Source organism: Phyllostomus discolor, chromosome 3 (genome assembly GCF_004126475.2).
Source record: "Phyllostomus discolor isolate MPI-MPIP mPhyDis1 chromosome 3, mPhyDis1.pri.v3, whole genome shotgun sequence".
Lineage (NCBI taxonomy): Eukaryota > Metazoa > Chordata > Mammalia > Chiroptera > Phyllostomidae > Phyllostomus > Phyllostomus discolor.
The window spans coordinates 103861299-105014731 of record NC_040905.2 but is presented as its reverse complement, the minus strand read 5'-3'; the positions used below and the strand labels follow the sequence as shown (position 1 = coordinate 105014731).

General features: G+C 43.0%; 9 protein-coding genes, 6 long non-coding RNA genes and 4 pseudogenes across 20 annotated transcripts; 9 read left to right on the top strand and 10 right to left on the bottom strand.

The window, feature by feature from the left end:
* The first annotated feature begins 15338 nt into the window (after positions 1-15338).
* On the top strand, positions 15339-25808 carry SNN (stannin). The gene is made up of 2 exons (XM_028519687.2): positions 15339-15480; positions 22675-25808. The coding sequence occupies exon 2, from the start codon at positions 22763-22765 to the stop codon at positions 23024-23026; it is 264 nt and encodes an 87-aa protein (XP_028375488.1). The 5' UTR covers positions 15339-15480; positions 22675-22762; the 3' UTR covers positions 23027-25808.
* Positions 25742-87829, bottom strand: TXNDC11 (thioredoxin domain containing 11). The gene is made up of 12 exons (XM_028519674.2): positions 87444-87829; positions 83039-83255; positions 79746-79843; positions 75848-75977; positions 65501-65594; positions 48302-48414; positions 45959-46159; positions 38856-39642; positions 36450-36592; positions 35926-36035; positions 32356-32436; positions 25742-26497 (listed from the first exon to the last, which is right to left on the bottom strand). The coding sequence occupies exons 1-12, from the start codon at positions 87695-87697 to the stop codon at positions 25855-25857; spliced, it is 2871 nt and encodes a 956-aa protein (XP_028375475.1). The 5' UTR covers positions 87698-87829; the 3' UTR covers positions 25742-25854.
* On the top strand, positions 70370-86329 carry LOC118499572. The gene is made up of 3 exons (XR_004902067.1): positions 70370-70381; positions 80015-80018; positions 86139-86329. It is a non-coding gene; the product is annotated as an uncharacterized LOC118499572 (long non-coding RNA).
* Positions 87830-92564: 4735 nt separating the features above from the next.
* ZC3H7A (zinc finger CCCH-type containing 7A) lies at positions 92565-125726 on the bottom strand. 2 transcript variants are annotated; one of them, XM_028531712.2, is made up of 23 exons: positions 125584-125726; positions 114623-114724; positions 113533-113572; positions 111693-111890; positions 110335-110493; positions 109989-110069; positions 109857-109895; positions 109168-109201; positions 108390-108673; positions 107675-107882; positions 106552-106616; positions 105559-105745; positions 104405-104566; positions 103556-103752; positions 103178-103278; positions 102585-102766; positions 101875-101951; positions 100995-101131; positions 100479-100584; positions 97814-97922; positions 96154-96287; positions 94397-94560; positions 92565-93479 (listed from the first exon to the last, which is right to left on the bottom strand). In XM_028531712.2, exons 2-23 carry the CDS (start codon positions 114688-114690, stop codon positions 93290-93292), a joined length of 2922 nt encoding a protein of 973 aa, XP_028387513.1. In that variant the 5' UTR covers positions 114691-114724; positions 125584-125726; the 3' UTR covers positions 92565-93289. The 2 variants fall into 2 exon arrangements, with proteins under 2 accessions (XP_028387513.1, XP_035876816.1); XM_036020923.1 differs by lacking the exon at positions 111693-111890.
* Positions 125727-141708: 15982 nt separating this feature from the next.
* On the bottom strand, positions 141709-142162 carry LOC114506254 (annotated as a pseudogene).
* Positions 142163-152487: 10325 nt separating this feature from the next.
* On the bottom strand, positions 152488-152978 carry LOC118499332. Its single transcript, XR_004901850.1, has 2 exons — positions 152850-152978; positions 152488-152760 (listed from the first exon to the last, which is right to left on the bottom strand). It is a non-coding gene; the product is annotated as an uncharacterized LOC118499332 (long non-coding RNA).
* Positions 152979-169964: 16986 nt separating this feature from the next.
* RSL1D1 (ribosomal L1 domain containing 1) lies at positions 169965-181595 on the bottom strand. Its single transcript, XM_028523202.2, has 9 exons — positions 180988-181595; positions 180122-180261; positions 177838-177976; positions 177144-177292; positions 176953-177054; positions 174868-174961; positions 174649-174774; positions 172533-172832; positions 169965-170559 (listed from the first exon to the last, which is right to left on the bottom strand). The coding sequence occupies exons 1-9, from the start codon at positions 181084-181086 to the stop codon at positions 170233-170235; spliced, it is 1476 nt and encodes a 491-aa protein (XP_028379003.1). The 5' UTR covers positions 181087-181595; the 3' UTR covers positions 169965-170232.
* Positions 181499-184903, top strand: LOC118499571. The gene is made up of 2 exons (XR_004902066.1): positions 181499-181689; positions 183810-184903. It is a non-coding gene; the product is annotated as an uncharacterized LOC118499571 (long non-coding RNA).
* A 1331-nt stretch (positions 184904-186234) lies between these two features.
* GSPT1 (G1 to S phase transition 1) lies at positions 186235-220147 on the bottom strand. 2 transcript variants are annotated; one of them, XM_028523278.2, is made up of 15 exons: positions 219539-220147; positions 207285-207326; positions 207123-207164; positions 206146-206373; positions 204944-204977; positions 200962-201039; positions 199710-199890; positions 198447-198601; positions 198209-198349; positions 195093-195186; positions 194329-194409; positions 193559-193732; positions 192610-192699; positions 192280-192448; positions 186235-190693 (listed from the first exon to the last, which is right to left on the bottom strand). In XM_028523278.2, exons 1-15 carry the CDS (start codon positions 219900-219902, stop codon positions 190641-190643), a joined length of 1926 nt encoding a protein of 641 aa, XP_028379079.1. In that variant the 5' UTR covers positions 219903-220147; the 3' UTR covers positions 186235-190640. The 2 variants fall into 2 exon arrangements, with proteins under 2 accessions (XP_028379079.1, XP_028379085.1); XM_028523284.2 differs by having other exon boundaries at positions 186765-190693; positions 206146-206370; positions 219539-219902.
* A 68906-nt stretch (positions 220148-289053) lies between these two features.
* TNFRSF17 (TNF receptor superfamily member 17) lies at positions 289054-323714 on the top strand. Its single transcript, XM_028524810.2, has 4 exons — positions 289054-289177; positions 318872-319259; positions 319609-319740; positions 321410-323714. Exons 2-4 carry the CDS (start codon positions 319142-319144, stop codon positions 321691-321693), a joined length of 534 nt encoding a protein of 177 aa, XP_028380611.1. The 5' UTR covers positions 289054-289177; positions 318872-319141; the 3' UTR covers positions 321694-323714.
* Positions 323715-325330: 1616 nt separating this feature from the next.
* Positions 325331-899886, top strand: SNX29 (sorting nexin 29). Of its 4 annotated transcripts, XR_004902062.1 has the most exons (22): positions 325352-325480; positions 345758-345822; positions 347921-347973; positions 374032-374156; positions 396227-396407; positions 399859-399929; positions 401296-401544; positions 404701-405070; positions 411642-411760; positions 418917-418992; positions 420671-420753; positions 484891-484954; positions 487430-487558; positions 560104-560186; positions 626704-626810; positions 692574-692690; positions 721083-721138; positions 725189-725270; positions 792450-792590; positions 833269-833408; positions 894001-894399; positions 894450-897130. XR_004902062.1 is itself a non-coding variant. In XM_028512599.2 (21 exons), the coding sequence occupies exons 1-21, from the start codon at positions 325474-325476 to the stop codon at positions 894125-894127; spliced, it is 2445 nt and encodes an 814-aa protein (XP_028368400.1). In that variant the 5' UTR covers positions 325331-325473; the 3' UTR covers positions 894128-899886. The 4 variants fall into 4 exon arrangements, 3 of the variants coding, with proteins under 3 accessions (XP_028368400.1, XP_035876813.1, XP_035876814.1); XM_028512599.2 differs by having other exon boundaries at positions 325331-325480; positions 894001-899886; XM_036020920.1 differs by lacking the exons at positions 325352-325480; positions 345758-345822; positions 347921-347973; positions 374032-374156 and adding an exon at positions 389136-390922 and having other exon boundaries at positions 894001-897130.
* LOC114502728 lies at positions 438034-438910 on the bottom strand (annotated as a pseudogene).
* On the bottom strand, positions 534680-536221 carry LOC114496876 (protein limb expression 1 homolog). The gene has a single exon (XM_036020922.1). It carries the CDS (start codon positions 536219-536221, stop codon positions 535394-535396), a length of 828 nt encoding a protein of 275 aa, XP_035876815.1. The 3' UTR covers positions 534680-535393.
* Positions 692700-710714, top strand: LOC118499570. Its single transcript, XR_004902065.1, has 3 exons — positions 692700-694412; positions 703548-703551; positions 710704-710714. It is a non-coding gene; the product is annotated as an uncharacterized LOC118499570 (long non-coding RNA).
* Positions 747426-748200, bottom strand: LOC118499568. Its single transcript, XR_004902063.1, has 2 exons — positions 747706-748200; positions 747426-747458 (listed from the first exon to the last, which is right to left on the bottom strand). It is a non-coding gene; the product is annotated as an uncharacterized LOC118499568 (long non-coding RNA).
* LOC118499569 lies at positions 857671-859908 on the top strand. Its single transcript, XR_004902064.1, has 2 exons — positions 857671-858250; positions 858520-859908. It is a non-coding gene; the product is annotated as an uncharacterized LOC118499569 (long non-coding RNA).
* A 23516-nt stretch (positions 899887-923402) lies between the features above and the next one.
* On the top strand, positions 923403-924190 carry LOC114502058 (annotated as a pseudogene).
* Positions 924191-952973: 28783 nt separating this feature from the next.
* On the bottom strand, positions 952974-1076494 carry CPPED1 (calcineurin like phosphoesterase domain containing 1). Its single transcript, XM_028526443.2, has 4 exons — positions 1076304-1076494; positions 1052776-1052994; positions 992698-993120; positions 952974-954511 (listed from the first exon to the last, which is right to left on the bottom strand). The coding sequence occupies exons 1-4, from the start codon at positions 1076371-1076373 to the stop codon at positions 954282-954284; spliced, it is 942 nt and encodes a 313-aa protein (XP_028382244.1). The 5' UTR covers positions 1076374-1076494; the 3' UTR covers positions 952974-954281.
* On the top strand, positions 1022898-1024728 carry LOC118499567 (annotated as a pseudogene).
* Positions 1076495-1153433: the final 76939 nt, after the last annotated feature.

The window sequence follows — 1153433 nt, the reverse complement described above, 5'->3', positions numbered from 1 at the left end:
ACTGTAACTACCAGCAGGTGCAGTAACCAACACTTGAAATGGGGCTGGTTGGAACGGACATGTAGCGTGAATCAAACACACACTGGGTTTTGAAGACTTAATGTGGCTACAGACTGAATTATGTTCCTCTCAACATTCATGTGATAAAGCTCTGACCCCTAGTTACTCAGAATATGACCATACGGTATTTGGAGACAAGGCCTTTAAAGGTGTGATTCAGGTAAAATGAGGCCATTAGCATGAGCCCTAATCCAATGTGACTAGTGTCTTTATAAGAAAAGGTTAGGACACAAGGAAAGAAACCAGAGGCATACACACTGAAGAAAGACCATGTGAGGACAGCCCAAGAAGGCAGCCATCTGTAAGGCAAGAAGACAGACCTCAGAAGAAACCAACCCTGCCGGCACCTTGATCTTGGACTTGAGGCCTCCAGAACTGTGAGAAAATTAATTTATGTTGTTTAAGTTACCCAAGCTATGGTATTTTGTTATGGCAGCCCTAGCAAACTAATACACTACAAAAAATCATTAGTAGCTCAGTAATTTTTATATTGATTCCATATACTGGGTTTGGATATACTAGGTTAAAGAAATATCTTATTAAAGTTAATTTCATCTGTGTCTCTGTACTTTTTAATGTGGCTCCTGGAAAATTTAAAATTTCATGCATGGCTCTCACTTGTGGCTTGTGTCATATTTCTATTGGACATCATGGCCTAGCATGGTGCCTGGAACATAATAGGTGCTCAACAAATATTTGCTGAATAAATAAATTAAATAGTTGTTTTTGGGAAGTGACAGGAGAACAGGAGGGAGGGAAACTGGCCTTTCACTGTATTCCCATTGATTTACCATGAATATGTTCTTTAAGAAAAAAAGAGGTCTCAAATGAAATATAATAAAACACACTCCATTGTGGTAATGATTTAGAGAAGAGGATTATTTGTCTTCAGTCTCAGCTGTGGATAAAAGCCCCAGAGAGCTGGACCTAGGGAATAATTCCTGTCTGACCCCAAAGTAGCCTCATGCCCAGGATGGCAGCTGTAAATAATGGATAACACCAGGGGACTGGGGGAGGGAATCCCTGTGGCCCGTGATTCATCTCCACAGTGCCTGACCAGCTGCCAGATGGACTTAGCCACCAGGAGATCTAACCTCTTCCTTCCCTCCCGAGCCTCACCCCAGCCCCAGAGTCAAAGGCAGGGGCCACAAGGGAATTAAGGGTCAACAGTACTGCCTACCACTCCCCAATTTCAACCTCTGGACCCTTCCCTCTGCATAGGCAGCCATTTCTCTCCCCAACCCTGGGACTAGATTCTGGAGGATAGAGAATAGAAAGGGAGATGGCTTTGATGTGTGGTAGTGATGGATGAGGGCTCTGCAGCCAGACTGCCAGGGTTCCAGTCCTCTGACATATGCTAACTGTGTGCCCTTGGAGGACTTATTTGTCCTATCTGAGATGCATCTGTAAAGTGTGGAAAATACCATCTACTTCACCCAGTTGTTAGGGGTTAAGTTAATAACACATATAGAATGCTTAGCATGTCAGATGGCACATAGTAAGTGCTCAATAAATGCTAGTAAGTGTTCTTATGCTGTGTACCTGGTGATGCAGGAAGCATTCTGCATAAGTTAACTCATGTATCCTCCTGGCAACTCAGGGCAGTATCTAGTATAATTCTCATTTTACAGATGAGACAACTGAGGCTCTCAGAGATGAAGTAAAAGATCTCAGACAGTCCATTGAGAATTTGAACTCAAATCCAGTAAGCAATGTCCAGTATACTTGAGAGTCCTGGTCAAATATCCTGTCCCACCATCCCCAAAATATACTTGTCACCCTACAAAAGCTCCTAAGACTATACAACCAATCCTTCCTTGTGCAAAAATCAAGTCTAGATTAAAGGCTTAACTGACAACATAAATAAATCAAAGAAATACTTTAAAATCTTAAGTAGAAATTATAGGTAATTTTCTTTTATTTTTTAATTATTTTTAAGGAAAACTTTTTTAATTCTATTTTTCCCCATTACCATTTTTCCCTTTATACTCCCCTCCCCCTGATAAATATCTTTTAGACCTTAATGTTGGGAAAGATGATAGATTATGAACTTCAATGTCAAAATAAAAGCTTCAGCCGGGCTGAGAACCAAAGTGTCGCAGGTTCAATTCCCAGTCAGAGTACATGCCTGGGTTGCAGGCTATAACCCCCAGCAACCGCACATTGATGTCTCTCTCTCTCTCTCTCTCTCTCTCTCTCTATCTATCTCCCTCCCTTCCCTCTCTAAAAATAAAATAAATAAAATCTTTTTTAAAAAGCTTCAGAAAATATAGGTGAGTACATTTTATTTATTTTTATAGTGCTACTTATTATTTATTTACTTATTTTTATCCTCACCTGAGGATATGCTTATTGATTTTAGAGAAAACGGAAGGGAAGGAGAGAGAGGGAGAGAAACATTGATGTGAGAGAGAAACATCAGTCAGTTGCCTCTCGCATGTACCCTGACTGGGAACTGAACCCATAACCTGTGCCCTGACCAGGAATTGAACCTGTGACCTTTCAGTTTATGAGATGACACTCCAACCAAAGGAGCCACCCAACCAGGGCTAGGTGAGTATATTTTAGACATTTGGATTGAGAAAGCTGTTCAACACCTTCATTGATCAAGGCAACATAAATTAAGATCTCTATTGGCAACAATTTTACACTCAACTGGCAAACATTTTAAAATCTAATAATAACAAGGGAAGGAGAAAACATGGATCATACAGGTTGCTGGTGGGAGTGTATTTAATACAACCACTTTGGAAAGCAACTTGCTATTGACTCCTAAAGGTGAACATTTACATATTCTGATTCCCAGTGATTCCATACCTGGGTAAACACTCTAGAGAAACTCTTGCACACATGCAGCAAGAGCCACTTACCAGAATGTTCAAATTAGCAGACACCTGAAAACCACCCAAAAGGCCATCTGTAGAAGAGCAGATGGATCAGCTGTGGTACACTGACCTGGTGGAATGTGACACAACAGTTAAAACAGGTGAAGTACAATATGGGTCAATCTTAGCTATATAATATTATAGGGAAAAAAAAGCCCCAGAAGATTCATATAGCTCATACTTGTTTTTGGTGGTCTAGATTCCCTTTGTTGTGGATTGAATTGTGTCCCCAAAGAAATGTATTGAAGCCCTAATCCCCAGTCACTGTAAATGTGATCTTATTTGGAAAGAGGTGTCTGCAGCTATGACAAGTTTAGATGAGGTCATACTAGCTTAGGGTGGGCCCTAAATCCATAAGAAGTGGAGGAAGTCCTAGCCATAGCAATTAGATAAGAAAAAAGAAATAAAAGGCATCCAAATTAAAAAAGAAGTAAAATTATCTCTGCAGATGACATAATCTTACATATAGAAAACCCAACTCTACCCAAAAGCTATTAGAACTAATAAATTAATTCAGCCCTGGCTGGAGTAGCTCAGTGGATTGAGCTCGGGCTGCGAACCAAAGTGTCGCAGGTTCGATTCCCAGTCAGGGTACATGCCGGGGTTGCAGGCCATAACCCGCAGCAACTGCACATTGATGTTTCTCTCTCTCTCTCTCTCTATCTCCCTCCCTTCCCTCTCTAAAAAGTAAATAAATAAAATCTTTTAAAAAATTAATTCAGTAAAATTGCTGGATACAAAAATCATTTGTGTTTCTATGCACTAACAACAATCTATATGAAAGAGAAATTAATAAAACAATCCCATTTGTAATAGTATCAAAAACAATAAAATAGTTAAGAATAAATTTAACAAAGGAAGTGAAAATCCTATCACTGAGAACGATAATATATTGATGAAACAAATTGAAGATGACACAAATAAATGGAAAGGTAAACTATGTTCTTGAATTGGAAGAATTAATGTTGTAAAAATGTCTATACTACCCAAAGTGGTCTACAGATTCATTGCAATTCCTATCAAAATTCCAATGGCATTTTCCACAGAAATAGGGGGGAAAAACATGTTAAAATATGTATGGAACCACAGAAGACTCCAAAGAGCCAAGGCAATCTTGAGAAAGAAGTACAAAGCTAGAGGCATCACACTTTCTGATTTCAAGCTCCTGGTACATTACAAAACTAAAGTAATCAAAAACAGTTTGGTACTGGCATAAAAACAGACACATAGACCAACAGAACAGAATAAAGAGCCCAGACATAAAGCCACACATATATATCCAACTTATGTTTGGCAGGGTGACAAGGACAGTCAATGGAGAAAGAACTGTCTCTTTAATAAATGGTGCTGGGAAAACTGGATATCCACATGCCAAAAAGCGAAACGTAACTTAGGCCATTCACAAAGTCTAGCTCAAAATGGATTACGCTGGCTAGAATGGCTCAGTTGGTTGGCATCACCCCACAAACAAAAAGGTCTCCAGTTCGATGGCACATGCCTGGGTTGCGGGCTCTGTCCCAGTCAGGACGCTTGCAGAAGGAAACCAGTCAATGCTTCTCTCCCACAATGATGCTACTCTTCTTCTCTTTCTCCCTCCCGTCCCCTCTCACTAAAATAAAATAAAATCACTTTTTAAAAAGCCCAAAATGGATCAAAGGCTTATATGTAACACCTGAAACCACAAAACTACTAGAAGAAAACATATGGAAAAAGACCCTTGGTGTTGGTTTTGACAATAATTTATTGGATAAAATACCAAAAACTTGGGCAACAAAAGCTAAAATAAACAAGTGGGACTACGCTAAACTAAAGAGCTTCTTCATAGCAAAGGAAATGATAAACTGGCAAGGCAACCTACAGACTGTGAGAAATATTTGCAAACCATAAATCTGATAAAGGATTATCCATCCAAAATATATAAAGAATTCACAGAACTCAATAGCAGTAAAAGGAAATAATTCAGTTTTAAAAATGGGCAAAGGACCCTCATAGACATTTTCCCAAAGAACACATTTGAATAGCCAATAGGCACATGAAAAAGTGTTCTACATCACTCTGGGAAATCATCAGGGAAATGCAAAACAAAACCCCAGTGAGATAGCACCTCACGTGATACAGGGTGCAGCCAAGAGGGGGTCCCAAAAAGGGATTTGGAATAGGGTCCAGAACTCAAGATGTCCAAGAAATATTAGAAAGACATATAATATGTCCTCACCTTTTCCCCCTCAGGTGTGTGTTGGGGGAAGGGACACATGGAACAGGAACATGCAGGGCTGTTTTGTACAGCAACAGCTTTGCAGCTAATCCATGGCATGGTCATTTAACATATCTATAACCTTTAACTGGTTGCATAGATATGTTAAATAGCTGTGGCCATGCTCTGAGCCAGGGGGATGGAAGGAACTCCCCCCCAAGATGTAACTGGGGAGCAGGTCCCCAGAGTTACAGTGCCTGTGTGAGAGCTTGGAGAAGACTGGCTCCATGACATGGGGCCACCCCTGCCCAGACTCACGATGGCAGCCCAGTAAACTTGGAATAATACAGGAATGCTGGCAGGTGTAACTGATTGTAGGGGGAGTCAAAAATGGGGGTACAGAGGAAGATTGGCATGGGGATTTAAACCCAGACTCAGCAGCCATTAGAGGACAACACCACATGGCTGTGGCAATAGAAGGGAGAGCCATGAGGTTTTGCCAGAGTGGGGACCCCCTCCCTGCAGCTTGGGTAGAGAGAGGACCACGTGGCTGTGGCAATAGGAGAGAGAGCCACTCACTTCTGGCAGAGTGGGGGGCCCTGCAGCTTTAGTAGGGGGAACCATCATGCAGCTTTAGCAGAGAATCGCCAATCAGCTTTGGCAGAATGGCGATCCCCCCTCCCCTGCAACTTTATGGAGGGATCCACTTGGTTTTGCTAGAGTGCAGACCCCTGCAGCTTTGGTAGAAGAAGACCACTCAGCTTTGGGGTGCTCCCTTTGGCCATGTGGCCTGGGAAGCAGGAGAGACTTTGCCTGGAAGAAGGGTGAAAGAACTCTTGCCAGTAGGCCATGAGAAGGTGCTGCATGGCTTTGGATTAATTGGACATCCTGCCTGGATGGTGACACAGCTGACAGTCTCAGGAACCTGAAACATGAACGTTTGCTTCTTTTCTGGAGATATAGTACCCTGAATTAGGGCAGGGGGAGAAGGAAGCACTGTGTGTGTGTCTGTGGGTGTCCTAAAGGACTTTGATATTTTAATGAAGACATCAGGTCACTACTTTAAGTTTGTATAGCATTAAATAAACATTTCCTTTCCTTTTCACAAATCTCTGGCATTGAGAGACATCTTTCCTAAGGCGGCGGACATAACAAACCTGGGGGGGTTCCTTTCGGTAATAGTATATCGGTGTGCCCCCCCCTTGGCCCTTTGTTCTGTAACACACATTTGTTAGAATAGCTATTATACAAAAGACAGGATAGCAAATGTTGGTGAGGTTGTGAAGAAAAGGAAACCCCTGTGCACTGTTGGTGGGAATGTAAATTGGCACAGACATTATGGAAAAGAGTATGGCTGTTCCTCAAAGAATCAAAAACCTATCTAAGAATTACAGAACTATCTGATCCAGCAATCTCAGTCCTGGATATACAGGGTCTGGCAGAAGTAATGCCTGCTTGAGTGTGGCGTTAAAATTTGTAGTTTTAATTTCACCTAAAATGTTATATGGTGTGTTTGAGTGTTATTGTTATGTATATTGTATATTGTTATGTTACAGAATTACATGCTTATGATTTTGTAATAAAAGGGGGTGTTATTTGTGCCAGACTCTGTGTATGTAAAGGAAATTAAATCACTCTCTTGAAGAGATATCTACTCTATCATATCCATTGCAGCATTATTCACAGTAGCCAAGACATGGAAACAGCCTAAATATTTTTCAACAGATAAATGGAGAAAGATATATATATGTGTGTATGTATAAATAAATATATGTATTTATTATATATAATAAAATATTATTCAGCCATAAAAAAGAAAATCCTGCCACTTGCAACAACATGGATAAACATGTAGGGCATTACATCAAGGAAAATAATGCCAGACAGGGAAATAGTGTGTGGTTATCACTTGTATGTGGAATAAGAAAGATACAGATCAGGTACCATAAAAATGTACACTTGAAACCTATGTAACCTTTTTTATTTTTTTTTAATTTTAAAGAGATTTTATTTATTTGTTTTTAGACAGAGGGGAAGGGAGGGAGAAAGAGAGGGAGAGAAACATCAGCATGTGGTTGCCTCTCACATGCCCCTCACTGGCAACCTGGCACCAAACCCAGGCATGTGGCCGGACTGGCAATCGAATGTGCAGCCCTTTGGTTTGCAGGTCAGCACTCAGTCCACTAGCCAGGGCTGAAACTTATGTATTCTTATTAACCAATGTCATCCCAATAAGTTAAATAAAATAAAGTAAGAAAGAAAAGACAAGAAAGCCGATTTTTCAGAAATAGAAAACAGAATGGTGGTTGCCAGGGGCTGTATGGAGGGGAAATGAGGATGTGGGTCAAAAAATGCAAACTTTCGGTTATAAGAAGAATAAGTTCTGAGGAGCTAATGTACAGCATGCTGACTATAAAAGAGGGCACCCAAACAACCAGAATTTATTAAAAAAATTGTGTATTTATTTTTACATGTTTAAACTTCAGCCACTTTGCAGTGCATCTATCAAGAAATGTTTTCCACTGCTCAGAACAGCTTTTGAACTTGTCAATTTTGATGCCTTTTAGTGCTTCTGCCATTTTTTTTTTTCACCTCTTCCAAATCAGCAAGCATTTCCTTTTAAGGACATTTTTCATCAAGGGGCAAGTCAGGGTTGGAGTGGGGGAATCATTGCTTGGGGCAAGATTGGGTGAATAGGGAGGGTGGGGCATGTGCATCATACCATTTTAAGCCAAAACTGCTAAACACTCAGTGTGGTGCGGGCAGCCACACTTGTAAATCACCCATCATAAAGTGGGCAAACACAGTGAAAGAATCTTCAGAAAAATTCACTGAAGCCAAATGCAGCCTCTCACTACAAGGCCAGCTGGGGCACAGATACAGACAGGTTCCTAGAACACTCACCTACCAGGGAAGCCTGTGCTACAAGGGGCCCGCCCTCCAGAAGATAATTCTGTTTTTTAGGGAGGGTAAACCTTCATAGTTAATTATTTGGCATTGTGTACTTGAAAGTTGCTGAGCACAGATCTTAAGCTTTTTCACTACAAAGTAGATCTCAAGCATTTACACACAAAAAAGGTAACTAGGTGAGGTGAGAGTTGTGTTAATTATCTTGATCTGGATAATCATCCCATAATGTGTCTGTATATCAAAGCATCACATTGTACACTCTAAATATATACAACTACTTACGTCAATTATTTCTCAATCACATTGGGAGGGAAAAAAAAAGAACAGGCAATGATACATAGAGGAGAATGCACGTGAAGACAGAGACAGAGACTGGAGTGATGTATCTATAAGCCAAGGATTGTCAAAAATTGCTGGCAACCACCAGAAACCAGGAGAGAGGCAGGGAACAGATCTTTCTCTAGAGCCTTAAGAGGGAGTGTGATCCTGCTGATTTTGGACTTATGGCCTCCAGAACTGTGAGAGAATAAATTTCTCTCTTTTTAAAATATATTTTATTGATTATGCTATTATAGTTGTCCCATTACCCCCCTTCATTCCCCTCCACCCTGCATACCCCCTCCCACTCACATTCCCCCCCTCTAGTTCATGTCCATGTGTCATAAGTTCTTTAGCTTCTACCTACCATCTATGCTACTTATTCTCTGTACCTTTTCCCCCTCTCCTCCTCCCACTCCCCTGTTGCTAACCTTCCATGTGATATCCATTTCTGTGGTTCTGTTTCTGTTCTAGTTGTTTGCTTAGTTTGTTTTTGTTTTTGTTTGAGGTGTGGTTGTTCATAATTGTGAGTTTGCTGTCATTTTACCACACATATTTTTTATCTTCTTTTTCTTAGATAAGTCCCTTTAACATTTCATAAAATAAGGTCTTGGTGATGATGAACTCCTTTAATTTGACCTTATCTGAGAAGCACTTTATCTGCCCTTCCATTCTAAATGAAAACTTTGCTGGATAGAGCAATCTTGGATGTAGGTCCTTGCCTTCCATGACTTGGAATACTGCTTTCCAGCCCCTTCTTGCCTGCAAGATCTCTTTTGAGAAATCACCTGACAGTCTCCTGGGAACTCCATTGTAGATTACTGTCTCCTTATCTCTTGCTGCTTCTAGGATTCCCTCCTTCATTTTTTACCTTGGCTAATGTAATTATGATGTGCCTTGGTGTGTGCTTCCTTGGGTCCAACTTCTTTGGGACTCTCTGAGCTTCCTGGACTTCCTGGAAGTCTATTTCCTTTGCCAGATTGGGAAGTTCTCCTTCATTATTTGTTCAAATAACTTTTCCACTTGTTGCTCTTCCTCCTCCCCTTCTGTTACCCCTATAATTCGGATGTTGGAACATTTAAAGATGTCCTGGAGGTTGCTAAGTCTATCCTCATTTTTTTGAATTTTTATTTCTTCATTCTTTTCTGTTTGGTTGTTTCTTCCTTCTGGTCCACTCCATTGATTTGAGTCCCAGTTTTCTTCCCATCACTATTGGTTCCCTGGGCATTTTCCTTCATTTCACTTAGCATAGCCATCATTTTTTCATCTAATTTGTGACCAAATTCAACCAATTCTGTGAGCATCCTGATCACCAGTGCTTTGAACTGTGTGCATCTAATAGATTGGCTATCTCTTGGTTGCTTAGTTGTATTTGTTCTGGAGCTTTGATCTGTTCTTCTGTTTGGGCCATTTTTTTTTTTTGTCTTATTGCGCCTGTTACATATGAGGGGCAGAGCCTTAGGTGTTCACCAGGGTGGGGCAATACAGCATTGTGATGCTGTATGTGGGGTGGGGTCCAAGAGGAAACAATGGCACTTGCTCCGCTATCTGTTGGACTTCGCTGCATCCCCCAAGCAAACTGGGCCTTTCTGGTGCCGATTCCCATTTGTGTGGGCTTGTGCACGTTCTAGGACCCTGGGGGTCTCTGCAACGACCTCTCCTGTGAGGCTGAGAGTCTCCCCCTGCACCTCAACTCCCACAGGTGTTTTCAATCAGTGCCCCGAGGCTCTATTTCCCGACACTGGGACCCTGGGTTGCGCACAATTCCTTGCTTCACAATTGCAGCCTTGCTGGGTCTGCCAGTTGCCACCCCGCACCCAGGGTCCACCCGCTGCGGTCTTGCACACCTGGTCCCAACGCTCTTTGTGCCACTAAACACCTCTCCGCCCAGCTGCCTGACTCCACCCCTCCTACCAGTCTGGATGAATGTGTCTGTTTTAACTCCTGGGTTGTCCGGCTCCCATACAGTTCAATTTTCTGTCAGTTCTGGTTGTTATTCTGTTCCTAAATTGTTGTTGTCCCTATCTTGGTTGTGTGAGGAGGCACAGTGTGTCTATCTAGGCCTCCATCTTGGCCGGAAGTCCAAAATTTCTCTTATTTTAAGCCACCCACTTTATAGTAATCTGTCCCAGCAGCCTTATGAAACTAATATACCCTTTTAATAAGTTAGTAAGAAGAAACTAAAATTTAAAACTATGCTTTTAGGATATAGGTATAATAAAATGTACAAAGGGGACCCCAGGCAGGGGATGGGATCGGGGGGGGATCTCAAAATTGAATGTTGGCCATTGTTAGGACACTAGCTTTTGTTTTGATTGATGAGCTACCTGGTATGCATTACATGATTAAAATAACTATGAAATTTTAAGTAAAAGCAGGTCATATAAGGGCCAAAAAAGAGAATACACCGCGATCTGGATTGTAATCTGTCTATCATTTTGTGTACCTGAAATTCACTATAAAATCACTTAAAAATAAAAATAAGAGAGACCCCTGCCCAGTGCTCATTCATTGTCTGCCTGCTTCCACATCTGTGAGTTTCCTGGTGCTGGGACAAGGCTGCATCTGTCACAATGCCAAGCACACCTTCTCAGAGAGGCCATCCACACCTGGACCTCTTCATGCTCTCACACCTCTTAGTTGATTCTTTTTTCATGGCACATACACTATCCAACATGCCATATACTGTACTGATTTCTGTGTTTATCATCTGTCTTCTCCCAGGAGAATATAAACATCATGAGGACTAAGATTTGCCTGATTGGCTCACGGCTGTCTCCCCAGCACCTAGCACAGTGTTTGGCACATAGTAGGTGCTTAATAATGATTGCTTGAATCAATGAATAACTGAATGAATGGGTGGATGATTAACAAGCTCCAATGCTCAGGGGTGTGTGTGTGTGTGCGCACACTCACATGTGTATGTGTGTTTGGGGGCGTCAATGCTACAAGATGGAAAAGCAGGGAAGGCTGGGGGTGGGGAGCACCTCAGGCTGGACAGCCAACTCCCCTCCCTTAGTCTGTTCCTCATCACACTGATACCATGGACCCCAGGCATAAGGACCAAAGTCAAACCAGGCTCCATTCAACCCAGGACAACCAAGATGGACTTTTCTGACAGATGTGGAGCCTGTGGGATGTTTTTCATCTCCAGGCTGAGTAGTCTGATGGGCCCTGCAGTAAGAAGACTGTGGGGTGCCAGGGCTGTGAGCAGCCCTTTGTTTCATCTCCAGCAGGTCTCCCGCTTCAGCCATGTTTGCCACTGTCCCCACTGTTTTCATCTCCCCATACCACTGCTAGCTACTTCCATTAATACTTTAAGTTAATTCACCATTTCCCCCCAAATGGATGGATTTAAAAAGGAATAGACATGTCACTATCACAAATGGAAAAGCAATAATTGTGCCCAAAACAGAAGGTAACTGTGAACATAAATACCCCCAAAATGACACATTGTTAAACTCTAGCTTAAGAGTGTGGATTGCCAAAACTCTAAGTCTGAGGTCTGCAACCTCCTGGTTATAAGGGAAGCTGGTGTGGAGAGATGTTAAAACCACAGAAGAGCAAGCGAGGCTTTCTCCCTTTGAATGAGAATTGTTGTATGATTCATTGCTAGGTGATGCGCTCTCTGTGTCCCACCTAACCTAACCCTGCAGAACTCACCACGGGTCACCTCTCGCTCTTTGAGGAGTTCCCCACTAACCAAGCAGTTTTCGTATCATTTTTAGGCCTGGAACACTTATGGGGATGCCAGTGGAGTAGAAGTCTGCTCAGCCTGTTGGCTGTGGGCTAGGCAGGGAGGCCCAGCTGGAGGGAGTCTTCCATGAGGCTGGCTGAGGCCTAGCAAGTCCCTTCTTTGTCCCAGCTTCTCAGGCAAAGGGAAGCAGGCGCAGGGCCAGGCTGGCATAGGGCAGGCTCAACTGGGCCACAGCAAGCCCCTAGAGAGCCAGGGTGAGCTCATCCCCTGCCCTTATTTATCTTCCTGGCTAATGAGCATCTGAGAACCTCCCTGCAATTAACAGGCAGGACCCCTCAGACACTGGAAGCAGGGAGGTTCTACAGGCCAAATGTCACCATGGAGGGAAATGGTAGAGGCCCCAGCAGAGGAAATGAGCTTGGGGAGGGGAGCTCTACTTCCTGCCTCTTCTTTGTAGGGGAGAAACCTGGGGTTGGGACTGGCAGTTAGGCTGGCTGTTAGGTACAAGACTCTGAGACCTACTGTGTGAGCTTGAGTCCAGGTTCCCTGCTCACCACCTATATAGTCTTAACCAAGGGCTTTAGCCTCTCACTGCTCGGAGTGTGGTCCCCAACTATCAGCTTGTGACAAATGGAGACTCTCATGCCTAGACCTACTGAGTCAGCAACTGCATTTTAACAAAGATCCCCAGGGGACTTCTGTGCACATGTGCCACTCTGTGCCTCCATTTCCCCATCTGTAAAATGGGGATTAAAATGAGTTCATGCATATGTAGTGCTTCAAACAGTGTTTGCTGCTATTTTTATTATTTATTGTTATTGTTACAATTGAAGCAACTCAGTCTGGGACCCCGTGAGATACTCCTAGGCCCCTGCTTCTTAGCACCCCAGAGGTATGTTACATGAGACCCACATGAAGATGGGGAGCCTGAGACTCAGAGAGGTGTAGTAACTTGCCCAAGTTCCAAATGGGGAAGCCCAAGGTCACCCCACACCTGTCTGACCCTGTTACTAATGTTACCAGTGAACAGGTGGGATTGCTGCCTATGTACCAAGCACCTGAGGTGCTCACAACAGCAAGTGAGGGGCTCCTCGAGGGCTGCGAGAACCTGTGAAGTCAACTTTAGTCTGAACCCCATTTTTCAGAGGAGGAAATTGAGGAACAGAGCGGACAGGCTGCTTTTCCAAAGCTACCCAGCAGGAAAGGCTGGATTTGGATCCAGGAAGTCTGACTCTCAACTTCTCTGCCATGTTACACTCCACCTCACCATTTTTTTTTCTACTAGAACCTTGTCTCCAAAAGTGTCCCCGCCTCCTCTGTCATCACTTTGCCAGCCCTGGCTCTGAATTTCTGAGCCTGCCCCTCCCACATCTTCACCACTAATGAGGTCTTTGACAACTTCAGGCTGGGACCGCAGAGGCCACTGGAACTGGGTCTGTGGGAAGAACCTGTTTCCTTCTGCTCTAGGATTCCAGGTGTGGCTGATGGAGCATGAGCCTTTGAGGACAACGGTGGACATACTGGTGAGCAGAAGCTGTTTGAGACACTTGGCTCTGGCCTCTGGGGCAGCTGGCCTGGAGCTGGGCATCCCTCTGTCTCTCTTTCCCCCATTCCTGCTCAACTACCATTTCACTATCTGGGGCTGCCCTCTTGGCATAGATGCAGCTGGGCCAGGCCTGGAGCTTTGCAGCCTAATCATTCATTCATTCATTTATTCAGCACACATGCATTCAGCACATACTGTGTGCCAGGTACTATCCTGCAGACATGGTATTGAATGAAACTGACCTACTCCTGGGGAACAGACCAAAAGTTAATCATGCACACTGAAAAATGTACAATTTCACAATGCAGAGGAGACAATATACAATTTCAATGGAAACCATACCTGGGTAGAAATCAGAGAGGGCCTTCCTGAGGAAGGCCATTTAGGTGGAGATTTGAAAAATGAAGTGGAAGAATGTTTCAGCTGGAGGACATAGCAAAGGCCTAGAGATGGGAAACAACTTGGTATATCTGAAGCAGGAAAGAGAACTGGTCCAGGCTGCAGTGAAGAGAGTAAGGAGAGCCTGGCCACCATGGCCTTGTGAGTTGGGTCCCCATCTTCTCCCAAAGGATCCACTAAAAGGCTGGAGGAAACCTTTCCAGCCAAGAATCCCCCCAGCTCCCAAACTGAGTGCTTCACCTGCCCCTTCCTGCTTTCCAAGCCAGAGGCAGTGGCCCAGGGAACTTGGGCCACAGAGGTCTTGCAGGACCCACCCTCACCCTCTTGGGGGTCCCAGCTGGCTACAAGGCAGGGTGTCCTCTCACTGAACTCCCTTGTTGGGTAGGCAAGTGGAAATCACTGCACTAACTGGCTTTTCAGTGTTCCCAGGCCAGGCCTCAAATCCTGCCTCCATCACAAGCTAGCTGTGGTACTTCTGCCTTGCAGAGGCTCGGGTTCCTCATCTGTAAAACGAGATAGTTCTTCCTTTCCGAGCTCTCTTGATAAAATGTGTTGAGTGGTTAGTACAGGGCATGGCTGTTGGTAGGGGCCTAATTGGGGTTATTATGTTAAATAATCATGATTATAAACAGCCAAGGGGCTGCAAATTCCCGGCAGCGTCAGCCCTCATCAGAATGAGAGCTCCCTGAGGGCTGCGAGAACCTTGTCTTCTTGCTAGTGGATCTTGAAGCTACTGGCCTAACAGGCACATGATCGGTGTTCCAAAAATACTGAATGAAGAAAACAAGGGAAGAAGGGAAGAAGGGAAGAAGGGAAGAAGGGGAAGGGAAGGGAAAGGGAAAGGTAAGGGAAAGGGAAAGGGAAGGGAAAGGAAAGGGAAGGGAAGGGAAAGGAAAGGGAAAGGGAAGGGAAAGGAGAGAGACAAGACAAGACACGAACTAACAAGTTAATGACCAGCTCCCGTCCTAAGCAAGAACATTCAACTCAGGGGTCCTAATCTCCTGCCCTGCTCGGCATTCCGCCGGTCCCCCTTCGCGGCAACATTCTTGTCTGCTGTGCGCCTCACCTTCCCCTCTGTAAACCAGAGTTGATTAAGGGTAGCCTCCGGAGGTTGGAGAGAGGTTTCCCGGGGCCAGGAGTCCCGGGGTCCCAAGCCCCCTAGGCCGGGCACTAATTCACCCACCGCCCCCTTTCGGCCGACTGCGTGCTGCCCCCGCCCAGCCTTAAGGGCCCGGGCCCCGAGAGCACGTGACTCCACCCCGCCCCGCCGTCCCAGCGCGGGCTCCCATTGGCTGCACCAGGAGGGTCCCGCCCCCGACCGGGGTGGTAGCCTAAGCTGCCCCGCCCGCCGCAGAGCTTAGGCTCCTGCGTCCGGACTGTGCGCCGCGGTCGGACAGGGCTGGCTGGCGGGCGGAGCCGGGCCCGCAGGGTTGCTGCGGGGCGATCTAGCGGGGCTGCAGGCGGCGCCATGGTGAGTGAGGCTGAATGAGCTGGGTGATCGGGTCGGGCGGGGTCTCGCAGGAGGAGAAGGGGCAACCTGGAATGGGGTGGGGGCGAGCGCTCGGCAGCTTAGCCGCGGGACTGGGGTGGGGGGGCGTCCCTGCGGCGGGGGAGGGGCAGTTCTGCGGGGACGCGTCTCCAGGAGGAGGGTCTGTTCCAGGGGGCCGCGCCCGCGGGCGGGGGTTCTTTGTCCGTTGCGCTGCAGCGAGATCGGGACAAAGGAGGCGGCGGGGGGCGGCGGCAGCTTTGAGAGGAGCTTGTGTCCCCCCCTTTCCCCCTACCCGGTGCATGTCCCCTACCACGGCCCACAGTTTTGTGCCCCCGGTCGGCCTCCTGTTTTCTCCCGACACTTCGCAGTTTTTTTTAAAATAATGGACGAAGCGGGGGTCCTGGCAGCCCCCAAGGTGGTTAAGAGGGCTCCTGGGGGTAGGGGTGGGGTACTAGTGAGGTTTGGCGCCCATTTGGCAGGTGGAGAAACTGAGGACAGCCGCAGCATTTGGTGCCAGGTTCCGTCGGCGGTGGCTGCGCGGCGTGGGCATGACTGGGTCTCGTGGTCCCCGGTCCCCCCGCCCTGTCAGGAGGACTGGAGTTGTCTCTCCAGCTCTCCTACCCCCTCCAGCTGTCGCCCTCTGGGCCAAGCCCCTTTTTCAGCCTCGCACAGCTCCTTGGTAGAATGAGGGAGACGAAGGAGTCGGCTCAGCGGATTAAATGAGAGGATGCGTGGAGCGCGCCTGGCACCGCGCCTGCACGTCGTCCGCACTCAGCACCCGCGAGCTGCTGGGGTGCTTGTCATCCCTGTGTACCCCGCATAGAGCCCTCTGCCCAGGTCGTCCAGCTGCCCCTGCTGGGTGGTGGTGGGGGGGTCTCACTGGAGGTCACCTGTCTCCTGGCCTGTCTAGCATGGGAGTGGGGAAGTGTGTGCCAAGAATATCACACTTTAAGAGTTAAGGTGGAAATCAAGGATTCTGGATTCAGGCTTGCTGGATTTGAATCCCTGCGCAGCTAATTTTGAGCTGTGTGACCTTGGGCAATTGATTTAACTTCTCTGAGCCACAGATTCTTTATCTGCAAAGTGGGCATAGTAATAACTCAAATCAATTGTTTTTGAGGCTGAAAGGAAATGATCGTGTGAAGTGTTACCTCAGTGCCTGGCACATAGTAATCATCTCCAACTTTTGTCAGGCATCTGTTATTACTAAACTTGTTCAACCAAGTGGGCTGACCCTGGGGCAGCCACTGAGAATGGCCAGTGGCTGATTCACAGGGTGGGGGCATGAGTCTCAAGCTTTGGGCTGTAGGAGACGCAGTCTGACCTTGGGGCAGTCCCTAGGCTCTGCCCCAGCTAGCTTCCTCTTCTGCAGATGGGAACCTGCGGGGTTCTGGTGCGAGTTTCCTCTTCAGGAGTGTGGGGGTGGGAGGATGAGATGACACTGGCTGCAGGGCCGGGCCCAGCGCTGTAATTGTTACTCTCCCATGAGCATCCTCACTTCTCTTGGTCCTGGCCAGCTGGGGCCTAAAACAGAGCAAATGTTCCACTTGCACCTTGACTGTGCCCAGCAGTGCCCCATCCTCTCTACCATTCTATGTTCCTAATCAGAAACCTGGCAGGAGATGTTTCTGATTTGTGAACTGGAGTCTGATGAAGATAGTTGGCACACTTAGCAGATGGCTTTGTTGGGGGTGAGGGCCGTGCTGGAATCCCCTGGGGTGGGGGATGGTTGGCCCCCTCTAAACAGGGCAGCCAGAGAAGGCGGGAGTGGCCAGCTAGTATCCAGCTGGACTGGGTGAAACTCATGATATGCCCAGTTAAGTGAGAAGGCTGTGGCGAAGTGTCCCTGAGGAAGGGACTATTTGTGGCATTGGGTCTGGACCAGGCTCTGTACCCTGCTGCAAGGCAAGACCTGAGGGAATAGGGATCCTAAGGGCTCACTGTCTTCTCTGTGGCACCCAGGAAGGCGTGGTACCTGGTGACATGCAAACCTGGTAGCCCCGTGGCCCTTTGTTTTCACATTTCTTACCACTTCTCATGCCCCACCCCCCACCCCCAATTTGATGGGTGAGGTCAGGGCCTCATCCCTGTTTTGCACACTGAGAAACAGGCCAGTGAAACTTGCTTGGCTGGGTCAAAACAGTTCACAATAACAGGTGAAGAAACGGGGTGGGGTGAAGAAGGGGTATCAAATCTGCTTTTTGCTGGCTGTGGTCCCACTGGGCCTTGAGTGTGTGCAGTGACCTGTTGAGTGGGGTTATGGCTTAAGTTTGGGGGCCTCGTGAAAAGGCAGGGACAACTGGAACCTCACCTTATATTGAGGAAGATGTAAGCTGGGGGCCTCTTAGGGACAGCAGGACAGTGGGAGGTGTTGGCTGAGGACTGTCCTTTTGAAGCCATTGGTGGACAGAGGGGCCAAGGGGCAGGGAGCTCAGAGGAGTGGCCTCTGCAGACTGGAGAGGCTGGGCATTAGGGCTTATTTTACTGGGAGTAGTGGGTGAGATCCAAGGTGAGGTTCAGACCACCCTTGGCTGAAGGAGACAGGGAGGGTAGAGATTGGCCCTGTATGTTTGAGGTGGGGGGGATCCAAATGGCCTTGGATTTTCAGTGCCAACTTTTGTCCTGAGGGAGCTGGCATGGAGATGCTGCATAAGCAGGGGTGTCCAGTCTTTGGGTGTCTCTGGGCTACACTGGAAGAATTGTCTTGGGCCACACATTAAATACACAAACACTTAACAAAAACTGATGAGCAAAAAAAGGTTTTAAGTAAATGTACAACTTTGTGTTGGGCCACATTCCTAGCCATCCTGGGCCACATGTGGCCCGTGGGCCCATGGGTCGGACACCCCTGCTACATAGGTGGGGGGTAGCGTGGGGAAATCTAGTCCATTACCTATCCCCAGTGCCCAGAGACCACAGGCCCCTAGCTATGCTGTGGTCCCCAAGCTGGCCTGGCTCTCTGCACTGGGAGACCTTACCCTTTGCTCTGCTGGACTCCTTTTCTGAGGTCACATCCTGCTTTCTAGCTTTCTACTCTTGGTCAGTATACTCAAATGCTCTGTGCCTCAGTTTCTTCATCTATAAAATGGGGATGATAACGGCAAGCAGTGTTAGCTGCTGGGGATTTGGGAAAATTAAATGACTGTATGAAACAAATGTTAACTACTCTGATGATCGTCCTGAGGGAGTCAGGTTTCTCAGATGCCATCTTACTTGTCTGCCTTGCCCAAGCAGTGGCCCTCCATATCCCACCTGGGGCTTTCCTGGATTAGGATGAGGGGCAGCTGACTTGCAGAAGACACCTTAGCTCAGAGGGGCATGGGGGTTGAAGATAGGGGAAGCCCCAGGAGAGGCAAAGCAGATAGGGTGGGGTCCAGCACAGGCCGGCCAGCCAGCCTCCCTCCCTCAAGCTTCAGGTTTCCTCTGGGCTCTACTTTTTGGAGGCCTCCTCCTCTCCCCACCACTCAGCACTCACAGTAACAGCTGTCCTGCCATGGGCTCAGGCCTGCCCAGGCTCCACCTGCATGTTTTGCTCCTACCGCTGCACTCAGGCTGCAGCCTGCCCTTCCCTGAAGGCTGCTGGCTTCCTTGAGTCTGTTGGGACAGGCATGGGGACCCATGCCCAGGGTCGTGGGAGTGGCTTTGGAGGGAGGGAGCTGACTCAGGGATGGATACTGCCAACCATGATCCCTAAGAGAACACGGTCTTCTCTGACTCATCACTGTATCCCTGGGCTTGGAGCACTCAGCAGACATTATTGAGCACCTGTTGTGTGCTGATAATGGGGCTGGGAATCCCACAGTGGGCAAGATGGTCAGTGCCCTCTTCTTTCTGTCTGAGAGTCCTCTGCAGGAAGGAGACAGAAGCCAGGAAACATGTTTCCTGACCCAAGAGGATTTCAGGTAGCAGAGAGAGCTTGGAAATAAAATGAAATAGTGCAAGGTGATGGCACGTATGGGGTAGAGGGGCATCTGGAGCCGGGGTGGTCTAGAAAGGCATCCCCCAAGATATACCTTCTAAGAAAGTCCCTAAAAGTAGGAGGGAGCCAGAACTGGGACAGTCAGGGAAGAACATTCCAGGCACAAGGAACAGAAAGGGCAGAGGCTTTGAGGTGGGAGGGTGGAGGGTGTGCTGTAGCTCAAGGAGGCAAGGAGTTTAGATTCTCTGCTGGTATCGGGGAGGGTTCTGAGCAGGGGGTGATATGATCAGATTTTTTAAAAGATGAATTCTCAGGAAATACTTGCTGAGTGAATGAAGGAACAAACAAACACTTGGAGAGAGGACAGGCATGACTGTGGCCTGGTCACCTGTCTCTGTGCTCTCGGGGGTAAGGGGCCTAGACCTGGCTGTGCCTACTCCTGGCCTGGTCAGGGGCAGCTAGTGTCTTTTGAGGTTACCACACCTCTCAGAGAGTCCCTTTGAGCTGGGGGTTGGAGGGGTGCTGCCTCTGCCTCAGCCTCAGTTTCCTCATTAGTTCAGGACCACTGGCTTCAGCAGGTTTGGCCCCTGGGGTCCCCCCTCCCCAGATCTTGCTGCCATTATTTGATTTCCCACTTCCTGCCCCTAAACCCCTCCCACTCCTCAAACACACACTTCCCCTTCTGAATTGATACTGACTTCCTTTCCTGTCTGTGAGCACGATGGGAGGGCAGGTATCCCAGCAAGTGCTGGAAACAAGAGGTCCAGTGGAGAGTGGGAAGTGGAGCGGGACAAGGCAGGTACGTAGTGTCCCAAGCAGGAAGAGAAAATGGAGGTTGGGACAGGTTCACCTAGCCAAAGCTGGTAGGCTCTGAGGTGGGGGGCTGGGAGGAGAGTCACCTATTCCATCTGGAGGGCTGAGAAGACAGGCTGAGCGGGGTTGTGGGAGACTACAACAGCCCTAACAGTGGCAGCGGAGCGGCAAGGATGACCTGTACGCCTGGGGCACAGAGGGGTGCAGAGCTACTCATGGAGCATACAGTCTGATGGGGGAGGTGGGTGCTAACCAGATGGCTGTGCTACAAAAGCAGGGTTGCAAACTGAGTCTAATGCCCTGGAGGGAGGAATCAAGTGTACTCACAGTACCAAGATACCCTCCTGGCCTGTGGGATCAGGAGACTTCCCTGCCCGAGCTGGAGTTAACAAGGGCAGAGTTCTTGACCTCCACACTTTTGATCTTTGTTGGGGTGGGAGGGGGCTGTCCCATGCTTTGTGGGATCTTGAGCAGCATCCCTGCTCTCTATCCACTTGGTAGCACTCCGTACACACCAGTCATGTCCATCAAAAATGTCTCCAGATGTTGCCAGATGTTCCCTGGCGGGCATAGTTGCCCTATTGAGAACCATTGAACAAGGGTAAGGGGAGCTGAACATTTGGGCAGAGGGACTGGCCTGGGCGTGCAGCATACCAGGTTCTGTAGGTCACTATAAAGACTTGGGGGCTCTTCCTCTGGAAGACAAGGGCACTAGCTGCAATGGGCCTGCATGGTGGACCAGGGAGCCCACTGAGAGTGATCGCAGTGTTATTAACCCTGGAGGTGGTAAGAAGAAAGCAGACTCCAGGGCTATCACCCCTCTCCTGCCCAGGACCCTTCTGCAAATGTGGGCATGGTGGCAAGTGGAAATCAGGGGTCTACAGGGTTTTTCCAGGGCCTGGTCCCCAGACAGACTCCAGGGTGTTGACCTTCAGGCAGACCTGGCCTTGGGAGAGGAAAGACTTCCTAGTGTGCAAAAAATCATTTTTATTTTTACTTAAAGCTGTTATTGCTCAAGGACAGCAGATCCCATCCTCTTGAGAGGGAAAACCTTCCTCTTCCAACCTGTCTACCTGCATTGATATCAGTCTTCTCAAAACAAAAACGAATTCAAACAGTCGCTCTTGGTGAGTGCTGACTTGGTGCTTTCCTGCATTCTCACAGCCACCTGGGTGTTAGTTACTGCTATTTGCTCTGCTTATGGTGAGACATGAAAAATAAAGTGCAGGGTCTTGGGACCCAGGGGAGCCTGCTAGCTTCAGCACTTCTAATCTCAGTAGGCTGTTGCTAGCTAGCCTCACCTACAGTGAGTCTGGGTTTTTTTTGTAGCTTCTACACTTCCTGCAGCTGCACTTTCCTTTGCTTCTCACCAGCCCCCATTAGCAGGGGCTCAAGTGAGGTGCAGGGAGTTGTCTGAGGTTAGGAGGCCAGAAGTTGGTGGTCCAGCATATACACCCCCTCCTGCCTTCACCCAAACCAGTTGATGCTCCAGCTTCAGCCACTAGCACCCTCAGCTCCTTGCACTTGCCTATAGGCCCTCTCTGGCCTTCAGAGCCTTGGTAGACGCTGTTCCCCAGAAATGCTGTTCCCCAAGAGTTGCTTTTCTTGGACATCTTAGCATCAGCATTGCCTCCCTAAGTATCTCCTGCCCTACCCAGTTTAGCATCGTGGGACCTAGTCCCCTATTGTCTTGGTATGGCATTTCTGCATCTGTAGTTCAGGTGTTTGGTATATTGACCCATTTGCACTCTGGCGCCTGTGCCAGATGCTGAGCTTGGGGAGGGGCAAGTAGTCTCTCTCAAGTGCCTCCATCTTCTAGGACTCTGCTGCCTTGCTGCCCTTCAGATGGTGAGGTGGACCAGGGCTCTTCCCAGGAGGCTGCAGTATTCCTGTGGGCAAAGGCTGTCATCGCCTGTACCCTCTGGCAGGTGTTCCTGAAGACTTGATTGAGCTACATGTCACCTGTTCATGGGAGAGGCTGATGTCACTTCCCTGCTGTCGAATCCTTCATCTCTGGCCATCATGAAGCACTGGCTTTCAGTCCCTGAACTCCTGTGAACACCTAGAGGGGCTGGGCTTCCAGAGCATTTACCTTAATGAAGCCCTTTTTCAAGCTCATGCTGCAGTGTGGTCACAGGTTGTGGACGCCCCTTTCGCCCGCATCTCAGGCTCTGTGGCTGGGCCAGGGTGGCTGCCTGTCGGGTGGCAGAAGCACCAAAGGTAGTGAATGGAGGTGGGCCAGAGTGAGTGAGGAAAAGGCTGGTAACACCACAAGCAAAGGAACAGCAAACGACAATCAGTGTGTTTTTCACTAGGATGAGGGCGGGATGGTCGGGCTTCAGAACTGATTAAAAATAGACCCTATGGAAGAGTCGATGTGAGCTCATGGGCTGTCAGTGCCTTGCAGAGTCCCTGATGTAACTTCATGTCGCTTTGTCTTTCAGGCCTCTCGTGTCCATCCTGAGTTCCAGCCTCACTGAGCCGATCACCCCCAAGAGCTTCCTGCTGAGGAAGCCTCCCACAGCATCAACCATGTCTATTATGGACCACAGCCCCACCACAGGCGTGGTCACAGTCATTGTCATCCTCATTGCCATCGCTGCCCTGGGGGCCTTGATCCTGGGCTGCTGGTGCTACCTGCGGCTGCAGCGCATCAGCCAGTCAGAGGATGAGGAGAGCATCGTGGGGGATGGCGAGACCAAGGAGCCCTTCCTGCTGGTGCAGTACTCAGCCAAGGGACCGTGTGTGGAGAGGAAGGCCAAGCTGACCCCCAACGGCCCAGAAGTGCACAGCTGAGCTGGGATATGGAGGCTCCTGGGCCTGTTTGCAGCCAACTGAGAAGCGTGGGAGGGGGAAACCACAGACAAGCTGCCACTGAGAGGAGGGGTTGACACTCCCTGGCATGGCCTCGCTGGGCTTCATCACCACATGCACTGAGTCCTAGGGTCCCAGCTGTCCTAAGCCAGGAGTCAGTGGCCCTGGGCATCCCCTCCGCCTCCTGGTGGGGCTGCCCATTGCTGGCAGTGGGTAGACCTCACCTTGCTGGGGTTCAAGGCCCCATAGCGCTTTTGTTACTTGAATGTTTAGCTGAGCCTGTTCTTGATGGAGCTACTACTACTGTAACGCGTGAACTCACAAACCTGTGAACTGTAAATAGGCCCCAGAAGCACGTGCTTAAACCCTTTGCTGATTTTTAAAAAATACCAGATAATGTACATGGGACTGACCGTACTAATAAGCTGAGTCAAGGCTGTGGGTGAGGGTGTTAGACATGTGAGGCCCAAGTTGCACTTGGTAGGAGCCTCTAATATGTGTGTGTGTGTACATAGAGGATATGACATGTCAGTTTTAAGTTTTGGAGCTGACCGGTTGGGGTGTTGTGATTTCTGTTTGGTTAGCAGTGGATGGATCACACCACCGTCTCTTTCTCTAGATGGGTTCGGTCGTTAAATACCAGTTCCTGTTGATAGTGGAATTATTGCAAGGAAGCTACTGCAGCTGCTTGGGAGCCAGTGAAGGACGGGTCAGGGCACACGTCCTGAGGGCTGCCAGGCATCCTAGTAGCAGAGCAGTTTCTTGCCCCTTTGGTCTTGAGCATGCTGAGCACTCCCTGTCCCTGTCCCCACCGGGCATTACTCAGTGCAGGCTTCTCAGAGCAGGCAGTGGCTACTTTTATCTGAAGCCCAATTGGCCCAGGAGAGAAAACTGTGGTTTTGTTGTTGTATTTAAAATATTTTCTGCACTGGAGGGGGGAGGGGAAGGGGACTTTGAGGTTTCCTCCATTCCTTCCCTTTTCACAAATTGCTTCCTTTCTTAAATTACTACCCACCCACTGGGTACTGGATTTTCTTTTCCTCAGCAGGTCACCTAGGAGAGTCACCTGACCCCCCTAGGAGAGTACCAACTGCAGTGGACAGGCATTTCTTATGTGCATGTGTACACAGGAACCCCTAGACACACCCTAACTGCCCAAGCTTAGTAGGCACCTGGGGGACCTGGCGGGCAGGAGAGTGAGTTTCAGGTTGAGTACTTAGTTTTCAAAAAGATGAAGAGTCAGTGGCTCTTGGATCGGGCCAGCGCCTCCACAGCCTGCATCTCCAAGATGTCACTTGTGTACACTTCAGTGAACTTGCTTAGGTTTTTAATCCCACCACTGTTAAGCACATTCTGACTATCACAATTATAAACTATGGCTTGTATCAGCATCCTTAGTAATAAATTGGAGGCCAGCCCTGGCTTAAACTGGGTGCACTGGCCCTGAGTGGCCTGTCAGCAGCAAGGGCAGGTTGCTCCCAAGGGGGCCTCGGCCTCACCTGCTAGCCCTACCACCATCAGAGCCCTGACCTCTTGGTCAGGCTGAAGGTGGCTTACCTATGGCCTGCCTCACTCAAGTCACCTCTAAAAAGCATGTTGAACTACATCTACTTTCTAGAACCCCAAGGAGGGAGCTTAGGGAACATTTATTTTAGTAGTGTATGCCTAAATTGGGGGGTCAAACATTAAGTAATAGCTTAGGGGGAGGGAGAAGGGTAGCTAGTTAGGCAATATGAGCTGAAAGCAAGAAGAAATGTCTTTGGCCCCTAACTGGGGATGGCCAAGCATGAGAGTTAGGCTGGAAACCAGCCGAGGCCCTGTAGGCTGGCAGTGGGGACAAGTTCCAAAGGTGCCAACTTAAAAATCAGGGAGAAGGTTTGCTTTCTAATGAAGGATACTCAAGAAAAATTGGAAGGTGGAGGGACATTTGATCCATTCCCCTCGCATTCCAGAACTTCCAAGCTTTCTACCTCTACTGTCTGCAGCCAGCAGTAAACACCTAGGCTGACATTCACCTTAGAAACCCAGGAGCACCTGGGACTTGCATTTTTAGTCTCTGAGCCTGACCCTGAAAATGACCATCACTTATCTGTCAGGCTTGCCCTGAGGTTGCTACTGTGCCAGTGAAGTTTGGGTTTTGAAATGCTGAAATGTCGCTTTCTCCTTAGTTTCACTTCTGGAAGTTCTTTATCCCACTCCCCAGTTGCCAGAGATGACATCTTCGCAGCCTGAATCAAGCCCATGAGCATGGTGGCTGTGTTGGGTGGGCGTCACAGGCACAGTGAGGCACTCATAGGGGTCTCTGGGAAGAGAGTGAAAGTGCCTGTAGAACTGGAGAATAACCATGTAATAGCTCTCACTGTTATTTATCATAATAGCTACTTTTTTTTAGCGTAGACACCCAAGCCCCACACTCAACTGGCTTAGTAAGTTATGACCTCTCACTGAATTCCTTCTGAATAGCCCATGTTGCGTTCAAGTTTTCAGTCAAATTAACCTTTCATCCTATATGTCATCACAATAGCAACAGTACGGGAATGGGGAGGGAACTCTGACACTGAGCCACTAAAGTATGGACTTATTTTTCAGACATCTTCAAGTGGACTGTGCTACTGTTTTTGTCTCAAAGTTACCAAGTTTGTGCAATAAGTGCAAGGGATGTCATCCCTGTTCAATAAAAGCTGAATGACATTCACGTTGATTTTCTAGACCACTGAGAAAATCTTTATTTACAATAAATTTCAATAAAATTTGCATAAATATATTCCCAATGTACAGTATTCATCTCTGATTTCATGTCATTTAAAAGGTTAGTCTGTCCTATTCTCATTGCTCCTTTCAGCCGCCAGCGGGGAGCTGATATTGGCAGGTGGAGGGGTGCTGCCAAGTAACCAGGGGGCCCCTGAGGGCTCAGGGTAGTCAGAGTGCACCTCCTCCGGGGGAGTGAGATTTTCACCTCCGTCCTTGCCCTCCAGTTTCTGCTCCATGGTTGCCACCAGGATCTTGAGCCATGTGTTCTCAGTGAGCAGGTTTTCTGAGGCATCAGCTAGCTCCTGGAGCTTCTGGGCCACCTCCTCAAGTTCCCGGGTCTTCTGCTCATACAGGGCCTGCAGCTGCTCACTGTGCAGCTGGAGCAGGCTGTGCTGCTTCTCCAGGGTCTGCTGGCGCCGCAGCAGCCGGTGCTCATCCCTGCGAGCACTCGAAAGCTGGGCCTCCACTTGCATTTGTGCTCGCTGAAGGGTGCTGATTTCAGCCCTCAGCTTCCAGATCTCCCTCTCCAAATGGGAGATGTGTCCCTGCTGTAAGACTGTCTCGCTCTGAAGACACTCTTTGGTAGAAGGGTTAGCCAAGTTCTGGGGGACAGAAGCAGGGTCTGAGTGATGCAAAATGAACCTCAGCAGATTTGGAAGGGTGATGGGAAGGTCTTCAGGGTATTTCACACTTAGGTCCTTTCTGAAGAGAAAGGGAAAGGAGTCAAAGATGAGAGTCATGCCAACATGTTTAGTGAAAAACAAGACTGCTACTAAAAGGCTGTTTAAATCCTACAAAAGATGTTCTGAAAACTGGACTTACAAAGCTGAGGATGTGCCTGCCACATGCTCATTCTATAATTAAGGTGGCTTATCTTAAACATGTGTCTGTTCCTGAGGACAAAGAGCAGGGTTTCTATTCACAGCCTCCAACAAGGATAAGGGCTGTCAGGCCTAAGCCAAAAGCCAGTGATGCAGGGCATGGGGAACACATGGGTGGAATGATCTATGTATGCTCTCAGAGGTCCAGGGGCATATCAGGAAGGGTGTCCTGGGGCAGGGCTGTCACCCATGTCACTCTTGTGGCCATCAACATGCTTGGTACAATAAAATATGAAAAACCTGAAATAGCCAAGTTTCTTCAGCAAGCATTTATTCTATATTACCCAAGGCAAGAGTTCTTAACTAGGGGTTACTGTACCCCTCAAAGCACATTTGGCAACATCTGGAGACATTTTGATGGCCATGATGGGGGAGGTGTTACTGGAGCCCTGACCCTTGACAAACAGACCACCCCAGGGACTCTGAGGAATTAAAGCTACCTGGCCCTAAGAGCACAGGAAAAGGAGGGAGGATGACATATTAAGGGGGTTTACCCCAGAGTTTCACTGCACGTTTGTTTTGCAAAAAGTTCCTTTTAGAACTTGTCATTTGACTTCCGGCAAGATGGAGGCATAGGTGGACGCACCATACCTCCACACACAACCAAGATTAGAACAACAACAATTTAGCAGCAGAATAACACCCAGAACCGACAGAGAATTTATCTGAATGGAAGTCGGACAGCCAAGCCAAGAAGTTAAAGTAGACCCGTTCATCCAGACCGGTAGGAGGGGCGGAGACGAGCAGCAGCCGGGTGCGGGGTCGCAGCGCGGAGAACAGGGAGAACTGGGCACATAAGGCAACTGGGAGTGCGTAAGCCATCCGGGGCGCGCAAGATCGCAGTGGGTGGACCCTGAGTACGCAAGTAGCAACTGGCAGACCCAGGGAGGCTGCGACTGCAAACCAGGGCAGAGCGCACAGCGCAGGATCCCAGGTAAGGGACTGAGATCCCAAGAGAATGGAGCTACCGCCATTGTTCCCTCCCGCCCCCGCCCCCGCATACAACATCACAATCTAGCGACTGGGGTGCCCAGCCCCGGTGAACACCTAAGGGTGTACACCTAAAGATTGCCCCTCACCATAACAGGAGCAACCTGTCTCAAACAGAAAAACAGATCAATGCCCCAGGGCTCATCCTTTTGAGCGACCAAGAGATTGCCAATCTATCAGATGCAGTTCAAAACACTGGTGATCAGGAAGCTCACAGAATTGGTTGATTTTGGGCACAAATTACATGAAAAAAAAATGCAGGTTACCATAAAAGAGATGAAGGAAGATGCACAGAGAACCAATAGTGATGGGAAGGAAACTGGGACTCAAAAGAGTAGAGTGGACCAGAAGGAAGAAAAAAACAACCAAACAGGAAAGAATGGAGAAATAAGAATTCAAAAAAACAAGGAGAAGCTTAGGAACCTGCAGGACATCTTTAAACATTCCAACATCCGAATTATAAGGGTACCAGAAGGGGAAGAGGAAAAGCAACAGATTGAGCACATATTTGAACAAATAATAAAGGAGAACTTCCCCATTCTGGCAAAGGAAATAGACTTCCAGGAAATCCAGGAAGCTCAGAGAGCCCCAAAGAAGTCGGACCCAAGAAGAAACACACCAAGGCACATCATAATTACATTAGCCAAGGTAAAAATGAAGGAGAGAATCCTAGAAGCAGCAAGAGATAAGGGGACAGTAACCTACAAAGAAGTTCCCATCAGACTGTCAGCTGATTTCTCAAAAGAGACCTTACAGGCAAGAAGGGGCTGGAAAGAAGTGTTCCAAGTCATGAAAGACAAGGACCTATATCCCAGATTACTCTATCCAGCAAAGCTTTCATTTAGAATGGAAGGGCAGATAAAGTGCTTCTCAGATAAGGTCAAGTTAAAGGAGTTCATCATCACCAAGCCCTTATTTTATGAAATGTTAAAGGGACTTATCTAAGAAAAGAAGATAAAGAAAAAACATGTATAGTAAAAGGATAGCAAACTCACAATTATTAACAACCACACCTAAAGCAAAACCAAAAGAAACTAAGCAAACAACTAGAACAGGGACAGAACCACAGAAATGGAGATCACATGGAGGGTTAGCAACAGGGGAGTGGGAGGAGGAGAGAGGGGGGAAAAGGTACAGAGAATAAGTAGCATAGATTGTAGGTTGAAAATAGAAAGGGGGAGGGTAAGAATAGTATGAGAAATCTAGAAGCTAAAGAACTTATAAGTATGACACATGGACATGCCTAAAGGGGGGGATATGGGTGGGAGAGGGTGTACAGGGTGGAGGGGAGTAAAGGGGGAAAAATAGGACAACTGTAATAGCATAATCAATAAAATATATTTTTAAAAAAAGAACTTGTCATTTAATTGTCTGATGAGCAAAATTTCTACCACGGATATATTTCCCTGTGTATACACAACCTGGCTCAATACATCAAAACCACCCACTTGACACATGAGGTGGACAAAGGTTATTGTTGCCTTCTGAGGGAATGTAGGTTAAGAACAGGGGCTGAGGCACCTGCCCAGGACCAACTTGCAGCAGGGGTACTGCTCACTGCCAGGAGCTCCCAGACAAGTGGTTTCTCTGTGCCTCTGCACTGCCCCATCTGTAAATGGGTAACAAGGTACCATCTCCCTCACAGGACTGCTATAAGGATTACATGAGTTACCCAAATGCTCAGTGAATGCTAGCTTAAAAAAAAAATCACATTGTTCCTTAAAAAAAAAATAAATAACCCAGAAACCATTCATTAAAAGCTTGTACACTCTCTCTACACAAAAGGCCAGTGGTGAGATACCTAAGAAAAGACAAATGGTGTTCTATTAATGGGTAGTCCTTTCCCTAGGAAATAAAAATCACAGGGAAATTAAAACCAGATATACCCCATTATATACAATAGTTATGGAAACTTTCAGGTAAATGGAATAATTTCAAACATTTTGAGGGTAAAGTATATAACCACACCTGCCTTTAAAGCAGTTTCCTTAACATGTAAGCTTTCTTCAAGTGGGGCCACCCAGCCATTAGATCAACAACTAAAACCATCCTGGCCTTTGCAAAATGCGCAAGGAACAACAAGCAAAAGCTGATCTGCTGCTAAGTCTGCAGCACAAATCTGGGATAGGGCAGACAGTAAATGTGAATTACCCCCCCCCCCCACCAGGAAAGAGGTGCTGAGACACCTGTGTATCTGGAGACAGTTATAGGACCAAAAATGGCATTTCTAAGCATGCCATTTTAGAGTTCCTGGAGCAATCACCATGAATCTACCTATGGGTGTGCTAAAATGCTTCCAAACTTTTTAGAAGTAGCAAGGACACAAAGTGTTAATAAACTGTTCCCAAGAAAGTAATCACTTTGAAAGTGTGGAGGCAAAGGTCCCAGTGTTTGTCTGACCCTCCTCCAGATTCAGTAGTAACATGTTCATGCACCTCTGGCATGGAAAAGGCCAAATATAAAAATGACAGATGAGGTGTATGGTATCTACTCTAAAGAAGACACTATCATACTGAGGGAGGGTGGGCTGCTCCTGTGAAGAAGTGAGGTCCTTCCCCAGGGGACCCATTAGAGTGAACTACCCCCTTCTCATCCAGCACCTGTTTTGAAATGTCACGGAGTGGTGGAAGGAAAAGTGGCTCTATGATGCCCCTGAAGAGGAAGGCTGGCCTGGCCAGGAGCAGGAGGCAGCCCAGGTTGCACACTGTGGCAGAGGACAAGCTCTTTCATGTGGTTTTCTTTCATTATTATAAAATAAGATGTGCTCACTATAGACAATTTGCAAAAAATCTAAAAACCATCTAAGAGGCACCCCTGGATCACTTGTAATCCTCACTCCTCCAAAATAATCATTGATAACATTTGACCTCTTTTCTTCCCTTATGTACACCTTTTAACCAGTTCAAATTTATATTTTATCAAAACACATATTTTTATATTCTTTTCACCAAAAATAACATAAGCATGTATATGTGAAAAAGTCTCATTTACATCTTATCAGTCTTTTTCATCTTCTCTTTTGCAAGATCTGTCAGCTCATATACTTTGCCCATTTACCTTCTGAGTAAACTGAACACTCTCTTTGAACCAGCTTATAAGGAGCTTACTTCACACCTATCATTTATTTTGAGAAAATAAGAAAAATTCCACTCCAAAGCAGTAATACTTTTCATTAAAATAGAACTGGACAGTCTTTTCATTTTTAGTATTTACCTTCTTGATTTTTCAATTCAAGGAAAATAGTAAAGGGAATCAGTGAGCCCAATGTGGGTCTGCTGAACAATGTCACCTCCATGCTGACTATATCAGACAACATTAGAATAAAAGGCACTCAAGCCAGACTTAGACCCCCAAACACACAACCCTAAGTCTCTATGTCTTCCCCTGTCTATCTCAATACATATTCATGGATTCTAGGTGCTGATAACTTCTTTATGCAAAGGCCAGTGCTGGACCTTATGACTTTAATACTCTTCTAAGCTGTGTTTGGATTCCAAAATTATGCCCCATTAAACTTCATGCCCAACTTGTGCCCCACATAGATGAAACTGCTAGTGTTATTGTCCACAATTCCATGACTGTGTGGCTCTTTAAAGCTTCTTAGAAAGAAAAAGGCTCATCATGACAAATCAGCAATAGAACAGGGTGAGTCACACTCTGTTTTTAGTGTGTGATTTGACAAGACCCTGCTACCACAGGAAGTATTCCAGAAAAAATTCTTTGTAATAAAGAGGAAAAAACAAGGAAATGATTCAATATATATGAAGGAAGCACTCTCCTGGTGAAACACGAAAACACGGCAGTGGCTGCAATAAATGGTAAAAGTGAGTTTGGGAAATAAAAGCAGTAAATGTCACATGTGAGTTAGGAACCTCAGCAAGTGTTTTTCTCCAGTAAAGGTATTGTCAAAGATATGTAACTGGGTCTCCAAGGACCCACCCTTTTAAAAACAAAATGGAATCTGTAAAAAGGGAGAGAACATCTGGTTTATTGGCTTTGAAAGGCCAAGAGTTAGTTTCCCTTTGTACCAAAACATCCGCATCCACATTCGCTAATTGCCAAGTCTCGTCTCCTTGGCTAGTGTCCTGCCCCTTCTTGCTGGGCTTTCAGGGTAGTTGGAATAATCACAAAACTTGCTGGAGTACCACTCAGACAAATGTGAGGAGATCCAGGTGACAACCGTGTGGTGGACATTCACAGAAGTCTGCACACCTGGGAAGAAGGCTCCTTGACCCCTATTTCTTCCTTGCACAAGAGGAACAAGGTAGTCATGGGCAGGGCTCAATGAGAAATGACACATGAGAAAGCTTGTGCAGGTAGGACCAAGACCCCCTGTAAGGCTCATCAGATGCTTGTTGTTTCGCCCCACAGAAATGTGGTACTCTCTGTTGTCAATCCTGGCATCTACTGTATGCTCATTAAGGCCAAGAAAGCTAATGAGTTCTAATGGTGACACCTATTCTCGTGTAAAACACACTCTGGGCAGACTTCTTTCAAAACGACACCACAGCTGTACTGTGACACTTTGGCCTTTCATCCCTAATGGCACATTTTTTGAATGATACATCTTATTCAAAATAGTTTAGTAATAACTAATGATTTACATTTCACTTCTATGAGTATCTTAAATGCATTTCATTTTCAGCAAAAGAATGCCACCTGCCTAAGTATGAAAAAAATCTGCATTACCTGTTACAGGGAAAAAATAAAACAGTAGGAAGACGGTCAACCATAAATTCCCAAGGAAGATCATTCTGAGATACATCAATCCTAGAAAATGGAAAGAACAGAAAAAGTAAAAGACTTGCCAAGAAACTACAATCTGAAAGAACCTTCTCAAATAACTGAAGAACCTAGACCATTTTTAACTGAAGAATCTACAGCATTTTCTGCAACCAGCCTTCTCAGTAAGTGCACCATCAGGTTTAAGTTGGGCACAGCTCATGCAGGAAGCACTGATACTTCCTGACATGAATCTTCCCACTTCACTTACTGAGTGGATATGTAATGTCCTGAAAGTAAAAATGAACTTCCCAAAAAACGCCTCACTAACACCTCAGGAGTAGCACACCTACTTGATGAGATCTGAGTAAGTACTTTAATCCCTGAATTAGCTCTGGAAAAACAAGGGAAATGACTGTACAAAATATATCAAGCCTATCTGAAGATTGAAGAAAACTGGAAAAGAAATACTATACTCTATTTAATATTTTGTAAATCTGGATGCAGGCCCCAAAAGGTGTATTTTATCTTAGCAGATTTAAAATTAATTTTGTAAAAACAGAAAATGACATCTGTGCTAAATTACCCAACCTACCTGTGTTTACTTACTACTGAACTAGGTGGTAGCTCCTCTTGCAGCTGGCTATGAGCAGGACATGCATGCAACAGGGCCCCCACCCCCCAGGGGCTGCTCAGATGGAGCAGAAAGAACATCCTAGAAGGAGGGAACCAGTAGAGGGCTGCTCAGCCCTACTTTCACAAATACTGCATACAAAACATGGAAATGTTCTGACTCATTAACTTGACAGAAGTTTTCAGAAAGTATTGGGGAAGGCAGGATGAGTGCCATGCATTTGTCCAAAAGGATGAAATTCATTTAAAAAAATGACATAACCAAATTATAATAATTTTAAACAGTTTTACTAATAAAACAACACTCCTGCCTACCTAAAACATTAGAGTTCCATTTTTTAAACAAGTGGTATCAAACACTTTATTCTATAATCAAATATGTTTTTCCTCCTGATTTTTACTTCAAAGAAAGACCAAACTTTAAAATTAACCATATATTTCATCCACTACCTCCCTTCAATTACTTGTATGCAAAGCACTGTTCTAGTGAGTGGGTAAAAATCCAAGCACCTGCTCAAACATAATTTACTTAACATTCTTCTACTGCTGGATGTAAATAATGTTGCCATGCTTCTATGGAAGTCCTATTTCCTTAGTTCCCCAAAGTGAAATTAACTGGGTCAAAAATGTATAACCATTTTTGTGATTTCTTACAATGTTGCTAAAATGGTTTCCAAAAAGGTTATGCCAATTATTAGCTACATCTGACTGTGCTAATTTCACTTTGTTTTATCAAAGATTCTGTCACTTCAAAGCATTTGTTAATTTAGTAGGTATAATGGTACATTGTTATTCTTTCAATTTACATTTATTAGATTACAATTTCCCCAGTTTGTTTATTCTCCTCTTACATGAAAAACCTACTCATGTCATTTCTTCACAGTGGAATCCCTCTTAGCTGTTTCTCCACCTTGTCCCCAATTTTTTTTTATTGTGGTAAAATGTATGTAACATAAAACTTACAATCTTAACCATTTCTAAGTACACATACAGTTCAGTGGTATTAAGTACATTCATATTGCTGTGCAACCATCATCTTGCAAAACAAAACTCTGTTACCCATTAGCTCCCGTTCCTCCCATCCCTGCAACTCCTGACAACCAACATTCTGCTTTGTCTCTATGAGTGAGACTACTCTAGGTGCCTCAAAGACCACACAGTATATGTCCTTTTGTGTCTTATTTCACCTAGCATTAATGTATTCAAGGTTCACTCATGTTGTAGCATGTGTCAGAATTCCCTTCTTTTTAAAGCTGACCAGTTTCCTTTCAACAGTTTCTTAAACCATTTTAGTTTTTCAGGGTCTGGAGTATGGACACCTGATTCTGAATTCCAGTCCCTCATTTACATGCTGTGTAACTCTGAGCAAGTTACCTAATCTTTCTGCACCCCAATTTCCTCCTCAGTAAAAAGAGAATGATACTCATATCTGTTTCACTGTATGTTCTGTGGATTAAGTCATAATATGTACATATAAAAATTTCTCAGCACTGTAACTCCTCAAATTTGGTTCTAATCAGCATTTATAACATATAAGAAGTGAAATATACAAAGTCTGCCCCCCCAAAATCCAGCCATTGTTAATATGATGAGAACGGTTTGCACCACACTGATATACCCTGGCAGTGAAGAAGAGTAGATGGAATGCACATGCATGAACAATGACAACTTCCCTGTTCTAGTCAGTGGGGGCAGTAGACACCACTGAGTGAGCATGTGTACTGTGTGGCTGTCACATTCAAAATGACAGCGAGTACAGCAATGAATCTACGTCAAATTTTGTGTTAAGCTGGAATATTCCGCCATGGAAACTATTCAGATGATTCAGAAGTCTACAGCTATGGGCATTTAGTGACTGGCAGCTTCATCATAACAATATGCCTGCTCACACATCATGTCTAGTGCAGAATTTTTTGCATAATATCAAATCACCCAGGTGACTTAACCTCACTGCAGCCCCGATTTGGCACTCTGAGACTTCTCGCTTTTCACAAAACTAAAATCACCTTGGAAAGGGAAGAGATTTCAGACTGTCAATTAGATTCAGGAAAATACGACAGGGCAGCTGATAGCAATTGGGAGAACTGTGAGAGGTCCCAAGATTCCCACTTTGAAGAGGACTAAGGCATCATTGTTCTATGTACAATGTTTCTTATATCTTCTTCAATAAATGTCTCTATTTTTCATATTACATGGCTGAATACCTTCTGCACAGACCTTGTATATGCCATAAAATACAACTCTTGTCCTTTTTTAGTCTGTTTTCCTATTTATTTATATCTAAAAATTTCCCCCAAACTGCTTACTACCTTAACAAAAACTCTTTGTCTTGTTCTTACAGAACAATAATTTAATTTTTTTGTTTACTAAAGAGCCCACAAACAGTATCTACAGAATCACAAAAATAGCACACGTGGATACCAACCAATCTTTCCTTTTCATTTATGAATGAGGAAAAAAACAAGGTCTGGTGGAAAGATTTACTCCAGGTCCCAGGGCTGGCTGGCAGCACATCAGGGACTGGCCCCCTTTAACTGAGCCAAGGCCCCAGTGCTATGCAACTCCTGGGCACTCTTCCCGTGGTATTATAGGAAGCTGGCCACTCCAGAGGGCTGTTCTAGCTCCCAGGTCAGCACTGCTCCCACATAACTGCACTCACACTCCTATGAATTAAATCAGGGGTATACACACTCAACATCATGGAAAAAACACTCAGAATCCGTCTGGAAATCTTTGGTTTCAATGAGGTTTTGCTCATGACTTTAAGCTGACAATTAAATTCAACCAAATCTTTCCCAAGGTTAATGAAAAAATGGGCAGACCCTTGAAAACCATATGGCTAAGATGTAAGAAAGAGTGAAGTCAAGAACACAGCTCAAGGCACTGTAGAACAGGCTTCCTTACCTTGCCACAGTGATTGTATCTGCTGGCAGGAGGCGAGCTAGCTGGATGAAGACGTGATTGAGGGATGGACAGAAGCCACACCACTGTGCATAATAAAGCAGCAAAACATCCTGTGGGAAGGGGGAAATTGGCTGTGACTGGTGCCTGGGAAATAGCTTCTTGGGCCCTCAGTCTGCTTAGAACCCAGTAGGCATTCAATAAATGCTGCATTATATATATATCTATCATATATATATATATAATTTATATATTATATATATATAAATTTTATATATATATAAAATTTATATATAAATTATAGTGAAAAAATTGATTGTCAGATTTTTCCAGTTATGAGCTTTGCCTTCTTAAGGTCATTTTGCAATTAGAAAAGCCCATGTAATTCACACATGTTCTGTAATAAGACTGTCACATGGTTAATCTTCTATATATCAAAACCAACTGCTCACCCCAAGAATTACAGCTTTAGAAATAATTTAACAGGGATAAATGGCTTGATTTTTGCCTCTCTCATGATTCCGTACCTGCTTTTGAAGGACTACTTCCCAAAAGGTATCAGTTGTCACTTCAGTGATTAAATGCTGAGAAGGGAACTGGGCAGAGTCACTTCCAATAAGATGCCTTTTCAAGGGACTGTAGAGAATGCTGAAGTTTTGAATAAAAGACTCTAAAAATAAAGAGAAAATGAGATCAACTCTTCTCTAAGTACAAGGAGAGTGACCTACTTTAAACTCTACCTTTTAAAAATTAGGATGGCTTGACAGGTTCACATTTTTAGCAGTTCACCTGCATGCAAAACACTGAGCCAAGATGCCCAGGGTAGCACCACGTTTTAGCCTTGGTGTTGTGAATTCAGCAGACAGTAATTTAGATAACAAGACACCATACATTGTTAGATGCTCTCATATTCAGACTAGGAATGCTATCCTGTTTTATCTTAACAAGACTGGTCCACAAATAGACACCAGAGATTGTTTAAATTATCAATATGCCACAATCTTTTAAGAGATTTCAACCTACAATACTAAGACCTTTAAGTATAACTACAAATGTAATAATTGCACCATTCTACTATAATGTATTAGGTATTTAATACTAGTTAATTTGAGGACAAGGAGCTATGATTTTTGTTTCCTTTATTGAAAGTCTTCAGGTTTCTTAAAATGTTAGAAAAATAAACTCAATTATATTTAGCAGAAAAGCACATTAAAAAACCCATAAATAATCCAAAAACCTAACTTGAACCAACAGTATTACCCTCCCCACAAATGCCACTGTATTATCTGAACTAACAATAATCTGAGTTCCACTTCTTTTTCTTTCATCTAACTCTCTCCATTTGGAGGTCCAAATTAACAATACAATGTTCTGCAGAGGGAGAGGAAGTAAAGAATGTCATATGAATACTAAAGAGAATTCATTACTAGCACTGAATAACACTTTGCTGGCTATGTTTTTGAAACATAAGACAAAGAATTATTTGCTAATCTGCATGAGGCTTAAAGTCTGAGACTTCCCCAGAGACAGGTGATTTAAGAGTCAACACTCAAAACCAACAATGATACCTAGTAGACTTTTTTAAACAAGGACCCCTACACATTTTGTCACCAACTACAGGACAAAGAATTAAGCTCAATGTTTCAGAATAAATAGAGAAAATGAAAAGAAACCTTAAGAAGGCTTCTTTCAGATTATGCTTAAATTCAAAATGAACACATTATGAACTCACTGAATGCTTGAGTATAACTGAACAAAATTCAGGAAAATCCAATAAACACTTACTTAAAAAATAAAGGCCTGTTTCATTTTAAGAAAACTCAGTACACCAAAATCTAACTTGAGAAAACATGAACTAGAAACAATTTGTAAAATTAATAGAGTATGCACTTCATAGAGTAACTGGTCACAGGGTCCTTTAAATACTCAGAAGACTTTGTGTTTATAATATATAATTTGATTTAGAACAAAATGAGTATTTACATAAACCTTTTCAAATGTGTCTAATGTGAGAAAGAAGCTTCACCTAGACTTTTAAAAAGACAGCTGAAATGACTGTTATTTAGGGGCTCTGAGTTTACTGTTATTGCCATACTTTCTAAAACTTGAAAACAAAAAGGTTTCCTTCCCTACCAAATTCCTCTTGTCTCCCTCCATTTGGCAAACACCAACTTTCCCCATGTTTCCAATGAGGCTGAACTAACATGGCTTTTGAATTCTCACTTCCTGATGTGTACATCAAGGATGTCAGCACAGTCCTGGGAATAGGGCAGTGTGGGTTAGATACTGCAGCAGACAACCCCCAAGCAGCCCCAAGGGCAATCTCTTCTATACTCGGATCTTACCTCCCAAAAAAGTGTTTCTTGCTGGTTTGCAAACTGACACTTGGTTGTTACAATCTAGGTATCCAAGCTCATAGCAGCATTTCCCAACCCTTATAAAATAGCAACACAACAAATTAGGCCTTGACACATACATTTAGATCTCTGACACAAAAAAGGAATACCGGCAGTTCGATTGTTTCACTGCTTTCTGTTTAAGTTTCTTGAGAAAAAAGCTGCTGTTAGGACTCACATTCATCAGCCCCTTGGGACATTCACACTAGAACTGTCACAGTGGCCAGGCTCCCGACTGCAGCTCTCCCAACCTTAGAAACATGATAGATGCTGCCAATCTAGCACGTAGGACTCTTATCCTCCAAGGGCTAAATTACCAACTTACCCAAAATTTGGAGCTAGAAAATCTCTATTTCATTTAATAGACAAAATTAGCTTCTTGTAAATTATGACCAATTGTAGCCTAAATATTTCAAGTGACGCCCATGACCAAATGTAATGAGATTCCCTAGGTAAAAGTTACCTATGAAATTATGCAAACTTATTTTGAAATTATGCAAACTTATTTTGCCTGGGGAAGTAAAGTGTCTACAGTACCTAGGGTGAACTTCATAAGAGCTTGATTTGGATCCAAGATATAGTGAGACTCTTCTTTTACATCAACAATTGCAGCAAATTCTTTCACCCGAGTGGTGCTAGGAGCACCCAGTCTTTCTGCATATAACCAAAACAAATTTGAATCCAACAGGTAGAGGTTCAGGGTCTTGTTGGTTCTGCAGCTCAGGCCTGTGAAGTTTGTGCTGTTCATGTCCACTTCAGGAAAGACATGCCTGTTCTCCTCAATGTGAGGAATGGAGCCTGGGGTATCAACCTCACATTCCTTCTCAAGGGAAGAAAATGCAATGTTTGGGAATTTGAAGCCATCTGGTTCAGAATCAATTAAGCCTGTCATACCCCTGTTTATGGTCTTACAACATGCAGTGTAGTAGCTGAAAGGGCTGTAGGAACTCAGAAAATTGCTACACTCCATGCTATCTGATATCACATGATAAAAGGCCTGCTCCTTGAGGTAGAAAGAATCCAGAGCTGCTGCCATCTCAAGGAAGCTGCACTGTGGCACGCTGACTGAGCTAATGCCCACGGCTGTCTGGTTGACACACAGTTCACAGACATTGTGGGTCCTAGAGATGGAGTGCCACTGGGGCAGCACCACAGTATTACAGCAGGGGGATACTGTTATCAGTGGTGGGTCCAGAAGCTGGGCTGGGGGCTCAGGTGCCAAAGACTTGAACACTGGGGCATCCACTCGCTGCAGGTGCTGAAGGAGTCGCTCCACCACCTGGTCCCCGTGACAGTTGTTGTACTCCAAGGCCACTTCGGTGATCTGAAACATAGGGTGGAGTGCATGAGAGGTATGGGGATGACCAAGGGAGAGATTCTGTAGCTGTTAGCCTGGAAATCATTCTAATCTGATTCATAAGTAGGAATCCTGGCCAGAAGCATTGTGCCAAATAGGAAGCTGTCACACCAAAATCTATGAATAAAGAGACTTGGATTATTTTTCAGAACATATCATTCTGTTAACAAGTAGTGAATCAACTGCTTAGACACAAAAGGGGTCTTTAGGTAGATGTCTTAGCCTACCATATGACAAGAATGAAGCCTGGAAGGGTGAAGTGGCTCACCCCTATAATATACATCCAAGTTGCCAAAAAAATAGGAATGGAATTTAAATCTCAACTCCCAGCTGAGTGCATTTTCCATCTTTAAAACTCACCTACACGATTATCTTTCTTCATCTAACCCAACAGTCTAAAAACTTCCCAAGTATTTAATGAGTAGATCAAGTTATTTCATGCCATATATTTTTTCAAATAAATTCATGCCTCACAGGCTGTGAATTCATTCTGTTCCAACCCATAGTCATCCCTCTTGCCTTCCCCCATAACCTCTTCCTTCTCCTGTATGGATACATGGGCCTGTGTATCCTCTTCACCATCTTCAGGAAAAAGGCCATCATCAAACTGGAAAATCAGCTGATTCTCAATTTCTCTTCTGCATCACTGCAGGCCTCAAATCCAACCAGCATTGACTTCAGTTTCACAAAGCAGGCCCCTTGTCTGCATCCCCACGGCCACTGCCTCAATTCAGGCCCTTGAGTGTCACAGACCACCCTTTTCTTGCCTCTGTCTTAACTGAGCCTCCATACTGTAACCACTTATTTTTAAAAGTACAACCCTAAGCAAGAGACTCCTCTGACAAATGACATTCGATGGCTCCCTATTACCTGTAGCAGAAAATCTAAAAACAATTGGCCTATGTGTGCCTTTCCATTGCCATCTTACCCTCTTTAAACCAATCAAGGCCTTCTCACAATGCCATGCCTTTGGAGGCTTAGTCAGGACCTCCTCCATCTGACAAACCTCATTACCATCCTCAAGACCCAACACCAGGGTGGCTACTTCAGTAAAGCTATCCCTACCCACACCGAAAGAGTTGGGCTCTGCATCTTTAGGGTCCAGAAGCCCTTCCCAGAGATTCTCGTAAGTGTCTGCTGAGACACCCCTCTTCCCCACAAACTATGGATCTTCACGGGCAGGGATCACATTTGATTTATTCTGTTATCTGCAGATTCTAGTAGAGGGCCAGGCACAAAACAAATGCTCAGTAAACAAACACCTGGTAAACAAGTGGCACCTCAGGGTAAAGTACATGTTCCCATTTCCTGGTGAAATTAACCGCTTACCCTGAGATCAATATTAGCCATTTAAATTTACATTTCATTCCAAAACTCTTCCATTTCCAAACTGAGTATCTTTCACCACCCACTACTCACCCCAGTTTCATGAGAAAGACGAGTGAGTAAGTCATTATAATTCAAAATGTATTTACTCTATAAAATAGAATATGCTAACTTGGATCAAATCTTGCCAGTGAGTTAAAAGGTTAAGTCACTCAGGCTCTTGTTTCATTAAATATGTGTCTGTGTGTAAAATCCATTTAATGAGTGCTTTTCCAATTTCAAAAAAAAAAACCCCAAATTTTCTAACATATGATATTTGTATAGAGAGAGTTAATTCAAGACATATGCATTTGTACAGAAAAATGAATAATTTGAATAGTTCTTGGGCATAAAAATGGTCACTTTAGATGACAAACCGGTGTTTTGTTTCTTCCCCACACATAAACTTCTCAGCCCTTTTGGATAAGGCTCTGATGGCACACTACACTAACAAGGTCAGGCCTCCGCAATCCACAAAGAGCCCACCTGCCCTCTGGCCCCATCTGGTACTGCTTTATGTTCAAAGACACAACAGTACACTACCACTTCTACCCATGTCCCCCCAAAATCCCCAAATTCAAGTATTTACTGTAGTTTTTTTTTACAGAAAGTCTGAGTATATTAAGGACACCAAAATTCCTTTAAAAAATCATATTTCCTTATCTTTTTAATTCTTATCTCTCACAAAGAAGCATGTTAAGGATATTTTTAATTGAAGACAATACTTTTAATTGAAGACAGTATTTTGACTTCTGGTCAAGACGGAGGCATAGGTGAACACAGCTCGTCTCCTTGCACAACTACAACAAATGTTACAACTAAACTACAAAGCACCCATTACCCAGACTCATCAAAAAATTGAGCTGTATAGAAGTCCAACAACTAAGGAATTAAAGAAGTCACATTCATCCAGATGGCTATGAAGGCTGCAGGCACAGAAATGCAGAGAAACAGAGATACAGAATGCGTGGTCCCACATCCATGTGTGGAGGATAAAAATCAGGAGGGATACCTCAGGTGCGAGAGATCTCAGCCCCACACAAGACCACCCAGCCCAGGGTTCTAGTGCCAGGAAGATAAGTCCCCATAACTTCTGGATGCGAAAACCAGTGGGGTTTGGGGAGGAGGGAAGAAACTGCTGGAAGAAAAGGAAGATCAAGATATGAACACTAAAATGGCAATAAATTAATAACTAACAACAACTGAATCTAAAAAATAAACTAAGCAAACAAGCAGAACAGACACAGAATCATAGACATGGAGATCATTTGCAGGGTTATCAGTTGGAAGGAGAAGAATGGGGGAAAAGGTGCAGGAATTAAGAAGTACAAACTGGTAGGTACAGAATAAGACAGGGGGATGTTAAGAACAGTATAGGAAATGGAGAAGCCGAAGAGCTTATATTCATGACCCATGGACATAAACTAAGGGAGGAGGACTGCCAGAGAGAATGAAGGGGTACTGAGTGGAGGGGGCAACAGGGTAAAAACTGGGACAACTGTAATAGCATAATCAATAAAATATACTAAAAAAACTAAAATATTTTGCATAGAGTAATTCTCTTGAAGGATGAAGAATTCTTATTTTTTTCCTATAAAGTGAACCAGTTTTTACTTTCATATTCCTTTTACATAACAGGCAGTTTTGAAAATGCAGCTCAAGTTCCATCCCATACATAAATCACTTGATGTCATATTTAATTTCATGTGAATATTTGGCAAAAAACTTTAAATGTTTGTACTCAACTGCTTTATTCCATTTCTTTTTCTTTTTTAAAGGTTTATTTATTTACTTTTAGAGAGAGGGGAAGGGGAAGGAGAAAGAGAGGGAGGGAAACATCAATGTGCAAGAAATACATCGATCAGTTGCCTTTTGCATGCCCTGAACTGGGCACCTAGCCTGCAACCCAGGCATGTGCCCTGACTGGGTCTCGAACCAGCATCCTTTCAGTTCACAGGCCGGCGCTCAATCCACTGAGCCACACCAGCCAGGGCTTCATTCCATTTCTTTAATCAGAGAAATTTGTAAGTCTGAACAAGATAACCATACCTTTGCTTATAAGACTCACTGACTGTGAATGCCTCAAAGCAGAACTGTCAAAGCTGAGAACAAGTCACACAGACTGCTGGCTGTGGGAAGCATCTCTTTTGATAAGCACACTGAGATGTCTTATGACTTCTCTAGAACTCTAGGGGCCATGGCCTGATGCCGCATGCAGTGCAAACTGTGCGTTCCTAGTGGGGACTGGGCACATGTGTACATGCATCTGCCTGGTCTTAGACTGGGCCTCACAGTGTAGCCAACCACATCGCTGTCTCCTACTAACCCCCATTAAATTCCCCTCTACAGCTGCTCCAAACTTCCTTGCTTGGCAAGCCCCCAACTCTACTATCCTCACTCTGCAATGACCTCATTCTTTTCACAATGTAAGCTTCCTCGACTGTCTGCAGAAAGTTAGGCCTAAAGGCAGTAACAAAAAAAGAAGGATTTAAGGCTTGAACTATTTTGTGCTCACGGAGCTGATGTGTCTAAAAACAATGACTTCCAGTCAGTGTGTCACTGTTTCCCTGGTCACACTCCTCTCTTCCCACCCCCACCACCATCCAAGTTCAGAATCTTACTACTTCTTACTTTTTGGAACACTGCTATCAGGGAAACTTTAATAATAGTAAAACACATCTCTGCTGACGTGTCAGTGAGACTTTGGTAGTAGCTACAGTGAATGCTAAAGTCCTCCAAGAAGCACCCAAGGGCCTCTCTTCCAAAGTTTTTTTCCTGGGTCTTCTCCAACAGGCCATTTACAGAGGCCATACAACTTGTACTATTTCCTAAAACCTAAACCTGCTACAACTTCCCCACCCCTGTGCCTTTGCTCAAGCTGTTCTTTCTCATAAGTTTCTTTCTCTCTTTCTTCTTTCAGATTTTATTTACTTATTTTTAGAGAGAAGGGAGGGGAGGGAGAAAGAGAGGGAGAGAAACATCAGTGTGTGGTTGCCTCTCACGTGTCCCCCACTGGGGACCTGGCCTGCAACCCAGGCATATGCCCTGACTGGGAATCAAACCAGTGACCCTTGCTTCACAGGCCCGTGCTCAATCCACTGAGCTACACCAGTCAGGGCTCTCATAAGTTTCTTTAAACCCATCAAGACCCTGGCCACCACTGAAGGTCTATCTCAAATACTTGTCCCTCCCACAGCCGCTCCCAACCTCTCCCCTACCTAGTCTCCATTTTCCTGGGACATAAACCTTTCTTTCAATTCCTCCTGACCCAGGCCCAGGCCTCTGCCTTGATTTATAAGCAGGCTCTTGGTCCCCTATTGGACAAGCCTCTGAGACCATGATACCAGGGCTGTGTCTTCTCCACCTTTCTCCTCTGTGGCTCCCTGACATGGTGCTCAGTAAACACGTGCTAAACTGATCTGAAAGAGGCAACCATACTGCACAGAAAACTATACTTGCCAGGTAATCTCTAATACTGCTAAGATGTTACCTGGTTTTCAGCAACTTCAACCACACACAGGTTAAAGGAATCATTCACCTTACAGGAACACCATGAGCCCTGAGGAAAGGAGCCATTGGCAAAACTGTAATAAACAGAAGGTCTGGCCATGGAAAGAAGAGTCCAAGGGGAGATGAGGAAAAACATGCAGCTAGCAACAAAGGGCTAGAAAGCAAGTGCACTTTGCCAAGTGCCTCAACCCAACCACAACCGCCTGAACAGAGAAACTGGGCTCTGGTCACAAAATAGCACCCCACCCAGGACCCTGACATGCCCAAACCAGACAGGATAAAATTCTCCAGAAGGAAACTTTAAAACTTAAAGCAATAACCTATGCCTTGCTTGAAAACCCCACCTTTCCTACAACGAGCTTTAAAGTTCTTAATATTAGATGCAGTAAAGGCCTAGTAATTTGGAAGAGTGCTTTAGTTCATAAAATGTGTAGTGAAGATTTTCTAAAGAAATTAAGTCTTATTACTTCAAATCCTCCCTAGTCAAATCTACTTCATTTCTCTCTTCTTTCTTCCCCTAGGATAACAGCAAACATTCAGAATGCCCGCCAGCAGGGACAATAACTTTAACAAAGTGAAGGGTCTGACTAGACAAGAACCCTGCCTCCTCATTCCCTCTAGGCAGACCATTAGGCTCACATGGAGAGGCAGGGAGAGGCAGTGTCTGGTTAAGCTGGCTGGTGGTACACTGGCTGCCTGAAATTGGTTTTGGCCAAATTAAAGGAACCTTGAGGGAAGGAAAAAAAGAAAAACCCCAGTAAATCCAATTTAGCAATCCCAGGAGCTCTTTACTGATTGTTACTGCTTTCTCTAAGTGGCTTCAAATGTTCTGTGTATAAAATAAACTCACATACAGATAGAGTGCATATACCAAACAAGGCAGAAAAGGCAGGAGGGAGAGACAGACTCTAGCTATCTGCATGATAGGAAAGGTTTAAAAAATAAGGGATCCTAATGTCAGCACTGGTGCTCCTGGCTGTTGGATTGAGGAGGGCCAGAGCCAGCAGTCTGGCCAAACCCTCATAACAATAATGTCTCCTAGGCCACACTAAAGCCTGCCTGTGTTGCTGTTCATTCCCTCTGTCCTATTCCCTGACGTTAGTCATTAAAGGAAGAGGTACATGTGGTCCTTCTCTAAAAAGGCATAGTTTGGCTTCACTGTCCCCTCCAACTCACCGAGACCTGAGCAGCTGGCAGTAAATGTGGCCGGAGAAGCTTTGGTGGATCCTATCCTAGGCATGGGCTCTCCAGTTCCTTTATAGGAGAAAGGAATAATGCCATAGGAACACAGCTGCCACTCCTAGCAACCACTCAGCTACCAGTGGGAATTATTCTGAATATGGAATGAGCAAAGTCCAAGTAAACGAGATTTTCCTACTCCTATGAGTCTTACCATTAGGACTCTTACCTCATCTATTAAAGGATGACTTTCAGCTAAGGGATTAAAAGGTATAAATAAAAAAAGGGCTGGTCCTTTCTTCAGTTCATTATTCAGCAGGAGACTCTTTCCGCCATGCGGCCAGAGCCATCGAAGGAGCGTCTCTCGGTTTTCTAAGGCCCACTTATAGATATTCTCAGCTGTGTAGTTGATGACCTCCCTGGGAAAGACCTGTGAATGACAAACACACAGAGGATAAAAGGCAGGGCAGGATCAAAACACAATAGCACTGTCTTCAAGAGGCACAATGAACCCCACCACTTCACAGGTGAGGAAAATGAGGCTTAAGAGCAGTGACATGACCTGCCCCTACTTGTGCAGCTAACACCTAGCTCAACTTCTCCAGACAGAGCATTTCTGCACAAGTGGCTAGAAAAAGCAAAAGCAGTTGCAAGAGGTGACTTTCATATCATGTGATTTATCTTTTTCCCTTCAGACAGATAACTGATCAACAAGTAATTCTCCTTGCCTACTGCTGGCAGCATGGACCTCTACTACCCTTTCCAAGGGGAGCTATTGAATTACTTTATAAAATGAACAATGGATATCTAAGGAAAAATTATGGAGTCAAGGATCGCTCAGATTTTTAACTTGGTCCCTCCCAAAAGTTGGTTTTTAGGGGTGGGAATGGACCTTCCATTAGGGCAAAATTGTATCTGTTTTGCTCACCACATGACTAGAATAATGCCTGACACAGAGCTGAAACTCCATATTTGAATGAATCTATAAATGACCTAGAACTTGTACAAGGTCAAAATCACATATTATAGGTATAGAATGAAAAAAAGAGACACTTGAATTTTTTGCTTTTTCTATAACAACCAAAGTGTATCAACATAAAATCATCTTTGAAATTTCAATGATATAAATCACTAGGTTTGAAACAAAACTCCAACAAAAGTGCTTTGGAGGGTTCCACAAAGTGAGATGTTTCATGCCCTGCCCCCCCCAACACAGAGATTTAAATGGCCTCATAACAAAGATGTCCATTGCTTTTATTTTTTTTAATTACTAGTATCCCAATAATATTTCATTTGACAAAAGGAATTCTGCTGCTACATCAACCAACCAACCTTAAAAATTATGGAATTCATGCAGTAAACCCACCATATTTTTCAGTATCATTCCCACAGTCCTATCTTTTTCCCATTTATTTTAATTTCTTCCTTAGTGCTCTTTACTACAAATATTACATGTATTGGTTATATAGTATGTTATGAAAGAAGGATGAAAGGAAACGACAGATAGCAAAAGCAGATGAAGTTAGAAGCAGCTTAGGGGCACAAGGAGAGTGGGTGGGTGGCGGAGAGACAATCACATCAGTGATTCTCAAAGTGAGATGATGGGAGTTTGAAATAACGCACTCAAACATTATAATAAACTTTTTTTCGGAAAACACAAACATACATTTGATTTTTGGAATATAAACTATAAGAAGTAAAGCACAACATCTAGCCTACCAGAAATACTCAGAAGCCAGGGTGACTGGCAACCAAGGTGGTATCCCTGGAGAGCACCTAACCGTACCTACAAGGCACAAGACTTGTATGCTGAGCCAAGGGGAGCACAGATTTAAAGGGTTGGAGTCCCTGGGTATGGGGATACTGGTTTTCACTCGACCTTTAAGTAACTGACACTGTCAGTGAAGTTAGAGATAAAAAATACTTCAGAGAAATAAACTCTCAATGATGGGACTGAGGAAGTAACAATAAATAGAGTGGAAGCACATGACTAGCAGGATATGGGTCAAAAGCTCAGAAATAGCAAAGCTGAGGTTGGTCCACCAAAAGCAAATGAAATCAAGGAACAAAGACTACAATGGAAAACCAAGTCTCTCTGGGATGAGAAGCCATCAACTTCTCACTGTGACTTGACAAGAACTTCAAAATCCATGATATCAGCTGAGGAGAAAAGCATGTCATGTGACTACTCTTGATAAATGGAACCAAGGAACAAAGGACATTGCCCACTGGCAGCTTAAATTCTGAGACCATGAGCCCAGAGTAACAATTCTCCAACAGAGTAATTCTTCAATTTCATCCAAGAAGGAAAACTAACAAGGCTATCCCCAAACCTAAGAATATAAACAAAGAATTTCTAGATGTTAAATTCAAGATCCCTCTAATGCATGGTTCTTAACCAGGGGCATGGGCTCTGGAGTGGGATTGTAAAAACTCTCAGTTTGCATATAAAATCATGTGCACTTTCCCAGGGAGAGTGTCCATAGATTTTATCTAATTCTCAAAGAAGTCTATGACCTAAACAAGGTTAAGAACCACTGCACTAATATAAACGTGATTTCAAAATACTTACAAGTGATGTGTTGAAATGTCTATGTAAATACACACTTCCAGAGTGTACTAAGGATACCAGTTTCGCAAGATGTTTATTTGTGATAACCCCAAATCGTATTGTTCCTAGGTAATCTGAAACAGAAAATTTTCCTTTATTAAAGAAAAGGCCTATGCCTTAAAACAACCACAAAACCCAATGATCAAGTCTTGATGCACAAATTCCCCAGAGCAAAGCTCTTTTAGGTCACCTAGCCTAGACAGGGAAGGAAGAGGAGCTGAAGAAACCTCTTTGTGATACAGACCTCAAGCCTACTCCTAAGTAACATCTCTGACAATCAATCACCTGCACTGTTTCTGTCCATCTGTGCTGATCCGATCTCATTCCCCACCCTGACACCCAGGCATATGCTGTTTTCTCTCTGTCTGGAACTTCCATGGCTAGTTCCTTCTTATCATTCAGATTTCAGTTCTGACCCTACCTTCTTTGACACACCTTCCCTGACGACCCCATCTCAGGGCAAATACTCAGAGCGTAAGGTCTGTAAGGAAAAACTGGGGCTACTACCCCACTCAGGTACTCTCTCTACCATTACCCTATTTTTCAATAGCACTTACTAACATCTACATAATTTCTTGACTTATTTAGATTTTCTTTGGTCCAACTTCCTCTTAAGTTCTGTGGAATGAGAAACCTGGTTTATTGCTATTACCTCAACATCTACAGCAGTGCTTGAGTATATGATAAGAGATCAATAAATGAATGAATCTAGTATATACAAATAACTCATACAAATTAGTAAGAAAAAGAAAAAGCAGTTAAAAATGGACAAGTCACAGAAAATGTTAATAGCTAATAAATACATAAAAATATATTCAACCTCACTATTTCAAAGGAAAGCAAATTAAAATACCACTTTTACCCTCTGACTGCCCAAAATTTGAGACAGGAAGTATCAAGTGTTGATGATCAAGAGAGAAATGAGTACTCTGATAGAATGCAGGTGGAAAAGGTAAAATGGCAGCCACTAGGAAAAGCAATGACACACGCTGTACTGATCACAATGACACAAGGACAGAGACTATAGCCCCACAATTCCACTTCTTAGCATCCACATGTGCACTAAGAGCCACAGGTGAGGAGAGTCACCAAGAAATACTCTGCAGATGTTAAAAACAATGGGACAGGGCTATTAATAAAACATGAATAGATTTTAAAGACATATGTGAGTAAAAAAAGCAAGCTAAGGAAAGAAAAAGTACACCTTTTATTTTAAAAAGAAATAAAAAAACTCACACTTACAAAACAACATTTTTTTTCCTTCAGGCACATACATTTAGAAATGTATAAAATATCTCAAAGGATAATAAAAGTAGTTTTGTGTAGGGGAATGGAAATCACAATGGATTTTATCCTTATGTGTTAAGCTTTCTCACCCCAAGGAGTACATGTAATCTGATAGCTGTGTGATTAGAAATGGACTTAAATCTTTAATGCTAAAGGACGGTGGATAGGATGGTATAGGAAAAGTTACATTCTTTTCCTATCCATTTTCTGCTTTATTAGCAGACATGAAATAAAATATCAGTTAAACTTTAAATGATACCAAGTAATACCCAAGTAGCTACAATATAATATTAAGGTACTAAGTACATGAAGTTTGTAGCTTAACCACATGAGCCTCAATTTCCAGCAGAGGCATTCTCTTTCTCTCAGAGGGGTGGTTGTCGAGGATAAAGGACAAGTGACTGTGTCCCTAATGCCATGCTCTACAATTTTTAATACAAACCTGGTGAGTTTAAAATGGCACAAACCCAAAGAAACACAGGAAGAATAAACCAGAAACTACAGAGATTGGTTGCTTACAGGATGGGTGGCAAAGGAGGGCAAAGATGGAAGAATGGAAACTAGGGATCATGGATGAGGTGGCCTGAGCCTCCTCCAAGTAGACTTTTTTGTATCAGACTTTTGTTTCACACCCTTTACATGCTCAAAAACTAAATAAATCATTATACCAGCCCAGATGTGGGGGTCCTAATGTGGAATACAAACACTAGAAATTACACCTAACTGTATCACAAACATACCACAACACAATGAAGAAGGAAAGGCTTAGTGATAAAACAACTGAGTAACTGGGACTTCCAGCCAAGATGGAAGCATAAGTAGACACGCTGTGCTTCCTTGCACAACCAAAAGAAGGACAACAACAATTTAAAAACAAAAAACAACCAGAACTGACAGAAAATAGAACTATATGGAAGTCCGACCATGAGGGAATTAAAGACACATTCATCCAGACCACTAGGAGGGGCAAAACAGGTGCACGGAGAGGAGGAGGACCCAGTGAGGCAGTGGATTGTGGAGCGGGATGGGCAAGGCTGCAGCTGGCCAGCAAGGCAGCAGCGGGCAGACTGGTAAGGTGGCAGACTGCAGACTGGGCAGCCCCACATTCGTGCACAGACCAATCAGGAGAAACAACTGGGGAGCGGGATGGACTGCACAACCCAGGGCCCCAGCATGGGGAAATAAAGCCTCAAACTACTGGTTGAAAACACTGGTGGGGGTTGCAGTGGTGGGAGAAACTCCCAGCCTCACAGGAGAATTCATTGGACAGACCCACAGGGTCCTAGAACATACACAAGCCCACCCACCTGGGAATCAGCACCAGAATGGCCCAATTTGTGGGAAGCAGGGGAAGTGACTGAAATCTGGCAGAGAGCGGAGCAAGCACCATTGTTCCCTCTCGGACCCCTTCACCACATACAGCGTCACAACACAGGAATGTGGGTTACCCCCATCCAGGTAAACACCTAAGGCTCCACCCCTCACTACATAACATGTGGTCAAGGCAGAAAAAAAAAATGGCCCAAACAAAAGAACAGATCAACATTCCAGAAAAAATACAACTAAGTGATGAAGAAAGAGCCAACCTATCAGATGCACAGCTCAAAACACGGGTAATCAGGATGCTCACAGAATTCATTGAATTTGGTCGCAAATTAGATAAAAAATGAAGGCTACACTAAGTGAAATAAAGGAAAATGTACAGGGAACCAATAGTTCCTGTACAATGGGAAGGAAACTGGGACTCAAATCAACGGTGTGGACCAGAAGGAAGAAAGAAACATCCAACCAGAAAAGAATGAAGAAACAAGAATTCAAAAAAAATGAGGAAAGGTTTAAGAACCTCCAGGACATCTTTAAACATTCCAATATCCGAATCATAGGGGTGCCAGAAGGAGAAGAAGAAGAGCAACAAGTGGAAAAGTTATTTGAACAAATAATAAAGGAGAACTTCCCCAATCTGGCAAAGGAAATAGACTTCCAAGAAGTCCAGGAAGCTCAGAGAGTCCCAAAGAAGTTGGACCCAAGGAAGCACACACCAAGGCACATCATAATTACACTACCCAAGATTAAAGATAAGGAGAGAATCTTAAAAGCAGCAAGAGAAAAGGAGAGAGTTACCTACAAAAGAGTTCCCATCAGACTATCAGCTGATTTCTCCAAAGAGACCTTACAGCCAAGAAGGGGCTGGAAAGAAGTATTCCAAGTCATGAAAAGCAAGGACCTACATCCAAGATTGCTCTATCCAGCAAAGCTTTCATTTAGAATGGAAGGGCAGATAAAATGCTTCTCAGATAAGGTCAAGTTAAAGGAGTTCGTCATCACCAAGCCCTTATTTTATGAAATGTTAAAGGGACTTATCTATGAAAAAGAAGATAAAAAAACATGTATGGTAAAATGACAGCAAACTCACAATTATTAATAACCACACCTAAAACAAAAACAAAAACAAACTAAGCAAACAACTGGAACAGGAACAGAACCACAGAAATGAAGATCACATGGAGGGTTAGCAACAGGGAAGTGGGAGGAGGAGAGAGGGGGAAAAGGTACAGAGAATAAGTAGCATAGATGGTAGGTAGAAAATAGAAAGGGGGAGGGTAAGAATAGTATGAGAAATGTAGAAGCCAAAGAATTCATATGTATGACCCATGGACATGAACTAACGTGGGTGGGATAGGGTATGCAGGGTGGAGGGGAATGAAGGAGGGAAAATGGGACAACTGTAATAGCATAATCAATAAAATATATTTTTAAAAAAGGAAAAAACTGAGTAACTGGAAACAGTATCTTAACTAGATACTATAAAACTAAAGACAATGAGAGCCAGGATTTTCAGGTTGAAGAGAAAGATGTTATATATTAAGGGGAGACCCCATAAATGAACCCTGTGGTGTTGGATTGGAACCAAAGGGAATCAGTATAAACTTATGGCTTTTAACACACACACAATAGAACCATAGATATATGCATATGCATAATTACAAATCTGAGGTCTGTCCAGAAAAATCCAGCCATTGTTAATATAACAAGAATAGTTTGCATCACATTGATGTAACCTGGCAGCCAAGGAGAGTGGACTGGAATGGGTAATATGCATGAACAATGACAATTTCACTGTACTAGTCAGTAGGGGCAGTAGACACCATTGAGTGAGCATGGATACTGTGTGGCCATCACTTCAAAATGACTGAGCAAGTACAGCAACGAATCTGCATCAAATTTTCCATTAAACTTGAATATTCCTCCATGGAAACTATTCCAATGATTCAGAAGGCTGCAGCTGTGGGCAACTGGTGACTGGCAGCTTTATCATATCAATGTGCCTGCTCATGCATCGCATCTTGTGCAGTTTTTTAGTGAAACATCAAATCACCAAGGTGACTCAGACCCCTACAGTCCAGATTTGGTGTGCTATGACTTCTGGCTTTTCCCAAAACTAAAATCACCTTGGAAAGGAAAGAAATTTCAGACTGTCAATTAGATTCAGGAAAATATGACAGGACAGCCAATGGCGATTGGGAGAACTGTGTGAGGTCCCAAGATGCTACTGTGAAGGGGACTGAGGCATCACTGTCCTATGTACAATGTTTCTTATATCTTTTTCAATAAACGTCTCTATTTTTCATATTACATGGCTGGATGCCTTCTGGACAGACCTTCACAATGTGTATCCTAGCTCAATCTGCTGAGAGAGCCTAGAAATAAAGACACCTGATACCAACTAGCACACCTAGCACCCAGATCTTCTTGGTTTCTAAATACCATTCTTCAATACAAGAAACCAGGGCACCTTGAAAAAGAGGCTGATTGCAGAGCTGGGGCAAGGAAAGTATAAGGTGAGCCTAAAGCATCTTGTGGTGTCAGAAGTAAAGTGCTCATAAGAGGACTTGTTCAAAGAACAATGGGAACCATCTCAAGATACTCCTAAAGGCAAAAGATGAAACAATTTTAACAATAAATTAAGCAATGATCACTATTCTTCAAAAGTATCAAGGTCATAAAAGACAAGGAACGATTGCAGAATTGTCATGGGTTAGAGGAGAGTAGGGAAAAAAAATAATTAAATGGGAGGCGGGATCCCAGACTGGATCCGGGCACACACACAAAAAAAGACATTAGTGAAAACACCAGCAAAATTCAAATAAAGTCTGCAGTTTAGTTAATAATACTGTACCAATGTTAATTTCTTGGTTTTGACAAATGGTTATATAACAGTTCACACTGGGGGAAGTTAGGTGAAGGTAGGGAATTAGGGAAAACTCTGTTTTATTTAGACAACTTTTCTGCCAGTATGAAATTAGTTCAAAATTTAAATGTTTAAAAATGGCCTAACATAAAAGTTCAGATCCCAAAGCTATCAGAAGAAAAAGCAGGACTTGAGAGTATATTGGTAGAACCAATAGACAACACTATCTAGGAGGGGAATGAATCTTGGTGGACAGCCATAGCCAAAAAGAGAAGAAAAGGAAGAGCAGCCAGGAAGAAAATTCACTTGATAGTCTGCCAAAGTCACCAACATGATTTATTGGATCAGAGGAATTAGAAGTGACAGCTTGACCCAAAAGTTGAAAGGGGCCATTCAGAAGCCTGTTTAATTAATAAGAATGGAGAGCCTGCCTGAACAGAACAGATTCTATCATGCCCAAACATACTAGAATTTCAAACTTTTATTTTTCACACATAAAGAAATTTATAAAAATTACACATCTATTTAAGCCCCTGCATAGATTTCCTCCATAGAGGAAATCTTGCTGGAAAAGCAGCTTAAATTTGCCATTCATGTGTACAAGGAGGAACTAAATTAGCAGAGGAAGTTTACAGTGTAAGAATGACACAAGAAAATAACACTTCTCATTTCCAGAACATTCTCCCTTAAGCCAGGCTCCATGGCTTTTTACAATAGGGGTCTTTGTCATTTATAAAATTGAATAACTTTGTCATTTATAAAATTGAATAATTTTGTCCTAAAAGTAATGAAGCTTCAATATTTTAATTAAAGACTCTGAATCTGTTGATTAAAAATAAATTCAGAATAATGCTTTTCCCTACCCCACAAAAATGGTCCAGCAATGGCATAACCCTATTCAAGTAATCAAAAATTATAAAACAAAAATCTCAATAAAGTCAGCCAAGTAGCTGGCCGATTTAGCCTCTACTAAACATTCAGTGAAAGGTATCAGAAAGACCACTGCAAGTGTAACAAGATCTTGAAAGAACATCTGGGTAAAAGTAGTAGTTACTGAGCAGTATCTGCAGCTGGTCATACAAGCAACTAAGTAGGTCAAGGTGACCATGGCATGAAGACTGGCTTGCCTGCCACTTGCCACTGGCCCCATGTCCCTGAACTACAAGGCAACCCACTTCCCACACAGCCACCATGTAGGTCTACTGCATCACATCCTGGGGATATGGGGTGAGGGGAACCAACACTGCCCATGCCATTTCATTGTTTGTGTGCTTTGAGTAACAAATGGCCTTGTTTTGAGGCATTAAATCATTTTTACTTTGGTACTTACGCAACTTTACTCCTTGCTATCTTTTATGAGGTTGGGGTTCTTTTCTGCCACTAACAGAATGTTCCATCTCTCTTCCCATATTCCCCTAGGTAGAGCTTCCATTGACCTTCTTGCACCTTCCATATTCCACTGTCACCATTTACCTTGAGCTGAAATTCCATCTGGTTTTCACACAGATTCACCTAGCTCACTTGTGATCTCTCTGGTTTGCATCAAGGATTTCTGTTTTTGGCCTTTCGTATAACATGTTAATATCAGACTACTTTATTTTACTTAAAACTATCTGCCTTAAATTCAATTTTTAATATTAAAACTTCAGCCCTAGCTGGCGTAGCTCAGTGGATTGAGTGAGGGCTGCGAACCAAAGCATTGCAGGTTCGATTCCCAGTCAGGGCATATGCCTGGGTTGCAGGCCACAGCCCCCCAACAACTGCACATTGATGTTTCTCTCTCTCTCTCTCTCTCTCTCTCTCTCTCTCTCTTCCTCCCTCCCTTCCCTCTCTAAAAATAAATAAATAAAATCTTTTAAAAAATATTTAAACTTAAGTTTAGTATTTGGGTAAAGCACACACATTCTGAGGCAAGAACTACCTATGGTGAGGTAAGATATTGAAATTCCCAAATAGTCCAGAAATAGGAAAAAGAGTTTCTTCTGTTAGAGAATAAATTTTTAATTGTGCTTTTAAAATTAACAATACTGCTCTGGCTAGTGTGCCTCAGTGGATTGAGTGCTGGCCTGCAAACCAGAGTTGCCAGTTCGATTCCCAGTCAGGGCAGATGCCTGAGTTGTGGGCAGATCTCCAGTAGGGGTTGCACAGGAGACAACCACACATTGATGTTTCTCTCCTTCTCTTTCTTCCCCCCTTCCTCTTTCTCTAAATTTAAATAAATAAAACCTTTTAAAAAATTAAATTAAATTAACAATAAAGGGTCCCACCAGAAGCAAAGCTATACAACTCACAATCACCAAGTTACAGACTGCCAGGAGCACACTCTGATATGCTAACAAAAAAATGCACCTGCAGGAGACTGCAGCATCTTATGAAATAATCGCTTTTCCCTAGACACTGCGATAATGATGCCTCTGTCCACAGCTAAATGTGGCTTGTGAGTACTTGAAATATGAGCAAGTACTGGGGGAATAAATTTTTAGCTTTATTTGATTTTAATTAATTACACTTTTAAAGATTTTATTTATTTATTTTTAGAGAGGGAAGGGAGGGAGAAAGAGAGAGAGAAACATCAGTGTGTGGTTGTTGGGGGCTGTGGCCTGCAACCCAGGCATGTGCCCTGACTGGGAATCGAACCTGCGATGCTTTGGTTTGCAGCCAGAGCTCAATCCACTGAGCTACGCCAGCCAGGGCTAATTAATTACATTTTAAAGTGATGTTTGGTACAGTCATTGGAAATTTTTAAGTATGTTTAAAACAACTTGGTTATGTAAATCACTTTCTCAACTGTAAATGTTATCAAATCTAAATACAGATAAAGTATTTCCAATGAAAATTTAGCAGTTGAATTGAGGTGTGTTGTTAAATATGAAAGTATAAAAGACTTGGTTCAAAAAAAAGAATATAAAATAACTCAATAGTTTTCATACTAATACATGTTGAAATGATAATAATTTGGATACATGGGTTAAGTAAAATATATTATTAAATTAGTTTTGCCTATTTCTTCTTAAATTTTAATGCAGCCACCAGAAAAATTTTTAATACCTCCATGGTTCATACTATATTTATTATATTTCTATTGGACTGTGCCAGGGTGGCAACGATGAGAAGGCATTCATTTAATTCAGGAAGAAAGTTAGGCTAAGATAATAAAGCCAGTAAGCCTGAATAATGGGCAATTATCTCAGAATACATAGGACAATATTTCTTGAATTTGGGGTGAGAAAACCCCTCCAACAGTAGAGAATGATTAATTTTTAAGAACATGTCCCTCTCTCCTTCAGAAAGAAAAAGGTGGGGCTATAGACCTGGTGACTCTAGATATAAAATGCTAAGCTTTTGAAATATTCTCTCTCAGAGGCCTGGAGTAAGCTGCATTTGATACACAACAAAGTAAGGTACCTGAGGACATAATGAAAAAAGGAAGAAAATGCCCAAGTGAACGACATGGAAATTTTTACTCAGGATTGCCCTATCTGCTCTCCAGAAGACTTCTGTGTGAGGAAATCTCTCTGGGATCACTGGAACAAAATGGAATATCAAGTCAAGAAAAATCCTCATAAATATAATTGCTAACAAATAAATCATGATATACTTCAAAGCTAAATACCACTGGATTACATCACATGGCTTTTAATCAGCGTAGCTAGGAAGTCATATACTCCCTGGGAGAATTCTCTCACTTCTTTACTCTGGTAAGTAGTGACATTCCAAAAGGCAAACCTGTAATGTACCTTCCATCCTGGAAAGAGTCCTCATTTTACTCTATACTCTGCCATTTTATTAACTTCTGCTTTTTCACTCTTCTTTCCAAGGTTTTGGACAAGAAAAAAATGATAGGATTATATAAAACATGTACCAACAACCTCTCTAATGTTACTTAGCACTTACATAGTGACTCATTCACTGGATAAGGACTCACACAATTCCAATGCTAAAGACATTCACCAAAATAAAACGCCTTGAAAGAAATGTAACAGATTATCGAAATGTTTGTTTTTAATGTATGAACTATAGTTATTACTTACATTTTCCCCTAGAAATGTAACTCTGAGATGTGTATATTTTCAAAATTCTTAACATAAAGCACAAAGCAATTATCTAGAAAAAAAATCTGGCATTTGGTCACCCTAGATACAATATGCACTTTCTGGTGCTTGCCAAGGGACTGCTAAACCCTAAGTAAACACATAACTCCTTAGCTATGATTTCTTTTTTTCTTGTAAGTTAGGGTAGAGGGAAAGAGAAATCCAGTTCCAAATACATTATCTTAGGAAAATATACACTATGGAACTAAAAATACACTGGCACATATACTAACATGATAGTCAACTAAACACCCTCACATCAGCCACTCCCATTTTAACCAAAGCACAATATTAAAAGGATCAATTCAAATACTTCCCTTGTATGTATTTCAATTAATTCCTTTATTTAACACCCTGGGGGAATGAAGGACTTCATAAAAGAAACATATCTGCTCAGAAAAATCCCTCCTATACCTCATTTTAGGCTGTTCTTCAGCATCCAGCACGGGGCCACATGTTCTTTCTTGACCCCTCCCCTCAACAACCCTTTACAAATATAAAAACTATTCTTAGCTCCCAGGCCTATAAAAACAAGCCAAGAGCCAATGCATTTTTCTAGCTGAAGTGTCCTTTAGAGGCAACTAGGACAAGGCTCCCTTAACTTAACAGATGGAAACCTGAAACCAGTGAGAAAGGGTAACTGAGTGAGCCCTGGTCACACAGGACACCTGCCAATAAAATGACTTGTCAAAAGAGTCAGTTCCTGCCCATGGGAACTTCTTAGGAAGAAGAGACCACTGAAGTCCCAGGGAAAATTAGAAAACAGTGCTAATTGCTAAGTGGGATACGTAGCCAGCTAGTGCCATAGAAGTTCCAAGAAGGGGACCAGTGGTATGGAAATCTCCATTTGATGTCCACAATGTGTCAGACACCATCCTAACTAGGCAATATTTATCAATCCCACAAGACTCCAGGTAGGCCATGAGATTTAGAAAGGCAGATATTAGAGAAAGGTACTATATTTAAGCAGTATCATAGGCAAAGGCCAAGAGGTAGAAATCAGCATATTGTGCCACCTGCCTCATCCCAGGAGAGTACAGTAGTAAATGGAGTAACTTGATCCTGGGCTCCTGTCTCAGTTCCTCATTTATGGTATCTGACTACTTTAGTTTGTTATTTCTACTCTTAGCAAATTACCACAAACTTAGTAGTTTAGAACAACATAAATTTTTTTAATCCTCACTCAAGGATGTATTTATTGATTCTAGAGAGAGGAAGAGGGGGAGAGAGAAACATCAGTTGGATGCCTCCTACATGCACCCTGACCAGGGACTGAACCCCCAAAACTTTTGGTGTATGGGACGCTTCAATCTACCAAACCACCAAACCAGGGAAGAATAACATAAACTTACCTTACAATTCTGAAGGTCAAAAGCCCACAATGGGCCTCACTGAAATAAAACCAAGGTGTCAGCTGGGCATAGTCCTCAAGGGGACTCCAAGGAAGAATCCATCTCCTTGCCTTTTCTAGCTTCTAGAGTCTACCTGCATTTCTCGGCTGGAGGCTCCCATCTATCTTTAAAGCCAGTAATGGCCACACAAATCCTTCTCACATTGCATCACTTTGAAATTATGCTTTGCTTCTTGATTCCACTTTTAAGCATCCTTCTGATTACACTAAGCCCACTCAGACAATCCAGGATAAATTCCTTCCTCAAGATCAGCGGACTAGCAACCCAATTCCATTTGCAACCTCAATTCCTCCTTGCCATGTAACATAACATATTCACAGGTTCTGATGATTAGAATGTAGACATCTTTTTATGTGAATGTAGTCACCTACAGGGTAAGAAAATCCTACCCTTCAGACCTCTTGATGTTGTATAAAATTTCATAACCTTACAGAAAAGCGCTCCAATAAAGCTTTACTTTTGAATAAGGATATGGAGGAGGGTGCTTTTTATATACACTAAATTTCACCAGTGAAACAAGCACCATCAGATGCTACCAGGTGGAGTACAGGGACCCTACATGGGGCTTATATTTTTCCCTCTAATAAATTCCTCTTTAAACATTTCATTACAACAGTAGTTTGAAAAGAGTATTTCTTAGAAAATTGATGCCACAGGCCCACCTGGCAACTAAGCTTAGGAATTCCTAAAGATGGTAGAAGGGAGTGAAAATGATATATTTAGTTAATAAGTTTAGTATATTTTCAAGGTGACACTTAGGTACCATGTGAATTTCAATTTACTTCATTAGAATTTTAGTGTCAGGAGACATTGAGAAGCCAGGGGAAAGAAAGAGTAAGAAGAATGGACCAAGCAGGGGCTTCGCCCAGTCCTGCTGTGATACCTACACACTGGTTTATAGAACCCAAAAGGGCCAGGCATGAAGAGAGTGGTGGGGTGGGAGGGGACCCAAAATGACTTAACATCCCACTGCTATAATCATTCTCATTTAAGCAATTGCAAGGCAAAGTGCCCTTTATTAGGCATTCATTCACCCTTTTAGCTACAACATTGATCAAGCAGAGTGTTATAGCTATAGGAATAAGAAAGCAAAACCTTGGCCTCAAGGCACTCAATAAATATTATTTGGAAAAAAAAACATCTATTCTGATAAGTGACAGATGTAGTCAGTTGTACAGTGAGGACACCATGAAGTACAAAAAAGCAGACAGATATACAGTGCTACAGGAAAAGGGAAGGTGAACACCTGTGTCCACTGGTTGGTCAAGTTATATAATATCTGATGTAGATGTGTTTTTTAAAAAATCCTCACCCAAGGGTATTTTGTTAAAAGATTTTAATTTATTTTTAGCTGGGAATCAAAGTGTCCCAGGTTCGATTCCCAGCCAGGGTACATGCCTGGGTTGCAGGCCATAACCCCCAGCAACCGCACACTGACGTTTCTCTTTCTCTCTCTCTCTCTCTCTCTCTCTCTCTCTCTCTCTCCCTCCCTTCCCTCTCTAAAAATAAATAAAATCTTCAAAAAAAAATTAAAAAAAAAAGATTTTAATTTATTTTTAGAGAAAGGGGAAGGGAAGGAAAAAGAGAGGGACAGAGACATTGATGTGTGAGAGAAACAGCAACTGGTCACTTCTCACACACCCCCAACTGGGGGCTTAGCCCACAACCCATGCATGTGCCCCACTGGGAACTGGCGACCTTCTGCTCTGTGGGATAACACCCATCCCACTGAGCCACACAATACTTATATTGTGCGGGGCCAGTGTAGATGCTTTTAAGAATATAGACACAATACTTATTTTAAGTGCTTTAAGACTTTAAGACGATAGACTTTAAGACTATTATTTTATTCATACCCAATGTAATTCACATAGGATGTGGCCTGGTAAAAGCTAGCATTTACCATATCTCCACCTTCTCTAATTTTACAGATAGACAATGTCAAACACAGAAGTCAAATATTTTGTTCAAGTTTACAGATCTCTTCAAGGGCAGACAAAGGGTAAGGATGAATCACTGCCAGCTCCCAAGTCACTGCTTTTCCCCTAAACAGCACTGTATCTCTTTTGTAGGTCGAATGAAAAAAGAGTGCCAAAGTTTACTGCAAGTTTTCTTTTTTAAAAAGTCACTAAAATACAGCAGAATATAACAACATTTATCAGAACACATTTTTACAGCAAATAATGAAGATAAAAATTTCAAGTAAGCAACATAAAAATATTGCCCCCTCTACCAATTTTCCTGAGGTAGAAAGACAGAAGGGAGAGAGGGAAGGAAGAAGAGAGGGAGGGAGGGAAGAAGGGAAGGAGGAAAGGAGGAAAGGAGGAAAAAGGAAGGAAGAAAGGAAGGGAGGGAGGGAGGGAGTGGCCTGTCTGCCAAGATAAAATGTGAAAAAAGTTAAAGGAGGAATAGGCCTTACAGTCTGGCAAGAGTGAAGTCTGAGAGTCTGCTTTTACTCAGGATCTTGAAACAAACACAGACTGTTGGCTCACAATTAATCATTCAACACTTTGAAATGCTTAAAGATTAATGAGGGATGTGTAAAACCTATTATAAAAAATTAAGAGAAAGGCTGAATAAATTAATAATCATGCTGTGATCCTAGAAAAGAAAGCTGAATGTCATGAACACATCAGTTACTTCTAAGTCAGTTTATGTATTAAATACAATTCCAAATAAAATCCAAACAAGTGCATGGACAATGGACAGATATAAAGAATATTCCACAAAACACAAGAACTAGAGGAAGAAGAGTTCAGACTTTGCTTAAAATAAAAAAATGATATTGTATTTACTCATACAAAAAGCGGTATCTAGACCAAGAGAAAACAAAGAAATACACCCAATTACATTAAGAAAATATTTTATAATAAAGCTGGCATCATTAAATGAAAGGAAGAGAAAGCATTATTCTGTAAACGGTGCTGATTAGTCAATAACAAGGGGGGAAAAATCAACTGTGCTCTACATTTTAAGCCAAAGTAAATGCAAGTAGCATAAAATGCTAATGATTTTTAAATTTTAAAAGAAAGCTAACCAATTCATGATCAGATTTTTAGAAAAAAAAATGTTTGATCAAGAAAAAGAACCACAGATTTAACTACCTGAAAATACAGAACTGCTATATAACAAAATAATCACAAAAGTAAACTAGCTTGGAAAATAATAAACAGAAATATAACAAACGGTTACTGCCCATACCACCTAAAAGGCAGGCCTATATACTGACAAATCAACACCAAGACTGAGATCAACAGGTAAAGAACATGGGTAACTGAGATAAAAAAAAAATAGTTAAAACAACAGAAAGAGAAAGCAGTTAATGTTAAGTGCTGAGATATTTAAAATTTTCCTAATTTCCTTTATTATAATGTGCAAACATATCAAACATTAGATAAATTGTTTTAAAAGAATGACAATGGCAAAATACCATGGAACCAGATCTTACCACTAAACTCCTAGCATTCTTCAAGGCAGGAGTGCACTCCCTTCTTAGCACACCCCTGGCACCTATGCATAATGTTTCATATGCATAGCTGCCTAAAATATTCATAAACTGATGGCTATGTACCTGCTCAAAAGATTAATAAACTGATGGATAGCTAGCTTCAAGAAACAAATGTCACAGAGTGTCCTGGCTATTTCTAAAACAATTCAAAAATATAATGGAGGCAATGGAAAGATGTGCATTTTGTAAATGCTTGCGGCTTGCTGAACCAGAACATCTGCTTTCTACCACAACAGTCTTAATACTTCTTCAGTTAAGCTCTCTATAACCAAATGTTAAGCATGTCAAATGTTTCTCAGGCCTTAATTTGTGTACAAAATCTAAACACAACACTGACCCAGAATTTACACTTCAAATTGTGCCATTAAACAAGAAGTGGGCATATGTTTCTCTTACTGAACATCTGCTATTAATAAGTAAAATACCATTTGACTTCAGGGTAGGCAAAAGGAGGGGAAAAAAGCCCAGATGCCCAAGGCATGACTTATTTTAGATAGTCCTTCACAGTGCACATATTATGAAAAATCATTCCATATTTGTCTTTTACTTCTAAAAAATGGTTCATTAAGCTTAAATGGGCACTTATCCACAAAAATGAGGTGAAAAATGGTTAATTAGAATGAATCTCAGTTCTTGCCAAATTCATATGCAACAGGATTTTACAAGACCCAACTAGAATCACAAGATAGGGAAAAAACATAGTAAAGTTTTAAACCAGACTAGATTTATTACAAGAAAAGATTTCCTATAATAATTTGTCAAAATTAGTGATTTGACCAAAGAGGTTCGTTTTGTACCTTCAAGTAGTGTTTACCCATTTACCACCCTTTGATTAAAAACAGAAAAGAAAAGCCCTGGCTGGGTAGCTCAGTTGGTCAGAGCATTGTCCCCACACACCGAGGTTGCAGGTTCAGTCCCTGGGCAGGGCACATACAGGAAGCAACCAATGAATGCATAAATAGGTGGAATGACAAATCAAATGTTTCTCTTTCTCTCTTAAAAAAAAAAAGAAAAGAAAAAGGGTAGGGGGAAGGCTACTATCTTGTACTTGAAAACATTAAAAAAAAAAAGCAGTATTTTGGAAACCTCTGAATGAAAAAATAATTTAAGGTATCATTAGCATATAACATAAACTAACCAGGTAACAAAACATGATACTGAAATATCCTTTTCAACTAAGAACTTTAATGGTACCATCATTTTAGTGAATGTCTCTAGGTGTCTCTTCAGTTGAGATCTTCAAAGGGCTTTAGTTTCTAAGATTTTTAATATCTGCTTCTTAAGCTTATTTAAGTTGGTAGCATTTTGTTTTCAAAATTCAAATTAAGTCTTCTTAGTCATCTGAAGCTGTATAGCTTGAAGTCTTTCAAGTGAACAGAAGACATACTATGTGACAGTTTGATTTCCTCTCCCAATGTCCCCTGATCAAAAAACATACAGCAGATTCTCTATGCGTTAAACCTTAAGACCATTTATGTTAAAATGGCCAGTCATATAACTGTCTGATGTATTGACAGTATAATATTCTAACACCAAATAATAATAATAATAACAATAAAACAATCCAATACCCAGCAATAAAAGGACGGTTACATATTTGTGATTAATCTAGTGGGGGAAAGATGATATGGCCATCAATCCGATTACTCACTTGGCAGATAGTGACTGAGCCCCTGCTTATGTACCAAACACTGGAGAAAGAATGCTAAACTGAAGACACACGGTCCTTCCTACCTTCAAAATCTCACAGACTGGGGAATAAGACAGACATTAAGCAAATCATCTCATAACTACATAAATAAATACAAACTATGTTAAATGCTATGAAAGGGTACCAAATTGAGATTGGAGATTGCAGAAGTGATATTTGAGGGGATCCTGGGGGATGAATAAGGGTTTGAAAGGTGGGAAGCTGGGGATAGGGAGGCAGAAGGCACATTACAGGCAGAAGGACTAGCACATGCAAAGGCCCAAGTGTAAGGAAAAAACGGCTACAGTGAGTACCAGTTAAGTGTCCATGGGTCTAGTCCAGGGAAGGGAAGGGGGCTTGGAATAAAGGGGATGACAAGAGAGCAGATGAAATGTATCCCACAGAGAATGGACAGGATGTTACAACTGATATAAAGAACATGGAACAACATGAAAAAATGGGCAGGACACAATGTTTAATTTAAAAAGTAGGACCTCAAATAATATACAATTTAGCTAAAGTTAAAAAAAATACAGATCTAAGAACAGTGAAACTGACAGTAGGCTTACAGTGTAATGTAACGTGATGTCTATACTTATAAAAATACTTAAGAAAATGTATTCCTAAACTATAGTACATCCAAATGGACAATATAACCATTAAAAACTTGGACCAAATCTTATAACTATGAATACAAAAAAGAGATTATGATATAATAAAACTTAAAGTGCAAAATACATAACTGCAGAATATATGATCAATCTCTGTTTTAAAAAGCTAAACATTTAAGAGACTAAATATGAAAGGGCATGGTGTTTTCTGTTTGCCAACAGAACATAAAACAATATAATTATTTAATACAAATACAGAGAAAAAGAATCAAGAAAATGAAAATAATCATAAAGATAACATATGCAAAAGAAGATATCAATATACATACATTTTTGTTAAAATTCTAATGTCTTAATATGAACGATTTTTACCTTTCTTTAATGAGTGTAATGCTGAGGTGAAAAAGGTCAAATAACCAGGAGGCTGGGGTGAGCCACTGAACTCAAAGTACCCAAGTACTCCAGGCTGCAGGAACAAGAGCAGAATTAGGTGACTGAGGTATCACTCATGAATCACTGTGTGAATGGGGGATATTTTAAAACAAGAATGACATGCCATTATAATCTGACAACTACAATTTTGCTTCATTTCATGTTTTTAAAAAGCCTAGACACACACAAAAAAATGGGGTTTAGGGTGGACCTTTCCTCCATTTAGACAACAGGGCTAAGGGATACAATTGCAGCATCTTTTACAGGGGGTATTAATTCAGAGCTGAAACTTCCTCCCCTCTTCTTAAGTAGGTCTTTCCACTCCCTGTTGACAGTTCTCCTAAGTCTCTGGTTCAAAACCTCACCATCAAGTCAGTTGCTTCTATTTAGCAATTCCAGGCAAGCTGTCAATTTCCTTGAAATCTTTCTTAGATCTCTCCCTCTATTGCTTCCTCTCACTCTAAACACATCTTCACACTTACTGGAAATCATGTTAAATCTGATTGGTTTCACTTGTGTTCCAAGATCTTTCCAGGGGCTCTTTCCTCCCCCAACACCCAGAACCTAGCACTCTACAACGGCAACCCTCCTCTCTTGTGAGGTCTGTCTGCAAAGGGTTCATCTCTTACCCTCTTGCTCCTCTACTCCCACAAACATATTTCCACCTGTTCATTCCATTTCTCTAAGCTTAGGACAAAATGCCCCTCCATTCTGCCAAACAAATAAATTACCCCCTTCCAGATACATTCTGCCTTCCCATTCAAAATAATTTCTTCCATCTCTGAAGGCCCTGTGGTAGTCACTCACTCCGGTTTTGTTCTGTAACATTTGTATCTGTTTTAAAAGCCAAAGTACAATCCCTAAGGAAAGAATTTTAGGCTTGAAGTCAGAAGACTTAAGCTCAAATCCAATAGCCAAATGATCTTAGGTGAACATTTTAAAGAGAAGCCTCAGTTTTCTTATCTGGCAAATGGGACAATTCATCATGGGGGTTATTGAGAAGAAAGAGCTTAATGAACTATAAAGCACTAGGCAAATATAAAGAATCCTCTCTAGCACTAAAACATGTCTAGCACTAAATCCTAATGTCATGCTCTTAATAAATAAATACCAGTAGTTGTGGAGCCGATTTGAACATGGGGCAAAATCAGACCCAAAAGGTAAGATAGATATTTAATCTGCTGGTAAAGTTTAAAATCAGCAAGTTGTAAGCCCTGGCTGGCATAGCTCAGTGGATTGAGCTCGGGCTGCAAACCAAAGTATCACAGGTTCGATTCCCAGTCAGGGCACATACCTGGGTTGCAGGGCACAGCCCCCAGCAACCGCACATTGGTGTTTCTCTTTCTCGCTCTCTCTCTCCCCGCCCCTTTCCCTCTCTAAAAATAAATAAATAAAATCTTTTTTTAAGAAAAAATATATTTAAAAAAATAAAATAAAATCAGTAAGTTGTATTTTTTAAAAAAAAAGGAAATTTCTGATCTGTAGTGGAACATACTACCTTTCAAATCCGGATCACTTGCTTATTCTCATAAGATTCCATTTTAAATAGATGACTTGGTTTTTATTCTGGTAAAAAACTGAGATGTTCAGAATGTTGAATCCTAATATATAAAAAATTCCAGCAAACTAATTTCTCAAACAACTGAGAACACTGGAAAGGAAACTATTGAAAACAGGATTTCCTTTCACTAAATGCCTTCAAAATCTTTTTAACCTGCCAATCCACAATTGGCTTAATTGCATAGTTTGGGGGTTCTTACAGTTTCAAACCAGGTCACGATAGTTTAATAAGCCTTACTACCAAAAACAATGGAAGACAAAGTCTTCAGACAGTCTAGTCACTTAGTAAATGATGAATGCAAGATTATAAAAATGGAAACTACTGGAAAGAAAACTGACTCATTTAAGTTTTTTTTTAATATTTGGTTTATTTATTTTTTAAAAGATTTTGTTTATTTATTTTTAGAGAGGGGAAGGGAGGGAGAAAGAGAGAGAGAGAAACATTAATGTGTGATTGCCTCTCATGCACCCCCAAATGGGGACCTGTCCTGCAACTCAGGCATGTGCCCTGAATGGGAATTGAATAGGCATCCCTTTGATTCACAGGCTGGCACTCAATACACTGAGCCATAAGAGCCAGGGCTCATTGAAGTTTCTTTTTTTTTTTAAGATTTTATTTCATTTTTAGAGCGAGGTGAAGGAAGGGAGGGAGGGAGAAAGGAAGAGAAACATCAAATGGTTGCCTCTCACACACCCCCAACTGGGGACCTAGCCCACAACCCAGGCACGTGACCTGACTGGGAATGGAACTAGCGACCTTTTGGTTTGCAATCTGACGCTCAATCCACTGAGCTACACCAGCCAGGGCTCATTTAAATTTCTTTATAGTCTGACTAATCTCTCAAGCCAAAACCAAATGGAATATATTAATCTAAATATTAACAAATGTTTCATTGCTAAAAATTAAATTAGATGAATTTCAGCTCTCTTCTCACATGTTATCTCTGGTGGCTTCACAGAAGTAAACATATGGCCTGTAAACACAGTTGTATCTACATGCATGTATGCAAGTACATATGTTTATGTATACATATATGTACACATGTACAGACATTAATAGAAGCTTAAAAAGTTTGAATCCTGAGTCTTCAAGGGAAACCCCAGTTAAACCTTTAAAAATGAACAAAGGTTGGACTATTGGCAGGGGGCTTTTGCGGACATTTCTACAGTGTAAGGGTTTATTCTTGTCAATGGCATCACTGCTCCAATTTTTCAACAAGGGATTACATACATAGCTTGGACAAAGGAGCCTCTAGCTTCAGAAGAACCGGTATTGAACTTTTCAAGTAGTCTGACCAAAGAAATTCCATAAGCAATACAAAGCAAATAATCTCATAAGCAAAATTATTTTCACTTTTCATTGCCAAAGAGAGACCATAAGATTCAACAAGGATATGAGATGATTTAAAGCTGTATACCAACTATTTCAACACACACACACACACACACACAAAGGCAAAATATATTCTGTGTTATCTTTCAAATATTCACAATAAATTTGAAAATTGGCCTGTTTGAATATGTAACTTAAAATTAATATTTCAAAATAATAAAAAGAGGAAACAAAGTACAGTGACAGTTACCTGTTTATTTCTACTACAAATTATCATTTAAAAGTTACTAAACTGGCTCTGGTTATGCTTTAGGTAAAAGAAATTTTGCAACTATTTCCCCAAAGTTTAACTGTCTCCCCAACAGAAGTTGTATTTGAGAAGTGATTATATATTTCAGAGTTCCCTCCACAGCTCTTTCTTAAATCTGGAAAAAGGGAAATTTGGGGAATAAAACATGCATATTCACATATGCAGACCTCTCTAAGTCTAAGCCCCTTGTTTGCTCAGCTGCAAATAAGCCAGTGGCTGGTTCAAAGGACAACTCTAACTCTGCTTAATATACTTTTGAGGCTCTCTTTTAGATGAACAGGCAGAGCACATAAGCCAGCTTGATACTGGGTTATAGCCGGGGTGCAAGCCCTGCTGGCACATAAATTGTCCTTCCTCACTCTGTCGCTCACCATGTATAAAGATCACCTGAGTCCAGGTTCCAACTGCACTGTTTCTATTAGTCCACTCCCAGATGCTTAAATAGCTACCAGGTGAACAGTCATGGGAACTCAACTGTACACATGAATTTTGAGAGGACACTACCCAAACCCTTGTTTATCTGTTTTGCTTTGTTAGCTATCTCCACATTAGAACTCCATGAAACAGAGGCTTTCTCATTCAGCATCACATTTCCAGCATTGAACAGGCACAAAATAAACATTAGTTAGTGAATGAATGGGGATAAAAAAGATAAATAAGACAATACTCCTTTATCAAGTTTATAATTTAGCAAAGAACACAAGACAATGAATACCAGATTATAATTTTACCCAATTTGTGTTTTCAATTCCATTCCACAATGTACCATATATTCCATGCCTGCTATAATGAGGAGGTTAAAAATAGGCTATTTATAGGAGGCCAGCAAATCCTCATCAGCATTAAACACTTGTTTTTTAAGTGAATACTATTTGCAATGTGGCATAAATTTCAGCAGATGACGTACACACCCTCTAGTGGTCATGAGAACAGTTACCTCAGTGTGTTTTTACTCAATAGCAGTTGAAGTATCTTGGCACTAATGTTAACTCATACCTAGCGAACTTAAAACTAGTTCACAATGCTATAAAACCATAAATTTACAGAAACAGTATCTACTTGCTCAGCATTCAGAGTAGTCTCTTATTAACAAACAACAGCAGGTACCAGACATTCTACTAGGTTTTTCTCCAAAATGCTCAGGCTTTCTGTCACCTGGCAATTTACCCATCACCATGATTCCTGCTCCAAAAGATTCCCAAGCCTTTTCCCACCCCACTTAAATGTAAAATAATTTGGTTTACCATAACTGATAAGAATGAATGAGTAGATGTACACTAAATCACTACTCTTAAATGAATAAATTACAGAACTTCATGAAAAGATTTAGAAACATTTTGGTTGCATATGTAGGATAAAAGTCCTAAATAATACTATTGGCATTCAGTGGGTAAATTATAAGGTACAAATCAGATGATTCTGATAAAAAAAAAAAGGCAGAAAGAAAACATTAGTAATGAAGAAACTACTGATACCTCAACCAAAAGATGCCTTAAAAAATACCAAAATCACAAGAGCCATAAAACTAGTGTCTTTGAAAGTGACATTACCATTACTCAATCCTATCTCCTTTCCAATCAACTTAATGTCCACCAAAATAAAAATGACACTCAGATATGTTTGCCTATGTTGTCCACAAGTAATAAAGGACATTTTCCTGTCTGTATCTTAAACAGGCAAGAACCACAAGGAACACTAATTCCACAACTGGAGTCAATGAAGAAAGTAAAAGTTCTTAACATGGTTTATAATGAGATGACTTAAAGCTCTTGATCTCCCCCTCTGTAGTATGCCCTGGCAAGTTCACTTCAGTTTTTAGCTATATTCCTTATGTATAAGGTAGCTATGACTTTAGTGCATATCTGGGAAGAAAATTCTAGGCCCTACCTACCCTACCTCCATATTGTGATTATCACACATGGAATACTCCCAGTTCTGCAGAATAAATGCTAATTACCCAATTAATAATAGCAAATGGTAAAAATTCTCTTCCTTTAACAGTAAGTCAACAGCCATAGCCCTATCCTTTATCACTATTTATTATTAGAACCATTGCTAAAAATGAAGGAAAAATGAGTCAAATTAACAAGCCAACACCTTCAAAAATTTTCTATCATGAAAGAGAAGGGTTCAAAAATGACATAAAATAGTTAAATATTCAATGTTTTAACCTCTAGCTACCTACTAAAGTTTCACTCAGAAAGCCTACTTAAACATTTCTTTGTGTACCAGGAAGAATTTGGGGAGCCAGACCTGGGCTACAGTCCAGTCTCCACTTAGGGTAAGACATCTCCACTCTCTGTACCTTATCTTCTTAACCTGTTCAAAGGGTCTACAATTTCCATCTATCTCATATGGCTTTTGGGAAGATGAGAAGCAAAAGCACTGAAAAAAGGAAGGCACTTAGCGAAGCACAGTTTATTCATTATCGGTTTGCTTGTAATGACTAAAGTACTTTGAATTTAGAGAGTCAGGTATTTATTTATACTATTCACCGTTTAATGTCTTTTCACAGTGTTCAATAAATTAAAAAAAAATTATTTTTCTTAAAATTGCATCTGAGTTCAGAGTCATATTTTGTAAACATAAAACGATGGTATATGATGAACAATCTGATTTCGGCAGGTCTGAAATATCTAAGTCAAAATATTTTCCATTGGTTACAAACTTCTACTCTTCTAATTCATTATCAAATAACATAAAAAGACTGTTGAAAGGATTCATTTGTAGGACTTACCCAAATTCAAACCAAGATACAATTAGAGGACTCCTCTCCATAATAGCAATATAAGCACATATAAGTAGAGTTCAGTATACATTTATTATTATAAAGCTTATGTCAATATAGAAAGTTGTTAATTTCAGATCAACACTTCCCAAATAATACAAACTGTATAATTTTATGATGTTCACGAATATATGGATTAGAGACAAATCAACTTAGAATTAATCAATTTTTTAAGATGTTATTTATTTATTTTTAGACAGAAGGGAAGGGAGAAAGAAAGAGAGGAAGAAAAATATCACTGTGTGGTTGCCTCTCATGCACCCCGCACTGGGGACCTGGCCAGCAAACCAGGTTTGTGCCCTGACTGGGAATCTAACCGGTGACCCTTTGGTTCACAGGCTGGCACTCAATCCACTGAGCCACACCAGCCAGGGCTCAATATATTTTTTAAATGAGGGGGAAATTATCAAATGCACTACTACGAGACATGACAAACACACATCTAGAGACATAAGCAAAAAAAAACAATGCTATTCTAACAAACCTCAGAAGTGCCACAAAAATATTAAATAATTATTTCAGCCTAATCCTGATATACCTAAATTTAACATATTTGATAATGAAATCCATATTTATAAAAAATGTAAATTAGGAGATAAGACTCTTGGTCAATACAAGAATCTTTCTCAGAAAGATTTCTTTAAATCAGCAAGGTCTTTAACATACCTAGGATGCATGCTTTTCTGGACGCGGGGGTGGTAGTTACGGATGAATGATTTAAAAGGTTGAATATCAGGGACAGCTCTATTGATGACAATATAACTCACTCATCTCCCACAAATAACACTCCAGAATTCTCTAGTCAAGGCACTCCTTAATTTTCTCTTCTCTCTGTCACTCTTACAAGCAGATAAAGCTGCAACAATTAGACTGTGGCATTGTGTGCTACATGAAAAGAAGATGTGCATGTATTAACAACTAAGAGGTATCATCTTAAGGCCTTATTTGGTGAAACAATAATTTAGAACAGCGGTTCTCAAATGGGGCTATTTTGCACCCCTTCCCCCAAGGGACATTTGATAATGCCAGGATATTTTTGGTTGTCAAAACTAAGAGTGGGGGGGGGGGGCGGGTATTGCTAATAGCAGGTAAAGGCCAAGGATGCTGCTAAACATCTTGCAAAGCACGGGACAGCCTCCCACCACACACACACACACACACACACACATTATCTGACTCCAAATGTTAATAATGCTGAGATTGAGAAATCTTAATTCAGAAGAATGTCCAAAAGCATATAGTGCTCTAGAATGGGACCTCCTTTAACTTTCCTATTTATTGAACTGTCAAATTATGACAGTGTTTCATTTTTGACCTGGAATATTATCCTTATATTCTCTTACACAGTGTGTGTAATACAACGGATATCACTTCTTTCTAGGCCATATTTGGTATGTTCCATGAGATACATGGTCACAAGTGTCATCGTGGGCTTGACTATCGAGTTCTGTCACAATTAATCAATATTGTCTCTTGTCAACCAGATGATTTCATCTAAGTGAGAAGCAGCCCAGCGAAAGAGAAAACTCATGACAAAAGCCATGTACAGTTTAGGAGAGGAAGTTCCTTTAAAGGCCAACAGAAGCTGTACAGGAGTCCCATCTTAGTAGCACTCTCTTGGTTCTATTTAAAGGCATTCTAAATCGCTGCTGTACTTCATTCTAATTAAGCGAGCTGGGCTGCCAAAAAAACCTGGAGTAACGTCTCTAGCACATCAGTGAGTCTGATGTGAACTCATTGTTAAACTAGGAACATAATCTCTAAAAGCACTGCTGAAAAGCAGGTTAAAAGAATGGAGAATGGAGACACTAAATAAAGGTTAAGAACTCATCCTTGCTGCCCAGTTATAAACATGCATCTGTCCCTCCTGCACATACAACTAGAGAGAACACTTTGAACATCTTAGAGGCAAGAAATTAAAAAAATTAGAAAAATCTATAATACAGATGTTCAAAGGCACTGTCACAAAAATACTTTTGAACCGAAAACTGATGAACCTTCTATCTCTTTTCAACCTCTTCAAACTTCACCAAGGGCAAAATAGTCAGGAGGGATTATCTGAGCCAACTCCCTTATTTTAGAGTAGGAAAATCTGTGTAAAACTCAGAAATCAGAAACTTGCTAAATCTTAGGCCTCTAGAATCCTAGCTGAGCCCTCCTTATCACATGACCTCTGCTAAGAACTGGCTCAGATCTCTCTGGATATAAATTTCTGACAGAGCTGGAAATAATCATAAAGCTGCCCTCAGTGCTCTTACTAAGGTCAATGATCTCAATTTCTTTCTTAATTTTTTTTATCATACTCACCAGAGAACAATTTTTCATTGCTTTTAGAGAGAGGGGGAGGGAGAGAAATACCATACACATGTGGATAGAGGATCAAACCCACAACTTAGGTATGTGCCCTGACTGGGAATCAAACCCACAACCTTTCAGTTATGGGACAACACTCCAACCAACTGAGCCACACCATCCAAGGCAATGATCTCAATTTCTTCTACATTTTTTTTTTGGAAAGGTAAACACATGTTGTATTATATCTGTTGATGTACCACAGCTACTCTCCCAATATTCTCTTTACTTTTCTGAAGAGATTTAAAACTTAAAGAAAAAACAAAGGATAACAATCAAAACTGGGCACAGTATTTTACAAAACTCTCAACAGCGCACAACTGAAGAAAGACTACTTAGCCCTTACAGGTCGTATTTACCCTCCTAATTATAAAACAAAGAAAGGGCTTTTTTTTTAAATATAAGTAGGGAATACTGTCAGGTATTATGCACATTTTAAGTTCTCTCAATAGAGATAAATATACAAGATTTTTTTTCATTTATTGGAACTTCATCCTAGGCATTTTCATCCTTTCTCGTTTAGTGTGTGTTACAGATAAGGAAATGGAGGCTTAAGGGGGATAAGTAACTAGTCTCAGGACACACAGCTAATAAGTGATAAGAGTTCAGGTCTATTCTGAATCCTGATTCTCCACCATTTTGCTATACTACTTCTAGTGACTCTGCCTGCCATCTACTGCAAATCTCCGTGAAAACCCACTTATCAGACAATTACTGCATCTAAGAGTTAAAAGAAGTCTCAAGAACACCCTGTTTCAGGCCCCTGATGCCTGGCAGGTGAGTAACCTATCCCAAGTCACAGACCTAGAGACTAGGTACAGGTGCCCCGCCTCCCAGTATAGCTTCTGCCCACCAGCCTAACAAGGCAAACCAGGAGACAAGCATGTGAGGGGAACAGAAATCCATCCTTTATCCACGTTAAGAATAAAGAAGCATTTACTGTAATACACACATCTGAGAACTACAAGCAGAAGAAAAAGGTATCAATACTGCTACTTGGGAAATATGCCGATAGTTAATAAATAGTATTTCTAACATGAATGGAAAAGCTGTACATGATATTCTAGTGAAAAAATCCAAATCCAATCTACATAAAATCTACATAGCTCAAAAATTCAACCCATCACTATTACTAAATTCTAAATTAGTGAGGTTTGGATTCATATGGTTTTTATCTCTATCAGATAGTTATGGTCTTGATTTTGTTGTATCTAAGTATCATTTTTACTTGCTGCTAGTTACCTGGTAGTGTGGTAGATTCAGCACTTCCACTTGTTGTACCCAAGTATATGATTTTATACTTGGTCCAATAAAGTTCTTGTGAAACTCTTTTTTATATTTTATTGAGATTATTTTAAGCTTTATACTGGCCTGTCAATAATAAGCTGTTCTGCATACACACTGAACTTCCTATAAAAATAATTTACCAGGGGTTGAAGCTGTCAATGGGAAAGCAGTAGAGAAGTCATGTTAGGAAACTTACTGATAAGACCTTAAAATAGTTAGGCACTTTAAATATAAAAGAATGTATTTCCGGTTGTGTTTTGTTTTTAAAGGCTAACCTGAAAAAGTAGGTATCTCATCAGTCAGATGAGATACATGGGTTAAGTAAAGCATCAAATAAAATTTTTAGAAATTTGCAGCTGAATATAATTGTAAGTTAATTGTTACATACTCTAAGTTAATTGTGAGACAAATTATAAATTGTTGAAAACTTCCAGATAAAAAATAAACAAGGTTTTACAAGCATTCTATTTTCTCCAAACCCACTTGACCAAACCATCCCTATAATGAAGTATCTCAAAAAGCATTTAATTGGGCTTATCTATAATGCAATCTTTTACCTGCTGCAAATCAGGAGGTATAAACAACTTTTCTAATACAAATAACCCAATAAAATCCAGTGAAGCCTTCGGAATGGGAGGAGATATGAAAGACAGGTACCTCGTAGTTTGAGAGAAAATCTAGTAATTCTGATTGAGATGGGATGTACAGAAGTGGTTTCATCACCCGGCGGACAAACTTCTCAATGTAAACAGCACTCATGGGGCCTTTGTATTCGATTGGTCCAAAACTAGTACCAAAAAAATAAAAATTAAAATAATACACCATGCATTAAACCTGTAATGTACAACTGAAATCACCAACAACACAAAATGAAAATGTCCTGCTTTAGATCCTGACTGGTTCCTAGGTTAAGTGGCATTCTTTGTCTCAGGAGGTGACTGAAGGGCCAATTAAGAAGCATTTATATGAAGAAAGGCACAAGCAGCCATTACAAACAATCTCTAAAAAATGAATTAATTCCCATGTTTCCTTAAAAAACAAAATAGAAAGGCAACCTTGGAAACTGACTGAGTGGTAAAGGACTCCAGAATCTGAACTACACAACTCAAAGTAGAGGGGCAGACTTTCCTTTGAGTAGTTGGCCCTTGGCCTACTGAAAAGTAGATATTAAACTTTCCTATAGGCATTTACACAAAGGATCACTAAATGAACTTTAAAGCTTTATTGCAACAACAAAAAATTATGTGAAGATACAAGTCAGGGACTTGTATAAATGATTTTCCTTATTTTTCATTCCAATTGTGCTGGGGGATACACAGGAATTTAATTTAGTATTGCTAACCAATACCAGTAACATTCAGTTATCCTCCTAATAAGCTAATCAGAATCCTCACATGGCTTTCTTCAATTTTGTACAATACCAACAGACACTGCTCAAGTATAATTGAATGGTATATATGTGAAAGGGGTAGGGAATATGGTGAAATTCAGCAACTCCATAACCATTCTTCTCTCTAAACAGAAACTGACATTAAACTTACTGTTAATAGCAAGAACAGACAGAGCACAGTAAAGAATTATATAAATGCTATGATCATAATACTATGATACATGGTTACAGAAATTAACACATATACAATATGATAACAATTCTTCAGTGTGCAATGCAGAATATGATGGAAAGAAATACTAGCATGAAAAAAATAAAAATAGCATTCCACATACATAACTGGAAGACAGAATTAACAATTCTATAATTCAAGACTTACTACAACAAATTTGTTAACTAATTTTAACAACTAGTTTAAAAATCACCTCCCTCAACCACCAACAATTTTTAAAGGAAGAAATAAAAAAAATCATCTGGTAACTTCTTTTATTCAGCAAAGGGAGCCAACAAATCTGGAGATCTCATCTACTCAAGCGAAGAGGCTCTGCTGAGTTTTCCTGGCATGATGTTACAAGGGTCGCCGTGACTTGTAATGAGAAGAACCCAGAGTGCAGGATGGGGAGCATGTTTTAGCAACACACTATAGCCATCACCATAGGACAAACTGACCTAGGGCTGCTGAGGTCCTAGGTCACTTTATACAGAGTGTTTTGAGAAACTACTCTCTGCTTCAGAACCTTTTATAAATTATCTTTGTAACTGGTATTAGTACAAGACAAAAAAGTGAAACCTGCTTTCACAAAACAGAAAAGCCTATTAATCTCTTTAAGCAGCTACAACTAGGTAAGTCATTATACACACAACAGAAACAACACACAAAACAGCTACAGTCTGCCCAGTGATGAGACTCAAGGATCACATTTGTAAACACACTGACCAAAAGGATCTCAAGACAACCAAATACAAGAGTTTAGTTGAAGGGATACAGTCATTCATATGTGGTATACGTAAAATAGAAGGTTTGAAGAGTCTTTTTTTTCTAACTTTTAAATCCTCACCGGAGGATATGTTTATTGATTTTAAAGAGGAAGGGAGAGAGAAAGAAAGGGGAGAGACAGCAAAACATCGATGTGGGAGAGAATCATCAATGAGTTCCCTCCCATAGATGCCCCAACTAGGGATCGAACATGCAACCTACTTATGTGCCCTGAATGGGAATCAAATCCTCAACCTTCTGATGTGCAAAGGGACAACTCTCTAACCCAGCCACCCAGGCAGGATGAATATTCTTAAACAGATTATGAAAAGGTAAAAGGCCACCTTTTGAGTATTTCTGTACCTTGGCACTTTCTTCTGTTTTTGACACACTGGGAATGGCGTATGTTGAAATGAGTATTAATAGGCCTGGACTGACTTAAACAGGTAAAATTTTAACAGGTAAGGATGAGGGGCAAGCACTTGAAGGTGAGTACCAAACTCAAATTCCTGATCTATAAAGTGAGATCTTTAGATCTTTCTAAAGTCTCTTTCATGTCTTTTTTTAAGACTTTATTTATTCGTTTTTAGAGAGGGAAGAGAGAGAGAAAGAGAGAGAGAAACATCAATGTGTGGTTGCTGGGGGCTATGGCCTGCAACCCAGGCATGTACCCTGACTGGGAATCGAACCTGCGACACTTTGGTTCGCAGCCCGAGCTCAATCCACTGAGCTATGCCAGCCAGGGCTTTCATGTCCTTTCAATATTTCTATAAATCTAAGAAAACAAACAGTGTAAGAAAATACTGCAAATCACATACCCCAAAATAACATTTTGTACTTGATTCAAGGAAATCCTACTGATTTTAATGTCACATCAGGTTAAGTCTACTTCTGGCAGCTGTCTCGGACATACAGTTGCAAGTCCTATACTCCTCACTAGGCATGTGTGTCCAATTTCCTATTACCAAATATTTTCTATTTCCAAGAAAAGAAATGCAAGATCATCACCCCATTAACAAGAGTACAGACTTTTAGAACCTTCAAGCATAGCACTTTATACTTACCTTAGGAAAAAAAAGTAATCATGAGAAAGTTACTCTGAGAAAGTATTCATGTATCTAGAAATCTTGAGGGTGGAGATGGGGTAGGGAAGGATGTTTTGCCCAAATACTATTTAATAGCTCCTGAGAAGCAACACTGTATGTCACACAACATTTGTATGTTAGAGACATGGAAGTGGGATGGAATGTGACAGGTAATCCACAAATGATAATTTGTTGATGTTTGTTATAAATCCCCATTGATTAGGCCCAAGAAATTTAGAGGGAGAGAAAAAAATAAAATCTAAAAAGTAAAACTCTTACTAATCACATCTTCTTGACCCATTTTACTTTCATGAACAGACTTCAGGCCAACTACACTGAACAAAGTCCAGAATCCCATCTCATGTCTCCAAAATCCTTCAAGTCAAATTTTAAACAGTACTTAACACCTATAACAAGGTCTGGGAAGTACTCCAAAATCAAACACCAATGTTTCTGCAGCAAAATGAATAAACTGACACCTTAAATGGGATGAAGACTATAGGCAGCCTCTTGTTACTTCAGACCAGATGAATGTATTTGGGGACAAAATTTATGAAGTCTTTCAGGTTTTCAGAGCTTTTTGGATTTTAGAATTATCAGTACAGGATTGTGGATTTGTGGTAATATTCTTCCCAATTGAAAAGACGGGATAATACCCTCTTGATTATGCTCTCCCATGCTATCTTGCCAGACAAAGGATAAGGCCTTTTGTGTATTTTTATACCATAAAATACTTTTAGAATATCTGAAATGTACAGCCACACAATGGAGTAACTGGTACTATTAAAAGCAATGCTGTAGAATATATAATAACATGAAAAAATATTCACAAAAATCAGAAAAAACAGTTTAGGAAAGAGTATTACTACATACCATGTTTTTATTTTTTTTTTAAAGGGAGATGGGGTGGATATACATTGACAAGAGAATACAAATCAAAACACAGTGGTAATGTACAGCTGATAAAATTATCCAGATCCTTTTTTTATTTTTACTTATATGTATTTTATCAATCTATCTAAAGTTTTTAAATAGGAAAAAACAAAATCACTTCAAAATTGAAAAACTTAGTTGGAATTAGAAACACTACTTAAAATTTCTTACCTCCGATGATACAGATATATTACAGGAAAATAAAAGAAATGCTTCTGTTTTCTACATTTTCCCTGGTTCCACCAACAGTTAATTGCCACAAACAACACCTGCAGAGTCAAAAAAGGTTTCAAATGACTATGAATAACAACTGAAAAACAACAAAGACTTAAAAGATAAAATTGTAGATATGGAACTACTCCTCTCTGAAACAGAAAGTATAAAAAAATTGTTTCAAGAGTTCAAAAAAGGCCATCATTGACTGTTATGATAAAAAAAAGAAAGGTTCTTATTTGTAGTGTCAAGCTAGGACTGAGTATTTCGGAGTCTGGCCCAAGAGGAAAATGATTTCCTATGAAGTCTAAAGGGAACAAGCACCAAAGAACTTTTTGTAAACATGATTAACCTAAAACTTAGTATAAGGATATGTATTTGATAGTTATACCGAGCATCTGAGAATGAAAACATGCTACCTACCAATAAAACATCACAAATTTTGAAGGACCATTTTTAATGGCTACATTAAAAACTAATAATAATAATAGATGATTAAAGCTATCTTCTAAAACAATATTAAAGAGCAAAAAATATATATTAAGTACCTATTTTTAGGTGGATACTGAAGTATTTAAGAAGTGTCCCTATGCCTGCAACTTACTTTGAAATGTACCACAAATTAGATGAATTAATAGTTAGAATTAATAGTTAATTAGATGAATTAATAGTTTGGCAGTATTGAAATTTTGGGCTTGAACTGTCGTGAGGGTTTTTTCATTGTTGTTATGCTTGCTTTTGTTGTGGGGGGCTCTCCTATGCTCTGGATGTAGGATGACATATAGTGTTTAGCAGTATTCCTGGTCTTTACCACCCACTAGATGCCACTAACTTTCCCCTCTCAAGTACCAAAAACATACCTCTGGACATTGCCAAAGGTTCCCTGAGGGGTAAAACTGCACTGGCTGAAAACCACTGATTAGAGGGATAATTAAGATGACTAAATATATAATAAAACGTTAACAGTAGAATTTAAGTGGCAAGAATATGGAAAATTCCTTCACCTCTGCTATATGTTTTAAATTTTTTATAATTAATATTGAAAAAATATGAAGACTACAAAAAGGCACTCTTAGATTCCTTATCCTTGCTAGATGGCAATATTGCTCAAACTTAGCGGAAACTCTTTACAGCTCCTTTTAGAATCTATTTATGAGAAAGAAAAGCAAATGCAACTTTACATAAGGTTGATACCTCATTTTTACTCAGAAACAGGGCACAATCTACCATGGTAACTCATTTTACTAAGCAATGTGGCTCAAAAGATCTTTGCCTGTTTCTAAAAATAAACCTGCTCCTTTACCCTACTGAGAACACAAAACAATAAGCTCCCAATTTAGGAGCTGGGAAACTTTTTGGAAAAAAAAAAAAAGGCAGTCCCATTCAGTTGTTTATGGCACTCTGACGTCAACCACTTGCGTGATCTTTAACAGACTGTTATGCCCTCTAAGCCTCAGGTCCCGCCTCAGAAGAACAGGGACACCAACATCAGCCTACAGAGCTGTTGTGCAGAACAGCACGGGACCAGGCACTCCCAAATACTATTCCTGTGTAATCACTCTGAAGGGCACACTGCTTAAGCTGGCAGTAAGATAAGATAGTAAGTGACTGACACCCTAATATATAATATTCTCCACTTGTTCTCTACATTCAGAAAACTTGGGGAATGACTGGTAAAGTGGTGATTTCCTTTATGGAACATGCTGCTTGCCTCCCATTGCTCCATTAGAGTTCCCATTTCTTCCCTGGAAGTATCTGCCAGCTTAATTACTATTTGCCATTTAAATTTCAGGCTGGAGGACAGTAAAGGAAAGACGGGAATAGATCAAATCCATGGGCCCATAGCTGGAACACAAAATTACCTGTCCCCCCCCACCCCCCACAGCAAGAATCAGTGTTATAGGGAATGAAGAGTTATATTTAAGTAGTACTTGGTACCACATTCAGGGATATGTAATGGTTAAGTTTTACTGGGCTGAGCAGGAAGTCTAGTCACCATTTATAACATTCTTTCTAAGAAAAACCAACTGAGAGTTCCAAATGAACTTCAGGAACTCAGCTGTCTGCTTAAGTAACCTCCGATCAGCGGGTCCCAGCAGCAGCCGCTAAGAAGTCTGTACATGCTTTATTGCTTCTTGCAATGACTGAGGAAGATGGGGGACTACAGGGCTTGTGGTGGGTAGTGGGCAGGGGCTATGGTAGATACTCTGCAATGCTCAAAACTGCTGTACACAGGGAAGAGTCATCCCACAGTAGTTGGGGAAAACCTGTTTGTTGGAGCCCAGAACCTAACTCTGTTTTATATGTGAACCCAAAATATGGTTTTGGTGTTCACTGAATTTCTCAGGAAGGCAACTTCTGTGTCAACTGAGGGAAGAAAGTACTTTGTTTGGTTCAGACCTTTACCAAGAGCTGTTTATTCTTTAGAAAAATCAAATCACCAAGAGCAATGCCCCCATGGTATCTGAGTCCAATGCGTTACACCTGTATCAATCTCTATTTATAACCACCCCATCCATGGTAGCTCTACATAAAGGTGCAAGGACTTATTTTACCGAAGCATTTACAAACTCAAACATATGATTTGATTATACATTACTTTGCTCCCCCCACCACCTTTAAGTTATAATTAGTGCATTAGATTAACTACTTTGAAATTTTATGTGTAGGAAGGTTTTCTTATCTATGAATTCCTTTTCAGGGCATAAAAAGGAATAAAGATAAAAGACATGTTTTATAAGAACAATTGGATCCACTGGGTTGAAAACCACTGCAATACAGATGACTCATTTGCCTATACAGCCCTCTTACCTAGCACTTAGGATGCACTCGTTCATTATTTGTTAAATATAGTTCTGATCCAAATACGGGAATTAAAAGGTCAGCAAGCTACACTGTAGTCATGATGCATAAACTTCTCCTAAATAAAATACCTAACTAGCAAATATCAAATAGATATTCAACTAAGATTTTCAGTCCCCCACCTACTTCAGCATAAAAACCAAAGAGCGTGGCACTCTGGAATGAGCACTGGCCTATATCATGAGATGCAGAATCTGCTCCTGCTGCTAACCGGAATCATCACAGTCAGAAATCTTTTGCTCCTTTATAGAAGGCTTTAGAATTTACAAAGTGCTCGAGGCCTTCAACTTGGCAAAATCAGCCAGCTGGGTAAGATGTCTCTATGTGGACAACCTGCTCTACAACAGGACTGACAGTCATTTGATTCTTAGGCCAAATGTCAGCATTACCTGGTCTGAAAGCTGACTCGCTGCTTGCTCAATTTCTGCCCTGGCAGCGATGGACTGTCCACACCATGGGGCATAGAAGAACAGCAGCACCACCTCCGAATCCCGACGAACATGTTCTGCGTAGTCCAGCTGACCCTGGAAGAGGTCAAGAACCGGAGACCTCGAGGAGAAAAAGCTGACAGGTGGCTTTGCTGGTATTATCACATCTTTTGCTCGACTAAAAAAAGAGCAAACACAAACAAGATCACTGAGTTTATTTTCTTCCAACAACAGCTTCATGGGGAAGAATGAAGCTTGGGTCTTCTTTTAAAATAAGAAAATGGAGTCCCTAAAACACTGTCCTGGAGTAAAAAAGTCATATTCTGTATTAAGGCAATATGTAGCTTAGAGAATGAAAGACATAAAAAATATGCTAGAAATTATTCTATAATACTGTGTCCCCAGGTGTAGAATGGGACAGCAAGGGAGAACAGAGGAGAAGAATGTCTCTGAATAATCCATATTCTTGCCTCCACACCCAACATTCACCTTGATCTCTCCGCAGTCTTGTTCTCCACAGGAGCCACTGATTTCCAGGGCTTCAGAGCCACCAGTAAGCTTGCTCAGAATTAAGGGGAGGGAGCACATGTGGCTTCTGCTAAGATTTCTATAGGAAATGCTTACATCTCAACTCAACCTTAAGAAAACATAAAGCATATTAGCTGGAGTTGGCCTGTACTTATCCAGGGCATTCAGGCAAAAGTAATAATTAAATAATAATACAGATTTTTCCAGATACGTATCATAATTCGAAGTTTAATACAGAATAACAAAACAACAGACCATTTAACTAGAACACAAGTACTCTTCTTGAGTACTTGAGAAGACAAAGTTCAGAAGGAAAAAAAAAGAAGAATGAACAAGTGGTCAGAAGTCACAGAACTGCGACAACTTTCCCATTAAGACAAAAAAGGTCTCCCTGGCTAAGTAGCTAAGTTGGTTAGAGCATCGTCTGGATATGCCAAGGTTGCAAGTTAGATACCTGGTCAGGGCACATATAAGAATCAACCAATGAATGTATAAATAAGAGGAACAAATCAATATTTCTCTCTCTCTCCACCCCTTCCTCTCTCACTAAAAACAGTAAAAAAAAAAAAAAAAAAAAAGACAAAAAGATCTTTTCTGAGGTTGCTTCCCAGCAAGTTAAAGGGGCCTAAAACCCCTTGAGTTATCCACATAACTCCACTAAAAAGGCATAAAATCATTATAGCAGTTTAGCTAAGAAACTAGTAAAATAAAAATGAAACCCTAAAAACTGAAGGTACAAATGAAAAACAAATAACCAGGAGTAAGACTTAAACCCAACCATATCAACAATTACATAAATATAAAAACACAGTACCATCCAATTATGAGAAAAATATTGCCACATCGGATAATGACGCAAGACCCAATCATATGCTATAAAAGAGACACATTTTAAACATAAAGAGATAGAATGAAAGCATTAAGGATAGGAAAAGACAAACCATCTAAATAATAAGCATAAGAAGCTGGAGTAACTCATTAAGTGAAAGGATAAATAAATTGGGGTATACTCTTACAATTAAATGTTACTTGGCAATAAAAAAAAAGAACTGATACATACTATAACTGGATGAGACAAGTCCTATTCCAATTGCATGTTAAGTGTTAATAACACAATTTGAGAAAAAAAATGTGACAGCCAAACAAATGGTAATTATCAACTTAGTATCACTGTTTTACATGTTCACAGCAGTCCCTAAAGTCAACACACCAGATAAAATATGTGGCCCATCAAAAACCAATTATTATCAGGGAAGAGAGACATATGCCTCTGCTCCATCAGAAACATTCACAAGTTTCCATTTAACTCTGAAATTTGCTAAACATTTTTGAGAATCTATACCTAGATCAAAGATTTCCTGCAGCTTTTTTTTCTTTTGAGAGAGAGAAAGAAGCATCGATTTGTTGTTCCGCTTATTTGCATTCATTGGTTGATTTCTTGTTATGTGCCCTTACCAGGGATTGAAACCACAACCTTAACATATCCGGATGACACTCTAATTAACTGATTACCCGGCCAAGGCCTCCTGCAGCTTTCAAGTCTAAGTCTCAGGTACAAAAAATTCAACAGTTGTTTGCATATATTCATATAAATAGATACACACACACATTTTTTTTCCTCCAAATCAGGGTAAAAGGAAAGGATGAAGTCAGGGTAACAGAGAAGGATGAAGTCATGGAGATTCAACGCATAGAAAGGCAAGCAGGATAGGGATTAAATGTCCAGAAATGTGTAATTATTAGTTGTTTCAACCTAAAATCAACCTTTCTCACGCTGTCTGGTTTGAATTCAGCTAAACAACAGACCCTCAAGAGGGTTCTCCATAATTTCAGGACTGGAGCTATTAAAAATTAAATTTTTTAAAAAAACCTACTCTTCATTAAGTCTCTGTCCTCATTAAGGCAAAGATCTTAAAAGTAAAATAGGAAAAGGGGGCCAGAAATGTTTGAGTCTGTTGTACAGCAAGAAAATAGTATCATGACACCATTCAATCAAATAGGATTAAAAAAAATAAGTCTCAGTCTATCAGAAAACTCAAATTTGCCAGTGGCACAAAAAGGAGCTGGACAGGCAAGCTGTGGTTCTCCCTCCTAGCTGAAGCAGACAGGGATCTTATTCTGCATGCTCTAGTAACTGGATTTACATACACTCTTCCTTCTTCCTGAACTTTGAAAGGACTTTCATGTCTAATAGGTCATTATTTTTATACACAGACAAGCTAATGTCAGTAAGCTCCCGCAATCCTTATAGGGTAAACACCTCTTCTGTTAATTTGGACCCAGATGCCACCTTGCAATTATTCTATCTTGCAAAATATTTTGTACTTTTTCCTTGATGAAGGAACATGATAAAAAGAGCAAGGTTAAGAGCCTAGTACCTGACAATAAAAGATTCAAATTCACTTAAAGGTGGGTGTGATTTGGGTCAAGTTTTGTAACATGACCAAAGCTCAAGTCCTTTATCTGTAAATTGGAAGGATAAGAGTAATCCAGACTTTATTGGGAATTGAAATTTAAATGATCCACACACTAGGCTCTCAGATTCTGCATCAAATGAATAAATTCACTCTTGTAAGCTGTAGTTGGCAAACTGGCAATTTTGTTCCCCAGGGGACATCTGGCTATGTCTGGAGACATTTTAGGTTGTCACATCTGTACAAGCCAGGGATAATAAACATCCTACGATGAACAGGACAGTGCCCCACAACAAAGAATTATCTGGCCTAGAATATCAGCTATGCCAAGGCTGAAAAACAATGCTGGTAGTATAGCTAATGGCACATGGCAAATGCTCAATGACAGTTATTATAATTTGTCTTCTTTTCACTAAAATCCCCAATCCTTTCACACCTGTTTGACAATAAGGGCCACATATTCCACTTAACATGTTCAGTAACAATGTTGCAATTGAAATCTTCCTCTTGGTCAGTGGCAACACAGACATAAACTGGAGTACCAGGAGATACACTGTGGATTTGGTGAGCCAAAAATACTCCTGAAGTTTAAAGCAAATTTTCTGTCTGTGTACTTTCTCAAAGAGACCCTTTAACTTTCATTTTCCCTGCTCATTATGCATCAGTCTACTCGGGCCTTTCCTAGTTCCAGGAAAGCACCATTCTTGTCCAGCCTCAGAACCTTTGCACTTCTTGTTCCCTCTGCCTTGGACACTCTTCCCCCATATCTTCCCAATGCTAGCCCCTCCTCCTTCTCGTGTAAACTTCCTGTGTGGCTTACTTAGGAAAGCCTTCCTGCCCCACCCTCACTTCTTCATTCCCAGTACAGCACTTACAGAAGCCTTTTAAAATTAAGTTTATTTGTTTACTGCCTGTCCCCTGAAGTGGAGAGTAGAAATTTTTATCTTTATCGCTCACCTAGACGAGTGCTCCCCATAGCGGGTGAGGCTAAATAATCGTTAGATCAATGACTGCATGAATTCTCCGTGGGGTCTGGGACTCGAATGGTTGCTATTACTACATTCGAACCATAAGGGAAGCAAAATGGGTGGTGAGGGTCCTATGGCTTGGGCAGAAGTGACAGGTGCACACCCAAGAAACCTCAACTGAGCAGCTCTGGATGTGGCCCACCGTCGGCACTCAACAGGTTGAAGGGGCGCCGAGCAGTATCTGAACACCTCGCCACCTGGATAACTAGCCGGCCAGGGAGAGGGGAAAGTGGCCGGCAAAGCCCTAGCCTTGAAGAGAGTCCAGTCCCTCGTTCCCAGCAAAGCAAGGTCCGACTTCACCCCGCGGAGACCGCTACAACTCCCGACCTAGTCACCCGCCGCCGGCTGGGCCGAGGGGGTGCCGGGTCAGTGATTCGGTGGTGAGGGCCGCCTCACCTGCAGGTAAACTTCAGAGCTAGGAGCAGCGCGCAGCCCAGCGCCACGGCCCCACAGAGCAGCTCGGGTCTCCGGCGCGCCATGAGGGAGGCGCCGCGCAGTCCACGACGGAGCCGGTCGACCGAGGACGCTCCAGCCGGGGCCGCGCTGAGGGAGCCCAGACCCGCGGGGACGCCGCCACCTCCACGCTCCTCCTCGGCGTCGTCGCTGCTGCCGCTGCTGCCGCCGCCGGCGCGGCCTCCGCATTCCGACATTACATGCTCCCCGTCGCCAGCTTTATACCGCCGCCGCCGAGGGCCCGAGGGCCCGGCCCGGCCCGGCCCGTCGCTCCCCAATCCTGCAACTCGTAGCGCCCGCTAACCGTGAACCTCCACGTCAGCCCAGCCGCCACCGCGGCTCCCGCCCCCGCCCAGGCGGTTCCGCCCTGCGGCCACGGAGTCTGCGCAGACGCTGGCACAGCGCAGAAGCCCCGCCCCCTGGGGCCACGCCCTCTCGTCCTTGGAGTCCACGCGGATTCTTCCCCCTCCGAGTCCTAGGCTTCTGGATCCCTGTCTTTAGCCCACGGGCCTCGCCGACACCAGCCCCTATGCAGCACCGAGGGTCTGGCCACGCCTACTTTGAGATCCGACCAGCCCCCGCTGAATTTTAAGAGCTGTGGTGATGACAGAACACGTGCTCACTAGTCCCACTACAGCCCCTGGTGGGCGCGTGTTTATGATTCCCACTGAATGGTAGAAAACACGTACAGAGGCGAGAACTGTCCAAGACCCCAGAAGTGCGGCGGGAACGACCATTTGCCCTAAAATGGGGTAATAGTAACTCTCTCGCAGAGTTGTTTTGAGAATTAAATGAGGTATTTTATGGAAAGTGCCTGTCAATCTACCCCTGTATTTGGCTGTTTATTTTCTATATCTGATCTCTTTTTGTTCCTTCTTTTTTTTTTTTGTAGTAAATGGGCAGAGGTTTCTGTAAGGATTACAATATATATAATACAATTTAATTAAGAGTTATACCAAACTCCATTAAGATATAGAAACTGCTCCAATATAGCTCTGTTCCCCCCTGCCTTTTTCTGTGCTACTCTTATTTTTTAAATCTGTATATTACAAACCTAATAATACAGTGATATGTTGTTTTATGTAATCTTGTTTAAAGCTAAGAAAATATATATTTGTAGTTTTTAATTTATATTAATCTTATTTACCATTTTTTAGTTCTTTTGATTATGTAGATTTGAGTTACATGGTATATTACTAATGAAAACAAATACAGTCAAAAGTCAGTAGTTCCTGTCCACAGTATGTTGCTGTTATAATCCACACTACACTTCTATAAAACACCTGTTCTTTGCACAGGCCTTGATAAGGTTCAAAGTACTTTTGCTGCCTGTGGGTTATCTCATAAGACCCACAGTACCTTGTAGCAATATAGGGTGGCATTTTGTAGGCCAGGAAACCACCCTGGTTTAACAAAAGTATGGTTCCTTTCCTCTTCTAGACATCTGGCTGCTGCTCTGGCAGCAGAATGTTCTGAAACAATGATAAATTCATTTCAGGATATAGCAGGCTGTTAGGGTCAGGTTATACTGCTCTTCAAGGCTAGATCAATCCTAACTTGCCCACATCAACCAAAATATGAGCTATTGTGGCCACTTTTTATACCCTGAACAAGTTGGTGGTGTTAGAGTAGGGAACAAGGAGATTATATATATATATATATATATATATATATATATATATATACACACATATTTAAAAACTTTTGATGACTGTTTGCATGAAGTCCTCGACATTTATTTCCACTTAGTCCTAGAGTTCCCGGGACCTACATCAATTGGGAAACTGAAGAACACATTCCCCTGGCAGTTAGTACCGGTTTCAAACACTATTTGTACATATAACCCATATATTAATCCTTTCTTAGAACCAGAGGGAAATAAAATTTTAAAAAAATATTTATTTTTAGACACAGGAGAAGGAAAGGAGAAACAGAGGGAGAGACAGGCTTGTGCCCTGACTGGGAATCGAACCAGTGATCTTTTGGTTGCCAGGCCCGTGCTTAATCCACTGAGCTACAACAGCCAGGGCCAGAATATTTTTTTATGCTTCTAATCATTTACTTAACAAATGTAATGAATCTAACAAAGTACAGGTTGGCAGATAATGCAGAGGGAAGCCCACTCCCTAAGCCTGGGTATTCTGGACAATGGTATTCACCAATGTCTTTTGGAGACTTTGTATCAAGACCCCAGAATCAGCTTTCCAGAAATTGGCATTTACCGCTTGCAACAAATACAAGCAGCCAACTAGAGTGTTTGAAACCTGCGCTGCCAGGGGAGTGAATTCTTCAGTTTCCCAACTGATGCAGGTCACTGGAACTAAGTGGAAACAAATATCAAGGACTCTATGCAAACACTTGTCAAAGTAGAGCACCTAGGGAAGGTTGAGGGTGATGGAGAAAGGTAAGCTCCTCCGGCACCAGCCTGCTTGGGAGGACTGAGCAGAGGAAGGAGTCCCTGAGAACAAGGACCCACCTGCAACCTCTCTCATGTGTCTCTCTGGGGTGGCTTATTGCAGCCAACAAAATTTGCACAAATACTTATATTCACAAGAGTCAAAAACAGGGAAACAACACAAATATCTATCAACAGAGGAATGGACAAACAAAATGTGGTATATCAGTAAAATGAAGTATTATTCGGCAATTAAGAGGAATGAAGTACTCGTACGTGCTACAATGTGGATAAACCTTGAAAATATTATGCTCAGTGAAAGCTAGTCACAAAAGGCCACTTAGTGTATGGTTTCATTTATATGAAATGTCAAGAACAGACAGATCTATAGAGACAGAAAGCAGATCAGTGATGGCCTATGGTTTGAAAAGCCGGGCAAATGGGTAGATTGGTGTGTGTGTGTGTGTGTGTGTGTGTGTGTGTAAGGAATGAAAATGTTCTAAAACTCATTGTGGTAATTGTAGCACAACATTTGGAATATACTAAAAACCACTGGATTGTACTTCAAAATGATAAAGTTTTTGTTATGTGAACTGTATCTCAATTACCACAGGTTGAAAAAAATTCATCCTGTGGAAATAAACATGTCCAAGTAGACATGCCAATGATTACTGTTTCCCCTGCTATTACTATTAGGTTTTATAGTAATACTATAGGCTCTGTCATACTTCCCCCTCTACCCCCTATCACATCACTATCTCCTCCTCCAAAGTTACCCATTCAGTTCTAGGGGGGCTGTGACGTCACCTGGAATTATTAACATTTTCTAATGCTGAGACCAAGGCAGTGGTGGCAGGGGTGGTTCTTAGCTGCAAACCAGAACAAGACACTTGTTCATTTAGGTGGAATGGAATTTACTGAAAGGATGGTTGAGAGCACAGAGAATTAGTTGCAGGAAGGTTGGAAACCAAGGTACAGAAAATGCAGGGGAGTGTGAAAAATACAAATTCTCATACCATCCACTCACAGGGTCTCCAACTACGTTTCAAGCCTAGATTCCCAGGGTTAAGACAACCAACTTTTAAACTGTAAACTTAAACAGCACCAGGGACAACTTTTTAACATTTACTAGTCTCCCTGGAAAAAGAGTACAAAAGTAGTCTAGGAGAAAATACAGAGAAGAAAAAAACGTAATGAAGACCATCAGACTAGGAAGACCTGTAGAATAGGTTAACATTGCTAACCTATTCTACAGAAAATGTCACTCTTAACAGATTTGGCAAATAAGATGCATTCCCAATGAACCTGCCAAATACAGCTTGTCCCCCTGCCTTCCCACCTGAGGAGAAACCAGTCTTTCCTACAGTCTTCAAGGAGTCACGGGGACTTACTTGCTTATCACTCTGCAGCTCCTGGTTCTAAATGTTCTACTTCTCTACCTCACTACTTGCAGCTGTGCCCTGCTCTCTGCCCTGGCTGGACTTAAAGCAGAACCAAGACCCTTTTCTGTTTCCCCCAAACCCTAAATCATTCAACGTCATCATGAAAAAGTGACTTTGCCTGAGGGTTTGGAGGGTTGATACATCACTGCCTGGCAGATCACTGTCTTCAAAGTCTGTCAGCCATTCATTCTCCCTAAACTGTGCTGCCAACAACACTCTGAAGTGCCAAAGTCCTCGAGGAGCTGCTCCCCAAACCCTGACAAGGACTCTTCTCCCTAGCTCGCTGGGTTCCAGCCTCTGAAGCTGGTCAGTCTGAGAGAGGACAGCATACCCTTTCTTTGTCTCTGTCAGCCCATGCCTCCTTCAGTGGTCTTTCAACAGAAACTGCATCTACTGAAGGTAGTGTGCTACAGACACTTGTCTCTGAGGGATCCTATGGCCCACATCTTAGCTGACCATGTCTCCTTGCTAATCATTCATCTGAACAAAACACACAATATCACCTAGAAGAGTTGTTGTCAGTTAACCTAAGTCTCTTGCCCAGGCGGTGTCGTTGCGCACTCCAAAAGTTCACAGGTTTGATACCTGTCAGGGCACATACCTAGGTGGCCCGTTTGGTTCCCAGTCGGGGTGTGTATGGAAGGCACACATCGATCATTCTAATGCTCCATTCCTTTATTTTTATTGTTCCATTAGTTGTCCCAATTTTCCTGTTGCGCTTCCCTGCCCTGCTCCCAATCAATCCCCTCCCTATTGTCCATGTCCATGGGTCATTTATAATTGTTCTTTAACTAGGTCCTTCCTCTTCTTTCCTCCTTTATCTCCCTACCCCTCCTTTCTGGTCCCTGTCAGTCTGTTCCTTATTTCCATGCCTCTGATTCTATATTGCTTATTTGTCTGTTTTGTTCATTAGGTTCCACTTACAGGTGAGATCATATGGTATTTGTCTTTTGGCACCTTTCTAATATCAAAGTATATATATACCCTCAAGTGAGGGGGGAAAAAAGACTTAGCAACTAAAATCTAGGGAGTGGGACAGAAGTGAAAATTGCTTCCTTGTCCCTTAATTTTGCATTCTGTTACTAATTGCTTATGTAAAGTGTTATTTAAAAAGTCAAACCTTCCTAAAAAAAACAAAAAAAAACCAAAAAACAGTCAAACCTTGTGACTTTAGTACCCAGTTTCAACAACTCATATGGGGAAGGATGGCACCAGAAAGTGAAAGACATCTACATATAAAATCTTTATTACAGGCAATATTGGTCCATACACTACACAATACCAACAATACAAGTTTACTCTTTCAAAATCATCATTAAAACAGCAAAAGACCAAGAAATAAAATTTGAGTCAACTGATTATTTTTCAAAATATTCTTAATGCACATTATCCTCAGTTCCCTTATTATAGTGAAACATTCAAATACAAAAAAATACCCCATTTAACGTATACTAGTGTTAAATGGTTATTTGGCTTAAAATCTGAGTTAAGAAAATCCTTTTTAGCAACCTACATACAGATAAGTAGCAAACTTTATTATATTAAACAAATTCATTCTGCTTAAAATGTGAAAAGAATTTCATTCATCATGTATTCTGATCCTAGTACAAGTGTTTTATCTCTCACCATCATGGTTTTATCTGAAGGACCATCTCGACGAGTTGTCCTAGACATAAACTTATCCTCTTCCCCAACACACTTCATCCCAAAGTCTGTTCAACAGATGGCAACCGGACAGCAGTCACTTTGCCATTTGATGCCAATGGAGCCGTGAGAGCATGGCCAGATCTGTTAAACAGCCATTTTCCTACCTACTGTGGGTTGCTGCTCAGGAGGGAGGATAGACGCCAATACAAGCAGAAAATCTGCAGCTCTTCTGCTACGTTCCTTAGAACACTTTCAATTTTTCTGGTCAATGCTCTGATTAGGTAACATACATAAAAGCCAGCATATTAGTTTAAATCTTTAAACAAAAAACTATATTTTCCAAAGTCATTATCATTGGGGGCAATTAAGTGATCTTTTCTTGCTTTGTTGAGCTTCATCTTTAGGGCATCTCTTCTTTCTTCCCATTCACGAAGTTCAGCATTTCCATGTGCAAATTTACAGTTGCTTCCTTCTGTGCAGGTACCATTCATATACCTGTTGGGATAAGTCAGCTTTATAAGCATCCACAAGTTGTTTATGAAAATCTTAAAATGTATACTTCACTAGCTTTATGATTTGCATAAAGCTGGGTACTTTACAGCCTTGACATGCACAATGGAGAAATTAGTACTTGAGGCCATTTAAATGTATTTAGTGAAACATACTGTTTTATTGCTACAATTCAAACATTTTCTTAAGACAAATGTCTTTAGATAAATTGATTAAAATTATCTTTTCCTGATTTTGTCATCTGGTAAAAAAAAATGAACTTCTCATTAAAAAAAATGAAAATACTGTTTAATGGGGGGGGGGCCGATGGTGGCATGACTATAACCCCTCCTTACATAGTGTTGAGAAATCAGAAATCAGACATTAAGTAAAAGCTGCCTTCGACAGTTTTAAGAATCACATGGATCTAAATTTGGAAATTAAACACCAACAGCATTTTAACAAAATAAGGAGCAACTCAAAATTATCTCATTTGCTACTGAACAATTTTCTAAGTAAACACAGCAGTGATACATTCTCCTTTGGCCTGAGTAAGTTTTAGATTTACACTTGAAATATTCAAAGGCAGTTTCAAAACTGATGAACATTTACAAGAAAGGTTGTGGTGAAGGTTAGAAAATCATGGCTGGGAACTTTAAAACTGTCTGGACAAACTCAAATAAACATACTTCTCCATTCGGTTATCTTAAGACATTCAAACTGGTATCAGCAGACTAGTATATGTTTTCATGTCACCACAGAACAGTGAGGAAATTCTCAAAGAGCAACTAGAGCTCAAATCTAAGCCTCCAATATTGGAAGACTTATCACCCAGATAAGTCAAATGTGAGCATCACATGACCATCAAAGTCATGTGAGACCAGCAGCAGTTTTCCTGTGGGAAATTTAAGAAACCTACGTACCTATCGCAAATACTAAAATATCCTGTTGGAAAGCGGTGCTGCCAGCAGTACTGGTCATCTTCAGTGTGGAAAACCTTCTCTTTGTGCTTCTCTGAGGAGATGTGGTCTTGCCACTGCTTCTCACTGTTACAGTTCTTCCCACACATCCAGCAGTGAAAGTCCACCTAAAAAGCACAAGACATGCGTCCCATTAGCAGGTGTCATCTGTGTGTCCCTCAAACAGGGCACCAGGAAGACTAGAAACCACCCAACATAAGACCCAGACTCTCTATTCTTGAGAGGAACATAAAACTCAAAATAAGAAACAGGACCAGGGAAAGGATGCTAAAACTGGGAATCATGCCACTGCAAAGGAAGCAGAGCGCAGGGGCAATGGATCCAGCCAGGTATCTGGGAAGCCTCCAGCGTGAAGGCAATAGGAGCTGGTGTACAAACAAGGATGTCTGTCAGGAGGACAAGGGCCAGGTTCAAACAAGGATTCCAAGAAGGAGTAAAACCTCCCATTCAGTGCACATGAATGGAAGCCCTACTAGGGGCCAGGATTTGTGCCATGTGGGGAAGATGCTGCCCCTGCGACACAGACCTACAGAGAAGTCTCTCTGCTATGATGGGAGGTAAGGGCTACCAAAGGTGCAAGCTTTAAGTGGCTGAGTATTTCCCAAATGCACTGTGTAAGGATCACGGCAACACTAGGTAAGAACAGGCTCTGGAGACTTCCCATGAGATTCTGATTCAACACGTCTGGAATACAGATAAGAATCTGTCTTTCTAAACACCCCAGGTAGATCTCATGACCCAACAAGTGCGAATGGCCCTGCTCTGGAAAGCCAAGGAGGACTTAAGAAAAAGTGGCACAGGAATCAGAGCTGAGCCTTGGCAGAGAGGGCAGATTCACAGGGTGCAACACAAGTAGAGGCACGGGGCAAAGCCAGGCCATAGTCATGGCCTAGATCTCACTGAATCAATATGGAGAAGGGCCAAAAATGAAAACAAAACAAGTAGCAAAATAACACGCACATCTATGTCAACTTAAAAAACATGCCAGGCAGAACTACAGGTTAGGAATAACTAAGGTAAAGATATGTACACATGACCTGGAAAAATACACACCTAATCTGGGTCCTCTGGGAAGGGGGACAAATGGGGTTCCAACTTTATCTGTAACATTTATTTACTTTACAGAAGCAAATACAAGAAACTGTTAACATCACTTCACTTGGGATCATGGGCTCAAAATATTCATTATATTATCCACCTTAGTTTTCTGAAAATTTTAAAAAGCCACAGCAATAAAAGACCACAGGTGACTTAACGTCTCTACAGAACCCTGGTGGTGGAGACCAGACTGCAGGCGGGAAGGAGGGAATGAGAGGCTCGGAGGGAAAGGGGCTACACTGCTGGAGCACCTTTTGTGGCTTAGCACTGGGGTGAGTATACAGACTCACACTTCGTTTCTCCATCACAACCGCCCCACTAGTGGGTGGGCAATCTGCCCAGATTAGTAAGGAAGGAACCAGGACTTAAGACCTGAAATCCTCTGGCTCCATGGTCAGAAAAAGGATCAAGAAAAGGATTCTAGAACGAAGAGACTTAAGCTAAGACAGCAGCAAGGCCACTGGAGAGAAAAGATGAAGATACTGGAAAAGGACAGGGAATATGTGACAGAGCCAGGTTTTGGAGAAAGTGGAGGGAAAAAAAGAAAGGTTCCTTCTACAGCTCAGAAGCAAAGGAGAGGGGAGACAACCAACGGTACTTACAGTAACTTCAGCGTAATCTGTCGGCATATGAATTTGTTTTCCATTGTCCTTGTTGGACTGACTGGCTACATCATCACTTTTTTCATTTTTTTGACTCTTTAGCCAGAGTTCATAAAACTGCTCCATATCTTGTACTAAAGCAAAATTAATCACTTTCAGTAGTCAAGATTTAAATACACCATTTAAATAAACACAAGATCATGCATACTTTTTGTATCAGTCAGTATACATTTTCAAAGGAAAAGCAAGAGGCTGAATGAAGACTGATTATATTAGACAGGGAGAGACAGTCCATGTACAAGCAGTAGGTGAACTATCCTAGGCAAGAATCAAATTCAGGACTGTTAGACTACAAACATTAGTTTTCCAGATTAATGAACTCCTCCCTGCATGTACAAGACACTTTGGGGTGGGGAGGTAAAATGAAGAAACCGTTCTAAGGCTACGGGTAAAAATAAGGAAAGGCTTTGCACAGCTTTACAGGGCCCACATTCAACACTTGTCATCACCGCCATGACCACACACGCTACTTACACAGCTTGGGGGAGCCTGGAGCTGACATGCTCCTCACTGCTTACTGAGAAAGAGAACATACTACTGTTGGGACCAAGATTCTGACCCTAATGTGAATCCATCAGTCAAGCCACAGTCTGAAAGCACTGACATGCTAGGGTGCAGTTCACAGTAGTACAACCATGAGCAGGTCCTGGGCAGTGGCTGCAAGCTGCTTCCTATGTCAGAGCAGGTGTACTCCGCATGACCAGGTGTCTCTCACCCTGAGCACTGTTGGCACTCTGGGTGGGTAATTCTTTGCTGTTGGGGGCTTTCCTGCGTGCACTGTAGGATGTTTAACAATATCCCTGGACACCACTCACTAGATGCCAGTAGCTTATTCCCAAAAGTCATGACAATAAAAATGTCTCCATGATGTCAATGTCCCCAGAGGAGAGGGGTGTGTGTGGCCAAATTTATCCCCAGTGGCTGTTATGTCCCTACTTCAAGCAAGACAGTGAGGAGGAGTCCCATCTACATAAGTCACTGAATTCTGACATGGTTGAAACAAAGCAGATGACATGCTTAAATCTGATTGGTTCCTGTAATCAGAGACTACAGATCTTAAGCTGTTCATGACTTTCCTTCAGTTAAGATTAAAGAACAATGATCCTTGTAATAAAAAATTTTCTGGTCAAGTGAAAAGCTATCTGAGGCGCCGCCTTTCAAAGACTCCCAAAACAAACTAACTAGAAGTTTGACCAACATAAACTTTCTCTCTTTGGGCCTTTGTATCTAGGCCTGTTCTAACAGTAAGGCCTCCTTGAAGAAACCTTCATTTCTAATCTGATTAATTCAGGGGGTGACTATTCAAACAGGAGCAGATGATCTGATCTAAGTAGTCACAGAAGGACTCAACTTCCCCAGACAATTCTTTACTCAGGAACACACCTGCAACAGCAAAGGATGCAAACCTAGATATCTGTGTCCAATGTGACATAGACACAGACCAGACATCAGATTCTGCTCCACTGATAACAGGACAACTGCTTCAGATGCAAACTGCTTTTTGTGTTCACAGCAAATTGGCATTTTTTCAGAGAGGAAGAAACTTTCAAGCAAGCTAAATTTCATGGGTGTCAAGGCCACAGTTAAAATATCAACTTACTCCCGTTCTCCTTCATGTATGTCCATACTTCTCGTTCCTCAGGACTATGAGCAAAAGAGCAGTTTCCAACATACTGACATTTTTTCCCAGAAGCAATATGATTGCATAGCTGTATAAAAAAAATACGAATATAGGGCAGAGCACACTTAGTAAAACTGCCTAATTTTTACATTTAAGCAAAATAAGCATTATTATCCATGCTAATGCTGAGTAATATAATCTTAAAATAAGATTGACTTGATTCTATTCAAACTGTAAGCCCAAAATACATGAGATGATATTAATATTTAGCTTTCTATATTGAAAATTTTCAAGAGAAAGAATGCAACTAGAATATGAATGTCTACATACTCACTTATTCACACTATCTGCTTTTAACACAGCAGACTATTTTTATTCCCAAATGAAGATCTCTGGCCTCTCAGTCTGACAGCTACGACTCTCCCCTACTCTCCACCCAGGATGCCTCCTTTTCAGCACTTGGGAAGCAGTCAAAACTGCAGACTACTCCAAAGGTACTAAACAATGTCAAAAAAAATCCTTGGCCATCATTCACTAGATATGCATTTTTCTGAAGATAATTATTATGCTAATCAGGCCATCCAGTTGTACACAGCATTCAAATACTTGTTATTTACATTTTTATTTTACAAAGTAAATACAATGATACTGGTAGGAAAATAAAGTGATAGCAATCAGCAAAATGCAGACTTCCCTAGTAACCTTGCAGACTATCAAGTACTAAGAAAATCTCCATCACCAAGAGCTCATTCTTAAGTATCATGAATACACTTGTTTTATATTTGTATTAGATTTTATACTCCTATAAAAACTAGGAGTATAAAACTTAGTAAGACTGTTAGGTTATCTCAGTTTATTTGTATTTCAACAGGAGCTGGCCTTATATATCAGCTTACATAATATTAGATGCTTAGCATTGGTTTTTGCTAAAAATCTAAAGTAGTGCCCTAAACGCTGTACATTTTCTTTCTTGGACTAAGGTGAGTAAGCCTGCCCCTTAGAATCTTCTGTATTAAATCAGTAGTCAAAACATCATTCTGTGACTGAGTTTATTATTTTCTTTTCCCAATCAAACTCCACTAAGTACTTAGCAACTACTAGGGAAACATTTATCATAGTCTTTAAAGATCAATGATAAGGAGCAGAGCGAAGAGAAGACAAAGGAGAAAGCCAGCCACTGTGCTGGGCTTTTTACATAACACCATCTTGTGTACTCTTCCCTACAATGTAATTATTCCCGTTTACAGGTGAGCAAACTGCGGCTGAGTAACTTGACCACGACCCTGCTGGCACACTCTGAAGCCCATTCTCTTTCCACTTTACCACACTGTCTGCACACACACACACAAAGAGTGTTATTTCTTCTTTTACAAAAAGGATCCCTGAGCAATCCCTAGTATGGCAGAAAAAGAAGAAATAAGCTACTACATTATACAGCAGTACACCATGTCTGAGATTTCAGAATAACTAGCAGTGCTAGGAAGCTACCACATGAACTAGAATTGGTCTCAGTCGTGTTTAACAAAATATTAAGGAATACACCCATAACCTCCACCATCTTTTAAAGCCCAAGATATCAACGGTTCCAATCCTTCTTCTTCCCCCCCTACATACCCCACGGATGAAGTCACCCAAGTCTAGGGGTCCAAAACCACTGTGGGTAAAGCACAAACACACCACCTCCTTCTAAGACTGACCTCGTAACCTGCGTAAGTTTTACAAAGTGCAAAGTACTCTGGGTGATGAGAAATTAAGCTGTCTCTTCCTCAACTCTCTCTGACAAGTCAAAGAGGGAGGCTTCTTTTACCTAGGGTACTCTGCAATCCCTCTGACCTGCTTCTCTGGGCAGAAGGTTCTCTCCACATCTCCCCCATCAGGACAGAAAGTTCACAACCTGTCAATAGTCCAGTGTCCCTGTTCACTAACTCACGCAGTGAAAGCCCTCCGGGCTCTCTCCAGACCCACTCCCTGGTGAAGAGGACAGTCCAGAGCCAGCTCACAGGGTTTGCTTGGACAATCATCTTCAAGACCATGGACGGCACCAGAGGGTATTGAGGTAAAACATGCCACCTCGTGACTGAAGCATTATCCTAACTTTAAGTTGGTCTGGCATTTTCATTCTAACAGTTTCTGAAGCACATCTTCCTTTAACGTTGAATACTTTTCCTTTGGGTTATTTTTAGAAGGTCCTATCAGGTAGGGTATCTTTTAGTACCCATTGCTTCAGTAAAAGAAACAGGCATGATAAAAAACAACTCATCCACAGCATTCATAATACAGAAGGCCTTGGGTTTGATGGCAAAGCTGAGGAATCAAATTTAAATGAAATTCTCTTCCATTCCCTCCCAAAAGTAATTCATCTGAAAAATACGGTCAATCATGCCCATAAGTGTTTCTCAAGCCTCTCTTTCTTGATTCTCTATTTACTTTTTCCAAATAACTCCTAAAATTCCAATAAGTATGAAAACTATCCCAGAATCACACAAATACTAAAGGGAAGGAAAAAAGAGAGGCCCATTTAAATTTCACTATTACGATGAATGAGCATTATTTAAAGGGTGCCAGTTTCCATCTGAATTACTACTACTTTCTAATAATTTGAAATGCCTAATAAAAAAAAGTGGCTTAAAAATTACGTATGTACATCAAACTGTAAAGGCATTTGTTTCTTTGTGGGGAGAGGACGGATGTTCATCCACTTCTTACGTTCAACAGACATCACTCTCATCGCACGACGGTCTTTGATCCACCTAAGAAAAATGGAGTTCAGAAAAAACAAAGACACACTGGCAAAAGGCATAATATAAAGGGACAGGTACGAAGTTTGTACCTAAAGGACCAGAGATTTTTTTCCTCAACCCTTCTAAAAGAAATGCCTTATGATGCTGTCATTTCATTTCCTGTTGATACTCGTAAACAAACATTCTCTACCAATCCTAAACAAAGAAATGATAAAATACAAGAAAAACACTTGAATTTTGTTGAATTCTTAGCTACTAAAGCCTAAAAATCTCTTCCCTTGTGCTTTGTAATTACTCCTAAATTACCTACTTTTCCCCTCCTTTCTTCAAAGTCTTAATCTTTTCTTACATATATGATTTTAAACCTATAAAACAGATCATTATGAAATAGGTATTGTTTCCACACACATGCTACTTACGAATGCCTTGCTTTTGCACTACAGTATTTTCTATTTTTGTCTGGTTCAGTGACTTGACCATTTCTCAGACACTGAGAACACACGAATTTTATCTTCATATTAAGAGATCCAGGCATCGTTATTTGACTGCCAGGTACCTAAACAATTAAAAGATCAGTTTTAATTTCAACAGAAAACCAGTTTTCTAAGAACAAAACACTGACTCACCATGCATTTATTTTTCATAATAACATATAATTTCTTTTTGTCTGGTTTGATGATTTGACCATTAATATATACAATCTGATAACTAAATCTCCTATTCTCCACCCAAATGTAAGAGGATATGATTAAAAAGCAGATTAGAAACACTAAACCTCAATTTATGAAAGTCAGCTCTGGAACTGATGACTGAAGTTTTTTGGGTAGCAGGGGAGACAGTAGATAAAGTAGTTTTGCCAGATGGGAAGCAAAATGACAAACACGATCTACCTCCCTTACATAATACAGAATACAACTTTTGGACCTCTAAAATTTCTTACTTTCAGTATGATTACACCCTTAAACATTATATACTTATACCAGTTAATATTATTATGAAGACTTAAAATTATTCTTTTGCATAATAGTAAGAATCCCCAAAGCCCAAGATCCCAGTTGTTCTATCAATTAGGCTAAGTAAGAAAATTGTGTCCTATATTCTTGACAAGTATTATGGGATGCCTAGTTTTTATGATGACCAACTAAAATTCAGAATTTTTTTTCACATTAAGAATTCATCAACTCAGCAGATAATAAGAAAGTAGTGGACTGCAAATATGAACAGCCTCTGCCAACAACTAACATCCATTAGGCCATTCCAGAAAGATCCCAAATGAGAAAAGTACACAAGAGAAAATACCTGAGCTCCAGGTACATTTGCTTCCAAATTTTGCCAATATTGTTTAGATTCTTGAGCAATAGCATCATGTGAGATACCTAGGAAATGTACAAGCCTTCTGTTAGGTCCTCTATGTAATAACAGTCCACTGGTCAGGTCACAGGCAGACTCAATTCCCTAATTATTCCCATACAGTGTAATCTACTATCAACGAGGAATGAACATCATGTGACTCTTCTCCAAAACAAAATATTTAGCCCTGGCTAGTGTGGCTCAGTGGATTGAGTGCTGGCCTGTGAACCAAAGTGCCACTGGTTCAATTTCCAGTCAGGGCACATGCCTGGGTTACAGGCCAGGTCTCCAGTGGGGGTGCTCAAGAGGCAACCACACATTGATGCTTCTCTCCCTCTCTTCCTCCCTCCCTTCCCCTCTCTCTAAAAGTAAATAAAATCTTTTTTTTAATGGAATATTTACAAATAGAGCTCTTGGTGCTTTCTGAGAAATCTTCCTCACAAAACCATATTACATGCATCAACTTGTAGCAGCAAATAATTAGATAGGACCATACTAAAAACAAGCCACTCTAAAAATGAAAAGTGACTGCACAGTTTAAAGCTCAGGGCAAAATCAACAGAGTTGCCACATCAAGGTGATGAAGAAGGGGCTCAGAGACTATTTCATCAAACCCTGACTGCCCTTGAGATATGTCTCAGTCACACACACACATCTACCTGTTTCATTTTGCAATATCCAGACTTTCAATTCTACAAGACTGTGAGCATAAAAACACTCATCTTCCCTTAAACAGCCATATCGAACCTCATGTCGACATAAATCAAGGTGACACTGATCATTAAAAGGACGTATTTTGGAGTATTTTACTGTTGTTTCTCGCAAAATGTGGACAAGGCACCTAAAATGAAGATGGAGTAACATTTTAATATTGGTGTGCCATAAATTTTAGAAAATACATGTATGTCAAGTTTAGACTAAAAATACACTTCAAATCTTTATCAGAAAAAATAAACCACTATATGCAATTACTGGATTAATTGGGGGGAGGGTAATTATACATTAAATCATAAAACTCCTAAATCCATGTCATGAGCAGCTAAAACTCAATAATGCTTTTTCATATTAAATAATTAATTTAATAATTCACTAAAAAACTCCCAGCAAAATCTACTAACAGACATTTTTAAATAGTAATTGTCTTTCAACAAAAGGAAAGTAGGGAATGCCTGGGCAGATAACAGTGTGGTTTTATTTGGAGCTAAGAAAATAATCTGTTTTGTCACATAAAAATTAGAAACTACCAACATACTTATTGTCTTGAAATTCATGCTTTGTAACCGGGTGAGAACAAGAAGTAGAGTTATCTTTATTTCTTTTACTGATCATTCTAGGCTTATGATCAAAACATTTCTGGAACAGACAGAGAAGAAAAATTATCACAAAAATATAATATAAAATATAACTTGTGTACCCTGAATATTTCTTCAATATTATTACATACGTATACATTATATGCTTATACCAACTAATATTCATTATTATCTCTTGGATAACTGTTGGAGCTACCATTGCCAAGTGAGTACTTTATCATATAGTAGGACCTGTACTAAGTACTTCATACTTCTGGGCTTGCCAATCAGAAACTATCACCAATACTGTAGCAGAAAATAAGGTGTGGAGACAGCACCTCACAAAGGAATATAAATTCTCCAAGATGCTCTTGCAGAAGTTTGAATACAGTAAGGTCAATCTTTCCACTGCCACCAAAGAAAGCCTCTCTACTGAACGCCCCTTTCCGTTCCAGTGTCCAGACATCTATCTCTTCTTGGCAATAAGCAAACGTGCAGTGGCCTGAATATCTACATTCCTCTTCAGCAGCTACATCTATAAAGATAGAGAATTAAAAGTCATTTACAATGTGGCACATTGGTTTTTCAAAGCCAATGAATATTAAACATGTTTAGGGCATCATCTGAATTTTTATAACAATACATGAAGAGCTTGAAACAGTGATACCTATGTTAGTAGCCAGAGATGGTATTAACTTGTAAAAAAAAAAAAACAAAAAAACAATAAGCACGAGTATAAAATTTTTTTTCCAGACAGGAAAAAAATCCCTTGATCTATGTTTTAAAAATCATTAAAAAACATTCAAGTTTGTTCAGATAAAGTGGCTTGACAAAATAAAAATACTAAGTTCTTAACAAAGCAGCTTAAAGAACAATATTTTCAAAGCTTTAGTTCAATGTTCTGATTCGGTATAGACGTAGTCACAGCACTTAACAGGTTTGAGACAGTCTCTGTTTAAAGCCTAGTCAAAGTTCTGTTTCCATAAACAGCTACAAAGTATACACCACATCAGAAGTTTAAAAGCAAGATAAAAATAATATAAAAAATACTAATTTTTCAACTCAAAGAACTTACCATTAACTCTATCTATACATTTTTATTAATGGTAATCCTAGAATCATTAAATTAAAGGCAGCACATCATTTATCACATTTGTAACATATACTGACATAATTATAGTACATACCTTTACATATATAATAAGGTCCTTCATAATTTGTTTTTGTTGGTCTTGGGCGTATTTTTTTCCATGATTTATCTTCAACATTCTTTATCCTACCAATTAAAATATCTTTCTTACATTTATGATCTGTATTAGCAACATAAGTGAAATCCATTAACTTAGGGCCTGAAAAAGATGTAAAAAGGATTGCTCATATGCACAAAAGTATCATTTCACTTTATAGGCACACTTACAGGCAGATGTGAGCAGACTCAATGATTACTAAACTCCTACAAAAATCTCATTTTCATAACCCCAAAATGTAAACAAGCTACTAATTTTGCGTTTTATGGTTTTTGTTAGACAACACAAAATTCTAGTCAACACCAGTTCTTCCCAAATATACCCTTAATTTAACTTTTAGGAGAGGAATTCTAATGGCTCGTAAAGAACACTATTAAATATACAACTAAGAAGAAAATGAATTGAGGAATAAATTATACTTCAGCTGAGAATAAATTCAAAATAAATCACTTAATTTAGGAGTAAAGATAAGAAACAAACCAACAGAAAGTACTTTAATTTTCATAAACACTATATCATATACTAGTCTTATATTTTTGTCTAGTTTTTGCTCTATTTGAAAATAACTGCCCCGGCTGGCGTAGCTCAGTGGATTGAGCGCGGGCTGGGAACCAAAGTGTCCCAGGTTCAATTCCCAGCCAGGGTACATTCCTGGGTTGCAGGCCATAGCCCCCAGCAACCGCACATTGATGTTTCTCTCTCTCTCTATCTCCCTCCCTTCCCTCCCTAAAAATAAATAAATAAAATCTTAAAAAAAAAAAAAGTTGGGAGGGTTATTAAAAAAAAAAAAAAGAAAATAACCAAGTTCTTTAACATATATTTAGAACATAAACAATTTCATAAATATCTCAATAAGCTTTCAAAATCAGGTATTTTACTCCATTTGATTCTTTAAATAAAATCATATCAAATAAGAGAAGAGACTTAATTAGATTCCAAAGGCCCCAAATCAATAACTGTGGCTTGTTTAGAAAGAATTCAAACAGGGATTGAAAAAGTCACACTAGCTGGTGTTTGCCACATATATTTGCAAATTTCTAAGAACTTTCAGGTTACTAGTTCAGTACTGTCCGCTGCTTTGTATTGGTCCTGACCTGATCTTACAAAACAGATTTGGCAAGCTTGTCGCAATTCATGGGTTCCTTCAAGGGGATGTCTTGGGGTCACTGATGAAGGTGGTTTTGTAGCTGCACTTCCAAAAAAGTTTCCAAAGTCATTCCTAGGGTGACTTGAAATTCCCAAGAAACTCTCTGAAGCAAACAAACTTCCTGGTCCATTCATCTGCAAGGAGAATAAAAAAAAACAAAAAACAGCCAACAAATACTGATTGCACTATAACTAAAGCAGAAAATACATTCTTCTGAAAAATAAGACATCCTTCACAGACTGAAATTTCCCTGTCTTTGGGTCTCTACACCCCTCCCCCACTTTTCTGATCCTCCATGAGTTCTTAAATGTAATAGGTAATTGTTGTTTCCTAGCTAACACATTTTACATTCCCTGATCTTATACAGTTGACCCTTGAACAACATGGGAATTAGAGCACTGATGCCCATGCAGTCAAAAATTTGCATGTAACTTTTGACTCCCTAAAGATTCAAATGTCCAGCGGTATCCTCAGGGGACTGGTTCCAGGACCCCTGTGAATGCCAAAATCTGAGAATGTTCAAGTCACCATCTAAAACAGCACAGGTGCATGCAATCAGCCCTCCACATCTGCAGGCTCCCAACCTCAGTTCAGAAACAGTACAGGCATTTACTGAAAAAAATACGCATATAATTGGACCCTCACAGTTTAAACCCATGTGGTTCAAGGGTCAGCTGTATTTCCTGGTGTTGTTTACTCTGTGCTAACGCCTCTTAAACACTGTCTGCAATCGTGATTAATCTGCTGTGACAGATCCAGTCTTAAACACAGAGCGTTTATTGCTGGATGTTCCAGAAGAGTCTTATTCTAACACTATTCCCCACGGCACACACAAAATTTCAGGGAGGCTATCATAGTCACTCAAATAACTCAGTTACTTAAGTAAAAGACCTATTTTCAAATTAACTGATGTATTTACAAAAGAGGAAGTGGCACTTACAAGTAAAAGGGAAGAATTACTGTTGTTAAGCGATGTTCCCTCTCTAGAAGTGGAGGTGGACAGATCTAAAATAATAAAAAAACTTCAACAGACCTTTTCATTCTAATCACGTAATAAAAACATCAGGGCAGTAGCTGACTATGGCTCCCCACGCTACTTTCCATCCCAAGTCCTAGGAGCTTTCTTGCTCACGACTGACACTCAAAGAGGGCTCTGGAGGTTTTCCTTTCCTCTAGAAACCAAGGACATCAAAAAACCCTTAGACAGAAAAAATTTAAATAAAAGTCTATTTGCAGAGCTAGAAGCTAAGGCAGGGCCTACCAAGGGAGACTATTTAAAAAAGAAAGACTAAGAAAATAATAAACATTCAATGGGAAAAGAGCCTCTCCTTTTGAAAATATGAAGCAAGAACTCACTCACCATAACATTAAGAAAATTAATAAGGTTCAATTACTTTCTTTTTCTTATTCTATCACTCAATTATTTTCTCCTTTCCATTCTGTCTCCCACAAAGTTTAGTTTCTTCTGTTGTCAATGTTTAAATCAATTATTTTGATTTTTGTCCCTTGACCATGCAAAAATGCTTAAGACTCATGTTGGCTACAGAAACAGGAGTCCTTACCAAATAAAACTCGTCAATCCCTGTAAAACTAAGGCATAGCTTCCTGAGTGGAATGGGTGCAGCCTAAAGTAGATCTAATGATTACCATCCTGAACATTGATCTTAAATTAGCTTTAAATAAGTTATTTGCTCATTTCAGAATTTAAAAGGATAATCTGTCTTTAAGACCATTTAAGGTGGGGTACACCTTTCTTGGAGAAAATGTTGAAAGTCAGTTCACCCCCTGAAAGAACAAACACCACAGCTTAACAAACCATCCTATTTAAAACAACAACAGCAACAACAGTGCCATGTATATTCCTATTCTCCTTTGCTTCTTGTTCTCCAGAATGGCACATTTAAGTCAAGGTATATTTAAAATTAAAGGTTGTGTTTTTATATTTTCATCTACAATGAAAATTATTCAAGTACTAACTCTCTAGGGTTAAATAATTGCCAACCATAAATTGTTATTTTTAGAAAATGAACTGCAACTGTTTACACAAATGGCTCAATTCTTACCTCGTTTGGATTCACTCATTGAAAATGAATTTAAAGAAGAACAGAAATCCTCTTCTAAGGATGAGGTCAAAGGTGGATACAACTCTGAGAAGGAGGTTGGAGAAGCATACCTCGCACCAATGGGCAAGGTGCCCAACAGAGATGCCGAAAAGGGTATGGCAGGGGTGACACTGAGTGTCGAAAGGGGTCCTCTGACTAAACCTGATGGCTAGAAAAAAAATAAAAGATTTGATGACAATCCATGAAATTCAGGTCCAAGTTGGCTGAGCTGCTTTTAACATTAACATATAAAAACAAATCATTACACTAGGTAAATATGTTACATAACAAAGTTGAAGTCAAAACCAAGACTTAGTAGAGGAGCCTAAGCTATAGAGTTTATTTCTTTTCAAGCCTACATTTTAAAAACAACTGAGTGAGAAGTCCTTTATCTATTAAACTTATTTTTTCTTACATATCAAATGCCTCTTTGCCCTTTCTATATGTGTGATTCCAAAAGGCACTGAAGAAACATTGGCTAATTACTGGATAGTATGTTTCTTTTTTATTTCAAAAATGACCAAATTAGCCAGTTACTGCCAAAGAAAGACAAAACTAATTTTCAACATAAGAAACCCAAAGTTCAGCCTATAAGCAACACTGAAAATATCTAACAGGCTATATTGCTATTGTTTTTATGAAGCTTGCCTTCAGAAAAAGTAATGCTAAACTTTACCATAACAGTTTCATTAGTTTCAGGTGCAGAATCAAGGAGGTCGTCTATTTCATCTCCAAGGACCATATCTCCATCATCTAAAAAAGCTTCCGGCATGGAGAAGGGCATCTTTCCTCCATTTGCCAACACTGTGGATGGCAGAGGGCTCTCTTCCACTTGCAGTGGCAAAACAGAAGGTAAGGGCATAACTGGAACTGAGGCCAGCTCACTTCCAACTTGGTGAGAAAAACTGGATGCAGGTACAGAAACACCAGGAACTGCTTCTTGCCTTGGAGTTAATAAATCTGTAATGTGGATAGAATTGTACTCCTTTTCAGTGTACGTACATAATACTACTGTTAATAAACAAAAATAGTGAAAATAAAGAGCTAAGTGAGGATATGAAAGTGATTATAAAAACAAGAAAATACAACAAAAACAATTTAAATAAAAGTAATTCTAAAAATAATTTGTTTTACCCAGGAATAGATATATTCATTTCAGAAAACATTTTCTTCTTTCTTGAAATGCATGGGCCCCTTTTGGACAGAACTACCAATGGTGGTGAGGTCACAGCGGGCATTCAGTGACGGCTTACTGATATCAGCATTCTCAGTCACATGCAAGCACATCCATAAGTACTAAGGTGGTTTGCAAAATTATTCTTGCTTTCATACTAATAACCACACAGTAATTACCTTACTGTCAAAGGTGTCAATATTACCTTATTTGACAATGGTAATACATATAATGTCTAGAACTGGTACTTTTCAGATTAAGATGACATGGAAAAACATACCTGGCTCAATATCTTCCACAGAACAGTTCAAAGCCTAGAAATTAAACCAAATAATGAATCATAATATTTTCAGGATTCTAAACTATAAAACAATCTGTGAAACTCACTGTAAGAAACCAATGCAGATTTTCACAGAACTGTTGACTCCCTTCCAATTGAGATCCATGAAGTAAATGGAATATGTAAATGTTTCTAATGTGGTGTTAAACAGTGCTAGTCTGTCAGCACCACCACTTGTTTCTCATGGACCAGGAATTCTCTAAGAATCAGGGGCATGCCAGTGCCAGAGGTACTCGTCTGTCCCCCACCCCAGCAACTCACAGTGGCCATTAGCACCCTACCAGCTCCAAGATGACTTACTTTTGAAAAAAACAACTTAATTGTGTTTATCCCAGTGACTCCCAAAATCAGTATATGGCCTTAAACCACTTATTCTAACAAAACCTAACATCTCTGAAAACCCTGTAAAATGCTCCATCAGACTTCAGGAAATGCTGGTTAAGAATAAAGATATATTCAAGTTGTCAGTTCTCTTTTTACAGAACAGGAAGCTCTGGTCAATTATGTGTTTGAGAAATAAAAAAATCTCAAAAATAGACACAAACTATAAATATTAAAAGCAAAACTGCTAACACATCTATCTTTTCTTCTTTTTTAAGTTATGATTCTTACAGAAGTAATAACTTTACCTTGGTAGCCCCATCCACAGGAACTGATTTTAATGACAGCTGAAAGAAAACAAAGATGCAAACTAAAAAACAGAACTGCCTACAAATTACAAAATAAATTGGGAACACCTGATGGAGAGAATGCCAGCTTACCTCGGCTCTAACATATGCTTTTCTTATTTTAAATCCCAATTTCTGAGCTAGTTCTTGAGTTAGTTTTATTACATGTTCATCCTGAAACAAGTGACAATATACAGTAATGGAGAGTTATATTTACTAACTGTGAATAGGCAAAACTTTTGCCTATATAACTTACATAAGTTATATAACTCTAAGTTATAACTTATATTCTGTCAAGACATTTGCTTCATGAGCAGTCAGTCCCAAGTGAAGCAAGTTGGTGGTTTGTAAAACGTAATTCTTTAAATGCCATATATCCACAAGGAAGTAATAAAATGGCCATGATGTAAACAAATGAACAAAAATACAAATCCCATACCTGAGGCACTGCTAAGGAGCATTTTGCTACGGCATCATAAGCCTCTTTGTATCTTCTCAAATCGCTTAGAGCCTTAGATTTCCGATACAGAGCTTTGCAGTTACTGGCATTTAAACTGAGGACTTTATCACAGTCTTCTACAATTTTTTCAAGGAAACCCTAGTGTGTAAGACCAAATAAAGTTAGCAATCAAACAATTCATTTCTTGCACTGATGTCTTCCTGTAAATGCAAACACACAAGACCTCAGGCTATTACCCTCTTAAACGCAAGGTTAGCAGTATTATTTTTGTTAAAATTACTTGCATTATGAAATTTCAAATACACAGAAGGAGAAAGAATATCATAAATACCCATGTACCCACCACCCAGATACGACAAATGTTAACATCTGGCCACGAAGGCCTCAGATCTTCAAGAAATAAAACTTTCCAGACATCATGGATGCCTGCAGGTATCGCCCGCCTGTTCTGTTCTCCTCCCATCTGCAGTTACCCCTTGGTGGGTCTCATTAAAATCCCAAATGGAAATATAACTTCCAAACAGCCACAAGATGAGAAAGGAACACATTTTGTAAAAAACAAAATAAATTATCAGTGAATGTTCACTAACAAAAAACTAGGTAACAACATGGGTACCTTTCTTATTTTCATGGCTGTTTACTGGATGTCCATAGTGAAAATTATAGGCACATCAAAATATTAATTTTTAAGTGTAGATGTGTGAAAACTTGTGTTAATTCTTTTGAAGACTAACTACTTTTTGTGCTTAAAAAAAGCTCCTGAGAGGACTGAATCTTGACTAAGAAGTGAATTATCAACACAAATATCTGACAGACAAGCTCATCTCTGAACATTTGTATTTTGTCTCCCAAGGCTGTTTTGTCTGTTGTTTTTTTAATAAACACCATCCCACCCAAAGCCATGCTCAAGTGGAAATCTCTAAGGATCATTAACTAAGAAACAAATTACTTTTAAAAATCCCTAAACATTTGTCCAAAGCTGATTTTTTTAATGTTTCAAGGCACTCTAAAAGGAATTCATATCTGTATTTAAAACTGAAAGTAGCCCTGGCTGCTGTGGCTGTGGATTGAATGCCAGCCTGAGAACCAAAGAGTCACCAGTTGGATTCCCACTCAGGGCACATGCCTGTGTTGCAAGCCAAGTATCCAGTAGGGGGTGTGTGACAGGCAACTACACACTGACATTTCTCTCCCTCTCTTTCTCTCTCCCTTCCCCTCTCTCTAAAAATAAAATAAATAAAATCTTCAAAAAAGCCCTGTCATAAAAAAACCTGAAATTAGAAAAGTGACTTATTAATGTACTATGTTGAAACACTGCTTCAAAAGGCACAACTCACCATATTAGAATAGCAAGCAATACGATTTATATATAATTTTTCAATGATTTCTTTAGGGATTAAAATGTCTTCAGACTTTGCATAATCAGCTATATTCAAAGCTTCCGTGTACTGGCTTATCGAGCTGTTCCAATCACGTTCTCGATAAACATCATTTCCTTCATTAAAAAGATTTCTCACAAGAGCATGTAAATATACCTAAAAAAAGAAAGTTACCACCTGAAACCATTTAAGGAATAAGTTGGGGTACAGGTAAATCTTAATTTTTGTACCTAAAATTCCAGAGGAAATAATTTGAGAGTCACGAGCACTGTTGTTAAGAAATTGTGAAACTGGGTCCCAGTCACTGCAGTCTCAGTGCAGGTTTCATCCTGCTTGCTTTTTCAGGAGACATTTTTAATATTAAGAAAAATGCAGCAAAAGCACCCTGTAAGTGATTGTCCACATCTCCAACTCTGTGCTTGGGACGAACTCCTGTAAGTGGAAATTCTAGTTCAAACAGAATGAGAATTTTAAGGCTCCTGACTAATATTTCTAAACTGCCTTCCAAAAGGGCAATAACAAGGAACACTTCTGGTGGTTCCCTTCAGGGCACCCCACCAACGTTGGGCAGCGCGTGTGCCCGTGTGCATGTCTGCACCTAAAATCTCTACCAATTTCTAGATGAAAAATGGCTCCCTTTCTTACTTTGTGTCTTTGGTTACCAGCGATGCTGAACTTGCTCACCTTTTTATGGACCATTTGTATTCTTTTATAATCTGTTTATTCAGGTCACTTACTGCTTTAGAGGGAGAGGGATGTGAACCCTTTTTTTTTATTAAGTATGCATAATATGTAGGTATGTAGAAAATTTTTTAAGATTCCTTTGTCATTTCTCTCACTGCTTTAGTATTTGAGAAGTCCTTTGTTACCACAAGATCAAATAAATATTCAAGTCTTCTGCATCCTTTCATGAATTCAGGTCAAAGCTAAAAAAAATAGTGAAGTAAACTGGACAAATCAATCTTTAACAACTGAGGTGACTTTCGACATGCTATTTAACCTCTTTGGACCCCAGTTCCAATTTAAATGTAAGGATTATAAAATCAATTATCAAATGAATGGATTATTCCAGGTGACTTATAGTCATACTTTATGATTCTACATCTGTTTGGAGAGAGGGAGGAAAGAGGGAAGGAGAGAGAGACTGAAATAAGGGAGAGGAAGGGAGAGACAGAGACAAAGAAGTAACACTTAGAAGCATCAAAACCCTCAGAGACACAAAAATCACAGGTGAACTAATTGCAGAGACAAGGACCTGTATTCCAAGACCCAGTACTCAGCTCTCCCTATAACCAGCCGATTCATCATTGGCTCTTACTACTCAGTCACCCTTTAGTATTGTTAGAACCTCTCCTAAATAAAAGCAGAAAAGTCTCTGCATTCTTCTTCTCAACATATTCTGTCCCACTTATTTTTGATGAAATGAGAGGTAGGCTAAAACTAATTTTCAAGGGGCTCAAAAGATACATTAATTCAAAGCAATACTAACAGAGGAAAGAAAATATGGGACAACTGTCCAAGTATGTCAAAAAAGCCAATGTTATCCTATGTATGAGGGTCAACCTACTTTCTCTATAAATGCTCACACACTAAAGATTTTAGGTTTTGTGGGCCATATGGCCTCTTGTCCCAGCTACCACATCTTGTGAAAGCAGTCATTGATTATACATGAACAAATGTGTGTGGCTGTGTTCCAAAAACAGACAGTGGGCTAGATTTGGGCAACAAGGCCACAGTTTGCCAACTCTTGCTTTACATTTAGTTCAAAAGCTACTGAAGAGCTTTCAAGAGTCATTACCGCATATTGTTCCTGTGTTCCTGGATATGACAGCGGTGACCTAAGAAGAAACAAATTAATTTTAATTATCAGGCTCTTATCAGAATTTATTCATCCAGAAGGCATTTTAAGCATCAGGGTCTATTAGCTTACCGCTGGTTTAAGCACATTTTAAAGACCTACTTCTCCTCTACTACCATTATTCACATGTAACTGCAGTCATGATAAAAACCCTGAAATTATTCCTTTGTCTTTTCTTGACTATGTACATTTTCTTCTCAAATGTACGGCTATTAAAAGGTCTAATTCTTCACATGCCAAAAATGTTTTAAAATAGTACAGAACCACTAATCCTATTTGATCCAATATCTATAGTATAAGGAGTAGACTGTCTCCTTCCCGGGAAGAACAGTGAGGACTTCTTCAAGGATACATCCACCAAAGCCACAACTGTCTGGTCACTGACATGCCTTACAAAGGTCAGTTAGAGACTGAGATTCTCAACAGAAACGTCTGATCACAAAAGCCTTATGTGTTGACAGATGTTCATTTTCATTCATCAGAATTGTTCTCACAATATTAGGTTCAAATTCTTCGGTCTAACATTCTCAGGGATCCTAAAAGATCTTGGCCCAGAAATCACTAACAGTATGATCCACGTTGGAACACAAAGAAATCAAATGTACAAAAGCAAAAATTATTGCTGTAACAAAATAACAATTTCTAACCCAAATTAGTGGGACTTATGATATATGACTAAAAATTTCTTAATCTCTGCAAAATGTATAGCCATATAAAAAAGTTAGGCCCTGACTGTGTAACTCAGTTGGTTGGAGCATCGTCCCATGCACCAAAAAGGCTGTGGGTTCGGTTTCCAGTCAGGGTGCATGCCTGGGTTGCTAGTTAGATCCCTGTCAGGGTGCATGCAGGGAGTGGAGAGGGGAGCAGCCAATCCAAGTTTCTCTCTCTCTCTCTCTCTCTCCCCCCTCCGCCCACCGCTCTCCCTCCCTAAGGTCAGTGAACAGATCCTTGGGTGAAATTTTTAAAAAAAAAGAAAGAAAATTTTAAAAGTTAGTAGGGGATGAAAACACAGGTATTAATAAGCTCTTACTGTATAAACTGTAGCCCTTCCTTAATGTTCTGCTGCCTTTTTCTTCTCTCCTCGGACACACTGGACATGTTATCCCACACATTCACTTTCTAAGTGAGCAATCTGAAAAGAAAGAATACACAAAATTACATCAGGCAGCCTGGCTCCAGGACCCCAGTTGAAACATCTATCATGTGAGGTCTTGCCACACAATTTGTTGTGGACACCTCTATCTATGCTGACTTGACTCTTGGGTCCCCAAATCCAAGAACCATCTCTGAGTTATCAGTGTGGACCCCATTGTCCAGCTCACACAGCATAACATTTTCACATTCCTTTAGGTTAAACAGCCATGCAGATTTTGAAGGCTTCTCCAACATAATCTGCATGGAAAAGTCATTTCTCTCCTCCCAGCTTTTCTCCTCTCCTCCAACCAGAGGTTTTGTTGCTTCCCTTCCCATTCATACACGTAGGCTGCCACTAGAACAGTCTGGTCTTGTTTTGCTTCTGGACACTCTCCAGAAGTGAAAGGTTTCACATCCGCTTGCCTCCGAGGGAGGGTGACTTCCTTGTGAGCACACTCTCAACCTTTACACTTATTTTGTTACAAAAACTTCTGAAATAATCCTTGTTGACACAACTGATAAAATAAATGATCTAAATAAATTTATTTTAATTGGAATTTCTTGGAAGGTTAAAAGTTTGCCTTCCATGTAACATTGGCAAATGTCAACGTGTGTCATTGTGGTTAGTATCTAACCCCACTAATAGTAGGCAGTTCCCAGCAAGTTAAAGGAGGACCACAGGGATTAGATCTGTGATAAAAGAGCATCTCCCAATGTCCTAAACTAGGGTTTCTCAAGCTCAGCAGCTGGGAGAGATACCGGCCATTTGTGCACTGCAGGATGTTAGCAGCATCCCTGGTCTCCAACCACGAGATGCCAATAGCACTCCTTCCCCCACCCTTTTTGATAACCAAAAATATCTCCAGATATTGTTTACGGTCGCCAGAAGGGGCGGGGAGGGAGGGAGAGGGTGAGGCCCATCACCCTGCGATGAGAACCACTGAGATCTAAGCCTAAGAACACATCCTACCACATAAACCATGTATTTGGACCCACGTGACAGAGAAACTGCACCCATGTTTCAAATACATAGCTGAACTTTTTAGTTTCATTATTACTTACCACTTTAGTTTTATCTTTAAGTCTACTTTTTCAAAGTGTAGAAGCGAGGATGAAAGTTGGAATGCCCCAAAGGCTGACAATTGGTACAATTTTTTTTTGTCTTTAAAAAACTGTCAGTTCTAAATATTTCAATCTCATACTTAAAAGTTAGTACTTAACTGAAGTGTTCACATGTGAAAGGATATCATATCTGGAATTTGCTTTAAAATGCTCCAGCAAATAAAAAGGGGGGTTGGTGTGGTGATGAAACAGCAGAACACTGATAACCAGGGAGCGTACAAAGCTTTTTTCTCTCTAGTTCATAAGTTTGAACTTTTCCAAAATGAAAAGTTTAAAAAGCCTGTTACACTGAAGTAAAATGGAGTTATTTCTGGAATTTGTGTCTAAGATAGGCCAGCCTAAAAAGGATGAATGGGTGTAAATGAAACAAGGGGGCCAAAAACACGGGTAACTGTCCCTGCTGGACAACGGGCAGGAATGTGGGCGTTAAGTTCTGCCCTCCTACTGGTACAAGTCTGACCACTTCCATGATAAAAAAAAAGAGTAATTCATACTTGTATGTGCAAAGTTATTTAAGGAGGCACTATTTGTAAGAGAATAAGTCTGCAACTTAACTCAATATCTAGCAAAAAGGAAACAGGGAATAGATGGTGCTGGGGGATAAAAACAGGCAAGGAGCAACTCCCTCAATATGACTCAGTTTTCTGTTTGTTTCTTTGTTTAAAAAACAAAGAAACAAAGAAAGAAACAAACAAACAAACTCCAGATGGAATCACAGAAAACTATAGCAGCACAGGAATAGGTGGGATACTGTCTTTTCACTGAATTCCATTAAAACATTTTTTTGAATTACCTCTGGAAAAAAATAAAGTATTAAAAAAAAAGCCTATGTAGCCTCTGAATCCTTCCTTGGAAAGATGACTTTAGGGACAACCAAGGTTTTTTCCTTCCTATTTTATTTAAAGCAGGGCCAACGCAGAGTCAAAACAAGAGAGCTCAAAGGCACCCAGACAGAGCAGCACTTGGGGTTCATGGCAGTCAAGCCCTAAGGACTGGGACAAAAACAGAGATGCCAAATATAAGAACTGCTGCTCCTGCTCTTCAGTGAAGAGCATACCTTTCTCCCCACCTCTGTCCAGCCCAGGTGGTTCACTCAAAAAGTAAATCTGTTGGCTAACAAGTGACTCTTGGGTAATTCCCAGAAAGTGCAGGAAAACCTTGAACCTGGACCTCTTAGGGACAAAGGGTAGCTGACAAAGAGCTGACAACTCAAATAAATGAGTTAAGAGGAAATCAGATGCAGACTCTTAATAACATGAAATATATGCCTCCTTTAATGTTAAAGGTTTGGGAACATAATATTAGGTGATATTTAAACATATGATGGAACATTATGTGTTCTGTAATTTTTCCCCAAAATTTTATTATGAAAAATTTTACACTCACAGTAAAGTTAAAAAACTTTTCACAATGTATACAATAAACCTACAAGGTACCTACATTCCACAATTAATATTTTTAAAAGATTTTACTTATTTTTAGAGGGAGGAAGGTAGGGGAGAGACTCATCAGTGTGAGAGAGACATCGATCAATTGTGTTTTGCATGCACCCCAGCCAGGGACCAAACCCACAACCCAGGCATGTGTCCTGACCAGGAATGAAACCACTGACCCTTCACTTGTAGAACAACCCCCAACCAACTGAGCCATGCTGGCCAGGGCTACAATTAATATTTTTGCTATATTGATCACATCTGCTGTCTTTATCCATCTGCCCATCCTTCTGTCCTTCCATCAACCCACATTATTTTGGTAAATTGCAAAATGAGATATTTAATTCATCAATTATAATTCACCATGAAAGCATACATATCATAACCCAGAGTTCAACATTTGTTTCGGTTTCTTAGTGTAAAATGCACCAATTTTAAGGAAAGTTTTGACACTCATGTAGCCAGACCCAATCACAATACAGACCATTATTTCACACTCACTTTTCTTGCCCCTTCCCCAGCCCATCCCTGTCCCACCCTTGGCCCCAGGCAACCAATGGTCTGATTTTTTTCAACATATACTAGTTTTACCTGTGAAATAAGCCTCCCCCACCTCCCATTTTGGAAGAAAGAAAAAGATCTATGCTTTACACACCATTTTGTTTTTTGGGTAAATTAAAATCTGGCCTCAATTTTACAGTAAGAAAGAATCTGATAAAGTTAATCCACAGCTGCTTTTCTTTTTCAAACTCAGCAGCACATGACAGGTGTCCACTTGCTTCCTGAAACTGGGAATCCACCTCCCGCTGACCTCTAAATGTGAGAGCCCTGGGGCTTCATCACACCTGCTTCTCTCCCCCAGCCACACTCTCCCCTCAGGGACCGCCCACACTGCCCAGGAGTTAACGGATCCTCATCTAGGGCCCAGGATACTCCGTGGTCCATCCCCAGGCAGAGCTGGATACCCTCTACTGATGTGACAGTCACATTTGGATGTCTCATAGACATTGGAACCTGTTTTAAAAGTAGTATTTTAGCCCTGGCTGGCGTAGCTCAGTGGATTGAGTGCGGGCTGTGAACTCAAGTGTCTCAGGTTCGATTCCCAGTCAGGGTACATGCCTGGGATGCAGGCCATGACTCCCAGCAACTGCACATTGATGTTTCTCTCTCTCTTTCTCCCTCCCTTCCCTCTCTAAAAAACAAATAAATAAATAAAAATAAAATCTTAAAAAAATATATCTCTAAAAAAAGTAGTATTTTAATATTATGACAATGAAATGTCTCCTCCCGGCCCTGTCACTTAACCACCCTTTTGCCCTTCCTGAGGGCAATCGACCGCTGTCACCAAGTCTCTTCTGTGACCTGACAAAGACAGTCTGTGGAGCAGTACTGAATCTTGATTGTGGTGGCGGTTACAAGACTCTATCTGTGCACGGGACAGTCTGCACAGACACAGACCACACACACGAGTACGTGTCGTAACTGGTGAGGACCGAGTGAGGCCTGTGTTGGCTAACAGTACTATACCAATGTCGACTCCTCAGCTTTCATATCACACTTGTTATATAAGATGGCACCACTGAAGGAGGCAGACGAAGGGCTCATGGACCACTATACACTTTTGCAATTTCCTGGAAGTCTATAATTATTTCAAAACAAAAGTTAAAAATAGCCCATGCATTATGTTATTTTTCTTATACCTGCTAGGGCTCCCAACATGTTCTGCACCTTGCTTTTTTCATGGAGTACTTAACCTAGAAGGTAATTTCATATCGGTACCTACAAAGCTGCTTTATCTGTAACAGCAGTGTAGCCTGCTCCAGGAAATGGTTGGAACATAACTTCACCAAGTCCCTAGTGATAGACATTTTGGTTGTTTCCAATCTTGAACATTCACTAGACACACAGGACATTTCATATATGTGTATCCTTAATTTTTTTCTCTAAAGTAAAGGGTATACATATATCTTTATTTGGCAGCTATTGCCAAGTTATACCAAATGACCCTACCTAGAAACAGTGCTTGAGGGTGGCTACTTCACAGCTGCATCAGAAATTATCAAATGTTTTCGCATTTGTCAACCAGGAGGTGAGAAATAGTGGGATGGTATGGTGGGTTTTGTTTTTGTCTTTTCATCATCAGTAAGGCTGAACATCTTTCCATATTTAAGAGCCATCTGCACTTCCTCTTCTGTGAATTTTGTTTGCTCAAATCCTTTGCCATCCTTCTTCCAGGTTGAGCTTTTCTTATTTATGGAAGCTCTGTATATGTTGAGGCAAGTAGTATTTTATGATATTACTATTATTTTCCCCAAGTTGATACCAATCTTTTGACTTTGATTATCATACTTTTTGAAGTTGTATTTTTAAGTAGCTGAATTTATCATTATTTTCTTTTATGGCTTCTGGATTTTTACATACGCAGAAGCACCTTCACCACTCTGGGATCATAAAATAATTATCCATGTTTTCTTCTAGTACTTGTATTCTTTCATTAAACCTACTTTTTTTTTTAAGATTTTATTTATTTATGTTTAGAGAGGGAAGGGAGGGAGAAAGAGAGAGAGAAACATCAATGTGTGGTTGCTGGGGGCAGTGGCCTGCAACCCAGGCATGTGCCCTAACTGGGAATCGAACTGGCGACCTTTTGGTTTGAAGGCTGGTACTCAATCCACTGAGCTACACCACTCAGGGCAAACCTACATTTTTTAAAAAAATCAATCTACCAGTTTATGTAAGAAGTGATGTAGAGCCCTGGCTGGTGTGGCTCAGTGGATTGAGTACCGGCCTGCGAACCAAAGGGTCGCCAGTTCGATTCCCAGTCACGGCACATGCCTGGGTTGTGGGCCAGGTCCCCAGTAGGGGGTGAGTGAGAGGCAACCACACATTGGTGTCTCTCTAAAAACATAAATAAATAAATAAATAAAATCTTAAAAAAAAAGAAGTGATGTAAAGATACAGATAGTCTGCCCCCCACAAATAGCTACCCAGTTGCCCAAACTTCATTTACAAAAAGATCCTCTATTCTACAATGATATGTTCAAGGCCACCTTTATCATATAGGAAATTCTGGGCCTGTTTGTGGCTTTTATTCAGCATGTCTACTTGAATGGCTCTAATCCTCTACCCTCCTCCCAATCCTAACCCCTTTGCCCAATCTTAACCTTGTCAGTAATGAAACCACCTTCTGGCCAGCACAACCAGAAACCTGGCATTACACTCTTCTCTCTCTCACATTCCACAACCAAAAAATCCACCCCACTGACAAAGCCCGTCAGAGACACCATCAAAATAAGTGCAGGGCACCCCAAATCTGGCCACTCACAACCTCCTTGCCTGAGTCACACCACCTCATCTCTTCTGAATGTCCTGAATGTCGCAACATCCTCCTTTCTCAGCCTCTGTTGTCAGCTCCAGGCCTCTCCACTGCCCCTCCCCCATTCGTTTCCTATACTAAACTAAAAGGAATGCTCTTTTAAAAACAGAAATTGGTTATTACAGCCATGCCTAAAATCCTGCAATGGCTTGCCGAAGCACTTAGAAGAAAACCAAGATTCCTGACCTTGACCTACCAGATCTGGGAGGGACTAACCTCCCAACACTCTCTTCACGCCACCCATACCCAGACTGACTTACTCGGCTCCTATCAGACTGGCCTTCAGTGTGTTCCTAAAATGAGGACTCTGTGCTTCTGGGTCTTTGAGCTTGCTGTTCCCTCTGTCCATAACACACTTTCCAGGTATGGAGAGCTGGCTCCTATTCATCCTGGAGTCTTGGCTTAAATGTCACCTTTAGAGGCCTTCCCTTACTACCCTAAACTGTCACCACATTCCACTCTGGCTCCATCATTGACTTCAAGAGGTACTTTGCCTTTCTTAGTCCTGATTGTATCACAATAGCGGGGACCAGGTCAATGAATACTTGAATGGAAAAATAAATGCAAAGTTGAGAGGCCCCAGAGTTAAAACCTGGTAAAAACTGTTCACAAAAAGGCAAGCTCTGGAAAGGGGCGGGTGCCTGGGAGGAAATGACTGGACAGAAGCAGAGCTTGCTATTGGGGATTCCACCCCCAACCTTGTAGAGAAACAAGTTGGGGAGTAAATCAACCAGAGGCAGAGACAGAGAGGAAAACCTGAAACCATGAGACTCCTGAAGCAGTGCAGTGGTGACAGGGGAAAAGCAAGTCAGACCCACTTGCTTCTCTTTAAATGAAAAGGAAATGGTGTGTGAGGGGGGGAGACCTGGGAAAGCTTTCAACAGTACATTTTAAAACAAGAAATTCAATTATATATGAATTTCATTAAATTAACTAAACTCCTGCAAGCTGGAACACCATCTTTCTGGAACCAGCTGATTTTAAAATTGTTATTCATTCTAAAGTTTTATGTAAAAACAAAAAGTACCCTGGATCTTCATTATTTCTTTAAGCATTTACTCAGGCCTGGTAGGTAAAGCTCATTAGACTAAAGTCTAGTACAATGTACAGAGCTGGTAACTAGACAATGTATCCATTCCCACGAAATCTTGGCCTTCCATGACAACTTTAGAAAGTACCTCACATTAACAGAAGACACCAAGGTAAGTGAAATACGACTGCAGCAAATGGCACAGATAGAAATCATAGCTAACCCTTGGTGCACTTACTGCATGCCAAGCACTCTTCTAAGTGCTTTATATGTATTAGGTCATTTAATCCTCATAATAACCTTAAAACATAGATCCTATGAGGAAACTGAAGTGACACAAGCAGTCCAGGATAACACAACTACCAAGTGACAGAGCCAGATTTCAAAGCCAGTCCAAGCCTAGATACATCCACCACACTCTTGCAGCGTTAAGAGCTGATGCCTCCTGGAGGAGGAAGAGCATGTCTGAGTTGGCACTGGGCTGGGCTCTCAAAGACTGTACAGCTCTGACAGACAGGTGGGTACTTGAAACCCACTGAAGAGGAACAAAATAAATATATGCCTGCACACAGTGTCGTACATGTTCAAGGGACATAATTTAAAGCAATTTAGACAAAGCAGAGGGTTTGCACCGGAATGCAACGGACACAGTGAGTCAGGATACCACTCCAGGGAAAATCTTTACATGGAAATCGGCTCAGCCCTTATCATAATGTATTCCGATACAAGGAAGATTATTGGGCCTTATTTACAAGATGTTCTAACACAGGACCAGAGAAAGTGCCCCAGGAAACATGGAACTGTGCTTGAATTTTTGCCTTAAAAGGTATTCCCAAGTTTCAAGTGAAAATTGTAGTTACCAGCCTGCATCAGACCCAAGTCCCTGTGTAATGGCATAATCAAGCAGGCAAACAAATAAAAAGTAGTCATTAGCTCACTCTGGTAACACTTACAAAAAAGCATATGGATACAAAGAAGCCCTCCTGACTACAAACCCAGGCAATGAAACATCATCACAGATGGTCTGCCACTTTCTTGAAACTCTGTCTCTCCTACTGGATACTTTATGAGGCAGTTTTTCCCTTTCACCGAAAAGGTGGTGATAGAAGCTATGCTAAACAACATCAGAAAAGTAATTTCATGTTTGCACCCTCCCCAGACTTTCATTTTGAAATTGCTGTCAGATACATGTGACAACGGTCTCCTACCAGTACCCAGGCCTGCTAAGGCACAGGGCACATCTCACCCCACACACCAACTCTGTATGGGAGGAATCAACAAAAAAAGTGAAGTCTTTAAGACAGTTTATCGCGAGTTGTGCATACTGTCAGTGACATGCCCAGGGACTGCATATGAAGTCTTCCCAAAGGCCAACTAATATCTTGTTCCAAATTCAGGAGGCTCTAAAATACAAAGGCTCTATTTTTACTACTATTATTATTATTATTATTGAAATATAAAAAGTGCTGCCTCTCTTGTACTTGTTCCAGTACATGGTTGCTGGGGCTAAACAAGATATGTGAAATTAATGAATATTAATTAACTAAACAACATGTTGCTAAACTCACAACAAAATATAAAAAGCAAATTTCTTGTTGGGACAAAACCTGGTAAGGGTAAATAAGGTTGTTTCTTTATAGCAAAGAATATCACCTCACTTAGTAAGTCAGTTTTTGTGTGTGTCTTTCTCTGCCTCTCTGAATTAAAACATGTATTACCAAAAGCATCAATTTTTAAACTTCTGGATTAATATTTTAATATTTTTCTCCTCTAAAAATATTACCCAAAGGTTTTTTTTCTTAATTTAGAAACATCTCATACTTCAGAGAAAAAAAATTTACTTCCAATCCTAAAATTCTGGAGAAGTATTTTCATTAAAATAAAACATTTCAAGATATAAACTAGAAAAGAAGTTTCCACACATCACACTTATTCTGGAAAGCCGATTCTAGAGTGAGGCAATAAGATACAGACATCTTTTGTTTCTACCTAGTCCTTTACTGGAAAGCGCAAAACTTTCCAGCAGTCACTGTCACCATCCTAGAGCTGAGAGTCTATCCTCATTCTCTCCCACGTACAGCATCGATTTAGCTCACCCTAATTGGCAGGTTTTAAAATCAATAAAAAATGTACAATTGTGGTATGATACAGTTGACAGCCACCATTTTTATGGGCACAAGTGGACTCTATCTGTGGAATAGGAAGGTCAGAGCAGGGTAAACCAGCCCCGAAGCAAAAGTCACAGTGACTTGGAGGAAGGCATGAGCTCTCCAGTTTATTTAGGTGGCAGAGGCCCTGAAGATTAACATGCTCTCTCAGCAAAACACATGAAAATACTGAAGATATTCAGCCTCAGTAACTCATGATTTGGTTCTGAGTTGAACCTTTTATGACCATTTTCAGACTCCAGTACACAGCAGACACAGCAAGAAAAATCTTCAAGAAAATTCTGTCCATTAACTTGAATTGTTCTGCATATTAGGACAAGAGCTCATTATGCAGTCAGCACAACAGTTCGATTCTGCTGAGGGAGAGAAGAAAAAGGCAGGGGGTTCCTGGAGCACCTATAGAACAGGAGTCCGCCTGCCATCAGAGCAGCGGGACAGGATAAGCAAATGGCACAGGCTCCCAGCCACTCCTGGCCCTATTCACTGGCTCTGTCCGACAGAAATACAATGTAAGCCTCATATCTAATTTTAAATTTTCAAGTAGCCACATTAACAAAAGTAAAAGGAAGCTGGTGACACTTTTAATACACTTTAGCTAACCCAACATATTCAAAATATTATCAACATGTATTATTTAAGCATGAAAATATTATAAATGAGATATTTTACTTTTTTTCCCCCATAGTTAAGTGTTTTGTCTCAGGTGTGTTGTCTTTTTCACCAGAATTTGGTCCAGCCACATTGCAAGTGGCCACATTCCAGTGGCCACCTTCCTGGGCAGCGAAGGTCCAGTTCAAGCAGTTCATTGCTCTTAAAATACCTAAGGCGGGTACCTTCTTTCACTCCTAATCAAGAGAGAACAGAAAAAAACCCCAACGACTGATAAAGTCACCCAATCAGGGCGCAGGCGCAACTCTCTCGGGCCCAGCCAGCGCTTTTCAGCTTGACCACACCCCTGCAAGGACCATCCCCGACTGGAAATTCACGTTAATGGCAACTGACAGGTCCTCGTTCTTTAAGAGTGGATTAAAGACACCTAAAACGGGGCAGTTTCCGCATCCACAATAAAGACAAGAAACCAGTAGTCGCGCCTCCTCGATGTGTGTCCCGCGCAAAAAAAAAAAAAAAAAAAGGTATTAACCCGAAATAAATAAACGTATGCGGCGTGCATTCTTCCCGCCCCTAAATCCAAGCTACTGAACCAGGGGAACCGCGACCGCGGAACCAGACACAAACAATGAAAAAAAATTTTTTTTGGTTAAATAACCAGAGAGGAGGTACCTGGCGAACGGAAATGCGTGCAGGCATGGGATGGAAGGGAGAAACAGCCCTTTTCGCCCAGTCCCCGAGGCCGCGCCCCAGGCTGAGCCGCCCCCCCCCCCCCCGCCCCCAACGCCCCGAAAGAGAAGGGAAGGGGAGGGAACCCCAAGGACCCCGCGCGCGCGCTCATATCCGCCCAACAATCCGTAGCCCGTGCGGGAGCGCGCACCCGGACCTTCCCCACCCCCGTAGGCCCTTTGTGGCGGAGCGCCCGCCGCCTCCGGCCCACTCCGTGCTGCCTAAGGGGACCATACGTGCCACCCCTCCCCCGCCCGGGGTCCGTTACCGGCCGAGCGCGAGCAGAAGGCGGCAGCGGGCGCGCGCCAGGCGGGGGTGTCGCGTGGGGGAGGGGCGGCGCTCGGGCTAAGCAGATGATGGGGGTGCGGCGCCCCGGCGGTACCCACTTACCTGTGGAGATGGGCGCGCCGGCCAGCGGGCGGGTAAGGCGGCGGCAGCACACAGAGGAACGGGCGACAGAAATGGTGGTGGCGTTGGCTGCCCCGGCGCTTGCTCGCAGCTTCCCTCCGCGATCCGTGGCGGCGACTGTTCCCCTGCACTCTCGCAGCGCCCTCTGGCGGCGGGAGGCCGCGCGCGCCGACCGGGAGACGCCGCCATTGGCTGCGCCGGCGAGCGTAGGTGCCTGGGTTGTCCGCGGCGCCACGTCGGGCGGGGAGGGGACGGGGAACCCGGGACTGGCACAGGTGGTACCGACCCTCGGCTCAGCCGATCCCGGGCCGGTCCCGGAATCGAGCCTGCGGTCAGCCTCGGCCTGGGCCGCCAGACTGAGCCGATAAAGGGATCAGGTCGTGCCCGGGACACCCTAATACTGCTAACTCCTGGGGAATGGATGCATCATTCAAATTCATATGCGACTTGTGCATTTTTTTCCCTAGTCAGCGGCTCCGGGGTTAGAACTACGTCTAGCGGGGAACTAATCCCAGTTTCGGGTATCAGGGAGTCTTCCCAAAGAGACTTTTAGAAAGTACTATTTAGTGCTTCCTACTCGATTAGTAACTGTGGAACCTCAAAACAACCATTATTGTCGCCCTCCCTACAGATGAGAGGGAGCATGGAGTTCAGTGGCAGTTCTGGGATGGAGAGACAGCCTCCGACCCTAGGAAGGCCTGGCTCTCTGCCCTCCAAGTCCCAGCCCAAAAGCCACGTCTTCCACCTATATTTTCGACAGTCAGGTGCCCCCGGGGACAAGACCCTCAATGTGCTCTGGGACTCAGCAGTGGGTAAGGCAGAGTCCCTGCCCCAAGAATGGATGTGGAAATGGGGGTGTGGACCAAAAGGACACAAAGAAGACCATTTGGGACAGTGAAAACCAAAGCAACTAAAGTAGGGTGATGTGACAGTGATCAAAGGGCTGAAGGAGGAGGAGGAGGGGCTGCAGGGAAGGCCTCTAAGAATAACAGCACAGCTGAGATGGGAAATGTACACTAGCAGAAGGAAAGAGCACATGCAAAGGCCCTGAGGCTGGAGTTCACTGGGAACAGGACAGGCCTATGGCTGGTGCGTGCAAAGGAAGAAAGGTCTGAAAGGTAGAGAGAGGCATGATTTGGAATTTGTAGTTTGTTCTGTGTGACATAGAAGTTACTCACTGACCAGTCTGAACTGGAAATGCCTTGATCTGGTTTACATTCTAGAAAGTTCTCTTGGGCTGGCTACTGTGTAGAGACTGAGCTGTGGGAAGCACAAGAGGAGGAGCAGGGAGACTAAGCTAGGTGGCTCTTATAGTAGTCCAGGTGATGTAGATTTACAAACCACGTGCATCATTCTGCATGGGCTGTCATGACAATACCAAAGACCTGTCGGCTTAAGTAAGAATTTATTTCCTCACAGTTCTGGAGGTTGGAAGTCCAAAATCAAGGTGTAAGCAGGGTTGGCTCTTGGTGACATCTCTCTCCTTGGCTTAGAGATGGCCACCTTCTTAATGTGTCCTCACACTGTCTTTCTCTGAAGGCAGCCATCCCTGGTGTCTCTCTTCTTATAAGAAAAACCATTATAATGGTTTAGGACCCCCACCCTTATGACCTCATTTAACCTTAATGACTTCTATAAAGACCCCATTTGCAGACACAATCATATCAGAGGTTAGGGCTTCAACATAAGAGTTCAAAGGAGACACAATTCAGTCCACTAACAATAGAGAAGTGCTATGGCAAACATTCTTGGAGAGCTGATAGGGCTGTGGCCTTAGGGAAGACCCCTCTAGGGAGAGATTCTTCTCCTGACTAGAGGTTGCTCATCACTCAAGTCTCAGCTCAAATGCCTTCTCTTGGAAAGGCCTTCTTTGACAGCCCATCTAAAATTGTTTGTTAACATAGTACCCAACTTGGTCTTCTTTTAATCAGTCATTGCTATCTGGAATGACTACATTTTATCATTTGGGTACTTTTTAAAAAGATGTTATTTATTTTTAGAGAGAGGGGAAGGGAGGGTGAAAGAGAGGGAGAGAAACATCAATGTGCAAGAGAAACATTTGTTGGTTGCCTCTTGCACTACCTGGCCTGCAACCCAGGCATGTACCCTGACAGGGGATCAAACCAGTAAACTTCTGGTTCACAGGCCAGCGCTCAGTCCACTGAGCCACACCAGCCAGGGTTCATTTGGGTACTTATGGATGGTCTGCCTCCACCCCCATTAGAGAGCAAACACCCTTCTTGTTTTTGTCTGTGTCCCTACCCCTAGAATACTGCCCAGCATTCCATAACCACTTCTTGAATGGATATACAAAGGAACCTTGGAGCTAAGATCAGCAGGATGAACAAGAGGTAACTAGCTCCATGAGTATATGAAGAGAGTAGAAAAAATTTAAGTCAGAACGTTCTGAAAGGCTGGGATGGCTGGACCACAGAGAGCAGGGTAGGGTGTCAGGGAAATGAGACCAGATGAGTGAGGCCCAGGCCCTAAAGAACATAAAAAGCCACATGAAGTTGGACATTTCTTCTGCTGGTACAAGAGAAAGCTCAATGAGTTTGTATTAGTTTCCTATTCCTGCTATAACAAATCACCACAAACATAGTGGCTTAAAACAACACATGCTTGTCTCAAAGTTCTATAGGTCTGTCAGAAATGGGTTTCACTGGGCTAAAGTCAACATGTTGGCAAGGCTGATTCCTTCTAGAGGCTCTAGAAGAGAATCTGTTCTCTTGTGTTTTCCGGATTCTAGAGGCCTCCGGCGTTCATTGGCTCATGGTCCCTCACTCTACTTTCAAAGCCAGCAGTGGTCAGTCAAGACTTTCTCACAATTCATCACTCTGACTCTGCTTCTGTTGTCACATCTTCTCTGATTCACCTGCTTTCTCCTTTCCCTTATAAGTACCCTTGGGATTACACCAATCCCATCCAGACTGAATCATCCATATGTAAGTATTTATTTCTAAAGTTTGTATGACGAGAACATTTGTATTCTAAAGAGGCAAAATTAAGACTGTTCTTTTTTATATAGATTTTGTTTTTGCTAAGGCATGTTATATTATAGTTTGTGATTTTAGTCTTCTAAGTATTTTTTTAAATTTTATTTATTTATTTTTAGAGAGGGGGGTAGGGAGGGAGAAAGAGGGAGAGAAAACATCAATGTTTGGTTGCCTCTTGGGTGTCCCTTACTGGGGACCTGGCCCACAAACCTGGGCATGTGCCTCAACTGGGAATTGAACCAGTGACCCTTTGGTTCACAGGTGGGCACCCAATCTACTGAGCACACCAGCTGGGCTGAATCAGTATTTAAAATGACTTCTGGTTGCCCTGGTTTTCCTTTTAGCTGGGCACCAAATTAGGCATCTTAGTGAAAAGAACCCCCTCTCCTAGCGCTCATCTGGAACTTTGGGGGTGGTTTCTCCTTGGACCATGGGGTCTTCGGCCAACAGCTCCTACACCTAGGCAGTAATAGTAGTGGTGGTTTGGTTTTATGTATAAAGTTCTCCATGATTCTCCGTTGAAACTGGCCTGTGAATATGACAAAAGTGTATTTTTTAATATGTGTTCACATCACAAGTTCCCTTCAAAGAAAAAAGATGTTCTTTATTGTTATAAATACCACTGTCTCTCAAACTCCTCCAAATAAATACAATATAAATGTTATGGACTGAACGTTTGTGTTTCCCCACCCCAAATTTATGTGTTGAAATCCTATCCACTAATGCGATAATACAATATTAAGAGGTGGGCCTTTGGGAGGTGGTTAGGCGATGGAGGTAGAACCCTACTGAATGGGATTAGTGCCCTTGTAATAGGGACATGAGAGAGATGATTTCTCATTTGAGAACACAGCAAGAAGATGGTCATCTGCAAGGCAAGAGGAAGGTCACCCCAGACACCAGATCTTGATCTTGAACTTCCCTTCCTCTAAAACTGAGAAAAATAAACATTTGTTGTTTAAGCCATCCACTCTGTGGTATTCTGTTAGAGAAGCTCAAATAGACTAAGGCAGTGAACATCTAAGATATAAATAGTTGGTAGAAGAGGCAGCACAATGGTCGAAGGGGAGGGATTTTGGAGTCTGGGGAACACAGGTTAAGTCCCAACTCCTATTCTGATGGTCTGGGCCAATTTCTTATATCTCAGGGTCTTGAGTTCGTCACCTCTAAATGTGACTAATGATTCCTCTGGCGTGGTAAGGAGAGAATAACGTGTATGTAAAGGCACCTGGCAGAGGGCGTTCAATAGCCATTACCTTTCCCAAGAGGTTTTGACTAATGAATGGATTAAGCTTTCCAGAATAATATTTGGAGTGAGGAGGAATACCTGCACCCCCTGAGGTTGTGAGGCATACTCCCCAGTTTCTCAGGGAATTACTGCCTTCAGAGAAACTGAAGAACAGAGAAACTGTCCTTGAGGGGCATGATGAAAGGATAGCAGGTCTCTTAGGTGCACTAATGTGGAAAAAAAATGCTTGAGAGTCACTAGCTTAAAAATGGAGCCTAGGAAAGACACCCTCAATCTTGGGGCCATGATCACAGTATTACCTACAAAACTGGATTGACCACAGGGACAGCCTCAAATAAGAAAGAATAACAAAAATTATCTGTTTGACAATATGACATACTTGTGCAAAAAAGCGAAAACCTTTAATGTTATAGCACTCAGAACATAAAGGATAAAACCTATCTGTTTGCCAAATGACTGCATGACACTTGGACAAGCCACACACATGGAATTTTGTCAGTACTCACACAGGAATCTGTGCTAGAACTTGAGTGTGCATCATTAAAAAGGTGTAATATTAATACATTCCTTCTTAAATAATCAAGTGAGTTGAACAATCACTATGAGTCACCTGGACTATACTTCTTCAAAATTATGCTTTGACGAAATGCCGAAGTGTAAGACAGCCACAAAATATTGACTGGATTCCCTTATTTGGCCTTGCAGGTTCCCCTCCACCACTTTCTCTTGGTATTTATCATATCCTCTTTAGCCTTGAAAAATGGCTTCTAAAAACTTGGCCTATGGGCGGCTTGCCCGGATATCAATTTAAATGTGTGGCTATGTGCAGGCTAGCGTCTAAACATTGTATAAAGCAAGAGAACTCTAATCATCCAAAAAAAAAAAAAAAGAGCAGATATGTAAATAATTTGGGAGATTATAAAATGGAGTTTGTATTATATTTGTCTGCATTTTTTCCTAGTAATTCTTAGGAACTCTCCTGAGGGATACTATGTACACTGGCAGGAAAGCATATCTTCTGAAGTGAGTTCCTTTGGTTCTTAGCTTGAATTTCGTACGAAGTTTAATGACACAATGTGTCCCATAGTTCCCTACTTGTTATTTTGGGAGATAATTTAAATATTCAGTAAAAAGGGGGATAAAGGGTGGAGAGATAAAGGAAAAAGGACTCGTGGACATGGACCACAGTGTGGTGACTGTGGGGAGGGGGGAGATATAAGGGGAATAAATGGTAATGGAAAAAATATAATAAAGAACAAATTAATATAAAATATTCAGAAAAAGAATTAGTCCAAGACCCATTAGCTTCTGGAAATGAAGGAGCATAAGAAATCAGGAGTGCTTTTGTCCCACACCCAGGTCCAATCTTTTCACCTACTTCTTTCTGCCCTGAGTTGGGAATGTGTTCTGCCTTCTTCCACTCCATACCTATTCCAGTTGATTCTTCCTTCCCCTACTCTCCGGTTATGGAGTTAATCCTGAACATAATTCTTACTGCCTCCAGCCTGTGGAAGTTAGGCCACATGGAATTAATCTTTCTGGAATCATGGATGGAAGTCAGGGAGTTCCATTCATCTGTTCAACAGATATAAGCAGCAACTATATTCAGGGCAGTTTTCTGGATCCACAAAGTCATGCATGGTTTCTACACTCAAGATGCTTAAAATTAAACATGCTGTTTCAAGATCCCCTAAGATGGCAGTTTGGGAAATGTGCTACAGAACAGCAAGGAGCAAAAACACAGATTAAGGGAGTTTGGTCTGTTGGGATTTTAGGTCCAAGATCTTTCTCTTTTAACATGCAAAGTTGTTGGGGCATGTGTACATGAGAATTAACATGAAACCAGAATTGAACTCATCTCTGACACTGTAGTTTAAAAGATGCTTATTGCCTCAAAGAAAACTGCTGTGAGGCTTCCTCCCCTCCCCTCTGGGACATGTTTATTGATGAGAGATAGGTAGATAGAGAGACATCGGTTGTCCCCCACATGCACCCTGATCGGGGAGCGAACCCACAACCTAGGTATGTGCCCTGACAGGATTGAACCTGGAGCATTTTGGTGCATGGGACAACACTTCAACCTAGTGGGCCACCCAGCCAGGGCCAGGCTTCCTTTGATTCAATGAATCAATGGAAGTATTTTTGCTAACTTAAAAAAACAAAATATGATCAAGAGTCATAAATTTTACAGTCTTATGTCCTTTGGCAGGGTGCCTAGGCTTATTAGGAAATTTGCTGAAACCATAAATACAAAAAATGCACATGTCCTCCTTTGAGTAACCACATGAATGTTTCCAAAAATATATCCAAGGCTATATCCCCTTCTGTGAACTTGATATAAAATGTACTTAGCAAGAATCTACATCTGTTGCTCTAGAATTATTTATAGCAAAATTTTAGTTTTACTTTTTAAAAAAATTTAAGTATATTTTATTGATTATGATATTAAAGTTGTCCCATTTTTTTCTCCCCTTTATCCCCCTCCACCCAGAAACCCCTCCCTCCAGCATTCCCTCCCTTGGTTCATGCATCATACATATAAGTTCTTTGGCTTCTCCATTTCCTATATTATTCTTAACCTCCCCTTGTCTATTTTGTACCTACCATTTATGCTTCTTATTCCCTGTACCTTCACCCCCATTCTCCCCCCACCCCCTTCCTGCTGATAACCCTCCATGTGGTCTCCATTTCTGTGAATCTGTTCCTATCCTAGCTGTTTGCTTAGTTTGTTTTTGTTTTTTTTTTTTTTTAGGTTCCATTGTTGATAGTTGTAAGTTTGTTGTCTTTTTACTGTTCATAGTTTTGATCTTATTTTTCTTAGATAAGTCCCATTAACATTTCATATAATAAGGGCTTGGTGATGATGAACTCCTTTAACTTGGCCTTATCCGAAAAGCATTTTCTCTGCCCTTCCATTCTAAATGAAAGCTTTGCTGGATAGAGTAATCTTGGATGTAAGTCCTTGCCTTTCATGTCTTGGAATACTTCTTTCCAGCCCCTTCTTGCCTGCAAGGTTTATTTTGAGAAATCAGCTGATAGCCTTATGGGAACTCCTTTGTAGGTAACTCCTTTCCTCTTGCTGCTTTTAAGATTCTCTCCTTATCTTTAATCTTGGGTAATTTAATTATGAAGTGTCTTGATGTGTTTTTCCTTAGAGCCAACTTCTTTGGGACTCTCTGAACTTCTTGGACTTGCATGTCTAGTTCCTTCACCAGACTGGGAAAGTTTTCCTTCATTACTTTTTCAAAGAAATTTTCAATGTCTTGCTCTTCTTCTCTCCTTCTGGCACCCTTATGATTTGGATATTGGAATGTTTAAATTTTTCCTCGAGTTTCTTAAGGAGACCCTCATTTTCCTGAATTCTGTTTTCTTCATTCTGTTCTCATTGAATGTTTATTTCTTCCTTCCATTCCAAATCTTTGATTTGAGTCCCAGTGTCCTTCCCTTCACTGTTGGTTCCCTGTATATTTTTCTTTGTTTCACTTTGCCTAGGCTTTACTTCTTCCTCTATTTTGCAACCATACTCAATCATTTCTGTGAGCATCCTGATTACCAGTGTTTTGAACTGTGCATTTGATATGTTGGCTATCTCCTCATCACTTAGGTCTTTTTCTGTAGTTTTGATTTCTTCTTTCATTTGGGCCATATTTCTTTGTCTCAATGTACCTGTTATGTTGTAAGGGGTGGGGCCTTAGGTATTTGCTAGGGTGGGGCATCCCACTTCTCTGCCTTCTGGTGATGTATATTGGGGAGGGTTCAGAGAGGGAACATGCCACTTGCTTGGCTCTTGCCCTGCTTTCAGTCACTTTCCTCTCTTCCCACAAGCAGATCGCACCCTTTCTGATGCTGCCCTGGTGCTGATTCCCAGGTGGGCGGGCTTGTGTACATTCTAGGATCCTGTGAGCCCCTGCAACGGATTCTCCTGTGAGGCTGGGAGTGTCTCTCGTTGCCACAACCCTCACAGATTTTTACGGCCAGAGGTTTTGAGACTTTAGTTTCCTGGGCTGAATCCCTGGGTTGTGCTGTCTGTCTCACTCCCCAGCTGTTCCTCCCAGCTTACCTGCATGTGAATGTGGGACTGTCTGGTCCCTTGCCCACCCTGGTCTACCAGCTGCTGCCTTGTCGCTCATTCTCGCCACCCCGGCTTCCCATCTCTGCCCCTCCTGCCAGTCTAGATGAATGTTTCAACTCCTTGGTTGTTGGACTTCCATACAGTTTGATTTTCTGGCATTTTGGTTGTTCTTTGTTTTTAATTGGTTGTTATCCTTCTTTTGGTTGTGCGAGGAAGCAAAGTGTATCTACCTACACCTCCATCTTGGCTGGAAGTATATAGTGAAACTTTAAGTCAACATATTTTAAAAACATTTGCAAAAAGAAATAAATGTGAATACATTCTAAATATAAATCATGGTAATGTTCTTGTACTATACATTTTAAATATTAATGTAAAAAATTTGAAAACCTAGGCCACCTCTGCTTCCTAACTCTTAGAATTCAATCCTTCAAGCATACTATTTAAGACATGTGTGTTCATTAGAAGAGATGTTTCTGGAAGCATGCCTGGCTGCAGGTGCTTATGTGCAGAGAACCAAATATCAGTGTGTGTGTGTGTGTGTGTGTGTGTGTGTTGTCTTTTGGAGGGAAAAAATTCAACCAAAATTTTCATATAAGTGTATTTCACACAAGTTTATTACAGGATAGATATAAATATCCTATTTCTTTTCCAGAATAAACACACATGATTAGATTTTAGAAATTCTGGCTTTGTAAGAGTTTTCCATGCTTCTCAGCTTAACTGTTAATTTTCTCCATCTCATCTATACTATCAGTGGAGTCTACATTACTTTTCTCTGCTTCGATCAGGGAATTTTATCCACAGTACACATTACAGTGGCTTAGCATTTTTTTAAATAGGTAGACATCAAAATCTAGCAATGAAGTCCATCCAACCAGGTTATCTATAACTTAGTGATTCAGATACCCTTTAGGAAGCTGTTCCTTCTCAAGCATGTTACTAGTATTTTTTTAAAGGAGTTCATAGCCCTGGCTGGTGTGGCTCAGTGGATTGAGCACTGGCCTGTGAACCAAAGGGTCTTTGGTTCACTTCTCAGTCAGGGCACATGCCTGGGTTGCAGGCCAGGTCCCCAGTAGGGGGCGTGCGAGAGGCAAACCACACGTTGATGTTTCCCTCCCTCTCTTTCTCCCTCCTTTCCCCTCATGTTAAAAATACATAAATAAAATATTTAAAAATAAATAAATAAATAAATAAAGGAGTTCATACATAGGGATGTTGGGAATTTTTTAGTTGCAAGTGATCCTTAAGTAGTGAACCCTTCTTAAAGTAGGGTAATGCAGAAAACAAATTTGTGAGCTCATGTAACTTAATCAGGCAGGAAGAGTTGGCCTTGGTGTCACCACAGTCCATTGTTCTCCATCTGCCCACCCTGCTTTCCATTCCCAGGCAGGCCCTCACTTTGTGGGGCCAAGACAGCTGTCAGCAGGTCTCACGTGAGATCTCAGCAACCCCTACAAAGATCTGTGTTCAGAAAAATTCCCACGCACAAAAAATTCCCACAATGACTTTCATTGGGTCATATGACCACCCTGAATCAATCACTGAGGCCAGGGGAATTGTACAATTGTGCAATTTTACAATAATGTTGTACACAGTCATGTCAGGCAGTGATGACTTGGGCTTAAATTATATTCTCACCTTGGGATCTGAGAATACTGTCAACCCCACCAAGAAACAGGGAAGGGTGTTTCTTCCAAGAAAAAGTGTGGGTACCTGAAGAGAGTTTTAAGTGAACTGCACATATGTTCAACATGTTGACGCTATTTCTTGTAAAAGAAAATAAACATCTCCATCTTCTCCTGTTCAATCTCCTTGACATTTCTGTGACGCAGACACTGGCCCACAGGTGTTTTCAATCAGTATCCCAAGGCCTTATTTCCCTGCACTGGGACCCTGGGCTGCTCAGTCTGTCTCACTCCCCAGTTTTGCCTGGTTTATCTGCGCATGAATGTGGGGCCGCCTGGTCAGCCAGCTGCCTTGTGCACTGTGCCCTACTTCACAATCACCGCCTTTCTGGGTCTGCCTGCTGTCACCCCGCGCCCAGGGTCTGCCAGCCGCCACCTGTGTGCCTGTGGTTCGTCAGCTGCTGTCTTGCGTACCCGGGGTCCACCAGCCACTGCTTTTTTTTTTTTTTTTTTTTTTTGCCTTGACCCCTTTCCACCTGACCACCTGACTCTGCCCTTCCTACTGGTCTGGATGAAGTGTTTATTTTAACTCTTTGGTTGTCGGACTTCCATACAGTTCAATTTTCTGTCAGTCCTGGTTGTTATTTTGTTTCTAAATTGTTGTCCTTCTTTTGGCTGTGCAAGGAGGCATAGTGTGTCTACCTATGCCTCCATCTTGGTTGGAAGAGGGCCCTTATTATTTAAATTGAGGGTATTAGCAAAGTAGATTTCATAGGATTTTACATATTCTTTCTTAGGTCTGATAGCCATAGGGAACCCGCCCTTTCTAGCACAGGGCGACACCCACCACCAGCATTGTTTTAGGCTTAAGTGATTGTTTCAGGCTTAAGCCAGGCAGGGGAAGTAAGGCAGCCAAGAGATTAGGAGACTTCAGACTGAATGAGGACTCAGGCTATGTCAAAGCTGAGGAGTGAGGGTCCATCACCCCCTTTTTCTGTAGCCCCCAAGTCCTTCCCTGGGGGCCTCCATAATCATGCCTGTCTTAGGTTGTCTCTCCCTTGAGGAATCTTACTCGTCACTGGCTAACCAATCAAGCATTGGGGGCCAGGCTGGGTGAAGTAAAAGTAGCAGAGGCAGCGCCCCTGCCAGGATGATAAGCTTTGTCTCCTTAGTGGCTTATGGTCCCAAAGTCACTCACTCAGCCTTAGCCATGGGGAGATTACAGCTCCTGAAACCAGGCAGGGCAGTTTTCAACATTTCTGGCTTCCACTGTCATTTATCCACTGATGGTTCTTGTATATATATCTCTAACCCAGATCAGTCCTCTGAGCCTCAACCCTATGTGATTAACTGCCTGCTTAGCATCTCTTTTTGGATATCTCAGAAGCGTTTCCATTATAACATGTGAAAAACTGAACTTAAGGTTTCCCCCCTCCCCCAAGTCATACTTTCTTAGGTAAACCTTCTTTAATTTTCTAGAGTAGGTGAAATCTGCCCAGTAGAGACATTCAGCAACTGGCGTACCTCCCTCTAAGAACTGTACATAAGTGCAAGGTTTCATTTGTTTGCATATTATTTAATTCATGTTTGTCTCTATCACTAGACTGTAAGGTCCAATGAAGACTGAGGCTATTTCTCTTTCTCAACGTTGTATTCTGCAGTGACTAAAATACAGTTAGTCAATAAATATTTTGACTACATTAGTATTTACTGATGGATAGCTATTTACTAAGAAAAGTTTTCCACTACTGTAAATACTGTCTAAAAAAGAGAGTTTACTAGTAAGAAGTTAATCCAAAGTCTAGCAGACCAGAAGGTTAATGGTAGGTGGAAAGAAGTTGTTTAGGAATGTGTATGTGCTCCTTCATGAACACTGGTCTGCAACACAGAAATTCTAAAGGGAATGTCAAGCAAGACTTCTATGTAGCCTGCAGTCTCTTGGAAGATATCCAAGTCGAAAAGAATGCATATAACCTTTTATGTTTAGTTATGAAAAGCAAGCACTTATTTAGTATCAGTCCATCTGTGGTGATTGAGATGTTGGTGGGAAGAAGTGATCAGCCCAAGAGGAAACAAAACAGAGACTGATAAGATCAGAGAAAAGGCCCTGGAGCAAAACAGAGAAACAAGGAAGGAAGAGTAAACAATAAGATGTTAGTGTCCAGGGAGTAAACTGTCCTTTACGGAAGTGAAAGCTAAATCAAGTTCAACATGTTTACAAACAAAAGTAGCACTTCTGGTGGTAAAAATTTTTTTATGTGCTTTCTTCCCCCCACAATTAAAAAATAAAGTAGCAGCTCTGAGGCAATTAAGTAAGTTCTTTAAATGTTATGAAGTAAAATAGCTAAAATAGCAAGGAACCGTTATTTTATAAACAAAACCCATTCATACTAAGAATCTATTTTGGAAAACAAAAGACCCCAGAAAAATATTATAGATCAAAAACAAAAGAGGAAGGATATGGAAATGTGAAGTGCAAGAAAAAAAATGAAGTGGCTCCAAACAATCTCAATATGAAAAGATTAGAAAGTAAAAATGCTAGGGTAAAAAAACGTAAAATGTTTTCCCATTAGACTCTGAAAACTTTACTTCAGAATATTCTGAGAGTGTCCTGGTAACACTTGAAACTTACCTGCTTTTACTCATTTTAACAACCCCAGTCTGAGGAAAGGAGGTAACATCTGACATACTCTTGGAATTCAGTAATTATTAAATAATAATAACATATTACTTTATTAAAAAATCAATAGGTCAGTATAAATCATTACTAATGTTTTGGCCTAAATTTCTATAATGAGTTATCACCAATCTCTTTTTGTAAGACTGGAGGCAAAGTATGATATATAATAATAATAAACATTTAACCCTATTTATATTTTTATGTGTGTACACATACACTATAATGCAAACACTATTTTGTGGATGTAATTATGCACATTATAATTAACCAGGTTAAAATTAAAATTCTGATTTAGTGAACTTCAAATTAGGAAGGTTGTACTATATCAGCAGCAGCTGCTATTTTCTAGGCCTCCACCCTGGGTGTCTTCTAGATTACTGTTCAAAGTGCTGTCCTTGGGCCAGCAGCACTGGCACTTTGAACTTGGTACAAACCTAATTCAGGTCTGGGTTGGGGCCTGGATTTCGCACTTCTTGTAAATTCTCAGGCCATACCAATACTATTGGTCCATGGACCACATTTTGAGAAGCAAGTTTCCTCTGTGGAATATCCCATTTGCTTTCCTTAAACTCTATTCATTTTCTTAAGGTTTTTCTGTGTCTTCACCTAAAAAAGAGTGGAATAACAGAATTTCAAAATACTCCCATTCAGAAAAAAGAAAACTATGCTTGAATGTGGCAATTTAAAAATTATTTATTTTTTTAGAAAAGAAATACATTTCTTAATGAATGACAAGTCTTGTTCAAGAAAAAAATTAAGAGGGCTATGGCAGGTCACTGGTGACACCGTGTGGCCAGATCTTACAATTCCAATAGTATTTTGGGGTCCCTTTCAAAATGCAAAATTATAAAAATTGACATTGGCTTTTTAAAAATTTCAATAGTCTGATTAAATATTGTTTAAAATTTTTAAACTTTTTATTTTGAAATAATTATAGATTCATAGGAGGTTGCTCAGAAACTTACAGAAAACTCCCCTGTGCCCTTCCCTCAGCTTCTCCCAATGTTAACATATTACACTGGGTTGGCAAAAAGTTCATTTAGTTTTTTTCCATATGATGACCCTAGTAGTGTGTAGTTGTCCATAACTTCATTCGAAACAATTTTGTTAGGTTTTATTGTGACAGCTGTCATATCAGTATGCACTAAAAGAAATTATCAAAATAGGTGACTTTTTGTGCAACCATTTTAATATTGAAAATGGAAGAAATTATGCAACTTTTCAAGCATATTATGCTTTAGTATTTCAAGAAAGATAAAAACACAACTGAAATGCGAAAAAAGAGATTTGTGCAGTATATGGAGAATGTACTATGACTAATCAGGTGTGTCAAAAGTGGTTTGAAAAGTTTATTGATACTATTGACATTTTTGCCAAATAATTCTTTGCTGTGGGGCTATCTTATGCATTGGAAGATGTTTAGCAGCTCCCCTGGCCTCTACCCAGTAGAAGCCAATAGTGGGAGATAGCCAACATACTCACAATATCCAAATCAATAAAGTTATTGGGAAAAAATGAAAAATGTCTTGTATTTTACAGAAAAATGTGAACAGATTTGGCCAACCCAACACTATTGAAACTAAGACATATTATTCAGACTTTATGAGTTATGTAAAGATTCATTTGTGATGACAGTATTTTTAATTTTATTTTAATTATTTTATACTTTAATTAGTATTGACATACAATATTATATTAATTTTAGGTGTACAATATAGTGATTAGATATTTATACAAATTATGTGTGGTCACCTCAGTAAGTCTAACACCCATCTGACAGCATACATACTTATGACAATATTACTGACTCTGTTCCCTGTACTGTATTTTACATCCCCATAACTATTTTTCTTTACCTTTTCCACCCACCCCCTAAATCTCCCCACCTCAAGCAACCATAAATTTGTTCTCTGTATCTATGAGTTTGTTTTTGTTTTGCTGGTTTATTTATTTTGTTTCTAAGATTCCACGTATAAGTGAAATCGTAAGGTATTTGTCTTTCTGTCTGACTTATTTCACTTAGCCTAATACTCTCTAGGTTCATCCATGTTGTTGCAAATAACAAGATTTTGTTGTTGTTGTTTTTTAAAGATTTTACTTATTTTTAGAGAGAGGGGAAGAGAAGGAGAAAGGAGGGAGAGAAACAATAATGCGTGGTTGCCTCTCACATGCCCCCTACTGGGGACCTGACCCACAACCCAGGCATATGCCCTGACTGGGAATCAAACCAGGGACCATTTGGTTTGCAGGCCAGCACTCAATCTACTGAGCCATACCAGGCAGGGCCAGCTAGATTTTGCTATTTTTTGTGGCCTAGTTATATTTCATTGTATATTTGTACCACCTCTTCCTTATCTATTTGTCTATCGATGGACACTTAGGTTGTTTCCATATCTCTGTTATTGTAAATAGTGCTGCAGTGGTCAGAGGGGTACATACGTCTTTCCAAATTAGTGTTTTGGATTTCTCAGGATAAATTCCCAGAAATGAAATTGCCAAGTAATGTGGTTTTTGAGGAACCTCTGTAATGTTTTGCATGACTCCAGCACAAGGTTCTGTTTTAATAACTACATTCTTATCTGAAAAACAGAGTTTCCCCCTTTCCCCTCTTTTGAAAATCATCTGGCATATAATCCATTGCTGGACACAATTTGTTATACCTAAGAAACATGTAAGAGGCAATGCCCTACCACAAGGTCATGAAGTCCTATGTTTTGATCTCATCTTCATTCATTTTAATCCACTGAGATTTTTTGTAGACTGCAGGAAACAGTACCATATTTTTTCTCAAATGAATAGCCAATGATTCTTCAACCATCCTTCCCCATTAACTTGAAATGCCAACTTTACCATATTAAACAGTCCTATTCCCTTGGCTATGTTTTGACACACTACTTTCCATCTATCAATTCTTTGCCAACTCCCAATCATACAAATTTAGAACCTCTTTTATTATTTGGTGGCAGGTGTTCTCCTTCCACTTGTCTTTCAGGTTTTTCCTGGCTTTACCCTGAACACACGGGTGTGTTGGGGTTTGTTTTTGTTTTTGTTTTTTGAAATGTGGGAAAATAATTCCTTTGGAAGACATTATATTTTCATAATGCTAAATCTTCCTTTTCAGGAAATGTTCTCTACTAATTAGTTTATTTTTATATTCTTCATTACAGTTTTATGCTTATTTTCCATTTGCTTTTTACAATTCTGTTCCAAGATCTCATGTATAATAAATACATTTATAAAATTATAATTATATCACGTAATTTATATAATTAACATTACATATAATTATTGGGAATTTTATCAGCTCTATTTCTAACTGGTAATTATGCCCACAGAGGAAAACTACTGAATTTGTATACCAATACTTGCAGCTAGTCATTTTAACTTATCACTGCAATTCTAAAACTCTTTAGTTAAATCCTAGATTTTCAAGCTGTACAGTCATTTTTACACCCAAAAGAAATCATTTTTCAATAGCCATACTATTTCTCAATCATTTCTTCCTTGTTTGCCCTTTTCCTTTTCTACTTGGCGAGATTTGGCTTTATGTTCAAGAAGGATCTTTTTGCGTCTTTGTCCAGTTTTAGTCTGGTGATGACCACCTTGCTGGGGTGAGTGCCCACATGAATGGTTGCACCATTAGCTTTCTCCCGCTGCACTCATTTGATGTAGGTGATGTACTTCTTCCTGTAAACCTGGACCACTTTGCCAATTTGCTGCCCTTTGTAATGTCCTCGCACAACCTGAACTTCATCACCCTTTTGGATGGGCACGGATCGAACTTCCTACTTCTGCCTCAGCTCTTTGGAAAGCAGAGAAGACATAATCTTCCCGCGAATGTGGGAAGGTGCGTTGAAATGCCTTTTACGGTTCTTGCTCCAGTCAGATGTCACACAGGGATTGAACTTCATTTTGACCGCTGGCGCCTCAGCGATGGCTGCCTAGATTAACTTTTTAATAATCTTTTTTTATCTATCTATATTTCTTGTTTCATTCAGGAAATGCTAATATTTCTTATGGAAATGCCAGAGATTTATCTGCTAGTCACTTTTTCCAAGAAGTAGTTTTTCATTTACTCAAGCAAGAGTGTATTTGTTATTTTAGGTTTTTCTTATTAAAGTCCTCCTTCTATTTCTGTGATTTTTTCTAAGTCCTCAGATTAAATGATGTTTTATTTATTTTCAGTCTTCCCAAAGAATGTAAAATCAATCATATTTCACTTGGAAAAATAAAACAGAGACATCATAAAGGAGAAATATCACTTGAATGATGTAAGAAAACACAAAGTTTCGGTAGATGTCAGTCTGGAATTATATATTTTATACATATATAAGACAAAAAGTTAAGATACCTTTATAGAAAAAAACATTTGCAAATAAGGAAATAAAACCAATAGAATTCCCAGTCAGGGTACATGCCTGGGTTGCAGGCCATGACCCCCAGCAACCGCACATTGATGTTTCTCTCCCTCTCTCTTTCTCCCTCCCTTCCCTCTCTAAAAATAAATAAATAAATAAAAATCTTTTAAAAAATGAGAAAAACAGAGGGTACAAGAAATCCAGTTCCAATGAATTACAATGCTCAGTGAAGCTAAAAATACATCCCTGACCTCACCTAGTAATAAGAAAAAGAGCATCTTTAATGACTTCCAAACACACCACTACTTTTGCACATATTTAAAAATTGAAGCATAGATATGTAAATGAGGCACTAAACTGCACATACTCAAATGGTACAGTTCAGTGAGTTTTGGCAGGTGTGTGTATCTGTGAAAGCAGCAGTACAATCAAGATCATGAACATATCACTCCAAAAAGTTCCCTTTGTTCATTCATGCCTTCTTCCCTGCAATCCACAGGCAACCACTGATCTGCTTTCTCTCCATTACTTCACATTTTATATAAAAAGTATGATTCCATATAGACTCTTCTGTGTCTGGCTCCTTTCACTCAGCATGAATATTATGAGGTTCATCCCTGTTGTTTTGTGCATCAATAATTTGTCCCCTCCCCCAGTTTTTACTGCAGTACAATTGACAAATACAAATTGTATGTATTTAAGGTATACAGCTTGAAGATGTGAGGTGTTGTTAGGGACAGAAACAGGTAGGAGAAAACTGGTTCCTTTATCTGTCATATATTGGAGAGAAGGACTTCCCCTTGAAGAGATTTTACAGAAGCAATGGAGAAGGAGAACATCCCCAAATCAGGTAAACTTTTAAAAATCAGCATTTATTTTAAAAAGAAAAAGCTCAAGAGACTTAAAAGGCCCAAAGGCCTAGAGATTATCCAGGTTTCAGATGAGACTATAGGTAGGTGATGACTATTGGTTTTTCTGTTGCTAAAGCCTAAATTTCAGTGTGCTCGATTCCATATCTCCATGATTCCTGTAGCCGGGGAGCAGTGAATTCCTCTGACTCCTGGCATATACCAATGGTTACCACACTAATAATGATAAGAAAAGCAGTGGCAGTAGCAGTCAATGTCATTGCAAGGGGGAACGTTTTATGATCCAGGGGGAAACCTGCCACAGCAATTCCAGAAATCAAAATTGTTAATCCAGGAAAGAAGAAAAAGAATTGTTTGCGGAACCTATATGAACACTTCTCTTGGATTATTCTCTGCACCCAGACCCGCTGACTACAAACTTGAGGTGCCGAGATCCTGATGAGTCTTATCTACAAGTATTAGAGGAGAAAAAGGTTAAGGTAAGATGAATCACAAGGTTGAACTCATTCTACCTCTTGATGTGGCATTGCTTTCAAATGAAGTTTCAGATTCTATTGGCTCTAAGTTACCAAGTGTCCTAATAGGCTAGTGGTTAAGACAATCTGGGAATTGACCTCCAGGGAAAGGTTGCTGGAAAAAAATCAAGGATGATTAGCATAGATTTTTTATTTACTTTAAAAGTTTCTTTCAATAACTTCTTGAAGCTGTCACAAAATTCTGGATCATTTCCAGTGATGCCACCACTGAATTGGATATATCATGTAGTCCTGAGGTTTGCTAGAGGGCACATAAAAACTCAGAACACACGTTGAATTTTATGGGAATATCACCATTTCTTGGTGGTATACTTAGGAGGTTGTTGTACTAATTCAGATACAAATAAGATGGGACAGAAGTAAGAGCTCTGTTAGTTGAGACACAGACACAATGGAACACACACTAACAGCAACATGCACTCCAGACAAAGCACTGCAAGGGAACTGTGAGCTCCAGCCCAGGGTCCTCTTTCCCCTCCTCTGCCAACGGGAGACCCTGGGTGCGGTATGACATTAAGAGGGAAGAAAGTGCCCTAGCCAGTGTGGTTCAGTTGGTTGGAGTGTTGTCCCCCAACAGAAAGGTTGCAGGATCCATTCCCAGTCAGGCCACTTACCTAGGTTATGGGTTTGAGCCCCCAGTCCAGGCACAGGTGCATGTGACGGGAGCTTATGATCACCGGTCAGGGCACCAATTCCCAGTCAGGGTGCAGTGTGTACAGGAGGCAAACAATCAGTATTTCTCTCTCTCTAAAAGCAGTGAAAAAAAAAATATCCTTGGGTGAGGATTAAAAAAATAGAGAAGAAAACTTCTGTGTTTCCCTTAACAACAATGGAAAAAAATATCCTTGGCTGAGGATTAAAAAAACAGAGGAGAAAGCTACTGTTTCCCACTGATGCCCTTGCCTTGCCTGAGTGAACTTCAGGGGGATTCTTGAGTTCACCCACCTTCGCAAGGGCCACTTGTGAGGGGCAGAGACAAGCAACAGGTAACTTGTCTTGGTTGGTATTTAAATAGACAGACTGTCCACCTGCCGCCTCAGGACCAAGCAGAACCCATCTGCAGATGGCCCTGGTTTCTAATTAACGTGGTTAAGAGACACAAGCTCAGCTGAGTCAAGGAAGTCACCCCTCCCCTTTACTATTATCTTATTTTTCAGGTGTGTAACCCACTGGCCAGCAAATCCTGGTGCTGGGCATGTTTTGTTACATTCTAAGAAAATTTAAGAGTCAATGTCCTACCTCAGAGTACAAAGTCTTATGATTTGCTACCTACCTTACTCATTTTAATTTGTTGAGAATATGTGTATATTATATGAATGTGACTCTATGTAATCCCAAATGGAATAGCCAAATTTTTCTATTTCCTTGTGGAATTACTCATCCTTTCCCCATGACTTTGAATGTCACGTTTATCATATTAAATAATGACACATCTTGGGAACGTCCTGAAGTGTCCCTTCTGATTTATCTACCCTCTCACCATTTCCAGATTGTACTGAGTCAGATCTTGTTCTGCAGCCTAGTTGGAGTGTGTTCCCCAACAACTTGTCCCGCAGACTTCTCTCAGCATGGCCCTCAACAAACACAGGCGAGTCAGGTTTTTACGGAAATTGCAGCACAGTCATTTATTAAAAGAACACTATATGTGGGGGGGGGGGAGCAGTGTATAAGGGTAATGATTAGTAATGGAAAAAGTGCAATAAAGATAATTTTAAAAATTCTTTAAAAAATAACATCTATTACACTAAGTCTTCCTCTTTAGGAAGGGTTCTCCATTCATTAAACTCATCTTCACATTCTTTGTGATAGTTTTGGTTTTTTCTCATTTAATACTTGTATTTCTGTCCAACTTATTTTTACATATAATGTATATTCACACCTGTATATATGCACATTATCAGTTTCTAATGAAGTTTGTTTCTGGTTATTATTAATTCTATTTGTTACTGATTTCTCATTAAGAAAGGTACTGCTTTTGTGTGCCATTACTTGTAGTTAGCAATTTTAATTTGTAGCAGTAATTTAAAAATTCTTCACTTACATCCTGGAATCACTTACATCCAGCTATATGGTCATATCTGCAAATAGTCACTTTTCCAGTAATTATACTATTTCGTTTTCCTATTTGATGATTGTCTAGAACAGTGGTCTTCAAATGGATTGACAGCTACACTAGAGGGACATACACGGTTCAGGTGGTTCACGGTTGGGCACCCCATCAGGCACCACACCCTCAGCTTCCTGTGCACCTTCCTATAGCTGCTCTGCCTGTGGTCAGGTCAGCCCTCTGTCAGGTGCTTTCCTTTCACAGAGGACAAGCATCTCTCTCGTTCTTATTTATCTTGCTATGATGCACTGCACCAGGGTATTAAAAAATACCTGGGGTGTGAAATGTAGGAACAATTCAAAATATAGGTGTCTGTCTTGAGAAAGCGAATGACTAACAACTGAGTTACCAATAGTTTTCCAAGTAAAAGTCTTTTACTCTTTGTTGTTAGCAAATCAAAAACAAAACTAGAGGAATTAATGCAGTTGTCATCTCAGGAAAGTAACTCATAAAAGATCATTTTGTGACTTTTTTTGCATGTAATTAAAGAATGCCAAAGATCAGTGACACTAAAAAAAAAGACTCCTTCCCTGCTTTTTTATGTATGTGAACATGATTTCTTTTGCTTTTGCCTGTGAAATCAGAGGGAATTGATGTTGAACCTCTTCTCACTACAGCAGTGATAGTTCTCCTTGCACATTAAAAAAAGAAAACATATATATTCTATGAGAAATGTCACTTTTTGATTCAATTTTGGTAACTTTTCAAGAAAATGATCCCTTTAACCTAAATTATCAAATATTTTGATATAAAGCATATATTACCTTTTAAATAATTCTTCATGCCTGACTATATTTCTTATATTGTTCATAAATACTCATTTTAAATTATTTTGACAGATTGACCTATTCATCACTATTTTCAAGAGTGAGCTTTTAGTTTTACTCATCAGGCATAGCACTTTTTGATTTCCAAGTTACTTTAGGCTTTTCTTATTAAATTTTCCTCTATTCACATTGATTTTTGTATATTTATAGCCCCTTAGATTGAATGTATATTGTGAGTCTTGCTAATATAGAAAGAATTTACATTTTACTTTGAAGACTGAAATAGAGATGTCTTAAAGAAAAATATTTCACGAATGGTATCATAGACAAAGTTATGATAAGCGATGAATTAGAAGAATGTATTTTACACAGAAAGAAGATAAAGATTAACACCCCTGATAAACAAAGACCATAGACAAATTAAGGAGGAAAAAAAGGAAAAACAGAGAAAGGGCATAATAGGAAATGCACATGAGAGGAATTGCAATGGTCAGTGAATCTAAAAAGACATCCTTGGTCTCACTTAGGAATAAGAAAGGGTATCAATCATAACTTCCAAGCACATAGAATCGCTACAGTTATACATGAAAAAAAATGTAGATTCATTTACCTGGTGTTAAATGCTGCTCTTGAATAATCAGAAAAGTCAAACTCCATTCAAAATTCGATGCCAAATGCAGCTCTTTGTGTTTCTTATATAGGAGATAGGATGTTGTTTGGAAAATTGCAATAACGTGGGCTCTCATGGAAGGCCATTTCCACCCAATGAATTTTCTCTCAAGTAACCCAATGATATAAGATGCTGAGGGGCTGAGAAAACTCCTTAAACAAGAGACTAGTGACAACACTTGATGTATAATAGTTAATGATCATGTGACCATGTAAAAAAAATTAGGAAATCATCATTTGTTTTCTCCTGTCGGTGGTGGTGATTTCATCTGGCTTCACCTGATGAGGATCTGGTCAAGGTGAGGGAAGCCTCCTTCTCAGCTTGCACCCACCTTACCCCAGAATTTCCCAGCTTCTCTAAGCATGAGATTTCCCTGGATCTTCGTCAAAAGCACAATTCACCTGGTGCTTTATGGAGGATTCAGCAGCGGAAGGAGGAGTATGTGTTTTTCACAGCACCCAGGAACTTCTTAATGTCAGCAAAGACTGGGGAAACACTGCTTAAACTCTCTTTGTGCTTGTTTATTCACAACTTTGTGGAGTTATAAATGTGGTACAAAAACTGCACATATATGAAGTGTACATTTTGATGAATTTAATATTGTATATACCCATGAAAACATCAACCTAATTAAAATAAAAAACACATCTATCACCCCAAAAGGTTCCTGTGCCCCCTCCTTCTACCCTCAGGTGACCAATAATCTGTTTCCTTTCACTATAAATAATATTGCATTCTATATAAGTAACATCATTCTTTTAGTACTTCTCTGTATGCTTTCATTCAGCATATTTTTAAAGTTATCTATGTGGTTTTGAGTATTAATAGTTTGTTCATTTTCATGTTGCATGGTATTCCATGTTATGAGTATGTCAGTTTGTTTATGCATTCTTCTTTTGATAGATATTTAGGCTGTTTCCAGTTGGGGCCATTACAAGTAATTTCAGATAATCAAAGAGGTACAATGAGAGAGCAATTACTTTTTATTTAAAACAATTTTATTAAGAAAAACTTGAAACTATATGTGGTAGAAAAGAATGGGAAGGGCAAATTCCTATACATAAGGTAGAAGATGGTCAGAAAATCCAGCATCTTTATGTCAAGAGCAGGGCTCTGAGCCATGTTTTCTTCTAGATTTTGAGTTTCCGAAGTGCAAGACATTTCAAAATCATCTAAGGGATGTATCCACATTTCAATCATGAAAATGCTAAGGTAAAAAAGTTTATAGTTGTTTAAAAAATAATGCCAGGAAGTTGTCCATATGAAAGATTGGCAGAGGAGTTGGATCCCAAAGTCAGCTGCTGGGCAAAGCCTGCCTTTCTTTAATATAATTTCACTTCCTGTAATACATAGTTAGTATTCACATATATAATACTGCAGCAATTTTATTTTTTAACAGTTTGGTTATGGGTTTACAAAGTCTTGGGGAAACTTTGGAAAATACAGAAACTATCCAAGTGTGAATGAAGGCCATTAATTATTTTACCTTCCAGAAACAATCATCATTAATAATGATCTCCTATTGTGTTTATATTGTTTCCTCTTTTTTGTTGTTCTTTAATTTTTTAAATGCTCTTCTTTTTTCTTTTCTTTGTTTTTTTTCTCTTCTCCCCTTTATTCACCTCTGCCCTGCACTGACCCCCCACTAGCATTCCTCCACCTTAGTTCATGTCTACGGGTCATACATATAGGTTCTTTGGCTTCTCCATCTCCTATACTATTCTTAACCTCCCCCTGTCTATTTTGTACCTGTCATTTAGGCTTCTTGTTTCCTGTACCTTTTTCCCATTCTTCCCCCTCCCCCTCCACACTGATAACTCTCCATGTGATCTCTATTTCTGTGACTCTGTTTCTATTCTAGTTGTTTGCTTAGTTTGTTTTTGTTTTTTAGGTTCAGTTGTTAATAGTTGTGAGTTTGTTCTTGTTTAACTTTTAATATTTTTGATCTTCTTATTTTTCTTAGATAAGTACCTTTAACATTTCATATAATAAGGGTTTGCTGATGATGAACTCCTTTAACCTGATCTTATCTGGAAAGCATTTTATCTGCCCTTCCATTCTAAATGATAGCTTTGCTGGATAGAGCAATCTTGGATGTAGGTCCTTGCCTTTCATGACTTGGAATAATTTTTTCCAGACTTTTCTTGCCTGGAAGATTTCTTTTGGGAAGTCACTGATAGTGTTATGGGAACTCCTTTGCACAGAACTGTCTCCTTTTCTCTTGCTGCTTTTTAAGATTCTCTTCTTATCTTTAATCTTGGTTAATGTAATTATGATGTGCCTTGGTGTGTGCTTTCTTGGGTCCAACTTCTTTGGCACTCTTTGAGCTTCCTGGACTTCTTGGAAGTCTATTTCCTTTGTCATGTTAGGGATGTTCTCCTTCATTATTTTTTTTTAAATAAATTTTCAATGTCTTGCTCTTCCTCTTCTCCTTCTGGCACCCCTATGATTCGGATATTGGAATGTTTAAAGTTGTCCAAGGACGTTCCTAAGCCTCTCCTCATTTTCTTTTTTTTTTTGAATTTTTGTTTCTTCATTCTGTTCTGGTTGAATGTTTATTTCTTCCTTCTGTTTTAAATCATTGATTTGAGTCCCAGTTTCCTTCCCTTCACTATTGGTTCCCTGTATATTTTACTTTATTTCACTTTACATAGCCTTCATTCTTTCCTCTATTTTGCAACCATACTCAACCATTTCTGTGAGCATCTTGATTGCCAGTGTTTTGAACTGTGCATGTGATAGGTTGGCTGTCTCTTCATCACTTAGTTCTATTTTTGGAGCTTTGATCTGTTCTTTTATTTGGACCATATATTTTTTTCTTTTTTGCCTTGGTGCACCTGTTACATAGCAAGGGATAGAGCCTTAGGTATTCACCAGAGCAAGCAACTCACATTGCTGTGATGTGTCACTGTGGAGGAAGGGTCCAAGAGGGAACAGTGTTGCTTGCTCAGCTCTCAGCTGGCTTTCAGTCACTTCCCCCACTACCCACAAGCAAATTGGGCCCTTCTGGTGCTGATTCCTGGGTGGGTGGGTTTGTGTACATTCTAGGACCCTGAGGGTCTTTCCAATGAACTCCTCTATGGGGTTGGGAATTTCTCCCACTACCACAACCCCCACAGATTTTTACATCAGAGGTCTTGAGGCTTTATTTTCCCACACTAGAACCCTGGGTTGCATGGTCTGTCTCACTACCCAGTTGTCCCTCCCTGTTTATTGACATGCAAACATGGGACCTCCCAGTCCTCCAGCTGCCACCTTACCATTCATCTTCTCCACCCCGGCTGCCTATCTCTGCCCCTTCTACCAGTCTGAATGAGTATTTTCTCTTTAACTCATTGGTTGTTGGACTTCCATACAGTTTGATTTTCTGGCAGGCTTTCTGGGTGATTTTCTGGGTGGTTTTTAAATTTATTGTTGTCCTTCTTTTGGTTGTGCAAAAAGGCAAAGTGTAGCTACCTATGCCTCCATCTTGGCTAGAAGTCCTTATTTTTTTATTTTTTAGAGAGATGGGAAGGGAGGGAGAGAAACATCATTGTGAGAGAAAAGCATCAATCAGTTGCCACTTGCTTGTACCCTGACTGGAGATCCAACCAGCAACCTAGGCATGTGCCCTGACTGGGAATCAAACCTATGACCTTTTACTTTGTGGGGTGATGCCCAACCAAGTGAGCCACACCAGTCAGGACTCTCATTAATTTTTATGGTAGTAAATGTTTCATCTTGTATTGCATCATGATTTTTTGAAATCCCCTATTATCAAACATGGTTTTCCTTGATATATCTCCTCACATTTATCATACAATTTCTTCCTGCCCTCATTATTCACAAGTGCTTTTTTTCTTACTCCTCATTTATAACACCCTATTCTTATTTTCTTTCCATAATACATTCTCCTAATTACCTGAAAATGTCAAGTACAAGTTGAAAGATTTTTTCTGTTTATTGCTCCCTGCACTGTCTCCGTCCTGCAGAGTCCTTTGAGTTTGCAGATCACAGCAGAGGCAAATGTGCTAGTTTGAGCTTTCCCTTTGTTTCTTGAGTGAGGCACTTGGGAGCTGTTGAGTAGGGATTATTTACAGGTGGAATATCTAGGAGGAGTAGGAAGCATTGAGTCATCTTTCATTGTGGAGTCCTCAATGTCAGTCAAGGGAGAAGGAAGGACTTTAGTGAGGTATCTCAGGAAAGAATCTGGCAATTGTCTGCCTGAGCCAAAAGAGTGAGAGAATCAGGAAAAAGGAAGTGCAATCATGTGAGGTATTCATATTAATGACTGTGATTTTATAGAAATCTTGCCAACCTTATGAGATTTGTTCCAACATATTTACCTCCATGGATTCATGTACATGACAGATAGTTTGGTAAAATCAGGTTCATATGTGACCACACAGGTAGAATATTAAGGGGGTAAAAGGTGAGAAGTATTTCTAAGAGAGAATCCAAAAGGATCAAGAAGCAAGTCAAAGGGCTGTGGGATAATGAGGAGACCTGGGCATGAAAGCATCAGACAAACCCATTATATTGGAGAATTTTCTGGTGAGGGATAGAAGAATAAGTGATGAATAATAACTGGAGTGTGGTGTGAGAATGGGGTTCCAGAGTGATGCTTTGGGGTCTCAAAGATAGCACTGGTGACATTGTACAGGACACAACCATGGAAGTAGGTAACTGACAGGGAAGAGAACAGGATACTGCAGGGGAGGAGGGCTGTGAGCTGGGTACCTGTGGTCTTGGATGGGTCACCTCCATGCACATAAAAATCTGCAGGAATTGACGTAAAGAGCCAGAATAAGACACAGCAGCTGGATCTTCAATGGTGGTAGAAAGACAGAAAGAAGGGCAGCAGGTGCAACAACCAGGGGAAAACTGCTGAGCCAGGTGACAAACTCTGCTGAGTTTGAAAGCAGAAAGAATTTTCACAGAGGCAGTAGGGAACAAAAAAGAATACCCAAAAGCAAAGTTTTAAAAGCCAGAATTTATTTCTACTTAAAAGTGCTCAAGAGACTTTAAAAAGGCCCAAAGGCACAAAGATGTCCAAGTTTAATATAAGATCATGCTGAGGTGGTGTCTTTTGGTTTCTCCATCACTAAGGTATTAATTTCGTCCCTGTTAGTGAAACACCTTGATAATTCTTCAAGTTGGGTCTCAGTGATTTCCTCTGACTCTCGGTATCTTTCATAAATGGCCATCAGCGTATGAACGATGAAAAATGTAATACCAGAAATAATCACTGTCATTGAAAGAGAGAAAGTTGTATGACTCAAATGGAAATCCATCAAGCAATTCCAAAAATCAAAATTATTAATTCAATAAACAAACCGAAACGTCTGCAGATTCTAATTGAATATCCTTTCTGCATTATTCTTTGAAACCAGGCCCAGTGACTACCAATTTGAGTGGTGGAGATCATGATGCATGTCATCTGCAAAAACTAAGGCACACAAAAAAATTAAGGTCAGTAATTCGGAAGGTTGACGAGGGATCTCTCTCCTCATCTGGCAGCACAGTGCTTCTACACGAAGTTTTTAATCCCATGCATTATGAGTTATCAAGTGTCCTGATGGTGCAGCGCAATGGGCTAATGGCTTGGATAACCTGGAAGTTGACTTCCAAGAAAGGTTGCTAGAAAATCAGGGATAATCAGGATATACACACACACACACACACACACACATATATATACATATATATATATATATATATATATATATATATATATTCTCATCTGAGGACAGTTTTTTATTGCTTTTACAGAGATAGAAACATCAATGCCAGAAACAATTATGTATCAGTTGCCTCCCATATAGACCCTGATTGGGAATTGAACCTGGAACCCCTTGGTTATGGGACTATGCTCCAACCAACTGAGCCATAAAGACCAGGGCTTAATTTACTCTAAATACTTCTTCCAATAACCTTTATAATTCTGCCTATTACAAGCACCTGGGTCATTTCCAGAATGACCACCTCTGAATTGGGACATAACCCATAGACCTGAGGTTTGCTGGGAGGCATGTAAACTCAGGAAAACATTGCATTTAATCGGAATCTCAATACTATTTGTGGTATTTTAAAGACTATTATACCAATTCATTTATACCTGGAATGAAACACAAAACAAGAGCTCTGTTAATTTAGACACAGACATTATGGCCACATGCTAAAGGTAACATGCACTTCAGAAAAAGCATAACAAGGTAACTGTGAGCTCCTCCAGCACAGGGTCCTGTTTTTTCTCCCCAGTCAGTGGGAGAATGTAGGTGCAGTTTGACCTTAAAGGGGAAGAAAGCTGCTAGGTGTTTCCCACTGAAGCCCTTGTCCTTGCTTAAGTGAACTGAAGGGGAATTTTTAAGTTCACCAGACTTCAATAGGAACACCTCTGAGGGGCAAAGACAAGCAACAGGTAGCTCTCGTCTTGGTTGACATCTTTCAGACAGAGCAGCTGTCTGCTGTCTCAGGATCATGCAGGACCCATCTGCAGACGGTTGTGATGTTTAATCAATGTGGTTAAGAGCCACAACCTCGGCTGAATCAAGGGAGTCACTCCTCCCCTTTATTATCATCATCTTTTATTTTTCAGGCATATAACACATTGGACCATGAATCCTGGTTCTGTGTAAGATTTGTTTAAAGAAACAAACATTCCAAGAACATGAGCATATTTCAACAAATATTTAAGTAGTGATGCTTTGCCTCAAGATTATAAAGTGCTGTGTGCCCGGTATCTATCTACCTGTGTTCATGTTAATGTGTTGATACCTACAAAACAAAGTGTTTCTACACCATTTATGGAATATTTTGTTTTTCTCAGTATTTTGAAATCTCACCTTTATCATATGAAAAAACTAACCCTTGTATACTTTATGAAATATTCTCTTATTTACCTAATCCTTTGCTAAATCCAAACTTCGCTGATTTAGGCCCATTTTGAGATCTCATTGGAAGTTCCCCATCGACTTGTCTTTCAGATTTCACCTGTGGCTCTCAAAGTTTTCCTTTCATGTTTAAGAACAAAATTTGTTATATAGTGTTTGGATCACATGCATACTAACTGTAATTGTGACTGAGCTGAGAAGAAATTCAACACAGAGCATTATGTTCAGAAGAAATTTTGAAGTGAAAGTGTCACTTATGCTTTTGTTGCAGAAGACATGGTATGATGATCAGCAGAAGATTTAAAGCATGTATTATTAGGATGCATTCTGGGGACAGTGAATAGGATGCATTCAGTAAAAGCAGAAAAAGAAATGGAGCAAAGTTTCAGACTATGAAAGAAGAGCTTATGCATGGTGTTGAAGAGTCAAATTGAATGCATACCTTTAAAAGTGGTGGGGCAGTAATCTGTCAGTTTGTTTGTTTATTGTTTTTAGATTCCACATAGAAGTGAAATCATATGGTATTTGTCTTTCTCTGACTTATTTCACACTTAACATAACACCCTCTAGGCCCATCCATGCTGTCACAAAGAGCGAGTTTTCATTCTTTTTTATGGCTGAGTAATATTACACACATACACATCTATCTCACATCTTTATCCATTCATTTGTTGGACACATTTTGATGGTTACCATGTGAGAGGAGGTTGGGGAATGGATGAAAATGGAAAGGGATTAAAATGCACTAATTGCCAGTTATAAAAACAGTCACAGGGATATTAAGTTCAGCATAGAAAATATGGTCAATAATATTGTAATATGTATATGGTGTCAGATGTGTTGTAGACTTATCTGGGTGATATAACTTTGTAAGTTATATAAATGTCTAATCACTGTGTTGTACACCTGAAACTAGTATACTGTTGAATGTCAAATGTAATTGACATAATTTAAAAATAAAGAAAAAGTGGAGAAGCAGTTACTTTGAAGTGCTAGTATTTACAATATGCCAATATTCTACTTATTAATTCTAGACAGAGGGAAAGGGAGGGAGAAAGAGGAGAGAAACATCAATGTGTGGTTGCCTCTCCCACACCCCCTACTGGGGACCTGGCCTGCAACCCAGGCATGTGCCCTGACTGGGAATCAAACCAGTGACCCTTTGGTTCTCAGGCTGGCACTCAATCCACTGAGCCACACAAGCCAGGGCCATCCTTTATGACTGTTTTAATTTACCATAAAAACCTTTAGAAGTCAACATAGTATATATGTAGTACAGAGAAATATTGTGGTCCCTTGAAGATTTCAAACAGAATGAGAACACTAAAAACCACAGAGTTTTGCATATTGCTTTTATGGAAATGCTGTGATTATTTCACCAATTGTATGCTCTTTGCTATTTAGAAATAATTTTCAATTATATTTGAGAAATTTTAATTAAAATGGTTAGGGAATATTGTCAAATGCATTTTCAGCATTTATTCTAAATGTGACTTTCTTCTTTCTTTATTAACATGAAGTTCATTGGTTTTCCTAATATGGAACCATCCTTGTGTTCCTGAAATACAGCCTTCTAGGTATCTCCTATATTAACCTGCACTGGTAATTTTCTTGCACAAAGCCGGTATTGAATTTCTGTAGGAGAATTAACTGTGGCAGATGCATATTCAGAAACATCAGTCTGTAACTTACTCTCCAATGATTCAGCAAATCACAGTGATAATAAATTACACACACATGTGCCACCATCACAACAAATGTTAATTTATTGCATCGAAATGGAGAATAGGTAGGTGTAGTGTGTTTTTAAAAACTTGTATGCATAATTAAAATTGTGATTAAAGGCTTGAAAAAATACAGGATTTTATCTGCTCATGTCTTAAGAATATTACAGGCATATATTTAATTTAGAAAAGGCTCCAGTTTTATCATGGGGATTTTTATGGGCACTGGAGCTAGGTAGCTACCTTTGTAAAATAATTGAGAAGCTTCCAGAGTTTAAAGTGATTGGCTGCTAAGACCATGATTAGGTTGATCTGTGGACGTTTTTCGTCTTGTTTTCTAGAAAAATTGATCTGATTGAAATTTCTGTCTCTTGAGGTGATTTTGGTAACTTTTACTTTCAAGAAAATTACCTATTTTGTGTAAAATGTCAAGGGTATCTCACTTTATTTCTAGTCTCATATAGGATATGCTAATTTTTATTGGGCTGTCAGAGATTTAGGGGCCTGTTACCTTTTTCAAAGACAAGCTTTTAGTTTTACCCACCAGTGGAGTATTTACTTACCAGTTTGTTGTTTTTATATTTCCTTATTATATTCCTTCTCTGCTTCTGTTGGTTTTATTTTTTTCTAGTTCCTTAGATTGAATGCAACCTTTTGTGTATTTTCAGGCTTGCTAAATAGGAAAGAATGTTGATTTTTATTCCCCTAAAGATACTTTAAAGAATATTTTTATCCCTTGAATGCCCCCAATACATCACAAAGTCATAAGTTTGTCAGTGACAGAATGTATTTTATATACATAAAAGACAAAGAATTGAGATCACAGACAATACTGTAAAACAAAGAAAGCTAACAAAGGGTATAAGAAACTTCTGAGAAAATGTAATGCTCAGTGAAATGTGGAAAGACAAAAAGAGCACCTTTAATGACATTAAAGCACATCATTCACTATTATATTTCTTTTAAAAAATTATAGCATGATTTACCTGGTATTAAATATAGCTCTTTCAGAACAGCAACCAGCAAACACCCTTCAAGATGAAACGCCAAGTCCAGCTACCTCTTCATGTTGCTCTTATAGGCAATAGGCTCTTGATTGGATAATTGCAATAACATGGATGGTTATGGAAGACCATTTTTACCCATCAGCTTAACTTTCTTCCAATTAACCCGATGATATAAGATCCTTAGGGTCTGAGAAAACTAATTAAAAGAGAGAAGAATGGTGGGACACTTGTTATATAGTATTAATGACCACGTGTCTGTGTGAAACACTAGGAAATCACAGATTTGTTTTCCCCTCATGCTGGTGGTGGTGGTTTCATCTGGCCTCACCTGATGGTGGCCTGGTCAAGATGAGGGAAGCCTCCTTTTCAGCTTCCATCCACTTTATCCCAGAGTTTTCCAACTTCCCTGACCATGAGAATCCCAGGGCTCTTGCTAAAAGTACAAGTCACTTGGTGCTTCAGGAAGGATCTGGCGGTAGGACCACTTATACAGACTTTCACAATACCCAGGGCCTTCTTAGTCCCCGCAGAGATTGCGGAAACATGCTTAAACTCATCCACTCTACCTTCCTTCACAAATTCATAGAGGCAATAGTAGGCACAAAAGTAGCACCCATTTAAAGTCTACAATGAAAGCATCAGCACAAAGAAGATAAAAAACACATCTATTGCCCCCCAAAGTTTCCTTGTGCCCCTTTATAAGCAATGCCTTCCTTCCTTCTATACCCAAGCAGCCACTGATCCACTTCCTGTTACTATAAATTACTTTGCCTTTTATATAAATAGTGTTGAGGAAGTAATCTTTTTGATCTTGCTTCTTTTCACTTAGGGTAATTGTTTAGAAATTCACCTAGGTTGTTTTGAGTGTTATAGATTGTTTCTTTTTATCCTGAGTAGTACTACACGACTTGGATATATCACTGTTTGTTTAGCTTATAATTTATAATTATTTTATAATCATTAAATAATTATATAATTTTATAATTATAATAATTTTAATTATTTAGGTTATTTCTAGTCTGGGAACATTACAAATAATTTAGGTAATTAGAGAGATTGAATAAATGATAGTTTAGTCTTTTTTCATTGAAAAATAAATTTTATTTACTAAAACTTGAAAAATATAAACTGGGAATATAGTTATAAATTGAAAAGCCCCATTTATTTGGTAGAAAAAAAAAGACTATCAGAAAACCAATCATTCCTATGTTGGGGAGTTGGTGGGCTTGGGATATTATTTTCTTACAGATATTTCATCACAGAAATTTCAAAAATATCATGAGAATGTATCCTATTTCAATGATGGAAAAACCAAGACAAAAAGTTTACAGTTGTTTTTACACCAATACCAAGGAATGGCCTGTATGAGATAGAAAGGTGGAATACCATCTTCTGCCTTTTACTGCTTTTTGGAGGGATTTATCTTCTCCTTTTGGGACTGTATGTTTACTTCTATAACCTTTCATTGAGTTCCTGGGATACTGATATATCTATATGTAAAGACAATTTTACTTTTTAATCATTTAATTTTTTATTACACTGCAATACATACACCTTGGTGAAATTTTAAAAAATACAGAAAGATACAATGAGAAACAAAGGTCATTGTTACTTCACCACTGAGAAACAATCATTGTTAAAAGCGATTTTCTTTTACGTTGGCTTCTTTTTGACAACAGTTTTAGGGACAGTAATATGTTTCATTGTCTTATTGTATTGTATTGTATGTTTAAAAACAATCTCTATATCTCTATTGTTAGACACTGTTTTTAGTTTTTTCCTCATTGTAAATGGTTCTTCTTGAATATAGCTGCATATAAAATTTTTTATTTTTTATTTCTGCTATCATTAATTTCTAAGAGCTCTTGCTTTTCTTACTGATTCTTTCTAACATCCTATATTTATTCCATTTATGCAACATGTCTCCTACATGTCTTAAAATGTTAAATGCAAGTTGAAAATATTTTTTTCTACTTCTGCTCTCTGCACTGTCTGTGTGTCCTTCCAAGTCTTTTGAGTCTGCAGATCACAGAAAAGACGTTCCTAAAGATTCTTAGTTTCTGAGCTCTCCCTTCATATTTCAGAGTGAGGCGCTCACAAGCTATTGTGTAGAACTTGTTGACTGGTGGGATTTATAGGGTGAAATAAGTGAATAGGTGTCATCCTTTCTACGGTGGGGTCCCCACATGTCAGTCAAGGGAGAAGGGAGGACCTTTTTTTGACCAGTTATATTAGTAAACAGTCTCCTAATCTTCATTAGAGCTGAAGGAATGGGGATACATCCAAGTGGCAGGAGAGAAGTAGGGGATATGATTTGAGGCAGTGGTCATGATTTCAGAAGTCAGTCAACATTTTTGCATGAATTGCTCCAAGATGTTTGAGTCTTGAGGTCCATATAGTTTGATTAAGTCACATTCCTATATCCCCAGATACAGAAATTTAGAGGGGGCAAAAAGTTGGGGGTATTTCCAATGACAAAGACTCTCTCTTTGACCAAACTTTAGTCAGGGTGTCCTGAATTCTCTTCCCAACTAGGACTCAACATTTGCATCTCTATGTCTGTCTTTGTATTGCTTAACTTATAAGTTGCTGCAGTGAGAAATGCCTACCCTCAATATCAGATCAAATTCCTTATTCCAAGCCCTGGCTGGTGTAGCTCAGTGGATTGAGCGCAGGCTGCGAATCAAAGTGTCACAGGTTCGATTCCCAGCCAGCGTACATGCCTGGGTTGCAGGCCATAACCCCCAGCAACCGCACACTTATGTTTCTCCCTCCCTCTCCCTCTCTCTCTCCCCCTCCCTCCCTCCTTCCCTCTCTGAAAATAAATGAATAAAATCTTTAAAAAAAACAATTAAAAAATTCCTCATTCCCCACCATCCTCTGGGTGATGTCTGATCCCCCTTTAGCTCTGATGTTTCCTCTCAGTAATTTTCCTGACCCCCAACCCTGCTCCTTGGCTATATAAATCCCCACTTTTCCTTGTTGTGTTCAGAATTCAGCCAGTTCTACACTGAGGTCTCTTTTCCCCTATTACAATAATAGTTCCTTAGTAAAATCTGTTTTTACCTCTTTACTGTGTGGCTCTGGTTTTCTCTGACAGTAAGGAAGAGCCCAATCCAACAAGAAGAAAGCGAAAGCTCTCTCATGTGGGAGAGTGAGGAGACCATGGCATCAAAGGATTTGGTAACTCCATCGTATTTGAGAATTGTCAAACAGGGGAATGAGGGAAAGTGATTGAGAGTGATTGGTGAGGCCTGTGTGATAAGGAAGGATGTGAGGGGAGGATAGGGAGGGAATGAGGTGCCTGAAATGAGGTCTGGGGGTCTTACAGGTAGCAGCTATGACAAGATACAAAACATGACCACAGAGGTGGGTATCTGACAGGAGAAAAGAACAGGACACTGCAGGTGAGGAAAATGTGAGCTGGGCACCCATGTTCTTGGATGGGTCACTTATGTGCACATTACAATCTGTAGGAGTTGATGTGAAGGATCAGAGTGAGAGAGCAGCTGGATCTTCAGTGATGGTAGGAAGAGAGCTGAAGAAACAGGCATAAGAAGGAAACCACAGCTGACCCTTGTACAACACAGGGGTCAAGGGATCTGATCCCCCCATGCAGTCAAAAATCCTCATAAAAAACTTTTGAGTCCCCCAACATTTACCTACTGTTGACCAGAAGGATTACTGAAGATATAAACAGTCGATTAACACATCTGCTATGTTCTATGTATTGCAGACTATTCTTATAATAGAGTAAGCTAGAGAAAAGAAAACGTTATTAAGAAAGTCATAAGGAAAATACATGTAGGGTACTGTACTACTTACTAAAAAAATGCACATATAAGTGGCCCATGCAGTTCAAACCCATGCTGTTCATGGATCAGCTGTATTTCGATATGAATTTGAGAGAGAGGATTTCTGCTGGAAGAAAGATTTCATACAGGCAGCAGGAAACAAGAGCATCCCAATTCAGATAACAGCTTTTCAGAAATGAGAGCTTATTTCTATTTGAATACTACTCAAGAAACTTTCAGAAGGATAAAAGGCCCAAAGATATCTGGGCTTAATATAATATTATAGCCAGGTTCTGGCTATCGCTGCCTCTGTTTTGAAATCCACAGGACGACCCTGGGCAGTTGGCCATCTCACTAATTCTCCTAGCCCAAGACAGCCAGGTTTCCCTGCATTTTGGTGTAATTCATACAAGGCTATGTCTCCAGTCATAACTACAAAAATAATACCAGAGGCAATCAGATGACTTCTGGCAAGACGGAGGAATAGGTGGACGCACCGTACCTCCTCACACAACCAAGATTAGAACAACAATTTACAGCTAGAATAACACTCAGAACAGACAGAGGATTTATCTGAATGGAAGTCAGACAGCCAAGTTGAAGTAGACCCATTCATCCAGATTGGTAGGAGAGGACGAGCCGGGCGGGCGCGGGTCAGCGGTGCGCGGAGGTTGGGGAAAACTTGGTGAGAAATTGGTGCGACAGCCATCCGGCAAGCAAGAACGCAGCGGTGGTCCCTGGGTACGCAAGCTGAGGCTGGCGGACCCAGTGAGGTGGCGATCATGGACCAGGGCAGAGCTCGCATCCCAGGATCCCAGAGAAGGGACTGAGATCCCAGGAGAACGGAAACGTTGCCATTCTTTCCTTCCGTCCCCACTCCCGCCCCCACCCCCACATATAACGTCACAATCTAGTGACTGGGGTGCCCAGCCCCGGTGAACACCTAAGGCTCCGCCCCTCACCATAACAAGAGCGACCAGACCAAAAAATAAAAAAAGAGTGATGGCTCAAATAGAAGAACAAATCAGTGCCCCAGAACTCATCCTTTTGAGCGACCAAGAAATAGCTAACCTATCAGATGCACAGTTCAAAACACTGGTTATCAGAAAGCTCACGGAATTGGTTGATTTTAGGCGCAAATTAGATGAACAAATGCAGGTTACCATAAAAGAGATGCAGGAAGATACACGGAGGAGAGCCAATAGTGAAGGGAAGGGAACTGGGTCTCAAAACAATACAGTGGACCAGAAGGAAGATAGAATTAACCAAGCAGGAAAGCATGATAAAATAAGAATTCAAAAAATCGAAGAAAAGGTTAAGAGCATACAGGACACCTTTAAACGTTCCAACATCCGAATTATAGGGGTACCAGAAGGGGAAGGGGGAAAGCAACAAATTGAGCACGTATTTGAATAATAAAGGAGAACTTCCCCAATATGGCAAAAGAAAAAGAAATCCAGGAAGCTCAGAGAGCCCCAAAGAAGTTGGACCCAAGAAGAAACACACCAAGGCACATCATAATTACATTAGCCAAGGTAAAAACGAAGGAGAGAATCCTAGAAGCAGCAAGAGATAAGGGGACAGTAACCTACAAAGGAGTTCCTATCAGACTGTCAGCTGATTTCTCAAAAGAGACCTTACAGCCAAGAAGGGGCTGGACAGAAATATTCCAAGTCATGAAAGACAAGGACCTACATCCCAGATTGCTCTATCCAGCAAGGCTATCATTTAGAATGAAAGGGCAGATAAAGTGCTTCTCAGATAAGGTCAAATTAAAGGAGTTCATCATCACCAAGCCCTTATTTTATGAAATGTTAAAGGGACTTATCTAAGAAAAGAAGATACAGAAAAGACATGTATAGTAAAAGGACAGCAAACTCACAATTATGAACAACCACACCTAAAGCAAAACCAAAAGAAACTAAACAAACAACTAGAACAGGAACAGAACCACAGAAATGGAGGTCACATGGAGGGTTAGCAGCAGGGGGGTGGGAGGAGGAGAGAGGGGGGAAATGTATAGAGAATAAGTAGCATAGAATGTAGGTTGAAAATAGATAGGGGGAGGGCAAGAATAGTACAGGAAATGTAGAAGCTAAAGAACTCATACGTATGACACATGGACATGAACTAAAGGCGGGGAATGTGGGTGGGAGAGGGAGTACAGGGTGGAGGGGAGAGAAGGGGGGAAATGAGACAACTGTAATAGCATAATCAATAAAATATATTAAAAAAGAGATTAAAGCTACTTTTGCACCATCCTAAAAAAAAAATACCAGAGGCAATCACTGTCCTTGAGAGGAACAAAGGTATGTGTAAGTAGAGAAGAAAGTGACCACAGTAATCTCAAGAAATAATATTAATCCAGTACAGAACAAATGGAAACATTTGTGGAATTTACAGGAAAAACACTTCTTGTGTTGTTCTTTGAAACCAGGTCCTCTGACCATGAGCTTGTGTTGCAGAATCATACCAGGTCTTACCTGTAGGCCACAGGTGGCAAACACAAGGCCTGCTGGCCGAATCTGGCCCTTTACCTTGTTTTATCCGGCCTGGCACCTTGTTTCTACCTAGGGGGAGCACCAAGCTCTTGATTAACTGTTAAGGAGTAGTTACATTTATACAGTCCTAAAATTACATTCGGCCCTTTGAAGGCAACCAACCGCAAGGCTGATGTGGCTCCCAGTGAAAATGAGTTTGACACCCCTGCCAGTAGGATGAGGAACAGGAAAGAGTTATCATCAGGTAAGACAAAAGTTGACCAGGAATCTGTCTCTCCATTTGGCATGACAGTGCTGTTAGATCAAGTTTTATATTTTATACACTATGAGTTATCAAGTATCCTGATGGTGTGATACAGAGGGCTACTTTCTGGACAACCTGAGAGTTGACATCTAAAAATGGCCAGAAAATCCAGAATGATGAGTATATATTCTTTATTTCCTCTATTTCTTCTTGAAGCCATCTATCACAAACTTCTGGATCATTTTCCAGAGAGACCAATACTGAATTGGTATATCCTGTGGACTTGAGGTTTGCTAGGGGACATGTAATGACTCAGGATTATATGCTGCATTTTATTGAACTATGAGACTACTATACTAACCCTGGCTGTTGTGGCTCAGTTGGTTGGAATGTCACATCATAAAAGAAAGGTATCGGATTCAATTCCTGGTCAGGGCACATGCCTAGGTTGTGGGTTCGGTCCCTAGTTGGGGTGTGTACAAGAGGCAACCCGTCGATGTTTCTCTCACATCGATGTTTCTCTCCCTTACTTCCCCTCTCTCTAAAATCAATAAGGGTGTCCTCAGGTGAGGATAAAAAACAATTTTAAAAAATTAAAGAAAAGATTATTATACTAATTCTGATTAGATGAAATGGAACACAAAACAAAAGCTAAATTGATTTAGACACAGACACCCTGGAACACACGCTAACAGCAGCATACACTCCAGGCAAAGCACAGCAAGCCAACTGTGCACAGGGTCTTGTTCCCCCTCCTCTGCCAGTGAGAAGACCTGGGTGCAAAGTTTGCCATGAAAGAGGGAAGAAAGCTCCCAGGTATTTCCCACTGATGCCTTGCCCTTGCCTGAGACTTCCAAGTGGTCTCTGGTGAGAGGCAGGGCTGAGACAGCCAGCAACTTGTTTTGGTTGGCCTTGGTTGGCTTGCAGACAGATGGGCTGCCTGCTGTCTCGGGACCATGCAGGACTCGTCTATAGATAGACTTGGCTTCTAATTAATGTGGTTAAGAGCCATAACCTCAACTAGCTCAAGGGAGTCACCCCTGACATGTATTATTATTTATCTCTTGTTTCTCAGGCATATAACCTGTTACCAGCAAATCCTGGTGCTAGAAATGTTTTGTTACATTTCAAGAAATGTTCAAGAGGCACTGCCCTACCTCAAGATTATGAAGTCTTATGTTGTGATACCTACCCTATTCATTTTAGTCCATTGGGAAGTTTTGTGCGTTGCTCAAATGGGAATCCACATTGACCCTCAAATGAACAGGTGTTTATATCATGAAAGTGAATGACTAATGACTGGGTAACAAATGCTTTTACAAATAGATGTCTCTTATTCTTCACTATTAACAAAAAAATGGAGAAACAAATCGAGTTGCCAGCTCAGTAAAAATAACTCAGTAAAAGATCATTATGTAACTTTTGCATGTAACCTTGAAATTCAAAGAACTCAGTGACACAGCTCCAGTCAGACCCTTCTTAGTCCTATATTTTTATGTGTGTGAACAAGATTGCTTTTTCTTCTAGGAAAAATAAAAGCAATGGCCAGGGAATCTTTTTAAATATGTTTGACTTCATTAGTAAAAAGAAAACTTGAACAACTTCCAATCATACCAGAACTTATATTTATAAAAAATTTAGCTTTCTTAAACCAATTAAGTGAATCTACTTAAAAACAGCCAAATATCCTTCAAGATGAACTGTCAAACACAGTTACCTCTTTGTGTTTCTAGGAAAAAGGATCTTGACTGAATGATTGAAATAACATGAATTCTCATTGGCAGAAGTTTTCATCCATCACATTAGGGTTTTTTTTTTTTTTTTAAAAAAGAGTTAATCCAATAATGTAAATGTCTTGCTTCTACAGATTTGGAAGGAACTCTTAATGTGGAGAGACTGGGGCCAAAAGCATGTCACTCACTTGGATGTCCTATTAAACAATGAACAATAAAAAGAGGAAATAAAAGATCTGGTTTACTCTGCTTGTCTTCTAGTTGGCTGTTCCACTTGGTTTCACCTGTGGATGATTTGGGGAAGATGTTACCAAGTGGAGGCAACTTTGCACTACCACACACCTTACACCAGTGTTTCCCAACCCTCCCTTAGCACAGCAATCACTGGCTTCTTATTAAGAACATATTCCTAGGTCCCACCAAGTAAGCAGGTCTGCAGCGGGACCAGGAGTATGCATTTTTCAAAAGGGCCATCCTCCTACCCCCAAGGACTTCTTAACATTTTCTGTGTTTTTAACGATAGACATTTAAAGGAGTAAAGTGAAGAAGGGCTGGCATTTGTCCATCACAACATAATTTCATCAAAGAAAACTAGGAAGACATACAATAGACTAGAAGAAGAAAGAAAAACGTATGCCTAGAAGACATCAGATGGCAAATAAGCATGTCCACACCAGTACCATCAGGGAAATGGAAGCTAAAGCAAGATGCCACTGCATACCTGTTAGAGTGGTCAGCACCAAGTCCTCGTGAGGATGCGGAGCAACAGTAACTCTCACCCATTGCTGGTGGCAATGAAAAATGGAAGGCCACTTTGGAAGACAATTTGGCAGTTTCTTATAGAACGAAACGTACTCTTTTATGATCTAGCAATCCCACTTCTTGGTGTTCATCCAAAGCAATTGAAAACTTATGCTCACACTTAAACTTGTAGAGATGTTTACAGCAGCTTTATTAATAAATGCCAAAAACAGCAGACAATACTATGCCAGACAATAAAATACTTTTCAGCACAAAAAAAGAAATGTGCTATCAAGCCATGAAAAGTCATTAAGGAATACTGAATGCATATGACTAAGTGGGAGAAAAAAACAGTCTGAAGAGGCTGCATACTCTGATTCCAACTACATGACATTCTGAAAGGCAAAACTATTGAGATGATGAAAAGATCAGTGGTTACCATGGGCTCTGGGGAGAGGGGGAGGAGTGAATGGGTGCAGCACAGGTGACTTTTAGGGCAGTGAAAATACTCAGTATACTACCATTATGGATATGTTACTATACATTTGTCCACGTCCATAGATTGTGTAACACTAAGCATGAGCCCTAATGTCAACTATGAACTTGGGTAACAGTGATGTCAAGGTAGGCTCATCAGTTGTAGGAAATGTACCACTCTTGCCCTGACTGGTGTAGCTCAGTGGGTTGGGTATCATCCTGCAAAGTGAAAGGTCATCAGTTCAATTCCTGGTCAAGGCACATGCCTGAGTAGTGGGCCAGGTCCCTGGTTGGGGGCAACTGATTATTTCTCTCCCTCTCTTCCTCCCTTCCCCCCTCTCTAAATAAAACCAATATTTAAAAAACTGTACCACTCTGGGGGGAGATGTTGATATGGGGGCAGCTGGGCAATGTGTGGGGATAGAGAGAGATGGGAAATCTCTGTACCTTAATTTTGCTATGAACCTAAAACTGCTCTAAAAAGTTTGTTTTAAACACACACACACAATACCTCCCTACATTTAGGGATTGTCTCTATTTAAGATTAGTGAAAATGACTGAGTGGTACTATGAGATGCAGAAACCAGAGGCTGAGAATGCCACTTGAAGTAGACTAGGGCTCTTCAAGGTCAAAGCTGTTTTATGTACGTTTCCCAAGTCTAGTACTGTGGGAACTTAGTAGTTAAAGGACATGTGGACAGTTGAATGAATAAAATGAAAACCGGTGTTAACTTTGTAGCTCAGTGGCTGAGATCAAAGAAGTTTCTCGATGGTGTCATTAGTTTGAGTACGCTGGAATAGACTTTGAGGGAAATCTATAAAGAAAAGTTGAGTCTCTTGTCCTTGCCAGATGGCTCAGTTGGTTGGAGCATCATCCCACACACCAAAAGGATGCCAGTTTGATCCCCAGTCAGGGCGCATACAGAGGTTTAAGGTTCAATCCCAGGTCGGGATGCATATGGGAGGCAATTCGGTGTCTTGTATCGACGTTTTCTCTCCCTTCCTCTCTAAAATCAATATATATGCCCTTGGGTGAGAGTTAAACAGTTGTGTCTAATTCATATTATCAGTTAATGTCTTTTGGAAAGCTGAGACATTTTAGGTGAGTTAAAATTATACCTATGCCCTGATAACTTCCTGCAACTTCAGGTATAGTAAATGAGTTATACAAATGGGTATTAATCCTTTTTAAACAATGTGGACTAAGACATAGAATCTGGGGTTAAATATAAACACCTAAATAATTTGTCCTTTTCTCTCTTGGATCATTGTACTGAAATAATAAAAAACAAAATTTTAATTTCTTTAATGCATTAATCCTGCTATGACCCAAGGATGAATGAGAACTTATGGCTCATGAAGTCCTAATTGGGAATCTTGGTGGTGTGAAACTAATTATACGCAGGGAAAATAGTACCACTTAAAGGGAAAAAAATGTAAGTAATTCAGAATCTTCAATATTTAACTAAATGACAAAAAATGTCTTTGATATTTTAAACCCTTAAACACACCCATGACTGAAAAATAGATAAAGGATTTTTGGTTTGGCAATCAGATACTGTGACTTAGCAATTTGAGACTTCCATATGTCTCAAGGAGACTATCAAATACAATGTGACCTTTATTAAATGTTGGGTTGTCCAAAAAGTCCATCTATTTTTTTCTGTAAAATAAAGGACACATTTTTCATTTTCACCAATAACTTTCTTGGTTTGGATACTTTGAGCATGTCGGTTGTCTTCCGCTATTAGCTTCTAGTGGGTAGAGGCCAGGGGTGCTGCTAAACATCTTCCAATGCATCAGACAGCCTCACAGCAAAGAATTATTTGACCAAAATGTTGAGAGTACCAAGAAGCTTCACAAACCACATTCAATCAGTCACAGCACCTTCTCTATACACTGCACAAATCTTTTTTTGCTTTTCAGTTGTTCTTACCTTTCTTGAAATAATAAAGCACAATACACTGAACATGTTGCATATTCTCTTCCATCTTCAGTATTAAAATGGTTGCAGAAAAATTCAATGTTGGTGTTTTTTTCTTTTTAAATGTATGCTGATATGACAGCTGTCACAATTCAATTTAACAAAATTGTTTGAAAGACAACTAAGCACTACTAGACCCATAGTACAGAAAAAAACATAATGGACACTCTGGACAACCCAGTACTCAGCCTGTCTTAAATACATTCAAGGCATTTAAAGATACTAAAATTCTGATGCTCATTAGTTCCCCCAAAACAAACTAACTAAATTTCAAATATTTTCTTCAAAACAAGAATGTGGCAAATGTCTTCCACCAGCTCTGGGCTTGCCCATTAAATCTCAATAGTATGGAGGATGGATCCAGAAACCAGCGCTGACTTGGCAATCATACATTGGCCACATACCCAACCTCTTCCCTTAACCACAAAATTAATATACTGCACAGATTTCCAGTACCCCTCTTGGCTGCTGCTGGGTAAGGTGTCCCCAAAACTTCTTAAGCTTGGGAAATTGAGCACCACGATTTGAACTTTTTCATTTGCAATCTTTCCCATAGAACCTAGTTTCCATGGGAAATGTTGAAGAATTAAATCAAACCCCTACAACACATTATATATTCATTTTTAAAAGCCCGTAAAAACAGAGGAATTACAAATTATTTTGTATATTATAGGTTTTCACAACTTAAAGTTAACATTAGTTTTATTTGTGCTGCTAAAAAGCAACAAGTCTCTCAACTTGAACTGCCCACAACCATAAAGCTTTATTCCTTGTCAGTTTCTAAACCATGTGATCTTTGGAAGCATATCTCACACTGGCCTTCCTGTACTCGTGAGCCCATTACTTCCCACTAGAGATGTGCACTCCAACTCAAACTGCTGAAAGGCTGCGTACCTGAGAAATCATTTACTGCCTCAGTACATATTCAACAACCACCCAAGTGTAACAAGTCTACACTTCCATGTTTCCTATCATAGAGGTGCCAAATCTAAGTAAATCTATACAGGGCGAGGAGTAATCTGGAGGAAGAGTGGAAGGCTTAAGGAAATTTTTTCTTGCTTCTAGCAGGCAGGATTCAATTTGGTGTCTCTGCAAATGACACCATGTTGATTTTCCTTACCAAATGTACACTCAGTGGTTCATAACCTTGGCCAACCACCACCTTTCTAAGACCCACCAGGATAAAGCAGCTCAACATGATGGGCCACAGAACTACAGTTTTCTGTAAATTCCACAATTGATTTGTGTGCAGTAAGCCCATCACTGGCTTGAGGACCAGCTGTGGAAATGTTTGCACAAACTGCTGCTGCTCTGCAGCCAGGTAAGGACAAAGGTCACATCAGAGGCACTCAAGTAAAACAAACAAGATATGGAATAGTTTACTCAGAAGCAAATGTTACACTTTAATAAAAACACTGTATTGCTACTATATTGGCAAATACACAGAAGAGCAATTTAAAACATGGATTCAAACTACTGTTCTTACACCCACAAACATACATCAGAATCACTTGTGGGGGTTTTAAATATTTGAGTTGAGGCCTCTCTCTCAGAGAAAGTTGTGACAGGACCAGGTATTTTCCAAAAGCTTTCCAGGTTTCCTCCTGGTTCAGTCACTGACTTTAGATTGAGGGGAGCACTTTGGGTTTTTTGGGCCATTGTTTGGGAGTGTGGGGAGCTTTCCTTGCCGATTTATTAGCTGTAGTGAAGAACTTGGCCTCTGGTTTTTTGGGTGTCTGTCTTGGGTCTTTTTTCCCCAACTGAGAGTTTCTCTCTTTCTCCACCTCTTCTTTGATTCTTGGCTTCTTCCCTGGGCTTTTACCTGGACTCTTGAGCTCTGCTGTTTTCGGGGTCTCCAAAACTGGAATGGACTTTCTCTTCTTTCCACGAGGTGTGTTGGGACCAGAACCCTTTTTTGGAGACTTCTTTCCTGTGGCATGTTTTTGTATCTAAGTAAAAGAATAAAGTTAGGTCAGGGGGAAAGGAAACCAATGGACAACGTAACTCCAAGAATTACTGTTTGACTATTTAGCTAACCCCCCAAAGGTACATCTTGGCACGATGAAATGAGCAACAGCTTTTCTTTCTGTTGTGCAGACATTTTGAAAGGCAGCTGTATTACATTATTCATGATTACAACGAGAGCCCTGGTGGTCCTCCTGGTCTAATCAAAGGCAAACCATCTTCCCAAATGGCTGAGTGTAGGGCATCCTGGAAGCAGCCACTGGGAGCACAGTAGGAAGACCTGTGAGCTAATCCTGACTCTTACCTTCAGCTGTAAACTCCTTGCAGGTGGGTTAAGGCGTGGGGTTCCCAAACTGTGTGTAAAAACCAACTGAGCAGCCTGTTATAAAAACCCACTTCCTAAGGTTTTATTTGAAGTTCTCTGATGAGTGTGTTACACACCAGGAATCCCGAATTTTTCAAGCACCCCAGATGACTAGTACTGGTGATTTAAGGACAATATTCTAGCAATGGACTATGTCCAACAGGTTATGCAGACCAAAAAAACCTAACCACCAACCAAACAAAACTTTGTTTCCAATAAATTACGGAGAATGTGAAAAACATAAAGAATACTAAAAACAAAACCTGCTAATAACTTTACCACACAATATTAACAACTCTCTGAACAATGATTAAAATTAAAAGAACAAACAATTCTCACACTCTTCCCCCATTAGTATGTATTTAAAAGCAAAACATTATGCCTGCCCTTTCTCCAACTATTTCATTAGTATTTCCTAGCACTATAAACTCTTACTAAACATTATTTCTAGTAACTTTACAGAAACTACTGCAAGGTGCATTAATACTGTTTTCATTTTTTGGCTTTACAGTGAACAATGATGAAACTTCCATATATTATTACCTAGATGGATTCAAAGGGCACAAGCACTTTACAGCTCTTGACAGACAAGACCGTTAGCTATGCTTTGCACTCTTTCATTTCCAACATATCACCTGCCAGCCCCATTATAAGCAAACAGCTTTTTCTAAAACAATTATACTGTGAAGTTCGTATCATAATCATTTATGTTAGCTTCAAGGACACTAAAAAAATTCAGTAGTGCTTTGAGGGCATTTTGAAAGGAATGTTTTCACTAAGAGATATAAATAAATTATAGTACCACTGAAGAGTTTAAGGATCCCTGTTAGGAGGAAATGCCCAACAGGTCAGGTGCTGCAATGGGCCCAGGATGCCCCAGTGCAGGCTATGCCCAGAGGGGCCACAAGTCCTCTGCACACATGGCGGGTAGGAGAGCCTTCTAGACTCTTAGGGACCTATTTCCCTTGTTTTCAAGATTTCCTCCTAATAGTTGCAAGGATACTATATGAATAAAAGCATTATCAAAGGGCCAACATTTAAAAAACTAAGTTCCTTTAAATGACCCTTCTCAGTAAACCTATAAAGTCAGATTTCTGTTAAGATCCACTGGGGGATGAGGTGCTTGAAAGATTTCAGAGGCAGGACCCAGGACCCATGTTTTCCTGGTAGGTTTCCTAAGACTAAATAGGTGGTGATCCAGGACTCACCTTCAGAAACTGAACCACTGCCCCAGCACCCACCCTGGCCTGCTTTTTAAAACCACACGTTAAGTTTCTCAGAATTATTAATATGGTTAAGTCCCCCTTGATTCCAAGGTACACAAAGGCTGTGTTTACTATACGTGGCTCCAATATTTAAACAAAAGGTCAAGTAACTAATGGTGACTATCTTCTGGGTTCTTAGGGTTTGCCCTGGTATTTTTCTCTTTTACTTCAAAATCTTTGATGGAACAGGTTTCCCTTCAAATAGAATTCCACAAACAGTGCCTCCCACCTGTGTTGCACTTCTTCCACCAACACTCAGCAGTGACTGTCTGACACACAGGGGTCACTGAATCAATTTACTGGGAATATTAAATATCAGTAAACATACTTCCATGTTTTCTTTGGTGGGAGTTTCTCCTATTGGAACCAGTAATGGAATTTCTTCTTCAGATTCGTCTTGCACTTTTTGGGGGGCTTTTACTCTGCAGGGCTCTTTCTTCTCAGGCTTGGGGGTCTTTTTCTTCTGGGGTCCAGGGTCCTTTACTGGACCACTGCTAGTTTTAGCGGCCGCCTCCTCTGTGGTTGGGGCTGATGTAGCCTTGCTAGTCTGTTTCATTAGCTTTCTGTTTCTTTTCTTCCCCTTTCGTTTTTCATTATATTCTTTTCGCTTTTGTATTTTCTTTTCTTCCTACCGAAAAACCAAATGTAATTTTAGGAGATGCTTTATTTGGAAAATAAATAACAGAGATTTAGCACCTATAGTTCTGATTACTTGTAAGCTCCCTGAAAGGGCTCTGACCCGTACATACAAGCTCTGATAAAGCAAACCCCATCATCAGCACTTGCACCTCATCTCCACTTTGTTTTTGAGTCATGGCCACCTATACATTTCATGTGGGCAATTACATGTCAGTACTCAAAATCTGGGTATCTGAAGTACAGAGTTGCAGGTTTTGTGAAAGTCAACTTCATTATAGGTGAGTTAAGAATTATCTTAGACTGCATAGTATGTGACATGATTATATCTCAATCTGTTACAAAAATAAACAAACAAAAACAAAACAAACAAAAATGCCAACAAAAACAAAAAACCCTCACCATTCTTTTCCTACTTTAAGTTGTGGTTGCAAGTTAAAACAGTAAAAAATTCCAGAGGTCCATAATCCTTACCACAGAGTACTGTTAAATAACATCTATTGTATCGTCCAAATTCCACTTTAACCAGCAAATTCCTACATCTTTGCAAAACCCTCAACTGAACCTGCTGAGAGATGGCAAAAAATCCCGACTTCCTGCTTTCTATAATAGCAGTCTATATTATTTCTGATCATACTCCAAATAAAAACAAGTAAAAGGGCAAGGTAAAAATATTTAAAATTGTTTTCCTTTTTTTTTGTAAAAGCACCAATAAGCTAATTATACTGTAAGAAATTAAAAATTCGGATCCCATGGAGTGAGCCCAAATCCATTTTTGCCCATTAAAGTATCTCCTGATTACTAACTTTTGTTTTAACAGCCATGTGAGACTCGGGGTTGGGGGTAAGTATGCAAAGGGAAACCAAATCCTAGCACCCACACTGAACAGGGAGTCTAAGAGGAAACCCCCCTCACAGTAAGCTGGGGCCGGTGAGTTCTACCTTTAGGACAAAGACAGACAGAAAGTTCTGCAGGTTTAGCACCACACTTTGTTTTGTCCCTCAGGGATCCTCAAGCTTTGGATGTGCTTTCAGGTGGTCCAAACTGAGAGTGGTGCCCCCAGGTACCCAGCAGACATAAATGTCTGCCCCAGAGAAAGGATCTTCACCCTACACCTCAAATTATTTCTACAAATAATTTTCCAAGTGGCACAACCACTAGGCAATCAGAGAACCAAATAAATAAGGAACCAGCCTTCTACTGGAATTAGCAGATGACTATCAGTAATTATGCTTAATATTTTAAGAATCAAGACTACTTACATATAACAGGAAACCAAAAGAAGCCAAGCCAATTTGAAAAAGAACAAAACATGTAACTTCTTGAAGTAAAAAAAGAAAAAGACCCGTTAAAAACTCATCGGACACAATTAACATGGATGAAGAAAGAATAAACAAACTAGGAGGTTGGTCTAACAAAGAGCAAAAATTCTTTTATCTCATTCTGACTTTCCCAATAGCACCTGTTAGCACTGAAAACATACAAATCAAAAACAATAGGTACCTGTTAGCCTAATAGAATCTTAAATTTGTCCATAAATAACAAAGGACTTCTTTCTAAGCCTAATTAGACCTTTAAAGAGAAATTAAAACACCTAACTTATCATAAACATCAGATATTTACATCCTATCGTACTTTATTCGCATCAATATTAACTAACTTCATATATAAAGAGGGAACAACAAACACAAATGCACAACCACTGGAAGTGACTGAAAGACAAGTCATGCAGGAATGGTAACCTCACTCTCTCTGGGCAGCATTTACATCTGTGGTTACATCTATCCAGTATTTAAAATACTACTCACTTTTTTCTTCTGACCAGGAGTGCACACTCCTTTGGCTTCATCCCGACTGCTGACAAATGAAGAAAAGACAGGCAGGGCAACAGATCTCTCAGTTTTCACATACAAGAGTTTCACACTTTCCCACTTCTGAAACAAACAAAAAGAAGAGTAATATAACCTATGCATGCTTTGTTTCTTTTCATGAACAATCAATCAGTTGATGCATCTGCAAGACCATACCTCTGGCAATTTCTGTGAAAGCATTTTCGTCACAGCAACAACGTTTTCGGTGATGTGCTGAGCCTGCATTCCAGTATGACCGATGCGTATAGTGCTGAAATTTAATAAAGTTTCAGACAAACAAGATTTTAAAAAATAATTCTTCAAAATAAGGCACAGGCAGGTATGTGAGAAAATATATACAACCCTAAAAAAAAACAACACAGTCCACTGAATCAGCCCACAGCTTTTCTGAGGACAACTACCTCTGGCAGCAACCGCTCTCAAAAGGAAAGGCTCCCAGGAGGGCTGCTTGCTTTGTCTTCAGAGTCCCACTGCCCTGACCCAGCTGTCACCTCTAAAACAAGTAGTTCTTCTCCCTCTTAAGAATCGGTCTTCATGCCAAGAGCATGACCATCCCTTCAGTTGAAGCAGAGTGCAGACATAAGCCAACTGGGAAGCAGAAGTACCCAACTGCTTAGCCACTGGGTCCACCTTTCGCTGCCAGTCCCTATCTTCCCCACCATGGGAGCCAAAAGGCAGGTGTCTCAGAAGCATGGTGAGACATGGGCTGGTGCTCCCACCTCCTTCCAAGCAAAGGGGCTGTGACCATCCTCTGTGCCCACTGACACTTACATGAAAGCATACCTTTGCTTTGCAGATGGAAAAATAGCAAGAAGGGAGGGAGGAAGGAGGAGAGAATGAGGGAAAGAGGAAGGGAGGTAGACATCAGGAAGGGGAAGTTAAAGAAGGAGAGAGTGGGAAGGGGAGAAGGAAGATAGAAAACTACTATGTTAGGAAAAGGTAGGGACGGAGATAAAAGAATGCTTTAGGCTTTTGTATTGTTTTTATTAGTTGTCCATAATGTTTCTTAATCTGTAAATATGGCTTGGAAAAACCTTAGGGGCAGAAAACTGCTACTCCTTTATCTGGCTACATGGTGCTGTCCCCTTCTCCCAGCTACTCACTGATCCCATGAACCAGGCCTCTGACCTTCTGGCTAACTGCTTCCCACGAGCCATTACTTTGATGTCAGCCTCTAACCAAAGAGTAGGGGTCCAGGCCTGATGAACAACTCTTCTCAGCTACCTAATGACACCCAATTAAGGGACTTCACATCTGAAGGCAGAAGGCTACACCAGAGCCCGCCTGTTTTACCCAAATTCCATTCAGCCCTACTTAGAAACACTCTGCCAAGGGCTGGCCTCTCTGGTGCATAGAGTCAAGAAACCCTGGTGATCCTATTTTATGGTATGTGTGAACCTGGGTACACATGGACTCCTGGGTATCTTTGGGAGGAAGGATCATACTCTACAGCTCTGCCCTACTGGCAGCTGCCCAATTCCACACCAAGGTGCCCAAATCAGCAATCTAAATATTTTACAAAATGATTTTGAATATGTTTAAAGTGAGACTGAAGTAGACCTTCATATTAAAGAATATGATGCTGGTAACATGAAAGCCCAGAGCCACTGACAGTCTCAAAGCACTGATCTTATTCTCTTTGCTATCCTTAATCTAGAGGTACCCTATCCAGTAATGTTAAGTATTAGCCACTAGGCATATGTGCCTGTTCTAATTTAAATTAATTAAAATCCAGTAAAATAAGAAATCTGGTTCCTCAGCTGCAGCAGCCACATTTCAAGTACTCACCAACCATACATGGCCAATGACTCCTGCAGGAGACAGCAGGGATACAAACCATTTCCATCTCTGTAGAAAGTTCTATGGGACAGCACTGTTCTAGAGAATTTAATACCTCTAAGGCAGGAGTATCAAATTCACTTTCACCGGGGGCCATATCAGCCTCACAGTTGCCTTCAAAGGGCTGAATGTAATTTTAGGACTATATAACTGTAACTACTCCTTAACAGTTAGGTGAGAGCTCGGTGCTGCCACCAGGTAGAAACAAGGTGCTGGGCTGGATAAGACAAGGTGGAGGGTTGGATTCGGCCTGCAGACCTTGTGTTTGCCATCTGTGGTCTAAGGAATGAACTTTAGTTTTGACAGAAGGACCTGGTTTTATGAGCACTATCTTATAAAAATGTTTATAAAATCATTATTAAATAGACTAAACACAGGTACACATTGACCCCTTTTACCAACCTGCAAGAACCACTTTTAGAGATGTTTAAGACAGTTCCACCTATCGATGCGTTGATCTCTTTGGAAAGATTTTTGGCTTTAAGGTTTACAGGTACTGGAACTCTGTAACAAGACAGAGGCATTTAGAGCACAATGTATATACACCTATAAATTTTGTGCTGCTCAAGTCCAGGCACTGCTCAGAAGCTTACTTCTTTCTCTTATAAAAATGTCTCCCGAGGTGTGAGGGTAAGAGCCGCCTGATTCTTGCATCAGTAAGGAAGAGGTCGAAACTACCCAGGAGGCGGAGTTTGGCCTCATAGGCTTTATACTCCTTTTTTAAAGTTCGGAAGGGGATAACCTAGAAAACATTGTACACAAAAAGTTAAGCAAATGAACAACAGCAAAAATAAATATTTGGGCAACAATTTGTATTCCGATTTTAAAATGTCCTGGAGCCACTCCTTAGTGAACATGTGAGAGCCTAAAATGTGCCCGGCACTATGCTAAATGCGGAGAACATGGAGACAAATGACATGGGACTTCAGCTAAAGAATCAGTAACAACTACAAAACAGGGTGAGAAGTGCCAAGTCAGAAGCAAACACAGGATGCTCTGGAAGTACAGAGGAAATGACATAATGGAGCAACTATGTCAGATCTTCAAGAACGTTACTGATGTTCACAGTGAACTTTGGGTCAACAAACCTAGACACCTCAGCCATTATAGGAAAGATGGAATATGCCCTACCTAAAGTCAAGGAGAAAGAAATTAAAAATTAAAAAAATTAAAATTAATCATTAAATTCCTAGGAGAGATATATTAGGTAATGTAGCAATGTATTACTTATCACTCCAACTGAATCAAATCTTTTAATTGTCTTGAAAATATTAACCTGTTCCCTACCTGAGAAATGGTTTTCACTCCATGGTTGTTTAAAAGCTTCTTATAAAAACATTCTGTCTTTTCAGGTGTTACATTGGGTTCGTCCTTAGTGAATAAACAGATATCTGCTAAATCTGATCGAATACCATGAGGCAAGGACCTGCAAAATACATGAGAAGGAACCAAGCAGTAAAGCATTATTATACACAGAATGTCTGTTTATACTCCACAGAGTACACAAGAAATTTATTGTCATTTCAATAAACTTCATTCACATTAATTAATACTACAGCAAATACTATACTGAGAACATTTAAAAATATATTTGGTTTTCAATGGTACAGAAGAGAGATTTAAGGTCAAGTAAGTCACCAAATACCCATATGGCAAAATATCAATTAATATTTGAAATATAGTAAGAGTCCAAATACAAAGACACCCAAAATAGCTCATATGTAAAACTATTATTTTATGTGTTACTATATATATACATGTCCTATAACGTGCTAGAATTGATTTTCATACAGACAATTCTGGTTCAGAACTTCACAAAACTCTAAGCTTGCTCCATAAACAACACAGCTCTTAAGAGGTGAAACAGAATACATGCCACAAACCAAGAGGGACCAGCAAGTGTTCTGTTATTATTGTGTTAAGATTTTTAAAATTTTCCAATTAAAAACATTTTTATTGATTGATTTTCATAAAGAGAAACACTGATTTGTTGTTCCACTTATTTATGCATTCACTGGTTGACACTTGTATGTGCCCAGACCCAGGATCAAACCCACAACCTTGGGTATCAGGACGATGCTCAAACCAACAGTTACCCGGCTAAGGTATCTGCTGAGTCTTAAAAAGATAAGTTTTGATGAACTTACTAGGCCTACATGTTCTGAGGAAACAGTTTTTTAGTTTAAGAAGAGACAGCAATACACAGTAGCACGACTTGCCAAACCAGATGGGAAGTGCTGTGAAGCTGGTACGTGGCAGAAATCACTAAGAGGAAAGCAGTTGGGAAAATATTCTATAGACAATAAGAGGGCTTTCCGAAGGAAAAAGAGTAAAGGTGTGAAATAAAGAATGCAGGAAGGACACATAAAACAGTAACTAAGGCAATTTGGCTGAGGCAGGTTTGTGAACATTAGTTAACAGAGATTCTGAGGATCAACAGGATCTTTCCAATTTGTAATAATTCCTACCACCTTTACTGCTTTCTTTAGCAGAGCTGGCTTTCTGATACTTAGGAAATGAGTCTCTGCAGAGAGGCAGTGTTATTAAATAGAATACAGGACACCCAGTTAAATTTTAATTATTTTTAAAGTAAAAGTAGGTCCCAAATATTACATGGGACCTATTTATACTAAAAAACTACTAGTGTTTTTATTTAAGTCTGGTCATTGCAGAGTGGGCATCTCTGACCTAACAGCTCTGCAATAAAGAATGTGTAATTATTGCCCTGGCCGGTATGGCTCCATTGGTTGTTGTGGTGTCCCATAGCCAAAAAGTTGTGGATTTGATTCCTGGTCCCAGTCAGGGCACTTGCCTAGGCTGTCCCTTCAATCCTCAGTCTGGGTGCATACAGAAGCAGCCAGTTGGTGTTTCTCTCTCACTCTAATGTTTCTCTCTCTCTCCCTCTTTCTCTAAAAGCAATGAAATAATGTCCTCAGGTGAGGATTAAAAAAATGTGTTAATTCTATTGGCTTCTTTTCTATAAGGAGTCTGCTGCTAAGTTTTTAACAGTATAGAAAAGCAAGTCCAGGATATCAGAGTTTAAACTTGGAACTACCTTGACATGGAAAGGTAAACCGATTCTATGAAAGCACAAAAGCTGTCTAACCTATTCTAATCTTTATTCTCTCAAAAACTGGGTTTCAAATTCAATAGAACTGCTTAAAATTGTCCACCAAGCCCTCAGAAAACTGGTGAAATATCTAGAAAATTTAAGCCCATTTTTAAAGAGAGAGTAAGAGAGGGAAAAAGGGAGAGAAACGTCAATGTGTGGTTGCCTCTCCCTGCCGCCCCCACCCTGCCCCCACTGGGGACCCAGCCTGCATGCAGGCATGAGCCTCTACTGGGAATCCAACCGGAGACCCCCTGGTTGGCAGGCCAGCGCTCAATCCACTGAGCCACACCAGCCAGGGGTGAATTCCTATTTTTTTTTTTTAGGCACAACTATTTATATCAACTTGGATTTTTATTTTGAGTTTGCAAAGTTTCCATTAGAAACTAAGTTGCAGTTAAAGCTATACAGAATTGACAAAACAGATAAAAAAAACAGCAAAGGCAGAAAACCAGAACTTACAATCTGACCCTTAGCTCTTTACTTGGAATTTTCCATAATACCACCATTAAAAAGAAATTTTCTTTCTCGTTCAAAAGCAATCCATTCGCGTTTTTCCTGGACCTGGAATGTGCCAACAGAGCTTCCACTGCCTTTCTGATCTGCAAAGTGGAAATACACAAATAAACTAAATCTCTATCTAATTTAGCATTTGCCCTCTTCTCACACCCTTTCCCTTTTTTTTTTTCTGCTCCAGTTCCATTTTAATAGGCAACCTCCACAACAATAGTTATTAGGAACCTGAAATTTGTAATCGCAGGAATGTAAAAATCCATCAGAAACCACCTAAGATCCCATTCTAACACTCATTTGAGAAAAAGTGCCAGATGGAACATGCTTCTGTTCGTGACGAAGGCAGTAAACAGGAGAGATTGGGTAGTAAACGCGCGACACTCTGCAACTAGCATTAACTGAGCGCTTACTATGTGCCAGGCCTTTGGCTACAACCCTTTACGTGCATTACCTCCTCTGATACTGGAAAGCGGAAGGTAAGAGAGCCCATTTTATATACTAGATAACCGAGGCTTGCAAAATTAAGCGCCTTAGTCGTAGTCAAACGGTAGGGAAGGAGAGCCTGGTCTATTTCACCCCCGAGAGTCCTACACTATACCTGCAATACAACTCAAAAGAGCCAGGCCGCAGGGCTAGGATAAGCGGGCACCTACCCGCGTGTCTAAAAGAGTGGGCAGGCTGACAGCACTGCGAACTAGTGACCCTTTCAAAGCTCCGGGGGCATCCAAGGAGGCTCGGAGTCCGCCTGGGGCACCACGCGCATCGCAAGGCCGCGGCCACCTCGGTTCCGTAACCCCTCCCCAAGGGACTCTCACCTGCCCTTTATCCAGCTGTTCCAGTGAGGCTGGGGTCGCTGAAGTCAAGGCTGAAGTTGCGGTTGAGGTTGCGACGGGAGTTGAAGCCGAGTCTTCCATCTCTCCGCGTCTCACCTCGTGCAGACTCGCGTGCAGGATCCCACAGCTAATTCTTCGTGCGCACGCGCGAGTCCAGGCCTATAGCCGGAAGTTAGGGAGTAGGGTGCGGAATCCTTGCGTCACTTCCGGGCGTCGCGCCACGGAGGTTTGGCGGGCCGGAGCAAACGGAGTGTTGTTCAGTGTACAGCCGGGGTGTCTTCTCTGAGCTAATACGTCTGCTTCCCTTTTGCTCTGTGTTTCCTTGAGTGTTGGGGAGCAGCCTGGCGATTTTGGTTTCTCTTTCACAAATTACATCCGGCAAGCGCCTGGAGGCGGTAGAGGAGGCCTGTCCACTCCCCCAGTGAGGGTCTCTGGCTCTCCGTGGACCCCGCCTTCGGGCAGGCCGCGAGGGGCGTCGGGAGAGCGGGGAGTTCTGGCCCTATCATGCAGCTGCCGTGTGACTGGCCGAACCTCTTACGTTGCCCAGGCAGTTTCCTTGTACGCGGAGGTGGCAAGAACCTCCCCACCGCTGGTGGGAATTCTGTGGAATCGTCGTTAAGAGGTATGGGGCCCTGGACGAGGAGCCAGAGCCAATGAGAGCTTCGGGTGTCACAGTGGTGGGAGGTAAGAGAATATAAACATAATCGTGCAGGCAGGAATACGGTGGAAAGTCTGTCTCCTGTCCCACATCCCCAGAAGTGACCACTGTTAACTGTTTCTAACTGTTTCTCCTGGAATTTTCCAGAGGTATTCTAGGCATGTTTAGTAAATAGTTATAATTCTTTCTCTCTGTGTATGGATGGATTTAAATTTAATCTCTTTTCCTTTAAACATACGTGGTAGCTTAGTATACTCATTGTTCTATACACTGACTTCCTCATAATATATTTTGGAGGTTGGCTAAGTTAGTACATAATGGTCTGCCTCATCTTTTTAACTCCGAATGACCTTCCTGCATGTAGATAAGCAATAGTTTATTTAGCGTTTTTGATGGAAATTTAGGATGGTTCTAGTTTTGGAACTAGCTGTGGAAATTTTTGAGTGATAAAGAATGAGAACAGGCTTTTCATGTCAGTGTTCCAAAAAAAACAACAAAAAACAAAACCCTTCCTCCATATTGCCAAAGCTGGAGGAATGGGTGTCCAGCTGCTGATCTCTCATAATCACTTTATCTTTGATCAACTTATAGAAGAAAAATTTAAAAGATTTTGTTTACTTATTTTTAGATGGAGTGGAAGGGAGGGGGAAGGAGAGGGAGAGAAACGTTGATGCAGGAGAGATACATCGATGGGTTGCCTCTCTGTGCCCTCATGTGGGTACCTGGTGGGTAATCCAGGCATGTGCCCTGACTGGGAGTAGAACTGGTGACCTTTCAGTCAGTCCCCAGGCCAACATTCAATCCACTGAGCCACACTAGCCAGGGCAGAAGAAATTTTCTTAACTCTTTGGTACCTACTCTCACTTGTCTATTCTAGAATCTAGTATAAGATGGAATTAGTTTTTGCACAAGATTATGAATTGTTATATTAAACTTCACTTACCAATGCTTTCTAGTATGTGAAAAGACCATTAGGGTTGTTAGATGTTTGTCACCTGCATTCAAGATTGAAAATGAGACTTCTAGGCCAAGGGAATGATATGAATTCAGGTGCAAGAGCACACTGGTGTTTGGAAGTAGTAAGTGGCTGGATCAGGAATTTGCAGAGGGAGGAATGGGAAATGAAGGTAAAACGAATTAAGGAATTAATTCATTATCAAGCTGAGGCTTTATACTTTTGAGAAATCATAGATAGAAGGTTTTGAACCAGTGCTAGGGAAGAGGAGGTAGTGATGAATTATAACTTGAGGAAAGTTAATATGGGTGTGGTATTATGGTGGTTTAAAAAATGTCACATACCCACAAATTCTTAGATATTGTAGTAATGGACCTTCATTCTCCTCCACCTGTGTGTGGGCTGGACTCAATGACTTGGTTCTATCAAACAGCATATATACCAGACGTTATAAGACATCACTTCTGAGGTTAGGTTATAAAAAGACTGTAGTTTCTATCCTGAGTATACCTTTCCCTTCCACCCCTCTTTCCTTGTCTTTCCTATTTCACAGTACTTGCTCTCAGTGAAGGCAGCTGCCATGTCTTGAAACTGCTCAGGCAGCCTGCTGGCAACCACTTGAGTGAGCCTGGACATGGATCCTCCCCCAGTCAAACCTTGAGATGACCGCAAACTTGCTCTTTATGCTCTTTTCACATACTAGAAAGCATTGGTAAGTGAAGTTTAATGTAACAATTCATAATCTTGTGCAAAAACTAATTCCATCTTATGTTAGATTCTAGAATAGACAAGTGAGAGTAGGTACCAAAGAGTTATGATGTAGAAATTGAGATTTTATTTATTTTTAGGGAGAGCGGGAGGGAGGGAGGAAGAGAGGGAAAGAAACAGCCAATATGAGAAATATCGATTGCTTGCATCTTGCACGCATCCTGACCAGAGACCAAACCTGGAACCCAGGCACCGGTCTGACTGGGAATGGAACCAGCAACCTTTCACTATGTTGGATGATGCTCAACCAACTGAGCCACATCAGTCAGGGCAGGATGACCACAAACTCTTGAAACACACTGAGCTAGACCCACCTAGCTATGCTGCTTCGATTCCTGATCTGTAAAAATAGTGATTATAACTGCAGAATCCACGCAAATTGGCTCTATCCTATTTCTAACAAGATACTGAGTTGCTTTTCAGAGACAGCAAACCAAAACCACAAGTCATGCATGCAGCAGAAGCATGTTCAGAGGAGACAATTTGACCTCCAGATGTACCCAGAACCAAAAGACTGGGACATGAATGGAACTTGAACACTGGAACCCTTTTAGAAGCAAAGGGTTAGTTGGTTGTCCTAGGATTTGGTGATGAAGCCCCTTATCATATCTTACCATAAATGGCCAAGGTCCAAAGCTCTTCAATCAAAACCTGCCCCACAGCACTTCTGTATACCTGCCTGTTCCCTGTTCCTCCAACCTCTTAAAACTTGCCCTGGACCAGAAGACAGATTTGAGCCTTGTTTCCTGTCTAACCTTGCTGGTTGACTTTGCAATAAAACAAACCTTGTATTTTCTTAAAAGCAAACGTTGTAGTATCGGCTTTTATGTGCATTGGGCAGTGAGTCCTTGCTTGGTGATTGGGAGTAATTTGTTATCCATGAACAGATAATAGAAATTTGTAGACCTCCCATCTTCAAACCCATCAACTGTGTTGATGTAGAAATTGGGGCCTCCCAACCAACACGTCCCACCATAAACTCATTCTCTTTCCCTCAAACCTGCTTCTGTTTTGTCTCAATCATTGGCACCACCAACTGCATGCGTAGTTGCCCAGAATATGGGAGTCATCTTTTCTTCTCATCCCCCCAATATAGTCTTTTTATTCCTTTTAAATATCTCTTGAATTTATCTGATTCTTTTTATCCCTTCTACCTTGTAGTGCAGACCATCACTTTTTCCCCTAATAGTCTCCTGGGTTGTCTTCCTACCTCCAGTTTTGCATCTTGTCCATTCTCTGCCCTTCAGTTGGAATGATCTTTGTAAAGCTGATTATATCAAACCTGATCATGCTTACAGTAATTGCCAGTCAAAATAGACAGTTCTTGTAAAGGAATACTACAGGTAGTTACAATAGAACTGAATATTAAAGGAAAGTAATTATCTTGAGCCAAATATGTAAATTAGGTTTTAAGAATTAATATGTACTGTGACATCTGAGGAACAAATCAAAGTAATTAGAGTGTATACTCCTAATGGCCATCATTTATTTTAGATTGGGAAGTATATAGTTCATTACAAGGCTACAGCATACAAGGTATTGATGCTAGTTTTCAGAGAACTTGTCTCTGAAACTGGTTCCATGGGCCAAAAAGTGTAAAATTCTCTAGTCAGTGCCTATGTATAGTTTGATGCCCAACCACAACATTTAAGAAAGTTGTTCTTTCAACAACACATGTTGGATGGACAGGGTTGGAGACCTGGTCATTTAATAGAAAAGTGTGGGAAATGTAATGCTATTTAGAACTTTCATGTGAACTGCTTTGATAGCAAGCTTGCTCGTAAGTTTTAAGCTTAGATTTATTTAATGCTGAATAGAGACTAACATAATAGACACTAACAAAACCTTGAAGTGTTTCCTTTCCCTTGAAGTTAAACAAGAACTCACCCCAACTCCGTAATAAAAGATGATTATATACAGCACTGGCTGGGGTGGCTTAGTGGACTGAGCGCTGGCCTGTAAACCAAAAGGTTGCTGGTTTGATTCCCAGTCAGGGTACATGCCTGGGTTGCAGGTCAGGTCCCTGGTTGGGGGTAAGGGAGAGGCAACCGATTGAGGTATCTCTCGCCCATTGATGTTTCTCTCCCTCCCCCTCTCTCTCTAAAAAAAAAATCTTTAAAAGATTATATACAGAAATATATTCCTGCCAATCCATTAACCACTGTGTATAATGCCTGATTATCATTTAATTTTTTACCCTTGTATAGTAAAGGAGGACAAGTACTATTTTTGTTCTCTTAATCATTTAAAATTCTTGAACAGTGGAAGCTTGTAGTATGGCAGAATCACCGATGTTTCCTCAACTCTGTTCACATAAAACTACATACTGTGATGTAGTTATTTTGTTGTTAAGCATCTCTTTGTATTGAGTTGCTCTTTTATGATTCAGTCATATGCACTGTACAGAGGTCTTGCACACCATATGCAAGCAGACCATGTTCATAAATTCCTTATGTGACAGGGCTTATTAGATCCATCCAACAAGTCTGCTGATAGGTGGTTCCAATTCTTGATAGAAAAATAAAGGATTGTACAGAAAACGGACAGGTACATTCATAGTGTGATACAATACAGGTAATTATAAACAGACAAATCCTTCAAAAGGGTAGATGACGATTTTTATTATTACAAAAGCAAGTAGTTTTAAACTTGTTACTTGAGTAACTGCAAGAACAGACTAAGGGCTTAATCCTCACACAGGCACCAAGTCAGGCACAGTAGGTAGCTACAAATCATAAGAAAAAAGTTTCTACTTCGGAGTCCCATAATTCCTACATAGAATATTCTGCCATGTTTTGGAATTAGGCCAAAAAAAAAAAAAAAGCAAACCTAATCAGTTCCCTTTAAAAAAAAAATAAATGAGAGCTAGGTATTAATCTGCTGTCTAGTGAAAACTAGTCACTAAATCCTGGCCTGAGAGATCCACATTTCCTTTAGAACAAATAGAAGGAACTAGCTAAGGTGTATCAATTTCTGTGAGCCCAACATGAATCCTTAAAGTGCAGACCTTCCAAGCTCAGGCCTGTTTCAACCAATTCGTGTGGATGATAGCCTGAGGAATGCAGGAGCTCCAGCTCTAGCACACTCTTCCTGGGCAGCAGGAAAGGAGGTAGCAGGGACTTGGGCTGACATCTGAAGCACTAATCAATGTGCCTAGCAGAGGGGAGCCTCAGGAAGCACAAAATGTCATTTCACCTTTGCTGCCCACAAACCTGAGGTTTCCACATTAAATTTTAAATGGCACAGGGGCATGTGTGACAAGGCAGAAGAGACAATTGCCATTCCAAGAGTTGCTTAAGAAATCCTGTATAGTTTTCTGCCTAATCAGACATGGTGCCTATCTGTTCTTCCCTTTTATTGGAGAATATAAAGATTTTAATTGGAGAATATAAAGATTTTAATCTCCATCCCCACACCTCCAGGGCCCTTATTACATTCCATAGTAAACAACTTGGCTAGCATAGTACTGTTTCAAGGAAGCATAGGATTAGAGGTATGTGAAAGTGTATTTATTGAAGGAAGACTTATGTTCTAGGATATTGGAAATAAACAATATCCTAGAGCCAAAACCATTACAAGTTGAACCAAATATACCCTGTCTGAATTCTGGCAGTAAATTGGTTCAAATGGGATACACTGAACTGTTACATGAAAGTAGAAACACTTCCTATTCCATTTACTACGAAATCTAGTATAACCAACTGACTGCTAAATTTAAATCTAGTCTTTTGAGTTGTGCTATGTAATTACATTTATTTAACAAGTTGCTGCCATGGCTAGATCTCTACAGAAAGAAACAAGATCATAAATGTATTAGATGGCATCAGCTAAAATCACTGAGAAATTTGCTGGAGGAAATAAAAGCTGTATTATTTGGAGACAGAAAATTGTCTCCTACATCCTATTGATTGCTATCTACCCTACATATGTCTGTGAGAGGATTAATGGCACAGTTTATTCTGATAAAGTAGGTCAACACTGAATATAACAATCAACCTACAATCAGAGCTATAGTGCTGGAACCAGAATTTTCACAAAGGGTTTAAAGGTTGAAAGTTGCCTGATTTTAAAAGCTGTAATAGAACCTATTTGTCCCTTGACTACCTTAAATCCCTACCCAAAGCAATGATGCTATCATCCGTGAAGCAGCAGTCCATGAGGAAGTCCATGCCAATGAGGAAAGGTGCTAGAGTGCTGTCATGTGGAACAGTCATCAAAAAAGGTCACATCACGGAGTAATTAGTATAACTATAGTGTTCTTAAAGATTGCCAGGGACTTTAGCTGATTTTTTTCAAAAGTTCATCATGGAAGCAGTTTTTGACCATAGGTTCATCTTTTTCTTGGGCTGCAAAACTGCATCTGGTTGAAAATATCACCCAAAATATCTGCAGCACTTCAGCTGAGAGGATGCTGGTAACTGTTCAAGGGCATCACAGTCAAAGTCCATCCCATATTGTGAAAGCAGTTTTTGTAGTTTACGTAACTAACAGACAAGTATGAATTACCTCGTTACAGTGAACAGCCTGTACTCTTACAATTTTACAGAGTTTTTACATTTAGTTATCACATATTTCAAGACTTTCAATTAAAACAGAAATATACATGGGCTTAATTATTCAAGAACTTTACTATTTTGTTACCTAAGTTCATGGCAGCACATACTCAGTTTAGCTCTTTTGATTTTACACAGATTTTCACTAGGTAAGTCCTTTTTGCAAATAAAAACCATGAAATATATACCCCCCACAGTAAGAAATAAGGGTTTAGAATGGTAGTTATTTATTTTAATATCTTTCTGCTATTAAATTCAGTTAATTAAAAAACTATAATTAAATAACCTAGCATGAAAATTATATAATAAACATCATTAATGTAAAAAGATGCAAGGAAACTGTTATCCTAACATATCTATGCTAAAGATAAAGAAATGTTTAGGTCTGTAATATCCTATATCTGCCACCAATACCCTATTTTTGCATTAAACACACCTGCACTTGCAAAAGACAGAATGACAGCATAGGAATCTATTGCTTTTTAAAGGTCCAACATCTCCACACACTGCCAGTTCACTTCAGACATTTCCTCGTCCAAATAACTATCCATTGTAATTAGGAGTTTAAAATTCAGCAACTGTAAGTGAGAATACTTTTCCATAAACATCAAAGCCCATAAAGTATATGGTATTGGTTAATTTAACAATTAGGTTTCTTTCAAATAATTATTTGCACAAATGTGCAAGAATCCATAATTTTTTCATAATTACATTTATATTTGTCATTTTTTAGAGGTAGGCCCTTCACAGTTGATATTCATGTTTTACTTAAGAGTGTTGGCAACATGCACATAATATTCTAAAAGTGTAAATGTTTTTATTTTTAGTGTGAATGTTTTAATAGCAAGCATAACTGGTTTTTAAAATGTGTTCAACTAAAAAATGGAAATCTTTGGAATTTCAACAACTCTTGAGCTTTTAAATATTCATTAAAATCAAAGCAATTGCTAGTATCTTGTTATTAACTTGGAAGTACAAAGTTATTGTGTATTGATTAAAACTCCTGTATTTACCAGAAAAATAAAAGCCCAGACATTTGCAGACATAATAAAATTAAAATTCATGCAATTTAATAGCCACGAGTATGGTTATAGGAAGCTGCAGGGCTGAGGACAATAACTTTGCTCTAAGATACAGCCCAGTCATGAAATAAATGAGATTTCTATAGTTAAGAAAACAGAGTTAAATTAAATTTCAGGTTTTGTGACTGGAAATATAGCTTGACTTAAGTTTTTCTGAGGAAGATTACAGGGTAGAAAAATGTCATTAAATAAATAGTTACAAACTTATCTTATTTAGGGATAAATCACAATGTAAAAGACACTAAGTCTTCAACAAATGGCAACACTCAAAATTGGGTGGGTGGAAGAGCTTCTGATAAACTGAGAAATAAATTCTCTCTTCCATTTCCCATTTATTCTCATTAAAAATTTCAAAGTCATAACAGTTACTGCAGAAAGTCATCCTTCAATCTAAAAACCAGCACAGTGCTGCACTGTGGTTCATCCAAAGCATAGTTTAACAAATTTCTGTTTTATATTTAAGAAAACAATCGATTTCAAATAGTTGAGAAAAACTTATATTGTGCTTGATTCTACTTATCACTGTTAACTTTAATCTGTTCAGATTTAGAAGGTTCCTAAGTATGTGTTCATGTAGTTGCTAGATGAGATTTAGCTTTAACCAGCAAGGAGCACTCAACCTTTAAAAATCAGTGATATAAATAATAAACTGAGTAATTTGCAGAACTGGCACTTGCAATTAATAGTTTTCATACTAGATGCATGCAACTCTTATAAATTCTAAAAGAGGCATTTTTGCCAGGTCTCAACATGCTTTCTTTATTGTAAATTCCACTAATTGAACATGTTAATGGAATTTTCTGGAGGGGTACAATTATGCTTTACTTATAAAAACTACAGTATGCTTTTCTTTTAAAACTTACTGTTTAAGAAATGTTAAAATATAAATTGGCAGAAAATAACTGATAGACCTAATAAAGCAGTGTCACAGTTGCATAAAGACATTTAATATTGTATGTATGCATTACCACCAAAAAGAAAGGGTCAAACTAATTCTTTCCTTTAATACAAACTTGAATATTGTTTGTAAATGCCTCATTTAAAGTAGTGGATAGGGAAAGAGTTTAGAAAAGTCCAAGTAATAAAATGTACTCAATTACTTGGTAAAGTTAAAAAGCTAATGCAACAGTGTTATATCTAGATAAAAAACATTATTTAAAAGCAATTCAAATACCGAAAAGGGTTTCAAATTGAATATTTTATTAACATGGTAGTTGTCTTTGTAACATGTGCACACACACTCGCACACTCAGAATGATCTGCCTTGGGGAAAAAAAGACTATATATGCCTAAGGGGAAAATGAAAAATTAAAAAATTTCTGTAGGTTTTCATTATTGTAGGCAATTATGTCCACATCACTTACAAAGCTATTGCCAAACCTGTCCAAGGAAGCAGTTTGAGAGGGGAAGAAAAAAAATCTTGGGAAAAATTCAACAGTGGCATAGCAGAGCTCTCAATATGAGAAAGCTGACATAATGTGGACTTTTGCTTTGAATTTTGTCTTTGCAAAATATGGGGAGAGGTTTGTCAATGGGCAGAAAATAAGAGAAGGCGGTGTGAAGTAGGCTTTTGCAGTCAATTTTCCTCACAGTATTGTGCAGGGTCATCAAGAAAATGCTTAGTCTTTCTCTGGAACCAGTTTCAGAACTTTTCCAATTGCAATGGTCTTACCTAAAAAATGAAATAAAAGAACAAGAACAAAAACAAAAAACCTTCAGTAGTTAGTAGCAAAGCCATCTAAGGCATTAAAACTTACTATTTTAAATTATAAAAATAATTTTTACAATGTAAATTACTAATTAACTGGCTTTACCAAAGGCATGATTTCTGATTAGGAAGTCTTAAGAATTGGGTCTTTTTAGGGGGAACTGAAAAGACTTGACTTTCTATATCAAAAACCTTTCTTTGGATAAGTAAAATGTGGAATATCAGTACAATGGGATACTATTTTGCAACAAAAAGGAAGGCATTATATGTATAGCTAAATGTCAGAAATATACGGAGTGGAATAAATTACAAACCACAAATTTTATGATTCTATTTATATGGCTTATCCAAAAAGCAAATAAAAAAAAATGAGGTGATTGCCTAGGTCAGGGCATAGGAGAGTAGGAAGTGACTGTAAATAGGTATAAGAGCTTTTTTAAAAGATACTCTAAACGTTCTAAAATTCGAATGTGATGACTATCCAACTCTGTAAACATACTAAAGTTCATTGAATTTTACACTTAAAAAAGGCCCATTTTATACTATGTAAATTATCTCAATAAAGCTATTAAAAAGGGCTATCCATCTTGTGAAGAAAACATAAAAACCAAGTTACCTTTTAGAAAAAAATTCCTGGGGTTAAAAATTCATGCTACATTAATTTCCTCTGTCTGATTTTATCTATTTACTCACTATCACCAAGCAGATTTTTTAAATAAAAAAAAAAATTAAGGACTTTAAAATAAAACAAATACTGTCTTTATTTCTCTGAACTAAGGCGCAGGGACCACATTCATCATTATGTACCCAGTGTTCAGCACAGTTCTTGACATGCAGTCTTGACAGCCAATTTTTTGCTGAATGGAATTAGAACTAACATGTGAATTGACTTTTGTATATTTCAACTGAACCAAAGTTTTATGTACATTTCCCAACCTTAAAATAGTTATCTTAGTTAACAATCCATGGAGAAATGTTTAATGAAATCATTTTGTTTTCATGATACCAAGGAATGGATGTAAGACAGGAAAGTTACAGCTGTTCAGATTCACTCAGAGGTAGGCAGAAATGGACACATGCACAAAAGAACATTAATATTAGACTGTCAATTTTGTATCCCTTTTATTCCCACCCCCATACCAGTGTAGTGAATTTACCATATCGGGCTTTAAAATTATTTCAGACCTCAAAAATGACAGATGTGTACCTCATGTTCACCTGGCAAAATCTTGAAAGGGCAAGATGGGCTTTAATCACATATATTATAAAGGATTTCATCACATAAAAGTCGTTCAGCACGTAAATGATTCTGAAAACCCAATTCTTGCAAAATATTAAAATGCTTCCTCTAGAGCATTACTGCCAAAATGCATGGTTAATTTTACCTGCTGTTGAATTAATTTACCTCATAAAACATTTATTATGAATATATATTACAGACGATACATCCAGGTTCTCTCTGAACTAGTTGTAATGTGCACTGTATTCCATGAAGACTACCAAAGCTAAACATACTAGACATACCACTGGCCATCAATTTAAAGGCTTACCCTCATCTCTCAAGGTAAAGCGGCCCATCTGAGGGAAGTCTTTAAAGGTCTCAAGGCAGATGGTTCCTGCTGTCCTTAGACGAGCAATGCACACTTGATCTTGTTTCACAAAACGGGGTCGAGTCTTACTTTTTTCTCCTGATTTTTTGTCTACCAAGCAAATTAAGGCCTATCCAAGAAAAAAGGATGAGAAGACATCAGAATAATACCAAATAAAAGAATCTTTAACAGTAGTAGTACAAATAAGAGTACATCACTATTGTTGGTCAGAAATTATCAAGATGAAATTATTTTAAAACACACAAAAACACCAATTATCTTAAAACTCACTGTTATTTCAACTTCCTCAATACAGGTATGAATATGCAGCACCGCATTATAACCTGGGCAGATGATGGATTTGTGCTCTATAATCACTATCTGTCAAACAAAAAGAAAATTCACATCTTTATCTCCAGGGCAAAAAGGAATTGAATGTGCTAAAGTGCTACACAGTATCACAAGAATGTGTAACTCAACGTCTTAAGTTTATTTTTGTGTTAGAGGCAGTAGGTCAGGTCACTTGACCTCGAAGAATGAACTCTGATATCCTTACCCTACTGATCTTCTTGGCAACTGCCCCAACTTTAAAAACAGCAGCCAGACTCTTTCCCCTCTGGGAAGCCTTTCCTTTCCACTTCCCCCCAAAAGTCATTACTGCTCACATGCTACTGCTACTGGTTTCCGCCACCCCAGATGTGAACTTATCATAGTTTTATCCATTTCTCAATACCTAAGATCTACTAAAAGTAAACAACCGTGTAGCTGGCATCAAAATTTAATTTGATTAGTTGTCATACATTGTAACAGAACTGAAAAGTTCTGTGGGATACACCAATCATTTACTGTCACTTTCCTGGTGAGGTCATGTTGCTAATAAGATCAAGAAATTGTGCATATTTTCCTGTCTGGAAAGTTATTTGTCCTGAAGAAGACAAATACTGACTTCCAAGGCAACTTGCTCTACTTAAGTGAAAGACACTAAGTAATGACATATATAAACAGAAGATTAAAAAAACAAAAAGGAATTTACAAATACTACCAACCCAGTAAGAACATGTACCATCTCGAAGACCTTATATTGTGAGATACCTTATGGCTGTTGTGATACACGATTTATTCTATTCAATTCCCCTTCTATACACAATGATATGTCATCAATAACCAGAACAAAGGACACTTAAACTCTAATTTCAACTAACAGTAAAAATCACTAAGACAACTATAATAGCTGGTTTACCTGGGCATCAAATGTGCGTCCAGAATGACAAAGATTATTAGGATCACAAAGTATAAATCCTGGAAGAATCTCTTCTTCTTCAATTCCTTTCAGTCTGATTTTGAGGTTTTCACCTGGGGCTACAGAATCAGTTTCTACATCATCAGAAAGGATTCCAAGAACTTCCACGTTGTGCTTAAAAAGAAACCAAAATCGGAGGTTTTCTGAAGCACTGACTCACTGCATTACAGATCATAAAATAACCTGTTTGCTGAGTGATTGCAACTCACATTTTTCTGTTCTTGTTGATTAGCCAAAATATTTACTGCATTTTGTATGGCATGACCTTAATGAAAATCATATCCTGAAGTAGAGCTGCCAATCAAGATGCTGTCCTTTTAATAGCACATCCTAGTAATTTCCAGAAAGAATACAGTATAACGTGGCATTTGGCTTTTTAACCTTTTCACAATTAAATGTTAAATTTAGCATGGATTTTAATTTATGAATATAATTTTTATTGTGGAATTCCAGGATTTAGTAGACATAGCTTCCATTATCTTTGACTCCCCAAATACCTGAAGAGTTGACTTCTTAAAAGTTTTTTGAACAATTAAGCTTAAAATACATTACTGACTATTTAAAGAACATTCTGATGGCTGACAGATGGAAGGGGGATTTAAAAAATTAAGTTTCTTTTCATGGAAATCCCTGAGCTTTTGAAAAGTTCTGGCTCCTTTCTAATATTTTCAACAGGAGAGCTAAATGGAAAGAGCATTACTAATTCTTACCTTGTTTGGCATCATCACAAGCTGCTGGCCTTTACAAATAGATCCTGATTCTAGCTTCCCTAGAACCACAGTGCCCATATCCTGTTGAAATTTAAAATAAAAAATTAAGTTTTGGATTTTTATTACCATTCTATAATAGTTCAGCAACCCAAAGCGAATTCTTTCAGGGCTTACTCAAAAAAAAAAAAAAAAAAAAAAAAAAAAAGATCAAGTGGTAGAATGTTACTTATTCAAGGTCTCACAATCTCTGAGCCTGTTTCCTCATTTATAAAATTGAAAAAACAATATGTGTTCAAGAAATTTAGCATGGAGCTATTTAAGAATAAAGTATTTGGCAGGAAGGGCAAACTATTACATTGATATTGCAGTCAAAAATAATGATTCTTAAAAAAAAAAAAGGACTAATATCCAGTGGTGAGGCTGTCGTAAAACTACCTCTGATATACTGTTGGTGGCAAAATAAATTGGCACCGTATTTTTGGAAGGCTATTTGTCGATATACATAAACTTTAATGTGTAAATCCTTTGAAATAACAGTTTCACTTGTATGACTTTCTCTCTAAAAAATTATCATTAACTCAATGGGAAACAGTTGAAATAATTTAAGGTGGTTGAACAACTTATTGTCTATAATAAGAAATAATATGCAGTCAATAAAAAAGACATCTATGTTATACTATTAAAATTGTTTTATAATTTAAAACAAAACACAAAACAATTGTTTCACTCCCTGTAAAACACAATTTCTTGAACATTTTGGATACCTTGTATTTATCCACAATTGGCAGCCTGATTGGTCCATCAACTGATCTATTGAAGTTTGGCAAATTATCCAGATATGGAATAAATGGCAATCCACTGAGAACATAAAAATATCCATGAAAGAGGGTCAACATAAATATCAAAACTTTAGGCAGTTACATGACTGTAACTTTTATACAAAGAACGTGATCATAACAATGTTTTCATGTAATCCATGTACTCGTCTCATTCAGCCATTTATTATCCAGTTCATCTCATTTATTTCTCAGAAAGCTAAATAAATAACAAAACAGTTCAGTCTAATATGAAAAACCTTTCCCATTAACACTTAAGATTTAGAAAAATATTTTATAGCAAATAGCCCACATATTGTAATAAAATGACTCCACTTTCACTTAATTTGTATGGATTTTTCCAGCTCTGCAATTGGAATTCCATAAAATAATTTTCCCTTTCAAACCATAGTTTATAAGAGTAGTAAAATACTGTCAAGATGGCAATGCTCCCCAAACTGATCTACAGATTTAATGCAATTCCTACTGAAATCCCGGCTGCCCTTTTCTTTTTTTCTTTCTTTCTTTCTTTTTTTTTTTTGCAGAAATTGCCAAGCTAAAATGTTCATATGGAAATTCAATGAACCCAGAATAACCAAGCAATCTTGGGGAAAAAATAAAACTAAAAAATTCAAAGACTCACTCAACCCAATTTGAAAACTTAACAAAGCCTGGCATCATCACAAGAATTCACCTTACAAAAAAAAGTAATCTAGAATAAAATGCAGGGACTTCTAGCCAAGATGGAGGCATGGGTAGTTGCACTGTGCCTCCTCGAGCAACCAAAACTAAGGACAACAAGAATTTAGAAACAAAAAACCAATCAGAACTGAGAGAAATGAACCGAACGGAAGTTTACCATTCATCCAGACTGGTAAGGAGGGGCAGAGTCAGAGGCCTATGGACAGGGGTCGAGGGGTCCCGGGAGGAAAAAGCGGGTGGCTGGCAGACGCAGGTGCGCAGGGCGCAGATGGCAATTATCAGACCCCAGAAGCTTGGGGGCAGCTGACAGACCGGTGGCAGACCCTGGGCGTGGGAAGCAATGAGCAGACCCAGTGAGGTGTGCAAGGCAGCTGGCTGTCGGCAGCCACACATTCGAGTGCAGACAAACTAAGCAAAAATGGGCAGCAACCAAGCAACCCAGGGAGCCAGCGCCGGGAAACAAAGCCTGAAGACACCGACTGAAAACACCTGTGGGAGTTGAGGCCAGGAGATTCTCTCAGGTTCATAAGAGGCTCCTTGGGGAAACCCACAGAGTCCGAGAAAGTACACAAACCCACCCGCCTGGGAGCCAGCACCAGAAGGGCCCAATTTGCTTGTGGGAAGCAGCAAAGGGGACTAAAGTCCTAGAGAGAGCAGAGCAGGCACCACTGTTCCCTCTCAGACCCCGCCCCTACATACAACATTACAACCCAGTGACTGAGGTGCCCCGCACTGGTGAACACCTAAGGCTCTGCCCCTCATATATAAAAGGCTCAACCAGACCAAAGGAAAAAAATAAAAATTGAATTAAAAAGATGGCTCAAACAGAATTCAAAGCCCCAGAGCCAGTTTCTTTAAGCAACCGAGAGATAGCCAACCTATCAGATGCACTGGTGATCAGGATGCTCACAGAATTGGTTGACTTTGGTCATAAATTAGATGAACAAATGCAGGCTACCATAAGAGAAATGAAGGAAAATGCACAGGGAACCAATAGTGATGGAAAGAAAACGGGGTTTCAAATCAATGGAAGGGCCCAGAAGGAAGAAAGGAACAACCAAACAGAAAAGAATGAAGAAACAAGAATTCAAAAAAATGAGGAGAGGCTTAGGAACCTCCAGGACTTCTTTAAATGTACAAGAAGAAGAGGAAAAGCAACAAGTGGAAAAGTTATTGGAACAAATAATAAAGGAGAACTTCCCCAACCTGGCAAAGGAAATAGACTTCCAGGAAGTCCAGAGAGTCCCAAAGAGGTTGGACCCAAGGAGGAACACGCCAAGGCACATCCAAATTACATTACCCAAGGTAAAAATGACAGAATTCTAGAGGCAGCAAGAGATAAGGGGACAGTTACCTACAAAGGAGTTCCCATCAGAATGTCAGCTGATTTCTCAAAAGATACCTTGTAGGCAAGAAGGGGCTGGAAAGAAGTATTCCAAGTCATGAAAGGCAAGGACCTATATCCCAGATTGCTCTATCCAGCAAAGCTTTCATTTGGAATGGAAGGGGAGATAAAGTGCTTCTAAGATAAGGCCAAGTTAAAGGAGTTCATCATCACCAAGCCCTTATTATATGAAATGTTAAAGGGATTTATCTAAGAAAAAGAAGATGAAAAACATGTCCAGTAAAAGGACAGCAAACTCACAATTATTAACAACCACACCTAAAACAAAACCAAAAGAAACTAAGCAAGCAACTAGAACAGGAACAGAACCACAGAAATGGAGATCACATGGAGGGTTAGTAACAGGGGAGTGGGAGGAAGAGAGAGGGGGAAAAGATATAGAGAATAAGTAGCATAGACAATAGGTAGAAAATAGACAGGGGGAGGGCAAGAATAGTATGGGAAATGTAGAAGCTAAAGAACTTAGGACACATGGACATGAATTAAAAGGGGGGAATGTGGGTGGGAGGGGGGAATGGGACAACTGTAATAGCATAATCAATAAAATATATTAAAAAAATACAAAAAAAATGAAATGCACACCTATATGTAATAGGCTTAGAAGAAATAATAGGGCTAATTCTTCCTGACTAAATAAGGCAGTTTTTCTACGTATGACACCAAACGCACAATCAATAAAAGAAAAAATAAAACTAGATTTCATGAAAAGTAAAACCTTTTACACTTCAAAGGACATCATCAACAAAGTGAAAAGACACAGATGGGAGAAAATATACATCACGTGTTTAACAAGGGACTTGTATCCAGTGCACAAAGAACTCTTACAACTCAATAACAAAAAGACAATCCAGTTAAAAATGGGCAGAAGTCCTGCTATTTTTAAAGCCAAACTTACAGTCAACATTTTCTTAAATTACTTTTTAAGACAAAGTTTTTTAAAGGAAAAAAGATTACTTACATGTACCAAGGACAGAAATCTGACTGCTCTTTAAGATTTGCTCCAGTCAGTCCTGAGCAGGGCATGAAGTGAATGTCCTTTTTGGGATTGAAGCCAACTTTTTTCAAAAATGGCACTAGTTTCTCTTTACATTCTTCATATCTATAATATTTATAAATAACTCAATTATAATATAACAAAACTATCCTTTATTTCACTAACATGTGTATTAAAAAACCAGCAAGATATCTAGGCTTACCTTTCATTGCTCCAGTTCACTGTCGGATCATCCATCTTATTAATAAGCACAATTAAGTGTTTTACACCTGCTGTCTTTGCCAACATTGCATGTTCTCTTGTCTGTCCTCCTTTTTCAAATCCAGTTTCAAACTCTCCTTTTCTGGCAGAGATTACCTATTTCAAGAAATCAATAGTTTATTCCTATACAGTCATGTTTACCCTTCTAGCAGCAAACTATTTTTCCTTTTGGTTTTATCAGATTTCTGCAAGACTACAGAAGAAAATGAGTCATAATTACATGTTTTTTAATATCACAATGTCTAAGTGGTTTAAGATGTAAGTATTGAATAAACGTTTTTTCCAATCACCTCATTTTCCAAATCTAGTATGCCTACATGTTTTACAATTCAAACATGTATGTAATTTTCCCTGGCCACTGTGGCTCACCTGGTTGGAGCATCGTCCCATAGAAAGGTCACAGCTTTGATTCCTAGTCAGGGCACACACCCAAGCTGTCAGTTCAATCTGTCTAGCTGCACCCACAAAAGAAACCAATGTTTTGCCCTTGCCCTCCTTGACTCCTCCCTCTTTCTCTCCCTCCCACACACATATACTCCCCTAAAAAGCAATGAAAAAATGTCTCAGGTGAGGATTAAAAAAAAGTATGTGAATTAGTTAGTTCATTGACCAAAATAATTTGAAAAATGACAGAAGACCTTTATAAAACAGATCATTTTTTGTAAAGACTTATATTTTAGAGAGAGGGGAAGGGAGGGAGAAATAGGGAGAGAAACATCAATGTGTGGGAGAAACATCCATCGGCTGTCTCTTGCACTTGCCCAACTGGGGGGACTGGGCCTGCAACCCAGGCATGTGCCGAGACTGGGAATCAAACAGATGACATTTTGCTTTGCAGGATAACACCTGACCAACTGAGCCACACAGGTCAGGGCCAGATCATTTCTTACTCATTTTGATACCCAGTACATAATGGTGGGCTTGGCATTTAGTGGACACTAAGTTCTGACACAGTAATAGATAATAGCAATGGCAGAGGAAAGCTGAAATATATTTTCATAAGTAAGCCAAACTGATTGCTTTCTTGAGCAATCAATTTGATTTCTTGAGCAGATCAATGAAACAAAAGTGAAAATTGTGACCATGTATATTATAGTTCACTGCAACCCAAATTCTGGCTTTTAGAAAATAAATTCAAATACTTAAAAATTTAAGTGGGGCTGCTAACAAATACAAAGAGGTGACTTGGAAATGTCTTTCTTACCAGTACAGCCAAATCAGCTTGAGAAGCACCACCAATCATATTAGGAACAAAACTCTTGTGGCCAGGAGCATCAAGAATTGTGAAATGCTTCTTTTCTGTTTCAAAATAGGCACGACCCACTTCTACTGTTTTACCTTTGTCTCGTTCTTCCTGATTCGTGTCTAAGGCCCAAGACAAGTACCTGAAATGATAAAGAATACTGGTAAGAACATAAGAATTTAAAAGATATTCTTCTTCATTAAACATGTAATTAATCATATCTAGCTTTATGTCCATCATACAACATTTAAGCCAGGAACAGGCATAAATGAAAATTGAGAGGATAAAACATTATTTGAATCAAACACCTAGAACTTTTCCATATATCCACTGTCAACTATATATTCTAGAAGTAAACATGATTTATGAAAATAGCTGACAACATACAAAGACAGACTACTTTAAGTACCAATGCCAATATCACCACGATTTAAGTATTAAGTTTCTCTATATTTCATTTTTATAATCATCTGTCACAAAATATAATACAAATAATGGCTCTCTACAGATATTTTAAAAAAAGGGAAGGTCACTATAACCTGCCACTTGAGAATAGTTACTTACTAAAAAGTATTTCAATATTACTTTTCCAGGTAAAAACTATTTAAGTTCAAATCATCCATAATAGTAGGCATTAGTTTAGATTATCTTATCATCTGTATTTCATAGTATGTACTCATTATTACAATTTTCCCCTTACAGAACAATATAACAATAAAAAACCAATGTCCCATTCAGATAAAGCTTATTAACTTTTTAGAAATAAAATAGATGAGGTTAGAAAAAAGAAAAAAGTTAACCTTTTCTCTCACCACTCAAGGAAACCACTGTCAATAATTCCTTCCATTCTGTTTCTATACAGTTGATGATCATATTCTAAGTACTATTATGTTTTCTGCTTTCTCCCCAAATTCCACTCTAATATAAGTTCTGTTCCTGATTTAATATAAATTATTTAAATGTAATTTTTAGTGGTTAGATAATGGCCCAATTAAATGGATGTTTTATAATTTTTTCAGCAAGTCTCTTATTACTGGATGTTTGGTTGTTTCCAAATTTTCTCTTAAGTTTTGAAGTCATCAGGAAATAATCTGCATAATCTGAGGGGAAAGGAACTTCCTTTGTTATGACACCATTTCAGTAGACTACAAGAACAGTAAGTGGGCAGCAGTTCCTTAAAAGTAATTTATAATGTCATAAAAATTTAGCATACCAAGTTTCTCTGTTTTTTTCTTTAGCTTCTCTTTCATATTTCTCAAGTGTCCTTTTGTCAACCATTCCAGTCAAATACCTGAAAACGTTTAAAGAGAAAAGTAAACACAAATTACTCAGCAAAATTAGGAAAACTTTAAAGTACTTAAAAAGCTATTTCAACTCTAGAAGTATAGCTATTTTAAAGTAAAGGTACCTCTGGTGGATGATTAAATCAGGAAAGTTTCAGTAGAAAAGATATTTGTATAGTCTCAAGTGATCTCCCACAAAATAAAGGGGAAAAATAACTTCACAGTGGAGAATCCTGGTTGATAGCACCTTAACTAAGTAATTTTGGCTGATATTACCAGTAGTAAATAAAACATACTGAATATTGACATTTTTTACCCCAACTGGATGCCCTGAGAAGAGTGCAACATATCTTTTGTGATATACTTGCCCAAAATACCTAACTTCAGTCTGATCGTAAAAAGCACTAGTCAGCCCAAATTGAAGAATTTCCTATAAAATAAGTAAATAACACTCTTCAAATTATGAAGGTTGTGAAAGACATGACTGAAGAAATGTTGCATGTTGAAAAAGACTAAGGAGACGAAACAACTAAATGCAATATTGAATTCTACAACAGAAAAACCTTAGTACAAAAAGTAGTGAAATTCAAACAGATTTGTTATTTAGTTAATAGTATTATAGCAATGTTAAGTTTAAGTTGTGATGGCTGTACTATAGTTATGTAAGATGTTAACATTAGGGTAGGTTAAATGAAAGGTATATGAAAACTCTGTACTGTTTTTTGTAACCTTTCTGTAAGTCTAAAACTAATTCAGAATAAAAGTTTTTTTAAAAAAGCAAATGTAAATAGTGTATTAAAAAGAAGATTCCAAAAGTGTTGGCTAGGCAATTAAGTCTTCCTAATACATTTAAATATTTAATATTTTAAAACTATTTCCCAAAGTGGGATTATTTTTTCCATTTAATTTTTAAGTGTATTTTATTGATTATGCTATTACAGTTGTCACATTTTTCTCCCTTTTGCCCCCACTCCACCCAGAACCCCCATTCTCTCCAGTATTTCTGTGCTAGTCCATGTCCATGGGTTATGCATGTAAGTTCTTTGGTTTCTCCATTTCTTATACTATTCTTAACTAGCTATTTTATTTTGTACCTACCATTGTGCTTCTCATTCCCTGTAACTTTTCTCCCATTCTCCCCTTTTCCCCAACCTGCTGATAACTGTCCATGTGATCTCCTTTTCTGTGATTCTGTTCCTGTTCTAGTTATTTCCTTAGTTTTATTTTTTTTAGGCGCAGTTGTTGATAGTTGTGTTTGTTGTCATTTTGCTGTTTATAGTTTTGATCTTCTTTGTCTTAGGTGAATGCCTTTAACATTTCATATAATAAGGGCTTGCTGATGATTAATTCCTTTAGCTTTACCTTGTCTGGGAAGCACTTTATCTGCCCTTCCATTTCAAATAGCAGCCTTGCTGGATAGAGCAATATTGGATATAGGTCCTTGCTTTTCATGGCTGAATACTTGCCAGTCACTTCTTGCCTGCAGGTTTCTTTTGAGAAATCAGCCTTATGGGAACTCCTTTGTAGGTAACTGTCTCCTTTTCTCTTTCTGCTTTTAAGATTACCTCTTTATCTTTAAACTTAGGCATTTTAATTATGATGTGCCTTGGTGTGGGCCTCTTTGGATCCAACTTGCTTGGGACTTTCTGAGCTTCCTAGACTTGTATGTCTATTTCTGTCACCAAAATAAGGAAGTTTTCTTTCATTATTTTTTCAAGTAAGTTTTCAGTTTCTTGCTGTTACTCTTCTCTTTCTGGCACCCCTATGATTTGCACGTTGGGACGTTTATAAAGTTGTCCCAGAGGTTCCTAAGCCTCTCTTCATTTTTTTGAATTCTTATTTCTTCTTTCTGTTCCAGTTGAATGTTTATTTGTTCCTCTTGTTCCACATTGTTTATTTGAATGCTGGTTTCCTTCCCTTCACTGTTGGTTCCCTGTATATTTTTCTTTACTTCACTTTGTATAGCCTTCACTTCTTCCTTTACTTTGTCGCCATACTCAATCATTTCTCTGAGCACATTGATAGCCAGTGTTTAGAACTCTTCATCTAATATGCTGGCTATCTCCTAGTCATTTTGATCTGTTCTTTCATTTGGGCAATATTTCTCTGTCTCCTAACTTGTCAGTGCACCTGTTACATTGTAAAGGGCAGAGCTGTAGGTATTTGCCAGGGCACAGCAACCTGCTTTGCTGTGTTGTGGTGCTGTATGTAGGGGAGGGGTCAGAGAAGGAACAATACTGCTTGCTCATCTCTCCCCCCACTTTCAGTCACTTCTCCCTCTTCCTGCAAGCAAATGGCACTGTTCCAGGTGTTGGCCTGGTGCTGATTCCTGGGTGGGTGAGCTTGTGTACATTCTAGGATTCTGTGGGCCCCTCAAATAGACTCTCCTGAGACTGGCAGTTTCTTCTGCCACCCCAACCCCCACTAGTTTTTACAGTTTGAGGTTATGAGGCTTTATTTTCCCCACACTGGAACCCTGAGTTGTGTGGCCTGTCCAGGGCTGGGATAGCTCCCCAGTTGTTCTTTCTGGTTTTTATCTATATACGAATGTGGGACCACCCAGTCTGCCAGCTGCCGCCCTATACTTGTCCTCTCTTCCCCAGCTGCCCACCTCTGCCCCTCCTACCCATATGGATGAATGTTTTTCTTAAACATCTTTGTTGTCAGACTTCCATACAGTTCAATTTTCTGGTAGTTCTTGGTGGTTTTGTTTTTATATTGGTTGTTATCCTTCTTTTGGTTGTGCAAAGAGGTGAAGTGTATCTACCTATACCTCCATCCTGGCCGGAAGTCTCCAAAGTAAGATTACTTTAAATATTCCTTAAGTAATTCCAGTTCTAGCTTTCATCTCTCTGGCTTCTCTGTGCAGTCTTCTATAGTGCATGTTTCTAACCATTTGGGTGTAGAATCCCAGTGAAATAGCAAGGAAAATTATTGCCAATAAGCAAAAAGTATGCATTCTAAAACACAATAGCAAATGGACCCAATACTTTTAAGTGAGAACTGGCAAGATTACCAATTAAGATTACTTAACAAGGCAAGACAATGATGACATACCCTCTCTATCAGGGGTGTCCAACCTTTTGGCATTTCTGGGCCACATTGGAAGAGGAAGAGTTGTCTTGGGCCACACATTAAATGCACAAACACCAACAAAAACTGATGAGCAAAAAATAGGTTTTAAGTAAATTTACAATTTTGTGTTGGGCTGGATTCCTAGCCATCCTGTGCCGCATGTGGCCAACAGACTGCAGGTTGGATACCCCTGCGTGCCCTGATGACAGTTTAAAGAAATGGGTCTAATCTAAAAGGGATGAAATATTTAGAACCTTTTAACTTAAAGATTTTTCAATACTAGGATACATTACTGACAGCCACTCATGGTGTCTTCATACCTTGATAACTTCTATAATGTGATAAAAAAATTATCTTATCATGTTAGCCAGACTATCTATCTCTGATTAAACCCACATAAATTTAAGGAATGATAAGGAAAAACCAGTTTCCTCCATGCATCAAATTCAAGAGCTGGTTTTCATTATTCCAAGAAAATTATATTCAAAGACTAAGGTTTCTTATAAGCTAGGGTTGGTTCTATATTAGTTTTTATTTAAAAAATGTAAAAGACAGCTTTCAGAAATATATTTTATTTAATATATTTATGTTACATGAGAGTCTGACAGTAATAACAAAAGAATTTTAGTGACTGCCTACACTCCATCGAAAAATACTATGATCACATTGCAAAAATTACTTCTTAATATCAGCCTTCCCTATGGGTAATGTTATTTTATTATTAATTTTTCTTAGCTTGGGGTGACCTGTTTTATATCCTTTGTATGATTTTATGAACATCTACAATTCCCAAAATTCATTCACTTAACTCTATTATTTAAGAAAAAATATACTTACATTATTTGCCCTCCAATGGTCGACTTGCCAGCATCTAAAAGCAATAACATCATCAACAATATGCAAAGCACAGGTGTAAAAAAATATTTTAAAAAGCCAACCAGTATATACACTTAATAGAACTAAAGATATGGTTTGGTATATACAGGGTGAGGTAAAAGTAGGTTTACAACTGTGAGTATATGAGTTTATTCTTATTATTTATTATTATATTATCTTACACGTGCACAACTGTACACCTACTCTTCTCTCACCCTGTTTAATTAAATCTTGCAAAAGCAACAGAAACTGTAGGAATCTAGGGCATAAGCCCTGGTTAAGTCCTCCCTTAGAAAATGAAGCTACTAAGTCCCCCTACAGCTCCAATAACGTAGAACTACTTTATTGGTAAAGAACAAAAGAAAGAATTTTTTAACAGATTTGCTCCCTGAACTTCAGCTAAGAGTCTAGCAGAAGAAGAATAAAAATTACCCAAGGGGGGCCTCAGAGGACAGCAGAAATAGCCAAGAGTTGTGACTACATTTAGGTAGTCTGCCTTTCACCTTTAGCAAAGAGACAAGTGTTCCTATACAAATTTCAAAGGAGTTCTTGCTACCAAAAAAGTAGAATGGTGTATCATCATATTTAAGGGAAGGCAGTGATAAAGGGAAGAAAAAAAGGGTACATAGTTCTATTATTTTCTTCTCACAATTTTGGGGATAGGTCAGATGATTAAATATCTAAGTAAATCAAATGAGTGAGGAAAGGTTTTTTTTGTTTGTTTGTTTGTTTGTTTGTTGGTGCTAAATCAGCAAACTAATTCCAAATTACTAATTCTCCTGTCCCACAAAATCAAACTACCTAATAAGGTTAAACCACAAAATTAATAGGTTAAGTTCACACACTAAAAAACGCACATTCCCTAGGATATTAACAGATGTCATAATAAGCTCACCCATCATCAGTGGACTAGAGACTAATTATACATTACACACAAATATACTGAAGCTTATTTTCTTCCAGTTTCTATGCCATTAAAAAATTGTTCATCTGCCTGACCTCTGAGAACAAAGTGTTGTTTCTAGATTATTCTGCTGGCTAAATAATCTAGAAAGTTACAGTTCAGTTTCACTAAACATCTCTAAGTCACTACATAAGATGTTCTGTTTTATGTGCCCAAATAACTTTGGTCATTTCTTATCACAGCTATGAATGTAACTTACCTACATGCCCAATGAATACTACATTCACATGTTCTTTTTTAGGAGCACCTGGTGGTGCAACCACAGACTTAGGTTTTGGTATTTCCTCTTCCTCCTCCATCATTTCTTGGGCATTTTCTTCTGGGGGCCTTCCATCTCCCAAGGAACCACCCCCAGGCTCAGCTTCACTTATTTCTTCTTTGTGTTCCCATGATTCTTCTGGGGACATTTCTGTCTCTCCATTTTCTACTGAAATAAGGGATTTTAACTTAGTATTCTAAAAAAGATTTATAATATATTTTAAAACAGATACTTTCAAACAAAAATTGGAACTTTGCACATTTAGTTCCATTTCCTACTGTCTAGTGATACATAAGCAAGAAAATCTCTTTCACAACAGAAATGGATAATAGCTTTCAAGTTGGCCTCATTGCTGACATCAGAGCTGACTCAGAGATTATGAGAGATTGCCATGTTAACAAAGCTTCATTTTTCATAAGAACAAACATGTAAGCAGGAGGTTGAACATTCCTAACAGCCCTGTTATTCCAGTGTCAAGATGCCTTAACAGTGGAAAAAGGAGGAAATTTTAAATCATAACACAGGAAAAGTATGAAAGAATTTAGATTTTTTTCCTCTGCAAGTAATAACTTTAGCATCAACTTTATTATTAACTGGGGGAATATGCAACCCTTAAGAGTAATCAACTTACAAAAGAGAAGAAAATTTTCACAAAATACAGTAAATAGAACAGATACAACTATTTAAACTGACTTTAACATTCCTCCACTCAAATCTTTTAATGTTTGCTATCACTAAATTTATCACAGCAGTGTTAATGCCCAATTAGTTCTGCTTTCTAAATCTTCATAGCAAAGACTCAATGTCAGTTTTAAATGTAGGCATTACAATAATCATAACACTTACATTTGCCCCTTAAATCTTGAGAGTGAAAGAGTTTCTTATTACTGTACTAATATGGTCAGAAATTTTCTTACCAACAGGTTCTGAAAGTTCCATGCTAACAGCTGAATTTGAACCTAGACAAGAAATTGAGATATAATATATATTTACAAAACAATACCTAGCTTTATACACCATTACACAATTTAATGTTTTCTCAAATTAAATAGTAAAAGAGTCATATCATAGAAAGTTACCTTCACACAATGACTGTTCCTCTTGAGAAGGTTCCACGGGTGCTGTTTAATAGAAATAAATTCTATTAAAAATTAATAAGACATATATCCATTTTACTTACATTTTTAAAAACGGAAGTTCAAAACATAACAAAAACCTCAATAATTCAGACCAATGACAACTCAGGTTTTGAAATCAGAAGTCTCTGTTTAACCTACTGAAAAAAAAACTGAAAGGTGTTCATAAAAGCATGTTTATTCTCTTAATTTACTTCATGAACTTTTCCTTCACAGATACTATAAAAGTACTGTGTTGCCCAGCACACATCAAATTAGTAAGGTTTTGCTAAACAAATACACACTACTTTCCTAAATTTCCTCTTGGTAGCTCTAGTCCAAGAAGGCTATGCTTAGCCCTTTTAAAATCCTATAATCAGATGTTATCATCATGATGCTTGAACAAATTACATTTGATACCCAAGAAAATAAAGGAACTCATATAAAATCCCCCAAAATATATATAAGGCCCTTACAACACCTTAGAAAGGTGATTATAATGATGCCAGTTTTGTCCTATGTTAGAATTCTAAAATCAAACAACAATCCAGTTTCCACACTGCAAATCTACTTATAATATCACTAGAAAAGAGGTATACTGATACCAAACTATGTTTAATTTTTTGTATCTGATAAACCTAAATGATACTCCAATATGAAAGTGTCCTTGCTTTAAAGAATCTGCAAAATATTACACAAAGACATCAAAGAATTTGAAGTCACACGAATCCTCCAAGTAATGATGAAGAAAGCAATTTCCTGTCCCTGAAAGGTACAGAGTAATCAAGGTTTTTTGATTCAAGTGACATGTCAAGTATCACTTAGGAAGATTATTCTCTGGTAGAATATAGACGGAACTAGACAGGGAAAAACACTACAGGTGGAAAGACCAACATCACTACTACAAGAAAGCATGCCACTATGATAACTGAGCAGTAAAACCAGAGATGGGGTTAAGTGCAATGGTAATAGACACAACATGTGACAGGAGTAGGAAGAAAGAGTGAAAAGTTTAAGATGACCCCAGCCTATGTGACTGATTAGCAGGATATCAATAGAAACTGGGGTGAGGGGGTATCATTTGAACTAGGTTTAGAGGGGAACAGGAATTGTACTTCAGACATAATATAGATTAACCTTTCTTTGTTTTCCCATCTCAAAGCAAAATTTATGGGTAAGGTAAGGAAAAAATTTCAATTTTGAGAGTAAGCCAGGCAGTGCTAAGTGAGTAAGGTTCATATGCTGCCCTAGAGATGGAGGAGGCAGCATGAAGTAGTGCTAAGAGGCTAGAACTGAGATGACTCCTGACTTTAAATCATGGCTTGTCACTAACAAGTTGTGAGGTGTAATTATTTCATTGGAATTATGGAAAATCAGCCACTAACCTGACAGGATTGTTGAAAGGATTAAATGAAAAAAAAAATACATTAACAAATGCATTTTTAATTGACAAGTGTAGTGTCAATTAAGTGGCAACTCCTGGCACCTAGCACACAAGGAACAAATGACAGTCTTCACCCCTTAACATGTATTGAGTATCAACTCGATTTTATCAACTAACATGAGGTCTGTACAAAAAAAGTCCAGTCATTGTCACTATAATGAGAAAGGTCTGTGTGACGTTAATGGGACAAGGCAGCCAAGGAGAGTGAACTGGAATGAGCATGTGTAAACAATAACAACTTCCCTGTACTAGTCAGTGGGGGCAGTAGATACCATCAGGTGAACACGTGTACTGTGTGGCCATCAATTTCAGAATGACTGAGCAAGTACAGCAACAAATCTGCATCACATTTTGTGCTATGCTGGAACATTCCTCCACAGAAACTATTCAGCTGATTCAGAAGGCCACAGCTATGGGCAACTGGTGATTGGCAGCTGCATTACGACAACACTCCTGCTCATGTCTCATGCAGGGTTTTTTTGGGCAAAACAACAAATCCCCTAGGTGATTCAGCCCCCTATTGCCCAGATTGGGCACCCTGCAACTTCTGGCTTTTCCCCAAACTAAAATCACCTTTGAAAGAGAAGAGATTTCAGACTGTCAATGAGATTCAGGAAAATATGATGGGGCAGCTGATGGCAATTGGGAGAACTATGTGAGGTCCCAAGGTGCCTATTTTGAAGAGGGCTGAGGCATAACTGTCCTATGTACAATGTTTCTTGTATCTTCTTCAATAAATGTCTATTTTTCATAGTACATGGCTAGATACTTTCTAGACAGACCTTGTCATATACTGAGTGTCTATTATGGGCCAGACAGAGATACCAAGCAATCACAAGTTGATGGGCGGAGGTGGTGGCAAATTATCCTAACTCCAACTAATTTTTATTGAGCTTTTATGTGCTGATTGCCACCTTACTTAAATCCCATCAAAACCTATGAAATACTACAATGACTACTCGTCTACCATACAGGCATATCAGATTCAACTGGGCTTTTCCAAGTTACTCAAGTGCTACCTTGCATTTTCTCAAATAGCCTCTGTTGCGAATCAGTTGGTAAAAGTAAACTAAGTTATGATGTACAAATATTTTAAAGCAGGAAAAAGGGATGACTGGTAATGGCAGGTTCCTCTTCCATCGCCTAATAAGATAGCTACCAAACTATAACTGAGCTTTTCAAAACCAAATAGTAGATACAACTGACCACCTACTTCTAGAACCAGCTCTTAGATTTACAAATACACAATACTGCATATGCATAAGGCTGTAAAGTACTTCTTCAGACAGTGACATCAGTCATGAGACCACTTCCACATGGCTGCATAATGCAGCATAATGAAAAATCCTCTTCAGTTTTATTTTCCAAAACATCCTACATTTATATGTTTATCTTAAGTTTGTAAAGCTCAGAGAGGCAGAGGTAGAGTCAAGTACCATAAACAACTAAATGTTAATATACTGAAACTAATATGAAATAATATTGAATGTAAAGTGTAATGGAAAAATTAAAAAATAAGAGAAATGCTTAATATACAGGGTCATGATGATATTAAAAGGCTCAAAAATAAGAAGTTGACCAGTTTTGTTATGCTGTAAAAAAAGCTTTCTATGTATTCAGATGATGGATCACATTATAAACCCAATGGTAATGCTAGCAATGTTTGCCAACTGACATTTTGGAATGATGAGCCAGAAAACTCACAGACACAGCAAAATGTTCTTTAAATTTAAACTTCTCAGTATAATTTTACCCAGCCTTCACACAAGTACAAGCAACCTTCTCTTGTTGCTTCCACTCTGGTCTTATTCATACTGCATATCACATCCAGATTTTACTGACTACTAATGAGTCTTTTGTTCATGGTTAGCAAACAGATAACCATTATTAGACCTTGACTTCTCAGATCCTGCATGGTTCATATCTGCTAGTGAAAGAGAAGTTAGTAAACCTCCCGAGGAATGAAATTAGGGTTTCATATTTTCCAGTGGTATTTCCATGTTCAGAAACACCCTTGTCAAGTATTGAAAAAAGGAACAATTCTAATTAAGTGGAAAAGTTATCTGAGTGTACCAATTTTGAATAAAACGGTCACACCCCAAATTAAAAAGAGAAACTAACACTATCGTTTGTGATAAAGGAAGACTAATGAACTGGTTGGTTGTGATCTAGGAAAATTACCACAAATTTTAAAACAAGAAGTGAAAAGATTTTTTTTAATCCTCATCCAAGGATATATTTACTGATTTATTATTTTTTTAAGAGAAAGGAAGGAGGAAAGAGAAAAAAAATTGACGCGAGAGAGAAACATCCATCAGCTGCCTCCCGTACCGGCCCCAACTGGGGTCCAATCTGAAACCTTTTGGTGCATGGGACGATGCTCCAACCAACTGTGCCACCTGACCAGGGAAAGAAGGGAAAAGATTTTAACAGAAGACAGTAATTTGACATAGATGATACCGTGGATTTCTAAATTGTTAAAATTTGACCTTAGTGAAATAAGCCGGCTAGACACAAAAGGTCACATATGTTGCATGATTCCATTTATATGAAATATTCAGAATAGGTAAATTCATAGAGACAGAAAGCAGACTGATGGTTGCCAGGAGCTGGGAGGAAAAGGAAATGGGGAGTAACTGCTTAATGGGTAGGGGTTCCCTTTTGGGGTGACAAAAATATTTTGGAGCCAAATAGAGGTGGTAATTGTGCAACACTAATGTACTCAATACAGCTGAATTGTTCACTCTAAAATGGTTAATATTGTCATGTGGATTTCACCTCAATTGTTGAAAAGAATATAGATTTTTTAAAAAAGATTGATCATAGATCAAAGGGACTCCACATACATGGGATAGAGAATGAAAATTATGATTTGATTCAAGGTGTTTTAAACACAAATGTTTGGCCAATCCTTGAAGTGCTTAATCCATATTTCATAAATCAGCAATTTAAATTTGTACTGCTTTAGATATAAAAACTAATCTTTAATCTTCTTTACACACTAATCAGTGATATTTAAAATGGTTACCTTAACTAAAATTTCAGTCCCGTTAGCTAAATGCTGTGTTCATTAAAGAAAAAAAAAAAAAAAAAGCAATTGCAGTGCTGTCACAGAAGTCACAAAAGTCTTACACTAAACTGAGAAACTGTGCCAATTCTGTTCAATATAAGTTTCTTCAATGATGGAAATGTTCTATATCTGTGCTGTAACATGTCCGTCACTAGCCACATGTGGCTATTAAGCACTTGAAAGATGGCTACTGTGGAGGAACTAAATTTTAAATTTAATTTTAATTTACTTAAATAGCCACGTGGTTCTCAATTATCATACAAACTTATCTTACCTGATTTTCCCCTTCTATCCCACTGCCCAATCACCACCCTGAAGGACTAATGATTTCTCTTCTGAACTCCTCTAAGATATGACCCTTCTTTCAATTATAGGTACCCATATATTGTATATTATCTTAGTTCTTGATCCCTAGGACATAGACTTCCAGAATGACTGTGGTTTTCTGAAATATAGAAACTTTTCTGTCTATTCTTGTAGTCTCCACAGGCTCACACAGTGCATTATATAGAATATACAACCAATTTTTACTGAATTAACTTCAGCAGTTTTCTGTTCATTTTCATGGCTCACTAGTTCCCTGTAGTCTTACCACTTCACTTTTCTTACCATCCCTTAGTGTCTATCTATGTTTGCCACATTTCCATTAGGATTAAATACAATAAAAAAATTTTATATGTGCCAGTTTTCTAAGAAGGGTAAAGAAACTATGTTCAAGAAATATTAAAGTATAGCTTGAGTAAAAATTCTCTAGCACTTAGGTAACCATACAGTCTTACCAGAATTGCACACTGAGGTATTTTTCTCCCACAGACAATACTGGAAAATAGTAAAAGCACATTATCAGAAAGAAAAGACCACAATGCATAAAATTACTGTGGTGCTGATTTAATTATCTAACCCTCCCAAAGTAAAAAGGCACAATGCTACAGACAGTGAACAGAGCTGTTGAAAGGATTTTCCATCATCATTTCCTAAAATGCAGGAAGAAGCAATGTCAAAATATGACTTTAAATTGTAACACTGCCTACTTACGACAATGTCACTCTGTTACTACTGAGACAGATATGGAGACTGTGCCATAGTCCACCAACTCATGGGCAGTTTCTGAAAAAGTGTCTCAGCCAAAAAGATACCTTAATATCGAGTCACAAGAAAAGGACAAGCAGACTCACTGTTACTAGAATAAGCTTTGAAATCAGACCTACATTCTAATCCTAGCCCCTCCATATTTTCCTGGATGTCACCTCAATAGTTTACTTAGCTTCTCTGAGCTTTAACTTTCTTATCTGTAAATGGGTCAAGAGTCCCTATACCTCAAAAGATTGTTGTAAAAATAAGGGTGTATTAAGCATGTGGTAACTGCTCAATAAATTTATCACAACAAGCATTTCAAAACCCCATTATAATTACAAAAACTTTTAAGAATGAAATATAAGACTTGGGGTGGTGAACACACAATACAATATGCAGCTGATGTATTATAGAATTATATATCTGAAAACTATATAATTTTATTAATCAATGTCACCCCAATAAATCCAATAAGTTAAAAAAAATACATCAGAAAATGGGAGAAAGAAATGAAATATAAGACAGGCAAACTCTAAGGCCACTCAGAAAATCCATACTGGTTGTAGTAATTAGCTTTTGGCATACCCTATTTTCCATTATTAAACAGCATGGTGTGGTGGAGACTGCACCAAACTAATAGTTGGCAAATTTGGATTGTAGATTCAACTGTCATTAACTCTTCTGAATGACCTTAGGCATTCACTTAGCATTTCCAGGCTACAGTTTCTTTATCCAAAAATGATGAGGTTGTCTTACTGTTAGGGTCACTTCTATTCCTAACATTCTAAGAACCTATTTATTTATTCAGTCACGAATGCAATGCCACATATCAACCTGATCAGACTTTCTGTAGATAACTATAATTCCACTGTATTTTCCAAACAAACCAAGCAGTCTTATTTATGATTTTATACTCTATATACAGTTATACCTCAGTACTCATTGGCTTCAGAACTTGTCAAACCCTGTACTTGTAGTATTTTGACAAGAAAAAAATGTTTCAGCACTCGGTGCTTGCTGGGGACTCATCACACTTGCCAGAACTTGTATGAGTCACAAGGCCACTCCCCAAGAGAAAAAAAAAATGTTTCATTATTCAGTATTTGTTGGTTTCGGTACTCGTCAGGAGTTCCAGAACGAATCAACAACAAGTACCGAGGTACCACTATACTTGAAAAACAATTTGAGGCATATTTAAAGTACACAAACCAAAACTATTTCAGTCAGCCACAATAAGGTACAAAGGTAACAGAAAAACACCCACCTGCAACCAAAATCAACCACCCAAAGGAGATAAACAAAGACTGCTTAGTAGTAGGGTAACCTACTGGAGGAGTTCTACAGAAATAGTCAACCAGGAAATTGCCCCAGTGACATTCTAAGGTGCATGTTTTGTTTGTTCCTAGTAAAGTGACATGCAACAATAACCGGGTTTGGAATTTGGTGTCACCACTCTCAGGCTACTGAAAGATGCTAAAAAAAATCCTTACTGTTTCTCTCACCTGGAAAGTAGAATTATAATGGGGACCTGGTTCAATTTGAAGTACTATAACAACTAAATTTCCTTATAGCAAAGCCATTTATGAAAAACAAAAACACAAAACAAAAACAAACAAACAAATACATCTGTAGCCCAGTAATGCTTTGTTAAAATCTACTGGAAACAAAGGCAAAACTCTTAAGAAACTTTGGTATGAAAGCTAAATGACAGCTAAAAAAAGGAATCTGAGGCTCTCAGAACAATCAACAATAGTCAACTAGTAAACAAAATCTTGCTCCCCAAAGATTGCCAAGAACTATGAGCAGAATGATGACATTCTAAATTAACATGCTCCACAGAAACACCAGTGAGAATCACAATAACTAAACTCACTGCTGTTTAATATGAAAGAGACAGGTAGTGTAAAAAGATACCCGAAACTCAACTCTAGCAAATTCCTAGCAAACTTAAAAACTTAAGGTATTCACAACACTTATAATAGATAGATCTTTCCTTTCATGATTAGGGTGATAAGATTGAAATTATTTACATAAGGGAACCTGTGAACAATTACTCTTCTTAGCTTTGAAAGCCCTCTACACCCTCTGTATAAGCCTGTTACTATGTTGTGTCTTCCATTAAGATAAATCCTTTCTAGACTCATCTTGGTGGTGTCATTACAAGTGCCTAAAACAGCATCTTGCATTCTGTAGGCAGTTCATTAACTGCTACACATATATCTGAGTAAAACCAGAGATTCACATCTCAAAAATTTCCCTTCTAATATTGCTCACTCACCCCAAAAGGTTATCAAATCTTTTTTTCCTTTCTCTTCAACCTTTCTCTTAATAGTATTAAAAAGATAATACTATTTCAACACTGACACTTCCTCCCCTCTAAACTAAAACAAGTAAAACAAGGCTTAAAATCTGTCCTCTACATTGTCCTCTACAATATTTCCCTACCTTGCTCTGATAAATTTTAATTGCTGCCTTTTCATGCAGTATGGTTGCAGAAAAAGTGAAAAAAAAAAAAAAGGACAGAGAACATAAAAAGCCACATACTCACTGCGCTAAATAAAACCTGATCCAAGGCAGTTTCTTCCCAGTCAAAATTTCCAACAGGTTAAACAACTGTTCAACATGGCATAGCACTAGTTCCCTAAATCCTCCCACTCAAATCATTCAAGCATATAAAATCATGAAACAAGAGCCTGGATCCAATAAACTAATAATCAGTAAACCAAGGTAGGGGGAAAAACCACTCCAGGTGCAATACTTTTCCCTGACCTCTGCATACTTTACTCCATTCACTGTTGCACAAAAGCCTGAAAAATCCTTTATACCAGAATTGTTATTGCAGGCATTTCAGTCTTAGAAGAAAAGGGAAACAAATCTAAAGCCAAGAACCTTATCAATCTAAAATTATCTATCAGCCAACAGGTAATGGTTAATAATAAATAATAAAGTGTAAGAGTCTTCTGGAGGAAACAGTCATTACCACCTTGATTCTGTATCTTCTCTATTCTGGAGATGTCACCTTGGAGACTATTCTGTGATTAACAAGCATCTACCAAGTAATGATTGCTGCATAACTTTGTGGATATGCTAAAAACCACTGAAAAGTACATTTTAAAAAGGCTACATGAATACCTCAATCATTAAAAAAAAAAGGAAAAGAAAATCCGTCCCCCGCAAAAAAGGCAGTCAGTAGAAACCAAACATTACAAAACAAACATTTCTCTTTAAAATTCAAGTTCCACAATACAATGTGCTACACTCTGGAGATAAATCCTCCTCCTCTAGGGATCTATACTGAGGACTGCTGGTTTTATCCGATACTTATTTTCTAATGGAAGAGTTTTGAGAGGTGCTGAGGGTGAAACAGCAGAAAGAACACTACACCATTACTTTGAAGCTCAAGCTGCTCTAAAATCCAAGTAGTCTGAATATTTGTGTCCCAACCCACAAATCCTTAGGTTGAAAACTCTAATACCTGAAGTGATGGTATTAGGTGAGGCCTGTGGAGGGCTCTAAAGAGCGGAGCCTTCAAGAATCGGATTACTGTCTTTACAAAAGGGGCGGCAGAGAGCTCCCTTGCCCCTTCTGCCTTATGAGGACGAAAGAAGTCAACAGTCTAATTATTTAGAAGAGGGCCCTTGTCCAACCAGGCTGGCACCCTGATCTTGGACTTCTAGCTTCCAGAATTGTGAGCAATAAATTTCTGTTGTTTATCAGCTGTAATATTTTGTAATTTGCAGACCAAAGGAGCTAAGACACCAAGTAACCCTGATTAACGCTGCTAAACCTTTTCCTCATTTACTTAAAAAAAAAAAAAAAAAAAAAAAGCAATGAACGAGGTGCAAACTGGAAATTAAAATAAATACATTTTATCATAGAAAACGTTTGTTCTAGTACACATAACCCTTGTCTTCTATATTTTTATTCATTTTAGGATCTCTACGTTAAAGAACATTACCTAGCCAATTTACTTGGATCTGCAGAGAATTGAACTAAAATGAATTATACCTGAATGGGTTATACTTAATCCTGTCTTTGGAACCCTATATTAAATTTTCAAAGAGATTCTAGGTCAACACTGAATCCCAAGCTGGGATGCCTGGAAAAAGGCATAACCAGCAGCCAGCCTTCCAGTGAAGGTGAATGACACTTTGTACAAAAGCATGTTACTACTCTTAAAAAAAAAAAATCAATTAAAAGCATCTTCCTCTACTGATTGCCTGCAACACCCCTATAGATTTTCAAAAACAGCAAAGAAACTAGCCTATTTTCAAAAGAAATGACATACTCATCCTAGTCAGAGATATTTTAAAAAGTTTTTCATTCTCGTGCTCTACCTCTACATTACTTCAAGAGCCCTTCTGGTATCCAGTCTAAAAACACACCTACCACAAATTTCAGCTATGGCTTAACAACAAAAAGGAACAAGTTAGCCCTACTGTTTAATTCCTCACTATAAAAAAATTGCTAACATTATGGTTCGTCCTTTGTAAATTTCAATCTAAATTCTATTTCCATTCTCCGCCCCCCCCCCACACCCCCCAGCTTCTCTAAGCATAATTTTCTGCTCTGATGGTATTTTATGGACTTGAATGGGCTGGTACAGCAATCCAAAAGTCCCACAAAACTCAGGACCTCAATTTAAAAATCCACTCTTTTTCATATAGATATCCAACATTAACTGACATTTTGTAGAAGCAGCTGGTAAAGTCTGTAATACTAAAATAGGTCTCTGATAAAAAAGAAAAAGTTGACCATAATGTATGAGCTTTTCTTATAAACACTTTCCTACAAATTTTTACATCTCTAACTTTCAGTAGGTCACAGAAAAGCTGATTAAGAGTAAAATTGCAAATTAGCAAATATCAGGAAGAGGAAACATTCTCCTGGGCAAGAGGTAATGCCTAGTCACTCAATAACGACCACCATTCCAGACCACTGCTCTAAGGATAGCTATCCCCTGATGGCTGATGGAAGATAGACTTGCAAATAGGTCTAACCAGAGTGGTGCTGGTGGCTCCAGAGTGAGGAGGGAGGGCCAAAGAAGATAAATGTCTGGATAAAAGGGATCTGGCAATGATAAGGCACTGAGAACAGGCACTTTTAGGGAACTGGTAAGAGGACTAGTTTAAGTAGCCAAAGAGGCCTGATCTAAGCAAAGAAATAAAAACTAAACTTCCTTGCTCAAAGGGAAAACATCAATCACTCACACAAGTAAAAGAAATACCAGTCAATAAACAACCAAATCCAAACTATGTACTCACATATGTACATACTTGCAAAAGTGTTTCTCCAAAGTCTCTTTTTGCCTCTAGAGAGAAAACTGTAGCAAAAGTTTCTGAAGAAGCTAAAGTAGAGCACTTTTATGGTGTCCACTTATCTGAGAAATACTACAGTATAAAACTTAAAAGAGAAATCAACAATCTGCTCTCTCAAATTGCTGGGAACAGCTATGATCCAGTTCCATAACCTGGCTAAAATGCAAGGACAATCAGCCCTCTCCTTTTTCTCTTTACACCACTACTGACAGCCCCCAAAATAAGCACCTTTTATATAGGGAGAATACTTATGTTCTCTCAATTGATATTCCTCCAAAATCAATACCTGAAAGCATACCCTGAAGCATTCCCTAAATACAGGAAGATTTTTAAAGACCGAACTTGAAATCACTGAAAGTTTGTCTACCTACCTATGGTCAGAACAGCACGTGACTATTAAGTTATAACAAATGCTCAAGTGTCTGAATAGACGAACTACTGACGCATGAACATAGAGAAAAGTGAATTCGTTATACCAAGCAACCTGAATAACAAAAACGATTTTGACACACTGAAAATTCTAAACCTGTCACCGACGGACTAAAGTACAAGTTCCACTTAACACGAATTAATGTAGCTCCCTACCCACATTAAGTCAAGTATTCTAACTTTGTGTTATTTTGTGAACTTTACAAGCTTACAAAATGCTAAGGGTGAAAAAGATCTTTGTATTGACAGCCAACAGTTTCGGCCGGATCACAAGACTGCAATGCATCTTGGGATTCCTTCAGGCCAGTTCGGTGCCCATAGATATTTAACACGTAATTAGTTTCAATAATGGAAATTGCAGGAAGAGACGCTCTCTGTCCTAGGCCAAAGGTGAAGGGAAACTTCAGCATTCGTTCTCCCCAGCTCCTCGTACTTCTCAATGCCCACTCAACGGACTTCTGACTTCATCTGTCCTCACTCCTAGGCCTGCTGTTACAGACCCCGCTGCCGCCCCCTCTTCGATTCCCTACAGTTTCCACCTCCAGTGGGTGACTGTGATCCTAGGGAAGGGGAGGGCCATTGGCCCCGCAAGCGTCCCCAGCGCGCCTCTCCCGCCCCGCCCGGCCTTCCGCCACGGCCACCGCACGCAGGCCGACTCGCCGGCCTCGGGCCGCCCCACCCAAGACTGCCGGCGCCGGACGCCGCTGTCAGCGCCCCACGTGCCGCCGGGTCCCAGATCCCCTGGCACTGCGAGGCGCGCCGCCAGACCATAACGCATCACCATCCCACCCTAGATGGGCCCAGGTCCCCGGGCCGCAGCTCCCGCCCTCGCAGCCTGGCCTCCCCCCATGTCTTAGGGCTGCTCCAAGTCCCAACCCTTTACCCGAAGAGCCTCCCGCGCCGCTGTCGGCTCCGTGGTGGTTGGCGGAGGCGCCAGCCTGGAGTGGCGGCGGCTGAGCCGGGCCCCGCAGGAAGGAGGGCACGAACTCGGCGGCGTGGACGTTGGGCACGAAGGGTTTGGCGTTGACGTTGAGTTGCCGGCTGAAGGCCGCACTGAGGTGTTCACGCTGGGCCTCTGCCACGGCAGCCGCTGCGGCCAAGGGACCACCGGGGCCGCCGCATGGGCCTGGCCCGGGAGCTTCCATGTCCGCTTGGTCCCAGCAGTCGGGTGCCGAGTCGCTGCTACTGCTGCCGCTGCTGCTCCCGCCGCCGCCGCCACCGCCACCACCACCACTGCCCGGATCCATGATCGGGGGGGCCGTGTGTGTGATGGAGAGAGGGCGGGAAATGGAGGCGGGGGCGACCGGCCGAGAAGGAGCAGGCCGCGCTGACCTCTGGAAGCGGCGAGGAAGAAGAGCTGTGGGCTAGCGACAAAATCCCTGGCGTGGTCGCGGCGGCAGCTCCAGTCCCGACTCCGCACTCCAGCGGCGGCTCAACCTTCCTCGTGTGTGCGAGCAAATCTCCTCCCACCCAACCCCAATCACCTCCGACCGCCTCAGCGCCAACCCCACGCCTGCGGCGGGCCGACCTCTTGCTGCCACCCGTACGTTCACCGTGGTAGTTCTCGGCCTTGTGCGTTCCCGTTGCTGGCTAGGTAGCGCGGCAGAAGACGGAACTACGAGTTCCGGCAGTGTCCGCGCGGCTCCGCTGCGGTTTCGCCGGGGCCGACGGGAGTTGAAGTTTCGGGGTCCGGAGCAAACGGAAGCCGCTAGGGCTCCCGGCAGGCACCGCGAGGAGGCGGGGATGTGGTGGCCGCAACCCCACCTGTCACGGAGCGGGGGCAGGAAGGCAGAGAAGCAAGCCCTGACACGACTCGCTGCCCGGTCGCGGACTGCGAGCCTCTTGGCCCGCAAGGGTGGTGCGTTCCGCCCAGGATGCGGGAAAATGGACAGCATTTCTAACGTGGAAAAAAAAAGCTCTCAGCATCTAAAAATTCTTCCTTCTCTTTGCAGCAGCTTTCTCGGCCTCACTGTTTCCATACCTTTTCTCTTTTCCACCTTCCTTGTCTCCTCCCCCAGCCAGTTTTTGCCCTACTTTTCAAAGCCGACGCAGAGCGTCTTTCATTTTATGTCTCGTTTGGTGAAAGAGGCAGTAAAACTGTGAGACATTACAGCTTAAATTGCGATGTGGCTCGTGAAGCGCTCGGGCCGAGGCTCTTCCCCTGTGGAAGGTATTATTAACTGGAAACTTCAAATGACTCACTGTTTGACTAGTCATTTAAATACTTCATCCAAACTTTTCCATCCCCTCCTCCTTCCGGCCAAGGGCTTTGCAAATTAAACAGAGGATTGCCATATTCTTGATGTATCCAACCATACCCAACTAATAAGAGTTATTTTGATGCGTCCAGCTAGCTTCTTAATACACTAGTAGTTGAAAGTGGTCCATTCTTTTGAATGGTCGGACTCGCTCAAGTTTATTCCTGTAGTAGTTTATTGACTGCATCTCACGCTGAAAGGTTGCGTTTAGGTAAACGTGAAAAGGAAAAAAAAATAGAAATACTTCGATCCAACTGTATGAAGTAGGAAAATAACGTGGCTCTGAGGGTCCGTGAAGTGTTCCTGTAGTTCACTCACATGGAATGCAGCAAAAAACACTGTTATTTTTCTGCAAGGAGCTAGAAAAAAGTGCACCTAACCAGCAGGTGGCATGGACACCAGAGACTAGGTATTTTTAACAACCTTATGCTAAGGACGAAAGTCTAGATCTTGATATAAGTTTTTTAAAAAGATTTTTTGTATTTATTTCTAGAGAGAAGGGAAGGGAGGGAGAAAGAGAGGGAGAGAACATCAATGTGTGGTTGCCTTCTCGTGTGTCCCCCAATGGGGACCTGGGCCACAACCCAGGAATGTGCCCTGACTGGGAACAAACCGGGCACCCCCTGCTTCACAGGCTTGTGCTCAGTCCACTGAGCCACATCAGCCAGTACTTGTATACATTTTAAGTTTAAACACATGTAGTTTAAAGATAAAAGAGAACTCAGCCTGGTGAGACAGGTCAAAAAAAGAAGCTGTCACCTTTTAAAGTAAGTCCTACAAGAAAGTGGCTTGAAATTGTGTTTAATATTAAAGTAGCAAATTTTGTGTATACCTTTTTCTTTAACCCATAACACTTGAAAAATTAAGTACTACAAAATAAAAAGAAACCCCCTGCTTGGTAGCTCTCAGTTGGTTAGAGCATCATCCCCAACCCCCCAGGTTGCTGGTTTGATCCCAGGTCAGGGTACATAAAATAATAAACCAGTGAACGCATAAATAGGTGGAACAACAAATCAATGTCTTTCTCCCTTTCTCTCTCTGTAAAGTCAAAATTTTAAAAAATGTTTTTAAATGTGAAGAAACCAGAGACCTCTGTTATATTTAACAAGACTGGGTTTAAGTTTCTTATCAGGTCTGTGGCCCATGCTCCCTGAAATCTTTTGGACATTCCTCCCACCCCCCACAGCAATGTATTCCTCTGATTAATACAAAGTTCTGGGTACAGCCTATTACAGTTTTCTGAACACCCAATTGACCTTTTCTTAAAAGTGTTCCACTTTAAAGTTGGTATTAAGTGATTGCCCTCAGATTTACAGAGAACTTACATAGGAGACCTGCATTGCTATTGAATGAGATAGATGTTTTCATCCTATATTCACAGGAAGAAAATACAATGTGTGTGGAATAAAGTGCCTCATCACTCAAGGTTTGCATTCCCTACCTATTCCAAAGGAATTGTCAACACAAGCAGCTAACTCAAACCGTGAACTACACTGTTCTCCCATCACTTTGTCACTGGATACCATCCTTCAAAATGTGTCACCCATAGCACCTTGGATGATTGCTCTGATGGCTCAATTCTTCACATCTAATTAAATCACATTAGAGTTTCTTTATGCCTGGTACTTTTCCTAGGGACAAAGATGGAAACTGCTAAGAGTGCAGCTTAGAAAAGCAGTGGATGTCATTAACTTCCATATCCCTGGCTGGGATAATTATGGATATTCAGGAAAGAATCCAGTCCATTGGTTTGCAAAAGCCTGACCAGCTAGGGTTAAGGCACCTCTCTAGCCAGAGAATGAGAAGTGCTTCTTTTTTCTTTCTTTCTTTTTTTAAAAATATGTATTTATTTTTTTTAGAGAGAGAGAGGGGAAGAGAGAGAGAGAGATGTATGGGAGATAAATCAATCGGTTGCCTCTCACACACCCCTACCTGGGGACCTGATCGGCAATCCAGGTCTGGGAATTGAATCGGTGTCTTTTCAGTTTGCAGGCCAGCTCTCCATCCACTGAGCTGCACCAACAAGGGCAGAAGTGCTTCTTGATAGTAACCATTAAGCTAAGACTGAGGAGCTTGAAGTCAGGGTCTTTTCTTCATCTTTTTAATATTCCCAAATGCCAGTAGAATGTCTGGCATTGAAAGCAACCTTAATAAATGTTGAATGAAAGAATGGGTGAATTAATAGGGAGTTTGGGATTATACTGCCTTTTTTCACCTCATTTAGGGCTGTTGAGACACAGGACTATCAACTCTGAGTTTTTCCAAGGACATTATGCTGTTTTGTGATGCACACACAGGGTGAACTTAAACAACAGTTGTGCTTCACAAAGCTATGCTCAGTTCAAGGTCTGAGTCATTTCACAACAGATAATGCCCAACTTCCATTGCAAATTCTACCAGCTGACATTCCTAGTAGTCTCTGGCTTTTGTTCTCTGCTGTGTTCATATCTTCCCATAATTATTCTGCTTTCAAACTGAATCAGGGCCTCAGTATTTGTCCCTTTTTAGTCAATTACACAGTATTCTGTTTTGTTTTTTCAATGTAAGAGTTTACCTTTTTGGCCATAAGACTGATAGGAAAGTTCACAGTCTCAAGGTTTTAGTGGGTAATAATGCAAATGGACACTAATGTAGCTGTCCTGTTCCTGAAAATATTTTCTACAGAAATATGAGCACAAGTGTGAAAAGCTGTTCTTTCCAGCATTTTTGCAATAACTCCAACCTGGAAACAACCTAAATGTTCATCAAAATGGAAATGGTTAAACAAGTGATATTATATCGATTTTATGGAATAATGTGCAGTTATCAAAAAGTAAAACAGATTAGGTACCAACATGGGAATCCACTTTTAATATATGGAAATAAGGAAGATATCTAGTATGTGTAGACTATATAGTAAATCAGTGTATCTAGCACAATCTTATTTCTTAAAAAATATCTATCTTTTTGCTGTCCCTGGCATGTTCTAGCTCCTTGTTCTCATTCAACTAGATGTTGCGACCTCTCTCAGAGGCCTCTCCTAGTCACCCTGGCCCTCCCCCAACCCACATCACTCTCTGCCCTTTTACCCAGTTTTATTTTTTCACAGCACTTGTCATGATCTGAAGTTCTTAGTCATTCCTACGTTTACTACCAATCTCCTCCTACTAGAACATTAATTCCATTAGTCTGTCTTATTCGCTACTGTGTTCCCATAGGCCACAACATTGCCTGGGTGGATAAAGTGTTCAGTAAACATTTGGGAGAGAAAGAAACATATGTATCTCTTTGTATGTTCTAAAACTTTAAAAAGTGCAAACAGTTACATATTAAACAGTTAATGGAAGCTATACATGTGGGGTAGGGTTGGATGTGGAGGAGAGCAGCTGGGAGAAGAAATTACAATTTTTTACTTACAATTTTATGGTTAGATGTTCCTACAACAAGCAAATTACTTAATTTTTATGTGAAATTCACATAACATAAAACTAACCATTTTAAAGTGAATAATTCAGTGGGATTTAGTGCAGTCATAATATTGGCTACAACCGCTTATGTCTAAATCCAAGACGTTTTCATCAAACCTTATGGGTATGGTTCCCATTAACTTGGGAACATGCTCTCCATTCTCCTCTCCTCCCTGCTTCTGGTAACCACTCTTCCATCTCTAGGATTTACCAGTTCTAGTTATTTCATGTAAACGGAGTTTTATAATATATAACCTTTTTGTGCCTGGCTTTTTTCACTCAGCATAACATTTTTAAGCTTCCTACATGTTGTAGCAGGTATATCAGTACTTCATTCCTTTTTATGGCCAAATAACATTCCACTGTCTGGATGTACCAATTCTTGTTTGTTCATCCATAGATGAACAAATTGGTTTTGTAACTTAAAGACATTAAAGATAAAAGAAAAGGTAAACAGATGAAATTCCAGTTAAGTTTAGAGTCAACTTAACTGTATTGTAGCAATGTTAATGTCCTGGCTTTTTAGTGTTACTGTAGGTATGTAAGATGTTACCATTGGGAGAAGCTGGGTAACACATACATGGGACCTCTTGTAATATTTTTGCAACTTCATGTGTTTACAATTATTTTAAAATAAAAGTTAAAAGGATAAAAATTCTCATACTAACAAAAAAGCCATGTTTTCTGAACTCTTATAGCCCACTTATAATTACACAGACTTTAGCCTCAGTTCCCAAGTCTTTACCAAAGGCTTTTACTGTCTTCCTTAAATAAATTTGTTTGGGCCAGGGGTAGCACTGAGAAAGAGGAATTTTTTTTTTTAAGATTTTATTTATTTATTTTTAGGGAGGGAGGGGAGGAGGGACAGAGAGAGAGAGAGGGAGAGAGAGAGAGAAACATCAATGTGCGGTTGCTGGGGGTTATGGCCTGCAACCCAGGTATGTACCCTGGCTGGGAATCGAACCTGGGACACTTTGGTTCCCAGCCCGTGCTCAATCCACTGAGCTACGCCAGCCAGGGCTAGGAATTTTAATTCACCTTTGAAATTTTTATAAGTATAGAATAGTACAAAGAATCACAAACACTCACATACCTACATGGAACCTAAGATTGTAAGTCATTAACATCACATCACCTTGTTTCATGTTTTAAGAACAGAAATAAAAAAACAATTCCAATATGCGTTGCTTCTTTTGCTCCCACGCCACTCTCATGCTACTACCTCAAAAATGACAAGCCCATCACATATTTAAGATGATTCATCTAATCTATTAAAAAACATATTTACATATATAACATACACATCAATGAACGATCACTATATTGTTTTAAAGTTTACATATAACATATAAAACCTACCTTTCACTTCGTGTGTTTATCTTTTAACCTCTATAGAGTAATTCCATCTGTGTTTGTGCCTCTTTTTATTTACTCATTTCCCTACTGAGAGGCTTTTAGGTTATTTCTTTTTTTTTAAATTTTACTTATTTATTTTTTGAGAGAGGGAAGGGAGGGAGAGAGAGAGAGAGAGAGAGAGAAACATCAATGTGCAGTTGCTGGGGGTCATGGCCTGCAACCCAGGTATGTGCCCTGACTGGGAATCGAACCTGTGACACTTTGGTTCGCAGCCCGCGCTCAATCCACTGAGCTACGCCAGCCAGGGCTAGCTTTTAGGTTATTTCAAAATTTTGTTCTACCAACAGTATTTGTACAAGTGTCAGGATCCTTTCAGAATAAGTTACAAAAATTTCACTTCCAACTAGATGTAACCATAAGAAATGCTTTATCTTATAGAACTATAAATCATGTGGTAGGACTGACTTCTGAGACCTTTGGCTCAGTAGCTTCATGATATCACCAAGGACCCACATTCTTCTATCTCTCTGCTGCCGTGGGTGTTGGCTTCATCCGCAGTGGGTCCTCAGATGGCTGCGGAGTTCCAGATAAAAGAAAACATTCCAGTGCCAGGTCCACAGAACCAAGAGAGAGCATCTCAGCTTGCAGCTCTCTTCTGGGAAGGAGGAGATTTTCTCAGAAGCCCTTCAGGCGGTATCTTCTCCCATGTCATTGGCCTGAGTTCGGTCACATACCCATTCTTGGAAAAGCGATATCTTTCTTTTTATTGTGGTAAAATATACCACATTGGGAATTAAATGACCCAAAAGCCAACATCAAGACTTGTCATAAGACTTGCCATAAGATTTGCCATTTTAATCATTTTTTAGGTGTGCAGTTCAATGGTATTAAGTACATTCACATTATTGTGCAAACATCACCACCATCCATCTCCAGAACTTTTTCATCTCTCCAACCTGAAACTCTGTCCTCATTAAACAATAACTCCCCATTCCCTCTCCCCCAGCCCTGGGAAACCACCATTTACTTTCTGTTCTATGATTTTAACTACCATTCTAGGTGCTTCATATACGTGTAATCCCACAGTGACAAATACTGTATTTCACTTAGCACGGTGTTCTCAATTCCATCCATGTTGTAGCATTTATCAGAATTTCCTTCTTTTTAAGGTTGAATAATAGCACATTGTCTATATATACTACATTTTGTTTAACCATTCATCTGTCATCGGACACATGGGTTGCTTCTACCTTGTGGGTATTATGAATAATACTGTTATGAAAATGAGTATACAAATATCTGCTCAAGTCCCTGATTTAAAATCTTTTAGACGTACACCCAGTGGTAAAATTGTTGAATCATATAGTAATCCTACATTTAATTTTTTGAGGCATAGTCATACTATTTCACGTTACATTCCCGCCAGCAATGCACAGGGGTCCAATTTCTCCACAACCTCACCAGCAGTTGTTATTTTCTGTTTCTTTTCTTTTGTTTTTTTTTTTTACTAAGAGCCATCCTCATGGGCTTGAAATGGTATCTCATCATGGAAAGGGATCTCTTTAACTAGTGGTTTGCACTGTGGGTTTCACATTAAAATCACCTGGGGAAACTTTTGACCTACCCATCTCTAGATTCTGATTTAATTGGTCTTGGGCAGGACCTGGCATTGATGCACTTTAAATATGTCCCATGTGAGGGCTCTCGGTGACGCTGAGTTTGAGAACCACTGGCCTAGAGACAGACCATCTACCCAAAGCAAACGCTGGAAGTTGGAGAACCAATGACAGAGTTCAGTGCTACTCCGAAGTGAGACTCCTGAGCCCTCAGTAGAGTTTCTGTGCTTACTAAGTACAACCAACTCTGAATTATTCATAGAAATTTAGAGCCAGAGTAGCATTTTAGCTCAAATAACTATAATGGACAGAAAATATGCTGTTTGCTGCTTGATTTTCTCACCCAGCAAAGATTTTGTCAGCACGGGCAACCAACACTGTGGAAAATTCACTGGTTCTGCACTTTGGCTAGACTTCCTTCTTTCATATGATTTCTTTATTTTTAACAGCTTATTGAGATTTATTCACATGCCATATAATACGCCCATTTACAGTGTACTGTTTAAAAGTTTTTATTATATTCACTGTTGTGAAATCATTACCAAATTTCATGGCATTTTTTTTAAAAGATGGATTAATGGAAATGCAGTTTGGAATTAAATGACCCAAAAGCCAACATTAAGTGTTAATGAAAAGAAGCAGGAAAAGGGGGTCTCCACGAGTCACAAAATGCATAAAAAATTCTTTACAAATTTGACTGCACTGGGTAAGATAAAAATGGTAATGAAAGACTGAATTGCTAGCCAAAGATGGTGCTCATATTGTTAAAAGCTGGAGATGCTTAACATGAGCACAGATGCTGAGCCTGAGAGCTCTGTCTTAAGGGCTCAATGGACCTGTTCGTGGACCAGAATTGGCTTCCTCACCAGGTCCTGAGGGTTAACCACCTTTTCACCGAACTGCTACTAAAAGCAGCTGCTCTTCCCCAGGAATTCCAGTTTCCCCAGGAATTGGAGATGTTTCTGTGAGTATATCTTCTTTGTTACTCTGCAGTCCTCATTTTCCAAGACCACCCATCAGGAGGAAATGCTCAGCCAGTGCAATCCTGGGTGCCCTCTGTGACTAAAATCCATGAGTTTCCTGATTGCTGACTCTGCTGGGTTTCCCTGTAAGTGGGTCTGTCCCCCTGAAGCAGAAAGAAACTACTGGGACCACCCAATAAGAGCTGCCTCTCTCCTCAGACCTCTCTCTGTTAGCACAGCCTGGCCATTAAAAGTTGTCTAAACAGCAGCAGTTCCCAGGTTCCATTTGGCTTATTGATTTACATCTGAATAAGCTGCCTCATTGTAATGATTATCTCATTACATCCCTTTGTGACTGTAAAAGACTCATAATAGAGAGCACAGAGAAAGTCTGATAATAATCAGTTGACTCAGATGAAAAGTTGATTTATTCTGCAGAAATCAGGGCTCATTATTCCTGAGGTATTAACATACTGCTTGTTATGCTTTACACCCAAGAACCTTGCACCTTTCCCTCCAGCGGCCGGTCCGGCACGCTTGCATGACCCACTTGCATGGCCCACCCGCTGGCTGGGGAAGGAGGGAGGAAGAAAACCTCCACTCCATTCAGTAGTGTTTGGTTGCACACCTAGCCTATTAAGTAATGTATATACTACACACCTCTGTAATAATAACAATGATAATTTACCTATAACTACTATCTTATTATCTTTACTGTTTTTTACTTTAAAAGTTATGATAAGATATACCTAACAAAGTTTACTATTCTAACCATTTTTAACTGTACAATTCAGTGGTGTTAAGTTCATCCACATTGTTCTGCAACCATAGCCGCCATCTTCTCATACTGAAACTTTATAAACAATAATTTTCCATTATCCCTTCTCCAGGCCCCTGGTAACTTCTATTTTATTTTCTGTCTCTATTAATTTGCTTACTCTAGGTACCTCATATTGGTAAATCATATAGTATGTGTTCTTTTGTGTCTGGCTAGTTTCACTTAGTGTGTTTTCAAGGTTCGCTCAACTTCATTCCTTTTTATGGCTGAATAATGTTTCATTGTAAGTGGATACCTCATTTTACACCCACTAGGAGACACTTGGTAGTTTCCACCTTTTGGCTACTGTGAATAATGCTGCTGTAACCACTGGAGTACAGATACCTTGAGTCTTTGCTTTCAATTCTTTTGGAATTGCTGGATTATTTAGTTATTTTCTTAAACGTAACTTCAAAGTTTATGTCTTTAATGTCACAACAGCCTTGGAGATCTGTGTGCATTAGCTCCATTTTCAAGGGGAGAAATTGGAAGTTCAGAGAGAATGAACAGCTTGAAGCAAGGGCTGTCAGACTACAAAGCTGGCGTTCATTCTCCACATACTCGCACACAGAACATTGACGTCACTGGGGTCTTGCGTAGGGACACAGAAACCGCACAAGCCAGCACCTGTGAAGAATGTCTTCTAAAGCTTTGATGTAACAAATGAGCTGCTTTCTGATCAGTTGGATTAAAAACACATTTCTGGTTTAAAAATATCATCAATTCCATCAGAGTGGTTGAGTGTTCTATAAATGTCACTGATTTAAATTCTTACCAACTTCCAAAGAGGATTGGAAGCATTTTATAGTAGAACTGTAGAGTTTTATGCCAAAAAGCATAAAACAAAAAAAAAGTTAGAAATCAAGGTATCGAAAGAGGAGAGAAGCAGGGAAAGGATATAAGGTTTGTTGGCTGAAGAAAGCTACATGGACCGATCACAATGTACAGCTTTGAACAGGGGAAAGAGAGGTCCTGCACCCTTCTTTGGTACTAGACTGGCACACCAATTTGTTCATTCATTCACCAGTTTAATCCTTTCAGATGTACGATCCCTCACTCCTGGAACAGGCTTCCCTTTTTTGTTCTCAAGGACTCTGATCTCATCATGCTTCAGGGCAGTGGTTCTCAGATTTTTTTTTTTAAATCCTCACTGAGGATATGTTTATTGAATTTGAGAGAGAGAAAGAGAGAGAGAGAGAGAGAGAGAGAGAGAGAGAGAGAGAGAGAGAGAAACGTAGATATGAGAGAGAAACATCAATCTGTTGCCTCCCATATGTGCCCTAGCCAGGGATTGAACCCTCAGTCTTTTGGTGTATAGGACAATGCTCCAACCAACTGAGCCACTACAGCAGGGCTGGTTCTCAGATTTTAATGCTATCAGATTTGCCCCCAAAGACACTGGTGTAAGGTAACTCATTCTAGGAACAGAAAGAACGTCAGGAAGGGAATGGGGCAAAAGAAAGGTGTGGGATGGAATAAAAGGAGAGACAAAGGCAAAGCCCAATCCTGCAGAGCCTTCATGGTGGCAGCGACAGTCTAGCAGAGCTACCACTTTCTGCCTCGGTCCCCACCATCCGCTCTCTGCACCAGAGCAGTTGACATCCTCAGCGATGCTTCTGCTCAAAATGCTACGTGAGTTGATTTCTCATCTCCTAAAGATGAAAGTCAATGTCTTCATCACGTTCTTTAAGGCTGTGCCTCACCTGGCTTCCTGCCAGCACTCTGATCCCTCTGCTCAGCCACACTGACCTTGCTTGTCCTTAGACATGCCCAAACTATACCCACCTCAGGGCTTTTGCTCTTACTCTTTCCTCTGTTCAGAAATACAGAGCTCAGCCTTAATGGTGACTTCACAAGAAGGCCTTCACTGCATTTATTGCTGCCCAACATACTGAAGCATGGAAGTTAGAACAGAGAACAAAGGCCTCAAGCTCTACCCCTCCCCTTTTCTATCTTGGCTAGAATATCCCAGACATGACCCTCATTGGCCACCTGTTCCCCCACTGCCCCCTCCCCAATTTCCTGTAGTTGAGACAAACAAAACTGTTTGCAACCAGATTTGACAGCCATCCTGACCTTAAATTGACCAACAGGGCCATTAGAATATATTTATAAATTTGCATTACAGTTTGGGACAGTGCAAATTCCCTTCCCCCACCTGAATCACCTGGACAGTGCTGGAGGACCAAAAAAGAAATCACTATCTGGAGAGGAGGGATAAGGATAAGCCTTATTGGTGGTCAGCCCACCAGTGTCAGAAGCTGAGGACCACCCTACTCCCTGCCCCTCAGCTACATTTAAAAAAAATCCTTCCACCCAGACCCCATCCAGGCATCTCATGCCCCAAGGTCACCTGCTCTCACTTCTCAAGTGCATATTACTGCTTTAATAAACTTACTGTGCTTAGCTAAATCTTTCTGTTATGTTCTTGAATTCTTTCTTGTTCCTGGACAAGATCTACCCTGGTATCTGGCTGAGGCTTCCTTTCCCCTCCTTTGGGGCCACCGGTGTCAGTAGGACTTGGTGTGCAGGCTTATCCATTCCTTATCTAATCTGTGAAGGCAGGGACTTTGCATTGTGTCACAGTTGCATGGTATAATACAGCACTTCCTTGAAAGAGCAGGTTAAAATGGGAATTGTTTAGTTTTTTATAACACCTACATACTTAAAATCTATAATCGTGCACACATTTGCCAATATCTAGAGGTAGGACCACATCCTTTCTGAAAGAACAGGCCCAGTGGGTGGGGCCCTCGATCTAGTCCGAGAGCTGCAGTCACGGCCTCTGCCTGACGTTTGTGCAAGGACCTTTGTGGAAGACTCTGTGGTGGTCATGGAGTTGAGTCCAATTTTTTTTTAGTTGATTTAATCTTTATTGTATTTTTTTCCATTACTGTTTAGTCCCCTTATACTCCCCTCCCCCAGCAATCACCACACTGTTGTCCATGGCCATGGGCCTTTTTTCCTTTTATCTCAAGCCCCTCACTTCCCCACCCCACCACTAGCTCTCATGCACTCCATCTATGAGTCCTATTCCTGGTTAGTTCAGTTTGTTCATTAGATTCCACATATGAGTGAAATCATAAGGTAGTTTTCTTTTTCTGGTCGGCATATTTCACTCAGCATACTGTTCTCTGGGTCCATCCATGGGTAAGATTTTCTTTTTTATGGCTGAGTAGTATTCCATTGTGTAAATGTCCCATAGCTGTTTTATCCACTCATCTACTGGTGGATACTTGGGCTGCTCCCATTTCTTGGCGATTGTGAATAACACCAATCACCAATTTGTTCTTTCAAATTAGTGTTTTGGATTCAGATATATTCTCAGAAGTGGGATAGCTGGATTGAAAGGCGGATCCATTTTTATTTTTTTCAGGTAACTTCACAATGCTTTCCACAGTGGTTGCACTAATCTGCATTCCCACCAACACGCAAAAGCGTTCCCTTTTCTCCTCATTCTCACAAGTACCTGTTGTTTGCTGATTTATTGATGATAGCTATTCTGACTGGTGTGGGATAATATCTCATTGTGGTTTGAATTTGCATTTCTTTGATAATTAGTGATGTTGAGCATCTTTTCATATGTCTATTGGCCATATGTATGTCCTCTTTGGGGAAGTGTCTATTCAGGTCCTTTGCCCATTTTTTATTTGTTTGTTTTTTTGGTGTTGAGTTTTGTATGTTCTTTATAAATTTTGGATATTAACCCCTTACCAGATGAATATGTTCTCCTATTCTGTGGGTTGTCTTTTTATTTTATTGATGTTTTCATCTGCTGTGCAAAAAGTTTGTAGTTTGATATAGTACCATTCATTTAGTTTTTCACTTGTTTTCTTTGCCTGGGGAGATATATTCAATACAATATTGTGATGGGCAATGTCCAAGATTTTTCTGCCTGTGTTTTCTTCTAAGATTTTTGTGGTTTCAGGTCTAACATTTAAGTCTTTAATCCATTTTGAATTTATTCTTGTGTAGGATGTAGGAAGGTGGTCTTGTTATAGAACTAGCCAATGATGTTCTGGAACAGCTGTGGGGTTCAGTTGCCTGCCACCAAGAAGCATGATTCCCAATGCAAGAGTTCAGTCAAAAAGGAAAGGGGTTGTTTGTTTAAAGGTTATACAGATTTAGAGTAATGGCAGATTTCTCCTGTTAAGTCCTGCTCCCTGTAAAAACACTGCAAACCCCATAGTCTTGCCTTCCTCTGCCAAACCAGGCCAGTTTCAGAATACACCACTTAGAGGTACTATCTTTCAGAAAAGCAGAAGTGTTCTTCCTCTCAGCATTCCCAGTCACAGTTCGGCTCCAAGCATCTCTCACAAACCTGGGTGGCTAGGCAGGTCCCCAGCAGCACTGCCAGCTCTGCTGCTGTCCTCTCAAGGCAGATATCCAGGAAGGTCTCCTGGCCTCATAGTAGGCTTATTCAGAGGCAAACCCACCGACAGACCTATAAGCAGACCTTCTCTGACCTTGTGGGTCTCTCTCCTGACTTTCAGACCTCCTGGCAGACCTCCTCTCTAACTGCAGACTTCGTGGCTCTCCCCTCCTTACCTTCAGCCTGCCTTGATTTAAATGCTTGGCTTGGAACTTCCTATGTGACCTCATATATGGTTCTTTCTATGGTGCGTTAGTGTCTGCCATTTGTGTCAGATCCCCAGTATCTTTGACCCTGTTTCGGCTGCCATCTTTAGTCAGGGCAAGAGTTCCCAGTGACACAGGGGCATCTGCCCCCTGCCTCTCTTGCAGGCACTGTATGAGCTTCCCCTCTGGCTCTGTCACAAGTCAATGCACATTCTTAGAGTTATGCACACAATTCCCCTGGGCAGCAGCCCTTTAGGAAGTCACAGCTATTACCTTGCCTATGTGCCTGCCTATAGGCAGGATTGTGGGGGTTGTTTCCCTACTTTCAGGGGGCCCATGCTCTGTACCCCATTACAGACCAGTATCATTTTTCTGAACATATGTGTCTGATTTTCCCAACACCATTTATTGAATAAACCATCTTTAGCCCATTGTATGTGCTTGCTTCCTCTGTTGATATTAATTGACTATAAAGGTGTGGGTTTAATTCTGGGCTCTTTATTCTGTTCCATTAATCTAAGACTCTGTTTTTATGCCAGTATCATGCTGTTTTGATTACTATGGCTTTATCATATAGTTTGATGTTAGGTAGTATGATGTCTCCAACTTTGTTCTTTTTTTCTCAGGATTGCTGTTTCTATGTGGGGCCTTTTGTGGTTCCATATAGTTTTTAAAAATATTTGTTCCTGACTTCTGGCAAAAATGGAGGCATAGGTAGATATACTGTGCCTCCTCCTACAACCAAAAGAAGGACAACAACAACTTAAAAACAAAAAACAGCCAATAATGATGGAAAATTGAACTGTATGGAAGTCTGACAACTAAGGAGTTAAAGAAGATATATTCATCCAGACCGGAAAGAGGGGCAGAGTCAGGCAACCAGAGCAGAGAGGACTCCAGGCAGGGTGGCAGCTGGCGGACCCAGTGAGGCAGCGGATTGTGAAGGGCCACATGCAAGGTGGTGGGCAGTCCCTCATTCGATCATGGATAGAACAGGTGAAACTGGGGAGTGAGACACGCCGCGCAACCCAGGGTCCCAGCGAGGGGAAATAAAGCCTCAAAACACCTATTGAAGACACATGTGGGGGTTGAAGCTGCAGTGGGAGGATCTCTCAGGCTCACAGGAAAGTTTGTTGGAGAGACCCACTGGATCCTAGAGCATACACAAACCCATCCACCCGGGAATCAGCACCAGAAGGGCCCAATTTGCTTGTGAGAAGTGGGGGAAATGACTGAAATCTGGCCGAGAGCAGAGCAAGTGTCATTGCTCCCTCTCTGACTCCTGTCCCATACATAGCATCATAATGCAGTGAAGTGGGTTGCCCTGCCCTGGTGAAAACCTAAGGCTCCGCCCCTCACTACATAAAAGGCACATCAAGACAAAAAAAAAAATAGCCCAAATGAAAGAACAGATCAAAGCTCCACAGCAAATATAACTAAGTGACAAAGAGATAGACAACCTATCACATGCATAGTTCAAAAACACTGGTAATCAGGATGCTCACAGAATTGGTTAAATTTGGTCATAAATTAGATGAAAAAATGAAGGCCATACTAAGTGAAATAAAGGAAAATGTACAGGGAACCAATAGTGATGGGAAGGAAACTGGGACTCAAATCAACATTGTGGACCAGAAGGAAGAAAGAAACATCCAACCAGAAAAGAATGAAGAAACAAGAATTCAAAAAAATGGGGAGAGCCTCGGGAACTTCCAAGACATCTTAAAGGTTCCAACATCTGAATTATAGGGGTACCAGAAGAAGAAGAGGAAGAGCAACAAGTGGAAAAGTTATTTGAACAAATAATAAAGGATGGTACCCCAATCTGGTAAAGGAAATAGATTTCCAGGAAGTCCAGGAAGCTCAGAGAGTCCCAAAGAAGTTGGACCCAAAGAGGAGCACACCAAGGCACATGATAATTATATTACCCAAGATTAAAAATAAGGAGAGAATCCTAGAAGCAGCAAGAGAAAAGGAAACAGTTACCTACAAAGGAATTCCCATCAGACTGTCAGCTGATTTTTTTATAAGATTTTATTTATTTATTTTTAGAGAGGGAAGGGAGGGAGAAAGAGAGAGAGAGAGAAACATCAATGTGCAGTTGCTGGGGGCCATGGCCTGCAACCCAGGCACGTGCCCTGGCTGGGAATCGAACCTGCAACACTTTGGTTTGAAGCCTGCGCTCAATCCACTGAGTTACGCCAGCCAGGGCAGCTGATTTCTTAAAAGAGACCTTGCAGGCAAGAAGGGGCTGGAAAGAAGTATTCGAAGTCATGAAAGGCAAGGACCTACATCCAAGATTGCTCTATCCAGCAAAGCTTTCATTTAGAATGGAAGGGCAGATAAAGTGCTTCTAAGATAAGGTCAAGTTAAAGGAGTTCATCATCACCAAGCTCTTATTACATGAAATGTTAAAGGGATTTATCTAAGAAAAAGAAGATTAAAAACATGTACAGTAAAATGACAGCAAACTCACAATTATTAACAACCACACCTAAAACAAAAAGAAACCAAGCAAACAACTGGAACAGAGCCAGAACCACAGAAATGGAGATCACATGGAGGGTTATCAACAGGGGAATGGGAAGGGGAGAGGAGGAAAAGGTATAGAGAATAAGTAGCATAGATGGTAGGTACAAAATAGACAGGGGGAGGGTAAGAATAGTATAGGAAATGTAGAAGCTAAAGAACTTATGACACATGGACATGAACTGAAGGGGGGAAATGTGGATGGGAGGGTGTATGCAGGGTGGAGGGGAGTGAAGGGGGAAAATGGGACAACTGTAATAGCATAATCAATACAATATATTTAAAAATATTTTTTCTGGTTCTGTGAAATATGTCATTGGAATCTTGATAGGAATTGAATTGAATCTATAGATTGCTTTGGGTGGTATGGAGATTTTAATGATGTAATTTTTTCCATCCATGAACATAGTATGTGATTCCACTTATTTGTGTCTTGTATTTCTTCAGTGTCTTATAATTTTCTGAGTACAGGTCTTTTATATCCTTGGTTAGGTTTATTCCTAGGTACTCTATTCTTTCTGAGAATAAAGAAAATTTCACAGTGTCGCAGGTTCGATTCCCAGTCAGAGTACATGCCTGGGTTGCGGGCCACAGCCCCCAGCAACTGCACATTGATGTTTCTCTCTATCTCTCTTTCTCCCTCCCTTCCCTCTCTAAAAATAAATAAACAAAATCTTAAAAAAAAGAAAATTTCACTTTCTGTTAGTTTGTTATTGGCATATATAATGCAACTTACTTCTGGATATTAATTTTGGATCCTTCTACTTTGCTGAATTCATTTATCAGTTCTAGTAGTTTCTTGGTGGAATCTTTGGGGTTTTCTATCTATAGTATCATGTCATCTGCAAATAATGACAATTTTACTTCTTCCTTTCCAATGTAGATGCCTTTTATTTCTGCTTCTTATCAGATTGCTGTGGAAAGGACTGCTGGTTCTATATTGAATAAGAGAGGTGAAAGCAGATATCCTGGTCTTGTTCCTGTTCTTAAGGGGAACACTTGTCACTTTGAGTATGATGCTGGCAGTGGTTTTGTCATATATGTCCTTTATTATGTTTAGATAAGTTCCCTCTAATCCCAGTTTGCTGAGAGTTTTTAACCATAAATGGGTGCTGGAGTTTATCAAATGCTTTTTCTGCATCTATTGATATGACCATGTGGTTTTAATCTTTCATTTTGTTTATGTGGTGAATCACATTTATTGATTTTTGAATGTTGTACCAACCTTGCATTCCTAGAATAAGTCCCACTTGATCATGGTGTATGATTTTTTTGATGCATTGCTGTGTTCAGTTTGCCAATATTTTTTTGAGGATTTTAGCATCTATGTTCATCAGGGAAACTGGCCTATAAATTTCTTTCTTTGTAGTGTCTTAATCTAGTTTTGGAATTAGGATAATGCTGGCCTCATTAAATGAGTTTAGGAGCCTTTCCTCCTCTTAAATTTTGTGAAGTAATTTGAGAAGGAGAGGTGTTAGTTCTTCTCAGAATGTTTGGAAAAATACATGTGTGAAGATATCTGGTCCAGGGCTTGAGAGGAATTTACATTGTGCTGCTTTGGGGTGCAATGCTCTGAAAATATCAATTAAATCCATTTGATCTAGTGTGTCAAGGCTGCTGATCTAGTGTGTTAAAGCTGCTATCTCCTTGTGGTTTTCTGTCTGGAACCTCTATCCATTGAAATCAATGGGGTGTTAAAATCCCTGACTATGTCTGTATTTCTGTCAATCTCTCCATGTCCATCAAGATTTGCTTTACATATTTAGGTGCTCTTATGTGGGGTGAGTAAATGTTTACTAGAGTTATATCCTCTTGTTAGATTATTTCCTTTATCATTATGTAGTGTTTCTTTTTGTCTCTTACTATAGAGTTGGTTTCACAGTCTATTTTGTCAGATATAAATGCTGCTACCTCATCTTTTTTCCCCTTTCTATTTGCATGAAATATCTTTTTTTCATTTTTTTACTTTTAGTCTGTGTGTGCCTTTTGATCTGAGATGGGTCTCTTGTAGGCAGCGTATATATGGACCTTGCTTTCTCATCCATTCAGCTATTCTATGTCTGTTGGTTGGAGCATTTAAGCCATTTACATTTAAGGTAATTATTGATAGATATCTATTTAGTGCAATTTCATTGTTAAAGCATTTTACTCTGTTTTTTTTTCTTTTTTCTTTTACTTTATCTTCTTCTTAAAGCAAACCCTTTAACATTTGTTGTAGTACTGGTCTGGTGTTAACAAATTCCTTTAACTTTTTCTTGTCTGGAAAGCTCCTTATTTTCCTTTAATTTTAAATGATAGCCATGCTGGATAAAGTAGCCTTGGTTGTATGTCCTTGCTTTTTATCACCTTGACCATTTTACACTGCTCCTTTCTGGCCTGAAATGTTTCTGTTGAGAAATCAGATGACAGTCTAATTGGTGCTCCCTTGTACGTAACTATCTGCTTTTCTCTTGCAGCTTTTAGGATTCTCCTCTTGTCTTTAAGCCTTGTTGTTTTAACTGTCCTGGTGTAGTACTCTTTGGATCCAACTTGTTTAGGACTCTCTGAACTTTCTGGAATTTTATGTCTTTTTCTTTTACCAGTTTAAGGAAGTTTTCAGCCATTATTTCTCCAAGTAGGTTCTCGATCCCTTGATCTCTCTCCTCTCTTTCTGGTATTCCCATGATGTGGATGTTGTTACACTTCATGTTGTCCCAAGGGTCCTTAAGCTCTCCTCACTTTTTAAAATTCTTTCTCTTTGCCACTCTGCCTGGGTGTTTTTTCCTACCTTGTCACCCAAATCACTGATTTGATCCTCTGCTTCATCTAACCTACTGTTTATTCCTTCCATTGTATTATTTATTTCAGATATTGCATTTTTATTTCTGACTGGTCTTTTTAAAAATAGATTCTATATCTTTTTTCATGCTTTTGAGTATGTGTGTAATCATTACTCTAAACTCTATCTGATAGATTTCTCGCCTCCATTTCACATAGTTCTTCTGGAGAATTCTCTTGTTATTTCATTTGGCTTCTGTTCTTCATCTTCCCATTTTGGCTGCTTCCTTGTATTTTCTGCCTTAGTTGTTAAGCTATTAAAAGATGTAGCCTCAGGCTTAAGTTCCACAGGAAGAAGTACAGTAACCCCCCTGTGGGACTGGTGCCTCCCCTCAGGCTGATGCCATTCAGAGAACCATACTCTGCCTGAAAAAGATGGCTCTTGCAGTTTGGGGAATGACTCAGCACAGGGATCTTGGCAGCTGTTCCTTCGGTTGTCTCCCCAGAGCCACCAACCCCAGGCTCTCCTCAAGTATCTCTTGTCCACTCTGCTCTCCCTCTGCCAGAGCCCAGGGGAACTGGCTGCAAATGAAATTTTGTGCATTGACCTTTTAAGAGGCTCTCTGAGTCTCCAACCATCTCTCCCTGGAAGACAAAAACCCAGCTTGTTTTCACAGATGGATGTTATCTGGGTTCTTTTCTAGCTCTGGTGCTCAACTTGGGGTTTAGACTCCATACTTCTTAAGGGAAACCCCCTGGCTCCTGAAAAATCCCTCCAGAACTACAGCTACCACCTGTGGGAGCCCAGCAAGCCCTCTTGCACCTCCTCCCCATCCCTACCAGTCTCATTGTGGCAAAGTGGTTTCTTCTGTCTGTCCTTGGTTATAAGGCTTCTCTCCAGCTAGTGTTCCGTTGGTTATTCAGGATGCTTTCGCTACAATTTAGTTGTTATTCCAGATTGGTCCTGGGTGGAGGTTCGTGTGGCTTCCACTTAATCCTCTGTCATCTTGGATCTCCAAGTCCCAGTTTTGGAATGGGAATGCCAGAGGGCCAAGACCTGGGAAATGCCAAGTAAAGCCACTAGTCTCTGGCACAGTAAATTAGGTTCTTGGATCCAATTCCACCATTGGGTCTAGAGAATCCACACCAATAGACTCAATTGTGACACTATCTACCTGCAAATAACATCAGATTCCACACATTAGGAGTTCAGTCCTACAAGACTACCTCTGCCCCCAACACATACACATACTCACATACTTCAGACATCAGACACAAGCCTAGGTTCCTTGTGTTTCTGATCAATTGGCCACACATTGGAGGTCCCAACGACCTCCTCCAACTCAGAATGCCAATCAAAAGTGTAGGTTGTCGTCTGTACTTCTGCCCAACTGGCTACAAATCAGAGGTTCCTGCAATCTCCTCCTTGGGTTTGATTTGCTAGAACAGCTCATAGACCTCAAAGAAACATTTTGCTTATTAGCTTATTGGTTTGTTACAAAGGGTATAACTTAGAATGTTGCTGGTGGAAATGGGGCTCTTCCATGGAGTCATGAGAAAAGCATTTTGATGACCCATGCATGGGAGAATGAGGTATAGTGGTAAAATTTATTGGGGTAGAAATTAAAGACTGCCCTAAGAATCCTGGTATCTTATCTCTGTCTGTCCTGCTGTGGAATAAGTCCAGCCTTGTCTTTGTCAAACCCAGAAGGGCCAGGATCCAGAAATTCTGTGCTATTGGTTCAGTCCATGACAAAGCTTAGTCCAGTTCAGTCTCTTTTCCATTCAGCTAGCTTAGTCTCTGTTCCTGGTTGCACCCCAGCCAGCGCTGTGTTGCCATAAACAGGTCTTTGCTTGGAGATGTGCTTGGGACTGTGTGGCTGCCAGGCCCATGTGGCTGCTATGGAGAGACAATGTATGCATGCACAAGAATGAACAGGGCAAGCGTGTGCTACTGAGAGAGGCCTTTGTTAAGTTTTGATTACATTACCTTGAGCTTGGGAAAGAACCAGCTGGCTTTCAAACTAACCAATCTCTTTCCTAACCCTTCACAGGCTTGTGCTGGGCCCCACAATGAACCAATATGATCTTTTTCCCAGGCTAGATTCCTGGGAAATTATAGTCCAATACTGGCTCTTACTGCATGTGTGCCCTGTAGAGGAATTCCCTCCCTTTTCCTCCCCATAATCCTAGTACTGGGCTGGCTATTCCCTAGAGATTTTTCCTGTTAGCTTCAAGGATTAAATCCCAAGGGCAGAGGATGAAATAGTCCCCTGGGGAGCCTATGAATGCTGGGTCTTCATAGTAAATGAGGTTTAATGCCTGATTTTAATATCTAATTCAGCTCCTTAGTTTATTAGGCTTAATGTCTTATTTCATTTACTCCTTTCCTTTATTAATACTAACTAGCAACCTACACTAACAAGAACAGCCAGATGGGAGAGGTGGATAGACCAAAACATGTGGTAAGGGGTAGAGCTTCTGTGCCTTCTCCAGGTGCTCCATTCTCCCTGAATCTCTACATGTTCAACAACCTGGAAGTTCTCTGAACCCAATCCTGTTGGGTTTTTGTGGAGGCTTCATTACATAATCACAACTGATTAAACCACTGGCCATTGGCTATGGATTCAGTCTCCAGACTCTCTCTTCTCCCTGGAGGTTGGGGGATGGGAGTGAAAGTTCCTACCTCCTATACAAAGTTGGTTCTCCGGGCAATGAGCCCCATCTGTAGGGCTTCCAAAAGTCATCTCATCTGTGTAACAAAAGACATCATTATCACTCACAATACTTTGGAAATCCCAAGGTTTTCTTTTTAAAAAATATATTTTATTGATTATGCTATTACAGTTGTCCCATTTTTTTTCTCCTCTTTATTCCCCTCAGTCTTGAACTACCCTCCTACCAGCATTCGCTGCAACAGCTTATGTCCATGGGTCATATACATAAGTTCTTTGGCTTCTCCATCTCCTACACTATTCTTAACCTCCCCCTGTCTTTTTGTACCTACCAATTGTGCTTCTTACCCCCTGTACGTTTTTCCCCATCCTCCTCCTTCCCCTCCCCACTGATAGCCCTCCATGGTATCTCTATTTCTGTGTTTCTGTTCCTGTTCTAGTTATTTGCTTAGTTTGTTTTGTTTTTGTTTTTTAGCTGCAGTTATTGATAGTTGTAAGTTTGTTGTCCTTTTACTGTTCATATTTTTGATCATCTTTTTTCTTAGATAAGTAAGTCCCTTTAACATTTCATAATAAGGGCTTGGTGTTGATGAATTCCTTTAACTTGACCTTATCTGGGAAGCTCTGTATCTGCCCTCCCATTCTAAATGAAAGCTTTGCTGGATAGAGTAATCTTGGATGTAAGTCCTGGCCTTTCATGGCTTTGAATACTTCTTTCCAGCTCCTTCTTGCCTGTAAGGTTTCTTTTGAGAAATCAGCTGATAGTCTTATGAGAACTCCTTGGCAGGTAACTGTCTCCTTTTCCTGTGATGCTTTTAAGATTCTCTCCTTATCTTTAATCTTGGGTAATGTAATTATGATGTGCCTTGGTGTGTGCTTCCTTGGGTCCAACTTCTTTGGGACTCTCTGAGCTTCCTGGACTTCCTGGAAGTCTATTTCTTTTTCCATGTTAGGGAAGTTCTCCTTCACTATTTTTTCAAATAAGTTTTCAATGTCTTGCTCTTCCTATTCTCCTTCTGGCACCCCTAAGATTCAGATAGTAGAATGTTTAAAGTTGTCCAGGAGGTTCCCAAGCCACTCCTCATTTTTTTTAATTCTTGTTTCTTCATTCTGTTTTGCTTGAATGTTTATTTCTTTCTTCTGCTCCAAATCATTGGTTTGAGTCCCATTGTCCTTCCCTTCAATGTTGGTTCCCTGCACACTTTTCTTTATTTCACTTTGCATAGCCTTCACGTCTTCCTCTATTTTACAACCATACTCAACCATTTCTGTGAGCATCTTGATTACCAGTGTTTTGAACTGTGTATGTGGTAGGTTAGCTAATTTCTTCATGGCTTAGTTCTATTTTTAGAGTTTTGGTTTATTCTTTCATTTGGGCCATTTTTTTTTTGTCTCCGACTACCTGTTACACAGTAAGGGGAGGAGCTTTAGGTATTCACCGGGGGGGGGACAACCCACATCCCTACGTCATAGCACCCAAGCTGGTGCTATATGTGGGGAAGGCGTCCAAGAGGGAACAATGCTGCTTGCTCAGTTCTCAGCTGTCTTTCAGTCATTTCCCCTGCTACCCACAAGTAAACTGGTCCCTTCTGTTGCTGATTCCCAGGTGGGTGGTTTTGTGTACACTCTAGTACCCTGTGGATCTCTCCAATGAACTCTTCTGTGAGGCTGGGAATTTATTCCACCACTTCAACCTCCACAGATTTTTACAGTCAGAGGTTTTGAGGCTTTATTTCCCTGCACTGGAGCCCTGGGTTGTGTGGTCTGTCTCACTCCCCAGTTGTTCCTCCTGGTTTATCTGCACACATATGTGGGACCACCCAGTCCACCAGCTGCTGCCATCCCATGAGTCCTTTCCACCCTGGCTGCTCATCTCTGCCCCTCCTACCAGTCTAGATGAATGTTTCTTCTTTAACTCCTTAGTTGTCAGACTTCCATACAGTTCAATTTTCTGGTAGTTCTGGTTATTTTCTTGGTTTTAAATTTGTTTTTCTTTTGGTTGTCCTGACTTTTGGAAGCCCTACAGATGGGGCTCATTGCCCGGAGAACCAACTTTGTATAGGAGGTAGGAACTTTCACTCCCATCCCCCAACCTCCAGGGAGAAGAGAGAGTCTGGAGACTGTGTGTGGAGGCAAACTGTATCTACCTTCACCTCCATCTCATCCAGAAGTCTGGTTTACTGAGCTGTGTTAGGTCAGAGTCACTCAAGAAACCAGATGGATGCAGTGAGCTAAGGAGAGCAGGGTTTATTAGCAGGGAATAAGAGGGAAAGTGGAGCCAACCAAGGGAGGTTAGGACTCACTCAGTGTTTTTAAATGCAAAAACCTGCAGTTGGGGTGTCAGAGTCTAATTGGCTACAGCTGGTTGCTGGGTAAAAGCTGCATCCTGTTATGCCAGATAGGCCGACCCCAGATTCTAATCTTCCTGGGTAGGGTCTGCAAGAAGATTTTCTCATTTGGTGATTTTCATTTATGCCTAGATCTAACAAGCTGTAAGCCAGAAATTATTGATCAAGATCAGAGAAATATATGTGAGAAATATATTTGGTCATCTGGATGATTATATTTCTTTTAAAAAATTTTTTACAAGATTTTATTTATTTATTTTTAGAGATGGGAAAAAGGAGAGAAAGAGAGAGAGACAGAGAGAGAGACAGAGGGAAACATCCATGTGTGAGAGAAACACTGATTGATCACCTCTTGCACATGCCGCACCCATGGACTGGGTCCACAATGCAGGCACATGCTCTGACTGGGAAGCACCAGGGAACTTTTGCTTTGCAGGATGACTCCCAACCAATTTTAGCATCTCTGGTCAGGGCTTGTCACATTGTTCTTTTCAGCTGAAGTGGACTGTGAAAGGCACTCCTGTGGGGCTGCTTCCCAGAAAGAGAAAAGTTACCTAAAAAGGTATTTGCCCAATTTAAAAAAACCCATATGTTATTAGAAAGAGGGAATGGATATGGGATAGCCCAAAATAAGTAATGCCAGGATATGGATTCTTTACGATGGACAGTCATGACAAGGACACAGCATGACAAACACCAGGCATGGGTATCACATGGCAAATGCTAGGACCTTTGCCCACTCAGTCAAACTACCAGAATGTCATCTTTCATGCTTAGTCATTCATTTCACAAGTGTTGTTTCATATGTATCATTTTCACAATTTAAACAGTATTAATGTGCCTTTGGTTGTACAATGAATCCACTCTTGCTGATTACAAATGTCACAAATAATAATAAGCCACAGTAACTGACGATTCACCCTGTACAGCGCAAAGGTGTGGGGAACTTACCTAGATAAATTACCCAGTTGTTTTTTTTTAATATAGGTGAATCATGTTACTGTGACCACTCACAAAGAAAACTGTTGAAAGTCTATCCGTTTGTTCAGTTAAGGAAGGTAGAATACAATAGAAAGAGTCCAGCTTGGCTTAGACCCTTGTCTGAATCCTCCTGTAGTATCTAGCTGTGTGCCTTTTAACAAGTTTCTTAACCTCTGAGCCTTTTCCCTTAAAGCTCTTAGTGTATTGCTTGTGCTCAGATAATGTGTCAAAGGACGTAATTGTGATGGTAACTTCCTTACATTATTATTTAATAACATGGATTTGAATTGCTGCAAGACTGATTTACATTACGCATCAGAAAGAACTTCTACTTGTTAGCCTGCCCAAATTAGAGAGAGCACAGGGCCTGGGCTGCTAGGGGCACACAGCCTGGGTACCTGGGAGGGTCCATCAAAGGTACAAGCTGAGGGTATGATCACAGGGGTGGCTTGAAGGAAACCCCTTTCCTAGAGGAAGATCTGAGTTTTATACAGGTGATGGGCCAGGATCTGTGTGGGCCTTCAGGATCAGCCCACCTCCAGTTACCCTTCCCAACTTCACCCTCGGCCTTTCTCCCCCCACTGGCTACTCTGTGCACTGCAGCTGCACGGACCTCTTTGCTGCTGCCCCAACTCGTCAAGCTTATTTCCTCCTGAGGTTCTGGACTCTTGTTGCTTTTCCTCCCTGGCATGCTATGCTCCCTGAATTTCACATGGTTGGCTAGTTCTCATCATTGAAGTCCCAGCTGAGGTGTTACTTCCTCCTCTGAGAAATTCCCAGTTGAAATTTGATCCCTTTCCTCCTCACTCTCCATCACATCACACTGATTTATAATGGATTCTCATTATTTGAAGATTCTATATTTGCGAATTCACCTACTGGCTTGAATTTATTTGAAATCCCCAAATTCAGTACTTGCAGTGCTCTCATGGTCATTCCCAGATATGCAGAGAGTTTCAGTTGCCTGAGGTGCCTGTTCCCAGCTGTGGTGGTGCAAGGCCATGGCCTGCCTTCTTGCTTTTGCTTCCGTATTGTAAGGTAGTGTCCTTTGGGGGAAGAGATCAACCACAGACTATTTCAAATAGTCCCACGTTTGTGTGTCTTTTTTAAAAAAGATTTTATTTATTTACTTTTAGAGAGGGGAAGGGAGAGAGGAAGAGAGGAAGAGAGGGAGAGAAACATCAATGTGTGGTTGCCTCTTACATGCCCTCCCCAAACCACCAGGGACCTGGCCCACAACCCAGGCATGTGCCCTAACTGGGAATCCAACCAGTGACCCTTTGGTTCACAGGCCAGCACTCAATCCACTGAGCCACACCAGCCAAGGCCCATGTCTATGTGTCTTGTTTATTATCTCTTATTTCTGTGCTTTGGAAGTGCAAATGCTCTGAGAGAGGAAGCCTTGCTTCCACTTTCAGTGCTATCTCCCCATCTTCCCCATGTCTAGCAGGCATTTCGTAAGTATTTGCCACAACAATGAATGCAGTGAATGAAAAGATGGATTATCAGCACTTTGGAACGAAGGGTCAAGAACTGGGAGAGGCCAATCTAAATAAACAAAATGAAGAAACAAAACAGAAACAGACTCATAGATGCAGAGAACAAGCTGATGGTTGCCAGGGGGAAGTGAGATGGGGGGTGGGTGAAAAACATAAAGGGGAATAAGAGATACAAACTCCCAGTTATAAAATAAGTCATGATAATGTACACACAGGGCATACAGTCAATAATGTCATAATAACTTTGTACTGTGACAGGTGGGTACTAGAATTATAGTGGCGATCATATTGTAAGGTATATAAATGTACAATCACTATGCTGTACACCTGAAACTAATATAATATCATATGTCAGATAGACTTTAAAAAAAGAGAGAGAAGGAAAGGAAAGGTGGGAGAGTCTACTGATTGGGTAACCACACTGAGGGTTTGAGGAGATGGGGATGGAAGAGGTGGAGTGAGGGTGGGCCGGTGCGGCACCCAGAATCAGGCCCGCACACGGTGGGACCAGTCTGGAAGTACCCTTGTCCGTGTTGCTGACAGGCCTGTGATGGCGCCTTATATGGGTGGACCTCTGAGTGTTCACCAAGATTCTGAGAATGCAGCCTGGGAGGCAGGCTGGGCAGCATCAACATCGATAGTGCCCATTGACTGGGCTGCTTTTCCAAATCAGATGCTGGGCTTGGTGTTTCGCCGGCATATTTCTCTTAATGCACAAACTGCTCTGTGGCATGGAATCAGCCCCTCAGCAAGTGAAATAACTGGATCATAGAGCTACCAAGTGCAGAGCCAAAATTCAAACCCAAGCCAGTCTGATCCCAAACCAGGACTCCCTAACTACCACAGCTGTGGGTCTCAAGCTTCAGGCTTCACGTTTTTGTCATATGAACTTATCATCTGTACTATTATTTACTCGACATTTTAAATTTAAACTGACATTCTTTTTCACCAAATTTGTGTTCTTTTTTTTTTTCTGGTTGCTTGTCATTTATTTTCTACTTGGTGTAAGGTGCATGGTTATGGGGTGCCAGAAAGGCTTGCGTGTGGCTTGGGTAATAAAGAGTGGAGCTCTCTCCACTTCCTTTTTGGTGTTTTGATGTTTTGCTATAAAAAACCCCAGCTGCTTCTGCTTGTTGCAGCCTGCCTAGTCTGCAGGGTGGGGTGAGGAGGACAAGGAGGTACAGAAGGAGGGATGGGGGAGGGGCTCAAAAAAGCCTAACTTCTGGAAGTCTGGTGGTTAGTGGCAGCCACTTAGGATGAAGGCCTGATGTTGACTTTGCTGGGCTGGCTGCCACGTGTCTTCCCTGTGGCTTCCAGAGCCAGGTCACAGGTGATCATGCTGCTGGAGGTCTGGGGAGATTTTGAGAGGTCTGGGAATTCCAGCACTGTGGCCATGACCTGGAGAGTGGACTTCCTGAAAAAGAAGCTTGCCCACCAGTGACCCTGGTCAGCCTTGGGGAGACCAGGGTGGTGGGAGATGGCTTCCCTGGGGCACTCTGCACTTCCTCAGGAGCTGTTACTGGAAGTGGAGCCCAGGCAGCGCTGGCCGTAGTTGTGGGTAGCCACCAGTGTGTCGCCGGAGGGGATGGCTGCTGTGCTCTTGCTTGTGGTCTGTGGAAACCTTGGTGGTGACCAGCCATGGACCTCCATGCATGATGACAGGTCACGGGAAGGAGGGTGCTAGGCTACCGAGCTCATTTGTAGAGGAGACTGCAGCAGGCTGATCGATCTACAACAGAGACAGGAGGGGGTCTCACCAAATTTGTTTTCAAATGAAACTTTATTACTATAGTCAGTGTAAAACAAGTATCCTTTACTATGAAAAGAAAGTACTTTAGAAAATGTTCGATATATACAAAGGAAACAGTCTTACATTTTGGCCATATCCTGTGGTCTGCTGGGGGCCCACTCTGTTCACAATGGAGGTCAGCAAGCATTGGAGATTTGTTAAAGACAGAGTAGAATTTATCTGAGACCTTCTTCTGGAACGATTAAGAGGGTGTTTGAACAGAGGATAATTGTCTCTCTAAGTGACTCAGTGTTATTTAGCACCACATTTCTTCACCATGCACAATCTTCTCATATTCCTCCTATAACCAATTCACGTACCACACCCTAGGCTTTGGGAAACAGCGGCAGACTTGTGTGGCTTTGGGCCTTGATGAGCTTCCCTTCTGAGCAGCACAAGGATGCAAAGCTTATGTCATAGAAAGTTGTAGAGGGAATTTGAGGAGCTAGAAACGCAACTCCTTCAGCTGACATTTGATCCAGTTCTAGAGAACAGGCAGAGGGTGCAGCCCCTGATGATGAGAGCTCTGCTGTGTTTGCTTTCCAGGGATGCCTCATGGTCAGGCTTGGCTTTGAGAATGGTAATAAAGGCCAAGGGAGAAAATCAAAATTCATACTAAGGACACAGTAGGGACACTAGTAATTGTGGAGGGGCACATAGCCCATAATAGGTGGAAATCCAGGTTGGAAGATAGACATAGTATCTCTGTCTCCAACTCTGAGTTTTCCTCTGCAGGCCTTCTGGAAAACAAGTCATTTATTTGATGTGCAAAGAAGAAATGAAGACATACCCAGAGAGGAGAGGATGTCAGGCTGGAAAAATTGTAAGACTCCTCTCAGAGCCTTAAGTTACACAGCCTGATCGCAAGAAGTGATATTGCAGGATAAGATGCACTTGTTGTAATATACATGAGACAGCTTAGGGCTTAAATCAGAGGGGATCTTATGGCATCTCAGACGGGGCAGGTAGTGTGGGTAATTGAGGGCAGAGGTTGCTAGTGCAGCTTTGGGGAGGGAAGATGCGTGGTGAGTTGTGAAGGAATACATATTGTCTATCTTTTTACTTCTTCCTCTCTTTCCTGTGCTCTTCACCTGTAGTCATGGAATGGGTATATCTTTATTTAAAAGGTGGGATAAGGAGATAAAGTGGTCTCTATCTTTGTTCCATTAAAATTCAGTTGCTCAGCAAACAATACTGGTCATCTACTATATGCCAGTCACAGTGCCAGGTACTGGGCAGCCAGAGATGAATGAGACAGTCAATTCTCTCAAGAGCTTCATGCAATATTTAAGACCAATGTGCTTTGGATTAAACAGACCTGTTTGAGTTTGGTTCCTGCTCTTGTTCTCCTAGTTGTACGGGTGACTTCTGTGTCTCAGTTTCCCCATCTGTAAAATGGGGAAATCAATAGTATCTGTTTCATAGCATTATTTCCAAGGGTTAAATGCATTAATCTAGGTAGAGCACTTGGCACAAAGCCTGGAATACCATAAGAAGAGCTCTACAACTAATTATTATTAATTATACCTTTCTATATTTTCATAATTATTATTATTAATATTTTAATCAACAAAGTAGAAGGTGAAGTAGCATAGAGGAGGGAATGACTCTATGACCAGCTGGGGAGGCTTCCTGGAAGGGGTGATAGTTTCTAGTTTGAGCTTTTAAAGAATGACTAGAAATACTGTAGGACATATGAGGAGTGCAGGGAATTCTGGGGGGATGGTGCAGCGTACGTGTAGATGCACACTCTCTTATTAGAAGCCAGGAAGAGTTCAAAAACTGGTGAGTGAGGAAATGAAAAGTGTTGTCTAGATTGGCTCATATAAGCTGCTGTTTGTCATAATTACAGCATATAATTTCTTCAACTTCCTTGTTCCCTATTTCTTAACAGTGCTCTCCAACATCAGTCAACAAGAGAATCCCTCGAGGAATTAATGAATAATGGAGATGCTGGGCACCCATCCCAGAGGCCCTGGTTCCACAGACCTGGTGTGAGGCCCAGGATTCTGCTTTCCAGATAAGCATCCTGAGTCGTTTGGTTGCTGAAGGTCCAATTGTCACACTTGGAAAACCTCGTGTTCCAACTTTCCATTTGAAAACCATTCATCTAGTTCTTTAATGTAGATTACAGCCAAGGCCATGAGTGAGTATAATCCAAATTGGCTTTGACTATCTATTGAGAACCATCCCTTTGAGGATCCACATACAAGGTCTGACTCTTAGCCCATTTTTCCTTCAGCATTTGAAGTGCTCATTATTTTTACTTCTGTACTTGGCTTATATTAGGGGTTCATGAGGTACCCTCCAAAAGGCATATTTTAAAACCAGCACTGTTCACTAGAACTTTCTGTGATGATAGAAATGTTCTTTATCTATAATGAGTGCTTAAAATGTGCCTATGGAGACTGGCATACTGATAATTTTATTTAAATTAATTTAAACAGCCACGTGTGGCTTATCACATAGGAGAGCTGGGTCCTACACACTGGAATCAAGCTAAGCACAGAGAGTACTTACACTTTGAAAGGCCCAGGGACTGAGACAGCTTGAAGGACCAGCAGGTGCGCCTGCTCCTGGGCTCACTCTCTGAGACCTGTGCCTTTTGAAAAGAATGGAGGGTAGAAACTCCTCCATCGTTTAAATGGTGGATCTCTCTCACACACATGCATGTATAATTTAGTTTAATAAACTACAAACGTGTATAATATGGCTCCATTTTATAGGTTTTTAGAGTATCCCCTCATAATCTGTTTGTTTCTGTGACTTATACAAAATTAAAATCCCCACAGAATGGGGGAAACATTAGAAAAACATGTATATGATAAGGGATTATATCAAGGATATGTAAAGAATTTCCATAAGTCAACAACAACAAAAACAATCCAATACATTTATTTTTTTAATTTGTATTTGTTGATTTTAGAGAGGGGAAAGGAAAGAGGGAGAGACATTGACTTGTTGTTCTACCTATTTATGAATTCATTGTTTTTCTTGTAAGTGCTCTGACAGGGGATTGAACCTGCAACCTCAGCATATTGGGACAATGCTCTAACCAACTGAGCTAACTGGTCAGGGCAAAACAATGCAGTTTAAAAATGGGCAAAAGTCTTGAATAAACCTGAAAAAGGTGTTCAATATCACTAGTCATTTGGGAAGTGAAAATCAAAACTACAATAAGAAATGACCTCATACTCATGGTTACTATCAAATAGGAAAAAAAAAAAACAACACAGCACACAGCAAATAATGTGTGGCAAGCATGTGGAGAAATTGAAACCCTTGTGCATTGCTGGTTGGAATGTAAAATGGTGTAGTTGCTGTGGGAAATGTTATGATGATTCTTCAAAAATTAAACTGAATCTATGTGATTCAGCAATTCAACTTTCAGGTTTATGCAAAAATGAAAAGCAGGGACTCAAACAGATGTTTACACACTCATGTTCATGGCAGCATTATTCACAGTAGTCAAATGGTAGAAACAACCCAAATGTCTACTGATGGATACAAAATGTGGAATATTATTCAGCCTTAGAAATGGAGTTTCTGACACATACTACAGCATGGATGAACCTCAAAGACATTATGCTCAAGGAAATACACCAGTGACAAAAGGACAAATGCTATATGATATCACTTCTAGTAGATACCTTGAATTCCATAGGGACAAATGTAGATTGGTGATTGCCAGGAGCTCAGGGGAGGAAGGGATGGGGAGCTATTGTTTACAGAACAGTACAGAATTGCAGTTTGAGATGATGGATGGTGGTGACGATTGCAGAACTATATGAATGAACTTAATGCCACTGAACTGCATACTTAAAAGGGACAAATTTTGATTATGTATATTTTACCACAATAAGAACTATAGAAGAAAAAGCAAGACAGTAAGATCTTAATGTTGCCTCCCTAACTTTTTAAATCGCTATTCCAAAAGGAAAAGTCCTGGGAGTGAATCCTAGTGGAAAATATGTCTGGACACAGATTCCCTGAGGTGGGGAAGAGAGACCGATAGGAATGGTGGGGGAATCCTAGTCGAAAAATTCCCCAACTCAATGTCTGCCCACTTACCTTTCCTGGTCTCTGTCCATGGTGGATATTGTTGATTTACTTCTCTGGCAGACAGAGTGTATTACTGAAGGTGAAAACCCTTGGAAATAGCATTGCTTAGAGTGATTATTCTTTTTAAATACATTTTATTGATTATGTTATTACAGTTGTCTCAATGTTTTCCCCTTTGCCCCACTCCATAAGGTAACCCCATTCCCTCCAGCAATCTCCTCTATCAGTCAAACATATAAGTTCTTTGGCTTCTCTATTTCCTAAACTGTTCTTATCATCCTCCTGTCTATTCTGTACCTACCAGTTTGTACTTCTTAATACCTGCACCTCTTCTTCCGTTCTTACCCTTCCTCTTCCCAGCCGATAATCTTCCAAATGATCTATGCACACATGATTCTATTCCTGTTCTACTTGTTTGCTTAGTTTGTTTTTTTTTTAGATTCAATTGTTGATAGTTGTGTATTTGTTGACATTTTAATATTCATAATTTTGATTTTCCTTTTCTTATACAGTTCCCTTTAACATTTCTTTTTTTAAAATCATTGTTCAAATACAGTTTTCTCCTTTTTATTCCCAATCCAGTCCCCCTCCCACCCCTCCCCACTTCCCTCCCATTACCACCCTCCCCTTAGTTTATGACCATGTGTCCTTTAAGTTTGTTCCTGTGAACCCTTCTCACTGTCCCCTTAAATTCCCTCTACTCTCCCCTGTGGTCACTGTCAGCCTGTCCTCTATTTCAGTGTCTTTGGTTACATTTTGTTTGTTTCTTTGTTTTGTTATTTAGGTTCCTGTTAAAGGTGAGATCATATGGTATTTGTCTTTCACTGCCTGGCTTGTTTCACTTAGCATAATGTTTTCCAGCTCCATCCATGCTGTTGCATAGGGTAGGAGCTCCTTCTTTCTTTCTGCTGCATAGAATTCCATTGTGTAAATGTACCATAGTTTTTCGATCCATTCATTTACTGATGGGCATCCTGGTTGCTTCCAGCATCCAGCTATTGTAAATTTTTTTTTTTTTTTTTTATTTCAATCATTGTTCAAGTACAGTTTTCTGCCCCCTACTCCCGTCTCAGCCCCTCCACCCAACCCTCCCCCCCTCCCCCCATTACCCCCCACCCTTAGTTTTTGTCCATGTGTCCTCCAAATTTGTTCCTGTAATCCCTACCCATTCCCCCCTGAAATTCCCTCTTCTCTCCCCTCTGGCCACTGTCAGACTATCCCCTATTTCAGTGTCTTTGGTTATATTTTGCTAGTTTTTTGTTTTGTTTTGTTTTGTTGTTTAGATTCCTGTTAAAGGTGATATCATGTGGTATTTGTCTTTCACTGCCTGGCTTGTTTCACTTAGCATAATGCTTTCCAGCTCCATCCATGCTGTTGCAAAGGGTATGAGCTCCTTCTTTCTTTCTGCTGTATAGAATTCCATTGTGTAAATGTACCATAGTTTTTTGATCCATTCATTTACTGATGGGCATCTAGGTTGCTTCCAGCACCTAGCTATTGTAAATTGTGCTGCTATGAACATTGGGATGCATAGGTTCTTTTGAATTGGTGTTTTAGTATTCTTAGGATAGAGTCCCAGCAGTGGAATTGCCGGGTCAAAAGGCAGATCCATTTTTAGTTTTCTGAGGAAGTTCCAAACTGCTTTCCATAGTGGTTGTACCAGTCTGCAGTCCCACCAACAGTGCACTAGGGACCCCCTTTCTCCACAGCCTCTCCAACACTTGTCGTTTGTTGCTTTGTTTATGATGGCCATTCTGACTGGTGTGAAGTGGTATCTCATTGTGGTTTTAATCTGCATCTCTCTGATGGCTAGCGATATTGAGTATCGTTTCATGTGTCTTTGGATTTTCTGTATGTCCTCCTTGGAGAAGTGTCTGTTCAAGTCCTTTGCCCACTTTTTAATTGGATTCCTTGTCTTCTTAGAGTACAGTCTTGTAAGTTCTTCATATATTTTGGAGATTATACACTTGTCTGAGGTATCACTGGCAAATATGTTTTCCCATACAGTTGGTTCTCTTTTAATTTTGATACTGTTTTCTTTAGCTGTGCAGAAGCTTTTAATTTTGATGAGGTCCCATTTGTTTATTCTTTCCTTTATGTCCCTTGCTCTAGGGGACAAGTCAGTAAAAAATTTTCTTCGTGAAATATCTGAGATTTTCCTACCTACGTTCTCCTCTAGGACTTTAATGGTGTCACGTTTTATATTTAAGTCTTTTATCCACCTTGAATTTATTTTTGTATATGGTGTAAGTTGGTGCTCAAGTTTCATTTTTTTGCACATGGCTGTCCAGTTCTCCCAACACCATTTGTTGAAGAGGCTATTTTTACTCCATTTTATGTTGCTGTCTCCTTTGTCAAATATTAATTGACCATAGAGACTCGGGCTTATTTCTGGGCTCTCTGTTCTGTTCCATTGGTCTATGTGCTCCCTTTAACATTTCATACAATAGTGACTTGGTGATGATGAACTCCTTTAGCTTTACCTTGTCTGGGAAGCACTTTATCTGCCCTTTCATTCTAAATAAAAGCTTTGCTGGAGAGAGTAATCTAGGTTGTAAGTCCTTGCTTTTCATAATTTTGAACACTTCTTGCCAGTCCCTTCCAGCCTGCAAAGTTTCTTTTGAGAAATCAGCTGACAGCCTCATGGGAACTCCTTTGTAGGTAACTGTTTCCTTTTCTCTTGCTGCTTTTAAGATTCTCTCTTTATTTCTAACCTTTGACATTTTAATTATGGTGTGTCTTAGTGTGGTCCTCTTTGGGTCCAACTTGTTCAGGATTCTCTATGCTTCCTGGACGTGTATGTCTTTTTCCTTCACCAAATTAGGGAAGTTTTCTTTCATTATTTTTTCAAATAAATTTTCAATTCCTTGCTGTTACTCTTCTCCTTCTGGCACCCCTATGATTTGGACATTGGTATGTTTAAAGATGTCCCAGAAGTCTCTAAGCCTCTCCTTATTTTTTTGAATTCTTTTTCCTTCTGTATGTTCCAAGTCGTTGATTTGATTCTCAGCTTCATCCCTTCCACTGTTGGTTCCTTGTGGATTTTTTTTTTTATTTCATTTAATGCAGCCTTCATTTCTGCCTGGGTCTTTTTTATGTTGTTATAGTACCCAATGGTTTCTTTGAACATTTTCATCATCAGTGTTTTGAATTCTGCATCTGAAAGGTTGCTTATCTCCATTCCATTTAGCTCTTTTTCTGGGATTTTGTTCTGCTCTTTCATTGGGCTGTATTTCTTTGTCTTCTCAATTTGGCAGCCTCTCTGTGTTTGTGGGTTTTTTTCTATGTATTAGGCAGAAATACTTTGACCCTCTGTTTTAGTAGCATAGCTGTTGTAGAAAAGGTACCTGTAAAACTCATTTCACCACTTCAAGGCTTGGAAAAGGGACAATGCCACTGCCTGGCCTCTGAAGATTGCCCCGGAAGAAGCTGCCCCCTTGGCACTTGCCCCCTTGCCAGCCACTTCACTTTTTCCCCTTTTCCCCATAGGCTACTTGTGCCCTTCTGGCTGTTGCCCTGGTGCTGAATCCCAGAGCAGGGTGGGTCTGCTTGAGTCCTAAGTCCATTGTGGGCCCTTTGAGAGAAGTTTCTTGAGAATCCCACAGTTTCTTCCACCACCTCAATCCTACCAAGTTTTGCAGCCAAAAGTTATGGGAACTTATCTTCTTGGTGCTGGAATCCTGGGCTGGGTGGTCTGGCCTGGGGCTGGGATTCCTTGCTCCCAAGGTATCCTTCCCAATTTTTTTCTACCACATATGAATGTGGGACCACCCATTCTGCTGCCTCTCTGCAACTTTATATCTCCACCCCTCCTACCCGTCTGGATGAATGTGGCTTCTTTAAATCTTTGGTTGTCGGACTTCCATACAGCTCAATTTTCTGATGAATCTGGGTGAAATTTGTTTTGTAGCTTAGTTGTAATTTTTGTTGTAGTTGTGTGCAGAGGAGAAGCATGTTTACCTACACCTCCATCTTGGCCAGAAGTTCTGGAGTGATTATTGTTGACGCTGTTGATAAACTGTTCCTTACATAAATAATATATATGAATATTGGAGTGTAGCTCACACTTAGAGTATAATTGTCTCTTAAACACTTTGATGCATCAAATCATTCTTGCAACAAGAACCTCAGTTGACAGTATTATTATTCAGCTCTACAGTTAGACTGAAAAATTGATCTAGTTGCAGATTACAACCACCTTCATTTGGTCTTATGCTAACTCTGGTTTTGTTGGATTTTTTTTCTAAGCCTGCTAGTTTCATAGTGCTTGTAGTAACAGTAAGGAGTATAATGAAATTACTTACTTTTTGCAAAAAATATATTGACATACAGTGAGAAAGAAAAAAATTAGCATGGACTGAGGAATCAGTTGTGCACTCTTCATCAGACCAGGCTATCAGAGGTAGATAAAACCATTGTGAAGTGTTATGACAAAACCCTCTTGAATAAGTACTGCCTTTTTACTCATTGAGAAAATTTGTTCTATGAAATCATTGATAACCAGAAACTTTACCATTTGAAACTATACCAGTAAGAACATCCCACTCTCATTGGGGGATCTAAGTCACTTTGACACTGAGAAGTTGCCTCAAATTCCAACCCAGGGCAAAGTATCAGATAAAAGGTTTCTAAACAGACAGCCCATATCAATCAAAACTGTAGTTTCTAAGGCAACAGGGCCCTGGGTATATTTTGCAGTCCAGACCCAATCTTGACCCCTTTACTCACAGCCCTGCTTTGCTCTGAACCTATCAAAACCCGGCTTCATTTTATTTCATCTAAACTCTAGTCTTTTAATCAATTCTATGAGAATGCTAATTTCCATTTGTTTGGTGACCCACCCCATGGGTCCTTTGGTGTGTGGCCTCCCTTATTGCAACAAGTCAAAAAACCTGACTTTGTGGTCTATACATTTGTCCTTTGTGACCCTGAGCTGACTAGGCTAAGATAACAGAAAACTCAGTTGAAAAAAAATTAGCTAGGGTTTAATTTGTGTGTGTGACCACAGGAAAAGTAGTCACTGCAGGATCTCTTTAAATTGTGGAATTCTCTTTACTGTCTATACATTTAAAATTACTAATTTAGATTTACTTGCTACATTTCATTTTGACATTGTTTGTAGATAAACAAGTTGCAGTGGCACTAGTGCTGCAGAACCTGTTGCCTTTTTCATAACACACCTTGTGTTACCCCCACTGAATTCCAGGGGGCTACCAACAGGGACTGAGCCTTGAAGGGTACCTATGCTTTCATATGGTCCTAGTGTTCAGGGTCTGGTGAGTTGGCTTTGTGTATTTTTGTTAAATCTTTCAGAGGTTATCAGATTCAAGGGCTGATTCATAATTATGAAAATTAAGACTATGATATAGAAAGAAAAATGTCAGTTTACTCATGCACCCAGAGAATTGTCATGGCTGAGTAGGGTGGAATCCTATGTTGGCTTGATCAACTATTTTCTGCTATAGATGAAAGTCTACAAGGGGGTCACATTACTCCAAAAGAGTTATTTGGTGAGAATCTTCAAACTGTGATTATTTGATTTTATGCATGTGTCCATCCATCCATGCATTCATGCATCCATCCATCTATGCATCCATCTATTCATTCATGCATGTGGAATAGACCAAGATAATATTGGCTAACATATATTCATTATATGTAATTCTAATCATTTTACAATGTTCTACTCACTTAGGGTTTATTAGAAGCCTATGAGATAAGTCCTATTATTCATTTCATAGATGAGGAAACTGGGCACAGAAATAGTAAACAACTTTACAAGGTCACAACTGTGAAGTGGCAGAGGCAAGATTCAGCACTGACCCCAGACCCATGTTCTTTTTTCTTTTTTACCTTTTAGATTTATAAGACAGTTGTAAGAGTATTACAAGAAATTCCTTCACCTAGATTTTTAAAATGTTAATATTTTACTACATTTGCTTTATTATTCACTATCTTTGCTATTTGATTATTTTCTGACTTAATTTAGAGTATGCTTTACCGGTAAATACTTCAACATATATGTATCATTTTTTCATTTTTGTTTTCAAAGATTTTATTATTCATTCATTCATTCTAGAGGAAGGGGAAGGAAGGCAGAAAGAGGAGAGAAACATCAATGTGTGAGAGAAACATCGAGTTGTTGCCTCTAACACACACCCCAACTGCGGACCAGGCCTGAAACCCAGAGCTATGCCTTGACTGGGAATTGAACCAGTGACCTTTGGCTTCACTGGATAACAGTCAACCAATTGAGACACACTGGCCAGGGCAACATGTGTGTATCTTAAGGGCAACAACACATCAAGATCAAGAAATTAATATTGATAAAATATTATCTAATATACAATTTCTTTCAATTTCACTAGTTGTCCCATAATGTCCTTTATATCAAAGAAAATTCTGGATCATGTTGCATTTGGTTGTCATGTCTCTTTAATCTCTTTTAATGTAGAACAGTTCTATAGCCTCTCTATGTCTTCAATGTCATTGACATTTTTAAAGAATACAGGCAAAACTACCACACAATTTCACAGTAAGGATATACTGACATTATACAGTTAAGATAGTTCCATCATCACAAGAATTTCTCATGTTAGCTTTTAAATTCAAATTCTTTTTGTTCTTGTCGTCTCTGTGTATCCAATTGCTCTAGCACCAATGTTTCCTCGATTAAATTGCTTTTACAGCTTTATCAAAAATCAGTTGGTCTGTTTGTGTGGGTCTCTTTCTGGGTTCTCTATTCTGTTCCATTGATCTATGTTTCTATCCCTTCACCAATACCACACAGTCTTGATTACTGTAGCTATATAATAAGTCTTGGCATTGGGTAGACCAATTCCTCCCTCTTTATTCCTTCTTTTAAAAATCATTTTAGCTATTTTTGTTTCATGTAGAGTTTAGAATAACTTTACTTATCCTATAAAAAATCTTACTTGGATTTTGATAGGAATTGCTTTTGTTTATTTATCAGTTTGGGAGAATTGACAGAGATACTATGTTGAGGCTTCCAACCCATGAACGTGGTATGTCTCACTATTCATTTAGATTTTGTTTGATTTCTCTTATTGGTGCATTTTAGTTTTTAAAATAGGAGTTTTGTACACATCTTGTTATGTTTGCACCTATTTCATTTTTTTAGCTATTGAAAATGGTATTGTATTTTTTCCAAATACAAGCAAAAGTTTATTTAGAAGTCACAGAGGTAGAAAAAGTGAATCATCTGGGCTGTGTGAGCTCAGGAAACAAGTCACAGAGGCAAAAGTAGGGTCCTTGGAGCTTAAGAGAGAGAGAGAGAGGAAAGAAGAGGGGGAAGGTATGGGCATGCTCCAGAGAGAGAGAGACAGACAGACAGATAGATAGACAGAGACAGAGACAGAGATAGAGTGCCTGGTATTGTATTTTTAATTTTGGTGTCTACAAGTTCATTGCTAGTATATTAGAAAAGGCCTTTCACAAAAATGCAAATGTCTTAATGTCTAGGTCCACCCCCCAGAGATTCTGGTTCTTTCATTTTAGGGGGATATGGTGTTGATAAAATTTTAAAGCAGGCGATTCTGAAGTAAAGCCACAATTGAGAACCATTGTTTGAACGAACCTTGTTTCACACTTCTCAATGCCCAGAAATCTTCTTGCTTTGGCTGTGTTGGCTTCTTATTATTTGAGCAGAGGCTCAAATATCACCTCCTCAGAGAGGCCTTCCCTGAACACACTAACTAAAGAGGCCTTGTCTCTCCCCTATGATACCATCTACATAATTACTCTCTTTTATTTTTCTTTATTTTTTAAAGATTTTATTTATTTATTTACTTACTTACTTATTTATTTTTAGAGAGCAGGGAAGGAAGGGAAGAAGAGAGGGAGAGAATGTGTGGTTGCCTTTTGCATGCCCCCCACTGGGGGCCTGGCCCTCAACCCAGGCATGTGCCCTGACTGGGAGTTGAACCATCAGCCTTTTGGTTTGCAGGCCAGCTCTCAGTCCACTGAGCCATACCATCCAGGGCTCTCTTTTATTTTTTATAGCATTTTCTCATCTAAATTTATCACTGCTTTATTTCCTGGGATAGCTCTCTCCACTAAACCCCAAGCGCAGGCACTATTTCTATCATTTTCATGCTGTATCCTCAGGGCTTGAATTGTGCATAGTACACAGTGGACACTCACAAATATCTTTTAAAGATTTATTTATTTTTAGAGACAGAGGAAGGGAGGGAGAAAGAGAGGAAGAGAAACATCGATATGTGAGAGAAACTTCAATAAGTTGCCTTTTGCATGCCCCCAGCAACCCAGGCATGTGCTCTGATGGGAACTGAACTGGCAACCTTTTGGTTCACAGGCCTGCACTTAATCCACTAAGCCATACCAGGGCTCTTAAATATTTTTTAAAAGATTTTATTTATGTATTTTTAGAGAGAGGGGAAAGGAGGGAGAAAGAAAGGGACAGAAATGTGATGTGTGAGAGAAACAGTGGTTGGTTGATTGCCTCTCTCACAACCCAAACTGAGGATCTGGCCCACAACCCAGGCATGTGCACTGACTGAGAATTGAAGCAGCAACCTTTTAGTCTGCATGTTGGCACGCAATTCATTGAGCCACACCAGCCCGGGCATAAATATTTTAAAATTATATTTAATTGTTTATGCTACTACAGTTGTCCCAATTTTCCCCCTTTGTCCCCTTCCAGCCCAACTCTCCCATTCCTTCAGCAGCCCTACACCATTTGTCATGGGTCCTGCATATATACTCTTTGACTACGCAGTTCCTATGCTGTACTTTATATCCCTGTAACTATTCTGTAACTACCAAATTGTACTTCATAATCCCTTCACCTTTTGTGCCCACCCCCTGACACCCCTAACATCTGACAACCATCAAAATGTTCTCTCTATGATCCTGTTTCTGCTCTGATTGTCTATTTATATATTATTTTACATTCAATGGTTGAAAGATATGTATTTATTACCATTTTGTTGTTCATATTGTGATATTCTTCTTCTTAAAGAACACTGCTTAACTTTTCATATAATACTGGTTTGGTGGTGATGAACTGTGGTTCTGTTCCTGTTCTAGTTCTTTGCCTAGTTTGTTTTTGTTTTTGTTTTTGTTTTAGGTGTGGTTGTTAATGACTGTGAGCTGGCTATTATTTTACTATTCATATTTTTATCATCTTTTTCTTAGATAAGTTCCTTTAATATTTCATATAATAGGGGCTTGGTGACAGTGAACTCCTTTAACTTGACCTTACCCGAGAAGCGCTTTATCTGCCCTTCCATTCTAAATGAAAGCTTTGCTGGATAGAGCAATCTTGGATGTAGGTCTTTGCCTTTCATGACTTGGAATACTTCTTCCCAGCCCCTTCTTGCCTGCAAGGTTTCTTTTGAGAAATCAGCTGACAGTCTGATGGGAACTCCTTTGTAGGTAACTATATCCTTTACTCTTGCTGCCTCTAGAATTCTCTCCTTCATTTTTACCTTGGGTAATGTAATTAGGATGTGCCTTGGTGTGTTCCTCCTTGGGTCCAACTTCTTTGGGACTCTGAGCTTCCTAGACTTTCTGGAAGTCTATTTCCTTTGCCAGGTTGGGGAAGTTCTCCTTTATTATTTGTTGAAATAACTTTTCCACTTGTTGCTCTTCCTCTTCCCCTTCCAGTACCCCTATAATTCAGATGTTGGAGGAGGCCTAAGCCTCTCCCCATTTTTTTGAATTCTTGTTTCTTCATTCTTTTCTGTTTGGTTGTTTCTTTCTTCCTTCTGGTCCACTCCATTGATTTGAGTCCCAGTTTTCTTCCCATCACTATTGGTTCCCTGTGCGTTTTCCTTCATTTCACTTAGTGTAGCTTTCATTTTTTCACCTAATTTGTGACCAAATTCAACCAATTCTGTAAGCATCCTGATCACCAGTGCTTTGAACTGTGGATCTCATAGGTTGTCTATGTCTTTGTCACTTAGTTGTATTTGCTGTGGAGCTTTGATCTGTTCTTCTGTTTGGGCCTTTGTGTGTGTGTGTGTGTGTGTGTGTGTTGTAGCACCTGTCACATATGAGGGGCGGAGTCTTAGGAGTTCACCAGGGCAGGGCAACCCAGTTGCTGGGTTGTGATGCTGTATATGGGGTCGGGGTCTGAGAGGGAACAATGGGGCTCACTCTGCTCTCTGTCGGACTCCAGCCCCCTCCGCTGCTTCCCCCAAGCAAACTGGGCCTTTCTGGTGCTGATTCCTGTGTGGGTGGGCTTGTGCATGTTCTAGGACCCTGTGGGTCTCTCCAACAAATTCTCCTATGAGGCTGGAAGTCTCTCCCTGTGCCTCAACCCCCACAGGTGTTTTTAATCGGTGCCGTGAGGCTTATTTTCCAGCACTGGGACCCTGGGTTGTGCAGTCTGTCTCGCTCCCCAGTTTTGCCTGGTTTATCTGCGTGTTAATGTGGGACTGCCTGGTCAGCCAGCCACCTTGCATGCAGTTCCTCACTTCACAATTGCTGCCTCTCTGGGTCTGCCGATTGCCACCCCACACCCACCTAGGGTCTGCCAGCCACCGCCTGCGTGCCCAGGGTCGGCCCGCTGTGGTCTTGTGCGTCTGGGGTGCCTTGCATACCCGGGCCACTGCTTTTCGTGCTGCAACCCCTCTCCACCTGGCTGTCCGATTCCACCACGCCTATCGGTTTGGATGAATGTGTTTATTTTAATTCCTTGGTTGTCGGACTTCCATACAGTTCAATTTTCTGGCAGTTCTGGTTGTTATTTTGTTTCTAAATTGTTGTTGACCTTATTTTGGTTGTTCGAGGAGGCACAGTGTGTCCACCTACACTTCCATCTTGGCCAGAAGTGCATTTTGAATATTTCTTGTCAATCCCTTCTAGCCTGCAAAGTTTCTTTGAGAAGTCAGTTGACAATCTTATGGAGGCTCCCTTATATGTAACTCTCTGCTTTTCTCTTGCTGCTTTTAAGATTCTCTCTTTGTCTTTAACTTTGGGCATTCTAATTATGATGTGTCTTGGAGTGGGCCTCTTTGCATCTATCTTGTTTGGGACTCTCTGTGCTTCATGGACTTGTAGTTTTCTTCACCAAATTAGGGAAATTTTCATTCATTATTTTTTCAGATTGGTTTCCTATTTCTTGCTCCCTATCCTCTCTTTTTGGCACCCCCATGATGCAAATGTAGGACCTCTTGAAGTTGTCTCAGAGGCTCCTTACACTATTTGCATTGTTTTTGGATTCTTTGTTATTCTCGTGGTTCCGATTGGGTGTTTTTTGCCTTGTTATATTCCAAATTGCAGATATGATTCTTGGCTTCCTCCATTTACTGTTGATTCCTGTAAATTGTTCTTTATTTCAATTAGTGTATCCTTTGTTTCTGACTGGCTCTTTTGTATGTTGCTGAGGTTTTCACTATAGTCATTGAGCATCCTTATCACCAGTGTTTTGAACTCTGCATCTGATAGACTGCTTTTCTCCGTTTTGTTTATTTTTTTTTCTGGACCTGCTTCTTTGTCTCCTAATTTTGGCAGCCTCCCTGTGTTTGTTTCTATGTATCAGTTAGAGTTGCTATGACTCCCTGTCTTGGTAGCATGGCCTATTGTAGTAGGTGTCCTGTAGGGTCCAGTGGCACAGTCTCTCCTATTACTCAAGCTGGATACTCAAGGTATACCCACCATGTGGGCTGTGTACACCCTCCTGTTGTAGTTGAGCCTTGATTGCTGTTGCAGTGTCCAAGGTCAGCCACTGCTTGTGTTGTGCCTATGGTCACACAGCATAAGCTAAAGTAATCTGAAGGTGTTTGTTACTTGTGCTGGGCTTAAAGGTACCCAGGGGATGCCAAGCTATGGACCAAGGCCAGCTGCTTTTAGTGCTGGGCCTGGGACAACTTAGCAGAGGTACAAAGCTTGCTGAAGCATGATGCTGCTTGTTTGAAAGAATTTAGGAAAATATGAAGCATGGGCTAAGACAAACCATTTGTATGGAAATCCCACTGGAAACAGCTTGAAGGGGCCTGAAAGTTGGGTGGGGCAGGTCCTCAGGGAATTACCAGGGTGGGGCAAACAGTGTGAGCCACATTGATGGAGTCTCAGATATGGTGCCCACTTGAAGGCTCTGTTGCTCTTTGCTGAGAGGGCTCAGAAAATGGACAATGACCTTAGCCAGCACGTCTGTCTGGGAGGAAGCTGCTCTCCCACCTCTCACTCTAATGCTAGATAATTCTTTTCTTCCCTGTATGTCTCTGATGCTTTTTGGTCTGCTACCCCTGTGCTGGAGCTCAGAGGGAGTTAGCCTGAGTAAGTCTGTGCACAGGTTCTTTAAGAGGAACTGCCTGGAGCTCCAGGAGATTTTGCCTTCCACAGTTTCAATATCTGCTGGCTTTAATAGCCAGGAGTTATAGAGACTTATCTTTCTGGCACTGGAACTCTGGGCTGGGGGCCTGGTGGGGGACTGGAACCCCTTGCTCCTGAGGTATCCCTCCTGATTTTTATCCACCACATGTGGTTGCGGGAACAGCCCTTTCTGTGTCTCCATCCTTCCTACCAGTCTCAGTGAGGTTTCTTCTTTAGTTGAAGGACTTCCATTCCATAGTTGTAGGACTTCCATTCAGCTGGATTTCTGGTTCTGAATAATGGTTGTTCTAAAGTTTAGTTGTAATTTTGATATGGTTGTGCAAGGAGGCAAGCCATGTTTACCTACCCTGTCTTTTTGACTGGAAGTCACTCATAAATACTGGGTGAATAAATAATTAGGTTTCTTAATTCTCAGGTGGATGGTATTCCCTCATCACTTTATTTAACTTGGTATTCCTCAAGTCTTTATTTAGTAACACACTTACAAACTGTCTTTTGAGATTTTTTAATCTGGTTACTTTTATGTGCTATGTCTATATTACTTTAAATGTTAGAAGTTTTAAAATAGATATTTATTATAGAAAAACTAGAAAGCAAAAGTTGCACAGTTTAAAAATTGTGGTGAAATATACATAACATAAAATTTACCATCTTGAACATTTAGGAAAGTGCACAGTTCAATTCTGCTAAGTACATTTACATTGTTGTGCAAGCAGTCTCTAGAATTCTTTTCATCTTGCAAAACTAAAGCTTTTTACTCATTAAACAATAACTCCCTATCGAAATCACCATTCTATTTTCTGTCTCTATGTATTAGACTAGTCTAGATAGCTTGTCCAAGTGGAATACAGCATTTGTCTTTTTTGTCTGACTTATTTCACTAAGCATAATGTTCTCAAGGTTCATCCATGTTGTAGCGGGTGTCAGAATGTCCTATATTCTTCAGGATAAATAATATTCCATTGTATGGCTTTACCACATTTGGTTGTCTATTTATCCATCAGTGGACATTTGGGTTGTTTTTACCTTTTGGCTATTGTGAATGAACATTGGCTATTCCTATGAACATGGTTGTACAAACATATGTTTGAGTCCCTGCTTCCAATTCTTTTGTGTATATACCCAGAAGTGGAATTGCTGAATCATATAGTAATTCACATGGTTTAATTTTTTGAGGAGTCGTGAAGATGATACCGGCCAGCAGTATCCATCTCGGCTGCGGATGTTTGTCAACACGTGAGAAGAACATACACAGAGACAACCAGGTCCTGTGGGGGAATAGGAACAGCAGGGCCACTACTCATGTGGGGAGTGCGCCACTTGGCCACCCTCCCTGGTGGGGAGAGCACCCGTTCCCCGTCCAGAGAGGCTTTTTATTGTTTTTATTTGAATAAGAATTCAGGTAAAAGCTCCTTACTCACTGCTAGGAAGTAAGTATCAAACAATAGATAACAAGGAAGTCTGAGGGCCTATTTTGAGTCAGGGTCAAACAGCTGTAAAACTTTAAGGAACAAACTAACTTCCTCCTTGGACCCTTCTCATTCAACTGAGAGCATTCTAAACAAAGCACATTTCACAGGATTTTACATATTCTTTCTTAGGCCTGATCACCCGGGGAACCCGCCCTTTTCAGCACAGAGCTGCACCACCCTGTCATTGTTTCAGGCTTAGGTGGAGCAAGGGAAGTAAGGCAGCCAAGGGATAAGGAGATTTTCTCCCAGACGATGAGGACTCAGGCTATACCACAGCCGAGGAGCAAGGGTCCATCACTCCCTTTTGCTGTAGCCCCCAAAGTCCTTTCTTGGGGGCCTCCAACATGATCGTGCCTGTCTTAGGTCGTTCTCCTCTTGGGGAGTCTTACCCATCATTGGCTAACTGACCAAGCTTGGGGGTTCAGTTATGAATGAAGCAGCAGAAGCAGCGTTCCTGCCAGGGAGATAAGCTTTTGTCTCCTTGCTGGCTTATGGTCCAAGGGCGTTCCCTTAGCCTTAGCCTAGGCGGGGGTTTCAGCTTCTGATACCAGGCAGGGTGGTTCCCAACAGAGTCGCTATACTGTTTCACAGTGACTGCACCATTTTACATTCCCACCAATAGTGCACAAGAGTTCCAATTTCAAATTCTCATCAACACTTTTCAAAGACATAATAGCCACTCTAATGACTATAAAGTAGTATCTCTTTGCCGTTTTGATGTGCATTTTTAAAAAGATTTTATTTATTTTCAGAGAGAGGAGAAGGGAGGGAGAAAGAGAGGGAGAGAAACATCAATGTGCGAGAGAAACATCCATTGGTTGCCTCTTGTTCGCCCCCAACTGGGGACCTGGCCCATAACCCAGGCATGTGCCCTGACAGAGAATCGAACCAGTGACCCTTCAGTTCACAGGTCAGTGCTCAATCTGCTGAGCCACACCAGCCAGGGTTTGATGTGCATTTCTAATGATTAGTGACATTAAACATTTTTTCAAGTGCTTGTTGGCCATTTGCATATCTTCTTTGGAAAAATATCTCTTCGAGTCACATAGCTTCTTTATGTATCAGGCTATCTGGTTCTGTTGCATCTTTTGTCATAGCTATGTATTTCTCTATTGTACAGATGCTCTACATTTGGTGAAACCAATTCCTCATGGTAGGGTGTTTTTCACTATTTCAAACAATGTAATGATGAACATTCTTATAGCCAACTCTTTGAAGGCTTCTTCAGTCCTGTAAAATAACTTCCTGGCTGTGAACTTTTGGATCAAAGAATATGTATTCTTCAGAGCCTTCCAATTCACATTGCCTAAGGAGCAGTAGTACTGCCTAGACTGTTGCCGCCACTGTGACAGAGAGCCTTATTGCACTAGTTTAGTGTTCAGAAACACATTTAAGTATTTACCCCTTATATATTATAATTATGTCCTATTTCTTTGGGGTTTAAATTGCTTTTGCCAGATAACTCTACTGGTGGATGCTAATCCTTGTGAGTGTCACTAAATGTTCCTAATGCTGTTACAGGGTGCAGCCAAGAGGGGGGGACCCCAAATAGGCATTTGAAATGGGGTCCAGAACTCAAGGTATTTAGGAGATTTTAGGATGTCTTCACCACACCCCCCCCCCAACCAGGGTGTGGGTTGGGGGAAGGGACAAATGGAGCAGGGCCATTGAGAGCTGTTTTGCATAACAACAGCCTTGCAGCTAACCTCTGGTGTGGTCATTTAACATATCTATAGCCTTTGGCTGGTCACTTAGATATGTTAAATAGCTGTGGCCATGCTCAGAGCCAAGGGAATGAAAGTAACTTCCCCACCAAGATGTAACTGGGGGGCAGGTCCCCTGAGTTACAGCACCTGCATGGGAGCTTGGAGAAGATTGGCTCCAGGACATGGGGCCACACCTGCCCAGACTCATGATGGCAGTCCAGTAAAGCTGGAAAGGTATGAGTTCTGGCATGTGAAGCTGAATGTGGGAGGAGTTGGAAATGGGGCTGCAGAGGAAGATTGGCGCGGGGATTTAAACCAAGATGTGGCAGCCATTGGAGAGAGAACCACACAGCTTTAGCAGAGTGAAGACTCCTGTGCCCTGAGAGGGAGAACCACGTGGCCTTGACAGAGTGGAGACTCCCGTGGCCCGGGGAGAGAGGACCACGTGCCTTTGCCAGAGTGGGGACCCCCGCAGCTTTAGAAGGGGGAACCACCGCCTGGTTTTAGCAGAGATCCTGGCAACTCAGCTGAGGGTGCCGGGAACCCAGGGAGGTCTCCCAGTCGAGATGGAGTACTAACTGGGAATAACCAGAGGACTGCCTGAGCCATGGACTTCTATTTCCTTTCCTGAGATACAGCACTCTGGATTGGGCAAACAGGGAAGCAAGGAAGGACTGTGTCTGTTTGTGGGTGTTTTAAGGGACTTTGGGATTTTGGTAAAGACATTAGGTCACTACTTTAAGTTTGTATAGCATTAAATAAACATTTCCTTTCCTTTTCACAAATCTCTGGCATTGAGAGATGTCTTTCCTCTGGTGGCGGAATAACGGACCTGGGGGCTCCTTTCAGTAATAGTATATGGTCCCAGGCACCCCCGCCCCCCGTTTGTTCTGTAACAATGCCACTAAACTAATACCACCGGCAGTGTTAGATGCAGAACAGTTCTGCCTTTCATTTCCAGCCAGGCCTTTAGAGTCTGTTTATAGTTGCTTGGTAAAAAGAGTGGCCGATTTCCAATTAGCAAATAAAACTCATAGCATTCCTTTGAAATTTTTGTTTATGTACAATAGACTTGGTGCTTCCATAATTCAATTTCTAATTAAATATAAATCAGAGAATGATAGTTTGCCTGACTGTTTCTAAGATGCACTTGGTTTCTGTCTCCACTTGCCCACAGCCTTTCTTTCCGCAGTGAAGTGTTAGAGTAGTGACACAAAATACTTGGATAGATCTGGGCAAGGATATTCAAATGACAATGGCTTTGTCACAGTGCACCAGCTCTCAGTTTTCTTATGTCTACATGATATTTGTTATTCCATTGCATCATCTGTCGTGAATGCAGGGTTCAGTTCCTGTGTCTTGGACAAGTAATTGAATCTTGAATCTCTCTGCATCAGGCTCATATATAAAGAGGCATCATTATCATCATCATCGTCATCAACAACATCATCATTATAGCTTCCCTTTAAATAAGAAAATGAGCCCTGGCTGGCGTAGCTCAGTTGATTGAGCGTGGGCTGGGAACCTAAGTGTCCCAGGTTCGATTTCCAGCCAGGGTACATTCCTGGGTTGCAGGCCAGAACCTCCAGCAACCGCACATTGATGTTTCTCTCTCTCTCTATCTCCCTCCCTTCCCTCCCTAAAAAAATAAATAAATAAAATCTTAAAAAAAAATAAAATGAATGTAAAAATGGATAGCATGCATCAGGACTACGATCAGTCCCTCAGTAAATATTAGCAATTATTATTGTTGCCATTGCCTTAGGAATTTTCCTGTAGAAATTTGCAGTAGAACATTTGAGAACAAAGCTATTGAAAAAGGACAGTATTCGTGGTGATAAAATTTGTTTTAGATCTGTTAATGCTGTTTTGGGTCCTAGGGTTTCTAGGTTAGGGGCAATTGAGTTTGTTTTGAAACTAATCAGGGCTCTCAATATCTGTAAGAGACATACTTTGTCAACTCAGTCTTTATGTGGGTTAAGGAGAAGAATAGCTTAGCAGTGGGCACTGGGTCTATACTCTGCTGTGTTCCTAGAGTAGATGCTCAATAAATAACTGTTACATATTGTCCAGGGATTTAGCCATTGGTGGTTTGGGGGTCACCACTGCATGGATTCCTTTTTCTTCCTCTCTGTTCTTTGGATGTTTGCCCCACTATGCTTTCTGGAGTGGTGACTCTAGGTGGTCATGTTTTTACTAGTTTACTCCACACACTTGCTAGGGATGATTGGACTAAGTTGGGCACCTGGCTCAGTAACTGCCATTCTTTGATGGAAGAACCCTTCCTTGCTGTAGCTAACTTCTGGTTATAGCCAGCAATCTTGGCATTCCTTGGCTTGTAGAAGCATCACTGCATTCACATGTCCAAATTTCTGTCTTTTTATCAGGACACCAGTATTGGATTACAGCCCATCCTATGACTTCATCTTAACTCATTTACATCTGCAAAGACCTTATTTCCAAATAAGGCCACATTACTGGTACTGGGGGTTAGGGCTTCAACATATCTCATTCTAGGGAGACATAATGCAACCCATTATGAGGGGACACACTGCTATTTTGGGTCAGGTGTTCTGTGGGGGACAAGTGAGAAAGACTAGGGATAGAGGGCTCTGGTCCTGAGCTGATCCTGTGGAAGAACATTCTGAGTACAGGACAGGGCTGACATCCTTAGGTGGAGGGATCTGGGTGTATCTGAGGAATAGCCAATAGGACAGTGTGGCTGGAGCAGAGTTTGAGAAGCAGCTGAGTTTAAAGAAGTCATGGGATGCGGGATCCAGACAGTGGGGCTCAGGCCTCCTCTACTGGGGCAGACCCTTCCCCTTGTACCCCATTTTTGCCTCTGGGCAGTGCTTGCCTAGGACTACCAGAACACCCAATTTTTTACAAGAGGTTAGAAATTCAGATTCTAAAAATGTGCAATCTCCCAACTTTTAAGTTAATAATAAATTCACATGAAAACAAAATTTATTTGAAGCTGTCAGTTTGCAGATGAAGTTGGAGAGGGAGAGGGAGTCAGGGAAAGTAGTCTCAGAGGTTTCAGATGATGAATAAAAATAAAAACTAAGGTCAAATCAAAATGTGGAATGAGGTGGCTGTCCTCCTCTATCCTTTTTCCACCAATGGTCTTTTCTGTTTTCCTTTCTCTTTTGGAAACCTGACATCATCTTTTCAAGTATCCCCACTCACCAGCTCTGTGATCATGGTTAAGTCACCCAGCTTCTCTGTACCCCAGTTACCTTATCTGTGAAATGGCTCAAGTCTCTTAACTTCTCTGGGCCCCAGTTTCTGCTGTGAAAAAGGAACTACCAGGGGGATGGGGTGGGGGCGGCAGTGGTGAGGACTGAGGAATATTCAGGTGTCTGATTCATAGCAGGCGGTTAATAAAAGCCAGTGCTTAAAATCCTCCTCCTCTTCACACCCCCACCCCCCACCCCCATCCCACCTGTGGAGGATTCATCAGCATCCCTGAATCAACCCCTGAATGGAGAGCAGCTGTCTCCCACCTCTGCCTCCCTGGGAAGCATTTAGGCACAACCTTGGGGACCTGGCATCCTTGGGCAAAAACTGGTGGAAGAATTTCTTAGCAGTTCCAAGCTACTTGCCTTGTTTTTCCAGAGAATTGTTAGCGGTCCCAGCAGCTCTGATTAGTGGGCTGAAGAATAACTGACAGTTCCTGGGAGGGGGGAAGAAGGTGAGGTTGAAAAATGGATGCTCAGTTACTCCTGTTGTTCTGCTCAGATGACTCCTGAGCTGTGTGTGTGTTCGTGTGCATGTTCTGTCACTAAGTGGGGCTCCCAGGCTGGGCCTCTGTGTTCCTACAGAAAAGGAGAGGAAGCCTGGCTAAGTGATTTTTGATCACCAGGTACCCTTGGCTCCGATGTCTTTGAAAGCTTTATCACTGCGAAGGTTAATTTTTTGTGTTCAACTGAGAGGATCAGATATTTGGTTAAACCTTATTCTGAGTATCTGTGAGAGTGCTACTGGATGAGAACATTTGAATGGATAGACTAAGCAAATTGGATTGCCCTCCCCAAAGTGGGGGGACTGGGAATATTAATACACCAGCCTCTTTCCTCCTGAGCACTACTCCCCTGCCAGTGTCTCTCATTGGCAGAACCCAACTATAAGAAAGAGGGCAAGGATCAACTACTGTTGGTGTAGTTCATACTTATCAGCCTCCTGGAGCAGAAAGCAGGGTGGAAGGGGTAGAAGGTAGATATGGATGAGAAAATGGAAAACATTCAGCACAGGAAAGAACTCTAAATGTCCTTGGCAACAATGGGTAGAACTTTGCAGCAGTCCAAAAGGTGGAACATTCCACCGTTCTGATGGAAGAGAATGGTAGTTATAGATAACCTGGTGGGACCAGACATCGGCTGGGAGAATGGACTACATGACCATTAAAGTTCTTATTAAGGACTTTAAGACACTAAATGATTCTGTGAAAGCCATTGCCAATAGGTGCCATTCCTCTTTATTTTTAGATGGGACAACAGTAATAGTAGTAATAATAATAACCACCACCATAATTACTAATGTGTAGCTAACATGTAACAGGTGCATGGTACACGAGGCACTGTGCTACGCCCTTTGAAAGTATCACCTTATTTATTTCTCATAACAAAGCTATGAAATAGGTTTTACTGATTCTACTTTTAATAATTTTTATTTTTCAATTACAGTTGACATACAATAGTATATTAGTTTCAGGTATACAACCCAGTGATCAAAATTTAGAGAACTTATGAAGTGAACAACACCATAAATCTAGTACCCATCTGACATTATACATAGTTATTAGACTATTATTGATCATATTCCCTATGCTGTACTTGACATCCCCTTGACTATTCCGTAAATGACCAATTTGAACTTCTTAATTCCTTAACTTTTTTCACCCATTCCCCATATACCCACCTACCTCCCTCCCATCTGGCAACTATCAAAATATTCTCTGTATCTATGAGTCTGTTTCTGGGCTGCTTGTTCCTTATTTTGCTTTTTTATTTAATTTTTTAATTTATTTTAAAGATTTTATTAATTCACTTTTAGAGAGAGGGGACGGGAGGGAGAAAGAGAGAGAGAAACATCAATGCATGAGCGATACATCAATTGGTTGCTCTGCCCCAGCCAGGGACCTGGCCCACAACCTAGGCATGGGTCCTGACTGGGAATCAAACTGGTGACCCTTTGGTTTGCAGGCCAGCACTAAACCCACCGAGCCACACCACCCAGGGCTGTTTTTTAGATGACACATGTAAGTGAAATCATATGGTGTTTGTCTTTCTCTCTCTGACTTGTTTTGTTCAGCACAATACCCTCTAGGTCTATCCATTGTCGTTGCAGATGACAAGGTTTCATTCATTTTATGGCTGAGTCATATTTCATTGTGCATATGCACCACTTCTTTATCACTTAACTTGGTGATAAGGTAAGTGATGGACATTTAGGTTATTTCCATATCTTGGCTATTATAAATAATGGCCAATGAATATATGGATGCATATGTCATTTCAATTTAGTGTTTTGCGTTTGTGGATATATACCCAGAAGTGGAATTGCTAGGTCTTTCGTTGTCTCTTATTATAGCCTTTGTTTTAAACTCTACTTTGTCTGGTGTAAGTATGCTACCCCACCCTTTTTTTGTTTTCATTTTCATGAAATATCTTTTCCCATCCCTTTACTTTCAATATGTTTGTGTCAGGTTTGGAGGTGTCCAGAAGAGGCCAGAATGCAAACCAAGGCTGGCTGCTGCTAGTGCTGGGCCTGGGGCCACTTAGCCAGAGGTATAGGGCATACTGAGGCCGGATGCTGCTTGTTTGGGGTCTGTGAATGTTTGAGAGATTTTAGGAGAATTTGCAGCATGAGCTAAGACAGGTTGTTTGCATGGAAATGTCACTGGAAACAGCTTGGGTGGGCTCCCAGGTTATGTAGGGCAGGGTATCAGGAAATCAATGAGGCTGGGCAAACTGCTGATGCAGACTCAGATGAGGCAGTCAGCTGCCAGCTCTGTGAGGGGAGGGCTCAGCAAAGTAACAATGGCCTCTGCCAGTACTTCTGTCTGGGAGAAAGTTGCCCCTTCAACTCTTGCACCAAAGCTAGATGATTCAGCTCCTTCCCATGTCCCTGGTACCTTTCAAGCTGTTGCCCCAGCACTGGAGCTGAGTGAGTAAGTCCAAGTAAGTCCATGTGCAGGCTCAATAAGAGGAGTGCCTGGGATTCTAGAAGCCCTTCATTTCATTCAGCCACCATCTTCCTGGTTTTCGCAGCCAGAAGTTTTAAGGACTTGTCTTCCTGGCAGTGGAACCCTGGACTAGGGAGCTTGGTGAGGGGTTGGGACTCTGCTCCTCGGGGGGCCCTCCACAGAGAAGATATCCCTCCCAATTTTTAACCACCACACATGGATGTTGGACCAGCCTGTCCTGAGCCTTGGCCCCTCCTACCAGCCTCGATGTATCTTTTAATTTATGTCTTTAGTGATAGGACTTTTCAGCTAGATTTCAGGCAGTTCTGCTTGATGGTTGTTCTGTAGTTGTAATTTTGATGTGGTTGTGGGAAGATGTGAGTACCACATTTACTTATGAACATATGGATGTGGTCACCATTTTGAGTGGAAGCATTCTGATTCTATTTTATTGGTTAATAAATTGAAATTTGGAAAAGGTTCAGTAAATTGCTGGAGGTCACTAAACTAGTAACTGTCAGAGCTGGGATTTGAACACAGGTCTCTGCAATGAATAGGTATAGCCTGAAAGCCAGGAAACAGTAGTGATCTTGTAGTGAGAGGGAGGAAAATGTACAGAGTTCCTCTGAAAATAATGGAACCCCTAGGAATAGGCAACTCCAAGAGCGGGACTCAGAATTTACTGGGATCTCCCTTCATTGTCTGCATGCATGTGCTTCTCTGACTTCTACAGCAGGTGAGGTCATCAGTTTCAGTTCTTCCTGCCAGTTCACGAGGGCTCAGTCTGTTTTTCAGTCTCTGGCTGAGTCATCTGTCAGCTAAGTACACAGACATAGCTCCCCCTCCAGCTGGGGAAAGGAGAGCTATAAATAATAAAGTTGGGGTTCCGCCTGGAACCAGAGTCTTATGAGAGAGAGGACATTGGTGACAGCCAAGATCTGTCAATCTTCTTCTTTGTTGACTTCCAGGCCCGGTTTCTGCTGACCCATGCATGTTGGCACACCAAATGCATGTGATGCCTGCCAGGGGCCTACAACATGGATCAGGAAACTCATTGTGCCTGTGGCCCGTGGCAGAGCTGGGGATCTTGTTTTTCAGAGAACTGTCTTCAGAGTCACATGGCTCACAGCAGGGAAGCACACTGAAAAGTATGCATCTGTAAAGTGGGGATCATGATAGAACCTACTGCATAAGGCTGTAATGACAGGTAAAAGGTACCATGTAAGAAGCATGTCCCTGGCTGGCATAGCTCAGTGGATTGAGCGCGGGCTGGGAACCAAAGTGTCCCAGGTTCGATTCCCAGCCAGGGTACATTCCTGGGTTGCAGGCCATAACCCCCAGCAACCGCACATTGATGTTTCTCTCTCTCTCTCTCTATCTCCCTCCCTTCCCTCTCTAAAAAAAAAATAAATAAATAAAATATTAAAAAAAAAAAAAGAAGCATGTGTAGCACAGTGCTTGGTACATAGTAGTCATTCAGTACTTTCTTGTGAATGAAAATGCCTCATGCTATAATTCTGGGAGCACCACTACTTTATTATTTTGCCCACTCTGTATAACATTCTTTTTTAAAGATTTTATTTATTTATTTATTTTTAGAGAGTCAGGAAGGGGGGGAGAATGAGAGGGAGAGAAACATCAATGCGTGGTTGCCTCTCGCTTGTCCCTCTACTGGGGACTTGGCTTGCAACCCAGGTATGTGCCCTGACTGGGAATCGAACCGGCCACTCCTTGGTTCACAGACCCACACTCAGTCCACTGAGCTACACCAGCCAAGCCTGTATAATGTTCTTGATTGGTGAGATCAAATGCTTTCTCTACATAAACTGAGATAATCATGGGATTTATTCCCTTTACCCTACCAATGTGATATATTACAATGATAGATTTTCTTATGTTGGGCCATCCTTACATTCTTGAGAGAAACCCTGCTTGATTGTGGTATAGTATTTTATTTTTTTTCTTCTTTTTAAAAATATATACATATATTTAGATGTATTTACTTTTAGAGAGAAAGGGAGGGAGAAAGAGAAGGAGAGAAACATCAATGTGTGGTTGCCTCTTGCGTATCCCCAAATGGAGACCTGGCCCACAACCCAGGCATGCGCCCTGACTGAGAGTCAAATAGGTGACCCTTTGGTTTGCAGGCCTGCACTCAATCCACTGAGTGACACCAGCTAGGGCTGATTGTGGTATATTATTTTCTTAATATACTGTTGGATTTGGTTGGCTAATTTTCTACATAAAATTTTCCCCATCTTTATTGAGCTATAATTGACAATTAGAAATTGTGTACACTTAAGGTCTACAACTTGATGATTTGATATACTTATACATTATGAAATAATCACCACAAGCAAGCTAATTACACATCCTCCACCCCACATATTTACCACCTCCTCCCCCTCCTCCACCTTCCTCTTTTTATTTATTTTTATTTTTTGTGGTGAAGACACTTAAGATGTACGCTTTTTGTACATGAGATCTCCAGAACTTACTTGCCTTGCATAACTGAAGCTTGCTGGCCTTGACCAACATCTCCCTATTCTCCCCCGACCCCAGCCCTTGCCATCCACCATGCTGTTCTCTTTTATGCGTTTGACTGTTTTAGATTTCCCATGTGAGTGAGATCATGCAGTATTTGTTTTTCTGCACTTTAGCATAATGTCCTCCACTTTTACTCATATTGTTGCTAATGGCAGGATTTCCTCTTTTCTAAGCCTGGGTAATATTTCATTGTGTAGCTATAGATCATATTTTCTGAATCAAGAAGAAATAGCCTAAGCAGATCAATAACAAATAGAGAGATTGAATCAGTAATCAAAAACCTCTCAACAAAGAAAAGCCCAGAATCAGGTGGCTCTAAAGGTACCTTCTAGCAAAGGTGAATTCTACCAAAAATTCAAGAACTAATATCAACCCTTCTTAAATTCTTCCAAAGTAATAGAAGAGAGAATACCTCCAAACTCCTTTATGAGGTCAGCATCACCCTGATACCTAAACTAAAGAAATTACTAAAAAAGATAACTACAGACCAATATGTCTGATGAACCTAGGTGCAAAAATCATCAATAAAATACTAGCAAACTGAATTCAACAGCACATTAAAAGGATTATGCACCATGGCTGAGTGAGATTTGTCTCTGGGACACAAGGATGGTTCAACACTATATAGAATTTTGACATCTAAATTCATAAGTGAAGTGGGTTTATACTTTTTTGGTATTGATTTTCTCTGGTTTGGGAATCAAGGGTATACCAGTCTCATGTTATCTGGGCAGTCAGTATTCTCTCTCCTGTTTCAATTGTTTCTTTGTTAGAATCCACTTATGAAACCATCTCAACATGGAATTTGAAATTTGGGGTGGGGTGGAGTTCTTGGTGACTCTTCAGTTTCTTTAATACTCATCAGTGAATGTTAGCACTCTCGTTAGGCACATTAAAAATGCCTATTCCTAGGAATTCATCTACTTCTCAAGTCATTGGTTGTAATGACTGAGTAAGAGTTCATCTAATCCAGATATGTGTGTATAACTCAGATGCCACAATTGATCTAAGTGAAATCTGAAACTAAAAAACACCTCCCATCTTATCCCGGAAGGCCTGTGGGAATCCACAGTCCTCCACTTTTTTTCTGCTTCCTTCCAGGAGGCTTACATGTTCCGGACCTCTCATGCCTTTGGTTTCTGGTTTGTTTATGTGCTGCCTATTCCCTGCCATATCAAACCCAATGTGAGTTCAACTTCTTCATTGTCCACAACAGCCAGTCAAGTGGAGATCTTAGGGAAATTGTAGAGGGTGGTCACACCATACTGTGCATTGCTTTCTACCATTTTCCTGGCTTCTCCTCTCCTCTCCTCCACCTATCTCTGCCCCTCATCCTCTCCCTCTAGGACTCCCCTGGAAACTCAGCTTCTTCTCTTTCTCTTTTTCTGGGTAGCTTCCTTCCCTGTGAAGCCTCGATGCCATATGACTCTAAGGCCTGAGAAAAAAAAGGAGCTGCGCTGTCTAACCAAGCACATATCTGGTTGCCTTTCTTGACAAAGACAGTTCTCTCCCTCAAAGGACTTCTTATTTGGCTGTTGAAATCATGCAATTTTCTCCATCTTATGTTTGTCCAACTATTGGGTATTGTTTATCCTATCTGGGCTATTGTGACTATATCTAGATAAGAAAAGGGTAAGTGGAGAATGGCCGAATCCATATTCTGGAATGAAAATGCTATAACTTCAATAAACAGAAAGGTGCACAATGGATTTTGTATTGTCTACACTGGGATTTATTATGATATTAATTCTTATTGTTTCTCACAAAGGAACTATTATAAATTTCTTAGTTTGGGCTAAAATAATATTCTGTGGTTCAGGTTAGTGTCCTCTTCTTGAATTTCCCATTTTTAGCTCCTTCTCTTCTCTATACCACTTGGCTTCAAAATTGTCAACCAAAGCTCCAGCTTGTTTGATCTTTGCCCCACTTTCTTCACTAGGATTATTTTAAAGCAAAACATAGACATCATATCATTTTGACTATAAATATTTCAGTATGTATCTCTAAAAGGTAAGAACTTCCTGAGAGAATATAACCACAGTATGATACCATACCAATAATTTCTCAGTGCATAGTAATTCCTACTTGGCCCAGTTGCAACATGTCATCTTTCAGAGTGAATATCTGATTAATATGTTGTCTCACTTGGCTGTATGCATCATGACATCATATGAGCAGGAATCCTGGCTGGTTTTGGTTCAGCCTACTGCTTATAGCCTACTGCATACCTTGGCTTTATGGTATAGCCTATTGCTCCTAGGCTACAAACCTGTACAGCCTGTTACTGAACTAAATAGTATAGCAATTATAACACAATGCTAAGTATTTGTGTATCTAAACATATAAATATAGAGAAGATACAGTAACAGTATGGTATAAATGGCTAAAAAATGGCGCACCTGCACAGGGCACTTACCACACGTGGAATGGCAGGACTGGAAGTCGGAGAGTGGTGGCAAGTGAATGTGAAGGTCTGGGACGTGACTGTGAACTTCTGTAAACTTTGTAAATCCTGTGCACTTAGGGTACACTAAATTCATAAAAAAGTGTTTTGCTTCTACAATAATAAGTTAACATTAGCTGACCAGTGTGTCTTAGTTGGTTGAGTGTCATCCTGCAGAGCAAAAGGTCTCCGGTTTGATTCTCAATCAGGGCACGTGCCTGGATTGCAGCCTGGGCCCCTGTCGGGACACGTGTGAGAGGCAACTGATTGATGTGCTTCTCACACGTTGATGTTTCTCACTCTCTCTTTCTACCTTCCTTCCCTCTCACTAAAAGTAAATAAATAAAGTCTTTAAGTTAATCTTAGCTTATTGTAACCATTTTATGTTATAAATTAAAAATTTTTTAAAAACCTTTTTGACTCTTCTATAGTAATACTTAGCTTAAAGCACAAACATATCATATAGCTGCACAAAATATTTTCTTTCTTTATGGCCTTATCTATTACAATTTTTAAGCTGGTTTAGTTTTTAAACATTTTTGTTGAAAACTAAATCACAAACATACACATTAGCCCAGGCTTCCACAGGGTCAGGTCCGTCAACATCACTGTCTCCCGCCTCCACATCGTGTCCCACTGGAAGGTCCTCAGGGGCAGTAACGTGCATGGAGCTGTCAGCTCCTGTGATGGCAAGCCTTCTTCTGGAACACCTCCTGAAGGACCTGTGTGAGGCTCTTCCTGAGGAGGTGTCACCCTGCAGAAATATGTCCATGGCGGTTTGCTTGGTTTGTTTCTTTATTCGTGAATGTTTCTTTCTGTTAATGAAAACCTTTCAGTGTTGGGGTCCATGTTTTCAAACTTTTTAAGGAGCTGGTTGCAAAAGCTTCTGTTGACCCCTTTTCAGGGGGTTCTATTTTTTTTCCTGCTGCAGTTTCCTTTTCTCTTCTTCAGAGGTGTGTTCTTGCTTCAGTTCCAAGAACGACTCAGTCAGTTCTTCAGGAACCCCCTCTGGGAGCTCCTCAATGTCATCCTCAACCCCAGCCAGGTTGGGGTTGTTTGCCATCTCAGCCACAGTGTGCTGATTTCGCAACCTTCGCATGAGGTCCTTAAGACGACTACAATGTTACAATGGCTATGATATCTCTAGGTGATAGGACATTTTCAGCTTCATTATAACCTTACAAGACCAGTGTCACATGTGGTCTGTCTGAAATGTCACTTTGGGGCCAATGGCTCTATTGAGAAGATGTAGATAAATGCAGAAATTCTTTTCTTCCCCCCGGGGGTCTTCTCTCCTCCAGCTTACAGCCTTGTAGGTTCTGCCTGCCCAAGTCTGCGGATGCCCCTCCCCAGGAACTATGATGTGAATGTTGCCCCTTGGAGGTGTCTGACCCGCATTCTGACTTCTCCTCCTAGGGTGGGAGAGGCTTTGGGAAAGGCAGGGCAGAATCTCTTCACTAGATCAGCAGAGGCCTTTGCTTTCTACTTTTATTGCTTGCTAGGGTCAAATGCTTGTGTCCCTCCCCACCCCCAAAGCATATGTTAAAATCCTAACCACCAAAGGTGATCTTTAGGAGGTGGGACATGTGGAAGGACCTTAAATCATGAGGTTGAAACTCCTGGGAGTGGGACTAGTGCCTTATGAAAGAGAGATCTCCTTCTACAGAGATCCCTTCTGTGGAGAAGGAGCTGAGGATCTGAGAGGTCTATGACCCAGAATAAGGTCCTCACCTGGCCATGCTGGCACCCTTATCTTGGACTTCCAGCCTCAAGAACTGTGAGCAGTAAATTTCTATTGTTTCTAAGCCACCCAGTCTGATATTTTATGATAGTAGCACAAATGTACTGGGACACTGATGCTTTGGTAGTATTTATTTGGACTCTGGGGAGAAGGTTCTCAGAGTTAAGCTTGGCTTAGGGTCTGGCAGGTAAATTGATGATGAAGAGAGGTGAGGGATGAGGGTGGTAGGTGTGGTCCCCTCCTCTACCTTCCCAGAGCCCTGGAGAAATTGCATCAATTAGAAACAGGATGGGATGGTTTAAAGAACAAGAAATCAGCTACTACATCACACACTGTGTGAGTTCTTCCACATAAGCATGAAACTCACAGATCTCTCATCAAGATGGTAAAATACCACTGCCAGCAGCAGTAAATGCAGGCTGGGAGCAATTTAACTGAAGTGTCTAATAAGGAGAGCTACCACTATCTGTCCAAATAGGCTTTGCCCAACCCCCCAGCCTTTAGGTAACTGACTCAGGCTGGCACGTGGCTGGAATGCATTGGGTCATTCATTGGCATGTCCTTAGCCCTTCAACTGATATCTGTCATGGGACCTGGGCCATGCAGCTCCATTTTCCCAGACTGAAAACTGTGATGTGTGTCTCAGTAAGGATGACCTGAAGTGCATGAGTTATGTGGCAAAGATGGTGGTCTTAAAATTTACTTATACTCGTGCATTGAACATTTTCTTTAAAAACAGCTATATTGAGATATAGTTGATGCACCATACAATTTGCCCACTTAAAATAAGAAATTAAATTTTGGGGTGGGGTATTTTCAGAGTTAGGCAACTATCATTGCATTCAATTTTAGAACATTTTGTCATCTCCATCACTCCCCATCTCCTCCCAGCACCTGCGCCTCAGTCCCTAGCAACCATACTCCACTTAACTATCTTTATGGATTTGCCAGTTCTGAACATTTCTTGTAAGTGTAATCATAAATTAGGTGGTTCTCTCCCCTGGCTTCTTCTACTGAGCGTGATGTTCATGGCTCATCTGTGTTGTGGCATGTATTACCACTTCATTCCTTTTTACAGCTGATAATGTTTCATTGTATGGATGTGCCACATTTTATTTACCCATTTATTCATTGATGGATATTGGGGTTATTTCCACATTTTTGTTATCAGAAGAGAGTAATGTGAGTATAGAAAGTGATACTACTATGAAAGTTCTGTGCACATTTTTTATGTGGACTCATGTTTTTATTCTCTTCGTTATACACCCAGGAGTGGAATTGCTGGGTCACACAGTGACTCTGTTTACCCTTTTGAGGAACTGCCAATTTGTCTTCCAAAGCAGCTGTACCATTTACCATTCCCACCAACAACAAGCTTCTGCTGTTTAAATGCAACTGTAATTAAGCAAAAGCTATCAGAAAGGAATCAGATAAGAACCTAGTAATGAAATCGTCAACAGCATATTCAGGTAGAGAAAAGATAGCATCCCCAAGAAGAATGCTCTCATCTTGCTTTGGGCCTGCTTTTGAGTCAGAGGACCTTTTCACAAAGTCCTGGCATGCGCTCCCTCTTTAGCGCGGCCTTTCTGAGAACTTCAGCAGTTAAATGGAAAACTGAAAGAGCAAAGGTCTCCAATAGTTCTCTTCCAGAACCACTGTTTGGGATTTCTGTGTAGTTCCCCATAGCGACATTGGGTGTCACCTCTGAGTTGTCTGAAGACAGTCTCCCCTAAGTACTGACTACATGCATTGTTTTCCAAGAGCTTCTGGCTCTCTGAGATCCCGTTTGGAGGTATTTATTACCAGCTCCTCTGCCCCCAACTCAGTCTGGATAATCTGGTTCTCCTTTACAGAGCCAAGCATTGTCCCGAAAGAAGAGGGCTTCTTGTAGCCAGATAAGCTGTGGGTTTGGGAGAAAATGGGCTCCATGGCTATGACTTTGCCATGGACCTTGTTGAAAGGTGAATGATACCATAGGATGAGAGACAGTTTATGCAAAACCCCTACCAACTAGGAGCCCTCTTCTCCCAGAGTTCTTCACAATGTCCTTTCTCAGAAAAGTCATCTTCTCACACATCTGTGTCCACACTAGGCTGTGAGAAGTTGTGAGCAACTTGGGAACAGGGACTCTCTCCCTCCCTCCCTTCCTTTCCATGTAGATGTATTGAGTACATATTATGTGCAGACACTCAGTCAATAACAGAGAACAAGAGAGCAAAGTTTTCTTCTTTCATGGAATTGACATTCTAATTTCTTATTTATCTGTATGTTCTCAGTACCTAGTACATGGTAAACATTTAATAACTGCTTTAATGGCTTGGTCTATTCTCTGCTCCCCCAATTTCTTTCCTATGTGTATATTAACATACATCTATATGATAATTAAATTTTAGATGGAACTAAAATTGCCCTTTAATACTATTCTGTGACACCCCCCCGCCCCAACACACACACTTAATAGCGTATTATGGCCATTTTCCATATTAGAACATATGCTGTCTTTACATGTACCCAAATGCTGTTTGGGGGGTCTCTCTGTCCCTTAGAATATAGAGAAGCCTGGCTTGAACTCAAAGTTCATTCCCTGTGGATTCTCAGGGTCCAGTTAGGAGAAGTGAACCCAGAGGGCAACCAAGTCCAGGACTTGTGCTGCCTGTCACCACTCAGCCAAAAAGCAGAGACAAGGACTGGATTATAATTGTGCTTTTATTAATATCAGAGGCCAGCAATCTGAAAAGGTAGTGGGTAAAAACCCTAACATCCACGTTCCCTTAAGCTTTCATGAAACAAGTTTATATAAAGGAAATGTGGGAATTGGGAGGGGGAATTTCTGAGGGGAGTGCAGACATGCTGTTTCCCTGGGGAGTAAGGAGGGGAGGAGCTGAAAGGCGAGTCTCACTCACAGCTTCTTCCCAGGCTGCTCCCTTTGCTCCAGTGTTTGCTCTCCATTTGCATCAGCATTCCTCTCTTCCTGACACCTGTGGTTTATGGCCAGAGAAGCAAAGTATTCTCTGGTTAGGGAGGAGAGGCATAAACCATTTGTTCTCCAGTGTCCTTGGCTAGGGGAGGTAAGGTCTTGCTATTCACCAGCGGGCTGTAAGTTGCTCAAACTCTTTGGCCTTGTTTGATTTCCTTGTCTTGGTTTCCCCTTTCCATTTGCCCAGGAATATTCCTAGCTTTGTATTATCCTGTCTCATCAGGAGTGGGATGCTCATGTTTTCACGGTCACTCTGGTCCCTCTTCATGCCTCTGCTGCATTCATCCCATCCTTATGTATTTAACCAGTCTCCAACTGATGGATATTTATGTTGTTTCCAGGCTTTTGCTATCACAAATAATGCTTCAGGAAATAATCTTATTCATCCTTTGTATTATGCATATTGAATAACTCACTAGAGGTGGCATTCCTGGGTCAATTTAGCAATAGATACTCATATAAAAGGGGGGACCCCAAAAACCCAGAATTTATTTATAAAAAATTGCGTACTCATTCTAACATGTTTAAACTTCAGTCAGTTTCAAAGTGCCTCCATTTGATGCAATACACTTATTGAGACTTTTTCCCACTGCTCAAAACAATTTTTGAACTCATTGATGTTGATGTCTTTTAGTGCTTCTGCTGTTTTTTGTTTCACTTCTACCACATTGGCAAAGTCTTTTCTTTTGAGGACTTTTTTCCTCTAGGAGAACAAAATAAAGTCACTCAGGATGAGATCAGGTGAATAAGGAGGTTAGGACACAGGGGTCATGCTATTGTTTGGTCAATACTGCTGGACATTCAGCACAGTGTGGGCAGGTGTGCTCATAAATCACCCATTATGAGATGGGCAAAAGCATTGAGTGTTCAAAAAAAAATTCACTGAAGCTGAATGCAGTCTCTCACAACAACGTTAGCTGGTACACTGATACAGATGGATTCCTAGAACATGCACTTGGCAGGGGAAGCCTGTACTACAAGGGGCCTGCCCTCCAGAAGATAATTCCAGGGGTTTTTTGGTCTCCCCTTGTAGATACAGCTATAGCAATATTTATTAATTCTTCAAAATTATTCTCACAGAGCTTCTGGAGAAGATGGAGGTGTAGGTAGACACACTGCGCCTCCTTGTACAACCAAAAGAAGGACAATAATTTAAAAACAAAAAACAACCAGAACTGACAAAATTGAAGTGTATGGAAGTCTGACAATCAAGGAGTTATAGAAGACACAATCATCTGGACCAGTAGAAAGGGTGGAGATAGGCAGCTGGGGTGGAGAGGACTTGTCGCAAGGCAGTGGCTGAAGGACCAGGGAGGACAAGGCAGCAGCTGGTGGACCAAGGGAGGCAGCGGATTGTGGAGTGGGGTGGGCAAGGCTGCAGCTGACCAGCAAGGCAGCAGTGGGTGGACTGGCAAGGTGGTGGATTGCAGACTGGGCAGTCCCACATCATGTACAGACAAACTGGGAGAAACAACCAGGGAGCAGGATGGGCTGTACAACCCAGGGCCCCAGCATGGGGAAATAAAGCCTCAAAGCCTCTGACTGAAAACACCTGTGGGGGTTGAAGCTGCATTGGGAGAAACTCCCAGCCTCACAGGAGAGTTTGTTGGAGAGACCCATGGGGTCCTAGAATGTACACAAACCCGCCCACACAGGAATCAGCACCAGAAGGTGCTGTGCTTTGTGGGAAGCGGGGGAAGTGACTGAAATCCGGCAGAGAGCAGAGCAAGTGCCATTGTTCCCTCTTGGACCCCTGCCCCACATACAGTGTCACAATACGTGGGTTACCCCGTCCTGGTGAATACTTAAGGCTCCACCCCTTACTACATAACAGGTGTGCCAAGGCAAAAAAAAAAAAAAAAAAAAAGGCCCAAATGAAAGAACAGATCAAAGCTCCAGAAAAAATACAACTAAGTGACCAAGAGATAGCCAACCGGTCAGATGCACAGTTCAAAAACACTGGTTATCAGGATGCTCACAGAATTGGTTGAATTTGGTCACAAATTGGATGAAAAAATGAAGGCTACACTAAGTGAAATAAAGGAAAATGTACAGGGAACCAATAGATATGGGAAGGAAACTGTGACTCAAATCAATGCTGTGGACCGGAAGAAAGAAAGAAACATCCAACCAGAAAAGAATGAAGAAATAAGAATTCACAAAAATGGGGAGAGGCTTAGGAACCTCCAGGACATCTTTAAATGTTCCAACATCTGAATTATAGGGGTACCAGAGGAAGAAGAGGAAGAGCAACAAGTGGAAAAGTTATTGGAACAAATAATAAAGGAGAACTTCCCCAATCTGGCAAAGGAAATAGACTTCCAGGAAGTCTAGGAAGCTCAGAGAGTCCCAAAGAAGTTGGACCCAGGGAAGAACACACCAAGGCACATCATAATTACATTAGCCAAGATTAAAGATAAGGAGAGAATCCTAGAAGCAGCAAGAGAAAAGGAAACAGTTATATAAAACAGTTATATACAAAGGAGTTCCCTTCAGACTGTCAGCTGATTTCTCAAAAGAGACCTTTCAGGCAAAAAGGGGCTGGAAAGAAGTATTCCAAGTCATGAAAGGCAAAGACCTACATCCAAGATTTCTCTATCCAGCAAAGCTTTCATTTAGAATGGAAGGGCAGATAAAGTACTTCTCAGATAAGGTCAAGTTAAAGGAGTTCATCATCACCAAGCCCCTATTATATGAAATGTTAAAGGGACTAATCTAAGAAAAAGAAGCCAAAACCATGAACAGTAAAATCACAGCAAACTCACAGTTCTTAACAACTGAACCTAAAGCAAAAACAATAAAAAACTAAGCAAAGAACTAGAGCAGGAACAGAAGCTCAGAAATAGAGATCACATGGAGGGTTAGCAATAGGGGAGTTGGAGTGGGAGAGAGGGGGAAATGGTACAGAGAGTAAGTAGCATAAATGTTGGTATAAAATAGACAGGGGAAGGGTAAGAATAGTATAGGAAATGTAGAAGCCAAAGAACTAATATGTACAAACTGTGGACATGAACTAAATGGGGCGAATGTGAGTGGGGGGAGGTGCAGGGTGGAGGGGAGTGAAGGGGGGGGAATGGGACAACTGTAATAGTATAATCAATAAAATGCATTAAAAATTCTTTTCCAAAGGTTGTACTAATTTTAATTCTTGATAGGATGTGTTATCAAATTGTCTTTGCTTATCAGTGCAAATACATACCCACCAACACATATTACTTTTCTTTGTCCTTTATTGGTGAGTTACCTGAAGGCTTTTTTTAAAGATTTTATTTATTTTTGCCCTGGCTGGCGTAGCTCAGTGGATTGAGCGCGGGCTGCGAACCAGTGTCGCAGGTTCGATTCCCAGTCAGGGCATATGCCTGGGTTGCAGGCCATGACCCCCAGCAACCACACATTGATCTCTCTCTCTCTCTCTCTCTCTCTCCCCCTTCCCTCTCTAAAAAAAATAATAATAATAATAATAAAGATTTTATTTATTTTTAGAGAGAGAGGAAGAGAAGGAGAAAGAGAAGGAAACATCAGTGTGTGATTGTCTCTCACATCCCCCCTCCTGGGAACCTGCCCACAACCCAGGCATGTGCCCTGACTGGGAATCAAATCCGTGACCCTTTGGTTCACAGGCCTGTGCTCAATCCACTGAGCTACACCAGCCAGGGCTGAAGGAGCTTTGCATATATTAGGGAAACTATCCTTTTGTTATCTGAAATGCAAATATTTTTTCTTAGTTTATTACTAGCTTATCACATGACCCTTTTTAAAAACATCTACCTAGTATTCTATTCAGTGTGTCTACCATAATTTTTAAGTACTTTCTTATTGCTAGATATTTTAGTTTCCATTTTTTTTTTTGCTATTGTAAATCACACAGCTCTTCCCACTAATTTGCATTGAATCTCTTTATGCTAAATTTCTAAAAGTGGAATTGCCTGGTTAAAGAATATTAACTTTAAAAAGCCTTTTGACACATATTGGGTATTAAATATTGTAGTTTAAATTTTTTAAAAATTTTCAAACAACAAACATTTGTTGGTTTAAAAAAGATCCCCCACAAAGCAATCACTCACCCATCCACTAAGACCATCTATCTAGTCTAATCCACTCACTTTCACCTCTTCCCTATTATTTTGAAGCAAATCATTTCAGCTCTAAAGATTAAGGTTTTAGAGAGATGCTATGTTTGGAGAAGAAATTCACCGTTTTGCTTCCCAGCTCTCCCGGATAGTGGCAAATTACCCAAGGAGCTGACGGGTGGGGGCAAACGTTAAGTACACTCTTTGTGTCCCTTCGCTGGAGCCCTAACTTTGTTTTGCAGACAGGAAAAAAATGGTAACCCACATGGATGACTCAGCCAGCCCCAGGCATTTTTGGTATACTGCAGAATCCCTGCAGATCCAAGAGCTTTGCTTCAACCATCAGTTTTCACTTATTTTTTATTCATCCCAAAGACCGGCAGGAAATTGCCATCAGTCATGAATCATGTAGGAATCTCTCCTCTGCCCTTCGCATTTGGATGTTGCCTCTTTGAGCAACATCCATGTTGATGGGCACGTCTTCTTTGTGGTCTTATTTTGGTGGACACCACCATCCGGCTGGTGGGGCGCTGTGTGTATTTTACTGCTGTATCATTGAGAACCAGGGCTGAGCCGGGCTTCGTGGGCTCTCTCCATTAACCCGCGCTGCATCTCAGGAATGGCTGCTTGCTGGGGAGCTGCTCTCAGTAGCCACCTCAGGGGAAAATGGCCTCAAGCGTGGTCCCCCCTCATACTGGTGTTGCTAAGGGCCTGCCCAGGAAGGGCTCCTCCTCCTCCCAGGGCTCTCCAGGCCAATTTCTGAAAATTCCTCTTGCTCCTGACAGGCTCCATCCTTACTTGGCTTCACCCTATGGTACTGGGCACTGAGGAGGTCCCCTAGGACGGCCTCACAGGCAGCACTGCCTTCTCATTTACAGAGCATCAGTTATTGCCTACATGGGTGTTAGTCCTCAGAATCTGGGAAGCAGAGAACCCACAAGGTGAAGCACTGTACAGGGCAGCTGATCCCCAGTGCAGAGATTGCTGCGGCTGTCTGCCTGGAAGACTGAGCCGGCAGCCTGGCTCTCTGTGTGCAAATGATGGGAGCCTGAGCCCAGAACGCTGACCCTGAGCCAGCTGCCATGGCACCTTCCCCATGCCAGCTACAGATGGACATTTCATCATTCTTATTTTATCCAAGAGGAATAGAAGGCTTTCAGGGAGATTAAGGGAGTCACTGAAAGTTATATAATGAGCAAGCCATGAAACCAGGCTTTTGAATCCAGATCTTCAACCTGGAACTTTTACCCCAAGGCCCTTGTTCTGATGTTTTGATGTATTTTTTTTAAGGTCCAGTAAATCAGACAGAGGTCATAGCAGAGAGGCCACCCAATAAAACCCACCTCTAAGGCACAACCTGGGGAATCCAAGAGAAGTAAGATCAGGTAAGAGTAGAGTGAATATTGGGCAATGACACTTTTCCAGGTATATGTCCAGGTGATGGAGCCTTGTTGTGGGAAAGTCTGTGAGCAATGATGAGGAGACTTTCTAGCTTAGTGATGGGCAGCATTAGGGCCTTTGGGATGATGTTCTCACATCATAGCCTGTGCATTAATGGAAAGTCAAGTACTTTGCCCAGTCAGGGATGCCAGGGCTGGGCTGTACTCTGCCTGCATCATCAGGGCTCAGCCACCAGGGAGCTCCAGAATGCCATTGTGGTAGAAAAGAATTTGCCCTTCCAAGTGTTATTTGATAACAACCAGAGACAGGATTGCATTGTTCTGACTGCTGGGGTTCAGAATATGTCACCCCCACATACGCCATTTTGGAATATTGATAATTTTGAATCAAACATATTTGAGAAACAGCCGGTGCAAGAAAAATACTTTGACTCTCCTTTGCCCCCAAAAGTAGGAGATACATCACCCAGGTGAAAGGTGCCTGCTGCAGGGGAGGGTAGAAGGCATCCTTACCACCAGAGACAGAGAATTTAGGGCCCATGAGGCTGTATGAACAAACCCTGTTAATTTTTCACTGTTTAATACCCCTAGTTGAAATCTCCCTGCCTTGTCAATTATTCACAAATGTATTGTTTCTTTGTCTAAGAGGTATAAAAGCTTCCAGCTCTGGTCACATCTAGAGTCACATGTCTTTGTGGGCTCCCATACATACATACATAATTCATTTGTTTTCTCTTGCTAACTGTATTCTATTACAGGGATATTTCAGCCAAGAACCTAGAAAATGATTTTTCCTCTCCTACAGCACTTAGTCCCATTAAATAAAGGTGCGTGATGGGGAGGTTCCTGAATGCAGGTTTGGGCTTGTGCCCATGCTCTGTCACCATTTTGCACCTGGCGCTCCTCCCCCACCAACCCCAGTTCCTTTAGCGAGTTCATGACATCACCCTTCATCTGGTGCTCTTCGATAAACAACTCAGCCTCATCTTCACTCTCTCACACTCCCTGTAGCCAAGCACTCGTCATTGACCTCTCTAATTTGTTCTCTCTCTACATCATTTCAAACTTTCAGAAAATCCTTCAAACACATCTTACATTTGTTGATTCTCCTGCATGTTTATTTTATATCACTCTGGTTTCTCTTACCTGGGGTGATGGGTCAGCAGTCACCCCTTAACTGTAGCCTCCTGCGGTATTCTAGTCTCACAGCACAGGCAGAGTGAGCTTTTATACACACAGATCATATCTTGCCACTATTGTGCTTAAAATCCTTCAGTGACTGTCTTCCCATTGCATGTAGGAAAAATCCAAATTCCTTCCTTTGGCCTCCAAGATGGCCACAACCTGGTCTCTGCCTGTCTACCTCTCTTTGCTGGCCTTTGTTGCAGGCACACTGGCTTTCTTTCATTGCTGTCTGTTGACAAGCTTCACATGGCCCCAGGGCATTTACACCCACAGCTTTCTTTGCTGGACTACCAGGGGAGCCTGGTCCTTCTCTCTCGGGACTCTGCTGTTAGTCCCTCACAGATTATCTCAGCTGGTCTCCCCTCCTTTTAAGTGACAGCATTTCTTTATTTTCTTTTAAATTATTTATTACTAGGTTAAATAATGTTCTCTAAATAGATATGGCCAAATCACGACCACTGGTACCTGTGAATGCAGCTTTATTTGAAATTAGGTCTTTATAGATATAATCAAGTTAAAATAAAGTCATTCATATTGCTGAGGGGAAGAAAGTTTCCTCTACCCTGAAGGCTCTTTAAGCTGGTCCAGTAATTAAATCTACCTGGTAGAGATTAACAAGAGAACATAATCAAATTTATCACAGACATACACATGGGAACCTCACATACATGAGACAATCAGAGACGCCCCCACACATGAGAGGTTCAGGAACAGAGAGTTAAAATGAGGCATACATGGCACTTTGAGCTAAAGATGAGGTAAGATGCCTTGGGGCTTCAGAGGGGAGGAAGGTCACTGCAGGATGATGAGCAGATGTTCAACAATTAGTATTTTGCCCTGCCATACAGATAGGTCTGTCAAAAAAGTTATCTCTGATCATCTCTTATCTACGAGCAAAGCCCTTGATTCAATTTCTTCTAGGTAGTTAAAGGAGGCAGGGCAAAAGTTTCTTTTGAGCCCTTACGGTTGTGGTTGTCCTTAGCTCAAAATAATCTGCATCCTACAAGGGCACATCCTGGGATGACTCGGTCCAAACCCTGACTGTATTAGAGTGGGCACTAATCCATTGGCTTGTGTCCTTATGTGAAGAGGAAAACTTGCACAGACGCAGACACGAGGGAGAACTGTGGAGGATACCGGCCAGCAGTATCCATCCCCGCTGCGGATGCTTGTCAAAAACACGAGAAAAACATACACAGAGACAACCAGGTCTTGTGGGGAAATAGGGACAGAACGGCCACTCTCTCTAGTGGAGAGCGCTCTAAGCCCCCATCTCAGTAAGTTTTTATTAAGAAAACAGACATAATTTGTGGATTCACAGTCTGGCAGGAAAGATCAAAAGGAATAGGTAACTTTCAAAGGTGCTGACAGAACTCCTGCTGGGATTCTGAGCAAAGTTTGGAGTTTTATCATTTGAAAGGACTACAGGGCTCAAAGGGCTAGTTTTGGTTTCCTGTCTGTGCCTTCAAATTCTAAATTAATAACATCCTCCAGCAAACAGATCTCACAGGATCTTGCATATTCTATGTCCCAGGACTTATTACCCCAGGGGACTACCATCTCTGGTTTGGACTACACCACCCCTGCTATTTCTGCAGGCCTGAGTCAACAGAGGAAACAAAGGCAGCCAGGAGACTTGGATTTCTCACATCTAAGAACAAGGACTCAGGCTTTGACAAAGCCATGGGGGTAGGGGTTGATGTCCATCACCCCTTCATTTCCACAACCCCGAGTCTCTTCCCTGAGGCCCTCTCGTGATCATGCCTGTCTTAGGCGATTCCTTCCATGGGAAATCTTACCTGTCATTGGCTAACTGATCAAGCCTAGGAGGCCAGGCACAGAACAGGCAGTGTTCATGCCAGGAAAATAAGTTTTGTCTCCTTAGTGGCTCCTGGTCTGGAAGTCTCTCACTCAGCCTAAGTCGGGGGAGGGGGGGTTACAGCTTCCTGAGACCAGGCAGGGCGGTCCCCAACAGAGAACACCATATGCAGTGGGAGGCAGGATGTGTGCGACATAGGCCAAGGACTGTTGAGGCTTGCCGGCAGCCTCCGGAAGCTGGGAGACACAAGGAAGGATTCTCCCTTTGAGCCTCCAGATGGAATCAATCCTGCCAACACTTGGATTTCAGATGTCTGGCCTCCAGAACTATGAGAAAATAAATTTCTGTTGGTTTAAAGCACCAGGTTGTGGAAATTTGTTGCCTAGGAAACTAATACATTTGGCAATTATTTTGTTTGCTTATGCTTTTTCTTCCACTTGAACAGGCTTTTATTTCTTCATTCTCTCTCCTTTATTTTAAACCCTCACTCGAGGATGTGTTCATTGATTTTAGAAAGAGAGGAAAAGAGAGAGAAAGGGAGAGAGAAACGTCGGTGTGACAGAGAAACATCGATTGGTTGCCTCTCATACGTGCCCCAACTGGAGACTGAACTGACAACCTTTAGGTGTTAGGGGTGCTGCTCCACCCAGCTGAGTCACCCTGCTAGGGCTCTTTATTCTGTTTTGTTTCTCTAGTGCCCAACTGTATGTCTAACACATAGTAGGTACTCACCAAATATTTTTGGATGCATCAATTCCCCCACATGATCAGCCATAACATCTTACCAACTTTAGCTCTTCTTGTATTCATCACTCTATATCCTTCCATTGCTCCTGCTTTTGTTCATCATCTTCCTATGAATTATTATTATTATTTTTAAAATTTTATTTATTGAGTTTTAGAGAGAGAGAGAGAGAAACTGATTCATTGTTCCACTTATTTATGCATTCATTGGTTGATTGTATGTGCCCTGACCGAGGATTGGACCTGCAACCTTGGAATTTCTGGGTGACGCTCCAGCCAACTGAGCTACCCGGCTAGGGTTCCTTTGAATTATTGTGAGAGCCTTCCATCTGGTCTCCTTGATGTTTACTTTTTTCTCCTCTTTTTAACATAAATCTGATCTTTTAACTTTTCTATTTTAAAAACTTTATTATTTTCCATTGCCCTTTACTAGTTGTTGGACCTTGAGCATATTCCAAAAATTCTCAGCCTCAGTCTCATTATCTGTGGAATAACAGTAATAATTGCACATACCTTAACAGGCTGATGTGGAGATTAGTAAGAATCAATGCAAAGCACATTGTACAGCACATCACAAGAACCATAAGAACGCTAGCTGTCAGTATTAAAGTCAGATTTGTTTTTTTAAGTTTATTCCTCTTTTTTTCTTAATGTATATTTTTAAAATTGTTGTTCAAGCACAATTGTCTCCATTTTCACCCCACCATACCCCCCTGTACCACTCATGCTTGCCTCCTACCCTTGAACCTACCCCCTTTGGCTTTGTCCATGTGTCCTTTATATATGTTCCTCAATGCCCTCCCCCCCTTTTTCCCCCTATTATCCCTCTTCCTTCTCCTCTCTTGTTACTGTCAGTTTATTCTTTATGTCAGTGTCTCTGGTTGTATTTTGCTTGCTTGTTTGTTTTGTTGATTAGGTTCCACTTGGTGAGCATTTGTTTTGGATTGAGGCTACAGACCCGAGACTATATAACAGGAGTCCTTGGTTAAGATGGGGCAAAGTGTTTGAAAAATGATATGTTCAAAGCTGGCTTGCCCAACAACTGTTAAAATGATGAAAAAGCAGAATTGACTTAGCATTTTGGTCTGTCGAAGTTGAACAAGTTTGGCTTATTGAAAAGACAGTTATTTTGAAAGGATGAGTTTTGCATATCATTATGCACACAATGAAAATACATTAAGTGAAAACCTAGTGTAGGCTCACATTTATCAGTATATTAAGATCATATCATTTGTACCTTAGACATAATCTTAAATATAGAAATAAAGGAAATCACTTTAATCATGACTCAGAAATAATGCTCTCTTTTTCTGAAAACCTCTTAATCAGGAAATTTTTAAAAATGGTTAAAATGCATGGTAACATATTTCAGAGCAATTGCAAAATTTAATGTGTGCAAATTATTCATATATTCATAATTTTATTATAGCACATGAGATTTAAGGAATCAAGAGCAGGATGAAGGAACTATCCACTACTAGCTGCTTTAAAAAGCCCACAACTAAAATAAATTTAAATATGGTAACTACCTTCCTATTGACTTATAATTATTTAATAAGGTTGGAAGTTCTCATTGATTTGAAAGGCATAATTGGTGAGAACTTTTATAAAATGCTTTCTTTCAAGAAGTCAGGCTTTCTGTAGAGTTGAACATAACTGTGATGTGGTCAGCTGCTCTTTGGAACCTGCTTTCATTTGATTTGGAAAATTTCAAAAATAGTACCAGCACTATTTCAATCATTTACTCTTCAAGGGAAGACATGATTAGAAGTGGAAACATGAACATGCCCTGGTAGTACAGCTAGCCCCAGGGAGTGCCCAGCAACATGAGTGTACTGTTACTTATTACTTATTAAAATGAGAAGTTCTCCTAAAAGTTAGTGGGAGAAACACCGAGGCTTTTGGTCAAAGGGATATAGCCTGGAGGGTAAAACTGATGATTCAGCAGCCACCTCCCCAAGCAGCACACTCTGCCAGTGATGTATCTATTTCTGGACCAAACCAGCAGCAGTTATGGGTCTTTGGTTCTTAGACTCACTCAGAGGAGGTGGAGAGTGTTTGACAGGAAGACTCTGGGGAGATTTTACTGACTCTGGGGAACGTTCCAAGCTGTGAAAATCAAATAATGACCTGGCCATGCCTAGTAGGAGAACGGAACTCTGTTTTATTTTATGACAAAGAAAAATCTTCCAAAGTGTTCTTTACACAACTATAACTTCACATTGTATACAATTAAAATGATACAAATGAATTGTTAACATTCCTTGACTCTTTACTCACATCTACCCGGGACCCTCGTTCCTCTCATCCCAAAGTCAACAGGCACTGGTACTATTCTTTCCATGCCTTCTTCCAGATATCATCTATTCTTTTTTAAAATACTATTTGTCTTTGAATTACATGTGATGTACAATATTATATTAGTTTCAGGGTTAGTAATTACTAACCCAGTGATTAGACTTTTATATAACTTACAAAGTGGTCATCTCAGTAAACCTAGTACCCATCAGACACTATGCAGTTATAACAATATTATTGACTATATGTCCTGTGGTGTACTTTACATCCCCATGACTAAGCTGTAAGTACGAATTTGTACTTGTTAATCCCCTCACCTTTTTCACTCATCTCCCCAAACCCCCTCCCATCTCACAACCATCTATGAGTTCATTTCTCTTCAGTCTGTTCATTTATTCTGTTCTTTAGATTCCACATACAAGTGAAATCATATGACATTGTCTTTTTCTGACACTTCATAATACCATCTGGGTTTATCCTTGTTGTAGTTGTCAAGATTGCATTGTTTTTTATGGCAGAGTCATAGTCCATTGTGTATGTGCACCACTTCTTCTTTATCCACTTGTCCATTGATGGGCACTTAGGTAGCTTCAGTATCTTAGCTATTATAAATGATGTTGCAATGAACAACCCAGGGTTCCAGTACCAGGGAGAGAAGTCCCTATAACTTCTGGTTGTAAAAACCAATGGGGATTGTAGCTGAATGAGACAGAGGGCTCCTGGAGTTCCAGTCATCCCTTCTTGAGGGCCTGCACACTGAATTACTTGGACTTGCTGGCTCTGGGGCAGCAGCTTGAAAGGCACCAGGCACATACAGGGAGGAAATGAAGTATCTGGCACCAGGGTGAGAGCTGAGGGCAAGGGGCAGCTTTCTTCCAGACAGAAGTACTGGCAGAGGTCATTGTTCCTTTTCTGATCCTTCCCCCCACAGATCTGAGGAGTGGGGCATATCTGAGTTTCATCATCCTGGTTGTCACTTTTCACTCTTCCCTCCCTAGTGAATCTCTGAGACCCCTCCCCACCCAAATTGCAGGCCCACTAAAGCTGCTTCCAGTGGCTTTTCCACACAAATGGCCTGTTTTGGCTCATGCTCCAGACTTTCCTAAAATCTCTCAAATATTCACAAACCCCAAACAAGCAGCATCTGTCCTCAGCATGACTCATACCTTTGGCTAGGCAGCCCCAGGCCTGGTCCTAGCAGCAGCCAGCCTTGGCTTGTAGCTTGGCCTCTCCTGGGCACCTCCAAGCCCAGCACAAGTAACAGCCATCTGCAGATGGATTTGTAGCTCATGCCAGGCAGAACACAGGAAATGACTGACCTTGGTCTGCACCTCTGGGGATGCCCCAGAGCCATTGCTGGGTGGACAGCTTCAGACAACACTGAAGCATCAACCAATCACCTTCATAAATGATACACTCAAAGGGAAGATTCACTGGGCACCAGAGATATACTGAAGTAAATCCTGCTCCATGGGGTCAGCCCTTGCACAGCTGATCATCCACAGTGGTTGCAGCAAGTCCTTGTAGAAGATTAGCTGGGATTAAATCCTTCCCATTGGCATGACAACAGCAATTAAGGCTCATCCACAACAGGAAGATATACGCAGCCCAGATAGGGGCACACCTGGAGTGTCCAGCTTGGGTGACAGAGAAGCTGCACCACTGGGACCTATAGGACACATAATACATAGAAACAAATACAGGAAAGCTGCCAAAGTGAAGAGGCAAATAAACCAGTTCAAAATGAAAGAACAGAAAAAAACTCCAGAAAAAGAACTAAACAAAATAGAGACAAATAATACTAGATGCAGAGTTTAAACACTGGTTATAAGGATGTTCAATAAACTTAGATAAGAGTGATGAACTTATTGAGAACTTCAGTGAAGAGATAGGAAACATTAAAATGAACATAGAGCCTTGATTGATGTGGCTCAGTGGATTGAGTGACAGCCTGCGAACTGAAAGGTCACTGGTTCAATTCCAAGTCAGGGCACATGCCTGGGTTGTGAGCCAGGTCATCAGCTGGGGGGTGTGAGAGGCAACTGATTGATGTGCTACTTCTCTCCCTTTCCCTCTCTCTAAAAATAAAAAATATATATATTAAAAAAATAGACATAGAAAACATAAAAAATAACCAGTCATAAATAAAGAATAATTTAACTAAAATAAAAATATATTATAGGATATCAACAGAGGTGTAGATAAAGCAGAGGATCAAATCACAGATCTAGGAGATAAGAAAGCAGAGAACACTCAATCAGAACAGCAAAAAATAAAAAAATTCCCCCCACATGAGGGTAGTGTAAGAAGCCTCTTGGACAATTTCAAGTGTACCAACATTCACATCATGGGGGTGCCAAAAAGAGAAGACAGAGAGCGAGAAATAGGAAACCAATTTGAAAAAATAATGACAAAAAACTTCCCTAACTTGATGAAGGAAATAGATGTACAAGTTTAGGAAGCACATAGAGTCTCAAACAAGATGAACCCAAAGAGGCCCACTCCAAGACACATACTAATTAAAATCTCAAAAGTTAAGGGCAAAGAGAGAATCTTAAAAGCAGCAAAACAACAGCAACAACAACTAGCAGTTATTACCTACAAGGGAAATCCCATAATACTGTCAGCTGATTTCTTGACAGAGACTTGGTAGGCCAGAAGGGACTGACATGAAATATTCAAAGTGATGAAAAGGAAGGACCTACAACCAAGATTACTCTACCCAGCAAAGTTATCATTTAGAGTTGAAGGAGAGATAAAGAGCTTCCCAGACAAGAAAAGCTAAAGAAGTTTATCACCACAAAACCAGTATTGCATGAAATGTTAAAGGGTCTTCTTGGAAGAGGAGAGGAAGGAGGGGAGGGAGAGGAGGAGGAGGAGAAAAGATGAAAAATATGAACAACAAAATGACAACAAATACATATCCATCAACAACTGAATCTAAAAAACAAAGTAAATGAACAAGCAGAACAGAAACACACTCATAGATACAGAGAACAATTTTGATGATTGCCAGATGGGAGGGTGGTTGGGAGGATAGGTGAAAAAGGTGAAGGGATTTAGAATTACAAATTGGTAGTTACAGAATAGTTACAAGATATAAAGTACAGCAAGGGAATACAGCCAATGGTGTTGTAATAACTATACATGGTGTCAGATGGGTATAAGACACATTGGGATGATCATTTAGTAAGTTATATAATTTCTAATCACTAGGTTGTATACTTGAAACTAATATAACATTGTATGTGACCTATAATTGGAAAGTACAGAATAAATTAAGCAAAAAAAAAAAAATAAAGGAAGTGCCACTTTTATCTATGCCATCATCTTGACCAGAAGTCCTATGCATTTTCCAACAGCTTGTACTTATAGAAATGTACAAGGTTTGTACATGACTTTGACCTACATCTTTGAAAATTTTAAGTTATACATGCTTTTAGTTTAAGAATCAAATTGTTTTTTTAATCATATTTTTTGATTATGCTATAACAATTGTCCCAAATTGCCTCCCTCACCAAGCACTCCTGACTTCCTCAGGCAATCCCCCCATCATTGTTCATGTCCATGGTCATGTGTATAAGTTCTTTGGCTACTCCATTTCCTATACTGTACTTTACATCCCCATGGCTACTCTGTACGTACCAATTTGTACTTCTTAACCCTCTCACCTCTGCAGCCATTCCCCACACAATACCCACCCATCTGGCAACGGTCAAAATACTCTCTGTATCCATTACTCTGTCTCTGTTCTTCTTGTTTGCTTAGCTTGCTTTTTGAATTCAATTGTTAATAGATATGTATTTACTTCCACTTTATGTTCATAGTTTTGATCTTCTTTTTCTTAAATAAGTCCCTTTAACTTTCATATAATAATGGTTTGGTGATAATGAACTCTTAGTTTTTAATTATTTTTCTGGGAAGCTCTTTATCTGTCCTTTGAATGATAGCTTTCCTGGGTAGAGCAATCTTGGCTGTAGGTCCCTGCTTTTCATGACTTTGAATATTTCTTGCTTATCCCTTCAAGCCTTAAAAGCTTTTTTGAGAAATCGCCTGACAGTCTTATGGGAACTCCCCTGTAAGTAACTAACTGCTTTTCTCTTGCTGCTTTTAAGAGTCTCTCTTATCTTTAACCTTTGGTATTTTAATTATGATGTGTCCTGGAGTGGGTCTCCTTGCATCCATCTTGTTTGGGACTCTCTGTGCTTCCTGGACTTGCTGTCTATTAGGGACCAAATTAGGGAAGTTTTCTTTCATTATTTTTTCAAACAGATTTCCAGTTTCTTGCTCTTTCTTTTCTCCTTCTGGCACCCCGAATGTCCCAGAGGCTGCTTGCACTATCCTCATTTTTTAATTTTTTTCTTTTTTTTCTGACTGGTTGTTTTTGCTACCTTATGTTCCATGCCATTGATTTGAATCTTGGCTTCATCCACTCTATTGTTGTTTCCTTGTAAATTGTTCTTTATTTCAATTAGTATATCCTTCATTTCTGACTGGATCTTTTTTACGCTCTTGAGGTCCTTACTAAGTTCCTTGAGCATCCTTATGACCAGTGTTTTGAACTCTACATCTGATAAATTGCTTATCTCCATTTTGTTTAAATCTTTTTCAGGAGTTATGATTTGTTCTTTCATTTGGGCCGTGTTTCTTTGTCTCCTCATTTTGGCTGCCTCCCTGTGTTTGTTTCTATGTATTAGGTAGAGCTGCCGTGACTCCCTGTCTTGATAATGTGGCCTAATGTAGTAGATGTCCTGTAGGGTCCAGTGGCATAGCCTCCCTTATAACCCAACTGGGTACTTGAGGTGGATCCTTCATGTGGTCTTAGCACACCCTCCTCTTGTAGTTGAGCCTTGGTTTCTGTTGGCAGATCAATGGGAGGGATTTACCCAGGCCAGTCAATTGCAAGGATCAGCTCTGACCAGTTACCACCAACCTCTGCCCCCTGTGGAGGATCAGCTGTGCAAGGGAAGGGTGGTGGTGCTTCAGCCTGGTTGTAGCTGTTCACTGGGTGTTCTGGCTCTGTGGCTTCCTGGGTGGTGCTGGACAAGGTCAACTCCCACCTGTGTTTTGCCCAGGGTCACCCTGCTTGAGCTATAAAACAATCTGAGATGGCTGCTACTTGTGCTGGGCTTGGAGATTCTCAGGCAAAGCCAAGCTGTAAATCTAGGCTGGGTGCTGCTAGTGCCAGACCTGGAGCTCACTGAGGCCAGCTATTGCCTGTTTAAGAGGATTTAGGAAGTTGTGTAGCATAAGCCAAGGCCAGCCATTTATGTGGAAAAGTCACTGGGGTGGGCCAGTAAATTGAGTGGGGCAGAGTCTCTGGGAATCTCCAAGGTCTGTCAAACAGTGTTAGCCAGATTGATGGAGTCTCAGATATGGCACCAGCTTGCTGGCTCTGTAGGGGGAGGGTTTAGAAAAGGGACAATAGCCTCTGCTTCCCTCGATGCCACACACTTGTTTCTTCCTATATGTCACTGGCACCTTTCAAGCTGTTACCCAGGTGCTGGAACTCGAAGGGAGTGAGTCTGAGTAAGTCCATGTGTGGGCTCCTTGAGAGGAATTGCTTGAGACTCCTGAAGTTTCTTCCATGGACTCAATCCCCACTGGCTTTTGTAACCAGAAGTTTTGGGGACTTATCTTCCTGGCACTGGAACCATTGTTCATGGACTTGGTGTGAGTCTGGGAATTCTCACTCCTGAGATATCCTTCCAAAATTTTTATTTACCACACGTGGGTGAACAACCATCCCATTCCATGTCTGCACCTCTCCTACCATCCTGGATGGATGTGGTCTCTTTAATTCTATAGTTGTCAGACTTCCATTTAACTCAATTTATGATGGTTCTGAGTGGTGGTTGTTCTATATTTTAATTGTAATTTTGATGTGGTTGTGGGAAGAGGTGAGTTATATCTGTCTGCACCACCACCTTGACCGGAAGTCCTAGGATCAAATTGTTATGTAAGACTTTTGTGAAGAACTCCATCTATTGAATCCTAGTGGAGTGCTAGGAGCTACAACGATGTCCAAAGCAATTCTCAACAATATAACTGATTGAATAGTCTTCCTCTGAGTGGATGACTCCCACCTCACAGCCCCCATTGCTGGTATCCTAAGTATTATCTCATTTACTCTCACTACAAGTCATGTGGCAGGTGATATTATTATCATTTCTCTTTTACAGAGAAAGTAGCCTAAGCTCCAACAAGTTAAAGAAGTTTGACGGGCCACAAGACTAGCATCAGGTGCTTTGCCTGGATTCCAAATCAGTCAGTCAGCCTGATGTGGCGACTCCATTTGGGAACATTCCCTTTGGTTTGAAGCTGCTCTTACATTGAAATGAGAACAAAGATTAGGAAAAGAAGTACTATAGTAGAAGGCAAAACAACTTTGCCTTCTATGTCCCGGGGAGAAGAACCATCACCTTAAGTTAGGGCAGGAATTCATGCTTCACATTTAGCTAGAGGCATCAGTTCTGGGCGTTAGGTGACCCAGAGGGAAACTATGGGAGATGACGATGATAAAATCACAGTGCCCGTCTCATATCAAAGACACAGCCACAGACTAAGGAAGGCTTCAGATTCCTTTAAAGGTCAATTTCTTCATTGTTTTGTACTTAAATCTCAATCATGAAGAATGCAAAATGAAGCAATTGTGGAAAATACTCTTGCTTTCAGATGTTTGAATGATTTCATAAGACATTGAGTCTGCTTAGGGCTGCTATAATATGTAAAATAATATAGATTGGGCCCCTAAACAACAGAAATTTATCTTCCACAGTCCTGGAGGCTGGAAGCCCAAGACCAAGGCATCGCAGGTTTGGCTTCTCCTGAGCTGTCCTTGGCTTGCAGGTGTCCTTGTTCTCACTGTTCCTCCTCGCAGGGCCTTACCTTTGTGTGTGTGAATCCCTGGGGTCTCTTTTACCTACATAGCACCATTCAAGCTGGATTAGGGTCCCCCCACCCTAATAACCTCATTTTACCTTAATCACTCCTTTAAAGTCCTATCTACAGATACAGTCACATTCTGAGGTACTGGAGCAGAGGTGTGTTACAGCTTGAACGTATGAATTTGGGGGACCAATTCAGACCCTAATACTCATTATTTACATTATTTCACATGCTCTTTTGCTTCACTCCCCTCTTTTCTCACCCTTGCTGCCCTGATTGCATGTTCCACATGAAGCATTAATACAGTCATCCTTGCCTCAGGTTCTGTTTTCCAGGGAATTTAGGCTAATGCAGTATAAGGAAGAAGACCCCAAATCCCATAGTTTAGGCCCAAATCTATGTTCCATGTTACAATGGAGTTAAGTGAAATAGTTTCTATCCTGAAGTGGGTCATAACACTTTTTTTAATTTAAAATGCACTGATGGCTTCCAAGAGTACTTGATCTAAAACTTCCCTCCTAATCCTACAGAGCCCTACCTGAGCTGTGCACTGGTCACCTATCCAGTCTCAGCTCCAGTGCTCTCCAGCACACAGGTCCTCTTTCAGGTCCTCCAGCCTGCTTGCTCCCTTCCTGGCTTCAGGGGTATTAAGCCTGGCTCTGCCCTTTTCCAGGTGGCTTACACAGCTGCTTTCTATGGATCAAGTGGATCTCAGACCAAATATCACCTTTTGTATTCATTTCCTACAGCTGCCATAACAAAGTACCACTAACTTGGTGGCTTAAAACAAGAGAAATTAATTCTCACATAGTTCTGGAGGCCAGAAGTCTGAAACCAGGGTGTTGGCAGGGTCTGCTCCTTCTGAAGGCTCTAGGGGTGGATCATTCCTCCTTCTTCTAGCTTATGGTGGCTGCCAGCAGCCCTTGCCCCTCTTTGGCTTATAGACTCATCACTCCAATTTTTGCCTTTGTCTTTGATAGGGGACTCAAGAGGTGGAAAATTTTAGTTTAAGGTAAATAGTTAATAAGCCTAGTAAGTAATGCATATGTTAAAGCTATTGTTTCAGGAATTGCAGGTACAGCCCACCACTCCTGGGAGAGACAGCTGACCTCCTGGGACACATCTAAAGACCGCCACCTGGGGCACAGCTGGAGATAGCTGAGCCACCATGTTCCAAGGAGGGACAGACCACTGCCTGCCTGGGGGACGCTAACTACCCAAGGTGAGAATGCTGCAGGTTTTTAAAATCTAATTTTCTCTGAATTTCAAAACCCTGCACTGCACTTTGTTCTCTGTTATGAAAAGGCTGGCTTTAAAGGAAATGTGGGATGGTCCATTTGGGTACAAACCCGCTGTCTTCTCAGATCACTGGCCATCTGAATAAGGCTCCCATAAAGATTCAATCCCTCTCTCTGCTTATTGAATCTGGTAGATGACAAGCAACACGAACACTGGCTTTTCTGGTTTCATCTTCACATGGCATTCTCCCTTGTGTTTGTGTATGTACAAATTTCCCTCTCCTTATAAGGACACCAGTCAATTGATAGTGTCTACCCTAATGTAGTATGATGTCATCTTAACTTCATTACATCTGCAAATACCCTATTTCCTAATAGGCTGAATTCACAGGTACCAGAGGATAGAACTTCCACACATCTTTTTTGGGGACACAGTTTAACCCACAATACTGTAAAGGGGTCCAGAACTTGGGATGTTCCAGAATATAGGATAATAAGCCTGGCTGGGGGAAGGGACACAGGCAGCAGGGCCATTGAGTTATTTTGCATATCAGTAACAGCAGGATAGCTTTATACCTGATATGCAAAAACATTTATTTTACATATCAACAAGTCTAGCTAGGGAGATGGGAGTGACTGAGCTGGGATGTAACTGGGAGGCAGTTCCCCTGGTTACAGTGCCCGAGTGAGAGCTTGGAGATAGTTTGCTTCATGCCATGGGGCCACGCCTGCCTGAATTTACGATGGCAGCCCAGAAAGGCTGAAAATACAGAGTGCTAGCTGGTGTAGCCAACTGTGAGAGGAGTCAGAAATGGGGTTACAGAGGAAGATTCATGTTGGGATTTAAACCCAGGTGTGGCAGCCATGCTGAAGTGGGACTGAAATGGGAAAAGACACCAGCATTTGAGCTGCCTGTCGCTACCAAACCCCATAAGCAGAGACAGGGATTGAATCTTTATGGGTGCTTTATTCAGATGGCTGGCGATCTGAGAAGACGGTAGGTTCATACCCAAAAGAACCATCTTCCCCTTTCTTTCCAGGCCAGACTTTTTATAACAAGGAATAAACAAGATGTGGTGAGGGGTTTTGAAATTCAGGGACAATTAGGGGAAAGAGACTGCAGCATTCTGGTCCTGGGCAGTTAGCTGTTCCCAGGGATGGGTGGCCATCTGTCTCTCCCTGGAACACAATGGCTTGGATGCCTCCACTTGTCCCCAGGTGGCGGTCTTTAGCAGTGCCTGAGGAGGTCAGCTGTTTTCCCAGGAGCCAGGATGGGTCTTATCTATCTGTAGTCTCTGAAACAAAAACTTTAACATATACATTACTTACTAGGCTTATAACTATTTACCTTACACTAGAATTTTCCAACTATTAAATCCCTTATCAAAACTGTGCAGTTTTTGGAGCAGAGAGGGGGCTCCCTTGACCATGTGGCTTAGGAAGCAGGAAAGCAAGATGTAGCAGTCATATAGAGCTCTATCTTAGCAGTCTGAAAGAATGCAGGACAATGCAGGATTATGTGGGAGGAGAATGTGAGACCATGCAGGAAGAAAAGGGGTGAAAGGGCTCTTGCTAGTGGGTCATGGGGAGGTGCCACATGGTTTTGTATTAAGAAGTGCAGATCTCAGCAGTACAGCTGATGGTGCTGAGGATGGCAGTGTTGAGGACAACTCTACCTGGTCTCAGGAAGCTGTAACCCCCCCTGACTTAGGCTGAGTGAGAGACTTCCAGACCAGGAGCCACTAAGGAGACAAAACTTATTTTCCTGGCATGAACACTGCCTGTTCTGTGCCTGGCCTCCTAGGCTTGATCAGTTAGCCAATGACAGGTAAGATTTCCCATGGAAGGAATCGCCTAAGACAGGCATGATCACGAGAGGGCCTCAGGGAAGAGACTCGGGGTTGTGGAAATGAAGGGGTGATGGACATCAACCCCTACCCCCATGGCTTTGTCAAAGCCTGAGTCCTTGTTCTTAGATGTGAGAAATCCAAGTCTCCTGGCTGCCTTTGTTTCCTCTGTTGACTCAGGCCTGCAGAAATAGCAGGGGTGGTGTAGTCCAAACCAGAGATGGTAGTCCCCTGGGGTAATAAGTCCTGGGACATAGAATATGCAAGATCCTGTGAGATCTGTTTGCTGGAGGATGTTATTAATTTAGAATTTGAAGGCACAGACAGGAAACCAAAACTAGCCCTTTGAGCCCTGTAGTCCTTTCAAATGATAAAACTCCAAACTTTGCTCAGAATCCCAGCAGGAGTTCTGTCAGCACCTTTGAAAGTTACCTATTCCTTTTGATCTTTCCTGCCAGACTGTGAATCCACAAACTAAGTCTGTATGCTTAATAAAAATCTGCTTGGGAATGGAAATGGGAAGCTCTCTACTAGAGAGAGTGGCCGTTCTGTCCCTATTTCCCCACAAGACCTGGTTGTCTCTGTGCATGCTTTTCTTGTGTTTTGACGAGCCACCCTCAGTGTTCCGCAATCACTGCAGGCTGGTGAGCACGTGTCATGGCAGGGGACCTGCAGCCGAGCACGGATGACTGGGCTGAACCAGGAGTCTAGCAGAGCTATGGACTTCCGGTACCCCTGACTGGCCTGGTTGGGCAAAGTGGGGAAGGAGGGACTGTGTGTTTGTAGGTGTTTTAGGGACTTTGGGATTTTGATGGTGACATTCTGCCATTACTCTAAACCTGTATAAATTATGAATAAATACTTCCTTTCTGTTTTACCAAACTCTGGCATTGAGAGCCACAGTTCCTAAGGGTGGTGGGCAAAGAACCACAGTACAGAAAAATCCTGGGGGAGGGGAAGTTCAGTAGCAGTATTCTGGCCCCCCCCCCCGCAAGTCTATTCTGTAACAATACCTTCTTAACACAATTCCTCTGAACAGAAGTCCTGAAGAACTTTTTTTCCTTCAGCCTTATTTAAAGGTGTTGCTGTCATGAAAAATGTGCTTCTTAGATCTCCCATGGTGGCAAATGGGATTGAAGGGCCCCAGCTGCTGCCAATAGGTCCTCACAGGGCTCCATGTCTATCCTGAGTTACCCTGGATATGGCATGGCCTTCTCTACTGGCAGATTCTCAGTCAGCACCACTATCGCCAGCTTATGGAATGCCCAGTCTGTGGACATGGAATCCCACATGATATAGCATTTGACCAGGGGAACTGCTTTGCAGTGAGAGACACAGGTGTGGGCCCAGGGCCACTGGTCATGTTATAGTCTGTGCCATCCAGAATTAACTGGTCACGTAGAATATCACATTCTTGAAATCTCAGCTTACATGCTACAGTCTGAAATATGGGCTATCATCCAGGATGCAGCACATGCACTGAATCAGAGACCAGTCTGTGAAGCCGTGTCCCCAATAGGAGGAACACAGGTCTGGGAGCTGAGGGAAAGAAGCAGGAGTGCACCCTCTTAGCATCACTTGCAATGATCCACTGGGGGACACAACAAGGGTTCTACTGAAGTATACAAGCTGTACCAGGACACTTGGGACACCCGTGTCCAGACTAGCAGGAGAAAAGGGACATCACCATACTGGTAGGGGTAATTGATGTTGATCAGCAGGAAGAGGTAGGGCTGCTTTTACACAGTGGGGGAAGGGAGCAATATGTGTGAAGCCCAGGTAATCTACCTGGGGCCCCCCGGCACTCCGTTGCCCCATTGAAACTGTGAACGACTGGTACAGTAACCCTGGCTTGAAAGTGGTATGATTTGGCAAGAGTTGAGGCCTCTCAGGAATGAAGGTTTGGGCCACAACTTGAAACAGACCATCAAGACCAGCTAGGGTGACAGCTGAAGGCAAGGAGCTTTAGAATGAGTAGTGGAGGAGGAAAGGATGAGTACCAGTTGCAACCTCGAGAGCAGCTGCAGTGACAAAGGCCTTAGTGTGAATAACTCACCTTCCTTTTTAAAGTTCCTCCCCCTCAGAAAGGCCTATGGAAATCATGGAGGGTTGCTCCCCAGACATTCATGGAGACTGTGGTGGCCATGACAGTGACCTCTGAAACATGCAGGAAGTGAACTTGACTGACCACCTAGCTGCTGCCACTCACCACTGTTCTCACACTGAGACTAAGCTCTCAGCCAGACCTGAGCATGAAAAAAGTGTTACTGCATTGGTCCCATTGATGGGGGACTCAAGAGTTGGAAAGTTTTAGTTTAATGTAATAGTTAATAGGCCCATTGGCTAACGCATGTAAAAAATTATTGTTTCAGGAACTGCAGGTATGGCCCAACCCTGACTTCAGAAGACCACAAGTGATTGACCTTTGTGCTCCAGAAGAGCCATAAGCAATCAGGGTGGCATCTGAGGGAGAGACAGTTGCTGCCCAGGATACAGACAAAGAAAATGACCAGTTAGTGGATGAAAGGATGTTAGGGAAATTGCTGGATTGCAGCTTTTATCTGATGAACCTCTTTCCTGAATTCCAAACTCCCTACCTATACTTTTGCCCCCCTAAGAAAAAAAGGCTAGCTTGAAAGGAAATGTAAGACGGTCTATTAGGGTACAAACCCGCCATCTTCTCAGATCACCAGCCATCTGAATAAAGTGCCCATAAGATTCACTCCCTGTCTCTGCTTATTGGCTCTGGTGGTGACAGGCAGCCTGAATGCCAGCTTTTCTGGTTTCACCATTGCTGTGAGATACAGGGCTGCTCTGAAGGGCAGCTTTGACTCACAAACTCCCCACCAGGCTACCCAAACCTTTCTTGGACTTGCACTACAGCCTGAGACCCTTGCTACCCAATTTCCCTTCCTTCCCCCTCTCCTTCAGTGGTGTTGGACCTCTGTTATGGTCTGAAGTTTCTTCTCCTTCTTGGACTTCCTCCCTTCATTCTTCACAAGTGTTTCACCACCTCCCCCACCCCCAAGCTGCTGCAGTCTAATTCCATCTCCGTGACTGTTTCTTGGAGGACCTTCAACTAACAGTGGATTTCTGTCTTCTCTCCCCTCCCCACTCACTCACCTTTTTTTTGGTCTGTACTTTATTTCCATGTTTTTTCTGTAATAGCACTTTCACAATCATCTGCACCTTATTTATTACTTTATTTTTTTCTGTTTCTGCCACTAGAATGTAAATTCCATTAGAGCAGGAACCACATCTGAAGTAAATTCACTGTTGTGCCTTGGTGCCTGGCATGGTGCCTAGTGTGTAGTGAGCACTTGATCAACACTTAAGAAATGGGAGTATTGATCAGCTAATGCTGCAGACATGACTGTCAGCATGCTCTCTGTCTTGTGGCTGTTGGTGTGGAGACACAGTGGCACAGGGAGAAGTCAGTGAATTGAAAAACAAGATGGACAACTTCCCTGACACAGTGATGGAGCACCCTGACAATCAGAATGAAGCCACTTAGCAAATGTCTAAAGAGCTGATGGAATGTGGCACTTCTCACGGTGCTGAGAGGAAGCAGGAGTTCAGAGGAACTGCTGTTCAAAGGCAATCTTCATGGGAAAGAGCAGAGGACCTTGGGACTTGGTCCCAAATCAAATTAGCCTTTTTCATGTCCACAAGCAATCAAAGCTTCTGAGGGGTGCAGAGATCTGAGTAAGAGGGCGAAGGGAGGGCTGACCATCTCTGCACTGGGATCTGCCCTGCAGAACTCGCTCAGTGGGGTGCCTGAGCTCTGTGCTTCATTAGATCCTGGCTCTGAGTTGTTTCATCTCCTCCAACTCCCCTCAGCTCGAGGTCAACTCCCCACCCCACTGTGTTTCAAGTTGAAGAAGAAACTAAACTGTCTGCAGTTTATGGGTACACTGGAGGGCCAATGTTTCTGGCTTAGTGTTTACTGTTCCTTTGTGCTCTTAGTTTTGTGTTCTTTTGAGGTTTCTTTCATTGCGGACTGCAGTGTATTAGGAAGGACTTGTTTGGTGATATTAAGTTCTCACAGAGAAGTGTTTGGTGGCAATGAAGTGTCAGTATTGCTCAGTGGTTAATACCATGGCCTTGGACTAATATCAGTCAGGATAGACCAGTAATAAACAACATGTCTATTTTAACTCAGGCTGCTATAACAAACTACCACAGGCTTGGTGGCTTAAACAACAGAAATTTATTTCTCACAGGAGGCTAGGAAGTCTGAGATCATGGTGCCAGCAGATTTGGTATCTGGAGAAGGCATCGTTCCCAGCTGGCCTTTTCACTGTGTCCGCCCAAGCTCTCTGATGTCTCTTTTTATAATGGGCACTAATTCCATCATGGGGCCCTCACCATCCCGACCTCCTCTAACCCTAATCACCTCCCAAAGTCTCCATCTCCAACTACCATCACATGGGGCTAGGGGCTTCAACATGTAAATTTTGCAGAAGACAAATGTTAAACCCATACAGTATCCCTCCTGGGTCAGCCAGCCCCATGCCTTGTCATCCTTCCTTTGAAACTCAGGCCCACAGAGCAGTTGCCATCTGGGGCATTGCCATTCACCACGGCAGAAAGAAGGAGAACGTGATGAATTAAGTATTGGTTCTGAAAGCTTCTGCCTTCAAGTGAGACCTGTCCCTTTTTCTCACATTTCCTTGATCAAAAGCAAGTTACACATTCACATGAAACTTCAAAGGGAAGCATGGGGAGTGTGATCCTGCCTTGAGCTCAGGATAGAACTGTATTATGGGAAATAGCGCCTATGATCACCAGAGTCACCCAGTCTAGATGTTGCTGTGAAGGTATTTTCTAGATGTGACTAATGTTTAAATCAGCAGACTCTGAATAAAGTGGATTACCCTCCATAATATGGATGGGCCTCATCCAATCAGTTGAAGGCTTTAGGAGCAAAAACTGAAGCTTTCCAAAGAAGAAGAAATTTGGCCTCAAGTCTGTAACATAGAAACCCTACTTGAGTTTCCAGACTGCCTGGCTTGCCCTGTGGATTTTGGACTCAAGACTGTAAAATCAACTTTTTCCTGAATTTTCATTTTCCTGGTTTGCCTTTTGATTTCAGACTTGCCAGCCTCCAGAACTCCTTGAGCCAGTTCCTTAAAACTATATGTACTATATATCTGATCTTCTATTAGCTCAGCTTCTCTGAAGAATCTGACTAATACATAAGACCCCAATAATAGAATTACCCCCGCACCATGCAAACACCCAGTCCAGAGCTAAGCCTTGTTTCCTTGAACCTTCTCCCAAATCACCTAACACAAGTCTAAATCCTATAAGAAGTTTCTAACCGTCCTCAATGAGTCACCTTGGACTGGCTACATCACTTGCGGGGCCCAAGGCAAAGTGAAAATGCAGGTCCTTTGTTTAAAAATTGCTAAAAGTTTTAAGATGGCAACAGCAGAGACTCAGCCAAGCATAAGACATGCGACCTGTGAAGTTGAACATGGGCCTGTGCTTACAGGTCATATGCCAATCTAGTCAGCCCTGGAGCACTTCACATTCCCATGTTTGTATATCAGGTTGGTGTTTAACTGCAGGTGTGTTCCTGGTGGTCTTTGGCTGGAGGGTATTCATGAAAATTTCCTTCCAATCTTTATATATACATATCTTTTACTTATGGAAGGGTAGAGATAGAGAATGAGAGAGAGAAGGTGTTCTATCTTTACGTATAAATAAATATATATCTATATACATTTTCCTATTCTGTGCTTGTCTCATAACATTCAAAAATTTCAAAAACATTGATTAGCTTTATAATATTCAATATTATATGGATCTTTGTCCATATATGAATAGACCATGTTCCTTGTTAAAATTTGCTACATACCTGATTGTTTTTAACCACCTGAAGTAGTTAAAAAGAAATTACCCCAAAATATGTGCGAAATGAGCTTTTATGTAATATATGTGAAAGCATATATAGAGAAAAACATACTTAAGATATTTAAAAAAATATATTGGTGTATTAACAAAAATACTAAATAATAATTACCAAAAATAATGTGTCATAATAAATACCATCTATAATCACCAAAATAAATGATGTTGAAAGCTTCTAGCTATAGATATAGTATATTGCAATGATATTTGAATTTATGGATGGTATTTCTTGAGTTTGAGAAAAGGTGAAGAGTTGTGGTCTGAACTTGTAGTTTTTCTATAGGTTGCTGTGCCTGCTCTGGGCTACACATCAGTCATCCTATAAAATGGGAATTCTGGCCGTGGCTGGCATAGCTCAGTGGATTGAGCACAGGCTGCAAACCAAAGGGCTGCTGGTTTGATTCCCAGTCAGGGCACATGCCTGGGTTGGGGGCCAGGTCCCCAGTGGGGGCCACGTGAGAGGCAAACACACATTAATATTTCTCTCTCTCTCTTTCTCTCTCCCTTCCCTTCTCTAAAAATAAATAAATAAAATATTTATTCTTTAAAAAGGGAATTCTGGCATTTTTCTGCTACTCATTACCTTAGTTCTAAACCCTTGCCTTAATTCATTTCTCAAGATCAAATGCATCCTGCCCTCCAGCCTTGCATTGAGTCCTGTTCTCATCTTCCCTTGCAATTCTAACATGTAATGCATAGTGCTGTTTTCCTGGCTTTGGTCTGAGATGACCCTATTTACATGGGGCCTTCCTCTAATTATACTGCCTTAGCCAGCCATGGATAAAAACCTTCCCAGAAATTGACTGGCTTTGAGCATCTTGGTTTTTGTTTTTGAGATTTTATTTATTTATTTTCAGAGAGAGAGGGAGGGTGGAAGAAGGAGAGGGAGAGAAACATTGATATGTGAGAGAAACATCAGTTGGTTGCCTCTCTGACACCCCCAACCAGGGATCTGGCCTGCAAACCAGGCATGTGCCCTGACTGGGAATCGAACTGGTGACTTTTGGGTTCATGGGCTGGTGCTCAATCCACTGTGCCACACCAGCCAGGGCTGAGTGTCTTATTAATAATAAGAAAATCACTAAAGTTTGCTGAATTCTTGCTCTGTGCCAGAAACTGTGCTCACAAATTATTTGTACACAAATTTATGTGCTCTATAAATTGATCTTTGCAACAATCTCAAGAAGTTGGTACTATTATCAAGGACATTGTTACAGATGAGGAAACTAAGGTTCAGGAAGGTTAAACCAGGTGCCCAAGATCTGACTTCTCTCAGATCTTGGGCACCTGGGCTCAAGATCCATTGTGGTGAAACTGGGCTTCCGATTTTTCTGGATCTAAAACTTTTGTCTTAATTGTAATACCGTGTCACTCTGTGGGCAGGATCTGGATGGTTCTGTGTGAATATTTAAACTGTAAGTTCAAAACAACAGCATTAAAGCTATGCACTGGTCAGGGCTGGTCAGGGGAGCTGAGTCACCATGAGTGTTCAGCTTAAGGGACACACTAGTGGAATCAGACCTTCTATAATTGAGGGAAAAGCCGGGGAGGTAAGAACCAGAGAAGTCTCCTGTCAGTTGATCTCTGAGGTCAGGAACATCCAGTTGCTAACATGGGCTTGTGAAGGAACTTACAGAATGGTCCAAGTTTCTTCTGTCTAGCCCCTACCTCTGTCAATCCAAAGTCAAGCATTTGGTGGTGGGGCTGGGGTTACTGTTGGTCAGCAGGGCCAGCAGCTGGGAAGAAAAGCTGGAAGTGGAGTAAAGGGGGTTGAGGGTATACTTGAACCTATTAGACATCTCTGTGACCATCCATTGCTGCATGCAAGATGATGTCCTGATGTCCTTCAGAGAACAGTGGCTGCTGCTTCCCACCTGTTTTCCAAGTCTCATGCATGCTTCTCTGTTGACCAACTCTTTCCTGGAATGATACAGGGATAGAGATTCTGGCAGACACAGTTCCCAGAGGAGCCAGGTGGACATAATACAATAGAATACAGAAGTTATTCCAGAAAATTGAGAGAAGGCAAGGCTGAGATGTATAGTTATGGGCCTTGTGATGGTTAATTTTATTTGCCAACATGGCTGGGCCACGGATTGTCAGATATTTGGCCAAACATTATTCTAGGTGTGTCTGTGAAGGTGTTTTTTGGATGAGATTAACATTTAAATGGCTAGACTAAATAATGTAGAAGGCCCAACTAGAATAAAAAGGCTGGCCCTCCCTCTAGTAAGGAACTCCTCTTGCCTGACTGTTGAGTTGGGACATTAGTCTTTTCCAGCCTTTGGACTGAAACTGAAACACTGGCTCTTCTTGGGCCTCAAGCTTGCTGGCTCTTAGACTGAAACTTACACCATTGGCTACCCTGGCTCTCAGGCCTTCAGACCCAGACTGAAACTACCCCATATCCATACCCAGGCCCATCTCCTGGGTCTCCAGCTCTCCAGCTTTAGACCTTAGGACTTCTCAGCCTCCATAGTTGTATGAAACAATTTCTGATAATAAATCTTGTTCTGTCTACATATTACATACATCCTGTTGGTTCTGTTTCTCTGGAGAGCCCCAATATAGGCCTAGTTTTCCCTTTCAGATTAACAAAATCTACTTGGATGTTCTTGGAAGACATTGCATACTTTTGGCTTGGATTTAATTGCTACAGGTCAAAGTGTTCTGCTGTGAAAATTTGCTTGTAGTTTAGTAATTTTAGAAAACAATCTTTTAGTTGGATGGAATTTTCCTTGCAGAACACGTTAATGGCTTTGGACATTTGAGGCAGCATCTCTTTGCTTCTTTGGAGCTGTGAGTGAGGGCTGAAGCTTGAGGATGACTTGGGGACAGCTGTCCTCTTTGTGCTGTGTAGAGCGAGGTCAGGCTCAGCATGCTTTTGGTGATGTTACTACATCAACAAACTCTTTCATGAACCATTTAAATATCATTATTTTAAAACCATGCTACCTCTGTTTTACTGTGGTTCTGTGAAGTCACAAAATTAGAGTCTTTGAGTCTGGAGGGGATCATGGAAATGATCTAGCTGAAATTTTTCCAAATTGTATTCCATAATATATACATGAGGTCTGTCTAGAAGGTATCCAGCCATGTAATGTGAAAAACAGAGACAGTTATTGAAGAAGATACAAGATACAAGAAACACTGTACATAGGACAATGACACCCCAGTCCCCTTCAAAGTAGGCACCTTGGGACCTCACACAGTTCTCCCAACTGCCATCAGCTGCCTAGTTGTATTTTCCTGAATCACACTGATGGTCTGAAATCTCTTCCCTTTCCAAGGTGATTTTAGTTTTTGGAAAAGTCAGAAGTCAGAGGGCAACAAATCTGGGTTGTAGGGGGGCTGGGTCACCTGGGTGATTTGATGTTTTGCCAAAAAACTCTGCATGATACATGATGCATGAGTGGGCACATTATCATGATGAAGCTGCCAATCACCAGTTGCCCACAGCTACGGCCTTCTGAATTATCTGAATAATTTTCATGGAAGAATGTCAAGCTTAACACAAAATTTGATGAAGATTCATTACTCTATTAGCTCAGTTCTTTTGAATGTGGCAGCCACATAGTATACAACCTCAATCAATGGCGTCTACCGCTCCCACTGACTAGTACAGTGAAGTCGTCATGTTCACATGTGCATTCCAGTTCACTCTCCTTGGCTGCCAGGTTACACTGATGTTGTGCAAACTGTTCTCATTAACAATGGCTGTACTTTTCCCATATAGGCCTTGTATTCCTAAGTGTTCATAGGTGGCCCATGAACAAAAAAGGATTCTATGACCAAGTGGGTTTGAGAAGGGAAGTACACTTTCTCCCTTTGGAGAATGTAAATGTACTTTAATGAAGTTTGAGACACCACTTAGATTTTGAAGTGAAGATATCAAGTAGGCAGTTGATAGATGGGTCTGGATTTCAACAGCAAGGATGGAGTTGGATATGTAGGTTTAGAAGTTAACATGTTTAAAACCATGAGAGCAGATGAGATTTCTCAGGAGAGAGTTTAGAAGAAATAGGAGTATGTGTGGTCTGGAGGTGCTCTCTTATGACTATGAGGGGAAGACCTGAGAATGGAGCCCAGACCCAGAAGATGGCATTGTTGAGCCAGATGACAGAGAGAAACCAGGATATTTTTGGCCATAATGCAAACCACTAAAGCTGATTCTACCATTCTACTTTTCAGCTAGAAAGCCAGTAAATTCTTTTTTAATTTAAGTTTTTATGTCATTTCTTAAAGAAAGAGTTCTGACTACTATGACATCTCCCAACCTCTTCTGCACATTTATCTCTGTCTCCTAGTTTCTGTTTCCCCATCAGCTCACCTATCATGGAGGAGACTCTGCTGATTCTGTGATGTCAGAATCAACCCGTCACCCCCATCTTGAGGAGCAAAGGGGAAAGCATGACTTACCCAAGCAGTAGGTTGTTGACATCTCAGGCATGAGTGGAGGAATCAGTTAAGAATTGGTTGACATGGTTAAGGATTTTTGAAAAAATGTTTATCGACTTTAGAAAAAGAGAGAAACGTCAGTTGCCTCCTATGTGTCCTGACTGGGGATCAAACCCGCAACATTTTGGTGTTAGGGATGATGTTCCAACCAGCTGAGCCACACCAGCCACGGCTGGTTTAAGGATTTCAGTTTTATTTTTGAATTGCTAGCAATCAGCCAAAACTGACTCTAGTGAATTTAAGCCAAAATGAGACTTTACTGGAAGCCTCACAGGGTTGTCCCCAGAATCAAAGACTGAGCTGAACAAGCTGAACTATAAGCCTGGGGAAGGGGAGGAACCAGAGTCACCCTGGGGAGCCTCAGCAGGCTTTCATCAAAACCCTCTTGGGGCCAATTTCTGACATCACTGTGTGTGCTCAAGCTTGAAATGACCAGGACAATGAGTGCACTTGGGGGAGGACAAGGTAATTCAAGGAGGGAGAGAAGGCAAGCCCTTTGGCCTTGGTCCCTCAGAGCCCACCCTGCATGTTTGAGAGGCTTGGTGACAGGCCAAAAATGCCTGCTATAACCTCTGAGGATAAAGCCACCCCTGGGCTCCCTACAGGTGCTGAAGACTAAGCTCTGATGATTACAGGTGCTGAAGGTTTCAGTGCTCTTGAGGCCCTGTGAGTGGCCTCAAGGAAAGGCTTCCTTTGATGCTTTTGCTTATGAGACCTCACACTGTCCCAGGTTCTGCCCAAGGGTGGTGTCTCTGACCAAAGATCTTTTTAAAAAGGATCTTTAATCTTTTTAAAAAATATATTTTATTGATTATGCTATTCCAGTTGTCCCATTTCCCCTCGCTTTATCCCCCTCCTCCCAGCACCCCTATTCCCTCCAGCAATCCCTCATCCCCTTAGTTCATGTCCATGGATCGTACATATAAGTTCTTTGACATCTTTAATCTTTATTCCTTTTTCCTTAGTCTGTGCTCTTGATCTTTAGGAAACTTTCCTTTCACTCTGCTTTCTTTTCTCTTTGAAGTTCTCACCTGCAGTAGACTGAGTGGTTGTTCCTGCCCCCAATTCACATGTTGAAATCTAATCCCCAATGTTATGGTAACAGGAGATAGGGGCCTTGGGAGGTGTTTAGGTTTCAAGGATGGAGCCCTTATGAATGGGATTAATGCCCTTGTAAAAAAGACTCCGGAGAGATCTCTTGCCCCTTCTGTCATGTGAGGTTATAGTGGAAAGTTGGCTGTTTATGAACAAGGAAGTGGGCTCTCACCAGCCACCTAATCTGCTGGTACCTTAATCTTGGACTTCCAGCCTCCAGACCTGTGAGAAATGAACTTCTGTTGTGTATAACCCACCCAGTCTGTGGTAATTTGTTACAGCAGTAAGACAGACTAAGACATCACCCTTTAAGAAATAATTATTTAAAAAGTGATCCTTATTATTAAAAAATAATTATTCAAACAGTACCAAAGATTTTCAATGAAAAATATATCTTTTCTCTACATTACATTTCCCATCTCTTGTCAGAGGCAATAATCAGTATCAGTTTCCTATGTATCTTTCCAGATACAACCTATGTTTATGTCTCTATATACAAACCCTGGCTATTTTATTTGTAAACACAGCAGAGCAGATTATATACACTGTTCCGTACCTTTTAGTTTCTGCTCAGCAATGTTTCTCACTCATATCAAAACACATCTGTCTCATTCTTTTTGATGGCTATATAATATTTGACTCTGAGCTCCCTCCATCCCCCATTGATGGACAGCCTTTTGCAAATACATATGGTGCTGTTCCTTGTTCATGGGACAGATGTCAGGCACCTAAGGAAGCACGTCTGTCAGAAACAACAGTGCTTTCTTTCCCAAGAGTTATCAAAGCTTTGTTCTTCCAGTTGCCATCACACTTCCCAGGCATGGGCTGCTTTGGCTGCCTCCTCTCTCTCTCCATTCCTTAAACACCTGCAGTATGGCTTTTACCCACGGACACAGTCAAAGACTACCAGGGCCCTTAGTGTATCTATCACCTTTGACTTTTCTTTGGAATTTGATGTCACTGCTCATCTTGTCTGAAACTTTCTTGTTGTGTGGCTGTTATGAGGAGATAATCTTTGTCTTCCTCTTTCTCTAACCATGCTTTTCCTGTGTCCTTTGCCTGTCTTCCACAGTCACCATTTGGCAGCAGCTGGAGAGAACAGAATCCGCTGGGCCAGCCTGTTGGGCTCCTGGCTATCGCCCACTGGCAGTCATGCCAGCTGCTCGCTGCCTGGGCCCCAGAGGGGTGCTAGGTGACCACTATCCAAGCCTGAAGTGTCTTCTGAGCTCAAGTTCTTCATTTAAAAAATTGTGGTTTTAATTCTTGCATTTTATTTTATTATCACTATGTTAATAGTTATTATGTACTATTTAAAAAAATATGGAAAGTTGCAAAGAATAACCAAAAAATACAACAAATGACAGTAAATACCAGTGTATCTACCATTCAGCTTAATAAAATGTGACCAATATGGGTGCAGCCTCTTTCGTACCCTTCCTGCCATGATAATCACTCTGCTGAATCTGGAGTCTGTCATTTCCTTTCTTTTTAACTGAATCCTGCATTTCTGACTGACCTCTTTGCTTATTTCTATACGGGTATCTCAGTATAGTTAAAACAAACACAAATGACTCCATTTATGTGAGAATACATTATGTGAATCTCTCTATCCACATCCATCCACAGAACTCCTTCCAGAAAGATCTATTTCAGGGGTGGGCCAAACAGAACACAACAGGAGGCCTCTTTGTCACCTCTGAGATACACCAAAATGACCAGTGATTATTTCTCAATGCTAGGACTATGGATAGTGTGTATTTTCTAAACTTTTAACAATGAGACATGGATGACTTTAATAATAATAATAATTTAATAATACCCCAAGTTAATCATGCCAGTTTAGCTTTTACCCCAGACTTCCCTATTTCTGTCAGAATTCTAGAATTCTTCCTAGGTTCAAAACCTGGTAGGTGTGTTTGATATCCGTTTCCTCTTTCACATTCGGTCAGTTTCAACTATACTTTGGGGTTACTTGAGTGAATTTCTCTCTCTTCTGTTAGATTGTAAGGTTTCAAGGGGTCCAGATCTTGTCTAATCTAAGTCCCTGGAGCCTATCTTACAGCACAGCTTGTAAACATATGCTCCAAACATGGTTATTGAAAGTTCTGTTTGGTGCCTCAGGCTTGTCTACACCTTGTGACTGTCACCTGGCTAAGAAATTGGCACTATAAATAAGCAGTTTCTGTTTCAGGTATGGTTGGTCCCTGCAATCCTCACTCCGTCCTTACCCAACCCAAGTCTCAAACTACGAACCAGTAATTAGAGTTGGTATTCAAATCCTTAGCCACAGTTCGAGGACGCACCCCATAAGAACCAAGTCATCCAAGCGAGCTTCTTTTTTACCCTTGGCATTGTAGCTGCTTGTCACTCCACTTGCTGGGGAATTCTTGACGAGATTTTACTTGTCTTTCATGCTGTTCTTTCTGTGGTTTCCTCGTTTCTTTTTGTGATCGAGTTCCAGATGGCTCATCAATGCCTCAAAAATGAATATTTTGACAGTTTGCTGAATGCTTGCATATCGTGTTACCTTCGATGTTTTTCTATTATTCCTGCAATATGTGAGAATTATTGTAATTCAGGTAAGTACCACTGCTTGAACAATTATTCGTTGATGTGAAGTATTCTCTCTATACTGACTATTCAAAGAATAAACATTACAGGGAAGATGGTGAGCTTTTCTGAATCAAAAAAGAGAAAGGGAACAAAGGAATTATTTAAATGCCAACAGGAATAAAGTAATTATTCAGAGTTGAACTCAATTTTATTCAGCACTGTCAGCAACCCAGTATTTTACCAACTCCTCTAATTAAGTGTTATTTAGAATTTGAAAGTCAATGATGATGAATTAGGGGAATTGGTTAGCAAATAATCTTTACTTGATGTAGATGTTATCAGTTCATTATCTCTCTGACATTTCTTTTAATTCAGTGAAAGGATCAAGTACCATTCTTTGGACCTGTTTCGGCCTGAGCGTGCTACTGTCTTTGGCAGTTTTTGTGCTGGTGTTCTTGCTAAGGAAGAGGCGCTCTCCACCATTAAAGGATGAATTTAAAAGCACAGGTTGGTTTGATGGTCAATCTTTGATGTCAGCCTTCTCCCACATTTTTCCCTTGATATAAAAAACTCTTTTGAATTACTGAGGCTTCCTTGGGAAGCATCTGTCTCTCTCCCTTTTTTTTTTTTGAGAATAGCGGGGAGGGAAGGGAGCAAAGGGGAGCGGGGGGGGGGGGGGGGGGTGGGGGGGGGTGGGGGGAGGGGGAGAGCACAAGCACATTGATTTGTTGTTCCACTCATGGACCCATTCATCGGTTGACTCTTGTGTGCACCCTGACTGGGGATTGAACAAGCAACCCTGGTGTAACAGGATGACACTCTTAACAACTGAGCTACCTGGCCAGGGCAAAACATCCATCTCTCTGACCAAGGCTTTTTTTTTTTTTTTTAAATAGACCAATGCTCTGTTTCTCAACTTCTTCTTCTTCTTTTTTAAAAATATTTTATTTATTTATTTTTAAAGAGGAAAGAGAGGGAGGAGAAGAGAGAGAGAGAGAAACATCAATGTGGGGTTCCTGGGGGGTTGTGGCCTGCAACCCAGGCATGTGCCCTGACTGGGAATCGAACCTGCAATGTTTTGGTTCGCAGCCCATGCTCAATCCACTGAACTACCCCAGCCAGGGCTCTGACCAAGGTTTGCACATTAATTAAATGTCATGTTATCAGAAACTGCTAGCCAGATCTGCTACTATCAGGAAAAGTATATTTGACAAGATCCATGGCCATATTTTTAATACAAACATGTATTATTTGCTTGGGTGAACATTTTACTGTCAGAAAATGTTAGAAATGAATAACCAGTTGCTCCTGGATTATTGGAGCAATCATCTCAAAGATTATTATCTTTATAAGGAGTAGAGAACCAGTCCCAGAGGACTGAATTTTCCTAGAGGAGTGATTGTTCCTCAAAGCCCTCAAGGTCTGAAGGGCTTCTTAAGATACAAGTATTTCTGCAGCACCTTTGCCCATGATCTGATTCCCAAGCTTCTGCAGCCACTGCCCTATTTTTTGTGCACTTTTTTTTGTGCACAATCTGTAAAGAACCCACCTTATTTGCTTCCTTGTACAGTAAGGAAAGGTAAATGGTGGCTCTTCATAATTCCTTCCTTTTTATTTTTGTTTTGCCTGGGCTCTGAGAAACAGGTGGGGAATGACTTTGAGTGTGGTGCATTGGAAGATGCAGTTGTGCTGTGGAAGGTTGAAGTAGTAAGACTTGTCTTCACAGGGCATAATGGAGACTCCTTCCTTATGTGATCACAGGGATTCATTACAAAAATTTTAATCTGACATGCAACCTGAAAAGAGAAGCCTCTTTACTTTTAATTTTGAAGTATCACCTATAGGCTAATCTTGGTGTGCTATAACAGGATAGTGGCAATTTGTCATCTTGTAAAATAAGGCCGAGGCCAGTTGTCTAGATTTCTGTGTAAAATCACTCAACTTTAAAATGTGGGCCAGCATAAGTAAACAGTAGAAACACTCTATGCCGTAAGGTATGTCTCTGAGCCTATTGTGTCCTGTGGGTTGTTCATAACCTCTAGTGTAGGACCACACTAATTTGTTTTTATGAAAAGATCTGTCTCATACTGCTTTGAGCCTGAGGTGTACTGCTGAGACTGTCATCACTGTACCCCCAGGGAAGTTTAGGGTAACTTTTCTGTTTCTGCATAATTAGGATCTGCTCTGCAGAAGGAGGCTAATGCTGACATGGATGGTAGAAAAGACAGCAGGACTGGTGAGGAGATTCTTCCCAGAAGCCTGGAGTACACAGTAGAAGAATGTACCTGTGAAGACTGTGCCAAGAGCCAACCAAACACAGATTCCGACCACTTCTTTCCACTCCCAGCTATGGAGGAAGGCGCAACTGTCCTTGTCACCACAAAAACAAATGACTATTGCAATGGCCTGCAAGCTGCTGGGTGTATCACAAGGATGGAGAAATCGATTTCTACTAGATAATTAACCATCCTGAGTGGTGCAGTGCTACTTTCAAAATCTTTTGTCAGAAGGAAAGGATGATTGTTATCAGTTACTGATACAGCTTTTTGCCCTCTAATCCCAGCAAATCTTTATGTTAGATATATTTCTCTATCTTACTGTTGGGAGCTTAACTGTAGACACTTCATTGGTTTCAATGATTAAATTCTTGACTCACTGAAGAAAAATACTGTGATGCGTAGGTCCCAGAGTCATGCACTTCTATGGCTGGACCACTTTCCTCCTATACATGCACATATGCACTTCAGAACAACTGAATTTTTCTCTTTATTGTTAAAGGCAAGCAAGGTTATTCTATGCACTTCTGTAGATAGGAGAACCCCAGAGTCAGCCATGCTAATTCAGTGTGCAATGCATGGGTAGTTCCTGACCTTGTGAGTTTCCAGCTTAATGGAGGCCTCAGGCATTATTGTAATATAGATATATGTAGAATTACAAACTGTGATAAAAAATTACTTGGTATCATTTTCAGGCCCAAATACAGGTGATAATGATAGTTATCACTTACATAGTTACTAATGTGCAGGGATTGCTCTAAGTGCTTTACCTATACTAACTTGTTTAATGCACAAAACAAATTACAAGGTAGGTGGACCATTGCCATCTCCATTTTATAGATTATGACAGGAACTAAGTCAGAGCAAGGTAACAGAGCCAGTGAATGGCAAAGCCATGATTTAAACCAGACATCTTGATCTATTTCTTTTTTCTCTTCACGTCAACTTAGTTCCATTTCTGAGTTCTCCATCTCTTTGGGCTACTATCTTAGTCACTGTAGGGGGAAGGCTCCTTTCCTGGGGTTAGACAAAGCTCCTTATGAAAAGGCTGTGCAACAGGGGGTACCCTGTGGTAACCCGTTGATTTTTTTGATCATTGTTAAGGGGCCCACTGGCACCACAGCATAGATCCTCAAGGTCTGGGGGCTTTGTGGCTTTTGTGTCAGGTTTGGAATATGTGGAAACGTGGTGGGATTTTTTTTTAACCATTTGGGGCCCATCATGGTTCCATTCGAGGCCCTTGGGGTTCAGAGGAGAACAAACAATATCATGGTTAAAGCATTGGCTCTGGAGCCCAGACTGCCTGGGGTTCAATCCTGGCTGTTACTAGCAAGTTATAGAACTTTGGTGACTATAAAAAAGGTACTTAACCATTTTATGTTACTCATGCACATGTATATTTTTTTTTCCATAAAACTGTCTGGTTCATAATAAGTAATTTGGTTAGTTACTTTGCTATGATGGTTTTTATTAGTCCCTTTGAGGTCAGGACTCCCTAAAGGCAGGCACACACATTACTTTTCTGTTATATTGTTCCTAGCTGCTCCTTGTCCCCACATGCCCAGTACAACCTCTCCCATAAATTTGGATGTTTCCAAAGTTTACATTAGGCTTTTGATTCTTGACTTCCATGACCAGGCTAACATCTCGGAGAGAAGTAATTACAACACCTGAAGGGGATGGTTGGTGGTAGAAACCAAAAAACACAAACTATAATTTCAATAATTTGTCCTGCGTCAAGCGAAATGAAGAAAAGGTGCAGGGTGCTATGGGACAGTATAGCACAGTCATCCTCCAGACAGCTCCATGAAGCACGTATGTGATGTCTTACCAAAGCTTACAGAGGCAGGCTGACCTACATTGGGCTTTCTAGGGGTGGATTCAGGCACACCCACTCTTGAACTAGAATAACAAATTAACAATTGTCAAGTATAATTTTGAAAATGGGAAAAACAACCCTATTAACCAAACACACAAGTATTTTCATTAAAAATGGGAAAAAGTAAAAAATGTCTACAGTTGACACATCCTATTAGTTGTAGGTATACAATGTGGTGATTAGACATTCAGATAACTGACAAAGTGATTACCCTGAGAAGTCTAGCACCCATCTGACAAATATTTTCATTTTTACATTCCCTTACACATGGCTGTATTTTGACACCATTGTACTCATGGTTTACAGACTTTTTTGCACGGGGCTTTGTGTGAAATATTTATTTATTTACTTTTTAGAGAGATGGGGAGGGAGGAAGAGAGGGAAATATCAATAGGTTGCCTGTCATATGTACCCTGATGGGGGACTGAACCTGCAACCTAGGCATGTGCCCTGACTGGGAAATGAACCAGTGATGTTTCACTTTGCAGACAATATCCAACTAAGTGAGCCATGCTGGCTAGGGCTACATGGGGCTTTTTAAACTTAATGTTTTATCAGTGGCCTTTTCCACTCTCCCATAATCTTTATAATTAGCATTCTCAGCTACTGCAGACATTCCTTGTGAGGACGGCCACTATTTGTTTAGCTGTTCTACTGTAGTTGGGCTTCGATGCTTTCCAATTTTTCACTTTTATAAACAATGCTGCAGAGCATGTTCTCCAAAGAGCTCTTGACTTCTGCTGAGTCCAAAAGATAAATTCCCAGGAGCCAGCGATTACGTGTTGAGACGCAATGTAGTAGAAAGACCATGGGACTGTGGGTCACAACAGAACTGGGCTGGAATTCTGGCTCTTTCCTCAGTGGGGCTTGGTCCAGAGTTCAGTGTTTTCAACTGCTTATCAAGGCACATTTGTGGATCAATCATCTCAGTCAGCGTTTTTTAAAAAGTAAAGTGGAAGAGAATGCATTACCTACAGAGCTGTTGTGTTAAACAATTATTACTACTTAAATATAAACATGGGTTTTGATGATAAAATGTACTTTTCTACTCTGTGTTGCTGGCAAATACTCTGAGCAAATGCTCCTTTAATTCTTCTGGGTCCCCTAACCCCCAACTCTAAAATAAGGAAGGAAACTGGATTAATACGATTGTTGTCAAAATCAGTTCATAGTGGATCCACCCACCTTCACCACCACTGCCACCACCCTAGCCCCAGGCACTTTCTCTGGCTAGACAATACCAACGGCCCCTGACCAACTGCCCCTTCTCCACCTTGTCCCGCTACAATTCACTGTCAACCAACTGCCAAGAGTAATCGTTTAAAAACCTAATTCGGACCCTATCACTCCCCTGCTTAAATTCTTGCAGTGGCTCCCATTCCCTTACCTACTTAAGAGTTAGGCGGAGAAGTACACACCCTTTACCACGGCTTAGGCCTTCCACCCACCTCGTCAGTCTGCCCTCTCTACTACTGTCCTTTTCTCACTCACCCTCTTGCTCCAGTCAACCCCTCCAGGCAGGGCCTTTACACTTGCGGCTTTTGTAACACCTTTTCTGAGGATCTTCCCGGGTTGTCTCCTTATCATCCAGGTCTCAGCTCTAAAGTCGTCTCTTTAAAGAGGCCCTTTAGGACTGTCCATCTCTCCCGTCCCCATGCTTTGGCCCGTTACTCTTAAAATTTCCTTTCTCAGCTCCTAGCGTTGCCTGGGACCTCTCATCTGGGAGCCTTCCTTGTTCCCTATCTGGCTTTCCGGCAGAGGTGTAAGCCCAGGAGGACAAGGAGGCGTCCCCATACCAAACCCCAGTACTCGCTGACCACCGAGGGCACGCAGTTTGCCCCAAGGCACCAGTCGCCAACGCCCAGCGCTGAGTGTAAGCTCCCGCGCCCCGGGTGGCCCTCGAGTTTACGTTCCGGGTCGGAAGGCGGTGCCGTAGCGGTGCCGCTCCGCTTCCGGGGCGGGGCGGACGGCCGGGCGGGGCGGGGCGCGCTGTCGCCCGGCCTGTCTAGAGCCCAGCGGCGTCAGTGGCGGCAGTGGAGGTAGTGGCGGCGGTACGGCGCAGGGATCTGCCTGGGGAGCGGCACCATGAGCGGTGAGTGGCGGCCTCGCCGCTGTCACCCGTCCCGGCCGCCCCGGCTCCTGCCGTTTCATCTGCACACTCCGGCCCGAGCCCCCGCGTCCCGTGCCCAGACCACCGTCCCTTTGCTCCCAGTTTCCTGACCCCAGTTCCTGGCTTCTGGTCACCTGCAGTTCCCTGGAGTCCCAAGTCCCTCCTAGTCCGCTGACTCCTGCCCATCACTTAAAACCAGCTCTTCGACACCTGTACCCCAATCCTCCAGTCCCTCCCAGTCCTCCGACCCCCCTTGCCCATTGACCAGACCCCCGTGCTCAGACCTCGCATGTCTCGGTTCCAGCTAACTCTTAGACTCCTTGAGTCCCACTTCCAATTAAGAGTCCCCCTGCTCCCCAGTCATCCCCACCACCCAGGCCCCTTGTCTCCAGTCACTTCAGCCTCCACACAGTGTCTTCTCCGGACACGCCTAGTTTGCTGACCTGAACCTTGTGTCCCTTAGTTCATGGTCCCCAGAGGACTATGAATTCTTCAACCTCTTTGTTTTTCCTGTCCCTCCAGTCTCCTGTCCCTAGTGCTTTGCTGTTCCAGTCACCAGTTGTTTCCAGTTACTTTGTTCCTCACTTTGGTCCTTAGTTCTTACATTTTGGTTTTCCCTCATACTCCAGCCCCTTCATTTTCTTTTCTTTGATCATTTGAGATCTCCCTTGTGGGGTCCTGTGTGGCTTCCCTTGTGCAATGTTTAGCCCATCTGGGGACCATCACTTTGTCCTGCCCAGTCCACCCCAATCCCTCCCAGAAAGGGAGGGGACTGGTTTTGGTGGGGAGCTCTGAGGGGGAGGAAGGTAGGTGTGGACAGCCGACCTCAGTGTTTCTGCAGTTTAGCTCCTAGACTTGGATGGGAATTCTCAGTCTTTTCCTCTGTTGTTTTGGTGCTAAGTCATTCCTGGGTGTTGCATGTGGAGATGGGAGTGACTCAGGGAAGCCTCTCCCCTCATCCTGACTGGGATCTGCATTGATTTAGGAGGAACTGCTTACCCTCATACTGGTCACCTGCGGTGTTTTCTCTTCACTGAAAACTCAGGGAGACCCTTTTACCCAGGCATTTCTGGAGGTCCGAAGGGGGCAAGATGAAGGCAATACATCTCTTCATTTTGTAACTTGTAAATGATCTGTGTGGATTTTTTTTTTTCAAATTCTGTGCTTTTGTTTTTGCTCTTTAAGAGCAAGATTTGTGAAATTGATGGTTCTAATGAGGGAGCTGGGGATGGAGGGGCAGGTTTCCTGGGAGATAGTCCATCTTCTGTGTCCAGAGCGAATGATTTTTGGACCAATTAAAGTTTCTGGTCCTTGACCATTAGTGATACTACAACAAAGATGTGATGAGCTGGTTTCTACCTAGGAGGTACTATAGTAATATAAGGTATAAATGCAGGTCTTGGAGTTAGACAGCCTGGGTTCAAATCCTGGCCCTGCTGCATAAAGCTGTATGACTGGGAAGCTGTAGGGTTGAGAGCAAGTTACTTTTTCATTCTGGAAGTCCTAGCTAAATGGGGATAAATAATAGTACCTTTCTCCTAGGCTTGTTGCAATGACCAAATAACATTTCTTAGGTGAAGTGATTAGTATTGTGCCTCTCACATGGTATGTAGTCAGGAACTTAGAGCTGTTATTGTTGTTTTCACAAAGATATGGGGTTCAGGTGGGGTTGTTTTGTGGCCCAGCTCTGGGACAAGGACTGGGGCTAAGTACTCCCTGAAAGTCTCTTCCTTGTAATGTGACCAAGGAGGCTCTGCTTCAGGCTTACAGTTCTGTCCTCATAGGAATAAGTGAAATTGACACGCTGGGGGAAATCATCAATGTATCTTTCAAGGAGCAACTTAATATCAAAGATAATAGTTTTAAAATTTATTTAAAAATAATTTGATCTAAAGTCAAACAAATTACAAAAGGAAACCAACAAATGGTTTTTGTAAAGGGAAAAAACACTAAGAATAAGAACCGTTTTTTGGAAAGATTGTAATTGAGACAGAAAAAGTGTTTGCTGAGGGTGGAAGGGGAAGTCCAGGTTATTTTCAGTCATTTCATTTTTTAAAAAGTAAAACTCTTCATTTCCTCAAATTGTAAATAGTACACATACAGGTGTCCATCAATGATTTATGGAGAATACAATTGAAATGGGGGTTTCCCACCTGTGGGATTGATAATTGGCACACAATAAAATAATATGGCATGAAAATATTTTTTTGTCCTTTTTATTAATAGAAATTTTCAAACATCAGGGAAGTGGAGAGAATAGTCTAATGAACAATTGTTAACTTATGACGACTTCACCTATAAACCTGTTTACTTTCTCTTTCTCTTCCCAGTTTATTTTGAAGGAAATCTAAGACATTGTATCATTTCATCAGTAAATATTTTCATATGTATCTCTAAAATACAGGTACTCCGTTTTAAAAACACAATTCCATTTCTATATCTAAAAAATTAGCAATAATTCATCAATACCATCAGATATTAATCAATGTTCAAATTTCCATGATTGCTTTATAGTCTTATTATATAATTTTTAAAAACTCAGGATGTAAAGGTTTAAATAATGTAAATTGGTTTCTTTTAAGTCTGTTAAGTCTCTCTAATTTTTAAGTTTAATTGTAATTATTTATTGTTTAATATATTCACAGAGTTCTGTGAATATCATTGTAATGAATTTTAGAACATTTTCATTACCCCAAAAGATGCCCTGTACCCATTAGTAGCCATTCTCCATTCTCCTCCCTTCAGCCTCAGGCAATCACTAACCTGGTTTTCTCTTTCTGGATTTCCTATTCTGAAGATTTCATATAAATTAATCATACAACATATGGCCTTTTGTGTCTAACTGTTTTCACTAAGAATGTTTGCAAGGCTCATGTTATAACATGTATCTGTACTTCATTTCTTTTTGTGGCTGAATAATATTCCATTTTATGGATATGCCACATTTTTTTTGTTGTTTTTCAAAAAAAGAGACTTTATTCAGGTGAACAGTTTGTAAACCAGAGAAACTGAAAGAGAAACTGTCTCCACTGAGATAAAGAGGAGGCCTGCTTATTATTTATTTTTTATTATTTATCATTTATTACTTATTATTTTTATTATTTATTATTTATATTACTTATTATTTATTATTATTTATTTATTTATTTATTTTTATTTTTTAAAGATTTTGTTTATTTATTTTTAGAGAGAAGGGAAGGGAGGGAGAGAAACATCAATGTGTGAGAGAGAAACAATTGGTTGCCTCTTTGTACATGCCCTGTCTGCCCAACCAACAAAGTCACACTGGTCAGGGCAGGGAGGCCCACTTACATAAAGTACCCATGCTGGTCACTGATTGGTCCATTTTTATGCAAATGAGAAGTCAAAATTTGCAATTTAATTGGTCCAAATAGCACTGTCCTGATAGGTTGGTTGTTATGGAACCAGTGATTGGTCAATAAAGATGCAAATAGGGGATATAGCTGTGCAGCTGTGATTGGATGGGGCAGGTCTCAGCCCATTTATTCAAATACTCTTCCAGGGATTCCTTTAAAAGGTTCAGCTCAGTTGGTAGGAACCCAGTGCAGGAGGCTGGCAACTTAGTCTGTGGCTTTTCCCTGAAATGTAGTGTATACACAAGGCCTCTATCAGCAATGGCTGCTAGACTGATTATGAATTTGGGCCCAGTTAACTGCTAGGAGTCCTTCTTGGCAGGTATATTCCTTCTCAAGGTCAACAGTTTTAATACAAATAATGAATATTTACTGAGTGCCTAGTCTGTCAGGTACCAAACTTTATCTGGATTACATTTTTTAAAGATTTTATGTATTTATTTTTAGAGAGAGGGGAAGGGAGGGAGAAAGGGAGAGAAACATCAGTGTGTGGTTGTCTCTCACAGGCCCCCCACTGGGGACCTGGCCTGCAACCCAGGTATGTGCCCTGACTGGGAATCGAATCGGTGACCTGGTTTGCAGGCTGGCACTCAGTCCACCACCCAGGGCTGGATTAAAGTTTTAATTATATATAACTACCTCAAAAACCTTATGAGGTAGTTATATTATAATCCATCCTTTAAAATGATAAAAACTGGAGCATACAAAAGTGAACAACTTGACAAAATTTACGCATCTAGCATTCAAACGCAGCATCCCAGAAGGAGTGTCATGTAGGTGTCAGAGGGAAGCAGTAAAGTGGAAAAGGTGTGCCAGTGCGGCTCACAGGGAACACCAAAGACCCACTGATTGTAAAACATCTGCAGAGCTCTTTAGGATCTTTAGGAATTTATCACAGATCCAGAGTGTTAGTCTTGTTGGCTATAGAGGCATGATTGATTACATTGTTGGGAAGGTTTAGAGCCATCTCTGAGAGAAGAAATAAGAGGGATGGGCTAGTAATCAGGAAGGGGTAAAGAAACCAAAGGGAAAGCAGCAGCTTCAAAAACCTCTTAGGAAGTGCTTACACCACAGGTCAGTCTTTGTTTCAAAACACATGTAGTTGAAGAAAAACGTTTCCTGGTCTTCACCTGCTTCACGGGAGTTGGCCAGTGATCCGGAAAACTTGCACACAGCAAGGATTAGACAAACTCAGACACGCTGTGATTCTTCTGATGGAGGATGAGTTTACAGTGTTGAAAGCTCCCCTGCCCTTCCTTCACTGCACTGGTGAGGCTGCTCCCTGTGTGGCTTCTCCGGTGCTCTATGCGAGAGGAGTTCTGACTGTAGCTCTTCCAGCACTGTCTGGGCTTACGGGGCTTCTCTCCTCTGTGGATTCTTTGGTGCTGGATGAGACCTGCACTCTGACTGAAGGCCTTCCCACACTCCTCACAGTGGTACTGCCTCTGTATGTTGTGGACTCCTCAGTGATTAAAAGGACCAGAACTCCAACGGAAGGTTTCCCCACACTCATTACATTCATAGGGTCTTTCTCCAGTGTGAAATCTTTGACATTGAATGAGACCTGAGCTCTGAAAAAGCTCTTCCCACATTCATTACATTTGTGTTATCCTTCTCCTAAGCGGTTTTACCAGTGCCCTTCTGTCTAACCCTTATGTTCACTAGCTTCTCCAAGTTGGGGATCCTTGTGTGACACCTCTCAAGTCTCCATTAAATAGTCTCCCACATGGCTCCACTATCTCAGGACAGTTTTTCCTTCACAGCAACTCTCCACCCTCTGTCATGGTCATTCTGTCTCTCCAACAGGGTGGGACTCCTGAGCAAGGTCCCATGTGAGCTGGGACTCTTCAGACTGGGCCCGAAGGCTCAGTGATGTCTGCTGCCCTGGAGCCACTGTCTCTTTAGAGGGGCCTTGTCTGTGTCTGCAGGCTGCCATCTCCTTTTGTGGTTCATTGAACTCTCTCTCCAGATACTCCAGCAAAATTGCCGCCTCCTCCCTACTCTGCAGGTGCTGCTCCTGCACTCAGGCCGTGGCTATGCTGCATTTTGTTTATCTCTCCTCAGCTGATGGACATTTGACTTGTTTCCACTTTTTGGCTATTGTGAATAATGCTGTGTGAACATTCGCATATAAGTTTTTGTGTGGGCTTGTGTTTTCATTTCTCTTGGGTATACTTTTAAGAGTAGAACTACTGGGTCCATTTGAGGAACTGTCAGACTGTTTTTTAATGTGGCTGGACCATTTTCCTTTCCCACCAACACTGCATGAAGGCTCTGGTTTCTTCACAGTCTTTTTTGATAGTAGCCATTCTAGTGACTGAAGTGCTGTCTCTTTGTGGTTTTGATTTGCATTTCCCTAGTGACTAATGATATTGAGCATCTTTTTGTGTGCTTATTTGCCACTTGTATATCTTCTTTGGAGAAATGTCTGTTCATTTTTTAATAGGTTGTTTTTCTTTCTGTTGAGCTATAAGAATTCTATATAACCTGGATATAAGTCCCTAATCAGATATGTTATTTATAAACACTTTCTCTCCTATTGTGGGTTGTTTTTCCCTTATCTGACAGTATTCTTTGAAGCACAAAGTCTTTTTTTTTTTTTAAATTAGGTTCCCCTTTAATCTCTTCCTTTTATTTCCCCTTGCAATTTTTGTTGAAGGAATCATTTTATTCTGTAAGGCTTCTTTGCAGGATTTTGCTGATTGCATCTTTTTGGTCTAGTTTGATGTTTCTCGGTCTCTTGTATATCCTATAAATTGGTAATTAGCATATGCTGTATTTTGAGTTGAAAATGTTTGAGTGGAGTCAGAGGTCAGATGGGTTCAAGGCCAGATACATTAAGAACAAATAACCAGGAAGTGGAATGACTCTGAGAAATACATACACATGATAAATGGTATTGTGCGAGAAACAAATAAGATGACCATTGGTAGAGGAGTGGATAAATATATGTGGTATGGTCACATGACGGAACACCTCAAAGACAAAAAATGTAGTAAAGAATTACAGATCAGCGAGTCTTGTTAGTGGGCAAGCAGGGTACATTGCTGATCCTCCATTCTCATGGAAGAGAATGGGCCTAGTTAAAGTGGGGGTGGGGGTGAAAGTCATAGGTTCAGGACAAAGCAGGGTAAAGGTGGTGAAAGTAAGGGTGGCCAAAGGCTGGGGTGGCAAGTACATGCCCAGTCCTTTGTTCTGAGGACTTATATAGTTGGTGGGATGGCGGTTAAGAAGTTACATATTGATTGACAGGTAAAGGTGGTGCCAGCTTTGGGAGGAGGGAGTGAATACCCAAAGGTGTTAATGGGCTTCTTCCTTTGGGCACTGTGGGCCCTTTCCATCCTGGCCTTGAAGGCCTTGGGGTGAAAGCACAGTTTCAAAGGCTTTCTTTCCCAGATAGTGGAGGTGATGCATAGAATTTCAAGGACTGCCCTCCTCCCGTGCTATCATGGTTTCCTGTGCTGTTGGAACACCTGGCAAGATTACTGTACCAGGCTCAGGACTGCTGTTAGTGAGTGAGACATGCCTCCTTCCTCCTCCCTGCCTTGGTTTGCTATCTTTTCTATGTAACATGACTATGAATTATACCTAAAATATATACCTTGGTGCACATTAATACATGTGCATAGAACTGTGTTTTTGGATTCATATGTATACACAGAAGTAAGCAAATTGTCAGTGTGATAGTGGTCATTATTTGTTTGTTTTTCTCTAAAGAATATTAGGTGGAACTACTTGATTACCAGCCTCTACTAACTAAGGAAGTCTGATTTTCAGATAATACTTTTGCTGTCATTGGGACAGAAAACTTGTAAGTCCAGAAAGTCATGATCCTCAAGCATTGTCTTTTGTAAGACTTTATCTGTGAAACCCTTGATACTATTTTCAATCAATAATTATTCTGTAAAGAATTCTTATGTTGGAAAGACACCAAAACTCCCATTTCAAGTGTGGGGAACGCCAGACACACAGAAGTCATAATTTGTGGAACAAATCAGCTCTAGGGCCTGATACAGCAGAGTTTGGGCTTAGTGGTAGTTTACTGCCGATTTTGCTTCGTGTTTATGTACATTTTGGCAGCTTCTTATTTTCTGGAATTTTGAAGGTCATGATTTTCTCTTTGGCATTGACTGGGCCATCTCCAGAAATGGCTTGTGTTTGGAATAAAGAATAAGCTGAAATGAGTGAATGGAACTAGGAGTATTTGTGGTTTTCTTTCAAAGCAGAAAGAGTGATGATATCAACCTTTTCTTTTTTGTCCCTAATGAAGGCACTGGGTTGATCTATTACTGTACATTGTGAGAAGTAAGTGTTTTGTTATCAGCAAATATTTGACCATCTCCTATGTGAGTAAGTAGCAACAGACTCAATCCCTTTGACATTGACTCCACTGCTTCTTGATGCCTGACTGTGCCTGGGTAAGTCATAGGAAGTCAAGTTCTTAGGGCTCTTAAAATATAGAAATAGCCCTGGCTGGTGTGGCTCAGTAGATTGAGTGCCGGCCTTCAAACCAAAGGGTCACTGGTTTGATTCGCAGTCAGGGCACACGCCTGGGTTGTGGGCCAGGTCCCCAGTTGGGGGTGTGTGAGAGGGAACCACACATTGATGTTTCTCTTCCTTTCTTTCACTCTCCCTTTCTCTAAAACAAACAAACAAACAAGTAAATAAATAAATGGAAGTAAAAATTCTGGCAATGTGAACATAATTCCAGATAAAAACACCTTCTATTCTGCTTGTACCATCTTGTCTACATGGATACATTCTCCCTGGGGTGATATCAACCCTGGGGGGGGCATGAAACTTTTACTGTTGTATGTAAGTCACAGATATGCAAGCAGTACATAAACAGATGTAAAATATATCTGTGGTATTAAAATTTCACGGAGGTGGTTATTAAGAAAAAGAAAGGTCTAGTAAGGGGGAAAGTAATAAAAAAAAGGTTTCAAAACACCTATGTGTTGAAGTAATTTTATCATTATCATATACATTTGTATTTTGCTTTTATTAACATTTCTGGCTACTCTTTCAACACACTGCCAAATGGTCTTCATATTGCCTACTTCTGTGACTTCATAATCCATCATTAACCCATCATCTTGCATGTAGCGTAATTTTTAAACTATTGACTCTACTTGTGGAAATTTAGCTAATTCCCCTCATTCTTTTTTGTTTCTTTGATAAATAATAATGTGATGAGCATTTTTTGTTTAAGGTAGAGTTTTCCTTCCTTTAGATTTTGTCTTTGGGATGATGTTCCTAAAACAGCATTAACACAGAGGTGTTGATCATTCTTAATTGCTCTTTTTTCCCAAAGTGGTGGTAGTAGTTTAAAGTGCTGTCCATAAGAGTGAGGGCTCTAGTGGCAGCAGAGCCAGGCCAGAAATCCAGAAATTCAGGGTTTAACACGCAGCAGACATTTATTAGATGACAGTTTAGATGTCACTTAGCAAAGGGCTATATTGTTGGTGTCTGAAGTGAATTGAATAAACTACCAAGAAATGTTTTGTCAGAGTCTTGGGTGCACAGCCAGGACTCTCCAGTTGCATGTGGCAGAAGCTTATTTCAGCACAATGGGAATTTAAAGTGTTTTGTAATGGAAAAGTCTAGGGACAGGCTGGCCTCAGACTCAGCTGGATTCAGGTGCTTAGAGAATCATCAGGACAACCCTTCTGTCCAGCTCACAACTCTACTTTCTTCTCCATTGGCTTCATCTGCAGGCAGCCTCTTCGCCATGGAGGCGAGATGGCTACCGGCAGCTCTTGGGTCACATCCTATGATATAGCAAAGCCCAAGCAAGGAGTGGACGTCTTTCCTAACTGCTCCAGCAGAAGTCCTGGGGCTGAATCACAGCAGTCTGCCTACCCATGTGGTCATCCTGGAACCTATCGCTGTGGTTCTGGTTGGCTAGGTCTGAATCTTATGCTCAGTCCAGGGCCCAATGGTGGCATGTGACTTACTTGTCTGGATAGAGGATGAGTTGAAGGAGGAGGGCTGTAGTAGTTTTGAATGGGGTGATCAGGATAGGTACCCTTACATGGAAGGTGATACCTGGGTAGACCTGAGAGAGGGGAGAGTGATTCCTGTTTTTTTTTTTTTGCTCCTGAGCAGCTAGAAGGGGTAAAAACTGCTTTTTACTGAGGTAGGAAAGGTTGTGAGAGGAGCAGGTTTGGGTGTGGGGTGTGGCAGCTTGAAGGCTCCAGGTGGAGTGAGGACCCATCTGCTGGCCCCGCTTTTTGCTTGCCCATCCAGGAGCCCTCAGCAGCATGGCAGAGCACCCCCTCGTCCACTCAGCAACACCCTGCTGGGCCTGTGCTCCCCAGCTCCCTACAGGAACTATGCCCACTCCCACCTCATTTTTCCTTGCCTGCATCTGCATTATGGACTCTGTTCTTTCCTCCCTGATCTTAAAAGAAAAAAAAGCAAAAGGCCCAAATGACATTAAAGAGTATTGTGGAACATAGAATACACATATAAGTAGACCTCCCTTGCACATTAAATATTTAGAGTTTTAGGCATTCCACTTCTGTCTTTGTTTAAAGCATATGCATTTTATAAAAGTACATTGAGCCTACATTTGAATTAGGGTTTCCACTTTTACAGGAGTGGGCAAAGTAGGTTTACAGTTGTTCATATGGAAAAATATACAAGAATAAATAATAATACAAGAATAAACTCTGTGTTTGGCATAGTCACAACTGTAAACTGACTTTTGTCAGCTCCCATATTTTAGTATTTATCCATGTTCTTTCTGTTCACAATGATTAGAAATGGCTGCATAACATTCCATAAAATATGTACCTCAGTTATTTAACCTGTTTCCTATTGTAGGAAAAGAAAGTAAATTCCATTTATGATATGCTAAGATGGAATCGGCAAGCATTTTCTGCAAAGGGCCAGATAGTAAATATTTCCTGCTGTGCAGGCCACCTGGTCTGTGTCCTTCTGCTCATCCCTGTTGTTGTAGGGTAAAATAGCACAGGCGGTGAGTGAATGAAAGGACATGGCTGTGTTCCAATAAAACTTTATTTAGAACAACAGGCAGCAGCTGGATTTGGTTGGGAGCTGTAGCTTGCTGACCCCTGTTCTAGAACACTGCAGGGGAAAAAAATCTGTGTACCCATGATGCTATGTTTAGGCTGCCATTGTGTTGTAGTGGATTCTGCCTGGACTCCAGCAACCCTGGGTTTAACTCCCTAGGGTAGAATGTGGGGACTTCTCTGACTCTTAATTTCCTGGTCAGAAAATGTAAATGGAAGTGAGTGATGAATAAAGAGTGTCTTACTCAGTACCTAGAAGATAGAGGGACTTGTGAAAGTTACTTGTTCCTTTTCTCATTTCACCCATTCCTCCTCCTTAGCTCAGTTTGCAGTGCATCAAAAGTTTTTTGTAGCTTTTGGTATGCACTGCCGCACTGTTTTTCAAGAACCTACTGTACCAGTACATTGTTACTGGTGGTGTGTACCTTTATCCCCATAGGTTTACCAGCACTGGGAAATTGTGTTTTAAGTGTTTCTTGGTCAAGTTAGGAGTTATATAATGGCAACGTGTGGTGGTTAGTTTAGTAAGAATTTGTATTTCTGCAGCCATGGGTGATGATACACATTCTCTTCCAAGCGTTTGCTCACTGCCATTTTATGTTTTTTTTTCCCCCCCATTGAGGGTACAACAAAGATTGTTAAACTAGGCCAGCCACCTATTTTGTAAATAAAGCTTTGTTGAAACACAGCCACACCCATTCATTTGCTATTGTCTATGGCTGCTTTCATGCTATGATGGCACAGTTGACCATTATGGTGTAGGAAGCCTAAAATATTTACTCTCTGCTCTTTACAGAAAATGTTTGTTGATTCCTACTCTCGAGTAAATGCTTTGCCCATTTATAAATTTGCTGTTGACTCAGTCTTATACATCACATGCCCACTTAGATGGCCTGAGCCCATCTGTCTCCAGCAGGGCCTTTCTCCCATTGTATGGTGGCAGACTATCTGTCCTTACTCCCTGGTCCAGCTGAGACACTTTACTCCACAGTACTGGCAGCCACAGCCTGACTTTGCTCATTTTATCTGTTCACATGCTAGTGCTTGAGCAGACAGAACTACTGCTTCACTCTGTGCGTGACACGTGCAAGGCCGCTGCTGTGGCCTGGCTCACTCTGGTCCTCTCTGTTTAAAGCAGCTACTTGGGGAACCATGGAACTCCACTTGGGGTCTTGATTCAACAATTGTTGATTTCTTTCTGTGAGCAGGGATGCATTAAGGCTTATTTCCCTCCCTGAAAAGACTTACCACCCAGGACTGGCACAAGGAGCAGGTTTAGTAGTCTCCATAATCCTTTCTGCTTTAGGGATTAGACCGGGGGTGTGGTGTGGCTGGAGGGCTGTAGAAGCACAGTTCAGAGAACAGTTTATTGTGCCCATAGAGGTTTCTAAGAGAAGGCAACATTTGAGCCAGCCATTGGGAGGTTGGTTTGTTTTTTGGTGGCTTTTTGCAGAAGGAGACTGTTTTCTGTCTGAATTTGAGTTGCCCAAGAAGATATTTGGTCTTGTCAAGGTTGGAAGGCATGGGTTTTGGGGTAAGTGTTGGGTTTGTCATCTCTGAGTGGTTCCTTGGGTAAGTGATCAATGTTTCAAGCCTCAGTTCCTTTATCTGTTATGATGGGGCTGCCAGCACCCAGATTACAGGTGGATGTAAGGATTTAATGTACATCTCAGAATGGAAAATTGGCAGCAGATCCGGCCTCTAGGTTTATTGTGTTTGGTTTGTGCAGAGTTGGCTGAAACACTTATCTAAAAAGAGTATAACTAGGTGCCAACTAATTGACATGAAAATCTGAGTTTCTGGATTTTTAAAAAGAAATGGGAAATGGAACAATGCTGTACTGATGTTGCTGTGAGGTGCTGTTAGCTAGAGCTGAGTAGCAGCTGCCATCTCAAGGGGCATATGCCTTGGTCCCTGCAATGTCCACCTCACCCTCTTCATTGCCTTCCCTGCCACATCACTCATTCGCATTCTCCACTTGACCCTGTAGGATTGGAGGGGTTTGATCTTGGTCTAGTACATGCATCCCTCTGGCCTACATCGTGCAGCCCTTTCTGCTCCCCTCCTCCTTCACTTCTGCTTTCTTTCTATCTCTTTATTTGAAAGAGTAGTGGAAATTAACAACAAAAACAGCAGCACCAAACTCTCCATTGGGTTGAGAGTGTCAGTCATCCTAGATGGCTGCAAATGTGACTGAGTATAAATTCTACCAGTGTCAGAAGGTGATGATATACCCGTCCCCTGCAAAGCTCTGATGTTGGGTGTTGGTTATAGGGTGAGGGGAGATGGGAATATGACTAAGATATGGCCTGGTCTACAGCCTGCTGGGGACACCTAATATGTAACTGTCTTACTGCAGGGAGGCTGTTAAGTCTGGAAAGATAACACTATTGTTTTAATTTTTACCCTCCCCACCCCGCCCCCAGACACACACATTAGTTCTGCTAGGGCAGTGTCTGCAAGCTTGCCTGGGGGGTAAATCCAGCCCAAGGCCTGTTTTTGTAAACAGCCATACAGATTCATCACTGTTCTGTTTGTGGCTGCTTTTGAGATACAAGAGCACAGCTGAGTAGTTGTGACAGTGACTGTATGAACTGCAAAGCCTAAAAATATTCATTACCTGGCACTTTACAGGAGAAGTTTGCTGACCACAGTTCTGTAGTACATTAAAGGTGCAGGTTTACTCCATAAAACCCAGAGACAATCATCAGAGATGGTGCACAAGCTTATGTAGGGCTTGATAGAAGTGCCTGGTTAATTGCAACTTTGCAGGGTGCATTGAAAAAAATCATTACAATATCAGTGAGTGTATCATCAGTTTGTTCTGTAGTATTAGTGAGTCTCTACTGAGTATTCAAGATCTTATGGCCACTGTGTAGTTATTTCAGTGCAGGATGAAGGAGATGGGAGCGCAAGGGCATGGGGCCAGATCTTGGAACATTAATGGTGGCAGGGATGGATGACTCTAGAGGGAAGAGCTGTGCTGGACAGGGCAGCAGGGAAATGGGGTTGCAGCTGGAAGGACATATGGGAACGAGGCATGGCTAATATTAAATTTGGGGGAGATATTACAATAACCTTGTATGCTGTAGGAATTTCGTAGATGAGCAAAAAAAAAAAGTTGACAGCATGGGAAAAAGGGACAGTTGCTGTAGTATGTTCTTGAGCAGGTGCGAGGACTGGAGTTAGGGCACAGTGGAGGTTTGTTATTTAGTCTCTTGGAGCCTGTCTCATTGTCTGTGAAATGGGATAATCAAACCTACTTTAGTACAGAGTTTCCTAGTTGTGGCACTCTTGACATTTTAGGCTAGATCATTCTCTGTTGTTGGGGCTGTCCTGTGCATTGTAGGATGTTTAGCAGCATCCCGCACCTCTACCCACCAGATGCCAACAACATCCTCCAGATGTGCCAAAAATGTCTCCAGATCTTGCTGACTGTCCTTCAGGGCTGGGGGTGAAGTCACCTGAATTGAAAATTGCTTATCTATATCCATTCTTCAGTAGAGCTCCGTATAAGTGAACCTCCCTGAACTATCCTTACTTGAGTGTGCCTGTTGTTTCCTGTTAGGAGCCTGACAAGGGCCTCCTCCTAGTGTCAGGCAGACTGTCCCCTCAGTGGAGTCAGAAATATGAAAGAGTAGTGAGCATGGGGGAGCTCTTCTATGCTGTTGTTCAGTGTGGGGGCTGCATGCCTCACCTGCCCTTTGGAGAATCCTAGTGCAGCTGTTCCTTTGGCTTGGGAGGTGCTCTGGGCCAGTATCTACCTGTTGCAGCCCTTCCCATAAAAATCATTTTGTATTGAGGTGAAATTTGTATAGCATAAAACTATTTATGGTTTTAATACAATTAACAATGAACAATTATTGTTATAAATTTAACAATTACAAAAATAATTAATCATTTAAAAGTGAACAATTCAGTATATTCACAATGTCATACAACCACAACCTCTGTCTAGTGCAAAGCACTGTCACCACCCTGAAGGAAACCCTCTACCCATTAAGCAGTTGTGTCCTTTCTGTATGGATTTACTTATTCTGGTCCTTCCCAGTTTTTAAAGCACAGCTCAAGTTCCCTCCTTTTCAGTAAGCTTCCCCTGGCCCCACAACAGAATAGCAGTGTGGCATGTGGAAGGAGCACTGGCCTAAGAGTCAGGCGGATGAGGGTCTCAGCCTTCGAAGTAGCACTTGCTTTGTTGTGTGACCTTGTGCAGAATTCCTGGCATGCAGTTGGCACCTAAAGAATGTTGCTTTCTTTTACTTTTCTCCCTTACACCCGCTTAGTGCATTGCAAGGATTAGCCTTAGACCACAGAAATGTCTGGCCTGACTTTACCTCTGCCATTCCATGGAGAGGCAGGGAAATCCCACTATTGAAGTGTGTGTGTGGTCTTGATCAAGTGACCTAACTCCTCTGTGGGTGGGAACCATGCTTACCTTGACCTTCAGGGTTGTTGCAAGGATTAGAGAAGGACTTTACATAGAGTGCCTGGTGCATCTTGCTCGTTTTCCCCTCCCCAGATTTCATGGACCCTTTTTACCTTTTCATCCCCCAGGTCAGCGAACATAGAGGCCTAGATTAAATTGCTTTGCCTGTGCTGTGAAGGGAAGGTAATCAGTTGAGAATAACTGTTACCCTTGCTGGTATGACTCGGTTGGTTGGAGCATCATCTTGTACACCAAAATATTGGGGGTTTGATTCCCAGTCAGGTCACATACCTACGTTGCAGATTCAGTCCCTAGTTGGGGTGCATATGGAAGGCAACTGATCAGTGTTTCTCTCTCTCTCCCTCCCTCTCAAATCAGTAAACATATTAAAAAAAAAGAAAATAATTGTTAGAGCCAGAAGTCTTATGCTGACTATAACAATAATAATCATAGCGCATGTATAAAGTGCTTGGTATGTACTTGGCACTGTTGGAGGTGCACAGTAAGCATTCACTCATTTAACAGACTTGGGAAATGCAGGGAGTTTAAGTAACTAACTAGCCCATGGTCACATAGCTGGTGGTGTGGGATTTGAACCTGGGCTATCCCATTCTTAATCCTTGGAGTTTTACAGTAAAAATTAATGTAGAGTCCTAAAGATTCTAAACATTCAAGACAATAGGGATGCACTTGAACCAGGTGAGTGATTTTCACATGCACATGTGATTTCTGACTTAGAGCCCTAGGGTATCACTGCATTTCTCTGACAAGTTTGTGGACACCTGGCAGTATTTCCTGGGGTGGCTTTACGTATTTTATTTTCATATTTATGGTGATCTCACAAGAAATTAAAAAGAAGTTTGTTCTGGCTTCTTTGGTTGATATTGTTGACTGAAGGCTGCTTTTGGAGAAGGAAGGAAGTAGGCAGGCTGGGGTTCCACAGAGGAATCATTCCTGAACCAGCAGTGGGGCTGTAACTGCAGGCTTGTTTCAGGGTTGAGAGTGAACAGGATTTAGAGATGGTTGTGCCAGGACCAGAGGACTTGAAATTGAATCCATCCTTGAACACTTCCTGTGGGACCGGCCTTGGGTGAAGATCTTGACCTTTCTGAGCCTCAGTGCGCTGGTGAATGGAGCCACTTTTCCTTCTTTGTCAAGGAAGAAAGGATGAAATGTCATCCTTCATGGCTTAGCCCATGCCTGAAGTTCAGCAGGTGGCCATCAGTTTGGATTCTTCTTGGCCCTGGCAGGGGTGCTATGTTCTCCTCTTTGTCATTGAGAGAAGATAAGAAAGATCAGTGGCATTGATTGCTCTGCCTACCTGGCTCCACAGAGGCCACACATTGGCAGACTGAAGAGTTAGGACGGCATGAGCTCCTGCAGAAACCAGTGCCCGGGGAAGGGAAGTAACTGTCCCTGTCACATGGCCAGCCAGCAGCCTAGCCAGGATGAAGACTCATGATGCCTTGTGACTTCCCACTAGTGCTCCTTCAACTACTCACAGTCATAGGTCTCTTGGGCATTCCCTGTAGTCAATGAGTGTTTCCAAGGCTGCCTGTGCTCCCTCCACCCTATGAGACCCTTTCTCTTAACTCTCATTCAGGGCTAGGATGGCCCTAGGTACCCCTTCTGAGGTCAGAGTTATCTCACTCAAGTGCACTTTTCTCCTGTAGAGAGATGGCAGCCAGGGAGCGGGAGTGGTGGGCTGAGACCTTCACAACCTCAGGTTGTTTCTTAATAGAGGACATGCTTTTCTTCCTACCACAAGAGAGCCATGGTGAGGTAAGGCAGAGGAGGAGACTGTTTACATCTCATTTAGAAAAAGCATTGGTGGCAAGATACTGTAGAAAAGCTCTAGGATAATTGTGCATGCCATTAGAGGCAGGTGCTAAATTCTTGTTCTTCAGATGCCAGTCAGAAGCATCAACATCAGCATCACCGTGGAGTTTGTGAGAAATGCAGAACCCTGGACCCCACCCTAGACTTGCTGAATCAGAATGTGCCTTTTAACAACATTTCAGGGAATTGGTGTGCACAAGAAAGCTTGAGAATTACTGCACTAAAAATTATCAGTAGTAAGGTGATGGAGATTTTTTCTTTGTACATTTTTTCCTGATTTGTAATTATTGTATATTATTTTGCATGAATTCACGAATTGCTTTTTTTGTGATAAATAACATAAGATTTATCATCTTAATCATTTTTAAAAATTTTCACCCAGGAACATGCTTACTGATTTTAGAGAGAGGGGAAGGGAGGGAGAGAGAGGGAGAAAACACTGATGTGAGAGAGAAACATTGATTGGTTGCCTCTCGTATGCCCTCCAACTGGGGACTGAACCTGCAGTCTAGGAATGTACCCTGACCAGGAATCAAACCCTTGACCTTTTGGTTTACAGGATGATGCTCTTAACCAACTGAGCCACACCAGCCAGGGCCACCTTAACCATTTTTAAGTGTATAGTTCAGTGGTATTAAATACATTCACATTGTTGTGCAACCATCACCACCATCCATCCCCATGACTCTGTTGCAAAAACTGAAACTCGATACCTATTAAAAACAATTCCCTATTCCTTCTTCTCCCTAGCCGTTGGCAACAGCTACTGTATTTTTCTCTATGCATTTATTCTAAGTATTTCAAAGAAATGAAATTATACAGTATTTCTCTTTTGGTGTCTGGCTTATTTCACTCATAATGTGCTCAGGGTTCATCCATGTTGTAGCATGTTGCAGTTTCCTTCCTTTTTAAGGCTGAATAATATTCCATTGTTCGATATACCATATTTTGCTTGTTTGTTCACCCATTGGTGGACATTTGCATTGTTTTCATGTTTTAGCTACCACGGACAATACAGCAGTGAACATGGGCATAAAATTTCTTTTTGAGACCCTACTTTCAGTTCTTTTGGGTATATGCCCAGAAGTAGAATTGCTGGGTCATATGGTAGTTCTATTACATAAGTTACATTTCTGATCAGAAAGAACAGCAACGGCATTGCAGGGTGCAAAACCTTGTCAGGTTTCCAGCTGGCATTGCCCAAGGGTGAGCGGAGTTGTTGGGTGCAATACTTGGGAAAAGGAAGAAAGCAAGCCTGACTTCTCTATTCTGGTATTAGAGAAGAACAGAAACTAAACCTTCTGCTAAATAAAGAGCAGGATTTATTGATAGACACAGGTGTCAAGAGAGATGTTTGAGAGCCCTGGGGTCTCCATCATAAGTGAGGCTATAAGATGGCTTCTTGTCTGGTGGGAATGATATGTAGGCTGTCCTTTCTCAAAACCTCTCCAGTAAAATAACAATGACAACATTTGGGAAGTCAGACGTATTACTGTGTGTCTATGGAGCATCTACCAACTGGTTTTATCTCCAGCCTGGAGTAAGGAAGGAGCCTTGTGTGGTGGTAGTTCTAGCACAGTCAATTGAAGGGCATGGTCTTGAGTCAAGGTCACAGTAACACCAGTTAGTATTCAAATCAGAACAAAAACTAAACCTGTTATCATGGTCCATAAGACCCTTTGTGACTGGCCCCTGCCCACCTCTCTAATCTTTACTTCCCCTTTTTGCTTTTTGCTGAAGTTACAGCAGACTTCCTTCTGGACCTGGAAGACCAGAGGCCAACTCTGTTCCTGTCTGCTGGGCTCTACCCTGGCTCTTTGCTCTGCCTGGAACCCTGGTCTGCATATCTTTTCATGACTGCTCTTTCTTTTTGTAAAGGGCTCAGCCCACTGTCACACATGCAGAAAGGCCTTCCAGGACTGCCCTGGCTAACATGGCTCTCTTGCTTCCTCCCTGTCTCAGCAGCCCATTTGTTTTTTCTTCATGGTATGACTCTCAAGCATCATCTCATTTAGTTGTTTACTTAGGTTCTATTTGTTTCTTCCTAATAGAATTTCACTCTGTGAGAAGATGGCTCTTTTATACCATTTAACTCCTGGGTCCCCAGCCCTTAGAACATTGCCTGGCACATAATTGAAATTAAATAAATACTAAATGAGTCAATGCACACAGTTGTTGGTCCTCTGTGAACTCCAATTTCCCCATCTGTGGTATGAGGTTTTTTATACGACATAATGCATGTAGAGTACTCAGTTGAGTGTCTGGCATGCAGGAAGTGCTCAACACAAGGCTGCAGTTGGTATTAACTGGGCAGCCCTGGCATGACTCAGCTTAATCACTGACCATCTCTGAGGTGATACTCTGCTGGTACTCCCTGGAGAAGCCCATGTTGAGTTGGCCAGGGAAGAGGCAGCCTGGTGACAGTTCAGGGCTCATGGTATGGAACATCTGTTCTGTAACTCTGAATCTGAGTCTCCTTTGAAACAGTTGTATTCTGTGTGTGGTGTATCATAACACGTAGCCATGCCTCTTTTGGTTGGAGTCACTGGGCATCTTGTGGAGCATCAGATGTAGCTCAGACAATGTTCTGCCAGTATTTTGAAGTGTCCTTGCCCCAGACCCTCTTTAAGTAGTTCAGTGTATGCCACATGTACCAGTTGGGAAAGCTTTTGGCTGTAAGTAATGGCCTAATGTACAGTGTTTTGAACAAATGGAGTTATTTGCTCTGTTAGAGGTAGTAGATTTCCAGTATCGGTTCAGCAGCAAAATGATATAAGGGCTGACATCTTTGTGATTCCCTTGGCTTTCCCTTCAGGCCTGTTGCTTCATGGTAGCAAGATGCTACTTGGCTCCACTCAATGTGTTTATGATTAAGAGATAAGAGTGGAAGGGGGAATGAAGCCATTAACATCTGTTCTTTTATTAGGATGACATAATTTTCCCAGGACCCTCCCAGTACACTTCTGCTTACATCTTGTTAGCTAGAACTTCTTATGGTCAGCCTTGTAAGAGAAGCTTAGAAAGGAGGAATCAGGTTTTCAGCTTATATTGCAGTGGCATGGAGAAGGGATGTGGGAGGTGATGGTGAGGTGAGCCAACAAGCCTATGTACTAGGAAACTTACTCTCATAAGTTAGAATTTTAAGTTAGAATATTGGTTCTCAACTGGGGGCAATTTTGTTCCCCAGAGGACATCTAGAGACATATTCGTTGTTATAACTAGTGTATGTGTGTGTGCATGCATGTGTGCTAATGGTATTTAGTGGGTAGAGGCCTGGGGTGCTGCTAGATATCCTCTAATTCATAGGGTAGCCCCCACCATCTGGTGGTCCAGATGTTAGTGGTGTCAAGGTTAAAAAACCCTGGATTTGATTATTCCACATTGCAATAACAGGGAAATGGTCAAACTTCACCTGTATGATATAAATTATTGGTGCCCGGTTTTGCTATGGGTTTTATTGAAGAGTAGGCTGGTATTAGTTGGGGACAGTCATACACTATATATCTGACATACACTATATGTCAGAAAGTCTTAATAGAAGGCTAATGTCAAACAGAACTAATTAAGCCTTGTTGCATTTTAGGATCACAGAACAATGACATTAAAAGACAATTTCTGCTGGAGCGACTGCTGGATGCAGTGAAACAGGTAAGAGGAATGCTCATGTTTCACCTTGAGACCAAGTAATAATGTCAGATAAGTAATGTAGAAGTAATTTCTGTCTATCTAGACAGACTTACCTCCACTTTGTATCTTGGAACAGTGAGGCCAATAGTTTCCCCCAGAAAATGATAGAGCAGGGAAGGCTATCAGAGGTAGGGACAGAAGCATTCTTGTGTCCTGACTTTCTACAGCCCTCTGGAGGACTGCATCCTTAAGGATGTCCCTTTGAGAAGGGCACTGATGTGGGTTTCAAAGTCTTATTCCCAAGCAGTTGTGTTTTAGGGCAACTCTTTTGGGTACTAAGGTGGTGGTTGGGGTCTCTGTGAGGATAAGAACAGAGATAGGAAGGAATGAACCATGCTCAGGATTGATGGTATGGATCCTCCAGGTGGGCTGTGATCTGACTGGTTGATGCTATTCTGATGCCTGGCTTTTGACTGGGTGGGAGGTGAGCTTTGACATGAGCTGGCATGTTTTCTTGCCTACATATACCAGGCATGCATCATTTATTGTACATTCATCATGTGCTGGGCTGTCTGCTTTACATCCATATTCTTTACATTTAATCCTTTCAACCACCCTGTGAGATAGTTCCTACAATTATTTCCATTTTACTGCTAAAGAAACGGAAACTCAGAAATGTCCAAAAACTTTCTTCAGGTGTTATAGTTAATAAGTAGCAGAGCTAGGATCCAGCCCTGGGAATTCAAGGTAGCTCACCTTTTGGAAGGGATGACTGACAATTTTGTGCATGTATAGAGGGAGATAGGAGATAAATACTTTAATAAAGGTGTGTGTTAGGTGTTGACTGTAGTAGGTGTTAGGTGAGCTCAGAGACCTTATCATCTTCCCAAGCCTCAAGGTGTCCTGATAGGGTGAGACAACACAAGCTCAGGTGTAGCTGGGGTCAAAGGCCAGTTTCATCTCTTCCCAGCTGTGTGTGCTTGGACAGCTCGTCTAGCCTTTCTGGGCATTCTCCTTCTCTGTAATCTGGTCATTGATCTTCACACTGATGTTGAGAGAACTGCATTTGTTAAAGTAGGTAAAGGCCCAGCCACACACAGCCCCTGGACCAGCCCCTGGTCCACTGTAAATTAGGAGCCCACATTATTCATTTCTTCTTTCTTTGCTCCAGAGATGGAAACAATGGCAAGAAGATTAGGAGACAAGTGGAACTACTTTAGGAGTAGCAGTTAAACAGAAATACATTAGAGTTTATGCCCAGATCTGCCATTATTGTTATTATTATTATTTTGGGCAACAAAAGTGTTGTGTATATATGCCTTTTAAAAATCAACATTTTTGAGATATAGTTTGCGTACAATAAAATTCACTAATTTTGAATGTGCAGTTCTATACGTTTTGACAAATGTATCATTTAAATTTTACATATGGTCTTTTAGTTAGGAAGTTCAGAAATCTTGTAAGCCTGCTACCCACATTGGAGATTCCACATCTTTAAAAGAGAATAGTGGATAGTGGTGATAGTTGCACAATATTGTGAATTGAATTGTATAACTAGAAATGATTAAACTGTTAATTTTATGTTTTCTATATTTACAACTTTAAAAAAAGGAAAATAGTTTGCTTTTGTTTGTACCTGCCCTGGGTAAATTGTCACTCTGAACAACCAGATGACTTGTTTGAAGTATGATTTATCCTGTCATAATTTTCTAGCCAGTCATAACAACTTTGGGCCCTGTCAAAAGGGATTCATCATTGCAGATTTATTGAAATTTTCGTTATTGCCTATTAAGAGCCCTGTGTTATATACATTGCCAGCTGCTGACACGTAGAAGTTTCTTAGGTAATGTGCAGAAGCTATGTGCTTCTGTTTTCCTCTTAACATTGTTATCCCACATGGCACACTTCTGTACAAGTGGGACATAAGGACTTCCTTTAACTGGCAGCTGGAAGGCTGGGATGTCTACCATCTTATGTCTTGGGCTGACACTCAGGGCAGGGGACACCCTGACTCACCCTGACTGTGTCCCTGGTGACCCTGAGGTCTGTGTGGGCTGTTTGGTGACATTTGAGTGTCCCATCCCAACAGCTGATCTCAGTGGCTTCTTTTTCCATGCAGTGCCAGATCCGCTTTGGAGGGAGAAAGGAAATCGCCTCGGATTCTGACAGCAGGTAAATATGTCGCCCCTAAAACCATTTACTGTCAAGAGCAAAAAGGTGGCTAGAGATGACCAGCTTCTATATTCTGCCTCTGCAGCTGAGTGGTGCAGTGATTAAATTTGGGTGCTCTGTAGACTGTCTATGCAGTGACTACTCTGAAGTATTTTCAGCTTCCCGTAATTCTCATTGGAATTTTTTATAAGGGAACTGCTTGAAATACCTTCTGAAGGCCCTGGCTGGGTAGCTTAGTTGGTAGGAGCATTATCTCAATATGCCAAGGTTGCAGGTTCGATCCTTAGGGCATATATAAGAATCAATCAACAAGTACATAAATAAGTGGAACAACAAAATCAATGTTACTCTCTCTTTCTCTCTCTCTAAAAATGAATAAAAAAAGAAATACCTTCTGCATAAAGTTATTTTCAGGGAAAATTTATAGTGGCGAAAACTTAGAAATCTAAATGTGTGACAACTGGGAAATGATTAATAAAGTATAGTGCATCAGTAGAGTGGAATGTTATATAGCCATTAAATTGATGTCTGTCTAATTTTTTACACAGAAAATAGATATGTAGAATTAAGAAATTATATATTTAGTAAAAATAACAAGAGCAGATTATGAAATTATATGGATGTAGACTGATTCTAGCTCTGTTAATCCTGAGGAGGTTGTAGCAGATCTGAGAGATGCAAACTCTTGTAAATATTGTTACATACATCAGGTGCACAGGTCCAAGGCCATGACTAGCTACATGTTTGTATGTGACTAATGTTAAGACATGATGTTTAAGCAGTTTGGTTATAACATGTGTTTTGTAAGGGTGTGTGATGCATAGGACCTACGCTATAATTTTTTTGACCGTGACCTCTGCAGGGTTAAACAACTCTGGCAAAAAATGTACCAAAGTATGAACACAGGTAATGTTGGAATTAAGAATATTGAAAATCTTTGTATTTCCTGATATTTTTCATATTTTGTACTGTTGTTAGAAGGCTAAATGGTATTTGGCTGCCTGCTGCCATACACAACCATAAAACAGAGGTTGGTGGGGAAGGAGAAGGCTTTTATTAACATGGTGTCCAACTTGGGGGAGTTGGAAGCTCCCCTGCTCCAGGCCTTTCTCTTGTGTAAAACACAGAAATTCCTGTGTTCCCCAAAAGACTGAAGTCCAAATTGATGCTCAGAGATCCCCTCCATTCTTATCTGCCCTTGTGGAGTCCAAGGCTGCTACACGGATTGATCTTCATCTCTTCAGCTCCAGGCTCTCTCTCTGGAGCACACACTTGTGTGGCCTGTGTCTCCCTTGCCTCACTGCAGCTTCCTCCCTCTCCCGAGTCCAGGTTGTACTGTCAAACCACTGCAGCCGGTCATGCGAGGGGCTCAGTCCCCTGGGCCCCAAGTGTCCGGGGTTGCTTGTGTCCTTGGGGCTGGCAAACTTGCCCAGCCCGAGTGTCTGTGTGATGTTCTCAGTGCAAGAGAGTGGGAGCAGTCCAGGACCTGTGCCGAGTGGCATGGGGCCGCAGTGTCCTGTCTGAGTCTGCTGCTGGCAAGGTGTGTATTTGTACAGGCCTGTTCCAGACTGTGAGAGCAGGGCAAGGCAAGAACCACTAGTGGGGCCTGGTGTCCTGCGGGCCCATTGCTGGTGGGGCACCCGTCTTGTGCATGGGACTCAGCCTTCGTGGGCTGGTTCCCGACTGGGTAAGCGAGGGGAATGCCAAAAGGGTGCCCGAGCAGGGCCTGGCATCCACCAGATCTCGAGAACACTCTGTGCTCCACCCCACTTGGGGGCGAAGGGCGAAGAAGAATGAGGGAGCTTCTGCATACCCACCTTTTAAAATCTTCCCCCCAAATCTGACATGCTGTGTGAGTGTCCCACTTTCTAGCCAATTTGGGTCAACGTTCACCACGTGTGTCGGCTTGCAGTGCCCCAGCCTCTCCTCTGTCTGCCATGATCCAGAATGAGGCAGAAGGGTTTTACATGTGCATTGTGACCTTTCTGCCCCCAAAGCCCATGCAGGCTCTGGGTAAGAGGTGTCAGGAGTGGTAGTTGTTTACCGTTGCCTTGGGGGTATGGGATCATGCTCCAGCTCCAGGGCTGCCTTTGGCCCTTCTCAGCCCCTCTCAGGGGTCCCTCCCTTTTTCGGAGCAGGGCAGGCTATTTCTTCAATTCTCTGTCTTGGGGTTTCCTCTGGCCCCTCCCTTCTCCAGGGGGGTGCAACCTCTCACTCTGGGGTTTCTCTCCACCTCCCAGCAATCTGGCTAGACCCCCCCTGTTACACTGTGATTATGTGTTTCTTTTATAATTTAAAAAAGTCCTAAAAATTGCCATTTGCCTTCATGACCCACAAAAGGCTGACATTATTGCATAAGCTTATAACATTGATCAGGGGGTGACACAAAGATTTTGGCGAAGATGACAGACCCACAGGCATTTGTTGGAAATGCTTTGTGAAGTCATTCAGAGCTGATTCATGCCCTGTGGTGGTGAGGCCAGGAGACATCTTCCTGCAGAGGAAGGGAAGGGAAGGAAACTCACTTGCTCAGACCTCATCTCATTCTGGAGACTTTCCACAGCCCACACCCTCTCACCATTACCCACCTAGCAGAGCCAGTTCCCTTCTCTGTCCTTTCACACCCTCTTTCTTTTGTGACACTTTGCCGGCCATGAGCACAGGGTGTAGTGCTCCTTTCTAATGGAGCTGCGGGGACTCTGAAATCGGGACAGATTTAAAATGGTACCAACTCCCTTACACTTCTATTCCTCTTTGTTTTTCTCCATCACACTTACCACCAACTAACACTCTGTACATTATGCTTTCCTATTTCGTTTATTTCTGCCTCCTATGCCATAATGTCAGCTCTATGTGGGTAGTAATATTATGCTGTCTTGTTCACTGATGTATACCCAGCCTCTAGAAGCATCTAGAAGATGCTCAGTAAAGATTCATGGTCTGGTTGAGTGTATACATTGCATTGTACTATAGTGAAGTGTATAAATAGCCATGCTACTATGAGGCTTGTAGGCTTTGCAGACAGGGCAGCTTCTTCATTTTTTTACTTCTCAGTGTTTTGCACAAACATTTTGGGCCTGCCACACATTAGGTTCTCAGTATATGTTTGTGGCATTGATCATTAGCTGGATTTATTGCTTTAGTTCTTTTGGGGGGCTGTTGATCTGCCCTCGGCAGGCTGGTGTGAGAGTGCATGGGCTCTCAAGGCCTGGCTTTGAACCCTGGTTCTTCCTTTTTTTCAGCTGTGTCATTTGCCTTACCTCTCTGAGCCCAAGAATTAGGCCTATTGTGGTACTGTGATTTATAAGAAAGACATACTGTATTTTTCAGACTATAAGATGCACCCCCAAATTTGGGAGGAAAGGAGGGTGCATCTTATAGTTCGAATGTAGCTTACCTGGCTTGCTGTGGGGGGGTGGCGGTGGAGTGGGGTCACGGGTTATTAAATATTTTACCACATTTTTTGCTTCAAAAATTTTTTTCCTATTTTCTTTTTTTAATATATTTTATTGATTATGCTATTACAGTTGTCCCATTTCCCCCTTCATTCCCCTCCACCCTGTACCCCCTCTCCCACCCACGTTCCCCCCCTTTAGTTCATGTCCATGTGTCATACTTATGAGTTCTTTAGCTTCTACATTTCCCATTCTATTCTTGCCCTCCCCCTGTCTATTTTCAACCTACATTCTATGCTACTTATTCTCTATACCTTTTCCCCCTCTCTCCCCCCCCCCCCCCCCCCCACTGCTAGCCCTCCATGTGCCCTCCATTTCTGTGGTTCTGTTCCTGTTCTAGTTGTTTACTTAGTTTCTTTTGGTTTTGCTTTAGGTGTGGTTGTTCATAATTGTGAGTTTGCTGTCCTTTTACTATACATGTCTTTTCTTTATCTTCTTTTCTTAGATAAGCCCCTTTAGCATTTCATAAAGTAAGGGCTTGGTGATGATGAACTCCTTTAATTTGACCTTATCTGAAAAGCACTTTATCTTCTCTTCCATTCTAAATGAGAGCTTTGCTGGATAGAGCAATCTGGGATGTAGGTCCTTGTCTTTCATGACTTGGAATATTTCTTTCCAGCCCCTTCTTGCCTGTAAGGTCTCTTTTGAGAAATCAGCTGACAGTCTGATGGGAACTCCTTTGTAGGTTACTGTCCTTATCTCTTGCTGCTTCTAGGATTCTCTCCTTCGTTTTTACCTTGGCTAATGTAATTATGATGTGCCTTGGTGTGTTTCTTCTTGGGTCCAACTTCTTTGGGGCTCTCTGAGCTTCTTGGATTTCTTGGAAGACTGTTCCCTTTGCCAGTTTGGGGAAGTTCTCCTTTATTATTTGTTCAAATAACTTTTCCACTTGTTGCTCCTCCCCTTCTGGTACCCCTATAATTCGGATGTTGGAACGTTTAAAGGTGTCCTGTATGCTCTTAACCTTTTCTTTGATTTTTTGAATTCTTATTTTGTCATGCTTTCCTGCTTGGTTGATTCTATCTTCCTTCTGGTCCACTGTATTGTTTTGAGACTCAGATTCCTTCCTTTCACTATTGGCTCTCCTCCATATATCTTCCTGCATCTCTTTTATGGTAACCTGCATCCTTTCATCTAAATTTCGCCCAAAGTCCACCAATTCCGTGAGCTTTCTGATCACCAGTGTTTTGAACTGTGCATCTGATAGATTGGCTATTTCTTGGTCACTCAAAAGGATGAGTCCTGGGGGACTGATCTGTTCTGCTGGAAACATGTCTTATGTCTTTCCCTGTCTCTCCTATTATTTTATTTATTTATTTATTTTCTCCAGTCTGGTCGCTCTTGTTACGGTGGGGGGCGGAGCCTTAGGTGTTCACCGGGGCTAGGCGCCCCAGTCGCTAGATTGTGATGTTATATGTGGGGGCAGGGACGGGAGCGGGGACAGGAGGGATCAATGGCGACAGTTCCGTTCTCCTGGGCTCAGACACTTCCCTGGGCTTCTGGGCTGTGAGCTCTGCCCTGGTCCACAATTGCTGCCCCACTGATTCCCCCAATCGCTGCTTGCAAACTCAGGGATCACCGCTGCGTTCTTGCGCCCCAGATGGCTGTCGCGCCGATTTTGTGCCAAATTTCCCCCGACCTCCGCGCGCTGCCGACCCGCGCCAGCCCCACGCCTGCTCGGTTCGTCATCCCCTACCAGTCTGGATGTACGGGTCTACTTCAACTTCTTGGCTGTCCGACTTCCATTTAGATAAATCCTCTGACAGTTCTGATATGTCTGTAAATTATTGTTGTAAATTATTGTTGTTCTATTCTTGGTTGTGCGAGGAGGTACGGTGCGTCCACCTATTCCTCCATCTTGCCGAAAGTCCTCCCTATTCTCTGCCTCTAAAACCTAGGTGCATCTTATAGTCCTAAAAATACAGTGCATTTGTTCTTTGTTCCCATTTCTGGCACTGAGCTCCTAAAGCTCCTGGTATTTTCAAGGTGATGATATCCATAAGAGTGTCTTTTGTTATGTCAAGTGAATCTTGGAAAGCACCAAAGGTTAGGAGCTGGTTGCCAGAAGAAACCCCCACCTCCGGGGAGGGGAGAGGGACTGGAGATTGAGTTCATTGGCCGCTGGCCAGTGGTTCAGTCAGTTAAGCCTGTGTAATGAAGCCTCCACAAAGCCTCGGCAGGACCGGGTTTGTAGAGCTTCTGGGTTGGTGAACTCTTGGAGGTGCAGGGAGAGCGGCCCTCTCTGAGAGAGCAGGATAGCTCCACGCCCTTTCCCACATATGTCCTCATCTGTTTTTCTTCCACCTGGCTGTTCCTGAGTTATATCCTTCAAACATTAAAAATTTTTTTTAATTTTATCCTCACCTGAGGACATTTTTTTTTTCATTGCTTTTTAGAGAGAGGAAGTAGGGGGGAGAGAGAGAAACATTGATGTGAGAAAAAAACATCAATCGGTTGTCTCTTGTATGCACCCCAACTGGGAGATTGAACTCACAGCCTAGGTATGTGCCCTGATTGGGGATTGAATTCACAGCCTTTCGGTCCATGGGGTGATGCTCCAACCAGCTGAGTCACACTGGTCAGGGCCTGAGTTATATCCTTTTTAGGTAAACTGGTAATCTAGTAAGTAAAATGTTTTTCTGAGTTCTTTGAGCCACTCTACCAAATTAATGGAAACCGAACAAGAGCTCATGGAACATCAGATATATAGCTGGTTAGTCAGGAGCACAGGTGACAACCTGGAATTGCAACTGTCACCTGAAGTCATGGGCTGGTGCCTTAACCTGTGGGATCTGATGCTGTCTCCAGGTAGATAGTATCAGAATTGAGTTGAATTGTAGGACACCCAGCTTGCGTTGGAGAATTGCTTGGTGATACGGGGGAAACCCACACATTCATATCTACCTAGCTAGTTGTGAATATTAAGTCACATACTGTATGTAAAAGTGGCAGACATGTAGAAATGTTAATTTCTTTCTATATAAAGAGGTCCTTGCTCCTCAGGGAGGAAGTCTGACTGGGACACTTGTTACTCAGCCCATGACACCTACCCATGCAGGTAATTGACTGCAATAGAATGGAAGGGCACAAGTGAGTAACTTAGTGAGCCTTGTTACTGTTCTTTTTCTGCTCCCAAAGGGACAACTGGATAAGGAGGATTTCTTTCCATATAACTCTGGGCATAGTTCTCAGTCCCATTTGGAAAATGGAACTTCTTGTATGTGTCTCTTCCGACATCATTCTCCTCCTGTAATCAAAGCCCTATGTTCACTAAGAAGTAATGGATAATTGGAAGAGATTTTTCTTAAAAGGCCAGGTGTTATCTTTGAATACATTTCACATTTATTTACTGACTTAGGAAAAGTTTTAGGCAAGAATGTGAGGTGTTGATTGGTGATTGCAGCTAGAGAGTTCAGCTGGTCGGATGAATATTAGTGGGAACCTTTGAAAGGATGGTACACTGGTGTATCTGCCAGGGCTCTTTGGTAAAAAGCAATAGAAATCTGTTCCAATTGAGAATAATGTGATCTTATGGAATTGATGGCAGGCTAGATTTTGGAAACAGGAAGAAGTCAAGGCAACTTTGGAAGATTCATAAGCTGGAATTAAGAGCCCAGAAAGGCCTCCTAGCAGGAATAGTGATACAATTAAAGCCCCACTGCTGGAGTGAACACTAGTTGTTTCCTGATTGTCTCTCGTTCTGCTCCAGATCGACATTCCAGGGAGGGAGCACCTGATTGTTCAGTCTCAGGTCACTTGGCTACCTCCTGGCCACCAGCAGAAGGATTTGGCTGAAGGAGTTTCCTGGGACCCCAATGGCTTGTGTAGTGCAAAGTGTCTATTTGGGTTCACCATCCCATCAAGATAGTATCCAGGGAATGAGAAACAAACCTTCAAAATGACAGCTGGGTGCTGTTATGAAGGTGGAATAAATATAGGGTGGCCAAAATTCCCAGTAATTGTCCCCTGTCATTGCTGTATGGTAATGATGTTCTTTCTTGTGACAGCATTGTCTGGTTTGAAAATGCTGACACCTGTGTCATCCATCTCATTTGATCCTCAAAAGGACCCCAGGAGAACAAGAGGGGGATAATTTTTGTACTTTCACAGGCATGGAAGCTTGGGGACTGGTCATTTGTGCAGCATGTATTTACCATCTCTTAAGTGCCAGTGCTGGGGGCACAGGCGGGTGGGTTGCATGGCTGTTAGGCAGTTGATTGGTACTGGAGCATGGACTTCATATTTCCAGTGTGGTCTTCACTTGCTGACACTACATCCCCTTGTTTTTCTAGCAGTTTCACAAATTGAGAGATTCGTATCACTGCAGGTACTAAACGTTATTTTAAGTGTTAGAAGTCGTGGCATTAAATTCCTTTCAATTTCCTAGTAGCTTAGTTATTTTCCTTTAAATTGTTTTTATGTCTTATTTGGGGGAAAGACTTGGTTTGGTGTTAATAATATTAAGTTGAATTAAATGAAATTGCCAGTATTTGATTGTTTTTGACCTATAAAAATTACAGTATCATACAGTTCAAAATGATACTCTCTAGTATCCCTCTTCTCCCCTTTAGACAGAGTGCAGGTTTCAGGCTTGGTCTTCTTTTCAGCACTACTCTGCTTAGAGCCCATCATGCTGGCTTTCCATTGGCAACAGTGATAGAGTTTTTCCTTTTAAAACAGCCTAAGAGAAAAGGGTGAGTCAAATTCAAGACAAGTAAACTAAGAGAACATATCCTCAGATGTGACAAAAGTGGCTGAGGTGTTTGTGACTGAAGTTTGGGAGAGTGCTGGCTGGACTGAAGCTGTTGTTTGGTTTTGGGGCCTGCTTAATGCACAGTGTTTTTCTGTGCAAAACCAAAATGCAAAGTGTGAGTGAGTGTAAGTGCACACACGCACATGGGAGAAAGCATTGTTTGATTTTGTGAGATTACAGGGTAAGAGGCAACAGCCCTGACATGAAGTATAAAACAACATTTGCAAGAAGTGACATGACAGGCAGGGCATGTTTTTTCCTGTCAGATGTTATCCTTAGAAACCATATCAGAAGGAAGTGATGGCAGTCAGTGGGCTGCTTCATGGATGTTTCTCCTCATCCTTCTCTGTTGGTGTTGTTTCCTGCACTATTTTCCCCAAGAACAAAGGCCCATTCTTGCGCTTCATTAAAATTAATTCCACATTCTGTCAGTCAGACTTGGCTTGTGGAGAGGCTGTGACATATTTTTTGATATAATGGCCCAGGAACTGAGCAGGCTCTGGCAGTGACCTCAAAGACTAGATACATTACTGTTCCACAGAAGCACCTTCTTCCCATGTGGAATTACAAAACATAACCTGGAAGTTTTTCTTTGGAATTATGAGTAGCGACCCAAATCACAGGGTAGCAGAATGACTGTGGAATTTGGAATTCAGACTTTGAATCCTGGTGTTGCCACTTCTGGGTTGTGTTGAACTGTGGACAAGTTTCTGACCTTGTGCCTCAGGGTCCTCATCTGTCCACAGGGATAGTAGAACTAACATTCACTTCTTAGAGTTGTTGTGACTTCATGGGCAGCTCTTAGAACAGTGCCTCGCAGCTAGTATGTTTCCAGATATTGTTAGTTGCGGTTATTGTCATTATAATTTTATGTCCAGGGTCTTGACACTTGGCGAGTATTCTCTGCACACTGGATTTCTTTGCCATTATGGGTGGCAATGAGTTGGCTTTGTGTATTCCTCTCAGAACAGTTAGAAATTATAAATTTTTGTGATCTTTTCATTTGACTATGAAGAAATCAGAGAGAGCATTTTTCTCTTTTACAAGGCTTCCAAGGAAGAGTGGGAGGGAGTGATTTGTTTTGGTTATTTTTCTGTACCTGTTGAGGAATTAGAAATATTTTTGAGGTTTTTAGGAGGATGAAAAAAACAAAATCAGCTGCCCTTTCCTATTCCCTAGTGTTATTTTTAGTGTAGTGAAAGACTGCCATCACATGTATTCCTCTGGACTCTTATGAAACCAAATGGCTTTTTCAGGCATTCCTTTTCCTCTTTTGAATGCCTCTGGATCTTCATCATGTGATTTTTATCTTCAGTTTGTCACGAGTTCCTTACCAGCCTCTTATTAGTTTGAGGCATTGACTAGATATCTTAATTTTTCAAGCCTGGCAAAAAATTCTGAATTTCATTAATAAGCTTCTTTATTCCAGCACCTTGAGTACTTTATCTCTACTTTGAGGTTCTATAGTAGATAATTCCACATTGCATCTTCTTTTATTTTACTTTATTCATCAAATGAATTGATTTTTTGGGAAAAAGAGTATTTTTAGCAATTAGAAAGCTCTAGGGCATTTAGCAAGTCTGAACACATTTCCATGTCTGAATTTTAATACATATATACGTGTATTGTTGATATTGATAGTTGCTGAGAGCAGTGCTTGGCCCAATGGAAATGATACGTCAGCAGTGCCATCATCACCATCCTCATAGTGGAGAAAGGCTGTGAACATGAAGTATGAGCTTTGGTATCAGACATTCTTATCTGTATCCCATGTGACCACAAGTCACCAATTGCGAGCTGTGTAATTTTGGACTCAGCTTATCTAGATCTCTATTACACCATCTGGAAAATCAGATGATGATCATGTTGCCCATTTCCTACTGAGGATTAGATGTAATAATGTTTGCTTGGCATACCCAGTAAGAACTTAATAAACTCAATTTGTTTCTTTTCTGTGTATAGATATACCAGTGTTTGGATAATTTGGAAAGTAAAGGCTAGAATGATTGCTCATTAATTCCTCCATTCAACAGATATTTATTTATAGATCACTGTGTTGGCATTGGGATGCAGACTGGTTGAGATGGTTGCTGTCTTCAAGAAACTAAAAAATTGAATCAGGGAGATAGTCGTATAAATTGTAGCCAGTCAAGGTGGCCTGTAGTAATAATTACAGAGTCCAGATGTGAGAGGTGTGTACCAGATCTTTAGTGATCAAATGGGTAGGACGGGAATTCCAAGAGGTGGGAACAGCAAATGTGAAGGTGCAGGGATACACAAGTAAGTGGTGGGATCACAGATGATGTGCCATGCGTGTTGAGGGCTGGGATGGAAAGTCAAGAATTTTGATGTGGTTGTGTGAGGAGGCAAGCCGTGTTTACTTATGCCTCCATTGTGACTGGAAGTCTGGTGTTTGTTTCTGAAACTATGGCTGTTTGTATGCCATTTTCACAATTTTTGCTATTTCTGTATACAATCTGAGTCAGAGATTGGCTTGAGGTAGGATTTCTAGGCCCTGTCCATTCTGGTCTTGTCATAGTTAATACCATCAGTGAAATCAAAGACTGATGGCTGATTACATTATTTTCTTTACACATTGAAATGATTAACATAAAAGTTGTTCAGCTCTGTTCCCCCTAAAATTGTGTCATGTACTATATACACATAACAAAGTGTGGTATGGGTAAGTAAGAAACAAAGATAAATAATGACATAACTTTACATTTCAGGAGGCTGGCTTCTGTTCAGGGCCCTTGGGGGTTGAGTGGGTAGGAGCTGGAGTCTGGGAGGACAGTGAGAGGTGGCTCTGTGCAGTGGACAGCTGAGTCCGAGTGGTTGTGTTGGGGGAAGAGACAGATGGATTGAGAAGCCTTAGGACTGAGCCTTGGTAAGACTGAGTGACTGATCGACATGGGGGATGGAACATAAATACTCTGACTCTACGTGTGACCTGAAGTCAGAACAAATGTGTGTTGTTTTCTTTTTCTTTTTTTTTTTTTTTAAAGCAAGCTTTGGTGTGGTTTCTTTCTCTTAGTCTATGGGCTCTGGTCAAACTTGGAGATTCTGTTGGCCATCGACTTAATGTCATTTTTATGTGTCCTCATTTCCCATTTATTCGCTCTTACATCTAGGGGCTCTTGTGTTTCTCTGTTCTTTTTTCCCTCTTTTGATTTACCAGCTTCTTCAGCAGATTTCTTCTCAGCTGCCATCTTTTGCTCCTGATTGAAGCTTCTCATCTGACAAGACAGTTCCAAGCAGCGTTTGCATCCAGACCAAGAGTTGGAGGTCTGTCTACCCCAGAGAATGCAGTTATTGTGTTTCTATTAATAACTTTTGAAAATGGCCAGATATTGTGATTTAACCCATTTAAAAATGGCTATTTTTCCAGTTTCTGGTTCTTCTGGTAAAAACATTCATTTGATTTCTTTTTACATGCCTGTAGGTCATCCTTGACCTTCATGCTCACAGTATCTTGAAAATTACTGCCTTGTGAGTTTTCAAAGTTACCAAGTTTGCATTTCTTTGTCTAATTTTTTTCTTGGCCTTTTTATTCTCTATCATATGTTCTTCTTCCTCTCTTTGGGTAACTTCAGTTAATGATGAAAAATTATTTGTTTTATGTTTTTTCTTCCATATTCATATAATCTTTCATACATAAAATATACATATGTATATACACATAGGTTTTATTGCCATTGTTTTATAAAAATTAAATTACATATATATATATGTTCTGCATCTGTATTATCTCTCTTAGCATTACTGTCAAAATCTTTCCAAGTAATAGTTCTTTTTTAAAAGGCTACATTATATTGCTTGCATGATACAGATGTACAATTGCCTATGAAGTTATACTGCCTTTGCGTCCAATTTTTATTACTATGGACAATGAACCAATAGACATCTTTGAGCATCTTATTTTTTCTTTTCTTTGTTTTAAAGAGAGAGGGAGGGAGGGAGAAAGAAAAAGAGAGAAACATTGATGTGAGAGGAGGGAGAAACATTTATATGAGAGGAGGGAGAAAGAAAGGGAGAGAAACATTGATGGTATACCTTCCATATGTGCCCTGACTGGGTCCAAAACCAATAGCTCAGGCATGTGCTGTAACTGGGAATGGAACCGGCAACCTTTTGGTTGGCAGGACAATACCCAACCAAGTGAGCCACACCAGCTAGGGCATGTCTTTTCTTGTATACTGAAGATTTTATTTCTTTAGCTTAGATTTATAGTAAGTTGGGTTGCTTTGTCAAAGAAATATGTGTTTATTTTTAGTTGTGATTAGGTGTTTTTCTAAAAATTTCTAGCAGCAGTGCAGGAAACAACCCCTTTCTTTCTTGCTTAAAAGTTTTGAGTATTGTTTTGAAGTTTTGTTAGTCTGATGGGTGAAAAGTGGTGGCTCACTGTCACTTTAGTTTGCATTTCCTTGATTGCTAATGAATTTCAGTTCTCTTTTTAAAAAACGTTTGTTGATTATTAGGCTTTACTCTTTTGTGCACAGCCTTTTCATATTACTTGCCCAATTGTTATTGGATTATTTGTCCCCTTGTCAATTTGTGAGAGCTCTTTGTATATTATAGTAATTGATTAACCTTTTGTCTGCTTTTTGCATTGTAAATTTTTTTCAATTTGTTTAGTCCATTCATTACCTTTGTAAGCACAGATAATATTACCTATTATAATACCAGATTTAAAAATTTTACATGGAGGAACAGGGACTTCCCGTCAAGCTGGCGGTGTAGGCAGACATAGCTCACCTCCTTGCACAACCACATCAAATTACAACTAAACTATAGAACAGCCATCATTCAGGAAAGTCAGAAATCAAGTTGAATGGAAGTCTGACAACTATGGAATTAAAGAAACCATATCCATCCTGGTAGGAGGACGGGAGATGTGGAACAGGATGCACTAAAGGAGCACATCCTCTTCAAACCATTATTATGTAAAATGTTAAAGAGACTTACTTGGGAAAAGGAAGATCAAAACTACGAACAATAAAATGGCAATAAATACATGTCTATCAACAATTGAATCCCAAAAGCAAACTAAGCAAACAAGAAGAACAGAGACAGGGTCATGGATACAGAAAGCATTTTGATGGTTGCCAGACTGGGAGGTGGAGGAGAATGGATGAAGAGATGAGGGGATTAGGAAGTACAAATAGGTGGTTACAGAATAGCCCTGTGGATGTAAGGTACAGTACAGGAAATGGAGTTGCTGAAGAACTTATATTCATGACCCATGCATGACATGAACAGTGGTATGGGGATTGCCTGAGGGAGTGTGGTGGGGGAAGCTGGGTGTTGGGGTCAAAGGGAGAAAAATTGGGACAATTGTAACAGCGTAATCAGTAAAATATAATTTAAAAAATTGGAAAAATTTTTTTACGTGCTTAAGTGTTTTTTAACTGATGGTACCTATTTACCAGTTTCTGAGTTTTCATTATTTTAAGATCTTCTCTAACATGAGAGTGTGCATATGGTCTTTTTAATTTTCGTGTAAATTTTGATTGTTTACAGATAATCTTTTAATCCAGCTAGAATTTATTTTTTCTCTGGTCTGTGGCAGCGGTCCCCTGTATTTTTGGCACCAGGGACTGGTTTCATGGAAGAGAGTGTTTCTGTGGTCCAGGGGGGTACTGGATGGCTTTATAGCCTGCCACCAGATGCAGCTTAATTGTCACTTAACATTCATTGATAGGGTTTTGATATGAGTCTGCAAGCAGTTGATTTATTATGGTCGCTGTGCAGCCAAACCTTTCTGCTAACAATAATCTGTATTTGCAGTCACTCCCCAGCAGTAGCTTCACGGCCTCAGCTCCACCTCAGATCATCAGGCAGTAGATTCTCATAAGGAGCATGCAACCTAAATCCCTCATATGCACAGTTCACAGTAGGGTTCGTGCTCCTATGAGAATCTAATGCTGCCCCTGATCTGCAGGAAGTGTAACTCAGGTGATAATGGGAGCGATGGGGAATAGCTGTACATACAGATGAGGCTTTGCTCACTCACCCACTGCTCACCTCCTACTGGGCGGCCCAGTTTCTAACAGGCCAACAACTGGTATCAGTCCATGGCCCAGGAGTTGGGGACCCCTGGTGTATGTGATAAGTCTAGGATTCAGTTTTAGTTTCTTTTAGATGGTTGTCATCTTTCTCATATACCTTTTTGGCCTTTTATCTCTGGGATACAATTTACTTTCATTCCCCTTACTAGCAGAGAGAGAGATGATGCTTAGGGCCAATGCACGTAGGACTAATTGGGAGCACTGTGTTGATTTGATTCTCTGGTCCTAGGGACTCTGGTATAGCAAGGAGTGAGAGGCCCTGCAGGCTGGTGCTATCATACTGAGGATGAGGTGCACAGCCTCATCTGTCATCACCCTTGTTCTGAAACAGTTTGCCTGAATTTTCAAGGGTATTTAAGTCCACCCACATGATAACAGATGTGCAAATAATTGAGAGGACATACCATTTATATTTTAACTTGCTTAAAAAATCTGGCCATCTATGGCATCTTTATGTATAATTAAGAAAGAAAAACCAATGTAAGGTTTAATTGTGTAATTTCCTTAATTATGAGGCAAATCTGAATTTCAGAGATGTAAAATGTGGGGGAAAAGGTACTTCTTAGGGTTAATTAAGTATGGAATCTTATTCTTTTACAATTTCCATATAATATTTTGTAGTGTGGGGGTGCTGTAACTTACTGCCCTCCTGGTAATGAATGCTCTGGTTGTTTCCAGTTTTGTTTTTGCTTTTGCTGTTGTAAACAATGTTGCAGTAAAAGTATTTGTGTATGCATATATCCTTGCCTACTAGTGCTTTTATGTTTAATTGTTTATTTGAATTTTTAATTTTGAGGTTATTGTAGATTCACATGCAGTTATAAGAAATAATATAGAAAGATTCCATTTACTCTGTACCTAGTTCCCCACAATGTAACATCTTCTAAAACTCTAGCCCAGTATTTAAATTTTCCCTAGTTTTACTTATACTTATTTGTGTATGTGTATTTAATTCTGTGCAGTTTTATCACTGTGTAGGTTCACCGTCTACCAGCACAGTCAAGACACAGCATAGTTTCATCCCCACAGCAGTGTCTTATTGTGCTTTTGTAACCATGCCTGCCACACTGCTGTTCCCTCCCTCCTCATCCCTGACTCCTGGCAGTCACCGGTCTGTTCTTCATTTCTGTAATTCTGTCACTTCAAGAATGTTATGTAAATGGAACCATACAGTGTGTAGACCTTTTGGAACTGGCTTTCCTCCTACTCAGCATGATTCCTGTGAGATCCATCCTGGCTGTTGCATGTGTCAATAGTGTGCTCCTTTTCACTGCTGAGTAGCATTTTGTGGTGCGGATACATTGTCATCTGTTCATTAAGTCGCTGAAGGACATCTGGCTTGTTTTCAGTTTGTGGTTATTGTAAATAATGCTGTTGTAAACATTCATATACAAGTTTTTTTTAAAAATGTGAACTTAAGTTTTCATTTTTCTGAGATAAGTACTGAAGAGTGCAATTGCTGGGTTGTATGATATTTGAATATTTAGTTTTATAAGAAACTGATCAACTGTTTTCTAGACTGGCTCTACCATTTACATACCCATCAGAATGTGAGGGACCCAGTTTCTCTGCACTCTTGACAACATTTCATATTGTCATAATTTTCTATTTTAGCCATTTTTATAGGAATGTAGTTGTATCTCATTGTAGTTTTAATTTGTGTTTCCCTGATGGATAATGATGATATTGAACATACTTCATGTGCTAGTTTGTGCATCCTCTTTGGTGAAATATCTCGTTTTTGCTCATTTTCTAATTAGCAGTGCTTTTATTTTTATAGGATAAATTCCTAGAAGTAGGAATGCTTGCTTGGCCAAAGAGTTTATTTAAAAAATTGTATTTCCTGATCTCTTTGCAGAAAGATATGGCAATTCATACTTGTGTTCCTATCAACAGTATTTAAACATAGTCTTGCTAGATCTGTGGTTTTAAAAATGATTGCTCTAAATTGGTATCTTAGTATTGTGACAATTTTCTTGGGCGTTGGTGAGATTGAATATCTTTTCATATGTTTATTGGCCAACTACATTTCCTTCTTGTGTGCTTTGCTTGTTCATCTTCTTTAATTTTTAAAAAAAAATTTTTTGAGTTTCTTGTTTTTTGTTTGTGTTTTAAAAATATTTATTTATTTTTAGAGAGAGGAAGGGAAGAAGAAAGAGGTAGGGAAACATCCACATGTGAGAGATACATCGATAGGTTGCCCCTCACACATCCCCAACTGGGGCTGGGGACCTGGCCACAACCCAAGCATGTGCCCTCCCTGGGAATTGAACTGGCAACCTCTTAGTTAGCAGGCTGGCGCTCAATCCACTGAGCCACACCATCTAGGGCTAATTTCTTGTTGTTTTTTTTTCTTACTCATTTGTAGAAAGCCCTTCATGTACTATAGCTATTAATCCTTTTTCAGTTATACGTACTGTAAACATGTTCTCCAGTCCTCATTGATTGTTTTACTATATTTATGGTATCTTTTGCTGTGTAGAAATGTAAAAACTTTATGCAGTTAATTCTGTGAATCTTTAAAATTTTCATTGTAGAGTATCCTGTCCTGAGATTCTTTTGTATTTTTCTCAATTATTTTTACAGCTTATTGTTTAATATTTCTATTTTTCTTTGATGCAGACCTGCCTGCAATTTAGTTCTGTCTGTACTTTAAGTTAGAAATTTACTCTTATTTTCTTTCAGTAAGACAGCTACTAGTGTTAGTGCTACTGGTTAAATAGCTTACTCTTGCCTATCTGAGTTGAGGTCCTACCATTATCATATATAAAATATTTTCAAATTTATTTGGGGTTTTTTAGGTCTCTGTACTGCTCCATCTGTTAAAAAAATTGATAAAAAACCAGTTTTAATACTGGGATAAAAAATTCCTGTATCCAAAGCCACACTGTCAAGTCCATCTTGTGATTATTATTGGAATCATATTAAATTTATAAATTAATTTGGGAATAATTAACATTTTAATTTTAATTTTCCCATTAGGAAAATGTTTTTCCCATTTATTTTGATCTTTATGCTCTTTAGGAACATATTATGGTTTTCTTCATATAAGGCTTGTATCTTCCTTGCCAAAATATTATTTATTTTACTTATTCTTTTACCATTGTAGATGAAATTCCTCTCTCCTATTTTGTTTACTAAAAAATGAACTTTTAATGTTATAGTTTGTTTTATTGCAATATTTTTATTTGTGGGTTAGAAACATTTTATAACTTTTTGTAGATGGCTTTTTTTTCACTTACCATTATAATCTAAGCTTTAAAAAATGCTACTCTAGCCCTAGCCATTGTGGCTCAGTTGGGTGGGCATTGTCCTGCACACCAAAGAGTCACAGGTTAGGGGGCATGTATGGAAGGCAGCTGATTGATATTTTCTCCCTTCCCTCCTCTCTTTCTAAAATTAAAAAAAACCAAAACACCACTATTTCAGGTTCTCTATAAACATTTTAAGTAGTTGCATGCTTTTTTCCTCACCATTACTTTTAAACCATATTTCTTCATTCTTTATCTATAGCTCAAGATAACAGTATTTCTGTTTCTTGAGACATGAATTCTTTTTAAATATTTGCTTTAGAAAAAAAGCTAGTTTCAAAAAGGCATAGAGGTAAGAAAGACATCACCAGTGATTCTTTTACTGAGTGGCTTTTAATCTTTTCACATAATTTCTTTGAGAATTTTTTTAGCACAATTGAGAACATACGTACAGTTTCATTTCATGCTTATTTTTCATTATATTATAAACATTTGGCTTATAAGCTTTTGATAAATAATTTTAAGGGCTAAATAGTAATATTATATTCTGTGCTATTGGTTGTTTAACTAGTTTCCCATGTGTTAAATATCTAGATGCTTTTAAATTTTCCACTAATATAAATAATGTTGCTTTAAATATATTTATTGGGTTGGCCAAAATGTCTGTTATGTTTTTTTCTGCAAGATGGCTCTAGTAGTGCTTAGTTGTTTTTAACTTATTTCCAAACAATTTTGTTGGATTGTATTGTGACAGCTGTCAGATCAGTGTGCATTAAAAAAGAACTTATCAAAATTTTTGTTCAGACATTTTAATATTGAAGATAGAAGATATGCAACATTTTTGGTGTATTATACTTTATTATTTCAAGAGAGGTAAAAACACACCTGAAATGCAAACAAAGATTTGTGCAGTGTATGGAAAAGGTGCTGTGACTGATTGAATGTGTCAAAAGTGGTTTGTGAAGTTTCTTGGTACTACTGACATTTTGGTCAAATAATCTTTGCTGTGGGGCTATCCTAGGCATTGGAAGATATTTAGCAGCATCCCTGGCCTCTACCCACTAGAAACGAATAGCAGGGGAAAGCTGACATACTCAAAATATCCAAATCAATGAAGTTATTGATGAAAATTAAAAAATGTCCTATTTTACAGAAAAAAATGGACTTTTTGGCCAACGCTGTATCTTAAATATATTTTTTATTTTTCAATTATAATGAACATTTACTATTATTTTACATTAATTTCAGGTGTACAGTTATAGCATAGTGGTTAGATATTTATATAACTTACAAAATAGTGATCCACCCTAATAAGTCTAGTACCCTCCTGGTACCATACATTGTTATAATATTGACTATATTCTCTGCTGCACTTTATACCCCCATGACTATTTTGCTTTTTAAAAATATTTATTTTTTAGAGAGAGGGGAAGGGAGGCAGAAAGAGAGGGAGAGAAACATCAGTATGTGGTTGCCTCTTGCACACCCCCTACCAGGGGTAGGAGGACCTAGCCTGCAAACCCAGGCATGTGCCCTGAATGGGAATCAAACTGGCAGCCCTTTGGTTGGCAGGCTGGTGCTCAATCCTCTGCACCGCACCAGCCAGGGCTCCATGACTGTTTTGTAACTACCAATTTGTACTTCTCAATCCCTTCACCTTTTCACCCTACTCCCTCAACACCCCTCCATCTGGCCACCATCAGTTTGTTCTCCATATCTATGAGTCAGTTTCTGTTTTGTTTGTTTATTTATTCTTCAGATTCCACAATAAAGTGCAGTAATATGGTATTTGTTTTTCTTTGTCTGACTTTTCACTTAGTGTAATACCCTCTAGATCCATCCATATTGTTGCAAAAAGTAACGTTTCATTTCTTTTAATGGCCAAGTAATATTCCATTGCACACATCACATCTTCCTTATCTGGTTGTATATTGATAGGCATTTAGGCTGCTTCCATATCTTGGCTATTGTAAATAACACTGCAGTGAATGTAGGAGTGCATATCTCTTTTCAAATAAGTGTTTTGGATTTCTTTAGATAAATACCCAGAAATGGAATTTCTGGGCCATAAGGTAGTTCTATTTTTAGTTTTTGAGAACCTTCCATACTGTTTTTCGTAGTAGCTGCACAAATTTGCATTCTGACCAATAGTGCATGAGGATTCCCCTTTTCTCCACATCCTTGCCAGCACTTGTTGTTTGTTGAGTTGTTGATAATATCTACTCTGACAAGTGTGAGGTGATTGTGGTTTTTAATTTGCATTTCTCTGATGATTAGTGACATTGAGCATCTTTTCATATGTCCATTGACCATCTATACATCCTCTGGAGAAATTTCTATTTGGATTATCTGCCCATTTTTTAATTGCATTGATTGTTTTTTTGGTGTTAAATTGTGTGTGTTCTTTATAGATTTTGGATATTAACTCTTTATCTAATGTATTATAGATGAGTATCTTCTCCCATAAAGTGTCTTTCATTTATCATCTTTCATCATCTTTTCATTTTTTTGATGATTTTCTTTGCTGTGCAAAAGCTTTTGAGTTTGATGTAGTTTCATTTGTTTATTTCTTTTATTGTTTCCCTGGCCTAAGGAGATACATCAGAAAAAGTATTATCAAGAGCAATGTCAGAGAGTTTACTGTGTATGTTTTCTTCTAGGAGTTTTATGGTTTGAGGTCTTACATTTAATTCTTTAATCCATTTTGAGTTTTTTCTTGCATATGGGGTGGTCTAACCCTGACTGGCATGGCTTAGTTGGTTGAGCATCATCCCGCAAAGCAAAGGTTCACTGGTTCGATTCCTGGTCAGGGCACATGCCTGGGTTGTGGGCCCAATCCCTGGTTGGGGGCACATGTGAGAAAGGGAGGCTCTTTCTCCCTTCCCCTCTGTCTAAAAAGTAAATAAATAAAATCTTAAAGACAAAGAAGGTAGTCTAGTTTTATTTTTTGTATGTATCTGTTCAGTTTTCCCAACACCGTTTATTGAATAGACTATCTTTACCCCATTGTATACTTTTGCCTCCTTGTCATGTACTTTATTTTTGTTATTTTTATTATATATATAGTTTTAGTTAAATGTATTGGGGTGACATTGGATAATAAAATTACATAGGTTTCAGGAGTACAATTCTATAATACATCACCTGTATATTGTATTGTGTGTTTAGTCACAATAGTCAAGTCTCCTTCCATTACCATTGGTCTTCTTTTACCCTCTTCTGCCTGTCCCCCCTAACTTTCCCTGTGGTAATCACCATACTGTTGTCTGTCAATGAGGGTTTTTTCCTTAATCCCTTCACCTTCTTCACCCAGCCCCCCTACCCCTTACCCTCTGCTTTGGCATGTATTAATTGATCATATAGGTGTGGGTTTATTTCTGGGCTCTCTATTCTGTCCCATTGCTTGTCTTAAATATTTATCTGACTTGTATACTATAGCTGAGGATTGATTCCTGCCAGTAAACTTCATGGTTTAAAGGGTGTGAACCTTTTTGAAAATTTAATTTATAAAACATATATGTAGGGCATGGCTCATTTCAAATGATCATCATGTGATGGTCTTGCTTTAGCAAGGCTGGTTGATAATTGTACTGTGTTAAATATGAGATATGGCCAATGCCACTAATTGATTTTTATGGGCACAGTTGACTCCATTCCAGGTGACATTGGCGCTTTCCAGATGTGGATAATCTAGTCCATTTTCATGCTTGTACTTGATTTTTCCCAAAATGTTCCAGTAAAGTTGTAATGTAGTAAAAGGATTAATTTGAAATATACCCTTTTGTTACAAGGTTAATTTGATGCAGTTTGTAAAAATGCAGCATTTACTATTGATTCTGCCTGTTGTTCTAACAGTTGCCATAAAGAAAGGCAGGATTCTTAGGAATCTTATTATAGACTAATGTGGCAGATTAAGCAGCCTTGAAATCCAGGACAAAGTTCAGGAAAACTGATGCATGCAGAATTTTGCACCCAACTAGTTAAATTCATGTAGTGTCCAGCTGTGCTTCTAAATTCAGCAGGAGGGAGTTATGTCATTTTTTATTTATTAACTCCTTCATGTCTTCATCAAACTTTTGTTGAGATTCGGGTAGAAGTTTTCAGAAAAAACAGCTTTATTGAAGTCTAATTTGCATATCATAAAAATCTACACCTTGTTAAGTGTACAGTGCAGTGTTTTTTAATTGTAAATTTATGGAATTGTGTAACCATCACCATACAATCCAGTTTTAGAGCATTTTCATTATTCCAAAGAGCTCCCATGTGCCAGTTTACAGTTTACCCCTGATTTTACTCCCAGCCCTAGGTAGCTACTAATCGACTTTCAGTTTCTATCTATTTCCCTTTTTTCAACATTTTGTGGAATCATACATGTGGCTTTTGGGTCTGATTTCTTTCCCTTAGCATAATATTTTCAGGGTCATCCATGTTGTAGCATGTGTCAGTACTTCATGTCTTTTCTTGCTAATAGTATTCCATTATATTGATACACCACATTTTAAAAACTTATATAGTTTAGACTTTATTTATTTAGATTTTTAGAGAGAGGGGAAATGAGGGAAGAGAAAGGGAGGGAAAGAAACATCGTTGTGTAAGAAAACATCAATCAGTTGCCTCTCACAAATGCCCTGACTGGGACTGGTCCCACAACCCAGGCATGTGTCCTGAGTTGGACTTGAAACTTTCACTTGGTGTGACACACTCAACCGAGTCACATGGGTCAGGGCAATATACCATGTTTTATTTATCCATTCCTCTGGTAAACAGCTGTATTCCTAAAAACTTGAAGTGATTTCCTTGCTTGGTGCTTTTGAAAACATTAAAACATTCACTCTTGATTAAGCGCCCCACTTAATTAAAAAACATGCCCCAGTACATTAATCATATAATAAAAGTTAGATGTGATAAATGCCATGGAGGCAGTCAACCCATTACAGTATTGCCAGAGAGCATTTAGCAGAGAGCATTTTGGAAAATAGGAGAGCCTGCGATAAGAAAATAGAGAGCTCTACTAAAGCAAGTGCCCTTTTCATTTTGCAGGAATTATCATATCACTGAATTAAGATGAGAAGAAATGAAAAACCTTAAGGCGACATGGCTATAAATCAGTGCCTATAGTGTGCTTACCACAAGCTAAAGGGCTGCAGATTCATAAAGTTGGACATGCCTTTTCTTCTTGATTCTCTAGTCTTAATTGACCTGGATTTGGATTACAAATTATACAGGAGCTCCTGAGATGCATCTCTCACCTAAACATATTATCAAGTCCATATTCTGAGTTCCCTGAGGGGAGAACTCATTTTGGTAATGCTACCCACAGTAGCCACACATCGTGCTGGATGCTGGGGCAACTAAGACGAATGAGGCATGATCCTTGCTTAACTTACCAAGAGGAAACAGCTGTGAAAAGCAGATCAGTAACAGAGGGATTGGCCAAGAGCTGTAGTAGAAAGAAGCTCAGAATGAGGAAGGATTCAGGGAGGCTTCCTGGAGGAGGAGACCATTTCGCTGTCTTGAATGACCAGTAGCTCAGGTTAAATGGGGAGATGAAAAGGGAATGTGGGGACTGTGTAATGTAGAATGGCCTTTGTCAAGGCAGGCATCATAATGAACTAATTATAGGACCATTGCCCACCTGGGTTTTCTGCTGTGTCAGGTTGATTATGACCTGTGTGCATCTGGAAGGGAACACTGCTGATGTAATCCAAACCTTAGAGACTGGGTTTGTGCTGTTCACCTGCATTCCATTCCCCTTAGGGGCCTGGTATTATCCAGAGTTGTCAGGGCAGTTACCGACTTGTGCATTGGAGCCAGGCAAACTGACAGGGATTGCTGAGTTAATCATTGTATTTGCAGATGATTCACTTAAAGGTACAGGCAGGCTATGGCTTATTGTGAAGAACTGTAAACACAGCCCAGGGTTTTGTTTTGGTTTTCCACCCTAAGACAGAGCCTGGTCAGGCTGCATTTTGGTATGCCCCTGTTTTGGTTTCTGTGGAATTTAGATAGTTTTGGTGTCCCAGCTTTTAAGAAACCCTAAAAAATATGTGTCTGCATGGATGTGTAAAGAGATTAGCATATGAGGGGTGACCCCATAAAGCTAGAATTGTCTTCTGGAGGGCAGGCCCCTTGTAGTACAGGTTTCCCCTACTAGGTGAGTGTTCTAGGAACTCTTCTGTATCAGTACCAGCTGGCATTGTTGTGAGAGGCTGTGTTCGGCTTCAGTGGGGTTTTTTTTTTTTTTTTGAAGACTCTTTCAATGCATTTGTTCATTTCATGATGGGTGATTTATGAGCACACCTGCCCACAGTTTTTGACCAAAATTGGCATGACTACTGGGCCGCACCCTCTCTGTTTACCCAGTCTTGCCCCCAGCGACTCCTTTTTGTTTTCCCGGATGAAAAAGTCCTCAAAGGGAAAGGTTTTGCCATTGTGGAAGAGGTGAAACAAAAAAGGGCAGAAGCACTAAGAGGTGTCAAAATTGACGAGTTCAAAAACTATTTTGAGCAGTGGAAAAAGTCTCAATAAGTGTACTGCATCAAATGGGGAGTACTTTGAATGTGGCTGAAGTTTAAACATGTAAGAATAAATGCACAGTTTTTAATGAATTCTGTTTTTTTGGGTTTCCCCTCATATACACATATAATACTGAAGAGTGACATATATCCAGCAAAAAGGGTTGTTTCAATGTGGGGGAGAATTCCAGGATCCTTGGTTCAAGACTAATCAATCACTTCATACCCACTGAAAAAAGCATTTGTGTAGCACATGCAATGTACTAGGTGAAGAGGAATCGGGAAGATAAGGTAGGACTTGGAAACCAAATAGTGTAGTTGAGGACAAGTGTTAGGTTTGGGATGTCAAATAGGCTTCCTTCTCATGGAGGGCAAGCTTTGATCATTGGCAGTGGTAGCCTAGAATGCCAGGATGGATTAGTGATGTCTGTTGTGGGCACAGAATTGAGAGTAAAATGTTTTAAGGGCTGGTATTTGCTGGTGCCGTGTTAGGGTTTTCTGGTGTAGACAGATGACTTCAGGAGAGGTTGGGTTTGGGAGGGAGAGGACGTTTGTCTTAGAATAAAGCCTGCCTTGTTGGTATGGGGTGTAGCAGAAACTGCCTTGGACCCGTGTGGGGATGCATAGGGCTGGAGTATAGATGCTGCTGCTAATTATGTACTTACTGTATTCTATCTCTTAAATGTCTTTAAGCCTCAGTTTCTTGAAGTGTAAAATGAAGATAATAATACTTGCCTTAACTATATGATAATGTTGATGAGAGAGAGGAACTAATTAATGAATCATGGGTATGAAAATATTTTACCACCCACAGAACAATAAATCCTTGGAGTGTTATTATTACAGGTGTGGGGGTAGGTGGGGCAGGAAATGCCTGCATTTAGGCAAGGTTTGCATGGATGGTGGTGGCCTCAGGACCTTTGCATTGGGCTCCTCTGCCTAGCCTGCTGCCTCTTGCCATATCCAGGTTTTAACTCTGAGGGTACATCCATTCACACCACAGGGTTTAAGCTGATCCATGCCCTGTCTCCACTTATCATCTCATTGTTTTTTTTTTTTTTTTTCCAAAGTTCTCTTCAACTAAAGTGGTTTGGTTAGCTTATTTGTTTGTGTATTTCCTCCATTAGAACTGTGCAAATGTGATGAGGCAGAGACCTTGTATGTCTCACTCCCACCTTCATATCATCAGAGCCTTGAATAGTGCCTGGCATGTAGAAGCTCAGGATTTCTTAACATTTGTTGCACAAGTGAATGGAAGGGTCTCTGAAATCCATGGATCCAACTGGTCTGGGGACCCAGGAGTGCTGGGAGGATTGTTAAAAGTAGAGTGTAGTTGCTGTGACCTCATCTCTTTGCAAACATGTTCCTGAATCTCCCATTTCTTTGGTTATTGAGAAATGAATTCAATTGAATGCACAGTAATTGTAACTTGAATGAAAATTTCATCAACTCTGGATCTGACTTCAAATGTAATCTCTTACAACAAAAGAATAAGAATCAGAATTCATATTATTTCTTTAGCGTATGTAACAGGCCATGAAATTACACAGTGTTTCCAATTTGGCAGGCCGGTGAATTTAATCTCTTAAAAGATAATCTTGTTCCTTAAACTGCATGTGATATGAATTTGAGTTGAAATGTGTGAATTGAATGCAATTAACACCCTGCCCCTCCCTACACCAAACTGATTTGCTTTTAAATTGGCTTTTTTTTTCCCACTTCCCTGCTGCCTGGCACCAATTCCATTTGCCCTTGTTTCTTGTGAATTGTTGTTATGCTTTCACCAGTCTAATGATTATGGCTAGATGAAGTTGGTCTTCCCCGAGTTACGTGAAATGAACAGACATGGGGAGACCTGTGTGGAGTGCCCCAAGGCAGTTTCCTGTCTGTAAATCCAGGCGTCTAGTATGTTCCTTCACACCTGGCAACTTACTTGCTCCCCAGAGGTGCTGGGGCCACTCTGCTTGTTTGTTTCCCTTCACAGCGTGGACTGATGAATCATTGGTTCTCTCACAGGGTGACCTGTCTGTGTGCCCAGTTTGAGGCTGTCCTACAGCATGGCTTGAAGAGGAGTCGAGGATTAGCACTAACAGCAGCTGCGATCAAACAGGCAGCGGGCTTCTCCAGCAAAACTGAAACAGGTACTGATTGATGGTCCAGACAATGCTGTCTTTTCTCTTGCTCTTTCTTTTTATTTTTATTTATATTTTAGTGGCCAGCAAGGCAGTCACTGTGGGATTGGTGGGTGGGGTGGGGTGGTTGTGGTGGTGCAGAAATCACATGTGAGGATTGTCCATAATGGTGTCATCTGGCATCTTTTTTTTAAAGAATATTTTTATTTATTTTATTTTTAATTTATCTTATATTTATTTATTTTTAGAGAGAGGGGGAAGTAAGGAGAAAGAGAGGGAGAGAAATATCATTGTGTGGTTGCCTCTCATGAGCTCTGTACTAGGGATCTGGCCCGCAACCCAGGCACGTGCCCTGACTGGGAATCAAACCAGTGACCCTTTGGTTCGCAGCCCATGCTCAATCCACTGAGCTACACCAGCTAGGCTTGTCTGGCATCTTAATGTAAATGAAGTCATCCTTTGTGCAGAATTCTTGGAGCCACATGTAGTCTTTGAGGGGCTGGGGGGGGGCCTGCAGCTGAGGTGCTTATTTCATCAATGTGTGTGGCATTTGCTGGGAAGTTAATAATCTCTTTTAATATTATACATGGGAATAGCATGGTATTTCATAATTAAATCTGTCTTCAATAACAGCAACAGAAATCACACAGGTCTCTGAGCTTGTAAGTGCTGTTATCATCCATTTTAAGGTTGTCAAAGCATTTCCCATGCGCCATGCTCCTGTGTCTCTGAATGACAGAGATAATGCTAATAATAATAACTATTAACACTTACAAGTATTTAGTGCAAGCCTGGCACTTTACTAGTCTTCTGTATAAATTAATTTGTTCAGTTCTCCCAACAGCCCTGTGAATTGTAGGACCTTAATTTGCTCCACTGTACAGATTAGGACACTCGCTGAGAGTGACTTGCTTTGGACCTGAACCTTAGAGAGTACCCTGTCATATAAAAGCTATCCTATGCTGATGATCCAACCAAGAGCTGCATGTTAACTATGTAGGCAGTTACTTGTTAGCCGGTTTCAGTTGACTTGGGTGTCTGCCCAGTCACCAGTGCTGCTGTGTGTGGTCCCCTGCACGTTATTTAAACGCATTTAACTGCTGAGTGCGCTAATAATGAAATAGACCTTTATGCAAAGTGTGCAGTTGTGTACCTGTTTGTTTTTATGCTCCTTTTCACATTGAATATTGACATTGAATGAAATGGATCCGTAAATTTAAGATGAAGTAAAATTTTTTTTGTTCAATTCAACCATTAGCATCACTTTTAGTACCCTAAAATATGACAAATGATGAATAAAACAAGTGTACATAAAAAAGACCCCCCCCCAAAAAAAAAGCCCTGCCCTGTGTTTTCCTCCTCCCCTACATTTTAAAGAGCATGCTTTTTCGGACGTTGCTTGTGGTTGGAACCCTGACTTCCCAAATCTTGTTACCATGATGGTGTTAGTGTTTCTGCTGAATAAAATGTGTCATTTTTGGCTAGGTTGCCTCTTTTCACAGCTAAAAATCAGTCCTCGCCATGTTTGGTCGAGGTGTCGGTGGAAATTCTCTGCTGATAGAACCCTTTGCTATTCTTGCTTTCTCCCTCATGTTGATATATCTTCCTTTTCCTCTCTGCCCTTCAAATCTTTGATTCCTGTTCATCTCCCCAGTTGCTCATTTTCAGAAATGAATGTGGTTCTTGGCAGGGCAGGGGAAAGCTGCAAGAGGGATTCCTGTCACTGTTGATTTTTCTCCTGTGCTCTTGGGTCCCTCCTTTAAAAGTCATGGGTGCAGGGGGGCTGGTCAGGGAAGAGCCAGCATCAATGGCCTCAGTTTTCCTGGAAACCACTGCTAACTGTGTGGTCACCTCAATCTGAGTAGATGTCAGTCTCTGTTGTCTCATGTCCAGCATGCTTTCATGGGCCCTTGCATGGGTTTGGCTGAGGGCACTGGACTGGTTACGAGCTGTTCAAGGACATAGCTTTTTCCATAGACCCCTTTGGCTTTCTTGGCCCTTGTGCTTCTTCTTGTTTCTATCTTAGCTGTCTGCTGGGGAGCTACCTAAGTGAAATCAGTGAGGCTCTGGCTCTGCTTCCAGCCAGGAGAGGGCACCTGCTGGCAGAGGTGACCCTGGCTTTGGGGTCAGACTGTGAGAGTGACTCTGATAGGACCCTGGGAACATTTGGAACCTTAGTTGTTTTCACTTGTAAAGGTGGGTAGTCTCATTTACCTGGGGGCTTGTCAGGGGCTTTCAGTGAGAATCTCATGTAAAGACCTTCTTCAGTGTATAAATGTTTAACCAGTTGTCCTCTTTCCTCATCACCCTTTTACCTTTGAACCTCTTCCTCCATCTCATCCCTCTTAGGGCTCTGACCTTTTAGTCATGAAGAATGGCTCTTTCTGTTCCTATCCAGACTATAATTCTTATCTTTTTGTTACTTGGCTCTGATAATCAGAGAAGCACCAACACATTTTCCCCCACCCCCTTTTTAAAAAAAACTGTTGTTCAAGTACAGTTGTCTCCATTTTCTCTCTACCAGTCCCGCCCACCCCAGCCATCCCCACCTCCCATGCTCAATCCTACCCCCTTTTGGTTTTGTCCATGTGTCCCTTATACATGTTCCTTGACAACCCTTTCCCTCTTTCCCCCCATTATCCCCTCCCCTTTGGTTATTGTCAGTTTGTTTTTAATTTTGATGTCTCCGGTTACATTTTGCTTGCCTGTTTGTTTTGTTGATTAGGTTCCACTTATAGGTGAGGTCATATGGTATTTGTCTTTCACTGCCTGGCTTATTTCACTTAGCATAATTCTCTCCAGATCCATCCAAGCTGTCACAAAGGGTAGGAGCTCCTTCTTTCTTTCTGATATATAGTATTCCATTTTGTAAATGTACCACAGTTTTTTTATCCACTTATTTACTGATGGGCACTTAGATTGCTTCCAGCACTTGGCTATTGTAAATTGTGCTGCTATGAACATTAGGGTACACACCGGTCAGAATGGCTATCATAACCAAATCAACAAACAACAAGTGCTAGCGAGGTTGTAGAGGAAAGGGAACCCTAGTGCACTATTGGTAGGAATGCAGACTGGTCCAGCCACTGCAGAAAACAGTATGGAATTTCCTCAGAAAACTAAAAATGGAACTGCTTTTTAACCCAGCAGTTCCATTGCTGGGACTATACTCTAAGAATCCTGAAGCACCAATTCAAGAGAAAACCAACACGTTTACAAGGCATCTCCAGCACTCACATTCTTGCCACCTCCCTGTATCTTAACATGATTTCTGCACATACATCCCAAAGAGACTGATGAAGGAGTCTCTGGCTCTGTTTTCTACTGAGTAGATGTCCTGGGCCGCCTCCTAGACAATTAGAAGAAGGGGAAAGCGCAAACCAGGCTAGCTCTTGAGTGGCTACCAAGGGCTTTTGCCATCGTTGTTGGCAGTGTTAATTAACCATTAAGCTGTGCAGCATAGTCCTTGGCTGATTAAAACCTCTTTCCTGCTGTTGAATGTGTGATTAAAAGCTTCTAAGAGCTGGGAAAGATCAGATCAATGCCTTCTTGAGGATGTTCTCAGAGCCATTGGAATGACCTTTTAGGCAGAATGGAGATAATGAAATCTGGTGGAAATGAGCATTGTCCTATTTCAACATCCCTGCTGGCTGCTGGGCAAGGCTCTTTATGTAATTTAACAGTTTATATCAGACTCTAGAGTCAGATGACAGGTTTGAAATCCTTGCTGTTACACGAGGTCTCTGGGCACCCTCCTCTCTGAGCTTGTGTTTCCTCATGTGCAAAGTAAGGTTAATAGCAGACTCTGACTTGCAGGGTTGTGGTAGGGGCTCTATGAGAAAGTACCCACAAAGCTCAGGCCTTGGTACAGAGCTGCTGGAGCTGCTGCATGATGAAAACATGGCAGTGCCTTTCCAGGGTAGATGATGGTGTCCTTATTTTTCAGATGATGACAGTGAGGCTCAAATAAGTTAATAAGTTGCCCAAGTTCCCACAGCTGGTCAATGGCAGAGCTCAGTATTCCAAGCCAGGTCAGATTGATGTCAGATTCTTGGCTCTTCCCATTTCCCCTCCTCTGGCATTGGGCCTCCTGCCCATTATTGCTCCTCTGTGGACCACTCCGGCTTAGTTAACGGAACTAAAAGTGACAGGAGAGAATAAATAAAGGTGGATTAATCCACAAGGCTGTTGCATTAGCTCTGTTTACAAATGAAGAACATTACCTTTTGAAAAGAGAAAAGCTGAAAAAGTAATGAGTGACCAAAATGATATCGTTGCAAATCACAGTACAGTAGATAATGCTGAGTCTGCCAGAGGCCTGACTGCATTTGGTCATCTGAGGTCAGAGTGCATGGGGGCGAAGCTTGGAAACTGGTGCCCTGTACAGTATGCATAAAATTTCTTTAAAAAGTTGCCAACACTTAAAAATTTTGAAATATTAGGTTGAAATATGGATTTCTAACTTTTCTTAAACTTGAAGACCTGTGAATCTGGGACCATGATTACTATTGACTTTGGTTGGAGCCCAATATTCCTGCCCTCTGTAGACTGGGCAAAAGTGCTCTAGTTCACCAGTCTCCACCTGTCCCTATTTCCCCTGACACTTGAGACAGAGTATTGGTTGCCAGTTATTTGTTGCACTTTTGCTTCTGTTCCCACTGTTCTTTGCTAAAATTCGGTAGTTTTCATGCATAAACACCTCTCAGATTATGAGCCTTTGAGTCAGTTTCTAGAGTGCTGAAACAGTTGGTTTGGTCAGTTTTATCCAGTTTTATAGTTACTTTTGGGGAGGGAATTTGTTAACCTTCGCACTGGGCTATAGCCAGAAATCTCTTAATTTTTGTTTTTATCTGGATTTTGAATACATTCTTGTCTTTGTAGATGCCTGGACTTAATGTTATACAAAATAATAAATTCTCTAATGTTTTAAGCCTTTTTGAATTCAATCTTTTATTTTCATCCCAAAACATCCTAACTTAAACAACAGGGAAATGTAAGACAACTTAAAAAAAATAAAGTAAAATGCCCATGTTCTGCAGATGGGAGGAGAGGTGTGATTAGTACATTAGCCTTGGAAATGATGCCAGGATATTTTCTGCTCTTTTTTTCTTTCTTTTTTTTTAAAGGTATATTTTATTGATTATGCTACTACAGTTTTCCCAATTTCTCCCCCTTTATCCCCCCTCTGTCCCACAACCCCCACCCTCCACTATTCCCCACCTTAGTTCATCTCCATGGGTTGTACATATAAGTTCTTTGAGTTCTGTGTTTCCTACACCATTTTTGACCTCTCCCCATCTATTTTATGCTTACCAATTATGCTTCTTCTTCCCTGTACAATTTTCCCCTATTCCTCCCTCTCCCCTCCCCATTAAAATCTTTCCATGTGATGTCCATTTCTCTGATTCTGCTCCTATTCTAGTTGTTTGCTTAGTTTTTGTTTTTATTGTTTGCCTTTTCTTTTAGGTTCATTTGTTAATAGTTGTATGTTTGTTGTCACTTTACTGTTCATAGTTTTTGATCTTCTATTATTTAGATAAGTCCTTTTAACATTTCATATAATAATGGCTTGGTGGTGATGAACTCCTTTAACTTGATCTTATCTGGGAAGCACTTTATCTGCCCTTCCATTCTAAATGAAAGCTTTGCTGGATAGAGTAATCTTGGATGTAGGTCCTTGCCTTTCATGACTTGGAATACTTCTTTCCAGTCCCTTCTGTCTGTAAGGTTTCTCTTGAGAAATCAGCTAATAGTCTTATGGGCACTCCTTTGTAGGTAACTCATTTCCTCTTGCTGCTTTTAGGATTGTTTCTTTATATTTACTCTTGGGTAACTTAATGATGATGTGCCTTGGTGTGTTCCTCTTTGGGTCCAACTTCTTTGGGACTCTCTGAGCTTCCTGGACTTCTTGGAAGTCTATTTCCTTCGCCGATTGGGGAAGTTCTCCTTCATTATTTGTTCAAATAAGTTTCAGTTTCTTGCTGTTGTTCTTCTCCTTCTGGCACCTCTATAATTTGGATATCAGAATGTTTCATGTTGTCCCAGAGATTCCTCAGCCTTTCTTCATTTTATTTGGATTCTTGTTTCTTCATTTTGTTCTGGTTGGATGTTTATTTCTTCCTTTTGTTTAAAATTGTTGCTTTGAGTCCTAGTTTCCTTCCTGTCACTGTTGGTTCCCTGAATATTTTGCTTTATTTCATTTTGGGTATCTTTCTTTTGTTTTTTCATTTTTTGACCAAGGTCAATCAGTTCTGTGAGCATTTTGATTACTAGGGCTTTAAATTCTACATCAGATGGATTGGCCATCTCCTCATCACTTAGCTCTCTTTTTGAAGCTTTGCTCTGTTCTTTCCTTCTTTTTTTTTTTTTTTGATTTTTTATTGTTTTAATCATTGTTCAAGTACAGTTTTCTTCCTTTTACTCCCATTCCAGCCCACCCACCCATCCCTCCCCACTTCCCTCCCATTACCAGCCTCCCCTTAGTTTTTGTCCATGTGTCCTTTAAATTTGTTCCTGTAAACCCTTCCCATTCTCCCCTGAAATTCCCTCTTCTCTCCCCTCTGGTCGCTGTCAGCCTGTCCTCTATTTCAGTGTCTTAGGTTATATTTTGCTTGTTTCTTTGTTTTGTTGATTAGGTTCCTGTTAAAGGTGAGATCATATGGTATTTGTCTTTCACTGCCTGGCTTGTTTCGCTTAGCATAATGCTTTCCAGCTCCATCCATGCTGTTGCAAAGGGTAGGAGCTCCTTCTTTCTTTCTGCTGCATAGAATTCCATTGTGTAAATGTACCACAGTTTTTTGATCCATTCATTTACTGATGGGCATCTAGGTTGCTTCCAGCACTTAGCTATTGTAAATTGTGCTGCTATGAACATCGAGGTGCAAAGGTTCTTTTGTATTGGTGTTTTAGTGTTCTTAGGATATAGTCCCAGCAGTGGAATTGCTGGGTCAAAAGGCAGATCCATTTTTAGTTTTCTGAGGAAGTTCCATACTGTTATCCATAGTGGTTGCACCAGTCTGCAGTCCCACCAAGAGTGCACTAGGGTCCCCTTTTCTCTACAACCTCTCCAACACTTGTTGTTTGTTGGTTTGTTTATGATGGCCATTCTGACTGGTGTGAAGTGGTATCTCATTGTGGTTTTAATTTGCATCTCTCTGATAGCTAGTGATATTGAACATTGTTTCATGTGTCTTTGGATCCTCTGTATGTCCTCCTTGGAGAGGTGTCTGTACAAGTCCTTTGCCCATTTTTTAATTGGGTTGCTTGTCTTCTTAGAGTGGAGTCATGTAAGTTCTTTATATATTTTGGAGATTAAACCCTTGTCTGAGGTATCATTGGCAAATATGCTTTCCCATACAGTTGGTTCTCTTTTTATTTTGATACTGTTTTCTTTAGCTGTGCAGAAGCTTTTTATTTTGATGAGATCTCATTTGTTTATTCTTACCTTTATGTCCCTTGCTCTAGGGGACATATCAGTAAAAATATTGGTGCTTGAAATATCTTTGATGTATCTTTGAAATATCTTTTCAAAGCACATCTGTTAGTTCTAAGGGGTGGGGCTTTAGCCCCCCCTGCCCTTCCCGCCCCCCATGCTGGGCAACCCTCCTTGCTACACTGCCGTGCTGCCAGTCAGGGACGGGCCAGAGAGGGAAATGATGCAGCTCACCTGCTCATCTCTAGCCCACTTTCCAATAAATTCTTGTGTGAGACTGGGAGTTTCTCCCACCTTAGCAACTGCCCACGTAGTCCACAGTCAGCTGTGAGTCTCAATTTTCCATTTAGTTGGCCCCACCCTTGTAGTCCATAGCCTCGTGGCGGGTTCTTACTGGTCTGATTGTTCTGTTTGACTGTTTCTTTTAATTCCTTGTTTGTTGGAGCTCCATGCAGTTTGGTTTTCTGGCACTTCTGCTTGTTTATTGATTTTAGATTGGTTGTTATCTTCCTTTTGGTTGTGGGAGTAAGCAAAGGGTTTCTACCTATGCCTCCATCTTGGCTAGAACTGTCTGTACTGTTTGATTAATTGACTCAACACAGACTGGCTTGCTTAGTGTTTGCTAGATACTCACATCGAGCAGCTCCTGTGACCTAGGGAACTGGTTAGACTCTTCATATTCATTAGGTAATTTTATTCCTGAAATGACTTTGCATAGTGAGTGGTAGTGTCCCCATTTTACAGATGAAGGAAATAAGGCTCAAAGGAATGAAATAATTTCCTTATGCCTTAGAACTAATGAGTAGCAGAGCTGGGATTCCTACTCAGGTCCACATATTTGTGCTTCTAAAGCTTCTACTTTTATCCATAATGGCACATTATTTCCAGAAAGAGGACTCTCTGAGAGATCATAATCCTCCTCATTTGAATTCATGAGTAAATTAAGCATCAAATTTTGAGCAAGTTATTACCACTCAGCGCCAAGGTCAGCAAAGTATTGATATGTACCCCCTCCTATTTTTTAAAATTATACTTTGTTTATGCTATTACAGTTGTCCCAAATTTTCCTCCTTTGCCCACCCTCCTCCTGTTTTTGTAAAGGAAGTTTTATTGGAACACAGCCACATGCATTTATGTACTTACTGTTTATGGCTGCTGTTAGGCAGAGTTGTGTCTGAGACCATCTGGCCTGTAGATTCTCATGTAGTTACTATTTGGCCTTTTACAGGAACAGTTTGCCAACCCAGTCTTAGAGAACAAAGGACAGGGGATTCTACTATATGTTACCATCATACCATATTTAATTGTCTGTTTTACTTTCTCTTGACTTTTTAGCTCCTATCATAGTGCCTTGAAATACATAATTTCTCCAATAAAAATACAGTCCATGAATATAATTTGGTTGGAAGAAAGGGTGTGCATGGTACTATAGTTCACGATTCCTGAGTTACCTTATATTAGGATCACTCCAGAGTGCTACAAAGGACTGATTAATTTTTGAGGAAAAGAGCAAATATTAATTTTTAAATTAATTAAAAGTGACAAAGAGCTCTGCATAAGCTTGGCTTGGAATTGGTGGGTTTTGTAGCCATTGGAAGCCCAAGTAGCCAGTAGAGAACACAATGCAGAAAAATGAACTAGCTTCCCTTCTGTTGGAGAAAGAAGAAAGGACTATTGCAGTCAGTGGCTTTCTTAGTACATTTGGGCTGCTATAACAAAATACCACAGACTGAGTATCTTACAAACAACAGCAATTTATTTCCTATAGTTCTAGATGCTGTGAAGTTGAAGATCAAGGTGCCAGCATGGTTAGGTGAAGGATCTCTTCCTGTGTCATGCTGGTACCTTCTTGCTGTGTGCTGACATGGTGGAAGGAGTAAGGGATCCCTCTGGAACCTCTCTTATAAGGGCACTAATCCCATTTATGAGGGTTCTACTCTCATAACCTAAGGGTCCTCCCAGAGGCCCCACCTTCTAATACAGGCATCTTTGGGGGTTAGGATTTCACTATTCAGATTATAGCCGTGGCATACTCTTGGAATTTGAAGTTCTGGTTAATTAATAATACATTATCACCAGGTTACTCTGTGATGGCAGTTTATTACAAGGTGACAGGCATGATTAAGAACATACCAGAGACATACTTGCTGTAGAATTTAAGTTGAATCTTCCTCATCTGTTCAGCAGCCTTTAGCACCAATGACCCTCTGAATGCCACAGCCTTTTGGCATACTTTCTACTTCTTTGTTGACCCATTTTGGCATATCATTTCTACATATTCAATTAATGTTATTTATCCTCAGATTCTTTTGCTATCTCTTGTTTCTACATACACTGTCTGAATTCTTTGGTGAAAATTGTTCTCTTTGTGTTATTACTCTGTTATCCCTCCAGCAGATCACTATCTTGAGCTCTTTTTCTTGAGTGTCTCTGTTTGGATGGACTACAAGCCTATCAAAGTTTTCAAACCTGAATTTCATCATTTCCCCATGTTTGCTCCTGTGTTCCTTGCTTAGTGAATGGCTCTGCCCTTCACCCAGGCTCCTGGGCTTCCACCTGGCCTCCATCTTCCCCTCAGCCTCAAACCAGTCTTTTATACAGCACCGTGTTTTGTCTCTGAGATGGTTCCCTAATTCACTCACATTTCCTCCATCCTTAATGGGTTTTCTTCTCTCTCCCTTAGTTATATCTTTCTGCCTTCACTCTTGATCAGCACAGATATCTACTCTGCATATTATAGTCAGAGAGAGGGGTCTTAAATGACCAACTTGTTCTCTCACCCCACCCCCTACTTAAGCTCCCTCCTGGTTCTCTGTTATAGTTGGAAAGAGCACACACTCCTTGACATGGCTTCCAAGGTGTGTCCACCACCAGCTCTGTCTATCTCTGCTTTTCCTCTGTACCCCACCACACACCCAGGGCACACATGCAGCCAACAGGTTAAGACATTGTTACACTTCTGTCCAGTTGATAAAGAAATGAGGACCTGAACCTCACAGGTCCTCCTTTTGCCATGGTCCCTGCCTTGAGACCCTCAGGATCTTCCTAAGTGTTAATGCTGGACACTGTGGGGGAGAGGGTCTTCAGTACTATTGCTTTTCCATTGCTCAGTGCCTCTGGCCAATTTAGGTGGTTAAACCCTATGTTTAGAACAGTACTTCTGGTATTTGCAATCCTGAAGCTCTTCAAGTTGGGAATTATCCTTTGTTCCTTCTCTTCCACTGCCCTCCTTCCTCATCCCTAGCTGAAAGAACAGCTGCTGAACCTTCTGTTTTCATTCTTTTAAAAATTGTGATAAAATATACATAAAATAAGAATGACAATTTTAAGTGTACAATTCAGAGTCATTAAGTGTGTTCACATTGTGTAACCATTACCTCCATGCCTCCCAGAACCTTTTCATCTTCCCATAATGAAACTCTGTCCCCATTAAACAACAGCTCCCCATCTCCTCCTCCCCACAGCTCTCAGCCACCACCATTCTACTTACTGTCGCTATAAATTTGACTTTTTTAAGGTACTTTATATGAGCGGAGTCATACAATATTTGTTCTTTTGTGTCTGGCCTATTTCGTTTAGCATAATGTCCTCAAGGTTCATGCATTTGTAGCATGTGTCCGAATTTCCTTTTTAAGATTGAGTAATACACACACACACACACACACACATCACACAATTGTTTATCCAGTCATCTGTCAATAAAAACCTGGATTGCATCCACCATTCACTATTGTGAATAATTCTGCCACAAACATTGGTGTACAAATAACTGTTCAAGCCCTTGCTTTTGGGTATGTAGACCCAAAAGTGAATTTGCTGGGTCATATGGTGATTCTGTGTTTAATTTTTTGAAGAGCCACCATACTGTTTTCCATACTGGCTATTCCATTTTGCATTTTTACCACCAATGCACAACAGTTTCAATTTGTCCACACCCTTACCAACATTTGCTTTTTTTTTTATGCTAGCCATTTGATGGTATCTCATTGTGGTTTTGGTCTGTCCTCTCTTGAAGTTTCAGGCTTCTCTCAAAGAATCATTTATGAGCTTCTCCCACCCTCAATTCAGCTGGACTCTGCCTTTCCTGTAGGTGCCCCTCCTACAATCCTTAGTCCTTCTCTTAGCAAACCTATGTATAGCACTATTTTTTTTAATGCTCACCTTGGGGTATGTTTATTGATTTTAGAGAGAGGCGAAGACAGAGAGAGAGAAATATCAATGTGAGAAACATGGATTGGTTGCCTCCCATATGTGCCCTGACTGGGAATCAGACCTGCAGCCTAGGTATGTGCCCTGACCAGGAATTGAACCCACAGCCTTTTGGTGTAGCCAACTTCAGTGATGCTTCAACCAACTGAGCCACCTGGCCAGGGCACACTACTTGATTTTTGACTCTGTGTCTCAACGGTTAAGGACTGGGACCTTCCTCACTCATCAGTGTATGGCAAGGTTGTTAGTAACCAAAAAACTGAGTTCACAATAATGACTCAAGGACCCAGACTGCAGGCCATGCTGCTCATTCTCCTGGGCAGCTGAACCCCACCGTCTTCTCTCTGTACATGTTCACAGTTCATTGAAAAGCAGGTGATATTAATATACCCACAGCTGTAAAACTAGAGAAACCAACTTCCTTGATTGTCAGTGGGGATTTTTGAAAATGGCGGATTGCATTCAACTCAAAGCAGAATTTTGCTTCATTGGGTCACCTTGGACAACAATTTCATTTCTGTAGAAAATTAATTTTGGAGAAGCTGCATGTGCCAGGAGAACCCTGGGCCCATCATTTTGGTAGAGGGGAAGTCAACTCCCCCACCCTGGCATCCTTATAGTGTTTTCAGTTCCTCCTTTGGGTTTCTTTGTTGTGTTCATGAACTTGCAAATCAGCTATTTCTGGTGAAAGAGACTTTTGAAGGATGTCTGTGGAAGGTGCTAAGAAAATACTGGTCCCTTCCCTGGCTAGTGTGGTTTAGTTGTTTGGAGCATCATCCTGTAACTGAAAGGTTGTGGGTCTGATTTCTTGTCTGGGCACATACATGGGTTGCGGATTTGATCCCCGGTCTGGGTGCATGATCCCCAGTGTAGGCATATACCACCCCTGGTCTGGGTGCATATGGGAAGCAACCAATTGATATTTCCCTCTCACATCAATGTTTCTCTCTTCCCCTTCCTCTGTCCCTTCTTCTTTCTCTCCCAAGGAAAAAAAAAAAAAAGAAACAAAAGAAAAAGAAAAGAAAAATCTGAGCTCCATCTAGGCATGGTGATAACAGGGACCTGCTGGTCTTTAGGGTGGGAGCCAGAAGCCAGAGGTCTGTCTGCCACAGGCTTCTGTGTTAACTCATGAGTTACTAGATTATGGGGATGTTCACAGGGTCCCAGGGAGAGTCCTTGACAGCTGGGGTGGTGAGGCTTGAGCCCTTTACTAAGCTGGCTCTTTACTAAGCGGCACGAAACTGTTCCAGCTTATTAAGACCTAATATTGCTGGACTGATGCTTCCTAGCTGAAGGTGACCTTCGGCTCTTTCAAAGGTGTTTGATCCCAGTGTGTTGTAAATTGAGACCCAAATTTGGCCTTACAGTTGTCTGTTTTTAATCCATAATTATCCAGCTTATTGGTTCCATGGGTCCTTTGCTTTGCTCCTCACAGCATGAAAATGGCTTTTCAGCAGAGGGTGGGGTACTCCCTAGAGTTCCCCTAGAGGAAACAGGAAACTCCCCTGTTCCCACAACACATTTTAAAAATCCAGTTTCTTTGGTGCTAGAGAAGGTCCCCACTTTTAAATAAAGGAGGTGCTGAAGATTATTGTATAATGTGGGTAAATGCCAAGTGTACTCTATTAGAGCATGAGACTCAGACCTCAGATGTTCACAAGAGCCAGAGACATGACAGAAATCAGTGAATCAGGCGAGTTGACAGGCACCAAGCATAGTGGAAACTGTGAGTAACTTGGATAAGGTAGAGTAGTCTGGGGATATAGTCTGTCTGGTGGTTTAGGAAGAAGAGAAGATAGATTTTGATGACCAGCTAGCAATCTGCCATGGGTGGATGCTTTACTTTTCTGTATAGAGTGGCCAGACAGCTTCTTTCTAGGGACATTTGAGTAGAGACCTAAGGAAATGAGGGAATTAACCATAGTGTTATTGGGGGAAGGAATTCCAGGTGGTTAGTAAGTTCAAAAGCGTATACCAGCCAGTTGCCTGTCGCTCTGAAATGCATTCTCTGTCCTTCCCTGCAGACTCTATTTCCAAGGCTCTCTTGCCCATTGTCTTCCATTTTGGTTTGGCCAGCAGGAGGTGGTAATGAGTTCAGAAGGTGGAAGAAAGAGGGAAATAGACTGTTTCTTCCTCTCACTTCTGCCTTAGGAGGCATCTCCAGCAGTGCCTGTGCTTCCCCCATAGTCTGTGGGGGCCCCACATGGCCTGCTGTCTGGGTGCTCCTCTTCTGCTCCCCTTTCCTTCCAGGTGCCTCTGCCATGGTCCAGCGGTTGCCCGGCAGCCCTGGTAACACCTGCTCTTTCTTTTGTTCCTCTGACTCGAGGGATGGGTTGGCTTTCTGACATCAGGCCTCATTTCTAGGCCTCATTATCTCCTCATTATTTGATTTTTTTAAAAAGCTTTTCCAAGATTTTTCTAACAGGTGTCATGTATTAAAAACCTTTGGTAAACTGCCTGGTATAATCTGTTTTCAGGGCTGGGTAGGCCCTGAGGTGGAGCAGGCTTGGCATGCTGGAGGAACAGCCAGGAGACCAGTGAGGCTATAGCAGGGTGAGTGACAGGGAGAGTGGAGCACAGTGAAAGCAGAGAGGTGGTGGAGGAGCCAGGTCACACATGGGCAGTCAGTGGCAGCTTACCCTTTTTTCCTTGCTTTTTTTGTGACCTCCATCTACCCCCACCAAGATAATTGGCATTTATTCTATAGAGTCAGTATGGATGTTTAAGTTTAAAATTTAAATCTACTGAAGCCTCCCAAAGTAATCCAGTGTCTCAGATTTATTGTACCTTTATTTATTCTTTAAACATTGATCAAGTTTTGAATTATATACTTTAAAATGGTTAAGATGGTGAATTTTATGTTAAATGAATTTTACCACAATTATAAAAAGATAGCCCTGGCTGGGTGGCTGAGTTGGTTGGAGTATCACTCCATACACCAAAAGGCTGTGCGTTCGATACCCAGTCAGGGCACATACCTAGGTGGTGGGTTTGACCCCAGGCCAGGGTGCCTGGGAGAGGCAACTGATCAATGTTTCTCTCTTGCTCTTTCTCTCTGGAGAGAGTTATTGTTCTCTCTCTGTCTTTCTCTCATTAATAAACACATCCTTGGATGAGGATTAAAAAAAAAAGACACAAGCCCTGGCTGGTGTAGCTCAGTGGATTGAGCGCGGGCTGCGAACCAAAGTGTCGCAGGTTCGATTCCCAGTCAGGGTACATGCCTGGGTTGCAGGCCATGACCCCCAGCAACCACACATTGATGTTTCTCTCTCTCTCTATCTCCCTCCCTTCCCTCTGTAAAAATAAATAAATAAAATCTTTAAAAAAAAGACACAAGGAGCTAAGTTACCTATAATTGGCAAGTTTAAGTTTTCTCTGACTGAAAGGGAATTAATTTAATGACAGTTAATTCCAGTTGCAGAGAAATAAAGGCAGTTCCATCTACACACACACACACACAAACACGTACAAGTACAAGTATCAGTGTAAAATGGTGCAGCCCATCTGGAAAGTAGTTTGGTGTGTTCTCAAAAAGTTAAACAGAATTAACTACATGATCCAGCAATTCCATTTCTAGATGTATACCTAAAAGAATTGAAAGCAGGAACTCATACTTGTATATCTCCATTCATCTAAAGCACTATTCACAGTAGCCAAAAGGTGGAAACAACCCAGATGTCCATTGGCAGATGCACGGGTGAACACAAATGGTGTGTGCATACAATGGGATATGACTCAGTTATAAACAGAAACAAAATGCTGAAGCACACCATAACGTGAATGGACCTCAAAAACATGCTGAGTAAAAGTAGCCAGACATAAAAGGACAAATATTGTATTGTTCCACTTAAACAGAGTATCCACAATAGCCAAATCCCTAGAGATAGAAAGTAGAATACAGGTTATCATGGGTCAGGGAGAGAGAAAAATTGGGAGAGTTATTGTTTAATGGCTATGGAGTTTCTTTTGGGAAGGACGAAAAGGTTCTGGAAATGGATGGTGGTGATAATTGCACAACATTGTGAATGTACTTAATGCCACTGAATTATACACTTAAAATGGTTATATGATAAATTTTATTATGTACATTTTACAATAAAAAAGTATCAAGTTTACATGTTTTGTGTAAGTCTTGATTATGCATGGTTCGTGTTTAACCAAAGTCCCTGTGTCCTAGTGCCAGGAGGCAGTCTTGTGGCTGGTGGGGGATGGCCACGAGACCAAACTACAACCTTCATTGGAAACTCTGATTTGTGGTTGTGTTTGTATCTTGGATCACACTTTGGGGTATGGTAGAATTTGGGAGTACCTATGCTCACCCAGGTCTTGGGCTGGAATACTAACACACTTGGTTTACCTTTTGCTTCTGCAAATGTTGATTCTGTTAGTTTCCTATCTAAAATTCATTTCCCCCTTTTTCTTTGGCTTAATAGAACCCGATTTTGATGGGGCTTTGGGATATCCTTCTCTAGGTAATGGATCGTGACTGATTAAGCTGGTCTTGAGCTTCTTTTCTTCACTCCCTTGTGGTTTTCAGGGATTACTTATCCCAGGGATATAGAGCTGGCTTTATCTTGTCCTCTTTCTTCTTGCCAATTGTGGATGTGACAGTCCTCTGAGATAGTGAGGTGAAGGTCAAGACATTGGAGATCTGCCTGTGACAAAGCCTTTGAACCAGCTCTCTACTCCAGACTAAGTATGTGAGAAAGACAGCCCTTTCTTCATTTGCAAGGAGCTTAGCTCTGTAGTTGGGGTTCTTGCTTCTTGTTGAGCAATTCTTTTTGTTGTTTATTTTCAAGCGATGCCTTGGCCCCTTCAGCGCACACAGGCATTGCCCAGTGCCTGGAATGTTGTCAGTGCCTGGAGTGCTGTCAGTTTCCATAAATGGTTGTCAGATAATTGAAGAGTGTACCCTCCCTCACTGCATTAGGCTTCTTCTGTCTATAAGTGACAGTCACACAGACATTAGCAAAAAAGGGCATTTATTGATTCAAGTAATAAGCAATCTAGGGTTTGAGCTGGTTCGGGGCTTAGCACCTCCCACATCTGTCTGTTTCTCTCAGCCCACTTCTCCCTGGGTTCCCATCTTTCCTAGGTGGGCTTGCTCTACACTACAGGGGGAAAATGGTCCTAGGTAGGTCCAGATTTACAAAATTATTAGAGCTCCTGCCTCTAGAATTGTGGTTGTCAAGATTCTTCTTTACGAGATGAATTTGTATTTCAGGCCATGGATCTCTGTCACAACTCCCTAGCTCTGCTGTTGTAGCAGGAAAGCAGCCACAAATAATATGTTAAACAAATGGGTGGGCCTGTGTGCCAATAAAACTTTACTTGCAAAAACAGGTGGTGGGCTGAATTTGGCTCTTGGGCCATTGCTGACTTAGGTTCTAGGAGGTGATAAGGCCTTTCTTCTACTGGTTCAGGTAGAAGTTGAGGGGAGGACCCTGTGGTCCAGGGCTGGGACTGGGATGAGGCCGGTGAGGTACTCACTTCAGCCACAAAATTTATGGGAATGTTGCTGGTGGAAATAAGGTTCTTCCACAGAGTCATGAGTAAAGCATTTTGGGGACTCACACATAGGAGGATGAGGTGTAGTGGTAAGATTTATTGCAGTAAAAACCAAGGACTGTCCTCAGGTGCTTGGTGTCACACCCAGGACCAGGTGGCTTAGCTCTGTTTTGCTGTGGAATAAGTCGTGGGCCTGCCTGGTGAGCATAAGTGCCCACCAGGAGGGCCAGGATCCAGAACTGTAATGTTGCTGCCTAGGACTCTGGTAGTCCAGCATAGTGCCTGCTCTCAACTATGCTCGGCTGGCACTGTGCAGCTGCACCCAGGCCTGGGTTTGGAGCTGTGCAGCTGCTACCAAGAGGCCTTTGATGAGCTTTGATTGTATTTACCGTGGGCTTGGGAGAGAGCAGGCTTTCTTTCAAACTAACCAGTCTCTTTCCTAGTCCTTCATGGACTTGTGCTGGGTCATTTCCCCTAACCAATCCAGTCTTTTCCCCAGATTGTCCAGGTTAGGCTCTGCCCCTTTATGCCACCATTTTGGCTCCTACTATGCATGCCTCCAAGTTCTGCTTTATCATCTTGGTTTCTACTGTGCATGCACCTAGCAAAGGAATATCTCCCACTCTTCCCCAGATAAACACGTGACTGAGTGTCCCCTGGGGAGATTCTTCCTGCCCGCCCAAGGATTAAGTCTACCCAGCAGAGATAGGATTCGGCTGACTCCTGGTGGGCCTCCGAATGATATCGCTTCCTAGTGACTTAGACTTAATGTTCAATTCCCTTTGTTCCCTCCCTTAACTAACCAGCTACCTATGCTAACAGGAGTACTATAAACTCAGCAATCAAGGAAAATAATATTTTCATGCAATATTTCAAAAAATCAAGACTAATACCCATATACGCAAAATATCAAACAGAGCTAAAATGAGGGTGGGGCTTGTGGGGTGCTTCAAGTCTGCTGTCGCCAGGTGATTGCCAGCCTAAGTTACCTGCCCACCCAGGTAAGGAAGGGAAGGTTGGGAGTGCGGGAGGCAACTTCTAAGAGAACACAGTTCCCCTAGGAAAGGAGGGTGCTGCTTTTACAATAGAAGAAAGGGTTTTCTTCTGGGGTGTTGTGTGCCTGCCTTGGTGCCTTGGCACTCAGCTCCTTTCATGTGTGCTTTATTTTCTCGTTTCTTTTTCTCCTCATAGAACCGCATTTTATAGATGAGGAAGATGAAGAACAAAATAAGTAGCCCGAGGTCACACAATATGAACTAGAATCTGAGTCAAAGTTATGCTCTTCTTTGGTCTCCAAAGCATGAATTCTTGAATTCTTGGCATCACTTAAAGTTGAGGCCTGTTAGAAACTTTGCCAAAGACTCTGTGTTATTTATTAGTTATCTTCTGTTAATGAGTGGCCCCCAGGTTGCTTGCCTCAGTAACCCCCGTCCTGGCTTTTGTTCTGGTTAGCAGATGGCTTTCAGAAGTTGGGAGAGCCAGAAGCCCTCACCCGCTTTTGGAATTAGCCCCTTGCTTCAAAGCAGTAAGAGATCGGTGTATATTTCCAAATTAAATTATGGACACAGCAAGTGTTAAGTGGCAGGTGAGTTGAACTTTAAATAGATCACATTAATTCTGGCAGTGGAAGCGGAGCCCTGCTGGGATAATTCTTATCATCATCAGCATTGCTCTGGCAAGCTCTAGAAGGATTCTGTAGTGGTAAGCAATTTGGGAAATTGAAAGGTGAAAACACATCTTAAAGTGTTTATGTGCATTCAAGGTCAGAGAGAGGTGACTGCAGTTTTCAGGAAAGAGAGATTACAGATGAGAGTCCAGATGTTGTCTGGTGTGTTTCAAAACAGGTTTGTGGGCCGGCGCACTAGAGTATTGCTCTCACCAATTCCCCGTGTTCGGCTTCTGAGAGAGGCTTCAAGTGGGAAGAAGGCTGTTACTATCCTTGTGCAGTTTGGGTTTGGGAAGGTTGTTCTGAGTCAACTGCTCTGTTGCTGGTTTTCTCGGTTATTCTTGGGATGTTTATTGTAAATGATGCCAGAGATTGGCATGATCCACACATATGTATGCACACTTATCAGTATATAGACATTTAGACGCTGTTAACAGAAAAAGGGAGTAAGCAATACAAATGCTCTCATATAAGAAGGTAATTATTAAGTAAACAATGGCTAGTCATCATGGACTAGGCATCATGCTCAGTGCTTTACCCTCCTTTTCTCCAGTTACACTAGTAACCCAGGTGATTCTGTACTTTGAGGCTTTTGCTAAGGGAGAGGAGTCCAAAGCTTAGCATGGCTGAGTGATTTGGTTAAGGTCATGCCAATGAACAATCTCTTCACCTGTTGTCTTGCCCACTGGTCTAGAAGCTTGTTATGGATGAGTCCTTCTAGTCTCTGCCTGGTAGCCCATAGTGGCGCCCAGTTCATGGCTCCCAGTTAGAAGGCTAGGTGAGCTGAAATATTAAAGTGAGCTTATTAACCTGGCATCTGGTTTACGGAGATGTATGTATGTGTGTCCTTCAGGGGGGAGGGTTCAAAGATCTTGTCACATTTTCAGAGGGATCTGTGTGTCTGTTTAGCCCCTGGATTAGAATCCCTGTCTGGCAGCAGACTCAGCATTTTCTCCTTTAGGATATTAAGCATTTGTGAACATGATCATTTTAAAGAATTTAGATGCCCTTCTTGCTTTGCAAGGCAGGGTGATTTTGTGGTTTACAGGTCAACAGCTCTGGGATCCCATTTTGCTGTATTGCTTACTGACTGAGCATTGCTACGTGAGTTACTTCATTTGTCCAGGCCTTGGACCTTGTCTTTGACATGGAGATGACCTTGGTGGTTGTGAGGACTGAAGTCAGATGTAAAGTGTTTAGTGCAATAACTGGTATGTAGTAATGCTTAATAAATAGTACTGGCTGTTGCTATTGTTACTATTATTGGCAGCAAGAAAAAGTGTTGATGTTAAGTAAAGAAAACTGATCACAAAATTAGGTATACACCAGAATTACAACTAGAAAAAATCTGTGCAGATATTAGTAAAAAAGGGGATGTGCAATGACTATTTTATGGAGAAAAGCAAACTTTATTAGCTTTCCCTTAAATCCTTAAATCTGTTCGTATTCTCAGACCTATGGAAATCTCTCCTAAGCAATTAGAAATGAGGACAGTTAGTTATGTACAAGGATGTTCAAAGCAGTATATAGAGAAAAGTGGCAATAAATCATGTTCCTAGCTGTAGAGCAATAGTTAAATTAACAGGGAAGCCATGTTTCTAAAGATCTTTAAATGTTACAGGAAAATGTCCATGATATGGAAGGGAAGAAACAAACCAGAGTACAAAATTGTATGTGTGTATATATATATATTTATATATATGCATGTGTATAATATATACACATATACAACACACACAACATTATGGTGTATTAGTTTCTCCCAACAAATTACTTGCTATAACAAATTGCCACAAACTTAATGGCCGAAAACAACACAAATCCCTCTTCTTATACTTATGGAGAGCTGGGTTTAAAGTCAGTTCCACCGGACTGAAGTCAAGGTGACAGCAGGGCTGGTTCCTTTTGGAGGGACCAGGGTGGAATCTGTTCCTTGCCTTTTTCAGCTTTGGCAGCTTCTGGCATTCCTTGGCTAGCTGGCTCCATCACTCCAATCTCTGCTTCCCTGGTTACATTGTTACCATTGGTACTTAGTTAATTATTTAAAAAAGAAAAGGGTAGCAAAGGGAAGTAGATATTGAACTTAATAAACTGGGGAGCATGAACCTGTTTGCTTCACCAGGAAGCTACAGCTTCACACTCCAGGGGATTACAACATTGTTCCACCAAGGGGATTAACACTCCTCCCTTCCCCCTCCAGTACCAGATTGTTGGGGGGACAGGGGGAGGTGATTGGCCAGAGATGCCTGTCAGTCTAACTCAGGGTGCAAACCCATCCAAAGCCCATGAGAGTTTGGGAAGTGGAGTGATCCTTTTGAAAAGACACCTGGTCCATCCCAAACCTAAGCTGTCATCTGGATGACCTGTGTTCTCCCCATGCACTCATGTGTCTTCTCTCCATAGTCATGAGGCCTCAGTGGCTGTGTGGCCTGTGGCCATGCACCCTCCACACACAGGCTCCTGGAGGGAGCCTGCATACCACAGCACAGCAATGGACTGCAGCTGGACAGACACTCTGTACCAGTTGATGCTGGGTTGGACTGGACTATGATATGGAGCACAAACTCTGGACACTGGCTTTTGGTTTGGCCTTGCTGAAGATAAGATTGGAACTTGGCCGTGATGAGGTGGATAGAGATAGGACATTGGAAATTCAGGAGGGGAACTACCTTAATTTTACATCATTAGTAAATTATAACACAGATCCCCACCCTCCTATTTGGGTCTTAGGAAATTCTTTTCCAAATGATCCTGCAAGAACTCATTTTCCACTGATAACAACATCACCTTCTCCTCTTCTGTGTCCAGTCTCCCTCTGCCTCCCTCTTGTAAAGGTACTTGAGATGATCAAGGCCCATGAAGACTACATAGAATAATCATTAACTCTCATTCTCAAGATACTTAATTGAATCATACGTGCATAGTATCTTTTGCCATCTATACTAATATTCACATGTTCTATCGATTAAGACCTGACTATCTTTGGGGGTTATAATCCGCCTATCATGGATATTGATTTTATATAAAAAAGAAAAGCACAGGAAAAAAGACTGCAAGGAAGTGCTTGAAAATGCAAACAATGGCCATCTACGGGTGGTGGATTTGGGGCTCATTTTTATTTTGAGTAATCTCTTTGATATCTTCCTTTTCTGTGCCAAGGAAGTAACTCGTTTACAGTCCTCAGTGATGCCCAGGGAATGTTACTCTAAAAGTGGTATGTGCCCCAGGCTGAGTGCCATAGCACTTGTTCCACTGTCTCTGCAGAGCCTGTGTTCTGGTTCTACGTGAAGGAGGTCCTCAGCAAGCACGAGCTGCAGCGCTTCTATTCCCTGCGTCACATCACCCTGGACGTGGGCCGTGGCCGGGCCTGGCTGCGCTGTGCCCTCAACGAACACTCACTAGAGCGCTACCTGCACATGCTCCTGGCTGACCGCAGCAGGCTCAGGTATATGACTGGGCTTGTGTGTGTGTGTGGGGGGGTTGATGTTGGCGAGTAGTTAAAATCACAGAATCTGGAGTCAGATGCTTGAATTTGCACCCAGTTCCCACATCTGGGGCAACTGGGTTCCCCTCTCACAATCCCAGTTTGTTAAATGAGAGAAGGCCTGTAAAGGACTCAGCATAGCACCTGCATTAGCAAGCACTCAATAAATGCTCACTATTATTAAGACTGGGGGTATGGAGAGAGCCATTGTCACAGGACACAGCTGGGTCTTCATGCCATGGAATTTTAATTTGGTCTTCTTTCTTCAGAATTTCTTTCCCTTAAGATGTTGGATGTTTAGTGCTCAATTTCATGTTTTGTCTTTATAACTCTTTCTGCAATTTTTTTTGAGGTTAATATTAATGAATACCAAACTGACTGAAAGTGTACATATGTTTTAAGCTAGGGAGAGAAGTCATTTGTTATTAACAAACATCCCCTCCCCGTTTTATTATGTTTTATGTTTTTCTTGATTGTAAGGTTCACTCTGTCAGGTAGCATAGGCCAGATTTTGCTGCCATAACAAACATTATCAAAATCACAGTGGCTTGACACAGGCAAGTTTGTGTCTTTTCTCTGCTTCATGTCTATCATGGGTAAGTAGGGGTTCTTGTCTCAGGGACCCAGGCTGATGGAAGCTCCATTTCTATGGAGATAATGGTTGAACTAAGCACTGCCTCTTAAAGCTTCTGCCCAAAGTGACGCTTCACCTCCATTCACATTTCACTGGCCAGCAAGTCACATGGCCACAGGCAAGCTCAGCAGGGTGGGGAGATATGATTACTACCGCAGTGATGGGGAGAAGGCACTGAACATGGATCAATGATAGTACAGTCAGCCACATCTTCTTCAAAACATGGACAATCCTGTCATTTTCCCTGTACTCACAATGTTTATGATGTTTCTCTCTCTCCCCCAGTCTCTATCTCTGACTTTAGCTATTATTTTACCTCTGAGAATGATGGACCAGATGTGTAGTTTTGTATCACCTGACAACCTCCTTCCTTGAATAACCTCCACACCAGCAGTGTCTATATCCTCAACAGTGAAATTTCATTTACTTCAAGAAGCTGGCATTTCATTAGTGCTGTGATACATTCCTGTGATTTTGTATCTTGACTCAAATCTCTTCCTGTTTCTTTTGCCTCTTATGGTCACTTCTCTACTGATACTTTGTTAGGCATTCTGGGATTGTGTGCTAGGGCTCTTACCCTTGAAGTTCTCCCATGGATGTTGCCTACGATACTTTGTGCCGTTGTATGCTCAACTCTGTGGGTCCAAAATGGAAGGGATGGGGCCAGGACAACTGGTGCCACCTGCACCTGGGTGCTGCCCAGGGTCTGGTCCAGATGTCTATACATACCTACGGAGCATTAACCAGCTTTAGTTATGAGAACACATTCACGTTCCTAAAAATGAACTTCTGTCAAGCCCTCCCCACCACATCATTTGCAAGTAGCTCAGAGTTGCACGTTCAACATCAAAGGAATTTAACAATCAGCAGTTGAAGTAAATCCAGCTGAATTTCACAGTTAAGTCCAGTTGAAGGATCACAGTTGAATTTCCATAAATCACTAGTCACTTATCTACCTAGATGTGGGAAAACCTAATTCATTTACATGCAGGAAAACTGATTCAGATTTTTAAAGAATCAAAATTTTGGGCATCAGTGTGATGGATGCCGGCCAGCAGTATCCATCTTGGCTGCGGATGCTCATCGAAACATGAGAAAAAACATACACAGACACAACCAGGTCCTGTGGGGAAATAGGAACAGAAGGGCCACTCTCTCTAGTGGGGAGAGTGCCATGGCCATTCTCTCTAGTGGAGAGCGCACCATATCTATTCCCAAGCAGATTTTTATTGAGAATACAGACTTAGTTTGTGGATTCACAGTCTGGCAGAAAAGATCAAAAGAAGTAGGTGACTTACAAAGGTGCAGACAGAACCCCTGCTGTGATTCTGGGCAGAGATTGGGGTTTTATCTAATAGGGCTCAAAGGGCAGTTTTGGTTTCCTGTCTGTGCCTTCAAATTCTAATCTAATAACATCCTCCAGCAAACAGATCTCACAGGATTTTGCATATTCTATGTCCCAGGCCTGATTACCCTGGGGGTCTGCCGTTTCTGGTCTGGGCTGCACCGCCCCTGCTAATTTCTGGCAGCCTGAGAAGGGCAGGAGACAGAGGCAGCCAGGAGACTTGGATTTCTCACATCTAAGAACAAAGACTCAGGCTTTGACAAAGCCGAGGGGGCAGGGATTAATGTTTATCACCCCTTCATATCCACAGCCCCAAGTCTCTTTCCTTAGGGCATTCCCACATGATCGCATCTGTCTTAAGTTCATTCTCTTTCTTAGAGAATTGTTACCTGTCATTGACTGCTGATCATGCCAGGGAAATAAGTTTTGTCTTCTTAGTGGCTTCTGGTCTGGAGATCTTTCACTTAGCCTAAGTCACAGGGGGTTACAGCTTCCTGAGACCAGGCAGGGCAGTCTCCAACACATCAGAGGTTGTCTTGCAGTGCCAGAGTGGACATGGGGCTTGTGCTTCTCTTGGCATTCTGCGGAGTGGGCATATTGAAAACGATGCATCTCTTCTCTTTTTCTGTTAGTTGTATTCATTCACTTCATCAGCTGTGTCCAGTCTCCTGCTGAACTACAGGTCACTCACCACTGACTGCTTTAGTGAAACTTAACTTTGACTCCACATGTTTTGAGTTCTCTGACCTGGCGGGGTTGAGGTTATTTGCTTGTTACAGCTCAGCAGGGGACTGGATAAAGAGCTGGGGAATTGGACTTGGACACCTGCTTTTGAGCTTCATTTAATGCTGGCTGACCTTGGACAGACCCTGTAGGCTTCTCTGGCCCCTCCCCTTCACTTAGATTTGTGGGGCTTTCTTAGCTTCCCAGCCCTTCCCAAGATAACTTGGGCTTTTGGGTTTACAGCCCAAGCAGGTATTACATACAAATACCTTGGTTGATGGAGCCATGGAGCTCTACGATTTCCTCCTGAAATGTTCTCTTCTTGTGTTAGTTCAATTGAGGGGGCCCTGTGTGCAACCGTGGACATCCTGTCTGTCTTTTGGAGACCTTGCTTGAGTGGAAGTTACCTCTCTGTTTGTCCTCTTCTGCTTTGCTGCTTCATCAACAACACATTTATATCTCATGCCTATTTCAGTACTCTCAAGCTCACAGGACTCTAAAGATCTCTGGGGACTAACGAGGAAGTCATAGGATATATGCAGTCAATCCTTAGTTTATAACTAGAAGCTTCAGCTCAGCAGAGACCACCTGTACTCAGCCTGTGATGACCCTGTATGGGTTTTCTGGGAAGCCATATAATGGAATTGTCTGCCTAATGGACTCAGAGAACCACTATTCAGAGCCTTTTCCCTTTCTCTTCCAATTTGCAGCACTTTTTATGAAGACTGGTCTTTTGTGATGGATGAAGAAAGGTCTAGCATGCTTCCTACCATGGCAGCTGGTAAGCCTGGGCAAGGCTGGGAATGATGGGTCCTGTGAAGCTTGGTGAGCAGAGGAGGCTGCTTGGGAGTGAATTTATAACTCCAAGGGATGCTATAATTTTCCCTGTCTCCCAGTAACTTAATGAGTTACTTGCAACTGTCCTTCCTTGAATGGCAATGAGCATTGAGTCCATTTATCCAGAGTTTGATACCTCGGCAGGAAAAGCACAAGGATGAAGGTTTTTGGCTGTGGCTTTGCAAGTGTAATTTAAAGGCCTGGGGAACTGGAAGAAGGAGACTTGCCTTTGAGGCCTGGCTCAACCCTTTACTGGCTGGTGACCTAGGACAGACCCTGTGAGCTTTGTCACCTTGCCTTTCCTCCTCTGTGAGGTGGGAATCCTGATGGCATGGCGATCACCTTTATTGGGCTGCGAGAGAGTCCGATGTGGTGGAGAGTCATGTGCACTGGTTGCCAATGTGCAAGCCCTGGAATGATGTCAGTTGGTGAATTGTTAAATTGTTTATCATCATTCAAAGGGAGAAACACTCTGACAGAAGTGGGCCACTTGCTGCTTTCTTTCAGATCCTTTGTTGTCTCCTTTTTTTTCCTTTACTGAAAGTTTACACCAAGTCCCATATATTGAGAATTAATTAGTCTAGTTCATCGATGAAAGTCAGGGTTCAACTATGATTTCCTCTGTTGGCCATTGGATACCATTGCAAGTTTTTCCATAGGTAATAGTAGTGACATTGGTATACCTTTTGCGATTGCTTACTGAGCTGTGTTTTTGATGGGTGATGGTCTCTTAATACTTACCCTGTGAAAGAGATACTATGTCTCTATTTTACAGACAAAGACACTAAAGCTCAGACAGGTTATAAATGGATTGACCAAGGCCTCATAGCTTATAAGTGGCAGTGTTGAGATTCAGTCTAGTCAGTCTGACCTCTGAATTTATGGTTTAACCTCCCTCTTAACGGATAGGGAGAGAATTTGGAATGATGGAGCTCCTATGATTGCTGGTGTGTACTGACCGCAGTTGTGGGATGTATTAATCAATGTTTAAGATCATCCCTGGCTGGTATGACTCAGTGGATTGAGTGCTGGCCTGCAAACGAAAGGGTCACCTGTTTGATTTCCAGTCAGGGCACAGGCCTGGGTCGCAAGGCCAGGTCCCCGGAAGGGGGCATGTAAGAGGCAACCACACATTACTGTTTCTCTACCTGTCTTTATCCTTCCCTTCTCCTCTCTCTAAAAATAAATAAAATCTTAAAAAAAAGATTATTGTGTACCCTCCTGTGTACTATAGTGTCTGCAACTTATCCTGTTGGAGGCGTGACTCTGTTCAACAGCACACACTCTGGACTTCTTATTTTTTGCACAAGGTCTGAACTCCATACTCTTCTCGATCAACATTGACAACAAGGATTTAAATGGGCAGAGTAAATTTGCTCCTACTGTCTCAGACCTCTTAAAGGAGTCAACGCAGAATGTGACTTCCTTGCTGAAGGAGTCGACGCAAGGAGTGAGCAGCCTATTGAGGGAGATCACGGCGTCCTCTGCTGTCTCCATCCTCATCAAACCTGAGCAGGAGACCGACCCCCTGCCCGTCATGCCCAAGCACATCGGTGCTGGTGAGCCTGAACAGGAGTTCGAGGGGTTTGGGCAAAGGGCGACAGACCGTGGCTGATCCGGGCATACCTCCTCACCTGGAAGTGCCAAGGGGAATGAAATCTGATTTGCATTTGCATTTTCAGTTCATGCTTGTGTTTATTTATTTTTTACACTTACTCTGACAGGAACCTGAGAGCCTTACCTAGATGGGAAGATGATAGGGTAAAAGAGCAAGGAGCTCAGTCGGAGCAAACTGAAAGGAAGGGAGGGTGCGATGGCCACGTGAAGTCAGATGAGGTTGATCTTCATTTATTTTTTTGTCCACTCATTTATTTGTTCAGTTAATGCATTTTGTGTGCTAGTCAGTGAGCCAAGTGAGACAGATTACCAGCATTTGGCTTCCAGTCTTCTTTGGGATGGGTGAGGGTAGATATTTAATGACAAATTATACAAATAGTTAATTATCCTTCTGGTAATTGGGATAGAAACCAAGCATAGGATGTTGTGGAGAGTGTTTATTATTGGGCTTGCCTTTTTTGGTGGGGGAAGACATTTAAGTGGAGACCAGGGAAAGGGATTAATTAATTAAGATTAATTTTGTGGTGCGTTTAGAACATTCCTTGAGCCTTCTGGACATACAGAATGTTGCTACAGAAAAATTGGAAATTTTTGGTTTAGTACTTAGTATTCTTAAAACCCTTAAACAAGGCGGTAATTTCCATCATCCCTTTGAGGATTATTCATGATGGCGAAAACTCAGAATCTCATGGTGTCTTTGGTACGCACTGGCTTTCTCTGTTGCCCTCTCCTTCTCAAGCAGAGACCCCATGTGAGTAACATGGAAACAGGACTGTTGAGGGCTTTGTGTAGCAGAGACAATTGAATTTGTTTACCCAAAGCAGTAGTCTTTCCATTCATCTTGGGGACCCTGGTTTTGAAATTATCTCAGGGTTGTAGTACACTGGTGAAGCACGTCATATTTTGTTTTTGATGGAATGGAGTTTTGGGAATTGATTCAAAGTGTCTCTCACACCCAAGTTTGATGATTAAGATGGGTGAACAAACTGGCTTGTCTAAGTAGTGGTCACCAAGACAGTCTTAACTTCTGTTTCCATTTGATTTTGCTGTGTAACAAAGAGTTCCAAAAATGTAGCAGCCTGAAACAACCATGATTTATTTATTTATTTTTTTTATTATTCTGTGGCTTGGGAGATGGTTCTTTTGCTGGTGTTACCTGGGCTCACTCATGGGGCTGCATTGAGCTGGTGGGTGAGCTGGAAGATCTGTGATGGCCCCACTTGTGTGTCTGGAATTGGTACTGACTATTGACTGGGGCATCTCAGTTTTCTACACATGGCCTCTCATCCTCCAATAAGTTAAATCAGTTTTCTTCCATGGTACTTTTAGGGCAGGATTTCAAGAGTCTGTAAGACCTCTTGATGCCTAAACTCTAGAACTCATACACTGTGATTTCCATTCGTAAAGGCAGAACACTAAGCCAGCCCGGATTCAAGAGGGTGGAAAAATGGATACTTCCCTCAAAGGCGGGGTGAAGTCCCATTGCAAAGGGGCTTATGCAGGGATGGGAGGAATTTGTGGTCATTGAACAACTGACTACAACCCCAAACAAATTTTCTTGGTTTCATCTGCCAGCAATGAGAGTATTTTTCCAAGTGAAACAATGAAAATCATTTTATTAATGATAATATTCTTCAAATCAAAGTGCTTGGAAGGATAGTTTAGAGGAAACAATTTTAACATATGATCTGTGGTATATTTTTAAAATTTATTTTTCAATTACAGTTGACATACAATATTAGTTTCAGGTGTACACATAGAGGTTAGACATTTATATTACCTTATGAAGTGATCACCCCCAGTAAGTCTAGTACCCATCTGGCTCCATACATAATTATTACAATATCATTGAATATATTCCCTCTGCTGTACTTTACATCCCCCTGACTATTTTGTAACTGCCAGTTTGTACTTATTAATCCCTTTCACTATTTTCAACTATCCTCTCACCTTTCTCCTTTCTGACAACTGACAATTTGTTCTCTATGAGTCTGCTTCTGTTTTGTTTGTTAGTTTTTTTTTTGTTTTATTTTTTAGATTTCACATATAAGTGAAACTGTATGGTATTTGTCTTCCTCTGTCTGATTTATTTCACTTGGCATCATACCCTCTAGGTCCATCCATATTGTCACAAATAGTCAAGTTTCATTCTTTTTTTTTATGGCTGAGTAATGTTCCATTGTATATATGTACTGCATAATTTTTATTCATTTGCCTCTTGATGGACATTTAGGTTGTTTCCATATCTTGGCTATTATTTGGCTATTATAAGTAATGTTGCAGTGAACATAGGGGTGCATGTATCTTTTTGAATTTGTATTTTGGATTTTTTTCAGCTGAATACCCAGAAGTGGAATTAATGGGTCATATGGTGGTTATATTTTTAAAATTTTGAGGTAACTCCATACTGTTTTCCACAGTGGCTGCACCAGTTTATAATCCCACCAACAGGGTATCACGGTTCCCTTTTCTCCACATCCTAGTCAGCACTTGTTTATTTTTTGTTGATGACAGGCATTCTGACAGGTGTGAAATGTTATCTCAGTGTAATTCGTATTCGCATTTCCCTGATGGTTAGTGATGTTGAACATCTTTTCATATGTTTATTGGCCATCTGTCAGCCTCTTTGGAGAAATGTCTATTTGGGCCCTCTGTTCAATTTTTAATTTGATCATTTGGTCTTTGGTGTTAAGTTGTATGATGAGTTCCTTATATATTTTGAATATTAATCCCTCATCAGATATATCATTGGTGAGTATCTTCTCCCATTCAGTAGGTTGTCTTCTTGTTTTGATAATGGTTTTCTTCACTGTGCAAAAACATTTCAGTTTTAATGTATTCTCATTTATTTTTTCTTTTGTTTCCTTTGGTTGAGGAGATATATCTAAACATTGTTTAAATCAGAAGTAGAGGTCCATTTTTTGCTTAGTCCCCTGTAAACAGATGTTTTACTAAGGATTTAAAAAATATCTGACTTTAGCTTACAATTTATTTGTCAGTGGAGTAGTAGAGGATTTCCCACAACCCAGAGTCAGGATGGTTGGATCATCCCCTTATCTTGCTTACCATTTCTTATACCATATCTTGTCTTTTGTCAGATGCCAAATGTAAAAAGGAACGGAAGAAGAAAAAGAAGGTGACCAACATTATCTCATTTGATAATGAGGACGATGAGCAGAATGCTGGTGATGGTTTTAAAAAGTTACCTGGGACTGGGGAGAGCTCGGAGGAGAACTCTGACCGCTCCTCGGTCAATATCATGTCAGCCTTTGAAAGCCCCTTTGGGCCTAATTCCAATGGAAGTCAGAGCAGCAACTCATGGAAAATTGATTCACTGTCTTTGAATGGGGAGTTTGGGTACCAGAAGCTTGATGTAAAAAGCATCGATGATGAGGATGTTGATGAAAATGAGGATGATGTGTACATGTCGGGAAGGAAGCGCATGAGCCACTCAGAGTCACCTGAGAAGTAAGTTCCACTTGAGATTTTAATGAAGGGTGGTACATTAACTGCTTTCTCATTCTTCAGTATTAGGTGAAATAAGGATGCAGCTTTCATATTTATTTAGGGCAGCTTTTATTTATCAGGTCTTGATTTAGGAGGAAGGGGCATTGTTAGCTTACTGAGAACTGAGTGGGGAAGGGAGTGTATTTGAAGGTACTTGTTAAAAATTAGTGTCAAGATGTGTGCCTTAAAATTTTTGCTTTATATATACATCTTTCACTTTTGTTTTATAGATTTTCCTCCCATCTTTAACTTGCCACTTAGCGGAGTAATCTCAGGAGGAAGGCAGGGTTATTCTAGAAAGTAGTCATGGGCTGGTAATTTCTGTGTTTTTCTGCTGGTGTGTGAATAGCAGTAATTGGCCCCCACTTGCTGCTTTAATGCTGGAGTTGCTGTGGATTTATGCCTGCGGAACAGGCTTGATGCATGTGAAGTCATAAAGCAAAAAAATGTAGCTAAGAGCCTGGATTTTGGAATCCAGACAACCTGAGTCTTCATTTACTAGCCCCATGGCTTAGGTTGCATGAAGTCTGACAAGTTACTTCACCTCTCAGAGTCTCAGACCTCAGCGAAGTAATGGGATACTAAGTGTGGGCCCATCTGCACAGGTGCTGGCACATGGAGAAAGACAATGCAGGTCAGCTGCTGCTGTCGCAGTACTCTTGTAATAATTCCTAAGCTTGGTTTTGCTCTTCATGCCAAATAAATCAGTTACCACCTCTTCACTTAGGCATTACAGCGTATAATACCATCCTAATCATGGTTGACTTCAAAGCCAGCCTGTTGCTGCACAGGGGCCTGGCCCTGAGTGGGTCTGCCTAGGGCCAGCTGTAGTGCATGCGTTATTGACTTCGTGTAGGAAAGATTTCACAACACAAGTCCAGGTGACTATGAGGATGTATTTATTAAAGCTGGGGACTTAAGATACAAGGAAGGGCTTGGCATAGAAGAAGCTACAAGAGAGCCTAGGCTGGGCTGCTTTAGCTCCCCGGGAAGTCAGAGAAAAGGGGGCTTTGTGAAGAGAGAGGCTCAGGGGATCAGCCCAGGACAAACTGCCACCTGCTTATTTCTTTAGAGTTTAGGAGACATGTGCCTGTGAAGAAAGAAGTGGGGAGATGGTGGGGAGGCTGCTGGTGGGGGGTAAGAAAGGAAGGGCTGGACTCTTTCTCTTGAGGCTTTTATCTCTCTTGCAGGCTGGAATCTTAGGCGAGGTCTCAGGGGAGGTTTTAGCTGAATATTTACCAGTTCTCCAGGTGGGCCCTTTTAGGGCCATGGTCTCCCCTGAATGGTCAGTGACAGGGCAGGGGGTCTTTAGTTATTGCAGTTGGTTCTGGTTTTGCTGCTTTACTGGGCCTAGAACTGGATACAACTGCATCCTAGATGTCATCTCCAGGGACGAAAGGCCAGGGAGGAAAGGTTACCTTGGAGGTGAGGTCCTTGTTTTCCTAGTTTTGCCTCCTGCCAGGCACTGGGAGCCTTCTACCCTGGTGACCCTTTGCACTTGGCTGTAAATTCCTTGGCCAATGTGTTCAGCTGTCTCAGTTTCCCTGTTTCACTTGCCAAGCAATTTTCCCAGCTTCTTACTATCCTGTCTCAAGCCCATGAGAGTGGAATAGATATATCGAGATCCCATTTTATGATTAAGGGGCACAGTGTGTCTTAGCTCTATGCTTTTCATTTTATGAAAATGAATGTTTTAATAGGAGTTTTTCTTTTCTTTCTCATGACACTTTGCCTGTTTTTGTTTTTGTCCCCCTGGTCCTCATTCATACAGATACCTGTATTACCTTAGAAGTGTCACCTTATTGATCGTGTGGGGTATGCCAGATACTACAAGCTATGTATATATATACCTTATCCTAATCCTTAGGTTGGTGGATATCACCCCCGCTTGATGGATGGAAGAATGGGATTTGTAGAGAGTTGAGGTTTGTCAAAACATTGGGCAAAGCTGGGGTTAAGGTATAATTCTGCTGTGTTCCATAGCTTATACAGGGGTGGGCAAAGTAGGTTTACAGTTGTAAGTATGGGAAATAACAATAATTAATAAGTAAAAATACAAGAGTAAACTCTGTTTTAAATATTCACACCTATAGATCTACTTTTGCCCACCCTGTACTCTCGAATATTTTCCATGTTTCTACATAACTCTGGATATTGATTGGTTGATTGACGGTCAGATCAGTATGTCATGATTTGCTAAAGGTTCCCCCATTGCTTAGTATTTAGGTTGTTGGCATCTTTGTTTTTGCATTCTGAAATAAACATTTTCACATACAAAGCTCTTTTCCCCTCCTCAAATACTTGTTAGAATCACTTCCCTGCAGCTTGTTTTGCTGACTGGCTGTGAATGTTTTTCTTCCTGGGATCCAGGTCTTGTGATAGGCTGTATGAGTCAGGGTTCTCCAGAGGAGCAGAATCAGTAGTGTGTGTGTGTCTCTGTGTATTTATCTGGAGATTTATTTTAAGAAATTGGCTCATGTGGTCATGGAAATTTGGCAGGTCCACAATCTGCAGGGTGGGCTGGCAGGCCAAGACCCAAGGAAGAATTGCAGCGTGAGTGCAAAGGCTGTCTGCTGGCAGAATTTCTTTTTTGGGGAACCTCAGTCTTTCTCTATTAAGGCCTTTAACTGATTGGATGAGGCCCACCCAAACTATGGAGAGTAGTCTGCTTTGCTTAAAGTCTACTGATTTAAATGATAATCTCATCAAAAAAATAACTGTCCAGGGACATCTAGAATAACATTTGATCATATGTCTGTGGCATAGCCAAGTTGACACTTAGAATGAACCATTGCACTTGCCTTTAGTCTTAATCAGGGCCTTTTAGGAAATGCCACTTGCATTCTATGTCTCTGTAGGTGAGTGCATCTTGAGGTTGATTCACTTCATGGGTTCTTATTGGCCTCAAACAGTCATTTCTTTTCCCAGTGGACTGGTGCCATTGATGGGAGTATGGAGGGGAGGTCACCTTGCAAGCCAAGGTAGCTGCCGGCATTGTGATGTGTGAAACACAGAACAGTTCAGGGTGACCTTTACAGAGGCCTGGCCCTTTGAGGCCACTGAGCCTCCTGCAGACTATGGACAGCCTCTCCTGCTATAAAGGGGGGTCTCGAGTGAACATTCTGCAGAGCATCTTGGGGAAAGGAGCAGAGGAATGATGAAGTGGCCTCTTGAGTAAAACTTTCCTTTTGATTCTAAGCTAATGTTCACGTGAAAGGTCTAGAAGCCTGGAGGGGCCGGAACTTGAGCAGTTTCATGGGCCTGGCTAGGTCTGCAAGGGTCAGGCTAGAAGCACTCACACTGTGGACCGCCGTGGCCTCTGGCAGCGTCACTGCTGTGGTCACTTTTTAAGATGCTCTGTTGGCCAAAGGTTGGGTTTTTTGCCTGTTTGCTAGCAGTTAAACCACTTCTTTGATGACTGAAGAAAATCTTGTCCCTCCTACCTCAATATTTATAAGTGTTGGCTTTGATTTTTGTCTTTTTTTAAAAAAGAGGGTTATACCTTTATTATAGAAAAGAGTTTTTCTATCATTTCATATATGTCCTATGATGCCAGTAGGGAAGTGGGGTGTACTTCAGAAAGAATTGCAAACATATGGAAAAATGTTGTCCCTCACTGGCAATTAAGCAAATGCAAAGTAAAACCAGGTACTGTGATAGACCTGTCATATTTGCCAGGATTTAAAGTGAGAACTGGAAAAAAAAGTGAACCCTGGGTTAGTGCCCTGGGAGTGGCTTGTTCTCAGGGTGTCCTCAGGCTTGGTGTCTTCTAGGCACACAGTGGGCATGAACTGTGGGATGAAAGATGTGGCAGGGCCAGACACAGGGCCATCCTCATAGATATCTGGTAGTGTTGACAGCGCTCCCGGGAAAACAGTTTGACACATTGCCAGCAGCCTTAAAAATGCTTATCTTACTTGATTTAGCAATTACACTACCAGGGACCTACCCTGAGGGCAGTCCCAGGAAAAGGGTTGCTGCATCTAGATACCAAAGCCCTTACTTAGAGAAGCAAAACATTGGAGCTGACCTAAATATGCAACCCAGGGGAACAGTTAAGAGAATATTCCATCGTTTAAACCATAACATTTTTTTAAAAGAATTACTTATTTATCTATTTTTAGGGAGAGGAAGGATGGAAGGGAGAAAGAGAGGGAGAGAAACATCAGTGTGTGGTTGCCTCTCATGTGCCCCCATCCAGGGACCTGGTCCACTACCTACGCATATGCCCTGACTGGGAATTGAACTGGCGACCATTTGGTTCTCAGGCCGGCACTCAACCCACTGAGCCACACCAGCCAGAGCTAAACCTTAACATCATAATGGTTAGGATCTTAAACCTCTTAAGTGAAATTTAAGAGTATCCAAGTAGTATGAAGATGAACTTGGGAATTAATATTGAATGAAAAAAGCCAAATATAAAAATCTACATTTAGTTTCATTATGACCTTGTAAAGAAAAGTATGTATAAGAAAGAAAGGAAAAAGACACTAAGGAAATAGTGTCTAAATCAATTGTGCTTTGAATAATGTGGCTTTGGGTGTACATTTTTTCCCTCCTCTTTTTTTTTTTTTTTTTTTTTACATTTTCATGGTTTTTTAAATGTGTTTCACTTTTCTAATGAAAAGCAACAGGTGCTATTATGTTTTTAAGCCAAGGTTGGCACCATATTCTGAATTGCTGTCTGCCTCAGGAGTCACTTCAGTGTGGCTTAACTTTAGAGGTGGTGGCCGTTGGCCACTTTTACTTGGCCTCCCACCCTCAGCTGCTGGGGCCTGGCTTCACCTGGCACCCTGCATATGTTGCTGGAAAGTGGCAGGGTTTCCCCTCTGAGACGGCAGAAAATCCCACCCCCGTGGAGCGAGTGCAGTGGCGAGGGAAGGACTGGTGGTTTGGCTGCCTTCTCTTGAGGGTGCCCTGACCACCCCTGTCACCAGCTGTGGGATTGGAGCCCTGTGAGAGCGGGTCTGTACAAATTCTAGGGCACAGCCAAGTTCATCTGAGAACTGGGCTTCCTCTTTTGCACCCTAGAGTGCCATCTGAGAGTCCCATTGTGTGTGTTACCTGCAGGATTAAATGAAACATTGTGCAAAATTCTGTGGACTTTTGGTCTGTGCCAGATGTATGACCAAAAGCTGGGGAGGGCTGAGAACAGAATGTCTGCATGATGGTCTCTGACAAAGGAGGCAGCCAACTATGCCTGCAGGCCAAACCCCTGTCAAGCTAGGAATGGTTGGCTGTTAAAAAACAAACAAAAAACCCAAAGAAAAATAGGTATGGCCACAAAGCCTAAAATATTTGCAGTCTGTTTTTTTACAAAAAATTTGGTTGATTCCCACTCTAAAGACAGAAAGAAAAACTCTTTGCATCATGTCATGGTAGATAGTAGCCAGGAGACCCATTGTAATCTGATGTGGGAGACCAGTGCTTGACCCTCCACAAGCCCTGGTCTGTCCTCAAGGCTGACTGTCTTGGACAAGTCCCAGAATCTCTGAGTTTTCCCCCCTCTTTCCCTTCCTTCCTCCTTTCCTTTCCTCCCTTTTCTATGTACTTCCCTCACCCTTTTCCCTCCTTCTCCTCCTCCCTCCCTTCCTCTATTAAGTAGGTATGATTATGACCTGATTTGTTCTTTACAACTGAGTTACAAAGTGATTTTGTAGTCTTTAAAGTACTACACAAATACATCCTGGTATTTATTAGTGTTTTCTAATTGCCCAGAGGCAAATGCTGCTGTGGGCCAATACTTTCTCAAATGTAAGTGAGGCAGCCTGGTATTAATTACAAAGCTCATACAGGTTCATTTTATACTTAGTGGATATGGTGACAGTATAACAGATCACTTGAGCCTGGTTAATATTTAAGCTGACTTCCTTTCTTGGAAGGGACCCAGACATGATCTGGTCTGATTCTGTTCTTTTACCCGAGAGGGTTTGAGAACCAGTCAGGCCAAGTGATGCCAGCCCAGGGTCATGTGACTGCCATCGTTTCAGACCCTGGAACACACCATGCTTTTTCCTTCAGCACAGTGCACATGCTTCCCTCCCCCTCTGTCCCTCTTGTCCCACCTCTTCACTCAGGTAACTCTTGTGCTTCCTTCAGCTCTCGTCCCAGACTTTCCCTCTTCCAGGAAGACTTCCATGACCTTCCTGACCAACCACAAAGCTGAGCTGCAATTTTATACCTTCTAGTGGGATTGTTTGATTCATGTGTGTGTCTCCAACAGACTGTAAGCTTTATGGATGTAGGATAAACACCGTGTGCTGGCTCTTTTGCCAGCACAAAATATATGCGCTGCACACCGCCTGGCATGTAGTAGGTACTCAGTAAACAGTGGCTGAAAGAACAAGTGCCAGGGGTCTGGCTCCAGACCCCATCCTCCTGCCTCCTGCCTGCATTTCCTTCTATACCCAGCCCCTTCATGGCCTGGTTAGTTTCCAAGAAAGAACTTTTGGGAGGCCCAGCAGTTGCTTGTGGTGATCTGAGCCCACAGGGGCCCTTTGCTCTTTCACACAGCTGTATTCTTTCACCATAGGCCACTGGACGGGAACACCTGCCTCTCCCAGAGGCACAGCTGGGCTCCACTGCAGGTGCTGCACGGTGACACCGATGTCCTCTTTCCGGTCAGCGGAATGGGCTCCTTCAGCCCTGCAGGTGGGTGTTTTCTGATTGCTCTTTTCCTCCAGTACAAGCTTTGGCTCTAAGACCTGCAGGAGTGTCTGGGTCACCTCTGCTGGTGGGAGTGGGAACAAGGAAGCCTGGGGCTCAGAGCCAGAGGGCCTGTTGTTGAGATTCAGGGTGACCGAGGGTTTGGTTTCCTTTCTTGTGGAGCTGGGTATTTTGAGGTACTCTCACCTGAGTGACTGCTGGGCAGAAATGAGCTGGCACGTCACCAGGGAGCCCTCCAGTCTGTTTCTTTTCTTGCCAGTGATTGTTGAACTTGGTCGTGTACAAGCTGACCACAAATGATGACCACTATTTTTGCCTCTTAGGAGAAGGGAGATCACAGAACCCATAGCTATAAAGGCCCTGGCACCCTTTGTAGCCAAGTGCTTGGGGGTCAGGGAGTAGCTTGCTTAAAACCCGCCTATGGAGTGGATAAGTAGTTCTGACCTGTTCCCTGCTGTTGAGCAACTTGTGTGTGGTTTGCTGTCGTCTTCCTAGCAGGGGCAGGCCACGGGAGTGGTAGTGGTTGGGGGTACGTACAGGAGCCCAGCTCGCCCAGAAGAGCGGGTGTGCTGTACCTCACTGACTTAGTGCCTGCCACTTCCCCACAGCACCACTGAGGCAGCGAGGCCTCGGTTCCCCGACCCTCACCCACCAAGTCCCCTTCTTATCTTTCCAGGGCCAGGTTTAAGATACCGTAACAAGGGCCCACCAACTGCTCGGGAAGCTGCTGATGTTCTGAACCGATGACAGACTATTGTACTTGTCACTGTGCAAGGAACAGAAACCCATTCTAACTGGCTCGTGTGAAGAGGGTGGTGGGGCCGCTGACTGGCTGCAGTTTAGAATGGGGGTCAGATCAGTCTCAGCTCTAGGAAGTTGCAGGAACTGGAGCAGGCTCCTGCTCTTGAGCAGCATATTCCTGGTTTACTTGGAGGTTAATGCGCATGCACAGCTAAGCGACTCACGTCCGCCAGGCTGGTCTCCTCTTCTGGAAAGTGGATGACAGCGATAATGTGGCCAACACTTACAAAGCCCTTGAAGTGAGTCCAAGACTGTGAAGCAGTGGTCCACAACCTTTTTGGAGCCAGGGACCGGTTTCCTGGAAGAGGTTTTCTACAGATGGGGGTGGGGGGCACAGATGGTTTCGGGGGTGACTCAAGCACCTTACATTCAAGCTCACCTCGTGCCATGTGGCCCGGTTCCTAACAGGCCTGGACCAGTATGGGTACCGTGGCCTGGAGGTTGAGGACCCCTGCTGTAAGGTGACTGACTGGATAAACTCACTCATTCATTCTTGACCACAGCCTAGGAGGAGGGGGGAGTTGTTCTGTTATCATCACCTTCCTCTCAGATTTGTGGTGAAGATTCCCTAAGTTCATGTGGGAAAGGGTGCAGCTCATTGCTAAAGTTGTCACGGTGATGTGACAGGGCATCCTGTGGGCAGCTGGGCCTGGAATGGAGAGGACCCTTGACCTGGCCAGGTCCGGCCGTCTCTCTCATTCTGTGCCCCACACTTCTACACGGGGATCTGCCCCCATCTCCTATCTGCTGGTCTGACTTTGTTCCCTTGTCAATTTTACTCCCTCCCCTTTTGTCCTGTACTTGGCTGAGGTGGCAACACCATTGCCTCAGCCCTGTGACCTTCCATCCCAACCAGCACTTCTCTCTGCGTCTTAGTTGAAATCTCCAAGAGAGGTGGGCAGTCTGGCAGGCCTTGCTCATGACTGCAGGCTGGTGGCATTGTTCCCTCCTTGCACTTAAGGGACTGCCCTGGGTTGCCTTGCCTACTGCCCATGCAGGGGCAGTGCAGATGTGGGCAAAATGTCTGAGATGGGAGTGGGGGTTTGCAGAGAGCAGGGGGTCCTGTGCAAGCCTAGGACATTGGAGAGTTTCTAGGGTTTGTCCATGGCTTTCAAGTCATGGTCAAGGTTCCCATTCACCTGGTCCTGCTCCCCAGTGGAGGGACCTTTCAGCTGGGTTGAGAAGCATTACTAGGATGTTAAGTGCCTGCACTAGACCATCTGTTTTGTTTCTGGTGGCCTTTTCATCTCTTAACTGGGCTTCTCTAACTATCAGATGCTGGGGGAGGATGGCTAGCTGCTCCAAAATGCTGTTTGCCATTCAAATTGAGGTTTAGTCCTATAGAACCCAGCAGTCTTCTTCCCTCTGGGCTTTCTGTGGATCAGTGTCTCCAGGGGAAGTAGCTTTTGGCCAGTTTCCAGGATCCTTGAGGATCCTCAAGAGAAGACGTCCCCCTAGCAGATTTCCCGCAGTGCCACCTCTGGCTGTCGTCCTCACAGACCCAGAGGCTCCATCTTTTCACCACTGATGGGGCCCAAGCTCCAGCTTATCTGATGACCCTTGCCAGAGATGCTGGTGGGAGCCAGTCTGCCACCTTTTTATTTTACGACAATAACAAAGCTGTCAGGGATCTTGGAAGCTTGTGATAGCCTGAGGGGCAAATGTCAGTAGGAACATGGCATTGGGAGAAAGATTACTCTAGGGCTGCATGAAGACACTAGAATAAGAGCTGGGGGAATCTGTTACCTGATTGGAATGCCAAACTGCATCAAGTCCCTTCTGGCCTGATGCCCCATTTCCACGGCAGGCATGTGGCCCAGGTGGTACCAGGCCCAGCCTGCCTGCAGGGGGACCCTTCCCGGGCAGCACCTGGCACAGCTAAGACTGTTTTCTCAGACTCCTTTTCTTTCCCTCCATTTCTGACTAGTGTTCCTTGAGATTGACACCCTTCAATGGAGCGTGTTAACCTGTTCTCTCTCAGTGAGGCCCAGGAGCCATAACATGTAGTTAGTGGAGACTTTGCACACAGGAGGCTCCTAACTTAGGAGACTTTCCCATCATCTTTGAAAATGTTAGTGCCTTTGCTGTCACTGCCTTTGGGATATTTAGAGAAAGGGAGGGAGGGAAGAGAATAAAAAGTGGGGAGAGGGACACAGTGGGGAAGGATATATGTTTTGGTAGCCAAGTCTAGGGAGGGAGAAAGCAGCAGAGAAAGGAACCCTGAACACAGAATCATTATCCTTGTGAATGTTGGAAGAGGTGGTTCTGTGTATCAGGGCTGTGCTTTGGGCAGAATTTCTCAGGTTGGGTGGGGTGGGGGCTCAGCTAAGGGAGATGCTGGGCCAGGGTCACATGAGTCCCTGAGAAGCAGGTGAAGGATTGGACATGCTGTCATTCTTAGGGCATGTATATTACCTGCAACAGAGCAAAGCATTTTTATCTACCTATGTTTCTTTGAGGCTGGAAGGGAAAGAGTGCCCCAAAGTTCTTTTCACCTGAGAATGACCAGTGGGGCAAACAAAGCACCTGTGACTACTCCCTACACATGGGAAACCTGTGCTGCCCAGCCCCCACTGTGGGGTGTGCTTTTACTGTTGGACTGAGCAAGTGCAGAGCCGATTTCCGGTGGGTGCAGTTCATTAGAAACCTCAGGCCCTCAGCTCTGCCTCTCCCATCAGGTTGTATGGTCTTCAGCTTCTTGCCCTGACATCAGGTCTCAGGAGTTGCTCATCCAGGGTGAGGAGGGTCTGTGGTAGCATTGTTTTAACCTGAGATGGTTGATTTGAGAGCTTTCCTCCCAGGAACTAATTTTACTGTTTGGAATGTCAGGAAACTAGTGGCTGCAGGGCCTGTATTGCGTGGTTTCTACCCCCCATTATGTAGGTCATGTGCTACTTGGGACTCCTGGGTTTCTTTGCTCATTTAGTGGGTAATGCTGTTTTGCATCAGCACTGTTCCAGGCTCTGGGCATCCAAAGATGAGTCCCTCCTGGAGTTTTGTAGTGAAAAGGAGACAGGGAACATCATTGGAATCACCCGAGGTAAAGGAGAAAGGCATGAATGGGCGAAGTGTGTACCTTGAATGCTTTCGCCACCCTGTTCTAACATCCTATCTCTTGCCTGGGCTATAGCAAAGGAGCTTCCCAATGGCCTTCTTCACTTCTGTTCCTGGCCCCGGCCCCATCCATTCTTCTTTCAGCAGCTAGAGTGCTTTTACAGAACATAAATCAGGTTGCCTTATCCCCCTGTTCTAAAATCCAGATAGGATAAAATAACTGTAGGATAAAATCCAGAATCCTCACTGTGGCTGCCCAGGCCCCAGCTTGCTCCAGCAGCCTCATCCCCTCCCATTTCCCTTTTGCTCAGTGGCCCAGCCACACTGCTGCGCTTCCACTTCCTTACACCACGCCTGCTGTCGGTTCAGTCCTCAGGCTCCTCCTGCCTTGCTTACCCTACCTTAGCACGTCCTTCTGGTCACGGCCGTGTTGCCGCCTTAAAACAGGCTCCTGTGTCCCACTGCCCAGGCGGGCCAGGCCTCATGTTTTATGCTGTTGAGAATCTGGTGTGTCTGCATTGCTCTCTATTTTTGTGATTATGTTTGTGATGGCGTATTTGGGTAATTACTTGATAATACCTATGCCCCACTTCCCACTAGTTTTTGAGGTCCATGAAAATAGGGAAGATGTTTGTCTTGATTCAAGTGTGACCCTGGCCAGAGCCAGGCCCACAGCTGGGGTTCAGAAAGCCTTTGTTGAGTTGTGAGTGGATGGATGCAGTAGGAGGGGGTGTGGGCATGCTGTAGGGAATGGGCATCTGGAAGTTCGCAAATGATACCTGGTTGGGGACACAGTGTGGACAAAGGAATGGCACAGGAGTGCCAGGGACCTATAGAGGGAACAGCAGATATTTCAGACCAGCTGGATGAGAGAGACGAAAGTGGGCAAGGACTCAGCTCTGCCACTGGGCAGACGTGGGTTCACATCCTCACACTTCAGCTGTGTGATACTAGACAAGTAACTGAAATCCTTGAGGTCTGTTTCCTCATTTATAAAATGAAGATAATAGTAGTTCCGGCGTCAGAAGGGACCTTGAGGATGAGTGAGGTAGCCTGTGTCTCCGACCACTCTGTGGCTCCAGCGCCTCAGGCCCACTACATCTGCAGTTGATCGTGGGTCTGTGTTATGAAGGGAAATCCACTTGGGCCAAGCCAGGATTGTGTCTGGGGTGCTGGTGAGTGACATTGGCCTTTACTCCAGCTAGGGGATTCCACGTGTGTGTTGGAGTCCTCTCATCTTTGCCTCATGAGCATGGTCCGAAAGCTGTGTGTGAATCAGATTAGAGAGGGTGAGGCGGAACCAAGTGGCCTGCTGCAGGAGACCCCTAGGACAGGGGTGTCAGACGCATTTTCACTGGGGGCCACATCAGCCTCGAGGTTGCCTTCAAAGGTCTGAATGTAGAGCTTCTTGCCCCTAGTTAAGGAGTAGTTATATTTATACAGTCCTAAAATTATATTTGGTTCTTTGAAGGCAACTGCAAGGTTAATGTGGCTCCCAGTGAAAGTGAGTTTGACATCCCTGTCCTAGGAGGAATCAAGCCTTTGAACTAGGGTGAAAACAGCTTGTAAGCAAGGAGTGGGAGATAACAAGGTGGAACTGGTAGGTCTTGGGCACTGCGTAGTGCTGTGATGGGAGGGATGGTGAGTGCCACTCTTTTCTGAGGTTACAGCCCAGTGGGAAGTGGTAACAGAAGAGGTGTGGTTTTGAAGATCACGATCAGTTGGTAGGCCCTGTAGGACATCCCAGTAGAGATTTCTGGTGGGCAGTTAGAAACATGGGACTAGGACTCAAGGTTCAGCTCCTAGCCAGGGGTGAGGGCTTGAGAGTTGTCGTCTTCACGGAGGTGAAGTCTGCAACGAAGGCCTTGCTGGGACAGAGGCCACAGAGCTGTGAGTCAGGGACACCTTTGCTTGGGAATCAGAGGAAAAAATGGTGGGGGAGGAGGACTGAAGATCATTGTTATGAAGCCTGCGAAAGCATTCCAAGGATGAGTGCTTGTTCGACCTTGTCATGGGCTGCAGGAAGGTGGGAGGGGGACTCAGGGAAGTGTTCCTTGGGTTCCTTTGAGTGCAATTCAGTTGACTGGGAAGATGGGGGCCTGCTGTTATAGAATACGCTGATGCTAGCACTCGTTCATTGAGTATTCCCACTGAGTTTTACACATATCGTAATTTTATTATATGTAGGCATTACTTAAATGTTGTATGGTAGGCAGGAGTGTCATCCCATTTCACAGATGAGGAAACCGAGGCACAAAGAGTATAGGTAACTTGCTGAGTTAAGGTTGGGAGCAAGGCTTGAACCCAGGCAGAGCCCTCATTCCCAAATGAGCCATAACACCAGGGAGCAAAGCAGGGCAGGTGGCCAAGCACTCTTTCTCTCTCCTCTTCAAACTTTGTGAAAGAGGTAGGAGCAAGTGGAATAGCTTGATGGTGATAGCGGGATGAAGGAAAATGTGAGAAACCGTTTTCTTTTAGAGCTCTCTTAGTTCAACCCCTTAAAAGCTGGGCAGTCCTGAGCAGGACGAAACTAGCATAAACTGAAGGGATGACACCCAGGAGGCTGTGATGGATGGCTCAGGGAAACCGGATGCGTTCCCTTCCATCTCTGTCCCCTGTTCCCGCCCAGGCCTGGTGCTGTGGTGGGCATTGACATGCCAGAAGTTTCACCAAATGTTGTGAGCAAATGTGAGTGAAACTGACTTTAATGTCACCATCTAGCCTATGGCATATAATAAGATTTGTACCTTTTCCTGGAAGGAAACAGCAGCTGTTACATTTATGAAAATCTATAGTGTCGCTTGCCTACTGTTTCTGGAGACTATATGTGGCCTCACTTCTTCCAGATGCCTTTCCCACATGGCACTGAATGCAGGCAAGTGGCTTTTTAGAAATAGGCAGTTGCTTTGTTTTGACCTGAGCAGACACAGTCAGCAATTAGACTGTGCTGCCCTCTCGTGTCCATCCTGAGCCACTACGGGCAGGAGCTGTTTTGTCTAAAAGCTGATTTTTCTCTGATTCTGAGGTTGGCTGTGATTGTGGACTTCATGGGTAATTCTAGGTGGCTAAGTAAAAAAGGTTAGGACCTTTTATCCGTGACCGATGAAAATCTGAGATTGTGGCCCAAAAAAAAATGAAACTGGTAGCAGATAAAAATCCAGTGTACCAATGAGGAAAGAATTTCTAAGTCAACTGGTTTAGCAGATGAGCCAATGTCTGCATTGTATCCTTGTCTCATGGAGAAAATGAAATGAAAGCAGAAACCTGACTTTCTCTCTGTTCACAGATGCCCCCGTTGGAAGCCTGGAGAACGGGACAGGCCCTGAGGACCGCGTGCTCCCGGACCCTGGACCTCGGTACAGGTCAGTACTCAGAAACCAGGTTGCCTTTGGGATTGAATTTTATTCAGCATTTTATTCTTTTCTAAAGATAGGAGGGCACCTGCTAGGATTGAAGAGCAAGGCCTCATTTGTGCCCAGGTTTAGTCTTAACATCACAGAGTGTGAAGTTGTCAAGGGTTAAAGAGCATGAGAGACTGTAAGAAACAGGATTTGTTGAACTTCATTTGCATACCACCTTTACTTTGTATACCTTTGGAGACATATATGGGTGCCTCCTTTGTCACTGATCACCAATTTTAATATTTAAGGATAATATTGAGTAATTAATATTATATGGTATTTAAGCTGCTTAAATATCATATACTTACGAAGTGTTTAGTCTGGCATACAGTAGTGAGTACCATGCCAGCTTTCCTTTTTCAAATTAAAGCATCTCAGAGATTTGCATTGCCCAAACTCATTGGTGGTTTGGTGGCAGTGCAAAATCTCTCTTATCCTTGCTGCTGTTACTGTGTTTTCCTCCTCTCTCTTTACGATTTACCCTGGTGTTTCAGAGAGGTATCACGTCTGCACTCATGCCCTGAGCTCCCGGCCGGTTGCCCCACATCAGGTGTGGTGCTGCGGTCTCACCCCTGTGGAGAGGCTCTGCTCTCTGAGAATGGCACTGTTGGCTGGGGGCTTGTGCCAAGTAGTGTGATGTCAGGGAGGATCGGTGTCCCCGGACCCATCCAGGACTCTGAGTCCTTTTTGCTATTTATCTTAGAAAAAATGAAAAATGCAGCATTGAATGAAAAACTCACTTGTAACTCCCAACTCTATTTCATGGTTGATATTTTGGCCCCTTTTCACGTAGTGGCAGGTGTGTGTGTGTGTGTGTGTGTGTGTGTGTGTGTGTGTATGTGTGTTTTAACCATGCTCCAACCCTGCTGTTTATGTGGAAGATGTGTCATTTTTCCATGATGCAAATTCTTTTATAAATATGCAGTCCATTCTCATTATTTGTGGTGGCTGATTATTTGTGGTCGCTGTGTTCTACAAACTGCTGTGAGAGTGAACCACCGCTCCCGGTGGGGGAGTGCAGGGCTGGGTTCCTGTGAGCCTCTGCTGCAACATTTTTGTCAGTCTGTCAATACATAACCTTGTTTATGATACCTCATTTGACATATGTTGTTTATTTATTGACATTAAACTCATGACCAACAGCAGTGTAACTCATGCTTAAACAAAAGTTCACCTAACATGTATTTTCCCCACAATGGATATCCCAGCCTTTTTGTGCTTGGGAGCACCAGACAGTACTTTAGCACCATGCTTGGGGGGCATTTTAAATAGCAAAATCACCAAGGAATGTGAAAAATGTACCACTAAATAACCCGTCCAAAGGACACGTTTGCAGTATGAAAGTTAAAGAAGGCAGAAGCCACCTTGATGTTGTCACTGGGAGCATGCACATGTGGGGCTGTGCATGTGCTAGGCGAACGTGAAAGCACTGAGAATATTAATTTGGGGATTACAGGTAAATTTTAGTGAGCAGGTAAATTTGTCAATAAGGAATTGCAAATAATGAGGATTTCAAAGGGCTGCCTTCTGTGCCTTCTACCTGACAAACCTGAATAAACTTAGCACCAGTTAGGTTTTGAATGGTGGGTTGTGCATTTTAAGTGGCCGAGTGTAACTTCTTCTGCCTGCCTTTTCCCAGCGTGGAAGCCAGTTCTCCAGGCCAAGGAAGTCCCCTGAGCAGCCTGTTACCTTCTGCCTCGGTGCCAGAGTCAATGACGATTAGTAAGTACTTTCTGAGTTGCCTCAGCAATACAGGGATGACTTCTGGACTTGTACGTCATGCCAGCGCCTTTGCACTCGCTCCTACCTGACTGTGGACTTTGCATAGTGTGTGTATCCCTGGTCATGGACTTGGAGTGTGACCTGCAATTTACACATGATGCTTGGGCTTGTGTACACTGTCCAGAACACGCTTCCGGAGTCGAGTAGCACTGAGTTAGAGGGAAATCTTCTGTTGTTCAAGGTTTGGGGATTTGCCTCCTGGAAGTCTGTCAGCTACAGAGGAACTGTTTTAGTTGGGTTTCCTTTGTAGCTCTGGGGGAAAATCATTTTTATATGTGTGTTCCTCTCAAAGATGAATGAAAGTTGCTAGTTATCAGGTTCCAACTGTTTCTAATCTCACCACCCAGAAACAGTATTAGAGATATAGGAATTAAGGTTAGGTTTGAGTGGTTTTGTATAGTAAAGAATGAGCCAGCTGTGTCTTAACAAAACAGAGATATCCGTCCAGAGGTAGGCAGGCTGGGCTGGTATGTGGCTTATGGTCATCAGAGTCCAGGATCCTGTCTTGCTTTAGAGCCCAAATGGCTGGTTCAGCTCCAGCCATCCTGTTCTTACCCCAGGTAGCTGGACGGGAGTGGGGCAAGGGAGAGCATCCTCCATTTCCCTAGACAGGATTCGTGGGTCTGGACTTACATAGGGAAAAAAGTTGTAGACTCTGATTGAAATTTAGCATCTTCTTCGTTGTGAAAGGAGCAGCAAACCATAGAAAATGGTTAGAAAATGGGTGACCGTGTCAATGAAAGAAGTCACAGGCACCTGCAACAACTGTGATGTGAAAAAATCTCAGGATGTCATATCTGCTCGAAAATATGGTAGTTTTTAAATGTGATAATAAAGAGTCCTATATATTATTATACCAGTTTTGTTTTTTACATTTTGATAATTCCCATTGCAATATAATAAATTTGCTTTGTAATCTTATGTCTTATTTTGTGTATTATAATTTGAAACAATTTTCCTGAGATGAGGCCCATGTGCTTCAGCAGACTACAGAGTGGTCCACAGTACCACTGTGGCGACACCCTCCCTCCCAGCTGTCAGGACCCTTCCTAGAAGGTACACGCTGTGTCCCAGCTGGATGGCCAGTACACACCCGACCCGTGGCCTTGGAGGCACTGTGCCCCCACCTCCCAATTAGGGTTTCCAGTGCTAAGAAAGGAAGAGCCGAGTCTGGGAGAAAGGCAGTGTTCTCTAACTGAAGGGTGAAGGAGGAAGTGAGTGGGTACTGCAAGGTTGGTGTGTGTGGTGGGAACGAACGACCTGCCTCACTTCGTGCAGTGAGAGCGTGTAGTTTTCCAGGGCGCTCCTCGGCCTGGAGTTCAGCGGGCAGATGTGTACAGATCACCCAGGGTGGGGCACCCAGGCTAGGAGAGCACTAAGGTTGCTGGTCTTCAAATTTCAGTTACATTTTTTTTTTTTTTTACCCACAGTACTATTTAACTTACCCTGTAATTTTGTTGAACACATGCTTAAAAAACTTGAAAGTCTTTATTTAAAAAGGGAAGTTTATGTGATTGCTGTGACTGGAGAGCCACAGTGAGTTGACGTAAGTAATAAGTAACCGTAGAAAGAAAGACAATGGAAAGGAAACAGTGTTACAGAGTGACCTCCATGTCCATTGCCTGCCCTCGGCTGTGACTGAGACCATTGTTAAGAAGGGAGGTCAGTGAGCGAGAAGCAGTAGGAAGGTGTGGAGGCCGGCCTCGTGCTACCTCCGGTAGCTTTCTCGAGGTAGTGAGAAGGATCGGAGAGGGGAAGGGGAGCCGTCTTCCCTCATCACTGTCATTTAATGCCTTGTCTCTCCAGCGCCTGGGGTGCCCTCTCTTAATGTGGGTGCACCTCGGCATGGAGGGATGACTTAACTCTGCCTCTAGATGCATCCGCTCTGAAGAACACTGGTTTTTGCCTTATTTCCATTTGTTTTGACCCTGGGACTGGGGACATGAAGACCAACCTTTGTGGGCATCTCGTTCTAGGCATATTTGTCGGGTCCAGACATCTTCATGCACTGCAGTGGGTACCCAGCGTTACGCTGCTCAGTAGGTATCCTGCTCCCTGGGCTGAGGTCCCGCCCCCTCAGGGGAGCATTTTGCTTTGCCAGCTGCTCTCTGGGGTTTACAGAGATCATGGCCCATGGGTGTTCCTCTGCCACTTTCTGTTTTTGAGGAAGTGGCCGGCCCTGCTTGTGTATTGTCACTAAGGAGGCTGCTCCGAACACACTCGAGTTGTGCTGATGGCAGGGGTGTAAGCTCTTTTTCTCATTTTTACTCATACGGTTTTCTAAAAATGTAAATCCCATTTTATTTCTTATCTTTGGCAAGTGGAGACATATCTAGGGTTTACAATTGAATCTCTGAGGACACATGCCACTGTGTCCATATTTTGACACTCGATATTTTGTGTATGCAGATTTGATTTTGTGTATGTGAGGGGTTTGCTTTCTGTGGGGACTGTGAATTTCAGGGAGCCAAAACGGGATAGCATTGTTGTCCATCCTGTGTGTGTTCTGAGTGAGAAACCAGGATTCTTAGAAACTTGGGGTGGAGGGGCATTGTGATGTGCGTGCTCCCTTCCTCCCCCACCTCCTGTGTCTCTCTGGCTAAGTAGGGTGTGTTCATTTGCTTGGGCTTCCATGATAACATACCACAGATGAGGAGGCTTAAACAACAGAAATTTATTTCTCATAGTTCTGGGGACTGGAAGTCCAAGATCAAGGTGCTGGCAGGGTTGGTGTGTGGTGGGAGCCATTAACTTGGCCTTTCCTCTGTGTACACGCATCCCTGGTGTCTCTTCCTCTCATGAATCCTGTGGATTAGGGCCCTACCCTAGGACCTCATTTAACCTGAATGACCTCTAAAGTCCTGCCTCCAAATACAGTCACATTGAGGGTTGGGACTTCAACATATGAATTTTGGAGGGATATGATTCAGCTACAACACAGGGAGTCCCAGGAGTGGGGTCCAAGAGCGACCCAAATATGGGTGGAGAATTATGTCCCAGCATGTGACACGCAGGGCTCCATTCCAGAGAAGCTCCACTCTCACAGACACCGGAGAGCCTGGCAAGGGAACCCCAACTCTAGGTACCCGAAGCAGCAAACGTCTCCTTCACATCCCGCCAGGTGGCTTCTCTGCCTCATTTACTAGTCTGTGCAGGTGGCCCTGGGCTCTGTCCTCCAGCTAGAGCTGGTGTGTTCAGTCCTTGGTGCTTGGGGTAGCTGACAAGTCTTCCAAGCAGCCTTTGCCTTGGGATGTCTTGGTAAAGGGTTTTGCCCTGGGCTTTCAGAACATGTGTCCTCATCATTGTTTAGTACCCAGGAGAAGGTCGTGTGACCAGACCCACTTGAATGCTGTCTCTTCCTACAAGGCCCGCCAGTACCTCAGAAAGCAAGGAAGCCATTATGAAAATTTTATTATCTAGTGAAGTAGCAAAGACAGTTTGAGCACACCAAAACACCTGTAATTCTGCCTCAGAGGTACTTTCCACTTCTGCAGCTCCGGCTTGTGGGTGGCAGAGCTGCACCTGTTCAGACTTGCAGCGTGCCTGGTGCTTGAGGGCCACTGTGCTCTCTCAGAGCCAGGAGGGCACACCCTGGAACCAGGCCGCCTGGCTGGGCTCGAGTTCCAGCTGGGTGGTCTTAAACCTCTCAGTGCCTGGTTTCCTTGTCCAAACAGAAGCTGGGATGCACACCCATCTCAGGTGGTCATTGTGAAGATCAACTGTGATGTTCTTAGAAGAGTATTTGGATCAGAGCCAAGAATTAATACGTAGTAGCCGTTACCAATGTGCTTATTTGTATTCTGGTTTCTTAATGTTATTTCATTGTCATCCTTTTGTTCTTCATCTCCTGGTCATCCTGTCGAATGACTGCATAATATTCTATCACTTGATTTATTACAATTTACTAGATTTTTTTGGGGGGGGTCACCAGGTTTTCTTTATTTTTTGCAGTGAGTTTCTTTATTCATTATAAAGAAAGAACGAGACACTTTGGGCTTGTAGTAAGTGCATTTTGAGACTATTCCCCATTAATGTTTTCTGCCTACTTGTTTCTTTGGGGTAAGTTCCTGGTTTGGGGCCAGTGGGCCAAAGGGCAGGCCTGCGGTTACGGCTTTCTGGAGCAGGCGTTTTGTGTTCCGAATTAGCACGTGGCCAGCAGTGTGACAGCTGCCAGTCTCTTCACACTTCACAGCATTAGGTGCCAACACTGTAGTGCATTTTTGCTGCTTTGAAAACCGGAAACTGGCACTTTGTGGCTGTGTGACTGCACTGCTTCAGGGACTGCTTCTGTCCATGCTCTCGATGGACAGAACACCATGTTTCCTTGGTGTGGATCGTTGGTGTACATCCTGTAGTTTGGGGCCTTTTGTTCTCCCGCTGGGCGTTCCTGATTCGGAGGGACGTGAGCTAGGACAGTGCTCTGTCCTGCTGCTCATGGGGCTGTGTGGCCTGGGGAGAAGGCGGAAGGATGGGCTAACAGTAACATTGTGTAGAAGCCTAGTAAAGCGATGATATGTTTTGGCAGAGTTTATATGTGCCAAAGGTTGTGCCTAAGTGTTTACATTTACATTTTCTTATTTAGCCCCAGCATCCTTTGAGGTGCAGATAACATTATTCTTTCTGCATAAGGAAACAGAGGCTTAGTGAGGTTAAATAACTTGTCCAAGACCTCACAGCTAGGATATTATCATTAGGCAAATAATTATCGAGCACCTACTGTGTGCCAGGTGTGTTTCCTAGGTAGATTAAGTGGTGAGGTGTGTGAGGAACCCAGGCTTTCTGACTCCAAAGCCTTCTAGATTGCCCAGGGGGACACACTGCACCGTCCCTCAGCCGTGCACCACGGTAGGCGGGCATCCGATCTGAGAGCTTTGCACTTCCTGTTACTCTTTTATTTTTCTTCAAATGAAGGAAGTTTCCTGAGTGAGGATACTAGGTTTTTAGGATGAACATACCAAACTTGGTTTATTTTCAGGGGTAATTTTTGCTCTGAGTGCTATAGTCTGAATGTTTGTGTCTCTTCCCAAAATTCATATTAAGGAGTACCCAATGAAATAGAATTAGGAGGTGGGGCCTTTGAGTTGTGACTAGGTCATGAGGGTGAAGCTCTTATGAATAAAATCAGTGCCCCTATAAAAGTGGCCCCAGAGATCTCCCTTGCCCTTTTCACCATGTGGGGACACAGAGAGAAGTCTGTGACCCAGAAGAGATCCCTCACCTAATCTCACTGGCACCCTGATCTTGGACTTCAGTCTCCAGAACTGTGAGCAGTGCATCTCTATTGTTCACAAGCCACCGGGGCTGTGGTGTCCTGTGACAGCAGCCTGAATGCACTGAGGATGAGTGAGGCGGTGAGCACTGCACCTGGACTTCATATCCATGCCCACCACCCTTTGCAAATTGCTGCTTCTCCACCTTCCAACTCACCCTCTTCCACCAACCCCAGAAATGCTCAAGGTGACAACCAAGCTGTCCCAGATTACCATGCCACATGGTAGATGGTCCAGGAACTAGCCCTAGTATTTTCTTTTCCCCATTACCACCTTTCCCCTCCTTAGAATGCATAATGTTTGCAATTCTTGGTGTGTTTTTCATTATAGATGGTTTACAGAATTTTACCTTAGGCCATCATTTTAATATCTACGTAAAATAGTAAACAGCGATTAACATTCAAATTCTTTTAACTTTATTTTTCTTTTTTTCTCTTTTATCTCAAAAATCTTTGTCTCTTTTTTATGAGACCAAAATATCTTAATTTTAAGGGTAAATAGAAAAGAAGTTTACCTAGTATCAAACAAAGCCAAAGAAAGTCGTATACTTTTGAAGTGGAATTAGATATAAGAAATCCATTTTGTTAGCCTCTAAGTGGCTTTAAAAACACATTGTAATCCTTCTGAAACTGTGTTGCAGCCTGTCAAGGCCTGGCAGGTCAACTCTAGATTCAGGGAGATGGAAGAAAATGCACAGGCCATGGGGATGCTTGACATGCCTTCTATTCACGGGTGGGCGAGCCACACATGCTGCAAGCTGTGTGTCTCTCTGCAAGTGTGCGTGGCACACGTCCTGGCCCTTGCTCCCCAGTGTGGCACCCAGCAGGGAGCCCCTACTGCCTGAAGTACTGGAGGCAAACAAAGCTGGCTTCAAGCCAGAAAATTATATAACATAGCATAATTCTGTGCATGTGAGCCCTCTTCATGTTATGGGAACATTTATTGGACTCAGTTCTCAAGGCTATGAGGACACTGGTTATCAGGAGCCTCCAAGGCTATGGGAACACTGCTTCCCTTGGTTACCCAGACACCTGGGTGAGGAAGCCAGACTGCCTCCACTTACCCTACAGAAACCATGTTGGAATAATAGATCTTTCTCTTGTCATCACTTGCTATTTATACTGACTTACGCCACATACCAAATTTTATGATGGATAAAATTTAATTTTCCATTTTCCAGTTTTGTTTAACTATTGGCATTCTTTTAAACTTAATCTTTGGCAACAATGTTTTAACAGAGTTTTGGATTAAATAGTATTGTAGGTCTCAGTCTGGGGTCCAAAAGGGTGCCGATGGGGCTTGGGGGCAAGAGAGAGGTGATGTGAAATGTTGTGATGGAGGCTGACCCTGGCCTGGAGCAGGGAGTCTTTTTGGAATATCAACTGTCTCCGCTTTTGGCCTGGAGTACATTAGTCTGTGTGATCAGCAAGCGGTAGTAAGCCAGGGTAAATGATACTGAAGACTGACAGACAAATGTGCTTCATGGGGATGGTGTAAGTCAGGCTCTTGGTGGCCAGTAATAATTATGGTAGTGATTAGTGCTCATCAAACAGCAAGGCAACAGACATTTGCCGGATGCTTCTCTGAAGTCATCCTGGCTTTACAATGACTAAGGCACAGGCATCACTGTCCCCTTGTATGTATGGGAAAGCCCCTGAGGCAGGAGCTGAACCCTTATCTTGCTCCAGAAGTTTGCCCAGCCAAGCTTCTGTGGCTGTGCTCCCCACATCCAGCTGTTCCCTCTCTCTCTTCTTCCTGGTGTCGATGTGGCTGGGGAGTGGCGGTCTTGCCTTATGTGGACTAACCTGGTAGCCTGACTACTACTAGCAGCTCTGCCCCTGCCTCTGAAATGTGCTTGTGGAGGAGGAGCTGGCAGGCAGCCGGGCTTTAATTCCCAGTACCAGTGCCACAGGGGCCATGTCCTTTCTGGAGCTGTGAACATTGCCTGTCCTGTTCTGACTGTGTTTGTCTCTTGAGGCCTTGTGCCTGGGAAGGGTGGGTGCCATCCACACAGGCTGTGATTCGGACAACCCAGGCTGCATGCCGTTGGCTTCCTTTCTGCAGCCGACTCACGGTGTCGCTGTTCGGCCTAGCTAGAACGTCTTGTGGGCCGGGAAAGCACCTGCAGAAGGGCTGTAGCAAGTGGGGTTGGTGGGGTGCAAGAACGGCAGGTGTTTGGTGACTGTTTACACACACCAGAGGGGGGTGTCACATGTGGGCTGCGAGGTCTGAAGGGTGCTTTGAGGGTGTGGGTGTTGCCTTGTGCTCTTTGATAGCCATGGACATGGTCCTCCTTGTCCTGAGACTCAGAAGAGACATCAGCCTTCACTCTCTGTAGCCCTGATTGGATGCCAAGGCTTGTCTCCGAGCTCTAGGGGATTGTCCATGGTCACATGGTGTAAGCAGAAGAGAGAGAAATGACATTTAGAATTCTCAGGGAGTGCTCTTCTATTTTTTTTTTTTAACTAGATTGAGGTATGATTTACATACAAGAAGCTGTATGCTAATGTATATAACCTGATGGTTTGGAGATAAGCATATACCCATGACATCATCACCACAGTCTATGCCATAAATATATTTCTCACATCCAAAAGTTTTATCCCATCCGATTGATTGATTGATTGATTGACTGATTTATAAGAACACCTAGCATAGCATCTACTCTCTTAACAAATTTTGGGGGAGTGCTTTTCTTGATGAAGAAAAAAGTGTATTTTGTTTCTTTTTATTTTATTTTTCTGATTTTTTTCTTTCATTATTGCCAAATCCTTTTTTGCATTCAAAAACCATTTATGCCCAGAGCTTACTATGTGACAGACACTGTGCTAATCTTGGCCTGCATGTTGGTGAACAGTAGTCAAAGCCCTGCCCCGAGGAGTTGCTAGGTCAGTGGGGAAGATAGACAGTAGTGATGTTAACAGTCACACGAACTTGTCCTTGAAAACTTATACAATTGCTAGAAAGGCAAAGCATGGGTGGGTTGGGGGTGGGGGGTTGCTATTTTAAAGTGAGTTACCTGGGTTTCTTTTGGTGACAGTGGAGTTGAGGCCTGTGGAATGAGGGGATTGGGCCAGTTTTGGTGGGAGAAACTCCCAGAAACTTGGTTCTTCTTGCTGACACAGTAAAGAATTACAGATCAGCAAGCCTACTAGTATGCATGCAGAGTTTATTAGTGGCAAGTTCTAATGGGAGAGCAAAAGCAAGGGTGGCCAGAGGCTGGTTGGCCAGGGGCCCCCCATGTGGCAAGAAAGGGCCAAGAACCAAGAGAGTGAGCCCTTTGTTCTGAGGACTTACATAGTTGGTGGGATGGGGGTGAGGGAGTTACATATGGATTGACAGGTAAAGGTGGTGCCAGCTTTCCCCCAGGGAGATATGACTACCCAAATGTAGTTATGCGTGTGTGGGGGGGGGCCTGTTAGCCCGAATCCTTATCTTGCTCCAGACTCTCTATGTCCATTTTGTGATGGGAGGCAGGCAATTATCCAAACTTGTGTTTTTTTTTTTTTTTCTCTTTGGGCACTGTAGATCCCACCCCTTTTCCCTTTCATACCTTGGCATGAATACAGTCTCAAGATTTTCCTTTTCCTAGCTAGTGGAGGTGATACACAGACTTTTAAGGCCTCCCCTTGTCCTGCACTATCTTGTTGTTCAGAATGCCTGGCAACCTTATCGAACCAGGCTCAGAACTACTGGGTCAATGGATGAGATATGCATTCCTTTCCTTCTAGTCTCCTGTACTAAGTTCTTTGTATTAAGTTCTTTGTAATGGTGAGGGCCCTGCCTTTATTTCTCCTCTGGCCATTTATTCTACCATAACAGAAATGCAGCTGGGCAGAGGTGAGAGGGGACAGCTGACTGGAAGGGTGCTGAAGAGGGTGGTGATTTTGGGCTTTATCCTAAGTGCAGTGGGAAGCAGGCAGAGGGCCTTAAGCAGGAATGAGGTGATTTTTCCCATTCCTTTTTGCAAAGGGCAGGCTGTTTAGTAGTGTGGTCTTCAGTTCTCCTCCCTTTCTGTTGGCCCTTCCTTGCATGAGTGGTTCTTGAAGGCCTCCTTTGTGACTCTCAGGGTGCGGACTCCTGACAGTCCCTAGCTGATGTCCTAAGTACCATGTGTTGACACCCATAATTCAAAGAGACGTGGTAAGTACTACAAGAGAGAGCAGAGGAAGTGGAGTTACCTGGGGGCAATCTGGAGCCTGAGCAATCTTCCTAGGATCAAGCCCTAGCTGCAGTACTTCCTAGCTAGGTCTCCCTCCCTCCCTCCTTCATTTTTTTACTTTCAGACTCTGGACTCTGTTTCCTTATTTGTAAGATGAAGATACACTGGCATCTCAGGGCCATTCTGAGGGTTAAGTGTATTGACACATGAAGGCAGGAGACTTGAGTGCTGAACTAGGCGTCATATGGATTGGAGCCTTATCAAGTAGTTGGAAGGTTCCACAGGTCGTGTGAGCATCACTGCTCTTACTTCTTCAGAGCCAGGTCATTGCCCAGGGAGGCTGAGGACCAGGCCAAGGATCCTGCACAGTGAAAGATTCAGTGAGAATGTTCAGTGTCACCCTCACAGTCTTTGGGTGTTAGGTGGTGGCATCACTCCAGGGAGGCCAGTTTTTTCCTGAAATCAGTTCTGGATATGCTCTTTGGAGATTAATTTTTGAGCCCATTTAGTAGCCCCAAAGGTTCAAGTTCTAAGCTGTAGTCAGAGCTCTGGGAATTTTAGAGTCTGGTCTCTTACATTTCTATCCTGGCTCTTTTTAGATCACCTCTTCCAGTCTTCATGTATCATATCCGTCCCTAAGTTCATACCTGTTTCTGGGGCAATTCTGGATTTTCCTTCAAGGAGTGCCTGGAAAAGATTAGTGATATGGACATCTCATTTATTTTGCTTACTGCAAACCAGGCTTTGTTTATATTGTCACTTAATTTTCAATCATCTCTGCAAAGTGGGAGTGTTGGCCTCATTTTATAGTTGGAGAAACAGAGGCTGAGCTGCACTGTGGTGGAGGTCCCACTGCTAGGATGTTGGGGAGCTGCATTCACATCCCTTCCCCTCTCCTTGCTGTTCCTGGAAACCCACAGCTTCTGGAGTGCTCTGGCCTCAAGGGAAAGTGTTTCAGTCCGATGAAATTGTCCCTCTTCAAAGAGGTTTTCCTTTTCTGAGCACCTGTCTGAAAGGGCTTGCCTCCCACCCCCTCGTATGGCCCACTCAGGTTTTCATGTCTGCTGACTTCAGGTCTCTGAAGCCCTTGTGACTAAATAGACTATTTTTTTTTCTGTGTCTCCTCCTGGACTGTAAGCTCCTTGAGGACAGGTGCTTTGCCTGCTGTTCACTGCTATGTCCCCAGTGCTGAAAAATCCTGTCTAACATGGATTTGTTGCTCAGGAAACATTAATTGAAATAATGAAGGAATGCATGAGTGAACTAATGTTTATTCTGTTTCCAGCAAGTACGAGAAATTTAAAAAGCATTCTGTAGGAATGAATTAAAAATGAGTTCCCTGAGGGCAGGCTCATATTTGTTGTTGTTTCAAATAATTTTTTATCTTTCAGTTGCAGTTGATGTACAATATTATACTATTGGTGTACAACCCAGTGATTAGACATTTGTATAACTTACAAAGTGATCACCCTGATAAACTTAGTACCCATCTGATACCACAAATAGGTACTGCAATATCACTGAGTATACACCCTATGCTGCACATTATATCCCTGTGACTATTCTGTAACAACCAATTTGTGCTGCTAAATTCCTTCCCTCTTTTCACCCAGCACCCCCAACTGCCCTCCCCTCTGACAGTCATCAAAATGTTCTCTGTGCCTGTGAGTCTGTTTGTGGTCTGCTTGTTCTTTATTTTGTTTTTTAGATTCCACATGTAAGTGAAACTAGATGGTATTTCTCTTTCTTTGTTAACATTTTACTCAGCAAAATACCCTTTAGGTCCATCCATGTTGTCACAAATGGGAAGATTTCATTCATTTTTTTGTGTGTGTGTCTGAGTCATATTCCATTGCATACATGTACCACTTCTTTTTTTATTAATATGTTTTATTGATTATGCTATTACATTTGTCCTGTTTTTACCCCTTTATCCCCTTCTGCTTTGCACATCCCCTCCCACCCACATTCCTGCACCTTAGTTCAAGTCCATGGGTTGTTCATATATGTTCTTTGGCTTCTTCATTTCATATACTATTCTTAACTTCCCTCTGTCTATTTTCTACCTACCATTTATACTACTTATTCCTTGTACCTTTTCCCCCATTCCCCCCTCCCTTCCCTGCTGATAACCCTCCATGTGATCTCCATTTCTATGATAGTGTTCCTGTTCTAGTTGTTTGCTTAGTTTGTTTTGGTTCTGTTTTTTAGGTTCAGTTGTTGATAGTTGTGATCTTTTTACTGTTTATATTTTTGATCTTTTTTTTTTTTGATAAGTCCTGGCTTGGTGATGATGAACTCTTTTAACTGGACCTTATCTGGGAGGCACTTTATCTGTCTTTCCATTCTAAATGATAGCTTTGCTGGATAGAGTAATCTTGGATGTAGGTCCTTGACTTCCATGGCTTTGAATACTTCTTTCCAGCCCCTTCTTGCCTGCAAGATTTCTTAACGAGAAATCAGCTGACAGTCTGATGGGAACTCCTTTGTAGGTAACTGTCTCCTTTTCTCTTGCTGCTTTTAAGATTCTCTCCTTATTTTTAATGTTGGCTAATGTAATAATGATGTGCCTTGGTGTGTGCTTCCTTGGGTCCAACTTCTTTGGGACTCTCTGAGCTTCCTGGACTTTTTGGAAGTCTATTTCCTTTGCCAGACTGGGGAAGTTCTCCTTCATTATTTCAAATAAGTTTTCAATTTCTTTATCTTCCTGTTCTTCTTCTGGCATCCCTATGATTCGGATGTTGGAACATTCAAGGTTTTCTCGGAGGTTCCCAAGCCTCTCCTTATTTTTTTGAATTCTTGTTTTTTTTTATTCTGTTCTGGTTAAACATTTATTTCTTCCTTCTGGTCCAAACTGTTGATTTGAGTCCCAGTTTCCTTCCCAACATTGTTGGTTCCCTGTACATTTTCCCTAATTTCACTTTCATAGCCTTCACTTTTTCCTCTATTTTACAACCATATTCAACTAATTCTGTGAGCATCCTATTTACCAGTGTTTTGAACTCTGCATCTGATAGGTTGGCTGTCTTTTCGTCGCTTAGTTGTATTTTTCTCTGGAGTTCTGATCTGTTCTTTCAGTTGGGCATTTTTTTTTTTTTTTGTCTTGGTGTATCTGTTATGTAGTAAGGGGTGGAGCCTTAGGTATTTTTCAGGGTGGGGCAACCCTGTCACTGAGTTGTGGTACTGTCTGTGGGGGAGGGGTCTAAGAGGGAGCAATGCTGCTTGTTCAGCACTCTGCTGACTTTCAGTCACTTCCCCTGCTACCCAAAGCAAATCAGGCCCTTCTGGTGCTGATTCTCGGGTGGATGGGTTTGTGTATGTTCTAGGGCCCTGTGGGTCTCTCCAACGAACTGTCCTGTGAGGGTGGGAGTTTCTCCTGCTGCCTCAACCCATACAGGTTTTTTCAGTCAGAGATTTTGAGGCTTTATTTCCTGGTGATGGAACCCTGGGTTTCGAGCTCTGTCATGCTCCTCAGTTGTTCCTCCCAACTTATCTACACGCAAATGTGGTTCTGCCTGGTCCTCCAGCTGCCACCTTGCCCTGCATTCTCCACCATAGCTGCCCATCTCTGCCCCTCCTACTGGTCTGGTTGAATGTTTCTTCTTTAACTCCTTGGTTGTCAGACTTCCTTACAGTTCAATTTTCTGGCAGTTCCGGTTATTTTTTGTTTTTAAAGTTGTTGTTGTCCTTCTTTTGGTTGTGTGAGAAGGCACAGTGTATCTACTTATGCCTCTGTCTTGACTGGAAGTCCATTAAAGCTTTTAAAGCAGAAGAGTAATAGGACCTTATCTGACACTACAAGAGCACTGCAGCTATTGAGTTGATAGTGGATTATAAAGGAGTTGAATCACTTCTTCTTTATTCATTTCTCTATTGATGGGCACTGAGGTTGCTTCCGTATCTTGGCTATTGTAAATAATGTAGCAGCGAACATATGGCTGTACAGGTCTCTGAGATTTAGTGTTTTGAGTTTTTGCAGGTTAATATCAAGAAAGGGGATTGCTGGTCCTTCACTGTCTCTTGTTACAGCCCTTTAAAATCTATTTTATCTGGTATAAATATTGCTAAACCAGCTTTTAAAAATTTTTGTTTTTTCATGAAATATCTTTTGTATACTTTTACTTTCAGTCTGTGTGTGTCTTTAGATCTGAAGTGAGTCTCTCTCTTTTTATTAAGAAAGTCTGAGTTTTATTTAGCATTGTATCTAAGGCATGACTGAAAGTAAAGAAAGAACATGACAATCTCACATTCATTTATTTATTATTTTAAATTATATTTTATTGACTATGCTATTACAGTTGTTCTGATTTTTTTCCATTTGCACCCCTCTGCCCAGCACCCCTACTCCCTCAGGCAATCCCCCCATCATTGTTCATGTTCATGGGTCATGCATATAAGTTCTTTGGCTACTCCATTTCCTATACTGTACTTTACATCCCCATGGCTACTCTATACGTACCAATTTGTACTTCTTAACCCTCTCACCTCTGCAGCCATTCCCCACACAATACCCACCCATCTGGCAATGGTCAAAATACTCTCTGTATCCATGACTCTGTCTCTGTTCTTCTTGTTTGCTTAGTTTGCTTTTTGAATTCAATTGTTAATAGATATGTATTTACTTCCATTTTATGTTCATAGTTTTGATCTTCTTTTTCTTAAATAAGTCCCTTTAACTTTCATATAATAATGGTTTGGTGATAATGAACTCTTAGTTTTTAATTATTTTTCTGGGAAGCTCTTTATCTGTCCTTTGAATGATAGTTTTGCTGGGTAGAGCAATCTTGGCTATAGGTCCCTGCTTTTTATGACTTTGAATATTTCTTGCCAGTCCCTTTTAGCCTACAAAATTTCTTTTGAGAAATCACCTGACAGTCTTATGGAACTCCCCTGTAGGCAATTAACTGCTTTTCTCTTGCTGCTTTTAAGAGTCTCTCTTATCTTTAACCTTTAGTATTTTAATTATGATGTATCTTGGAGTGGGCCTCTTTGCATCCATCTTGTCTGGGACTCTGTGCTTCCTGGACTTGCATGTTTATTTCCTTCACCAAATTAGGGAAATTTTCTTTCATTATTTTTTCAAATAGATTTCCAATTTCTTGCTCTTTCTTTTCTCTTTCTGGCAACCTTATGATGCTAATGTTAGAACACTTGAAGTTGTCCCAGAGACTGCTTACCCTATCCTCATTTTTTGTAATTCTTTTTTCTTCTTGTTTTTCTGAATGGTTGTTTTTTGCTTCCTTATATTCCATATTATTGATTTCATTCTCAGCTTCATCCACTCTACTGTTTCCCTGTAAATTGTTCTTTATGTCAATTTGTATATTCATAATTTCTGACTGGATTTTCTTTATGCTGTTGAATTTTTCCCTAAGTTCCTTGAGCATCCTTATAATCAGTGTTTTGAACTCTGCATCTGAAGATTGCTTATCTCTATTCATTTAGTTCTTTTTCTGGAGTTTTGATCTGTTCTTTCATTTGGGCCATGTTTCTTTCTGATCATTTTGACAGCATCCCTGTGTTTGTTTCTGTGCATTAGGTAGACCTGCTTTGACTCTGCTTCTTGGTAGTGTGGCTTAATGTATTAAGTGTCCTGTAGGGTCCAGTGGCATAGCCTCCCTTATCATCCAAGCTGGGTACTCAAGGTACACCCTTTTTGTGGGCTGAGTACACTTTCCTCTTGTAGTTGAGACTTGGTTGCTGTTGGCAGATTAATAGGAGGGATTTACCCAGGTGAGTCAGCTGCAAGGATTGGCTGTGACCACTTACCACCAACCCCCACCCTCAGTGGAGGGTCAGTAGGGTGGTGGTGCTCTGATGTGGTCTGTAGCTGTCCACTGGTGCACTGTCCCTGTGGTTTCCTGGGTGGTGCAGGCCAAGGTCAGCACCCACATGTGTTTTGCCCAGGGCCACCCTGCCTGAGCTATAAAGCAATCTGAGATGGCTGCTACTTATGCTGGGCTTGGAGATTCCCAGGCAAAGCCAAGCTGTGAATCTAGGCTGGCTGCTGCTAGTGCTGGGCCTGGGGCTCACTGTAGCCAGATGTTGCTTGTTTAATAAGAGTTCAGAAATTGTGAAGCATGAGCCAAGATCAGCCATTCATATGAAAAGCAGCTTGGGTGGGCCTGTAATGTGGGTGTGGTGGAATCTCTGGGAATCTCCAAGGCAGGTCAAACAGTGTTAGCCAGGTTGATGGAGTCTCAGATATGGCACCAATTTACCAACTCTGTGGGGGGAGGGTTCAGAAAAGGGACAATGGCCTCTGCTTGTCTTGATGCCAGACACTTCAGTTCTCCCTGTATACCACTGGTGCCTTTCAAGCTGCTACCCTAGTGCTGGAGCTCAGAGGGAGCGAGTCTGTGTGTAGTTTCTTTAAGAGGAACTGATTGGGGCTCCAAAAGTTTCTCCCACTGATTCAATCTCCACTGGTTTTTGTAGTCATAAATTGTAGGGTCTTATCTTCTTGCCCCTGGAACCCTGGCCTGGTGGGGCTGGTATGGGGCTTGGACTTCTTACTCCTGAGATACCCCTGCTGAATCTTTATCTACCACACGTGTGTGAGGAACTGGCCCGTTCAATGTCTGCTCCCCTCCCACCACTCTGGATGGATGTGGTTTCTTTAATTTTGTAGTTGTCAGACTTCCATTCAAATTGATTTCTGGTGGTTCTGAGTGATGGTTGTTCTATATTTTAGTTGTTGTTTTGATATGGTTGTGCAAGGAGATGAGCCATGTCTGCCTATGCCATCATTTTGACTGAGAGATTCACATTCAATTTTAAGGAGTCTTGTGGTAATGAAAGCACATGGATTGTACCCAATCTTGAAAGTTCAAATTCCTTATTTTTATAATACACATAATATGCTATTGGGACTTGCTGTCTAAAAGAGGTAGTCTATATATCTGCAGTGTTCCAATCTCAAGACTCCAACGCATGTCGTTCTGATGTTTTTCCCAACTCCAATCTAGAAGTCTGTGGACAGAGAAAAAAATACAGGAAGCTCTTCTGGGCAAAGGAGCCTTGGAGTGAGTGTATTGTCAGCCCTGAGAATCAAGTCAAACGGCCTAATGTTTAATCAATATAATTCTACCAAAGCTTGAAAGCTTTAGCACTTACATTTCAGACTAGATCAAGGAGACAATTCTCTTTAAGCTGCCATTTCATAATTAATTAGAGAATCATGGTTCTTTAGACAGTAAATTCATACTCTACCGCTGTGTATTTTAAGGTAATTTTTACCACTTTGTGAAGAGGCCAAAATAATAATTAAGACTTTTAGACCCGAGAAAGGAGGTTCACTAAGAGCTAATAAAATAAATGTGTGAACCAGACTGTATGTCTCCTTAAAACAATTAGCTCTGCTTAGGCTGCCAGGATAAATAAATTAATAAAAATATTAGAAGCGTATGTGCAAGAAGATATTTTTATAGCTACAGACATCAAAGAAAGGAAAAAAGCTTTAAACATGTAACATTTCCTTAGGAGGGCCTTCCTTGAAATTGTTTACTACAGTTATTATATAAACAAAGTAAGACTCATAAGAAAAAACAACCTAAAAACTGGCATTAAATGTGTTTAATATCTTTAATAATTCTACTATTTTTTTAAAGATTTTATTTTTAGAGAGGGAAGGGAGGGGAGAGAGAGAGAGAGAGAAACATCAATGTGCGGTTGCTGGGGGTTATGACATGCAACCCAGGCATGTACCCTGGCTGGGAATCGAACCTGCGACACTTTGGTTCACAGCCTGTGCTCAATCCACTGAGCTACGCCAGCCAGGGCTAATTCTACTATTTTTAAATCCTTCCACAAAAGGGTATTACAGTTATTTAGCTTATTGCAAACATATCTTTTAAAAAAGTCAGCCCTAATGTTGCAGCCATAATACAAATTTTTATTTATTGGCACTGTATTATAAAGCACAGTGCAGAACATCTGACTTAAATAAATGAAAGCCATGTTTTGCACAGGAGTACCATTGTACATGTCATATAGGTTGTTTTACAGCAGATACTAATTTGCTGAGCTTAAGATGGCAGTATGCGAGTTGTGAGTTTGCTATTGCCCAGTTAGTTGTTTCTTGTTTCCCTGAAGAGTCTGGTGTAATGTTGAGAAACCACCTGATGGTACCACTTTTTTCTCTCCAGTGACTCCACTGTGGTATGACACTCATATCCTTAAGATGCAAGACCTAGCAGAAAGCCTCCCACAAATCCACTGGATATCACAATGTTCTCTTTGATAGATTCTGTTGCCTCTTCAATTATGTTGTTGATTTCAGATGCTGTCTTATTTGCTGATTTCTTAATTGGTCTTTTTGCTTTGTTTATACCTTTTTCAACTTCCTTCCAGTCAGCCTGCACATAGCCACAGTGACTAGAAATCTGAAGAAGAAAGGGACCACCTACTGCAGTTGCTGCAAGTTTTCTAACTTTCTGAAACAAAAATCCTGTACACCAACCAGTCACTCCACCCATTACAATGTGGTTGGCTACTGAGAATTTTTCTACCGTAGGTCTAGAACTGTGGCCAAAAAATGATTCCGCCTGTGGTATCTTCTTGCATACTCAGTTAAATCCAACACTTCATAAAAGTCATTACTTTCATATTCTTGGGGAAGGGGTTTGGGTTGCTGTGATACTGCTAGTGGTCTGTATGGAGGTGGTCAGTCGCCTGAAGTGAGTCTTTTGTAGACAGAATATATAAGGGTCTTGTTTTCTTATCAACTAAGCCACCCTGTGTCTTTTTTTTTTTTTCTATCATTCAATTTAGTTTAATTGTGTACTGTTCCAATCATACAAAATAATATAATCTGGGTAATTAACACACAAGTGCCCATTCTGTCTTCATGTCCTATGCCTAAATTGATAAAATCTTAATCATATTTGCTCTGCATCTCTCTCTCTTTTTAAAATGCAATTTTTAAATTTTTTAAAAATATATTTTATTGATTATGCTATTACAGTTGTCCCATTTCCCCCCTTCACTCCCCTCCACCCTGCATACCCTCTCCCACCCACATTCCCTCCTTTAGTTCATGTCCATATGCCATAATTTCTTTAGCTTCTACATTTCCCACACTATTCTTGCACTCCCCCTGTCTATTTTCTACCTACCATCTATGCTACTTATTCTCTGTACCTTTTCCCCCCTCTCTCCTCCTCCCACTCCCCTGTTGCTAACCCTCCATGTGATCTCCATTTCTGTGGTTCTGTTCCTGTTCTAGTTGTTTGCTTAGTTTGTTTTTGTTTTTGTTTTTGTTTTAGGTGTGGTTGTTAATAATTGTGAGTTTGCTGTCATTTTACTAGACATGTTTTTTATATTCTTTTTCTTATCTTCTTTCTTAGATAAGTTCCTTTAACATTTCATAAAGTAAGGGCTTGGTGATGATGAACTCCTTTAACTTGACCTTATCTGCGAAGCACTTTGCCTGCCCTTCCATTCTAAATGAAAGCTTTGCTGGATAGAGTAATCTTGGATTTAGGTCCTTGCCTGTCATGACTTGGAATACTTCTTTCCAGCCCCATTCTTGCCTGCAAGGTCTCTTTTGAGAACTCCCTGGTAGGTTACTGTCTCCTTATCTCTTGCTGCTTCTAGGATTTTCTCCTTCATTTTTACCTTGGGTAATGTAATTATGATGTGCTTTGGTGTGTTCTTCCTTGGGTCCAACTTCTTTGGGACTCTCTGAGCTTCCTGAACTTCCTGGAAGTCTATTTCATTTGCCAGAATGGGGGTACCATCCTTTATTATTTGTTGAAAAAACCTTTCCACTTGTTGCTCTTCCTCTTCCTTTTCTGGTACCGCATGTAATTCGGATGTTGGAACATTTAAAGATGTCCTGGGGGTTCCTAAGCCTCTCCTCATTTTTTTGAATTCTTGTTTCTTCATTCTTTTCTGTTTGGTTGTTTCTTTCTTACTTCTGACCCACTTCATTGATTTGAGTCTCAGTTTTCTTCCCATCACTATTGGTTCCCTGTGTGTTTTCTTTCATTTCACTTAATGTAGCCTTCATTTTTTAAATCTAATTTGCAACCAAATTCAACCAATTCTGTGAGCATCCTGATCACAAGTGTTTTGAACTGTGCATCTGATAGTTTGCCTATCTCTTGGTCGCTTAGTTGTATTTGCTGTGGAGCCTTGATCTGTTCTTCTGTTTGGGCCTTTTTAAATATTTTTTGGTCTTGTAGTGCATGTTACATATGAGGGGCAGAGCCTTAGGTGTTCACCAGGGTGGGGCAACCCAGTTGCTGGGTTGTGATGCTGTATGTGGGGGCAGGGTCCAAGAGGGAACAATGGCGCTTGCTCCACTCTCAGATTTTATTCCCTTCCGCCGTTTCCCCCAAGCAAACTGGGCCTTTCTGGTGCTAATTCACATGTCGGTGGGCTTGTGCACATTCTAGAACCCTGTGGGTCTCTCCAGCAAACTCTTCTGTGAGGCTCGGAGTCTCTCCCTGTGCCTCAACCCCCACAGGTGTTTTCAATCAGTGCCTCAAGGCTCTATTTCCCAGTGTTGGGACCCTGGGTTGCGCACAGTGCCTTGCTTCACAATCGCCTCCCTGCTAGGTCTGCTGGTTGCCACCCCACGCCCAGGGTCTGCCAGCCACCACCTGTGTGCTCAGGGTCCGCCCGCTGTGGTCTTGCGTGCCCGGGATGCCTTATGTATCTGGTCCCACCACTCTTTGTGCCATGACCCCTCTCTGCCCAGCTGCCTGACTCTGCCCCTCCTACTGGTCTGGATGAATGTGTCTATTTTAACTCCTTGGTTGTCCAACTTCCATACAGTTCAATTTTCTGTCAGTTCTGGTTGTTATCCTGTTTCTAAATTATTGTTGTTCCTATCTTGGTTGTGCGAGGAGGCACAGTGTGTCTACCTATGCCTCCATCTTGGCCGGTAGTCTCCACCCTGTGTCTTTTGATAGGAACACTTAATCCATTTGCATGTAAAGTTATTACTGATAGATATGCATTTATTGCCATTTTTTTAATTCATATTTTTTATCCTTTTTCTTCTTAAAAAAGACCCTTTATCATTTCTTGTAATACGAGTTTGGTGGTGAACTCCTTTAGCTTTTTCTGGTCTGTAAAGCTCTTTAATTTGTCTTTCAAATCTAAATGATAGCCTTACTGGGTAGCGTAATCTTGTGTAGCTCCTTGCTTCTCATCTGTTAAATATTTTGTGCCAATCCTTTCTGACATGCAAAGTTCCTATTGAGAAATCAGCTGACAATCCTATAGGATCTCCTTTGTAGGTAACTAACTGCTTTTCTCATGTTGCTTTTAAAATACTTTGTCTTTAAACTTTGGCATTTTAATCACAGTGTGTCTTGGTTTGGGCCTCTTCGGGTTCATCTTGTTTGGAATTCTCTGGGCTCCCTAGACTTGTATGTCTATTTCCTTCACCAGATTAGGGAAGTTTTCCATCATTATTTTTTAAATAGCTTTTCAATTCCTTGGTCTCTCTCTTCTCTTCTCCTTTCATGATGCAAATGTTAATACCTTTGAAGTTGTCCCAGAGGTTCTTTAAACTTGTCTTACTTTTTTGGATTCTTTTTTCTTTTTGGTGTTCTAATGGGTGTTTTCTGCTTTGTTATCTTCCAAACTGCTGATTTGATCCTTTGATTCATCTATTCCACTGTTGATTCCCTGTAATGTGTTATTCATTCCAGTTATTGTAGTCTTCATTTCTGACTGGATGTTTTTTGTTTTCCATCTCCATTTTTATGTTTTCTTTGTTGAAGTTCTCACTAAACTCATCTACTCTTTTCATAAGTTCATTGAGCATCTTATAACCATTGTTTTGCATCTGGTAGCTTGCTTGTCTCCATTTTGTTTTGTTCTTTTTCTGGAGTTTTGCTCTGTTCTTTCATTTTGGACATATTTCTTTGTCTCCTCATTTTGGCCACCTCTCTGTGTTTGTTTCTATGTATTAGGTAGAGCTGCCACATCTCCCAGTCTTGGTAGCATGACCTAATGTAGTAGGTGTACTGAAGGGCCCAGTGGCACAGCCTCCTTGGTGACAGGAATTGGATGCTAAAGGTGCTCCCTCATCCCTGTGTAGTCTGTGTACACCTTTCTGTTGTAGTTTAGTCTTGATTGTGGTTGGCACGTTAATGGAAGGGATTTACCCCCCAGGTCGATCAGCTGCAAGGAATAGCTGTGACCACAGCTATGCAGGACTGACCCCACAGAGCAGAACTCACTTTAGCAGGGTTCTTGTGCCTTCTGAGCCTGCCCCTTGAATGTGTTGCTCGTGGAGGTGGTGCTTCTGAGTGGTCCAAGGCTATCTTCCAGGTGTGCTGGCTCTGGGGCCTCCTGGGAGGTGCATGGCAGGGTCAGCTGCTGCCTGTGCGCAGGACCTCCTAGCATGAACTACAAAGTGATCTGCAGATGACTGCCACTTGTGCTGGGTTTAGAGGTGTCTGGGAAGAGCCAAGCTGTGAACCAAGGAGGGCTTCTGCTGGTGCTAGGCCTGTGGCCACTTAGCAAGAGGTATGGGACACACCAAGCTAGATGCTGCTTGTGTGGGGTTCGTGGACCTTTGACAGATTTTAGGAAAGCCTGCAGCATGAGTCAAGACTGGCTAATGGTATGAAAAAGCCACTGGAAAGAGGTTGGGGTGGGCCTGCAGGTGGGTTGGGGCAAGGTCTCAGGGAATATCAGGGACAGGCCAACAGTGTGAGCCAGGCTGCTGGAGACTCAGATATGGTGCTGCCTACTGGGCACTTTTGTGTGCAGGGAAGGAGGGCCTCAGCAAAGGAGCAATGGCTTTAGCCAACACTTCTGTCTGGGTGAAAGCTGCCCCCTAGTCCTTGCCAAGGAGCCAGACTATTGAGTTCCTCCCCCTATGTCCCTGCACCAGTGGCTGCACCAGCATTGGAGCTCAGAGTGAGTCCATGCATGGGCCCTTTAAGAGGAATGCCTGGAACTATAGTAGCCTTCAGGCTCACTCAACTCAAACACAATTTCCACTGGATTTTACAACCAGAAGTTATGGAACTTCTCTTCCTGGCATTGACATCCTAGGCTGGGGGGTCTGGTGTGGGGCTGGGACCCCTGCTCCTCAGGGGGGATCTCCACAACTGAGATATTCCTTCTGATTTTTAGCTGCCACATATGGGTATGGGACCAGCCCATTTCGTTTCTCATTCCCTTCTACCAGTCACAATGCGGCTTCTTTATATGGTATTCTTAATTACATGACTTCTGTTCAGCTAGATTTCAGGCAGCTCTGAGTGATGGTTGTTTAGTAGTTGTCTTGATGTGGTAGTGGGGACTTGAGTACTGCATTTTCCTATCTGCCATTTTGACTGGAAGTTCACATCTGTTTTAATTTCTATTGCATCTCAGGCTTGGTCAGTAAAAGGCCTAGTATGAGGGAGTGAATGTGTGGGTGGATTTTTACCCCTTTCTCCTGTTTCCTCAGGGAGGAGGCAGATGGTTGTAGTAGAAGGAGCATTAACATGAGAATTAGGAAAACTTGTTTCTGATTCTGGCTCTGATAGCAGTGGGCACCTTGACCGCTCTGTGCCTCAGTTTCCCTAACTTTAAAGTGGAAGAAGTTGTCCTCAAGGATTGCTTGTGTTTCTAACCATCTGTTCTGAGAAGCGAGTCGTGATACCCACATTCTCCTTTGCAATAATTCCAGAGCCAAGGTGTTGAAGTTTGAATGTCTCTAGTGTCTTCCTGGTCTTGTTAGTTTTGTTCTGGTGTCAGAGGCAGGCATCTTTGTTTTCCCCTTGAGGGCTCTGTCCTTTGCAAATGTGTTGACTGTTGAGTTGACTTTGATCTTTGGCTAGGTGAGCTAGTATCCATAAACACACTGGTTTTGACATTTGGCCCATAACTTTTTCTACTCTAGGCCAGGTGTTGGCCAGTGTAGGAAGCACAGTTGGTTGGAGAGGGTTGGGATAGTATTTGTGTGAGAGCCTGGACTCCTGTGTCCTGCTTTGAGAAGACATTGTCTTACTGGAGTTGGTGAAGGTGAATTAGCCTTCTTTGTGAGAGGCAAATGTCTTCAGATTTTAATTTTTGGTGGCCAGACAGCCATATATTGTCACTACCGTGTTCTATCATCAGCGCTGCTACAAGATTAACATGTAAATATTTTTGGACTTTATGCATTCTTTATTTTTGCACCACCCTAGTGTACGTAGTCATGGATGAATTTGGTTAAGAAGGCAGCCTTTTGGGGTGGAAAGAACACTGGGGTCAGGTATGCCATTCAAGAGCTATGTTACCTTGGGCAAATGCCTTAACTTTTCTGAACTGAGTTTCCCAATCCCAATATTTTACCTCCTGCCTGCTTGCAGGAGTCTTATGAGGTATGGGAAGTGTCTAGTACAGAGACTAGAATGTATTGTCTGGGTGCTTTGTTGGAGGCCCATAGATCCAGAGACTTCAGAAGCCCCTCTCAAGTATGAGAAATTATAATTGTGTATTTGTGCTAATATGTGGATTTTCCTGGGAAGAAGGTCTTTTGCTTTCATCGCTCTCCCTGAAAGGATTCCAGACCTTAGAGGAATCTAACATAACGCTTTAGGCACTCAGTTGTTGATAATTGCACCTACTTCCTACTGGCATCTGATGGCTGATACCAGGGATGCTGCCAAACTTCCTATAATGCACAGGATGGCCCCACAGTGGAGAACCAGCCCCAAACGTCAGTACTGCTGAGGATGAGAAACCCTGAATGGGAGAAGGAGGCAGTGGGGTTATATTCCAGGAACCATATTTTGTTTCAGACACTTTTTAAAACTGCCTGCCTCCTGCATGGCTCAGGGAATGAAACTTAGGGGAAAAACAATACTAAGTGAAATGACAGATCCCAGGAAGCTTTTGTCCTTGTGTGTGTATCAGGGGGTTGTTCAGTTCCACCACCCCTGCAATGAAAATGATTTAGGAGGGCCTGTAGGTGCATAAGGGTAAGCACTTGTAGAATGTATCAGAATAAGTGATCACCTGATAGCTACAGAAACATCCATATTCAACATGTGAGCACATTGGTGCTGTTTTTCTGGAACCTGTTGAATATTCCTTTAGTTGATATTTACTGGTATTCGTGTAAGCCTCACATTCCTTCACCTCCTCTTTAGAAAATGAGTTTCTACTCTTGAATTAATTTCTTTGTTTGACTGATTATTTCAGAGCTGAAAGTTGCAGGCAAGTGGCTCAGCTTGACTGCTGATTGCAGGAAGAGTGGCATTGAGACCACCAGGGGGCGCTCTGGTCCTTTCTCTGCTTTGCTTTTGCAGCTGTGGGATTTTGCTATGTTAATTTTTGATGTCCAGCGCTGCTGCCCTATTTTAACGGTGAGGTGGGGTGGTGGTGGTGGGAGGGAGCAATGGTCTTTTCTAGGTGAAAAACATCAGTCCTGTACAGAACATTCTATTTTCCATTAGCATAATTATAGTCATACATTGCCATAGCTTTGAAGGGGAGACATAGGTGTCTGGTCTTCTTTTGAAAAGGAATATACAGTTAATTAGAAGATATTTCTCCTTTGTCATTGCTTTTCATGAGCTATAATTGATTGCCCATGGATATTTATTCAGCATTTGAAATCTTATCATTGCCTTCTTTTTCCTTTTTTGGGTGGGGGGAGTGGTGGGGTTAGAGAGTGACAGGTAGTGGAGAGTGGTGAGTCCAGATAATCAGCCTGATTGTTTTCTTTTGATTTTGCCTCACTTTTGATCTTGAGCCAGGGCAGAGAGGGCCAGAAAAAATATCCTCAATTGTCAATATGTCTTGTTGAGCAGGTGCTTTTTATTTCTAGTTATTATTGGAAGGGATTCTCAATACTAGGGAGGAGGTCTGGCTCGTTGCCTGGCAACACGATTCCAAACATTGGGCAGCTTGAAGAGCACCGTAGTAACGATGGAGAGGGGGATGGCATGGCTCAGCAGCTGGCCAGGCCTGGCTGAGGGTTTGATGATGTGGTTTTCGGAGGAGATGGTGGGGCATTAGCTATTACTCTGATGGCCCTGAGCCCTGCCCCTTAACAGAAAGAAGTGAACCGAATCAATGCAGCCAACACAAGTCCTCAAGCTGGCAAGTTTCTTTAAAGGAGAGACTTACTGTTACCGGACAGGGCCTGGCCCTGAGTGGGTCTGCCTAGGGCCCGCTGTAGTGTGTGGGTTCTTGACTTCCTGTAGGAAAGATTTCACAACACAAGTCCAGGTGACTATGAGGATGCATTTATTAAAGCTGGGGACAGTGAAACAAGGGCTTAGCATAGAAGCAACAGGAGAGCTTAGGCTGGGCTGCCTGAGCTCACTGGGAAGTCAGAGAAAAGGGGTTAGGGACAGATTTGGGGATCAATCAGCCTGGGTCAAGCTGCCAGCTGCTCATTGTCTTAGAGTATAGGAGATGTGTGCCTGTGAAGAAAGAAGTGGGGGAAGGAGGGAAAGGAACAGGTGTGGGCTGCTCCTCAGAGGGAGAGCTGTCATGGGTCCTTGGTCTTGAGGCTTTTAACTCTTTCTTGCAGCCCGAAATCTTAGGGGAGGGCTCATGGGAGGTTTTCAGCAGAATATTCATCAGTTTGCCAGGTGTGCCCTTTCAGGGCCATGATCTCCACTGATTGGTCAGTGACAGGGCAGGGGTCTTTAGTTATTGCAGTTGGTTCTGGCCATTGCCTGCTTGGTCTTGCTACCTTTCTGGGCCTGGAGCTGAAACACAACTGAAGCCTAGTCTCCTAGATTTAATCTCCAGGGAGAAAAGGCCAGGAGAGAAGTTACCCTGGGGGTAAGCTCCTTATTTTCCCAATTTTGCCCCTTGCCAGGCATTTGGGCCGTCTGCCCTGGTGACCATCTGCACCTGGCTATAAATTCCTCAGCCTCTTTAAATTCGTCAGCCACTGTGTTCAGCTGTCTCAGTTTCCCTATCCCACTTGCCAAGGAAATTTCCCTGCTTCTTCTATCCTGTCTCAGTTAAACCCTGAACGTAGTCAGGTGCTCCCTGGGATAGTGCTTTCCACCCTGTCTCATTACCACTGCATTTTATCTACCAGACCTCAGTGACTGTCTTGGTAACTGGAACATTCCAGATGGAATTTGGATGTCTCACTTTTTTATTGCTTTTTTTATTCAGTCCAGAAACATTTACCAAGCATCTGCCACATGCCTAGTACTGTTTTAGCTGCTGGCGAGACAAAGGTGAAGAAGATCCAGCTCTGCTGCTCAGAAGCTCTGTTGCCTCAGTTTCTATATCATTAGAATACAGTTATAAGAGCCAGCACCATAGATTGTTAGGACTAAATGAGGTAATACATACATACAGGGTGGGGCAAAAATAGGTTTACAATTGTGAGTACGTGAAACACAAATCATTTCTTGTATCATTTTTAATTATACTATTATCTTCCATATGAACAACTGTAAACCTACATTTGCCCCACCCTGCATAAAGTGCCCATGCCAGTGCACTCAGTACTCAGTACCTGTGTGCTCTCACTACGTAGACTCTGCCCACAAGGAGTGTGAAATCTAGTGGAAGTAAATAGCATTGGTGATCAAATGCAGAGACAAAGGAAAGTTGGATGGGGTAAAAGGAAGGCAACTGGGTCACGTGAGAATGATGTATTCTTTGTTGCTTCGGGGCAGTGTGGCCTCTATAGTAGTCTACTCCTACACTCACCTTGTATGATTTGGTTTAGATCATATAGTTCAGCTTCACCCCTTACCTGGAACCACAGGGTGCTCTAACCTGATGTTTGGGCTGACTGTAATTCACATAGATGCTTTTTCCCTCACTGCCCATGCCTGGGGGGAGGGTGAAACTGGTGAGAGTCAAGGGGGTGAATATAACGGGATGGGGGCTGTGCAGAGGGAGTGTGGGAGGAAGGGCTAAGGGGTGGGTGCATTGAATTTAAGGAAGCCTTCACAGAGAGGGGCGTGCTAGACAAGGAGAGGAGGACACTCCCGGGAGAGGGGTGGCTGTGTGCAAAGGTCCCATGAAAGACTAATACTTGGAGCTCCACCTCCAGACCCCCAGCTGGTTGGGGGGCGGGGCTCTTCTCACCATCTAAAAGCCCTTCAGGAAGTGATGGTGATGCTACTGCTAAGTCCCCTGTCCTCTTGTCACGTCTACTTGCTCTTCATATCAATCCCATAAAATAGGGGCTGCCGTCACCTTGGGCAGAGTGAACGCCCTAGTGGTGAAGTGACTGGCCTAGCATCATGTAGCTGGTGGCAGGTGAGTGGGCAGAGGTGGGATGCAGTAGGGCTTATAAGGCCCAGGAAGGCTGTGTTAAGCCTGGTCTGGAGACCCTGGCCTGGCCTGTTCCCTAGGACATTTCCATGAGAAATTGTTTCAGAGTGACTTCCTGCTTTACTCTGGCATCACTGCCTGCCACTGCTCAAAGCTTTCCCTGGACTGGTCATCCATGGGTGGGACTGCATGAGCGTCTCAGGTCTCAGCATCACGTCTGTACTTTTGGATTTTGTTTTGTTTCGTTTTTATCTGAACATGATTGTTTTTCCTTTTTGTAATTTTATCCTTCTGTGGAGGCATTTACATTTTTACTGAGCCCCCCTTAAAAACTCTGACTGCTTAATTTGCTTACAAATGTTTAGGTGAGGGTGCTTATTAACCTCTAAGCTAGGGTTGACTTTTGGTCACCTTTGGTCTTGAGCTTTCTAGTAGTGTCTCTCTCTCTTTCTCCACCTCTCTCCCTCCCCCTTCTCTGGGCCTGGCACAGCTTATGTAACAGTTTCATGCAATTCAGAGCTGATCCAAAACAGGCTTCTCGCTCAGGGGATGAGGCACCACTCAGAGTTGTTTGAAATGTCAGCTTTGTTTGAAATGTACCAGCAGAAGAGCTGGGGCAGCATTGTTTGTAGAGTTGCAGTGGGGGCAGTTATAGGTTTGAATTCAGGGGTCCGGGAGCCTGGCTGGGTTGGGCATCCGGTGGAATGGAACCGGGTTGGCCACCCTGTGCTGTGTTATTAAAGGGGAGGGAGCAGTGACGCTGGGAGAGCCGGAGAACACCCCTGTCCCTGCAGCCTGACACACGGGCTTGTATTATGTGCCCTGCTTTCTGCTTTGTTTCCAGTTTTCCTCTCTGGACACCCCCGTTTTCTTGTTTCTGAAAGGAGGTGAATAATACCCGCCTTTGAAGTGCCGCACACACTTGGCACAGAGGGCCTGATTGTTATATGTAGGGGGTGCTTATTATGTGTCAGTTCTAGCCCAGTTCTTTCTTTTTCTCTTCCTCCTTGGACTTCTGTTGCCCCTCCCCCACCTCAACTCCTTCTCCTCCTTCCCTGGATCTTAATATTAACGTTAAAGATGACTATAGACTCTTTGTCTTGTATATTAATACATTTACATGGAAAAACTCAAAAGATATTAATGGGACACAGTAAAGAGTTTCTCTACTCTCATTTCAGCCCCCCTCAGCCCCTCCCTCCAAGGATTCTAACTTTTGGGGCTCAGCATCTGGAAGACCACAGCTGCCAGACTGAATAGGAGTGAGACCCACAACCCACTGGCACTTGCATTCGCCCTCCCTGTGCCCTGTGCCAGGTTGTTGCACTGCATTGCAGTGGCACTGAGTGACTCTGGGTCTCACACAGACTGGTTAGTCCTTCTTCCTGGCACACCCTCTCCTTTCCTCCTCTCTGCCTGGGTAGAGCTTGTTCGTCCTTAGTTGTTACTTCCTCCAGACAGAGAGACACAGATCAGAATGGTAGCTTTGTTATCAATACAAGCTGACTGGAAAACAGAGGTTTAAACCTGTGGGCAGGCAGGCTGAGTTCACCAATCAGGTGGAGACCCCACAGGACAACTACTGAGCCCACCCCAGGGGTCTTGGGTCTGGTCAGTTGGTGAGTCCTGAGAGAGAGAAACTATAGGAGCCGAGCTGAGCACGCACTGTTCCTCCTCCCAGTTTCCTGAGTGAGACAAGTTACCCCTCCTTCCTGGAGGCAGTGAGTGCGTGGCAGAGAGGTCGGGTGGGGAATTGGGGGGGCACCTGTTCCACATGGAAATGACAAGTCAGAGACTTGCCTGTTGTTCTCCAACACTGACCATCTCACTTGGGAAGAAACATTTTGGTTTCAGCCTATTTTAGATATGTGGTCACTGGTGGGTGACTTTCCTGGGCTCTGTTTTCTCTTCTGCAAAGTGGGATCAATAACCTCTCCTCATAGATTTGCTGGGCACACTTGATAAAATAAAGCATGTAAAGAATGGTTCCTGAACCTGCTAGATGACCTGCCAAGTGTTAAATTCATGATCCTCTTCATTGATAGCTGGGTTTTATTTAATCATGCCACCCTTCTCTCTGGTCTTCCCAAAACCTATGTCTCCTCTTCTCCCTGAAGCAAGGAAACTAGAGGCACATCTGTTGAATGGGGGTGCATATCTAGTAGTGAACTTGGAATGGTTAAGGAAGGGCCAGTGATTTGGTGCCTCGTGGTCCTGCAGCATTAGGTGACAGCCTGCAGCTCAGTATTCAGTGGCCTTGATTTAGTGCCTCCTGTGTGCAGGTACGTGCATGCTGGGTGTCTGTGGGAGGCATGCGTTGAGTGAGGGAGAGAATGCCATGGCTTAGGTGGGTTTCGATCCCTCCCCTCCCCACATAAAAATCCTCTCCAGCGCGCAGCTCTCTGACTCCTTTAGCCACAAATTCTGAACGTAGTGGAAGCAAGGAGGCCCCAGTGAACAGGAGTAGATGCAGTGGTCTTAGGTGGCTGTTTTCTTGCCTCTCACTGTCTTCTACAACACTCTGCTGGCCTCAGCTCCCACTGTAGCTGGAGTCCTGCTGCCTCCACAAGGAAGCTAGTCCTGACTGTGCCCCCTGCCCTCTTGTGCGCAGACTCCTGTATTCGGGAGGAAGTACACCAGCCTGCTGAGTGCTGAGTGCTCTTCCTTCAGGGAATGCTCACTCATCAGCTGGGCTTTTCTGGGGCAGAAAGCGGAGTGCCTGTGCCTCTGGGATGCTGGCCCGTCTGTCCCCTGCAGTCCATCCCTCTCTGTGTCTTAATACCCTTGCACCTGGCTGGTTCTGCAGGCTTTTATTTGAGGACCCTAGTCACAAATCTGTTTCTCTGGAATGCATTCTGAGCAGTGATCACCAGGCATTAGGGACTTGAGGTGCTCTGTGTGCCAGGCACTGCTGTAAACCCATTGCATTAACTCCCTCATCTAATCTCACATCAGTCCCATGAGGTGGGTCTGTTGTTAGCCCTGTCTACTTGGTGGTAGTTAAGGGGCTTGCCCAGTGTCACACAGGTGATGGAAACATGTGGGACCTCAGGTCCCAGGTTCCCAGTCTTTGTGCCCTACTGTTTCTGGCTGTTCATGATTTACTCAGCTGTTCACTCAACAGATCCTGGGAACCTACTATGTACCAGGCTCTGTGATGGGCTCTCAGGCATGGGGGCTCAGCCTTGGCACTGTTGACCTTTGGGTTAGACCATTCTCTGTTGTGGGAGGTGCTGTTCTGTGCACTGTGGGATGTTTACCAGCATCCCTGTCCTCTCCCCACTTGAGGCCGAATGTTCCAGGGGTGAGGCATGGGCAGAATCACCCTCAGGTAAAAACCTCTGTTCCAGGAATATAGCAGGAACCCTGGAGCTTACATTCTAGTGGGGGAGTGCAGAGACCACAAACGTAAATGAGTATATCAGGTGACACTCTGTCCTCTGAAGCAAAATGAAGAACAAGAGCATGGGTGGAGAGTGGCCAGAGAGGCTCATATGTTCTGCTGTCCATGAAGCCCCATCTGATAAGGCTTTTGAGGCCTGCATGGAGTGAGGAAGAGAACCATGGGGATATTGGAGGAAGGGTATTTCTAGCAGGGGAGATAGCCAGTGCAAGTGGCCTAGGTAGAGGGTGCTGGGTTTGGCTTAAGGAGAATGAGCCAGGGGCAGTAGATGTGAAGGTAGAAAGGCTAGGGTTGCAGGTTGCTTTAGTTTTTACTCTGAGTGAGGTGGGAAACCATTGGGGTCTTCTGAGCAGAGTCTGACATATCTTAAAAGGGCCACTCTTTTTTTTTAAATCCTCACCTGAGGATATGTTTATTGATTCTCCAGAGAAAAGATGGGACTGGGGGGCAGAGAGAGACAAAGGGAGAGAAGGAGGGAGGGAGGGATGGGGGGTAGAGAGAAAGAGAGATAGAGATAGAGAGAGATTGGTTGCCTCCTGTGTACCCCAACCAGAGATTGAACCCACAACCCAGGAGTGTGCCCTCACCGGGAATCAAACCAACGATTCAGTGTATGGGATGATGCTCCAACCAACTGAGCCACCCTACCTGGGCAGAAGGGCCACTCTTGCCACTGGGTGGAGACTGTGTGGAGTAGAGGGCAAGGGGGGACAGTTGGTAGCTGACTCTCCCAGTCCAGGCAGCAGATGCCAGCAATTTGGAGGAGGCTCTGGGACTCTCTGCCTAAGAGGATAACCTGTGGGGCTTTTTTAAAATTTAAGTGATCAATACAATACATGGCCAAGGTTAAAAGACCTGGCCCTGGTCTGCCTTTCTCACTTCTAGCCCTCTTCTTCCTGGGATTAAGAGTGTGCTTCTAAATCTTTGAGTTGTTACTGCTGCAGCTTGGAACTTTTCTTTAACCACCATTTCTTGAACCAGCGCTTTTTAGAAATTATCAGTTCTTGCTAGTAGTATGGGGAGGGATTGTGAGCACTCCACTGGGCTGAAGGAAGCAACCCATTTTGTTCTTTCTCAAGACTGTTTTTTTTTCCTTATCTAAATCCAACCATCCTAAGGCAGTTTTTTTTTTTTTTTTTGCCCCACTTTGCCTTTCAGAACCCTTAGCCTCATTCTCATTGCATTCATCTGTTTAGTAGTCACATTTTGTTGACCCCTGATTAATTTTAATCATTTTATATTGGTAATTCTAGTTAGTTACAGCAGTCCCCTGATAATAATGAAAAAGGAAGGTGTCCTCTTAATGTGTCCTTGTTGCCATTTATCATCTCTCCATGGTGTTCTTGGATCACCATTAATGAATAAATCATTAATTTATTCATTCATTCCTAATGGCCTAACTGTGTGATTAGGGCCCTTCTAAAATTTAGTGATAAAAGATGAACTATAGTTGGGGAAAAAAAATACATCTGCTCACTTCAGTTTTCTGGAATTGGTAACTCACATCTCAGGCTCTCATTCTAGTTTAGGGAGCGAAAACAGCACTGTTTCCTTGAAACTGCTACTTGGTCATAGACCATCACAGTACAGTTATTTATGTGCCTTGTTTGAGTCAAGGTGTGGTTTGAGGCTTGTGGGCATTGAAATGCCAGGAAACCAGACACCAACATCACTCTGCTAGAGTTCTCAGAGGCCAGTGCTTTTAAGAAAGTTCTCGTCATCCACGTTGCCTGGTGGCATGGCTTCATCCAGAATTGCTCCAGGATTAGCTCTGGCTTGGGTCCATTTTCCCTCACTGCAGTTGAAATGTTCTTTGTAGTACACAAAATGATTGGCACATCTATCACTGTGAATACTGGAAATCTACATTTTTCTGTGCAAATCTTAGAAATAGTTGGTGACCCGAAGACTTCCGGCAAGATGGAGGCATAGGTGGATGCATCGTACCTCCACGCACAACCAAGATTGGGACAACAACAATTTAGAGTCAGAATAACACCCAGAACTGACAGAGAATTTATCTGAATGGAAGTCGGACAGCCAAGAAGTTGAAGTAGACCCGTTCATCCAGACCGGTAGGAGGGGCGGAGAGGAGCAGCCAGGTGTGGGTTGCAGCCTGGAGAGCAGAGTAAGTTGGGTGCATAAGGCAATTGGGGGCAGGTAAGGCACCTGGGGCACGCAAATCACAGCGGGTAGATTTGACTCTGAGTACGAAAGCGGCAGCTGGCAGACCCAGTGAGGCAGCGATTGTGAAGCAGGGAAAAGTGCGCAACCCAGGATCCCAGAGAAGGGACTGAGGTCCCATGGAGGAGAACGGAGCTACCGCCATTGTTCCCTCCCACCCCTGCCCCCACATACAAAGTCACAATCTAGTGACTGGGGTGCCCAGCCCTGGTGAACACCTAAGGCTCTGCCCCTCATACGTAACAGGTGTGACAAGACCAAAAAGAGAGGGGGAGAGAGAGAGAGAGAGAGAGAGAGAGAGAGAGAGAGAGCGAGAGAGAGAGAGAGAGAGGGAGATGGCTCAAACAGAAGAACAAATCAATGCCCCAGGACTCATCCTTTTAAGGAACTAAGAGATAGCTAATGTATCAGATGCATAGTTCAAAACACTGGTGATCAGGGAGCTCACAGAATTGGTTGATTTTGGCCGCAAATTAGATGAACAAATGCAGGTTACCCTAAAAGAAATGAAGGAAAATGCACAGGGAACCAATAGTGATGGGAAGGAAACTGGGACTCAAAACGATAGAGTGGACCAGAAGGAAGAAACAACCAAACAGGAAAGAATGGAGAAATAAGAATTCAAAAAAACGAGGAGAAGCTTAGGAACCTCCAGGACATCTTTAAATGTTCCATCATCTGAATTATAGGGGTACCAGAAGGGGAAGAGGAAGAGCAACAGATTGAAAATGTATTTGAACAAATAATAAAGAAGAACTTTTTCATTCTGGCAAAGGAAATAGACTTCTAGGAAGTCCAGGAAGCTCAGAGAGCCCCAAAGAAGTTGGACCCAAGAAGAAACACACCAAGGCACATCATAATTACATTAGCCAAGGTAAAAATGAAGGAGAGAATCCTAGAAGCAGCAAGAGATAAGGGGACAGTAACCTACAAAGGAGTTCCCATCAGACTGTCAGCTGATTTCTCAAAAGAGACCTCACAGGCAAGAAGGGGCTGGAAAGAAGTATTCCAAGTCATGAAAGGCAAGGACCTATATCCCAGATTACTCTATCCAGCAAAGCTTTCATTTAGAATGGAAGGGCAGATAAAGTGCTTCTCAGATAAGGTCAAGTTAAAGGAGTTCATCATCACTAAGCCCTTATTTTATGAAATGTTAAAGGGACTTATCTAAGAAAAGAAGATAAAAAAAAAACATGTCTAGTAAAATGACAGCAAATTCACAATTACTAACAACCACACCTAAAACGAAAACCAACTAAGCAAACAACTAGAACATGAACAGAACCACAGAAATGGAGATCACATGGAGGGTTAGCAACAGGGGAGTGGGAGGAGGACAGAGGGGGAAAAGGTACAGAGAATAAGTAGCATAGATTGTAGGTTGAAAATAGATAGGGGGAGAGTGAGAATAGTATGAGAAATGTAGAAGCTAAAGAACTTATAAGTATGACACATGGACATGAACTAAAGGGGGAGGGATGTGGGTGGGAGAGGGTGTACAGGGTGCAGGGGAGTGAAGGGGGGAAATTGGACAACTGTAATAGCATAATCAATAAAATATATTAAAAAAAAGAGAAATAGTTGGTGACCCTTGTTTTTATTGCTGTGTATTATATTCAGAGCATTCTTTGCCTTCTAGAGATAGGTCCAGAAGACAAATTACATTGAGGAAATTGAACTGGAAAGAATGCCAAAGACTTGTCCTCTGCCGCATCCAAATGTCTGCTGGAATGTCAGCTTGGACGACTGTCCACAGGCCTGTTGACTTGGCTCTGAACTAGGACAGACTTGCATTTTATGGATGCTTCTTTTTGCTAGTTCCCTGGCTAAGCAATGCAGGAAGGAGATTGAGGCTCACTTGAGGATTTGGGGGGAAGTCGGCCTCATTCCTCAGAGCCTGAGACAACACGGTGAGCAGTTTTCCGCCCAGTTAGAGCCAAGTTAACTCAAATGTGAAGCCAGACTATACTAAGAATTTTATTTAAAAGGAGCATTTGGAAAAGAAAATCTACCAAAATATCTTTAATGAAGTTTGACTCTTTTGTCTAAATTAGTTCTTTTCTTGTAGCACTGATGACCTAGAGATGTCTTTTTTTGGGTAATATATTAGCAATGGAAAACTAAAAAAATGATGAGAAGTGCTGTCTGTGTCTGGGGATTCCTGTCCCTTCTCCCCGCTCCTTCCCAAAGCCCTTAGACTTGTCAACATGTTCCTGTCATCTAGTTGTGCCACATTCCCTGAAGTGGAGTGATCACTCTGGAGAGGAGCATTTGCAGAGTTCTCTCTGTGTAGATACTAAGTTCAGGTGATTGAGCCAAGATGTTGGGACTTAGGGTCACCAGCCTTTTTCATAGAGAGCTTAGCAGTAGGCACACTGTTTGGTCTGGCGTGGGAGGAGATAAAGAGTGATTGCTTTCCTGAGCAGTGCCTCTACCATCCATCTTCACTAAGGTGGCACGTCTAGGGGCACAGAACACACAGCTCCATCTGTATCATGTCCAGGAGGAGGGCGAGGCACTGCAGCACAATTGTCACAGCCTAATGCATGATGCTTTCACCGGGGACCTGAGAGGGCTGTCTCCCTTAAATTTCATTTGCTTATCCCTGGCTGTGTGGGCTGAGTGTTGGGCCTGAAAAGTCACTTTGCTCATAAGTTGGTTGCTTTGTCAAAAAATGCAAAGCGTAGTGTATTAGGCAGAATGTTGCCCTGGCTATTGTACAAAGACCCGGAGTAACACTGGTTTAAATGAGATAGAATTTTATTTCTTCCCACATGACAGGTTGGGACTCAGTCCCCATTTATCTGGTTGCTCTGTCACTTCTCAGATGTTGCCCTATCCCTGAGTCTGTCACACTCACGTTTCTGCCAGAGGGGGGCATTGCCTCTTCTTTCAAAGGCTCAACCCCAACTTCTCCATCACTTCCCACTCACTCACTGTCACTGTGTATAATCACACGGTCACATCCTGCTGCGGGAGAAGGTGGGGAACGTTTTTTGTTCACGTGGCCGGCTCGAGAAGACAAGGAAAACAGGTCTGTGGAATGGCTGGTGCCTGCTCCAGGGGGAGGACAATGCTGTCACTCTGACCATGGCACCTTTTTTTGTTTTGAAAGAATTTAAGCCTTATGAGAAATTGTAAAAAAAAAAAAAAAGCTTTTTGTTTTGAAAGAATTTAAGCCTTACAAAAATTGTAAAAAATAGTTAGAGAATTTCCATGTACCCTTCGCCCAGCTTCCCCCAATGATAACATCTTTTTTAAAGATTTTATTTATTTATTTTTAGAGAGAGGGGAAGGGAGGGAGAAAGAGGGAGAGAAACATCCATGTGATAGAGAAACATCAATTGGTTGTCTCTTGTATGTGTCCTGACTGGGGACCTAACCTGAAGCCCAGGCATGTGCCCTGACTGGGAACCTAATGGGCAACCTTTCACTTTGCAGGACAATGTCCAACCCCAACCACACCAGTCAGGGGGCCCAGTGATAACATCTTATAGAAGCAGAGTACATGATCAAAACCAGGAACTGACACTGTTACAGACCCTATGTGGATTTCACCTGTTTTTACATGAACCATTGTGTGTGTGTGTGTGTGTAGTAGTAGTAGTAGTAGTAGTAGTAGTAGTAGCAGCAGTAGTAGTTAGACATTTAATCACATGTATAGATTCATGTAGTCATTGCTGTTGGTGACACTTACCCTTCATAGGTTGCCCATCCCTTCTGGGATCAAGTCCAGGACATTCCATAGACAGTCCCTGCCCATGTGTAGCTTCACCTCCTGCTATTCCTTGATCTTGATCTTGAAACACAATGTAAACAATTGACAGTTCTCTTGTGTTTACTGTGTGTTTACTGTGCATCTGCTTGTGCTCTCAGGTTTCAAACTGGTGGTCCACAGAGGGTTTCGTTTGAGCTGAACAGTGTTGAAAACATTTTTCGAATTAGTTGCCAACATTTAACCATCAGGAGATTTTCATGTTAAAAAGATAACAAAATCCCAATAACATACCAAACTGTTTGGCCTCAGTGGAAAACCCAGAATATCTAGTGGCTACTAGGCATTTTTGTACAACATTCAGCAGTAGTTAAATAGTGCTTCCCACTTTAAAAGGCCATTAGTGGCTGCCCTGACTGGTGTGGTTCCGTTGGTTGGGTGTTGTCCCACAAAGTGAAAGGTCACCAGTTCTAGTCCTGGTCAGGGCACATGCCTGGGTTGCGGGTTCAGTCCCCAGTTGGGCGTGTGCAGGAGGCAACCAATTGATGTTTCTCTCTTGCATTGATGTTTCTTGTCCACACTTTCTCCCTCCTTCCCCCTCTCTCTAAAAATAAATAAATAAATAGACTAAAAAAAAAGAAAGGCCATTACCAGTTCCTCCTAGTCTGACCTGGCCAGCTTCCTGCCTGTGCCTCTAGGCAGTTGAGTGTGCAGTTTCTAACATAACAGTTTTCTCTTTTACAGGGGGCCTTACCCAGTTTTGGAGGGCCAGGTACCCACCATTCAGGCCTTTGTACAAGCTTCATCTAAGGAAGCATTTCTTGACCCTCCCACCTCACAGACATCTGGTAACATCTCTCTTTGTTTATCTCCATTAGGCCACCCCAGACTTTACTCTTTGCCTGTCAGCATCCTGCCAAATCTGCAAGCTCTTTGAGACCAGGGTTGGGATCATGGATTATGTCTTTCCTCTCATCCATCTGTGTGTCCTTAACATCTTGTTTGGTGTCTGGCACCTTGTGAGTGATTAGTAGCTGTTGGTCAAGTGAACAGAACAGGATCAAGGCAATTAGTAGTGTCAATATGTTGCCTGCCCACTGTATGCCAGGCCTCTACTCAGCCTTGATCTTGGTCATCACTTGTTTTCCCCATGACTTTGCAGGAAGGAGCTCTTTTGCCCATCTTACAAATGAAGAAACTGCATCCTAGAGAGATTAAAGAGCTTGTTTTTAGTGATAGAATTAGGTACTGAGGAAGCTGTGAAATGACTTTAGCCATGAGCATTTCTTTTTTTTTTTAAGAGATCCATGTGTCCATTATTTGGTTTTCTTCAATAATAACGTTTGCAAAACCATAGTACAATATAGTACCACAATCAGGACATTGGCATTGATATTGTGAAAAGAGAGAACTTTCCATCACCATAAGGATCCTTTTTTTAAAAAATTGCTTTATTGTTGTTCAAGTACAGTTGTCTGCATTTACTGGCCCCCACTCCCCCTGACCCCAGTCATCCCCACCTCCCTCCCCTAATTCCACCTGCCTCTTGGTTTTGTCTATGTGTCCTTTATAGTTATTCCTGAAAACCCTTCCTTCCTTTTCCCCCATTATCCCCTCCCACCTCCCCTCTGGTTACTGTCAGATTGTTCTTAATTTTAATGTCTCTGGTTATATTTTGCTTGCTTGTTTGTTGATTAGGTTCCACTTAAAGGTGAGATCTTATGGTATTTGTCTTTTACCACCTGGCTTATTTCACTTAGCATAATGCCATGAGCATTTTTTTTAAGGTCAAGGACTGATTGACAGCCCCCAAATGAGATGCAGAAATGTATTAGGAATTACTAGAAAAACATAGGAATGAAGGAAAGGTCAGTGTTGAACCATAGAGATTTTCCTGTTGATAAATAATTGCTGTTTGCTATCCCAAAGAAGATAATTTTGCTACTCTAGCTGAGATGGCAGATGGGCTTGGCATCTGGACGCCAGAATCTTCTTGGACAATCCTTGAGCATGAGAAGCCCTCTTGGTGGCAGAGGAAGTTGACTTTTACTAACCTTGCTTTGAGGAGCACTGATGGAAATGTGGAAGGGGTTCCGGTGAGTCTGGGGGAAACTACCATCTTGTTCTTGCAATTGGAAGTCCTGGTGCTCCTCTTCAAGCGAAGTGCCATGCCAGGCCACAGGGAGACTTGGTTAGTGACTTCTGTAAGAAAGGACGACTGGCCTGGACTTGACCATGGGAGACCAAGGCAGCCTTTGTACAGGAAACACGTGGATGCTGGATCTGGCCCCACCCTTAACCCTTTGGATCTTGTAAGTGTTGTGTCTTCTCTTCTTTTAGGAGAGGGGTAAGCAGCATCCAGACTTGCTGGGGACCTACTCTGTCTATGTCACTGAGCTGGCAGGGGCATATGAGTTTATAGCCTGTAACTCAACTCCCCCAGCAACCCTGTGAGTTGGGTGATCATGTCCTGAGCCCAAGTGTGACAGCTGGGGACCAGAGGGGTTCAGTTTGTAGTGCATAGTTACACAGATGGTGGTTGCTGGAGTGAGGATTTAAACTCAGGCTCAATCCCACAGCCTCTGCTTGGTCTGCCACGGCCAGCTGCCTCCACATTGGTCCTAATTGTCTACATGCAGGTACCTGTGCAGGTACCACAGAGCAGCTGCCAACTGGAGCCCAGAGATGAGACAGCAGGTAGGAAGCTGTCTAGGTCTCTAGCTAAGAATCCAGCCTGGAAGGTTCCTGTGAGAAGGGCATGGACATTCTTACAGGCCCCAGTTAGCTGCTGCTTTCCTCATCTCTAAATTGGAAGTAACCACACTTGCCTGCTTTCTTCACAGGGCAGAGTGAATGCAGAGTTGCAGGTGCTTTGAAAACAATGCAGGGCTGCCCCTCAGTAAGTGGAGTGGCATTGGGCATGGGCTGGGTATGGGGAGTTTCTCAGTACCACAGCCTGCCTGTCTTAAACTGCAACAGGTTTCAGATGACTCTCCCCATGTTTCTGCTTTGGGACAGTTTTGCCCCCCGAGATTCCTGAGGCAGGATAGAGATGGAGATCTGTGTTTACTTCTGCTCAGCCAGTCCTTGTTCTTGTGGTGTTCAGCAGGCAGTCCTCCCCCATGCAGTATCTCTTGCTGCCCACAGTGGTGACCATGTGTTAGTCTGATTAAAGACTAATTTTCTGGCTTTCGTGGTGGAACTTGGCACAGATTTTCTTCTTCTTTCCTGATGAGTGGGTTTTACACAGATGCCTCAGATCGTAGAGTATGAGGAACGCAGAAACAAGCTTTCGGGGCTGCCTTCCTACCTACTGAGCCCAGTGACAAGGACAGGATAGGACAGGAGAGCATCTTGCAGTGGGTGGGGGAGGTAGGGGACAGCGATGAAGAGCCTTGGGCAATTTTACCCTCACCCCCGAATTCCTGGGCTCCCTGGCAAGACTAAGGCCCAGGCTTGAATTAAAAAAAAAACAAAAACAAAAAACGACCCATGGCCCCATGTCGATCACTTCAAACGAGGCACTGGTGTCCCAAGCCAATCTCTGTGCCATGACTCTGTTATGTGGCGACTTTCTGCCTAAGGTCTGCAGGCTCAGGCCCCTTTAATGCAGGCTGCAAACCTGGTTATTAATGGAAAATGGTATTTTTTCTTGGGGGTCCAAGGTTTTAATAAAACAGGATGTGCACAAGGATTCCTAGAAGGGCAGACAGCAGAGAGATGCACTGCATTCGTTGCGTGGTGAGATGGCAGTCCGTCTGGGGAGATGGGACACAGGCCCACACCCACACCTGTCTCCCAGGCTCGCTCTCCTCCTCAGAACCCTGCAGTGGCCTTTTTTTGTATTTGTGGCAAAATCTAAATTCCAGCCATGGCCTGGTGTGTTCTCTACCTGCCCTTTTTCTTCCCTGTGCTTGTCACTGTCCAGACACACTGGCCTTCAGGCACTTTTTTCTCCCCTTGGGCACTAAATCCATTCCTTCCTTCTGCCTGGAAAGTTCTCCGCCCCACTACCCGATGGACTCTTCTTTAGTCATCTGACAAATTTCACCTTTGTTTCCCCCGCCTTGTCTGACCACTCCCTCCACATAATTTGGTTCTTCTCACTCTTTTCCCATCCCAGCATCTCTCTAAACTTGTGGTGATTTCTTTGCATGTTTAGTGTCTGTCTCTCCTGGTCTGAAACTGTGTGAGAGACACTATCCCCATGGGCTAGTGCCATTTGTGGCACCCAGCAGATGCTTGGGAATAGCTGCTGAATGAGTGGGTGAATGTTCCCGGGAGGGGACTACAGTGGACCAGGTGTGTGACATTGTTAACTGCTCATGGTGTGGACCGGTAAGAGAACATGCAGCCATCAGATTCCCAAGAGCTGCCCTTCCTGGAGTAGGTAGTTGTGAATTTGCCAGAGAAGGATGGGCAGGGCTGGGAGATGAAGACCAGTATGCTGGTCCAGGAGCAAATGGGTCTTTTCTCCCCACTCCCTTGGTTTTAGGACCAGCCTGGGGCAGAATGGGCTTGTGGCTGGGTGTGAGGGAGGAACCTGGATTTGGGCTGGCCAGAGCTCAGTTCTTTGTGTGGTGCTTGGTGGGTGAGCCCCAGGGCCTATGTGCTCAGGTGGCACCTCCTCCTTCTTGAGGTGTGCTGTGCAGGTGGGATCAGTGAGCCCCCTGCCTCACGCCTGGTGGTCGTTTACAACACCTGGCTCCTGTCTTGTGCGTTCTTGTGCAGGGATGCCCACAGGTTCAGGTCAGTGGCCTGAGTGCTCAGCTGCCCTCTGTCTTGTACCCTGATCCTATGGGTCTCATGGTGGTTTGGAGCCTTGCTGCCAGGCATCACTGTGAGTACTCAGTGTGGCCCAGGATTTGTGACTCTCAACTCAGGGAACACCCAAACTGCAGGATCCTGTGAAAAGGGGAGGCCTGCTGCCTGGTGGGGGAGTGTCATTCAGCCCAGGGCTGGGCTTCCTGGAGGTGGAGGGAATGGGTGAGGGGGCAGCCCTTCCCTATACTCCCTCCCTGCTGGCCTGTGTGGACAAGGTTTGCAGGTTTCAGGCTGCACCATGTAAAAGCAGGATAGCCTTCTTCTGTGGCTTTTTAAGTCTTGGGAATGGGGATTCAGCCTGGAAGGGGAAGATCATTCTTTTGGGCTGCATTTGATGTTAGGCACAAACCCCTGACTGACTCAAGGGTTGACCATTTCTGCCAGGAACAGGTTTTCAGTCTGTTTTCTTTGTGCCGTGCTTCGGCTTCCTCACTTCTGCTCCTGTTGGGAAGGGGAGCTGAAAGGAACTTGGGTGCACAAAGAGGAGGTGGCTGTTTCCTTGTGCTGCCTTTGGAGGATTTGATATGGGGTGATCCTGTTCTGGGTGCAGGCAAGAATAGAGGGAGGGAGGGGATGATCTTTGAGTTCCTACTGGTGCCTGGTGCCAGCCAGTCATTCTCAGTTAGTCATCGTAACAGCCATAGGAGGTGAATATTGATCTCTCTACTTTATAGATGAGGAGACAGGTTCAGAAAGGTTAAATCATTTGCCTGAAGTAACCAGCTGGTCATTGACAGAGCCAGGTGTGTGAAACCTAAGCCCGTCTGACCACCAAGCTGGAGTTCTTTGGCTGTGCTGTGCTGCCTCCCAGGGAAATGAATGACTACTGAGGATCTACTGTGTGTGAGAGACTGTCCCACCCTGTCAAGTAATTTGTTTCATTTAGTGGTCAGGGCTGCCCTGGGGCATAGGTAGTTTGATCCCCATTGTAACAGGTGGGGACTCCAAAGCTTGGAGAGGACAGGACACTCAGTGAGATTTGGGCTCAGTGTGGGGGTGATCTCAGAGAGAGCATCAGAGGCAAAGGGTGTCATTGTCATTGTTCACTTATAGATGGGCCCAAGTCAGTGAGGAATGCTTTCAGCTGCAAGTAATCAGAAACCAATTAACTGACTTAAGTTTTTATACAGGCACGCCTCATTTTATTGGGCTTTGCTTTATTGCTCTTCACAGATGATTTTTATAAATTGAAGGCAAGACTTTCCACCAGCAAAAAGTTTATGACTTGCTTTGTTGCAATACTTGCGCTATTAGTTTATTGAGGATGTGGTCTGGAACCTGACATGCAATGTCTGAAATATACCTATATTCTTTGTTAACAAGAAGGGGGACATAGGTGGTTGCTGGCATCGTTTACCAGCTCAGTGCCACCAAGGATTCAGGTTTTTTCTGACCCAGCTTCTGTAGTTGTTGGCATTCATCCTAATGCTTGTTTCCTCATGTCTGCAAAATGCTGCTGTTATGGATACTGTATCCATTTTCAAGCAGGAAGCAAGGAAGAAGGGGTAGCACCTGCTTTCTCTTCTCTTTATCAGGAAGATAAAAGCTTCCCCCCCCCCCGCCCGCAAAAGACCACCTAGAAGACTTCCCTTTACATCTTAGTGACCAGAACTGAATCACATGGCCCCTCTAGCTGCAAGGAAAACTGGGAAAACGAGTTTCTGGCTTTCCAGCTTGTAAGGTGGAAGACAGCAAAGGAGAATGATGGGGAGTAGCTTTTGCCATAGCCACCCAATAGTCAGCGTAGTTTAGTCTGACATCGAGTTTGCTCTGACTCAACAGTGCAGGTGGCAGCTGGCAGGGCCATAATGCTAGAATGCCTCAGAGCGTAACTTGAGATAATTTAGGAAAGCCCAGAGTGACAGGTCTTCATAAAGCTGCTGGAGTAAGCAAGATCACCAAAGAGAGAGACTTCAGGTTTGATAGTGTGGGGGTGGCCCACTGTCCTGAGCCCCCATGTTGCCTGCTTCGGTTGCTCGGGAAGAGGTGTGATGGGATGTCCATGCTGTTCAGTGTGCATCCTTTTTTCTGGGGCCTCCACAGCCTCGCCCACCCTGTGGTCTTCATTCCCACAGCTCTGCCAGCAGAGGGTGCACACAGGGCCTACAGAGCTTTGAGAGTGTTCCAAGCTGTATGACTTTGCTGAAAACTGAGAGTCAATGGGGTCTATTGTTCCTCCTTGCCTTTTGAAGCGTCTTGAGCCAGAACAAGGGTGGTAACAGAAGGTTCTTGGAGAGGAGGAAACTTGGTGTTTGTTGGCCCTTGGGTTGCTGAAGCTGTGACCAGGTACTGATTAAATCTACTTAGGGCCACCTGGCATCACCCTTCACCACCCTTGAGGGACTCAGAGCTCAACCTCGGAGTCCTGAGCCTCTCTCTGATGGCGAGGGATGAGAAGGCAGTCCCCAGCTGCTGGTCCATAGTGACAATGCCAGTCACAAGCCACAGCCACTTCCTTGAGTTGGAACTTGACCCAGAAAGGAGCAGTTCTCCACCCAGTCTTTTGAAGCTTCTTGAACTAGAACGAGGGTGGTAATAGAAGGTTCTTGATGCAGAGGCAACTGGGTGTTTGTTGGTCCTTGGGCTGCTGAAGTGATCAGGCACTGAGTTAGTCCTGCCCACACACCTTTGCTAAAGGCTCTGCTGTCAGGCACTGTGTTAGGTTGGACATGGGAGGGAAATCCAGAGGTGATGGGGCTGAATTGTGCCCTCATAGAACTCTCCATTTAGTAGGGAAGTTTGTACAAGCTAAACCTGAGGTTTATCAGGCCTCCTCAGGGAGAATTTGTTTTATCATGTAGAGACTGGAAGGCTTCTGTGGGAGAGGATGTCTGAGGTGGGTTTTAAAGGAAAAAAAGGAGTGAAGTGTTAATCCATGAATGTCAAAGGCCACTAATTGTTCAGTTTCTAATTACACACTCTTCCTCCAATATGGCTGATCCTGAATATCCTACTATTCTTAGCTTAGGAGTGTCCATTACCTGCTCTGGGGAGGTTTGATGACTCCTCTTCTTCCTGCCAGATGAAGGGAACCCCCCTGTATTCTGTTAGAGGTTAGAGGTTGCCTTTTCTCTCAATAATCAGGGCACCTGGGAGGAGTCCTTGTGGTACTCCGCAGTGATGGAGAACTCCACACTCAGGAGCAGCGTGGTGGCTTGGGGTCAGGGTGGGCAAGCACGTCCATTGTCTCTTGGCCACTTGTATTTTGGGTGTCTCTTTTTAAAAAAATTTTTTATCCTCACCTGAGGACATTTTTGCATGGCTTGTTTTGGGAGGAGGGAGACAGAGGAAGGGAGAGAGAGAAGCATTGATGCGAGAGAGAAGCATCGACCAGTTGCTTCTTGTATGTGCCCTTTGTTTACTATATGGTGCTCCAACCCACTGAGCCACACCAGTCAGGGCCTGGGTGTCTCTTCATTATCATTCTACCTTTCTGGGCCTCAGTTGCCATGACTGTAGATTCAGGAGCATCATTCTGCTCCCTTCCCTGATGTACATGACTGAGAGGTGATTGGAGTGGTGCATCCTTCATTTATAGAGCACCTCATGCCCTCTCTCCCCTTGAGATTACCTCCATAACTTGGGACATGGATGGTAGGTGCCTTCATGCCCGTTTTAGAGGTGGGAAACTTGAGAACCAGACAGGGCACCCAACATGCATGTAGCTGCACAGGAGGTAAGTAGCATAGCTGGGACTAGAACCCAGTCCACCTAGGCAACCTGGAACTCATGTTCTGTGCAATAGACATCTAAATGTCGAGGTTTAGAGCAGGACAGCGTAGAGTGGGTCCGCACAGTCTGCTGTGAGATCTGCCTGTGCTCTCTCAGTGGCTGTGTGCTTCTAATTGCAGACTATGTGTGTGGGTCTGTCTGTTTGAGAATTGCCCATACACATGATACCATAGCCTGAGGGTAGAAGGAAGCATGCAGCTGATGTCCTAATTACTTATGGGTATTTCATATGTAATTAATCTTCCTTGCCATCAGTTAACCCCACTACCCTGCTGTGCGTGAGGCCAATTGCAGCAGATGTTGGTGTTGCAGCCCTTGGGACCACGGCAGACCTGGGGCTTTAGACAGGTCACAGTCACGTTTCTGCTGGTTGTCTGGCCAGTGGACAGGAGCAGATGACGAGGATACCTAATGTGCCACATTTGCTTGCAGGAGCCAGAAACCTGAAAGGCTCGTCTGCTACTCCTGATGAATCGCAGCATCTTAGAGCTAGAAGATCATAGAGGATCAGCTTGTCTAACCTTCTGTTTTATAGACTGAACATCTGAGACCCAAAGTGGGTGTGAAATGCCTAAAGCACCTTGCCAGTTAGCAGCTGAGCCAACTGTGGACCTGGAGTCCTTATTTGTTACTTGTCCTCATATCACACAGCTTTGCTTACGTAATTTTCTTGCTCTGTGTATATCCCACCTCGCTGGTCACAGTGGCTCCACTCCCAGTTCAGTGTAGCTTCCAAGTTGCAGTGTTGGAGATATGACTTACTTGGTTACAGGTGACAGGAACCTGCATAAGTTAGATGAGGGAGTGTTACCACTCTCATACCTTCAGCATCCAGGGGCACCATTGCATTTAGGTAGCACTGGGTCCCCAGGATCAAAGTATCTCCAGGTCTCCCCCCTGAGGGCTCAGTTAGTAGAGGTGCAATGAGGAGAAGCTGGGTGAAAGTATGTCCATGGTCTGTGGCCAAGCTGACTCTGCCCAGAACCTTCTTGGGCTCTGTCTCTTCTATGAAAATCTTGAGCATGGTGATTTTGGAGGTAAAATACAGAACTGGCATGGCACCCTGGCTTTCTCTTTCTGAGATCTTCCCATGGGGTTGGGGAGACAGTATCACATGGTAGCTATGGTTGTGAGTCCCAGTATCAAATGGCCCATGTTCTGATCTCTGTCTCAGTTTCCTTATGTATAAATGGGTTTGATTCTGGGACCTCCTTTGTGGGTTGTTTGAAGGGCTTAATGAGACAATTTATGCAGCGTTTCACCCAGTGTCTGGACATGGCATATGCCCTGCTCGCAGCTGTTACTAGGAAAGTCATTTACAACCTCCCAATTTTTCTACCTGTAAAATGGGGGTGGGGGGAGGGTGACACCACCAGTTCTGTGAAATAAGGAATTCATTGGTTTCTTTAATGCAGCCAAGCCCTGTCCTGTCCTTCAAGGTTGGCAGTGGATGAAAAATTGTCACATATAGGGCAGCTAGAACCCCAGGCTCTGCCTCTTCTCTTTATCTTTTTCCTTTTGGTGTGCTCACCAGTTACACTGAAACCCCATGTCTCCTCTGGGGGCGCTGTCTCCCCTTTAATGCTCTAGCCCTTCTGATGGAGTCTCTGCTCCTTATGAATACATCTGTTACAAGGCTGGAACAGTTAATAAGGCTTGTCTGAGTGTTGGGGTACACATGTCAGTCACCTTTCCCCCAAGAGGAGAAACATCTGCAAACTTCCCTAGAGAAACCATTGTGATCAGTCAGGACCAAGGACAGGAATCTACTCTGGTTGTGCAATCCAGTTGTGAAGAACATAGCCGACCTTGCTTCCTAAAAGATGTATCAGAGTGACCCTGAACAGATTATTTAACCTCTCTGAGCCTGAGCTTGCCTATCTGTAGAATAGGAACAGCATCCTGGCAGCATGTTCTTTGGGGCTTGGGGGAGGAGCGATTGAGGTAATGTCTGTAAAGTTCTTTAGACAGGGCCTGGCCCACAGAAGTTTTTGAGTGTCAGCTGCTGCCCCTGCTGCTGTGCTAAGTCATCTTGAACTTGAGGTCTCCTATAGCCATGCTTCCCAACCTTGGCTACATGTGGGAATCAACTGAGGAGCTTTACACCAAAACACTGGTGCCTGATCCCACTTGGTCATTGATTAGCTTGTCTGTGATGCAGTCTGAGCATTTAAAAAAAAGGGTTGCTAGGTGGTTTTAATATGCAGTCCAGCCTGGCTGGAGAACCACTGGTCCACTGGTGTCTGCCATCATCTCTCTGTCCCCACGTGGCAAGGGCATCTTCCCCCACCATGTCAGTTCTGCCTTTCTCTGTCTAGGCTATGGTAAGTCCAGACCCTGGAGAGTGAGATCCAGGGAGAGAGGCTTAAGCCAGGAAAGTTGCCCCTTTCAGCAGAGACTTCACTATGCAATCCAGCCGCAGGGCTGAGGCTCCTGCACCCATTAAAAAGATGTACCAGGCACAATGGGGTGGGGCTGTCCCCTGTCTCCTGATTAAGGTGGTATATGGACATCTAGGATGCTGACAGGGTCTGGTCAGTCCCCAGAGATTACTTTCTATGAAGGATGTGCTTTTGATTTCTTTCTACAAATCTGGGAAGTCATAGGGCCAGATAATTCTGGCAGTGGAGCCTCGGAACTCGAGGGGAAGGAGTGGTGCTGCCAGTGTTGTTTTCATCTCAGTTGGGATCCTGTCCTGTGGTAGGGATTGGATTCTTGGACACAAGTCCGAAGGAAGGGAGTGGTTCCTCAGTTTCCCCAGGAGTTACAGAGTCACTGTCTTTAGGAGTCAGGCCAGTAAAACCCTAGGCAGGGGTGGGGCCCAGTGGGGTAGGACATGCTGTGTTTTGCTGGTCCCTCCTGCACGGCACAGGCCCGGCGGGTCAGGATGTGGGTGGGTGGGTGGGAGTGACTGCGTGGAATCCCTCTGTGGCAGCAGTAGGATGGCCTCCGTTATTCACCACTGCCCACGTGAACACCTTCGTAGAATGTGCCATCTCAGTGGGTGCCCGTGGATTTACCTGTTATCCCCTGTAGGGGTTCGGAAAGTAGGTAGGCCCTACTTTCCGAAGCTTCACATTTATCCAACACTATCTAATTAACACCTGTATTCCATTTGTCACCTTAATCCAGACACCTCACTGGTTTTGGTTTTGTGTTTCTGACTGGGGCTTTCTTTATAAAATACTTCTGCATGTGACTAGCACTCTCCTGCGCACTGATAAGGGAGAGGGGAGCGAGCTGGTGCGGGAGGCTAAGTAAACCGCCCTGCCGCACCCTGCGGTAGCACCCGCCACGGCGAGCAGCTGCCTTCCATCCCTTTCCTCGCAACTCCCAGTCTTGTTCTCCATAGTTTCTTTTTAACTATATCAGGAATGATTTATTGTTAAAATATATTTGAAGTGAATGAGGTAAAACAATAAGTATTGACTGTGCTGGGTGGTGAGGACATAGAGATCTACCGTACAGATTTCTGAACTCTTCTGTGAGATGTAGTGATTTTAAACAACTGTGCCTCCTTACTGTGGAAAACAGTTTGACAGGTCTTTGAAAAGTGAGGTTCAATTACTGTATGATCCCACAATTCCATTCCTAAGTATATACCCAAAAGAATTAAAATAGGGAACAAATACATCTACACACGTGTTCACAGTAGCATTATTCACAATCGCCAAAAGGTGCAAAAAGCCCATGTGTCCATCAGTGGATGAATGGCTGAGATCAATGTGCTCTGTCCCTAATGAAATATTCACCCATAATAAGTAATGAAAGGTTGGTACATGCTACAACGTGGGTGAAACTTGGAAACATTATTGCTAAGTAAAAGAAGCCAGACACAAAAGGTCGCATATTGTATACTTCCATTTATGTGAAATGTCTAAAACAGGAAATTTCATAGAGCCAGAAGGTCAAACAGTGGTTGCCAGGGGAGGGGAAGATGTGAGAGAAGCCACTTCACGGGTAGGAGGTTCCACTGTGGAGTGGTGGTTACACAACATTGTGCATGCAGTAAATGCCACTGAGTTGTTGACTTTAAAATGCTCAATTTTGTGTTATGTGAATCTCACTTCAATGCCTTATTTTAAAAAACAGCAACTCTACCTCGTCCCTTTCTTTCTTCCTCTTAAGGCAACCTTTGAAACTATGCCTGTTTTTAGTTCTTCTGGAGATACTTCTTTAAAGCAGTGATGTGTTGATGCCTTTTTTATTAACTTTAGAAAATAAATGTGGAACTGTCTGGAATAAAGATATTCCCCCACCCTGAGATACTCCTAGTAACCTTCTGACAATTTCATGTGAACCCCGGTTTTTCCTAGGCCTTTCTGAGTGGGTCAGGGTGGGGATGCTTGGAACTTTTTCGGTCCCTGAGTTAATCACTTTGAGGCTTCTGGGGAGCTGCCCTGGGTGTCCAGTCACTACCTGTTCTCTGTATCTCCTGGAGGTCTCTGCTTCCATTAGAGCCCCTCACACCCCTTCCCACCTATACTTTTGACATTCTCTGATGTGGAATGGAAAGCTGATTTTTTAAAAAATGGCTATACGTGTGTGTTATTTGTCTTGACATTTTCAAGCTCATTGGTGGTTAGGAACTCAAACTTTAGGGCAGAGGGGTCTCAGAGTGGTGGTTTATTGCCATGATCTGTTGGGCTTTCCTGGTGAGAACTTGAGTTAATAGTTTTTAAAATCTGTTTGTGTAAACATGGATTCTAGCTGCTCTTGACATATGAGAGGTGGGGGGCACACTGAGCTGCATTCCTGTGTGACGGTAGACGGAGGTCAGGGCTGCTGCCTTAGCAGGGCACGTTGCCCCCTGTCCACCACCCAGTTTCACTCTGAGGACTTTATTGCATTTGCTGAATTTGCTTTTGGAACACCATCCTTAAGGTTGTACATGTGACTGTAAACAAACACTGTGTGTGTGTGAGTGTGAGAGTATGAGAGAGAGAGCATGAGAGCAAGTGCACGCACATGAAAGAGTAAGAGAACCCCAATTACACAGAAAAGTTAAGAAAGATCTAGAACTTTATCAAGATATCAGAAGGTAGTTTTCTTTTGTCCTTTGTGATTTTCTTTTCTCAGTCTGTTCCATTGGTTTCTTAAGCCTTTTCTTCTCCCTCCCAGATCATGTAGAAATAATAGTCCTAAAGCTGAAGGATGGGGTAGGGGCAGATTGAATTGGATTGCTGATTTTCCAAGGGGACAGAGAAAGGTTGCTGGAGGCCACACTGGGAGCTGGTGAGTGACGTGAGAGCACGTGCTCCATTGGAGGGATACTGCACAGGCTGGGACAGGCTTTGAGGGAGGCTGACCAGTGTGGGTCCTTGCCCTGTGGCCTCCTGGCTGTGTGGGGTGGGGCAGTCACTTCCCTTCTCTGGGCCTCTGTTTCCCCATTCATATAATGGGTGTACTAATCCTTGCTTCTCAGGGAATGTCGTGAGAATTAAATGAGATTGTGTATCCAAAGTGTCTTCTGCCTTGTTGGGCGTACAGAACACGATCAATGCATGGGAGCCACAGGCTGCCTGAGCTCTGGGAACATGTTTTGGGGCATGTTTTCCATCCTAACAAATTGCAAAGTTCATATCCCAAGTGGACAGGGGTTGGGAGGAAGGGGAGGCAGGAGAGAGAAACAGAACAAAAAGCTAGAATAGCCCAAGATTGGTTTTAAAAGTTGTGTTTGGAGCTCAATGTAGATTATTCTTCCTCTTGGAGATAAAAGGAAAGAGAGTGAGTAGGCAGAAAAAGATAAAAAAGGGCAGTGTGCTAAGTCTGAAAAACTACGGTCTAGGTTAAGTATATATCCACAGAAGAACGTTTTATTTCTGTGCATGTGCCCTCGTGAGCGCTCTTTAAATATAACTGGGTATGGGCCTGAGGGGAGTGTTTGCAAAGGCTCTTTTGAGGCCTTTGGAAAAGGATGCTATATAAAGCCAGAGAATTATTGCACAGATCTATGTATATGATGGAGAGTGCGCACATGTGTACACATCCAGATGTATGCATCTAGCCGTCACACTCATCCAGTCTTTTTCCTTTTTAATTTGGAAAAGGGAGTTGAAGATCGACTTATCTTAAGATAATTTGCCTCCTGGAGGGCCTTTCATGGCTGAAGGTGGGAAGGCTCTCCCCTTTCCCCCAATGTCACTGTTTTAGTATTTTATACAGCAACTCTGCCGCCCACAATCATTTTATGAATGAGTGAAGGTTATCTATAGCATGTGCTTGTTTGGGTCCCTGGGTGCTGGAGGTTGGTCTCTTTTCTTCTGATTGGTTTGAGATCAGGGGATTCATGTGGTGATGCCAACAAGTAGGGGAATGGTTTTGTAGGCTTGTCCAGTTTTTGGTCATGGTAATGATATATGAGAATTTGCCTCCTCCTTCCATGCGTATCCAGTCCCAAGACACAGACTGGAAAAAGCTTAATTTGAGTCTGAATCCCTGTCACTGGGACAGGAAATTATAGCTGTGAACCCGATGGTTAGCATTCTCTGGTGAGGCCTTAAACTTGCTATTAAATGCAGTTGACATTTCTGCCCAGCCCATCCATGCTCACTTCCTGGAGATGGGGGCACATTTTCCCAGGGGGTGTCAGTCATTCACTCATTTATTTACTATTTATTATTTTCAGGTCTCTCTCCTGTACTGTGGCCAGGGGCTGTGCTGGGCCCAGGGGTCCCTGTTCTCAAGGTGGGGCTTTGGTACCAGGCCTGCAGATGAACAGAGTGCTTTCTTAGAGCTATATACATGGGGGTGGGAGCTTGGGGAAAGAGGGGCCAATGAACTTTTCTTGGTTTGTTTGGCTGTGAGGACATGGGACCCGCTCAGTTTACATCACAAGGGCAGAGAGTATCGAGGGGCTCCTAGGGGCCTGGGTGGGAGTTTGGCAGGTGCCAGGATGGCCATTCCTATGCTGGGCCTGCTTACACCTATGCCAGGCCTGCTTATTCCCATGGCCACATGGTATCTGCATGCTGCCCTCAGGGAGCCGTTTGGTTACATTTGTACAGCAAGAAACCAAGTCAGCCAAAGGTAAGTTTACCAAATCGGTAGGTGCTTTTTTCAAAGTTTGAGTGCCTCTGTAGTGTTGCCCCAGGGTCAGGCTGCAGGGCTCTGTGACACATATGACATTCCAGATGCCAGCACTTTGCTGAGTTCATCATTTTGTCTGTACTGGGTGGGCTAGGCCTGAGTGGTGTTACTGATTTCTCTCTGGTGGGCTGCTGCCTTGTGCCTGCTTCTCATATGTGGCTGGCCAGGCCTCTGCACCTGGTGGTGAATGAGCCCTGGCAAACTGTCCTCGGCTTGCCTTTTAGCAGATGGATCTTGGTGGAACGAGGAACCGTGCTCTTGGGTGTGATGCACCTGTCCCCCATCCTCCCTCATCTCTAGGCATGTAATTGGCCCATCCCAAACTTCTGGAAGACTCTATGGTTGGCTTAGTTTGACTCATCCGGTCCCTCTAGTCCCACCCACTGCAGCTGGGGATGGGTGAGAATTGGAGGCCTCTGGGGATAGAGAAGTAGCATGAGACAGGCCAGGCCTGCTGGCTTGTACATCTGCCACAGCTGGTGGGCAAAGGTGTCACATAAGAGGTGCTCTCGAGCTGAAACTTGAAGGAGGCCCTGAGTAGGGGAGGCAGCCAGGCCTTCCAGGTGTTGGGAATAGCCTGTGCAAAGGCACAGAGGCACAAAAGAAGGGGCAGGTTTGATGTGGTGGGAGACAAAGTGGGAGGAGTGAAGAAGACAGGCTGAGGCCTCAGCCAGTGGAGGGGCTGTGGTGCACATGGGCTGGAGCTTCAGGTGTTTGTAGGGTGGAGGCAGTGGTTGAGCTCTTGGTGTCGATGCAGCCTTTTGAGGAAGAAGATCCAGAGCTGAAGGCTGAGGGGGTACAGCCACAGAATCCAGAGGCAAGGCCAAAAGTCTTTGAAGAGGTGGGGAGGGAGCCACAGTGTCTGTGGCAGCAGCTGCTCACCTGCCATTTCACATCTATTAAAGCCTGGTCTACAGTCTCTGGTTCTTGTCTAGCCAGTGGCCTAACCCACTGGCACAAATGTCTGGCAGGCCACATACCTCACCACAGAGAGCCACCTCCAGCCTTGAACTGGAGAGGGCCGGTCATGGGGGAGAGGATGGAAGAGCTTCTGCATGTTCTCCTAAGACAGGGGTCAGTAAACATTTTCTGTAAAGGGCCAGATGGCAAATATTTTAGGCTGTGCACGCCCCTCTGTTTCTGTCACAACTCAGCTCTGCCATAGTAGTGTGAGAGCCGCCATAGACAATAAGAAAACAAATGAGCACGGCTGTGTTCCAGTAAACTGGTACCGACCCCTGGCCTGGCCCATGAGGTTGGCAGTATTAGCACCATTTGTTCAGCTGAGGGAACCAAGAAGCAAAGAGGTGTTATTTACTCAGGGTTGCAGAGGTGAGACGTGGGGGATGTGGGATTTGATTAGAAAATCTGTGTTCCTTCTTCACTGCCCTTTTGCTGTCCTGATGTTAGATTCTATAGATTGGCCCATTTGATAGATGTTAGATTTGTTAGATGTGCAGAAGTTAAAAAAAATCAAAATTATTTCTGTAATGGACTTGTTCTTTGCTTCACGTTAAGAAAGGCCCCTGCTGCCCCAAGATGGCATAAATGTTTGTTTGCATATTTATAGGGCTTTTATTGTTGCATTTCACATATTTAAATTATGCCGTCTGAAATTTATTTTGACACATAGCAGAAGCAGAGATTTAAGTTTTGCTTCTTGCTTCCAAAATGGTTTCTTGCCTTGCAACATTTATGGATAAATCCACCCTTTCTGCAGTGATTCAAAATGCTGTTCTTTATCCCATATTGACTGCTTATGGTTGAAGTTAACATCCTCCTGTGGACTTGACCAGATTGGCGGTTTGGTTCTCTGGAGCCAAGCCAGGAACTGATTTTGAGATGGATGGTCCTGGGGAGAGGGAGACCTGGCTCAGCCAGGCTCTGCAGTGGCTTCACTGCAGGAGCCTGCTCTGTTGTCTCTTGCTGTGTGTGCTGTGGCAGGTAATAAAAAGGAAGGAAATCATAGTGATCGAATAAACAAATAATGGGATGTGCAGTGCTAGGGAGAGGAGAGAAAATTACAAGTTAGGCAGTGCCTCTGCCAGTGAGTGTCACTGGCTTAGAGAAATATAATATTTATGTAATACATGGAAACCAACCCAAACATGACCTACTATGGCCCAAGAAGAGTAAGCAAAGTGAATGCATGTGAAGTTAAAGCCTGCACAGTGTGTTTTTTGGGGGAAGGTGTAATACCAGCTCTTGGGCCATTTCCTTTTCTGCCATTACCACAAATATTCTGATATGGCAGCGTGGGGACATCAGAAGGGACAGCCTGACAGTCTTATTTCTGTGATGGACATTTCTCCCCTAAGATTCCCAGCATCAGAATACTGTTTTATTTGTGTCCTCAGTTGTTTTGACGTTGATGCAAATACAGGGGTGAGGTTCACGAGGCTGGAAATGCACAGCACGAAAGGGAAGCATTCTGTGGGCACGTGATGGGTTGGGTCAGCGCTGATAGTCCACTGTTCCTGTGGCTTCTCTGCAGTGTGATCTGTGCCCCCTTCAGAGCCAACTTGTGGCCGAGATTTCTCGTTATGATGACTCTGGCTGTTCTTTGCCAGAAGCACATTCTTATGTTTTCTGGGACTTCCTGGGAAGTAGTTCTCCCTCCAGGTTTTCTTTCCCCATAGGATGTACAATTTTCACCTGCCAAGTCTGAGGGGCAGTATTTGGACCCCCCCCACCCTGACCCCATGTTGTGCCTAAAAGCCCAGAACCCAGACACTTGCTCAGTTCCCTCCAGGTGAGCCCTCCCTCTCTGGGTCTGACTTCCCCTGTTGGCTTTGGTGATCTTTGAATCTTCAGAAAATCTGCTATCTAGTCTTCTGAGCTAACGGATAGATCACTTTAAAATATTTATTTCTCAAGGTTGAGGTACAGAGGAGCTCAGTAAATCTCCTCACTTCTGAAAATGGGGTCCCTTGAACCAGCACACACTTGGTGGTCACTGCTCCCTTGTCCCCACCTTTCCACCACCTGGGAAAGGCACTGCTTATAGTGATCAGTAACACTTGCTGAGTGCTTTCTGTGTGCTGGGCATTGTATAAGCACCTCATTGACTTGTTACTTTACTGAATCCTTACAACACTTGTATGAGATAGTGACTGTTAAGGTCCCATTTTATAGATATGGGACTTGGTACTCACAGAGGGAAGACAGCTTGCTCAGGTTACCCAGCTGAAGAGTCAGGATTTGAACCTGGGTCCTGACTCTAGAGGTTGTACTCTAAAATCCAGGACCCTGGACCCCTTCCTGGCATTCAATGCAGTGCATACACCAGGCTGGGCACTTTAATTTAGTCTTCCAACCATCTTGTAGAGAATGTGGCATTATCCCCTTTTTCTATTTTGCAAAGGCAGAAGCGTGCTCAAGGTAGATAAGCAGGCAGTAAGTAGCTGAGCTGGGTTTTGAACTCAGGTCCATCCAGCTCAGGAGCCTGTCAATAGCAGTGCTTCATGGATCCTGCTTCTCTCATTGCAATAGAAGCTACTGGATGTCCCCACCTGACCACCTTCTTGCCCCTTGCAGCTCCCTGTGAAAGCCCTTTATTTCCCTCCAGCTCTTGGTCCTGCCCAGGACAATTTCCACAATTTTTGCTTTTAGGATTTGAAAGGCCACTTGAGACCTTCCAGACAACTTGTCCCAGCATAGTTCCCTGCTCTGTAGCATTGTGCTTCACCCTTATCAGGTGATTGCGAGAATTGAAACAAGGCTTGTCAGGTGCCGACACTGCACATGACAAGTGCTCACTGCACGGCAGCTGTTATTTTTGCTGTTTCAGTAGCACTGTAATTAGATAGGAATCATCTCACAAGGTCGCTTGTTTCCTGTAAACTTCCACGAAGTGCCCAATGTGTGGGAGCTCTTGGGACCCAAGATGCCTGACATGCTGTGTACCTGTAAGGAGTTGTATGCTAATTGCAGGGGACAATTTGAAACTTGTTTCAAGGGTAGGGGAATCAGGGAGGGCTTTCCTTATCAGTTTCATCAGATTGGGCATGGGGGGTGAAAACAAGGAAAGACAGGTTCTAGCCAAGAGATCCATACAGTCACAATGTGTTGGAAAGTTATTCAGCTTTAAAAAAGAAGGAAGTCCTGACTTATGTGAGCACATGGATGAACCTGGAGGAGTGATGCTGAATGAAATAAGCCAGACACAGAAGGACACATACTGCATGTTTCACTTCAATGAGAATCTAAAATAGTCAAACTGAGAGGGGCAGAGGTTAGAACAGTGGTTGCCAGGGTGGGCTGAAAGGGGAGTGGGGAGTGCTGTTCAGGGGGTACAGAGTTTCAATTAAGATGAGTCAGTTCTAGAGGTCTGCCATACGTCACTGTGCTTCCGTATGACAATTAAGCAATCTGTGGAGAGGGTAGATCTTATGTTGAGTGTTCTTACCACAGTAGAAACCTCTGTTGGGTTTGCATCTTACTCAGAGAGAGGCTATAATGTTTGTGGGTAGGGACAAAATAGTGCCATAAAATCATTTGGGAGAGCCCTTCAGTAAGGCCTTGGGACACAGGGTGCTGGCCCAGACAGATTGCTGTCTCTGCGTTTGAGAGCCTCAAGTGAAGGGGTTGGTGACACCTTGGTGACAGTGGGAGAGGGCATAACACAGACATCTTAGTGTAGGGATCACACTTGCAGTGGCAAGCTCTTCCCTCCAGGAGGGGCTCAGCAGGGAGACTGAAGGCCTGCTGTGTATGACACTCCTGTCCTCTGCAGCCCAGGGCACCCAGTGTGGGGCGCACCAGCGGCAGGGGTGCCTGTGTGTTCGGCTGAGCTCTCAGTCTGCTCAGATCCACTGCAAATGGTTCATTAGTGAGAGTCCAACGTGCGCGTGGTGTGCGCGTGGTGTGCTGCCACTGAACAGAAGTCTGGCGAGCAGAGTGTAGCTTTTTTTTAATTAAGAGGAGATTTTGCCAGGGTTTGAAGGGAGGAAGGGATGACTAGGTAGAAAGAGAGAATTTTTATGGCAGTGAAACTATTCTGTTAGATACTCTAAGGTGGTTAGATGTCATTATAACATTTGTCCAAACTCACAGAATGTACAGCCCAAGAGTGAACCCTGATGTTGACTTTGGGTGATCACCACGTGCCAGTGTGTTCATCGCCTGTAACATGTGCACCACTTGGGTAGGGGATGCTGATAATGGGAAGCTGTGCAGTGTGGGGGCCAGGGTATATGGGAAATATCTGCACTTTCCTCCCAGTTTTGCTTAAACTGCTCCCAAAATACCTATTTTAAAAAAGGAAGAGATTTCACCTCTTTCAGTCTCATATTGCAGTTATGAATATGCCATTTCTTTGCTCCCATGTGAAATTCAGGCCACTTGAAAACCCCAGTGGGGAAAGAGGCCTTGTCAGAACATTCAGAATTCAGACAGGCCTTGGAGCACAGGAGCAGTTCCCAAGTGTGTGTCCACAGCACGCAGCGGCAGCCTCCCCACCGGCTCTGGCTTTCTGGAAGGTAAAAGCAGTGAGAGAGTGTGCTGCCTGTCTTCAATAATATATTAAGCCTGGTTTTTTTTTTTCATGGCTGTGGTGTCATTGCCCTTTTTTTTTGCCCTTTTTTTTTTTTTTGCATGAATTAGTGTTTTCAGTTAAACTTTTTATAACTTTAGCATTAGGATGAGTTCTTCTAAATTGTCCTGCTCCCTGCTGCAATCTGTGACAGCAGTGCCTGGACATAGCACTGTCACATCTCATCTCCCCTCTGCACCTTACAGCCCCCAGGAGGTTGGGAAAGTGGGTGCTCTTCACCACTTGTGCTGGAAAGGAAGGCTCAGAGTGGCTGAGATACTGGCCTAAGGTCATGAGCCAGAACCTTTGTTATCTGTTGACGTTCAGAATGTCATACCGACTTTGTTTTATCCTAGGCACATGCAAATGTGTATTATTTATTATTCTCCATTAAGAAATCCGTCTTTAAGGACATTCCTTCCTTAGGTAAGTTGGGAGCCTGGCTCTCTCCTTGGAAAGGTACCTCATAACCACTAGATGCTCAATAGATATTTACTGATGAATGAGAAAATGCATGAGCTCTGAGCCATGGTAAGTCCAGGAAGAGTGTGGCCCACTCTGTTGTGGCTTTCTCTGTTTCGGGTGCCAGCCCCCTTCTTTTACAGGCTTTGGTGGGGGTAGGGGGGAGTGGTGGGTGGGCAGCTCAGCTTCTTCCTGTCTCTCTAGGTTGATTAACTCTGTCATTGGGTCTAACCTTCTTTCCTTCCTTTTCTTCTCAGTTCTGCTATCACCCCCATCTTTCTAATATTTCTTAAGACCTTTTCTGGAAATGATTTTTCTGCTGGTGTTTTCCATTGTGAAAATTATCTAACATTGAGAAAAGTTGAAAGGATCATGTATGGCTCTATCCTTACAACATGTGCCAGGAACTGAGCCCCTCAGTGTCCTGGTTGTGGGCTCATTACCTGGACCCATGCTATTCTGTGGCCTTGGTCTTGGACATAGCATGCACATGACAGTGGTCTTCTCCCAGCCCTTCTATCTCATTCAGTGCTGTGCATCTTTATAGCACCATCAACTTGGAGTCAGAGGCTTTGGTTTGGTCCTGGCTCTGACATTTAAAGGTGTGTAGTTGTGTGACTTAATAACCTCCCCAGGGTTCTTCCTCATCTGTAAAATGGATTAACATGACTGTGAGGTGCCAATAAAATAATAGTTCTTGTGCATACATCTCTGCATGTAAGTGGTAGCAATATTATCATTGTTTCTAAGGGTTAAACACCGAGTTTGGAATTGGGCAGATTTGGAGTTAAATTCTAGCTCCTTTGAGCCTGTTTGCGTGTCTGTGAAATGGACTCAAAGATAGCTTCCCACAGAGCTGATGTATGGCACCAATGACACAATGTACATGATACACTTAGCTGGTGGGTGCCAGGACTGTCTTCAAGCCATCAATATTCAAAGCTTCCAGAGGGCAGGGCCATGTGCTGTGGCTCCCAGCATGCCCTCTGACCCTGGCAGACTCTGTGCCTGCTGGATTCTGACCTCATTGTGTGCCAGTCCCTCCTTCCTCATGCCACTCTGCCTTTCTCATGTGACCAAGCTTATGCCTACCTTAGGACCTTTGCACGTGCTTTTAATGGTATGGAGTATTTTTCTTCCATATAGCAGCAGGGCTGGCACCCCTTCTTCATCAGGCCTCTGCTCACATGTCCTCTCCTCAGAGAGGCCTTTCCAGAGCACCCATGTGAAATGGCACTGCTCCCCATATCAGTCTGCTTCTGCTCACCTTGCTTTTTTGTTTTCCTTCTTGCCCTTTTCATCACCCTGAGTGTTATGTGCTTGCAGGAGGGACTTAGCTTATTTTGTTCACTCATCACCCACAGTTCCAAGAACAGTGCCTATACCTTGTAGGTGCTCAGAGAATACGTGTTGATCCAATGATATTTGAGTCTTTCTTGGTGATGCCTTGGTGACAGCAGGAAAGAGATACCTGAGACATAGACCTCTTCACAGGCACCTTAGAAGTCTCACTTCCTTTGTAAAAACTTTATTTTATTTTTATTTATTTTTCCCATCACCATTTATCCCCCATACCCTCTTCTACCTCAGTCCACCCCCCCCCCCACAATTACCACACTGTTGTCCATGTCCATGAGTTCTTTCTCTTTTTTTCCTTTTGCTCAATCCCTCTACCTCACAACTTCCCCTCATGTCAGCCTGCTCTTTATCTATGAGTCTGTCTCTATTTTGTTTCTTAGTTCCATTTGGTCATTCGATTCCACATATTAGTAAAATGGCATGGTACCTGTCTTTCTCTGACTGGCTTATTTCACTTAGCATAGTGTTTTCCAGATCCATACATGCTGTCGCAAAGGGTAAAATTTCCTTCCTTCTTTCCTTCCTTCCTTCCTTCCTTCCTTCCTCCTTTCCTTTTCCTTTTCCTTTCTTTCCTTTCTTTCTTATAGCTGAGTAGTATTCCATCATATAAATGTACCATAACTGTTTTATTCACTTATCTACTGATGGACACTTGGGCTGCTTCCAAATCTTGGCTATTATAAATAACGCTGCAATGAACATAGGATTGACTGCTTTGTTTTTTTCTTCTTCTTTTTTTATTGTTGTTCAAGTACAGTCGTTGTGGGGGGGACGCTCCTCCTGCAGGGCACCCCCCCTCCCCGCCACCCGCTGGCCACCACGGATAAGAATAAGTCTACCCAGACATGATCTGTTTGGGGAGGAAAAGTGGCCAGTCTCTCAAAGGAGAAGGGCCAAGAGCCTTTTCCTCAATGGGCTTTTATTAGGTTCATTTTGCACAGGAATACAGGTAAAGCTCATTAATCATAGTCAGACAGTAAGGATCAAACAATAGATAACAAAGAACTCTGAGGGCCTATTCTGAGTCAGGGTCTGATAGCTAAAGAGCAATAAAACTTTTGAGGAATAAACTCACTTCTTGCTTGGACCCTTATCATTTAATTGAGAGCATTCTAAACAAAGCAGGTTTCACAGGATTTTACATATTCTTTCTTAGGCCTGATTGCCCGGGAAACCCGCCCTTTCTAGCACAGGGCTGCACCACCCTCTGTCATTGTTTGGGGCTTAAGTCAGGCAGGGGAAGTAAGGCAGGCAAGAGATTAGGAGACTTCTCGCAAACAGAATGAGGACTCAGGCTTTGTCAAAGCCAAGGGGTGAGAGTCCATCACCCCCTTTTGCTGTAGCCCCCCCAAGTCCTTCCTTAGGGGCCTCCCACATGATCATGCCTGTCTTAGATCATTCCCCCTTTTGGGGAATCTTACTTGTCATTGACCAAGCATTGGGTCCAGTTGTGGATGAAGTAAAAGGAGCAGAAGCAGCGCTCCTGCCAGGGAGATAAGCTTTGTCTCCTTAGTGGTTTATGGTCCAAAGGTTGCTCCCTCAGCCTTAGCCTTGAGGGGTTACAGCTTCTGAAACCAGGTAGGATGGTTCCCAACAGTTGTCTCCATTTTCCCCTCACCACTCCCCCCATTCCAGTCATCCCCACCTCCCACCTTCAATCCTACCCACCTTTGGCTTTGTCCATGGGTCCTTTATACATGTTCCTTGACTTGACTCTTTCCCCTCTTCCCCCATTTTCCCTTCCCATCTCTCCTCTGGTTACTGTCATTTTGTTCTTTATTTCAATGTCACTGCTTAGATTTTGTTTGCTTGTTTGTTTTGTTGATTAGGTTCCACTTATAGCTGAGATCATATGGTGTTTGCCACTGCCTGGCTTATTTCACTTAGCATAATGCCCTCTAGATCCATCCATGCTGTCGAAAAGAGTAGGAACTCCTTCTTTCTTTCTGCTGCATAGAATTCCATTGTGTAAATGTACCACAGTTTTTTGATCCACTCATTTACTGATGGGCATTTAGGTTGCTTCCGACACTTGACTATTGGAAATTGTGCTGCTATGAACATTGGGGTGCATAGGTTCTTTTGGATTGGTGTTTCAGGATTCTTAGGGTATACCCTAAGGTATACCTTAGGGTATAATCCCAGCAATGGAATTGCCAGTTCATAAGGCAGTTCCATTTTTAGTTTTCTGAGGAAATTCCATACTGTTTTCCTCAGTGGCTGCACCAGTCTGTGTTCCCACCAACAGTGTACTAGGGTTCTCTTTTCTCCACAACCTCTCTAACACTTGTTGTTTGTTCATTTTACCACTCTGACTGGTGTGAAGTGGTATCTCACTGTGGTTTTAATTTGCATCTTTCTGATGGCTAGTGATGCTGAACATCTTTTCATATGTTTCTGGGCCCTTTGTATGTCCTCCTTGGAGAAGTGTCTATTCAGGTTCTTTGCCCACTTTTTAATTGGGTTGTTTGTCTTCCTGGAGTAGAGTCGTGTGAGTTCTTTATATATTTTGGAGATTAAACCTTTGTCTGAGATATCATTGGAAAATATATTTTCCCATATGGTTGGTCCCCTTTTCATTTTGTTGATGTTTTCTTTAGCCATGCAGAAGCTTTTTGATTTGGTGAAGTCTCATTTGTTTATTCTTTCCTTTATGTCCCTTGCTCTACAGAACATATTGGTGATAATATTGCTATGTGGAATATCTGAGATTTTCCTGCCTATGTTTTCCTCCAGGACTTATACGGTGTTGTGACATATATTTAAGTCTTTTATTCATCTTGAATTTATTTTTGTGTATGGTGTAAGTTGGTGGTTGAGTTTCATTTTTTTACATGCAGCTGTCCAGATCTCCCAACATCATGTGTTGCAGAGGCTACTTTTACTCCATTTTATGCTTCTGCCCCCTTTACCCTAAGAAACGTGGAACACCAGTTCAAAAGAACCTATGCACCCCAATGTTCATAGCAGTACAATTTACAATAGCCAAGTGTCGGAAACAACCTATGTGACTATCAGTAAGTGAGTGGATCCAAAAACTGTGGTACATTTATACAATGGAATATTATGCAGCAGAAAGAAAGAAGGAACCCCTACCCTTTGCGACAGCATGGATGGATCTGGAGAGCATTATGATAAGTGAAATAAGCCAGGTGTTGAAAGACAAACACCATATGGTCTCAGCTATAAGTGGAACCTAATCAACAAAACAAACAAGTAAAATATAACCAGAGACATTGAAATAAAGAGCAAACTGTCAGTAACCAGAGGGGAGGGGGATAATGGGATGGGGTAGAGAAGGGTCATCAAGGAACATGTATAAAGGACTTAAGGACAAAGACAAAGGCAGGTAGGAAGGCGGGGGGAGGTGGGGATGCATGGGGTGGGGAGGAATGGAGGGGTAAAAATGGGGACAACTATACTTGAACAGCAATAAAAAAAAAGAAAAAACATTTCTTGGTTTTTCCACATCTGAGAGATATGGTAAACAGTGTCTTTAGTATGTGGATGGACAAGCGATAACAGTTGTTTGATGTAGATAGGAAACTTGGGTGGTTATTTAACATAAAGGCATGGTTTCCTATCAGAGAATTCTTTCCTATGTAGGAGATATCAGAAGAGTAGCTCCTATAAGTAATTATGGATTGTATATTAGAAAGCCTTCCCCTGATAGTGTCACCTATATACTAACTACAGAAATTGGTGTGGGAAAATGAGATATCTCAGTAAACTTGAGTGGTTTTATGTCAGTATGGACTCCATCTGCTGTCTGATCTGCTGTTGATAGACAACTGTAACTAGGAATATCTCATTGTTCAAAACAGATGTTGTCCCATAGCAGGGACTTGGAAAAGCACTTAGAAATCACAAGCCTATTGTCTTTCCAGTGTGGCTGAGTATATTCACAGGGAATCACCTCCACATTTATTCTCATTCTGCCCTGCCCTTCTGTTTTATGTGGCTAATAATAATGGTCAACGGAGACCACTGGGTATCATAGACTGTATGGGAATTATTTTGTAAAGGAAAAGGAAGTTGTCCAGATGAGCTGCACTAAGTAGCACATAATCCAGATTGATGAGAGGACGGTGTAGCAGGTGAGGTCTGCTGATTGATTTTGACTTTGCCTTCTTCTCGTAGATGAACTGCGACAAGCCATCGTGGCCATGATGAACAGGAAAGATGAGCTGGAGGAGGAGAACAGGTATCGTGATCTTCAGGCTGGAGGCAGCATCTCTTCCTTTGACATTCTACCTCTAGGACAGAGAGAATATCACAGAGGAAGGGCATTTTGCTTTGTTGGCAAAATTGTGACCAAGGATTTTTTAATTTTGTCTGTGAAGTACCACTTTAGTATATATATAGTCTGAGTGTTAGGGAGAAATGAAAACTTTACAATCATGGCACCACCTTAGAACAAATTAAAAATTTGGTAAAGCTCTTTTAAAAACAGCCATACTGAGATGTAGTTCACATACCACACAATTCACCTATTTAAAGTGTGTAGTTCATTGGTTTTTAGTGCCTTCACAGCTATGTGCAGCCATCACCTCAACTCTAGAACATCTCCATCACGTGGCCGGGAACCCTGTACACCCATTAGCTGCCACCCACCGACCTGCTCCAGCAGTCCTTTGAGTGACCTTTAACTGAGGGCCTTCCTATCACATTGTAGGCACTTCGAATACTTGTCTTAGAGTTATCTCAAATAAGGGGTACTTCGGACAAGAAGGCATTTGAATTTTTTCACTTCCCCAAAAGCTCAGTGGCAGATGTTGAGAAGAAAAAGGGTTTTTTGTCTTTTATTCTCTGTTGAAATCAATGCTAGATACTGGCAGGCATCATCTATGTCACTGTGATCTGGCTGCCTGAACAGGAGCTTCTCAGCCGCCAGCACCTTGTCTTGGCTACATGGTGGTCAGTATAGGGGCTTGCCTACGGTTATTTGGCTGCTTCCCTGGGGGTTGGGGTGGTTTGGGTGTGCCTGTGTTGTGCACCCACATGTCTGGGTGTTGGTTCATGTCACCCTTTTGTTCTGTTACTCAGAGCAAGAATTAAGCATCCATGATGACATGTGATCATGATTATTCTTTTTTAAACCTTGTTTTGGGCTCTGCCTGACAAGCTTTTCCCTCATCCTTTATGGAAACATATAAATGCAAACAAGCATGATTTCTAAAACAAAAGAGAATTTTTAAAAGCAGAATCTTTAGACAGCATGATTTTCCAACTAAAACTTTCAACAAAGGGCTTGTAGACATTGCAGGATTTTTCCCCCCTTGCTTCAGCGGAAGCTGTTGTCTTGGAAGAAGCCGTAGGTTGTCTTACCTTGTGAGAAACAATAGTTACTATCTGTCAATTTCTTCTTCCCAGAGAAAGAAAAACGTCATACCGTGATTTGTGTCAGGGGGCCCAAGGCCCCAAGAAGGGAATTTTCTCAAAACTCTGAAGGGAATACAGTTCTTGGAGCATTTGATAAACAGTGTGGGTAGGGGGGTCAGACACTTCTGCTTAAGTTCTGATGTCACATGGCAAGTGTCCTCTAGATTTGGGAGGCAAATGCACCAAAGTCAGTAAATGTTTTCTAGAAATGCCCATTTGAGGTCCAGTGAAGTAAGTGGTCAGTGGAATCATATTTGGCTCACTTCTAGGTGCTAATTTATGGTTATCTCTGGATGAGCTGCTATCTTTTCTGCTACTTAAGAGCAAGGATGACAGATTCACAAGTGAATGTGTTTCAGAGGGTTAAAAAACTCCAAATATAATAGAAAATATGATATATGCAGTGTCAAACTGTATAGCTCTATAAAACTCTATATATGCTTGCTTAACCTGGAGATGGCAGAGGGACAGGATTACAGTGTGTTTGGTGGGTAGAAGTGGAAATGAGGGTAGACATCTGTCAGATAACCTGAGTCCGTATTCTATTTTTATGGCTTCAGATTATTCTTTTGCTCTGAACTGACATTCATTCCTTTGTCAGATCTCTTCTTCAGTGTGGCTGTGACAAAATGGCCTGAGTTGAATGTGCTGTACCTTTGAGTGGGATGTCTGTAAAGGGACTTGCCTGGGATTTGCTCAACACATTGCTACTCTTGATTTGAATAGGGACGGAATTATGGATACAGAGAGTGTTTTGATGGTTGCTAGATGGGAGGAGGGTCTAGGGAAATGGGCGAAGAGGGGAGGGTATTAAGAAGTACAAATAGGTAGTTACACAATAGTCATGGGGGTGTAAAGTGCAGTATAGGAAATGGAGTAGCTAAAGAACTTATACACCTGATTCATGGGTGTGAACAATGGTGGGGGGATTGCCTGAGGGAATGAGGGGTGCTGAGTGGAGGGGGCAAAGGGGGAAGAACTGGGACAACTGTAATAACATAATCAATAACAAATAATTTAAATTAAATTAAATTAAAAAGCTGCCCACAGGCTATTGGGACGTAGAATCTGGGCCACAGATAGTTCCCCTAGAGCTCATCCTAATTATTACTCTGAGGTGTTTGAGCAGAGTTTGGTATCTCCTTAGGTATATTTACATACAAGGTATAGACTTGAATTATGATTTATGCAGAGCTTTGTGGAAAACAAATGAATTAGTACTTGACTTAGGTAAATAACTGTGTTCTGGGCTTGATGGACTTAATGGCATCTGACAGATGGGCCCTCCTCTTCCCAGATCACTACGGAACCTGCTGGATGGTGAGATGGAGCATTCGGCTGCCCTCCGGCAGGAGGTCGACACCTTGAAAAGGAAGGTGGCTGAGCAGGAGGAGCGGCACGTCACAAAAATCCAGGCATTGGCAAGGTAGGAGGGCAGAGGAACTGGGAGGTAGGTGTGGGGAGGCTTTATTAAAACCCAAGCACATCTTTACCAGCACTTTTTAATTAAAAGAAGATAGTGACCAATGGAAATAAAGTTTGTGCATTTGAAATTTTATGATTTTACTGAAGACATATTGAATAACATGTATGCACATGGTTCAAAATATAAATGGTTAAAGTGTGCAATCTCCAGTGACTCAGTTTGCCCCTGGAGGTGGGCAGTATTACTGTCCAGGATGCTCCATGCACACAAGGTGATGCGTGTGCACGTACTTTTTCATTTCCCTCTCTGCCTCCCTTTATTCTTTCCTTCCTTAATGCTCAATGGTGGCTGATCTTCCACATCACTCACTTTACATTGTAGAGATTGTTCTGTGTTGATGTACACAGGCCGGCCATCTTTAATAGCTTGTATTTCATTGTCTGACTGCACCAGAATTCATTTGACCAGTGTGCCAATAGCTAGGCATTGAGGTGGATTTTAGTCTTTTGCTATTTCTAATAATGCTACTGTAAATAACTGTTGCATTTATTCTTTTGCTCTTATATGACTGTATTTGTTGGAAATGTTCCTGGAAGTAGAATTGCAGGGTCAAAGTTCTGTGCTTTTCTCAATTGGATAGAGTTCATCAATTTGCCCTCCACAGAGGCTGAGCCAATGTACGTTCCACAGGAGAGGGGAGAGGGCATGATTGCACAGCCGTGCCCACAGGGGTCGGCTCCAACCCCTGGGTCTTTGGTAATACCGTGGGTGAAAAATGGCTCCAGTAGGTTATTTTTCATTTGCATTTCCTTAATGAGGAGTATGGTTCAGCCTATTTTTATTTGAGAGCCATTTTATTTTTCTGTGACTTCGTTTATGTCTTATTAAAGAAGACTATAAAGTGAACCTCCTAAAATCCCAGCTTCCATAAAAACATGCATCTTTACAAAGCTTGTTCATATAGAAAGCTATTTTTATGTACTGTACTTAATCTGTAGCCTGTCATTGCTTAGCCTGGCTGCCTCCACCACTTAAGCTCCATGTTAACCATTTCTGTGTGTGCAGATATGGCGTTGCATTGAACTGATGCACTAGACTAAAATAAGCATTTGGTGGACATTTGAGTTCTAGTTTTTCCCCTATTTTAGTTAAGATGAAGAGTTTATTGGATCTAACTTCAAACTACTTTAAAATGAGACCAGGAGATAAACGTGGCTGTGCAGGGGGATGGGGAGTGAAGCCGGCTCGCAGCAGCGCATGTGTCGTCCTGGTGCTGTCGGTGCAGGTGTCACTGAGGTGACTGTTGTGTGTGTGTAATCACAGGCTGGTGCTGGGGTCCCATATTTAACTTCAGTTGGAACTTCTCTTCTTTCTTTACATTTTAAAATGACTTCTCAGGAGCATCAGAGATAGTTAAATGACGACGACAAATAACAGTAATGGGCACCCAATTTGGTGTGTTGCCAGCTGGACTGCCATTTTTCCCTGGCCATGCCAGGGTTCTGTGGAGTAATGGTGTTGGTTCACAATGAAGGCTGAAGTCTATAGAGACCCTGGTTCTGAATCATCAGAGAGAGACAGACTTATGTTCTCTGTCACTTTCGGATTGTGTTAGGAGTCAGCTTAGCCATGAGTCCCTGCTCCACTGCTTGCAGATTGTGTGCTTCTGGCTGAGTGGCTTAACTTTCACTAGTGTGCATTCCCTCGTTGATAAAACAGAAAGGCTAATCTTATTTATCCACCTGAGAGGATTGAATGAGGAAGAGCATACGTGGAAGTACAGAAGGCTCTGGGTGTGAGCAAGCTATTGCAAGTGTACTTTACAGGAAGCATATTTTAGTATATGATAATTCTTAGAAAAATTTTAGCCACTGAATGGAGTAGAAAAAATTTTCTTAACTAAGCAATTTTATAATCTGAAGTCTCCTCATTTAAACAATGGGTAGCTAAGAGTTTGAGGTACCTAAAAGTTTGCAGTTTGCAGGTAGAAGGAACATCTGTAAAATAAGCAAATACTTCAGGGAAAAACAAGAAGCAAACAGAGAGGCTGGACATACACATTTTGAGAACTTCAACTGCTGACATGTTCCAGGCAGAGTTAATCTTTGCCAACTGTCAGAACTTTCTTCTTGCCACAGAGGGAGTAGCTGTCAGTGATATCAAATGGTGGTCCTGAGTGGTCAGTTGTTCCTTGGGGGCAGTGGGGCACAGGCAAGGTGGGACAGTGGGGCTGGAGGCCAGGCCTGTGTGTGTTCATTGGGGCCACCCTGTTCTCAGGTCCACGTGTGCCCAGGTGGCAGGTATCATAATGCCGGTGGTTTAGCCTAGTGGTTGGTGGCATTGGACTGCGGGGTTCTGACTAGGGCTCTACTGCACATTAGTTGTGTGACCTTGAACATGTTACTTAATTTCTCTGTTTCTATTTCCTTCTTTATAAATTGAGGATAAGAAAACTCTCTGCTTCATAGGGTTGATGAGGGTTGATGCACAATAAAATGCGAGACCATATGTCAGCTCAGTAAATGTGTTCCATAAGTGCTCAATAAATGTTAACTATCATTATCATTTTTCTTTAGTGTAATAATTATATTACTAAGAAACTTTGCCTAATCAAAAGTTATAGTTTAATGGCAGTGGTGCAGAAAGAATTAAGTACTAGGCTATTTCAGACTCAAAAATTATTTTTGCTATAAATATTCTAAGAGTGTATTTGTGTGTATGACTGTTTTACTGGCTCTGAGTATATGCTAGTTGTAAAACTGGAACATCCCTGAACAAACAGAGCATATTGTTACACATTTCTTTTTCTTTTTGCTCAAAATGAATGGCTTTCCTTTTGTGCTATCATGGCTCAACCAAGAGCAAGGCCATGTAGCCAGCCCAGTGCTTGTGTGGCTCCCAGAGGCTGCTCGGTTTTGAGGTGGAGGCATTACAATCAGTAGCAGTTCAAGGAAGGTAAATCTTGTTCCCTAAGTAATTGGTTACCTTACTTCCCATTGAATGAGGAAAATGTGCGTATGAGCTAGGTATTCACAGAAAGATGATACACATTGACATGAAGTACCTTTGAGAGAAGCACGTGAACAGGGTTGTTGGATTGTTGGGGAGATATTTTCTTTTCTGTTCATTGTATTAGTTATCTCTTGCTATGTAACAAGTTGTCTCCAAACTTGGCAGCTTAAAACAACAAACATTTATGATCCTCCACAATTTCTGTGAGTTAGGAATGTGGGAATGGCTCAGCTGATAGGTTCTGGCTCTGAGTTTCTCATAAGGTTGCAGTCAAGGTGTTGGCCAGAGCTGCACTCACATGAAAGCCTAAGCTCACTCAGGTAGCTGCTGGCAGGGTGCTTTAGTTCCTTTACACGTGGGCCTCTCCAAAGGGCTGCTCACAACACAGCAGCTGGCTTCCCAAAGCGAGTAACTCAAGAGTGAGAGAACACACCCAATGTGGGAGCCACTTTGTCTTTTATAACCTAGTCTTGGAAATGAGACATGATGACTTCTGCTATATTCTGTTGTCATATAGATCAACCATGGTGCGCAGGCCAAGAGGTAGGGATTGTAGGGGGCCATCTTGGAGGTTGCCTACCATGCCCACTGGGCTTCTCTTCCTCCTTGGGGCAAACACTACCTCCGTCTTTCTTGGCAGGTTCTTCCCACATATCCCTCCAACCCTGCCCCTATAGTTTGGTGTGACTGACTCTGCCACTGCCTGTCCTAGTTTCTAGAGCAGGCCAGATGATCAGGCCTGGACAGTGAGCTTGTTCCATTCCTTGGCCATCATAGTTGGGTCAGAGAAGGGCATGAGGCCAGGCTGATCCTATAAGAGCCAATGATAGCATTCTTGAGAGGATACGAGGTACGCTAGGAGTTGTTGGTGGCTGTCTTTGCTCTTATGTGGGAAGATCCACATGGTGACAACACAGTGGAGAATGGAGGGAGAGAGAAACCCACAACCCTAATGATATCATTTGAGCTCCTGGATCCAGTCTTTCCTGAAGCAATTTTTCCTCTGGACTTTTCAGTTTTGTGAGCCAATAAATTCCTTTTGTACTTAAGCTGGTTTGTTACTGGTCTTCTCTCACTTGTAACTCTGAGCCCCAACTAATGAGGTTTCCTGGTTTGGATTGGAGCAAGACATGTTTTCTCTGTGCTCCCCAACAGTCAGCTTGCCGGATCCGTGAAGACACTCCAGTTTGTTGTGATTCACCACGGATGCGAACACAGCCCACTGGATTGTTTGACGGAGCACTGCTCAAGGCCTTTTCTCCGGTGTCTCCTGTTGGTGCCAGCCTTACTGTTAGACTCTTTTGTCACAGCTTTGCTCTCCTGTTGACGACCTCTGGTGCACTAACAAGAACTGTTGTCGGTTGTGTGACTGGAGCTATTCCCTTTACTTTTCTGAGCCTCTGGTTCATCATCTGTTTAAAAATTTAAAAGGAGGTGGGTGGCTGGGGCCCTTCCATACTTTGTGTAAGGATGCTGTGCAACTGTGTCCAGGCATAATATAGTCTTAACTAGTATTAATGTGCCTTTGGCAGTTGAAGCCCAAACCAGATTAGCTTGGATTAGCAGGAATTTTGTATGACTGTAACTGGTGTGTTCCTTCAGGCGTTCCTTGTGGGCCTGGGTTCTCCAGTGAGGTCAGTCCTCTTTCTCCCCTGCTCTTGGCTCTGGGCCCTCTGGATGTTTTAGTGCCCTTCCTATGTAGGGCCTCTGCACCCAGCTGCAGAGATGGCGCTGGGAGCAGCAAGCCTCATGCAGGATCCAAAGAGAAGGCACTCCCTTTCTCCTCCATATATAACATTTTAGGAAGGCTTTTCATTGGGCATGTTGTGGCCAGGAGCGAGCATAAGTTCCCAGGGCTGTTAAATCATGCGGGCTATAAATCATGTCGGTTATGCTTCCTCATAGACCTGTGGAAGATTACTTGAGCTAATGCTCCTAAAGCAGTCTGTGAAGCTCAGGCTCATCATGAGTGCTTAGTGGGTGCTCCCTGGGCTGGCGCCTGGCCCATGGGTGGCTAGGGGAGCTGAGGCTAGGTGAGGTCTGTGGAGTCTTTCCCATCCCAGCTTCCCTCTGCAACAAGCATCTCGGAGCCTTTCGCCACTGGCCTTCATCTGACCTTCAGCTCCTCCTGGTGTTATTTTCCCAGTCCTGCCTGCCCAGCATGTGTCCCTTTGTTTATATTTCCCTGTTGGGCTGCTGAGCAGTGATCTGCTGTGACATTGACCCTTACTGCACAATTGCAAGGGAAGGCTGGACCATGGGCCATAGGAGCCCTGCTCATATCTCTCTGTCCAGCCCCGATGGGAGGCCTTTATTGGCTTTCTATGAAGGCTTTAAATCTCAGTTTCTACTCTATTGCTCAGTCTGCCTTCCGTTGCTGTTGTTAAATTATTGGAGAAATACGAAAGCTACACCTTTTGTGAAAAAGGACAATAAATTTCTTCAGTGTCCAGTTAATGTCATCAATTGATTTTTATCACAAGAAACAAATGGTCAGAGTTGAGAAAGTCAAACATGGGAGACACTGGCTGGAAATCTGAGCCTTTCCTGAGTTAGGGATGGCCTTTGGACCCAAGAGCCTGGGCCTTTTCATTGCCAGCTCCCTTGTTATAACAGATGCTCTGATGGGAAAAGCCATAGATTTCATCCTGTTGCCAGCTCTGAGAGTGGCTGTTTGGGGTTCTGGGTTGCGAAGGATTCTGGGGTCTCGTCTGGGCTCAGCAAGAAGAAGTGCTGTTACTGATAAGCAGTGTCTGCTGTGGACATGGAAAGAGGGAGTGGTTGCAGGCATGCCAGGAGTCTCCGTTCCTGTGCTAGTGCTGTGGAGCAGGGAGCCTGCCTGAGAAAATCCCAAGGCCAAGAGGGTGGTGTTGCACAACAGACTGAAAAAAGGAGAACTGGTTATTTTTTTTAATAAGTCCCATTGTTCAGTTTTGTCTGGTAAAAGAAACATGCTCTGGAGGAATATGTCAAACTGATTATGTAAAACAAACTTTGTTCTCAGGTTGAGTAAAGACCAGAAATAAAGCCCAGTTTTTGTGCATCTTTCAAAAAACTAACATTTGCTTTATTGTCTACTTCAAAAAGCCCTTGTTTATGGGCTGAGAGATAGGAGAGGCGAGCAGATTCTTTCACTAGAAGGAGAGTTACTACTGTAGGGGACACCACATCATCTTTCTAAAAGCTACTCTCTACATTTCTCTCACACTGGAGGACCAGCCATGACTTCACTTTTTTTTCCCTCCCTTGATTGATGGTGAGGGTTAAATTCTCCCACACAACAAGCTTCAACCCTGATTTGTCTAATCTAGTCAAGAGAATTCTATCTCCTTTCCACAGTGATTGGGTTCAGGCTTGCCTTAGCTAGGTGTGGTAATTGGACTTTCTTCGGAGAATGGACATGTGATCTAATTCTGGCCTGGGAGACCTGGTTGGAGGTTTCTTGGGGCTTCAGAGGAAGATGATCCCTTGGTCCTGGGTATCTTAGTGAGGCTCCCTTCTTCTGTACCACATGCTCTGAGGGTGTAAAGGCTGGAACTTCTTTATTCATTTTACCACCCTGAGGGAGACAGCCTTAGGGTGGGCTTATGCTGCATCTTGGAATGGAGGGGGATGGAGACTAGGGAACTGGGTCTGATGACATCAGTGGGCTGCTGAATCAACTTCCCCTGGAAGCCAGATTTTCCACTTAGGTGGACCAGTAAATCTCCTTTGCTATTTATGCCAATTTGAGCTGGGGTTTCTGTTTCTTGTCACATCAAGAGCACTCACTGATGCAGAAGCCTTTGCCCACCATCTCCTGCCTGACCATGATCTAGGTCAGGTCCCTCTGTGCTGTCCTGCCATGGGAACCAATTATCCCTCCATAGTGGTAGTACTGGCAGTGCTAATTCTGTATTGTCCTTCCTTTTAGATAAACTCCACAAGGGCAGTGACCATGCTTTGGTGCCTACCTTGTTTGTTTCCCTTGTAACTAACACAATGCCTGGGACACAGCAGGTGCTCTGTAATATTGGTTAAGTGAGGGAGCAAATGGACCATGGGACCTGTGATGTTGTCAGTTGGTCTGAGTTTCATTGGGATATGCTAGCCCTTCTAAAATCTTGACGGGTTTTCTTCTCTTAGCACGATACAGTCACACTGAGTTTAGCTTCAGACCTGCTAATGGTTATCACCTGCCCTCAGATTATATTTTGGGCACCTTTTGGGCATTAGGGCTTTCTGGACATCCTTCAGCCATCCATTTAATGCTTACCACTTAGTGTAGGTAGATAGTGAGGACTGGTAGTAGCAAGGGACAGACCCCCTCCTGAATCTGGCTCATGGGAAAGTGCAGTTGACTGGCTCATGTCACTTGGAAGTTTAGGAGAAGAGCTAGCCGTCTGCCCAGCTGGATCCAGGAGCTCAGGAGCTCAGGGGGTTAGGTAGTTCCTGTGTCGTTATACATCTCCCCTCTCTGTCCCTTGGTCACAGCTTCATTTTCAGACCTGCTCTTCTCATGTGATGACCAGAAGGCCCCCAGCAGCTCCAGGCATAAATCCTATCAGTGTGGCAACCCCTGTGGAACGGTAGTGCTTTTTCCTGAATGCTCCAGAGACAGTCTTGGGATTCAGTGTCATTTCCCTAGTGGGATGTGTTATTCTTGCTACACAGGCCTGGGTCACATCCCCCCTCCCACCCCCCTGAGGCCAGGAGGTGGTTAACTTTTCCTCACCAACTGTAGGGAACAGACACCTTTCCTCAAGAGGAAAATCAGGGGGCTTCTATCATCAGATGGGGTGTGGTGAAAGCTGGGTAGGCAGAAACAGCACATGTTCCCTGTAGTGGGCTCATCCCCTCGTGGCGTTTGTGCTCTGTAGATTTCCCAAAGTAAAGGTTCTGTGCTGTTACTCTTGAGCCAACTGTGATCAGTGAGTCTTGACTTTAGCCCTTCTGTGTTTTTTCGTGTCTTTCCTCTTAGGATCTGTTTTTTTAAAGTATATTTTATTAATTACGCATTATAGTTGTCCCATTTTGCTCTCTCCTTTCTCCCCCTCCGCCCTGCATCCCTTCCTCCAGTATTCTCCCCCTTCCTTTAGTTCATGTCCATGGGTCGTACATATAAGTTCTTTGGCTTCTCTATTTCCCATACTATTCTTAACCTCCCCTTGTCTGTTTCGTACCTACCATTTATGCTTATTCCCTGTACCTTTTTCCCCATTCTCCTCTGCCCCACTGCTTCCATGTGATAACCCTGCATATTATCTCCATTTCTGTGATTATGTTCCTGTTTTTGTTGTTTGTTTTGTTTTTGCTTTTTAGGTTCAGTTGTTGATAGTTGTAAGTTCCTTGTAGGATCTATTTTTTTTAAGATTTTATTTATTTAGTTTTAGACAGAGGGGAAGGGAGGGAGAAAGAAAGGGAGAGAAACGTCAATGTGTGGTTGCCTCTCATGTGCCCCTTGCTGGGGACCTGGGCCATAACCTAGGCATGTGCCCTGACTGGGAATCAAACCAGCAAACCTTAGGTTTGCAGTCTGGCACTCAATCCACTGAGCCACAACAGCCAGGGCTCTTGTAGGACCTTAATATTATTAGATAATAATTTGACCTCATTAACAGGCACCGAATCCACCTACTTTGGCATCTTTAGATGTATGGTTGTATGGTTCTTAGTCTCAACAGAATCAGTATTTCTTTTTTTAGAAAAATATTTGATAACAAGCTCCCCTTTTACAACCCTGAAATGAAATTAATAGCTACTATACAAGGAGGGGACCCAATAAAACCAGAATTATCTTCTGGAGGGCAATCCCCTTGTAGTACAGGCTTTCCCCTCTAGGTGAATGTTTTAGGAACCCATATGTATTGGTGTAAGAGCTGGTGTTGTGAGAGGCTGCATTTGGCTTCAGAGAATTTTTTTTGAAGATTATTTCAACACGTTTACCCAGTTCATGATGGAGATTTATGAGTGTACCTGCCCACACCGTGCTGAGTGTTCAATAGTTTTTGACCAAAAAAAGTCATGACCCCCATGCCCCCTGCCCCCATTCACCTGATCTCACCCCTGAGTGGCCTTTTTTTGGTTTCCCGGATGAAAAAATTCCTCAAAGGGAAACGTTTTGCTGAAATGGTGAAACAAAAAATGGCAGAAGTGCTAAGAGGCATCAAAATTGACAAGTTCAAAAACTGTTTTGAGCAGTAGAAAAAAATCTTGATAGGCATATTGCATCAAATGGAGAGTACTTTGAAGGTGACTGAAGTTTAAATATGTAAGAAAAAATATACAAATTTTTATAGGTAAATTCTGATTTTTTGGGTCTCGCCTTGTAACTTACCTATACAACTAACTTCTTAAAAATTGCTATAACATGCTAACTCTAATATGAAGGAGAAAGAAAAGGAAAGTAATTTATAATAGAAAGTAGATTTCAATATATATTGGCCCGGCATGGCTTTGCTAGAAAACATGAGGTGGTTAAGAGCTTGTACCTACTTATAATGCATAAATTTGGATTTAAAGGCAGTAAGAAGATCAGAAGTCATTCTTTATAAGCAGAATAGAAAATGAAAGAGCAGAGTCTGGGTGGACTCTAGGGTAAAAACTAATATATTCAATGTATATTAAATGAATTAGATTGTAGGCTGAGGTTATTAACAGGGTTTTCACCTACACAGAGGGCCACCAGGACAATTGAAAGTATGTCAGGATGTAGGTTGCTCTTGGTTGTGGACCACCTTTGCCTTTCAGGACAGCTAGTATCCCTGGCCCTACTCTGTGAATGCTGGGAGTGGCCCATCATCATTGTGATGTGCAATAGTGTCGGCACACTTTTGTCTTGCTTGAACTTTGCTATATATTACACTCACCTGGGGAACTTTTATAATGACTGTGTCTACACCTCTAGAAGGCAGTACTGGTCCCCAGTTAGAATAGTTGCCTTAGTTCTTTCCCCAATGTTCTCCTTTTCAATACCATTTGCAATACCATCAGAATTTTGTGTTTAGGAGCCTTCTGGTCCATTTTCAATCACCTCCCTCTTTTAGAGTTTTTGGCTAGAGACTGAACCTTGTTGAGTTTCTGTAGTGTGTCTTAGCCCACCCTGGTTCTCCTGTTCCTCACTTCTCCTTGGGCATGAAGCTTGCTTCCCCAAGGTTGCTGGCTCTCTCACTTGGTAGAATCTCATAGGCTGAGTTGAGTTCTTCATCATTCTTTAGCACGTCCTTGTCAGCAGCTGACAGGTCTTTAATGACATACATCAGGGCGGCCAAGGAGAGCTGAGTGCATGGGTGGGACCCGGAATGAGTGTAAGACACATGTGTCAGGGTAGGAGACAAGATGGCTTAGAAGTTTCCTGAAGTCTGATGCTACCAAAATTCAGTGAAAGACGGGTGGCTAGTTAATACTCATTTGTTGACTCACTCATCAGATATCTATTCCGTCTTAAACTTAGTTGAACAGAGATAAATAAGATGCAGCTGACTCTAACCTCTATGTGTGGAAAATCGAGGGAAGGATATGTAAACAAAGATTTTAACCTTTGGGTGATAATTTCTTATGCTCCGATTGAGATGGCTATTGTTAGAAGGAAGTATAGTGTAATGGTGTGAGGCAAGCTTTGGACTTGAGCCCTGCTTCCCAAGGATGGGACCTAGGGAAAGGTGAGTGAGGTGTCAGGGTGCAAAATTGAAGGAGGCACTCATTCTGAGGGTCACACAAGTGCTTCTACCACATCTGGTTGTGTGATTTCACGTGGTCATTTTATCCCTAATGCTTCTCATCTAGAACACTGGGATAATATTAATAATAATCTCTCCCTTATAGATACTGTGCAAGAGCTGATGCATAAAAAGTGTTAAAAGCACAGTGAGTGCCCTAAGTACTTAGTAAAAGCCAGCCATTATTATTATTGGTTTTGTGGAAGTAAATTATTCTTCCCTTCAAGACTGCAAGGAGTCATTTTCTGGAGTTTATCTAGCCTGCTGTTGCTCAGATGTAACTAACTTTCTAACAAAGAATTCTCTGGGTTGAGGAGCTAAGTGCCTTTCGTAGACTTTGCTATACATTACAGTCACCAGGGGAGCTTTTAAAACTATGTCCAGGCCGCCCTCCCGACCACTTAAGTCAGAATCTGTGGAAGTGAGACCCACACTGCTCAGGTAATTCCAGTGTGCACCAAGGCTGACAACTGGTGGTTTAGAGCAGCACTTTGCAAGTGCACCTGGGGATTTTTTGGTAGATTTCAGATTCTGTGTCAGCAGGTCTGGGAGGGGCTTGATGGGTATTTCTAATGGGCTCCTGGGTGATGCTCACGCTGCTGGTTCCTAGACCACATTTGGAGCAAGGGCTCAAACAGAATGCTAATAGTGATCTGAAGGGTTAAGTTCAATTATTTGAGGATACTGGGGCTCTTAGTTGAAGGCACTTGTGATTTTTACCTCAAAACCAAGTTGAGAGTTAGTGTGGGTTGGTTGGTTGGTTTGAAAAATACAAAAAATGCTGTGACCCACTATAAAAACTAGCACTGTTAACATTTGTCATTTTTGCTTTCAGTTTTGTTTTTAAATGAACTATACACAACATGTAGGCTTGCTTTTTTGGTGGGTTTTAAAGGATCTGCATGTGAGATTTTAACATGAGCCCATTGTCCTGCTGTTTGCTTCGCTCACCCAACATTCTGTGGAATGCCTTCAGGTGAAGATACACACACAGGTGGGATTCCAGGACAGAATTCTGCCATGACTGGCCAGCTCGAGATTTCGTGAGAAAGCTCTTGTTTTCATGCTTCAAACAATTACTTTTAAGTTGTAAAAAACAACACAGTAATCTTAAATGGAGAAAATAGCCCCAAATCTCACAACCCTAGCACAACAATTATTTCTACTCTTAGTCCATTTAAATACAATTTTTACACAGTTACACCACCATGAGTGTGTTCATTCAATTTTTATTGTTACTTTATGTATTTCTATGTAGATTTCAAATTATGTCTAAAATAGAAATTTTTTCCTCCCTAGAATATAAAGGTAGTGTACAAATTATAATCCATAAGTCTGAGAAGAACAGAAAAGTTTAAAAAAGAAAATTACCTGAATGGAATTATTATTTTAAAATTTAATTGATTTTTAGAAAGAGAGAAAGGGGTTGAGAGAGAGAGAGGGAGAGAAAGGAACATCAATTTGTTGTTCCACTTGAAAAAAAAACCTCACCCAAGGATACATTTATTGATTTTGAGAGAGAGAGAGAGAGAGAGTGAGAGAAACATTGATTGGTTGCCTCCCTTATGTGACCTGACTGGGATCCCAACCTGCAACCTTGGCATATCGGAATGATGTTCCAACCAGCTGGGCCAGAGTACAATTATTTTTAATGTATTTTATTTATTATTTATAAGGTGTTATATCCCAGTTTATTTTATGTCTGCATTCATTTATTCATATTACATAATTCACATCATTCTGAATCGGTAAGTTGATAATCTGCTTTGAAAAACAATATCATGTCATAAACATTTCCTCATGTTTTCCACTGGTATGGATATTACTTTTGATGACCACATGGAATTCTGTTTGGATGTGTCCTTGTTTCTCAAACCATTTCCTTAAGCATTCCTCCCCACTCCACCTTTTAGGAGTATTTACATGAACACACATACACACACACATACTTTAATAAGTTTCCTTATTCCAGATTCTTAACACAGGAAATGGAGTTTCTGTGTTAAAAAGAATGTCTGTAAAAAACTCTTCATTCATATATCAACATCTTTTTCAAGAAAGAGTTCTCGCTTGATATCCCTGCAGCAGTCTGTGGGGGGCCTGTCTCAGTGTCATTTTTAAGAGCAGTGTAGCATACCACAGTTTACTTGGTGGTACCACATAGGTCAGTGTTTTGGTTGCTTCTGGTGTTTTGAGATTGTAGCAAAGGTTGAGATGCTTTCTTCCTGTCTGTAGCTCCTTTTCCCTCTGCTAGTTTCATTCCTCAGTACTATTCCTAGCAGTGTGATCATAGGGCAAAGGATATGAATGCTTTAATGGCACAAGTTAGGTGTTGTTCTGCCCCAGGGTGAGGCTGGAGGACCTGTCCACTAGAGCTTGAGCTGATTCCATCATCATTTATTACCTCTTCGCTTCTGCTTTTTGCCACTGTGGAAGGTGAAGGGATCCTTGGTATGAGTGATTTTTCTTATGGGAGTTACAGACATGGGGGAATCCCCTACAGGTAGGAAAATGGAAATACCACGCCCTGGTCAGAGTGGCTCACTTGGTTAGAGCATCATCTGAAAGGTTGCTGGTTCAATTTCTGGCTTGGATGCATAAGATCTCTGGTCTGGGTGTGTATGATCCCCAGTATGGTTGCATATGGGAGGCAACAAATTGATGCTTCTTTCTCACATTGATGCTTCTCTCTCTCCTTTCCCCCCTCTCTCCGAAAGCAATGAAAAAATGTCTTCAGGTGAGGATTAAAAAAAAGGAAATGCCAAGTGAACTTATATTTATGGAGGCACCTTCTTAAACACCATGAATGGTGGAGAGCCACATCACTTCTTCATAAGCCTTTCAGAATTTTGTGACCAGTGTAACTCCTAAATGTCTGTCCATGTGGGAATGATGGACAGGAACAGGTAGTGTGGCATCTCTCAAAGCAATCGTATTCAAGGGAGAAAGCCATGTGCTTGTTTATTTTCTGATTCCAGATCCAATCAAAGACTTGGATTTTGTTGACGAACTAAAATTTTTAGGGAGTAAGCAGCAAGGTATATTTGCATGAACATCTGCATTTTGAAGCACATGCCCACAATGAATGGTTAGTGTCAGAGCCATTAGTAGTTGGTGCCAGATGTTCCCTGAAAAATGTGCACCAAACATGGACTTAGGTGGTTATCAAGATGCAAAAAATATGCAGCTGCTAAGGGAAAAGGCAGAAAGTTGTATTTGAGACATTGCTTTAGTTCACCACTTTCCTTACCAAAGCACGGAAACAGGAAGAGATAAAAAATGATCAAAACCAATAAATATGATAGAACACTCATTAAAAGGTTACAGTGATTATCCAGAGGGGAGGGAAATGTGTTTACCTTTCACTGATGCTCCATTTGCTGTCTTTTAAAATGAGAAGTGGGTAGAACAGTCTAGAGGAGTAAATAAAAACAACAGAATGGGTTTGAGGGGTAACAGAAGAGCCCAGAAAAGGAGGGCAATTGGAAGAGAGATGGTGCTCCTGAGTGAATGTCATTGCGTTACTTGAGAGAAATGCTTGAAATTAACAGCTGGTATTAGCTGATCCCAGGGCTGGAGCCCTTTGCTCAGTTTAGCATCCTGGCTTTTCCTCTTTGCCTTGGGAGAGGCAGAGTTTGTAAACTGGTTATTCAGAGAAAATAATTTTTCAAACCTTGCCTTTCCGGTACGGTTCACAAGGTGGCAATTTCCATGTCACTGAACATGAAGCCTGATCTTAAATATAGCCAGCATGTGAATGCCCTGCAGGCGGTGACAGTGGCGATGACATCACTGCCAAGCAACTTGTTATTTTGGAGCCAGGGAGGGGAACAACAGGAAGCTGGGTGGAGGGGAGATATTCTTGCCAGCTGCAGTAATGCAGTTTAAAGAGAGACAGACAACTGTCAAGTCTAGTGATTCTGAAAGTTTGCAAAGTTCTTGTTCACTGAACAACAGCTCACCGAGTTCATACTGGGTGCCAAACACAGACAATGCATGGACTTGTGAGATGCTCAGCCTGCCACCACCCTGTTCCTGCTGCCAGACAACCACCACACAAACATGTTCTTTTCAGCAGCAGAACTGTTTCTTCAAGTGCAGTCTTACTTGGGAGCTCCGAATGTAACTTTACCAAGACCTGAAGTGGGAGAGCGTAGGTCCTAGAACACCACCTACTAAGCTACAAACCCTCCCCTGTGGACTTTATAACAAAGGCAGTTTACAAATGATCACCTAGGGCAAAAGTGGTTCTCCTTTGAGTCCAGTTCTGTCTCATTTCTGGTGATGAGGAATTAGGGGCTGTTCTGGTTGAACTCAATCCTCAGATGGATTCCACATCTCTTCTCCATCTTGTGAGGCTCTTTTCTTTTCTGAGGGAGTTTCACTAGGAGCAAAGTTAGATCTTATTAGATCTTCTTAAAAAAATAAAAAAAGAAAAGATCTTGTATTTCTTTTCATTCACCCATTTGTTTGTCAAATTTCATAGTGTAATCTCTCCTCTTCCCTGCATTCTCAGACCCCCTTATTTTCCTCTACTTCTTTGTTTTTTCAATAGTATTTGTCATCTAATGTGTTACTTTTTCACTATTACTGCTTTTTTGTCTTATATATAACCCTCCTGAGGGTAGCGACCTTTGCTCATTTGTTCTGTGGTGGATCTATCACAATACCTGGTACATAGTAGACCTCAGAAATTTGTTGAGTGAACAAATGAATATTTGTTGGTTACTTCTATGTTGTTGCTCTGCTGTGTTGGGTTTATGTTTCTAAGGTCCTTTCACTGTCCAAGATGGCTACAAGAGCTCCAGCCGTTACACCTGCATTCTAGGCAGTAGGAAGGGTGAAGCAGGGGAAGGGGAAAAAAGAGTGTCTGCTAACTTCTTATAAGGAGGTTACCTGCAAGCCACTCAAAACGGTTTCTTACATTTTAGTGGCTTGAATTTATTCTGCTAAAAATACTGAGGAGTGTGTGTGTGTGTGTGTGTGTGTTTGTAGGGCACACTGTCACTCTAAGTAAGACAGAAGAAGGGAAGAACAGGCATTTTGGAAGGCAAATAATGGCCTATGGTCAGTGCCTTGACATTGTAAAATCTTACTAGAAAAATTTACTTTTTTTGTTTGTGCAATGACAAGGTAGCTCAATTTCTGTGGTCATCAGTATATTAGATTGTCCCGATGGTGATGAACAGAATGGGTTTGAGTCAGGAAGACCTTAGCTCAAGTCCCTGTGTTAAGCACTTGTTACCTGCATAGCCTTGGCCAAGTTACTTTGCCTCTATGAAACTCAATTTTTAAATAATCTATAAAATGGAAATAATACAGAACCTTCTTATGAGCGATAGTGATGATAAAGTGAGATGACTCAGGTAAAGAAACATGGCATGGTGTCTCAGGTATAGGAAGTTAATGAATGGGGGCCATTTGCTATTATCTTGTTAATAGCAAAACAGCACCACATTATACCTTGGTTCTTGAGTTTGGCTAAGAAAAGAAGGCAGAGCCGAGCAACTCAAATATAAGTGGAAGTTTACTTAGAAAGTCACAGGGGTAGAAGAAGTAAGCCAGCTGAGGTGTATGGGCTTGGGAGACAAGTTATAGAGGCAAACGAAGGACTCTTGGGGCTTAGGAGAGAGAAACGTAAAGAAAACATGTCTAGGGGTAGCAGAGGGGGCAAGGTATGTGCATGTGCTGCATCCTTCATCTTAAAGGGTTTTATCTGTTTCCAAATGTGCGGCTTAAAAATTTAAAAAAATGTTTTTTGTTCTTTTTCTTGTATCTTCAATGACATTTTTTTCTTTAATTTTAAAAAAGATTTTATTTATTTATTTTTAGAGTGAGAGGAAGGAAGGGAGAAAGAGAGGGAGAGAAACATCCATGTATGGTTGCCTCTCACATGCCTCAACTGGGGACCTGGACTGCAATCCAGGCATGTGCCCTGACTGGGAATCGAACCAGCGACCCTTTGATTCACAGGCTGGCACTCAATCCACTGAGGCACACCAGCAAAGGCTCTTTAAAAAAAAAAAGATTGTATTTATTTATTTTTAGAGAGGGGAAGAGAAGGAGAGAAACATCAATATGTGGTTGCCCCTCAAGCGCCACTTACTGGAAACCTGGCCTATAGCCCAGGCATGTGCCCTGACTGGGAACTGAACTGGTGATCCTCTGGGTCTCAGGCCAGTGCTCAATCCACCGAACCACACCAGACAGGGCGGAGAATTTTTTTAAAAAAGATTTTATTTATTTATTTTAGAGACAGGAAGGGAGAGACAAAGAGAGGGAGGGAAACATTGATGTGCAAGAGATACATCGATAGATCACCTCTTGTGCACCCCCAACCAGAGGTCTGGCTAGCAACCCAGGCATGTGTCCTGCCTGGGAATCGAACCAGGAACCTTCTTGTTTGCAGGCTGGTACTCAATCCTTGGAGCCACACCAGCTAGGGCCAAAGGTGGGGATTTTTAGGGGAGGTCTCAGGGGAGGATCTGAGTAGAATATTCATCAGCTTTGTCAGGTATCCTTTCAGGGTCATGGTCTCCACTGATGGGTTGGCGCTAGCGTGGTAGGTCATTGCATTTGGTCCTGCTTTTGGCCCAGTTGTTGTTTCCTCTGGTTTTGTTGCTTTTTTGGTCCTGGAACTGAAATACAACCGAGGCCTAGATGTTATCTGTAGTTTGACCGAAACTCTGTCTCTGCGGTTACAGACCCAAGACTTTGAATGTGGATCAAAACCTTATTGTCCTAAGGGCTTAATGCTTAAGGGAGTGGTCGTGTAAGGGGGTCGTATGAGACTATTCTCCAGTCCCCTTGTTTCTCCACTGAGGGATCTGCCACATGACTCGTGACATGCCAGGGAAGGAAAAGTCAGGGGAGAGTCAGAACCACATGACCATCCGTATGAAAGATCAGGGGGTCTAAGCCACATGACCAGCAATATGCTAGGGGAGAAAAGGTCACCCTGAGACTGAGGCCCCACCCTACAATACTTGTGTTCCCAGTTTTGCCTGTTGTTAGGCACCCGGGGCTTTTTGCCCTGGTGACTTTCTATGCCTGGCCTATTGTTCCCATTCTGCTTACGTCTAACAGCCTGTTATATCAACCCCGTGATCTTTATCACCATCATAGTCAAGTATGGTTTCTAGATGCCAAGGATCCAAAGATGATGAAGACATGGTTTCTGTGTTTTAGAAGCTCCCAGAAGGGCATCCCAGGCAGAGAGAACGTGCAAAAGGAGAGATGCACGAACCAGGATGATGTGTTGAGGAAGCTGCAGGTAGCTCACGTTGGCTGCAGTGCAGAGTCCTGGAGTCCAGGGTATGCTTGTAGAATGACGAAGGAAGGTTTGGAAGGGTGACCTGGGGAACAGATTCCAAGGGCCCCAGTGAGAAGTTTGGCCCTGGTCTGTGGGCAGTGGGGATCTAGCAAAGGCCTTTATGAAGGAGGGTGATTGGTCAAGTCTATTCTATGGACAGTTCCCTCTGCCTGGCTTTCTGGAGAACTGGATGGAAGGAAGCAAGTCTTGGAGGGGGTGAGTCTGGGTTTGGGGGTTTTTGGAGCTACTCAGGTAAGAGATGGTGCTGGGCCAATGATACCAGAGAGAAGACGTGGCAGGTAAGATAGTGGGTAGGATCGACACTTACAAGTTATGATGCCATTCATTCTGTTCTTGAGGGTAAATGTAAATGAATTATTTGCATAGCTCCTCCAAATAGAAGACCAGATCCAACCCAGGTCCTTGCTGGCACCAGTATTTTCACCCGAGTGTGTTTACCTCATTCCTGAGCCTGTGCTTCCTTTGTTGACTTGAAGCTGTTAAGAGGCAGGTCTTTTGAAGAGTGAGGCAGCATCACAGCTCTAAAAACGCGTATCCTGTGGCAGGTTATCACCACCAGGAACAGTTAGGTAATGAGGTAATTGTTGCTCAATGATCACCCCCTGAGATTGTGTGTGCAGCCTGCATTCCTTTGCAATCACCATGGTCACTGTGTCAGCAGGCCCCAAGCCCCCTAGGAAGAGGTTTTCCCTGGGTCACCAGAGGGGTTACAGCTTGTGATTTTGGTTCATTTGTGCAGATTGAGGCTAATCTGTTTTGACTCCTTTATCTAAAGTGGAAATTGCTAAACTGGGCAAAAGATGTGGTTTTTTAGCCACCTGATGCACTGGGATGGAAGGTGCGAGGCGGGATTTTTCCCAGGCTCGTTGCTAATAAGGATGTGACCTTGGTTTTCAGAGGTCCTTAGCTAGGCTAAGATGGCTTCCTCCCCCTCTGCCACATAGCTATAGAGTGAAACTCTTAATATCTGTTTGCTTATATTTCTTTATTGAACTTTTATTTATTATGGCATTTTCCAAATACTTATGAATGTAGACAGAACACCCGTCACCCACCCTTAGAAGTTACTAACATTTTATTACTCTCTTTCCAGTATCCTTACCACTCACTGTCTGTAAATATTGGTTATATATATAAAGCTTTAATAGTTAAGGACTTAAAAAATAACTGTATGGTCACATTTAAATAAAATTAGCAATAATTCCTTGGTATCACCTAGTTTCTAAATTCAAAGATCTTTAGTTGTCTGGAACTTTTACAGTGGTTTTGTCTGAATCAATTCTGATTTCACTGCTTAAAAGTGTAAATCAGTTCATGTCATTCTCTGTTACACTCAGAAGCAAAAATCCACACTCCTTCCCATGGTGCGAGGGCCCTTGCGATCTGACCTGTGCCAGCCTGCTTCCTGCTGTGGCTCTTTCTGGGTCTTCTGCCTGGAGCCTCCTAGCCCAGGTCTTTGCATGGCAGCTCCTCCTCCTCATCTCTGGAGAGGGCAGCCCTGTCTGGAGCAGGACTTCCCCCTCCTCCCCAGTCACCTTCTTTTACCCTGTTCTGGTTTTAAGCTTCCCTGCACTACCTGTTCCTGTGCATTTGTTTATGTTTGATGGAGATGTCCTTCCATTCACAGATGTCAGCTCAGTGAAGCAGGGCCAGGCCTGCTGGGCCACTGCTGTTCCCTGGTGCCTGGCACACAGTAGATGCTCACTGAGTGAGTGCACGACTGCACGGCACAGCCCTTCTGCAGGCGAAGCCTGGGCACTCACCTCTGGGGGAAAAGTACGAACAAGGGAAGTTTCTCTTCCTTTTCCCTTTCTCTTTTCTTTCTCTTTCTCTTCTTTCTCTCTTTCTCTCTCTCTCTCTCCTCCCTCCCTCCCTCCCTCCCTGCCTTCCTTCCTTCCTTAATTGCATTGTTGGCATAAGCAGTTCATACTCTCGGAAGAAGCCATGCCAGTGGTACTTATTATTTATGTAACTAATACACGTAGACACCACATTGTAGAATCCTTGGTTTACATAATTATTTCCCGTTAGGCGGAAGTTCCAAACCCACATTTGAACCATCACCTTCCACATCCAGCCCAGGAAACTGGCTTTCTGATAGGGAAGTCAGGGCACCTCTGGGTGGACATTTCAAGGTTCTGCCTCACATGGATCTGGAGAGGAGACTGTGGCACAGTGGGTCCTGCCTGGGGCTTCAGAGAAGGACTGTTTTGGAAACCTTGCCCTTCCCCTGCTGTGTAATCCCAAGTTCATCACTTCCCTTTTGTGAACCTCAAGTTCCTCATGTATAAAATGGGATGAGCCAACATCTCCAAACAGTGGGCAGTGAGGCCTCCCCGCTGCTCTTTCTGTGTGTCCTGCACAGAGAGACCGATTTGTATCCGCAGCAACATAATTGGTAACAATGTCAGGCCAAGAGATACACACAGCACACACCCAGAGGCCTCTGGAACAGATGCTGCCCATTAATTATTATGGGCAAACCATGCTTTAATAGCCATCTTATTATTATTAGTTTTTTTAAAGAGTTTTTGTGTACCAGGAATTTGCTGTCATACATCCATCAACTCAATTAATCCTCCATTGGCTGAAAAGCTGGGTACTGTGCTTTTCTTAAATTACAGGAGGGTGACGGATTAAGTGGCTTGTCCGAGGTCATACACGCAGTGGCAGGGCTGGGGTTTGAGCTCTGTCTCCAGACTCTGCCATCAGGTCCCCTTGACATCATCACCCTTGTTAGTCACCAGGATGGTTTTTGTACTGTGTGGTTGTCACAGTGTGTGTCTGTTGTCATATTTGTGGCTGTAGCATTTTTTTTGTCTCAGCCCTGACTGTGTTCAGTCAAGAATAATGATAGTTTAAAAAGGCTGCATCCTTCATCTTATCCTGTAAGGAGCGACATTTCACCTTCCAAAATATCCTCTGGTCCTGAACCATCCCTCTTGGCCCCCGTCCCCGTCTCTCAGCCAGTCTCGCAGCACATCACAGCCACAAGCCCAGAGCTTCCGTTCATGGTCCCCACATTTTGCCTCTCCCTGAATCTTTATGGGGAACTTTTGAATAAAGCTTTTTCAGAAAGTTTTATGCAGCAAGACATTGTGACAGGAAGACAAATTGTTGAGCTTTAAATTGAAGAAAACCAGAAGGCAATTTGTCTGATGCGTTCCAGTTCTGTTACTCTACCTTCTTCGAGTTTGAATTATGGAGATGATTTCCTTTTGCTTTGAAGGTGAAACTGCTGGGAAGTGTTTTATCAGGAACTGTTATATTAAATCATTAAGAACAATTAGATGTAAAGTCCTTTTGTATTTTTACAGGTGTTGAGATATAAATAATTGGAAATTTGGCTCTCTCATTCTCTTTTGCTTTTCCTTAAAAGAATTCTCAAACTACTGGAATAAAATGGATCTTAAGGGGAATTTGGCAGCAGGCTTATGGCAATGTCCCAGAGGGAGAAAAAAAATATTTACGTTTCGAGGTGGAAAGTGATTCCCCAGGCCTGTGCGGCACTGACAGGACACAGACCCCAGCACGGTGTGATGGGAGCTGGCTTCCCTTTCCACTCTGAGACCCTCAAGATGGAACAGGCTGTTCTTTTGTAGATTCTGGCAGGCTTTTCTTCATAGCAGTTGCTCCAGTTTATAATCACAGCAGGTCCTTGAATAGCCTTGCTTCGTTCAATGTCATTTCATTATAATGTTGATGAGATGCTGCAGGAGCTTAACTTTTGTTTATATCAATTAGCCTGTGATAAAATCAGTTTCATTTTAAGTTGTTTTGCTTGAAGTCACAGAGCCTATTGACAATGTGAAGTGAAGACTTACTGCACACATTTGTGTTTGCCTCTGATTAGGGTCTGTCTCATCTCCTAAACTTAAAGTCCACTAGAAGGGGATCTTGGCTCTTTCTGTCATCTCTTGCTCTTCATCCTCAGGCCCAAACCCCATCACTAACACGAGGCAGGTGATGGCATCTTTAGTATTTGAGAAATGGCTGTAACTTGAGCAAGACTTGCTGCCCTCTTCCTCCTCACAGCTGGCTCCTGCACCCGCCATCACTGATTCCCACTGATGGGCGCCCCTCTCCTGGATGCCTACACCCTGATGTCCCCTGTTGGACTGCGCTGCCCCACTGTAGGCCACTCTGGTCCTTGTTGCCACTGTGTTGATCAGAAGAGAAAGTTCCATCCCGGGAGGAAATGGATCTTGCTTAGAAGGCTTATGACAGTGTGATTGTGTGGCTATGTATACTTGGAAATATTCTGTGTGTTGTGTTGTTAGAAAACTACTGTGCTAAGTCAGTGGATTCAGAAGAATGTGTACAATTTAGCAAGTCTTTGGGAAGAAGAGCTAACGTAAGAGCTACTGAATGTTTATCTTCTTGAGAGCACAAGGAAGATGAGCCACGGATACAGTCATTAACAAGTATAGGGGAGGATCTGGCTTGGGCTGAAGAACCCCAGACCCCTCTGCTGACATTTGAATAGAGAGGTTGGTACCACACTTAGGTGGCACTTAAAAATGTAGACTGAGCTAGGTGGCTGAGAGCACCTTGGACCTGGGACTTTCTGTAGTTTATCGTGTGGGCGTGGCCACACCAGCATGAAGACACTGAGTGATCACAAGCCCTTTGGCCTCCCCTGTTGTGTTGTAGATGCTGCTGCAGGGAAGGGCCCTGTGCCAACAGGCACAATGCAGTGTGCATGTGAGTCAGACGGGGCTGAATGGAGTCTGTTCCTTCACTTCCTGCTGTATGAGCTTGGGTGCCTTTGAGTTTGTGCTTTCATTTGTAAAGTGGGAGTATGAGGATGAAACAAAACGGGGTCCCTTAGCCTCAAGTTCAGTACACCATGACTGACCTCTAAGTGTGGACCACGAATTAGTGCCCAGTGATTGCTGTTGATGTGATCCCAAATCAAAACAAGCCTTTTTCTCCTGTGGAGTTGAGTGTTTCTCTAGCCATGGGGAATGAATGAAGAGCGCGGCTGGCAACACACCTGTTGCTGGTTTTAGATCAGCCCTCCTGCCAGGAGAACTCTGGAGTTAACAGGGTGTGGGTGTTGGTGGGGAGCACATCTTGTTCATTACCTTAACAATTAGCCCAAAGGTAGCTTCCATGTGACCCCTCCAAGGACACCAGGCCAACAAAGGGCTTCCTTGGCTCCCAGCAGCGGCTGGCACCTCTATAAGTGTGTGACAATTGCCTGCCAAATTAATTCCAGGTTCTGCCTAATCCCCAGGACCAGGCATAGCCCACAGAGCATGATGATGAGCTGGCTGTACTCCCCCACCCTCTGCTTACTCTCTCAGGGACCGTGGTTCGGTGTGCTGTGGGCTTGGCTGCTTCTCTGAACACAGGCGAAAACTATTCCTAGTCATCAGAGCCCAGCACTGAGCAGAGGATCTGGAGCACTCTAGCCATTTTATTTGCTAAGCTTTGGTTTCAGATGTTTTGGATGAAACTTTTCTCCTTGAAGATGATGCCAAAGTTTCACCAAACATGTTGGGGCTGTATCTCCTTGGAGACACAGTGGCATGTTAATTAGAGGAGTTGACCTCAGCAGTAGGACAGTGAAATCACAGCTGACTGAGAGAACTCAGAGCCTGGTGGATACTGGGTTCATTGCCTGTGGTGAACCTCTGAGGGCGAGGTGACAGTACAGGGTCCTTTGCGGCCACTCCGGCATTCCATGCTCATGGCAGGCATTTATCAGTCCTGGCAGTCCTGGGTTAGCCCCTGAATCTTCTTAGTTTTCTGTCTAGGAGGCCGCTTCTGATCAGAGTTGGTTTTTCTGTGGAAAGCTATTCTTTACTTTTCCTGTATCTGTGTACCCTAAGAAAGGCCCTTTCTGGAAAGGGTAGATGGTCTAATCTCCTCAAACAAATGGCTCTAAGGCCACATGAGGATGACAGTCTTTGCCACAGCCAGGAAGAGCACCAAGATTGGTGGGAAGGGCAGGCCTAGTAATGATGACAGCGCAGCTGGAAATGTCCACCACTGGCCAAGTTGCCAGTTCTGCTGGCCCTTTAGGAACTGCCTGCACATCACTTCCTCACACTGTACACTGCAGGTGGCTCTTGGAAGAATAAATGTCAAGTCTTCACATGAAGAAACTCTTGCCTGGGTGCAGAATGCTTGGTCTTCATTTGGTTTGGATTCACAATTTATTTTATTTTAGCCTCTAAGTCTGCTTCTTGGGTTGCATAGCAGAGGGCTTATGCTCTCTGCTGACCAGCTCACCAACTTTGAAAAGTCACAGCCAGAAGAATGGTCTTTAAACAAAGCATTTAAAAATAGCTCGGTGCTCTTATATGATTCCATGAACAGGTGATGTCTAGAATTGGCAGATTTATAGAGACAGAAAGTAGATGTCAGGGTCTGGGGGATGGGGTGGGGGCAGTTGGGGAGGACTGCTAATGGAGATGGGTTTGTATTTGGGGTGAGGAGGTGTTCTGGAATTAGTGGTGGTTGTATGCATTTGGGGATGTACTAAAAACTACTGAATTATACACTTTTAAAGAGCGAATTGTGAATTATATCTCAATAAAAAAGGTTGGAAACCCTTTTAAAATGAGAATTTTAAGCAAAATAAAGCCAATTTTTAACACCAGGTACCATTTACTGAGCACTTAAAAAATAACGTGGTGACACAGGTGTTACTGTCCCACGTTTCCTGTTATTCCATCAGAGCATCAGGGTGGGGAGGATGGTGGGCTTTCTCTTCTGGGTCCTAAGTAGTAGGAACTTGACTGCTTTAGTTTCTGACCTGGTGCAGGAAGCAGTTAATGTATGTGTGGGTTTTGAGATAGTCAGATCATTCTTTTCGTGCTTTCCTAATTCTTCTCAGGATTGCTGACATGTTACAGCTGATCAAGGCACATACCCGATCACCCTTTTGACAGAGAGGCAGTAATAATAATTTCATCCTTCATTTCCATAACACCTCTTTTCCCCAAAGAGTAGGTGTATCTGGTACCTCACAACAGGGTATGATGTTGATATTATTAACCCTGCAGACAGCCCTTGAATATACATTCTGACCTTCAGATATAAAAAGGATGCCATATAGACTGCGTTTTCCTTCTGGATTTACTGTTGACTCTTTTCAGCCTTTTTTTGTACCCCAGGAAATTTAGCTTGATGACTTTATCGCTGGTCTCCTCTGCCCTCAGCTTTTGGTAGGTTCTGGCCTTTGTGGTCAATGGGAAGTACTGGCAGGGGGAGAGCAAGGTTGGGGCATTTATTCCTCTGGCGCCCCTGCTGCCAGACCTTGGGTTGGCAGTGGCTGTGTTCCTGTTTTTGAGGCCACATATCCTTAAGTGTCCACCCGTGTCACACTGGGTTCCAGTAGTGCTGACTCCCTTCCCTCTTTGTTTCTGGAGGAGTATGGGGTGGTGGCTTTCTATTATTGCCAGTCCCTGAGTCTGTCACCATCCCTTGCTAGTTTCTCTTTACCTTGTCCCTATGTCAAGAGTTTCTTCATTAAACCCCATGATCTCCACCTTTGACTGTGCCATCTGTTTCTGTTGGGCTGTGACTAAAATGCTGGGCTTGGTCTAGCTTCATGGCTTTGCACTTTGTTGTTCCCCTTCTGGAATGTTCTTTCTCCAGATATTGGCATGGCTCCTTTTCAGCATACCCAGGCTCAGTGCAGATGTCACCACTTCAGAGGGGCCTTGGCTGTCTACTTACCTACTCCTGTCCTAGGACCATGACTTTTATTTATTTATTTATTTATTTTTAAATTATTTTATTTTATTTTTTTTAATTTTAATCATTGTTCAAGTACAGTTTTCTCCCCCTACTCCCATTCCAGCCCACCCACCCAACCCTCCACCCTTCCCCCCCTTTACCCCCCACCCGTAGTTTTTGTCCATGTGTCCTCCAAATTTGTTCCTGTAAACCCTACCCATTCCCCCCTGAAATTCCCTCTTCTCTCCCCTCTGGTCACTGTCAGACTATCCCCTATTTCAGTGTCTTTGGTTATATTTTGCTATTTTTTTTTGTTTTGTTTTGTTGTTTAGATTCCTGTTAAAGGTGATATCATGTGGTATTTGTCTTTCACTGCCTGGCTTGTTTCGCTTAGCATAATGCTTTCCGGCTCCATCCATGCTGTTGCAAAGGGTAGGAGCTCCTTCTTTCTTTCTGCTGCATAGAATTCCATTGTGTAAATGTACCATAGTTTTTTGATCCATTCATTTACTGATGGGCATCTAGGTTGCTTCCAGCACCTAGCTATTGTAAATTGTGCTGCTATGAACATTGGGATGCATAGGTTCTTTTGAATTGGTGTTTTAGTATTCTTAGGATAGAGTCCCAGCAGTGGAATTGCCAGGTCAAAAGGCAGATCCATTTTTAGTTTTCTGAGGAAGTTCCAAACTGCTTTCCATAGTGGTTGTACCAGTCTGCAGTCCCACCAACAGTGCGCTAGGGACCCCCTTTCTCCACAGCCTCTCCAACACTTGTTGTTTGTTGGTTTGTTTATGATGGCCATTCTGACTGGTGTGAAGTGGTATCTCATTGTGGTTTTAATCTGCATCTCTCTGATGGCTAGCGATATTGAGTATCGTTTCATGTGTCTTTGGATTTTCTGTATGTCCTCCTTGGAGAAGTGTCTGTTCAAGTCCTTTGCCCATTTTTTAATTGGGTTACTTGTCTTCTTAGAGTGGAGTCGCGTAAGTTCTTTATATATTTTGGAGATTAAACCCTTGTCTGAGGTATCATTGGCAAATATGTTTTCCCATACAGTTGGTTCTCTTTTTATTTTGAAACTGTTTTCTTTAGCTGTGCAAAAGCTTTTAATTTTGATGAGGTCCCATTTGTTTATTCTTTCCTTTATGTCCCTTGCTCTAGGAGACAAGTCAGTAAAAAAGTTTCTGCGTGAAATATCTGAGATTTTCCTACCTACGTTCTCTTCTAGGACTTTAATGGTGCCATGACTCTTTTTTTAAACAGCACTTCGACCCCTGAAATCATCTCTTACTTGGTTGGCCTGGTGGCCTAGTCTGGGGTATCCCCCACTTCTGAGTAGACCAGGGGTTAGCAGACACTTTCTGTAAAGGGCCCGGCAGTAAATATTTTCCACTTAGCAGGCTCTGTCATCTCTGTTGCAACCAGCGAAGTCTGCCATCATAGCAAAAAGCAGCCACAAAGAATAAATAGATGAACAGGCACGTCTGTGTTCCAATAAAACTTTATTTACAAAAACAGAAAAGAAATTTGAGGTAGGAAAATTATATCTCAATAAAGCTATTACAGAATGACCAGAAGGTAGGCAGCACGGTAGATTTGGCCTGTGGGTCATAGTTTGAGAACCTTGAACTGGACTGAAAGCTCCTGAGCAGGGGAGCCTTGTCTTATTCCCTCCGGGTCCCAGCTCTCTGAATTGGGCCTGTCACACAGGCTGAGGTGTGTAGTAAATGTTCCCTGAGTTTGAACACTTATTGAACACCTGCTCCCTGGAGATTACGGTGCTGGACAGTGGCAACAGTGGTCAAATAAGACAAAGTCCTTGCCCCTGGGGGCTCTGGAAGACAGACAGCATGTGTTTTACACAACACATCCATTGCTTCTGATGATAGATGGAAATGACTGCACGGGCGCTTGCAGGGGAATTGGCTCACTCATGGGGAAAAGTGAAGACTGGCCTCCACAGGGAGGAACCCTTGAGCCACATCTTGAAGGATGATTAGTGGTTTGGCAGGTAGAACAAGGTGACGTGGCAGAAAGAAAGGCTTTTTAAAGGGTGGGGTGGAGTGGTGTGTTTGAGGGACTGGACTCTGCATGCCCAGGTGTCCGAGTGCCTGGACAGGAGCATGACTGCATAGAGGCCCGGCCGCAGGAGGCCTGCACGTGCACGCTGTGGTTTGGTCACCATTCTGTAGGCAGTGCCGGGGGCTGCATTCAGAGGGGGCTGAATTGAAGAATTAACAGGATTCGAGAAGTGCGTTCATTTAGGGCTGGCAGCAGCAGGAGACAGGAAGACTGTGTAGGAAGCTTCTTGTCCAAGAGTGGTTGTTGGTCTGGGGTGGGGTCTCAGGGGGGTGGGTATTTGTTAAAGATGGATTTTGTGTTCAGTCAAGGCCGGGAACTGTTCCCTGCCTTGGAACTTGGTGTGGGAGGGAATGGATGGTAGGCTGATGCAGACTCTGTTCCTGGCTTAGTAGAGGGTGGGTATATTCCCTGGTGCAGGGGGTGAGCAGGTGTGTATGTGAGGAGGAACAGATGTGTTCAGATTTGGACATTTTGGTAGGGTGGGGAGGAGAGAGAGAGACAGTAACAGAAAATTGAAAAATCAGATTTCAGGTAGCATAATGACCAAGAAGACAATAAAAGAGGGTTGATGTGAAGGTTGGTGGGGACATTTGGGGAGGAGCGGTTGCTTTCCTAGTTTGCAAGGACTTTTTGTGGGGGTGGGGCACAGAGGAGCAGAGATTGGAAGGATGTGAAGGGAAGGAAGGATGGGACAGACTGTTCCAGTTACAGAGAAGGGCGGATGCAAAGGCCCTGAGGTGAGAATAAGCACAAGGTGTGTAAGAATGTCTAGAGCACTAGTGTGACTAGAGCAGAATGTGTGGAGGAGCATGAGATTAGGCTGGTGAGTCTGCCAGGAGCCCTATCATGGAAGCTACCATAAGGAGTTTGGGAAACAGCATTTCCAGGTAATAGAGCTTTCTGGTTAATAGGTTACTAGTTATGCCAGCTTAAGAAAACCCATGCAATAGTGAACTGGTGTGTAATGGGGATTTATAGGACATACTTGGGAATCCTTGATTGTGTAGGTTTGAGGCTTTTAGAGGTCAAGCAGCTGTATTTTCTGTTCTAGCCCTGTGTTACAACTTTGAGATTTAGTACTGTTTACGAGTGTGTTCCTTTTTGATTGATAATATTTTTGAAACTTCTCACTTCGAAATGGGCTGGCACTCGCGAGTGGTACGAGCAGTCTGAGCACTTGGCTTGTTTTTAATCATGGGGTTGTCTTATTTTGGGCAGTGAAATTCATATGGAGTGTTTATTCCTGCTTCTTTGACTCACTTCTCCCACAGCTATTCTTGAATTTGCATTGCCACCATATGAATGAATCAAGAATTCATCATGCTCACTCTTTTGAAGGACAGATAAGGAATAGCTATCGAAGCTTTGGGAGAGATATTACCTTCTTATATTAAGTGGAAAATAGATGGTTTCACACAGAAGCATGAATAGAGTAGGCCTGTGTTTTTGCTTTGGTGTCATTATCACTCAGTCTTGTACACATATTTTTTCTATGTAATCAACCTGAAAGCTTAGAGTTGCTTGAGTGACGTGTTGTCTGCAAACACCTCTGTCCTTATCGCAGTGTGCTTTCTGGTTATTTGGTGGCACATGCATGGCTTGTCAAGCCATTCATCAATTTAGTGGCATGAAAAGATAACCTGCCTGTCATTTTTTGTTTCAGGTCAATTCATTTATGCCTAATGAAAGGGAAGAGTGATGTATGTAGTCAAAATTGTCGATTCTTTAGTTTCTGAGTGCTTACTCAGCTAAACAGTTTTTATCAACCTACTTTCTAGGCCTATTTTTATCATTTAAATATTAAAAAATAAATTCCCTGAGCACTTCTGGAGGGGCTGTGCCTCATGTAGGGTTCTGAGTGGTAAGCATCAGAAAATTGAGTGTGAATTGATTGAAGCAGAAAGGGGATTCATGGGCTCTCATGACCCAGGTAGATTTTGGCTTTACCCATGGCAGGATCCAGGGTCCACCTCTATTGCCCTCTCTGTGTGGATCTCTTCCTCAACACTTGCCACTGGCAGTCACAAGATAGCCCTGGCAGCTCCAGACCTCCTGTCATCTCAGCTTTATGTCCAACGGGCAAGACAGAGAGCATCTGGGCTCTCAGTAGTCAATTCTTAGGCTGGTTTCTCGGTGTCTCATGTTGGGGCCAAAAATGTGCCCGGCCGTGAGTTAGTTTCCACTGCTAGGGAGAGTGATGGCCTGATTAGCCAGTTCCGAATTACACATCCATCCCTGAGGGTGAGGCAGGTGGGGAGGTAGCTCCCAGGTGGGCCCCCTGGGGGAAAATAGGTATGGAGGAGGTGTTCTTGCTGAAAGCAAAAATAAGAGCTGCCCCTTTTGGTGTGTCCTATCCATGTGTATCCCTCCTCCTGCCCTTCAGTTGTCCAGCACACGCCCACCTGTACTGGTTAGATTCAGTAGATGTCCTTGCTATTCAAGTGAAGATTTTTTTTAATTTCCATAATTATATTTATTTGACTGAGTTTTATAAAACAAAATATAACCTTTAAATGTGTGACTGTTCAGATTCTATTGCTTAGAACAAGATGCTATGAAAGGTGGGTTAATTTAAAGAAAAAAAAATATTAAGGAAATATTAGCATAGATGTCATAGGGTATAGTAAATAGCTTGAGAGTGGCTCACCAGTGATTGATGTGTGCACATACCTGACACAGTCATGGTTTCGAGTTTGGGCCTGACTGCCCGGAGTAAGCCAGCTGTCTGCCTACTGGCTATATGACCTTGGGCTTCTTGACTCACTTCTCTGGGCTCCCGTCCTTCCTGTGAAGTAAGGCTCCCTTGGAGGGCTGTTGGGAGAATTGTAACAGAATTATATAAAGCGCTTATCATAGTGCGTTAACACATGGTACGTGTCTGGTCAATATCAGCTGTCACTGGGAGCAGTACTGGTGGCATTAGTGTAATACACATGGCTTATGTTTAAAAATGTGGTTTGGAGGTTCAGCAAAGTAGTCTTTCATTAATGGAACAAATGTTTATAGAGCATCTACAGTGTGCCAGGTACTGAGCAGAGTATTGGAGATGCAGCCGTAAATGGGCAGAGCTCTTATTCTGGAAAGGCAGCCCATCTAGTGGGAGAGACAAATGGGAGGCATGATAGGAGTGCAGAGTGGTGAGTGCTTGGAGGGTGGCGTGGGAGCACAGAGAACAAACCAGACTGCCACGGAGCCAGGGTCAGAGAAGGCTGCGGAGCTGGGCCTTGAAACTGGAGAAGCCCGCCAGCCAGGTGAGGGCAGTGAAGGAAGGGTTCTCCACCCAGAGAAGCTTGCAGTGCTATGGCACAGGGCGTCAACAGCTAAATCTCTTGGTTAAGACTCGAGTACCAGGGGTAGAGGAGTGTGGCACATGGTTTGGTGGGAGCTGATTATATCATTTGGGTCATTTCATTGTCACATCCTCTTTCCCTGGTGACTGCTCTCTGCTAGGGAACCAGGACAGGGGCAAACTCAGGGAAACTCTGAGAATCCTTTGTACCCTTCTTCTGTCAGGGGCCCTCTATTTATTTGAGAATTTCCACCAATAGTGTCAAACATCAGAGTGTGGTGTGTCTGTATGTGTAAGTATGTGTGTGTTTAAAACCTGGACATCATTATTTTCTACTTTTTAAAAATGACTTTTATTCAATGATTCCAGAGAATCCATGGTCCAACTGAATCTTGTGAATTAATAACTGTAACCAATTATTGGCATGTTTGGGCTATTTATTAATATAATTATTTTGCAAAATAAGACTCAAGTCCTACTTAGAAAATGCCAGTGCTCCCATCTGCTCTTTGGGTTGTGTTATGGATATTTCCTGTGGGGTCAGCCAGTGATCAATAATGGTGGTGAACTAGGGGCATTCTGTTACAACTCCCCACGAAAACTGTCATCCTGGCCAGCTCTCAGCCAGTGAGGTCATGGTCCTCATTTGGAAATGAAAATGCCATATTGTTTCTCTCTGTCTCCCTGTCTCTGGAGAACTTTGATTCCTGTGGCCTGTGACTGCACCAGCTGCTTGGCTGGCCCAGAGCGGGACTCACCTAATTGTCCTGTTTGAGCTCTGCCGTGGAAGCAGGTGGGTCAGTTGCTGAGAGGTAACTCTGGTGGGCCTCCTGTCTAACCATCCATACTGTCCAGGTGTCAGATGTTATGGAGTTTCCATGCACCCCAGTAGAGTTCTTGAAATCTCTCATTCCTTTCCTGGGCTCACCTGGTTGCCTCTTTCCTTGTTAGGGTTGGCTTCCTCCTCCTCCTCATCATTAATAAGGTCCCCATGTCAACCATCTTTGGAAACAGGGCAGTGCTCTGTAGGTTAAAAGTGCAGGTGAGGCCCACTGGCCCACTGGCCTAGCAAAGGCCCAGTGAGGCCGGGCTCTGATTTTGAATACACCAAAATGCGCGCCTACTCTGTGCAGAACTCTTTATGGGGTTTCCTTCTAGAAGCCATCCCAGGGGGCCCTGTAGGGCTTGTCATTGGGCACAGGCTGGGTGACTGGGCCTGGGCTGCTGCCTCCTAACTGAGGTGGCTTTACCTTTGGGTGGGATACACATGGACCTGCTTTGGGAAGAGGAGAGCACAGCGGACATTTAGAGGAATTTGTTAAATTCCTCATTTTTAAAATATATGAGTACCCACTATACAAAGGCACTGGAAGAAATGGTGGGGAAGGTAGATCAGCTCTCTCCCTGTGAAGCTTACAGTCTAGAGTTGTCTTTCCCAGCCTCGGCCATATTGACATTTTGGGCTGTAATTCTTTGTTGTGGGGTTGCCCTGTGTACTGTAGGAAGGTTAGCAATGCCTCTGGCCTCTACTCACTCGAGGCCAGTAGCACCTCCCCTCAGTCCCAACAACCAGAGCATCTTCAGATGTTGTCCACTGTCCCCTGGGGTTGGAATTGCTCCAAATGAAACTGTGCTCTAGGTAGTGGGAGCAGACTGTGACAGATCCCTCTGGTGGAGGAGCCGTGGTGAGCACGTGGGTTGAGAGAGAAGGCCGGTGAGGGTGACAGCAGGTGGGTGAGGGGGGCCAGGTGACTCTGACATGTGAGCATGCGCGTGGCTACTGGAAAAGCAATGGAGCCTGCATGGTGTTTGAGAGCACTGGAGTGAGGCCCACAGGGCAGAGCCTGGCAGAGCTATAAAGTGGAGGTGAGAAAGTGTCTCTCCACACTGCTTGGGGAATGAAAGGACTGGCTGGCTCTGTGATGGCACTCAGACATGATTGTCACGTACTGAGTGCCATCCTTCTGTCAGCATCATGGCTGGTAAGTGGAATGATGGGGCATGTACACTGTTAGCAGAGCTCATGATGTGCCCAGGGCTTGGGAAGGTCTTAGGAGGATGTATCATCTGATTGATTGGAATCTTAGGGGATGATAGGAGTCATGTGGAGAAGGTGGGGATGGGAGGACATGGTATGTACCTGTTTGTGCTTGCATGTAGGTATGTGTATGTCAATCTGCATGCTGGGTAGAGCAGCAAGGGAAGCCTTCTCAGGTACATGGGTCATATGAAAAGAGCCTCAAGAACAGAGAGATGATGGCATTGTCCTAGCAACTACTTATAGGTTGGTATGAGTGCGTGTGAGGTGGGCCTTTGTCCTTGGGTAGGATGACTCTGCTGTGTGGGAGAAAGGACCAAAGTGGCACCAGGCTAAAGGCAGGGAGGCCTGTGAGGAGAGGGTGGAGGTGATCCAGGAGGTCCGATGGGCTATCCTTGAGGCAGGATAGGGTGGAGAAGGGTGCTCTGAGAGGAGCTTGGAAGATGGGCTCCATGAGCTGGAGTGGTTACAAAGAGGGAGCTGTGGAAGATGAGGGCCAGGCTCTGTGGAAGGTGCGTGCATGTGGGGTGTGTGTTGGTGGTGACACCAGCTGGGGACTTGACCATGTGCAAGGCCCCTGAGATATCCAGCAAGTATTGACTTCCAGTTGACAGTGGTAGAGTATGTTTATGGTTCTGGAGCCCAGAAGAAAAATCACAGTTGGTGTTTTTGGGGCCTCGGGAAAGTGATGTGATTTTAATATCTTAACTTACTCTGGGAGCTTGGGGGAGAGCTGAGAAAACCTTTCACTAGGGCTGTGGTCCATTGGTGGTCTATAGTTCCTTCTCTGTCCCCTGAGGGACTCCACAGGCTAGTTCTGACCCCACTCTGTTTGACAGAGGCTCTTGGACAGGCTGAGGGGCTCCTACAGAATTATGTCACTCCTGCCATTAATTGGGGATTTCAGAAAGCTGCCCACTTCATCTTTATGTGATAACTAAGAGCACCAAATTGAACCTGGATCCGAGGTCTGCTGTTGCATTACTAAGAAGGCTGAAATTTATGAAAAGGGAGGGGGAAAAGGTGCTCAAAGTCCTTTCCTTCTTGGGACCACCCTGTGTCAGGCAGCTATAAATGTCTGGTTTTGATATGTCCTTCCCAGAGCATAGGCTTGTTTAGGTTGGTAGACTCTCACTTTGAACCTGTACTCTTCAAAAACAGACTGCTGAGGTGGGGAGGGAGCCCTCGGGCTCTGGCTGTGGCTGTTTTCTCGAGTTGTGTAGCTGTCTCTCTTTGCTAAAGATGAGTGTAGTTCAGAGATGTAGCCTCCTCTGTTGTCTCTGGGTTTTCTCTCTAAGAATGGTGACATATAGGGGAATTAGTGTGCATGAAGATTATTTGAATTGCAAATAAAGACTCCCAACTCAAATTAGTATAGAAAACAAAACCAAAAGGCAGGAACATAGTGGTTAATATAAGTGGAAGTTCAAAGAGATGGTGTAGATTTCCAGTGATATGGATCCAGAGCAGTTATGAAGTCACTGGCCTCTGAGTTTCCCCTGTGCTTTCTTTCTGGGTTGACATCATGCTTAGATAGACTTTCTCCACAGGTGGCAAATTTGGCCTTCAGAGCTCCAGGCTTACATTCTTTCTGCAGGTCAGGATCTCAGCACAGTGAACACTGCTTTTCCTCCCCAGAAGTACCCTTTATGGGTTGTAGGGCCTTCACTAGTCTAGTCATCAATTCCAGGGGGATGGGCCAGTCACTTTTGGTAGGGAAGCTGGGGCCATGTGATCCACAGGCTGGCCAGAATCCCATGAAGGGCAATTTCCAGAAGGAAGACATATGGGATGACCAAAAATAGAAGCTACCCCTCCACCCAGAAACCTTGGCAAGTGCCCACAGCCACAGGATCCCAGGTTTCAGGTCTTTGAAGCAAAGAGTAATTTTTTCTGCCCAAAAGGGTAGGGGGCCTCACTTTTAGGCATTATACAATGTTTGAGTAAAATTCATTTTTCTCTGATGATTGTTATAGGTACTCATGTTTGGTATCAGCCTCTAATGTCTCTTGTGTCCATGACTCATGGTGTGATCAAGGACTTAGTTTTAATTCTCAGAGCCTCCTTACCGGCTGTGTGTCTTCAGGCAAGTCTCTTGACCTCTCTCTGGTGAGCACCAAGCCTGCCAGCTTCATTGTCCCTTTGTGAGGATCAAATTCGAGTCCTGACTTGGTAAATGATGATGTTCCTAGCAAACATTTTTTCTGCTTCTTAACTATCGGTGTCATTCTGGGGCACCCATCACAACAAAAACTTTGAATGTTTGTTTTGGAGGTGTTACTCTCTCTGATTTGAAGGTTTTGTTTATTTGTTTTTTTCTATGTAACAATGTGAAGTACTGAGTAAGAATGAAATGCAAATTGGTACCTGAAGTGGCTCGCATTTTGTTTGGCTGTACTTACCAGCTGAAGAGAAATAAGCGCTGTGTGTTTCTTAAAATACACAAAAGATGACAAATTCTGTTTGGCAGTTTAAGAGGGGACGGGATAGAAGGAAAGAGAGGGCCAAGGCTGGAGGGAAGGTGTGGAGACAGGGTAGGGTGTCAAGGTGCATGTGGGGCCAAGATCTGTCATTTCACTGCTCTGGTAATTAACACCTCCAGCACCTGTGTCCCCAGGGCCTGAAACAGGAGAGGGTGGTGATGTGTTAGGAGCTGGGATTGATCTACCATTTGCTAAAGGTCTCATCTTGGTCAACATCCTTCACTTCTCTGAGCCTCAGTGTCCTCACCCATAAAATGGATTCATAGTGTTAGCTTCCTCATAGGGTTGCTATAAGAATTAAATAAAATAATCCAGGCAAAGTGCTTAGAATCCTGTCTGGCAGACATTAAGGGCTCAAAGAATTGTCATCATATTAGTATGATGCTATGATGAGTGGATTTGATTTTTATAACTCTGGGAGATGAAGGACAGATAGTCATGCAATTCTTATTTTAGGGAGAAGGGACACGGAGAGTCAAAGATACAAAATAACTGTGTGAAGTATGACAGGGTACCTGGGTAGGCCAACTTTTTCTGTCAAGGACCAGATAGTAAATATATTAGGTTTTGTGGGCCATGTGGTTTCTGTTACAAGTACTCACTCTGCCACTGTGGTATGAAAGCAGCCACAGGTGACACATCAACCTACGATTGTGGTTATGTATCAATAAACGTTTATTTACATGGAGAGATGGTGACGGAATTTGGCCTGTGGGTCACAGTTGCCAAATCCTGAGGTAGCTGGTAAGTGGCTAGGTGCTGAGTTTTGTCTCGCATCTGGGTCTTCTGGCTTCAAAAACTAACCCTGTCTCACCGTGACACGTAGATTTCCCTACATGCACACATATCAGGGGATGCTTGTCTGCCAGCCAGGAGCCAAACATCTGCCTCTGGAGCTGATTAGAAAAGGGAGGTCCTCATCTCCCAACTTGTGAGATATCTGTGGAGATGTTTCCTCTCTGTGTCTTATGTTGACATGCTGCTTGTTAACAGTTCAGAAGCAATGAATCTGATTAGCTCCAAGTCTTTATCTGGGATGGCAGGCTCCTGATTCTGCCCATCTCAGGCTACAGAGAGCAGGTCAGCAGCCTCCCTGGTGCCCTGTTGCTACTGCACAGCAGCATCTGCTGGGAGGCAGCTGGGCATCTGCGTTGTGCTTGTGTGCTGCTGGATGACTGTGTGGGAGGGATGGAGGAGTGAAACCTATCAAGAGAGCAAGTGGTCCCAGTTATCCTGTGACCATTCTGACTGCTGAAAGTAAGGGCAAGAAGACAGTCCCATCTTGGCAAGATAAGTATTTGAGATTTTCAGCCTTGACCTCTGCTCAAAGCAAAGGGTGAGAGAATTTAGTTATTGCTGCCAGTGTTAGATCTGGGCAGATGAGTGGGAGAGAGATTTAGCGTTGGACTTCAGCCAACTGCACAGCAGTGTTAGCTTGGCGACCCGGGCTGGGCAGGAAGAGGGCTTAACGAAGACTGACAAACCACCTTGTGTGGCCCTCACCAGCTTTCAAGGCAGCGACTGAAGCAGCACAAAAGGATCCTCCAAGCTCATTTAAAGCCGAAGGAATAGGTTTATTTTCCACAGGATGAGGCTGTTAGTGCTTTATAAATAATGAATAATAAAAAGATTAGGATGTTACAAAATGATATGAAAATGAAATCTGTGTTAGGTGGCTTGTTTGAAAATTGCTAAGTTCTCCCTTATCTAATAAACAGCATATTTAAGGAGATTTTGTGTTGGGTGGTTTTGCTCTTTGGATTTTTAGGGGAAGAAAATGGTTTTGTAAATTGAAAGTGTTAATACTTTTAAAATCTTGATTCTTTTGTCACTAAGGTAGGAGGGTTAGTACATAGCTTAGTACCTCTCCTGAGAGGCCCAGCAAAAATTAATTATATTTCATTTACTGCTTAGGTAACTTCTAAAAGGAGATTGTTTGGGGCATAATCATTTGGGGATTATTTTATTTTTAGGATTGATGTTCAAGGATTATCTAAATTGTTACTAATCTATTCCTGTGCTGCATTTTACTCATTGCCTCTGTTATAGATTTGCAGCAGGTACTGGCCCCTGTCAGAAGTGGGGCACTGTTTGTGATGCACTCAATTGTGTCCTCCCAAAATGCGTATGCTGAAACTGTAACCCTCTGTGCAACTGTGTTTGGAGATAGGATCTTTAAAGAAGTAATTAAAGTTAAATGAGGTCGTAAGGGTGGGGCCCTGACCCAGTGTGCTGGGTGTTCTCATAAGAAGAGGATGAGGTACCAGGAATTGTGTGCACACAGAGAAGAGACCATTTGAGGACACAGAGAGAAGGCGGCATCTGTAAGCCAAGGAGAGAGGCCTCAGGAACATCCAAACCTCCTATGCTGTGGTCGTGGGTTTCCAGCCTCCAGGACTGTGAGAAACAAATTTTCATTGTGCAAGCCTCTCAGGCTGTGCTATCTGATTATGGTAGCCCTAGGAGATGAATCCATTATTAACTGATGTGTCTTCTCCCAGCTTTGATAGGTGTAAGTTCAGATCCTGAGTCCAGCGCTTATTAGCTGTGAGTACTTGGGACGAGCTGGTTAACCTTTTTGTGCCTTGGTTTCCTTTTCTGTAAAATGGGGATAGTATATGCCCCAGAAATTGTGTATCATGCGTATATGTGCTATCTTATTGTGAGCTGTTTTAGGGCCTGACTCCATGAGAGCCCTGCTATCTGATGACAATTCACATGCTGCACGCTCATTGTCCCTGAGGCTCCTGGTTTGTTTTCAGCAATTCACATTCGTCAATACTTGGAGGCATCTTACTAGGATTGGATTTGTGATCAAAGTGGTATGGCGTGGGGGAAAATATGCTGGTTCTGGGATCAGGCTACATAGGTTTTTATTTCAGTTTTGTCTCTCTGTTGGGGTTAGCCGTTGGCTCGCTGCTTTCCTACTCACAGCCTCAGTTTGTTCAGCTCTAAAATGAGGGTAGGAGTGGAATTGGGCTGGATCTTCTTGTATGTGATACAAACTCAGTTTTGTGACTCCATTTTAATCATCCAAATGTGACTAGACCTCTCATGACTGTTTTTGTGGGTTTTCTAACTTGGTTGGGGGTGTTAGTTTCTATAGGGTCTTTTTAAAAAAAGATTTTACTTATTTATTCTAGAGAGTGGGGAAGGGAGGGAGAAAGAGAGGGAGAGAAACATCAGTGTGTGAGAGAAACACTCACTGATTGTCTTTCACACGCACCCAACCAGGGGCCTGGCCTGCAACCCAGGCACGTGCCCTGATCCGGAATCAACAGGCGACCTTGTGGTTTGTGGGATGACGCCCAATTCGCTGAGCCACACCAGTCAGTGCAGTTTCTGTAGGGTTTTGAAGAGGCAGACCTTGTTGGTTATATTGTCTCATATCCCCAGTGCTTTTCTCAGTGCCTGGTATAGAGTTGATGCTCCATGTTTTTATTTTTAACAACTTTATTGAGATACAGTTGCCATATCATATATTCATGTGCCTAAAGAATGTAATTTAATGTTTTTTAGTGAGCACATTTATTGTGTTTGATTATTTTCTCTTCTCATTTAAAATAATGAATGAATTCTTTATCTGGTGCTTCACATGTGGCATCCATTCATTCAGTGTATCAGTATTTGCTGAATGTCTACTCTGTGCAAGGTAAGGAGGTGGTTTTAACACTAGGGATTCAGCAGTGTCACAGTCAGATGAAATCCTGTCTTCGTGCAGTTTATATTCTTGTCAGGAGGACACTGTGAGCCAAGATCTGGTAGTGTTTGGCCTTCCTGTTCTCATGTAGCTTCTCTCTAGGTATTGAATAGAGCTACCCAATGATACCCACAGCCTCCTTTATCTTAGACTTCATTGTCCCTGTTGTTTATGATGTTGCTAACATAGACTGTATTCATTGTAGTTTTTATCTGATCAGTATTCAGTGGGCATGGAGAGGTGACCACAAAATATCAGGCTGGAGGTTACACAATTCTGGGAGCTCCAGAGAAGGAAATGTGAGGGGACCTTTCAGGGTTGAACATTTCCTGGTTATAGATCATGGCTGCAGTGGTGGGGTGACTTGCCTGGTGTCTTCTGATAATGTTCTCCCTTTGCCATGATCTGTGGGTAGCTGTTGTGTTGGAAGAAGGCTGGTATAAGCTGTTCATTGCAGTGGGAAGAGATGGGAGGCTTGAGTTGTATTCATTTGATAGTGAAGCTAGAGACATTGCCCTTGGTCCCATGGAATGCAGCCCTCAAGCAGGACAGCAGCCAGTTTCCAAAATTCTACAAACCAGCCTGGCTTTCATCTACCTTTAAATCAACCTCCTGAGGAAAAAGGCCTGTGTCTGGAAAAAGTATGGAACCCTGAGTAATTAGGAAGCTTGTTTCATAGGCAATTTTCCCTTTTAATTGTAGAGAGGATAATGACAGGTCCTTGGATTCACTAGAGATGAGTCAAAGCTGGATTTTCCAGGGTACAGTTGACCCTTGAACAATGTGGGGGTTAGGGGCACCGACCTCCCACACAGTTAAAAATCTGCATATAATTACCATTGGTGGACTTGACCCTTGAGCAACATGGGTTTGAACTGCATGAGTCAATTGAAAAAAAAAATGTGCTTGCAAGTGGACCTGTAAAGTTCAAATCCATGTTATTCAAGGGCCATCTTCATGCATACCATGCCGTCCTCTCCTCTACTTTGCAGTGGGGGTTACCTGTCTTTGTGGACCCTAAAATAACATCCACGTCACTGGAGAGAGTTCATAAAGTTCAGATTAACTTGAATGCTGTTTTGTTTTCTTTGTAAAATTGTATGTGTCTTCTGTGTAATTTAGATAAAGCATATTTGGCTAAATAGACACATGGACGTCTTGAGCCCTTACTCTATCAGTATTGTTATTTTGAGTCTCTTGTGTATGTGTTGTGGTACAAAGCACCTGAGTCATTACAGTATGTGCTAATTCTATCATCCTGTGTAACTTGGGTGTACTTTGTATGAGGAGAAAGCACATACAAATACAATATAAAAGAGTTTAGGCAAAAACTCTGTAATAATGAATCTGAGTTGGCAATAGCACTATTGATAGAGGTATTTTAATCTTAAAAATATTTGTGTATGTATCTATATTTGTTTTTATTTTATTTGATTTTAACTGTTCAAATATAGTTTTCTGCCTTTTACTCCGATCCCAGCCCACCCCCAGCTATATTTGTTTTTATGTGTAGATAATCTGTAAAGTCTCAAATAACACCAATACTACTAGCACAATGTAATTGCTGAGAACAGATAAAAATGTTCACATATACTTTCCCTAGTTTCCTCCATTCTTGAAAAATATTCGTTCTGTATCTGTATGACCTGAGAATATAGCTAAAACACATTTTTGTCTTTTTCCCTTTAACCTTGTTGATTCTTAGTTTTGTAAGTTTAAGGTAAGTTATGTTTTCCCATCGGTTCTGTTGCTATCTTGCTTGTCACTTTGACTGTTTCAAGTTTATTCTCTGATAGATTCTGCTGGGAGGGCTTATGGGAACATATTTTCTGAGTTCTTACATGTTATTACTAGTTTGTGCTTTTTATACTTAAAAATCAATTTTATGGATCTAAAATCCTTGATCACATTTTCTTATCTTAACTGTGTTACTGCCTTTTGGGGAAGCATTGCTGTCAAAGTTGGATGGTAACCTCATTTTCTTTCCCTTAGAAGTCACTCGCCCAAAGGAGTTCTTCCCTTTCTCTCAAGTTCAGGAATTCTATTAGCATGCGTCTTGGTGTTAGTCATTGAGAATTAGTATTCTCAGGTATATAGTGTACTCTTTCAATGTGTAATTTCAAATTTATTTTAAAAGTTTTTTTAATCATTGTTTAGTATCTACTTCTTTTCTCTGGTTTCTCTCCAGGGGCTTGTTTTCTGTTTGCAGGATTTTATCTGCCCGTTTAAAAATATTTGTCACTTTCTCTCAAGTCTTTTTTTTTTTTTTTTTACCCCTTTTTTCATTTCCTTTTAGTTTTTTTTGGTGCTTGTTCTGTTCACCTTCTGAGTGTTCCTTCTAGGTTGGTGTTTATTTCTGATTTTTTTTTTTTTTTTAGTTTCCTGAGTTTTATCACCTCTTTATTGAGTTTTTCTAATTCTGGTACATGTTGTTTCATGTTTTGTATCATTTTTGTATTGTCTTTTAGCTTGGTTTGAAATAAAAGGTTACAGTTACATGGTATTTCTAGCATGCCTTTATTATTGGCAGGTATATTCTACTTATTCTCTCTCTCTTTTTTCTTACAACTTTGTATAGGATTTTATCTGTATACTTCCTTGTTGCTTAAGTGTAGTCAGGACACTAAACTTTCGAAGGGAGGTGAGGTTGAGGGCAGCATTTTCCTAACTTCACAGAGCCTCCCTTCTGTGGTTTTCATGTAGTGATCAGGGTTACGGCAACCGTTTTCTGAAACTTCTGCCTCAGTTTTCCTTCCCTACTTTTATTAAGATCTTTTCTTTTCTTTGCCTCTGGTGTCTCTGTACTACTTAATTATGACTCAGCTTCAGCCAGTAGTATTTTTTCTTGCTGTGGAGCCCTGTCCTTGGAGTCCTAGTGGGCCAGGTTTGAGAATAAATGGAGGCCAGCCTGCGTTAGTCCCTTAAACTTTACCATAGGTCTCTTGCACTCAGTTGTAGTTTTGTTGTAGTTCTTTACTTGGCCCAGCCTGTTTTTCTTTTTCTTTTTTTAAAGTATATTTTATTGATTATGCTATTACAGTTGTCCCATTTTTTCTCCCATTTATATCCCTCTGCCCTGACCATCCCCCCTGCATTGTCCCCACTTAGTTCATGTCCATGGATCATGCATAAAAGTGCTTTGTTTTCTCCATTTCCTATGCTATTCTTAAACTCCCCGTCTATTTTGTGCCTACCATTTTTGCTTCTTATTCCTTGTACCTTTTCCCCATTCTCCCCCCTCCTCCTACCCACTGATAACCTTCCATGTGATCTCCATTTCTGTGATTCTGTTCCTGTTCTAGTTGTTTGTTTACCTTGCCTTTTTTTTTAAGGTTCCAGTGTTGATTGTTGTGATTTTGTTGTCATTTTACTGTTCATATTTTTGATCATCTTTTTTTCTTAGAAAAATCCCTTTAACATTTTATATAATAAGGGCTTGGTAATGATGAACTTCCTTAACTTGATCTTATCTGGGAAGCACTTTACCGGCCCTTCCATTCTAAATGAAAGCTTTGCTGGATAGAGTCATCTTGGATGTAGGTCCTTGCCTTTCATGACTTCAAAATACTTCTTTCCAGCCCCTTCTTGCCTGCAAGGTTTCTTTTGATAAATCAGCTGATAGTCTTATGGGAACTCTGTTGTAGGTAACTGTCTCCCTTTCACTTGCTGCTTTTATGATTCTCTCCTTATCTTTCATCTTGGGTAATGTAATTGTGATGTGCCTTGATGTGTTCCTCCTTGGGTCCAACTTCTTTGCAACTCTCTGAGCTTCCTGGACTTCCTGGAAGTCTATTTCCTTGCCAGATTGAGGAAATTCTCCTTCATTACTTTTTCAAATAAATATTCAATATCTTGTTCTTCCTTTTCTCCTTCTGGTACTCCTATGATTTGGATGTTGGAACTTTTAAAGTTGTTCTGGAGATTCCTAAGCCTCTCCTCCTTTTTTTTTAAAAAAAAAAAATTCTCGTTTCTTCATTCCCTTCTGGTTGAATGTTTATTTCTTCCTTCTGGTCCAAATCATTGAGTCCTTGTTTCCTTCCCGTCACTATTGGTTCTCTGTACATTTTTCTTTATTTCACTTTGCATAGCCTTTACTTCTTCCTCTATTTTGCGACCATAGTCAACCATTCCTGTGAGTGTCCAGATTACCAGCCTTTTGAACTCTACATCTAATAGCTTGGCTGTCTCTTCATTGCTTAGTTCTATTTTTGGAATTTTGGTATGTTTTTTCATTTGGGCCATATTTCTTTGTCGTGGCATACTTATTGCGTTTTAAGGGGCAGAGCCTTCAGCATTCACCAGGGTAGGGCAACCCACAGTTGCTGTTTGGTGCTGTATGTTGGGGAGGGGTCTGAGAGGGAACAATACCACTTGCTTAGCTCTCAGCCAGCTTTCAGTCCCTTCCCCTGCTACCTACAAGCAAATTTGGCCCTTCTGGTGCTGATTCCTGGGTGGGTGTGTCTATGTAAACTATAGGACCCTGTGGGTCTCTCCAAGGAACTCTCCTGTGAGGCTGGGAGTTTCTCCCAGCACTGCAATGCCTACTGGTCTTTATAGCCAGAGATTCTGAGACTTTCTTTTCCTGTTCTGGAACCCTGCGTTGCATTGTCTGTGTTGTTCCCTAGTTGTTCCTCCCAGTTTATCTGCATGCAAATGTGGGATTGCGTGGTCTACCAACTACTGCCTTGCCACACATCTTTTTCACCTGTCTCTGCCCCTCCTACCAGTCTGAATGAATGTTTCTTCTTGAACTCCTTGGTTGTCAGACTTCCATATAATTTGATTTTCTGGCAGTTCTGGTTGTTTTTGTTTTTAAATTTGTTGTTGTCCTTCTTTTAGTTGTGTAAGGAGGCAAAGCATATCTACCTACACTTCCATTTTGGCTGGAAGTCCTGTTTTTCTTTCCAGAGATTACCTGTTGGCGACTTAAGGTTCTTTTCGCAGGATATTTCATCAGATGTCTTCTGGCTTCTGCATTCTTCTACACAGATGCTGATGCCATACAGACCTTGTGGCTGTTGGTTTGTCCTTACTGGTTATATTTTGGGGTCTGTGGGGGTACCTTGCCATCTAGCTTTGTTATATTATCTGTAGGCTTTTAGTTAACTGGAAATTTAAAATAATACTAATAAATCCCCTCATAATATACTCCCACCTGACAAAGTACAAAAGAAGAAAAACTACCAGTGAGTTGAAATTGAAGGTGGATAGTCAGCTGGTAATAGACCAATTGATTACTGTGCATCAGAGCTCATTTTGCTTCACAAAAGTGATTACTCTGCTGGCTCCTAAACATTGCCCTTTATTCAGAGCAGAGCTTCCCAGCCAGGCTGCTGTGGAGGGCTCATGGGGGTGAGATGGTGATTGCTTCAATCCTTGAGGCTGAGGGACCGAGGTGGCAGCAGCCCCCATCCAGTTGTTTCCAACCTGAGAGGCTTCATCTGTGCACCCTCAGTGGGCATAGAAATGTCATTTCAAGCCTTGTTTATGGATTTATTATGTATTTATTCATTAAACATTTTTATTTTTAAAGAAAACTTTATTTAGAAAAATTTTAATCCTACAGAAAAGGTACAAGGCTAATACAATGAACTTGGGTACACAAACACTTCACCTAGATTCACCAGTTCATATTTTGCACATTTTCTTTATTTATACACATATTATTAATAAGTAAACAAATGAATAAATATATGTAGAAGTATATGTATGTATATTATGCATAAGTATTTTTTCCCCTACTATTTGAAAGTTGTTTCAGGCATTGTGATTCTTTATTCCTAAATCTTTTTACATTTATATCCCAAGAATAAAGACAACCTCTTACATTACCACACAATTATTATCATACCTGAGAAAATTGACAATAATTCCATAACATGTAGCACACAGTCCATTTTTGCAATTCTCTAATTGTTCCTAAAATGTCTCTTTTAGCCATTCTCCCCTAGATTCAGGATCCAAACAGGGTTTATGAATTACCTTTGCTTGTTTTGACATTTGACTGTCCTTGAGACTGAATTCTATGCCATGTACTCTGCTGCATTTGGGGAAACAAAGATTGGGGGGGAGCCAAGTTCCTTCTTTTAAGGAACCCGTGGTCTAGAAGCAGCCATATTACAAATAAAAGCAAAACTGATTTGGACCTCCTAGACCTCTTGGCTGGTAGCTTTATTTGTAGGAGCTCCAATTCACCTTCATGCCAGTTGGCATCCGGCTCCCTTCCTCCTGGTCTTCAACCCACTGTGCCTGGTCAGCTTCCTGGAATCCATAGGGACCCATTTGTGTTTGGGCACTGACATGCTTTGCATTAAGACAAATGTGCTTTTTTGAACAGGCCAGTGACAGTTTTGCTGAGGTTGCTGAACCATAAACCACCTAAATTTTGTGTCATGCCCTTGCTTTGACATGTTCCCATCCCACAGCCATCTGCGGAATTTGTCGGAATGCTAGTGTTAATGTGCAGTAGGGGGTCTGAAACTGGAATTTCTACAGGGGCCAGTGAGTAATGGAAGTGTACAAAGGAGGCCTCATGTGAGAAAATGGAGTGGGCAGTCTTTGGGGAACTGGGAAGCACTTGTCATCTAGCCACAGCTCCTCAGTGCTAACTGCGTGTGACCTCAAGGGCATGTGGGCCGTGTGGGTTGGCAGTGGGACTTTTCAAGAGACATTGGAAAGCTAGATCTTTAAGGGAAATGACTTAATTTTTAATTATTTCCACCTAATTAAAAGCCAGATCACATCCACACTCATATACTTTGAGTGTCAACAAAGCACATGTACAAAGCCAGACATTTCTTGGGGCTGGGATGAGTGGTATTATCCCACTCCTTCAGTGACCTTTGTCTTTTTTTCTCTTTCTGCTTCCTGGCCTCCGTTGCTGTATTTTGTTGTTACTTTCTTATTTTTGCTTCATTCACAGTCCATGTTTTTGCCTGAGGACTCAGGAGGCTTGGATTTGATGAGACCATTGTGACTTGTTCAAGAGCCAGATTGAGTTTTCAACTTGGTATTCGGATGTGGGATCTTTCTCTCCAAATGCTGTGTTACTAGCAACAGCTCCTCCACTGCAGATCAAAATGCCAGGCACCATACTGTGTCTTTGAAAGAAAGGGGTCATTCTAGGCCTTTTCCCCCTTCCCTCACATGCAAGTTGGAGATAATAATAGTGACTACACTCCTCATTCCCAAACCCCACTTGAAGTTTTTTCTGGGCTCTGTCTCAGTGGTCCTGCTGGCATTCTCTCAAAGGAGGTGGGTAGATTTCTTGAACTACATCCCTCTGAATGATGATATTCATCAAAGTAATAGTGGTGACTGGACCTTGTTATTCCTAGATACTATTAAATATTTAATATGCTGTATTTATATTTATCACACTAATGTGCTTGGCCTTTCAGTACCATTTATGAGCTATTCAGTAACCCTTTCAGCACTACTGTGTGGGCTGTTATTATAAATCCATATTTTTTTCAATTCAAGTTATTTATTGCAAATTAGAAGTGAACATGACTGATTGCAAAACTCATAAAAATTGGATATTCATTCTACTTGAAGATTCTTTTTTTAAAATATTTTATTTATTTTTATTTTTAGGGAGGGAAGGGAGGGAGGGAGAGAGAGAGAGAGAGAGAGGGAGAGAGAGAGAGAGAGAGAGAGAGAAACATCAATGTGCGGTTGCTGGGGGTTATGGCCTGCAACCCAGGAATATACCCTGGCTGAGAATCGAACCTGGGACACTTTTGGTTCCCAGCCCTCACTCAATCCACTGAGCTATGCCAGCCAGGGCTGAAGATTCTTTTTAAGGGATCCATTGTAGGTGATATGGAAGGGTGTGGATTTAAAAAAATTATTATCACAACAGCATTTTAAATCACATTGATTTTTTTTAGTATTTTCATGCTATTACTTCAAGATCTCTGATAGTGGGATGTCCACATAAAATTCTCACTGTAGATTTGGTTTATAGCTAGTAGAGTGTAAGCTCTCTTAGTTTACAAAGCTTAGGAAGAAACTCTGATCTTTGAATCTTTAACAAACAATCCATGTTTTTATTTAATCCCAACCCATGTTTTTTATTTAATAAAAATTGCTATCATGCTATTTTCTCCAATCCTGCCTGATGTTCTTTTGGGGGATGCTGCCCTGGCCCATTCTTTGAAACAACATATATAATCTAGCAGGTCACATGTCAACTGGGCCTTAGGCTGGAGCTGAACCTGGAAAATATTTTTCAAGCCATCCTGCCTCCATCCTTTCATTTTGAGGTAGAACTATTGGGAGTGTGATGGGAAAAAAAAAAACAAACCAGCATTGAGTGGGAGGTTGGGTCCCATATATGAAGGTCTTACTGCTGCCAGATTCTGTGAATGAAATGGGCAGGGAGAATTAGTACCACCTTCAGGTACTAGCTGTAGGTGCTAAAGCCTCCCATAATCTCTCCTTTAGTGAGCTTCCTAATGTTAGTGTGGGCTCTGCCATCCTCTGGAGGAGTTGGAACCTGGCCTGGCTAGTGATAGCCACAAAGGGCAGTGAGGCTCAGCTGGTCATCACTGGGTGAGGAAGTATCAGGATTGCTGTAGATCTGAGTCAGGGCTAAACTCAGGATTTCTTTCTTTTCTTTGTAAAACCGTAGTTCTTGTCCTGCTTTCCTGGCTTCCTCCAACTCCCTCAGGGCCATTCGTAGCTCTTGAGAGAGAATTCCTGGGGTCTCCTGCTCCTTCATGATCCAGTCCAGGGCCATGTGGCTGTGCATCTTTTCATCCAGGGAGTACTGGGAATAGTAGGAGATGACTTCCTGTCGGGAACACTTTGTTTCACGCAGGGCCTTCAGGCTTCCATTCCAGTGTAACAGTTGGAAAATGGTCATCAGCTCCTGAAATCCCAGCATGGTCTTCCCCATGTTCGACTCCAACATGTAGTGGTAGGCTCCGACGCTGGTGCTGGGGTCATCCGCGTCATCCAGGGTGCCGCTAGTGGAGGCGACTGCTTCCTGCACGCTCTCCATAATGAATTCCTTGGTGATCCTTCGAGAGGGAAGCTCATTCAAGAGGGAGTTGATTAGGGCCACTTTAGCTGCATCCTGTCTGGCTTCAGCTCTACTTAAGCAGCACTGAAAGTTGCCAAAACAGCTTCCCCCTGGAAGGGCCACATAACTCACAAAGGGTGGCCCAGGAGATGGAAGGGACTCGTACACCACCAGGCCTTCACTGGGGAATGCAGCCCTCTGTTGCTGCTTGCCTTCCCAAAACTCCTGCAACATTGACACCTCATTCAAATCTTTGAAGACTAGAGCTGGGTCTCTGTGAGGCAACACTTGGGCAATGGTGTGTCTCATAAACCCATATTTTGTTTGTTGAAAATCTTTTTTTCTAATGGGTATTTTTTTTAAAAAACTTTTTATTTTGAAGTAATCTTAAATTCGCTGTAGAATTGTAATATTAGTAAAAGAATTCCCATGTGCCCTTCAGTCATATTCACTAATTGCTAGTATTTTGCCACATTTGAAATAGAGTTATCTGTTTATACATTTGCCCATATCAGCCTTTTCCTTGATCCATTTAAGAGTTCGTTGTAGGCCCCGGCTGGGTAGCTAAGTTGGTTGGATTGTCGTCCTGATACCTAAGTCTGTGGGTTCATTCCCTAGTCGGGGCGTATACGAAAATCAATAGTTGTAAACATCAAGGCTTTTACCCCTAAGAACTTGTATTTCCTAAGAATAAGGGCAGTTTCTTATATAACTACAGTATGATGATAAAATTCAGGAAATTTAACATCGATGCAGTGTTATTATGTAAAGCAGAGCCCATATTCATATTTCACCAATTGAGCCAATTAAGCCTTTTATGGCCATTTTCTTTGCCTGATCCAGGATCTGGGCCAGAATCAGGCACTGCACTGAATCATCGGACTCTTCAGTCTCCCTTGCTCTGGACCACTTCCACAGCTTCTTTGATTTTCATGACCTTGCCTTTATTGCATTCCTTTTCTGGCCAGTTGCTTTTTAGAACAGCCTTCCATTTGAGCTTGTCAGCTGTTTTCTCATGATTAGATCCAGGTTATGCATTTTTGACAGGAACTCAAGGGTTTTCAGTCTGTTTCTTCTTGGCCTGATAGAGGGACACCAGCTAGCAAGTACACTTCTCATCTTAGAGATTGCAAAGCTTGATACCAAGAGGTGAAGGTTAAGAGCAGAGCTGGCACTCAGTGGCCCCAGGCAGAATTCCTCTCACAAATGTGTTTTGTTTGGCATGTGCGATGTTAGAAATTGTGAATCCGAATTTTAAGACCTTGACATGTCACAGAAATATCCAGATTTTCAGTGGGTCTTGAAAGGTTTGACGATCTGGCAACACGTGGCCTCACTTTCATGTGCCTCGTGTCAGTTCGGGGATGCCCCCTTCAGATGGGCACACACTGTGTACTTCACTGTGACTCTGACCCCTCACATGATGCCCAGTGTGTGTTCCCCTCACCTACTCCACTCCTTTATGTTGCCTGCCTGGCTCCTGCAGGTTCATGAGTCTGAAACCTCTGGGACAGGCTTGCAGCTCTGCTCTCTCTGTATTCAGCTCCTGCACAGCATGTGCATCCTTCTTGGGGCCCCATCAGGAAATGATTTGCCTTTTGTATCTACTCCTCTGGCCTATTCTTCCTTCTTTTAGGGAGGTTGGCCAATGGATATTCATTCTTATCTCTCCTGCAGTGATACTATTTGTAGTTCACTCTTTCTAAAGGTAGATTATCATGTGGAGTACCTTAGGGTGTCCCAGACTGGCTCTCATAGAAGCTCCATTTACTGGGAGGCTCCTTCAACTCCCAGTCACTGTGGGAAATGCCACATTCCTATAGGGACCTAAACCAGCCTAGGGAAATCAGACAAGTAATTTCTGAGGAGGAAGGGTTGAATCTGGCTATGTATGGAGTTGACTAGGGGACAAGCTGGGGGAAGTAGACTCAGTATTGATATGGGCCTGGAAATACTTCCAGGGATGATTAAGGAATCACTCTAGGTCTTCCTTAGCCTGTTACTACCCTGGGAAGAACAGATCTCTTTGTGTTAGAATATGATAACAATGGAGTCCTGGTATATAATTTTTGAATAATGATAATAGTAACAGTGATTATAAAAAATAATAACTAATAGCTGTTGCTGGTGGTTCAGCTGGTTGGAGTATCACCCCATGCACCAAAAGGTTGTGGGTTTGATTCCTAGTCAGGGCACACACCTAGGTTGTGGGTTCATTCCTCACTTGAGGTATGTATAGGAGGCAACCAATAGATGTTTCTCTCTCTCTCCCCACTTTCTCTGCCTAAAGTCAATAAACATATCTTTGGGTAAGGATTAAAAGAATAATAATAATAACTGATATTTAGTACTTACTATATGCCAGACACTTTATATGTTTTTGTATTTATGTGTACACACCAACATAGACATACCTGTGTTTTAATTCTCCCTAGTTTTTATGGTAGGTACTTTTGTCATTCTATTTTGCAGGTAATAAAACCAGGGCTCAGACAGATAAAGTGACTTGCCCAAGGTCACAGAGAGGTAAAGCCAGCCTGTCTGACCTCAGAGCAAACAATTTTAATGGCACAAAGGACTGAAGTGAGCTGCCTTCTTGATATATAAATGCCCCAAGAAGTAACTTGAAAGAGTTTTGAGTGAGTGAGATGACAGTCAAGTATGACTGTGCTTATTGAGTTTGGAACACTGTGATTTTCCTGTTGTGCTCAGGATATTTTGGGTGTGTGTCATCTGCAATTAATTACCTTCATGAGTTACTGGAGTTGTTTGGGCTGTTTCCTTGGCTCTGGATATGAAATGTGGGGGCCAGCATGCCTTTCTGAGTAGAATTTACCAGGTGGCTAATGAGATGGGGTTTATAAAAGAGGTAGTGAGATGATGGGAACAGGGAGAGCACTAAAAATCAAACAAGCTTTTTATGCGCCCCCCCCCCCCCCCCCCCCCCAATGCAGACTTCCTGGAATTCGAGTTCCCTGGCAAACCTTGCCCTGTCTTATCAGAGAAAATGGCTGGAAAGGAGGGAGCAGTAGTCAGATTTCTTGGATAGGGGAAGAGGAAGAGGTTACTGTTTTCTGGAGTGTTAAGAGACAGGCTATCACAGTAGCACAGAGGGCAGTGAGTGGGTTTTGGGCTGCAGCATGGCCCAAAAGTGTCCTGGAAGCTTGCTAAAATGCAGCCCCCAGGCCCATCCTGGTGCGTGGGTTGCTAAGTTCTGCAGTATGCCCTGAGAATTTGCTTCTAAGTCTTTTTTTTTAAATCCTGCATGTGTTAGTGTGTGGTTTTCTACAAACAAAACATTCTTCTTTGTAATTGCATACAATAATCAAAATCAGGAAAATTAAAATTGATACATTTCTACCATCTAGTCCTTACCTCACATTAACTTGCACTGATTGTCTCTTTTGCAAAATGATGGAGTCCAAAATGACTTGTTGCGTTTACTTGTCATGTTTCCTCGGTCTGGAACACTTCCTTGCTTTCTTTGATTTCCATGACCCTGAAATTTTTTAAGATTATAGGCCCATTTATTTTGCAGGATGGTACTCAGTTTGGTTGGTTTCATGTTTCCTTATGGTTTGATTCAGTGGCTGTGCCTTTGGTACAAGTATCACAAAGATGATGCGTCCTGGCAGGTGGTGCACGACTTCAGTTCGTTTCGTTGCCAGTCCCATTAACTTTGGTGTCCTGATGAAGGTGCTGTCTGCCACCCTTCTCCACTGTGAAGTTAATCTTTTCCCTTTTACGATTGTTAAGTATTTTGTGGAGAGGCAGTTGGTGCCTTTGTAAATATCTCATTATGCATTCAACTTTCCATTTCTTCATTTGTGGATTCGTGGATTTCTACTATATTCAGTAGTTCATAATCAGTTGTTGTTATTTTGATGTTCAAATTGCCCCAGATTTGTCCAGTGGGAACCTTTTTGTTGGCATCTGTGTCCTTTTGAAATGCCCCATGAGCTTACACTGGCACCTTGACCTTCAGTTGAACACTACAGTGCTGACTTCGGGTTTTCTCACTTTATTTGGTCACTCCCCCTCTTTGTAACTGGTCTCCAGTGGCTGTGGACTGAACTATTCAGGAAGGAGGAAGAGCAGAGCTGGGGGGAGATCAGCTCTTTGAATGAGCCCTTCCAGCTGATTCCATTGTGGAAGATCCTCTATCCTCTGACCGCATTAGGGGAACCTTGGCCTAGTTTTGAGGGTGTGGACTTCAGAGTACCCAGACACCACTTGCAGTCCCACTCCTGTGTGACTTTGGCCAGCCAACTAGCCCTGCTGAGCCTCTATTCCCTCATTTGGTCAAGTGTGGATAATAGTATTACTTTATGGTTATGGGCTAAAATGAGATCAATAAGATCTGTCCACTTTCTACACGGTCTCAGTCTAGATGGGGGAGGTGAGCACAGGCCAGGAGTAATAAAGTGTTCAACTTGTGGGGAGAGAGCTTATCTGGGGTATGGTGGGGGCAGGAGAGGGAGTGGTCCCAAATCCTGGGTGGTGGAGGCGGGTTAGCAGGAAGGGCTTTTGAGGACCCGCTTGTAAAATTTGTAGGTGTTCACCAGGGACCTGGGCAGGTGGGGAAATTGCAGACAGAGGGCCAGCTCAGCCTCAGCAAGGCACTGTAGTCAGGATGAACCTGACTGGTGTGGGCTGCAGTGAGGAGATGATTACCAAACCCTAGGGTGGGGGTGGGGCTCTCTGTTGGCCTGTCATAGGAGCTCCTGGAGAAGCCCTGGACAGCGAGAGGAGGGTGTGGGGCAGGATAGCCTGTGTGACAGCCTGGAGCGGTCTCCTTTTTCACTCTGACCCTTTCACTGCCTGGATGCTGGCTACCTGGCTGGGTTTTATTTCTTCAAACCTCTTTTGATTGTTTATTGTGATTTTCAACCTTTTTCATCTCATGACACACATAAACTAATTCTGAGATCTGATGGCTGTTGTTGTTTTTTAAATTTATAATATAAGGGAAAAAGGTCAGTGCCCTTGACTAAACAGTCAGGTATTGTATGTTTTAAAAATTCTTGTGGCACGCTAGTTGAAAATCCCTGGTTTATTGTATTACAAAGGCAGTATAGAGGAGTGGTCAGTTTCTGACTCTGGAGTTAGCTCCCTGGCTTTGGATCCTAGCTCTGTCACTTGTCACTCTTGTCATTTGCTAGGAGAATTACTGAGTCTTTGTAGGTATCTGAAAATCTGGCTGACCCTGCTTCCCTTCCCTTGTCTCCCAGTCAGTGCTGAACTGTGTTACCTACTACTAATACCAGGTCATGGTGGAGGTTAAAGAGGGTGTAAATGCAGATGTGCTCTGTGAAAGACAATGCAAAAATACACGCAGTGTCCATCCTAGCCATGGGCTGAGAGGTTGGGTGCTTCAGAAAAGGTGGTGGGGCTGGACTTGGGGGTCTCAGGAGACCAAAAGGGGAACACACACAGTCTGGAAAAAATGATTTTTCAGCCTTGACTCTTTTATTTTGCACTGATCATGACCTCGAATACTTAGGCGTTGCTGTATATACCATGGGGCCAGGAGATTTATGCCTCCCTTCCTGCTTTTTGTTGGTGGCCTCTAGGGACAGTCATGTTTTTGGATAGCCTGTTCACTTAACCATGTTTTTCTAGTTGTCAGGTGTGGTTATGTTTAATGCCTACTCAGTACCCACCCAACAGTGGACCTGAGGTACCCTCCCTCCTGCCAGCTTCTGGTTGAGGAAAGCAAATTCCTGTAGGTGCATCTCACTGTGATGTTTTGAAGCCTGTGAATTACCGAATGCACCTTATAGGGTCATTGGATTCATTTTGAGTAATTATCCTTTGAGTGGTGCTGTCTGGGGTGGCCGGTTGTTTGTTCTGACATTGGGGCAGGCATAATTGCTTTGACTTACAAACATTAATTATTGCAGTCATTGGAAGCTGTTTGAGAGGTACTTGCCACCTCCTCCATGGTTTGTTTCCTTTCCTGTTGCCAGCAGGTGTATTTGGGGCTGAGGGTAGGAGCTGGCAAAGTGTTTTGGAATCCTTCAGATGAATACAAGGATACTTCTGTCTGTCTCCCCTGACACCACCCCAGTCTTCCCATTGCTGGCCATCATCATTTCTTGCCTGGATGGATGATGAATCACAACAGCTTTCTTCTGTTCTGCACACTTGCCTGCTTCTACTTCCCACCCCTTTTGTTTTTCCACATGGCATGTTTTTCCCCTGCAAACACCTTTTACTGGCTGCCCTTCAGGCTTAAAGGTCACACTTCTTACCAAGTCTCAAGGTCCCTCAGAAGTCCCTCAGGAGTCCCCACCCTGCTCCAGTATCCCTGACTTCCCTTAGTTCCAGGAACAGGCCAGACACAGGCTGGTCTTAGGGCTTTGCCTGGACTTATTCCTTTGCCCAGAACCTTGCTACTCAAAGTGTGGTCTGTCAGTATTGGCATCCCTAGGGGTCTTGATAGAAATGCAGAGCCTCAGGCCCCACCTGAGGCACTGATGAAAATCTGCATTTTAGCAAAACCTTCAGGTGAGCCCACCCCCCACTTCTTCACTTCCTTCTGGTCTTGCCTATTTCACCTTTTAGAAAGACCTTCTAGACTAACCCATCTAAAAATATCCACTTACTCTGTATCCTTTCCCCTTGCTTTATTTATTTATTTTTAAGTTGATAGGCTTTTTTGGGGAACAGTTTTAGATTTACAGAAACGTGAACAGAAATTAGAGTTCCCACACACCCCTTTGTGCCTTCCTCCTCAATTCCCCCTATTATTAACATCTTGCATTGGTAGGGTACGTTTATTACAATCGATGAACTAACACTGATGCATTATTAATGACTGAAGTCCATGTTTACGTCAGGGTTCACTCTTGGTGGTGCACATTCTGTGGGTTTGGACAGATGTATAATGACATGCACCACCAGCACAGTGTCATACAGACTAGTTTCACTGCCCTAAAAATCCTCCATGTTTCACCTGTTCATCCTGTCCCCAACCCCTGGCAACCACTGACATTCTTATAGTCTCTGTGCTTTTTCCTTTTTCAGGGTGTCATGTAGTTGGAATCAAAGTTTATAGCCTTTTCAAATTGACGTCTTTCTTTTTTTTAATATATTTTATTGATTATGCTATTACAGTTGTCCAATTTCCCCCCTTCACTCCCCTGCACCCTGTACACCCTCTCCCACCCACATTCCCCCTTTTAGTTCAGGTCCATGTGTCATACTTATAAGTTCTTTAGCTTCTACATTTCTCATACTATTCTTACCCTCCCCCTATCTATTTTCAACCTACCATCTATGCTACTTATTCTCTGTACCTTTTCCCCTTCTCTCCTCCTCCCACTCCCCTGTTGCTAACCCTCCATGTGATCTCCATTTCTGTGGTTCTGTTCCTGTTCTAGTTATTTGCCTAGTTTCTCTTGGTTTTGCTTTAGGTGTGGTTGTTAATAATTGTGAGTTTGCTGTCATTTTACTCTACATGTTTTTTTTAATCTTCTTTTCTTAGATAAGTCCCTTTAACATTTCATAAAGTAAGGGCTTGGTGATGATGAACTCCTTTAACATGACCTTATCTGAGAAGCACTTTATCTGCCCTTCCATTCTAAATGAAAGCTTTGCTGGATAGAGTAATCTGGGATATAGGTCCTTGCCTTTCATGACTTGGAATACTTCTTTCCAGCCCCTTTTTGCCTGTGAGGTCTCTTTTGAGAAATCAGCTGACAGTCTGATGGGAACCCCTTTGTAGGTTACTGTCCCCTTATCTCTTGCTGTTTCTAGGATTCTCTCCTTCATTTTTACCTTGGCTAATGTAATTATGATGTGCCTTGGTGTGTTCCTTCTTTCATTTAGCACTGTGCATTTCAGTTTCCTCTATGTCTTTTCATGGCTATGTAGCTCATTTCTTTTCATAACTGATAATATTATAGTGTCTGGCTGCACTACAGTTTATTTATCCATTCACCTATTGAAGGGCATCTTGGTTGCTTCCAAGCTTTGGTAATTATAAATAAAACTGCTAAATATCATGTGTAAGGGTTTTTTTTATTGTTGTTTATTCTATTACAGTTGTCCCAAACCTTTTCCTCCTTTGCCCTGCCTCTACTCAGTCCCCCCCTCATTCTCTCACTTAGTCTCCACCCTGTTGACCATGTCCATGGGCCCATGGGTCTTTTTGGGCCATCTATATGTCCCTCTTGGAGAAGTCTCTATTCTGGTGTTTTAAAACTTAAAAGCCTATTTTTAAATTGGATTGTGTGTTTTTCTGGTGTTGAGTCATATGAGTTCTTCATATATTTTGAGATTAAACCCTGTCCAAAGTATCATTGGCAAATATGTTCTTACATACAGTCAGTTCCCTTTTCATTTTGATGATGCTTTCTTTAGCCATGCAGAAGCTTTTTAATTTGATGTAGTTCATTTAAAAAATTTTTCCTTTATTTCTCTCACCCCAGGGGGATGTATCAGCAAAAATATTGCTACATAGGCTATCTGAAATTTTACTGTCTGTGTTTTCTTCTAGGACTTTTATGGTATCATGACTTATATTAAGTCTCTTATCATCTATTTTGAATCTACTCTGGTGTGCAGTGTGGCCTACTTTAATTTTTTTGCATGTACCAGTCTAGTTCTCCCAACAGCATTTATTGAAGAGACTGTTTTTACTCCATTGTATGCTTGTGCTCCTTTGTCAAATATTAATTGACCATAGAGACATAAGTCTATTTCTGGGCTCTCTATGTCATTCCATTGGTGTATGTGTCTTTTCTTATGCTGGTACCAGAATATTTTGATTACAGTGGCCTTCTAGTAGAGTTTGATATCAGGTATTGTGATTCCTCCTACTTTGTTCTTCTTCCTCAGAATTGATGAGGCTATTCAGGGTCTTTTTTGGTTCCATATAAATTTTTGAAGTACTTTTTCTAGATTTGCAAAATATGCCATTGGTACTTTAATAGGAATTTCATTGAATCTCTAGATTGCTTTGGGTAGTATAGACATTTTAATGATGTAAATTCTTCCAATCCATGAACACAGTATATACTTCCATTTATATATATCTCCCTCAATTTCTTTCTTCAGTGTTCTATAGTTTTTGAGTACAGGTCTATTACATCCTTGGTTAAATTTATTCCTAGGTCCTGTATTTTTCTTGTTTCTATAGTTAATGGTATTTTTATTAGTTTCTCTTTCTGATAATTCATTGTTGGTGTACAAAAATGCCATCAATCTCTGAATATTGACTTCGTATTCTGCTACTCTGCCAAATTTACTTATTAGGTTGAGTAATCTTTTGGTAGAGACTATTTGGTTTTCTATGTACACTATCATGTCATCTGTGAATAATGAGTTTTACTTCTTCCGTTACAATTTGGATGCCTTTTGTTTCTTTTCATTGTCTAATTGCTATGGCTATAATTTCCTGTAATATGTTGAATAAGAGTGGTGAAAGTAGACAGCCTTGTCTTGTTCCTGATCTTGAGAGAAATGCATTTAGTTTTTTTCCCCTTTGAGTATGATATTGGCAGTTGTTTTTTGTCATATATAGCCTTTATTGTGTTGAGCTGTACTCCCTCTATTCCCACTTTGCTAAATGTTTTTTTATCATAAATGGGTGCTGTGCCTTATCAAATGCTTTTTCCACATCTATTGATATCATGTGCTTTTGTTCTTCATTTTGTTTATGTGACATATTACGTTTATTGATTTGTGATTATTATATCATCCTTGCATTTCTGGGAGGAATCCCACATGATTGTAGTATATGATCTTTTTAATGTATTGCTGGATCTGGATTGCCAATATTTTGTTGAGGATTTTGGCATCTGTGTTCATCAGAGATATTGCCCTATAATTTTCTTTCTTCATTGTGTCTTCACCAAGTTTTCGAATTAGGATAATACTGGTCTCGTGAAAAGAGTTTGAGAGGCTTCTCTCTTCTTGAATTTTTTGGAATTGTCTGAGAAGGCTAGGGGTTAGCTCTTCTTTGAATGTTTGATAAAATTCACCTATGAAGCCATTTGGTCCAGGGCCTTTGTGTGCTGGGATTTTTTTGATTATTCCTTCAATTTTGTTAGTTGTTAACAGTCTGTTTAGGCTTTCTGCTTCTTCTTGGTTCAGTTTTGGGAAATTGTGTGTTTCTAGAAATTTATCCATTTTACCCAGGTTGTCTAATTTCTTGGCATATAATTGTTTATAGTAATTTCTTACAATCCTTTGTATTTCTGTGTTATCAGTTGTCAATTCTCCTCTTTTGTTTCTGATTTTATTTTTTGAGTCCTTTCTTTTTTTTTTCTTGATGAGTCTGGTTAAAGGTTTGCCAATTTTGCTTATATTTTCAAAGAAGTAGCTCCTTGGTTTATTGCTTCCTTGTATTGTTTCTTTAGTCTCTGTCAATTAGATGCTATGTCAATTAGTTCTTCTCTGATCTTATTTCCTTTCTTCTGCTTTGGTCTTTGTTGCTGTCCTTCTAGTTCTTTTAATTGTAGGGTTAGGTTGTTTATTTGAGAATTTTTTACCTTCTTTAGGTAGGCCTATTTTGCTATGAACTTCCATCTCAGGACTGCCTTCATTGGGTGGTTGTGTGTTCATTTTCATTTGCTTCTAGATAATTTTTGATTTCTTCCTTGATCTTGTTTTAACCCATTCATTATTTAATAACATGTTAGTCAGACTCCATGTATTTGAATGTTTTTGAATTTTTCCCTTGAGGTTGGTTTCTAGTTTAAAACCATTGTGATCCGAGAAAATCCTTGATATGATTTCCACTTTCTTGAATTTGTTTGGTAATTATCAATTAAGTACATTTTATCTAGAGTGTCATTCAATACCATAATATCTTTGTTTGAAAGATCTATCATTTGTTGACAGGGAGTTGTTAAAATCCACTATGATGATTGTTTATTGGTGGGTTCTCCCCTCTGGCTGGCTGGCTGAGTCATAGCCCCCACTGCCGCATTTTATATGCTGTTGCACAGGTGCTGGCAGAACAAGACAGAACAATCCAGAAAGCAAACCCACACCAGCAAAACTACCCCCAACCACAATAGCAATATCAACAACAAATGAGCAAAGATTAATAAAGATAGAAAGGGAATGAGAATATTATAAGAAAGAGAAAAAAGAATATGCAATATCTACAGAAATGAAAAATCATTTTGAGAGGGCAGAGGGAGGAGAAATAATAAGAGTAAGGAATAGATACCATGGTAAGCAAGGGAAAAAAATAAAATTTCAAGTGAAAAGAAGAAAGGGGAAGAGGAAGGCAAAGTGGAGTAAGAGGAGAAGTACATTATGAAATTTGAAAATAAAAAAATAGTGAACACATAGGAGTAAAATTGAAGAAAAACAAACAATAACCACAATATCAATAACAAATGAGCAAAGATTAATAAATGTGGAAAGAGAATGAGAATATTATAAGAAAGGAATGTGAGATGACTAAAGGAAAGAAAGATTACTGAGGACTTCCGGCAAGATGGAGGAATAGGTAGACGCACTGTACCTCCTCGTACAACTAAGATTAGAAAACCAATAATTTACAACAATAATTTACTATCAGAATAACACCCAGATCCGGCAGAGGATTTATCTGAATGGAAGTCAGGCAGCCAAGAAGTTGAAGTAGACGCGTTCATCCGGACTGGTAGGAGAAGACGAGCCGGGCGGGCGCCGGGCTGCTCGGGCGCGGGGCTGGCTCGGCACGCATGGGTCGGCAGCGTGCCGGAGGTCGGGGGAAGGTTTGGAGCGAAATCGGCGCAAAAGCCATCGGGCGTGTAAGAAGGCAGCGGTGATTCCTGAGTACGCAAGCTGCGGCTGGCAGACCCAGAGGGGCAGCGATTGTGGACCAGGGCAGAGCTCGCAGCCCGGAAGCCCAGACAAGGGTCTGAGTCCAGGGGAACGGAACTACCGCCATTGTTTTCTCCTGCCCCGCTCCCGCTCCCGCCCTGCCCCCACAAATAACGTCACAATCTAGCGACCGGGGTGCCCAGCCCCCCACCGTAACCAGAGCAACCAGACCGGAAAAAAAAAAAAAAGGAGAGACAAGGGAAAAAAAAACAAACAAACCATGTTTTCAACAGAGCAGATCAGTCCCCCAGGACTCATCCTTTTGAGCGACCAAGAATTAGCCAATCTATCAGATGCACAGTTCAAAACACTGGTGATCAGAAAGCTCACGAAACTGGTGGATTTTGGACGAAATTTAGATGAAAGAATGCAGATTACCATAAAACAGATGCAGGAAGACACGCGGAGGAGAGCCAATAGTGAAAGGAAGGAATATGAGTCTCAAAACAATACAGTGGACCAGAAGGAAGATAGAATCAACCAAGCAGGAAAGCATGATGAAATAAGAATTCAAAAAATTGAGGAAAAGATTAAGAGCATCCAAGACACCTTTAAACTTTCCAATATCCGAATTATAGGGGTACCAGAATCGGAAGGGGAAAAGCAACAGATTGAGCACGTATTTGAACAAATAATAAAGGAGAACTTCCCCAACCTGGCAAAGGGAACAGTCTTCCAAGAAATCCAAGAAGCTCAGAGAGCCCCAAAGAAGTTGGACCCAAGAAGAAACACACCAAGGCACATCATAATTACATTAGCCAAGGTAAAAATGAAGGAGAGAATCCTAGAAGCAGCAAGAGGTAAGGGGACAGTCACCTACAAAGGAGTTCCCATCAGACTGTCAGCTGATTTCTCCAAAGAGACCTTACAGGCAAGAAGGGGCTGGAAAGAAATATTCCAAGTCATGAAAGACAAGGACCTACATCCCAGATTGCTCTATCCAGCAAAGCTCTCATTTAGAATGGAAGGGCAGATAAAGTGCTTCTCAGATAAGGTCAAGTTAAAGGAGTTCATCGTCACCAAGCCCTTATTTTATGAAATGCTAAAGGGACTTATCTAAGAAAAGAAGATAAAGAAAAGACATGTATAGTAAAAGGACAGCAAACTCACAAATATCAACAACCACACCTAAAGCAAAACCAAAAGAAACTAAGTAAACAATTAGAACAGGAACAGAACCACAGAAATGGAGGGCACATGGAGGGTTAGCAGCAGGGGGGTGGGAGGAGGAGAGAGAGGGAAAAGGTATAGAGAATAAGTAGCATAGAATGTAGGTTGAAAATAGATAGGGGGAGGGGAAGAATAGTACGGGAAATGTAGAAACTAAAGAACTCATAAGTATGACACATGGACATGTACTAAAGGGGGAAATGTGGGTGGGAGGGGGGTACAGGGTGGAGGGGAGAGAAGGGGGGAAATGGGACAACTGTAATAGCATAATCAATAAAATATATTAAAAAAAAAAAGAAAGATTACTGAGAGGACAGAGGGCAGAGGAATAGTAAGAGTAAGGAATAGAAACATGGTGTAGAAAGGGAGAAATTAAATTTGAAATAAGAATAAGAAAGGGAAGGAAGAAGGCAAAATGGAATAAAGCAAGGGAAGAGTAAAATATGAGATTTGAAATAAAAGTAAAATATAGGAATAAAATTGAAGAAAAAGAAGAATGTTTAAAAGCTATGTGAGAGAAAAAAAATAACTTAAATACTGAAAGAGAACAAGGTAGAATTCAGTGTTTGCTGTTTGTCTTCTTCTGGGTCTGACTCTGGTAATGTCAGATGGTGTCCCTGTCTAGCTCTAGGCCTGGTTGAGGACACCAGTGGTCCACAGTTTGTGGCTATCTCCTTCAGGTTTGGCTGCATCTAGGCTGGTCCTTGCTACTCTGCCTTGTTGGCTTTTTACCAGTATAAAGTCCAGGGTTGGGTCATCTAACATCCAGCGACACTGCCGTTACCACCTCAACCTGCCTCTAGAGGAGCCTTCTGGTACAATTGGGAGGGTGGGATCCCTGGATCTCTCCTGGGAGGTACTGTTCATCTTCAGGGAAGATTGTGGGAGTGTTTCCCTGCCCCTGCACCACATGTCTTGGTCTAATCAAGTATAGTTTCTGAGGAGTTAGCTGTCTATTTCATGTGAGGGGCCAACTTGTGTAAGAGGGTCAGCTCTTTCCTGCCTGGCCTTTGCTGATGGCAGCTCTGTGTGAGAGCCAAGGCTGCTTGGGGCCCTGGATTCCCTTGTTGTGCTAGTTTCTGTACTCTCAGCCCAGCTGGTTTCAGTGAAATAGGGTCTGAGGAACCAACATGTCGAAAAGTGCAGGAAGGTCCCTGCACCTTGGTGTCTCCCTCTCTTTCCCCTGTGGCTGTGCACCCAGCAGGGGGTTCTTGAGCCTGGCCAGACTGTTCTGCAGAGCTTTCCCACTGGACGTGGTGCTTGCATTCCTGCAAGAGGGTCTGCTGGGTACTCTCTTCCCTTTCCAGAGGTTTTTACTCTATGGGAAGAAGGGAACCACCTGGTTGCAAAGAATCTCAGGTGTTCAACTCTTGCCCTTTTAACTACCAGCCCACTGCCCTCATAGGAGACACAGTCTTCCTGAACACTCTGTTCTTTGTAGCCCCCAGCTTGCTAGCCACACTGGGTAGGGGCCCAGCAATCCCTTCGTTGTGCCACTTTCTGAACTCCCTGCCCGGCTGGATTCAGTGGGAACAAACTATGCTTTTAGTCTGGTCTCTTTGCTGGCAGAGCAGCTGTGTGTGGGGTCCCTGCCCAGCCACTCGTCAGCTCTTCTTTTGAAATGTCACTCTGTGGTACCCATACTGTAGTATGGAGTCACTGTCCACTTCTCTGCGCATGCCACCTCCCCAAAAAGCAAAAAGTCTCTTGGTCATGGCTGCCTGCAGCCTGCCTATGCCTCTCACTGACCCAGTTGCAGTCCCTGGTCACTTTAAGCGATGGAGTCCCTCTCTGGCACTCTCCCGGTTGGCTATGCTGCTATGGACATGCTACTTGCTGTGCAGGTATAGCTTGGGTCTCCCAGACTCCATATATCCTTCCAAGTCACTCTTGATTAAGGTTGGGGGGTCCCTATGTGGGACCAGACCCCCCCACTCACCCCAGCAGGGGAGGGAGCTACTAACATTGCAATTTCTACCTGGTCTCTCCTGTGGCTGCAGGTGCCACTCAGGGTGTTTTTCCTTCAACTTATAAAATCTCCTTACTGAACAGTATGAAGCTACTTCCATGGGGGTAGAGACCTAGTCTTTTTTGTTATCCCCTCCATTTCTGTTATATACATAATACCTGATATATAGTCAGTCTCAGGAAATATTTGTTGAATAAATTCCATACTTTCTGCAACAATCTGGTGGGGTCCTCAGTACTCCTGTTATTTAGGTGAGTAAACAGATGCAGAGAGAGACGTCCACCTTGCACACATTTGGCTAGGTTGATATTACTCAGACTGTTAGATTTTTCCTTTGGCAGATGAGGGAATCGAGGGTCAGAGAAACTAGTTCTCTAGTTTATTTGTTCTCTCTGTTATTCTTACCTCTCTGTTCCTATGCCCAAGTACCTCATAGAAATGTTGTGAGGATTAAATGAAATATATGTAAAGCTATATTAGTTATCAGCTATGTAACAAATTAGCCCTCAAATTTAGCAGATTAAAACAACACATTTATTATCTCATAGTTTCTGTGGGTCAAGAATCCAGACATAGCTTAGCTGGATGCCTCTGGCTTATGGTTTCTCATGAGGTTGTAGTCAGGGTGCTGGGTGGAGCTGTGGTGATTTCCAAGCTCCTCCAGGCCTGGGGAGCCTGCTTCTAAGCTCACACACAGCTGCTGGCAGATGTTGGCCCTCACAGCATGGGCCTCTCCACAGGCTGCCCAGGTGTCTGCATGACAGGGCCTCTGGTGATGCTGTAAGGAATGGAGGGGGAGAGAGAAACATGGATTTGTTGTTCAGCCCACTCATGCACTCATTGGTTGCTTCTTGTGTGTGCCCTGACTGGAGATTGAACCTGTAGCCTTGGCATATCAGTACAATGCTCTAACCAACTGAGCTACCTGGCCAGGGCCGAAATACAATGAGTTTTTGTAGTTGACCTGGAAAACTCACTTATTAATTCTTGGAGCTTTTTGTAGAGACTTGGAATTTTTTTATGTCGAACATCATGTCACCTGCCAATAGGGACAGTTCTAGTTTTTTTCTATATTCATCCTTTTTGGGCCTTATTTCACTGGTTAGAGCCTCTAGTACTCTGTTCTGAAAAGAAGTGGAGAAAAGACTTTCTTGATTTTTTCCTCAGTCTTATAGGAAACCATTAAGTCTCTCACCCTAAGAATGGTGTTGATGTAGGGTTTTTTTTTTTTTTTTGTAGCTCTAACCTACTCTAAATATCTTTTTTGTACATTAGTAAAGTGTGTTGATTGAAAATTTAAATAATTTTTCTCCTAATTCTATCATCAGAAACGAATACTATTAACATTGTGGTATATATAATTCCAATGCAAATATATATTAATTAATATATGTAAGGAGTTATACTAAATATACTTTGTTCTCTGCTGCAATCACGGAATGCTATATTATAAATAATGACACAATGCTAATAAACATACATAGTCTTCATGATTTTGACAGCTCTGTAGTTCAGAGCTGTATTCTTTCATAGGTGAATACACCATAATTTGTCTATCCGCTCCTCCCTATATTTATTTTGTAACCAGCTTCTTTCTGATATATTATCCACAATATCCTTACATATATGTTTGAGACTTCTACTCCTTATTTCCTGAGCATAATTTCCTAGAGGTGAAATTGTTTAGTCAAAAAGTATACAGTTCTTCAGACTACTGATTCATATTTCCCAAAGTTCACGTGTGACCAGCCACTTATGTTTATAAGATGTCTGATGATTGCTAGCAGAGACTTGAGGGTAACTCTAGGCAAACTCCTTAACCTTTGAAGAAAGCTTGCCAGTCAGAATCTTGTTCACATTCATAGAAGAGTCGAACCGACCGTGAGATTTTACAGATCTATGCTTATCAGCCCTTGTTTTTCTACTGGAACCTTTCAAGCCTTTACATTTTCTATTTTGTCCATTTCACCTAATTCCCTAAATTTATATGAAGCAATGTGAATACACTCAAATCTCAGGTTTGAGTGTATGTGTCATTTGACTTTCTGGCCCTCAGCTTTCCCATCTGCAAAGTGGGCACAGTAAAACCAACTGTATGAGGTGTTGAGTCAGTGAGACCAAGTGTGTGACAGAGAGGAAGACATGGACATGGAGATGTTTAAGTATGAATTGTGGCCCTGCTTTGTATTAGTGGTGTAAATTTTTTGATAGGCCACTAACGTCTCCGAGCCTCAGTTTCTTCATCTGCAAAATGAGTGTAATAAAAAAATGAGGATGATCATTCTTCCTAGAGTTGCTATGCAGATTAAACAAGAGCATCTCTGCAACACTTTGAAGATCAAGTGCTTCACTCAGAGGCAAATACTCATGTGATATGGATAGAAAAGTCAATTCCCTAGTAACTGTGGGACTCTTCTGAATGAGGTAGAGTATTTACCTGTAGGAGGCCTAGGCACTGAGCAGTTTCTCAGTTCTTAGCTAGCGTGGAGGATGGAAGGTGGAAACATCTGAAATGTACACCTCTGCTACAGTCCACATGGGCAGTACTTTTCCAAGAGAGACTTGTTTCTATTTCACTAATTTTTTTCTATGTACCCCATCTGAAAAAGCTGCCTTTCCCAAGTTGTGGGGTTTGAGGGGTTAAGAGGTGGTCAATGTGCATAAATATTTTGAAGGCACCGAGAAGCCCTGGGGAGGTGTTGGGAGGGGTGTATGTCACCCACATTATTCTTTCCTTAACATTTTTCTTTCAAGCTATTCACTTTGAAAACATTTAAATTTTTTTCCAAAGTATTCTTTGTATCACTGCAGTAAGTGGAAAATTCAATTTTTAAAAAACATACTAGAAGAAATGCTAACATAAAACGGTTTGATATACTCCCTCAAGTGAATTTGGGAATGTATCACACGTGGGAGATTCTGTTTCAGGTCATTCCCTGTGGTCTCCCCAACCCCCTGTTCGTTGAACTGTGGGGAAGTTGGATCCTGCCACTCTTCAGAGTAGAAAGAATTGGACAAGTAGAGAGGCAGCAGAGGTGGGGGTTTCTGCAAGTCTGTCTTCGTGAGGTTAGACCCCCACTGCGGTTTCTTGGGTTACAGAAGACAGTGTCCACATGAGTGAATCTCTACTCCTGCTCCTTGAACTGTGGACTGACATTGTCACCATTACTGAGTAACCGCTGAGGGGGTCCCCACCTCTACCTTCCTCCTCCTTTGAGGCAGATGTGTGAGTTGCAGCTGAAAGACTGAATCCTGGGGGAGACCCCAGCCATTTCAGATAGGTCGTGCAGGGGGAAAAGTACGCTGGCTGTTTCTGGAGCTCCAGCGACTACACTGGGGATGGACGTGGAGAAACTGGTTGAGCCCTGGGATTCCCAAGCAGCCCATTTCATGGAAAGTCTGAGCACTGGCAGTTCCTTTACCGTAACAGCACCCCCAACTTTTCTGGATGGTCTTTCAGATGGAGACTTAATGAAATCACTTCTTTGTTACAAAAAGAGCCAGGTGGCATAGGGTGATCTTCAGCTGAGCCAGGTTCAACCTAGAGCCAGAGTGGAGTAAAATCCTATGACATGGAGAAGGAAAATTGCTCTAGGATGGTGCCAACCATGCCTCTGTTTGGAGGTCCATCCTCACAGGCTCACTCAGTCACATGCTACCAGTGTAGACGGGGCAGAGGAGAAGAGAAGACAAAGGGACAGCTGGCCTCATAGCAGCTTCATCATCTATCAATGAAGTTAAAAATAAAAGCCCTGTGTATATAGCCTTCTGGGCTGTCAGTCTCACTGTCTCATACATGTGCACGTGCATGTAAACACACACACAAGTGTATGGTGGGGAATAGAGTGAAGAGGATAAGAACTCAGACTCTGAAGACAGACTGCCTGGGACTGAGGTGGGTGCTGATGCACCAGAGCCCTGGTCAGGTTTGGTCTTCGCTGCTCACCTTGCCTCTCACCTGTTTAGATTGACAGGCTCCTGGAGAGTGACTTATGCTGGGTTGAAGGGCCCTGCTGGGATGGGCCTCAGCCATTATTGCAATTCTGAGGCCTTTCCCAGTTAGGATGTGCTTAATTAATTGAGTCATCCCATTGTCTCATGAAATGTCAAGTAAAAAGGCATTTTTATTTGATGATCATAACAGAGACTTGTGTAATAAGAATAATGCATTTATATGGTTCTTCTGTTTATAAATTAAAGTCCTGTAAGCTGTTTGCAGATTAGTTGTCTGGAGCCTAGGAATTATTTTTTTGGGTCACTAACATGTTAAGTTTTTAAAAATACCTTTCAATGGGTAAAAAATCTGTAATTTGCTAAAGCTCCCCACCCTCATTCCCTTTTGTACTTATTGTACTCACTGACCTGGCCTGTTGTGGTCATTTAAGTCTGTGTTCCATCTTAAGAGACATGCTGTGGCAGAGGACTGTTGTGAACCAAAGCTAAAATAATGGGTTCGATGGAACCACCCACACACGCAGTGAGCCTGTCAGGGCCCTGGTTTCGCTATTGCACAGTGGCTATGTAAGATGTAATCACTGGGGAGACTGGGCCAAGGGTATATGTGACCAACCTCTTTGCATTATCTTTGCAGCTTCATGTGAATCTACAGTTACTTCAACATGAAAAAAATGGGCTTCATTCTGTCAGGAATGGGGGTGGTCAGGAGCCAGTTGCCTCTTTGGAGTGGCTAGGTGTTTGAGTTTTATTCAGAAGCAGTTCCAGTGACCTGAATGTGTTCATTACCCACAAAATGAAAACAATTTCACTGGTATAAAGTTGGCTGGAATGAATTTATCACTCCCAAAGGTGTCCGACCCAGTGGTTTGATATATTCTTCTTTTTTTATTAAATAAACAAAAAAAAAGATTTTATTTATTTATTTTTAGAGAGAGGGGAAAAGAAGGAGAAAAAAAAAGGGAGAGAAACATCAATATGTGGTGGCCTCTTCTGTGCCCCCCCAACTGGGGACCTGGCCTGTAATCCAGGCATATACCCTGACTGGAAGTCGATCCAGTGACCCTTTGGTTTGCAGGCCCATGCCCAATTCACTGAGGTACACCAGCCAGTACAATGGTTTGATACATTCTTTGTGGCTTCTTATCATTTTGAGAAGCCTTTGTATAAAAAATCTTAGCTTTCATATGTTAGGTCTGATATTTGGAGAGAGTCTTAAGACACTATTAAAAGATTGATCCAAGCCAGAAGAAAAGCAGCCACTTGAAACATTTCATTGCTGGCTGTAGAGCTGAAGATAAATCAGGAAGCCGAGGGTCGGCATGTGTGGTGTGAGCCAGTGAGACAGAGCAGCCAAATGTTGACATGACTCAGCTGTCAGCCGGCCAGAATGAACTTGCCTACTCTCCCTCTTGGGGGATGTTCTGCCATAAACCATTGTTAAAATTATGGCACGTAGAAGTGCATATAAATTTCCTTTTTTCCCTAGTTTCCACATCATATGTGACTTGAATTCACATGTGGAGATTAGACTAGGCTGGGACAAGTGAAAAGACTCTGGCTGAGGGAACCATAAAACAAGCTGTATATCCCTGTATGTTGCGGAATGTTTTTTCTCCTACAAACCTTTTCAGGACTTGTTAGTTGTTTAACTTTGGATGTCTGCTATTCATATCACAGACAAAATGCAGATACTTATAGAAATATCCATGACAGGCTGTCTAGTAGGAGGGAGATAATTAAGGGACTCCTTTGTGCTTTACTCTCTCTAAAGTTTCTGAGATGAATGTAGAGTTCTCAGGTGATGCCTAAGTGTTTGGTGGTGTCTGCAGTTGAAGTTGATGAAGATGATTTTTCTGCCAAAATACAGTTCACAAAAGCAAAATACCAGCAAAGTGTTGTCTTTGTGGGCTGAGATGTAGTCCAGTGCATTGAAAACAGGCGACAGAGCCAGTGGTGGGCAGTCTCAGGTTTTTCCACTGAGGAAATTGTGGTGTATCCATATCAAGGAATGGCATTTCATCCAAAAATAGACCAAGTTAGAAGTTTCTGGTAGTGAGTTGTTCAATGAGACAAACCCAGTTGCAGAAAAATTTATAATATGACTGGTTTTATAAAGTAAATCTGCTTGAGCATATTGGGTTTGTAGTGGCTATGTGAGCATGGTGGAAAGCATAGCATGAGTATACCAGATTTTTACCACTGATTACCAGGGGGAAGGGGGAAGTAGATGGTAAACAAAGGAAAAAACACTTCAAACAAAAATTAAAGGAGTGTGAAAGATGTGTCACCCACAAAAAAATTACATTTAGGAATGTGTGTGTGCCTAGTGAGGGGTATGAGAGAATAGTTATAAAAATGTTGGGTTTACTTCAAAGTGCTGAGTTTTCAACTGATTTTTACATTCCTTCCTAAATGTGTTCTAATTGAGCATTTTGAAGTGAGCACTTTTACTTTTAAACTTATTTATTTATTTTTAAAGATTTTATTTATTTATTTTTAGAGAGGGAAGGGAGGGAGAAAGAGAGAGAGAGGGAAACATCAATGTGCGGTTGCTGGGGGCCTTGGCCTGCAACCCAGGCATGTGCCCTGACTGGGAATCGAACCTGCGACACTTTGGTTCGCAGCCCGTGCTCAATCCACTGGGCTACATCAGCCAGGGCTTAAATTTATTTTTATAAAAATAAAATATACCCAATCTTAAAGCTCTTTTCATTGTGTGTAAATATTCTAGCAGGGTCACAGGCACTCAGGCCTAAGCATGTTGTGGGGAGGAGCAGAAGCAGTAATGTGGAAGAGACACTTTTCTCTGGGGTATCTGGTGACAAATCCAGTCCAAATCCTAGAGGAGACAGAGAAAAGCTCTTCTGAGCCTTGGAGGCCAAGAGACCTGTGTTTGGGTCCTGGCAGCGTGTCTCACTTGTACTGTGGTTGGAGACCTAACCCATGCCCCATTGCTCTCCTACACAACAGGGAGACTACTATAGTGTCATTGGGCCTGGCACATCAGAGGCACTCAATAAACATTTTTCTACTGAATGAAGAATGAATAAATGAATGAATGCATGCTTGATTCATTGAGGTCACATATGTAAAGTCTGAGCTATGTTGTAGGTACTCAACAAATGGTAGTTTTCTTCCCTCAATCCTCATGTTCTTTTCCTTAACCAGTGCACCTAGGGAGCAAATTCAGTGGTGTGGGGTCTTGTTGCAGCCTGAGTGCCATGTTTCACGGTTCAGTCTTACATGGGGGTGGGGGTGGACTTGGTCAGCTGCTTCTCCTCTTTGTGCCTCAACTCTAAAATGGATGTTGTGATAATACCTTGGAAGGATTAAATGAGATACCCAAAGACTTCACATGATGCCTGGCAAAAAGTGAATATCCACTACATTTAGTGGCTAATAAACATGTTAGGAGTATTCCCCAGGTTGAATACACAGTACTTGGTATGTGCTTCTGTAAATGGAGAGTATATTACAGAGTGCCTGGACACAGAATAGGTACCTAAAAGACTGATAGATTTAGATATCCTGAGCATAGCATATGCCAGCATCCTGATTTCATTGGCGCTGGAACAAGTTAGATTATTTCCATCATGAAAGATCATTCATGAAAGAACATCATGAAGTCATTCTGCAAATGTGCCTTTGCTAATGTTGTCTTTTCCAGCAAAGACCTTGAAAACAGAGAATGTATTATTTTATTTTATTTTAAAATATTTTTATTGATTATGCTATTACAGTTTTCTCAATTTTCTCCCTTTATCCCCCCTCCACCCTGCCCCCCAACCTTCCAGCATTCCCCTCCCTTAGTTCATGTCCATAGGTTGTACATATAAGTTCTTTGAGACCTCTATTTCCTATACCATTTTTTGTCTTTCCCTGTCTATTTTATGCCTATTAATTATGCTTCTTCTTCCCTGTACCTCCCCCCCCATTCCTCCCTCCCCGCTCCCCACTGAACTCCCTCTGTGTGATCTCCATTTCTCTGATTCTGTTCCTGTTCTGGCTGTTTGCTTAGTTTTTGTTTTCATTGTTTTTCTTCTCTTTTAGGTTCATTTGTTGATAGTTATGAGTTTGTTGTCATTTTACTGTTCATATTTTTTATCTTCTTTTTTCTTAGATAAGTCCCTTTAACATTTCATATAGTAAGGGCTTGGTAATGATGAACTCTTTTAACCTGACCTTATCTGGGAGGCACTTTATCTGCCCTTCCATTCTAAATGAAAGCTTTGCTGGGTAGAGCAATCTTGGATGTAGGTCCTTGCCTTTCATGACTTGGAATACTTCTTTCCAGCCCCTTCTTGCTGTAAGGTTTCTTTTGAGAAATTAGCTGACAGCCTTATGGTAACTCCTTTGTAGGTATCTGTCTCCTTATCTCTTGCTGCTCTTAGGATTCTCTCTTTATATTTACTCTTGGGTAACATAATGATAATGTGCCTTGGTGTGTTTCTCTTTGGGTTCAACTTTTTTTGGACTCTCTGGGTTTCCTGGACTTCATGGAAGTCTATTTCCTTTGCCAGATTGGGGAAGTGTTCCATCATTATTTGTTCAAATAAGTTTTCAATTTCTTGCTGTTGTTCTTCTCTTTCTGGCACCCCTATAATTTGGGATATTGGAATGTTTCATGTTGTCCCAGAGATTCCTCAGCCTCTCTCCATTTTTTTTGGATCCTTGTTTCTTTGTTCTGATCCAGTTGGGTGTTTATTTCTTCCTTTTTTCCAAATCATTGCTTTGAATCCTGGTTTCCTTCTTGTCACTGTTGGTTCCCTGAATATTTTGCTTTATTTCATTTTGGGTATCTTTCATTTGTTGTTTAATTTTTCAACCAAGCTCGATCAGCTCTGTGAGCATTTTGAATGCCAGGGCTTTAAATTCTCCATCAGTTAGGTTGGCAATGTCCTCATCGCTTAGTTCTGAGGTTTTGCTGTGTTCTTTCATTTGGGCCATATTTCTTTGTCTTGGCACACTGGTGTGGTTGTTCTCTTGACTTTTTCTTTAATTACTTGGTTATCCGAGTTCCATGCAGTTTGATTTTCTGGTGCTTCTGGTTGTTTATTGATTTTAGATTGGTTGTTATCCTCCTTTTGGTTGTGAGAGGAAGTGAAGGGTTTCTACATATGCCTCTGTCTTGGCCGGAACTCTCCCAGAGAATGTATTATTATTTATAAGACGAATATTGTGTGTTTTTCTTTGCACCCCCTCCCTCCACCTTCGGTCTAAATTGCCAATTTTAAAAAATAATTTTTTAACATTCTTGTACCTGCAGGGAAAATGAGGTGCTCAAAGTCCAGCTGAAGAAATATGTAGGAGCTGTCCAGATGCTGAAAAGAGAAGGTCAAACAGCTGAAGGTGAGGGGGAGACAAGCCCGGGTGGGGAAGGGGCCAAGTCTTTGCATCTTTATCACCCCTGTGCCTGGCACATAGTAGACATGCAATGTGTGACAAGTGCATATGCAGATGAATTAGAAAAGCAGGATTCTGGAAAATTAATTAGATGGAAAATCCTGCTGTGTATTCTAGCTAAACTAATATTGTAAGGCTTACTTGCTAGATTAGTAGCAACAGTCATATCAGTTTGTATACTTAAGGGATTTCATGTCTAGAGTGTTGAGACACCTTGCAGCATGAGTAAGTTACATTAGGCCAAGGGTGAAAGCATCAGAATGCAGAAGTGGTGGAGAATCCAAGCTCTGGGCTTAGGATGACCAGGTTCTAGCTCCAGCTCTGGTGAAGTTTCTTTGTCTCTCTGTACCTCCTTTTCTCATCTGTACAACAGGGTTTGTTGACAGGGTTTGTTGACAGTGCCTACCTCATAAGGCAATCCATATAGACAGTGTAATGCCAGCCATAGAGTAAGTACTGAGTAAATTTTAGCTGTTACTAGTATTATTAATCAGAAATACAAGTAGATAGAAAAATGATCACTTGAAAAGATCTCACAAAATGAGATGGTGATCTGTGCTTCCTCTCTCTGCAGTCTGGCTGAAGTTTGACTATCATGAATCTATTGAAATGTTTCTGAGGTCAGCCTGTAGAAAGCATATTTAACTTTGGCTAAAGTATCTTGCAGCCTTCAGCCAACTGACCATTGTAAGATTTTCTTAAACAGAAATGAACTCCTGGATTTGTGGACATTTTAACAAAGGGGTGGGCAGTCTGTGCTCACAGGCCTTGGGAGTCAGCCACACCTGGATTTGAATTTAGGCTTGCCCACTATAACTTGCCCTTTTGGAGTTATTTTGTCATCTGTGAGCATAAATATCACATCAATGTCATGAGGCCATTGAAGATATTTGCCAAAACAATGCAAAGCTTCCAGTATGGCATCTGGCATATTCTAGGTGCTCAGTACATGCTAGTTATTTTTCTTGTGATAGAGGGGTGCAGGATTGGAATCTGTATGGCTCGCATAGTATTGTCATAAAGACTTGAATTTTCTTTGATGCTTTTATATTTCTTATTGTCTCAGTTTGATCAGATTCAACATATTGATGATTCTTACAAAGTAACATGTCTCACTTCATTCATGATTGGTCTATATCTGTTACCAGTCTGGGGGTAATCATTGCAGAGTTAATGATTAATTATGGTTTCCTCTATGGGGTCATCACCCTTTTCATACAGATATTACAATTATGGCCCCAAATTAATTTCACTATGTGGAGTTATGTATATATTGGTCTTCCAACTTTTCCCTCCTCATGTTTGTTTCCCTAGCACCTGGCTTTTGTAGTCATTCATTCTATTACTTACATGTTTCAAATGGATAGTATTTGTCTAGCCCCTACCCTTTCCAAACAAGTTCAAGTCTATTCTCATTTGATTCAGTAACTCTGTGATGAGTATGTCCTTTTCCTCCATTTAGAAAAAGCTTGTTATTGGAGGCCCAGGAGAGCTTGTGAGGCTTGCACATGTATCTGGAGGGGAAATGAACTTGGGTCATTTTCTCTAAATCTCTGGTTCTTTGCTTATATAGTTCTTTTTTTAAAATTATTTATTTATTTTTTAGAGTGGGGAAGGGAAGGAGAGAGGGAGGGAAACATCAATGTGTGGTTGCCTCTTATGTACCCCCCATCAGGGATCCAGCCCACAACCCAGGCATGTGCACCAACTGGGAATCAAACCAATGACCCCGTGGTTTGCAGGCCAGCACTCAATCCACTGGGCCACACTAGCCAGGGCACTTACATAATTTTTGGCTAGTGTGCAGAGGACACTAAAGTTTAGTGTGCAAAGGAATTGCCTGGGGAACATATTAAATACACCTTTTCTCAAAGCAGAAGACAATTCCTATTCTTAGGGCTTCCTTCAGTGGATCTAGATGGGGCTCCAGATTTTCACCTGTAGGTATGTGACCCTAATGCACATGACCTGTGGACCACACCACTACCTTTTGAGAAATCTGTATTCTGTCTGTATAGAACTTTGATTTGGTACAGTAAGAAAATTAAGCCTAGGGAAAATAGAAGCACCACCAGACTTGCTTTTGCTTTAACCCTATAAAATACATTTCTGAGTAGCAGTATTTATGGAGTGACTCCCTCCAAATGGGTACCTGGAACCTACAGTGTGCCCAATGGTTTCTCATGGCAGCCTAGTTCCCTTTCCTAAGACTCAGCCTAAATGTTCTGCAGCAAAGCTAGGAAGGAGCCTTTTCAGGGCAAAGTTGAGATGATGCTTAAATGGATTAGAGCAGAGGTAATTAAGCTACCTAGTATAGCAGCGGTGCCTTGGTACTCTGTTTCTTACCATGTAATTTACGACTGGCTGCCTTATCTGTGAGTCATCCTTCAGTGGAGGGTTTTGTACTGATGCCCTGTTGTTGCCTGTTGAGGTCCTGCACTTCACTTCTCTCACTCCACGAATGTTAGTGAGCACCAGCTCAGTCCTGGCTACCATGAAGCAGCTTCATCAAAAGGCACTCTTTCAAAAGTTGTACTCGGTCCCTTTAAAAGCTTTTACTTAATTTTCAGGTGATGTCACATATTACTCAAAGAAATTGAGGCTTTGCTCTTAAAAACAATTGAACATGTGCCCCTGACCAGGCCACAGTGCCTTAGCATGCCCTGGCCAGGCTGTGGTGGTTTGGTGTCTAGGGAGTTGAAGGAGCAGGGGCAGGGAGAGGATGGAGAGAGAGGGAGTCCTTTCTGATCTATAATTTCCTTAGCTTCTGATGTCAAAGGCGTAGACATAGAGATGAGCACTAGCTCCCAGATTTCCAGGTGGGAATTCAGAATGTGTTTTCCACATTATAAGCCTTTTATTTTAAGGATATAGAGCTTTTTTAAAATCTCTTGGCAACAAATTGTTTATGAAACTATGAGCTCATTGTTGGAGAAAAGAGTAAAAAGTCATTTAAATTGAAGTCAAATGCCTTTAGGGTTGAATACATTGCTGAGAGCTATATTGTGATCTTTACTGTCATTATTACATTGTTGCGGGAAAGTGCACCCAGGATAAAAACAAAACAAAAAAACCCCAAAACCTAAAATGGATTTCTAGACTAGATTGTTGATAACCTCTAATTTTATAAATATCAATGTCAAATTCCCACCCTCTCCCTTTTTCACAAGAGTATAGTCCCTCTGGGAAAGTCATGATTTAATCAGCAATACATGGAGTAGAGCTTTGTGTGGCCTCATCGAGTCATTGAAAGATTCCCCTGCCCTGCAGTGTTATCCAGAGGTGAGGTAGATTTTTCACCACTCAAGTGCTCTTGTTCCTTGGTAAGTTCAGAAGATTTTCCAGGAGCTTATGCCTCCAATTGCATTTTTGGATCTTTCTTGTCCTGGAGCTGCGCTCTCCTGTCCCTCCAGCATTAGAGCTGTGGCATAAGGCCCATCATGTCCAGGAGGAACTGGCTTGGCAGTTAAACTTCTGTTGTAACTCTTATGGGACATTTGATTCTTTCTTTTGTTAAAGAACTTGGACAACCTTTCTCCCTGCACCCATCTATCCTCATCCCAGGGAGCCAGTGTAGGGCAGCTTCACTCACAGAGGGTGAGCAGGAGACCACTCTCCAAATTCATGTTTTCTCCTCAGGCTTATTGCTGAAGTTTGAAACAAGATGTGTGGCCAGTTGGCTTCTTGCCTGGAGAGGCCTCCTTGCAGCTCAGTGAGAGGCCTGGGGAGTAGGTGAACCCCCTAGCCTCAGATACCTGATGGGTTGTATTAGCAAGCCTGGCTCATTCTCTTAGGAGTGGATTTATGTTAGCTAAGCACACAGAGTGATGTCCAATCAGGAGAGTGGTTTATTCATAGTTAATGAGAAACAGAACCATTGGGTAGATCAGAAGGTCCACATCTGATGTTCAAGCATATCATTCCTCCGTGCTGATCACTCTAGGGATCTGGATTCTCACCTGATGGCTGCTTATTGTGTCAGAGAAGGGGAAACTAGTTGGGTGTGTGTCCTGTGTTCAGTGGCTTGATATGTCCATTATTTGGAGAGGGAAAGGTCTTTAGGCCTGGAAAAACCCTCATTTGGAGAGACAATGTCAACTTCAACTTCTGGCTTATCCCATAACCCTTCTCTTATTTTTAGCTTGTGGTTCACCAGAGTTCTGAGGAGTGCTAGTTCCATTGGGTGTTGGTTGATTTGGACACAGAGAATGCAGTTCTTATGTGTGATACTTACATATTTTGTACTTACCTCAAAACCAAGCAGTCAGCAAATAACTTTGTTTTAATTTAGAGATTTTAATTAATTATGGCTCTCCTCTCCCACCCCCAAGTTTTCTATAACACATAGATGCAGGAGCCAGAGAAATAATGAGAAAAGATAACATTTTTTGACTGACATTTGATTGGAAACTCCAGGTTGGCCAGTAGCCAGAGTCACACTCCCCAATAATACACTATCACCCAGGTAAACCCAGAGATCCTTCTTATGAGGGATTGTTGGATGTGCAGAATTCCCTTACCCAGTGGGGACCAAGCAGGGAAAGAGTCTGTGGGGCTGTGTCACTGTGAAATTCATCAACTCTACCAAATGGAGATCTCACCCATCAAGTAGGAGGTTGGAAGTGAGACTGAGGTCATAACTATGGTGGAAGTGTCCTCATAGCAACATGGCCCCCAGATGGAGGCCCTTCACGAGGAGCTGTGATGGCTGCAGCCACTGAGATGCCTGCTGAGGGAGGTCCTAGGGCAGCAGGGCCAGGGCAGGAGTGTGGTTCAGTGAGTAGACACCTCTTCCATGGCAGCTCTCTGGAGAAGGCTATGTCAACAGGAGGGAGGCTTGTCCCCCTGTATCTGTGTGTTGTTTTCCAAGGGCGTCACTGCATCCTAGTCCCTGCATACGCCCCCATGAAAACAATGGTAATGGCCAAAACATTTAGGAAAAACTATGCATTCCCACATTTTTTTGCATGGGCATTAGAGGATGAATGACTTCTGTGATAAAAACATTGAAAACTTCCCTCGGCAACAGACTTAGAGTTCATGTGACCTTTCTGTGACTTAGTTTCTTCCTCCATAAAACAGGAATTGTAACAGTACCTTCCTCATAAGGTTTGGGGAAGATGAGATACATTAATAGATATGGAAATCACTTAGAAAATGTCTTGTATATAGTAGCCACTCAGTAAATGTTGGAATTGCTTATTACCACTTTTATTATTTTACTTTACCTTTGAATCATCATAAACATCATCATAGCCCCTTTGAATCATCATAAAGTTAGGATTAAAATAGTATGTACTTCATAGGTGGTTGTCTTCAGGATTAACTATTAAGCGATGTAATTCAGATAACAGACACGCTTGGATTAGAGTCTGGGATCTAGAAATGCTGTGGTAGACAGTATAATGATCTCCCATAGATGTCTACGCCCTACTCCCTGGAATCTGTTAATATACCACCTTACATGGCAAAAGAGACTTTTCAGATATGATTGAGTTAAGGATCTTGGGATGGGGAGGTTATCTTGGTTTATCCAGATAACTCCAGTGTAATCACACGGACCCTTACAAGAGGTAGGCAGGAGGGTCAGAGAGGGAGGAGATATGACAACAGAAGCAGAGGCTGGAGTGCTGTAGTTGGAAGATGAAGGAGAGGGCCACAAGCCAAGGAATGTGGGCATCCTTTAAAAAATGGAAAAGACAAGGAAATGGGTCCTCCCCTGGAGCCTCTAGAAGGAACACAATTCTGCTGACACTTGATTTTAGCTTGTAAGACCTATTTGGGACTTCGGACCTACTAAGCTATAATTTGTTTGTTAGTTTGTTTTAAGCCACTAAATTTGTGGCAATTTGTTGTGGCAGCAATAGGAAGCTAATATAAATATTTAGTTGAGGTATTGATTTTATCATTAATGGACTTGAAGGTTTTTTTCATCATCAACTTACGGAACTTGTGGTGGGAGGTTGATATTTTGAAGGTTGGATTTTATGGTCAGAGGTTGTCTGGTTGACAAACTTGGGACCCCAGGGGAGAGCATAACATTTGATTTGTAGCCACACCTGGGACAGTAAAGCTCCCTGCTCACCCCTCCCCCACTTTTGCATGGTATGCTTGTCTTGTCAAGCAAGGGAAGTTCTTGCCCCAGTCCACACTTCTCTCACCCCAGGGTCGCCAGTACCAGTCCTGGTGGATGAATCTTATCACCAGCCTTCTCTGGACATTGTGGGTGAAGCCTCCAGAGCTGTATGGTTGTGACCCCACTGTCTAGTGGACCCTTGGTATTACTTTTTGGGTATAGTCTTGTTTTCATGTGTAGCTGGGAGGCTGGTTTCTCTGAATGTCTAATGGGAGACATTCTTAAGGTCTTTCATGCTCAACAGAACCTCACTAGGTGTTGGGCTTCTCCTGAGTACTCCTGAAGAGCATTTGCCTGTGAATCAGAGCTTGCTTTCTGTACTATGGAAGATATTTTCCTGCTCAGGGCAGCCAAGCTTGGCATTCCAGAAAGACATGGGTCTGCCCTTGTCACATGGCTTGGGTTGACTTCCCCGTTTGCCTGTATATAATGGGCATCTGTGTCCTCCATAGTGTCAGGTCCCACTCACTCCAGTTTTCATATGACCAGCATCTTCACACAGTGTCAGACCTGTGACAGAGGTGGAGCTCCACCCTCTGTCCTGTACTTGACCTTAGCCACCCAGCTCTACCTGGGACTCAGGGCTCTAGTAGGCTATCAGTAAGAATTCTTTCTTTCTGTTGGGCCCAGAAGGCTGAGACCACTGGAGTTATTTTGTCTCCATGTGGAGGTTGGGGATGAGGCCATCACACAGAGAGAGGAGCTGAGCTGAAAGGCAGAGGAACTGGGCTATGATCAGGTCCTTTGAGCTCTTGAATTCAGCTGTGCCTGAAGTGATGATAGTCCAACTCTGAACTTCTTGTTAATAAGAAAACAATTGCACCAACCCCTCTTCCCCTATTTCCCAGCTTGAGTTGAAGTTTGAAAGCTCATATGGTCCATGACAAACTATTATCTCTTTACTGGATGTGGAGTCCATCCTCTTCCTCGTGAAGGGTGTTATTTCTCTGGAGTGAGCTGCTGTGTCGGGAGGCTCTTCTTTTTACCCTCTGTCTTACCAGGTACTCTCCACTGTCATCATCTGTCCTGGCCATCACAGTCCTATTTCGTAGTGATGCGTTTTAAGGCTGTAGGCTCTTGTCAACATCCCCATTTAATTAATCTGCCATAGGCTCAGGGACAGAGGAAGAAGAAAAGGCCTGTTGCTAGTGGCAGTCACAGTAGTTGGGAGGTATATTGGGAAGGACTTGACAGATGAGGGAGGCTTGGGAGCAGTTTTTTAAAAGTTTACTCTAAGAAACAAAAGAAGTAAAAGAAGAAGTAAAAGAAACCAGAAAGTCATAAACCTCTCTTGTGTGTCGTGTCTCTGACTGCATGTGGCATGCTCACTGATCTCCTGTTCCATGCTGAGTGCACTTTGTGCTCTCAGTTAGGAGTCTCAGTGTCCCTGGGCTCCCAGGAAATAGGGCTGAATGGTTAAGAAGCCTGATTCTGTGGAGATAGTTGGTCATGGGTAAGAGGATTCCTAGGGCTACATTGTTTCAGCCTCAATCATGTAGGCTTTGGACTATCTCCTCTTACATGGTCTCATGTTCTTCCCCCAAGTGTGCACAGAGGCAAAGACATCTTTGTTTGAGGCAGGCTTCTTGTAAAGAAAGGGAGCTTATGACTATACATGGTCTGACCAGCAGGTATCCAGTCATGCAATATGAAAAACAGAGACATTTATTGAAGAAGATACAAGATACAAGAAACATTGTACACAGTAAATGGTACCTCAGTCCCCTTCAAGGTAGGCACCTTGGGACCTCACACAGTTCTCCCAATCACCATCAGCTGCACTGTCATAGTTTCCTGACTCGCATCAACGGTCTGAAATATCTTCCCTCTCAAAGGTCATTTTAGTTTTGGGAAAAGCCAGAAGTTGCAGGGCACCCAATCTGGGCTGTAGTGGGGTTGAGTCACCTGGGTGATTTGATGTTTCACCAAAAACTCTGCACGAGATGCGATACATGAGAGGGCATATTGTTTTGGTGAAGTTGCCCATAGCTGCGGCCTTCTGAATCATCCAAATAGTTTCCACGGAGGAATGTTCAAGCTTAACACGAAATCTGATGCAGATTTGTTGCTCTACTCACTCAGTTAGTTTGTGTGTGATTGCTACACAATGTATGTGCCCATTCAACAAACAGCATCTACCACCCCCACTGACTAGCACAGTGAAGTTTCCATTGTTCACACATGCATTTCAAGTCCACTCTCCTTGACTGCCAGGTTACATCGATGTTACACAAACCTTTCTTGTTATATTAACAATGGCTGGAGTTTTTCCCGAGAGACCTCATATGTATGTTTTCCTTTCTGGTTCTAGTGGGTTAAACATGTTACCTCATGAAAAGATAAATCAGATCCCATCACCCTGCTGTTTAAAACCCAGTGCAGACTTTTTAATGATGGCCTTCGAGGGCTTGATGTGATCTGACTCTTCCCCGTGTTCTAACCCCATCTCCTACCACCTCCCCACTTGCTCTCTCTACCCCCACCATGCTGGCCTGAAGTCTGACTCCCATGTCAAGCCCTTTGCAGTTGCTGTCTCTCTGCTGCACACTGCTCCTCCCTTCATCTCTACAAGGCTGAGTCTGCCTTGTCAAGCAAGTCTCTGTTCAGATGTCTCCTCCTCTGATCCTCCTATCTCACATTGTGCCCTCTCCTTCATTCTTTATTCCTACTTCCTTTATCATCATCACAACACTTACCAATACCTCAGAGTCTCTTGGTGGTTTATTCCCTTCCCTCTTTATTGTCTGTATCCCACCCTGCACTCTATAATCCACAAGTGCAGAGACCTCGCCTTTTTCCCCCCTGCTGCGTTCGAAGTGCCTTGTGCAGTGCTTGACCCCATGGTGTGTACTCCACACATACTTATAACACAAGTGAATGGAAATCCAAGAGTAGCTGTTGTAGGACCAGGCCTCATGGCATTTAGGTGATTGAGGATCCATGGCAGCCGTGGAGGGCTCTCCAATAATGTGCTCTGTCTCACGTAACTGCTTCTTTCAGTTGCACCTCCATCCAGAGGTGCAACTTTTTATTCTTCTGATCATATGTATATCTGCTCCTTGTGACTACAGTTAGCACATAACTTTTTCTCATGGTTTCATCCTTCAGAGCTCTTTTGATTATAAGAGTCATCAGATCCCATTTAATCTGGCTTAAAACAAATGTCTAGGAGCTTCCATCTCCAGGGATGGCTTGATCCAGCAGCTCAAACTATATCAAAAGTGTGTTTCCCCCCATTTCTCAGTTTCCTCTTTCTCTATATTGGCCATCTGTGCTGGTAAATGTTTGACATCCAGCCCTCTGGGGAGAAGAAATTGCTGGCTGATTTACATGGTGTACATGCTCCCACCTTGGCTGATTTCAAGCTGCCATGCCCGTGCCACTGAGTGCAGGGCTGGGAAGAGATGCACGCACTGGCTCCTGAGGGCCAACGGGCTCCAGCTGTGGCACACCCCCAGGTGTCGGCTCTGTTCTCAGACAGGTGTTTTCACACTGGCAAGGGGCTGCCAGAAGCTCTAGGTTTCATCTTCTTAGCAACTCAACAGAAGAGAGAGCTTTTCTTCCCCACTAGTTTCCTTATAAATCCTTCTAGCATCTATTCCCATTTAGAGCCATGGTTCTTAATCTCGGCTCCATGTTGAGTCACCTGGGGAGTTTTAAAAATCCCAGTGTTTGGCCACTTGGAACCACTGCCTGGGAGGATATCACTTTCAAATTAATAAAGTTCAGGGTCAGCCAGTATGTTATAAATGTGTCAGCATTCTTTGAGTCGTGGCCAGCGCTAAACATTTCAAGTTAATCAAGGTACTTATTTTTTCTTAAATTCAGATTTTGCCTCAGAATTTGCCTCTCCAAATAGGTTCCACCAGTTCAGAAAACTGGGGGGAGGACAGGGGACATGCAGTGGAAGTTGTTCACTGTCACTCTACAAGTTAATGCAGTGCTCTTACTGTGCCCTCCCCTGCCCCTGGCCCCCTCAAGGATCCAAAGTGAATGTCAGTCACATTTCATCTCTTCCACCTTCCACTAAAACATGGCCCTTTTCACCTCTGTCCAGCATCTTCTCCCTCTTGCTGCTGATCACGAAGCTTCATTGTGCTCACACTGGTCTCCTGTGTGCCCCCATCCCGACCACTTTCTGATCCTCTCTTTGCTCATCCGATTTCTTCTTCTAGATATGCCATTTTCCTTATCCTTGCTCAGCCCAGATGTTGCATTTGTTGTGAGAGCCAGCTGTGCCCCTGTCATTTTAAAGAAATCTAATCACTCTGACCTTTCAGTTTCCTAGACTCCTATTATACTTTTTATGAGCAGTAACCAAGATCTAGTGTTGGTTTGCTCTCACGAGTAAATTTGCAGTCCTGTCTTGTGAAGTAGTCTGGCTACACAAAGAGGATGATCTGTGATATAAAACTTGTTTTTGTGTGTGTTGACCAAGCACACAGCAGATGTTTAATAAAAACTTGTTGTCAGACTCTAAATAGTCTGAGGAATGATTTCAGAGTTATAGATAAGTTGGTATAGATGGGGACAGCATTCTCTAAGAAGGAAAGAAGTTTGGGGAAGTGATGTTACATACTAAAGAGGAAGAGAATAATAATGATTGTTAATCTCCCTTCTTCCAGAAGTACCCACTCCACTCTGCTCATGATCCATTGGTGAGGACCAGTTATATAAGGTCCCACCTAAGATGCAAAGGGGTCTGGGAAGTATTGACTCTGGCTTGGCAGCTGGCTTCCAGCAAGATGCTAATATAAACAGCAGGGGAGCATGGGTCCCTGCTACAGGTGCTGGGCACTCACTTTGACACATGTGGTTTCCATCTTCTGAGCCATTTATGTTGCTCCTTAGAAAGGAACCTCATACCCAATAAGCCTATTTTTGGGTTTGTGCTCCTAGAGTCTCAGAAGGAATGTCTGGTAGCTTGTAAGGATCTGTAGTAGAAAGAAAGAGTGAATGTGACAAAGATATGTGTGTCAGTATAACTGATTTTCATGTCAATCACCAGTTGGGATGAAGAGACCAGGTTGTACTTTCCCTTTTCTGAAAGGTGTTTATGGTTTCCCCTGTAATACCCCAATGTATATACACATACATATATGTACATACATACACATGTATATACACATATACATACACGCATGTGTATATGTATACGTACACATATCTATGTCTGTCTATATATTTATTTAGAGTGGACTGACTTTAAGGAATTAGCTCATGCTGTTGGGTAGGCTGTAGACTGGAGACCCAGGGAAAAGTTGATGTTGTAGCTCAAGTCTGAAGTCAGTCTGGAGGTAGGATTCATTCTTCTGGGGACTTCTGTTTTTCTCTTAAGGTCTTCAGCTGTTTGAATGAGGCCCACCCACATTATGGAGGGTAATTTGCTTTACTCCCAGTCACTGGTTTAAATGCTGGTCATATCCTAAAAAATACCTTAATAATGACATTTAAATTAGTGTTTGACCAAATAACTGAGTACCATGGCTCAGCCATGTTGACATATGAAATTAACCACTGCAAGGCATCTGCCTAGGAAGAGGCCAAGCCAAAATTACCAGTCCATCTATATAATACCTCAGAGGTGGTGTGCGACAGCTACCCAAGAGATGCCTGCCTGTGTGGGCAGCCTCTGCCTGGGACTGGGGTCTTCGGGGGGTTACCATCTCCCCCTTGATCTCGAGATAATCCACTCCATTCCCGTCTTCTCTCTGGATGACTGAAATCTAATTGTGTGCTATAAGCCACATGGGGGTGGGGACTGAGTCAGAGTGTGAGGGTCTCAGAACTGGACATCAGACCTGGGGAAACACACTTCTCAGTTGCAGTGGCGTGTGTGGGCAAGGTGTAAAATTGGCATTTTTCCTTCTTCCATGAAGGCTTCTTTGGCAGTAAAGGAGGCCAGGGGCATGAGGAGGGGCAGTAGAGCCTGGAGGCAAGAGGCAGGCATCGGGTTTCCAGTTTGGAGCATCTGGGCTGGGTCTCAGGTCTGTACTTACCAGCTCCAAATTTTTGGAATTATGTTTTTATCTTAGAGCTTCAATATTTTCATTTGAGGAGTAGAGATAATAATGTTGACTTTATAGAGTTATTTGAAGTTTCAAAGGGATGACGTGTGTCATGTAGCAGGCAACTATTGACATTATTTTGGATTGAAGACGCATTTTGAAGGGCATCCAGGTGGTGGAAGGTCAAGGCACATTAACAGAACACCTGTACGTTAATTTATGAAAGTGGGTGAATAATTATGGTGCTAATTATAGTGTAAACCTTTTTGAAAGCTTGTCAGTTCGTAATCCTAGTAAAACAATATTTGTGTGATTAGCTAGTTTCCTGACCTTCAAATAAACATCTGAACAGGTAGTCTCAGTACCTGGCTCTTATTAAGTGCTCAGTATTGGTGGCACCAGGAAGATACTCCAGGGACAGTAGCCCATGCTCTGATTTTTTTTTAAAATTAGAATTTACTGGAAAAGTACAGGGAATAAGGTACTCAACACCTCCAATGCTCCCCACCCGATTTAACAGATAATTTCCATATTTATTTCAGATTAATAAAAAAGCATTAAAAGTTATAAGGGCATGAGGGTGACCTTACTGACTGTACTTACAGATGTTTTCAGATGAACTCTGGCCCAGCCTGGGTGGCATGACTCACTTTAGCTGATCCCAGACACTGAAGTGGGTGGGGAGTTAGAACTCTATGGGCCAACCCAGGTTCTTGTGGCTTATTCCTAGAAGGGGGTAAGCTGGGAGCAGTTCCATCTACACACACTGGATTCAGAATGGGAGAGGGACAGGGTCCCAGAGACAGGATAAGTTCTGATGGGAGAAGAGAGGATGTTGGGTAGCAGATACACAGGTGACCATGCAGCTGGAGTAACATGAGAAATCATGGTAGCTCCAGAACCTTTATATAGGAGAGGTTTGGTTGTTTTGTTAGAAAGAGGGTTTGGAGGCCTTGTGTTGAGACTGCCTCTGCATAGCATGCCCCCCCCCCCCTTTTTAAGATTTATTGATTTATTTATTTTGAGAGAGAGAGAGAGAGAGAGAGAGAGAGAGAGAGAGAGGAAGGAACATCAATGTGTTGCTGGAGGCTGTGGCCTGCAACCCAGGCATATGCCCTGACTGGGAATCGAACCTGCGATGCTTTGGTTCGCAGCCCACACTCAATCCACTGAGCTACGCCAGCCAGGGCCCCCTTTGTTTTTATTGAATTTGTATGTTTATTTGAGCTAGTGTATCAGGTGGACTAGGTTTGGCTGCATAAAAAAAAGAAAACCTAAACAACAGAAACAAGGTTTTTCCCTTATCTAAGACAAGTTCAGAAGTAAGTGGGTTATTCCAGGGCTAGCATAATGGTTTATGAACTCAGGCTGCTTTTACTTTTTTGCTCAACCATCCTTAGTACATGGCTTTTTATCTTGATGATTTCCTCATGGTACCTAGATAGTGGCTGGTGTTCCATCCATCACATCTGTATTTCAAGGAGGTAGCAGCAAGAAGTGGGGAAGGCAAAGACTGAATTTCACAGATGAATTCCAAAAGGATTTAAGCTTTCTTTTAACGAGCTTTGTAGGACCCCGCCCCTTTACCCCCGAATGACTTCCACTTACAGTTCTTGGGCCTCCCTAATTGCAAGGAAAGTTGGGAAATGTGGTTGCTTAATTGGCGCATAAGGAGTTGCTGTTTGGATAGGTGGGCAGCAGTCCCTGCCCCACATGGCTTTGGGGAGGATAAGGCTGATGGACATTTTGTGGGAGGGGTGGGACAGGTGCTAAAGTACCCTCAAGCCACCTCTTAGTGCCATCACTACTGGGAAAAGCTTCATCAAAGGTACAGGGTCATAGTTGCGAAAGAATCCAGTCCATGGTCCTAGAAGTGACCATCTCTGTCTGGATAATGTTTCATTTGCTCAACCAGATTTTATTCCCTGAAGGATGCTTTCCTTTTCTAAGTCATTGCAAAAGCAATTGTCTGGAAATACCAAGTATCACACATGATTTTTGTTCATTTCCTTTTTATTGTTTGGTAGGAAACAAAGTTCCAGAAACAGAACAGGAGCACTTGGGGCGCTTCAATGCTCTCCGTGGAGGCCTGGGCCAGACATGTATTTATCGCTGTCATCGTAACTTGTTAGAGCTGTCTCGGCATTGTGCTGGTTGTCATGCAGTTTGTCAGTCAGCGTCTTGTTTGGTGTTCGACTTCTTCCTGGAAGCTGACAGGTGGCCTGTTTTGTTAAATACCATTTGGTTCTGGAAACTGCTCTGTATTACGTTTCTAATTACAGCTTTCATAAGGCAATGGGTCATTTTTCATTGCTTGAGTGGGTGATGAGGCCTTGTACATTGTCTGAGAGTGACTCGTCTACATTTTTTTTCTTGCACCCAATAGAAAAATAGACATCCTCTAAAGAGAAAAAGTCCATCTCTTGGTCTGGGTTTATGTCACTGGTTTATGGCCTCGATTTCATTATTTCAGTGGAGACACACTGCCTTCTCATCCCTCTCTGTGGAATACCTTCTTGCCTTTCCATCTCCTGCTCACTCTGCCTAGAGTCTTCTGACTGCTCGTCACACCCTCTGTACACAGTCAGATGTCACTGCCCCAGGAAGGTCTCTGTGATCCCCAGCATGATTTCCCTAACTGTCACTCCCAGATCTGTGACTGCTGCCTATTTTGTATATAAAGTGTTTATTTCTTCCTTTAGTGACATATTTGGTACAAACTTACCAGGATGTAAGCTCCATGAGAGTAGAGGCTGACTTGGTTTTGATACTGTTGTGCACCCAGCTTCTAAAACTGATACCTGACACTGGTAGGTGATCCGTAGATGTTTGATAAATGAATGGATGAATGAATGGATGAATGAATGAATGAATTTGTTGAGCACCTTATAATAATAATAATAATAATAATAATAATAATAATTGATAATACGGATTAAGCACCGTATGCCAGGCCCTGTGCTAACTTCTTTTAATAAGCAACTTTCCTGTGAGATTGGTACTGTTATCATCCCCATTTTATAGGCGGGTAGACTGAAGCTTAGAAAGGTCAGCAAGAGTGCATAGTGGGGCCAAACTGTCAGGATTAAGACTGTCATGCACTGTGTGTCAGATTGCTGTTGTCACCTAAAGCGCACAGTGGTGGGAGGTGGGCTGGACCACAGACACCCTGAAACAGAAGTGAATGGCACACAGTGTCTGTCCCCGTGGTGCTCACAGACTATGTGGCAGGGTGGGGATGATAACCTGGGTTCCTGGAATCCATTGAGCTGAAGAGGCGAAGATGTGCTGCATGGTGCACTTGACCCGAGTTACTGGGAGGTGTCCTAGCTACATGCTGTACCTCAAACTTCGCACCTTGATGGGCTCCCCATTGCCTTTCCACTTCTCTCAGACTCTTTCCTCATAATTTCATTGTTTGAGGGACCCAGTCCCTCCAAAAGACACCCTCCTTCCCTGGGGTGGAACCAATTAGGCCAAGCTCGACTCTACCTTTAATTACTCTTGCCGTTATTTGCATCTGGTTTGTCTCATTATAATGCCATTAGCAGAGTGCAGGGGTCCATTGCTGGGCAACCAGGAATGGCACCTGCACAATGTGGAGGCCTTGCTCCTGTGGCCTTGGCTTCCTTGTGAGTAAAGTGAAGGATCTGCGATAGGCAATAAGCAAACATACACCCATGGGCCAAAAGCAGTCTGCTGAACTCATCATTGCTTGTCCTCAAATGGTTTTTCAGTAAAATAAGTTGTGTTTACTATCCTTGTTTAAAAAGGAAACCATATTCATTCGAGAGAATTAAAAAAAGAGATAAGTGGAAAAGGAGAAAATAAAAATAATTTATGCACCCTTAAGCATTATTAAAACTTAGCAATATATTTTTTTCAGATAGGAGTAGCACTTTGCTCTGTGAATACTCTTGGGATAAACACCCTACATGAAGGGCTTAAAGGTCCTTTACCCCCTTACTTGACATATAGACTTAATGGGTTAAGAAGAAAGCTGATGGCAAAAAAAATTACACAAACTTGGTAAATATTTTAATAAGAGAAACAGTCAGTGGTAAAAGGTGAGTGTAAATTATGTCAAGGGCCTGTCAGGAAGACATGTGCCAAGATGACCAAAATTGGGTTTGATGGGCATGCAAGCTGGTTATTGCTGTCTTGCTTTCTTCCTCTCCTCTCTTCCAGAGGAGAGCAGGGTAGCATTCAGGAAGGCAGCCATACTGGGAGGTGTTACAGCATGAAGGTGTAGACTGTGGGTTTGGCCCAGAAGGTCCTGCTTCTGCCCTTTGACATAAGTGTGACCTTGGGCAGGTTACCTGGCCTTTTTTTCCCCCTCCCTTTGTATGTTTTATTTTGTATGGTTTCTGTTGCTAAATCTTCAAGTTCACTAATCTTTTCTTGCGTTTGTCTGAGACACTTTTATGCAGCCACATTTAGTTGCAAGGGATACTGGGAAGCATAGTCTTTGTTTTCTACCTAGATGACCACATGCCCAGCTGAAACCAGATGTTTTTCCTGTTAAGGAAGGAAGAATGGCTATTAGGGGACACTAGTTGTTCCTGCCACACTTCTGAATTAGCAGCTACTCTGATTTTAGTGACTAAGTGCGAGATGGTGGTGCTGGCTTTGCTAGCAATGATGGCAATGGGATCAGTTTCAGTGAAGAAATGGGCAGAAGTAAAATGTGAACAATGGTGTCTATTCAACACTTTGGAATTCTCCCCATTTGGGTGAAGCAGTCATCCTTTCTGTTATGCTTAAGAAGTAAGGTAGTCAGTTACCTTGTGTCCCATGCTTAATTTTCCCTGTGAGCCTAGGGTGTCCTTGCAGCATGATGGCTTTTGCTCGGTGCTGAGAGAATTTGATTAAACTGGGATTCAGACCAAGGTCTAAATCTTGGCTTAGTGCTCAACTGTCATGTCATTCTGGGACGGCATAAACATAGCCACTCCACCTGTCAGACATGGACAGTAACAACTACCTGTCTCAATTAACAGTGGACCCCAGGTTTGCCAGCTTAAGTGTTAAACTACTCCGTGTAGTTTATCCTCCCTCCACTGGGAGAGGAGGATAAAATTTTTCTTGGCCTTCCATGACTTCTTACTCTTTCTACGATGTTTGCACAATGTGTAGCTGTAGAGTTCTTTGTATAACAGTTGGACTCCAGTTAAGTGTGAATTAAGGAATTATACAAGGTCCCTTCCGTTATTTGCAATAGTAAGGAAATTAGTTAAATATATTGGAGAGAATTGATTTCAGTGAAAGCAATCACTAGACAGCTTATATTTTATGCATTTTCTATTATGTATACTCTTTATAACAAGGCGAGCCATACAGAGGTATATAAAGAAGTTAATAATCTACCCCAATACTACCCACTTTAGACAACCAGTTAATCGATGTGTGTAAAATTATGCAAATCTGTACTCTACAAACACATTTACTTGTTCTACATGTTTACCCACCCCCACCCCCATGGGATTACAGTTTCTGTTGGGCTGGCAAAATATGGCTCATGGGTATGTCATCTGTTTTTGTAAATACAGTTTTATTGGAACACAACCACATCCATTTATGTACTGTCTATATGTGCTGTCTCGATACAATGGAAGGGGTGAATTACTAGTTCAACAGAGAACATGTAGCCTGAAAAATTGAAAATATGTACTCTCTGGTCTTTTAATGAAAAATTCTGCTGACCTTGATCTATTTTGCCTTTCTCAGGTAACAGTGTGCCACTTAACAGTCATGCATCTCTCTCCAGATCAACAGACATAGATCTAAACCATTCTTTTTAATATCAGCATATTGGAATCCATTGTGGCTGTGCTATCATTTTAAAAATCACTCTCCTATAGTTGGCATTTCAGTTGTTTGCAGGTTTTTGCCACTACAAACAAAATTGCAGTAACCCCCACATACATGTGTCCTCATACCCTGGGGGCTTCATTTTGGTGGGGACGGGTGGTAGAGGGATTGTTGCTGAGGGAAAGTGTGGGTTCTGTGCCCGTTAGTTGCCTTTTGGTTTGAAACCAACATGTCACATCATCAAATGTCCTCTCCGATCTGGCCCATTTTCTTATGATATGATGTCTTTTATAAAAGTGGTTTTCAACCCTTTTTGACTGTGGCTCACAGTAGGAAATAAGCTTTTAGGCATACACATTCATGTATAGAGGTAACTGAAATGCAGTCTTCCCGGAACAGTACTTAACCTTTTACTACATGCAAAACATTCTCATGTTTTGTGTCTTGCACTGTTTTAATAAACATCAGTTGTGACTCACAATTATTTTTGCCACTGTACTAAAGGGATACAACCTGTAGCTTGAAAAAAACATTTTATACAAAGGGGTATTCTTCTGGAACCTTGTAATTTAGTTAAGAAGTTTGGTGTTTTTTCTGTTGGTCAAGGCCATCCCTCCCTTCTTCCCTTATTTAAGGTCTAAACATTATTTCTCTTATTGAAAACTCATCCATATTTTGATACATAATGTCTTTATAGTTTCAAGGTGGGACACAGACCAGTTTCCTTTGGCTTTGGGAGTTGTTCTTTGGTCCAGATATTTTCCTGAAGGGAATACATGTTCAGGTTTTGCCACCATGGGTGCACCTGTTAGCCAAGACATCTCACAGGTGTGTCCTCTCAGGTCTAGCCCAATCCTAACCACCGCCCCCCCCCCCCATGCACACATGCACACACACCCCCATCACCACTGTCCTCTTCTCCCTCCTCCCCCCCCCCCCCCCACCTGGTCTTAATTCCCACCGTGTTCCCTGCTTAGTGCTGTGTGGGCTTTGGCCTAGGCCAGCCATGAGAAATATGACTCTGCTATTTCCTCAGGATCTGTTGAAGCCTGCAGCCTTATTTTAGTAATAGAACTTTTTTTCTTTGCCAAACAAGAAACTAACTGACACCAACAACACAGTATATCTATCTCATAGAACTAAGAATGTAGGGTGCAGGAATGGCTGGATCCAAGTGTGCAAACAGTTTACCAGGAAGATATGTCTCTCTTCCTCTTGTTTCTGCTTCCAGTGTGGGTTTGTTGAATGTGTCAGACAGGTTTCCTTTGTCAGAGGGAGGAAGCGATGAGAGATCAGCTGGAGACACAGGTAGGGGTCAGATCTGGGAGCACTGCATGTGACTTGCTTAGTGGCTTGGATTTTATCCTCAGGCCTGGGGTGACCTGGTGAAAATTTCAATTGGGAAGTGACCTGAGCCTGTTTGTATGTTTCCTCCCCTCACACAAAGGTCTTCTCCATGCGCTGTGCTCCTTCTGTGCATGTCAGAAACCCGATTCTGCCTTTAGAGGGATGGTTACTTTTTGATACCTAAAATATTTTTCTTTTCTTTTTTTATGAAATTTCTGACACTGTTTGAATGTAATGATTCATATTACGAATTATTCATGAAAATGATCTTTTAAGTTTCTTATAATAGCTGAAATTATCCTTCATTAGATACTGACAGTTCCTTGTGATGGGTGTAATTATAAAAAAATTCTTAGGCTAGCTATATTCTGCAATGTTAAAATTACGCAAATGAGCAAGAGATAAGAATAGAAGCTGAGTAGGATGGTCAGATTTTATGGGAGAAGAAGGGTGGCAGCATTGAAAAATTTCTAAAAATGAATAAATATGTGCTGTACACATTAAGTACGTTTTTATTACAGTCTGCCTTGATGCTCACTCTCTCTTCATTGGCAAGGGAGCGAATTAATTTTAGCGCCCTGAATTGTTTGTAGCTCCTGCCCGTATATAATTCTCATGAAGGAGATTTTTTTTTCCTCCTCCTTCATTCCACTCAGCATTTTCTGCATGGTACGCTGTAGTAATTTCTAATAGTTCTGAAGAATGGCAAGCTCATCATTAATACAGAAAAAGCTGAGTGGGGAGAGGAGAGATTGGCAGGTGAGGGCAGCAAGCTGTGGTCCAGTGTCACCAAGGCCTGGTGTTTGTGTAACTGAATTTTAGAAAGCAGGACCTTACCTTGTTCCTGTCCAAAGAATGGCCATGTGGGATGTTTATGGCCTGTTGGAGCCAAACTTCTTTTTAAGACTAAACCTGAGCAACGTTGTAGGGAAATACTGGGATGGGAAGAATTGAGCAGCATCAGTTATAAACCCATGATGCTCCACATGGCCTGGCCCTGCCTCTCCAGGGTCTCTGTTAATAATGCCCCTTTTCTACCTTTTACTCTGGTGGCCCCATATTTCCTAAGAAACCCCTGAGAAAGCGGTGGTTGATTAACAGGGTGCCATCACTGACCATAGGATGTCACTTTAACTCTCAGGCAAAGCTGATGGAATGAACTTTCCCATCTCTCTGTCTTTGAGCTGGACCATGCAGCAAAATGTTCGGTAGAGGGAGGTACAAAAATAAGAACAGCTAATGGTCATGTCGTGCTTACTCTGTGCCAGGCACTATCTGAGGAATGGTCCACTTATTTAATTCTCACATCCATCTTATATGGTAGCTGCTCCTATGGTCTCCCTCTGCAAATGAGGAAATATTAACAGAGAGCATAAGTTACTTGTCCAAGACCGTACAGTAAATTAGGGAGGTGACAGTGCTGGTAAGTTTCCACTGATTGGCAGTGGTGACACTGGGGAAAATGCCTGATTTGCCCACCTTGAAGGTTCTCAAACAAGCTTGGACTTATTCATGTAGACCTCTCTTTCTTTTCCCGTTACCTCTTTTGACTTCATCCTCTTTCCCATCTAGGTTTCTGGGCACCCACTGGGCCGCCTACTTCCGTGCCCACCTTGGGTGTGGATCGCCACTCCTCGTATAGTGTGTTGCTGTAGCATGGGATGGCTTGGTGTCCTCCTTAATTTGTATCTGGGCAGCCCTCCTTGGTGTTCCCCAGCCCCCACAAATGTACACAAACCTCATCATATCTTCAAATGACAAGAAATAGATGTTTACATTCTGTTATCTAGTAGAGACCAGAGATTGGCAAACATTTTCTGTAGAAGTCTGATAGTAAATATTTTAGGCCTTGTAGATGGTCTCTGTCTCCTCATTCTCTTTATCTCCTCTTACCTCCTCTTCTTCCTAAAATGTGTGGTTATTACAATAAAATAGATCCCACCCATGGGACGTGGTCTGCCAACATGTACCACATATTTATTGGTATTAAATTGCTTCTTTTAAAAATTTATGTGTCTTTGTCCTTGTGGGTTTGATTTTGGTTCAGGTTGTCCTTCCCACAGTCATGATGCCAGCTTATTTCTGAAGTGCTGTGGCCCTACTTTGTGTTTCCTTCTGCTCCCCACTATCTCATGCCATGCTTGCTTGTGCTTGTTTTGTTCCAGCCACACTGATGCTGTGCGAATTTCTCTGAGATTCACAGCCACTGGGATTAAGGATGAGGGTTGTTTGCTTCCTTACATGTTCTTTTCCCTCATAGTTTCCATGGTGGACATGCATTTCTTTTTATAAGAAAAATATCTACTTGATAAAAGGTAATCACCAGCCTGTGTTTTGCATCAAAGGGACATTTGCTTGGGGCAGGAAGAGGAGGTGGGCTGGCTCCTTTACTTTGGAGCAAAGCTTTATGGTTTGCAGAGTGCAAAAAGGTTGTCTTGTCTACCCCTTGCCTGCCTTTTGAGGCCACTAGTGTGGACAGCATTCTTCTCATTTTACAGCTGAGAGAACCTGAGGCTTAACACAGGGCTCTATAACCAGCAAGTGGCGGAGTGAGCTGGAAATTGAGTTTAGGTTTTTGGATTTCAATCTTAGGACTCTGGCTGTTGCCTCCTTTAGACACAAATAATTCTGGAATCCTTTTAGTCAGTGTGGGTCAGGGTGGAGAGCAGGGTTTCTGGAGTCACCTTGTTAGTGAGGGTGAACCCAGTTCTACTGCTCAACATCTGTGTGGCGTTGGGTAAGCCACTTGCCCTCCCTGGACCTCTGCTTTCTCATGTGTGAACTTGAGGTAATGATGGTGCTGCCCTCATGGAATTGTTAGGACTGTGGAATGATATCAATAAGATAATACTCTGTAAACATTCACTATTATTGGTACTTCTTTTCTATAAATTTTATTTTTTAATTGTAGTATAATCCATGTAACAAAAGTTACCACTTAACCATTTTTAAGTGTATACTTTGGTAGTGTTAAGTACATTGTTGTGCAACCAATCTCCAAAAACTGTTTTCATCTTGCAAAACTAAAAGCCTGTACCCACTCCCTTCTCCCCAGCCCCTTGTAGAGCAGTGTGCACTTGAAAGTAGCACCTGAAATTAGTAGACAGGCGTTCTGCTTTGCCCTGAGTGTGTGCCCAGTGCTCCTGAGCAGTGATGACACATTTACACTTGGAGGGGCGGCTCCCTCCCTAGCGATCCCGGTGGCTGCCATTATTGATTGCGTGCTTACACTTGCCAGGCTGTTGGCTAAGCACGTCATGGTAAGTGTGGAATCCTTAGCACAGTACTTTCTGACATGTTCTGATAATTCCCCCATTTTACATAAAAAGAAACTGAGTCTCAGACAGGCTAAGCTGCTTATTTAAGGCCTTGTGGCTAATGAAGGGCAGACTTGGAAACCCAAGTCCACTAACTCCAGGGTCACAGCTCTTAACCCTCATCTGGGGGAGTGACTTTGCATTGGGTAGACTTTCACCCCCTCACCAGTTTGTTCTGTGGTGAGACTTTTTTCTTAGCACATGAAACACGAAGCCTCTTAAATAGAGGGTTATTGGGGCACCTGCATCAGACTTCAGGAATGGAGTAGATGTGGCAATCATACATCTCCCTTCCCTACTGCTCCTTTCCCCTTCTTTCCTTCCCTCTCCTTCCATCTTGCTTCTCTCTCCCTTCCACCCTCTCCTTGCTTCACTGTTTTCTCTGACACATGTAGAGGGAGCCTGCCATGGACCAGGCCCAGTGCAGGTGGGTGGGATACAAACATGAGGCACAGTCACTGCACTCGGAGCTGATGGACAAGTGGGGCAGGCAGAGGAGCAGGGAGAAGTTACAATATGGTATGGTATGTCCCCTGAAGTGGCTGGCACTTAGGAAAGGCCAGGGGTGACAAGAGCATGGTGGAGAGCCCTCGCCTATTCTAGATCTAGAGACAGCAGCAGGGAAGGGTTCCTGGAGAAAGTGGCATCTGGTTTGAGTGTTGAAGGTCGAGTAGGTGTTCTCCAGATCAAAAAGGAAGGATGAGGTGGCCAAAGCTTTCTGAAGAATTCTAAAGAAACCCTATGTACAAAAGCAGGGAGGATTATGGAACTTAACAATTGATCTTTCTGTAGTCAAAAAGAGAGAAAAAAAATATATGACAGCCAGGAGGCACAGGACCAGGTAATATATCAGGGCATGCTTAATGGTGTCCTAGCTCTATGCTCTTTGGGATGTTTCCTTACTCATGAAGGAGCCCAAGGCAAATGGTAACAATAATCTAGGGGCAGGGGCAGTTAGCATTAGGGATTCAGACCAGTGGCTGTATACAGGCCAGTAGAGAATGGAGCCTGGGTTCCCCCAAAGGGTGAAGTATATTAGGTTTCTTGGATGTTGTCTTTATCCAAGCAAAGACAGCATACGACATTTTTTGGTAATCTGTAAATCTTGACCTCCTTTCATCTCAATGCAAAATCTTCTCTACCACCTATTATTCTAATGAACACAGTCTTCGGTGGTGATAAGATGGCTGAGGTCTTCATGTTTCTCTCTTTAAAGGGCATCTTTTGCACTTGGTCTGGATACGCTGTAAATTTTGTAGTAGGTACCTGGGTCAGCCTATGTCCAGGATGCAGGGTAGAAGTAGCATAGAAGGTTAAAAGTTTCTTTCTGAATTACTTGAAGATCTGAGGAGCTAACATGGGGATCTGACCAGATCTCAGCAAAGCCTCAAAAAGTCTTTTTCTTTTTTTGGTTCTGAACTTAGCAAGCCTTCCTCAATCTATTAAAAAACGGTTTGACATTGCCACCCTCATTGTAGTTAACTCCACAATAAAACACTGGAGTTAATGATGAGGTCTTTCTGCCTTTTAACTAACCCATGTTAGACAGAGGAAGCAATCAAGTTCTGTGTTTTACACTTGGACACTAGCAAGCATCTAGCCCTCGTCCTCTGGCATTCTAGCAAGAGGCAAATTTATCCAAGGTATGAAATCTCTCACATACAAATGACTTCTTTGCTTTTCCCACTCATCTCTAGCAATTAATCCTGGTGGTGATTAATCTTTTAGCTTTTACATTATCTAAAGAACAGTCTTGTTCAATATTCTAGGGACCTGAAAAGTGCTGTGTGTGTTTAATGTTAATAGGCAGCCACTTAGAAAGGTGCAGAGTAAATTGAATTAATATTGTCTGGGAGTTTGGGATGCTGTAAGCAGCAGAAGCCCACAAGTGAGGTAGGTGTATGCTGGTGGAGGGCATGAATCACCTCTCCGCAACAGGAGAATATTCTCATGGTTTTTTAATGGCCCCCTGAAAATGAATGTGCAGTACTAACATAACTTCTTTAAAAATGAAGGCTTTTTTAAATTCTGTGAGTTTAAAAGGGAGGGAGGGAGGAAGAGACAGAAAGAGGGGGAGGGAGGGAGGGGGAGAGGGAGAGAGAAGAATCTATAGGCTGTATGATTCATAGGAGGCAGGCAATTCTTGGGGTGACTGAGCCTTCAGGGAGCCACAAGGTCTCTGTTGACTTTAGAAAAGGGACTTTGGTGTCCAGGGATGCTGACTGCCTTGGACAGAGCCTTCAGGGTTGGGGCACATTTATATAATAGGGAGTCCACTAGCCAGCCGATTCCATCTTCAGGTAGTAGGGTCTGGCTATGATCCTTGATTCTGAGATGACTTGGATCTGTCTTTGGGGTGGAAATTTGGACTTGGCTGTTGCTCATAATTAGTTGGGATCATGGACCAGGACTGTGGTGGAGAACAGACTTCCCTTTTGGGCTTTTGTAAGAGCCAGCGTTGCTGTCATAATGCAACACAGCTGGGGGTCCAGCAGGGAGCACAGTTCTGGTCATCTGGGGACCTGGCAGCGGCAACTCTCTCTCTCCTTACCATATTTCTCCTGTCATATCACAGAGTTTAGAGTTCAGATAATAACCCTTAGAATCAATTCTGTTAAGCAGATTTCTAGCCTTTGCATTTTCCTCACTTCTCTTTTTGGACTCTTGACTCCCACCCTACTGATCTTCACTTGAATTAGGCTGAGGTTGCAACTCCACAGCAGATGTACAACACATATGTGTGACGTTGGTCATATTCTAGAGTGATGCTTTTTTTATGGGCAGCTACCTAGAATTTTTGGAGTTCTTTTTATAGCAGTTGACGCTTGAAAGTCACCAAAGTCCCCACGGCCCCTAAGGAAAAAACAACCCGCCCAAAACCTAAACCCCAACACAATTCATGAACATTTGTTGAGTGTCCTTTTGTGTCAAGCCCTGGGAGCTGGTGCACATCCTGTACAAATCTATGAGGAAAAAAAGAGTAAGTTCTCTAGATCCCTGCTGTTCAAAATGAGATCCCTAGACCATCAGTATTGACACCATCATGTGGGAAAGTGTTGGAAATGCAGAATCTCAGGCCTAGCCCCACTCTTTTAGAATCTGCACTTTAACTAAAGATCCCCAGGTAAGTTGTATACACATTACAGAGTGAGAAGCATTGCTCCAAGTTTCTGTAGACAGATGGAGGACAGATATTGACACACACTTTGTTATTTCCTCTCCTGCTCCTGTGTCAGGCATCACTGATCAAACTGGGTGCTTTTCCCCAGTGAGCTGAACTTCATAATACATCTCAACACAGTGTTTTGGGTAGCTACTTCCAATTGCTTAGAGCAGGCACTTGAAATCAAGTTCAGCCACTTTACCTGCACCACAGCCCATGATTCTCTCTTACAACAGCAACATCTTGGGCTCCCTGTATCCCCTCTCTCCCTTGTTTTTCCTCATTCTCCACAACAAGTCATCTTTTGAAAGTACAGTTGACCTTCCATATCCATGGTTTCTGCTGCATCTGTGGACTCAACCAACCTCAGAAAGCATTTGGAAAAAAAATAACCTGTTAAGTTGTTGCTGACATGTACTGAGTAGTTAGGCCTACCAGGGTAGTTCTGTACTGAAAATTCAGACTATTTTTCTTGTCATTATTCCCTAAATAATACAATATAACAACTATTTGCATAGCGTTTACATTATATTAGGTATTATAAGTAATCTAGACATGATTTAAAGTGTAGGGGTGGATATGACAAATTATATGCAAATACTACACAATTTTATGTAAGGGACTTGAGCATCGTAGATTTTGGTATTTGCAGGGAATCTTGGAACCAATCCCTTATGGATGCCAAGGGATGACTGCACAAAATTCCTCTGCTTAAAACCCTTTACTGACTTCCCATTGCAATTAAAATAAAATCTGAATTCCTTCCCATGATTTGTAAGGCCTTGCTTGACTTGGCCCCTGCTCACCTTTCAGTCCTGTTTTGTGCCTCCCTTCCCTCCTTGCTGGCTATTCTCTGTTCTCTGGCTTCATCATGGTTCCGGGAGCATGCCGAGCTCTTCCCACCTCAGGGATGGGACAGACCTAAGCCACTGTCTCTCCAAACCTCCCCATTGTCCATGTGAGAAATCTGAGGAATGCAGATGTTTGATCTGGCTAAAGTCACATGACCAGTCAGAGCTGGAGCGAGTTCATTTCAGTGCTCATGTAAGTTAGCTGCCCCCAGTGGACCACACCAGGGAGACTCCAGTGAGTCCTCGGCTGCTTTTCCTCACTCTTTAGGGCTGGCCTTGGGTCCATCACCTCCTTAGACAGGTCTTCTCTGGCTGTTCTGCTCAAGCAGCCCCAGTCTGCTCTCTCAGCATTCCAAGTGTGTGCTCTAGAGCACTCTTCATAATTTGCCATTAGTTTTATTTATCTGTTGTTTGGCTTGTTTTCAGTCTCTCTGCTAGTTTCTAAGCTCCCTGGTAGCAGACATCCTGTTTGTGTTACTGGCTGCATGCCCGAAGAACCAGCCCCATACTTGGCACTTACTAGGTGTTCAATAAATATAACTTGGACATATGCATGAATGAATTATGGAATGGGAGGACAGTTTGTAGGCCCTTGTTCTAAAATGTCTAAATTAAAAACCAAAATTAAAATATCTTAAAAGTTAGATAGATTTCATTTGTTGTCCACACTTGCTTGCAGAGTGCCGCAAAAGATGACTTTGAGGCTGTTCTTTGGACTCGGGAACTGGTTCTTAAACCTGAGAAATGTTTTTGGCTTCCTATTTGGGCAAAAAGTCAAACAATGACTTATCAGTTGCAAAAAATAGTTTTTATTTTTCAAATAAACAATCACATTTTCTTCATAAGTAACCCATCTGCTAGGCCCTCTGCAGCACCAAGGAAAGATTCCTTCATAAACACAGCAGCAAGATTACATAATCCAGACTAACCCTCTTTCTTTAGTGATATAGCATTTTTTTTTTTTTTGACACTGGACTGCTCTGTCTGTGGGTCCATTATCCTTGCCCAGATGCAGAGAGGGCCCATTCAACATTAGTGGAAAGGCCAAAATGCTTCACAGTGTTAAACAAAATTCAATTGAATAAATTTGATCTAAATGGCTTCATTACAAGATTCATGACTTGGGCAGCATCCCATCTAGCCTCTACATGGGCACTCCTAGGATCTGTGCAGAATGGAAAGATTTTATAGGAAGAAGGAAGGGCTATTAGGAAGAAGAGAACTATTAGTGAAAAGAAAGAAAGGTTTATTTTGGAGCCTGGACATCTTTTGTTTCTGGAAAGATATGAAGAAGGGTTTTTATTATGTAGACTGCCTCTTCTTTCTGTGGGGGATGAAGAGGGCCAACCAGAAAATTCCATACTGGTTGATTATGTTTCTGAGAGAGGTTGAAACTTCACTTGAGTTAGCTCAGGTCTTCAATCTAGGTTTGGTATCATGGGCTTTTAGCGTGAGTGATGCCATTTTGGGCCTGTGGGGTTTTTTCTTTACAGAGGTAGATCAAACAAAGCTGCATGTGGACAAATGTCAGCATTTGTTTTTCTGACCAATGAGCAGTTGATAGTCCTTGAATGCCCAAACACTTATCTTTGAGTTACGTTGGGAAAAAAATACAAAAGCAAATCCAAAGTGAGAAATCATACTACTCTGTTACCTAGAAATCATTTTGGCTGCAAGTAACAGTTGTGGCTTTGAAGAATAAGGTTTATTTTCTCTCATGACAAGTCACTTAAAGGTTAAACTGGCTGATGAGAAAACTGAGGCTCAGGTTGGTTAAATAGGAAGCAAAGTTCACTCACCCATTTGGGCTCTAAATTCAGTCCCTTTCTACCACACTATGGCAGTTCACTAGAGAACATAAGGAAAATAGGACATTCTTCAAAAGATTTTCCCGCTCTCAGATTCTTAAAAGTGTTATTATGCATAATGCAGGTGCTACATGGTAAGAATGCGTGTATAAGCATATGTCTTGCCTTTCTGAACAGTAGTGGGAGAGACTTTCTGGTAATCTTTTTTTTTTAACCTTTTGATCCCCATTACTAATTTCCCACTCCAAACCCCTGCCCCTGGCATTCACCAATCTACTTATGTTCTTCATTCATACCATGAGATTGTTCATATAGCTGTGATGCAAAAGGCTAATAGAAATATTTTTCAAATAAGAAAATATTATGCTTTCATATTTAGAGATAGTACCTGTCTTTTAACATTGCATTTTTATCCAGAGATGTATGAAAGCTGACTTTGTTCCAAAAAGTTTGTCAGTATGACACTGAATCCATCAGGCATGTATTTCTCACACTGCAGTGAATAGAAATCCTGCATTGTTTATTAATTTTATTGGAGAAGTTAGTGAAAAAATATTGTCAGACTCATGCTACACATACAATTTTGCATCTTGCTTCTTCCCCTTACTCATCTATCTCAAGGCTTCCCTCTCAGTGGACAGACTGCATCCCCCAGTTTGTGCCAGCTGCATGGCATTTCCTCGGGGGAGACCAGCCTTCAGTTAGCTTCCTGTTGCACCCCTTTGTACTGTTACTTACTGAAAGGTGCTACAAGGAATGTCTCTTCTATACAGAATTTTCCCATGTTTCCAGTTATTTGGGGGGATATGATGAAAAAAAAAGGAAATTGCTGGATGAAATGCTTTGTTTTCTTCTGACTTTTGTTATGGATTTTCTTTGTGTTCCCAGAAGGACTGGGTCATGTGAAAGTGTCCCCAGCAGACAGGGCCTCTCGGCCACTCTCTCTAGCACCAATGGAAGGTCACCACTTAAGCACCAGTAGGCAGAAATCTAGCTGGTTGTATTTGTGTTTCCTGAATTGCTGTGGAGATTGAGTATTGTTTTCTGTATTTATAAATCAAATTTCCTCTTGCTGAATTATCAGCTCATTTCCTTGGCATATATGTTTTGTTTTTGCTGTGTGTTATATGAGGGCGTGGCATCAATAAAGATGCTGGCTTTTTGTTTTTAACCAGCAATGCCTCTTTTATTAATTAACCTTATGGCATAAATAACTGGCTTTTGGTTTTAATGGGGTCATATTTCTATAGTATAGGAATAGTCATTAGTCATAATTTGTCCTTCCTTTTATAGTGTCCCCCTTTTTAGGTTTTTAGCAGCTGGCCTGGTTTAGGCATTTTGACAGTCCGTATTTTGACGATGAAGCCTTCAAACCTTTGTTTGAAGGTACCTTTAAGGGTTTACGATCATTAACTGGGGAAAGCATCTGTAAACCCTGTTGAAATCCCCCTGCTGTCTTTCCCATGGTATAATTACTTCTGTAGATATGGTCTAAGAACTTGAATCCTAGGCTTACTTTTCCCTCAGTAAATGAAAGAACAGCTCTGGTTCTTAGTCTCCCAATGTGCTTCCCAGTGGGGTAGTTGAAATTTAGTCTGGCCACTCACCAGGGTGTAATTCTCCCCAAAGCTCCAACAACTCTAGTACTGAGTTACTGCCTGGAGCCTGTTACTGCGGGGACAAAGCAAGGGTCTCAAGACAGCCTGTGCAAAGGAGTGTTGACGGCTGACAGTGTTTGATGAGCACTCGTTTTGTGCTGAGCCCTGGAGAGTTGCAGAGAGAGAGGTTCAGGTATCAGGCTGGCTGCAGGGTGGGTCCTGGCCATACCCTTTGTTGAGTTGTGTCCCTTGGCAAGCCAATTCACTGAGCTTTGTGGTCTTCATCTTCAAAGAGGGTGTGGAATGAAGCCGGAAAAGCTGGTGTTCGCGCTGCCTGTCACCTACCAGACCCAATAAGCAGAGACAGGGATTGGATCTTATGGGCACTTTATTCAGATGGCTGAAGATCTGAGAAGACAGTGGGTTTGTACACTGTCTTCCATTTCAAGCCAGCCTTTTTTATAAGGGGGCAAAAGTGTAGGTAGGGGTTTGGAATTCAGGGGAAAAAAGTGTAGGTAAGGGATTTGGAGCTCAGGAAAGAGGTTAATCAAATAAAAGCTGCAGTCCAGCAATTTCCCTAACATCCTTTCATCCGCTGACCAGTGAATTTCTATCCTGGTCCTGTGTCCTGTGTCTTGGGTGATTTTCTTTATCTGTGTCCTGGGCGGTGGACTGTCTCTCCCAGGAACACAGTGGGTCAGATACCACCTTGACTGCTTATGGTCCTTTCTGGAGCACAAAGGTCACTTGTGGTCTCCTGGAGTCAGGGTGCGCTGTACCTGCAGTTCCTGAGACAGTAGCTTTTTATTCATTAACTACTAGGCCTATTAACTGTTACACTAAATTAAAACTTTCCACCTCTCGAGTCCCCCATCAGTAATAGCTCCCTGAGAACGGTCTGTACAGAAATTACATGAGAGGAGCAAGTGCAAGCCTGGCTGGGCCTGTGGCACATAAGGGACTGTGACAAAGTGTTCTTCCTGGTTTCTGTCTCACATTGGTGTGCCCAGAGTATATAATGTGCTTTCGTATTTGTTAGCTATTTTAATCTGTAAAATAACTTTATGGGTTCTGATCTTTTTATATACAATTCAATTTATACCATCATGTCACTGCTTAAAAACCCTTTGTGGGTACCTCATTGCTTTTAATGTCTGCATGGCCCAGCCTGCTGTCTCCTCAGCCTCATCCCCTTGTCCCAGAGCCCGTGCCCCCGCCCTCCCGCACACACACGCCGCCTCACTCTTCACTGTCTGTCCTAGCCACTGGCCTGTGTCTCCCTCCAGTTTCCAGGAGCCATGGCCCTCTTGCTGTTAGAGCCTTTGCACTGATCTTTTTTTTTTTTTTTTTTTCCTTGAACTCTACTCCTTCCCTTTTCTGACTGGCCAGTGCCTGTATCCTGTATGCCTTAGCCATGGGTTCAATGCCTAAAAGCTACAGGGGCCAGTCAGTCAGAGGAGGCAAGGCAGGTTATTCTCCACCCCCTCCCCCACCCCCCACCCTTGGGTTGCTTGTCCGTCAGCCTTAGGCCAATTGCACTTACACTGTCATTTATGTAGTTCTATACTCAAGTTCTCTCTTCCCCACTGGAAGCAGCCACTCCCTACCTACCTCCCTCCAGCCCCTGGCAACCACCAGTTTACTTTCTGTCTCTATGGAATTGCCTATTCTGGACATACACTATAAACATAATGGTATATAATATGTCACCTTTCACTTTTGGCCTCTTTCATTTAGCATAATGTGAAGAGTCGCTAATGCTGTAGCATGTATCAGTACTTCCCTCCTTGTTAACTGAATGGTATTCTGTTGTATGGGCAGACCGCATTTTATTTATCCCTTCATCAATTGATGGACAGTTGGGCTGTTTTCACTTTTTTGGCTATTGTGAATAACATTGCTATGAAGTTCCGGTACAGGTTGTGTGAACCTGTTTTTCATTTCTCTTGGGTATATACTTAAGAGTGGCATCGCTGGGTCAAATGGTAACACTGTAACATTTTGAGGAACTGCTACACTGTTTTCCAAATTGACTGTACCTTCCAGCAGAAGTGAATAAGGTTTCCAGTTTTTCCATATCCTTGCTTACATTTGTTATCCTTTGTGTGTGTGGGGGGGGTGGGGGGGGTATTCTAATAGATGTGAAGTGGTATCTCATTTTGATTGGCATTTCTTAGGGGTGGTAGTAGTCACTCAGATGTCAGCTGGCACCAAGTGTGCAGCAGGCTCAGGTTTCCACCTTACTGCACAGGGGACTGTTCCCTCAGCCCTTGGAATTTAATTTGAAATTTGGTTAGAAAACCACACAGACACATTTCTACATTCTGAGGTACATTTTGGCATGTCAGATGGGAGCATTTCAGGCAGAGTTGTCCCTGTGCACTACTGCCAGAGCTTGCCAGGAGCTTTATTATGAAAATCACTGTTTCTGCTTTTCCATTTCCTGTTCCTCTCCTACACTGATATATTTTCACCTGCCCAACATTGGGTACTCTTCAGATTCTTGCTTTCTTTTTCAGTGGCAAGACTCAAAATAACACAGAGGGAAGAAATGGAAAAACCTCTGAGTACAAAATATTTGCACTACACACTTCTTTACTGAAAAGAAAATTAATCAGTGTTTTGAATGGAAAACTGAAACACAGTAAAAGGTGGATGAAAACATAGGTTATAAATTTGCTCTCTGTGTGTATATGTGTTTGGAGTGTAGATTCTGATTTATAATCATGGTTCTTTTTGACAGTGTATGGAAACCTTAGGGAACTGAATAGTGTAACTAGTAAGGAATTCAGAGATAAATAACACTTTAGGGGTTATTGGAAAAGTACAGTTTTCTGTTTCTACAGGACTAGTTTCTGCCCGGAGAGGGGGGCGTGTGTGACATAAACCCTGGTCTCTCTCTGTTTTAAATACATGCTGCCTCTGGTTGCATAGATAACCCTGAACTGCTTTCCACATTTGTTTCCTAGTACTGCAGGTTTTGATTTTATATCTCTGGTTACTTCACACCAATGACACAAATCTCATGAAATAAGTGTCCATCAATTGTTCCAACAGTTAACAAATCCTGTTGGCTGAACCAAAAGACTGGGTGCAGAAAGGAGAGCAGTCCGCTTCAGTCTTCACGTACTTATTTAACAGTCTTCTCTCAAATGCATCTCTGTGGGAGAAAGCAGAGACAAAAAGGCCTCTTGCTTGCCTGCTGTCCTTCAGTTAAAGAGTTTCCTCCCCTCCCCTCCCCTCCCCTCCCTCCCTCTTTTCTTTCTGTTTTCTTTTTTCTTTCTTTCTTTCTCTCTGTAAAATAGATTTTATTTACTTATTTTAGAGAGAGGGAAGGGAGGGAGAAGAAGAAGATGAGAACCACTGACTTGTGAAAGAAACATCCATCAGCTGGCTCCCCTTTGTATCTTGACCAGGGAATAAACCTGCAGCCCAGCCATGTGCCCCAACCCGAAATCCTTCACTTTGCCAGAGGGCTGTTATTTACTTTTGCAATAAGTCTAAACCCTTGAGGGTACAGCATTACCCGGATTCTGTGTCCAGTGCCTTAGCAGGAGGGTTGCTTCGGAATGAGCACGAACCAGGCCAGCGTTTCCGTGAGCACCGTCACCCCTCCCCAGATGACTCTGGCTTTGTTCGGTTTGCCACGGGGAGTCATGTGTTGTTCTTCGCTTTGCACATGTAAGCACATCTCTTACCGAGAGAGAACTCCGTTCATCTCGAGCATAAACACCTTCAGTTTTAAGAAGAGCTGCGTGCTCTCTCTGGTCCTGGAGACCCCGCTTATAGCCGGCAAAAATGGCCTCGGACCACAGCCTTCCAGACGTATTTGTCATTGTAGAAGTCCTGTTCCTGCAGGCCCCCAGGCACCAAGATGACAAAAAAAGCCAGTTAAGGAGTTTTCTTGGAAGTCCCATCTAACAACCTGAGTTTACATCTTACTGGATAGATTTAGTGACACCACTTGGATGTAAGTGAGGTATGGGCTTTGTGCATGGCTGCCCTGAATAAAACTGGGCGTCTGCCATGGAGAATAAAGAGGGTGTGGATGCCAGCAGGCTATGCCACCACGGTTATGGGGGTAGTGCTGGCATCTGCCAATGGCCATTGAGTAATTACCACATAGTAAGTGCACTAAGCGTGTCTTAGAGGTGGTGTGTGGGTAAGCAGTGGGCTTTACATCTGTCTCAGCATTTAACATTGGGTTGGCTTATAGATTTTTTTTTTTAAATTTTGTTTTATTGATTTAAAGAGAGAGAGAAAGGAAAACATCAATTTGTTATTCCACTTACTTATGCATTCATTGGTTGATTCTTATATGTGCCCTGACTGGGAATTGAACAGTCAACCTTGGCATATTGGGACAACACTACCTGGCCAAGGTTGGCTTGTAGACTTTTAAATTATTCAGCACCATTTCCTGGGTTGTATGTAGCTCACAGGACTGTAAACTCCTTGAGGACAAGTACTTGCTTTTTATCCTCCAAAGTACCTAGCTCAGTGCTATGTCCCCAGGAAGTATTCACCAAATGCTGACTTATGAAGCCAGCGTGATTTCTACTGGAAAATGTCTGTGTGTCTCTGTGTGTATAAATGTGTTTTCTTTTTTAAATTCAATTTATTGGGTGACATTTGTTAATAAAATTATAGGATTCAGGTATACAATTCTTTAATACATTATCTGTATGTTGTGTTTGTATTTTCTGATTATAAAGTGCTGTACATTTATTAGAGAGAATTTTAAAAACAGGAACTAGCACAAAGAAAAAAATCACTTTGTCTCATCAATCAGGAATAGCCAGCTTTATGATGTTTGAAGTATCTATTTCTGATCTTTTCCCTTTGTATTTGTATGTGTCTGTATAAAACAAACCTGTATCATTCCATGTATATCATTTTGTATTCTCTCATTTCACTAGGGATTATGTCAGGAGAAATACATGTTGGTAAGTATTTTTTCTTAACAGTGTTAATGGCTTCATAGTGTTGCATACTTCCTACAGATGGTCATTGAAGTTGTTTTTATTGTTACTAGCACTATGCAGACATTTAGTGTGTGATTTTAATGACTTCTTTAGGGTCCGCTCCCATGGAGAGAAGCATCAGTCCCTTTAGGCTCTTAGCAAAGATCCCCACTGTGCTCCCCAGAGGGAGTGCGTGGTCCCACTGTGTGCGTCCCACTGTGTGCATGCTGGTACCTGTTTTTCTTCATGTTCCTGGTAGTGCACACCACTATTTCCACTCTTTGCTAATTGACAGCAAGTTTTGTTTTATTTTATAATCCAAAAATAGATTTCTTCAAGTGTGTTGATCATTGGCTGGTTTTCTTTTTTTTAACTGTAAAGAGTCGATTTATTGTCAACCTTGAATTTTTTTCCTCTCAGGATTTTATGCTTTTCTATTTTTGATTTGATTGTGCTTCTTATTTATAAGAATACCAGCACTCCCTTGTTTTTGTGGCAAATATTTTTTTTTCTTTCATTTTTCTGTGTAGTGTTTTTTGATCTGTTCTTTAATTTTCACCAAATCAAATCTATTGACTTCCCTTTGTGATTTCTTCCATTGATTTGTAAACATTTGACAGGCCCTGAGAACTAGTGTTTTCTTATCTGACTTACTGTACTTTGCCGTGTATAATGCACACTTTTTTTTGCCCAAATTTTTTAGGGAAAATAAGGATGTGCATTATACGTGGGTATAGTGATTACACACCATGGGTGTAATGATGGGTATGACAATCCCGTGTACAATGTGCACACAACGTGGGTGTGCATTCTACATGGCAAACTGTGGTGTTTAAACTTTTAACTCTCTTTAGTGCTTATTGTAGTGTGAGACGCAAAGAGGGGATCTGACTCATCCCTGCTCCCTCTCCGCCTATTAATTAACCAGTTATTTTGTTCTGCATCCTTTAGGAACAGTTATTCTCCCATAATAATTGGCGATGCTGCTTCTATGTCTTCATTGTGGCATAGCCCCCAAGCATTTCAGGGTCTTTATCTGGTTGTCCTTTATATTGTCCCGAATCTGTTGGTGGACACTAAAATATATTGATTAGTTTAACTTTGTAGTACATGTAAGCACCGGAACAAGTCTCAATTTACTACCTTTTTGTGTAGAAATGTCACTTTTTTTATTTGCTCACTTTCTAGATGAGCTTTAAGATTGGGTCAAATTAAAAACATAATTAACTAGAATTCTAATTTTCTAATTGTAATCTCATAAAATGCCTAGGTGACATGTAAGAGGATTTAATGATTACTGAGTAAAATTTTTGTCTGGCTTGACCTGGTGGTCCCTTTGACATCATTGTTATAAACAGAGGAAGACAATTGAGTTAATTGTAAGGCAAAGAACTCTGAAAATTAGTAATTCTGTTTCACATTAAAAGGGAGTTTATTGATTTATGTAACAAAAGTGTCTGGCTTCAGGGAGTGCTTGATCAAGATCTTGGTGTTACCAAGATGGGTGTTACCAGGACCTAGTCTGTCTTTGGATCTGCCTGCCTGTCTCTATCTATGTGTGCTTTTATGTCTGTTCGTATCTCCCTTTCTCAATTTCTCTCCTTGTCCGTCTTATGTCCCTGTCTCTCTTTTAATTTTGCTCTCCTCCATGTTGGCTCCATCCTCAGACAGGTAGTCTCCCTACATGACTAACTGTAAGGTAATTGCAGCAGCTCCAAGGACTTGGATTCTTTGTAATTAAGTCCAGGGTAGATGAGGGGGAAGAGCTCTGCCCAAGGTTTCTGGAGCTGCACTGGCTCCAACATGACAATCTCAGAACCAGTAGTTGGCCACAGAGATTGCAAGGCTTTGATTGGCTGAGCCTGGGTCACATGCCACCCTTGGAGCTGGACTGGAGTCAGTGTTGGGGTAGGAAGAGCCAGTGGCATTGAAAGTTGGGGAAAATTGGCTTCCCTAACAGAAGTTGGGTGAATGGAGTTCAGGCTTCGAATATATAACAAATGTCTACAATAATTTGTTACGAGTGGTAGAGCACTCACAAGGAATGCACCAGGGGAGAGTGAGGAGCGGAGAGGGAGGCTATTGTAGAAAGCTACCAGGGTCCTGACTTTTTCAGGATGAGTTACATTCAGTCTTGATCTCAAATCCTGTGAGTATTGCTGTTTACAGCCCTCTTGACTTTTATGTTGAAAGCAGCCAGATCTGTCTCTATTTGTGGTGAGAGGAGCATTCGGCTGCTAAGATTCTCAGAGAACAGTGTCTGTCCCAGGGGTTCAGTGACGTCGGGTTTGGCTGGCTGTCATTTGCACTAGAGAATCGGAATCACATGCAGCCCACCAGAAAATGAAGATACTCTTGCCAATTTTTACCTCTTTAACACTGACTTCATGTAGGGATGAAGCAGAATGGACTTTAGTCATGTGAATGTTGCTGCAGAGCAAGATGGTGGTGGTGGTTTAAGGACATACACAGAAGGAGGGAAAATAGGTGCTTTGAAGAAGGCAGTGAATACAGGTCAAAGCAATAGGTTTAATGGAAATATGTTGTTATCCAAAAGCACTGTTAATCTTCATGTTTTTTCTTATTTGTATTTCGCCAACATGTTGTTCTGCAGCCTTGCGTGGCATTTTGTGTTCCCGTAGGAGGTCTTGCTGAGCTTGGAATAAGTGGCTCTGTGATTGAGTTGTTGGTGGGCTCAAGAAATGCCTCTTGTCTGTTCAAGAATGCTGGTACCTATTTGTGCCTTCATGCTGCCCAGGCACCTGTGAGGCATTTAATTGGGTTGAATACTCTGGTTGGGATTCAGGTCCATCCATTTCGAAAGACTTCAGAGACTTTGATTATAGGCTTGGTTCTGCTCAGGTGGGATCTTGGTGAGATCTTCAGCACCCCTGAGTACCAGGCTGTCCCTTTGCTCAAACAGAGGAGGCACTGGTCACACCTGCATCAGTGTGTCATGTGGGTTAAGTAGGACGGTATCTGTTAAGACTTTGTGCCACCATATAAGCCCACTCAGCACGCCAGTCAGTGTTCATTGTCTAATGTCAGAGTCCTTTGCAGCTCTTGCAGAGGTTAGGCTCTCACCAGCATGGATGGTGAGAGTCACCACTAGTTAGAATTACTCCAGGAAATCCCTTAGGAAGGTACAATTTTGTAGAGGTTCCTTCTTCCAGCAATGTGGTTACTGAAGTCCAACACCACCAGGTGCAGTGGCTGGTGGGTATTTAAGAAGGTCATTTTCCTCCCTCCCTCCCTCCCTCCCTCCCTCTCTGCCTCTCTCCCTCCCCTACCACCTCTCAGTTCAGCCCGAGCCTCACAGTGGGAGAAGCACATGGCTGCTGAGACCCCTGGGGAGGAGCAGTGGTTCACACGCCTATTTCCCTGTGTCCTGGCACACAGGCTCCATGAGTAGGGTGGCAGTATTGGTGTTATTTCTCTTTTTTCATTCTCTTTCTGTATTGTTTCTTATAAAGATTTTATTTACTTATTTCTTTTTAGAGAGAGGGCAAGAGAGGGAGAAAGAGAGGAAGAGAAACATCAGTATGTGGTTGCCTCTCATGCATCCCCTACCAGGGACCTGGCCCACAACCCAGGCATGTGCCCTGACTGGGAATTGAACCAGTGACCCTTTGGTTTGCAGGCCCATGCTCAATCCAGTGAGGCATCAGCCAGGCCTCTTTCTGTATCTTTTAATGCAGTTCTGGCATCTCTCTCATGTATGTGCTGATCTACGCACCTAGTTGAACATGAACAAACTAAATGTGCATCGATGTCATTCTAGGGCATGTGCCAGGCATGGCCAAGCTTTGTGCACTGCACATGACTGAGGCCCTGGAACAAAGCCTGGGCTGTAGAGGGAGTGTTGGGGTGGGTTTCCTGTCCAGCCCTTGCTGAACTCTGAGCCTGTGCGTCTCCCATTCTGCCACCTGGCTGTTCATTTCTTACATGCCTGCCATCTCCTTTTGCCATTGGTAATGTCACCTGACATTGTCACGAGTTCAGTGGTTAAGTAAGAACACATTGGGCTGAGGGACTCAGGGGATGTGAGGCTGCAGGATAACCTCAACTGGATCCTGGTGGTTATTCTTGTTCCCTCAGGGTGACAAAGGGGTGCCTAGAATTCTGAGAATGGAACAAACAATTCTGTTTTTCTTTTCATATGATCACACAAATCACAAGGGCTGAATGAAGGGTTTCTTGTGCTCCTAGAAACTAAACTATCTTTTCAAGTTTGTTGATTTGGGCCCATGTAACTTAAAGGAAAGATGGCTCCCCATCTTTGAAAGACAGTGCTATGTCCCTGAGAACTGTCTTCCACTGGGGGAGCAGTGCGGACGGATGAACAAAGGAGGGTGCTAGCTGGCGCTCAGGCACAGATGTGTGTTGCTCCGGGAGTCACATTTCTCACCATTTGTTACTGTTACTTAATTTGAAATGACAGTTTTGTGTGCTCAAAAGAGCAGTCACGTTTCTCCTTCCAGATTTGTTGTGGCAATTTATTAGTGGATCTAATTATAATGCTTTCTGGATGAGGCTTCAGGTAGGACCCACCTAAGTGGTAATAACACTGTTTTAAAAATAAGTCTGAAAGGGCATGTTTTTCTTATAATGACAGAGAACATTGAATTTTTTTTCCTACATAAATTGCTCCTAAATGGTAAATTGAAAAGTGATGTTTCTCTTTTTTGTTGGTTTAATTATGTGGTGGAAGAGAACTTGGGCTCTGGGATTTACTCTAAGGCGGAATCTAGCATTGCTCCTTATTGGCTCTGCGACCTTGGCTGAGTGGTGTGATGTGGCTCAGCCTCAGTCTCTCCATCTGCCAAGTGGTGCGACAAGAGGGGCTCCTCACAGGGTTGACTGGATACTTATACATCTGTGACACGCTGTGACAGTGTGTCAGGGGCTTCATAGGGTGACCCCTCTCTTTCTGAAACTGCCTAATATGTGTGACTACTGTTATGATAACTTGGAATTCCTATCATCTGCTTGTTTTTTTTGGGGGGGTGCAGAATTTTATGGTTTTATTAACACAAATAAAATGGGCATACAAACTGTCTATTCATTTGCTTCCCTGGGCAGCCTGGCATTGGGATTGGTGACTCTGATGGCCAGCTGGGCTGCTTTGTCCACAGTGGCTTTGAGCTTTTTCAGGGTTGTGAGCAGTCCTAGCACAGTTTGTTGCACATCAGCAGCACTTCAAGCTCTTTGACGTTGTGGACCAGGAGCTTCTGAAAGTCACTGGGCAGCATGTACTTTGTTTTCTTGTTGTGCCCCTAACCGGTGTTGGGCAGCAGGATCTGACCCTTGAATCTTCTGCGCACCCTGTTGTCAATGCCTCAGGTTTCCTAAGTTAAGCTAGTTATGCTTGATTTTCACCTGTCAGTCTGACTGGTGCTGGGTGGACTTCTTGGTCCTCTTTTTGATGATCTTGGGTTTGACGTGGGGTTGGAAGGCAGCCATGGTGCCAAGTAGGACATGGCTGCCACCTATGGAGGTAGCACTGAGGAAGAAATATGCTTGGGTTTTGAATTACAGCGACAACTTTTAGTTTGTTTCCTCTGGCATAAGGGATGCTGACTTTTCCTAGTTATATTTAAGGGAAAAATTCTCTTAAACATGTTTGAAAGTATAGTGCTAAAGAAAATTAACTTTCTCCTCCTCTTCCTCCTCCTTCTTCTTCTCCTTCTCCTTTTCCTCCTCCCCCTTCTCCCCCTCCTCCTCCTCCTTCCCCTCCCCTCCTCCTCCTCCTCCTCCCCCTCCTTTTCCTTCTTTCTTCTTCTTCTGTCAAACCCAATCCTGTGGTTGACATTTAGCTTACATCACTGTCACCTGCTTCCTGATTGATGGCAGGATTCATGGGCCATGGTTGATGATTGTGACACAAAAGTCCTCTCCTGCAGGAGCCATGTCTGTTTCTTTGGCTGGAGGCACCCTTGTGTGGGCTGCTGTGGGGTAGGCTGGGTCTGAGGTCAGTGGTGTATCCTGGAGAAAGGAGTTGGTTGCAGGGACAGAGAGTTTCTGCTGCAGGAACTGGTTGTCTTGATTGACAGTGGAAAGGCTATATGTTTGGACTTACCAGCTGTTTGACCTTGGGTTAATAATTTCCTCAACCTCATTTTTCTCATCCGTGAAATAGGGATATTAATGATGCTTACTTTGTAGAGTTTATGTACAGCTTAAATAAGTCCACAGAAGGTAATTAACATAGTGCCTGGCATGTAGTAAGTACTTCATAAAATGTCAGCTATTGTATTTTTATTTGTTATTACTTTTTTTGCAAAGCACTAATGGTGACCAGGAGCATGTCTATGTGTGTTGACCTTGTCATCCCTTTCCTTGGAGTCCATAATTTAGGTTGATATATATTGATACTGAAATAAATTCAATGGTGAAATAAGGTGGTACCCTTATTCAGAAATGGGCATATATCTTGGTGTCTCCAAGAACATCTGGCTTGCAGAACTTTTGACATGTGGCTTTGGATGGTCTGAGAAAGGGAGAGGATGCTGGTGCATGGCAGAAGTAATAATAATGTTACAGCTAATAATCCCCCCTTTTTTGAGGGGGTGGGTCCCAGCTGGGAAAAGCTTTGGATAAAAAACAGTGCTGAGCCTGATCACTAATGATTGGGTCCTGCAGTCAAAGGGTATCCTTTTTGAAGGACCAGTGCTGAAAGGCCAGTCTGTGGTGGTCTGAGAAAAATGACATTAGGCCCACAGCAGTCATGCAAAAGCAACGGCTTTGGAGGGTCTGCTCATATATAGGACTGGGAGGCGTGGTCAGGGGCAGCCTCTTTTTTTTTTTAAATTTTTAATTTTTTTTATTTTTTTAATGTATTTTATTGATTATGCTATTACAGTTGTCCCACTTCCCCCCTTCTCTCCCCTCCACCCTGTACCCCCTCTCCCACCCACATTCCCCCCCTTTAGTTCATGTCCATGTGTCATACTTACGAGTTCTTTAGCTTCTACATTTCTCATACTATTCTTACCCTCCTCCTGTCTATTTTCTCCCTACCATCTATGCTACTTATTCTCTATACCTTTTCCCCCTCTCTCCTCCTCCCACCCCCCTGCTGCTAGCCCTCCATGTGCCCTCCATTTCTGTGGTTCTGTTCCTGTTCTAGTTGTTTACTTAGTTTCTTTTGGTTTTGCTTTAGGTGTGGTTGTTAATAATTGTGAGTTTGCTGTCCTTTTACTATACATGTCTTTTCTTTATCTTCTTTTCTTAGATAAGTCCCTTTAGCATTTCATAAAATAAGGGCTTGGTGATGATGAACTTCTTTAACTTGACCTTATCTGAAAAGCACTTTATCTTCCCTTCCATTCTAAATGAGAGCTTTGCTGGATGGAGCAATCTGGGATGTAGGTCCTTGTCTTTCATGACTTGGAATATTTCTTTCCAGCCCCTTCTTGCCTGTAAGGTCTCAGCCTCTTTACGGAAGAGATGCTGGAGCTGGGGTCTGAAAGAGAGGAAAGGTGTTTGTCTTTCTCTCTCCAGGTTATCTGGTTGCCTTGCAGGTAGAGAAGGCCTGGGGTAAATTTGGGGAGAATGAGGGTGTTGAAGAGACTGAAAATAGCCCTGTACTGCTGTAGCTCAGAGGGTAGGGTGGGGTGGGGTGGGGCCCAGAGCATGCAAAGCCTGGTAGGTTCTAGGAAAGGGTTTGATCTTTATTCTGAGATAAGGAGGAGACTGATGGGATCATCTGCATTTTAAATGTATCACCCTTCCCTGCACTGTGGAGAGAGAACTGACCAGGACAAAGGTGTGAGGTGATCAGTGGGTTGCTGCCATAGTCTCCCAGGCCAGGGAAGCCTACTGGCAGTTGGGGTGGAAATGCAGGGCATTTGGGAGAGAGGTGGACGATAAATGGACAGGACCAGGAGCCCATGCCTTGTGTTTAGATACAAGTTTTTCTTCTCAGACTAGATTTGTTCTTTAGTCTTTCTGCCTTTACTTAATTTTCCTATGGCCTTCACAACCTCTTTCCTTCTGCTTTTCCCTGAAAATTCAGGAAAAAATAAGTGTATTCCAACTTAGAGCAGCTCCTCTTCAGATGAAGCAAATAAGTGAGAGCCTGAAAGGAGCAGTGATTTGTAGTGAGAAAGGAACCAGTGGTCTGTGATTGACACAGGTGCAGCATCACATCCCAGAGAGCTGTGGGGTTGTATCTCATTTACAAAATGCACAGCAGGGCCCACATTTTGTAGTGGTGTTACCCGGTGGAGCATTACAATATGTGGTTTATTTTCAGCTTCAATTAAGGTTGCAAAGTCCCACTTCCAAACAGTGCCCAGACTAGTTTTGCTTTTCTTTAGTTGGGTTTCCTACATGGTATGCTCAGGAGGTGCTTTTGGAGCCTGTCTTAAAAAAGAAAACCAGCTGTGGTGGCAGCCACTTATGTTTCCAGTTCCAGCCCTGTAGCTGTGCAAGGGTGGGTTACCAATCTGATTTTTAGCCCAGAAAAAGGTAGACAATCCCCTGTGTTGGTTGCTTTCTTGCATGGGATTACCATGCCCCATGTCTGCTCACCTCTTAGATTTTCACAGCAGCCTGCTCACTGGTCTCCCTGTGAGCACCCTGGCCAGGCCGCCCTGCTGTTGAGTGCTCACTGCCCTCAGAGTGACCCTTTGAAAATGGAAGTCAGGCCATGTCACTCCCCAGCTTCACAGGCCCTGAGCATGACCCTCAGAGCCCCATACAGCCTGGGCTCCTTTTCGTCTGTTTCCTACCATGGTTCTACCCAAGGTACCGCCCTCCCTCCTGGGCATGTTTCCCCCTCAGAGCCCTTGTTCTTGTGTCCCATTGGCCTGGAAGGTTCTACTTCCAAGAACTTTGTATGGTTTTCTTCCCCTCTTCCTTTAGGTCTTGGCCTAAATACCACTTTACTGAGAGGCCATGCTATCTAGAATAGCACCCCCGACATGACTTTGTTTTCTATGCAGATCATAGCACTTGACATAAAATTAACTTATTTGTTGGGTTGTCTGATGCCCCACTAGAATGTAAGCTCCCCAAGGGGCTTGGTCTCTTCTGTTCTCTGCCAGACTCTGGACTCAGTAGCTAGTGCATGGTATTCTCTGTGGATGTGCATTGAATGAGTGAGAAACATGGTAAGCCCTCATTTAACATTGTCAGTAGGTTCTGTGACTTTAGACAAAACAATGTATGAGGAAACCAATCTTACCATAGGCTAATTGATGTAAACAAGAGTTAGGTTCTGTGGTATCTCATCAATGTTGTAATGAAACAATGTGGAACTAAATGATATTTTTAGAGAACCTGCTGTACCCTACTGTGTTTACATGACCCTACCTGTGAAAGTAAGGCAGTGCCTCCATTACCTACTTTTGTGCCAGAGAAATAAAACAGATGGATCTGTGCACAGATGGTTGAAGCATCAGATTGTAACTGCTCCAGTTGCAGCACATGTAAAGTGGAGAGGGCAGAGATGGGCTGTCTTAGGTAGTTCAGGGCATGCTTCCTGGAGGAGGTGACATCTGAGCTCAGTGCAAAAGACAAACAAGGATTTTCTGAAAGTGTCCCATCTGTATCCAGAGACACTGCCAGTGGTTTAGTTTTCTTCCAGGGGCAGTCAGGGTTGCTCACAGTCAGCCTTGAGCTGGTGTACTGTCCCAGGAGACTGTAGTTTGGTGCTGGGGAGGGTGGCACAAGAGAGAGCTGCCTGCTGCCCCTTCTCAGAGCTCCCTGAGGGTTTCCTGCCTGCCCTCCAGGGTCCAGATTGCACAGGAGCACCGTCAGACAGACTGTGGGATTGGAGAAACTTGAGAAAAATGCCTAATCTACTTTTGCCTCAGTGTGCTCATCTGTAAAGAGGAGGCAATAATAGTTCCTACCTCATAGAACTTTTCTCAGGTTTAAACGAGCTAATATGTGGGAAGGACTGAGAACTGCAGTAAGAAGTCAATAGAGTTATTATAACCATTGATATTATTCTCAGTGGACTGAGGTTTTTTAATGACTTAAAGTTTGTGATAAGAAGCTGTTAACTAATTTCTTTGAAAGGAAGTTGCAGTGTTCCTCCAGGCACTGCTTATTGTCACAAACCACCTCTTCCCCTGCTCTAACCAGGTTTCCTCTAAACCCATAAGGATTTCCAGAAATGGGATTAAGTGACAGAGAAAACAGTCCACAAGTCATATTCCCAAACCTCAAAGTGACAGATTTAGATTTAAAGGAAACTTTTACATGCCCCGCCCCAGGTCCAAAAACATTTGAACCCCCTGGGTGTCAGCTGGAGTTGGGAGCTGCCATGAGGGTGTGGTCTGGGCTCCCCACCTGACGACCTGCTTGAATTTCCCCTGGAACTCTGAGCCATGGCCCCCTCTTCACCACCAGCTGGCTTCTTGACCTCTTAGGAATTTAATTTTCTTATCTCCAAAATGGAGGAATATACATACTAAATGGGATTAATGAGAGAATTAAATGAGGTAATATTACATGCTCAATTAAATGCTCACTGAAACAATGATCTAATAATCCAGTAATCAATAGTAATAACCATTACTTATGATTATTAACTCTCTCTGTGAATGTGTGCTCATTCCCTAGTCTACCTTTGTTCTCATTCCTGTTCATAAGGGCAGCTTCTGTGCACCTGCCTTAGAGCTGCCTCCTCCTGGTGCTGGCAGCCTGGCCTCTGTCCTGCAGCATCTGTGGGGAAGCTCTGCTTCTCTGGCTCGCACCCCTAAGAGGCAGCAGCCATCTGAGGGGCTCTGGGCGCTCGGCCATGCGGAGCCTTCGGTGGGCCACCAGCTGCCTCTCCAAGTGGCGCAGTGCCCACGGTGAGGGAGCAGCTGCCTCTTCCAGTTGTCTAATTGCTCATCTGATCCACTTGAGCACCAGCTTAACACATTTATTCCTTTATCCCAAGCCATCTCTTTCATGATCTGGACTGCTAAGCCTTGGGATCAGGGTGGGGGAGAGATTGTGTGTTGAGTGTGAGGAACTGTCAGACCCAGAAGGAGAAGCTGGTGGTACTTGGGTCTCTGGGTCATCTTTGTGGGCCTGGTGATCCAAAAGGAATGGCCATTTGTTTATTCAGTGGATGTCTTCTAACCCTTATCATGTGCCGGTCTTGATATGAGATCTTGCAGATCTTTAGATGAGAAATAAAAAGATGATGGGACACAGTCATTTGGACCATAACCCCTTGTTAACTGGTCATTCAACTTCATTTGTTCATATGTGTGTTCATTCATTTCTTATATTAATAAATATTCATTAAGTGCCTATCATGGGCCAGACACTATTCTAGGTATTTGGGCTAACAGTGAACAAAAGAGGTAAAGATTCCTGCCCTTGTGGAGTTACATTGTACCTAGGGGAAGGCATATGATAATCAACAAATATGATAAACAAATAATGTATAGCATGTTGGAGGGTGATAGTTGTTATGGAGAAAAGTACAAATAGAGCAGGCTTAGGGGTTCAGGAACATGGGGAGAGTATGACTCTTAACAAGTGAGTATGTGTTTCATTGAGAAGGTGGTATTCGAGGGAGATCCAAGATGGCGGAGGGGTGAGTGGAAGTCACACTAACCTCCTCCGAGAAGGTGGTACTTGAGCACAAACTTGAAGGAAGGAATGGCCATCAGGTGGGAGAATGTTCCAGGCAGAGGTGACAGCTAGTAATGAACTGGGGTGGGGGTGTGTCTGGCATGTCCCAGGAACATCCAGGAGGCGGAGAGGGGGAGAGTAGGAGGAGGTGAAGTCACAGAAGCTTTCAGTGGGTCAGATCCTCTGTGATGTGGTTGGGGATTTTTTTTCTGTGCCGTGGAGATGGGAGGCCATCACTGAAAGATTTTGAGAGAGAAATGTTATCATCTGACTTACATTTTCAAGGGTGACTACTCAATAGAGTCTCAGGGAGCAGGGCTGGAAACAGGAGAGTGAGGAGGTTATCCAGCCAAGACCTGATGGCTGAGACCAGGGTGGGGCAGAGGAATTGGTGAGAGCTGGCTGGGGCCCTGGCTTTATGTTGAAGCTGGGGCTGAAAGAATTTCCTGGAACATGGGTGTTGAGGTGTGAGTGGGAGCAGTAAAAGATGACTGCAAGGAACTTGGCCTGAGCACCTAGGAGGACTGAGTCACCATCTACCAGGATGGGGATTGCTTTGGGCAGAGTAGGCTTTGTGGGTGTTGAGCAGGAGTTCTGGTATGGATGTGTTGAGTTTTAAATAGCTGGACATCTGCCTACGGCCATACCACCCTGAATGTGCCCCATCTCCGCTGAAATATCTGGGCATTTAAGAGGAGATAGAAAGAACTGCTACTCCTGGGCTGGAAATACAGACTTGGAAAGTGTGGACATATCAAGGTATCTAAAACTCTAAGACTGGGTGAGAGCCCTAAGAGAGCAAGTGTAGAGGGACTAGGACTGAGCCCAGGGCTGCCCTCATTCAGAGGATGTAGGAAAAGGAAGTGGTACCAGCAGAGGACATGGAGAAGGAGAGCCCTGGGAGAAAGGGGACATCAACAGAGTGTGGGGCCCAGAAGCCTAGTGAAGAACGTGGTTGAAAGAGGAGAGTGGGCAACTGTGTTAAGTGCTGCTGCTGAATCAAATGGGATGGTAACCCTTGTTGACATTGACTAAAATAGGACAGTAGACTGGTGGGATGAAAGCCTGGTTAGAGGGCACTGAAGAATTGAAGAAAGAGTAGGAGAAGAGGAATTGGCAACACTGAGTGTAGACAGCTCTTTGGAGCAGGCTGGCTGCAAATGAGAGCAAGGAAATGTAGCAGTGAATCGCAGGGACATGGAGTGAGACATTTTTTGAAAGAGGATAGTCAACATTCATTAACAGTTACTTTATGGAGTGCATGCTATGTGCCAGGTACTATGCTACAGTCTAACAGTGGGGAGCAAGGAATAGTTCATGTGTATGTGGGACTTATATTTACTGGGGTTCACAGTAGGAAAGGCAGGTGCGACCACTGATGTTTCCACTTAGTTCCAGATGTGCATAACCATATGCCTTCATGCCTATTCCAGTTGGGTTTATGATAGCTGAAATAGAACACTTGCTCTTTCCACCTGACCTTCAGTTCCTCCTCATTCTTCCCACTTATATTAGTTTCCTCTTGCTGCAATCACAGAGTCAGAACAGTAGTGGTTTCAAACAACAGCTTTTATGATCTTACAGATTCTGGAGATCAGCCGTCCAGTGTGGACCTCTCTGAGCTGAATTTGAGGTTTTGGCAGGATTGTGTTCCTTTCTGGAAGCTCTAGGGGAGAATCCATTTTCTTGCACATTCAGGTGTTGCAGAGTTTAATTCCAAGTAGTTGTGGAACTGAGTTCCTCATTTCTTTGCTGGTTCTTTGTTGGGGGCCCTTCTTAACATCTACTGGCCTCTCTTCAGTCCCTGCATGTGGCTCCCTACATCTCAGAACCAGCAGTGACACATCAATTCCCCACTTTTGGAATCTGATTGCCTGTCTTCTTCGTCTTTTCCTTCTTCCTTCCCCATCACACTCTCTTCCTCTAAGTTCTCTTTTTTAAGGGCTCATGTGATTAGGTTGGACCCACTCAGGTAATTCAAGGTAATCTCTCCATCTCAAGGTCCTAATTACACTTTCAGGGTCCCTTTTTCTGTGCACAGTAGCACAGTCACAGCTTCTGGGGAGTAGAGTGTAGGCATTTTTGGAGCCATTCTGCTTATCACCCCCATCTCAGTAAGTGCCACCAGCCTGTTGCTCACCCCAGACATCTAGGAGGCATCTTGTGTCTCTGTGTATATGTCACTTCCCATTTCCAATCCATCAGGAAGTTTGGTTGGCTCCAAAACACATCCCAAATGACTGACTTTTTTTGACCATCTCACTGCTACCAGCCTGGGTTGGGCCACCACCATCTCTTATTTCAAATGTTGTAGAAGCTTCTGACTGGCTTCTACAACCTCTCTTCCATTTTTCCTCCTTGGCAGTTCTTTTGTCACCAGAGTGACAACCAGGGTGATTTAAAAATAAGCAAACAAATCACATCACATGTCTCCCCTCCTTAAAATCCATTGGCTTCTCCTGCTTATGAGAATAAGGTGGAAAATTCTTCCATAGCCTGAGAAACTCTGTGTGCTCTGCTGCCACCTGCTTACCATTCTTATCTCTCCCCTTCTCCTCTTCATCATGCTTTGTCTCCACCAGTCTCCTTTCTGTTGCTTGATGAAGCCCTCCTTGATCCTGTGTCATAACATTCCAGTCCCCTTACCAAAATATTCTCCGCTCCGATATTTCCACGACCAATCTTCTTGTCTCTTCAGAGAAGCCCGGTCTCCTCTTGTCTAAGGGAGCTCCCCGCCAAAGCATTTTCTCCTTGTATATATTTTGCATAGCAATTGTTTCCATCAGAAATTATCCTCTTTATTCAATTCACTCAGTTGCCACAAACCAGATATAAGTGCTCAGGAGGCAGCAGCCTAGTGTGTCCTGCTCCCCGTAGGACCCAGACGGCTGACCCATAGTAACCCCTTACCATGTATATGCTGGCTGAAAAAACATGATGGTGGCATCAGAGTTCTGGAGCCTTTTTGGAGAATGAGTTGTGTTTCTAAAATAAAAAACATGTTCTTTTACTTAACTCACAGTACTTCTGACACCAGATGTGTGGGCATTTTTTTCCACACCAACAAAATCTACAGCTCTCTGGATGCCAACTGGTTGCCCTACAAGTCAGCTCAATTCTAACTCCGACTGGAGTTGGTGTGGATCCCCAGGGTAAGGGCATGGCCCCACCGGCCTGCTCCCACTTAGACCCCAATTGCCAGTCCTAGGTTATGGCTCATATTTCTGACCAGCTGGCTTTAAAGCACGGATTCCTGCAACCTCCTCCTCAGGCTCAGTGATTTGCTAGAATGGATCATAGAGCTCAGGGAAGCATTGACTTGCATCTACTGGTGCATTATGAAGAAGATCGCAGATGCACAGCCATATGGAGAGGTACGTGGGGCGAGGTCTAGAGGGGTCCTGAGCACAGGAGCCTCCTTCCCGTGGAGTCAGGTGCCGTGTCCTCTCATAACGAGGGTGTGTTCACCCACCTGGAAGTGCTCTGAGCCCTGCACTTCAGGGATTGTTATGGAGGCTTCCTCACACAGGCATAAAGGACCTTTTACTTGGTTTCTAGCCCCTCTCCTCTTCTGTGTTGGGGGCGGGCTGAAAGCTCCAAGTTTCTAGTCATGGCTTCATCTTTCCCCTGAGCAGCCCCCATCCAGCAGCCATTTAGGAGCCCACCCAGAGTTACCTGATTAGAACCAAAGGTTCTCTTCTATCATCCAGGAAATTCCAGGGGATTTAGGAGCTCTGTGTCAGTAGTTGGGGTCAAACCTACACATAAATAGATATGCATATGTACACATATGTATGTATATTATATATATTCCTTATTTCACAATTTTTGTTTAGAGGAAGAAATACTTTCCATCTGCCCATGTCTTGTGGGACTTGTAAAATTTTGGAACTTAAATATGTCCTTAGAGGTGCCAAGTGTAGAAAGAGCGGTTAGTTTTTAATCTAATATACAATTAGACACCCAAGAGGACTTCTAGCCTCCCTTGGGAAATTTCTTTGAATCTCAGGAGGAGGACTTCTGTCTTATGTCATTATCTGTCTATGATAGTCACGTACAAAGAGATTAAGCAGACAAGCGACACCCCATCAGCGCAGAAACAGAGAGGGGAATTCAGCCCTCCAGCTCTGAATGTGCCTGTTCCTTCCCCAGGTTCCTCCTGCTCTCTGTTTTGTCCTCTGCTTCCTCTAGCTTGTCCTTGCTTTGGCTTCTTAGATATAATTAAGATTGTTCTGGGAAGTTGTCACGGCTGCCAAACATCTCTGGGCTGTTTGAAATAGCCTCTGGTTTGTCATTTGTTATCATGTCGCTCCAAATATGTCAAGGTCTCTTTCCCACATGGGAGAGAAACACACTCAGCTTCTGGGTGTCTAGGGGCATTAGTTAGAATACAGAGTGGACATGGCTGGGCCACTGGCCCGCCTACTCCCTGTTTGAGAGGAGGCATTGTGGGCTTGGTTGGGTTAGTGGGGTCTTGGGCTGACACGGAGTCCTCTCTCTTTCTGCCTTTGTTCAAGGCAGCTTGAACAAGCCCTAACGGTGCTGGGTGTGGGGAGTTCCGGCAGCCTTGAGAGGAGCTGTGATGGAGGACACCATGCCTGGGGAGGCTTGTGGAGTGCTGAAGGTCAGGATTGGGGCCAGCCCTGGAGTGGCACGTGTGGGTTCTAGAGGAGAGTCCTTGGATGAGGTTGTCCTCCTGTTTTCCAGTTTCTTTGTCTTAGGACATTGTCTCATTGCCCAATGCACTGGTTCTCAAACTTAGTGTGTGCATTGAAACCACCCCAGGCATTTATTAAAATGCATATTCCTGGCCCCCCTCAGACTGAAGTAATTTCTGGGAATGGGGTTCCAGGAACCTGCATCATAACACCTCCCACCCCTCTCCCATCCTCTCCAACTGATTCTGATGAGGGTGGCCTACGATTCACTCTTAGAGCCATGATGATCTAAAAAACCTCCCTGCCAGGGTCACCACCACATCTGTGAGTCCCCTGCCTCCAATCCCCAGCCAGCAGCCTTTTCCTGCCCCCTCCTGCATCTGCCTCTGCCCTGGTGAGTGCAGCCGCCTGGACCTTTGTTCCTCCCAAGGAGCATCCTCTTCCCCTTGTTCTTCTCTTTGGTCCCAGAGGAGGCAGCTGCCTTGCCGAGGCTTCTCCTGTGCTTCTCCGTGACCCCTTTTTTCTTTCCTTTGTGACCTGACCCCGTGGCATTCTTCAGAATTCGTAAGAGATGTGAGCTTTCAGCATGATTTATTTTCTAAACCAATCTTTTTTCACCTCTTGAAACATTAGACTTCACCATGACCTTGGGTTTCGTGGATGAGTTTTCTTTCCTTGCCTGGGCTCTGGGCATCTCTGTTTAAGCCTTGACACTGCTTTCCTGTGGGTCCCTGCAGCAGGGGCACATTTCTAGTTTTCAACATTAATTGTGTAATCTTTTTTCTTTAACCCTTCCTCTTGACAAAATCATCTTCCTTATCCTTAATCTTTTGGGTTAACAGCTTTCATTGACTGCCTTTGTGCGCTGGACTTCAGGTATGATGAGTGTCCTTGCGCACTGCCCGCAGTACTTGCTGGATAAATCAGTTTTCAGAGCGCAGACCTGTGTCCTTCACATGGGGGGCGGGGGTGTGTGTGTCTGCCCTGTGGCTTGCCAGTGGCTTGGTTTGAGGCTTTGTTTGGTTGAGTGAGCTTCAGACTTGTGGTGTCTTTCTCCTGCCTGCTCTCTGAGCTTTGTCAGCCAGGCTGCCCTGGTACAGCGACTGCCTGTGAGGTTTGCATATCTACCGCAGCTCCTCTTGACTCTTTGTCAGGCTTCCTTTTGATCTTGTGGTTTACAAAGTGAATGTTGGAACCGAAAAGCACTTAGAAAATCTTCTGCTTGTTTTCATCAATTAGGATGCTGAGGCCCTGAAAGTGAGGTGGCTGTTCAAGGTCATAGAACATTCTGTGGGCACTTGGGACTGGGGATCATTTGCTAGATATCAAAATTTAAACTGTGCATAACCTTTGACCCATTTGTTCCATTTCTAGGAGTCTATTGCAAATAAAAAGTAATGCAGGTGCACAAAGAGACAGATACAAGGCTAGAGGCATTATTTGAATTGGGATCAATGAAAGACTGGAAAAACAGATTGTGGTTCCATTCTCTAGTGCAACTGTGACAATGAATGAGGCCGGTCTGTTCATGCTGGTGGGGTACGGTTGCCAAGGCCAGTGTATAACATGTACCACTTATGTTTTACCAAAAGCAAAACCTGTGGGAATAAATAAATATGTATATATAAATACATAGAAAAATATATGTCCTAGAAGGATAATTCTGTGACAATAATGAGAATGGGATTGGGGGTGGGAGGGAGAGGCTGTGGTCAGGATGACCTGTATTTTCTAGGCTCTACTTAATTTTTTTTATTGAGATGTGATTCACATATCATACAATTTGCCTGTTTTAAGTGTACAATTCAGTGTTTTTTTTAGTATTCACCAGGTTGTGCAATCATCACCACTGTATTACTCCAGAACATTTTCTTCACCTCGAAAAGAAATCGGCAAGTGTACCCATCAGCAGTCACTTCTCCCCCTCAGCCCTTGGCAACTATGAAACTACTTTCTGTTTGTATGGGTTTGCCTATTCTGGACATTCCATATGAATGGAATCATACTGTACGTGGCCTTTTGTACCTGGTTCTTGCACTTAGTATAATGTGTTGAAGGTTCATCCAGGTTGTGGCATGTATCAGTGCTTCATTCCTTTAAATTTTTTGTCATTTTAATTGTGATAAAATACATACACCATACAATTTAGCATCTTAACCATTTAAAAATGTACGGTTTGATGATATTAAGTACATTCACTTTGTTGTGCAACCATCACTACTGTCCACTCATCCACCTCTAGAACATTTTCACCATCCCAGGCTAAAAACCCACACCCATTAAAGAACAGCTCCCTACTCCTCCCTTCCCCCAGCCCCTGGGAACCACCATTCTGCCTTCTGTCGCTATGAATGTGACCCCTCTAAGTACCTCATAGAAGCGAAATCATACAGTGTTTGTCTTTTTGATGACTGGCTCTTTCACTGAGCATAGTGTCCTCTAGGTTCATTTATTTTATAGAATGTGTTCCAATTTCCTTCCTTTTTAAGGCTGAGTAATATTCCCTTGTGTGTGTGTACCACATTTGCTTATCCATTCATCCATTGGTGGACACTTGGATTGCTTCCACCTTTTGGCTATTGCAAATTATGCTGCTATGAAAATATGAATACAAGTTTTTATATACATATATTTTAAATTTTCTTGGATTGAATTCTTTAAACAACAAATCTTATGCTTATGTATTACTTTTGAATTTTTAATGAAATGGGAAATAAAAATAAATGGGACATCTAGAACATCAAGTTTTCTGGACTCTTGGTGTTTTTCCACTGTATGTGGGAACAAACCAATATTCTGGGGCATAGCATACCCAATCTGATGGAAGCTTGCTCAGGCTTTCTCTCTAAGGTTGAGATTCACATCTGTCTATGCCAGGCCAGACTGACTTGGTTGAAGGGAGGGGTTGAAGCTCCTGTAGAGTGGTATAACATGGAGGTTAAGACTGTAGACTCAGTTCTCTCCCTTGCAGGAGAATGAAATATATCTGTACATGTAAAATGCTTACAATAGTGCTGAGCACTTAATATCCAGTAAATGTTAACTGCTGTTTCTTTATCATTGTGTCTTCTCTCCTTGGATGGTCACCCAGCCCCTGGATAATTGTATGGACCAAGTGAGAGTGGGAGTGTACCCACCTTTGAGAGAATATGAGCTGTGTAGAAATGTAATGGATTCTCATGACTTGTTGGCTGGGTTGGGATTTATATACTCTTCCTGTTCCTTGATTTGCAGAACTGTTGAATGTATAACAGCAGCATAAAGATATATAAAAATGGATTGTTTTTTTATGCAGTGAGCTTGTGTTACTTTTATTTCTTGTTAAAGAAATAAAGGAGAACATTACAGCAAGGCCTGAGGACAATGCTAACCATGCCTTGTCAGTTAGATGGCATCCCCAGCAAGAGTGGCAAATGTTTACTGACCGATGTTCTCAATAAGGTGATACACTCAGACTCAAGGAGGTGTTGGTCAGTCAGTCAGGAAGTATTGAGAATCTTATTTGTGCCCCATTTGATCCTGAACATTTTGTGAGTTCAAAGAAATAAAATTGATGGTGCCTTCGACTTTAAGGTACTTCTAGTCTAGGTAGACAAGGTCACGATTTGATGGCCCATTAATTACCCCAACAACTGCCACCACCATCCCCATGTACGGAGCAGCAGGTCTCTTCTAGTTGCTTCATCTGTTTCCTTGTTGAATTCTCCAACAGGACCCTGCAAGACGGGTGCACTTATCCCCTCTCTATCAAGCAGAAGTCCTTGCAGAAAGTAGCTGAGCAGGGATTTGAACTCAGGTCCATCTGAGTCAGCTGCTGTGCTTTCTGTACTACTGTGTCCCTCTCATTCCATTGACCCACTTCCTTTTTGAACTGCACCACATCTCATTGCTTGTGGTATGGCACAGACTCCTAGGATTGAGGCAGTTGAAAGAAATCCTTTGCACAGGAATTTGAAATTCTAGAAGTATCTTCTTAAGGGCAGGTTGTACAGTGATTTCCCAAAGGAGGTTCTGATGCACATAAACCCAGGGCTTACAGATGAACAATTTCTGCCTCTGATACGGGTAGCTCTGCTGCTTTAGGAATGAATTGCAGAAGTTGCACATTCTTGTTGTTTTGAATAAAATGACCCAAAGGTTTAGAATGAAAACATTGGTCATTATCTACTGCTCTCCAAACCCAGGTTACCAAGGTTAACAACTCAAGTATGCCCTTTGTCTTTGCTCAGACCGCCAGGCACACATCCAGGTGGTGCCCTCCCTCCCGCCCTCCAAAAGAGAACCACATCACACACATCTCTATTACTAGTTTAATTCTTGAACCTAAACATATCTGCAGTTTGGAATGAGCAGTTTTAAAGCAACATTCAGAGTCATCCACATCACCTTGTCCCATTGCTGGTAAGCTGACCCTCCCTGGGGCTCTGGAGTGCAGTGAGGCCCAGAGTTCTGTTCAGGAGACACTTTTGTACCACTAAGGCAGGAAATCACTCTGTCTGGCATGCGTAGCTGTGTGTTTTATTTCAGCAAAAGAAGTAGTTTTCACTGTCAAAGTGGTTTTCACTTAGGGAGAAAACACAACTCAAGTTTCTATCAGAGTCTCTGCTAGGCTGCATCACATGAGCAGGTGAAAATGTGCTTGGCGAAGGGTGTGATGACAGTTTTGGTTTTGTGCAACAGCCATTCCCAGCTGTCCCTGTGTGTGCGTTATATATTTAGATGATCTCTTGGAAGAGAGATGCAGCATCCGAACAGGTGAGCAGATTTCTTTGGGAAGACCTGTAGGAGATGGAAACTTCTAATGAACAGGCTTTGTGATTTGAAAAAGAAGGCAGACTGTCACTTTACATTCTTCTTGTAAAAATTCTATATTCAAAGCTTGGGGTAAGAATATGAAGTGATTTATATTCTTCTCTTGTTTAATCCTCGCAAGAGGGCCCATTGTTCCCATTTTATAGATGAGGAAACTAAGTTTCAGAGAAATGAACTAATGGGCTAAGATTTCACTCTAGTTGGTGACAGAGCCAGGTTTGAACCCAAGGATGCCCTGTGTCTCTGCCCACAGTACTCATACAGAAGTCCTCCTCAGTTATTAAAAGCGTTACTCCTCTCGACCCCATGGTCCCTGTTCCTGTTCCTGAGGGATGCAGAGGAGTCTGCATTCTTTGGATAGCTTTTGTTGGTGTGGATGGTGCCTGTTAGGACATTCTTTGGATAACATTTCCTTAGCTTTGCTGTAATGTGAGCCCCTTGCTTTTTACGAGAGAATCATCTGTCAGATGGGTGGGCATATATTAAGTATTTGAAGAATTTGTTTTCAACTTTCTGGAGTTTTTGAAATTTATTGTTGTCTTATACCATGAGTAGGCAACCCAAAACATAAGGGGTGTGTGCATATGTGTGTTTGATGCAAGTAGGGAAGTGGGATTCCTTTGGAGTTTTAGCACGTGGCCCCAGAAGTCTGTCACAGGTAGAAATTGGTACCACAGTGGTGAGTGAGTAGGCTTCACATGGTAGGAAAGGAATGTGGTGAGTTATGAAGAGTGAGGTGTTTTGAGGTTACACAGACTAGGGTTAGTATTGCTGCATCTAAACTTTACATGTTTTTGAAAAAAACCCAAACTTCTCTTTTCTCCTCTCTGCAATGGAGATACCATGCAGTGGTTTTTAAGCCTTAAATGCGATGCTGTGAATCACCTGGTGGTGGTGTGCCCATAGGGCTCAGCGAACGGGAGCTCATTTGGCTCTTCGTTGCTGCCCATAGCTGTTCTGTGCTGGAGCCTGAGACCATGGCCCGGAGCTGTCATTTTTTTTTTTTTTTTTTTTTAGTGCCACAATCTGTCTGTTTTATGCCACCTTCTTTTCTAAGTACTATGGCCTGGCTTCTGAGAAACTTGAGGTTGAACAAAGTGTTCTCAGTTTTGAGGGACTCCCTTCCTCAAGGCTGAAATTCACTGAATAGAAGCCAAAGTTCATCTGTTGCTCCATCCCTACAAATCACAGAAACTCACCTGAGATGCCAGAGACCTGCTGCCCTGGTGACACCTGGTTTTTGTAAACCTAGAGGCGAGCTGGGGGGCAGATGGCAGGTGGCAGTGGTGTTTTATCCTGTGACTCTTTGGTACTAGGGTTGTTATTTGTGTGTAATAGGAAACTCGGCTTTCAAAGGCTGGGTGATCTCACTCTGTACTATGCTTTCTCTCATCTTCATGGTGTCGGCTCCTGATTCTATAGGTCCAACCCTAATCTCTCCCTTAAATTCCAGCCTCATAGGCTACTACTGCATTTGTGCCGTTTTTCCTCCGATGGCTAATGGTTGTGTCAAATATAACTTGTCTGAAAACCAAACTCCTGGTGGTCACTCACTTCTTCTTCACCACACATTCTCCTTCCCCAGTCTGGCCCAGCCCAGTAACATGATAGCTCCAGGGACCTAAGGCCCAAAATCTTGGTGTTCCCTTGACTTCTGTTCTCACCCAAACCTGACATCACACCTGTTTGCATTTCTCATCGAATTTTCCGCCTCGCCTTCTTTCATTCCTTCTCACGCCCATTGCTATCACCATAGTCCAGGCCAGCCTCATCACCTCTTGCCTAGACCACTACTCTGGTGTCCTGACTTGCTGTGTCTACTGGATCCTCTAAGAACAAGATGGCAAGACAAAGTTAGGAGTTCAGGAGGAGCCTGTGGGGGGAGGGGGAGTCACGTCTATGAGAGATGCAGGGGCAAGCGGCATTGGGCAGGGAAAGCCCCAGACTTTGATGCATATCTAGCAAAGTTTTGCTCACCCAGCCCAATGGGGAGATCTCTGCAAAGATTGCCCATCTGAGGGACAGAAATACTTTTCATCACTCAGCCATTGGCTAGGGTGGGCCAGGAGGGGGTAGCACATCTGGAAGGTCCTAGATCTCGAGGTTGTCATTTGACTGCACTTTTAATAACAACAGCAAGTCCTTCCTTGAAGAGAGGCCTGAGCTCTGACCTCTCCTCCCAGCCGCTACACTGCCTCTCCTGGCCTTCCCACTTGCCCTGTCATACAGCCAGTAGAATGATCTTTTAAAAAATAAGTCTGATCAGAGTCTTCCAGGGGCTTCCCATTTTGCTCAGAATGAAATACCATAGTCTAAAAACCCGTGCCATTTTCTCTGTGGTCTTGTTTCCTGTCCATCTGCCTCTCATCCGTTGTCCTTCAGCCACACTGACCTCATTGCTGTTCCAGGATCACATTAGGCCTGTGCCCACTTCAGGGCCTTTGTACTTGCATTTCCCAGGAATGTCTCTTCCAAGGCTATCCATGGCTCACTCCCTCACTTTATTCAGGTCTCTCTCTGCTCAGATGGTATCTCCCTAGTGAGGCCTTTCATTATACTTGATTTCATTAGTATTCTTCCACCATCATTTTTTCATGCTTTAACCCTCCTGTACCACTTCTCACAGCCTGACATGTTAAGTAGTTTAGTTCTCGGAGTATCCCTACTCAAGTGTAAGTTTCATATTGGCATTCACTCCCCGTCCCCCAAATACATCCCTGTATCTCTAGTGTTTAGTGTCTGGCGTGTAATGAATCTTTAGCAGCTAGTTGTTGAGGGAATGAATAAGAGACCACCAGGGTCACTCACTGGTGAGTGGTGGGGCCGGACTTTGCACCTGGCATCTGTCTAATTGCAGAGCTCTCACTGCCTTGCTCACCATGCTCTGTCCTTGCCACAGTGAGCACTTGGAAAATGGGGGATGCTGTTATGATGAAGACGGTTTCCTTTGCTGGAACAACTGTGGGTGCCTGCTGTCTTGTAGGGATTCTTGTCATCCCACTCAGAGGGAACCTTTCTCCTTTGGAACCTGAAAGTGTCCCAGATTTCCCATCACGCAGAACCCGGCCTGCTGTCACAGGATCTGGCACACGTCCTTTTGTTCACTAGAGTGTCCAAGGGAACTGTCTCTGAATTAAAAATGGTTTTTTGTTCTCTTTCGCCACTAGCATCTCCCACTGTTTGCGTCTGGGGTCATGCTAAGCCTGCTCAAATTGAAAGCAAAACAGTAACCTTTATCATACTGTTTGCCATGCTGCTCTCCATGGTATTTGAAGTTTTGCTTAAAATAATTTTGGCAGAAAACCCCATGTGTTCTCTGGTGCCTGCTAGTGAGACCAGCATAGTGTCTGGTTATTTCAGATGACTTATCACAGACACCTCCAAACAGTAATGGCAGGCTGTAAGGAGCTGAAAAACTGTGTCATGTTCTCTAAATGACCTGCTCTTGGTGCTAACAAACCCACAGCTTTTCTGGAACATGAAAAGTAGTTTTGATTTCAAGTCAATAATATCTTTATGCTTCTACCAAACACAGTTTTAGTATCTATTTGGATTTAAAAAGAGAAGGTATATTGTTTTTGCCAAATTTTTCCATTTGGAGTCTAACTTGTATAATTATGCCATCATGGAAATGCAGGAGAAGATAGCTGACTGCTCAGTGTGTGCAAGTTAATAAAGTACAGCTTTTCCCATGAGCAACATGGATATTAACTAGATGGACTGGGTTAATGGAATATCCTGTGTTGGACAAATTACATCTTCACCTTTGTCACAAGCTTACAGTGGCCAGACTGAGTTCTGCAGGCCAGGTTCCTCGTGATGGGAACTCTGGGACACTTTAAAGTTCCAGTGGAAAAGGTTCTGCCTGGGTCAGGTGACAATGATTCCTACAGGACAGCAGTCACCCACAGTTGTTCCAGCAAGGTAAGTAGTGTTCATCACAGTGGCATCCAACAAGATGATGTGTTTGAAGATGCTTTGCAAACTTCAAAGTGTTATGTAAGATGAAACACTATTATGTTTTTTATGAGGACTACCACATATGGATGCAGCCTTCAAATTTTGGTTAGCACATTGAGTACACCCTTACTTCATTTTGTTTTCAGACATATCTTCATGTTTGAGCTTTTTAGTATAACTTAAGTTTCTTTACCAAAACTGAATTATCTGACCCTGTAGATGAAAGACTCTTTCTGTCTTGCTGGGCACTGGCAGCTGTGCTCCTTTTGCAGTCCCTGACTGGGCAGCACGTCAGGTTCTGAGCACTGTCAAAGTAACTCAGAGCATGGACTGGCAATATCGGTGATCACATTCTAGGTTTATTATTGCATTGCTCACCAGTGTTTCAAGTCTCTGTTCTTGAATTCAGAGTGAGCCATTGTCAACACAAATACATAGGAATATGTTTTTCTCCTGGGCTATTTGATTTTCCTTTTATACGTTCTAAACTAATAGCTTACTCTCAGAAACCATGCATCTGTAAAAAAAAAAGAAAACAAAATTTTTGTTTGATTAGTTTCAAACATCTGTATTGTTTAGATTTGACTTTTAGAATTCAATCACAATTGACCCTCTCAAGTTGATTGGCTTATGGGGGAGTGTGCTGAGTATGGAATGGGGGTGTAACTTGTCATTTGGGGTCTCAAGTGACTAGATGTTACTGAGACTTTCATTGCACTGCCTTTCTTGAACACCCAAATGTTCTCTTGTTCCTCAGGCTGATGTGATCTTTTTACTTCAATATTAACGAAGCTGATGTGGTGCTTGTATAAACTTAGACTACTGGGATGAACTGACTTCTGTGCCTTGCCTAGGTATTGACCTTGCCAATAGAGAAGTGTCTGGCTGGGTCATGGTCTAACTCATTCAGAGCTAGTCTCTGAGGAAGTCCCTGTCGAATAATTGAAAGCACCATATTCACTATCCATTGCAATGTGACAAGTTGCCCCCAAATTTAGCAGCTTAAAAGCAACAGACATTTATTTATTTCAGCTTGGGTAGAAGAGGAATCCAGGTGTGGCTTAGCCACATGCTCTGGCTCATGGTGTCTCACGAGATTTCAGTCAGGGTGTCAGCCGAGGCTGCAGTTGGAATTTCAAGGCTTGACGGAGAGGGTCGTCTCCACTCCTGTGGCTGGTGGCAGACCCCAGGTTCTTGCTGACTGTTGGCTGGGCACATTATTTCCCTGCCACGTGGGCCTCTCCACCAGCTTTTCTCAGAGTGAGTGAGGCCACCCAAGAGAGAAGCCACAGTCCTTTTATAACTTACTCTTAGAAATGACATTCATCATTTTTGCCACATTCTGTTCATTAGAGGTGAGTCAGTAAGCCCATACTCAAGGGGTGAGGATTATATGAAAATGTGAATACCAGGGGCCATCTTAGAGGCTGCCTCCTGATGAAAAAAGTATGACACAGGTGGGCTCAGTGTTATATTATGTTATATGTGGAACAGAACTTTCTGATGTGCTTAGTAAAGCTGCAGGAGTTGAACCAAGGCAGCAGGGGACCAGACAGTTTCAGGGGAAGGTTGACTGACTAGTTTCTAAGAGACTTTCTAAATTCATGACTGTCCAAGGTCAGTCCCCCAGTTGTGAAGGCTAAAAATCTGATTTCTTCAGTGCAGATTACCGATTTCTCTTAAATATGCCCACAGAGGCCTGGGGCCTGAGGACAGAAGGCCTGTGGCTTGATTTCTATAAGATGTGCAGATATCAAGCAGATTGGATGGCCATGTCTTTCTGATCTATCCACTGGATCTCTTGTGGAGCAAAGAAACCTACGTCAGGCAAGGATCAGAAGGCCACATGGATAGCACAGCCAGACTGTGCTGGGACCCGTCTGTTACACCTTGGGTGTGCACTAGCACCAGGGTTTGCTGACCAGCGTGTCCATCTCCGTGATGGGGGTGCTGCCCTCTGCTGTTGGGCACTGCCGTTGCCTTGCCTAACTTTTCTAAGTCTCATTTCTAAGTGTTGCCTCCTCTTAAATTCTGTTTTTAACTTAAAATAAAATTTAGTTAGCTTTTTAAAAGTCAAACTTATATGTATAATTTATTATAAAAGACTTTATTATAGAATACCTGATGCTCCTAGACATCACCCTCCCCCATTTCCCACTCCCCACAGGCAACTGCTTTCAACTTTGTAACTGATTCTTTTGGCAGTTGCCTTGATACCTCTGCATAGCATGTTTCCTTTGCCACTTGTTGATTTCTCCATTGTAGGTGTTATTTACCGATTTCCCACTGTGGAAGATGAAGGTTAGCTTTCTTTGATCCTTCCACCCCCACAACACACACACACATCCGCCAGTACAGGCATATAATCTTTTCGGCTGAATCCCTCCCTGGTCCATGATACATTATTATGATTCTGAAAATGCTATCTAGCTAAGCCGTGAGATACATAATCATTATTTTCACGCAACTTTTTAACTTCATTTGAGTTAATACTTACCTTTTTATTTTAATTTGGTTGGTGTTGTATGTACTTAGTACGAATTCAACACCAGATGCTCTCTTAGTTGTGGAAATTTCCTCAGTACATTAAAAAAAAGAGGTGCTGTTGGTTTCGTCCTGAAGCGGTGTCTCCTACAGTCCGCTGCCCCGCTGCAGCTAGACGAAGCCTGACTGCACTGTGCCCGCTTCCCCTCAACCCACCACTGCTGTTGCTGCAGGTGCCGCTGCTGGTCCTCCTTCCTGAGTGAGATGTGACTCATGCACCACACGGGTACTCAACTCATACGTTCACAAGATTGTGCAACCATCACCATACTCTAATTTCAAAACATTTTTATTAGCCCCCCAAAAAACCCTGTCTACTCATTAGTGATCACCCCCCCGTCCCTTTGTCCTCCCAGTCCCTGGAAACCAACGCTTGTCCTGGACATTTTGTATCAATGGAGTCATGAAATACGAGGCCTCTGTGTCTCTTCTTTCACTTAGCATGATGCTTTCAAGGTTCACCTGTGTTGTAGCATGTATTAGTACTTCGACCCTTTTCATGGCCGAATACTATTCCATTGTATGGATAGACCACATTTTCTTTATCCATCTGCAATTGCCATGGTATGTTGTTTTCATGTTTTGGTGGTTATGAATGATTTTCTCACTCATGTGTTGGATCCTCTATTTCTTGGAATCTGTTTTTCTTTAACTAGATTTCTTTTCTCTTTTTTTTTGGGGAGGTCAAATTTTTGAGAGGTTGCATGTCTGCAAATGTCTTCACCTACTTCTCATATGGTTTGGCTTGGTATATCATTCTAGCTTGGAAATCATTCCCCGGAGGATGTTGATGGTGTCACTCATTGTTTTTGAGTCTACAGTATTGCCATTTAGAAATCCACTGCCTTTTCTACTTTTCCCTCCTTTTCTAATCCGCAAAATTCTGCTTCTGGTTTGGAAGTTTGTGCCCTCTTCTCTTTGTCCCCACGTTCTAAGGCTTCAGTGTGAGGTGGCAGAGCACAGCTCCCTGCCATGCTGGCTGCTCGTGGGGCTCCTCTGCCTCAGGACTCGTGTCTCTCGCTTCCGGGACATTTCTGGAATTAGATCTTTGTTTTCATCCTGTCTGTGTTGTCTCCTCCACCTCCTTTTGAACTCTTCTCATGTGGAAACTCTTCATTTCATTTCTAGTTTTCACTTTGGTGTCCTTTGGCTCCATTTTCTGGAAATTTTCTTACCTCCTGGTCTTTATATCTAGTGTTCCATTTTGGCCATCACAATTTCACTCTCCAAAAGAGCTTCTTTGCTCTCTGTGCTATTTTTTTCTCCTTTTAAAGTATTTCCCTATTATTGTTTCTCAACTACACCATCTTCTCCTCTCTCTCTGGGAATATTACTGATCATTTGCTTTTGAAGTATACTTCTCCCTAAACTGTATCTCTTTCCTACAAGTTATTTTCTCTGTTTATTCTGGTCGCTATCTTTCCATCTTAGGTGCTTGTCCCAAATGAAGGTGATTTCTGGCTGTCTACTCAGAGGCAGGAGTGGGGCTGATTTAAGACTCTGTGGTCGTTTCTTGGTGGGATGATCTGGCTCTGCTATTTCACTGGAGAGACCCCTTCTACCCCAAAGTGGTCTCTTCAAGTCTTTTCTCTTCAGTTAGATTCACAGGAAAATACTTTCTATTTCCTTGCTTAGAGGTATAGGTTGGCTGTTGTTTTTCTGAAAATGGAAGACAAGGGTGGGAAGAAGATGGAAGAATCTGAAAATTTCAGTGTGTTTTATTTTTTTCCTCTCTGTTTGCAATAAGACGTTTTTGCCTTCAAGTCAGTTCAAACCACTGTTACACCTTTTCCAGAGAATGAATCCTTAGTCTTCTTTTAAATTGCTTCTTAGCCCCCCATGTTCATTCCCACCTCCAGAAGTGACTTGTGTCAGCAGTCGATGAGCTTTTTGCAAGTTGTTCCATTTTAATCATATGGTGTTTGGTGTTGCCTACCTTCAGCTAAGAATGAAATTTTCTCAGGTCTGGCAAGTTACTTACCAGTTATCTACCTGCTCCTTAGCTTCTAAAATTGTATTGTCTTGTTTCTTCTCTCATTCTCTTTTTCATTAAGGTTGAGGCCTTCAGAAAGGATTTTTTAAATTGGTATTTTAATGGGATTCTGAGAGGATATGAATGCAAATTAGTATCGAGTCTGTCAACTTTAACTGGAAGTTCTTTAAATTTTTTTCTGAATACTATTTCAGGCTTCAGATTGTTTGGTCACTCCCTACAGGAGTGGCTGGAACTGTAGTCTCTACTGGAGCGGGGGAACAGCTTAGGGTTTCATTCCAGTATGTGCTGTATTGTCTGGGGCTTGGCTGCCTCTGTGGGCTCTACCTAGTTGTGGTCTGACAGAGGCTTAATGAAGAGCTGGAGGTGGGGCCACAGGTCAGTTCAGGCTCATGGACCCTCATTTCTGCTCAGCCATTCCTCACTTTCACTTTCTCTCTCCATGCCACTTCCTTCCACCCCATCCCCTTGTCTCTCAAGTCCCTGTCACTACAGGGCTAACCTTAGATTCTTCTTTTGCCTCATTACCTCGTCATCGCACTTTAACGGGGCACCCAGGAGTTTCACCTCCAAGATCATCCAGGAAATGGGCTCTGTGTGGTTGATGCTGGTTTTCAGACTTGGGGCTGATCCATGTTCCTAATGCATGCCACGGAGTCCTTTTCTTAACTGCTGGCTCAGCAGTTCTTTCCTGCTCTTGTTCTACTTTTTGGGGAATTATTCCTAGTTTCTATTTATTTAGTGTTCTCTACAAATTAAGCATATATAGATACATACCTAGAAGCAAAAATGCCTATTGGTGTCTACCATGCTAATTTTTGTAATAGAAGCTTTTTTTTTTTTAATTTTTAAATTTCACATAGTAAAGCCCTCTGGGATGGGATCCACTCTGTTCAGTTGGCTTTAGAGAACACACAGTGTATTGTGTTCAAGAGCATTTACTAAATCCTGTTTTTCACTGACTCAGTCTGTGCCTATACCCTCCTACTTTCTTGGACCGTTTGACTATCTTCCCCACTTTCAATGTCAAACCTCCGTAAAGGCCAACATCCTAATTCAAGCTTCTATTGTAGCATACCTGGGCTTTGTTATCCCTCCATCTTTCCCGTGTGTGTTCATCTCACAGGACAAATATTTATTGAGAATGTACCCTATACAAGCCTATACCTTATCTTAAAACAGACCCAGGTCTTATCTGTTTATCATTTAATCTTCCTAAACCATTGTTTTCCAAATGTCACTGTGCCTGTAAAACATTTAACATCTATTCTTGAAGTCAAAGCTTCTTAACCTGAATTCTATGACCTTTACTCTTCTCTTAACTTCATCTCCCAACACCCTGCTAATTCCTGCGCTGCCCTGGGCGCCAGTCTCTTTAAGATGTCTTTGAGTTGCCATTATGCACTGGTTTCAGGGTTTTACCAGAAGCCACCTTGCTTTCAGTGTCAGTACAATTTATCAACGCCAACTCTTTCTGGCTCTGTCTGTACTCGGACCCCCACTACCATTTCACCCGGGGATATAGGCAGGCACAGCCTCACTGGAAAGCTTTTCACTGGAGAAAAGAAATTGACCTACGTAAAAGATGCAAGTATAGGCTCTTATGTCTTGTCAATGCATTGCCTATTTTCCCCTGGAGTGGGAAGTAGTGACAAGATTATTCCCCAGACTCCTGTGCATCTGTCTCTGTGACAGTTCTTCCATTTTTAAATACACATTATCATTCACTTTATTGCATTGTGTGAAAATGTTGCCATGTTGAAGTAATTAGTAATAGTGATCCTTTTCCCCCTTGAAAAGAGCTTTCTTCACTGGATAAACCTTTTGTTAAAGGAGATTTTTTTTTTTCCTGGAAGAATAGTTTTTGATTACTGTTAAAATATTTATGGAATGTCTTTCTTTTCCTAAAGTTGTACCAAACCTTTGGAACGTTGACGGAGAAGTCACAGTCACTGAGCAGAAGCCAGGAGAGGTGGCCGAGGAACTCGCCAGCTCCTATGAAAGAAAGCTCATTGAGGTAAGGCTGGAAGAGGCTGCCCTTGCTGCTGATAGTGGCTGTTTCGGGGGCTTCCCAGAACTGGGCCTGGTCTGCTAAACAGGTGTTGGCAAAGCAGTCAAAGCATTGTGCTTAATAAAGAGAGGTCAGAGCTGGTTCTTTGAAACACATTATTTAATTGACATTGTGTATATATTTTGCCGGGAAATAACAGAGAAAACACAAATATATAATGTTAAAAATAAGAAAACAAATGTACCTTTGGATTTGGAGAGGATTAAAAACAGGAGAGCATATCACATACAACTTGGGGCTGATAAATGTGAAAATATGGTTGAAATGGACTATTTTCTAGGATAATGTTAATTATCAAAATTAATTGAAGATGAAGCAAATTGCCTGAAGAGCACCAAAGAACTTGTGGGACGAATTAAAGGGCTGTTTCCCTGGAAGGTAGCAAGGCTGGAAGGTGTAATGGTGATTTCTAGGAACCCCTTTAAGTGCCCAAAAGCCCTTTGCTGTTTACTTTCCTTAAATCATTATCTATATCTATACCTGTATCTGTATTTATATATGTATATCCATACATACATCTCTATCTCGGTATCTTAGTTTAAGTGTGTTTTACTTTGATATAAAAAAACTGACAAAAATAGCGTAAGAAACAATAGTATAGACTCATCTCATTTGTTTATAGATGCATACAAATTCTAGAAAGATATTAATCAAATTTAGTCACATATGAAAAGAACAATCCACATAAAGGTAGGATTTACTTAGTATGTCAAGGATTAGCTTAATGTTAAGAAACTCATCAAGTCAGCTCATTGGTAGATCAAAGGAAAGAACAGATATTGATCTTGATAGGTACTAAAAAGTTATTTGATAACAAAGGTCATTGATATCTGATAAAAAATTCTTTATAAACCATTCACTATCACCATACTCAATGGTAAAGCAGAGAGGCAAGTTTTTGGTTAGGTAACTAGTTTATAAAATATATATAGGTGTGTGTATATGTCGTGGTGGTCACATGGTGGTATTTATTACGAGTCATGTGTGTTTGTGTATGTATACACATCTAAGTGTATAGCCAGTTACTGTCAGACCCACTGGCATTGCTGCTCTTGTTAGCTGCCAGCGAGACAAGTGTTGAGCTGCCACATTAGAGGGGGCCGTGGTTGGGAGTGGAGATTTCCCTTGCTGGCCTGAGTTTCCTTCCTTGTGTGTCTGTGATTCCCTAACCCCGGGAGCAGCAGAGCTGATGGCCGGAGTCAACAGGCTGAGATGTGAGGCTGAAGCAGAGATGTTTCTCCCATGGAATTGACTAACCCAGATTGATTTTTCTTTAGTTTGGTTGCATAGTGAGGTTCTGTCAGTGATCTTTCATCTGTGAATATTATTAGCTTTTCATTACAATAAGACTTTTGCTGAACCCTTTACATTAGCATTAATCGAGCTCTTTACAATGGTTTTTTTTTTTGTGTGTGTGTGATGCTTGGCTTGTCATTTTATTAATGGGTTGGCTTTTAACAAGAAAGAGTTGTAAACACATGTTGGAGTGGAGTAATGAAAATATGTGGGGGGAAAAGTTGATGTCCTTCTCTTTCCATTTCAGAAGGGCAAAGAAAGAAGAAACATTTTAATTTAAATAATATGACTTTTCAAGTACCTCACAGTTGAATTACTCTTTTGTGATTCATCCCAATAAAAAGGAGTTCCTGAATGTTATTATTTTAGGTGTTTCTCAAAGCATTGAAACCACCTCGCCCACCTGCACACAAACACTGCATTTTATGTATGCAAGCTCAGTGACCTGGAATCCAGTGTCCCAGGCAGCTCAGAACCCAAAGTCAACACTGTAAGATATCTTTTAGTACCTGGGGAGCATCAGGGGCCAAGGACTGGAGCTAGAAAGATTGTTCTTGACACTCTGTGAGGGTTAACTTTTGAAAACAAGAAGGGAATGAGAATGCTGGCAGGCAAAGGTTAATCTGGCAGGGGAGAAACATTAGTATAAAAACACTCATTATATATCCGCCACTGTAGTACTAGCAGCTAGCTGTGAGGTGTGTACTTCTATTTCCAGGCAGCATGGTAAGGCTTTTACATAGATGGACTCATGTAATCCTTAGCAGCATCCTGTGAGGGAGACAAATGTTCACAGAGGAAGTTTTGAGAAGTTAAGTAACTTGCCTAAGATTTTCCAGCTGGTAAGAAGCAGAGCTGGATTCAAATCACCCAGGGCATCCAGCCCCAGAGCTCAAACTCATAATCCTGCTCTGCTCTGGAAGGGTGAGCTTGTTTAAGAAACAAAAGGAAAACTTGACAGAAGAGAATATGAGTCACGTTTAAAAGAATGAATGAAGGGAGCTGTGAAGGAAACCCAGCTGTAGAGAACAGAAACGTGCCACTGCAGTTTGAAATTGTGCTGGGAGGGGGGACCCTCATACACCCTTAGTTACTGCAGAAGAAGGGAGTGAATGTGTCCCCTGTGGTTGGAATTACCTGCTTCTGAAGCATATTGTAGTAGATCACAGGCTGGGAGCTCCTTGAGGTGCTTGGGAACATTATCTTTTAAATTGTATATTCATTGCCTTACACAGCTCCGGCATATGGTAGGCAGTCCATAAATATTGAATGGAATGACAGTCTATTGAGTGGATTCAGCTGTTTAGAGTAATGTTTAAAGAGTGATGTGACTTCTGGAACCCAAGATTGAAAGCGACCAAAGCCTTGCTGTAGCTCAGAGCATCCTGGTGGGAAGGGCTAGATATCTGATAAAAGGAAACATGGGTTCTTTAGAGGAGGCACACTTTTCTCTGGCACTCAGTTTTAGGGGGGAAGTTTAGTTTGGAGAGCCTGGAGAAGGTAACAGACAGATAGGTGCTACCAACTCATTTAGCCCATATTTGTTGAGTACCTTCTAAGTGCCCAGCTTGAGCTTCCTTTCTCCACCTTCAGTGGCTTCCCCTACCCCAAAAGTAATAGGGTTGATGGTTCTGGGATATGAGCCACAAATAACCGAGGTTGTAGCAGACATGTTCCTCAAATGCATTTACTTCCCTGGATTTGAGTTCATCTTTCGAGTTCGTCTTTCTTTGACTGCAAAGTCATTGATGTTTCACCTATGAGTATCATTAGCTCTGTATTACCCCAAGGCTGGCCCTAGGTTATGAAGGCAAACAAGACACCATGCTGTCTTCAGCGAGCTCCCAGCTCTCAGTGGGTTAAGTAACAGATCCATCATGATCATCAGGGAGCAGGGGTGAAGGGCAGGCGTAGAGTCATGCCTGCTTCCTGGGGTCCCAGTGCCCTGTCTTTAACAGCAGTTCTGCAGAGCTTGTGCACCTAAGTGGAACTTCTAGAATGTCCTTCCCTTTTTCTTTGGGATTGTTAGTAATGACACTTGGAATTTCTTTTGTAAACTTCCCATCCCTCTAGACATCAGAGGAAGTAGACTTGTTCTTACCATGCGTTTTGAAGATAAAAGTTATTGGACACATCCAGGGTAGATCTGTTCTAAAATTTTCTTTACCTCTTTTAAGTACAATTCCTTTGGTTTAGATTCACCTCCAGAGACTTTTCTATTATTTTCCAGCAGTAGCCATTGAAAAAAATGTAAAATGTTAGTGGCATTTGGACTTCCATCTTGCTTCTCTTGCTACCACCTCTGCAGCCTGGTGGCTTCGAGGGTGCAAGGCATCCCACGTCAGGCAGACTGAGTACAGGTTTTGTCACTTACTGCCCTGTGTTCCTGGGCAGGCCACGTGACCTCTCCAAGCCTCATTGTTTCCGTCAGCCAGTAGTACAAACTAGTAGGGTGGCTATGAGAATTAAATGTAGAGAACCTGGCTCAGTACTTGTAGTAGACAGACGGTGTCTCTGTGCCTCTGGCTCCCTGGTTTCCTTTGGAGTAATGAGCTCTCCACCACTGCTCGCTGTCTTGGTGGAGGAGTAAGTCTAAGTTCTCTGCCCTCCTGTGGCCCAGAGATGGGTGTGTGACCTGAGCCAGGGCAAGAGGGGCTCTAACTCCTGACTTACACAGAATAGCAAAAATGCTTGGGAAGATCCTGGTACCTAGCCAGTTGTTCCTGTGTTGAGCTTGCCAGAGCCATTGTGGTTACATTCTCTTCTCCGAGCCAGATTCTCCCACTTTCCTGACTGGTTGTAGTAATTCCTTTTTAGCTCAGGATACAATCCGCTTCTGCTACTTACCTCTAAAGACCCCCAGCTCATATGCAGGTTTGTATGTGAGCGTGGTTGCCAGGTGTCATTTTCTTTCATTTCCCCATTCCACTCTCTGCTTACCAGGGCTCCTTTGTCCTGCCCTCTGGAACCTGCCCCACGTCTTGCTTTGCCCCTGCTGTTTGCTGGCCTGGGGGCCCTGTGCGTCAGTATTGCCAGTCCACTCTTTGCAAACAGATCTTTACCTCCTCCCAGGGGCAGGAGTCTGCTAGCTGCTGATTGATTTTTTCAAATTTTAGGATACTTATCATTTATACTGTGAGTGTATTTAGTCCCTGAATTTTTGCTCATGGGTGACATAAATGGTATATTATCAACATTTATTCTCATTATGATGGCAGAGTTACTATTAATGGAAAAGTTAGCTTAAGCATCAAGCTAGTAAAAAATACATTCATAATTACACACTGTAGATGACTGAATGTGATCATCATTTTAATAAAATGTAGAAGTTCCTGAAGCAGCCAGGACCTTGGGAGCAGTTATACCACTGGCACTGACTTCATAATAGGCACCAGTGGGTCCCAACACTCGCAGTGTGCCTGAGAGCAGTTTTTATACAAAGGAAGGATGGACTTTTAAATAAAATACCAAATTCAGATATAGAACTCTGAGCTGAGATCAAATTGAACTGATACTCAAAAAGTATGACGTGAGTTTGTTTATTTATTTATTTATTTAATTTTTAAATTTTATTTATTTATTTTTTAGAGAGGAAAGGGAGGGAGATAGAGAGAGAGAGAAACATCAATGTGCAGTTGCTGGGGGTTATGGCCTGCAACCCAGGAATGTACCCTGGCTGGGAATCGAACCTGGGACACTTTGGTTCCCAGCCCGCGCTCAATCCACTGAGCTACGCAAGCCAGGTGTTTTATTTATTTTTTTAATCACATCATGTTGAGTGATTGAAACCAGGCTGTCAGCTTATGTAAGGAGAAAAAGTTTCTTCACCCAGCAAAACAGTATTTAAGAGTTTGTCATGTCTAAGTGAAACTTGCTAAGGAGTTCTCTTTTCTAGAGGGCTAGCTGTAATTCTCACTAAAGCATCAACAACTAACAAGGCCAAACCTCCAAGGAGTTCTTAAAATCTTCTTATTATAGAAAAGCTTAAACTTATAGAGAAATAGAAAAGCGTAGCGAGCCTCCACAGACCCATGCCCTGGCTTTTGCAGTGAGTAACTCCTGGCCAGTCTTGCTTCATCTCTGTCCTGGTCTGCTGCTCAGACTCTCCTATTTTGAAGCAAATCCAGGATTTCACATTATTTCATTTCTAAGTATTTCAGAATATATCTGCAAAAGATAAGAGCTCTTAAAAAAAAGCACAGTATTATTAAAATGCCTTATAAAGGAGGCCCATGCCAGTTCCAGTGAATCTCAGATTGGAATATCACAGAGGGAGACATCTTTTAACAGAGCATCTTTCAGGGTTCCCCTTGCTTAACTGCCCGCTTCCTCAGCTGCCTGAGGAAGAGACCTTAGTATCCAATTCATGCAAGATGGCCAAGTCCACATCTTTTCTGCCTCTCAATTCTGCTCATTGCTGGGCTTTATACGTTGATTCTAGTTAATATCAACCATAGCTGAGTCAGCAGCACAGCTACACTGACCCTTGGGAATGTACGAGTTTGGATAAAAGGAAGTGTGACCACAGCTTGCAGGTTTCCACAACTGCTGTGGGTTTCTGGGCCTCCTATGCACTCTTGTGCATGAATGAACTAGTTCCCTAATGGCGACCTCTGAAGGAGAAGGGGACAGGCTGTCTCCCACAGGAGGCTTCATTAGCATTTAAAAATATATTTTTATTACGCATACTTCAAATATGTGTAAACATAGAAAGACAAATACAAGGAATGCTCATGGACCCATCACCCAGCTGCAGCAGCTGTCATCTCAGGGCTGGTCTTGCTTCATCTGGACATCCTCCTACTTTCCCAGCTTCTTATCGTATTTTGAAACAAGTCCAAAGTACAACATTGATTTCATCCCAAAGTATTTTGGAATATATTTCTAATAAAGTATAAGGGCCCCCTTTTCTAAGAGAAGAAGCCCTACAATATCATTGTCACACCTAAAAATGAGTAATAGTTCCTTAATATCATCAAATAGCTGGTGAGTATTCAAATTTCCACTTCAAACAGCAATTTGAGTAAGTTCCCAATGGGGTCCATCCAAGTGTCATGACTGGTTCTCCCACCCATATCTTTCCTCCCCGTCTTTCTGCTTTACTATAATTTAGTAGTCGGAGAAACTGGTTTGTTGATCCTGAAGGATTTCCTACCAGTGTGTTTTGAGGGTCTGTTATGTGCTTGCTACTTTGTGCCCTATTAGATTTTGGTGGTGTGTGTTTAAAGAAAGCAGCTGTCACACATTGATGATGATGATGGTGATAGCAGTTATAAGTTGAGGGCTTATTCTATTTCTAGGTCCTGTGCTAATTGTGTTCCATGGGATTGTCTCCTGTTTGCTGTATCCTTTCAGATGAGGAAACTAAAGTGTGGATATGACAAGTCACCTGCCCAAGGTCACAGTGCTTGAATGTATAGCACCAGGACATGACCCTGGCTCTCTGACTCTGGACTTGGTGCTCCTTCCATTATGCTTCTTTATGCCTGGCTAGACACAGGCATCGGGCCTTCCTGGCTGGCTTTAACTTTTAACTCTAAGAGGTACCAAGGCAATGAGAGCAGTGAGAAGCATGCTAGCTATTAGCTTGTCAAACCCAAGGGCATTAGCGTAGGCCTAAAGAGGGATATAGAAGTAAATTCTAGCTGACACAGTACATGATGTAAGCTTCATAGATGTAAACAAACCTGAGTACTTGCTCAAACGGCAGGCCCATTCCTATGTCCCTTGAACCCATTGGATGTCCCCAGTCTGTTCCTGTGTACTTAGGGGACTAGCCCAGTGTAGCAAAGGAAAAGATTCTACCATTGACAGCGCCCCCTTGTCACGGGGCAGGTCTGTCTTTCCTGTCTCCTGTGGCCTTTCATCACCCCCTGCACTAGGCAGGGTGCATTCCGCTGCAGGTGACAGTGTGCTCCTGTGTGGCCATGCCCATGCTCCCTGACTTGTTAGCACTTGTTTCTGTCCAGCTCTGATGCTTCTGTAAACCTTTGGGCATCTTTTTTTTTTACCTAGGTTCATGGTGCGGTTGCCATCCTTCTATTGATGAAGGTGCTGTACACCCTGCTGTTTGCTCAGTGTCACCAACCCTTGTGTTCCCATTCTGCTTCCATTTCCAGTTGTGTCCCCGAACTGGGATTCTGGAGTACTTGAGAATGAATAGACGAACTTCCTTAGAGAGACACTTGGAAAATGATCCAGTACTCCTTTTTTGGGTGATGGATAAAAATAGTTGTAATTATGGTGGCTGGTTTTCAGCTTCTCAGACTCACACTATTTTGGGCCTAACTTATATTTGCTTCCCTCTTAAAGGCAGGAAATGGCTTCTTAATGCTACTCCTAGGCCCGCAGAAGGAGTTATCTGGTCTCAATTGAAGAGGGTACATGATACTCTGTCCTATCAGGGTCAGGCTCAGTGTTCAGGATACAGCAGGAGAAGGGACAGGGCTGTCCCATGTGTCACATGAGCCTACCCCCACCAGTAACATCCAGGAGTCGTCACTAGCAGTGTGGATCTATAGAACCTGCAGGTCGGGGGTGGGGGGCAGGTTGATGAGACAGGGAGGAGAGGAGATGTCGACTTCAATGCACATGGATGGGATAATGAAAAATTACTGTGGGCCCAGTCGGCTTGTGCCATTCGCCCATCGGTTCATTTAAGCATTGCATGTTTTTTATATTTCTAACATAAGACAGTGCATATTATAGCTCTTGCCTTACTCTTCAGTCATACTTCTCAGCTCACTCTGAGCTCATTTCAGGTTCTGAATGCACATGTTCTCACTCATCTCCAGAGCTTGACCTAGATTGGGTTTTCCATCTGGAACCCTGCTCTTTCTCCGTGTCCCTGCCCTCCCCATTTTCTGTGGCTGGCAACTTCTGACCTTTCAGATCTCGTTCTAGAAGGTGTCTCCAGTCACCCTTTCTCAGTGGGGAAGTCTGGGTGCAGTGAACCCCAGATGTCTCAGTGCATCCTCCTGGCCTCCTCTCCCAGTCCTGACAGTGTAGTAGTGTATATTTGCCTGTCCTGTCTGTGTTCTTGTTTCCCTCATTCTTTCCCTCTGCCTCTCACTGGGCTGTCAGTTCTGTGACTGCAGCTCTTGCGTTACCTTGTTCACTGTTGTGGTCCCAGCATCTACCGTGATCCTGGCACCTGGCTGGTGCTTATATTGTTCGGGAGTCTTTTCATTGCAGATGACAGAAACTTTGGCTCAAACTGGCTGTAGCAGAGACTATAATATGTGGTTCTTCACTTTTGCCTGTCCTGGGTTTGACTTTCACAGAATGATGATCAGTGGGGTCATCAGTTCCCTTTAGGGAGCCCTTCCGCCAGCGCAGACAATGAGGTCGGCCTCCTGCTTTACTTGGATCCACCATTACAGTTTTGCACGAGCCTGTGCTTTTCAGATTCATTGCCAGGGCAATTTAGAGAGGCTGCCAGAATCCCTGAACTCGACCACCAACCTACACCATACACAAAAATAAATTCAAGGGGGATAAAAGATTACATATAAGTCATGACACCATAAAAGTCCTAGAGGAGAACATAGGCAGGAAAATCTCAGATATTCCACACAGCAATGTTTTCACTGACACGTCCCCTAAAGCAAGGGATATAAAGGAAAGAACAAACAGGACTTCATCAAAACAAAAAGCTTCTGCACAGCTAAAGAACATATCAGCAAAATGAAAAGGGAATCAACCATATAGGAAAATATATTTGCCAATGATACCTCAGACAAGGGTTTGATCTCCAAAATATATAAAGAACTCATACAACTCACTCCAGGAAGACAAATAATCCAATTAAAAAATGGGCGAAGGACCTGAACAGACACTTCTCCAAGGAGAACATACGGAGGGCCCATAGACATATGAAAGAATGCTCAGCATCATTAGCCATCAGAGAGATGCAAATTAAAACCACAATGAGATACTATTTCACACCAGTCAGAATGGCCATCATAAACAAAGCAACAAACAGTAAGTGCTGTCAAGGTCATGGAGAAAAGGGAACCCCAGTACATTATTTGTGGGAATGCAGACTGGTGCAGCCACTGTGGAAAACAGCATAGAAGTTTCTCAAAAAAACTAAAGATGGGACTGCCTTTTGACCCAGCCATTTCGCGGCTTGGATTATACCCTAAGAACCCTGAAACACCAATTCAAAAGAACCTATGCACCCCACTGTTCATAGCAGCACAATTTATAATAGCCAAGTGCTAGAAGCAACCTAAGTGCCCATCAGTAAATCAAAAATCAGTGGATCAGTAAATGAGTGGATCAAAAACGATGGTACATTTACATAATGGAATACTATGTGCAGCAGAAGAAAGAAAAGAGCTCCTATCCTTCGTTACAGCATGGATGGAACTGGAGAACATAATGCTAAGTGAAGTAAGCCAGGCAGTGAAAAGACAAATACAGTTATGTCTCAGCTATAAGTGGACCTAATCAACAAACAAACAAACGAGCAAAACTGACAGTAATTGGGGGGGTGGGTAACGGAGGGAAAGAAGGGAAAGGGGTCGTTAAGGAAAATGTATAAAGGACCCATGGACAAAGCCAAAGCGGGGAAGGATGGAGGGTGGGAGGTGGGGGTAGGTGAGGTGGGGGAAGGTGGTGGTGGGAAAATGAAGAGAACTGTATTTGAACAACAATAAAAAAATGATTAAAAAAACCTTTTGTTTGCCAAGTTGCCCACAGCTTTCTTCGTTTTGTTTTTCAGAAAATTACTCTGTCTCACAAACTCTTTTGTGGCTATTTTTTTTCCCCCACCAGCAGCCAGCTTTTTCTGTAACTTACGTTCACGAAGGTAAATTTTACCTCTGAAACTGGTAACGTGGAGAGCTGAGTATGCTCAGCTTCCTCACTGTGACTCACAGGTTCCATTTTCAGAACCAGGAACTTAGCTTTGCCAGGACAAACTGTCAGCCGCTTTTTTTTTTTTTTCAGTGACAAGTACCTTTTAAAAGTTTTTTTTTTTTCTCGCCTTCACAGAACCTTTAAGATGCTCCAATTCCTTTTCTTCTCTGGGTCATGCCAGCAACTCTGTGGCTGGTTAGGTCAAAGAATGATATTTCTCTAGGAAAGGAGATTGAAATTGGGTTCTGGTGATTTTTTTTCCCAGAACACACCCTCCAGATGGTTTAAAAGAAATATCCATCTAAAGGTAGGGCAGGGAGAGCAGCATTACAAAAACTTGAAAACTTTTTTCTACAAAGACCAACGCCTTCCTTGTGCCAGCTCTTTCATTTCCAGGTGCTGAGATTAATGCTTCCAAAAATGAGTCTTTGACATTCAGTTCTTCTCCTCTAAATGAAAAGTGTTCTGTTTAACAACCTGATTCAAACTATATAACATGTAGAAATTATTTTTCCTTTTTGAAGAAAACTGGATATAAATGCTAAAATATTACCCTTTTCTCTTGAAAAATCTTTTCTGCCTTTGGTCATGAAAGCTTTTAAAATTAATGGAAAATTCCCCTATTCCTCTTGCCGTCACTCAGGAGGAGAGCGAGATATCAGTTTCTCTGTAAATAGCATAACAACGACCTGCCTGGTGTTTGAGGTTTGAACTGCTTTGATGGAATATATTTTCAAGCAAAAGCGGTGGTCAATTTGGATGAAAAGTGATAAAATTGAGTGGATTAAACTGGCTGTCAGCAGCTGAAATGCCACATTGTATGTGAAACTTTGTGCCAACAGCCTCTATGTATGTAGGGAATAAATGTAAATTTCCTACAATATTTTTGACACATCAGAATTATAACAATTTTCTTTTTGTATAGCACTTTACAGTTTCTAGATCATGGGTCAGCAAACTTTTTTCTATAAAGGGCCACATAATAAGCATTTTGGGGGTTGGTAGGACATGTAATGTAGCTGCTCGCCCTGCTATGGTAGCACTAAAGCAGCTCTGGGCAATTTGTAAGATAAGGGGCATTGCTGTGTTTTAATAAAACTTTATTTACTCAGTCAGGCAGCTGGCTGTAATTGGCCTGTGGGTGGTAGGTTGCCAGGCTCTGACCTAGATAATTCTCCACTTCATCATGATGGAGGTGGTGGTGGTGACAGGATTCTGTTCTCGGAGTCAGGCCCTGTTCTGTGTGCCTGCCACGGCCTGGGCAGTGCGCATAAACGAATGAGGGGTGAGGGTGATGATTGCCACTTCCCAGAGGGATAAAGTGAGGCTTAGCTGTGTTCTTCATGAAAACTTCATGGAAGTTCGTTTCTAAAAATAAAAATAAAAATCAACTCCACAGTTAAGGAGGCATGCTTCTATATGTTTTTTTTTGTAATGACACTGTAATTTTCTATTTATTATTGTTGACGATTTTCTCTCTGTCATTTTAGAAACTTTGTTAGATAATGCCTTTTACAGAGCATAGTGGACTCTCTTGGAGCCACATTTTAAGGTAAAAGCATTTTGAAAGAAATCTCTCATTTTCTAAAAGCATTTTTGTTTCAAGAGGATCCATTCTGGGCTCTTTACGAGCGTGGCCATTGCAAATCAAAGGTAATAAGATTAGTCACATCCTCATGTCACTAGGAATAAAAGTAACATAATAGTTGGTAGAAAATACATGTAAGTAAAACTTTAAAAAAGAAAATTCACTTATCATTCATTCCAGAGATAATGACTTCAGACACTAGGGTCTGTTAAGACATTTTGTTTCTATGTAATTATATAAACATGGATGTTATATGTAATATGATATACTCAATTCTGACTGGAACATGCATTTTTGAAACTTGGAATCATACTTTCAGCAGCTTTATAACTTTACCACTGAAATCACGTTTCTACTCCAGAGGCATCGTCAGCAGTTGGTCTAGTTAGCACCATTTCCAAGTGCATAATGTGACCCCCTAATAAGCTGTTAGATCCCCTCCACCTCAGCAGGCTTTGGTAGGGCAGGGGGCTGCCCTTGGTCAGCAGCATGTCTTCCCCTTGGGTTTGTGTGAGTGTGAGGTCTAACTTTATGCCATCCAAAAGTCTTCAAAAACTCATTTTTAAGAAATGATGTTCATGAACACCTGCCTGAAGGTCATATGGTCTGTCCACGAAAGACCTTTTGTCCTTGAATCAAGCTAGATCATGGGCAGGAGCAGGTGTGGCCTGAATTGTTTGACTGTCTATAGGATTATTTTTTCATAGTTCATCACAAAGCTGTCAGCCTTTGTGGAAGGCTGCAGATCAGCAGCCGGTAGTGACCAGCCCACAGGTGTGTTTTTCTTCCACTTACAGAGCTTGTCCACAGAATATTCTCTTTTAATTGGAATTAGTTTGGCCGACATAAAAATCTAGATTTTAGCCCCACCCTAGAAAAACACTTGCCCACATGGACCAAGAGAGACGCATACAGCCGTGTCCATCACATCGCTCATAGTGGCAAAATAGTCAACAGAATTCTCATGTCAGTCAACAAGAGAGTAGATTTTTTTAAAGGGTAGCATAGCATAGAAATCAAAACAACAATAAATATCCCCCCAAAATGTAGAATGGAACAGGAGATAGGTTAGGAATTCACACATGGGATAAGCTATTCAGAAAAGCAAGGGGATTATAAACATTAAAAATCAGGGTAATCAAAAGGCAGATCAATTTTTAATCTTTTGAGGTATGTCCATACTGCTTTCCACAGTGGCTGCACCAGTCTGCATTCCCACCAACAGTGCAAAAGGGTTCCCCTCTTTCCACATCTTCACCAGCACTTGTTGCTTGTTGATTTATTGATGATGGCCATTCTGACAGGTGTGTGGTGGTATCTCATTCTGGTTTTTATTTGCAGGTCTTGATGGTTAGTGATGTTGAGCATCTTTTCATTTGTCTGTTGACCATATATCTGTATGTCCTCTTTGGAGGAGTGTCTATTTATGCCCTTTGCCCATTTTTTAATTGGATTGTTTGTTTGTTTTTTTGATGCTGAATTTCATTAAGTTCTGTATAAATTTTGGATATTAACCCCTTGTCAGATGTGTTGGCAAATATGTTCTCCCATTCCATGGGTTGTCTTTTTATTTTTATGTTTTCCTTTGATGTGTAAAAACTTTTTAGTTTGATATGGTCCCATTTGTTTATTTATTTATTTATTTTTGTTTCCCTTGCTTGGGGAGCTATATCCGATGAAATATTACTACGGGCAGTGTTGGAGATTTTGCTACCTGTGTTTTCTTCTAGGATCTTTATGGTTTCAGTTCTAACATTTAAGTCTTTGGCCCATTTTGAATTTTCTTGGGTGTGGTCTAAGAAGATGGTCTAGTTTTTTTTCTGCATGTATCTGTCCCATTTTCCCAACATCACTTAATTGAATAAACTATCTTTAGCCCATAGTATGTGCTTGCTTCCTCTGTCAAATATAAATTGACTACAAAGGTGTGGGTTTATTTCTGGGCTTTCTATTCTGTTCCATTGATCTATGTGTTTGTTTTTATGTCAGTACCAGGCTGTTTTGATTACTATGGCCTTACAGTATAGTTTGATATTAGGTAGCGTGATTCCTCCAATTTTGCTTTTCTCTCTCAGGATCACTGTTGCTCTACAGGGCTTTTTGTGGTACCATAAAAATCTTTAAATGTTTTTTCTAGTTCTGTGAAATATGACATTGGAATCTTGATAGGAATTACATCAACTTTATAGATTGCTTTGGGTAATATGGACATTTTAATGACATTAAGTCTTCCTGTCCATGAACATGGTGTGCATCCACTTCTTTGTATCATCTTCAGTTTCTTTCTTCAGTGTCTTACAATTTTCTGAGTATAGGTCTTTTTACATCCTTGGTTAGATTTATTCCTAGGTGTTTTATTCTGGGTATATATCTGAAGAAACCCAAAAGATTAATTTGAAAGAACATAAGCACCCCAATGTTCATTGCAGCATTATTTACAATCACCAAGATATGGAAGCTTCCCAAGTGTCCATCAGTAGATGAGTGGATAAAACAACTATGGAACATTTACACATGGAATACTATTTGGCCATAAAAAAGAAGAAAAATTTTACCCTTTGCAACAGTGTGGATGGACCTAGAGAACATTATGCTAAGTGAAATAAGCCAGTTGGAGAAAGACAACTACTATATGATTTCATTCATATATGGAATCTAATGAACAGACTGAACTAACAAGCATAAAAGAGAGAAACTCATAGATAGAGGGCAGAATGACAACTATTGAGGGGGGAGTTTGCAGGGAAGGGATCTAGCAAAAAGGAAAATGGACCCATGGGCATGACAGCAATGTGGTGATTGCAGGGAGCGGGGGGTGTGTATAAGGGGTTAAATGGCTATGGAAAAAAGACAATTAAAAAAAGCATCAGTAAATAGAGAAGTAAAAAAAATCAGGGTAGTGCTAACAGGGAGAGGTTCTCAAAAGTATTAGAAGGCTCTATATCTCAAGAGACATACAGGTATTTGTTTTATTACTGTTATGTATTTCCTACATGTATGTATGAGTATGTGTTATTTACTCTTTTGTATACTTGAAATATTTCATAATTGAAAAAACTGAGTTATATGGAAGTGTTAGGCGCACATCCCTACATAGCTGCAGTTGGCTGGAGCTCAGTATTAGCTTCCTCCTTCAGATGCTATACAAACTGTTTAGCTTCTTTTAGTCCTTAACTACCTATTGTCTTCTCCTGTTCCCCTGGCCCAGCCTATTTTACTCATTTTCAGTAGCATTTGAGCTTTTGCCCTCTGGCCTTAGTGTGTTAGGTGGTACAGCCTACTGAAAAATCACCATTGTATTTTCTGTGAGAATGTAGGTAAGAATGTTATTAATCACTCATGTTGTGTGTTCTGGGAGTAATCTCCACATGAGAGAAATTCCTCTCCGGTATACATGTAAGTACCAGGAATGATTCTCCTGACTAAGTAATCAAATCTTTGGGATGCTGTAAATGTTGTCACTGATCGTGTGTTCTTCTTTGCCTTGTCTGCTAGGAAGCTCAGAGGCAAATGTGGGCTCATCTTTAGCTAAAGGGAGGTATTGTGGCATGTATTTTAAATTTTAACCTTGCCGTTGGCTTCATTTGTTCGCCTGCCTCTCTTCTCTTTTTTATTTCCTCATGTTGTTTTAAAATACTATTTCATAATACAACTGTTTATGATAAGTGGCTGTATTCTTTTTTGGAAAAAGAGGATATAAATTAAAACTCTCATTTTAGGGTTTGTGAGAACATTTTGGAAATCTGAGCTTTATCCAGAATACTTTATTCACAAAGCTGCCTTGATCATCTATTTCAGCCATGTGAGTTACTAATTTTCCAAGAATGAGAATATAATTAAAATACACTTAACGCTAAAATGCAACTGAACATAATTTGATCTTCGATAATTTAGAAAGCAGTTAAGGACTTGCCGTTCCTCATGGTCATAATTACGAACATCAATTATCATAGTGTGACACTATAAAAAAACCTGGTTATTTCAGCTTTCTGATTATTTGAAATATGTAGGACCTAAAATTTAGAGTCCTACATGCATGTAGTGTAAAAAGGTCTTTCAAGCCTCCACATGTGAGTAGTTCATATATGATGTTATTGCTGAAGTATCAGAAAAGGGGAGGCAGGTGAGTCATGGTGGAAAGAGTTTGGTTCTCCAGACATGTACCAGGTACTGCCTATCACATGCTGAGTGTTGGAGAAGTCTTTGCCTTTTGGTTTGGTGCAAAATACAGGGGTGTAAATAGATACTGTTTTTTAAGCTGGTTAACACCTTGGCAGCACAGATTAGTCTCTTACTTTGGCATGAAGGGAATAGTGAGGGAGTCATCGTGCCAGGGGAAAGCACATCCATTGGGAGGCAGAGTGTGGGTCAGTTGGGGCATGGAAAGACCTAAGAAGGCCTCAAGCAGCCCCATTTGTTTAAGGGGCTTATCTCCTTGTCTATCCTTGTTCTCACAGTGAGGGAGGAGATGCCTGTGGTGGCGGAGGAGATGATGCCATGGATGGAGGTGATGGGGGAGGCAGTGTGGGGAGTGGTTGTGCAGGTGTCAAGTTTACTGAGCATTTCTGTGGCTGACACTGTGCTGAGTTTACTCGTACTGTCCCTGTTAGCCATTAGAGCAGCCCTATGAGGGCAGATATGTTCTGTGTTTGCTATTTTATTTTTAAAATTTAAGTGTAATTGGCATACAATATTATATTTGTTATATTAATTTCAGGTGTACAATCTAGCTATTTGGCATTTTTATGCCTTACAGTGTGATCACCTCACTCATTCTAGTAATCATCTGTCACCATGTAAATTTATCACAATATTATTGACTGTATTCCCCTTCACCTTCTCACCCATTCTCCCACCCCTTCCCCTCTGCTACCCGTCTCTTTGGTCCCTGTTTCTGTATAGGTCTGTTTTTGTTGTTTTGTTGTTCATTTGCTTTGTTTTTCTTAGATTCCACATATTTGGCTTCCTCTGACTTATTTCATTTAGGTCCTTCCAGTACCATCCACATTGTTGAAAATGCCAAGATTTTATTCTTTTTTATGGCTGAATAATATTCCATAGTATTAAGATATATATGTACCATATCTTTTTTATTCATTCATCTATCAATGGACATGTAGGTTGCTTCCATATCTTGGCTATTATATATAGTGCTGCAATTAATATTTGGATGTATATGTCTTTTCTATTTAGTGTTATGGGTTTCTTTGGATAAATACCCAGAAGTAGAATTGCTGGGTTGCATGGTAGACCTATTTTAATTTTTTGAGGAACTTCCATGCTGTTTTCCTTAGTGGCTGCAATTTACGTTCTCTCAGACAGGGCACTAGGGACCCCTTTTCGCCACATCCTTGTCAACATTTGTTATTTGTTGAGTGTTTGCCATTTTATAGTTGAGGAAGCTGGACATGTTCAGTATTATACATTCCTTGAGAGATGGGAATGAGAAGAGGTGGCCTAGGCCTGGGCAGGGGCCCGTTCCCTCATCTCCATTAGATCTATGCTCAGATGTCCACTTCCTAGAGAGCCCTTCCCTGACCACCATATGTCACCTTGCTTTTTTATTGACGTATAACATACACAAGTTTAAAGTGTACCGCATGATTTGACCATGTATTTGTATGTGTTGTGAAAGGATCACCACAATAAGGTGAGTTAACACCTTCATCCCTTCACATAATTACTGTTTCTTTTTTTGTGGTGAGAATGTTGAAGATCCACTTCCCCTAACAACTTTCAAGTATAAAGTACAGTGCTGTTAACCACAGTCACCATGCTCCACGTTAGAGACTCAGGACTCACTCACTTTATAACTGGAAGTTTGTGTCTTTGACCACCGTCTTCTCCTTTCCCCCACTGCCCTGCCCCTGGTAACCAGCACTCTACTCTCCATTTCTGTGAGTTCAGCTCTTTTAGCTTCCTTCCATATGTGAGTAATACCACACAGTATGTATCTTTCTGTCTGACTTACCTAATAATGCCCTCAAGGTCCATCCGTGTTGTTGTACCAGTCAGGATTTCCTTCTTCTTCTGTCCATTCTGTTTAAAACTGATCCACTCACCCCCACGGCCAACTATTTCTATTTCTTTTTTCTGTTTTGTTTTTTCCATATTACAATTGGATCTACTCTGTCCATTGTGTGTGCCCACTGGAATGTGAACTCCATGAGGGCAGGTGTTCAGTCACTTGGGTTCCCTGCTGTGTCCCCAGTGCCTTAACCAGTGCCCAGCACGTGGTGACGCTGACTGGCGAGCTTGTGCTTTCTCCACTTCCTGTGGGGACATGGGCCCAGTGTCACCAGGACATGTCTTTGCTAGGAGAAGTCACACATCTGGATTTTTTCTGAAATCTTAATTTGAAAATGGGCAACTGATTTTAATTGTAAACATCCGGGGAGCCTGACAAAACACAGTTGCTTGCTGAATTCAGCTTGCCAGCTGCTCACTTGGTCCCCTCTGTCAACTTGATGACTTTCTAAGCAGAAGTGTGACCAGATGAGGTTGAAACTTTGTGAAGATCACCTGCAGCAGTGTAATACCAGCACTGGAAGGGGGCAAGGCTGGGGCAGGGCAGGCTTGTGCAGGAACCCCTCCCACAGTGACAGGGGTCCCAAGAGCACTGTGCAGAGGCCTCTTCACCTGGTTAGGGATCGGCAGCAATGTGACAGTGGCAAATCACTTCTCTTTTCTGGGTGTGTTTTATTTTCTTCAGAAAGAACAGCGTACAGAGGGAGCCCGGCCATATCAGAACCTGAGGCCAAAGGAACAGTCAGTTATACTGATCCCATCTAGATTCACAATCTTGCTGTTTTGTTCATTATAGATTTTTTTTGTATTGGTGTTTTATTCAAAATATTACATGAAAGCATTACTTATGATGACTGAGGTTTTTGGTGCCCCCTTAAGTTTTGCACCTGGCTCCCACCCTAAAAAGCAAATTGCTCTTGACATTGGACCTCATTTGGGCTCAGAAAAACTCTGGCACAGCACAATTTGCAGTTTCCTAATTATGGTTCTCTGGGCTTCGAATAGGAGAAGACAGTGTTTTCCATCTATAATTTGATAAAATCACTTGCCCTTTGCATGTGGAAAGGTAGAGTACTGACAAGCTGTAATGTGTCCAAATTTACAACAGGCCTTTAAATACATTTTGGGCTTTGTTGAGCTAGCACAATCTTTAGCTGGAGAATTAGAACATTACAGAACCTTTGAAATCCTTGCCCTGTTCTGGCCAAGGCTGAGCATGTAAATGTCTGACAGTGTATTCCACCACCTTCACAGCCACGTTCCCTCTGGCTGAAATTGAAGGCACTTTTTGCATTTAATGATGATTGCTCCGAGTAAGCCCTCTGCTAATGGCAGTGTACCCGCTGCAGTGCCCTGGCTTTTATAGATGGTAAAATATTTGATTTCACTCCCTCAGCACTTTGGAGATTCTTCAAAAAAGTTATTAGGGATCCTACAGCAAAGGACAGACTTGTTAGCTGAGCTGTCCTGTTAAACTCATTGGAAGCGCCAGTGTCCAGTTGAAGCACAATGTTTGCCTTGGTGGTGGAGGGAGGGGGAGGTAGGTAGAGTCACTGCTCTTCAAAGCTTTGTCCTAAAACCCAGCATTGAGGTTGTGGGAACAGTAGTGTGCCCAAAACGTGGCTGCAGGGGAATGTGACTTGTGAAGGCAGGGGTGTAAGGGGAGCAGTGTGGTGTGGGAGACAGAGCAGTGTCTGGAGATACCAGGCTGGATTCTCCACTCTGGCCCTTTTGGTGGTGAGTGGGTGACCTGAATCAGGCCCCTCCCCTTCTCCGCACCTCAGTTGTCTTGTCCTTAAATAGTTAATGAACAGGCTGTCCTGAGAATAGATTTCAAAAGAGAGCTCTGTAAACTGTAACGGCTTTAATAACAGAAACATTCAGGTTCAATTTCTGAGTACTCTTACCCATTCCCAGTTTACACTTTTTCCTCCATCAAATGGAGTAATGATGCCAACTGCGAATTGTCACAAGGATGAATGATTGCAGAGAGAAGGGTGGGATAAATGATGTGTTATGTTGTTAAGGAGATGGAGAGCATTATTTGCTCTACCATGCAATGAGGATGTCTTTCCTATCACTAAATGAGGTGATGTCATGAACAGCGTGAGGAGTGGTAGCAGGCATGTGGAGTCATCACCACGTGCATGTTTTGTGAATGTTGAATGGGGACAGAGGCCTCTGAGAGCTACTCAGGGGCCTTTTTCTCACCATTTTTTCCTGTATTCTCTGTCAGGCAGGCAGCCCAGTGGGCATAAAGGTTTGCTGGGTGCATATCCAGCCAAGAAGGGGCCAGAAGCCATCTGTGGTAGAATCCATGGAGGCCACTTGGGTTCCTGAGTGGTCCCAGTTGTGTAGGAGCTCAGAATGGCTCTGGTAACCCCGGAGGCCTTCTGTCAGAGCTTGGATTTAGTGTTGGCATGGCTGTGCTCATGGTTAAAGTGGTGCAGTATCCCCCAGCTGTCATCACTCTCTGTGTCCACCTTCACTTCCCCAGTGACCTTGACCCTCTGACTCTTGGCCCACTGGCCACCCCTGCTCTGAATGTATTTGTCAACCAGCAGGAGAGATGGTGCCTCACTGGCTGTGCAGGTACCTGGCAGGCAAAGGCCTACTGCTCATCTGTCCCCACCAGCTGACATCCTACCCCATCCCCATTCATGGCAGCTGCTGGGACCTGCAGCCTCTGCTGTGTCCCATCTGATCAGTCTCATGAGCGTTTTCCAGCAGGGTCTGTGGTAGTCCTGGATTTGATTCAGGCTTCAGGTTGCTTGTTATCCATACACGAGGCAATTGCTGTGGCACTCTGCTGGGCTCAGATGCTCTTCTTAGTCCTTAGACACTCCTGCTGGGTAGGTACTGTCGTTATCTCTACTTTGTTGACTTACCGAGTACCCACTACATGTCAGTCACTGCCTGAGTGCCAGGGATTGGCAGTGAACAGACACAGAAAAAGATCCTTGACTTTGTAGGTGCAAGGCAGATTGTTGCAATGCATGGCTAATATTTACTATTGCTATTTATACAGAAATGATACAGAAATGATATTTCTAGATGGGTACAAAATTAAACACTGCTCCATCAGTTTCTCAGCTGGTGAATCTTGCCAACATGTAAGGGTTTATTTATCTAATGAGCAAAGGCAATAAGAATGCTGACAAGGTATGGTGATGATAAATGTGATTATGTAAGCTGTTGATTATGTCCAGGTACATTAGGAGATCATTAAACACCTGCTGTGTGTGGAAAGAGAAGAATGAACCAGTGGAATGGCAGGTCAGGGTTGGCTGGGGACAGTGGGACAAACATGAGCGGTGATAGCAGAGACTGTTTAAAAGGAAGCCTTGCTATGATGAAAGGTTGTCTCATTTGGGGGTGTTAGAATAGATAGAAATTGCTATAAGACGAAATTGTCCACCCAGTGTGTTTGGGAATGATTGTGGTGTCTGAGACCCTGCAGTGCTGTTTGTGTACCTGGAGAAAGGCAGGTGAAGAGATGGGCTTCAGTGTTGACTGTAGTTGTGTGCAGCTCACAAGACCTTCGGCTTGGGCAAAGCACTTTAGCTGCTGAGCAGAGAGGGTCTCATTCTGCCCTCAAGAGGGCCAGATGGGGGAGATGCGGATATACACTAACTAAACTCCAGTGGCCCCCAACCCCCTACACAGGCTTCTGGTTGGTCATATGTAACAATAGACTACAATGGGCGAGGGCTCTCTTGCTAAAGGCATTATGTGGTCTCTGCTCAAATGTCTGTCCCCCCAGGAAGGCCTTCCTTCCTGATCTTCATTACCAAGATAATCTGCCACCCCCCGTCATGCTTCTGTCCTCTCCCCACCTGCCTTACTTGTCTCTGCAGCACCTGACAAACACATTTATTTGTGTGCCATCTGTCTTCAGCAGCTTGCTTGTCTGCTTTGTGAGAAGAGAGACTGCTTTGCTCTCTGTGCTATCCTGGGCCTACCACAGTTCCTGGCTCATAGTAGGTTCTTCACAGACGAGTGTTGAATGAGTGAATACTCACAAGGACTCCTGGAGGCGGGTTCCCTTGTCCTCAGGGACAGTGAGGCGTGGGGACTGACTCACAACTTTAAATCACTCATGTCAGTTATTATCTGGCTAGAGGTGTTCTGTGGTTTGGAGAAATTGGAAAAGTTTCCTTTAAGAAGGGTGGTGAATTTGAAGGCTGTGACATAGGTGTCACTTAGTGCCTTGGTTACCTTGCCCTCAAATCCACGTGCATTCCCTTTAACCATGTGGCTGGAGTCCCAGCTCAGTGCTGATTCATATTTTCCTTCATACTTCTTGAGCTAAATATGTGGCAGTCAGGGTTCAGTCAGAGAAACAGAACCACTGAGAGATATGTACATGTATATATTAAGGAATTTGATTCAGAACCAGGCCATACACACTTGTGGACACAGTTTAAGCAGCCTCCACAGGTCTGCTGTTTTCACATCTGGTGCTGGAGCTTGCAGTCCTCAGGACAGGCCATCAGGAGGAGAAGATGGGGGTCTGGCGTGAGGATCAAGAGCAGGCTGGGAGCCACACATGAATGAAGCCCATGCCAGTTCTCGTTGACTTCCTGGAACTCAAACACCAGGCCTCTGTCATGGTGGTGAACACACTCCCCCCTGCTCGGGAGAGGGTGCCTCAGAAGGGGGATCCAGGGGAAGGTGGAGTATTTGCAGCCTCAGCTGTTGCTTCACACCAGGGAGGTGAGTCCACAGATCAGTCAGAAGATGTGGGCACTACAAAAGGGGTGCTTGCTGCATCACTTGCATCCTCCAAATGTGTTCCATGACTGCCCTAACTAGAAACATACAGGAAAGGGACTTCTGGGAAATGTAGCTCAACCTAGCTAGGTGGACACATTAGAAAGCCACCACAAAATGCATACTGTTAAAATACATTAAAACCCTGAGAGGCAGCTTTGCAAATTGGTTAAGAATGTGGACTCAGAGGCCAGATGGCCTGGAATCAGATCCTGCCACCGCTGTGGACTTACTGTATCAGTTACCTGCAGCAGGTTACTTCAGCCATCTGGCTCTTAGTTTCCTTGTCTGCAAAGTGGTGATGAAAATAATACTTATTACATTGTAGCTTTGAAAGGATTTATGAGCTTTAAAAGGATTAATTCATTTAATAAATGGGGAATGCTTATCACAGCCTGACATATACACTAAGTGTTCCAAATATGAATAGTAATAACAAAAGTGTTTGCCTCTGCACCACTTTAAGTTCTCTGTGATAGCGAAGATCACACTTGTACTGCATTTGGAGAGACTCATCTAAACACCGATCTCAGTGTCTGAACCTGAAAAGAGAGATGCAGCAAAAGGATGGCCCTCCCCCTTCAAAGACAAGGCTGTCATCCCACTGCTAGGTTGTAATTCACGAGAAAAGGAAATGTATGTCCATGCAAAGGCTTGTATATGGATGTTCAGAGCGACTTTATTTGTGATAGTCATAAACTGAAAAACCCAAATAGAGCTACACGAATCATGGTATGTCCACACAATGAAGAGAAATGAACTGTTGTTATATGCAATAGCATGGATGAATCTCAAAATCATTATGTTGAGTTAAAAAAAATCAGACCAAAAGAGTATGTACTGCAGTTCCATTTATAGGAAACTCGAGGAAAACACCTGTTGCTTGAGAATGGGGCAGGGGGAGGGGCAGGAGGGAGAGGTCACTAAAGGGCCCAAGGAAACTTTCAGGGCTGATGGATGTGTTCACTAGCTTGATGGTGGGGATAATTCCGTGTGTGTAAACAAATATCAAAACTCACCAACTATGCACTTTAAATGTGTGCAGTTTTACTGTATGTCATTTATACCTCAATAAAGCTGCTTTAGAAAAAAAGCAAGGCCACAAGTGCTTAGGACATGCTGGCTCCTTTTGGAGCAGTGCCCTACTTACCGCAGGAGAGAGTAAAATCCACCCATCCGTTTACGGAAAAGTAATTGTCAGTAGCAATTCCCCATAGGGAAGTGTGTTATTTCTTAAATAATTGCTGTGGAAGGAGGGAAGGAGGTGTGTAATGAGATGAGGCTTCCCTGGGAGGGCTCTAATCTAGTTATAAATTGTAGTAAAATGTAAATAAATACGGCTTCCTTTATAAGCAAGAGCTGGTCATTTATAATCAGCTCTTCAGGGAAAAGATGCCTCACTAAAAGCTCCAACTTTTCATTTGAAACCCTGTCAGGGACTCTAGGAGTCACATTCCGGTTTTCTGAAATTCCTCTGGGCAAGGGTCCTTTTTCCCAACACTTCCTGCTTCTCTTCCCAGAGGTTGCTGGACATGCCAGGGTGTCTATTACAAAGGGTACAAGAATCAAAGGCTCAGAGGAAGGCTCCTGGTTGCCTTTGCTTGTGCACTTCTCCCTGTTGGGAACACACCCTCCCATTCCTGGACATCATTTGATACCCTACCCAGGCATTGTTTCCTCCAGGCAGCCCTTCTGGACCACTTAGGCTGGGTTAGGTGCCTTCCTGGGTCCCCATTTCCAGTCTCATTCTACTTTTGCTCACTGGACTGCCCTGCAGTGGCTTCCTTTTATTATCTTTCAAAAGGCTTTAGGGCTGTTGTACTTGCAGGTTCCTTTGCCTTGGAACGTTTTTCCCAAAGTCCTCAGCAATTTGGCCTTCAGCTCTGGGCTCTCACTTCCTTGTGAGGGTGTTGTTGACCTCCTGTGCTCACTGAGACTCATCTCAAACCCTCCATCTTTCTCTCTTCAGAATGACACAGTCTAAATTACCATTTCCGTGTTTTGTCTGTCTCCAGTTAGAATGTGAGCTTTGTGTAGCAGACACTTTGGCTGTCACTGTGTCCCCAGAACCTAGACCAAGGTGGGAAGCATAGGTGGTGCTTGTTTGAATGAGGGCATTGATTCAGCGAGTTAATGGAGATGAAGAGGTTACAGCAATGCCTGGCATGTAGGAAGCACTGTTTAAGTCTTTGTTTAAAAAAACTACAACTGAGTCTTCGCATTTTTTTCCCTGTGAGCTTTTGAAATTGAGGTTCTTTGACTCTAATTGAAATTGTGATTGAGCAGAAAGAAGAAAGCCTCAAGAGGAACAGAAGCCAGTCATGTCTCTGGCCCTTGATAGATCTTGGTGGATAAAAAGTGACATATGGCACCAGCAGGCCTGGAACACCAGATTTCCCTGTCTTCTGAGCAATCCTTGAGTGGTTTCTGAATTATAATGGAAGTAGTGTCAGCAAACCATGTGTTCTACCAAATTGCTATGGGGCTGGCATTTGACAGGTAATTCTGTTCCCTAATTTCCTGGACATATCTTAATTATGACTCATGGGCTTGCACTTTTAATTTCTCATTTTGTACTCCGGAATCCCGGGAGGCTATTCTGTCTGACTCAGGGGTGTGACAAAACCACTGGCAATTGTGAAGCAAAATGAAAGAAGCTCAGTGCTCTGAACTGGGCTTCAGTGGGGTCTTCTAATCAAGAGTCATGGGAAAATGGGGATTGTTGTGACGCCTTAACTGTAGTGGGGGCCTTGCTCTAGGCCAGGAGTCAGCAAACCTCTCTAATGGGCCAGATGGTGAACTTCTCATGCTTGCTGATTTGATGATCTGTGTTTGCAAGTGGTCAGCTCTGCTGCTGTAGCACAAAAGCCATCAGAGACCATATGTAAACAAAGAAGAGCAGCTGTGTTCTATAACACACCGAATTGTATGCCCGGCTCCCCACCAAGTTCCCATGGTGAAACCCTAGCCCCCAGTGTGATTGTTTGTGGAGATATAGGGCCTTTAAGGAAGCAATTAAATGAGGTCATAAGAGTGGTGCCTGAAGCCAATAGGACAGGACTGGACACCAGGGTTGTCCATTTGCAGAGGAAAGGCCACATGAGGGCATGGTAAGAAAGTACAAGCCAAGGAGAGAAACCTCTAGAGAAACTACCTTGCCAATACCTTGATCTTGGGCTTCCAGTCTCCAGAACTGTAAGCAATTAATTTCTGTTGTTTAAGTCCCCTAGGCAGTAGTCTTTTGGCAGTTCTAGGAGGCTAATACAGTTTCAATAAAGCTTTCTTTACAAAAACCAGTGTCTGGCTGTATTTGGCCCATGGCTTACAGTTCGTTAACCCTGCTCAAGGGGACTGTCCACACCAAAGAAATCAGTAGGAAGTTTTAGTGCAGGTATTCTGGACTAGGTGCTAAGGATCTAAGGGAATTGACTAGGCACAAGTTCTCTGCTGGAATGGAGGTTACATTCTAGTGGGGGAGATGGGCAAGCAAATGTGTAAATATGTAGTCAGGCTAATTTCAGATAGACAGCCAAGTGCTCTGAAGACAACACAGGTGATATGACTTGGGGGCTGTTAGGGGCTTGGGGGTGGGGAAAATGCTCAGAGGGGTCCTCTGAGGAGGTGATGCTTAGAATACAAAGGTCTAGGAGTGAAGTGTTCCCAGCAGAGAGCCAGCAAAGGTCAAATATCAGAGGGGGGGGCAAGCTTATTAGGTGATGGAGACTGACAGGAGCCCCAAGGGTAGAAGAATTTGGGGTAAATTTCCCAGATATGCGGCTGACTTGTGTCTAGATTAGTGTTATGTGCAAAGGCCCCTTTTACTGGAGCCAGGGTCTTACTTTCTATCACCGCAGGGACTATCTTGCTCATCTCATGTCACTCCCTCCACACTCTAAGCTCCTCACTGCTGCACCCCCTGCCGCTCTGAGGTTCTGCCCTCTTTGGGCTCAGTGAGAGCAGGCATATCCTTGTATCTTCCTTCTCCTGGCTTCTCCGCATGCTTTTCCCTTTTGGCTCGTCCCCACAGCTCTCATGTGGGTAGAATGGTAAGGGCAGGGCTGCTTCATGGTGACCTTGGAAGGTGGCAGAAAGTGAGCTCTTCCAGGGCCTTGTGGGAAGTTATTGGAGGGTTTTGAGCAGAGGCAGGCTTTAAAAGGCTCATTCTGACTGTTGGGTTGAAAAATAGAGCATGGAGTAGCGGCTGGGTCAGAAGCCCTATGTCCCTGGGGGTTAGAAACATCACATTTTATTGTTTTTTATTATATGAAATTTGACTTGTATTCTTCTTGCCCAGCTTGCCTCCCACCTGCTCTATTTGGGGGAAATCTAATCATAGTAGTTTCTTTTTGTACCTTGACTTTCTGCAGGAAGCAGGGCCTCTCTAGGGAAGTCTTCGGGTCTGCAGTACATGGAGGTGGCTGCTCCTAGTGCACTAGGCAGGGGGCTCTGCTGAGGGATGCCATGCCCTCCGAGATGCATGCCCCAATATGTGAGGTTATGAGATCAAATACCATTGTTATCACTTACCTCCTGGGCCTCAGTTTCTTCATCTGTAATATAGCTTATCCTCACAGCTTTGTTGGATTAAACAGAATCGTATTTTCAAAATGCTTCACATGAAATATGTGGTTGACAAATGCTGGCTTTCATTATTATAGGTTTGGGTTGTTATTTCAGCTGTCCTGTATTTTTTTTTTTTAATCCTCACTCAAGGCTATACTTACTGATTTCAGAAAGAGAGGGATGGAAAAGGAGGGGAGGAGGGAAGACTTGAGAGAGAGAGAGAAATTTTTTTTTAATTTTTTAATTTTTTAATCATTGTTCAAATACAGTTTTCTCCTTTTTACTCCCAATCCAGTCCCCCTCCCACCCCTCCCCACTTCCCTCCCATTACCACCCTCCCCTTATTTTATGACCATGTGTCCTTTAAGTTTGTTCCTGTGAACCCTTCCCACTGTCCCCTTAAATTCCTTCTACTCTCCCCTGTGGTCACTGTCAGCCTGTCCTCTATTTCAGTGTCTTTGGTTACATTTTGTTTGTTTCTTTGTTTTGTTATTTAGGTTCCTGTTGAAGGTGCGATCATATGGTATTTGTCTTTCACTGCCTGGCTTGTTTCGCTTAGCATAATGGTTTCCAGCTCCATCCACTCTGTTGCATAGGGTAGGAGCTCCTTCTTTCTTTCTGCTGCATAGAATTCCATTGTGTAAATGTACCGTAGTTTTTTGATCCATTCATTTACTGATGGGCATCTTGGTTGCTTCCAGCATCTAGCTATTGTAAATTGTGCTGCTATGAACATTGGGATGCATAGGTTCTTTTGAATTGGTGTTTTAGTATTCTTAGGATAGAGTCCCAGCAGTGGAATTGCTGGGTCAAAAGGCAGATCCATTTTTAGTTTTCTGAGGAAGTTCCATACTGCTTTCCATAGTGGTTGTACCAGTCTGCAGTCCCACCAGCAGTGCACTAGGGATCCCTTTTCTCCACAACGTCTCCAACACTTGTTTGTTGCTTTGTTTATGATGGCCGTTCTGACTGGTGTGAAGTGGTATCTCATTGTCGTTTTAATTTGCATCTCTCTGATAGCTAGCGATATTGAACATCGTTTCATGTGTCTTTGGATTTTCTGTATGTCCTCCTTGGAGAAGTGTCTGTTCAAGTCCTTTGCCCACTTTTTAATTGGATTCCTTGTCTTCTTAGAGTACAGTCTTGTAAGTGCTTCATATATTTTAGAGATTAAACCCTTGTCTGAGGTATCATTGGCAAATATGTTTTCCCATACAGTTGGTTCTCTTTTACTTTTGCTACTGTTTTCTTTGGCTGTGCAGAAGCTTTTAATTTTGATGAGGTCCCATTTATTTATCCTTTCCTTTATGTCCCTTGCTCTAGGAGACAAGTCAGTAAAAAAGTTTCTTCGTGAAATATCTGAGATTTTCCTACCTACGTTCTCCTCTAGGACTTTAATGGTGTCACGTTTTATATTTAAGTCTTTTATCCACCTTGAATTTATTTTTGTATATGGTGTAAGTTGGTGCTCAAGTTTCATTTTTTTGCATGTGGCTGTCCAGTTCTCCCAACACCATTTGTTGAAGAGGCTATTTTTACTCCATTTTATGTTGCTGCCTCATTTGTCAAATATTAATTGACCATAGAGACTTGGGCTTATTTCTGGGCTCTCTGTTCTGTTCCATTGGTCTATGTGCCTGTTTTTATGCCAGTAGCAGGCTGTGTTGATTACAGTGGCCTTGTAGTATAGCTTAGTCTCAGGTATTGTGATCCCTCCTACTTTACTCTTCTTTCTCAAAATAGCAGCAGCTATTCGGGGTCGTTTATAATTCCATGTAAATTTTTGAAGTGTTTGTTCTATGTCTGTGAAATATGCCATTGGTACTTTAATAGGAATTGCATTGAATGTATAAATTGCTTTGGGTAGTATGGACATTTTGATGATATTAATTCTTCCAATCCATGAACACAGTATATGTTTCCATTTGTTTGTGTCTTCCTTGATTTCTTTCCTGAGTGTTATATAGTTTTCTGAATACAGGTCTTTTACCTCTTTGGTTAGGTTTATTCCTAGATATTTTCTTTTTCTTTTTGCTATTTCAAATGGAATTTTTTCCTTGAACTCTGCTTCTGCTGTTTCATTGTTGGTGTACAGAAATGCCTTTGATTTCTGGATATTGACTTTGTATCCTGCTGTTTTTGCCAAATTCATTTATTAGGTCAAGCAGTTTTTTGGTAGAGTCTATAGGATTTTCTATGTATACTATCATATCATCTGCGAACAGTGACAGTTTTGTTTCTTCCTTTCCGATTTGGATGCCTTTTATTTCTTTTTCTTGCCTGATTACTGTGGCTAAAACTTCCAGTACTATATTGAATAGAAGTGGTGAAAGTGGACAGCCTTGCCTTGTTCCTGATCTTAGTGGAAAAGATTTTAATTTTTGCCCATTGAGTATGATGCTGGCTATAGGCCTCTCATATATGGCCTTTATTATGTTGAGGAATGTTCCCTCTATTCCCACTTTGCCGAGTGTTTTTATCATGAATGGGTGCTGTACCTTGTCAAATGCTTTTTCTGCATCAATTGATATAATCATGTGGTTTTTGTCTTTGCTTTTGTTTATGTGATGTATTGCATTTACTGACTTGCGAATATTGAACCATCCTTGCATCCCTGGAATGAATCCCACTTGGTCATGTTGTATGATCTTTTTAATGTATTGTTGGATGCGGTTTGCCAGTATTTTGTTGAGGATTTTAGCATCAATGTTCATCAGTGATATTGGCCTGAAGTTTTCTTTCTTTGTTGTGTCTTTATCTGGTTTTGGTATTAGGATGATGTTGGCCTCATAAAAAGAGTTGGGAGACTCCCATCTTTTTGGATTTTTTGGAATAGTCTGTGAAGGATAGGGGTTAGCTCTTCCTTAAATGCTTTGTAGAATTCTCCTGTGAAACCATCTGGTCCAGGGCTTTTGTGTTTTGGGAGTTTTTTGATTACTGCTTCAATTTCTTTTGTTGTTATTGGTCTGTTCAGGCTTTCTGCTTCTTTTTCATTGAGTTTTGGAAGATTATATTTTTCTAGAAATTTGTCCATTTCACCTAGGTTTTCAAATTTCTTGGCATACAGTTCTTTGTAGTAATTTCTTAGAATCCTTTGTATTTCTGTGGTACCTGTTGTAATCTCTCCTCTTTCATTTATCATTGTGTTTATTTGGGTCTTCTCTCTTTTTTTTCTTGATGAGTCTGCTTAAAGGCTTGTCAATTTTGTTTATCTTTTCGAAGAACAAGCTCTTGGATTCATTGATCCTTAGAATTGTGCTTTTAGTCTCTATGTCATTTAATTCTACTCTGATCTTGGTTATTTCCTTCCTTCTGCTTGCTCTAGGCTGCCTTTGTTGTTGTTCCTCAAGTTCTTGTAGACGTAGGGTTAGGTTGTTTGTTTGGAATGTTTCTAACCTTTTTAGGTGGGCCTGTATCGCTATGAACTTCCATCTCAGGACTGCCTTGGCTGTGTCCCATAAGTTTTGGGTTGTTGTAAGTTCATTTTCATTTGTTTCCAAGAACCTTTTGATTTCTTCCCTAATATCATTCTTGACCCATTCATTGTGTAATAGCATGCTATTTAATCTCCATGATTTTGAGTGTTTTTGGTTTTTTTCCTTGGGGTTGTTTTCTAGCTTCAGTCCCTTGTGGTCTGCGAAAATGCTTGGTTGATTTCAATTTTCTTGAAATTCTTGAGGCTTGTTTTGTGTCCTATCATGTGGTCTATCTTTGAGAATGTTCCGTGTACATTTGAAAAGAATGTATATTTAGCTTCTTTTGGGTGGAGGGCTCTGTATATATCAGTAAAGTCCATTTCCTCAAGGGTATTGTTCAATGCCACAATATCTTTGTTGATATTTTCTTTAGAAGATCTGTCCATTTTTGATAGTGGGGTGTTAAAATCTCCCACTATAATTGTATTGCTGTCCATATCTTTCTTGAAGTCCTGTAAGATTTTCTTTATATATTTGGGTGCTCCTATGTTGGGTGCATATATATTTACAATATTTATGTCTTCTTGATGGATTCTTCCCTTGAGTATTATGAAGTGACCTTCTGGGTCTCTCTTTATGGACCTTTTTTGGAAGTCTATTTTGTCTGATATGAGTATTGCTACCCTGGCTTTTTTTCCCTGTCCATTTGCTTGGAAGATTTGTTTCCAGCCCTTCACTTTCAGCCTGTGTAGGTATCCTGAGGTGGGTCTCTTGTAGACAGCAGATATGTGGGTCATTTTTTCTTATCCAATCAGCTATTCTGTGTCTTTTGAGTGGAGTATTTAATCCATTTATGTTTAAGGTTATTATTGATAGGTACTTATTCATTTTCTTTTATGTACGTGTGTTCCTCTCTCTCTCCCTCTCTCTCTCTCTCTCTCTCTTTTCCTTCCCTTCCTTAAAGCAGTCCCTTTAGGGTCTCTTGCAGAGCTGGTTTGGTCGAGGTGTATTCTTTTAGACTTCTTTTGTCTGGGAAGCTTCTTATTTGGCCTTCTATCTTGATCAAGAGCCTTGCTGGATATAGCAGCCTTGGTTGCAGACCTCTGGTTCTCATTACCTGGAGTATTTCTTGCCATTCTCTTCTGGCTTGAAGTGTTTCCATTGAGAAGTCAGCTGTTAGCCTTATTGGGACTCCCTTGTATGTTACTTCCTTTTTCTCCTTTGCTGCCTTCAAGATTCTGAGAGAGAGAAATATTGATGTGAGAGAGAAACATCAGTCAGTTGCCTCCTGTATATGCCCTAACTGGAGATTAAACCTGCTACCTAGGTATGTTTGCCTGGGACTCAAACCTGCAACTTTTTGGTATATGGGACAGTGCTCCAGCTATCTGAGCCACCCAGCCAGAGATTGTCCTGTACTTTTTAATAAATATGTTTAGTTTAAAAATATTAACACAGAAATTGATTTTAAGTCTTTTTTTGAGCAAACTGACTCCACAGACAGATCTAGGAGAGCCACTTGGTTTTCCTGTAGGGCCTGAGATCACACTGGTCTGCAGAGTCCCCCGTTGAGCCATCACAGGTTTATTTATTGATGTTTTTTTCTCATTGTGAGTATACCTTTCTCGTGGGCCTCTCTCTTTTCCCAACATTCCATGGCCTCTTGGGGGTGCCATTGGTTTACATTGAGGACAAAATCCTCAGAACCTTGGAAGACAGAAGAGCCTATCACCACTGGTCCTTGGGCTCTCCCAAGGCAGGGCCCTCAGGGCTGATGCCAAGGCCCAGGCTGGGGCATTTGTGAGGGCTGGCACACATGGTAGGAAAGCAAGAGAGTCCAGAGCATGGCCCTTCCTCAGCTCCAGCTTATTCTTGTGCATTTAAATGGCAGTTATTCTGGGTGAGCAAAACCTATTTGCAATCTCAAATTGAGCCCTTCTGTTAATTGATTTTATCCCCCTCCTTCGCCCCCGTTGTGACCTTGAAGCTCAAGTCCTGGCTTTTCATTTACCTCATATCCCCTGTAGTAGTAGCCAGTGCCACAAGCCCAGCTGAGAGCTGACAAATGGTTCTCCTGACCTAGGATCCATCTTGGGAAATTACTGAAACCTCCCAAGCTACCTAGACATCCATTTCTAAAGCCCCCAAAACTCCATCAGGTAATAAAAGATATTGAGGGAAATTAGAACAGCAGAAACAATAGCAGAAAAGTTTCTACTAGGACACAAGCTCTGAGTGACTTCACCCAGAAGGCTTTTTTCCTCTTTCTCCCTCTGATCTTTATGTAACCCTCCATAGTGGCAGGCACCTTCCAGCAGCATTGCACGGGGACTGCCTGATGGAAGGCACAGAAAGCATGCCACTATTCCAAATGCCTAAGTGACTTTCCTTGGCAAAATTTTGCCCTTCACCAGCAAGTTACCCCATTTCTGCAGTTGTGCGGGCCCCTCCCTAATGTGGAACAAGAACAAAACTCCAAAATGTCTACAGTTCGACTGTAGCCATTCCAGCCTGCCTTCTCTGAAAGACATTTGTAAGGATGAGAGCAGCATTGTTAGAATGTCACAAGGCATTCATTTGCATGGTATCGTAGTAGATTTTAATTTGACAAGCAAACTGGGCCTAGGAAGAAGGATTAGAAAACCAACATGAGGTGATTTGGAAAAGATTTGCTTTGTAAAAATTAGTTAAATGCCTGGCAGCTCATCTTTGAAGGTTAATTGTGATACTGACTGTTAGGGAAAACGTAATTAATAATAACAGGAAAAAAACTACACTTCAGTAATACTAAGGTTGTGACAAGTACTTTATAAAACCAAGAATTCAACATTAAGTCTTAAAGTTGATCTTCCAACCTGTGGCCCATTGTTCCCAGGTGGTGAAGCAGATAAAATGCATTAATTAAATATTTGGGAAGCTCTTTGCTGCTGCTTCTTATTTATTATCTTGTGTGAAGCTGACATCTTGGCAATTTTGGAGAACAAAAGGATTTGTAGAGAGTTAGGTTTGTTCTTTATTTTATCAGTAGGATTATATTTAAATATAATTTTCTTCCTTTTCTTTTCTTCTGTCTGGGTGTGAAGGGCAGTCAGGGCCAGCGATTGTCCTGTAAGGATAGAACTGGGTGGGCATGGTGTGGGGTCAAGAGTCTAGAGCAGCGATTTTCAACCAGTGAGCTGCAAGGATTTTTAAAACATGCAGTATCTGACTATTTAGTCAGGGGCACTGACCTTTTTTCCCTTAGACTGTCAAATAAAAAATGACAGCAGCCAACACAACGATAGCCAGTTGGTGTGAGTGAATCAGAATTGTACCTATTATTTGTCAGATTGGCAAAAATATAGTTTTTGGTGAGTTGCAGAATTTTAGTAATTAGTTTATGCATTTCATCCATGAGATGAAAAAGGTTGAAAATTGGTTACCTAGAGCAAGGTTGGCAAACTTTCTCAGAAAGGCCAGATAATAAGTAAGTGCAGCTTATAGACATGTGGCTCTGTTGTGTCTGTCTAACTGTGTGGACAGCCATAGACAGCACAGACACGGGGGGCAGGGCTGGGTTCTGATAAAACTCTCTGTGCGCACAGGGACAACTCTGTGTGAGCAGAGTTGGATCAGCCCCACAGGCTGTGGTTTGCCAACCCTAGCTTGAGTTGGAGTCAATTAGCCAGAGTTTGAATCTACATCTCTCCCAAGTCTGAAACTGTGGACAAGTGTCTCTGTAGGTTTCTCAGAGTAACATGGGGCTAATCACAGCACCTGGTCTCCTGGCGAGTTAGTGGAAGTGGCACAGAGGCCCCACGCAGTGAGGAGAGCATGTGCAGGTGATTGTGCCTAGTGACAGGGGTCAGTGGAGGCAGCCCCATTCGGTTGGAGGATGGAGCATTTATTACTGTGGGCCACTGTCAAAGGCACTTGGAGATGCCAGGCTGGGGCGGGACAGCTGCCAAAGGTGTAGAGAAATACTCAAGGCTGCCTATTAGGCTGATGGGATGTGGGCCATCCCATTAGAGAACTGGAGGGGCGATCTACTTGGACGTGAAGGACCTAGCTCCTGTCGGACACCCTCTCCCTTTGCTCCCTGGGCCAGCAAAGCAGCTCCCTTTGCTCAGGATCTCAAGTCTTCTGTGTCGGTCACACAATCTCTTGGTTATTGTTGGTCAAATAACCCCAGACAGCTTTCTTGTAGATGACAAGGGTCTTTTTAAGCTTCTGAGCAGCTTTCAGCTTTTGCAGTAGTATGGGGCTTTCTCCAGTTTGAGGATATTGGGTGGTGTGGTAGTTTGCTCGGGCTGCCACGACCAAGTTCCACACTGGTGGCTTAAACAAGAGACATTTATTTTCTACCAACAATGGGGGCTGGGAAGTCCAAGATGAAGGTGTCAGCAGGGCTGGTTTCCTCTGAGGCCTCTTTTTGTGGCTTGTAGACAGCTTTCTTTTCTATGTGATCTTCCCTTTGTGTGTGTCTGACTCCAGTCACGTTGGATCAGGACTCACTGTAATGACTTTACGTGACCTTCACCACCTTCTTCAAAGACCCCATCTCCAAGTACAGTCACATTCTGAAGAACTGGAGGTTAGAATTTCAACATATGAATTTGGGGTGGGGGAACTAAATTCAGGCTATAGACAGATGGAATCTCTTGGCACCTAGAAGCAGGGAGTGTGTAAATGAAAGCGTGCAGAAATCAGCAAATTCTGGTCCATTGGTGTGTGCAGGGAAGGCTGGTCCTAAATTGTGCCACTTGCTGGGCTCACTCTGGAGGGGAGACTGTTTAGATTGGGTCCTAGCAACACTGGACTGAGAGCCAGGTGGACAGGGCTCTTCATGCCACCAGCCTGAGTCATGGCACTATCCTCTTGATTTCTGTAGGGCCTGACTATGGAGCTCAGGCCCACTGAGGGACTGTCTTCAGACAGTCACCTGGTGGTGCAGGCAGCATCGTGGAGTCAGACCAGCTGGGTTTCCAAAGCTGGGCTGCTCGCCATTCGCCCCTGGACAAGTCTCCACTTTCTGCACCTCAGCTTCTTTACCTGTGAAATGGAGGTGTACAAACCTATCCTAGACTATTGAGAACTGACACATAAAGTGTTTGGCTCAGTGCCTCCCACAGAGTACACCTCAGTAAGCACTAGCTGTATTCTTTTAGTATAGCTCATGCTTTTATTGTTTTACATTATTACCCTCAGCCAAAGATGTTTTTAGCTTGTTGGTATGTATCCCACTGTCTTTTAGATGCAGACTGTGTATTAAAGCAGCTAATTCTAAAGGGGACTCAGTGGTGGTTTCAAGTACCTTAGTTAAACATAAAGAAAATTCTTCCATAAGCGAAATGGCAAGTTCTTGTCTGCCTCACATTCCCAGTGACAGTGCTGGCAGCAGCTCTGAGAAGACGAAAGTGTAGGCTATGGCCCTCCGCCCGAGCCACTTGATTGTTGGCTGGGGTGCGGCTGCAGATGCCCAGGCTTCCTGGAGTGTGACCAGTTCCTGGATGCCTGTGACTTGTGGTTGGTTCTCTGTCCTCAGAGGACCCAACTCTTGGGCTGGTTAGTCACCCTCCTTTATCCCACCACATTCAAGCCTTTCTTGAAGAGGAATTGTTGATGTCTTCCTTGGGCTGCCTTTAGATGGGAATACATTTCTATCACAGCCCTGCTGACTTTATGTATGTGTGCCATTTGTTAGGCTTCTTTTCGTCCTGATTACCAGAAACTTAAGAAGGTTTAAGCATTGTTTAAGAAAAGCTTATTGGCTCATGGAACAGGCTATTCTAAGAGGGTGGCTTCAGGTATGGCTGGATATGGGTGCTAACATCATGCAATCCAGACAGTATCTCCCTGCTTCTCTCAGCTTGGCTTTCTAATCATGGGTTCATTCTCAGTGGGCCCTTCACATGCAGTAGCAGAATAAGCCTTTCAAGGCTTCCATTCTAGGCTTTCATTCTAGCAGCTCACTGACTCCAGCTGAAGACCTGGGATGGAGTCCCAATGGCCTCTTGGGGGAGGACTCAGTAGACTGGGCCATCCAACCACTGGTGCCATGCACATTGGAGGTGGACAATCATGGTTTCCTCAAAACAAAATTGTGCTGTTACCAGTAGAGGGCAGGAGATTCTGGGCTTCCAGAAACAGCTGACCTTTTCTTAAACCCCTCAAGGGCAGGGAGCTCTGGCTTACTGGGTTTTGTGGTTCAGCCTCTTAAAGTGTTTGGCAAAGAAACACCAGGTGTTGAACAAAGTAGTCACATAAAGATAATTTAAATCCTCACTTGGCCCTTACCCTCCTTATGGCTTTTGTGATTGTCTTTCAGTGGAATATATAATTTGAGAGAGAGTTCTGCCCTGTGCAGGGGTGTCCGACCTTCTGGTGTCTTTGCGCCACACATTAAATACATTGTGACATGTAATCACAAAAAAGTCTCATAATGTTTTAAGTAAATTTATGGTTTTGTGTTGGGTGCATTCTCAGCCATCCTGGGCTGCACATGGCCCACAGCCTGCAGGTTGGACACCCTGGCGCAGTTTATTACCCTGCACGGTAAACAGGAGCATGCGCTCTTTTAGGGTCTGTGTGTGTCTGGTGTGGAGCACATTGCCCTGGAGAGTGTTGGCCATCTGGGGTCCACAGTTCACTGACACTCGGTCCTGCTTTATGTCCCTTCGGAGGGTGGGATAGAGATGTTGGCACACATGTGAAGTGACCCTTCTCTGTCCAGCTGATGTTGAATGACTTCACTGGTATCTTTGGACATGTTCCTTGGCTAGCACAGCCATCATTCTTCCTTTTCGACAAAAAGGCCCTTTTCCTGAGGGGCATCCCACTGTTTGCAGTTGTGTGTGCACCTGAGTGTAGAGCTGGGCCCATTTTCAGAGTACACTGTGTGCCCGCTGTCATTCTAGGTGGGGCGTGTAGTCAGTTTCCAGGCCCTGCCTTTTCTCCCGGAAACCATTCTAAATGGAAGTGGTTCCATTCCCAGGCCAGGCCACTTCACCCTTGTGATCCAAGTAGGTGTCGCCAAGCAGCACTAACAAAACTGTAAGAATATATATTTTCCCTGCCCCTTCACTGAAAGGGATAGAAATTCTACTAATGAGGGCCTCTAATGGCACCGGTTCTTATCCTCAGGTGCCACCTTGCTAACACTTCAGAATCAACCACTGTCTTCAATGAACTCCTAGAACAGAGCCTAACACATGCACTCCATCTCCAAACCCTGCGGTGGGCTAGCCTGGGATTATCCCTGTGGGGGCAGTTGTTCCCCCCAGGGAACATTGGACCAAGTCTGGACACATCTTTGTTGTCAAAACTGGGAGAGGGGTGGTTCTGGCTATGTGAGTGGAGGCCAGGGATGCTGCTACACACCCTGCAACTTACAGGACAGCCCCCACAGCAAAGAATTATTCAGCCCAAAATGTCAGTAGTGCTGAAGCTGAGAAACCCTTGTCTTATTCGTGTAGTATGTACATGCAAAGACACTGAGTGCAGATGGTTAATAGATTGCATCTGGTGATGCAGTGGAGGTGGCAGAACCAGGTTGGAATCCAGGCTGGCCTGGTGGCTGAGTTTCTGCTCTTCCTCACTGTGCTGCCCTGTACACAGTAGTAAAAATAATGTAAGATAGTGATGGTGTTGGCTACCACCTATCGAGTGTTACCTTCTAGCTGTTATTGTAGGCCAGAGGTTGACAGACTTTTTCTGTAATGGGCCAGATAGAAAGTACTTTAGTTTGGTGGGCTCAACAGTCTCTGTCATTGCCAGATGAAAGCTGCCACAGGAACTATGTAAACAGGTGGTTACAGCTGAGTTCATGAAAAACTTTGTTTAGAAAAACGGGGCACAGGCTGGATTTGGCCTGCAGGCCAAAGTTTGCCAGTCACTGCTGTAAGTGGTTTTATGCGGTGTTTCTCATTTTCTGGGTTGTTCATTAGTCAGAAAACATGTGATATAGTTAGAAGAATGTAGATCTTGTTTTCAACAGATTTGGGTATGAATTTCATTCCTGTCATTTATTTATCATGACCGTACCACTCAGCTCCTCAGGCCCCAGACTGCATCTGCAGAATGGAGACAATAACGCTGAACTTCTAGTGGTGTCAGGAGGCTTAGGAAGGGCCTGGCACCAAGATGTCACTCGGGAAACATTGGCCCCCTCATGGCCTTGAGCAAGTGACTTCAGGTCTCTGAGCATCAGTTGCCTCACCTATGAAATGGGCTTGGTGGTCATAGATAATAATAGCTGACAGCATGCAGGGTGTCTTTGGCCAGGCCTTCTGCAAGGAGTAAACCACTGACTCCTTCTGATAGCACTATGTGTAAGTGGGCACTTGCTGCCATTTTACAGAATGAGGAAACAGTTCCGAAGAGTTTGAATAGTAGGCTAAAGTGACATCCTGGTGGGTAATGGAGCTGGCAGCTGATCCTAGAGCCCTGGTTCACCTGTGCATGAGTCCTTGGTCTCAGGCCTGTGCCTGTGATGAGTTCCAGAGCTGTGACATAGACATCCTGGCTCTCAGTAAGTCACATCAAATATTTTTAGCAGTGGATTTGAATTGCTCAGTCAGACAGCCCTTTTTGATTGGCTGGTAGATGAGTTTTGGGGTGTGTCCATATTCAAAAGAAAAAGTTTGTCTTCTCTGTGTTTGCTTCCTAAGATTCCTGGGGTGGAGCCCTGCATACAGAACACGGCTGTCTGTCCACTCCTTCCCTGCCATCCTTACTTGCATATATGCCATCAGAGGATGACTTTACCACCCTCCATACGCTGGCGACAAGTTCAGTGTCTAATCTTTTTGGGGTCTGTGAAGCCCACTACAGCTCCTCTTTGGTTCCCAGCTTGTGCCTGTGTTGAGCAGGGTGCTGTGGCTCTCACCATGTATCTGGGCCAGTGGGAGCAGGCAAGGGCAGGGCCCAGGTGCCAGGGTCAGCTATGCCATCTTGGTATTTAGCTGCTGTAGCCCAGCTTCCCAGGCTGTGGGGCATGGACATGTGTCAGTCCCAGCACCTCCCATGTGGAGGTTCTGAGATTATAGAACAGAAGAGATTCCAGGAAAGACTCTAGTTAGTACCATTTCCATGTGGTCCAGGTGGGTCCCCTATGCACAAATTGCTTGGGCCTAGCTGTGCCAAAGAATAGATACAGAGGTTGACCAAAAACTTATTTATTGTTTATTTACGCTTTGTTTGTTGCAAAAAGCATTTGGGCAGCATATCTTACATTTAGTAGTGCTGGGTGTGTGAGCTGTTTGCATCAGATACACTGTGTTATGTGTGCATTTCTCTTTGAGTCTTAGTTTTCCCCATCTGTGTAATGGGGAAAAGAGAAGACTAGTGCAGAATATTGTTTTGAGAATTAGTAATTGATAGTATAAATGTTAATTACTTTTGTTGTTGTTACTGTTGTTGTTAACATTATTATTATGCTCATATTAGGGAAAAATTGATTGTCAGGGAAGGTGAGCTGTTAGTCTGGCTTAGATGTAAAAAGAGAGAGAGAGAGAGAGAGAGAGAGAGAGAGAGAGAGAGAGAGTGTGTGTGTGTGCGCGCGCATGAGCTTGTGCACATGAGTATGCATGTGTGCACATTCTGACCTCATTGCCAAAAGGTTGCATCTAGTTTTCCCCTGCATGAAGCTCCATCATTTTCCATGAATACTGAGCAAATTCCCATTTTCTCTAGCCAAGATTGCTCATTAGTAGTCATGCCTGTTAGCAAAGTCTTGTTAAAGCAGTTTATTGGTGGTATCTTAAAAATGTATTACTCTCTGTGTATTCCTTTTCCCTGTTGGAATGATGACTTCAGATCCTCCCCCGTCCCAATCATGTTTAAGACCACAATCAGAAAGCTGGAGAAAGACAGTGCCCTGTCTCTGTTTTCCTCCCAGCCTGATCTCTGCTCTGGGCCTGTTCCCACCCTTTATTCTGCAGACTGTGATAATTTGACCAGAGGCAGTGATGATGACGTGTTGAATTCAGAGCTTGTTCAACCATTCAACTTTTCATCAGACACCTGCAATGGATCTGGCACTGTTGCCTGTGCTGGGATTGTAGCTGTGACCTAGGGGTTCTCTTTACTCTTTTTATGGCACCTCACCATCTGATAAGGATTCCTCCTGAGCAGGTGATAAGGTTCTACTTGGACCATTACTTATAGCCCTCACAGAGCCTGCGTTTGGGGGACTGAGTATGAGGGTGAGCTTCCATAAGGTTGAATGACTTAGGGAAGAGAGTGTTTAGCCCAGTCAGCTCTGGTTGTTTTGGAGATGGCAACTGAGAATGACAAGAGCAGTTTCTGAATTGGATGCATCCAGCTCTTCCATGTCCCATATTAGTCTTCCTTATTTCACAGTCCTGCATGCAGCCCCATTGGAATGCTTGTTGTTTCCTTCTGGAGTGGATGGCTCTTGTTCTTAAATACTTGTGTGGTTTAATTTGTGGACATCTTTTCAGGAATGAAAAAGGATGGATCATCCCTTTCATCTAGAAGGAAACATGAGGGAAATCACATTTTCAAGGCAGTATCCCCTCTGAACGAGCCCCAGCTTTCCAAGTGTTTCAGCTGAGGGCAAGTCCAATGGAATGTTAAGTGTTGATTTAAAAGCCTAAGGAGCCTTGTGATCATTTGGATGGGATGTTTTAAAATGAAGGCAACACAGGTCAACCCTCTGAGCTCAGGGTAACTTCCACAGCCTCTGCTTGCTGATGGGCCCTTGGATGGAGAATCATTAGAGGCTGAGGTCTAGGACTTTGCTTTTCTGAGGTTTCCCCTGTAGGTGGTCCCGCTTCAGGGAAAAATAATACTTGGCCGTATTTGAACATTACTGTGTGCTACTTACTGTGTAAAACATTTTACTTGGGTTATATCATTTAATCCTGATTCATAGAAGGGTGGAAGGGGACATTATTCTGATTACAAAGGATTCTTCCCTTCAAAGATGAATTGATTTGCAGAATCCCTTTAAAGCAGAGATTGGAATCTGGCAAACTGGGTCACATCTAACCCCTAGATCTTTTTCGTTTAGCTAATACAGTTTTTCAAATTGAGTTTATTGACAGTGTTGAACAACTAAGACATTTCCCATAATATCTTTGATTTCCAATTCCTCTTGAAAACAAAAAATGAAAAGATTCAACAGCAACAGGTGTGTGCTTGCCCAGCTGAGTAGCAACTGTCTTGTTTTTTAAGAGATGGTCCTGGCCACATCACTGCATCCCCACCTACCCTCGTTCTCTCATTGGTTTATCTACCTGGTCCCTGTATACATTTTGTTGGCCCCTTATGCTTTAAATTATCAGCCTCTCAAGGCTTTTTAGAGCAATAGTTTTTCAAATTTGATTTCGTATGTAAACTTTTGGACATGTCATTCATCCAGCATTCATTTGGCAAATATGTGCCAGAAAATGAAATCTTGCAAGATGGATAGGAGGTTGGTTGACTGTCACTTCTCAACTTTTTCTATGGGAAATGCTTCAACTGGAACAGCAGAGGAGCAAATGGGACCCTCAGCAAAACTTCCCACTGTGGTGTCCCGTGAAAGTGTCTGCTTTGGAGATCTCCATAGTTACTCATGTTTGTTGTTGTCGTCTGAGATGGCTGGGTCACAGATCCTGTGGACTGTGACTGGAGACCCAGAAATTCCAGGCAGGCTAGAGGCAGGGGAAGAGGCGGTTCTTCCCCTGTCATCCTGACAGTTGGATGTGGAAAAGAACCTTTAATTTTGTGTGCAGCTGTTGCTGCATGGAGTATAAGAATTCATTTTATCAATCATAAAATCTCTCAACAGTGATGGTCTCTAGTAATAAGGATAGCAGTAAGCTAATGCTATTCACATTCTTACTGCGTGCTACACAGCATGCTAAGTGCCTGACCCAGATTATTTTAATTATTTCTTGAAGTAACCCCATAAGATGGGTACCACAATCACCCATTTTACTAATGAAGATGTTAAGGCCCAACAACAGTCAGTACATGCTCAAGGTCACACTTTTGCAACTGGCAGGATCAGGATTTGAACCTGCAGTCTGACTCAACACCTCCATGCCCTTCTGCCTCCTGAGTACTCAAAGGAGTACATCCACAATGACATCTCTTTGGGTCTATGTGGATAACAGTGGACAGGACACTTTATGTCTTTGTCAAACCATTATCACATTCCAAGAAGCAGCAGCTGGTGTTAGGGAGGTAGAAAAACATAAAACTTTCATTTTAAATTAAATTAAGTCAGATGATAACCAGAGACCCAGAGACATGGGCTGTTCCCAGAGTAGCTAACAAGGTTGAAATTACTTAATATTGTTGTCTTTCAGCTTTTAGGGAGAAAGTTTTGGTATGGAGCTCACTGTACAGGTAGAGTCAGTATATTCAAAATAGTCTCTCTGTCAGCACCCCATGATGGTAGGAGAGCCATAAATAAATTTGACTGCAGAGCAGTTTTTGGCAGGATTTTTTTTAGGTAAGCTTATTAGCAGGTGACATGAAACTCTGTTCACATTGCCCTGTATCTGTCATGATGCTGTTGAGATTGGGCCGAGGAGGTTGGCACGATTCACCGGCTATTCCTTCTGTTGTGGTGACTATAATACCTTCAAGTTCTGTCCTCTTAGTGAAAAGTAACTGGGATACTGTGTGTTCTGTTAGTCCAGGGGGGTTCCATTTAAACTGGAGACATTTGCTGTTCTTCATGTATTCTGCAGGGATGGCAGGTGCCAGATGACTTGTTCTTCCATTTTAGACCTGGTACGGGGAGCCATGTTTTACCGTGGCCATCCCCTGAGGCTGGTACTGCCGAAAGCCATAGGAAGTCAAGGGACTCAACATGAATTGAGTACCAGAATTGGCGAGGCCCTTGAGAATTTGATCTTGATTTTATCTTCTTAACCATCCTAGGCAGGAGGTAGCAGTGGTTGCTTTTATAGACAAGGACACCGAGTATCTGGCACTGAGTCTAAATTATGTCACCTGTTCAAGGTCATAGAGCTGGGTGATAGAGCTGGGATGCAAAAATAGATCTGTCTTTCCAAAAGCCCTGTTCAGGCCCCAGTGCCACATTTCCCCCTCGCTGTTAGACAGGGGTGTTTAAAGTACCTGCCCACGCTCTGTCCGATGTGGCCATCTCTGAGCCAGTTACTCAGGGTACAGGTGGGATCAGTCCTGCCAAATGCCCGTGGGGAGGAATGGAGAGAGACCCTTTCACCTGGTATTTGGAATAGCTCCTCATCATCTGTGTTACAGAAGTATCTTCCTCAGATCTGTCATTTGCCTACTGCAGGACTGGCTACATAATTTGCAGGGCCTAGTGCAAAATAAAAATGCTGGTGTTTGTTCAAAAGTTCCTTCCTTCTGCAGTCTTTCTCTTGATCATCCAGGGTGATTCTATTTGCTATTTAAACTTGTGCCCCCTTGGGCATGGGGATATGTTCAGGGCAGGTACACACTTTCACAGGAAGCTGTTCTGTGATCTGACACAGCAGAGGCATGTGCCCACACTCAGGCCTGTGTTGGGGCGGAATGTAGCAACCAGGTAGGGACTGGGAAGCCTCGGCCAAGAACCTGCGTGTCCTCTGCTCATGCATGTGCTTTGTGGCCCCATCAGACTTCGTTTACAGAACACCAATTCAGAGATACAATTATTAAGAATCTCAAGATGGTAAACACAGAGCAACAACCCCAAGTGCAGTGCCTCCCTATTCTGAGCTTGGGGCGCTGCGTGTTCTCATGAAGCTAAACCTGGACCATTGACTTTGCTTAAGGTCATTTCCATGCTAAAGTTTTGACTTTTTCTATGTAGTTAAACACATACAACATTTATTTTAATTTCTGGGTTTCCAGGTTTTGTAAAGGCAAGTATGGGTTCTATTGCAAGAAGGAGAAATTAAGTACTGGGCAGTAAATAGACACTCACTGCAGAGATGCTTATGGGCAGGTTAGAGAGAGAGAGAGAGAGAGAGAGAGAGAGAGAGAGAGAGAGAGTGTGTGTGTGTGTGTGTGTGTGTGTGTGTGATCAAGGAGTAAATGAGACATAGTGCCGTTGGGCAACCTTCATGTTATTTTTGGTGTAATAAACTGCCATATTAGCTCAGAAGTGCCTGTTACATTTGAGCAATGTTCCCCAAGGGCACAGTCCATGGTGCATGCAGTAGTTTCTTTGACTATAGTCGGCTTCCTCTAGTCCTCCATCCCAACAGTTGAGAGAAGCTAATACCTCCCTTGCGTCTGGGAAAATGGACAGCTAGTCTAGCTCACCATGGTCCCTTTCTAGTAAAACACCTTTTCTTCCGACAGAGGCTCTAATGGAGAGTGAAGAATGGTGTGTCCCATGCCTCTTCCCTCAGCTGCTCAGCCATCCCGGCACCCAGGTTGGGGTGTCGAGGTGAGAGCTTCTCTAGCCTGACCTCCCCTCTGCCCCATCCCCAGTCTCTTGTTTGGTGATTTCTTTTTAGCCTGTGGAACCAGTGAAAGGTTGTGTGTCAACACCCTTTGCAGAGCAGCAAGTGGTTTTTAAAGACCTGTTTTATGTTGTTTTCTGGCTAAATTTACAAAGCTACTTATGTATATATTAGTCTGTCCAAACTGAAATCATATGCCAGTTCTTCCCCAGAATAAACCGCTCAGAGAGGGGGCACCTGCGAAGTTGCCCCAACTTATCCAGACTCATTTTGTCATAGTAGTAATTTGAGGTTCAGGGTTGTGTGAAGGGAAGCTCCCCATTTTGGGAAGCAGATAGGCCTGGGTCTGAACCTTACTAGCAGGGTGGCTTTGGCCAGACACTTCAGCTCAGTGCTCTCCTGTCAAATGAGGGAGAATGCTGCCTGGTTGATTGCGAGAGAATTCAGTGATGCAGCTAATAGACAGTGCTTGGCACATTTCAACAAATGCCAGCTATTCTTGCTAGTCCAGAATTTATGAGTGTTCTCGCTGACGTGGGGAGCCTCACTGCAGAACATCCCAGGGAGCTCTCCCAGGAAAAAATCTCCAAGCCTGACTGACGGTATGAAATCCTAACACTGGAGGGCGTGGGATCCAAAGACCTTCTGAGTAACCTGCTAACTGATGTAGAAATGTTGTTGACTTTTTTGTCTTTTCACAAATATTGAGTGCCTTTTCCAGACACTTGTGTGTGTATGTACGTACATGTGTGCATGTGAATGTATGTGAGCACATGAAGCAGACTTGGTTCTGCTTTTATGGAACTTCTGTCCAGCAAAGGGAAGAGACTATAAACAAGTCATCAACAACTAAGTCAGTCTAGGGGCATCTATTTCTGTGCAACAAATCACTCCAAGACTTGGTGGTTTAGGACACTTGAGTTGTTTATTTGTGGCTAAAGTTCCCATCCAGCCTGTGTATGTCAGTAGTGATCACAGGCCAGTTCCCTTCTGGGTGTGCAGACAAACCTCGGTTCCTATCGTATGGCCCCTCAGCTAACTGGTGGCAGCTGGCTTCATCAGAGCGAGTCGTGGAAAAGAAGCAGAGAGAGTGAATGCAAGAGGGAAGGCAGCCTTTTATAACCCAATTTTAGCAGTGGTGTCTCAAGTCTTTTGTAATTTTCTGCTTGTTTAGAACTAAGTCACTGGGTCTGGCTCATACTCAAGGGAAAAGGAGTACATGCAGGTGTGATGTGAAAAAGAACCAGGCTGGGAAGAACCTCTGAAGACAGGCTGGCCAGGGGCGTGGCCTCTCTGTGCACATCACATTTGAGCTGAGTCCTGAGTAATGAAAAAGAAGAGTGAGGAAGAGTCGCCCCAGCAGTGGGAACAGAAGATTGAGGTGTTGAGGCAGGAGGAGCTAAAAGGATGGCATTATATCAGGCATAGTAAGTTTAAAAAAATGAGCATGTGATTAGGCTGAAAAGTTTGGCAGAGACCAGCCTCTGCCTGGAAACCTGTGACAGGGAATTCAGCATCTTACAGGGCAGCCTGCCTGTTGAAGGGCTAACTGTCATCACTCAGGGAGTTTTGCTCTTATGTTGAGCTGGAAATGGTTGTCTTCCATGGGCCGCAGGTCCCATCCCAGTTATCTGTAGTCAGAATCATGAAACTTACTGAATGTAGTGGGTCTCCTGTGTACAACAGGATGGTTTGGACAGCACGGGGGTTACACTGCAGCGATCATCCCTGACCCTGGAGAGCTTGCAGAGCCAAAGAGAAGGGCCCGGGAACAAGGCAGAGTGGCAGAGGCTGTTCCGTGGGGAAGACACTCGGCCCACTGGGAGTGAAGGCAGACTGATGAAAGGTGTCTGTCCAGTTGAAAGGGTGGGTAGAGGCTTCTGGAGGATAGACCGTTGAAGGTGTCTGGCTCATGGGGATGCTGGAGAGAGACCCTGCCTGGTAGAAGGAACAGATTGTGATCTCAGAAAAGCCATGTGTCAGCCCTTGTCTCAGAGTGTGATGGAACTGGAAGGTGGTTCAGGCCTGTGCAGGTTCACGCGGGCGACCTGGAGTATGGGGGACAGTTATTAGATGAGGAAGGGCTCAGAGGTGATGTTATATTTGAAAATTCACAGTTGGCCCTGTTGAAAAGGCTCCAGAGCATTTTGTTGGCTTCAGAATCGATCTTTCTAGTGTGGTGTGTGCTCAGGGAAGCCAAGAGCTGATGTGTGTAGGAGCTGGGTGCCCACTATTGTATTTTCTCCTCCTTTCTTTCTCCTTCCTCTATAGTGCATGCTTGCTGGATTCAAGGCACTGTCCCTGAAACTTTACATACATAGCTTATTGAACTGATTCTTCATAAACCCGGTGAGGTGAGCATCATGACCCTGCTTTGCAGTGCAGGAGCCGAGGCCCAGGGGTTCAGTCAGACTGCCCATTGCGTATCAGGGAATAATGGAGGTGGGGTCTTTCTGAATCTTCCTGCCTCCAAGCCTGTCCCGTTTCTGCTGGCCATACACCTTCTTTTATTTTCCTTTTCAAAAGTCTTGGGTCAAAAGCATCCATTAACAATGCCAGAGTCGCCAGAACCCATGGAGCAGGTGTAGAGAAAGGCTTTGCTGTTGTGTGGAAGACCATCCTATGAGCAGACAGGCATGTGGGCAGGCGTTTCTGCCACTTCTCTTGATGGTTGGACCCCTGGGCTGCCTGCAATGACTGGCCAATCAGTTCACTGGTGTTTTTTTTGGAGTATGAACTATGTGCCAGATGCTGTTTTTGTTTTTGTTTTCTTTTTTTAGTCTGTTGATTTTGTTTCTGCCCCAGAGAGAGAGAGCAGAGGACAAAGCCAAAGTCACTGCCAAGTTGCACCAACTCCAGTCTAGAGGGAGACCCTCACATGTAGAAAGAGAGTTAAAGTTGTATGCTAAATGCCACGGTCTGGGGAAGGCCACCGAGGCCACCCTCTGCATTCCCACTGGTTGCTCCATGATCAAAGCCATGCTGAGAGTTTGTGAGCAGGACCCAGGAGTCCAGGTCCAGCCAGCCAGAGAGGCCCTGCTGACCTGTGGAGAAACATGACTAGGCCTGTGATGCCCACCTAAGGTAGTGGATCCCATCCCACTCTAGAGCCTCTTTCATCACCTTCCTCCTCTTTCCTTGAGCAGAAGACAGTCCCTGAGCAAGGTGTATCACTATCTTAGTCTGTTTGGGGGAGTGGCTTAAAAAAAACAGACATTGATTTCCTACAGTTCTGGAGGCTGGGAAATTCAGAATCAGGGTGTCAACAGATCCATTTCTTGGTGAGGGCCTGCTTCCTGCATTGCAGATGACCATCTTCTCCTTGTATCCTCACATGGCAGAGAGAGATCCAGCTTTCTCTTCTCTTCTTATAAAGGCATTGCCGTAGTCTGACTGTTTGTGTCCCTCTCTGCCAATCCACACGTTAAAAACCTAATGCCCAGGGCACAGGATTAGGGGATGGGTGTATGACAGGTGGTTGGGTCATGGGGGCAGAGCCCTCAGACATCAGATTGGTGTCCCAATAAAAGAAGCTCAGGAGAGCTCCCTAGCCCATTCTACCAAGTAAGGACACAGTGAGAAGTCAGTAGGCTGTAGCCTGGGAGAGGCCCCTCACCAGAACCCAACCATACCGGCACCCTGATTTCAGACTGCCAACCTCCAGAACTATGAGAAGTAAATTTCTGTTCTTTCCAAGGCACCCAGTCTGTGGTATTTTGTTATGGTCACCTGAGCAGACTGGGACAGGCACCTGATCCATTTATAAGGGCACCACCCTCATGACCTAATCACCTCCCTCAGGCCTCACCCGCTAATACCAGCACACTGAGGGTGAGATTTCAACATTTGAATTTTGGTCAGGGGACACAAGCGTTCGGTCTATAGCACTAACTTACATTGCAGGGAGAGGTGTGAGAATGAAGACCATTTACTGTGGAAATAAGTCCTGAAGTTCTAATGTTCTGGATGTTTCTTTTCCAACATTTAAAAAATGCTTATAGGTAAATTTTATTCCCCCCTCCACATGCCACACATATTTATTGAATGTTTACTGTGTGTCTGGCACTGGGGTACAGCAGTGGATGCAGCAGACAGAAGTCTCTGCCCTCCTGTTGCCTATCTCTTGTGGGGCTGAAGTGAATAGGAAGACATAGTCATCAGACGATGGTGAGGGCTATGTGAACATCAGAACAAGGGTAGAGAGTGATGGGGGGAAGCATTTTTATTGGGTGGGCTTGGAAGGCCATACTGGTAAGATAATGCTGAAATAGAGACCCACAGCCAGGGGGAGGGAATGAGCCCAGAGGTCAGCTATCTGGGTGAGGAAAGTCCTGTGCAAAGGGGACAGACAGCATGTGCAAAGGCCTTTGTGGTTAAAGAACAGAAGTGAGGCCCATATGGCTGGAGAAGATGGTGGGGAGGGAGCATTGGTAGGAGAAGCGGGCAGGGCTATAAGGGCCTGGTCAGGTTGTATGGAATTGGCTTTTACTCTGAGCCATGTGGGGAGCTGCCTGCAGATTTTGAGCAGAGTGACAGAGCCACTGTGTTGACAGTAGGTGGATAATGGGTAGGGGCAGAGAGACTGCCTAGAGGCTCTCGCAGGAGTCCAGGTGAGACAATGTGGAGGCCTGGACAAATGTGCTGATGGAGGAAGTGGTGGGGAGATGGCTGGGTTCTAGGTTTGCTTAGAAAGGAAAGACGTGAGAATTTGCTGTGGGTGGCAGGTAGGCTCTGAGAGAAAGCAGAGTCCAGGATGATTCCAAAGTTACAGGCTTGAGCGAAGGGAAGTCTGTTAATTATTGTTTGGTGTGATGGAGAAGGCTACAAGGGGAGTAGGTTTGGGAGGAAAATCCAAGAGTTTGGTTTTCAGGCCACTTACTTTGAAGTTTTGGGTGCCTGTTGACGCTCAAGTAGAGCTGTTGAGTAAGCAGAGTATGAGTGTGGGGTTCACAGTGGGAGATAGGAATTTAGCAGTTATCAGTGTACAGATGGTATTTAAAACCAGAGGACTGGCTCAGGTTATCTAACACGTTTCTTGAGAATCTCACTTTGGAGAAGAAGGCTTGCAAACATCTCTGAACCCATTTGCCCCCCTGTTTAATGGAGACTTGAGGGGCAGTCTGCCTGAGACAGTGAGAAGGTGGTCTGCCCGGCAGCTCGGGGACAGCTGCCTGCTGGGGAAACCCTGGGATCTGGCAGTCCTCACTCATCAGCTGCCACTTCAGCATCTTCCCTCATCATCCCAGCTCTGGAACACTTTGTCTCAGGTCTCAGGAATACAAGCATCAAGGAAGCAGATTTTGCCACAAAACTAGAGCCAAGTGAAAGTTTCTGGGGCTGAGTAACTGTTGAGTAACACTTCCATAGCCCTCCCTCGGCTGCTTCAACTTGAATGTGCTATACGCTTAGGCCAAAGTCGTGTTCTTTCTGCAGCTGCTTCCTGGAGAGTCTATAAGGCACCTGCAGTTGGAGAGTGTTTGGTGCATCATGGAATGGATATATAATGAATTTTCTTTTTGGTATAAGTTGACTTCTACCTAAGTGTCTCATTGGCACTCTCAGGTGGTGAGTTATCATGAAGGTGGGATGTTGATCAATTGTTTAGGCCAAATATCACCTTTTTAACTTGCTGAAGGCAAAGCCTCTATTTTCTCTGAACAGGAGAGCGTTGGAATGTGGTCCACATCTTTAACCAGTGTGAGGTGCTGTGTGAGACCTAGGGTTATGGGAGAAAGGTGGTGGGACCTGTCCAGAACTTTGCGGGTAAATAACAAGGCACCTTGGGCATGGGCCAGCAGAGATTCCCATCCTCTCTTGGTGACCTTTCCACTGTCATATATTTCTAGTCACAGTGAAACTTGTCTTCTCTTTTTGTAGTTTTGCTGTCTATCAGATGCTGTGCAGTGTATCACAGGCTCTTAAGAGCTCTAGAAATTCCCTATCTTTGACATCCCATTTTACAGATGAGAAAACTGAGGCTCAGAGAGGTGATGTAATTTGTATGAGGTCACACAGTAGCTTTCACACCATCTCTGCCTGAACCCCACAGCCTCTATGCCACTCTGCTGTGGGGAAATCAGCTACAGCTATGTGTCTTAGTAAAAATCATCCCAAACCTCTTGATTTCCTGGACAGCAGGGACCTGAGAAATGGGACTGTATCTAAGTCTCCTCTGTAGCCCACTCCTCCTCACCTTACACATGGGAGGCTCACATGGAATATTTGCTCAATAAAAGAGTTTAAAAGAAGTATACTTAACAAAGTATTACCTAAGACCACATGGTGTTTCCCAGTGGAGGGAGGTTGTGATATTGTCCTGCAGCTCAGAGTCCCCTGAAATGAAGGTGTGGCCTGTGGAAGGAGGGATTGAACTCGTTCCCACCCTGGTCCTCACAGGCCAGTCTTAGGATTCTGCACAGACAACTTTTAGCTCTGAGAAAGGAGAAATGTACTGTAGTGGTTGTGGAAAGATGAATGGTAGTGAATTTCTTGTGATTGGGGTTGTTTAAGCAGAGATTAGACAGTTACTTGGTGGCCCAGTTAATCAGGATTCTCTAAGCCAAATGACAGAAAGCCCCACTCAAACTGAGTTTTAACAAATAATGAAGTCTGTTGGTTCATATAACCCTTGGATGTCCATGCAAGTGTTAGTGTAACCTCAGGCCCCACAGCATCCAGGGGTTAAATGATACAATGTGAATGTCCTCTTTTTTTGCTGTCTCTTTCTTCTTCGTGGTTCTTTCTTTCTTTCTTTCTTTCTTTCTTTCTTTCTTTCAAATATTTTATTTATTTACTTTTAGACAGAGGGGAAGGGAGGGAAAAAGAAAGGGAGAGAAACATCACTGTGTGGTTGCCTTTTGCGTGCTCCCCGCCAGGTACCTGGCCTGCAACCCAGGTATGTGCCCTGACTGGGACTGCAAACCTTTGGTTTGCAGGCTGGCATTCAGTCCACTGAGCCACACCAGCCAGGGCTGTGCTCTTTTCTTAAGCAGCCTTTCTCTTCTGATGGTTTCCAACAGCTCCAGGCTTACATGCTATGAGCTTATTCTGATGATAAGAGAGGTTTTCTTTTCCATGGAGAGATCTTTGTGGGCCCTTGAAGGTGAGGGATCCCAGAGGGATTGCTCCTGAGTCTTCCATTCTGTAATTGTTTATGCATAGTATTTTTCTTTACCTCCATTAGAGGAACCTATATCCTTTGCTCATCTCTGCCAGGATCTTTTCCTTGTCTATATTACCATCACATTATGAGAACTGCCCATAGTCTCTTTAAACCTCTATTTTCTTACCAATAACATGGGAATAATGTCGTAAGGATATGTGGATATTACAGTGCAGGAAGGTTGATAAAAGATCTGGGACAGTGTCTGTCACATAGAATGCATCTAACCTATGGTTGCTATGATCATTGGAGCCCAATAAGAGAACTGTATTGTATTTGGGGCCCTCATAGAATGTAGAATACATTAGAAAGTGCTTTCTGGATCCATGCAATAGATGGAACACAAACCTTGGGATGGACAGATCTGGGTTCAAATTGTGGTTTCACAACTTGTTAGTTGAATGACCTTGAGCAAATGATTTAATTTCATTTGTCTGAGACCAGTTTCCTCTTCAATGGAAGAGGGAAGGAATATGATACCTACTTCTCTTGGGTGTTGTAAGGCAGGCTCACACAAACTTCTTTGGCCTCTATGACATTCTGCTTACTTTCTGGTCCACTGTTGGAGAATTAGGGAGATTCAGAATTGCAAAGCTAGAGATTGTGTTAGGATAGGCTTGGTTCTGCTGCAGTAACAAATGGCCCGTTGTCTCAGTGGTTTAACAGACTAGCAGTTCATTTCCCATTCATACCATGTGTCTAACATGGGCTGTCCAGGGCCAAGGGTGGGAGTGCTCTTCTTCATGTAGTCACTCAGGAATCTGGGTGGACAGAAGCTTACCATTTTGCAGCCACCTCATCTGGAGAACATGACTTTCTCACTTAGTGTGGCAGGGTCACAGAGCAGCAACTCTATGCTGAGACTCAAAAGTGACATATGTAACTTCTGACTGGAGCCCGTTGGCCAGAATATTTAAATGTCTGCCCAGCTCTGCATAGGGGGCTGGGAGATGTGGGGAGCAGATTGAATGCCTATTGAGCATTAGTATCTCAGCTGCAAGGCCCCGTTGGTTGTCTCAGTGTAATGCCCATTTTAGGGCTGGAGCAACTTTGGGCTCCTGACTTCCCAGCCAGCCAGATCACTTCTAGGTCAGTGTTTTCTACCAGTAGGGAAAGAAATTTAGGCCTAATACTCCCAGCCTGATGGATGCTGCTGAAACTGTGAGCTCCCTTTTACCTGTACCAGATGCTAGGAGGTAGGTGTGGTCTTGTTGGGCAACTAATGGCTAAATAATAGAAAACAGAAGAAAATAATTTTTTAAAAAGATGTATTTATTTATTTTAGATAGAGGGGAAGGGAGGGAGAAAGAGAGGGAGAAAAATTGCAATGTGTGATTGCCTCTCATACCCCACACTGGCCCATGACCCAGGCATGTGCCCTGACAGGGAATTGAACCCGTGACCCTTTGGTTCCCAGGCCCATACTCAATCCACTAAGCCACACCAGCCAGGGCAGAAAAATCACACTTAATAAACCACTCTTTTGGGGGTCAGTTGAGGGGGGTGGAACACTGTGATACTGTTGTATTTATCTTCACTACATATGTCATGAGGGCTTGAATGACCCAAAGAAAAAGTTGTAAGTCCCGTGGTCCTCTGTGGAAGGAAGGAAGGTAACTGATGTTTGCTGAATGCCTGCCAAGGGCCAGGCCATGCTCTCGTTACTTAAATACATATGAGTTTAGTTACATCCCACAGTACCCTTTTGAGAGAAGAGGTTATGATCTCCATTTTGCCAATGAAATGGTGGAGCTTAGAAATGTTTAGAACTGTAGAGAAATAATACCTTCTCCTGTTCATCAGGCACAACCAGCCCAGTGTGGTCCCAGATTCAAACCCAGTCTATCTGCCTTTATTTTCCATGTTTTTATTTTATTTTATTTTATTTTATTTTATTTTATTTTATTTTATTTTATTTTTTTACCATCCCACCTAGTCTTTCCATTATAAAGGCTATGAAGCTTAAAGCAATTTAAGGGATGTACACACTTTCATTTGTTAATAGAAACTGTAATAATCTGACACATAATTTCAGTATTGTTTATTGAACTCTAGTTGTATATCAGCTCATTTAATCCTCAGAGCAAACCTGGGATGTACATGTTTCCATGGCTGCCATACTTAGATGCAGAAACTGAGGCTCAGAGAGGTTGAATGACTTACTCAAGGCTGCCCAGCAACTGAACGGCAGATCAAGATCTCAAACCTTGCCCTCCAGCTCCAAGTTCATCCACCAAACCCCTAGCCTACACTGCTCACTTATACTTGAGCACAATCTTCCTTCTGGCAAGTGTTTGTGAGCAGTTTACTACTTGACCCGAGGGAGTGGCTGTGTACGCCACCCTGGGAAGCAAGGCGGCCCTTTCCTGAAAGGGGCTCTTTAAGCAAGTGCTGCTTGGTATGGGAAAGAGACTCTCCGGGGAGAAAAACATTTTTTGATGCTCATAAAATTCAATGTTTTTCACTTACTGTCTTTCTTTTGGAACTTGGGCATAATTTATTGAGCTGTATTTGAAATATGCAGGAGGTTTCTATACATGCCTTCTGAGGAAATACGATTAAAAATGCACACATGGCCTCCCCTGATTTCTGGAAGACATTAGAATATGACAAAGGGCCGCATAATTTCAGAATTTACATCTTTATATGAAATTTTGTGCTCTCCAGCACGTGACACAATAAATATAAAAACAACACTTCAGGGTGAAATATTTTCAGAAGAAGACTGAATTGGGGAGTATGATATTATAACACTTCCTTGGTCTGGCAACCAGTTCTCAGGAATAATAATACATTGTTCCATGGTGAGTCCCTACTGTATGCCAGCTGGGGACTCAAGTCAGTGCTGGTCCCCTTTGCTTCTCCCACCAGTCCTGCCTGCTCAGTGTGACAGGTTCCCACTTTAGAGATAAGGAGACAGAGCATTAGTGCGGGGCCTTGAAAGTGGTGGGCCTGGTTTTGAACTTGTTCTCCTGCCTCCTGCTGGCTCAGATACTGAAGGTGAATTTCTAAGGTAGGGAATATGCTGTTCCCAGGCCTTATAAAGTTGCCTGTGGATGAGCTAATGTAGGGACAATGCTTAGTCCTGGGGCCAGCACAGAGCATGTGCCCAGTAAGTGTTTGTTTTTAATGGTGACGTACTCTCCCTCTTCCTCCCCCCTTTCCTTCCTCTCCTCTTCCTCCTTCTCCTTCTTTTCCTCCTATTCCTCTTCTGTCGCCTGCACAGCAGGCTGGAGAAGGCTTTCTGTGCTGGGGAGACTGAAGAGGCCAAGGCTGAGTTGCCTTCCAACTCTGGGATCCTTGGAAATCGATAATCATTTCTGTAAGCAAGCCTGTAACAGCAGTACTTTAGAAAGGAGAGGCCAGCAGAGCCTTTTAAAGTAATTCTTGACCCATTTTCACAAGCCCAGCTAAACACAGTGTTTTATACTTGTAATAGATTATAATTACAACCTTTGTATGGTGCCAGGTAAACTATACTATCTGCTGTGTTAATAGAAGAGAATCTTTGGCCTCTTACCTTTCGTTGCCTCCACCCCCACCCCATTGATCCAGCAGGAAAGAGCAGCCCTGTAAGCCCAGTATCTGATTTTGTCATCGGCTTTGGCAGCAAACCCATGTACAAGTGGAGCTGGGTGTGATCCTGTGCTTCCCGCCAGGACTGTGACCTGCCAGGAGACAGCATTGTCTCCTGGTACATGGCGGCTCAGCGCTGCAGGCCACACCTTCTTCTGTGGGAGCTCTTTGTAACAGGGAGTATGTGTCTGGGTGTCACCTGTTGGAGTCATCTCTGTGTAGCTCTGGGAAAGCATTCTAGCCCCTTGGGACCTAAGTTTCCTTCCCCATAAAATGGAAGCAATACTAGCACCTAGCATAGTGTCTAAGGCCGCTGTGTGCCATTGTGCATGTTGTATATAGTGCACGAGGGCATGTGGCTCTGGGACCAATGGGCGCTCTATCCAGCCCATGCTCCACTTCCTTGAACCTAGGCCCCATAGCCTATGGCCACTCAGAGAGGACACCTTTTTCTTACTTGTACAGAAGAGCCTTTTTCTGTGGCCCTGAAAGTACTTGACATAGTAAGTGCTCAGAAAACAGTAACTGCTGTTACTACTCTTGAGGAGTCATTTATGGAGAAGAGGAATGAAGGGATCAAAGGAGTTGGGGACTGAGATAGACTGAGATCTGAGTTAAGCTTTGAAAGGTGGGTAGGGGTTTAAGACTTGCGAATGGGAGGGAGGAGGAGGTGGACATAATCTCATTTGTCAGTATTTCCCTTTAAATATTTCCTCCCCTCCCCTTCCCACTGTGCCCCTCCTGACACTGCTTGTATGCCTTGCCAAGGAAACTAGCAGGAAGCCATTGAAAGATATTTTTAAACTCTGAGTTATGGAGAAATTTTAACGTACCTCAGTGTACCCATTGCACAGCCCCATCCAGCTCCAGCTCCCAAGTCCAGTCCTACTTCATGCTTGACCCTCTGTTACCCCCATCTCTATTATGGGAGCAAGTTGCAGATAATATATTATTTTATTTGTCAAAATAGTGAAAAGTTTTAAGTAGAAAGGGACATAATCTGGTTTGGGCTTTGTGGGGGCTGTTTGAGCCTCAGCCTGGGGGTGGGGTGGAGGATGAGGGGGCAGCAGGAAGGCAGTGGGCAGGCTGGCACATTGTGTAGGTGGTTTGGAACCAAAGCTTATGCGACAGGATGGAGGAGAGGGGGACAGATCTGAGTGACATTAAGGCTGTGTATTCTAGAGAACCAGTGGCACTTGGCGATTTTATTGGTGCCTTTTTAATGGTATGATAACAGCTAACAGTTATGGACTGCTTAATGCATGCCTGACTCTAAGCTAAGCACCTCTGACATATGGTCTCATTTAAATCTCACAAAGCCCTGGGAAATTTACACTATTATAATCCTTATTTTATGGATGAGAAACTGAGGCCCAGAGAGGTAAAAGCAACTTGTCTGAAGTCACAGCTACAAAGGAGGGGAGGAGAGTTTTAATCGAAGGTCTCCTGGTTCCGGAGTTCCTGCCTTAAACACTACGCCTTGCAGCATGTGGTGACCCTGCAGCAGGACGGGTGACAGTCAACGGGAGCCTGTTTGCAAAGCCTCACAGCTGTGCACTGCCTCTTGTGTTCCTACGTGACTGTGTCTTTCAGCAGAGGGCTGGAAATTCTGGTTTGTCTTTGCTTTTGTCTTCCATCATTGCTTATTTGTCTCAACCTCCAGGAAGGTGTTGGCTGTTGTTTTATTATTGCCATTTCTGTATGTTCTGCCTTTGCTCCTTCAGGGCCATTAGTGGGAAGGCAGGAAAGCAGAGGTGTTATCTGGGCTGTTAGCTGCTATTGCTCTCTGCAGCCTGTTTGCCCAGCTCACCTCATGGATTCTCTGAAAGGTCACACATCAGGAGAAATGAGGACCAGCTCTGTTTTGGAGCTGTAACCACCGTTACCTAAATACCTGTTTCTCAGAGGCATCCTATTATTAATTGAGCTGTTGTTAGTTCTGGGTATTTCTTTGTCCATTAAAACATAATCTCAGCCAAATGTTTTTAAGTAACTCTTCTCTCAAGCTCCGTGTTGTAAGCACAGAGGGGCTTGTTACAGAGGAGAATAAGGGAGCCTCATTTAAATGCGGACTTACCACTGGGGTTTCCTTACAAGTGTCTCCTGAGCTCGGTGGCTCTGCAGAGAGAGCCCACATAACACTGCCAGGGTGGCACTCCAGAGTAGATCTGCCTCGCTGGCTTCCAGTGAGAGTGTCACTTGGCGGTTCTGCCAGGTGCTATCGAGGAGGATCAGTTCCAAGATACCAGAGCTTCTGCCTCATTAGGACAATCCTCAGCAACCCCTGGGGTTAGTCCCACGTGCAGCTCAATCAAAGCAAAAATCAAAATACAGGAAGAGAGTAACTGGAGGGGTTTCAATGATGTGAGATACAGGGTAGTGAACTCCTGAGTCAGACTGACCCCTTATGGCAGACCACTGATGTTGGATACTCTCTTTCCCTTTCTGAGCCTTGCTTTCCTCATCTGTAAAATGGGCATACAGCTCTCCCTCCAGGTTGCCATGTGTGCTAATGTGTAGAGCACCTTGAATGCTGCCTGACCCCAGGAAGTGCTCATTATGATTATTTAAGGACCACTGTCTGTGGCAGGCACTGGGTAGCCACCCACACTCTTTTATTTCTTTGTTCCTCATGGTAAACCTGTGCAATAGAGGACAATACCCTCATTTGACAAAGAAGATAGCAAGAATCAGAGACTGAAATTATTTACTCACGGTCACACAGCAGTGAGTAGATAAGACCTACGTTTGACCTTCACATTCCTCTTTCTACTATGTCCTATCTGAGGTGCCCCCACTTAGATGACTCCTGATGCTGAGCATCCCAAAGTAATACCCATCGGTCCCCTGGAATGTCTTCATGTTAGAATTGTCACTTAGAAACTGGCTTCCAAAATGTCTTCACATGAAGCAAAGACACTTTGAAGAAGGTTCATCTTTGGCTGCTGGAGTTTGCAAAAGCTTCTCTAGTTTCTCCTTTTGCCCTTGAATCATACAGGTGGGACTGACTACTGTGGGTGCCCCTTCTCCTACTGCCAGCATCCCCCCCAAGGAGTATGTGTGCAAATTGGCCTGTACCAAGCCAGGGTGGGCCTCTGGGATCTCAGAGGACAGTGTGAGCAGCCCAAGGTGATGACTTTTCGTGTGTGTGTGTGTGTGTGTGAGAGAGAGAGAGAGAAAGAGAGAGAGAAAGAGAGAAAGAGAGAGAGAGAAGGAGAGAGATGCCAGCCCAGCTTGTTGGTGATGGTGCGTGCTAAAAGGCAGGGTAGTGAGTCCAAAACAAGGACTCAGAAATTTGAATCCCAGTTCTTCTTGCTTTCTGTGTGGCCTTGGGCAAGGTGTTTTCGCCGCTCTGTGCCTCAGTCTCCTTAGCTCTAAAATTAGAAACAGCACTTACCTCCCAGGGAGCTGTAGTATTCCAATGGGGTATTTCACTGAGAAAAGGTAGAGCAGCCCAGATGCAGAGTGAGTGTGCTCTGAGCCTGACCTCCCGCTCCCCACGGCCCCTGTGCAAATACTTTCCCATTTCTTGTCTTTTATGACAGTCTCATGACTGTGCCCCCCTCCTGTGAAGGCGCAGATTGGATTTGAAAGCAAAAGAGGTGAAAGCAACAGTGCTGGCTCTGTGAAGGAATAAGCTGTGTGGCTTTAGACAGGCTACTTAGCCTCTCTGAAACTCGGTGTCCTCCACCCTAAAATTGGCAGTGTTTCTCTTCCTGGGTTATCTATTTGTTGTCTGATGGATCACATGATAGAAAAGACATGGGCTTTGGACCATAACAGCTAGAGTTCAAATCCCAGCTGTTACTTACGAACTTTGTAAACTGGGGCAGTTTGTTACTTAGTCCCTGAGCCTCACCTTCTTCCTCTGGGAAATGCACATGAGCAGGCAGCTGTTGGAAGGGCTCAACAAGCCAGGGTCCAGAGGGTGATGGCAACTCTAATTTTCAAGGACTTCCATGACCTGCGTCCTGGGCTAGGTCTGAGCTTGCACTATTGCACTTGATTTTTAATTTTCTTAGTCTTCAAGCCTAAATTGACACTCTACAAGAAAACAGTGTGTATGCATCTAAAAGAACAACATATACCAATAGTGTTAGTTCTATCTTATTTTCAGCTCTCTTAAAATTTAATCCCAAGTGCTCATATTTTGGCTTTTTTATCATTATTCATCATTATTTCTAATAATTAATGAAGACGTCATTCAAATATACCAAATGTATTGTATATAGTTGCTTCTCAAACTGTCTGTGGTGAAGAGCCAACTTAAATTTTTTTCCAATTCATTGCAGACTGATACTTTTGCAAAATACTATAAAAATCTAGGAAAATTACAGAATTCCTGGACTTCACAGCAACATGAAATTGTTTTAAATGTTTCTAAATGGTTAATGTCAATTTCTGTGCTTGTGTCAGACTGGCAGAGAACAGTGTGCATCCCAGCCCTAGTTCACAGACCTCCTTGGGCAGCACTGCTGCACACTAACTTCCGTGCCATTGCCAGGATGAACAGCGCTGCATGTGCAGCTGCTGTCTGTCATCTGCTGTTGGCTGGCAGGCTTGACGTAGTAGTTCTCTGGCCTATGGCTTCTTTGCACCAGTGAGAATTCAGTAGTTGAGAACTGACAAGTGGAAGAGCTCCTGTGACATCCCTATCTTGCATATGAAGATCTGAAAAACTGGTTTCTGAAGCTAGGGGATGGATCAGTACAGTTGAGACTTCAGTGCGTGAAATCCTTCCCCTTTGTCTTTACCAGTGGTTCCAGAATGCATCATCATGGTCACTGGGGTGCTTAGACTCCTCCCCTTGGAGGGAGGCCCAAAAATCTGCATTCCTCAGAAGCACTCCAAGTGACTAATGATCAGCTTTCTTAGGGCGCCACTGGGCCACGCTGTTTTACTCTTCTCTCCTCTGTGGGACAAACTCATCTCCTGAACCCCTGAAGGGCTTGGCTTCCTACCACACCCCAAGGTAGAGTTCGAAGAACACAGACAGGGGACTACCCTTGTCCTGCCTGTTCCTGACTCTCTGAGCCTGCAGACCTCATCCTTAAGGAAGGCAGGGCCACCCTGCAGAAGGGTTGCGAGGCTCACAAGAGCTGATGGATGTGATGCCTGGAGAAGGCCTGGCACGTAGGTGGGTGCTCTAAGGTATGTTAAGGCAAATGGGCGCTGCTGAAGTTTTGGTCTTTACTGAGGCAGGTGCAGTGTCATCATCACAAAAGGAGCTTCCAGATCCTCCCCACAGCCAGTGTAAATAGGACCAAACACTTGGGCATTTTATCTAAGCTAGGTAGATTCTGAGGCATCCAAGCGATCATTCTTGGAGAGTTTGGGTCTATGACCAAAAGAGCCTCAGTTGCTATTAAAGTTTGGAGGTGGGGGTATCTTGATCTAATTAATCTGGAAGCATGTAATTAGGGAGCCGAAGGAGGGCAAAGCATGATTTACTTGAATGTGATTAGATAGAACATTCTGATATGAAAGGAAGTGCCAGAGGCATTTAAAAACATTTATAATACTTTCATGATTTGGCAGGTAATTATGATAATTTCTGAGATTTTCACAGACTTAAAAGCTTTTTCACAGCCACATTATTTTGGGAGATCATCTTCTCTGATGCTCCAGCTGGAATGGATTACTCAGTCTCCTGAAGCTCCAAAGGCATCTTCTAAAGTTCAACTCAAATGTCACCTTCTTGATGACCCTTTCCCTCTACTCCTCTGCCAGCAATACCAAATAGACATCATTTCATAAGCCTAGCAAATCCACACACTGGTTGATTAGTTATGGCTGCCTGGGTGTCTTCTTGAGGAAGGAGTGCTGCTGTTGATGAGAGATGTCTGCCAAGGGCAGGGCATGGGAGAGGGTAGCTGAACCTGACATAGTTCATCAGTCCCCAGTGTTTGGATATTTTAGTAGGTTCCTGCCATTCGGGACTAAACTCCTACTTTGAATGCATGTGGAAATACATGGGCACCATAACCCCTCAGCAGGGACTGGCCAAGTCACAGATGAAGGATTTTAAAAGTCACAGATGAAGGTAGTTGTTGCCAAATAGCCCTGTGACTTCTTAAATTTTTCTACCATCTTCTCACTAGCCTAAAGGATGAAACCCAAATGGTGATTGATAAGCATTCACACCTTATTAATTATGAGCATGCACTTTCCAAGCACAGCTTAGGAACCACGTCTTTTACCAGTCAGGTCTTCTCCTTGGGCCTTTCAGAGAATCAAGGCTCCATTCTCAACCCTTTGGCCCACGTTGGTCTGTGTGTGAAGCTGCATCAGCTGTGATTAGTGTATCTCCACTTGGAATTTGCTTTTGATTTGTCACTGTCATTAGTGTTGTCAAATGGCACCTCCTCAACTACCTTCAGATTAATTTTAAAGGAAATAAAAGGCTGAAAGCAGGAAGATACATGGCAGCTACTCAGCACTGAGCACTGATGCTGCCAGAGCACAGTGCATGCCTGCACCATGATTCAGGGCGCAGATTGGCCAGGGGAGGCTGCCTGGCATGAGTCAGGGCCCAGTAGAGAGGTGACTTCTCAATGTTTTCTTTGGGGAGCCCTTCCCTGACATGCTATCTTCCTTCCACATCTTCCTCTCCCTGGGCTCTTAATGATTTCACCTTAAGGATGTGAACCACATGACTTTTCTGTCCCTCACCAGCACCAAGAACAATGCCTGGCATATGGCTAACAATTCTGTTGGTGACATTTCCACTTGGGGAACAGTGAGTCTCTCCACAGCTGTCTGAGCTCCTTGGTACAGCACATATGGCCCCTTTCCATCTGGCTTCTGGAGACTTTCCTGTTCTCCTTCTTCATCTTCCTTTATGTGATCACCCATCATGCAGAACCAGCTCTCAGTCACTGAGCATTGGCCAGGCCCAGACATGGGACTGGGCCTGCTAAGAGCAATAGCTCACTTCCTCCACATAGTGGCTCAGTAAAGTAGGGATGGCTTTTAATTCCCATTTTGTAGGTGAACAGCCTCGAGCTTATAGAGGTTAAATGACTTATACCAGTGCACATTGTCCATAAGTGATCAAGCACAGGCTTGTCTTACACCAGAGTCTGAGCCCTTAACCAACTCTCTCAACTGCCTCCCTGTCAACCTCTGTGCCTTTGCACCTGGACTTTCCTCCACTGGGTGCACCTTTCTCCTCTTTGCCTCCTGGGTGACCTGTAGCTCAGCAGGTTTACAGAACATGGAGGATGGAGTGAAAGTTAGTAAGGCACTGGAAGGGAGTGGGTAGGAGATAGGGTTAGAGAGGCTGGTGCCAGATTTTAAAGGTGTTTGTATTCTATCCTTAGGACGGTGGGAAGCATTGAAGGTTTTAAACAGCAGGTAACAATATCCGATGTTGTTTTAGAAAGATCACTTTGCCTGCTTGGCAAAGAATGGTTTGGCATCACGTGTTTTCTCTCTGCCCTATTTCCTGCCATAGCAGTTGAAAATAAGAAATGAAGGTTAGATTGGACCTGTAAGTGCCCTCAGAACCTAATAGAAATTCCAGCTGGCAGTGGTTGTGTAGCCTGCTGTTATTTTTATGATAATGGAAACTATTTGTGATCTCAGATTCCTCTTCTGAGGCTCACTCTAAGTTTTGAATTCATTTCTAGTTATTCCAGAGTTTGGAAAGAGTTATTTGAGGAACATTAAGCTCAGTATGGTTTGGGTAAGATGAAAGCTGTTTATGTCAGTGGCTGTATGTAGGGATATCTAATACAAAAATTCAGAATTTCAGAGCTGAGCTTAATAGCAATGAACATTGCGATTTTAATGGCTGCTGGAAATTATTTCATCACATTTTGTCTCCTCGGTGCCGTTGGATTTCCCCCCCATTCCCTAGTGAAAGAAAGTTTTGTCTGATGTGGTCAAGTCACTTTTCTGGCTACAAAAGAGAAACAGGGTTTTGACAGCTCCTGATACACACTTCTTCTTTTTTTTTTTTTTTAAGATTTTATTTATTTATTTTTACAGAGGGAAGGGGGGGAGAGAGACAGACAGACAGACAGACAGACATCAATGTGCGGTTGCTGGGGGTTCTGGCCTGCAACCCAGGAATGTACCCTGGCTGGGAATTGAACCTGGGACACTTTGGTTCCCAGCCCGAGCTCAGTCCACTGAGCTATGCCAGCCAGGGCCTGATACACACTTCTTGAAGCTGGGATATTCTGATGTTTTATACATCTATGGAAAATTGTTTTAACATTCTGTCTCCCACTGCAAAACAAAATAAAAACAAAAACAAAGCAAAAACCTGCTTTGCTTTGGAAGTGAGAGTGACATTTATTTAAAACTTGAATTTTGTGGGGACATATTAGCAGGTATTCAGCAGGAATATTGCCAGTTGTGCACTTCCTGCTAACTGTGGGGTAACTGGGTTCTCAGCGACGAGGAAGTTTATGGAGGGTGTATGTGATTACTGTGAGGAGAATCTGCACAGGCATTATAAGTGATATTGTATTTATTTGTGAAAGGCCAAAGGAAGATCATAAGCTTTTTTTTTTTAATACAAAAGGAGTAAGGCAACTGGAGAATATTAATTTTAGGTCTGTACAATGAAAAAACTGTTTAAAGCTCAGTGTTCTCCCTTTGTTAATTGCATGGTTCTTGCAGCGTCTTTTGTGCCATTTCCACTTTGCATTTCACACTGGTTTGAAAGAGACGAGTGCCAAAGGGACAAAAGAGACTGCCATTTGCAGGGTGGGGCTTCCCAGGAAAAGGTAATGGAAGCTTCAGGATTGTAATTGGGAGCCTGATAAATTTCACATTGGTTGCACTGTGGCTTCCTTTAGTTCCATGTGAAGAGTTTTAGTTCTTTTAAAGAGTCTAAATGGATATCCTGGCTGATAGATGAAAGAGGGCACCTTATTAGGAAACTAAAAACTAAGGGAAAATAGAAAGAATAGACATTGATGAATGTTAATATTCTGCTATATTTACTTTTTTGCCTTTTACCTTTTACATAACAACATATCCAAAAATAAAAAGGAGGGCTCCCCTTTATTCCTCCCGAGGCATCAAGACTCGGGTTAATGATCCTTTTTTTCCTAAAGCCTCTCCCAATATCCCTTCTTAGTTCTGGTGTCTTACATGTTATGTAAAGTACTTATTGCAAATGGTCTGATATTTATGCATTATATAGGGCATCATAAGTGCCTTGACCATATAAGATATCTTTGTGCTTTTGGTAAGTTACAGATAGAAAGATCTGTTGTTCATTCTACATCATAGATTACCTTATAGCTACTGCCATTTTTATTTATTTGGGGTCAGCCAGGGATATTGCATGAATGTGGAAAACTTTGAGAGCTCACAGTGGGCCCGAGCGGGTTACATCTGGGCACAGTGGAGAGGTAGGATTGTGGCAGGTAGGCCAGTGGTCAACAGCCAGGGTTCCAGGGTCAGTCCTTCATTAGCTTCATGACCTCGACCTGGTGCCTTAAACTACAGCATGTTTCTCTTCCTGTAAGGTGGGAAGAATATTACCTGCCTCACAGAGCTGGTGGAATGAAGACACGAGGCTTGCACAGGAAGTGTTTCCTGGCATAGACTAAGCAGTGGCTAAGGGGTGGTTGTGTTGCTGCACCTGTGTCTGTCACCGTCACTGTCATCATCTCAACAGGCTCTGGTTCTGTTTTCTTGGTTTTCAGAGCCAAGGCCCTGATGAACAGAAATGGTCAGTTATTCTGCTGGTGCCACTAGCAGGGAAATTCTTGACAGACAACTCAGATTAGAAAGAAAAGTGTTACTAGAAAAGTATTCATTAATTAAGAATAAAAGCCTAAGGTACAAAAATGACCTGATACAGTCATGTTCTGATCATAAACTGTGGGCTGTCGATTCCATAGTGTTAAAGTTAACCAAGTAGAAAAATGTATTCAACTTATGGATGGATTTGCGTAGCTCGTAGGTAAGCCGTGTTATGTCTCCAGCCCAGACAACCTCCTGATGCCTTGCTGATATGATAAGTGGGCCCAGAGCAGGTGGGGAAGTCCTGGGGGAGGGTCTGCCCCCTGAGCCTCACTGTTCTGTGCTTGTGTGTTCCAGGTGGCAGAGATGCATGGTGAGCTGATTGAGTTCAACGAGCGCCTGCACAGGGCCCTGGTGGCCAAGGAAGCCCTCGTGTCCCAGATGAGGCAGGAGCTCATCGACCTCCGGGGGCCGGTGAGTGCTCAGGAACATCTCGGTCTTGCCATGGTGCCCAGTCTCTGTCTGTCCACTCAGCACTTCTGTCCACAGCCCCACAGTTTAGTTTGCTGGTTGTTAGCAATGTCAAGGATATGGAAAAGACCAGAGTCTAAAAGAGTGAGCATTCATGTACCTACCATTAACCTTAAAGACATTTGCCTTATTTTTAGGTAGGAGGAATAGAATAAATAAAATAAATGCTACAAATTCTATTGACACCGCCTCTGCAACATTTCATACCCCTGCCCTCAGTATCAATAGCCTTTCTCCATATTTTTATACTTTACTACATAGATAAATTCCCATGAGCAATAAACAATATTGGTTTTGTGTAACTTTTACTTACATGGTGCTACTTTTACATATCTCTTTGCTCCTTATTTTTGTTTGTTTTTAATTCAATACTAGCTTTGAGGATTATCCTGTATGGAGCTAGCATAGAGATTTTAAACTCTGGGACCCTAGTTTAAGCTGTATAATTATTTGGGGAGGGGGACTGTTCTATGCATGTAGGATGTTTAAGCAGCATCCCTGACCTCTGCCCACCAGAGGCCAGTAGGACCCACACTGTCCTGGCAACCAGAGATGTCTCCAGACACTGCCCAATGTCCCTGGGGGCAAAGTCACCCCTGGTGGAGAACAGATCTGGTTCATTCACTTTCTTGACTTTAGTTCTCTGCTGAATGAAACCCCACATATCTTTAATCCAGTCACATGTCCACTGATGTTAGATTGTTGCTAATGTTCTACTGTTACAACCATAATGCTGAGAGCATCTTGCCCTTCTGAACACATTTATAATGGGTTCTTTTTCATTTAAAACAAATATGAAATGACCAGAGGTAGGCAGATTAGTATAATGCATCTTGTGTATCCATTGTTAAGTTGAATTATCATTAATCCTGATTAATATTTTTGAAGTTACCCATACCTACTTCCCCTTCTGCATTATTTTGAATCAAATACTGAGTGTTAGTTTATCTACAGATATCTCAGTGTGTATATGTGTCGGGGGGGTATTAAAAATAAGAAAATATAAGTATGATATCATTGTCATTCCTCCATTACCTATAATTCCTTTGTTGCATCAAATATCAGTGTTCAAATTTACTGTCTCATAATTTTTTATAGTTTTTTGAATCACAAGGTCAAGTGTTATATTGGTCATGTCTCTTAATGTTTTTTTTTATTGTTTTAAATGGTAGTAAAATATACATAACATAAAATTCACCATTTTAGCGATTTTTAAGTGTACAGTTTTGTGGCATTGGGCACATTCATGGTGTTGTGTCACCATCACCACCGTCCATCATCTCCTGAACTTGGAGTTTCATCTTCCCCAGCTGAAACCGTATACTCATTCCTCCCTCCAGTAACTCCCCATTCCTCTCTCCCTCCATTCCTCTCTCCCCCCAGTCCTGGAAATCATTCTCCTTGTTGTCTCTATGAATTTAAATACTCTCTTATATTTCTTTTCATTCTGTAGAGCCCTCTTTCATCTCTTTCTTTATAATTTATTTATTGAACCCTGGGTCATTTTATCACCTGATTGCATCTCTAATCAGTGCTATTTGACATGTTGCTCGGTTAACTGTATTTCCTTACATTAGCTTTTGAATCTAGGAACTTAGATTCAGGTTTAATTTTGCTAAAAACATAATTCTTATTGGAGTGATGTTTTCTTTCAGGAAATGCACAGTATTTACTTATCTGTCTTTTTTTTTATCTTAGTAGCCATTTCTTATCTCTTCCTACATCCGTTCATCACACAAATGTTTCCTTCAAGTAAATGCCTTAGTGTGAAATTCCTGAGTTGTAGGGCACTGTGTCTTAAACTTCACCGAGTTTTGCCATATTGTAAAGCAAAAATTCCTATCTGTGATCCCTCTATCATTGGGCAAGTCTTCCTTTCAGCACTTTTATTTTCCTACTAACACATTTGAGTGTGAGGTGGCTTTAACTTTTATTTCTCTGTTGACAGATAAGGTGGATCATCTTTTCTTTTTTTAAATTTTATTTATTTTTAGGGAGAGGGGAGGGAGGGAGACAGAGAGAGAGAGAAACATTGATGTTAGAGAGAAATATCAATTGACTGCCTCCTGTACACCTCCAACTGGGGACCTGGTACAGACCCCAGGCATGTGCCCTAGACTGGGAATCAAACTGAGACCCTTCACGGGCCAATATTCAGCCCACTGAGCCACACCAGCCAGGGCTGGACTGTCTTTTCATTTGCTTATTGCCCATTTGGATTTCCACCTCTCTGAGTTGTTTCTCATCGTCTTTTGCCCATTTTCTTTCTATTGGATTCTGTTTTTTTTTTCCTTACTGATTTGCAGCAGTTTATATATATAAAATGTTTTTTATTTATACTTGTTGTAAATATTCCCTCCCAGCCTCCCAGCCTGTGGTTTAATCATTTACTTTTAATAATTTCAAACATATGTAAAAGCAGAAAGAATCATTTAATAAATCCCCGTCACAGAACTTTAACAATAATCAACTGACAGTCCTTCTTGCTTCATTCATACTCAATGCAGTCATTTCCCACTATTTGGATGCCTATTCAAGCCTGGATATTTTATTCATAAATATTTTAATATTTGTCACTGAAAGATACTTATAGTACTATTATCATGTCTAAAAAATGAATGTTAATTCCTTTATTATGAAACATCTAATCAGTGTTCAATTTTCTCCAATTCTCTGAAATTTTTTTTCAATTTGCTCTAGTCAGAATCCTAATAAAGTGCACATACCACATTGGGTGATAGGTCTCTTCAGTCTGTTGTCATCTGCATATTTCCCCCTATATTTCTGTTTTCTCTCCTCTTGCCTTCTTGCTGTTCCTATTGAAGGAACTTGGCCCTTTGAACTGTAGGTTTTCCTAGTTCAGATTTTGTTGATTACAACCCTATGGTGATGCTCCCCGTATTTCTCTGTTCCTTGCCTTCTTTTGGATTGGTCACAAGCTCTGCAAGCGCAATGAGTTTCATGTTTGGCATTCTGCTGACAGAGGATGTGGTATGTGCCTCCACCAGGAGGTGCAGGAGCGCTGGTTCCCCTCGGACCCTGTTTGTTTATGTGAGGCCAGCATGTTGATTGTTGCTTCCTGTGCTCGAGGCCCTACAGCAAGTCCCTGATCGAGTTTGTTTTCTAACCCCTCATAATTCAAGACTTTGTATAAGCCTTTGTAAAGGAATTTCTTTAATTAGGGAGATGCAGGTTTTTTAAGAAGGAAACACATTTAATAAAAACCTATTGTACTCTAGGACCCCTTTGTGGGAGGTGATTTTATCTCTGTTTTTTAGGTTGGCTGAGGCTCTCAGAGGCCCCACATCTTTCACTGAGTATGTTCACTGCATTCAAACTCAGGTTTAATCACAAAGTCTATTCCCTTTCTTCACATTCCGCCAACCCTAGGAAATTGGGAGGAGCACTTATGAGGGGCTTTCTTGTGTTACCCACTGACCTTCTGAGCAAGGTCCTGAGCCCCTCTGCAGTGACCTTCCCAGTTTGCCCCACATTAAAGCCTTGGACAGTGTCTAACATGGCTCCTCCTTTCACTGTAGCTGAGAAAGGACAGTGAGGCTGCGGGGATGGAGAAGTCCCGGTGCTGACCTCAGTTTCCCAGTGTGAGTGGGGTGGGCTGTGGGCAGGCAAGCCTCTCCTGCCCCCCTACTCAGTTCCAAGGTCCCGACACTCTCCAAGGCCCACCTTACCGAAGAGGGACCTGATGGCAGGTAAGGACCAAGGAGTGGTCCCATTCCATAGGATAGGTCCAGTTTAGACTCTGTGGGAGGCTTGTGTATCCTTTATGCTGAAAGAAAGCAGATGGATGAGTACTTTCACTGTAGATGCATTTCCAGAGAGCAACTTCAGTGCACTATTCTTCTTGTGAACCATAAAAACAATAAGCCAGCTAATACAAATCAGCACTTCTAATTTTAATAGCTAACATTGTTTACCAACCGTAGCAGTAATTGCTGTTATGATCCCATTTTGCAGAAGAAGAAACTCAGAAATGAAGTAACTCAGCCAACATCACACAGTGGGAACTGGCAGATCTGGGTCTGTCTGCCTTGAAAGGCTGGATTTTTCTTTAAACAGTGGAAACTTAGAAAATTTTGGACTCTTGACAAAACTTGTTACACCCATGCTAAACAGTCAAGTAGTATAAAAGGGAATTCGGTGAAAAATAAAATCTCCCCCATCCCTGTTCCCTAGTTTTCCTACCCCAAGGTAATACCAATGACTAGTCTTGGATTGTCTTTCCAGACACCCCCACATTTTAGTATCTAGTAGCCTACTATATTCACTGTCCTAGGAAATTGGGAGGAGCACTTATATCCATTCTGTATGTTCTGTATATCTGCCCCCACCCCACTGCTGCGCTAACAAATACCTTAGAAATCTTTTTATTTTACTTTACATGTAGATCTTTGCCATTCTTTTTAAGAATTGTATTATATTCCCTTGAACTGACAATATCATGATTTATTTAACCAGGCTTCTATTGATAGATAGTGAATTGTTTCCCATTTTTATTTTTACAACAATGTTGGCATAACATTCTTGTGAAATCCTACATTTAGATGAGAATGTCTGGCAGCAGGTGTTGCTCAGCTCGGTGGGTGAAGCCCCAGAGGTCTTGCCTTGCAAGACCCCTGGGCACCGGGGAATACCACCACCTTCTTCCATCCTCCATCTGTTGCAGGAAAACTTTTCCTGCGAGTCAGCATCCATCAGCAGCTCGTGATTTATCAAGTTACAGCAATGTATCAGGCACATATTAAGTCATCACCTTCATTCTCTTGCTTAATGTTGAAGACAAGCCTGTGAATCAAGGGGGATGATTATCTTCTTATAAATATGGTAGCTGAGATGTAGAAGGGTATAAATATGTCTTGCCAGGCATCTCATAATGCTCCACCACAGTGCTAGGCTCCCAGCACATTGGTTTTCTTCTGTTCTAGGCCCTTTCTTCCTCCCTCTTTGGGGCCTCTGCCCCTGCTGTTCCCTCTGCCTGCAACAGTACTCTGGGCACAGGTAGCTCACTCCTTAGTATCAACTCATCACTTCCCCAGGAACCCCTCCTGATGTCCTGCCAAAGTCAGATTTTTCATATTGAATATGATGCTTATATGTATCTCTCCCTTCTCTTAATGTAATTTGGCATCTCTCAGTGATCAGTGTCTGTCTCCCCTGCACCATCAGGGCAACTTTCATGTCTCGTTCTGCTCCCCTTGAGTCCTAGTGATCCACGAGGTAGGTGCTCAGTAAAGGTGGGTTGTCTCACTGAGTGAATGAATGAGTGAGTGAATGAATAGATATCACAGGTAGTATGTGATGGAGTCCAGATTTTTCCTGGGCCCCTATGACATGCAAGACCACCTTCTCTCCTCCATGCCACACTCACTTTTGCTTCAAGTCTGCGTGCCCTTCAGGATGTCTGTTCTCACAAAGGCAGCTCTGATCCTCATGGGATTCTCTCCTGGGGCAGGTTACGATAGCCAGAGTGGGGAGAGAGTAAAGCTGTCATTAAGGGCCTGAAGGCTGTTGGGAAAAGCTAGCCATTTCTGCAGTGGCCCCAACGGGACACCTTGACCTTATCATTACTGCTTCAAGCCCACCCTACTGCTCTAGAGTCAGACAGCTGGGACAAAAGGAAGGAGGAAATTTCAAGTTCAGTTGCAGATCTGGAGCCTTATCTCCCTTTTAATTGTGAGAGGCATTTGTCCTGGGAATCTCAGCCTCTCCTTTCATTTCCTCTTGGCCTAACTCTCTGCAGACCCTGGATGAGGCTCCCTCCCAGACCAATAGTGTTTGAATGCCTGAAGGGCATGGAATCCCCAGTTTCCTCTTCTATGAAATGGGAAGTCACATGGCAGCAGCCTCATTGGGCAGCTAGTTGAGACACTGCCAGTAAAACAGCTCAGTGGTGGGCATGTGGTAGGAGCTCCACCCTGTTTTCATCTCTGAATCCCCAGTGCGCAGCACTGTGCCCTGCACACAGTGGGTACTCACTGAATGTTGGTCAAATGAGAACTTAATTTAACTTATTTTCATAAGGCAGAAAATGACTGCATGGACAAAATAATACCTTTTTTAAGAGATAGGCATAGCTCTGGCCGGGTGGCTCAGTAGTTTGGAGCATCATCCCATACACCAAAAGGTTGTGGGTTTGATTCCCAGGCAGGACATATATGGGAGGCAACCAGCTGATGTCCCCCGGCTCTCCCCCCCACCCCGCCCCACCACTCCCACCCCACCCCCAGCTCTCTAAAAATCAATAAACATGTCCTTGGGTGAGTATTAAAAAAATTAAAAGATAGGCACAGGGACACAGTTTCTTTTTAGTGGTACCTTTTTATAATATTATAGACTTTTAAGCTAAGTCAGTTGTTTTAAGAAGGAGTTTGGGAGTGAGGGTTGACTTTTTTCCTTTTTCTTTTTTTGCATGTGGTTTTTAGGACTCTATCCTTATTATTTTTCCCCATCTGGTATAATATGTGAATGCTGGAGCATTTTGTTTTTGTTTTTTACCTTTTAGCTAGATTTGATTACAGCCCTGAAAATTCTCTGGGAGAAGAGTTCCTGTTTTGAATAATAAATGGAGCCAGGGAAATCAAATCTGTAACATGTGAGATATAGAGGTCAATTAAAGCCACAGCACAGGGAAAGTGGAGAGTGAAACAACTCATTAAATGCAGGTTTGTTCCCACAGGGAAAGGAAACTTGGTCTCACTTTATGTAATTGAATTTGGATTCCTCTTTTCTCTGGTTGGTCTCTGTTCCCGAGTACTATTTAAGTGGCTCACCTCTACTTAAGCAGAAGAGATGGCCCAGTGTGGTCTGACTTGAGGTCTGTATAATCACTACCCTGACTCAAAGCATCAACCTGTTGGTTTATTCCTCTAGTCACTGCTCTCACCTGTCCCCCCCCTGGTCTGTTTGATGAGGGAGCCACCTTTTGTTAGTCATTTACTGTGTGCTTGATGTTGGGCTCACTCTCAGAACAGCTCTGTATAATTTATTTATTAGATCCCATGTTCAGTTGAGCAAACTGAGGTGCAGATTGATGTCATGATTTGCTCCAAGGCATGCAGCTTCCTGGTAGCACCAGAATGCAGATCCAGGACTGTCTCATTCTTTAACATGATGCTGCTTACACTTTCCTTTCTTCTTTCTTTCTTTCTTTCTTTCTTTCTTTCTTTCTTTCTTTCTTTCTTTCATTTCAGGGAAAATGGAGTGTCATTTTCTCTAGGCACAACACTTTGGGTGGTTTTAAAGATTGAGATCCCTGATGGAACAAAATTGAACAATGTTAGATTAAAGGGTTTTCTGTAGGTTTTTTTGCTGTAGCACTTCCCTCCGGAGTACCTCATGGCTCTCCAAAGGGAGTAGATACAGCATGCATTATATGCATTATTTCCCACAATTATTTCCCCAAGGAGCATCTTTTCTAAGATGCTTTACAAGGAATGCATTTGGGAGACATAGGGCCAAGTTGCATATTGCGTTAGTTACCCATGCACTGGCTGGCAAGAAGGCCACGGAAGCCTGGTTTGTTTCATGAGCCTTCCTGGGTATGGGATCCGATGGGCTTGGAGGAGAGGAGGTGACATTGTGTGGGGCACAGTGAGCCTGCCCACAGTCTACTGGAGGTGAGTGACAGGCTGGCATTCAATCCAGCTGGCCTCCTTCTCACTCCCCAGCTGGCCTGGGTCTCAGTCAGGTTACAGCACTGGATCCCCGGCATCTTGGGCCTCTTTCACATTGCCTTTCAAAGACCCGGTTGTTTTGGTTTTCTCTTATATTCTCTGTTTTCTCTTTTTTGCTCTGTTTCTCTTTTTTATTTGCCTCTGTGTGCTCCTCTCTTTTTATTCCTCTCCTGCTATCTACCTCTCTCTCCCTGCTTCTCTTGGTTTCTCACTGTCTTTTCCTTTTTGGTCTGCCCCTGTCCGACCTTACCTTGGTCTCTGTCTCTCACTTCCTGTGTGTGTTGGTCTCTGTCTGCCTGTCTATTTCTCCCCCAGTCAAATGTGAGTGATAAACATTTTACATCACTCTGTGATGTACTGATAATTGCTGTTCATTGCAGTTGTCTTGGAAAAACCACAAATCCTTCTGGCTTCTTCTTCATTGTCTAAGACTGCTGTGTTTTACATAAAGTCCCTGTGATATGGCTTCCGATAGAATCCACTTCTATCGGAATGAAAGCCTTTGCAGATTCTCCCCTCCCAAACCCTTGGCTGACCCCTCATCTGTGTTTCCGTGGTACTTCGTGCTCCAGTATTTGTCACTCTGTATAATCATTTTATGCTGAATTTTCTTTTTTTCACCTGTGGACTGAGACAGGGACTGTGTGTTCATTTCCTTCTTCTCAGCAGCTGGCACAGAGAGTCACCCATGGAGCATATGATGTGTAAATCTGACCATGCACCTGTGGTATCTATGGTAACACTCTGTTAGCCACAGCACTGGATTATCTAGAAAGGGGCCTTCCTGGATCCTGCTGGGTAACAGAGACTTGCTGTAAGCTGCTTGGTGTTTCCATAGGTCACCTTCCCACCACTGTTGAAATAACTGAGCTGGTGGGAGAGAAAGACAAGCAATTTAAAATTCAGGAGTGAGATAGGTGGAAAAACTCGCCCCAGTTTTGTAATAAGGTTCACTTTGAAATAAAATGCTTCCTGGGACTTTCTCGGCATCTTTAAAACCTTTAGAGAGAGTGATCTCATCTGAAAGCTGATGCTATTTAAGTAAGGAGGCTTAATAAGAGATATATTTTTCAGTTGGGTGGCACTTGCTGAATATCTAATGATCAAGTATCAAATTGTCTGTGGTCCCACAGCAGCTCTAAACATCACATTCCAGATTATAAGAGGCTTTTTAAATCAGCACTTGGACATTGTGTTTTAATCGTCTACTGTCTTGAAGGAGATTATTTTAAAAGTGCCATTTAAGAGAGGCTACTAAAAACATGTCTCACATAGAGGCTTAACTCAGAAATATTAGTTTTTGACACACAATCATGTGGAAAGATGCTTGCAAAGTGCACTTTAAACTTAGTGCCAGTGAATAAAAGCTGCTCTTTAGGCCCACCCACAGTTTCCTACCCCATGTGATCACATGCTTCTTGATGTTAAAGCAGATGCTTCCTAGACCCCAGAGGGCTCCCAAGTCACAGGTCTGGCTTCCTACATGTGCTCATGTTAAAGTCTTGTCCATCACCCAGCATAGTTGGGTTCCACCGGGGAGCTCTGGGGGCTACAGTGTAGGGTCAAGTGGGTAGAACCTGGCTCCCTAAGGCTTCCGGGTATGGAACTTTGAAAACACAGTTCCATTATGATGAGAATTTTGTGGCTATTGGCAAATGCAGCATGTGCTAGCTGCCTCAAAGCCAATCTCACATTGCTTCAAATAGGAATCATTGGCAAGGTACAGAATCATCAAGATTTATATACTTTCTGCTCCATGACAACCAGCTGTGGGTTGAGGGAGGCATTTTCTGCACCTGCTCAGCCTGCCTGTTGGTCACTTGGGTTTTTTGTGATGTCTTATAAAAGTATGGGGGCAAAGACAGAATATGTTTGGTCTGACTTGTGTGTCTGTGGTTTGACTTCTTGTGACTTGGTTTGGAGACTGAGGTCGAAAAAAAAAATAACCCTGAGACCTTTCCTGTCACAAATTCTGAAGAAGTGTAAGCAAGGCCTGCTCTTATTTGTTTGATAAGTTAGCTTTGATCTCTCTCTTTGCTTTCTATGAAAGATATTCCCAGACTCCACCCCCTGCTCTCCCAAAGTCCCCCAAGTTGCAACCTCAAGACCCTGCATTGCCTGGCTCCTGACTGCTGTATATTTTATTGGCATGTAAGTTTCTCAACAGAAAGTTATTAGCATGGAAAAGTGGTTCCTGCGACTAGGGGGACCACATGGTGCTCCTGTACAGGCTGCTCTGGGACAGGCTGCCCTGTCCATCCCTTGTGGTCAGACTGTAGTGGTGTCCTTGACCCGATCTTCTTCTTTTTGTCATCCTCAACACGTAGGCTCTCCCAGCCTCTTCATTCTGTTTCCACCCTGCCTTGTAAATCTTACTGACCAAGACTATCCATCTAAATCCTAATTTAATGTAATTCTATTTCTTCTAAATTAGAACACAGTAGTTCTAAGGATACATAATAACCACATGATTATACTCATAAAAACCCTCTGATTAGGTATATATACTTATTACTTAATATTTATTATTGATAATCATTTCTCCATAAGGGTTCCCTTCTGATTAGTCTTTCCTTCTCCACCAATTGCATGTGACTTTCTACTTTTTTTTTTAGATTTCTTCCTATTTTTTATAATTTTTTTTAAAGGCCTATCTCTGTTTCCTTCTCTCCTGGCCCATCATTAACTTAGTGTTGAGTTTAGTTTAGTGACATTTGGACATCAAAGGGATCTTACAATTTGTTCTGGAAGCTGTCTGCATCTCCTTGACGTGATTTATATATCTTCCAGGAGAAATAAATGTTTTTTCCCCTGTATTTTCATAGAGGTTAAGCCCCTGGCCAGCTGGTTTGTGGAATCCAGAGCCCATGGTGTATAGATTGCGTTACTGTCTCTTCCAGGAGTCCAGCTGATTATGAAATTGGATTGGAACAGATACATCTGGGTAAAGAGATTCCTGATTACAGTGCAAAAGCCAAACCATTGGTTCCCCTTTTTCTGTTATTTTAGAAATGACCTCTTCTTGAGGGATGAGTGCCACCCTGGAGTTGCCTGTGAGGTGTTTAAGTCTTCTTGTCCCTGGGGCCTACAAAGCTGCTCTGGTTTTAAGGATCGTGATTTTGCTAACCAGGGTTCAAATGTGTTCTCCCAGATACTAAAAATCTAAGGGTCTTGTCCACACCCAAGTGGGTGGTTGTAGTTTGCTGCATGACTGATGTGGCCAACCAGGCATCTGAGATCTGACTTGGCCAGGGCTTTTGAAAAAGTCAGGGAAACCTCAGGCCCCCTTAGATATTTACTTATTTTCTGGACAAGTGACTTTCCCCCCTGCTGTCTGGGAGTGTCATCGCCTTTACTGGCATGAATGTGTGTGTGTGCCTCCAATGGGAATTGTCTCCTGCCCCTGTTACTGCAAGGCTCACAGCTAGCTGCTGCTCCCAGTGCCTCAATACAGTGTGGAAACATGTTAGCTTTGTTTTAAAGAGAATCTGACAGATGCTAAAATAGGACTTGGCTTCCACCTGCTTCCTCACCTCTTGCTATTGGCCCTTCGGCCACAGAGTTGAATGCCCTTTACCATACCCTTCTACTTGTAGTGTCTTGTTTCCCTACCTTTTGTCTTTAGAAAACATGCTTTAAATTTTTCCTAAATTATATAAATCACTGAAGAATATATTTTTGAAAGAAATAATGTGCAACTAAATAGAGTACAAAATATGTGTCCTTCTCCCAGAGATCTCTGTAATGGTTTGGTATATGTCCTCCTGGATATTTTTGAGGCATTTACATACAGAGAGGCATATAAACGACTCATATGTGGGATCCATATAAATGATCCTTATATGGTACTATTCATATTGTTGAGATTTGGCTCCCTCCATGTGTTGGCTTCTCCTTCCTTCCCACTCTCCCCCATCCTTGAAGGCCAGCTTATTCTCTAAGGAAGCCCTTAGGGGCCCTGCCATTACTGACCTGTTTTTAACTTCCTCTAAATTGCTCTAACCTTTTCCCCTCTGGACTACCCACTTTATCAACTTTTTAAATGCTGTTCTTTAGTTACTAATGAATTTGTTCGGTTGAACTATATCCAGTTAACTCTCTCCATTCTGAAGAAGTTTGTTGATCAGTGGAGGGCACACACACATTAGCATGTGACTGCAGTGGGATAAAGTGAGAGTCTGGCAGAATATTTTGAAACATATTTGTTGAATTAAAGGATGAACAAACAAAGAAGAAATAGAGTTATGTCAGTTACTGTGTGTAATGGTGACACCATGTTGCTTAATTAACTGTGCTGGGACTGGTCATGGAAGGCTTCAAAGAGGAGATGTTTGACTTGAGTTTCCAAGGATGACTAGAAGTTGGCCGGAAGACGGGCCTGTTAGGCAGAGGGAATGGTGTTATAATCAGCATCATTTGTTCATGGATAGTATCAGCCACTGGTTTTGTGGGTGTATCTTTTGGCTTCTCCCTCAGATAATGATGTCCTCAAGAGTGAGAGTGGCATTTACACTCCATCCTACCACCCTAGGTAACATTACTGAATGCCTTTTAGATACCAAATCCTTTCCCAAGTGTTCTGTAGGTAGCAGCAAGCCCATGATGTAGGTGCTCCTGTCTGCAATTTAGAGATGAGGAGATAGGCACAGTAAGATACATAATGTCCCCAAGTCCTTGTGACTAGTAAGTGATGGTTTGATAGGGTATTACTTTTGCAAAGCCTTCATGTCCTCATCTTTATATAGAACTGGTGATGCTCACCAGAGTGAGTTGTATGAGGTTTGAATTAAATGAGAAAATGCCTCTGATCCAAAGTAGAAGGTCAAATACCACTTTATTATAACCCTCAATAAAATAGCACCCTGCTTTATTTTCCTTCATGGCACTTATCACTACCTGGCATAGAGTTGTTCATTTGCTGTCTCCATCTCCATCCATTTCATATTTGGCTGTGTCCTCAGTGCCTGGTAGAGAGCATTAAATATTTGCTGAATGAATGAATGAATAAGTGAATGAATATTGCTTTCCACTTTTTACCATAGCACTCTGACTATGGATGCCCAGAAAATAGTTAGTGAATTTGACTGAAACAAAATATTCTGTGTCAATTCCACATGCCAACAAGGGACCATGAATTTACTTGTCACAAGATGATCAGCATTGCTGTTTTCATTTTTTATTTGCTGTCATGTATAAGGAGCTATCATATGTCTCCCACCCTGATTTTCCTGATGTCTCAATTTAAATGGTTTCCAATCTGGCTATGAAATTATCCATCAGTCACAGAAAGAATGTGGCTGTCAGAACAAACCAGAGCTTATTTGGAGAAGCTATTGGTAGAAGAGCAAGGCCTGACTAGAGAAGAGTTGCATTCTGCCCCAGGCCCCCTCTGGAATATCACTTCTACCCCTGGACAGTAGTCTGATTCTTGCGCATCCCCAAAGGTCCAGTAAGGATGACACCTCGTTTATTTACTCACTGGATGCAAAAGTAGCATCCTCTGTTGTCAGATGCTGACAGCCTTGGACTGTCCCCTGGACCCTCACAGTCTGCAGCGTGTGGGGGGAAAACACCTACCCGAGCTGAACTTTGAGGATGAAATCCAGGTCCTGGCCACAGCCTGTACCTACACGTATCTATTGCCCAGAATCTCTGTATTCCGAGAGATCACACCATGGATGGAGGATTTCCCAGGGAGATGGTTCTACCCTGTCTCCAGATCTGTGTAGCCTTGATGGGAGGAGGCATGCTTTCAGATGGTTCAAGAGTCAGGTGTAAATAACATGGAGTCTGCCAGCAAGAAGTTGTTTCCTTTGCATTTTTGTTTCAGCTATGCTGGTGCAGGGCTAACATGTCTTTCCTGCTTCTTAGATGCCCTGACAAAGTGAGAATGGGCTCAGGGGCAGGGTGCTGGTCAGCCATGGTGTGTAGATGCCTGGTTGCTGAGGTTCAGCCCAGGTCAGCTGAAGGAGAATCTCTGAAGTGGGACTGACATCCCAGGTGCCTCGGGTGCTCTGACGCAGCCAGGTTGAGAACCACTGACTCTTAGAATACAATCAAGTCTGTTTTCACTGGATTCAGTTTGCTTTCTATATATAGCAAGTAAAAGTATTTTTCCATGTACTAGAGTAATCTCCTTTTTTAAGTACATTTTATAACTAAAAAAAGTGAGGTGATTTAAGAAATAACATTAGTAAACAATAGTGTTAAGTGGTATATGAATGTGGCTAAATCGTGTTGGTGCCTTGGGATGGGCTGAAGTTTGGGAAGTACTCCTATAGGTTTTATCCCAGCATCAAAGTTGGAGGCCCCATTATCCTGACTCCACAGAATCACTGGGAGTGATTTGGTGGTATGCCAATGATTTATTAAGAGATTAGCACCAGAAACAAATACAGAACAAAACTCATTATTGTTTTTATTTAGGGGTTGTACTTGTTATCTATATCACCATAACAAAATTGTCTCAAAACTTAGAGGCAGAAGCAACATTTTGGAATAACAACATTTATGACTTCACAGTTTCTGAAGGTCAGGAATCCAGATGCCGTGTCACTGGTCCTCTGTCAGGGGTCGCTCACAGGCTGTAGTCAGCCGTCGGCAGGGGATGAAGACATCTCAGAGCCTCACTGGAAAAGGGCCCCGCTTTCATACTCACCCATGTGGTTGTTAGCAGGACTATTTCTCGGGGGCTTAGACCAAGGGCCTTGGTTCTTCCCCGACTGCTGGCTGGAAGGCCACTCTCTGTTTGTTGCCACCCCCATTCATCATGGCCTTTTGCTTCATCAGAGTGAGCAAGCCATGAAAGCCAGAGAGGGAAAGACTGGCAGGACTGAGGCCACAGTCGTTTACTGCTCACCCTTGGAAGTGGCATCTCCTTATTTCTGCTTAGATCTCTTCCTTAGAAGCAAGCTATTAGCACCCACCCACCCTCAGGGGAAGGGGGCTATTATTCTGTATAATCCACTACAGGATGTGGATGCCAGGAGACAGGGCAATGGGATCTATTTGGAAGGCTGCTTACCACAGGACTGTGCTGAAGACACCCACTAATTCACATTTTGTCACCTTTGGAGCACCCATGGGAGAGAGTTCCTGCAGGTCTCAATGCCCAAGAAGCTGTGCTGCTTCTAAGCAACACTAGTTACCTGTGGACAAAGGAACTTAGAAAGAGGTTTCATTTCACTCTTTGGTCACAAGACATCTGAGTCAAAATTGCTAATTGCTGCTTCTCTTTAACTGATTGTATAGAAATAACCTGTTGATTGGAAGGAAATGTGTGATATAGAAACTCTATTGCAGGGCATTTTGCACACTGACTCTCTCTGGTTTGTCTTTCAGTGATACTTCTATTTTATTTCCTTCATCTCTTTGCCCTTTCTTTTTGCATTGTTTTATTACAGGGAATTGTATATGGTCTCACATATACAATTGGAGTTTGGGGGACTTGGTATCTGTGAGTTTTACTCTGTCTCAGGATGGACTGCAGGTTCCTGAGGCAGAGGCGACCAACACCTGTGTTCTTCTGGTGCCCAGGTTTCCAGCCAGAAAAGCCCCCGGTCAGCTGGCGTGCAGGGGATTCACCGCTCCTCAGGGTTCCTGGAGCTCCTCAGAGTCCACAGCGAGGCCAAGGTTTCCTGTGTTCTCCAGCCCCCTCTGCCTCAGTAATAGCATGGTTCTGAACAAGGCGCCTCACCTCTTTGAGTCTCAATTTCCTGTCTAAAAGATGGGCTGGAGAATTTCACGATAGGCTGGGTTATGCTGTAGGAACCAACAAGTCCAATGTGTCATTACAGAAAACACAAAAGTTTCTGTGTCATTCATGTTACATGTCCTTCGTGAGTTGGCTGGGCCACTGCTCCATTTTGTCATCATTCTGTCATCCAGACTGCGGTCGAGGGACAAGAGAGCCTGGATGGGCACATGCTCTCCCTCGAAGCCTCCTCCCACATACGGCACACACCACTTCTTTCTTATTTCATTGGCACAGTGAGTCCCATGGACAGATCTCCTCGCAGGTGGGTGAGGAAGTGGTGTTACCAGGCACCTGGAAAGACCGGAGTTATTCGTGGGTGACCCTGATGACTCCTATAGGTGACAGTCTACTCAGCTGTCTGGGTGGGTATGAGGATTCAATCAGATAATACATGCAAAACTCTTAGTGCCAGACACCTGGTTAACACTCACTGAACAGTGGTGCCAGTGGTGGTTACGGAGGTCGTGGTAATGGTCTGGGTTAGAGAAGTGAAGCTTACCCAGGGACCCACAGTTTACAAACCTTTGTCTCACGATCTGTTCAGTCAGTCCCACGTATCTTGTTGTTTCTCACTTTCCTGAGTTCCAGATACTGTCCTTTGAACTGGGAATCAAAGACAAGAGCAATGTGGTCTGTGTCCTTAAATAGCCCGTGGTCTCCTTGGTGGCAGGGACTAAGGGATTCCCTCTGGGTACTTATTTTCAGGGCTCAGCCTTCCTAGGAAGACTTATAAAATACAATAAAATAAATGCTGGAGCCAAAAGGGATAATCATTTCTGTATCAGTCAGGATGTTTTCAGCAGTAGAAACAGAGAACCCAAGCCAAGCTAGTCTTGGGGAAGCAAGGAATTGTTGCATTGGGCGACTGAAAAGTTCAGAGCAAGGCTGCTCACCCTCTCAGTCATTGGGAAAGAACAAGACTGTCCAACGTTGCCAGCAAATCCCCCAAGTTTACTCAGATTGAACCAGCTTAGTTCATTGACCAACCTTGAGCCAGTCACTGTGGCCACAGGGATAGGATATGCTGGTTGCCCTGAGTTGTGTGTGCTCACCCTTGGATCAAAGCATGGTACTCACTTCACACAGATCTGTAGTGAGACTGATTTCCCAGGAAGGGAATGTGTGCCAAGTAGCAAACAGCCACAGTCCCCTCTTTATCCTGCCCCTCCCTTTTCTTGGGTGAGATGTGGCAGCTCAGAGCATGGAAATGATTGTCCCAATGCCACTCAGTGTGTTAGAACAGAGCAGGGGCCAGGCTGTGGGTGGAGGACCCTGCCTCTTGCTGCTTTGACTCAGTTCCAAAGACAGCTCAAAAAGTGATCAGTTTCAAAGGGGCTTAGGGAAACATTGTACTTGGGGAGTTGCAATCATAAAATGGATGCTAAATTGCATCATGCCTGCCATTTTTAATTAGCAAAACCTCATTATTTAGTTGTTATTGATAAAAGACAGATTGAAAATCAGGCAGATATCTCCCTGGTGAGGAAGCTTCTTGTGTCTAATTTCTATAGAAAACAGGGTTTTGGTGATTGGCTTCCTACATCATTAGTGCCAGTGAATGGGGCCCCCAGTGGTGATGAGGCCACTGTTTAGCTGGTTGTGGAAGCCACTGCTGGGTCGAGGGGTTGGCTGGCGCTGTTAACTTTGACGAGTGTTTCTGGAAGGTACTAACGTTACTGCTAGTGTTCATTGTTGAATATCACAGAGCAAGTTGTCCAGGGGGCAGGTTCTGAAATGTACCTTTTTAGTGTCCGAGGACAGAGAGTTCAGCTCCAGGAATTCTTTCTCATTTTCTGCTATCAGAGCTGTAATCTTTTAGTCTTGGACAATGGAACTCCTAAGGCTAATCAAACTGCCTGGACTCTTCTGTGAAATTTATTTACCCGCCCATCTACCTGGCATTTCCTAGAGCTGACAGCATAGTAGATCAGGTTGGGAGAGTGAATTTACAAAATGATTTGTGTCTCTAGTCATTGTGTTCCTCCTGGAAGAACATGTCCTCGAGCCATCCCCTGTCCCCAGCCTTCTGAAATGACCTTCCCTACCAATGAATAACAAACACCATGACCCTACCTTACTCATTCCTTCAGAGGATACTGAGCACCTCCTCTGTGTCAGTCACTGGGATACAATAACCAGATGCTGTGTTTCATTCTTTCACTCAATCCATAAGCCTAGCAGGGGAATTCTATTTCCCCACGTTATAACTGAGAAGAGTGAGGCTCAGAAAAGTCAGATGCCTTGGGTGGGAGTGCAAACTCAGAGTGCAAGCCTAGATCTTTGTAACTGTAAAGCTGTGCTCTTTTGAGGTGGTGTTATAGCCCAGTGTGGACTCCGCACCACACACTGCCTGGTTCCACTTCTAGCTCTGCACTTACAACCTTGTGCCCTTGGCACGAGCGAAGTCAACTCTCTGAACCTAGTTTCCCTGTCTGTAAAATGAAGATGATCATAGTATTGACCCATTAGGACGAGGATCTACTTAAAGTGTAATATGGCCTGGCACCAGGCAAGAGCACAAGAAATGTAACAAAACAATACACACTCTCCAACAGTTCTGGAGGCTAGAACTCTGAAATCAAGTAGCCAGTAGGGCCGTGCTCACTCTGGGTGCTCTAGGCAAGGATCCTTCCTTATCTCTTCCAGCTTCTGGTGACTCCTGGCATTCCTTGGCTTGTGGCCACATCATTCCAATCCCCGTCCTGTCTTCACATTTCTTTTTCTTTTTCCTTTTTTAAAAAAGATCTTGTATATTTATTTTTAGAGAGAGGGGAAGGGAGGGAGGAAGAGAAGGAGAGAAACATCAATGTGAGAAACATTGATCGGTTGCCTTACGTACCCTGTCCAGGGACCTAATCCGCAACCCAGCTGTGTGCCTTGACCAGGAATCAAACCAGTGATGTTTGGTTTGTGGGACGATGTCCAATCAATAGAGCCACACTGGTCAGGGGCCATGTGCCTTTTTCCACCTGCATGTCCCTCCTCTCTATGTCTCTCATAAGAACTCTTTTCATTGGATTTAGGGCCAATTTGGATGATTTAGAATGATTTCATCTTGAGATCCTTAAGTACATCTGCAAAGATTGTTTTTTTCAAATAAGTCACATTTACATGTTCTTAAGATGTGGACATATTACTTGGGGGCCTCTGTTTAGTCCACTATCAGTGCTATTAAAAGAAAAAATGTTTAGAAGGCACAAGTAACACATGAGTACATTCTCAATGGGAACATTTGGGTGCTAGGTTAAAATACCTTTGGCCATCACCCTCAATTCCATATCCCAGTCCAGAGATAACCGCCTTGATGTGTTGGGTGCTTATCTTTCCAGACATTTCCGTTCGGATAAAAAGATACATGTCATGGATGATCACCTGGGCATTCTTAGGTGAGTTAAGGCACAGCCTGGTACCTAGTTAGCTTGCAGCCTTCTAGGGACATAGAAAGTAAACTGATGACCTTCGTGCATGTTAGAGGTGCAAGTACTAGTAACCCTGGGGACCTGTCAGGAGCAGGTAAGAAAGCCCCTCCCGGCACTGAGCGAGAGGCAGTAGAAGTCTGCAGCCAGAGGACCAACCACCATGAGGCTGTCACTTCCTTCCTCAGGACTCGGTTTCCTCAACTGTAGCAGAAGCCAGCTTGGAGTGGTTGAATGCTCTCATCTCATTATTATAGGCCTAAGTCTTTCAGTAGAGATTGGCTGAACATTATTAACAAGAATAACTTTATATTAGCAATTAAGCCTAGCAAAAGTGTAGAAGCTGTTGATTAGTACTTTTCTTAGAAGTGAACTTTAAAAGAATCTGTTGATAAAAGGCAATGGGTAGAGAGGTTGGCATATCCTGTCGTGTGCACAGCCAAGATGGGTGTTTGTGTCTGTCTGTCTTCAGCAGCCTCCTGGCTTTTCCCTCTTGCCTGCCTCCCAATCTCTCTGCAGCCAGAGTGACTTATTTTGGGACATGAGCTTGCCCAGTCTCTCCCGTGCTTAATTCCCTCAGTGGCTCCCCTGGATCTGAGCAGAGACCAGAGACAGGCTGTTTTCCCTCTGGAGTCAGCCTCAGCTGCTGCTGCCTTTCCTCTAAGCCATTTTCCATATCTTCCTCACAGAGAGAGGCCTGTTACCCCAGTTCTGCTCGGCAGACTTTTCACACTGTAATCATATAATTAATAGTGTTGATAGGTTGTTTAAAGGTCATCTCTCCTGATGGAGCAATTGCTTCGTGAGCCTCAAGGCTTTGTCTCTCCTGCCCACTGACACCACCCTGGTACCCAGAGTGTCTGGCCCAGGCGAGGAACTTAGTATGAACGTGTGGAGTAAACACCTGAATAACTGGAGAGCCTGCGTGTTTGGGGAATGGAGCAGTGGTGAGGGCTGCAGGGCCCCAACTGCTGGTCTGTTCTGTCTGACACCCTTGAACTCTGTCCATGAATAATGAGAGTGACTGCTGTTTACGAAGCAGCTGTCTTCCACCAGGCGCTGGTCAAGGCATGGTTCTTGCAGGATTGTGTTGAAGCCTCACAACCACCCTGCTTGGGCCACTTCTGTTTCCCCTTTTTACAGGAGGACAGGGAGGCCCAGAGAAGTATGCTGGCTTGTTCTAGGTCACACAGCCAAGCTCAGTCCCAGCCGGCCTAAGTCCCAATGCTGTCCTTAAAAACAAACAAACAAAAAAATTAAAGTATTTATTTAGAATGGGGAAAGAAATCACAATACATTATCGTTTTTAAAGAATTGATAATTACCACCAATATCTCAGAATCCAGAAAAATATAATAGTTTTATTAAATTCTAACAAAATTCTACACTATTTCTATTACATTTTAAAGCTGATAGTCTTAAATATAGAGGCTATACTCTGATTGCCTCTTTATAAGACAATGATATTATAATATTTTCTACACAGAAAATAGAAAAATAATTTCAGTTGTTTTTCTATGTGGTTGATCAAAACATATTTTTCTATCATATATTTGAAAAATGTAAAATAGTTATATGAAAGATTTTCACAGCAAACACCTATATGCCCATCACCTAGATGCTAGCATTCATATTTGACTATATTTGTTTTACCCTCTCTCTCCCCCCCTCCCTTTATATACTCATCAATTCATCCCCCCCAATTCATTTCAAAGTAAGTTGCAAATATTAGTTTATATTTCTTCCAAAATTCTGAAGTGTGTTTTGTGGAGTTTAATATTTTTGTTTACGTTTTTTTCTTTTGCACTAACATTTATACACAATGAAATGCACACACTTTAATTGTATGCTCACTGAGTTTTGACCAGGGCATAAAGCCGTGAAGCCCGTATCACTCTCAAGGTGCAGAGCATCACCGCCATCCCAGAAGGTGCCCCCCAGGGCCGTCGCCACGCCACCCTCCCAGAGCCAATCACTGGCGTCGTTTGTTTTGTTTTGTTTTGTTTCCCATGGTAGACATAATTCATTTTTCTTATAACTTAAAATCTCAAGGTCGTTACTTATTTTTCAAAAGGGTAACAACTTGTGTACATGGTAAAAATTTACAACATATAAAGTTTTACAGTAAAAAATAAATCTTCCTCCTGCCTCTGACCCCTTGCTTCTCACTGCCCTTCCCTCAAAGTCATCCACACTTGGCTGTTTCTTGTGTTTCTCTAGAAATGATTAATGCAGATCCAAGTACATAGGCACATCTGTCTCCCAGCTTCTTCAGGATAATAGAAGCTCATCTGACATAGTGTTTGGTGTCTTGCTTTTGTCATTTGCCGGTACATCTTAGAGCTCATTCCCTGTTAGCAGAGGAGATCTTTGCTATTCTTTTAGTAGTCACACAGGCTGGCTCTAAGGGTAGCAGTGTCTTATGCAACCATTTCGATATTTTATTTGTTTCCAGGCTTTTATTGCCATAAATGGTATTGCAATAAATGTCCTTGTATAGCTGTCTTTGTACATATGTTGTTTGTGTATCTTAATTACTGGAAAAGAAATTAGATTTCCATCTTAGTAAATGAGACAGTTTGCTCACACTCCTTCCCTCCCATGCCCGTCCCTCCTCCAACCATTCATTGACCCATCTCTCCATTTGTACATCTCTGTGTCTGTCCATCCAGTGGGAACATTCTTCAGGCAATCAGTGTGACCTTCATACTCCCTTGGGCTCTGAGAATATTGTCCTTGAGACTCTCAGTCTTTTGAGAAAACCAGACGCATCAAAAACTAAGTCACAGAAGTGCGATAGTATGCATTTGAGTAAGCTTCCAGGGCTACCCAGAGAATAGAATAAAAAACTCTTTAAAACTTGTATTTGCCAGTTCTTTACTCCCAGCAGAAAATCTTAGCTCTCAGATGATTTTTAAACCACATGTGGCTCTGATACCTCTCTAATTGCATACTATTTGTAAAACAAAAGAACAAATTAACAAACAGACACACACAGAACCCTGTAAGTGGTCCAGACCCAGTGCCTCCTGAAGGCAAGGGAAGCCCAGGCCTACTTAATGCTCCAAACCTGGGCCTGCCTGTCCTCTGGCTGGGCCCGCCACGCTGGAAGACAGAACTGTGGCCCTTCACATTTTGTTCCTTATTAAAAAGTGAAATGAGAAAGCAAGGATGTTGGTGAGATGGAAAATAGCTATCATTTTTGGCAGTGCAAAGTGAGAGCTAATTGCTTAAGGGAAGGCTGTTTGAAAAGAGGGGTGAGTAAGAAAGGAACTCTGAGAAACATAAATTACGGTGTCATTTCATGACTGGGACAAAGTTTTGCTGCCCTGTAATGTCTGCCTGTTGCCTTTTCTTTTGAGCAGTGAATCTGAAGCCCTGCCATTAGGAGAGAGACAATACAATTCACTTCCTTTGGTTCCTTGAATCTCTAAGCTCACTTTTCCTTATCATGCAAGAAGACAGCAAATTTGCTACAAAGCAGTTTAAAAATGGACTGATATTTCAGTGTGAAAACAACAGCTTACATTTTGTCATTCATTCATTTAATCAGCCACAGATGCCAATTCAGTGCCCACAGTGTGCCAGGTGCTAGGCAAGGCCGCTGTGTGTCACTGTAAGAAGAGATGTGGAAGCTGCTGTCCTTGAGTTCCCAGGCAGGGACCAGTGTGCAGAGAAACCAGCGTAGAGTCATTGCCAGCTGAACACGTGAACAATGGACGGGTGCAGGGAGAATCTGTTTAGTTTTGGTGGTCAGGGGAGGTAGCTTATAGGAATTCATAGTTTAGCTGGGACTCGAGGATGAGAAAAAAGCCAGCCACACAAAGAGGTTGGGATAAGAGAGGAGGGGGGCATGACTCACGCTAATGCTTGCTTCAGAGTACTTGAGGATTAAATGCCTGAATACATTGGCACAGTGTGGGTGTTCAGCACATGTTGGTCCTGCATCCCACCATGTTTGTTGATTCTTTCTAATAAAACAGTCAGAGACTGGTTGTCATGGCATAGGCAAGGAGGACACCAAGGTTTGATATGGAAAAGAAGCTGGGGCTTCCATGGGGGAAAACCCTCCACCTTGGACTGGGCCAGGTCCATGCCTTAGCCTCCAGGCCTGGTTCCTACCAAAATCATCCTGTGGTGACAGAAAACAGGCTTAGGGTTTTAGACCCAGTTGTGCACCTGTGTGCATGTACTCCTGAGTGGTTGAGTCCTTCCAGACTTCCTTCAGCCCATCAGAGTCCTCCGGATCATCTTCTGGGTTTCTTAGTGTACAGATGCAAACTGCAAAGAAGGGGGACTTTGTAGTGGGAGGCGGTATACCTCAGTGTGAAAAGTGCAGACTCTGGAGCCAGGCCACTTGCATTTAGATCCCACCTCTGTCATTTACTAGGTGAATGACCTTGAACAAGTTACTTTTGGGGCTCACTATTGCTATATGTCAAACCACCCCAAACCTTAATGACTTAAAAAAAAACATGTCCATTTTCTCATCTCTCATGATTCTGTGGGCTGACTGGGCTCCGATGGGTGGTTATGCCACATCAGAACGTGTCAGCTGGGGCTACAGTCACCTGGGGCCTACCTGAGCTGGGTACCCAAGGTGGCGCTCATTCATGAGCAGGCAGTCCTGGCTGTCCTCTGGGGTATCAGATGGGATTGTGTGCTTCTCTGCCTGGAGTCACTGAGGCTGAGGCTGTAAGGGACCATGTGCTGGGAGATCTGGATGGGGCTCATAACATCTTTGCTTCCTGTTTATTCATACTCATCACTCTTGTCCTCACCTGTGAAACAGGGGTGATGCCACTTCCCCAGGGCCGTGTGGAGGAGGATGTGAGAAGGTTGTCCTATGAAAGCACTGTGTAAAGCAGGAGGCCTTTGGTGATGGTGGTTTTGATGTGTCTGTACACTTCTCAGGACTGGAAGTGCAAGCATCTCCAAGGAAGGGAAGGGTGCCCTGTCCTCCTTTGCCACACCTGCCTGGGCCCTGATCTGCCAATGGGAGGGGGATTAGTTTTCCCCCAGACCTGCTCCAATTGGCAGAATCAGCAAGTAGCTGATTCTTTCTGTCTTTCCCTCCTTCCTTCCCATGCCTCCCTACCTTTTCTTCTTTTCTTCTTCCTTTCATTCTTTCCCCCAACTCTTCCTCTTTAAATAAACATTTATTTAGAACATTGGTCATTCTTTGTGGCAGGACCTCAAGTATTTGAACCCTCTTCCCAGGTTTGAGGAATTCCAGATTGGAGCGTCAGGACGGCCCAGTGTCCGAGCTCCGCGCTGGCATTGTGAGGTGGCTGCTCTTGTGAGGACAGTTTGTGGGAGCTTCTTTGTGATGCAGCCCAGACGCTGATTCTTTGTGGGTCTTGTCTGTCCCTCCAGTCCTTATGTGTGCAGCACCTGGGCTGTTTGCTTCAGGAGGATCCAGGCTTCCTGGCGGCCCTATTTCTCCAGTAAGGGGCTCTGCCTTTTCCGGCAGCTCTGTGGGTCAAGTAGAAGTGAATGAAGACAACCATGCTGTCAATCACTTACTGATGCCCCATGTGGAAGGCGAATCAAAGAGAGGACTACATCCCAGAGCTGTGTCCTCCAGATTTCCTGGGGCTTCAGGAGCTCACGAGGGATGTTTGTGGCCAATATCAACAGAACGTTGATTTTCTGATAAAATGCTCTCTGCCCCACACTTCTTTTACTGCCAGGTGTGAAGTAAGACCAGTTTCCTGGATGATTACTGTGAACCCCAGGTGATATCTAGCACCAGTCTGTGCAGATAGCAAGAAAAGACAAAATTGTCAGATGTTTAGTGAATTTGGCCATCAGTTATCATCATACAGTTGAGCCTGACCTGATTTTCCATATACATTCCACAAGGTCAGAAAGTTCACAGGTTCTTTTTCCAGCCAGCATCTCCAGAACTCTTGTAGACACACAAATGTCTCCTGGCTTGCCAATCCCATTAATACCACACAGCGAGAAGAAAAGCCTCAAAGTTGGAAGGGTTTAACAACTCCCAGATACTTATATCCACCGTCTAAAGGTTCCCTAAGAATCAGCATCTTGAGGAAAGGCTGAACTGTCAGGAAAATGCCTTCTTCTTAGAAATAATCATTTTTGAAGAGGCTCTTTGTTCTCATCATTGTAAGGTGATGTCTGTCCTTAAGAAACACTTTGTCTTCTGCTTTTGTCCTTCTGGTCACCTTCCCCTTCTGCGTCATGGGGTAGACACAGTCAGAAGCTTCCTTCTCGTGATGGGGATTTCCTGGATATGAGCTCGGTTCACTTCCAGTCTGAAATGAGGCCGCATTTCCAGGTGATTATGGGCATATGGTGCAGCTGGTGTCTTTATGGTCCCTCCTCTGATCTGTTTACTGCATCTGATCTTCTTATCCTGCCAGGATGGTTGCAGGTGCGGAAGGGGAAGCTCAGAGGAAACAAGAGGCTGAAAGCCACCCTGTGGCCTGCCAGAGAAGACTCTAGAGTCCTGGCCTTTTCCACCAGGTTCCCACTCCATCAAGGAGCTAGTGTCTAGAAGGTGGTGTGCCTTCAGGGCCTTCCTTTGCCCTTTTCCTTCCCTGATGCATAAGAGCTTTTGAAGACAAAGTCTCTCCCATCTGGCTTTCTGCATTTTAACCAAATGCATTGGTAGGGGAAGGAGTTGGAAAAATGTATTATTTACTTTATGCAGCGATATGATGCATACTTAATACATAGTGTGCATCTGTCGTGGTTACACAGTTAATGCATTCTCATTGTTCAAATGCATAATCCAGATTCATCTGACCGCTCTCTCAGAGAGCTCCCCCTGTCACCTTTTGGATCTGTTTCATTCTTTGTTGATTCACATACATTGTGTGTTATGTTTGGAATCACACAGAGTGGTTGCAGTCTGTAGCAGCTTTTTATTAAACAGAGACCAGGAGCTTTTTTCTATGACATTAAAAATTAATCAAAAGCACTCTTTTGGTGGGAATATATACTTTTATTTAAATTTTGGGGTGGTAGTGCATTATTTAAAAATTCAAATAATATAAAAGGATGTTCAATATATAGCCTCACTCCCAACACCATGCACCAGCTGCCTGGGCCCTCGCCCCCAGGGCCCACAGGCTGCCCCTTTCATTGGCGTCTTCAATTTAACTGCTATAGCTTCTTAATGCAGGACAAACAAACACAACTTCGATGTTCTTATTTCTTCATGTTTGCAGCCAGGATAGCGTATTAGAGCCACCCACTACACAGGCTTTTGCTTTCACTTAGTGATCTGCCTTGGAGCTCTTTTCAAAACAGCACATGGAATGCTATCTTATTCTTCAAAAGCATGTTTCATTTTTAAAAAAGCATTTCAAAAGTTATTCTTTTTTTATCTTATAGAAAGATAGCAAATTAAAAATAAGTCTTTTTTCTCCCAATCCCACCTTTAATCTGTTATCGATGATAGCCACTGTTACTATTTCCTTGTATGCCTTTGCAGAATGATTTCTATGCTTGCACCCTCATGAGAGTGTGTGCACCCCAGTTTTAACTTGGCCATCTTATTTAGACATGCCATTTTCTTAAATCATCCCTCTGTAGTTGGACCTCTGGGCTGTTTGCTTTTTTTTTTTTTTTTTTACTTGCCTGAGCAGTGGAAAGAGAATGATCATTGGTGTAAATGCTGGTCCCTTTGGTTGTTTCTTCTAGATAAATTCTTGAGAGTGAGATTCTGGGTTGAAGGATCTTGGTACACACAGCCTCACAGCTTTTCTAGTGGATTACACCATCTCTCTTCCCAGCCACCCACACAAAATGACAGTCACCTTAACAGCAAGGCCACATGGACCCCTGCCCCAACCCAGAAGTTCCTAATCATTTGAAAATAAAGTTTTTTTTTAAAGTGGCTGGGCAGGTTTCCTCCTTGTGGGTTTGAAGGAATCTCTCAAAAGCAGATTCTTAGCAAAATCTGCTGCCTGGAGCCCAGTTTAATCACTTAGCTCCATGCATCTGTAGGGGGTGTAGGTTGGGTCATTCTGCCTCTGGGCTGCCCCAGATGAGGTGAGAGAGACCCCTTGGGCTGGCAGGACAGATTCGTGTCTAGTGCCAAGGATGACATGACATACTGCTCTTACTTCTCAATAACTATTATCTCATTATTATGGTTCACAGGTTAGTTATTGAATCCTTTCTAACTGCCAGGCACTGTCTTGCATGCTCTACAGGTATTGACTCACTTTGCCCTCAGAATAACCTGTGACTATTACTGCTGTCACACCCATTTTATAGACGAGGTCAGTGGTTTGCCCATGACCGTACAGTCAGGAAGAAGTGGAGCTGGGATTTGATCCTGAGCCATGTGCCCCCACGGTGTAGGCTCCATGGTCACTGGACTCTCTTGCCTCTAAAGGAAACCCACTGTTTCTTTAAGGGGTACCTTCTTGTGTCTTCTGAACTACTGTAAGGGCAGAACTTTTGGCTAAAAGTCTCACTTTCTCCTTTCACATTTCAGCTGGCTTTTCCTCTGTCTGGGAGGGTTTGTAGCAGAAAAACCTTTGAAATTAGACAGACCTGGACTCACATCCACTTCCTACATGTGTGTCTGTGGGCAGCTTTTACAGCCTCCCTGAGCCTCACTCTCATCTGTAAGGGCGATGGGGGTGATACCCACCCCTGGTGTTGTCATCCGGACCAATGAAGATTGTGATAATCTGAAATCGCTGACAGGTACAAAGTGTGAAGCAACAGTTCCCTTCCCCTCACTACCCTGCACCCTTCTCTGTCCCACTTGGTTCTTCTTAGGTTTGATCCACATTCTTAAGCTCCAGGCATTTCAGATTTGATCAGCTCACAAAAGGAAATGTATTCTCTGGGTGTGATCATGTCATCACCATTTATTGAGCATCAACGTGTGCTGGCCATTTTGCTGTCTGCTTTATGTAATAGGTGCCACCGCTTCAAGCAGTTTGGTTTCTTTCACTCAGTCATGTTCTCGTGCAGCCCTTCTGAGCCAGAAGAGGAACCATGTCCTCGTGCCTTGAAGTACTTACATGTTAGGAGGGGGTAGAATGGAGCCATTGGGGGGAAGGCATGGGCTGTTTATATTTATACCTTGGGTGTGTGCCTGTGTGTGTGATGTTCATCTTGGTGACAATGGATATTTTTTCTGCTGTACGTTTGATGTCTTGCATCTCAGATTCTAACTAGGCCTTTACAGCTCCAAAATTACATGCTTTTACATACCTGTGATTATCTCAATAGGATTAACAGCATCTTTTTCTATAAAGATAATTGAGATCTCTCATGATGGCATAGTTTTATTCCTGCAACACCGTCTCTAACCTTCCTTCTACAGAATCTCTCACTGTTTTCTAACAACTGCTTTTTCACATCTATCTGAACAGGAAGTGTTCAGGGTTCACTGAGAGGCAGGATTCTTTTATGATTATGCAAACCGTGGTAACCATGATTGTTTTCTCTCTCTCTCTCTTCCCTCTCCTGATGGTAGGTGCCTGGAGATTTGAGTCAAACATCCGAAGACCAGAGTTTGTCAGATTTTGAAATGTAAGTCCACAGAGTCTTCTTATGAGGGGCCCTTTAGAAATAGGACTCTGCAGTTTGGCTTGAGTCCCAGAAGGCCCACCCAGGGAACAGAAATCACTGTTTAAGTCTGCACAGGCTGGTTTGGTTATTGTAAAGGAGGGAAGCTGTTCTCCTGCTGGGCAAGTCTGGTCTTCAGAGGTGTTTTATGTTTCCCCTTCAGTATTGAAAAACACGTTTTTTTTTGTTTTGTTTTGTTTTTTGGCTGACATTTAAGAGTTGGAAGATATCACAAGAAATTTAAATTTCTCTATTTTCTTTAAAAGAAGACTCAGATCCCTACAAAGCCACAGTCAGAGCTGAGCAGCAGCTGCCTCCTTCTCACAGTGCAGGTGCTCCTCACCTAACCACAGTCCCCACCTCTCCCTATTGCCTGACTTTAGCCCACCACTCATTTCATTGTCTGTATGTCTCCTGTAATGATCTGAGTTTACAACCCCAGTTGGTTATTGGAAACAATGGTAGTTTAGCACATTGGTCTAATTTTTTATTGGATTTAATTCTTCCTTCTGCCTCTGCTGATGACCCCTAAGGGATTTAGTTGGTCTTCAGACTGACCATTTCTGATCAGGTTGTCTTGGTTTTCATACAGGTAATTCCATTGGGCTGGTAAAAAAAAAAAAGTGGAGGGGGTCCTGGATTAAGACCAGGCAGTATCCCTGCCTCTCTCATTCACTTACATGGAGTGGAAGAAGGTTCAGCCTCCTGAAAAAAGGTGTCATCTGGGAAAAGCCCACTTCTGGAGATAGAGGACAGGGCATGGGACAGAGCCTTGTGTCAGAGTTAGGCTGGCCTGTGTTGAAATCTTAGCTATAGGCCTCACATTACTGTGACCTTGGGCAAGCCAGTTAATCTCGCTGGGCTTGAGTTTCCACACTCATAAGATGAAGGTCATAATGCCAGCCTTGTAGGGTCATGGGGATGACTAGAGTGAGCTTAGAGTAACCACGGAGGACATCAGGAGGCCTCTCAGTGCTGGGGTAGCTGCAGTGGAGGTAGAGGCGGCAGTTAGGTTGGTAGGATGAGGAGGTCAATGTGGGTAAAGGTGAAGGAGGAAAATCAAAGGTGAGTTGGCCTCCCATGGGTCCATGAGTGAAGTGAGTTCAACATGAAGAGGATAATGGAATGGTGGCCTGGTAGAGGGCCAGGGTGGGGACAAGCTGAGAAGACAGATGAAAGCTATACAGGAGAATCCCAGAGACATGTCAGCTGTGACCAGAAGGGGCTCATTATTAAAGTAAGAATTTATCAAGCACCTACTGCAGGCCCGTGTCATGTCAGGTCCTTGATGGAGGGGATGAGTAAGCCACGGTCCCTGCCCTCAAGCAGCCTCTGCCCATCCAGTCACATCATCTCTCGCCCAGAGATTTGCAACCTCCTCCCACTGGTTTGCTTATCTCCACTAATGCCAGAGGGATGTGTTATTTCTCTGTCTCAGGACAGAGACCCAGATCTTCCTTGTAGCTTGCCATGAAGGCCCTTGCTGACGTCTGGTTTCTTCCCCAACCCTCTCCTGTCCTCTCCCTACACACCAGCCACCCTGGCTGACTCAACATCTCTAACTCACTTGGTCTTTCCTCTCAGGATCATTATTTTATTTTCGTAGCCCACACTGCTGTAGCATTTTCTCTACACTAGGCATGGTTCTAACTCAGTCCCTGCAACAACCCTGTGACATCAATATTATCTGCAGATGATAGGTTTGGGCCAGGATTCAGACCCAGGCAGTCTTGATGTAGACTCTGTGCCCTTCACAAATGCTAACGCCCTTACTGGAAGCACCTTTCCCGACTCAGCCTCTGCTCCCCAGCTTGGCTCCCTCTCAGCGTCCCCGAAGCCCTGCCCAAGCACTGCTTCCTGAAAGAAGCAGGACGCCGTGGTGTTCACTCTTCTCAGAGCTGGTGTTCCTTGGTAGCACCTACCACAATGATAAATTAAATAACTTCTGTGTGACAACTATAAACATATATGCACCTAGCAATAGAGCCTCAAAATATATCATGTAAAAAATGGACAGAAATGAAAGGAAAATAGATAGTTTTATGGTAATAGTTGAAGACTTCAACACCTCATTTTCAATGATGGAAAGAATCACTAGAGGGACTAATAAGAAAATAGAAGACTTGAATAATACTGTGGAGCAGTTAGGTCTAACAACCACATAGAGCAGCCCACCAAACAGCAGCCTTCTTAAGTGAATGTGGAATATTCTCCAGGATAGATCATAGGTTAGGCCACAAAACAAATCTCGTTAAGGCAGAAGTCATACAAAGTGTCTTCTACAACCACAGTGGAATATTTTAATGGGGATTCGTCTCTCCCTCATTATAGTGCACACTCCATGAGGGCTGGGACTGTATCTGCTTTCTTCACGGGTTTATCTTTAGTACCTAAATAGTACCTGGCACATGGCACATGGCACATGGTAGGTTCTCAATAAATTCTTGTTTAATGCATGAATGAACAAACAAAAGAATGAGTAAATATCTAGGAGGCAGATGGCAGTGAAAAGAATTGGTTCTAATACAGTGTGGCAAATGCTTTGAAAGGGAGAAATGTTTAACCTAGTCGAGGTCACCTTGCAGTAGCTCTGGGAGGTTGTCCAGCCCTTAGCAATCCAGAAAGGTTAATGAAAACCAGAGTGTGAGTTACACTTCTGCACCACCCCCCATACCTTGACAGGGGAGCACTTTAGGCACTTGTATAATTCCGGGGACCTTTACAGAAGACTGTCATTAGATAAACCAATTTGGTGGCTCAGAATTGCAATTTGTATTTGCAGCCCAGGGAAGTGATCAATAGGGCTTATTTTGCCCAGTGAAGGAGGTCAGCACCTCAGCTCAGAGCTCAGGAGAAATGCTGCTTCAGGAGAGCACTATTTCTTTGTGGAAATAAAATGCTTTTTATTCTAAAGATTGTGAGACATATTGAGTCATGGAATCTTCCATGATCAACATCTCAAGTTCCAAGCACAGGAAGCTGGCGAATTTTTATGAGCTGCTCTTTAGAGAGAATGAGAACTTAGGGAAAAGTGTTAAGTGTTAAGCCCTGGAACAGCTCTAAGCAGAGGCAAGAGCTGGAAGGTTCCAGCTCTTCCAGAATTGCACAGTACTGTTTTGATAGCTGTTACGATTGATCTTGAAGTTTCAGCTCCTTCAGTTAAACTATCAGCTCCTCCTGAGCCGGATCCAGCCTGGTGGAAGTGTGGCGGTGATGGTGGGTGTGTACACCCAGTGACTCATAAGTTCAGTTTAAAGTCTTCACAGAAGGCAAACCTGTCACAGAACCAAAATAACCCTTGAAAGTTCCTTAAATAGCCTGTGAGGGTTAACTGAGATAATATATACAAAAGCATGGAGCCATAAGTTGCTAGGTACTTGGTAAAGGATTTTGTATTTGAATTTAAATCTTATTTTATTTGAGCCTTACTCAAAGTTTTTGTTTGTGGACAAGTTGAAAGAGGGCTCCTTGTGCCTGGCTTCCCGGCATCCTACCTCGTCCTCTTGGTGCCCCCACCCCAGCAGCTGTCGCTCTCATATCCATGGCCGTTGGTCTCCTGAGGTCTTTCATGGAGTCTCACCTGACAATGGGGGGCCCAGTCTAATGTGAGCACAGTGAGGAGGCCCCTGTGGGTGCTCCAGAGACCCCGTGGGCATTCCCACATGCGACCCTCCCAGCCTCACGGGGGCTACTGGTTATTATCCCCTTCTTCAGATGCCCAAACTGAGGTTCATATAAATTGTGAGCCATGGTTGCTCAGAACTGGAGAGCCGCTCTTTCTCATTCCAGAATACAAATTCTGTAGACAAATTTAAAAATACACACACACACACACATATATCTAAGTCCTTTAAAAGTAATTTGTGGGACCAAGTAATGAGACTTACTCTGGCCCTTCACTGTTACATGTTAGAGATGTCATAAATTGTTTGTCCATAATTCCTCTTAGAGGAAGAGATAGCCTCCCCTTTTTTGTATATTGAAATGACCAATTTTGATTTTCCCTCTGGTCAGATCCAACCGGGCGCTGATCAATGTCTGGATCCCATCCGTGTTTCTCCGGGGCAAAGCAGCGAATGCATTCCATGTGTACCAGGTAAGCACCTGGTTTTCCAGTGGGCCTCCCTGCCAGGGGAGAACAGACCCTTGTGTGCCATGCTGTGGGGTTTTTTTCTTCCTGGTAGTGGAATGCCGGTGCTGCCCTTAGAAGCCACAGCCTGCAAACAGCAGCATTCCAGCTGCATTCCTCCCCTGAGGAAGGGTCCTTCACTGGACTTCAGGGAGCAGGGCAGAGCTTCTCACGCCAGTTAGTCCTCTTAGTCAGGCCATGACCCCTCAGCTCAGACTGCTTGAGCAGAAGTGGGATTTGTTGGCTTCCATTTGCGCTGGAAAAGTCCAGGCACAAATCTGGCCTCCAAAATGACTAGCCCTGTGTTCAGGGATCTGCTGCCATCTCCTGTTTCTTCTGCTGAGGCATCCTTTTCAGGCCGGCTTCCATGGGTTGATGAGATAGCTTCCAGCATCGCCAGACTTTGAGCCCATCAGGGTGATTTCAGCCAAGTCCCCAGCATTTCTTATGGGTCTGTCTTATATCTCAAACCCATCCCTACACCTTGGGATTGGGTGATAGATTTCTGTGATTGGCCAGGTTTGAATCATATGACCACTATGTGCACTGGGTTGGAGTAGACCTTATTTGACCCTGTGTCTGAGAGAGGGGAGATGTGGTTCCCCAAATGTAAACCGGGTTACTCTTCCCAAAGAAGGAGCATCAAGTAGCTGACAAGCGAAAACTGCAAACATCTCCTTTACCTCCTTAGGGTAGAGATGGCCACCCCCTGGGTGGAATGAGTGTCTGGGAGTATGGGACCTTTGTCTGGTATGGAGGTGCTTTTGTCTCAACAACTGGGACCCCAGTTTTCCATCTTTTCTCTGATTTTGTGGTGCCTCTTCCAGCCCTGCCTATTGATCTTCAGTTTGTCTGTCCTCTTTTCCTTTTTTGCCTTGGATCCTGATTTCCAGCTGTTGGTGTTCACTTGTCCTGGGACTGTTTTGTTTTCAACTCTGACTCATAGCTGCTTCCAGTTCTACTGTCTTTTTGTATCACAACAGTTTTCATTAAGTTTTGTTTTTATTTCCCATAAGTTCTGCAAAAAGCCATGAGTTTTGTTAATTCTCACCTGAGGATATACTTGTTGTTGAGAGAGAGAGTGAGAGGAAGGGAGAGACAGAGACAGACAGAGAGAGACAGAGAGATGGAGAGAGAGACAGAGAGAAAAACATCAATGTGAGAGACAAACATTGATTGGTTGCCTCCTATATGTGCCCTGACTGGGGATCAAACCCACAACCTAGATATTTGCCCTGACTGATACTCAAACCTGCAACATTTTGGTGCAGAGGAGGATGTTCCAGCCAACTGAGCCACCTGTCCAGGGCAAAAAAAAAACAACCCTTGAATTTTGTTACCATTTCTCTTAGTGGAGAATTGACTCATTGAAGAAGTCTCCTCAGCTATTAACATATTTTCCCCAGAGACTGGGATGGTGAAAAAATGACTTTGGACTTGAAAATAAAAGCCCTTGTTTCAATTTTGTGGCCTTAAGTAAATCTTAGCTATCTCATATGTAAAATGCAAATAATAGTAATGCTTACCCTGGAAAACAAATCAGCATTAGAATTATATAGTGCCAAATAGCCACTTGGCATTCATTCCTTGTCTTCCAAAATGATTGCCGTGTTTGGACTCCGGTGGCAGGTCTGGTGGTGGACATGTGTTATCAAGGAATGAGCATAAGTATGACACACATATGTTACCTAAAATCTTATGGGCAGATGATTTTGGCAACGAAGCTTGCGCTAGAAGGTCATTTTATCTTTCTTACTTTATATTGCTATCGGTTCTTAAAAAAGAGAATTAGATATGACGGATATCTGAATATCTTGTCTTTCTTTCTCTTTTTATACCACACTCCAAACAACAAACATTCTCTTATTTGAATGCCCTTCAAGTTCTGCTTTGCAGTCATCACAAAGCTGAGGATGAGAAAAGTGAAGCAGATGGCTTTTCTTTTTTCTTTTTTTAACAGTGCAGTGAAAATGTGATATCATTTGAGAGGTTTCCTTCACCTGCATTAGGACTCTTTTGCCCAGCCTTCACCCCTGGACGTGACTTGGCAGGCTGGAGCTTCTGAAAGTCTGTTATGAAATGAGACGGGCAGACAAAATATTCCCCTGCCTGGGATGGTGTGTCCACACGGTCACAGTGGCATTCCAGCCGCTCTGTCCCCGTCCACTGTTCTCAGGCCGTTCCAGTGCTCAGAGGACACGGCCCCCATTTCACCTGGCCACAGGCCTGGCAGTGCCTGCATCTCCCAGCGCATCTTCAGCCTGAGGCCTGGGCTCTCGGAAATCTTTCTTCATGTTGAGATGTGTGAAGCAGTGCTTCTTGAATGCAATTGTTTTTCTCCTTTTAGCTGATGATGCTTCTGCTTGGTGCCTCAAGAGCAAAATCTGAGCATGAGTTTTGAAACATCTTAGAAAAGCTTTGTTACAATGTTTTCTTCTTGTTTCTTTTTCTTTTTTAAATCATAAATGATATTGGATAAAAGGTGACTTACTCAAAATACTGGTAGCATTAGACATTATTTTTCTCATTAAAATGCATTCTGTATAATTCTATAAAAATAATTTCTAGAGAAACTCATAGAAAAGAACAACAAAATAGAAGTAAGAAATAGTAGAGTCAGGGAAAATATAAACTAAGAGAATTTCCATTAAGGAAGCAGTGGAAATCATATATAGCTCTCATGAAATTCCACACAGTTGCTCTCATTGATATTTGAATTTCCTATAAATGTTCTGACAGCTAGTGTGAAAATGGACATGTGACTATTTTGGATAATCCCATTGCTAATGAGAAGAAAATAATGATTTCCTCAAAGGGAGGTTTAAAAGAAAACTCCACGCCTGGCTTTAGGTTAAACAATAGTGAAGGATATTGTAGGCAGTCCGAAGTTATATCCCCACGACAAGTCCCTGTCCAGTTTTATAAGATCTCCCTCAACGGAAGCTAGGGCATCACCTGAAAATGAACATAAGTTCACTTGAAGAGCCAAGATGAAAGAAAGGGTCAGCATTTGTGGTTTCCTCAGTAAATCTTTGCTGCCTAGTATGACAGCCGATAGCCACACATGGCAGTTTAAATTTCAACTAATTAAAATTGAATGATATTACAAATTCAGTTCCTCAGGCACACTAGCCACATTTCAAGCGCTCGAGCGCGGCATGCGGCTGCTGCACCGACAGCGTGGATCTAGAACACTTCCGTCCTCGCAAAAAGTTCACTGAATGGCCACGCTCTGGAATAGTCTCCCAGAGTGGTGGGAAACCAGATGGCCTTACGTGTGCTTGTGCGGTTTCTGGAAGACGGAGCTTGGACATTCAGTACAAATTCTGCAGGGAGAAGGCCACGTGCTTTTCAGCGGTGTCATTGCTTACGATTACCCAGAGGAATACATCTCTGAGCAGTCACTGCGCCTCTGCACGCTCTGTTCTTTCTTTTCAGTAAAGACAGCGGAAAGCTCAGGATCAGCCAGCGCCTTTGGCAGGCAAAGACTTAAGTTTAATCAACTACTTGTTTTCATTGTGTTTATTTTTACATTTGCTTTCCAGATATAGCAGAGAATTCTATTTTACATTTGCCATGGTGGTATGTAATTCCCTTTCAAAATAAATATAAGTAGAAAGTGATTTAGTTTAAAGAAAAATAATAAATGACAATAGTGAAAACAGCAAGTTTAGGACAGTGCTATGTGAATGAATACCTGGGAAACACCAATCTAAAGGAATGGTTAGATTGGATAAAATCTTAACAATAGTAATACTACTAAGCAGCAGCACCAGCTGCCTCACTGGTCTGTATGTGTTACAGAAAATAGCTCATTCAGTGCCCATGACGATCCTGTGAGGTGAGAGCCCTTATTATTCCCGTTTTATGGATGAGAAAACACAAGCACAGAGAAGCATCTCATTCCATAACATGTTTACTTTTTTTTTTTAGTCCAAATACCATTTCCTGACAAGGTAATCCAGTTTGCAGATTCCATGAACTCTTTAAAAACCCAAGGAAGAGCCCTGGCTGGTGTGGCTCAGTAGATTGAGTGCTGGCCTGTGACCCGAGGAGTCGCCGGTTTGATTTGCAGTCAGGGCACATGCCTGGGTTGCCAGCCAGGTCCCTGGTTGGGGGAACACAAGAGGCAACCACACATTGATGTTTTGCTCCCTCCATTCTCTTCTGTCTAGAAATAAATAAATGAAATCTTTTTTTAAAATCCAAGAGAGAGATGGGACGGTTGCTTTATGCTTAAGGGACGGGAGCAGCCTGACCACCATCCTGCCTTCACGGCAGTCCTCTACATCCCTAACATGGTGGGCCAAGGGCACGCCTGAGCCAAGCCAGGCGTTTCGGTGGTACTGCTCTGGTCCACTGCAGACACAGCGCCATCAAAGCCCCAGCAATTCCAGAGCCAGGCTGAGGTGGCTTTGCTCTGGAAAATTGTTAAAGTAGCTACTAGCTTGTGGTGACTGCTCTAGCCATAGAAGGGCTCCAGGCATGCTCCCTTAGAGCCTCTCGTTTGAGCTGTGTCCGGAGACTGCCAGCGAATCCATCTGGGCACTTGGAAAAGGTGCTCTTAAGTGCCAGAGGAACTGAGATTTTGTACTGGGACAAGGTCAGAGTCATATTTGTCACAAGGATTCTGACAAGAAGTGCTGTGGCTGCACAGGATGGAATGTACATTGTTAACCAAGGGCTGTGTCTCTGCAGACATGGTTTCCATGCTCTGCTCCTGGGTTCTGAGATGGGGGCTGAGGCGTGTTCTGGTTCTGAAAGTAAGACATGGCAGCATTTGATCAGGTTTCTGAACAAGTAAAACTGGTGTCCAGAACATCCTCATTTAAGTTTTCATCCATGAATATTTCTTACACTTCTGGACCACACTAATGCATGGCTACTGGCAGACACTAGCTAGAGATAAAATGATTAAGCATCAACAAGTAAAGTGTAAGAAACAAAGCTCAGTCTATTCACTGGTCTCCCTCCCTCCCTCCTTCCCTCCCTCCCTCTCTCCCTCCCTCTCCCTGTGTTAACACAATTGTGCTTCTAGGTTTGATTTTCGCTTACTTCCATCTGATATAGTTACATCTGTTGTTAATCATTTAGTTCCTAGTTTCTATGTTTGTAAGTGTTTGATGTTATTCCACAAATGCCCTGGTTTCCAAATAAATTTGAGGTCCACTGTCTTAGTATCCTACTGTGGTTGTTATAAAGGCAGGCTAGACCTTAAAACAACCCACATATTTTTTCCTTCTGCAAATGTTACAGCCACTAAATTGGTCTGAATGCTTAAGTCTTTCCATTTGAGAAGAGCCATTCACTCTAAGTACAGCAGGAATCAGACCTCTGGGTGGGATTAATTTCAGCCTTTGAATTTAGTCACCAGAAATACTGGCTACTACTGTACAATATTCCATTTGCACAGCACAACTAATTAGGTCTCCTTTGTAAAAAGGTTGCTTTGTTTCAGCAGTTTTGTCCTTCTAGAGTAAGTCCCCTTTGCTAGAGACCCACAGGCTTGGCCTAGAGGAAAGGTGGTACTCCAGACATGGTCACTGAGTGTTTGAGGTCCCCAGTAGGTTGCCTGCACCCCAGTAGGAAGTCCTGTAGCCTAGGCAGTTATTTTTAAGGTTCATTCTAACTGAACACATTTATATATATCATGCAGGGAAAATCTATTATTTTTCCTGTTAATAATAGATTACAGCGTCCAGGTAGTCTGCATGAAGCTACAGGTACTTTGGAGGATGGTGATGTTTTTGCGCTTTGCAGTTTTGGGTTTCTCAGTTCTTCCTTTTCATCTTCTTTTCTAAGAAGGCTTATCCCTTGGGCCCTCAAGTTTTCTTCTACCTACAGCTCTGCCTTTATGCTTTCTGAGTATGTAGCTCTGTGGAGAGGAAGGAATTATTAAGTAGAGAAGGGTGAAATGGTTGTGCCAAGTGCAGAAATGGGGGCCACTGCTGCAATAAACATGCCCTCTGCAGAGCCTCTGCCCTAGAAGGTACCATGCCAGATTTGGGGAAACAAGGACACTTCAGAAGCTGGAGTGATTCTCTTATTCACCTCTGGGCCTGTCTGCCATACCTGTTGTGTGCAAAGCAGGCTGGAAGGGCAGCTATGGGCTGTGTGATTTCTGAGTTTTATTCCAGCCAGTGTTACCTTATGTGCTGCATGATAAGCAAAACCAGGGAGCCTTTGCCTTTGTTCTTGCTCGCTCCTTCCTTCAAAACTTCTCATCCCACAGAGTCAAGCACCTCAGCACCTATGAGGGTGACAACCTGTTCACCTCCAGATGTTGTGGGGATGCTTAAGGCTTCCGGGAAAGCCTGATATAGGTAAAAAACTAGCTCCCCACCCCCACACCAAAAAAGTCTGTTTTCCTCCCCCTGGATATATGTGTCACTATTAGTTTTTGTTACTGTTTTTAGATTTTCCAAACAGGAGGAACTGACTTCCTAGAGGCCTGAAGGAATTGATGCCTAGGCCCCAGTACGTTACAGTTTTTCCGGCTGTGTTCAGTCTTATTTAGCATTTACTACTTGTTGAGTAGTGAATTGGACCACTGGCATTATTCACCAGTGTCTCCAAGGTGCCTACACATGATTCCACAGCACTGTCACCCTCTCTGCCACCTCCCCCAGGGAGGCCACCCCATTGGCATCACAACTTAACATGATCTTTTTGTCTGGAGCCATGAGCCCCACAGGTGTGCAGGTCTGGCTGACCTAAACACCTGTGTATCCTGTTTTACTTGCTGGATTTAGAGCTGGGGCTAGCCTCGGGGGGCGGGGGGCAGGGCAGGGCACCACCTCAAAGTCTAGTGTACTGGCCTATCTTTTCAGTGTGTACTGCAACTGGTATTTGGTTGTTGATGACCGTCAAGGAGGTCTTCTGCTTCTAGATCTGCTTTGTAAAATCTCTATCTTCACTAAGGCTTTCTCTGACTGTGAATTGGCAAGACTCCCATGTTGGACTTTTAGGACATCTCTGTTTCTCATTTGGCATAGAAATGGGCTCTAGTGAATTTATTGAACATTAAATATAGGCATTCCTTGGAGATATTGCAGGGTCAGTTCCAGACCACTGCAATAAAGTGAGTCACATGAAATTTTTTGTTTCCCACTGCATATAAAAGTTATGTTTACACAATACTGCATGTAGTCTATTAAGTGTGCAATAGCATTACATCTAAAAAAATGTACACACCTTAATTAAAAATACTTTATTGCTAAAAAAAGGCTAATCATAATCTTAACTTTCAGCAAGTTGTAGTCTTTTTGCTATTGGAGAGTCTTGCCTTCAGTTTGTAAAAAACACATTATTTGTGAAGTGCAATAAAGCAAGTGATGCCTGTACTGTATTAGGAATACTTTTGGCTGCAAATAATAAATTAACACACTCAATGTGATTTAAGCAATAGGAGTAAGTACACATGACAGAAAGTTGGGGAGTGAAGTGTTTGATGGCTCATGGTATCAGGGCTCTGGGCAAGCCTGGCTCTTGAGATTCTCCTGTTTCTCCCTCTCGGGCCTCTGGAATGGTTTCCAGAGCTCCTAGCACTTTTTCATTACAAAAGAGTGTTCATATTGGAAGGAAGGGAAGTGTTTACTTACATGTATACTTTTATCAAAAAGGAAAATCTTTGCCCAGAGCCTTCCTGTGGCCTTCTTTTAGGTCCCACTGACCCAAGGGGAGGTCCCATAGCCTTGCTGTAGCTGGAAGGGAAGCTGGGAGAATGGCACCTGCCCATCTCAGTGTCCGAATGGGGTGTGGGCTCTGCTGGCAGGCGGATCAGTGGGGCGCTCCCATTAGGTAGGCACCCAGTGGCCTGTGACACAGGCACTTTAATGTACATTGTCATTTAACCCTTTCAGCCACCTTATGAGGAAGGCATTGTCATCACCCCTGTTTTGTCGATGAGGAAGCCAAGAGTCCACGAGCCATGCACAGGACCTGCCTTGTTCCTCCCTTTCTCCCCTCCATGTAACACACTGCCCACCCCATGGACATAGCCACCACTCTGTGTTTCAGTGGAATGAACTCCTTTTCAACACTTTTTTCCTCCAAGGAATACTGCCCACAGTTTCATTGACCCATCACTCATTGTTAAAACTCCCACGAGCTGTTGATATGGTGACAAGGTAATATTCTCATAGAGTAGAGCAAACTGGAAGACTAGAGTGTGGAATTAATGGGTCCCTGGGAATTTGAGAAATTCATTAAAGCAGAGACTTTCAACCTAAATTTATAAAGTTGTAGAGCATGAGAGTTTGAAGGAAATGGAGAACTGAGTTCTGTGAGTGTGTGTTTTGGAAGATGTAGTCAGTGTTGTAACTTTATATTTGGAAAGCTGAATAAAAAAAAGACATGGGCTTTGGGAAGCAATCTGTAGGTAGAGATAGACACACCATCTTGGTGGGTAGGATGTCCAGGTTTGACTCCCTGGAGTTAAAAAAGTATTGACTTTTTTATATGGGGAAATCAAAATAAGTGATTTGTAAAGATCATATCATATGCCAGTGACACAGAGTAGAACAGATATGTCGCCTTCAAGCCTTTTGTCTTTCTGCTGTGTCTGAGGGTCATCTTACCCTCTCTCCATGGCCCCAAATAACCCAAGTTTTACCCAGAGAGCTGCTCAGGGTACTTATTAGGAGAGTGACTTGGAAGGTAAGAGCTACTGAATCTGCTTATCATGGAGATCAGCAGCTTTTGTTTCTTCTCTGTTCTGTGGTTGCAGGTGCCATGAGTGTCTGGACTAAGTTGGGAAGGGAGGGGTTAGGCTGGGCAAGGTATATCTGTGAGTGAACCAGCCAAGGTCTAATGGGGCAGGTGGATGTTAATCATGACAAGCATTGACAGTTTCAGACAGGGATGCACAAAAACAATGGTTAGCCAAGTCTTGCTGACATAGTGGTGGTGTCTCCTAATTGCAGGTCAACTACTTTAGCAGTAATTACTATCATCCTGGGAAACAAAGGCACCAGGGGGTACAGGGCAGGGGGTGGTGACAAGGAGGGCCACAGGAGTGGAGATCAGAGCAGTGACCTAATCAGTAGAAACCAGAATGCAGTGATCTCCACCGGGAGGCCTGAAGTGAGAAGGAGTGCGCCAGGTGAAGTGGAAGGCGGCAGGGAGAGTGTTGCAGGAGAGAGAAGCTGGATGTGAAAACGCAATCTAGAGAGGCTCTGTGGAAAGAGGCAGGAGGCATTCCAAGGGAAGGCAGGAAGGAGGAAATGAGGAGAAGCCAGCCAAGGGGCAGCAGGCAGAGTCGGTATTTTCAGGTGTCCTTGGTCTCAGGCAGGTGAGCTGCACAGGGAGTCCAGAGCCCTGACTGCAGGCCTGCCCACCCTGTGTATCTTGGCCAAACCAAGGGAATTTGAGAAATTCATTACCTCCGCAAGCCCCTGTCTCCTCCAGTCCAATAAGATGGTCTCTGGGTTCCCCTGAGCTCAGTCATCACTTCCTTGCTCCAGCTGCAGCCGAGACTCCCAGACCCCCAGAGGAAACCTTCCCAGATCCCCTGCTCCAGGCCTGCTGTCCCAGCTGTCTCAGCCCCTCTTTTGATGGAGAAACTGGGAGAGGAAGGGACAGTGGCAGGATCCCAGTAAGGGCTGAGGGGACTTTCCCACTGACTCTGTAGGACTGTCCTGGAGTCTTGATTGAAATGCAATCAACAGTTACTTCTGGAAACCTTGACTTTCATACCCACCTCAAGCATCATATGTTAGAATGAAGTCCTGTAATTACGCAGGAAGGACAGGTTGTTGCTTCTCCTTTACTACCTTGCCTGAACAAAATACAAAAATTAAAAAAAAATTCCAAGATGAATTAATTCAGCCGTGAAGGTCTCCTCACAGGACCGTTGATATTTGCTGCACAATCTAAGGCCTAGTGTTTGCATCCATCAAACCTTTCACCTACCTAATGACAAGGGTCGGCCTGTCATCATTTGCAGCAGAAAGAATGAGGTGCCCAACCTCCCAGGACATTATCTTGCTCCTTCAGGGGATGAAAGGAGGTCGGGAGATGGGACCTGGTCAGGGCTGACAGGTAGATGGATTCTTCTCCCCATCCAGTCTCCACAAGAGAAGATGGCACATTCTGTAAAGTACCACGCTGTGTGCCTGCATGCTGCCTAACTTGGGCCAGAAACGCCCGGTCCTTCCTTTAATACCCCCAAATGTTGTTGTTTTTTTAATGAGTTAGTGAAAGCAATGGGCATTAAATCGACGTCTTCCCTAGGGGCGGACATGACAGGAAGTCATGTCTCTCAGGAATCTTGTCTGGGGAGCTTCGGGGATGAAGTGAGTGACCACTTCCCAGCAAGTGGCCGGGGCTCCCTTTCCCTCCCTGTCCCTCACTGCCTGTCTCCTCCTTGGCAGGTGTGCTTGGAGGCAGGGAGCTCTTGTCTCATCCTCACCCCTTCCTGCTAGCCTGTTGCAGATTAAAAAAACAGAACAGGCAGTGCTCTGCTCACAGATTCTGAATCAGAAAGGCTGCACATGGTTCCTCCTTAAACACTGGTGTCTCTGCTTTTCTTACACTTTTCCTCTCCAGTCCTCTTAGCACAGAGGCCAGGAAAGCCCAGGAGTTCAGGGTCGTAGTGCAGTCATTTATTTATTAATCAAACACTTACTGAGCTCCTCCTGTGTGCCAGGCCCAGTGTTCGGATTAGCCGTAGAATGGGCCCTCCCTCCAGATTGACCAGCCCAGCAGCCTCCTTGGGTACCGGAGCTGCCTGTTCCACATTAGACAGTTGTGGGGACTTTGCATTCTACTCCAAGATCCATCTGTATCTTATTTAGAAATTGTTGCATTTTCCCCCAGCTGGTCTATAGTGAAAGTGGTCTGGGTTTCAGGTGTTTGGTCAGACTTTGCCCCACAGCATGTCTCATATTTAGAGTCTAGAGGGCCCTGGTTCCAGAATGAGCTCTGATGGAAGCTGCCTGCTTCCAGAGCATACTTGCTTTTTTTGCACTGTCTGGCTCCTGCCCCCTCTCCCTGCCCCCGTAGCTCAGCATCTGCCTGAGGGCCTCGAGGTGGCGACCTCCCTCTGGGATGCCTGACAGGAAGGTGGGCAAGGATATGAGAATGAGGGGAGGGCTTTTTTCATTTTCTTCCTTTCTTTTCTTTGCTTTATGATTCTTCTTTTCTCATCATTCTCCCCCTCTTCTCTTCCTCCTTCCTTTTCTAGTATTTTCCTCTCTTTTTCTCATTCTGCTTCCTTCTTTTCCTTCTCCTTTCCTCACTTCATCTCCCTCTTTCCTCCTTGTCCCCCTCTCTTCTCTCTGTTTTCTGTTTCCTTTTTCTATCTCCCCTTCCTGCCTTTCTTCTCCTTCTTCCCCTTACCTTCTCTCTCCTTGCCATTCTTCATCCTTAACTCAGAGAGGAAATTTGTAACTCCCTGTGTCTGCCCATTTTTCTCATGCCCTGGACAGAGAACTTCTGTAGGCCAAAGGTAGGTGAGTGTTTTCTGCCTTCAGTCGTTGGATGGCTTCTTGGGTTTGTCTTTCTCTTGGTTGGGCTGCATTGTTGGATGTTGAACGGCGTCCTTGGCCTCTACCCAGTAGCTCCCACACCCTCTCCTTAGTTGAGATGACTCAAGATGTCTCCAAACATTACAAAATGTCCTCTTAGGGCACGACTACAGGTTGAGAACTGCTGCTTTACATGAATCCATTGAATGCTGCTGCGGTTTTATTTTGTTTTGTTTGATATAAATGAGATCATATAATACAAGCCTTCCTCTTCAGTACATAGACCTCTCTCCTCCTTACTCTTCTTAAACTTCAGCATGTAGATTATTTCCTAGTGTGAGTAAATCACTATTTATGTGACGGTTCTGATGATGGACACATAGGTTGCTTTATTTCCTGACCATCACAAACAAAGCCACCAGAATTGTCCTTGTGTAGACTCCTTGTATACATTGTACATCTTTCCTGGGATAACTAGCTAGAAGTAGATTTGCTAAGGTGAAGAGTATTGCATTTGTATTTCAATAGGCCCATCCAAATTGCTATCCCAAAAGCTTGAACCAATTTATCAACAGGTAGAAGAATACTTTGTCCCCATGTCTTGGCTGACATTGGATATTCTCAATCTTTTAAATTAGACCAATATGATAGGGGGAAAAATTATATTTCATTAGTGTCTGAATTTGCATTTTCCTGATTACTTGTGAGGTTGAGCATACACCTGTGTTTTAACTTGTCATTTGTATTTTTATTTGGTGAATTGCCTACTTGTGTTCTTGTCCCATTTTTCTACAATATTGTTCATTATTTTCTCATCAATAACTATCCTTTGGATAGTAATTCTTTGTACTATGTGTTTTGGTCTCTTACTTGTCATTAACTTTACTTTTTAGATTTATTGAGTCTTCTTTTGTTTCCTGGTCTCCAAAGCTTGGGAAGCAAGGAATGTCTTGGCTGACATGCTCAAGTACTGTGTTCTGTTTTGTTTCATTGTTACAATAGCCCTGAGCTTTTGTAGACACTCTTGCCATTCTAGAGGTGGAGAAAGAAGATGTTCAGAATGGACAGTAAATAACTTGTTCAAGGTTATACAGCTCAAAAGTGTCAGAGGCAGAGTCACTGCTGGTCTCCCTACACCAAGGGTAGGGGTTTTTACCTGGACTCCTAGCTGCTCTCAGTGGACAGAATGGAGACCAGTGAGCAAAAGTTGGAGAGAAACAGGTTTTGGTACATCTGTCATTCTCTCCTATTGTCTGCTCATCTGCCTGTCTCTTTATCCAGTTGTCCTGCAGTGGACTAGGTGGGATGTGATTGTGAAGGATAGAGACACAGTCTCAGTTATTGACTATTTGATTTAAGAAAAATTGAATGTGGAGAGCTGTTCAAAGGCAGGTGGTCTTATCAAGTATTGATCGTGACTCCCCAGCCACATATGACAACTGTCCCATGCAAGAGGGACAAGATGACCTCTGCAGCCCCTTTCCAAGTTTATATGGTTTTACAGACTTTACTGACTCTCACATCTTCCTGGTCTACATAGGCAGAAAGGAACTCTAGCCACTCTCCATCATTGTCGATTTCTCTATCAGAACCTGAGAAGTAGGTACACAGGTACCATCCATCTTGAAGCTGATCCAGCTGCTGGAAGCAGCCAGAATACTGACTGACCCTCTGCCTTACACTTCTTGTGGGAGAGCTCTATTTGAGTTATTTGCAGCCATGAGAATTAGAACTACAGAATAAAGATTTACCTCTACACCAAGGTGCTCCAGAGAAGGGGGTGTGTCTTTTCAAAAGCCAGAGACCTAGCCTCTCATCAAGGTTCTCTTGATGTCAGCATGGCTATGGCTATTACATTTATGTCCCTAGTCTGGCCCTGGCCCCTGGTGTGCCACCAGGTACGGGCCATGACTGACAGCTCCACGAGGCACTGCTCACCCCAGAAGAGGTCAGCTTTGTGAAGCCTCAGCTCTGTGTCAGTTTTGTTCGTGGCTGTATCCTCAGTACCTAGAACATGGGAAGCAAAATCATTACATATTTGATGAGCGACTGAATGAATGAATGAATGAAACATTCTAGTGGGACGCACCTGGTTTGCTGCCTTGATGTCATCATACTCTTAACTTCAATTCTCCAACCATAGTCTATCCGGATAGGAACCTCCCTCCAGAGTTCTCACTTTGAATTTGGCATGAAACTCTTTCCTGAATTCTCAGGTCCTCCTGGATCATTTCTCTTATCATTCAAGTTCAGCCTTGCCTCAGTTTTCTCGCCAATTCAAAACAATTTTTCCATTGTTTATAACTGGCCCACCCCTGATTCAGAAAGTTTTACCTGCCCCAGATAATATGCAAGGTTGTAGTTGAGTAATGGTTTAGTTTCCCTAGAGTTCAGTGGTCAAGGGTAGCCCATATTTCTCAGCTATCAGCCTAAAACTTTCCCAGAATTGCCTTTACACACTCAGGGCCCCTGTCCCAGCACCTGCTCCAATACCATAGGTACTGGGAGTAAGAGTTCAGGATCAGCAGAAGGGCCTTTATGAAGGATTCATTGAGCTCCTCTTGTGAGTCAGGCACTGTGCTTGGTCCTGGGGAGACATCACCAAATGTTGCAGACATGATTCCCTCACACCCCCACTGGAACTTAGTCTTGTCAGAGAAGAGACTTTAAACATACTAATGTAAAGGTAATGTACAGATAAATATATAGTTACAAATTGTTTGTGTACTCTGAAGGAACCCTAAACAGGGTTCTAGGGATTATGGGAAGGGACTCAGTTATATTGGGGGTAAGGAGGGGATCTTGAGGGCATCTGCTCATTCCTGAAAGATGATTAGAGCTAAATAAGTAACAAGGGGGAACATTTCAGACAGAGGAAATGGTACATGCAAAGCCCTGAGGCAGGAAAGAGCACAGTGCACCAGAGGAATTAAGGGGCCGATGTGGCTGGAGTGAAGCGGTGAGCGGAAGAGAAGTAGGAGATAGGCTCAGGGCACTGCAGGTGGCTGGATCTTCCGAGGCCTTGCAGGGGAGTCTGTCTGTCTATCTGCTTATCCATCCATCCATCCACCCACCCACCTATCCATGTATCGACCCACCCACTCACTTACCCAACCACCCACCTACCTGCCTACCTAATCACGACTGCAGGAGACCAGGTGAGAGAGAATGGTGGTTTATGCATGTCAAGTGGCCGAGGAGAGGAGAATAGGTGATGTGTCTGAGATATAAGTTTATCAGGGTTTCTGAGTACCTGACATAGTGGTTCCAGTGTGGGCTCTAGAAATACTCCAAGTTTAAACTCAGATCTTCCACTTAGTTCATAGTTGGAATATTTGGAAGACCTTTTATGATGGAATATCTGTTATCTTGTCAAAGTGACAGTGTTTCCCCTTTAAATAGGGTTACTGCTACCTTCACAGGGCTGCTGTGAGCAGTCAATGAAAGCATGTTGCTAAGGCACTTAGCATGGTACCTGGCCTATTTGGTGAATGGAAAGGACCCAGAGAGTGCAGCCACTATCACCATTTGCTCAACCAAACAAGCACACACCACTGTGTGAACACATGTGCCGGTGAACTGAAAGAGTGTGTGTGTGGTGTGAGTCTTTACATTAGATGTGTGCATTCATAGACGTACAGTGGCCCAGCATCTTAGAAACGTGTTCCTCTCCAGCAGGAAACCCAGATCCCATACTACCCTAGTTTTTAGTTGAGTTGGTGTTTGGATGCAAGTGTCTGCCCATCCCTCCTTTGCTTTTGGATTGAATTGAGACTAGAAGACCTGAACCGGTCTGGAGTTTCTGAGCTGGGTGATGCTGAGCTGCAGTTTCCTTATCTGAAAATGGTGACGCTGCTCAGCCCGATGTTCACCCTTAGGTTGTGGGAGACAGCAGGTAGAAACAGTTTGCAAGCAATTAGGCAGCTGTTCAAATGTCACTATTGTGATTTATGTTTATGTGATGAATATTTTCCCAAGGCCTATGGCACAAGAATAATAATTATTTTATTTCTGTTTTAAAAAATAAACAACCTTGTGCATTGGTGAGTAAATGCCTCTCCTAGCTGGGGTAAGCTCTTACAGCCTTCTGAACTTGGATTGTGCTGGCCTTGAGAGGGCTGTCATCTGAACTGAGGGGCTCACACCACTAGGGCTTTTGTGGTTTGTTTGTTTTGTTTTGTTTTGTTTTTTTGTCCACTGTGCTGTCCTTTGAGCCTTAGTCTTATAATAAGGTAGAAAGGGTGGGGCTGTTGCTTTAAGCTTTGGGTCTATTTTGCTACCCCTTCCAGATACAGAAAAGCATTTGAGTCCAACCTTTAAAGGTTATCTCCTTGTGCCGCCAGCAGACTCATCCCGAGAGACTGTGAATTCCAGCTCCTTGCCAGACTTCCCAGCAGAGCGAAATTCTGTCAGACTGCTCTGGCTGTCTGGAGCTGGAGGAAGCTACTCAGGTTGGCAGTGTGTGGAGACTGATTTGCAGGGTCCAATGGAGAAGAGTGTGTGAAAATGTGTGGTGTGCTGGCTGAGGTCCAGGAAGTTTAGAAGGCTGGTCCTCTAACTGTCACACAAGACAGTGGAGTTGGAGTTGTGATGCTGCTGGCCTGCCGTGGCCCAGACTACAGGAGGCAGGTTGGAGGCAGAGAGCTAGGGCAGACTTGGAGGGAAACAAGGTTTGAACAACCCAGTTACCAGAAGGTGAACAGAGAAAAACAAGCTGCATTTTGCAGCATGTGATTTAGGAGAAGCTACATGCTGGACTATGGAAGTAACTGAATCATGTTACCACATCTGCCCCTCCCTTGCTTGTTTTAATATGGATCTATTTATGAAAAAAAGGACATGGGAAATAGATACATAAGGCCACTGTGAAGAGTAAGTGCTAATATTTATTGAGCCCTTCACATGCATAATTTTGATTCCTTGCCACCACCCCATGAGGGGAAGTATCTTCAACTCTATTATAGAAGGGTAAACTGAGATCAGAGTATAGTAACCTGTGCAACGTAATACAGCTAATGAGTAGCAGGGCTGGGCTCTAGATGACCTTCCAGCTCTCTGTTCTTTAAGAGAAAAATACACCTCTTTTTTACCCGAGTTTCACTAAGCAGGAAAGGAGAGAGTATGAAAAAAACATGAGGAGGTTGGATGGTTAGTTAGGAAGAGGATGGTGATGTTTTGTGGTAGGTACAACGATGGTGATGGTGTTGATGGCTATGGTTGATGGTTGATAGTGATGGCTGATGAGGATGATGATAATAGATGATAATGACAAGAATGGTGATGGTTGATGGTTATGGTGAGGATGATGATGGTTAATGATGACAATGATGGTGATGGCTGATGAGAATGATGATGGTAGATGATGAGATGATGATTGATGAGGATGGTTGATGAGGATGATGGTTGATGGTGATGAGGGTGGTGATGGTTAATGCTGATGGTTGGAAGGATGATGATGGTGGTGGATGGTGATGAGATGATGATTGATGATGGCAGGAGCTATGTTTCCTGAGTGCTTTCCCATGTTCCAGACATTGTGCCAAGTTCTCTCCATGTTTTATTTCCTTAAACTCTCACAGTGCTCTGATGGGAAAGTTCTAGTTATAGTTGTAGGAATAAGAGGAAGCTCATATTTTCTTTGGCTACCCTGTCTGTTTTCAGGAAAAGCAGATCAAGAAAGATCCAGGATTCTTTTCATCATCGAGAGGAAATTTTCTATACATTACAGTGGGTTTTTAAGTATTCACGGTTAAGGGCTTAGCAGAGCCATGGGAACTGAAAGGCCTGTTTAGACCCCAGAGCTCCTTTTGGACCTTAGTTTGTACTCTCTCCCTGACTAGATCTTTGCTGGGACTTGCTAAAAGCACCAAGTGGGCTGCTTTGAACTTCTACCCTCTTGGCTGTTAGGAGTAGTATACATCACTTTGGACTTCTAGGTCTTTTTATGAAAAATTAAGAAGCTGTAGCTAGCTGTAGCTTGGCTTCTGTTAGTCTGGTTTTTAAACCTCTTGGGCTTTGGAGCCTAGGGATCAGGATGTGTAGGCCCACCTCTATTATTTACCAGCTGTGTGACCTTAGGCAAGACACCTAACTTTTGTGTGCCTCATTTTCCTCATCTGTGAAATGTAGCTGTTGACCACTTCATGTCTAGGGTTGATGAATCCTAGACAACCCTAGGGTTGATGTGAGAATCAAGTGAGACACACAGGAAAAGTGCCAAGCACAGTACCTGGCACATAGGAGATGCTTAATGTAGCTACTCTCTGTTTCCATCTTGTTGTCAGACGGCAGTACCTACCTTTATTTATGTGCTTGTTTATTATCTGTCTCTCACACTTTCTCCATGAGTGCTATCTTATTTTTCTGCTGTGTCCTACTACCCAGGCCAGTGCCCATCAGTAACTGTTTATTACACGAAAGAACAGGCAAACATACCAACTCTGTCCAGAAAAAGTCCAGCCATTGTTAATATAATGAGAACAGTTTGCATGACTTCTATGTAATCTGGCAGCCAAGGAGCATAGACTGGAATGTGCATGTGTGAACAAGGACAACTTCACTGTACTAGTCAGTGGGGGTGGTAAATGCCACTGAGTGAGCATGTGTACTGTGTGGCCATCACATTCAAAATAACTGAGTGAGCAGAGCAATGGATCTGCATCAAATTTTTCATTAAACTTGAACGTTCCTCCATGGAAACCATTCAGATGATTCAGAAGGCCACAGCTATGGGCAACTGGTGATTGGCAGTTTCATCATGCAATGCACCTGCTCATGCATCATTATCTGGGGCAGATTTTTTTAGTGAAACATCGAATCACCCAAGTGACTCAGCCTCTTTACAGCCCAGGTTTGGCATGCTGTAACTTCTGGCTTTTCCCAAAACTGAAATCACCTTTGAAAGGGAAGAGATTTCAGACTGTTGATGAGATTCAGGGAAATACAACAGGACAGCTGATGACAACTGGGAGAACTGTGCGAGGTCCCAATGTGTGTACTTTGAAGGGGGCTGAGGCATCATTGTCCTATGTACAGTGTCTCTTGTATCTTGTATCTTCTTCAGTAAATGTTTATATTTTTCATAGCACTTGGCTGGATACCTTATGGACAGACCACATATGTTTACATGCATTAGGGAAACAAGATACTTGCATTATGAGTCAATACATGTGGGCAAAAGATGAAGCTGGGAGGTGGGCACAAGCCTTGTGCCTGGGCTGTTCATAATTTTCCCCATAGACCGTGAGCTCCACAAAGTGAAGCTACAAGGTATTCTTCTAAACCAGTTGGAATCAGGACCACTGGTAGTGTTGGCTTTGCATATGTCCGAGTTAAAGCTTCATAGGTGTGATTGGAAGAATTCACTTAAAAAATTTTTTTAATGCTTGCATAAGAATGTGTTTTATTGGTTTTAGAGAGGGAAAGAGGATGGGAGTAGGGGTGGAGAGAGTGGAAGGCAAGGAGAGAAAGAGAGAGACAGAGACAGACAGACAGACAGACATTGATGTGAGAAACATTGATCTGTTACCTCCCATTTGTGCCCTGACCGGGGATGGAACCCACGGCCTAGGTATGTGCCCTGACCAGAATTGAACCCGCTTGCTTTTGGTGTACGGGATGATGCTGCAACCATCTAAGCCACCTGGCCAGGGTAGAAGGGTCCACTTTTAAAAGAGTAAAGGGTGTTTTTAAAATATCAGAAGCCAACTTATGTTTCCACATGGCAGTATGGTGAATCCTTCAAGAATGGAGTGTGGAGGCCATCAAGGGTCTGGCCACTGCCAGACGGCCCTGTTACCACTTTTTGTTCTTTGCCTTGTGCAGGAACGTGTGTATGTACATGTGAGGTGTGCTTTTTTCTGTCAGTGCATATTTTACAAAGAAAACGGAAGAGATAATTTCATTACAAGTGGTTTTATCTCTTGAAGGATAACATGAAGATGAAAATGGTTTTTCTTAGGGCCCCTCCTAGGACAACTAGAATCTTAGTAAGCAGCCTATTTTGAGAGCCAGAGACTTTTGGTACCTTCAAATTATTACTAATAACATCTAAATGCTTTTATTGGCAACAAGAGGCAGGAAATATATAGGAATCTAGGGGCTTAATTTAATGTGAAATATGCAGGGAGAGGAGCTGATAGCAAGCAGGAACTGGGAAATATTTTACCTGATTATTGAAACAGACCTTGTATTTTAAAGTAGGGTCCTGTCTCTGGGTGTATTTGTAACATGTATTCTTCATTTCTTCCCTTCCTTCCTTACTCCCCCCTCCTTCTGTCTTCTGTTATGGATCAGGCACCGTGTTAAAGATTGTATTATAGTTTGGGAAAGTGCAGATTAAGTTCTTGTCATCATGAAGTTATAGTCTACTGGGGGGAAAACACATATTAATTAACCACATAAATGAAGGCAAGATAACAGTCACAGCACTGTCATCCACAGAAGAGTGGATAAACTGGTGTGTATATCCACACATTAGAGCACTGGACAGCAGGGAGAATGAAGATCTGTAACTACATGCTACCATATGGGTGAATCTCCTAATGTTGAATGAAAGAAGCTAGATACAAAAAAAAAAAAAAGAAAAATACACACCAGGTGATTGCATTTATCTAAGTGCAAAAGCAGGCAAGACTAATCCATGTATTCTGAGGTGCTGATTGTGGTTAACAGGAGAAACAAGCTTGACCAATGTGCCATTTTGAAGTTCCCTTGACCACCAGGTCAGCCATGAAGAAGATCAAAGGCAACAATACACTGTGTTCATTGTGGACATCAAGACTGATATGCATCAGGTCAAACAGGCTGTGAAGAAGCTCTAAGATACTGACATAACCAAGGTCACCACTATGATGAAGCCTCAGGGAGAGAAGGCATACCTGAACTGGCTCCCGACTATAAAACTTCAAATGTTGCCAACAAAATTAGGATCATCTAAACTGAGCCCAACTGGTTGATTCTAAATATAAATTTTTCACCATTAAACACACACACACATACACACACACAACTGGGCCCTCTGGAGGCCTGGTGGTGAGGGGAGTGGCTGATGGAGGTTGTACAGGACTCAGAGTGAAAGTGGAGGGACCAGGAGAGAGGAGAAAGCTGAGTCACCACATACATGTTGAGAAACCAGGATGGAACCCTGGGAGGGGCAGGTTGCAAAGAGATTAGGCAGAGTGAAACTGTTGCTAGTCATTAGTTCAACAGATGTCATAAGGCCACAGCATCCCCCTTGAGGACTCTAGCCTCTAGATTATCACCCATGTATTTATTATTTAGTCAAGGGAACAGTAAACTATTTTGGCCCTGAGACCACAGGGCCCATGGAGGAAGAGGACCAGAAGCTTTGGTTGCACAGGTAGCCCCACTGCACAGTTTCAGTTGAGTAGAGTCCACTCTACTTCATTGACCAAAAATGGGAGAGGATGTCCAGTAGGGGGAGAGGCAGACAGAAACAGGGGAAAAGGAGACAAAGAGAGACCAATAGCACGCCCAGCCCAGGTTACATCCTGGGGAGGCCTGGAGCCGTTCTTCCTAAGGGCACTGTCCTGGAGTGCACTTGGACGATGCAGGTGGCAAGGGCCTGCCCTTCCCGTGGTCAGACTTCATTTCTAAGTTCCTTTCCCATTGTGAGCATTTGTCTGCTTAAAGCTACATGTGTTTTGGTACTGCTGTCTTCCACCCTTGGGCACCACTGACACAAACTGCAATCTCTGTCTCAGCCACAAAATGTGATGTGTTTTCTGCAATGCCAGCCTGGACTCTCCTGCAATGGAGACAGCTGGCACCTACAACCACCACCCCGGCCACATCCTGCCAAGACTTTCAAGGCCAGAGACTTTTTATAATGGTTTTATATAGTTTTTTTAGTCATTTAAAAAGTATTTTAATACTTTAGTATATCTGTCAGCTGAGGCTAAGTTATGCCATTGTGATAAACAACCTCCACATCTCTGCGGCTTCCAACATTGTTTATTACGTGTCTGTTTCTCACTCATGCTGCATATCTGTCCATCGTGGGTCGGCTTTGGTTATGCTCCATGTTGCCTCTGTGCCAGGATCCAATACAAAGCATCTGCTCTGAACTGGGGCACTCTGCTCTCCTGGCAGAGGGAGAAGGGAAGATGGCAAACCCTGCTCGGTTCTGAAAGCTTCTGCTCAGAAGTGACACTCAACACTCCCATAAGATGCCTGATGGGAATAGACCAGTAAGAATTTTCCTCTCATAGGAAGGGGCCCTGCTGAGAGGAAACCTGGTTTATCTGGTGGAGCAGTAATCCGATGTACCTCAAAGTGAAGTGATGCTCATTATAGAAAAATCGGGAATGGGAGTGAAGTATTATGGAGCCTTTAGAAGTGATGATGTAGATCTTTTATGTCAGCTTGAAAGGTTGTTTCTTAAATATGATAAAATAAGGAAAAACAGGTAATTAAGTAGAATATGTAGCTTAGTCCTATTAAAAAGTAACCCTCTACATTTGAAATGTGTACAATAGTGCAGGAAGATAAAATGGAAAGATTCAAGCAGATGCAGCAAACCTGATGTCCGCAGAGCCCGGGCAGGAAATGAATCAGTCACCTGCTTCTCAGCACCAAATGATTGTCACCATGCAGAATTTGGGCTCTGTGTCCCCTGATATTTCAGGTGTTCAAAACATGGAAATCTGGATTTAAATATTAAAAGCTTTTATTTTATTTTTTAATGTCTTTTTTTTTAAAGATTTTATTTATTCATTTTAGAGAGGGAAGGGAGAGAGAGAGAGAGAGAGAGAGAGAGAGAGAGAGAGAGAGAGAGAGAGACATCAATGTGCGGTTGCTGGGGGTTATGGCTTGCAACCCAGGAATGTACCCTGGCTGGGAATTGAACCTGAGACACTTTGGTTCTCAGCCCGTGCTCAATCCACTGAGCTATGCCAGCCAGGGCTTAAAACCTTTTATTTTAAAATGTTGGCAAGTAATTAAAAATTTTAACCTGCATGGACTACCATTATTGCACCTTCTGAACCAAAAAGTGATTTTCTCTGGGTATTGAGATTTCGTATGATTTTTCTCCCCCCTTTTACTGATCTATTTTCTAACTTTATCACAAAACCAGGCATTTCTTTGTGACAAGTAGTGGTGGAGAAAACAAACAGGAAAATCATTAATAAAAGAAAAAATAGATTTTAGCTACAGGAATTGCTTTTGATTTTGTAACTCACTATTCAGTGGGCTGTTAATCAAAAAAATAGTTACCTAAAGCATGGACTGTACTTGGAGCTGCTTAATGTTAATAAAACTGCCCAGGACCAGTGCGTGTGATCAGGTGGTCAGGAAAGGCTGAACCCCACAAGGTCACTGGGTAGAAAGCTCAGGGGTCCTCCTCAGTAGCTTGCTGACCTCAAGTATCAAGAATCTGTGGGCTGGCTTCTATGGACACAGAGCCCGGCGATGTCCTAACTAAAAAAGACACCAAGACTGGGGTGATGCAGAAAGAAGCCAGCTATTTCAGTGGGAGAAAGGAGCTCTGTTCTGAGGGCAAGTTCCCAGAAGAGTTGCTAAAGATAATGCAGTTAAACACTTGGACTGCCATTTCGCAGTTATTTAAAGTATAACTGCCTGCAGTTGCTCTATTTACCTAATGTGTCTTTTGCCTTTAAGAATGCAGGAAATGGCATAGAGCGGGAAAGAAAATTTGTTGGATGTGAAGTGAATGTAGAAGTAAGCTTTAGATTCAGTGTACACTATTGAATATTCAGGGTTTGTTGGGGTGGTTTTTTTTTTTTTTTTTTCATTTCCTCCCTCCCCAACTGTAATTCCCTGCTTCATCACCCATCATGCAAATGTGATTCTTATGCATTTTCTAATGTGACTCTTTCTCTAAACAAGTAATCAAAACAAGGTTTTGAGCTGTATTTGAGCTGCAAATAAGTTTAGTGTAAAATGCAATTATTCGCCTCAAAAAATCAACAGAGACAATTTGGACATTTGAAAGGCTTGAATTACCCTTAATCAGAGCTCAGGATGACGTCCATTCCAAGGATTAAAATAAGCTAGGACTCAGCCCCACTTGATAATAGCCAGTTAAAAAAAACACTTTAAAAATGCTAAAAGTAGTACATATTGATTATAAAAAATAAATGCAAGCTAGAAAGAAGGAAAACAAATGACTTGTCACCCCACTACATAGATACAATCACAGTGTCTTTTTCTAAGCCTTTCTCTCTGCATTTGTTGTCTAGATGGAGTCAGCCCACTTATGAACTTCTGTGTTTTTCTTCTTAATTTAACATAATTTTCCCATGTTACTCTACATTTTATGTCAAATCCATCTTTCACAGCTATATGCTAGTCCATCATAACAATGTAATATGATTTCTTTGATCATTCTGTTAGAATGTAAACTAAGGCATATTAAAATTTTTAAGAGTCTATTTGAGCAACCACAGCACCAAATCAGGTAGCACCAAACCAGAAGTGGCTAAAGCGCTCCACCAACAGGCTCTAGGGGCAGGGTTTGTGCGCAGGAGATGCAGAGACCAAGCCAGCTGGATTGGCTGCAGCTTAAGTGATTGTATTATTTGGGAAAGCCTAGCCAGCTGTTTGTGATTAGTCTTCTTTTTTATTAACTTCATTGGGGTAACACTGGTTAATAACACTGTATAAATTTCAGGTGTATAACTTTATAATCTGAATCCATATACTTTATTGTGCGCTCACTACCCAAAGTCTAGTCCCCTTCTGTCACCATGTATTGGACCCCCTTTACCTTCTTCTTCCACCCCCCCACTCTCTTGCCTTCTTGTGACCACCATTCTGTTTGTATCTATGAGTCTGGTTTTTTTTGTTTGTTTGTTTGTATGTTTGCTTTGTTTGCTCATTTGTTGTTTTGTGCTTTATGTCTTACGTATGAGTGAAATTAAATGGTTGTCCTTTTCCATCTGACTTGTTTTACTTAGCATGATACTCCCAAGATCCATCCATCCATCACAAATAGCAGTGTTTTACTATTTTTATGGCTGAGTAGTGTTCCATTGCATAAATATATCACATCTTCAGACACTTAGGTTGTTGCCACGTCTTGGCTATTGTTAATAATGCTGCAGTGAACATAGGGCTATTATCAATAAGGCAAGAAATAAGTGTTGGAGAGGATGTGGAGAAGAGGGAACCCTTGTACACTGCTGGTGGGATTGTAAACTGGTGCAGCCACTGTGGAAAACGCTATGGAGGTTCCTCAAAAAAAAATGAAGAGTAGAGCTACCATATGGCGCAGCAATCCCTCTTCTGGATATCTACCCAAAGAATTAGAGAACACTTACTTTTAAAGATATATAGTTGTTTTTCCTAACTTGAAGCATTTACAGGGCTTCACTCTGGCTTAGGTTTCGGTATGCATATGTAGGCAACCAACGCATTTAGAGCTCCTCAGTCTGATGGCCTCCATGTCTGATGAACAATTCTTATTATTCAACATTTCAGTTTTCTCCAATTTCTCATCCTGAACAGTTATAGAGAACCACATTATTCTCAGGCCTGTTCCGTATTTTAGATTCTTTTCCAATTAGGTCTGTGGTTGGAGGAGGGACAGCACTGTGTTGCAGTAGAATGGGCACTCACTTCTGAGTGGACACAAGTTCCAACTCATCTTCTTGCTTTGTGACCACAGGCAACTTACCAATTGCCTATGCCTCACTTTCTTCATCTGCACAGTGGGGGAAAGATCACCCAAACTTACAAGGTCCTTACGAATAACGACTGCGAAGTACCTGGCCTCTGGGGAGCAATCAGTTAACTCAATACGCTGCGGGCTACAAGAACGAAGATCTGATCTCCAATGACCTTGAAATCTGACACACTAGTTTTGGAATGGGGTCATCCCTGAGTTTATATCTCAGCTCTGCCCTGAAAGAACTATAACCTTGGGCAAGTTAGATAACACCCCTGAGCCTCAGTTTCTTCATTTGTACAAAGCTTACAAAGGGATTATGAGATTTAAATGAAATTAATAAAATGAGATTATATGTTCAGCACCTTGTATATTTGTATATTCCGTGTACTATAGCTCATACTTAGTGCATGAGAACAATTATTATTAGTTATTATTTCTATCATCCTCATCTCTCTTTTCAGTGCTGTAAGTGAGCTTTATAAACTTGCTATGGGAGAATATGGAGACACCTTACTCTATTTGCCAATGGTGGCAGGATGTCATAGAAACTTCCAGGAGGAAGTGATACCTGACCTAGTCTTTAATGCTAACTTGGGATGAAGCTGATAAGTGAGAGAGGCAGAGGGTCCCGTATGCTCCTAGGCCCAGAGACGAGAACAAACCAGGGGAGAAGGATGATTAGAGGAATGGCCAAGATCAAAGTGCAAGTGCCTAGTCAGAGTAGACTCTGGGAACATCATCCCAACTAGCTGAGCTGTGGAAGTGTGGGAGGAGGAGAGTAGAAGAGTATGAAGTTCTTCCTGCTGTCTCATTCATAGGAGATAGAGCCTCCTTTTATTTTCTTACATTGCTGTATTGATCCACAGTATATGAGTGATGCCCTCTAGCTCTGTAGTATAATGAAAAGACTCAACTTTGATGGAACATATCAGAAAGTGAAGTACTCGTTCCCCCTTAAAAAATTGAACTTTTAAACACTGTTTCAGAAAATAGGTCCTTGTGTGTGATGTAAAGTCCCCTTATTTTTTCTCCCTGAGTTGAACAAAGGTATAAAATAATGGAATAAACACTTTCTGCTTTGGAGTGGTAAGAATTCAGAGGCACTGCACTTGTGACCAGTGTCTTCTGAGCCATTTCCTAAATGCTGGTACCATGAAATCTGGTAGTGCTCACAACAGAAAGGTAGCTTGCATGTACCTTTCTGGAAATTTATTCATTTGTTCATTCATTCATTTGTTTTTTTCAACCAACCAACCAACCAACCAACCAAGAAGCCCACCAACAAAGATTTATTGAGCACCTTCTGTGCCAGAATTCTTTGCCCTGAGGATATACTCATGAGCCAAAGGGCTAAGATCCCTGTTCCCATGGAGCACATATTTTAGTGCAGAGCTCAGTAAACAAATAAGCAAACACTGAAGTTTCATTTAGTGATTAGTACTGGGTAGGAAATAAAATGGGTGATGGGGTGGAGGGTCCTGGGGAGTACTCAGGTAGAAGCTGCTTCAGGTAGGGTCATCCTGGGAGGCCTTTCTTTGTTGGTCTGTATGAGACTAAGTCCTTGGGCTTATTGGCAACTGAGTGAATTGGTCCTCCCCATTCACAGATTCAACAGACTGTTATGGTTACTTACAGATCAATGTATGTCTGTGTTTTCTAAGACTTGAACTTTATTCTCAGGGAACTTTATGGGCTGGTATATGCATTTTGGGGTAAATGCTGTTGTTGTAATGTCCTGTGGTAAGTGAGGGGAGAACATCAGGATTATAGAAGTCCACAGTTAGGGCACTAAGCTCATGCTGGGAGGGAGAGTGTTCAGTCAAGACACATCTTTGCGAAAATGATTCTTGGGCTGGGGGAAGGATGAATAGACCAAGAAGGGTGGGCGGGGTGTCCCATATGGAGGGAATGACCCAAAGCAGGAGCCGTGAAACAGCACGTGTCAGAAGCAGCACTACTGTACTCATGGCTACAGTTCACATGTTCTAGGCCCAGAGTCACACCCTCTATTAACTGTGAAGTCCAAGTATAGGGCAATGTTAGTCTGGATCCTTTGCTGGCCAGTGACAGGAACTTGGTTAGTTCAAGTGGTAAAAAAAAGGTAGGGGGCAAGAGAGCTCTTGGTTTATGCAGCTAGAAAAATTCTATGGAAGCTCAGTAGTCTAATCCCTGGGCCCAGGAAGCTGGATCACCACCTCTGTGACTCACCGTGTCTGTCTCCTCACATTGCATGATGGGCATTCTTCCTGGGTTAGGAAAGCCAGTGGGCAGAGAACTTTCTCCAAAGCTGTGACTATGTATCAGTCTTAGGGGAGAGCTTTGAGGAGTTCCCTTAGTAGGACATGGCCAACCCATGGACATGGGACATGAGGTGGTAGCACTGGCCAGGCCTAGGACGATGCCATGGGGCCCCAGTACCTTCAGGATGATATGGAACAGGGCCTGAGGAAGGGGTCCCAAAGAGACAGAACCAACCATGCTCCTCTGAAAAGTGTGTCTGCCCTATTCCTCTTTGACCCCTGCAGAGGTCTACTCCCACTGTGGGTAATTACTGCTGTCACATCTTGGTGAATGTGAGCTACAGCCTGGGCAGCTTTGGTTAGTTAGAAAAGGGAGGGGAGAAATGGCTTGGGGGAAGCAATAATCTACATAATGAGCCTCTCTCCTCCATTTTAATGTCCACTAATTGGAATATACCCATTAGTAAGTCTTCTAACAGGAAAATGAGAATTGCAGAAATCAAAGGCCCCCTTCAGCTTTCTGGTGTGTGCATGAAAGCATTTCCAGATCCCAGAACTGTTACATAAAATGGAATTTAGCAACCCCTGCCCCACTCTCTTTGCACTTTCTTATTCCAGCCATAACCATCTTCATTACTGATGTTTGCCTCCTGCTTGACTCGCCTGCCCCCTTTTTTTGAGGTCCTCATGTTGGGCCTCCTTTTAAATGGTCCCCCCCAAACTCAGTCCCTAGATCGCGAGTGATGAGCAAGTTTACAAGGCACCATTTATTTTATGTCCTTTGAAATGGTAGGGCCACAAGAGCGTGGGCCATGTGTCAAACACTTGGTTTCCAGTTCCATCCTGCTGACATCCTTCCATTTTTAACAATACCTGTAGATGTCTCTTGTGAAACAGACATTTGAAGACACAGTTTCAGAAACTCTAGTTTAAGTACATAGTTCTCCCCTTGAGGAACAGAGTTCCTCCCAGTGGCTCCACTTAGAAGCACTGTCTGGGTCCTCGGCTGTGGGTTTCTGTTAACACTTTGCTGGAGCTCTGTGCAGGAGCTGGCCACCACGTATTGAGGACACTCCTACCCAGTGCCCCTGAGCTAGTTACTGGGGTTCAAATCCTCCTTGCTCATAGCACCTGCTAGGATCAGGTGAGAAGAGGGGTCCATGGTCCTCAGCCAGGGGCCACACATAAGCCAGGAGTTTTATACCGAGTTGAAGCCATCTCTCAGGGTTGATTTTTCCAAGGGTTAAAGCTGTTTTCTGGGAAAGCCCAAGCACGCTGCACACCCTACTCAAGCCCCTCAGGGAGCAGCGGCACCTGAACAGGCGAGGACCCTGTCCCCTGCTTGGACCCAGGCATCAGTTTCTGGACAGGAGGCAGGGGGTTAAGGAGCTCACAGGCAAGTTTCTATTTGGAGAGAGGGGAAGGAACGAAGACAGGAACACGGCACCGTTTTTAGTACAAGGAGACGTGACAGCTTGGCGTAAGCGCGATGCGTGCCATCTCCGTTCCGTGTGGAAGGTGTGGTGCTGCCGGTGGAGTGGGGAGTGAGCACCTGGCTGCCTTCCTCCCCACCAGATGCCATTTCAGGAAGATGCCTGTGCTGCTCAGACAGACGTTCTCCTTTCCGACTGCTCAGGTGTCGGCCTGGCTCAGAATTCGGGGTGGCCGGGGGGACTCTTTGAGTTCCATTGTGTCTGGCCACTGGCCTCTGGCCTGCAGTGATTTGGTCATCACCCCAAGGAGGCTTTGGCCCAGGTGACCCTAGCCATGCCCTGTCACTTCTCTGGGCCTCCCTCTCCTTGTCTGTGAACTTGAGGGTTAGACAAGTGCGACATCTCTGAATATGTGAAGGGAATGTATCATACCTGAGATTCTGAAAGACCATTTGTATTCCTGCTTAGCATGGGACACACAGACAAGGTGTCCAACAGACCTGTTATTTGTTTTGTAAAATGCCACTGAAATCTGGTATTGTTTCACCATGCCAAAATTAATGTGATGTATTTCTTTTTTCCTTCCTCTCTTCCTATTCTTTTCTTCCTTTTCTACCCTATTTATTCACTCACTCATTAATTCTCTTTAACCACTGGCAGCTGGGCAATACTGTGTTAAATGCCAGGGATGGAGCAGATGGGACTGGCCTGAGGGTGGGGGTTGCAGGGTGGGGATCCCATGTTTGGGCCATCGTAGTGCAGAGGGTCAGGTGTGGAGGGGGAGGAGTCCTGGGTTAGTGAAGTGCAGGAGTGTGTTGCTTCTGCCAGGTCTGAGAGTCAAAGAGGCCTTTGTGGAGGGCTGGTGTCACCTGAGCTGAGTCTTGAGCCACATGTCTGAAATTGATTGTCAGAGAAAGTATGGGGAAGGGTGGGGTTGATGGTTAGGGTGACATCTCTGTCCCTCTGTACAGCTGGTTAACCAGTCTCATTCCTTTTCCTCTCACCCTGGCTCCTTCCTCACACACAGTTGCTTTCCACCCCCCCCCCTTGCCCCCCAGCCTTAGGCCCGAAGGCTCCCGGAGGTGCTAGGCGCACCCTGATCTATTCCACCCATCTTCCCCTTGCAGGAAGATACCTGAAACATGTACTCTAGCTGCTAGCACTTGATATTCTGGTCTCTGGGCGAACAGGGCTGGCCTTTGGGGGATCCTTTCTCCCCAGCATAGAGCTGCCACTCTTGCATGTCCATGCTGGGAGTCCTATAGCTCCCCAGAGTCCTGGGCTTCAGTAGTCAATTTGCTCACTGCCAGGCCCAGTTCTGCCTGGTGTGGCTCTTTACCCCCAAGTAGGGCAATTACAGAGCCTTGGGTTTAAGAACACGGGGCTACTGGGAAAATTGAGGGTTTACTGTCACCCTTTTTAAGCAGCCTCATGGACTCCTTTTGGGCTGGCTCCTGGAGCCTCCAGGCTGTCCTTATTCTTACCTGTTCAGTGGGATCAGGTGTATAGTGGGTCTAGGCAGCTACCAGTCCTATGAGGCCTCTGGAGCAGGCAGTACACTGCAGACCTGCCAGGCCCTCCTCGGTTTCCAGCCATGGAGGCATCATGTGTCTTTGAGACCCTTTCACCTAATGTATAAGGTCAGGTGGATTCTGTGATCTCCGCTTCTTCCCTTCCTTTTCTTTCTACTATTATTCTGTCTCCTTCCCTTTCTACCACCCAATATTCCCTCCCCTTTTATGAACACCCTCTCACTTTAATCCAGGGCCTGTTTCTGATAGACCCTCCTTTAAGTGATCATTTGATCTCAACAAGCACCCAAACAGCCCCTGTGATTACCCAGCAGCTCCCAGGAAGGGTCACAGCACAGATCTGGACCCTGATCCAGCACAGACCTGCTGAGTATGGCAGCGTCGTGCTAGGTGTCAGGCACACTGCAGGGAGAGAAAGCAGACATGGGCCCTGTTCTCACAGGCCCTGTTCTGCCCTTTCATACAGAGGGTAGCTAGTCATTAAACAAGGGATCGTAATAACGCATGTGCAGTGGAAAACTAAGGGGCTGTTCGTAGCAGCAAGGACCACAGTTCTAGCAGAGCATTAAAGTCAGCAGAGGCAGTGAGGCAGTGCCTGAGTCAAAAGCTGAGAGCTGAGTCCCAGTTAACCAGGTATAGGGGTAGGAGGGTGTTCTAGACTCAGGGAAGATCCTGGACTAAGGTCCTGGGGTGGGTGGGAGCAGAGCCTTTTGGAGGAATTAAAAGGAGGCCTGTGAAGCCAGAGAGAGAGGTACAGTGAGGGAGTGGGAGGGTGGGGTGAGACTGGGCAGAGAGGAAGGCAGGAACAGGGTCATCGGGCCAGCCCTGTCAGCCCTTGTATTCCCTCACAGTAGCAGGATGGCAGCTCAACTCCCGGGGCAGTGGCTGGATAGAGGAGCAAGGCGGCTCCTTTCCTTCCTTTCTCATCAACTGGAGGGGCCAGTAGACTGCCGCCCATGTCCCAATGGGCAGTTTGGGGTCACCTGCTCTTGCCCTAGTTGTAGGAGCTCCTGGGAAAGTGTCTGTCATTTGCAAGCTCTGCAGTGACTGAGAGACAGTGGGCTGGCGGCCACACCTGTCAGGTGTGGTGAGCAATAAAAAGGCACCCACAGCTTACACAGGGAGCAGCAACACCTGATTTGCAGGTGTGGCATCAGGGCATGGCTTCTTATATAGCCAGGTACTACCAGTGTGACCTGAGTCCATTTACTTTACCTCTCTGAGCCTCAGTTTCCCCTTTTTACATAGCAGCAGTAATACAGCCTCACCGCTGCGTGGGGGTAGGAGTGCTAAAATGGCTGGTATACAGTAGGTGCTGCCTAGGCACTTAGTCCTGGTTTCCTGGCTGTCTCCTGGAGCCTGTCAGGCAGGTGCGGAGAGCACAGGGGAAAGGCCCACTGGCTGGCTGATACATCCAGCTTGTGTCGGTGCAGTGGGCATGGGCTGACATCCCCTTCTGCCTCCTCCAAGTGCTGGCCTCACTTTCAGAGCCTGACGTCTAAAATGGTCATGTCACCACCCTGCCAGGTTGTCGTAAGGCTGGTGCTGTGAGGGCCTCAGTCAGAACACAGCACAGAACAGGGATCAGCCACTGCTACCTCCTCTTTCCCCCTGACCCTTTCTCTTCTCTCACTTAAAAAAAAAAAAATTGACCTGGCTGGTGTAGCTCAGTGGATTGAGCATGGGCTGCGAACCAAAGTGTCACAGGTTCGATTCATAGTCAGGGCACATGCCTGGGTTGTAGGCCACAGCCCCCAGCAACCACACATTGATGTTTCTCTCTCTCTCTTTCTCCCTCCCTTCTCTCTCTAAAAATAGATAAATAAAATCTTAAAAAAAAACTCAGAAAACTGAGAATAAAGAAAACTCCTTTAAAAAAATGAAGACATAGTTCATATGATAAAATTCACCCTTTTAAAGTGTGCAGTTCAGTTACTTCTTAGTAGAGTCACAAGACTGCAAAACCATCATTACTACCTGATTTCAGAACATTTTAATCACACTAAAAAGAAACCCGGTACCTATTAGCAGTCACTCCCATGCTACCACCCCCAGACCCACCCTGCTTCCTCACCTAACCCCCGGAAACCAGGGGCCGACTTTCTTTCTCTGTGGGTTTCTGAATAGGTTTGCCTTCTGGTGACATTTTATGTAAGGGGAGTCACGTTACCATCCAGCATGTGCCTTCTGTGTCTGGCTTCTCTCATTTAACATAATGCTTTCAGGGCTCAACCATATTGAGACCGTGTCATTCCTCTTTGTGGCCAAATAATATTCCAGTGTCTCAGCCACATTGTGTTTGTTCACTCATCTGTCAATGGGCGTTTTGTTTATTTCTACTTTTTGGCTATTATGAATAGGGCTGAGGTGAATGTTCACATACAAGCTTTGCATGGACATTTGTTTTCAGTGTCTCAAGAATACACCTAGGGGTGGGATTGCTGGTTCTTATGCCAGTTTCCTCGGTTTTGTTGAAAATGGCCATTCTGGTGGCATGAAGTAGTATTTCATTGTGGTTTTGATTTTCATTTCCCTAATGGCTAATGATATCAAGCATCTTTTCATGTGCTTGCTGGCTATTTATATATATCTTCTTTGGAGGAACGTCTTCAAATCTTTTGCCCATTTCTAAGTTGTTTTTGTTTTTAATTTTATTTTTGAGTTTTAGGGGTTCTCTATAGAATCTGAAAATAAAGCCCTTATCAGATACATGATTTGCAAATAGTCTATTCTGTGGTTGTATTTTCACTTTGCCAGTGGTGTCCTTTGAAGCACAGAAGTCTTTAATTTTGATGAAGTTCAATATATCTTTCTTTTTCTTTTGTTGCTCTTGCTTTTGGTATGATAACTAAGAATTGTTTGCCCAATTCAAAGGCCTAAAGATTTAGGCCTACATTTTTTTCTAAGAGTTTTATAGTTTTAGACATTACATTTAGGTCTTTGTTCCTTTTTGTATCTTGTATGATGGAAGGGTCCAACCTCATTCTTATGTTTGTGAATCCGGTCATCCTCACACCACTTGTTTAAAAAGACTGTTCTTTTCTCCATTCGGACACTCCTGTCCAAAATCAACTTAGCATAGATGAGTGGTTTTATTTCTGGACTCTCTATTTTTTTTTAACTTTTAATTTATTACAATTTACATTCAGTATTATTTTGTATTAGTTTTACACGTTCAACATAGGAGTTAGATAATCACATACTTTACAAGATGATCCCCCTGATATTTTCTGTGTCCAACTGGCCCCATATGTAGTTATTACAATATTATTGACTGCATTCCCTATGCTGTACTTTATATCCCATGACTATTTTGTAACTACTAATCTGTACTTCTCAAACCCTTCACCTTTCTACCTAGTCCCCAACCCCCCTCCTCTCTGGCAGCCATCAGTCTGTTCTCTGTGTCTGTGGTAGACTGTCAGTTCTGTTCCAGAGATCTGTATGCCTCTGCTTTGGACAGTGCCGCACTCTCTTGATTCCTGTGGCTTTTAGAAAGTTCTAAAATCAGCAAATATGTCTCTCTTCTCCCACTTTCCCCCATTTCTTGTCCTTTTCTCTGCTCTTCCTTTTTCTCCTTTGATCTTTTCTGTGTTCTTTAGAGTTTAGAGCAAGGACTCACAGTCTTTTCAGTAGAGGGCCAGGCTAAATATTTCAAGTTTTGCAGGTCATACAGTCTTTATCTCAAGGTCTCAACTCTGTTCTTATAGAGTCAAAGCAGCCATAGACTATATGCAATGAATGGACATGTCTGTGTTCTAATAAAACTTCACATTTTTATTTGACACTGAAATTTGAATCGCATATGCTTTTCACATGTTAAAAAATTGTATTCTTCTTATGACTTTTCCCCCAGCCATTTAAAATGTTAGAGCCATTCTTAATCTATAGACCATCAAAAACAGACAACAGGGATGTCAATCCGTGTTTGAGAGGCATGAACCTTGAGGGAGTGTTGCAGAGGAAAGCAGAGCATCCCCCTTAATCACACATGGCCCTGGGCCTGGAAGCTGATCAGTAGATCCTGCCTGGGACAGGGCAGCTCTGCACTGAGACGTCACTGCCCCTCCCTCCCTGACGGCTTCATCAGGCCCTGCCCAAGGAAGCAGGGAGCTTCCATGCAGATACTCTGTCTGGTAAACTAGCAGTAATGATCGCCAGCAACAGATTTTCCCTTCCCTTCAGGGAAAACCTCAGTCCTCCTTGCCCCACAACTGATCCACTGTAAATTTTGCTCAGGAGAGCATGAGTTTTCAAGCCGGCACAGACTCTGCCAGACGCTGTCTTCTAAGACTTTGGTCAGGCTAGCTAGCCTGTTGGAGCCTCAGGTTTTCCTCACTTTAAAAAGGGGCAGTCGTGAGCATTCAGGTCTTCATACAGTAAATGCTTCATAAGGGCTAATTGCCTGTTGGCTGCTGTCATCACTGCATCCCTTGTTGTGACGGGTGGTGAGGGGCATGAAGGTGGCCGTATCCAGCATGCAGCAGTTCCCTGAGCCCATATCCTTACCTGTGACAAGAACAAAGATATTCAGCCACTGGCTGTGGATCCTGGGGAATAGTACGTATTTGCCCCTCTTCTTTGGCTTGAGCTCGATCAATGGGTCTGGGGAAATTCTTATTCTGTACCACAGCTATTGGTACAATAGGTTTGGGGCTTTTCTCTGACTATACCTGTATGGTTTTCCTGGACCTTTGAGTGAAGGAAGACATTTTTTCTCCCTGGCTCTAAGCCCCACTCCCAAGCCACAGGCCTTCCCTTTGTCCCAGCTCCACCCTGCACATATCTTTCCAGAAGCTCATTCTGGATCAAGGGCCAACAAACTATGTTCCGTAACCACACTGGCCCCTGACATTTTTTGTAAATAATGTTTTATTAGCATGCAGCCATACCCATTCACGTATGGCTATGACTGCTTTTGTGTGCATGTGTGTGTTTCTTTATTTTTATTGCTGACACTGTTACAGATGTTCCTATTCCCCCCACCCTTGCCTGCCTCCACTCAGCCTCCCCCCTTCCCTCTGGCCACCACCACACTGTTGTCTGTGTGCACAGGTTATGTGTATATGCTCTTTAGCTAAGCCCTTCCCCTTCTTTCATTCAGTGTCCCCTTCCCCCAACTCCCCTCTGACAGCTGTCTGTCTGTTCCATGTGTGGGTGCTTTTATGCTACAGTGGCAGAGTTGAGTCTTTGGGGCAGAGCTCATGTATTCCACAGAGCCCAAAATATTTACTGTCTGGTCCTTTACAGAAAACATTTGCCACCTGTGCCCTCAATGTCTCTCTTCAGGGCTCTCGTCACTGAGGCTTCCTCCATTTTGCACTGGCCCTGCTGTGCAGTGATGGCCTGTTCCTGTGTATGTCTCCCTATCAGACAGAGTTCCTTGAGGACAGTGCTTCTTTCATCCCAGGTCCCTGTCTCTCTCCTAGCACACACAGTAGGTACTCAGTAACTGTGAGACGGATGACTGGCTGGCTGAATGAATGGAACAAACATCGTGAATATTGGACTAAGATGGAGTTCTTCTTGGATAAAGCTAAGCTCAGCTTTTTCACCTGCAGAAATACGATCTCAGTGTACACTCGGTCCAAAAAGTGTGCCTCCCCAATCCTCACAGAGAGTGGGTATCTCTAACAAAAGTGGCTGACCCTCAACAACACATCTACTGTGTGCCAGGCTCTTTTACTCAGTGCTTTAGGGACATTAACCAATTCCAGCCTCAGGACCACCCAAAGAAGGAGGTACTATTACTATTTCCGCCATTCTGCAGATGGAGATATTGTACACTGGAGAGGTTAAGCAGCTTCCCCAGGACACCCAGCTAGTAAATGCATGTGTGAGGGAAGGAGCTGCACTCAAACCCATCGGCTGAGCTCCAGAGTCTGCTCCTCACGATACACATCCTGCCTGCTGCAGCCCTGGATGTGCTGTTGAAACAGTAGCTTCTCATTTCATTTGTCTGAAGATGGGAAGCTTTTTTCAGCTTCTCCACCTCAAATCTTAAAAGCACAGAACAGCCAGTAATTGTTCTTTATCATGTTGTAGCATATTTAATGCGTTAACCTCCTTTAATTGAATGGGTAATTCAGGATTGATCCAGCGCTCCAAGAGGCACCCATTGTGTGCTCGATGAGCAGAGAAGAGAGTGGAAAGAGCTTGTCAAGAACATTTCTCAGAATAGGAGCTAGCAGGAACGATTTTCTGTGAAAGGGCTGGCCCTGTGGAAGGGACTCCTCACAAGGTTTCATGGCAGTGGAGCTTCTGGTGATTTTTCAAAGACCTCAGAGGTCCCCTCTCTGGAGGTCTAGCAGTAGGTTGGCCAAAGGTAAGAATAAGGGACAGGACCCTTAAAGCCAAATCAGGGTGCTTTAACTATAGGAATGGGGAGTGGACAGACTGGGAAGAAAAACAAAATGGGAAAGGACAAAATGACAAAATAGAAAGAAAAATGGCCCCTGCTATCATTGCCACAGGAACTGAACTACTGTTGTGTGTGTGCCTGTGTGTACATGCAGTCATTTTGTCCTTTCTTATTTGTTCTTCTGTTCACTCCTGCAGTCAGTATGCTGATCGCTCTATTAGGTGCTGGGTATGCACTAATGAGCAAAGACCCCTATCCACTGCCTTTATGGCAACTTGGCAGAGCATCCCAGAAGTCAGATTTGTGAGAAGGATGCTACCAGTTGAGACTCCAGGCACCATTAAATGAATTACATGGCATTGGCACCGGGCTGAAATGGCTGGATGTTTCATCTCAGGGTAGGAAAGGGTTTACCTATGCAATCTGAGGACCTAAAATCTGTTGGCAGAAACTCTGTCTACCTGAGACAAGGTTAGGATGAACAATGTCAGTGTTGGCTTCCTTCTTAGATAAGTATTAGAGCGAACTATTGAAAATTTCATTTTTATAGGTCGAAAGGAACAAGTATCAGCATTTCATGTGGGCAAGCCTAACTTAAGTACCAGGCTGGTTGTGCATGCAGGCAGCACCCCTCTTTCTTCTGGGAGTCATGTTGAGCTCTATTCAAATCCATCATGGTGGCTTGCACTCTTAAAATTCCTGAGGGTAGCCTCCTCTCCCAACTTCCCAAGGTCTTGAGAAAAACATCTCACATACTTATATTCCATCCATTTATCTTCATGCTGCTATTATATCTTTAGAATTTAGGTTCTCTCTGCCTGGATTTGCTCCCCTCTCCTCTCCTCCCACCTGTCCTCCAACATCCAACTAGAATTCCCTTGGTTGGCTAGATGTCACCTCACCCTCTTCTCTATCCCCATGACACTGTTTAAACCTGCCTCAGAGCATTATCCACAGTCAGTCTTAAGTGGCACTGATCTGGGCATGTGCCAGGCAGGAAGGTAGGCTCTGGGGTCCAACTGCCTGACTTCATCATAGCTGGTCCACTGCTGGCTCTATTTTCTTGGACAAGTGACTTCACCTCTCCCTGGTTATATCTTAAGTTTTCCAATGAAAAGGCTATTATTTATTACATCCTGCTTTATTAAATATATCCCAGCAAGCCACCTTGCATTCTTTATTTTAATAGGACAGGATATAAATATTCTAAATACTACAGACTAGCACCATTCCTTGAAATAAAACTGTGATCCTAAAGCATTCGCGTATTTGGCTAAGGCCTACAGGGGTGTCAACATGAACTGCAAGCACCTTTGGACTTTGTCTTTTTAAATAAATGGGTAGAAGTACATATTAGTGGGTATTTGCCATTAGCAAACTTATAAAAATCAGAAGTGAAAACTTTCCTGGTGCCCGACCTAGTCCTGTATACCCTGAAGACTTTCAGTTGATACTTGTGGATCAGTTTTTACCTCCTATCAAACCTCATTTTTCACCTATGAAAACAAAAGCCCAGAGAAACTACTTGGAAAAGGTGATTTCATATATAAGGAGACTGCATGAAGTAGCAGTCTGCTCTCTTCACTCTTTTTTTCTTTTAATATTTTATTTATTTTTTTATTTTATTTTTAGAGAGGGGAGGGAGGGAGAGAGAGAGAGAGAGAGAGGGAGAGAGAGGGAGAGAGAAACATCAGTGTGCGGTTGCTGGGGGCCATGGCCTGCAACCCAGGCATGTACCCTGACTGGGAATCGAACCTGCGGCACTTTGGTTCACAGCCTGCGCTCAATCCACTGAGCTACGCCAGCCAGGGCTTCTCTTCACTCTTAAAGCGTTTTTTTTTTTTTCTTATTGCTATGGCAGAGTCATGGAAACCAGCTGGCCAGGAGACCCAATGTAGGCATTCTGGAAGTTCCCGGCCTCAGTTGAAATGCAGGTTAGACAAGATTGTCAGCTCATGAGATATTTTTCAAAGCTTGCTCCTGAGATTGTTTTTGTGATGTGACCAATTACAGTACTTCCTTTTACTGAGCAAAAGCTAAATTGGTCCCTCCACTCACAGAGCATTCCCTTCACCCTGTGCCCTGCCCCTCTTGACATACTGGAGAGTATTTCCACTGGTGGTGGTGCTGTTGTCAGGAAGGGACTAAGGAAGGGCTTTTGGAACATATGCTTCAAATGGTTACCTAAGATATAAACCTCCCCAGATCAGCAGACAACAACTGAGACCATCTTCATCAGCCCAAGTAAGCCCAAAGACTGGGTCCCAGAATAGATGGGAATGATGAAGACGATATTCTTGAAAGTGTACTTGTCACTGAGGGTATATGATACCTTTGCCTTATAGTAGCCCTACAAGGCAATAGCAGTAATAACATCATCATCCCCATTGGAGAGATGAGCATTGAAGGTCCAGAAAGGTTAAGGAAGCTGCTACACAGCTTGTAAGTGACAAAACCAAGACTTGAATCTAGTCAATTTTAATGCAAGGCCATGTACATTTCCTGCCAACTACCTGTGGCCACCCCAGCTTCAGTGAGCCACCCTGATTACTCTTGCTGAAATCCCTGTCTCTGTCAGAGATGATGGTGACTGTGGCAGACATCAGCTAAGCATTTGACAACATTTTTATATGATTCTCATGATATATATTTATATGCCTTCATTTATGACTGAACATCTTTTTCTTAAAGTTGTTCAAGGTAGTTAGGAACTTTTTTAAAAACACCAGTCAGTGATTTCATTTGACTTGTAATTATCTATCACTATGACATCTCCTATTTATGTGCAGCCCAACATCTGGCAAAATACTCAAGGTTCGGAGCTGGGAAAAGAGAAGGTGATTTTTTTTCCAGATAATTCTTTTGCCCTCATTGTTGCCTGGAAAAGCCTGATCCTATCATAGAACCTCATCCCATTCGTTAAGACATCAGACTGCAGTGCTAATCATAGAAGTGGCTGCCCAATGCCCAGAGACACAGCTGAGACTTTCCGTAAAGCATGTGGTTCATAGTCATGTCTGTCTGTCTTTCTCTAACCAATCCTGATTAGGTTCTTTGAATAGTAACCCCTTGCATCCAGTCTTGCCCATTTTCTTCTAATTAAGCAACTTCCTTTTCCTTTTAGTCAAGAGTGATTTGCTTGGTTTCTGTATTCACTAGACTCTACCCAGAAGGACCAGTTTGATTTCCAGATATTGGCTATCCAAGGTATTTGAATGGTTGCTTGTTGCCAGGATGTTGCCAGTGGAGTAAGATTGAATTTTCTTTAAAAAAAAAAACAAAAACATTTTCCAAGTGACCTACTTACTGCTGTGTATGGTGCCCCAAACCAGGGGTAGAGAGATGAAGAGATACAGGTCCTTACCCCCAGGTGGTGCTCAATCTAGTTGGGGGTGCAGAGGAGACGGGGACAAAAGCAGGTGGGGAAGGACACGGATGAGGCTGGCCTAGAGCCCCATGGGAATATGAAAGTTGAATACCATTAGGAGTAGCAGGAGAGACCTAGGAAGGCTGTTCCAAGAAGAAGATGCATGAGACTTGCAAGATGAGTAGGACTTGGTCAGATAAAGGTGGCAGGGTGGGGACAGGTAGAGTGCACAGGCTGAGAAAAGGTATAGCAAGGACAGGGAACATGGCGCAAATGGGGAGCCCAAGTTAGTGGGTTCAGTTAAAACACCAGTTAGTGATTTCATTTGACTTGCCCTCATTGTGAGGGCAAGAGAAACTAGATGAGGTAGTGCAAGGTGGGTAATGAGGTTTGTATCTGGCACGTTCCTTGGAAGTGGCAGAAAACAACCCAAACTGACTTAAACCAAAAAGGAATTTGTTACTTTCTGTAAGTGAACAGTCTTGGAGTAGTCTGGCTTCTGGCACAAGTTGTTCAATGGCTCACATTAGGTCCACCTGCTCTCAGCATTTCCCCGCTCTGCCCTTTGTGGGCACCTCCTTAGATAGGTTTTCTTCTCATGGCAGAAGTCAACTGTGGCAGCTCTAAATATGATCAACTTGGCTCCAAGTCAATGAGAAAAGAGTAAGAATCTCTTTCCTGTTAATCCCAGCAGAAGCCTCATCAAATCATGGGAAGCTGTGTGCCTATTCTTGAACCACATGCTGTGGCCATGGGAATGAGGGAGTGAGCTGATTGGCTTAGACCTTGCTCATAGATGCCATTCAGAGTGCACAGTGTAGGGAAGGAAAGACAATGGCTTCTCAAAGAGCAATCAGGCCACAGTAGCCAAAGATGGCACTATATATACCAGCTGGCTCATAGCAGCCCAGGTCCAGTACAGGCTGGCAAAGTGAGCTTTGTCTGCTGAGCTGAGGAGCTTGGGCATTGTCCAGAATATGACGAGAAACTTGTAAAGTGTTTGAAAGGGAGAAGTGACATGTGTGATTAGTGATTTAGGCCAGTCATTGTGGCAGTGGGGAAGATGAGGTTGATCGGGGGCTCTTTAAGGGTCCTGGAAAGAGTTGATGAAGGACTGAACTCAAGAGTGGAGAAGAGGATACAAACCCAGAACACACGAGGAGGTAGATTTGGTTGGACTTGGCACACTCATTTTCCTGATGATAAAACCAAGTGGAGCTGTACTGAGCAGTCAAGTTGGGGGCCTAGTCCTGGGAAATAGCAAGGCTTATCCTCATGATTTTAAACTGAGTACTTACCTTCCCCAAATAAGGGAGGAAGTTGATCCACTGCTAAAACAGTAACTACTTTTGTCCTTGAATCAGGAGATCTCCCAGAGTACTCACTGCTATTTTTATTTATTCAACAACCCATTACGTAGTGGCCCCCAAACTCTTGAGATTTATGTCCTCATTATTCTTCACCACATTCCTCTAAACTATTTGTTAGGTTCATAAACACCATTTCAGGGCTCTGGGAGAAAATGGAGATGCACTGTAATAGAAAATTAGCTTCCCTGCCAGCCCCACTGGGTTGAGATTTCATTTCCCTTGACACTGTTCTTGGTCGGGGGAGAGAGGAGCCTTGGGTCAGGAGTGTTAGTAACTAATCACTGACTGGTAGCCACCCCCTGTGACCCATCATTTAATGATCTGGTGGTGGACCAGTGTGCAGAATGACCTATAACCCTCTCTGTTTTATTTACCAACAAAAGATATCCTCTGCAGCAGCCTTTTAGCACTAAGACAAATATGAAAGATCACCACACAGTGATAGCATTGCTTCAAGAAGCACATGATTTCAAACCCAATGGCCTTGCTAGTACCTCTCACTCTTCCTGTCCTAAAACAAGGGGGCCATGTATGTGACCATGCACCTTTAGCCATTCAGGTCTTTTGGGTTGTTTTAGAAAAGGCTAGTTCTCAGCTGTTTGACTTTGGGCAAGTTATGAAGCTGCTCTGAATTTCATTTTTGTCATCTGTAGGTTAGGCGTATGTGTACCCACTTTATCAGATTGTTGTGAGCCTTAAATGATATGCAAGATCAGCTTTAAGATGCTTAGCACAATTTCTAGGTCATGTGACCCTGGACTTCTTTGAGATAATGTCTTTTAATGATTCTCCACCGGGAGTGATTGTGCCCCTATGGGAATACTTGGCAATGCCTGGAGGCATTTTTGTTTGTCACAGGTGGGGAGGTGACACTGCATCTAGTAGATGGAGGCCAGGGGTGCTGCTAAATATCCTACTGTGCACAGGACAGCCCTCCACAACAAAGGGTTATCTGACCCCAAATGTCAGTCAGGTGAGGTTGAGAAGCTCTGATGTACAGTGCTTGGCCCTGAGCATGTTTTCAATAAAGGTGCCTATCAAATTGTGGGTGCTCTGTGCCAGGGACTGTGCCAGATTTAGAGATGCACAGATCCAAGACACATACCTACTGAGTGGTGGTGATAAAAGAACCAGAGTTCAGAGGTAAGGCAGTTAACTCAGCCTGGGTGGCAGGCAGGGGTGAATGGGGGTCAGGGACCACAGCTTAGAGGAACTGAGTCTTGAACTTCCCATGAATCCATTTCTCTCCTCCATTTGGCCTGGTTGATGTCAGAGCTGGGGCACCAGCCCTGGGGACAGGGATGCAGAGACAAGGTGGCCTGCCTGTGTGGCTCCTGGACCCCCTGATGTCAGTTACATGGGCCTGTGGGAAAGAGGAGAGGAGCCAGGTGGGGAGGGTGCTGGCAGATGCAGAGCTCCAGGACAGGAACTGTCACCTCTGCTCCAATCGGAGATCGCAGCTCTGTCCTTTCAAAGCTGGGTTTTAAAATAAAGTTGCATCTTGTTCTGACGGTAGCTGTCACTTCTTTTGTTACTTTTGAGGCTGTTTGTTAGTAAGAGGCATAATTTAGGGCTTGGAGGTAGCCTTCCTTTTGACAATTTGCTAAGGACCCACTTTCTCAAGGCACAGGGGCCCTAGATGCAGAAGATTCTTAGCAAGACCTGGGGCCATCTCACCTAGTGGCAGCATGTGTCTCCCTTCCCACCCCCTGTCACTCACCTTCTGCACAGATGTAGACACCAGAGTACAAATGCAGCATTTCCACGGTCAAAATGACCCCTAGAAGTCTCTTAAACAGCAATGTTGAATACCTGGCTGTCCCCATTACCGTGTTCATGGCAGACTTTTTTCAGTGAACCCAGACCCATTCTCAGAATCCCCCTCCACACACCCACTACGTTCCCCAGGCAGCCACCAGTAGTGGACTAGAGTAGGCAAGCAAGTCTAGACTTGGCAGACCTGTCATCCTTGTTCTAAATCCTTACTGACTGTGTGGCCCTGAGCATATCATGACCCTTCCACGTTTGTTTCCTCTTCTGAGAACTGGAGATAATAATACCTACTTTGCATGTTATGAACACTGGAAAGATAAAAATATATAAAGTGTCTGGTACAGCTCCAAGTATTTAGTAAGTGCTCAATAATTATTCATTGTCTTCCTGTTTGCATACAACTCATTCTTCAAAGACTGACGTAGGACTTATGGTCCATTTTATTTCCACCTGATATTGTCATTTATCTTTTTCAGCTTCATTTTTCTTAATTGTTAGTTGGATTGTGGGCATTGAGAGAGCAGGAATGGTGTCTTAGAATTCTTTTAGACCACAGGCCTTCTGTCAAGAGAAAGTAGTTGGATACATGGGAATGTGGCAATGACTGCTAGTTGCTTACCCAAACCATTCATTTCTCACATAAATCTTAGTAACAGAGCCCTGGGCAGGGTGCCTAAGTGGAAAACGCCAAATTTCCTAGCTTCCCTTGTAGCTACTGATACCATGTGACTGATATGGTCTCTCCCAGTCAAAGACCTTACAATTGAGAACTTTCTCTTTTCTTGGTCAGCCTCAGGCCACCTGAAAAATGGAAGTTTGGCCAACATCTGCTGTGTCTGTAAATGACCTCTAGGTGGCGGTGGCTGCCTGCTGCCACTCTGGCTATCAGTGCCATGGCAACGACAGGTCCTCTTTCCTCCACAGCAGCCAGTGTTTCTCTCTTTTCCTTTTCTGAATTTTGGATCCAGGTCCCTACCTCTTTCTCTTATCTTCCATGCTACCCCTTAGGCTTCCCAGTTTCCCCTTTTGTGAATGTCATGTATCTTCTTTACAAAGTCTTTATTTATACAGGGGGCTGGATGGGGTTTCACACCCAGAAGTTTGTGTGAGTAGACCTTGGTCCTGCCTGTCAAAGTTATCAGTCCATTGCTCGCTGTTGGTCACCAACAAGGACAGGTGTGTTTCTGTGGATGTAGGTGACTATGTGGAGAGGGTAAACAATGTGCCTGCCTTTCTTCCTTCCAGCATGCCTTTTTCTTTCTTTCTTTCCTCCTCTTCCTCCCATTTATCCATCTATCCAAAGATCCAATCATCTCTACATCTACGTCCCCACCCATCCAACATCCGTTGAGCACTTCTAGGCCCTGAGGATTCCCAGGGGCGTCTCACCCAGGGGTTCTTGTCCTTAGAAAATTTACCTCCTGGTAAACACAGAGACATGCAAAGTGCACAAATGCATTTACAGTGTTGTTCATCATTCATTAAACAGTGTTTATAGGGCGTCTATTATTTTCCAGGCACTGGTCTGGGTAGTGGAGCATAGTGAATAAGATTTGTGGAGTTTGGATTCTAGTTGAGACAGAGAGCAGTCAATAAATAAATATGTAAGAAAATTTCTGATTATGCAAAATGCTAGGAAGAAACATAGAGTAATATGGTAGAGGATAATTTGGGGTTGGGGATATGATGAAAGCTTCTCCAGAGTCTAGGAGGAAATCAGTTGGGGAGGGTAGCAGGAATTGAGTGAACTGTCTTGGGAAATGTGTGGGGTTTTGAGAGAATGGCATTGCAGGCAGAGGGACTAGCATAGGAAAGACCACACGGAGTGGAACACTTGGGTGGGGGCCAGGGCCAGGGAGAATTCAGGGATCTCTGGGAATGTGGCCCTGGCTGCAAGATGGAATGTGAGAGGGGATGGGGCCACTGAGGCAGGTGAGGAGGAGATAGGGAGGGACCTCATGTGCTTTGTCAAGAACTTGGTCTTCCACCTGCTTTCAGATTAGGGTTTGTGGTGACCTAGCACTCCACTGAGGTACTTTAGCTCATAGCATAGAGAGGGACAGGTGGGACCCAAACCCCCTCCTTGCTTTGTTGGAGCTGTTCAGCCTCCATCTCTTATGTGTATCAGGTCTACACATAGGATTTGGTTTGAAAAGGGGGTTTGGTAGTAAAAAAGATGCTTGAAAACTAAGAGTGGGAGTGGAGAAAGAAACTTGAAGATTTCTAAGTTGAGCGCAGTTATTAACCATCTGGGATTTTGCTGTCAGATCTGGCTCTCTGAGCCTTAGTTAATTTGTCTGTAAAATAAAGAAAACAATAGCACCTGACTCTTAGAGTTTTTATGAGCTACAGTAAACTGCTCAGTAAATGGTTGTCGTCAGATTTAGTATTAGTCCTCTCACGTCTTTTATTTTTTCTATTTTTCCAGTGTTTAGCATAGTTCTAGATACACAGCACTCAAAAGATGAATAAATTAATACTAGTTGATATTTTTCACAGAAAAGAGTATAACAGTGACTAAAACGCTCAGACTCCGAAGGTCAGGTAGACTGAGGCGTAAAATCTCTGTTCTGCAACTGCCCAGCTGTGTCATGTAATCCTCTGAGCCTTAGTTTCCCAGGACTTCTGATGATTAAATAAAATGTGTGGAAGCATTTAGTACAGTGAAAAACAGTGACCACGTCATAAGTTCTCAGTTGAGTGGCTTCATGTGTGTTCAGCTTACCCAGTTTCACCAATTGTAGCCAAGCGTATCAGTCAGCTATTGGCTCAGTAGTCTGGTGTAACAAACAAACCCCAAACCTAGCAGGTTAAAACAATTTATTCTTGCTCATATATCTGCGGATTGTTTGGAAGTTGGCCGATCTAGGCTGGGCTTAGCTACAGTGTGCAGCTGGTCTCCCCTTCACACATGTCTCTTCCTTCTTGGCCCAGCAGACAAACTGAGACATGCCCTTCTGGTGAAGGCAGAGGTACAAAGACCTGCCCAACCACTCAGTGTTTCCCAAGCCTCTGCTGAGTTATATTCGCTTATTGTCTGTTGGTCAAAGCAAGCAAGATGGCCAAGCCCAAAGTTAAAGAAAGTACAGTCTGACTCTGGTGAGAGGGACTAAAAAGTCACATGGTAAATAGCATGGGGTATGTGGAGTGGGGAGAACTGGGGCCACTAAGTCAACGTACCCCAGGAGGCAACAGAGAAATAGAAAAAAGTTTAAATAGTGTAGCTACCCTACCTTTGTCTCATCAAGTACCCTCAAAGAAGCATAAGATAGGAGGCAATCTGCTGGGACTTTTCTTGGCCTTACATGTAAGTTGCTCCCAGAGTGTAGTGCTAAAAGATCTGCCTCTTTTATATAATTAAAAATCTTATGAAATTACATTTCGCACATAACCCTTTTACATTACATAATACTGTGCGCACTGTACATTTATATAGCCAAATTACTGTTCAGGGTTGTATACCTAGCCAAGTTTACTGTACTTTATGGTCAGTGTAAGAGATTTCTAGGTCATAATTTTGACTAAACTTGTTTTTTTGCTTCTGGATGGATCTTAAAACATAAAGTTCAAGTTTACTTAAATGAACTTTCACTGAAGGTCCATGACCCCGTACTCAAAATTCTTGAGGTCGAAATTTAAAATACATATTTTCATTTTTCTTTTCTTTTTGCATTTTAGAAAGGAATAGGATTATAATATTGTAAGTAGGTCTGGGGCAGCACCCTGTAATCAAACACTTCAGTATTTCTACAGTGAAACAGGAGCATTCACACTCAGTGGGCTGAATTGAGTTTATAAATACCCTTAATTTGGTTCAGTCAAGTTTTGCCAACAAATTAGTTTGCACTAAACTCATTAAGAGCCTTTTGGTTTTCAGAACTTTTTGGATTTGGGAGCTGTTAATGGGAGTTGTGGGTGAAGGGTTGGGCCTCGCTAACATTGCTGTTGTTGGCTTTGCTGCTCAGTGACACCCAGCCCCACTCCTAGGGCCAGCTGAGGCCATTTTTGCACCCATGTCCATTGGGTCAGCAGGTACGAGATTCGTGGTTAGCACAGCTCCTGCCTGCAGGCAAAGCTGGTCTGTCTGCTGCTGGCACTGTGGGCTCAGATGGAGGTTTGGCAGAATCTCAGGAAGAACCTGGAAGAAGACTCTGGTGCTTAGCTGCTAGATCACAGCAGGCTGCTGGGCCCTCAGCTGGGTTTACTGGTAGCCAAAAAGCACAGGCTTTCCTTCTGCCTCACCCACTCTGTAGTTTGTTTACCATCATAGTGGGGGGTGGAGGCTTGAGTGGGCAGCTAGGATCTGGGTGTGAGGGGCAGGGCAGCAAGTATCTTCAGTGCAGTGGGGTCTTATTTGGACCCTTTTGGAGCCAGAAGTACCCTCTCCCCTCTCGGAAGGTGTGTGTCTCCCTCTCTAAGGTGGAAATGTGTCACCGGCCCTTGGAGTTGCAGCAGGGAGTAAATGTGAGTGGACAAGTGGACATGCGACTGCCACTGAGTGCTGGCCCATAGGGGGCACTGCAGCAGTGCGTCTTCAGGGTGGGCTACTTAGGAACTCAAGTGCTCAGACCTGGCCTGTCACCACTTCCTCACTGTGGTGGCTGGTTGGGCCCCGGGACTTCCTTGAACGAGCTGAGATAATCTGTAAAACTGTGTGTACCTGGTGGGTGCATACATGTGTACATTCACCTAAGGGTATTTATATGTGGTTGTCTTTTTCCAGGAGGGAATCCATAGGCTTTATGAATATTTCCTGTGGCCCAGGAAAGATTCCAAATACAGGGAGATGTGCCAGGGTAGATAAGAGCTGCTCAGGAGGTCCCCCGCAGAGGAACTCCCCCACATGGGAACTCCTGGAATGCAGGGGACCTTCATCATCTTACCTGCCAAGGACCTCTAGGGAAACTTCTTTGTGTGTCTCAGTGCTAAAGGAGTGTTTGAATCAAGTTGGCAGAGTTCATTGTGACCACTCCTTTGCCTTCATGCCACCCTATTCAGTGGGCAGTAAACTGCGATATTAGGAAGACCATTTTTCTCCTTTTCTTCCCCATACCAAGTAGCAGGGCAGTCATAGAGTCGAGTCATACTGTGTGTCCATCTAATATTTAATGAGAATTCAATCCCTCATAGATTACTACTAGTAATATAAGTAGTAAGACACATGCCATGCATTATGTCATTAGGCTGTGACAACAACTCTGTGAGGTAGTAGCCCCACTGTACAGATGCTGAAACTGAGGCTCAGAAAGGTTACGTAGCTTGGTCAAGGTCCAAGCTGGTTGGAACCAGGGCTTAAATGAGGCAGCAGATCCCACAGCCTGGTATTTTAACCTTTGCTCCTTGGAGTGCAGCCTTCCATGCTTGGTTTGCTGATCGTTGCAGACACAGAGGGTCTAAAGGACACACATGCTGTTCCTCTAGGACCAGAGCGCCTTCTCTGCTGCTGGGTGCTGTGGGGGAAGAAAGACAGATTGTGGGCTGGACAAGACAAAAGTCCACCACTGCTGCCTCTGGGCCTCTGGGCAAACCCCATTCACATGTCATTTAGCTCACATGAAAGATACAGATGACCAGATGACAACTACAGCCCCTACCTTAGTTCCTGGCAAGTGTGAGAGGTGGAAAAATGTTCATCACAGCCCCGTCTTCCGTCTTGGGCATCAGGAGCTTAGTTTTTTAATGCTATCTTCTGGCCGTCTTTAGGAGGGAGAAATGATTGCATGGAGCATATTAACCGTATCCAATGTTTGTGGTCTGCCTGCAGGCAAAATCTGGTTGTGTGGGGAGGTGAAAGAGGGTGCTTCCTGATGACTAATATGTCTCTCTAAATGTACATTAGAGAGAGGCGCACCAAGTTCTCATATCACATCTGAAATGTTCTATTTGTTTTTCATTACTCTGAAATGATTACTGCAAAAATTCTTAAATTGGATGCTTTTCAAAGAGGAGACTGAAAGGCCTGAGCACAGGCTTGCAGCTGTGTGGGGAAGAGATGCATCTGTGTGCTTTGGGTGGAGCTTCAGAGGCTTTGCCTCAGTTATTGGTGGCGTGTGAAGAAACTTGTAGGCCTGCGCGGTCTCTCCATGGGCCTGCGTGGAGCTGAGTTGGCTTCTGGTAGCATCTCTGCCTGAGCGTGATGCCATCTTCTTGGTGCTAGTTAACTAATGTCTCCTACATACATTTCAGTGGGGAATGGGTCCCCATGATGCCAAGACAAGGATGCTGAGGCTCCCTGAAGAAACCCAGAGACCTTGAAAGAATGCACAGGAAGAAGAAAAGTCTGGTCTTTCCACGCCCACCAAGTCACTGTGCAGTCTTGTGTCAGTGACTGCCTGGGAATTTGTAGCTATGTGATTAAGGATCAGTTCTAGCTGGAGAGTCTAATATTTATTACCCACATTTTGTTGTTGATGTTAGAAAGTCACTGGTCATCCTGTTCCTAGAATGAGGAGGGAAGTATCTGTGGTCCTGGTATTGACTCAAAGGTTCCCCCAGCCCACAGTTGCCCAAGTCCCTGCCAAGGGCACCAGATTAAGCTTTGCTTTATTGTGTGAATACTTTGAGTACCGAGGAGGAGGTATCCTTTGGGTGTTTACCAATCTACTTATGCTTCTCTGAGAATTGCCCCTCTGCCCACATACGCAGGTGTGTGCTATAGTTCACTGGCTAGAGTGGACACTCACCCAGGGGAAAACTGTCAAGATACAGGTCTTATTACATTCTTTTTTGTACTGAGTTATTTTGATCACAAGTGGCAAAAACATCGTCTTAAACTGAACAGTTTATTGGCCCATGTAAGCAAAAAGTTGAGGTGTGCCTCAATCTGGGGGCTCAGTCATTCTCCCTTCCTCCCTCCCTCTCATTTCTGCTTCACTCTCCAAAGGTTTTATTTTCTGGTAGGCTCTCCGCCTGTGGTGTCACTTGCAGCCCTGAGCTCACATCCTCACAGGCCAAGTATAACTAAAACAGCCCTCCTCCCCTTCCCTGGCATGCAGGCTCCTGAATGGCCTGACCAGGATGACATGCCCCTACTGTGGGGCATGCAGGGCTTTGATTGGCCAGACCTAGATCTTGTGCTTGCCTCTAGCATCAGAGCTGGAGTGGGATCCACAGGAAGCACAGAGACTGAGGTTGGGTAGAAAGTGGGTCCCTAGAGGAGAATCGAGGTGCTGCTGCCTAAAGAGGGGGTATGAATGCCAGACAGAGAGAATATCTGGTGTCCATTGTAAGGTGTCCTGGTGTCCTGGAACATCTGAGACTGGGAGGCACTGACTGGGTTGGTCTGAGTGTATGGGGCTGAGCTTGACTGGTATTGTGTTTGGACCATGAGCTCAAGACACAGAGGAAGTGAGGCTACAGAGAGAGCAGAGTTGAGTGGGAGCATGAGGAGAAGCAGAGCGTGGGTGTGCAGCTAACTGCCCTGGTTCTGCACAGCTTTCTGGCTCCTGGTCCAACCCCTCAGGGAACCCAGCAGCACTGCCAGCCCTTAGTTCTCTGAGATACCTTTATATCCTTCCAGTAAATCTCCATTTCCCCAAAGCCACAGTGAGTTGGTTTTTCTTTCTGGCAGTCAAAGAGTCTGTGACTACAAAGAGAGGGACCAGGGATAGCATTAGTCTGGCTCACAGGGTTTCTCTGCAGGACAGAAGCACCTGGCTCCCAGTGGGGATTGATGCACCTAGATCAGAGCCATGGGGGGCAGAGCAGAGCCGGGTGGGAATCGAATGCTACACGTGAGATACATTACCAGTTCCTTAAAGGACCATTTGCAGTGGCCAGAGGAGGAGGGTCATTCTTAATTATATTAGAAAGTGACACCCTAATGGCCATCCTTGCTGAATTACTGCCTCCCTAGCCCATTTGCTTATACAAGAGCTGCTGGTCTGAGTGGTTGGTACCTGTCACTCAGCTCATGTTTGGAGGCCAAATATATGCAGCTGAAACTCCTTATTCAGTAGGGGACGCCCCAAACCATCTTTTGGGGAGCAGCCATTTGGTGCCTTCTAAGTTTGGTGCACTGCTTGCCCAAATGCCAAATTATTTTATAACCATTTTGTTTTTACTAATTTCCTATTCTCAAGAACATTTGATTTGCAAAGGTCTTGGTGTAATCAAGGAAAGTAGAAAACTCCTCCTGTAGCTTTGCCTGTACTGCCCTCTTCCTGCTGCCCCTCGCTCCCTTCCCAGCTCTTCCCTATCCTTTAAGGCCTTGCTCAGACATCCCCTTCTCTAGGAAGTCTTCCCTGATGGAGGGCGTCCACATGGCATTCCATGCTGCTTCTCCTGTCTCCCGGCCTGTACTAATAACACTTACTCTGCTGAACTATAGTGTTGTCTGTCTGTCTGCATCACTAATGTGTGAATTTCTTTAGAAGCAGGCACATAGCTTTTGTTAATAATAGCTAATTTTTTATAAAGGGAAGTGGTTGATCTTAAACACAATTCTAGAAAGTAGATACTAAAATTGTCCTCACTTCACATTAAGAAATGAAGGCATATAGAGAGGTTTAGTAAATTACTTAAGGTCACACAGCTAATAAGAAGGCGAAATCAAGGTATGAACCTAGGCAGCCTGGTCCCCAGCGTGTGCTCATAATTCACTGCTCTAAACTGTTGGTCCTCCTCTGTCTATTTCCTTGCAGGTTCCAGCACTTAGTAGATGCTCAGTTAACACTTGGTAAACTGAAGTGGATTAAATACCTATGTATCTGAGCTCAGGCTTATAAGGACATTGTCAGAGGTGGTCTTGCTTCTGTTATGGCTGTGATGAGAGTTAGAGACAGGTTTGGTTTTCCACACAAGAGCAGTTTCACAGAAAGAGAGCAACTTCTCACCAAGGCCCTTGTCTCTAGGGCAAAGATATTGACTGTATTTTAAAAACTTATTTCCCGCACCTGCAGCTTTCTCAAAGGCACTAGCTCTGAGAATATAGGTGAAAAGTAACTTCCCATCTATTGCAGCAATATCAACAGCTGTTTGGGGCTGAAACGGTTTGGAACATCAGATCTCCCAAAAGGGTTTTCTTTCACATTTCTTAATTTTGAAAGAATTCAGGCATAGCTGGAGATCAACATCACAAACATCTTGGTCCCCAGTGCTGGCTTCCCACTGGTTGCCCAGCTTGTTCTCCTGCCCCGGGTGGGCTGGGCCGCCTGCTCTAGGTCCCAGCAAGCTCTCACACCCCGGCCCTGCAGCCGAGGTCAGGGCCGTGCTCCTGTGGTCAGCTCTGCGCCCCTCCTCACTCTGGGAGGTTTCCTCTTTGTTCCTAAGTGACAGACATATTCCTTTTATTTTCAGATGTAGCTGTGTATTTCAAAATACAGTGGTACCCTGGTACTCATCATTAAATTGTGCTGGAACTTATGATGAGTACCGAAGCCAATGAGTACCGAGGTATGACTGTATCTCTCTATTTTAACATGTGTCCAATTATATTTGGAGTGAAAGGGTGTAGAGTATGCATTATCTTCACAGTGCCCACCGTTAAGTCCCACAGACTTGAAAAATACCCTTTAATTTTTCTATTACCAAAGTCAATATTTAATAGAGGAAAGAAATTTGGGAAACTTGGACAATGATAAAGAAATCATAAAACAGTAAAAATCTACCAACATTCAAAAGTAGCCAGTGTTAATGCTTTGATTTGAATCCTCTGGTCTTATTTTTAGGAATAGAACTGCACACATATTCACATGAGATTGGAATCATACCGATATATATCATAAGTAGTCCCTGAATTAAACTATTTAAATGAACAGATGCCCAGCTTCTGCTTCCCTGTGCTCCCCACCCCCCAGGAAGGCTTGGCTGATATTTGTGTCAGCAGTGAGAGAACCAGAAGACTTGTCTACTTTCCCAGTGAGTTTAAAACTCTGTAATTTTGGTGCTACAAGCAAAACAACCAGCTTTTAGCAAATGAACCTCTATTGCAGCACACATACCTAAGGGGGGATAATGTGCATGATACAAATATCCAGACTGCAACATGTGGTTGCAGGATAAAGTCATATTTCCTTTTAAATTTCCCCAAATATGACCATTGGAGCCCCCAGCAGCTTGATTGCCAGAAACTAATTCCCATCGAAATGGGTCTGGCTATTTCTGAGTTCCCCGAGGACTGTCTGATGAGCACCTGGGGACCGTTGTGACTTTCTCCGTGGCCCCTGATGTTGCTGGCCACACTGATGATGACCCTTATTAGGCAGCCAAGCTCCTGAGCACAACTGCCCACTAGTGGTCACTGCTGCTGTGACTTGGGGTGGGGGAGGGGCACACTGCTTTCTCTTCTTTGTTCCTAAAACCAAACTATGACAGCTGACAGCTGAGCATGTTTCTTATATCCTGCAGCACAGGTGATGCTATGCTAGAACAATGCATAAGACTGGGCCAACCACGCAGGGGTCCTGGCAGAGAAATACAATAGGGTGGGAACTCTCAGTTGCTGCCGCTGGATGCAGCTACCCTCAAGTGCAGGCCCATCTTCACGGGTCTCTGAAGGGTGTCTCCCTTTATTTCTGGTCTCCCACTCCCTTGAAAGGTCAGCTTCCTGCACCCCCAGGGGAGGGTTCTACCCAGAGCCCAGGGTCAGCAACCATGAATCCCAAGGCACCACAGTACCATGCTGTCTCCTCTTTAATTCTCTGGCAGGGGCAGATGTGAGCAGAGGTTGAGACTGAGGGGGTTGCAGGGGGTGTCTGGTAGAGCAGAGGGTCCTTAATGGGTCTGAGGGGTGTGGAGACTGTTCCCATGAGTCCTCCGTGAGAGCCCATCTGCATCTGACCTTCATTGCAAGTGGTGCTGCCCATGACTTATTGAGTCTTGGACTTGATTTGGGAGTTAGAGGGTGGAGACCAGGGTCAGGAATTCAGCCAGTCAGGGGGACCAGAGTCTCGGCCTCTTTCACAAGCTTTCCTGGGTCTTGGGGAGGAGGTGGTGGACAGTAATGGGAAGACCAGGGTTCCCCTTCTGATTAGCTCTGTGTTGGACTAGTGGCTCAGCCTCAGCAAGACAGAGTGTCCGATAAAGTAAAAATGAATGGGTAAACCATGGTTCATGGCTATGGCGTTAAAGCAAAAAGGTCTACTCTCCTCTTACAGACTTACACCTATGTTGTCCCTCCAGTAACCTGAAAGTGAGTGAAGGAACACTTGTTTATATGTAAGGGGATGTAAATGGTCACTGCTCACTAAAGCAGCCCTCTGTCTCTCATTATCCCCCTCCAAGTTCACAAGAGCTGTAGCTGGCAGCCCCATGCTCTGAGCAGCCCAGTCATGGGTTGAACACACATCCATCAAGCACACCCACAGATGAGGACGGTGGCTTCCTGCTTCCATGAAGCTGAGAGGGGCAAGGCCAGTCAATGGGAACCTGCTTGGCAGTGCTCTAGCCAACGTCAGAGCCAAGAGCCTGTGTCCACCCAGACCTGTCCATCCATCTACCAGTCATTCATTCCATTCTTTTCAACATTTGTGTTGGTGCATATATATTGGGTGCCTCCTTTGTACTGGGACAGAGGGTACAGCAGTGGACACAGTCACCCAGATCCTGCCTTCAGGAGGCTTATACTTTTGGTTGGGAGAGACAGACAATAAACAGTTCAAGAAGCGAATGCCTAGCATGCCAGATGGTGGTTGAGCCAGAAGCCAAAGGGAGTGAGGGGGCAAGCGTTCCAGGGAGAGTAGCAATGCAAAGGCCCTGAGGCTCCCCCCTCTGTTATCCTGGTACGTCTGAAACTTGGCCCCATCCGCCTCTAGCACCCTCTTACATCCCTCTTGTTCTGGACCTCGCCCTGGGCTCCTTTCAGTCCTCTCCAGGATGGTGCCCTGCCCTTTGCCCTGGAGCTGTTTCCTGTGCAAGACTGGTCCACTCTGACTCACTGTTTTTGTCCCAAGTCAGACACCCCTGCTCCACTCACCCAACCTCCTCCCAGGCCTAGTTCTTCTGCAAGAACCATGCCCCTGTCCTTACAGTCTTGTCTCTCTGGGAGATGAGAGGTTCATGCATATGGTGATTGGCATCAGGTCTGCTGTTTGATTGGCTCTCTGGCTGACTGTAGGCTCCAGGAGGGCAGGCATCATGCCTGGTTTTGTTCTCCATAATGTCCCCAGGGCCCAGCCCTGAGCTTGGCACATAAGAGGCACTGGCAGTTACCCAGGGAAGGAACACCCTGTTCTGCTTGGGGTCCATGGGCCATGGGGGAAAGAAGAGACCTGACCTGGGCAGGGTCTCAAAGGAAGTGTAGATGCCCTGAACCCAATATCCAGCTCTTGTCACCTCCAAAACCAATCAGGTGCAGTCTGGCAGGAAGGTGGGCCATGCTGCTTTCAGAGGTGCTGAGATTGGTGTCAGATGTGTGGGGCCAGTAGAGCTTGTGCTGGACCGTGGTGAGTGTGATATGTTCCAGGATCTTCTCCCTGAAATGAGGAGTCTGCATTGAGATAGTAACAGCCCTGATCAAGGGAGAGCAGGCACTGGGCTGGGTCTTTCCCATGTCTGAACTGCTCATCCCTCTTTAGAAGGTGCGTGGCGTTGCGCTGGCAATTCTCAGTAAATAATGCATTTCTACCTTTCCTAGTCTGCCCCATTTCCATAACCCAGTGAACTGAAAAGTCATTTTTCTGTGGTTAAGTTTTTCATCTTATTCTCGGCATTTGGCTGCAATGATATCACTCCCTCAGCATGGTCATACAGCAATTCAGGCGTTTTGTTCTAGCAATGAGGACACTTATAGTTAATAACACATGAAGCCATTTCATTAAAAGGAAAGTTTTGTTAGGATACATTAACGCAGGCTGCCAACCAAAACACAAATCATTTCATTTCTTGGATATTAAAGAAACAAAATGAATTAGGAAACTAAAGCCATTTTTAAAAGAATCTTTGTTATCTTAATGCCATCAACTATCTTTAAATTTAACTGTCTGTGTAAAGGGCATCAGAGCTTAGAGTTTAGAGCACTGGTTTTTCTCTGAGATGGAGACACTGCAGCGTGTGGCTTGTGTAGCATCACATAAGGCCTGGCTCTGGTTCTCCTCCCTCCCTGGATCATATTGGACACATTGCTCTATTGTTCCAAGTCTCTGTTTTAAGGCATATAAAATTTCAGGGCTTTTATAAAAATTGTGGATGAAATGTCTGACACATGATAGGTGCTACTAAGTGGTGCATCATCTTCTGTAAGTCCAGGCACGTTATCGTAGTTAATGCTAGCTTTCACTCTTGACTACCACAACATGAATAAAAATGTGTTTGTGCCCTGGCCAGGTGGCTCAGTTAACTGAAACTTTGTTCCACACACCAAAAGGCTGTAGGTTTGATTCCTGGTCACGGCACATACCTAGGTTGTGGGTTTGATCATTGGTCAGGGTGTGGATGGGAAACAACCAATTGATGTTCCTCTCACATTGATGTTTTTCTTTCTCTCTCTCTCTCTCCCACTCCCTCCATCTCTCTCCCCTCTCCCTTCCTCTCTCTTTCTCTTCCTCCCTCTCTTTCCTCCCCCTACCCCTTTCCTCTCTCTCTAAAATCAATAAACATCCTTGGGTGAGGATTAAAAATTAATAATAAATAAAAATAAAAATGTGTTTGCTTCCAAGGCGGAGGAGTTTGGTTATTTAAAAAATCATCTGAATTTTGAAGTGGAGAAGGATGCATTTGATCTGTGCTGCAGGAAGCAGGGACAGCTCGATGTTTTGTTTCCAAGCCAGTGGTGCATAAATGAGCATTTATTGCAGCGCTTTTACTGCATTCATATCAGCAGGGTTCTCTGTAGAGTCTGATCCTTGCAGAATTTTTCAGCACCAATCAGGTGTCTCCTATGAGGTCCCCTCTTGTCAGAGAACTTTGGTGCTTGTGTACAGGGGCAGTATAAATAGCAGGCCCTCCCGCCGCCAGCAGAGAGGTGTACCAAGCTTGTTCTGAGTCAGAAGCCCAAGAAACACTTCCCAGGTTTTGTTTTAGTGCTTGAAAATCCACCCGAGAAGGTCATTTACTGAACTCTGCTGTTTCTGTTGACAGTTTTTTGGAAGCAAAGGGGATATTTAACTGCCCAGCCCACAGACTGTATTCTGTTTGTGTTTCCTCGCCTGCCTAGCATTTGACAATTAATTAGGCATGGTAATTACCTGCTTTAATTTCGTGATTACACATCCTATAATTACCCCTAATTTTGTAATAGGGAAGTTCGTGTACACAAAGGCGGATGACGACGAAGGTGAGGGCGTTACAATATTACAGCTGCCACTGCGTGCTCCCTGCCAGGCATGGCACCTCATAGCCGCCCAACCAGATCAGTGCTGTCCCCATTTCACAGACTGAGAAGCTGTGTCTTGAGGTGAAATATGATCCTCAGGGTCCCAGCTGGCAAAGGGAAGAGCTAGAGTTTGAACCCAGGCCTCTCTCCCTGTGCAGCCCTTGCACTGTGCTGTTCTGCCTGTGGCATGCTAGGCCTCAGACGCGCCTGAGCCCCAATGACTGCTGGCTGGAAGCCCGCGCGGGTGCCTGGCAGCCCCTGAAAACAGGTCTGGGACTTGAATCGACTGAAAACAGCTTTTACATTTTCATTCCCCCGCTCCTTGTATCTCTTTCTCATTTTTTCTCCTCTTCCTCCTCCCTCCCTCTCCTGATTATTTGATAGATTGATATACTCTATATATATGTTGATTTATATAGATATGTGTGTTTCAGAGATAAATTTTACCCCAGAGCATGCAACATTTGATGATTAGACGTGTTAACAGATATAAAGAATGTTGTCTCACACGTAATCACTCAGTTTTCCTCCCACCCTTAAGAAGCAGCTACCAGCTCTATCCTCATTTTCCAAATGGAGCATTGAGGCCTAAAGAGGGGAACTCACTTACACAGGATCACTTGGCTAGCAAGAGGTGGGGCCGGGATTTAAACACAGGTCTGCAGAGGCCAGCCCAGCCTCTGGACCTCCTCTCAACACTGACCCTGGCTGCATGTCACGTCCATGTGGGTGCTCACCCTCTACAGTCCACTGTGGATGCCCCAGGACCATAAGTTAGGACGAAAGCTCACACTCCTGAGGATATCGAAGGCATGGCTTTCCCCCTACCCCTCACTTGTGCATTTAAAATTAGGTTTAATATGTCAGGTGCATAACTCTTAAGTTTTTAGTTCAATTTTTACTTTTGTATATACTTGTGTAACTACTGCCCAGAAGGCACTTTATGCTTTTTTGTATTCTGTGTAAGAATCCTTGCCTACCCCCAAGGTCTTTAAAATATATTTTCTCCTAGTAGCTTCGTGATTTTAGCTCTCACATTGAGATCCATGCTCCCCAAAGAAACTAGTACAAAAGCCAGGCTCATGAACGCTCATAGCTCCCTTACCTGTAAGAGTCCCAGCTGGAGATAGTCTAAATTCCCATCCCAGCAGAATGGCTTAACACACTGTGGCGTGTTTGTACAGTGGGATACTATGTGGCATCGAACAATGACAGGTGAGTGCTGTGCCCAACAACATGAAGACATCTCACAAACACGGTATGGAGTGAAAGAAACCAGACATAAAGGAGCACATTCTCTGTGAGTCCATTTAGATTTAGTTCAAAAACAAATGAAAGAAGTCAGGGGTAGAGTGCTCGGCAGAGCAGATGAGGGGCAGGAGGGCTGACAGGAATGCTCTGGCAGATGTTTCCAATCTTGTAAAGAAAATATTTCCCAGAGGCCCTATCTACACAAGAGTACTTCTGGATTCGATTCACTGATGGACTAAGGTCTTGCTCTTTCTCCCTGCTAACTTCTACTTACCCAACTGTTATCACAGACATTACTGGGGTGATTCTTTCCAGTGGAAAAGAAACCTCAAAATTCAAACTTCCTCTTAAACCAGGAAAGGGAGGATTTGCCCTGATTCCTGATTAAAGATATTACCCTGCTATTTTTCTTTTGCTGAGTCAAAGAGATTGGACCTGAAAGTCTTTTTATTGCTTGTTTTAAAAGACAACTTGGTTTTGCCAGAAGAGGTCAACTCTTTTTATTCCTCCAAGGAATTATTATTTTTATGGCTCAAAGAGAAGGAATGGGTGTGTCAAACTTAATTTGGATAGGAGAGCCTTTTAAAGTTGAAAGAAAGAGGGGAAAGAAGGGAGGGAGGAAGGAAGGGAGGGAGGAAGGGAGGGAGAAAGGGAGGAAGGAAGGAATTGTTAAGCTCCAGGAAGGAGCCTAACAATTTGGGGCATAAATTCTTTCAGTTCTGTAGTGAAATAAGTGCACAATTTGGTTTAGTATAATTTAAAAGGAAAACTTAATATGCAGAGAAAGTTTTGCAATTTTGGATGCTAAAAGCAGTGCTGTTGAGGGTGGACTGTTCATGTAATTTTGGGTGGTTTCAATGGCATTAGAATAGAAGGAGCAAGTGCAAATGAGAAGACGCATTGGAGAGTATTCTGAGGATGCGTGATCTGCCCAGGAAAGGGACATTGGACCTCAGAGGAATCATGCAGGACCCTCCCTTGGCAGCTGCTGTCCCCAGCTGCCAGCATTGCTGGCTTGGGGCTTCTGGGGCTTTGGGAGCTTTGGTTACTGCAGCAGCATGCTGTAATAGAAAGTGCTGGACCTTAAGCGCTAGACATCAAGCACACCTGGTTTCAGGCCTTTATCTCCTCTCAGGTAAGTGGCACGCTCTCTCTGAACCCAAGTGATCACCTGTAGAAGGGGCAAGTTCACAGCTTCTGCCTTGCAGATTAACTGAGGATAAAAGGTGAGGCATATGAGTGCCTGGCATACTTCCCACACAATAGATGCTTCATAAATGGCAAGAGTTAGTGTTGAAGGTATTTATATTTTAGTGGAGATCTGAAAAGCATCATTTTACTGCTTTGGCTCTGGCAGCGGGCAACTCCACTCTTGCTGAATTTCTCCTAGAGCTCTCTGACTTTGACTGTCAACAGTAGACATAGGGTTTGATGAGCATCCAGACAACGGCAGGAAAAAAGAACACGTGGGCTTGACCTGAAGCCCCTGGCTAGAGTCCAGGGGCCCTGTGATAGCCCCCCTCCCCTCATTATCAGATGGCCTCCAGATGTAACAGAAGCTGGTGCCACGCCTTTCACCCTTGAGAGGCCTCCGTCTAATGGTGCTGGCAGAGGCAGGAAGGAGGACTGTCACTGAAGTGGATGGAAGCACCCAGAACCGTCTCTGCCCCTGGCGAGCATCAGCGCTCGCTGCCCAGTGTTCCTGGGAGACAGGGCCATTCTCAGACAACTGAGCTTTGAAGAGAGAGGCTCCAAGGACGGTTCTGCTGGCTTTTCCTCTTGAGTATGAAACCCTCCGAAATAATACCCCAGGTTGGGCCTCCTGCCTCCTTCCGTGAACACTTGGGTCTCCTCAATGAAATGAGAGTGGAGTGGAGTTAGAAAGAGACCCAGTGAAGTACTTGGAATTTATAAATCACCTGAGGATTAAGGACTAGAACTTGAGGGCTGTAAAGGGACCCAGAGACCCCCTGGTCCAACCCTGCACGGTACACATGGGGAAACAAGGCCTAGAAGAAGCAGGGGCGCTCCCAGCAGCACACGTGGTGGTCGGGAGGTGCCCCAGCATCCAACTTCAGTGGCAGAGCTGTTTTCATGGAACTTGACAAATAATACATTTGGGGCGCATATTGTGGAGCTTTGGCAAGAGGGGCATTATAATTTGTATTTTTATTAAATAATTTTAATGACCCAAGGCATAATTTGTACTAAGCCCCAGGACTTGTGACTCAATGGCAATCTGTATATTTGTTCCTTACCAAGCAAAAATTCTATGCAGAGGTCGTAAAGCTGAGACAGGGTGACTTCAATGGCAGTGCTTCACAAAGGTTGCAGAAGTTCATGATTTGGGTTATGATGATGGTAACAGCAACAATAATTAAAGCAACAGAGGGACACTGCGGCAGGCCAGGCATTTTTATGAATGCTTTTGGACATCCTTTTTTGTATTCTACCCATTTCTCAGATAAGTAAACTGAGATTCAGAAAGAAGCCATTTGCCTGCCATCCCATAGCTAGTAGGTGGAGGAGGTGTGGGCCTCTAGGCTGCGGCCACAGTGCACGGACCAGTCATGGCTGTCCCAATGTCTCACTACAGCCCCGTCTCTGTCAGCCACACCACTGGAGGGAATTCCTGGTAGAGCTGACCCAAGATCAGAGATTTCCAAAATCCAGATCTTTGTTATTTCCTAGTGACAACCTAATCAATAAGGTGATTTTTTAAAATGTATTTTTATGAAGTATAATTGACATATAACATTGTTAGTTTCAGGTTTACAATACAATGATTATATGTATGATATATATGTTATAAATGTTATATATGATATATATGGCAAAATGATCCCCACAATGCCTAGTTAATATCCCCAATAAGGTTACTTGTAATTAATTATTTATTTATGTATTGAGCGCTCATGTGGCATCTTCTGTGTACCAGGCCCTGGTAAGCCCAAACCATGTGTGAACTCATTTAATCCTCCCAAACCCATCGAGGTGGGGGGGGGGGGTAGTATTGCCACCCTTATTGCTCACAGGAGGGAGTGGAGGCACAGAGCAGTGAAGTGCCTTTCATCAAGCACACAGCTAGTGCAGCAGAGCCAGGGTTTGGATCAGGGGTTTGGATGCAGAGTCTGTGCTCTTAACCACCCCCATGTGTTGTGCCTCCTATTGACCTCACTCTTATGTTTCTGAAAGGGTCTTCCCCTCCTTCCTGCTCTGGTCATCACGCCCATGAAGTTCCCTCTTCTCCGGTAGTTTATGCATATCCTCAGTCAAGGTGGCTTCCCCTAAGTCATTGGTCCATTGGGGTCAGACCTGGGCACACCTCCTCACAGTGGACAATAGGGGATGAGGAGGAGGCATTTGTCACACTAGTCCATGACTTGTAAAAGGAAGGGTTGAACTAATGGTTTTTAAGCTCCTTTCTAACCCAGATCCTTAAGTTCTGAGTTCTTGAATGCCTGCTGTCACCCACAGCAGGAGATACAGTAAGCAGAAAACTGGGAGGCCAAGGGATGCTCTTTCTAGGGCAGGGTGTTTGGTCTGATCTGAACATTTTATAGAATGAAAGAAAGCCAGGCAAATTGGCACCACCCTGGTTGTAAAGAAGCTTTTAAGAATTTAAGAAATTAAAGAATTTTACAGAAAATACAAGAAAATGAGCACTCTGCTGATTTACCAAAGCAAGGGGCAGGGCCTGAACGAAGGTGGTTGTGATGATGCAGGAGCCTTCCAAGCCCATGGAGGCTGCCTACGTCCCTTTTCCAGAGCCCATTTGGCATCCTTCTTGGGCAGTCAGTAAAGGAATTTGAACAAGGGGGACGAACATGATTGAATGGGGCAATACAGCTGGCTAGAAGGAGAGCAAGAGGCCTGTTGTGGTAGTCCCAGCAGAGATGTACATAGCTCTGGGGGTGGGTTTTGGGGGTGGGGTGACAGGCCCTATTATTTAGTACTTGGATGTGAAGGAGAGGGTCAAGAACAAGAGTAGTCAAACTTGATGCCTAGATTTTTGGCTCAGGCAACTCAGTGGTCTGTTCACGCTGAGAGTGAGGTCCCAGGAGAAGGAGGAGCGGGTTTGCGGTTCAGGTACTGGGTTCAGATGTTGACATAATGCGTTTTATCAGGTCTGTGTCTGGCAATTGTGTTAGAGGTCCAGACTAGCGCTATAGATGTGAGGGTCATTGATGTAAAATGAAATGTGCAGACCCGAGAGTGGATGCTTGTGTAGGGGGAGGAGGGCCCCGGGTAAGACCTCCACCTTTAAGGGTGGGCAGAAGAGGATGTGCCCTCATGGAAGGCCAAGAGGGGCTGTCGAAGTGGGAGGGGACTCAGTGCTTTCACAGAGTGTGTTACAGAAAATGTAGAATCAGAATGCATCACACACAGTAGAGGTGATTATTTTTATCATTATTTTCAAGGTTTTTAAGGTATGTATTCACATTCACTGGTTGCAGGTTGCAACAGCCATTTATCACTGGAGAATTTATTCTCTAGGCTGTTCTTAACTGATTTAATTTCTAAAAATGCATTTGTTCTCTCTCCCACTTCTCTGGTTTCCTTGCAGGGTAGTCGTTGTGTGTCCCTGGAAGGTGTCAGGGTCTGTGAAGAGCTGATGAAGCAGCTCTCACATTTTGTACCCCCAGAGTGTTCTCTTGGCAGTTACAACTTGATTAAAATAAAGATGTTTTCTGTCCTAGTCATGCTCATCGTATCTAGACATGACCTTCCATCCAGCTGGGCTGGTGTCTGATCCCTCTCTCCTTCCCCAGACTGAGTTCCATCCACCTCCTCTGTATGGAGGTCTGCATGGTCCCAGACACAGCTGCACTGCTTCTGAACCTGAATGCTGTCCATACCTTGGGAGGAGGTGCTGTTAGTCAGCTCCATTTCACAAACGGTATAGCCAGAGGAGAGGAGGAATAGCCTGGCTGTCTGACACACCTAAGTCTGTGCTGTCTTAGTCCATTTGGTTGATATAACAAACTGCTATAGACAGGGTGGCTTAAACAACACACATTTATTTCTCATACTTCTAGAGAATGGGAAGTTCAAGACAAGGTGCTACAGATGTGGTGTCTGGTAAACACCTGCTTCCTGGTTCGCAGGCAGCTGTCCTCTCACATGGTAGAAGTGGCGAGGTTGCTCTCTGGGTCTCTTTTATACGGGCACTAATACTGTTCATGAGACCTCCACCCTCTTGACCTAACCACCCTCCAGATACTACCTCCTAATACCTTCACTTTGGGGATTAGGATTTCAACATATGAATTGGCAGGGGCAGGGGGCTGTGCACAACCCTCCAACCACAACAGCCACTCCTTAGAATCACCAGGGAAGCTTTGGAACACTGCGGATTCCTGGATCTCAGATGGTTAATATAGCCCTTCCAGGAGCTGGTACTATTTGGAAAACACTGCCCTTCTCCACACTGGGTCTTGGATATATTGATGAAAAAAATAACAATAATAAAGATTTTCCAAATATATAGATCAGGGGTCAGAAAAGTTATATATATATATATATATATAAAGTAAATGTTTTAGGTATTTAGGCTATATGGTCTCTGTTGTTATGACTCAGCGTTGCAACTGTATTGCAAAAGTAGCTATAAACAATAGGTTAAAAAAAGGTAATAGGTAGCTTGGCCCACAGGTTACAATTTGCCTCTCCCGAGCTAAATAATTAGTCTTGTGCATGGTGACCAGACAAGTGATTGAAGTTGCCTTCACTCTGTGAGGGGAGATGGGTGTGTGGACTTGTATAAGAATTTACTAGCAGATATAGCCATTCAGGATATATCAGATTAAAATTGTTTTTGGCCACTAGTACAAAGTCCCTTAAAACATTAGTTTGAACAAATTAAAGATAAATATTTCCCTTTAATTGAGATAAATATTTCTGTAGTAATTGGTATGGTGACTTCAAAATGCCATCAGAGATCCAAGGTCCTTCTGTCTTTTTGCTTCCATTCTCATGACAACCTCATGATCAGAAAATGACCTCTGGAGTGTCAGTCATCACATATTTTTGAGAAAGAAAGAAAAGGACAGGGGGAAGAGTGGGGGGAGGTGGAAAGGCACTTATTGGCTGAGTCAGAATTCCCCTGAGAACTTATTTAGAAGCCCCAAACAATAATTTTTGTTTACATCTCATTAGTCACTCTTCTCTGTGGAGACAGAAAAATCTAGTTTAATTCTTTTTTCTGAATACATTGCTACACCAGAAATATTGGGGGAAAATGGATACTGGGTGGGTAAGTATCACTTGCTATCGATCAAGAACATTCAAAGAATGCCCACATCGGCCATAATGAAGTGCATTCCCTTAACCTCTGCTAGGTGTATTTGCTCACTGATTAATGACGTCTCAGTGTATGGAGATGTGAGCCTGAAGACCCAGTTCTTCATAACTACCAGACCATTCCAGATGCTTTGGGGATCTAATTCGTACTTCCCTGTTACAAATCAAATACTTGCATAACTGTGATCACAATCCAATCAGCCTTTATAGCACTGCTCGGACACCCAGTGCCAAGAAAGCTTTTGAAACATACCTTTTCCTCTTCGGGCAGCCTGGGCTGCCAGAAAGTCCTTGTCTGCTGAAATTTGTTTTCCTCTATTTTCTACCTGCTGGAAGTCTGCTTCCTGGAATCACTGGCATGTGTTATCTTGGTCTTTCTTCTTTTCATTCCAGGAATTTGGAAATCTCTACTCCCCCCATCCTGAGGCTCAGGCTGTCATCCTCCAATGTCTTTTATCTTTCATCTGATAATTTGGCTGTAATCCATCTCATAGAACCCAGTGCTTCTCAAACTTGAAAGTGTGTAGCAACCACTTGGGATTCTTATTAAAATGCAGAATCTGAGTCAGTGCATCTGGGGTGGAGCCTGAGATGCTGCATTAACATCTTCTCATGTGGTGCTGATGCTCCTGGTCCACAGGCCACACTCTGACTGGCAAGTGATCGTGGGCCTTGCAGAACATATTTTACTTATCTTTTAGCAGGTGGCAACCAAAACCTAACTAAGTTGGTTTGGTTAATTTAGAATAGAACAAGACTTCAACCCTTTATTCTAGAACTTACCATTTGCCTTTAAATGAGGCCTGAGGATTACATAGAGTTTTTTAATGACTCTCCCACATCATTTACTTAGCTTGAACTTACTGAGATCTATAAATCTTTGTCCCACAGGCTACTGCTGGGCTGTACTTCCCATCCTATACTTACGGTGTTGGTTTTTTTTGGATTTTATGACAGGCCCTGACATTGAACTTTCTGAATTTCATTACATTGGATTAGACTCATCTCTCGGGCCAGTTGAGGTCACTTGATATCTGTCACCCAGTGTATTTACTGTCTCTCTTAGCTTGGAGACTTCTAATAAACTCAGTAGCCTCTGTTTCTCCATCTAATTCCACTAGAAACTTTGACTTATTAACTGTAATTGTTTGGTCTAAGTCTCCCTTTCTTTGTCTTGTTCAAATACTGTGAGAGACCCTGATGGTCGCCTAACCAAAATTCAAATACATGATGTCTGCATCAGGGATGCTGGGTGGTTTTCATGTAGAGGCAGAACTTATCATCACTTTGAAATATATAGTTGTATGGTTAAAGAGGTTTTAAGATGTGTGCTGACATTTACAGATTACAAATTACACTGCCATTTATCATTGGGACTTCACTCTTTATGCTGTCCTTAACTTGTGCAGTTTTTACGATGTATTGATCTTGCTCCCACTTGTCTGTTTCCCTTGCAGTGTGGTCGCTCTGTGTGCCCAGAAGGTGCCAGGGCCTGTGAAAAACTACAGAAGGAGCTCTCACATTTCGTACCCCCAGAGTATTCTCTTGGCAGTTACAACTTGATTAAAATAAAGATGTTTTATGCCCCATTGTGCTTATACCAACTGGACATGACCTTCCATCCAGCTGGGCTGGTGTCTGACCCCTCCCTCCTCCCCCAGACTGAGTTCCATCTCCTCTGTGTGGAGGTCCGCATGGTCCCAGGCACAGCTGCACTGCTTCTGTACCTGAATGCTCTCCACACACCTTGGGAAGAGGTGCTGTTGGCTCCATTTTACATATGAGGAAGTGCATAGCCAGAGAGGACAAATAGAGTCTCACCAGCAGCTCGTCTCTGCTGCAATATGTCTGTGACAAAAATATGACTGATGTGTTGCTGAGATTAATGGGGGGAACGATATATAGCATGTTGATCCTGTAGCCTGCCTGATTCGTCATTCGCATGCCCACTTGTTCACTCCATAGTACTGAGTTCCTGCTCTGTGCCAGGCACTGGACTTCTGGTGGCAGGGGACACAGTGTGGCCATGTCCTCAAAGAACTGTTTTCAGGAGTGGATCATTGCCGAATGCCCATCCTCTTATAATGAAGTTTTAAGAGAAGTCTCCATTTTCTTTCTCTTTCCTTTTTTTTTTTTTTGACAGGTCTACATTCGGATAAAAGACGATGAATGGAATGTCTATCGACGGTACACAGAGTTCAGGAGTTTGCACCACAAGTTACAGAACAAATACCCTCAAGTGAGAGCCTACAACTTCCCACCCAAGAAGGCCATTGGAAACAAGGTACCATCACCCTGGGGAGCGGGTGGCTCAGCTCCGGTGCCTACATTGAGGCAGACTGTTTCTTTTTCTTTCTTAAATTCATGATTTAAACACACAAGTGATGCAGGCATTCCAGGGGTCTGGGGACCTGAAGGTGTGAGACCCACTGTGGGTTCTTGGCTTCACACAGGGAAAAATTCTAATAGGAATCAGCATAGAGTTTAGAGTGAAAAGGACTTTATTAGTCAAGCAATGGGACAGAGAATGGGCTACTCCACAGGCAGAGCAGTCCCCTGTTAGTGGGATTTGCTTTTATTGAGGCTCATTTAATCAGAGGGTAGGGCATGCAGTAAGGGGGAGGAATATTTAGAACTTTGGGGGGGAAAGGGTGGAGATTTCTTGGAAGAGGCCCATCGGCCATTTTGTGTCCTTACATGGGCTTTCCACTTCCGATCACGGCGCAGGGCGTGTTGTTCAGCAAGCGTGTTGCAATGAGTGTATAATAAGGGTAGGGGTCACCACAAGGTGAAATTAGTCTCTGCGTTGGATCGAGCTGGTCTTCTGCTGGTTCTAAGCTATAAATCCTATCTCCCTGATAGCCCCTGTAGCCCTTACTGATTACAGCTGTTTTGCTACATATCCTATCTCACATGCTCCTATAAACATACAAGTCAAAAGCTGGTAAATATAAGAAAAAAAAAGACATAGTCACCCATAATTCCACTACCTAAAGACAATCACATTATGTTTTGTTTGTATATATCCTTTTATATCCCTAGGGAAAGGGATGGCAAACTTGTTCTCTAAAAGGCCAGAGAGTAAATATTTCTGGCTTTGTCACCATCATGTTTCAGCTGAAAATCCTCAGCTCTGTCCTTGGAGTGTGAAAGCAGCCACAGACAGTGTGGACACGAATAGGCGTGGCTGTGTGCCAATAGCATTTATTTGTAAGAATTGATGGCAGCTGGATTTGGCCTATGGGTCAGTTTGCTGACCCCTATTTTGGACCAAAAAAATCTTTCCTAGTTTCCATCTATACTTCTTATGCTATGCATTTGCACTTATGAATGTGGAGTTATTTCCCAAGCAGAGCTTTCTCAAAAGAGTTTTGTTTTTTGTAGGGCTACTGCCTTCACGAGACTTAATAATTTATAATGATATAGTTTGTTTCTGTGTATGCATCCATGTACCCTGGAGAAGGGAGGCACTAATTTTCCACAAGTTTTCTGGTTGATTAGTTTGCATTCATGCCGCACGTGTTTACTGAGCACCTAGTATACGTCACGGTGCAGGATGCAAGAGTCCAGCACTTCAGAAGACAGGGCTTAGCATAGGGCCCTACTGAATGTCTGTTCCAGCCAGTTGGCATCATTTTGTCATTTCTCATGTTTGCTTAGAGCAGCAGTTCTCTGTCTTGGCTGCACTTTGGATCACCTGGGGAGTTTTAAAAAACTACTGGGACTTGCTCATCTGCCAGCTCCATTCTGATCCATTCTGATTTAATTTGTCTGGGGGAAAGCCTGTTTCCTGAGGGGTTAAAAAGTTCTCTAGATAGTTCCAATATGCAGCCAAGCTGGTGATCCCCTGTGCCTTGGAGTCAAGTAGACGATGGATATACTTCAACAATTGCAATGTATTAACTAGCTTGTTAGGGACAGCTCAGCCAGGTGAAGTAAGGTCATGACCGTTCTCAGGATATGCAAGAAATTGGGCCTTGTGTAAGAAGGATCCCTCTACTGTAGTTCTTAAAGTGTGGCTCCTGATTAGTAGAAACAGCATCACCTGGGAGCTTATTAGAACTAAAGATTATCTGGCTCCCCCAACCCCAAGCCTATGGAAATACGAGGCTGGGACCCAGAAATCTTGGTCAAACAAGCCCTCTGGGTGGTGCTGATGCACCAGGATGCATGAGAACCACAGTGCCATGTTGAATTGACAAAGCCCAGGGTGGATTCCACAAGCGACAGATTTCCTAGTTTCTCTTTTGAAGAAGTAGCTTGCTAGAATTTCCTTCCATCTTTTTTTGTAATTAAAAAACTTTTTCACTTACAGTTGACACTCAATATTATATTTCTTTCAGGTGTACAGCATAGTGGTTAGACATTTACCTTATAATTTACAAAGTGATCACCCTGCTACTCCAATACTCATCTGGCACCATACATAGTTATTACAATATCATTGACTATATCCCCTATGCTGTACTTTACATCCCCCTGCCTATTTTGTAACTGCCAGTTTGTACTTTTTAATTCCTTCCCCTTTCTCACCCATCTTCTACCCCCTTCTCATGGCAACCATCAGTTTGTTCTCTCTGTATCTATGAGTTTGTTTCTGTTTTGTGTGTTCATTTATTTTGTTTTTTTAGATTCCATATATAAGTAAAATCATATGTCTTTCTCTGTCTGACTTATTTCACTTAGTATAATACCTTCTGGGTCCACCCATGTTATCACAGATGGCAAGATTTCATTCTATGTTACATATGAATAATATCTCATTGTATATATGTACCACATTTTCTTTATCCATTGGTTTAGCGGTAGACACCTAGATTGCTTCCACATCTTCATTATTGTAAGTAACAATACTCCAGTGAACATTGGAGTGCATATATCTTTTTGAATTAGTGTTTTGGGTTTCTTCAGATAAATACATGGAAGTGGGATTGCTGAGTCATATGGTAGTTCTATTTTTAATTTTTTGAGCACTCTCTATACCGTTCTCTGTGGTGGCTGTACCAATTCACAGTCCTACCAACAATGCACAAGCATTCCCTTTTCCTATATCCTCACCTATGCATGTTCATTGATTTATTAATGATAGTCAATCTAACAGGTGTGAAGTAATAGTTCATTGTGGTTTTAATTTGCATTTTCTCTGGGTTTCCTTCCATCTTAAACTTAGAAAACCAGAGCAAGAGTTTCCGTAACCCACTCCCAACACCTGGAAGTTCCACAGGGAAAGCTGTTACTGATGCTATGTTTACATAATCATAGATTTTGATGTTTAAACCAGATTAGAAATCTGATCAATGTCAGGGCCTGTTTGATCTTAATTTAAACAGTTATAAAGCAGTTATCTCAGGCCCAGAATTAATCTGTCACTCCATTTTTTTCTGTTGGAAAAAAGTGGAGTTAAGCTCATAAAAATGGAAGACTTAGAAATTCTATGCTTGTTCATAACAAGGAATACAATAATTCTTATGAAAAGAGTGGGAGAAATTATATACCAATTTAATCTAATGACTCGTAGGCTCATACAAATCTTGGGACCCATCCAGAATGTCTTAAAATGTCATAAAACAAAAGTCTGCCTAACCATTCTGTTGTGATTATAAGATATTTCCGCTTGCAGAACACATTACACTGAAGCAGCCCTTCCATGGCACTGCCTTCAGGGAGCTCGGCCTGCCTGTGCTTCGCCAAGGGAAATTAGTCTAAGGCCGAATTGGGTCATTCACAGGGTGAAATGCCTTGCATTGCGCATCCACTTCCTGTGGCTGCTGTAACACGGCACCGAACATTTAGTGGTCCAAAACAATGCAAATTTATTTTCTAAGCTCTGGAGGTCAGAAGTCCAAAATTGGTCCTGCAGGGCTAAAGTCAAGGTGTCAGCAGGGCTGCATTCCTTCTGGAGGCTCCAGGGAAGGATCTGTTCTTGCCTTTTTTAAGCTTCTTGAGGCCACCCACATTCCTCCACTGTGGCCCTCCTGAGTCTTCAGAGCTGCAGCCGCATCACTCTGACCTCTGTTGCTGTCAGCATAGTCACACCTCCGTCCTCAACTCTGTCCCACTTCCTCTCAACGGGACCCTGTGATCACAGTGGGTCCCCCCAGGTCACCCGTGATAAACTCCCATCTCAAGATTCTTACCCTAATCACACCTGCAAAGCCCCTTTGGCCATGCAAGTTAAAAGACCCACAGGTTCTGGGATTAGTATGTGGACATCTTTTGGGGCACACATTGCTGAATGCTTTCTCTGAGAGTGAGTTTCCCCTCTGAGGTGGGGTCATCCTCAGCTCTGCTTTAGATTCTCAAGAACATTATCAATTTTGGGAAAAACTTGGAACAGCTGCAATTTCTTCTTAAGAAATCTGTGACAGTAGGGCAGCATCCCCCGCCCCTCACTTCTCCTCCCTTCTCCTCCCTTCAGTGCAGCTCTATTCGCAAATAAGTGAGCTTGGGAATGCAAGGTACCATCTTGGTGGGCCCGGCCCAGTGATGACTGGCTTATACCAATGCCCCAGCTGGTTCTTAGCCAGATCTTTGGTCCTGCTCCCTGTGGTCAGGGGTGGATCTGACAGTTTCCTCTGTGGCTCAGGAATCTGACAGCTCATGAGGAGTCATGAGGAGTCATGTGCCTCTTACAATAGCCTGTGCAGCCATTTAGCCTTTAATTGGCTGGTCATGCCACAATTGTACTTTGATTCTCCCTTTCCCCAGCATTCAGCGAAGACATACCTGCTTGGCTGCTACCCAGCACAGCTTTGAGGGTCCATCTGATTTTCAGGTACAGATTCAGTCAGAACATAGGACTTCAGTGCTCAACAGAGGCTACCAGTGAACTCTGCTAAGAGATCAAGCTTGTGCTGGCCCTAGCAGGACCTAATGGCTCAGGATACATGCTTTGATACCCTGAGAACCAGTTCTCTAGAGAGCTTGATTCTAAATTGAACCAGAAAAGTCTACTAGATCAGAATCTTTTCTTTGATTCAGTCACTTCAAGAATGATGCACTTGGCACTTGGACCATTGGGTTATATACCTTGCTGCTCTAGGCCTTGGATTTGTTAAATGAATTGCTACAGAATCCACAGACCTGGATGGTACTCAAGGACATATTAAACAGAGGTTAGCCTTTTTAAATTCATCAGATGAGTATCTTTCTAGCCTGAATTTCTAGATATACCCCAATGATGCCAGTTACAGAAGCAAAGTGTGATCTCAACCCGTTTGAATTTTTAATTGATAAAATTAGTGCAATGTATAGTTTGTGTATAGGATTTGTCTATACCAAAGCATTTCTTTTGCCCTGGTAGGCCATGCATGTGTTTAATTGTCAATGCACTGATGCCCAGAGTACTCACTAGAGATAGTCATGCCTTTGTGTACCACATCAAGCCCTAATCTTGTTAAAATACTTACCTGAATAGCAGCCCACTAATTGATGAAGTTTATTCCTTTGTAACTGAGTCAAGCCACGATAGTTGTATATTGAAATTACTCATTAATGTTTAAATATCACTGACAGGCTTGTATCAGTCAGGATAGGCTTGGTTAGTCTGAGTTAACACACAACTCCATGACCTTGGCAGACCAAACTAACTAAGGTGTGTTTTTGGCTCACACTTCATGTCTACCAGGGGGGTGGCTGGGAGCTCCGCTCATCATAGTGTCGGGGCCCAGGGTGCTGGAGGCTGCTGTCTATGTGTGGGGCAGCAGGAGCAAGGGACAGAGGCAGATCAGATGCTGATTCTTTAAGCCTCTGTCTGGAAGTGACACATGTGAATTCTACTCACATTTCATTGGCCAAAGCAAGTTACAGGGCCATGCCTAATGTCAAGGGGGCAAAGGAGTCCACTCCCACCCTGTGTGGAGGAGAACCATAATCTCTATGGGCAGCTTTCCTGACCCCCACAGGAGGGTACTTCTCTTGAGCAGCATTATTGAGCAGGATTGAGATAATAAGATTGCAGAACTTCACTAATCCAAGTCCTGTGGTCTCTACTTCTAAGTCACAGGTGGCAAACACAGGGCCCATGGACTGAATCTGGCCTCCCACCTTGTTTTTTCCAGCCTGGCATCTTGTTTCTACCTGGCAGCAGTGCCAAGCTCTCGCTTAACTGTTAAGGAATAGTTAATTTATACAGTCCTAAAATTACATTCAGCCCTTTGAAGGCAGCCTCAGAGCTGATGTGGCCCCCGGTGAAAATGAGTTTGACACCCCTGTTCTAAGTAATCCCAGTTTAGCTGCTTCCCTCCTTCCCTGTTTAGATGGTCCTAACTCAAGCCACTGTCATCTCTGGCATGAGCACCTACAAAGGCTGCCCTTTTCCACTCTTGTCTGACTAACATTCTATTTCCCACACTGTAGCCACAGTGAGGTGTGCATATGTAAACAGATTGTGTCACTCTTGGTTAAAGCCCTCCAGCGGCACCCATGGCAGGTGAATTTAGGACTCTTTGCTATGGCCTGCAAGGTGTCCCTGACTGTCCCCTACAGCCTCCCCTGCCTTACTTATGCCCCACTCCTCTTCCTCTACACCCAGCTACACTGACCTCCTAACACTTCCACACTGTTATCACATCGTGACCTTTGTGCCTGCTGTTCCTCTGCCAGGAGTAGCTTTTTCCCAGTCTCTGCAGGGACAGCTTCTTTGACTCATCAGGTATATGCCTTTCTTGACCACCCTCGTTGCGCCTCAGTCACTCTGTAGCCCGTTACTCTGCGTAAATTTTCCCCTAGTACATGCCAGGGCTTGAAATGATTTATTTGTGTACTTGAGTATTATCTGTCTCTCTGCACTGGAAGTTCACAAAACAGAGCCTGGGTCTGTTTCTTCTCACTGCTTTCTCCCCAGCTCCTAGAATAGTACTCGAGATATTTACAGCCTGAATTAATGAATAAATGAACAGAAATCATTGGAAAAATTTTCCCTTTTATTTTCTTCTTCCCTTCACTGGGCTCTTGGCACAAACTCAAAAAAATCTAAATTCTGAAAGTGAGTAGAAGTACTTTCAGGTGACTTGGGAGGTTGTTCTCATTCCACTTTTGAGTGAATACTTTTTGCAGCCTTGCAAAGAGGCTGCAAGACTTTGGAGACAGGAGAGATGGCTCTCTAATGATCTGGGGGAGTTGCCTAGATAGCTCCCTGTCCAAATGGACTTTGCCAGCATGAAGGTTAGGTAATAATAGACTCATTTTTGATGATGCTACTAAAGTCTACATTATTGCTCAGGGAGCAAATGAGGATTGAGAGACTGTCATTCTTTCTTAGGATAATGGCATTGGTCTCTGAAAGTTCATTTGGCATTAAGGCAAGGCAAATCACTTCCCCTCCGAGCCGTAGATAATTCAACTTGTTGGAGAAATTATGCATTAAAATCCTCATTAAAAACACATACACCAGTGTGTGGTGAGAAACCAACTGGCACTCACTGAGCCATAGAGAGTGCTTTTGCAGCTCCCTGGGAGCCACAGCTTTAAATGAAGCCCTGGGGATGGCCGGACCCCAGCAGTGGAGGGTGGATGGATATAATGGTGGGAATGAGTGGGTATCTAGAAGAATGTTAAAGCTGATTAATTATTCTATTTGGAAAACATGTCCAGAGTGTATGGGTATCCTGTTAGGTACAGAGGTTACAACGATGTATGGTTCTCATGGAGGAGAACCCTGAGCTGGAGGAGGGTCCCATTGTGCTCTGGAGAAGAGTGAGGAGGGGAAGCAGAGCTGCTTTCTGCAGGAGGTGAAACGCTTAAAGGGCCAGCAGGAGCCTGAATTAATCTCACAAGTGGGAAAGTAGGGTCAGTGCAGGAGACATCTTTTCTTTCTGTGTACCCTTTTTTCTCCATACATCTTGTATTAATTTTCCATTGCTGCCATAACAAATTACCACAAACCTAGTAGTCTAAGGCAACACACACTTCTTTTTTTTTTTTAAATTACCTGGCCCATCTGTCAGGGCCTCATCAGCAAAAGGGCCAGCTCGGGCCCAGAGCTGACAAAAGTTGTTGTTTATCTCATGTCAAAGCCAGCCTGGTAAAGTGCAATATCCTTCTGGCTTCTGGGTAATTGAAACAAGTTTGGGTATACTTTTTAAAATGCTTAAAAATTATAAAAAATTAAAAAGTTTGAAGTTTTTAAATTACTTTATTGTTGTTCAATTACAGTTATCTGCATTTTCTCCCTACCACTCCCGACCTCAGCCAAACCCTCCCCCTTCCCTTGCTTCCATCCTCCCCCTTGGTTTTGTCCATGTGTCCTTTATAGTAGTTACTGGAAACCCTTCTCCCCACTGTCCCCTCCCCACTTCCCCTCTGGCTATTGTTAGATTGTTCTCAATTTCAATGTCTCTGGTTATATTTTGTTTGCTTTTTTCTTTTGTTGATTATGTTCCAGTTAAAGGTGAGATCATATGATATTTGTCCCTCACCACCTGGCTTATTTCACTTAGCATAATGCTCTCCAGTTCCATCCAAGTTGTCGCAAAAGAGCTCCATCTTTCTCTCTGCTGCATAGAATTTTATTGTGTAAATGTACCATAGTTTTTTGATCTACTCATTTACTGATGGGCACTTAGGTTGCTTCCAGCACTTGGCTATTATAAATTGTGCTGCTATGAACATTGGGGTGCATAGGATCTTTTGGATTGGTGTTTCAGGATTCCTAGGGTATAATCCCAGCAGTGGAATTGCTGGGTCAAAAAGGCAGATCCATTTTTAGTGTTCCAAGGAAATTCCATACTGTTTTCCACAGCAGCTGTACCAGTCTGTATTCCCACCAACAGTGGACTAGGGTTCCCTTTTCTCCACATCCTCTCCAACACTTGTTTGTTGAATTGTTTATGATGGCCATTCTGACTGGTGTGAGGTAGTATCTCATTGTGGTTTTAATTTGCATCTCTCTGATGGGTAGTGATGCTGAGCACTACCCATATGTACTTTTCATATGTCTCTGGGCCCTCTGTATGTCCTCCTTGGAGAAGTGTCTGTTCAAGTCTTTTGCCCATTTTTTAATTGGGTTTTTTTGTGTTCCTGGAGTGGAATTGTGTGAGTTCTTTTTATATTTTGAAGATCAAACCCTTGTCTGAGGTATCATTGCCAAATATATTTTCCCATATTGTTGGTTCTCTTTTCATTCTAATGCTATTTTCTTTAGCCATGCAGAAACTTTTTAATTTGATGAGGTCCCATTTGTTTATTCTTTCCTTTATGTCCCTTGCTTTGGGGGACATATCAATGAAGATGTTGCTGCTTGAAATGTCTGAGATTTCCCTGCTGATGTTTTCCTCTAGGACATTTACGGTGTCATGACTTATATTTAAGTCTTTTAGCAACATACACTTCTTACCTTTATAGTTCAGCAGGTCAGAAGTCTGCCACAGTCTCATTGGGCTAAAGTCAAGGTTTCAGAAGGACTCTGAGCTCCTGGAGGCTCCAGGAGAGAGTCTGTTTCCTTGCCTTTTCCAGCTTCTAGGGGCTGCCTGCATTCATTCCATGGTGCACGGTCCCTTCCTCTGTTTTTAATGCAGCATGTCTCTGGCCATACTCCATAGTCACATTTTTCTCTGACCACAACAGGGGAAAAGGTCCTCTACTTTTAAAGAGTGTGATTTGACTGGGCCCACCCTGATAGCCCAGGATAATGTCCCCACCTCAAGGTCCTTAACCTAATCACATCTGCAAAGTCCCCTTTGTCATGCACAGGTCCTGGAGAGCAGGATGTGAATATCTGCTGGAGAGAAATTATTCTGCTGACCTCACACTGCTCTTTCATTGCCTAAGATACTGAACCATTACTATTATCTCATTTACAAATGGGGAAACAGAGGCAGAGGGAGCTAAAGTGATTGGTCTAAGGCTAACTCACTGGCAGTGTCAAGGCTAATATGTAGGCCAGGCAGATGCCTACAGACTGCCAACCTCCACTCTGTCACACACACAGACCTGCACACACCACCCTGGGGAATGGGTGAGTGAAGATTATTTAGCCCTTGTCCAGCTGATGGACATTTCCATTGCCTCCCTAAGTCAGTTTTGCAACCTCAGTGGTGTTGGAGTCAGGGAGCAAGCGAAGCTGGGACCTCTGAACCACCTCTCCCTTCCACTGAACCACCCACCCACTCTCCTTTAGGGGTCATGTTTACAGGTAGGAGCTGTGCCTCCTTGCCAATCTGCAGACTTATAAACTTCCTTAGTAAACCTAAGTGTAAGAGAGGGTCATGTATTCATTCATTTATGCATTTATTCATCAGCAGGACTTTACCAACTCTGTAAGTAAAAAATGAAAAGCAGAAAAGAAAGGAAGGTTCCTACTGCTTTACAAGCTGTGTGGTCTTGGGCAAATTATTTGATCTCTCTGTGCCTCAGTTTACCCTTGTATATATCAGGGGTGGGCCGGTAGTGACATGGAGCATCTCCTCAACATAAAAGATGCTGGGACTCTGAGCCCGTGCAGGGGACGAGCCTGACATAGGTGGTTCATCCAGGACCCTCACACTCTGAGTTCCTGTGTACACTAATACCAGCCATCGTGTTCCAGGCTTGTCATGCACACCAGAGGCTCTGTGTTCATGTTGTCATCATGCAGTTTTTGTCAAGCCCATATAAAATATCTTAAAGATGAGGAAACTGAGCTCAGAGGCTTTAAGCATTCTGCCCAGGATCCCATAGCTTGTATCAGAAGTTGAGTCAGACTAGTGCTACTGTCAACTGTGCCGTCTGCCCCTTGGTGGGGAAGCTCCGTAACCCAACACCTAAATCTGGGAGCTGGTAATGCTGCAAGTCACACACAACTGCAGGTTTCTATGTGGAGATGCAAAGAATCAGGGAATTCTGCCAGAAGTGCCCTCATATGGAAGAGGACCCACAAGACAGTGCCAGTACCCTCACCTGCGTGGAACGGAGATGTGGGGACCTCAGACATCATCCTGAAGGTGACAGTTTTCCAGAGAGGAAGTTGGGAGAGAACAGAAATTCCAACTGAATGAAGCCATAAACTCAGGCTCATTTCTCATTTGACACTCTGCCAACTACTGTGTGAATAGTCGTGGTACTTAATGTATTAAACAAGAAGAAGAGAGGGATTGGGCTCACTATGCATTACACATTTGTGTTTCTCTTTAATATGGTAAAAGCCTCTTCAGACATTTGCCAAGAGAGCAGTTGCTAAAGTCACCTTGCCAGAAAAATTGTCTCAGGAGACAGACACCAACGCCCCTCAGCAGGCCTAGAATGTGTGTGTCTGGATCCGTATGTATATGTATTTAGTACGCAGGGCCTCTTGGGAGGACTTCTCTATAGTATCAAGTTAATATCCAAGAAAAATCAAGGTCATTTTATAAACAAATAACCTGAGGCCAGCAACCAGCAGTGTCTTTGCTGCTCTGTTTCCATCCTATGTGTTTCTGGGTCAAGGGACTCATCTTGGTGGTCTCGGGCCACAGACCTTGCAGGTCCCACCCTCCTTCAGGAAGTCTTCCCTCAACTCAGAGTGTTAGCTGTCCCTCCTCTGAATTCCTTTCTCATACTCTTTGGACTTCTTGATACACAGTTCTCTCTCCTCTATGTCCCCATCCATTAAGAGAGCAGAGGCAGGTCTGTAGATTCTGTCTTTTCAGCATCTCACAGCATCTTTGTCTTTTCAGTGCCTGGCACATAGCAGATGCTGGTAAAATGTGTTTGATGAACAAGTGAACTCCAGGTATATAGAAATTGGTGTATGAAGCCAGTTAGTATGGCTACCAATTCCCCCTCTCCCCAATTCTCTTCATTAACTTACAGGTCTTCGATCGTTGTTCGTAAGAAGATGCGCAGGCCTTCCCTACCCAATGGGTACTGACACAACACTGCAAATATTTGCAGGGGGTTCTAAAAAGAGTTTGCATTAGCCATGCTTGGTCATAAAAACGAGTTATTTGACACATATGGGATCTGACCATCCCAATTCCGCAACCAGAATTGGCCAGCTCCCCTTATTTCACTCATCTCAGGCTGAGCATGAGGCCTCCAGTGAAGCATGCTGAAGCCATTGGTTTGGAAATTGACATGAATTATAAGACACTTGACTCTCTGCTGGGCATTAAGTGTTGTCCAAAATATTTCTGAGGCTGTTAAATTGCTTATATGTCATTATTTAATCTCTCCTTCTAGCTCTGAAGGCCTTCTTAACCCACATTACATCTGTTTTTTCCCTTTTCATTTTTGGATAGCTGATTAAAATCACAACCCAGAAGAGTCCTTCTTAGCTCTTATTCTCTTCTTGAATAATTGAGAATAATTGCCACCTTCCCCTTTAGTACTCCCATTAATATTGAGAATTGTGTATTGCAGTCTTGGTTTATCTAAGCAAGCTAGAAAAAAACATTTTTAATTTTTCAGGTTGCCATCATTTTAGTTACTTTCCTGTCACCAGGTCTCTGGGGTTCAGCATCCCTTGTACACGGAGGAAGCGGCCCCCTTCCCCTGAGGTTCTCTGCAGCTTCTCTCTTCCTGCACATTTTTAGAAGCCATGCTTCTATGTTGCCAAGAGGTTAAGAGTTTGGGTAGTGGCGTCTTACTGGCCTCAATTCATATCTTGTCTCTGGCAACGCTGGCCATGTGACTTCCAACACATCACTCACCTTCTGTGATGCTCAGTTGTCTCAGCTCCCACATGGGACGAGGGTGCTTACCTCACAGGCTCTGGAGACCATCCAGTGAGTGCTGTAAGTTAGCTGTTTAGCATAGCACATGGCATCTCCTGAATCTTCAAATGCTAGCCTAAAACAATAGCTCTGTAGAGAAGCCTTATTAATCTAGTTTCCATTCTTTTGTCATTTGTGATAAGTTTGACATACACAGGCTAAATTCTTCTTTCTTCCCTGCATTTCTTGCATCATTTTGGGTGGTGGGTTTTCTCTCTTCCCTTCTTTTTTGGTTATTGTTTAAACTGAGATATAGCACCTCCAATCTTAGGTGTACAGCTTGATGGATTTTTACAAAATGAGCACACCTTTACAAATAGCATGGCGACCAAGAAATATACCATTAACAGAGCTCCAAGCCTCCTCTTGTCACTCTCTCCCTACTAGGTTGTCCATGATCCTGACATCTAACCCATAGGTTAGTTTAGCCTGTTTTAGGACTTTACATAAATGGGATCATATAACATGTATTCCTTTGTGTATGGTCTCTTTCTCTCCACATCGCATCTGTGAGATTCATCCATACATTGCAAGTAGCAGTTGTTGCTACTGTGTGGTATTCCATTGTGTGGCTATACCACAACTTCTTTATCTCTACTGTTAATGGATGTTTGGGTGGCTCCCAGTTTGGCCCAATTTCACACAGTGCTGTGATGAATATTCTTGTCTTCTGGTGGCTGTGAGCCTGACTTCTGTGATTTTATACTTAGGAATGGAATTGCTGGGTCGTAGGCTGTGTGTGTGTTTGCTCTAGTAGATACTGCCAACGAACTTCCAAAGTGCTTATACAGTGATATGAAGTTTACAGTAATGCTTTCTTAAAGGAAGTGGAAAATACAAAGAATAAGATAATAAGCACCATAATAGCTGCCTAGCATGAGCAGCTATTCACATTTTGTCATATGCGCTTCTAAACTCTTAAATTTTTATTATAAAATTGATGAGTTCAAAAACTGTTTGGAGCAGTAGAAAACCATCTCAATAGATGTGTTACCTCAAATGGAGAGTACTTTGAAGGTGACTAAAGTTTAAACATGTAAGAATTAATACAAAATTTTTTATAGATTCAACGTTTGGGGATCCACCCTCGTAACTCTTGGCTCCTCCTCCAGGAAACTTCTCTTGCTCCCCTTGCAGTAGAACCCACCGCCCCATGCCCCTGCTTCCTGCACCCCGTTCCCTCACAGCCCCCACTATGGTATAGTGCACACACTCCATCTCTGGTTTTCCAGAGGAGTGACAACTTCTCATCGCACTATACACACCAGCACACGGGTATGGGACTTTTGTCAGCAGAGGCTGGATTTGGGGTTATTTATACAAAAACATTAGATTGCATTCTTTAATACAGACTCAAAGTAAAACCTTTGCCCAGCTCCTCTCTCCTAATTGGGGCCCAGAAATCTTGGAGTGTCCTAGAAGTGTTGGATACAATTTCCTTTGCTGCTTTGGAGAGCCATCATCTCCACCAGTTCCCAACTATGTTAAGCTTAGCCACTCCCTTGGAACTTTCTCATCATTAATTTCCCAGCTCTTCTGCCTTCTGAAGGAAATAGAAGTTCTTTCTTATAAATGAGTTTAGAAGCTTTTTTGACTTAAGTGCCTGATCCTCTTAAGCCCATGAAAGTAGGACTGTTTGGTATCATAAAGGAGCCTTTGATACTGGCTTTTAGCTGTCCCTCATGTACTGGGCAGCCTGCCCCTCGCAGCAGGAAATCAACCAGCCTTTCTGCACATCAGCAGTGCCGTCTCTCTAAGAATAGCAGCCGTTTATTGAGCACCAACTACACACCAGGCACCATGCCAAGGGCTTTGCCTGCCCACTCTCCCAACAGCCTGGTGGCCCGGGAATGGTTACCCATGCCTCACCTCATGTGCTGTGCATTGCTCCCTCTTAGGTCTTGACCCCTTAAGCTCTTTCTTGCCTCAGGGCCTTTGCACAGGCCATTCCTTCTAGAACTCTTTATCCCCCAACTTTCCTGTGGCCAGTCTTCCTCATCTGTCAGGTCTTAGCTTAAATTCTTCCTCCTTAGAGAACCCTTTCCCAGAATACATGATCTCCCTCCTTAATGGCTTCCTTGGCTCCTTGGTTTTTTTTCCCCTTTGTAGTATTATCACATTTTGTAACTATAGTTATTTTCTTTAAATCGGGTGTGTGTGTGTGTGTGTGTGTGTGTTGTTGTTGTTGTTGTTGTTGGCCAGGGTATCAATTGAAGGATTTTAAGCAGAGGAGCGACAAATTTCTGTTTGTGTTTTGGAGACACTGCTACCATGTGGAGGGTAGCTTGATGGGGTAAGCAGGGAGACTCATGCCAGTATGTAGGCAGAATGTTTGCATCTGGTACCACTGAGGTTTGGGTTAGTGCACCACCATTGTAGACTGAAAAGGGTAATTACCAGACTCACAGAGACATGGGGTCCAGCCTGTGGAGATGGACAGCCTGCAGAGATGGCTTCTTATAGAAAAGACAGACTTGCATAGGTGATTGTATTCTGTGGCACAGTGGTCCTATAATCATGCTGTGTCAGCTTGCGACTCAGGCACATTCCACCTGAGACATGGGTTGTGTTGATGATGATAATGGTGGTGATGAGGTTTGCAGTGATAACAATAATAATAAACCCATGTCTGCAACTGAGTCCACAGACTCCCTAGCAAGGGAGGCTAGTCTTTCCCTTTATCTCAGATTTCCTGTGGCAGCAGTTGGCAGGAGATGCATGGGGACTGCCCCTTAGGTGGAGCGTGTGCTCCTCAGGTCTCCAGCCTGCCCTGATTCACTCACTTCCTAGTCCCTCAAGGCTTTCCTGCTTGTCACCCCAGGGAGTTCAGAACTGACTCCTTAGAGGGATAATTTTTTCTTCTGAACTTTGAGGAATTGAGTAGCGAAGGAAGGGAAGGGGGGCATTCTAATCAGGGGGAGAGGGGCATCAGCAAAAGAGCAGAGCATGGAGGATTAATGGGGTCAAGTGTGTGCTGGATTATTTATGTCCCAGTGTTCCCCTCACCTGGGCACATAGGGGGTCAACAATGACCTTGGCCTTGGATGAAGTCCAGGTGAGCAAAAAGCACAACAGGAGTAGGACCCTGGGCCAGGTGCCTTCTCAAGACTTTGGATCTGCCCCTTCCTTTTTCCTCTTGGGTCTCTGACTTCGGAGAACGGAAAAACTAGCATTCTGCGAGCAGAGCCGACAAGATTCTGAGGAGTCTAAAAGTTCTTGTCAGAAAGATCCTTGAAGCAGAACAAAGTAAATGGAAAGCCACATTTATTTTTAGATAAATATTTCTTCATTTTTTCATTTCACAAATCTTTATTGGATATCTACGGTACACCAAGTCTCATGGCTACAGAGGCAAGTGAGATGTGTGTCTTGCCTTCAGGGAGCTCACAGGTTAGTAACACACCTGAGAGATCTCCCCCCAGTAGGTGCTATGGGGGAGATTAAGTCAGGGTTCTGTGGGAACATAGCATCTAGGATGCTTTCTACTGCAAGTGACAAAAAACAAAATCAAACTTTTTAATTTAAGAAGAGGATTAACTGGCGTGTGTAACTGAGAAGTTTAGGGCTGACTTCAGGTATGGCTGACTTTAGGAATGGCTGGATCCAGGAGCTCAGTGACATCATCAGACATCAGTATGTCAGCCTGTCTCTTTCTCCTTTGCTCACTCACTTCTTGTCTGTCTACCTACCTGTTTCTGTCTTCACCTGCATTTTTTTCTGTGTTGGCTTCATTCTTAGGTTCCCCTCTCATGGCAAAGATGGCTACACACCTCTAGGCTTTCTTAATATCACCTTAATACCTCAGGCAGAAAGAAAAAGTCTTTTTCCCAGTAGTTCTGGTCTCAGTGCTGACAGTCACTGGCCCAGCGTGAGTCCTGTGCCTATCCCAGGACCGGTAATAATGACTGTGATTAGTCAGGTCATGTGCATGGGTCAAGGGGTGGGACCAATCCTATTCCAACCTCATGGCCTGAGAATGGGTCATGAATAGGTGAAACAACAAAAAGAACCAGCCTGAGATGAGAAGGGAAACAGAAAGATCAGAGATGCTTCAGTAGAGAGGTGTTACTGGAATTGAGCCTTGAAGGATGAGCAGGATCTAGCTGCTGAGTGAGATGGAGGATTCCAGGCAGCACTTCAGAAGTCAGAGTACCTGAGCAGCAGAACCTCCTGAGGTCCGTGATGCCTAGTGAGGAAATGTCATGCACTGCACACACTGGGTGCATGTGATGGGGCACATGGCATGTTAGGGCTATGACTCGGAAGAGCCAGGCAGGGACAGTTACTTTGCATGCTTATCTGAAGAGTTTGGACTTTTATCCTAAAAGCAAAGAAAAATGGCATAGTTTTTTTTGTTGTTGTTGTTTTCTGTTTTTTTTTTTTTCTAAAGATGTTATTCATTTATTCCCAGAGAAGGAAGGGAGGGAGAAAGAGAGAGAGAGAGAGAGACATCAATGTGCGGTTGCTGGGGACTGTGGCCTGCAACCCAGGCATGTGGCCTGACTGGGAATCGAACCTGTGATGCTTTGGTTCGCAGCCTGCGCTCAATCCACTGAGCTACACCAGCCAGGGCAGAAAATGGCATGGTTTTTAAAAATGGTTTCGCATTTGTCCTGACTGGGTGGCTCATCTGGTTGGAGTATCATCCCACACACCAAAAAGTTGTAGGTTCAATCCCAGTTGGGGCATGTACAGGAGGCAACTAATGGATTTTTCTCTCTCACATTGATGTTTCTCTCTCTCCTTCCCTCCTTCCCTCTCCCTCCCTCCTCTCCTCTCCTCTCTCTAAAATCAGTAAAAACATATCTTCAAATGAAGATTTAAAACATTGAAATTAAAATGTTTTTCATTAAAAGAAAAAATTTCCCTCAGGAAGCAGTGTGGAGGGTGAATGGCAGTAAGGGAGACCAACCCGGAGAAATGCCCAGAGGGCTATAAACATTTCAAAAGGAACATCATTTACTTACACATCCATTTATTCAAGGAATTTTTGTTGAGCACCTACTATGTGCCAGCCACTAAGAATATAGCAGGGAGCTAAACAGAAAAGCCCTGTTCACATAGGGCTTACAATTTTTGGAGGGGGAGCAGATGATATATACTTACAAACAAACATATAGGTAATTATCTCTGAATAACACAAACTAGATAAAAGAGATTTACCTCTAGGACTGTCATGGAAAGGTTACCCAGGTCATAGGAAGTTTTACATTATAAACTGAACATTATGGAATTTCTTCAACCTGCAAATTTATATATAATTTTGTCCACTGCTGCCAACCAAAGTAAAATTATGTAGCTGCCTTTGAAAGCCAAAGGTAAAAATAGAGATGGTAGGTTTTCATCTAGCAATGAACTATCACTTGGACTTGACCTCCTGCTGCTTGACTTTCAAAGTGCTTCTGTGAGCTGGGTAATGGATCCATAGTTCAGTTTGGACAGGTGCATAAATCTTTTGGTGAAACTAGAAAAATGAGCCAGACTGGCAGACCTGGCATTCTAGATTAAATGGTTGATCCTCATTTCTGCCTTCCACCTGCTCCCCTTGCCCTCTGTTCATTCCTCCCTTCTATAGAGGGAGATGCCTGCAGAAAGCCCAACCTGGAGTTTTGCATAGGCATTCTTCAAACTAGAGCAGTAAATAAGAAATAGGTTTGTTTTCTGGGGCCTTCTCATCAGTAATACCATCAGTGTTCAGGCAGGTCTGGGGAGCTGTAAATCATGCCTCTCACCATTGCTTTGGTAACAGTTGAAGATGCCTCAAATGCACGAATTTTGGAAATAATTGGATTTAACTTTTCCCTTTTCCAATGGGTTAAGCTTCTGTAGCCATGCTGCAGATGAATGACGGGTGTGCCAATAATGCCGGCACCCAAGCAGGGCAAAAGATGGCTGTATCTTTTCCAGAGTCTCAAACAAAGTGATAATTTACTGCCTGCCGGTATCCCTTAAGTCTGTACTTAGGCCACATTGCACAGCTCTGGGCAGCACCATGGACAGTTCCTCCTCCTACTCTGGATGTGTATCTGAATCATTGTGTTTAAACATATTCAGGTGTTCAAACCACAGCCCAGACCTAGTGGATTAAAATCTCTAGGGGTGAAGCTCTAGAATCTATATTATTGAAAAATTCCTGGATAATGCTGACAAGGCTGGTGTGCAGATCAAGGCCCATGAAGAGGAAATAATATGCCTGAGGTTACACGGTGAGGTATTTAGAGAGCCAGGACTGGAACTTCTGTATGACCTCATCAGGCTCCTTTACTCTCAACTTTGCACTGTTATGCAGAGGAGCAAAGCCCAAGTGGCAAATGTTTTTATGAGTTGAAACCAGGCTTTCCAGCCAAGATCTGGCTTGCGATTAATGAGATCAACTAGGATGTCAAAGCCCTGGCTGGTGTAGCTCAGTGGATTGAGCACAGGCTGTAAACCAAAGGGTCACTGGTTCAATTCCCAGTCAGGGCACATGCCTGGGTTGCAGGCCAGGTCCCCAGTGGGGGCCAGATGAAAGGTAACCACACACTGATATTTCTCTCCCTCACTTTCTCCCTCCTTTCCCCTCTCTCTAAAAATAAATAAATAAAATCTTTTAAAATTTTTTGTAAAAATAGGACCTCAAAGAATGATTTTAAACTTCTATCTTCTATCTCTCCTTTCTGAAAATCTTGCCACTTAAAGTGTGTACTGTGGAATGATGGTATGCGCCTCACCTAAGAGCTTGTTAGAAATGCTGGATCTGAGGCCCTACCCTAGTCTTACTGAATCAGAATTTGCATATTTAACTGGTTTCCCAGGTGAGTTGTATACACATGAAAGTTTGAGAAGCACTGTTCCATGTTATTTTTATGATCACATCTGACTCAGCCCTTCAAACAGAGCTCTTCCCCATCTCCTTCCTGTCCCATTCACTGTGTTCCCCTCCAAGGGAGAATATGCTGCTTAGATTCTCAGAGGGTCATGTTCTGAGCCATGCCTGTCGGTGGATAGAGCCAATGTGTGTTAAATGGGTAAATCAGGATGTGCCTGTGTTCAGTCTCACCCTCCCAGCCTGAAACAGGCAGCTACACAGAAGCAGACTGGCTCTGTCCCTCACTGCTTTCTCTTCTTCCTGTGTGATATCCATTCACAGCCATTCAACACTTGTGTTTAAGGTGGTGGAGAAAGGCAGATGTGGTCCCTGCCCTTGTGGAACTTTTGATTTAGCAGGGACAGGCATTAAACAAATAAACCCTTAAATAAAGATATTTCTAAATGGTGCAAGTTTTTATGTTGGAATGGCGCAGGAAGCTATAATGGAGAGAACCTGATTTAAAAGGTCCAGGCAAGGATACAAACTGAAATATGGAGGCTGATTAGTAGTTAGCTAGGAAGCAACTCAGAAAGTATGTTACAGGCTAAGGTAGTGGCGGCAGCAAGGAAAATGCAGGCCTGCAGGCAGTGCTACACTGGGCATAGGGTCAGTGAGACTCTCTCTCTCCCCTCACCCGCCTCTCTCTTCCACCACCTCCCTCCCTGGCTCATAGAGCTTTCCATTTCATTGGAATGGAAATATTCTAGTTCTTGGTCAAAACATAGGGTCTGTTTTATCACCGGGCTGAGGACTGCCTCTGATCCAGGCAGAAGACATGGTCCATACAGATATACAAGGTTTGCAGCCAAGGCTTCCAACTGAGAATCAAGTCTGACTCAGCCTTTTGTCACCTCCTCTGGGCATTTATCTCCCTTGGGACTCGAGGGGTGGGAATGAGCTGGTGGGGCAGGGCATGGGTTCTGGGATCAGTACACTTGGGTTTGAATCCTGACACTAGTGCATGCTAGCATGTCACCTCTATGTTGCCTTGGTGTCCTCAAGTGTAAAGATACTGGTGCCTCCCTCTTGAGTTGCTACCAGGATTCAGTGAGAAAATGCAGTGACTAGGCTTAGAACACGGCCTGGCCCACAGTGAGTGCTCTCAGAAGTTGTTTGTGGTAATTACAAGGCTATTTCCTAGGTCTTCTGGCCATATTACCATTTAAAAAATTTTTTTAAAGATTTTATTTATTTATTTTTAGAGAGAGGGGAAAGGAAGGAGAAAGAGAAGGAGAGAAACATCAATGTGTGGTTGCCACTCAGGTTCCCCATATGGGGGGCATGGCCTGCACCTCAGTAATGTGCCCCAACTGGGAATAGAACCTGTGACTCTTTGGTTCTCAGGCCAGCACCCAATCTCCTGAGCCACATCAGCCAGGGCCATATTGCCTTTTAATTCCATCCCCTTACCTCCCATTTTCCTCACCTCCCCACAGCAGGCAGGGCACTCCACTGGCTCAATTGGGGGCTGGGCCTGATCTAGTTCATGAGTTCTAATCCTAGAGTCTGAGGGTAAAATTCAAATGATCAAAATGAAAATTAATTATACTCTTATTTTCACTAATATCTAGCTGAAACATGATTTTAGGCCACAAACCATAACAGTAGTCATGGAATCTGACTTTGTCCCCAGTAGAAATCAATTGTATGTGTTTTCATTTCACATGACTGTTGCTGCAATTGGCTTCAAATGTCCTTAAAGCTCATCACTGTTTTGAAATGACACTAGATCATGTTATTTAATCCCTCCACAAAGAAACACTAGCATTGCTTTATCACAGTTTTGATAACTCTGCTGAAATATAAGTGCTTTTCTTTCTAATCCTATGTTTTATGAGTTTAAAAACACAGTTCTGATAAGGGGATGGACGGTAGGCTTCAGCAAAGCCACAGAGAGAGCTCAGGGCCCTCCCCCACCCCCCTCCACCACTCCCTGCCCTGGCCTGCACCACTGCCCGCCACCGCACTTGGCAGCTGCCTTACTCTTTCCAGATTCTTCTTCCTAGTCTTTCCCTGCCCAGTTCCTTTTTTGTGTGAAGCAGGTGGTAGATAAATAATTAATAGGGCAAGAAGACTCATTGGAAATAATACAGCTCATGTTTATTTTTAAGCAGCTGAGTTATAGAGCCCTGCTCTAGATGGAGGAAGTGTCTTTGGCTGAAAGGAGTCACGGTGAGGTGGCTGGAAGCTGCTGCTATGGGAGGGAGATGCTTTTCAGAGAAGCCTGTGCACTGAGAGAGTTGGGGTACTGGGGGAAAAGGGCGACCCCAGGGGGAAGCCCAGTGAAGGAGAGGTCTATGACCTGAACAGTCACAACGAGTGGAGGATGCCAAAGAAGACTTGAAATTTCAGTGAGGAACTTAAAATCCTCCCAGACTGACAAAGGCACAAGAGGAATTTGTTTATAGGACTGAAAAGAACAGGAATGGAATCAGCTTCAGGCATAGCTGGCCCCCAGTCCCCTCTGATCGATCCTGGGCTCCTTCTTTCTCTCCTTCCCTCTCTCCTTTGCATTCTACTGTGCTGGCTGGCTGCATTCTCTGGACAGGCTTTCTCCAAGATAGAACCTCTGGCAGTTCCACCCCAACAGCTTCAGCAAAAATCATGGGATCAGATTTCATTGAGCTGACTGTATCATGTGCCCTTTAACATTTTTTAACAGTTTCACTCTTTCTATATCTACAGATTTGCCTACTATGAAAATTTCATAAATATGGGATCACGTACTACATAATCTTTTGTGACTTCACAAAACCAGAATGTTTTCATGTGCTGTGGCTTGTATCCATGCTCACTTCCTTTGTATTGCCAAGCGCCGTTCCATGGCACACGTGTGCTGCACTTGTTCATCCGTGCATCAGCTGACAGACGTTTGGGTTGTTTCCACTCTTGGGCTATTATGAGTATTTTTTCGATGAACATTTGTGTGCCAGTTTCTGTGGACATATGTTTTTATTTTCCTTTTGTTTTGTTTCATTCCTCTTAGGAGTGAAACTGTTGGGTCACATGGTGATTCTGTTGAACATTTTGAAGCAGTTTGTTTTCCAAAGTAGCTGTTCTCCTGAGTCCCGTGGGCCTTTCTAGCAAATCACTGAACCCAAAGAGAGGGTCATGGGAATGTCTGATTTTTAGCTGGTTGGTCAGAGGCACCAAGCTGGGGTCTGGAGAGTTGGAGAACTGGTTGTTATGGAAAAGAAACCTGCACATTCAGTGTCAGAAGTATTGCAGGTAAAAACTGTCCGGTTTGCATTAAACTCAAATGGCCTACACGGTAGAGCTCCTGGCCTCTCCATCTCTTATCCCACCTGTCTCCATGGTGGAGGCACAGTTGGTTTTTGTTGTAAATTTTCCCTGTGTAAACACAGGAGCAATGTGGGACAGCAGAGTAACTGGGCCTGGAAACTCTAGCTCTGACCATCCTCGTGTGACCATGGGCAAGTTAATTCATATCTCTGAGTCTCAGTGCCCTTATCTGTAAAAGGGACATGCCACCCCTTCCCTAAGAAGCGTGTTTTTGAGGGATAAGTACAACACTGTATTCTGAATGTTTAGGCACAGGTGAGTAAGCTGGGTGCTCTGTCTACAGCAGTTATAACCTGGGGCAGCTGTCCAAGGAACTGGCACCACGGCTTGGTCCCAGCCTTGCTCAGGAAGGCACACGGGCTGCACCTTCTCCCAGGGTGTCTGAATGGTTTCTGTAGAAAGGTGCCTGACCTTCAGAAGCACAGAATTGCCACACCCTGTCAGCAGCACTGCTAGATGAGCTCCAATGGTGGGGTGGAACCAATCTTGCAGAGATCAGTTTTTTGATCGATATTTACTATTGATGTTTTCTATTGCTTCCAGGTGGCCTGTAGATATATTTTCTTTAGTCTGCACTGTGATATTTAAGCATTTAGATTAGCTGCCAACTGATTTGAGAATTGAAAGATTTAACCTAATCAGATTTTCAGCTTCCCTTAAAAAGTGGGAGGAGTTGGCACTGTGGGCCCCACCTCCTGTCCCCTCCCCCAATGGCAGTGCTCTCCTGGACACGTTTGTGTCCTGTGCATTCCACCTTTACCAGGACCCCTGGCTATTACTGTGCAGGAGTGGCTTTGGGGTGTATCCTTTGTCTACTTGTTCTAGGGAGGGATGCAAATGTCTCGCCACCTCCTCTCTCTTAGCTGTGGAACCTGCCTAATCCTCCCAGGCTAGTCCAACTTTGATGGGGGGCCCTGGGGGTGGGAGGGCTTGATGGCTCAGCAGGAAGGAAGGAAGGCGGACTCTGGAGTCAGTTCTTCCCTGACTCTGCCCCTCCTCAGCTGTGTCACAATACTTAACTTCTTTTAGCTTCATCTGTGAAATGTTATTAGGGTTAGAAATAATATTGGTATGTGCCTCCACTCAGTTCCTGGCATTCAACACATTGTCAGCACGTTGGCTGGTGTTAACATTTTGCCTCGATTCTGCCTTCCTTTGGCCCATCCAGCCATTTCAGCCCGAAGCATCAGAGGTTCAGAATGTGTACTAATCATACAGGCAGTTAAGGCAGTTAGAGATGGTACCACATAATGCTGCAGCCACTGCTGTTAAACCCTTTGAGAAGCTCTAAACCAGACTGCATATGACCATCACATTTTCAATAGACTGTGAAATGATTGGGGCATTGTGAGGGAACCCGCCTGTCGCTTCTAGGGAATGGCTGTGTGCATGCCATCTGTCAGCCCAGTGATCACTGTGCTGGTCCAGAGCCAGCACAGCCAGAACAATTGCAAGAGGGGCAAGGCAGGGACAGCTTCTGATACACTGACCTCATTGATCACTATGAAGCCTCAAGCCCTCTGTGTTTCGTGTCTTATCCTCTTGGTCTCCTCTTCTCCCCGCCACAGCAGCTGGTCCAATGGGTTTGGCTCATAGCTGTCAATTTGCATATTCCCTTCTATAATATGTTATGTTGTTGTATTTTTACTTACATGGCTTTATGCTATAGTAGTTGGTCTTTTATTTTTTTTTCTCTCTCAGCATCCAGTTTAAGCTCCATTCGTGTGACTGTGGGTGCTTATACTTCGCTTCTGTGTTTGTGTGTTATAGTTTTAGGTACGTGTCCACCACACTTCACTTGTCCTTTCCCAAGTGGCTGCTGACCCCTCACCATGCCAAAGCAGTGCAGCAGTCAGTCTCCTGCGGGGGGCCCTCCTAGTCTAGTGTGACAATTTCTCTGGGACACTCAAGGTAGAATTGCTGGGTCATGTAGTCCACTATATTTATTTTGACCAGATACTGCCAGATTGCTAAAAAGTGTGGCAGTTTTAAAGGCAGAAAGAACCTGAGTCATGCTTGCTTCTAAAAAGGTTGTGTATTTGCATTGAGCGTTTACTATGTGCTGAGAACAGCCCCAGTTCTTGCTTTACAAGAATTCTCTCATTTGCTAGCACAATAAAACTCTGAAGTGGGCGTTCTTAACATCTGCATTGCTGAAACAAAGAACGGGAGGCGCAGGAAGGTCCAGCTAAGCAGTAGTTGGAGCTGAGCTGCCTCTGAGTGACTCTTGGGGACACAGCTCACTACTTCCCTAAAGAATCCCAACCCCAAGCCTAGCTCTGTGAGTTTGTGGAAAACATTCTAAGTGAAGGAGCATGAGATAAAATGTCTCTAATTTGTGGCTTTGTGTGGCCTGCACTCTGGGTTTTGTTTAATCCATCTGGCCTTTAAATTTTTTACAATTATTTTTTTTTTTTTTAAAGATTTTATTTATTTATTTTTAGAGAGGGAAGGGGAGAGAGAGAGAGAGAGAGAGAGAGAGAGAGAGAGAGAGAGAGGGAGAGAGAGAGAGAAACATCAATGTGCGGTTGCTGGGGGTTATGGCCTGCAACCCAGGAATGTACCCTGGCTGGGAATCGAACCTGGGACACTTTGGTTCCCAGTCCGCGCTCAATCCACTGAGCTACACCAGCCAGGGACAATTATTTTTTAATAACTTAAAATCTGAGATTTCATATAATGTAGGTGATCGGGCAACAGTGGGCTCACTTTCCCACCAGGCAACAATTAAAGTAGTGGCTGCCACTTTCCCCCTCGCCCTGGCCAAACTGTCCCCATGCATTGCCTATGTCTCCCACAGGCCCTGTCTAGCACTGGAGTCTGAAGCTCCTGGGACAGACATTTTTGCAGGTGGGCAGTGTCTTTCCCAAGTGGGTACTGAGTTCTTCCCATGAATGCATGAACCAGTCTGTCCCCTCCTTTCAGCTGTCCAGCCTGCAGTTTCCTTTGGCTACAAAGTAAATAACAGAGAAAAAACAGGCTTTAGCTGCGACTGAGCCTGCTGCTTTCCCACCATGAAATCATTTGTTGTGTCCTGCTGAGGGCCCAGCCTGCTGAGGGCCCAGCCTGCACCAGGCCCCGTGGAGGGTGGACGAGAAGATGCAGACCAACTCCCACCTGTGGGGGACAGGCCACCTTATCCAACCCAGTTAATAAACGAGGCTGCCAGGAAGCCTCAATACATAATCCACCCTCACACAGATGGGGTTCTGTTGATATGAAGACAAGAATTCATCCAGCCATAAATATTTATTGCTGTGCCAAGAGGTGATTTTCAGAATTATGGTGTTTTGTTCACCCTATGTGACTGGCAAGACTGGGTTTTTTTTTCCCCGTTTTTAACAAAGCTGTAAGTCTCCTGTAGTTGTGACTCCATTGATCCTAAGAGTCAGAACATCATCATGGTTATCAGCTGAACTCCAGTGGACGTGGTTATAAATCCCAGCTCTGTTCCACACCCGCTGGGTCACTTTAAAGAAGGCACTGAATCTCTTAGAGCCTTAGTTTCTTTATCTGCAAAATGAGGATATTAGTATGTACTTCATAAAGCTATTGCAGGGGCCCTGACTGGTCTGTCTCAGTTGGTGGATGTCATCCTGCCAAAGTGAAAGGTTGCTTGTTTGATTCCTGGTTAGGGCACATGCCTGGGTTGCAGGTTTGGTCCCTGATTGGGGCACCTACGAGAGGCAACCAATCGATGTTTCTCTGTCACATTGATGTTTTTCTTCCTCTCTTTTTCCCTCCCTTCCCCTCTCTTGATTAAAAAAAAAAAGTATTGCAGGGTCTGTTAATATAATGCAAGTAAACATTTCACATAGTGCTGGTACATAGTAAGCTTGAAATAAAGGGTGGTATTATTATTACTGTCATCATCATCGCAAGGAGAGTCGGGGGGGAGAGTGTGAACTTACCTTGAACCCCTTGTGGGTCCTCTGTTCCTTTTCTAAAATAGAGACTTGCTTTCTTCTCTGTGTTTGCAGTTGAGGTTCAGGCCGGGTGCTTCTTCAGTGCAGGTGGGGTTGAGGTGTATGTTCTGTCCTGATGTTTAGCACAGTTCCCTGATACCCTGTGAGTGCTGCCATGTAGGTTTGGAGCTCTGGCACAGCTTGTATTCCCTCCTTCAGTGGCTCAGCTCTGGGGCTCTGAGTTCTCTTTTCCCCATTTTGGAGTAAGACCTTGTAAGCAATGGGGATCATTTGGGATAGTTTGAGCAGGAAGAAGAGGGTGTCTTGGACCAACAGGAAGAGCAAGTTTGACATTAGTGCAGGTAGTAAGCCCTAGGACCTTTTTTGTGAAGGGAGTATGGAGAGGACTTTGGGTCTGTGATGTCTTCATGAGTCAGCTCTTTATCTTCCCATCACAGGCAACATTTCATCCAGAGGCCATCGGAACCCAGCTGCCGACAGGGCCGTAAATCTTCATGTGTGTCATGTGGAAAGTCCTGTTTCAGACATGATGAGGGAGGCAGTCTTCAGTAGCCCCTTGCCCTCCCTGTGGAGTGTTAGCAAATGCTGTTGATACAGAAGAGGACCTAGGTTATATGCCAGTTCTCTAACCCACCTAATCCATGAGGCTGGGCAAGTGTTGCTTCTCTCTGCACCTCCAATTCCTCTTCTGGGAGATGGAAATGACAATAGACCCTACCTTGGAAAGTCGTTTAGAGGATGAAACCAGACAATAGATGTGCAGGACTTAAAACAGAGTGTCCTGTCGTAAACGTGTTAGCTATTATTGTTATTCCTGCCACTGTTCTTTGTGTCTCCACTGTGCAGGTGTGTTTAGTTCCTTGGGACTTTCTGTTCCCCATTAGAAAGGCAGAGTTCCTGGTTTCTTTGTCTTTACACACACAATTTGTTTGACACAACACATAAGGGGACAATTCAGGGCAATTTAGCAACTTGGTACAAAGACAGTGGTAGGGTTTGGGTCAAAAAATCCAGAATTTGAATTCTAGTCCCCTACTTTTGTATGGCTTTGGATAAGGTAAAGGTGAAGGAAAATAACCTCTTAGATCTCTGTCACCACCTCCCTGTGCCCCTCCCTGTGGAGTGGGGTCAAGATTGCCCAGGGTGCTGAGTGGCTTGCGGATTATATGAGATCCAACTGTAAATGTGTTGCCCAGCCCATTGCCTGTGAGATACGTTGATCTTCTTTCTCCTTTAAGTAAATATTATTGGAACTATTGCCAGCGGATTAGGAGCAAGGGCACTGGGATTAGACAACCTGGGGTTAAATTTCAGCACCATCACTTTCTACTTGTTGGCTTTAGGCAAGGTGAGTATCATCTCTGAGCACCAGTGTCCTTACCTGTGAAAGGGGATGGCAGTGGTGACAATGACATCAGTAACACCTCATCTGCTGGGCCCACCAAGGCCTGGTGTTTCCTGCCAGCTCTGCACCTGTAGCCACCGTAATGATTATGATTCGTTTCCTTATTCCTCTCCCCCTGCCTTGTATTTTTCCCACTCACAGCCAACAGCAGCAGTTGCTGACTTCACAGTAGGAGAGGAGGCAAGGATGGGGACAAAATCAAGGGGGGATTATAGCAAGGAGCTTGAAGCTATCAAAGGATCTCCTGGGAGGATGGAGGTGACTCCTGGGCCTAAATAGTATAAAGGCACCAGCAGATGGAAAGTTAAATGACACCATGGACTGATGAGTCTGTGCCTCTTCATCTCTAAGGGAGGTTCCCCCTGCAGAGGTTGGAGTGCTGGATGACCCTACAGTAGTGCACAGTTCTTTAGGTCTTTGCCATGGTGGTTCTGGGTGCTATCGGACCACTGTGCATTATTCCTGACAAACTAGCTAAGTCACATCCATTTTGATTTTCCTTTCCATCCTGTGGAGAAATGCTATCACTGGTAAGAGCATGTGAGATGAGAATACTTAGGGAATTCTCTTGAAATGTGGAATGAAAGCTGAAAGTATGGCTTAACTAAACCAAAGGTCCTAAGGTGTTTCCACAAGGAGGAAGCTGAGGGATCCTTTGACCTGCCCTCTCCCTTTACACGTAGGAAACTGAAGCCCAGAGGGGGACCTGGCTTTCCCAGAAACATGTGCCATGTGAGGGCAGCATAAAACCAGGACCCAGGTCTCCCATTTCACAGCCTGTGACCCCTCAACCTCACCAAACCACAGTCAGCTATGGATTACTGAGCAAGAAAGAGAACCAAGGTACATTTTCATTCTGTGCTTAAAATGAAGGAGCTGCTCTTTCTGGTTTCCACTCATGACTGGAGACACCTAGACACCCATTTTTCACGCCCATTAGCGGGTAGGGTTTGCCACACACCTCCCTCTAGCCCTCGTGCCAGCTCCATGCCCTGGGAGGACAGGGGTTGGGTGGCAGCAAGGTGGGTGAGGGGAGGCCCCTCTGGAAACCAACCAGGTCTGCAAAACACCCATAAAAAAAATGAAGGTTGGAGAAAAGGTAGACCAGAGTCTAATAAAAAGGAAACCCAGAAACCAATGATATTACAGCCAGGCATGATTCTAAGAATGGATGAAATTTGCATCTGACAACACTCCCTCAGCAGACTACCCCACCAGGGCCACCAAACTTGCTCTTCCAGATAACCCAGAAATGCATTATAATTAATATAATTAATATAATTAATGGCCATTACCTTGGAGCTTGATAATGTGTTATTTTTCCAGAGAACATATTTGCATTTTAACAAGGATTTTCACCGCTTCACTGCAGAAATTTAAAACCCCAGCAAAATGGTTAAGATGTGGGTTCGAGAGAGACATATGAGATGGGCCAGAGTTCGACTTCCACACTTCTCATCAGCTGCGTGAGCTTAGGCAAATTCCTCAGCTTCTCAGTGCCTTGGTTTCCCTAACAGTCAGATGGCAAAGTAGCAGTATAGACCTTAAAGAGGATGACATATGCACATAAAATGTTCAACAGAGAGTTTGTTTAGTTAGTAACACTTATCAGGCATCTGCTGGATGCCATGTACTGTCACCAGGCATCAGGGATACATATCGTCATCACTGTACAGAAAAATAAAGGGGTAGGCGTGATGACAGAGTGGGCAGGAAGGTCTGTCATTTGAGCAGAAGAGACCTTTGAGCAAAGATGTGGAGAAAGTGAGTGGATGTGCATCATACAGCTCTCTGTGGGAGGGCGTCCGAGAGAGATGCAACAGCACATGCAAAGGCCCAGAGACGTAAGTATACTGGGCATGTTCAGGAGGCCTGGACAGGTCACAAATAGTGAATGTGGAAGAGAGTGGAATGATGTGGGGTTGAAAAGGATGGGAGGAGCCAGATCATGTTAACCTTGGTGCCACAGTGAGGATTTGGGCTTTTGTTCTAGATGGGCTGGAAAGGGCTGGGTAAGACAGCAAATGGTCTGGCCCCTTATAAGCAACTCTGCAAATAGTAGCTGTTGCCATTCACTTAGGGGCATCTGCCCTGAACCTGGCCTTGTGCTGGCTACTGCATGTCAACCAATGGTCACTGGCGCAAATTCAGTGCCAACAGGAATCCCCAATTTGGGGTGTGGTGAGGAAGGAAACTTTACTTAGAACAAAACAGCTCAGTTGTCATATAGCACAGCTGTGAGGCAGCCCTGGGGCCAGGCTCCTCTTTGCCTAGGCAGCTCTGCTCTGTTCCTTGATGGTCTGCTCCGCTCTGGCGAGACATCTTTGGTGTTTCAGTTCGTCTCACTCAGCTCAGCCAGGGAGACACAGTCTTCAGTCTTCAATAAAAAGGGAAGATGTGCTCTCAGAACCAGAAGGGAGTTGGCTTATATGGACAGAAGTCCCCAGCTCTGGTCCTTGATTGGTGTCCTCATCAAATGAGGACTCCAAATCCTGGCAATTTGGTCAGAATAAAGCCACTCTGGCTGATTAGAGCTATGCAGCTCTAATTGGATGGGGAAAGTCTCAGTCCTATTGGCTGAAATAGGATTCCAGGAATGCCTGTATAAGGGCTGGCTCAGCCACTCAGACAGCAGAAGCACAGTGCAGAGGCAGGTACAAGGCTAGAAGCTGTACTCACTGGAGGCAACATGGCGTGGCAGGTGAGAACATGACCTCTGGAACCTGACTGTTCAGTTCAAATCATGTCTCTGCCACTTAACTGTTTGTGACCTAGGTAAGCTACTTCTGTGCCTCAATTTTACCAGCTGTGAAATGGAGATAATAATTCAAGCCTCACAAAAGGGCCTATTTCTTCTCTTTCTCTGTCTTTCCTAGTTGATTACCAAATTACTTGTTTGGTATATGGTGGCAGAGTTGAGTTTCTGGGATAAAGTAATTAATGGGACTTCACTTTCCTGTCCCTTCTGGAAGGACAGTGACTCTGACCTCTGAATTAGCGGGCATCCAGGGAGGCCTGTAGCATGACATTCTCACCAAGGGCGCCTTAGAGACACATCCCAGCTTTCCTCCTCCTCCACTCCCCAAACCGCTCAAAATAAAGCTACTTTCCTCCCCTCTGTCATCCACACCTGGTGCATTCTGGCTGGGGAGTGCCCAGGAAAAAAAAAAAAAAAAAAGCTTGTCAAACAAAACCTGTTTAAACCAGCCAAGTCCCTCACCCAGCTGTTTGGCCCAGATATGACCATCAGGACCTCCCTCATGACCACTTGGAGCCCTTTCTCACTGTACAGATAGGTCTGCAATTTAATTATTTCCCTGGGTTAATCAAGTGAAGATACTTTGTGCAATTTGGCTAAAAACACCTCACCAGAAGCTTATAAAAGGGGCTCATGGTATTTGGGAACTTGCTAGGAGGGTCCATCATACCCAACTAATCATTGTACAATTCAGTGATACACCATCTATATACTGTATTGTGTGCTTACCACTCAAAGTCAAGTCTCCTTCCATCGCCATTTATCCCCCCTTTACCCTCTTCTGCCTCCTCCCACCCCCCTTCCCCCCAGTAATCACCATCCTGTTGTCTGTGTCTGTGAGGGGTGGTTGGTTGGTTGGTTGGTTTTTGCAATATCGATGCAAGGGCAGGCCTCCCTCTTGTAATAAAGTTCACAGGTTTGTGTACTTGCCCTCACCAAATGCAGTTCATTTTCCATGTCTCAGGATGGGGAAGTGGGCCCTATGGTTTAGATGAGCTGCAGGTGTGAACCTCCTGGCTGACCAGTACTTGAAAAAGGAAAGGAGGATTTTGAGTACTCCGGGGACAAAATAGAGGATAGGGACAAGATAGAGCTGTTTAAAACTGAAGCATCAGAATCTTCTTTTCAGTCTCATGAAGGGAGTAGCTCATTGTCGCTCTCTTGCTTGAAATGCCTGTCACCCCAAGGGTAGAGTCCAGATTCTCTAACATGACCCCCAGGCTTGCCCTCAATCTCCCCTCCAGCTTTGCCTCTCTCAGTGTCCCTCTGATCCTAAATCCTTGGGTTCCCTGCAGCTGTGGCCCCTCCAGGCTGTTCACTTACCAGAACCCCTTTTCTCTCCCTCTGTCTCAGAACCAAGTATATACAGGCACAGGCTTCCTGGGGCCAATTCTGTCTCCACCATCAGTAGTTGTGTATTTGGCACTGCACTTAACCCCTCTGAGTCTCAGCTTCCTCTCTCTGACACAGAAGTACTGAAAAGTACCTATCTGGTGGGCATCTGAGCATTAAATGGAAAAATGCACATGTGTTTAGCCCAAGGCCCGACAGAGGATCTGCTTGGTAAACCCTGCTACTGTTAGGGTGATTATCACATCACACAGTCCTCTGGGCAGGCGCCCTCATGTGCCTGTGTGATGGACCCTGGCATCCCTTATCATGTGTGTTCATGGCTTTATCCCGCTGTTCTGTGATCATTGACTTGTCTTTCTCTTTCGGCCTACTGTGAGCTCCATGAAGGCAACATCCACATCTTCTTATTCACAGTGCCTGCCTCGCAGTAGACCCTGAGGAATATCTGTTGAATGAGTGAATAAGCTAATATGTAACTGGATCATTGAATGAGCAAATGAATGACTTTAACCCCTCAGCACCTCCCACCTGGGTGGTTAGCTCTAAAATAGGCTTCAGATCCATTTGCTGCTCCTTGTAGCCACTGGCTCTGGCCACACATGGGCGCCTCTTGCCAGGTGACCTCACCAGTCTCCTTGACTGGTCTTCCTGGCTCCAGTTTTTTCCTTAATTTTTATTGAATTTATGGGGTTACATTTGTTAATAAAGTTGTGTAGGTTTCAGGTATACAGTTCTTCAACACACCACCTGTATATTATGTGTTCACTACCCAAAGTCAAGTCTCCCCTCACCATTTATCCCCCCTTTACTCTCTTCTACCCGTTCCCATCCCACCTTCCTTCTGGTGATCACCATACTGTTTGTCTGTGTTTATGGGTTTGCCTGTTTTTTATGCTTTTGCTTATTCCCTTCAGATTTTTCACCCAGCTTCCCACCCCTCCTCCCCTGTGACAGCTGTCACTCAGTTCTCTGTATCTATGAGTCTGTTTCTATTTTGTTTGTTTATTTTGTTCCCTAGATTCCACATGTAAGTGAACTGATGATATTTGTCTTTCTCTGACTGGCTTATTTCACTTAGTATAATATACTCCAGACCCAATTATACTATCACAAAAGGTAAAGATTCCTTCTTTTTATGACTGAGTAGTGTTCCATTGTGTAATTGTACCATAGTTTTTTTATCTATTCATCTACTGATGAACACTTGGGCTGCTTCCAAATCTTGGCGTTTGTAAATAATGCTGCAGTGAACATAGGGGTGCTTTTTTCTTTCAAATTAGTGTCTCAGATTTCTTTGGGTATATTCCCAGAAGTGGTATCACTGAGTCATAAGGAAGCTCCATTTTTAAAATTTTTTGAGGTAACTCCATACTGTTTTCCAAAGTGGCTGCACCAGTCTGCATTCTCACCCACAGGGCATTAGGGTTCCCGTTTCTCCGCATCCTTGTCAGCACTTGTTGTTTGTTGATTTATTGATGGTAGCCATTCTGACCAGTGTGATGATATTGCACTCTGGTTTTAATTTGCATTTCTCTGATGATTAGTAACATTAAGCATCCTTTCATATGTCCATTGGCCATCTGTATGTCTTCTTTGGAGAACTATCTATTCAGATCCGTTGCCTATTTTTTAATTGAAGTGTTTGCTTTTTTTGGTGTTTAGTAGTATAAGTCCTTTATAAATTCTAGTTATCAACCCCTTATTGATTTTATTGCCTGTGTTTTCTTCTAGGATTTTTATGGTTTCTTTCTTTATTTATTTTTAGAGAGAGGGGAAAGGAAGGAGAAAGAGAAGGAGAGAGAAATATCTATGTGTGAAAGAAACGTTGAACAGTTGCCTCTTGCACACCTGGCCCACAACCCAGGGCATGTGCCCTGACCTGGAATTGAACTGGCGACATTTTGGTCTGCAGGCTGGTACTCAGTTCACTGAGTCACACAAGCCAGGGCAAGGATTTTTACAGTTCTGAGACTTATATTTAAGTCTTTAATCTCATTGAGTTTATTCTCATGTATTTCCTGCCTCCAGTCTTGCCCTTTTCTCATTCTGCGGGTCTCACCTTTGAAAACACTGCCTCCTGGGTGGAGTCTGCCCTCCTTCCTCATGTTCATCCTGCACTCATCTCTGCGATAGCAGTGACCACTGCACACTCCTGTCCCTGCTTTTGTCTCCTGTTTCTACTAGAGTCTAAGCTCCTCCAGGGCAGGGCCACGTCCCTTTACCAGCATACATTCATAAAGGCAGGCATGTAGCAGAGTCATCGAGTAAGCCATGCGTGAATCAGCATAATTAACACAAGCCTTCTAATGGCCTGTGGTATAAATCTGTAACTCTGTGCCTTTCAGCAGTGAAAGTATTTTCTCATTCATGTCACAGCCCAATGCTTACTGGGTGGCTCTGGTCACCCTCCTTCTATCAACAGGTTCTGCCATCTCCACATGCGGCCTCCACACATTGCTGAAGGAGGGGAAGAGAGAGGGAAAGGGGATGGTTTCCGAGCACTTTCCTTGCCATGGCTGGGTCTGGGTGTGGCTGCTTCACTCCCATTCACTGTTGCACTGGCCAGACCTGGTTTGTGGCTCCCATCTCACTGCAGGGATGCTGGGAAATCTGTCTTCCTTTGTGCCCAGTCTCATCAGAACTGGGCGTGGGAGAGAACCTCATAGCCAGAGGATCTTAATGGCTGGCTCCTTGAGAGTCCCAGTCAGTGCTCCAGAATTGTCTAGCCAGTAACGAGCTTACAGATCAGCTGGCTCTGTAAGCAGCCATCTCTCAACAGGGCCCGAACTGCCTGCTGTTCCTGATGGAGTGGGCCTTCTATTTATTTTAGAAACACCATGCTGTTCCTAGATGAAAATAAAAGGAACTCTAGAGATGAAGGATCACCTCTGTGCAGCTGACAGCTCTCATGAAGGGTAGCTCCTGCGGAAGTTCCCCTCGGAGAGGTGGGACATGGTCAAGAAGATGCACTTGTCAGGAACGACCCAAGGAAGGAAAGATTATAAAAGTGCAGGGGGCAGGGGGTCTGTGCATTTGTTCTAGAATGCACAGATTGTCATCTTGTTCACAACATTCTATTATTTTAAAAATAGCTATTCTTAATTTGATGGTGTCTTTATCTTCTTGAAGCTCAAAATAAAATTAACCTTTTTTGGAGGGAAAAAAATACTTCCACTAGAACAGTCCTGAATGTTCTTTTGTAAAGCAACGACTAACTCCCAGTGCTCTCTATTATTAGTTCTACACCATAATTGACAAAAGTATTATGATTGGAATGTTTCATGAAATGACAGCAGGGCCACAGGTAGTGAGGACTCATTAAGTGGCCACCAGAGGACCCTGGCAGATTCCATGAGCTGGGCCTCCATCCAGTCCCATCACTTCTAATGTCACGTTTTGGCTGCAGCACCAGGAGCCCAAGCAAAAAAATCTCACAAACACCCCCTGAATCCTTAAGCACTTTCCCCTCCCCAGTGGGGCAGGCCCCTATACCAATGCTGATCTCTCCTCCCAGGAGCTCCATGCGACAAAGGAGGTCTCTCGAGGACCAGCTCCCTGTCTTTGTCACTTATTACTACTCTTCTGCTCTTCACTCCCCGCCCAGAGGGCTTTGGGGCCAGGGAGCTGGTGTACAGGCCAGCCTTCTTCTCTCCATCCCACTCCATAGTCAGCATCTTTGTCATCTCTTATTTGGACTTGGCAACAACCTCCAAACCTTTCTCACTGGTGGCCTGCCTGCTTCCCCTAAATCTACCCCCAACATTTATTCATTCTTGCAACAAATAATTATGGGGGCTCTCTTGAACTTTGGGCACTGTGTTAGGCTTTGGCAATATAGGTCCCTGCCTTCCTGGGACTTACAGTTGAGTAGAGGAAGTACACGATGAACCAATGAGATCATTCCGGCAGCAGTAGGGGCTGTGAAGGAATAAGAACAGGGTCAGGCTGGGGTGTGCCTGTGGAATCTTAGCTGGCGTGTCCAGGAGGTGGGGGCACAAGTGCAGAGGCCTAAATGGCAACACATTCCAGGGTAGGGAGCAGCTCATGAAAGGCCTGGAAACCTTTGGAGATGATGTACAGGACACATGAAGAAAGTCAGGGGCTAATGTGTTGAAGGTGTTGGGTGTGTGTTGACAGTGGGGAGAGGGTGACATGAAGTGAGGCTGGCAGAGCATGTAAGGGCCACATTGTGAAGGTTCCTGCTAGGGTGCATATGTGGGTATTGGGTGGTAGATAGAGCTCAAAGGGAGCCAATGAAGAATTCCAAACAGGAGAGAGATTTTTGAAACACCTCTCTACTGCAGGCTGTCTATAGCCTATTTGCCCAATAGCAGTGTTTCTGAATGCTACGAGACCGCACACCTCCTGCGTCCCACTTCCCATCGGCTTCCTTCCGTGGTCTCTAAGGCCGTATGTGATTGGACACCTGTTGCCACTGCAGTCTTACCCCCCTGGCCCCCTAAGCCCAGCCACGCTCCTTGTTCTGTTGTTTCAGCAAGCCAAGCTACTTCTGCCTGTGGCTTGTGCTTTTGCTTTCCCTCCATCTGCCCTGTCCCTCCCCTATCCAAGGGCACCACCTGAACTACCTGACAGTGTCTTTCCTCTAAGAGAAGCTGAAGCAGCATCTTCAAGGACTCACTTCCTCGGAGTGAAACCCTCTCTCCATCTCTCATGTAAACTTCCTGCAAGCTTCCCTGAGCACCTGTAGGTTACAGCGCCCCAGCATGTTTCCCCCACCTGAGCACTCACCAACTAGTTGCCTGCCCCCTCCCCATATACATAGCCACTTCTTGAATAAAACCATCCTGGCTGAGCATCCATGAATTATCAGCATCTATCTCAGAGACTGGCAGGCAATGCTTAGGCTACCAGCTGCTCAGTTTAGGTTGTCATCCTGAAGTGGGCACCATCTGTACCCCCATTTTACAGCTGAGGAGGCTGAGGCTCTGAATAGTTTTCCACCTGACCTAAAAATGGCAATGTGGATCACCCTAGTGCCTGTGGCAGTGTCGTCCCATCTCCTAATGTGATCATCGCACAGGGTGGGTGGTCTCTTTAGTGGTTTGTAGGGCTTCGGGCATTCCTACTGTCTGTGCAACTGGTGTGAATTAGGGGCCTCAAACCCAGGCCTCAGAAGCCAGGCAGAGGATGGGACTGCAGGGAGCCCGAGGGGTGCAGGGTTGGCACTGTGCTTCCAGCTCAGGAGGACAGTTCTCCTTTTCCAAGGGGGCCAGGAATATGAATCTGATGCAGAAATGTCCTGGTTTACCTGTGTTTAGGCCACACAAGCTATGAGTAGCTGGTAGTGCAAAGGCAGGACTGCCTTCACCAGAAGGTCAGCCCCAGACCGATCCCCAGGGGGACTCGCTAACAAACAGGGTCGCATTCGACCCGCTGAAGAGCTGCCAGCTTTGCTCTGAGGAGGGCTACAAGTGCTTTTCAAAAGTTCCAGGAACAGAGGGCACACTTGAAAACACCAATGTCTGAATCCACATTAGGTATGAGATAACACCAAAAAAAAATACCGTTTCTTTTGTTAGAGGTGATAATGGATAAGCAGGAAAATGTTCTTAGTAATTTAGAAATACATACTGAAGTATTCAGGGCCTAATTTAAAGCACGTTGGCAAAAAGGTAAAAATGAGGAAGCAAATATAGAAAAGAGTTAAGATGTTTATTAGATAGAAGTTTATGGGGATTTATTTGCTTTAGTTTTTGCCGAATTTTGAAATTTTCATGATAAAAAAGTGTGAAAACAGAAGTGACAGTCACCAGAGAGCAGATGGCCTCCTGTGAGCTGTGCAGGACAGCCTCCGCCCCACAGTGCTCTGCCCAGCCCCGTGCGTGGCGCAGTGCAACTCTCCGAGGCACCCCCGGGACCGAGGAGGCAGTGCCCTGGCCGAGGCCAGCAGCCAGGCACGCAGGTGACAGGCGCCTTCTGTTCACACCGTAGATGTTTTATGCCAAGGCCAACCAGTAAGCCTGTGGTTAGGAGGTCTGTAGATTTTTCTTCTGTAAATTCAAGAATATTCTGGATTGCTTGAAGATTAAAAACCTGAAACTCTGGGTTCTGAGACCTTGGATAAGTTTCCCAGCCTGCCTGAGCCTCAGTTTCCAGCCTCAGAGATGTGGTAAGGATGTGGGGCAGGGAAAGCACTGAGTGCCAGTAAGAATAGAGACGCCATAGACATCGCTGCTTTCCCTGAATGGCTCAGGGAAAATTGCCTGGGTATTCGCATTGCTGTCACATTGGGTTTTCTCAGGAGCTGGCTGGGGTTCCCGGGACCGGCTAGCTTGAGGAATCAGTACATGGGAAGGATTTGGAATTCCCCCAAGGTGATAACCTTCCTGCCAGTCACTGTTGCCCCTGGGACTTGAGTGAGAAGAGACATTGATCAAGCGGCAATGGGCTGATCCAACTCCTAGGTAGATCCTCTGACCTTCCTTTTAGGGGTCCTCACCTTCCTAGGACCCTGTAACCAGCTCACAGGTTGCATTAGGAGCCATCTCCAATCTGTCCTTGTTGCTTTCAAGTGTGTTGAGCAGCCCCCTCCAGAAGAGGGAGAACTCTGTGCCAGTTCTTCCCAGGCTGATGAGTTCCTTTCTTGTCTTCATACAGCCATGCCTCTCAAGCTGTCCTTGAAGGCTGCTTCTGCGGATGAAAAACTAGGTTTAATTTGCTCGATTCAGCACTAACCTGGTATATTAACCAGCTTCCCAAGGAGAAATGTCTAATTGCTTAATGATGGGTTGAAACTTGGAGACCCCGGAGCAGAGCCTGGCATTCAGGCCAGGGAGAGGCAGAGCCTGGACAGCTCCAGCTTGGGCCAGGGACCTGCAGCTCTCCCGGCTGGTGCCTCAGCTCTGCCCACCCAGCGCCCCTGCACCTCCCGCCAGGCTGCGGGCAATTTTAGGGCACAGCTCTGCCCCCTGCCTGGGCTGTACTGGTGGTCAGGGGGAGTGGCCCCCGGCGTGTTCCCTTACTGCTACCCCTGTGGGGGGAGTTCCCCGCTGAGGCAGTTATCCGGGAGTGGCTTTGGGCTAGAGGACCTGCTGAGACCTGGAAGTGGCCCCGGGCCCCTGCTTAGTGTTTCTGCCTCCCACCTGGTGCTTGGAGAAGGGTTGCCAGGCAGAATACAGGATACCCAGTGAAATTTTAATTTCAGATAAACAATGAATAATTTCTTAGTTTCAGTGTGTCCCAAATATTGCCTGGAAAGGTTTTATTGTATGGTGCACATTTGAACACTGAAAAATTATTGTATTATGAATTATTGAATATTGAGTTATAAAAACTGAAAAATGACTCACTGCTTATTGAAATTCAAATTTCACTGTGTGTCCTGTATTTTTATTTGCTAAATATGGCACTTGAAGGTTCTCCCTTCCATGCGTGGGCCCTAGGCAGGGCCTTGTAGGGACTCTGCCAGAGACCAGGCTACATACCAGGCAGTGCTCAACTCAGGTGGCTGTGCGCATGAGGCCTCAGTCCGCAGACCGTTGCGGAGTCCTGCCTGGGCTGGCGCTGTGCCAGCACCGGGGCGTGGGGCAGAGGTGAGTGCCCCTCCATCTGCGGGACCTCGTGGATGAGCCACCCAGCCCCTCTCTAGGCTGCAGTCTTCTCACGTGAGATTGACCAGAGCATGCTTCTTCTGTCCTTGTGAGGATGAAGAGCCTTGTCCCTCCTGCTGCCCGCTCTGCTGTTCCTTTACTCGCTGTTCTTGGCTTTAGTCCAGAAGGAGCATCACGGGCTCAGAGAAAGCCTTTCCTGCTCTCTCACAGGCCAGGGTTTCTAGTTATAAACCAGGGCTGCCAGTGCAGATCAAAATGAACAGGATGGGTTACAGAATCTGCAAGGCCCCGGGCAACATGGACATGTGGGTCCCCTTGTTCCAAAATTATTAAGAATTCCTTGATAAGTCCAAGTTCCACACTGTGACTGCACAGGGCACACACCTGGGAAGCTGGCTCTGCTGGAGAGGGCCAAGGAGATCCAAGGTCGGGGGTCGGGGGGGTGGCAGGAGGGTCTGGAGCAGGGTGGGGTGGAGACTGCGCCAGACCCGCACTGCCTTGGGGACAACACCGCACCGCACGGCCTGGTGTGACCCTGCGGGCAGGACAGTGCTGCTGTGTCTCCTAGTTTTTCAAGACAAGCTAGAATTTGTTTGTTTATTAATATGATCTTTCTTAAATAGTAGCAACTGATTTATATTTCAGAAAGTTTCTATTAAGGCAAAATCAAGCACCCTCTTTACAGGGTGACATTTAGTGTGATTAATAATTATACACTCACCCATATGGTAACTAGATTTATCTGTGTCTCCCCCACAGTCACCTCCACCAGGGCCACAGCAGTAACTGTGTGTGTTTATTGTTTTACCCTCAGTCCCCACCACCGCATTCAACACATGGCAGGTACTCAATAAATAACAGCCACAGTTGCTAAGACCTCATTCATTTTAGGAACACACCGTAGGGAGTTTGATGAACCTGCTTTCCCCCACTTAATAGCATGAGCATCTTCTCTGTTATTAAACATGATTATACATCTAAAGCCTGAGACACCCTGTACATGTGACAGTTACCCCATAAATGTTAGCTGCCTGGGCCGTAATGGTTGATCATTGTATGTCCTGGGGGAAGCTTATGGATAGGCTAGGAAAGCACACTTGAGCACGCCTGTCTCTCTGTTTTCTCAGGATGCCAAGTTTGTGGAGGAACGAAGGAAGCAGCTCCAGAACTACCTGCGCAATGTCATGAACAAAGTCATCCAGATGGTCCCCGAGTTTGCCACCAATCCCAAGAAAGAGACCCTTGTTCAGCTGATGCCCTTCTTTGTGTAAGTACCACTCACGGGGACGTGCTCCGCCCACGTGTCCTTTTTTCTCTCTTCCATGGATGGGCAGCGAAGCATGTCTGTGTCCTAGACACCCCGGGACCCAGTGTGCCCTGGGAGCCGTGGGAGACTTGTGCCACAGTGCTTTGGAGTTCCTAAAGGGCTCACCAAAGAGAGTCTGCAAATGAGCATTGTTGATTTGAGGTTTGCAAAAAAACTCAAGGCTGTGTGGTTTTATACTTTCATGCATTGTGATCACAGGAAAGCTTCATTTTCAGTGCAGCTCACAGATGTTCCAGAGCCAAAATGCTCTCTCAGTGTCTTCTGCCTGGGTAGTGAACCCAAAGAAAAATTCTCAGACTGCCACTGGTACTGACTTAAATGATTTTCGTATTAATATTACTTACTTAAAGCCAGGTATAAACACAACTTGGAACCAAGTATAAATTCCTTGTTTTTATATGTCCTTGTAAAGTAAAAATATTTTAAAGAAGTTTACACGCTAAGCACTTACAACATCATTACAACTCAAAGTTGTCAATGCAATGCTGCAGCCATTTTTCTGCAACCAAATCTTGGCCCACGGCGGTGTGCAGCAGGTCTCTGCGGCGTGCCGTGTGCCATGCCAGTATGCCTGCTGACTCCACGCCTCCCCATCTTCCTTGGGTCGCATTGCCTGGGAACATCTGTGCAATGCTTTCAAGCAGGTGGCTGTCACTTGGTGTCACTACCTTATCACCGATGAGTCCACTTTGTCCTATTCGGTCTCTTACCAGCCTGAGACATTTACATCCATAGAATGTTGAGAACCAGAATGATGAAACAGTACTTAGTGTCTAAAGGGCCTTTAGATGTTGTAGAATACAATTCCATTATTTCTAAAATATTATCATCATAATGGAAACACAACACAGAAACACACAGCAGACCTGTGGCTTCCCCAGAATGGGACTGGGACTCGTCCTTCGAGAAACACTGGTCTGAGCATATATGATTTACTGAGATAAAATAAGAGTTTCCTTTCATTGAAGTTCTTTAAAATGCTGTGCTCGGGGTCGGAGAGTCTGATTTGTTCTAACAGTGATGCTGTGACATAAAACAGGGGCTTATTTCTGCTTCTGAATGTGGGGGCTCTCCTTCGGTGCCCACTTCCCCGGTTTCCAGGCTGAACTTCCGACCGGACAGACATGGGCAGCACTGCTGCTCCCGCCTGCTTGGGGCCTTTGAAGTGGTAGCCAAGGTGCTGCTTATGCTTTTCTAATTGTTTTAAGGCTTTTATGAGAAGATATAACTTTATTGTGCTGCCTGTGATGAAAGATGCCTACCATACAGAAAACTGTTTTTCTTTCATTCAGCTATTTGTGATGCCAGGGCCTTGATCTCGCTGTTCTGAAAGTACAACAGTAGTTCATGAAAGGAGTTCCTGTTCTTTTAAAGGCAGCCCCCAGCCCAGGGTGTGTATTGGAAATTAACCTCTTACCAGGTCCTCTGCATTTTGGCTCAATCCCCTGATGAAAATTGAGTTAGAGAGTAGGTCCTAAGGCTCAGATGCTAAGAAAGGCTGCGTGCTTTTGTGTCTGAGAAGGAGGAAACCCTGCCCCACACGGGCAAGCTGGTGGCCTTCCTGCCTGGCACATCCCGGCATCTCTGGTCAGCGCGTAGCAAACATTCGCCTGAGGAACTGTGAAAATTGTGTGTTAATGAGAGCGTCTCAGTGTGTTGTGCAATCCCAGCTGCACTGGTTGCCATTAATCAGAGCTGGGAGAGAAACCTTTTGTGCCTGATTAGTACAGAGAACATAAGGTTCAATTTCATGGGCTTTAAAAAACACAAAGAATTTCAGTAGGAGATTGTGGCAAATGACACAATATTGACATCAAAGTTCTGACTGAACGTTGGTCTGGACCCCAGATGAATTAAATAGCTTTTCTCTGTTGCTTTTCATTGCAGTTCTGAATTAAGTTTCCCTCTCCACCTTTGTCTTTTTTAATGAGATGGGGTTACAGGTCGGGATTTGTAGGTGGTTTCATTTGGGGGAATGGCAGATGAGCTGGTGAGCTCACATGATCATTTCCTGTCTGTGCTCCCATGGAAAACAGTGAGACGTGTTTCAGCTCAGGAGCTCGCCCTAAGAGATTCCTAAATTTTTGTTTTTTAAAAAACCTCTCTTGGTTAAGGAAATAAACCCTGAAAAGCATATTTTTAAAATAAATCTTGACAGATTTCTTTGGCTCTTTCAAATGGTGATTCAGCATCCTAAAGGTCAACTTTAGCTCCTGAACACAAATGGCCTCGTGTACTAGGCTGGCGCGGCCCCCTCCCTCCCCTCCCATTGGTGAGCAGTTACTACAGGCTCTGGCCTAACGGTTGACCTGCTTTATCTTCCTGAGAGCCCATTAGGTGGGCACCATACCTCCATTTTATTAGGTGGAACCTTACAAAGTTGTCAATGAAAGTGCAATGTCCTAAGATTCCAGCTCACACTCTGGGCAAAGTGAGGCTCTGAGAAGTTAGTTGCCTGGCTGACCCCTGGCTCATCCACCGGCACATGGGGAGCCTCGGCTGTTCGGTCTCATAGCCCATTTCGGGGCACGGATGACAAACCCACGACTTGAGGATACAGCCTGACCCTCTGACCAGTCCGTTGGGATTTGGCTATTGGTTTTTCATAATTGAAGTCTTGCCATCATCAGAAAATCAGAAGGTGTCAGATTTTTAAAAAATCAGATATCAGGTTTCTCTCGAAAATGAGAATTGGTCACACCTTGTTCTGAAGTGAATGTTCATTCCTCCCATCCCAAATCCATATGTTGAAGTGCTACCCTCCAGTGTGATGATATTTGGGGTCTTTTAGAAGTTAGGTTTGGAGGAAGTTATAAGGGCGGCCCCATGATGACATCACTGCCCCTATCAGAAGTGGGAGAGAGACCTGAGGGTCCCCTCTCTGCAGTGTGAGGCCATGATGAGAAGGCACCTGTCTGGAAGCCAGGAAGGCTGCCGTCCTTCACCTGGAACCAAATCTGCCGGCTCTTTGATCTCGTGCTTTCAGCCTCTAGAACTGTGAGAAGGAAATCTGTTGCTTAAGGCACCAATACTGTGGGGCATTTTGTTATGGCAGCGGGACAGACAGATGCCTACTTCCACTTTCACTCAACCACACGTGGCTACAGCCTTGCCTGGCATGCCGCCTTGTCCCCATGGAGCTCCACCCCCACCATTGTCTCTTGGACACTGAGCCGAGCCTTCCTTGGTCTCTTTTGTTGGTATTTGGCCAGTTTTCTCATATATTCAAGTGGCATCACTCTCTCACGTTACCTTCCTGGCCTCTGTAGACACCTGAGTTTGCAGTCCTGCCTCTCACCCACTGCTCAGATGGCCTCTCCATACCAGGTTCAGATGTGAGGACCAGACATTGCATGTTACCCATGATGCATTTGGCTCACCCTTGTTCTCTCGGGGGTATGTTCTATGAGCTACTTGACTGCCAAACTTCAGAAAAGGTGGTCCCACTTCAGTTTGGAGCAGGAGAGGTAAGATGGGCAAGGGAAATAAAAGCTTGTAGGGAGAGAAAGCTTGTGATTTTCTCTGGCCTTTTGTGTTTTGTTTTGTTTTAATAAATATTCCTTAAAACTCTCAAGCGTGTGCTGCCTGGAATCCAATACTACATGGGACCTGCTTTTGCACACACTTTTCTGGTTTATTTTTTTCTGTTTACCGTGTCAGTATTTCACTGTGTTCTGCAAGGGGCGCCATGACTTCCAAGTATTCTACCATCTGTACAAACCTGAGAGTCAAAGAATCAGCAGGTTGATTTTTTTCTTCAAATCTCTCTGCCTCCCGTTGCCTTCCTTGCTAATGCCAGCAGCAGTCTCTGCATTAGAAAGTAGGGCAGTAGGAAGCGAGCCCTTTCTTTTCCATTTTGAACTCTGTGTATCAGCCTGGCCCAGGTGGGGACCAGAGTCTACCCACCAAAATGGGAGTAGATGAATGGCAGTCCCCCAAAACCCTCTTCTTCTGGAAGCACCATATTCTTTGTGTTGCCTGGGCATTTCAGAGAAAGGTGTACTCTGAGACGTGACACATGGCAGATGTTAGCAGATACTGGGGGAAATATCAGGTGTGCTTTTGAAAGCACATTAATGAAGGGAGGCTTGGATTCCAAGAATTCATCCTGTGGAACCGGACCGCAAATCAGTAAAGGCTTAAATGATCTGCTGTGCTGTCGTTTAGCATGCTATTAAAATGGGGCTTTTTTTTTTACAGAGTAATTTATCCTTAGGAAATGTATCATATTCTGCTGTTCCTTGAGGGGAGAGAAAGTTACGGTTGTGGAAACTAGAGTAATGTAGGTCACAGCACAAATTCCCAACTGGATTTTCAGCAGAAAATGTAGTCGATGTTTTCCCCACCCCCATCTGCTGCCACATTCACTCTTAAAGTTGTTAAATTTACTTTTTGCTGAAATATGAGCTGCCGTGCTCTCCCAGTGAGCAGGGGTTTAGCTTGAGGATGAAATGCTCCAAACTATGTACTGCCCAGAGGTCACCTGAGCTTAAGTTGATACTTTTTGCTTTGCACGTCACTGCTGCCAGGAGTTACACAGCTCCTTGCTAGGAACCTTTGACGCACATTGCTGTGTTAGCCCAACCTTCCAGGCTCCAAAGTCTTCAGCGCTGCCCAGGTGCCAGAAAGGAGTACAGATCCAATTCCTGAGGTCTCAAAACATGTGGCTGGACTGGCAGGCTGCTTAGGTGTGGATAGTGTTTTAAAGAAAAATACTAAAAGTATGTAAATATAAATAAAATTTTAAAAGTTGTATAACTGTATGATGATGGGTGTTAACTAGATTTATTGTGATCATTTTGCAATACATACAAATATCAAATCATAATGTTCTACACCTGAAACTAATATAATGTTTTATGTCAATTATACCTCATTTAAGAAAAAGGTTTTTTTCTGGTAGGTAAAATTATGGGCTATCTTCTTGCTTGCTTTCTCATAATATTCACTGCTTTTTAAATGAGGAAAGATAACCAAAGTTCTTTTTACAAAAAAAGGGAGAGAAGCAGCATATATCTCATATACCTTAAGTAATAATAACTTGGTATTATATTGAATTGAAAGGCATAGAGAATATATAAAAATGTGAAGGACTTTCATGGGATAAGTATCCCCAACCTGGTATTCTTCTGACCTCTCCCTCTTAGATTTGCCCTTGGCCTGCTTCCCTGATTCACATCAGTGACCTGGTCCTCAAGGGCAGATGAGTTTGAGACCCCTGCTTGCCAAATGGAAAGTGTGGGGACTTTAGAGTCAGGGATATCCCAGCTCTACCACTAAGGAGGGGGTGATCTTGGGCAAAGGATTTGCTTCTGTAAGTCTGAATGTCCTCCTGTATAAGATGAGAAGTGCCACGATCGCTGACCTGTTGGAGTGACTGTTGATAACATGGATTATTCCAAAGTCAGCCTTTCTTTCCCTCCTTTCCCTCTGGGTTCCTCCAGCTCTGGATAAAGTGACTCCAGCCTGCCCCTGGGAAACTGGGCCTCCAGCTAAGCTCTGGCTTTGCAGGGAGGTGAGCGTGGCCTGGGCCCAGACTGCAGCCTGCTCTGAGGTGCGGTTCTCCCCAGCAGGAAAACACCCAGGCCTCCTTTCCCGGAGGCCCTTCCCCTGGGGGGCCGGAGCCTGTCACCTGGAGAGATGGCATGTAAATGGGCTGTTAAGGGGTGCAGCGCAAGTTCGGTCCCCAGGGTGCTGTCCCTCCAGATGCACAGGGCTCCCACCCCAGCAGGTCATGATGAATGGCTCTTTTTAAAAGTGATGAGGGTGACAGCTCTTCCTCCCTGCTATTCAGATAGCCTCCCTGTCCCCGGCCACCCAAAAATCACAGTGCTTATGTTCCATTTCTGCCATGTCTCCCCATTTGGTGGTGACAGGAGAGAGGTCACCTCCACACACAGGAGGGGGAAGGACAAGAAAGAGGGCAATGGGCCCAGCTTTTACAATTTCCAGAGAAAGTGGGGGAATCTGGAACATCTCCAGGACAGAAACTGCTGAGTGGATATATGGAAAGTCCCCATATATATGGCTATATGGAAAGGGGCTCGTATTTAGCCAACATCTCTTTCATCCAGACACTGTTCACTGAGCACCTACTAAATACTCAACAAATGTTGGGGATGTAGCAGAAAACAAAACAGAAAAAAGCTGAAAAATCCTCTGCCTTTACAGAGTAGGGGAGATGGAAAAGGGACAAACATATCATATACACATATAATAAATGAAAATGAAGAAAATTGATGTAAAATTAGACTACAGAGTCATACAGGGTGTTTTCTGTAAAACAGTCAGGAAAGGCCTCTCTGAGGGAAGACCCTGTGACTCCTCAGGGGAAGGGGTTTAGACAGGGGGAATAGTAAGTGCAGAGGCCTTGAGGCAGGGATGAGCTGAGTGTGTCAGATGATGCCAGTGTGGCCAGTACAGGCAGACTGGGCAGTAGGTCACCGGGGCCTCGGAGGCCATAACAATGACTGAGATTGACTCTTTTTTTAAAGTATTTTACTTATTTACTTTTAGAGAGAGGGGAAGGGAGGGAGGGAGAAAGAGAGAGAAACATCGATAGGTTGCCTCTCATACACTCCCCAACTGGGAACCGGGCCTGCAACCCAGGCTTGTGCCCTGACCAGGAATCAAACCAGTGACCTTTTGCTTTTTGAGACAATGCTCAACTAACTGAGCCATGACAGTCAAAGCTGAGATTTATTCTAAGTCAGCTAGGAAGCCACCAAAAGGTTTGGAACAGGGTGTGACATGACCTGGTTTATGTTTTTAAAATCTCACTCTGGATGTGGGATTGACAGTGGCCTTGCGGGGAGCAGTTTGGAAGGCTTTTTTAGGGTCCTGGCAGGAGGAATTGGAGACTTAGCCAAGGTAACAGGGAGGCTGGTGTGATGAGCAGTTGTCAAGTAGGAGAGAAGAGGACTTCTATGACATGCCCAGGCCCCTGCCAGACGGGGCAGCGATACAGATGCCCCCAGCTGCTCAGCATAGACGAACTTTGTATTCAAGACAGCACTTATTGAACACCTAGTCTTCACAGGCCCCAGGGCTAGCAGGAAGGTTAGTAAGGGTTAATACAGATGTACCCAGCACCTGGGCTAACATATGTATGTTAATAACATGGTATTACCAGAAGGCATGTCTCTCATTGACTTAGCAAGAGTTTGCAGAGTGCCTAGTTATGTGTCAGACTGCCCAGTTTGCCCAGCTCTGCCACTGACAAGCTGGGTGGCCCCGAGCAAGTCACTTAAGCTCTCCAGGGCCTCATGCCTTCATCTGTGCGGTGGAGATACCAATAGCATCCACCTGATGGGGTGTCCGTGAGGACTACATGGGCACACGCATGCCAAGTTTTTAGAGCGCCTTTCACATAGTAGCTCTGGATATATGTAACTATTTTTTACCAGCAGACAGGGAGCATGGGGGAAGGAGAGTCTGGGGAGCAGACGTTTTGGAGGAAGTGATAAACTTATGGTATTAAAAAGATACTGAAGCACCACAGAAAGATATGGGATGAAATACGCGTCACACGCCCCTCTACTGTGCATTGTGCCCTCACCGTGATCACTGGCGGGTTTCTTATGTAACTGCAGAAATTGTCAATGCTTACGTAAACCAGAGCCACCCTCTACACAGTGATCCACGGTTTGCCTTTTGAATTTAATAAAGCTGGCTCATTCTTTTGGAAAACTATGTAGTATCCACTGCAATGGCTGTTTTGTAACTAATTTCACCTTGCTCTATTTAAACATTTAAGATGTTTCCAGATTTTATTCCCCTCAAACAGTGTTTCCAGGAATGTTTCAATAGATACGCATTTTGGCAGGTAGGTCTGTAGGATTGATTCCTATGGGCGATTCTGGCTCAGATGGCAGGTGCATTTAAAAATTGTTCAGATACTACAAACCCCACCATCATATACCAATTTAATGTGAACAATTTTGATAGGCAGAGAAGGGAGAGATGTTCTTTCCAGATGTGCAGAACCACTGCCAAGTTCAAAGAGCCCATGACATCTACTGTGGCCAGAGAACAGGGTCCTTGCCTGTGGTCAGGATGTTCTGGAAAGCAAGGCTGGGGCCTGAGGGTGGCAGGCCCTGAGGAAGTTTCCATCTTGGTCTCTGAGAAGGGAAGCCCTTGCAGGCCTTTGAGATCAGGTCTGTGCTTTGGGGGTATTGCGATGGCAGCTGGGGGGCAAGGAGTGGGGATGGGAGATGGAGTACCGTGCTTTCATAGTCACCCAGGGAAAAGGTGAATGGGGGGAGTGCTGAACCAGATGACTGCCAAGTTTTGGAGACTGGATGTCTAGGTGAATGGTGGTCAAGGGACTAGAGGCAGAACTGGTTTGGGAGCCTAATAAGTGGAAATGAGGTATTAGGTTTAGAAACTGGTCTCTCTGAGGTCCTGGTGGCAGGCAGGGAGCTCAGCAAGAGAGAGGTGTGCAGGCCTGCTAGGATTGCATACTCTAACTGTTACAGAACAACAAGGGGAGTGAGGACGATATACAATTACCTAAAGGAACCCCCAGGTTCGTTATATCCACCGCCAGAGGAAAGATGTCTTTCAATGTCAGAGATTCATGAAAAGGAAAGAAAATGTTTACTTAATGCTATACAGACTTAAAATAGTGACCTAATGTCTTCATCAAAATCCCAAAGTCCCTTAAAAACCCATAAACACACACAGTCCTTCCTTACCCCTTTGCCCAGTCTGAGGTACCGTATCTCAGGAAAAAAAATAGAAGTCCATGGCTCAGGCAGTCCCTGGTTCTTCTCAGTAATCTGTCTCAGCTAGTAGGCCTCCCTCGGTTCCTGGCACCACCAGCTGTGTCTCCAGGATTTCTGCTAAAGCCAGGCGGTGGTTTCCCCTTCTAAAAGCTGTGGGGGCCCCTACTCTGGCAAAGCCAGGAGGTTCTCTCTTCTGCTGCCCCAGCTGTGTGGTCCTCTCTGCACAATGGCCTTGGGAGTCTCCACTTTGCCAAAGCCGAGTGGTTCTCCCCCCTCAATGGCTGCAAGGAGGGGGGTCACCACTCTGCCAAAGCTGAGTGGTAGTTCTCTCTTGCAGGGCTGCGGGAGTCCCCACTCTGCTAAAGATGTGTGGTTCTCCCCGCAATGGCTGCTGTGTCTGGGTTTAAATCCCCGCACCAATCTTCCTCTGCAGCCCCATTTCTGACTCCTACAATTGACTACACATGCCAGAACTCATATCCTTCCAGCTTTACTGGGCTGCCATCATAAGTCTGGGCAGGTGTGGCCCCAAGTCTTGGAGCCAGTCTTCTCCAAGCTCTCACACAGGCACTGTAACTTAGGGGACCTGCCCCACCTTCCATCTTGGGGGGAAGTTACTTCCATTCCCCTGGCTCAGAGCATGGCCACAGCTATTTAACATACCTATGCAACCAGTTAAAGGTTATAGATATGTTAAATGACCACACCAGAGGTTAGCTGCAAAGCTGTTGCTATGCAAAACAGCTCTTAAAGGCCCTGCTCCATTTGTCCCTTCCCCCAACCCACACCTGTTGGGGGGACGGTGAGGACATCCTAATATTTCCTGAACACCTTGAGTTCTGGACCCCATTTCAAATCCCTATTTGGGGTTCCCCTCTTGGCTGCACCCTGTTACATAACCTTGGCATTGGGTCCCAAAAGGCTATGTTTCCAGATCTCAGAAAAATCAGTCAAGAAATCAGGAAGAAATACTATAATTCTCCTGTTAAAACTGAAGTGCAACAATCCACATTTGTGCTTTGAAGGAATCCACACCCAACAGAGAGAAGTGAGGGCAGGAAGAGCCAACACGGAGTTAGAGGTTAAGGTCAGCATTTCCAGGTACTAGGACAGAAGCTCGTAGGAGAGAAATGGTCACGATCTAATTAGTCAGTCTTGCGTTTTTAGCTGATGCTGTGTTGTAAGTGAATGTTCATGGCTCTGTCTGCTGCAGACAATGAGTCATTCTTCCAAATAAATACTAATAAGTTTATGTACATGGTATACTTGATGTGAATGGCAGTCCAAGAAAAAATAAGTTTTGGAAGCACAGTAACTCCTTATATCAGTGATTTCCACAAGCAATTCTGTGTGTTAGGAGACTCGCTTGAGCGCATTGTTATTCAAACAGTTCCCAACAGTGTTTTCCAGTGTTTGAATATTTGCTCCAGGCTATGATGATTCTGTGTAAATACTACCAAACTAAATATTTTGTATTTATTAAGCAAATCATTTTAGATTTCCACAATAATGAATAAATAGTATGAAGAATGTTGGGAATATTTTAAGGCTAAGCTATGATTTAGGGACTTCTTGAGAACTCCCAGGAATTCTAACTTCTTGCTTTTAAATCCCAAAGGGTCGTCTCTTTCAGGAATTGGGAAATTGTAGCAACTCCTTGGGGAAAAATTTCCTGATACAAACTTGGGAGCGGTAAACACAGAGATGGAGAGGGTATTCAGGGAAGGGGGGGGAATAAGAAGAGGTGACGGCCCAGGATGGAAGCTGGGGACAGGACTGGCAGTATGGAGCCAGTGGAGCCAGTGGAGCCAACGGAGAGGAGGGTGGAGACTTGGAGGAAGCTGGGTCAGGGTTGCGAGGGCAGAGTGTTTCCCAGAGGAGTCTCCTGCAGAATTAGCAGCTAGTCACAGATCATCAAGAACAGCAAGCTGTCCTCCTCCTTTACTGCCAAGTTGGCTGAGGACCATGGAGCAGGTGGCACCGCACAGCTGTCAGCCTGGTCATGGAGGAGCACCGTGAACAAGTCATGGAGGGCCTCGGAGGGGAAGCAGTGCCTTTGCAAGTGCCAGCCGGCCTGTCATGCCTCTCTCTGGCAACCCTGGGAATGGGTTCAGCTCCATCGCCCTGCTTAGAAACTCGACTGCCTCTGACAGGCAGGCCTCTCTGCAGGAACTGGATTCTGGACCTGGCACTGTCTAAAGCATTGCAGGATTGTTTGCTGTCATTTTGCACAATGGGGCAGTTTATTCCCATGGGGAGCTCTGTAAACAGTTCTGCCTAGAAATTCACTTCATTGGGAAGAAATACTATAATTCTCCTGTTAAAACTGAAGTGCAACAATCCACATTTGTGCTTTGAAGGAATCCACACCCAACAGAGAGAAGTGAGGGCAGGAAGAGCCAACACGGAGTTAGAGGTTAAGGTCAGCATTTCCAGGTACTAGGACAGAAGCTCGTAGGAGAGAAATGGTCACGATCACAGTTTAGGTCACAGTTTAGGGAACTATAACCCCTTGGGGTCCTGGAATAAGTTAGACCACAGAGAAGCCATTTGAGCTTGTAGAGTCTTTGACCTTTTCCAAGGTTTTGGTACTTTATTTGGACATGACAGAGGGCAAAGCACTAATGCCATACCCCCCTACTCAGAGGGCACCATGAACAGACTTGTAGATATTAGAGGGGAAATCATTTTTCCCATTGCAGCCTTTTGTCACTGTCCCTTAGCTCCCACCTCTTATCCCCACCATTACTTGGGGGAGGAAGCAGCTCACCATCAGGACTGACACCCCTAACTGGGACAGACATACCTCAGTTGGAAGGCCCTCTTGACTTGCTTTTGTGACTTTTCAGCATCCTGCTTATTGATGCTTGTCACCTTCTGAGCATCTAGGGTCAACAGAGCAAACACCCCAAATTTACCCCTATCGACTGGGGACCATGGCAGACCCAGGTACTTGTAGGGAAGAGGCAGGTCATTTAAGTGAATAAAACCTAACAATGTGACAATAGGGAGGGGTGGAGAGTGGAGCTCACAGACCCTGTCTAAGAGGATCAGCCACTACTTACCCAGGTGATTATTGCTGTGTAGGGCTGCAGGTTGCCATATCTTTGAATTTTCCAATAAATGACAGAAACCCATAACTAGATATAAAATCAAATCTTTAAATTCTGTAGTTAGAAACTAATTTGTGAGCCAAACAATAGGCCAACATATGGCCTATTGGATACTAAAAGTCTCCTCGGGTAAAGGGGGACCGCATTAGATCTGTTCAACACATGAAGAACTACAGGGTAGAAGGAGGCAGGGACCCACTCAATCCCAGGGGACAATGATGATGAGATGTTGACTGGGGTAACTCTGACACCAGGCCCTCTAGACGGAGCACCCCCTGGCATTCTGACTGAGGTCCCCTTCATAGTTTTGGCCTGACAACTGATGCACCCGTCGACACAATCCCCAGGCAGTAGATTCCTGCTTCAAATCCAAGTACATCCCATCACCCTGCCCTCTCCCTGTGTGGAGGGTACTGTATCCCCAGAGGGCTCTTCAACCAGCCATATGTTTGATTCTTCTGGGCAGAGTGCCTGCCCAAGTGTCTTCTCTGTGCCAGTTTTTTGTTTCTGGTCTTTGCTAGCCATAGGAAGTATTGTGTACCTGTAAAATTAAAAAAAAAAAGAAAAGAAAAGAAAACCAGTGTGTAATTCTGTAATTTGCAGCAGCTCACCAAGGGACATGGGTTCTTGGAGGGCAATGGCATCTATTCCAGGGAGCTGGTCACAAGTTATTAGGGTTGAGAAGGAAGTCTGGCTCTCACCCATTAAGTTCAAGACAAATTCTATTCACAGGTACAATTTACCTGAAAGGTTCTCATGCAGAGCAGCTGTTGCAGGACTGTTTATTCTGATTGTGTTGGTGTTCCTAGTTTCTGTCAGTCACTACCCCTGCCCTTTATGCACCATTGGATTTCCTTGTGCCCCACCCCCATGGATCTCGGCTGGGAGCAGTGTCACCATATTCCCCAACCCCAGGGCCAGTGTCAGTGAATGGAAACACTTTTGGCTGTCACACTGAGGGGATGAACCCAGTGGGTAGAGTCTAGTGATTCTGGTAAACATCTTACCATGCACTGGACAACCTCCCGCAACAGAGTTATGGGACCCAAGACCAGTGGTGGGGAGGTTGAGAAACCCTGGTCCAGCCCATGAAGCTGGACTGGTATTGGCACTTGTTTAACCAGCTGCAAACCCCTGTGGCTCCATGGCCAAGAAGGAGATAAGGAGAAGAAACCAGGTGTCAGGCTAGGGAGTTTTCTTGCATTAGTCTTCACATCTACCTTTGAGGTTGGTGTTATTGTTCCCTTTTTTCAGATGAATAAACTGAGCCCCCAACAGTGAAGTGACCTAACCATGGTCTCACAGCTGAGATGCGGTGGCATGGGGAGGGTAAAGTGGGTCTGTATTGTTTGGCAGCCCCTGTCCTTTGTCACTGTGAAGTCAAAATGGAGCATGTCATAGTGCACTCCTAAATATCTACATGCTGGGCTCTTTCCAAGGTCTGGATTGGAATGGTTGTCCTCCATGCCCCCAGGACAGAAAGCCTACACTTTTCACACTCATCTGGGGCCACACTGCCTCTCCTCTGCAGGGTCTCTGCCCATCCCTGCTGTGGCCTTCTTTGCACACAGCCGGTGTGCCCACTCTGGGTGGTGCTGTCCAACGTCCTACCATCTCTCTCTTTGGGGGTTAACTCCTAAATAACTGCTGCACAGAAAGGCCTGGGAAATGGGGCTGAGGAGGGTTAAAGAAGGAGGGCTTTGACCCTGTTCAGAAAAGTGGTCTGAGAAATCCCAGCCCTCCTCTTACTAACTGGTTTGTGTCTGAGCCACAGCCCCTTCTTGTTCTTCATTAATCAAATATGCCCAGGATGTTTTCATCGTACCAGAAGAGCAAAGAGAGCAAAGGTCCTGCCTTGGACCAGGAACACTCTCCTTTGAGCAGACAGAGGCTGGCTTGGCCTGCATCACTCAGAAGATAAAGCAGGCTGTAGACTGCTGAGTAGGAAAAGGATCCTTCTTATTCTCTTTCACATGTGAGAATTTGCTACGACAGAGTTGTGGATATTTCTCCCATTAGGTTGTTCTGGGGAGGCAGGTTGAGAAATTAGCAATGCAACAGGAAACAAGCTATTCTGTCAAGGTTTGAGATATAGCTTGTTTCATAATTTCACATGAAAGTCATAAAGAATGTCATTGTCGACATAAAGGGTTGCAGTGAGGCAGGCCTGGGTTTCACTTGAGGCTCTGCCATCTATTAGCTTGGTTAACTGGATTACACCCTTTAAGGACTTTGTGCCTTGATTTCCCCATCTGTAAAATGGGACAGATAACAGGCCCTACTTCAGGAGGCAGATTCAAAGAGTTAACAAGACAGTGCCAGAGCACTTCACAGCAGGTACATAGTAAGCACCTGCCAGTTTTACTGTAGCTGCAGTGATAACAATAATTGCTTCTGTTAGCAGGAGTATGCACAGCTCACCTCTGGCTCCTTGGAATCAGGGAAGACCTTGGAGCTATGGGACTTTCAAAGGAACACAGCCAGCACACTCACAGAGGATATTTGGAAGACAGTATAAATTTCTCCATCCGTCTCCCCACCATGGTCATTCCTTTTCTTCCCAAATATCAGTCAAGTTGATCTGGAAGACTGAGGCTCAGTGACCTTGTTAATATCAAGATGGCACCCCTGTGGCCGAGCCCCACATTTTTGAGCCTAGAGGCTGCAAAGTACCAGATTCCCCAGAACAATGGACCTTCACCCCAGCAAACCTGTTCAGTGTGATGAACAGTCAGATTTCATTATAATAGGTAGGCCAAAGCTTTATTAATTTCTTATATGATTCATACAGCAGTTTAGCACCCAGCTGAAAAGCAAAGCTTTGAGTCAGACAGACCTCAGTTCAAATGTCAGCTCCACTACTTTGTGATCTTGATTTCTTGTGCCTCTGTTTTCCTGTCTATAAAATGGGTCCAGTAGCACAGACCTTGTAGGCTTGCCCAGAGGATGAAATGAAATGTCACCTAATAGGAGATTCTTCAAGGGAAGCTATTTCAGCTGCAGTCAGATTTCCCTTAATTCTTTGTTCAGACCCTCACTTCAATCTCAATGTGATTTGAGTTGAAAGCTTAGATATTATTACAATTGCTTGCCCTACTTCATGTCTTATATTTTTAAACACTAGAGCATCTGAACATTCAGTTTGGAGCAAAGGAGGCTGATTAGGATATTTTTGGCACAATTACCTCCATCCTACTTTGGGTTAGTAAAAGAAATAGTAATAGACATTCTCTAATATCAGGGAGGTGAGGCTGTGCCACGCAAGAAGTCAATGGCCCTCTGCAGACCAAATTATCTTGTCCTGCCAACATGTAACCAGTGTCTGTGATAGCTTTCCTCTCAGTGGGTCACACCATTTCACAGGACTCTGCATTTCTCCCTGCACTTTTTAGCGATCCCTGTGAGTGATAACTGAGAACGGTCACTTTGTTGGGTTCTGTATCAATTGTCTACTACTATGTTAATGCTGGGTAATGAACAGCCATTGTATGCTTGGTGGCATCCAGTAACAATGACATATTGCATATGCACTGAGTGACAGGCTGGGAGGCCCAGTTGATTTTGGCTCCATTTGCTTCCATGTTTAGGATGGCCTTGACTGGAAATGATGGGACACCTGGGGCCTGGCAGGGCTAGGCTGGATTTGTATGGCAGAGTGAGAACAGGGAAAACCCAGTCGTTGTAACACTTTCCAAGCTCTGACTGTGTCGTGTTTGCCAGCATCCCATTGGCCAAGGCAAATCCCAAGACAGAGACCAGGGTCAGAGTGTGAGGGCGCTGCAAAGTCACATGGCAAAGGACTGGATGCAAAGGGGGTGAATTATTGGGGCTGTTTTTGTGACTCCCACAGATTAATAACTTCTCCTAGATAGGATGAGAAAGGGTGTGACTGGGTGGGGTGGGGGGCGCAGCTGTGAAATTCTGCAAGTGATATTTTAGCTAGTAAGGAGATGGGAGAAAGCTAGTGAGTAGAGCCCAGATGGTCCATAAATCAACAGTGGCACTCAGAGAGGGGGCATTCCACTGTGCTCTGGGAAAGGGCCGAATCAGGGTTTTTAATATATTGACCAGAGTCCTGCTTGCCTTGACTTAAAAAACAAATTTTAGCAAGTAGTAAAATTGACTTTTTGGGGGGGTTCAGTTCTATGAACTGTAACACATGTATAAATTTGCACAACGACCACCATCACAGTCAGGATATAGGACAGTTCCATCACCCCAGAAAACTCTGTGCTGTCCCTTTATGGTCACACATTCCGCACCCCTCCCAACCCCTGAGCCCTGGCAGCCACCTATCTGTTCTCTGTCATGGTCGTTTTGTCTTTTCGAGAATGTCATCTATATGGAACCATACAGTAAGTAACCTCTCACTTGTTTCACTCAGCACAGTTCCTCTGAGACTCATCCACATTGTTGGGTATATTGTAAGTTAGTTCCTTTTATTGCTGAGTGGTATTCCATTACATGGATATACCACATTTGGTTTATCTATCACAAAAGACACATTTGTCCTAATTGTTAACAATTTTGAATAGAGCCAACACAAACATTCATGTACAGCTTTTTATGTGAACTAAATTTTTTATTTCTCTGGGGTAAATACCTAAGAGTAGGATGGTAACTGTGTTCTGGAGTGGCTGTACCATTGTACACTCTCACAGTCGATGCATGAGAGAGCTGCAGGTACCCTGAACCCTCGTTGGCATTTGGTATTGTCAGTTTCTTATTTTAGTTATCGAAGGGTCTATAGTAGATCTCACTGTGGTCTTAGTTCATATTTTCCTAATGGCTAATGATATCACTCAGCTTTTCATGTGCTTATTTTTCCTTAGCTATATTCTCTTTGGGAAAATGTGTATTCAGGTTTTGTGTTTGTTTTTAAAGTTGGGTTGTTTGTTGTTTTACTGTTGAGTTTTGATGGTTCTTTATATATTCTGTATACAAGTTCTTCATCAGATAGGTAATTAGCAAATATTATCTGTGTTTTGCCTTTTACAGATAATATTTCACCATATGGATCTTGCCTTTTTATTTTTTCTTAACAGTGTCATTTATATAACAGAAGTTTTTGACTTTGATGAAATCCAATTTCTCAAAATTTTTGATTGTGAGTAATGCTTTTGGTTTCATGTCTAAGAACTCTACCTGATCTAAGGTTATAAAAATTTTCTCCTAGATTTTTTTCTTAAAGTTTTATAATTTTACATTTGATCTGTGATTTGTTTTGAGTTAACTTTTGTATAAGACATGAGAATTGGGTCAAGACTAAATAGTTCCATGATTTGCACCTCCATCCAGGGACAAGTGGAAGGGGGCCAGAGAGAAAAAGGGACCATGGCTTTTCTAATTGAAGAGGAAGATTTCCCCCTTCATTAGATTTCCATGGCTGTTGTAACACTTTATCACAAACTTGATGGCTTAAAACAACACAAATTCATTCTCTTACAGTTCTAGAGGCCAGAAGTCCAAAATCAGCCTCTAGTCAGCTGACACTACAGTGTCAGCAGGGCTGGTCCCTTTCAGAGGCTTTAGGGCAGAATCTGGTTTCTTGCCATTTCCAGCTTCTAGAAGCTGCTCACAGTGGGGCCCCTTCCTTGCAACACTCTAGCCCCCACTTCATCCACTGCTCTGTGAGTGACCTCCCGCCTCCCTCTTATAAGGGTGTTCTTGATCACTTTGGGCCCACCCTAATAATCCAGGATAATCTCATCCCAAATCCCTAAATTAATTACATCCACAAAAATCCCTTTTGCCTTAAGCATCAGGGATTAGGATGTGGATATCTTTGGGGAGCCATTGTTCATTTTACCACACCCTCCCCCTCAAAGAGTTTTAAGTGTTCTTGGGCAGCTGCAGACTGAGGTGTGGGGAAAGAAAGGAAAGAAACACAATGTCCCCCACTCTTTCTGAGCATTAATTGTCTGCTTTCCTGTTCTCTGAGCTAGAACTAGGGGGCTCTCCTGGAGCTCTCTGGCCATACCCTGTTCACTTTCAGGGGTCCAACTGCCTTGATCCCAGGCTGGAGGAGACTAGAGGTGAAAAATAGTAAACTCAATGCAGGTTTGATGATTCATCAGATTCTGGTCATCTTCTCCAATCCACCTGCCATTATTTACTTTTCAGAGTCCTTGAATAGCTGCCTTGCACTTTCTCTCCAGGTTTGATAGCTGCATTTGGTAGAATGAGCTTAATCCATCTTACCCAGGTCTGGAGTCCCGTCTTCAGCACAGTCTATACAAAGTATTAGGGAGGAGTTGTATGCACACACAAGGGGTGTGCTGTGTAAACATGCGTTATATCAGGGAGTGAATGCTCAGTAACAGGAATATTACAGGAATATTATGATGGTCAGCATTTACAGAGCATTTTCCACCTTCCAGAACTATCTCACTTAACTTTTTTTACATTTCTCCCTACGAGAGTAATTACATGGCCCATTTTACAGATGAAGAAACGGAGGCTCAGAGGGTCTGATTAACAAAAAATCCATACTTACTAAGTGATGAAGCCAGGATCATGTGACTCCAGGACCCCAGGTTGTAACCACTCCATCATGCAGCCTTTAGCTATCAGGACTGCAGACCACTTGCCACAGCCCAACCTCTCTCCTGAGTTCGGACCTGGCCTTGTCTCTGTCTGACTTCATTGAGTCTTCCTTTAGCTGCCTGACACCCCATCACCACTACCATCAGGCGGGGATAGGCCCCTCCCTTGATTCCCATCACCACATGTTCTGACTTCCCTCCGTCCTGGCAGCCAGTGCTTTGTGCTGACCTTGAAACCAGAAAAGCCGGCATTCATGCTGCCTGTCACCTACCAGACCCAACAGCAGAGACAGGGATTGAATCTTTACGGGCACTTGATTCAGATGAGTAGCAATCTGAGAAGATGGTGAGTTTGTACCCTAACAGACCATCTTATATTCCATTTTAAAGTGACCTTTATATAAGTAGAAGGAAAGTGTAGGTAAGGGGTTTGGAATTTAGGGAAAAAGTTAATCAGATAAAAAGCTGAAGCATTTTTTCATCTGTGTCCTTAGGGGGGGTGAAGGTAGGGGACAGGTCTCACCCTGGAGTACAATGGCTCAGATACTGTCTTGATGGTTTGCAGTCCTCTTGGGGCACAATGGTGGAACTGCTTATGGTCTCCTGGAGTCAAGGAGCATCATACCTTCAGTTCCTGAAACAATACCTTTTTACATACATTGATTACTAAAGTTATTAGCTATTACCCAAAACTACATTTGAGTACCTCATCACCTTGGTGTATGGACCTGTGCTTCTTGCCCCTCCAGCGTAAATGCCCAAAGGGCAGCAACCCTGCCTGCCTCTTCCCCAGTTGTGCCTACTGTGGAGCACAGGGCTGGGGAATGGTAGATGCTCAGTGAATATTTACTGTAATGACCAAAAGCTATTTTCCATTGATTTCCTGCAATAGGGAACTCCAAACATCCATTTAAGGAGATGTAGCTTATCTGATAAATCCAAAAGGGCTCATGTTTGCAAGACTACTTCTATTTTCTTTTTTAAAATTAGTAGAGCAAAGATAGACCTAATCACCAGTTAGCTCAAATCCTACATTGTCTCCTCCCAAACTGATCCCTAAATTGAACCACCATTTCTGAAGCAGCCAAGCCACCTGGTGCTCCTGCTGTGTCAGGCCTTGTGTCTGGCATTTGATATGCAGGATCTCATTTAGTCTGCAGTTCTAAGAGAGGTAGTATCTATTGTTATTCTCTTTTTATAGATGAGGTAGTTGAGGCCTAGAGTGATGATTAAAGTACTTGACCAAGATCACACAGTGGATAAGCTTTAGAGCTGGCATTTGAACTTGGATCTAACTCCAAACTTGTACTATTGATGTACTTTGGGCTCAGGCAGCTCTTGGTCCCAGGTCTTTTACTGTAAAGCCCATGCATGTAAGCACTATATTCTCACTGCCTTAAAAAAATCAGATAAATGGTAAATAAGGCAAGGGTTCCAGTAAGGTATCTGGACCCATGATAGGTACTCAAAATGCTAACTGTCTGAGTCTCTAAAGGTCCCAGGTGTAAGGTATGTGTCATGAGTGACTCTGGTTTGCAAAATTTCAGAAACCCACTTTAAATTAGCATAAGCTGAAAAGAAGTACTTACCAGCCCAAGTGTTGGCTTCGTTTCAAGCAGGCTCTCTCTGTCTGATGGAAAGATGGCCCCTGCCAGCTACAGGCCTTGTGGACCCTATAGATCCAAGCCCTGAAGAATATGCATCTTATCACTGGCTCCAGCCAAAACCATAGGGCACATTCTTCCTCATCTCATCTGTCCCAGTATCTCCAGCAGAAATTCTAAGGAAGATTCTGGTGGTCTCACCTCTGAGCCAATGACTGTGACCCAGGAAATTAGTACCTTAAGTAGCTAAATGTGGGGGAAAAGGTGGGGCATTCAGCCACCTCAACTCATGGACTGAATAGGACTGTTACAGGAGGAGGAGGAGGGTGGCCTCCTGAAAGAAGGTGGGTGGATGAACATCCATTCTGTATGGGTCTGTCATAACAGTTGTCAGGAAAGCTATATACAACGACTATGGCAATTTTTGTGTAAGAAGCTGGTGAGACCTGTGGCCCAGCCTTCCACACCCACTGAGCCAGAAGATCACGCTTCTGTGCAGGACTCTTCTGCACGTCCCCAGCTCATCGCTCCTAATGGAGTGGGAAGTGTGCCTTAACACTCCCTAGCAGTCACCACCTATCTTTAGAATTGCTTCCAGCCGGTATCTGGCAAGGCAGTTTTATCATAAAGTATTAACCAAGATGAATTCATGACTTTGGGGGTTGCCATGGGTTTGATTGGGCTTGTAGAGTAGATTTCCCAGGTGTTTCTGCTGCTGAGAATTTCTCCCAGCCTATGGGATGGAGACTTTTGAGGGACTCTCTTTCAATTTGGAGGACAGAAGCCTAGAATGAGAATTCTTCTTGCCACTCTACAGGAATGCTCAGATTCTTCATCCTAGGGTGCCAGAGGTAGAATCAGATGCCCTCTTATTACAGAGAAGGAACAGCAGATCCCTTGGAAGAGGGGAGGGAAGGAGAGGGGCTTACCCAAGTTCACATGAGTTAAGGACAGAGGCTCTAGACTCTAGACTCAACCCTGCCCTGTCCCATTCGAAAGCCACAGGAATTAAGGTTGCTCATCTCACCAGGAGGAAATGTCTTTCAGCAGGTTTGGGTGCTGAAGGCTGTTGTGGAGAATAAGTCCACAATCCTAGATTTTAAAATAAAGTTTTGTCATTGATCAGAACATAGGCAGGAAGGAAGGGGAAGTGTGTGCATCAGACGGGGGCCTGGAACCACAACACTCAGGCCAACTCACCCGGGCTGCAGCTCGCTGTCACACACAAACACAACCTTAGGCTCTGAGCCAGTGCCCCCTGACACTCAGGCAGGATCAGGAAGATAGATTCAGTAGTCTCGAGGCAGCAAGCGTCAAAAGACTGGTGGGCTGGACTTCCGGCAAGATGGAGGAATAGGTGGATGCACCGTACCTCCTCGCACAACCAAGATTAGAACAACAATAATTTACAACAATAATTTACAGTCAGAATAACACCCAGATCCGGCAGAGGATTTATCTGAATGGAAGTCGGGCAGCCAAGAAGTTGAAGTAGACGCGTTCATCCAGACTGGTAGGAGAAGACGAGCCGGGCAGGCGCGGGGCTGGCTCGGGTCGGCGGCGCGCGGAGGTTGGGGGAAGGTTTGGCGCGAACTCGGCGCAAAAGCCATCCGGCGCAAGAACGCAGTGGCAATCCCTAAGTACGCAAGCTGCAGCTGGCAGACCCAGAGGGGTGGTGATTGTGGACCAGGGCAAAACTTGCGGCCCGGAGGCCCAGACAAGGGTCTGAGTCCAGGAGAACGGAACTACCGCCATTGTTTTCTCCCATCCCGCTCCCGCTCCCGCCCCGCCCGCACATATAACGTCACAATCTAGCGACTGGGGTGCCCAGCCCCAGTGAGCACCTAAGGCTCCGACCCCCACCGTAACAAGAGCAACCAGACCGGAAAAAAAGAAAAGGGAGAGACGGGGAAAAAAAACACAAAATATGTTTTCAACAGAGCAGATCAGTCCCCCAGGACTCATCCTTTTGAGCGACCAAGAATTAGCCAATCTATCAGATGCGCAGTTCAAAACACTGGTGATCAGGAAGCTCACGGAACTGGTTGATTTTGGACGAAATTTAGATGAAAGAATGCAGATTACCATAAAACAGATGCAGGAAGACACGCGGAGGAGAGCCAATAGTGAAAGGAAGGAATCTGAGTCTCAAAACAATACAGTGGACCAGAAGGAAGATAGAATCAACCAAGCAGGAAAGCATGATGAAATAAGAATTCAAAAAATTGAGGAAAAGATTAAGAGCATCCAAGACACCTTTAAATGTTCCAGTATCCGAATTATAGGGGTACCAGAATCAGAAGGGGAAAAGTAACAGATTGAGCACGTATTTGAACAAATAATAAAGGAGAACTTCCCCAAACTGGCAAAGGGAACAGTCTTCCAAGAAATCCAAGAAGCTCAGAGAGCCCCAAAGAAATTGGACCCAAGAAGAAACACACCAAGGCACATCATAATTACATTAGCCAAGGTAAAAACGAAGGAGAAAATCCTAGAAGCAGCAAGAGGTAAGGGGACAGTCACCTACAAAGGAGTTCCCATCAGACTGTCAGCTGATTTCTCCAAAGAGACCTTACAGGCAAGAAGGAGCTGGAAAGAAATATTCCAAGTCATGAAAGACAATGACCTACATCCCAGATTGCTCTATCCAGCAAAGCTCTCATTTAGAATGGAAGGGCAGATAAAGTGCTTCTCAGATAAGGTCAAGTTAAAGGAGTTCATCATCACCAAGCCCTTATTTTATGAAATGCTAAAGGGACTTATCTAAGAAAAGAAGATAAAGAAAAGACATGTATAGTAAAAGGACAGCAAACTCACAAATATCAACAACCACACCTAAAGCAAAACCAAAAGAAACTAAGTAAACAATTAGAACAGGAACAGAACCACAGAAATGGAGGACACATGGAGGGTTAGCAGCAGGGGGGTGGGAGGAGGAGAGAGGGGGAAAAGGTATAGAGAATAAGTAGCATAGAATGTAGGTTGAAAATAGATAGGGGGAGGGCAAGAATAGTACGGGAAATGTAGAAACTAAAGAACTCATAAGTACGACACATGGACATGAACTAAAGGGGGAAATGTGGGTGGGAGGGGGGTACAGGGTGGAGGGGAGAGAAGGGGGGAAATGGGACAACTGTAATAGCATAATCAATAAAATATATTTAAAAAAAAAAAAAAAAAAAAAAAGACTGGTGGAAGGGAGGGCTGGTGCCGGACAGTGGGAAGGGCTCACCTGGTAAAATGTGCAGGCTCTGTCATCTGTGGAGACTCTGAGCTTCCTTTCTATACCTTGTCTTATTCTCAGGGGGCCAGTTCCCTTGTTGGGGCCCTTGATGGCATTTTCAAGTTGCATGGCATAGGAACATTCTCCCAGGCCATCCATTAAGGGACATTTTTTTGGCAGGCATTTATTAATCTGTTGCCATTCCTGATTCTGTCAGACCCTGGGGTCAGTGGGTTCAGGGAAATCCCATTTATTTCTCACAGCAGTCCTTAAAAGAGCTATAACTAGAATTATCTTCTCTTACCATCCTCTCAAGAGGGGCAGGAAAATTAAGCCCAGAGAGGTGAAGTGATGTCCCCTGGGCTACCTAGATGGTGAATGGCAGAGCAGGGCCTCATGCCAGGGAATTCAGCAAGAGCTCCTTGGTGAGATGCCATCATTTCCAAGGACAGGTGATGATTAACCCATTTGTATTCATTATGAATAATTTCAGAGCAGGGTGTAGTTAGCTGTAGCAAGGGGTGATAGATAGATAGTCTTTGCCATCTCTGAGGCTTCCAAGCCTGGACTTGACATTAAAACAGGGTCCAATTGCTTAATTGCTTAATGTTTGTGTAAACCTGGGAGTCACTAAACCTCATGTGGCCTCAGTTACCTCTCTGTAATTTAGGTGTAATTGTAGTTCCTCCCTCTTGGAGTTGCTAAGAGGACTGAGGGAGACTAATGCATTTAAAGTCCTTGCCACATGGCCAAGTGCAGGGCTGTGTTCTGGAAGTTAAGGATGCAAGAATATTTGTCATGAAAGAGTGTTGAACTTTGTTGTGTGCTTTTTTGGTATCAATTGATACATTTAAGGGTTGTTTTTTGTTTTGTTTTTTTTCATTTCTCAACAGTTTTATTTTTACTGCCCCAACCCATGAGGCAGTATGTCTCAGGTTATATGCTAAATGTTCCTATATGTAACAGGCACTTCACATCAAAAAAAAAGAAAGAAAGAAAAAATGTGTTTTGAAGCATTAAAAAAACTAGCATTCACTGGAGTTCAGCATGAATACTTTTATATAACTGGAGGAAAATAAGCCACAAATTTTAAACATAAATCCACTGAGAATAGTAATTTTTTAAAAGGAGATTTATATAATCACATGACTCTTATATTCACATTATATACAAAGAGATAGATGTCTTGAATGGCCCATTCAAGGAAGTTCACTTACTCCAACTTAACGAAGCCTCTATCCTACATCCTTTGTTTACTGACGGAAACAGTGGCACACTTATCAAGACCATATTTCTGGATCAGACCATGCCAGTTTGAGCAGACATGGCAGGAACAAGAACCTTGGCTGTATTTTCTCAGATGGCTCCAGTTGGGCTGCTGGTGACCCATCTTGCTCTCTCAGATGCATGAGGCAATAGGTGACATGATTCTGTCTTTTTCTTCATTCTGCTAACACAGTATACTACATTATCAAGTTCCATATATTGAACCATTCATGCATTCCAGGAATGACTCCCACTTGGTCATGGCATATGACCCTTTGAACATGTTGCTAAATTGTTTGCTAGAGGTTTTTTTTTTAAGAATTTATTTATCTATTCTTTTTTTAAGATTTTATTTATTCTTTTTTTTAAGAGAGAAGAGAGAGAGAGAAAGAGAGAGAGAGAGAGAGGAAGGGAGGGAGGGAGGGAGAGAGAGAGAGGGGGAGAAACATCAATGTGCGGTTGCTGGGGGTCATGGACTGCAACCCAGGCATGTACCCTGACTGGGAATCGAACCTGCAACACTTTGGTTCGCAGCCCACACTCAATCCACTGAGCTACGCCATGTTTGCTAGAGTTTTATAGAGGGTTTTCATCAATGCTCGTCAGGGATATAGATCTGTAGTTTTCTTGTAGTGTCTCTGTCTGGATTGTAATGCTGGCCTTATGCAATGAGTTAGGAAGGGTTTTCTCTTCTTTGATTTTTTGGAAAAGTTTGAGAAGGGTTGGCATTAGTTCTTTAAATATTGGCATAATTTACCAGTAAAGCTATAAGGTCCCAGCCTTTTCCTAGTCAGGAGACTTTTGATTACTGATTCAATCTCCTTAGTAGTTATAAGTCTATTCAGATTCCTACTTCTTTAACTTAGTCTTGGTTGGTTTTGTGTTTCAAAGAATTTGTTCATTTCATCTCAGTTATCCAATTTGTTCATACAGTTGTTCTTGGTACTCTTATAATCCTTTTTATTTCTGTGGATTCAGTTATGACGTGTCCCCACTTTCATTTCTGATTTTAGTAATTTGAGTCTTTTCTTTTTTTCTTAGTCCATCTAGCTAAAGAATTGTCAATTTTGTTGATATTTTCAGAGAACTTTTGGTCTCATTTTCTCTAATACTTCTTCATTCTCTATTTTGTTATCTCCTTTTATCTTTATTATCTCCTCTCTGTTGCTAACTGTGGGTTTAATTCGTTCTTCTTCTAGTTCCCAAAGCTGTACAGTTAGATTGCTGGTTTTAGAGCTCTCCAGCCTTTTCTGTCAGCCTCCCCAGCGGCAGGTCCCGCCCTCAGCACTGCTCTCCCTGCAGCCCAGAGGTTGGGGTGTGTTGGTTTTTGTTTTCACTTGCCTCAAAGTGTTTTCTAATTTCCCTGTGCTTTCTTCTTTGATCCACTGGTGAAGAGTGTGTTCCTTAATGTCAGTTACAACTTACGGATTTTGCAGTTTGTTATGGGTTCTAATTTCATCCCACTGTAGTCACAGAAGGTACTCTGCAGATCTCTCTTTAAATCTGTTGAGACTTCACTTGTGGCCTGACCTGTGGTCTATCCAGGAGAATGTTCCGTGGGCACCTGAGAGGCTGTTACTGGGGAGAGTGTTCTGTATGTCCATTAGGTTTAGCAGGTTTATTGTGTTGTTTGTGTCTTCCACCTGGCAGTTCTGCCCGTTACTGAGAGTGGGCTACTGGTGTCCCCAGCTGTTATTGTAGAACTGTCTATTTCTCCCTTCAACTGTCAGTTTTTGCTCCATAGATTTTGATGGTTTGTTATTAGGTGGGTAAATGTTTATAATTGTTATTACTTCTGCTGTATTGAACCTTTCATTAATATATAATATCCTGTCTCTTGTAACCTTTTATTTAACATTGATTTTGTCTGCTATGAGTATAGCTATGTCAAGGGTGCAAGGGCGAAAGGAGACCTACCATCACACCTACTTTGAGAGTGATGCCTCTATTTAAAAAACAAAAACAAAACACTTTCTGAGCCTCTTCTGCCTCTTCCTCACCACTGTGCTAGGCTTTAGGAAGACAAAACTAAGCTGCCCTCAGGGAGCTTCCAGGTCAGCCTGGAGGCTCTGTGTGGGCACAGGCGCTGTAGTTGGTGCGGGGGTCTGTCTGAGCACCTCACACCACCGGGGCCAGGGGGCCCTTGGCATTTCCACTGTTAGAGAGAGTGAGCCATGACCCCCTTACCAGGGATGGGTATCAGTTATGCCTATAAGTGCCACAAGGGGCTGGCACAAGCTGCTGTAAGGTGTGATCCTGAAGCCTTGCCTGGTCTGGGGTCAGGGAGGTCTGTGCTGAATGGGGATGGTGACCAGCAGTCAGTGAGGAGTGAGCCAGAAGGTGGCAGCTGTGGGCCACAGTGGGTGGGTGGTAGAAGGTGAGGTCAGAGTCTAGGCCTTCAGATTCCAGCCTGAGACCCAAAGGCAGCCTTTGAAAACAGCTCTGTCTGCCTCACTAGGCCTGTGGGGGCTTTTTGGTTGGTTTCCTCATCAGACACTGAGTGCCCACTCTGTGCAATGCGCAGGAGAGAGACCAGCCTCCTCCAGGCCAGCAAGGACCTGCAGACACCAGGCCTGGTCTCATCCAGCTTCCTGAATCTGCTCTTCCAGCTTCAGCAGAACCCAGGGTACCCTGCTGCGCCCTGCTGCCTTCAGTGTGGTGGCACTGTGCCGGGCAGGGCCTCCCTTATCACAGGGGCCTTGGAGTCTGGCTCTCAAGACACTCCCCAAAAGGGGCAGAGGTGGGGGGAGCATGACTACATCTAGGTGGGAGTCCCTTCTGAGAGAAGAAATACCAAGAAGGGAGAAGAGTCTCAGGGGGCAGCCTGAGCAGCACAGGTATTTTGGGATATTTATTTATTCTGTACATTGAGGGGAACTATAGCTTATCTGTCAAAAAAAAAATACCACAAATGAGAAGAATGGGGCATTCTGGGTTCAGGTCCCTGATCTGTCACTTGGCTGTGACCCTCTGAACCTCATATTTCTTTATCCATAAAGTGGGACTAATGACCCAGACCTCACAGCATGGTGGTAGGCAGTGACACAGCAAGTATAACAAGGCACACAGTAGGTGCTCAACACCATAAAGTAAAATTAATTTCCTTTTCTGTCTTTAGTTCAACCCAAGAAGGATAAGTAGAATATAAATACTTGATTGATAATTATAAACAATTATAAAAAAACAAAGGGGAGATCTTTATTTCTTAATACATATAGAACTGCTGAGATTAAGGATGTTGTTTTGACTGGAAAACTAAGGAAACATGATGAGAAAATTACAGAGACATTTAAGCTGCTGCCTGCTATGCATACATTTTTATTAAAGGACATTTTAAATATAAACGATTGGGACTGCTTTCAAAATACATAAAAATAAAGAGATTAAAATTAGCCTCAACACTGAAAGGTAAGATCAGGCTGGCGTGGCTCTCCCCAGGATCTGTCAGAGCTCCAAGGACAAGCACAGCCTCTTTGCCCGGGCCAGGCTGGGGGGGGCGGGGGGGCGGCCCGGTGGAGGACATGCCAGGCTCTGCGCAGGGAGCGGTGGGGGTTCCTCAGTGCGTCTCTCCATCCCTTCCCTGCCCCAGCAAACACTTGTTGTGTGCCTACTATGTGCGAGGCATCATTTCAGATACTGATAATCCAACAGTGAATAAAACAAATCACTGCCCTAATGGACAGTCTAGGGGGGAGATAAACATTAAATAAATGCATATATATCAGGTGGTACGTGCTTAAAGAAAAATAACACAGGAAAGGACATCCTAGGGGATGTGTAGGGGGAGCAGCCTGATGGGGATATGTTATAAATGGTTGGGGAAGGCCCCAAGGATAGTCTGATACAGAGTGGAGACCTGAGGGACTAAGCCCGGCAGAGGAAACAGCAAGTGCAAAGGCCCCGAGGCAGAGTGTGTTCGGTCTGCCTGAGAAGCAGCAAGAACGCTGGTGTAGCAGGAAGCAGAGTGAAGGAGGAGGAAGAGCAGTGGAGGTGAGGTCAGGGAGCTGACGGGGACAGCTGGGTCACACAGGCCTTGTCAAGGCAGGACTGTGGCTGCCTCAGAGGGAAATGGGAGTCGTCTGTGGGGAAGGGCGTTGTTGTAGAAGAGGGGTGGTCTCCCAGCTGGGAGGGGCAATGGTGAGCAGTAGTCAGATTCTGGCTGTATGCTAAAAGTAGAGCAGACAAAATTTGCAGATGGGCTAAGGTGGGTGTGAGGGGAAGAGAGGAGTCAGGATGGTGCCAGGGTTGTCTGTGTAAAGAACTGAAAGAAAAGAGTTGCTATTCACAAAGTGGGGACAGCCAGTGGCAGTGGGGGATAAGGAGGGGGCCTTGGACCTGTTAACGTTTGCAGTGCTTGTCGGACATCCACGTGGGCACTGAGTCTGGTATCAGCCCGGAGTTCAGATGGAGCTCTGCAGTGGGTATAGAATCTTAGGAATCATCATGTGGAGGTGGCACTTAATGCCATGAGCCTATATGAGTTTTCTAAGGCATGAGGATGGAGCCCTGCCCACCTACCTTGGAGATGTTGGTACCTGAGAGGGACCAGCAGAGAAGATGGAGGAGGGCACCTAGGGAGTCCCCAAAAAATCCAGCTGGTGGCCGAAGGAGAGTGAGCTCGGAGCAGGCAAGAGGGCAGACAAAATGAGGTCTAGGGCTCTAGGCTCTTCCCACCTGGACGGTCCTCTGAACTTTGTCCAGGGGGCTGCAATGTGGTGGAGAGAGCTGCGTTTAGGGTCAGACAGCCCTAAGCCTAGACACAGTCACACACTTTGCAGCCACATGGGGTGCGGTGCAGTGGCAGTCACCCTCTGAGAACCTGGTCTGTAACAGGACGCTGACATCCATCTCGAGGGGCGTCTCTGCCACTGTTAATGTCCTTGATCCTCTTTGTGCCCACAGCTGTTGCTTCCTGTTACACCACCCACTGCCCAGTCTCTGACCCTCCAGAGTAGTCAGGTGCCTCCAGCAGATGCTGCATAAAGGATTTGGAGAGAAGAGTGTGGCATGTGGTGGAGGCACTGGAAGGATAGCACAAGGTTGGCAAAGTCATAGTCCCGGCCAAGCAGGACTCCTTCCACATGGCTGTGTGCCTCGTCTTCTCTCTGCCATCTCTGTAAGGGGCTTTCTCTGCCTCAGCCTGGGGCTATGCTGGGACCATATTCCATCTTTTCAGCTTGCAGGATATTAAAGGTCCCTTCCCTAAACCAGGGCCCTCGTTGGCTGAGGGCAGTGTGTTCCCGAAGGCAGTCTGATGTCAATCGAGGAGCCCAGGCAGGAGCAGAAAGGATGCCCCTTGGGCAAAGGGATGGCTGGACCTTTCTTCAAGTAGCTGGAGGGAGACCTTTGATGACTCAGGTCCCCTCTGAGCCTCAGTTTCTCACTTCTACAATGGGTGTATCACACTAAGGATCTCTAATACTATGTCCAGTGCCTGAACTTGAGCAGGTGTAGGTTTTGCAATGGGTTGAAAAGAAGAGAAATCTCTCCCTTGGGTCAGAGGAAACTTGGCCACTTAATGACTGAGGTAACTGTCTGGCACGTTCCCTGGGGAGGCGGCTTCAGTCTCAAAGTGGCCACCTTAGGCATGTTGAATCAGCCTCCAGAATGTGCATCCATTGGGGTCTACCTTTGGACCACTGTCATGAGCACCCACATATACCCCAGCCCGGGCAGAGCCCTGGCACACAGACTACCCTGTCCCCTCTGCCACCCGTGTGCCCCAGCCTCGCTCCAGTGGAGCCCAGAGTGACTCGGTGTGCTCTCCCAGACCATGCCTGGGTGGCCAGTGCTCGTTGAACAGGGTCATAGGATGAACCTGATTTGTGGTTATTATAAAGTAATAGCACTAGTAATCATAGCTGTCATTGATTCCACTCTACTTCTGAGACCGTGAGAAATACTTTGAGCCGTTTCAGTCCTCTTCCTTAACCCTGCAGTGTAGCTACAGTTGTTGCTGTTCCATGGGTGAGCAAATTGAGGCTCTGCTCATGACGTGACTCTCCTGAGATTCCAAACCATACCTTCCTGACCCCACAGTCCGGGCCTTTCGGCTCCCTGCCGCAGCACCTCTCTCGGCAGGGGCACCCCCCCAAAGCAGGCGAGGGCTTTTGTGTCGCATTGGGGCTGCAGCCTGTTAGCCTGCTCTCTATATAGGACACGGATGGCAGAGAAGCCTGAGCAGAGAGAAACCTGGCCTAGATAGGACCCCAGTGCAGAAGCGGGGAAGCCGCACCTCAGCTTGCCTCTCCAGCCAGCGAAGCACGGGGACCGCAGCAGCCAGCAGATGCCACCGCGCACATTCTGGGGGCCGGTCGTGGGCCAGCTGCTTCTGTCCTCCATCCCAGTACTTCTTCACAGAATGCTCACAAAGGGAGTTACCATGTTTTATGCCCACTTAAGAAATGAGGAACCTGAGACTCAGGTTGCTGAAGTAACTACCCCAAAGCCCCTCAGCAGGTGTCAGGGACAGGATTTGAACCCAGGGTGGCAGCTGCTCTCCCTGGAGCTATGTTCTGCTGGCTCCACGTACACAGTGCATCCAAAGGAACTTTCAGAACAAGGGTGACAGCAGGTGGCATGAAGGAGTGGGCAAGTCCTGGCACTAAACCAGGTGGACCTCTGTGTGACTGTTCCATTACTGCTCACTGTGGGTCCTCTGTGACACTCAGTGTCCTCGTCTATAAAACATACTTATTACATAGCCTTCTCTGAGCACCTCACACATGTTAACTCATGTGAGCCTCGCAACTTTGGGGCAGTCATTCACCTAACAGGTGAAGGTGCAACAAAGTAAGGAACCTGCTCCACCCAGGTCCCTCAGCGTGCCTCTGATTGAAAGAGCTGGGATGTGGACCCAGGACCTTTGCCTTCTATGCACTCACTCTCTCAGTTAAACAAGATGGTCTAGGAGCAGGCATGTTGCCAGGCATACAGTAAGTATTCAATGTGTACTTCTGAAAAAAACCTCATAAAGCCTACCTCAGGGGCGCTGGGAGGCCTGCCCATTGTCCAGGTTTGTCTCAAGGAGATATCTTGTTCTCGTGATACTTCTGTCCCTGAGTCTATCCAGTACATCCCTCACGGTCTTGACCCAGGCATTGGGGAGCCACCAGCCAATGCATCAGGCTTGCATTCTCTAGCACCACCTTCTTTCTGTGGCTTCCTCCTCCTCCTGCTAAACTGAATGACCTGTGGTAAGCAGACTAATGTCCACCTAGAGATGTCCATGTCTTAATCCCAGAAGTTGTGAATACATTCTGTGGCCAAAGAGAATTAAGACCACAGCTGGAATTTAGGTTGCTAATCAGGTGACCTTAAAGTAGAGAGATGAGCCTGGGTTATCTGGGCTGGGTGGGCCTAGGGTGGTCACAGAGGTCCTTAAATGTAGGAGAGGGAGGAAGGAGAGTGGCCAGGGTCACAGAGATGTGGTATGAGGAGGACTGATCGGCCACTGCTGGCTGTGAGACTGGGAGGGGCCACGAGCCAAGGAAGGTAGGTGGGCACCAGGAGAGGGAAATGGCAAGAAAAGATATTTTCCCCTCGAGCCTCCAGAAAGAACCAGCCCGGCTGACACCGGGATTTTAACCCAGGGAAACCCAGCTGGGACTTCTGTTGTTTCAAGGCACTAAGTTTTTATAACTGCTCACAGTGGACATAGGGCACGAGCACACCACTGTGTCCCCTCGGCCCTCACTCAGGCTCCTCTCCTTGCCTGAGTGCCCTCTCCCATCCCCTTTTGAAATCCCACACCTTCCAAGGTGCAGGTCAGATGTCACCTTCTTTGTGACTGGTCCCAACTCCCCTTGATGCTGCATCTCTGTCGCACTCTAGGTGCTCCTCTCTGACCGCGCTGCCCCTCGCTGGCTCATACAGGGGTGTAGGGGCAGTTAGCTGGTCCCAGTTTGTTTCTCCTCAGACCTGTGGGCCTTGAGGGCCCTCTGTCTGGTACTGTCTCTAGGCTCTTAATAAAAGTGGCTCGTACTGGGGTCTCTTGTCCTGGACTCACTGGACTGTCTGTTTTGAGCCTTCCTCTCCAGCTAGACCTGTGGGGGCTCTGGGCAGAGGATGGACCTGTGTTGTGTCTGGCCCTGGCCAGCTCTTTCTCAGTTGCTCAGGTCTCCAGTCAGGGTCCATGGTGTATATCCTGAGGATGTCGTCATTTACTTAGGCCACTGGTGTTTTGGCAACCCCTTCTATGGGCCAAGCACTTGGAGAAACTGCAGGGAATTAGACAGGTGAGGCCCTGCTCTCCTGGTGTTATGTGTCTGTTAGAGCAGCAAAAAGTTGAACAAGCAGTTCTAACTACAGACCAGAGGTCAGGGCAGACTTCTCAGAAGAAGGGACAAGCTGGTCATGTCAGCACATCGAGGGAGGCACCACAATGTGGAGCCAGAGAAGGTGGGGCAGGTGAGAACAGATCACAGGACATCTTGGAACTTGTGGCCATACTCACAGGTGGGTCTTCATTGTAGCGTCTGGCTTCCTCTTAAATGATATAGGTTCTTGGAAATGTAGCAAATGGAAAATCCTGGGGTAGAAGTTTGACCTTTGATTTAATGGATTCTCCTCCTCACATTTACCATCTGTTGAGTGTCTACAGGCCAGGCCACTTCAAGAAGCCTTGTTGGATTCTCACATGGAGCTGATAAAGGTTGGAGCAGAGTTCATCCCTGCCCCTGGGCCCCAGCCCTTCTGCACATGGGATCTGAAAAGAAAATCGAGCTGCTTAAACCAGCTTGATGTGGTTCCAAAGCCTGGCATTCTGGTGTCCTGGATGCTGCTGAGTGGCCAATGCAGTCATGCAAAATCTATTCCATCGTTTAGCTTCAAATGTGTTGAGTAATAAACAGATAGATTATCTCTGTTCACAGTCAAGTGCTTGTAAAGGAGAAAGGCAATGCTGGTCCCTGTGCTTTGGGCCAATAGGCTGTGCCTCCTTTGTCTTGTGCAGCCACTGATGGCTGTAACTGTGATTCAAGGGCCAAAGTAGATAGACTAACAGGAGTTAGCAAACTGTGGCCTGTGGACCAAATCCTACCCACTGCCTGGTTTTGTTGATAAATATTTATTGGAACATAGCCTTTCCCATTTATTTACATACTGTCTATGGTGCTTTCATGCTACAAGGGCAGAACTGAGTAGTTGCAACAGAGACCAAACAGCTCATGGAGCCTAAAATGTTTATTATCTGACCCTTTAGAGGAGTTTGCTGACTCCTGATGAGAATAGTGGGCCGATCTAGATGTAGTGAAATGGAAAAATCTCCCTAATACAAGATGTAGCACAGTGCATAAATTTCCATTTTTATAAATCACAAGAAATATATGTATATGTAGCACACACACACACATTTATATGCTCTGTAGACAATGGATAGCTCTAGAAAGATGCATTAAAAAGGGATAACCGTGGTTGCATAAAGGACGGGGCTGGGGAGAGTTCAGTTTTTACTTCTGCATGCTTTTTTGTTTTATACCATTTTATGTGTTACCTATTCAAAAATAATAACTTAGTTCAAAAAGTATACATTGAGGCAGATAGAGGAAGGAGTGTTCTTTGCCTTATTTCAACTATTTAAGGAAGACTGAAGTACTGTTGTGTTTTTTTTTAACATGGGACTATTTTTTTTTTTTTGGAATGGTATTTTCATAACACTGTTCCTGGGAGGAAACTTGTGAGGGAAGCTCAGGGTTGGCAGTTATATTTAAGTAGAAATAAATTTTCAGTTCAGCCACAGGGCTGAAGGACTCAGGGTGCAATGAAAAGTCTTCTAAGTGTTTGTTCACCTTGGGCCAAGAGATCCTCAAAAGCAAAGTGCATCCTGGCGAGGGGATCTTTGGATGAGGCCTGCTCCGGTCTGGAATGATGAAACAAGGGTGTACAGTGCCAGGAAAACACTGGAAAACCCTTGGCATTATGCATGCAGATCTCCTACCAGCGAACCTTAAATAAAAAGTCTGCCCAGATCTGCCTGCTTCCAAGAACAGTTCAGAATAATTTCTCCGGCAAGTTCAGACTCTATCAATTGTTTCATTTGCCAGCCCACCAAAAAGCCACCTTTGACCTCAGAGATAAAGGGCATTATCCTACTCTTAGCTGATTTTTAAATTTGCAGAATTTCCTCAAATGGTACGATCGCTTTAAGCCCTAGCCTGCACATTGCATCCCCTGGCATGCTTCTAAATGCAGAGGCCAAGCCCTGCCCAGATTATTACAGCATAAATCTTTGGAGCTGGGGCCTGAGCCTCACTATTTCTTTTAAAAGTTCTTCAGGAGGTTCTAAAGTAACAGGGTTGAAAAACCCTGCTTTAAAACGCTAGAACAAACCTCTGGCTCTGGAGTCAGGCCTGGGTCTGAACATCAGCTCAGCCACACACAGCGCCTGAGCCCAGTAGCTTTCCCTCTTGGCCGTGGTTTCTACATCTGTGTGATAGGAGGCGTGTCACCTCCCTCACAGCTGGTTTACAAAGGCCAAGTGAGAGGACTTGTGAAAGGGAGCAGCAGACTCAACACACAAGTGTGTCCTCACCACTTCTCACAGGGACAAGTGGCCCCACTGATGTGTACCATAGACTAGCACTTTGGAGTCACACTTCCAGATCCCAGCTGGGCAACATGGGACAAGCTCTTTGACATTGCTGAGCGTCAGTCTGCTCTTCTGAAAGGCAGGCTCATCATACCCAACCCACAGAGCTGCTGTGAGGATTCAACCAGATGAGCCTCTTCCAGGCTGCCCACAACACCAAGTGCTCAGTAAAGGCGGCTCCTGCTAGCCTGCTTAACATTATGACCTGGCTCTGTTTCTCTAGAGGAGGCTGTGGGTCTGGGATCGGATAGTAAATGTTTTCAGCTTTGCAGGCTATTCAGTCTCTGCAACTACTTAACTCTGCTGTTGTAGCATGACTGCACCATAGACAATATGGAAATGAATGGGACCCATGTTCCATTAAAACTTTATTTACAAAACACATGAATCCTGTGCTTTGTCAACCCCTGTTCTAAGTTAATCTGTGGGTTTTATCTTTCTCTTTAGCTTCAGCATCGTATTTATCAATTTTTGTAGAAAGGGGAACACCACTAGGATGTGGAAGATACTGTTCTGCTTACAGGGGAGGGCCTGGGACTCAGACTCCCAGCTGCCCAACCCCAGTTCCCTCGCCTATGTGCTCTAACCTTGGGCCACGGAACCTCTGTGCCTTAGTTTCCTCATTTGAGAAAGTGGATAGGGTGTAACAGTTGGACCTCTCTTGCTGGCTTTGTGTGGGTACAAGGAATGAATACATGTAAAGCAATAAGGACAGGGCCTGAGAGGGGTCATATTAAAATGGGGATCACTTTTCCAATGAGTTGACTTCTAAGCTCAGATACAAATTCATAATAAGCAAGAATTTGGCTTCATACAAAGTCTCCTTTGTGGAGGGAGCATAGCCTTGTCAGCTGGTCGTAAGGAGCATGCGATTTGTTCAGAGGGTGGCAGAAAGCTTCTAAAGGGTTGTGATTAGAGTGTGACGTGATCAGCTTTTTTTAAAATTATATTTTATGTATTGTACTACTACAATTGTCCATAATTTCCCCCCTCAGTCCTCCTGTGCCTAGCTCCCACCACCCATGCCTTCAGGCAATCCCCACACCATTGTCCATGTCCATGGGTCATACCATGTAAGTTCTTTGGCTACTTTACATCCTCATGGCTATTCTATAACTATCTATTTGTATTTCTTAATCCCTTCCCCTCTTCATCCATTCCCCCATATCCTCCTCCCATCTGGCAACCAAAGTACTTTCCATATCCATGAATCTGTCTTTATTCTTCTTGTTTGCTTAGTTTGTGTTTTAGATTCAATTGTTGACAGATAAGTATTTAATGCTATTTTATTGTTCATAGTTTTGATCTTTTTCTTAAACAAGTCCCTTGAACATATCATATAATAATGGTTTGGTGATGATGAACTCCCTTAGTTTTTTATTGTCTGGGAATCTCATTATCTGCCCTTCCATTCTAAATGATAACTTTGCTAGGCAGAGCAGTCTTGGCTGTAGGTCCCTGCTTTTCATGACTTTGAATATTTCTTGCCAATCCCTTCTAGCCTGCAAAGTTTCTTTTGAAAAATCAGCTCATGGTCTTATAGGAATTCACCTGTAGGTAACGAACTGCATTTCTCTTGCTGCTTTTATGGTTTTCTCTTTATATTTAAACTTTGGCATTTTAATTATGATGTGTCTTGGAATGGGCTTTTCTGTATCCATCTTGTTTGGGACTCTCTGTGCTTCCTGGACTTGCATGTCTCTTTCCTTCACCAAATTAGTTGTGTTTCACCAAGTTGTGTTTCATTATTTTTTCAAATAGATTTCCAGTTTCTTGCTCTTTCTCTTCTCCTTCTGGTACCCCTAGATGCAAATATTGGAACACTTGAAGTTGTCCCAGAGGCTGCTTATACTATCCTCATTTTGGGGGGTTCTTTTTTTTCTTCTTGTTTTTCTGATTGGTTGTCTTTTCTTTCCTTATGTTCCACATTATTCATTTGATTCTCAGCTTCATCCACTCTGTTGTTTTCCTGTAAATTGTTCTTTATTTCAATTAGTGTATCCTTCATTCCTGACTGGATGTTTTTTATGCTGCTGAGGTCCTCACTAAGTTCCTTGTGCATCCTTATAACCAGTGTTTTGAACTCTGCATCTGCTAGATTGCTTATCTCCATTTTGTTTTAGCTCTTTTTCTGGAGTTTTGATCTGTCCTTTCATTTGGTCCATGCTTCTTTCTCTTTTCAGTTTGACAGCCTCCCTGTGTTTGTTTTTATATATTAGGGAGAGCTGCTGTGGCTCTGTATTTACGTAGTGTGGCCTAATGTAGTAGATGCCTATAGAGTCCAGTGGCAGGGCCTTCCCTGCCACCCAAACTGGGTACTCGAGGTACAACCTTTATGTGGACTGAGTACACCCTTCTCTTCTAGTTGAGCCTTGATTGCTGTTGGCAGATCAGTGGGAGGGATTTATTCAGGCCAGTCAGCTGCAAGGACTGGCTGTGACCACTGACCACCAACCTCCACCCTTTCTAGAGGATCAGCAGTGCAGGATCAGGGTGGTGATGCTCCAACATGGCCTGTACTGTCCACTGGGTGAGCAGCCTCTGGGGTTTCCCGGATGGTGCAGCCCAAGGTCAGCCCCTACCTGTGTTCTGCCTGGGCTATTAAAACAATCTGAGATTGCTGTCACTTTTGCTGGACTTGCCAGGTGAAGCCAAGCTGTGAATCTAGGATGACTGCTGCTAATGCCAGGCCTGGGGCCACTTAGCAAGAAGTATGGGGGAGTTTTGAGGGCTCACTGAGGCTGGCAGTTGCTTGTTTGAGAGGATTTAGAAGTTGTGAAGTATGACCTAAGACTAACCATTCATATGGAAAAGTCACTGTTAACAGTTTGGGTGGGCCAGTAAATAGGGTGGGAAGGAGTCTCAGGGGATCCCAAGGATAGGGCAAACAGAGTTAGCCAGATTGATGGAGTCTCAGATATGACACCTACCTGCCAGCTCTGTGGAGGGAGGATTCAGAAAGGGGACAATGACCTCTGCCTGTCTTTCTGTCTGGGAGAAAGCTGTCCCCCATCTCTCACCTTGATGCCAGACACTTCAGTTCTCCCTTTATGCCACTGGTGCCTTTCAAGCTGCTACCCCGATGCTGGAACTCAGAGGCGATGAGTCTGAGTAAGTCTGTGTATGGGTTCTTTAAGAAGAACTGCTTGGGACTTTTGAAGTTTCTTCCACCTACTCAATCCCCACTGGTTTTTGCAGCCAGGAGTTATGGGGACTTATCTTCCTGGCATTAGAAGCCTGTGCTGGGGGGCCTGGTGTGGGGCTGGGATTCCTCACTCCTGAGGTATACCTCCTGAATTTGTATCCACCACAAGTGGGTGTGGGACCAGTCCATTATGCATCTCCTCCCCTCCTACCATTCTGGATGGATGTGGTTTCTCTAATTCCATAGTTGTCAGACTTCCATTCAGCTGGATTTCTGATGGTACTGAGTGATGCTGTTCTATATTTTAATTGTAATTTTGATGCAGTTGTGTGAGGAGGTGAACAATGTTTACCTATGCTACCATCTTGACCAGAAGTAGCTTTATGTTTTAAGAAGCTATGTAAACCTCATTAAAAGAGATCACTCTTAACATCCTCAGATCTTTCTCACAGTGCTGTGTTTTTCAGCATGGGGAGGTCTGGGACCTCTGGGATACAGTTCTGTGATCTGTCTGGAATGTTTTTGAATCCAGATCTGCAGATAACTGCAATTCTTGCCAGGGGTAATGCTAGCAGCTGGGGACTCAGGACTAGGGAGGGAGACTCTTGAAGCCCACTGTGGCTTGGAGCTACCCACGCAGGCCCATGGAGGAAGGTGAAAGCAAGACACTGGGCTGCCAAACTTGGCATCAAGACAGAGGAGAAGGTAATAAATTGCACTGGTTAGAAGCAATTCTCAGTGCTGAGAAGCAGATCAGATGTGCTCCTGCTTATGGAGCCTGCACCCAGCAGCTCATACTAGTTGTAAATGGCTTAACCCAGGCCAAGCTTGTGCACGTTTGCCATCACGGCCGAGCAAAGGAGCCTAGGTAAACTGCTCCTTGGGGATCTCTGAGCAGCAGTCTAGGGACTCTTTCATGCGATGTTTACTTCTTTATCTCGTTTTTTAGTGAATGAGGAATGTGTGAATAAGTTCCGGTTGAAAAATGTTCAACAATATGATTATACAGAGCAAACGCCAACATGGCCCTTCACCACTACCCTCGTGGTCTCTGTATTTAGATGCACAGTGACGTGCGTGTACCCACTGTGGGCACTGGAAGTTTTGTTTGTAAAAATAAGAGCACACACTGTATCTGGTTATATAGCCTGTTGTTTTCACTTAAACATCTTGAAGATGTGTGTGTCAGTACTAATGTGTGTGTTTCACCCTTTATAATGGCAGGACAGCGTTGGCTTCATGTATTTGGTGTCTCCTACCTATGGGCAGGGAAGCTGCTTCCACACTTCCTTACTTCCTTATGAGAAACCACGCTGCACTGCGCATCCTCGCACACACGTCTTTATGAGCATGCTCAAGTATAGTCAGACCTCGGCTCCCGACCAACTTGTTCACGGAAAATTTGTCTCGGTTGTCAAACAAAGCTTCAGGTCTTGATTCTCTACCCAGAAACCCTTCCATGCTGACACCTGTATGATCAGTCATTTGTCTCACAGGCAACATTCTTGAGCAGTTTTTCAGAATGAATTCAGTTTGAGAACCATGGTTCCACTCTATTTGTGCAGGAGGCATGCCTAGAAGGGGGGTTCCTGCATAGGTATGTTTCTGTGAGCCCCCATGCACACACACACACGTGCACAGAGCTCCCTCAACATTCCTACACTCACCGTTTGGTCAGCTACCAACCGTACCTGACCACCACTTCTCAGTATCCCACCAGCACCTGGCAACAGTCACCTTTTAACTTTTGCCAGTTTGCATTTTCCAGATGAGCACTGAGGATAACTATCCTGGCTGTGTTGTATACCCTTCTAGGACTCTGTCCCCTCTCAAGGTGCTGGGTTACAGCTGTGAACAAGACTGACAAAGATAGGACATCAGTACAACATAGTGAATGATAGATAGTGCAGAGTAGGGGAGGTAAGAAGTGGAGGGGGTAGAGGGAGACTGCACTGAGAACCTCAGAGAAGAACAAAGAACCGAAGGAGGCAAGAGAGAGCTGGGCACATAGCTCTTGTTTCCTTGCTGGCAAAGATACCAGGAGCTGCAGAGGCTCCAGGGCAGGAGTGTGCCTAGCACCTGCTGAGGTGTCTGAAGTGGAGGGGGCACTTCCTTGTCAGCCTACATTGTATTGCAGCAGGGGGCAGAGTGGAGGAAAAGGAGTGGCACAATGTGGCCACTTGTTCCAGCTGGATTGCTCAGGTGCTGTGTTGGGACTGGACTAGCAACAGGCTAGGAACGGGAGGAGAAGAAGGTGGTAATGGCCAGGGAGTTCTGGGAACAGATGCTGGTGCCCGGGCCACAATGTCACCTCCCCAAGAGCAGGAACTCTGCAACGTGGTACCTACTAGGACCTTGACGAATATCAGCAGAAGTACTGAACAACATACTTTTCTTCTCTGAAGTGCTCACTGAATCCTTCCCTGGTATGCTTGCTGGGCTGTCAGCCTCTCTTGTTTGTAGGAGCCCTTTACACACACTGGACACTTCACAGCTGCCTCCTCCTAAACTGTCTGCTGTTCAGGGGAGCCACAGCTCTCCGTCCTTTCCTTTATGTGTTTTTGCATATGGTGTTAGGTCTGCTCACGTGACACCCACTTGTAATGCCCCCGTGTGGTTCTCTCTGCACCTCTCCTGTTGTAACCACTGTAGCGTTTGCCTGCTGGGGCAAATCTGGGTGGTGCTTTGGAGTAGGCTACTTTTCTCATTAATAATCTCATAAAAGTAAGTATTGTTATCTCCATTTTCTATGAGAGAAGCAAATGTGAATTATTAACACTTGTTTTCTCAGATTGAACCTCAGAATTGTTAAATAGCTCTCTCACAGTGAGACAGCCAGGACTACTGCATTGTCAGGGATTTAACCCCAGGCCTTCTGATTCCAAGGCCTGTGTTCCAGCATTGCATACCACCTCATCCTTTAAGCTGGGTGTGTCCAAGGTGCTGTCAGACCAGGAGGACAAGGTCCCTGTGGCTAAGCTTGGCATTTGCAGACCACTTTGACTTTATGCAAATGGTTAAGTACACCAGACAGAATTCTGGGGCCTGTAGAGTTAGCCAGGAACTAAAAACGCACCCTGCTCTGTCCCAGGCTTTTCTTTTCCTGGGTCTGCGGCTCAATTTAGCCAGGGTGGGGTTTTGGGGAGAGCTCCCTAAGAGTGGGCAGTGACTACTATGGAGGTGTGAGGAGTTCTGACCCATAAGGAAAGTGAGGACTGAGAATGGAGCCATGGCAGGACTCAGGGAGTAGTCTTCATGAGGAACTGGAGTGAGCAAAAGAATCATCCAGCCCCTTTTCAGGACAGCCTTAGAGGTGACAATGTATGATACGATGCATGTATAGATCGCCTGCAGTGTCGGCCCGGGTTAGCTCAGGAAGCCTGGATACAAAGAAGCTATAGAGGCTCCCAGCCCGGGCCCAGTGCAGCCCCAGCAGCATCAGGGCCATCTCAATGATCAGAATCTCATCCAGCATGGTTTGTAGCCATGAAACAATCAAAGCTGGCACTGGCCATCGGCAGGACAGTGTTTTTATGGGCTTATGCTGTCCTTCTTGGCAAACCAGGCCAGACGCATCTTTCCTTTTTTTGATAGTATAATTCACCTGAGGGACACACACGCCATGTCTTCACCTCGGGCATTGCCACCCCCCTGTCATTTTTTGTGCCTTCCCCTCCAGCTCAGCCACTCCCATAGTCCGGCCTCCAAGCACAAATGAAACCCATTCTCTCCTCCTCACCTGACTGGTCATGGCGCCCTAGGGTTGCTCTCTTTCCAATACCCTCAGACGGTCACCCCCAGCTCTGCCACCACCCACTGCCCCCCACTCAGAGCCTGAGAAAGATCTGACCTCAGGATCAGCCCCACAACCAGGCTCCCATCTGTGCCTGTCACTCCCATCCCCTTTGGGTGGTCTTCACAATTTGTACATCCGAAGCAGAGGTTGCACTCCTAACGGGGTACCCCAGGATCCTCGGCCTACACGGCAGTCCACAATCCAGCCCTTGTAAGCCTCTCCAGCCATCCTTGTCAGAGAGGCCTCCTCAGCAGAGAACACGCCCCATATTGTCTTGTTTAATCTCACAGCCCCATTTTTCAGATGGTGATAGTAGTGATTAAGAGTACTTAGGACAAGGCTAATCTAATAATTAAGGTTCTTAAAGAAATTTCTTAGATAGATGATTATAGGGGAGGCACACAGATGGGGGAGAAGCATGAACAAGCTCATTTAAGGCAAGTAAATTCATAGTCAAAGTCACAGAATCTCCCCAGAACCCTACAGGCCTCTTTTTTCCTGCTAATGCTGCCCTGTCACCTGCCACTTAACCCAAAGGATAAGAGGAATGTGCTCCGGTCAGGGGGCCCTGGCTGGCATGCTGCCCTGTAACGTAGGAGGTGTGTGACATTACACAAGTCCCTACTACACCTCTGGAAGCCACGCTCGACAGTAACTTCTTTAATTACTTACTACACATAAAACAGATCCCTCACCCACCATGGTGGATGGGAGGGAGAAACAGATAAAACAGTGCTTAGCCCTGCACCTGACACACAGCAAGCACTCAAAAAATGTTACCTGTTGTAATTGCAGACCCTCACCATCACTACCATTTTCCAGGCCATATCACCAATATCTGCGGCCTTTCGTGAACAGAATACCTTGATTTAAAGAAACACCAATTTTCAAAGCATGTTTGTGTAGGAAGTAACCATTTCATTTTGAAAGACTCACTGTAAAAAAACACAAAAAATGACTGGAAAAAATATATATCCTACTGCCCTAATAGTAGTCACACGTGCCAGGCAGGATTACAAGCTACTTCTGTTCCCTTCTTCATACCTTTAGGTCTTTGTAGAAAACAACCACCACCACCACAAACACAACAACAAAAAAACCAATGAGCCTGTATCACTCTTTTTTAACTTTGTTAATGATGTGAGAGGATTGTCTACATTCCTGCTGCTTCCCTTTTTACCTTCATTTAACTTGTGTGTATGGAATAGTGACTACTCGGTGGGAGCTTGGAGAAGAAACACTTAAAGCTAAAATATTAGAAACCTATCAACAAACACCAGTCAGATCAGAGCACTGTCAAACAGCATACTCGAAAGATGAGAAAATGTTACAGGATTTACTATAGTGGGGTTTGCATTCATCTGGGGACACATGCCATCTGTAGACTGAACCCTTCAGTTTCCAAAGGCCTATCCATCAGCACAGAAAACATTCCTGTCCCCTCCCTGCAATCCTGCCATTTCCTCCCAGTAGTCATTGTCACCTCCTGCTCTTCTGGGCACATTCCTCGCAGCCTCCCCTAGTTCAGGTCACTTATATTTGTGTGATTGAAACCTTGCTCAGTGGCTCACGCCAAACACTACCCCTGTCACTCCCACCCTGTCCACGCACCATCTGCACCTCAGAAAGAGGTGATCACTAGACGTTGGATTCATGCCTGCCTGTGGCCCCTGCCTAACTGCAGGGTCTCATTGTGGGCTCTGGGGTCAAACTGCACGTTCAAGATCAGCCTCTGCTTGTCATATGCTGTGGGACCTTGGGCAAGTGACTTACCCTCTCTGCTTTAATCTCCACATCTGTAAAACTAAGATGACAATCACAGCCCTTCCTTCATAAAATTAAAGATTATATGAGAATTTGTGTAATTTTTAGCCCTAAAACTTGGCAAGCAGTGGCCTTCTTTAATCCACCCATAATAATTAAGTCACCTGGTGCCTTCTGGGGCCAGGAACTGTGGGGACCTAAAGAAAGGCAGGATACCGTCCTGCCTTCACCAAACCCTTGTTATTGCCGAGGCCATTTCTGGGTCACATCTGGATAGTGAAACTCTTGGGATCCAGGATCAAACCAAGGGGCAGGAAACAGGCAATGCTGCAGAGACCTCCTACCACAAATCCACTAGATGGGGGTCTGCTAGGTAGGGATCCCAAAAAGAAACTTTAAAGATGTTAGTGGAGTGACAGGCTAGAGTCAGCTCTCCATGGGGCCCCATCACATGGTCCTCAACCCTAAGTCAGACCTATGAGTGAATCCAAGGGCTGTTTAGCCTGGCTCACCTTGCCTGATATGTTTTTTGAAGCCCTCACAATCACCCAAGGTTGGGGTAGGGCCTGGCTGCCCCCTCCCAGCATGCGGATCTGAGGGCATGAGGCACAGGGTGGGCAACACTCCTCAGTGGTTTGCACATTTTAGAGGTAGAACCATTTTCCCAACTCCCCCAGGCACAGACTTCATCAGGGAACCACATCTCTGGGGACAGCGGTCCCAGCTGTGTTCTGTAGTTCAGTTCAGCAGCAGGCATGGCCTGTGCAAAGCCACCCTCTGAGCTACGGAAGGCAGCTCCCAGCAAATGGAATATTGACCGGCCTTCAAAAGCCAGTTGATAAATGAAATCAACTGGAAAAAAAAAAAAGCAACTCTCTTCCAGGGGCCATTTTCACTGATGAGTGGTTGAGACCATCAAATCAATTTCATCTGTGTGCTGGGGCCTGGGACACCATGGCAACATGCCCAAGAGGCTTATTAAAAAGAACCACCACCCCTGGGGCTCCTGTCAGGGGCCACTTACACGGACATAGATTCTTTTAGTGCCTTGATGGTACGCAACGGCAAGAAAAGATTGACCAGATCAGTGAGTTTCTGGAATGAATAGCAAGCTAGCGTCTCAGGAATGGGAGACCTAATTGGGACAGGGGCTCACTGCCTCATCCCTGCAGCAGAGGGGAGGAGGCACAGTGGGGACATTGGGGCCATCTCCCAGGTGACCATCAGTTCTCAGGAGGCTGCTCTCTTGTAGTCTTCCAGGTGAGGGCCCAGGCCAGGTTCCAGCTGAGCTGAGCACCAGGTGTAAGGTGCCAGCCATAGGGAAGTAATGTCCCCAGACACATCCCCATCATCCTGACAGTGAGTCCCTTATAGCCTAGGGAGGCTGGCATCTCATGAACTGGGAGAAGGAAACCCCTGAATCATTTTCTCCTTTGTTTCTTGTTTATTGACTTTAACTGGCCTCCAAAACCATCCCCTCATAGACCCCAAAAGGCCTCAACAGCACCAGATTCAAAGGACAGGACGTAGTTATGACCTGGAGGCAGTTTTCTCAGAGGGGTCATGAGCCACACTGGAGATGGCCAAAGCCAAGATCAGAGGCAGGTGAAGGAAGGGATGTTTACTCATCACACCCTCTGGTGTCATGCTCTGTCCTAGCATTGAACGTCATCCCTCAGCTTTGTCACAAAATGTGCCTGAGGAGATCCTGTGATACCCTTCTTCCTTTTTATTTGTGCTATGCTTTAAAACATCCTTATTGAGATATAGTTCACATACCATACAACTCACCCACTTAAAGAGTACACAAATCAATATTTTTTAGTATATTCAGATGTACAACCATCACCACAGCTGATGTTAGCGCATCTTCGTCACTTCTAAAAGAAACCCCATGCTGCCTCCTGCCTCCCAAACAACCACAAATCTACTCCCCATCTCTACAGACTTGCCCATGAATGGAATAATTTAATATGTGGACTTGTCAGTCTGGCATCTTTCACTTAATACAATATTTTCAAGGCTCATTCATCTCAGAGTTTTTTGCCTGGGCCTGAGAATTAAACTAACATAAGGCAGAGTGAGAGAAAAAAAAAGGATACAGATTTATGTGAGCGTTACATGACACAGGAGCATCCATTTTAAAAAAAAATGGAGACACAAAGAAAAGTCCTCAGTGCATCCTGTGCCTCTTGCTAAGTGGTTCCAGACCTGGCACTGGTGGCAGCTGGGCCTGGTTCATAAGTTGGCCTCTCCTGGGCACCTCCAAGTCCAGAGCAAGTAGCAGCCATCTGCAGATTGCTTTGTAGCTCATGCTGAGTGGCCCCAGGCAGGACACAGGTAGGAGCTGAGCCTGGTCTGTACCTCTCAGGAATCCTCAGAGCCAGCACTCCTAGTGGAGTTGCTCCACCACCCAACCACCTCCACAAGGGACACACTCAAGGGGTAGACTCACTGGGTACCAGAGCTCCACTGAAGTGAGCCTGCCCCATTAGGTTGACCCATGCACAGCAGATCTTCTGCTATTGTCACAGCCAGTCCTCACAGCTGCCTGGCCTTGTGGTAAACCCCTCCCATGGAAGTGTCCAGTGCTATCGGGACTCAACTACAAAAGGAAGGTGCACACAGCTCACACAAAAAGTGCACCTGGAGTGCCTGGCTTATGTAACTGAGGAGGCTGTACCACTGGGCCCTGGAAGACATGAGTATTAGGCTAGTCTACAAAGACCAGTAGACATAGCAACTGTACCTAATATATAGAAACCAGCACAGGAAGTTACCCAAAATGAAGAACAAAGAAACATGTGCCGAATGAAAGAACAGAACAAAACTCCATAAAAAGAACTAAACAAAATGGAGACAGGCAAGCTACCAGGTGCAGAGTTTAAAACACTGGCTATGAGGATGCTCAATGAACTTAGGGGAAGAGTACATAAATTTAGTGATGGCTTCAACAGGCAGATAGGAAACATAAAAACAAAACTAGAAATCAAAAAACAACTAGTCAGAAATGAAGAATACATTACAGGGAAACAACAATGGAGCAGATGAAGCAGAGAATCAAATCAGAGATTTGGAAGATAAGGAAACAGAAAGCACCCAATCAGAATAGCAAAAAGAAAAAAGAATTTTTAAAAATGAGGATAGTTTAGAGAGCTTCTGGGACAGCTTCAAGTATACCAACATTCGCATAATGGTAGAACAAGACAGAGAGCAAGGAATTGAAAACCTGGTGAAGGAACTAGATACACAAGCCTGGGAGGCACAGAGTCCCAAACAAAATGGATACAAAGAGGCCCACTCCAAGACACATCATAATTAATATGCCAAAGGTTAAAGACAAAGAGAGAATCTTAAAAGCAGCAAGAGAAAAGCATTTAGTTGCTGTCAAGGGAGTTCCCATAAGACTGTTAGGTGATTTCTGAACAGAAACTTGGCAGGCTAGAAGGGATTGGCACCAAATATTCAAAGTGATGTAAAGCAAGGACCTACAACTGGGATTATACTACCCAGCAAAGCTGTCATTTAGAATCCAAGGAGATAAAGAGCTTCCCAGACAAGAAAACACTAAAAGAGTTCATCACCACCAAACCAGTATTATAAGAAATGTTAAAGGGTACTTTTTAGGAAGAAGAAGAAATATTTAAAAAGTGAATAAAATGACAATAAAAACATATCTATCAACAATTACTTTAAATGCAAATGAACTAAATGTTTTAATCCAAAAACATATGGTGGCTGACTAGATAACAAAACAAGAGCCTTGCATATGCTGTCTACAAGAGACTCACTTCAGATCAAAAGACACCCATAAACTGAAAATAAAGGGATGGAAATAATATTTTATGAAAGTGTATTAGAAAAACTGGGGTAGTAGTACTTGTACCAGACAAAATAGACTTTCAACAAAGGTTATATAACAAGAGACAAAGAAGGACCCAGCAATTCCACTTCTGGATATTTATTTTTAAAAACAAAAAATACTAAGTCAAGAAGACATATATATCCACATATTCATTGCAGCATTATTTACAATAGCCAAGATATGGAAGCAACCTAAGTGTCCCTAAATAGGTGAATGGATAAAGAAGAAGTGGTGCATACATATGATGGAAAATGACTGGGCCACAAAACAGAATGAAATTTTGCCATCTGCAACAACATGATGGACTAGAGGGTATTATGCTGAGTGAAATAAGTCAGAGAGAAATGAATTACATAATATCACTTATAAGTGGAATCTAGAAAACAAAAGTAAAGAAACCGGACAGAAATAGACTCAATAGATACAGAGAACTTTTTGATGGTTGTCAGATGGGAGGGCAGTAGGGTGAAAAATGTGAAGGAATTGAGAAGTACACACTGGTAGTTACCAAATAGCTGCAGGGATGCCAAGTTAGAGCATGGGAAGTATAGTCAATGATATTGTAATAACTATGTATGGCGGCAGATGGGTACTAGATTTATCAGGGAGATCGCTTCATAGGTTATATAAAAGTCTAAGCACTGGGTTACACACCTGAAACTAATACAATATCGTACATCAACTGTGATTGAAAAGTTAAAATGTATTTAAACAAAAAACAAAGTGGCCACAATTTACACTCCACAGGCAGTACATGAGGGTTCTGATTTCTCCACACCCTCACCAACACATGTTATTATCTGTCCTTTTGATAGTAGCCATCCTGTGGGTATGAAGTGGTGTGTCATTGTGGTTTTGATATTCATTTCCTGATGATTAATGATGTTGAGTATCTTTTCATGTCTTTATTTGTCATTTGTATATCTCTTTTGGAAAAATGACTATTCAAATCCTTTGTCCCCTTTTTTCTGTCACCTGAGGACATTTTTTTTTCAATATCCCTTCCTTTTTAAAGAGAAAGGAAGGGAGAGAGGGAAACATCAATGTGAGAAACAAGCATCAATTGGTTGACTTCCTTACATGCCCAGATGGTGTTTATGGCCATCCAGACCCGTGGTCACACGCCCCTGCACTTGAATGGGCATCAAACCCACAGCCTTTCAGTTACAGTACAACACTCCAACCAGCTAAGCCACACTGGGCAGGGCATCTTTGTCCATTTTTAATTGTTACATATCTTTTTACTGTGATCCCGTCTTACACATGAGAAATCTGTGTCTCATGGAGCATCAGTGACCTGTCCAGGTTGCTCAGCTGGTAAACAACAGTCAAAGATTTCTGTCCCCAGGTCCTCTGCTCTTTCTATCCAGGGAAGGAGCCCAAGTCACTGTCTCCTAGGAGACCCAGACAGACAAGAGGTGCTCATTCATGCTGAAAAAAGCAGCAGTTTAAAAAGACTGCCTTTTTTCAGCCAAGCTTACTGAGATTGAGGTATAATTTACATGGTAAAATTAGCACTTTTTATTGTACAGTTCTGTAAGCTTTGAGAAACTCATGGAGTCGTGTACCACCACCACCACGAGACAGAACAGCTCTCTCTCCCCCCAGCACCCCCCACCCCCGCCCCGTGCCCATCTGCAGTCAGCCTCTGGCTCACTCTCCGTCCTCTGGGCCTGTGACTGTGCCTTTCCCAGAATGTCATGCCTGGAGTAAGACAGGGGTAGCCTCTGAGCGAGATTTATCCAACATTCCAAAAACGTACATTTTGAACAAGAGAACGTTCACCCAGTATTTGGGGTGGTAAGTGAACCAAAGGTGATACATCAGAAAAGTATTTTTAATGGTTTAATATGCATTAAATGCATGTTTATGGATTTATTAAATTCAGGCCAAAGTAACCTAAAAATAAAGATATTTAAAGAAAAATCTTGAATTTTATATGTGAGATTTTCAGATTTGGAGAAAACAATGTAGAAAGCATAAAAGATGATAAAAATGGAATCTGGGAAACATCACTACATGTTCCAACCACAACCCCGGGCAGAGTGACCTGGGCCTCAGTGACAGTTACGTCCCATAATAAACATGCCAGGAATCTGAGAATCATACCCCGCAGGTGGCCTTCCCCTTTGTCACTGACCCTGGGGACCAGAGGAGCTTTGCAGTCTAGAGTAGTGATCCCCGACCTTTTTGGCACCAGGGACTGGTTTCGTGGAAGAAAATTTTTCCATGGGCCGGAGTGAGGGGCATGGTTTCAGGATTCAAGTGCATTACATTCAAGCTCACCTCCTACTATGCAGCCGGGTTCCAAACAGGTCCGGACTGGTACCAGTCTGTGGCCCTGATCTAGACGAGTGGCTCAGAAGGTCCTGTCTGTGGTTAGGAGCCTGCCCCAGAGAGTGTTCTTCAAGTGAAAAATAGTGCATTCTACTAAAAGGAGTGGTGTTTATTCTGAGAGTCTGTACTTAATGTCAATATCAGTGACAGTGCAAATAAATGGATTGTGCAATATGTTTTATGTCCTTAGGTGGGCAAATGTAGCAACCTAGTATGGGTGTTAACATATTGGTCATGGAATTGAGCCAGTGATGGGGAAACCACTGTCCAAGGCTGAACCATAATGAGTTTTGCTGCCATGGAAAAGTTGTCATCTCACACCACTGGCTGAGTGGGTCTACACCTGAGGAAAGTGGATTAGAACTCATGGGCTTCACACATCTGTATCATCTCGTGGCCTTCCTGGCCCATACATTGCCCTGCAGACTGTGGCAGCATTGTCACATGGCCTGTCTTTGTCCTCCTGCCTGGAAAGCCCTTTCCTTCCCCCTCTACCCTACTGAGCTTTCTCATCCTTCAGTCCTGGCCCTCCCCAGCTCCCTCCCTCCCAGTACTGTGTGGCTCCTATTTGGTCCCTCCTGTTCCCTGACCTACCCCTACCTGCAATCGGATCCCTGTTGTGAGCATCCTGAAGGTAGAAATTGCGTCTGTGATCTTCGTTTCCCCAGAGCCTAGCACAGGGTCTGGCCCCAGCTACTGGGAGACGGTGCTCATCATCTGGTCTTTGTTATGGCATGGCCAGAGTTTTCTCACCCTGGTTTGCTGGCATATCTTAAAGCTGATTGCCCACCTGTTTTTACTCACTGACTGATTTCTTCAGGCCATCTCCAAACATATTGCTAATCTCTCTCCTATCTCTGTAGCTTTTTAGGGCTGCCTGATAAGACGAGACCACCCTCTGATGTATCAAGACAAAGAGGCTGGTTTTGTTCCAGAAAGACTAGGATGGTCTCTTTAGGGAAGGCTCCGTCTGCTGCCTTTCAGCCTCATCCCCCAGGTCAGACAGGTGCAGGGAGTTGATGAGTTGGCTCTGGGAAAAGAAAATGGGAGGTTTGGGAATTTACTGTGTTTTAGTAGTTTGTAAATTCTTTGTAAAAACCTCTACTCCGTTCCCTTGATATATTGATGTCTCTGCAGTTCAAGTTCCTAAGATTTTGCCAGATTTTTCCTGTGCTGCTCACATTCTGGCCAGTTATCTCAAGGCCTTGAAAGAGCCATATTTATTTGTAACCCTGACAGATTCAGTAAATAAGACCTGTCCAGAAAAAGTCCAGCCATTGTTAAAATAATGAGAGCTATTTACACAACATTGATATAACTGGAAGCCAAGAGAGTAGACTGGAATGCACATGCGTGAACAATGATGACCTCACTGTACTAGTCATTGGGGATGGTAGACGCCATTAAGTGAGCACGTGTACTGTGTGACCCTTGCTTTCAAAATGACTGAGCGAGTAAAGCAACAAATCTGCAACAAATGTCATTAAGCTTGAACATACCTTCACAGAAAATACTCAGATGATTCAGAAGGCCACAGCTATGGGCTACTGGTGATTGGCAGCTTCATCATGACAACACTCCCGCTCATGCATTATATCTGGTGCAGAGTTTTTTTGGCAAAACATCAAATCACCCAGGTGACTCAGGCCCCCTACAGCCCAGATTTAACACCTGTGACTTCTGGCTTTTCCTAAGACTAAAATCAACTTTAAGAAGGAAGAGATTTCAGACTGTTGATAAGATTCAGAAAAATACGACAGGGCAGCTGATGATGATTCCAAAAAGGGATTTTGCCGAGTGTTTTGGACAGTGGAAGAAACACCGGAAAAACTTTGTGAGGTCCCAAGGTGCCTACTTTCATGGGGACTGAGGCATCATTGTCCTATGCACAGTGTTTCTTGTATCTTGTATCTTATTCAGTAAATATCTCTATTATTCATAGTGCATGGCTGGATACTTTCTGGACAGACCTCATATGTTGAGTGGTAGGGAGGACTGATACCACCCCCATTCCACAGATTACAAAACTGAGTCTTAGGAAGGTTATGTATCTTCCTCCATGATCCTAACATGCCTGATTCTGAATATGGAGTGAAATCCATTCTTATGGTAGAGATGGGGCCTTTCCTGCTATCCAGACCCCCTCGCCCCCATTTTCCTGCTATCCAGACCCCCTCGCCCCCATTTTCCTGTCTATAAAATTGGGGCAGACACAGCCCTGCATTAGAACAGTGTGGAGGATCAGGAATGCAGTGTTACTTTGCTCATTGGCTCTGTTCTTGCCTAGCCCCAGAGCCACAGCCCACTTGGTTATAAAACCACAGACAAGCTGGGGAACAGACTGAGCTAATTTCTCCGTGGCCAGATTTCTGTGGGGAGTGAGGTAGAAAGTAGCACTGTCATTCCTTAAGTCTCACCAGTGCATTAGGCAGGGAATTGGTGGCTAACGAGGGCTATGAGGAGTGACAATTTCATTTTGAAGACAGAGAATGTGATGGAATAGGCAGCAGTGGCTGCAGCAAGGGCTCCAGTGAGCTTTGGTGGAAACAAAAAAATCAATGGCCTTTATTGAAGTCTGTCCTCATCAACTTGAGGTCTTCCCACATCCCTGGAAATTGCCTGCACACAGCCCTGGGGCTCTGCTATAGAGAAGGTACCTGAGGGGCATACCAGGTCTCCCCCACTTTCAGTACTGGCTCTTTTCCTTTCTCTCTCCACCCTAGACCCCTTCTCCCAGTCTACACACACCCACAGTCCCATGCCTTCAGATGCTACTGTTAAGCCATAGGAAATTAACAGGAGATCTACCCTCTTAATAAATTTTAAGTGTGTAATACCGTATTGTTGACTATAGGCACAGTATTGTACAGCAAGTCTCTAGAGCTCATTCACCATATTTAACTGAAACTTTATACCTATTTATTAACAACTCCCCACCCTCACCTCTCTCCACTTCTAGTAACCATTATTTCAGTCTTTGACTCTACGAGTTTGACTATGTTAGGTATGGTATTGAGGGATTTGTCCTTCTGTGACTGGTTTAGTTCATCAGCATAATGTCCTCCAGGTTCATCCATGTTGGCACATACACCTGAATACTGTTCCATTGTATGCATATGCCGCATTTTTATCCATTCTTCCCCAGGGAGATTAGGCGATTTGTGAACCTTGGCTACTGTGAGTAGAGCTGCAGTGAACATAGGAGTACAGATGTCTCTTTTGAGATCCTGGTTTTAATTTTTTTTTTTTTGATAAATACCCAGAAGTGGGATTGCTGGATCATATGGTAGTTCTATTTGTAATTTTTTGAGGAATCTCCATACTGTTTGCTATAGCAGCTGCACCATTTTGCATCCCCACCAACAGTCTTCCAGGGTTTCAAGTTTGCACATCCTCACTGACACTTGGTGTCTTGTTTGTTTGTTTTTTTTGTTTGTTTTTTTGTTTTTTTTGTAATAGCCATCTTGGCAGGTGTGAGGTAGTATCATTGTGGTTTTGATTTGCATTTCTATGATTAAAAAATAGGCTAAGGACTTGAATAGACATTTCTTTGAAGAAGACATGCAAATGGCCAATAGGTATTTTAAACTATTAAATAGTTTTTTGACCTGAAAAAATGGTGGTTTCATGTGCTCTGGCCCTGTATATGCCAATGACTCCCCACTCTCTTAGCTCTAGTTCAGCTCTTTCAACAGAACCAGACCTGTTTATCCAGCTGCCTTTTCTTCCATTCATTCATCTACCAGTATGGCAGCCTCCAGCTGGATCTGCTATAGCTGTCATCTACTCAGCTTGTCCCCAACTAAACTCATCTTCCAGGGGCCTCACCACCACCCATTCTTCTGTGTTTGTGGCATTCCTACAACAGTTCTGCCCCAGACCCATCCAGCATATCCTCCACACCCAGCCACCTATGGAGCTTAGCTCATTGTCATGCTTTGCTCTGATGGACTATCACCAGCCCCCAGTCCAGCCCACCCCTGGGTACCACCTGCACTCACTGGCATGCCCTGAGCCACAGCAGCAGACACTCCCTGAATCCTAAGGTACCAGACATGGGCATTCGATAGACATCATCTCAGTGACTTCTCCCTGCATCCCCAAGGTAAATCCTGCCTTCTAGGGAAGTGAAGCAGCTGGGCCACATCTGCTGAGCTGCAGGCCCACACATCTCACCACAGGGCCCTTCTGCCTTCATGCATGCTGTTCTCTCTCAAACCTAGAGGGCCCTTCTCACAGCAAACCATCCAACTCTCTATTGCTCACCCTTCTTGGCTCTTCCTCCTCCAGGAAGTCCTCTCTAATTACTCCAGTGAACAAGTCTGGTGCACTGATCACAAATAGCCTGTGTTTGCTGGTGTTGAAGCAGCCACTGTGTTCCACTGGAACAGCCTGCTCTGGGGTCTGCCCTGCCTTCTCCCCAGTGAGACTGTGGGTTCCTCAGACTCATATTAACCTCTGTATCACTCATTGCTTAGCATGGTATCTGGCAAAGCTCACATTTTCTGCGTGGTTATTCTTGCTAGGTATTGTCCTAACTGCACCCAGTAATGCTCAAAACCACCCTACCTTTATTATATCCAGGACACCTAGGCTCAAAAAGAGCAAGGAACTTACCTAAGGAATGCAGCTAGTAAGTGGCTTTGCCTGGGGTTCACTCCTAAGTCCTTATCTCAGTACCATGAGGATCATATGATCATCACCCCCAGGACCAGGACTGCCCTGGACTCCGGAGCTGGGCTGCCTTCCCACACAGTCAGTGCTTTTTGTTGAAAAACAAAATGAAGTGGCCAGCATCCTTGGCCCTGTTGACTTGTGACTCTCCCTTCCCAAAAGCCACTTTACTTCTGGGCTCAGCTGGCTCTGGTTATTGCAGGCAGGGCTAATCCGGCTTTGCGCATCATGCCCAGTGATGGCAACAGCCACAGGCTTAGGGTTGGACCCCCAGTGTGAGGGGAGGGGGTTGGTTTAAGTGACATTTACACGTAAGCCCACCTATGCAGTGTGACCAGACATCCCTCCCAGCGTCTTCTACCCATCCTCTAAGGAGTATCTAGGGATAAAGAGGCTTTGGTCTCATGGGTGTTTTGAAAGAAGAGGGATATGTTGGCTTTGGGCCCATGGCCAAATGCCACTCTGAAGGGGACTGTGCAGCAAAGCAGCTGGACTGGCTGCAGAAATGATTAGGGATTCCTGCTTTGTTCAAAGTTTAATGTTTCCTTTTCTTCCATGTGCAAAAGACAAAGCCCACCCAGATTCCCAAGGCAGAAAGAAATAACAAGAGGGCTGTTTTACTTGCCATCCTGTTGAGCTATCAACCCTGACTTGAAACAAGGGAAGTCTCATTGAGCACAGTGGCCATGTCCCTGAAGAGACGTGAAAATCAGATCATCATAAACCGAACCACTTCTGAGAAACCGAAGGACTCAGGCTACCCTGCAGGGACCCCTAGGTGGGGGTCATAATTTCTTTTGAGTGTGACTCACTCCCTAACTCACCTGGACTGGGCCTGGATGATCCCGGATCTACCACTTCCTCACTGGGTGGCCTTGGTCCTCCCCGAGCCTCAGTGCTCATCTGTAGGTGAGCTCTGTCTACCCCTGCAGAGCCCAGCAGGCCTCAGGATCCATATCAGGAGGCCCCTGGCATGGAGCCTGAAGACATGGAGACATGAGAGTGAGCTTTAATCTTAGGTTTGTTTTTTAAAAGCATTATGGACCAGTGAGATATTTATTATACAAGTATTTTTCTTATTTCTCATACTTTCTACTAGTTGTTATCTCACCATTTAACTTCCTATTCAAGTCTCGGTCTGTGCAGCAAAGGAAAAACCATCAACAAAACTTACAACCTACTGAATGGAAGAAGATATTTGCCAACTCCTACAACTTAACACAAAAAAAAAACCCAAATAATCTGATTTTAAAAATGGGAAAATGTCTGTTCAGGTCCTCTACCCAAAGAGAACATACAGATGACCAATAGACATATGAAAAGATGCTCAACATTTAATCATCAGGGAAATGCAAATTAACACCACAATGAGATACCACTTCATACCCTTCAGAATAGCTATCATCAATAAATAAAAAAACAACAAATGTTGGAAAGGATGTGGAGAAGGGGGAACCCTTGTGTTTATTAGTGGGATCGTAAATTGGTACAGCCACTATGGAAAATAGTATAGAGGGTCCTCAAAAAAAAATTAAAAATAGAACTCCCTTATGACCCAGTATCCCACTTCTGGGTATTTATCCAAAGAAATCCAAAACATGAACTCAAAAAAGATATATGTACCCCTCTGTTCACTGCAGCATTATTAACAGCCAAGATATGGAAGCAACCTGTAAGTATCCATCAATAGAAAATTGGATAAAGAAGATGTGGGACAATGGAATATTACTCAACCATAAAAATAATGAAATCTTACCATCTGCAACAACATGGATGGACCTAGAGGGTATTGTACTAAGTGAAATAAGTCAGGCAGAGAAAGGCAAATACATTATTATTTCACTTATATATGTATCTAAAAACAAAACAAAACCCAAAAACAACCAATTTATATTATACACAAAAATAACAAGATGGATCAAAAACTTAAATATAAGTGTGACACCATAAAAATCCTACAGGAGAACATAGTCAGGAGGATTTCATATATCCCACACAGCAATGTTTTCACCAATACATCTCCCAGGGCAAGGGATATTAAGGAAATAAACAAAGGGGACTAATCAAATTAAAAGGCTCTGCACAGCTAAAGAAAACATCAGTGAAATGAAAAGGGAGCTAACCATATGGGAAAACATATTCGTCAGTGATATCTCAGACAAACGTTTGATCTCCGAAATGTATAAAGAACTCACACAGCTCCACACCAGGAAGACAAGCAACCCAATTAAAAAATGGGCGAAGGACCTGAACAGACACTTCTCCAAGGAGGACATACAAAGGACCCAGAGACATACGAAAGGACACTCAACATCACTAGCCATCAGAGAGATTCAAATTAAAACCACAGTGAGATACCACTTCACACCGGTCAGAAGGGCCATCATTAGCAAATCAACAAACGTGTGCTGGCGAGGTTGTAGAATAAAGGGAACCCCAGTACACTGTTGGTGGGAATGCAGACTGGTGCAGCCACTGTGGAAAACAGTACAGAATTCCTTCAAAAAACTAAAAATGGAACTGCCTTTTGACCTGGCAATCCCACTGCTGGGATTATACCCTAAGAATCCTGAAACACTAATACAAAAGAACCTTATGCATCCCAGTGTTCATAGCAGTGGAATTTACAATAGCCAACTGCTAGAAACAGCCTAAGTTCCCCATCAGTAAATGAGTGGATCAAAAAACTGTGGTACATTTACACAATGGAATACCACACAGCAGAAAGAAAGAAGGAGCTCCTACCCTTCTCAACAGCATGGATGGAACTAGAGAGCATTATGCTAAGGGAAATAAGCAAGGTGGTGAAAGACAAATACCATATGATTTCACCTACAAGTAGAACCTAAACAATAAAACAAACAAATGAGCAAAATAGAACCAGAGACATTGAAATAAAAAACAAACTGGTCTAAGGGTCACTGGTTTGATTCCCAGTCAGGGCACATGCCTGGGTGGCAGGCCAGGTCCCTAGTAGGGAGCACGAGAGGCAACCACACGTTGATGTTTCTCTCCCTCCCCTCTCTCTAAAAATAAATAAATAAAATATTTAAAAATAAATAAAATCTTAAAAAGAACAAACTGACAATGACCATGGGGGAATAACAGGGAAGGAACAAGTCAACAAACAGGAATAAAGGATACATGGGTGTGAACAATGGGGTGGGGGTTGGCTGTGGCATCAGGGGGTGGGAAGGGCAATGTGAGGAAAATTGGGACAACTGTAATTGAGGAAAATTGGGACAACTGTAATTGAACAATGAAAAATAAATGGACAAACAAAACAAACTCATAGATACAGAGAACAAATCGATGGTTGCCAGAGAGGGAGGGGGATCTTGGGGGACTGGGTGAAAAGGGTGAAGGGGGTAAAAAGTACAGATTAGCAGCCATGAAAACAGTCGTGGGGCTAAAGTGCAGCACAGGGACTGTAGTTAATCATGCCGTAATAAGTACGTGTGGTGTCAAGTGGGACTAGCCTTATCAGCTGATCACTTCATAAGGTATATAAATGTCTAAGCATTATGTTTTACACCTTAACCTAATGTAATATTTTTTGTCAACTATAATTGAAAAATAAATTTTTTAAATAGTTCTAAAGAAAGAGAAAATGCAAACAGTGCATAAGCCGCCAATGAAATATTTCGTTGTGCTTTAAATAAAGCCTTTCAAACCAAGAGATACACAAAGTTTCACTGGGCTGTGAGCTGCCAGTGATACAAAGTTAAGAAGTAAAGATAATAAGTGCTGTTAAAAAAAAAGTCTGTGTTAGATCCTGAACCCAAAGATGTCCACATCTGTTCCCTGGAAGCTGTAAAGGTGTCCCTTTACATGGCAAATGGGACTTCGAAGGTGTGATTATGGGTCTCAGGAAACGGGAGATTGCCCAGGCAGGCCCAGTGTGAATCCTTAGAAGAGGGAGAAAGAGCTGAAGATGGTGCACTGCTGGCTTTAAGGATGGCGGGACCATCCTTAAAGCAGATTCTCCTCTTGAGCCCCCAGGAGGAGCTACCTGGCCAACACCTGGACTTTAGCCCCATAAGACTCATTTTGGATGTTTGACCTCCAGAACTGTAGGACAGCACACTGTGTTGTCTTAAGCCACTAAATGTGTAACAGTGTGTGGCAGTAGCCGTAGGAAATAAGACCGAGTCCACCACCCCGGTGTTCACAGCCATAGCCCAGGCTTCTTTGTGCTCCCTGGGCCCAGAGCACTGGCCCCTCCAGTCCACTCCGCCCAGCAGGCACCAGTCACCTAAATTGCAGCTGCTGTGGACTTCCTGCAGAGATCCCTCAACTGTGCCTTTTACTTTCAGGCCCATCCCTGTCCCTCTCACCCAGGCCTGCCCTTAGCCCCACATGGCCCTCTCTGAGGCACTGCCTGCCATTGCTTGCCCCTCAGGGAGGCTCTGGCTGCATGTGTAACCTAGTCACTGTAACAGGTGACATTTTCACATCCTTCCGCACCCCAGCTGTGAGCTCCACAGGGCCTGGGAGAGCCTGTGTTGTTCACTGTTGTATCCCCAGTGCCCAGGACCACGCCTGGGCCACGTGTGTGTTCAGGAAAGGTCTGTGGGCTGGAGGAATGAACATCCTTCAGGGTTTCCCTACACATGACCAGGTTAGACACCCCCACTGTCTGTTTTTAATATAAAAGAATACTTTAATTCTTGTCCTTAGAAAATATATAGAGCATGCATGATTTGGAAAGGAGAGTACCAAACACTAGCCAAACAAGAATGTCCATAGTGCCTGTGCCTTCTCTTCTGTCTGGTCATTCCACAGCGTGATGCTATCAACTATGACTGTTGTTGCTCATCGCTTCGCATTATTCTTATCCATCCAACCGCCAGTGTCTACTTTCCCTTCCACATACAGTCAGACCCCCTTTTCACACTGACACGCCGCAGCTCTGAGGCCTGCTTAGAACACTAAAAGCCTGCGCCATGCTGTCTTCTGAATGGCATCATTTTGAATGGCATGCCTCATTCTCCCTGGCTTTCCACATCTTGTGTGTTGCTAGAGAAAACATTGTGCCTGGGTTTTCCCTTCCACCCATCTCATCACAGGGTCCTGACCCACTTGCCCCAGTAACTGCACAGATTCAAAGATCTTTTGAGAACCAAGCTGCTAGCTATTTTACTTATGTCTTACAGACTGGTGAGGCACCTGTAATACAGGTCATTGAAGCATTGCTTCTCTTTTCCTTTTTCTACAATCTAATCTTTATTCTTTTCCTGGAGCTCCAGCCCGACAGCCCCGTGCCAGGAGCTCCTACTCCCACCCAACTCTGTTTAACTGTTACCCCAGGTCAGGAAATGCACCCACCTTTGTTCTAAGAGGCTCCTGCATCCCCACCACATGGGTGTTGATAACCAGGCTCAGTATTCCCTGTGCTGGACCCGCATTTTGTTCCCTGGTTTTGGCTCTTCCACACGTGTGATGAACATCCTTCTAATTAGACGTTGGCATCCATCCCAACTATTTTCCTAGGCTAAACTCTACGAGAGGTCCCTACCCTGTTTGTGCTGCACCTCTTTTATGATTTCACCTGCAGTGCTCTCCAAAGCATCCTCTTTTCCGTGGCTTTGAAATGTGTCTTTGCTGAAAGATCAATGAAAATGGGGGGAGAAAGCCACAGCTGTGCCTTCTTTCATAGCCTTAAAATATGGCCAAGCTGCTGGCCCAAGCTAGCTTGGACCACAGCAACGCTTAAGTGCTTTTGAAAGACAGAACATTTACACAACGATGTGGACTTTCAATTTCTCCATGCTGCACTCAGCAGTCAGAGCTGGCAACCACTGCCCTTGCCACTCTGGCAGGGCTCCCACTCCTCTGCATTTGGAACCCTGACTTAATCAGATTCTCCCCTGCTCTGTCTTACAGTGACGTTACTCCCGGAGAACCACTGAACAAGAACAGCCGGCCAAAAGTGGCCTCCCGCTTCCCCAAGCTGTCCCGCAGTCACCCCCGGGAGACACGCAATGTGGAGCCCCAGAGCGGCGACCTCTGACCTTGATGGAATCCCAGACTCGGGCCCTATGTGCTGCGCCAGCTGCCTCTACCCTGGCCACTCTGCATCCAATGTGGCCACAGCAGCTGACCCCTTACACCTTGGAGTGACAACCACCTCCACCTGGTGAACCCCAGAGAGCACACCTTCCCCACCAGTTACATGACACCCTGATTAAACTGGTCAGTCAGAGAGCAAGGTGGCTCCTTGCTGGACATGCTCGGACACACGGGCACCCACCACTCCCCCAGGGTCTGCCCTGAGCAGCAAGGGTTGCCCGTTTCCTCTCCAGCCCAGGGGCCAGCAGGAGGGTGGGCACCAGGTTGGGCATGGAGCCCCCTGGTTGAGATGCACAACTTTGGTATTTCATTTGGTCAGAAGATTCACTCAGAAACAACCTCTTGACTCTTTCCCACACGGGAATTAGAATGACTGTTACAGTCTCTTTTTTTGTTTGTTTGTTTTCCTTTTAATGTAATTGCCTGCTACAACCCATGGCCAGGTTGGGGAGGGGGCTGCTCTTCTCCGTTTTGCTTTCCACCAGTGGTCATCAGACACCCTAGTTTCGCCAGCACGGCCAGCAGCAGCACTGTGGCATCACTCCTCCCAGGATCTGGTGCGGTGGCCTGCGTGTGAAGAAGCCATTAAGTGCTGCTGAACTGTGGCTCTGGGAGCACAACTAGCTTCTGGAGGGTCCAGCCTGTGTAGGAAGCCTGAGGCCCCTGGATCCACATGCACCTTTGTCAGGTTTGGGGGACCCTCACCCATCCAGGCTGGAACCATTAGCAGCATCCTGGTGACCCCATGTCAGAGAGCTCTGGGCTGTCCAGAAATCAGGGGCCATGGCCTCACAAGCCAAGAGGCCTCAAGGCCATGAGAGACTCAACTCTGCAGAAGGCTCTGGAAGGTCTCCGGCCATCATACTCAGCTCCAGAGCTCCGTGGCTGCACCGTGGTTCTCCGTGGACGTGGACACAGTGTCTGCCTTGCACAGATCGTGATCATCCCCACCTAAACCCTAAAGACATGGGCCTGCAGTGCACCCCTGCTCCCAACACGCTCTCATGGGGACAGGGCCCTGTGCTCCCTGTACCGAGTCCCCTGTGCCCCGTCTCAGAACAGGCCCCACTGACAGGCGGGAAGAGGATAATAATGAGAGCGATGAGAGCGTGGCGACCACCACAGGCTTCCCCCACCCCAGACCCCTCCCAGGACCAGCGCGTCCGCAGGTGTTCACAGAGAGAATCATGGAACTGTCTTTCCCCCTGGGCAAGAGCCATCTTCAGCTGCTGAGTACCATTTTGAAGAGTTTGCATTTTCTGGGGGAAGTATTCAAAAACTAGATACGAAATTGCGAAACAGACTACACAGGAATAAGTTAAACCAGAAGATAGGCAGAACGTGGGAAGATAGACGGACGACGTGCGTGTGTGGCGGAGGGTCAGTGGGGACGACCCACGCCCTCTCCCTGGGGCATGTCAATGTGTTAGCTCGGAACTTGGTGAACAGGCAGGTGCGCACTGAGCGTTTCCTGGACAGAGAAAGGCTCTGGGAAGACTCACCTGGCAGGTTGTTACGCTGTGTTCTGTCAGCCCCATGAACTTTATTCAGGGCAGTTCTAAAGCTGACTTGATGTACGCACAACCCTGCCGAGAAAGAGGCCGGAAGAGCTGGTGAGCCATGCCCCGGTGAGCAGAGGGCCTGCTGCCCTCGTGGCTGGAGGCGGGAGTGTGTGGCGGGAGTCCCTGCTCTCAGCTCGTGGGGGTTAGAGCACCTGAGAGACCGTGTCCTAGAAAGGCAACATGGTTTCTTTCTTCATTTGTTTCAGTTCCAAGTCCACAGGGCCCCTTGGGTCTCTGCCGCTGGCTGCTCTGAACAGAGCCTCCTGGACTAAATCATCAGGACTCTCAGAGCGCAAACTGCACTGAGTCCTGATGCCCACGTTGTGTTTCCTCCCCTCAGTCATTTGGAAGTCGGTCTTTGATCCTGACTGAAAGACTGTCCCAGCACCACCTGTCTGGATGGCGGGACCTGCCCCGAGACGTCTCCTTTCTGTCTGTATTAGATGTGGAAGGGAACCACCTCCCCCCAGTGCCCCCGCCCAGGCCCAGGGTTCTGGTCGGCCAGTCTTTCTGATACCTGACCTGAAACATCTGCACACGAATCTGGCCTTGCCTTCTCCAGCCAGCCCTTCAGGGACCTGCTTCCCAGCTACGACAGGACTGATGCTAAGTCTGGAGAAGAAAGCCCACACCCAGCCTGTAATTAAAAAGAAGAAACCCTGCCTCCACATTTTTAAAAGCTTAACTATTCATGAAAACTTGCTCTACTCTCCCAGAGTGAAGATTGTAAAAGCACGTTCCTAGGGGCCCTGCGGGCACCATCAGCAGCTTGTTCTTTGCACCCCTATCTTGTGATCATGCAGAAACCCTGGGACCATCTTTAACGCACAGACCACCCTCTGATTTCAGCTCAGACATGCATGTGACATGCACATTGCAGCAGCTCCTCAAAGCCTTAATTTTGGAGTCACATAAAATGCTCTGCAGTGATCTCATCCACTCAGCTGCTCAGTAAATCCCTGACCCCTAGTTCCTGAAGGAGACAAACCACCCAGGGTCACAGGTCCAGGCTGAGAGCTGGTGCATTAAATGCCACCCCCTCGGGACATTCACTTGCCCTTCAACCAAGGCCCAGTTTGGAGGGCAGGCTATGGTCCACCCTCAAAATACCCACTCAGCCCCCTGGAACCCGTCAGCAGAAAAGACAGCCCTGTGGAAAGGACCAATAAAAGTTGCCTGTGTTCTTGATCCAATTAGAAGATTCTTTGGTGCCCCCCAAATTGGCAGCTAAGAGAGGAAGCCCTCCCTGTTCAGAGGGAAACCAGTGGGGTCTGCCTCTCTCTAGAGGGCCTTGAACCCCGAGGACCACGCCTAGACTGGGCTCAAGAGTCCATTCCAGGACCTCTCACCAAAGGCAGTCTATCGGCTCACAGGAAGCTTTAGCAAGAACATCACTAGGGTCTGTCTCTGTCAGCATCTCATCTGTTTCTTGCTCCCTTGCCCCCAGATGAAGCAAACAGGAAGGGCAGAGATGTCTCTCCTTAAAAGAGAGAACCAAAGCTCCCAGAAAGGTGGTCCAAGGCTGGTGCAGACCTAGACCAGAGCCACTCCTGACCAGGGAGCGAGCCTTCCCAGCCAGCGCCTGCAGTCAGTCCACTGCTCAAGCTTGGCATGGCCAGCTCCAGCTCCTGCTCCTGGACTCTCGTTCCTGGGCACACACCTCACACATTACCGGCAAGTAGTCAATTGCAGAGAGCACAGAACCACAGTTAAAACAACCTGGTGTTTGTCTAGTCGGGCCCCTGGGGGAGGAGTGGCTATCGTGTCCATGGAGATCACACTTAACACCCCATAGCCAGGCATATCCTAGGGCTCCCAGGCTATAGAAGGGGCACTGATTGAGTTGTAAGGACAGGACACTGTCTTGTGAGACTGTGGGCAAGGGCTTGAGGACAAGGTGTAATTACAGCACTTGGCTCTGCTGTGGCTCAGAGCTTATTAAGATGAGTCCTTTGATAACCACTGAGATTTTACTGGGGCAGCAGGTTGTGTTGTGACTATAACAAAACAGAGGCAATCAAAGCTGTCACATCTCTAGGACGGATAACACCGTTGTAACTAATGCAAGAGGCAGCCGGCCCTGGAGGCCTGATAATTAGTCCCCAGGTTTAGGGCCAGAGTCAGGAGGAGGACGACGGCCAGCCAGCCAGGCTGATCAGAGGCAGCGCGGCTCGTTTCTCAGCAGCAGGGCTGTGGCCAGGCCAGCTGGTAGCCTCCTTTTGCCTTGGTGTCACATGGGACAGTTTGCCCACCTGAGGACCAGGTCACAGGGTTCCAGGCCTTGGCCCCCACCCCACCCACTCACCTTCACATGGGGCAGCCAGCTGCCTCCTGCTCCCCGTCCCCCCACCCCATGGAGGCCAGGCCCTGCTCTCTGGGGCCCCAGCCGGCACCTTCTAACCCATTCCTCCAGACTCCTTCCTTCATCCTGGCTCCTTTCTACAAGCCCCAGTGTCTCCTGGCCTTCGCAGGTAACTGATGGCAAAGAACAGGCTGGTTTCCATCCTAGTCCCGGGGATGGGCATGCCCCAGACCTGCTCGAGAAAGACCCTGCCAAAGGCTCCACTGCCCACACCATCAGATTGGCTAAGAGGTATCCCACGGGCCACACCTCATACTCATTCTCCAACCACAAAGGCAATAACTGTCTTGGCTTTTCCCGCGTGTTTCACTCGGGCCAGTGCTGCACACACTGGACCATCTCCCCGGCCTGCGGGCTGAGCCTCGGCAGAAAGAGGACCCTTCCAGCAGGCAGGTGCCTGCTTCTGTGCAAGGTCTTTTGGAGCGATTATTTTTTAAATATTGTGAATTGTTTCACTAAATATTTGCTGTTCAGACTGGCTTCTGTGCTAATTTTACACAATTGTAGCACTGTATATTTTATCTAAGATTTCTGTGCCAAAAAATTCATTTTCATGTTTCTGTAACTCGCGGTCCTGATTATGTCCCTAACATAGAACTCCAGCTAGGGGACCAGTGGGGGTGAGGGTGGGGCGCTGCGGAGCCCCTGCCCTGCACAAAGCCCTCGGCACTCAGCCCCGTTGCTGACACGCACTCGTCAGTCCCTCTTGGGACTGCGCATCCTTTCAGCCCGCAGCTGGAGCCAGGCTGCAGGCCGATTTCCTGCCCAGGGCCCTTGCTGTTGTTGTCTCTGAACCCTGAGGGCCACAGTGGGCGGGCTCTCCGACCCACCCAGTTTCTTTGGAGCAAAAAGACGGTCTGATTTCTCTAGAAGATGGTTGAGCCTATAGCCTGGGTGATTGTGGCACCAGTAGAATGTACTGAGTTCGCTAGTGTTTTGAGTCCAGGGGTCGGTTCTCACTGGCATGTGAATGTGCTCCCATCATAACTGGAATGCCACAGCTGGCCTGTCCAGGCTACCACCACCCCCCACGTCTGCTCCAGGGCTGCTTCCTGCCGTCAGGAACTACAGGGGAGAGGCCCCTTGTTCACCTTGCTGACTCTCCCACCTGTGGACAGTGCAGGAGACGCCCTTGCAAAACCTGGGACTGGGGGCATGGACGGGGACTAGATGGCGGATTGTACCTTTGCAGCAGTCACTAGACACTCCAGAAATGAGCCTGGAGGACATGTGTGTCCAGGAGTGAGGGGGTGGGGGAGCTAATCAGGATTTTTTTAATTATCTAGGATTCATCCTAGAAAGAGCGTCTTTACCTCTGCAGCCTTAGCTTCACCATCCCTGGCACAGCCGTTCAGTAAAACACTGCTTAACCCATCAGGTACTGACTTCTTGAACGAGGGCGTCTTTTGAACACAGGAGCCATGTTCACCCCAGGCCCGGAGGCCCTCAGCCTGGCTGAGTCCCCAAGACGGGGCCCCAGCGGCCCGGCCAGCGGGGCTAGGACGGCAACGCAGCGGAGTCTGGTCTGCCTACCACCTGTATGTAAGTGAGGCCCAGACGTGTGCAGGTTCACTCTGAAATGTGTAGTGTTATCTTAACTACCCTCTTATGTTAAGGTTTACATGATAGAATTTTTAAACAAATGTGTTTAATTTTCTAAAATTTCTTGTATTAAAATTTTCTTTTGGAATAAGCTGTGGTAATTTTGTTACAATCTGGTTGAGATACACCTCTTTACAATGACAAAATAAAAATGGTGACATTTTATAAATTAAATACTCAGTTTATGGTTTCCCTGTTTCTCGTCTCAGTCTTTTTCAGCAGGTGGAGAGCAGGTGAATTTTCAGTATATGTTTTATAAACACTTCTGAAATGGCCAGTCACCATCTAATATGATATCCCAAACAACAGGACTTGATTGGACTAATATCAATCTAATTTGAATTGAAGGAGCAAAATTTCATTTTGCTTCATTATGCAGACCTGACTAAATGGGAGAGACAGAAGCACTCATTACAGGTTCCTATGCGTTCGCTCAAAGACAGATTGTCATCGGGCACCTAGCGTACGCTAGTCATCGGGCCAGGCGCTGGGCGTACAGCGGCGAACAAGACGGGAAAGGCCTCTGCCGCCTTGGACTTACACTCAGGACAATACAAAGCTTTTTTCCCCCCAAAAGTTAGCAATGCAGATAATTACAGACTGCGGTAAGTGCCACGAAGAACTCAAGTGAGCAGGACAGAGTAAACAGATCTCCTGCAAACAGCCCAGGTCGGGGTTCCCCACGCAGCCCTGCCGCCCTGGCCTGGGTAACTGGTGGGGCTGTTCTGTGTGCTGAAAGACGTTTGCAGCACCCGTGGCCTCCACCCACAGATGCCAGCAGAATCCTTCCGGTTGTGGCAGCCAGAGATGCCTCCAGATATGGCCACATGTCGGCAGAATGAGGGGTGGTCCCACAGTACTCACTATACTTTACACCTGAAACTAATGTAATATTTTGTCAATTGTAATTGAAAACAAAACAAAAACCAACAAAATACCAGTATGGTGGTTCCTCTAAAAATTAAACATGTTAGTTACCATATGACCCAGTGCTTCCACTTCTGCATATGTGCTTCAAGAACTAAAGCAGAGTCTTGAAGAGATATTTATATACCCATGTTCATAGCAATATTTCTTTTTGCAAGAGCTAAAACATGGAAGCAAGCCAAGGACTCATTAACAAATGAATGGATAAGCAAATTGTGACTTATCCATACAATGGGTATTATTCAGCCTTGAAAAGGAAGGAAATTCTGGCGTATGCTATAACATGGATGAACCTGGAGGACACTGTTTGTGCTAAGGAAATAAGGTAAAGCCAGAAGGACTTACATGAGACATGCAGAGTGGCCAGAACCACATAGACTGAAAGTAGAATGGAGGTTGCCATGGGCTGGGTGGGGTGAGATGGAATGTGGGGTTGCTACTATTTAATGACTATAGATTTTCAGTTCTGCAAAGATGCAAGAGTTATGGAGAGGGATGGTGATGATGTTTGTACAACATAATGAATTATTTAATACCACTGAACTTCATGCTTAAAAATGGTTAAGATGATAGATTTTGTTATGTGTATTTTACCACAGTAAAAAAAAATTAAAAATAAAAAAAAAAAAGCAAGTGCTTTGAAACCACAAGGACTTGAGTTCAGATCTGGACTCTGCAACTTATTAGCTGCAGGGCTTAAGGTTCCAATTTTCATCTGTTCAACCATAAAGGGCCACCCGGGCTCTGATCCGCTGGCTCTGTAGAGCGCCTGGGCCAGGAGGACTATCACAGCAGGCCATTGCCGCTATGCTCAGGGGCACTCACACGCAGGAGGCGCACGCTAAGTTGGAGGTAAGGTTGCAAAGGTGAAGCAGGCCAGGCTTGTCCACTTGCAGCCCGGAGCTGGGACCCCGGGAGGGGCGTGTCAGACCACCCCTGCCCTCTCGCCAGCTGGGTGAGCACAGACATGGCAGGGCTCTCCTGAAGGCTCATGGAAGTTTCTTCTCATGGAATATGGGCCCCCCAATGCCCCCCAGGCTGGTTCTGCGGGGACGGTGTGCAGTAGGGACCATCACAGTTCTTCAGAGGATGGCAGTTCTCCCTTTCCTCGTTCCCCACCCCTCCCCCGCCCCCCGGACCTGTTAACCTGCCATGGAGGGGCAGGGGAGGCAGCTTGGCCTGGAAACCTAACCTGGCGGCGACCTTGCAGCCCACAGGATGGATAAGCAGGGGAAAGGCCTCCTATCCTTACCTGAGAGGGGCTGGCTTCCGAGGACCCTGTTCAAGTCCACTGACCAACGAGTAATGAGGGCATTGTAGTGCGTTATTCTGGGCCTCCTGCAGCCTGACGAACGGGCACCCCGAGGTCACCAGCACACCTGCATGACCCCACTTTACTGATCGAACACTGGCCCCCGAACACCCACGCCTCGTCTCCGGAGTGAGTGTTATCTTACACTGTGCAGGGGATTGAACGTCTCCCCCAAATTTATTTCTACACAGAACCCATGGATGTGGCCCCACTGGGAGGAGGGTTGTTGCTGATGTCACCAGTTTAAGATGAGGTCATGCTGAGTGAGTGTGGGCCGTAATCTGACGACAGTGTCCTTAAAAGAGGAAAACTTGGACACACAGATGTACACACACACACACACAGAGGAAAGACGGCCGTGTGAGGACGGAGTCAGAGAAGGGAGGGACGCAGCTGCAGGGCAAGGAACGCCAAGGCTGCCGGCTGCCACCAGTGGGTGAAGGGGCAGACGGCAGACTCTCCCCGAGCCCGGCAGGAATCAGCCAACCCTCTGACCCCTTGGTTTTGGACCTCCGGCTCCCTGAACCGTGAGAGACTAAATTGCTGTCATTTCAAATCCCCCAGTTAGTATTAATTTGTTACAGCTGTCCCGGAAACCAAGGCAGATAGTCAAAGGGCTTCGGCAGCTAAGTAAGTTAAGGGTTGTTAGATGAAGAGAGTACCCTGGGCCACCCGGGTGGTCCGATGTAATTATAGGGTCCCCGAGAGAGAGGCAGGAGGGTCAGAATTGGGAAAGGAGATGTGATGGTGGGGGAGAGAGAGAGAGGTTTGAAGATGCTACACTACTTGCTTTGAACATGGAGGAGGGGCGGGCCACTAGCCAAGGAATGTAAGTGGCTATAGAAGCTGGAAAAGGCTGGAGAACAAATGCACTTTCTGAACAACACCGACCCCAGGTTGGCCTGGGCACCCAGTGACCTCAAACTAAAATAAGGGCCACCAGGACCGGTGGCCATTCGATGCCCTCAGCCCCCACCACTCCTCCTGCGAACCGGGCCGTGCGGATGGAGAGTCAAATGAGACCAGGGCCTGGGGAAGGCTTTTCAAGTACCTAGAACAAGCTGCACTGTTTCAGGACACACGTCTCCTTTGACGATACTGAAGGCACCTAAACCATCTACGACATCTTGGGGTTATTCTGAAAGACACAGGAGCAAGAACAGGACATGGCCTCTTGTCCTCAAAGACCGTCATTCCAGTGGATGGATAAATAAAATGTGGTCTGTCCACATGACGGGATATTACTCAACCTTGAAAAGGAAGGAAGTTCTGGCATGTGCACTTTGAGGACAGACATCACACTAAGAGAAATAAGCCAGTCCCCATGGACAAATCCCATAGGGTGCCACTTCTGTGGGGCACCTGGCACGGTCAAACTCAGAGAGACAGGAAGTGGCAGGGCGTTGCCAGGGGCTGGGGGAGAGACCACAGGGGTTAGCGTTCGTGGGGACAGAGCGTCAGCTCCACGGGGAGAAAGAAGGTCTGGAGACGGCGGGGACGCTGCACAGCCGTGTGCGTGTGCTCGATGCCACCGAACTACACGCCTAGAAATGGTTCAGGCTGTAAGTGTGATGTTATGTGTATTTTACCACAATTGACATAATTACCACCTGATTTCCTAGAAGAGATTATTGAAGCCCAGGGGAGGGAAGCAGCTTGCCCCAGTGACTGTGGCTCTTGTGTGTCCCTGCCGGGGAGGCAAACTCGGGCCTCATGCGCTCAGCAGGGTAGTTCCTCTCGCTAAAGGGCATTGAAACAATAGTGGACGGAGGGACTGAGCAAAAAGGGAAAAGGACTCATGGACGTGGACAACAGTGTGGTGATTGAGAGGGGAGAGGGGAAGGGGACTAAATGGAAATGGGAAAATGCAATAAAGATTAGATTAATAAACAATAGTGGAAAAAAGTTGGAAGCCCATCAACGTGTGATTTTTCTCTCTCCTGTGTCACCATGGGGGCTCTTCTGTCACTTTGAAGTTTGGATTTCAAAGTTTGCCGGTGAGTCGGGCAGGGCAGTGGAAGCATTTACAACGGAACGGGCGATGGCTGCGTGAAGGCGGTCAGCGTGGCCAGGCAGAGGCCGAGTGGCCATCTCTCTCTCTCAAGAAGGCTGCTGCAGCATCACCATTCTGGGTGGGGGCTAGAGCAAGTGACGTCTAAGACAGTCTAACCGCCCACCCGGAAGGAGACGGGCGTGTGCAGGGCCGGGGCGGGGGTGCCACGCACAGCGAGGCTGGGCCGGCTCTGCCGTGAAGACGCCAGCCTGCCACTGGGGGCTAGGTCTCCCTCTTTGATGGCTCAGCCGGCCATTGCAGCCCCCCAGGTTTGCTCCCATCAGAGTCCTGTTCGGACCTAGAGACACTGGTCAAACGCAGGACAGAAGCCATGAGAGCCTACTGATGGAAAGGCACTGACCGCTGTGCGGCCCGGACACGTGTGCGTGCGGGAGAGCCTCCTGCCCAGGTCACACGCGGCCCTGCCCTCCTGACTGGGTGGCCTCAGACCTGTCTCGGCCTCTCTGGGTTTTAGTACCCACTCTGTGAAATGAGGATCACAGCACACTTCCTTCTGAGTCATCGTGGGTATTAAATGTGGAAAAGATATAAAACTCTAAGGACACTGGCCCCTAGAGTGAGTGTTTCTGACATGCCCCCAGCACCTGCTAGCACGGGTGTCCGTCACTCGCATCATTCAGCACGCCCGGTGCTGTTGTCCCTCTCCCCAGGCTGCGCGCTCGGGACCTCCTGGCTCCTCGCCTCCTCTGCTCTGGCCCTGCCACTCCCGAGGTGCCCCAGGAGCCGAGAACTTCATGTCCAGTGACTGCACAAGCACACTCTCCCTTCTACCTTGTCTTACTTTCAGTCCTCACGACCCCACGAGGGAGGGATTCTGATCAACCCATTTCACCAATAGGAAAGTGAGACTTGGGGAAGAGAAGCAACTTGCAAACCAAAATACCCTAAAGAAGCTCAACGAAGATGCTAGAACAACAAGGAAGAAGACTCAAGCGGGTGCCCTCCCCGCTGTGGCCTATGCACCTGTTAGGTGGCAACAGTGTCACTCACCTCAAGAGGACAGTGACAGAGTGTGAGTGCACAGCAGGTGCTCAGCGATGGATGGCCCTTCCTGCCCCCACTGGTGTGGAGACAGCCACCCCGTGAAGGTGTCCACGGTGGCAGGCCCTGGGACTCCTGCATCACTGGTGACGGCAGTCACTCTCATGTGTGGAGGACAGCTGAGTGCCAGGCACTGGGCGAAGCCCTTCACCAGCCGTATCTCCCAAGAGCCTCACAGCAACCTGAGGAGGAGCCAGAGGCCCCAGAGGTGACGGGCCAGGCCCAAGGCCATGCTGCGCCTGGGACCAGGCTCGTGTAGCAGCTCACGTGCCGGGGGTGGGGCGGGGAGGGCCACCCCATCGAGTCCTGTCCCTGCTCCCGACTCACCCACTGCCCCAGGTGTGGTGGAAATGAGTAGCTCAGCTGTGTGCTTTTCCAGAAAAAATAATAATTTACTCTCATTTCACGTTGCCATTCTGTGACTCCTGACTTCTGTCTGCATTTCCCCGTCTGCCCGCTCCATTTCCTTTCTCTCGCTTTTTCCTAAGACTGTACTCGCCCCGTGTTCTTCGTCCTTCTGAAACCACGGAGTTCTGGCAAAGAGCTGAGGACAATTCCAGTGCAAGTCATATTTGCGCCGGTTTTTGCGTTTGTGAATCCCTCGCAGTGGCCTGACAAGCTGTCACCTGGGACACGGATCAACCTGTGGTCTGAGAGGCCACTGTCTGGCCCAGGAACATTTCTGTCATCCCTGGCACTGTGGGGGACGGAGGTGCCACCAGAGGCTGACAGCCCTGGGCCCACCCCCAGCTGCTTGGAGGAGCATCTCTGAACGGCTGTGCAGGACCTGCCAGTGTCTGCCCTCAGCCCTGGTCACCCGTGAGCGATCCTCAAAAACTCACCACCCCACCTCAGTGCCCCTGTCTCGAGACCCCCCATCTCAGCACCCAGGTTGGTCTCATACTTGAGGGTTGTTAAACCCAGGTGCCAGGCACATTCCCAGAGCTTCTGCTCCTGGGGGGCAGGGTGCTGGAGACCCGAGAATATGCATGTCTAACAAGCTCCCAGCTGCAGCCCCTGCTCCTGAATGGGGACCACACGGGAGACCCTGGGCAGTCGAGGGGACGGCAGTGGTGATGGGGGCAGAAGCGTTAGGTGCTAACATTCCCTGAACGCCCATGAGAGTGGGCCCTGTGCAGAGAGTCCTTTGCACAAGTAACTTTCTCTCACCCCACATCCCCGTGAGGCAGGTGCTGTCACTATCCCCACCTCACAGATGAGCAGACCCAGGCATGGGCAGACCGAATGCACAGTAATTGGTGGCACTGCTGCAGAGCCCGAGACTGCTGGCATCAGGGCCCCCAGAGGCTTCCCCGGGCCGCTGGGTGGGAGGGCTCCCCTCCCTGGCCCCAGGGGCCGGTCTCCACAGGGTGGTGTTTCCCCGGACGGTCCCCCGAGTCAAGGCCCTGTGCGTGTCCATTCCTCGTCCCCGACTTCAGGCTCAGGGACAGTCAGCTGCAAGATATTAGGGGCCTCACAGGGGGATGGGGGCCATGGGAGGGAGACCTGATTGGTCTTGAATCAGAGCTGCGCCCTTTCCAGCCCAATTTATCAGAAAACTCTGCACTGGGATGAAAAGCACCCCTGAGCCAAGTGCTGCCTTGGTGCCCGCAGGTCTGAGGCGGGGCTGGCGCGCAGTGGGTGGGCCAGGAGAACACGAGGGGGCAGGACTTAAGCTGAGACCCAGCGGGGAAGTAGGAGCGGGCCTGACAAAAGTGAAAGGCGCAGCCGGCCGGCAGAGGGAACAGTACATGCACCCAGTCCGTGGGGGAAACAACTCAGCAAGAAAGGCATCTGCTGGCAGATTTGAAATAATTCTTTTCCTCCCAGCTTTGCCATCTTTAAAGTTTCAAAAGTTCTTGGCTTTCATCCAGCTCATTTCAATAATTGCGATAGATATGAGTACTAACTACGGGCTAGACACCGTTCTTAGCATTACGTGTGATTGTTTCATTTCCCACTTCGACAAATAGTGAGGCAGGCACGACCCCAACTGTGAGATGAACCAGTGGAGGCTGGGGGTTCAACGCCTTGCAAGGGGCTCAGGGACTCCACCCCTCATCTGATTCGAAATGCCACCGCACCCCAGCTCCAAGCTGCCTGAGCAGTGGGCACCTGCTCCAGGCCAGGTGCCATGGCAAATGCTGGCTTTGCAGGCTCCCATTTAATCCTCACAGCAGCCCGTGTGGCGGGCAACATCATTCTCCCCATTTCACGAAGCCAGATCCAGCCCAGAAAGGCTAACCCATGAGGGACAGAGACTGCAGTCTGCTCCCAGGTAATCCGCCCATGGAGGTCTCATGCGCCACTCTGTGGGTTCATGGGCTCACAAAGCATCCTTGTGTTGTCGTCACAAGGCTCTGGAGTAAAGACTTCTTCCAGGTGTGGTCACTGACAACACCTCAACTTCCCACCCGATGGCCACCTGCGGGGGGGGGGGGGAAGGTTCCCACGGGGACCTGCCCTCGGGTGGCCAAGGATGAACTAGCCCCGAGGGAGTGGATGCCAGCAGCAAACTGGAGACTGCTGAGGTCAGCAGACGGGTTAGGTCACCGGCAAAGAGCAGATGTCCAACAGACGCTCACTGGGTGGACTGGATGGAAGAGAAGGAGGGTTCGGGCCATGTGCTGTACGGGACTGAGCTGAGTCACAGCCAGAGAGCCCCAAGACACTGGCGGGAATGGAGGGGAAATGTCACCACTTAACTGCAATGGAGGGACCGGGGTCCGATGTCCTTGAAGTTTCAAGGTCAGCAGCCACTGAGGTCAGGATTTCAGTGCCCAGTGACAAGCGCCCTCCACCCTTGCCTACCCCTTCAGACACAGCTGACGAAGTCACGCCTCGGGTGACACAGCTGCCTTCCCGGAGCAGTCACCCATGCCAGGCACGTGCGGTGTGCTTCACATCCCCGATCTCCGAGTCCTTCCACATCCCTGTGGGCAGGACCCCTGAAACCAGACAGCGCGGAGGGCTTGCCCAGGGCCACCGCGCTGGTGAGGGCTGAGGCCGGGACTGAAACCCGAGCCTGGGGCCGTCAAAGGCGGTGTTTGCACTCTGGGGCCACTGAGTCGGCCAGTGTTCCTAGACGGACCGACGGCCCACATTTGTTTTGTGTCCCCCCGCCCCTCCCTCTCATCCCTTGCACTCTCAGTGCTCGTGCTCTGGCCCAAGTCTACTTTCCCAAATACGCCCAGTGCCTTCTCTTCCTCACTCCCCTTATGCCCACCTTCCTGATCCTCCCAGGACTCCAGAACACCAAGTCCTCACCAGCCCCGGTTCACACCCCCTTGCACACTCCTTCCCCCACCGGCTGGCTCATCACCCAGGCCCAACTCTCCCAGAGAGGCCTCCCGACCTTCCTGGTGCACCACCGTGCCCTGACCACCAGTCCCTCGCACACCCTAACTTGATGTGTTTGTAGGGTCACTTGCTTCTAGTGCCGCCCCTGCTGACCCCAGCTCAGAGGGGATGGGCCATGTTGCTTGTTCCACCATCGCAGTCCAGTTGCTGGCATACAGGAGCCAGACACTCAGTAGGTATTTAAGGGAATGAATAAGTGAATGAAATGAACAAATAAAAGACAACCCACTCTTTTGACACTTCTCCACCTCACCTGGTTGAAAGCCACAGTTATCTACCTTCATCCATGAGATGCTGTGAAAAGCTGGCCAAGAAGCTTCTGACGGGACATTGGCCCTGAACCGCAGAGGTTTGAGAGCGAGGCTCCGACCGAGTCTTACTGCCGCACCCCGCTTATGCCTGGTCCCCACGCAGGCACTCCATGAATGGGGGTGACGTGTGTGTCTGCTCAGGCTCACCACTCTCCTAACACCCCGCTCAGGTGGCTGTGAACTCTGAACCAGGGGATGGGGACCATGAGACCTCAGTTCACCCTCATGCCCCATGGGGGGTCTGTAGATCGCTCCAGAGACAGGGTCCCCAGGAAGCAGAGTTCTTGCACAGGGCTCCCTGGATTCTGTGTCAGGGGAAATGCCGTGTCTGATGCAGTGTGGGCACCAACCCAGGCTGGGAAGAAGAAAGCGAACCTGGATCAGCCAGCGGCTGGAAATTTTCTGGTGCTGAATATGATAATAGCTTTCTCATTCTTTGAAAATCAGAAGTGATTCCCTGTCCCACTTGAATCAGGTGAACTTGAGTAGGTTGTTTTGTCAAGTTACATGAACACTGGAAAATAATTCTGATTCATCTCTGAAGAGAAATCACAATGCCTTAAAATCCATCTTTTGTTTTTTCTTTTACTGTTGTTACTACGACTTTCATGTCTGTGTCTGTGTATTTGAAGGTTCACAAATGCTGCTGGTACCTCTCTGTCTCTCCCTCCACTTCAAACCCTTTCAACTCAATGACGGTGCCAGCCTCCTCTTTCCTCTGTCCACACCCCTCACCCTGAGGACCCTGCCCACTGCTCTGAACACCATCTATACACTCACAGTGCATCCATGAATGTGTCTAATAGGCACCTCAAACTCAGCGGGCCCCAAACAGAGGCCCCACAGCTCCCCCAGACTTGCTCCTCCTTCAGTTGTTCCACGTCATGGACAAGGGCACCTTTCCCCAGGTGTTTAAGCTAAAACCTGAGTCACATCGAACTTGTCTTCTTCCATCAGCCTCTTCCCACTGCATTCAACCCCTCCTGTTCTACCCCAGACTGTTTCGTACGGGGTTGATTGGTGTCCCCTGAAAATCCATGTCTGCCTGAACCTCAGAATGTGGCCTTACATGGAAATAGGGTCTTTGCAGATATAATTAGTTAAACTAAGATGAGGTCATACTAAATTAGGGGGTTCCCTAATGAGAAGAGGACACAGAGAAGGGAAGGCGTGTGGAGCCCGAGGCAGAGACTGGAGTGAGGCGGCCACAAGCCATGGACTGAGGGCAACCCCAGACGCTGGAGGCAGGAAGAGTTCTTCCCTGACACCTTCAGGGGGAGCGTGGCCCTGCCAAAACCTTTTTTTGGGGGACTTGTAGCCTCCAGGCTTGTTGGGGAATAAATGTCTGCTATTTTAAGCAACGAAGTTTGTCGTAATTTGTTGCAGCAACTCCAGAAAGAAACTAGTGCACTAAACACAGCCATCTACTCTGCCACCTTTCTTCCGGGGCACCATCAGCCCTCACCTGGGGCACCCCAGCACCCTGCTGGCTGGCCTCCAGTCTCTCCCTCGTACACACGCACTCACCAACACATGCATATGTATACACAAGTATATGTATACATATGTGTGTGTGCAGGGTGCACAAGTGTAACCACCTCACAGAACAAGGGGATATTTCCTCCTTCCCCTTTTCAGTTAATCCCCACACCCCCACACACACACACGACCCACCAAGCACCCAATTTCTGATTCCTGTGTCACCATAGATGAGTTTGCTTGTGCCTGAGCATCATAAATTAATAGTGTACACACTTACTGGATCTGGCTTCTTTTATTCGGCGTAATCTCTGGGATCCATCCATGGTGCTATGTATGTCAAGAATTTATCCTCTTTTACTGCTGACGTATCCCATTGGACCAAATAATGTTTTAAAAACACAATCAGATCATGTCATTCCAGTGTTTAAAACTCACCAACAGCTCCAAGGGCTTAGACTGAAATACAGCTGCTGACTGTGGCCCTGGCTTTGTGCGCCCTGGATTCTGCCGATCACCCTGAGTCTGACCGGGTGGGACCTGCACTGGCCTCCGGCTCCTGGGGCCCCACTACACTGTGCCCTCTGTCTCCTTTCTCCCACATGACCAACTTACTCTCCTCTGGCCATCCTGTGTACGACTGCACCACACACACTTCCCACGTTCTAGTTTATTCCACATTACGTCACTGTTGGCTCATGTGGTCGGCCCGCCCTTTACACTGTGAGCTCAGCGAGGGCAAGGCTCAGCCTCACTCACCAGTACAGTCTCAGCCCTTGAGGAACACCCTTAACAATATTTGTTGAAGGAATGAATGATTTGCAAGAAAGTTCAACTATAGGTTATGCTTTTTGTGTTATTCATTAGTGCTATTCAGGGATATCCCTGGTTTCTTCTAGGCACTATTTAACAGTAGGCATGGCCATGTGAAGTGGCCTTGCTTTGGCCTGTGAAATTTGAAAGGAAGTGGTATGTGTTTTTCCACATGGAAGCTTGAGAAGCTGTTGCACAATTCACCTTCCCTTCCTTCTGTCCATGGTGATCAAGCAAGTTCAGGTTGAGAGAGACCTTTTATCTTCCAGGGCAACAGGTTAATTCTAATGACTAGAGCCCTCTTGTGGGGCCTATATCAACACATTGTACAGAAGAAAGTGTTACTATATGAAGACAATGACTTTTGGGGAATGTTTATTATGACAGCAAACCCTTTTCTATACTGACTTGTACAATTTTCTTCTTGTATGCATTATCCACATTCCTTTCCTCCCACTGTCTCTCAGACCTCTCTGACCTGACATTAGCCCAGCCACTTATGTGAAATCACTCTTTGTTAAGACGAGCAATGATCAGACTTCCATCAAGATGGCAGAATAGGTAAATGCCATGCTTGCCTCCTTCCACAACATCAAAATTACCATTAAATTATAGAATAACTGTCTCTAAGGCCACTTGAAGACTAGCTGAACAGAAGTCCTCTAACTAAGGACATACATAAGAAGCCACACCAAGGCTAGTAGGAGGGGCAGAGATGTGGAATAGACCAGGAAGAAAAGTCCTTGTAACATCTGGCTGTGAAAACCAGCCGGGATTGCATCTGTGTGAGGCAGAGAGTTTCTGGAGACCCAGGCACTGCAAGTCTTAAAGGGCCAAAGACATACTCAGAAACTCACTCACTCTGGGCTCCAGCCCAGAGGCAGCGGCTCAAAAGATGTCAGAGGCACACAGGGAAGACCTGAACTGACCAGCTTCAGGGCGACGGCAGGAGGGGCACAGGTTGTGACAGCTCTCTCCAGGGACAGAAACACTGGCAGGCACCATTGGTCCTTTGTTGAGCCCTTCCCCAACCAAGCCAACCCAAAATAGGCAGGTGCCAAATATGATTCTCCATTTACCTGGCTAGCAGTGTTTGCCTCACCCCACCTAATTCACATACCTGGCCTAACCTCTTCCAGTGGCATCTCCACATAAGTGGCCTGCCTTGGCTCATGCTGTGGACTTTCCTAAAATCTCTCAAATGTCTAAAAACCTCAAATAGGCAGCAGCTAGCCTCAGTGTGCCCCACACCACTTGTTAAGTTACCCCAATACCAGTGCAAGTGGTGACCAGTTTCAACTTGCATTGTAATTCTTATCACATAGCTCCAAGGCTGGCATAAGCAGCAGCCAGTTTTGGCTTGGAATGTAGCTTCAACTAAGTGACCACAAACCCAGCTCAAGTGGCTGCTGACCTTAGCTCACACTGTGGTGGCTGCCAAAGTGTTCCAAGCCAACACTAGGGGCAGTCATGGTCCACAGAATAACCTCCAAACCCAGAACAAGCAGCAACCAACCACAGATCACTTTCTAGCTCCTACAAGATGGCCCCAAGCGCGGCACAAGAGATGGCTGAACTTGACCTCCACCGGAGCACCTCCCAAGAGGCCCCAGAACCAACAAACCCAGTGGCTAGCTTCAGACCACACCAGAGCACTACCCAAGCCAGCCCCACAAATGACACACCCAAAGGGCTGACTCAGCTGGCACTAGAGCCCCATTAAAGCAACTCCCACTGCATGAGGTCAGGTGCCAAACAACAGGTTGTCCACTGCAGATACAGCCAGTCCTCATAGCCAGTCAGACTGAAGGTCATTTCCACTCACCACTAATGTGCCAACAGCAATCAAGGCTCAACTACAACAGAAGGGTGCACACAAACAAACCCACACAAGGGACAACCAACTCGGGTGACCAGGAGACTGCCACTGGGCACAACAGAACACCTGCTATACAAGCACTCTGACAAGATCAGGAGACACACCAGACCCATGTAATGCATAGGACAAAGCACAGGGAGGCAGCTAAAATGAGAAAAAAAAACAAACAAATATGTTCCAAATGAAAGAACACAACAAAACTCCCCCAGAATGAAATGAACAGGAGACAATCAATCTAACAGATGCAAAGTTCACAAACACTGGTTATAAAGACTCACAATAAACTGAGGGAAAGAACATATAAACTGGGTGAGAACTTCAACAAAGACATAGAAAACATAAAATGGAGATAGGGAACAAAGAACTAGTCAGAAATGAAGAGTACAATAAGTGAAATGAAGAATATGTTAGAGGGAAACAACAGTAGATTACATGAAGCAGAGAATCAAACCAGTCATCTAAATGGCAAGGTAAAGAGAAAACACCTCATTGGAACAGCAAAAAGGAATTTTTTAAAATGATAGTTTAAGAAACTTCTGGGACTTCAAGATGCCAACATCAGCATCACAGGGGTACTAGAAGGAGATGAGAGAGAGGGTTGAAAACCCTACTTGAAGGAAAAATAACTGAAAACTTCCTTAATTGTGGTGAAGGCAAATAGACATACAAATCAGGAAGTGCAAACAAGATTGAATCCAAAGAGGCCCACACCAAGACACATTATAATTAAATGTCAAATGTTACAAGCACAGAGAGAGCACCTTAAAAGTAGTAAGAGAAAAGCAGTTAGTTACCTACCAGGAAGCACCAATAACACTGTCAGCTAATTTCTCAACAGAATCTTTTCAGGCCAAGGGGATTGGCACAAATATTAAAGTGATAAAAAGCAAAAAACAACCACCAAGATTACTCTATCCGGCAAGGCTATCATTTAGAATTCAAGGAGAGAAAGTTTTCCAGACAAGAAAAAGCAAAAGGAGTTCATTATACTAAACCAGTATTATAAGAACTGTTAAAGAGACTCTTTAAGTAGGAAGAAAATATCAAAAGTAAAATAAATATAGGAAAGAAAAAATGCTCATTGACAAAGGCAAATACTTAGTAAAAGCAGTGGATTAACCAACTATAAAGCTAGTAAAAAGGTTTTAAAGGAAAAAGTAGAAGGATCATATGTAATTATAACAATACATTAATGAGATACACATAAGCCCTGACTGGTGTGGCTCAGTGGGTTAGGTGTCCATCCACAAGCTCAGTAGGTCCGCCATTTTGATTGCTGGTCAGGCCATATGCCTGTGTTGCAGGCCAGGTCCCCCAATGGGGGTGTGCAAGAGAGCAGCCAATTTATGTTTCTCTTGCACATCAATACTTCTCTCCCTTCATCTCTCCTCTCTTCCCCTCTCTCTAAAAAGAAATATATTTTTAAAAGAAAATACACACGTACACACAAAAGTTAAAATAATGACAAAAAACATCAAACATGGAGGGGCTGAGTAAAAAATATAGATTTTAGATTTGTGTTCAAACTTTAAAAGACCATAAACTTAAATAGACTGCTATAAACATAGTTTGTTATACAAGAAGCAGAGTAACCACAAGCCAAAATCTACAAGAGATATTTACAAAATAAAGAGAAGGAATCTAACATACAGTCACCAGCATACAAAAGAGAGCGAGACAATAAGGAGAGAGAACTACAAAAACAATCAGAAAACAACTAATAAAATGGCAATAACTACATACATATTAATAATTATTTTAAATGTAAATGGTCTTAAATGCTCCAATCAAAGATGGATGGTGGCTAAATGGATTTTTTAAAAAAAAACAAGACTTGTATGTATGCTGCCTACAAATGCCCCATTTCAGATGGAAACACACACAGTCTGAAATTAAAGGGATGGAAAAGAAATTTCATGCAAATGGAAATGAGGAAAAAGCTGAGGTAGCAATACTTATAGCAGACAAAATTGACTTTAAGACAGGCCATAACAAGAGGTACAGAGGGGCATTTCATAATGATAAAGGGGTCAATCCAACAAGAGGATATAAGTCTTGTAACATCTATGTGCCCAAAACAGAAGCACCTAAATACATAAAGCAAATATTGACGGACATAAAAGGAGAGATTGACAGTAGTACAATCACAGTAGGGGACTTTACACCTAAATGACACCCATGGATAGATCATCCAGACAGAAAATCAACATAGAAACACCAGCCTTAAATGACACATTATACCATATGTATCCAATTGATTATTTTTAGAGCCCCAAAGCAGAATATACATTCAAGCACTCATGGAACATTTTCCAGGGCAGACCACATGTTAGGGCACAAAACAAAACTCAGTAAATTTAAGAACATTGAAACTATATCCAATATCTTCTCTAGTCACAATGGTATGAAATTAGGAAACAATTAAAAGAAGAAAACTCAAAATGCACAAACATGTAGGGCTAAATAGAATGCTACTAAACTGTGAATGGATTAACAAGAATCAAGGAATAATCAAAAGGTATTTTGAGATAAATAAAAACAACCCCAAATCAATACAACCAAAGCAGTTTCTAAGAGGGAAATTCATAACAATATAGCTTGTATCAGTGGAAAAAAAACTCAATCTAATCTTCTAGTTCCTTATACCTAAAGGAACTAGAAGAAGAAAAAACAAAGCCCAGAGAGATCAGAGCAGAAATAGAATTAAAAAATTACAGAAGATCAATGAAACCAAGAATTGGTTCAATGAAAAGATAAATAAAATTGATAAACCTTTAGATACTCATCAAGAAAAAAGAGAAGGGCCCAAATGAATAAAATAAAAAAAATGGAAGAGAAGTGACAACTGGCACCACAGAAATACAAAGAATTGTAAGAAACTACTATGAATAATTACATACCAACAATTAGACAACTTGGAAGAAATGGGTAAATTTCTAGAACCATAAAATCTTCCCGATTGAATTAAAGGTGAAAGATGTATATGATCTGAAGAGAAACCAGAGTATCCAGATAGAACTAGAATGAAACAGAAAATATGAACATACTGATAACTACTAATGAAATAAAATCAATAATGAATAAAGTCCCAAAAAACAAAATTCCTGAATCAGATGGCTTTGCAGGTGAATTTTACCAAACAATGAAATAAAAATTAATACCTATCTTTCTCAAACCATTCCAAAAACCTGAAGAGGGAAGGCTTCCAAACTGATTTTACAAGGCCAGATTTAACAGATACCAAAAACAGACAAAGACACTGCAAAAAAAGAAAATAAGGCCAACATCCCTGATAAATATAGATGCAAAAATCCTCAATAAAATATTAGCAAACCCGGTTCAGCACTAAAAAGTCACACAACATGATCAAATGGGATTTATTCCTGGGATGCAAAATTGGTTCAATATTTGCAAATTAATGAACATGATACACAACATAAACAAAAAGAAGGATAAAATATATAATCATGTCTATAGATGAAGGAAAAGCATTTGAAAAAATCCAGTATTGATTTATGATAAAAATTCTGAGCAAAGTGGGAATAGAGGGAACATACCTCAACATAATAAAGTCCATATATGACACACCAACAGCTAAGATCACACTCAATGGTGTAAAACTGAAACCTTTTTCTTTAAGATCAGGAACAAGACAAGGATGTACTCTTTCACCACTTTTATTCAACATAGTATTGGAAATCCTAGTCACAGCAATCAAAAAGAAAAAGAAATAATGGTACTGAAATTAGAAAGGAAGAGGTAAAACTGTCATTCTTTGCAGATGATGTAATAATACATAGAGAAAATCTAAAGAGTCCACTGAAAAACTCTCAGAACTGAAATGAATTCAGTAAAGTGGGACACAAAGTTAATACTTAAAATTAGCTTGGACTTTTATACACCAATAACGAACCATCAGAGAGAAAAATTAAGAAAACAATGTCCTGCCACCTACAATTGCATCAAAAAGAAAAAAAAATACCTAGAAATAAATTTACTGAGGAGATAAAAGACCTGTACTTGGAAAACTATAGACATTGAAGAGAGAAACTGAAGAATATACAATCAAATGTGAGGACATGAACAAACAAAACCAACTCAGAAATGCAGAGAACAAATTAATGGTTGTAAGACAGAGGGGCTGGATGAAAGGGGGAGGGAGTGAGAAGTACAAACTGCCAATTATAAAAACAGTCACAGCGATGTGAAGTACAGCGTAGGGAATACAGTCAATAATATAGTAATAACCGCATGTGGTGTCAGATGGGTATTAGACTTATTGGGGTGATAACTTCCTAAGTTATATAAACATCTAATCACTGTGTTGTACACCTGAAAATAATATAAACTTGTATATCAACTATAATTGCAAAAATTAAAAAAAGATTCATCATTTTATGCGTGCCAAGCTGGCGAATATTAAAGTCCAACAAGTTGTGACAGGCAGGAAAATGGCCTGAGGCCTGAAAATGTCCACATCCCAGTCAGTCACTGGAACTTCAGGATGCTCTGCTATGTGGCAAGGGCAACTGAAGGGTGCTAGCTAGCTGATCTCAGGTGGGGTGGTTATCTGGGCAGGGCCCAATGCAATCCAGGGTCCTTCATCCCGGAAGAGGGCAGAGATGCAACATGAGAAGCCTATCTGCTCTTATTGGCTTTGAAGGAAGGGGAAGGGGCCTTACGAGTACAGGTGGTTCTGGAGGCAGGAAAGGGCAAGGAAAAGGATGCTCCTGAGAGTCTCCAGAAAGGAATGTGGCCCTGCAGACACCTTGATTTTTAGCCCATTTCGGATCTGAACTACAGAACTGTAGGATAACTGTGTAGGTAAGCCACTAAGCATGTAGTAATTTGTCACGGCAGCAAAAGGACACCGGTACCTCCAGTACCTTTCATGGCACATAGTAGGTACCGGGGGCTATGAGAACACAAGGTCACCCACTGTACTCTTAGGGCTGAGAAGGCAGGGGAGTCAAGGACTTTCCAGAGGAAGCAGTGCCTGAGCTAAAGCTCAAGGTTCAAGCCACAGGAGGAAGGAACTGCAGTTTCCAGAGACACCCCCATGGAGAGGTGAGCTGGAAGACAATGCTTGGGAACTGCAGGCAATTGGTTCTCTATAGGCAGGGGAGGGAACAGCCCTGAGCATGGCAGTGGCCACGTTAGAGTTGCCAGACTTCACTCCCAGTCCCATGGGAGCCTACAACTGGGCAATGTTTGGCCTCTTCAAATTTGTCTCGCACCAAGCCTGCCCTGGACTGACCTGTGAGTGTAAGGGAAGGTGGACTGGAGGCAGGCAGACCATACAGAGACGGCTGCAGCACCCAAGCAGAGGCTGCAGCACCCAACAGAGGTGACAGAGGCCTGGACCAGGGCGCTGGGTGGGCAGGGGACACATGGACAGATCCAAGGACCGGTCACTGTGTCTGCTCGCCTGTGTGTGGGGTGGGCCAAAAGAGGTATGTGGGTGTCTTCTTTGAGGCTCCTAGCACATCCTTCTACTGTGTTCCTTCTAATAGATTTTACCCAGAGTCTCTAAAAGCTGCTTTGTACTCTTGAAGCCACTGCAAGCTCTGCCCCTGTTCCCAGAGGAACATTTCACACAGAACAGGGGCTGTCATTTACCATCTGCTGAGAGAGGCCTGGGCAGAGGAAGAGCATGTTGATTAAGAGGGGGACCGAGGAGAGGAAGAGAAGATGACCACCATCTGCTTAGGTGCTTTGGGGAATGGGAGGGACTAGGATGGGGAGGTGGAATTGGTGACCCCAATTTAGTTCAAAGTGTAGCAGCCTCGAGGTCTGAGCTGAAGGTACCCAGATCAGATGTCCTTGGCGATGCCCTTAGCAGACAGACAGAGTTTCCATGGCTCCCCTCCTAGAAAGCAGCTCCTGCCTTCCCAAGCCGAGCAGGGTGCCTGCTGCGGTCTGTCTGCACCAGAGGTTCCATGCAAAGGGCACTGGGCAGGGACTAGGACCAGCCAGGGGTGTGGTGGTGGCACTGAGCCTGCTGGCTGGAGGAGAGGATGTGCACGGGGAACCGGAGGGAGGGAGGCAGGAAACTGGCTCTAGGACAAACGAGTTCTGGGCATGCTCTCCAACTTCTAAGAACATCACTCTCCAGGCAAAGTTGGGAGTAGAGGTGAGAAGTCACTGTGTAACCCCAATACTGTATGAACTAAGAATTTTTAACAACCCATTTAATCTTTACAATAATCAAATGGGGAAGTCCTGTGATTATGGCCATTTGAGAGATGGGGAAACAGGGACCAGACAGATTTAAAGGTCAAAACTAGCTAGTGCACCAGCCTGGACTGAAGTGCTGGTCTGGCTCACACAGGCTTTGTCTGCACATGTAAGCTATAAACTGTGAGCTTCTGGAGGGCAGGGCCCTCCCACACACACCCCTCCCCAGATGCTGAGCTCAGAGCAGTTAAACCTCATTGGTTGATTTGGTGAATTGAATGAGCCTTCTCCAGCTCTGACTGGACAAGAGAACAAAAAGAAATTGTTGCTGTAAGTTAGGGGTCAGCAATCTTTCCCGGTAAAGGGCCAGTTACTAAATATTTTAGGCTTTGCAGGACATTCGATCTTCGCTTCTAGTACCCAGCTAGGATGTCTGGCCTGACTGGGTTCAAATCACACTTTATTTACAAAACGGGGAACCGGCTGAATTTTGTCCAGAGGCCAAAGTTTGCTGAACCCCTCACATTATGAGCAGTTTACTAACATCCAGCTATGGGGAATGAATGGGTGGATATTAGGTCTCAGCGAATGAGGTTAGTGTTCTTTCTCCTTCTTGTAAGAAAGTGAGCAAACTCTGTGCTGGAGACAGGACAATAGTGATAATTACATTTAATTTGACATCTACCACCTGTCGGGTGCCTTACATTCATTAGTTGTAACCCTCAGAATAACTCTCAGAGGAAGAAGGTTTTAGTCCTGTTTTCCAGATGCATGAAGGGGTTCAGAGAAGTTAAGGAAGTTGCCAAAGATCACAAAGCCAGGAAGGGGTGGAGTCAGGATTCCAACGCAAAAGCCTGCTCTCTTCCTAGCACACTGCAGGTTCGGGTCCTGTCTCGGCCTCAGTCCCCTTGTTTGCAAAGTGGCTTCATGATACTCATCAAGACAGCCCTGCAAGGTCACTGCCAGGAGCTCAGGGCACAAGGGACACAAAAGCTTCCCGTGGAGCCAGCAGTCCCCACAAGCACAGGGTGACTCGAGGTAGCCCAGGCTGTCTGCTGACCACTTCAGCCCAAATGAGAACTTGAAGGAAACAAAATCAGAGAAGTCATGAGGAGCTATTAAGAAACCTCTGGGGATTTGGGGAAATTTTGGAGAGTACTTTGAAGTTCTCAAATCCACAGAATAGGGGTGTAAATCAATGTTACCTAGCTCTCGGGGTGCTGGGAGGTACCCAGCTGATGTTAGGGCTTGGCACCAAATATCTGTAAAATTGGTAAGGGTGCTGTTCTGATTGAAGTGGGAAGTGCCAGGCCTAGGAAGCTGCTTACTGCATTTTTCCCTTCTTACAAAAAAAAAAAAAAAAAAAGAATCACTGGACTAAATGATACTTTAATTAAAGTCTCTTTTAGCCTTGAGATTTGATAATTACAATGCAAATTGTACATTAGATGAAAACCACACTCCAACCAGAGAGAACAGATTAAAAAGGGAAAGAAAAACCTTGGTCATGCTCCCAGGGAAAACGGTGCAGACCAGGAGATGTTAATAACTTGTTAATGAACACACACTTGGGTGTGTCTGCCCTTGAAGTCAAGGACTAAGAGAGGGGATTCTTGCTCATTTCCTTCCCACACCTGGCACCAGCACTTGGTTCATTAGAAACCTTCCAACAGCCACCGTGTTTGGGGAAAACTGTCGGAGGGAAGACTTAAACAAACCTGGTGCCTCAGAATCAAAGCCGCAATCGTGCTTATTTGCTTTTCTTTTGGGGCTCACCTTCTAGTTGTTGTTTTTTTTTTTAATCCTCACCTGAGGATATGAGCACTGATTTGAGAGAGAGAGAGAGAGAGGAAGGGAGAAAGGGAAACAATGATGTGAGAAAGAGGCATTGATCAGTTGCCTTCCATAAGTACTGGACAGGGGATCGAACCTGCAACCTAGGTATGTGCCCTGACTGGGAATTGAACCTGCAACTTTTTGGTGCATGGGATGACACTCCAGCCAACTGAGCCACCTAGCCAGGGCTCACCTGCTAATTTCTTATAAAGTTCTGCAATATCAGTTTGTAACTTGAAATCAGCAAGCGCCCCAATTCTGAAATATAATGGATGTTTAACTGTGTGTACCATTATCTCTTAATATATGAGCCCCAGCTTTCTCAAGGGTGTAGTCCCCAGTTTATTGCCAGTCAACTTTGTTTATTTTCGGGCAAAAAAACCCTCCATAAATGACCAAGGTGTTAGTCTTTACCAATGCTTATGTTATCTAAAAAACCAAAAACTTTATACATCTATGTGGAATGTTATTTAATGGCAGATACTCAGTGGAGGAAGGAACAGGAAAGAGAGGTCAAGTGTCCAAATGTGATTTGTCTATTTCTGTCCTAAAAGACTAAAATACTGATAATGATAATAGCTATGATAGTGATCAGTAGCCAAAATGCATTGAGTGCTTACAGCAGGGGTGTCAAACTCAGTTTTACAGGGGGCCACATCAGCCTCACAGTTGCCTTCAAAGGGCTGAAATGTAATTTCAACTCCTTAAACTAAGGAGCAGTTACATCTATACAGTCCTAAAATTACATTCGGCCCATTGAAGGCAGCTTTGAGGCTGATGTGGCCCCTGGTGAAAATGAGTTTGACACCCCTGGCTCAAAGTGTGTCCGGTATTGTCATTTACATAGTGTTTGCTCCAGCCGCCATGACAAAGTACCACACACTGGATGGCTTATCCAACAGAAGTTGGTTTTCTCATAGTTCTGGAGGCTGAAGTTCAAGGTCAAGATGCCAACAAGGTCAGTTTCTCCTGAAACTTCTCTCCTTGACTTGCATATAGCCACTTTTTTCTTGGGCTCATATGGCCTTCTCTTTGTGTGTACACCCTCCTGGTGTCTCTTCCTCCTCTTATAAGGACACGGGTTCTATTGGATTAGAGCCCTGCCCTCATGACCTCACTTAACTTTAATTATCTCCTTAAAGGCCCATCTCCAAGTACAGTCACAGTCGGGGTTAGGGCTTCCACATATGAATCCGGCAGGGAGGGACATGATTCAATCCATAACATGGATTATCGCAATCATAACCATGATACTACAGGTAGGTACTGTCATTATCCATTTTACATTTTACAGCTGTGGAAACTGAGGCCCAAGGTACACAGTGGGCTGGATGAGAGCTGTACTCCTGCCTTTTATGGGTGCTAGTGTGCATCTCCTGCACAGAGGCCTGGGGAAGCAGCCCCTAGCAAGAGTCCTTTCTGAAAGGGGCCTGGGCAATTCAAGCATCAGCCATTTGAGGACCAGTTTAGAAACACAGGCCCCACCTTCACCTAAGAGCTGTGACACTATGTGTAGCTACAGGACATCCTTCATTCACCTCCTCTGTACACAGGGGTACTCATCTCTACAATGCTTTACCGTGACAATCCAATCAGGTGACTTAGATCAAAACACTCAAAATCGTGAGATGTGCAAATGCATGCCATCATTACCTTCAATCTCAGTTTTTAAGAGTTCTTAGCATTGAAAAAAAAAAAAGAGTCCTGAAGAAACTGTTTAGAGCCATGCCCGGAGTCCTGTGTTACAGGAAGAGGTGAATGAGTTGAAGGAAGCATTCGTGAATCAGCAGCATTAGGGGTAATGAGTAGAGCTGACTCCTTAGGTAATTGATTTGTCCCGCAAACCAGAAGAAAGGACCAAGAAAGCAAAGGAGAGGATAATGCATCTGGAGGATAAGAAAGAAGCGTGATTCTTAAAACTGATGGTTTCCCCAAGAAATTAAAACAGAAGAAATAAACAAAGACATAGCCGAAGAAATCATTTGGCATTGGAAAATGTTCTTAAAAACTTTATATTATGAGGATAGACCTTCCTCCCATGGTTCCCTTCCAGTTCTCCATGCTTCTGACTCTAAGGGTTCCCACTGCCTGCCTGTCTACCCTTCCCCCACCCCGCTCCAGCCCACAACCCACCTCTGGGCCCTGCCCTCCCAGCTGAACCACTGTCTGTTTAATAAGAAGGTGCTGCTGTTCTGCCCTGGCTGAGGTAGCTCAGTGGACTGAGTACGTACAGGCTGTGAACCAAAGGGTCGCCAGTTCGATTTCTAGTCAGGGCACATGCCAGGGGTGTGGGCCAGGTCCCCAGTGGAGTCCACGTGAGAGGCAACCACACACTGATGTTTCTCTCCCTCTCTTTCTCCCTCCCTTCCCCTCTCTCTAATAAAATAAAATCTTAAAAAAAAAAGGTGCTGTTCTGAAAAGAAGGAAATCTGCCTGTGTCTGGCAGAGCTGGTGTGAGACAAAGAAACAACCCTTCCCTGCCGATAACCAAAAGTTTTGGCCAGACCTTTGAGCACACACTGAGAGAGTGAGGAGCCAGGTGCAAAACACATACTATGAGGCAGATTAACAAGGAATTTAATGATCTGGCCCGTGACCCTCCGGCACAATGTTCTGCACGTCCAGTTGGAGATGATATGTTTCGTCAGCAAGCCACAGTTGTGGGTCGTAATGCCAGCCCACATCGAGGCAGTGTATTCTTTTTGACAATTCATTCTCCTACAGACTGCCCCTTCAAACCACCTACAGTTGCATTTACAAGAAGAATTTATCATCCAAATATTAACAGTAATGGCAGCATTTGTCTCGATATTCTATAAGATCACAGTGGTCCCCTGCTCTAACCATTTCTAAAGCTCTTTTATCCTTTTGTTCACTGCTGTGTGACCCCAACCCAGACGACCCCCTAGTGCCAGAGATGGCATGGATCCGGATCCGTAAAGCAGGCAGAGATGAGTGCAGCCGACGAGTCGGGAACGGACTCAGAGGTACGCCACGTGCTGCTGCCTTCAAGTCAGAATAACCCACATGATAGCTGGACTAGACTTTAAATAATGGTTCCTTTTTTAATTTTCTTATCTGGCTGCTCTTCTATCAGACCTTGTCTTTACTTTTATTTTTGTTTACCTCCCTCCATTCATTCACACACTCATGAGAAGACTTAAGTTCTTCCAGCTTTGGACAGTAACTGCTTTTAGAAACTGTAAAGTAGCTACAAGAGAGCAGTTGCCCAAGATTGAGAATTGTTTTTTAAAAATGGAGCGTGTGTATTATGTCTTCACTCTAACTTGGTCATGACACTAAAACCGCTTCTCGCTGCTCCAGCACGCTGAAGAACTCATCTGAGGGGTGTGGGGGTGGATGCTCAGTTGCTGCATCAGAGGAAGCAGCATTGTTCCAGCAGCACCTGGTCTTGTGTAAGCTCTCCACTGTTAGAGATCTGAGGTTACATGGCATACTTTATGCTCATAACTGATATGGCTGGAGAATTGGGATTGAATTTATAGCATCAGCAGAGCAGAAAGTGTGATGTGTTTTATGCGTGTCAGTGAAGGAATGACCTGTTCTAGTTCTACAGAGAATGGAAATTAGAAGTCAAGCACCCTTTGTACTCCAAAACAGGGTCTCAAACATTTTGTGATCTTCATTTAAATTGTTATAAGGCTTGGAGTCATTAGTTTATCTCCCAGTTCACTGTTTAACATGGCACTGAATGCATGATGCGTGTCGTCAGTGGGTGAGCTCTGCTAGTCGTTAATTCACTTTTCTTCAATGAGGTTGGAGAAACCAAAACGTTTTCATGTTATGAGGATAAAATAAACTCTAAAAATATCCAGGAAAAAATACAATAAAGGCTGCCCACAATAGACTACAGATTTCCTAGAAAAAAATAATCAGAATACAATAGAAAGACAGCTAAAGGATTTTGAGAGGAAAAGCCACAGACCTGACAATTTTGTGTCCAATGAACCTGTTGCTCATGCCTAAAGCTGAGAAAAAGATAGTTTCAAAAGAATAAGGAGCCAAGTGTTAAAGGAAAATAATGAAAAATAGTGGCTGGTGGTGACTAATTTATCTATACATTAAAACACAATATGAAGCTGCAATGAATAGAGCAGTGTGGTAAATAGTACAAGAATGAACCCTCCAATCAATGGAATTGAGCTAATAACCTTAAAATGGACCCCACTATAATTTTGTAAAAGTTAGGGACAGTGCAAATGTTCATGCCATCACTGGTACTTTTCAAAATTGTGCTCAAGATTGCAGCCTATGGCATAAGAACTATAAATAGTATAAGAGGAAATACAAAACTATACTTACAGATGGCATAATTGAAGATATTCCATTCTAAGGGCACAAATTGACAAACCACTGATAAATAAGAGAGCATAGTGGCCAGATATTAGTTCAACGTGAAAATAACAAGTAGAAGGTAAAATAGGAAATGTTTAAAACTGAACTAACAGTAGCAACAAAACTAACTTTATAAGACACGAGAGATTTATAGAGACAATGACAGATCTCCACTGAACAAGAGACTTGTATAATTGGGGTGATATATATACCATGTTTATGAATGAAAAGACTCAATAGTATAAAAGTGTCAGTCAATTCCTCCCAAATGTTTTATAAATTAAATGCAGTCCCAATTATATTTTTCAGAGAATTTGACAAGCTTATTCTGAAATTCAAAAAAGAACCAAGACTTTTGGGGGAAAAAAACAAAGGAAACTTTCTCCCACCAGATGCCAAAAATATGTGACAAAGCTCTGTGGTACTAGCTATGGTGGTACAGAAATAAATCCGTGAAAGAGACTACAGACCCAGGTAGAAGTGAAGGTTTAATATACATTTAAGGAGGCATTTCACATGAGCAGAGAAAGAAAATCTTTTTGATAATTCATGTTAAAACAACTGAGTGTGCATGTAGAAAAAATATAAGTTGGACTCCTACCTCATAGGACGCACAAAAATAAATTTCAGTAAAAAACAAAACTATTAAAATAATACAATAAAATATGAGCAAGTGTTTTTGACTTTGGGGTTTTAAAGACCTTTATAAATAAAATGTTTTAAAAACCATAAAAGAGTGATAAAATTTGACCATATAATAAGTCCTCAAATAACATCATTTTGTTATAATGTTGTTGAGATGCTGGAGGCACTTAACCCCTGCTCATGTCAATCAGCCTGTAGTGATACTGGTTTATCGTACATGGTTCTGCCACAGTTCTAAGAACCTATCCACATTAAGTGAGGACTTACTGTTCTAAAATGTTAAGGTTCGGTATAACAATATATCAACAAAGTTAAAAAAACAAGCAACATTCCAGAAGATACTTGTAACATATATAATAATTATCTTCAGTATACATAAAAATGTTTTCAGGGGGTAATACTTATGAATCAGAAGGAAATTGAGCAGTGGTTATGAATGAGCAATTCCCAGAAAAGGAAATGCAAATACCCATTGATCACATGAAAAGATGTTCAACCTCATTAGCAATCAGAAATGCAAATTAAAACAATGAAATAATGTTTCTGCTTATGAAATTGCCACAAAGTTAAACAGTATGATAATGTACTTTCATACATTGCCGCTGGTAAATTGCTATAACCATTCTGGAGAATATTCTGGCAGAATATGCACATACCCTAGATGGAGCAATTCTAGGTTCTACCATCTCCTCTAGAAAGGCACTTGCCCGTATCAACAGGAAAGCCTGAACAAGTGTGTTCATTGCATCGTGTTTAACAGCAAAATCAGAAGACAACCCTAATGCCAGCTACTGGGTGAGTGATGCCAACAATAATAGTTTCTAATGGTGTGGACATTAGCACGTAGGAAAAGGCCTGGAAAGACACACTCAAAACTCACAACACATCACGCCCAGAGGAGGGACAGGAGCAGAGACCTGGACTGTGGCTGGTGGTCAGAGAGGACTTTAGTCTTATAAACAATTCAGAAGCATCCAGGTTGTACGGGATGTTGTTCTCTAAAGGGATTGAGAGTAACTCTCACTTGGTCAATATATTTAAAGTCTTGAAAAGGATCTTGAGAAATACCTGCTTTAATCCTAAAGAAATGGGCAACGAACATGAGCAGGGAACTGGACTGGGAGATGTGTTAGGTCGGGTTTGCTTCACTGGAGTAAACTGATCCTGGGAATGGTGTTCTATTTTCTTGAATGATGGACACCTGTGACATCAGTTCCTGAGGATCAATGTAACAACCCAAGGAAGGAGCACGTCGTCTGGTCCCCAGTGCCACAGCATGCACCCAGTGACGAAATCGGAATTCCTGTGTTCAGGTTCCACCGCTTCTAAACTGGCAGTCTGTGGGCAAGCCATTCACCATCACTGAGTCTAGCACTTCTGTATGCCTAGAACAGGGTCGCATGGCATGCCCTAGCTACCTTCCTGGGCTATGCTGAGTCTTACACAGCATGTATAAGCAGAAGTGCTCCAAAAACTGTAACAAAAACTATGACCTAATAAAATATGACTCGGCCCCCCAAAAAACCAAACACCAGGATAAAGTATGTATGTACACAGTAAGTAAGTAAAAACTCATTTAAAATAGCTGTTTTCCCCTCAAATTTCTCATCAGTTCAATACCTCATGTCACATTCTAAGATAAAGCCAAGATGAAATAATCAAATAGTATGGACTTCCGGCAAGATGGAGGCATAGGTGGACATGCCATACCCCCACACACAACCAAGATTAGAACAACAACAATTTAGAGGCAGAATAACACCCAGAAATGACAGAGAATTTATCTGAATGGAAGTTGGACAGCCAAGGAGTTGAAGTAGACCCATTCCTCCAGACTAGTAGGAGGGGTGGAGAGGAGCAGCCGGGCGCAGGTCGTGGTGCAGAGAACAGGGAGAACTGGGTGCATAAGGCAACCGGGAGCGTGAAAGGCATCTAGGGTGCGCAAGATCGCAGCGGGTGGACCCTGAGTACGCAAGCGGCAGCTGGAGGACCCAGTGAGGTGGCGATTGTGGAGCAGGGCAGAGCGCGCAACCCAGCATCCCAGAGAAGGGACTGAGGTCCCAGGAGAACGGAGCTACCGCCATTGTTCCCTCTCGACCCCACCCCCACATACAACGTCACAATCTAGCTACTGGGTGCCCAGCCCTGGTGAAGACCTAAGGCTCCACCCCTCACCGTAACAGGAGTGACCAGACAAAAAAAAAAAAGAGAGAGAGAGAGAGACATACATGTCTCAAACAGAACAGATCAATGCCCCAGGACTCATCCTTTTGAGAGACCAAGAGATAGCCAATCTATCAGATGCACAGTTCAAAACACTGGTGATCAGGAAGCTCACAGAATTTATTGATTTTGGGTGCAAATTAGATGAAAAAATGCAGGTTACCATAAAAGAGATGAAGGAAGATGCACGGAGAACCAATACTGATTGGAAGGAAACTGGGACTCAAAACAATAGAGTGGACCAGAAGGAAGAAAAAAAAACCAGACAGGAAAGAATGGAGAAATAAGAACTCAACGAGGAGAAGCTTAGGAACCTCCAGGACATCTTTAAACGTTCCAACATCCGAATTATAGGCGTACCAGAAGGGGAAGAGGAAAAGCGACAGATTGAACGTGTATTTGAACAAATAATAAAGGAGAACTTCCCCAGTCTGGCTAAGGAAATAGACCTCCAGGAAATCTAGGAAGCTCAGAGAACCCCAAAGAAGTTGGACCCAAGAAGAAACACACCAAGGCACATCATAATTACATTAGCCAAGGTAAAAATGAAGGAGAGAATCCTGGAAGCAGCAAGAGATAAAGAGACAGTAACCTACAAAGGAGTTCCCATCAGACTGTCAGCTGATTTCTCAAAAGAGACCTTACAGGCAACAAGGGGCTAGAAAGAGGTATTTCCAAGTCATGAAAGATAAGGACCTATATCCCAGATTACTCTATCCAGCAAAGCTTTCATTTAGAATGGAAGGGCAGATAAAGTGCTTCTCAGATAAGGTCAAGTTAAAGGAGTTCATCATCACCAAGCCCTTATTTTATGAAATGTTAAAGGGACTTATCTAAGAAAAGAAGATACAGAAAAAACATGTATAGTAAAAGGACAGCAAACTCACAATTATTGACAACCACACCTAAAGCAAAACCAAAAGAAACTAAGCAAACAACTAGAACAGGAACAGAACCACAGAAATGGAGATCACATGGAGGGTTAGCAACAGGGGAGTGGGAGGAGGAGAGAGGGGGGAAAGGTACAAGAATAAGTAGCATAGAATGTAGGTTGAAAATAGACAGGGGGAGGGTAAGAATAGTATGGGAAATGTAGAAGCTAAAGAACTTATAAGTATGATACATGGATATGAACTAAAGGGGGAAATGTGGGTGGGAGAGGGTGTACAGGGTGGAGGGGAGTGAAGGGGGGAAAATGAGACAACTGTAATAGCATAATCAATAAAATATATTAAAAAAAGAAATAATCAAATAGTAAAATGAAATCATTAAGAAAACAAAACTATCCAACAATGTGGTTCCTGCCTATAAAGAAAATATCTGATCGCACAAAAAATTTTTAACATCTTTACATCAAGTAATAGAAGCAAAAATCAAAAGGTAGGCAACAAAACTTCAAAGCAATAAATGACACATTTAATACAGAAAAATCATTCACAAGCCACAGTGAGAAATTCTCTAATAGAAAAATAGGCAATTTCCAGCATAAGGGTCTGACCTTGGTGGAAAATCAAGCAAAAGAAGATTGCAAACAAACGAGACACCTCTACAGAGCACCAACTGCACAAATGACGGACGCCCGAGACACCAGATGCCGCCCGAGGAGCCAGCGGTGCCGGCCGCGACACACATGCAGCCGTACGTGCAATTGAGAATTTGCCAGAATCCGTGTGAAATGGTAAAAATAATCAGGCGAAATTAATTTTATGTATGTAATCCAATACGTCGAAAGGGTTAGTTTAACTTGTTATACAGTTATGAGTGAGATATTTACTTTTTCTTTCGGGGTACTGGTTCTTTGAAATTTAGTATCTATTTTATACTTACAGCATTTTAAGCCAGATGCTAAATTTTTATTGGAGATATGTTTTAAATTTCTAAAATTTTCTGTTGAAAAAGGAGATTTCGCTCACCTGAGTTATTCCAAACATGAGTTTTTCCCAGTAACTAAATTGAATACCAGGTTTTAGAATTTATTCTAAACTAAACAAAATTCAGAGCCCCGGCTCCTCAGTGGCACCTGCCATGTTTCCCGTGCCCTGAGCCGCATGGTGCTGGTGGCTGCACAGTGGAAGGCGCGGCTCTGGGGGGAACCCACCGGCTGCCACCCAACCTGGCCCTCGGCAGAGGCAGCTCTCGGCTCCTGAAACCTGACACGGTGGCTCTTGGATCAATACTGAAGAAAATGTCAAGACCCACTCCTTCCATCCTGCGCCTGTCCTTTTCTGTTCCTGCTGTGACTCTTTCCCACGGGACCCACAGCCCAGTCCTTCATCGGCACGTTTTGAATCCTCATGATCTAAATAGTAAACGGCAATTGCAATAGTAAGAAGGATAATGATAAAAGGCAATAGATTTCACCCACTGAGCAGGCCGTGGCGCCCAATGCTTTTGTTTTTGTATCAATAATCTGGGCCCCTCCAGTGTGCGGACAGGAAACAGGCTCAGAAAAGGAAAGTAACATGTTAGGGTCACACTATTAGCAAGTGGCAGAGCCCAGGGCACTGTTGGAAGCAAAGCTGAGGGACCCTCCTCCCACGCTGCCCCGTTAGGTCTGTGGGTTGCCTCCACTCCACAAAGCAGGTGAGTGGCAGGGCTGGAGAACTCAGCGCAGGGCTGGAGAACTCAGCCAACACCTGGAGCTCGAGTTCACTCCGAAGGCTCATCCACCCCTTCCTTCAGGCTCACACCATTCAGTGGCCACCCACTGTGCGTCAGGTACTGCCTGACACACAGAATTCAGAAATGAGTAGGAGGGTCTGAGTCCCCAGAGCTCCGTCCCCAGGGGGTGACGGTGCCAACACCATTTACTGAGGCCGGGTTCCCAGGTGCCAGCTCCCTGCCCCGTGGTGGTTGGGTAGGAGGAGCCCTGTGACTGGGTCCAGCCCACAGGCTCTGACTGGCAGCAGTGGGAGACCTTCCCACACTGAAGCCCCTAGGAGTCAGGACAGGACTCTCAGCTCTCCTTGGAGGCAGGTCCTGACCCACCGCCTGAATGGCGGCTGAGTGACCTCGCACAGCGGGAGGGCCAGGCCGTGGTGTGTGGAGAACAGGGGCGAGGGGTTTGTTACTGCAGCAGAGCCCAAGGCGTCCTGATTGGCACAGTGAGGCATGTGCTCAAATATATACAAAATACTTGTGACTTAGGTCAGATATCAGGACACAACGAGAGAGTTGAGCAGAGACTGATGGGTCTTGTGGGGAAGGCGGGGGTGGCGAGGGGGCTGAGCTGAGGCAGGTCACAGGGATGGCAGGGGACACTGACTGATGAGCCAGTCACTCTGCTAAGTGCCTCACAGACATCCCAGCAAAAGCCGTTCTCAGAAAAAGCCTGAAGCTTGGAGGACTAGGTGGTCTCTCTCTCCATTTACCCATCAGGCCTTGAACACCTACTATGTGCCAAGGAAAGCAAAGTCTCTGCTTTCACAGGTTTTCTACCCTGAAAGGAGAAGCAGGCTATTGAGATGAAACATTCCAGGAAAGTCCCCCTGCCGTGATGGCAATGGAGCAGAGCGCCAGCGAGGAACCATGAGCCCTGGGCACAGGGGCAGCTGGAGAACACTCCAGAGGGGACTGTTGGTGCAGAGGCCGGGAGGCCGGGAGGCCTGAGGCCGGGATGTCTGGTGGGTCTGAGAACCAGGAAGGGGGCGATGGTGGCTGCTCCTGTAAGAGGAGTGAGGGGTGTGAGTGAGGGGTGGGAGATGAAGTCAGAGGCATGGGGCTCTGGGCGCTACTCTGAGTGAGACAGACGTCTTTGGAGGGTTCTGAGCAGAAGAGGAGCATTACGTACTTCATGCTTCAGAGGATTTCTCTAGGGGCAGCTGTTCTCACACAGGGGCAACTGGGCCTCTAGGGGACACTTGGCCATGTCTAGAGATGCTTCTTGTCTCAAGTGAGGGGTTTCTAGTGGGCAGAGGCCAGGGATGCTGCTAGATGTCCCACAGCACACAGGATGGCCCCCACAGTAAAAGATGATCCAGCTGCAGGCATTGGTAGAGATCAGACTGCAGGGGAAATGCAGAAGCAAGGAGCCCAGTTAGCCTGCTGAATAGTCAAGATACAGTGGTGGCTTGGAGTAGGGTGGCCAAGAGGACTTGGATCGGAGGTGCACTCTGAAGGAAGGGCCCGCAGGACTCCTCAAGGACTGGAGGTGGAATATAAGAGGAAGGGAGAAGCCCAGGACATCAAGTTTTATGATCAGAGCAATAAAAGAGCAGAGTGACATTCACCTGCCAACAATATTAGTTGAGCATCTACTATGTGCCAGACACTATTTCAGGTGTCAGGGACATAGTAAAAAGAAAAGAAAATCACTCTCCTCATTGGCACTTAGACTTGAGTGGGAAGAAAACTGACAGATAAGCCAACACATTAACACAGTCACTTCAGACAGCAGTAAACCGTCAGCTAAGACTAAAAGAGGGCAATTCGATCAGGGATTACTTTATGCAGGGTAGTCAGGGAGCTCTCTGAAAAGCTGATGTCTGAACAACTAAGGTCAGCCAGGAGATCTGGAGTGGGAATATACTGGGCAGAGGGTGTGGCTCATGCAAAGGCCTGGAGGCAGAGCTGCCGAAAGGGCAGTGTGGCTGGAGCAAGGCAGGGAGAAGCAGCGGGCACTGGGCAGGTAGGCAGGGGTGCAAGGTCGACGGGTCCTCAGAGTTCATCTCCAGTGCAGCTGGCTGCCATTCAAAGGCTTGATCAGGGAACAGATTCAGCTTCCAAAGCTGTCTCCTGGCTGCATGGGGTAAGGGACACTGGGGGAAGTGGGGAGACCCTCAGGGAGGCTCAACAGCTGTCAGGAGAGGAGAATCCCTCCTGGGACCAAAACCTGTGAGGCAAAGCAGATCTTGCATAATATAAAGGAACAATCTGCTTGCTGGGCCGGGGCCCTGAGCCTTCAGGTGAGTCGGCCTCCTCTGCACCCTTGCTGGGACCACGAGGCGGCACCGTGGCCAGCCCAGAGCACCCCACTCCAGCTCACTGACAGGGAGCAGAGACTCAAAATGCTGGGCCCTGCCTTGGCCACCAGCCCCAGTCAAACTCAAAGTCATGGTGCTTAGGCAGGATGGTCCCAGAGCTGTGCTGTCAGGCAGCCTCACATTAGGATCCTAACCCCAGCAGCCAGGTGCTCCAGCTCCCTCCTGCGTTAAAATGGAAACAGTATAGTACCTGCCTCAGAGTTGAACGGGCGAAGTGCCCAACCAGAGCAGGTGCCAGCAGCACTCATCTGTCTGTGAGGTGCTGAGAGTCAGCGCAGTGAAGGTGTGCTGCCCAGCCCCCTTCCGGTTAGGAAAGAAACGTGAGGCCAGAGAAAGTGTTGGATGGGAAGGAGTCAGTGGGTCTGAGACCCTAGAGCCAGGGTGCCTGGGTCAGGGCCTCACCGCGGGCTCTTAGGCAGCTCCTCTGATATCACTGAACCTCAGTTTTCTCATCTGCAAAGTGGGAATAACACAGCAACGACGTCTGGGGACAGATGAGAGCACTTCGTGAGGGAAGGCACAGAAAGGGCTTAGCTGAGCGCTGCACACCTGATGGTTCATAAAGAGTCGTTATGAGGACAAATGGCAATGATTAGAGGTAATAAACTGTTCTAACACCCGTTTCCAAAGGTACAGCTCTCGTCTTTTCTGTCCTGGACACTCTAAGGCAGTGGTTCTCAAGGAACAGTCCCAGACCAGCAGCATCAGCACTGGGGAGGCAGGCCAGTGGCCCAGCCGCACGGCCTGTGCAGGTGCACTGGGTCCTGGGTTTCAAGCTCTGCTCTCCCCATCTTGAAATTCTTACTTTGAGCAAGGGGCCCTGCAAGCTCTGTAGCCAGCCTTGCCCAGGAGCTTGTTAGAGATGCACGCTTTGGGGGAGCCCTGCTCTGCTGTTCAGTAAGTGGGACCCACAGCCTGCGATAAGCTAGCAGCAGGCGCCTTCCCTGTGTCCACAGCAGCCGTGCAGAATTTCTCCACTGGAGCAAAGCCATGGCCAGCCTGCAGGGGGGCGGCACCAATAACCCCACCTTTCTGCTTCCAGCCTCAGCCTCCCCCCTGCTGACACTGGCTGGGAGCAAACTTAACAGGGAGCTGATGACGCTTCCCTCACTTGCAAAGGCCCCTTCCGAGATCCAGTAACTGACTCATAGCTATAATTCTGTAATCTTCTCTTAAGGAGGCCCAGCAAATCATAGAGGCTTCAGGCCGCAAGACACCCAGACCTACTGTGGTCTAGAGAGGCAGGCGGGAGTGCCTGAGCTCTGTGGTCCTCGTTGGTAAATCACCATGATGGTGCTCCTCAGATGTCCTGGTGCTCCCACATCACCGGGAGGGTCCCTTAGAATCCAGATGGCTGTCCCTCCCCCGACACACACACTGCATCAGCTCATCTGGACCTGAAAATGTGCATTTCTACAATCTCTTGAGTGATGCTGACCTGGGCACCACACTTTGAGAACCGCTGCTCTGTGAGCATTCTCCCCACCTCTACCTGCACCTACTCCAACTTTGTGGAGCTAAAGCTGCTCCCCCGCCCAGCAAACGCCCTTGACTGCCACCTCCAAGGGGCTGGCCCTGTTTATCCACCCCCTCCTGGAAGCCCTCCCTGACCTCTCAGGTTGGGATTGGGGCCCATTCTTCAGGTAGCCCTGGCCCTGTTTCCCTCTCAGGCTATACTGTAGTGCTCAGCCACTCACCAGCTGCCCCAGCAGACCAGGAAAAACTGTCCTTTGCCTGGATTTTCCTGTGCCCACCTCTCCTCAGCCTGCCAGGCCCCACGCCTCCCCCATGCCTCCCCCACTCCCCCCCCTCGCCCCCCTGCCACCACCCCAGCCTCTGCACACTGGATCCAGGAGCCCCTCCTGCTGTTCCGCAGCAGGGCCTCCTCCTCAAGGTGACTTTCCGAAGAGTCACTGGAGAGGGCAGCCTGAGCTTTCATGAGGGATACACGGTGTGGGGAGCTGTGGACTTAGATGTTTGTGTCTCCCGGGATGAGTAATTACCAGAGAGGTGGTGGCTGCTCCTAGCAAGGCAGCCTCTGGAGCTGCTTCCTAATTAGGTCACAGGCAACAGAAGGGACAAAGGGACCAAGAGGATGTTGCTTTGCTTTCTGCACACTCATCCCTACCTCCAAGGATACGAGTGTGGAGGTTGTGGTTTATATGCCTTCATTGAGCACTTGGCCTCTGGTTCCCCGTCCCCCTCCCAGCAGTTCTGTCTGTGCCTGCATCACTCATAGGCTCCAGGCTTTCTCCTCATTCTGCCCTGTCCCCGACAGTCCAGCCTCTCTCCCCTGGGCCATGCCTCCTCTGCCCCTCCCCCACACTCAGCTGTCCTCAGATAATCGCCTCTTGCTCCTAAACTCCAGTAGTCAGTTGAACCCCTGGAGTTGAGTGAAACCTCAGAGGCCTGGTCCAGGGCTGGGTCAGCAGGGTCAGGGACATAGATGTGAGGTCAGGGCTGCCCCAGCTGCCCACATTTACCCTGAGGAGAGAGGGGAGAAGGGGCCACTCACCTCTCTGGCTTCTGGAGACCTCCTCCTGGGCTTTCGGGGGGGGGGGGGGGGGGGGGGGGGCGGGGGACCTAGATTTCCTGTGCCCACCTCTCCACCTGCTGAGGAGCAGGAGGGGCTGGGGACACCTGGGCTTTAAGCTGGATGATTAATATGCGTCACGGCTGAGGGCCTATCGGCCCCAGGGCAGAGCCTGATCTCCACCACCTTCACTGGGCTCACCCGAGGCACCTGGGAACCATTCCCAGCCCCACCCAGGACCCAAGGAGTCCCAGCTGCTGCCGGGGGTGAGGCCTGGGGTCGTATTTTCACAAACACCACCCAATACACACACACAGGTGAGTAGGAGCAGGTTGTTCTTTGTGCATTTTCAGGCTTTTTGGTACTGGGGACCCGAGGGGCTTCAGCTGTGCCGTTTTCCTCTTTTTCACCTTTACTCACTTGCTTTCTCTTAATGAGCAAAGGAGGGAAAACAGCTCAGCTCCTGTTTTGAGCCAGACACTGTGTAGACAGGAAACAAAGCTTTATTACACACAATGCGCTTTGAAAAGACCTTTCCCTTTGTTTTTTCAAGTCTTGCACACCCCTTGCAGGGAACTTGGGACCTGCAGCAAATCATGAAGTGTCAGGCGACGCTTCCACCACTTACTGTGTGCTCTTAGAAAACTCATCCAACTCCTTTGAGCCTTCTTTCCATCTGCAGGATGGAGTGAACAATAATGTTCATCTGTCTCAAGGGGCTGTAAGTATTAAATGAGATAATCCCTATTAAGAGCTCATTAAATACTAGCTATTTATGTCATTAACAAACATTTATTGAGCACTCTGGCACGTGTCAAATCCTTTGCTAAGATCTGGGGCTTAAAAAATTTTTTAAAGTGAAATGGTCTATGCTTTTAAGTAATTCAGTCTTACATTAAAATGGTAATATGTAATATTTCATAGTTTATTTTCAAAATGCCCCAGATTTATCCCTCTTGATTTTTATTAAACCATATGAGGTAGCTAATATTCCTGATACTTCACAGACGAGGGGACAGAGGTTCAGAGAGGAGCAGAGCGGTGGGCTGGGATGAAAAGGAGGCTGTCTGGGCAAAGCGCCCTGCATGTCCCCCGCTCTCTCACTGCCACCACGCTTCATTCTGACGCCAGAGGTGGGGTTTCCCCCACCGAGCAGTTCTCTGCAGCACTAGCTAGGTGTCCCACAACTCAATTCTGACACTACTCAGAGTGCGGGCAGACCCCTCAGGTTAAAGGCTCCGTCCCATGAGACTGCCCCCTGTCCCACGTCAGATGCCAGGCACAAGGCGTAGGTCCCCATGTGACCTACAACTCCTGTTGGACTTGGCTACAACTCAGAGGTTCCCTCAAGTCACTTCTCAGATGCAATCACTTGCTAGAACAGGTCGAAGAACTCCAACAGCAAAAGATGGGGACTCGGGATCACGGCCCCTTTGAAGGCCGACAGGTGCTGGAGTGTGCAGGGGCCAGGAATGTGTGACTCTGTGGTCCCCGCAAAGCTTCCTTCTTCTGAGGGCTCTCCTGAGCTGGAGGGTTGCTGAGGGCACTGGCATCATAGTTGGGCACCCAGCTGTAGGACCTGGGGACTTGTTCCCTCCGGGCCGATCCTCTAATTTTCTTCTGAAAAATCGTGCAGTGGTTTTGGGCTGCAAGTAAAAAAATGTATGGTTAAAAGTGGCCCAAACAGCAAATACATCTATTGTGTCATTGAATGAACAGCTTAGGGGTAGGTGATTTTAAAGTTACCTAATTCAGCCCTTGATCTCAATGTGGGCTCTGGGACAGCTTTTCTGCAATTTTGCTTTGGTTTTGTTTTACCTTTCTCTTACGGTTGCACAAACACCACCACCGCATCATGATCCAAAGCAGGCAGGGTAGAAGGGGCTCTCCGAGGACATGTCTCTCTTTTAAACAGACCAGACCTTAGCAGACTTCCCCTTACATCTCATTGGCTGGAGCTTCATGACATGCCTGTGCCTAGACCAGTCAGCAACGTGATCTAGAAGGCTCTACCCGGTCTGGGGGCTGCCACCCTGACCAGCCTCATCAAATGCTGCTGTCCCCATTCCTTGATGACCTGGTTCTCTCCTGCCACAGGACCCACCTGACATTAAATAGCTTCAAGTTACTTACTGAGAATATTATTTCACTTCAAATTCTTTTTCAATCTCTCTGCACATGAAGGAGAAAGCCACAGTTGAGCACTGGCATGTTTTTAACACTCTGAAAGAGTTGGAGTACTCAGGAAAAGTAAGACTAGCTACTAGAACAAACAGCTCCAGAACATTTACTGTCTTAACTCAAAATGGCTTATTTCTTGCTCCATCCAGTCGGTCAGGTACCCACCTCCATCCATCTGTGGCTGCACCAAACCTCTGGTCTTAGAGTTTTCCTTTTACTTCTGCACTCAGCTGGCAGGCAGGGGGAGGAAGACAGCTTGGGGGATGGCTGAAGAGGGTTTCAGAGCTGGAACCGGAACCGAGGAGCGTGGACCAAGAATAGAGAGAACACCGATATCGGTGGACTGCTAGCCAGTCACTGCCATGCACGCCAGCCCCGAGGGCCAGAGCGTTCTGGAAGCAGCAGCATCTCGGCAGAATGAAGACACTCGGCTTTCAGAGTGGCATGCCTACTGTCACCTTCTCTTCGTGGTAGGATGTCAACACCGACTCCCCATTTCATAGATAATGTAAAATTTACTTCTTAAATAAAAAAGTGAGTCAGCGTGGCAAGAAGTGTAAAAACATGCAACCGCCTGACGCTTGGGAAGCGCTGGTCGAGGGCAGCGCAGTCCAAGGGAGCCTTCTGAAGTGATGGAGCTGCCTGTTCCATGCTGTGCGACTCGGCGGCCACTGGCCACGGGTGGATACGGAGCACTTGACATGTGGCTAGTGTGACTGAGGAACTCTTTTTTAAATTTATTTTAACTTAATTTTAATTTTGCCCTATAAGACAATGCAGATCTAGGGAGATAACCGTGATTGACAGTGAATGCCTGGGCCATGTTTCTTGGAGGATTCAGAGGGCAATAGTGCTGTGATAGATCACTAATATCTGGCATGGGTGTGAGAGGGGAGGTGATGGACAGCGTGCCCTCTATTGGTCATTGCTACATTGTATTTTCTTATAGGGTCTTTGAAGCCCCAACATTCCAGAATTGTATATTCTTCCCTAAACCTCCAGTAGAATTTAGTACCTGCTTAATGATCTGTCCAGCCCAGGATGTAATAGAAATATCTGTCTCTGGCCTCTGGTCTCTGAATACCTTCTAAAACCTCCTACCATCTGCTCCTTTCCTGGCAAAAGTAGAGACCATTGATTAGGGAGTTGAACTTGAAGGTACTTACCCATATCTCTATGCCTTTGCCTTGAAACTAATGATTTCAGGCTTGTGAGATGTGAGTCACCTTCTCTTTTCTTCAAGAAAGCCATTGAAAAGCCACTTCTTTGGAGGCAGGGGGTCATTACCAACGGAAAAGGGAAGGACCTCTTCTGTTTAATGTGTGGCTAAAAGTGGGATGCTGGAAATAGCCTTCCGTCATGTGACCGCAGAGGTGGGACAGGCTGTCGACAGGCTTCAGCGGTCCCGGAGAGGAGTGCACAGGTTCCTCACGGAGGAAGGAGGCAGAGCACGGAGTGCGCCCTCCCCAGAGAAGCTAACATCAGGAAGGCTGGCAGCGCACCCGACAGCCCTCCCCGCGCATCCCCACCAGGCGGGAGGGACCGGTCAAGGGGCTGACCTGGCTGCCATCGCAGACAGCTTTGTAATTATCCTTCAGCTAAGCAGTGACCTTGGGATCTTCTCATTTGGGAGCATTTGTGTTTTAGATGTGCCTTTTATCTTAGCCTGATGCCCTAACCATCATTTTCTTTTCTTTTCTGGTATTTATCATTTAGACCACAATCCTAGAATGTCAAGGCCAACTGGTTTCTCTTTCCTTCTGCTTTTTCCTGCTGTTGAATTACCTTGAGTAAGCCCATGGCCTCTCTGACCCCAGTTTCCCATTTGTGAAATAAAATATTTTGATTGGATCATAAAAATTTGGCGACACATAACTCCACTCAGTTCCCCATGTTTCTGTTACCTGTCTTGGCTCAAGTCCTTCTCCTCTATCATAATTAGGACCATGGTCCTAACATTCCAAATGGCATCCCAGCTCCCGTACTGGTTTGCAGATGGCCTCCTTCTCCCTGTGGTCCTCACATGGCAGAGAGAGAACAAAGGCCAGAGGGAGGAGAGAGAGGGGAGAGAGGGGAAGAGGGAGGGCAGGGGAGGGGAGAGGGAGCAGGGAGGAGAGAGTGGGGAGAGAGGGGGAGAGGGAGGAGAGGGGAGAGGGAGCAGGGAGAGAGCAAGAAAGCTCTGGTCTCTTTGTGTAAGGGCACTAACCTGGTAAGGGCCCCACCCTCCTGACCTCATCACCTGAACACAATTGCCTCTCGGGAGCCCCACCCCAGCACTGTCACATTTGGGGTTAGGGCTCTGACGTACAGATTTGGGGATACAAGCATGCAGTCCATGCACAACACTAAGACTTCCATGTCCAGACATCTCTTGAAACTCAGTGGCCAGATTACACAACCTGGCTCTCCTCAGATAAAAGATGCCAGTACAGGGAAGTACTGTTATGATACCAAATAGCTTAAAATCAATTCATAAGCTATACATAGAATAGATTTTGAAAAATATAATCAGAGTGCCTATTCTATTTGGCAGAATAAAGGCCACTCAATGGGTGACCTTGTGACATAATGAAAGTATCCAGGACTTCCATCTTTTTAACACCCATGGAGGGCAGGGAGGCTCCCTGGTGACTGTTGCACAACAGGGGGTTTTGATCAGATGTACAAGCCAGCGGACTTTACCTAACAGGCCTTCAGAGCAGAGAGTCCATCTCACTTGTCCACTGCTCCATCCCTGGACCTGGTGAGTAGTAGGTGCTCAGGGAATATTTGCAGAGCTAGTTGAGAGTCATAAGTGTGTATCTGTGAAGTGTTGGCTTGCTCCCGCGGACAGGGTGGTCTGAATTTCTGGTTTCTTTCCCGATCAGTAGGGGTGCATTCCTCCCTTCCCACACCTACAGTCCCCTCACCCAGCCCCAGCTCTGGCTTCCGGGAGTAAGTTGCAGAGGTGGAACGGAGAAGATAATGGAAATTGAGATCAACATACGGCATGGTGTATTAGTCAGGGCTCTTTGGGTTTGCAAACAACAGAGAGTTCTAAGCAAAGAAGGAAAGTTGTGGGTTCATTTAATTGAGCAGCCAGGCATTCACTGGCTTCAGGTATGGCTGGACCCAGGGGCTCATTTTGGGTCTTTCCCTCTTCTTTCTTATTCTCTCCCTGACCCCATTTCTCTGCTCTAGTTTCCTCTCTGATGCTTCACTCTCTACTGGGTGCTCTCCTAGGTGGGATCCCCAGCAGAAGGAGAGTCTGTCCTCACAATATTTCTGGCAGGAGTCCTGGGATTGTCTGACCAGGGTCACGTGGCCCTCTCTGCACCCTGGCACCAGAACCATAGCATTCTGATATGTCACATGCACTCCCACACCCACCGCAGCAAAACCCAGGAATGGGACCAACCCCACCTATACAATAGACTAAACTAGGGTAGAGCAGACCCCCCAAATAAAATCAGGAGGTGCAATGAATGCATCACAGGTAAAAGCAACAGATGTCAGAGGCATGGTCACTAAGTCACCCTGGATAAAGGTTAGACTGAGTGAACAGGAAGGCAGTTAATAAGGCCCTAAAGCCTCCCACGGAAGAGGGATGAGTTTACAGATCGGTAGATGACTACAATGAGAATGAGCCATGGGGCATGTCTGCAGCACAGAGCAGGTGGCCAAGAATTTGTGGAATGGACACACGAAGAAGCAAAAGGCAGTGGAGTAGTGTGGTTTGGAACACACACGGGATAACCAGGAGCACACCAGCCTCATATAAGAGAACTGGGGTGACTGGAATCGAGGGGAGGGGACAGCTTACACTCTGAGGGAGCTTTAGACAAAACAAAGTCCTGCTTGGTCAGCCACATCAGAGGGGGAGAGGATAGTTGGAGCTCGGAGGACAGGCTGAGAGGGCAGAGGGATTTAGGGACTGACTCGAAGAGAAGGGGCAAGAGGACAACCTCATTAGAGGAACTGAGAAAACTTGAGAAGTGTCTCCTCAAGCCTCTGATGGTGCATGGCTTCTCCCCTACAGGTTTCCTGGAGCCGACGGCTGTGAAGCCAGAAGAAGGCACCGTTGCCAGGTTGCCGTTCTCACACTGTAATTAACTGTGTTAAAAACCTTCACTTCGCCAAAGCTCAATGGAATCCCGCCACTGGAGGATTTGAATTATTCCCTTGCTTTTTCCCCCCTTTTTAAAACAAAAGCATATTGTGAAGTTTATCCATATCAATTAATATTTGTGTCTGCTTTAATCCTTTAGGTATTGAAACATTTCCCTCTCTGCTGGGTTTGCTTTTGAGACAATAAATGGTACCCAGAGCACATGATGGTGTTGGTAGTTTAATTTGAACTTCTGATGCTTAGCAAAATCCATCCCAGTGCAATTAGCTTTAGAGCCCACGAGGAACCCGGTGGGAGCCGAGGTCAGTAAGGTGCCCAGGACAGAGACGCAGAGCTGTGCTCCTAACTTCTAGTTCTCCAGAATCAGGTGTTACCACTTCCAGAAAAGCCCACTGCTCACCGGAAGGGTGCCACAATGATCAGCCCTGTTGGGGGGATGTTGCCAAACTGTCTACACAACATCAAAAAGCTTGTTTTCTTAAATTATAATTAGAACATCTCGGGGGGAGAGCCAGTTCATAAAGACTCTCCCTATGAAATGGCTCCATCCACACAAACAAGCCAGACAGGGCATGGTGACCAGGAGGGCAGAGGCCACCGCTAATTAGACATGACATCAGCATTTATGCTCCCCTGGCCAATTATGTCGGGAGAGGTAAGGAAAGCTCATGCAGCTCCCCTTGATCAGCGCCAGGAGCTGCGGAGTCTCTGTAGGTGTGTGAGGCTGGCCCAGAAACCCCTCTGCTGGAGATCTTCTGGGGAATGTGTGACTTTATTGCTAGAATTCCTTGGAGAGGAAAAAAAACTACTTAAGTAAATTTAATAATTAAATAGATGAAACTTGGTTCCATTTGTCGGAAGAGACATGATTCTGGAGGGAAAGACTTTGATTTCCAGACTGACTCCGAGGCCAGCAGAGGGACCTCCATGTCGGAAGGAGGACACGCTCCCCTCCCACTACGGGAGGCTGGAGGTTCCCCTGGTGCCAGACCCTGGCAGGCACCTCGTACAGTGTGCAGCTTGGGTTTGAATCCCAGCTCTGCCACCTACAAGTTGTGCAATCTTGGGCAAGTTCCTGAATGTCTCTGTGCCTCATTGTCCTCATCTGTAAAATGGGGCCAATAAAAGGACTTACCTTGGTTGGGATGTTTTCATACATGTGAGGTAATCAGAAGAGGGACTGGCCATTTAGGTGACTTCTCCCGTGTCTCAACTGTCCTTTCCTTACCAGGGGGCAGTTTCTTTTTTTCCTTTTGGAGCTGAATTATAAAAATACTGACTGCTACTTTGCCAGTCATTGTACCCACCTGCTCCTTTCCCGTCCTGTTGCCATGCCCTTTCTCAGGGCCTTTTGTAATGATCACCGATGTTATCCTAGGAATTCAGGAACAGGGGGATCAGCTGTGTGATGGTTGGTGGTGATCAGCATCGTTATTGTTTATTGGGTGCACATGCTGCACCTAACACTATGCTAATGTACTAAGAAATGAGCTCATTTAAACCTCGCAGGGAAGGTACTGTATAGCACCCATTTTATAAAGGAACTGAGTCCCCCAAATGGCACAGTACATGTCTGAGGCCACAGAGTCACTGAGTGACAGAGCCAGGACTCAATCCCAGATAGGCTGACTCTGTCTTGTCAGCAGCTTTTCCTCCCTGTCTCCCCTCCTCCCTCCCTGCCTCCCTCCTTTCCTCGCTCAGAAGGGGTCAAGACCTGCTAGAGGCAGGGAAACTGGTTAGGAGGCAGCAGTAATGGTTCAGTGGCCTGGGTGAGAGCCCTGGCTATGGGAATGACCTTTACTGAGTGCCCGCTCTGTGCCTGGCACGGAGCTGCCTGCTCACAGGCACCGCGTCACCTAGTCTTCACCTGGGTGCCACTGTCACCTGGTGTTACCGACGAGAGTGGAAAGGCCTGCAGAGGTTGGAACCTTGTTCCAGGTGAGGTAGCCATTAGTGGCCCAGATGGGATTTGGGTTCAGAGTCTGTGTCTGGAGCTCCTGCTGTCAACCGCTGGGCCAAGGCCCGGGCAGCACCGAGGGGGGTGGATGCCATGAGTGATCAGACAGGGCACGGGGGTAAGGCAGAGGGGGAGGTGGCAGCTGGGTTTCTGATTCCAGGCAGTCGTGTCGGGCATGCTGCCACTGTCAAGACTGAAAACAATAGAAGAGGAGGTGTTTTCAGGAGGGAAATAAGTTAAGTTTTGGAAATGGCATGTCCAAGTCGTCTTTGGGACATTGTCACACTGCCCAGCTTGCACTGGCACACGGGACTCCAAGGCTTAGAGACTCAATTCATCTTAAAAATGGTTTCTGTGGGAACCGTCTTCACAGGAGTGATGACTCATGCTGCTGGTGTCAAAGTGCCCCAGGGGCAGAGGGGCACAGAGAAGACTGCCAGGACATGAAAACATCAATATTTAATGGTCTCACTGAAGTCAAAGGTTGCTCTGTTTGCTGGGGCTTGGCATGGGGCATGGCATGTACTTGGCAAGTGTCTGTGGGATGGAGGGAAAAATCGGAGGGAAGGCTACTGAAGGGACTGTGTCTGTAGGGAGTTAAAAAACATTTATAGCCCTGACTGGTGTGGCTCAGTGGATTGAGTGCTGGCCTGTGAACCCAAGGGTCACCAGTTCAATTCCCAGTCAGGGCACATGCCTGGGTTGTGGGTCAGGTCCCCAGTAGGGGGTGTGTGAGAGGCAACCACACATTGGTGTTCTCTCCTCTTTCTCCCTTCTTTCCTCTCTCTCTAAAAGTAAATAAATTAATTTTTTTTTAAAAAAAGCATTTCTAAGGAATGCCAGGCTCTGGACCGGACAATGAGAGCATGGTGGGGAAAAGAGACTGTGCCTCCTCAGGGGCTGTGGTCTCACCTGACAAACACAGGAGACTGGGGAGGCGCGGCCTGCATGGTGAGTGTGGTGCAATTCCATTTAAATGTCTTTTCAGGAAATCTGTGACAGCTAAAATATGTGGCTGAGGGATATGATGTTCCAGTTGGTAGTTTCAAAAAAAGTAAATTCAGAGTCTTTCAAAGATAGCACAAGAGATGAAATTGTCTAATTCTTCTATGGAAGTTTGAAAGTACAGATTTAAAACTCAAGAAGAGACTATTTATATGGTGTGGTAGTAAGCCACACCCGAAATTTGCCCTCTTTTCACGTCCAAAGCCCACACCCATATGGTCTGCCTGGAGGCAGAGCTTCATGGGAGCCAGATGGGTACCACTTCTGCACCGATGGGGCTTTGGCCTGAGGAGATGCAGGTGCATGGTACGTACAGGCCAGAAAGACACGTGCTCCACCCAGAAGCACAGACACGAGCAGCTCAGAGAAATAAGTTTGCAGACGTGGAAGATGCCGGTCAACCAGTCACTCAACCCACGGTCCCTCTACTCTCTTTCAGCTGCCAGCCTTTCCTTCCTCTTCATTCTGGCCTCACGGTCCAGGCTGTGCCCCAAACCCTTTCCTCTCCCCCTCCAATGTCCTTTCCCATCGGTCCTTCTCCTGCTCAGCGCCCATTTTCACCCTCGTTCTCAATCGTTTTCCCCTTCTGTTGGCATGCCCAGCCCACACTTCTCCCCACTCACTCACTCTTGTCTGCTCCCCTCCCAAGTTCCCCGGAATCACCACTCATCTGTTCTGGAACTTGTAGCCTGGCTCTCCGGAGCGCAGCGAGGTGCTCTTTCACCATCACGGATGGTCCCAAACCCTCCTCCGACCCGCCTCTTCTGACCTGTGGCAGCTGTTGGATTCTGCTGTTGGCATTTCTGGTTCTGGCCAATGGGACCTGTTGAGAACCTGTTGGGGGCTTCTGGGAGATAACTGCCTCTTGGAAAAAAGCAACTGAGGAGGTGAAGACCCACCCCACCTGCCTTCTCGTTCTATCTCCAAACGTGGTTTTGTGCAGACACCGTGCTGGGACAGGGCAGCCCTCTGGTGAGTAGGCGTCGTGGGGGCGTTGGCATGTTGAGCTGCTGGAACGTCCTGCCGCACTGACTTTAGGACTCAGGATGGACCTCCTGTGAGAAGAACGCTCTCCTGCTGGGAGGACTGCTTCTGATCCGAGCGTCGCTGTCAGCTAGGGCATCCCACCTGGTGGCAACTGAGGGACAGAGGTTAGAATGTGTTGCTGGAGACCCACGGTCACAGTCAACCCTGGCAGCACGGGCTGAGACCTGAGCTTCGCTCCAGAGGCACAAGAGCCTCAGAAACAGCACGTCACATGACAAAAGGCCTCCCTGGCCGTGACCGGTGGGTGCTCCTTTTGAAAACATTGCCCTGTCCCAGGCTGCATGAATTCCTTAAAAAAAAAATTATTTTTAAACAACTTAATGACATATACTTTATGTCAAATAAACTGTGAGCTGCACATATTTAACATGTTCAATTAAATGAGTTTTGGCAGATTATACACCTGTGAACAGCTACACAGAAGGATATGGAGCACCTCTGTCACCCCAAGTCTCCTTGCACACCCTTTTCAGGGCCTCCCTCCCCCTACCACTGTCCCCAGGCAACCACTGATCTGCCTCTGTCACTATAAATGAGTCTGTATGTGCATGACAGGTTTGAGGTTCATCCGTGGTTTGCCTTCATCAACAGCTCTTTCCTTTGTAACGCTGAGTTATCCCAATGTGTAATATACCACCTTTTGCTTATCCATTCAGTTATTGATGGGCATTTGGGTTGTTCCTGGTGGACATGAGTTTACATTTCCTTGGGTACATAGAATAAATTTCTAGGAGTGGAATTACTGGGTCATATGGCGGAGTTTAATTTTTTAAGAAACAGTCCAACCGTTTTCTAATATGGTTGTACCATGAATATTCTCACCAGGAATGTATGAATTAATGTACAGGAAAAAGTCTTCTTTCCCTTTATTCTCTACTCACAGAATATTTCCCTTCTGGCACTTCTAGTTACCAAATGTTCACCCTCCCCCGCCAAACCGGGCAGTTCTGTTATACCAGCTGGGTATCCTAAGATTTAGCTCAATTCTGACAGCACCTAGAGACAGCTTCAGGTCCCACAGGTTAGGGGCTCGGTCCCCCAGGACTGGTTTCCTGCCCTCCACTTCAGAGGCCAACTGCCAGTCCAGGCTGTCACCTGTGCTTCTGACTGACCGGCCACAGGTCTGAGGTTCCCACAACAACCCCCTCGTCAGATTCCTTTGCTAAGGTGGCTCACAGGACTCAGGGGTACATTTTACTCACTAAACTAGCAGTTTGTTATAAAAGGACACAACTCAGGAACAGCCAGGTGGAAGAGACGCACAGGGCGTGGTATGTGGGAAGGGGTGAGGTGCACCCACGCCCTCTCCAGGTGCACCACTCTCCCCGGATCTCCACATGTTCACCAGCCTGGAAGCTCTCTGAACCCCATCTTTTTTAAATGGAGGCTTCATTGCATAGGCATAATTTATTAAATCATTGGTCATTAGTGACAATTCAATCTCCAGTCCTTCTGCCTTCCCCAGAGGACAGGTGATATGGCTAAAAGTTTCAAACCCCTGACCCAGCGATTTTCTATCAGTGTGCCTGAACAACTTTTAAAACATGCAGTACCTGACTATTTAGTCAGGGGCACTGACCTCTTTTCTCTTAGATTGTCAAAAAAAAAAAAAAAATGACAGCAGCCAACGCAAAAGCTGTCTGATGTAAATGAATCAAAATTATATCTATTTTTTGTCAGATCAGCAAATAATATATATTTTTGGTGTGCTGCAGAATTTTAGTAATTAGTTTATGTGCACCCTGAGATGAAACAAAGTTGAAAATTGCTGCTTTAATCACCTGGTTGGTTCCCCTGGCAACCAGCCCTCATCCTTAGGAGCCTCCCAAAAAGTCACCGCATTAACATAAACTCAGGTGTGGTAGAGGAGGGCTTGTTATGAATAACGAAAAGCACCTTTACATCTCTTATCAATTACAAAATTCCAAGGGTTTTAGAAACTCTGCCAGAGACAGAGAAGAGCAAATAAATATTTCTTAATGTGAATCACAATGTTACAGTTAGAGTTGTACCAAATTCTCATCAACATTTGGTATAGTCAGTCTTTTCCACTGTAGCCATTCTACCGAGTGACAGATGGTGTCTCACTGTGGTTGTAGTTTGCATGTCCACACTGGCTGTGATGTTGAGTGTTTTGCATGTGCTTATTGGCCATTCATATGTTTTCTTTTATTAAGTGTCTGTTCAAATATTTTTCCCACTTTTTAAAAATTAACTTTTTTTTTTCTAATTTAGTTCTAAGAGTTCTTTATATATTCTGGATACAAGCCATTTATCTGGTAAATGTGTTGCAAATACATCTTTCTGGCCTGCCCTCCATTTCTTAGTGATGTCATTTGAAGAGTGAAATCTTTATAAAGCCCGATTTAGCAATATTTTGTCTTATGGTTTATGTTTTTGCATTTGGTGAACATCTGGAATCTGTAACTTTTTGTCTTTTACCAGATATGGAAAGCTGTTGGCTGTAACTTCAACTATGTATCTGCCCCACTTGTTCTTTCCTGCAATCAGCCCTCCTAACACTGCCCCACAGGTCCCTGGGGCTTGTTCAGTTTTTCCAGCCCTTTTTTCTCTCTATTTAAGTTAGATAACTTCCATTCATTTTATCTTCATGTTCACTGACCCTTTCCTCTCTTGTTTTCACTCTGCTATTAAAGCCCATTCAGAGAATTTAAAATTTTCAGATATCGTATATTTTTAGTTTTGAAATTTCCATTTGATTATTTTTACATGGTCTATTTCTCAAATGAGATATCCTTTCCCTTCATTCATTTCTAGCATATTTTTAATATATGAATGCTTTAATGCCTTAGTACGATAATTCCAACATCTGTGACATCTTAGGGTTTGATAATTTTTCCTTTGATTCACATTTTCTTTTTTTTTATAAAGATTTTATTTATTTTTAGAGGGGGGGAGGGAGGAAGAAAGAGAGGGAGAGAAACTCTGTGTATGGTTGCCTTTCACATGCCCCCTACTGGGGATCTGGACTGCAACCCAGGCATGTGCCCTGGCTGGGAATTGAACTGGCAACACTTTGGTTTGCAGGCCAGCCACTCAATCCACTGAGCCACACCAGCCAGGGCATACATTTTCTTTATTTTTGTTGTTGTTGTTATACACCAGGTGATTCTGAACTGTATCCTTGGCATTAGTCATGTTAAGTGGTGAAGAATTGGGATTCTGTCATATTCCTGAATGTTGAGATTTTTGCTTGAACAGGCAGCTTGATGAAACTCGAATGGTAATTTCTCTGTTGCTAGCTCTGGGCAGTAGTACAAATCTCAGTTCAATGCTTTATGCTTCTGCTGCTGTATCTGTTCTGCTCATGCATACTTACATGTAAACCAGGGATTTGTGTGAAGTCCACATACAAAATTAGGGGATTCCTCACTCTCCAGTGACTTGGGCTTAAATAGATGGTCTTTTTGATAAAAATGGCTCCCATCCTGATGGGCTGCTCTACAACTGTGGTCTCCCCTCAGGGCAGAGTGTGTGTGTGTGTGTGTGTGTGGTGGGAGCGGGGGGTGGGGGCAGTAGAGAGGAGTTTTGAGTTTCCTGCTTTTGTTCACTCTCCCAGCCAGTAGGTAGTTCTAAGGTTATAGTTATCTGCTGGAGCTGGCTGGTCTGTAGGGGCTTAGACCACCAAACTCCAGGTGAAGCCAATTCCTTTTCCTGCTTGTTCAGTCTGAACTTTAAAAAAGATTTCCCTTCACTCCTTTTGAGGCTTCCATCTTTCTCTTCATTTGCTGAAACAAAGATGTTCCCTAAAGGTCTATTTTAAAGTCCTGTCCTTAGGTCTCTTCTGGTGCTGCTCAGCTTTCTCAGGAATCCCATTTATGCACGTAACCTCTCCGGGCAGCCCTTCCAAGAAACATTTTTTGCTGTCTTCGGAGTTTCATAGTTGCATTTATTCTAGCCATCTGTCTTACATATTCCCACGTAAGCTTAAGTCTAGAATCGGCCCCTTTTCTGGACTCATCTGATTTGGTAACTGGTGTAGTATTGGTTCACCAGTGAGCTGGTTTAGCAATACTAAGGCAAAAGCACTTCTCACATACCCCCTGTTTCTCCTTGTGAGTGGAGAATCACTCACATGTTAGTTATTTGTTGACCCATTGGCAATACCTAAATTTGACGACAACCCCAAAAGAAATACCACAAGACTTAGGAATAAGACCTCCTTTCCTTCCTTCCTCCCTTGTACTGCGTGCTCATAGTGATAATTAGTATTGCTATATGAGCATATCTTTGGTCCATTTATTCCTCATTCATTGCCAAGTATCCACTGAGCAGCCACCCTGTGGCCCAGGCACAGTTCTGGGCATTGGGAAGAGAGCGGAAGAGATGGAAAACATCCTTGCTATTCTGGAGCTTGCATTCTGGTAGGGGACACACACCCAGAGCATGAAACAAGATTTCCTCCCGAGGCGCTACGAGGGAGACAAACAAGGGAGTGACGAGGTGATACCTGGGGGTGAGGAGCATGACCACAGGTAGGGCGGTGAGGGGTGGCCACTCGGAGGGGTGATTTTTGAGCTAAGATCAAAACGATGACAAGAAGCTAATTCCCCTTGGGTGGTGTGGCTCAGTGGGTTGGGCACTGTCCTGCAAACCAAAAGGTCACTGGTTCGATTCCCGGTCAGGGTACATATCTGGGTTGAGGGCCAGGTCCCAGTTGGGGTCACGTGAGAGGCAACTGAATGGTTTCTCTTGCACATCGATGTTTCTCTCCCTCTCTTCCTTTCTCTCTAAAGTAAACAAACAAATAAATAAGTGATTTTTTTAAAAAAGCAGCTAATTTCCATCAGCGGAACACCAAGCACAAAGGGCAGTGGGACAGTCAGTGAGGGCCAGACAGCACAAAGCCACGAGGAGCATCTGGGGCCTAGTGAACAGGGCCTGGAGAGTGCCCGGGAAGAGCCTGGACTTTTGTCTATGTGAGGTGCAAAGTCACTTTACTGAAGAAAATTACTTTGTAAAGACAAGCATCAGAGTAATGAAGAATAATGGAAGGTATCTTGTAATTATTCGTATTCAGTCAACTTTCTTTATATCCATAAAACCTTTTGCATGTGCAACCGACACTGCTAAGGTCATCACAAGAAATCCCTGGTGTCTATTATACAAAGCTGTTCACAGAACTTGCCTTGACAATTTATTCCTCAATCGTCCCCCTGCCCCAGTTTAATACAGTACTGCCACTTAACTTCATGACTGCACAATGCTGTTTTAGACACTGCTTCGGGAATACATTTTAAGAGTTCAAATAAATGCAAATGATGTCTTTGCTACCTTTTCTCAAAAAATTTCACATTAGAAAACAGACTGTAACATTAGGCTGTATTATGTAAATATAGATTCTACAGATATACGTAACTTGGTATCTTTTGCAGGCACATCAGGTAGATGGTATGCTTGCCTTGTAACTCTCAGGGATAACAATCTGGTAATGCTGAGAAGCACAAGACATTATGAAATGTTCTGTCTGTTTGCTGGTTCCGTAAAGTTTACTAGTCTCCAGACTCAGGAAAAACATGATTGAAGGCTAGAGATAAACTTATTTACTAGAAAAAGTGAATGCAATTAGATGGTCATCTCTCCTTGACTACAAACTTGCTCTTTTGAGTCTTGACAATTTAAATTTAGATCACTTTAAACAACCTTTCCTTTTGGGCAGCCCTCTAATTTTTCCAATTAAAATGATCAAGTGGGGGGGGGGGGCATGAATTGGGTAGCACTCCTTGCCTTGAGAGAATGTCACATTCCTGCCCCCTGGATTGGGAACTATAAAGCAGAAGTGCAGTGTCATCAGACAGGCATTTATTGCCTTTACATGTGGGCAGAGCTGTGTCCTGCGGCCCATAGTGGTTCATTTCTGTTTTCCAGCATCCTCCAGTGAAAATTCCCTGCCTGGAACATTCAGCCCCTTGGACAGACCTTGCCACCATAAACCTGGTGCAGTGCAGAGAAGGGACTCTGGGCCTGGCCTAGGCTTTGCAAACCCTGAGAAGAAGTCCTAGGTCCCCCAGCTAACACTGGGTTCTTATCCAGGAAAGATGGCCAAAGGTGCTGAATATTGTAGTGTTGCCCTGGGCTGAGCCAGTGCAAAGTCTCACTCATTAAAAACATTTTCCTGGAAAGAGAGGACAGTGTTAAGGAGCATGAGCTTAATAGCCAACCACTTGCTTCCCGACCCTTCCTTGCCCACAGGTAAGCTGCACGACCTCGGCCAGGTGGCACCACCTCTCTGAACCAACGGCATTTGGTGCATAGGGAGCATTCAAAACCCATACCCCTTATGATCACTGAATGTTTTCTTGTTTTTCACAGCATAAGGCACTTAATATTCTTTTTCTTAAAGAAAAAGGAATCATAAATGAATACATCAGTACTTATTATTAGAATGATACATGCTTACTTACAAAATCATTCCCTAACTTCCTTCTGAACATCTCACCATTGGGAACATTGCTGTTTGGTCACTTTAAAAATGGTGAGAATTTCATTTGATTCCCTATTCTTAGCATATTCTTGCTGTGTTTTGAATCAATTCTTATACTTACTGGGTTTTTGGGAAGGAGGGCTCAGTAAATTTAATTTCCATTAATTATCTCTGAATCCTCCCCCCAAAACTGAAGTGCCACATAACACAACAAAGATGGCCCCATCAGTCCACCGTGACGGAACGCTTTCTACTCCCCCCCAAGAGCCCTCATTTGCACTTCGGATCCTGGTACCCAGTCGTAGTAGCTGACACTCAAGAGTGTTACTGCAGCCCACGCCTCACATGTGTGGCTTATCAGTTATGCCACTCACTGAATTTCCTCCTCTTGAACTCTCATATCCATACCTCTTATAAAGAAAAATGAATACAAAGCAAGAATGTAGCAAAACCCTAAAACAAGAGCATTCTAATTTTGAAAACTTTTAATTTTCTTGTGCCACATAACAGTGAGCTCTGATGTGTCACCAATCTCTAGTGTAATTAACTTTTTATCTTTTGTTCCTCGTGAATTTACATATCCAATTATCTTTCTATTTAATTTCTCATGGCTTTGCTACGTTGACTAAAACTTCTTAACAAGAAAGTCTTTTAACTTAATGTGTTTTGCAGTTCATTTGTAAGCAGTGGGCCGTTGAAGGCATTGTGGGGTAGCGGGCTGCTGCTGCGTGAGGCTGTGGGATGTCCTGGCAGCATGGGCAGCAGCTACGCTCCTTGTCCTTCAGGGCAACTGCTGAAGCCCACGATGCGGATGAAACAGCACAGCGGTCAGGAGTGCGGAGGAGATGCAGCAAAGCAGACTGACCGTGTGCCAACAATGCTGATTTTAACCACACACGCTCCACTGCACTAGTGCATTTAACCCAAGTGGGTGCCAAGTCTAATACAGCGGCTAAACGTGGTTTTTGCCCCACTGAAATTTCTGCTTTGTTTGAGAACTCCTGCATCAGCTCCCACTTTTTCTATCAAAGCGCACACAGTGAAGAGTCTCATGAAGGGAGGGTCATTCTGGTTGCACGAGGACACCCACCTGCGGAGCTGCTGCAGCAGCCAAGGTGAGCGGACAAACCAGAACGTGCTGCTGAGCGGCGGCAGAGGAGGCACGTCGGGGCTCTGGTCTCGTCTGTTGGGTGAGGTTTTTATAAAAGGCTCATTCGTGTGCAAAGGTCACTTTTCTAGTCACCAAGAAGGCCAGCTCAAGCTTTGACTTCTATCAACTGCATCACCAGTCATCAGAGAAGTCTCAGCATTGAACAGCAAATGTGGGCCACCCAAGTCCTTGCTAAAATGAGTCTACATGGCTCTGGTACTAGGACACAATGGTTTTGTTAGGAGGGAATAGCGATGATCTTTGATTTGCCAAGCGTGGGAATCACAACTACAATTTAACATGATCACATGCAGTTTGTTCAAGGAATTATCAAAGATTGCACTTGGTTGTCAAGTTGGGGTTGAGGCCCATAGGTAGACTTTCAGCATATGCTATGAGAAAACAATCTGATTCAAGAGCAGAGGACTTGAGAAAGTTGAGAAACACATCATTAGGAGAGTTTAGTCAAACACTCATGCAGAGATATTGAAATATTTATTCTTTTATTCCCAGACTCCAACCCCCACCCCCTTCTTTTTTTAAAGGGAGGGCATTTCTATTTCAAATGTAATTTAGGATAGGACCCAGCTCTCTGAATTATGCAAAAGGGCATACATTCAAATCTGCTTGATATCCTTTTATATTCAATAAGTGTTTGTCGGCAGCTGCTCCTTCTGGCAAAAATTAAAAAATAGTGGAAGTGAAAAGTGAATAGATCATAATGACAATCATTTTTTCTTCATCAAATCCATAAGGTCATCTTCTATTCCGTTCTCACTCAGCTCATCTAAACTGTAGTACCGATGAACGATTTTCTCAGCAGTGACCACCACAACTCGGAGCCCATGGGTGTCTTTGCCCAGCTGGCACCCGATGGCAGATGACACCACCATGTCAAGGTTCTGGTAGGTGCCCCCGGCATTCCTGTGGTAGTGGCCTGAGAACACAGCTTTGACACCTGCAGGGAAGGAAAAAAAAACATTAGGGGGATTTCTATTTAGGTAAATTGAGGGCCCCAATGTTTTCTTGTTTGAACAGTATATTGTATTAACTGCATAATATTATTCAGTATGTAACAAATAAGATGGCAGAATATGTGAGATCCAGATTTTTTTTTAAGGATAACTCATATGTACAGTATGTTACCTGTTTCTCATAACTAGTACTGGAGAGTACTAGGGAAGAAGAACAGAAAAGGAAGAGAAGGTGAATGACTTTGGGAGAGATGAAGAAGGCTGAAGGAAATATTTTGAGGGCAATATGAGTAGCCATATAATCGAAGTTATATGTCTACAAAAAATAACCTTTATGGTGTTCTAGTCAAGAGAGCACAGCATGTTCAATATTTAATGTACATCCTCCACTCCAACCTTAAAGCAATGATGGATAAAACATAAAAAACCAAAGGCAGAGGCAGCCTCAACATCAAAATAAATAGTGCTATGGACCAGAAACAAAATGGGAAGGCAGAGTAACAAGTGGGGTTATAATGTTTCTGGGAGTTAAGCTGTTATTATAAGGTAGTCGGGACTGACTGGCCCTGTGTGGAACAGAGGTGCAGGAGTGCCTCTGTTGACGGAAGGAGACTGAAGACAACTGCTGTTGCCTGATGCCTGGGGCTAGGGCAGTGTTGTGCTGATGTGTTAAACAGGTCCTCATGTGGGGCTAGTGAATTGAAAGGTAGAGCTGAGGAAATGAACCACAAGACAACACAGAGATCCAAACACAAGTGACACAACAATTGAAGAACCTGAAGGACAGGTTAAGGGGTGTCAATGGATGCTTAAGAGAAGCTCGAACAGGAGAAAAGAGGAAATAATACTAAGACTACTGAATAAATAATAGATGAGGATTTTCCATATCATAGTAAAATTGCGGGGCATCAAAGAGAAAAAACTTAAGATAACAAGGTAAAAATTTCGAAGGACTGACAATAAGATAACAGGCATCTCAGCAATAGCAGAATCAAGGAGTTACACCTTCAAAATGCTGATTTTCCAAATTTTTAAATTTTATACCTAGCTAAACCATCATTCAAGTTTAAGTCAAAATAAATACATGTTTGAACATATAGACTAAAAGTTTACCACTTCTAAAACTTCACTAAAGGAAGAAGACACAAATAAATTGAAGGATATACTTTGTTCATGGACTGAAAGGATTAATATTGTTAAAATGTCCTTATTACTTAAAGCAATATATAGATTCAATGCAATCCCTATTAAAATACCAGTGATACTCAGAATAACTAACCTTAAAATTTATATGGGACCACAAAAGATCCTAAATAGCCAAAGAAATTTTGAAAAAGTACCAAGTGGGAGGTATGATACTCCATTACATCAAACTATACTAGAAAACTACACTAATCAAAACAGCATGGTACTGGCATAAAACAGATATATAGATCAATGGAATAGAATAGAGAGCACAGAAATAAATCCTTGCTTACATGGACAATTAATCTATAACAAAGGAGGAAAGGATATTCAATGAGGTAAATATAGCCTATTCAATAAGCAACTTTGGGAAAACTGGACAGATACATGCAAAAATATGAAACTAGATCATCTTCTTATACCATATAAAAAATAAACACAAAATGAAGTAAGGATCTAAAGGGTAAGACCTAAAACCCTAAAATTCCTAGAAGAAAATATAGGCAATAAACTCTTAGCAATATTTTTTTTGGATGTGTCTCATCAAGCAAGGGAAGCAAAAAAGAAAATAAACAAATGGGACTTCATCAAACTGAAAAGTTTTTGCACAGTGAAGTGACACCATCAACAAAAGAAAAAGACAATCTACTGAATGAAAGAAGATATTTGCCAATGATACATTAGATAAGGGGTTAATATCTAAAATATATAAGGAACTCATATAACTTAACATGTAAACAATCCAATCTAATTAAGAAATTGAAAGTGTACATGAATAGACATTTCTCTCAAGAAGACACAGAGGTGGCCAACAAACAAAGAAAAGATGTTCAACATCACTAGTCATGAGGGAGCTGCAAATTAAAACCACAGATACTGCCTCACACTGGTCAGAATGGCTACCATCAAAAAGTCAACAAATATGTGTTGGTGAGGGAGCCCTCGTGCACTGTTGGTGGGAGTGTAAATCAGTGCAGCCACTGTGGAAAACAGTATGGAGTGTCCTCAAAAAATTAAAAATAGAGGGGCTGTATGATCCAGCACTTCCACTTCTGGGTTGTTATCCAACGAAAACAAAAACATGTATTCAAAAAGATATACGCATCCCTATGTTAATTGCATTATTACTAGTAATAGTCAAGATATGAAAGCAACCTAGATGTCCATCAATAGATGAATGGATAAAAAAGACATGAAGATATATATATACACACACACATATACATGCACACACACACAATGGAACATTATTCAGATATACAAATGAAATAAGTGAAGCAGAGAAAGACAAATACCACATGATTTTACCTATATGTGGAATCTAAAATATAAAAATAAAAGGACAAACAAAACAGAAACAGACCCACAGACACAGGGGAAAAGTTGATGGTTGCCAAAGAGCAAGTGGAGTGGAAGGATGGAAATAAAAAAAGTTGAATTTCACTGTCAATATAATACACTTGTTTTCATAAAAAATTTTAAAAATTGTAAAAGAACATTATCAAAGAAATGAAAATATAACCCATGGAATGGGAGAAAACATTTGCAAATCTTATATATGATAACAGTCTAATATATCCAGACAATAAAAAAACTCTTCGAATTCAATAATAAAAAGAAATAACCAGAAAGGCTCGTGGCCACCCTTAGGGGACAGGGGAAGCACAGGCTTCCAGAGCACGATTCCACCCGCCAAAAAGGGTCAGAAGTCAGCTAAGGCAGGTCTTCAGTCGGGTGGCTCCCTGCCCCGCTTTTCCTGTGTACTGTATGAAGTGCAGGCTTTAATAATTCCCTCAAATATTTTTGTATTTACAGGAAAATTTATAGGTCATTTATAAAAGACTGCAACTCTTTTAGGAATTATTTGGTTTCGCACATTAAGAGGTCCATACACTTGTCAGCTCTTCACAACCTTTATTTCATCACAGTTTATAACAGTGCATAACAGGATATGCAAATAATTTAAAAATGAAACACAGTTTTGAACCTAGCAGGGACGTAAATGGGATTTCTTACCCTGGTTTATCTTGAGGAGTTTTAACTGTGATGTCAGAAGCTTTCATTAGATCGACTAAAATGGAGAGCAAGAGAGAGAATGGAAAGCATTGACTTCAGAGGTTGGAAGCTGCCATACCTAAATCTCTAATTACCTTGTGATGGCTGATGGGATAATGTTGGAAAGAAAGGTTCTGAAACCTTTGGCCATATTTGCTCTGCTTTTCCCAGGAGTAAGGATTCTGGGAGAATATTAAGAATGAGGCTGCAATTGAAAATAGTCATTTTGAATCCTACAGATTATTCATAAATTCAAGCTGATATGTGTTTTATCAGAAGTAGGATTCTATTTCATGATACAATTCTATTTCATTCTTCCTTTGAACAGTTTCTTCAGGCCTGTGTAGTTTCTACACTACATTTAATAGCTGTCCTACTTCCTGACCCCCACCCAAATCATTGTTCTTTTGTCACTGGGGCTGAGGGAATACACACTTCTGTCACTCTCCCCGCCGCCCTTCTCTCTCTCTCTCTCTCTCTCTCACACACACACACACACACACACACACACACACAGAAATATCCAAATCAACAAATGGGCAAAGAATGTAAACAAACACTTATCCAAAGAAGGCATACAAATGACCAATAAGCATATAAAAAGATGTTCAACACAATCAACCATTAGGGAAATGCAAATCAAAACCATGATGAGACATCGCTTCACGCTCACTAAAATGGCTATAATAAAAAAGATAGAAAAGAAAAAGTGTTCACAGAGATTTGGAGAAATTGGAACCTTCATACAGTGCTGGTGGGAATATAAAATGGTGCAGCAGTTTTGGAAAACCCTTTGACGGTTCCTCAAAATGTTAAACATACAGTTACTGCATGACCCAGCAATTTCACTCTTAGTTCTATAGTCAAGAGAAATGAAAACATACATTAATACAAAGCTTGCACATGGATCTTTTTAAAAGTATTTTTATTGATTATGCTTTTACAGTTTTTCCAATTTTTCCCTTTATCCCCCCCACCCCTGCCCCCCAACCCTCCAACATTCCACCCCCCAATTCATGTCCGTAGGTAAGACATATAAGTTCTTTGAGTCCTCTGTTTCCTATACCATTTTTTATCTTTCCCTGTCTATTTTATGCCTACTAATTATGCTTCTTCTTCCCTGTACATTTCCCCACCTGTTCCTCCCTTCCCCCTCCCCACTGAACTCCCTCTGTGTGATGTCCATTTCTCTGATTCTGTTCCTGTTCTGGCTGTTTGCTTACTTTGTTTTCGGGTTTTTGTGTGTGTGTGTGTTTTTTAGGTCCAGTTGTTAATAGCTATGAGTTTGTTGTCCTTTTACTATTCATATTTTTGATTATCTTCTTTTTCTTAGATAAGTCCCTCTAACATTTCATATAATAAGGGCTGGGTGATGATGAACTCCTTTAACTTGACCTTATCTGGGAAGCATTTTTATCTGCCCTTCCATTCTAAATGAAAGCTTTGCTGGATAGAGCAATCTTGGATGTAGGTCCTTGCCTTTCATGACTTGGAATACTTCTTTCCAGCCCCTTCTTGCCTTTAACGTTTCTTTTGAGAAATCAGCTGATAGCGTTATGGGAACTTCTTTGTAGGTAACTGCCTCCTTTTCTCTTGCTGCTTCTAGGATTCTCTCCTTATCTTTCATCTTGGCTAATGTAATTATGATGTGCCTTGGTGTGTTTCTTCTTGGGTCCAACTTCTTTGGGGCTCTCTGAGCTTCCTGGACTTCCTGGAAGTCTATTTCCTTTGACAGATTGGGGAAGTTTGCCTTCACTATTTTTTCAAATAAGTTCTCAATTTCTTGCTCTTCCTCTTCTCTTTCTGATACCCCATTGCAATATCCAAAGCAATGATTTGGATATTGGAACATTCCAAGTTGTCCCAGAGGTTCCTAAGCCTCTCTTCATTTTTTTTGAATTCTTGTTTCTTTCTTTTCTTCTGGATGGATATTTCTTTCTTTCTTTTGTTCCAAATCATTGCTTTGAGTCCTGGTTTCCTTCCTGTCACTGTTGGTTCCCTGAATTATTTTGCTTTATTTCACTTTGGGTATCCTTCATTCGTTTTTTTCATTTTTTCGACCAAGCTCAATCAGATCTGTGAGTATTCTGATTACCAGGGCTTTAAATTCTCCATCAGATAGGTTGGCGATCTCCTCCTTGCTTAGTTCTTCTTCCGAGGCTTTGCTGTGTCCTTTCATTTGGGCCATATTTCTTTGTCTTGGCACAGCTGACAGGTTGTAAGGGGGCGGGGCCTTAGGTATTCCCCCAGGCAGGGCAACCCTCTAGGTTACGCTGCAGCACTGCCTGTGGGGGAGGGGCCAGAGAGGGAACAGTGTAGCTCACCTGCCCATCTCTGGCACACTTTTTAATGAACTCTCGTGTGAGCCTGGGTGTATCTCCCACCACGGCAACCCCAGCCATAGCCCACAGTCAGCTCTGAGTCTCAGTTTCCCCTTAAGTCAGCCCTTCCCATGCAGCCTTCTGAGGTAGGCAGTGCCAATCAACCTGTCCCCAAGGCTGCTGTGGTGCTGCGGTTTTTCTGAGTCGCCTGTGCTGTCCACTGCCTTAGTGGTCTGGTTGTTCTGGTTGATTTTTTCTTTAATTCCTTGATTGTAGGAGTTCCATGCAGTTTGATTTTCTGGCACCTTTGGTTGCTTATTGATTTTAGATTGGTTGTTGTCCTCCTTTTGGTTGTGCGAGGAAGAGAAGGCCAGAACTGCACATGGATCTTCATGGCAGCACTGTTCACGATAGCCTGACAGTGCGAACAACCTAATGCCCACTAACTGATGCATGGATAAACAAAATGTGGTGCCCCCATTTAATGGAATATTATTTAGCCACTAAAAGAAAACAAGTACTAATACATATTACAACATGGAATGACCCCCAAAACATTATGCTAAAGGAAAGAAGTCAGATACAAAATGTTCTATTCTGTGTGATTCATTAATAGACAATGCCCGGAACAGGCAAATCCATAGAGAAGGAAAGACGATTACTGTCAAGGGCTGGGGGAAGAAAGGAACAGATGAATGGAGAGTGATTGATTGCTAACGGGTACAGTGTTTCCTCGTGAGTGGTAAAATGGTCTGGTAAAATTAGACAGTGGTGATGGTTGCACAACCTTGTGACTGTAGTAAAACCAGTGAATTTTATACTTTAAACAGGTACATTTTATGGTGTTATTTACCTGTTTGTGGTGTTATGGAATTATACAGCTCAATAAAAAATGCAAAAAAGAAAAGGTAGGGGAAAGGGAGAAGGCTAGAATGATCCATGTGGTAATAGATTAGAGTTGAACACATTCTTATGAACTCATATTTAGCTTAATACTCAAGCAAATGGTTATATACAGAAACATTTACTGATGTGTAAAACACAGATTAGTATTCAGACACACTTTTCCTTGCTGTCGGCTGAGAGTGTCTGAGAAGCAGGGACACATACTAGCAATGAGCATGCCAAGTGACCAGACATTGGTTTCTCACACCATTCTGCAATGAGACAAATTGTGGCTCCATGGAGAAATGGCTGACTGCAGGGCTGGGGCCAGAAATATTCTAGTAGGGCCAGAAAGTAAGCAAGTGCTCAAAAACTCACAGTAATGGGGGCATGTCTAAGGGACACAATAGCAACTGAAAGCTTCCCATGCCAAAGGTAACAATTAAAAAAAAAACCATTTTGTTTTCTTAAAGATTTTACTTATTTATTTTTAGAGCGAGGGGAAGGGAGTGAGAAAGAGAGGGAGAGAAACATCAATGAGTGAGAGAAACATTGATCAATTGCTTCTCCCACACCCCCAATCAGGCACCTGGCCTGCAACCAGGCCTATGCCCTGACCGGGAATTGAACCTGTGACCTTTCAGTTTGCAGACAATGCCCAACCCACTGAGCCACACCAGTCAGGGCAAAACAAGTATTAATTTATAACTCAAAATACAAAAAAAAATCCAAAATCCATGAGTCCAGCTAATATAAATGATTAAATAAATAACTACAGGTGGGAAAAAGACACAAAGCTCCCACACTGAAGAACAGCAAACACTTTACATGGATATTCTACCCTCAAGGAGGTGGAGCGTAACTCCTCACCCCTTACGTCTGTGGACCATTCATAGTGCCTTCCTTCCAAGAGTGCGTTTACAGTGGAGAATCCGAGCAAACACCAGCAGTGATAATACGTCACATTGGTAGCATGTGTCCTTAGTATGACTGTGATGGAAATGGCACTTCACCTGTGTGGTCTCCCCAAACCCATAACCCCAGCATGAGAAAAACATCAGACATATCCCAATACAGAGACATTCATTCTATAAATGCTGACCAGTACTTCTCAAAACAGTCAAGGTCATTAAAAACAAGGGGGGTTTGAGAAACTGTCACAGCCAAGAGGAGACTAAGGAAGTATGATGACTAGTTAAAATGCAGTACACTAGATAGGATCCTGAGCAGAAGAGAGACATTAGGTAAAAAGTAAGGGAATCTGATTATGGAGTTTATATGAGGCATGTCTGGAAGGTATCCAGCCATGACTGATTAAAAAATAGAGGGATTTATTGAAGAAGATACAAGAAACATTGTACACAGGACAATGATGCCTCAGCCCCCTTCAAAGTAGGCGCCTTGGGACCTCACACAGCTCTCCCAGCATCTCTTCCATTGTTCAAAACACTGCAATCAGCTGCCCCGTTTTATTTTCCTGAATCTCATTGATGGTCTGGAATCTCTTTCCTTTCAAAGGTGATTTTAGTTTTGGGAACAGCCAGAAGTCACAGAGCACCAAATCTGGTCTGCAGGAAGTCTGAGTCACGTTCAACATTCTCAGGTGTTCTGCTTGTTGCAGGCCTTCCAGAATGTGGATCACTTTCAACAGATTCTCAACCATCTTTGAAGCATTTGTGCCACACTTTTATTTGCACTGTAGTCATTGCATCGTCCCTGAAAGCCTTCTGAATCATCTGAATAGTTCCATGGCAGAATGTTCTAGCTTAACACAAAATTTGATGCAGATTTGTTGCTCTACTTGCTCATTCTGAAATCGATGGCCACACAGTACACATGCTCACTCATGATGTCTACCACCCCAACTGACCAGTACAGTGAAGTCGTCATTTTCACACATGCACACCCCAGTCCACTCTCCTTGGCTGCCAGGTTACATTGATGTTGTGCAAACTGTTCTTGTTACAGTAACAGCAGCTGGACTTTTTCCAGACAGACCTTGTGTAGCATACTGCGTAAGGTATTAGTAGTGGGAGAGAGTGGGTATGGGGTATATGGGAATTCTCCGTATTATATTCGTAATTTTTATGTAATTCTAAAATTGTTCCAAAATTTAATAGTTTATTTCAAAAAATCATGTTAATTTCCAGAAGAACAGAAATGGAATACATAGTTTTAATCTGCAAGGGGGGGGGGATTACAATAACTACAATAACCAACCAACCAGCCAAAATATTTAAAAATGTGACTAACACAAATGCTGGCTCTGGTGCACAGAAACTAGATCACTCTTACAGGGCTGATGGGATATAAGTACATACAGCCACTCTGGAAAAGTGTCTAGCAGTTTCTTATAAAACTGAACAAACAATTGCTATATGACCTAGGAACAGAACTTGGACACTTGTGCCAGAGAAAAAGTTATTTTCACTCAAAAACCTGCACATACATATTCATGGCAGCTTTAGGTATAACAGCCAGAAAATGGAAACACACCCTTTAAAGGGTGAATGGTTAAACCACCCCACCTGCACCACTGACTACTACTCAGGAATAAAAAGGAAGAAGCTATTGATAAACACAACTTGAATGGATAGCAAGGAAAGTATAATGATTAAAGAAAGCCAAAAATGTTTCGCACTGTGTGGTTCCATTTATGTTACATTCTTGAAATGACAAAATGATAGACATGGTTGCTAAGAGGAACAGAAAGGAGTTGGGAGTGGGCATGACTACAGGAGGGATCTTTGTGGTGATGGAACTGTTCTGCATTCAACAATGACTCAAAAGGCATGAAGGAAGTATGCACAAAATGTTAACAGCAGCTGCTGCTGGTCAGTAGGATTCTGGGGGACTTTCGACAGAGCACTTGAAGCCATAGCATGTGGCAGGACCTGGGGCCCACTAAGGGATGAAAAGGAAGGTGACCCAGGTTTCCCTACAGCACAGAGAAACAGTATTTCCATTTACTGGGTTGGCTAAAAACTTTGATTTTTCCCATAGGATGGCCCTAATAGTGCTTCATTGTCTTGAACTTCATTCAAAACAATTTTGTTATTGCGTTGTGACAGCTGTCACATCAGTGTGCACTACAAAAACTTATCAAACTTGGTGATTTTTACGTAGCCATTTTAATATTGAAGATGGAAGAAAGTAAGCAACATTTCTGGCATATTATGCTTCAGGATTTCAAGAAAGGTAAAACCACAACTGAAACACAAAAAAAGATTTGTGCAGTGTATGGAAAAGATTTGTGCTGTGACTGACTGAATGTGTCAAAAGTGGTTTGTGAAGTTTCTTGGTACTACTGACATTTTGGCCAAATAATTCTTTGCTGTGGGGTTGTCTCATACATTGGAAGATGTTTAGCAGCACCCTGGCCTCTACCCACTAGAAGCCAATAGTGGGAGGTAGCCGACATACTCAGAATATCCAAATCAATAAAGTTATTGGTGAAAATGAAAAATGTGTCTTTTATTTTACGGAAAAAACTAAATGGACATTTGGCCAGCCCAACACTATTATTAGATGTAAACAGATACAGCTCATTTCAGAGTGTGATTGAACACTACCTCCTTGCATTTTATTGTGCCCTTGGCCCAGCACCGCTGTCTTCATAGATATTTACCCTTCAGGAACACCCAGCGGAGAGTCAGCAGACACAGGCGTGCTGTGTTTGTGGGCAGAAAACACAGCGCAGTGTTCACTGAGGCACTGTTTGTAATGTGCATTTACCGGAGACTGCATAAATTATAGTATGTGTATTTTTAAAAAAGAGGTGATTACCATATATTGACATTGAAAGGCACCAAATATTCAGTATGAACAGAAAGATGTAAAAAAGTGTATAATCCTGATTTTATAAAAAAGATTAATAAAGTGTGTGTAAGGGGGTATGTGTAAAAGTGTTTGTGCATCCCAACTGAGTGGGGGAGACATCTACACTCAACCCCTTACACTGGCGACTTCTGGTGAGATTTGCGCAGTGGGATCAGCGGGGGGGGGCATCACTTTGTGCTTTCTTACTACTATACTGTTTGCAACAATCATGAATTGATCTGGTGATCACAAACATCAAGGTGAGATGAACAGCATAGAGGTGGCATGACAGATGGACAAGGAAAAGGATGACGCAATATATGGCGGTGCCACCATCCCAGGGCTTGAGCTGCATGGTTCCTTGAAGAGCTGCAGCTGGAGCCACTGGGTTGGGTGCTCCACGGGTCCTCACTGCAAATGGGGCCGTAAACGGCTCCTGATCACTGGGCTAAAGGGCCATGGAAATGACTGCTTCCTCTGCTGCCTTCCGGGGTTTGAGAGCTTGTGGCCGTCAGAGACCCAAATGAAAGCATGTGCTATTAGTCCCGCCTCAAGGAGCTCCTAATGGCCAGTTGGAAAGCACTTAGCATTACTATTATTTTGTTGCATGCTAAATTATGTTTATGAAATTTGGCTCTTTATGCCTAATTCATAGTTGCTAACTGTACTACTCTGGAAGGAATGTTTGGCAATTTTGAAAGTAGCTCACATTAGCTGTAATTAGCTGCGAAAACTCATTTACGTTTAAATTTCACACCATATTAATTGGCATTCGCAGAGACAGGAGCGTTAATGGTTCAAGTGACCAGTGGACCTTTCAGAGCAGACCTCAGCGGACCGTGGACAGCAGGGCTTCTCTGCAACGCATGGTCCCATCCATCTTCCCACTCTAGGCCCCCAGGGCTCACGATTTACTGCTAATGTCCCAAGTCACAGAAAATGTGACCGAATGCAGATTTTCTTTTTTAAAATTGCTGTTCTATTAGAGTTGTCCCAATATTCACCCATTACTCTCCCCTTCCCCTCCTACCCTCAGCTCCCACAGTCAACCCCCACCCTGTTGTTTTTGTCCATGGGCCATTTATAACTGTTCTTCAACTAGACCCTTCCCCTTCTTTCCCCCACCCCCTACCCCCTCCACTCTGGTCACTGTCAGTCTGTTCCTTGTTTTGATGCCTCTGGTTCTATTTTGCTCATTAGTTCATTTTGTTCACTAGGTTCCACTTATAGGTGAGATCATATGGTATTTGTTTTTTGCCACCTGACTTATTTCACTTAGCATAATGCTCTCCAGTTCTGGGTTACAAAGTCAATATTCAGAAATAAAAGGTATTTCTGTACACCAACAATGAAATATTAGAAACAGAAACTAGGGAGAAAATCCCATTTGCTATAGCAACAAGAAAAATAAAGTACCTAGGAATAAACTTAACCAAGGAAGTAAAAGACCTGAACTCAGAGAATGACACAACACTGTGGAAAGAAATTAAGGAAGACACAAACAAATGGAAGCATATACTGTGTTCGTGGACTGGAAGAATTAACATCATCAAAATGTCCATACTACCCAAAGCAATCTATAGATTCAATGAATGCAGCAGATTCTTACATGAGCAAAGATACCTAAGGAGAACTAGAAATAAAGATGAAAGAGGCTGTCAGTGAGCAGAGCCACTGTGTCCTGAACCTTCTCTCCTCTGGGAAAAGAGCTTTCCTCTACCCCCATTACCATGAGGAACTTGACATTTTGGGTCCTAACCGAGAAGGCAGGCAATGATCATGCAGAAAGTTTACAAAGGATGGTCAGGCTGGAGGCTATGTGGGAATTCCGATGTCAGAGCCCAGGCTTTCGGTAAGCCTTACAGACTTGGGTCTGCCTTGAAAGTAGGAGCACAGGAAGGACTCTCCACTCTCTCAGTTCTGGGGCAGAGTTCAAAGCTCTGAGTTATTTCTGGTTAGCCTAGTGAAAACCGAAACGCAGGGATGACAGTCAGGGTGGGAAGTGAGGCAGCCTCCTCTTGGGTGGGAACCAGAAGCAGAAGCCTGGTGAGTGTTTGGTAGTGGGGGTTTCTGAGTCCATTTCCCACCTCGCAGCAAGTGCAGGATCATGTTCTCCTCGTCTTGCCCCAAGGAAGGGCAAATACTGAGGCAGAGTGGGGTGAGAACAGAACAGGATGTAAAGGACTTTTCACCCATCATCTCGTTAAACCCTTCCAATGGACCTATGTCCTGAGGACTTGAGTCATCTTCATTTCACAGATGAGAAAACAGAGGCCTAGAGAGGTTAAGAAACTAAAGCAAAGTTGCACAGTAAGAAAACAGGGCAGCAGGGACCAGAACGTGGCTGCTCTGCTGTCAGAGCCCAAGCCCTCAACTGGCCTTGCAGATGCAGGTTGCGGCCTTGGGGACCTGTGGCAGGTTACTGGACTGTGTGAGCCTTGATTTCCTCTTTTGTAAGATGAATGACGACGACATCTGCCTCATGGGTGGAGGTGTGGAGGAGGGTCTGGGTGCTGGTAACAAGCACCCAGTAAACAGCAGGTGCTCATCACCCTCCTTGAAGGCCCCTCCAGAGCAGAGCCAGCTGCTCGCTGCTGGAGTGGGACAGACTCAGGTGCTGGCTCTGGTCCCAGTCATGGTTCTGCCCCTTTACACCAGCAGGCCACAGGGACTTGTACGAAGTTTTACCCATCTGGGCTCTCTATAAGCTTTTGATAGGAAAGCATTGATTCATGACTCAATGGAGGAAGGGAATGTATTAATAAGTCATGGTTTCCCCAACGGGGGATTGATTTTAGCTGTGTTTTCCAAGAGCTGTGCAGAATTTCCATTCGGGCTGTTCATCAGTCATCTGGCCAACATGCCTCTATGGTTCCTTAATTGAGTATTACATATAGATTGTTTTTGAATTATGAACTGCAGTGTGGAGATGACAAGCATCTTCTTAAATAACCACCAGAATTCCCAGCAAAAACAGCCCCTTCATCAGCAGAGGACAGCTTCTGTGGCATTAGCTTCATATTTATTTCGCCATGGTATCAAGTCATAAAGATGCTATAAAAGCTATTTTTAAGCTGCCTTGACTCAAATTCATTTCAAATAAATCAGAGGATTGGGATGTAATCTCTGTGTAATTTAATATTTTAATATCGGAAACTTGCCTGGAATCAATAGGAAATGGGAATCCATCTCGGGACAACTTTGATGTTAGAGACCAGCTTCCTGTGCCATAGTGTGACTTAGGCCTGCAAACTGTAAACCAGTTCAGACTGGACAGCTTCTACTTCCATCCTGCCACAGTATACATATGTTTATGAAAATCTCATGCACCTTTACACTGCCAGGTGAAAGAGTGAAAATTCTGTTGTGAATCATTAGTCACATCAAATTTATTCTCTCAGTGGTAAAGAAAAAAGTGACTAAAAAAAGAAAGAAAGAAAAGGAAAGTGAAAAAGAAAGGGTGGGTATAAATGTATAGAATGCTGGTATTAATAACCTTTTCTGCAGGGAAACCATTTCCTCAGCAGGCAGCTAACAGGCTGCAGCCAGAGGCCTGGGTGGCCCAGGCAAAGGGGGAGGGACACGTGTTTCAGAAGCAGGGCTGGAAGGTGGAGCTGCTGTTACGAAATTGGTGTCAAGATTCATCCAGCCAGAGGTTCTTCACTGTTAAGTTACTGGTTTGAGTTGCCAGTTTAGGAGTTCTGCATTCACTGAGTTTCACCAGCATGTATCTTTCCAAATGCCAAAGTGCCCAGGTCCAGGACTGCCAGGGAATATGGAGAGAAAAAGGCTGGTTTCACGTTCTGTGGGTGAGTCAAGATGCTGCTTCCTCAGCCAATTTGAGGCAACAAACATTTGCACCAGGCTCCCTCTGGGTGCCCGGTGCTATTGGGGCGTAGTGAGGCACCCAGACTGACCATTCCTAGCAATGGACAACTTAAGGCCTGCCTGCATCTAAATAGTAATATAAAGAGCTATTCATAATAAAATGCAGAAAGTGACAGTAACAGGGTTGAGCAGTGCTCTATTTACTGAACACCCACTCTGAGCTGAGCACTTTGAATTCATACCATCTCAGTTAAGCCTCAAGAGGACCCCCATGAGGAAAACATTACCGCCCCCTGTTGGAGTCCACCCTGCCTAGTCTCAGGAAACTGTAACCCCCTGTGACTTAGGCTGAGTGAGAGACCTCTGAACCAGGAGCCACTAAGGAGACAAAATTTATTTCCCTGGCATGAACACTGCCTGTTCTGTGCCTGGCCTCCTATGCTTGATCAGTTAGTCAATGACGGGTTAAGATTTCCCATGGGGGGGAACCATCTAAGACAGGCATGATCATGAGGAGGCCTCAGGGAAGAGACTCAGAGACTCGGGGCTGTGGAAATGAAGGGGTGATGGACATCAACCCCTGCCCCCTAAGCTTTGTCAAAGCCTGAGTTCTTGTTTTTAGTTGTGAAAAATCCAAGTCTCCTGGCTGCCTTTGTCTCCTCTGTTGACTCAGGCCTGCAGAAATAACAAGGGCAGTGCAGCCCAGACCAGAGACAGTGGACCCCCGGGATAATCAGGTCTGGGACATAGAACATGCAAGATCCTGTGAGATCTGCTTGCTGGAGGATGCTATTGAATTAGAATATGAAGGCACAGGCAGGAAAACGGGACTAGCCTTTTAGGTCCTGTAGTGATAAAACCCCAAACTCTGCCCAGAATCCCAGCAGGAGTTCTGTCACACCCTTTGAAAATTACCTACTTGTGTGATCTTCCCTGCCAGACTGGAATCCACAAACTGTGTCTGTATTCTTAATAAAAACCTACTGAGGCAGGGGCTCGGCGTGCTCTCCACTAGAGAGAGTGGCCATTTCGTCCCTATTTCCCCACAGGACTCAGTTGTCCCTGTGTATGTTTTTCTCGTGTTTTGACGAGCATCCGCAGCAGGGATGGATACTGCTGGCCAGTATCCTCCACAGCCCCCCGCCCCATACAGGTGAGGGAATGAGGCACAGAGAAGCTAAGTGACTTGTCCCAGGTCACACAGCAAGGATGTGTACCTGGATCAGGCTAGACCAAAAGCAGCTGCTCTGTGTACACCCAGGGGTGCAAAGTGCCAAGGATCATAGCGCTGCAGGCCCAGTCAGGAGGCTTCCTGGGGGTGGGAGGTGGCTTGGACCTAAACACACCCCTAACTTGTTCTAGTTTTTTTCTTATGTCAGATCTGAGACTTGAAGTAGAATCATGATTATAGTAATGATAATAATAAGTAATATTTATGGAGAACTCACTATTCGTCACACACACTGTTCTCAGCACTGCACATGTTTTTAAGTCAGCTAACCTCCACAACGTCCCCATGAAGAAGGCATGGTTATTATCCCAGTTTTGCAGATGAGAACACAGATGTAGAGACCGTAGTTTGCTGACCTCGGCCTGGAAGTGGCAGGTCGGGATCTGAACCACGAGCCAGTGCTCCCAACCACAACAGCTGACAGATGGAGGTAAAACATGGGCACATCGTGAATGGGGCATATGAGCAAAGAACAAGAGTCAGGTGTGTTCAGGAAGCAGCAGGAGCTAAATAACAACAGTGGCTCAGGCGCCGAGGCTCCTGCTGACTGGCAACCACCACTCAGGTATTTCCCCTTTAGCCTTCTGAACCCTCACCAGACATCCACCTGGGAGAAATTCTTATGTGTATTTTCCAGGGACAAGTGGCTGGCAGTACCAGGGTTCTAGGTCGAATTCCGGCTCAGGTGGAGGGCAGGGGAGGCAAGGCTGAGGGCTAGACCAGACTGGATTAGAGGGAGGTGGACCTAAGTGCCAAGCTCAGGTGTGTGTCTGCCTTCCCTGCGCATGGTCAGCATCAAAGCATCCCAGCACTGCCAGTTTCAGCCTCTCACCCATTCAACATCCCCCACTCTCATTCCTGCTAACTTAAATGGGATGTTAAAGACATTTTCAAGGATCATTTGTAACTTAATTGACCTGTGGTCTGCAAACATTTTCTGTCAAGAGCCAGACAGTAAATATTTCAGGGCAGGGGATCTCTGGTGCGACTAGTCAGCTCTGCCTTCCTTTGGAACAGGGAAGCAGCCCCAGAAAGTAAGGAAACACGTAGGTGTGGCTGCAGACCAATAAAACTTTATTTACAAAAACAGGAGGAGGGCAACCCCCAGTTACTGGGCGGGGGGAAGCATAGCATCTAAAAAATACATTTGGGAGATCAAAATTCAGTCACGGTTTCTTGATTCTTTAAAACTCAGAAGCTTCTGTGCCTCTCAAAAATAAAAAAAAAAACCCAGTATTTTGTAGCTTAGTTGATAAAACTTCCCTTCTAACCAGGGCAGACAAGTGTATTCACCCAACAGAGAATAGTGCTTTAATGAATACAAAACTGGTCATTTATTCTATGAGCAAGAACATCTGTTGTGATGGTCAGAAAGAGACTTCTTTATCTATCTTAAACTGAGAGGATCCACACCCTTCCTTCCATCTAAAAATGTCACTCAGACCTGAAATGTTAAAAAGAACTGCTTGCTGACAGTTTTTTCTTGAAATTAAATAGCTAATGGGTTTACAGGATAAACATATGTACCAGTAAGAAAAACTATAAATTGAACCAACATACAGTTTACACTCAATCAATGGAAATATATACTGTTGAAGTAACTTCCCAGTTGTCCTTTCAGGGAGACGAGATAAGGTGGAAAGAGCTCTGTAGCGAGCAACACTGCTCAAGGAAATGTAATTTGAACCTCATGTGTAATTTTAAATTTTCTAGTGGCTACACTAAAGAAAGTTAAATAGTAACAGGGTAAAGAGACAGGGAGAGGGCTGGGGAGGAAAGGAGAAGTGGCTGCTACAGGGACAGGGTTTCTCTGTAGGGTCCTGAGAATGTTCTACAGTTCACTGTGGTGATGGATGCACAACTCTGTGGATATACCAAAAATCGCTTAATTGTACACTCTAAATAAGTGAATCGAATGGCATGTCAATACAATTGTTATAGGGAGAAGAAAAGCAAAAAAGGGAACAGTGACCATAATAGGAATAGTAATGGCTATCATTTGTTGAAGACCTATGAGCCAGGCACAAGTAACTATGAATACGCCTGATTGCATGCATTATTTTAAATTTTTCAGCATTCTTATGGATTATTGTACATGCGGGCTGAGAGAGTTGGCCCCTGCCCCACCTCAAGGCGGGACCACCTCTGTGGGGGGATTGGTGCTCTAGAGCTCTGGCGGAATGAGGCAGAAGTCCCCCTTGGGTTGGGTACAAATCCTTGCTTAGCTTTGTTCCTTGCCTTGTCCTATGTCCTCACTTCCCTGCTCCCTGAAGGCCCCCCTCACTTGTCCTCCAACCCATCTTGGGTTCTGCTTTCAGGGATCCTGACCTAAGGTCACCAGAGGGCTCCCAGCCCCCAACTTCCCCCACAGCGCAGCCATGGACACAGACAACAGTGTGGTGAGGGCCAGGGGAAGGGGCAGGGGCTGGGTGGAGGTGAGCAAAGGGGGGTGAGATGGGAGACATCTGCAACAATGTCAACACTAACACTTTTTTTTTAAGTTTACTAAGTGGAAAAAAAATAAAGAATATCCTTAATCAATAAAAAATAAAAAGAATGAAGACTTTCTATTAGAACTTTCAGCTCACTCTTTTCAGTGGCTTTTACATTTTCCTTCCACAATTTATTTTTATTGCCTTTCTGCCTTCAAAAGTAATGCATGCTTTAGGAGAGCAGTCGGATTAACTGCGGTGCACACGGTGCAGCTGTAAAGAACAAGGAAGATTGCCATGAGTGATGTGGAAAGATTGCCCCAAAATTATATGAATAAAGTGCAGAAAAATATATACAGTAGCCTCCCTTTCATGTAAGAAAAAAGGGAAATAAGAAAACACACACATGATACATGCAACTGATCCTCAGATCAGGAAGAAATATGTATTTGTAGTATCTGTCACAAATAATAAAAAAATAAAGCAACTGTTGTAAAATGCCAAATAAATCTGAGTAAAGTGTAATGGATGGGTGTTCTTTTTACTTGTAGTTTTTCTGTAAGCTTAAAAATACTCATGAATAAAAAGTTAAAAGAAAAATGCAATGCATGTTTGCTAAAAAAAAAATGAAATGTAAAAATACAGAGCCCAAAAAAGGAGAGGGGACATCTCTTCCCATTTTAGGAGTTCAGTGTGTATTATCCAGCTAATTTAAATGTCTGTACCAATAATACAGGTATCAGATAGGTCTATAGAAATACACATATGCACAAATAGATGGCATTTCACAAAATGAGATATGCTATCTATGGATTTGCCACTTGCTCTCATTCTCCCAACACTACATCACTTAGTTGTTCCACTTAGGACATACACGGCTACCCTGTAAAACCCTGAAAATTGTGTTTCTTGTATGTAAAATCTAGGCTGTCAGATGGTTATTCCATATTTTAAATGGGAAGGTCTGGTGGGTTCAGAGATTTCAGTCCTCCTGGGACTGTGGGACTGCTCAAGAAGATGTGGACACTGAGAGTTAGTGCAGCTTCTGAGAGCCCGGGACCTGGCGGGGACCACCTTGGGAGGGAGGAGTCTCTGCCCGCAGGGCGGCCAGGCCTGGGGGAGGAGCCGCCTGTTCCCATTTGCCGCAGGACCATTAGCAGGAGAAGAGGCTCAGGTTAGGACACACCTGAGCCGAGAAGCCCTGCCTCTCTGTGTGCCATGACCTGGGGGCAGGGGTCCATTATCCCATAGTGGAGCTGAGTCCCTGCCTTCTGAAGGGCGTGAGCAGCCACAGAAAGCTGAAGAGGGCTTCGTATGGCGGGGGGGACCCCATGGCCCTGGGCTGCTCGCTGCTGGGAACACGAGTTCCTGCCTCTCCTTGTTTGGGTGCAAATGCACCAACATCTGGTCACCTCTGGCATTTGTTCAAATGTCTAGTCCCTGTGATGTGAAACAGCTGGCTTGTGTTAAGGATTCACAGCCACCTCCAGAGATTCTCTTTTCCTCTCCTTTTTTTGTTTTGCTTGGGTAGAAAGTAATGGCCTACTTGTTGAAATGACCTAGACCCAAGGCCAGATCACATTCTATAACCAGAAGAGATGTCTTTTTTTCTTTTCAAAAACTATTTCTTTTGAAAAACTATACCCCCAATTTCAACCCTTAAAAAAATATAAGTTACACTTTTCTTGCCTCACCTAAATAATAATCAATAAAAATTATATTCTTTCCTTTCAGGGCTCCTCTTAATGGAAACTACAATAAGGTGGGAGAGGGAGAGGAAGCTACAATTCACGATAGCAGAGAAGTGGATCAGGGCTGTGCATTTCCAGCTTCATCACGATGGAAGAGGTTGTGCAGCCAGAGTCCCAAAGCAGAGTGACAGGGAGTAATTCACACCAACACCCCAAGGCAGCCAGGAGAGGCCCAGCTCCTGTTTACAATGCAATGTTTCCACTTCCACCAGCACACCCACTAATAATAAAGGACACCGGCCTTCCCCACTTGGGAGTATGGGAGCTCTCCCACAATTCTGGGCACAGAACCGTGTGGCTGGGAAGTCATTCTCCCTGGGGCCTGTGGGCCTGTGGCTGCAGTGCAGAGTGGCACCCCACCAGGGACTCAGGGACTAATTATGCTCCTGCAACCTTCCCTTACTCCCCCTTATTCTTTTCTACATGGGAGACTATGCTCAATTTTTCATTTAATTTTCCCCTTTCCTGATGTCTTGGAAATTCAAAACCTGTATATGTATGCCAGAGGAGAGGGTATTCTATTAGATTAATATTTGGCTGCCAGAAAAGCAGTGGCAGCTTAGGGTAGGGGTCAGGTGACACTGTAATGGGGTGCAAAGCGGGGGTTCCTGAAAATATTCCCCATAGCCCATAGTTGGAGAATGGGGAAAACGGATGATATGGCAGTTAATACTTTTCATAATAATGGCAAGTTAACAGCTAGTTGATATCTGTGCTACCGCCCAGGGCAAAAAGCATATGTGACCTTCAGAATGTACAGTGACTCGTGAGGTAGCTTGGGGGAACTTATACAGCACCTGCTGGAGAGGCTCCCGTGTCACAGGTACTCTTGCCCTGACTAAAGATGGCAGCCAAAAGTAGGTAAAAGATATGGGGGAACTGGCAAAAGTAGCTCATTGTAGGAGAGGCCAGATATGAGGTCACGTAAGAAGTTCCAGGTCAGCATTTAAAATCAAGGTGGGCTAAAAAAGAAGGGGGCTGGTCTGCCATGAGGGCTGAGAGAGTAGGTAGCATCCACGAGGAATGAGCCCTGAAGTAAGGAGACTCGGCCATGTGGCCTGGGGTAGTGAGGAAGGCAGCTGTGCAGGCTGAAGAAAGGGTGTAAGGAGAGAGCTGATGGAGCTGTGTGGGGATTCGGCAAAGCTGATGGAGCTCTACAGGAACCTGTCAAACCGGGCACGGATTCGTGGGAGACGCCTGGAATACTGAACTGTGGCCAGGTTCTACAGTGTAGACTTTTGCTTCTCTGAAGGACATACAGAGAAGCCACTTTCTTGGGACATATGCCTCCCTGGATTCCACCATGATGTAGTGTAGCATAGCATATGTTTCCCTGAACCACTACATGGAGGCTACATGTGCAACATACCCCAGTTCCTAAAGGAGAGAGCTGCTGCAAGAGGATGGGGACTCGGAAACTGCAAGTGCAGATTCAAGAGCGGGTGGGAACTGTGGGCCAGCTTAAGAACAGATAAGGAAATGGGGAACTTCTGGGCACATTTTTGGCTCAGCCTGGTGGGGAGCAAGGGAAGTGCTGGGTCTGTGGGAGAACAGAGCTCTGAGCAGGAGTGCTCCCAGCCCCCCTAAAGTTGGAATCCTGTAAATAAAACCTGTTTCCCTCAACACTATTTTGTTGGGTCATGCATCAGGGCGCCATATGCAAGAGAACTCAGGCTGCGACAGCCAAGCTGTTTGTGTGCCATGTCCATCAACCTCTCTGAGACTTAGTTCCCTCATCTGGAGGTAGAAATGACATCAACAACCCCTCGGGTCACTGAGAAGTTCAAGTGAGACTCAGCAGTGCATGAGGTCACACAGCAGGAAGCTACGTATGACATACTCAGGCAGTGCTCAGTAATTATACCTTCCTTTCATCCTTTTCTAAGTATCTAAGAGATCTTTTTTTCATTTGCAAAAATTACATCTTTTCTGCTATTCATAATCTCCTCTTTAGGACATGGAGTATGGGGTACACATTAAGGTTTCCATGCAGAGTGGACAATTTTCTAGATTTCCATTCCCATTTTCCATGGCCTACCTTAAACACAGCTGTCAGCACAAGAGGCTCATTAAAAAGATTGTTTTGACTGATGGCATGTTCATGTATCAAATTGGAAATCTGTCCAAAAATACTCGAGGGAGGTAGACAGGGGTGGCAGAGAGTCACAGAAGGGAGAGAGTTTTGCAGTGCTGAAGATGAAATTTACTAGGGAAAAAGGGCTCTAGTGGGACTTGAGCCAGGAAGGTCCCGGGAGAGCGTGCTGCAGGCATCCAAACGGGAAAGTCATTCTAATAATTGGGGAAAGAGAGATTCTAAGCAGGCAGAGATTCCTTAAAGAGCACAGCATTCGCCAAAGTAGCATGCTTTTACACAGCCCTTTAGAAGGCGGCCTTCCCTGCTCACCAGCTGATGGCCACGGCCTTTGTCATAACCTCAGCTACTGCCCTACCTGCTCATGATTCCAAGTCATTTCCAGCCCAGACTTAGCTCTTGGACTGCTTTGAGGACCTCTCCTCTGGACATCCCTGCAAATACTTATGACTCATGGATTTTGCCCCAGTGCCTGTTCCTCTTCTTGCAGGCTCCCTGGGCCAGCAGGCACAGTCACCAGGTAACACAGGAGTCACTCAACTCCCTTCCTCTCCCTGGGCCATGTGTCCCCTTGGTTTTCCTGCAGGATCCCATTCACAGTCCCTTCTGCTCTCCATCCTTGGGTCGGTCTTTCTGCCTTCCCATCTGCCCTCCCTTCTATCCCCAGAAGTGTCAGCACATTCATCTGTCAGTGGCTTAAACCAGGAAAGGGTATATTTGTGTTTATTTATGATTGCTGCTCCATCCCATAGACAGAAAGGAGGTGGGCAGCCAGGGTGGTTGCAACTGCTTAAGGATTTCAGTAAGAATCAGGCTCCTCCTGTTTTCTGCTCTGCCATCCTCAGCTTGTGGCTTTGTCCTTAAGATTGCACAATGGCTGTATGGCTTCCAGGTATTGTATCCAAATTCTAAGCAGAAAGAATAGGGAAGGGCCAATAAAAAGCTTCCCAAATAGCTCTACTTATGAAATTCCAGGACTGGGTCATGTGACCACATGTAGCTGTAACCAGGTCTGAAGAGAAGTGCTTTCAGCCTTTCTTACTGCTGCTCTAAACAAAACTAAGGAAGGAAGCGAAAATGCATCCTGGACATACTGAGCAAGGCTGTCTTTCTAAAATGCAAGACCCAACTGTGCCACTTATCCATGAAAAACTTTTCCATGCTTCCCTACTGCCCTAGGGGCTGACTTGGCTCTGGTGCCATGTCATCAAATACCTGAGCCCCACTTGTACCACTGAGTGGCTTCAGTGTCAGCTCCAGTACCTGCTGGGCTGCTCCATGGCTCTGGTCTCAGCCCATACTCAGCCCTGTGCTTGAGAGCGCTCTTCCTGCCCACATCTGTGTGATGAACTCTTACTGTATTTGTTGTGTATAATGTGCACATTTATGCCCAAATTTTTGAGGGAAAAATAAGGATGTGTGTTATACGTGGGTAGTATTAATTCCACATCTATGTTTTTAACTCTTTTTATTTATGCTTATGTGTTAAAAGTATAACTTTAGAAAGCAATAATGAAATCCATATGCAAAATAATATCCTGGGATACAATAATTGGTTTTGTCTCTAAATAAAAATAAAACATTTCTTTAAAAAATTAAAATGATTTTTCCCCTGCAAGTTTGGGCCCAAAACGTGAGTGCGCATTATACATGGGTATGCATTATGTGCAGCAAAATCTGGTATTCATCCTTCAAGACCCTGCAGGCTCCTCTCCTCAGGGAAAACAGTCCTGGCCAAGCTGGACCAAATGGATTCTCCTTCCTTGTGATCCCTGAACATTCCTCTACGTTTGTCCTACAATTTCTTGTTCCCGCCTTGGTGTCTCCTACTGGCCTGTGAGGGCAGAGACCAAACATGTTCAACTGAATACCCACCTCCAGAACAAACAACAGAGCTGCTGCTCTAAAAACGGCTGCTGGATAACTGAATGGATGGATGAATGGATATGTGAAACTTGTGGCAGCTCAAAAGCTACATTTTTATTAGCTGTCCTAGAGGACAAACTCAAATCTCTCTTCTTTGCCAATATTATCTAAGGAGAAGAGTTCCAATATTTTCTGATATTGCAAAAGCATTACCAAAGAGGGTGTTACCCTCTTGTGGGTAACATCAGGCCTCCTGATGGGATAAAGTACGAGAGAGTGGAATGAGCACTGATTTAAAATCCTGTCTGATACTTCAATGCTTCATGATAAGCTCCTTTACCTCCCGGAACACCCATTTCCTCAGTTTTAAAAAGGGTGTGATAATAGATCCCTCATGGAGTTGCTGTGAATCTCGGAGATGATGTGTTTAAAACCCAAGCACAGGCTCATCATTGCATACCGGAACACAATGTTTCTTTGGCACTGTTTTTGAAATAAGGTGTGAGCATGGGGTTCTTTCTGCCTTGCCATGGGAGAAATGCTGGTGATTCCTAATATCATACATTTTTCTCTTTGCTAAAAGAATCCTAATTTTGTTCTGGGAAATTTACTCTGAGAGGTCTTGGGCCTCATCCCCAGAACCAGGACTGAGGCAGCTGTAGCATTTCTGTTCCTGTGGCCACTCGAGGGCTGGGAAAGGGTGTGTGGCCCAGGACTGAATAGGGAGCTCGGGGAGGATGCCAGCTGGGTGTCCTGGGACAGGTGCTGTTTCTTTTAACACGTCCCCTTTTCTGCCTTTGGGGGTTGTCAAGTGATGTCCAGAGTTGTGACAGCAACCTGAAAAGGTCCAACCAGGAGAAGGGCTGCATGAAGAGCAGGGAGCCAGATTAAGGCAGGCCCTGGTCCCTGAATTAGCTCAACAGAGGGCTTGAGCCACCCAGCCTTCTATTTGCATGAGATGATAAACTTCCTTGTCTGAGCCCGGTGAGCTGGTGTGCAGCCAAAAGGACGTAATCCTACCCTGTACATTTTAGAGCAGTAACTCCTTATGGGTGACCAACAATCTGGTTTTGAAAACTATATAAGCTGGCCTTTGGGAGCTCTTTCTAAATAATAGAGTTGCCTGCTCTCCAAGAGGTCCTAGGATTTCCCCAACAGGGTAGGATTCAGGAGGATTGCATGGAAGTGTTGTTTTGTCAATGATCTTCTGGACATTCTTTCCACTGCTTGAGAAATGCCTTTGGATGTGTGTGTTCAATAGGATGGAGGCAGTGCTGTGGCACGGCGGGAAGAGGGCTCCGCAACCTTAGGCCACATCGGTAAGACAACTCGGAGGCAATTTGGAAGCGAGAAACAAACAACACACTTCAGAGGCAGAGTGTGAATTATTAAAATACCTAAAACATGGTCAACCAGAAGTGAAAAGATAGTATTTTTTTTCCCTTCAATTTTAGCCTTGCACTTGTGGCTAGATAGATTAAGCGTGAAAAGTGCTAAATGGCATACATTTTTGAAAATCGATGGCTTTGTAATTGTTATCCTCAAATATATGTTAACAATGATTGATCTTAAGTCCCTAGACCGGGGGTCGGCAAACCACAGCTCACTGTCTGTTTGCTTGTAAAGCACGTGAGTTAAGAATGCTTCTCACCTTTACTAAATTGCTACATTTAGATTAAGACATGTACCAATGTAATATTCTCACTGTTGCCTCTGGCTCACAACATCTAAAATATTTACTCTCTGGCCCTTTGCAGAAACAGTCTGCCAACCCCCGACCTAGACCTCATTAAAGGGATTCTTTTCATTATTCTTTTTTCATTTTTTTGAGAAACTGAGAAGAGTCAGATGAGTCCAAAAAGTAAGATAACACTTACATTACCACCACCCACAGATAACAAATATTAACATCTCATAATATGTTTTCACAGTTCATAAGAGAAAAAATCATAATTTTATAATGTTTATATAATTACAAAGTCCCTTTACCATGCCCTGCTGTCCCAGAGGCACTTGGCTTTACTTCTGTAAGGACTGCACACCTCTGGCCAGAGGGTCAGTGACCTTGACAAGGTTAAACATGGCTATTCCATAAATCTGACCTGAAGACAGGAATCGGGGGCACTAATCACAGTGCTTCCATGTACTGATGACTCAATCAGCCAAAAAAGATTTCTTTCCCTTGAAAGTGGTCTTTGCCATGATATCTGGATTTGGAACACAACAGGCAACTCCAAATCTACCAGAGTAGCTGCATGGGTGCCCCCAGAGCACACATTTGATGGAGTGATTCCATGCAGACACAGCCATGAAGTAAAGGCTGTTATGAATTAAAGTAAAGGAAGGAAGGAAAAACATAATGAAGGAAGAAGAAAGAACGAAAATAGAAAAGAAGGATAAAATGGTCATCCGTGGCAACAGGTGGGACACTACTCACACATTCTTCAGGGAAACCACAACCCTATACAACAAGTAGTTAGCAAAGTAATAACACATCTTCAAATGTGATTTATAGGGAGAGGAACTGAAATATTTTTAAAACTTTCTAAAGTGTCATGAAATCCCCATTTTAAGACTTCTACTTTGATAGGAAGGCTTTGGTTCCTTTCCTGACTTTTCCCCCTAGACTCTGAGTTTCTTGAGAATTGAACTGATGATTATTATCTTTGTCCCCCAGTTTCCAAATGCAGAGAGCAAGCACAGTAAATGTTCACAAGTAAGACATTCTTACTTGCGTGCATGTAAGAATGTAACAGTAAGTAAGGCACCCCATACCAGTGGCAAGAACTCCAATAACTCTTCCAATGAAAATGCAGAACCTTGTCCACAAAACACCATTTTTGTCATATTGTGCCTTACTAAGACCAATTTCAGGCATTCATTTTATAAATTTAAAAATGTACAAGCAATATTTTAATTTTTTTAATATATTTTACTGATTATGCTATTACAGTTGTCCCAATTTTTCCCCCTTTGCCTGCCTCTACCTGGTACTCCCCCAATTCCCTCTGGCAATCCCCCCTTAGTTCATGTCCATGGTGTCATGCATATAAATTCTTTGGCTTCTCCATTTCCTACATTGTTCTTAACATCCCCTGTCTATTTTCTACCTACCAGTTTGCACTTCTTAATCCCTGTACCTTTTCCTCCATTCTCCCTTTCCCCCTCACAACTGATAACCCTCCAAATGATCTCCATATCTATGATTCTGTTCCTGTTCTGCCTGTTTGCCTAGTTTGTTTTTTAAATTCATTTGTTGACAGTTGTGAATTTATTGCCATTTTAATGTTCATAGGTTTGATCTTCTTTTTTCTTAAATAAGTCCCTTTAACATTTCGCATAATAATGGCTTGGTGGTGATGAACTCCTTTAGCTTTACTGTGTCTGGTAGGTACTTTATCTGACCTTCCATTCTGAATGATAGATTAGCTGGATAGGGTGATCTCGGATGTAGGTCCTTGCTTTTCATCACTTTGAATATTTCTTTCCAGTCCCTTATTGCCTGCAAAGTTTCTTTGCAGAAATCAGATGACAGTCTGATGGGAACTCCTTTGTAGATAACTCTCTGCTTTTTCTCTCGCTGCTTTTAGATTCTCTCTTTATCTTTAAACTTTGGCATTTTAATTATGATGTGTCTTGGTGCAGTAGTCCTTGTATTCATTCTTGTTTGGGATTCTCCTGGACATGTATGTCTATTTCCTTCACCAAATTAGGGAAGTTTTCTTTCATTATTTTTTCAAATAAGTTTTCAATTTCTTGCTCTTTCTCTTCTCCTTCCTGTAACCCTATGGTTCAAATGTTGGTGTGTTTGATGTTGTCCCAGAGGTTCCTCAGCCTCTCCTTATTTTTTTGGATTATTTCATCTTACTGTTCTGATTGAATGTTTCTGTCTTCTTTATGTTCCAAAGCATTGATTTGACTTTTGGCTTCATCCTCTCTACTGTTGGTTCCCTGTACATTTTTCTTTGTTTCACTGAGTGTAATCTTCATGTCTGCCTCAGTCTTTTTTGGCCGTTGAAGTACCTACCGAGTTCCTTGAGCATCCTAATAACCAGTGTTTTGAACTCTGCATGTGATAGATTGCTTATCTCCATTTTGTTTAGTTCTTTTTCTGGAATTTTGTTCTGTTCTTTCATTTGGGACATATTTCTTTGTCTCCTCATTTTGACAGCATCCTTGTGTTTGTTTCTAAGTATTACGTAGAGCTGCTTTGATTCTCTGTCTTAGAAACATGGCCTACTGTGGAAAAGCACAATGGTAAACAGGATGGGGCAGAGCCTTAGGTAATCTCCAGGATGGGACAACAGGTATAAACCAGGTTGATGGAATCTTGAATATGGTGTAGCTGCTCTGTGGCTCTGTGTGGGAGAGGACTCAGAAAGGGAACAAAGCTGCTGCCCAACCCCTGGAGTTTTGTCTGGGAGGAAGCCTTCCCCAGACATTTCAGTTTCTCCTTGTATGCCACTGGTGCCCTTCAGCTTCTGCCTTGGTGCTAAAGCCCAGAGGGAGTGAGTCTGCGGAAGTCCTAAATCCACTGCGCCTCCTTTAAGAGGAGACTCCTGAGAATCTCAGTTTCTTCCACAGCCCCAACCCCTACTGGTTTTTACAGCCCGAAGTTATGGGGAGTATCTTCCTGGCACTGGAACCCTGGGCTGGGTGGTCTGTTGTGGGGCTGGGATCCCTCACTCCCAAGGTATCCCTCCCGATTTTTATCCACCACACATGGGCGTGGGACCGCAGGTTCCGTGTCTCCACTCCTCCTACCCATCAGGTTGGGACTTCATTAATGCCTTGGTTGTTGGGTTTCCATACAGCTCTTGATGATTTTCTGATGATTCTTGGTGACAGCTGTTTTGTAGTCCAGTTGTAATTTTTGCTGTGGTTTCATGAGGAGGCAAGCAGTGTCTACTTATGCTTCCATCTTGACCGGAAGTCCTAAAGTAAGACACACCTCTGCTCAGGAGTCCAGGGAAGGGTGGGAGCCGCCCCTGCACTCCAGCGGAGTGGGGCGAGGCAGAGGCCTGGGCACCGGGGAGAGAGGGGAAACGTGCGTCACGGAGGGTGGAGCATGCGCAAAGCGGGGGTACAAGCAAAATGGTGGCACGCCACTTGCACCCATAAACAATTTTAAGATTTAGGCTTGTTTGTGCATGAAGTAGTTCATGACAGCAGTATTTACCACAGAAAATAAGTGGAAACAGCTTAAATGTCCAATAATGTAGACAGTTCAATGAATATGCTGTATCTATGTAGTACAAATTACCTGTGGGTTGTGGTCAGAATGACATGAGGTAATAAAAAGTATGACATAATCTATGCTTCTAAAATGCTCAAATGACATGACTTCAGTTGTATGAAATGGAACTTTTTAATAACAAGAAAACGTTGATGAATGGACTGCTTATAAACCAAGCCACCTACGCAAAACACCCCAACCCGTGCAACCAGGCAGACAGCACCTTTGTGTTAAATCACAAGTCATACTAAACACACAAAATATCGTAAAGCTAAGAAAGTGATGCTGGGGAACTGTGGAATTACGGGGAAGTCACTGACAAATAAAGCTCTGGCAGAGTAAACACACACTTAAGTTCCTGAGAAGGGCAGTAACTAGATTATTGACAGATTCAGAAAGAGACCCTTAGGAAAACTGATGAACCTGCAAATAGTTTTTTCTCTTACAAAAATGACCCTCCATGATGCTGCTGCCAGCACCCAATGTAAGGTGCAGGATGCTGTCAGACAATTATTTTAGACAACTTTGGCCAAGGAAAGAAAGCCGACATGAGATTTGTTCTCTGCTCATTCTAAGACTTGACACATATTTGCAGTAACAACCAACACTTTATCAAGCTGAAATAAACTGGCTGGCATAATTTGTCTTTTTATCAAGCTAATGTCTCAAATCAACATTTATTTTTATTTTTCCACTACTTTTCTATGAGCTATGGTCCCCATTTTTTAAGTGAGCTTTGGCAGGAGCCCATGATCCTCAGATAAGAGCCCAGCTGAGCTTGTTCCCCTGGCCAGCCCTTCAGAGACCCGTGGAGGTGGTACAGATGCTTCCCTGTTTCAGGAAAAACAACAAAAATAGCATCTTGACTGCAGAAGCCACAGTTCACTCACTCAAGGTGGAAGAGTGAACTCAGAGGCTTACACTAAAAGAAAAACGGCTGGTTGCTGAAGCCACAGGGGAATTCCATGCCCAGAAGATTCCCTGGACCCTTACTCTGCAGACCCTTCAGACATTCCCATTCTAACCTCTGCGTCTGGCTGAGCCAACTCCTTCTCTGAGACAGACCTCACGAAGAGCAGGTGGAGAGTGGGTGTGGTAGGTAAGCAGGTGGGACTTGCTGGCCTGGCTCCTCTTATCTTGCTGTGAACACCAAACCTGACGCACACTCCACTCACTACCCTGACAGCAACGTGGTTCAGAAGCCAGGCCCCAGAGTCAGAGCCCTTGATGTGAGCGCAGCTCTGCCTCTTCCCAACTGTGTGAATCTGGGTAAGCTGACTGGTCTCTCTGTGCCTCAGTTTCCTTGTCTATTAAATCACAGTGGTCCTTGAAGCATAGAATTTAGTAAGCAGCAATTATGCCAATATGTTAATTGTGTTTTAAATGGCTTATAGAGTAACACTGACAGTCGAGGAAGGTGGTTCCCCTGTGGTTTTTAGCACCCACAGGTGGCACATCATGAGGCTGCCTCTGGGACGTGGCACCCTAACAGGGTGGGCAGAGCAGCAGGAGAAAACACAGTTGCCACACCTGGATTCCAATTCCAGCAACACTCCAGCGATCCAGCTTTTAACCTCTGACCCTCCAGTAGGTCAGAGGTATGAACTTGTAGAAAAAGAGAAAATGTGTTTCTTACACATTGGTTTAGCTAATGTTGTCATTTAAATATTTTTATAATGACATTGATGACATTCAGATGGATGATATTAATAGCACTACTGACACTGTAACAAGATTTTGGACTATCTGTCCTCTGATCCCTGCTCCATAGCTCTGTGACCCAAACAAGTGATTCAGCCTCTAGGACTCGAGCTTGCGGGTCCGAGAAGTGCAGAGAACACCGACGTCCCGTGGGGTCGCCACGCACACTGCGGCGACGGTCAGGACAGCACTGACAGTACAGCGAGTAAGAAGAAAACTGAGTATTGTTACGATGGCTCTCAAGAAGCTTGTTAATTGTTTGCTTTTTTCAGGAGAAAAACTGCTGTATTAGCTGTCTTTCTTCAGTGTTGCCACAGAGGAAATGGGATCACCATCCCCCAAGGGAGCCAGAAGTGCAGCCCCTCCCCAGGCAGGGTGGCCCAGGTGGAGGCACAGGGCTCAGGCAGCACCGCACATGCTCCACACACGGCCTCTGCTCCCTGCTCCTTCCTGCCGTGTGCCTGGTGTCCTCACCTACACTGCACGCACTGTCAGTGTCCTGGGGGTTGTGGCAGGGGCACGAGGAGCCTCATTTGCACCAGGGGGCTTTGCCCAAATGGGTGCCATCCTTTCACTCCCACATGAATCATCAATATGCAAACATTTCTGTTAAGTAAAATAGAAAAATAAAATGAAAGCAGTTTCTAGCTTATTTTACATAGCAATACCCTGAATTTGTGTACTTATACTGTGGGATATAGTGGGGGTCAATACCTCTTAAGTGAAAGCAAGTCCAATAAATACAAAATACCCTGAGCTAGTCCAGAAAGTAAGAGTGTTCAGCTAAACAAGGGATATTTCAATTAAAAAATTATTTATTGATTTTAGAGAGATCACAGGAGGGGGAGAGAAAAACATTGATTTGTGGTTCCACTTACTGATGCGCTCATTCGGTTGATTTTTGCATGTGCCCCGACTAGAGATGGAGCCCGCAACCTTGGTGTAGTGGGATGAAGTTCTAACCAACTGAGCTCCCCGGCCATGGCTGGGATATTTCAATTTGACAAAGGAATCCCACTGCTCATTTGAAAATGACACTAATTGCTGTTTTTAAAACATGACCTGAAAAAGAGAGGATATACTATTTTGACTTGATAAACAGACACCACTGTTTTCCATGCACTTGGGGCTCCTTTTCGAAATGTTGCAATGGGAGTCTTTCAACAAGTTTTTTAAATTTTTAGTTTAAGTGTGATCTAAATACCAGAGAAGGACCATTATCTGTTTTGTCCCTTTCTGTCCCCACTGCCCAGTACCGGGCCCAAGCTATCTGCTGAACGAATGAATGTTGACTTAACTCTGGGAGCCAGCAGCACACATTTACACATGCCAGATTCTCAATTTATAAATATTTACCATCAGGCCTTGATTTTAGCTTTAATTAGCCCAACTGTTAGGGATACCTCCGGAGTGGGAAATGTAATCCATCACTTCACACCAGATGTAGCTTCGGCAGTTGGTCTTTTATCTAGTTTTATAAAGAATGAAACACACACGTCAAATGACTAAAGCATGATGTTTTATGCTGAATTGACTGGCAAAATGAACACAAGACCAAATCATAAAAAATAATGAGGGGAAACTCCTAAAGGTGATATCAAAAACTCTGATTCTACACATGCTTAAAAAAAAGACGGCAAGTTTTCACTTGAAAGTTGGTTAAAAAGAGAAACAAGTAAGACAGTTCTTTAGATGCATTTTAAACAGAGGGTATCATAAGATGATTGTCATTTCCTTATGAACACAGAAGCTAGATTCAGAAAAATATGACTATGAAGTTATGCATTCAAAGGTGTGTTTACTAACACATTAATTGGCAAGGTATGTGCTTTAAAAAATAAACAAAGAGTCATTCTGGCTGGTGTGGCTCAGTGGGTTGAGTGCTGGCCTGTAAACCAAAAGGTCGCTGGTTCAATTCCCAGTTGGGGCACATGCCTGTGTTGCAGGCCAGGTGCCCAGTTGGGGGTGTCCTAGAGGCAATCTAGGACATGAGGAAGTCAATGTGTCTCTTCCTCCCTTTCTCCCTCCCTTCCCCTCTCTCTAGAAATGAATAATTAAAAAAAAACCCCTCAAATTCTATCAATTTAAATTCCATAGAAATTTTCCATCTAGTTCAGTGCTTTCCAACATTTAAAACTAATACACCCTCTAATATACCCTTTAGATAAAACTAAAAATAACATGCAGTCCTCATCCACCCAGAAAAATCTCAGATTCCCCACAACTGTATCTTCCTAAGAGCCAACAAGTTTTTTGTGTAGCTTCATTTACTGTAGTTTGTATTATAGAGAGTTGCTAATTCCTTTCTTTTTCAATTTATAAAGTTATGGTAGCACACTGTAAGCATGTCCCCAAACATGCCTGTCCTTGCCTGGAGGGTCTCATGGGCATTCACAAGATCCTGCCCCCTCCTGCCAGCACCACCTGGGTGAGAAGCCCAGCTCTAACTCAAGGACAAAGCCAGACCCCCTGCCAAAGCAAGATTACCTGCTGGCAGCTCTCAGCATGTATGACAAGAAGCAACCCATATCAAGCACGTACCATGTTCCAGGCATGGTGCCAAGTGCTTTTATACACCCCGCACTCTGTCTGATTGTCACACCAACCCCCAGTCAACAAGCGAGAACACTAAGGCAGAGAGGTGTTCAGAAGCGCATGTGGAGCCACTCGCCTGGGGGGCAGCACCGCAGGAGCGGAGGCTAGGCCTATCGAAAGTCAAAGCCTGTCTGCTCGCCCTCGGTGTGACACGGTGTCACCCATCCTGTCAGCACGAACACGTCAATTTCCATTTTTTCCTTACCTGCATACTACCCATATTATTATTTACCTACTACTTTCCTTAAATTCGTGAGCTAGTTATATTTTTTCTAACACATCTTAAAATAAACAGTCAACTGTCAGATGTGAAAGGCCTCCATGTACCCTTCCGCCTCCACCCCACCTCCAGCTACATCACAGGCCTCCCATGGGACGTGTCTCACCTGGACACATTCTCCGCAGAGGAACCTGAGCCTAGTTCTGGGCCATGAGCCAGGCAGCTGTCATAGTGAAGTCACCAGAGCGTCCTGGAACTAGACGTGTGCACAGTGTGGACGAGGTCACGGGGGAGAGCAAGAGTGACACGCTGTGAGGGGCACGTTTCTCTGAGCCGGGAACGGGAACACTGTGGCCTGTAAGCCCACCCCCTGCTTTTGTCAAAAACTCTCGCTGGAATGCAGCCATGCCTATTTGCTTCACGTGCCCTCTGTGGCTGCTTTCATGCTACAGAGGCGGAGTTGAGTAGTCGCTGTAGAGACTGTGGTCCACAATTTCTGACTCCCTGCTAAAAATGTTTGCAAGTTTGCCAACCCTGCTCTAAGCAATGCATTTCCTATCCACAAGTCAGTTGGTAAACACCGATTCACAGGTAATACAAACATTACCTATGATTCTGCCGATAAAGAGATTTGAATCAAGTCTAAACCAGTTCCATTTAACCAACATTAATTTATTGAGGGACTACTATGTGAGTCTTGGCTAGGGACTGGGCTTAAAAAGGTGAACACAGTTGGTATCCTATTTCCTAAAAAAAAGCCAGGACATAAAATAATTTCAATACAATGTAATAAGATGCTAGGAGTATGATCTGGTGTTTTCTTTTTCCTATAAAGTGAAACCTGGAAACCTAACTTTTTGTTCTTTGACACTTTGAAATTCTTAGGCCATAACCTTGGGCTAAGAGCTCTCTCTCTCTAGTTTTTTTTCTTAAGCATAAATACTAGGGATAAAACTATAATTCTGTGAAATTATGCATTAACTTTTCTAGGAGAGATCACTTTTGGGGATTTTTCATAATTGCCAAATTCACTCTGGGCTCTCTACTACACACAGTCTTAATCTCTGCGGAAGAAAGGAAAAAAACAAAAGGTATTGAGACAGCAAGACAAGCAGTTAAAGAGTTAAACTTTTGTTTTTTAAGGTTGAGTTTTCAGATTGGAATTTATATTAGCTGGGTCACATATTAACTAACCTACTGCTGGAAAAGGCACTCGAGACAGAGACAATGGCCAGGCTCAGGCAGGAGTTCCTTATCTACTATCTGTCCGTGCAGCTCCAGCTAGGTCTCAGGTGAATGAAGGGGAAGACCACTTTGAACATCCCGTGGATGTGATGAACTCAATTATCCTCAGGCAGGGCAAAAAGAGGACAGAAAATAACGGTGCCGCTTGGCGTCTGCGCGTCTGTCCCGCCCTGATGACTGTTTGTTTTGTGCTGGCTAATGACAACGTTTCACATCACACAAAGAGGGTTCTTTATTGCGCTTCAGAAAGAGACACAGAATGCATCCGTTTCTAGGGAAACTTGAGCAGAGAGGCTCGCAGGCCTCATTCGGAGGTCACATCCCCACACACAGGGTGGCCCGCGGTAGAGTAACACCCCTCCTACTCACCTGCCTCATCCCATTTGGAAATTAATGCAACAATGTGAGATGATTGTTGATGCTCGTTATTAAATCATTTATTCATCCCACACAATGATTCAGAATTATTCATTAAGCTTGCTGGAAAGAAGCTGGGTTTTACCTCCAAGGTGGTTTGAGGAGGAATGTGCTCTTTAAAAGGATATTTTATAACAACACAATTATCATAATTAAAAGCTACCCTGGATATTCTGATGAGCTTTTGACATATTTTTGAATACTGGCATTTTAACACACAGAGATAAATGAGACTGAAATAGTACTGGGGAATAATATTGCTGTGGAGGGAAAAAGCCAAGGCAGTATGAAATACCACCTTGCTATCATTGCCCCCAATTTTATCATGGTCTTTGAGTTAATTAATTTTATAAAATGTCACTTGAACTTCTGACTTTCCAAAATGAGCTCAAATTACATTGCTGTGACCCAAGGAATCTGCATTACTGAGTTACAGGTGCATACATTCCCTACGCCAGCCCGCCTACCTGAGCTCCAAACCAAGCAGTCACTCAGCCTGCCAGAGCTGTGCCCCACCTGATCAAACCTCTTCCTGATGTTGCCTGTGGTTTGTTCTGTTTGAAAGGCCACTAAGCTAAGAGCCTGAATGGTTAAGCCACTAAAACTGACAGGTGACTGCAGCAAGAGCACCCATCTCTCTGGTTTTCCTTATAAGCAGCTCTAGGTGAAGGTCCTAATGCCAGTTGCCAAGAAGATGACTCCTTCTCACACGTGAAGGTGGTGCCTGGTGGGAATATCGGGAGCCACTTGTGAAGAGAGAAACTGATTGCTTAGAGAACCTGGATGCCCGCATGTGGATCAGAGCAGAAAGATGCACAAGGCCAAAGGACTTGGAGGCCACATGATGACACGCACAATGCACCATGCTATGTGTGGGCTCTGCAGAAACATGGACTTGGTCTGCTCTGTGCCTGGCACACTGGCGCTTCGGTCACTGAGGGAAGGAGTGTGAGTCAGTTTCAGTCCTTCGTTGATCCTGGAAACACTGATGAGGCATTTACTATGAGCCAAGACCTGAGCCAGGCCTCCTGAATGAAGAGGTAACTATAACAGCATCTCTGTGTTCAAGGAGCTTAGAGTCTAGTGGGGGATTCAGACAAGTCAAGACATACAAATCTGCTGGATCAAGGAAAGCTGAAAAGTGGATGGGGCCAGGGGGCACCTCATACTGAAGGTGTCAGAGGTGAGGAGGCATTAGCCAGGTGAAATGCATGAGGCAGAGATGGTGGGGAAGGGTGAGGAGCTGGCCTTATCCTGGGGATGAGGGGGCGGCGGAGCTACAGCCCTTCAGGTTGCTAGGTGGAGACAGACTGGAATGGTGAAGGGTAGGGCAGGGGCACCACTTCAGAGCTGTTGCCGTGACCCAGATGGTGGCCTAAAGGACTGGACAGGCTAGAGAGATATTAAGGAGGTAGAATTAAACTCACGTGACATATTAGAGTCGTCCTGGACAAGGGGGCCCTACTGGAGACAGTCCATCAGGGTTCCAGAACCTGATGCCATTCAGAGTAGAATAAGAAACCTAGATCCCTGCTCTGCCTCAACCAACCTCCTGATTAAAAATTGGGGTCCCATGTTGCTCTGCCTTCAGGGCTGTGCTGCTGGGGCTGAGGGGAACATTTCAGCCATGCCCTAAATTATTTAATTGGCATTCTTGTGGTAGATGCTAGTTTCTGTGAGTCAGTGCAAGTGGAGTCCACCTCCAAGACAGACCAGCTCTGGGTGTGCCAACAAATCCTTCCTGAGCCTGCAAGGCAGCCAGCCTGACAGCGGAGGTGGCTGGCGCATCCCAGATATGAGGCCACCCTCTGGAGTTCCTGTGGGGGAGCAGCAGGCTTCCCCAAAGAGCTGTGGGCTCTCTGTAAATATCTACAAGTCTTAATATCTGCGGTTGCTGGGGTCCTCACGTGCTCCATCCTACGATGAGAAACCCAGAGCCACATGCCACCTAAGACTGTCGTTGACAAGACTGGAGAACAAAGAGTTGCCACGGGGACAGCCTTTGCATCACTGAACATTTGATATGAAAGGAATCATTTCAGTGGCATTAAATGTTCTCTCTGACATTATTCTCTGTTACAAAATAGTCTCCACGGTGGTGCTGATGCCATCTTGACACTTTATTTCCTTGTCATCAAAATGGTTTTCTGCACCAACTAAAGCACAAAATCTCAAGGCCCTTAATAGAAATTTTCTAACTTCATCTCCATGGAACAGTTGGAAAATGTCTCCAATTATGCAAGATTTTTGTAAAATGCCTCAAAAACACAGAAGGGCCTATTGTACTTTTCACAAGTAAATGCGAACTCATTTAATACTCAAAGATGAAAAGAAAAGTGTCAGGATTTTTTTTTTAATTCTAATGAATGACTGCTACTTGGTTAGCCCACCTCTCTCTCCTTACCCTCTAGCAAATAAATGTAAATTTTAGGAAAGTCTGATAAAGTACACTCCAGAAAGATATTAAAGGAGGGATTAGGCCCAAAACAAGACACAACAGTTGTCAAAACTGGAATCTTGCCAAGTCGTGGTACCTCAGGGGACTGGCTCAGATTGCACCGTTTTTCACGACAGGGGCACTGCACATGCTGCCTGGAAAAACGAGGTGCGTGCGCGAGCACACCATCAGAAACCGAGATCTCTGCAGAAGGAGCGTCTTACTTGTGTGTGTGTGTGTGTGTGTGTGTGTGTGTGTACGCAGGCGTCAAATGCATGACCAGTTAAAAATGTACCACAGACTAACACGTTTAAGTTAAGATCACCCCAAATACATTTCTCTTCCCAGGTCCTGGAGAACTCAGCCTGCTCTAAAGGAAAACTGATGAGGCCCCAGGACCTGCCCACCGCAGCCCCACCCCAGGATTTCCCAGGTGACATCTAAAGGAGTGTGGAGCTTGGCTCTTAAAGATCATCTGCCCTTGGACAAGTTCCTGCTTCTCGGAGACAGGAGCAGCTCCCTTTTCTAGGGGTAGACGCTGTCACACTCAGACCCTGCCCCTGCCCTACCTGCAGGGCCCCCACCCTCAGCTGGGAGAGCTACCCACGACTTTAGTCCTTGTAGGCTAGGGTTTATTCCAATGCTTTACAGCCTCTTACTTAATCCACACGACCAGCCTGAGAGCTACTTCTGCTATTTCTATTTTACAGATGGTGACAGAGGTGGGATCAGACACTAGTTCTGTCTACAGCCCCATCCCCTCTCCCCTTTGCCAGGCTGTAGCGGGGCACAAGGATCTGGAAACCTTCTTCAGACTACTCTTCCACCCAGATACCTGGAGTCCCGCCTGCTACCTGCTTTGGCAAACTTGTCTGCCATTTCCTTCCGAAGGGTCTTGGGGAGGTTGAAGTAGTTGTCGTCCTCGTCCATGCTTTGGAGGAACAGTGGGATGTGCTGGAAGATGATGACATGCTGGCACTTCTGCTGCCTAGCAGTGCTCAGCTGCTGGTCCAGCCACTGGTCCTGGGCCTGCTTCAAGGCAGGGCACCTGGAGGCATCATAAAGGAGCTGGGAGTTGAGGACGAGGAAGAGGACGCCCCCAACCCAGAAGCTGAAATAGTCGTCTCCCCAAGTCTGCTGGAACTCCGCGATGGTCTCCGGGGTGGGGGTGTTGCCCACGTCGTGGTTGCCGCTGACCAGGACCAGTGGGATCTCACTGTCCACATTTCTGAGCACCCGCTGCAGGTCCTCCGTCTGCTCCTTCCGCCAGGGCGCCCCTGAAAACGAGGGTCACATCCTTTAATGGCCGGGTGGTTTATACATTCACTAACTCAAAATAAGAGGGAATCATCTAGAAATCCATTGAACTGAGCACAAGGAAACTGCAGGAGCAATCACATGTTAAAAACAAATCAACAAGTGAGATGGGAACTGCTACCCCCCTGGACTGATCCCTCCTTCCCTCTGGATGCCTTGGACTCGAGGACTAAGCAGCCACCTGACCCGAGGCTGCTGACTGCATGATGGTGGAGTCGTCGTAATGTTCAATGTTAGTGCAGCTCGATTTTTATCTTGTATTTAGATGAAAAATAAATTTAAATAGTTGTAACTCTTCTGCCCCATCTTAATAGGTCATGATGTGCACCCCCACAGTGTGTGGGCCCAGCTTTGAACATCAGTCCCAAACTGAAGTTTTTAATACTACACATGTGGCCTTGTGAACTGTGTGTGCCCCTTTATAGGAAAAATTCTTAGAACCTGAATGGCTCGATCAACGGGCACATGCATCTTGCCAAATGCGCCCCACACAGGGAAAGAGGCATTTTATATTCTACCAGTGATGTGAAAAAGTGTAAGGCCTCAACATCTTAATATTAAGTGTATCCTTCCTGGTACACAGGATTCAGTGTGGAGATGATTATTTAGCAAAATAGGTAGCATACATGTGGGGACCCTCTTCCCTCAGATTCCTGGCTTCCACATTTCTCATAATAATGCATTAAAACTTTAATAAATGGGTTTTAAAATATACAATTACACATCTGGTTTTTTTTAGCCCTTCTGTGCTAATTTATTCAACAAATAACTACTGAGTACAGACTACGTATAAGGCACTGATTTAGTTAGTAGGGGCAAAAAAAATATGAGACCAAGACACACAAATTCTGCCCTTCACACTGGGGAGTCAGTTTCCAGTGTTTCCAACCTGTTTCCGCTGTTATGAAGCATTGCTGAGAAAAGCAAACCAGGGAAAGGACACACTTCCCGCACCACGTTAGTCCTGAGGAATACGCTCAGTGTCGTGCAAAGACAGCCTAAGAAAAATGATGGAAAAGAACCCTACTTCCCAAAGGTTGATGGAAACTCACCTGAAAAAGGTTGCCATAAGCAGATGAAAATTATACCCAATATGTCATTCCACCATGAATTAAAGAGCAAAAAAGTCTTAATGAAGCAATTACAGCTAAGAAAGATCATAAAGCAGAAATAAAGGAATTCCCCTAGACAGTCATAAAATAGGAAGAGGTGAAATAGGAACAGGTAGAAATAACTTGGGAAAGAAATAAAGGGAAACACAAAACCATCTTAGAAATTATTACTGCAAAAAGATTAGCAGGAGTTGAGATTTCCTTTACAGCAAGTATATGTTAATTTTTCTAAATATGCCATGTGAGCTTATGAACAGTGTGCATTCTCTAATTGTTGAATATGCAGTTCCTCCTATGTTCACTCAGCCACACTTGGTAATGCTGTGATGCAGATCTCATATGGCTTTATTCTTTGCTTTTAGCCTATTGATCTATATCAATTTCTGAAAGACTTGGTTAAGTCACCACTACAAATGATTGTGGGTCAACCCATTTCTCTTCGAAAGTCTGCCAACTTGCATGTTCATTTACTTTTAGCTACCTTGTCAGATGCCTGACAGTTGAGGGTGTTGTCACATCAGGACTCTGTCCTCATAAAGACTCACTGGCCAAGGGCAGACGGGGTGACTTAGCGAGAGATGAGTGGAGGAAGAGGGGCTGGCAGAGAGGCGATTTTATGGTTTTCAGGCAGGAGGTAAATAAATAAAAACTAGAACAGGACTGTGATACTAGAAATGGAACAAAAAAATACCATGTAAATATGTGCAAGCTTTGTCCTCTTTGTGTAAGAAAACAGAGGAGAGAATATGTAAATGTCTGTCATTGTCTGAACTTGCTACTGTTGGCCACCGTCTTCCATAAATTATTTCCCCCAAAGTGATCATCTCTCTAGTATTTATGTTCTTTACAGACAAACCTTGATGCTCCTATAAAGTGTGTACATACATAATGATGGAATACTTGATTTAACAAAGACTGCTAGGCACTTGGTACATGTAAGACATTGTTCAAGGCTGATGCTGACAAGAGACAATGCAGTGTCCAGGGACAAAGGAGTTCCAGGCCACTTAGAAGCAGGTTTACCTGTGGTACTGGCAAGTCCCCTCGGGGGAAGAAATGACCATTCATTCCTGTTTAGAGCTGCTGGGGGATCAGATGGGTGATAGGGTCTCATTTAGAAAGACTGCCTCTTTTTCGTTTAAGATTCCATTTTATAATCTGAATTTTGGCACCAGTGGCTATGCCCCTAAATCTTTGGTCTCATTTGGGATTTTAAATATATGACATAATGAAAAGCTAATACAAGTTTCACAGCTAAACTCCAATACACTCACTGCTCTTTCAAAGTCAGAGGCAAAATCTAAAATGCCCCAGTTATCATAAAGCTAGCAGAACAGAAGTTTTTTGTCTTCAGAGAGGCGCTTATTCAACAAACACCTGCTGTCCCACTGTGGGCTGGGTCATGGCCACACCAGTGTAAGGAATTTAGTTATCTTTGTTCTCAAGGAGCTCACAGTCCAGAAGGGAAACCAGACAGGGCATCACGTGACTTGTGACGTTATGTGATACAAGCCTTGGCCCTGTGGAAGCACAGGATGGGGTAACCTACACAGCTGTGAGGTGTAAGAGAGTCTTTCCAGAGCACGCAAGGCTCCAATCAAACATCAAAAGGCTTAGGAGGAATTCGGGCCTGCTGAAGAAAGAAGAAAGCTTTCCGAGGCAAAGAAATTGCAGGCTGAAGCACAGAGGCCAGAATAACAACCTGGCACCCTTTGGGAAGTGGGGCGGTAAAGAGCGTGCAAGCCAGGGTAACAGATGAAAACAGCTTCCATTTGGGGGTGCCTGTTGTGTTCTCAACCAAGTGCTTTTCACAGATGACCTCATCTGCTCCTATAAGAACCCGACACAGTAGAATTACCAATGCAAATGGGGAAATCAAGGCACAGGTAAAGCCCTCATTCAAGGTCACAGAGTTTATAAGATGCTCAATGGATTTTTCACCCAGGTAGGGCTACTACATAAAACACAAGATGTCTAGTTCTGTGGAATTTCAAGCAGATAGTATTTTAGCATTAGTGTGCCCCATGCAGCAGCTGTATTCCTGTACTTTTATTTGCTGTATCCGGCAGCACTAAATTCAGGTCCCACCTGGGGTTAACCCGGCCTGACTCCAAGCTGCTGTCCTCAGCTATGAATGGAAATGGGTACATACACCATCTCCTGGTGAGAGCCAATGGCAGCTGCAGGGTGAACACTATGGGGAAGAGGGAGCTCTCCATCAGTTTCTAGGTTGAGATGCAAGACTATGATTTCAGGTCCAATCTCTTAAACAGCTTGTCCACATCCTTCTTGATGTGTTACCCACCCACCTGGCAACAACCAAAATGTGTTGCCAATACAATTTGCTGGTCAGGGTATGAGGAGACAGGTCATTTCTTACAGTATTGGCTGGAGTAGAAGTGTTTCCTTAACTCAAATTTGAAAACCAACATATACTTTGACCCCAACATTTAAATATCTGGAAATCTTCCCAACAACATGTGTGAAAAAAAAAGTACAAATAGAAATTTTTATTACAGCCTGTTTGTGAGAGCAGAGCAGGGCAAGGAGTAGGATAAGGGGAGTGAGAGCGACACTGAAGAGCCAGCACGCTCAGGTTCATGCGTGCGCCGGCCCTGCACCTGCACGACGCCGACAGAGAGTGCCTCCTTCGGTTCTGCCCCCTGGACACCTTACTTGCTTCACCCTTCCCCTAGTCCTGGAGGGTGTCATGGTAGACAATCCAAGTGAACACGGACAGGGGACTGGGTACATAGGTTATGGTCCAGCCAATCATTGAAATACTATGTAGCCACAAAAAAGAATGAGGAAGATCGTCTGTACTGAGGGGGAAAAGTAGGTCAACACCAGCATACCTCAGAGATACTGCGGGTTTGGCTCCAGACCATTGCAATAAAGCAAGCATCGCAATAAAGTGAGTGGTAATCTTCTTGTTGTCACATAAAAACAAGGTCTGCCTGTATGTTGTGCATTAATTTCCTGCCTTTTATGTAAAAGAAACAAAAGCAGGACTACACATAATATGGGCACACACTTTCTTTGGAAGGGTGCCTTAAAAACCGGTTCTTTGTGCTGCCTCTAGGGAGAGAAACTGGGTTGGAAGGAAACATTTTATACATTCTTTATATTCTTTTGTAACTTTTGAAAGTTAGTCCATATAAGTAGGTTCTCTATTAAAAATGTAAAGAAAATTATGAAAAAATATGGGGAAGAAATATGCAAATATGCTTAGAAATGTATCTGGAAAAGACACACAAGAGCTTGGCAGTTGTCTCTGGGAGGAAACTGGCACCTGGGGCGGGGCAGGGCGGTTAATTTACCAACTGCCTACCCCTATATGGGACGGAAATCTTCCTCATATGTGTGCATTAGCTTAAAACTTAAAGACACTCAAAGACATGAATGTTAACTGCACACACACACACGTCATCAGACCACTGTTAGAACCGAAGGAAACTGGATGACTTTATATGATCCCAGCAGGCCCAGACCAGGGCTGGGGTGTCTGCACACAGCCCTCCGTCTTCAGGGCCTCTGACCTTGGTTCCAGGCTGGCATCACTTGTCTCCCCAGGAGGCTGGGGAGAGCAATGCAGGGCCAAGCCTTTCTCACCTGCAGCTTTGCCCTTGGTGGAGAAGGGATCCTTTGCTCTGAAAAGCAAGAATGTCATATTCTCTTGAGTCATCTTCTAAGCTGTACCTGAATCAGACACCTAGTTGCGGCTTGGATGCAACTGCTAGTGAGCTTCTCCTCAACAAGGCGGGCTGTTTCCCTGTGCTCAGGGCGCTTTCCCAGGGGTTTGTGTTTCACCTCGGGACCTTCTTCTTTCCCACGCCTTTGTTAGTAACATGGGTTCCTGTTTCATACAGGCTGAAGCTCAACATGATTAAACAAAATTATATGTTGTTATTGTATTAGAATAAAATCCCACCGTCTGGTCCATTTATTCCACAATTAAACTCTCTGAGGCACAGTGAATTAAAACAAACATCAGAGTGAACCTGGGATGGCTATTCATGGAGTATTGCCATAATATTTCAGAAGCAATGGTAAAACTCTTGGAAGGAGGAGATGAACTCTTGGCCATGTAGCTTTTCTTAGATTTTAATGCACTACAATTCACTGTTTATTGAGAACCCAGGTGGGTTACTTCATTTCCAAGAACACAGGTGTCCAAGTTACCACCACTTGCTCCCTCCCCACAGCTTAGGGCTTCATCTTCTGAAGGGAAAATAACCACTATGTTTCATTTAAACTATATCTCAACCAGAAGTGCAGGCAGATACCTGAGAAATTCAGTGCTTCTCTGCCAAGCGCAAAACATTGTGATAATATACATTTTGTTTTCCTTTTGGGGGTAAAGGAGAAAGAAAGCTGTTGCAAAGTACTGGAGAATACAGCCTGGTTACAGAAAATATGGAACAAGAAATGAACAGCGAATCCATGGATTTCCTTTCCTCCTTAGACATCCCAACCCTGGCCAACAATACACAGTGAAGACAAAATTTCACCAGCAACTACTGTTAAAGTTATTGTTATTGTATTAGAATAAAATCCCACTGCCTGGTCCATTTATTCCACAATTAAACTCTCTGAGGCACAGTGAATTAAAACAAACATCAGAGTGAACCTGGGATGGCTATTCATGGAGTATTGCCATAATATTTCAGAAGCAATGGTAAAAAACTCTTGGAAGGAGGAGATGAACTCTTGGCCATGTAGCTTTTCTTAGATTTTAATGCACTACAATTCACTGTTTGCTGAGAACACCTCTGCAACCTTAAAAATATTTCCTCTTTCCTATGGAGGTTTTCTAAACAACAGATATTATGATTAGGTTTTGACTGTTGTGAGTCTGTTTACTGTTTCAGTAAGAAGTTTATCTTCTTTCTTTAACTAGATCACTATTCTCTGTAGCAACTGGACAAGAAAGAATGTTGCTTAAAGAAAATAAGAACTCTCTCTTCCCTAGTCCCTGCAGGCATAAGAACTCTAAGGAGAACTGATGCTGATACACATTCAACCATTGTCAGGAAAATTTAAATTAAATAGGAGGACGACCTTAGTAAGTAAGGAGACACAGTCATGGGATACAACGAGCTGCTCACTCAGGGGGATAGAGAGTGGACTTCCTGATTCCATACATTTAGCTGCGAAAAGAACAACAAAATCAATATGGCCCTCAAGGAAGCACACTGTGGGCAGGCACTTGCAAACCCAATGATTTCTGCAGTTACAGCTGGCGAAGGAGAGGCCGGTAGCTGAAGTCTGTGATGGGTTACAATTGCCTGTCCTAAAAACTGCTGCTGTACTTTGTCAGATCCTTTCAGACCGCAAAGTCTTCTGGGTCTTCCCCAGCTCTGAGGGCCTTCTTCTGCTGGGACTTTGCAGGGACACTGGCCTCCCCACTGACCCCACTTCTAACATCAGGCTGTGCAGTGGCAAGCGGTCTCCAGCAGGATTTTCTTTGCACAATGAAGATGCTTGACAGATGTGAGTGGATTTGGTCTAATTTAGGATCAGCCCAGTGCATAAATTAAGAGAAAGACATCACAGGATACACACAAAACACCATCTCTAGCGCCTCCTTCCCTAATTTCAGTAGTGGGTTATCAGCTGGGCAGCCTCAGGACCCATCCTCCTGACTCCAGACTTTCTGATAAAAACAGAAGGTTCAGCAGCTTCTCCACCCAGCTCCAGTCCAGCTTCTATACACACACACCCCACTCCTCTTGTCTTCTAAAGTTTCTTTCCCTCGCATAGCTGTGGCCAATCTTTAAACAATTAAAGGTACAACTTGTGGTTTATTACAATCTGTGAAACTACAATGGGTCGTAGCATCTGCCCGGTATGGACTGAATCCTGCGCCCCTCCCTCCAATTCATATGCTGAAATCCTAAACTCCAGCAACTGTATACAGTATCTTAGCCTTCCCCCAGGAGAGCCGGTCCTTTGTCCTCTCTTTCAATTCCTCTCTGCCCTTGCAAAACCTTGCCTAGTTCAAAACTTGCATGTTTTAAGACTACACCTGAAATAGAACAGTTTGTGTACCAGCTGAAGCATCCCTGCCATTTTGCAAGCGCACAAAGAGGGTTTTGCATTTCTTCATCATCAGCTTCGCCAGCTCTAAGATGACATGACTCCTGACAAATGTTTGATTTGAAGAAATTTGTACTACTTCAAAGCTAAAGCATGAAGAAAGGCTTTTGGGGAGTATCATGTTATTTTGGGTTCACAGAGCCTCAACCTCATTGTTCTACCACTGCTTTACAGATGAGCAAACCAAGGCTTTACTGCACTCATGGGGGTGGGGGACAGGGAATGAGGACTCAGAGCTGGGCTACACGAAGCCCAGGGCTCAGCCATGGAGGGCGGCCTGGGAACTGGCTCGTCAGTAGGGTTCAGCGGTGGGGCCTGGGCGAGGGGGGCAACCTGGCAGTCTAAATCTCACTCTGCAACCTACTAGCTATGCTTTCTTTGGCATTAATCGATGATAAATATGCCCCTCACTATCACTAGTGTTTGTATTTGCCAGGGCCCCAAGGTAAGCATGTCACATATTATTTCATCGTAATAACAGTCTTGTCACCATCTCTTATTTAACTGTGTGCTGTCTTAATTTTTCCAGGTATAAAGTTGTAAGAGTACACCGGGGTGCATATGTTCTTCTGAACTGTTGTTTCAGGGTTCTTAGGGTATAATAATCCCAGCAGTGGAATTGCCCAGTCAAAAGGCAGTTCCATTTCTAGTTTTCTAAGGAAATTCATACTGTTTTTCCACAGTGGCTGCACCAGTCTGCATCCCTACCAATAGGGCATAGGGCTCCCTTTTCTCCACATCATCTCACCTATAAGTGGAACCTAATCAACAAAATAAAAAAAAAAAAAACAAGCAAAACACAACCAGAAACATTGAAATTAAGAACAAACTGACAGTAACCAGAGGGGAGGTGGGGGCGGAAGGGGAAGGGTTTACAGGAACAACTATAAAGGACACATGGACAAAACCAAAGAGGGGTGGGATCAGGGGAGGGAGGTGGGAATGGTTGGGGTGAGGGCGAGTGGTGGGAGGAAAACAGAGAAAACTGTACTTGAACAATAATAAAATAATGTGAAAAATAGTAAGAGTAAATTTGCTATATCTATTTTCAATAATGGAAAAAAAAATAATGACATTGAGGCAGGAGAGTAAGGAGCTAGGAAAATTCCCTGGCAAGGGGAATAGGGAAACTGAGACAAGGTAATTAAACAAGGCCAAACAGCTGGACCAATTTACAGTCAGCTCGTGAATTGCAAGGCCTTATCTTCCATAACCAAGGACACTTGAACACAAATGGTTTATACCTCTCCTCCCCAACCAGAGAATACATAGCTTAAATCACCCTGGGTGGTGGAGAGACAGAGCACAGAGAACCAATGAATGCTATTTGCGCCCACTAAACCCAAGGACGGATGAAGTCAGGGGAACAAATAAGAGAAACCCAATTACAGCCAGACAGACCCAAGATAAAACTAAAGCAATAAAGGTGACCAGAGAATTCCCCTATCTGTACATTGTGATCCATCAGCATATTAAAAACACACCTGGAAAGCTGATGAATATTCTGCTGAAACTCTTCCCTAAGATTCTCACGCACAGAAAAGAGATAAAATCCCTCAAGACAAAGGATGCCAGTGCGGGCTCACTCTGGAGCATGTGTGTGCCTATTCTTGGGTACGAACTTTTTATTTTCTTTCTCCTAAACTCTAAGGGTCCCCACAAGACTTGCCACCAGGGAGCAGTGGGCAGCAGCAGTTCGTTCCAAGCTAATCCTCTGAACCTGTCTCCAAGGTTTCCCTGTTCTCTGACTTCCCAGAGAGCTAAGGCAGCCCCACCTCAACCCACTTCTTTCCCATAACGTTTCTAGGCTGTCTCCTGTTGCTTTTTCTATCCTAAGCCCTTACTTGTTTCACTGTCTCCAGCTTTAATAAATGTAATCTCAAAATCACCTGAACTCATGTTGCGAACTCTTTCCTGCATGGAGTCAAGAACCCAGAAGGCTGGCCCAACCAAGGCAGGCCGGCTCCAGGCTGGTCCCCATCTGGTAACAACATAACATATACACACTAGGTACCTGGGGGAGTGTGATGAATGAGGACGTTGTCCTTTCCTGCAAGAAGCTTAGGATTTGTACACAAGGTTTATGCCAGAGATGGCAGGGGGAAGGACAATTCCACTCAGTGTTAAGGACCGCCCACACAGCATGTGTCAGTGAACCACTAAGCGACCATAAAGAGCAAACAGCTCTACAGGCTTTCAGCAATAAACAACTTGACCCCTGAGTTTACCAGGTACAGTTATTACAACCAAATATGTGTCAAGTATAGGGGAGTTCTAGACTTGTTGAACTACCTCTAATTTAATCACTCAGAAGGCATTCTTGCTAGTGGTAACAGGGAATATCTAGCAGCAAAATCCTTTGACTGAACTGTCAACTCTGCTGAAGACACCAGGGAGGCCACCTGACTGCAGGGAGACCTGGCTATCAAAGCCAGTCCTTCGAGCATCGTCTGACAGTAATGTCGAGTCCTCAAGTAAAGAAAAGGATTTAGAATTTCTGAATTCATTACCATTCTGCACTTAAGAACATTATAATATGGATTTATTAACTGAAAAGGTTTGTTGTTTTGTAAATTATCCCCTTGTAGCACCTAGAAGTAAAAGAAAAAAGAAAGATACGACAATTATAAAATTGTTTTAACCTCTTAGAGTGGTGTTTATTTTACAAATGTACACAAAAGTTTTTCATAAATTGGCTGCTGGGTATGCAATTATGGTTTGTCACAGAAGTCACATTTTAACTGGTCATTAGATCTAAGGCTAATGCACCAACACCTCATCACCAGTAACCCCGAGCACATAGGAGCGCACTAACCCAGCCACCTCGGTCAGAGTCCCAGTCACGCTTCTCTCCCCAGCTGCAATGTTTACTTGCCCAGCAAAACAGCTGACATTTATTATTATTGCCAGATTCTGCGTCTTTTTATCCTTTCAAAAATGACCTTACCAGCTAGCATAGAAACTTAACCACTATTTACAGCTGTAGGTAACAATGATAAGGGGATTTAGTATATTAGAAATGTATTATATAAAATAATATGTATATTAAATGCATCTGATTAGAGGGTTGGTAAAGGTATAATTTTGTGGTTATCTGTACTTAGAGCTATTTGTTATATTAATAGAAGTAAAATGTACTATATTAGTGGTTTTGGGATAATATATCTCTAATATGTGAAGAAGTAGGGGAGATAAAAATAAAGGGTTTGCAGGTTATCTTCTTGAGACCGCAAAGAAAGAGTAGAGGTGACCAAAGGTCACATGTGGAGTTTGACCAAATGAAGCAAACAGTTCCCCTGGGTTACTCAGAAGCTCACTGTATAAGAAGAATAAATATGATGGCAGCTGTCATTCACAAAATCCTTACCATGTGCTAAGCACCTGCATTACTACACCATAATAAGCCTGTTACTGTACCACAACATGCTACATGCTTGGTTGACTACATGACTGGAACCCCTCCTCATGGTGATATTTAATGAGTAAAAACCACATCAAACGAAGTGAACTGTAACCAGGAGAGAAGAAATGGTTCTGTGCCAGTTCTGTAATGCAAGAAGAAAGGGTAAAGAGAAATTCTTAAGTAGAGGACAAAGAGCCAGCTCTCTTGAGAAGGACCTGAGTGGCACATAGATGGGATATGCAGAGGCTTGGGCACTGAGTGTGCCTGCCATCTTCTCTGCTGACATAGTTGCCACCACTGTGAGCAGAGAAGGTGTCTAGGACTCCTCATTGCCACCCTGCCCGGCCTGTCACCTTCTCTATAAAGGAAGGAGCCTCCACAGGGAGCCCAGGTGGTGGTAGGAGTCAACATATACCATTAGTTCTTTGGGGAAACATGATCTGACTTCCAATTCAGGGCTCTAGAAGTTCCACCCAGCCTCCTAGTCCTTCTGTACCCAAGCCAAAGGATGAAGAGCTTCTAGGGGTGGGAGAACACCTGGAACATACTTGGAATATAGCAAGCTTAAGTGCTGGGATATTATGAGATTAAAATTAGGGTATTCACATTTGCCTAGACCTGAATATAATATGACCAGCATGAAAATCCTAAACATAATAGTATACTCAGGGTTTTGCAAACCTGGGGGGAAAATTTAAGAGGAAGAATCTCACAAACTGTACCTTCAGTTTGTGTTCTGTATTAATCTTCATCTGATAAAGACTTGGGTCAGAACTATCCTGTTTTGTTGACAATACAGAACATAGAGAACAATGTTTGGATAGCTGTGAAAAGCTGAGAGCAATAAAATCTTACTATTATAAAACCTTTAAGTAGAAATGACTCAGAAAACACAGGGTAAGTGGGTTTGGTGAGACAGAGCTAAAAGCCATCTTAAAATTATAATAGAGACTTCCAGTTAAAGATAGTGGATTGAAAACTAGGCTGTGTCCCTTCCACAAATCCTACTGTAAAGACAGTAAACTCCCATGGACAAAGACAATGGGAAAGGAGAAAGCCACAGAAAAATGAAAACCAAAAAGCAGATGCACAAGTGGTGATGGGCTTAGCCAACTTAGAAAGTTAAATATTAAGCTGGCAATGGGAAAGTCAATAAGCAACCACTTTTGAAAACTCTGGCAGTATTTCCCAAAGTTAAACCTACATCCTCCCAAGAACCCAGCAATTCCACTCCCAGGACTGTAATTAAAGAAATGAGTGTGTAACTCTGCTAAAAAGATATGATATGAATATCACAGTAGCTTTATTCAAAGTTCCAAAATAGAAATGACCCAGATATCCATCAAGAATGGAATGGGTAGCTAAGTGGTGATGTAATCATTAGATGGGTATGACAGCAGTAACAAAGAACTAACTGCTGCTACATGCAACTACATGGATGAATCTCAGTCAGTATGTACAGAAAAGAAGCCAGAAGAGCACGTACTGTACGGCACTATTCTTATGAAGTTAAAGAACAGGCAAACCCAACTGACAGTGACATAAAGGTTACTGACAGAGGCACAGGGACCCTTCTGGTATGTGGCACACATTCTATATACTGATTTGAGTGGTGGTTAAGAGTGGATTTGTATGTTTAAGCTCCTCACTTCAGATTAATTTCATTTTGCTTTATATTAACCTCAATTAAAAAAAGAAAAGTAAAAAGATGAATTTTTTAAAATCTGCTTTGCATCACAGATACCCCAAAGGCCCAGGAATTTGCAGTGACAGGTAACCTTGGAAATGGGAGTCAGAGAGACCTGAAACAGAAAGATGGCTTGAAATTCCATGAGGCTGGACTACTGTCCTCCTCACTTTGGCAGAGGTGGGTTTCAGTTTTTGTAAGAAGTCAACAGGGGCTTCTGTGACACAGCAAGTAGAGTTGGGATTGGGGTACAGTAGTGAAGCCAAGAAGATTAAGATGAAAAGTTTACTGTGATTTTTTAGCACAGCTTTATGCCTCCATTGGACCCTAGAGACCTCCAAATGACAGCAGCCAGGCAGAGCCCTCCAGCTAGAGGAAGAGTCTACCCTGGGGTCTCTGAGAGCTGAAAAGAAACGACCTCAAGACACTGGGGAAGAGGGGATAAGGAGGGTTGGGGGAAACTATCAATATTCTCAGAGAAAGAAGATACTACATTCATCAAACAATTCCAGAATGCTTTTTTTTTTATCCTCACCCAAGGACATTTTTTCATTGCCTTAGAGAGAGTGGAAGGGAGAGAGAGAAACAGTGACTGGTTGTTTCCCATACATGCCGAGACCAGGGATAGAACCTGCAATCTAGGCATATGCCCTGACTGGGAATCAAACCCACAACCCTTTGGCTTACAGGACTAAAACATGCTGGCCAGAGACAGGAAGCTACTTTTTAAAAGAGTAATGACCAAGAAAGTTCTCTGGCATTCTTCTACTATGGTAGAAGAAATGGAAATTCAGCAGAAGCTGAAAAGATAAAGTTGTGGAAATATCTCAGAAATTAAGCAAAAAACGGAAAAAAGGACATAATATTTGAGGACTAGTATAGGAAGCCCAACATCTAAAGATTATAAGTACCAAAGAATATAGAAAAGCTCAAAGAGGAGAGGGGACTTCCAGTCAAGATGGAGGCGTAGATAGACATGCTTTGCCTCCTTGTGCAACCACAAGAAGAAACACTATCTCAAAACAAAACAAAATAAAGCCACCAGAACTGCCAGAAAATCAAACTGTATGGAAGTCCAACAACCAAGGATTTAAAGAAGCCATTATTAATCCAGACAGGTAGGAGGGGCAGAGAGGGGAAACCAGAGCAGAGAGAACATGGTGTGACACAGAGAGGTAGCAGTGGTGGTGGTAGCAGAACCGGCAGTACCACATTCACATGTGGTGGATAAAAATTGGGAGGGATACCTTGGGAACAAGTTATCCCAGTCTCAGACTAGACCATGCAACCCAGGGTTCTAGCGCCAGGAAAAGAAAGCCTCATAACTTCTGTCTGGAAAAACCAGTGGGGATTGGGGCAACAGATGTAACTGCTGGTTACTCAGGAGAGTCCATTTAAGGGGCTGTATGGTCTTATATATAAACCCACTCACTCTGGGATTTAACACCTGGGCAACAGCTAGAAGGCTGCAGTCGCACATGGAAAGTGGGTGAAGTGACTGGGAACAGGGCGAGTGCTGGACATGCTCCAGAAACCAGGCAGCGGCACTGTCCCCTTTTTGACCCCTCCCTGCTACACAGTGCCACAAAGTGGTGCAGCAGATTGCCCCAACCTGGTGAATACTGAAGGCTCCACCCCATACTACTTAACAGATGCACTAAGACAGAGAGTCAAGGCAGCTCTACCTAATACACAGAAACCAACACAGGGAGGCTGCCAAATTGAGGAGACAAAGAAATACAGCCCAAATGAAAGAACACAACAAAACTCAAGAAAAAGAACTAAACAAAATGGAGACAGACAACCTATCAGATGCAGAGTTCAAAACACTGGTGATCAGGGTGCTCAGAGAAGCCACTGAGTACAGCAAAAACATAAGGGAAGAAATAAAGGCTGCACTAAGTGAAATAAAGAAAAATCCAAAGGAAATCAACAGTGAAGGAAAGGAAACTGAAATTCAAATCAACGATTTGGAACATAAGGAAGAAAAGCATTCAACTAGAACAGAATAAAGAGACAAAAATTCAAAAAAATGAGGAGAGCATAAGAAGACTGTGTGGAATCTCGAAAAGTGTCAACACCTAAATGATAGGGGTACCAGAAGGAGAAGAGGGAGAGCAAGAAATTGAAAACTTATTTGAAAAAATAATGAAAGAAAACTTTCCTAATTTGGTGAAGGAAATACACATACAAGTCTAGGAAGCACAGAGAGTCCCAAACAAGTGGAACCCAAAGAAGACCACACCAAGACATGTCATAATTAAAATGCCAAAAATTAAAGATACAGAGAGAATCTTAAAAGCGGCAAAAGAAAAGCAGAGAGCTACCTAAAAATGAGTTCCCATAAGACTGTCAGCTGATTTCTCAAAAGAAACCTTGCAGGCAAGAAGGGTCTGGCAAGAAGGGTCTGACAAGAAATATTCAAAGTCACGAAAGGCAAGGACCTACAACCAAGATTACTCTATCCAGCAAAGCTATCATTTAGAATGGAAGGTAGATAAAGTGCTTCCCAGACACAGTAAAGCTAAGGGAATACATCATCATCAAGCCATTATTATATGAAATGTTAAAGGGATTTATTTAAGAAAAAGAAACTATGAACATTAAAATGACCACAGTCACAACAATCAACTGAATCTAAAAAACAAAAACAAAAACAAACTAAGCAAACAAATAGAACAGGAACAAAATCATAGATATGGAGATCATTTGGAGGTTTATCAGTTGGGAGGGGGAGGGGGAAGAATGGGAGAAAAGGTACAGAGATTAAGAAGTACAAATTAGTAGGCAGAAAATAGACGGGGGGATGTTAAGAACAGTACGGGAAATGGAGAGGCCAAACAACTTATATGCACAATCCACGGGCATGAACTAAGGGGAGGGAGGGCTGGAGGGAAGGGAGGTACCAGGTGAGGGGGGCAAAGGGGGGAACACTGGGACAACTGTAATAGGATAATCAATAAAATATACTTAAAGAAAAAATAAGAACTCAGGGAAATAATTAAAAAACAATTGAAGGCCATGACTTTGTTAAACAGAGTAAGCAGATTCACACCACGGTACATCACAATGCTATTTCCAAACACTGGATACACAGAGAAGATCCTACATGTTTCCAGTCTCACAATAAGATCAAGAATCAGAATGGAACTGAGTACCTTAAAATCCATACTGAACAAGCAAAAGCAAAAAAGCAAAGCTCATAAAATTCTGAGAGAAAAATGACTTAACCTAATGTTCTATACCCAGCCAAACTACCAAATTATAGATTTAATTTAATTTAATGTCAGGGTCAAATGAAGATATTTTCAAATGTAAATTCTTCCTCAGAAGCTACAACGTTCTGATGCATCTGAAAAGAAAGGAATTGGAAATCCAACAGGAGAGAGAAGGGAAGGTAATCAGTTCCCAGAATGCAGATGGACACCCAAAGGTGACAGCTGTTAACAGGCTTAGAGAGTAAGCAGTCAGGGAGCAGAGGGCCCTACGAGAAATTTCTTCAAGAAGCTGAAACTGAGAGAATGCCTAATACTGACAGGAAATTTATCCACTTATGCCTTTGGAAAATGACACGGAAGTTGAATTAGTATATTTTAGAAACTAAGACTTTTTATTTTGAAAATGCAAATAAAATTTGCAGAAAAAATAATCATGACATACTATATAGCTTAGTTGTGAATAATGCTTAAAATAATGTATATATAGATAAACCATTATAAATATTAATACTTATATAACCAAAATTAGGCTTTAACAAAGATGCAAATGCAGTAAAAGATCCAGAGGTAGCAACATGAACATGCTATTTATAACTATTTAAGTGATTATCAACAAAATTAGCTAAAATAATTGAAGGTAGTGGCCAAAGGAAACTGAGCAAAGGGCAGGTGAGGAGTTGTAAACTGTTGCTTCTCAACATTTTGTGTGCAACTATCTGACTCATTAATCTGCCTGTATATACAACACTGACAAAAATGAAAAACTAAGTCAAAAAGCAAAACTTTAAGTCAAAACACTGTTTTTGGTTATAATAAAACAGCAATTTCATAACCTATAAAGGATTACACAATAATTTTTGTAATTAAAAAAAAATGACTTTCCTGTCCACATGTGAGCAAGGACTTGGTAAGATAACAAGTATCTGGTGGACAAGCAGGAGTTCAGAGAAGGAAGAGAGGTGGTCGAGGGAACAGTTTCCAGAATGAGGGAACAGTACATGAAAAGCAGTCAGTATGATGAGAGGCCAGAGAGGCCAGAGGAGGATGACGGGAGATGTGGCGGGCAAGGCCAGATCAAGCTGAGCCACAGACCCTCCATATGCACATGTCTGGATTCTGAGCCGTGCAGCCCCTGAAGGGTTTTAGAAGGGGTGGACATGTTCAGGACTGAGGTTTCAAACAATCTCTCTGACTGCAATGATTTTATTGCCCACACCATTTTTAAAGAAGGAAAAGTTAACGGATGTCTATTGCCTTACCAAAGAGTTCTATTATTTGTGCAAGGCGTAGAGGCCAGAGGGGCCTGCTGAGTTGTGAGAAGAAAAGGGACACTGGAGTGGGCAACAAAGGGGCTTGAGGTCACCACAGTGGAGGCCAGATACGTATGGAACAGTAGGAGGGGCCAGTTGGAGGGGACACATGAGTAATTTTCTATCTTCTTGGTATTCGCCCTCAGTGTCAGGAGACATGACACATACCTCCAAAACTAAAGGATCTGGTTATTTTTTAAAATAAACAATCACTAGCATCTTGCTGTACCACGGAAAAATCATGACAGTAAGAATGATGCTTATCAATGATAATATGTTTGATGTAGGTAGAGGACCTGCTAGCAGATGTATCATGATTTGGATTATTCTTCCCTTAGAAAATGCTAGCAATTCAAGGCTCATATCATAGAATCCATGAGATATTCTAAACATCAGTCAATAACAGATGGTATGTTCTATTTTGGGGAGTTGTCCTTTAAGCCATGGATATGGAATGGCACCCTTCCATTATAAATAATTTTCTATGAAGTGGATGTGGAGTTTAGGCAGGAATGCAGGAATGTGCAACTCAAAGTGGTGCTCACTTTCAGTAAAGACAGCCACAGACTGCTCCATGCTCCACTCAAACTTCCCTCTGGGGGACCCATAGTCCTAGATCCACAACCTTCTCCACACAACACATTCTCTAAAACATCAGCCTCTTGAAAACCTTGGCCATCCCCACACCACAAGGCATTACAGGGCAAAACAGTAAAGTATCCTGAAGTTCACACCAGTGCTTTGTAAGTAATGGGTTCGAGGACTGGACTCTCACGCACAAAGCCATGCTCAGACTAGCAGGCTTTCTATTAATGGACATAAGAGCTATCTGCAGGGAAGTCCTTAGACAGAAGCCTTTATAATGTAGCAACTGTTTCTGTGTTGGGAACAGCCATTTGCAAACTCCAGAAGCACTTTAGGCTGTTTTGACAACAGAGATGCCATCGTATGTAGTTTAATTTGGGTATAAAGAGGGAAAATGAAAGGTCAAAGGCAAGGACTTGGCACTAGAAGGAGAATGCAAGGTACCAGTTCTTAACTCTTCTTCATACCGGAGCTGGAATACTCTCTGCAGATTGCTAAAAAGTCACCTTTAAATTACACATTCAATGTAGAAGGGAACAATGTCTTTTGAAGGAAATACATGAAATACCTTTTCCTAAAAATTAAAATATCTCTCCTTTAATAAGTTCTCGTATGTGTAGCATACATCACATCACAGAGTAGAATAAATTATTTTCCAGGTCTTGACCCACAAAACTAAAAGAAACAACAAAAAAATATTTTCTCCATACTAACTTTAGGATCAGTCCCAGACATGGGAGCACTTACTAAAATCCCTTCCCCCAAATGTGCTGCACTTTACTGAGAGCCCTAGCGGGTGTCAGTGTGGTGCTCTGCAGCTTCCCAGGGCCCTGGTTCAGAAGCTTAGGAGTCACTCTATTTGGATGCCATTCAGTGAGGAGGGTTGGGAAGAGAAAAGGAGAAATGAGGATGGTCGCTTTCATAGTGCTGTCTTGACAAACCTGGACTTGATGCCAGCACCCTAGTGCTTGCTGGGCAGGAAAAAATCAAGACACAGAAAATGAGCCAGAGAAAGAGGAAACCAGTCATGGTGAACCATAAAATGAAGAAAACATTGGAGACTTAAAGAGAACAAACATTACTGGAATAAAGAGGAGACTGGCAAAGAGGGGAGTATACCTTGGTTGTAACTCCACAAAACAGTTACAGAGTCTTCTTAATATTAAGAAGCAGATCCTGAAGCATATCTACCAAGACAATTTTTTTTAATAAAAAGAAAATGTTTCTATCTTAAATTATATAAAATAATATTGAAGATATTTTTTACTTATGGTACTATATAATTGTTTTATTGTAGTCAGCATTTCAAAATTGTGAAGGATGGCATGTTTTAATGAAGAGACATTATACAGCTATTCACAATGATGCTTGTAATAACAAGGAGGCTTGTTTATGATACATGAAAAATCAGAGCATACAAAACTACAAATAATTTATGAACTTAGCTATGCAAAAAATGTTTTTTTAAAGACATTTAGGAAGGAAATATGCCAAAAATGCATAGTTAATAGTTATTACCCTTGGGTGGTATAGATTATGAGTGATTTTTCTCATTCTTCCAATTTTTTTTCAGTTGAGCATCTATTACTTTTATAATCACAAAAAGACACACACATTATTTTTTGTAAAAACCATGGTATAGAAATGAAATGTCTCTGAATATTTTAGTTCACAAATGCATAATTATAAAGCTGTGGACATGAATACAGATGATCACTGCTTCGTTTATTCTGAAACAAGAATGAATGCTGAGATTTTCAAAAATAATAAAGGGCCAAAGCTCCTGGCAAAGTGCTGTTTTCTATTAAAAACAGGAAAAATTATGCAAATTATTTAGAGTGCTAAGAGTATGGACTGACTGCTGGGAAAATGCTTTTTAAGTACTCTACCATATAGGGCCCTGTCCTTAAAATTATAACCCTGCTCATAAAATGAATGTTACCTTATTAGAGCCCAAATACAAAACTATCCCAAATTACAGTGGCAATATTATTAGCAAACAGTTTTTGCCAATGTGTTTAATGAAGAAGCTAAATTCTGGCAGACTAATAATTACTGGCCCATGGAAGAAAAACACCAAACGCAGGAGCTTGCATAGGATCAGATGTAATTGCTCCAGGACGCAGCAAAGCACTATGGAAGACAAGAGGGGTCCTACAGGGAGGGAGATTTGGGTGAGTCTTGGTTCTGTCCCTTACATAGCTGCGGAATCTTAGGTTAAGTCATTTATTCTCCCCAAGATTCCGATCCTTATTCCAAAATCAGCATAAAGTCTAACTTGCCAGCCAGAACTGTTATGAGGATAAGCAACTGCATGTATTGTCAGAGTGACTAGTAGAGTGGCTCAAACCAGACAACAAATGAGTGAATGAACAAATAATCAGAGCAGATAAGTGTTTCCTCCTTTTTGGTATTGTCTACTGACACCAAAGTACTGGTACAGGTAAGTGCTGCAGCAACAGGGGCGGGGCAGACCACTACCAACTCCCAATTCCACCCCTTTTCTCACCTTGTTCGGCTCCAGTGTAAGAGGCTGGAAAAGCTACACACATGGTTTCCAGACCCCTTTCTAGCTAAAGGTGACACAGGCAGAAATGGGCCAGGGGAATTCCAGGGAAACTTCTGTTATTTTGAAAAAAGGGGTCAGATATCACTGGTATTGCCTCCCAAACTTCCTTCTTCTCTTTAAGATGGAGGAGATAGCTAGGCTGCAGCACCCATCTTGCAACCATGAGTTAAGTTTAAAAAAAAAAATGCAGCAGACATGCTGATCATGACAGTGTTGAGCAACCTCATCAATGCTAGAAGCTGCCTGCATTTAGACTTGTTACTATGAAAGAACTATAAACTCCAACTTATTTAGGCTACTTTTTGTTTAAACCTGCAGCCAAAAACATTCTGAAAGAATACAAATCATGACTATAAGTAGGTCTGGTCCTTGCTCTCATGGAGCTTATTGCCTACTGAGGATAAAGTCAATACAGAGGTCTCACAAATAAAGGTAAAGTTATAATGCATTATTAGTGTTATGAAAAAGGGGCTACCTGATGTACTTCACGTGTCAGGGGTTTTGAGTCAGCTGAATGGTCAGGAAAGCTTCCCTGAGAGGTCATGATGATACTGGGGAAGGTGGAGGGTGAAGGAGACGCTTCTCAGCAGAGTGAATGCCAGGTACAAGGCCCTGTGGCAGAACAAGCGTATGAAGTGTGGGGCCTTAACAATGGCAGTGGGCTGCTTCACGGAGAGCATGAGGAAGTACAACACAAGATCAGACCATGAACAGGTGGGAGGGGGGAAAGAAGGAAGGTGGGGAGAGCTAGGGGGGTGGGCTGGGATGGGGGTAAAAGGTAGAAAACTATACTTGAACAACAATTTAAAAAATAAATTAAAAAGTACTTGAAAAAAAAAGATCAGACTATGGCAGGTGGGCAAAGTCAGACCTCCTTTGACCTTGTATTTTTTTAAGTATTCCGTCCTCCCACCCCTCAAGAGCAAGGGGAAGCAACATAAGTGAGTTTGGCAAAGAGGTGACGTTTTCAGTTTGGATTCGATGGTTGTATACCTCCCTGTGGGTGTGGTGGGGTGTATGAGACAAAGAGAAAGAGATTGAGAATACATTCTTTGGCCAACACTGCCAACCACATACCCAATATCCATTCTCCCTTCTTCCTTGCCATCAGAAACCAAATTTTGTTTGGGGCCGCAATGTGCCACACCCAGCTTAAGGACAGTGATTGGTCCAAGCCAATAAGCACAGCCCTCTTCCTTTTTTTCTAAGACTCCCTGAACTCCAGGAATGGTCATGTGACCTGGATCTGGCTGATGAGACCTCAGAAGTCCAGCTGGTGGTGGCAGTGGGCTGGGGGTGAAGGTGTGTCCAGAGGGCACAATCCTAGGTGTTTGCTCTCCTCTTAAAAGAGAACCATATGTGGTCAATATAGCCATCTTGAGACCACACAATGACAAACAGGAAGATGAAAGCCAGTACGCTAAGAGTGACTGTGTTTAAAGTCAGGAAGACCCCAGGCCCCAAAGGGAACTATATGTTTAAGCTACCAACACTTGGGTGGCCTGTTAACTGCAGCCAAACACTTTCCTAAGTGATGTACTGTCTTTTCTCATCTAATCAAAGGAGAAAAGGCAAAGAGTCCACAACTATTCCATATGCTTGGTAAGGAATTTGCTTAACAGTTCTAAGGAGCCTGCATTACACTAGGTAATATTCCCATTTCAAAACTAGAGAATTGCCTGAAACAGCAATATAATGGGAACCAATTATGAAAAAATACGACTATAACTTCAGGCCAACTAGCTGGATGGTACTTATCATGGAGTGGGTAGGACACGAGAGGAGGTAAATCACCAGAAAGGGCTGTTCTGCCTCATAAAGTGCACCAGAGACACTCAGAATGGTTTCATATTTTAGAAAGTGGGCAGAAAAAATAAGTCCTTCTTCGAACGCTTTTCTGTAAAATAAGTGAATTGAGATAAACCTGTTTATGGTGAGCTGCGGAGAATCACACGTGAGCGAGGAGAGATGGCAGTCATTTTGAGCGATAAAGGGACTCCATTCACTGTGGGTGCGATTTAGGGTATTTTAAGCTCAACTCACAGCGGCTTTTGAAATGGGCATGATTATTTGCTTCCCTTCATTAGGGGAAGAAATTACTTAGACACTACTGATCTGTTCACGCAAGCCACCGGAAAAAAATCACTCTCAAAAAGCAAGTCGGGCATGTGAGTTTCTGCAGGACAAGAGACACACTAAATGGTCAAATAAGATACCTGTTGGAGTTTTGAGAGAGGGTTCACAGGTAACTGTGCTGTGACTTAAAACTTCTAGTATATAATGCCAATCACTGTATGTGTGCTTACCTCCTGTCTATGGTCAAAGTCAATAGTACTTAAAACATGACTAAACAGGCATTCTGATAAACACACAAACAGAGAAATACGTAAAAATGACTATAATACTTTAGGAAAAAATGTTAAATAACTGCAAACAAGCCTTTCAACATGTTTTAATAAAATAATTTAACTAACAATGAGCTACTACCTGAAGAAACATTATATGACAAAAGCACCTGGCTGAAGAGCTGGCTTGCCACACTGGAAGTCATACAGTGACATGTTTTAGTCACTTTGAGCTGCTATAATGAAGTGCCACAGACTGGGTGGCCTAGAAGCAACAGAAGTCTAGGTCTCCCAGTCCTGGAAGTCTGAGATCAGGGTGCCGGCACAGTGGGATTCTGGTGAGGATCTCTTTCAAGTTGCAGAGGGTTGACTTCTTGCTGCGTCCCCACACGATGCAAAGAGGGGTGAGAGGGCTCTCTAGGGGGGGTCTCTTTCATAAGGGCGTTCCTCGCAATCATGAGGGCTCAGCAACAACCATGATCTAATCACTGCGCCCAAAATTCACCTCCTGATACCATCACATGGGGGTTACAATTTCAACACAGGAATCTGGGGGGAACACAAATATTCAGTCCATAGCATGATACAAAGGCATGAATGTGAATCATGTTAAATAACCTTGAGATTTTAAAACCTTAGACAAGATCAGGAAAACAGGAAATTCCTAAGGATATTAAAGGGGCTATAAATATTCCAAGATGATAAAAAAAAATCATGGTTGTCAACCTTATATAGATATGGGTAAATTTATTTCACTCTTTGCAAAGACATAAAATATACCTGCCTGAAAGATTCACCACTGAATATTTAACTTTCCTCCAAGCTATCACAGCACTTTACCTATTACATTCTTACAGTTATTAATGATCATTCATTGAGTGATAAAGAATATCTGCCAGCCCTGGCTGGTGTGGCTCAGTGGACTGAGTGCTAGTTTTCGAACCAAGAGTTCACCAGTTCAATTACCAGCCAGGGCACATGCCTGGGTTTCAGGACAGGTCCCCAGTTGGGGGCATGCGAGAGGCAACTGCACATTGATGTTTCTCTCCCTCTCATTCTCCCCCCTTCCCTTCTCTCTAAAAATAAATAAATAAATAAAATCTTAAAAAAAGAGAGAACAAAGATTATCTGCCAGGCATTATATAAAACACCTGAAAGACAAGGGGGACTAGATGTTTAGATGAAGAAACTAATGTTTATGAGTAGTTGGGAACATTGTCCAGTATCTACATCTCAGGATTATTTTGACAGCTGCAGAGAAAGAATAGTGTGTTGGGGGTTCCCAAGACCACCCCCAGGTTTCATGACTCACTGGGAAGACTCACAGGACTCAGCACATATTACTCATGGTGTAATTTATCCCAGAAAAGGATACAGACCAATACCAGCAAAGGGATCAGGTGCATGGGGCAAAGTGTGCAGTAAATCAGGTGCCAGCTTCCAAAAGTCCTCTCCCAGTGGTCACACAGGATGTGCTTAACTCCTCCAGCAAGGAACTGTGACAACACACGTGACATGCTGTCTACCAAGGAAGCTCATTAGAGACCCTGTTCTCAGGCTTTTTACTAGGGATTGGTAACGAAGGCCTCTGCTTGGCACGTACCACCATTCCAGACTCACAGAAGGGGGCATTTAGCATAAACCACTTGTCTGTACAGTGTGGGTACAGTGACCCCTTCTGACCAGCCCTGGGCAGGGTGGGGAGCCCTCCCGAAATCCAGGATCCCCAAGGCCAGTGAGGGGCCGGCCCTGTGAGCAGGCCTCTCGGAGAGGAGTCTCGGGCCGCCATGCCGACTCTCTTGTGCACAGACAACTATGCGTTAAATAGTGCTAGGGACCTGGCAGCTATCGCTATCACGCACAAAAGTCAGTTCCAAACAAATTAAAGACCTACGCATAAAAGATCTTTTAAGCTTTCAGAAGAAAACAGAGTGTGTTAATGACCTCAGGGTAAAGAATGATTTCTTAAACAGAACAAAACAAAAAATGCACTGGGCATGAAGGAAACTGGACTACATTAAAACTTAAAAACTTCTGTTCATCAAAAACAAATATTTTAAAATGAAAGGATAGTTAAATCAACAAAAAGTTAGCAACAGCCAATATAAGCTGACAAAAGAATGATCCATAAAATACATAAAGACGTATTCCAAGTTCCTAGGAAAAGGCATCCATATCTCAATGGAAAGAACAGGCCGAGATGAACAGACAATTCAGAGCAGGTGTCATCCATGAGGTCAGATGACTCAGCATGTGAAAAGATGCTAAACCTCTGGTAATTACAAAAAGGGAAATCAAAACCACAATGTGGACTAACTTCTGCTTCCAGTGGAGGAGGAGCACACACTGGATTTACCCTTCTGTCTGGAATGATTGAAAAACTGAACAAACTATATACAAACCAATGGCACTCCAGATCCTGAACAGGAGGTCACGGCAGTCTGTAACCGGAAGAGACAGGAAACAAGTGAGGACAGCCCTACACTGCCCAGATACTGCGTGGAGAGTTTCCAGCTCATGCTGCAGGGAGGGAAGGCCCAGGCAGAGCTTAAAGGTCTTCCTGAGTTAAAAACACGAAATGAGGAGTCCAGATACCAAGGCATCGAGAGCTTGAGGACAGAGAATGAGAGAGGACAGAGCCTCATTGACAGAGAACTCCAGATGTCGGCTGAGTGTCCCCCTCTTCAGCCCATAGTAAGAACTGACCAACACATGTGAGGAAACTACACCAGGTCAAGGAAAGAAACACTTGAAAAAAATGAGTGGGAACAGTCTGCAGCACTCACACGGGCCGGGAAAATTCCTATGCCTGCCTGTCAAGGGAGGAATACCACTGAGCAGAATACTCAAGGGATTTGCTTCAGTAGTGGGGCACAATTAGCCCCGAACCAAACTCTGCTCTGGTTCTACCTAACAAACGTAACAGCAACGCTTAAAGAATTAGCTCTTTCCAAATAACTGTCCTAGAATGGCTCAAAAATATTTAGAGACAGAGAAAAAAAAATCTATCATCCAACCAGGTAAAGTTCACTATGACTGAAATCCAACCAAAAATTACCAGAAATGTAAAGACATAAGGAAATAACACCACCCCCCAAAAGGAGAAATATCAATCAACTGATCAATGGAATAGAAGAGGGTAGATATAGTAGCAAAAAAAAAAAAAAAAAAGGAAAGAAAACATCCTCTATGTCTAACACCAACATATTTGATAAATAAATTATAGTATTGTCACATACTGGAATACTCTCCAACAGTAGAAAGAAATGAACTAGAATGCTGCATACAAATGTAGATGACTCTGACATACAGCTGGGTGAAGAAAAAAAGCAAGTTGTGGAAAAACATATATAAGATATGATACCATTCACATGAAGTTTAAAAACATGTGAAGTATGTTTATATATTTCTAAGGGATATATACACACTTAGAAAAAATAGAGATGCAATTAAAAAATCTTTTTTTAATTTTATTTTAATCATTGTTCAAATACAGTTTTCTCCTTTTTACTCCCAGTCCAGCCCCCCCAAAAAATCTTAATTTAGGATAGTGTTTAGTTGTCAGGGAGAAACTGCTAGCTGACTACCTAATAACTCTTCTTTTTTTCCTTACTGGTACAACCTATGCTTCCTTTATTGATTATGCTATTACAGTTGTCCCAATTTTTACCCCTTTGTCCCCTCCATCCAGCACCCCCCACTCCAGTGATACCCTCTTCCTTTATTCAAGTCCTTGGGTCATGCATATGAATTCTTTGGCAACTCCCTTTCCTATACTTGCACTTAACATACCTACCTACCTATTCTGTACCTACCAATCTGTACCTACCGCCTATTCTGTACCTACCAATTTGTACTTCTTAATCCCTTCACCTTTTTCCCCATCCCACAGAGCCTCCATCCCCACTGGCCACCAACCCAATGTTTTCCATATCTAATATTCTGTTTCTTTGCTTAGTTATGTATTTATTGCCATTTTAATGTTCATAGTTATGATCTTCTTTTTCTTAAATGAGTCCTTTTAACATTTCATATAATAATTGCTTGGTGGTGATGAACTCCTTTAGTTTACCTTGTGTCTGGGAAGCTTCTAATCTGCCCTTTAACTCTAAATGATATCTTCACTGGGTAGAATAATCTTGGCTGTAGGCCTCTGCTTTTCACAACTTTGAATATTTCTTGCCCGTCCCTTCTAGTCTGCCAAGTTTCTTTGGAGAAATCAGTTGACAGTCTTATGGGAACTCCCCTTTAGGTAACTAACTTCTTTTCTCTTATTGCTTTTAAGAGTGTCTCTTTATTTTTAACCTTTGGCATTTTAATTATGGTGTGTCTTGGTGTGGTTGTCTTTACAGCCATCTTGTTTGGGACTCTCTGTGCCTCCTGGACTTGCATGTCTATTTCCTTCACCAAATTAGGGAAGTTTTATTATTTTTTCAAATAGGTTTCCAATTTCTTGCTCTTTTTCTTGTCCTTTTAGCACCCCTATGATGCAAATATTGGAACATTTGAAGTTGTCCCAGAGGCTCCTTACACTATCCTCAATTTTTTAATTCATTTTTCTTCTTTTTCTGATTGGTTGGGTTTTGCTTCTTTATGTTCCAAATCATTGATATGATTCTCGGCTTCATCCACTCTGCTACTGATTCCCTGTAAATTGTTCTTTATTTCAATTATTAGTACATCCTTGATTTCTGCCTGGATCTTTTTATGCTGCTGAAGTTCCCACTGAGTTCTTTGAGCATCCTTATAATCAGTGTTTTGAATTCTGCATCTGATAGATTGCTTATCTCCATTTTGTTTAGCTCTTTTTCTGAAGTTTTGATCTATTCTTTCATTTCAGCCATGTGTCTTTGTCTTCTCATTTTTGCAGCATCCCTGTTTGTTTTTATGTATATTAGGTAGAGCTGCTTTGACCCTGTGTCTGGGTAGCGTAGCCTAATGTAGCAGGTGTCCTGTAGGGTCCAGTGGCATAGCCTCCCCTATCTCCCAAGCTGGGTACTCGAAGTGCACCCTTTATGTGGGCTGAGCACTATCTCCTCATGTAGATGAGTTGTGATTTCTGTTAATAAGGCCACTCAGTGAGAGGTACGGGAGCTGGGCTCAGCTTGTGCTTCTCTGAGCAGATTTAGGAAGGTCTGAAGCCTGCACCTAGCCCAGCCCCTCGCATGGAAAAGCCACCGTTACCATCGTGGGTGGGCGTGTAAGTTGGATGGGGAGGACCCTTAGGTAATCAGCTGGGCAGGGCTTACCATGTAAGCCAGGTTGATGGAGATTCAGATATGGTGCCACCACACTGTGGCTCTGTGTGGGACAGGGCTCAGAAAAGGTACAATGGCCACTGCCTACAGTTCTCTCTGGGAAGCTGTCTCCCCACTCTTGCCTTGATGCCAGACACTTCAGTTCCTCTCTGTATGCCACTAGGGCCCTTCACGGTTCTGCCCCAGTGCTGGAGCTCAAGGGGAGTGAGTCTGAGTAAGCCTGTGTACACTGCAAGCCCCTTTAGGAAGAGAAGCCTGAGAATTTCTGTGGTTTCTTCTGCTGACTCAACCCCCACAAGTTTTTGCAACTAGAAGTTATGGGGACTTACTCCCTGGCACTAAAACTCTAGGCTGGATGGTCTGGTGTGGGGCTCCTCCATGCCTCCTACCCATGTGGATGGATGAATATGGTTTCTTTAATTCCTTAGTTGTCAGACTTCCATACAGCTCAATTTTCTGATGGTTCTGAGTGATATTTGTTCTGTAGTTTAAATGTAATTTTTCTGTGGTTGTGTGAGGAGGCAAGCCACATTTACCTATGCCTCCATCTTGACCCGTAGTGTCCAGAACCTACATTTTGATGAGAGCAAAAATGGTCTCTGCTAATAACTACATCTTCCAGCACAAAAATTCTGGTCCCTGGAATGGAAGTCAATGCGTGGGCCTTTCCTCTTCCATGGAACTCAGATGTCAGGGCTGCAGCTCCAGCAGCCATTTTGTAAGTGTGGAAACAAGGGCCACACCTTGAAGGTGAAGGAGCACAAAACTACAGAAGCGTGGGTCCCAGGAACACCTATCTCCAAACTTCTCAGTGCCTGAAAGGAATGCAACACCCATGCCCGTCTGGGTTTTCTGCCACACGCCCTTAATGCCGAGCTGAAACTGGAACGCCAGAGGCTTCAACAGTATTGTCAGCGTTGTGTTTCATAGGCTGGCTGTGGACTTGTTTTATTAATCTTTAAACTATTTTTGGCATTCTTTATGTTTCTCAGTTTTTTAGAATGCTGAAACATTTATAACTTTAAAAATATGTCTCTTATACCTAATCCTTATTAAGATTTTAAAGACTCAATGATAAAATGTATGAGAAATGCCTATGGTAGGCAACTCAATAAGTAAACTAAGTCGGAAATAATAAGAAAACTTCCTAGAGTCACCGAGCTAACAGAAAACCCGCTTCTGTCTGACCTCAGGTCCAAGTGTTTCCCAATACAGCCTAAAATAACATGTAGAAATAAACACGACTTTGCCTTGAAGATAAATGTTTCTCATAACAAACTAGTTCTAGTTTATAAAATCAAACAACACAACTAGGGCAGAGGTTAAAGTACTATTTTAAAATAAAAGGGCTCATTTCTTCTTTGAGAGAATATATTAAAGAACACAGGTTATAAGTGAAGTTTGATAAGAAACATCCTTTGGATATTAAAATTCCTACTTGATGTTAGTTTTAAAACATCAACGTGTACCTGAATCACTGTTTGGGTTTTAAGGAGTTGCCACACTGGATAAGAAATGCTCATGTTACTCTACCACACAAATGGGGGAGCTTCATTTAATCTTGACAGCTCCCATCTAATTCTCCCTTATTGCCTTCTGTTCAACCACGGTTGTCTTTGGATTGATGGGGATAAATCAATTTGTCAGTTTTGAGTAGTTCAAATTTATTAAACTCTGAAAATCAGTTACTTGAGGGCTATCCTGGCAGATAAAAAAATGAATAGAGACTGTATATAATGGTATGAAAAATATATATGTTTATATATATATTCTGTATGTGTGTCAATACTAACTCCAAACTCTCTTGCCTTTCAGATTTACAAGCTAAAGATGGACAGCAAAATCAAGTTAAAGCAAATTCAATTAGTCTGCGCCATCATAAACTCAGTAGTGTGGGTTTATGTTAACATTTTTCTTACTATCCTATTTCTTTATCAACCACCAAAAATATTTCTTTGAAAAACTACTGAATTTCTTAACATATTATGGACTGAATGTTTATGTCCCTACCCCCAATTCCTATGTTGAAATCTTAACCACCAATCTGGTGGGGTTAAGCAGCTAGTACCGGTCTCAATCCTCGAAGTGTAGGTGCTCTGCAGTGCTGGAATCTTATGGTGTGCTGGGTTGTGTGTGTGTGTGTGCACCAACATGGCCTCAAATGACTGCACCCCAACAAGCAACCCAAAGCTAGGGGGCCTGCCCCACCCAGCCTGGTTCATGGTTATTCCCAGCAGAGCACTCAGCTCTATGGACAGCAGGGTTATGGTGGTTACAGCAAGTCAGTGGAACTTCAGGCTACAGTCAGAGCACGTATGGTTCTTATGTACAGACCCAGAACACAGGCTATGGCACTCAGTCAGCTCCCCAAGGGATATGGTTTCAACTGGTGCCTATGGCAGCGGCCAGGGTTCTCAGTCATCTTATGGGCTGCAGTCCTACCTTGGCTATGAGCAGCAGGCATCTCCTAGCAGCACCTCGGAAAGTTACAGTAGAGTTCTCAGAGCCAACTATGGGCAGCCAAATGGGGCTATGGTCAGCAGTGTGACTGTGGTGGACAGCAGCTGAGCTGTGGACAGCAGCAAAGTTCCTGTAATGTTCTATAGGGCTATAGACAGCAGAACCAGTACAACAGTAGTAGTGGAGGTCGACAGAGGGGGGTGATGGAGGTAACTGTGGCCATGACCAGCCCCCAAGAGTGGTGGTGATGGTGACAGCAGTTATGGCAATCAGGAACAGAGTGGTAGTGGTAGCAGTGGCTACAGGGGAGGCTAGCAGGACCGTGGGGGATGAAGCTGGGAGTCACAATGGTTACAACCACAGCAGCAGTGGCTATGAACCCAGAGGCTGTGAAGGCGGCTGTGGAAGTAAGTAGAGGTAGCATGGGCGGAAGTGACTGTGGTAGCTTCTATAAATTTGGTGGCTCTCAAGACCCAAGGATCACATCATGACTCTGAATAGGATGATTCAGACACTATCTTCATGAAAGGCCCTGGGCGAGAATGTTACAACTGAGTCTGTGGCTGATTACTTCAAGCAGATTGGTATTATTAAAGAAAACAGGACAGCCTGTGATTAATCCTATACAGTCAGGGGAAATGGGCACGCTGAAGGGAGAGGCAACAGTATCATTTGATGACCCACCTTCTGCTAAAGCAGCTAGTGAGTGCTTTGATAGTAAAGAATTCTCTGCAAATCCTATCAACGTCTAATTTGCTACTGAGCAAGGTAGCAGAGTGGGTGGTGAGGTAACTCATTTGCTACTGAATGATTTCAATTGGGGTAGTGGCAATGGTCATGAAGGCCAAGGACAAGAAGGACCCATGGGCCATGGAGACTATGGAGATGGTGGCAGTAGTGGCATGGTTAGGGAGGATTCCCCAGTAGAGATGCTGGCAGTGGAGGAGAGCAGTGAGCTCGGGACTAGAAGTGTCCTAATCCTACATGAGAACATGAACATCTCTTAGAGGAATGAATGCAACCAGTGCAAGACCCCTAAACCAGATGGCTTTAGGGGTCTTGCAAACCAGGAGTTGCTCATATGGAGGATAGCTATGGAGACAGTCGTTGTGGTGGCAAAGGAGGTATGATCAGTGTGGCTACCAAGGCCAAGGCAGGGACTATAGGGGCTTCCAAGGCAGCCAGAGTGGTGGGGACAGAGGTGGTTTTGGCCCAGGAAAGATGGATTCCAGGGCTGACCACAGATGGGATTGCAGGGAGGCCATCTTGGCCTGCCTCCTGAGGTTCTGGAACAGCTCTTCTATATCCAGGTGTATCCTCATTATTTCACCTTCTAATTCCTGCTCACCCACAGGTTTTTTGTGTGTCGGACTATGTAATTGTATAGCATCTCTGGTCCCCATTAAAAACTGTTGTTTAGTTTAAAAAATAAAATAAAAAGTAGCACAGGTCATTGGGGGTGATTAGATCATAGGGGTGGAGCACTCTTTCTTTTTAAATTATTTTATTATTGTTCAATTACAGTTGTCCGTATTTTTCTCTGCTCCCCACCCCTTTCCCCACCCCCTCCAAACCCACCTCCCCTCCCTTGCTTTCACCCTCCCCCTTGGTTTTGTCCTTGTGTCCTTTATAGTAGTTCCTCAAAACCCTTCTTCCACTGTCCCCTCCCCCTCCCTATGACTATGTTAGCTGTTCTTTATTTCAATGTCTCTGGTTATATTTTGCTTGCTTGTTTGTTTGTGTTGATTAGGTTCCACTTATAGGTGAGATTTTATGGTATTTGTCCCTCCGCCACCGTGCTTATTTCACTTAGCATAATATTCTCCAGTTCCATCTAAGCTGTCGCAAAGGGTAGGAGCTCCTTTATCTGCTACATAGAATTCCATTGTGTAAATGTACCATAGTTTTTTGATCCACTCATTTTCTGATGGGCACTTAGGTTGCTTCCAACACTTGCCTATTGTAAATTGTGCTGCTATGAACATTGGGGTGCATAGGTTCTTTTGGATTGGTGTTTCAGGATTCTTAGTGTATAATCCCAGCAGTGGAATTGCTGGGTCAAAAGGCAGTTCCATTTTTAGTTTTCTGAGGGGCTGGGGCCCCTCTTCAATGGGATTAGTTAGTGTCCTTATAAAACAGACCCAAGAGAACTTCTTTTTTCTCTAAGCTCCACTATGAGGGGATAAAAGAAGGCAGCTGCCTACAAACCAGGACGAGGGCTCTCACCAGGTACTGGGTATGTTGGCACCTTTATCTAGGACTTCTAGCCTTTAGAAATGTGAGAAATATGTACATTTTTTGTTTTAAGCCACCCAATCTATAGTAACTTGTTATAGCATCACAAGCACACTAATACACAGGCTAAAAATGAAGTGCTTTCAAAAATTACACCCAATTTCTGACTACCCTCAGAGCTTTCCTGCCTCTGCATAGCTTCACACGGCTCTCTCTGTGGCAGAATCTGTCGATCCTCTCTGTATTCATTTCTCCTTTTTCTGCCAGCTGCACCAGCACTTGAACTACCCGTTCCCAGCTGTTCACAAGTTCTATTGGGACTGTCATTTTAAGATGACATGCTCCTTCTTGGCCAAGGCGTGGGTATGTACATGATCTAGGACAATCAACCTTCCCTTTTCCTGGAAATTTTTTTTCAATTACTGTTGGTAATCAATATTATTTTATACTGTTTCAGGTATACAACATAATGTTTGGACAACTAATTAAATATTATTTACAAAGTGACCCTCCTGATAATTCAAGTACCCACCTAGTACCATGCACAGTTATTATAATATTATTGACTATATTCCCTATGCTGTATTTACATCACTGGTGTCTATTTTGTAACTGCCAATTTGCACTTCTCAGTCTCTTCACTTTTTTCACCCAACCCCCAACCCACTTCCCTTCTGACATCCTCAGTTTGTTCTCTGCGTCTACAAGTCTTTTCCATTTTGTTTGTTCACTTATCTTGTTCTTAGATTCTACATATAAGTGAAATCATATGGCATTTGTCCTTCTCAGTCTATTTCACTTAGCATAATACCCTCTAAGTCCATCCAGACTGTCAGAGATGTTAAGACTTTCATTCCTTTTTATGGCTGAGGAATATTTCATTGTGTATATGTATCACCACTTCTTTACCCACTCTCCTATTGATGGGCATGTGGGCTGCTTCCATATCTTAGCTATGGTAAATAATGCTGCAATGAACACAGAGGTTATCTATCTTTTTAATTAGTGTTTTGGGTCTCTTTGGATATATATTCAGAAGTGGAATTGCTGAGGCATAAGGCAGTTCCATTTTTAATTCTTTGGGAACCTCCATAATGTTTCCATAGTGGCTGCACCAATCTGCATTCCCACCAACAGTACATGAGGGGTTCCCTTTTCCCCACATTCTCACCAACACTTGCTATCTGTTGACTTACTGATGATAGGCATTATGAAAGGTATGAGGTAGTATCTCACTGTGGTTTTAATTTGCATTTCTCTGATGATGTGTGATGCTGAGTATCTTTTCAGTATGTCTGTGGCCATCTGTATGTTCCTCTTTGGAGAACTGTCTGTCCAGGTCCTTTGCCCATTTTAATTAGATTGTTTGTTTGGAAAATATTGAATTGCATGAGTTTTTATAAATTTTGGATATTAACCCTTATCAATTGTATCATTGGCAAGTATCTTCTCCCACCCATAAATTAGGTGGCTTTTTGTTTCGTTGATGGCTTCCTTTGCTGTGCAAAACTTTAGTTTGATGTAGTCCCATTTGTTTTTTTTCTTTTGTTTCCCTTGCCTGAGCAGACATATCAGAAAAAAAATACTGCTATGAGAAATGTCTGAGATTTTACTTGCCTATGTTTTCTTCTAGGGCTTTATGGTTTTGAGTCTTACATTTAGTTTTTAATTCATTTTTAATTTATTCCTGTGGAAGGTATAAGAAAATGGTCTAATTTCACTTTTTTTGCATGTATCTGTACAATCTTCTTAACATCATTTATTGAATAGACTATCTTTAACCCATTATACATTTTTGCCTCCTTTGTCAAATATTAACTGACCATAAAGGCCATGGTTTCATTTCTTTGCTGTCTACTGTTCCACTGATCTATATGTCTGTTTTTACACCCAGTACCATGCTGTTTTAACTACTACAGTATTATAGTATAGTTTGATATCAAGTAGAATGATACCTCCAACTTTGTTCTTCTTTCTTAAGATTGCTGTGGCTATTCAGGGTCTTTTGTGGTTTATGTATTTTTGGAATATTTGTTTTGTTCTGTTGAAAACTCCCATTGGTATTGTTGACAGAGATTGAAATTAATCTATAGGTAACTTTGGGTAGTATGGTCATTTAACAATGTTAATTTTTTCTACCAATGTTAATGGTATATATTTCCACTTATTTGTTTCTTCATCAGTTTCTTTCTTTAATGTCTTTATAATTTTCTGAGTACAGGTCTTTTACTCTTGGTTAAATTTATTCCTAGTTGTTGTAGTTTTGTTGGTGTTGTTGTTTATGATGGAATGGTAAATGGAATTGTTTTCTTAACTTCTTTCTAATATGTTCATTATTGGTATATAAAAAATTACAAAAGAAGTCGGAATATTTATTTTGTATCTTGCATACTTTACTGACATGATTTACTTTCTAGTAGTTATTTGGTTGAATCTATGGGGGTTCTCTATATACACTATCATGTCATCTGCAAAGAATGACAGTTTTACTTCTTTTTTTCCAACTTAGGTACCTTCATTTCTATCTACTTGTCTGATTGCTATGGCTAGAACTTCCAATACTATATTAAATAAATTGGTGAAATGGACCATCCCTATCCTGCTCTTAGGAAAATACTTTCGCTTTTCGTCTGTTGAGTATTGTTAGATGTGGGTTTTGTCATATGTGGCCTTTATTATGTTGAGGTATGTCTCATCATTGACCACTGTGCTGAGAGGGATCTGGTGCAGATCAATATCAGATGCTGCCTCTAACTGGGTCCTAGGCTACCTGTTAGGAGCTACAAAGAGATACATTATTGGGTAGCTGCCTGCTGGTGGCCCTCAGTGCACACTGAAAGGGCCCAAGCTGTGAACCAAGCCAGCTGCTCACAGTTCTGGGTCGGGGACAGTGTCAGTAAAAGACCCAAGGCATCCCACGACCCTCTACCACCTGCTGGCTGCCAATTAGGCTCAGCCATAGAAAGAACTTTGGACAGTATGTGAATTGCATGAGTCATCAGGTAGGGGCAAGTGATGTTCCCAGTTAATATAGATTCAAATTCGATTCCAGTATTGGGTCTGAGACCACTCAACAACAGTCTCAGGACACACTAAGGGCCAGCTGCCACCTGCCTGGAGCCTGAGGACCTTTTGCAATGGGGGTAGGTCTCTCAGAAAGTTATTAGGCTGCAGCTAGTGTAGCTCACCAGTCTAACGGGGCGGGGGTAGTGCTGAGCACAAGGAAGGTGTTTTCTGTCATCCATGTGAGATGATGGCCTTTGCCCTAAAACCACACAAATCAGCTTCTCTCTGTGTGTCTCTGGCACCCCAGAACCTGACTAAAATTGTAAGAGATTTTTGACTGGATCAAAAAACTATGGTATATTTCACAATGGAATACTATACGGCAGAAAGTAAGAAGGAGCTCCTACCCTTTGCAACAGCATGGATGGAACCAGAGAGCATTATGCTAAGTGAAATAAGCCAGGAAGTAAAAGACAAATACCAGATGATCTCACCTATAAGTGGAACCTAGTTAGAAAACAACACAAGCAAATAAAATATAATCAGAGACACTGAAATTAAGAACAATTTGAACAGTGACCAGAGGGGAGGGGAAGGGGATAATAGGGGGAAAAGGGGAAAGGGTTTACAGGAACAACTATAAGGGATGCATGGACAAAACCAAGGGGGGTAGAATCAGAGGAGGGAGGGGGGATAGCTGGGTTAGGGGTGAGTAAATGCAGGCAACTGTACTTGAACAACAATATAATAATTTTTAAAATATAAAGCAAAAAAGCCTGGCTAGCATAGCTCATTGGATTGAGTGCGGGCTGCGAACCAAAGCATCGCAGATTTGATTCCCAGTCAGGGCACATGCCTGGGTTGCAGGCCACGGCCCCCAGCAACCGCACATTGATGTTTCTCTGTCTCTCTTTTTCACTCCCTCCTTCTCTAAAAATAAATAAATAAAATCTTAAAAATAATAAAGCAAAAAAAATGGGGGACAAAAAGGATACTAACAACATAATGACATTAAATATAGGAGGATTAAATAAATTTTACTCTTGAAAGAAGAATTTAAGTCTTCCATTCTTCGGATCATTTAAATTCTTTTCAGAGAATATTAGTCACATTTTAGTATATTGTTTATAAATATGTAGTATATTTGCTTACAAATATTACGCAACACATTTTGTTTATAAGATTGTCACTGTATGCTATAATGATGGGAAGCTAAAGATAGTATGATGTAGTTTGTATGATGGTCTTTACAAACTCAGGTGTTTCCCTGCCATCATTACAATTTTTTGCCATACTTGTGAACAGTTTTACTATTACTTAATTAAAACACTTTTTTACTTAAATGAAAATAAAATAAAAATTGTTGAGAGATTTCTGTTTTGAAAGACTGCCATGCAGTGTCAACCCAGGCTGGTTGCTATTTACAGAACCTCTGTCTGGCTTGAGCAAGTGGGTAGAGTGGGGCTTCAGGGAGTCCCTAGGGCAGAGCTAGTATAGCTCACCAGGCTGATTTCCACATGGAGGGAGTGCTGAACACAGGGAAGATGGCACCTGTGGGCTTTTGATAGGAAGGATTCCACACAGGGACATTGGAGGCTGTCCCTCCAGCCCTCGCCCCAAAGCCACACAACTCTTCTTTTCTGTATAACTCTGGTGCTGTCCTTCTGCCAGATCCCAAGGGTAAGTGTCTGCAAGTGAGCATATGTGTGCTGTTTCCTTTAAGAGGGTACCTGAGTTTCCCTCAGCCTGCCTTCTGTCTCACACAGGCAGATGGAATTCCTGCTGATTTTCACAGCTAGGTGTTATGTGGGCTCCCTTATTCTGTACTGGTACTCCAGGCTGGGGAAGTCCAGCATAGGACTGAGACCTCTTGTCCTCAGGTGGGACCTGTGCAGCTGAGATATCCCTCTGATTCTCAACTGTTGCATGTGGGTATGGGGCTAGCCTGTTTCATGTCTCCATCCTTCCTACCCATCTCAGTGTGGCTTTTTTTGTATATCTTTTGGTTATACAGAAATATAACTACTGTTCAGCTGGTCTTCGGATGGTTACCCAGGTTAACTGTTTCTATATTTTAGTTGTAATTCTGATGTGGAACTGATTTCTTGAGTAGACTGACACAGGATGAAAAATGGCAGAAACCTGATGCACTGGACAGCAGTGCTGTGGAAAGACCTTCCACTAAGCTCTGCTTCCCAGATCCCCAGAGCTTATCGGGTCCCTCCGCTTTCCATATGCACATTTCTCAGCTTTGTCTTCAGTCCTGTGAAACCACCTCTTATCCTTTCCATTAATTCACTTTATGTTCCTCCTAAATTGGCCACTTGCTTTCTGTGCTTGCATCCAAAGACTCTTAGGCAACAAAATGAAATGCCTTCTCTCTTCTAGGCAAATTACAGTAAATACCTTCTAGTTGAAGGTACCAGTTCTATTACTGCTCCCCAACTGTACACATTTATGGTGAATGAGCACCAGGATTCATGTTCATATAGCATGAACCTAGCTCCTGGCAATGAATTATTGTTCTCTGGAGCCATCTGACTCCAACTGAGCCAATCACACGTCATCTGTGAAACTAATGTGGAAGCAGACAACGGATCATCCTCTATGTGCACCAAAACCAAGAAAGCTGATCCTCAGTGAAGCAGAGGCCACGAGGGCGAGTCACTTTCAGCTGCCTCTCCATCTGTCCCCATACCTCCCCTCCTCCCTTAGTTCTCATTACATTCCTGACCCTGGATTCTATGGAATCCTCCTGACTGCCAACTTCCCTCCACCCCAGACACTTTTTTTCCTTAAACTAGTTCAAGTCGGCTTCTCTTTCTTATAATAGAATCACCTTTTCTTCCAGATTCTCATAAATCCCCCCTTTCTCCAGAATCTCCTGAGTCTGTCTACCTCACCCTTCTATTCCAAATGCATTGGCCAATTTGAACACACATCCTGTATTCCACAAAAAGCCTGTGCTTTTTTTCTTTACCTGGATCATACTCCTTGTGGGAGCTTCCCCTCCTTGTTTTTAGTTATTCCTGTAAGTGTACCCTTTGGGAAATCTAACCCTATTTAGTCCCTGATCCAGGAAAAGAGGTAATGTAGCTATTACTCCCGTGTAGATCGTAGAGAACCAAAACAAGAATTACCCAAAATGGTCAAGAATAAGGCTCTGGGTTACTGAAAAGTTTATCATGGTCATTTCATTACAACACATGTGACCTCCCTGGGGCTCTCTAACAGTTTTCGTCTATGGCTGCCAGTACTTTTAGGCTCCAATTCTTTATCCCTTTGTGAGGCACAGCTTTGTCAGGCAGAAGAAAACAGACATATCTTGTCCTCACATTACACCTCAATAACAGAGTGCTGCACTCAGGGGCAGTGTGGCCTTTGGACCCACCCATTCAAGGTTTCAGAGTCTGTCTGATGACAAATGAAATACAGTGGTCCCTGGGTACTCGTTGTTAATTCGTCAGGAAATTTTGATGAGTGCCAAAATTGACAAGTACTGAATGATGAAGCATTTCTCTTGCGGGTGGCAGCATGACTCATACAAGTTCTAGCAAGTGCAATGAGTCCCAGCAAGCACTCAGTGCTGACACATTTTTTTTTCTCGTCAAAATGTGACAAATACAGGGTTTGATGAGTTCTGAAGCTGACGAGTACCGAGATATGACTGTAATAAATACTGATTTTAAACAAGCTTTATCTCTTTATCATTTGACAGGATGTTTTCAAGCCAAACCAAAACCAGATGAATCCCTCTAAGTTCCAGGCAACGTTGATGAGCAGCTAACTGCTTGTTGGTTTTGGATCTGCTGTGGTGCACATGTGCACCCACATACACGGGCCATGCCCCCTTCTGTGTACCCACACACACTGACAGCAGTCATATTCAGTACACTGTGGAGGGGACAATTTCTGTATCTGATCCACACAAATCTCATTAAACAAGCTGTGGGATGAGCGTGCAGGCAAGTTCATTCTTCACCTTACAAAAGGAAAAGCTGCATAGACCCTCTAATATCCTCTGCCACGTTCTATTTATAAAAATCCAATTTTCACAGGAACTCTCTACCTCCGAGGGAAAAGGCCAAGAGAAAGAATACCAGCTTTTTTTTTATCTTACAGTGGACCAACTTCAAGAAAATATTAAACTCTAGCAGGAAAAGGTGGGGTCAGGCTCACTGTAACCTTCTGCTCATGGGAAGTTGCAGGGCAGGTGGCATATGCAAGACTCAGAAGAATAGTTCTCTATCTCTAGGGCCTCAGATGGCAAAAATGGGGTCAAACAGTCTCTGGGGGGTGTCTTTTGGCACTGGAATTGCATCACTTTCATGACTACTATCACAGTGACCTCCATGGATTAATCAATGGAATTCTCTGAGGGTGACCCTCCTATAAGATATGAAAGATATATTTCAATATATATCTTTATGTATCTACTAGCTGTGATATTAGATCATTTTTGCAACAGCTATTTTTGACAAAGCTTATATCCATTTAATAAAATTAATTCACTCTGTTGCTTCATCATATGAAAACAGCTAGACATGCCCAACAAATTTGGAAGGTGTTTGGGACAGTGTGACATGAAATCAGGTTAAGTGGCATATTTGAAATTTGCTCTGGGCAGCTCTGCAAGGTGCCTCAGAGAAGTAGAAGCTGGTTCAGCCACAAAGCTCCAGGAACAGGTACAATGAATGGATGGCCACAGGGTGGGCAACTGGGAAAGCATGCTGTCCGTAGCACCTGAGGCTGTGAACACAGCTGTGGTTTTAAATAAGCCACACACCGGAAATCACGGGGCAAACACCGTGATTAGAGGGGTGAAATGGGAGAGAGCTGCCTCTCACGTGGGCAGTTCTGAGTAAACTGCTCCAGGGGAAGTAGCAGCAGAGATTTATTTATTTTACAACAGTTAGTGATTCTCTTGAGACATTCCAGGAAAGCAAACCAGCAAAATAATAAATCAGACAAAAGTAAGTGACTGAAGGGTATTTAGGGAAGTTTAAGGTACATCTTTAATCCCTGAGATCAAAATTACATACCTCGGCTATGGTGCTCCCCAAATATATTCCCAATGGGTTACTTCCTCATGTGGTAAACATTTATATTAAATGTGTGTACCAACCACTTTTCATGTCTCACTTCTAAAATTTTCAGTTACAATGCCCCGAAAAATGTTTGTCTTCACAAACTATAGTCTGGGCATAGGGAAGCCTTTGACAGCATGTAGAGAGTGACCAACCATCTCAGTTGCCTGCAACTAAGATGTTTCCCAGGATGCAAGAATTTTTGATGCTGAAACCAGGACAGTCCTCAGCAAACAAAGCTGGCTGGCCACCTGAATCCTGATTGATACAGAGCTCCAAAATATAACTACAAACGTTACCACCAATGCTAAGAGTTCCATACAAAGCACTCTGCCCACAGAGTTTGTCAGTCTAAACTGTACAGAAGGACTTAATACACTTGAAAATAAATAAAAAAATAAGTCATGAGGATGTAATACACAGCAGGGTGACTATAGTTAATAATACTGTACTGCACATTTGAAAGACCTTAAAAGTTTTCATCACAAGAAGAAAATCTGTAACTATGTGGTAACAGATGTTAACTAGACTTACTGTGCTGACCATTCCACAGCAGTATAAGTACTGAATCATTACTGCACAGCAGAAACCAATACAAAGTTATATCACACCTCAATAAAATATTGTTTGAATTCAAAAATAAAAGCCATAAAAAAAAAGAAAGCCCCACATGATTGAATACCTTCATGGGTCTCCCTTTGAGCACCTGGTACTTTCCAGGCAGAGCCTCTGACCAGGAGCATGGACACTCCCCATGGAGGTCTAGGTGGCAGGGTCATGAGTGAACAATAGTCTGCATCTACGGCAGGGTCCGTTCTTTCACGGTGATCCACCAAAGCAGCCCTAATGGGAACCTTTTAAAAGAAGATAACAACAAGTCCTAGCATGCTGTCGGATGATGCCAGATTCAAACCCTGTGTAATTAGCTACAGGAGAGGATGGTGTGTCAGAGTATTTGGCTGAAAAGACCATGTTTCCAAATAAATTCTGAAGATAGCTAAGGCTGCTGTGAAACAGAGCAAAATATATGGCAATGAAAGGCAGAAGAGGAACCAGTCATTTAGACAAATCATGTCATCAAACATCCACTTCTCTTCAGAGGGCTCGTGGCTGTTCTTGATTTTCTGTGGGAGCTTTTGGAATATTTTGAATAAGAGCTGGAAAGTCAAAGAAAGAAAGAAAAAAGCCCCTCTCTGTTCTTCACATATCTGCTTCCTACAGGAAAAGAGACATAGCACTACTATGTGGTCCAGCATGGTACCACACGATAGACAAAAACAAGGCAGCTGTTACTCTGTTACTGCCACCATCAAGGTCTGTCACAGGTCCTGCAATTTATGATCCTGTTTAACTCACCAAACATCCCAGGAGCATAGATTTTTACTCCCCCCAGCTCCCGGCTTCCACATTAAAAAGTGGGTACTCAGTGGGGTTGAGGGCCTTGCCCAGGGTCAAACAGCTCCTGAATGACAGCTTTAAACTCGGGTCTGCCTGTCTCTGAAGAGCGTTATCTGAGCACCTATGCTTTGAGCACTCACTGTTGTGTCACATACTGTGTAGGTTCTGGGATACTAATGGATAAATGGCAGAGAACATGTCTTAAAGGGGTTCACAAGCTGGGAGGGAATCTAAGGAGCAGCACCACTAAAAATTATTACAATTACTAAGTGCTTATGAGGTGCCAGATATCATGCAAAATGTTTTCCAGTCTGTATTTCAGTTAATCCTTCCACTATCTATTGATAAAGCTGTCATTTTCCATGTTTGTAGCCCCTGGGGCTCAGAGAAGTTAAGCAACTAGAACAGTCACAAGGTTAATTAGTCACATATTCTGACTCCAAAACCCAGACTCTTTAACTAGACTGTACAAAAGACAAATGCAGATGACAGCCTGAGCTCAGAAAGGAGGAGATGGACTGCTGAGTTTACAAGTAGAAGGAATCTCTAAAAACCAGTTCTTCTGGGGAAGTTTTCAAGGATATAGGAAATGGTGCTGAATCACAAAGGAAGATGTAGTGATGATGATGACAATGATGACAATGACAACAGCAACAACACAGATGGAGGGTGATGGAGAGGGAGATGGTTCAGCCACCATTGATTCAATGCTTATTTTGTGCTGGCCCTTTTACATTCATTACCTTGCCTCCTCCCACAACAAGCCTCTGAAGTAGGTGCCATTATTAGCCTCCTTATATAGAGTGGCTGAAAGTTACATGGCCATGACAGGATGGAGCTGGCACTTGAAGCCCTAGAAAAAGACAGATGCTTTGGCCTGTGCTCTTAATTACCACCTCATACTGCCCCTTTGTAACCGCGAAGTGGAAGAAACATGAGGACACACTATATCTCCCAATGGGAAGAACTGCAAAGTTATGCTGCAGGCTGGAAACACAGGGAGGGATATAGCACTATGGCCACTTTGTCATAACAACACCACAGGGATGATAAACCAGGCACATTACATGGTGAAGATGGGTCAGGTGGACAATGGAAGGGACAATGTGACAAGGGGCCACCCTGTAGGTAGAAAGCTCAAACAGGCGGCAGCTGTAAAAGTCCCGGCATGAGAGTCTAGGGCTAATAAGGCAGAAGGGAGTCAACACTACAGGAAGGGTAGACAGAACTGGGCAAGGGGTGAGGGGGAGGAAAGATAGCTTAAGACTGATTCCACAAAGTTCACATTCTTATGACTGAGGGAATAATAATAAACCATCAAATCAAAAGGAAGCTCTGAGAGAGTGAATTTGGTGTTCACAAAATGAAATGGAGGAGTGAGTGGAACCACCAGGCAGATGTACCTAGGAAGGAGAACAGGGCGAAATCTGGCCCTGGAGTGGTAATTTGGGAAGCAACTAGAAGTGATTGTGGAAGCTTCCATCAGTCAGGTTCTTTGTTGCAAACAACTGACTCTGGCAACTTTAAGAAGCAATTTATTTAAGGATATCAGGTAGCTGTGGGTCTTAAGAAAGCTGGAAAAACAGGTTTTGAGGTTAAGAGGGCAGAAGCAGCACATCAAATCACATGCAAAAATGCTTCCAGGGAGAAACACTGGCCAAGCTCAGACCACCCCCACCCTCTGCCTGCCCACTGACTCTGCTAATGGAGATGCTGGATGCCAATAATGCTGGGACTCTGCCCACTACAGCCTCTGGGAAGTGGATGTAGCTCTCAGTTCCCTCACCAGGTCAAATCTTGCCTCCTCTGTGTCAACAGCCAAAGATTCAAAATCTGTTTAAGGTGGGTCCGCATAGTCACATGCTTAAGTCCAAGCTGCAAGGGAAGCTGGAAAGAACATTGGGCATCTAGCTTCAATCACGACAGGTACTTTCTGCTTCCTTCCAAGACACATACAGAAGGTGAAAGAGAGTTCAAAGATACTGGGAGGTCGAGAAGGATAAATGTTCACTGCAAGTATCCTGTTTTGTCTTTTCTAAATAATTGATTGTTAAATTTTACATGTCTCAGAATGAACAGAGTTTAAGATGGTGATGCTAAGATTCTGGAGAAGACCGTCACATTCATCCTTAGTGGAGTCTAGAAGCTGCTATAATGATACAGTCTATTTTTCATGCTTACAATGGTCCTGGAGTGGGCTGTCAGCAGGCCCGCTCGCTGAGAAAAACAAAGCTGTCTTCTGTTCAGAAGTGCTGCGAATCTCCTACAGCCTGTGCCAAGTGTGGGGCTCTGAGGACCATTTTTAATTTACTGATAAGTGAAATTTTATAATGTGACATCTTTGAGTACTGCTGCCCTCATCTATTAAACAAAGAGAAGCAATTCCCATGCCAATATCATCCTATTAACTTAACCCGATAATGCTGATGTGGCCCAGGGCTGGCAGGCTGGCCTAGATTGCAACTAACAGCACCTGTCTCCACTTACAAACATATGGCTTCACCCTCACATAGATGCTGAGGCAGATCATTTTGTATTTTATAGGTTTTGATCCAAAAACACACCCAGGGCTTGCTATCATCAAATGCTAGTAGGGAACCTTGTCCTCCCCCTTCAGCGCCCTGTTTCCCTAGATTTTATGCAGCCATGGCCCATCAGAGGGCAGCAGATAAAAGGATTCACCCAAGCAGGTCTGTACCCTCTGAGGGTCCAGTAAAAGGAGTCCTTGTTCTGAGTTACTCAGCCAGGCTCAGCCACAGCATCCCATCACCAGTGGGTGGTGCTGGGCAAGTTGTCAGACCTGACAGTCTGCTCATCCAGAAAAGGGGATAAAAACACTGTTATTTCATTATAGTACAGCTGCCTTGGTGACTCTGCAGTACTATGAGTACTATTTTTTATAGTAACAAGCTCTGCCCAATTTCTAGTGGCCACTTAAGTTTATCTAATGATGAGGAAGGAATCAGAGAAGACTGTTTTTCAGACTGACTACTATAAATAAAAGAAGGCTAAGGATACCAGCAACTCAACTGAACTTAGTAAACTTGCTCCTTATTTGCCAAAAGTTTGGGTTTCATTTTCAGACAAAATACCTTTAATTAAAACTGTGAAAAATGAAGTAGAGTCTTACCAAAAAAAAAAAGTCACTCAGCTATTTGTGATGGCAAACTAGGGTTTGCCGGAAGGCCCGGAGATGAGCCACTCTGGAACCCTTCCCTCTGCTTTGTGCCCTGGGTCTTTAATTTCTATTGGGTTGGCCAAAAAGTCCATTGTTTTTTCTGTAAAATAAAAGACATGTCTTTCATTGTCACCAATAACTTTATTGATTTGAATATTTTGAGCATGTTGGCTATCTCCTACTATTGGCTTCTAGTGGGTAGAGGCCAGAGGTGCTGCTAAAAATTTTACAATGCGTAAGACAGCCCCACAGCAAAGAATTATTTGGCCAAAACGTCAGTAGTGCCAAGAAACTCTGCAAAGCACTTTTGACAGGTCTAATCAGTCAGAGTATCTTCTCCATATACTGCACAACTTTTTTTTTGCATTTCAGTTGTGTTTTTACCTTTCTTGAAATAACAAAACATAATACACTGAAAATGTTGCATATCTTCTTCCATCTTTGATATTAAAATGGTTACATAAAAAATCACCAATCTTGATACGTTTTTAAATGCATAGTGATAAGACAGCTGACACAATGCAATCTAACAAAACTGTTTCAAACTAAGTTAAAGACAGCTAAGCACTACTGGAGCCATTGTACAGAAAAAATTAAATGAACTTTTGGCCAACCCAATACATTCAAAACACCTTCACATTTATTTTTACTTTTTCAGGGACTAGGGAGGGTAATACAAAGTTGAGAGTAAATCTGATCTATTGGGCCCCTGGGGACATTATTTAGTAATGGAATAAAAAGATTAAAATATATTAGTTGTACATATGTTAAGATTAAGGTCTAACTTCCACTTTCCTTAAAATTACCACTGACTCAATCTATTCCCAACACTTTATCTCACAGAATAACAGCAAAAAATAAAATGGGATATTATTCAGATAGAGGAAAACGTGAAGTACTGATACATGCTAAATATGGATGAACCTTGAAAACATGATGCTCAGTGAAAGAAGCAGTTCAAAGGACCACATAGTGTACAATTCTACTTATGTGAAACATCCAGAAAAGATAACCCATAAAGACAAAAAGCAGATTAGTGGGTACAGGGGGCTGGGGATAAGGAGCAGGGCGGGGGGAACTAGGGAGTGCCTGCAAATGGGTATAAGGCTTCTTTCTGGGTTGATAAAAATGTTCTAAACTTCATGGTGGTGATTGCACAACACTATACTAAAAACCACTGACTTGTATACTTTTTATTTTTAAAGAAGATTTTATTTTATTTTTTTATTTTTAGAGAGGGGACTGGAGGGAGAGAGAGGGGGAGAGAAACAGGATGTGTGAGAGAAACATAGATCAGTCGCCTCTTGCATGTGCCCCAACTGCAGACATGGCCCGCAACCCAGACATGTGCCCTGACCAGGGATAGAACTGGCAACCCTTTGGTTTGCAGGCTGGTGCTCAATTCACTGAGCCAAATCAGCCAGGGCTGAACTGTATACTTTAAGAGGATGAATTATATAGGGTGGGGCAAAATTAGTTTTACACTTTTTTGTATGGAGAATAATACAATACTTAATAAATAATAATACAAAAATAAACACTGTTTTGGGTACTTGCAACTGTTGTAAACCTACTTTTGCCCAGCCCTGTATGATATAAGAATTATATCTCAAAAAGCTCTTATTAAAAAACAACTAGTAGAAATAATTATAGTTATTGGATAGTATTAAACGCCCGACAGTGTTCTAAGCATTTTTTTAAGTTTTATGAGGAACCTACAAAGTAGGTACCATTATTACCTGCATTTTACAGGTAAGAAAACTCAGCTACGAAAAGATGCAATAACTTCCCAAGGTGAAAAGCTAGCAAACAGGGATCCAGGACTTGAATTTAAGCCATCTGACTTTTCAGCCACGTTCTGAACAGCTCCACACATACAGAGAAGTGCAGGCGCAGCCGGGGGCCGTGCAGCACTTGTCACGACAGAACACAGGATACAACATGAATGTCCACCAGTTGGGAACAGCCCAAACACATCCCGGTATCTTGTCCACTGAAAAGCATGACAGCACCTGCGTGTGCTGCCGTGGAAAGGCAACAGGAACAACAGGAACAAATGTTGCGTCTTTCTTGCTCCCATCTGTGCTTTTTACAAAGCACTGTATATGCAAGTATACATAAGCACGACGATTTTCTGTCATCCTTTAGAAAAAACTAATAACTGGTTTTCTCTGAGAAGTAGGTCAGTGGTGGCAGGAAGTTTCCATTTCAAAGAAGCCTTCTCTAACCCAGCAGACGAGAGCAGGGCTGCACATGGCGTCTCCTCAGAGCATCCCTCACCACACTGGTGTCTCTCACTCCTGGTGCCACTCACTGGGTCCATCATTTATTCCATCTGCCTGGATTTTTGCTTCCCTCCTCTCTCTCTGACCAGCCTCCAAGCTTCCTGAAGGCAGGCACCAGGCTTGTTTCTTGCTGTGCAGTGCCAGGCACGTAAGCAGAACCTCCATAATTACCTGCTGTTATCCATCAGACAAACAAATGAATACATGAATTAAGGTCAAATTACCTGACTTCAACTGCCAACAGTCAAGGGCACAAGCAGCAATTGGTGGAACAGAGGGCACTGGCACACAGTGGCACAAGCAGCCTCGAGGGAACTTCAGAAAATGATTTATTATTTTAATTAGAGACACTTACGTTCAACTGTCCCCACCACTCCCTTAAAACACTTCCTTTCATCTAGTCCCAGAGAAGTCATGGAACCATAATCATTTCCATATCAGATCTTTTCCGTTATCCTTCCCTAATTAACTGAGGTATGTAAATTCACTGACCTGAGACTTTACACGAACACTGCTCACATAGTGATCTGGCACCACGTGGCTAACGGTCAAGCTTAATCAGGTTCTACTGGTTTTTAAATTACACACGTTATTGGACAAGATTCATTTAATTTTGTATCTAACAGCTACAGCTTACTAGCTTGGCTGCTCCCAGACATTTACAGCAACTTGGTGTTGAATCTATACTATGAGCAAACTTAGCCAGGATCCAATTAATGAAATAAACTCTTCAACATAACAAGGGGCTTTGGTAGGATAGAAAATATACTTTAATGTGTCTTGGAAAAAAAGATTAAGGAAGGTATATTATCCATGTGAAGTTTCTAAAGATGCTACCTTATATACCAATATGAAACTACTTCACAAGAACATTTATGGATTATGATAGCAATATTTCACCCAAATAATGTATTTAAAAAGAAAGGAATAATAAGTTTTTTTATACAACACAAATAATATATATTGAAAAGAAACTACTATGGCTTTCCAATAAACTATTTAGGAACGGGAGGGAACAATATAGAATCCCAAATGAGCCAGCGAGTTCCTAAATCCTGAGTATTACACAACGGGTGTCCTCAGCAGTCATGGAATTTAAATGTGCTCTGGCTCCTGGCCTCTCATTGTTTTTTCGTTTCATATTCTGATCACTTAACCAATTACTTGATAATTAAACTCCTTTGGGATCATGCTCCTTTTTAGCATTTCATTAGTTGCAGAAAATAGGCCCATCAAAGAGGTGAAATGTTCCATTTCTAGAAAATGAGTGTTCACAGAAAAAACAATGAAAGACGTAAATATTCTAATCAGCTAAGAAGAAGCTTGAAAGACACTAGTTTTGTCTACACCATACCAGTTTCCCAGAGGACCCTGCAAGCCTCCACAGAATCTACCCGCCATCCCCAGAAAAGCCCCAAGGGAGGGTGGAGGGTGGAAGTGGGCTCCAGAGCCACGCTGCTCAGAGGGCTGGTCCCCCGTCTCTGAGCAGACTGTCACAGGCTGTCTGCCCACGGCCTCTACAGTCACCGTCTGCTCCAAGGGAAAGCGTCCTTAGGTGGGAATCAAAAACAAGAGCACTGAGATTATAAATTATTTTTGTTCCTTGGCTCCTTATCCTTTTGAGTCACAGCCATCCAGGATCGGATGGAAACTATAGACCTTCTCCCCACTCCACTCCCAAAACATCTATGTAAATACACTGGATTTTTGCCCAGTTTCATGGGGCTCACTGGCCAGACAAAGCCTATTCATGAACTTGGAACACAGGTTAAGAAACCTGCCTCTAGAATTCTCCCACTGGGTATTATATTACTTAGTACCCCAGCAGGGAATCCTCATAAAAATTTCTTGTACATCTAGGACCTTCTATGAAAATCTGTGTCTCTCTTAGACATGGGTAAGATTTTATTATTTTGACAACTCTCCCCCAATGGCCCTATTAGCTTCTGCCTCCCTCCCTCTGGTCCTGACTTTCTATATGAACTTATGTTTTCTTTGGTCCTGATGGGTTGATTCTTGTATTTTTCCATTGCGTGTTTCTCTTCATTTGAAGCCTTCTCAAATGCTTCATGGAACAACAACAAAAAATAATAAAAGGGTCTCAATGTTCAGTTTTTGATCCAAAAACTGGAAACCAGAGAGAAAGAATATGGAAGGCTTTTTTTTTCTTAATCAAAAACCGATTGTTAACTTGTTCCTGTTACTCAGCCCTAGTCACATTTGTTTTCATTGAATAATCAAACAGCCCCGTTTTCCTAGCTACAATTAAGAAGCCTTAGCCTTTAATTAAAGGTAGAGTTTCTGGCATTGAGTTTGTGCTTTGGTCAACTATAATATCCACATACTGACTATGAAGAGACAGCTCCACCCAGTCCAATAAGGGCGTGTCCACACGTGCATACAGAGAAGGGCCCCTAGCCAGGGGTCACGGGGATCTGCGAACCTAGATGGGAAATAATTTCATTTTCACTAACCTCCAGCTGATATTTAGCACTGCCTTCTACTATGAAGTTGGGCAGAAAAATCATATGAGGTAATAATACTCCAGTGACTTCGTCAGCAACAGAAAGCACAAGAATTTTTCCTATCCCTTAACGGTGGTTGTAAATACCTTGCAATATTGTTTAAGCTCAGCACTTTGAAATTCTCAAAGTTATAAGCCCCACTGTTAGACTGTGTTATATAGCAGATCAACAAAGAAGCATGTGTATCACTGTATGGAATAATTTTTAAAATATTTTGATAACTATATTTCAATATAATTGGTTTCCTTTGAAATCCCATGCATTTTATTTTAAGCATTTAAAAAATTCTGAGAGGTAGTCCAGAGGAGCCACCAATCTGCCAGCGGGGTCTGAGGCACAAAGCAGGTTAGGATGCCCTGACCAGGGAAGGAGTCAACACCACCAGCAGTGAGCGCAGCCCCTCGGCCAGGACGCCACGTGGCAAGTGCTGGCTGGGTGGGAGGATGCTCGCTGCTGCCAACGGCACTGCTTCTGATCATACACCTAATCAGAAACAACTCTTCAAGTAACACTCCAAGCTCCCTAATTAGAAATATTAGGTAAATTAGCTCAAACCACTTTCAATCAGCCTCAGCAGAAGGGAGGTGGTGTCGCTGATTGCCCGGCTGCTTTAACAGTGCTTTTAACGGACGTGAAGGAGCCAGGGAGCCACAGGGCTGGCTGATTGCTCCGGGTGACACCGCTCGCCATTTTTTCACACAACCTGTGGGAAGAGGTGGACAGCCCATGCCCATTCCTGAGCCTGGTGGTATTACAACCCAGGCGCATTATTTCTGGCACTCACGTAACTCCCGTTTATGTTTCTGTATATTAAATTGTACAGCAAGTGGTCTTTAATCTTGGCATTTCTTAGTGCCTAAAATAAGCACTTAAAATAAAAACTCAAGACTAATCATATGGCTGAGGATATGAACCTGAGTTAATTAAGCTTCTTTTAAAAACAGCAACAACAAATCCTACTGTAATAGGGACTAAAGGGTTCCTGATCAGTGGAAACTTTCTGAGTACCTAGAGTGTGGTAGGCAGTACAGGCACTTGTCACTTGTATGGCAGCGACTGAGACATTGGTTGCAGAAAAAAGATAATATGGAAACACAGTGCCAGTAAGTCCTGAGAGATGTCCTCCAGGGAAGTACCTAGCAAACTGGCTAGTGTTCACTCCATGCAAGTACTGGAGCAGATCTCAGACCTAGCCAATCCGTGTGACTTCAAGCCCAAAGAAAACCTGATCAGAGTGCACAGAAGAACGGCTGATAGCGCATGGCTTCGATGGGCCCACACAGGGAGGTTATCATGCCTGGATCTGGCTAGGAGAGAGGATAACCAACTATGAGATTTCAACCCATGGAATGCAATGCCGTTACCAAAAGCCTGACATAAGCCTCTATGTATCAACATAACAGGATTTTTCCAGACCAATGGAAGGGGATAAAGTAAGTCACAGACAATACAATGTGTAGAGAATGACGGCAGTGACGTGAGACAAGCTGCTTACACACATACACACTTTTACCAATGGTGAGCCTAAGGGAAGGACCTGGGGACAGGAGAGTGGGGAGAGTTACAGTTTATTCTAGATACAGATTGTAAATCTTTACAAAGAGAATGTATTAGCATATTACTTGTATAATTTAAAAATCTAATAAAATAATTAAACAGATCTGTATCTACCTAAGTTTAAATCCACCAAAGATTAGAATGAAAAGAATTGCATTGTTTCCATGTGTCCATATTTCTTATTTCTAGGTCAAGCACAGATTTTTGTCTGTTTTATTCACTGATGTGGCACAAACATCTAGAACAGTGTCTGGCACAAAGTAAGTACTCAGTAAAGATTCGTTAAATTATTTAACTATTCCTTTAATCCAAAAATTTGTACTGAGTGCCTACCATGTGCTAGCTCCTTGTTAAGGATCATGGGAAACATATAATGACTTATTTAACCGGCATTTACCAAACACCTTTCATGTGCCCAACAGTGTCGGGTACTAAATGAAAATACACACTGATACAGATGCACACATCCACTGCCCTTTAGAATTTAGAATTAAGCTTGGGGGAAAGTGAACTTGTAGAGGGTTGGAGGAATGAGATAAGGCCTTTTTCTGGCCAGAGCTTTAATCCTGGCTTTGGTTTTCAAAATTATGACTCTGAGGCTTTGCTTATCTTTGTCTTATACCAGAATTATGGTCATGCATTTGTGCTTGCCTGGCTGGGGGAAAATGAGTACCAACTTTCCTGGACTGTATGAACAATGAAAGGATAAATGGCTTATTCTTTGCCTAAAGCCCAGGGCACCAAAGCATTCCATCTTCCCTCAATGGCTTTATTCCCCAATCATATCCATTCATCACAGAATTAGAAATCTCCAAGTGAGGAAGCAGTCTTGATGGTCATTTGGCCATGGCTACTCTCATCTGGACCTTGGCTCGGCCATTCACATCTAATTTGAGGTAAAGGGCTACCAAACTAGATGAAATAGAACTTGAGTCTTTTCAGAAAGCTACAATTCCATTTAGCAGTAATTCTACTTTACATTCCTGTAGCATCTTCCGTGCCTAACCACTATGTTGATTCCTTCACTCTCCAGCTTTTGGCACCATACCTGCAGAAGCCCAGTCCTTCTCTACCTTGGAGTAAAGACTTCCCACCTAAGTGGATTATTCTGCACTTACCTACAACAATCACCTCTCTGCATATACCCTCTCTTTCAATTATTCAGCATTGTTTCTGAACTCAATTCCATTTTCACATTCAGTCACTTTGGTCCTAACAGAAATGGTCCCAAAAATTTAAATATAACACGACTTGGGTCATTTTAACTTTGGAACTAAAATGTGATTACTGTGTAGTGGGTGAACAGAAGTTAACTTGGGCAACAACATTAAATCGATGATGCCTCTGCTTCTAGTGATGAAAGGTTTCTTCATTGATAAATCCAAAATTATCAATATTGAAGATTTATATCTTCTTATCCAAGACCCTCTCTGGGCCAGATAGCCCCTGAAATTTGGAGCTTTTTAAACTTTATAATACCACTACTGTGTGTAGGGCAAATATTAAATAACACCTCAAGCTGGTCTTACGTAATATTTTTTACCAAAATATATGAACATATGAATATTCTCACAAAATAGGATAGAGAATATAAATAGCCTATGTCGGTTCAGGTCAATTGTACTGCCAACTGAATTAGCTTCAAAATTAAGAAAAACCTCTTAATTTTCAGAGCTTTCTGAATTTTGGAATGTCAGATAAGAGACTGTGCACGTATATGTGATTCAAATAGAAGAATCAGGTCTAGCTGACCATTCTGCATAAAGGCCCTTTTAAAGCAAACATATGTGGTTGTCTTCCTGAATATTTTGGTCAGGTTCTGTTTTGGAAGCCCTGAATTGAAGAGGTCACCCTGATTTAGTTATTCAGACTATTGTTTACAAAGCAAAACAAAATTTACAAACTTAAAGCATTTCCCTTTGAAAGCTGAGCATGATAAGACTAAAGTAATGGCAGTTTTCTTGCTAAACAGCATTATCTTTAACAGTTGAAGGGACTTTTCACAAACCACTTGCATATACATAAAAAGTGTCCATAGCCCTGGCTGGTGTAGCTCAGTAGATTGAGCACTGGCCTGCAAACCAAGGGGTTGCTGGTTCAATTCCCAGTCAAGCACATGCCTGGATTGCAGGCCAGGTTCCCCAGTAGGGAGCACTCGAGAGGCAACCACACATTGATGTTTCTCTACCTCTCTTTTTCCCTCCCTTCCTCTTCTCTAAAAATAAATACATAAAATTTTTAAAAATTGTACATAATACATTTGTTGGTAGCAAAATAGCACCAGGTGTTACACTGTTGGGCTCAGACTGGACCTCAGTTCAGCAACCTTGGTACTTGAACTCTGGTTATGAAAGAATTCAGAGTCAAGACTCAAACTGTAAGAGAAAGTTTATTTAGAAAGTCACTGAGGTAGAAGAAATAAGCCACAGAAGAAACAGGCTCAGGAAACAAGTTATAGAGGCCAAAGAAAGGGCCCTTGGAGCTTAGGAGAAAGAGGCAAGGAAAGCATGCCTGGGGAGAAGAGGGTGAGGAAAGGTGTGGGCATGCTCCATAGAGAGCTGTGCTGGGTTCTCATCTTGAGGGTGTTTATCTGTAGGTCTCAGGGGAGGACTGCAGTAGAATATTCATCAGCTTTCCAGGTATGTCCTTTCAGGGTCATGGTCTCCACTGATTGGTCAGTGCCCAGACAAGGGCATTAAGTCAATGCAGCTGGTCCTAATGTCAGCCATGGAATCACTTGCCTGGTTTTGCTGCTTTTCTGGGCCTGAAACTGAAACACAACTGAGACCTAGATGTACCTGATGTGGATTCTAACCTCATTGTCCTGGGCCCTAATGCTTAAGGGCTAGTCTCTGGCCACCTTGTTCATTTTCCTCTGAGGAAGTCTAACCCACATTACTAGCAACATGGCAGGGAAGGGGCCAAACAGCATGCCCAACAATATGAAAGGTCAGGGAGTCTAAACCACATGACCAGCAATATGTTAGGGGAGGAAAGGTTACCCTGAGGGTGAGGTCCTTGTTTTCCCAGCTTTGCCTGTTGCTAGGTACCCAGGACTTTCCATTCTGGTGACCTTCTACACCTGGCCCATGGTCCTTGCTTTGCTCATGTCTATCTGCCTACCACACATTGAAAAGCAAAAAACATGCAAGGTCCTATGCATTTTAGTCTAGTAAGTGCTTCTCAAACTTGATTGTCCAAAAGATTGACCTGGGGATCTTGTTACAATGCTGACTCTGTCTCAGTGGGTCTGGATGGGGCAGAGATTCCACACTTCACACAAGCTCCTGGCTGCACTGTGGAGATCACCCTTCTTGTTAGAAGGTTGCAGTGATGAGTGCATGAAGTTTAGAAGTACATGGACTTGAGTTAGATCCTGACTCTATCACTTACAAGCTGAATGACCCTGGGATAAGTACTTAATTGCTCTGAGCCAGTTTCCACCATCAATAGAAGTGGAAATAACAAGGACAACTCTTTTTCACGACCATAAAGAGTAGGTGAGGTAACAACAGAGTTCCTGGAGGATAAGAGACCTGAATTCCATCCCCTATGACATCTGTGGGAGGCTAAATAATGACTCCCAAAGATGTCCACATCCCAGTCCCCAGAATCTGTGAATACATTACCTTACATGGCAAAAGGGGAATTTGCTGAGATGGTAAATTAAGGTACTTGAGATGGAGAGATTATCCTGGGTTATCTGAATGGGCCAATGTAATCACAGGGGTTTTTGTAAAAGTGAATCAGGAGGGTAGGAATAATAGAACATGAAAGAATCAAAGGTCAAAGAAGAGGAAAGATGCTGCTTCTGGCTCTGAAGGTAGAGTCAAGGGCCTAGTTCAAGAAACATGAGCAATCTCTAGAAGCAGAAACCTTTAGAAGGAAGGCTTCTCCTAAGATCCATTTTAGGCTTCTGACCTCCAGAATTTTAAGAGGATAAATCTGGGTTGTTTCAAGCTACTAAGTTTGTAGTAATTTGTTACAGCAGCCACAGGAAACTAACACACCATCTACAAAAATAATGCTAAAGCAGGCCTGCCTCACTGTACATACACAAAGAATTCTTCAAGGAGCCTTTATATCAAAAGAAGAATTCCTTCCGCATTATCTGCTTTGTTTGGATATAGCAAATTTTAATAAACAGGACTAGACATGTGTTAATAACAAACTATGCTAAAGGCAGAAAGGAATCTCCTGTACTCTGAGTGTATCATCACATTCCCATTGGTCGGCTTCTCACGTAACTGCTGAAATCTAACAAGGCCCCTGGGGACAGTATTGGTGGGTCTGTGCCTCAGTGTCAGGAGGACCAAAGAAAGTAACCCTGGGCTTAGGATTGAAAATCAATGGTCTCAATATTTGTACAAATCTTCATTTGCTGCTTATAATGTGGCTTCTCCCACAGAGAAGCATTATGGAAATAAGAAAATACCAAGATAATAAAAAAAGATGTCTGCAAAATGAAATGGGTTTCAAAACTAAATGAATTTTGTCCTGCATTCTCCTGCTCCAACAGGTCCTCTTACCATCTCTGGTTTTGCATTTCCCTTAACGAGACTCTAAGCTCCATGGAAGGATCTGGGTATCTTACTCCCAACTATTACATCCACAGCACCTAGCACTGTTACTGGCACTTAGTTTGCACACAATAAATATTTGTGGATGAACAAATATTATGATAGATATTTACAATGGAAAAGCATTATTATGAGTTTCATTAGAAAAAGAATTACCCATAAAGTTCTTTTTCTCTAGTTTGAACTTAAAACTACTTGGCCCAAAATGATATTTAAGGTAGAATTAAAAGTACACTTTCTGATTTTATTTGCCTAATATATTCATTTAATATATTAAATGTTAAGCAGTCAAAGCAAATGTGCTAAGCAGTCAAAGCAAATAATTACTTTACCAGTGTCTGCCCCTGCATTTGAACTAAATGAAGGGAAAGTCACTAATTGCATATTAAAAAATTGTAACTAGTTTTAAATTTAATCTCAGACCACAACATGCATAACAGTCAGTCCTTTCATGGGCTCAGTTACAACTTTACAAAATAGCCCAAATCTTCACAACAGATATAAATTCTGCTTCAGTCACACTGAATATAAATTACATATTCAAAAGTTTACCAGTTCACATTTACAAGGGCTTCTGACCAATTGGTAGGGTTGATCATAAAAACTCTATCTTTTAATTTAGTTATATTCAGTATATTTTATTTAAGAAGCAATGTAGTCTCATGGAAACTTATGATTTTAAATCTTATTTTGAAATATTAAAGCATGATAATAAGAAGCTAGGAAAATTCCTTGGCAAGTGGAATGGGGGAACTGAGACAGAGTTAAATGGTTGAGCAGTTTGCAATAAGATAATAAATCATAAAGTCTCATCTTCCCTAACCAAGGACACCAAGGAGGCAGACCCACCTCGGTCCTGGTCCCTCTTTGACGACATTCTTTGAAGGTGAAGCAGACCAGAGAATGACTCTGACCCTATAAGCTCATTTTGATGAGTCAGCATATTCAAGAGCACACCTGGAAATATTCTATTGAGAAACTCCCCTGAGAATGACTTCTAAAATTCTCACCTTTAGAAAACAGATAAAATCCCTTAAGACAAAGGACACAGTGTACACTCTCTTTGGAGCACACCAACACCTTCCTCTCACTTCTTTCCTTGGGCACGTATCTTTGCTTTCTTTCTCCTAAACAAAAAGAGTTACCACGAGACTTGCAATCAGAAAAGCAGTAAGCAGCTGCAGTTGGTCCGAGGCTAATCCCCTGAACCTGTATCCAAAGGCCCTGCTTTTGCCTCTGTAATTTGTTTCTGAGTCCACACAGCCCAGCTGGCTCACTTCTGCCTCTGTGACTTTCTTGCTGAAGGGCCAAGGCAGCTCCTCCTAGGCTCACTCCTGTTGCTATGATCTTGCCTTCTCTATCTTAAATCCTTTCTTCTTTTCACTGTTCCCAGCTTTAATAAATGTAATCTCAAAATCACCTGGACTTGTTGAAACCTTTCCTGCACAAAATCGAGAAACCACACATTCCACACCGTGCTGGGGCTGACCTACCTTGGTCCTGGTCCCTTTCTGGTGACACTGTGACTGAATGCATTAACATAATTCAGAGCAAGTCAGTCAACATCTATGAGAACATGTTATATAATTGTAATGAGTCCCATAATACTCTATTTTCAAAAAAAGGAACCACGGGACAGAAAAATGTTAAATTCAGAATCTGGTTTTCAAGTGTGTAATAAAAACAGAAATTTGGTCACTGTGTGATCCAGAATGAGAGCTCCAGCTGATGTTACAGTGCTTATTGGGCCAAATGATTCGTAAACATCCCAGCTCACTGCAAATCAGACCATTTGAAAATAGAATTAATCTGTCTGGTCAACTAACGCCTTATCTTGATTTACCGTGTAAACCCAGACTTCGAACCCTGCTATGATTTCTAACTCCTTTAGAAACTGGGCACTCTGTAGTCACTTTAGCACTGTACAACCTCAACGCCTGAGAAACCTCGGCCAAGAGTCACCAAGGGTAGATAAGTTCACGGGAAACTCTACAAAATAAAACTCAACACTTTCCTGTGAATGTGTTTCTGTACCAAGCTGCTAAGATGTTCAGCACCTGAACAGAACAGTACAGTCATCTGCCACTGCCCTATACTTCCCTAGACTGTTCAGGTTTTAAATTCCTGCTGCCATCAATGGGCTTTTGGCTCAGACACTGAGGCCTGAAGAAGGTAAGGAGTGTGTCCAAGTTTATCTAATGCATCAGGAGCAAATGTGGAGCTGGCATGCTGGCCAACTGAGCCCTCATTCAGGTCTTTCTCCACTACTTTATTTTCCCTTTTCTCTGTCCTGCCACCTCTACAAAGGACAGGCTGCTTCTCCAGAGATTACATCACTTGGTTCTACCTACACTTGGTGGGAGTTGATGATGTGGGCATATATATGTACAGTCATGAGTGTGTGTAAAATACTGGTAAACAGAATGAGGATAGGTCTGAGGGTTCTCCCTGCTAATTATACTGCCTGGACTCTGGAGAGAGCAATTCTGGGCAGCCCTTTTTCAATTCTTATATCTTCATGCTGGGATTGTTTTGGATAGGCAGGCTGTCAGAAAAATGAGCCTTGAGGGATTAATACACCTCAGCTTACTGCAAAGAGCCTTGGCTTCTAAAGGCATTGGACGTCATCACAGGACTCAAGAGGCCTGGTTTACAAGATGACACCAGGTGAAAACAAACAACTACAGTCACTGCAGTGTTTTATGCAATGGTCCTCGGGCCACTGCTCTTCTACTAAGTAGAGACCAGGACCCAGTAAGAGTGGCCATGGCACCTGCTCTGCCTCCCTAAGGGGCAAGGTCAGTTTCCATTTGCTTATACTTGCTCATTGGGCTTTATTCTTTCTTGGAAGAGAAGGATATCAGAGTAGGGGAGGAAAATAAGGAAGTGAGTTCTAGAAGGCATGTATTATTCTCACACCCCCAGCATACTAGTCTTCTTTAGGGGAACCATCCTGTTTTTCAGACCACATCGCTACAATAAAGCTGACCCCACACTCTGGCTTCTAGGGGCCATGTGAGCTGGATGGGTGGAAAGTGCCACCAAGAATAAGGCACTTTCTTTCTGTTGTTTCTATAAGAAGGATGTAAACCTAGAGTCCCAGGAACCACTACCTAGAGAGAGCCTACACGAGAATGAAGTCAACCCAGAGGAATGCAGGGCTGAGCAATGGAGAGTCTAAGTCCCAAAACAACCTCTGAGTCCCTGGATTCAGTCATACCTGAAACCCAACTCTACCCCTCATATTTACAGTCCTATTGGATATCACATTACCTTTAAAAAAATTAATCCAGTTTAAGTTAGGCTTCTGTCACTTGAAACTAAAAAAGTACTAACAAATACAGAAGAAATGAAAGTGTTAGAAGACGGGAATCGAAAGGAGAAAATTACATTTATAAATATAGTTATCTGGAAGCAGTTCAAGTTTATCCCCTGGAAATAAGAAAGGTGATGGGGGGGAATCTTTTCCACTTTTCATACTAAGCTCAGATCATCAGAACTGTGGCTCTGCCTAATTACTGTGATTAATCTTGCCAAATTCTGAACATAAAATGAGTGTGCATTTTCTAATGTTCAATGATACTGCAATAGTCATGAAGAGAAGAAATGAGCCATTAACAAATAAAGGCATCTTTCAAGAGAAATCATTTTTTTTCTGCCCAAATACAGTCATAACTGGGTAAAGAAGAAAAGGTCACAGTGACAACCCAGGTCTTACCTGGCATGGCATGGATGAGGTCCCCACACACCACAAAGAATCTGGGTCTGGGGTTCATCTTGTTGATGGCCTGAATGGCTTGCTTCATTAGGTGAATCTCTTGCTCCCACTCATCTCCACCGTTGTCACAGTCCCCAGTGACCCAGGCCTTCATCAGTCCAAACTGTGGGTCTGCACCCTGGATGAAGTAGAATGGGCCTGTCCATTCCCTTTCCTTTTCTTGAAAAAAAAATAGGAGAGAGAATATTATGAAATCTTTCAGGGAAAACATCCAGGTTACCATGCGAATGGATACAATATTTTTCTTAAATTAAGTAGGTCATTTTAATAAGCTGCTGTTCAAACATACCATTTTCCTGTCATAATCTAGAGGATTTTGATTTATACTAATTATGCCTGGGACCTGGTACTTCCCAAAGGCCAGGATAAACCACGTGGGCCTCAACAGCCATGCAACCAAGCTGCTTGTTTAAAAGCTAGCTGGCCGAAATGGGGCTCACAGGCACAACAGCACACTTTATGGAGGACATTAATGTTCAATGATAGTTTTTTAATTAGAATTAAAAACACCCAAAATTGAAAGCTGCTAGAAGTATTATATTTAAATTACTAGGTGAAGTGCTCTCAAATCTTTTATGCCAGGCTTAATGGCACAATTTGCACTGTTTCGGGGGATGTGACAGAATTTTAATTATAAAACTTAGAGCTCGGAAGCTCTGGCTATCTAGTGGGAAATGCTGTGCCAGAAATGAAATCTTGAAATGAGTTAGTCAATGTGAAAAAAAATTGATGCTAACATTCAAAGGCAGCATGATGTGGGCATAAGCTAGGCGTGAGGCTGGGGGGGTGGGAAGGAAGGGGAAAGAAAGGAAGAGGGGATTCTTGGAAAAGAAGCTAGTCACATGCACCAAAACTACCAGGCTTGCCCTTCTGTTGGTTCTGCTGGCCCAAAGTTTCGCCAGCCACAGGTCTCTAGCCTTATCTGCCAAAAGAACCACAGCCAGGGCCTGGTTCTGCAAAGCTGGAATAGCCATTAATGGGCATGGAAACCCTGCAGATCTCAAACTTCTCTTTTCTCTTGCTTTTTGTTTTTTGCCAGAGTTGTTTCTTCAACCAAGCAAAACCTCACGTGGCAAACCAATGTTGAAAACACAGAGCTGCCTCTGCCAAAATGGGATCAGCCCTGGTATTTATCCTCCAAGGAAACTGAAGTCCAGAGAAGTGACCTGACTTGCCAAATGGCCCAGCAGCAATCAGTGACAGGGACAAGACTACTCCACAGCCTTGAAACTATTGTCTTTTTAAAAATAAATTAATGTATTTTACATGTTAATTGAGTAAGTGGTATTTCCTTTGGAAATCTTGAAAATATTATAATTTCCAAAAGCTCCTTGGAATAATCTCATGTCTCTGTTCTTTTCATTCATTTACTCACTAAGTACAATGCTTAATGAGAGTCTACTGTTTCCCAGGCCCCATTCGAGGTGCTGACCTTACAGGGGTGGACCAAGACAGGTGAGGTCCCTGCTCTCCTGGGCTTGGTTCTCGCAGGGAAGACAGATAAGGACATAAGCACAGAACTGAGCCAGAGGGCGCTCAGGGCTGTGCAAGGATGAAAAAAGAAGCAATGACTATTGTAATTTAAGTTGGATATAGGTGGTATCATTTAAACTGCATGCTATAAAGCAAGAGCCAGGTGTATATAATCTTTTAAATCCCACAGCGAGCCTCCCACCCACCATACCTGGTTTACTATCACCTTAAAGTGGACCTCTGATGTTAGGCCTCCCTTCCTTCTTAATTCCCTTTTTCAGAACTTAAAAAGACAAGCATGTAAACAAAACAACCTGTACATACTTCATAGAAGAAACTGTATATGCATGTTAATCCACCAGTTCTTCACCTACAGCTTAGTGTTCACTGTTCAGTCAAATCACAATCAACCTGAACTCAATCTGAACAAGGACTGCATGAAACCCTGGTGTATACATCTTATTGCTAACAATAGCAAGTGATCCTGCACAATGATGGATTCAACTCATTCACTGAGACCTTACTACATGTGGCAGAAAGGCTCCATGATGCCCCAAAGACCCCTGTGTCGTGACACTCAACATCCTTGTGCAATCCCTCCCCTTGAGCATGAGCTGGACCTAGTGACTTTCTTCTAATAAACAGAATGCAATGATAGGATGTCCATCCCTTCTGGGAGTAAGCTAGACTGAGATACAGAAATAACCTAAATGTCTCACGATGGATGAATGGATAAAGAAGATGTGGTATATACATACAGTGGAGTATTATCCAGCCTTTAAAAAAAAAAAAGAAAATCCTGCCATTTGGGACAATATGGCTGGACTTCAAGGACATTATGCTAAGTGAAATAAGCCAGTCACAGCAAGACAAATATTGTCTGGCCTCATTTTTTTTATCCTCACCTGAGGACATGCTTTTTTGATTTTTTAGAGAGAGGGAAAAGGAGAAACAAAGAGGGGGAGAGAAATATGGATGTGAGAAAGAAACAGCCTTTCATAGGTACCCTGACTGCAGACCGAACCCAAACCTGGGCATGTGCCCTGACCAGAAATGGAGCCTGTGAACTTTTGGCTTTGTGGGACAACCCCCAACCAACTAAGCCACACAGACCAGGGCGTTTCTGATCTCATTTATACGTAGATTCTAAAAGAGCCAAGCTTACAGAGTAGAGAGTAGGATGATGGTAGTCAGGGACTTAGGGCAAGGGAAAATAGGGGAATGATGGTCAAAGGGTACAACGTTTAGTCATGCAAAATAAAGAGGTTTTAGAGATCTACTACATAGCACAGTGGCCAAAGTTAATAATACTGTATTGTGTACTTAAATCTTGCTAAGAAGATAGAGCTATGTTAAGTGTTCTTACTACATACACACATAGCAATAATAGGAATAATGCTTATGTACTTATCTCCAAACTCAACAAATTTACACATCAAATATGCAGTTTTTTACATGTCAATCATAGATCAATAAAGTGGTTAAAAAGAGAAAGAGATTAGGCTAAAAAGAGTGTGACTTCCATCGCGCTCTCTCTCACTTTCTCTCCTACAGCCCTAGCTCTGCAGGGGAAAGGCTATTATGATGTGAACAGCCCTATGGAGAGGCCAACATGGCAAGGAACTGAGGGAGGACTGGCCAACAGCCTGGGAGGAACTGAGGCCCTCCATGTAACAATGCAACAACCACATGAGTGAACTTGGGAAAAGAGCCTCCCTAGAGCTGAGCTTTCAGATGAAACCACAGTGCCAGCCGACACCTTGACTGAACTGTGTGGGAGATCCTAGGTACGCTGCACTCAGGCTCCTGGCAGGAACTGTGAGATAATACATATGAGTTGTTTCAAGTCACCAACTTTCAGGGTTGTCTGTTACACAGTAATAGATACCTATGGTCAGGCATTGAAAATAAAGGGTCAGGAAGGAGTCATGAAAAAGCTGAGATTCTGATTTGCATGTATGTTTTTAATATTTATTTATTTTTAGAAAGAGGGGAAGGAAGAGAGAGAAACAGGGAGAAAAACATCGATGTTGGAGAGAAACACCGATTGGTCGCCTCTCGCATACCCCTAATCAGAGACCTGGCCCACAATCTAAGCATATGCCCCAAACCAGGAATCAAACCAGTGACCCTTCCATTCGAAGGCTGGATGGCATTCAACCAACTGAGCAATACCAGCCAGGGCCTGATTTGTTTTAAAGTTAACTGTTAGCATCATTTATTTTTTTTACTTGAATAATAACTGTTTTGCATCAGTGAATGCATTTAGCTACGTTTCTATTCCTTCCTTCCTTCCTTCCTTCCTTCCTTCCTTCCTTCCTCCCTTCCTTCTTTCCTTCCTTCCCTTTTTAGAGAGGGGGAAGGGATGGAGAAAGGACGGAAGAGAAACATCCATGTGCAAGAGAAACACATCAATCAGTTGCCTCTCACACACCCCCAACTGGGGACCTGGCCCACAACCTTGACCAGGAATCAAACCGGCAACCTTTCCATTTATGGGAGGAAGCCCAAGCTACTGAGCCACACCAGTCAGGGCACCACATTTCTGTTTCTGAGACAGTTTGTGGAGCTATTTAAACTGGATAAATTAATAAGCACCAAATGAGAGAGGTGACTGTCACCCCAAGGTTGAAGCATAACTCAGTGTTCTACAACAAACAGAATGTATAAATAGTGGTCTACAGCAAGTGTTTTAACAAATACAGTTTTCTCCAACAGTGATTTTCAAGAAGTGTGCCATGGCACACTGGTGTGCTGGAAGAATTTTAAAAACATACAATACCTGACTATTTAGTCAGGGACACTGACCTCTTTTCCCTTAGATTGTCAAATAAAAAAATGACAGCACCATATGATCTCACCTATAAGTGGAACCTAATCAACAAAACAAACAAACAAAATATAACCAGAGACTTGAAATAAAGAACAAACTGACAGTAACCAGAGGGAGGTGGGAGGGGATAATGGAGGGGGAAGGGGGGAAGGGTTTTCAGGAACAACTATACAGGACACATGGACAAAACCAAAGGGGGGTAGGATCAAGGGTGGGAGGTGAGGGTGGCTGGATTTGGGGGGAGTAATGGGGGGAATGGAGACAACTGTACTTGAACAACAACAACAAAAAGTGGCAAGAGAGTGCTAGGGATAAAAAAATGACAACAGCCAACATAACAATAACTGTCTGGTGTGAGTGAATCAAAATTACACCTATTTTTTTGTCAGTCTGGCAAAAAATTCATTTTTTGTTGTGCCATAGAATTTTAGTAATTAGTTTATGTGTGCCATGAGATGAAAAAGGTTGAAAATCACTAGTCATAGTCTCGAAAAGTCAATAGTTCTCAGAGGTATTACAATAAAATTTTCATTGTCTATCTAGTAAGCTCTTAGAATTTCAATTTTATGATGATAAGGTACAAAACAAATAAATTTGACCTAAAATGAATGATGGTTCACATTTCACTATTCCCTCTACCTTATCTACCCAATAAAGGTAATTTGTTGATTCAAGGCTCTGCATTCTCAAAATCGCCTGGATCCCTTTAAGGTTCCTACTATAAAAGTCTGTGGTCTTTGGCCTCATCTTAACTTTAATAAAGTTGAATTAAAGATATCTGAGGCCTGTAATCCTTAGCTCTAGAAGGAAGAATCCTTTACATACATTTATACCTCCCCCAGCCCTTCAGAAGGGCACATTTTTATATTACAAGAATAAATTAACATTGTGTTAAACTGTCTCACCGAAGTCTAGAGCTACCCGCAGAGCAGGGCATATGTATTAGCTGGCTGACATCTACAGGAGCCAGGGAAGAGCTTGTGACGCCATCCCTCCCGGGGCAGAGCAAGTGCCTGCACTCTGGCAGAACCAGATTCTCTCTTCAGACTCCCTGAGAGCACTGTCCTGGCAGCGTAAGTGCCCTGGTACACCGTCAAAGCATTAGAAAAGACACCTAAGGATCTGGCGAGGGGTGGGGTTGTTTCTGTTTTTTCCTAATTTAATAACTTACATGAGACTACCTGGTTAAAGAGTAAATACAATCCAAATTACGAAGCAGAACTGCCTGGAAATGGAGGCTGAGCAGAGTGAGGAGGCAAGGATGACCAAGTCGCAAGGGGCTCCGAGGGCAGGGCTGGGCCTACACCTCAGTCCTCAAGGTGTGGCCACTGGACAACCAGCAGCAGCATCACCTTGGAGTTTGCTGTAAAAGTAGAATCTGCTTTTAACAAATCCCTCAGTGATCTGTACACAAATCCATGTTTGAAAAGCACTGGCCTGCAACTAATCGAGGAATTACTTTAACATGTTTTAGAAGACACAGATGCAAAGGGATTTTTGTTTCCCTAACTTGAAATAATGACTTGGAGGATTTTGTTGTTGTGAGGGGTGGTGTTTTTATGGTTTTGTGTTGTTCTGTATATTTCCCTACTTATTTTTAGGTCCTTGTCTGTGCCCAGCTCAGGTATTTGGTCCTCAACATTTCTCGGTATTTCCCATTACTATCTAATCATCACCCTTTAAGTTACCTGCACTGAGCTGAGTGAGCCCCTTTACTGCAACCCATCCTAGGAGGCCAAAGGCTTACCATACAGAAGCCCACCTTTCCCACTGAAGAAATGGAAACTGTCAGTGATGGAAGGGTTCCCAGAGTTACTTTAACCAAACCTTTCATTTACTCAAGGCAGGGGGAAACTGAGGCCTGGCTAAGGATCTTAGTCATGGCTCATGTTCAAAGTCACCGAGTTAATAAAGCAGCAGCTTTCACTGTTCAGAAATCTCAGGATAGCCAGGCCGGTCTGAAGAGAGGGCCACAAAGAAGATGGAATGTGCCCTGAGGTGTCCAAATGTTGTCCACCTCCACAAAGACACTTGGGTCTCCAGAAAGTTTCCTTTGAATGGAACATTCTGGTAAATACTAAGGCTGAACACAAAGACAATGCTGGCAAGGCCCCGAACTTTTCCCCCGTGGGCTGTGATGCTCACAGTCCCTGCCAACAGCACAGGGCTGATGAGGGGCACAGGCTGGGAGCCAGCACATTCATCTTCTGTGGCATGCCAACTGGTGATTTCTCCAGAGATTACAAACTCCAGATCTCTGGATATGGTCTGACTAGTAGATGTGTTCTATTTGGCTTGTACGGTGTTTATAAAATTTTGAATTTGTTGCCAACATTTTAAATTCATCAGTTTCTCACACACACCTGGCTTTGTGACTTCTCGTGGAAAGTCTGGCCACGCCAGGCCCCAGTGGAGCATGCCAACCATCGCTGGGGCTGGGCATCGCTGCCCCTCTAATGGGGCATGAGTTCTCAAATTCACCGCAGTCCACCCATGACCCAATTCACCACCAAGCCCCTGCAGATGCCTGCACCAGCAAGCCGTTTATCTGTGGTAATCCTTCCAGTTTGCTCAGTGGTACAGAAGAGGAAACCAAGCAAGGTCAAGGGCAAATGATCTGACTGAGATTAACAAGTGGTGAGGGGCAGAACCAAGCCTATCACGCCCCAGAGCCCCAACTCCAGGGCAGGTGATCACACCAGCAGGATTACTCAGAACCATCCAGTTGGGAATGCCCGCATGAGTCCAAGTGACAAGCCAGGAAAACAAACTCTGAGCTGCCATCAAAATTACCATAATTTATTGTTACCATAGCCTAAGTCAAAATTTTAAACTAATTTAAAATTATTTTTCAAAGAAAAAATTGGTCTTAGGAAGAAATTCGATTCATCCATCATGTAGAGAATAACAAGATTTGGCCACCTAACTGATAGTCGGTCTCAGTAGGCATCTTTCAGAATCGAGCAATAAAAAGACAGTGGATTCTGGGGACATTAGACCAGGGACAGGAAAGGCCTGTGAGTCTTCTTTAAGCATTATAAAGTACAAAGCAATGGCATACAGGGAAAAATCTTAAAAACCTTTAAAAATTCACAGAAGCCTTGCCATTAACCCATTCTGTGAGAATCTACTTGTGTGCCAATATCCTGTCAGAAAGACAGGTACTCAGACGGCAATCACCCTCTACAGCTGCACTTTCAATATTATGAACTAAATGTTATCTCGAATTTTTCTCTGCCCATGTATTTCCTCTCATTGTTATTTTATTATACCTTTTGGGCACATTTGTCAATTGTTGATGAAAGCTTACTTTTTAATATACATCAAGAATTATGAATTTCATCGATCATTTCCCTATTACCACTTAATCAATGACTAACTACAGTAAGGGCCCTCCCGAAAGCAAATGAACCACTACTTTCACCACCCAACTGGGAACAGGCCCACGGGAGTCAGTCCTGGCATTCGCACCTAATGCCGTTATACTTTGTGCTCTCAGGATGGCTAAACTGCTTACTTCATATGCAGCCTAAAATAATTCAAGGTGAATACAATGACAATTCAATTTTTATATAGAAAAGTCTCATTTTCTAAATCTAGTTTGCCTTTTGGAAGACAAAATCGTAAGATACTGGTTAAGAAGTCTGTTAGCAGGCAGTCTGATGAACAAGGTTGCAGTTATGGCCCTACCGCCACATTCAGTGCACTGTAAGGATATCTAAAAATTCAATGTTTGAGCTCCTGTTAATTTATCTGACTCAAAATAATACATGAATTGGGACAATAGGGACACACTTCTCCATTTGACTAGAAAGCCACAGAATGGACGAAAGCAGTGTTTTGTTTTTCTGGACATGCTTAAGCTCCCAGTTTGTCCCTTCAGCGCCTTAACTTCAACACGTTCACAAGCAAATTTGTCATCTTTCCTTCAAGACCGACTCCTTCTCCTGATGACCATGATTTGTCACCATGGTCCCCAGTCCACAAATCTACAGATGTTAGGATCCTGTGCCACTGTGTACCTTTAGCCAAACAGGTGGTTGCATTTACATCCACAGCATCTCCCACACTGTCCATCCTTCCCATTTGCAGCAGCACCACCTGGGCCAGGTGTTCATCATCCCCACCAGGGGCTACCAGGACAGCTCCATGCAGTGCCTCCCACTCAGATCCACCCCAGGCAATCACTGCCATTGGGACTCTTCCTAAAACCCTTAACCCTGATCATCAAACTCCCTTGTGAAGGGGCACTCTAATCTTCATGAGAAAAGGCCCACATTGCTTTCCCTTTCCAGTATTTTGTCAGCATGTATCATGTGGTCCCTGGCATGTGGGAGGCACTCAGTAAATATCCAGTGAAGGGATAAAGATGGCACTGGATCCTCACTCTTTCTGGCACTTGGAGCTAAAACATAGCCCAAAACTTTCCCAGCTATATGGATTACTGTTCCCACTAGACCAGTGGCTCCAAACCATGGACAATTTTGATCCCTAGGGGACATCTGATGTCTGAAGACATTTTTGGATGTCACACCAGAAGGAGGGTGGTGCTTCTGACATCAGCAGACAGAGGCCAGGGATGGTGCTAAACATCCCACATTACACAGGGCAGTCCTGCAACAAAGAATAGTGCACACAATGTCAATGCTGAGGCTGGGAAACCCTGCACCAGACATAGCCCAGGAAGCCTCCAAATGGACCCTTATCTCTCTTCAAACACACCTCATGCTTTCCCACCCCTTCCTCCAGGATGCTCTCCATTCTACCAACACTTTTCCCCACTGAGATTCCATCTGTCTTTCCCAGCCCAGCTCAAACACTACCTCTACCACAAAGCCTGTCTCCCTCTCCTGCAAGCAGCTGCAGCTCTGCCTCCTTCCCCCATTCAGCAAGTTTGTCCTGAGCATCCATTGTATAGGTGCCATGATAGTCGCTGGGCATTCAACAGTGAGTAAGGTCACAGGTGCCATTCCTTAAGACCTTACAGAATAGAGGGGAGATGGACAACGAACAGGTCAACAATGAACTTAATTACTCAGGTGGTCTGTACTACCACAGAAGTAATCAGGGTGATCACAGAGTGACTAGTGGATAGGAAAGATATGACTGGATGGAGCAGCTAGGAAACATGAGAGCAGAGATCTAAAGAATGAGCAGGTGCCAGGCTTGGGGGGAGCTGTGGGGACACACCCCAGGCAGAGGGCATGGCAAGTACCCAGATCCTGAGACCAGGGAGAAATGGGAATATAAGGTGGGATAAATCACTCCATGACGTAGGACTTGCGGAAGGGCTTAAAACCCCTGCCCCACTTGGGCTTCTGTCTCCTGAAGCCCTAAGCTGGTCCCAGTGTAGCTGAGACTCTGAGTATTGAGTATCGAGACTCTGGGTTCAAATCCCATTCCCATCGTTTACCAACTAAGTGACGTAATGCAAGTTTCTTAACCTCTCTGAGCCTCAGTTTTCTTATCTGTAAAGTAAGAAGAGTTCACCTGCCTCAGAAAAGTTGTGAAAAATTAATGAGTTAGTACATGTAAGGCATTTGAACTTGGCACACAATAAGCAGTCAAATGTGAGTCTATTTCCAAGACTTTTACTCATGGTTAACTCCTACCCTTGTCTTAGCAGAGACAGAGCTATCAAATCTTACCCATTTGTTTGTTCCCCATAGTAGAGTTCAACAAATATCTGATGATATACTTACATACATATGTATACAGGGTCTGGCAAAAGTAGGTTTACACTTGTGGGTATGCAAAACACTGAGTTCACTCTCATATTATTTATTGATTGCTGTATTATTTTCCATATGAACAACCACAGACCTACTTTTGCCCCACCCTGTATATACATACACACACACACACACACACACATTTACATGCTCAGGCCTTCACATGTTTTACTTCACATATGGTGGATATTGCTTTGGTTATAAAACGGCAAGGATGGATAACCAGGAGGCTTTTTCTGGCTAAAGAACAAATGCCAACAAAATGCAATTTTTGCAGTTTCTCACAGTCGCAATCTGCACTGTGAATCACTATGTAAATGTCTTCGGCAATACCCCTCATGTTCTCTGGGGACTAATCTTATTTTAGTGGTAAACAAAACAAAACAAAAATAATAGTAGCAAAATGATCTTTCACCACGTTGGGACCTTTCTCATTTAACAACCCAAAATGTCCCAACTGCACAACTGCCAGACCTCAGTGGGACCATTAACAGTGTCTTTCAATGGTGGCTGCCTAGGGCGGGGAGGGGAGACAGGAGAGTGACTGACTGCTAAAGGGTGCGAGGTGTCCACAGGGGTGGTAAAAATGTTCTAACACTGACTGAGGTGACGGCTGCATGACTCTGTGAATAGACTGAAAGCCACTGAACTGTTCACTTTAAAAGGGTAAACTGTACGGTATGTGAAGCTGTTAAAAAAAATAGTGCCCTTCAGGACCCCCTCCTCTGCAAAAATAATTAACTGTGATAGCAATATCCTCAGAGTCTCCAAATTATATTTCCTAAGTACCAAGTGAATTTACCCAATTTCTATTTTTTTGCCCTCAATGCATCCAAAAGGTAGTTTCTGAGATACACAAAAGCTTCTGAGCCATGACTTGGCAGCCATACTCGCCGTTTGGGAAGGAAGGACCTGCCAACATCTTATCTGCAGCCCTTCAGAGATGTAAGGAAACAGTTGGGCCAGGGCAACTTGGCCAGGTGGCTGTCAGCATCACTGGCTTTGGCCAATGCTACTCTACACACCAGCAAATGGGGGATAAGAAGGCATGTCCTGAACCTCTCTTGCTTTCAAGAAGCAGAGCTCCATTTGGGGTTTGCCTGCCTTGGGTGGATGATTGCTATGACTTTTTTCCACTATTCCCCATATTTCCCAGGCTGCTGGCCCAGGTGGTGCTTCAGGGAAAATCAGACAAAAGTGCTGTCTCCGGACAGAGGCAGCCCTGCAGACACCTGGCTGGTCCAGCAGAAGCCTGGATGACAAAAGAAGGCAACCCTGCCTCAGGTGAGGTGCAGATCCTTGCAAGGGAACCTGCTTAGAAGAGAGTGACAGAGAAAAGTCATGTCAAGGGGTGACAGACCCAATATTTTTTTCAATATAGTTTACTGATTATGCTATTATAGTTGTCCCATTTTCCCCTCTTCACTCACCTCCACCCTGCACACCCTCTCCCACCCACAACCCCCCCTTTAGTTCATGTCCATGTGTCATACTTATGAGTTCTTTAGCTTCTACATTTCCCATACTATTCTTGCCCTCCCCTGTCTACTTTCTACCTACCATCTATGCTACTTATTCTCTGTATCTTTTCTCCCTCTCTTCTCCTCCCACTCCCCTGTTGCTAACCCTCCATGTGATCTCCATTTCTGTGGTTCTGTTCCTGTTCTAGTTGTTTGGTTAGTTTGCTTTTGTTTTTATTTTAGGTGTGGTTGTTAATAATTGTGAGTTTGCTGTCATTTTACTGTACATGTTTTTTATCTTCTTTATCTTAGATAAGTCCCTTTAACATTTCATATAATAAGGGCTTGGTGATGATGAACTCCTTTAATTTGACTTTATCTGAGAAGCACTTTATCTGCCCTTCCATTCTAAATGAAAGCTTTGCGGGATAGAGCAATCTTGGATGTAGGTCCTTGCCTTTCATGACTTGGAATACTTTCCAGCCCCTTCTTGCCTGCAAGGTCTCTTTTGAGAAATCAGCTGATAGTCTGATGGGAACTCCTTTGTAGGTAACTGTCTCCTTGTCTCCTGTTGCTTCTAGGATTCTCTCCTTCATTTTAATCTTGGGTAGTGTAATTATGATGTGCCTTGGTGTGTTCCTGCTTGGGTCCAACTTCTTTGGGACTCTCTGAGCTTCCTGGACTTCCTGCAAGTCTATTTCCTTTGCCAGAATGGGGAAGTTTGCCTTCACTATTTTTTCAAATAAGTTTTCCGCTTCTTGCCCTTCATCTTCTCCTTCTGGTACCCCTATAATTCAGATGTTGGAACATTTAGAGATGTCCTGGAGGTTCCTAAGCCTCTCCTCATTTTTCTGAATTCTTGTTTCTTCATTCTTTTCTGTTAGATTGTTTCCTTCTTCCTTCTGGTCCACACTGTTGATTTGAGTCCCAGTTTCCTTCCCATCACTATTGATTCCCTGTACATTTTCCTTTATTTCACTTAGTGTAGCCTTCATTTGTTCATCCAATTTGCGACCAAATTTAACCAATTCTGTGAGCATCCTTATCACCAGTGCTCTGAACTATGCATCTGATAGGTTGGCTATCTCTTTGTCACTTAGTTGTATTATTTCTGGACCTTTGATCTGTTCTTTCATTTGGGCCATTTTTTTGTCTTGACATACCTGTTACGTAGTGAGGGGCAGAGCCTTAGGTGTTCACCTGGGTGGGGCAACCCAGCTGCTGGGTTGTGACTCAGTATGTGAGAGAGGGGTCTGAGAGGGAACAATGGTGCTTATTCTGCTCTCTGCCAAATTTTAGTCACTTCTGCCACTTCCCCCAAGAAAACTGGGCCCTTCTGGTGCTGATTCCCAGGTGGTTGGGTTTGTGTATGTTCTAGAACCCTGTGGGTCTCTCCAATAAACTCTCCTGTGAGGCTGGGAGTCTCTCACAGAACCTCAACACCCACAGGTGTTTTCAGTGTTTTGAGGCTTTATTTCCCCGCGCTGGGACCCTGGGTTGCACGGTGTCTCACTCCCCAGTTTCACCTGGTTTACCTGTGCGTGAACATGGGACCCCCAGTCCACCAGCCACCTCATACACCAAGCCCCTCCACAATCCTCCGCCTCGCTGAGTCCACCTGCTGCTGCATTGTTTGCCTGGGGTCCACCAGCCAACACTTTGCCACAGTCCTCTCCTCCCGACCACCTGACTCTGCCCCTCCTACTGGTCTGGATGAATATTTCTTCTTTAACTCCTTGGTTGTTGGACTTCCATACAGTTCAGTTTTCTGTCAGTACTAGTTGTTTCCTTGTTTCTAAATTGTTATTGTCCTTATTTTGGTTGTGCGAGAGGCACAGTGTGTCTACCTATGCCTCCATCTTGGCTGGAAGTCGCATTAATCTTAAGACCTGTTTCACTTTGTTGTAGATGATACTGTTGACTTTTAATGTCCATAGCTTTTCTTTGTTATTTTCCTGTGCAAAGTAAGTCCATCATTTCACTGGAATTTGTTCATCATAAACTGGCCTTAAATGATCTCTTTTTCAGACATCTCTTACAACAATTCCAAGTCTTAGCATGCTTAATAAATACTTGAATGTAGGTGAGACAGTCTGTGAATCTGTGATTGGACACAGTTACAGTTTCCTCTCAAGTGACCTCTATCTACTTTTCACTTCATACACATACATTTAAGAGATGTTTGTATATAAAAGATTTTTGTTTCTTTGTTCTATGTTAACTCCCAGGGAAGCCTCAGTTGGAAATTCAGTGATGTTCTCACACCAGTAAGCCAGGAGAGAATTATTTATTTCTCTCTCTTATTGTTCTTTGATTTTCTTTAGTTAACTTTCTTCTTTCCTTTCCTCTCTTATGCTGTAACTTTAGGCAATTTCATTAAAAACTCCGGTCATATGGTAGCAGGGTTAGTGGCCATAGCCCTTCCTGCTCATGGGCCAGCTTCTCTCATTCTGCCCCAATATTTTTTTTAAAGAGATGACTCTGAATGCTGTAAGGGGAATGGACTGGAGGGGCAAGAGTGGACACAGAGTGCTAGAGGAACTTTCCAGGTGAGAGATGAGGTGGTTGGGGTCACAGTGGTAGGAGCTGGGAAGGAGGTGGCCAAAACTAAGGTGAGCTCTGGAGGCTGAATAGAAAGGACTGTGGATGGCTGGGACATGGAAGAAGGGGAGAAGCTGAGGTCAGAAATCACTCCTACTTTTCTGGTTGATCACGTGAGCTGGGGGAAGACTGGAAAGATGCAGGTTGGAGAGAAGTGGAAAGATGAAGAGCTCTGTTATATTCAGTGTGTTCTGGTGGCAAACCCAAAGGGCTGGGCCAGAAGAGCTGCTTTCTCTTCTTGGCCCTCACACTTACTAATGCACTTACTAATCTGGCACCTGAAATCAGTGAAGTGCCACAACGGCCTCATGCAAATGAAGTCAACGTGTGCATCAATACAGCCGCACCTCAATGCAGATCTAGCCAACACTCTGCCTTCACTTGGCAAATGAGGACCAGTGGCATTAGCACAACTGGGCTTTTTTTTTCCCTTTGAAACAAAGCTACATGGGGCACTTGGGCACTCTGAGTCCACAAAGATTTCCTGAGTGTCTGACTATACATCAGACTTGGTTGTGAAGTGGCTGCCAGTTCTGGGGCTCCTGGAGTCTCCAGTTGTCCTGGCACCGTGTTATTGTCCCTTCCTTACTGGAGGGTTTGGAAAGTTAAAAATCACCTGTTGCACATATATAAAAAGTTGTCAGTTAATCCTCTCTGTGCAGAAGACACCCTCTCAAGATACCTCCCCCAGACCAACGTGAAGGGTTCACCAGCGCTCTCCATGCCCCCACAGGGCACTGCCAACCACGCAGGGCACTGAGCCCTCCTTCGCTCTGGCACGTGCCACACAGGGAGTGTGCTCATTATGTGTCCATCAGGAGTTGTCCCAAAATCTATTTACGCTAGTGCTTTAATTAAACATGCAAACCAAAAACTATTTCTAATAAAACCAAAATGGATGCTTTGGGAAGACCTAATAAAGGCAAGTGGGTAAAAATAAAACACCATTGAATTAGGTGTTAGGGAAACAAGTATAAAAGATTTAAAGAAAAAGAAAGCATAACCCTAGAATCATTCTTCCTTCAGAGTGTTTTCCAAGTGATTTTTCACTGACTGCTCCACTGGGAAAATCCCAAACTAGAGATTCACTATGGGTGCCTATGCAAAACAGGTGACGTGATAGTCCCTTCTACAAAACCATACTCTAAGACATATTCTTCGCTTAACCTCAGGAGATTGGTAAATAAATGTATACTTATCACTCACATTAAAATGAAATGTTAAAAGAATGTATGGTATTTTATGATTGCCCTCTTGAATTATTTTTTTCTGTTCAGTGGCTAAAGACCAGGCTTCTACTGCAATTTAAAAAAACTACCACATACAAAAAAAAAAACCCTACCATATATAAAAATTGGCTCAATATGGACCTAGACCCCAATATAGACCTAGACCTAGCTTAAACTACAGTACTCTTAAGGAAACACAGAAGTATGATTTAGGGTTAGGCAAAAATTTCTTAAATATGGCATCAAAAGCACAAGTGATAAAAGATAAAGATAACATGGACTTCAACAGAATTAAAAACTTTGGTGCTGCAAATGATATCAGGAAAGTAAAAGAGAATCCAAAGAATGGGAGAAGATATTTGCAAATCATATACTTGATAAGGATCTTATGTCCAGAATATATAAAGAACTCTTACAACTCAATAATAAAAAACACAAATAACCTTATTAAAAACTGGGCAAAGGTTCTGAACAGACATTTCTGCAAAGATTACAAATGGCCAATAAGCACATGAAAATATGTTCAAATCATTAGCCAATAGGAAAATGCAAGTCAAAACCACAATGAGATTCCACTTCACATCCACTTGGCTGGTTGTAGTCAAACAGGCAGACAATAACAAGTGTTGACAAGGATATGGAAAAATGTGAACCCTCATACATTGCTGGTGGGAACATAAAATGGCACAGCTGCTTTGGAAAACAGTTTGGTGGTTCCTCAGAATGTTAAAGAGTTATTTATATGACTCAGCAATTCCAACCCTAGGTTTCTACCCCCCAAAAATGAAACATGTCCATACAAAGACTTGCATGTGGATGTTCTTGGTAGTTTTATTCATAACAGCCAGTGTCCAAGTGTCCATCAATGGGTGAACGGATAAACAAAATGTGGCTACCCAAACCAATGGAACTGTATTATATGGTGCTGATGATACATGCTGCGACATTGGTGAATCTGTAAAAGATTATGCTCAGGGAAAGAAGCCAGTCAATCACAAAAGACCATGGATTATATGGTCTTTTGATTCCATTTACATGGAACATCCAGGAAAGGCAAAGCCATGGAGGTAAATTAAGAGCGCACTAAGAGTAAAAATAGGAAGAGACTGAAAATAGGCACAGAGTTTCTTTGGGGGAGGAGACTGAGATGCTCTAAAATTGTGATATTGCACCGCTTGGTAAATTTATTAAAAACCACTGAATTACAAGCTTCAAATGAGTAAATGTTAGGGTACCTCAAAAAAGTTATTAAAAAATAGAACAGCAAAAAGAAAAACATTCAAAAATAAAGCTCATTTGCCTCCTGGAAATGTTGTAATGGGAAATTTTCACACATTAATTTTGACCTTTGATGACAGTAAGAAGGGGATAAAGAATCAAGATTTCTATTTTCATCATGAGAACCCTTCTCAAATAGAGTGGGTTGGCCTAAGTTATATACTTAGTTATATACTAAGTTATATAATTAAAACATTCATTTAATTTTCTTCATTGATATGTTAGAATTTTTAAAACTACAATATTTTGAACCCCATTCAGATTTGCATAAATAGGTCTACTGTTTCTAGAAAAGTTCTTAGGTGAAACCTGAAAGAGATAGGGGTTTTTTGTTGTTGTTGTTTTTAACAGGGACTCTATTTATTCTCTGCATATGAGAGGGTTACCAGAGGGGACTAAGAAATATTCAGAACAGAAATAATTGGTTCCTCTGAAACAGCTGCTGAGGTTTCAAATGTCCGGAGAAGTAACCTTTTTAAAGAAAACCAGAAACCTTTTTAAGAAAACCCTGTTTTCTAAAGAGATAGTATTCTGGTGGTAAAATGAACTGGAAAACAAATATAGGTAATGTTTAAAACATATTTTAATCTTGATATTTCTCCCCTTGAGAATGTCTTCAAAACAGATGTCATAAACTTTTCAGGAGACAGTGATTTGTTAAGAAAAAGTGGTCTTAATTAGGATGTGTCAAGGAAATATAATTACCAATTTGACTGATTAAAATGAATACCTGAACATGCCCGAGGACTGTGAGCCTTCTCGGGTGAGACATGTACAATTTGCTTTCTGTAAACATCTGTTGACAGAGCCTAGCAGATGATGTTAACAGGGATGGATGAACGACTAAAGCCAAACTTCCCTTGTAACACTTTGGGAAGAGATGCAGGAGAATACTGTTAACTCATGCAAATCACCAGGGAGGGAATCATCTCAGAGTAAAGTGCTTGCCAGAGGCTGAATGTCTGTGTCCCCTCCCCCAAATTCTTACATTGGAAACTAACCCTCGATGTGATGGTATTTGGAGGGGGGGGCCTTTGGGAGGTGATTAGGTCTTGAGGGTTTAGTAATGGGATTGGTGCCCTTATGACCCCAGACACGCCAGAGCTCCTCACCCTCTCTGTCACGTCAGGACACAGGAGAAGACAGTCCTCTATGAACCAGGAAGAGGGTTCTCACTAGACAACAAATCTACAGGTACCTTGATCTTGGACTTCCAGCCTCCGTAAGAGTGAGCAATAATTTCTACTGTTTATGAACCACTCAGTCTGTTATATTCTGTTACAGCAGCCCAAACAGAATAAGACAGTGCTCTTTCATTTCTGTATTTTGCTGTGTATAATGTGCACTTTGCGCCCAAATTTTTGAGGGAAAAATAAGGATGAGCATTATACATAGGTAGTGCCTAAAATACCTTGTATTTGTTCTTGTGTTTTGTAATTATTTGTTACATAAAATTTCTTGTACAATAACATGTTCAAATATAAATGCTAAAATTCCTTTATGATACAAAAATCAAGTATCTAAGTATAAATAAATAAAAAAATTAAAACAAAAGATATTTTTCCGTAAGGTTTGGGCCAAAAAGGTGGGTGCACATTATACACAGGAGTACATTATACACAGCAAAATATGGCACTTGCCAGACTTCATTTGGGAAACAGATTAACTAGCTAATTCTGGAGGGGGCTTCTAGTAGTGACCGCTAGGGTTACCAGGAATGTGATGCTGGACAGTGCTGCTTGAGTTAACTGAACCTTTTTGGCAGGCAGTATGTGTTTGGGCAATAGATGGGAAAAGCCAGTTCCTTCCCTTTCTCTTCCAGGCCTGCCCTTAGGGCAACTCTATCAGCTCAAGGTTCTACCTTCCTGTGGCAGAGCCTGAACTGACCCTGGACCTTAAAGACATCTCTCAGTCACCAGCAATGCTAAGAGGGAAAAGTCAGTGACAGTGAGAAAGGCAGCTTATGGGTGGGCTAGGGGTTCAGCACCTCGTGAAGTAAACTAAGACTAGGGATTCTAAGCCTAAGCCTTCAGGAAGGAGCCTCTAAAAGCCCTGTGCTATTTGACCCATACAGGGCACACCCACTGGGGCTGCTCGGCCCACAGCAGAGACCAAGTACAGGCCCCACTTCTTGAGAAGCCCAGGGTCATTTTCCCTCTCCCTATCTCAACAGTTTATTTCCTAAATCTCTCTCCATCCATCCAGGTGAACAACTCTCCTGTTCTCTGGTCTTACTGGCAGCCCTGTGGTAGCTCTAAAGGGCTAGGGAACTTCAACACTTCAGCCCTGCCTTAGTCTCCACTGGAAGCTCCCACCACCATGACCACATGCTCCTGAAAATAAACAGTTACTGAAAATAAACAACGTGGTGCTATGGAAATAATCTTAGAGACAAGTTCTTGAGCTCCAGCTTTCAACCAGATTGCACCCCAAGTTCCTCAGAACTTGGGGAGCAGAAATTCTTGTTGTTATTGCTGCAGTCAGACCATTCTTTTCAAAATGGGTATCTGACTATGCGTCCCCATTTCTTCACACATGCAGCTTAAAGCGCTTTGATGCTATTAGGTGAAGACAAACTCAACTACCCCGACCCAGCTCTCCAGTGTCCTCCCATGCCACACTGCTGCAGACTCAATGGCTTCCTTCCCTCATCCTTTCCTTTCCAGTCCCACCATGCTAGACTTTCAAACTTGCTCTGCCCATGGTCCACAAGGTCTTCCCTCCCTTCAAGGTCCAGTTAATGCCTAATCATCTTTCAGCAATCAGATGACACACCCTTTCCTCAACGAAGCCCTCCCTGAATGTCCTTATTAATGCTCCAATGAGAGGCTCTCATGGAACCAATCTCTCCTTTTCTGGCATTTGCCATAACTGCAATTTCCACTGGTTTGTGTGACTGACAGGTTAATGCCAGACTTTCCAAGTAGCTATGTGCCAAAGGTGCAGAATCACATCTGTTTTTCAACCATCACTACACCCTGTCATCCAGTGCCATGGCTGGGACAAGGCAAGCATTCAATACATTTGATGAATGGGCAAATGAATGAACCAGTAGATGGACAGACAGACAGAGGAAGAGATGGACGTATGATGGATAGAATGGTGGGTGTATGGCCTGGTCGATAGGTGGACAGAAGGATGGAGAGATGGTCAAAGAATGCATTTGATCCCAGGGCCAACCCATCTTCTGAGCCCTAAATCCCATTTCCACAGATATCTCTCTCCAACAATTATCCTGCCTTTTACTTTTTCAACCCCAGATCCATCTCATACCAGTCATGAGACCTTGGTCAAGTTGCCTCATCTTTCTGAACTTGATTGTTTTTTCCCCATTATAAAAAAGGATTACTGTAATAGCTACCTCAACAGGATTATTTTGGTTTATTTTTTAAAAGAGTTTATTTACTTATTTTTAGAAAGAGGGGAAGGGAGGGAGAAAGAGAGGGAAAAAAACATCAATGTGTGGTTGTACTCACACACCTCCTACTGGGGACCTGGCCCACAACCCAAGCATGTGTCCTGACTGGGAATTGAACCAGAGACCTTTTGGTTCATAGGCTGGTGCTCAATCCACTGAACCACACCAGCCAGGGCTCCACAGGACTATTTTGGAGATTATATCACATAATCCACATACAGCCCAGAGTACAATACCTGGCTGCCATAAACATCTGATAAATGTTAGATGCTCCTGTTGTTCTTATCATTACTATTTCAGACCCTTCAGTCTTCCTTCAGCATTGTTCCTTCCCTAAGCTGCTACTTATTTATGTCTACTTTGCATCACAAAATGGTTGCAAACAGAATCCTACCCTGGCTGACTTTACAACCTCATTCTCTGCTATTCCTCAAACACCGTGTACACCGCATCCCCCTACAACTCTACTGAAACTGCTCTCCTCCAGGTGACATAACAATCAAACCTGCCATTCTCTGGTCAGCTAACATTCACCTAGACGCCTGCAACATCTGATCCTGAGTACCATCCTGCCTTAAGCCCTCCTCCCCAAATTTGGTGCCATGGTCAGCTCCTGGTTTTATCTTCTAAAATTTCTGGTTGGCCTTGACCAGTGTGGCTCGGTTGGTGGGACATTGTCCCACAAAGTGAAAGGTCGCCAGTTCAATTCCCAGTCAGGGCACATGCCTGGGTTTTGAGTTTGGTCCCCAGTTGGGGTAAAAGGCAATCAATAGACGTTTCTCTCCCTTTCTTTTTTCTCTCCCTTCTCCTCTCCCTAAAAATAAATAAAACCTTTTAAATCTCTGGTTGATTTCTGCTCTGAACCCTTTAGCGTGTCATTTTCTTCTTCCTGCCCCTTAAACACTGGCATATTCTAAGGTTACAAAACAGAGACACGCATCGTCTACTATTCCACACGGTTCCCCTTAGCAATGCCATGGACTACTGCAGGAATACTCTCCACTCTCCTCTGTGAATGGAGCCCACACCTCCACCCCCAGACACGTACTACACCCTACAAGTTGCTTCATGTTTCCTGATAACACTTCAAAGCCATTACTCCCCAAATTAATCCCATCCCACTCCTTATTCCATGACTTCAGTTACCAGACCCACCATCACCCAGGACCAATATTTAACATCCCGACTACTCCCATCACAGTGGCCTACACACGCTCACCAGGTGACAAGAATTATTTTTTGTGCCATAGCTCTGTGCCTAGATTATGAGCCCCAGAGGGCCTGTAGCTTACCTCCTCCCTTCTTTTTCTACTCTCCAAAAGATACTAAAGAATGCAATTGGAACCTAACAAATACATCTTGAACTGAAAACAAGAGATACCATGGAGAGTAACATGGAACTAGCATTCATTGCTGGTGGGTGTATAAATGGTACCAGGGCTTTGGAAGGCGATCTGACAAGACTGTAAAACTGGGGATGATTATACCCTATAGCCCAGAACTTTGCTCCTGGGTATATGCCCTGGAGAAAATTCCCCACACGTCCACAAGATTTGTACAAAAATGATCACAACGACACTGTTACCAAGGGTGAGAAACAGAAACAATTCAATGTCCATTGTATCTGGAAATAGCTAGTACACTCAAAATTAAGATAATTAAAGGGGAGTTTAAAAATAGATTGTTTGGGAGGCATTGAATATAGAAAAACTACAAAAGACAGTTTATAGCCAAAAGATTAAAAGCAGAGCTGTTGCCACTCCTACATCTGAAACGAGGAAGGGAGCAAGTGGTTACCTAAATCTGAAAAGAGAGTGCCAAAGGAAAGGCTATCTTGAAAGCAGTGACCTTCAGGTAAGGCATATAGCCAGCCCAAGGCAAGCCCACAGGGAGTAAACTGGGGGAATAAACACACTGACTTTTGGTCCTTCCTTCCTCTGCTCTCTAGTTGGGACTCCCCAGTGGAAAGCCAAAAGGTAAGGAGTCTACTAAAGCCCGTAGAGGTCAACCTCCTGGAGCACGGTGGAGAAGGGAGAGTAATTTGGAGAGAAAAGGGAAAGATACTCAGCATACCCAGCAACAGAATGCATAAAATATATATTTATACAATGGAAAGTTACTGCCCAGCAGAAAAATGAGTGAACTAGAGTTACTTATATTAATATGAACAAATCTCAAAAATCTCGTGTTGGGCAAAAAAGCCATATTAAAATATTTAGAAAACCGGCAATACAGCAGATTGTATTTTCCAAAATCCACCACAGCTATATTTTTGGTCCCCACATGCTCTGCCAGCCACTCCCACCAAGAGCTACAAAGAAAGAAAAGTACAAGGTTTTGGGGCAGAATTACAGGAGAAACCTACATTAGATAGAGTAGCCAGGGAAAGTGTGAAAATGACTTAACTTTAAGTAAGACGTGAAGACTGAGAAAGAGCGAGCCGCCCGGCCCCCCCCCACCCAGCCCAGCTATTAGCTATGGGAGCGGGAAGAGCAAGTACCAAGGTCCTGAGAAGAAAGATACACGGCAGTTGGCCCTTTTAAATGCATCAAGAAAACGAGTGTATCAGGAGAACTGGGCAAGAGAAAGAATGGAGCATGATGGAAGAAAGATGGCACAAGCCAGATCCAGGGGGCATCTGTGACCTCCTTGGCTTACAAAACCAGAAAGTGCAAGGGTGGGAATTTGACTCCAGGCAGAAAAAAGCCATAGAGAGAACCAAGGAACCAGGAAGACTTCCCTCTAGACTTAAGAGCTAGCTCTATGGCCAACTTGCACTTAGAATCTAGTCTGTGTCAGACGCTGTTTCAAAAAGTTTCAGTCTGTTAAAAAGAATCATCTGTTTCATGTTACCTATGAGAATATTAACAACCTCATTTTTGCAGAGAGGCAGAAAATCCAAAGTCCAAGCATTTAACTCTAACACGACTCGACTGCCTTCCCTCTTTACTGTTAATATTTTGGTAATGACTCATAGTAGATAACCGTGATTGCAGCGTATAAAATACATCATGGTGAAAGACCATAAAAGTAAGGGCATCTAACACGCACCAGATGCTTATCGAGTGCCACACAAAACCTCTCTGTTTTTATTCCCCTTTTACAGACGAGGAAACTGAGGCTAGCACTTGCCGAGTAACGTGTCGTAGGCAAGGCGCGAAAACCACATCAAACTGCAGAGCCCACGCTATTAACTGCTTTGCTGCCTTATTCTATCTTCTCTACTCTCGGGGAAGTTAGGTCCCACGCAGCGAGTCTTGCGCGGACACGCTCGTCTCCATAGCTCCCGTGGAAGCTTTCACTTGTGGGCTGTGCGGACGTTATTTTGGTCCCCAGCACCAACTGGGGACCCAGATGGGGTCCGGCTGGAGGAGCGCGCACCCATACTGAAGGTTCCCACAGCGAAAAGTTCCGCAGCCCTGAAGTCATCCCCTCCCCAAGTACCTGCGGAAAATGCGTCAAGGGTCCTGCCCCGGGCTCTGTGGAAAACACCCCCCACCTCTGCCGCGGACATGGCGAGCGAATTTCTTGCTCTGCTTGAGTGCACTGCGTGGGAGGAAGTGGTTCAACTCCACACCGCCCAACCGCCAGCCCGGGGTGGGCCCCACCTTCTGCTTGGGGCGGGACCTGCGGTAGGGATCGCGGGCCTTGGATGCTCCGGCGCCACTAGTGTCGCCTGGGCGGGGCGGAAACTTGAACCGTTCCTCTGGGATCGACTGAGTCGCCTGGCGAGTGAAGGGCCCCATTCTGCGGCCCAATTGCTTACAAGGGTATCTTTGGGCTCAGGTTGGTGGCAAGCCTTTCCCTACAGATAGGATTGTCAGGTTTAACAAATAAAAATACAGGACGCCTAGGTAGGCAACGAATGATTGCTTAGTACAATGTAAGCATGTCCCATGAACTATATAGGAGACGCATGCTAAAAATTTGTTTCGTTCTTTATCTGAAATTCCAATTTAAATAGGCACCTGTATTCTGGGAACACTATCTTAAGGTTAAAAAGACTTGACCCCTCTCTCACGACAGTCCTCCAAGCACCAGCTGTGATCTATGACACTTAATCACCAGACGTCTTCGGCTTTCCTGTCCTCATCACCATCCTATTATTATCATCATCGCTCACTACATATCAGACACTGCTCCCAGCACTTTGGGAAAGGCTCACTTAATCCACATAACAGCCCTAGGAAATGGTGCCATATCATTACCCTCATTTGTCACATGGGGAAACTGATGCTCAGAGAGGTGAAGCAGCTTGCCCAAAGTGACGCACATCTAGAAAAGAAACAAAGTTTCAACTGACCCAAACGAGGATCCATCCAGCAAAAACCATTGAACTGAAATACAAGCCAGTGTTTGTCAAACTTGTTAAAAAGTACAAATTCCAGGGCGGGCCTACTGAAACTAAATCTTAAGGAGAAAGCTCTGTTTTTAACTCCCCCAAGAGCTTTTATGTTCTGCCAAGTTTGGGAAATTCTCTTCTAAACTAGCTGCCTACATCTGAAGTACTGTTTTGGTGGCTAAAATGACCAGGAAGACTGTCCTCTAATTTTAGACAAGAGGTAGTAAATCATAGTGGTTAATGTAGGAGTTTGGAATTAGTCACCTTCAAATGTGCCTCTGTGGTATGAAGATTGTTTTGAGTTCAAGGCAACCAAAACCCTGTGGGCTCAAGAGAAATTTCTGTCCCCCTCCTCCCCCTCAATTACCTAGAAGATTTTGAATTAGGGGCCTTGCCCACAATAAGAGATTATTAGAAATAACCTTTTTATGTCCTATCTATAGGGCAGGGCAAACTTCTAATTAATTACCATACACCTGTTCTCTTATCATCCTGCAATGACCTTCCTTCCCTCTGAAGCCCCAGAGTAATCCTTTGCTCAGAATATCATATACCTCATTTTCCCTTGCTGTTTTAAAATGTCTCATGTATGAGGGGTTCCCATACATATGCATGCAATTAAAGTTGGTCATTTTCTCTTGCTAATCTGTCTCATGTTTATTTGATTACTAGGCCAGACAAAAGAAACTTGAAGGTAGAGAAAAGTTTCTTCTGTGGATAAAAAAAAGGGGGGGTGTCTATAGAGAATAATCTCACAAAGTGATCTGATCATAAATTCTGAAATGGTCAGGTCATGGTTGTAGTCATGCTCCAGGCATACACATACATATTTCTATACCAGTAAACTTTTCAGTAAAAGGTCTATCTTTGCCTTAATCAAGACCTGTCCATTGTTTCTGTGTATCTAGGTTAACACACTTTTGAAATAACCATCCTCAGGAGAGCATATAAGTTTGCTATCTATTCTATAATTCAACCCCTACTTTGCTTTCTCCCACATAATCTTCCTTATGTTCACTACTTAATTTCAAATGCACTCGTGATCTTGCTCTCTGGTGTATGTCATCAGTTTAACTCAAACTCATAAAAATGCTCTAAGGTTTGATTCTTATGTCTACACTCCCCCTCATTAAGAATATAAGTGCCTAGAAGTTTGGGAGTCAGACCGCCTGTTACCACTTGCTAGTAGTAAAATCCTGAAAATAAAGGCAGGAAACTGTACTTGAAAAATAATTTTAAAAAATCTTGGAAATTACTTAGTTTCTAATTAAAACTGTTTAGTCTCTAAACTCCCAGCACAGGTTTGCTGGGAAGCTTAAATGACTTGATGCATCAAAGTGCTTAAAAAAATAGTTCCAATAACAAGTGGCAAGTAGTACTCAATGAATATTAGCCGTTAGTATTTTCATTATTATTAATCACTATATCCCTATTCCCTGGCTATTGCCTGGCCCAATAGAGGATTCTCAGGAAATGTTTAAGAAGGAAATGAATAAGTGAGCATCAAAAGTCCAATAGTGGCCTCAAAGCCCTGCAAGATCCAGCCCGTGCCTACCACTTGAAAGTGGAAAAGTCAGCATTCATGCTGCCTGTTACTACCAGAACCAGTAAGTAGAGAGAAGAATTGAATCTTTACAGGTACTTTATTCAGATACCGGTGATCTGAGAAGATAGTGGGTTATGCACCCTAAGAATCATCTTTATCTCTTCTCAAGCAGATCTTTTTAAAAGGAAAAGACAAGGGTTGGTAGTTGTGGTCTGGAAAAAAGGTTAATCAGATAAGAGCTGCAGTCCAGCAGCAATTTTCCTAGTATTTCTATATCTACTGATCAACAATTCCCTGTCTATACATCACAGCCCTTCCCTTCCTGGAACACAATGACTCAGACACCATCTCCATTGCTTACAGACCCTCTCAGGCACAAAGGTTGAATTGCTTGTGAACCTCCTAGAGTCACGTAGGTCAGGAGTTCCAGTTTCTGGAATAATAGCTTTCCATGTGCATTAATCACCTAAGCCTATCAACTATAATTACAGCTAAATTCTGACTCTTGAGTTCCCCTATCACTAACTTTGCAGCCATGTGTTCTCTTTCAGTTTCCTAAACATGCAAATCTACTTGCTTCTTTGCCTATGCAGTTCTTTCTGCTTCGACTGTATCTGGTCACTTGAACATCAGTGCCTCTGCTTACATCACCCTTTCACGGAAAGGCCTTACCCTACATACTTGCATAAACTAAATCTCCCTCATTCTTTGCATAGTACTGTGCCCTTATCCCTCAGTCCTTTGCACAGTTGAAATGATGTGTGGGAAGAAAAAGGGTGTAATATGGAAGTAACCTCATAGGGTAATTTGATAATAAATTCCTAACTGGGCAGATCATGGTGGGTAGCCATACCCCAGGGATACAGCTTCTTTAGTAAAAGGTTTTAAGCTAGCCCTATCCATTGTTCTTGTGCATTTAGGTTAACACACCTTTGAATACGAGAACTTTTACCCCTCAAAGAGGGTATTAACTCTCAAGAGAGCACAAATTCTTTTTTTTTTCATTTTAAACAGAAATTTACTAAGGTGTGCTTTTTAAAGTATATTTCATTGATTTTGCTATTACAATTGTCCCAATTTTTCCCCCTTTGCTCCCCTCCACCCAGTAACCCTATTCCCTCCAGCAGTCTCCCTTAGTTCATATCTGTGGGTTGTGCATATAAGTCTGTGGCTTCTCCTTTTCCTATACTGTTCTTAACATCCCCCTATCTATTTTCTACCTATCCAATTATGCTTCTAAATTCCTAGACTTTTTCCCCTATTCGTCCTCTTCCTCCCCCCCAGCTGATAACCCTCCAAACAATCTCCATATCTATTATTCCAGTCCTGTTCTAGTTGTTTGCTTAGTTTGTTTTTGTTTTCTTTTTAGATTCAGTTGTTGATAGTTGTGAGTTTGTTGTCATTTTAATGTTCATAGTTCTGATCTTCTTTTTCTTAAATAAGACCCTTTATCATTTCATACAATAAGGGCTTGGTGATGATGAACTCCTTTGGCTTTTCCTTATGTGGGAAGTACTTTGTCTGCCCTTCCATTCAAATGAAAGCTTTGCTGGATAGAGTAATATCAGTTGTAGGTCCTTGCTTTTCATCAATTTGAATACTTCTTGCCAGACACTTCTTGCCTGCAAAATTTCTTTTGATAAATCAACTGATAGTTTTATAGAGACTCCTTTTTAGGTAACTCTCTGCCTCCCTCTTGCTGCTTTTAAGATTCTCTCTTTATCTCTAACTTTTGGCATTTTAATTATGATATGCCTTGGTGTGATCCTCTTTGGGTCCAACTTGTTTGGGACTCTCTGTGCTTCCTGGACTTGTGTGTCTATTTCCTCCACCAAATTAGGGAAGTTTTCTTTGATTATTTTTTCAAGTAAGTTTTCCATTTCTTACTCCCCCTCTTCTCCTTATGGCATCCCTATGAACAAATGTTGGACCTTTTGGAGTTGTCCAAGAGTCTTCTTAAACTTTCCTCATTTTTTGAATTCTGTTTCTTTATTTTGTTCTGGTTGAATGTTTATTTCTTCCTTATGTTCCAAATCTTTGATTTGAGTCCTGGCTTCCTTTCCTTCACTGTTGAATCCCTGTGGATTCCCTGTGGATTTTTCTTTATTTCACTTAGTGTAGCCTTCATTTCTTCCCTAATGTTTTTGCCATATTCAATGAGATCTCTAAGCATTCTGATCCGCAGGATTTTGAACTCTATGTCTAATAGGTTGGCCAGCTCTTTTTCTCAGGTTCTGTTCTGTTCCTTCATTTGGGCCATATTTCTTTGTCTCCTCAATTTGGCAGCCTCCCTATGTCTGTGTACTAGGTAGAGCCACTTTGACTCCCTATCTTAGTTCACTTTTTAAGTTGTATGAGGCAGAGCTTTGGGTATTCACCAGAAAGGGCAGCCTACTTCACTGCTTTGTGGCTCCATGTGTGTGTGGGGGGGAGGGGTCAAAGGGGTCTCCAAAAAATGCCTGGAGTTAGATAGCAACTGGAGACCAGCTAAGCCACCTACATGTATGATACTTTTGGGTGGGAAAAGGCATTCTTGGTGCAACCTTAAACTGGGCTGACAGAGGGTAACAGGGTGATTTTTCTTTGGGTGTCTTACAGGGAACAAACTTTGGGGCAGAAACTTGCCATTATTTGCAAAGACCTTGGTGATAACAGTCAGCACTGTGAACCGATTTTTGTTCTTGTTTTATTTTTAGTTCTCGAACCTAGGTAGTAGTTGTAATGACAAATATTTAAGTACCCATTTTTTAAAAAGATTTTATTTATTTAATTTTAGAAAGGGGAAGGGAGGGAGAAAGAGAAGGAGAGAAACATCAATATGTGGTTGCTTCTTAAGTGTTCCCTACTGGGGACCTGGCCTGCAACCCATGCATGTGCCCTGACTGGGAATCAAACTGGTGACCCTTTGGGTTGCAGGCCAGAGCTTAATCCACTGAGCCACACCAACCAGGGCTTAAATACCTATTTTCAATGTCATACTCTGACTTTTTCTTTCTCCTTCCCTTTGTTACCCAGATACTTTAGACAACTTTGCCATTAAATAAGATTCCTTTCTTTTCCACTGAACTCTATCTTTGGAGATTTGCCTGGTAGGCAACAAGTGGTAGGACCTTCCCTACTGGTTGGGTTCAGTAACAAAACTACATGCTTGAAGATAGAATGCAGGATCCTTTAAAATGAGATCAGAATACCATTGCCCTGTGAAAATGGGAATGGCTAAGATAGAAAAGAAGAGCCAACAGGTAACTGACTGCATTCCCTATATGCAAGTGAGCATATAGCATTTGAGAGGAGGAAGAGCATATCAGCTAGTGACTATCATGCCCTCTTCCCCCTCCCACTTAAAAATTGCCCTTTTCCTTTCATCCCACCCTTGTAACAGCTAATCCAAATGTGTTGTTATTTAGAGACCCAGGCATATTAAGAACATCAGTTGCTGTACTGGGCTGTATTTTAGCCTCATTCCATGAAGCAGGCAGAACAATTTGATATAACACTCAAAGGCCTGAGGCAGCTGAGCTTTTATATTCTATCTACTTTTTATAGATCTTCTGTTTTCTCCTCACTGGCAGGTTGTGAGCTGTCCCTTCTCACTATTTCTGGCATCTGCCTCTAGTTAGTCCTCACTTTCTACCTCCTTCCCTCATTTGTCATCTGTCCAGATTTGTGAGACTAGACAATAAAGGTTGTTAGGAGTATGAGCCAGGTTGGCTTATGGATTTGAGCCAATAGGCTTGACCTGAGAGCCTAAGGCCTCATTCAGGGTGAATTGCCTGGGCTTTACTTTAATAGGCATAGTCACTCCTGGTTAGATTGTGTGGTAGTTAATATTATGTCAACTTGGTTGGCCCCTGGTGCCCAGATTTTTGGTCAGACATTATTCTGGTTCTGTGAGGGTGTTTCCTGGATCAGATTTACATTTAAATCAGTGGGCTTTCAGTAAAGCAGACTGCCCTCCATAATGTGGTGGGCCTTGTACAATCAGTTTGAAGGTCTGGATAGAACAAAGGAATGGCCTCCCCCCAGCAAGAGGGAATTCAGCCAGCCAATAGCCTTTGGACTTTAAATGCAACATTCATTCTGAGTCTTAGCCTGCTGGCCCACCTTTCCAGTTTGGAACATGTCAGCTTTCTGTATGTCTATATTTTCTATTGTTTCTGTTCCTTTGGAGAACTGTGACTAATACAGACTATCAGGTCTTCTCTGGAAGTGTGAGAGTTGCAGAGTTGGTCTCATAATTCAAGTTTGTATTATCATTCTGCAGTGAAGGATTGTATTCTGACAGAGCACACTTCAGATATATGGAAATGTGAAAGCACAATGTAATTACTAAGCATTGTGGGCACCAGATGCCACTCACCTTTCCACTGTCCTGACCTGAACTTCTTCAGGTGGAACTTAGGAATGATGGACTAAGGGTTGGGATAGGGCCAGGGTAAAGAGAATTCCACAAAGGTGTCAGTTTTATGCATTTAATCATTTTTTAAAAAGCAGAAATAAATTGATTTGATCAGATCAAAGAGTCATGTGTACTTAAGATCCCCAAAATTAGTTTTTTTAGAAAAATTACTGATTTAATGATATGGTCATAAATTTGATGTTAACAAGACTTTCACATTTTTTTCCTCCTTGTCAAGATGCTAGAGGAATTTCTGAAATATCCCAGGTATACCTGTGTTCTTCAACATGAAAGTGAAATCATCTCCTTGAGACCCTTTAGACATCATTGCATCTCTCATGGGCGAGTTGCATAGCTTGTAAGTTTTGTTTTCATCATAAGTTTCTATCATCAATAGGAAAGATAACTATTATGTATGTTATCACATATAATTATTCTTTATGAATGTCTGCCAAGACATTTTATGCATTTTCTCTCCTTTTTCCCCCCAAACAAAATGAAGTTTCACCTCATTTTAAAAATGAGATCATAGAGCCTCAAGGAAGCTCAGTAATTTGCCTGGAGTCATCCCACCATTCACCAAAAGTTGCAAAGCCAGAATTCCTCTTTACACCCTCTTTTTGCCTCTCATGGTCAATTTCCATGACCATTGGTAGTCTTTAGATCTATACCAATCCTCCTTGTTTCCCATGATTTGGCTTTAAGAGTCTCTTATGTCTTAGCTTTGAACATTTGTGCCCATTGAACATAATCATTGAGATTAGGCTGGTCAATCTAACGCTTTGAATTTGAACTTGCTCATTCTATTGTACATACTAGCTCTGTGCACTTACGCAAGTCACTTAACCTCTCTGAGTTTTGTTTTCGTCACCCATAAAGTGGGGGATAACAATAACCTACAGATTTTTACCTATAAAATTGTTGGCAGGATTCAGGATCACAGAATATTTAAAGTGTGTATCTTAGCACATAATAATTGCTCAATAAATTGCTTGTTATTACTGTAGTTGCTATAATTTAAGATAAGCCACTGAAGACCTCCTACTACAGCAGTGCATTTGGGCTTCTTGTGCATTGAAGCAATTCCTCCTCACATTCAGAACCTGGAATGGAGAATCTGGCCACTTGAGCGTGGGCCTGTGAACCAAAGGGTTGCTGATTCCACTCCCAGTCAGGGCACATGCCTGAGTTCTGGGCCAGGTCCCCAGTAGGGAGCACTCAAGAACCAACCACACATTGATGTTTCTCTCCCTCTCTTTCTCCTTCCCTTCCCCTCTCTCTAAAAAAAGTAAATAAATAAATATCTTCCAATTTTTTTTTAAAAACCTTCCTGTCCCTGATGAAATCTCATGCTGGTATAAGCCAGCATGCACTTTGTTTCTTCAGATCAAGCTGACTGAGCAATGTGGTAGCCACTTGCCACATGTGGCTCCTTAAATTTGCCAAAGTTAAATAAAATTAAAATGACAGTTTATTAGTCACACTGGGCATATTTCAAATGCTCAGTAACCACATGTGGATAGGGTGACCAGAGTTTGGGAGAAAAAGATACAGGATGGTTAAATTTGCATTTCGAATAAAGTATGCCCTAGCATGCTTATATGAAAAAATCATTTGTTGTTTATCTGAAATTCAAATGTATCTGGACATCTGTATTTTTGTCTGGCCAGTGGCTACCATATTGGACAGCACAGATGTGGAACGTCCCCATCATTGCAGAAATGTGTCCAGGTGAACAGCACTGCTTTAGAAGTGCAACTACTTGCAGCTAAGGAACCCTGCCTCTTACTCCTGTTCTTTTGCCCAATGGCACGTGATTGGCATGTGGACCAAGAACAACCAAAAGGACCCATAACTATAAAGTTCTTAGGCTTTGAAGCAGATTATATTAATTATTTCAATTATTTTTCATCCAGAAATTTGAATTAATTTCCTCACTTAGGCTTTTGTTCATCCATTTATTTTCTTTTGTAATTCCTCTACATTGCTTAACACCCCTCATAAATAACCTTCCAGTATGATTGTAGGGGCTCACTCTGACTTTCTCATGTTCATTTTCTTTGTCTGAAAAGTGGACTCAGCCTCCTGAAGCATTTAAATACTTCACAGTTACTTAGTTTGGGTTGTGAGAAGTCATTTTTCCCTTTCTCAACAAGAATAGAAGTTCTCCCTGAAGCTCCAATCATCTCAACCCAATTGTATATTTAGTGTACAATTTAAGCTCCTTGCAGAGATGCAAGCTCCCCAAGAGACAAACAGATAGACAGATAGATAGATATCTGTAAGTATATCTCCAATGAAATATCTCCAAGTGTCCAGAATAGTATCTGCTACATAGGAAGCTCTCAATCAATACATGTTGAATTGAATTGAATTTGCTTCTCAATTAAACTTACTAATGCAGGGAGTCTTGAGGGCAGATTTCAAATTCTGTTGTTTCTCCATAAGCTTCAGTATTGGATCAGTTTGCAATGAATAATGATGACAATAACAAAATTTTGTATTCTTCAGCACCTGCCTCTTGCATTGTGCTTTTCTTTAATTTGTCATGTATCCATGTAAAGTAACTGCAGTGGATTCCTGGCCCTCTCTGGAAGACATTTCTGCCATTGGAGGCTCAGGACCAAAGTGAAAGCCATGGCTCTCATTGGCAAACACTATAGGCATACTCAGCCCTGCCTCTGTTTTTATTTTATTTTTTCCATCTTTGTCACATGGGGAACTGTTTGGTTGAAAGCAAACCCTGTTTGCTAACTTCATAACAATGCTTTGTTTCCCACAAGAAGAAATAACTGGGCACACTTCTGAATCTGACAAGCCTTACTGGTTTCTATCCTCCCAAAGCACTAACTTGGTTTTTTACTGAGCTAATGTTCTGGGAAAATAAGGGCTGCATCCAAAAGCACTCCAACACATGTGTCTGGATTTTATGTCTTGAGACTCTGACCACATTATTCTCAATAAGTGGTTCCAACCCCAGCTGGAGGTTAAATCAATCACCTGGGGAGCTTTTTAAGCATGTCCATTGCCAGGCTGCACTCTGGAGTTTCTGATTGGATGTGTTTTGGGTGAGACCTCAGCTTCCATCTTAAAAATGCTGCAAGTGATTCTCATAAGCAGCTGGGATGGAGAACTGCTTGTCTAGACTGTAAGATGAGGCCAGCTACCTGAATTGGGTGAACAGCAAGTGAACATTACACCCCTTTGCTGCAATAACACTTACTGAGTCACTGACAACTGGGATTTGTGCCTTTTTAAGGGATATGGGGGTCCATTTACGTTTTACCACAATCTTAAAACTTTATACACTGGATTGAATAGTGTCCCCTCAAAATTCATGTCTACTGGAACTTGTGAATGGGAACTTATTTTGGAAATAGGGCCTTTGCAGATGTGATGAAGTTAATATGAGGTCACGATGGATCCAGTGACTGGTGTCCTTTTAAGAAGAGGAGAAGACACACAGAGACACACAGAGAAGAAGGTTATGTGGCAGTAGATGCAGAGACTGGTGTGATACAGCTACAAGTCAAGGAACACCAAGGATTGCCAGAGGCCACCAGAAGTTAGGAAAGCAGTGAGGAGTGATTATCCCCTAGAGCCTTTGGAGAAAGCCTGGTCCTGCTGACACCTTGATTTTGGACTTCTGACCCCCAGAACTGAAAGTGAGTCTATTTCTTTTGTTTTAAGCCACCCAATTTGTGCTAATTTGTTATGGTAGCCCTAGGTAATGAATACAGATTTGTATTATTCCCATTTGAGATGAGAAAATGGAGGCAACAGAAAGATAAAAAGTTAGACATGGCCCCCACCACCACAAATTACACTGTGCTGTAGGGAAGCATCATGTGTGGATGGAGAACTTGGCTCTGGAGGAGACAGACCTGGGCAGCATTCAGCTTCATCACTTACTACCCATATGACTTCAGGCAAGTCCCCAAGTCTGTCTGAGACACAGTATTTTCATCTTCAAAACAGACTGCTCCATAGAGGTTTAGAGAGAGGTACATGAGAAATTGTAGGGAAACACTTTTACTTGCCTATGGTCAGCTCACAAAAATGGTACCTGTTATGATTGCCATTGTTGTTAGTATTAATAATAGATAAATCTGGCTGGAACATTTTCAAGAGAAGGAAGAGTCAGAATTTAATTCTAATTTTGCGTGAAAGCTCACCTCTCAAGGTGGCCCGGTTGTCTTAGGTCAACAGTTAACTAGATATAAGGGAGGGGGGTTGAGCTCCCCCTAGAGGTGAGTGTGGGTGACAAATTATGTGAGCAGACAAAGGGAGGGGAAGAAACGCATCTATGGGAGGAACAGGAATAAGATTGGCTGGGTGGGGTCAGGCAGAGAAATTGATTTAAGACAGAAAGACCATCGTTCCGTTTGGAAGGAAGTGGACAAGAAGTGAGCAACTGAAACCTGAACTGACTAAATGTAAGGTTCTGGCAGTCAGAATGGAAAAGGAAAAAATGCTGGACAGAGGTACCATGAAAGAGAGGACCTGGTAACAAAATGAATACAGGGACTCTAACACAGAAACCGAAGGCTTGGGCTTGAAAATAGAAGAAAAATTGGGTTTTCTCTCAGAAACAGGTTAGTTGAAAGGAAGAGCCAGTTTGGGAAAGAAAAACAAAAGGTAATGAGTTAGTTATTTGTTGTTTTTTTTTTTAAGATTTTATTTATTTATTTTTATTTTTATTTATTTTTATTATTTTTTTAAAGATGTCTTTTTTTTTTAAGATTTTATTTATTTATTTTTTAGAGAGGGAAGAGAGGGAGATAGAGAGAGAGAGAGAAACATCAATGTGCAGTTGCTGGGGGTCATGGCCTGCAACCCAGGCATGTGCCCTGACTGGGAATCGAACCTGGGACACTTTGGTTCCCAGCCCATGCTCAATCCACTGAGCTACGCCAGCCAGGGCTTATTTATTTATTTTTAGAGAGAAGAGAAGGGAAGGAGAAAGAGAAGGAGAGAAACATCAGTGTGTGGTTGCCTCTCACTCACTTCCTACTGGGGATCTGGCCCAAAAGCTAGGCATGTGCCCTGAATGGGAATTGAACCGGCAACTCTTTATTTCGCAGCCTGTGTTCAATCTGCTGAGCTACATGAGCCAGGGCTCATGAGTTAGTTTTGAACAAATATAGTATGCGGAAATTTGGAGTGAGGAAACTTGGATTCTGGTTATGACTAAGCCAAATGTTAACAATGACTCAATCGTATACTCCCTCTGGGCCCCAGTGTCTTGGTCTTTAAAAGTGAGGGCACTGCATTAAACCAAAGGAGACAAACTGGTGGCAGATGTGGTTTGTTTGTTCTACACAGGGTTTTACAACTTAATTAACTACTGATGTTTCAAAATAGGGAGATTTTACACAAAAGCCCAGATTTTTGCCTCCTGCAGTTGGCTAAAACTGAGTGTCCACTGCCCCCTTTAGACTGGACGTGGACATGTGGTCCCTAGTTTCCCCACAGCCTCTACCATGTCCCACAGTCTTTCTGATGCTGAGGCCAAATGTCAGTTGTTACTTGTCATCTGTACCTAGCCTGCTTCACATTGAAGTTACCTTCCTATTCTCCTTTAGGTAATTGAGTTTGAAACCTCTAGGTTAGAGATTCTCTAAATGCCCTTTTAGCTCATTTTGGCTCTGGAGGAGACAGTAAATCTATATTTTACCTTTATATTCAGTTGGGAATACGAGTCACTGATAAGTCAGAGTCAGGGGTACAGATTTAGGGATCACATGAGTGAAAGTGTAAGCTAAACCTGTGAAAAACGCCATGGGTGTTGTAAGTGTAGAAACAGAAGAGCAGAGAACCAAGGGTAGAGGATATTCACGAATGGTCAAGATTAAGGACAGGAGGACTATGAAAGGCAATAAAGGAGGCAAAAAAAGTGGAGTTTAGAAGGACAGAGACAGTGCAGGGTAACGGAGTCAAAAGAAGTCTCTAGAAGGCATAGGTATCACAGAGATTCCAAGGAATTTGGGAACAATGCAGTAACTATAGCAATGGCTAACAGACTGCACCCATTTTATCCTCGCATATAGCAACCCATTAGATGGGTACTATAACTTTCTCCACTTCACAAATGAGGCAACAGAGGATCTGATTGTTTAAATGCTCGAAGTCATATAGAATAAGTTGTTTCCCATCGGTTTCATAGAAATCTAGCACCAGTAGAACATTTCATTTTCAAGCCAGAGGTCCTCAAGGACAGAGCATAAACCATGAAGGGTTGAAGGCAAAAGAAAGCAAGGAAGTAAATGGTGCATGATGTATATGAGGGATAACTGAACTGAAAGAGATGGCTGATGGAAGGTTTTTCAAGTCCCCAGTCATTCATAACACATTTGACTTTCAGACTGAACTCTGGGTAATTTCAGAAGAGTCCAGATTTTTCTCCCTTTTTTCAGTAACAAGTATTATCTCATCTCAGAAGATCTTTGTTTCATCTTATTGTTCATGTGATTTGTTTTGTGCCACTGGTTCTTCTCTTCCTTCTAACATCATTGCGTCAATGAGGGTGCAAAGGAAACAGTGTTCTCCAAGTGTCTACAACAGAGGGAATTTAATGCAGGGGATTCATTGCACAGGGGAGGAAAGAGCTAAGAATCCAGACAGGATTCAGTGAGGTAATCAGAGATTAGCAACAGCAGGAAACCACTCTCACCCCTAGGCTGGGGACAAAGGGAGGAGGTGATGTTACCAGGCAAGCATCCCTTGGTAGAAGTAGGTCCTGTGGAGGGCCAGTCTAATGAAGGCTGGAGCTGTGAAGGAGACATAATCCTTGCTGGAGACATTGCTCAAGGTAGAGAGGAAGGAGGAGAAATACCTTCCACAGGTGCCATCTTTGGTTGAATTCAGCCAGCTGAAGTAGAAACCTAGATTTCCAGTCCAAAGGAACCAGGACCCTGTGATACAGAGCAGATCAGCAGAAGGGTCACTCAGAGCTATGATGTTTGGGGCATATTTTAAATAGAGTCAATTTTAAATAACCTGATCAGTTTCTTAGGGAAATTCAGGATAATTCCAAGCCATTCATCACCAAGAGTAGGCTTGATATGTCTATTGAGCATATGTATTGGAGAATTACAAAGGAAAAAATAAAGAATCGATTTATTGATACTCATAATAATGTTAACAGTTACCACTTGTTGGGGTTGGTCATATGCTCCATGGGCTACACACATTGTCTTCATTGATTATGCACATGTTTTACAGTAGGAAACAGACTCACAGGGAACTTTACCAAGTCACCCAGAGGAAGCCATGTGTGGTTCTGCATCTCTGACTAGAGACCTCTTTACACTATACTAGTGTTTCTCAGACTTCAGTTATTTGGAAACAGCCTTCACAATTTTTGTCATATTTGCATCCTTTCTGGAGTACTTATTCATTTAATGTATTTTAAAAAATCAAGTCACTTTTTAAATTTCTCCTTTACTTGTTTCCCTTTTTTAAAAAATTAAATTTATTAGGGTGACATTGGTTAATAAGATTATATAAGTTTCAAGTGCAGATTTCTATAATATATGATGTGTACACTATGTGTCCACCACCCAAAGTCAATCTTAAATTTATCTCAAATTTAAAAGTCACTTTATAGTCACCACTGAAAGTGGAAAACTTATATCAACTCATAATAGAAGATAACTGTGAAAACAGGGAAAACATATTTAGAATCCAGGTAGATATGTTGATTGCTAAAAGCTCTGAACCTGAGGGCTACTGTTAGGTAAAAAAGGAAGATTAGCAAGTGTTAGAAAGGTGCCAAAGGCATATTAGCATTAACCCAGACTTCCCCTTGATGTCATCAGTGTGATTGAAAGGGAACAGAGCAGGGAATAGTATTCTATGTAATTTGATGCAATTGGATGTTGGAGTAGGTGTCACCTAAAATGACGTGTACCTGTTGTACATTAAATAATGGTCCTCCAAAAATGTCTATCTTCTACTCCCAGAATAGGTGAATGTGTTATCTTACATAGTGAAAGAGACTTGGAAGATGTGAACAAATTAAAGGTCTTAAACAGAGAAAATTATCTTAGATGATCTGGGTGGGCCCAATGTAATCACAGGGGTGTTTATAAGATGGCAGTGGAGAAAGAGAAGGTGATGTGACCTTGGGAGCAGAGAGGCTGTGTGACAGCAGAAGCAGAGGCCAGAAATCCAGAGAGAGCATAGAAGATGCCATGATGCTGGCTTTGAATATAGGGAAAGGAGACATGAAGCAATGAATAAGGCAACTTCTGGAAGTTATAAAAGGCAAGAAAACAGAGTCTCTCCTAAAGCCTCTAGAAGGAACACAGCTCTGCTGGCACCTTCATTTTAGCCCGGGGAATGGTTTTTGGATTACTGACCTCCAGAACTATATTAAATTTGTACTATCATACGCCATTAAGTTTGTAGTAATTTGTTACAACAGCATAGGAAACTAAGCCAATACCTCATTTCAGGGAAGTGTTACTGTACTGAAATGCCTTAGAATGAGAGGGAGAAATCATGGAGTCTAGTCCTACAGGACCCTCTTAATTCCTTCCCACTAATATGTTGAGTAGACAACAAAATGATCTAACACTTATGGTTGTTTAATAAGAGGCCTTGTATGGGACCATATAAAACCTGCCACAAGTTGGTCATCCAGCCTGTGTTCTTGAGTGATGCTGTGCCCAACACTGTGCTGTGACAACCTGCAGTCCAGTAGTTAAGACTCTAGTAACAAGTACAAAATAGCCACAAACACAACACAACAGCATGGCAGGTAGCTCTGCACTTCTTGACACACAGTACAAGAGGAATTCAAACACAAGAGAACAAAGAGGTTTGTTTTCCTGTTCTGTCCCTCAGTGCTCTAATAAAGGGAGCCATTCACTGTAAACACTATTTCCTGGGTAGTTCACATCCATGTCAGAAAGCCCATGAAGCTAGAGCTAGCTTAAGAGTTTGAGAGGACTAAGACCTGAAATCATAATGCCTCCTTCTTTATAATTTAAAATAACACCAAAAATAAAGATGAGGGATGAGAAAAAAATTCTCATTTTTTCCATTATTGCCACTTAAATGTTTATATTTTTGGAATATCATCTATCAAATTCTTTCCATTTTTCTCCTTTTATGACCCTTATTTACTGGCATTCTATTCATGTTTTATCTGCCACCTGGGTATTCCAATATTATAAGAAATGTAAATGGTAGCCTGTGTGAAATTTAAGGAACTTCTTTAATTTTTCATAAAAGTCCAATTACCTAAAAAAATATGGTCTTTATGAAATGTGAAAGTAGTTAAGAGAAAATGATGTGTTTTGTTTTTTTTTGTGATTCCAGTCTTCCCCATACATTACCACAGTAAATGGTTTATATATATATCAAAACTGTTTGATATATATATCCAGTTTGATAAAAATACATATATATATCAAACTGGATATATATCTATATCTCCAGTATATATCCAGTAGTAGTTGGCTTCAGAACTTGTCAAACCTGGTACTTGTCGCATTTGGATGAGAAAAAATGTTTCATCACTCGGCACTTGCTCGCCACTCTTTGCACTTGCTAGAATCATGATGCCATCCTGCAAAAGAAAGCACTTCATCAATTGTCACTTGCTTGACGCTCATCAGAATGAATTAACAAGTACCAAGGTGCTACTATATTGGCAATTTCATGTGGTTATGTGGTTCAAACTAACATTTAATAAGAGATAATGCAATGAGTAGCGTAAATGTGTTGGTGGACTTTTCAGATAATTTCTTAGGATAAGTTCCTAGAAATGGCATCATGTGGCTGAAGAGTATACGTATGTAAATGCTGATGATGTTCTTCAGAGTCCCCCCTATTCCCATCCACAGTGCATAAGGCTCCGCAATGCCCCCTACTTCCAGATTAACTGTTAAGCCATGGGTAGACTAGTTCATTCTTATCAAGTACATATGCACTCCTCTTTCTGACAGATTCTTCTGTGGCACTTTTTTATTCAGTTGCCTCCCTTTGGTGTCTTCTTTTCTCCAGCGTATAGATGCACAGCTGACTTCTCCAACCCTAACTACACAGGAATCAGGAGGGAGAAACCTGAATGGGCTTTCTTTCATGTCAGCTGTGACAATTATCTGAAATGTGATTTCTAAAAAATAATAGTTTATATATTTAAATCTCCTGTACATTGCATTAATTAACTTCTGAGGGGATGCAATGTAAATACAGAATGTTATTAATAAAATAAAAGTAAACATACTAGTTGCCAACTACAATAGTAAGCATTTAGCTTATTGAATTCTCATAGCTACCCTGAGAGGTAGGTATTAGAATCCCTATTATGTAGATGTGGAACTTGAGCTCAGAGAGGTTTAGTGGCTTGCTCAAGGTGGCATAGCCCCTGTATTAGTTATCTATTGCCGCTTAACAAATTATCTCATACTTATCAGTCTAAAACAACAATTATTCAATGGTTTACAGTTTCTGGGGATCAAGAATTTAGGTAGAGCTTAGCTAGGTCCTCTGCTCATGGGCTTTCACAGGCTGCAAGCAAGGCATCAGCCAAGGCTGGGGTCTCATCTGAAGACTTGACTGGGGAACAATCAGCTTCCATGCTCACTTAGGTGGTTGATCATTGGCAAGACTTAGTTCCTCTAGGGTTGTTTTTCTGAGGGTCTCAGTTCCTGCTGGCTATTGGCTGAAAGTTGCCCTCCCTTCTTTGGCACATGCCCTCTCCAACATGGAAGCTTACCCATCATGCCAGAAGGGGATAGATTCTTCTAGCATGACAGAACTCACCTCTCACATACTTTCATCACAGAATTGGCATCCCGTCACTTTTACCAGACTCTGTTGGTTAGAAGCAAGTACTAGGCCAGCCCACACTCAAAATGAGAGGGTTACATAAGGGCACAAATACCATGAGGTGAGAATCCTTGCAGGACATTATACATTTGACTGCCATAGCAATTAAACAGCTGAACTACGATTCCAATCAGTCCTGTCAAGCTCTGAGGTTCCCCACAGTTAACCAGTATGCTCTACTGTCTTCCCAGACAAATTAACCTGATTATTTCTCAGAAAGGTTATTCTGGCTTTTCTAACATGGATTCCAGTATTTTTAATGTATTATGTTTTTAAGTTTAATCTCTCAAGTGGGAAGCTGAAAGATCCATGTAAGGTGGTTGAATTGAGTAGTTCCATGGATTTTATTTAGGAGTAACTTTAGAAAGTAATAAAACTAAATGACCACACAATGTCCAATGCTAAATCCTGACTCCTTGATCTTACCCTTAAGCCTTCCAAGATAATTTTTAGAACATCAGAGCAATTTACATAAGGATAAATACAAATTAGGCAGATAAAGCAAAACTTCCCTGGGAGAAAGAATTCATATTATTCATCCAATCTTTTTACCTCCCCCATTTGGTGTTTAATCTGTAACTAAATTCAGAATTGTAATAACTAGCTTTAATAAACATCTGCAGACTTAGCCATACATCTGTGTGGAATTTGGTTTGGAGGAAAATAGGAGAATGGTTCATGGGGGCATCTTTGTGGGCAGAGAAATATCTCTACTTATTGAAATATTCCTAGCAACAGAAGTTGATTTCATTTTGCCCCCAAATCTTCAAAGAAGAAACAGGCAAAAATGATAAGAAATTTAGAAAATTGTAGCTGTCTTTTAGTTTTTTTATAGTACAATTGTGTTATAAGGATATCTCATTGCATTTTCCCACATAAAGTCAATTTCTAAAAAGTTTTAATGACAAACACGGGCTAATGTGGATTTTTTTCCCAAAAGCTAACTTATAGAACAGCAGATAAATGCTATCATATTAGACTGTTCCAAGATTGCTTTAGCATTTTAATCACGTTTCCCTTATGTGATGATTTTTCCTAGGCTGTTTTCATATTATTCAACTCTGTGTGCATTTAGAACCTAGCCAGCTCAATTTCTCTGAGAAGTGACAACAATAATAACATTTATTTATAAATCTTATCTATCAGTTAGAGTATTTCTTACTATGCTCCACATTTCCATGCATTATTTCATTCTTTCTTCATAATTCTACAAAGTAGTCACTTTTCCCAATTTTACAGAAAAGGAAAATGAAGCTTGAGATTCAGAGAAGTTAAGCAATGTATCCAAGAACACAGCTAGTAATTGGTAGAGCAGAATTTGAAACCATGCTCTTTAGGCAATGCTATACTGCCACCCCAGTGTTTGGGCATATGCAGTGAATGACAAATAAGCTCAATTATAGCAGGTATTACTCCTGAATGTGTGAACAAAGCATATTTTTTCAACTCTCCCACCCTCTCGTGGAAACAAGTATGATGTAATAAAACCTCAGGTTTAATGTGATGAACAGAAACTGTGAAGTCAAGCAGGGTTTCATTCCAATTCAGGCTTGCACATTTTTAGCTATGTGACCTTGGTCAAGATATATAACCTTGCAAAGCCTCAGTCGCTCCTATGGAAACCAGAAATAAGGAACACATTCACTTATTACAGTTGATGTGGGGATTTTATGATGGTATGCAAGTCAAGTGCTTAGCAGAATGCCCAACATTATAGATAAATGTTTATTCATTGGTAGTTATCATTGTTATCACACAGAGTTACAAAGAGCTGCATGTGAGTCCTGGTTCTGTCCCTTATTAACTGTGCCCTAGAAGGAAGATTCCTATTTCTGTAAAATGAGCATCACAATATCTCATTGTCATGAGGAATTTTTTTAGAGGTTGTATGGCAGTGGTTCTCAGATGTCACCAAACAGATATTTGGTAATGTCTGGAGATATTTTGGTGGCCATGACTGAGGGAGTATGCTACTGCATTTAGTGGGTAGAGGGTAGGGATGTTACTAAAGCAGGTTATTATGCACAGGATAGCCCCCACAACAGGGAATTTCATGGCCTTAAATCTTAATAGCTTCAAGGTTGATAATCCCTATTGTATGGGCACTTCACAAAAGATCTAGTGCCCAATAAATGCTAGCTATTATTGGTTCCTATCTCTTTGAGCTTCCATGTCAATCTGTGTGTTATTTCTAAGAGCTTTTTCAGATTTAATGTCCTCTGACTGAACATAATGTGAAACTTAGCTAGGACTACGTATAGGAGAAAGTAGGATATGAACATTATTTCAGAGTGTTCTTATCAAGACCAGTTGAAAACAATAACCTATTCTGGTAAAATAGAAAATTTATTTCTTTTTGTTGTTTGAAGTTCTGTAGAAATCTTACTTTAAATTTGCAATTGAAAGTAGGCCTTATAAAAGCTAGTTTTCCCCCCTGCTTTATATTAAAAGAACAACTCTAAAGATGAACTAATTGTGCTGTCATCTCATCCTTATTTCCAGGAATTTTTATAAAATTCAAGGTTTTCTGAGAAAGGAAATGTCCATATATTACTGACCTTCTTGTTCCGAAAAGTTATGGTTATGGGCATATTTGTCTACTTACGTTTTAAGACTTAAAATAATTTCCAGTCAAGATGACAGTATAGATAAATATGGTACACAAATCCTTCCACAACCACATCAAAATCACAACTAAACTATAGACAAACCATTATTCAAAATCACTTGAAATATAGCTGCACAGAGCTCCTATATCTAAGGATATAAGGAAGAAGCTACATTGCGACTGGTAGGAGAAGTGGAGATATGAAAAGAGCTGGTTCCACATGTGTGGTGGATAAAAATTGGGAGGCCCCTGGCTGGTGTGGCTCAGTGGATTGAGTATCAGCCTGTGAACCAACAGATCACTGGTTCAGTTCCCAGTCAGGGCACATGCCTGGGTTATGGGCTAGGTACCCAGTAGGGGGCATGTGAGAGGCAACCAATTGATGTGCAATGTGCAATCTCTCACACATCAATGTTTCTGTCCCTCTCTTTCTCTCTCCCTTTCCCTCTCTCTAAAAATAAGTAAATAAAATATTTTTAAAAAACATTTTATAAAAAAATTGGGAGGGATGTCTTGGCTGTGGACCCCCTGAGGAGTGAGGGGCCCCAGCCCCACACCAGGTTCCCCAGCCCAGGATTCCAGTGCCAGAAAGATAAGTCTATAACTTCTGGCTGCAAACACCAGTGGGGACTGTGGTTGAGTGAGACAGAGGGCTTCAGGAGTCCCAGGCAGTTCCTCTTAAAGGCGCCATATACAAACTTAATTAGACTCTCTCCCTCTGAGCTCTAGTGCTGGGGCAGCAGCTAAAAAGGCACCAGGGACATACAAGAAGGAATTGAAGTATGTGGCATCAGGGTGAGGGCTGGAAGGACAGTTTTCTGCCAGACAGAAGTGTTGGCAGAGGCCATTGTTCTTATTCTGAGCCCTTTCACCACAGAGCTAATAGGCAAGCACCGTATCTGAGTCTCCATCCACCTGGCTAACACTGTTTACCCTGCTCTGATGATTCTCTGAGACCCTGTGCAATTCAACTTTCAGGCTCACCTAAGCTGTCTCCAGTGTCTTTCCATATGAACAGCCTATCTTGGCTCATGCTTCAGACTTTCCTAAAATCTCTCAAACAAACAGCATCTGGCCTTGGCATGTCCAGGACCCTTTGCTAAGTGACCCCAGAGCTGGCACTAGTGGTAACTGGCCTTGGTTCATAGCTTGGCCTCTGCTGGGCACCGCTAAGCCCAGCATAAGTAGCAGCCATTTGCAGATAGCTTTGTAGCTCATGCCAGGTGGCCCCAGGCAGAACACAGGCAGTGGCTGACCTTGGCCTGCACCTCCTGGAAGGTAGTACACCCAGTGGACAGTTTCATACTACATCAAAGAACCACCCAACTACTTCCATAAGCAACACATTCAGGGGGCAGACTCAGTGGGCACCAGAGCCTTGCTGAAATAAGTCCTGCTCTGTGAGATGGGCCTCTGCATAGTTAATCCTCCATGGTGGTTGTAGCAAGTCTGTGCAGCTTAATGACTTGGGGGTAAATCCATCCTATTGGCATGCCAACAGCAATCAATTCTCTACTACAACAGAAGGGTATACACAGCTCACATGTTGAACACAACTGGAGTACACAGCTTGGGTTATCAGGGAGGCTATGCTACTGGACCTACAGAATGCCTGCTATATAAGGACATTGTGCCAATAATTGGAGACAGCAGCTAAATATAATACATGGAAACAAATGCGGTGAGGCTGCCAAAATGAAGAGACAAAGAAATGGGCCCCAAATAAAAGAACAGAGAATAGAACAAAACTCCAGAAAAAGAACAAGCAAAAATAGAGACAAGCAATCTACTAGATGCAGACTTTAAAACATTGGTTATAAGGATGCTCAATGAAATTAGGGGAAAAGTAGAAGAACTTAATGAGAACCTCAACAAAGAGATAGGTAACATATAATGGAACTAGAAAGCATAAAAAAGTCAGAAATAAAGACTATATTAACTTAAATGAAGAATACATTATAGGAAATCAACAGTAAAATAGATAAAGCAAAAAATCAAACCAGAGATGTGGAAGATAAGGAAGCAGGAAACACCCAATCAGAACAGCAAAATAGGACCAGAAGGAAGAAAGAAACAACAGAAAAGAATAAACAAGAATTCAGAAAAATGAGGAGAGGCTTAGGAACCTCCAGGACATCTTTAAATGTTTCAACATCCAAATTATAGGGGTACCAGAAGGGGAGGAGGAAGAGCAACAAGTGGAAAAGTTATTTGAACAAATAATAAAGGAGAATTTCCCCATTCTGGTAAAGGAAATAGACTTCCAGGAAGTCCAGGAAGCTCAGAGAGTCCCAAAGTTGGACCCAAGGAGGAATATACCAAGGCACATCATAATTACATTAGCCAAGATGAAAATGAAGGAGAGAATCCTAGAAGCAGCAAGAGATAAGGAGGCAGTTGCTTACAAAGGAGTTCCCATCAGACTGTCAGCTGATTTCTCAAAAGAGACCTTGCAGGCAAGAAGGGGCTGGAAAGAAGTGTTCCAAGTCATGAAAGGCAAGGACCTGTATCCCAGATTGCTCTATCCAGCAAAGCTTTCATTTAGAATGGAAGGGCAGATAAAGTGCTTCTCAGATAAGGTCAAGTGAAAGGAGCTCATCATCACCAAGCCCTTATTTTATGAAATGTTAAAGGGACTTATCTAGAAAAAAGAAGATAAAAAACATGTATAGTGAAATTACAGCAAACTCACAATTATTAACAACCACATCTAAAACAAAAACAAAAGCAAACTAAGCAAACAACTAGAACAGGAACAGAACCATAGAAATGGAGATCACATGGAGGGTTAGCAACAGGGGAGTGGGAGGAGGAGAGAGGGAGAAAAGGTACAGAGAATAAGTAGCATAGATGGTAGGTAGAAAATAGACAGGGGGAGGGCAAGAATAGTATGGGAAATGTAGAAGCTGAAGAACTTATGACACATGAGCTAAAGGGGGAGATGTGGGTGGGACAGGGCATGCAGGGTGGAGGAGAATGAAGGGGGGGATGGGACAACTGTAATAGCATAATCAATAAAATGTATTAAAAAAGAACAGCAAAATAAAATAAAATAAAATAAAATATGAAGATGGTATAAGGAGCCTTTGAGACAACTTCAAGTGTACCAACATTCACATCATGGGGGTGCCAGAAGGAGAAGAGAGAGAGCAAGGAATTGAAAACCTGTGTGAAAAAGTAATAATGGTAAACTTCCTTAACCTCATGATGGAAATAGACATACAAGTCCAGAAAGAACAGAGAGTTCCAAACAAGATGACCTCAAAGAGGTCCACACCAAGACACATCATAATTAAAATGGCAAAGATTAAAGACAAAGAGAGAATCTTAAAAGCAACAAAAGAAAAGCAGATAGTCGCCTATGAGGGAGTTCCCATAAGACTGTCAGCTGATTTCTCAACAGAGACTGCAGACCAGAAGGGATTGGCAAGAAATATTCAAACTGATGGAAAGCAAGGACCTACAATGAAGATTACTCTACCCAGCAAAGGTATTATTTAGAATTAAAGGACAGGTAAAGAATTTCCCAGACAAGTAAAAGCTAAAGGAATTTATCACCACCAAACCAGTATTACATAAAACGTTAAAGGACCTTCTTGAAGAAGAAGAAGAAGAAGAAAGAGAAGGAGGAGGAGGAGGAGAAGAAGAAGAAGAAGAAGAAGAAGAAGAAGAAGAAGAAATCAAAAGTATGAATAATAAGTTGCAATAAATACATATCTATCAACAATTGAATCTAAAAACAAAATAAATGAACAAGGAGAACAGAAACAGACTCATAGATACAGAGGACATTATGATGTTGCTGATGGGAGGGGGTGTGGGACAATGGATGAAAAAGGTGAAGGGATTAAGAAGTACAAATTGGTAGTTACAGAATAGTCATGGGTATGTGAAGTACATCATAAGGAAAATAGTGAATAATATTCTAATAAGTATTTATGGTGTCATATGGGTACTAAACTTATTGAGATGACCACTTGGTAAGTTATATAATATCTAACTACTGGGTTATACTTCTGAAACTAATATAAAATTGTATGTCAACTGTAATTGAAAAATAAAAAAATTATAAAAATAAAAGAGTTAAAATGGACATATCAGGTTATCTTTTCCCTGGAGATCAGTCTTTTAAATCATACGCACACACATACACAAACACATACATTATACATACACATATACATATGTGTGTGTGTGTGTGTGTGTGTATACATATATGCAACACTTAATCACTGTGGAAAACTTGCAGAGTCTAAAAGATATTAGAAGAAGGAGAAGAGGAAAAAGAAAACAGGTAAAATCTCATTGCCCAAATACACCCAAATATAGTAATATTAATATTTTGGCACATTTCTTCCTAATGTTCTTTCTCTAAGCATTTCTTTACACAATTGAAATGATACTATATAAAGAAGTTTTATCTTACTTTTTCCATTTAACATCACAGCATAAAAACTTCTCCATGCTATAAAAATACTTTCTAAATATTTATAGGGCTGCAGAATATTTCATTAGATTAAAATATACTTTTAAAATTTATCCTCACCTCTAAAAATATTTCATTACATAGTAAATTAGTTGCATTGTGTCAAAAATACATAAATATACAAACTAAAAATTAAAAACTAACCTCTCAGCCCTCCTCAAATTTGTTCCCAGTTGTAACTATTTTTAACAATTCCACATCTACCTTCCAATGTGGTTTTGTGGTAATCAATAGTGTTCTTTGCCAAATATTTCCAGTTCACCATCTTCCAGACACATAATATGATTGCAATTGACAACAAGTTTATTTATTTATTTATTTTTGGTTAGACCATATGACTAGTTCTGGCCAAAGAGTTGTGAGTATTTAATTGCTGCTGTAAGTGTGGTGGATACCAGCCAGCAGTATCCATCTCTGCTGCAGATGCTCGTCAAAACACGAGAAAAACATACACAGAGACAACCAGGTTCTGTGGGGAAATAGGGACAGAATGGCCACTCTCTCTAGTGGAGAGTGTCCCGTATCCATTCCCAAGCAGATTTTTATTGAGAATACAGACTTAGTTTGTGGATTCACAGTCTGGCAGAAAAGATCAAAAGAAGTAGGTGACTTACAAAGGTGCAGACAGAACCCCCGCTGTGATTCTAGGCAGAGCTTGGAGTTTTAACATATGGCTTAAAGGGCTAGTTTTGGTTTCCTGCTTGTGCCTTCATATTCTAATTTAATAACATCCTCCAGCAAACAGACCTCACAGGATCTTGCATATTCTATGTCCCAGGCCTGATTACCCCAGGGGTCTGCTGACTCTGGTCTGGACTGCACTGCCCCTGCTATTTCTGCAGGTCTGAGTCAACAGAGGAGAAAAGGCAGCCAGGAGACCTGGATTACTCACTTCTAAGAACAAGGACTCAGGCTTTGACCAAGCCGAGGGGGCAGGGGTTGATGTCCATCACCCCTTCATTTCCACAGCCCGAGTCTCTTCCCAGAGGCCTCCTCGTGACCATGCCTGTCTTAGGCGATTCCCCCCATGGGAAATCTTACCCATCATTGGCCAACTGATCAAGCTTAGGAGGCCAGGCACAGAACAGGCAGCATTCATGCCAGGGAAATAAGTTTTGTCTCCTTAGTGGCTCCTGGTCCAGAGGTCTCTCACTCAGCCTAAGTCATGGGGGATTACAGTTTCCTGAGACCAGCCCGGGTGGTCCCCAGCATGTAAGACCCTTCAGGGCTTTTATTTCTTCTGCCATGACAATGGCAATGCTGTAGTCAGTAGCTGCTTCATCAGCCAAGTTCCAGAGAGAAGATCATGCAGAGCCAAGTTCCCAGACGACTCATGGTGAACAAGTAGAGTAAATGAGAAATAAAAGATTGTTTTATTTATGGGCTGTCTATTTTAGCAGTATAACCTATCCTATCCTTACTAATAGAGTAGTGTGTGTGTATATATATAAATACTTATATATAATGCATATATCTTATATATAAGATATTTATATCATGATAAGATATAAGTATATAAGTATAAGTTATATATATAAGTGTTTGGGACATATATTCATATGTATATATAGACACTTATGTAACATATGCTGACACAAAAACGCAAATCAACTGTAGTGTCTACATTCTTTTGTAACTTTTTTTGCTAAAAATATAATTATTACTCAAAAGTTGTTTATTGAATACCTACTATGTCTCAGTACTCTTCTAGATGTTGACACAGTATTAATAAATATTTCAATAAAACAAAAAATTTCCTATCCTCAATGGGATTTATTTACATGAATATTTTTTCATGTTTGTACATACATGTTTACTTCTTGTTCTACATATGTCTATTATGTGGATGTAGCACAACCTATTTAACCATACTTCTATTTATGTATATTTAGGCTATTCCTAATTTGTCTCTTATTGAAATACAAGGTTATAGAAAATATCAACATAGACATATTTGGAGCCCTGTGTATCACAGGTGTATTTGTGGATACATCCTAGTTTACTGAAACATTTTTCTGTAATTACACACATGAAGCATTTCTCATTTTTTTCTATTATCCATACACTGGTTTATAGTTAACATCTATTTGTTTGAAACTTTTGGGGTAGTTGGGGATTAATTTCTTTATAATAGTGACTCCAAAATATTGCCACTGGGTCAAAGGTTCAGCCATTTTTAAGGTTGTTGGCATGAATCTCTTTTATAGATTTTCCACTCCAGCAGGGATTGTCCCGGCATCTCTGGTTGTTTTACACACAGGGAGTAAGGGGATCTGAATTGTCTGCCACCAACTATTCTTCCTCAAGGCCATCTGAGGAACCAAGAAAAATCCCACCAGACATTAAAAAGCTCAGTTAATACTGGTACAGAGACTAATGTTTCATTAGTAGTCAGCATTTTGCTTTATTTTCTTTAGTTTTCTTTTCTAGATATTGATGTATTTCTTTGCTTTTAAAAGAAACAATGGTCACTTTACATATATGACTTCACTTTTGAATGGGCCTTGAGTCCAGCAGGGCATATCTACTGGGCTTCTCTGGTGAGTTCGCTTTCCTACTCTCCAAGAAAATCATTTCATAACTTCTTTCCTCATCTTCCCACTCCACTTCCCCCACCCCCACCTTCCTCCAGGGATAGAGACAGACCATGATACCCACAGAAAAGCCCTGTTATCTTGTGTATTGCATCTCATTCCCTCTCACCTGCTTGGTAATTAGAAGTTCTCCCTCTTGCTATTGTCCAGCATGCAATGGTGAATAGGTTTGTTTTAGCAGAAGTTTACCCAATCAAATGGCTGGTATTTCTCTCTGGAATGGGAATAAACAGAGATGCAAAGGGGAACATCTTGTCAGATTTTCTAACCAAATCAGGACTCCTCTGATGTGATGGGAGTACAGCTGTCTTATCCTGAAGGATTTGCTTGTGGGACAGACCAGCTGCTGCCCACACTGCAGAATACCCCACACAAGCTGTGAATTTTTAACTGCTCATGGTTACTCTATTTCCAGACCCAGAGCTGTTGGTATGACATTTAGGATCCCTAGCTTGCATGTAATCAGCAAAGCAGATTAACTGAAAAATTGAAATGCTATTGTCCCACTTTTTATACAGTACTGTTGTAGGCTTTCTAAGTTAAACAAAAGTAGAACTCCAAGTTAGGTTGATGTGCAGGAAGGGTGTCTCTTGTTTGGGACATACATTCATTTGTTCTACAAATATTTATTGCATGTCTACTGTGTGCCAAGCACTTCTTCAGGGCCTTGGGACATATACATGAATAAAACAAAGATATCTGTCCTCATGGAGCGACATTCTGGCAGGGGAATTCAGACAATTCATATAATAGATGATATAGTGTGATAGGGGATGATATTTTTGCTATGGAAAAAAGACAAAGTAGAACAGGGCAAGAGGGACCAAGTACTCAAGGGTAGGAGAGAACGCAGTTTGCATAATTAAATAGGGTGGTCAGAGTAGCCCTCATTGAAAAGGTAAAATTTCAGCAAAAATCCAAAGTATATAAGGGAGTTAGCTGAGTAGATACTTGGAAGAAAAGTGTCACAGCAGAGAGAAGACCTAGCATCGGTGTTTAACCCATGGCCCAGGATGGCTAGGAATACAACCCAACATAAAATTGTAAATTTACTTAAAACCTTTTGTTTCCTCATCAGTTTTTGTTAGTGTTTGTGTATTTAATTTTTGGCCCATGATAGCTCTTCTTCTTCCAGTGTGGCCCAGAGATACTAAAAGGTTGGATACCCCTGAGTCCTAGGGCAAAAGCTTCAAGGGGGTGGAAGGGGTTCCTGGAGCAGTAAGGAGCAGCAAGGACATCAGCAATCCAGAGCAGGTGAACAAGAGGAGAACAGTAGGAGAATCAGTCAGAGAGGTGATGGGAAGCAAGGTGTGACATGTTGCAACTTACATTGTTAAGGTATCTGCTTCATTGAGAATTGACTAGAGGGGAGGAAAGAAACTGGGAGTCCTCTAAAGAGGTTACTGCAATAATCTAGTTGAGTTGATAATGTTTTCAAAGAGGGTGTGAAAGGACATAGAAGTGGTTGGACTCTGAATATATTTTGAGAATAGAGCCAATATGATTTCTGAGAGCTTGGATGCCAAGAGAAGGCAAGAATACTTTTGATATCCCAAGCTACTGGAAGGATGGATTTGTTAGTACATGACTTGGAAACAATGGTGGGAGAAACAGTTTTCTGAGGAAAGATCAGGATTCAGTTTGGGCCATGCTGAGTTTGAGATGCCTGCTAGACATCGAAGTAGAAGTGTTCATTGGCAGCTGGATAGGTGAATATGGAGTACAGGAGAAGTCTGGGTTTGATATCTACAAAGTGCTCAACTTTTTAATTCTATTTTTTGTGAGTCAAAATTTGTTTTTTTGGGGTGCGGGTATTGCTTTATAAGTACTTCCATGTATCCATCATCAATGATAATTGATATTCCAAATGCTGAACACAAGACTGATAATGATTCTCAAACACTGTTGATTCATCAGTGAAATAACATAATCAAGGAGGACCTTGTTTTTCACTTCATATTTGACAGTACCATACTGTCATAATCTCTTCATTATGGCACCATACATGCCATAATCTCTTCATGGCATGTATGGTGGCATCAAGAACATTTAATTCTTTAGCCCCTCTCCAATTCTGTCAGTACAGAGAAGAGAATGTGGCAAGAGTAAAACAGTCTTAGAGCCCAACAGACCTGAGCTAGATTCTTCATGCTGGAACTTTTCTGCTGTGAAAGGTAATTAAATTTTTCTGAATTCCCAAATCTTCACTCTAAAAGGTTAATAACTCCTATGTTGGAGGGATATCAGGTAAAATGCTATACCTAGTCTTTATAATGATTGTTTTGCCTGTAAGATGAGTGCTCAGTAAATCTTTTTATTTCCTCTTTCTTTCCCCTGCCAGCTATTCACAGAATGCCTAGTACATAGTAGGTGTTCAATAAATGCTTACTGATTTCATCACTCAGACTGCCCTCCCCTCAGAGGGGCACTTATTTAGCTCCTCACTCTTCTGCTATGTATTTGATTGTTTCCATAGTGCAAGCACTACATGACATTACATGATATGTTTCTCTGTTTACTGTCTGACTCCCTCATGAAATGTAAGCTCCAAGAAGATAAGAACTGGCATTTATTCAATCACTACATCTCTAGTGCCTAGGACTGTGTGTGGTACATTGTAGGAGCTCAATAAATATTTATGGAATGAATTAGGAAATACATGAAGGCTGTGAGCAAACAAACCAACTCTATTATTTTATATATAAAGAAAAACTTCAAAGACCACTTTGAAAAATCTGCTGCCTGAGCACAGCTCAGAGAATGGAGGAGGGAGGAGGCAACAAAGACTAGGCTCTGACTCTCCCTACAAATCCTCTCTGTGCATTTTTCCATTGCTTTGAATTGTTTATTAATATATGACAGGAGCCATTTCCTTATTTAGATGGTTCCAATGGGAATTCCACACCATCACCCCTGCTTCCTAAGGTAGATTAAAAAAAGTCAGCTTTCAAGATTTTATACTTGGATTCCAGAAACTAGATTACCTTACTACTTCTGGTGAGACTGCGCCATTGCCTATTCCTGTCTGCGTGCTCCAGGCACTGTGAGGCAGAAAACATCAGCCTGTTGAAGATCCAAACAATTTGCAGCTGGCTGGGGGTGGGCCAGAGCGGGATGGGTGGCAAAATTCTCTCAGAATCCATAGTAGCCCAGGGTTGACAGTAGACTGAGAACCAAGATTTTCAGGTTCTTTCCATAGACCATCAGTTCTCTCCTGTCTGCAGAGAGAGAACTCATCTTAATCCTACCTGGATGTAACAAGGACTTGAAAACTACTCTCCTAAACATTGGAATGAGATAAAAATCACTGAGGATCCATAGGTTTTCACTGAAGTGAAAGATAGAAGGGAGTGGGTTTGTGGGGAGGAATCATCATATGAACAAGGCAGGTTCCTACTGCCTATAAAGTTGGATATCCAGATAAAAGCCAAAATATGCCTTGAAATGGTTCTCCTGTGCTTCTTTGAAGCCCAAATGTGAGGCCTTGTAACTAACCTGATTGCTACAAGGCCATAGAATGAAGAGAAAACATTGTTCCCCTGGCAGGAAACTTTTGGAGTTTCCTTCCTACTTGTAACCAATATTTAACCCTACATGATGAGCATCCTTTCACAGAAAAAATAAAATTGACTTTATTTTTAAAATAGTGTAAAATATTCATTCAACTCCAGCAGCATTTCTGTATCTATCTTTGTAAATAGCAAAACACAGTCTCTCTCCATCCCCAAAATATGATTTTTTTTTTTTTCAAAAAGCAGTAGGGCCTTGTACGGGAGGCAAAAGACCAATGTTTCTCTCCCACATTGATGTTTCTTCACAACCCCCTGCCCCTCCCCCCTCTCTCTGTGAATTCAATAAACATATCCTGTGATGAAGATTTTTTGAGGGCTTTAAAAATATTTTATTTATTTATTTTTAGAAAGAGGGGAAGGGAGGGAAAAAGAGAGGGAGAGAAACATCAATGTGCAGTTGCCTCTCACACACCCCATACAGGGGACCTGGCCTGCAACCCAGTCATGTGCCCTGACTGAATATTGAACCAGTGACCCTTAGGTTCACTGGCCAGCACTCAATCCACTGAGCCACGCCAGCCAGGGCCTCTGGTAAAGATTTAAAGTTAAAAAAAAAAAACAGTAGGTCTACAAGGTCAAGATTTTGGGAGAAGTCAGTCTAACCTCATTGCAGTTGCCAGTCCTCTGTCCTAAAGCAAACCTGGCTTTCCTGTACCTCAGCACCCTGCCTGCTCATAGGTTCTAGTGCTTGGATGGAGGAGACAGAAGAAGTAGGATCTGCCCCAACTCTAACTGCATAGTTCTTTCTTAACTTTTCTCACAGTGGAGGCATGCAGTTACTGACTCCATTACTATCCCTGAGGGATGGATTAATAATGAAGTCAAGTAATTCTTTAGTTTTACTTTATTTTTTATAGAAAAATATTATTGGAGGTTTTTGAAGTGAGAAATCATGATCATCACATAATCATAATCCCTCAGAATATAGTTTCCCAGGTTGAACCTCTGTTAGATGTTCATAGTTGGTGGGACAGGGGTTCAGGGTTCTGAAGAAAATCTCAATGCAGCCTACTCTACTCTGTTCTGGATTCCCATACTGCCCCTTGTTAAGTCTACACAGGCTTCCTGCCCCAGAAACTAGACATCCAGGGTCTTTGCTACTATTTGTCATCACCCAGGGTGGACCATCCAAGGACAAGTCAGGGGACTGTGGTACAGCCAGAATTTGGGCCAGCTGCTCACCTCTCTGCTTGCTGCTACTTCAAGGTTGGCCAGGTTGGTCACCCTCCCATGCCTTCAGCCCACCCTAGCCCACACTTCCTAAGAAACAGCAGGCCTGCCATGATCTCTGGACCATGACTGGACTTCTCTGCTGGATGGCTTCTCTCTATGGGGATTCTCAAGCCTCCCAAAGATCAGACCTAGAACTGCTGAGAAGAAAATAAAATTGTTGCTGAAATATCAGCAAACCAGAGGGAAAGGAAAGAAAGGAGGAAGGAAGGAAGGAAGGAAGGAAGGAAGGAAGGAAGGAAGGAAGGAAGGAAGGAAGGAAATGAGGGAGGGAAAAAAAGAAAGATGAAAGAAAGAAAGAAAGAAAGAAAGAAAGAAAGAAAGAAAGAAAGAAAGAAAGAAAAGAAAAGAAAGTTCTGCTGCCCAGAAGAAGACATACCTGACATTATTCAGCACTATGATTTTACAAATTAATTGATTTTTTCTGACTCACTTAGAGTGGATTAAACAATTTATCTGAAAGCACCATAATATGTTCTTTGAATTACTCTCACAATGAGACACAAAAGCTGAAATAATGAGTTAAACATTAGTTGAGCCATCTCTATTAACCCTTTGCATATATTGCCTCTCAGCATCACCTCTGCAGTGCCAGCTTCAATGCACATTTGGTTCTTCTGGGGACCAATTTGATGAGTCTTTCCTGCAGACCTGCCCTTTGGTGACATTACCTACTTTCAGATCAGGAGCCTTTGTTAGAGGACTGCCGGATCTTCCAAATAAAGCTGCTGCCTCGTCCCAGCCCTGGTGTGCCACCCACCCCTGCGGTAGCAATATTTAATAACACAGAGAATACAAAGCCTGGCTGGATGAGTCACTGTTGTGAGTGACCAGCCAAATTGAAATCTCCTTTTTAACAAAAAGGCCTTGAAATGCAAGGATAAAACACACTCTTTTCATTTCCAGTTTTAATGAGCATACTACGTATTTCCAGGGCCAACACCTGCATTCTTTTTCTTCCTGTTGGATTTCATAGAACACCTTTGAATCTGAGTTAGGTTCAAAGTTCTTTCTTAACCAAGTGTTCTGCAAACTTGAAGCATTTGTGTACCATCTTCTCTCATTGTCTTTGCCCTGTCTTCATACCACCTGTATTATTATTTTCTTCCTACTTTATTGTAACTCACATTTTTCACTTAAATACGTTTGTTTAAAAGAAAAAATTATCTTGCTCCTCGTGATCCTGGTAAACCAGTATCTTCTGCCACAAATAGACATGTAAAATCAGGGTGGGGAAAACCAAATAATATCAATATTTATTAGTCTGCTGTTTGCTGACTCTGAGCTTGGGCTTTTTTTTTTTAGAATCCTGTCTTGTTCCTCATTGTGTTGAGCATGGATTTTTTATGTCTCTGATAAAAAGGGAGAGTGAAAAATGTTAGGTGTTGAAGAAACATTGACTGCCAATGAAGACATTCTCTTTGAAGCCATGAAGTGAATTGAAAGGGAGTACAGAAGAGGAAGCTCTTTTCTGGAGAGAAAATCTAACAAGATGCATTAATTAGACTTTGCAACCTTCTAGGATAGTATGTAGCATTGTAAGAAGCGAGTAGTGTTGTGGTTAGGAGCTTAGGCTCAGGGTCCTATCAGAAGTGAGTGGACCTTCAATTCATTGTATATTGGGCAGTAGTCTTAAACTCTTGGAACCTACATTTCTTTGGTTGAAAAATGAGGGTAATAAGAGTATGATATTTGCATCACAGAGCTTGTAAGGGGATTGTATTAAATATTTCAGGCAAAGTATTTAGCATACTACATGTCACTTAAGTGCTCAATAATTCTATTTCTCATCTTGTTTATCATCATCATCAAAGTGGGTTGAACTGTATGCTCCAAAATGATATAGTTGAATCCTAGCACCTGGTACCTATAAGGGTGGCCTTATTTGGAACTGAGGTCTTTGCAGATGTAATTGAGTTAAGGTGAGATCATCCAGGACTGGGGTAGGCCCTAATCCATTGATCTGTGTCTTTAGAAGAGGGATATTTTGAGACAGAGACTCAGAGGAGATGCACAGGGAAGAGGGTATTTGAACATGGAGCTCTGCTGTTGTAAGCTGAGGATTGTCAGCAACTACTAAAAGCTGGAAGAGGCAAGGAAGAGCTCTTCTTTAGAGCCTTCAGAAAGAAGATATGGCCGTGAAAATACCTTGATTTTAGGCTTCTAGCCTCCAGAACTGTGAAAGAATACAGTTTTTTTGTTTTAAGCCATCCAGTTGATGGTAATTTGTCATCACAAACCTAGGAAACTCATAAGATTTTGGTACTGGGAAGTGGAGTAATGCTATAACAACATTGTAGTGACTTTGAGATTAGGAAATGGGTAGAGGCTGGAAGAAATCTGAGGTACTTGATAAAAGGGCTTCGATTGCCTTGAAGAGACTCTTCATAGAAATATGGATGCTAAAAAAGATACTGTTGAGGGCTCTGAAGGAAGTGAAGACAATGGTAATGAAAGGTTCTATTGTCTTAGAGAATACATATGTTGTCATGAAGAGCACATTATTAGAAATATGAATGTTAAAGCTGCCTCTGGTGAGGCCTAAGAAAGATATGAGGAAACTAAGAAAATTATTGGACACTGGAAGGAAGGTGATTGTTATAAAGAGGTGGAAAAACTTGTCTGAATTGGGTTCAAATGTTGGGTGGAAATAGAACTTGCAAATGATGAACTTGAAATTTAGCTAAAGAAATTTCCAAACAATGTGCTGCAGGTGTGCCCCGATTTCTCCTTGCTGTTTATAGTAAAATGCAAGATGAAAGAGGTAAGTTGAGGAAGAAACTATCAAGCAAAAGGGAACAAGAATGTGATAATGTAGCAAATTCACAGCCCATCTATAATGCAAAAGTTGCTAAAACATACTCTTGAGAGAATGTCAAGCGTGTGGCTGGACAACCATTTGCTAAAGAGATTGGATGTGCAACTAATGCATACAGTCAGTTTTCTCAGCAGAAACTAGGAATAGACATGGGGTTACCCAGCTCTGTAGAGAAGCTTCTTGTCTGATGATGTGCAACCCATGAATTACACAGGAGACCAACAAGATTTTTGAGACTGTTGTACCAGTACAACACTGCCATCTTGGACTAAAAAGGACAGAGACACATAAAAAAAGCTACTAAATTTCCAAAATTCAACAGGCATGACACAAGCTGATGGAGGCATTCAGCTGCCAACATGTGTTATTCTTAAAAGAAAGGAGGGGGAGGAGGAGGAGGAGAAGCAGCAGAAGGAGAAGAAGAAGGAGAAGAATTAATATTATTCCAAAAGCATCCCTGAGGTTGCAGGGGGATTATTTGCAGGTCTTGAGACTGAATGGAATTTTCCCTGCTGGGTTTCAAACTTGCTGGTGACAAGAGATGCCATTACAGTATTCCCAATTTTCTTCCTATGGAAATGAGAATGGGAATATCTATTCCAGGTTTGTCCCACCACTGTATGTTAGCTACAAGTAAATTGTTTTATAGGTTCACAGGTCCACATATGGAGAGAATTTTTGTCCCAGGATGGATCATACCCCAAATTTCACTTATACTTGCTTTAAATGATAAGTTTTGAGAGGTCTTGAGTTGATATTTGTATGAGCTTTTTCACTTAGAATTGAACCTGGAATAGAGTGAGTATATTCTGCACACAGGAAGTATGTGAATTTTTGAGGGGCCAACAATACATTGTAGTGAGTTGAATTGAATCACCAAAAAAAAAAAACATCCAGATTCAAGTCCTAACTCCCAGTACCTTTGAATGTGAACTCATTTAGAAATAGGGTCTTTCTAGATGTGATCAAGTTTAAATAAGATCATACTTGATTGAGGTGAGCCCTAATCCCCTGACTGGTATCTTTAAAGGAAAAGAGGGAGATTTGGAAATACAGACACAGAGGAATAACACTGGGAAAAGCCCATGTGAAGACAGAGACAGTGATTGGAATTATGTTGCCACAAGCTAAGGAATACCAGGGATTGCCGGTAATCGCTAAGAAACTAAGTGGCAAGGAAAGATGCTTCCCTAGAGCTTGCAGAGAAAGTGTGGCCCCTCTCACACCTTGATTTCAGGTGTCTAGCATCTGGCACTACGATACAATAAACTTCTGTGTTTTTTTTAAATTTTTATCCACACCCAAGGATATTTTCTACGGCTCTTTTTAAAAATTTTTATTTATTCATTTTTAGAGAGAGGGGAAGGGAAGAAGAAAGAAAAGGAGAGAAACATCAATGTGAGAAACATTGATTGGTTGAATTTCAAATGCACCCCAACCAGAGACTGAACCTGCAACCCAGGCATGTGCCCTGACAGGGAATTGAACCAGCGACCTATCACTTTGGGGAATGATGTCCAACCAACTAAGCCACACTGGTCAAGGCATCATTGCTATTTTTTCAGAGACAGACAGACAGACAGACAGACAGACATTGATGTGGAAGAGAAACATCAATTTGTTGCCTTCTCAAATGCACCTCTGCCAGAAATTAAACTCATGACCTTAGGTCTGTGGAATGATGCTCCAACTAACTGAGCCTCAATAGCCAACTCCCACCCCTAGTTTGTGGTAATTTGTTATGGCAGCCCCAGGAAACTAATACATTGTCATAATTATCTAATCAATTTTGTATTCTCAGTATCTCAGTGTCTACTATGTTATCACTTAAAGCACTCCATGAAATTCTACAGAAAGTCCATTTAACTTTCTTTGCCTTATGTTTTAAACTTGTTTGACCAGAAACTGGTGTTTGCATGAATCAAGAACTAGCATTTGGGAAATACTAACTTTATCTCATTTCCAATAAAGAACAAGTGAGATTATTTAATTTTCTCTAAACCATAGAGTGAAAATAACTCCATATTTAGAATTATAACTCACTTATCCTCTCCACTACTCCATCTTAATAACAACAAAAGTAATAATCATTGAACCATGGAATTTTAATTGTCAGGACTTAAGAGCTCACCTAGCCCAAATCCTTTTTCAGAAAACAGAGGCCCAAACACAAGTAGTTCTCAAAGTCACAAAGCAAGCTGCTGTATTTTTCCTACATGCACAAGATGTACACCCAAATCACCCAGAAATCAATGTAAAATAATAAATGATGCTGCCCCTAGTGTCAGAACTCTGCAATACCAACTATCTCAGCACACAAATTTTTAAATTTCCTTAACAACAACAGAGTCAAAGCCCACAAAGCTTATCAGAGTAAAGTAAGGTTAATTATAAGATTTAAGTTTATGATTACTCTTTTCAATGTATGGAAAATTAATTATTGATACCAAAATATTTCTCTTAGCTGATTTTATATATTTTTTCTGTGTTAGTAAAATATTACATACCTAGAGCTAATAATTTCCTGTTGGATTTTAATACATAGTAAAATATACTTAAATCAGCCAGAAGTAATGTTTTTTTCTCCACTTCAAATTACTGTAAAATCACTTTGAATACATGTACAATAAAAGTATTTATTTTCCCCCCTAATATGGGGGAAATATAATGTGAAATGGGATATATATCTTATACACCACATAGCTTATCTGCCAGCAAAAATGGTAGTAAGAAAGAAAAACTGTTTTTTTTTTTAAATATATGTCTCCATAGGAAATCTTTGTTTTCTTTTAAATCATCTTGTCCTTAACTTCCTAGTAAATGCATACATAGAATTTTACCAAAAAGGTGTTGGACAAACAGGGTATTTAACACTTCCTCTCCTGACTCAGAGGAGGAGGAGTTAATTCAGATATGCATGCCTCTGATCTTCCCTCTCTCTCTCTCTCTCTCTCTCTCTCTCTTTCTCTCTCTTTATGTGATCTACATTTTGAGGACTGCAGAAATAGAACAGTTCCGAGGAGTTGTGTTTCTGGAAAGGTCACGAAGTGCTCATTGTCTCAGGTTCTTCAATTGTAGACAAGGTTAACCAAGACTACTTGATCATGTACTGGGCAAATAACTTCAGAAATGAGCACAGCCCCTGAGTTGGCTCTTGTGATCTCAGAAATGTAATAACAATGTTATTGGGCCAAAGGGAAGAAAAGAACCCAGTTCATGTAGATGCTGCCTCATGTGTCTTTCTCTGAGAAGAGGAAAGTTGAAGGAGACCAACAATTTTATGCCATACAATTATTTTAAATATTTCATCTTTTTAAATCCTAAAAGTCAGCACATGTGAGAAAAACACCAATCCTGTTTTGCAAATGAGGAATGGAAAGCTCAAAGAGGCTTATTTGTCCTTGGTGTTATGTCGTCAACTAGCATTTATTAAGTATTCACTGTCTTCCAGGATCTATAGAATTTGTTTATATGTATTTTTTTAATCTTCAAAATCTGTGTGGCAAAATTTATCTCTATTTCTCAGAGGAGGAAATTGAGACTAGAAATGAGGAAACTTTTACAGCATTAGGGGACCATAAACACTTAGATTAGGTTTCCTGGAACCAACTAAGGAATAAGAGACAGGAGTTGGAAACATGGAGATCAGAACACCATGTGGAAAACCAGAGACCACACGGATGGATGGAGGTATCCTCTCAACATCCCACATCCCCAGGGTCATAGCTAATAAGCAGAGAAGACAGGATTTGAACTCTGATCTGAGTGGCTCCAAAGCCCAGATTGTTTTCTACCACACTGTCTGGCCCTTTTCCTTTCTCTTTTCCAGAGAAATAATGGGATAACAAGGACATCCTACTAAAACAAATTTAATCTTTTAAAACATGCGGTCACTATGGGGGATTTTAATTATTGCCATTAACTAGTTAACTAAGATTAATGAATACTTCAATTATTGTCATGATTATCCTTGGAAATGAGAAATCTATTGAAAAGTTGTCCTCTGCATGATTCAGCAATTGACAGGAGCACAACTGTAACCAGCTTAAACAAAAGAATATGTTTATTAAAGGGACACTTGAGAGTCACACAAAAAAGAAAAAGGTTGAATCAAATGGGGGGAAATGCTTCTGAGCTTCCTTTTGAGGGCAACAAGAAGCAAGATCTTCCAGAAAGACTATCCTGGCTTCTCCAGTAGCAAGGGAGTATATTAGCATCCTATTGCTGCTGTAGCAAGTGCAGCAAACATAGTGGATTAAAAACTGCACAAATCTATTATCTTATAGTTCTGGAGATCAAAAGTCTGACATTGGTTTCTCTGGGCTGAAGTCAAGATGTTAACAGAGCTGTGTTCCTTTCTGGAGGCTTTGGGGAAGAATCTTTTTTTTTTTCCTTCCCCAGTTTCTAGAGGACACCTGCTTTCCTTGGCTCATGGAGCCCTTCCTCCATCAAAGCCAGCAGTGCTGTATCTCTCCTTGAATGTTCTTCTGTTTCTCACATCATTCTCTGACTCCCCTCTCCTGCCCCCTCTTCCATTCTTAAGCACTCTCATGATTACACTATCCCCATTCCTTGTAATATATGATAATCTTCATATTTTAAGGCCAGCTGATTCGCAGCTTTAATTCCATCTGAAACCTTAGTTCCCCTTTGCCATATACCATAATATATTCATGGGTTCTGAGGATCAGGGAATATTCAGATATCTTCGGGGGACAATTATTATTCTGCCTAACATAAGAAGGGATATACCTGGATTGCCAACCTGCAATTCTGAACACAGTGAGTAAGGGTAAATTTCCAAAAGGAAATTGGAGTTTAGGGAAAGGAGGGATTATTTATATGTGACCCAAAGTGACAAAAGCCCTCAAATGATGAGGAGATCAGTCATTTCAGAAGAAGGAAGGGCTGCTGAGTGGACACCACCCTACTACTCTACTACAGAGCAAACTCACAGTGAAATCTCTCTTTGATGATTCATGCTTTCTCAATGTCTTAAGATCAGTCTTATGACTACCACCACCTGGACATATACTAGCAGAAAATACATGTCAAAATAGGCATGTAAAATACTCTGAAGTTTTTTTTAAAAATGTCTGCCTAAGTTGTTCTCTTGTTGCTTATCCTTTTCTTATAAAAGTAGAATGTGGAATAATATAAAAATGATTATGTGAGGGCACTAATGCATTGAAATTTTATTCTGCTGTATTGAAGAAAATAAGACATCTTAAAAATAATTGGTAATAAGATTTTTTTTTACTTTAAGGCATTAAACTTGTTATCATATCTATTAAGATAGAACCCAAACTTGGTGAAGTTTTAAGACCAGCAAAAACTTTTGCTTAAATTCTGGGCTGCTGTGGAATCCCTACATCTCATTCCACTCCTAATAGGTAACTGCAGTTTAGTTTGGCATGTGTATTATTGACCTATTCTTCCTGGGGCAGAATCTATACATTTATTTTTTTGTATAATGATTTTAATTCATTCCTGAAATCTTGTATGCTAAGTAAAAAACCATCAAGTCGAAAAAATATTTCCATTACTTTTTCAAGGGAAAATTATGATGTACTCCATAAATCTTTTTTAATGCATTTGTATGAAGAAACATACTAATACAATTTTCACTTTTTTTTTCTTATGTCACAGTGCTCTTTAGAAAACATGGTAGGTCAGGCCATATAGCACCAACTTGTTCTTCAAAATAGATTACTGTAAGATCTTATGAATGTTTTGAGAGAAGCCATAGATATTCACAGGTAAAAGTTTCAATATTTTAAAAGTTGGCAACTAGTTTTAAAATGTGACAAACAGTGTGAAGGCTTAACTGAACATGCCTGTGGGCTTGATTCATCCTGCCAATGGCTAGTCTGAGACCTCTGAATGGAGGTGCTCTTCCTTGCAGCCCACCTGCATGGTTTTGGTAGAATCTGCCAAGGTCTGGCAGTAAAGGGATACAGAGTGGCAGTGGACTCAGACAGCTGAGGCTGAGATAATGCTTGTTTGCCGGTATCAGAGAATCATGCTTCTTGGTTTCCTTGACATTCAGCAAGGCTGTATGACTAGTTCTGGTCAATGTGTTGTGGAACATGTGTGTTCACAACATGTGTCACTGCCAGGCTGCCGTGAAACCCTCTCACTCTGCTCTTCCCCTTGCAATCATGGAAGAACATTCTAAAAAGGAGACTCTAGTATGCTGGGTCTTTGTGTGACTATTTTAAGAGGAGAATTTCTAATGACCCCCATCATATACTTGTGTGAGTAAGAAATAAACCTTGTTGATTTAGTATTCTAAGATTCTGTTGTTCTTAAAATAATTTTAACTACAGTATGCCTTGGTTTATCCTGACTGATATGGGTTAGATTTGTTTTCTATTGTTGTGTAACAAATGACCATGACCCTAGCAGCTTAAAACAACCCTCTTTTGTTTGATCACTGTTCTGTAGGTCAGAAGTCTAGCATGGTATGAGTCGATTCTCTGCTACAAATGCCACACAGCAGAAATCAAGGTGTTCATTGGGCTATGTTCTAATTGGGAGGTTTTACTAGGGAAAGTTCTGCTTTCAAGCTCCCTTGGGTCATTGGCAGAATTGATGTCCTTGGGGTTGTAGGATTGAGGTTCCCGTTGTCCTGCTAGTTGTTGGGCTGGGATAATTCTGAGTTTCTCAAGGCTGATCTCAGGTTCTTGTCATGTGGTTCCCTCCATCTCAGCAACCAAGAATCTTCCTCAGATCGAATTCCTCCCATGCTTTGATTTTCTAAGACTTCCCTTTGTCCAACCACTCAGGGAAAACTTTCTGCTCATTAAAGGCTAATGTCATTTGATCAGCCCTATGAGAATGAACTCCTCACCTTAAGGTCAACTGTGTCAGGTAGCAATCTAATCATGGAAATAAAATCCATCATCTTTTTAGTCCTGGGGAGTATGTAGGGCAATTTACAGAGGGACAGAAAATCTTGGAGTCCATATTATAAGATTCTGTTGAACACATGGGGAGAAATCGAGACAGAGCAAGTGCTTGTTATTTGTTGGCCTATTTTTGCTGGAATCTATATACCTGACTCTTGTTTAATGAATTTAATTCATTCCTGAAAACTCTGCTGCTAAGTAAAAAGCCATTAAGTGGTGGAAAAAATTTCCATTACTTTTTTACATCTATTTTTTATTGTTTTTTTCTATTATCCATTACTTTTAATGGGAAAATTATGATACATTTCATCTCAATCCATAATATTCTCACAATTTTCAAAGATAGAAAATATATCAATTGTAGAGTGAAAACACATTCTGAGTAATAAATTTAAAATGTAAATAGTTTGTACACAAGATATAATGCAAGGATTTATTGTACTTGCCAAAGGAGGAAGGTAAGACTGAAGTGTGGAGGAGGTATGCAAGTTAATCATTCTTTGAATGGTGCATTTTTCTTTTTACATCTTTTTCTTTGGTAATTTCTGAACCATTTGGGGGCTGATGAGTTGCTTATCTTGTATTCAAACTGCACACATACACATACAAATAACAGTACAGCTCAGATAAACACCTTTAGGACAAAATAAGCCTAAACATGAGAGTGCTCATGGAAATAATATATGTGCAAAATACACTGAAGTACTGGAGAAGATGCCGCTTCTCTATACCTTCTCTTGGTGTATATATATGCAGAGAAAACTTGGGGGGTTCATTCAAACGTGGCTTGCCCTTCAAACTTTTTCTACTTGATACTTTCTGACATACGGCTATTGTGTTGAACAAATTGCAGAGTGTCTTTGCCTGAAAACATAGTGTCAAATTATCCTTATAGTATATTTATTTAATGTGCTTTTGGGCAAAGACATTGGTATTCAAAAAAAAAAAAGAGTGGTTGTCCAAAGGCTTGCATAATTGTGCAAAAGCCATTATGACAAAATTGACTGAACAGCTATAATGTGAATAAATGTTTAGATCTAGACCTAGGGTACATGGTTTATGAACCTTCTAAAATCTTCAGGCCTGTAGTTGGTTTCTATCTGTTAGCTGTTGTTAAAATTACGCTTCTTTTCCACAGTTACATTGAAAATGAACAAAACATCAAGTATCATAAAGGAAAGAAAACGAGATTATATTAAGTCAAAACGACCCATTTGGAGGTTATTACTAGTTAGGAATTACTAGAAGAACCATGTTTAAGAAATGAATGTAAAACTTAGTTATTGACTTTTATAAATCTTTTCATATAATTTTTAAAAAGGAAACTTCAAATTTAAATGTTAATTTCATATTTCAGAGTGCTATTTCCTATAACATAAACCATCATCATGAAAATAGAGTTTAAAAATCTGCACAAAAGCAATACTAACAAAATTCCATAACTTCCTGTAAAACATTTTAGTACAAATTGTCCATTTATGATATAGTATTATATCTCTGTTTTCCAAATGCCATGTAGGGCACTGATTTTAGGGGTTTGAATGAGGTAGCAAAGCTGAAAGCCTTCGCTTTTCTCTTGTTGTTTTTTTTCAAGTTAACCTTGTTTTTAAGATTCTTGGGCATAAGTTTATCTTTACCTAAAAATGAATGAAAGAATATTTTTAGTAAAGTCCCTTGGTGGCTCGAAAGGAGAAAATAAAGTTTTAAATAAATACTATACAGAATATACTACATTTAAAGTAGTGTTTATGAAAGATTCTCGTGTTTGTCTTCAATACATTTGTAATCCAAAGCTATTTACTTTGCTTCAATTTTGATATTTCATAATAGGCTTATTAAGAACTAGCCCACACACTGTACTTATGGAGAAGTAGATAGAGCACTTTCTCTTGACCTCTCTTTCCAATGTTCCATTTAGTTTATTGCTTTGAGCATGAATGGTAAGCAAAGTGAAAGGGAAGTCAATATTTGATTTTAGCAAGCCTTGAATCTCAATGTTTACCACAAACAGATCAACACCAATTGTTTCAGGAAGAATTCCACTACTCATTCCTTTGAATAAACTATATTTATGTGTATACCCTATGCAGCCAGATTTTCCCCAAATTTTTTGAGGTGAAAATGTTATTATTCATAGTTTAGGACTTCTTCTCCAAAAGTGATGACAGATTGGAAGGCAATGTGTTATAATAGTATAACAGGACTAAATTATACTACAATGAAGCCCTAAATATTTTAACTGAAACAATGGAAATGTGGGGTTTTTTTTCTCATATAACTCCTGGTTATATGATACAGGTATGTAACAGACTAGAGACAGGTAGTCTGGGGCTGATATACAACTTCTTAGTTCTCAGGGACTCATGCTCTTTCTGTATTCAGCACATGACTTCTACCTCATTGTGCAATATGGCTGCTGGTGCTCTAGCCAACAGGAAGAGGAAAGTGAGGGAGAATAGGCAAAAGCTACCTGGCAGATATCTCTTAGGAAGATTTCCTAGAAGCTATTAAAGATTACTTCCTGGAAGTTAGTTACGTGGCCATAGCTATTTATAGGTGAGCCTGGGATGTAATAACCTTTACAGGTAAGTCTGGAATAACCTTTATTCTGGGTGACTAATTGCCTAAAGGTAAAAATTTGAGATTTTATTAGCATGACAAAAGGGGAAAAGGAGAAAGAGCATGGTCTCCCAGAGAAGAAAAAGCTAAAGGCATTCATCATCACCAAACCAGTATTACAAGAAATGCTAAAAGGATTTCTTTAAAAAGAAAAAAAGTAAAAAATATGAATAATAAAACAGCAGTAACTACATATATATCAATCACTTTAGATGTAAATAGATTAAATGTCCCGATCAAAGACCTACAGTAGTTGAATGGGTAAGAAAACAAGGCCTTATATATGCTGTCTACAAGAGACTCACTTCAGATCCAAAGACACAGAGACTGAAAGTAAAGAGATGGATAAAAACTATTTCATGAAAATGAAAATGAAAAAAAAAGCTGGGGTAGCAATATGTATACCAAACAAAAAAGACTTTAAAACAAAGGCTATAACAAGAGACAAAGAAAGACACAGAGATTTTTACTTCTGGATATTTATCTGAAGAAACCTCAAACACTAAATTGAAAATACATACACATCCATATGTTCATTGAAGCATTATTTACAATAGCCAAGATATGAAAGCAACTTAAGTGACCATCAATCAATGCATGGATAAAGAAGAAGTCATGCATATATACAATGGAATATGACTCAGCCATAAAAATATTGAAATCTTTCCATGTGCAACAACAAGGAGGGACCTAGAGGGTATTGTGCTGAGTGAAATAATTCAGAGAAAGAAAAATACCTTAATTTCACTTATATGTGAAATCTAAAAGAACAAAATAAATAAACAAACATAACAAAAAACAAACTAGTAGATAAAAAGAACATGTTGATGATTGCCAAATGGGAGGGGGTTTAGGGATGGATGAAAAAGGGGAAAGGATTAAGTACAAATTGGAAGTTACAAAATAGTTATGGGGATGTGAAGTATAGTACGGGGATATAGGCAATAATATTGAAATAACTATGTATGGTGTCAGATGGGTATGAGATTTATCAGTGTAATCACTGTAATTTATACAAATGGCTAATCAATATATTATACACATAAGATAATATAATATTGTATGTCAAGTGTAACAGAAAAATTAGAAAATTATTATATTTTTGCAAATTGTTAAATATTATGTTCATTGAGCAACATGTTTTTCAGTGTTAACAACATATTTTGGTCAGAATTATGACAGTTTGGTCAGTAGCATTATTTTGTTGCATTTAAACTTACAACACTGTGCAGGTCAAATTTACATAAAATGATAGCTTACTGGCTGTAAGAGTTTTTGAGAAAGCTTAACTTTAAATGGTGAATGCTATTATAATGTTGCACTATACAAAGTATGGTGTCTTTTTATTTTTATTTTTTTTCCTTTTTTTATCACTGTTCAATTACAGTTGTCCCCATTTTCCTCCCATACTTTCCTCCACCCTACCCACCCCCACCTCCTACAATCAATCCTTCCCCCCACCCCATTGTCTTTGTCCATAGGTCCTTGTCCATGGGTCCTTTATACATGTTCCTTGACAGTCCTTACCCTTCTTTCCCCTCTTATCCCCCTGCCACTGCTCCTCTAGTTACTGTCAGTTTGTTCTTTATTTCCATGTCTCTGGTTCTATATTGCTTGCTTGTGTGTTTTGTTGATTAGGTTACTCCTATAGGTAAGATCATATGGTATTTGTCTTTCACTGCCTGACTTACTTCACTTAACATAATGTTCTCCAGTTCCATCAATGCTGTCACAAAGGGTAGGAGCTCCTTCTTTCTTTCTTCTGTGTGGTATTCCATTGTGTAAATGTACCAGTTTTTTGATCTGTTCATTTACTGATGGGCACTTAGGCTGTTTCCAGCACTTGGCTATTGTAAATTGTGCTGCTATGAACATTGGGGTGCATAGGATCTTTTGAATTGGTGTTTCAGGATTCTTAGGGTATAATCCCAGCAGTGGAATTGCCGAGTCAAAAGGCAGATTCATTTTTAGTTTTTTGAGGAAATTCTGTACTGTTTTCCACACTGGGTATACCAGTCTGTATTCCTACCGACAGTGTACTAGGGTTCCCTTTTCTCCACAACCTCACCAGCACTTGTTTGTTGATTTGTTAATGATGACCATTCTGACCAGTATGAAGTAGTATCTTATTGTGGTTTTAATTTGCATCTTTCTGATGACTAGTGATGCTGAGCATCCTTTCATACATCTCTGGGCTCTCCGTACGTCCTCCTTGGGGAAGTGTCTGTTTAGGTCTTTTGCCCAACTTTTGATTGGATTGCTTGTCTTTCTGGTGTGGAGTTGTGTGAGTTCTTTACATAATTTGGAAATTAAACCCTTGTCTGAGATATCATTGGCAAATATATTTTCTCATACATTTGGTTCTCTTTTCATTTTGCTGATGTTTTCTTTAGCCATGCAGAAGCTTTTTATTTTGATGAAGTACCATTTCTTTATTCTTTCCTGTATGTCTCTTGCTCTAGGGGACATATTGGTGAAAATATTGCTGTGAGGAATATCTGAAATTTTCCTGCTTGTGTTCTTCTCTAGGACTTTTATGGTGTCATGACTTATATTTAAGTCTTTTATCCATCTTGAGTTTATTTTTATGTATGGTGTAACTCGGTGGCCAAGTTTCACTTTTTTTGCGTGTAGCTGTCCAGATCTCCCAAAACCACTTGTTGAAGAAACTATTTTTACTCCATGTTATGGTTCTGCCCCCTTTGTTGAATATTAATTGACCATAGAGACATGGGTTTATTTCTGGGCTCTCTATTCTTTTCCATTGATCTATGTGTCTGTTCTTATGCCAGTACCAGACTGTTTTGATTACAGTGGCCTCCTAATATAGTTTGATATCAGGTATTGTGATCCCTTCTACTTTGTTCTTCTTTCTCAAAATTGCTGAGGGTATTTCAGGTCATTTATGGTTCCATATAAATTTTTGAAATGTTCTATATCTGTGAAATATGTCATTGGTATTTTAATATATATTTTATTGATTATGTTATTACAGTGGTCCCATTTTTTTACTTCCCTTTAGTTCCCTCTTCCCTGCATTCCTTCCCCCACCAGCATTCCCCCATCTTAGTTCATGTCCATGGGTTCTACATATAAGTTCTTTGGCTTCTCCATTTCCCATACTATGCTTAACCTTCCCCTGTCTATTTTGTACCTACCAATTATGCTTCTTATTTCCTGTACCTCTTCTCCCATTCTCTCCCCTCCGCCTTCCCACTGATAACCCTCCAGGTGATCTCCATTTCTGTGATTCTGTTCCTGTTCTGTTGTTTGCTTAGTTCGCTTTTGTTTTTGTTTTTGTTTTAGGCTCAGTTGTTGATAGTTGTGAGTTTGTTGTCCTTTTACTGTTCATATTTTTGATCATCTTCTTCTTTTTAAATAAAGTCCCTTTATCATTTTATATAATAAGGGCTTGGTAATGGTGTACTTTTTTAACTTGATCTTATCTGGGAAGTACTTTATCTGCCCTCTCATTCTAATTGATAGTTTTGCTGGATAGAGTAATCTTGGATGTAGGTCCTTGCCTTTCATGACTTAGAATACTTCTTTCCAGCCCCTTCTTGCCTGTAAGGTTTCTTTTGAGAAATCAGCTGATAGTCTAATGGGAACTCCTTTGTGGGTAACTGTCTCCTTTTCTCTTGCTGCTTTTCAGATTATCTCTTTATCTTTAATCTTGAGTAATGTAATTATGATGTCCCTTGGTGTGTTCCTCCTTGGGTCCAACTTTTTTGGACTCTCTGAGCTTCTTGGATTTCCTGGAATTCTATTTCCTTTGCCATATTGGGGAAGTTCTCCTTCATTACTTGCTCAAATAAGTTTTCCACTTCTTGCCCTTCATCTTCTTCTTCTGGCACCCTCATGATTTGAATGTTCAATCATTTAAAGTTGTCCTGGAAGTTCCTAAACCTTGCCTCTTTTTTTTTTTTTTTTTTTTTTTTAATTCTTGTTTCTTCACTCTGTTCTGTTGAATGTTTCTTTCTTCCTTCTGCTCCAAATCTTTGATTCAAGTCCTGATTTTCCTCTCATTACTATTGGTTCCCTGTACATTTTATTTTATTTCAAGAAGGGGATGTAACCTTCACTTCTTCCTCTATTTTGTGACCATACTCAAGTATTTCTGTAAGCATCCTGATTACCAGTGTTTTGAGCTCTGAGTCTGATAGATTGGCTATCTCTTCGTCACTTTGTTCTATTTTTGAAGCTTTGATCCTTTCTTTTATTTGAGCCATATTTTTCCTCTCTGCCTGCCTGTTACATAGTAAGGGGTGGAGCCTTAGGTATTTGCCAGGGTAGGGTAACCCACATCTTTGCATTGTGGTGCTGTATGCAGGGGAGTGGTCCAAGAGGGAACAATGCCACTTGCTCAGCTCTCAGCTGGCTTTCAGTCACTTCCCTCACTTCCCATAAGCAAATTGAGCCCTTCTGATGGTGATTCCCTGGTGGGTGGGTTTGTGTATTTTCTAGGACCCTGGGAGTCTCTCCAACTCATTCTCCTGCGAGGCTGGGAGTTCCTCCTGCTGCCTCAACTCCCACAGGATTTTACAGTCAGAAGTATTGAGGCTTTATTTCCCCGCTGCTAGAACCCTGGGTTGCACTGTCTATCTTGCTCCCCAGTTGTTTCTCCTGGTTTATCTGAACGCTGATGTGGGACCGCCTGGTTTTCTAGCTTTCACCTTGCCAGGAGTTCTCTCTGCCCCTGCTGCCCATCTCTGCCCCTCTACCAGTCTGGATGAATATTATTTCTTTAACTCCTTGGTAGTCAGACTTCCATACGGTTTGATTTTCTGGAAGTTCTGGTTATTTCTTGTTTTTAAATTTGTTATCCTTCTTTCCCTGGCTGGTGTGGCTCAGTAGAGTGAGTGCTGTCCTGCGAACCAAAGTGTCACTGATTTGATTCCTAGTTGGACACATGCCTGGGTTGCAGGCCAGGTCCCCAGTAGGGGGCACATGAGAGGCAACCACACATTGATATTTCTCTCCCTCTCTTTCTCCCTCCCCTCTGTTTAAAAATAAAATTAATAAGTTAAAAATATTTTAAAACTTATTGTTCTTTTAGTTGTGTGAGGAGACAAAGTATATCAACCTATGTCTTCTTCTTGGCTGGAAGTGACACTGTCTGTCACTGATATTTTAAAAAGATTTTTTAAATTTATTTTTAGAGAATGGAATGGATAGAGATAGAGAGGCAGAGAAACAACACTGTGTGGTTGCCTCTCGAGTGCCTCCTACTGGGGACCTGGTCCACAACCCAGGCATGTGCCCTAACTGGGAATTGAACTGGTGACTCTTTGGTTTGCAGGCCAATGCTCAGTTCACTGAGCCACACTAGCCATGGCTGTCATTGGTATTTTAATAAGGATTGCACTGAATCTATAAATTGCTTTGGGTAGTATGGATATTTTGATGATGTTAATTTTTCTAATCCATTGACATGGTACATGCTTCCACTTGTTTGTGTTTTTTTACATTTCTTTCTTTAGTGTTGTGTAGTTTTCTGAGTACAGGTCTTTTACCTCCTTGGTTAGGCTCATTCCTAGGTATTTTTTGTTGTTGTTGCTATAGCAAATGGGATTTTTTCCCTGATTTCTGTTTCTAATATTTCATTGTTGGTGTACAAAAATGCCTTTTGTTTCTGAATATTGACTTTGTATCCTGCTGTTTTGCCATATTCATTTATTAGGTCGAGTAGTTTTTTGGTGGAGCATATAGGGTTTTCCATGTACACTATCATGTCATCTGCAAACAATGACAGTTTTACTTTCTCCTTTTCAATTTGAATGCCTTTTATTTCTTTTTCTTGTCTTATTGCTGTGGCTAGAACTTCCAATACTATGTTGAATAGAAGTAGTGAAAGTGGACACCCTTGTTTTGTTCCTGATCTTAGGGGGAAAGCTTTTAGTTTTTGCCTATTGAGTATGATGTCAGCTGTAGGTTTCTCATATATAGCCCTTTTTATGTTGAGGTATTCTCCCTTTATTTCCACTGTGCTGAATGTTTTTTTTTTTTAATCACAAATGGTTGCTGTACCTTATCAAATGCTTTTTCTGAACCTATTGATATGGTCATGTGATTATTGTCTTTCCTTTTTTTATGTGATGTATTACATTTATTGATTTGCAAATATTGTACCATCCTTGCATCCCTGGGATGAATCCCACTTGATCATGGTGTATGATCTTTTCAATGTATTGCTGGGTGTGGTTTGCCAATATTTTGTTGAGGATTTCAGCATCTATATTCATCAGCAATATTGTCCTGTAGTATTCTGGAAAATTACTTTAAAAAAATAAAAATATTCTGATGTACTCAAACAAACAAACAAACAAACAAACAAAAAGAGCATGGTCTTTGAAATCAGGTACATCTAGATTCAAGTTGAGCACTTAACTTTGTGAAAGTTCCCTTTTAAAGGTGATACAGATAAGCCTCCATTTTAAAACTTAAAAGAAGGATGATACCTCCTAGCTATTATGGCCATTACTGCCTGCCTTTTTAACTTCCATGAAGTTCATCTATAAAGTAATAAATCTCTGAATCCTGATATGCACACTTTATACTATAATTTCTAACACATTCAAACATCCTTGGAAACAACTCTTAAAAATTCATTCAAAGTCATATACATTTCATTAAATTAGGATCCAATGCTTTACACAGAGTGTTTGTATAGTAAATTTGGACTGAAAGAGTAAATACATTTTAAGAATATCCCATGAACACTATTATACAACTGTATAATAAACATTGATTGGATGAAAAATTAAAGAAAAATAAATACTTAGATTCTTTCATTCTTTATTTCAACAAAAAAAATTGAGTAAGTGCAGGCTCTGAGTTAACTCTTCCCTGAATCTATCCCTATTGTGAAGAAGACATTTTTTTAAAATTAATTTTTATTATAAAAAGGTATTAGGGTTCTGGATAGAAACAGAACCAATAGGAGATAGATATAGACATTTCTCTACATATAGATATATAAATCTATGTTTCGTCTATATCTCTATCCCTGTGTATATCTACATCTAGAATAATAATTACTAAAAGGAACTGGCTCGTGTGATTATGGAGGCTGAGAATTTCCGGAGGCTCAGACATGCCATATGCAAGCTAGAGACTCAGGAAAGCCAGTGGTGTAGTTTGAAGGCCTGAGACCTGGGGAGTTGGTGATGTAGATTTCAATTAGGAGTCCCAAGGGCAGGAGAGGATTGATGACCCAGTTCAAAGAGGAAGGCAGTGGGTAAATATCCCCTTTTTCTGCCTTGTTGTTCTATTTGTGCTCTCAATGGATTTGATGCTGCCCACCCACACTGGAGAGGGGGATTCACTTTACTCAGTCCAACAATTCAATTGCTAACCTCTAGAAATACCTCATAGGCACACCCAGAAACAACAATTTAACTAGATATCTGGCCACCCCATGTCCCAGTCAGGTTGACCCATAAAATTAACCAGCACAAGCCTGCTACCCCTTTATATTTGGGGTCTATCAAAACAAAAAAAGTCATTAACCCTTTCTGAACCAGAACTGGACAGAGGCTGAACAGTTGCACAAGTATCTTTGGAAAACTCCATTTCTCAGCTCAGAGATTCAGGGAAGCGCTTTGTCCTTTTAGACCAATTCCCTGGCTGTCTCCTGATCAAAGTTGGAAGGGTAGCATTTAGCATAAAAGAAGAGGATGTGAGAAGGAGTTCTGGTGGCCTCTTTCTAGGTGGGCTGTGTGGGGCAGTGAGATGTGACCACAGTTATTGGGTGGCTAATGGGGCCTGACCTTGAAAATGAGATGGTTCCCTGAGAGTTCAGCTATTAAATCAATAGTTCAAAGTGTCTTCCCTGGGGCCAGTTCAGAGGACCTTCTCTTCCTCTGTGTTTTCTCCCTTGTGCTCAAGCATAAGCTAAATAAAATGTATCTAGAAATAAAAAAAATGTTCCAAGACCAGCAGCATTGGCATCTCACCAAAAACTCATTACAAATTTGAGTTGTCAGGCTTCTACCCTAGACTTATTGAATCAGAAGTCCTGGGGGTGAAATTCAGCAATCTGTATTTTAACAACCTCTAGATGATGGAGTGCATTCTCAAGTTTTGGGGAACTCAAGAGACAGTGTCTTTCTCAGGGCTGCTAAGATTGAATTTTTCTGTGTGTGTGTTGGTTGTTTCTACTAATGATGACTACTATTTATCTAGTGCTTACTGTCTGTCTCGGGTGCTCAATACATTAAAATAGTAATAGCTAGTATTTATTGCATGTTTAATGTGTTCCAAACTATTCTAAGTGCTTTATTCTACCACCTCATTTAATTTTGAGAACAATCTAATGAGTTAGGTGGTATCATTACTGCCACAACATAGATGAAAAAACTGAAGTATAGAGAAGTTATGTCCTTGGTGGAAGGTCATAATGGTAGCAAATAGAAGACCCAGGATGGACACCCGGTGGTCAGGCTACAGAGCCCTCACTTGTAACCACTGTGCACTATCATTGGTATTCTGGGATGCATGAATTAATTTAGTGCATCATTTAATTCCTTCCATGTTACCTTGAAAGTGAAATTTATTAAGCAAATTTCACAGCTGGAGAATCAGGGTCTCAGAGTCTATGATGCATTTTTCTCAAATCACACAGCTCATAAAGGCTCAGCAGGATTTAGATCCTGGCCTGTGTTCCTCTGCGGTGGCATCTCTGAGCTATTATGTCATGCTCCCTGTTCCTGCCTGTCATAGTGCTGCCAGCCACTGATTCAGAGACTGCAAACCTTTTTTGGGAACATTCTTTCAGGAATATGAGAAACTGCTCTACCTTCACCCCCAAACTGAACACCACCAGAAAAAAATGTCTCCACAAGTGTCCTTGAAGTTTGCTTTCAAAACCAGAGAAGGCAAGACATGATTCAAGTATAACTGATTTGAACAGAGTTTTCATTAGCAAATATATTGGTTTGGGGGGACACATTGATTAAAATATGTGGTTGAATAGCTAGAAATATACCCCTGGAGGAAATCAGCATGTTGCATTAACACTAATTAAGACACACAGACTATCTTTTCCAGACAAAATGACCCTCAAGATTCTGGAATAGTGTGGTGGTATGGAAAGTCTGTCTGCTTTCAAGTTTGAGCAATTTGGTTACTTCATGTTATCAAGGCTCAAATTCTTACCACCCTCATAGGCTGGGAAGTGTGATTTAGTCTTCAAATTTCACGGAGCTATCTTGGAGGCTGGTTACAATGACCAACCTTTCTGACTCTATCTTGCATGAACTCACTGTACTTTCATCACACTGATCTTCTTTCTGAGAAACTGGTCCAAACTCAGGCCCTTTGCCTGTTTTTCCCTCCACCCAGGAGACCCTTTCTTCAGATCTCTGCTTCATTATAACACTCAGATGTTGGCTGAAGGTTCTTATCCTTAGATACCCCTGATCTAAGAACCTTCTTAGATACCATCCCTGATCACCCTAATGCCACCATTGGCTGCAAGCCCCTGGCCATTGAAACTTTGTATACTTATCTTTCCATTTCAGATACGGAGGGGGGGGAGGGGGGAGAAAGCTAGAAAGCTAAAAACCTACCAGAGCTGGTCTGAACCAAGATGGGGCTGAATTTTACCTCCATGAGACCCTGAACCTCATTATACACTGATTATAATATATTAGCATGCTGACACACCCACCGGCTGCATGACAGGTCTGGCTTTGACCATATAAAGGAAACAAAAGGGGTGGAGCCCCAATTCTGGGAAGAGATGGGCCCATTCTCTGGAGGACAGGCGCATGTCTTTCCCTCATTATGCTGCCCTCATAATAATTTCCCCCAGACTTTTCTAGAACAAGAAATTAATCTGTGAGTCTGATTTCGGCTTCTCCATTCTCTAGCCATCGAATACAGCTTGTGCTACTGAATGCTCAACTTTGATTTTATTTTTTTGGCTTGGGGACACCGAACAGAGAAAGGACCCTTAGAAGAACAGAAGGTCCTTCCTGGAGACTGGGGGCCCTCCAGTGGGTCCCTGGATGAGCTAAATTGATAACACTAATACTGCTCTTCCTTGTTGCCCCCACTCTGGGCCAATCATTAAGACATTATCCTATCTGAAATTATTTTTGCTCACTGATTTACCTGTCTTCTGTCTCCACTCTTTGGAACCTCAGCAACCTGAGAGCAATGCCTTGCTCACCTTACTCACCACAGCATCCCCAGTACCTGGTACATAATAAGTCAATCACACCTATTGCTTCAAGCCTCCCTGGGGGAAAAAATTCCGGATTCCTCACATTCCCTCACCCCTTCCTGCTATAGTGGAATTGATCTGATATCTGATCCTGGGTTTGTGGTTTGTATTAAGTGTCCTGTCCCATGTGAGCATTATTCACAGCGAACCCTTGAGTCTACACAGCCCTGCTGTCCCCTGGAGAAGAGACAGTGACAAGAGCCAGTGTCGCCAGCTCAGAAGCTGCCTTGCTCCAGGCTTGCCTGGAACTGGCGATGGAGCTCATCTTCCCAGCCCAGAGGCCTTTTTGGTTCTGATAGTGATTATCTGAATGAGGCACTTTTCACTGCACAGTCTGACAATGGCTTCTCGGCAGGGGACCCATTAACACTGGCCTAAATGGGAGTCACCTGGAGGGAGTGAAGCCCCAAGGACTTTTCTGAAAGCTTTGTCAGAGCATAGGGCCTCCTCCTCCATCTCAGCGGCTTCCCCTGGCAATTAAATAGGCAGCAGACAAGACTGCTCTCTTAGCATCTCCAGCCTCGGTCTCAGAGACTGCTGGCGACTGTCTGTCCTGTAGCCTGCAAATCAGCCACCTGCCAGCCAGGCTCCTTTCCACCCTCTCTCCATCTTTGCTTCTTCCCTTCCTCCTTCCCTCTCTCCCTTTCTTTCCCTTCCCCTCCCTTCACCTCCCCTCTTCTCCCCTCTCCTCTCCCTTCCCCTCCTTTCCCTTTTCCTTTCCCCTTTCTTTTCCTTTCCCCTCCCCTTCCCTTTCCCCTCCCCTCTGCTCTCCTCCCCTCCCCTCTCCCCTCCTCGCCTCTCCTGTCCTTCTTTCCTCCTCCCTCCTTCTTATCTTCCTTCCTTCCCTTCCTTCCTTCCCTAACAAAGTTCTAAAAGATCTATGAATTCCCCAGCTCTCCACCTCTTATTCCTGGCTATTGGTTCCACCCACTCCATCCCTTTTCCTTTTCTCTCTGTTGCCTCTAAAACTGAACTATCCGAGGTGACCTACTTTCACTTTATAAGTGAAGGCCATGGAACTGTGGGCTAGATGAATAAGAGAGGTGGGCAGAGGCATACAGCTGGCAAGAACTGTGGGGCCCCAGAGGATATCTGGTGGGGCGGCTTGCAGGTATAGATTTACAAAAACTCATACCTTGGGTGGCATTCATACACTTGGAGTTGTTGACATGAAGCATGTTAGGGCAGCTCTTTTGGTAGCAAATTGAATGGAGCTGAAATTTCTATAGCCAGTGATATGTTGGCCCAGCATTTACTGAGTGTTACCAGCACTGGGCTAAGCAATGTGATCCAATTAGGAATAATTGTGAGTGCTTTAAAAGGCAAGCACTTTGCACATTACCATGTCATCTGAATCCTCCCAAAGCTCTGTGAGATGGAGATGATTTATGCCCATTTTCCAGATAAGGAAGCTCAGGTGTAGTGAGGTTAAGTTGTGCTGCTCCTCAAGTTACCACCCCTCTGTGAGATGATAATTACAATCTCCATTTTATGCATGAAAACCCTGAGGCTCTGGGGTAAAGATCACACAGCCAGTAAGTGGGAAATCTAGCACTCATCAGCTGTCTCCTGTGCACGCTCTGCTAGATTACAGTCGCAAAGAAATTGGTACTATTTGCAAAATTTAAAAACTCAGTTGCTAGGAGAATCATTTACTCATTCATTGAGTATTTCCTGCATACCAGTTGGGTATTAGATTCAGTGGTGGTGTGGTAGATTGCAAATGGGGCCACACACTACTCCCTTCTCTTTAGCCACACTCCTTCCCAATTTGACTTTGTACTTCTCTCATCAGGAGGTGGAACCTGTGGCCTCGACCCTTGAATCTGGGCTGGTTTTTTTTTTTAAATTAATTTTAGAGAGTAAGGGAGCAGAGAGAGAGAGAGAGAGAGAGAGAGAGAGAGAGAGAGAAACATCAATTTGTTGTTCCACTTATTTATGTATTCATCGGTTGAGTCTTGTATGTGCCCTGACCAGAGATAGAACACACAACCTTGGTGTATCAAGATGATGCTCTAACCAATGGGGCTACCCAGGCAGGGCAGCTCCCGGCTTTGAACAATCAAATGTGGCAAAAGTGTCAGTCTAGATGTCAGGAGACCTTGTAGTTTCTACTCTCTTTTGGAACACTGTGAGCGCCAGTGGGGCCAAGTGACCTTATAGAACAAGCCCTCCAGGTGACTGTGATGCACACTAACATTTAAGAACCACTAAATTAAATACATGGTGTTATTGTAAGCCACTATGTTTTGAGTGGCATCTTACCCAACAGACGCTAACTGATACAGGTGTGGAAGATGAACTCACCAATGCCCTTGAGGTGCTTAAAGTTCATTAGAGGAGATAATATGTTCTTAAACATAAGCAAACAGTCTATAATGTATAAAGCCAGATATTAAAATTATAAACTGATATTAGAATTGCATGATAGTAATGATAACTAATATTTAAATAAGTGCTTCTATGAGGCTGGGCATGAAGTGCTTTGCATTTTTTATTTTACTTAGTCCTCATGGGAACTCTTTGAGGTCAGTGTTATTTCTATGTCCATTTTATAGATGAAGTAACTGAGGCCTAAAGAAGGTAAGAGCTTTACCTAAGGTCACTAAACCAGACAGTGGCAGGATGAAGGTTCTGACGTAGGTCTCTGCCAGACTCTTAAGCTTATGCTGTTATGTGTTGTGAGATCCAAGCCCTAGGCGTGGTGCAGGAAGTGTTCTGTGAGCATCCTGAGGGAGAGCCTCACAGTTCTACTTGGGGGTCAGGAGAGGATTTATGGCAGAGGGAGTCCTGGGTTAATTTCAAAGGCCAGGCAGGATTAGGACATGTGGTGATAGGAGAGAATGAGAATTTCAGGTAGAGGGAACAACTTGAGCAAAGATGAGGGAAAAGGCAAACCTCAGGAAGAGAGAAGAGTTTCATTGACAGGAGACAGGGTTCCAGGGAAGGACCATGGCAGAATTTTATATTTAGAGCATTCCAAAGACCCAGCATTAATAATCTTCTTGCAGTGAGGCATGAAAAGGTTATTTGAAATATTAAATTATTAAACCCAACATTTACAGAATGTCTTCTGCATTGTAGGAAGTTTGGTCTTTAAAGTAATTCACTTTAGCCCATCACTAGTAAATCACTGATGAACTATACATTGATACGATGCAAAGTTTGAAGATGTTAAAATTGAAATGGTAGGGAAAATATTTTGTTGTTGTTTTAGTTTATTCTCTCAGATAATTTTTTTAAGTAGATATTTTTTCCTTGAAACGCATTGAGATGTTACAGCCCTTCTCTTTCTGCTTTCTTCTCAGTGTATGTTAATAGTCAAAAAAGGGAATACTTAAGTGAACATCTAAGAATGCTGAACATGCCCAGCATTTTAATTATGTCACATTCCCCCAAGGTAGGATGCTGCCCCTGCTCACAAGGAACTTAGCAATCTAATTGGACACTAAACTCCCTGGCACAGATTCTAAGGACCATTAACAATGAGAAAGAAAAAATCAGTGCAGGCTGGAGGAACCGGGAAGACCTCCAGGGAGAAAGCAGCCAGTGCCAATGTGGAAGGAAAATATTTGAGTTTCATACTGACATTCAGTATTGTCAGGGTCATCTTTAGTATCCATTAGAATATATTCTTATCCAATTTGGAAAAATAAGAAATGACTTTTTGCCTAAAAATTCCTGGTACTTTTTCAATCTGAAATAGCAAGCGGATTAATTCTGTTTGAAGTGCTTTCTTGAAAAGGATTATGAGTCTCTGCCAGCCTCAGAGGAAATGAGTGCTGAAATCAATTAGTGATGCCTGCCACAGGTATGGAAGTAGTGAGGAAGAACATCCTACATGCATGACTTCTCTGTTCCTCACATTTCCCTGCAAATTACAATGAAATTTCTGGGTTTTGTCTACTAAACTAGCTCAAATCATTAACTAACTGGACTTTATGTCCTGCTTTTGACTTTCAGGACAGAGGCACATTAAAAAAATTAAACATATCAAATATTCTAAAAGAAAATCTTCCCATACATTTCTGTTCAGCTAGTTAAATTTTAAACTTATACCTGTATTTTTCTTAGAGAATTGTATGTTTATATTCAGAAAGATGACCCCCAGGTACAGAAAAATAGTGAATGATTAAGTATAAACAGTATATCTATATATACTAACTGTTCTGTTGAAAATATATGTCTTGGTTGGAAGTCTATTTGCATTAAGGTAGAAACACTCATTTGAGGATGTAGGTACTTATCAGAGTGGTATTAGGTGATTCTATAGTTCTTAATTCTAATTAACTTTAGACAGCAACTCTAGATTTTGGGGGATAGACATCAGGAAGAAAAATGGGTCACATGGAAAAATTTTTTTCTTTATTAGACAACAATAGCAAGAGGTAGAAGTAGAGGCTAGTAGGGCTTGCATATTGCACAGCTCTAGGAGAGGCCATTTGTAATGGTCATTTGCAACATAGTGAATTGGACCCCTAGCATTCTGATGTCCAGACTCTTCCAGCCTAAGCCAATTTGAGGTTCAAGTGCCAATTTCAGTTCAGCTCAACAAATATTAATTTAACATTTACCAAGTGTATTAGCAAGGGTTCTCTAGAGAAACAGAACCAATTATATATGTTATATACATGATTTACATATACATTAAATCTTTCATATAAATATGTGAGATTTACAAATATATTCAATACATTATGTATGTGATGTATATTTATATATATGAGGTCTGTCTGAAAAAAGTCCAGCTATTGTTAATCTAACGAGAATGGTTTGTATAACCTGGCAGTCTAGGGGAGTGTACTGGAATGTGCATGTGTGAACAATGATGGCTTCCCTGTACGAGTGAGTGCAGTCAGTAAGCCCCATTGAGTGAATGTGTGTGCGTGTGGCTATCACATTCAAAATGGCTGAGCGTGTAGATCAACGAATCTGCATCAAATTTTTTGTTAAGCTTGAACATTGCTCCACAGAAACTATTCAGATGATTCAGAAGGCCACAGCTATAGGCAGCTGGTGATTGGCAGCTTCATTATGACAACCTGCCTGCTCATACATCATGTCTCATGCAGAGATTTTTGGTGAAACACCAAATCACCTAGCTGACCAAGCCCCAATACAGCCCAGATTTGGCACCCTGCATCTTCTGGCTTTTCCCAAAACTAAAATCACCTTGGAAAAGGAAGAGATTTCAGATCATTGATGAGATTCAGGAAAATACAGTGGGGCAGCTGATGGTGATGGGGAGAACAGTGTGAGGTTCCAAGGTGCCTACCTTGCAGGGGACTGAGGTGTCATTGTCCTATGTACAGTGTTTCTTGTATCTTGTATCTTCTTCAATAAATATATATTTTTCATGTGACATGGCTGGGTACCTTTTGGGCAGTCTATCTATCTATCTATCTATCTATCATCTAGCTATCTATACTGAATCACTGACTCACTTGATTATGGGGCTGCGAAGTCCCATGATCTTCTCTCTATAAGCTGGAGATCCTAGAAAGCCAGTGATGTAGTTCCTGGCTGACTCTGAAGGTGTGAGAACCAGGAACATCTATGGTGTAAGTCTTTGACCAAAGGCAGGAGAAGACTAGCTCAAGGAGTCAGGCAAGGGAAGAGAGAGAGAGATAGAGAGAAAGAGCAAGCACAAATTTTCCCCTCCTTCAGCATTTTGTTCTGTACAAGCCTTCAATGGATTAGATGAGGCCCACTCACATTGGAGAGGACAATCTGCTTTATTCACTCTACAGACTCAAATGCAAATCTCATCCCAAAACACCCTCACAGACATACTAGGAATAGCATTTAGCCAAATATCTTGGTATGCCATGATCCAGTCAAATTAATATTTAATATTAACTCTCATGTCAAATATCTGGCATTGTGTTTAACACTGAAAATACAGAGATAAATAGGAAAGGGTCTTATCTCAGAGAGCTCTCAGCACAGTGGAGATGGGGACTGACAGTTGTGATACAGCATAATGCACATTCATCTAGAGAGAAGTGCCTGGTCATAAGGGGTACAAGCAAAGGGCACCCAGCCTGGCCAAGGTTTCCTGGAGAAGATGATGTTTAAGTTGAGTCTTAAAAAATGGGTGAGAGTTTATGCAGAAAGCAAGAACTGGGGAAGTTGTTCCAGGCAGTGAACAGCATGGCTGAAGGCATGGGGGTGTGAAAAATCATGGCGTGTGGTGGGAAATAGAAGCCATTTGGTATTACTAAAAATGGGAAGTGTAGGACTGGGTGTGACTGGCAATCTGACTGGGGAACGCATGGACTCTGGTGCTATATAGTAAGGATTCAGGACTTTATCCTGAGGTAACAGAGTCAATGCAGGGTTTCAAACATGGGTCAGATTTTTTTTTTTTTGGCTAAATCACTCTGGTGAGTAATGCCAAGGAAGTGCAATAATATGCATGAAACAGAAGGTCCCTTTCCTTGTTTATGCAAAGTAATAGGGAAGAATTAAAAAGTTAAGGAGAGAACCCCTAGGGCTTTGATCTCAAGTAGTACTGAATGCTAAAATATTGAAGCTACAGCTGGCAGTTTAGGTGCATTTTGGAGGCTTTATGAGTCTAATGACAGGTTCAGAAGAGTTACTGTTATTCAACCTCAGACATAGATGCAGAATAAGATTCTGCATAGATTTTTGAATTAAAATTTTGTAAGGAACATGCCTTAGAGAAACCGGTGCACATGAATTCAACGTTCATGATCTGGAATATTCATAGGAGCATTCTTCAACATAGCCCCAAAGTGGAAGCAGGCTAAATGTGTCTCAGCAGTAGACTGGGTAAATATATTGTATATTCATGTAACATGTCTTATATTCATAGAATACTATATAGCAGTGAAAATAGACATAGCAGAACCACATGCAACTATGAGGATGAATCTAAACAGAATATTGAGGGGAAAAAGAAGCAAGACACAAAAGAATACATCCTGTATGACTCCATTTATATAAGGCTCAAAAAAAGGCAACATGAAACTGTACTGTTGAAGGATGTATCCATAGGCTGTAAAACTACACAGGAAGGCAAGAAAGACTTACCTCAAAATCTTGAGTGAACTGTTGAATCACAAAATGGCGCCATGCAAGGAAGACAAGGACAGACTGAAGAAAGAGACAAGCCACTCCAGGCACGTGGCAGGTTTTAACAAACAAGGAAAACTTACATACAAGGTTCATCTTAGGCAACTGAAAGATGAGTAGATCTTTGCACCACTTACCAGAATCTTGAAAGTTTATAGAGTTCTTAACGGGGTTTAGTCACATGTACCATTCAGATAGATGGTCTCAATAATGCTTTATGGTCTCAAGGCTGTGTCCTTGAAATGACTTGGGGTACAGGAATGTGGGAGAATAGTATATACTCCAAGGACAAGGGATAATAGTGAGAAGCCTCTGATTGCCTGGGTCCAGCTGAAGAGTTAGCCAGTGGTCTGGCCTTCTCACCCACCTCCTCCAACAGAACCTCAGGCATTTAAACTATGCAGAGAATCTAGACAGCACCTGGGGGCAGCTCCATGAATTCTAAGTCTCGATGCCTAAGAATGTCTCAGAGATTGGTCCTGCAAGTTCAAACCTCCAAGGTGACTGATTATAGATTCAGAGCTATGAAAGAAAGACTCTTGGGAGAGGGGCCAAAATCAGCCCTACTTGAGAACCACTGATCTAGGCCAGTGCTTTTCAATAGAAATATGCTGCAAGCCTCATATATAATTTTAAGTTTTCTCATAACTACACTGAATTCTAATACACTTAATTCTAATAACATACCTTACTTGATTCAGTAATATCAATATATTATCATTTCAATGTCATCAATATAAAAAGTTGATATTCTTTACACTCTTTGTTTTTCAACACTAAGTCTTTGAAATCCTGTATTTTAGATTCACAGCACAATTCAATTTGGACTTCCCAGTTTTCAAGTTCTCCATAGCTATGTGGCTCATGGCTGCCTTATTGGGTGATATGCTTCTAGACCATAAGCTCCACGAAGGTAGGAGTTTTTGTCTGTTTTTTACATTGCTCTATCTTCAGAGCCTAATACTGTGCATGGTAGCACCTAGTAGACCCTTAACAGGTATTTTAAAAAAGATTTTATTTATTTATTTTTTAGACAGAGGGGAAGGGAGGGAGAAAGAGAGGGAAAGAAACATCAATGTGTGGTTACCTCTCACATGGCCCCCTACTGGGGACTTGATCCAAAACCCAGGCATGTGCCCTGACTGGAAATCAAACCAGCGACCCTTTGGTTCGCAGCCTGCTCTCAATCCACTGAGCTATACCATTCAGGGCTTAACAGGTATTTTAAAATAAATGATTAAATGAATATCCAAAACTATTTTGGATATAAGAGAGGAGAAGGGCATTCTTTTTTCGACCAGTTCTATTTAGATGTAATTGACATACAAAACTGTGTAAGTTTAAAGTGTACAGCATAATGACTTGACATACATATATTGTGAAATAATTAACAAAATATATTTAGTTAAGATCCATCTAAGAAGAGTATTCTTATTGAGAATTGGCACTTTAAAGGCAGTAAGGGTGAGCCAAACCAAGTTGAATGATAATTCCATCTAGTGAGGGCTTAACTCTTGCACAAGATGAAAACCACTACTATAGAGGCAGGTTTGCTGTTAGGTGGATGAAGTGTGTGGGTAGAGCTCACACACACACACTAATTTCCTGCTGTCCCCCACACTTCCCGATGAGATATTGAGTTTTCCTCTTTCATGCATCCTCCCCTGCCACACCCCTCCTGGAAATGTGGTTTTGATGCCCACATCATTGTTATTTTTGTTGCAACACTATTTTAATGGCTCAGATACTGTGTTAAGAACTAGAGATTTCTTCTAGCTCTCTGGTCTAAAACATATTGGCTGAGTATAGCTGCATTTGAGACTGAACTTTTTAAACTGGCAAACACCACAAATCTCCTGTGTATGTGTAGGCGGTTAAATGTGTTATTAAAATGAGATGGTGTTTTGCTCTTTACATATGTTGTGCTGATGCAAGCAAAATGGCCACAAAAGACACAGCCAGGACCTTCTCTCAGCAACTTTTTCCATATCTTCTTCCAACATCTTCTTGTACTTTTAAAATTAGACTCCAAGTCCTTTCGGGTCTTACCTCAATTTTTCTCCCCTCCAGCAGTAGGAGCATTACAATCCTGGGCAAGTGCTGCACAAGATGACACTGGATTTGTTTCATGGGCTTTTCTTCTTCCACCCTCCCAAGCATTGATTTAATCATGCACATACAGAGGGACTAGTATTTTTTTTTTTTAGTTCAAGAAAAAGATTGCCCTCTGTTAAACATCAAGGGAGAAACCTAACTGTAACAACTGAAGTACAATACTTTTGCATCAAGAAATCATCTATATGACAATTGGATTTCCCGTTTTCAACAAGCCTGCCATTCAGCTCCTGCTCCTGTCAGCACATCTGCTGGGTAGATGTTACACTCACCTGCCGTCTCCCCAGAGGATAAGTAGACACATTTTCCTGAAGCACCTTTTAATGCCAACCTTTTTGCTCTCTGCTAAGTGTTGACAGTCCAGGCTTCCATTATCTGGCTAACAGGGTTTACAAAAGAGTAATCCCCAGCTGAACCGGAAGGACCACTGTTCATCCTAGTCTATCATGTTTGCATCTCCCCGGGTAAGAGAGGCAAGATTTAAACTCTCCAGTGAGGGCAGATTCGTTGTTTTGAGTCTTTCTAAGTCACTCTGAGGTAAATACATCCTGGGGTTTACCACAACGAAATGGTAGGGGGGATCAGTGGCATCATTTGAAAGACTTTTTAAAGAACAATGATTCTGGTTTTAGTGAACAGTACTCTGGAAATTCTGGCAACAGAATCTTTACTTTGGGGGGGCATTTACATGATTTAGGTGGAGTTCATATTGATATTGCTGCCACAAGGTTGGACATGTGACTCAGCCTCACCTATCAGTGCTATATACTTCTGATTACTGATTGGTTAAAAGATGGGCATGTGACCCAAGCTAGACTGATCAGATATCTCTCAGACACTTGCTGAAACCACCAGGAAAGAGATGTGCTCCTATCTTTGATGATGATTAGCATAAAGACAAGGTGAGAACAGAGCTGTAGGTGGCAAACACTTTATCACAGGGGAAACTCACAGATAAGAGAACCAGGCGATGGAGGAAACAAAGAATCCTCAAGGTAGCAGTTGAGTCTCTGGATCTACCCAAGCTTAAACCTAACCTTGGACTGTTTAGTTTTGTGTATTGATAAATCTAGCCACTTCTTTTCTTTAGCTTATGTTAGTTTCACTTGAGTTTCTGTTATTTTCAAACAAAACCATACTTATTAACATAGTCCTATTTACAGAATCACTCTAATTCAGGAAACCACTGACTCAGAGATAATGATTTCTAAACTTTAGAATGCATAATGCTTTACAAAATACTGATTTCCAGTCTGCCTTTCTTAGAGATTCTAATTCAGAAGATGGAGCCCATGAATCTGTATTTGGTAAGCACTCCAGGTCTTTCTGATGCAGAACCACACTTTGGGATCCAAATCAGACTATTCTCATTGGCCACAGTTTCAGAATGAAGAAAGGTAACTGGGTGCCTACCACGAGGCCAGATCCCTCAGCTAGGTTCTGTACTTACCTCACTGAATCCCCAGAACAACCTAGTGAGGTTCCTCAAAAGAGAAATAGGATCCATTCTCCTAGATTTGCAAAATAGATTTGGATTGAAGTAGAACAGCAAGTCTACTCTTTTAACAAGACCGGATAAACACAAGAAATAAAAATCCAAAGAGTTTTCATTGACTTTTCAGATGTTAATAATTCCAAGGACACATGAAACTAGGAGAAGTTAATTAACTTCTTAAATGAAACCTACTGGTTTTATACATGTTGGCAAGAGAAGATGATGCTTCTTCTAATAGAGAGGGTCATTAGCAAGGTAGAGTCTGCGTGACAAACACCAGAGGTGGAGCTATGAGAAACTGTCATACACCAGCCATGATTTGAATCACCCTGTTTTGTGAAAACATGAAACTGGACTTCTCTACAGCTGATTTTGGATCAGTGGTATTTGCATTTACTGTTTCTGATTTTGAGTTTAAACTTATAAATCTGAGACTGGGTTCTTCTGAAAAAGACCCTGAGATGAGAATTCATAGGCTATTGATTTAATGAAGTCCTTACAGGAGAAATCCATGTGGAAAGTACAAGAAGACAAGCAAAAGTGTGATTTCAGGCAAAGTTCCACAGGGGGTAACTCCAGCCTGATCCTGCACAGGACTCTGGCGTTTAAGGTGTAACTCAGAGTTTGTCCTGACCTGAGGCAAGAGAGCTGAAATTTACACTCCTGTACCCCGAAGTCATTGACTAAAGGATCCTCAGAGGGATATAACTTTGGAGCACATCTGGTTCAGAACTTCCAAGTAAATTTGTTCCTATAGCCTGAGACATCTCTCTTCCACCAAAGACTTCCTTGAGTGCAGCAACAGAAACAAAAGCACATCAAAGCAAGCAACAGACACAAGAGATTATCAAAGAAATCCAGGGGACTTGGCTAGGGTCCTAGTAGTGCTTGGTCCGATAACACTGATTTTCTTGATGACTTGACAAATCTAGTAATTTTTATTTATTTTATAAATTCACCAGTGGACCACTAGTAGATGACAGGTTGGTTTTATAACGCAGCCCAGATCTAATCTCAGAATAAAAGATTAGAAAGTATCCTTCAGGTTGCCATCTCTCAGACATGCCCAGCTCTTAATATTTTTTATGCCCCAAGTGTGCATAAATATGTCTAGCCTTTGTTTTTTTCATTAACATTGTTTCATTCATTAAAGTCAGTAATCCTAGTTGAAGAATGCACATATGATCCATCAGAATCAAGGAGCAACCTTTGAGTAAAGAAAACTGTGGACTTTTTAATTATATAAGTGAGGTATGCTGCAAGAAATCAAATTAGAAATGAAAAAAAAAAAGGAAAAATCTCTTAAGTAGCATTGCCTAGAGGTAAGCATATTCTCATGGTTCATCCTCTTTATTTATTCTTTTTTAAAATATATTTTATTGATTATGCTATTACAGTTGTCCCATTTCCCCTCTTTATTCCCCTCCACCCTACACACCCCCACCCACCCACATTTCCCCCCTTAAGTTCATGTCCATGGGTCGTATATATAAGATCTTTGGCTTTTACACTTCCTATGCTATTCTTATCCTCTCCCTGTCTATTTTCTATCTACCGTCTATGCTACTTATTCTCTGTACCTTTTCCCCCTTCTCCCTCTCCCACGCCCCCTCTGATACCCCTCCATGTGATCTCCATTTCTGTGATTCTGTTCCTGTTCTAGTTGTTTGCTTAGTTTTTTTTTTTTTAGGTTCAGTTGTTAATAGCTATGAGTTTGTTGTCCTTTTACTGTTCATATTTTGATCATCTTCTTTTTCTTAGTTAAGTCCCTTTAACATTTCATATAGTGAGGGTTGGGTGATGATGAACTCCTTTCACTTGACCTTATCTGGGAAGTACTTTATCTGCCCTTCCATTCTAAATGAAAGCTTTGCTGGATAGAGCAATCTTGGATGTAGGTCCTTGCTTTTCATGACTTGGAACACTTCTTTCCAGCCCCTTCTTGCCTTTAACGTTTCTTTTGAGAAATCAGATGATAGTCTAATGGGAACTCCTTTGTAGGTAACTGTCTCCTTTTCTCTTGCTGCTTTTCAGATTCTCTCCTTATCTTTTAATCTTGGATAATGTAATTGTGATGTGCCTTGGTGTGTTCTTCCTTGGGTCCAACTGTTTTTGGACTCTCTGAGCTTCCTGGACTTCCTGGAATTCTATTTCCTTTGCCAGTTTGGGGAAGTTCTCCTTCATTACTTGCTCAAATAAGTTTTCCATTTCTTGCCCTTCATCTTCTCCTTCTGGCATCCCAAGTATTTGGATATTGGAACATTTAAAGATGTCCTGGAGGTTCCTAAGCCTCTACTCATTTTTTTAAATTCTTGTTTCTTCATTCTGTTCTGATTGAATGTTTCTTTCTTCTTTCTGCTCCAAACCCTTGATTTGAGTCCTGGTTCCCTTCCCATCACTGTTGGTTCCCTATAGATTTTTCTTTATTTTACATAATGCAACCTTCATTCCTGCATGGGTCTTTTTAATGCTGTTGAAGTGCCCAGTGAGTTCCTGGAACATCTTGATAACCAGTGTTTTGAACTCTGTATCTGATATGTTGGCTATCTCTTTGTAACTTAGGTGTATTTTTTCTGGAGCTTTTAACTGTTCTTTCATTCAGACCATTTTTTTTTTTTTTGGCTCAGCACACCTGCTACATAGTAAGAAGCAGAGCCTTAGGTGTTCACCAGGGCAGGGTAACCCATGTTGCTGTGTTGTGATGCTGTATGTGGGGGAGGGTTCAAGAGGGAACAGTGCCGCTTACTCTGCTCTCTGCCAGCTTTCAGTCACTTCCCCACTACCCACAATCAAACTCGGCCCTTCTGGTGCTGGTTCCCGAGTGGGTGGGTTTATATATATATTCGAGGACCCTGTGGGTCTCTTCAAGGAACTCTCCTGTGAGGCTGGGATTTCTCCCACTGCCTCAACTCCCACAGGTGTTTTCAGTTAGAGGTTTTAAGGCTTTATTTCCCTGCACTGGAACCCTGGGTTGCGTGGTCTGTCTCTCTCCCCAGTTGTTCCTCCTGGTTTATCTGCACATGAATGTGGGACTGCCCAGTCTGCAAGCCACCACCTTACCTGGTCCTCCAGCCGCTGCCTTGCCACTAGTCCTCTCCACCCGGCTGCCCATCTCTGCCCATTCTACCAGTCTGGATGAATGTTTTTTCTTTAACTCCTTGGTTGTTAGACTTCCATCCAGTTTGATTGTCTGTCAGTTCTGGTTGTTTTTTGTTTTCAAATTTGTTGTTGTCCTTCTTTTGGTTGTGCAAGGAGGCACCGTGTGTCTACCTATGCCTCCATCTTGGCTGGAAATCCTATTTATTTTTTTTAAAGATTTTATTTATTTTTAGAGAGAGGGAAGTTAGGGAGAAAGAGAGGGAGAGAAACATCACTGTGTGGTTTTTCTCTCACATGGCCCCTACCAAGGACCTGGCTCGCAACCCAAGCATGTGCCCTGACTGGGATTTGAACCAGCAACCATATGGTTTGCCAGTTGGCACTCAATCCACTGGGCCACACCAGCCAGAGCCTCTTTATTTATTCTTCTAATTATTTAGTCAATCCCCTGCTGATGGACATTTAGGTTGTTTCCAATTTTTTACTAATACAGCATTTCAACAAACTTTTTTGGGGCCTACAGTCTTAAATATAAGGATGCCAATATCTTGTGCACAAGGATAGACCCCTTGAAGGAGAATTGTTGATACCGAGACTCATGCATTAAACACTTTAAAAGAAGCAGTCAAATACTTACGCCCTATCACACCCTGGAAATGGCACTAATGTATACTGTCAGCTGCAGGGATTAAGTGCTAATTTCTTTAGTTATTTTAATCTTAAATGGAAAAATTGTCTCTCTCTATATATAATTTATTGAATTGGCATTTGTGCATAAAACGTAGCACCCATCAAACCTCACTGCTGTCATAACCTGTTTGAGTCCTTTTCCTCCAAGCCATTTTTAACGTGCACCTTGCATTGGCTTTTGGTATATTCCCAGTGTTGTGCAAACACCACCATCTCTAGTTCCAGGACATTCTCATCGCCTCAAAAATGTGATAATTTTTAATCACCTATGTATGGTACTGAGTGGACACCCACTGCTTATTGTAGGTTTTGGGGAGGGAGGAACAACACTTTGAGTAGACAAGTGACCATCATGTGAGATTAGAGGTCAGATAATCTTTTTATATGTGCTATAAAGTTTCTAGGAGTTCAAATGTTCCTTTCAGCACTTGGAGACTTGCCCAATGTGCTACTGTTTTTAAAGAATCCCTATTGACCTGACTAATTTAAAACACTGAGTTGGGGGCTTAGTAAAAGGCAACGTGATTCCCTCTTAGTCTCATATTCCCGGTCTAGTCTGGTCTTCCGCTTCATTTTACCATGTAACCCATCATTCAGCCATGCTAACTACAGTGGTTCCCCCGTATCCATGAGGAATACTGTCCGAGACCCCCCAGGGGGCGCCTGAATCTGCAGACAGTTCCAAACCCTATACACACCATGCTTTTTCCTGTAAGTTTAATTTATAAATCAGGCATGGTAAGAGATAACGACAATAATAAAATAAAACAATATAACAATATACTGTAATAAAGGTTACACAAATGTGGTCTCTCTGAAAATACCTTGTTGTATTTTACTCACCTTTCTTGTGATGATGTGAGATGGTACAATGCCTTATTAAGCTGAGAACTTTCACCTTTTCACCTAAAGAAAGCACTTTACAGCTTCTCTTTGGTGCATCCGAATTGGCAGCATCACCACTCTTGCACTTTGGGGCCCATTATTAAGTAAATAGGGTAGGTTTAGCACAAGCACTGAGAACCAAGATTGCTACTACGTGACTAACAAGCAAGAGAGCATCTTTAGTGTGGAGATGTGATTCACTTTCCCAGTGAGAGAGCATGAGATTTCATCATGCTACACAGAACAGTGAGCAATTTAAAACTTATGAATTGTTATATCTGGAACTTTCCATTTAATATTGACTGTTGGTAACTAAAACCACAAAGAGAGAGAGACTGCAGTTAATGGGGGAACTATTGTATCTGTGCTTTTAGGCTCTGTGCCTTTATTCAAAATCCAGAATACTCTTTCCCTGGGACATCCTACTCATTCTTCAAAGCCCATCTTCAAGGTCACCTCCTCTATGTAGTTTTCCATGATATTAATTCCTTTTTCTCCATTTAAAACCCATAGTGCATTGTGTAAACCTCCTCTTTCAGAGGATCTGCTATCAGAATGACTTATTTGTGTGTCTTCTTTCCCACCTGAATGTGAATTTCCTGATGACGGGGACTTTGCCCTATTCATCTTTTAGCTGTCCCCACAGTTTCTAGCACAATAGATATATTCTGAATTGAATTAAACCATAGAACATTTTACTATGAATTTTGATTGTATTTAATGAAAAGAGAATAATCTCAGGAAAAAATTGATTGGTATTTCTGGGGGAAAAATGTGTTAGGACTCTTAGATGAAAGAACCTCAAATCTGTTCAAATTAGCTTAGGTATAAGGTTTTATTTTTATAGAAAGATAAAATTGTATGAAATTTAAAGATAAACTAAGAAACTAGTTCTCTAAAATAAAAGGAGCTGGGTGGTACCAGAGATCTGCAGCAGTAACAGTTTATGAACCTTCCCTCTAATGATTACTTTACTTTTCAAGTAGTAATTATTTAGCACCTACTATGTGCCAGAATGGTGGCAGGCATTGGGCATGCAACAGGAAACAAGACTGTCATAACTCCTGCCTTCAGGCCACTTTTAATCTGGTTCTTGAGCATTAATGTAATAGGGCTCTTGACCTTCATCCTCCCCCAATCTGTATTTCTTAGTTCAAGTTCTTCAAGGCAAATCAAATTAGATTTTGGGCAGAATTATAATTGGTTGGACCTTCCTGAGGGAAGTAGCTGGGTCTGTCTCTGACCAGGCTATGGAGGACGGGAGAGCAGAGGCTTTTCTGAAGAGGGTCAAGGGCTGATCGGGCACCCCCCAAATCATTCTTATTCTACATGATTTGTAAGTATATTATTTGTGATTCATTTTATATCCTTTAAAGCATAAGATTTCAAAGATGACTCTAATAAAGAAAAAGCCATTTTATTTTATGATAGTGTCATCATAAGCTGCTGTGGGAAGCCACGACAATTACTGCTTTAATTTGAAAGAAATTTCTGCCCAAGTAATTAGCTGTCAGTGAATATTGCAGATGATTTTTAGAGTTAGAAATTTAGAGAGCATTAGATTCTGCTGACCTATTTTTCAGATGAAAAAACTGAGGCCCAGTGAAGGGAAATGATTTGGTCGAGGTCAAAGACCTACACAGAGGACTTGAGAATGGAAGTCAGGTTGTTTTTGAGCTATTTGATGCTCTTTCTTTTCTTTTTCCTCTTCATCTACTCTCATCCATTCCTTCCATTGTTCTTTCCTTTTAAACACACTTTAATTAACCAATCCTTTCTTGAATAGTTTGCGCATACAGATGGTTAAAAAAAAGTATGCAAATGTATGCTGGAGAAAATTAATTCTCCCCCCTGGCCTAGGCCCTGTCCCCAGGAGCCATTATTGCTTCTAGTATAACTTTCCAGAAATAATCTGTAAATTTTAATCATAAGTCTGTTTTTATTTCTGCTTTGCATCTCCCCCTTTATATCTTGAAGATATTTTGAGGAATATATATATACAGGATATATATAGTATATGTAATTCATCCTGGGGATCTGTAAGGCAATAATACCTAAAATGAATTCCAGATTTTTTAAACTCTCATTCTTTTAAACTACTGTATAGTTTTCTGATAGGGAAATACAGTGATTTATTTAGATGCTATCTCACCGATAAAGAGATCTCCGAGCTCTGAGATCATCTGAGTTCTGAGTCAGAGCCTGTGTCTCACGGATACAGGTTATTTTCAATCCTTTACTATTACAAAGAATGCCATAAAGAACACTCCTCTATAAATGTCATTGTGTGTGTATGTGAGGACATTTCTCTTTCTCCCTTCCTCTCCCTCCTCTCCCCTCCCCTGCCCTTTCTGCCATTCCTCCTGCCCTCCATCTGGCCAACTGTGGAATCAGGAAGGAGAGAGACAAAATGTAACATCTGGTGGTGATGTGATGGAGGCCTGAACAGAGAAACTGGAGAAAGGATATCTTGGTCAGACTTTAAAAAGGAATCAACTTGAGCTAATTTAGGCAAAATGGGAAGAAGGTAGGAGGACTATATCGGAAAAACCAGGAGAATCACACCAAACCCCAAATCTGAGGAACTAGAAAGCCACTGACAATGTAGTCAAGTCTCTTTTTCATCTTGTTTCTGCTTCTCCCTGAAGGCCCATTTTCCTTTCTGCTTCCCAGCACTGTTTGTTCCTTCCTCTCTGTGTATTGGAGGCAGAGGGACATCTCTAACAGGACTCGAGTATGTAGGTTCTAAACCCAGAACAGTTGGCTTTTTCTGGTTCAGATGCATTATAAGGCCCAGATTAGCTGGCCAAATGATCTTAAACCCCAGAATATACTTAATGCATGAAACTCCACCCCCTTCCCCAGTCCCCACAGGATGCTCTGTTTCTCCAACCACAGAATCTATTACATCTCTTATAATTGTCTGTTGAGGCCAGGACTGGGTTATACACTCACCAGCTCTTTTTCATCCTCTGAGCACACAGTAAGACTACATTTCCCATCCTCCTTTCTGCTTAAATTGGGACCATGTGATGAGTTCAGCTAATGGAATACAGTGGGAAGGACATATGCCACTTCCAGGCAAGGCTGTAAATCACCTCATCTCATCCTTCCTTTTCTTCCTTCCATGTGGCTCGACACGGCCTCCACACGGTATTCACATGGAGACAAGTAAATAATTTCCAGATGGTGGAGCTACGTGATAGGAGGAACTTAGATTCTTGAGTCACGAGTTATTGTGTTAAGCCAATGGGATTTGGGGTTGTATATTATGGCAGATGACCTATCCTGACTAGAACTCTGTTTTCTTGTTTCTTTGCTTTACCAAACTGTAGGCTCCATCTCCTTTCCTGTTGTTGCCCCCATCCCCAGCATAGTGCTTGGCACAAAGTGAAAATTCAACAAAAGCTCATTAAGTGAATGAAAGGCAATAGGATTCAGGGGTGGGAGTGGTTCGATGAAACTAGGACGAAAAGTAATTGTCATTGTGAGAAATAAAGGTTGCACCGAAGTTGTGATAATGGGGATGAAAGGAAAGGAAAAATTTGATGTTTACTTAGGAGGCAGAATTGATAGAAGTTGGTGACTGATGGGTGACATCAGGCACCTTCCAGTTTACTTAGCTTGGACACATGGCTGGACATTGGTACACTGAACTTTCAAATGTCCAAGGGTTGTTCTGAGTATGTAGATAAAAACACCATTTATATAATTCAATGTGACTGTTGCTTCTTCAGTTGTAATATAATTCACGTGAACCCCTTTTTCCTTGAATATTGTTGACTGGGCAGTCTTGGTGATATGGAGATTTTCATTCTGCCATGGTTGGTAGTAATGGGATTTGAAGTGTGCTGTAGGTTGATGCAGTGGTTTCAATGTTTTTGTCCTCCCCCAAATTTATATGCTGAATTTCTAGAAGTAGAGGTGCTTTGCAAGTTCATTCATGAGGGCTTCACCCTCATGAATGGGATTAATATTCCTTTAAGAGAGACCCGACTGAGAACCCTGGCCCCTCTAACCAGGTGAGGACTCAGTAAAAGACACTGCCTGTGAACCAGAAAGAGTGCTTTCATCAGAGTCTGACCATGCTGGAACCTTGATCTTAGACTTTCCAGTCTCCAGACCTGTGAGAAATAAATTTCTGTAGTTTATAAAACACCCAATCTATGGTATTCTGTTATAGAATCCCAAATGCACTAAGACAGTAGATATAAAAAAAGAAGTGCAGTTATTCACACATCTCTGTATGCACACCCCTTTTCAATGTGGCGTTGCAGCTCTTCCCATCAAGAGGAGATGTTTATTTCTCCACCCTTTGGATATGGGCTGACTTTATGATTGCTTTCTGACCCTAAAGTGTGGTGGAAGTGATGGTGTGCCTGTTGTGACCCTGGATCTCCACAGGACTTGCATGATTTCTCTCAATTTCTCCCTGCTCAGCCACCAGTTGAAACAGCTTGGTCTAGACTGCTAGTATATGGGGAACTTCATGGAGTGGAGCTGTCCCTGCTGAAGGGTGATCCAGACCCACCAGCATCCTGGTGGCTTGGGAGTTAATAGCAAATGCATGAATGAAACCAGACAAAGTCAGAGCTACCCAGGAGAGGCCAACCTAAGTTGCCAACCCACAGAACTTTTCGTTAAATAAATAGCTGTTTTTTTAAGCCACTAAGCTTTGGGATGATTTGTTACACAGCAGAAACTGATACAATCTGTATTTATAGGCACTTGAGCAGAGAGTCAGGAGTCTGGGGGGTAAGCAGCTATGGGGGTTTAATCTAGTTTCAGCTGGTTCCTGGGGATATACTCATTTATTTTAGGTGAAATAAATGTGCTTGGAAAATGCATGACTCCAAAACCTATTTTGGTTTTAGAGTCAGAGGGGCTTCAATTACTCAGATAATTGCTTCAACCTACTACTTTACTTGTGAACAAAAGCTACTGTGGAGTTTTTAAATTAGTTGTCCCAGACTCTGGGATTTCATCTATAGCAAAACAACCAAAAACTGGGGAGAATACTTTTGCCAATTGTTTTCCTGGTAAGGAATATTTTTAAAATAACACACACACACACACACACACACACTAGATTTAAGACTAACATCTACTAACTCCAACATTACTTCAGAAAGTGAATTATAATACAAATAGAGTATATAACAATTAGCAGAGGTGTTTATCAAACACCTATTTCATTAGCCTTACTTTTTCTCAATTTTCTATTGGATCAGTGAAAACTTCAGCAAATATTTGTAATGTTGTGTTGACTAGCATTTGATAACTGCTTTTAAAGAGAGGCAACCAAAATGCCTTCCTCTGGTTTCCTGAGAATGCATACATACATTTAACTTAGGACTGCTCAAATGCCACCACCTCTGAGAAGCCCTCCTTTCCTGTATAGGTAGAGCTAAACATCTCTTCTAAGTTCCCATAGCTTCAACTCTATTTCTGTATAGAGGATCAGTTACATAATTGGGGGGGTCCCTTATCTAAAAATAATTTATTACTTCAAGAAGAAACTTCAGAGCATCAAATCAATCACAGGGCCCTTGCCCAGGAAGCGTGGCCTGCTTCCGTATTCTGTCTCACCAGGGAGATTTTGAGATCCTGGAGAACAAGGATCTTATCTCAGTTATCTACCACTCCAGCTCTCAGTTCAGTGCCTGACATCTTGTAGGCCCTCAGTGACCCTTTATTACACACTGCCAAGTTTCCATTCAATGTGCTAAACACTCTATATAAGGTATGGAGTGTCTGTAACCTTCCTGGGCAGAAGCACCATTCTTATCCCCATCTTACAGATGAGAAAACTGAGGCTTAGAGAAGTGAAGCAAATTGTTGGAGTCATATGACAGAGAGCCAGGATTGGGACATAGGTATTACTCAGTGGTTCTCAACTGATTATGTCCTCCAGAACACCCCACTGTAGGGACATTGGCAATGTGTGGTTAACAGTTTTTTGTTGTCACAACTGAGAGGTGCTACTGGCATCTTAGTGGGTAGAGGTCAAGGGTACTGCTGAACATTCTACAGTACACAGGACAGCTCCCACAACAAAGAATTATCCACTCCAACATGTCATGCGTCCTGAAGCTCAGAACCTCTGTTCTTACTAAAGCCCACACTTCATAGATTTCAGTACCAGGCATTTCATATTCTTTTCCTTATCTGCATTTCATAAACAAATACCATGATGTATTTATTATTTTTTCTTAAACTGACTTTAAATTGATGAACTTAAAGGAATTAACTATACTTTAAGCACTTGTGCCCATGAAGCCATGTGTTGGATATCATTATATATTTTTTGATACACATTGAAATAACTATAAAATTATTAAAAGATATTTCTTGGGGTACCACCAAAAATCATCTCACATATCACCTCCAGTCTGGGGGAACTATACTTCAGACTCACTTCACTTCTTCTATAAGGCTTCCCTTATCTGTTCAGAACAAGAGGATAAAACATATAAAAGGGGGTGCTGCTTGGACCTGGCAAGGTGCCAGCTCCTTTTAGGCTTCTGTTAGAGGAAGTCATTGTGAAGATACGATCAGAGGTTGACCCCTGAGCTGGACCCAGGTGATGGGAGGCTACTCAGCCTTCTGCTGTCCTTGAAATGTACCTTTTGCCCACTGTTCCTGCACTCTCAAGGCCGTAGCCTTGAGTAAATAGGTGTTGAGGCCATTTAGGATGGTACATGGCGGGTGTGGAGATCTCATTTTACAGCACCCAAGCAGGTAAGTTCCCTTGCTAGTTAAACCTGTCACCTACCATTCTTCTATCTCTCCTTACCCTCTGTGGTTGGGGCCAATTTCAGATCATACCCAGGGAGTTTCTGAAGTTTTAAATCAACAACTTCTGTTTCATTTTTTCTCCCTCAAGGCTTATAGTTTCTTAGAAACCTCTTTGAAACTCTGAAAGCCACCTGATGAGGATGATTTTGAGGGCCGCAGCACAAACAGTCTAATTTGTTGAGTTGCTTGTGGACAATGG

Excerpts from the sequence above, each read along its gene's own strand:
- TNFRSF17 (XM_028524810.2), top strand. The coding sequence starts at position 319,142 with ATGGCTCATCAATGCCTCAAAAATGAATATTTTGACAGTTTGCTGAAT. Across the intron at positions 319,260-319,608 it reads TGAGAATTATTGTAATTCAG|TGAAAGGATCAAGTACCATT; the intron begins GTAAGTACCACT and ends CTTTTAATTCAG. Across the intron at positions 319,741-321,409 it reads GGATGAATTTAAAAGCACAG|GATCTGCTCTGCAGAAGGAG; the intron begins GTTGGTTTGATG and ends CTGCATAATTAG.
- TXNDC11 (XM_028519674.2), bottom strand. The coding sequence starts at position 87,697 with ATGTCGGAATGCGGAGGCCGCGCCGGCGGCGGCAGCAGCGGCAGCAGC. Across the intron at positions 79,844-83,038 it reads CGAGTCAGCTTTCAGACCAG|GTGTTGTTTGTGGCAATTAA; the intron begins GTAATGCTGACA and ends TTGACTCTGCAG. Across the intron at positions 39,643-45,958 it reads GTCATCCTTTAATAGATGAG|ATCACCGAAGTGGCCTTGGA; the intron begins GTAAGAGTCCTA and ends CCTATGTTTCAG.
- SNX29 (XM_028512599.2), top strand. Across the intron at positions 345,823-347,920 it reads TGCTGGATGCAGTGAAACAG|TGCCAGATCCGCTTTGGAGG; the intron begins GTAAGAGGAATG and ends TTTTCCATGCAG. Across the intron at positions 833,409-894,000 it reads CAGCTGATGCCCTTCTTTGT|TGACGTTACTCCCGGAGAAC; the intron begins GTAAGTACCACT and ends TCTGTCTTACAG.
- LOC114496876 (XM_036020922.1), bottom strand. The coding sequence starts at position 536,221 with ATGAGACACACCATTGCCCAAGTGTTGCCTCACAGAGACCCAGCTCTA.
- GSPT1 (XM_028523278.2), bottom strand. The coding sequence starts at position 219,902 with ATGGATCCGGGCAGTGGTGGTGGTGGCGGTGGCGGCGGCGGCGGGAGC. Across the intron at positions 207,327-219,538 it reads CGGCGCGGGAGGCTCTTCGG|CACCCGTGGAACCTTCTCAA; the intron begins GTAAAGGGTTGG and ends TCTATTAAACAG. Across the intron at positions 198,350-198,446 it reads GTGAACTGGAGCAATGAAAG|ATATGAAGAATGTAAAGAGA; the intron begins GTAAGCCTAGAT and ends TAAATATTATAG.
- CPPED1 (XM_028526443.2), bottom strand. The coding sequence starts at position 1,076,373 with ATGTCCGCGGCAGAGGTGGGGGGTGTTTTCCACAGAGCCCGGGGCAGG. Across the intron at positions 1,052,995-1,076,303 it reads CCTTGACGCATTTTCCGCAG|AAAAGGAAAGGGAATGGACA; the intron begins GTACTTGGGGAG and ends TTTTTTTTCAAG. Across the intron at positions 954,512-992,697 it reads AGACAAGTTTGCCAAAGCAG|GTGTCAAAGCTGTGTTCTCA; the intron begins GTAGCAGGCGGG and ends CCTTCCCTGCAG.
- SNN (XM_028519687.2), top strand. The coding sequence starts at position 22,763 with ATGTCTATTATGGACCACAGCCCCACCACAGGCGTGGTCACAGTCATT.
- RSL1D1 (XM_028523202.2), bottom strand. The coding sequence starts at position 181,086 with ATGGAAGACTCGGCTTCAACTCCCGTCGCAACCTCAACCGCAACTTCA. Across the intron at positions 177,055-177,143 it reads CATTTTTATAAGAGAAAGAA|AGTTCCAGTACCTGTAAACC; the intron begins GTAAGCTTCTGA and ends GTCTTGTTACAG. Across the intron at positions 174,775-174,867 it reads TTTCACAGAAATTGCCAGAG|AAGTGGGAAAGTGTGAAACT; the intron begins GTATGGTCTTGC and ends TGTTTGTTTCAG.
- ZC3H7A (XM_028531712.2), bottom strand. The coding sequence starts at position 114,690 with ATGTCCAGTGTGTCCGAGGAGAGAAGAAAAAGGCAGCAGAACATTAAG. Across the intron at positions 109,896-109,988 it reads AAGCATATGTTAGAGCCGAG|CTGTCATTAAAATCAGTTCC; the intron begins GTAAGCTGGCAT and ends GTTTTCTTTCAG. Across the intron at positions 108,674-109,167 it reads TGTGGAAGATATTGAGCCAG|ATTTATTAACTCCAAGGCAA; the intron begins GTATGTTTTTCC and ends TCCACATTACAG.